The following is a 1,153,433-nucleotide window of genomic DNA, read 5'->3' on the forward strand; positions in this document are numbered from 1 at the left end:
CAAACCCTCTTCCCTGATCCTGGCCCCAGTCTCCTCACCAGTCTGTTTTGCTTTTATGTTTTCCTGCCTTTGGTCTGCTTTCGACACAGCAACCAGAATGAGCCTATTAAACGGAAGTCAGTTCACATCAACTTCTGCTTACGATTCTCTGGTTCCTTTCTCGCTCAGAATGAAAGCAAGGGCCTAACGATCCACAAGCCACTCGAGCTGTACGCCTAGCTTCTCTGGTCTTAGCTGCTCATCTCTCGCCTTGACCACTCCCTCCTGCCACCCTGGCCTCTTGCTAACCTAGCAGATACCAAGTGCACCTCTCCTTCCCGCCTCTACAGGGGTTTATTCTGTTGAGAATGCTCCTTCCCTAGAGTTCCAAACAGCTCGCTCCCGTGCTCGTTCAGCTCTCCATTCAGAAGCCTCAATGAGACCCCGGACCACACTATTTAAGACTACAACCCCTCGGATAAAAGATCTGAACAAACTGGGCGAAAGATCTCAACAGACAAATTTCCAAAGAACATACACAGATGGCAAATCATCCCAAGAAAAGATGCTCGACATCATATGTCATTAGGAAAATGCAAATTAAAACAACAACTAGTAATAATAATAACTGACAACACCAAATGCTGGTAAGGATGTGAAGCAATAGGGACTCTCATTCACTGCAAGCAGAAACGCCAAATGCCCAGCCAGGAGCACTGGGGGCAGTGGCCCACATCTGGAGTCCCAGCTACTTCGGAGGCTGAGGCAGGAGGATCCCTTGATCCCAGGAGTTCTGGGCTATGGTGCCCTCTGCCATTTGGGCATCTGCACTAAGTTGGGCATCAACACAGTGGCCTCCCACGAGCTGGGGGGACCATCAGATTGCCTAAGGAGGGGTGAACTGGCCCAGGTCAGAAATAGAGCAGGTCACGGGACACCTGGGTGGCTCAGTCAGTTAAGCATCTGCCTTTGGCTCGGGTCATGATCCCAGGGTCCTGGGATCGAGTTCCACATCAGGTTCCTTGCTCAGTGGGGAGCCTGCTCCTCCCTCTACCTTTGCCCCTCCCCCTGCTCGTGCTCTCTCACGTGCTCTGACAGGTACATAAATAAAATCTTAAAAAAAAAAATGCAGCAGGCCAAAACTCCTAATCTCGTTAAAATGATACAGCCACTGTGGAAGGTCTTTTGACTTACTAAACAGACTTACAACACAAGCAAGTGCACTCGGTTATTTACAAATGAGTTGGAAACTTTGGTCCACACAAAAACCTGCACGTGGATACTTAGAGCAGCTCTCTTCACGACTGCCAAAAACCAGAAGCAGGCAAGATATCCCTCAATAAACGAATGGATAAACCAACTGTACCTCTGTACGATGCACTAGTACTCGGCGGTAAGGAGAAAGGAGCCGCCAAGCCACAAGAAGACACAGAGGAAACTTAAACGTGTACTTCTAAGTGAAAGGAGCTAACTGAAAAGGCTGCGTGCGGTGTAAGTCCAACTACATGCCATTCTAGAAAAGGGAGAACTGCAGAGATGGATTGACCTATGATTGCCAGGGACTCGAGGACAGGCCGAGATGAAGAGGTGGAGAACAGGAACTTCAGACAATAAAACCGCTCTATACAATAGCACAGCGGTAGACACACGACACTGTGTATTTGACAAAACCTGTAAAACTGTACAATACAAACAGGAAGCCCCATTGTACCCTACGGAGTCACTTAATAATAATGTGTTAATATCAGCTCATCAACTGTAACAAATGTATCACACTAAACCAAGATGTGAATAACAGGGGAAGTTGTTGGGAAGAGAAGATTTATATGGGAACTCTGTACTTCCTGCTCAGTTTTTCAGTAAACCCCAAAATGCTCTAAAAAATGAATCCTTTTAAGTGAGACACAAATTGCAACTGTTCCCACGGGCACCTCCTATGCCTCTTTCCTGCTTTACTTTTCCCTGGAGAACTTATCACCATTTAATATAATGTATTTTTTTACTGATTTCTTTTGTTACTATCTGCCTGAAACACCACCCGTGCCTTACCCAGATGCTAACACGCAAAAGTGAGATCCACCAGAAAAAAATATTTTAATGCTTTATTTTGATGCAATTTAAATTTAAAGAAAAGTTGCAAAAATAGATCAAAAATTCCAATATATCATTAATCTAAATTCATCAGTTGTTGTTTAAAACCCCCTCTTTTTTAAAAGATTTTATTTATTTATTTGTTTGTTTGTTTGTTTGTTTGTTTATTTGACACAGAGAGAGAGAGAGCAGGGAGCCCAATACAGGGCTCCATCCCAGGACCCTGGGATCATGACCTGAGCCGAAGGCAGATGCTTAACAACAGAGCCACCCAGGTGCCCCTACATTTTGCCCCTTTGGCTGCAGTTACTTCATTTCTCTCTTGCTGTCACTGTCCATCTCGCTTACGTATGTCTATGTAAATGCTCTTATGTACATATAAAGAATATATAAAGAACACAAGATACATTTATATATATAAATGATATGTAAAAAAGACATGATGAATATATACATATATATTTAGTTCCATATCATGTGTTCTATACATTTCTACATATAGCATGTGATAGCTGTAATTACCCAAATCTCAAAATTAAACAATCATACAATACTACCATCTAATTCACAGTTCATTTTCAAATAACATCGGTTGTCCCAGGAGTGTTTTTTATAGTTCTTTTTCCCTAATCCAGAGCCCAGTCCAGGATTATGCACTGCATTTAGTAATCTGGAAAACTCCTCAGTCTTTCGTTGCTTATGGTGGTGGTCTCTCCTGACCTTGACAGTTTTTAAGAGTTCAGCCCGGTTACTTGGCACATGTCCCTCCACTCGTGTTTGTCTATTTCCTCATGATCAGATTCGGATTATGCATTTTTGGCAGGAACCCTACCGAAGTGGTATGTCCTCAGAGCATCATATCAGGAGATACAAGATGATGGTCTGTCCTAATGTGGGCGATGTTATCTTGCATGTCCTACATCCAACAGATTTCTCCAAAAAGGGAATTTTGTATATTTCATTCACTGCTGTATTCTGAAAACCTAGAAGAGTGCCTAAAATAGGCAGTGAAAGAATGTGCTGGGTGAATGACAAAGTGACTTTCAACTCTCTGGAGCTGAAAAGACAAACAGAAGGAAGAGGAAGAAGGAAGAGAAGGAGAAGGAAGAGCAGGGAAAAGTAGTAAAAGCCTACGGATTAAACCTGTGTCAGGGCGCCTGGTGGCTCAGTGGGTTAAAGCCTCTGCCTTCGGCTCAGGTCATGATCTCAGGGTCCTGGGATCGAGCCCTGAATCGGGCTCTCTGCTCCGCGGGGAGCCTGCTTCCTCATCTCTCTCTGCCTGCCTCTCTGCCTGCTTGTGATCTTCTCTGTCAAACGGATGAATAAAATCTTTGAAAAAAAAATCATCACTATGTACATTTACATTCATAAATATTATTCAGAAGATTTCCAGGACATTTCTATTACTAATACCATCGATAGTATGAGATTTCCAGAGTCATTATACTCTTGCTAGTGTAAACGTACTTTCTAGTATACTAATGATACAGACCTGACCCCAATAACAACTCATTTTAAGATGATCCTCATTCTCAAAAGCCTTTTCAACTCTTTCAGAAGAAAATCTTCTAACTTATATACTAGAGAAGCCTCAGAAGCCTGTTTCATAGACTACCAACTTTTATTCTAGTACCCTTAGTGACAATGTATGTCTTAGGTAGATATAATTTACTATTTACTTCAAGACATCTCTAATTTGGTTAATAGTACCTTGCAATTAAAAAATAAGAATGTTCGGGACGCCTGGGTGGCTCAGTTGGTTGGACGACTGCCTTCGGCTCAGGTCATGGTCGCGGAGTCCCGGGATCGAGTCCCGGGATCGAGTCCCGCATCGGGCTCCCAGCTCCATGGGGAGTCTGCTTCTCCCTCTGACCTTCTCCTCGCTCATGCTCTCTCTCACTGCCTCTCTCTCAAATAAATAAATAAAAATCTTTAAAAAAAAATAAGAATATAAGAAGGAAAATGGTCACATATTCAAGCAATGTGCTAAGGGAAGAAAAGAAGGACATGAACATATTATCCTAAAGAAATTTAATTTTTTGAACCAAACAAGCAAAAGTCAATTTTGATTGGTTTGGTGTCCATCAATGCTTACAAGTAAGTGCAAAGGAAAACTATGTGAAGCATTTTGTTTTAAATCATATTTTACTCTTTTTTTTTTTTTTTTTTTTTGAGAAAGAGAAAGAGAGCGGGTATGCACTCATACAGCTGGGAGAGGGGCAGGAGAGGGAGAGAGAGAATCCTAAGCTCCTAAGCAGGTTCAACACCCAGCATGGAGCCCAACATGGGGCTCAAACTCACAACTCTGAGATCAGGACCTGCGCCATATCAAGAGTCAGATGCTTAACCGACTTAGCCACCCAGACGCCCTTTAAATCATAGTTTAAAAGCAATGTTGAAAGTGAACATTTGAAGCTTGATTTTTTAAGTATTAACATAATTAATAGTTACATTTTAATGTAAAGAAGAATTTTTCTTTTTTGATTTTTAAGTTTTACTGAGGGGCACCTGTCCGGCTCAGTCAGTAGAGCAAGCTACTCTTGATCTCAGAGCTGTAAGTTCTGAGCCCCACATTGGGTGTAGAAGTTACTTAAAAATGAAACCTTGAGGTACTTGGGTGGCTCAGTCAGTTAAGCGTGGGACTCTTAATTTTCAGTTAAGTGTCAGACTCCTGATTTCTACTTGGGTCATGATCTCAGGGTTATGAGATTAAGCCCTGTGTCAGGCTCTGTGTTGGGTATGAGGCCTCCATACGATTCACTCAGGCGCCTGAGTGACTCAGTCTTAAGTATCTGCCTTCCGCTCAGGTCATGACCCTGGTGTCCTGGTATGGAGCCCTGCATTGCGCTCCCTGCTCTAGGGGGAGCCTGCTTCTCCTTCTCCCACTCCCCCTGCTTGTGTTCCCTCTCTCTCTGTCAAATAAATAAATAAAATCTTCAAAAAAAAAATTCTCTCTCTCCCTGTCCTTTTGCCTCTCCCCCACTGCTAGCACACCTGCACACTCACCCCCAAAAAAGTAAAAAATAAAAATCTTTAAAAAATTAAAAATAAAAATTTTACTGAGACTGAAATCATCCCTGCTGTTGACAGCTTTTTCCCATCTCCCTACAAGGCAGCGGGAAGCCCATATAAACAAGTCTGTGAGGCACTGATTATTCAAAAGCCAAATCTTCTTTTAAAAAGTTTCTGGGCTCATTGTTTCAGTTCCACAGGGATAGAAAATTTGTGTGTAGTGATTTCCCATATCCATTTGGGAGTTCATTATATAAGCAGACAATGACACATCCCACAGATAAGACTTGACTAAACATTAGGTATGTCTTTTTTTTCTTACTTGTAAATTCTTTCATCAGGAAAATGCAATTCTTTTTGTCTGAAATAAATTGGAATGACATAAAATCAAGTCTGTTTGCTAATTATGTAAAATTTGGATGTAGGTTCCATTTTCTACATGTTTCCTCCTGCCTCTTCGAGTTAATATTTGGCAGACAAATTCATTTGCCCCAGTGTGATTAGAAAGGAAGTACGCTTGCAAGTGACATAAATATACACCAAAAAATTAAAATTTTAAAAATTTATGTGCAGGGGCGCCTGGGTGGCTCAGTGGGTTAAGCCTCTGCCTTCGGCTCAGGTCATGATCTCAAGGTCCTGGGATCGAGCCCCGCATCAGGCTCTCTGCTCAGCAGGGAGCCTGCTTCCCCCTCTCTCTCTGCCTGCCTCTCTGCCTGCTTGTGATCTCTGTCAAAATAAATAAATAAAATCTTTAAAAAAAAATTTATGAGCAGACATGAGGAGGATTTCTTTGTAAATTCATGTTTCTTGTAATTTCTTTGTAAATTCATTTCTTTGTAAATACATGTAAATTCATGTAAATTCATATTTACATGTCATCTAGAGGAAAAAAATCATCTGTACTTTTTAAAATTTAATTTTTTTTCAGTGTTCCAAAATTCATTGTTTATTCACCACACAAAAACCATCTGTATAAGAACAGTTTACACTCAATGGTGACATGTTGCCTCAAGAAATGATTTTAGCCCCACCAAATGCTCTGATCAGCACCAGTTTAATGTCCTCTGCCTCTAACCCTTTAGAATTTCATTCTTTTCTGACATTTAGACAACATTCCTTTTTCTTTTTCTGTAATTAGTCATTCGTTCTCCTTTTTTGGTTGGAGGGGAAGGGAGAGGGAGGGAGAGAGAGAATCCCAAGCAGGCTCCATGCCCAGCACGGAGCCCAGCGCAGGGTTCAATCTCACCACCCCAAGATCACGACCTGAGCTGAAATCAAGAGTCGGACACTTAACCGACTGAGCCCCCCAGATTCCCCAATTCTTTCAACTTAAATATTTCAGGAAAGATATTTTTGTGGTTTTACCAAGGGAAGTGAGCCACACTCAGGGCCTTTGCCTGCTCTAATGGAGCCCAAGGGACCAATGTTTCATTCCTGAAGGGACCTTTCCTATCCCAGAGCAACAGCACCATTTTCCACTACACGGTATGGACAACCAATCAGGCATTCTAATACCTGGAATCTTTTTAAAAGATTCGTTTCTTCATTTGAGAGGCAGAGGGAGAGAAAGGGAGAGAATATGCAGCGGACCCCCTGCTGGGCACAGAGTGTTCTTGGGGCTCAGTCCCGACCCGGGGCCCCATCCCAGGACCCTGGGATCATGGCTTGAGCCGAAGTCCAAGAGTCAGCCACTTCACTGACTGACCCACCCAGGCGCCCTTGGGAATCTTTCCGTATTTTCCTTAACAACTACAACCACAACACCACCACCCTCAACCACCGTCATCCCAGTTAGACACAACACGCACCATTCGAACCATCTCGGGGAGCCATTTTTACATCCAAGCCGCCCACAGGGAGAAGCACATAATAACCTTCTCCTCCTCTCACCTCCCACTCCCTCTGCCGAGGGATGGAACACCAAAGAAAGGGAACAAGTGGATAAGCCAATTTAAGAAATTGTGGGTGAAGTTTGAAATCTGTTTGAAGATGCAAAGCTTCCACACCGTCAGACCCCAAAACCATGGAAACCCTCAGTTCTCACTTGAAATGCCACGGTCCCTAGACTGTATTGGCCAGTGTGCACGTAACCACATTATTAATTGCTACTGTTCGTTCTCTTTACCCGGCAATCTTCACGTTTTCTCAGTCTTCAAAAAAGAGGAAGACCTTTGTAAACTAACTCCATGTCAGGAAAGTTCGTTTGTAAATGTTATTTTTCTAGGCGATAACTGAAATACACCGCTGGCCTTCAGCATCTACAGGATTCTTGCAATACATTCTATCGTGACTATTATTTAATTAGGTCTGCTGGTACTGTGTACTCTGCTGTCTGAGAAGATCTCGGTATTTGTTCACTCATCATCTGTTTCCCACAACAAAAGGAAAGCTCTGTAACGTCAGGGACCTTTTTTTTTTATCTTTTCCTCTGCTTTATCTGTTGCACCTAGAACATGACCGGAGCTCAATAAATATTTGCTAAATGAATAAAAACATGCCAACAGCCAATAAAATTTTTTAAAAATTTTTTTAAGTTTACTTATTTAAGGAACACCTAGGTGGCTCAGTCGGTTGGACATCTGCCTTCAGCTCAGGTCATGATCCCAGGGTCCTGGGATTGAGCCCCCACACCGGTCTCTGCTCAGCAGGGAGCCCACTCCCCCCACCCCAGCCTACCTCTCTGCCTGCTTGTGATCTCAATCTCTCCATCAAATAAATAAATAAAATCTTAAAAAAAAAAAAACTCATTTATGCAATCTCTATACCTAACATGGAGCTCAGACTCACAATCCCCAGATCAAGAGTTGCATACTCATCCAGTTAAGCCAGTGGGCACCCCACAAAATGTTTTTCTCCTTCTAGAAAGCTACCCGAATGTCTCTCTGCTGGACATAAAATCCTAAAGTGTTTTACCTGAGTCACTAGATCATTGCTTGATGAAGTCGAACAACAGTTCACTAACAAACAGCCTCAAAGATATTCCCGTGACTACAGTTTGCTTATGTCATCCAGGTTATCCCTCAGGGTACTCACGTTATTCCCCTGATGCAAATCTAAGATATGCATAAGAGGTGAGTTCAGACCAGCCAACAGCTCTTGGAAACCTTTACAAGTTTCTTAACTATGATGTTAAAACCAGAAACCAACAATTACTCTAACATGGTTTGGGTTACCCCCAGTCCAAAATATGAGCATAAGCAGATACACAGGAAATGCTGAGCTAAGCCTGGCATTCTTGAAAGCAGAGCCAAACAGGGATTTTCTGTAAGTACAGTCAGCCCAGAAGTGGAATTAGGCGATTTTAACCCATCCATGTCATGTCATCTATCTCTGTGCCTGCTCAGAGACTCACAGAAGAAGAACCAGCTCTGGCAGATGGCGGTCAATAGAACAGTTGGTTCTTATGTATCTAACCTGTTCATACATGCCAGTGCTCCCTCTTACCAGCAATGCTTCTCCTGGTACCAACCTTACCCAGATTTCTGGGTACTTTTTCTCTTCTCAGAGACTATCTGATGTTATTTTGACTTGATTTTACTCAAATGGAAATGGTCAAAAAGTGTTTTCCAAACCTGGCTGACCAAAAGAATATCTGCCATATTTATTTTAAAATGCAGCTTCTGGGGTACCTGGATGGCTCAGTCAATTAAGCATCTGCCTTTGGCTCAGATCATGATTCTAGAGTCCCAGGATCGAGCCCCACATAGTGCTCCCTGCTCAGCAGAGAATCTGCTTCTCCCTCTGCCTCTCACCCTGCTCTTGTGCTCTCACTCTCTTTCTCTCTGAAATAAATAAAATCTTTTTTAAAAAATTAAAAGATAGGGGCGCCTGGGTGGCTCAGTGGGTTAAAGCCTCTGCCTTCGGCTCAGGTCATGGTCCCAGGGTCCTGGGATCGAGCCCCACATCGGGCTCTCTGCTCAGCAGGGAGTCTGCTTCTCCCCTCCCTCTCTGCCTGCCTCTCTGCCTGCTTGTGATCTCTGTCTGTCAAATAAATAAAAAATCTTTAAAAAAATTAAAAGATAAAGATAAAAATTAAATTAAATTGAAAAATGAAATACAATGCAGTTTCCAAGGACTGACTAGAATAATCACAGATGTGTAGATCAGCATCCTAACCCTCCTAGAAAGCACACAGCAACTAGAAAAGCAAACATAAAACAAAGAGGGACGCCTGAGTGGCTCAGTCAGTTAAATGATTGCCTTCGGCTCAGGTCACGACCCAAGGGTCCTGGGATTGAGTCCTGCATCCAGGTCCCTGCTCAGTGGGGAGCCTGCTTCTCCCTCTGTCTGCTACTCTCCCTGCTGTGTTCAGACTCTAGCCCACTCTCTCTCTGACAAATAAATAAATAAAATATTTTTTTAAAAAAGTAAAACAAATATGGAATTAGTATACACCAATGTTCATAGCAGCTTTATTCACAATAGCCAAAAGGTGGAAACAACCCAAACGCCCACTGAAAGATGAACCGATGAACAAAAGGGGTCATATATGTAGAATGGAATATTATTCAGCCTTAAAAAGGAATGCCGTTCTGATACATGCTACAACATGGATGCTTGAAGACCCTTGCTAACTGAAGCAAGCCAGACATGAGAGGACAAATATCGTATGATGATTCTACCTTATGACGTACCTAGAGTAGTCAAATTCCTAAAGACAGAAAGTAGAACAGTGATTATCATGGGCTCAGGGGCAGAGTGGGACTATTCAAAGAATCACAAAAATAATCCAAAACTTTGGGAGCGGTATGTTCCTATAGGAACAGAGAAATAGAGAGTCTTTGGTTATAAGTCCTCGAATGTTCCCCTCACCTGTCTCGCTCTTGCTGTGCAATAATCTGCAAAAAGGTGGTTTATGAAAATCTAACTCGTTCATTGTTAGGCAGTTAAAAAAAAAAAAAAAGGATCTGGCAGTGGGTTTTAAGATAGGAGAGGAGCAGGGGACCCTAAGTTTGTCTGGTCCCTGGACCAGTTATCAAATCATTCAGAACACCTGCAAAATCAGAGATCTGAAAGAAATCCTGCAATGCCACAAATAAAAAGGGGACCACTTTTCAGACGGTAAGAGGTACAGAGACTTGAATCTGGGGCAATATAGTGGAGGACATGGCAAGGGGAGGGAGCCAACTTAAGGAGGTTACTGCAAATTATTAGAAGCAGCAGAGCACAAAATTAGAACATTAAGAAGTCGGCTCCAGTAGGGAATGTCCCTGGTTTAAAGGTACTCAGGTGGTGAAGCAGGGCTGAATCCCAGATGGGACGGCGTGGTCTCAGGATCGCTGGGGTCACAAGAAGAACAGGGGCGCCTGAGCGCATCAGAGTTCCCAGGCATCGGAGGGGGAAAACCAGCTGAAAACAGCCAGGCTGGTATCGGCTACATGCTCTGTGTTGCACAGTGCAATCTGGAGCCACTTACACTGAGCCCCCCCCCCACCCCCCGCAAGGAAGGTGCACTTTCCTACATACAAAGGTACCTGAGAATCTGCATAACAGGCAGGTTAAGACCAGCAGGACTGACTGGCTAGCCCCAAGCGTACCGAACACAGAGAACTACAACTTCAGCTCTTAGGGAAAACAGTATATAGCCGTTGTGGTTGGGTTTTGCTATTTGTTTTTGTTTTTTTCTTTAACTCTTTAATCTTTGCTTTATTTTTTTCAGTGATCTTTTTTTCAATTCTTTTTAAATTTTTATTTATATATATGTTATATATTTTTCAATTTTTGGTTTCCATTCATTGTATTTTATTTCATTTTATTTTCACATGTATTTAAGTTTCTTTCTTTCCTATTTTGGGATCTAGCTTCTTTTAACAAGCAGACCAAAATATATCCTGGACCTCATATTTTGTTTTGTTTCTGGTTTGATTTTTTTTTCTTCTTTGTTTTTGTTTTCTCCTGGTTTGTTTTTGTTGTTTTTTTCTGTTGTTGTTGATATTGCTGTCTTTTCTCTCTCTTTCTTCTTGTCTTTTCGGAGGTAATGACGAGATGGAGAAATTCACCACAAAAGAAAGAACAGGAGGAAGTACTCACTGCTAGGGATTCAATAAATGCAGATATAAGTAAGATATCTGCACTAGAATCTGAAGCACAATTACAAAGATACTAGCTAGGTTCTAAAAAAGCAAAGAAGACACCAGAGAATTCCTTACTGTAGAAATAAAAGAACTAAAATCTAATCAGGCTGAAATTTAAATGCTATTACTGAGAGGCAGTCAAAAATGGAGGCTCTAACAGCAAGGATAAAGAAGGCAGAAGAGAGTCAGTGACACAAAAGACAAAATTATGGAGAATGAGGAAGCTGGAAAGAAGAGAGAGGACTGCTGGACCACCAAGGGAGATGTCAAGAAATCAGTGATCCCATAAAGTGAAATAATATCCAGATAATAGGGGTCCCAGAAGATGAAGAGGGAGCCATGGCAGAAAGGTTACTTGAACAAATTACAGCTGAGAACTTCCCTAATCTGGGGAAGGAAACAGGCGTTCAAATCCAGGAGGCACAGAGAACCTCCCTCAAAATCAAAAAAATAGGTCATCACCTTGACATATAATAGTGAAACTTGCAAATTTCAAAGAAAAAGAGAAAATCCTGAAAGTAGCTCAGAACAAGAGGTCTTTAAACTATAAGGATAAAAACATAAGGCTGACAGCAAACCTATCTGCAGACACTTGGCAGGCCAAAAAGGACTGACATGATATATTCGATGTGCTAAATGGGAAAAATATGCAGCCAAAAATATTTCATCCACCAAGGCTATCATTCAGAATAGAAAAAGAGATAGTTTCCAGGATAAACAAAAACTAAAGGAATTTCTTAACACTAAACCAGACTTGCAAGAAATATTAAAAGGGATCCTTTAAGCAAAGAGAGAGCTCAAAAGTAACAAAGACCAGAAAGCAACAGAGACAATCCACAGAAACAGTGACTTTACAGAGCCTGGGTGGCTTAGCCTATTAGGCGTCTGCCTTCAGCTCAGGTCATGATCCCGGGGTCCCGGGGTCAGGTCCCATGTCAGCCTCTCTGCTTGGCAGGAGCCTGCTTCTCCCTCTCCCTACCACTTCCCCTGCTTGTACACTCTCTCTTTCTCTCTGTGTCAAATAAATAAATAAATAATCTTAAAAAAAAAAAAAAACAGTGACTTTATGGGTAATGCAATGGCACTAATTCATATCTTTTATTACTCTGAATGTAAATTAAAAGTATTATTCACCGTGATCAAGTGGGATTTATTCCTGGGCTGCAAGGGTGGTTCAGTATCCACAAATCAATCAGTGTGATACACCACATTAATGAAAGAAGGGATAAGAACCTAATGACCATGTCAATAGACGCAGAAAAACATTTGACAAAATATAGCATCCTTTCTTGATTAAAAATTCTCTTGATGAGAGAAAGAACATACTTCATTATCATAAAACCCATATATGGAAAGCCCAGAGCAAATATTCTCATCAGGGAAAAACTGAGAGCTTTTCCCTCAAGGTCAGGAACACGACAGGGATGTCCACTCTCACCACTGTTGTTCAAGATAGTACTGGAAGTCCTAGCCTCAGGAATCAGACAACAAGAAGAAATGAAAGGCATCCAAACTGGTAGAAAGAAGCCAAATGTTCATTCTTAACAGACAACATGATACTCTATGTAGAAAACCCAAAAGATTCCAGCAAAAAATTGTTAGAACTGATAGAACAATTCAGCAAGGTCACAGGATATTAAATCAATGCGCAGAAGTCAACTGCATTTCTAAACACTAACAATGAGGCAGAAGAAAGAGAAATCGAGGAATCAATCCCATTTACAATTGTACCGAAACTCATAAGATACCGGGAATAAACCTAACCAAAGAGGTAAAGGATCTGAACTAGACGACTATAGAACACTCATGAAAGATACTGAAGAAGATCCAAAGAAATGGAAAACATTCCATGCTCATGGGCTGGAAGAACAAAAATGTTTGTGTGACCTACAGTAATCTATACATTCATTGCAATCCCTATCAAAATACCAGTAATATTTTTCACAGAGCTGGAACAAATAATCCTAAAATTTGTATGGATCCAGAAAAGACCCCAAATAGCCAAAGCAATGTTGAAAAAAGAAAATCAAAGCTGATGGCATCACAATTCCAGACTTCAAGCTCTATTACAAAGCTGTAATCATCAAGACAGTATGGTGGTACCAGCACAAAAACAGACACAGAGATCAATGGAATAGAACAGACAACCCAGAAATGGAACCTCAGCTCTATGCTCAACTGATTTTTTTTTTTTTAAGATTTTATTTATTTATTTGTTCGAGAGAGAGAGAGAGCGCATGAGCACAGGCAGACAGAGTGGTAGGCAGAGGCAGAGGGAGAAGCAGGCTCCCCGACGAGCAAGGAGCCCGATGTGGGACTCGATCCCAGGACGCCGGGATCATGACCTGAGCCGAAGGCAGCTGCTTAACCAACTGAGCCACCCAGGCGTCCCGATGCTCAACTGATTTTTGACAAAGCAGTGAAGAATGTCCAATGGAGAAAAGACAGTCTTTTCAACAAATGGTGCTGGGAAAATTGGACAGCCACATGCAGAAGAATGAAACTGGACTATTTCCTTATACCACACACAAAGATAAAATAAAAACAGATGAAAGATGTATATGTGAGACAGGAATCCATCTAAATCCTAGAGAACACAAGCAGCAACCTCTTTGACCTTGGCCACAGCAATTTCTTGCTAGACAGGAATCCAAAGGCAAGAGAAACAAAAGCAAAAATGAACTATTGGGACTTCATCAAGATAAAAACCTTCTAACACAGCAAAGGAAACAGTCAACAAACATAAAAGGCAACCTATGGAATGGGAGAAGATACTCACAAATGTCTTATCAGATAAGGGCAGGTACCCAAAAATCTATAAAGTCTTTATCAAACTCAACTCCCAAAACAAAACCAAACAAAATCCTGTCAAGAAATGGGCAGAAAGGGACGCCTGGGTGGCTCAGTCCATGAAGTGTCTGCCTTCAGCTCGGGTCATGATCTCAGTGTCCTGGGATCGAGCCCTGCATCGGGGTATTTGCTTAGTGGGGAGCCGCTTCTCCTTCTCCCTCTGCTCTCCCACCCCCTGTGCTCTCCCTCTCTCTCCCTCAAATAAATAAATAAAATCTTTAAGAAAGAAGGAAGGGAGGAAGGAAGGAAGGAAGGAAGGAAGGGAGGAAAGAAGGAAGGAAGGAAGGAAGGAAGGAAGGAAGGAAGGAAGGAAGAGGCAGAACAGACATTTCTCCTAAGAAGGCATACAAAGGACCAAGAGACACATGAAAAAATGCTCAACATCACTCAGCATCAGGGAAATACAAATCAAAACCACAGTGAGATGACACCTCACAGAGGTCAGAATGGCCAAAATTAACAACTCAGGAAACAACAAATGTTGGCAAGGATGGGGGAGAAAGGGGAACCCTCTTAGACCGTTGGTGGAAATGCAAGCTTGTACAGCCACTCTGGAAAATGGTATGGAGGTTCCTCAAAAAAATTTAAAATAGAGCTACCCTACGACCCAGCAATTGCACTACTGGGTATTTATCCAAGAGACACAAACATAGTGATCTGAAGGGGCAAGTGCACCCCAATGTTTATAGCAGCAACATCCACAACAGCCAAACTATGGAAAGATCCCGGATGTCCATCGGCAAATGAATGGATAAAGAAGAGGTAGTTATGTGCGTACAGTGGAGCATTACTCAACCACCAAAACATTGAAATCTTGCCATTTGCAATGACATGGCTGGAACTAGAGAGTATTATGCTAAGTGAAATAAATCAGAGAAAGAAAATGCCATATGATTTCATTCACATGTGGAGTTTAAGAAGCAAAACAAATAAACATAGGTGAAGGGAAGAAAAAATAAAATAAGATGAAAATTGTGAGGGAGGCAAACCGTAAGACTCCTAACCATAGCAAAGAAAGTAAGGGCTGCCGGAGGGGAGGTGGGTGGGGGGATGGGTGATGGGCATTAGGGAGGCACTTCATGTAATGAGCACTGGGTGTTATATGCAACTGATGAATCACTAAATTCTACCTCTGAAACTAATAAAAATAAATAGATAATAAATTTTTTAAAGAAGGATCTAGCACAGCATTGATACAAATGTACTTTTTTTAAATGTAAAAACAATTACAAACCACAATGAACAAATCACACTGACCAAGGGGGAAAAAAGCTATAAAGAAACCGGTGAAAGTGGTCGGCATAGGATCACATATAGAGATGTCAAATCACTATGTTCCTCACCTGAAACTAATGTAACACTGTAACATTGAACATCAACCATACTCAAATTAAAAATTAAAATTAAAGGAGCTCAGTCAGTTCAGTTGTCCAACTCTTGGCTTCGGGTCAGGTCATGATTTCATGGGTCATGGGATAGAACCCCATGCTAGGCTCCACACTCAGGAGTCTGCTTGAAGATTCTCTCCTTCTGCCCCTCCCCCCTCAAATAAATAAAGAAATCTTTAAAATTAAAATTAAAAGAAACAGATATAACTAAAATTTTCACCATGAATTTAAGAAATGTCAATAAAGTAATTGCAACTCTGGAAGACACACTCCAAGCAGAAATACAAGACTTCTGGGAAGAGATGACAAGATAATCTTAGGAGATAAAATTTAAAATGAATGAAGTACAGGGAAAAAGTAAACCCAAGAGAGAGGAGAATGAAAAAAGAAAGAACAGAGGGGGAACAGACCCAGAAGAAAAATACCATAAGAGTCCTAAAGTATAAAAATAAGATGAGTGAAATAAAGATTTTAAAGGAAAGAGCACGAGTGCCTGGGTGGCTCAGTGGGTTAAGCCTTTACCTTCGGCTTCAGTCATGATCCCAGTAACTGGGATCGAGCCCCCATTGGGCTCTCTGCTCAGCAGGGAGCCTGCTTCCCCGTCTCTCTCTGACTGCCTCTCTGCCTACTTGTGATCTTTCTCTGTGTCAAATAAATAAACTCTTTAAAAGAAAGAGCACTATCTAGAAAACAAGGAGTGTCAACATTCGCGTAATTGAAATCCTTGAAGAAGAAAATCAAAATAATGCAATAATAAATAGTGCAAGGTATTCAAGAAAACTTTCCTGAAACAAATGAGGACATGAGTGTATGTATTGGAATGACTTACTAAGTACCAGAAAAAAACTCATCCAAAAAGGCATATCCTAATAAAGTTACCGGACTCAAAGATTAAATCATTTATATGGGAGAAAAAAAGTCAGGATGGCCTCAGATTTCTCCACAGCAATACTCAATTCCAGAAGACACTGGGGATTTGACTGGATCCAGATTTAGCTGGATTTGATAATTCACTGAGTAATCACTTAATTCAACAAACATTTAAAAACCATTTAGTAAATGCTTGTCTACATGGATAACAGACATATCATCTGACAAGCTACAGTTTTCCTGAGGAGCAAAACCACGTAGCATTGGGGCACTTGGCCGGCTCAGCTGGTAGAGCATGTGCCTCTTGATCTTGGAGTTGTACATTCAATCCCCACATTGGGTGTAGAGATTACTTAAAAATAAAATCTTAGGGGCACCTGGGTGGCTCAGTGGGTTAAAGCCTCTGCCTTCGGCCCAGGTCATGATCCCAGGGTCCTGGGATCGAGCCCCACATCAGGCTCTCTGCTCAGCAGGGAGCCTGCTTCCTCCTCTCTCTCTGTCTGCCTGCCTCTCTGCCTGCTTGTGATCTCTATCTATCAAATAAATAAATAAAATCTTTAAAAAAAATAATAATAATAATAAAATAAAATCTTAAAAACAAAGAAACAAAAATAAAACCCATAGGGTATTTATGTGCCCTTGGAAACTTCAGAAGCTCACAAACTAACAAGAAAACTAACAGTACACAAATTATCACAATACGATAAAGGAGTTAAAACTCAAGATGGAAACAATACATTCAGGAATGGCAAGAATTTCAGGGACAGGTGAAAGAGACTACATTAGGGACAGATTATTATGAAATCTGACTTTTAATTACAGGTGACAAACTCAATGGAGAAAAGTTAACTTTGGGAGTACTAAGGGGAAAGTGAGTTTGTGTGAAGGGGGGTGGGTATGATTTTTATTGGCCCTCAGACGCACAAGGATGAGTTAATCACACTTGACAGGTCATACATGGCCTATCATCATTTTTTTGTCTAGTTGAAATTTCCTTTTTTTTTTTTTTAAAGATTTTATTTATTTATTTGACAGAGAGAGATCACAAGTAGGCAGAGAGGCAGGCGGGGGCGGGGTGGGGGAAGCAGGTTCCCTGCTGAGCAGAGAGCCCAATTCGGGGCTCGAGCCCAGGACCCTGAGATCATGACCTGTGCTGAAAGCAGAGGCTTAACCCACTGAGCCCCCCAGGTGCTCTGGACAAAACTTTCTTATTTATTCTCTTTTTATCCTCAAAGTCTCTCTCAATCCCCTTAACTCCTTAAATCATTTAACATTTAATGATATTTTCTTTTCTTTTTTTTAAAGATTTTTATTTTACTTTATTTATTTGAGAGAGAGAGAGAGCATGAAGCAGGCAGAGGAGGAGAGGGAGAGGGAGAAGGAGACTCCCGGCTGAGCAGGGAGCCTGACGCCAGGCTCCATCCCAGGACCCTGAGATCATGACCTGAGCGAAAGGCAGACGCTTAACCAACTGAGCCACTCAGGTGCCCTAACATTTAATGATATTTTCATCTGTGTATTTTTGTTCTTGTATGTGTGTGTTCTTACAAAATGTGCATGTCTTTTTTTTTTTATTATTTTAACAATGGTATAGTTGACATACGGTGTTATTTAGTTTCTGGTGTAAAATAAAGTGATTCAGCAATTCTACACATTAGTCAGTGCTCATTGTGATAATTATGCTCTTAACCCTCTTTCCTATTTCACCCATCCCCCTACCCACCTCCCCCTGTAACCACTGGTTTGTTCTCTATAGTCAAGAATCTGTGTTTGGGTTTGTCTCTTTTTTCTTTGTTTTGTTTCTTAAATTCCACGTGAGTGAAATCATATTGTATTTGTCTTTCCTGGACTGACTTATTTCACTTAGCATTATACTTTCTAGATCTATCCATGCTGCAAATGGCAAGATTTCATTCTTTTTTAGGGCTGAGTGATAGTCCATTTTATGTACACACCACACCTTCTTCATCCATTCATCTATCAATGGACACTTGAGCTGCTTCCATAATTCAACTATTATAAATAATGCTACAATGAACATAGGGGTGCATACATCCTTTCAAATTAATATTTTTGTTTTCTTTGGGTAAGTACCCCAACAGCAGAATTACTAAATAATATAGTATTTCTATTTTTAATTTTTTGAGGAAACTCCATACCATTTTCTACAGTGGCTGTACGAACTGACATTCTCATCACCAGTGTATGAGGTTTCCCTTTTCTCTGCATCCTTGCCAACACTTGTTATTCTTGTGTTTTTGATTTTAGCCATTCTGACAGGTATGAGATGCTATCTCATTGTGATTTTGATTTCCATTTCCCTGATGATGAATGATGTTGAGCATTTTTTCATGTGTCTTCGGCCATCTGGATGTCTTTTGTAGAGAAATGTCCATTCATGTCTTCTACCTGTATTTTTTTTAATTCGAGAGAGAGAGGAGCAGATGGAGAGGGAGAAAGAATCTTCAGAATGAATGCTTAACTGCCTGAGCCACCCAGGCACCCCTCTTCTGCCCATTTTTAATTAGACTATTTGTGGGGTTACTGGTGTTGAGTTGTATAAGTTCTTTATATATTTTAGATACTAACCCTTCATCAAATAGAAGTGTGCCTGTATTTTTCATTAACATAAATGGTAGTGTGTCACATAACTCATTCTCTTTTACTTCTTTTTTTTAACTAAATATGATTTAAAGATGTAGCCACATGGCAGTGTGTATATTTAATCTGTTTATTATATTGTTACATTGTAGTTAGGAGTATACAACCCTCATGTTTCACTCTCTGCTCTCCCGCGGATGGACACCCAGTTGGCACAGCTCCTCACAGTTCTGACCATATGACAGAACAAAAAACAACTTCCCTAAACATCTCTGGGTGTCTCATCATGCATCTGTAGAACAAGTCCTTAGGAATTCATACTCAGGAGCACAATTACTGTTCACAGGGCGTACGTGTACTTAGTTTGATGGAATCATGCCAGGCTCTCCTCAAACACCTACATTACTTTACATTCTCACCAGTACCACAGGAGGGCAGCTGAATTCCCTCACCCCACCTACACTTTCTCACATCTGCTAGTCCCATCAACATAAACTGACATTTCATTGCTGTTTTTATCTGCATTTCTTTCATCACCAATGATGAGCTTCTCTTCATATGCTTATTCTCGTTTCAAGTTTCCTCTTCTAGAAATTTCTTTGAGCTGTATTTTTTTAAATTTGATTATTTATTTGGGAAAGAGTGAGAGAGAGCATGAGAGGGGAGAAGGTCAGAGGGAGAAGCATACTACCCATGAAGCTGGGAGCCCGATGTGGGACTTGATCCCAGGACTCCAGTATCTTGAATGAGCTGAAGATAGTTGCCTAACCAAAGGAGCCACCCAGGCGCCCCTTTGGGCCATATTTTTAATCCTTAGTCCATTTTTACCCCCATTGGCGTTGCTGTCTTTTGCTGAAGTATCTTTAAGTATTCTATATATTAATCCTTAGGTTGGTTTAGACATTACAAATACCTTTTCTTATTATTTCATCTGTTAACATTTACCGAAATACTCAGTTTTAATATAATCACATTTGTCAATTTTTTCCTACGCTTGAGGCTTTTGCTTTATTTTGTTTAAGAAAGTCCTCTCTGAACCAAAACCACAAAGATATTCTCCTACATGTTCTTCTTTTAACTTTATCATTTTACCTTTTACATTTAGATCCTTAACCCACCCAGAATCCACTCTCCCATATGGTGTTAGGTGGGGATCCAGTTTTAATTTTCTTCATATAGTGAGCCAATTTTCCCCAACTTATCTTTTTAACAGTTTGTCCTTTCTATCCATTGATTTGGGGCCAATTTTTTTTTTAATTTAACCAGCAGTTTTGCAGAGAAGAAAGTTTGGAAGTAAGGATACCAGGGAAAAGGTTTTGCCATAGTGCAGACAGAAGTAAGAACTTGACCAAAGACAGTAGCTGGGGGGAGGGTGGGCAGAGAGGAGTATCAGATTTGAGAGATAATTCTGGGGTTGGGAATGTGGGATGAAGTGGAGAAAGGAGAAACACCTTCAGTTTTGAATCCCATACGTTCTGCGGCTAGAGATGCCCTACTGCGACATGGGCAGGAATGTGAACAGGTTTGAAGGGAAAAGATGAATACAGCTGCAGAGGTGTTAAGGTTGTCATGCTTTGTTTGGCCCTCACATTTTTAAAAAATGTGTGCAAGATTAAATAAAATCATTTAATAACTGGGAGATTTCACTTAAAAATCCATATTTAGGGGTGCCTGAATGGCTCAGTCTGTTGGGTGTCTGCCTTCGGCTCAGGTCATGATCCCAGGACCCTAGGATCGAGTCCTGCATCAGGCTCTTTGCTCAGTGATGAGTCTACTTCTCCCTCTGCCTTTCCCCAGACTCCTGCGCTCACTCTCACTTTTTCTCTCTCTCTCTCATGAATAAATAAAATCTTTAAAAATTAAAAATAAAAATCTGTATTCAGCTACTTTGTAAAGATCAGAACCAATGTGATACCAATGGCCTGGCTTCAGCTGGTAGAGATGATCACCAGCTCCCAACACTTCAGGTATCCCAAGCTACTGAGGGCCCCCACAGTCTTCACTAGACCCTCAATTTTTCTACAGACATTTGGGAATGAAGATCCTGGTACTACAGAATGATGAGCTGGTAAAAAAAAAAAAAAAAAAAAAAAACCCACAGGTGTCTGCCAACAAACAGACTTGATTTGAATCCCAGCTCAGCGATTTACTTAACTGATCTAAATCTGTATCTCCTTATTGCAAAGTGGGCAGAGTATCGGTCTTATAAGGGTTTCTGAAGAGAGTTTAAAGAAAGAATGCCTGTAAGCCTCAACAATAATTGTTAGCAAATGATAGCTAGAAAAAAATCAAATTAAAAATCAGAAATGGAATTCCAGAGCTTAGGAGAGAATCAGAGCACTGAGCCATGGCTCCATAAGGCAGTGGTATATTTTCAGTTCTAGAATCCATGACTTTCTTGGTGTCATTCTCCTCTCTTCCACATCCCCATCCCCACTTCCCTAAACCCTAAAAGTTCACACACAGAAAGAGGTCAATACATGTTTGTGGAAGGAAGGGAGAAAGAATGACAGAAGGGGGTGGGTGTAAAAAATGGGCATTTTCTTTCATTTGTCAGACAGAAGAAAAGTGCTAGTTAGCAACTTACCTATCTTTGTTCCTGTAAACATGATCCCACCTCCTCGCCAATAAAAAAGTTAACTAAGGCATATAGCTGAGGTGTCTACTCCCAGTTCCCAGGCTGAGATTGAGAAAAAGATACACACTTACTCATGTTGGCTACAAAATATATCTCTAAGCCTCCTTCAGTAGAATACTATTTGGACAGTATTTAACAGAACTATTTGTTACAGGGGTACCTGGGTGGCTCAGTCCATTAAACACCTGACTCCGTGTTAGCTCAGGGTTTGATCTCAGAGTCATGAATTCCAGCACTGTGTTGGGCTCCATGCCGGGTGTGATGCCTACTTAGAACAAACAAACAAACAAAAAGTGTTATATGTAATTAACAATGCCAACAAAAATCAACCAAAGAATACAAAGATATAACAATTCTGATTTAGTGCAAAAAGCTTCAAAGGAAAGATGGTTTTGTAGGAGGTAGTTTATCTTTTTCTGTCATACATACATAAATATATATGTATATATTCAACTTCTGAATTCTCCACAGTAACATTCAACTCGTAAACACATTTTTCTCATGCTTCTGCTAAACACATTTTTTTAAATCGCTACATTTACTTTAAATTCATTTCTTCAGAACAACCTGGTATTTGCTCTTTTTATGGTATGTCAAAATTTAAGTTTTAAGTCTTCCCAATGTCCTGATAACTGAGTATCAAATTGCACTTGGCATATCCTGTTAAGTGTGTTTCTGATTTCACTTTTCCTTACAGCTAAGGAAAATTGCCATATTAAATTTGAAAATGCATTAACTCTCATTAAAAAAAAAAACCCTAAGCTGAGTTAAATTACCAAAAATGTTTATTAATATGTTATCATAGAGTACCATAAATTTTGGAAGGGTAGCTTTTTCCATACAACTGTTGCCTAAAAAATCCCAGATTATTCTTGGAAAGAAACCAACACCACGAGAAAAAGTAAAGGATAGTTCACAGGGAAGGGAATGCCATGAATGTCCTCTTACCACAAGAAGGAATAGACATGAGGTTTGAAGTCACCTATTATTAAGTGCATATGTATTTAAAGTCTAATTGTTTTATGCTGTCTCCATCAAAAGATTACAGTTCACATTCTCACAAAGCCAGACTCAAAGACACAGAACTGTAAGGGGATTGCTAGTGTCATCCAGTTTTGTTTGCTCATTTTCCAATAGGGAAACTGAAGAGCAGAAATGTGACTGGCTTCTGGTGACCAGATCATGTGCTCTTTTCAAATCCCTTTGCCTCAAGCAGCAACTGCACCAAACATAGGTTATTCATTAAATGGGTGCTAAATAAAGAGTGGGACAGGGCCATTCTCATTGTGTTTACGTTCTAGATGTGGTAGTTTTGCCAAAAATACAAAGATTGCTAAAACAAAGCAAAACAAAAAAATAATGTAGAGTGTGTTACTAAGAAAAACCTTTTTAAGAACTTAGTATTGTGGATTTTTTTTTTTAATGCATGGAAAGAACATAATTAACCCCCACATATCTATCATCTACCTTAAACAACCATCTGCCATTCTTTTTGTTTATCTTAATTCCAGTTAGTTAACATACAGATTAGTTTCAGGTGTACAATACACTGATGGCCCAGCTCCATACAACACCTGCTCATCTCCTCAAGGGCACTCCTTAACCCCCATCACCTATTTAAGCCATCCCTCCACCCACCTCCCCTCTGGTAACCATGAGTTTGTTCTCTATAATTAAAAGTCTATTTCTTGGGGCGCCTGGGTGGCTCAGTGGGTTAAAGCCTCTGCCTTCGGCTCAGGTCATGATCCCAGGGTCCAGGGATCAAGCCCCACATCAGGCCCTCTGCTCCGCAGGGAGCCTGCTTCCTCCTCTCTTTCTGCCTGCTTCTCTGCCTGCTTGTGATCTCTGTCTGTCAAATAAATAAATAAAATCTTTGAAAAAAAATAAAAGTCTATTTCTTGGTTTGTCTTTTTTTCCCTCTTTGCTCATTTGTTTTGTTTCTTAAATTCCACATATGAATGAAAGCATATGGTATTTGGCCTTCTCTGACTGACTTATTTCCTTTAGCATTATCCTTTCTAGTTCCATCCATGTCCTTGCGGTCCTTGCAAATGGCAAGATTTCATTTTTTATGGCTGATAGTCCATTATTCAATATTCCATATATTCCATTATATATACACACATATATATTCTATTTGATATGAATATATATATAAACTTTCATATATATAACTTCTTCTTTATCCATTCATCTATCCATGGACACTTGGGCTATTGTACATAATGCTGCTATAAACATAGGGGTGGCATGTACATCTTTGAATCTATGGTTTTGTGTTCTTTAGATAAATACCCAGGAGAGGGAGAGGGAGAAGCAGGCTCCCCACTGAGCAAGGAGCCCAATGCCAGGCTCCATCCCAGGACCCAAGGATCAAGACCCAAGCTGAAGGCAGATGCCCAACCAACAGCCACCAAGGTGCCCCTGATTTGTTCCTTTCCTTTTTTTTTTTTTTTTTTAAGATTTTGGTTTTTTATTTGTCAGAGAGAGAGAAAGAGCATAAGGGGGAGGGGCAGGCAGAGAGAGAAGCAGGCTCCCTGCTGAGCAAGGAGCCCCATGTGGGACCCATCCTGGGATCACAACCTGAGCTGAAGGCAGATACTCAACCAACGGAGCCACCCAGGCATCCCCCCGTTTTGTTTCTTAAATTCCACATATGAAGGAGATCATATGATAATTATCTTTCTCTAACAGACTTACTTCAATTAGCTTAACACACTCTACTTGCATCCACATCATTGCAAATGGCAAGATTTCATTTTTTTTTTGATAGCTGAATAGTGTTCCATTGTATATATACACCACATCTTCTTTATCCATTCATCTGTTGATGGACATCTGGGCTCTTTCCATAGTTTGGCTGTTGTGGACATTACTGGTATAAACATTGGGATGCAGGTTCTGCCACTCTTATCACCTATGTATTTCCCCATTTTCTCCTTGCTTTATTTTGTTTGGCTGGAACATTTTTTTTTAAAGATTTCATTTATTTATTTGACAGACAGAGATCACAAGTAGGCAGAGAGAGAGAGAGAGAGAGGAAAGCAGGCTCCCCGCTGAACAGAGAGCCCAATTCGGGGCTCGATCCCAGGATCCTGGGATCATGAGCTGAGCTGAAGGCAGAGGCCTAGCCCACTGAGCCACCCAGGTGCCCCTGGCTGGAATATTTTTAAGGTTTTGGGGTATTTTTTTTTTTTTTTTTTGTAAGCTCCACGCCCAGCATGGGGCTTGTTCTAGCAACTGAGCCGTCCAGGCGTGCCTTGGCTGGAATATTTTTAAAGTGAAACCAAGGTGTTATATCATTTTATCTACACATATTCTATATATATCTCTAAAGGATGAGGATTTTTTTCTTAAGATTTTATTTATTTATTTGAGAGAGAGACAGCAGAGAGAGCATAAGCAGGCAAGTGGCAGAGGGAGAGGAAGGAACAGGCTCCCCACTGAGCAAGGAGCCCAACTCGGGACTCAAGCTGGGATCTTGACCCAAGCCTAAGGCAAACACTTAACTGACTGAGCCACCCAGGCACCCTGAGATGAGGATTGTTAAACAATATAACCACAATCACACCCCGTAAAATTAACAATGAATTCTTATATAGGCTAACATCTAGTCCAAGAGAAATAACTGAGAGTATTCACTAATTAAGATCAAATTCTCAAGGGATAGTCTTTCGATAAAGCTAATTCAAAAGAGAATTTCAAAACTAAAGATTCCAATCTCATTTTTCTCTTATTGCTCTGCAAATATAAATCTGGATACTCAGATTCCAGAAGAGGATAAAAATAGGCTATGAATCAAAACTATTAATCATATCCTGTTATTTTAGTTAGCCATTTCTTCCTGGTATTTTAATTCAACATCAGTTTAATTTATTTAACCATACTTTTTCAGGGGGAAGAAAGCTTTTTTGGGTCAATTATCCAAAAATTTAAATTTAGAAGGTAAATGTCAAGCTATAGTAGGGTGACTGGCAGAGCCTACGTCCATGACCTTGGATGCAGCTCTTACTTAGTCACTGGGAAAGTCCAGTGTTAACAGTCTATCCTGTGACTCAACCACCTGTCACACAGAGGTAGAACAAAGCACCCTCAGAAGACTCACAGCTAGAAATGCAAAAATCACAATAAATAAATAATGGGAATTGGGGGACAGGCCACATTCTGTTAAAAAAAATAAAATTCAGGGGCACCTGGGTGGCTCAGTGGGTTAAGCCTCTACCTTCAGCTCAGGTCATGATCCCAGGGTCCTGGGATCCAGCCCCGCATTGGGCTCTCTGCTCAGCAGGGAGCCTGCTTCCCCCTCTCTCTCCTCGGGACTCTCTGCCTACTTGTAATCTCTGTCTGTCAAATAAACAAATAAATAAATAAATAAAAATAAAATAAAATTCAACAAGTGAATTCCAAAACCAAATTGGTTTTGCAAAGCAGTTCAGGCACGAGAGGTACTTCACCCAGCAACTACTGAGCAGCCCCTCGAAAATAGGTACAGAAAGATTTTTATAGGGAGGAAGGTGGGGCAAAACATTATTAGCAAAACAAAAGTATCGGGTCAGGCCAGTTCATCTTCCCCTACTGGGAAGAGCAGGGCCCTTCTTGGGCAGATTACCTCATCTTCCTTTGTTGAGGGGGTGAGGGATGGAGAGACTGCCTCAGCGGTCCACCAGAAAAATTCCAGGTTGATTGTCTTAAAATTCCACCTCTGGAGAGTTGGAAACTGCTCTTTAGTCTTGGTTTGCTAACCTGAGGGCAAGTGACTTCATCTTGGGCCTCTGTTTTTCTTAATGGGCCCATGCTCAAAGCAGACACTAATAACAGGGAGTCTGAGTGCGCTTGTGACATGCTTCTGGGTAAACTTGGTCAAAGCACCAATGGTTTTCTTCTGTTGGAATGTCTGGAAAGGCCCTTCCATACACAACAGAAACTCAGTCATATCTGATCAGTTTTAACGTTGGAACCAAACTCTTCGAATATAGCTTTTATTAAATTCCCAACATGTCAAATACGACAAATACTTGACCGTCCACATCCCGAAACTGAGTAGGAGCAACGCTTTTTCGTAGAGGGGCCTCTGCTCCGCACTCAGCACACTTCCCGCTGTCCCAAATCTGTACACCCCTACTTGGGGCTCATGCTGAATTTGTGTGTGTGCGGGTGAAGACATCCAGCACCCCTGCTATCTCCCATTCCCAACTTTGAAGGGAGCCAGAGGATGGGCTGCAGGATGGGTCACTATGGGTAGATCTTTGGTAATGTGGGTGTTTTCTAAATATTGCTAGAGAAGCACTGATTGCTGTATTTACACATCAGTGAGGTGCGGATTCTTCTGGAGAGATAGCCTACTTGGTAAGGATGTCATCCCTCTTCAGACAATTCTATTTCATCTTTTCCTGGCCTGGAATTTACTAGACCTAAGTAGACTTTATCATGTAAGCTCCTAATTACCTACCAGCTCGTATACTGGCACATTCTATTAGCCCACATATTCTTCTACCAGCACATCTTCACTCCCAACAATGGTAACATGAATAAAACAATGTCACTTGACCCCTTCCATGAACACTTTGGCTATATTGCAGGAGGGATGGTATGGCCAAATAAATTTGTCTTACCCAGAGCCAAAATCAAACCAACAACAACAAAGAAATTAATGTTATTGTTATGAGTTAGTTGGGCAGTTATGTTGCAGGGATACACATAATATAACTAGATCAATCGATCCTAGATAGATAGATAAAGATATAGATAGATAGATAGATAGATAGATAGATAGATTCCCATCAAGAAAACATGGAGTCAGGACCAGCTAAGACAAAACAGCACTAACACCCTGTTCTGCAGCTTAGACAAGACCATCACCATGTGAACACTAACCTAAAAGGGAAACGAAGCCACGATCAAAGCTCTGATTGGCACACCTTGGTTGCTTAAGATAGTTCCATGTCATCATCATGAGCTGAGGCAGTTAAGACGTAAATCCCCAGATGTCAGCCCGAGAACACGTCAGCATGTGAACATTAACCCAACAGGTAGACCCGTGATCAAAGCCCTAACTGGCGTGCCTTAGCACACCCTGGTTGCTTAAGATAGTTCTGCAAAAGAGCCCCTAGACTTAGAAACTCCAAAGGCAACCCTCTCTGGTCCCCTCCCTCTTTGGGAGCTTTGTACTATCGCTCAATAAACTTGGGTTTGCTGCCCACCACTTCTCTTCATTCTTCAAAGCGGCGCCACCAAGGACCGTAGGCACTAGAGGAAAAGAAATCCTGAGACATTGTCAGTGAGCCCTCTTGCTCCACTGTAGACCCCAACAGTTAAAACCAGAAAGAGACTAGACTGCTTACCTCAGACTCTAACTAAAAACCTATTGTGCTTATTTCTTATCGCACTTTCTTGAGGCATTGACGAAGATGTTTTGCAAGGAACAGAACATTCCAAACACCAGACTAGAAAAGCCGTGATAGCAACGGAATGTCTAGTAGACCACACCCCACACATCCCCTTCCCCACCCATGATTATGGGCCAAACACACACTGACCCGCACCTGTGACCACATGCTCTCTGCCCTGCTCTCTAACACGCAGCCCCTGAAAGCTCTCTGTCAAGCTCTAGATGTCCATCTTGAGGCCAGTTATTAAGGCTTGAGCCTTGCAACCTCCCCCTGCTGCTGGCACCTGAAATGAATGTCTCCCATTCTCTTTTCCAAACCCTCATCTCTTGAGTTACTGGCTTCTCTTGTGATGAGTTTATCCAAGTCTGTCCAGCAACAGTGTTAGAAAACCCAGCCAGGAGCTACGCTTTCCATTTGCCCAGCATGCATGCCAGGGCTCCCCTTCATTTCCTGAATTAGCAGCTATGATAGATTGTTTGGTAACAATGCAACTTGATTAAGTTTTCCTTATTAATTATGTCCTTCACCCAATCTGGGTTTTTTTTTCTTGTTTTAAGATTTTATTTATTTATTTGAGAGAGAGCAAAGAGAGAGAGACCATGAACGGGGGTGAGGAGCAGAGGGAGATGGACAAACAGACTCCCTGCCGAGCAGGGAGCCTGATGTGGGGCTCCATGCAGAACCCTGGAATCATGACCTGAGCAGAAGGCAGGTACATAACTGACTGAGCCCCCAGCACCCCCACTCGATCTTCTCTGTGAATAGAAACAGCGCCTTCAGTATGTTTGCTTTCCCAGAGCAGTGCTTCAGGATCACGTGAAGAGTTTTTTTAAAACACAAGTTCACAGGAAAATCCCAGATCTTTATCAGAAACTCCAGCAAGTGACACACAAGAATCTATTTTGTTGTTTTGTTTTAAGGAGGTTCCATTCTCAACACGGGGCTTGAACTCCTGACTCTGAGAGCAAGGGTTGCATGTCCTACCGACTGAGCCTGCCAGGTACTCCAAGCTATTGCCACCAAGTCACTATACAAATTGCAGTGGAGACATCTAGCCATTCATACCTCCACTCAAGGGTGTAATAAGCATCTACTATGCTCTACGGCCCCAGCAGGGCACACATGGACTCTGTCTTCATGCAGTTTCCAGATGACACGGGAAAACAGACATTTAATAGTGAGTGCAGGGGCGCCAGGGTGACAGTTGGTTAAGTGTCTGACTCTTGATCTCAGCTCAGGTCTTGATCTCAGGTTCATGAGTTCAAGCCCTATGCTGACCTCCACGCTAGGCATGGAGCCTAATTAAACACAAAAAACAAAAAGCAGAAAAAACAGATCGTGAATGCAATAACAGTTTCTACAAGAAAAATGGAGGCTGTTACACAGGAGACTATCCCCAGGAACTTACCTTAGTGTAAGGATTCAGCCACTTCACTTCTTACTTACACAATTTTGGAAAAGTCCCAGTTCCTTATCTGCAAAATAAGGAGAATAACACCTTGTAAGGCTGAAGAGATACAATGTGTGCAGAGCATAGAACCTGACAAAAAGAGTTCAATAATCGTTAATTAGCAATTATTTAAAATATTCATTCACATTTAGGTATATGCTAATGAGGGGGCATGAAAATAGAGGAAAAGGACAAAGTGGGGGGAAGGCCCTGAACAAGATGAGCAAGGCAACACTGATTTGGTTGAAAATCCAATCCTCTAGGGCTGGAAATGGAGACCCCCACCAGATGAGCGTATGAGGAAAGGTGAGTATGGGGATCGCACCCAGCCTTCAGGTAAAGGTTTTTGTCTTTATTGAAAGGCAATTGCCTTGGGATGCCCCGGGGGGCTCAATGCGTTAAGCTTCTGCCTTCAGCTCAGGTCATGATCTCAGGGTCCTGGAATGGAGCCCTGGGCTCTCTGCTCAGCGGGGAGCCTGCTTCCTCCTCTCTCTGCCTGCCTCTCTGCCTGCCTCTCTGCCTACTTATGATCTCTGTCTTTCAAATAAATAAATAAATAAATAAATAAATAAAATCTTGGGGGGGGGAGGCAGTTGCCTTTCCAGCAGTTTCCACCTCCCCGTGAGAACATGCTCCACAGGAAGGACCTCCTCCACCCCCCCACCCCCACCCCCAAGGGGAAGCGAGAGAGGAAGGGCCTGGTGCAGAGCCCCAGCTCCTAATTCCCAGACATGAGGTGGCCCCCATGGAACAGAATCAACCAGGCACCAACCGGCAAGGCTATGCCAATAAACAGATTTTGGATACAAAAATGAATAAATAAGTAAATAAATAATAAAGGCAAGTGAAGCAATTAAAGGAATTTAAGACAAGGAAAAAACTTGTCAGGATTCAAATTTTAAAAGATGACCCCAAGGGAGGATGAAGAGAATTTCTGGGTGCATCTGGGTGGCTCAGTCCTTAAGGGACTGCCTTCGGCTCAGGTCATGATCCCAGAATCCTGGGATCGAGCCCGCATCGGGCTCCCTGCTTGGCGGGAGGCCTGCTTCCGCCTCTCGCTGTGTCTCTCTGTCAAACGAATAAACAAAATCTTTTTTAAAAGGGAGAGAATTTCTGTTTCCACTTTCTACGGCTTATCTATGCATTTCCAAGCAGCCTGCCCAGCCTCTGCAATCTGGAAAATAAAATAATAGCGGTGGATACTTTATTACGTCGGTTGTGCAACAGTTTCACACGTACACACACGCGTCAAGGTTTGTTTACCGGCACGCATTTTTTTTCTCCGCCTCCAAACCCTTCATTTCCCCCGACCTGGAGGTGGGGGTCGCGGGGTGCAGAGCACAATGGCACAGGGTGGCAGGGGCGGGGCGGGGCGGCCGGAACACCGCTGCGCGAGCCCACGCTGGAGTCGGGTCGTAGACGTGCACCGCGTGCGGGTTCCCGGCCGCCGCCCGCAGGTCGCGCATGCGCGGAGGCAGCGGTTCTGCACGCGCCCGGCTCGCGCGGTGCTCGTGCGGCGCGCACGCGGGCGGGCCTCTCGCTCCAGCACCCAAGCCTGTGAGCTGGCCTGGCCCTCACGATGCCCCGCGCCGGCCTGTCGGTGGCCTGCACCAGTTGCGGGGTCACCTCGGAAAGGGGTGCGGCCGGCGCGGAGGTGCTGGGAACACTGGCGTTATCACCCACGCCGGTGCGAGCTGGTGGACGGGTGGCAGGGCTGGTTCTCAGGGACCCGCCGTTCGCCGCGTGCAGCCGGGGAACCTGGGCCGGTGACCGTGGCTGGTGCCGCTTCAACTTGTGCACTTCACCCGTATCCAGCAGAGGGGCGTCCGGCTGGCTCGGTCCGCTGAGCATCACCTTCAGCTCACGTTTGGGTCCCGGGGTCCTCGGGTCGGCCCTAGTGGGGTTTCCTGCTCAGCAGGGAGTCTGCTTCTCCCTCTCTCTCAAATAAAATCTTTAATACAAATATATACAATATATACAAATTATATATAAATTTTATATACAAGTATATATACAAATGTATATATTTAATGCAAATATATACAAGTATAGACACCTATAGATAGATCTATATCTCTCTATATATCCGGCATATTGTATGTCGCATATAACTCAATAAATCTATTGAAAATAATAAAATTATTTAAAAAAATAAGTTACTTTGGGGCACCTGGGTGGCTCAGTGGGTTAAGCCTCTGCCTTCAGCTCAGGTCGTGGTCTCAGGGTCCTGGGATGGAGCCCCACATCCGGCTCTGGGCTCAGCAGGGAGCCTGCTTCCCTGCCCCTCCCCCACCTCCTGCCTCTCTGCCTACTTGTGATCTCTAGTCTCCCCGTCAAATATATAAATAAAAATCTTTAAAAAAAAAAAAAGTCACTTTGATCCAGACAAAGGTAAAGATAGGAAAAGAAATGAGCCACTACTGAAATCGTTTACTTGCAAGACAGGTGGGAGTGAATTGGATTATGATGGCTGCGACTGGAATGGAGAATGATAGGGCTTTGGTGATTGGATGGGGAGGGTGTTTGGGGGTAAAGGAAAGGGACCTAGGGGGTTTTTCAGATTTCTGGCTTGAACAAGCTGGGTGGATGACAGTAGTAGTGCAGGTCGCGTTGACTGGAGAATACACAGGAATGAGGCAGGATTTTAACTAGACTGCTTTGGGGATCAATGCCAGTGGAAGAGAAAGAAGGAAGCAGAGTGAGACGGACTGAGAAGCTGATCTACATACAGTCCCAAGGAAGTGTCAACATACCGTGTGGAGTTCTGGAACTGAGACGTCCCTCCAGAAAGGTTCCTCAGATGAGACAAAAATGAGAGAGCCAGACCCCTACACCCTCACACCAATCAGACATCGGAAGGGGGATGCCTCTGGAAGGAGTAACCTTGGGCAAGGCAGCTTTCTTCAGAAAAGGCAATCCCCAAAGAGGGCTCATACCTGAGGTCAGTCAGCACTCCCAGGAGCTGGTAAAATCAGTCATTTCTTTCCAGAGGGAGGTCTGGGCACCCTAGCTCAGGGTCCTCCATAGCTGACAGCCCTCTCACTGGGATGCAGGAGGCTTGTTCCTGTAACACCGTTACAGATTATGAAGGCACCAGCTGCAAATACTATACCAGATTAGGTTTTTTAATTTTTTTTTAAGATTTTATTTTTTTGACAGAGAGAGAGAGATCACAAGCAGACAGAGAGGCAGGCAGAGAGAGAGGGGGAAACAGGCTCCCCACTGAGCAGAGAGCCTGATGCAGGGCTGGATCCCAGGACCTGAGATCATGACTTGAGTCGAAGGCAGAGACTTAACCCACTGAGCCACCCAGGCGCCCCGCTATACCAGATTGTTAATAAGATTCCTAAGTTGATGCATACAGAGGGGTTTTAGAGGGCTTGTCTTCTGAAATCACACCACTGTGAGAATAATCCCCAATTTCTTAAGATGGTAATGATGAGGTTTCCGTAGATGTCAAAACAACCAGGGGAAATGGCCTCTGCCCACCTCTCCCCCTCCATATTGCCGGATTCAAACCCCTCTAGGAGTCGTCCCTGGATCACCACTGCAGCCTTCTAAAACAGAAGCTCCTGGGCCCAGGCAAATCATTCTCTACATTTTAGCTACATAAATGTTTCAGCCTTTAGCCATTTGGGTCCCCAGCAGCTAGCACAGTACCTGCTATGCCCTATATGCTAAATTAATAATTGTTGGGGGGGGCACCTGTGTGACTCAGTTAAGCATCCAATTCTTGATTTCGGCTCAGGTCATGATCTCAGGGTGTTCAGATCAAGCCCCATGTCGGGCTCCCTGCTCAGCAAGGAATCTGCTTGAGATTCTCTCCTTCTCCCCCTGCCCCTTCCCCATTCTCTCTCTCTCTAAAATTTTTAAAAAATATTTTATTTATTATTTGACAGAGAGAGGGAACACAAGCAGGGGGAGTAGGAGTGGGAGAATCAGGCTCCCCGCTGACCAGGGAGCCCGATGCTGGACTCGATCCCAGAACCCTGGAATCATAACCTGAGCCAAAGGCAGATGCTTAAAGACTGAGCCATCCAGGCGGCCCTGTATCAGACCAAATTCCTAATGATTTTTACTTAATGATTTCAAGGAACAGGATTTCTCGTTTTTGTTATTGATCTTTTACCAGTGGATAGTGTTTGTTCGCGCTTATTATTTTTGTGGTTTTTAAAGAATCACTTGAAATCACCCTCTGTCACTGAGTAGAGGGAGGGTCCACCAGCACAGGTTATGGGGTACAATGAATGCTCTATGGACAGAGAAAGAGCCTGGTCTTGTCAACAGCATCAGTCACCACACCTCCAGGTCACAGAGCAAGTGATGAAGAGATAACAGACCTTGAACGAAAGGTCAGAGTGAGTGTGAGGGTGAGTTTTCCAGGCAACCTGGAGACTGCAGCGTAGATGCAGGTATCACATCTGTTTGAAGTCTTGCCTCAGCCTGAACACCGACCAGCTCTATGCCGATGGACATTGTGAGCTCACGAAGTAAGCCATTTAACCAGTTTTGTTTGTTTTTTATTTATTTACTTGACAGAGATCACAAGTAGGCAGAGAGGCCGGCCAGTGTGGTGGGGCGGGGCGGGGGGCATGGGGGAAGCAGGCTCCCTGCTGAGCAGAGAGCCTAATGCAGGACTTGATCCCAGGACCCTGAGATCATGACCTGAGCCGAAGGCAGAGGCTTTAACCCACTGAGCCACCCAGGCGCCCCATTTTAACCAGTTTTATAACCCATATAATCCATATAGCAGTTTGCCAAGTAAAATGATGTGTGCGAAGGACTTAGCGCACTGCTGGCCCTCAGTTACGCGTTTGATAACTGGCACCTGGAACAGGATGGAAGGAGTTACTAAAGCAATGACTGCCAGGTGAACGCCACAAGAATGATGTGTCCAGTTGATGGCAGGGGCTCTTCAGGACTAACGTTTTAGTTGTCTGCAGCTTGGCTAACCTCCAGGATTGAAAGAATCTTCTCTGGCATCAGGCAAGGCTCCTTTCCTGTTGGTGGTCTCCCGCAAGGATATCTTCTCAGGCAGATAATAGGGACCCAAAGGAGAGTTTACTGAGGAAGTATCTTGGAGCTAAGATCTGTGTCCCCACTTCCTTGTAGTCCGCAGAAGGTGACCAACTGTCCTATTTTGCCCCAGACTGAGCGGTTTCCTGGGCCATGGGACCTTCAGTACTAAAACCTTGACAGTCTCAGGCAAACTGGGATGATGGGTCACCTACTCTACTAGTGCCTTCTCTAAGTTGGAAAAGTGACCTGGCTACATGTAGCCTAAAAGGTAGCACAATTTTATTAATCATTACAATGATTAAGACTTCCCAATTGAAAATTTCATATAGGTAATATTAAATATTGAAATGAAGAGAGACTATTAAATACTTTGAGAAATTTTTTCTCAATTCTTTCAATCACTATCCTTTTTCTCTTTTCTTCCTATTAAGACTGTGCCCTAACAAGGTTAAAAATGGCCCAGTCCCTGGAGTATTGGACCATGAATTCCCGGGTGAAGCAAGCACCTCACGGAGACTCTCAGCAACTCAAAGAAATAATTCTGAAATAACAGTTTAATTAAAACAAAATCTCAACTAGGCATGGGCTGCTGATACTTTGTAACACATGAAATTCTTTCTATAGGAAGCCTAAAAGTACAGAATTACTTACAATAGCCAGGATACGGAAGCAATCTAAGTGTCCATGGATAGATGAATGGATAAAGATGATGTGGGGTGGGGCGCCTGGGTGGCTCAGTCTTAAGCGTCTACCTTAGGCTCAGGTCATGATCCCAGGGTCTTGGGATCAAGCCCTACATGGACTCCCTGCTCAGTGGGAAACCTGCTTCTCCCTCTCCTACTCTCCCTGCTTGTGTTCCCTCTCTGTCAAATAAATAAAATCTTAAAAAAAAAAAAAAAACAACGATGAAGTGGCAGTGTGTATGTGTGTGCATGTATATTCCTACATATATAAATAAGGGACTACTACTCGGCCGTAATTAAAAATGAAACCTCGCCATTCATGACATTGGTAGACCTGGAGCACACTATGCTAAATGAAGTAAGTCAGACACAGGGAGGCAAATACCACATAATTTCACTTAAATGTGGAATCAACAAAACAAACAACCAGAAAGAGACTCATAAATAGAACAAACTGATGGTAGGGGGATGGGTAAAATAGACGGAAGAGGATTAAGAGGTATAAACTTCAGTTACACAGTAAATAAATCACAGTATATATATATATATATACTATAGGAAATAATATTGTATTTATACAGTGACAGGTGGTAACTACACTTATCAAGGTGAGCATTTTGTAGTAGATATAAACACCGAATCACCATGTTGTACACCTGAAACTACTATCACGTGGTATGTGACTATACTTCAGTTCAAAATAAAACAAATGCCTTGTCCCGGTGCTAACAAAGAAATGTACTGTCAACCTGACTTCTCTTAATTACTGTGGAGCAATAAAAGTTGAAATAAAAAGTGAAACTGGGTGGTTTCATTTATATGTTATATATACAGTTGGTCAGGTGAGGAAAAAAGTGCCTTATACTTTGAGAAATGCTACAGGCAGCCACCAGTGTCACAATTTTAGAGGGAATCATTGAGCACTGTGTATCCACCAGTAATGTGTCAGTTTCTATTTTAGAGGGAATTATTGAGCACTGTGTGTCCACCAATAATACGTCAAGTTTCTATTTTCTGGGCTAATGAGTTAAGACAACCCCTATTTAGTACCTTCAGTTACCCCCTGGCTAGTTTCCTTTTTAACCTTTCTGCTATGATTCCCTAGACCCACCCTCTTTACCTTTGGTCTCTATATTTTTGCCCTTTATCATTACTTACTTCCCGACTAGGGTGAAATTCCAGCCTAAGGCAAAGTCGTGAGCCTGGCAAGTCTGTGTTCTACCATTTCCTCCGGTCTCTATCTCTTCTCTCCCTCCTTTCCCATGCTCCCAAATATTGTTCTCTGTTCATTAACAACACTGTACCTTCTTGACTTGGGTCCACTGCTCCAAGAATTTAGTTACTCCTCTTAGCTAAGAAAAATCTGGGGAAATTTTGGGTGGACAGGAAATCCCAGTTCATTCAAATTTTATTACCATAGGATTTGTGATAAATGAATAACACTTTTAACCACATTGTACCTTTTATTCCATTATAAGAAGGGTTTGCTGAGCTAATTCATAATAGATTGATAAAAACAAAGATATTTATTCCACTTTAGATAATGTAATATTTTATATATGACATATTTTACATTTAGTATAACTTAGAAACCTCTTACAACTTGACAAAAGGTAATATTTTGAGGCACTGGCAATATTTTTCTTTATTAACAAAGCTCAGTATCTGTTGAAGTTAAGAAAATTAGATTGCATTTTCATACAGTTTCTGGGTATTATGATTTTCATCAGGCTTATAATGTTTCACACTTTTACTAAATATGATTTGCTGGACTATTGGTGAAAAGAGACCACAGTTGTCCTGTGCACATAAACCTTTAACAAACACTAATACAAATAAAGCATGATATGGTCGTTCATTCCTTTATCTTTTACCTAATATCTCATAAATCTTCAGTGCCTCTAGGTTTATAGAATCAATCCCAATGAGAAGGGGAGAAATTTAGTAAAACCATTACCAAGGGGCACCTGGGTGGCCCAGTCAGTCACGCATCTGACTCTTGATTTTGGCTCAGGTTATAAGACGGAGCCCCATGTCAGACTTTGTGCTCAGTGTGGAGCAAGCTTAAGTAAGATTCTCTCTCTCTCTCTCTCTCTCTCTCTCGCTCTCTCCTCGCCCCCCTCCCCCACTCATCAGCATGTGCACTCTCCAAGCGCGCGCGCGCGCGCGCACACACACACACACACACACACACACACACACTAACAATAAGACTGGGCAATCACAAAGGAAATAGGTCATATGTCATAATGGTTTGGAGAGTCAGTCTTTTTCAATAAGAAACAGTTTGCCCAACTGCATATCACCAACTGGCAATTTGATAATGTAACCCTAAAATTAATTTTTAAAAAAAGCAGAACTGGAAATTGAATGACAAGCTTTCATTCACTGTGTCATGAGAACATTTCCATTATGACAAATTTACCTATGTGGAAGGGGTGTTAGCAAAGGTTCGAATAATAAAAAACAAAATAAATTTTAAAAGAATATTATTTGGCTCCAGACATTGGACCAATCCCTGAGATTTCAGTCCAGTTTTCCCCGAGATCCTGGAAATGAGGGAAATAAAACTGCTCTCTGAGAGCTAAACTTTAACATTACCCACAATGGATAAGACCAGAAGCAAGCAAAGTCACCTTTAAAACACAATCTGGCCTGACCTGACTGTAACTTCGTTGTTATTGAAACAAGTTTGCTAAGAGGTTTGGGTAGCCATGGAAACTGGGAAAGGCGCAGACAGGAGCACCTCAGTGCCCATCTGAGCGCTGTCAAGGAGAGAAGCAGCTCAATCAATAGCGTGGCAGGATGTCCCTGCTGTATCCGAGATCAGTGTAGAAAGTTGCAACCATTGAAACTGAGTCCTTCCATCTTTGGGACAAAATCATCCTGTCATGGAGATAGATGAATTGAGAACAAGCCCTAGCATAACTCCACTTGTTCTGAATCTGGGCTCATCAAACAAGCCTTCAGTAGGTTTGTCTGTGTAGAAAATACACTGGCTTTGCAGTCTTGAGTCTTCAGGTATTTAAACTGAAAATTAATAAATTAATATTCTGGTTATATGTATCATTCTCATGACCTTGGCTAATAGAAATTCATCTGATTGCTGGAGCTGTTTATGTTGCTAAAGAAAGGTACTTTAGAGACTCAAACATTCTAGGCTAGATCCTAGAGGGTTGGGGAAGAATAAACCAAGGTGAGCCTTCCTTGTCCTCTTGGGGACAGTCAGCAGGCCTATGCCTGGCAATGACCCTATATCAGCCAAGCTTCTCCATTTCAAAAGACTATTGATATCAATTGGGGGTGGGGCCGTGAACTTACCCTTAATGTGTATGTGCTTGTGAACTTACCTGTTTGCTATTTTATTTATTCTAACATTGCTGCAGGGATAATCATTGAAGATATTGGTGGGAAATACAGCTCAGACCAGGAGAGGTAGCAAGGAATCCTTGAATTTAAAATATACCATATATAATTCACAAAGTAGACACAAGTTTCCGTTTACCACATAGCCACCATATGTTCAAACTCAATATTATCATCATTACAGTCCTTTACTTATGGATACCCTCACTTCCCTACATTATTCTTGCCTGGTAAAGTCCTCATGGGAGATTCTATCTTCTCCATAGTTGTACCAAAATGCTGTACACAGCCGGAGAAATCATATAAATAAACTGAATGGCATATTTTACATCCATCATCACAAACATTAAAAGCGCTCTCGGCAGAGCATGCCAATCCTACTCTGTTCCTCACAGTAGGCTTAATTTTTCACTCTCTTACTTTTGAATCTTCCCTTCAAACTCCCACAAGCCACGCCATCTCAGCAGATTTCCTCCCTCCCTACTTCACTGAGAAAACAGAAGTCATCGATGGGACTTCCCTTCGGAATCATCAATATTCCCTATAGCTGCACCTACTTTCCCTTCCAAAGGTAAATTGTCCATCCACCCCTTCACAACTTCTCACGGACCTCCCTTCCTTAGGGTTCCCTCTGTCTCCTATATAATTGTTACCAACCTCCTTCTGGATTATTCCCATCATCATACAAACATGATCTACTCTCTCCAATATTTAAAAGTGTCTCTCTTTATTCCACATTCCTTCCAGCTACCTTGTGTTTCTGTCTTGGCAAAATTCAAGTTCTGGAAATAACTGTTTATCCATAATCCCCACTTTCTCAACATCTGTTTTCTTTTCAACTCACCATCATATGACTTTCTGACCTTGTTACTCCACCAAAACTTCTTGTAAAAGATACCGGTGACCTCCATGTTGCCAAACACACTGGACACTTTGGGCTCCTTCTTCATATGACTGGACCTCTCAGCAGCGTCTCACATACGGGAAATGCCATCTTGTAATTCTCTCCTCTCTCGGCTTCTGTGACATTACCGCCTTCAGGCTTCCCTGTTCTCTGGCTTCTTTGTTCTGCTACATTGTCCACCTCCACTTACCTTTATGTATTGCTGGTGTTAGGGCTGCCCATTTCTGTCCTCTTTTCCTGCTCTCTCCCTAAGTGATCTCATCTGCTTCCACCATCCGGAACACTTGCCTGTGAAATGTGTGTGTACGAGTCCGAAAGTCGTGTCTCTGAGCCTCAGATCTCTCTCTCCAGCTCTGCCCTCCCTTCAGCTCTCGACATGCATGTCCACGGCATACTTGATCTACAGTTAGACAGTACCTGAACATCTCAAATTTAACGCGTCCAAAATTTAATTTCCCCAATTTTTCTTTCTGATATTGCTCCACCGTCCATGTGATTTTGCTTCCCTCTTCCAACACCGTAATTTCTATAAATGTTGCTGTCATTCACCCAGTCGCTCAAGCCATAACTCTGTTGTCATTGATTTTCTTCTTCCCCCACATTTCAAAGCCATCATGTCCCACAAGCAAGTATATTTTAGCTCCAAAATATATGCCAAATCTGTCTACTCCATGCCTCCATTTTAGTCCAGGCCACTCTAATTCTCCACCACTGTAATTACTTCATTTACTGCCTAGCAGGGCAGCTGGTTTCCTTCCGTGCCTCCCTACAATCTATTTTTCACACTCTTCATTCACAGATCTTAAAATATAAAATATCCGATCATGTGTTCCTCATCTTAAAATCTTCCAAAAGCTTTTCACTGCACCTAGATGACATTCTGCACTGCCTAACCTGGCTTCTAAGACCCCTCTGAATCCAGCCCTTATCTCTTCTTCTCGTATCATCACATGTCACTCTCTCTTGACTAAGTTCTAGACACACTCCTCTCCTAGTTCCTAGAACATTCCAAGCTCTTTCCCAGACCAGGGCATTTGAGTTTCAGTTCACTTGGTCCAGAGCAATTTCCACCCACTCTTTGCATTACTGCTTCTGGTTATCATTTAGGTCCCGGTTTAAAAGGCCCCTTCTCAGAAAGGTACTCAGTGGCCACACTTTCTAAAGTCAATTCCTCCTGCTCTTCTCGCTGGTTATTCTTTATGTTAATATCCTCTTTGTTTCCTTCATTGCACATATCCAAACCTATTATTGCATCTGTATCACTAGACTGTTGCCTTAGGACCAAGGTCTTAATTGTTCTATACCTTTATATCCCCAGTCCCCAGACTGTACAGTAGGCACCTGGTACATATCTGGTGAGTAAATAACACAAATTTGAGAAGTAAATATTATTTTTTTGTGGAAGAATAATTTTTTTAAAGATTTTATTTATTTGACAGAGAGAGATCACAAGTAGGCAGAGCAGCAGGCAGAGAGAGGGGGAAGCAGGCTCCCTGCTGAGCCAAAAGCCCGATGCGGGATTCGATCCTAGGACCCTGAGTTCATGACCTGAGCTGAAAGCAGAGGCTTAACCCACTGAGCCACCCAGGCACCCCAGAAGAATTTTTTTTTTCTTTAATACTTTATCGGCACCTGGGTGGCTCAGTGGGTTAAGCATCTGCCTTTGGCTCAAGCTATGATCCCAGAGTTCTGAGATCAAGCCTCTCTGTGGGCTCCCTGCTTAGTGGGAGTTTGCTTCTACCCCTCCTTCTGCCTCTCCCCTGCTCATGCTCCCTCTCTGTGTCTCACACTCTCGCTCTGAAATAAATAAAATATTTTAAAAGACTTTTAAATATTTTATTACTTTTTTTGAACATTTTATTATGTTTTAATTGAAGTACAGTTGACATAAGTAGGTATCATCTCCATTTTACACATGAGAAAACTGAATCTAAAAGATACTAAGTTACTTACTCCTAATACGGAGCAATTCATTAGCAGAACCTGTTCTTGGCTTATTCTAAAACCTAAAGGGGTGCCTGGGTGGCTCAGTCAGTTAAGCCCACGCCTTCAGCTCAGGTCATGATCCCAGGCTCCTGGGACTGAGCCCCCAGTGGAGCCCCCCAGTGGAGCCACCTGAGTGAAGCCTGCTTCTCCTGCTCCCCTGCTTGTGCTCTCTCTCCCTCTCTCTGTCAAATAAATAAATAAAACCTAAGGAATATGTAATGCTTTATGAAACATAAGCAAATACCATATATAGTTACACACACAGTATATACACTGTGTATGCACACATTTACCGTTTGTGTATCCCAACAATTTTACGACTCACAAACTTCTCATTACACCTTAAAAGTGATCTCTGACTATAAAATCAGGAAATCACAGGCATGCATAAAATATTCTAAAAATCTTATTGCTCTAAGAAAACTATTGTTAACGTTACCATTATTAGCACCCAGAGTATATTTTTCAGTCTTTTCTATGAATACGCACATAGGCGGGTGTTTTTATAGCATGGTTATGGCATAAGCATGTTACGGCATAAGCGTTTCCCTGATCATTAAGCATTAATCATTAATTAAGCATTAAGCATTAATCTGAACCCATTAATGGGTTCAGAATAGTCCAGTGTGGGGATGTATCAAAATGCATTTGTCTATCTTTATCAACGTGCAGGTTTTGGTATCACGAATATTGTATTCACATTTCCGGAAAATATCAAGATACCGTCCAACGGCAACGTTAAAGATCATGCAGACCGTAGCGCTGACACACAGTGCCACACTGCTGGTGGAGCCAATCCCCACGCCCGTCCGTCAGCTCCAAGAGCGCGCGCTTTCCGGGGACTCGGGACCTGCGGTCGCGCCTCTTCAAGGCTCCCGGGGAGGAACGCGGGCCAATCTCCGCCGCGCCGCGGCAGTTTCGACTGCAGGAACTCCCTCCTTCCGGCAGGAGGCGCCGTCGCCTTCCGCCGGGGTTGGGCCGCCACGGAGGCTGCACGTGATCCGGCCGCCTCTGCGCCCGAGGGCGGGCCTGCGGAGATCTGCCTTACGTACGCCGCGGCGTGACGTAGTACGTAGGGGCTGGCTAGCCGCCATCTTGCTTCTTTTTCTCGCTCGCTCTCTCCCTCTAGGGAAGCAGCGAAAGTGCTTTGGCGGTTTGTCCGTCCGCAGCTTCGGCTCTCCCAGTCCGGTGGTCCTTCCGGCCGCCCCCCCGCCCCCACACTCCCCTTCCCCTTCCCTCGATCGGAGCTCGGCGGAGACTCTCGAGGTGCGCAGACACACTCCGCTTGACGCTCGCCCTGGCCGGTAAGGAAGGCGAGGGCGGAGGACCCGGGATCTGAGCGGGCCCCGCCGGGGAGGGCCGGCGCGGGGCGGCCCGGGGCGTGCGAGCGCGCCGCGACCCCGGCGGCCAGAGCTGGGAAGCCGCTGGGAGGCGGCCGTGGGTCCGGCCGTGCCCCCCGTTTTCGTCGGTCGCGGGAGGTCTCGGCCTCCGGGTCGGGGAGCGGGAACGCGGAGTCGGACCCGCCCCATGTGGTCTGCCGCGGAGCCCCCTACCCGCCGGTCTCGCCCCCGCCCGGCCGCAGCGCGGGCCTGCGCGGGGGGGTCCTCGCGTGGCTGGCTGCGGAAGGGGCTTCCCGTCCGCGGACGGGCGGGCGCGCGGTCTCTCTGTCGCGCGTGTAGGATGCGTCCCCGGACAGTCAGGGGCTCGTGGCCGGCTCTCCGCGCGCGGTGAGGGTGGGATTCGCAGGGAGCCTGTGCGCGAGAGATTGGGGGAGGGGGCCAAAGACCTGACGGGTGGGAGGCTGGGGGGATCTGGACCAGCCCTGCTTCCGCTAGGGACGTGCTGCCCCAACTCCAGAGGAGGGTTCGGTCGTTCCTGCGGACCCTAGGCCTCGCCGTCCCCTGACCTGCGCAGGGAATCCCGTTCTGCAGCCCCGTCTCTCGAGGGCCGCGTTAAGATGACGGGGGTTACGGCGAAGGCCCCCCGTGGGGACTTGAAGAAAAGGGCATGGGGGACCAATGGGACCCTGATACATGGTCCTTTTGCCCGAGGGTAGTGCGTCTGGTTCCTCGAAAAGGATGCATATTTGTTTTGACTTGGTCTGAGATTTTTTTGAGGTTTCCACCATGCCTGCTGTTTGCGGGCTTCTGAAAGCTACCCGGATCTCTGCATGGGCCGAGCTTCAGCCCGGGCTCGTGGGTTCATGCCGGCTGGGGTGCTTGGAATTGGTGGTGCGGTGGGCGGCTGGGCTGTAAGGTCTTCCTGGGGAACGCACCGGAAGAATCACGATTCCTGATTAAGTGCCCGCTCTTAGAACGGCAGGGAGATACTTCAGCGCCCACCGAGTCGAACTCCGCGTTTGTTAAAAGTAGATGGAACTTCCTCTGTGGTGATTAAGATGCTGCTCCGACTGGAGCCATTTTTAGGTGTGTGTCACAGATGTACTGCAGCGTCGTCCCTGGCCCGCCTCAGATGCACCGATCCCCTAAAATAATTAGGAATAGGTTGAATTTGGATTTTATCTTTCGCATGTAGTGAAATCGTAATTTTCCTTTTTTCTGTAATGGACCTGAGGTAATCTAGGCTTTTTTTTACTTTTATATTTGGTTTGGTGAGCTTATTATGTATGTGGCTGTTTTCTCTCCACCAGTAGTTGACGTTTTACTGTGTCCTGAGCATAGTAATAAGCCCTGTAACATATATGATCTTTCCTTGGGCTGCTGCTGTCATCCTTCCATATTACAGATGAGGAAATGAAATCTGCGATATTAATTTGACCAAGGTCACTCAGGAGAATTATTGGTGGTGCTGTAGAGATTCAAGTCCGGACTGTCTAAATCCAAAGGGTGCTCTGGGCCTGCAAACTGCCTTCCTGTTCCTTGTAATTGTAGGAACTGTAGTAACTAAAGATGCAGCGTTGTTAACCTAGTTTTTTTTTTCTTTCGTTTGATTTCCGTATAGAAACATTGTTGCATATGATGGTGAAAGTGTTGCAAGATGTAAAAAACAGTTATAACTACTTTGGGGATAGGATAGAAGCTAGTTTTCCTACCTTTTTTCTATTTAAAGGCCGGTTGGTTAAAACTCTTTATAGTATGGCATACAATTTTTAAATTTTGAGATCTGGCCCCTGTTGTAGATAAAATATTTCCTCATCTGTAAAATGGAGGTGATGATAATAATAGTACTTCCCTCCAAGGTTTGCTGTAGTATTAACAAAGATAATGTGTGTAGAGGGCTTATTACTGTGCTTAGTACATAGTAATAGTGAATTGGCAGAATATTGGTAGAAAAAAGTACTCTCCAAGCAGTGAGTAAGTTGTATATTCTTAGAATGGAGTATATATATTCTTTGGGAATTAGTTTTTCTTTTACTTTCTTTCTTTTCGTTTTCTTTCTTTTTTTTTTTTTTTTTAACATTTAGACACTACATTTTGTTTCTTGGAGATTTCTTCATGCTCTATAGTCAATAACCCTGGGTTCAGTATGTTGAGCACATCTGAAAATACAGAAGTCTGACTCATTCCAGCCTGTCTCCCCACTACCCTTATGCCACCCCACCACCCGTGTTGGTAAAATGTCTTTGAAGATTATATTATTTTCTCTTCCCTCTTGCCTCTGTCCGGACACTGCTTTAGTGTGTCCGCCCGTTGAGTGACTTGTTTCAGGTGCTGTTTATGCCACATTTGTGTAAGACAAGGATTGATTATTGATAAAATGTTACACAAATTGGTACAGAACCCCACTCTTAGAGTGAAGGAGATCCAAGAGTTGTGTCTCACTGAGTTATGTATGACTAATACCCTTTCAGTAAAGTGAGATTTGTCAATTTACGAAAAGGTAACACGGTGATAGCTTATCTTAGTCAATGTTAACTGTTAACTGTTGCTTAGAAGCTTGAGAATTAATGTTGGTTTTCTGAGTCATAACATTTTAGATTTCCCAATAATAAAGCCTTTGATGCATCATCAGTCAGGACATCTTTGTGGGTAAAGGAATTCTCTACAGAGGGTAACTTCAGTACATTTTCTGTTGTATATTTTCCCCCCATCCCCAGAAAGGCTAAATACAAACTGATCTTATTGCCAGTCCATTTGTAGTTATTTTGCTGTAGATTAACAGAATGCCAGTCAGGTTTTAGGGCTTGTGTATGTGCATGTTTGCTGGCAAATCAGATGAAGCAAGGGCTATTAGTGAGTTTCAACAGTGGTCTAGTTGGCAGACAAAAACTTTTATATGGTTAGCATTTACTTACAGTCTGAAAACAAGGTAGCAATTAAGTTATCACTGTTTAATGTGATGTAATGTTCTTACCCCTGTGTGGTGCTGCTAGGTGCTCTGCATTACAGGAGGGGTATATAGTCAGCATTTGTGGAGCATGTATAGTATAAAAAAACACTTGGATATGATTTACACACATATTATCTAGTAATTTTCTTTTTACCTGTGCTCCAGTATTAGTCTATTTCCTTTACTAAATTATTTCCATGTCCACATCACCATATACCGTGAGTGGTTAGCATATACCTAGGTTTTATTACTGAATGTGTGAGAGTGGGACACAGAAGAATTGACCCACGACTAAGATTCAACTGACAGATACCTTAGAAGAGCAAAAGAATACCTTGTCATATCCTATTAGAATAGTATCGAGGGCTTTCAGACATTTTGTTTATGTACTATGCACATAAACATATGTTTTATTTGCAGCAGATTTTCCTTTCTAATTTTTAGATTTTTTTAAACAAACATTAAGGATTCTTTTAATTTTGTAAGGTAGTGAATCAAAGGACTGTGGCTTGTGGTTCTCACTGCAAAGATGCTCACAGTTTTAAAGGTTAATGGTAAAAGGTTATCACGTGATCTTTGGATTTATGCCAGAAGATAAAAATAAAGACATAAAAGCAGATAAAGGAAGTTTGGGGCAGAAAATCCATATATGAAAATTGTCTTTGGTATAGGTCACATGTCTAGTAGATTTCAAGTGAAGGCATGATGGCCAAGAGAGAACATGGATAATTGCAATTATTAAAAAGAAGAATTGCAATTATTAATATTTATTGAGCACTTTCCATGCCAGGCACTGAGCTAAGATAATTTTGTGGATTATCTTTTTCAATATCTATAATACATCTAGGTGGTAGATTATTTTATCCCTGTTACACAAGTAGAAAACTGTGACTTAAAGAGGTTTAAGTAGGGACGCCTGGGTGGCTCAGTTGGTTAAGCGGCTGCCTTTGGCTCAGGTCATGATCCCAGCGTCCTGGGATCGAGTCCCACATCGGGCTCCTTGCTCGGCAGGGAACCTGCTTCTCCCTCTGCCTGCCTCTCGGCCTACTTGTGATCTCTCTCTCTCTTTCTCTCTCTCTCTGACAAATAAAATCTTTAAAAAAAAAAAAAAAAAGAGGTTTAAGTAATTCTTCTAGACTTACTGAGCTAGTAAATAGGATTCAAATCATTGACCCAGAGCCTAACTGTAAGTGCTTAAGTTCCACCCTGCTTGGACTTCCCAGTGGCCAGTATTGCCCAAACTTCAGATAAGTCATGACTATTTATTTATTTATTTATTTATTTATATTTTTAAAGATTTATTTGACAGAGATCATAAGTAGGCAGAGAGGCGGAGGGGGGTAGGAAGCAGGTTCCCCGCTGAGCAGAGAGCCGGATGCGGGGCTCAATCCCAGGACCCTGAGATCATGACACGAGCCGAAGGCAAAGGCTTTAACCCACTGAGCCACCCAGGCGCCCCTCAAAATAAACATGATTTTAAATATGTTTCTATGGACCACTTAAAATCATCTAATATGTCATCAGTAGTCTTTTGTATTTCATGCTTTAGGACATAAATGCTATAAGAAATAATTACTGGATAAGATCAGGCAACGTTTGGAATTGATGAAGGCCAGAAGTGATGAAAGGCTAGAGTGGAATAAACTCATCACAGGCAGTGGCAGCATTACAGGAGATGAGCTGTAAATTAGAGCCTTAACTACATACTCGGGGCAGCCATTTCCATGATGAACTGCAAAGTGAAGGTGCTTGTTTAGACAGAGATGTAGCAGGCTGTCTAAGACAATCAGTGGCAGGAGAAGGAGAGCAACAATGAGTAACTGAAGAAGGAAATCATTACAGAAATCAGGATGGAAGAGAATAATCTAAAAAATAGGATTATTACAGCCAAATGTAGCAGAGGTCAGAAGGATCTAAGAGAAGTATCCTTTGGATTTGGCTGAGAGATTCTTGGTGACACTAAAAGAATTTAGGTCAAGTAATGAGAGTGGAAGGTTAGGCAGGGAGGAGTAAGTACTGAGACTTCTTGATTTTTAGGGGACTTGAATACTCAATATGAGCTTTGGACTATGAGTGTAAAAACCTAGGTTTAGACCTTTTTTGTTTTGTCATTTGTGCCTGCTGTTAACTTTGGGGGCGAGTGACATGGCTTCTTCAAATTTCAGATACCGGTATTCCCTGCTTTTTGAAGGTTCACACTACCCCACTTTGCTTTTATGAAAGACAACATTATTACCTGCTTTTGCTAACTGAAAGTTCTGAAGAAGATTTTTGTGTTTCCGGAAAAGGGCAAAAGCAAAAATAGCAGCCACTGTAGAGGCAGGGCACCCCCTGAGCAGCGAGAGTGGTGCTACCAGGCTGTTTCCCCTTACTCAGCATCTAGTTTGTAACTCATGATAATGTTATGTGAGTTTGTTAGCAAGATGTGTCGTAAGGTGTCAGAAAACCCTAAGATAGGTTATTTCTTGGGTTTGGGAGTAGCACAAAAAGTTTTCCATATAAATTAATGCCAGTTGTTCCTTTGCTGTATCCATTTCAGCTTACAAAAGGTTGCAGAGGAACTCTTGGCTTTCTGATAGCCTGGGAAACCTGTTTATTCATCTGTGAAATAGGGAAAATACGCATTTCCCCTGTCTCAGAGGATTGTTGCAAAGATGTGTTTGCATGTATGTTTTGAATTTTACATTCTTTTTTTTTTTTTTAAAGATTTTATTTATTTGTCGGAGAGAGAGGAGAGCGAGCGAGCACAGGCAGACAGAATGGCAGGCAGAGGCAGAGGGAGAAGCAGGCTCCCCGCCAAGCAAGGAGCCCGATGTGGGACTCGATCCCAGGACGCTGGGATCATGACCTGAGCCAAAGGCAGCTGCTTAACCAACTGAGCCACCCAGGCGTCCCGAATTTTACATTCTTTGATATTACATAAGCCTTGACCATATTTAAAACAGAAAAGAGAACTATGAAAAGTAGAAAGTTAAAGGTAAAGGAGGGTGGTTCTCTCTGGTGTTGGAAGATCCCCTAAAATAAATCTTGAGTTTATAAGGTAAGATTTGGATCCATTTGTGGTTGGAGAATGGGTGGCTGGAGAAGTTAATACTTGATCATCCTTTCCTCTTTACTGATGAATAACCTGAAAGCGTAGGACTGCTGGGTATGATTGTGCAGTTTGTGTCCTGCACTCATGCGTGCGGCTGATGTAGGCAGTGAGGACTGAAACCTACTCCGTGCTCTGCTTGCAGAAAGTCCTACGCTCTAGCTAGGCCTCCCAGGGGTATTTGTGCCTTCATTTCCCCCCTTTTTCCCAGTGCATCAGTACCTCACCCAGTGGATTACTTGGGTCGTCCCAGAAGGGTATGTTTTTGTATCTGCAGGAAGGCCCTGTGGAGGCTAATGGATGCTGTGAAAGACTGAGGAGATACATTAAGGATACATTTAGAACAAAACCAAAAACATGGGGAGACTGGAGAAATGGTCGCCAAGGAACTAAAAACTTAGTACATTTTACTAAATGGGTTAAGTAGTTGGGCAGGTGCGCATTCACTTTATCCAATGAATTTTATTTTAAAGATTAATTTATTTCAGAGAGAGCAAGCAAGCCTGCATGCACGAGCAGAAGGGGCAGAATGAGAGAGAATCTCTGGTAGACTCCGGGCTGAGGGCAACAGCCCCAACAGAGAGCTCCATCTCAGCCACCCTGCGATGACGAGATTACAACCTGAGCTGCAACCAACTGCGCCCCCCAGGCGTCCCTAGCCAGTGTATTTTAAAGATGAACATGGTAGCTTATTCAGTATTTATGGTAACTAGGAAACAGACCATATATAGATCTTAACTAAAGAAGCACAACGTTAAGAGGTATAGAATTAACTTCTGAAGGTCAGGAAAATGCAACAGAGAAATTTTATGTTTGTTTGTTTGTTTGTTTTTTTAAGATTTTATTTTATTTGACACAGAGAGAGAGAGAGACATGGAGAGAGGGAACACAAGCTGGGGGAGTGGGAGAGGGAGAAGCAGGTCTCCCGCTGAGCAGGGGTCCTAATGAGGGGCTCGATCCCAGGACCCCAGGATCCCAGTATCAGGACCTGAGCTGAAGGCAGACACTTAATGACTGAGTCACCCAGGCACACGGAGAAATTTTATCTTAAAAGCAGGAAAAAGGTGGGCGCCTGGGTGGCTCAGTGGGTTGAGCCTCTGCCTTCGGTTCAGTTCGTGATCTCAGGATCCTGGGATTGAGTCGTGCATCAGGCTCTCTGCTCCGTGGAGAACCTGCTTCCCCCTCTCTCTGCCTACTTGTGATTTCTCTCTCTCTGTGTCAAATAAATAGATAAAATCTTAAAAAAAAAAAAAGTCAGGAAAAAGGTGTTATTGAAGGATGCTTTGACAAAAGTAGAGTTTGGTTATATTTCTGTATGTTTTTGAAGTTTAGATAAAAAGTGCAACTTTCCGTGTACAATTCTGTGAGTTTTAGTATGTGTAGATTCAGGTAACTCACATCAAAATTAGGATATAGAATGCAGAAAGATGAGATACATCACATTTTGGAGGCAGAAAAAGTACTCTGCTGCTGAAGAAAGAACTATTGAATTAGGATTAAAAAGTCAGGAATAGGGTGCCTGGCTGGCTCAGTGGGAAAAGCACGCAGCTCTTGATCTCGGAGTTGTGAGTTGGACACGTTGGGTATAGAGATTACTCAAAGTAATAACATAATAAATATTGCTTTATTGTATAGTTTTGTATATGACAACCTGGGAACATGGAGAGAATAAAAGTAGAAAGTAGCAAAAAGAGGGATGGGTAGCTTACATGTCTCAAAACAGACTCTTTTTTTTTTGAAGATTTTATTTATTTATTTGACAGACAGAGATCACAAGTAGGCAGAGAGAGGGGAGGGGGGAAGCAGGTTCTCCACCAAGCAGAGAGCCCGATGTGGGACTCGATCCCAGGACCCTGGGATCACGACCTGAGCCAAAGGCAGAGGCTTTAACCCACTGAGCCACCCAGGTGCCCCTCAAAACAGACATTTTAATGATAGAAGAACAGAGCCAGTATTTGCAGAGGGGGGTGCTAACAGTTCTGTACACTTAAAAATTTAAACTTGAAATTCCAGCCCTTAAAGGCAGCGGATTAGTTATATGAAAGGTTTCATGATGTCAGTTGAGGATCTTGAAAGAGAATACTTCTGTTTTTCTCCTGTAACATCCAAAATACCTGCCTTGCAAAAAAGAGTTAAGAAACTTTTATGCTTTGGTTTTTATTTGTAGTGTTTAAGTTTTGAAAACTTTATTACCATTTGTTAAGCTTTTATTAAGTGCCAGACACTATTTTAAGAGTTTTATACATACTTTGTTAATTAAACCTCATAATAGACTAGAAGATATAGCCCACAGATGAGAAAATATAAATTCAGAATGATATTTAATGACTAGGGAAATGATTATGTCATAATATGCGTATGCCACAATTATGCTATAAAAACACCTAGCTACAAAATGTCAGAGCTGGGATTTAAACCAAATCCGTTTCAAGTAATGGTGTGATATGAACAGTTTAAAAATACTGTCAGTTGTCAGAAAGAGTAATGTTGCAGTCACCTCATCTAGGAAAGGGTAGACACACAGATTTGTTACTTTGCTAGAACAGTAATTTATGGTACAGAGGGTTTGATAAGTACATATCTTTTCTGATTGTTAAGGCATTCTGCCCCAGAAACTTGATTCACATGTTTCAGTTTCTAAGAACAGCCTGAGCCCTTCTACCATTCTGATTAGAATTCCGGCAGATTTATTTATATTACACTTTGTTTTTAAAAATGACAATTTTTTAATGCTTTTGCTGTAGTGCTATTTGTAGTAGAGGCACTCAACATATGGTGGTATTCTTAGCTTTTCTATTATAGCAGCAAATGTGATCTTAAAAATATTTGATGTCACTCTGACTTTAGAATTACCAAGTGATTATAACAATTGGAGATTGAACTTAGAAGTTGACCAGTTCAGTCTCTTAACCAAAGCAAGACCTTTTCATTTTATTTTTTTTTTTTTTTTTTTTTTTTTTTAAAGATTTTATTTATTTATTTGACAGAGAGAGATCTCAAGTAGATGGAGAGGCAGGCAGAGAGAGAGAGAGGGAAGCAGGATCTCTGCCGAGCAGAGAGCCCGATGTGGGACTCGATCCCAGGACCCTGAGATCATGACCTGAGCCGAAGGCAGCGGCTTAACCCACTGAGCCACCCAGGCGCCCAAGACCTTTTCATTTTAAACGGAAATTTTAGTTTAAAATTTGAGAGACTAAATGTTTTCTGAGGTTAATACATCAGTCTCTGCCATCTTTGTAAACTCCAGCTGCCATGAGGAAATACCATGGGGCACCTGGGTGGCTCAGTTGGTTGAGCACCTGCCTTCTGACGCAGCTCCATACCATGGAGCGCAGGTCCTGCTTCTCCCTCTGCCTCTCCCCCTGGCTTGTTCTCTCTCTCTCTCTCTCTCTCAAATCAATAAAATCTTAAAAAACAAAATACCACAGACTAGGTAGCTTAACAGGAATTTATCACGGCTCTGGAGGCTGGAAAACCAAGATCAGGGTGCCCACATAATCAGGTTTTGGGGAGGTCTTCCTGGCTTTCACAGGGCTGCTTTTTTTTTTTAAGATTTTATTTATTTATTTGTCAGAGAGAGAGAGGGAGAGAGAGCAAGCACAGGCAGACAGAATGGCAGGCAGAGGGAGAAGCAGGTTCCCTGCCGAGCAAGGAGCCCGATGTGGGACTCGATCCCAGGACGCTGGGATCATGACCTGAGCCGAAGGCAGCTGCTTAACCAACTGAGCCACCCAGGCGTCCCTCATAGGGCTGCTTTTTGAAGAACTCTGTGTCTTCAGGTGGTTGGGAGAGCTAGAGCTGTGGTGTCTCCTCTTAGAAGAGCACTCATCCCATTATGAGGCCCCACTCATTATTTCAGCTAAACCTAATTATCTCCCAAAGGGCCTATCTCCAAATACCATCTGGCCTGTTGGGAGTTAGGACTTCAACACACGAATTTTGAGAGGGGAAACAATTCTGTATATAGCCCCCTCCCCCACTTTTTTTTTTTTTTTTTAACAGTCTTTGGTGCGTCGAGTCTTAGATTTTTTACGTTTTTGTATTTCTACAACAGATATAATTCATTTTTACTGTATTTTGTTACTATAATTTTTATTCTTCATATTTTCTGTATTGTAATACAATAAGTTTTGAAAATAAAAATTTGACTCTTAGAATTTCTTAGCCTAAAGTGACATGTTATTATTACATTTTATTTTTAAAAATTTTTAAAGATTACTTATTTTTTTATTTGACAGAGAGAGAGAGAGGAAGCAAGCTCCCTGCTGAGCAGAGAGCCCGATGCGGGGCTTGATCCAAGGACCCTGAGATCATGACCCCAGCCGAAGGCAGAGGCCTAACCCACTGAGCCACCCAGGCACCCCTATTACTACATTTTAAAGATTTGATGTTTATCTCTTTCCTATAATGATAATTAAATTCCAGTTTTCATATGGCGAGGTTATCTGGGCACTGGCTTTGCCGTCAACTCTGGGTTTAATCTTGGCTCTGTCTCTTCATAGCTGTATGAGTTTGGGGCACTTTATTTTTACTTGTCTAGAGTTGTTTCTTCATTGGTAAATTTTGGTGACTTGGGCTTTGAGCTCTTGTTCCCAACCTGGTATTTATATATCTGTAGAGTTGAGATTTTTAAAAAAAAATATTTTATTTATTTATTTGACAGACAGAGATCACAAGAAGGCAGAGAGGCATTTTTTTTTAAATATTTTATTTAGAGTTGAGATTTTTTAAAAAATGGTTTCAAGAGACATTACTACATTAGATCATACAGAACTTACATCCCTCTTCATGTTAGAAGCGGGAGACAAACATGGAAGATCATTCAAGGTTTTAAATCTAGAGTCAGGGCGGGGTGCCTGGCTGGCTTAGTTAGGAGAGCGCGCAACTCTTGACCTTGGGTCATGACTTTGAGCCCTACATTGGATGTAAAGATTACTTAAATAAGATTAAAACGAAAATAAATCTAGACGTCAGGGAAAGTGGTTATGGTGAAGTTGGGGAGGAGAACGTGTTTGGGAAAGCAGGTGAGTTTTTTGTTTTTAACTTTTTTTTTTTTTTTTTTTTTTAATTTTTATTTTAAGTAGGTGCCACGCCCAGTGCAGGGCCCAAACTCGTGACCTCAAAACCAAGAGCCACATGTGCCAACTAGGTGCCCATTTTAAACTTTTTCTTTTGGAATAATCTTTTTAAAGATTTTATTTATCGGTTCGAGAGAGAGAGAGCATGAGAGGGCAGAAGGTCAGAGGGAGAAGCAGACTTCCTCTAGCTCTGGGAGCGTGATGCGGGACTCGATCCTGGGACTCTGGGATCATGACCTGAGCTGAAGGCAGTCGCTTAACCAACTGAGCCACCCAGGCGCCCTCTTTTGGAATAATCTTAATCTCACAGAAAAATTGTAAAAATACTATGAAAAATTCCTGTATTCTTTTATCCCTATTCCCTAATTGTAAGTAGTTTACCATATTTATCACTCTGGGTCTGTGTACATATGCACACTAGTCACATGTACAGTATGTGCTCGTCTTTTAATGCCTGCTGTTCTAAACCCCTGTCATCACCGAAACCTTTTTTTTATTCTTTTTAAAAAGATTTTAATTATTTATTTATCAGAGAGAGAGTGCAGGCGCAAGTAGGCAGAGCGGCAGGGAGAGGGAAAAGCAGGCTCCTTGGTGAGCAGGGAGTCTAAAGTGGGACTCGATCCTAGGACCCTGGGATCATGACCTGAGCCGAAGGCAGACACTCAACCAACTGCGCCACCAAGGCACCCCCACTTGAAACCTTAACAAATCACAAACTCCTGTGCCTCCAGTTTTCTCACTTAGTACATTTTGTCATTTTTTAAAAAAAGATATTTATTTGAGAGATAGGGAGAGTGAGAGAGCACAAGCAGGGAGAGAGACAGATAGTGACAGCATGAGTGGGGAGGAGAGAAGCAGGGAACCCAATGCAATGTGGGGCTCGATTCCAGGACCCTAAGATCATGACCTGTGCCTAAGATAGACGCTTAACCAACTGAGCCACCACGGTGCCCCTCCTGTTGTTTTTATTAAATGAACAAAGCAATCGTAGTACGCTTGACTCAGTAAGCATTTAGTAATTACTGTTGGTAGAGCTTTTATACAATCATATTAAAATTGCCAGTTCCTTTTGTTGTCCTTATTCTCTTCTACCTTCTGCTTTACTCTGTGGCTTAGACTTCCATGAAATGTTATTCTAACCATTTTCCTGGCTGCATCTTCCGCCTTGCTTTTCTTTACACATGTGTGGCTCAACTCTAATTCCTTATTATTCCGGCTGCTGTGCACTTCCCATCGCTCTGCAGTCCCAGATGTGCTGCTGGACATGAATCACAGCCTTCAGAGTGGACAGCCTTGGGAGTCCTGTGTATTACTGGTCTCCAGCTTCTGCTGGGGCTTCAGCACTGATTGTCAGTGCCTTGTTGGCCTACTTGTCTGTCTTTCCTCCCAGTTCTTTGTGAACCTTTCCCAGCCTTCTCACACTTCTGTTACTATCTCCAATCAGTTGATGAGGACAGGATGTCTTTCTTCATTTGTTCCTAGTAGTGCCTGATAATACAGTAGGCTCAGGATAAACATTTATATGAATGAATAGGGGAATCAGACATTTTGAATTTGTAGTTCTGTCCAGAAATTTAAGTGGAGACGTTTTGTTCTGTAGACAATTAAAAATATATGTCTAAAGATTGTAGTTTGAAGGAAAGTTTTGGGAACTACCCTTACCGTAGCAGTAAACAATAGATAAGATGGCCAGTGGAGAAAGCACATAGAAGGAGCTGGTAAAGAGAGATGGCAAAAGCACGTGAATATTTATTTATGTGGAGGGATAGGGGAAAAAAGGAGCTGTAAGAGAGTCACAGAAACCAAAGAAGATTGTTTACAAAGGATCCATTTATTTGCCTTTTATATTTATATTGATACTTGACTATTATTACTTACTAGAGCTTTATTCAGTAGAACATTTTTTGAGTGCATATAGTATGCTCCTCTGGAAATGGTTGCAGGTTCTTTTAATGTTAACTATTTATTTTTTTTTTTTTTTAAGATTTTATTTATTTATTTATCAGAGAGCGCGAGCACAGGCAGACAGAGAGGCAGGCAGAGGCAGAGGGAGAAGCAGGCTCCCTGCCAAGCAAGGAGCCCGATTCGGGGCTTGATCCCATGGTGCCAAGATCATGACCCAAGCTGAAGGCAGCCGCCCAACCAACTGAGCCACACAGGCGTCCCTAATGTTAACTATTTAAATCAGTGGGATGTTGTATTTCATTTTCCAGAGGAACTAAACTCTCACCTTAAGGTTAATGAGGAAAGAAAGGTAAACAAGGCTTGGATACTTAGAAGCCCACGGTGTCCAGGAAGATAATTGTCATTTAATTGAATTGGGCAGATTGGCAATTTGTGAAAGTGTTTTTTTCCCCCCAAAACGCTAAATTTTAAAATCATTAAAAATAATGTTTTTAGTATTGAATACTTTTAAATAACTTTTGTAATGGTGAGTAACGATAGAATCTTATAACTTTTGAGACTGAAGGAGTTTTAGAGATCATTGCTAATCTTGTCTTGATGTGGAAACCCTTTATACAGATTTTTAAAAAATTTTTTAACCTATGAGAGGTGTCCGTCAAGAAAACCATCCTTTTATAACCACTGTTGAGTGTCATCCTTTCATTTTGAAAAGTTGATATTTCCCTTAGACCTTTTGGAAATTGTTTTTAAAATGCAGGCTTTTTTCCTTCTTGATTTCTTCTTTTATCCTCACACTTTTTTGGCCCCCCTCCCAAATTGTTACAAGGTAATCTATATTCATTGTTCAAATCTGGAAAATGTAGATGCTCGTGTTTTGGTATATCTAATTTCAGTGAAAAATACAGTTTCTTTCTGTCATTGTTCAGAGCCACAGAACCTTGGATTTAGAAGTATGATTACTCTCTCTTCCCTTAAAGAGGGTATATTTATTATTGACTAGGCTCTTTTTGTAGACTGACCCTCAGACCTTAATGATTCAGATTTTTAGGTACATAGTAAGCAAGACAGTAATGTAAAAAAAAATTCTTAATAGCATGCAAATAACAAAAAGCTTTTTTTCCCCCCTAAGATTTTATTTATTTATTTATTTGACAGAGAAAGAGCACAAGCAGGCAGAGCAGCAGGCAGAGGAAGAAGCAGTCTCCCTCTTAGGGAGCCCAGCATGGGGCTTGATCCATAACCTGAACCAAAGATAGATGCTTGGCCAACTGAGCCACCCAGGTGCCCCAGCCTTTTTTTTTTTTTTAAATAAAGATTTTATTTATTTGATGGAGAAGAGTGCACAAGCAGGGGGAGCGGCAGAAGGAGAGGGAGAAGCAGGCAGGTAGCCCGTGAGGCTCGATCCCAGGACCCTGGGATCATAACCTGAGCTGAAGGCAGACACTTAACTGACTGAGCCATCCGTGCATCCCAAAAAAGCTTTTTAAAATTAGAAATGATACAAGTAGAGGATAGAGTTCCTTTGTTCTTCTGTGATTGTACCAGTACATTTTTGGAAATCAGAATCTGACAAGTTGAAAAGAAATGACCCTGTTGAGCTTATTGTTTCAAAGATTTTTAAATTACTACTTAGTAAATTATACTGTTTTGTTACTTAAGATACGGATCTGCAGAATGCAGCACACCTTTATTCAACAACTGAGTTTTGTTGTTGTTGTTTTTTTTTTTAATTTTCTTCAATGGCTCTTCATGGTATTTAGAATAAACTGGGCAATACTCCTTAGCCTAACCTCCTAGACTTTTGCCTACTCTGACTTCCCTTCCTGCCCATGACCTTTACACCTGACCCTTACCCCAGATCAGAATTGGGGTTTTCACCCCCAGTGGTTCTCAGCTGTGGCTATAGTTGCATACCTTGGGGATATGGAGGTTCAATAAACCAAATATTCAATAAAGGAAATCAAATGGAATTTGTTTGGTTTCCCAGTGCATAGGAAAATTAATGTTTCTGCTGTGTTGTAGTGTATTAGTTATGCAATAGCATGTTGTCGTTTTTAAAGATTTTATTTATTTATTTATTTGAGAGAGAGAGAGAGAGAAGGTCAGAGGGAGAAGCGGACTCCCTGCAGGGCCGGCAGCTGGATGTAGGACTTGATCCCAGGACTCTGGGGTCATGACCTGAGCCAAAGGCAGTCGCTTAACCAACTGAGCCACCCAGGTGCCCAGCATTATGTTTTTTAAGAACACTGTGGGGACACCTGGGTGGCTCAGTGGGTTAAGCCTCTGCCTTCGGCCAGGGTTATGATCTCAGGGTCCTGGGATCGAGTCCCACATCGGGCTCTCTGCTCAGCAGGGAGCCTTCTTCCTCCTCTCTCCTCTCTCTCTCTGCCTGCCTCTCTGCCTACTTGTGATCTCTCTCTCTGTCAAATAAATAAAATATTAAAAAAAAATAAAAACACTGTGTGTGTGTGTGTGTGTGTAATTAAAGATTTAATTATTTTATAGAGAGAGAGACAGTAGCATGAGCAGGAGGGGCAGAAATGGAGGGGGAGAGAGAATCTCAAGCAGATTCCACGTGAGGACAGAGCCCAACATGGGGCTTGATCCCAGGACCCTGATATCATGACCTGAGCTGAAACTAAGAGTGGGATGCTCAACGACTGAGCACCCAAGTGCCCCAACAATGTGTATGTCTTCATTAAAATTTACTTTATTGGGACGCCTGGGTGGCTCAGTTGGTTGGACGACTGCCTTCGGCTCAGGTCATGATCCTGGAGTCCCGGGATCGAGTCCCGCATCGGGCTCCCGGCTCCGCGGGGAGTCTGCTTCTCTCTCTGACCTTCTACTCGCTCATGCTCTCTCTCACTGTCTCTCTCTCAAATAAATAAATAAAATCTTAAAAAAAAAAATTTAAAAAAAAAAATTTACTTTATTGCCAAAAACTGCTAACCATCATCTTAGCTTTCAGAGTTCTCATCTTTTTGCAGTGGAAGATTTTTGCCTCCATGTTGATGGCTACTGACTGAGCAGGACGGTGGTTGCTGAGGGTTAGGGTGGCTGTTGCAGTGTCTTCAGAGAAGACAGCAGTGAAATTTGCTCCATCAAGTGGCTGTTCCTATCATGAACAATTTCCTTGTAGATTGTGATGTTGTTTGATAGGACTTTACCCTTAGGAGAACTTTTTTACAATTTGATTCCGTCTTCTCAAGCCCTCCCACTGCTTTATCAGCTGTGCAGTATTCCAGATCCTTCGTGGTCCTTTCAGCAGTCTTCACAGTGTCTTCACCAGGAGTAGGTTCCATCGCAAGAAGATGCTTTCTTTGCTCGTCTGTAAGGATCCGCTCGTTCGCGATGGCAGCAGGTCTCCTGCTCCTGCTCTTGCTGCTTCCACCCCGTCTGCAGTTACTTCCTCTGCTGAGGTCTTGCTGTTTCCACCTTTTCCCATGAGGCACTGATGTTCTTGCTGGTGTCTAGAGTAGTGAATACTTTCCAGAAGGTTTTCAGTTTGCTTTGCCTAGATCCGTCAGAAGAATCTATGGCTGCTGTAGCCTTAAGAAATGTATTTCTTTTTTTTTTTTTTTTTTTATTTGACAGAGAGATCACAAGCAGGCAGAGAGGCAGGCAGAGAGAGAGGAGGAAGCAGGCTCTCTGCTGAGCAGAGAGCCTGATGCGGGGCTCGATCCCAGGACTCTGAGATCATGACCTGAGCCGAAGGCAGTGGCTTAACCCACTGAGCCACCCAGGTGCCCCAAGAAATGTATTTCTTAAAGAAGGAGACTTGACAGGTCAAGGGACTCCTTGATCCATGGGCTGCAGAGTGGATGTTGGGCCAGCAGGGGTGGAAACAGCGTCTCGTGCTGCTCCATCAAAGCTCTTGGAGCAGTGATATTTTGAAAGGAGTCTTTTCCTGAGCAGTTGGTCTCAACAGTGGGCTGAAAATACTAAGTAGGCAGGGCACCTGGCTGGCTCAGTTGGTGGAGCGGTGGAGCATGCGACTCCTAGTCTTGGGGTTATGAGTTCGAGCCCCACAATGAGTGTAGAGATTACTTAAAAATATTTTAAAGAAAAATATTCAGGAATCCATGGCGTAAACAGATGCGTTGACATCCATTCTTTGTTGCCCTGTGTGGAACACAGGCAGAATAGATTCAGCATAAGGCTTAAGGGCCTTAGGGTTTTTAGCACGGTACATGAGCATTGGCTTTCATTTAAAGTTATCAGCTGCATCAGCCCCTAAGAAATGAGTCAGCCTGTCCTGGGAGCGCTGAAACCAGGCATTGACTTATTCCTAGCTCTGAAAGCCCTAGGTTGACGTGAAAGTCTGTTAGCACGGCCTCCTTCATAGTTGTCCCAGCTTCTGCATCAGCACTTGCTTCAGCTTGCACTTGTATGTTATAAAGTTGGCTTCTCTCTCCTTTTTTTTTTTTTTTAGATTTTATTTATTATTTATTTGACACAGAGAGAGAGAACACAAGATGGGGAATAGCAGGCAGAAGGAGAGGAAGAAGCAGGCTCCCCACAGAGCAGGGGGAGCCTGATGTGGGACTCGATCCCAGGACCCCGGGATCATGACGAGCTGAAGGCAGTAGCTTAACCAACTGAGCCTAAGTTGGCTTCTCTTTAACCTCATTAACCAACCACTGCCATTTTCAAAATTTTCTTTAGTATCCTCACCTCTCAGCCTTTGTAGAGTTGAAGAGAATAAGAGGCCTCACTCAGGATTGGGCATTGGCCTAAGGGAATGTGGCTTTTTGATCTTCTCTTTGATCCAGATCTCTGAAACTCTCTCCATTTCAGTGGTGAAGGTGTTTCACTTTCATTCCTTTGTTCAGGGAGTAGCACTTCTAATTTTCTTAAGGAACTTTTCTTTCAAATTAACAACTTGGCTAACTTTGGTGCAAGGGGCCTAGCTTTTGGCCCATCCCTTTCTCACTGAACTTTATCATTTCTAGCTTTTGATCTAGAGTGAGAGACATGAGAATTTTCCTTTCACTTGAATATTTACAGACCATTGTAGGGTTCTTAATTGGCCTGATTTCAGTATCGTTGTGTTTTGGGGAATAGCTGGTTATGGGCAGTCAGAACACACCCACACTTACCAGTTAAGTTCACTATCTAGTTTGTGGGACCCCAAAACAAAGACAGTAGTAACATCAGAGATCACTGATCACAGATCACCATAACAAATACAATAACAATGAAAAAGTGCAAAATATGAGAGTTACCAAAATGTGATACAGTCACGAAGTAAGCAAGTGGTGTGGGAAAAATAGTGCTGACTCCTGCTCATCTGATGCGGGGTTACCCCGACCTTCCATTTGTTAAAAACACCGTATCTGCAAAGCACAATAAAATGAGGTATACCTGTACTTAAGGACTCCTGAGGAGCTTTTCAGAGAATACTTTCGCCAAACACAGTCTGAGAAATTCTGATTTAATTGGTCTGGCGCAGCAACTATGGTATTTTTTTTTTTTAAGATTTTATTTATTTGTTAGAGAGAGAGACAGCAAGAGAGGGAACACAAGCAGGGGGAGTGAGAGAAAGTGAAGCAGGCTTCCTGCTGATCAGGGAGCCTGATGCGGGGCTCCATCCCAGGTACCCTGAGATCATGACCTGAGCTGAAGGCAGAGGCTTTAACCCACTGAGCCACCCAGGCGCCCCCCCGCCCCGCCCCCAGGGCTGTAGTGTTTTTAAGAACCAGGATAAGTCTACTGCCTGTGTTGAGAACCACTGATTGAGTTTTCTTCCCTCATGTCCTCTTTTCAGAGGAATCTTTCTGACCTTTACCATTGTATCCAGTCTCTTTCCCCTCTTTCCTATCTCTTTATCCAGTCGAGTTTTTTATTCTTTTATTTTTATTTACTTACCGTGAGAACTTCCATGAAGGCAGCCCCTCCGTCTGTCTTTCAATGGTACAGCTTAACATCTGAGACAGGGTTTGGGAGTTTATTAGTTCTCAGTACATCTGTTGTATCTTGTTGAATGAATATTTGTCACTATAGCAATAAGGAGGCAGTTTCAGACTTGTTTCTGTGTAACCTGTAGAGGATTGCTTTGTGAAGTCATGTTTCAGAGAATTTACTAAATCCTCCAGCAGACTTTACGAGGATACTGGTTTCATCATTTAAGGTTTTAGCATCTAAGGGCAAACACATACAAGTATGTTATCCCTTGGAGTCTTACGGATGTGAGTTAGCGAGTTAGCTTCTTACGCCAGTTCTCGAAAGGAGGAGGGGTTAGCTTACTTATAAGTACCTCTGATGGTGTAAGGAGCATTAATGTCAGTTGTGTTACACTCAGTGCATAGTCACTTAACACACAGTAGTTATGTGCATGTTTTTGTTACTTTCTCCCATTTTTATTTGTTGCATATAGGGCAGATAAGTCAGATGAACCCACACTCATCAACTTTTTGTTTACCTATAGTCTTTCTTACTATTCTTTCATACTTTAGATATATGTGTTATGCCACTGAGGATAGATTTTTAAATTCTTTTTACTTAATCATATGCATTTTTTAAAAAGATTTATTTATTTATTATTTTACAGAGATCACAAGTAGTCAGAGAGGCAGGCAGAGAGAGAGAGGGGGGAAGCAGGCTCCCTGCTGAGCAGAGAGCCCGATGCAGGGCTCGATCCCAAGTCCCCGAGATCATGACCTGAGCCAAAGGCAGAGGCCCAACCACTGAGCCACCCAGGTGCCCCAATCATATGCATTTTTTTAATCTTCCAGTCTTGAAACTAATTGTTTTTTTCATTTCAGGTCATTGCTCTTAAAAACATTTGCAATTTTTTCTTGTTTTCTGTTACCAAACAGTGCATTTACTGTTTCTATTTAGACATTGCAGTATGTATAACAAAGAAGGTCACAGTTCCTTATAATCAGGAATATAGCTACTGCTGTGATAATTTGTGATGTGGTTTTGTAGACTTTCATACTTGGCATGTATATTGTATTTTTAAATACTTAACATATATTATTTGTTTAAAAATCCTGCATACTTTTTAACTTTGTTTTAAGCATCTTTTTGTACAAATGTCTGCTTGGGGTGTTTTTGTTGTTGTTGTTTGTTTTTTTAATTTATTTGACAGAGAGTGATCACAAGTAGGCAGAGAGGCAGGCAGAGAAGGCGGTGGAGCAGGCTCCCTGCTGAGCAGAGAGCCTAATGCAGGACTTGATCCCAGGACCCTGAGATCATGACCTGAGCCAAAGGCAGAGGCTTTAACCCACTGAGCCACCCAGGCGCCCCTGCTTGTTTTTATAAAGATCTCAAACTAAACATGTCTGAGACAGAACTCTTGCCTCCCCTTCTCCCCCATCTTTCCTAAATCTAGTCTTCCCTACCTTAAGCTCAAGACCAAAATTGTCCTTATTTTCCTCTTTCCTGGCAGCCTCTACCCAGTCTTCATTTTTTAGCCACAGCTACATCATCTTGTGCCTAGGCTTTTGTCATCTATGATGCTTCCTTTTTTTTTTTTTTAAGATTTTATTTATTTATTTGACAGACCACAAGAGAGGGAACATAAGCAGAGAAAGTGGGAGAAGCAGGCTTTCCAGGGAGCCAGATGTGGGACTCCATCCCAGGACCCTGAGATCATCACCTGAGCTGAAGGCAGACACTTGATGACTGAGCCACCCAGGTGCCCGTCTGTGATGTTTCCACATTCCGCCTTTGGCCCCCTACAAACCATTCTCCACATTGTAGCCAGGTTGTTTTTAAAAAAAACAGTCACATCTCTGTTCACAATGAATACTCTGAATCGCATTGCTTAAAGATAAAATTTAAAATTCTGATAGGCCTATCATCCAGTCTTTTCTTTCCCTTATAACTCTCTCTTTCTTACTAACTTTGACTTCACCAGCTTTTATGTTTTTGAACATGATAAGCGTGTCAGGCCCTTAGGGCCTTTGCATTTGCTTTTTCTTCAGCTTTGAAGCTGACTTCTTCCCCATTAGATCCAAATCAGAAGCCTTTCTCTCAGAGAGGCCTTTAGTGATCAAATAATCTAAAATAATTACACTTTCTTTCTCGTATTGTCCTGTTTAGTTTCATTCATAGTATATGTCACCATCTGAAATAATCCTATTTCCCTATGGAAATAATCCTGTTTTCCTTGAATCTCACATTAGAAAGACCCCTGAGAGTATATTCTAGTGTGCTGTCAAAGAATTTTTTATTCAACTCAAGGTTGCAAAGATTTTCTCCTTTGTTTTCTCTAGAAGTTTTATAATTTAGGTTCTCACATTTTGCTGTGCTCCTTTTTAATACAAAATTGAGGGGTGCCTGGGTGGCTCAGTGGGTTAAGCCTCTGCCTTTGGCCTCAGGTCATGATCCCAAGGTCCTGGGATTGAGCCCCACATCAGGCTCTCTGCTTGGTAGGGAGCCTGCCTCTCTGCCTACTTGTGATTTCTCTCTGTCAAATAAATAAAATCTTTTTTTAAAAACATATGCATAAATTTTTAAAAAGATTTTATTTGTTTGACAAAGCGTGAGAGGGAACATAAGCAGGGGGTATGGGAGAGGGAGAAGCAAGCTTCCCACTGTGCAGGGAGTCCGATGTAAGACTCTATCACAGGACCCTAGGTTCATGACACTTAATGACTGAGCCACCGAGGGTTTCCCTGAGAGTATAAATTTACTCTCCATTCTAGGAACCTAATAAATTGATTCTTTGTCTGTCTTTCTCACTACCCGGTGTATACAGCATTGTTTACCTCATTTGAGAAGAGTATGTACTGACTGGCATATTTTATTTATTTTTAATCTCTACACCCACTGTGGGGCTCAAACTCATGACCCCAAGATCAAGAGTCACATGCTCTACCAACTGAGCCAGTCAGAGGCCCCGTGAAAGGCATATTTTAGATAGTAGCTTTCATAGTGGGAAGAGAAACTTTTCACAGAATGTTTAACCTTAAAAAGAAGTACTCAAACATGAATTTTATAATATATTTGCAGAAACTTATTTTGACCTTATATAGAATGTATTTTGTGGCTTTTAGGGTCAGTTGCTTGTTCTTTTTTTGTATTTGGGAATTCCTTAAAATTTATAGGAAACTGTTTCTGGTTTTCTTTTTAGTAGAAAAATTAGGTTTGTGTATTAAAGTTTTATTTTATAATTCTAAGCTTTTTTTTTTTTTTAATTTTTTATTTATTTATTTGACAGAGAGAAATCACAAGTAGGCAGAGAGGCAGGCAGAGAGAGAGGAGGAAGCAGGCTCCCTGCTGAGCAGAAAGCCCGATGTGGGGCTTGAACCCAGGACCTGGGATCATGACCTGAGCTGAAGGCAGCGGCTTAACCCACTGAGCCACCCAGGCGCCCCTAAGCTTTTTTTTTTTTTTTTTAAGATTTTATTTATTTGACACAGAGAGAGAGATCATAAGTAGGCAGAGAGGCAGGCAGAGACAGAAGGGGAAGCAGGCTCCCCTCTGAGCAGAGAGCCTGTCACAGGGCTCTATCCCAGGACCCTGAGATCATGACCTGAGCCGAAGGCAGAGGCCCAACCCACTGAGCCACCCAGGCGCCCCTATAATTCTAAGCTTTTAATGTTACGTGATGGCTAGAATTGAATTAGATATTCTGTCACTCTGTGGTTAAATGGTGGAATGTTACATTGTTTTCCTTGTGTAAGCATATGAACAAGCTAACCTATCTTGTAATTTTAATTTTGTTTGCTTATGAAACTGAACGTATGGGGCATCTGGGTGGCTCAGGTCACGAAGCCTCTGCCTTCAGCTCAGGTCATGATCCCAGGGTCCTGGGATGGAGCCCCGGATCTGGCTCCCTGTTCAGTGGGGAGTCAGCTTCTCTCTCTCCTTTGTGTGTGCTTTCTTGCTCTCTCTCTTTCTCAAATCTTTAGGGGGGGAAAAAACTAAGCATATTTAATACATTTGCTAATTGGTACTATTTCTCTAATGAATTGTCTGTTTATAGCATTAATTTTATTGCTTCGGGTTCTTTTTCTTCAATTTGTTGAGTTCTTATATAATCACATTTTGCCAAATGTTAAGATACTTTCTCTGTTGACAGTTTTTTAACTTAATTTAATTTAATTTATTTATTTGAGGGAGAGACAGAGTGAGAGAGCATAAGAGGGGAGGTCAGAAGGAGAAGCAGACTCCCCATAGAGCTGTGAGCCTGATGTGGGACTTGATCCCAGGACTCTGGGATCATGACCTGGGCTGAAGGCAGTTGCTTAACCAACTGAGCCACCCAGGCGCCCCTCTGTTGACAGTTTTTATTTTTTTATTTTTATTTTTTATTTTTTTTTTAAGATTTTATTTATTTGACAGACGAGATCACAAGCGGGCAGAGAGGCAGGGGGAGAGGGAGAGGGAAGCAGGCTCCCCGCTGAGCAGAGAGCCCGATGCCGGGCTCCATCCCAGGACCCTGGGATCACAACCTGAGCCGAAGGCAGAGGCTTCACCCACTGAGCCACCCGGGCGCCCCTGCTGACAGTTTTTAAAGTGCCATTTTCTTTTCGTGCTGTGCAGGCATTTTGTGGGCTGCTTTCTGCAAACCCTTAGTACGAAACAGATTCCTGTGTTCTAGGACGAGTTGGAACTGCGCGAAACAAAGGAGAAAAGTAAATAGGCTGGGGGATATATTCTTCAGGAATACAAAGTTCTGGGCTGGATGTACAAATTTGGAATGATCCGTAGGTTGGTAAAGCCACCTTTAGGCCTGAAGAGATCCCTGCAGTGAAGAGTTTAGAGTGAGAAAGGAAGCTCGGGAGGCAGGATAGGCCTTCAGTGGAGTGGGAGGATAGAGCCTGCCGCTTCACTGCTGTCATTTTGAGGACTGCCCCCATGTTAGAATCACCAGAGGATTTTTTTTTTTTTTTCTTCAGAATAAGCATTGATCCACAGGCTCCAGCCCAGAACCTCAGATACTGGTATGTTTTGAATCTTGGGTGATTTCAATGTGCAGCGATGATTAAGGCGTTGCTCAGACTCCTTCTCCTTTTCATAAATCAGTGGGTCCTTAAGTTCTTTTTGTTTCAGCATCACCTGGGGACTAGTTGGGCCCCCTGCTCAGAGCTCGATTCAGTAGGTCTGGGGTGGGGCCTGAGAATTTGCTTTTCTAGGAGTTTGTAGATGACGATTGAGAAGCATTGTAACAACAGCTAGAGGAAGGGAAACTGTTGAGAAAAATGGATGTAGGTGCAGGTGGGCTTGTAGGTTTGCCCCTAGGTTTCAGGAGTTTCTTACAATGTTGCTCTCTCTATGGTGTAGGTGTGTGAGGGTCTCCACTAAGAGAGTGTTGCATGGGTAGTTGTGATGTTAAGAGAGGGTTGAGGTGCTAAATTGCCATCAGATGAGGGTGAAAAGACAAGTTGACTGTTTCTCTTGATATATCAGTTACTTTTAATAACTGAAGAGAGATCTCCTTGAATCTTAATTTTGTCACCTAGTATATATGCGCTGCTCTTTTTTGTCATTGTAAATGAATGTGTGTTTTTTTCTCCCATTTCTACTGGTTTTCAGTGAAAATATGTCAGTGGGGTAGATTCTGGGAGTACAGCTTTCTTCATACTATCATCATCATTGGCATCCTTGGGATATAATTAATTGTATACATTCTTTGTACGGTAGTAGGTAGCTGGTTATTTATTATGAAGTTCTTTTGGTTGCAGCTGAGTCCTTTTCACAGTTTATCTCAAAGGTTATTTATTGTAAATGTGTACTGAAATGAGATAATTTGAAAAATCTTGATAAATTTTATGGAACTATGCACATAGTGTGGCAGTTGACCTATGTATGAAATCACGCCTCTATTGTAATGCTGATTCTGCAGTTTAACGTGTAAAATGGTAGATAAAATGACTTTTCTGATGGTAGAGTCTACATAGCCATTCCTTGACTTCGAATACTTTTTGCATGATAAATCTGTCTATTCTTTACTGTCTTTAACTCCCGTGCTTCAGTTCTTAATGCTTTAGCTATTGATGTGGGATGGGGTTTTTTGTTTTTCTTTTTTGTTTCTTGGGGGGTCTGGAATTGGCCATCTTCTGCCCTACTTCCACCCTAACCACTCAAAAATAAATAAAACAAAAAATATAAAAACCAAAACTGTAAAAGGTTGATGTGTGTATACTTCATTAAATGTAAGGGAAATAGTATGAGAGCTAATTTGTGTATTTTTCCCTCTAACGATGAAATTCTCTTTATAAATGAATATTTTTTAAAATACTATTTTCTTAAAATAACTTACCATATACCCAGAGAATTGTTTTGATAAGTTGACACTATTTCTTGAACACCTAATCCATAGCCATGAAGTAGAATATTGTTTTTAGGTACCTTTAGTTTATGAGGAAGTGTTCTACTCTTTGCAGAATGCAGAGAAAATAGAATGTTTCTTTTTATTCTAAATTGTTAAATTACTACAGATCTGTTAGATATATACTGCCTGAAAACAGGAATGATGTTAATTCTCCTATCATGTTTGCATTCCATATGCAGAAATTGATTTATGTCTGTGATCGCCAGCCTATTAAATTGAATAATATTTGTTAAATAGACAGTCTCCATAGATGTACTGTATTTGATCTATTCATTTCAGTATGCGTTAAAATTCTTTTTTTTTAAGTAGGCTCCACAGGAGTGTGGGGCTTGAACACACAATTTTGAGCAGATTTGAGAGTAGCATGCTTTACCAACTGACCCAGCCACGTGCCTCTGGATTAAACTTCTTAATTCTCTATGATACAGTTAAGCAGTTACAAACCATAAATGACTAATGTGTTTACTGAATGCAGGGCAGTTGAGTTTGATTTTGTTGTGTGTTCTTGGAATTTGACAGTATTAAACAGGTATGACATTTTATCGATGCCAGTTACTGAAGATGAATTTCATTCCTCAGTGTCTTTGTTCTGTTTTGTTTTGTTTTCAGAAATTTGAGGGACATTTGAATTTACTGAGTTTTTTGTGTTTTTTTTTTTTTTTTTTTTTAAGAATTTATTTATTTGAGAGCGAGAGCACAGATGCAAGCAGGGGCAGGGCTAGAGGGTGAGGGAGCAGCAGACCCCTGCCAAGCAGGGGGCCTGACGTGGAGCTCAGTCCCAATCAGGACCTGAGCCAAAGGCAGACACTTAACCAACTGAGCCACCCAGGCTTTTTTAAGAAACTAGAAGTTTCTTAAAATAAGCTGAAATTTTCCTCATTTTTCTTTCTTATGTGTGTCTTAAAAGGTTTGAAGGGGTGTGGCAGGAGGTTTTGGACTCGATGAGTTTCCACCGAAATGTCGGAGAAGTCAGGCCAGAGCACAAAAGCAAAGGATGGGAAAAAGTATGCAACACTCAGTTTATTTAATACTTACAAGGGTAAATCTTTAGAAACTCAGAAAACCACAGGTGAGTAAAGTCAAGTGGCATAATATTTTTATGATTTTCTTCGTTTTGTTTTGTTAGTATGGCTGGTCCTCTGGAGCTATTGCTATTAGAAGCTAGGATAAACCCATGTTTATGCAACCCTTTGTACTTTGGGCTTTTTAGGTGTGTACTCCTCTTTCAGGGGATGAATTAAATATCTTACAGTAGAAAATTTAATATTCTTTTTTTAAAGATTTTATTTGAAAGAGAGGGCTAGCACAGGAGCATGAGGGGGAAGGGGCAGAGGAGAGGGAGAAGCAAGTTCCCTGCTGAGCACAGAGCCTAACGAGGGGCTCCATCTGGGGACTCCAGGATACTAAACTGAGCCAAAGGCATATGCTTAACTGACTGAGCCACCCAGGGGCCCTGCAAATTTATGTTTTAAAATATGTTTCTTTTTTCCCGTTTGTTGTCAGCAGAAAGTCAGTAGAACTGTGTGGCTCTGAATGGGAGACTTGGTCAATGAGATTGGGAGGCATAGGAATATACAGTAGTGGGTATTTACTACCGCTTCTAGTTAGAAGAGAGTGAGTCCTGGGATGTTTTGGTTTTTGATACCTTGAGCCCAGTATTTATAGTGAAAGGGGAACCCTGGACCAAGTATGTTATATTAGCAGTGTTCAGAACGTAGAGTTAGGATATTTATTTTCTAATAAAGATTGAGGAGTTAGGATATTTATTCTCTAATATACTAATATATAATATACTAATATACTAATATACTAAATTTTGAGTTTAAAATAGTTTCTTTGAAAAGATTACAAAACCACTTATTGCCTGTGTTTTCCTGTTCATAGTATATAGGGTTGTTAGAATGTTTAAATCGTCTTTTCAGTGGCTTGATAGTTTAATATAATTTCTGCGTTGGATTAATGTTGCAGTTGTGTGACTTAGTTTTAAAGTTCTTATTTTAAGATAAAAGGAAATAATGGTTCCAGATTCCATTAACTCCTGTTGTCTTTCTGTACTGTCTTAAGAGTAAATTAAGCAATAAAGTAGATGTTCTAAGAAAGTTGATGTTACTGATCTTTAGTTGCAGCTCGACATGGATTACAGAGTCTTGGAAAAGTTGGTATTTCACGGCGTATGCCTCCACCTGCTAACCTCCCAAGTCTCAAAGCGGAAAACAAAGGCAATGACCCTAATGTGAACATTGTACCTAAAGATGGCACAGGATGGGCATCCAAACAAGAGCAGCATGAAGAGGAGAAGTGAGTCAAAGTCAACTAAAAAATGAAACTGTTTCTTTGTAGGGAATTTTATTTTTTAAGATTTTATTTTTAAGCTCCTAATGTGGAGCTCAAACCCACAACCCCAAGATCAAGAGTTGCACGTTCCAGCGACCGAGCCAGCCAGGCCACCCCTATAGGGAACTTCGGTTTGCGTTTGTTCTGTGTGTTAGACGTTGAACTATGTAGGTTAGGTATCTCAGGCCATCTGAAGTCGTTTGCATAGTCCCCTTTGATGAATTTTGTGTGTGTGTGAGTAGGTTTAGTGGCAGTATTTCCATGTGTCAAGGTAGAACAGATACCGGAATTGCTAATCACAGCTTTTCTGACGGACTGTGTCAGGCTTCCTGGAGCCCCTACCATATGAAGCATTCACTTTCTAATGTAGTTAAGGGTTGATTCTATTAAATAATTTCGATGATGCTAAGAATTTGCCAGTTCACTGAAACTGTACCTGACGCACATCGCAAGTACTCAGGTAATTCTATTTAAATGAGTAAAGAGTTGCTAGCAAGCAGGCCGCCAGAGAATTAGTAAGGTCCCTCTTAGTCATTCAGCATATGTGTAGCATTCTGTATTTCAGGGATTTTGCAAAGCTCTTAGTTTACTGAATGACCAACTGAAGCAGTGGTAATTTAGAAAAATAATACAAGTGACTGGGTACTTGATGCTTTTTGCCTCTATCTGTTACCCAATTTCTAGACTCCTATTTGGGGAGCTTTATATAGTGAATTTGACTTCACTTGAATAAAACTTGTCGAAGACATTGTTCTCTGTTTCTTAGTTGTTGTAGAACTGTTTTGTAGTAGCGAGCCAGTTATAGGTCTGAGTGTACCAGAAATACATTGCCTCTCTTAAGTCTCTTAACTCCTTCCTATCTTTTTTCATTTTCAAGCATTAACTCATTACAAAGATTGAATAAAACTGGAGATTCTTTTTAGTATATGTGCTGCCGAAGCGAGCACTGGAGATTCTTTTAAAACCCTTTTTACTCGGGCACCTGGGGGGCTCAGTTATTCAAGTGTCCAACTCTTGACTTCAGCTCAACTCATGATCTCTGGGTTGCGAGATCGAGCCCTGCATCGGGTTCTGTGATTGGGCTCTAGCCGTGGAGCCTGCTTAAGATTTTCTGTCTCTCCACTCCCCTCCCCGCCAAAAAAACCCCTTTTACTCATGGGGATGTATTGGGCAAATTGCTGTTACCACTTTGAATAACAGTAGTAAGTACAGTGGTGAACCTGTTCACTGCCAGGTGGAGAGTTTGCTTAGCCTTAGCCCTGGCCAGTCCGCCAGTGCGGACAGTGTGTATGCCTGTAATGTTATTTCTAATTACATGTAAGTGTTTACTCTCTAAAATAGATTTTAGTGATTATACTCAATAATGAGTGTTTCTTTTTTTCTTTTTTTAAAAAATAACAAGTAAAGCTATCTTCTCCTTGGGTTATTAAAAGGAAGAAATGAAGGGGGATGAAAATAGCTACACTTTATTTAAAGGAGTGTTGCAGAGGAAAAGCATTTGTGGGAGATGCAGCTATGAGTAAATACGTAGCCAAAACAGTCTGTTCGCAAATTTACCTTAACTACAATATTTATTATTATTTTATTTGAACATACAATATCTGAAATAATGGATTCATATTTTTTTTCAAGAGCACCAGAAGTTCCACCAGCACAACCAAAACCTGGGGTTGCAGCTCCCCCAGAAGTAGCACCTGCTCCCAAATCTTGGGCCAGTAACAAGCAAGGTGGGCAAGGAGATGGTAAGTGGACATTAGCTGGGGAAACTGACTAGGTTTGACAGTTACTGAACAGCCATGTAGGAGATAAGGGGTGGATTTTGACAAGGGCAGAGAACATTGTCAAGGATACACTCAGGTCCTAAAAAAAGGCTTTTTCTTTGAACTCTTGGGGTAGTTAAGTTTCAGTGCCAAGACCCATGTTTGAGCCAATGATAGGGATTTAAAAAGGAGTTTTACGATACCTTTTGTCCCACGTTGTTTTTATCTTCATCCTACATGACCAGAAAAAACTTTGTATCTTCTGTTCTTTGGGGCATAAAAGTACCCAGACATTGTGTAAATTGCTAGAAACCATATTTATCATCATCTGTGCTCCCTGACCTCTTCTATTTCAGATACGTGCTACTCAGGATTTCCATGGTAGAGAAGAGCTAGACAGTAGCTGTAAAGCACGGTAGCTGTAGTCCTACCCCCTCAAGGAATGACGACTCCCCAGCAAAATTTAAGTTTCCCACTTGCAAGACAGGAAAAATCTATAAAACATTGTATTGAAAATCTAGGCCCTGTCTGCACCCTCAAGTTAATAAAATCAGATCTTTTAATTTATGAAAGTATATAAATAGGCAAATACGTAGGTGGGTGAATGGATGACTAAGTGATGTGCAACCAGTATCCAGTCATAAATTTAGTGAAGGCGTTTTAGCCTCGTTGTGGTACTTACTTGCAGTGTTGATTCCTATGTTTTTTCAGTAGTAATATTTGATTCTTAGAGTTTTTAGCAAAGGAATTTGACTTTTTGAAAATGCAGAGTCATAATAAAATTTCACAGGAGTGAAATTCTCATTTTCCTTATCTTTAATGAGTCCTGAACAGTGTCTGGCAGATTCCTTTCTTAGATTTTTATCTCCTCGTGGCTGTTCATTAACTTTCCAAGGGATTTTAATTCTAAATATATTTTAAAGTTTTATGGATATAAACAGAAGAATAATTACATATATGCATATATATATAATTATATAAAAAGTGGAATAATGTATCTGAGAAAAGCAGACACCTCTATCCTGGGAGGGCTTTTTCATTATCTTCAGTATAAAAGTCACATTTAATGTTTTAACAAAATCTGTAGGAATGCAGGTGAATAGTCATTTTCAGCAAGAATTTCCCAGCCTGCAGGCAGCTGGGGATCAGGAAAAAAAAGAAAAAGAAACAAGTGATGACAATTACGGACCTGGACCCAGTTTACGCCCACCAAGTAAGAACACTTTCTATTTCATAAAAATAGTGAGTGAGATTATGTTTTTATTGTATTTTGTAATATAACCTGCCCAATATTATATGCATGACCTACCTAGTTTGAAAAGACAGAGTAGCTGCTGTCATTCCACTGTGGTTTTCACATGCACAGCATTGGTGTAACTTAAGAACATGTGGGAAATGTACATCTTGAGCCTCACACCCAACCCTCTGAATTAGAAATTTGCATTTTAACAAGATGCCTGGGTGAGTTCTTTGCACATTAATACTAGTCATTTCTATAGTAGTAAAACTTTAAACCACTCTCCCTAATACGCAAATATTTATTTGTAAGTTGTATCCACTTATTTGCTACTCTGTTAACATTCAGCCATCTTGTGCTTTCTGAACTCAAAACAAAGACCCAAATAAATTTGGATAATGAGAAATACTTGTATTATGGACATAAAACTAAAAATAGAAGTATAAAATCCTTGAGATTAAATTTATTAATTATATTAGTTTCCTATTTGATACGAAAATATCTCAGAGGATCCTGTATACATACGTGGGAGATTTCTCTTTTCAGTGATGGTTACAAATCTGTATTTCTTTTTTTTTTTCTTTCTTTTTTTTTTTTTTTAGACTTTATTTATTTATTTGGCCGAGAGAGAGATCACAAGTAGGCAGACAGAGGGAAGCAGGCTTCCTGCTGAGCAGAGAGCCAGATGTGGGGTTCGATCCCAGAACCCTGAGATCGTGACCTGAGCCGAATGTAGAGAGTTAACCCACTGAGCCACCCAGGCGCCTCACAAATCCATATTTCTGATAACCTAATACATTTCATATTTTTTATGGCTCATTTCTTGTCTGGTCTGGGTAAATCATCTTTTCTTATTTTTAGTTTTTATTGTTATGCAGTTGATGTATTTATATTAGAAATAGATTGTCAGCTCTATTTTCTTTTCATTAACTTATATATTTATTTATTTTAATTTTAAGTAATTTCTACACCCAACTTGGGCCTTGAACTTAAAACCCTGAGATCAAGAGTCCCATGCTGTGTACGCACAGAGCCAGCCAGGCATCCGTCTACTGTTTTCTTGGTCAGTTGGTTTCCAGCAGTTACCAGCTACTGCCTAACAAATTTGGCAGCGGAACTGACTTAAAGATTTCACACAGTGCGCAAGGGTCAGGGATCTGGGAGCTGCTTGCTTCCTGGAGTTGTGGCTCGGGAAGTCTCTCAGCAGCCTTGCAGTATGTCCTCTGATGCTGATTTGTCGGGGCTGCTGTGCCAGGTTCACTCACGGCAGCTCTTCTGTGTGTGGGCTGCTCACAGTGTTGCTTCCCCACATAAAGAGAGACTCAGGATGGAAGCCCAGTCCTTTATAACTTAACCCTGTAAGAGACATGTGATCACTGCTGCTTTATCCTGTAGGTAACACAAACCAGTCCTGGTGCAGGGTGTGAAGACCAGGAGCTGGAAACCCCTTTTGGATCATCTTAGAGGCTGCCTGCCGAAGAGATGCCTTGTAAAATCATTTACCTGTTTCACTGAGTGCAGTTTTACCAGATAATATAGTCACTAAATTTGCCCCCTTGGGGCACAGGTAACTAGCCGTAGTAGCCTGAAAACAGATGAGGGCATCACTGTCACCACCACAGGACTCCCATCCCTCTTCCCTCAGGACACCTCAGGTATAATAGTGACTTTAATCTCTATATCAAATATTGGTGAAGCTCGATAGAGAAGTTCTAATAATTTCTTCCCCAACCATAGTATTTACTTTTGGTGGTACCCTCGTGGTCCGTCTGCTCTGCTTTGGAAGCCACTGTTCTTGATTACCTAATACTTTGAAAGGAGTAAGGCCTAGATTAGATTTTCACTGTTTCTTCACTGTGTTGTTACTCTCTTGAATTTTGAAATGTGCCTAGTTTTATTTCACCGTGTTCCATTTTTAGCTTTTTTCTTATGCCCCTCCCCCCTTTTAAATTTCAGTGCTGAATTAAATTTCAGTGCTGTTTCTTTGTTTTTGTTTTTGTTTTTGTTTGTTTTTTTTTTAAGATTTTATTTATTTATTTGACAGATCACAAGTAGGCAGAGAGGCAGGCAGAGAGAGATGGGGAAGCAGGCTCCCTGCTGAGCAGAGAGCCCGATGCGGGGCTCAATCCCAGGACCCTGGGATCATGACCTGAGCCGAAGGCAGAGGCTTTAACCCACTGAGCCACCCAGGCGCCCCGCTGTTTCTTTGTTTTAATTGAATTTCTGCCTTTTTCCATACCAGATGTTGCTTGTTGGAGAGATGGTGGTAAGTCTGCTGGCTCACCTTTGACATCTGACCAAGATGAAAAGCTCTCTGCCCAGGATGAAAGCACAGCCGGAACATCAGAACAGAATGATATCCTCAAAGTGGTGGAAAAGAGGATAGCTTGTGGTCCTCCACAGGCTAAACTGAATGGACAGCAGCCTGCTCTTGCTTCCCAGTACAGAGCTATGATGCCTCCTTATGTAAGTATTGTTAAAGAAGTGAATTGTTAAATAGGTTTTTGCTCTGGAGAGAGCAAGGAGAGAATTACAATGGGGAAAAGTTTAGGTCTTTATTTGCATTAACATCTAACTAAAAATAACCATTTTCCTTGATTATGGATACAGGAAATAAATCACAGAAGTATCAGGAGTACCCTAGTTTTTATCATTAATAAGGATCATATATATTTTTTCATATCCTGTCAAAATTGTGGGTGTGGCAAAATATATTTAGTAATACTTCAGAGTAGTTATTAGACCCATGGGTAGCCCCACTTGTTATTTAATGAAAAAGCACATATATTACCATATCACAAATTTTTTTTTTAAATATTGTTAACAAAATTTTAGCATAAGTGTTTTCTTTTGTAGTACTCTGTATTTTAAATTACGGATTTTAAAACATTTCTGTGAGAAGAGAGTCATAGGATTGACCAGACTGCTAAAGAGTGGTTCATGGCGCAAAAAAGGTTAATATGTGCTTTAGTTCTAAAGTTTTCATTGGTAAACATACCTTTACGTTCTTTTTAACTTCTCATTATGGAATACTTTGAACATATTAAAAAACAGAAATAATAGTACAGTGAACTTCCCCCATTCTTCCATATCTACCATCCATCTTTAGTAGTTAACAACTTGGGGTCAATCTTGGTTGAGCTATTTCCTACCACCTCCAATTACTGGCAACATCCTAGATACATGATTTCATCCATATGTATTTTAGGTTGTATTTTAAAACATGAAGGCTAGGAGAAGAATCCACCATGGCGTTATACCTAAAAGGATAGTTTTTGTTCTTTTATTTTTAAAAAATTTTTAAAGATTTGTTCATTTATTTATGGATGGGGTAGAGTGGGGGGGAGGGAGAGTCTTAAGCAGACTTCACCCTGAGTGCAGAGCCTGACACGGGCTCAGTCTCACAGCCCTGAGGTCACTACCTGAGGTGAAACCAAGAGTTGGACACCCAACTGACTGTGCCACCCAGGTGCCCCTAAGGAGTTTTTAAAAATACCAAGCCAATATTCAGATTTGTCTGATTATCTCATGATTAGGATCCAAATAACATCTATTCTGTGAGTTGATATTTTTCTTAGGAACCCTGTTATCTTTGGTTACTTCTTTCCCTCCATACCACTCTCTCTCTCTAGTAACAATTTACTTGTTAACCTGTGGAGTTTCTCAAGTCTGGGTTTTGCTGATTCTGTGTTTGTCGTTTTATTTAATATATACTTGTGACCCATATATTTATGTAAATTAATGGGTAGATTTGGTGCCCTCGTACATTTGTTTGCTCTCAGCCTCCTGTGAAATGATATGGTAAATTACATGTGCCCAAGTAAATAAACTAACATTTTTTAGGGGACCATTAATCTCAAGGAGAGTAAAGGTCTGGTTCTTATATTTATTTTTATTATGATTTAATTCCTAAGTATTCAGGCTCTAAATACCCATATTTTTTTTCACATTTTGTATTTCTTTGTAGTATTTAATTATTCTAGGGTAGAGGAGGGAAATAAATGATTAAAAAATCATTTATTTTGGGAGTATGATAAAAATTAGTCTTATATGCTGACCTGGTCTTGAAAAATTATTTACACCTACTTTTGCCTAATAGTTTCAAATTGTTCTTGCGTAGAGCCCTGAAATTTAGGCTTGGGGGTGGGATGGTAGAAGGGAAAGTTTTAAAAGGGGAGATCAGATGGGCTTTTCTCCCAGTTTCATTAGTCATTTTATTTGAATAATGTATTCCACTAACAAAAACAAAAATGTTCTTAAAACCATCACTATATATTGAGAATTTAAAGATAGTTTCTATAATTTTTTTGTGGCAAATTCCTAAATTTTAAGCATTTAATGCGTGAAATTAATCTCTCTGCCTGAGGGATCTAATGAAACTTTACCTGTGAACATTTGCCTCCAGCTGTGTTTTTGCTGACTTTCAGTACACAATGATGTAACCAGAAATTCTTAGTATTCACCAGACAAAAAGCTTCTCCATTTGAGCTTCAGCTGCTGTTTAACTTAATTAACTTTGCTCTAACCCTACTTAGAAATTGCATCTTTAGATGGAATGATAACCTTTCTTCAAGTACAGAGTAATTTCTTTACCTAACAGGGTTTTGTTGTTGTTACTGTTTTTTATTTAAGAAAAGCTGATCTAGGGCGCCTGGGTGGCTCAGTGGGTTAAGCCGCTGAAAGCTCTGCCTTCAGCTCAGGTCATGATCTCAGGGTCCTGGGATCGAGTCCCGCATCGGGCTCTCTGCTCAGCGGGGAGCCTGCTTTCCTCTCTCTCTCTCTCTGCCTGCCTCTCTACCTACTTGTGATCTCTGTCTGTCAAATAAATGAATAAAATCTTAAAAAAAAAAAAAAGAAAAGAAAAGCTGATCTATTTCAGGATATAAATTAGGTATTTAAGGTAATACAGTCTTCCTTTCTTTTCTTTCTTGCCTGCCTGCCTTCCCTTCTCCTTCCTTCCCACCCTCTCTCCTTCCTTTTTTCTCCCTCTTTCCTTCTTTTCTTTTCTTTCTTTTTTCTTTTTGTATTTTGACTTGGCTATAAGCAAATAGTTACAAGCATGTCTTTTGACATCTGTTCCCTTCTCTTGGTGTTTTTGTCTTTATAATCTATCTTTAAACTTCAAAACTTAGTTTCTCGAATCCAGGTTAGCATAGAGAGCAGTTTAGGATTATGATCTGTATACTAGCTTGAATCGGAATCCACCTGTTTCCCACCCATGGGAAATCTCCGGTACACACAGTCTTCCTCACTGCCTTGGGTTATGGGCCATACTTTTATCTAAACTGAATTTCACTTTACCAATAAATCCGTCTTCAGTTAATCTGCTATATTATGATGAAGTGTCACATTATTTTCTTTCAAGTCTTTAAACTTAGATCTTTGCAGTTCTCTGGGGTGCATGCATGTTGTCTTTTTAGGTTTTTCATGTTGGTACATAATCGTTTATGTGATTTTGTTAATGGGATGGCTGAACTTCTTCCTAGGATGTGTCCTAGTTATTACCTGTATTTGTAAAGTCTTGCTAGATGCAGTTTCTTAACAGATAGCTTGTTACTGTGAGTAAATGATGATATATATCAGTTGATAGAGCTAATTATTCATAGGATGGTTTATTAGAATTTTTCTATAACTTATAATCTCAGGTTTAGTTAGGGTGACCCTTTTTTTACATATATAACTTGGTCACAAATTTTACCAATTTTGTTTTCTTCATTCAGATGTTTCAGCAGTATCCGCGGATGGCGTATCCTCCTCTTCATGGTCCCATGAGGTTTCCACCTTCTTTATCTGAAACAAACAAGTAAGGCTATTAAATGATAAAAGTTGCCAAAGCACAAAGGCCCATATGTGCTCATTAAGATTTTCTGGAGGAGGTTGGAAGAAAAAAGAAAAAGATTTCCTGGAGGTTGAATGGATTGTGGTGATTGATTCATTATTTTGACATCAGAATAGAGTTGCCATGAACAAATAATTGACCTTTTTTTTTTTTTTTAAGATTTTTATTTATTTATATGATAGAGAAGATCACAAGTAGGCTGGGAGGCAGGCCAGGGGGTGGGGGAAAGCAGGCTTCCCACTGAGCAGAGACCCGATGCGGGGCTCGATCCCAGGACCCTGGGAACATGACCTGAGCTGAAGGCAGAGGTTTCACCCACTGAGCCACCCAGGTGCCCCAAATAATTGACTTTTATAAGACACAACAATACTTTATTCTTCTAAAACTTTAAATTAACATAAAAACTTTAAATTGACATAAGATTCTGAAAACTGAAAATCATGTCCCTGGTAAGACGTGATAGTTTTTTATCTGTTCTTCTAATTCCATGGGTTAAATGACTTCCCATTTTCTTTTTTTTTCTTTCTTTCTTTCTTTCCTTTTTTCTTTTTTTTTTTTTTTTTTGCATAATGTGAGACTTGAGCATTCTCCTCAATGATTTTTCTTAACATTCTTTATTTTGATACCAGTATTAGGCTTAGCCATATTATTCTTTAACATACTTGTTTTATCTTAAATTTTTGGCAATTAAAAAAACCCATTTTCTGATATTAAATACCTGTAACAGAATTATATATTGTCCTGAATTTATGTATTAACATTAGAATTTCTTCATACACATGTCAGGTACAAAATATTTTGTATATTAGACAATACTAATGTTGAATTGAAATGAATTAAATTTCAGTCTTTTGATATTTATGTAATTTATAATCATTAAAACTTTGTATCTTTTCCCCTCATAACTTCTGTTCATTAGAGGCCTTCGAGGAAGGGGTCCACCACCTTCATGGGCCTCTGAGCCTGAACGCCCCTCCATCCTTAGTGCGTCAGAACTGAAGGAGCTTGATAAATTTGATAACCTAGATGCTGAAGCTGATGAAGGTTGGGCAGGTAAGAGGCAAAATTAATTGCTTTTAGTTCTTAGATGTTTTTAAACAGTCAGTCTGAATTTTCCTTAATTTAATAGGTGCTCAGATGGAAGTAGATTATACAGAACAGCTGAATTTCAGTGATGATGATGAGCAAGGAAGTGGTAGTCCTAAGGAAAGCAGCAGGTAAGCTGTTGGATACCTTCCACGAGTAATACTATGAATTTATTGGTATAACATTATCCTTTTGTGCAGAGGCTTCGTTAATAGTCACTTGTTCCCTTTTTATAGAATTTCTGTATTTTACTCCAAGAACTTACTGAGTTGGGAAGGTGATTATTGAGCCAAATTTTAAAAGTACAGCTAATCAAGGAATTAAAGTTTGATGCTTCTAAAGAAAATACATATTTTTAAAAAATGTTCAGATCCTAACCATCTAATTGGTGATTTTTTGAAAGACAACATCAGGGACTATTTCAAACTTGTTCATATTTACTTCATATTTACAAAACTAGAGAAAAATCACTTGAGTTACTGGAACTGCCTCAAGTCTTTGAGTTTTGTTTTGTTTTTTTTTTAAGATTTTATTTATTTATTAGTCAGAGAGAGAGAGAGAGAGCGACCGAGCACAGGCAGACAGAGTGGCAGGCAGAGGCAGAGGGCAAAGAAGGCTCCCTGCCGAGCCAGGAGCCTGATGTGAGACTCGATCCTAGGTCGCCGAGATCATGACCTGAGCTGAAGGCAGCCACTTAACCAACTGAGCCACCCAGGCATCCCTCAAGTCTTTGAGTTTTTAAACTTCAGCAAGCAGCATTAAAGTTTGAAAAATGGGAGCTTCTCATCTCTTCTCCAATATAGGGGCATCAGAATCAGAAATATATGAGTTATATACCATAAAAATTGGGCTCTTAAAATATAAGGAGCTTGCATGCACATGCTGTTAGTTGCTAGACAATTTGGTAGAGTTCGTAGTTTTTAGCCATGGCATTGCAGTATACTGCTGTTTCATGATCAGTTATGAGCTGCCTTGCACTTGTGATTTTAAAAAAATACCGTAGTTTGACTTCTGTCTTTTCATTAAGTCAGGATAAATTAGAATACAGGTATTAATTATAGTATTACTTGATTGCATTTAGATGAGACTTTTGGGGTTGGGGTGATACAAAATGGTGGGGCTGTAGTCCTTTGTGAAGTTGTATGTCAAGTGTGAGTGTCGTATTTGACAATTATGCTACTGTACTTCAGACCTTGTGATGATAACTTGGCCAAACCCAGTTCCTAACACATTATTGATATATGGCATAGAATGAATGAATGAATGAATGAATACACCACTAGGTCGCAAGACCATCTCATTCCTTGATATACTCCAACCCCCAACCCATATACAAATAATCTTATATAGACAAAATGCTTTTACTTATGGTGTAGTCTGTCTTCTTTACTTTCTTACTTCACCTGGATTTTGATTCCTTAGTGAGGATCAAGGTTCAAAAGCTTCTGAAAACACTGAAAACCGAAAAGAAGCAGATGAAGCTTGCAACGCTAAGTCATCTCAGACACCTGCTCAACCATCGGTATCCAAAGGTCCCTATGGGAAGGGACCTCCATTTAATCAGGTTTGTTGGACTTAAGGAGATCATATTCACTACCTGAACTTTCTTTGAATTCATCATAAAGTTGAAAGAAGAGTTAGGAAAAGGAAATTATCTTTTGTCTTGAGTAGTTGTAGATGTATACCATAATTTTATTGCATATTTATAGGAACTGTCAATATAGTAGCTAAAATTATTAAATAGAAACTAAAATTTCACTTTTTTTCTGTCTTGTAATAGTGTGGTCCTATTAAAATGGAGGTATAAACTGATTTTCCAAACATTGCTAAGTGCTTTATGGTTTATTGAGTATTCTATAAATTCTAGTCCGTATTCATATGTGAAATAGTACGCTGATAGTACATATATCACATGTAAGGAGTAGAGAAATCTATTAAGTGTGAGTCATTTTGAAGAACATTGTTAAAGAAAGGAGGTAATATGGGTAAAGAGATACACTTGATCCTACTTCCAAGAAACTGCATTGCAAGCTGGGAATTAAAAAGGGCTGTCATCCAGAGAGCCCATTTAGCACCTAGTGCACTCAGCATGTAGTTGTTGAATTCATACAGAACAGATTGAGAAACTTATCCCTTCAAGGAGATAAGGTAGGTAGCTAGCAGCCTCTGTAAAATGAAAAGACATCAAGTATCATTTGCAAGACAGTGTGACAGCTGGTGTGACAGAGCGCACATAAGCGCTTAGAGCATTCTCTGGAAAAGGTTTTGTGAAAGACTCGGTACTTGAAGTGGGAATTAACCAGGAAACAAAGGGAAGAGAGAAATTTTAAGCAGTGGTAACGTGTTCAGAGTAGAGAAGCATGAGAAAGCATGGCACATTCTGTAAGTCTCGAGTAGTTTGATACAGGAAAGGAGTTAAGAGAGCTACGTGACAACCAGTTGTTAAATGTATGCTCTTCAGGGAAGTTTGAATCTCATCCGTAAGGCATTGATTAGTCATTGGAGAATTTGTGAACTCTGAAAAAGGATTTTTCAAGTTTTTTTTATAATAAAGTTCGTGTTTCATGTGACTTTGATTTACTGGCTTAACATGGGGAGTGATAATTCTTTTCTTATAAAAGAATAGAGGAATATCATATGCCATATCGTGGTGTCTTGATTTGTGTGTGTGTGTGTGACATTGAGGTATATATTAGCAAGTGAATAGGGTTTTAACTGTAGCAAGTGAGTATGTATTGTATTTGATTCTCAGTATGTTCTAGATGTTTCATTTCTTTAGGTAAGTTTCTACATTTAGTTTGCCATTAGGAAAAAAATTCAGAGAAAGAATAGGGCTTACATGAATAAAATTTCAAAATTACAGGCGTACTTAAGTACCTTCAGAAATATTTCTAGTAGATATCTTTTATCTGGTTATTTCGTAATAGTCCTTATCTTTATAACAGGAACGTGGACCATCTTCACACCTGCCCCCACCTCCAAAATTGCTTGCACAGCAGGTAAACCTTAAATGCTTCTTTGCGGTCTGTATGTACTATTTGTGGTGTGTATGTATTTTTGTATGTATTTTGACTTTATTTGTTTTAATGGAAAGATTTCTGTATGTTTCTTATTTAATAACTTTTATGAAACAATTATGGATATTACCTTGTTAGTTCTTTGCGTATCTTCCTCTTTTTTCTGCTCTTCTTCATTCTCAGCTGATATGCTTCCTCCTGATTTCACTAAGAAGATGAGAAGCAACTATTTTTCCCATTTCAGTGCCCTTCCCATTCTGACTTCTTCCTGTCCTTGCTGCTAAGAGCAACCCTTCTACTGTTCCCTTGCTCCCATCTCTTTCGCTTACCGGTAATATTATCTCCCATCTTAAGAAACTTAAAAAATCAAACTTTCCTTAACTCTTATTACCCTCCGTCTGTGGTATCTATAGTTTCCACCCTATTTCTCTGTTCTCCTTGGTGGCAAAATAGTTTTAGTGAGCTATTTATACTTGCGGTCTTCATTTTCTCTCTCTTCTAACCCTTTCTAGTTACACTTTTTCATCACCACTATACCTTTGAAACTATTATTATGAAAGTCAGTAATGATTTCCATCTTGCCCAATTCAGTTCTCTTGTCTTCATCTTACTTAATTTCAGTAGCAGTTGACATAGCTAATCTTTCCATCCTTCTTAAAAGACTTTTTTTTTTATGTTTAAGACCTCACGCTATTGTGTTCTCTCTTCAGTTTGTATTTTCTTCTGTGCCTTTATTGAAGGAGGGAAGTGCACACACACATACACAATAGGAAGCGGGAGGAGCAGAGAGAGAGGGAATGAGAGAATCCCAAGCGGACTCCCCACTGAATGTGGATCCCGACACAGGACTTGATCCCACGCTCTGAGATCATGACCTGAGCCGAAATCAAGAGTCTGACACTTAACTTACTAAGCCACCCAGGTACCCTGGGTATTGTAGGGTTAAGGGCTGTGTTCTTATTCCTTTTTCTGACTCTTTCCCTGGAAGATCTCATATATGTGCTTACGGTACTTAGCTGTAGCCCTTAAAGTTCTACCGTGACTTCAAGAGTTATGTATTTAGTGATCAATTAAGCATCTTTACTTGGATTTCTGCTAGATAAGTCCAGACCATAAAATAGAGTAATAGTAAAATAGTCTAGAGTAAAATAGAGAGTCTAGATCATATATATCTATATATTTTATAATTAGTCCAATGTTTTCATCATCCCATTTTCTCCTTTGTAAGGATTCTGACTGGTTATGTGGCTTTCCAGATTTCTTTACCCTACAAGCTAATAAAATGAGTATTTTTAAAACTTTTTTTTTTTTTTTTTTTTTTTTTTTTTTTTTTTTTTTTAGTTCCTTAACATTCCAGCGCTTCAGGTGCTCTTCTTATTTGGCTCATTTTCCCATAGTTACAGCAGTGATTGTAGTTGTTCTAGAACGTACCAGTTAGAAGTCTTTCAGGTGATGCCCACTTTCCACTATGGGTTCTGAGTGTTCATTTCTGCAGCTTTCAATTCAAAGATCGAGAACTCTGTCTGTACAGGCTGATTTCCAGGGATTTCTTCTCCTGTGAAGTGTTGGCAGTAGTCATGTCTTCGTCTTCACTTAGCATCTCTGGCTGTTTTTCCCTGTAACTGCACCTTTTGTCTTCTCAGGGCTCACATGACACTGTTCTGCCTCTTTATGGACTTTCTCTCTAGGCGTTCCATCGCTGACAGTTACGAGCACTAACATTCTAAATTCCTTCGTGTCTAAATTTAGATTTTGAAATCATGTTGTGACAGCTTCTTATTTCATTCAACAAATTCTTTGCACGGTAATGTGTGCCACAATCAATAGGTGCATGGCCTAGATTAATTGTTCTGGTCTTAGTTTGGAGAATGATCTAAATATTTTCCCCATGTTACTACTTGTTTGTATTTAATATGTATGCTTTATCAGAAATATTTGTGACATTTTGTCGAGTCTTTCCTTCCCTCTTCATGTCTGTGATACCCATTGTTACTTGGAAATGGGTCTGTCGTACTCACCTCATCGTTTATCATAATGTTGCAGCATCCTCCTCCAGACCGGCAGGCAGTGCCCGGAAGACCAGGCCCTTTCCCCACCAAGCAGCAAGTACCGGATGAAGATGAAATTTGGAAGCAAAGACGAAGACAGCAATCAGAACTTTCTGCGGCCGTGGAACGCGCACGGAAACGGCGTGAAGAGGAAGAGCGAAGAATGGAAGAACAAAGGAAGGCAGCGTGTGCGGAGAAACTGAAACGATTGGATGAAAAGCTTGGCATAGTGGACAAACAACCGTCTCCAGAGGAGATTAGAGAAAGGGAGCGAGAAAAAGAACGGGAGCTTGAGAGAGAACAGGAACGGGAGCGAGAGAAGGAGAGGGAGAAAGAAAGGGAGAGGCAACAGAAGGAGAAAGAACTGGAGAGGGAGCAGGAAAAACAGAGAGAACTGGAAAAGGAAAGAAAGCAAGAAAAAGAGAAAGAACTAGAAAGACTGCAGGAAAAGGAAAAAGAACTGCAGAAGATCAAGGAACAGGAAAAGGCATGTGAGTTGGAGAAGAAAGAAAGGGAAAAAGTGGAGGAAAAAACTGAACACAAAGAACCTACTTTAGAACCTGTGGTAGAAAAACCAGAAAGTGAGACCAACTGTAATAAAGGTATGAGAGTCTTGTTCTTATGTAGGAGGCTTCATAGCGCTGCTGGTGTGGGTGTCCACGTGTTTTTGATGTATGCATGTAATCCACATGAAAATGAGGTTTCTTTTGTTTTCAAGATTGATTTTATTTACTTATTTACAGAGAGAGTGTGTAGGTGCACACGTGTGTGAGCAGGGGGAGGGCAGAGGGAGAGGAAATGTCAAGTAGGACTCCACACAGAGTGCAGAGTCCATTGTGGGGCTGGATCCCAGGATCCTGACATTGTGACCTGAGCCAAACTCAGGAGTCAGATGCTTAACCAGCTAAGCCACCCAGGCATCCCAATTGAGGGTTTTGTTTTTTGTTTTTAAAGATTTTATTTATTTATTTGACAGAGATCACATGTAGGCAGAGAGGCAGGCAGAGAGAGAGGAGGAAGCAGGCTCCCTGCTGAGCAGAGAGCCCAATGCGGGACTCCATCCCAGGACCCTGGGATCATGACCCGAGCCAAAGGCAGAGGCTTTAACCCACTGAGCCACCCAGGTGCCCTGAGGTTTTTTGTTTTTTTTTTTTATAGAAGCTGAATTTTATTGGATAGTTTAATATGCTTTTTTCCCATATTTTTTTTATTATGGTGAGATATATCTAACAAAGTTTAGAATTTTAACCATTTTTAGGTATACAGTTTAATGGTATTAAATACATTCATAATATTGTTCCATCATCACCACTGTCCGTCTCCAGAACTCATTCCATCTTGTGAGACTGAAACTCTACCTGTTAAATAATACTTCCCTCTTCTCCCCTGTTCTAATTTCTGTCTCTGATTTTGACTGTTTTCAGTGCCTCATACAGTATTGGGTCTTTTTGTGACTGGCTTATCTCAGTATAATGTCTTACAAGGGTCATCCATCTAATGGCATATTGCAGAATTTTCTTTTTAAGGCTAATAATCTGTATATAAAACCACATTTTGCTTACCTGTTTATCTGTTCATGGGCACTTGGATTGATTCCATATTTTACCTATTTTGAATAATGCTGCTGTGAATGTGAGTGTACAAAGACCTTGTTGAGACCCTGCTTTCATTTTTTTTTTTTTATTACATACTCAGAAATGGAGTTGTTGATCATATGGCAGGTCTGTTTTTGTTTGAGGAACCACCATACTGTTTTTCACAGCAGCTGTACCATTTTACATTCCCACCAACAGTGCACAAGGGTTCTAATTTCTCCACGTCCTTACCAACATCTGTTACTTTCCGGGGGGGGGGGGGGGCGGTTGATAGTAGGCTTCCTAATAAGTGTGAGGTGATATCTCACTACAGGTTTTGATGTGCGCTTTGCCAATGATTAGTGATGCTGAGTATTACCTTTTAATTTGTTTCTTGGCCATTTGTGTATCTTTGGAGAAATGTCCAAGTCCTTTTCCGTTTTTAATCAGATTGTTGCTGCATTTTAGGAGGTTAGATAGGTTGCCTTTTCACTTGATATTCTGTTCACGTACAGAACTTTAAAATTTACATGAAATCCATCTATTTTTTCTTCTGCCTTTGGTGTCAAGCCCACGAAGTCATGGCCAAATCTAATGTCACGAAGCTTTTGTTCTGTTTTCTTCTAAGAGTTTTATACTTCTCTGTTTTACATTTACATGTTTGACCCGTTGTGTGTTAAGTTTGTACGTTGTGTTAGGGTAGGAGTCGAGCTTCATTCTTCTGCATGTGGATAGTCAGTTCCCAGTATTGTTGTTGGAAAGACTGTTCTTTCCCCCTTTGAATGGTCTCAGCAGCCTCTTCTAAAATCATTCGACTGTGTATATGATGGTTTATTTTGGGATCTTGATTCTATTCCATTGCCCTATCCGTCTGGCTTTATGTTAATTTCTTACTGTTTTTATTACTGCAGCTTTGTGGTATGCTTTTATTTTCTAAAGATTTTATTTATTTACTTACTTATTTGACACAGAGAGAGAGAGAGAGAGAGAGAGAGATCACAAGTAGGCAGAGAGGCAGGCAGAGAGAAGGGGGGAAGCAGGCTCCCCGCGGAGCAGAAAGCCTGATGCGGGCTTGATCCCAGGACACTGAGATCACGACCCGAGCTTAAGGCAGAGGCTTAACCCGCTGAGCCACCCAGGCAACCCTTTTGTATGCTTTTAAATCTGGATATGTGAGTCCTCAATCTTTGTTAGGTTTTTTCATGATGTATGGGTGTTTGTTTTTGTAAAGAACGCCGTTGAGATTTTCATGGGGATTGCATAACTCTAGGTTGCTTTTGGTAGCATTGATAATGTTAACAGTAATAAGTCTTACAGTCTGTGAGCATTGAGATGTGCTTCCATTCATTTATGTCTTTAATTTCTTTCAGCAATGTTTTGTAGTTTTCATTGTACAAGGCTTTCACCTCCTTGGTTAATTCTTAAGCATTTTAGGGGTACCTTGCTGGTTTAGTCGGGAGAGTGTGTGGCTCTTGATTTCGGGGTCATGAGTTCAAGCCACACATTGGGTGTAGAGATTACTTAAATAAAAACCTAAAAAAAATTCTAAAGGATTTATTTTATTCTTTTTGATGCTATTATAGATGGAATTGTTTTTGTAATTTCCTTTTCAGATCATTTGTTATTAGTATATCAGAGATGCAGGTAATGTGAGCAGATGATACAGTCTTACATGTAGAAAACCCTAAATCTCAAGGGACCCAGAATAGCTAAAACTGTCTTGAAATAAAGTAACAAAGCTGGAGGACATACATATCTGGATTTAAAAACTTAACTACAAAGTTTGTGTTGTAGGAATTTGTTCATTTCACCTTCCTTATCCTATTTGTTGGTATATACTTTTCCATAATACTCTTATAATCCTTTTTATTTCTGTAGAATTGGTAGTAATATCCCAATTTCTATTTCTGATTGTAGTAGTTTGAGTCTTCTCTCTTTTTTTCTTCGTTGACCTGCCTAGTTAAAGGTCGGTCAATTTTGTTGATCTTTCAAAGAATCCATTTGCAGCTGCATTAATTTTTTTCTATTTTCCTATTCTCTCTGTTGTGGATCTCTGTGTTGATCTTCATTGCCTTTCTTCTGGTAGTCTTAGGTTTACTTTGTTATTCTTTTCCCTTACATCGTTAACACTAGGTTTTGAATTGGAGATCTTTATTTTTTAATGTAAGTATTTATAGCTATAAATTTGCCCCCTTTGCACCACTTTTGCTGCATCCTGTAAATTCTGGTATGTTGTGTTTTTGTTTTTATCCATCTCAAGTATTTTCTAATTTCTCTTGTCATTTATTCTTTGATCCCTTAGTTGTTTAAAAGAGTGTTGTTTAATGTCCATGGACTTGTGCGTTTTTCTGTTTCACTTCTCTTTTTGATAATTAACTTTTGTGGTCAGAGAAAATGCTTTATATGAGATTTATCATTTTAAATCTATTGACCGTTGATATTGTGGCCTAACGCACAGTCTGTCTTGGAAAATGTCCTGTGTGCATGTGTGAAGAATGTGATAGCTGTTGTTGGATGGAGTGTCCTGTAGGTCTCTTAGATCTGGTTGGTTTATTATATTCAGTCCTTTGTTTCCTCACTGACCTTCTGTATGGTTGTTCTATCCATTATTGAGAGTAAGGTGTTGAAGTGCCCAACTGTAAATGTACAGCAGTCTGTCCCTTCAACGCTGTTGGTATTTTGCTTCAGACATTTTGATGGTCTGTTATTAAACATATATTAAATATGTATAAATATTTATAATGGTTCTGTGTTGCAGCACTGAACCTTTTATTAGTAGTACATAATGTCCTTTTTCTCTTGTAAAACTTCGAATTCAAACCCAGGCTTGTCTGGTATTAGCATAACCACCTTGCTCTCTTGGTTCCTCTTGCTATGGAATATCTGTGTTCATCTTTTCGTTTTCAATCTGTTTGTGTCTCTGGATCCTAAGTGAGTTTCTTAGAGATAACCTGTAGTTGGACCATGTGTTCCAGTTCAGTCCATTTTAAGTAAGTAATTGATTAGAAGGGACTTACTTCTCACATTTTGGTATTTGGATTTTATATGCCTTATATGCATTTTTGCCCCTCGTTTCCTGGATTACTGTCCTTTTTTTTTTTTTTTAAAGATTTTATTTATTTATTTGACAGAGATCACGGGTAGGCAGAGAAGCAGGCAGAGAGAGGAAGGGAAGCAGGCTCCCTGCTGAGCAGAGAGCCTGATGCGGTGCTCGATTTCAGAACCCTGGGATCATGACCTGAGACGAAGGCAGAGGCTTTAACTCACTGAGCCACCCAGGTGCCCCTGGATTACTGTCTTTTGTGTTTAGATGACTTTTTTGTATTGAAACATTTTAAAATTCCTTTCTCATTTCCTTTTGCTTATATTCTGTAACTACCCTCTTTGTTTTGACCATGGGGATTACATAAACATGCAAAAGTTATAACACTAAATTTATACCAGCTTAACTAATAATATACAAAAATTCTTGGGGTGCCTAGGTGGCTCAGTGGGTTGAAGCCTCTGCCTTTGACTCAGGTCATGATCCCAGGGTCCTGGGATGGAGCCCCGCATCCAGTTCTCTGCTCAGCCAGGAGCCTGCTTCCCCTTCCTCTCTGCCTGCCTCTCTGCCTACTTGTGATCGCTGTCAAATAAAGAAATAAAATCTCTTAAAAAAAAAAAAAAGCATTCCTTTTCCTTTAACAGTTATATTTGTATTCCCTTTGGTTGCTGGTATCAGAGATTTACATCTTTAACTTTGTATCCCCAGTGACAAACTAATAATTAATTTTAAATACATTAGTTTCTTAAATCATGTGGAAAACAATGTGGAGTATAAACCAAGATGTAATGTTATTATCTTTTAGATTAATAATTGGTTTCTTTAAAGAAATACTCATTTCATAAATCACGTGGACATAGAGTTACCTGCTACTACTGCCTTTTATAATTGCCCATGTATTTGCCTTTATTGTCACTTTGTCATGCAGTTTTAGTTTACTGTGTGCTGTCCTTTTCATTGTACTCTGCAGGACTCTTGAGCATTTGTTGGATGGCAGGTCTAGTGATAATGAACTCTTTCATAGCTTTCATCTGGGAGTATTTCAATTTCTCCTTCATATTTGGAGAACAGTTTTGCCACGTATAGTATTCTTGGTTGATAGTTTTTTGGTTTTGTTTTGTTTGTTTTGCTTTTAATACTTTGAGATGCTTCCAACCTCTAGTGTTTCTGATGAGAAATCAAATAGTTTTATTGAGAATCCTCTGTATGTGACTTCTCCTTAGTGCTATCCTGCTACTTTCAGGATCCGCTCTTTGGCTTTTTAAAGTTTCATTATAAGGTGTCTCGGTTTGGGACTGAGAATTTGTAGAGCTTCTTAGAAATTATATTCATGCTTTCTTCAAATTTGAGACATTTCTGGTCATAATTTCTTCAAATAGTCTCTTTGCCCCTTTGTCTTTTTCTTGCTTCTGGACTCCTTCTCCGTGTCTATGTTTGGTCTCTTGATCTTGTCCTATAGGTATCTTAGGCTCTGTTTATTTTTTTGTTCTGTTCCTCAAACATAATAATTTCCATTATCCTATCTCCAAGTTTGCGAATTTTTTCTTCCGCTTGCTCCAGTGTGGGTTTAAATGTGAGGGGAGTGTGCCTGGGTGGCTCAGTTGGTTAGGCATCCGACATTTGGTTTCAGCTCAGGTCATGATGTTGTGGCTCTCTGTGCTCAGCGGGAATCTGTTTGAGGATTCTCTCCCTCTGCCCCTCCTCCCAATTGTGTGTGTGTGTGTGTGTGTGTGTGTATGTGTACACACTCTCTATCATAAATAAATCTTTACAAAAAATGTGAGGTGGGAGGTACGTAGCTGATACTGTGCTAAGAGCTCTAATTGACTGGTATTAACCACAGTTTATCACAAGTAGGCAGAGAGGCCGGCAGAGAGAGCAGGGAAGCAGGCTCCTTGCTGACCAGAGAGCTCGATGCAGGGGCTGGATCCCAGGACTCTGAGATCATGACCTGAGCCAAAGGCAGAGGTTTAACCCTCTGAGCCACCCAGGTGTCCCAGTAAAGTTGATTCTTAATGAACAGTTTATTGTTAAAATAGAAGTAGTTCTATTTTGGGGTGCCTGGCTAGCTCAGTTGGTTAAGTGTGTCTGCCCAGGGTCCTAAGATTGAGCCCCGCATCAAGTGCTCAGAGGGGTGCCTGTTTCTCTTCCCTCTGCCATTCCATCCGCTGGTGTTCTCTCTCTCTGTCAAATAAATAAATAAAATCTTGGAAAAAAAAAAAAAAGGTAGTTCTGTTTCAGTCTGTTTCCTGTTACAGAAATACTGAAACTTTTTTTTAAATCTCAAAACCCATGGTCTTTCTACAAGATCATGCTACTTGAAATTATATTACAAAGTTACTCAAAATTTTCCTTTAATTTTTTACTTAGAGTCATCATCAGACTTGGCTCTTTGTAAAAAATGTTGAGTATGTTACCTTAACTTTTTTTAATGAGATAAGGCAGGCCCCCTGTCAGATTTCATGAATTTTCGTATTAATGTATGTAGAAATAATTTGATACTGATAATGGGCTTTTGTTACATATCACAAGCACAGGTTGCTCGTAATACTAACAAAGTAAAATTTCTCACCATAGAAGTGAAAACCACAGGCGCATGGGTGGCTCAGTTGTTAAGCATCTACCTTCGGCTCAGGTCATGATCCCAGGGTCCTGGGATTGAGCCCCGCATTGGGCTTCCTGCCCACTGGGAAGCCTGCTCCTCTCCCTCCGACTCCCCCTCTCTTGCTGTGTCTGTCTGTCTGTCTGTCTCTCTCTCTCTCTCTCTCTCAAATAAATAAATAAATACTATCTTTTAAAAAGAAGTGAAAACCATTGGCATAGCTTAATATTGATGATTAATATCAGCCTTAGGGAATCTCATTAACAGATGATGAGAAAGGACTATAGATTCAAAATAAGGAAATTCACATTTTAGTCCTTGTTCTGTCAGTGATACAGTGATTAATTTAACTATCAGACGAGACTGTGTGTACACGTTATTTATGCTTTTCTTTTTAATCATTATTTCATGGTGCTTTTATTTTCATTTGCATCTTCTCTGTTCTTTATGGCAGTTTAACTTCTGCTGGGTTCATCAGCATGATGTGCACTTTGGATTTTTAAGTGTTGGACCTATTAGCTCTCTTTCTAATATTTTATTTTTCTTTTTACAACATTCTTTTTTTTTTTTTAAGATTTTATTTATTTATTTGTTAGAGAGAGAGAGCATGAGCACAGACAGACAGAGTGGCAGGCAGAGGCAGAGGGAGAAGCAGGCTCCCCGCTGAGCAAGGAGCCCGATGTGGGACTCGATCCCAGAACGCTGGGATCATGACCTGAGCCGAAGGCAGCCGCCCAACCAACTGAGCCACCCAGGCGTCCCTTTTTACAACATTCTTAATATTGAATGTAATGCCAATAAGAAAATATGGTTTGTGATTTTTTTTTTTTTAAGATTTTACTTATTTATTTGACAGAGATCACAAGTAGGCAGAGAGGGAGGCAGAGAGGGGGTGGGGAAGCAGGCTCCCCGCTGAGCAAAGAGCCCGATACGGGACTCGATCCCAGGACCCTGACATCATGACCTGAGCCGAAGGCAGCGGCTTAACCCACTGAACCACCCAGGTGCCCCATGGTTTGTGATTCTTGAGAGCATGGTTTTTACACTGGCAAAATAAACTCCATTAAAAAATTCATCCCTAGTTCCCTGAGAAGAGGATTTATAACCAGCTTGGCTTTGTAATTGTGACAAATGACATTGTCTAGAATGGATATGGCTATCTTTTTTTTAGGATGAGAAATTGTTATTTAGTAAATAAATAAGTATATAGTTCTTTTTGGTATCATTCTTGATACTCTTTACATAGAATAATAATTTATGTGTTTGAAGATAGCCATGATCACTGTTGTCAGACTTCGATTCATTAGTTTTCTTTATAGATAATAGTCTCTTCTTCAAAAAGCAAACTGTTGTGTTACATTTTATATTTAGGCCATAAGTGTTTTCACATAAGTCCTAGTGAATCACAGGTAAATACTGACAGGATTAATAGCTATTGAAACAATGGGAAATAGGTAGTATTTGATTTTTTTACTATCACAAATTATCAAATACAAATATTTGGTGTAACGTACTTGGACCTGTGATCTCTAAAGAACCTGGCTTTGAGGAAATCTAAGGTTTTGTTATTTTAATGTTAACCTCATTGATTGCTGCCAGAATTAGAGTACAGAACAGTTTTTTGGGCTGTTAAGGATGCTTTCTTCCTCATTAACCTTTTTAAAAATCTCTAATAATTTTATGCCAGTGCACACATCATGTATTTGGTAAGTGTCCTAGGTGAATATCGTTATTTTTCGCCCTTTCTTTGGACAGAGGATGATGCAGTTTTCACTCGACAAGATAGCAGTCGCGGTGAGAAAGAGACCGCACAAGTGGCACATGAAACAGAGCCAGAATCGGGCTCTCAGCCTCGACCTGCTGTGTTATCTGGTTATTTTAAACAGTTTCAGAAGTCTTTACCACCTCGATTTCAGCGGCAGCAGGTAACAGTAAAACATTTTATCATGTATGTGTGATTGAAAAGTTTACTCAGTAGTCTGAGAAGTAGTTTGACATGAAACCTAAAATACACAAAGCACAAAAATTTTCCGTGAAATTCTTTACCTTTTTAATAAGAGGTTGTTGATAATGGGTTTTACCATAAACTTCTGTGTTGGTTTTTTCTCCTCTGCCTCGTTTGTAGACACCGTCTTCCTTTCTGGGGAATGATTTCTCTAGTATAATTAATGCGTGATTAAGTCCTGAAGGCCAAAATGTCATGACTTATCTTTTGTTCTTTTGACTTACCATCTCTCACTCTTAAATACTTTGGAGTTCGTTTCCCTGTTCTTTTCTGATACTATTGATTACATTGATTTCTCCCGTGGAGCTAAAATCTCAAGATGTGGGGTCCTGCTTTCTCAGGAGCAGATGAAGCAGCAGCAGTGGCAGCAGCAGCAGCAGCAAGGTGTGCTCCCGCAGCCGGTGCCTTCACAGCCGTCCAGCGGCGCCGTCCCTCCTCCACCACACAGACCTCTCTACCAGCCCATGCAGCCTCACCCTCAGCACCTGGCTTCTATGGGTTTTGACCCCAGGTGGCTCATGGTGCAGTCGTACATGGATCCTCGGATGATGTCAGGTAGACCTGCCATGGACATCCCGCCCATTCATCCTGGTGAGTTGAAGTTGGTGTGTGGCTCGCTGGCGGCCACGCAAGTCGTCATCCTGCCGTTCCTACTCTAATCTAGGAAGAACTTAAAGTAGGGTGCATAGATATATTTTTTAAGATTTTTTTTATTTATTTGAGAGAGAGTGCATGTGCACAAGTGGGGAGCAGGAGTAGAGGGAGAGGGAGAAAGACAAGCAGACTCCTGCCCAGCAGGGAGCCCAACTCAAAGCTCCATCCTAGGTCCCCAAGATCATGACCTGAGCTGAAGTTGGATGCTTAACTGAGCCACCCAGGTGCCCCTAGATTTTTTTCTTTTTTTCTTTTTTTTTTTTAAGATTTTATTTATTTATTTGATAGATAGAGATCACAACTGGGCAGAAAGGCAGGCAGAGAGAGAGAGAGAGGAGGAAGCAGGCTCCCCGCTGAGTAGAGAGCTTGATGCGGGGTTTGATCCCAGGACCCCAGGATCATGACCTGAGCTGAAGGCAGAGGCTTTAACCCACTGAGCCACCCAGGTGCCCCCGATTTTTTGTTTTTAAAGATTTTATTTTAGAGAGTGAGTGAGCACGCATGAGTGGGAGGGGCAGGGGCAGAGGCAGAGGGAGAGAGCATCTGAAGCAGACTTCCCAATGAGCACGGAGCCTGACACGGGCTCAGTCTCCCAACCATGAAGGATCACGACCCGAGCCAAGAGCAAGCATCAGACACCTACCCAGGCACCCCAGGTTGCCTAGATTTTTTTTTTTTTTTTTTTTTTTAAAGATTTAGCTTTTTTGAGAGCAAGAATGCACACATAGGCTAGGGGAGGGACAGAGGGTAAGACAGAGAGACTCTGAAGCAGACTCATCACTGAGCAGGGGGCCTAATATAGAGCTCAGTCTCAAGATCCTGAAATCATGATCTGAGCTGAAATCAAGGGTCAGACACTTAATTGGCTGAGCCACCCAGGCGCTCCATGGGTGCCTAGATTTTTAATCAAAAAATTCTGTAACTTTCAGCACAGAGTAGTTAAATGCCAGACACTGTATCATATGTGTGATAATACCAAAACACTAGTTCTTTTCTGTTTTGTAAATACTTTAAAATTTTTTTAGTCTGAAAATATTTTGTTATTTGGTAAATTGTTTTCACTCTTTTAAGTGTTAAAGCATTTAAATTTTGTCCATGTATTCTGTATTCCAGCTTTTCAGTTTTGTCTGCCAAATACTTGAGTTTTCCCATAGGGAGCTGAAAACAAGTGACTCAGCAATGTTGCATGGAATCTGTCGGGATAAATCCAGATAATTCATTAACAGAATGCTATAGAGGAAAATTTGGGGGGTGTTAAGAATATGTTCAAGAATCATGTCTTAGGGTGCCTGGGTGGCTCAGTGGGTTAAGTCTCTGCCTTTAGCTCAGGTCACGATCTCAGGGTCCTGGGATTGAGCCCCGCATTTGGGCTCCCTGCCCAGCGGGGAGCCTGCTTCCACCTGCCCCTCTCTGCTTGCCTCTCTGCCTACTTGTGATCTCGGTCTGTCAAATAAATAAAATCTTTAAAAAAATAAAAATCATGTCTCAATTTCAAAATTTCTACTGCAGTTTTCAAATTTAAGAGGCATAATAAATAGCATTGATCAACTAGTCAGACTAAACTACATTAATGGAATTATCTGTAAGAAATATTTTCTCTGGAAATCTGTCACTACCGGTATAATCATCACTGTGTTTTTATTAACATGCATAGAGGTATCATATATGTTCTTTGATAGGCATTGTATATATATATTATTTTCCTTTAAAGTAAAAATAGGCTGCTATTATGGTTTGCTTTGTTTGCTTCCTCAGTTCTTAGACCTTTTTTTAAGATTCTATCTATTTATTTGAGAGGGCGGGTGGGGGGCGCGGAGAGGGAGAGAATCAGGCTCCCTGCTGTAAGGCTTGATCTGGGATCATGATCAGAGATCCAAAGTCAGAAGCTTAACTGATTGAGCCACCCAGGTGCCCGCTCTTAAATCTGTTTAATAGCAACAGTAAAAATTTCATTCACAGAAAAAATTGTATAATTTTCATTTATCATTTCTTGAGTTCCTCACTTGGCAGAAAGGATTTCTTTAGCTCAAGTATAGAATTCCAATGTAGAATTCCAAATTAGTATTTGTAGTAGTAGTATATTGGTATATACTATATGTAATAGTATATATAGTATATTATTGTGTACTATAATATGTATAGTAATATATACTACATAGTATGTGTATAATGATTGTTTTTCCCAACTTTTTCCGACTTTTTTTAAGGAATGATTCCTCCTAAGCCGTTAATGAGAAGAGAACAGATGGAAGGATCAGCAAACAGTTCGGAGTCATTTGAGCACATAACACGATCTACAAGAGATCACGCAGTCTCCCTGTCTGAACCTCGTGTTATGTGGGGGTCGGATCCCTATCCTCATACTGAGCCTCCGCAGGCCACTACTCCCAAGGCAACAGAAGAACCTGAGGATGCAAGGTAATTATAGAAGTTATTAATACAAATTGAGTACTGTGGTAAAATCAAAACTGTGGTGTCCCTGAAGATCATTATGATTTAGGAATAAGTGACAAATCTGATTACCTCCCTTTTAGTTTATGTCATTGCATTTTTGGACATGCTTGCTTTTTCTGTCATTTCTGCATTAGAGCATTTTGTCACCTAGTTCTGTACACTTGAATTAAATACTGAAATTCTGTGTTGTATGTAAAATTGGCAAGTTTCTACTATTTGACATGTAGTCTAGCTTAAAGTGTTGCTACAGTTTTCCACTAATGAAAAATGGTGGACATTTTATTATCAGTACCTCGTGGAAGTCTTCTAATGCCAAGATAAAGGCAAATACTAATTTACAGAGATAACTTGAAGGAGATAATTGGTGATCTGTAGTAACTTATAACCATAAACTTAGAACTTCTTCCCTTTTATCGAGTATATTTTGTAATGCTGATTCTATGGGGAAGAAAGATCTACTCTAGTGTATTCTTTGATTATAGAAGGGAATTACTAATCTTGATGGATTAAAAATTCACATCAGCATGGCCTAACTTCCATGCTTTTTTTCCTTAAGGAATGAAGTTCATTTGTAATTGTAGGGAAGAAATATAATGTGGCAGCTACCATCAATGAAATTTTGAGTGTTCAGTACAGTATTGTTAACTATAAGCATGGTGCTTTTACATTTCTAGAATTTCTTCATCTTGAAAGACTGAAACTTTATACCCACTAAGTAGCCAATAATTTCCTTGTTCCTCCGAGTCCCTGGCAATCACCATTCCACTTTATGTTTGGATGAGTCTGATAACGTCATACACCTCATATAAGTGGAGTCCTACAGTGTTTGTCCTATGCTTACTCATTTCACTTAGCATAATGTTCTCATTCATCTGGTAGCATATAACAGTATTTTCTTCTTAGTGTCTAAAGGACACTGTATTATATGTACATACCACATTCTCTTACTCCATTCATCTGTCAGTGGACACTGAGGGTTGTTCCTACCTCAGCCATTGCGAATAATGCCGCAGTAAACTTTTTAAGGTTAATAAAGATTAGGATCCTTTTTAAATTGTTTTTATGATTAGACATTTGTGGTTTATAATTAGAGGGATTATTTTGCTGTACACTTGTGAGAAGGGGCTTCTCTTGATAGTTATGCTTCTGAATTCTCATTTTTTTAGGTCTGAAGCCCCACGGGATCAGGAACAGGTTACTGCTGCTTATCCTGTAGAACATAGTCAATTAGAGGTTCATCCAAAAGCAGACTTTGTCAGAGAATCCAGTGAGACAGAAGCACAAAAGTTCTTAAGCAGATCTGTGGAAGATGTTAGACCTCGTCATACTGACACAAACAATCAGTCTGCTTGTTTTGATATACCTGATCAAAAAACTATAGGCACTCCTCAAGAAGAGCGAATTTCGGCTGGAGAAAGCCTGCCTGCCCGGAAAAGAAGTGTTTCCCATGGATCTAACCATACCCCCAAATCAGAGGAGCAAAGAAATGACCCATCTGCAAGCATTCCTAAAGTAACCAGCAGATGCCTTGATTCAAAGGAACCAGCAGAAAGGACAGAGGAAAAACCAAAGAAGGATGGCTTTATACGATCTTCAGAGGGACCAAAACCTGAAAAACTATATAAATCTAAATCAGAAACTCGTTGGGGCCCAAGGCCAAGCTCCAACAGAAGAGAAGAAGGTAACGATAGGCCTGTGAGAAGATCAGGTCCCATTAAAAAACCTATACTTAGGGATATGAAAGAGGAGCGAGAGCAGCGGAAGGAGAAAGAAGGGGAAAAGGGAGAAAAGGTCACTGAAAAAGTTGTGAAACCTGAAAAGACTGAAAAGAAAGATCCTCTTCCTGCAGTCGCACCGCCTGCAGCACCAGCTCAGCCACAGTCGGTTCCACCACCACCTCAACCAGAGCTGGAGAAATTACCTTCAGCAGAAGCTTCAGCTGTGGTTCAAAAGCCACCTCAAGATGCTGAGAAGCCCTCGGAACCTGTAAGTAGTGTTGAGGTAGAGCCTGTGGCTAAAACTGTAAACCAGCCAACGGTCCCAGCACCAGCAGTCAAAGAAGAAAAACAGCCCGAGAAACTTGGTAGCAAAGACCTTGTTTTAGAGCGGCCTCAACCGGATTCCAGACCCGCAGCTAAAAAAGAATCCACTTTACCCCCTAGGACCTATTGGAAAGAAGCTAGAGATAGAGATTGGTTTCCAGATCAAGGATACAGAGGTCGAGGCCGGGGTGAATACTATTCCAGAGGCCGAAGCTATAGAGGTTCTTATGGAGGGCGTGGCCGGGGTGGGAGAGGCCACGCTCGAGATTATCCTCAGTATAGAGACAGTAAGCCACGGACAGAACATGTGCCCTCAGGACCTCTTCGACTGAGAGAAGAAAGTGAAACGCGAAGTGAGAGCTCTGATTTTGAAGTTGTTCCTAAAAGACGACGACAGCGGGGTTCGGAGACTGACACAGACAGTGAGATTCATGAAAGTGCAAGCGATAAGGATAGTTTAAGCAAAGGTAAACTTCCCAAAAGAGAGGAGCGGTCTGAAAACAAAAAGCCTATAAAGCCTCAGTCTTCTTTCAAGCCCGAAAATCACATCCGCGTAGATAACAGACCTCTAGAAAAGCCTTACATGAGGGATGATGATAAATCTAAACCAGGCTTCCTTCCCAAAGGAGAGCCCACCCGGCGAGGCAGAGGGGGGACGTTCAGACGCGGTGGAAGGGATCCTGGAGGCCGGCCATCTCGCCCTTCCACCTTACGGAGACCCGCTTATAGGGATAATCAGTGGAATCCAAGGCAGGCAGAAGCTTCTAAACCAGATGACGGAGAGCCACCAAGAAGACATGAGCAATTTATTCCTATACCAGCAGATAAACGACCTCCAAAATTTGAGCGAAAATTTGATCCAGCTAGAGAAAGACCCCGACGACAGCGTCCTACCCGACCTCCGAGGCAGGATAAGCCACCACGATTTAGACGTCTGAGAGAGAGAGAGGCTGCTTCCAAAACCAACGAGGTAGCAGTGCCCACGAATGGCACCATTAATAATGTGGTTCAAGAACCAGTTAACCCTGCTGGGGATATTTCTGGGAACAAGACACCAGACTTATCTAACCAGAACTCTTCAGATCAGGCAAATGAAGAATGGGAAACAGCTTCTGAAAGCAGTGATTTCAATGAGAGGCGTGAGAGAGATGAGAAAAAAAATGCTGATTTGAATGCACAAGCAGTTACAAAGGCCGGAGAGAATGTTTTACCTCCAAAAAGGGAAATAGCAAAGAGAAGTTTTTCTAGCCAGAGGCCTGGTGTAGATCGCCAGAATCGGCGTGGTAACACTGGTCCACCCAAATCCGGAAGGAATTTCTCAGGTCCTAGAAATGAACGGAGAAGTGGTCCACCATCAAAAAGTGGGAAACGAGGGTAAGTACTTTGTTTTCGCTGTTAATTGCATTCGTACCTGAAAGCTGAACTGAGCAAAGAAGCCAGTCTGTGTGGAGGACCCCAGACATTGGACTCCCCTAAATTTTTTGTCTGTTCTCAAAGTAATGGTGGTTGAGCGAGAGAGGTTAATGGGTTTCAGGAGTCTTTGCCTTCTAAGTTACCTTTTCCAGAAGAGTCGTCTTAAGAATTTGTGGCTTTGGAAGAGTGTATACATCTAGGGAGGGACCTGTACAGTGTCTTCCTTTTGGTAAGGTGTTTTTTTTTTTTTTTTTTTTTTTTTTTTTGGTAAGTCATCTTACTAATAATGAGCAGCCCTCCTTTTTCCGTTTCTCTTTACAAAACTCTGGGGCTCGTAGCTGTCTTCTGGGACTTAAATGAATACGTTTTAACCATATGCTTTGTCACTCTGTACTGGTTGCTAGAAGTGAATGTGGACCTAAGAATAAATTATATCTTCCTCTTGAGTTGCAGATACAGTAAATGATCCAGCTGGATAGAGACCCAGAACTGCCACCAAGGCCACCAGTAACATAAATACCGTTGGATTTATTTTTTTTAAGATTTTATTTATTTGACAGACAGAGATCACAAGTAGGCAGAGAGAGAGAGAGGAGGAAGCAGACTGCCTGCTGAGCAGAGAGCCTGATGCAGGACTTGATCCCAGGACCCTGAGATCATGACCTGAGCCGAAGGCAGAGGCTTTAACCCATTTAGCCACCCAGGCACCCCCCCCACACTGTTGGATTTATTTTTAAACAATTTTCTGAAACTGTGCTAAAGCTTGGTCTGTTTTTTTAAATAATAAAATGTTGTTTATGGTAAACTATTAATTTCTTTAATATTGGGAAAAATTACAGTAGCAGCATGTCTAGTTATTGTTCATTCTTTCATTCATATATTGGCTAGTTATTAATGTAAGTTCTGGTAACTTACTGCCTGTATAAACTCTGCTTCCTCACTAGTAAAATGGGGAGAAAATAATCATATTTCTAAAAACTAGTGAAGATTAAAGATACGATGTTTGTGAACTACATAACTTAACGTGGTATATAGTGAACAGCTATTATTACGGTGTTCTCAGGGTTTTGATCAAATTCCCAGGTTTGTAGCCTGAGCTGATAATTTATTCAGGTAATATATTAATCTCCATTGGTTAGTTGCAGTATACTTAGCATTTCAGGTCACCATACCCATCAACGAAAATATTTTTACTTTCTGATAACTTAGAAAAAGTTTAGAGAAATAATGCGACTAGTTGTATTTCCCAAGTACCTTTTTTTTTCTTTTTTAAAGATTTTACTTATTTATTTGTCAGAGAGAGAGAGCACAGACAGAGGGAGAAGCAGGCCCCCCACTGAGCAAGGGGCCCTATGTGCAGCTTGATCCCGGGTACCCTGGATCATGACCTGAGCCGAAGGCACTTGACACTTAATCGACTGAGCCACTCAGGTGTCCCTCCTGAATATCTTCTTAACACAGAATTTGAACCTCTCTTTATTTTTATTTTTTTTTAAAAAGATTTTATTTATTTATTTGGCAGAGAGATCACAAGTAGGCAGAGAGGCAGGCAGAGAGAGAAGGGGAAGCAGGCTCCCTGCTGAACAGAGAGCCCAACACAGGGTTCAATTCCAGGACCCTGAGATCATGACCTGAGCTGAAGGCAGAGGCTTAACCCACTGAGCCACCCAGGCGCCCCTGAACCTTTCTTTGAAATCAAAAGAATTAGTATAGCATATGTAGTTACAATGTAGTTATTGACTATATTAGAGTTTTGAGTAGTAACACTCAAAGGAAGTCTTTTTTTACCCCCCAAGGGAAATCTTGATCTGGTTTTTATGTAATGTAGATCTCAATAACTTAGCAAGACTTTGTGTCATTAGGTAATAACTTTGAATCTGCAGAAATATAAATTATTGATTATAATGAATCTTTTGAAAGAGTCCCATATAGAAGAAATTATTTTATTCTTTAAATGTTTGAGTTCATGCCTTATGTCAAGCACTTAATTAAGCTTTTATCTCAAGTGATGCTATTGGCTAAGATGAAAATGAATTTGTAAACCCATTTTCCATGATATAATTTCATAAATAAAAAAAGTGCAAGAATAAAATTTGATAGGAAATAAAAACTATTGGTTTGTGAAGTATTTCCATATTTAAAGTGTTTTTTGGGGGGGCACCTGGGTGGCTCTGTGGGTTAAGCCTCTGCCTTCAGCTTAGGTCATGATCTCAGGGTCTTGGGATCAAGCCCCACATCGGGCTCTGCTCTGCAGGGAGCCTGCTTCTCCCTCTCTCTCTGCCTCCTTGTGATCCCTCTCTCCCTGTCAAATAAGTAAAATCTTTAAAAAAAAAAAAAAGTGTTGTTTTGTGTGCTTAACGTTTACGTATCTGATTGAACTTTAAAAAAAAAATAGTGCAAAAAGAACGCTTTTTAAATTTGTTCATATGCTGCCCTGTGTGGAAAAGATTCAGTAACAAATACTTTGGATTAGCTTGGATCACAGGAATTTTCTGCTATAAGCCATGTTGATTAGCTTATTTATATTATGATAAACACAATAAACAAGAATCTTCTGGGCACAGTTGGAATTCTGGAATTTAATTCTGGAAAGAAATTTTATTTACCTCTTTTATTGGGAAGCTCAGTTTTAGTGAAGTTGTACTCTACCAGAGTCCCTAAACCTTATTGGTTTTAGAGTCAAGAGTGCTCTAGCCTACTGCTGTTTCTTCTTAGGTTAAACTCTAGAAACTGCCAGTGATCGTTTTTCTTCTGTTCAGTTGTGTGGAGGTGGTAGTAACTCAGATTATTGTTTTGTAGGCCATTTGATGACCAGTCTGCAGGCACAGCTGTTGTCGATCCCGTCAATGGCAGCTCTGCACACCATCAGGAAGGAGCACCTAACGGTACAGGACAAAAGAACGCCAAAGATTCCACAGGGAAAAAAAGAGAAGACCCCAAATCGGGCCCTAAAAAACCCAAAGAAAAAGTAGATGCGCTGTCACAGTTTGATCTCAACAATTACGCAAGTATGTTCCTTTTATGTATATATTATCTGTTGTATTTGAGTTGATACTATAATAAAGTCATTAGAGAAAGAATTGGACCTTCAAGGTCAAGATAGAGGCTGATTATGAAATCACTAACTGATAGGGTGAACTAAAATAACACCAGTTTTTAGCCCAACCTTGAATGCTTGATAAAGTTCTCATTAAAGATAATCTACGGGGTTTCACTATTCTTCATAAAAAAGGAGAAAATTAACCACCCACCTTGCAAACAGGTGTAGGAAAGCATAGACGACTAAAGAGGATGCTTAAGTCTATCTGTGCGTGTGCTTTATCTTCTGTGAAAGAAATGTCAACCTCAGTGACTTATGCCCTTGATAAAGTTGCTATCTCAGATACGGTACTAGAGCGTACTAGAATGGGAGGCCGCGTTGGTCTGGTTAAGTACTTTCAGTAGCCATGAAGTAACAGGATATGAAATGCAAAGGATTAACACAGGCAACAAGAAAACATTTGTTGGGGGCACCTGGGTGGCTCAGTGGGTTAAAGCCTCTGCCTTGGGCTCAGGTCATGATCCCAGGGTCCTGGGATTGAGCCCCGCATCGGGCTCTCTGCTCCGCGGGGAGCCTGCTTCCTCTCTCTCTCTGCCTACTTGTGATCTCTGTCTGTCAAATAAATAAATAAATTTAAACCAAAAAAAAAAAAAAAAAAAAAAAAAAGAAAGAAAGAAAACATTTGTTGTAGAAGTTAACAAGGAGTATCTATGAGAAGGCACTTAAACATGTAAAAATGCCCTGTTTGCCATTCATTCAGGTAGACTTAAGCTGGAAATACTGTGTAAAATTGAGATGCACTAAGACCAGACAGAAAGTGTTAATGGGAAAGTTAGGTTAGGTATTAAAAGTATTAAAAATAAAGATGAGAATTTTCATCTAGTTAATGGTTATTTAAATTTACAAAATTTGATTTGGGCTCAGGACCTTGGCCATATTATTTCTAGGCCAGTTGTTCTCAACGTGTGGTACCCAGACCATCAGTATCACCTAGAAATTTGTAAGAAATTCAGAATCTTGGCCCCTACCTCAGACCTGCTGAATCAGAAACCCTTGGAGCAGTCTGTGTTTTAATGAAGTTGTCCAGTAATAACGATGCACACAAATGTTGGAGAACTATTGTTCTAGAATATCATTTTAGGATTCATACGGGAAAGAAAGAAACTTAGCTTACTTGCGCATTTCAGAATTTTTAATTCGATTATATAGAGCAGTGGTTCTCAGCAGGAGAGCTTTTGTACCCCAAGGGCCATTCGGCATCCTCTGGAGACAGTTTTGATTGTCACAACATGGGGCTGGGTGCTGCTGACAGAGTAGTGGGTGTAGGTCAGGGACGCTGCAAAGCGTGCGAGAGTGCACAGGGTGGGCACCACAGTGCTGGCAGTGCTGACATTGGAGAGCCCTGATTCAGAGAACAGAGTAGACCCATGGGAAGCTTGGATGCCAGCCTTATGGTGGTCCATAGAGAAAGAGTTTAAACTCCACATTTCTAAAATGGCAAATGAAGATTACAGAAGTCCACAAAACATTGTCTTCCCAAATAACTTTACCAGTTTTCCTTCTTCCAAAGAAATTTTGGGGTAGAAAATTCCTGAAGTATTATATTAGTGGATTAAGACATAAAAAGGTAGGAACTACATTACAATTCTGAGTTGACAGTGGAAGCTGGACTATACATTTTAAAAATGTATTAAGAGTTACTCATGTTTAGGTTCTCCTAATACTTGTTAAGTCATTCTTTAGACCACAGTGTTATAAAGCACCGGGCAAGAGCAGGGTGTTGAAAACGAACAGAAAGTATCCTTCAGATTTCTGTAAATGTTGCACGTAGTTGGGTAAACTAACTTCAAAACTTTCTAAAGAAGCTCTTTGGCAAGAAAATTGAAAAATGGCTGATGGCATGGCTGTGAAGAAAAGCTTTTTTACATACACACCTTTTAGTCAGAGTGGAAGACCGAGATGAACTTAGAAATATCAAGAGGTTTCTTTGCTGCTGTGAAGTAATGGAGTGCACGGCGTCCATGGAAATAAACATTCGACCTTTCACTAAAATGAGCATTGCTCTTTAAGACATATGTAGAACTATCTTAGATAAATCAGAACCAATGTGACTTTTGTTAGAAAAGCAATAGCGTGGTTGCCCGCCCAGTTCAGTTGGCGGCCCATGCCACCCTTTATCTAGGGGTTTTCAGTTTGCGCTCCACATGGGGTGTAGAGATCAGTAAGTATTTTTTAAAAAGAAAATAAAAACAGAATAACAGTAATAGGTTTTTAAAGAGTGGAAACCAGTGGTGCCTGGGTGGCTCAGTCAGTTGAGCATGAACTCTTGATTTTGGCTCAGGTCATGATCTCAGGGTCCTGAAATTGAGCCTTCTGGAGCTCTGCACTGAGCACAATGTCTGCTTGTTTGTCTCTCTCCCTCTCCCTGTTTGCACGTGCGGTGTGCACCCTTTCTCTCCCTCTCTCATAAATAAATAAATCTTTTTTTTTTTTAAAGGAGTGGAAGCCAGTTTTAATATTCATGACTTATTTTCCTGTCATTGTTTGCATAAATGCACATTTTTAGCTATTCAAAGGTAATTGTTTTCAGGTTGATTCCCTGTGAACTACTCTGTAATAATACTCTTTTGCCGTCCCTCTCAAGTTATCACCATAAGTTGTATGTGTATGTACCATTCCCAAGCAAGTAACTAATTTTATTGTGTGTTCCCCAGCTAAGATGTACAGTATTTGCAAAACTGAAATAATTTATCTGAATTGCCTCACCCTTTTCTTATATTTATTTTGGAAACATCATACTTGCACCCACAAGTTTCATTGCCTGGACTATTTTAGTTTTGCTTTTAAATATTAAATTTAAGGGATCTAGATTTCTTATGCTCACTGGGTTGTATGATTTTTTTCTTTTAAGATTTTTCTTTATTTATTTGACAGAGATCACAAGTAGGCAGAGAGAGAGAGAGGAGGAAGGAGGCTCCCCACTAAGCAGAGAGCCCGATGTGGGGCTCGATCCCAGGACCCTGGGATCATGACCCGAGCTGAAGGCGGAGGCTTTAACCCACTGAGCCACTCAGCACCCCTGGGTTGTATGATTTTAAGAAGATAGGCTGAATAATTGTTAGTTGGACAGTGAGTTGAAGATACGTCTTGAGTTACTCATCTGCTAGGTTATTACGACATTGTATATCTATGCCATTTTATGTTCATGTAGAACTTTCACATATATTTCATATATTTTTAACAACTATATACTGTAAACAAGTGGTCTACATAGAGTAGTTATTTAGAGTCATAAGACCATCTTGGTTATTCACCAGTTCTCCTTTAGCATATCGGCTTCCCAGAGTTTATTTCATCCTTAAAAAAGTGAAACAGTGGTAATACCCACCTCTTAGAATGGTTAGATGCAAATGAAGTAAAGTGCAGTGTAGATATTTATAGCACAATACAGATCTGATGCTGGAAAAGTAGAGGTTAAGCAATTCGACTAAGAGAGTATGGATGATACTAAGTGGTGTTTGTTTTGTTTTTTGATACTGACTTATAAAAGACATCACTGCTAATATTACTGAAGGAAAGAAAGGTACATACCATTCGAAACACATCAAAAAGTCAGAAGACTTTTTTAAAGCTTGTTTATGGGAATCTTTTTATATGTCTGTGTATTCTTTTCAAATCTTACTAGTAAATGGCCATTGTGTAGTGTGTGAATTGGGTTATAATGTGAATTATAAGAACTAGATTTTTGTCTTGTATTTTTTTCTTTTTTTAATTGCTACTGAACTAAACATTTCTATTTATCTTTTCAATTGAAAAAATACATAGCATTTTAAATCTTTTCCTATACCCATAGGTGTCGTTATAATTGATGACCATCCTGAAGTAACAGTAGTTGAAGACCCCCAGTCAAATTTGAATGATGACGGTTTTACTGAGGTGGTTTCCAAAAAACAACAAAAACGTTTACAGGATGAAGAACGTCGAAAGAAGGAAGAACAAATCATACAGGTTTAGTGTTTTAGTTTGTTACTAGTTATTAACATGGTTGCCCAGAATATAGTAACAAGTAGTTACGGTCTCTCTCCATCTATAATGTCAAGGTTACATTTATTCAAATGTTCAGAATGACTTTATTTTCACAACTTTAAGCTTTTTACCCAGAATTGAGGTAAATTTTAAATAAAATATAGTCACTGTAGCTCACATCTTCACTTGAATTCAGGAATTCTTTCAGTTCTGGTCATCTTATCAGAGTTAGAGTTAATTTTAAGTTATCTTGGAAATCTAATGAGCACAACTGCCTTGATCTAATAAATTACAGATTCTTTACCTACAAAGATTTTGATTATAACCTAAATTAGTTCATTTAAACACACAGAATGAATCAATATTAGTTATTCCATTTAAATCAATGCAAACACCCATTTTGCTTAATGCCGACACAGGATAAAAATAAGTAAAATACATAGATAATAGTGATAACAAGCTCTAAAGGATGAGAAGCCTAAAAAACAAAGAAACACTGTAAAAATCTTACGTGAGCGGTACTTCTAAGTTCAATCAGATATAGACCCTAGGACTAGATATTTTTAGCATTCATTGATTCATTTGTTTGTTTATTCATTTATTTTAGAAGGTAAAAATAGTGCATAAATCCTGTATAGCATAACAGCCCAGCAACACCCACAGATGAATGTTTCTGTGGTAAACATGAGGGAAATTGGTAAGTAGCTTTTTGTCAGATTGGGTCAGATTTTGCTGCCAAATGAATTCATTGAGAAATTCCTTCCAATATTTAAATTTTAGAATGATGGAAGAGAGATTGTGAAACCATTTATGAAGAACGTATAGTACATATTAGTCTTTTTCTTCCCATAGCATCTTTGTTTTCATAATTTAAAGTCTCCTTAGCAGCTTTGACGTTTTTGCTCTGTTGAGTGCCTATTTTGAAAAGTAAAGGAGCTAAATTAGTAGATCTTGTCAGAGACAGTCTTCATGAACTGTTCTTTCGGTTACATTATTGACAAAAATGGTTTCTACCAATTTTTTAAGGTCTGGAACAAAAAGAATGCAAATGAGAAAGGAAGAAGTCAGACTTCGAAGCTTCCTCCACGGTTTGCCAAAAAGCAGGCTACGGGAACTCAGCAGGCCCCGGCCCCAGCTCCGGCCTCAGTCCCGGCCCCGGCTCCAGCCTCGGCGCCGGCCCCGGCCCCAATCCTCACCTTGGCGTCAGCTCCTCTCCCGACCTCGGCCTCAACCCCGCTTCCGCCTTCCACCTCTGCTGCAGCCACAGTCTCTTCAGCTCCAGCTCCAAACCCCGTCCTTACCTCAGCTTCATCCCCAGCCTCTGTCCCCATCCTTGCCTCAGCCTCCGTTCCCATCCTCGCTTCAGCCCTAGCCCCAGCTTCAGCTCCTGCCCCTGCTGCCTCAGCCCCAGGAGCCCCCACACCAGCCGCCCCAGCCCCTGTTCCAACTCCGACCCCAGCCCCAGCCCCTACCGTAGTCGCTGCCCCAGCTTCAGCCCCAGCCCTGGTCCCAGTCCCTGCCCCGGCCCCCAGTGCACCAGCCCAGACTCCGGGACAGACTCATAAACCAGTACAGAGCCCACTACAGACTACAACCCAGTCTTCAAAACAGCCACCACCCTCGATTAGACTACCCTCAGCTCAGACGCCCAACGGCACGGATTATGTAGCCACAGGAAAGTCCATCCAGACCTCACAGTCACATGGCACACTGACAACTGAATTATGGGATAACAAGGTGGCCCCACCGGCTGTGCTGAATGACATCTCAAAGAAATGTAAGTTCACCAGAGAAATGAAGGATGGGGTATGGCATGAGAATGTTGGGGTTGTTTCCAGTTTTATTTGTGTACTCAGTATGTTTTTTTCCTAGCCACTTCCTTTTTTTAGAAAGAAGCGATAATAGTAATTTTTTTCTTCACTTCTTTTCTTAAAACCTTTGTTTCTAGAACAGATGCCTTATACTTTTAATGGCATATTTTATGGGCACAATTTTGTGTTGATTAAAAACATACATTGTTTGCTGGGGGAGCTTATATTTATCCCTAAATGTATTGTGAAAATCTTTTTGTTGTCTAGCTGCCATTAAAGGAAAAGGTAAAGTACATTAGGGATTATTAGCCTCTAAATTTTAATGGTTGCATTTCCCATGATTTCTTCTTTTCAGTGGGTCCCATTAGTCCACCACAGCCACCGTCAGTCAGCGCGTGGAATAAGCCCCTCACGTCGTTTGGATCAGCTGCCTCATCAGAGGTAGGAGTGCATTTTACAATGGCCTTGGCAGTGTTAGCGTAGCAGTTTCCTTCCGTAGTTTCTCACACTTGAGTGTGCGTCACAGTCACCTTGGGCAGCTTGTAGAGTAGATTGCTGACACTCCGCCCGGCGCTTCCGTCTCATTAGGTCTGACTGAGGCCCGAGGACGTTTCTAACAAGTTCCCAAGTGGTATTATTGCTGCTGGAGCTCTGCCTTTAGAGGCTGATTTTCACCTTTAGACATAACTAGGTTAACATTTTTTTAATTCAAGTCTCAATAAAAGTGCTTGTGAAAAAAAAATGCTTGTGATACAGAGAATATAAGTGTAGTTACTACTTTTTTGACTTTTCTACCATGTTTTTAGCTTGAATAATTAGGCAGTATAATTACTTAGAAGCAGAGTTTACAGGAAGTTCAACATAATTTCTTGAATGTGCAGTGTTGGTAAGTTAGCAGTTTTTCACTTAAAAACTCATTGAACAAAAAGTTTTGAGCACATGTGATATACCAGGCAGTTTTCTAACACATGGGCTTACAAAACAGGGAGAGAGTGCGATAAAAATGGACAAAAAGCTCTGCAGTCAGGGTGTTTCCGTTGTAGATGGGGCGGGGAGCGGGGTGAGCCACTAATAAATACCATCTACTGTTAAATGGGTCAGTGCTGAGGAGGAAAGCAAAGTAGGGAGGGTACCTAAGAAGTTTCTCAGGGGATCTGGAGACAATTTAAAATAGGTTGGCCAAGATGTGCCCCTTAGGTGACGTTTGATAAGAGAGCATGCTACTGAAATTTCTGAGGAAAAGTGAATTCTTGGTTCAGAGACTAACAAATACAGAAGCCCCAAGAGAGAGGCATGGCTGGTGCATCGGGGAAGATCAGGGAGTTCCGTGTGGCTGTAGTGAAGTTGGGGGATGGAAAGAGAATAGATGAAGCCGGAGGGATCACGGAGCGTAGACCACACTGGGCCTTGGGGAGACGTAGGAACACAGTAGCTGGTGTTGAGCACAAGAATAACAGGACCTGACTTTCTCGCAGATGATTATTCTGAGTTAAGACTAGTCCATGGATGGCAAAGAGTAGAAGGTAGGATGGTGTCATAATAATCAAATGATGGTCACTTAGACCAGGGAGATGGCATTAAAGGTGATAAGAAGACTTGAAGGTAGAGCTGACAAATACCAAGCGATTAAACATAGTCTGTGTGGGGCGCCTGGGTGACTCAGTGGGTTAAAGCCTCTGCCTTCGGCTCAGGTCATGATCCCAGGGTCCTGGGATCAAGCCCCACATCAGGTTCTCTGCTCAGCGGGGAGTCTGCTTCCCCCTCTCTCTGCCTGCCTCTCTGCCTACTTGTGATCTCTGTCCAATAAATAAAATCTTAAAAAAAAATAAACATAGTATGTGAAAAAGAACACGATTTATCTCTCCAGTTTTTGACATGAGGAGCAAGAAGAATAGAGTTGCCATCAGTCGTGATTAGAAGCTGTGATACGGATCTGCAATGAGGGAAAATAGAAGGGAGTTTGGAAAATACAAGGGGCACGTTGTTAAGGTTAGAGTGTTCGTTACACATCTAAGTGGAGCTGCTGGGTAGGTTGTTAGATGGAAGGGTCTGTAGTTCATAGGAGATAATCTAGTTTGGAGACCTGAATTTCACAGCTATTGATTAGATGGTGCTTAAAATGAGTGAGTTGAATGAGACCACCAAGAAAGAGTGGTTAGAAAAGAGAAGAGAATCCGAGGCTAAGTCCTAAGCCTTTCCCATTTGGCGATGTGGGGGTTGGAAAAGGGTTCTCAAATCTCAATGAAAGGTGAGTTGAAAGGAGGGATAATTAAGTGTGTCAGATTCTGCTGGGTGGTCAGGTGAGTTAGGCCTGAGAATTGGAGCTGATAATGTGGTCCCTGGTGATTTTGACAAGAGCAGTGTCAGTGGGGCAGTAGGCACAAAAGCCTGGTTAAAGTGAATTTAAGAGAAAGTGGGAGGAAAGATACATATAGAAAACTTAGAGAAAGTAGTTTGGCTGTGAAGGGGGAGCAGAGACACGTGACAATAGATAAAAAGTACAATTTTTTAAAATTTAAAGAACTCATTAAAGAAGTCTTCCTGCTGCCCCTGCCCCACTTCGGCTTTTTGACTTAGGTCTGGAGAAGACCTCAGCAGCTGTTTTAAAAGTTCTACAGGGATCTCAAGTAAAATACGGAATCACTGCATTCGGTGTTTAGGATCCTCCGTTTAATCATTTTTCTTCTGCCGGTTGGTATGGACACTAGGATTAACTGTAGCATTTCTTACATAGGTATGTCATGCTAATAGTGAAGGACGAAGTGGAAAGCTTGTTTGTTTTGGATGAGTGCACTGGATTTAATGAATTTATTAAAATGTCTAGTCCCAGTTTTTAAATTGGCATTCAGTATAGGAATAATGATTTCTCAGCTGCCAGATTTCTGTTGTGAAGGTTCTACAGGTTTGCAATCCTGAAAGAATGCCCACATCTACCTTCGGCCGGTTGGAGGAGGAAATTACTTTGGTGGGATCTCATCTTTCTCACACACATCTTTCTTCATCCTCTCTATGTTCTTTATGTTTTCTGGGTAAAATGTGATAGTTTTTTGGTGGATGATCATTGCACATGATTTTGGAATATTGCCTCATGGTGAGCTTCAGAGCTAGCAAAGTTACGTTTCAGTTTTAATTCATTTCAGAGAATGGAAAGTATTCCTTGGTGGGACTTCTGAAATTACTCTAGTGAAATACATTCCTTAGTGATTATTTTGTTCAGTGCAGTGAGTGTTAGATACACTAGATAGTCTCACAAAGATTGATAATATATGATCTGAGCTCTATTATCCTTCCTTGTGTTACGTGTATTGTGTACACTTTTTTTGTTTCAAAGGATATGGTATTTTTCCTAAAACATTCTCTACTTCTATTAACTGTCCGTCTATTTTTTAATTTCTTTGAACTATTTGTAACTTCTTGTTTCTCTACATAGTCATTGGGTTTTGGTGATGACTGTTTGACTTTTCTGATACTAACGGTACATTCATACTGAACTAACTACAGAATCTCAGCATTGACTAAAGCAAATAGAGATTTTTATTCTAAGTTACATAACTAATGTTAGCCTGTATTTGAAAGAGAATGTTCAGATACTAAAAATAAGTCTGAATGATATGGTCTGTCCGTAATGTTGACATTGTTACACTGATAAATTTAATAGTAACCTTACACAGTAATTGATGTGGTGAGTTCAGGGATGCTGAAACTAATACGAAGCAATGATACGATGATGAGACCAAAGCCTGAAGTTAAACTTTGTCCCAAGTTTTGTCTGTTTATTTCTGAAAATGTTAAGTAATTACTACAAACACCTCTGGCTTAGAAAATTGTATTTTCTAGCTTTCTGCTTGTTCATTTTCTACTACTGCTTTTAATACCTGCCATGTTCCAGCCTCACTAAACTTTTTTATTTTTTATTTTTTTAATTCTTAACCTCTGCACGAGGTGTCGGCTCTGCTCTGCTCTGCCGGAATCACTTGCTACTGATTTTATTTCCATGTATACTTTTTTAAAAGTAGGTGACACTGGGGGCTCCTGGGTGGCTTAATGGGTTAAGCCTCTGTCTTTGCCCCAGGTCATGATCTCAGGGTCTTGGGATGGAGCCCCGCAGCAGCATCGGGCTCTCTCTCAGCAAGGAACCTGCTTCCCCCTCCTCTCTGCCTGCCTCTCTGCCTACTTGTGACCTCTCTTTCTGTCAAATAAATAAATAAAATCTTTTTTAAAAATTATAAAAAAATTTTTTAAAAAGTAGGTGACCCTGGTGTTGCTTTCTTCTCTCCCTCGTTCACTCATCTGTTGATTTGTTGCTGGTGCTGTCTTTGTTTGTTGCTTTTACTTTCCTTTTAAAGGAGCAAATAGCTTGAGGCTATGATTTGCTCACAGTGAAACTCATGACACATTAAGCCAGGACTTCAGAAATTTAAGTCTTGGGGGCCTTGGTGGCTCAGTCAGTTGAGCGTCTGGCTCTTGATTTCGACTCAGGTCATAGTTTCTGGGTCCTGGTGTCACTGGGCTCCCTGCTCAGTTTAGAGTCTGCTTCTGTCCTCCTCCCTCTACCTCCGCTGCTTCCCCGACTCCTGTTTTCATGCACGTGTGGTCTGTGTGTCTCTCTCAAATAAATAAATCTTTAAAAATAAATAAATCAAAACTTAAATGTTCTCCTAGTTTTCATTTTACTCCTTTTTGATACAGATCAGTAGTGGCTAAAGGAGAGTTTCTCAAAACATGATCAGTGTCCATTAATACATAGATTCTTCCATTGTACTATTGAAATACGGGCTACTACATCATTCAGTCATATTTGAATTCTGTTTGCTTAGATAAACAAGTTTTAAAATACTCTCTTTCTAGGGAACAAAAAATGGTCAAGAAAGTGGAGTTGAAATTGGAATCGACACAATTCAGTTTGGTGCTCCAGCTTCGAATGGGAATGAAAATGAAATTGTGCCTGTACTCTCTGAAAAAACTACTGACAAGATACCGGAACCTAAAGAACAGAGGCAGAAACAGCCACGGGCGGGCCCTATCAAAGCCCAGAAGGTAGATTATAATTCATACTCCATCCAGGTAGAACTGTATAAAAGCCACTAACACTTTAGTGGGACAACCAGTGATGGTTTTGAAATTGAATTTGGTTTTCAGTGAGTGTCTTTGATTGTAATACCTTTTTGTCATAACCATTGAATTTTTAGCTTCCAGATTTGAGTCCGGTAGAAAATAAAGAACATAAACCAGGTCCTATTGGAAAAGAACGTTCATTAAAAAATAGAAAAGTAAAAGATGCCCAACAGGCGGAGCCAGAAGGACAAGAGAAACCAAGCCCCGCTGCCGTCAGAAGCACAGACCCAGTAACAACAAAGGAAAGCAAAGCAGTTGCGGAAATGTCAACTGAAATAGGAGCGATGATTTCAGTGTCGTCCACAGAGTACGGCGCTGATGTAAAGGTAGGCAGCACGTGGTGGCCACGGGTTCAGGTGGTGCAAACCATGTTAAAAGTGAGTGGGGAAAACAGGAACAGCGCTCATTCTTTCTGTTCTCCTTTTTCTTTTATTTTGGCTTGAGGCATAGAATTCTGTAAACTATCTGGGTGATTATTTTTGCAGAGAATGTTTTACTTCATCGTATGCATTTGTGGTCTAAAGAAATTTCTTAAAGTAAAATATTTCTTCATGTGAAAATCCATACTTTTTTTTTTTTAAGATTATTTATTTATTTATTTGACAGATCACAAGTCGGGGGGAGGTGGGGGGAGCAGGCTCCCCGCTGAACCGAGAGCCCGATGCAGCCTCGATCCCAGGACCCTGAGATCACGACCTGAGCTTAAGGCTGGGGCTTAACCCACTGAGCCACCCAGGCGCCTGTGAAAATCTATACTCTTACAGTTTGAAGTGAAAAATATGTACATAGGATCAGAATGATTTTTCTTGGGTTTACAGGCTTTGGAAAGATTGCTCTAGATTTTTATTTTGTTAGTGGAGTTACAGTGGTGTCTTATCTTGCCCACTAGTGAGATTTTCAAGTCAGGAACTAAGAGTAAATTTTCAGTAACTGCAATATAGGCAGTTTTCTTCCAGGGTTGGAATAGATCATTGTTTCATTGGTTGAGCACCAGAGGGAATAACTGACTTGAATTTAGGGACCACATTGAATGAAAAGTGTGTATCTTTAAAAATAGTCATTAAGGCAAGATGCAAAAGATACACTGAGTGACTTATGTGGACTAACGTGGGAATAGCGAAATTTATATCTGCCATTTTATGTTCACTCTGGTACATATTGAAAAGAAAGATAAGTGGGAACTTTAATGTTATTTGACTGTTTTTCTCTTTTAATTGCTATATAAACAATATATGTAAATAAAAAACTCTTACTGTTCACCTCTACCATACTTAAAGAAGAGATTCATGATGATAAATTTATCCTAAAATCTAATTGCAACAACTACCATCTTGACATTCATTTATCTGTGTTGTATTTTGAAGAGAATAAAAAAATCAGTAGTTGAAAGTAAGCTATAAATTATGAGAGCCACACAGAGTTCTTTTAGTAACCCACTGAATTAAATAGTTGGTACTTTTGGCAGCCTCCTAGTACAGTGCAATGTGTATATATATATATAAAAGATTTTATTTATTTATTTGACAGAGGTCACAAGTAGGCAGAGAGGCAAGCAGAGGTGGGGGGATGCAGGCTTCCTGCTAAGCAGAGAGCCTGGTGGAGGGCTCAGTCCCAGAACCCTGAGACCATGACCCGAGCTGAAGGCAAAGGCTTTAACCCACTGAGCCACCCAGGAGTCCCTGTATTTAAATTTAAAAATTTTTTTTTAATTGAAGTATAGTGGACATTCAATACAGCAATGCATTAAAAAAAATGAACAGGACCCGGCAGCTGAAAGGTTACCACTTCCGTGGTGAGTCCACGTTTCTTTCATCACAGTATTGGTCTTTTAAGATTTGAGTGAGTTGAGTCTTAAGATCTGCTCTCCTCTCCCGCTTTCCTCCAGGCCGGCTTTACAACTGAGGCTGCTGTTAGAAAGTGAGTCATTGATTTAGTTTACAATGTATTTTTTTCTATTGCTACTCCACAGGAGTCTGTAACAGACTATACTACACCTTCTTCTTCTCTGCCCAACACTGTGGCTACTAATAATGCAAAGATGGAGGATACTTTGGTTAATAATGTAAGTAATCAACCTCAAATGTGAAAAGTGTGGTTAGGAACCTGGCTCTTACTATCTAATACATTGTGTGTGACCAGTATTTAATTCTTCTCTGGGAAAGGGCTGTAGTGAACTTGCATTTTGGAGCACTAATAATTAGCAAAAACAGTCAAAACTTAGGCTCAGTTTCGTAAGTACTAATCCTGTTAACCTGGTTTTGGTAAGAATTTTTGTTCTTCCCATCCACGTTCTGCAAGTTCAGTAATTTATTTTGTTGATACTTTTGTTCTTAGATGAAACCTTTTTACAGTGCAGTGAAAGCTCCCTCGATACAGAAAGCAATCAGGGTGTTGCCAAGAATTCAGGGGTTTCTTTTTGACCTGAAAAAACGTTGTTTTTTGTTTTTGTTTGTTTTTGTTTTTTGTTTTTTTGCTGTACCTTAGCAACAATCCTGTTGTGAAGTCTGAACTATAATGTGTATGTAGCTTCAGAAACTCTTAAATGCTGTGTTAAAAAGCGGTAGTAAGCCATGTAAAATTTTAGGCTGTAGTTCTCCAGAGCAGCTGTGTTACAATTCAGGGTTATGTTAAGGCAGTACAGCCTGTCACTTTACCTGGATCATTGACGGACAGGCGAAAAATTGAAAATCCAGACACGTTCGCTAATCCTCTGTGTAGAGGAGCACTTTAGCAGCCACATGTATAGCCCTTGGTTTGGAAGGCAGGTGTGGTAGAAATTTGGTCAGCTGCTCTCCCTTTTATATAAAGCTCTCTGTAATGAGCAAGGCTCATTCTTTTCAAAAATCTCCTTCATGGATATATTTAAAGGTTTCTCACAAAGGGCTTTAACTCTGTCATTTTGAGAATAAAAATCTTATGCCTTGCAGTGTTTTTCCTATGCTGTCTGTTCTTCTTTCTAGCATCAAGTATAGAATTGTAGGAGGTGAGGTAATTTAGGAGTCATTTAATCCAACTTTAGTCAGCTGTAGGACGTGAGGACTGAGGAAAAAAAGAAGCAACTGTGTCACACATTTTTTTTTCATGGCAGGAGAGCTTTGTAGGAGCCGATTAATGTAATCTGTCCAGCTCACAGATGTAGCGGAGCTTTACTTGTCATGCCAGACCCTTTCCCCCCACACTTTGGAGGAAGTCTTAAATTTATTTATCTTCCTATAAGTAGGGAAGGTATGTGCTGTGGTGAGCTCTGTGAACTGTGTAAGACCAATGAATCACAGACCTGCACCTCTGAAACAAGTAATACATAACATGTTAATTTTTTTAAAAAGGGGGAAAAAAGTAATGGGAAATTTGGGAAGGACAAAAAGACTCCCTGTCAGTAAACAGGGAGTCAGTGGCACTATGTTGATTATCAAATACTGAATCAGTAATATCTCAGAGTTTAATTTTACTTAAATCATGCATTTTCTCATTTAGAAAATATAGAGTATATGATGCTTTCTGCCAGATCAACCTCTAAAAATGTGATTTATGAAATACAAGGAAAGAAAGATTATTCTCAGAACCCTTCAGTGTCATTGGAAATATCCATTTGAGTGTTTTAGTGGTTTCTGTGTGATCTAATTAAAATGTAGTGAGACTTGTGCATGCAGGACCACTGAAGGGGAGAGACCCAGTCTTGTGTCTAAGCAAATAGCCTACATTTTATTTTTAATTGTGTATCCAGAGCACATTTGAAAACAGGAACATCCATCTTGGGGCAAGGAGTGTTACAGATGGTCTTCAGTCTGCAATGATTTCACAGTGCTGCGAGTTTCTGCCGAGTGCGGTGGTGATTCTGAATTTGATTAATATAGTTGTTAAAAACAAATGTTCTGCATGGGAAAGTTTTAGGACCCTTGAAATGTTCCTTTTTCACTCCTTAGTGTGGTTAAGCGTTCCTTTTATGCACAGAACTTTTTTGTCTTTTGAAAAAATCGTTCTTGATAAAGACTTATTCCCCTTATCAAAACTTAAAGTACTTTTTAAGGATTTTTAGCTGGTTGTTTATTGCTTAGTGTTACCTATACACAATCATTTTGAATACTAAGTGTTGTAAAGATCTAAATGAAGGTGGTGTTTTTGATTATTCCTAGCACAGCTATTTTAAAGATTTGTATTTAAAGTAATCTCCATCCAATAGCCCATAGTATTATCAGTCTCTGTTAGATACTCCATAGTACCACAACGAGATTATCTTAAAACCTCCGAGCATCTCAGTCACTTTATCTGAATAACTAAGTGAACCATTACAATCAGTCATACAGGAGTACATAATAAAATTTCAAGTTCTAGAGACTTAAAGGAAAAAAGAGATTTGGTTAGTGTTTCTAATATCTTCATGTTTCTAAAAATATTTGCCATAATCATGTTATAACTATTGCGAAAGTGGTTTGCTTAGTGTAACAAGGTGGTGGTACTATATTCTGTACTTTGCTCCAGGTTTTAATTTTGTTCTTGATTATAATTATAAGAATGTAGACTGTATTGCAGGAAAGAGGTTAATTTCTGAATAATTACAGTATCATGTTAAATGCTTCTGAAAGAATCTGTGGATCCCTTAGAGGTGGAAATTACATTCCTTAGAGCGTTGCTCCACGTGTTTGGCCACTGGCCAGAGCATCACTGCATTTGAAGTCCACAATGTCAGACCGACTGGCCAGAATCTGCACTTTAATAACATTCCCAGGTCACTGTTGTACACATTAAAATTACTTAAAATACATGAGGCACTGCTTTCAAGTATATACACCTTGTATTTGGGACAGGTTCTTTTTCTGTAATTACATGCATAAAAAAGCAGATAGTATTTCTCTAAGATGTCGAGAGTTATCAGTTGATGCAGACACAGTGTACCTCTAAATAATCAGATGTTCCTTTTGGCTCTCATGAAAAATACATACCCTTAGAAGAGGACTTTAGCAGTATCTGTAATGGGGCTTTTGTAGCAGACCTAGTTAGATTATGATATGTGTTGCCTACCTTTACAGGTGCCCTTGCCCAACACCCTCCCCCTCCCTAAGAGGGAGACCGTACAACAGAGCGCCAGCCTAACCTCAGCTCCTCCCACCACTTTCAGCCTCACCTTCAAGGTACGTACAACATCCTTCTCTAAAGGTCCTTGATGATGCATGCCAGGGGACATAAGTTAGAAATACTCTTGGTATTTTTGTGGTAAGCAACAATACTAAGCTGAGGAAATAGAGTTACATCAAATTATGCCTTAAAATTTTATTAACTTCTAATACCACTTTAAAGGAAGGCCTGTTATGCCTGTGAATTTTGTCTTAAAAATACAGGAAAGCCTTTTTATATTCTGTGTTTGTACTGAGTTCCTCTTAGAGACCTTCATTTTTGGATATATTAGTTGTGGATAAAACCAGCTGGCTTGGTGTGTTGCATGTTTGTTGTTGGTATTTATCCTAAGTTCCCATACTGGTAAGACTGCTCATTTCCTGTCTTTCCTATAAACTCTGTGAATTGAATGAATGCATTGTAATAATTAGAATATTTTATGAAGAGCTAATTAATACAGGTTGATTTGATTTGATTTTTGTTGGATACTTTTTGAATAAGAGGGCAAAAGAGATTATAGACAACAGGGGTTTTTATATCAAGAAATGCAGGCTTATTTTTTATCTCCTATTGTGTTTATAATATTGAGCTATGTTACTAACGCTTCTTTACAGTTACTTGAGAGAATTTTAAATCAGTTGTTCACCTCCAGATCAGTCAGTGGTTAAAAAAAAGGACATGAAATTCAAGTGAAGATGCTTTAATGTGCATACATTTATCCCATTGGTGGTGTTTGTTCAGTTTTATAATCTGGCAAGTATTTAACTTCTGTAGCAGGATTTCCTAATGCTCGGTGCATTGGTTGACAGTAAATCACTGATGACCTTGATAAGAGGGGGAAACATGTTGGCCAGTGTTCATTTCTAGAAGTTTGAGAGGAAATTTTATGAGACACCCACTTCGGCTTTGTGTCAGCCCCCATCGTTGCCCAGTCTGGCTCTTCACTGCTGGTTCCTGCTTAGCCTTTATGCTTTTCCCGCTGGAATGCGTATTTCAGTCTGTTTCCTGCCGTGTCTTCCGTGTGGTTCTGACCACATGCTAATCAAGACTGGTCCAGTTTCACATGAGCAAATACAAGATCATAAACTCTTCTTTAGACCAGATGTTAATTCTTCAGAGAACCCATTCGGCCTTGCCTTTCACTTAATGTTTTTAAGAAGAAATACATATTAAGAGTTAAAGTGAATTTAAATCAGATTTCATTGCTTAAAACTTTTCTCTGGTTTCTTTACTTCTTCTGACATCTCTCTGTTTGGATAATATATAAAGTATAGAAAAGTTTTATTATATGGATTTTACTGACAGTATATTTGTCAAGGGGAAAACTAATATAATTAAATAAATGTACTTGTTTTCTTGAATTTCTAAAAATAGAATCTAAATTTCCTTGTTGCTGAAGAAACTAAATGAAGCCATATGTGTGTGGCCTATATATTATACAGGTTTGATTAGCTGTAATTTATGCATTCCCAGCATGACAAAACTAGTATAAAAGGCATTGTGTGTTCTATAAAACTGCTCTAAACCATTAAATCTCAGTACAGATTGCATTTTGTCTAACTTTAGCCTAAATTTTTTTTATTGGTGGTTTTTTTTTTAACTTATCAAGACTTGTTTTAAAATAAAACACATTTGAAACTAGCAAGGTGATTGTGAGAAGACTCACAAAAACCTAAAAGTGTCCCATGTTTTTGGTATTATAGTGATGATATTAGTCATCTAAGGAAAACTTGAATTATATGTAACATGTATTTTAACAAGAAAGCAGGGAAGATATGTAACAATTTCTCATTCTTACAATTAAAATTTAATAAGGTTAAAAATTTTAAAGTTGGTACTTAAAGGACCGACAGCTTCCTAAATATGGGATTAATAACTGTTACTTGATTTTTTGGTAGCTGAATTTTATAGATTACCTTGTGGTTTGTTTGTTTTTTCCACAGCCCAGTATTTTGGCTAGTAGTAAAAACTTCACAATCTATGTTTCAATTTCCTTCCTATTGAGGACCTACATCTGTGCCCTCCAGTTTAGGATCCACTAGCCACATGTCATTAGTAACACTTTAATGTGGCTAATCCAAGTTGTAGTATGTGCTGTAAGTGTAAAATAAAATAGACACTGGGTCTGAAATGTTAATATTTAGAAGTTAAAATGTCAGTTTTTGTGTTGATTTTAGGTTTTAATTGTAGATTCATGGGTTGAATAAAATACGTTATCAAAATTAGTATTACACTTGATCTTAGCCAAAAGGCTGAGAAGCGATATCAAAATTAGTATTACCTCTTTATTTTTTTGCATGCGGCTATTAGAAAAATTATACATGATTTGCATTTATGTCTGTTGAATAGCACTGGTCTAGATAGATTAAAATAAGATCTGTTTCTACATTTTTTTTCCTTAAAGATTTTATTTATTTATTTGACAAAGACACAGCGAGAAAGGGAACACAAGCAGGGGGAGTGCGAGAGGAAGAAGCGGGCTTCCTGCTGAGCAGGGAGCCCAAGGCGGGGTTCAATCCAGGGGCCCTGGGATCACGACCTGAGCTGAAGGCAGATGCTTAATGACTGAGCCACCCAGGTGCCCCTTTTTCTACATTTAAAAAATAAATTTATTAATTTTAGAAAGGGGGAGCACACAGGCAGGGTGAGAAGCAGAGGGAGAGGGAGAGTTTCCAACACAGAGCCCACCTCGGGGTTCAGCCCCACAATCCTGAGATCATGACTTGAGCTAAAACCTAGAGCTGGATGCTTAACCGACTGAGCTACCCAGGCACCCCAGTCTATCTACATTTTAAGAAACAAGCTAAAACCTGTAGTGCACAATTGCAATCTGACATGCTTGATGAGGTCTGGGTGTAAAACAAGGAATATTTTTACTGCATCCAAACCTAAAACCTATCTGGTTAGTTACTTTGCCTTTTACGACACTAAACATAAAACAGCTAAACAAAAGGTACCTGTCCTCTGCCGTTGACAATTGCAGCCTCACAGAGAAGGAATCAAAGGAATGGGAACTCACAGAGGGCCTTCAGCGCCTTTCTCACCAGAGGCAGAGCCTTAGGTCAGTCCTAAAGGGGCATGGCATTTCCATCCTTATGCCTCAGTGGTCTGGGGACTCATATTTTCATGGGACAGGAGCTGTGACTTTTTCTATTTTGCTGACTTCTTTGCCAGAGCTGTCAACAAGCTCTCCTTAAAGACAATTACAGCCCACTGCCTCCCAGTTAGAGGAAGGGAACAAAGATAAAGGGACAAGTGAAAGGCTTGAAAGCCTTAGGTCTTGATCTTTTATTTTTGCCATTTTTTGGAAGATTATAGTTGGAATTTAAAAATATACACACGTATGTATGAGTATATATGTATATTCTGTGTTAGTATCATGGGTTTTTTGTTTGTTTTTTGCTTTAAAAAAAAATGTGCATTCTATTGTAGATGGAGTCTGCACGCAAGGCATGGGAGAATTCTCCAAATGTGAGGGAGAAGGGCTCTCCAGTAACTTCCACAGCACCTCCAATCGCCAGTGGAGTCAGCAGCAGCGCCGGTGGACCAAGCGCTGCTAATTACAGCTCGTTCTCCAGCGCGTCCATGCCTCAGATTCCTGTTGCTTCCGTCACTCCCACAACATCACTGTCAGGTAGAAGGTGTTCGTACCTTTCCTTTAAATGTCTTACAGTTTTTTCCTGTTTACTAGCCCCCCCCCCCCAGGTCTATTACTTTCGGAACATATAAGACTGCACAGGATCTGATTGTCAGCTATCTTGTAAACTCTTCTTGCCTTTACAACCCCCCCCCCCGCCCGCCCTTAGCCCTCTTACGGTTTCAGTTAGCTTGGCAAAGAGTTATTGATGACTTGCTAGAACACTTTGCTTGCTGGACCTTCTGCCTGGCCCCATGTCCTTCGTGTCTTGTCCCCTGCCCATTATAGGTATTTTAAGTAATTGGTGAATGTTTATCTTGTTCCTTTAAATTTTTCTATAAAATTCATCTTTTGATTTTTATTTTTTAACTTATATAGCTAGTTAGTCCAACTCAGAAATAATACAAAATCATGCAGGTTGTAAATTTTTATCATCTGTATTTAATTTGAAGGAGCTGTTGACCTAAATCTGTTGGAATGACATACATTTTCTGGTGAAGAGGTAGGGGTAGAGAATTTCCAGTTTGTTATTTGAATAGGTGATACATATTGCATTTTTTGGCCAGGGAGAAGGGTGTTTTGTTTGTTTTTAAGGGGAGTCCATCAGTGCCCCAAGTTAGTGCTTATCTTCCTTAAATTTTTCACTAGCACATTATCCTTTCATTAAACTATATTTCTTTTGGGGGCTTCATAGTTCTTGAATAATTTCTAAAATGCTTGACTCTAGGAAAGTACACCCTTTGACCATATGTATAACCATGTTGCTTCTGTCAAAAACAGAAATTTCTTTGTAGAAATTCTTTCCCAGTATTACCTAATGTTTCCAAAGTAGAAGAAGCTGCTTTCTTTTTTCTTTTTTTGTTTTTAATTAACATATAATGTGTTATTAACCCCAGGGGTACAGGTCTGTGAATCGCCAGGTTTACACACTTCACAGCACTCACCATAGCACATACCCTCCCCAATGTCCATAACCCCATCCCCCACTTCCTGCCCCCCTCCCCCCGGCCACCCTCAGTTTGTTTTGTGAGATTAAGAGTCTCTTATGGTTTGTCTCCCTCCCGATCCCATCTTGTTTCATCAGAAGCTGCTTTCCAAAAGATAGAAGATACATCCAGCACAGAATTTACTTTCTTTGACTGGTTCTCATTTAGTGATTGCACTGCTGTTTTTCGCTCTTCTGGCATTCTGTACCAAAAGAATTGGCCTTTGGGATGTACTATGGTTATTTTGATGTTATGTGAAATCAGAAGTATGTATTAAGACAAACAGATTCAAATCAAGGAGCGTGCATTCCCTACCATCCATTTGTAAGACATCTTCATTGTGCTTGCTGGCTGGGACCCCAGTCATTTGGGTGGGTATGGGTTGGGGCTATAAAGCAATCAGGAATATAGTGTAGTGGAGAGATTAGGAAATAAAGGGACTGGGAGGGTTCCCTTCTGGTCACAGTTGACCCTTAAACAACGCAGAGGTTGTTTAAGGCTCTGACACTTGGCGACCAACACGTGCAGTCAGAAACCTATCACTTCCCCTAAATTAACTACTAAGAGCCTACTCTTGACCAGAAGCCTTACTAATAAAATAACATCAATAGCTGATTAACATGTATTTTTTATATGTTACATGTATTATATGCTGTATTCTTTCAGTAAAGTTAGAGAAAGAATGTTATTAAAATCATAAGAGAAGGTACATTTACAGTACTGTACTGTATTTAATCGAAAAAAAGTTTGTGTGTAAGTGGACCCACACACAGCTTAACGAACCTGTGTTGTTCAAGGTCAAGTGTACTTTTTTCCAGGTCTGGTTCCCCCACACTCTCATCAGTTAGGATAAATTTTTATATTTCTTGCCCAGTCATCCTACTGGTAGAGACTCAAGTGGAAGAACACAGGTGTCTTGATCTTGGTCCTCTCTTAGATCAGACATCATTTGAAGTCTGGAAAAATGACGATTGCATCTCATTTTCTTAAATCAGATGCCAGTGTTATCTTCCGCTCCTGTACACAGTCCTCATCACCCACTGATCAGCAGAACTAACTGACCCTTCAGGATCTTAGGTTTTATAATTCAACTTATTTATTAATAGTTTATTTTCTTTTTAAGGTATTATTATATACCTGTTTTTTGCTGGTATATGTACAAGGAGAGTGAGGACTAAGTATAACCTTTTAAGTTCATATGGCTGTGGAGCAATTAGGATCCCTAAAGGCCTGTTTTACCTTAATGAGTATTAAGGTGCAGCACTTTGTTCTTCTGTGTCCTTCCATCTATGCCTGACCTTAGAAGGTGTTTAAGTATTCACTCATAACTGAATGAAGCTCTTAAGATCACCTGTAAGGTATCTTGCTGGACAGAAGAAAAGAAGTCTGACCTTTCGTTTACATGACTTTTTAGGAGCAGTTGTGATCTCTCCAGTGCATTTATACTTTTAGTTTATTTTATTTATCGATCTCTACACCTAATGTGAGGCTTGAACTTGTGACCCTGAGATCAAGAATTGGTGCTGTTCCAACTGAGCCAGATAGGCACCCCTACGTTCTTGATTATTCCTAAGGTGTGGCATTTTGTCCTTCCGTGTTACTACGTCTGTGCTAGCCATTTGTGAGTGAAGCTCTTGACCATCCTTTCCTTTGTGATGATTAAAGAACCATTAGCTGGAGGCTACACTGACAACCCTGTAGGCTCTTGGCCATCTTATTTTGTGAGTTTTATCTTTTAAAAATTTCCTTCTCTTTGCATTTTTTTATTGTACCGGATTTCTCCAGATTTCATAGTCTTGTTTACATTTGGTGATTGCTACTTAAGTGCATCGTAAGTACCTGCAGGGTGTAAACGTGAATTTTCCAGTGTCTAGCTGGCGCTTGAGTTGTTTTTATAGTGAACAACAGTGGCTCTTTAAAATACGCGACCTGGGGCACCTGGGTGGCTCAGTGGGTTAAAGCCACTGCCTTCGGCTCGGGTCATGATCCCAGGATCCTGGGATCGAGCCCCGCGTCGGGCTCTCTGCTCAGCAGGGCGCCTGCTTCCCTTCCTCTCTCTCTCTGCCTGCCTCTCTGCCTACTTGTGATCTCTGTCAAATAAATAAATAAAATCTAAAAAAATATATATATATAAAATAAAATACGCGACCTTTTTCCCTCCCTCATATAGGAGCTGGTACATATACTACCTCTTCTTTGAGTACAAAATCTACAACCACATCAGATCCTCCTAATATTTGTAAAGTGAAACCGCAGCAGTTACAGACAAGCAGCCTGCCTTCTGCAAGTCATTTTTCACAGTTAAGCTGTATGCCTTCCCTTATTGCCCAGCAGCAACAGAGCCCGCAGGTCTATGTGTCTCAGTCTGCAGCAGGTAAGATTTTTAGGATTGGGTGTAAGGAATTCAGAAAAATGAAGAATTTTTACATGCTCACATTTTTCTCTCAAGTTTAAATATTTTTTATCTGCTTTGCAGATTTGTTTCATCATAGAATTTAGTGCTCCCTCTCTGATAAGTGTTCTGGGGGCTCTTGGGGGTTGTTCTTACACATATGTTACATACAAGACAAATTAGTGTCTAGTAATTTGCAAAATAACTTAAACATTCATGTTATTCCAGTCAAGTTACAAAACTTCATTACCTGAAACTTGACAAATCAATAATAAAATTGATAGGGAAGAATAAGCCCAAGATTAGCAAAGAAGAAAAAAATTTTATATTGGGGTACTGGGGTAACTTACCACAATATTAATCTTAGTTAAATAGTAAATAAATATTTGAAAAATACTCAAACTCACTACTGATTTAAATTCATAATAAACAGTGAGGCTATTTCTTGCCTTTCTGTATGGGAAATATTAGAAAGATTGATAATACCCAGTTTTTATGAGGGTCACAGGTATTATTAATAGTTTCTTAAAGTGCATGGCTGATTAGTATACAAATTGACATATTCTTTTAGAAAAGTATGAGACTATTTTATATATATACTTAACCATAGTAACAACTTTCATAGGAATCTTACCATATAGATAAACTTAGTATTAGTCAGAGACTTAAGTATGAGCGTGTTCATTCATTGCAGTATTGTTCATAATGGTGACAAATTAAAAACCAGTATGGGAAGTTCTCCAAAACATACATAAAAAGAGCAGATCAAAATAGTTTATATAATACATAGAAATCTGTTAAGCATCTAAACCAGATTCTTTCAGTTATCAAATGCCAGTTCCTTTGAAATATTTTGTTAAATTCTAGTAAGTAGATATAAAATTAGAATAGATTTGTTGACAAACCAGTGGGTTCATTTTCACTTTGAGTAGATCATGTCCTATTTCACTAGTTAATACCCATTGGCAGTGTATGAGGGTGTTTTTTTATACCCACAAAGTATAGTGGACCCTTGGACAATGCAAGGGTTAGGGGTGTCAGTGCCCTGCATGGTCAGAAATCCACGTACAACTTTTCACTCCCCTAGATTTAATTACAAGTTTCCTGCCTTTGACCAGAAGCCTTACTGGTAACATAAAGAGTTCATCAACACATACTTTGTATATTGAAGTATTATACCCTGCATTCTTCCAGTTAAGTAAGCTAGAGAAAAGAAAATGTTGCTAAGAAAATCACAAGGAGAAAATACGTTTACAGTACCTCACTGAATTATATGAAAAAAATACACAGTTCAAACCCCAGTTGTTCAAGGGTCAACTGTATTAGAGTTTCATTGATTTAATTTGCATATACCTATCTGCTGGAAGTTTTCGGTCTTTTCATATTTCTAGTTTTCCTTGGCTGTATTAGTTTTCAGTGGTCTTACTTAATTTAAAATCTGCTACAAAACTTGGATTTTAGTGACTTTTTGGAAAATTCTGAAGCCTAGACGCCTAAAACTGCTTGTTCTTCCTGATGGTCTGTATAGCTCAAATCCCTGCTTTCTACATGGACACGAGTCATTTATTCAATACCCAGCATGCACGATTGGCTCCACCATCCTTGGCTCAGCAGCAAGGTTTCCAGCCAGGCCTCTCTCAGGTAAATAGCACAGACTTTCATCACGTGTTTGTTTCTTGGCATGCTAATGGTATAATAGGTATCTTGGTGTACAGATAAAGGCTCTTTAAGTTGAAATGTTCTGTTGAACATGGGACAGTCTGTGATTACCTTGGTATGTATTAGCAAAATTTTCAAACTTTCCCAAATTTGCCAGAACTTAATGGCTAACAGTGCAGAATAATGTATTGAAAGGAAAATTTAGATGCTTACATTGGTTTTATTTCAAAAGGGAGCTGATAGATACATATGTTTTGTATTTTCGTATCTCAAATTTTTATTCTCCCAAATACCGTGATTTGTGTAGATGGTGCTCATGTGCTTTTGTTGCATCGCAGCCAACTTCGGTTCAGCAGATCCCGATCCCCATTTATGCGCCACTGCAAGGACAGCACCAGGCCCAGCTGAGCTTGGGAGCTGGCCCTGCTGTTTCCCAGGCTCAGGAGTTATTCACGTCCTCACTTCAGCCGTACAGGTACGTGCTTTGTGATTGCTGAGCCCGCTGTAACTCCTGCTGTTCCTCCTTTCCCCCAGAATCTCAGTTGATCCTTTTACCGAATTCCTCTAAATGATGAAGCATGTTGATTTTATGTCTTAAAACCTAGCTTCCCGTAGTTTCAGTCAAGACTTTTTTGAACAAAGTAAGATCTCAGATATTCTTGAACACCAGGATAACAACAATCCCAGAACAATTAGGAATCAGAGGAAATAGCTGCTAAGGGTCCTGGAAGGCTGCCTGCCCCCTTCCAGAGCAGCTGTGCGTCCACACCTGCCCTGGGGGGGGTGTGGGGCTTGGCCGAGAACCGCAGAGGGGGCAGGAGCCGGGGTGGAGGGTGCCAGGCAGGGAACAGAGGCTGTGGGGATAGGGATGACAAGTAGAAAAGAAACTGTTCTTTTGAAAGATTCACTGTAAGTTAGCTTTGTGATTAAGAAATCTCCTTTTAGTTGGTATTAGCTACTTGCAACGTGGTTGGGAAGTTTGGGGCTATTTTCCAGCTGTGCAGAAAAACTCAGTGATGAATTAGTGTCTTGCATAGCCGTGGGAGATGGAGTAGCCGTGCACTGACGTTTTGTATTTGTAGTCCCCTTTTAATGATTCTTGGAAGACGTATTTCTGAAGACCAGACCTGTTCCATAGAAAAATAATGTCAGCTGTATGTGTGATTGTGACTAATGACAAGTGTATTGGAAGGCACAGGTTTAACCTTGGAAAGCGATTGTTTGTATCCCTGCCATGTCATTCTGCTGTGCTTGCTCTCAACCTCATCAGGATAGTGAGTGCTTACTAACACAGAATCCTGAATTAACTTCTGCCCAGACAGGAGTTTGGGGGTTTTGTCTTTTTCTTTTTCTTTTTTTTTTTTTAATTTAAGATTATTTTAGAGATTATTTAGACAGCAGGAGTGGGGAGGAGAAAGAGTCCCAAGCAGACTCCACACTGAGTACAGAGCCTGATGCGGGGCTCTGTTGCCGAACCCCACGATCACAACCTGAGCTGAATCCCAGAATTGGACATTTAATCAGCTGCGTCACTCAAGCACCCCAGGACTGCGTGGTTTGTAAGCATTTGCTTACGTTTTCCCGATTTACATTTGACACGTAGGCAGAAAGACTGCTCGTGACCTGAGGCTAGCACTCCTGCTAAATGGCCTTTGTTTCTACCACAAATGTCAGTTTTAACAAAACATAATGATATTACTTCTTGATAATACAGTCTTTAATCCAGTGCCTTGATACAGTTACTTACTCTGTATCTTAGCATTTGTAAAAGTATAGCTTGAAGGCCCCCATTCCAGAGGTAAGAGGGTAGTCTGAAGTTAGATTCCAGCGTTGTAGTTTTTTTAAAAACCATTCAAATATGCCACAGTGTTATAAACTATAGTCACCATGCTGTACATTACATCCCCATGACTTATTTTGGAGCTAGCAGTTTGTACCCTGCGACCATAACACAGTGTTGCATATTTGAAAGTTGCTGAGGGCCACCCAGGGAGCTCAGTTAAGCATCCAACTCTTGATCTCAGCTCTGGTCATGATCTCAGGGTTGTGAGATCAAGCCTTGCCTGGATCCCCCTTGGGATTCTCTCTCTCTTTAAAGAAAGAAATTTGCTAAGAAAGTAGATCTTGCGAAAAGTTCTCATCACAAGAAAAAAGTATTTTTGTGAATATGTATGGTAACAGAGGTTAACTAGACTTACTGTGATGATCATTTCATAATACATACAAATACTGAATAATGTTGTAAACCTGAAATTAATACATTACATTTCCATTATACCTCACTAAAAACAAACAGAAACTTCGTGGGTAATCCTGATGTTGGACGACTATGCTTCATTCTGTAAAGGTCTTGAGATTTCCTACAAGAAATATATGGGCCTCTGGGTGGCTCAGTTGGTTGAGTCTGATCCTTGTTTTCTACTCAGGTCATGACCTCAGGGTTGTGGGCTCGAGCCCCGCGTTAGACTCTATGCCCAGCAAAGTCTGCTTGAGACCGTTTCCTTCTCCCTTTACCCCTCTCCCCACTCACTCGAGCTCTTTCTCTTTCTCTCTCTCAAAATCTTTTTTTTTTAAATACACACATTGACACACATATAAATAGAAGAATGAAATACAAATAATAAAAATCAGCTATTAGTGCTATAAATTTGAATAAAATGTTGATACCAAAGAGAAAAGCAGATCTGGTTCTGAGCCTGCTAGTGAACACATGAAAAGAGACTCATTCTTGTTGTTCAAGAGGAGAAACTCTTGTTAGTTTCAGGAAGAGCAAGCCTCTCTCTAGAACTTTGTTGTGTTATGGGGCTCTAAATCATGAAACATGTACTTCAGACACAGTCTGCATTCTCTTTCTTAATTGTGCTTGTTAGAGTGCTTGGTCATTTGGGATACTCATTCCCAGGATTTCCAGATTCCAAAATAGAATTGACTACTAACACAAGTCTTTTCTTGTTAATACCTGTGTAGATCTCAGCCAGCCTTCATGCAAAGCAGTCTGTCCCAGCCATCTGTGGTTCTTTCTGGTACTGCCATCCACAACTTTCCAGCTGTCCAACACCAGGAACTTGCAAAGGCACAATCAGGTCTTGCCTTTCAACAAACTTCAAATACGCAGCCTATTCCTATATTGTATGAACATCAGCTGGGTCAGGCATCGGGACTAGGAGGTTCCCAGCTAATTGATACACATCTTCTCCAGGTAAGACAGGAGCACAGGGGGCTAGAATCATGCACTATCATCATCTTCCTGCATAGCAGATTATTTAAGGAAACAATTTTTAAAGAAAAAGTGTTAAAAGATATGAAAAACCAAAGGTCCTTTTATCTAGTACTAAAATTCTTAGAGATTGTACATCCTTGATGTCTGAATTGGAAGTATTTCATTCTTACTGCTGTCTTCTTACACAATTTTTTCTAGGCTAGAGCAAATCTTACCCAGGCTTCAAATCTTTATTCTGGACAAGTACAACAGCCTGGTCAGACAAATTTTTATAACACTGCCCAGTCACCGAGTGCTCTCCAGCAGGTAAACTATGGCATGGTAAATTTCCTCAATTTTCTTCATTATTATTATTATTATTATTATTATTATTATTATTATTATTACTACTACTACTACTACTACTACTCTTACTTTTACTGCGTTTGTTTTTGCTTGGCAATTTTAATAGAACCAAGATGGGGAGATGGCTCAGTGGTTTTCAGACTTTTCTCTGAGGTGTCCTAGGAATCCCATGGAGTCCACTGGTGGTGGGACATGCTTAGTCCCACAGCACCTCTCTCCTCAGCCCCACTTGAGTCACTTCTGCTTTTTCGCTCTTTGTTTTAAATTGATTTCCATGTAATCATTTATTTCAACAAAGGATTCCATGAATATAAAAGTTCAAAAACCATTGTCTGGGATACACAGTTCCATGTAAGCATGAGAAGTGCTTACCCATCTGTGCTAGAGAGGGAGGGTCCTCTACAGACCGTCGCGCTGTTACTCCAGTACTTAGAACAATGTGGCAGCCTGTGACAGAGTGTCCGTGACAGATGTGCACAAACTGCCAGCAGTGGCCTGCACCTGCTCTTCAAAAGTTCATGGAGGACTGAAGGAGAGAGACAAACCATTAGTCATTTCTGTATTCTGGTGGCTATTTTAGGGGTGAAACTTCATAAATGTATCTATTACCTTGACATTCAAATTAAATACTGCTTATATGAAAACTGAAAGGTTACTTTTCTTCTTGTCAAAGCTTATTTTAGTCAGACCTGAAAACAGTAGAGATGTCTGTTTGGGAAAGTGCAGCAACACTACTTTCTTAAATTGTATCCCACGACTTCATTGTATTATGTGTTTATTAGACACATCCCATGGATTCATTCAGACATCTTCGTAGTGGTTTGGCTAGTGTCTGCACTGCTAGTCTTCAGTTGTTGCACCCTTAATAAAAGATTGGAGGTAATTACTAAGCAAAAGATAATATGTGAAATATATTAATAGATTGAAGTATTCTGTTTAAACTGTTACTCTTAAGGTTTTTAAGAGTTGTCTAGAGAGTTACAGGGCTATACAGATGACAGATCCAAGTAAATGGCCACAGTTTCTTTTTGCTTATTTTCTAGGTTACAGTACCTTTACCAGCATCCCAGCTTTCATTACCTAATTTTGGATCTACAGGGCAGCCTTTAATCGCTCTGCCTCAGACTCTTCAGCCCCCATTACAGCATACCACCCCACAAGCCCAGGCCCAGAGCCTGAGTCGTCCTGCCCAAGTAAGCCAGCCTTTCAGAGGATTGATCCCAGCTGGAACACAGCACAGCATGATCGCTCCCACAGGAAAAGTGAGTGGAAGAGGGATTTGCAGTTCTTTGAGAATTTAAGGCTATGTGTTTAGATACATACATCTTGTATCTGTAAAAATAAAATGCATAAGTTTTTACCACTCTCTAGGAGATCTCACACTCTGATGTGCTTTTTTCAAAAAAAAATTTTATTTTTAAAGTAATCTCCACACTCATTGTGGGGCTTGAACTCACAAGCCCGAGATCAAGAGTTGCACGCTCTGCCCTCCGAGCCAGCCAGGCGCCCCAAGCCCCAGTGTGCCTTTTTTTTTTTTAAACTTTCTAAATCTACTTGTGATGTGTTTGGCTTCCTCTGTTTCTTACTTAGTAACAAAGAATTCACAAATTTTATGAATGAATTGGGTTTACACAGTCTTTTAAGACTTTTTACCCACAAATTTGGCCTTGATAATTTATTTAAAACTTAATTATAGGATTTTTGTACTAAGATTCTTTACCTCTTATCTTATGGAATTCCAGAAACGTTAAGTCTGTTCTTTGTTTTTTTCTCAGATGTCTGAAATGGAACTGAAAGCCTTTGGAAGTGGCATTGACATAAAGCCAGGCACACCTCCAATCAGCGGTAGAAGCACCACACCAACATCTAGTCCCTTCCGGTAAAATGGGCATTTGAATTTCCAAATAAGTAAACACAGTTTGTTTGTTAGATTCTTACTATGTCACCAGGCCTGTGGTAAGCACAAGACATTCTGATAGTGTTACCTAAAATGTTAAGCTATTAAATTAAGAATGTATATGTTATACTATATTTTTAAGAAAATTTTTTTTTAAATACAGGGCAAATCTAGCTAGAATTCTTTCTCACCTCTGCCCCTCCAGTGTCTCTCCGCTACCGTAATGTTCGGTAACTCCCCTTGGTAGATTTTCCTCCGCTACCACAAATGAAGCGTCCGCCAAGAGCAGTGTCTCTAAAGATCTAACAGCATATTATTTATTTGGCACTACTGTACTGACCCGTGACGGCTTTCTCCCAAGGGCTACTTCCACAAGTCCGAACAGCCAGTCCAGCAAAATGAACAGCATTGTCTATCAGAAGCAGTTCCCGTCAGCCCCTGCCACTGTGAGAATGACACAACCATTTCCTACACAGTTTGCACCCCAGGTGGGCAGATACGAGTGAGAAATGAGTATTATGTACTTGGAAATGATTGCTAATCTGGCTAAGTATCTGATTTCATAATCTTGCCATATTATAAGTAGTTTAGAAACATAGTTTTTAATGAGAAACAGTTTCTTATTTAACAGTACATTTATGACCTTCATAGATCATCTCCGCAATTTTTCGTGAGCTACAGGTAGTAGCTGTGTAGTGCTAAAGCAGACAAGAGAAGTAGTCAAAAGATTCCCCACACAGCTCTGGTCATTTCAGTCCTGTTTCTTTTATCTTTTTTGAAGAAGTGGACTTTCAGAGAAGGGTCCCAGTGCTTAAAAGCTTTCTAGGTTTAAAGTTTTTGTTACGTGGTCGTTGTCGTCGTCGTCGTCGTCGTCGTTGTCGTTGTTGGGTTTTTGTTTTGTTTTGTTTTTTTAAGAGAACTATGTGTAGTTGAGTTAAAGTTTCTAAAGGTTGTTCTAATATATGTGTAAAAACTCTTCCCTTTGCTGAACGAATGGAAAGACTAACTAAAATTTATCATAACTCTCAAAATAGTATTGATTCCTGAGAAGACACTTATTTGTTGAATTGGTGTTATTTTTATTTATCTTCAGATTATGTTTGGTATAAGTGTGTGCCTTTTCTGCAATTACATCTTTTTAAAAAGATTACCCTATTTAATAGCTTTTCCCTCTCCCCTTCAGAATTTGTAGCTGAATTGCAAGAACCAACTACAGTGCCATAGCGTGCTTTGCTAATTTTTCTGTTAGATTCTCCAAGCATGGCCTGTTTGTTCTTGGTCCCTGTAGTAGAATGGCACAAATGCCTCCATACTTCCTTTCACTTGGCAGAATGGGCACAGATTTACTCTGAGATAAGCCAACCTGGTCTAGTTGGCAAAAATTTTTTTTTAACAGTTCAATGTTGTATGTTTTGTTTTTTTCACTCAGATTCTCTCTCAGCCTAACCTGGTCCCTCCATTGGTAAGAGCCCCACATACTAACACCTTCCCAGCGCCTGTTCAGAGGCCACCAATGGCACTGGCCAGTCAGATGCCTCCTCCGCTGACCACAGGCCTCATGAGCCATGCTCGTTTGCCACATGTAGCCAGGGGTCCTTGTGGATCACTATCTGGAGTCAGAGGTAATCAGGCCCAGGCTGCGTTGAAGGCTGAACAAGACATGAAGGTTAGTACAGTGTTAACAGCCAACAGAGCAAGCATCTGTCTCTGAACCATGTCTTAAGATGCCTCTGGACCCATAACCACAAACCCAGGCATTCATTGTCTTAGCTAATTTAACCAAGCTAACTACTTTTATTCATTCCTTTTTGTTTTTCTTTTTTTTCTCCCTATTCCCCTTTTTTATTTATTTTTTATTTTTTTATTTTTTGTTTTTTTTGCAACTATAGTTAGCAAACAAGTTAACATTTTAAACTCTGGCAAAATGGATTGCTTATAAAATGAATATTTGAGGGAGATCTGAGTTTAGCTGCTATATTTTTGGAAGAACAAAAAATAATGTGGATTATTATAGACTTCCCATTTTCTTTTGTTTTTTTTTTTTTCCTTTGTTTTCTTTTTTATCCCTCTGCGCCCGCACTCCCCCCCCCCCCCGACTTAAGATATAAATCATGGTTATGTGAAAATTCGGAGTGGTTAAGAGATTTTACCTATCTTGATTTTTCTTCCTTCGTGAGTCATGCAAGTACAGTTTTCTTCTCAAACTGTTTCCATACCTTTTTTTTTTTTGCCTGCCACCTGAGTTGGCTGTATTCCACAACAGATTGTGCAGTTGTAGATGAAGAACTGAAAAAAGCACTTTGGGATCCTTCATAATAAAAGGCACTGATAAATGTGAGGTTTGCTGATGCAGAAGAGTGCCTTGAGGAGTCTGTGTGGGGACAGTTTTCCTAGCATAACCCTTACCGTCTGCCTGTGCAGCCAGCCGCCTCCATAGCTCTGTATTTACTTGGACTTGACTTCAGAGGTCTTAGTAATTTGGCCTGTTTTGTCACTATATATACGTGTATACACATCCATACATCGGGTCAGACTAGAACAGAGAAAGTTTGCTGCCTTCAAACAGGGCAGTGCCCATAGTGATGCTTTACTTTGAATCAGAAACATGTTTATGCTCATCCTTGTAGAAAATTCGGTTGACGAGCTGGTTTCGTTCCACATTGATATCCCTCATTTCTCATCCTGAGTAATCAAATTTAAAGACTACTCTGCAGTGAAACTCTTGTTAAATGTGATCTACTTTTATTAAGGCTGTGGGCCTAGGATTTCCCGCTGTTAAAAAGTGTGTAGGAATCTTTGGAAACTATTTGGCCATGGTTTCCTGTTGTTCCGTCTCCTTGGAACTTGATTTTCAGACCTTCCTTTGCTGGAAATCACATTAGAGTTTATAATGGGGTCGGGGAGGGTGAAACTTTCTTGAAATTGCTTTAGATCTTTATATAGTATAGGTTTCCTGTAGAACATGAAGGGCTCCTTGTTATGTGTGAGAGGTACAGAAACTTAAGTTTTAATTGTGTACGTTACAGTGGTATAATTTACAGATGACGTAAGTATATTCTTTGGGGGCTCATAGTCAGTAAAAGTAGGAAATTATTTTACAGCTCAGAATGTGGTAGGAGCTATCAGAACTTAGTGCTCAAGTGAAGTCGTAGTTACTAATTTCTGATGCTCTTCCCCTGCAGAAGAGAGCTGTGGGAAGAGGACTCAGCCACAAGACATTTGGTCCTAGGTGTTGGTAATGCCACAATATAAGTGCTTCCTTTTCGTTTTATTGTAGACCACATATTGATAACTAGAAGTTTTACGTGTTACGTATATCTGTCTTCAAATTTGCGAGCAGCCTCCCTAAATAGAATTTGATATCAATAAGTTTTGTTCCAGAAAAGTTACAGACCAACAGCAGTTTCTGTGTTGTTATTTTATAAGAGGGCAAACTTGGAAAATGTGGTGGGAGGTGGTTCTGTTTTCAAATTTTTTTTTTTTTTTAAAAATCACATGGAATATTTGCCGAGATAGGAAGAAATCTGTCCTTTAAGAGCTGAAAGATCATTGAGGTACTTCTGGTTTGGGCCAGACGTGGGGAGAACGGGTCTGTGGTCGGTAAAGAGTGAGCGGAGATGGACGGACAGGCTCCGCTCATGCTGCGGTGTTCTCAGTCGCTGTTTCTCATTTTTTAAGGCAAAGCAGAGAGCAGAGGTTCTTCAGTCCACGCAGCGGTTCTTCTCTGAACAACAGCAGAGCAAACAGATAGGAGGCAAAGCCCCGAAAGTGGACAGTGATTCAAGTAAACCTCCTGAGACACTGACCGACCCTCCTGGTGTCTGTCAGGAAAAAGTAGAAGAAAAGCCGCCCCCCGCACCCACCATAGCCACCAAACCTGTTAGAACTGGACCAATCAAACCTCAGGCGATCAAAACGGAAGAAACAAAATCTTAAAGGCTGTGGTTCATTGCAGGGGGTTGGGGGAGGGGAAAGGGGAACGAGGGAGAATGAAGTTGGATAATGCCAGCGGCCAGAGGGGTAAAATGGCCTGTGCCGTTATCCTGTCCAGAGCTGGGAGGTGCTCGGGGGACATAGGAGCAGTTGACACTGACACAGCCGCCGCTTTGGGAAAGGAGGCTTTGCTCGCGTGCACCTGCTGTGAATGCCCACCGTGCCGCTGGCCGTGCTGCTCCGGCCGGCATCCGTACGCAGGTTCGTGCGCACTTTCCTGCGGGGCATATCGTTTAGAACTGAAATCCTCATGGTTCGATGAAACACCAGAAGTAGGAGGAACACGACCCCGCAGAGGACTAGCCAGGCCCGAGCGAGGGGTACTCAGCTAATGCACTGGGTGTCGTGTCTTTGCTCCCTTATGTGCTTTGGGTGTGATGGTAGCATTTGTGGGCTTGGTGGTCGGGAACCGAAGATAACTGGTGCTGGATAGAGGAGCCTTATTTTGTATTACGGCAGCTTGCTATTTTTGTAACATTGTGATTGAGTTGAACACAATCAAAGTACAGGCCCTGATCTCCCCTTCTTCCTGGATGAGTGAGCAGGTGATGGAACGCGCTGTCCACACCCTTGGACTTGTCCAGGCGGGCGGGCTTTGGCTGCTGTTTCCGTCAGGAACGGTGCTGTGTTTCGGTTGCACCCGGAGCTTTGACGTGCTGCTTGGCATCTCCTTTCTTCCACAGAACTGTCACGTCTTCACACACGTGACAGATGGGGTAAAATACTAGTTTGAGTCTGGCTTGCCTCCGCTTGGCCAACTTCGTCTGAATCCAGTGGGGTTTTGTTTGTTCATTTGTTTTTAATGGTTTTTAACTGATGTTCATCAAGAGCAGTGAATACCTAGAACTGTGCCCTTAATGGAAGGAAATCCTGTCGAAGAAGGTGCATTTCTTCACCAGAGCTGTGTCATACCATCCTTTGGGCCCTCTGCTGGGAAAGTAGAATCAAGTCTCAAATAATGCCTTTTTAATTGTATCTTCTAGTATTATAGATGTAGGACAGTACTGTATCATACCTCTGTGAATGTAAAATACCTTGTACCTGCTTTATGATACGTATTAGTGACCGTGCTTTATCAGAGCTGTTTTTAATGACGTTATTCTAGAATGTTTTCTTTCCAGATGATGATTGAGAAGCTAATTAAAAAAATGGTGCCAGGTACCACAATAGTAACAGAACTTTGCTGTTTTCTGGGGTTTTGTTTTTTTACCTTTTTTTTTCTTTTTTATTAATGGAGTGTGCTGGATGTCTCTCTAATTTTGTTCAGATGACTGCAGAACCTGGAAAAGCTGTTGCTGCTATTGATGCATAACATACTGCTATTGGTCTTTTTATATAAATAAATAAATAAAAAAATATATATATATATACATACATATACATATATATATATAAATAATTTGAATTTTTGGAAACTTTAGCTGTGCTGTCAACTTTGGAAAAAGTATCCCAGTTGTACCGTGTTGGGTTGGCATTGTACAGAAATTAACAGCCATATTGGTCTAGAAATGTTAAACATAATTTTTTCCATTTGTACAGGGGTAACGCACTGTATTAAATATGTAAGGTCTTATCTACATGGGTTTGATTACAGAAACTAATAAAGTATTCTCTAAATAATGACTCTTGGAACTTCTAATCCATTCCTAAAATCTGGAACAAGAAAGTCTGTCCTGAACCAAAAATCGTCATCAAGAGTGCATTATGCTCTAAGAGAAGGTAATCATCTAAAGACTTGATTCCAACTTTTCAGAACTATAAAGTTTATTCAGTCAAAATAAATGTTGTCATGGAGGATAATAGTCAGGGCCTCTGTTCTCAGGGTTGCCATACTCCTTTTGAGAACAAATCTGTCAAGGAGGAGGAGAGAAGTCTTTCTGGATGATGTGAAGTGCTGAAAGTTGAAAGTAGTTTCACCATTCTTCAAGGCAGAAATCGAAGGGCCCAGAGTAGATGTCAGTACTTAACGTTTGTATTTCTCATATCTCCCCTGCACGTTCATAGCCCACGTAAGCAGGCTGCAAGGGTTTTGCTTTACTCATTTTGTAAAGTGAAGTGCTGAGGGATTTTAACTGCCTAAAATCCCATATCTGGAACACGTGGCCTCCAGACCCAGCTTTAGGAAAACTCGTAATCCGTAATCTGGCGACCTGTGTACCTTCTTTACTCCTGGATGGTGGAATTCACAAACATTTAGAGAACTCAAGTTCTGTGAGGCCCTACCTAGATGGCCAAGTTTTTCAGTCTGAAGGGTTTTCTCACAGTGGGCTCTCCATTGCTGGTGTGGCTAAGGCCAGGGTCCCAGACCAGTACCGAAAGTGCAGTAGTCACCGCTTCACACACTTGCTTCTCACAGAGTCACTTTAGTTGCTTCCCTCTTTCATGTTCTAACCCTTTAGTTCAGTCGTCCTAGGTGTTGGGATTTCAGAGCAACCACCTGTGTAGTTTGTGCTCCACGTTAGCAAGCAGCCGCGTGTGTGTGTTAACTCAAAACCATGAACACCTTAGACCCTTTGTTAGGTAGGATCATACGGGGGTTTCCCACCACCGCCCCCTTAAAAAAACGTATCCTGTGAAAGTGAGGTATTTATGTCAATGCTTCTCCACAGCTTGGTCCTGCAATTCTCACCTCTGGCTTTACTGGCATGTTCCTAGATAACCCAGAAGATGGTGGTGGTTAGATGGCGGCGGCGGCTTTAGTCTACTAACCCTTTGAATGTTTCTCTGCCCTTGAACCGTTCTGGTAAGGGGAAGAGGGTGTTTTTGTCCTTACTGTTTATAAATTGGGCTTAATGATGGAAGAATAATTGGGGGAAGCGGCCTAGGGAATGAGCATAATTTGAAAAGGCATTTAATTTGCTTATTTCCACAATGCAAATCACAGAGTGTAAAGTTCAACATACTCTCGGGTGGAGGCAAGATGCAGAAGATAGAACCGGAACGTGCTCTCGTGTAAAACACCTGAAAGGCCCATTAGGTCTCGAGTGTGTCCAGGGCCCTGCGGATCTCCTAGCTCGTTGGCGTCTTCAGTATTTCCACATGCCCTTTCCGGTCTCTTCCACCTGTAATCTGTAGTTAGCCACAGTTGACATGTTCATGGAAAACATCTTAATTTGTGTTTTAGGTGATTAGGAAATATCAGCCGTAAGATATGTGTGTGTGGAATGAACTAGACCTGGACCGTGAAATCCTAACATCAGACTGGCCGTCTTGACCTTGCACATTGCTGAAGGGAGTCCTCTGCTTGGCCCTTTTCCTCCTTCTCTGCGCTGCTCTTCGTTCATACCCTCAGGTGTAGGGTTGAGCCTGCTGTTGGCACTCAAGTAGTGGCTCTCCGTGGTTTTCCTGAAATAATCAGAAGACAGTGGTAACGTATTTCAGGCCAAGAGTACTACTGATTTTCAGTCCTTCTCAGGGTATGATGGCATGGGTTGGCAGGTCATGTTCAGCCTCCCACAGATGTGAAGCTCCTGTGATCTGCTATCTCTCGGATTCTTAAGCAGAAGCCCTCAGGTCTTGGGCGCCTGGCTGGCTCAGTCAGTAGAGCGTGTGACTCTTGATCTCAGAGCTGAGAGTTCAAGCCCCATACTGGGTGTAGAAATTTTTTTTTTTTTTTGGTCAGAGAGAGAGAGGGAGAGAGAGCAAGCACAGGCAGACAGAATGGCAGGCAGAGGCAGAGGGAGAAGCAGGCTCCCTGATGAGCAAGGAGCCCGATGTGGGACTTGATCCCAGGACGCCGGGATCATGACCTGAGCCGAAGACAGCTGCTTAACCAACTGAGCCACCCAGGCGTCCCTGGGTGTAGAAATATCTTGATAAAAGAAGCCCTCAGATCTTTCTAGACTGGGAAATCAAAAATTATGAATGCCTTAATTCCTTGATTTTAGGTGTGTATTGATTTTCCATCCACTCTTGATGAAGTCTGTTGCCATTTCTTAGGCGCCTGCTAGAGTCTTTTACGTAGGGTAAATACAGAATTCCTTTGAATTTTTACAGATACTGTCCCTCAGTTTTCCAGTTTTCCCCACACCTAATTTGACAATTTTTTAGAATGAAATCGGTAGAAATTGAATACAGACCTAATAGCCTACTAGCAGTGGGCGTCAGTATGAAATCTAGCAAGTGGTTAAAGTTTGCTTAAGACTTGCTAACGTACTCCAGATTCCAATGTAAGATTTTAAAAAAACATTTCCTGGTGGAGTCAAGATGGCGGAGAAGTAGCAGCTGAGACTACTTCAGGTAGCGGGAGATCAGCTAAATAGCTTATCTAAAGATTGCAAACACCTACAAATCCAACGGGAGATCGAAGAGAAGAACAGCAATTCTAGAAACAGAAAATCAACCACTATCTGCAAGGTAGGACTGGCGGAGAAGTGAATGGGAAGATAGACCGCAGGGGGAAGGGCCGCCTCCCGGCGAGCGGCGGAGCAGCGGAGCACAAAATCGGGACTTTTAAAAGTCTGTTCCGCTGAGGGACATCGCTCCAGAGGCTTAACCGGGGTGAAGCCCGGGCGGGGTCAGCACGGCCTCAGGTCCCGCAGGGTCGCAGAAGGATCTGGGTGTCTGAGTGTCGCAGAGCTCACAGGTATTAGAACGGGGAAGCCGGCTGCAGAGACAGAGCCGAGGAGTGACTCTCAGCTCGGGGTTACCTTGAACCGGTCGCAGGCTCGGTCAGCTCGGAGCGCGGCCGAAGGCCAGGGTGACGGGAGCAGTTGGGCGCTGTTCTCTGAGGGCGCACTGAGGAGTGGGTCCCCCGGCTCTCGGCTCCTCCGGGCCGGACACCGGGAGGCCGCCATCTTCATTCCCGTCCTCCGGAACTCTACGGAAAGTGCTCAGGGAACAAAAGCTCCCGAAAGCAAACCCAGCAAACCCGAGCGAATTACTCAGCCCGGCCCCGGGTAAGGGCGGTGCAACTCCGCCTGGGGCAAAGACGCTTGAGAATCACTACAACAGGCCCCTCCCCCAGAAGATCAATGAGAAACCCAGCCAGGAGCAAGTTCACCTACCAAGGAGTGCAGTTTCAATACCAAGGAGAGCGGCGGAATTCCAGAGGAGAAGAAAGCAAAGCACGGAACTCATGGCTTTCTCCCCATGATTCTTTAGCCTTGCAGTTAATTTTTTTTTCTTTTTCAATTTTTTTTTCTCTTCTTCTGCTAAATTTTTTTAACTTTTACCGTTTTCTTTTTTAACGTTTTTAAAATAGTTTATCTAATATATATACATTTTTTTCCTTTTTATATTTTTTATCAGCTTTATTTTTTTAATAGTTTTTTTTTTTTCTTTCTGAACCCCTTTTTATCCCCTTTCTCCCCCCTCACGATTTGGGATCTCTTCTGATTTGGCTAAAGCATATTTTCCTGGGGTTGTTGCCACCCTTTTAGTATTTTACTTGCTCCTTCATAAACTCTTATCTGGACAAAATGACAAGGCGGAAAAATTCACAACAAAAAAAAGAACAAGAAGCAGTACCAAAGGCTAGGGACCTAATCAATACAGACATTGGTAATATGTCAGATATAGAGTTCAGAATGATGATTCTCAAGGTTCTAGCCGGGCTTGAAAAAGGCATGGAAGATATTAAAGCAACCTTCACGGGAGATATAAAAGCCCTTTCTGGAGAAATAAAAGAACTAAAATCTAACCAAGTTGAAATCAAAAAAGCTATTAATGAGGTGAAATCAAAAATGGAGGCTCTCACTGCTAGGATAAATGAGGCAGAAGAAAGAATTAGCGATATAGAAGACCAAATGACAGAGAATAAAGAAGCTGAGCAAAAGAGGGACAAACAGCAACTGGACCACGAGGGGAGAATTCGAGAGATAAGTGACACCATAAGACAAAACAACATTAGAATAATTGGGATTCCAGAAGAAGAGGAAACAGAGAGGGGAGCAGAAGGTATGTTGGAGAGAATTATTGGAGAGAATTTCCCCAATATGGCAAAGGGAACAAGCATCAAAATCCAGGAGGTTCAGAGAACCCCCCCCTCAAAATCAATAAGAATAGGTCCACACCCCGTCACCTAATAGTAAAATTTACAAGTCTTAGTGACAAAGAGAAGATCCTGAAAGCAGCCCGGGAAAAGAAGCCTGTAACATACAATGGTAAAAATATTAGATTGGCAGCAGACTTATCCACAGAGACCTGGCAGGCCAGAAAGAGCTGGAATGATATATTCAGAGTACTAAATGAGAAAAACATGCAGCCAAGAATACTATATCCAGCTAGGCTATCATTAAAAATAGAAGGAGAGATTAAAAGCTTCCAGGACAAACAAAAACTGAAAGAATTTGCAAATACCAAACCAGCTCTACAGGAAATATTGAAAGGGGTCCTCTAAGCAAAGAGAGACCCTAAAAGTAGTAGATCAGAAAGAAACAGAGACAATATACAATAACAGTCACCTTACAGGCAGTACAATGGCACTAAATTCATATCTCTCAATACTTACCCTGAATGTTAAGGGGCTAAATGCCCCAATCAAAAGACACAGGGTATCAGAATGGATAAAAAACCAAAACCCATCTATATGTTGCCTACAAGAAACTCATCTTAAACCCGAAGACACCTCCAGGTTTAAAGTGAGGGGGTGGAAAAGAATTTACCATGCTAATGGACATCAGAAGAAAGCAGGAGTGGCAATCCTTATAGCAGATCAATTAGATTTTAAGCCAAAGACTATAATAAGAGATGAGGAAGGACACTATATCATACTCAAAGGAACTGTCCAACAAGAAGATCTAACAATTTTAAATATCTATGCCCCTAACGTGGGAGCAGCCAACTATATAAACCAATTAATAACAAAATCAAAGAAACACATCGACAATAATACAATAATAGTAGGGGATTTTAACACTCCCCTCACTGAAATGGACAGATCATCCAAGCAAAAGATCAACAAGGAAATCAAGGCCTTAAATGACACACTGGACCAGATGGACATCACAGATATATTCAGAACATTTCATCCCAAAGCAACAGAATACACATTCTTCTCTAGTGCACATGGAACGTTCTCCAGAATAGATCACATTCTTGGTCCTAAATCAAGTCTCAACCGGTATCAAAAGATTGGGATCATTCCCTGCATATTTTCAGACCACAATGCTCTAAAGCTAGAACTCAATCACAAGAGGAAATTTGGAAAGAACCCAAATACATGGAGACTAAACAGCATCCTTCTAAAGAATGAATGGGTCAACCAGGAAATTAAAGAAGAATTGAAAAAATTTATGGAAACAAATAATGAAAACACAATGGTTCAGAATCTGTGGGATACAACAAAGGCAGTCCTGAGAGGAAAATATATAGCGGTACAAGCCTTTCTCAAGAAACAAGAAAGGTCTCAGGTACACAACCTAACCCTACACCTAAAGGAGCTGGAGAAAGAACAAGAAAGAAACCCTATACCCAGCAGGAGAAGAGAAATCATAAAGAGCAGAAATCAATGAAATAGAAACCAAAAAAACAATAGAACAAATCAACGAAACTAGGAGCTGGTTCTTTGAAAGAATTAATAAGATTGATAAACCCCTGGCCAGACTTATCAAAAAGAAAAGAGAAAGGACCCAAATAAAATCATGAATGAAAGAGGAGAGATCACAACGAACACCAAAGAAATACAGACAATTATAAGAACATACTATGAGCAACTCTACGCCAACAAATTTGACAATCTGGAAGAAATGGATGCATTCCTAGAGACATATAAACTACCACAACTGAACCAGGAAGAAATGGAAAGCCTGAACAGACCCATAACCAGTAAGGAGATTGAAACAGTCATCAAAAATCTCCAAACAAACAAAAGTCCAGGGCCAGATGGCTTCCCAGGGGAATTCTACCAAACATTTAAAGAAGAACTAATTCCTATTCTCCTGAAACTGTTCCAAAAAATAGAAATAGAAGGAAAACTTCCAAACTCATTTTATGAGGCCAGCATCACCTTGATCCCAAAACCAGACAAGGATCCCATCAAAAAAGAGAACTATAGACCAATATCCTTGATGAACACAGATGCAAAAATTCTCGCCAAAATACTAGCCAATAGGATCCAACAGTACATTAAAAGGATTATTCACCATGACCAAGTGGGATTTATTCCAGGCCTGCAAGGTTGGTTCAACATCCGCAAATCAATCAATGTGATACAACACATTAATAAAAGAAAGAACAAGAACCATATGATCCTCTCCATAGATGCTGAAAAAGCATTTGACAAAGTACAGCATCCCTTCCTGATCAAAACTCTTCAAAGTGTAGGGATAGACGGCACATACCTCAATATTATCAAAGCCATCTATGAAAAACCCACCGCAAATATCATTCTCAATGGAGAAAAACTGAAATCTTTTCCGCTAAGGTCAGGAACACGGCAGGGATGTCCGTTATCACCACTGCTATTCAACATAGTACTAGAAGTCCTAGCCTCAGCAATCAGACAACAAAAGGAAATTAAAGGCATCCAAATCGGCAAAGAAGAAGTCAAACTATCACTCTTTGCAGATGATATGATACTATATGTGGAAAACCCAAAAGACTCCACTCCAAAACTGCTAGAACTTGTACAGGAATTCGTAAAGTGTCAGGATATAAAATCAATGCACAGAAATCAGTTGCATTTCTCTAGATATGCATATCTCTAGATACCTAGGAATAAACCTAACCAAAGAGACTAAGAATCTATACACAGAAAACTATAAAGTACTCATGAAAGAAATTGAGGAAGACACAAAGAAATGGAAAAATGTTCCATGCTCCTGGATTGGAAGAATATTGTGAAAATGTCTATGCTACCTAAAGCAATCTACACATTTAATGCAATTCCTATCAAAGTACCATCCATTTTTTTTCAAAGAAATGGAACAAATAATCCTAAAATTTATATGGAACCAGAAAAGACCTCGAATAGCCAAAGGAATATTGAAAAAGAAAGCCAAAGTTGGTGGCATCACAATTCCGGACTTCAAGCTCTATTACAAAGCTGTCATCATCAAGACAGCATGGTACTGGCACAAAAACAGACACATAGATCAATGGAACAGAATAGAGAGCCCAGAAATAGACCCTCAACTCTATGGTCAACGAATCTTCGACAAAGCAGGAAAGAATGTCCAATGGAAAAAAGACAGCCTCTTCAATAAATGGTGTTGGGAAAATTGGACAGCCACATGCAGAAAAATGAAATTGGATCATTTCCTTACACCGCACACGAAAATAGACTCAAAATGGATGAAGGATCTCAATGTGAGAAAGGAATCCATCAAAATCCTTGAGGAGAACACAGGCAGCAACCTCTTCGACCTCAGCCGCAGCAACATCTTCCTAGGAACATCACCAAAGGCAAGGGAAGCAAGGGCAAAAATGAACTATTGGGATTTTATCAAGATCAAAAGCTTTTGCACAGCAAAGGAAACAGTTAACAAAACCAAAAGACAACTGACAGAATGGGAGAAGATATTTGCAAATGACATATCAGATAAAGGGCTAATGTCCAAAATCTATAAAGAACTTAGCAAACTCAACACCCAAAGAACAAATAATCCAATCAAGAAATGGGCAGAGGACATGAACAGACATTTCTGCAAAGAAGACATCCAGATGGCCAACAGACACATGAAAAAGTGCTCCACATCACTCGGCATCAGGGAGATACACATCAAAACCACAGTGAGATCCCACCTCACACCAGTCAGAATGGCTAAAATTAACAAGTCGGGGAATGACAAATGCTAGCAAGGATGTGGAGAAAGGGGAACCCTCCTACACTGTTGGTGGGAATGCAAGCTGGTGCAGCCCCTCTGGAAAACAGCATGGAGTTTCCTCAAAAAGTTGAAAATAGAGCTACTCTGTGACCCAGCAATCGCACTACTGGGTATTTACCCTAAAGATACAAATGTAGTGATCCAAAGGGGCACGTGCACCCTAATGTTTAAAGCAGCAATGTCCACAATAGCCAAACTATGGAAAGAACCTAGATGTCCATCAACAGATGAATGGATAAAGAAGATGTGGTATATATATACAATGGAATACTATGCAGCCATCAAAAGAAATGAAATCTTGCCATTTGTGATGACGTGGATGGAACTAGAGGGTATCCTGCTTAGCGAAATAAGTCAATTGGAGAAAGACAATTATCATATGAGCTCCCTGATAGGAGGAAGTTGAGAGGCAGGACGGGGGTAGGGAAGGAATAAATGAAAAAAAGATGGGATCGGGAGGGAGAAAAACCCTAGGAGACTCTTAATCTCATAAAACAAACAGGGTTGGGGAGAGGGGGTATGGACATTGGGGAGGGTATGTGCTATGGTGAGTGCTATGAAGTGTGTAAACCTGGCGATAAACAGACCAGTACCCCTGGGGCTAGTAATACATTATATGTTAATAAAAAAATAAATTTGGAAACAAAGGATTAAAAAATAAAAATAATAAAGGGGAAAAAATAACACATTTCCTTCAACAGAGGAATCAGATACCATAGGAGGAGAAAATTTTTTCAGAACTGGAGAGTTTTAAGCAAGAGATGAGACTCCGGTAACATTAGGCGAGGGGTCAAGCATCAATTATGTATCAGTTGCCAGGGATACAGAAGTCAGTTTCTTACCTCAGCATAAGAAGCGGAGGAAGTCTGGTGGAGGAAGCGGAGATGCAGGCGGTGGCCTGAGGTCGGGCACACCTCCATCACTAGTGACCTATTTTCTGGATGCCTTGAGCCATCTTCTAGTGGAGACTCCCCTTCGCCCTCCATTTGTCTACATTGCTGATGTTTCTAAATACGATTAAGATCTTCTAAAGGGGGGCGCCTGGGTGGCTCAGTGGGTTAAGCTGCTGCCTTCGGCTCAGGTCATGATCTCAGGGTCCTGGGATCGAGTCCCGCATCGGGCTCTCTGCTCAGCAGGGAGCCTGCTTCCCCATCTCTCTCTCTCTCTCTCTCTCTCTCTCTGCCTGCCTCTCTGTCTACTTGTGATCTCTCTCTGTCAAATAAATAAATAAAATCTTTAAAAAAAAAAAAATCTTCTAAAGGCATTTAGGCACTACTAACCTGGCCTTGTTTCTCACCATTTCTTGACACACCCGCTAAGAAATAGTAGGATTGTTCGTAGACTTTGGTCTTCTCAGTTTCTGAGGGGGAAAAAAAACCAACAGTTTCCTCATCTGAAATGAAAAGGGAGCCCCCAGATGCATTAGTGTTCAGTGGGGAATTAGAGCAGGGACTTGTCATTCAGCAGGCCTGTGCTTCCAGATGAGTAAGTCTCAGGTCCAAGGACAGTGTAGAGGAGCAAAAAGGAGGGACAGATGGGTTCTGGCCTCCGGGTTTAGATTTGCCAAGAGGCAAAGTGTCCCATGTCGGTGAGTTCACACTGTTCTGTGTGGGAGGTACCCGGGGTGCTGACTTAGGGCTGTGGTTTTCGAGCTGGAGGTACACACAAGGTTACCGAGGCAGTTTTTAATACTTGTTTGGCTAAGGGATTCAGTGGCTCCTACAAAATGTAAGTATTAACATAAATTAACCAGTGCCGAGGAAGAGCTGCTGTCAGACTGTCAGTACGGGAAGCTGGAAAGCGTATGACACCCAGAGTAAAGGGATGCTCCCACAGAAGTTGCTAGTGCTCCCTACAGCCACGGTGGGCTGGGGGGTTGGGTATTGGATTTCTGTAGTCTGGGATAGAAAAGGATGTTACAGATTTTCCTTTTCCTTTTTTTATTTTTTTTTAAGATTTTAAAAATTTGACACAAGGAGAGATCACAAGTAGGCAGAGAGGCAGGGGAAAGCAGGCTCCCTGCTGAGATCATGACTTGAGCCGAAGGCAGAGGCTTAACCCACTGAGCCACCCAGGTGCCCCCACAGATTTTCCTCTTAAATGGCTAAATTACCAGACTTTATATCCAGCTTAAAGCCTCACAGGGAAAAATGGAGTTACTCATGAACATTGTTGCTTAATCCCCTCCGTCCCCCAGCAGTCAAGAATCAGGGCCTGGTTCAAGGTACTTGAATTTTAACCTTTGTCCCAAAGGCACTTCGGGGTGTGATCAGGGCGCACGTGAGGCAGGCCCACTCTCACCCACGGGGACAGTACCCGCTGCTTTGTGTTCCAGAAGCACTGGTGCAGCAGCGGCCAGACGGCAGGTCCCAGAAAAGCACGATTCCACAATCCCGAAACTCAGTGTTTAATCAAAGAGCCGGAGGGTGGGAAAGGTGGGAGAGTGCTGCTTCCTTCCCTGGTGGCTTAGGTTTCTGACAGGACAGCCTCGCCATTAGTGCCAGACCGTGCTCCTCTCCCTTGGGTGCCATCCATCCCTCTAATACAAAGGCTTTCCCCAAGTATGTTTTGACCAGATGTCACAGGAAAAAAGTAGTGGTAACAAAGGGTAGTATCTTTGGTCCCACACGCCCAGAGTGAGCTGCTGCTTCCTGCCACGTCTGCATAAAAATCGCCAACATCCGCAAGGGGCCCGTGTGCCCAGCACTGCTCGATGGACATGGAGCAGCTGACTCTTCCCAGCGTCCTTGTAGGTGGTGTTTTGAGTCTCACTTGCGCCTTAGATGGATGAGACATGTGGCGCCTGGAAGGGCTCAGTCCGGTTAAGCCTCTGACTCTTGATTTCTGCTCAGGCCATGGTCTCAGGGTCGTGGGATCGAGCCCTGCCTCGGGCTCCGCCCTCGGGGTGACGTGGGCTTGAGACTCTCTCTCCCCTCCCTCTGCCCCTCCCCCCCTTCCCTCTCTCTAAATAAGTAGAATCTTAAAAAGAAAAATAAATAAAAGTTTAATGGGTTTGTTCTTCTGTCACAGGGGTGTATCCCCTCCTCAGACCAAGAACTTCTAAACCCACGGGGCCCAGAGTTGCAGGGATGAGAAACCCAAAATCTCCAGGTCGGCCCTTGGTTTCCAAAAGGTCAGGGTCCGTCCATGCTGCCACCAGGTGCTGTCACCCATAACTCAGCAGCTCCGATGACAAACACCGTCTTCGCTTCTGTGGGTCAAGGACACAGGTGCAGGCCCTCGAGGTGCTTGAGGCTCGAGGTCTGTCCTGAGGGCTTCGAGGCTCTCGACAGGCTGCAGCCTCGTTTTAGGGCTCATGGGGAGTCCGTCCCCTCCCGAGGCCACTCTTGGTTGTTGGTGGGCCTCCGTCCCCTCGTCACTGGGCCTCCCCATTACGGCCGCTGGCTTCAAAGCAATCAGGCCAGCAGGAAGCCCCCCAGACAGAAACCACAGTCTTCCTGTACCGTCGTCCTGGAAGCGACAGCCCGTCGCGGCTGCCGTGTTCTCTTTCTCAGGAGCCAGTCCCCAAGTACGCACGCGGGCGGAGGTGACACGAGGTCGGGAACGACAGGAGGCCAGGGCCCTCAGGGATCTAGGAGCTTCCTGCCACACGGTCACGGCGCCTCTCCGGATGGCATGTAGCGTTTGCAGTCCCGTTGCCGAGCTCCGACCAGGCAGCCGAACCCCCGTGGTGTCCAGTCTCTCCTGGGGCCGCCTGTGCCCGACCCCCCGTGCAGTAAGGGACCAGATGCCCAAAAACGACTGCTGGGACCATTTCCCGTCATCACCGTCGTGCGGGGCCACCCCGGCCACCGCCGGACGACAGAACCAGACAGAGCTCTGTCCTCCCCCCGCTGCCCCGGGGCGAGACTAGGGAAAGGCGCTGCTGTGTTGTGCGCGGCCGCCGTGGGCCCGGGCCGCCCGCTTGGCCCCTCAGGCCACGTGAGCACATCGGGGTGCGGCCCGGGTGTCCCCATGGGGCGCTGCGGGGCTGCGCAAACTCAGCACCCCGAGGGGCCGCAGAGCTGCTGAGACAGGCAGCTCGGCCATGTGCTCGCTTCCGCTGCCAAGGTCGGGGCTCGGCCGCTCGCTCGGGGACTCCGCCGCGGACGGCCCTGGCCGTGGTTCTGCTCCCGGGGCTCGGCACCCGGCAAGCGGCCCCTTCGCCCGCCGGCGCCCCTGGAACCGGGAGCCCCCCTGGCTGGAGCTGAGCCCCGGGCTGGGAGGCCGCACCCGCTCCAGAAGCTGCTCCCAGCGGGCGCGCCGTCGGGCCGGGCCGGGCCAGGCTGGGATCCGGGAGGCCAGTCCCGGGCGCCGCAAAGAGCAGCGACGAGAGGCGGGAGGCACGGTACCGTCCTTGGCAGCGCCCCGGACCGCTGGGCCCCCGACGGCTGCCCCGGTGCGGTCGGTGCACCCCACCCGCTCGGACCAACACGACCCGGGCCGTGGCCGCAGCCGTCCTGGAATGTCCACCGTGGTCTTCGGTGTGGCTTCTGCAGAGGCCGGAGGGGCGCCTAGAATGGGGAGGTTCAAGGAACCGCCACCCCCGGCCCTTCAGGCTTCTAGGGAGAGCATCAGTCAGGGCTGTTGCCGCCTCCCCACGAGGTACTGACTGTGATGGCCCGGATGGGGCAGCTCAGCCTTTCCCACCGCGAGGGCGCGTCCCCCGGCCCCCAGCTAGAGTCCCGCCAACCTGCCAGGGCGTCCGTCCTGGTCCCACACACCAGCCACGGATGGACCCCATGGCCTCTCCGTCCCCCCAGCTCTAACACAGCGACCGTGCTGACACCTGCAGCCCAGCAGCAGGCTGAATCCCGGGTCGAGTTCGTCAAAGCGGGTCTCCCCAGCGTCGGGCCACTTGACTGAGCGAGTGGCCCTGGGTCCCTCCTGGCAGTCATCACCGCGGTTTTCGGCCCCTCCTCCCGCTGACTTCTTCCAGTTGGCAGCATTCCAGGTCCGGAAACTGAGCAAAGAGACGGTGACTTCACATGGACACAGCGGCCACTGAGTGGTTTGTCACTGGTTTGTGGCCTGCCCGGCTTTCCTGGGAACGCTGTGCTCTAGTAACCGCCTCTGCAGTTCTGCGGGGATCGAACCAGCTGCAGCTCTGATCTTGCTGCTCATGATGGTAATTTTTTCCACCAGTTTGGGATCGTGGCACTCGACTAGCTGACCTCTTGTTCCATTAAGCACTTTGCTCGCTGCCCTGTGAGGCCAGTTCCAATAACCGCATCTCCCACCGTCAGCCCCGGCCTCCAGAGGACAGGACGGCCGCCCCTGAGCTTCCCAGTGATGCCACAACACTTCCATGCAGTCCTTACTTTGTCCCTTCGGTGAAACGAGTATCCTCCAAGCTCACCCACAGAGCGTACCCAAGGGCTGAGTTTTCTGCCCTTATCCAGGAAATCCAGTCTGCAGTGCCCACATCTCTAATCCTTCTGTTCCCTTCTTCCATTTGTTCCAGAATTTCTACTTTATTTAATGTGGGCCGGCCCTTTCCCCTGGGTTCCCAGAGCCATCACTGGAGCAGGCAAAGATGACCTCTAGGTTTGAGACTCAAACAGCCGAAAGGAAGGGGCTGCCATTAAAAGAAATGGGGAAGACAGTTGGTGGGACACGTGTGAAGGAGTCGAGTAGAGTTCAGTCTTGGACATGTCACGTGTAAATGGTTATTAGCTAAATGGAGATGCCACGTAGGCAGCTGGTGTGTTCATCTGGAATCCGGGGACAGATCTGGGCTGGAGGCAGATGGATGCCATCGTCCTATGGATGGTAATTTCAACGATGCAACTAAATGAGATCGACAGGGAGATGGGTGTGGAGAACAGAAGAGATTCAAAGACTAAGCCAGGATGCTCTAGTGTTAAGAACCTAGGAAGAGGCAAAAGGAACTGAAGGAGTGACCAGTGAGCTTGGAGAAAGTCAAGGAAAAAAATGTCTCCAGGGCAGAGGGCTCCATGGTTTCCAGTGCCACAGGTACAGGGTTGATGGAGCATGAAGTAAAGGAACCGGAGAGAGCAGACACAGACAAGTCTTTTCCAAGAGATTTTTGCCTATCTATTGTGTGGTGGGAAACAGTGGGTCCAAGAGGGGGTTTTAAGATGGGAGGAAATACCGTGTCTGTGCACTGCTGGGAAAGAGCCGGCGGAGAGGGGAAGGAAAGCTGATGTCCGGGGTTGGGAGGGGGGGGACTGCTAAGCAAAGGCCTGGGGGGGGGGCGGTGACAGAGGATGGCGTTTGGCGCCCGAGGGTGAGGGCAGCTTTGGAAAAAGTGTTCACCGGGTCAAGGGCTCACCTGCAGGCGCGGGAGAGGAGGCGAAGACTTCGGGCGACGCGCTTCGAAGACTCTCACCACGGCTTCAGTTTTCTACACTGACTGAGGACAGGGAAGAAGTGTCTTGAGGTTTGAGCTGGGAGCTTTCATGGCCTGGATGAGCTCCCACCTGAAGTCTGCAGTCCCGCTGTCAAGCGGGACTAGTCACCAGGCTGTGTTTCTCTCGGGCACACACAGCTGCAGGAGGCGAGCGGGCCTCAGGCCAGCACTCGGCCAAGCAAGCAGCGGCCCGGGGAGCTGAGCAGCCGGCGTGGGACTCAGGTGTCATGCTGGTCAGTGCTGCTCGTCCTACGACCTGCAGACATCACACCCCGGGTTTGTGAGGTTCACAGCGATCATGGCTGAGTCACGCATGGTTTGCAAAGAGGGCTGGAGCCACATGCTTCTATTGTCGCAGGGATGGCCAAGGAATGGCGTCCCTAGACTCTCCGGGTCACCTCCTCCTGTGAGGCTCAGCCCGGTCCCCCTTCCTGTTCTTCCGAGAGGATTCCCGTCCCTCGTCTGCCACGTGGACCCGCCCAGCAGATCCCATCACTGAGATCAGCTCCCTGTGTGTGCCACGGATGTCACCAAGAGAGCCCGGCAGAAGGTTTGCTGCCCCTATTTCAAATGAACAATCATGTTGTAGTTGTGTACTTGTTGTTTCTAGAGAACACAGGTTCTCGCTGTATCTTACACACTCATTTGTTTTGTGGGTGGACCAGCTTGGTTGTTAAGCTTCCACACTTTGACACCAGGCAGCCAATGTTCTGAATCCCAGCTTTGCAAGTAGCCGCGGCCTTCCGCTGGGGTCCATACTGCGGTCGGTGTGAAGAAAGACCCCCTTTTCCTGCCATGCTGCTGCTTGCGCATCCAGACTGGAAACTTCAGGTTTGGGTGTCACAATTCCTAGAAACGTATCTTCGATGCGTATGGCCCTTCATGAAGGATACGTGGTGTGGCAGACGGGTTTGCGGTGCGCTGAATCGTTCTAGACATATCTGCACCACATCAGACTGCCCCCGCGTTCCTATCTAAAGCTGAAATGTTGTCCCCCAAGCCGCTGTGTCTCAACAGCAGCAAACAAACACAAAACAGACCATTTTAAGAAGTCAGTATAGTCACTGTGTCTCTTCTGGAGTTGACGTGCGATAGTTGCTTCTGACATTATTCAAACACCATACAGACGTTTGTTTACATTTTGGAAAACCCTCCAGAGTTTAAGACTTGGGTAATCGTAGGTAGGGCCGGAGGAAACAGATGGGAACACAATGCTGTTGCGGGTTCTGACTCAGGGTAAGTCATTGTTGGGCTCCCACTAGGATCTCCATGCTCTGCCAGGCCCTGGGATGGGAAGGAAGGGAAAATGGACCTTCTGCTTTCAAAAAGTATGTTTGTGAGGAAGAGGCTTACATTCCAGCTATTCCGTGCAGGGCAATCTGTGTACACGCATAGATTCATAGTCATCCTGGGGCTAAATATATTTACACATTTACATACGTCCTGGGGCAGATACTTAAACACTTTAAAATGGGCGCGGGGGGGAAGGTAAAAATGAAGGATTTTTGTAAGTATTTTCTCACCCATCACTACTGCCCTAGTAGTTTCTCCCCTTTTACAGGTAAGAAAACCGAGGCTCATAGATGCTAACTCGCTTCCCCGGGATCACTCAGTGCTCCAAAGCCAAGGCACCTGCCGCCTCATCAGGAAAGTGGGAGCAAGGGCGGTGCCGTCTTCTCCCTGCAACATCTGTGGGGATTCCTCATCAAGGTCACGTTTGCAGGGAGAAATTTGTGTCAGCTGCTACCTTCCCATTAACGCCAGTTCCGAGAGAGCCTGACTCCATGGGGATAAAAGACAGAAGAAGTGGGAGCTGACGGTGGTGGCATTTTGGTCTTTTCCTTCCCTGCGAGGTGCTGTCGCTGACATGTGGGTCCAGAGTTTGTAACAGGGGCACTTCTCCCCGAGACCATGAGCTGAAGAGTGGAACGGGTCCCAGACTGAGCTGAGTGGGGGTCAAAAGGTAAATCAGTCGGGCGACCTCCCGAGAACAAAGTTTTCCAGCCAGAAGAACAGACTGGGGAGGTCAGGCCCTCCCCGGTCGGGCCACAGGGTCACCTCAAGAGTGTGGCAAGGGTCCCGGAATGGAGACTCCTTGCCTATTCCTTGGAGAGGGCTCGTCTGTGGGGCAGAAATCCAGGGTCGCTGGGCTGGGTGGTGGAGTCTTTGCAGCCAGGCAGGCCCAGCTTCAGATTCCAGCTGTGTCCCGGGGAAGCTGCCCCCCTCCTCCCCAGCTCAGTCTCCCCATTCATTCAGCCCGGGGCCCAGAACCTCATTCGCACAGTGACTGGGTCTCCAAAGAGAGAGGGTAAGAGGACATCGCAGGGTAGCCAGCACTAAGTGGGTGGCTGCTGTGACCTTCTGTGTCAGTGCCATGTCCCCAGTGTCTCTGCCATGTGCTCCTCTGTCAGCCCCAGCTTGGCCCATGGCCCTTTCCTCTTCTTTTTAAAAAAATTTTATTTTTATTATTATGTTCAATTAGCCAGCATACAGTTTCTTGTTCTAAAGGGCAGGTAAGAAGGTAAACGCTCCGGAAGAAAGCCGGCAGGTGTCAGTGATGGCAAACAGCCCTGGGAGGGGAGGGCTCCGTGGGAGTAGGGGAGGGACCCAGCTGTGCAACCTGGGGAGAAAGCCGTCGCCTCTCTGGGCCTCCATTTCCCCAACTTTTACCTTGGGGATCATCTTACCTCGATTTTGAAGAAGTATCTGCCTGGGGACCGTCGGGTCCCGGGTGTGGGGTGGCTGGGCTGTAGGGAGGCCCCACTGAGAACCCAGCAGCAACGAGCTGGGCAGCACCCACGTCTGGCCTGAAGACCGACTACTGGCGCTTGTGTTCTAGATTCAGAGGTGCCGACGGCCGGGAGTCCTTGAGTCCTCGGAGTGCAAGGCCATGGCTCAGAAGAGCCCCGCAGTCCACACCAACAACCTGCCCTACGGAGACCTGGCCTCCGAGGTGACCAGGCGCAGAGTCACCATGGCTACGGGGTAGGTGAGCGCTGTCCCGTGCGCAGGGGCGCAGGGGCGAGGGGTGGGACGCGGATCCCACCCGCCGCCGCAAAGGGCTGCAAACCTGGTGCGCTGCGCTCAAGCCTGTGCACCTGTTGCTTCAGGGCGTATGTTATGGGCGAGAAACCGCCTTGTCCCCCATGTCGAAGCCGACTTCTGTGGCCTTTCAGCAGGCGGGGAAAGCGGCGCGGGGATGGGCTTCAGATCTGGGGCTCTTCGTCGGGGGTGGGGGTCGTGTCCGGCTCTGGATGCAAGGGGCGATGCGCCCCCCCCCCCCCGATGGAAACGCGGGACTTTGCAAAGTCTGGGCACAGCCTGGTTCCCAGCGGCCGAGAGCTCCCCGCAGGCAGCCCTGCCCTCTCCTTCACCGCGGCCTGGCGCCCAGCACGGGCCGGCTCGGACCCCCACCCCACTGCCTGACACCCTCCCCTGACGGTGGGCTTGGCGCATACAGTACAGGGGGCCTGGTGCGATTTGTATTTTAAATCAAGCGCACAAAGGGTTTTGGCTTAAGGACGTCCGTGCAGCATCTGTGATATGCTCAGAGTAAAAACTCAGGTGTTTACCCGAAATTCGGATCTCAGGGGGCGCCCTGTATTGTGATTTGCTGACTCTTGATGAGCCCATGATGTCCCGTGTGGAGTGTCCTGTCCTCTCTCTGGTCCCAGGTCCCCAGATCTAGTCGCGTGCCCAAGACCTCTGCTATTTAAAAGTGAAGAAAGATTAGGATTCCAGTTTCGGTGAAAACCAGCCCTACTGAAATAGATGTCCGGCTGGAGGCAGCTCCTTTGCTGCCTGTGTGTGGGGGGGTTTGGGGCGGTCGGAGGCTTTCCCGTGGGGGGATGGGCTCTACAAGCTGGAGGAAGGGGGACGGGCTTCCTCGCTCACTTGCAGCAAATGCCACCATGTTGCGATTTCTTGTGTTAATCCGTTTACGAGTTACCTTCTCTAGTCTCCATGAATGGAACCCCCAAAAGAGACCAACAGCCTAGAAACTTCTGCCAAGAAACCTGGCTTGAACTCCTAATAACGCCAAGTGTGAGTAAACAACAAAAATTGGCCAAGCTAACACTTGTCGTGTGAGTTCTTTGTCAGGTGCGGTATGAACGTAAGAACAATGGCTTTATTAAAACTGATACTTAGTTGGCCAAAAAATAAAAATTGTCTTGAAATATGGACCTCCATCCAGTATTACTCACAATGCTTCTTGACCTTAGAGTCTGCGGGGGAGGGATGTATGACCTTGGCGAACTGATAAAAACAAAACAAAACAAAACAAAAACCTTAGGTACAATGTCCTATCTATAGAAGCGGGATGTTGCAAAGCTGCACTGACAGGGGTGCACGGCAAGTCTGACACCCCCAGTTGACCTCGTGAGCGTGGGCCTTGTCCCCGGGGGGCTGTGGTCCCTCTGCTCCAGTGTTTGCTGAAGAAGGAAGAACGTCCAGAACTCTGAGGCCTCCCTTAACCCCCTCTCCGCCACTTCCTGTCCCTTCAGCAAAGTTAGGGGTCAGTTCTGACTGGGGGGTACAGCAATGAGCTTGTGGAGTCCAGGTCTGCCTTGTACTAGCCCCGTGACTGGGGTGAGTCCCCTCTAGCTCTGCCGCCTCGGCTGAGAACTCATCGTGAGGTGTGGCTGTGAGCCTACGGGTAGAAGTTTCTAGCTCCAGGTGCCTGACTCCTCAAGCCCTTGACAAGCTAGTCTTCTCCTCTTGAAGATGGGGTCAGCCCCGGCCTGAGCAGGATGGGAACACACTGGTAGAACCCAGAGAAAGGTAGGCTAGCCTGCAGGTTTGGGGGATCACAGGGCAGAAGTTAGGCAGAAAGGAGGAACAGAGTGAACTTAAGGCTGAACTGGGCAGGGGTGCCTGGGTGGCTCAGTCAGGTGAGTGACCAGTTAACTCTTGGTTTCGGCTTGGGTCGTGATCCCAGGGTCATGAGATCAAGCCCCCTGTGGGGCTCTGAGCGCAGTGGGGAGTCTGCTTGGGGTTCTCCCTCTCCTTGCCCTCTGCCCCTCCAACCCATAAAGAAGTTAATTTAAAAAAATTTTTTTTAGAAAAGCTGAACTGGCCAGAGGCTAGCTGGAATGAGAGAGAGAGAGAGTGAGAGCCTGCACTCAGCTGACATGACCGGGCACAGGCTGGTAGGGCTGGACCCACGGGGACAGCTGGGCTCTGAGAAGAGCGGAGTGGTGACTGAAACCTGGCCAGAGTCCGTCTCCCTTCTGCCAGCTGATAGCTCTGTAGGCCTTGGTAGAGGAGTCAGGAAGGACGTCCTTCAGCGTGATGACTGGTTCTCTCTGGGGTCCGGGGTTTCCTTTTTTCTGTTCTTTTCTTTCTTTCTTTTTTTTTTTTTCCCCAGAATCCTGTGTATTTCAAAAAAAAAAAATTCACTCTGCCTTTCCTCCCAGAGAAGAGCTCTCTACCAAGAAAAGTGATGAAGCCGGGGAGATGCCCCCCACTCTGGATTTGGAGCAAGGCCCTGCTGGCATGGCTGGCCCTTCAGAACCTCCCGCGCCGCCTCCTTCCCCCGCTGAAGACTGCAGAGTCTGAGCCGGCTGTGAGAGCCCTTCAGCAAAGTCGGGGGGTCTTTGAAGACGGTCTTGGAACATCTTTGTTCTTTCTTTCCTCACGATCGGATCATGGCTGAGTGGTGTTTATCCTCACGAATGCACTGGGGCAATCTTTTTTTTTTCAAGCCAAGTCAATGATTTACATCCACATTTGAGCTTTCATTTGCCTTTTTCTATGGAAAGTCATCAATTGTATTTGAATTTAAAAAAAAAAAAAAGAGGCTTCAGTGTTTGTTATTAAATCGGGTTGGTGAAAAGTCCAGGAATCTGTGACTTTAAAGAACAGTGCTCCAGAGAACCATGAGAGATTTGGGTTTGCAAAGCTCAGCCGGGGACATTACAGTTTTGTGGCCTGTGCACTCGTTTAATTGAGCTGTTGTGTCTGCTGGTGCCGGGCTGATTGTCGTGCACATTGAAGGACCGTATTTCCAAGCTGTGCTTCTAGGAGATTTAAGTGTATTTCAAACGCTGTAGCAGAAGAAACCCAAGCTGAAATGAAGCCAAGTGCAGAGTGGGAGAGAAGTCTTGTTCAGATCCGTGGTCAAGACTCTGCACCCACCGCACCCCCAAAGTACTTCTAAGGACTTCTGAGGCTCGTCGGAGCAGTTTGAAAACATCAAAATGTGATCATTCCTCTCAGGTCATGATCTCAGAGTCCTGGGACCGAACCCCACTTCGGGCTCTCTGCTCAGCGGGGAGCCTGCTTCTCTTGCTCCCCCCACTTGTACTCTTTCTCTCTGTGTGTCAAATAAAAATAAAATTTAAAAAATTTAAATCCGTATATGAAAAATATCCTGATGTGCTCTCTTCTTAAAAAGTATTTATTTTTCAGAGAAAGAGCAGAAGCAGGGGAGCAGCAGGCAGAGGGAGAAGCAGGCTCCCCGCTGAGCAGGGAGCCCGATGCAGGACTTACTTGCAGGACCCTGGGATCATGACCTGAGCCAAAGGCAGACGCCCAACCGGCTGAGCCACCTGGGCGTCTCCTGAGGTGCTATCTTTTATTTCATCTACTTCGTAGGGTCCCTGGGGTGTCCTCTCTCCAAGCCTGTCCTTAAAAATGTACTCTGGCCCCCCACCTGACTGCCTTTGATCAGATCAGCTTCCTTGCAGCAGCACGGGGCAGGGGTCGGGGGGAGCGTGTGTGGAGCCCCTGTCCTCGCCAGCTGGGTGCTCCGTATAGTTCCGACCTCCTCCGTAAGACGACGAAACAAACCTGCACTGTCCAGTAGGATAGCCAGTAGCCACGTGTGGCTACTTAAATTTAAATTCATTAAAATTAAATAAAATTCAGTTCCTCAGTTGTGCTAGCCACATTTTCGCTACTCAGGAGCTTTATGAGACTAGTGGCCACCATACTGGATGCTGCAGATCTAGAACACGACTAACGTTACAGAAAGTTCTACGAGACCGTGCTGGAACAGAGGTTAAGTGGCATGGCAAAGGTCAAACGGCCAGTTAAGAATAGAATCCAGGAAGGCAAAAGTAAGAAAGACTAACCATTGTGGTATTTTATTTCCAGTTCTTTTGTTTTTTTAAGGTTTTACTTTTAAGTAATCTCTACACCCACCCCAATATGGGGCTTGAACCCACAACCCCAAGATCAAGAGTTGCATGTTCCACCGACTGAGCCAATCAGGAGCCCCTCCAGTTATTTCGGAACAAGTTCCAGGATGTTTTTTCTGTTCACGTATTTGTTTAAAAAAAATATGGGTTAAAAAGGGCACCCGGGTTGCTCAGTCAGTTAAGCATCTGCGTTCAGCTCCGGTCAAGATCCCAGCGTCCTGGGATCGAGGCCCACACGGGGCTCGCTGCTCAGCATGGAGCCTGCTTTTCCCTCTGCCTGCCGCTCCCCCTACTTGTGCACGCTCTCTGACAAATATTTTTAAAATTAAATTGCTAGAAAAAAGACTAAAAAGAATAATATAAAAAATATTGGCTACTATGTGAGCCAAGCACTGCTCTAGGGACTTCTCACTGAACAAAACCGTCAGTTCCTGACCCCAATTCCTGACCCCATGGAATGTGTTTTTGGTTCAAAACCGCCTATGGAGCTTCCCAGGTGAAATCTGAAGCCAGTCCCAGCGTGCAGGAGGCGGTGTGGGGGTGGGGGGGCGGAGAAGGGGAGAGCCAGGCCCCCCCACCCCCACCCCCAGCATGGTAGGGGGCAGACTTCACAAGCACAGGGCGCTCCCACACAGGCTTGTCTTGGGTGGCAGCAGGATGACAGGACCCTTGCATAACTGGCCACATCTCAAAAGTTTATAGAGAGGCCTCAGGTGCGTCTGCCCTGCAGGTGTCTTCAATACCCCCTCACCGCATCCAGGCTGCGCCCTCGGAGCCGCCCCGGGGAGGGGGAGAGGCCAGCACGAGCCACATTCCAGCGCAAGGAAGGGAGGTGAGGGGCCTCTGCACCGTGTCCAGCTCCGGGGAAACCCGCGATCCCCTCCTGGGGAGGAGCTTCCCCAGTCCTCCACCCCTGATGACCGTGGCCACCCTTGCAGGCTTGTGAGCCACCCCCTCTTCCCAGATGGGTCCTGGGTGGTCAGCAGGGGCTTCAGGGACTTCAGGGGCCATCTCCGGGGTGGCCCCTGTGCGGGCTGGCTGGGGCACGGGAGGCACACGTCACAGCCACAGCACGGGCACATGCAAGAGAAGTCACTGATTCAGGCACTGATGCCTGAAAGCAGTGACACCTTTTTCTGCAACAGCCTCTGATCTGAGTTACTGGTTTATCAAGTCCCCTAAGCCGGATCAATCAGGGTGTTCCTTTGTGTCACGTGATTGAGTAAAGACGACCCGTTAGCAGACTCCTCGGGTATGAACACCATGTTCTATCCGAATAACCCTGAGATGACTTCAGCGTTTCAGTGTTCAGAAAAGATAGGCTTTGTCTGCTAGTCTTTAAGACTTGCTGGCTGAACTTATTTTTTTCTTTTTCTTAAAGATGTTATTTATTTATTTGAGAGAGAACAGGAACAGGGGGAGTGGCATAGGGAGAAGCAGACTCCCCGCTGAGCAGGGACCGCCACTCCCCAGCGCAGAGCTCGATCCCAGGACTCTAGGATCGAGACCTGAGCCGAAGGCAGACACGGAGCCGACTGAGCCACCCAGGCGCCCTCAAGGGTGCATTTCAGCAGGTCTTGCCTGCTGTGGAGATGGAGTACTTCCCCGTCACCCCGCAGGGCCAAGTAAGTCCGCCATCCCGGTGGGACATCCCATTTCCGAAGGTAGCTCCTTTCTGGGGTGAGATGGGCTTGGTGTCCTCAGGTGCATTCACACCTGTTGAGAGTCGGGGGTGGGGTGCTGGCTGTTTCCCATGACTTCCACACCGTTACAGCCTTGGGTGCCTCCACGGGGGTCCCCAGGCTGGCATCTGGGCACAGGCCCTATGGTTGATCATTCAAGTGTATGCAAGACTGGGACAGAACTTCAGGCCACCCCACGATTGTTAGTAACTTGATCTGCTCCTTTAATAGTCCATGTTTTCTTTCCACCCACCCTGCGGCTTGCGGGTTACAGGAGAGACAGAACCTCTGCTCAATGTCGTGATTTTTTGAAATGTGGCCCCCAGTGGCTGTCTCAGTGATGAGGGCGTCTATGCATGGTCGATTCTTCTTCCCCCCTCATGCTGGCAGCTTGGCTTGTGTGGGGACAGGGGAGAGTTGGTGTTAGGCCACACGCAGGGTCCACAAACCCAGGTATATTTAAAGCCCTCGCTTGGAAGGAGGGGCCAACAGGTCCAATTTGCCAATCCCTCATGGGCTGGGAACCCTGGTGGATGGTCTCAGACTCTTCTGGTGGTTACCTTGGGCGTCGTCGAGAACACACGGTCATGCTTTTCCTACCTTAACTATGTCTCTGTACTCCAAGAACAATCCAGCATTCATGCCAATCCGCCATCTTCCTTGCAGTGGCCACTCTTTCTGTGCGCCCAACCCGCCGTGTCTGCTGAAGACTCAATAATTAGGGCTCTTCCCGGGCTGGGGCCTCAGCTTGTGAGCTGCTGGGGCGGGGGGCAGGGGGGGAGTGTCAGCCCCTCGTGAGCTGGGATGTGGAAAACAGGGAGGTCTGCCTCAAGCTCTTGTAGACGCCCCCAGATGTCTTGCCACATATCCTGACCCCACATAGGCTTATCCATGGTCATCCGTCCCTTGGCTTCCCACTGTCAGGGTCGCCAGTGCAATGGGTCAGTGGTCAGGGCTCACGAGTGATCGCTGGCCAGACGGCTCCGAGCTCAGCCCTCTGGCTGCCGTGTGAGAGGCTGTACCTGGAGGGGCATGTGCACCTGCTAGGAGCGGGGGCTCTGCTCAGGTATACTGGGCTTCTGTCCCCTTTCAGAGCTGAGACCCATATCCCAGGGGTGCTCTCTCCTTGTGTGTTTGTTCTGCCACAGCGCCCAGCCCGTACCTCCGGAGTCCCGGTCACATGCGACACTGGGGCAGCCCTGCCGGGGAGACGCCCACGGCTCTGATCTGCTTCACTCAGAGTTTGGCTTTCCCAAAGGCAGGTTGTTGCTCTGACCCCAGGCCCATACGTGCCCTTTCCTTACCAGACAGCGTAAGGGTCCGAGGCTCTGTGCCGGATGGGGAATAAAAGTCCTCCAGACCCCCAAATCCCTACAAAGATGGGCACCTCTTTCTCATTCTTGGTGATCGGATAAGCTCATACCTCATGGATCACGGCTTGTGGGACAACCCGAGTCCTATCTGGCAGGACGACTCCTGAAACCTTATGGCGGTGCCTGGGCCTTGAATTTTCTGTGGCTTCACTGCCCCTCCCCTCGCAGGCGTCCCCCAGCAGAGGCCAATCTGCACAGGTCAGTGTCGTATCGTCAGTGCCGTGGGCCTGCTTGGCTTGCGGGGAAGGACGAGAGCGACAGTCGCAGGCTGTGCAGGTGGCCGGGGGGAGTCCTTGGAAGGTGTATTTTCTCCCTCCCACATGAGGCAAGTTGATCTTAGTTATCAGAAACCCTCAAACTACTTTTTATTGAACTTCCTTGAGGATGAAGCACTTTAACAGGAATATTTGCGCCCTCCCCCCGCCCCCCCGCATCAACCAGAGTATCAGAATAAAATAGTAACAGTCTGGAAATGATAAAAGACTTTCAAAATGGCCATGTTAGGGCACCTGGGTGGCTCAGTTGGTTGGGCGACTCCCTTCAGCCCAGGTCATGATCCCGGAGTCCTGAGATCGAGTCCTGCATCAGGCTCCCTGCTTGGGAGTCTGCTCCTCCCTCTGACCCTCCCCCTCCTCTCGTGCTCTCTCTCATTCACTCTCTCTCAAATAAATAAATAAAATCTTATAAAAAAAATGGCCATGTTAGTTAAAAAATCTGATGAAAGTTCAGTATCATGTAGTCAACAGGGAAATTTGATCATTTCTGTGACGTACATTTTAAAATGTTATTGATATCATTCACGGTATATATCAGATGTTCGAAATTTCATACTAATACAGCCCAGAGAGAGTTTAGCATCACTTGTTACTTGACAGTGTTTCCCATGAAATTTTATGTACGCAAAATTTACATAGTTGTAAAAAAAAAACAACGAAGCCTTTGTGATAAGACTCTGTTTCTTAAGTAATCAAAGACCTGATGAAGACAGGCTCTCTCTTTTCTAGGCAGATGACGTTAAATGTAAAGAAAAACCTTTCCTTACAATTTATTTTTACAAAAAAGTAATTATCTGAGAAAATGTTTTCCCATTAATAGAAAAACAAATTCTATTTTCTTACCAGTGTTTTTTGGATATTAAAACTCTAAAAAATACATAAATCCATTCCAGTCTTAGCTTGACGACACATAAAATTTGTTTCTCAATATTCCCTTTCCACAAACCTTCTGGAACTTTCTGTATCCCTTCAGCTTTCGTTCCAAAACTCCAACCAAGAGCTAGGTACCCTTCACAGGGCTCTTCACTGACACTTGTGACCGATGGAGCTTGCGGGCTGGACTTACGGCAAGGGAGTCGGCGTTCTATAAAGCCTCTACTCCCTCCGTTTTTCCCTTCCAGTCTCTGGGCCATGTTTTGGTTATTTCCTGGGGGTGCATTTCAAAGACAGGACAAGATTTACAACCTCAAGGGACAGAGAAAGAATGCCAGCTTGCTCCCAGGAGCTTTGGGGGAATGGCTGTTTAAAGTTCTCCTTTGTTTTAGGGGTTAGACAGCCTGGAGCGTTTTGTCTCTTCCTTGTCAGTCACCACTCTGCCATCTTTTTTTCTTTTCTTTTCTTTTCTTTTTTTTTTTAAGATTTTATTCATATACTTGACAGATCACGAGTAGGCAGAGAGGCAGGCGGGGGCGGGGGCGGGGGTTGGGAAGCAGACTCCCTCTGAGCAGAGAGCCCAACACGACTGACTGGGGCTCGATCCCAGGACCCTGAGATCATGACCTGAGTTGAAGGCAGAGGCTTAACCCACTGAGCTACCCGGGGTGCCCACCGCTCCACCGCCTTCATTCCCATCACTTGCCCAGCGATTTTACCTCTTCGTTTCCAAAGCAGGCTTTGTCACAAGGGCCCAGGTCTTAGCTTTGTGGCGCCGTCTGCTAAGGCCTCTAGCTTATTCCCCTGCTCTCCCACGGGGTCTGCCAGCCCCAAAGCCAGCAGGGCGGGGGACACTCCCATGCTCTTCTCTGACCTCAGCTCTGCCAGCTTCCTACCTCCAGCTCGGCCCCTAGGCGGGCCTCCCTCGCCCTCCGCACCGCAGCGGGAGAGGCCAGCCCCCCTGAGCCACCTGTCTGGTCCTCTGCGTTGCCGCAGTGAGTGACGCCGGCTTTCTCAGATAAACCCCTTACAGCAGCTAGCGTCTGGGGGGCATCCCCGTACCCACGTGGCCGTCCACAAGCATCTGACAAACGAGGCCCCGCAGCCCCCACCCCTCACAGAGGCCGCTGGCAGCCTGAGGATCCCCCCGCCACACACACAGATGCCTCATTTCCAGGGCCCATGTCCTGTGTCTCCGGGCTGGCTCGCCGCATGTTGGCTCGTAAGCCCCAGGGGAGCTTCCCGGGTGTGATCTGACCCTGACCCGCACTCGGAAGGCAGGGAGAGGGTGAAGGAGGAAACCGCGGCTGCAGCGATAATTAGCAAGGGCACTGCCACAGCCTTGTCTTGGACGAGGACCACCCCATGCCCGCGTTCTACATCTTAAAAGTTGATAAGGAGCCTTAACCGGGTCAGTCACATAAATGGTGCACATCTTCTTCTTCTTAATGTTGTATTTATTTATTTGTCAGAGACAAAGAATGGCAGGCTGAGAGAGAAGCAGGTTCCCCACTGAGCAGGGAGCCCGATGCAGGGCTCGATCCCAGGACGCTGGGATCATGCCTGGAGCCAAAGGCACACGCTTAGCCCACGGAGCCCCCCGGGCGCCCTGGTGCAGGTGGTCTTACCACCACAGGACTGTCTCGCTCTCTGGGGGCAGGGGGCATCCAAGGCCGGGGGTGCGGGCGGCCCGAGGCTCTCCAGTGGCCAGCGTCCAGCTCACACGTCAGCCGGAAGTCCTGTCTTCTCGATGACCTTCCACAACATCCCAGAGAGGGACGTGCCACGGCAAGTATAGACAATTTAAAATCGATGGATTATATCGTATATCAGGAGACGATAAATGCACTGGAAATGAAGTTTTGAAATAATCAGACGGGGTCAGGAAGGGTGGCAGCGGCCGACGAAACGGCCGGGCAGCTGCACTTTAAACAGGGTGGTCCGGTCGGCCTCCTGAGGAGGGGGACAGTTGGGGGACGTAGGCGCGTGGCCGACCGGCCGAGGGGAAGAGCCGGCACGAAGGGCCTGAGACCAGCGCGCCCGGAGCTCGCACCGGAGGCTGGACTGGAGCAGAGCGAGCGGGCACAGGAGTGAAGGTGAAGGCGCGGGGCGGGGGAGGGTCTCGGGGACGGCGCGAGGACTCGGGCGTGGCGCTTTCCGGAGCGGGCGCCCTGGCTGCGAAGGTGACGAGGCCGTCCTGGGACAAGGAGCAGAGCGCGTCAGAGGCTGTATCGATCCGGGAGGGGGACGATGGGAATCTGAGCGGAGAGCCGCGGCCTGGTGACAAATGTGGTGACAAATGTGCTCAGGTTCTGCACGGATGTGCCTGAAGGTGGACCCAAGGAGAATTTTTGATGTGTTGGATGTGGGGTTTGACAGCAGCGAGTAGAGGATGACGTCAAGAGTTGTGGCCCGGGGCGCCGGCGGGGGTGGGGGGGTGGGGGGGGGGTCGGGGCTCAGTGGGTTGAGCCTCTGCCTTCGGCTCAGGTCATGATCCCAGGGTCCTAGGATGGAGCCCCGCATCGGGCTCCCTGCTCAGCAAGGAGCCTGCTTCTCTCTCTGCCTTTCTCCCAGCTTGTGCTCTCTCTCTCTCTCTCAAATAAATAAATAAAAATCTTAAAAAGAGAAAATTAAACCAATAAACTTTAAAAAAAAAGAGCTTGGGCCCAAGCAGCTGGAGGAATGGAGTTTCTAGCAGCTCCGAGAAGAGCAGATTTGGCCCGTATGACAGGGGTGAGGTGGGGAAACGCAGAGATTCTAGTTTTGCTGATTGGATATGCCTCATAGACATTTTTTAAGATTTTATTTTTAAATATTTTTTTTTTTTTATTTGACAGACAGATCATGAGTAGGCAGAGAGGCAGGCAGAGAGAGAGAGGAGGAGGAGGCAGGCTCCCTGCTGTGAGCAGAGAGCCCGATGTGGGGCTCGATCCCAGGACCCTGAGATCATGACCTGAGCTGAAGGCAGAGGCTTTAACCACTGAGCCACCCAGGTGCCCCTAAGATTTTATTTTTAAGTAATCGCTATACCCAACAGGGAGCCCGAACGCGTGGGATGGAGAGCTGCTCCCCCAGCAGAGCCAGCCAGCTGCCCCCGCCTACGGGACACTTCACTGGAGAGGCCCAGCGTGCAGATAAAGAAACGAACCTGGGGCTTAGGAGTTAGGTGTGCGCCGGAGGTGTAAACTGCGGGTCATGGGCATAGTCGCGGCGTTCAGAGCCACGATGCCAGGTGAGACAGAGGAACAGGCCGGTGCAGAGGAGACCGCGGAGCCCAGAAGCACGTCAGTCCAAAGCGGCTGAGGCGATGTGACTGTGAGTTTTGTGTGTCAAGTTGACTGGCCCCAGGGGTGCCCAGATGCAGCGTTGTTCGTGTGCGAGGGGTGACGGTGTCTCCAACTGACACGAGCCCTTGAACCCCACCCAGCGTGGGGGGCGTTGTTCAGTCCTGTAGGGCCTGAGTAGAGCAAAAAGCTGGAGGAAGGAGGAATCCACCCCCGTGCCTGCTGCTTGCCCGCTTGAGCGGGGACCCCCGTCGTCCCTGGGGTTTATGCCCTCGGCTTCCCGGGTTCTCAAGCCCTCGGACTCGGACTGAATTACACCACCGGACTCCCGGGCCTCCAGCTTCCAGAAGGCAGACCGTGGGACTTCTCAGCTTCTACCATTGGCGTGAATCAGCTCCTCACACTAAATCTCGTTCCATATCTACACCCGCATCTCCTTCAGGTTCTGTTTCTCTGGAGAACACCGAGCGGCACGGGCTGGAGGCAGGAGCTCGGGAGCGCGGAGGAGCGATCAGCGATGCAGGCGAGTCGAATATCTCGGACTCACGTCCAGAACGATTCCCTTCCCCCTCCTTCAATCACACTCTTCTTCCGTCCCAAAGCCAGAGGCAGGAGCTGGCGGAGGGAAGGAAAAGGAGCCATGGGCTGGTCTGTGTGAGGACTGGCCTCACCAGCATGAGAAGGGGTGCGCTGTCTTCTCACCCGAAGCTCTCTCACCGTCTCCCACGCGTCCTTCAGACACCGGCGGCTACAGGCGCTCACAGCCGTGAATGAGCTCAGGCGTTCCTACTTCTGGGGTTTCTAGTCTTTAAGAGTCTGGTATCAGTGGGGTGCAGTGGTGACATCCAGTTGGTACGGACTGAATGGTATGTCGCCCCCAGGTTCGTGTGTCAAGGTTTTAACCCCTAGTACCTCAGAAGTGACTGTCTTTTGAGATAGGACCTTTAAAGAGGTAATTGCAGTAAAATTGGGTCACTGGGGTGGGCCCTAATCCAATCTGACTGCTGTTCTTAAAAAAGAGGAAATTGGGGCACAGATGCACGCAGAAGGAGGGCCCTGTGGAGAGTCAGGGAGAAGGCAACCATCTACAAGCCAAGAAGGGAGGCCTTAGAAGACATACCCCTGGTGACACCTCGATCTCAGCCTCCAGAACTGTGAGAGAATAGATTTCCGTTGTTTCAGCTGCCGCATCCATGGCCTTTGTCATGGGGGCCCCAGCAGACAAACACACCCATGGTGAGACTCACCTCCTTCCTACTCTGACTCTCGAGGGAGTAGGAAACGTTCTGTTCTGCGTTTTACTTTCCGAAGCACACTCTTTAGGACTCACGACAGAGAGACTTGTCTTTAAAGTCAAGGTTTTGATATTGAAGTGCTGGTTCTCTTGGAAATCAAAAGGCCGAGTGAGGCCTGGTCCCAAGATCAAGATTTGAGAAGATAACAGGAAAAGGGCCCGACTGTGGCATCCCTGCAGTTGCATAATGTCTGGGGGAGGCCAGGGAAAAGGAGAGAAAAAGAGAGCGTAGGTTCTGGAGAGTTCTTATCAAAGCAGACGGTTTGGGGCATGAAAAGGCAGAAGCTTCCAGGTTAAACCTGGGTATGTGGCCGAGTTCTAAGGGAAGTGGCCTGTGTGCCAGTAGAGGGGCAGAAGGGGCCCCGAGACCGATCTAGGGGAGAGGGCCTGAGCACCCCGAGTTTCCTCTGGTGCACATAACCTCCTGAAGGGACATAGAACAGGCTGGGACAAAGCAACAGCCTACCAGAGCTGGCCTCGGGGACGTGGCCATCACACGTGGCCATCACACGCAGCCGTCACAGGTGGAGACGAGCGTGTCAGCGGCCAGTACTGGAGCTGCACGGTGACTGAGACCCGGCAGGACAAGAATCGGCCTGGGTGCCTTTCCCTGCTCGCCGGAGGGCCCTGGCCTCTTTGGAGCATGGAGGCCACCTGGAGGAGCTCAGGGACGAGGAGTGACCTGAACTGACTGAAAGCAGGTTAACGGGACAGAGGCCAAGCTGAATTGGCCAGGTGAAGTGTTGTTCCACTCGGGGCAAGGGCACCTCAAGGTCACAAGTAAGTTCAGTTACTTAAAAGCCAACAAGGGACCGTCTGCTCACCTGGGTTGTAGTTTAGGGAACCGATGCCCATGACGGCCAGTAAGAACCGACACAGAGCCCAGGCTGCTGGGGAAAGAGAAGATGGCTTGGGAGGGACCTAGAGCCCAGCAGATGGGGGCGGAGGCGCGGCTTCCATTGTTGGCCTGGTGTCATCCGGGGCCACACGGCAAAGCCACCTCTCAGTCTCACACACACACACACACTGCTAGTGTCCTGCTGGCACAGCTCCCACCCCGAGGGATTATCAGATGCTGGAACCCGGGCTCTTCTCCTAAGCAAAACAGGCCGCGGAGGTCAAGGAGGACAAGCTGTGAGATGGCTTTATTTCGCGGGGCCAAGGTTATGGGGCGCCGCAGCGACGCCGCGTGAAGCGCAACCCCCCACCCCGCCACCCCCCGCGCGCGCGCGGCCACAAGAGCCGCTGGTCTGTCCTCCGGCTGCGGCGGGCGGGAACGAGGCAGCAGGCGGGGACGACCCGGGTGCCCGGCGGGCGGGCTGCCTGGCGCGAGCCCTTCTCCCCGCCACACGCCCTTTTTGGCCGGCGAGGCCGTTCAGAAAGGCCTGGGGTTTGCGTGGAGGCGGCCGGGCTTCCGCACTCCCGCCGCGGGCGCCGCAGATCGCGCTCGGAGAGCCGGGCCGGGCCGCCGCGCACCGTGGGGCGTCCGAGCCGCGACGGCCGCGCCCGGGGTCGGCGGTGCGGCGGCGGCTCAGCCCCGGGAGAGCCGGACGTCGTAGGCGACCATGTGGAAGTTGTCCCAGGCGAAGAGGCGCCGCTCCCGCGGGTTGTAGTCCAGCGCGCTGCAGTACCCGGAGCGGCCCCGGAGCGGCCCCGGAGCGCCTTGCTGCGCCTTGCTGCGCCCGGTGGCCGGGTCGTAGGCGAAGCTGACGGCGGCCTCGGGCGACGAGAAGCTGCTGACGCGTAGAGGCGGCCGCACACCAGGAAGGCGTGGGCCACCGCGCGCTTCCGGATGTCGGTCCCCCACGTGCGCTCCGGGGCCAGGCTCGCGGGGCTCAGCTTGGACAGGACGATGGCGCCCCTGGCCGCGCGCGCGCTCTAGATGACCCACAGCCCCGTCTCGTCCACCGCCAGGTCGATGTCCGTGTAGCCGCCCCACGAGTACGGGGACTGCCCGCGGAAGCCGGCGCCCGGCAGCTCCCTCTCGGCCCGCACCGTCTCGGAGGCCAGGTCGTAGCGCAGCAGCGTGGCCGACCGCGCGGCCTGGAAGTAGCGGCTGCCCGCGTAGACCACGGCGCCGTGCTCTCCAGCGGCCGCGGCAGCACGTGCACCCCGAGGGGTGGCCCTGCAGGAACTGGGCGGCGCGGTCGCACTCGAACACCTGCCGGACGTCCGTGCCCGCCGTGTCCACTCTCCACGTGGTCTCCGCCGTGTGCGGGGCCGGGGCTTCGGGCCTCGCGTCCACACGCCGTACTTGCCCGCGGCCGTCTCGGCTCTGCGCAGGGTGAGCGGCTCGCCCACCCACACCAGCTCTCCGCGGCCTGCGGGACGCAACACACGCAGGCCCCGGGCCGCTCTGCCACCGTCCGTGCGCCCCGCGGCCGCGCGCCCAAGCCCGCCAGAGCCACAGCCCAGGAGACCGGGCGCCAGGGTCAGGTCAGGCTCTGCCCTCCCCGGCAGGGCGCCGTGCGGGTCCCTCCGCCCCTCGACCCTGGCGTGGTCGTTGGTACACAGGGACACTGTTTCGGGTAGGGATGTTGTAGATGTTAAACGTGATGACACATGTTAGGTGCCTGATAGAGAGTAAATGGCCTGGGAAGCATCAGTGATAAAGTCCCCCGGTATCTGCTGTAAGGAGGAAGGCTGCACGGGGGGCCTCCACATGCATTCCTAGTATCTGATTGACGCCGGGCGGAAACTCACGGGGGTCTGTTACACTACTCTTTACTTTCATGTCTGATTAAATTCATTTTTTAAAAATGAAATGGGGGGGCGCCTGGGTGGCTCAGTGGGTTAAGCCTCTGCCTTCGGCTCAGGTGATGGTCTCAGGGTCCTGGGATCGAGCCCCACATCCGGCTCTCTGCTCAGCGGGGAGCCTGCTTCCCCCCAACCCTCTCTGTCTGCATCTCTGCCTGCTTGTGATCTCTGTCTGTCAAATAAATAAGTAAATAATTCTTTTTTTTTTTAAGATTTTATTTATTTATTTGTTAGAGAGAGGGAGAGAGAGAGCATGAGCACAGGCAGACAGAGTGGCAGGCAGAGGCAGAGGGAGAAGCAGGCTCCCCGCTGAGCAAGGAGCCCCAGCAGGACTGGATCCCAGGACCCTGATAGCACTACCCCAGCCGAAGCCAGCCACCCAACCCACTGAACCACCCAGGTGTCCCAGTAAATAAATCTTAAAAAAAAGAAAGAAAGAAAGAAAAGAAAAGAAACAGGGGCACCTGGGTGACTCAGTCAGTTGGGCAGCTGCCTTCAACTCAGATCTTGATCTCATGGTTCTGGGATCCAGCCCCAGCCCCATGCTCAGCAGGGAGTCTAATTCTCCCTCTCCCTCTGCCCCTTTCCCCCTATTTGTGCGCACTCTCTCTCTCTCTCAAATAAATAAATAAGATCTTAAAAAAATTAATAAAAATGAAACAAAACTCAAGTCATTATAATAAACTCTGTAAAACCAGGTGCCTATGTGGCTCAGTTGGTTAAGTGACTACTTTTGGCTCAGGTCATGATCCTGGAGTCCCAGGATCAAGTCCCACATCAGGCTCCCTGCTCAACAGGGAGGAGAAGTCCCTGTTTCTCTCTCTGACCTTCTCCCCTCTCATGCTCTCTCTCTCTCAAACAAACTAACAAATAAACAAAGAAAAAAAAAGAAAGAAAGAAAGAAAGAAAAGAAAAAACTCTGCAAAACAAAGTTCTTCAAGCCTGAACTGATGGACCACATAGTTTAGGGGTCATTTTAATACAATAAAACCCGAACATACGTTTTAAAATGTGATGAATAGATTGTTGAAGATGTAGACTTAGCGGAAACAGACAAGCAGCTATCTGTGCTTTTTTCACTCTCCCTGTAAAGGGTGGGAAGTCTTTGCTGCTCGGGTCTCAGAGAACCGTATTTGGAAAACTTTAAAACGTCCCCATCGCGGCGCCTGGGTGGCTCAGTGGGTTAAGCCGCTGCCTTCGGCTCAGGTCATGATCTCAGGGTCCTGGGATCGAGTCCCGCGTCGGGCTCTCTGCTCAGCAAGAAGCCTGCTTCCCTCTCTCTCTCTCTCTGCCTGCCTCTCCATCTACTTGTGATCTCTCTCTGTCAAATAAATAAATAAAATCTTAAAAAAAAAAAAAAAACGTCCCCATCGCCATGCAAGCTCCTGTGCTGGAAGTAATTTCCAAAAACACAGGTAGTCACGGCTTCTGAAAGAGCCTGCCTTAAGTCCGGCTTTCAGGGAGCACTTTGGAGAGGGGCAGCTGTACTTCTCAGTACCCACAGTTCAGAAAAGACACTTCTGCTGAGTATCTGCTAACTGTGTGCTGAGAGGGTATATGGGGTCATCAGGCCTGAAGAAAAAGAAAGATCTGAAGGACCTGCTGAGCAATGCAATGAACTTCTAGGTGGCAATCAAGGGGGTGAGATTCACCTCTCTCTCCTCTTCCCCCAGCGCAGCCCAGCTGAGCCCACCATCCCCGCGGGGGCAGCGAGTGAGATATAGGGCTTTGCTAGGAAAGGCTGACTTCCTGCGGGGGTTCTCTGGGAAGGGAGCAGAGAGGGGCTCTTCCTCTCCCACTTTCCTGCCTCACTGCCAGAGCTGACTGATGGTTCGCCCTCCCCGCAAAGCGGACTGACCAGCTCTGAACACAGAACAGGCCCAGATAAAGACCGTGTGTGTACAAAAGGGAAGACATTTAACTTCGTACCAGGGTCTCCCTCCTCATTCTCAGGATGGCCAGATGGATTCTCCTTCAGGATTCGGGAAGCAGGAACCTCAGTTAACTCTGACTTCAGCTCCTAGAAGTTCGCGGTCTCCATATTCCATTTAGGAACTGTATTAAAAGAAAGAGACAAATTTATAGTATGACGAAAATGGCCCAATGACTACGCTGAGGATGGTATTTAAATAGGCTCCCACAGACATGACAGTGTTTGGGATTTAAGACAATGAATATGTAGGGGTGTCTGGATGGTTCTGTCCGAAGAGCATGTGACTCTTGGAGTCGTGAGTTCGAGACCCATGTTGGGTGTAGAGATGACTTACACAAACAAAACTTTAAAAAAGGTTTTTAAAAAGATAATAAATCTGTAGTGTTGAGGGTGGAGATAAAACATGGTGGACTCCGTGGACAGCTGTTGGAGCGGGGTGACGGGTACACTGGGGTTCTTGTTTCTCTCTACTTTTACGAATGTTTGAAAAATTCCCATAACAGGAAGTTCCCAAACAATAGATAGCATCGCAATGTGCCTTGCTCAGAATAGGGTATTTAAAATAAATAAAGTAAGCTTGTACACAAAATAATTCCCCAATTTATGAGCAGGTGAGGTGTGATTCGGGGGTGTTGAGAAGGTCCTCAGCATCTTCCGGGGATGCCTGAAATGCAACAATTAACAGCTCCCTGCATGACAAAATGTTCTTCTTCCCGTCATGATGCACATGTTCCTGCGAGAGGAGACGGACCCGGCTTTACACGCTCAGCTGACACACTCTGTCAGATCCCCTTCTGAGACCAGTTGTGGACAGGGGCAGTGTGTGCGGGATTCCTCCCGGAATCTGCGGGGGGGGGGGCATGTTGAGGGAAGGGGTGGGGAGACATGGAGTCACCACACTATGTCACACTTTGCTACTTCGGTTTAGGATTTGGGTCAGACAAGAGTCCTTGCACGCAAGGGAAAAGCAGGAGTCAGGAGCAACAGCTTAGCTGTCTTAAAATGCAGCTTTATCGTTCGGGTACAGCCCGGGAGCTGACTGCTAATGAGAATATAGTCTGTTATAGTCACTGCTCCCGAGGGGCAGGGACACCCATGCCAGAGGGGCCACAAGGAGCAGCACTGGGGTTGCTCAGGACGGAGGGAAACTTGGGCAAGAAGCTTTATTTTTTTTCCTGTGGGAAGGAACGGGTGAATCGGGTGAGCAGGTGTAGGACCGGCTAATGTGAGTAATTTCAGCCGGCTCTGGGACATGGGGTGTCCTTAGTTGTCTGGTTCCTGGCTCTCAGGTGGTCCCAGCAGGTGGACAGTAGCCTTGAGTGTGAGAGGCAGAACCCATGGAGGCAGGGTTTGGGCGTGGAGAGGGCGGGGCGCGGAGGGGCGGGCTGTGGGCTGTTGGTCGGTGGGTTTGCGTATGAAAGGCGGGCTGGCCAGTGAGTTGGACGTGGTCTCTAGGAATCAGCTGTGTGAGGCCCAGTCGGCAAAGCATCAGAATAAAAAGATACGCTTAAAACATTGGCCTTGGGGCACCTGGGTGGCTCAGTGGTTAAAGCCTCTGCCTTCGGCTCAGGTCATGATCTCAGGGTCCTGGGATCGAGTCCCGCATCGGGCTCTCTGCTCAGCAGGGAGCCTGCCTCCTCCTGTCTCTCTCTGCCTACTTGTGACCTGTCAATAAATTAAAAACAAAAACAAAAACATTGGCCTTTCTCTCGCTGGCCATCCCCGGTAGTTCTCTGCCCCCTGAGTGACCAGGCTCCCCACGCAGGATTCTGTGTCACCGTCCCGGGGGACAGTCAGTGCCTGGGCGGGGCTCCTGCACAGCCCAGCCGGCAGGGAAGACGGTCCATCTTCTCTCCCGTGTTTGCTTCACTCTCCTAAATGCAACCTCGAAGGCTCAGAAGCTGACAATAAAACACTTAGCCCTTCTGGCTACACACGTGTCATCAATTTTAAGCCACACATTTTTTTCAGATTTTCACGTGTCTGGACTCAGGTGCCTCTCATAGTTGCTGGTAGTTAGCCTTGGCGCTCAGAACTGGAGGGAGGCAGAGACGGTTTCCTAACGGGCTGAGGCGCTCTCAGGCCTGTGTGGGGCTGCCTCTGCCGCGCTCTGCAGACCTGAACTGGCCTCCCCGGGGAGGGACGGCCCTGCAGGGGGTGTGTCCTCCCGTCCTGGGATGTCCCCAGTTCCAAGGGGGCTGCAGGAGCAGTTAAGACCCTTAAGCCAAAACGTGTAGCCAACTGAGGGCATTCTAGATGTGTACCCAAACTCCAGGGACGATCGGGAATGAGTCCAGGGTCTTCAGTGTCCCCAGTCTTGGGGAGCTGTCTGCCCATCTAAGTGGCCAGCCCCTCTGGGACACCTGCCAGTGCACCGTGGTGCTAGGTGTGGAGATACACGGTGAACGATGACAGCTGGCCCGTGGTCTGGCAAAGCCCTCTTGCTGAGGAGTAACATGGGTTCGTTCCAGACTGCTTTGGGAATAAGGACCCCTTGGACAATATAAGTGGCTCCTGGAGGGTCCTAGGAGATTAATTTGGTTCCCTGACTCCTCTTTCCATCTGCCTGAAGGTCTGTGGAGGTGAGGAAACTCCTGGGCTCTTCGCTCTGAAGATGGCCTTGACCTAAGAGGGTACCCAAGGCAGAGGCTGATTCACTAGGTCGGGTGGAGTTTCTGTCAATCTCCAGCCACCGCACCGCCCTCCTCCCCCCGGGCTGGTGAGCCAAAAGGTAAGAGTAAGCGACCCTCTTCCTCTACCGGGGCGAGCAGAGCCGTCTGTAACCGTCCCTGCTTCCTGGAGCACAGGCTTCACCCTCTCCGTCCGCCTCTCCCATCTCCACACGTCCTCTTAGGTCTAAAACATAATGACAGAGCCTTGACCCTGACTGTCGGGAGCACCCCAGCTCCGCACGAGCAGAGGCTGATGGGCGGCAAGGCCCGGCAGGGCAGTTTCTCAAAAGCAGGTGTTGAGCAAACTCCTTGAGGTGGGCTCTCTCTCTTCCTGGGTAACCTCCTCAGACCATCACGGACTGTTCTTTGGAATAATTCAAACTGCTTTAACTATTTCAGTGAATGCTCCGAATATTGGAGCTAGCGTTAGGCAGAGTGAGGTGAGAAATACTGCGGTGGCATTTCTATAAACCTCTAGAAGGTTCTCTTGCTGCTCCCCAGTTCCCTGCCCTTCAGCTCCGGGACCCACAGTTGCCATACACCGCCCCCCACCCACTGTGCCAGCTCCTTCTCTGCACACCTGACGCACCTTACTGCATTCCGAGAATGTGGCCAGGATGATCGTGGAGCTTAGTGACTTACTGGGAAACAGACACACACTGAGAAGTGTACACACCTGTGAATCAGTGAGAAGAAAACTAAGAAAAGCTCCCACAAGAAGAGTAAACAAGAAAGTGGGGAAAACGAAAGCAAAAAGGCATTTTCCGGGGTGACTTCCCTGAAGATACTGAAATCCTGAAAACAGATCCTTTGTGAGAAGAGACCACTAACAGGTACTTCTAGATGTCTCCACATTGCAGGGCAGTTTCGTAGAAATTATGTCTGCGCTCTGATACCTTCACAACTTCTAAAGAAATAGAAAAAAAACTTTAGGACTGAAGCTTGGAACTAATTTAATTATTAGTTAATAAGTGCCTCCCATGAGCTGGGTCCTGCGCTCATTACCTCTATTCCACGTTACAGTCCTGACGTGGACGATCGTAACTTCATTTTGGGGAAGAGAAAACAGGCTCAGAGAAGTCAAGTAACTTGCCTAAGGTCACACAGCTGGTTAGTGGCGGGACTAAGGACTTGAACCCAAGTCTGCCAAGGCCATGGCAGTTGGGAACTTCAGTGGGGGAAGTTTGTCATCGTAAATTAATTGCCCCTAGGTGCCAAATGCATCCTTCCCTAGATGCGTTCTGAAAAACAAGGATGTCTCCTTTAAAGTGGGCACGATGACGGGCGCCTGGGTGGCTCGGTCAGTGAAGCCGCTGCCTTCAGCTCAGGTCATGATCCCAGGGTCCCAGGATGGAGTCCCACATCGGCTCCCTGCTCTGCGGGCATCTGCTTCTCCTCTCCCTCCCGCTCTGCCCACTAGTGCTCCCTCTGCGGAGTAGGTAAGTGGGGACGGTGTCACGCTATCTCGGCAGAGGGCGCCGGAGGGACATTGTGGGAGGAAGAGCAGCAGCAGTGGCCCTTGGGGACGGGGGCAGAGCTCCTCTCCTGGTGTTCTCACCGCTCTGCACAGGGGGCCCTTTTCCCCTCCTTCTCCTGGCCTCCCCCTCTCTGCCTCTCCCTCCCGTTCCCTGCCTCACCCCTGCGCCTTTCTTCACGGTTGCTGGAACCCCCCTCATGTGCTTGCTTTGGAGTAAACGAGAACCACAGTGAAACATAAGGGCAGGGAGCGGCTTCCGGAACGACGGCGCCGCCCTTGCTCAGCCGGCCCGACGGCGCGGCCCATGACAAGTCCGCCGGCTGCTTCTCGGCTGTGTCCGCCGGGAGCACTCGGCAATGGTCCGCTCCCAGAGTGGGGCTGTGCGGCCTGAGACAGAAGCCCGTGGGAAGGGTGAGCCCCCGAAGGCAGGCAAGCAGCCGCGTCAACGAGCCTGGCCTGGGCCCGGTCAGAGCTTTCTATTCGGACCGGCCTCGCACGGGGTGTGTGGCTGCGGCCAAGTTACGCAACCTTGAGCCTCGGTATCCACAGGTCAGACTGGGGATGGAAGGTTCGCAGTACAAATGTGTCAAAAATTCCTCTGGAATGTTTAAAACTCCAGTTTCACTCTGAATGTGGGGAGGAAACAATTACGGAAATAACCGAATTCTGAGGACGGTATTGATCCCCACAGCCAAAGAGTCCGAGAGCTTTTATTTGTTTCTGTTAAAATTCAGTCCTTCTGTGGTTGAAAAGTTCATGTCTCCTACAGAATTCTGGAAATTTCCTGCATGTGCTGCCCTATCTCCCTGACCTCCACTTGGCAGCCGCGTTCTAGTGAGCTTGACCTAGAAGCCGCCCAGGAAAGCGAAGGGGAGCTGGCGGACTCCTGTCCCGGGTGCCGCTCCCACGGTCCTGCTCTCGGATCAGTGTGCGCTGAAGTCTAGTCAGTAAAGGGCGTTTGTAAACAGCGGCACAGCTCGAGCACAAGAGGCCCTCGGGGCTCCTACCGCTCTGCTGCGTGACGCTGCGATGCTTCTCCCTGGTACTTCTCATCTGTACAGTAACCCCGAGGGATTATTATCCTGAGCTCGGAACAGCTCTGGGCGCTTCCTTCATATCCGCTCTCCCTTTCCCACTCACTGCTGCAGCCTCTGCCTTGTGCCCATGTCCCCCCCCCAGGACCCCGTCTCAGCCGCCCTGCCCCAGGTTCTCCGAGCCTCTGCGAGAGCCAGCCTGGTGCCCACGCCCCCTCCGGCGCGATGATCCTTGGACAGCAGAGTGTCACACGCACGAGGGAAAGCTCCCTTGCTCTGCTGCCTTCCACACAGCCCCACCAGCCACTGTGCGGCTCCCCTGGAGAATGCCCCCCACTCCTTATGGGCTCCGCTTCCTTCCCTGACTCACTCTCCCCGTCCCGGCTTCTGCTCCCTGGGATCGTGGCCCATACAAACCACTGCACACGAGCGCCCATCCCAGGCTCTGTCCTCTGGGAGGACCGATCGGAAGTAGAGGTCAGACAAAGGGAAGAGGGGGCTTCTCTTGTGACACTAATAACCAGCTCTGGTACGTCATCTGGTAATCTCTGTGTTTCTACTTTGGGCTTAATAGGTTTCCAGACATTTTGCTACAAAACGATTACTACAAAATTATATATATATGATCTTAATTCTCTCACATGTACATACACACGCACACACACACTGAACAAGTGATTTCTGTGATTCTAGGGAGACCTTTTTCTAGGTAACAATTACACCATAAAGACAGTAGTGGTGACAGTTTGAGTGACAGGCCAAGTGAGAAAAATCCACCCTCTGTGGTCTCCCTCATCTGGGCTCACACGGCCTCGCTAAGCCCTCCCCCCAGGTTCCCCCCTTCAGCTCTCGCTGCCCCTGGAGAAAGCATACCCACACTTAAATTCCAGCTGCCCAGAAAGCCCTTTACCTGCAGATCCAGGGCCTTGAAGCCTATCTTTTGTTCCAAACGTTTCTTTCCCGATATTTAAATGTAACCTTCCTGGGGTGCCCAGCTGGCTCAGGGGGTGGAACGAATGACTCGACCTCGGGTTGTGAGTTCAGGCCCCATGCTGGGTGTAGAGATTACTTAAAATAAAATCTTTTCTTTTTTTAAATAATAATATAAATGGAAACTTCCTGTCTTTTGTCTTTAGGGTCTATAAATTAGAGGTCACGTCAAGGTCCTGAAGGGCCACTGGACGTCAGGTGGGAGGGACTGAATTAGAATTCAGTTCTGGCTCTGCCCCTTGCTGACTAGGTGGCCACGGAGCAGCTCTGGGCCTCAGTTTCTGTATCTGCACAAAACGAGCCAGGGGCTCAGACGTTTTGCGGGCTGCTTTTGCAGCTCTACATTCTTGTGCTAATGTAATTTCCTGCTCGTGGGAAAAAAATAAAAACTTTTAAAAAACCCATTGCTAAAAAGACCTTCCAAGTTTGGAGTTCACTCTAATGGGCTGTTGTCCCTATTTCAAAAGTAGAGCAGCTAGAAAGAAGAAAAGGAAATGTAGAATTAGAGAGCACAGCTAATACATTCCCCAAGTCTTGTTAAATGACCACAGGACAATAAAAAAAACAAAACATTGCCTCTGTTCACACACACACACACACACACACACACACACACACACACACACACGTTTTTGTTGATTATATGACTCCATCACTTAACAGTCTGAAATAAGTAATGCTTCATCATGTTTCTATGAATACTGATTGTTTTACCTATGCTCGAAGACTCAGGTTCCACAAGTCTTCCTGCCACCACCAATCACTGTGCCCCCCGGGGCCCGCGGTGTCTTCACACCTTATTTTTCTTTGTTGTAAAATTTAGAATTGAGTCTCTTCCAACTATAGAAATACAGGATTTTTTTTTAAAGATTTTTTTATTTATTTACTTGACAGAGATCACAAGTAGGCAGAGAGGCAGGCAGAGAGAGAGGGGGAAGCAGGCTCCCCGCTGAGCAGGGAGCCCCATGCAGGGCTCGATCCCAGGACCCTGGGATCATGACCCGAGCCGAAGGCAGAGGCTTTAACCCACTGAGGCACCCAGGCACCCCTAGAAATACAGGATTTTTAAAATATCCTTTATACCTGGGAGTTATTTCATTTGAACACCACAGGAAACATTCATAGGAGGAGTTTTCATTACCACGTAGCAGATAAGAAACCAAGGGCCAGAGGTTAAGTGACTTGCCCAAGGTCATACCTGAGCATCGACTTCTGGGTTTTTCAGTCTTATTTACATGCAGACTTTGCCTCTCGGATAGGAAGTCATTTTTTTTTTTTAATTAGGCTCCACACGCAGCACAGAGACCAAGGTGGGAGTTGAACTCACGACCCTGAGATCAAGACCTGGGCTGAGGTCAAGAGCTGATGCTTAGCTGTTAGAGTCACCCAGATGCCCCTAGAAAGCCCTTTCAAAAAAATAGTTGTATTTTGAAGATCTCCGGACTATTTGAAAAGTTGGAAGAATCGTACAATAAAAGCCTCCCCACCATGTGCAGCTCACTGAGTCACCAATTGTTACTATCTTGCCACATTTGTTTTTCCTTTGTTTCTGTCACTCTTGATACATTTGCAGTTTTCACTGAACCATCAGAAGGTAAACTGTAGCCATTCTGACTCCTCACCCCCTAGCATGAGTATGTGTCTCCTTAGAAGAAGGATACGCTTCACAGCCACGATACTGCCTCGTACCCAAGACATTGAGTGTTAGCCCGTGACAGGGCCTGATAGTCTACATTCCCGTCTCCTCCGTGATTCCAAACCTGTCGCTGTGGCTTTTCTCGCCCGGATGTAGGACCCATTCCAAGGCCAGGCGCTGGATTTGGCCACCGCATCTCCTTAGCTCCTAGAATCTAGAACGAGCCACACCCCCTCGTCTTTCATGATGTTGACGTCTCTGGAGCGTCTGGACTACCTGCCCCACCATTGGATTTGCTCACTTGTTTTCTCCTAATCGGAAAACTAATTATGAAATGGAGTATTTGGGAGCAGAATTTCACAAAAAGTGACAGAAATACCATCCTCTCGAATAATGGGGAGCCTGTCGCAGTGCACACCCACGGACTCACCTTCCAGCGGGGACCAGGACGAGCAGAAGAATGTCCCAGTGAGAAGGAGCCACCTCAAGGAGCGGCCTGGGGCCTTGAAAGCAGAGGTTCTCGGAATGGTCAAAGAGTCAGAAAACTCCCCAAACAACGTACTGAGGAGCCCGACAAAGGGTTGCCATCTCTTTATTTTGCCAAGACAGGACATTAAAGGAAAAAACAAAACAAAAGGAAACCCCCTACCGTCTACCATGATTTCATTCATCTACTGTCATCTCACAGAGGTCATTTTAACAACAAAAGGTAGGAATCACAGTCTCCAAAGGAAGATTCAGAAAAGGGTAGTTTTCTAAGGACAATAGCTGGCAATTTTCTACCAGGCCTATACACGCACACGTCTTACCTGGTCCTTCTCTTTGTCGCTTTGCTAAGACTGGGAGAGCCGTGCCGGGAGGCACGAGAACTGGGAATCTCTGACCCAAAGGACCTCCCGGGAGCTAGACGACTAGTGATGCGTGTGATCGCTCTGCCGCTGTCATTTGTCCACCTCGTGCCAGATGTGCCGTCTCGGGGACAGCGGAGGCGGCGGGAAAGGCCAGTCTGGGTCACCTGTAACAGGACACCATGAACCAAGGCACCTTCTGGACTCGGGGGCGCCTTTGCCCCTCCTCATTCTTACCTTCCTCCCCGGAGCCTGGTGGTGCGTCCTGAGAGGAGCTGTGGGCCTGGGGACATTGGCCCCTTCTCAGCCGGGCCACCTCCTGGCTGCTGCTTTCTAGTGTCTGGGCCAGATCGTCGTTCTCCTGCCCCAGCCGCCTCTTCTCTTCCTCCAGAGCTGCCTTGTCGCAGAGGAGGTTGCCATAGGCCACCTCCAGCTCCCTGACTTGGGTTTCCAGCTGTTCTCTGTCCCTTCTCAGGGCGTCCAGCAACCCCTGCAGCTCCTCCTGGCCGTCTGAGGGCCCGGCCGCCTGGCCCGCGGTCAGCCGGCGGAGGAGGCCCTCCAGGGAGCTGAGGCGGGCTTTGGCGGCCTCCAGGTCGGCCCGCTGGGCGCTGCTGTCTCTCTGCAGGTCCCGGATGGCGGACGCCTCCTGGCCCTGCTCGGGGCAGCTGGGCTCGGTGGGGCTGGCCACGCTGAAGGTGTACTGGCAGTGGCCGCTGCGGTCATCGGCCTTCCGCAGCTGGGCCGTCCTGGCCTCAAAAGCCCACACGAGGCAGGCCAGAAGGAGCAGCTGGATGGCGGCCATGGTGCACCTGCGGTGCCAGTGATGCCTGCGGTGCCAGTGATGCCTGCGGTGCCAGTGACGTGCACAGACGCCGTTGGGGCGGGCACTGGGCAAGGCTTCCCTGGGAAAGCTCTCCGGCCCAGCCCGGCACCTGGGTGGTTGGCCCTGCAGGGTCATGCACAGAGGCTGCACCGCGCTCTCTATATACTGCAGAGCCAGCCCTGCGCCGGGGGAGCAGGGGGAGGCCACGTGAGGCGGGGTGGGGCCACGCACAGGGGAATTGTTTGCTCATGGCCAGGAAACGTCTTAGAATATGACATTCCAGAAATCTGTTTTGAATTTCTTTTAAAAAACGTCTCCCTCTATGCATCCATACCCCTACTATCGTCCCTGTACCCCCACCCTATTTTGGGGCACACACGTTCACGCAGGGTCCACTTCACCCAACATGACCACACGCGTGTCTCCCCCACCAAGGATTCATTTCCATTTACTCTGCAAACTTCACTGAGACCTGCTTCCGTATCATGGACTGTGCTAGAAACTGAGGGTGCAGACATTCCTAAGACACAGTCCCTCTGTCCCTGTGGCAGTGACAAGTAACCGCTAGCCAGAACACAGGGGCGGCATGCCACCAGGCTTCGCGAGCAGCAGTCTTGTAGAAACAGCTGGAAGCAGAATTCTCCCCTTGCCGCCAGCTTTAACACAAGCGTGAGTGTGTATTTGGGAGGACTTACTAATTCCAGTCCCCGAATATCAGTCACCCTTGTCAGTGATAGCCTCTAGGCTAATTCTTACGGTGTGAATGTGTGTGTGAGTGTGTGTGTGTGTGTGTGTGTGTGTGCGTGCAAAAGGGCCTTCATCATCATGGATGAAATTTGTGGGACGCTTCTCAGGAATATGTTTTCAAATATAGAAAATATATATGACTGCAAAGGAAGCACATGATATTGAAATACTATTATCAAAATATTTTTAGATTTTGAACTATGTACGTCCTTCCACATTAATACTTTAAATCAACTAATTTATTAAATTAGGCTCCACACCCAAACATGGGGCTTGAACTCATGACCCTGAGACCTAGAGTCTCATGCTCTACCAGTGAGCCAGCCAGGCATCCCACCTTTATTAACATTTTAGAAACAAGATCTTTAGGTACTTTAAAAATGGGGACGGATGCCTAATTTCTAAGTAGTGTGAGCATAAATGCTATTTATCTGCACCAAGCAAATGTAACATAAAATGTCTGTGATTTCTATGGGTAGCAACAAAGTCACAGGTCCTGCTAATACAGCTTGGGGTTTATGGCTATTTTCGTAACAGAATGAAATGTTAAACCTAAAATTTAGTTAGAAGGTGCTGAAAATAAAGATGCAATTTTTTTTTTATATCCAAATTCCCGGGCTTTCTGGAGCCTCGTTTAACAATCCCTGCTTTACATGAATAAACCTGAAGAGGAAACAAATAAACAAATAACAAATTAAAAAAAAAACAACTCCCAAATATGCCAAGAGGAGGTCTGTGCAAATCAGAATGTGTGTAGCAGCCTCACCAGTAACTTTTAAAATACTGTTTGCGTTTGAGCAATTTATGTCGTCTGATACCAAAAACATCTTCCATCTCTGTGAAGTAAATATTTCCGATGTGCCCCAGCGGACTCACCTTGTGTTTGGGGAAACAGGCTTTTGCTCTAAAGGTTCTATTCTTCCTTGGTTCTAAAGGTAGACTTGACCTTGAGACATTTACAAATGGCTATTGACTGCTGACCGAGGGGTCCTGCTCTCAGCTCCTGAATCAGGTAACAAACATTACCGAGATGATTTTGTGAAATCTCTTCTAGGCAGCAAGAACTGGCTCAAATCCGTTTGGCTTCACCCTCAGGAACGTTTTCCTTCTGTTAAGAGGACTACGTGAGATTGTTGCTGTGCCGAGGGCCCCACAGAGGAAAGGAGTCCCGGATAAAGAGAAAGGTGAGTGATTTTCCTGCCTTCAATTTGCTCAGAGTCACCCTGCTCGTCAAGGAAGAATCCAGGACTTGGGTCCGGTGTTCTCACTTCCCTTGGGCTGGGTTCCTTTCTGGGGCCCAGCGCCACCTGGGACAACCAGGAGCTCCGGGTCCGTAAATCGGCTCAGTTCCCACGAGGCTGTGCACACCTTCGCCTTCCTCGCCCACGCTCCATCCCTCTCCGTCCCTCTGTCTCCCCTGAGCTGCGGCCCTCTGTGGCAGTCACTGTCGGATGCCCCCCGACCCCCATCGGAGCCAGTAGGGAGTGAAGGCGTTTTCACTTGGTCCAACCCAGGTCTTGTCTGCTGGGCGAGAGCTACCCACCAGTCATTCTCAACGTTCTTCATGGTTCCCCGCAAATGCTCGGGAAAAGAAGACATCGCTATTGGGTTCATGGAGCTTTCTTCAATCCTTGTGACTCGTCATCCCTTCTCCCCTGGAGCCTGACGGGGTGAGGACTGACGAGCTCCCACACTCCGCCTTCCTTCGCTGACCCGCCATCACCACCCACTTGAGTCCACGGCTTGAGCTCCACCTGCTTCCCGCCTCCCCATCCGCCTCTCAAAGCCTTCGTGGGACTAGAGCCACGAGGACGCTTGCAGGCCCAGAGAAGGAGAGGATGTGCCTGGGGTCACACAGCCAACGAGTGGCAGAGAGCCAGAAAGAAAACCGAGTCTTCTGATGCTGAGGTTTTCCCACCTTCTCGCTCAAGCCGAGTCCCCCCAAGGGCCCAGGAGTTGCCCAGAATACATGAGAGACTCCAGTCACTTCTTCCAGGAGCTGACACTCTGGGAAATGAGCTCGCTTCCTACATTCCTGTTAAATGAAGGCCTTCAGTGAGGGAAAACTCATGCACCCTTTGCTTCTTACAGCCGAAGTTCCGGAACTGCAGCCTTTCATCACACAGAATTACTCTCCTCGGCAGAGGGCTCGGGGAGGACACCGCAGACTCCCAGCCCCATGAGCAGCAATAGGCACCCGCGTGCTTCCTCCCACTCTCCACCCTCCTGCCAGTCACCACCCGCTCTGGGCCGGCGCCCCTGCTCCCCCGGGTCTCCACCTTCTGGAATTTGCCTGGACGGGGAGCCCTGTTTCCCTCTGAGGAAACACGGTCCACTCCAGATTCGCTGTTAGACTGTGTTCCACGGCCATTTCCTTTCTGGAGCCTGGAGCCAGGGAGTCTCCAGCTCAGAAGCTGTTGGGAGCCAAGAAGACGCTCGCGGGGTATGTCAGTCCAGGGCAGAGTTGTGCCTGTTGCTGCAGCTGGCCTGGAAGGTGCCTCCGGGGCCTCCTGCGCAGGATGGGAGCAGCAGTAGTAAGGATCAGCGATTCTGTCGGTTCAAGGTTGTGTTTCTGTTCGCTCAGTGTAGGGTGTAAGCCGGCGGCCACTGACTTCTCCTGCAGTTCTCCCATGGGAAAATGTAACCCCGTGAAGGCAGGGCTGTGATCACTGTTCATTTTGTCCCCAGTGACTGGCAGGTACAAGTGCTCACATTTTCAGGAGGTGCACGGGTAGGTATGTAATTGAAGCAGAAAGAGAAAGCAAAAGGGCCCTAAGGAGGGAAAAACCAAGCCAATGGCACCGTCTTGGAGGCTGCTCAGGGCACTCCGGGGACCTCCCTCTGTGTCTTGGGTGGGGGCAGGGCTCTCCCGGCTGGAGAGGGAATTCTGCTGGGGGCACACTCCCCACCCCCAAATGCACACACATAGCCTCAAATGGGATCGCCGCATGTATGCCTTTATTTCATTACAGATCGGGAGGCTTCCGGCAAGGCCTGGTGAACTGAAATGGTAACTTAAGAGCATGGAGACGAGGACCAGGGAAGGGGCGGTGGAGAAGAGGCAGCCTGAACGGCCCCTCTCCTCCGTGTCCTGCTGGCCTGTCATCCAGAGGATTCGTTATTCAGCATCCTGAAGAAGCTGTCAAGCTGTGGCTACAGGTAAGCCTCTTCCAGGAACCTCAGTGCTGGAGAAACCCCGGGGAAGGAAATTTTCCCGGAACAGGAAACGCTTCACAAGGGAGGTGGCATTTGTAATGGGACCTAATGAGATGACATGTTGACGATGGCTGTCCACGTGCTTCCGGGCCTGCCTTGAGGTCTGGGGTTCAGGCTGTGTCCAGTGACAAGGTGTGGATCAGATTAACCACGCCTCTTTCCTTTGTTGCCCCCCACCCAGAGCAGAAGGGAAGGGGAGGGAGGGTCTTAAGCCAGAGAGCCCAGCACAATCTCTTCATCCCGCGCCGGCCCCCGGGGTTGTCCAGGTCCTGGGCACTGGGGTATCTTCTTACTGTCAGGAGAGAGACTTGCAAGGGCAGGACCCATGTCGCCCAGAAGCATGTTGTACCCCGAGAAGGAGGTGTTTAGGGGGCGGAATGGATGTCATGACAGCCCACCCCGAGTTGTCCTGAGAGCTGCAAACATCCTGCCAGCATCCAATTAAAGTCCAACCACACTTAAATCATCATAAGGATATTGTGGGCAATGTTTACCCCACAGATTCTACCGCTAGTCCCATGGACACCGCAGGGCCTCATGATACGGCGTGCTGGGCTGATTTTCTGCCAGTTGTTGGCAGGCGGGATTTCCACAGGGTATTAGTTACGATCATGGTGTGGGGGTAGGAGGTACGGAGAGATAAAGGGAGGCACAGATCCCTGCACTTGGAGGAGTTCCATGTCTGAAGGCTCTTAGCAATCTCAGGTCTCTTATCGCGAAAAGATGGCTATTAGCTCTCTAAAACCTGAATAAGAGTGACAATGCCTCCAATAAATCAATAAAATAAAAGGAAACACAGAGAGAAAAAATGAGATTCATTCAAAAGACCAAAGAAGAGCCCCGTCCGAGAAAGAGCATCAGGGCTGCCTCACGGTGGGGGGGGGCTGTCCTGGGTTATGCTGGAAGAGCTAGGGTTGGGGGATAGTGATTGTCACCTATCAGGGGCTGGGACACTGTAACCTTGTATGCCTGACTTTACAAAATTGTTACCCATCTTTAAATTGATGTAGTCTGTATTTATTTTATTCTTAAAATGATCAAAATGAATTATCTTTCAAGAGTTTTTGAGAATCTGGGATTTGCTGTTATTTCTACGTCCTCTGCTAGCCTGACCTCCTGAATTCGCCCCCACACAGTGATGCCGCTTGTGTTGGTATTTTTAAAAAAATAATGATCCACTTTGGGACCTGAACAGATCATGCTTTTTCTCATTTTTCTTTCAAGTTCATATAAAAATCCCTCCCTAAGGACCAGATATTTAATTATCAATTTGGAAATGTCTTTTCGAGCTGTCTTCCTGATTCATAATTTTTTCCTGAAATTAAAAAGCAAGTGGGGCATGTGGGAGGATGGGTGGGTTAAGCATCAGACTCTTGATCTCAGCTCAAGTCTTGATCTCAGGGTCATGAGTTCAAACCCTGCGTTGGGCTCCACGCCGGGCATACAGCCTACTTAAAAAAAAAAAAAAAAAAAAAAAAAAGCAAGGGAAAAGTTTGTTTTCCATCATTATTTGCCCTCCTAGAATTTTTACTTGGACAAGTGCCATAAGGCAGTCATTTTTTTGCTTTTTTTAACTCCTCCCTATGGCGTCTCATACCCCTGTCAGGAACAATCTTAGTTACTATAATAAGAGCAGACACAGCCTGGAAACTGGCCTAGAGCTGACACACCTTTCCGATTCCAAGCCGAAGAGCTCCCAGGGCACTTTCATAAACCTCAGCTCATTTAACCCTCCTGACATAACCCCAACGTGAGCTAGACAAAGACGGGGGATCCCTGCTTTACAAACAGAGAGACCGTGGGTCCGAGTGATTCACTGACTTGTGCAAGGTCACATGGCTGGTTCACGGGCCAGGACCTGAATGTTCTCTGCCTCCCCATTTCGTTCCATGTCTAGATTTATGGCCGTTGCAGGAAAGCCCCCAGAATGAGCTCCACAAAGGCTCCTCTGATGTTTCTCTTCTACACAACCTATGGACAAGCAGCTTGAAGGCTACATTAGTCCAAATGTATGTGGGGATGTCCGGTGGGTTTATGTGTCCTCCCCTGGTTGGGACCAGAGCTGACATGATGGGCAGCGTAAACAGGGTATTACTGGAGAGTCCCTGGCTAACCCTGCAGGGGATCCAAGACTCACCCAGCGGCTGGTATGAGTCCTGCTGATGCAAATCTTCCTTAGGTTGAGCAAAGAAATCCTCCTTTACTCTCAAGGTACAGATTCTCTTTCATGGTTCCTCAAGGAGGAAAGAAGAAGGAGAAAGGGTCGGGGGGCTGGCTCAGTCCACGGAGCATGAGTCTCTTGATCCTGGGCTCGTAGGTTCGAGCCCACGCTGGGTGTAGACATTACTTAAAAATAGGATCTTAAGAGGGCAGCTGGGCGGCTCAGTCAGTCAAGCACCCGACTACTGGTTTCGGCTCAGGTCATGATCTCAGGGTCGTGGGATGGAGCCCCTCCCTGGGCTCCGTGCTCAGCAGGGGTCTGCTTGGGATTCTCTCCCTCGGCCTCTTCTGTCTCATGCACATGTTCTCTCTCTCAAATAAATAAATCCTAAAAAAAATCGTTAAAAAAATTGTGGGGGTTGGGGGGCAGGAAGCAAGATATGGTAAGTATTCCCCTAAACTGACGGTGGGGCAGGCCTCGTGAAAGATGACCGCGGCCGCTGCGCTCCCTGCCCCTCAGAAGCTGCGCAGTCCGCCCCCGCAGATCTCCTTCTTGATGTGTCAGCTCCCTTCTCCACTTCACCAGTGTCTTCCCGCCCACTTCAGCTTTCATCTGGCCCCTTACAGTGCCCCAGGCCCACACCTACCCTCCCCACCAGCGTGACAGCCCGTTGGCTCTGCTTCCAGACTCTCTTTTCCAGATCACATCCTCGGGAGACATCTGGTGGCAGAGCTCCTTTCAAGCTGACCACACCCGTCAGGAGCCAACTGGAGTTCTCTTCTTGGGATAGAAACTCAAGCACAATCCATTCAGTCCCGTGTCTGGAGTGGGGTGGGGGTTGGTGGTGCGGCAAAGGCACTGTTTAGACTAGAGAAGCCAACGGGGCCAAGATTCCCTTAGACGATATGGGCCGGCAAGAAATAACGAGAAGTTCTAGTTCAGCGCCCCCAAATGATCTCTTCCTCACCGTGTTCAGGCAGTGTTTCTTACCATGGTGGGAACAGTTGTGGGACATTCATCGAATGAGTATATGAGGGCGTTCTGTGTGCCTGGCACGGGGCTAGGCATGAGAAGATATTTTGAAGATTGTTAGTAAAGGTTATAGGGGAGCAGAGGGCTAAGGGGAAGATGGAGACAACTTCGGGATGACTTGGACTTCCCTTCTTATCCGCACATAAGTTAAAAAAAAAAATCGTAGGCACAGTAGCCATGCAGGAACAGCATAGGCAAAATGGACATTCATGGGTTTTTTCGGGGAGGACCCTCCGTGCTATTACATTTTCTATGGGATAATGCTTCTCAGTTTATAATTACCAATGGAGCACGACCCACTTGAGATCTTTGATGTGAAGTCAAAGCTACTCGGATCTGCTGCTGGTTAAATAAAGGGTCAGTGTGCAGTGTAGGGCCGGTGAGGGTCTCAGAGAGGCTCCTTGCCACGAGAGCCACGTGTTGGAAAAATATGCCTAAACCAGAACCATTGTTCGCTGAGCTTGTTGTGTGAAGACACACTATCGAATACTCTTGGTTTTTTGAGGAAGTTTCCAATCAGATGAAATGTTGCTTCGTGTCTTTGGATAGTCCCTCATACCTAAACATGTTTTTACATTTAACAACTCATTTTGATTTGGAAACTTGTGACCATCCTCAGAGACTGGGACGGGTAACCCTATTTTACGAAGGAGGAAGTGAAGTGCTCACCGAGCTTTCCGCGCTGTCCCCGCCGGCATCCCGCACCCCGTGGAGATGGCACCAGGCCGCGAACACTGAGCCCTCCTCTCTGTTAAGCTCATAATGACGTCTCCTGCTGGATACTCAGCACGGACTTTACTGTCCGAATGGTATCAGTGAAGAAGTCACAGAAAGGTGGAGTATTTTCCGAAGAGAACGAGGAAAGTTTGTTAAAATATTCCCGGTTTGTTGTGTTTGGTCTAAGAGTGGAAGATTCATCGTCAGCCTGAACTTGTTTTGAGTGATTATTAAATAACTCACCTTACAATTTTACTCAGCTTCTTCCAGTTGTATCTCATGCTTATCCCTCCTATTTCTGCTCTCTTAGGGGTCCGTGTATCTTAGCAGAGAGAGGATGGGACCGAGAAACCGCCGCACGGTCTGTTCACTCTGTGGGTCATGAGCCATGCCCCGGTTTCTTCAGATTTAAAATGTTCCTGAGGGGCGCCTGGGTGGCTCTCGGTTAAACATTTGCCTTCGGCTCGGGTCAAGATTCCTAGGATCCGGGATCGAGGCCCACATCAGGCTCCTTTCTTGTGCTTGTTCTCTCTCTTTCTCTCTTTCTGTGTCAAATAATATAAATAAAATCTTTAAATAATAAAATAAAATGTTCCCGAAACTTCTCCGAAAGATAACATGACAAAACGAGTGTGAGAGCCCTTAAGGTGTGACATCAGAAGCTGTCATGCTCTTTCTTCCTCCGTCTGTCTGTCCAGTGGAGCAAAGGCACCCCATGAGGGGGCAAGGTTAGGAATCATTTCCTGATGGGAGAGCCACTACTTGTGGTGGCCTGATGGCAGCCTCGCTGTTTCACATACAGACTCCGTCCCACCACCCTAGTAAGTGCTTAGTATTTTCCCACATTACTTCTGAGGAAATCCGGGCTCTGAGTCTCAAAGAAAGGCGAGTCGGTGAGTGCGGGAGCGGGGATGCGGGCCTCTGAGGGACGGGTTCGTCGTTGCATTGACTGAAGCTGAGTGGACGCACGGGTGGGTAATAGCTCCGGTGACAGGGATTGTTCAAGAGAGGGAGTTCATGACTGGAACATTTGCATCCATTCATTTCCTTTCTGAATTCTTTTACTCCACAGAGAACAGAAAATCTCTTTCCTGATAATCAGTTAAAAGCACGTAACAGGTTTCAGTAAGCATGACTCAAGGCGTTTTTAATTAAGAAAGAATTACACTATACTTTATTTAAGAGATGGAGCTGCGCTCTCCCGCCAGCTAAGTGACCGGTGAGAGCACCAAGGAGGCAGGCACCCGCGCTCGTGGAACCTGGCAATTTGGCTTTAAAGTGAGAACAGCGTGTCCTGTCCGAAATCCCAGTTCTGGTTCGTTCTAACCAAAGCTCAGGGCGGAAAATTGTCTCAGAAGACAGAGCTATCTTCTGTGTGGCTTTTTGCCTTTGTAAAAGCAGGAAAACATGGACTATGGAAAATCGGGGGATGGCCTTATGTCAGTGGCCCCGAGCATCCTGCTGGACAGGGTGCACCGGGAAGAGTCTCTGTGGGTAGAGTTCAGCGACCCCCTGAGAGACTCTCAGTCTCCAGGCAGCTTCTCCACAAAATCTAGCCAGCCTGGGGTCGGGGAAGTCAGAACCTTCTACTACAGGGACCAGCAAGACTGAATAAGAAGATAAGTCTCCCACAACAGAAACAAATCCATAAAAACCAAGAACCCAGTGCAGCCCAAGTTAAATGTGACTGCCCTACTGACTTTTTAAAAAAACATTTTATTTATTTATTTATTTATTTGAGAGAGAGAGAGAGAGAGAGAGAGCATGAGCAGGGGAGAGGCAGGCAGAGGGCGAGGGAGAAGCAGGCAGGGAGCCTGATGTGGGGCTTGATCCCAAGACCCTGAGATCATGACCTGAGCCCAAGGCAGATGCTGAACTGACTGAGCCACCCAGGCCCAACCCCCTCTTTTTTTTTTTTTTTTTAACAGTTTATATCATTGCAGTGTTTTGTGTTGATTCTCTACTCTTCCTGGACTCTCGCTTCACTTTATTGCAACGACATTGACAGGCAGGGGTCTCCTGTGCCCCTCTGATCGTTCCTTCATCTCAGCTGGGTTCTTTTCTTCCTTCTGCCTCATACCTGTGGGTGCCCCACTGCTCCTCCCACCGCCCCCACCTTCCTCCCAGCATACACAGTCGCCCAGAGAGCTGGTTTGTGGTGGTCCGGCCTTCCAGGTGGCCACGCAGGGGCGCCCGGGTGGCTTCGGTGAAGCGTCTGCCTTCGGGCAGGGATAATGACAGAGGGGTCCTGGGTGTCGGGAATCTCGGCTCAGCAGGGAGCCTGCTTCTCTCTCTGCCCTTCCCTCTGCTCCTGCTCATTCTCTCTCACATTGTTTCTTTCAAGTAAATAAATAAAATCTTAAAAAAAAAAAAAGCTGTTAAAGATCCTGCCTCCCAGTCTGCACGCGCTTCTGTCTCTTCCCGCGCTGTGCCCGAGCTGGTCTGTCTGACCAACAGCGCCGGTGGGAGGGATGACACGTGAGGTCTGAGATTAGGTCACAAAAGGCTGCAGCTTGCTGTGTGGGGCTTCTCGGCTTCTCTCCTTCGCATGCATCTCTCACTTGGGGGGGAAGGCATGTCGTGAGCCGCCCCGTGGAGAGGCCTACCTGGGGAGGAACCGGGCCTCTTGCCCACAGGAACATGAGCGAGCTTAGAAGTGGGTCCTGCGCCCACACCTCCCCCGACCCATCAAGGTCACCCGCGGCCGTGCTCAGGTGCTGACTCTGTAGGCCTTGACCCAGCTTGTGTGTATGCAGCTAAGGGCGCAGTGGAGGATAGAACAGAGGAGGGGAAAAAAAAAAAAGAAGGGGCAAAATAAATAAAAGGTAGTATCTAAAGTCTATTACCTTTTTTAAGTTGGAAAAACTTAACGTGTTTATACGCTAAAGGGAGGGAGCCAACAGAGCAGACCTGTAAGTAGTCACAGTCATAGGTGTGGACGTTAAGCATGTGCGTGTGCCCGCAGCCACGCTGGGCACTTTCCCAGGGTCATATTACTCATCTTCCATAACACACTTTTAAAGTCAGTACTGTTGTTACCATGATGTTTTACAGATGAGAAAAGTAAGGCTTTGTCCAATATCACCCAGTGAGGGTGGTTTAAATAAAGGGGTTCTACACCCCTGAGCTCTGGAATGCAGAAATAGGTGCCTTTGCTGGGATGGAAGCCAAGGTTCCACTTAACGAGCCCCTAGGAGATGCTGGCTCCTTTATCTGCACTCACTCTGGGGAGGGAAAACTAGCTCCCCGGTCGAAAAGTCAGGAGCCAGAGCCTCCGTGGCTACGGACTTGCTCAAAGTCTTCGTCTTTTCCTTGACACACTCTGTCACGAATTATGATGAATGTGGGGCTCTGCAGCCTCAAATGATCCTCAGCACTTGTTTCCAGTCCTTGTCATCTCGTGAACGGAAAGGAGAATTCCTAGCTCAGGAAATGATGCTCTGAAAGCTCCTGGAGGCACCTGTCTTCTAAAGAGGCTTGACTCAATGACTGTGATTCAGACCATGCTGGCAGTTCTCCCTTTGCTTTTCACAGTGGAACTCTTAGTCCCACTTTTGATGACACGGGCGGGGTACTGATGACAACATTCGTCTCAGTGAATAAAGCAACCAGTTTGTATTTCTTTTCCAGAAAATTACCATGTGTAGAATATTTTGGTTCGATCATACACATTTTTGAAGATGATAAGTAGTAAATAATTGGAAAAATGTGGAAAGAGTATAGGAAATGTCATATGAAGTCTTGATGACTGAGAAGCTTGGAGAGAGAGGAAAAAGATCGCAAGTAGAAAGACCACATGTTATTAATTTTGTCTTTAGCTGACCAGCAAATATCACCTGAAATGTTTATGTTGGTTCCCATTTTCCAAAACACAGTCCCATATATGCTCGATTTTCCTCACAACAGCTGGACTATGAGTCAGGAATGCTTTCATCTGCTGGAGGCTGGAAACCAGCTTCAATAGATGGAGGTTGTTTTTCTCATTTAAGCAGAGGTGGGCAGGTGGCCTTCTGGAGCTGCTGTGGCAGCTCCCAGGGTCACCAAGGATCCAGGCTCCTTTAACCTTCCACTTCACCTGTGGCCTCTCAAAGTCACTCAAGGTTGCAAGACAACCGTTCTAGTCATCACACCCGTGTTCCAGGCTCGAATAAGGAGGAAGGGAAGGAGCAGTCGCCAGGGACATCTTTGCATTATGAGAAAGGTAAAAGCTTTCCCAACAGAGCTTTCATCAGACAGAACTGTGTCCCGTGGCCTTCCTGCCTTCGAAAAGAGGAGAGAGCAATTCTGTAGCCTTCGCAGCCTCTACTGGGGATGTGAGCAACAGCCACGCATTTGGGGTGGAAGTCCGATTAGCCAACCAGCAGGGGCCATGCAGGTTTATTTCCACCTCCCGTTCGCAGATGAGGAACTAATGCGCACCCTGGTGACTCAGTCACACAGGGCAGAGCTGGGGCGCACAACTCCATCAGCCGCTTCTAGTAACACTCATATTGCTTCCACTGAAATACTCGGCCTCTGAATTCTACTACAGGGAAGTATATGCCATGAAGAGGACAGCTCTCCAAACTGCATAATAATGGGGATATATTTTCAGTGGCTTGTTATTGAACAAGTAATTTTATATTAATGTACCATATTACATTTTTATCATTGTTAAAAAATCACTATTCCATTTTTATAAATGTAGGTAACAACTAAGCTTTAAAGACATTGAAGCATTATTTATTATGTCAAGACACTGAGGGGAACCTTTACTTTTCAACAATAGGGGGTTGGGTGAAAAAAATCATGGGATAGAATGAGAAATAAAGTTTCAGAAGAATACTGATATTTACATTAGTCTATTAAATGAAATGAGTAAATTATAAAACTGCATATACAATATGACCCCAAGTTTGTACATACGTTTTATATATAAATGCTGGGTATAAATACGGCCAAATATTCATAGTGATCATATTTAGGTAACAAGAATCTACAATATTTTGGTTTTTGGCTTTGCATTCTTTACAATATAATTTTTAAAGGTCAGGTTTGTTGAAGTATAATTTACATATGGTTAAATTCACCTTTTTTATATGTGTGATACAGTTACATATTCACCAGTTTAATCAAAATACAGAATATTTCCTTTGCTTCAAAAAGTTCTCTTATGCCTTTGTGGTTAATCTCTTCCCCCCTCACTGGGCAACCACTGATCTGTTTCTGTCTCTATAGTTTTGCCTTTTCTAGAATGTCCTATAAATGAAAATACGCAGTCTTTTGTTTCTGGCTTCTATCAATTAGAATGAATGTTTTTGAGATCATCCACATTGTTGCATAAAGCACTCGTTCATCCGTTTCGATTACTGTGCGTATTCTATAGTATCAATGTGCCATAGCATGTTTATCCTTTGTCAGTTGGCAGACACTTGGCTTGCTTTAGGTTTCGGATGAATAGTCATGCATTAGCGTACCACGGCCGTCGTAACAAAGCACCCCCCACTGGGTGGCTGAAACAACAGAAATGTATCTTCTAAGAGCAAAAGAATGATGAGCCGGAAAGACCCGAAACATTGACCAACGCCCGGAAATGGAAAGGAAGCTTCAGTTTGTCTCCCGAGAAGTGTCCTGGGAAACTGAAACTATCTCGCACCTTACAGATTAGAGGGTTGTGGTGATATTACCTAAGTGGTCCAGAAACCCCCAAAGTGAGAAACGATCTAGCAATCAGTCCCTTTCGGGGGCTCCTGGGTGGCTCCGTCGGTTGAGGCTAAAAATGTGGCTCCTTAGCGGTTTTTTCTTGGTGGAAAAGAGACTATTACACAGCAGTTAAGTTCTTTAGGGTTCTCTGTTCTCATATGTTCATTTCAGGAAAGTCTTCGGAAGGGAGCTGGCCTCAGGAATGTCAGGATGGAACCCCCAAAAGGGTCTTTTATTGTAGATTTGGAATTAGCAGCAAGATGATTCAATGAAGAATGTATTTAGATGGAATTAGGAGCAACAGAAGCTCTGATTAGGCATTTGATGCCCAAACTCTATATGGGAGAAGCTTTAAAAAATCTTTCTGGGGGGCACCTGGGTGGCTCAGCGGTTAAGCCTCTGCCTTCAGCTCAGGTCATGATCTCAGGGTCCTGGGATCGAGTCCCACATCAGGCTCTCTGCTCTGCGGGGAGCCTGCTTCCTCCTCTCTCTTTCTCTCTCTCTCTCTCTGCTTGCCTCTCTGCCCACTTGTGATCTCTGTCAAATAAATAAGATCTTAAAAAAAAAAATCTTTCTGGGAGGATGGGAGAAACAGTTAAATGGTGGTATTGAACGCTTGAGTTTCATGAAGGAAAAGGGCCTAACGCATACCTTGGTGGATATATTTCCAGTCTTACTCCAAATATTTATTCATTATTTAGCCAAATAGTTCTGGGGAAAGTGGGAAAATTATGTTCGTATTTATTCTTTTTGTTCTTAAATCATCCTGATGATTTCAGTCACATCTGGAGCAAGTTTACAATTGGAGGGCCACCGCTGAATACAAGGGTCCAATGTTTCCTTGGGAATATCAACTCCGGTCGCAAGCAGAAGGCCAAGAGGGAAATCACAGTCTCTTTAGAACGGACTTGTACTTTCCAATTAACACAGTGCAAGTATCTGATCATGATCCCCTCTCAGAAATTACATGAACCGCTGGTGAATGGACACAGGTGGGAGATGGGCACGAGGTAGAGGATGGGAGCCTTTAGCGAGACAACCTGTTTACAAAAACAGCAGCGGGCTGCCTTTGGAAGTCCTAAGGCAACAATGGCCTGCAGCCAGTCTTCCTCATAATAAAATAAGGAAGGGAGAAATCATTCCAAGTTGTAAAAGAAGATTGGTAAATATTTCAGCTGTGAACTTCTGGGAAGGCGATTTTCTCTCCCCCTCACCTTCCCCCTTAAGTAGGGCATACTGTTCAGAATTTAAAACCTGATGGCCAAGTTTTTAGGATAAACAAGATTTTGTGGCACGAGGAGGAACCCTGTCTTGAAGGCTGATTTAGTTTGGAAGTCAGGGTGAAGGAAGAGGAGGAGTTGTTGTTAAATAAAAGCAATATGGATGTTACAAAGAAATGCTGAGGTTTGAAAAGCCTGGATTTTGTTCCTGGCGCTCGTACTTCTCCCGGCCATTTTGGCACAAAGAACGCACAGAAAGCCGACTTGGCTAAGCCCGGAGCTGCCTGGAGACCTGGAGAAAGTTCAAGCGCGAAAGCCATCAACACCTGGGACTTAGGCTGGGTGTACGGAGACACGTTGTAGAAGACAACATAAGCTTTTTGGGAAAGCAGGATAATATAAACTTTGGGGAAAAACATAAGCTTTTTAGGAAAGCCAGGAAAAACTAACACTATGTAAGATACAGAATAAGAAAAATGTTCTACTGAATAAATTAGATAGAAGAATAAGAAGTTAAACACCGAAAATAAAAGAAAATGGAGAGAAGGTTGGGCTTGGCCGTTGTTGTTAGCTGACACTGTTTGAAATAGAAGGTTTAAAAACTTTTCTTTCAAATCCGCCGCTACAACGCAGCAGGAGCCCCTCGACTGAAGAAAAGTTCGGATGAGAAATGAGTTTTTCTTAAACGGATAGTAAACAGGCTCCGTTTAGTGCTTGCCAGCAAGATTGATAGTTAAAGGGAAAAAGTTGCAAAACTCCTAGAATTCTCCAGTTTTCTTATAAAAGGAGCCATTGTTCGGGGCACTGGGCTGGCTCAGGCAGAAGAGCTCTTGATCTCGGGGTCATGAGTTGAAGCCCCAGGTTGGATAGAGGTTAATTAAAAAAAAAAGAAGAATCTAAAAAAAAAAAAAGAAAAGAAACCATTGCCTGCACAGCTAGTAACATTTACTTGTTCAGAAAATTGTATTCCATATGATGCTAAAAGATGTAAATTTTGCTCTTCACTTTATGGAAATAAAAAATACTTTAACTCATTTTAAAAATGCTTTGAAACTGTTCTGCTGGGGCGCCTGGGTGGCTCAGTCGTTAAGCGTCTGCGTTCGGCTCAGGTCATGATCCCAGGGTCCTGGGATCCAGCCCCACATCGGGCTCCCTGCTCCACGGGAAGCCTGTTTCTCCCTCTCCCACTCCCCCTGCTTGTGTTCTCTCTCTCGCTCTCTCTGTCAAATAAATAAATCTTAAAAAAAAAAAAAAAAGAAAAAACCAGTTCTGGTGTTGCAGCAAGGTGTGGAAATGAATGAGTTTTTAAAAATTGAAAAATTTGATATAAAAGAGTCAGCGGTAACCTAAGTTTATCTTAATGGTGCCTGGTTTCCAAACCGTATGAAAGATTAAGTTGTCTCTGGGCTCATCGACGGCAGCACTGTCGCCATTTTGACCCTGGTCACTCTTCGAAGTGGGGCTGTTCTGTGTGTTTTGCAGCACTGGGCAGCATCCCTGACCTTCCCCGCAGGAAACCTACTGCAGCGTCCCGATCTGTAACAAATCGAAAATGTGTCCAGATATTGACATCTGGGAGGAGGATTGCGTCCCAAATCGCTCCCACTTGTGAGGTACTGGTTTATTTATTTATTTTTATTTATTATTGTTTAAAGATTTTCTTTATTTGCAAGAGAGAGACAGCGAGAGAGGGAACACAAGCAGGGGGAGTGAGAGAGGGAGAAGCAGGCTTCCGGCTGAGCAGAGAGTCCGATGTGGGGCTCAATCCTAGGCCCCTGGGATCATGACCTGAGCAGAAGGCAGATGCTTAACGACTGAGCCACCCAGGTGCCCCTATTTACTTAAAGTAGCCTCCACGCCCAGCGCAGAGAGAAACACGGCACTTAAATCCACAACCCTGAGATCGAGACCTGAGCTGAGATTAAGAGTCAGAGGCTTAACCGACTGAGTCACCCTGGCGCCCCTGGTTTATTTTAACAGCGTTATGATAAACCACTTAAGATTCCTCTTCTAATGGAAGTAGAGATAAGGTGAGCTTATTTGTGTCACCGATAGCCTCAACAATAGAGTGTGACAACGTCACTGGTGTTAGGATGACGCCCGTAAAGCGTTGGGCTGTGCCCGGTCCTGCTTCTAGACCGACACTGATTCGCGATGATGGTGGCTCCAACGACAACAGACGGGGCAGGGGGGTGTGGGTGGGGGAGTAGGGAGAAGGAGGGAGGGAGGGAGAGAGGAGATGATGAAGGCAGAGGACGAGCTATGCTTTCCCGGCTTGGGAATGGGCGGAAGGCGCCCTGCGCTGGGTCAGAGCCTGGGGCCAGGAAAGCAGTAGCTGGAGAAGGGAGCGGGCGGGCGGGCGGGCAGCTAAGGATTTTATGGGTTTTTCATCAAAATAGTGGTTTTCTTGTTACAATGATCTCTAAGGCTTAATTCCTTTATATGGGAATTAAATAAGATCATTCGTCAATGCAACAAACGTGACACACTTGCTCTTAGGTTTGGGCTGGGATGTGGACTTGAGTCCAATCAGACTGAACCCACTTAGCAAAACAGAAGGTTGAGAAATGAGAAACTGTCAGCAGCAAGACATTTATGGGCCAGAGAGAGGTGTTTTAAAAAGGTTTTTTGTTTATCTTTAAAAAAGATGTGAAAGGATTTTTAAAAGGATGTGAATGAGCAGAAACTGAAGTCAGTAATCGGGCCCAGGCATTAAAACAACAACAGACGACACTGCGGCAGCATTATCCACTAGAGCCGAACTGTTGAGAGAGCCCAGATGTCCACTGACTGAGGACAGGATCAAGAGGATGTGGTTTACATAAGTAGAACACTGCTCAGCCATCGGAAAGAATGGAGTCTTGCCATTCGCATGATGTGGCTGGAGCTAAAACATATCATAAGCCAAATGAGTCAATCCACAAAAGGCATACTGTATGATTTTGCTCGCATGTGGAATTTAAGAAGCAAAATGGATGAACGTACGGGAGGTGAGGAAGTAAAAAGAGAAGGAAACAAATCATGAGAGACTTAGAGAACAAACAGGGCTGATGGAGGGACGTGGGTGGGGGCTAGATGCGGGGTGGGTAGCAAGGAGCACTTGTTCGGACAAGCACCTCGGGTTATGTGTACATGATGAACTGAACTCTACTCCCGAAACCAATATTGAACTGTACGTCAACTAGCTAGAATTTAAATTAAAAAACAGTAACATGGTACCAGTATTAGCAGAAGTAGAACAGCTCGGCTCTAGGAGATAATCCTCCCACCCCCTCCATCTTACGCGCTCGTGCCCCCCCCCCCCCCCCCCGCCGATCTTTTAAGTTAAATGCTCCGGAAGTGAGTGGCTGCTGAGCAGGGACAGCTTCATGAGCCTGTGACATGTGCAGTCACATGTGGTGCCCTCTCTCTTGAAATCCTGAAGAATTATCTTTGAACCTGTGTTTTGTGTTTTATGTTTTGTGGGTTTTGTGAGTGAAGTCCGGTGGGATCACGAGCAGGCTCTTACCGCGTGCCTCGCCACACAGCTGCAGACAGCATGCATGATTGCCCCCGGCTTCCGTGACACACTTCACGTGCACCTGCGTTGAGTTTCCCCGAACTCCCATGTATCCTGGGCCCACTGGATACAGGGGTGGGAAGCCCCAACAGGTCACAGTTTCCATTAAAACCAGACCTTGCTTCCACACAGGAAGAAGGTAATCGCATCCAAAGAAACAAGAACCAGCTTGAAAGAGGAGCCCGTCCTTCTCTCCTTGTATTTCTCTGTGTGAGCCAAACCCTTGTGCTGGAAATGAGGATGTAGAAGGGATGGGAAGTTAGGGCAACTCACAGTTCTTTTTCCTTTCCGTCGGTCGGTCCTTGTTCATCAGCAGGCAGACGGGGTTGGTAGGATGTGCACATTTCAAGAACAGAAATGAAAGGTTTTGCGCAGCATTTTCCTTGTTCTGATAAGAATGAAACGCATGCATGTATGAGTTACAAAAGACAAATTGTGTAGTGTTGGTGAGTCCACCCACAAGATCAAACTCTTATAAATTTGCATTTAAAACTGGCACTGCAGAATATGAGGAAAGGTAAGATTTATTCTAATGATTAGAAATCTGAATTTTTCTTTACCTAGCACAATGACCCATACTACGCTTTTAAAACCTATTATTACTATTAATTGTGATAAAATACAGATAACGTAAAATTTACCGTCAACCGTCTTTAAGAGTACGTTCAGTGGTATTAAGTATTCACAGCCATCACTCTGCAGCCATCACCACCTCCCATCTGCAAACTCTTTGGTCTTGCAAAACTGGCATGCTATACCCATTGAACAGCACTCCCCTTCTCTCCTCCTTCCAGTCCCTGGCAAACCCCATTCTACCTCCTGTCTCTGTAAATGGGACTCCTCTAGGTACTTCAGATAAGCAGAATCCCACCACAGCTATGCTGCTGGGCCTGGCTCATTTCACTTAACATAATGTCCCCTGTTGATGGCCATGTTGTAACAGGTGACCAGATTTTATTTAATTTGTCAGACGGCACAGGCAGGGAGTGGGAAGCAGGCTCCCTGCTGAGCAGGGAGCCTGATGTGGGGCTCAATCTCAGGACCCTGGGATCATGACCCGAGCCGAAGGCAGACACTTGACCCACTGAGCCACCCAGGTGCCCCATATCAATATTTTAATGTCACTTTCTCCCTGATCTTGAACAAGTTGCCCCACATTTTCATTTTGTATCAGGTTCCAGAAGTCCCCTAACCAGCTCCGCTCATGCGGAAAGAGTCTGGACGGTGACGTTCGATAATCTGGGCCTTGAGTGCTTCTTTGCAAGGAGATATTGATCACCTGTTGCCCATCTCTCTTGATGGAGGAGGTGGAGAAAATCAACTTAGCAGGTGTTTTAGAGACTTATTGATAAAGGAGAACACCCAGTGCAAGGTGTTGTAGCTGGAGGTGTGGTAGGCGGTGATGGCTTTCACTTGGGATTTCCGCTTCTGCTCTGTCTCGCCTCACCTGCCAGGGGCTCTCCCTCTGAGCCTTGATTGGCGGGTTAGGGAGGTGGAGGCAGATCGCAGGAGGGGCCAGCGTTGTCTTAGAAGGCACTTGCCTCATTTGAGGTTGCTGTGGAGCTGTCAAGCCCAGAGGAGCGAAGGGGAAAAGGGAACTTTACTTTCACCGCAGGTAATCTGGCCACTTCAGCAGGCCCAGAAAGTTCTGGGGCATCTGAGGACTCCAGATTCTCAGGGGCATCTACGCCTATGCCCATCCCAAATCTCTAGGTCCTAATCCTCCCCTGCCAGGCCCCTGACTCGGGGTAGGAGACTTGCTTCGTCTACTTCATCCTTCTGCGAAACGCTGTCCCTCTTCTGGGTATGTCCTGGGCCTGGTCTTCAGGTCTTTCTGCTGCTTAGCTTCAGGAAATGAGCATCTCCTTACATCCCAGGAGACCCCCTAATTCTCACATTTTGCTTTAAATTCAGGCGTGGTTGCCCTGCACCTGTCCTTTACTTTTTCAGAGCTGTGGATGTTGTTCCGCTGTAGGCTTCCCATTCCCAAATCCTCGTAATTTCTCTCCCCTGTTGCTCTCAAACGCAGAGACCTCGAATACACTTACGCGTTCCCGTTCACGTGTCTCCCTCCCACCTGACGAGCGGCGAACACTAACGATTGCACCTGCTACCGCGTGCCGGGGACTGCCAACATAGGATCCTCCTGCGTGGATCCGTGTTGCCCTCCTATCCATGGTGATCTGATTCCAGAATCCTCTCCTTAGGATCTGTTTTCTAGGAGCACTCCTAACGCCGACCATTGGGTTGTGTAGAAACAGCTGGACCCAGGGATTTGGGTCCACTTGTTTTGTTGAGGGAGTGCCTTCCAGGAGGGAGCCTCCGAGGAGATAAGGGATGCAGGGTAAGGAAGGGAGAGTTAGCCGAGCAACTATGTGGTCTCGGGAAAGTTTGGTCTCGCTGATCTAAGGGTGGATGTGTGTGGCCTCTGAAGCGTGTTACAATACAGGATTGTTCCACCTTGACATGCTGGGGTCAGCCTTTTGAACACCCATATCAGTCAGTTGTTGGCTCTACGATACCCTTAGGGGTGGAACCCAACCTCCAGGAAGGTGCCTCCCCCACTGCCCCCGGCTGAAGGCAGCGCTTCAGAGAAGGGGGCAACTATGAGCCCTTAGCAGACAACATTCACAGGAGCTGAGGAGTGGCATCGGGCATCAGAGGCACTTCCCACCCTGTGTCTACATGGTGACTGTTTCGGGCTGCATCATTGGGCTTCCTGGCCCTCTGCTTCCTATGCCATCCTGGCAGCAACTGACAGGACCAAGGAAGAGGTCTAGCTGTGACTGTGAGAGTCCATCAAAGGGTTTTAAGTAAAAGAGTGAAACGATCGGATTTTTTTTTTTTTTAACTCTCTACTTTGATTTGTCTTAGCTATCTTCACCATGCAGGGTTTGGTTTTTTTAAATTAACATTTAATGTATTATTTGGTTCAGGGGTATAGGTCTGGGATTCCTCAGTCTTACACAATCCACAGCACTCACCATAGCACATACACTCCCCAGTGCCCATCACCCAGCCACCCCAACCCTCCCACCCCCACCACCCAGAAACCCTCCATTTGTTTCCTGACATTAAGAGTCTCCTGTGATTTGTCTCCTTCCCCGGTCCCATCTTGTATCATTTTTCCCTCCCTTCCCCCCCCTCCCTTGAACCCCTGCTCTGTCTCTCAAATTCCTCATATCAGAAAGATCATATGATAATTGTCTTTCTCTGATTGACTTATTTAGCTTAGCATAATACCCTCTAGCTCCAACCACATCATTGCAAATGGCAAGATTTCAGGGTTTTTTTTATGGCTGCATAGTATTCCATCCATTCATCTGTTGAGGGACAACTAAGCTCTTGCATCATTTGGCTATTGTGGACATTGCTGCTCTAAACAGTACCCAGTACTGCAATTGCTGGGTTGTAGGGTAGCTCTATTTTCAACTTTTTGAGGAACCTCCATACTATTTTCCAGAGTGGCTGCACCAATTTGCATTCCCACCAACAGTGTAGGAGGGTTCCCTTTTCTCCGCATCCTCGCCAACACCTGTTGTTTCCTGACTGGTTAATTTTAGCCATTCTGACTGGTGTGAGGTGGGATCTCATTGTGGTTTCGATTTGTATTTCCCTGATGCAGAGTGATGTGGAGCACTTTTTCATGTGTCTGTTGGCCATTTGGATGTCTTCTTTGCAGAAATATCTTCTGCCCTTCATGTCTTCTGCCCTTTTCTTGATTGGATTATTTGTTCTTTGGGTGTTGAGTTTGATAAGTTTTCTATAGATTTTGGATACTAGTCCTTTATCTGATAAGTCATTTGCAAATATCTTTTCCCATTTTGTCTGTTGTCTTTAGGTTTTGTTGACTGTTTCCTTTGCTGTGCAAAAGCTTTTAATCTTGATGAAGTCCTAATAGTTCATTTTTGCCCTTGCTCCTTGCCTTTGGTGATGTTTCTAGGAAGAAGTTGCTATGGGGCACCTGGATGGCTCAGTTGGTTAAGACACCGCCTTTGGCTCAGGTCATGATCCAGGACTCCCAGGATGGAGTCCCACATTGGGCTCCCAGTTCCATAGGGAGTCTGCTTCTCCCTCTGACCTTCCCCCCCTCTCATGCTCTCTCTCTTTTTCTCTCTCTCAAATAAATAAATAAATAATTTTTTTTGGAAAAAGTTACTGTGGCTGAGGTCAAAGATGTTGCTGCCTATGTTCTCAAGGATTTTGATGGATTCCTGTTTCACATTGAGGTCTTTCATCCTTTTGGAGTCCATTTTTGTGTGTGGTGTAAGGAAATAGAACCGTTTCATTGGTTATGTGGCTGTCCAATTATCCCAACACCATTTGTTGAAGAGGCTGTCTTGTTTCCATTGGACATTCTTTCCTGCTTTGTTGAAGATTAGTTGACCATAGAGTTGAGGGTCCATTTCTGGGCTCTCTCTTCTGTTCCGTTGATCTATGTATCTGTTTTTGTGCCAGTACCATACTGTCTTAATGATGACAGCTTTGTAATAGAACTTGAAGTCTGGAATTGTGATGCCACCAACTTTGGTTTTCTTTTTCAACATTCCTCTGGCTATCCAGGGTCTTTTCTGGTTCCATATACATTTTAGGATTATTTGTTCTATTTCTTTGAAAAAAGTTGAAGGTGTTTTGATAAGGATTGCATTAAATGTGTAGATTGCTCTAGGTAGCATAGACATTTTCACAATATTTGTTCTTCCAATCCATGAGCATGGAACATTTTTCCATTTCTTTGTGTCTTCCTCAGTTTCTTTCATGAGTACTTTTTAGTTTTCTGAGTACAGATCCTTTGCCTCTTTGGTTACATTTATTCCTAGGTATCTTATGGTTTTGGGTGCAATTGTAAGAGGGATCAACTCCTTAATTTCTCTTTCTTCTGTCTTGTTATTGGTGTATAGAAATGCAACTGATTTTGGTGCATTGATTTTATATCTTGACACTTTACTGAATTCCTGTACAAGCTCTAGCAGTTTTGGAGTGGAGTCTTTTGGGTTTTCCACATAAAGTATCCTATCATCTGCAAAGAGTGATAGTTTGACTTCTTCTTTGCTGATTCAGATGCCTCTTATTTCTTTTTGTTGTCTGATTGCTGGGGCTAGGACTTCTAGTACTATGTCGAATAGCAGTGGTGATGGTGGATATTCCTGCCATTTTCCTGACCTTAGGGGAAAAGCTCTCAGTATTTCCCCATTGAGAATGATATTCACCGTGGGTTTTTCATAGATTGCTTTTATGATATTGAGGTATGTACCCTCTATCCCTACACTGTGAAGAGTTTTGATCAAGAAAGGATGCTGTACCTTGTCAAATGCTTTTTCAGCATCTATTGAGAGTATCCTGTGGTTCTTGTTCTTTTATTAATGTATTGTATCCCATTGATTGATTCATGGGTGTTGAACCAACCTTGCAACCCAGGAATAAATCCCACTTGGTGGTGGTGAATAATCCTTTTAATAGACTGTTGGATCCTATTGGCTAGTATTTTGGTGAGAATATTTGCATCCATGTTTATCAGGGATATTGGTCTGTAATCTTCCTTTTTGATGTGGCCTTTGTCTGGTTTTGAGATCAAGGTAATGCTGGCCTAATAAAATGAGTTTGGAAGTTTTCCTTCCATCTCTATTTCTTTGGAACAGTTTCAGGAGAGTATGTATTAATTCTTCTTTAAATGTTTGGTAGAATTCCCCCAGGAAACCATCTGGCCCTGGGCTCTTGTTTGTTGGGAGATTTTTAATTACTGCTTCAATCTCCTTGCTGGTTATGGGTCTGTTCAGGTTTTCTATTTCTTCCTGGTTCAGTTTTGGCAGTTTATGCATCTCTAGGAATGCATCCATTTCTTCCAGATTGTCAAATTTGCTGGTGTATTGTTGCTCATAATAATGTTCTTATAATTGTTTGTATTTCTTTGGTGTTGGTTGTGATCTCTCCTCTTTCATTCACAATTTTGTTAATTTGGGTCCTTTATCTTTTCTTTTTGATAAACCCCTAGCCAGGGGTTTATCAATCTTGTTAATTCTTTCAAAGAAACAGCTCCTAGTTTTGTTGAACTGTTCTACTGTTCTTTTGGTTTTTATTTCATTGATTTCTGCTCTGATCTTTATTATTTCTCAATCCTGCTGGGTTTAGGTTTTCTTTGCTGTTATTTCTCCAGCTCCTTTAGGTGTAAGATTAGGTTGTGTACTTGAGACTGTTCTTGTTTCTTGAGAAAGACTTGCATTGCTATATCCTTTTCTCTCAGGACCAGCTTTGGTGTATCCCAAAGATTCTGAACAGTTGTGTTCTCATCTTCATTTGTTCCATGATTTTTTTTAATTCATCAAATTCCTGGCTGACCTGTTTAAGATGTTCTTTAGCCTCCATGTATCTGAGTTCTTTCCAACTTTCCTCTTGTGGTTGAGTTCTACTTTCAAAGCATTGTGGTCTGAAAATATAAAGGGAATAATCCCAATCTTTTGGTACTGGTTGAGATCTGATTTGTGACCCAAGATGTGATCTATTCTGGAGAATGTTCTATGTGCTCTAGAGAAGAATGTGTATTCTGTTGCTTTGGGATGGAATGTTCTGAATAGATCTGTGATGTCCATTTGGTCCAGTGTGTCATTTAAAGCCTTTATTTCCTTGTTGATCTTTGCTTAGATGATCTGTCCATTTCAGTGAGGGGGGTGTTTAAGTCCCCTACTACTATTATTGTCAATGTGTCTTTGATTTTGTTATTAGTTGGCTTATATAATTGGTTGATCCCATGTTAAGGGCATAGATATTTAAAATTGTTAGATATTCTTGTTAGACCCTTTAAGTATGATAAAATGTCCTTCCTCATCTCTTACTATAGTCAGGCTTAAAATCTAATTTATCCAATATAAGGATTGCCACCCCAGCTTTCTTTTGATGTCCATTAGCATGGTAAATTGTTTTCCACCCCCTCACATCAAATCTGGAGGTGTCTTTGGATCTAAAATGAGTTTCTTGAAGACAGCATATTGATGGGTCTTGTTTTTTTTTTTAAATCCATTCTGATACCCTGTGTCTTTTGATTGGGGTATTTAGCCCATTTACATTCAGGGTTACTATTGAGAGATATGAATTTAGTGCCATTGTATTGTCTATAAGGTGACTGTTACTGTATATTGTCTCTGTTCCTTTCTGGTCTGTTACTTTAAGGCTCTCTCTTTGCTTAGAGGACTCCTTTCAATATTTCCTGTAGGGCTGGTTTGGTGTTTACAACATCATTTACTTTTGTTTGTCCTGGAAGCTTTTTAATCTCTCCTTCTATTTTCAGTGACAGCCTAGATGGATATAGTATTCTTGGCTGCATATTTTTCTCATTTAGTGCTCTGAATATATCATGCTGGTTCTTTTTGGCCTGCCAAGATGGTCTCTGTGGATAGGTCTGCTGCCAGTCTAATATTCTACTGTTATATGTTACAGACCTCTTGTCCTGGGCTGCTTTCAGGATTTTCTCTTTGTCACTGAGACTTCTAAGTTTACTATTAGATGACAGGGTGTTGACCTATTTTTATTGATCTTTGAGGGGGAGTTTTCTGTGCCTCCTGGATTTTGATGCTTTTTCCCCTTCCCCAAATTAGGGAAATTTTCACCTATAATTTGCTCCAATATACCTTCTACCCCCCTCTCTCTTCTTTTGGGATCCCAGTTATTCTAATATTGTTTCACCTTATGGTATTATTTGTCTCTTGAATTCTCCCCTTGTAATCCAGTAGTTGTTTATCTCTCTTTTTCTCAGCTTCTTTATTCTCCATCATTTGATCTTCTATATCACTAATTCTCTCTTCTGCTTCATTTATCCTAGGAGTAAGAGCCTCCATTTTTTATTGCACCTCATTAACAGATTTTTTTATTTCAATGTGGTTAGATTTTAGTTCTTTTATTTCTCCAGAAAGAGATTTATTTCTCCAGAAAGGGATTCTCCAATATCTTCTATGCTTTTTTTCAAGCTCTGATGGCATCTTGATAATTGTCATTCTGAACTCTGATTCTGACATCTTATTAATTCCCATATTGATTAGATCCCCAGCAGTTGGTACTGCCTCTTGTTTTTTTGTTTTTCTTTTGAGGTGAGTTTTTCCACCTTGTCATTTTATCCAGATAAGAATAGGTGAATGAAAGAACAAAATACAAAAGGGTAGGAATGACCCCAGAAAACTATACACTAACCAAATCAGAAGAGACCTGAAACCAGGGGGAGAAGAAAGGAGAAAGAAAAAAATATATTTATATTTATATTTATATTAAGAGCCACACACTTGATTTTGGCTGTATTTTGGTCTGTTAGGAGAAACTGCCTCCCCAAATTTTAAAGGAAGAAAAACTTCTATATATACAAAAATAAGGGTAAAGACGATGAAGAGATGGAATATGACTGTAAATATGAAAACTAAATCTAAAAAAGCAATTGATGAGAAAAGGGGGGAAAAAAGAGAATGTGATCAGGCTGGAGACTAGAACAAAGCCATATGCTAAATTTAGGGTATATTTTGATCTGTTAGAAGAAACTGTATCCCAAAATTTTAAAGGAAGAAAAACTTGTATGTATACAAAAATAAGGTTAAATACAATTAAGGGATAGAATATGACTATAACAATGAGAATTGAAAAAAAAATTTTTAAGTGTATTGATAAAATAGTTTTAAAAGTTTTCAATAAGGAGGAAAGTTTTTTAAAAACAATAAGAAAAAATAAAATTTGTAAAATTTGAAAGACTAAAGAATCATAGGGGGGAAAACCATGAATTCTATGTGTTCCATTCCTGTAGCTCTGGTGTTTTGCAGTTTTCATTGATGGGTGTATTTGGTCTTGGCTGGATGTTCTTGCTGATCTTCTGCAGGAGGAGCCTGTTGCCCTGATTCTCAAATGTCTTTGCCAGAGGCAGAATTGCACCGCCCTTGCCAGGGGCCGGGCTATGCGATCTGCTTGGTTTGCGCTCGAAGCTTTTGTTCCCTGAGCGCTTTCCAAACCGCTTTGGAGGACAGGAATGAAGATGGTGGCCGCCCAATCTCTGATTGGAGGAGCTGAGAGCTCGGGCCCACTCCTCAGTGCTACCTCAGAGAAAAGCCTTCAATCCCTCCCATCTCCCTGGTCTCTGCTATGAGCTCCCCCCGCCTGTGACTGAGTGTTTCTATCTCTGGCCCACGGCCCTGTCTTGAGTCTCCAAACCCAGCAGATTCCTGCAGCATGCTCCTGTGCCGCCACTCTGGGAGGAGGAAGGAGGATCTACCAGTTGTGGGTCCCTGCTCAAAGAGTTGTGGCCTGACTGTGCCTTGGATCACGGTTTATGGCAACCCTGAGCTGAGAGCCCTCTCCTCAGCTCCATCTCTGCAGCCGGCCTCCCTGCACCAATACCTGGGAGCTCTGTCACATTCAGACACACCAGGTCTTCCTGTGACCCTGAGGGTCCTGAGACCACACTGTCCCCACGAGGGCCCTACCCCTCTAAGCCCCGCTAAGCAATGCCCCTCAGTGAAGCAGACTTCTTCAAGTTCCAATTTGGTGCTCAGCTGCTCTAACACTTACTGGGAGCTGGTCCCTCCCCTCATGGTCTCTCTTCCCATTTATTGCCTTAGATTCACTTCTCTGCACACCCTACCTTTCAGAAAGTAGTTGTTTTTCTATTCCTAGAATTGCTGCTGTTCTTTCCCTCAATCTCCTATCAAGTTTGTAGGTGTTCAGAATGGTTTAACTATCTAGCTGAATTCCTGGGACCCGAAGAAATTTAGGTCTCCTGCTCCTCTGCTGTGTTGCTCCTACTCCTCGTAGGTTTTCCAGTAACGATTTTTTCAAAAAAGACAAGGATGTTCTATTTTCTGGGGCCTCCTGTTTTTAATATTGTGTGTGTGTGTGTGTGTGTGTGTGTGTGTGTGTGTGTGTGTGTGGTTTTCATGCATCAGTGATAACTGCCTAGGTATAAAATTCTCTTTTTTTAAATTTCATTTTATTTTATTTCTTTTCATTGTTCCAGAATTCACTGTTTATGCACCACACCCAGTGCTCAATCCAATCCATGTCCTCCTTAATACCCACCACCAGGCTCACCCACCCACCTCCTCCCCTCCAAATCCTTCCATTTGTTTCTCAGAGTCCATAGTCTCTCATGGTTCATCTCCCCACTCCAATTTCCCCCAATTCCCTTCTCCTCTCCATCTCCCAATGTCCTCTGTGTTATTCCTTATGCTCCACAAGTAAGTGAAACCATATGATAATTGACTCTCTCTGCTTGACTTATGTCACTCAGCATAATCTCCTCCAGTCCCATCCATGTTGATACAAAAGTTGGATATTCCTCCTTTCTGGTGGAGGCATAGTATTTCATTGTATATATAGGCCATATCTTCTTTATCCATTCATCTGTTGAAAGGCATCTTGGTACTTTCCACAGTTTGGCGACCGTGGCCATTGCTGCTAGGAACATTGGGGTACAGATGGCCCTTCTTTTCACTACATCTGTATCTTTGGGGTAAATACCCAGTAGTGCAATTGCAGGGTTCTAGGGAAGCTTTATGTTTAATTTCTTAAGGAATCTCCACACTGTTTCCCAAAGTGGCTGTACCAACATGCATTCCCACCAACAGTGGAAGAGGGTCCCCCTTTCTTCACATCCTCTCCAACACTTGTTTCCGGTCCTGTTAATTTTGGCCATTTGAACTGGTGTAAGGTGGTATCTCAACATGGTTTTGATTTGAATCTCCCTGATGGCTAATGATGAACATTTTTTCATGTGTCTGTTAGCCATTTGTACGTCTTCTTTGGAGAAGTGTCTGTTCATGTCTTCTGCCCTTTTTTCTGATGTGATTATTCTGTGTGTGTTGAGTTTGAGGAGTTCTTTATAGATCTTGGATATCAGCCCTTTGTCTGTATTGTCATTTACAAATGACTTTTCCCATTCCGTGGGTTGCCTCTTTGTTTTGTTGACTCTTTTCTTTGCTGTGCAGAAGATTTGATCTTGATGAAGTCCCAAAAGTTCATTTTTGCTTTTGTTTTCTTGCCTTCGGAGAACTATCTTGAAAGAAGTTGCTGTGGCTGATGTCAAAGAGCTGCCTGTGTTCTCCTCCAGGATTTTGATAGATTCCTGCCTCACATTGAGGTCTTTTATCCATTTTGAGTTTATCTTTGTGTATGATGAAGAAAACGGTCGAGTTTCATTCTTCTACACATAGCTGTCCATTTTCCCCAGCACCATTTGTTGAAGAGTCTTTTTTCCATTGCGTTTTTTTTTTCTGCTTTGTCAAAGATTATTTGACCATAGAGTTGAGGGTCCATATCTGGGCTCTCTACTCTGTTCCACTGGTCTGTTTTTGTGGCAGTACCATGCTGTCTTGGTGATCACAGCTTTGTAGTAAAGCTTGAAATCAGGCAACGTAATGCCCCCAGCTTTGTTTTTCTTTTACAGCATTTCCTTAGCAATTCGGGGTCTCTTCTGGTTCCATACAAATTTTAGGATTGTTTGTTTCAGCTCTTTGAAAAATGTTGGTGGAATTTTGATTGGAATGGCACTGAAAGTATAGATTACTCTAGGAAGTATAGACATTTTAACAATGTTTATTCTTCTGATCTGTGAACATGGAATGGTCTTCCATCTTTTTGAGTCTTCTTTAATTTCTTTCATGAGTGTTCTGTAGTTCCTTGAGTACAGATCCTTTACCTCTTTGGTTACATTTATTCCCAGGTATCTTATGGTTCTTGGTTCTATAGTAAATGGAATCGATTCTCTCATTTCCCTTTCTATATTTTCATTGTTAATCTGTAAGAAATCAACTGATTTCTGTGCATTTGATTTTGTATCCTGCCACATTACTGAGTTGCTGTATGAGTTCTAGTAGTTTGGGGGTGGAGTCTTTTGGGTTTTCCATATAAAGTATCATGTCATCTGCTTAGAAAGAGTTTGACTTCTTCATTGCCAGTTTGAATACATTTTATTTCTTTTTGTTTTCTGATTGCTGTTGCTAGGACTTCTAGTACTGTGTTGAACAAGAGTGGTGAGAGTGGGCATCCTTGCCGCATTCCTGATCTCATAGGGAAGGCTGTCAGCTTTTCCCCATTGAGGATGATCTTCTCTGTGGGTTTTTCATAGGTAGATTTTATGAAGTTGAGGAATGTTCCCTCTATCCCTATACTTTGAATCATTTTAACAAGGAATGGATCCTATATCTTGTCAGATGATTTTTCTGAATCAATTGAGTGGACCATGTGGTTCTTCTCTCTTCTCTTAATGATTGTTTTATCACATTGATTGATTTGTGAATGTTGACCCATCATTGCATCCCAGGGATAATTCCCACCTGGTCATGGTGGATAATCTTTTTAATGTACTATTGGATCCTATTAACTAGGATCTTGGCATCCATATTCATCAGGGATATTGGTCTGAAATTCTCCTTTTTGATGGGGTATTTGCCTGGTTTGGGGATCAGGGTAGTGCTGGCTTTGTAAAGAGTCTGGAAGTTTTCCTTCTGTTTCTATTTTTTGAAACAGCTTCAGGAGAATAGGTATTATTTCTTCTTTGAATGTTTGGTAGAATTCCCCAGGGAATCCACCAGGTCCTGGGCTCTTGTTTTTTGGGAGGTTTTGTTTTGTTTTGTTTTAAAATATTTCATTTATTTATTTGACAGAGATCACAAATAGGCAGAGAGGCAAGCAGAGAGAGAGAGAGAGAGAAAGAGAGAAAGAGAGGAGGAAGCAGGCTCCCCACTGAGTAGAGAGCCCAATGTGGGGCTTGATCCCAGGACCCTGAGACCATGACCTGAGCTGAAGGCAGAGGCTTAACCCAATGAACCACCCAGGTGCCCCTGTAAATTTCTGTTCTCTGTCACTCTTGGGTTCTTTCTTCTTTTATAGAACCTCCCCCCTGCCCCTTCAATATTTCTTGTAGTGCCGGCTTGGTGGTCACATACCCATTTAAACCTTGCCAGTCTTAGAAGATCTTTCTCTATCCATTCTGAATGTCATCCATGCTGGATAAAGTATTCTTGGCTGCATGTTCTTCTCATTTAGTGCCCTGAATATGTCTTGCCAGCCCTTTTAGGGTTGCCAGATTTCTGTGGACAGGTATGACATTATTTTGATGATCCTCCCTCTGTATGTAAGGAATCTCTTCCCCCTAGCTGCCCTTAAGAACTTTTGTCTAAAATTATGATTCATGAATTTCACAATTAAGTGTCTGGAGGTATTTCTAGATTCATTGATCTTGGGGGTGTCCTTTTTGCCTCTAGGACATGGACACTTGTTCCAGTCCCCATATTGGGGAAGTTTTCATCCAGAATTTGTTCAACTATCTCTTCTAATCTTCTCTCTTTCTCCACCTCCTCAGAGATCTCCATAAATCTGACATTGGAATGTTTCATGGCATCATTTACTTCCCTAATTCTGTTTTCATAGCTTCTAAGCTGTTTGTTCCAGGCCTTCTCCTGATCCTTCTTTTCTATCTGTTTGTCTTCTAGATCACTAATTCGATCTTCTGCCTTGGTTACCCTAGCTGTTAGAATATTTAGAATAGATTGGATCTCATTGATAGCATTTTTAACTTCTGCCTGATCAGCCCTCAATTCCGGCCTTAGAGTTTCCATGTTGCCACTAATGGTCTTCTCCAACCTAACCATTGCCTGGATAATTGTTACCTTGAATTCCCTTCCCAACACATACTCTTTATGTCCATATCCAATAGTTCTGTGGCAGAGAGCACAGTCTCTGAATTTTTCCTCTGTTGGGTGTTCCTCCTCCTAGTCATTTTGGTGAGAGGTGGTTGAGGGGGCTGTGTAGCTGAATGTATCAAGCATGATCCAGGCAAGGTGCACCCTGGAAAGTTTCAGAGCAATCATAAGTCACACCAAAAAGAGGAAAAAAAGAGAGAAAACGCAGCCAGATGAGCCACAAAAGTAAGATTTATAAGGTACATATACAAAAGAGAACAAACAAAAAGACTGACAAAAGTAAATGACAAGAAAAAAAAAAAACCCAGCCAAAATGAACCCCAAGAGTAAGATTTGTATAGTACAAAAACATACACAAACACTGACAGAAGAATAAGATGGGAAGGTGGTTACAAACCCTCGATGTGGGCGAGGAATGTTATTTCAGTTTGTGCTGGCTTCTTGAGTCTCTCCCCCATCTCTCTGCTTTTCTTCCGTTAATTCTACTTACTGCTTCAGTAAAGCACTTGGTGTCTGAGTTGCCAGTTGTTTCTTGGCAATTCTTGCTTATGGTAACTTGTTCCCCTTCCGGCTGATCTCTTTACAACTCCTCTAATTGTTCTTTCCTCTCCCCCATCCCCTCTTCTCACTTGCTGAATTACACGGAGGTCCTATCTTACATCTTCTCATGGGTGCTGAGTTACTCTACACGTTCATTTACTTCCTGTAGTACACTGTTTCCAAAATCACAGTCTTCCTCTGCTTCTCTGGGGTTATCGACTCATCCATTCAATAACTATGTGAACACTCAGTGTGATGCATGCTGTCCTAGTGAGTAGTATGGGATAAACTGGAGAACAGACGAGACCAAAACCTCTCTCCTCATGAAGCTTATGTTTGGATAGATCGAGAAAGACCATAAACTATGGAGTGTTAGAAGGGTTAATTGTTCCGGAGGAATAGAGGGGGACTGGATGGTGACTCAAGGAGACTTCACTGAGACGTTGGCGCGAGCAAGGACTTGGAACCTGGGAGTCATCCACACAGCTGTCTGAGGGGGGACATTCCAGGCAGGGACACGGCAGGCACAAGACCCTGTGGCAGGACCATGCTTGGTGTGTTTAAGGAATGGTGGAGTCTGGTGAGGCCGCAGCACAGGGAATAAGGGGACAGGCGAAGAGCTCAGAAAGGAACTTGGGATAAATTGTGAGAGAACTTGTAGACCACCAAAAGGGTTTGGGCTTTTATTCTCAAGGAGATGGAAAGTCATTGGAGAGTTTTGAGCAAAGACATGGTCTGATGACACTTTTTTGAAAGAATCCTATCCATATTCTGTTGAGAACAAGCTACGGGGAGGGGCAGTGGAGCGCAGAAACCAGTAGCAAAGCAGTGGAGGTATGAGAGAGGCTTTAAGCTAAGGACCAGGTGGTCACAGCAGACACATGAGAACTGGCCAGAGTCTTGCTATATATAAATATACTTTTTAAGATTTATTTATATTTATTTTATGGAGCACGAACGAGCAGGAGGAAGGCCAGAGGGAAAGAGAATCCCAAGCAGACTCCCTGCTGAGCATGGAGCCTGACCCGGGCACCCCTGGTGCTGTATTTGAAGGTGGACCCAGAAGGATTTCCTGACCAATTCGATGTGGGTTGTGAGAGAAATGGAGTCAGTGTGACTCTATGGTTTTTGGCATAGGCAAGTGGAAGGATTCGGTTGTCATCAACTAAGATGGGAAGGAATGCTTGTGGGGTGGGTCTGGGGGAGCAGACTGGAATTTTGATTTGGACTTTTTAAATCTGAAATGAGTAATCATGAAGATGTCAAATAGAGGGGTGCCTCGGTGGCTCAGTTGTTAAGCATCTGTCTTCCACTTGGGTGGTGATCCCAGGGTCTTGGGATTGAACCCCACATTGGGATTCCTGTTCAGTCAAGACCCTGTTCCTTCTCCCTCTCCCTCTGCTGCTCCCTCTTGTGCTCTCTCTTGCTGTCTCTGCTTGTGCTCTCTTGCTGTCTCTGTCAAATAAAATCTTAAAAAAGACATCAAATAGAATATTAGAGGAGTCTAAATTCCGAAGTCAAATGGGAGACATAAGTTTGGGGTGTCAGCACATAAATGTCATTTTGAAGTCTAAGATGAGGTAAGGTTTCCAGGGAGTGCAGTGCATGTGGAGAGTGGACCCAGAGCGGACTCCTGGAGCAGTGCAAGGTTAAGAGTTAGGGACAAGAAGAGCAACAAGGGAGGCAGGAAGACATGGAGCCCAGGAAGCTGTATTAGGAGCAGAGCACCATTAATCACATCAAAGGCTGCTGTGGTGGGACGAGGAGGGCCGAGAGTGGACTCCTGGATCTCATAATACAGAGGTCATGGCCACTCTGACAAGAGTAAGTTTGATGGAGCGTGTGAGAAAAGGCTCAGCTGACCTGTTTAAGGGAATGGGTGAGAAAGAACTTGAGACAGCAGACATAGACAATGTCTTCCAAAGACCGTTGCAGAGATGAGGTGGAAGCTGAGGGCTGAGTGGGGAGAAGAGCTGGTTGGCTTATCAGGAAGGAAGAAACAACAGCGTATTTGCATGCCGCTGGGGATGGTCCAGGAGGGCAGTCTTTCTCCCTTGGTACACAGGTCCCACGTGTGTCATCCTGGAAGATTCCTTGGAGAGGGTGTCTGTTACTCAAGATGTAGAGTAAGTGCTCGGCTCTTGGCCCTGCTCAGTTGTGCATGTGGGGACTCGTTAGAAACTTCCTGTGCCTGCTGCCAAAAAGTAGGCTGATGCTCACAGGCCGGACAGTAGTTTCTAGTGTTTAGTAGGCATTCACCAAGTGCGACTCTGGGGGACTCAGGGACGATCGGACCATTCTCACTGGTTCTCTCACGCACCAAATGACTGGATTATATTCAACACGGTCGTTTTCAGAACACAGTTGCTATGGTGCTTCCCATGTCCATTCCTAGCTACAGCACTTGACTTGTGAAGACTATACATCTCAGGGCACAGTCTGCCCCCAGTATCCTCCCCTGGCCATACCTTTATTGGGTATTAAGATTAAATTTAATGTGTAGGTAGGTGGAGGGAGGTTGATGCCATGACCATCACTCTGGTTGTCTCCAAGGGCAGCGCCAAGCAGCCGAGGGCTCCACCAGATTTTCTCACTGGGACATCTTAAGAGAATGTATCCTCCTTCCTCTCTTCAGGCAGACATGACTGAGGAAAAGCCAGATTATCCCACCAGTTTTGTCCACAGTTGAGACTCAATGATTTTACAGGGAAATTCCTCCTTGATTCCATCAATAGGCTGTGCATTGGGCTTGGTTTTTGGTGACAGAATATTTTATCTTTCTCTTCTTTCCCCCTCCATGTACTCTGTTGGAAAGCTGGGATGGGTTAAATCAGCATGATCAGCCAGATGTTATGTGAGCTACGCTTTGAAGGTAAGGCAACAAGTAACATATTGAATAAGCCAAAGTGCTTAATTTTGTTTTCTATGAAAGTTTATTTTACTATTTAGTATGGAGGGGCTACAAACACATAACTGACATGAACACAAGGTTCTAAACTTTGCAACACTGGTAAGGGTGATTATGAAGAGCGGAGAAGCTGGAGACCAGGGCACAGGACCATCGCATCGCCTTTGCTCATCTCCACCATACATCTTAAAACAGCAAAGGCACTTTTCAAAAGGTTAAATAGAAGAGCATGGAATTTAAAAAAACACATACCCAAAGCATAAAAAAACAAGTGGCTGAATTTTCTGGTATTTTGATTTTTAACATTTTGCTAAAATCTCTGAAATATGCAGTGTACTTTTTAGCCTTGCAATCAAATCATTATTTAAGACTTCCTCAAATGAAAAGAACCTGATGGAATACTATAAAATCAGGATTTTTCTATACCCAATTATTGTTAAAGAGCCCTACTATCACCTGGTAAAGTCCAAAGGCCACTATCATGTGCTTACCTCTGCAGGGAGGACTATGGAAGCGGACTCTCACGTACTAGCACTCTGGTGTCTTTGTGGTTTCCTAGGTACACTGATCTAGAAAGTGCCAGGTCCACAGCATTATGCTGGGTGCTGTGGAGACACACAAATATGGTATCATCTGTGCCTTCACAAGCTTACACTTACCCACTCTAACTAGGTTGGTCATGCTTTCCTTTCAATTCCTACTGACCTGTTCCAAGCAGTTTTTTCCATCCCCCACGCCCACCCCCCAACCCTGTGCTGCCCAAGCAGTTTTATAATAAAACAGGAGCCAGATTCAAAGTTTGTGTCCCCTTCCCTTATTTCTACTTGATTTTCAGAAAAAGAGTTAAGACCAAATCAAACTTATAAAGACAGACTGAGTCCCACATCCGTCTGACCCATGGTTCTGTTTGGCTACACCATGGACAGAGCAGGGGTAGACTGAGAAGGGCAACTCTCCGCACCTTTGGACTCAGCGCCTTTACAATGCTCTGTGAAAATTTCCTGCACACCTGTAAGCACTACCACGCATTCTAAAACATACAGAAATGCCTTCGGACTGATGCATGCCCTTACTCCACACTCAGAAAGATAAAATTGACTTCAGTCACATTCCCATTGTGAAAACACAAAGTTAGACTCATGAAACAGAACAGTTAGCTATCCTTGACTTGGTAAGACTCAATACAATTAAGGACCTTTTGTAATGGCATCCCTTCCCAGCATGAAAAAACAGTATCTTGCATGTGTTCTAGTCCGTGTACAGACACACGGGTGTAGACAGGAGTAAGTGTGGGCAACAAAGCTGACAGGGCAGCAAGCATGTTGAAGACCGGATTGACCATGGGAGATTTCAATTTCTTTTTATTCTTGCTACACAGAATGGAACGACGTCCAATTTTGCCGTAGAAGTGCTGACGTTCTCTTCTAACGTGGAGCGCTTGGATGGTAAGTGATCTGCAGGGCGCTAACCCGTGTATTTCTCTATCTGCTGTGAGCTAATTAGTCCTCCTCCATTTTAGATGTTCCATTTTCAATACTGAGCTTTCTTTGAATCAAGAAACCCGCAAGTTCATAAAATCGGAGTGCAATTTTCAGTGAGCTTTATCAGGATGGAGAAGCCAAAAGACCACTAGTGACACTGTGTTATAGTCAGAAGGAGTCAGTCAGTCAGTTTTATAATCACAAACTACAGGGCATAAGCTTCAGTAATTAAACATAAATCATAAGGGTATGTTTCAGGCATTATAAAAATAGTGACCTGCTTTCACTGGATACCAACTAGTATTTACAAAGCTACTTGAATTTTTCTGTTGATCTTCGTTGCTGTTAAATAATGATAGTTTTGATAGTGGTAAAACTTCATTTTTCAAGTACAGGATGATCTGAGCTGAATGAGAAAAAGAATGATTAAGGGAAGGAAGGTAGGTAGGCCTGACATCAATTTGAACAACATTTTTTGATTGTAAGAAGCTCGTGTCTCTAAGATTACCATGGTAAAGTCATAAGCATGCCAGCCGTTTTAAGGGTCTCCGGACTCATGAAGACCAAGAAACACAAAAGGATAAACCGTGTACCAAGCCACCACTAGAACACAGAGCGACGTGCTCGCCACCAGTATTTCTGGCAGTCACATATATTTAAATACAAGGAAAATAACATATATATGGTATTGTAATTTTTTATGGTTAAAATCAAAACAAATAATTTTAATACTTTATTAAAAGAAACACTGGAAACGTGGATTCTTTTTGAGAAATAATATTCATCTTCACTGCTATCATGGAAAAACCAGATTTCTCCCCTAATGGAAAATTAGCCACTGATGAGTCTAGTGCCAATCCCAAATAAAAGACATACATACATAGGTTAGGACTGATTCTGTCCATCCCGTTAAAACATTTCCATTCCTGAACTGTATTAGCTACTAAGATTCTAAAAATGCTCATTTTCCTGGGCATCCTATTTAGTCAAAGGATTTAATATTTCTTTTGTTATTTACATTGATTGATATTTACGAAGAGTAGAGAGACCAGTGACAATACCCCGGTATGTAAAACAATTTATCTTCTTCGAAGTGTTATCAGACTATCAAATTTAGCGTAACTTGCAGATGTCTTGAGTAGCTACTAATGTGCTTTCTCCCTTCATATTTCTTTCCATTTAAACAGAACATTTTTGCCTCTTAGTACTATTCCTGTAGAATTTTTAAAAAAACAAAAACAGATTCTATGTTTCGTACATTCTGAATTAAAATGACCAAAGAAATAAAACCTATACAGGATCATTTGTCTTTCCCGTTTCAATACTGGGTCTTCTATTAACCGCATTTCAAATTTAGTTATATACATATATATAGTCACCATATCCATGTGCACAAGTTTCTGCAGGACCTCCAATTTTATTATAAAGCTTCCTCCTCGAACACATTTGAGGACTATGTCTTTTCACTTTGACTTGTTTAAACAACAGAAGGAGGCTGGCACATTTTAACATTAATATTACATTTTATTGCTGTAAAAACATTTAAATTAATGGTGACTCTATTTGGTTACTGATGATGGATGATTACCTCCTGACTTTCTAGACGCATCACTATTGGCTAATTTGACATTTGACTAAACAACATGCATCTCTCGGGGGATGATTAGGAAATGCAAAAGTAGCAAATTCTGAGCAATGATTTTGCTATATTGAGCACTTCTGGCAGAGGGACTAGTTGAAGTTAAAGAGGGAAGCTATCAAAGTAAGATTAGAGAATAAGTTACCTGTGGATTTCATTTACTCACATTATGTGTGGTTCCTCCTTATTGGAGGCTAACTGGAAACAGACTGGACCATGCTGTTCACTTTCAAACACTCCAATGATGTTCTCCAATAATTTTATTATCTCCGGTTTTATGGTGCCATACTACACTTTTTGTATTTAAGTTTTCCATTTCCATAGTCCATATGCCAAAAAATTACTACACATTCCCTTTTACAGTCAAAAATAGGTTTACTGGAATGTTTTAGTTATAGCTGAAGGTAGCAACATTTACATTTAGCTTTTGTTACACCCATAAACATGTGGAAATTGCTTGCAAAGCAATCGTAATGTGAGAAGAATCTTGCAAATATTGATGGAATGGCTATGCATGTTTTAGTACTCTACATAGGCTTCTGGACTCCCAGTCTCACCCCCATGTCGATGCCATAATGCAAGTCTTTATAGTAACAGTATGAAATATTATGATCACTGTTTAATTCCATGTACAAACAATGAACTGGCAAGTATCTAGTTTCAAATTAGATCCTTGGAATACGGCAAAAGAGAGGCTGGTTATCTTTGCCTTAAACATAATTTTTAAAAAAAACCATTTTGTTCGAAGGGAAGAAGAAAACTGGACATTCTCAATGCTCCAATTTGAAGTGATACTTGCCTCTTAGTTTCTTGAAAAAGAAGTTTTGAAAGTTATATACATAAGTTTCATTTAAATTACGCAGCAATCTATTATTGTCCCAGATTTTGTGTGATGAAGACGTCTGCCACCAAATCAAGCACGGTATTTCAAGACTGGAAGAACTGCCAGAGAAAGTGAAAAAGGAACCTGTCAAAATCTGATTCAGATGGTACGTTAAAAACAGTCTTCCTAAATGTAGCAGTCTACTTTTGGAAATAGGGAACGAGGAAGGAGCTTTTTATTTATTCGTTTTAGAGAGAACGTGTGTACATGGAGCAGGCAGGAAGGGGAAGAGGGAGAAGCTCAAGCAGACCCCCTGCTGAGCACTGAGCTCGGAGCCCCACGTAAGGTTCCATCTCACAGCTCGGAGACCATGACCTGAGCTGAAATCAAGAGTCAGACGCTTAACTGACTGAGCCACCCAGGAGCCCCAGGGAGGAACTTTTATCTGAGACGAAAGATAACAAATGTGAATGATAAGCAAAAATATCATAAAACAAACTAAATGTCTAACATTGGCATTTCTTTCTTTGAAGATTGTAAACGATTTCCATACCCAACATGGGTTGCAGCCCCAAGACCGAGAGTCACATGCTCTGCTGGCTGAGCCAGCCAGGGGCCACTAAATTGGCATTTTGATCAAACAGATTATGGTATTACCATAGCATACAGCTGCTACAATATTTTTAAAATGTTAAAGATTTTAAACATATTTTCACAGGTTATTAAATAATATTAAAGTATATTAGTTTTTGAAAAACATGCTTAACATCTTAATAGGATAAAACTTGACGTATACATGATACTTATATTAACAGTGGCTCTCTCTGTATAGTAGGATTACAGCTGAATTTTATTTTCTTCTTTATACTTTATTCCACATTTTCCAAATTATCCTCCATAAATATATGGTTGATTCTTGGTGTGTACAGTAGTTATAAAGTCACTACAAATACTCAATTAGTGAATAATAAACCCTCGTTCCTATAGAAAATACAGGGTTAAATTCCTGCAAGCCTCTGGTTACATTTTTGTCAACCAGTCCATATATAACCTTGTGTTTCTGTTCAAAGATAACCTTTATATATGTTGTTGATTCATGAACATTGAACTTCTGGCCAACAGCACTACAACTTATGCCTAAATGAAGCTTATCGAACACAGGTGTTTTCCGGAAGGCCCATCGCTGCCTTCTTGAGCTTAGCAATGCTAGCCAGCACTTTAACATGAGCTTGGGGACCATTTTCAACAGAGAACTCATAAAACAAAATGCACAAAAATGTGAGAAATGGGGCACTAAAAAGACTTAGAAAGACTTGGTTATGAGAGCCGAAACTTGATAGGCAGAGCACGGCCTGCTTAGACATCGGCTGGGAACATACACTGCAGGAGGCTGATTTTTCACTGCTCTGAACACACCTGCCACCAATCGGGGAAGGACCTCCAGGACTGATTTCTGGCTTACACATCAGTGTTTTGGGTGAAGCCACAAACACAGAATCCACGAACAAACTTTTCCGTTTAAAAGGAGTCTCAGGCTCAGTCGGTTAAGTGTCTGCCTTCGGCTCAGGTCATGATCCCAGAAGTCTGGGATGGAGCCCCACACTGGGTTTCCTGCTCAGCAGGAAGCCTGCTTCTCCCTCTCCTGCTTCCCCTGCTTGTGCTCGCTCTGTCAAATAAATAAAATCTTTAAAAAAGAAAAAAGTATCAACATGGAGTTTTTCAAATGGTTATTTTTGAGACACTTTATATATCTTCATAAAATCCCTATAAACACAGGTAAAGAGGCCTTGGAGAAAAGGAGGTAATAAAAATGATCTAACTTTGGGGCGCCTGGGTGGCTCAGTGGGTTAAAGCCTCTGCCTTCAGCTCAGGTCATGATCCCAGGGTCCTGGGATCGAGCCCCGCATGGGGCTCTCTGCTCAGCAGGGAGCCTGCTTCCCTTCCTCTCTCTCTGCTTGCCTCTCTGCCTACTTGTGATCTCTGTCTGTCAAATAAATAAATAAAAATCTTAAAAAAAAAAATGATCTAACTTTAATAACATTATGGGGAAAAAGAGAAGAGTTAAGTTTTAATGATTGAAATCAAGTTCAAATCTAAAACCAAACCAAAACAACACAACCAAAAACCATCATATGGAGAAAATCTAGTTGGACTTGTCCTCCAAACAAAGTATTATGAAATTAAAAACTTTCATACCTGAAGTTAATGGAAGATGGATGGAACAGTCGTCACCTTTGGCCTAGAACAAAGAGCTCCCCCTGTATTTGTGGGTGTGTGTGTTGGGGGAGTAGGCAGGATTCTCTCTGAGAATCCGATAAAAAACAGACTCTCCCCATAAAAATGTGCACATGCATATTCACAGTACAATTTTTCAGACAATTTAAGGACATTTTCAGAGATCCACAGACCCTAGTACGTTAAGAGGTCCTAATCTGGGTCAGAAGTCTTTACTCAGTCCTGACATAATCAAACTAGATCAACTGAAAATAAGAGATTAGAATAAACTCTGAAACAAATGATACTGCCCCAAATTACTAATATAGTAAATACTTACTGATAATCACTAGCAAAAGGATAACCGCAACCAAAGCCATGATGGCTTTTATCTACAAGACACAAAAAGGCATTAAGATAGGTATTAATGTTTGACTTGTTAATAAAGTCAAAACTATTCTTTATTACATTATACTAACTCATCAATGAATCAATGAATAGGCTTATCCCTTGAAAGCTTGTCCAATTTCTTCTTATGTGAACTTGCTGACTATTTGCATCTTTTTATAAATAATCAGAGTTCCCAGATTCAGGAGTTTTTGCCTGGATTTTATGTTCAAGGCTGTACTGCACAGTAAACAGTAAGAATCAAAGGTTTCATTGGCTTGAACACTGTGTCTATCTATGACTTCTCGTGCTTATTTCTAATATGAGGCCAAGAAAAGTATGAAATTTTACCAACTCTGTTCACAAGTGTCAGGATACAAGGAGTAACACAGGCATCTAATGTAACTCATTCTCTCCGCGTAAGGCGGCATTTTTTTTATAGCACTTCATCTCAAAGTATATGAGAATTCTATTAGTTTTTGTGCCCCTTACTCTCTTTCTTGGCATTTTTGTCTCCATTTTGAGGATACAGTCATTTAATAACCTGATTTAATAAATAACTTGCCTAAGAGCACTCTTGGCCAGTTTCACAGTTGAGAGGAGAAACCTTAAGATAGTACTTAGCTGCTTAATATTTTCAGCTCACAGCTCTCTGTAAAACTGTCTCATTCCTCATTTAATCCTAAAATGTGTAAACTATAAATTGGTTTGATTTTCCTGATGAATTCAAATTCAAGTCTGATTTTATCAAACATTTCACAATTGATTAAAGACGGTTCGTTAATTAAAAAAAAGATGCCCACTACTATAAACACATGAGCACCAGAAACAGCAACCAGGAGCAGCTTTAATGTTTCTAAACTAGAGCTACTGGTAACATTTTAGTGGCATCACATTTATGACAAGAACAAAGTGCCTAAGAGAACACACGGAAGCTTTGCAATTTGGACACCAGGTGCCTATTAAAATTAACTATGATAACAAAACAATGTTGAAATTCTCCCACTTCACCTATTGGATAATTTTGTTCACTTATTTTTAAAGTCAGGTTTATTGAAATATACCTTATCTAGAGTAAAACTGACGCTTTTAAAGTGCATTTTGGTGGGTTTTGACAAATGTACAGTTGTCCAACACCACCATTAGTCAAACATAAGGCATTTCCATCACTCCAAAAAGTTCCCTCATGACCTGTTCTAGTCAGTATCCACCTCCCTACTCTTAGCCATTGGCAACCTCTAATCTGATTTCTATCCTTATCCTTTCCTAACTCATCTAAGTCAATCCAGAAAATGGCAGTGATATAAGGACTATTCAGAAACATAATTCATATGTAATTTAAAAATATAATTCAATTTTTCTCCTTAAAAACACACTGTTTAAAAAAAAAAGCATACTGTTCCTCTGATCTGATTTAGATATGGCTAAGAAAAGCTAGACAAAATGCACATTATGGTCATCTTTTTGTGACTACATGAACGGGTCACGTGTCTGTATGGGGAAAGGAAGTGAGAGGCCCATGGACGCTTTGGTCTTCTAAATCAGACTACAGAGTAGAGAACATCTATAAAAATGGAAAACTTATTTTTTAAAGGGGAAATTTATTTTTTAAAGAATAAAAATTTAAGGGATGCCTGGGTGGCTCAGTTGGTTAAGCTGCTGCCTTCGGCTCAGGTCATGATCCCAGCGTCCTGGGATCGAGTCCCACATCGGGCTCCTTGCTTGGCAGGGAACCTGCTTCTCCCTCTGCCTCAGCCTGCCTCTCAGCCTACTTGTGATCTCTCTCTCTCTCTGACAAATAAATAAATAAAATCTTTAAAAAAAAAAAAAAAAGAATAAAAATTTAAGCCAAAATTAAAATTCCTGACAAGGGGAACAATGAAACCTGACTTTTTCCTCCGTTCTATTTCTGAAAGTAAGCTGATTCAACAAGTCAACAGACAAAAACAAGTAAATCCAAGGAAATTCTCGGAAGAAATCCTTAGCATAAGGCAATATCAAGTTTATAAAGTTATCACTAAGCTTGAAAATAAGAGATTAAAAACAATGAGTTTATGTCTAAGATTTTCAACAAACTCAAAAATTGGGAGGAAAAAAAACTCATGTGACATGAAATTCACGAAAAAAATCTTAAAACATTTGCTGTTTCCCATCCAAGTACTAACCAGGCCCAACCCTGCTTAGCTTCCGAGATCAGATGAGATCAGGCGCGTACAGGGTGGTATGGCCGTAGACAAAACATTTGCTGTTTAATGCTTAGACGTATTTAAGAGGCAAATTCATTTCTATAAAATGTTTTTGCAAAAATATGTTAATGGATATATCAATTCTCATGTTTTTCCTAGTTAAATATTTCTCTTATTTCTCTGGAATAATAAAGGATAGTGAAACTTTTTTAAAGCTTCATTTGTCATAATGGATTCTGACATATAAACGGTTTTATTTTTTTCCCTTCCAACAGAAAACTGTATTTTTCTCTAGCTTCCATTCCATCTTTTTAATATCTCTGTAACACTTTAAGTTGACCCAAAAAGGTACTAATAATAACATGAAAAATTTGTATTTCTTACAAAGTAGTAAGAGTGTAAGTAGCTAAATTATTAATAAAAGGTGGGACTGCTTGATTTCTTTAGTTATTCGTGTCCCCCAAACTATTAATTCAACAAATATTTGCTGAGTCCCAGCATGCCCCAAGTTCAGCAGCTATTATAAACAAGGCAATGGTAGTCCCCGTCCTCACAGAGCTTCAGATCCAGAGGCCCTCTAGCCTTTGAAGACCCTCTGAGATGCTGGGCAACTTACTCAGTGTTCTGACTTACTTTGCATCCACGCCACCACATTTGCCTCCGAAGTTGTTTGGATCTGTTGCTAAAAGCAGTTGCGTTATCCGATAAGCTTTCTATATCACATAGAGGATGGAGAGAAGGATTAAACGACATAACAGGAATCTTTTATCTAGTCACACAAAGACAAGAAAATATTAATTTCTACTCCTGCAAATGTAGTCCCTTTTAAGCATGAAAACAACATCCTCCCTTTCCTCCACCCACAAACTCTGGCAATCTGTACTGGGGGGGAGGGCATGGAAGCAAAAAATGACTGTAGGCTATTTTTCCCAGGGTCTCAATGCTTTCACATAAACTTTTGAATTCTGGTAAGAAAATACTCTTTAAAACTTAAAATACTTGACACACCTATGAAAAAAATTGGCATGTAGAAAAGGTTAGATTCTTAGAAGATATAAAAAGTGATTTTGAAGTAAAATAATGAAATTTATTTATTTTTGCTGGGACAGTATCAGTTGTATTGAGGCTATGGAACAGTAGAAACTCTCATATACAGCTAGTAAGGATAAAACCCGGCAGAGATCTAAGGACTTCGAATAATCTGACAGTATCTAGTGAAGCTGAAAATATCTGTCCCCTAATAAACAGCAATTTAGGGGCGCCCGGGTGGCTCAGTGGGTTAAGCCGCTGCCTTTGGCTCAGGTCATGATCCCGGGGTCCTGGGATGAGTCCCGCATCGGGCTCCTTGCTTGGTGGGGAGCCTGCTTCTCTCTCTCTCTGCCTCTGCCTGACTCTCTGCCTGCTTGTGCGCTAGCTCGCTCGCTCTCTCTCTGACAAATAAATAAATAAAATATTTAAATAAATAAACAGCCATGTATTCCTAGTTACATACCCTAGAGAAAACTTTCATACGCGCATACAAGGAGACATGTGCAAGCATGCCCACTACAAACCTGTTTAATAGTGAAAAAGATCTGAAACAACTCAAACATTTAACAGGACAATTTAACAGGATAAATAAACTGTGAAATGGCCTGAAGTAAAACGACGACTTTTAAAAGTGGTTAAGTTTTGTGGTTCGATAAGTCTCTCAAGGATGAGTGAGGTATTTAGTCCTTCGTCACTGAAACAATATTTGAGAAACGAACATGTGCCAGTAACTGTTAAAAGTACAGGGACTAACATTTGTCAGTAAAGAAATGTTACTAAGTTATCAGAAAAAGCCTAAAATAAAAATATCAGATTAAGTTTGACATAAGTGTTGAGAAGAAGTGATCAGATTTTTCCTTCTTGAGATCATAAGAAATACAGTGCTCATGAACATAAGGCAAAAAAAAATTCTACTCTAACTGTTCAACAATAAATTAAAAAATTTTCCATTCTTAACCCAACAATTAATGCAGTAAGTGATTCAAGTAAAGGGAGCTAAAGTTAAAATACTAAAATCACAAACTTAAGAACCAAGTATCATTTTCCTAAACCAGGATTCCTAAACTCTGGCTAGAGAAATGGAAGGAGAAATAAACTATCACAACACAGATTAATAATATCAAGAAATATATGAAGTATCTGTACCTGATTTGTCCTGTAGTTCATCTAGTCTCTCCCCTCTTTCAATTACCTTTGTAATATTTTCTTGCATGACATCAATAACTTCATCCACCTGATTCTGAACACTAGTTTAAAAGAAAGATTTAAAAATTACTTTTTCTTTTGAGCATTTTTTAATTTTTGAAACGTTCATCAGAAAAATTCCATGATAGAAAATAGCAAGTTTTCAGAAAAATACTCAACTATAAAATGTTTAAGTGAAGGCTGGGTAGCATGGCCCTTCCATTTGTGGCCTTGAGTACTCAAGAAATTAAAGATACTATAAGTGAAAGTCCTATTTCACTTAAAGATAGGTTAGCCTTGTCCCTACAAATTTCCAGTGTTCAGTAACTGCAGATCTTAGTCAAATAGCTTAACTCTAAGTAATCACTTTCATTTTCTTTTCCTTAGGCTACTGGGCCATCCCACAGAGGCAGCTGTAACCTACTTCTGATGCAGTTTACACACTAAGGCTAACAAAGGAGTTTGCCCTGGTGTGCGATTAGCTTATGACAGTACTCGCTTTCCAAGCTGGAAATGTACGAGGAGGGTCCAGGTGTTAACTGTTCTCTGCTCATCAGTTCTCTCTTAAACAGGTTTAAGACGAGCACAGCCGCGAAGGTTCTGAAGCACCCAAGAGGGAGGAGAGAGGAAACATTTTTTTGCTGTTTTTCAAAATGAAAATATAATTTCCTCCTTTACGTTAGGTGATGAGGGCCTGTTCTAACCGAATTTCAGACGGTTTACTAAAGACTTAATCTTCATTCATTCATTCATCAGGACTTACCTTGAGTACACAAACACAGAAATGTTTAATAATTTAGTATTTAGTTTTCCTCTGTTCTCTTAGACAAAAATTTTAAATTACCTCATAAAATTGCCATGCCAGTGAAATATTTAAAAGGAGAAATAAAGTGAACTCATAGTTCTTACTACTCACATAATATTTAAAATGTACTGGATTGCAGGCTAGCAACCATATATATATATATATATAAAATACTTTACATAAACACACACATATACTATATAAGGATACGCAACTGTTGTTTCTAATTGGGGAAGAAAGAATTGTATCAATTACCACCTACACTGTTTTAGATAAAACCTCACAATATACACCTTGTCTGTGCCCTCTATTCCCCAGTGAGTCAGGGGTGAGGTATGGATGCATAATTTTATGAGTTTTACCTCTTCCCTTTGGAGACCTGTATCTTCAAAGTTTCTTTTAAAATCAAAATGAAGATCCATTTAGACACAGGTGCTTTCAGAGTAGTCGCAGATTCAAGTAGCAATGACTATGTTTGATAACAGTCCTTTCTTCTTAAGTGAAAAGTACTATGTAAACCCTCTGATTATCCACACATGGACTTCAGGGCTCATCACAGCTCCCCAGAATTCTGTGTTGCCACACAGATCCTACAGAAGGACTTCGGACTGAAGTACAACCAAGCCACAACACACAGAACTCTCTTTTCTGCCCAAAAAGATCTGAAAAAGCCTCTGAATCCCTAAGAAGGCTTGTTGAAATTTCTAATCACCTAAACGAAGAGCTAAAGATGTTCATCCTATATAAGAGTAATGGCACAAACACTTAAGCAATTCATGTGTTCAGTAATCAATGAGAGCCCACTATGTGTTGTTTTACGACAGGAATGAACAAAGCAGACAATCCCAGCTCTCATGGAACTTACGTTCAAATGCGGAATGAGTGCACTGAATGAACCTTCAGAGCTGTGACACAGCCTGTCTCTCTGTCCCACTTCTCTACTGAATGCATCTAACACTAAGTGAAAGTACGTAGCTGTTTCCTGCCTTTCCCCCACTAGAAGCTAAGCTTGATGAACAACGAAGCCTTGCCCACTTCGTTCACTTTTGCAGCCCCCAAATCAGCAACAGTGCCTGGGAGAGCACCTGTTTGATGAACATTTGTTGAATAAGCTAACAATTAGGGTACAAGTCCTGCAAAGCATACCCATTTACTTGAGAAAGAGAAAAGGCAGGGAACGTAGAGGCCTCCACTGAACTCTGAGAACTGTAACAGAGATACAGCTATTGTTCATCGAGGACCAATCTTGAAACTCCCAAGGTGGTTTACTTTTTGTCATTTGCAAGAGATGACAAGAGCCTACAGTAAGGCAGTACTGCGGGGTGGGTGTGGGCAACAGAGACCGCACCCCTCCACGTGATCAGATCATGGCTATTATGGATACTGATGCCCTATACATTTTAAAACAAAAACAAAAACCTGAAGAAGCAACTCTGGTCCTAGAATCCCCATAAGCAAAAGACCTCATGGATAAGGGCAGATTAACTGGGACAGAACCCATAGAATTCCAGATTAATTTTTACTAGATTGTCAAAACCTAAGTACTACCTCAACAACATGGCACACATGTAATAAATCTCTCACTAAGAGAAACCAACCAACATTTTATTTTTTCTGCTAAGGATTAATTAACAAATTGCTTCTTTCTCTTTCACATATTACTGTCTGCTGGTATAACACTCTTAAGCCCTCTATTGTAAAACCTTTTTTTTTTTTTTAAGATTTTATTTATTTGTCAGAGAGAGTGAGCACAGGCAGACAGAGTGGCAGGCAGAGGGAGAAGCAGGCTCCCTGCTCAGCGGGGAGCCCGATGTGGGACTCGATCCCAGGACGCTGGGATCATGACCTGAGCCGAAGGCAGCTGCTTAACCAACTGAGCCACCCAAGCGTCCCTGTAAAACCTTTACTGAATGGAAAATCTCATAATTGTGTTTCTGTATTTCAAGATGTTCTCATGCCCAGAATGCAACTTCTATAAAAAATTATCTACTTATTTTAATATAAAGGATAATTCTTTAAAAACAAATGGTAACATATCTCCCATGAGATTACACATTTTCATAGCAATTATAATACTGATCTCTACTTGTATTTTATGTTGATCTTATCCTTACTACACTTTAAATGCCTTAAAAGCAGAGACTGTCCCACTCATCCTTTTATTTCCTAGGTCATGTGAAATATGCCTGATAGAAATAGGCATTCATTCATTCAAAAAAACATTTACTAAGGAGTTATTATTATACTATTTATTGAGGACACCAATGTGAAGAAGGGTTTAAGTCCGATCTTCAGGAAGATTAGTCTCCCGGGGAAAACCAGGGTCCATGATTCTACCGCCGCGCAGTGCGTGGCGTAATGGAAGGAAACTGTGGCATCAGCTGTGCAGCCTGGACCAGAGAGAGACGGCAGCAAGGTCCTGGCAATGAGTTTTAAGGGGTAAGTGTGAATTGGGTAGAGTAACGAAGGAGGCTGACAGCTGACAGTGGGCTAAGGGATAATATATAAGAAGAGGGGATACTTCAGGTGCCAGGTGATTAACTAGACACTAGTGAAGAAGTTGGGGCAAGAAAGGGTAGAAGCAAGAAAAGGGTAGAGAGATTTGTAATTTGAGCAACTGAGTGTCAGGAGATGATGTTATAAATTAGAACAGAAAATTAAGAACTCAAAGGAAAAACAAGTTTGTAAAGGAGGGTGTGGAGATTTATATCATTTCCGGTTAAAGGAGAGTCATATGGTAGAAAGAAGGGCACAGGAGAGAACATACCCAGGAAAGGATAAAGATATACAGAAAGGAAAAGATATTCCCATGTTGATTTAAATCATCCTTAGGGCCTGACAGCACCTGCATTCCTGAAATGCCTCTATTCCATTTATCAACAGGGAAACTGCATGGGGTAGTAGTGTCCATGGCAAGCCTCCTTGAGTCATACTTTCTCACCTTTTGATGAAAATGATCATCTCTCACTTGTGAGAATTAGATATAACAATGTTTTTTAAACACTCAGCACCAAAACCTAACACTTCGCTTGTGCTTAATGTCAATGATCTTCTATTAGGGAAAGAAAAATCATGCTCTGCAACAAATACTCTAAAGAAAAAAACTTATTTTCATAGTTAACACCCCCATCTTGTGGCTTTTTAAGGTACTGTTGACGAAAGAAGGTTTTAAAGTTATGTTGTATTTTTGCAACTATATATATATATATTTCTGTTGCATCATGGAACATTCCTTGGGGACCTTTTTTATAAAGTTAAATTGACTGGACCAAAACTATAGTTAGGAAATACCCTACCCCAACAGAGGATGCCTATAATTCACTAGAAGTGCATTTATAAAGCTATAATTTAACAGAAAAGCAAAGAAAACGTTCCAAAGGGAATCATACATTTTATATAGGCATGTGAGTATTCTAAATCCTCCACCAAAAATTCTTCCATAAGAAGTGATGTTGAGTACTTTTGTGGGAATAATCTGGTGTCAACATGCCAGTCAATCTGAAATAAAGCCACAATGTTGCTGACCCCGCAGCAGGACATACCCTGTATTAAATGTCACAAACTAAGTAGTGACAGCGCAATTTAAGAAACTCACCGGTGCTAGCAATTTTGGTTACTCAACTAATACCCGGTATTCGTCCACGGGCAAGCTGTGTGGCAGGCTGTGGCTCCGCCATCTTAGGCCATTTAGGGCGCACACACGGAGTCATGCCCTGATGAAATCCGCATTCATGAGTTTGGGCCCACGAGGCTGAATACGTATGTTCTGGAGACTGATCACCTTCTCAGTCTGGCAAACCTTTGGCTCTAGAGTGAGAACCGTTATACTTACTCAATAATCCCTACTGTTCTAAAATTCTGTGATCACCAAAGATATTGTACTCCTTAGTTTGTACATAAACACTCATGTGTGTATGTGCTTGGCACGTGCTAACACAGACACTTTGTTTCGATGCTCAGGAGTGGTTTGGGTTCATCTGGAAAACCATTTTCAAAAGAATCAATAAGCCACACTCGGTCCTAGGCTCACTCTGCAGGAGGATATCAGACAGGAACAAAGCACACTGACAGGACAAAAACCAAGTGTGTCATCAGTGGAGTCCTCTTCGCCGGGCAGTTTAGGTACATGAACTACGTGGGTGGGTAGGGAAGTCACTCCGCCTCAGTGCAACGTAACAGCTCTGCCATGGCATCCCCATGACCCCGAATGCTTCTCAATCCTCCCAGAACACAAGATGAATGGCCTGTGAGGCCATCTCCCACTCATCTCCCTAGAAGACTGTCACAAGACAATTTCTTACCACCTCCCAGGTTCTGATGATGTACGGAAGCTTCTTCCGCAGGCCCTATGTGTGGACCACAAAGCACCGAGCTACAGGGCTGAACTGGCTCCTTTGTCACAGGGCATCCTACAACTCCCATCACAGCAGTGCAGCCCCTTTTGTTTTGGAGTCATCATTTTTGGTGTGTAGAACAAGACCCCAGAGAGTCTGGTTACTCTACATACATAATGAACTGCCTGAATGTAAGTAGCTCATTGTATCTTTACTGGCCAGATCAGAACCTTGGAGCAGCTGGGACTTTCTTCTGCTGGCCTTGAAGGAGCAAGTACCACGAGTTCTATTTCTGCAAGAAGAGTAATTCTGGCAACAACTACCTGAGCTTGGTGAGGAGCTTTGAGTGAGATCCCAGCCCTAGCAACACCTTGATTTCTGGCTTGTGAGACCCCATGCAGAGGGTCCACCTAAGCAGTGACCAAACTCCTAGACCCATGGAAAATGTGAGATGATAATGTGTGTTGTTTTAGGCTGCTAAGTTCAGGGCAATCTGTTATATAGCAAGAGAAAAGGAAAACATCCTGTCTAGCAGTCAAATCAGTTTTCTGGAACCTTGGTTCTGTATTACAGAATCCATTAACTAGGATTAGATCAAGTGTGGACTTTTTTTTTTTCCACACCAACAGCTACCTGACTAAAGCCCAAGTATCTGACCAATAGCTTGATTCCCTGTTACAGCACCCTTCCCAATGGGCACCAGCCGTATCCTGAACGAAGACAGCAGGGACTATCCCTCCTCGGATCCAAATCCGGACCATTTAGTTTATTGTCCGTGACTAGTCCTCAAAACTCAGTCAGTTTCCAGGGCTACTTCACTGTTCCCTCTAACATCAGGTACATTTACGATAGCATTACCCACCAACCTACCACCACCAACATACACAGAAAAAGCTTTACACTGAAAACTACTTAGCTATCTATAAATCTTAGATCAATATAGGAATTAGGATAAGTAACAGATATGAAAAAATTCTGAAGGAATATAAAAAATATTGTGCTTTGAAAAACTAAATCTATTACACTACTTCTATTAATTTTGAAAACGGGAATCAAGCAATAGATTTAAAACCAAAAAGGACATTAAGATTATGCTAAATAAATGGATTCAACAGAAAATAATCGAGTTAGGGAAAACCAACACAGGAATTGGATTTCGTTAGCCATTATTCAGAGGTAATTCTGCAAAAATAAGAAGAATTATTGGGTTTTTACAATCCAGTAGTTATAGTTAGTCTATATCAGGGCTCAGCAAATTTTTTCTTTAAAGGGCCAGATAGATAATAGATATTCAGATTTTGTGGGCTGTAAGGTCTCTGTCACAACTACTCAAATCTGCCACTACAGTTTGCTTTCAAACAAACAGGCATGGCTGTGTTCCAATAAAACGTGATTCACAAAAATAGGCAGCTACCAGATCTGGCTCACAGGCTGCAGACTGCCAACCCTCGGTCCACATAGAAACAGGATAATCACTTAAGCCAATGCGTATCTCAGAAACTTACTGCTTAATTTTATCATTTCTAGGTCCAAATCTTGGTCCAGATGGTCCCCTTCTGAAAACAAAATACCAAGTACATATTTAAAATGAGAGCATTAAAAAAATATAGAGAGAACACACACACAAACACACAATCAAGCTCAACTCTAAACATGGATCAGTCATTAATTATAAGAAACCACATCTTACTGGTATTGCTGCAACTGAATGATATTTAATCACATCTGTACTTTACTGGTACTTGGTACTGGCAACAACTAACCTAATTCTTCTGAATGTTAAAATTTTCAGAGAAAATAGGATTTATATAACCTTTGTTTATATACAGGTTGTTCTAATCACTAACCTCTGAAACATCCTAACAGGTCAAGTGCCAGCAACCATGAATAGCTTTACGGTCAATTATAGAACACTAAAAGTAAATTCACCTTCATATTAGGTTATCATAAAATGCTGATTTATCAGGAACAGATATAAAGAGAAATCCATTCAAAACACTAGTATTTTTCTTCTCATTCCTCATCTCAAATTTATCAACAAAGCTAAAAGAAAATCCAAGAGCCTACGAAAATACCAACATTTCTCAAAGCAGTTCTTAGTTGAGTGTTGTATCATTTCAACCATTTTAATATTCTGGAAATAAGATGTGGATGTTTTAAGTAATTATTATTCCTATGAGATAGAGAATAAGGTATAAACCACAAAAATTTTAAGAAGTAGGATCTGGTGCCTGGCTCAGTTGGTAGAGCATGTCACTCCTGCTCTCAGGGTGTGAATTTGAGCCCCATGTTGGGTGTAAGCGCTTACTTAAAAAAAAAAAAATTAGAAAAGAAAATAAAAGTATCTGTACCAATTAAACACTAACTCCCCATTCCTCGTCGTCCTAGCCCCTGGCAATCTCCATTCTACTTCTGTGTCTCTGTGAATTCGTCTACTCTACATATTTCATGTGAGTGGAATCATGTAAAAATTTATCCTTTAGTGACCAGCTTCTTCCACTCAGCATAACGTCTTTGAGGTTCATCCATGTTGTAAGTGTGAGAATTTCCTTCCTTTCTGAGACCGAGTAATAAAGGCCAAGTAGTGTTCTACTGCAGCGATGTACCCTCTGTCTATCCATTCACCTGCTGATGGACAGTTAGGTTGTTCCACCTTCTGACTATCGTGAATAATGCTGCTATAAACTTGGGTGTTGATTAATTTTTTAAAAAATGTATTTGTTTCGTCTTCAACACCCACACAGAAGCACAGGGTATGGAAGCTACATTCTGAGCAAGTGTGCCCGCCGGCTGTGAGGCCCTCTGAAAGATGCACGTTATTCGGGAGCGGACGCTCAGCAGTCCGCTGCCGGCCTGAAGACTGAGTGTTCCTCACAAGGGTATCTAGCTTCCAAGGAGGGAATCACTTAATTAACCTTCTGCCCTTCTGTTCGACCCAAAGTTCCATTCCAACAGGAAGCTACTGCTCTAGTTCTAAGGCTTTTCACCATAACTGGCACCGTGCAATTAGCTTTGTGACTCTGGAAATCTTGTCACATGTAGGAAATGATCTTCCCACTTCCTCTGACCTTGTCAAAGCGATACGATTTCCTGTTCATGGATCTGCTTCCTGTCCCGCAGGCCCCTTTTGCTCACTGCTCCACAGCTGTCAATGACTTTTTATAAAATGTTTTTATTTGGGGGGGGGGAAGCCTCTACAAAATTCTGCAACATTGTAACAAAGAGAGGCAAATGTTTCTCCGGAGGCACAGCCCTCTACATCAATCTCCAGAGAAAACTCCCACGACGATAGCTAGCGCGCCTTCCTGACTCTGCAAATACAAATCTGGGTCTGTACCTGTACGACTCGGCCCTTTCTAATCCTAACTGTGAAGAACTGATCACATCAATTAATGTGATTGACTGACGGCGAATCAATGGGAAAAGGATAATCTTTTCCTCAGATGGTGGAGCGACAACTTAGCCAAATGCCAAAAAGAAAAAAAAATTCATTCTTCACCGTTACCTCAACCATCTATAAAAACTTACTTCAAATAGATTATAGACCTAAATGTAAAAGCCAAAACTATAAAACTCCTGGAAGAAAATATAGGAAAGAATCTTATTGAACTTGGGTTTTACATATATTTTTAAATAAGTAAAAATAAGAAAAAAATGTAATAAATTGATTTCCTCAAAGTCAACAGTTTAATCTTCAAAAGATACTGCTATGAAAAGGAAAAGATTAATAAGCCACAGACTGAAAGTACGTATCTGTAAAACGTATCTGACAAAGAGCCTGTATCTTAAATACATAAACAACTGAGTAAGAAGACACATTTAGAATTGGGCAAAAGATTTTAACATGCACTTTCTCAAAAAAGATACAAACAAACAAAAAAAATACACACAAAATACACACACAAAAAGATGTCCAACATGATTTGTCATTAGGGAAATCCAAATTAAAACTACAGTAAGATACCGCTACATACCTGTAAGAATGGCTACAATTAAAACACTGACCACATATACTATTGATGAGGATTTAGAGCAACTAGAACTCTTGTACAATGCTGGTGGGAATATAAAATGGTACACCACTTCGGAAAATAGCCATAAAAATACGCTAGCCATTCAACTAACTCCTAAGTATTTTCCCAAGAGAAATGAAAGCTTAAGTCGACACAAAACTTGTATGTAATTGTTTATAGTAGCTTTACTCATGAGAGCAAGAACTATAAACACTCTAAACATCTATCGATAAGTGAATGGATGGATGAGTTGTACTACATTCATATAAGGGAATACGTTTCAGAAATCAAAAGGAACCACTGGTATGTGGGACAGCATGGATGAATCTCCAAATAATTAGGGAAGTGAATGAAGCCAGTACAAAAAAAAAAAATGCCTACTGCATGATAACATTTATTTCACAAATTCTAGAAAATATAAACTACAGTGATAGGAAGGAAGCAGATCAGTGGTTGCCTTGAGACTAGGGGAGTCACAGATTCCCAAGTGGTATAAGGAAACTTCTGAGGTGATGGTTATGTTCATTACTTGATTTCGGTGATGATTTTACAGGTGTGCAGTACATGTATCAAAACTGATAAACTATGCATTTTAGATGTTAATTATACCCCAATAAAGCTGTTAAACAAAAAAACTTACAGAAAAAAGTCTTCTTCTTCATCCGAATCATCTTCCAGAAGATTTCTCTGTCAAAAAAAAAAAAAAAAAAAAAAAGACTTGAGTTTTCAGATTCAGAAGGCTTACAAACTGTCAGGGAGGAGTAATGAAAGGAGTTTTATCCTGGTGAAATTTCTTAACTCTGAGGTTCCAGCCAGAGGCCAGAGGGAAGAGTAATTTACCTGTGCTTTAATGAAAGCTAAAAGACAGAACCAAATAAGCCAGCCCTCCAACAAAAATGCTTCTAATAGCAAGATCCTATGACTGACTATAAGGCAGAGAGGTCGCTGAAGCCAGGGTGGGAATAAGGAACCGGAGGCAATCAGGAAGAAGTTAAGTCCCTTGTCCTCCTCCCTCTTGCTTTCCAGTCTCTCTACAGGCAGAACCTAATAGGGAGCCAGAGGGTAGAGGAGAAATATAGTTGCAAAGCCAATTCCAGCATCAGAGAGGAGTACAGAAGACAGGTTCAGAACCGGGAGACAAGGGTTTAATGGCTGGCACAGTCCATCTATTACCTTCATAGCTCACAAATAACCCTCCGGACATATCAGAACTGCCAAACAACAACAACTTTATACCTTTCTTTTATAAGATGGAACTATTTTCCTTAAGATGAAGATGATCACACCCTCTCGCAACAACCAGACCTTTTCAGAATATAAGAACTTAGACAGTATATAACTTGTAGGTAGAATAATAACTCCCCAAGATATCCCCATCCTAATCCTTGAAACCTGTAAAACTGTTTCCTTGCATGCTAAAAGGGACTCCACAGATGTGATTAAGTTAAAAATCTTGAGATGGGAAGATCAATAGGGATTATTCATGTGGACCCAACACAATCACAAAAGTTCTTAAAAGAGGAAGGCAGAAGTGCCCGAGAGAGAGAGAGAGAGAGAGAGAGAGAGAGAGAGAGAAAGGACAGAGAGAGAAGACAGGGAGAGAAAGAGTAGGGGGAAGGGGAGGATTTAGAAGATCTTATACTGCTGAGTTTAAAGACAGTGTAAGGAGCATGAGCCAAAGACCACGGGCAGCTTCTAGCATCTGGGAAAGGCAAGGAAACAGATTCTCTCCTAGAGCCTCCAGAAGAAACACATCCTGCCAGAGCCTGGATTTTAGCCCAGGAAGACCTACTTCGGACTTCTGGTCACCAGAACTACAAGATGGTAAATCTATGTTGTTTTGAGTTTGTGGTAATTTGTTACAACAGCAATAGGAAACAAATACACCAATGTGCCTTTCCTGAGAAAATTACTCAAGGAATTTCACCAGCCAAAAAACCCAATTATATCAGAAGAAACATTCTAAGACAGAGATTGATACAACTGATGATCTAATAAAATGTATGGTCAAATCTGAATAAATGATAATGTGACTGTGCACTGTATCTTACAGCTACTGAAAAAGTATAAGGAAAAACTTTAAAAGGGCCCAAAATTGTTCTAATAAAACCGAGAACTAGGAGTGGAAGGGTAAAGTGCAGAAGTAAAAGTGAGAGGCACACCTCACTGGGACAGGAGTAGGGGAGGCGGGAAGCTGGCTAGAATGAGAAAGTAAAATAATGGAGGGGGTTAGGGTTAGTCGAGAGAGAACACAGATTTAAACATAACTGTTTTGTTTTGTTTTTTAAGATTCTTATTTATTTATTTGAGAGAAAGAGAGAGCAAGCTAGAGAGAGCACATTCATGAGTGGGGGAAGGGGCAGAGCTGAGCAGGGAGCCCAATGTGCTGCTCGATCCAGGACCCTGGGATCTGACTTGAGCCAAAGGCAGACACTTAATGACTGAGCCACCCAGGCGCCCCGAAACATGACTGTTAAAATAGGAAGTTAATAATAAAAAAGAGAGAAGGAGAAAGGAAGGACATTTTTTAACTAACTAGTGATACTAGGGCTGGGGAGATGAGAAAAAACAATCTGCTAAAGTAGTCAGGGAAAAGAGAGAAAACATATGAAATATAATGAACTATATCTATGTATAATATATAACATATCACAGAGAGTGAGGAAATGAAAACGGAATGTATTAATATTTATTCAATAAACATGTTTGCGTACCTTCTATGTGCTAGGCACTGTTCTAGGCAAGGACCAGCTTTGAACAAGACAGTTAATGTCTGAACTCTCATAGAAAAAAATCTGATGGTGACAAATGCTATGCCAAGAACTGAAACAGTGACAGGATAGGAAGTGACAGGGTGACTAAACGAGATTAGGTTTTCATGGAAAATCACTCTGAAGACGTGAAATTTAAGCTGCGATCCAAACGATAGCAAAGGGCCAACCAAAGATGAGGGGGAAGGGCATTCGCGGCCAGCAGAGGGACTGGCTAAGGCAGAAAAATCCCAAGTATATTAGTTATCATAACAAACATCAATGTATGAACACTTCTATTAGAAGTAAAAACTACATGATTAGAGTCCAAAAATTTCAGCCAATATCTGTTTACAAAAAAATTCACCTAAAACGAATGTTAAATAAAGGATTAAAAAAAGAGGTGGAAAAAAATCAGCAAATTCTAATGAAAAGAATGTTAGGGTTAGCAATATTAATACAAAGATGAATTTTAGGACAAAAGCACTAAACAATCAAACCGATGAGGAGAAATTAGTGATGAGGAGAAACTGGCTGGTAGGAGAAGTGGAGAGAAAGTGGAATCCACATACACTGCTGATGGCAATGTAAAAATTGTGCAACCACTTTGGAAAACAATTTGGCAATTCTTCTAAAGGTTAGACATAATAACTAAGCCAGCAATTCCAGTCCTAGGTATTCACACAAGAAATGAAAACATGTTCATGTAGAAATCGGTATGTAAAAATTCATAGCACTGCTATTTTTTTAAAGATTTATTTGATTATAATTTTAAGTATATACATAAAGCTTATTTTAAAAAGCTTCCTAGCAAATAGTCTATTGTCTATTGGTGGATTCTACCCCCTTCAAGTAAAAAACAAACTAGAGAGAGTTAGAATAAGGAAAAGACAAATGTTTGCCATATTGTACTAAAAGATACTTTTAAATCCTAAGCTGTTGGAAAGAGTGAGTGAGGTTCAGAATTGTACAAAAAAGGAATGCGTAAAATGAAATTAAGTAGACTGTAAACTCTATATGGGCAGAGACTGTGCCCTCCAGATCTTAGCACAATAGGAGGTGGTCAATTAATGCATCAATAAATGAAGGAATAGTAATGAGATAGGAAGTGAGTGAGGGCTTCAGGTTGCTAGATAAAAAAGAAAAACACTAATTCCTTTCCTCAATAAATATGTGAGGACTTATTCTAAAAGTAATCTATCTACAACGTTGCTATCAAATGTTGTCTTCCAAAATTCTGCATAACTTCTAGATTTACACACATCTGCATAGAATGTTCTGGGATAGGGATGCGAGGGTCCCTATCTGGTTAAGTGTCAGTCTGGTTAAGTGTCAGCCTTCGGCACAGGTTGTGATCCCAGGGTCCCGGGATTGAGCTCACAATGGGCTCTCTGCTCAGTGTCAGCACGCTTCTCCCTCTGCCTCTCTCCCTGCTTGCATGCTCTCTTTCTCTAAAATAAATAAATAAAATCTTAAAAAAAAAATGATTTTTCTGGAATAAAATAGAAATTGAATAGAAATTGAATGTTATATAAAAACTACTCTAGACTCTGAGACAATTACAGAACTAATATTCTTTATCTGTAGTTCCAAAAATCTAAAAGTTCTGAAAACCAAGAGTTTTGTAAGTTTCCTCCAAAACTTATTTGGAGGAAAACCTGACCTGAACTGATGTTAGCTAATTTATTTATATGCTTACTTATATACTTAGCATAACCAGACATTTCTTTTCTCCTTTTTATTTTAACGAGGGAGAAGGAAACAGAATCTTAAGCAGGCTCCATGCCCAGCAGCTGAACCCAACTTAGGGCTCGATCTCACAACCCTGAGATCATGACCTTAGCCGAAATCAAGAGTCCGACGTTTAACCAACTTGGCCACCCAGGTCCCCAGTAATCAGACATTTCTCTGAGAAATACTAATATACTTGGAGGTGCTGCTCCAAAGGCCAAAAAGGCTGTTATATAATATGCACTTAACTACCTTTAAAAATCTGAAAAACTCTGAATTCCCATCATATTTGATTCCAGAATAAGATGCTGTGTATTTGTATAAAATTCACTTTGAAAGACTAGAAAGAAGCTGTGAGTCTAGTTTGATCAATAATGGAGTAGAATTCAACTGAGTCACCAATCTAAGTAACATACGCTTTAAAATATTTACTATGAAGAAAAAACAGAATTATTTAGATTTTTCTAAAACAAATTATTTACAAAAGGAATGAAAATGTATTTTGACTCTGTTTGAAAAATTAAGATTCTAAACTCACCCTTTCACTTTTCACAGAACCAGTGACATCATCATCATTTAGGTGGCGCTTGAACTTGGGAGGCATACTTTTTACTCAAGAAGCACTCTTCTGTTTCCCAGCAGAGTAAGTACTCACCACCTTGAAAAGAAAATAAATTTCATCTGACTGAGACTTTGGGGTAGAGCTAAATCACTTCACTAGTGTTCAAGGCCTTGCACAAAACAGCCTCCTTCATTTCTTGGACTTTACTGCCTTTCCGTTTGGTTCATTCCAGGTGACCCTGTCCTCCATGCCAGGCTCCAATACATAAAAAATAGATAAAACTATGAGGAAGTGGATGTAACTTCTTAAAGAGAACATGTGGGGAAAATTAGTGCAGGTTTTTATAAAATTCAAGAGCAGATTGGTTAGGAGGGGGGTAAATTAGGAGAAAATGAGACATTAAATGCTCTAAGATTTTAACCTGGAATTAGAAGACAGCAGAGCACTCCCAGTTTTCACATTTTCAGTTAGCTGATTAAATAATTCAGTTTCTTCATCTGTAAAATAGTGATTTCTAGGCTTCTGCATGGAGTTGGGATGGTCAAATCAGGTAATACATGCGAAAATATTCTGTAAGTTATAACATCATATTTTAAACCACAGCACTAGGCTCCAAGAAAAGGGATTAAGTTTAGTAAATAGTGGGTTAAACAGAGCCAGATTTTTTGGTTTTGTTTTTATCTTATTGCTAGAGAAAGTCTCACAGCTTTTTACATGTCAATATGCATTGTGATTTTCCAGGAAAATGTTTGAGTATGCAGTTTACTAAATTTTGAGAAAAAGATGACATGCAAATTTGAGTTTTCAGTATCTTGGATTAGTAGATGAAAAATGAGACAGGCTAAGGTACTGTATCTTTTAGTATGTGGTAGACACTGTGCTCAGTGATTTACATGTATTTTCTTTTAGTCTTTAGGACACTCCTTCAAAGTAGGCACTAAGAAACTAAGAACTAAGGATTAGTAAAGAAAAGTAACTAGTAGTCACTCTACTGATTAAAATAGCGGAAATATGGGATCAAATTAATCAATGGTATGCATGATCAGTTTTAATATTTATTAACAGAACCTGTTCTGTTCTAGAAAGACCACGTTGCTGTAACAACCCAGCAGCCCTCTTCCCTTTTTCGCAAGAAGAAAAAACTCTGAGATCTTTAAGTATAATTAGACAACAGTTTGCTGGCTAATATTATATACAAGCCCAGAGTCCAGTTTCATAAACTAAATAAAAACAATATTTTAAGTTGGCCTATCAAAACAAATTGATAGTTTTCCCTGAAAGAAAAGCTTCCAAAACAGAGACTTAGCCATTTGTAACAAAAACCGAATTCTTGCTACGTAAGTAACAGCTCTAGAGTTCTTTACACAATATTTCTGTCACGTACATCTGGTCCATTTTATTCCTCATACTTTGATTTCAGAATAATTCATTCATGCAAAAATGTTATAGCACGCAGGAAAAAAAAAACAGATGACAAAGGAAGCAAATGAAAAATCTGGGCTTTTCTTTTAATTATACCCACATGTTATTATTTATATCTTAAACCCAACAAAGGGGCTGCTTTAATATCCTATGGCAAAAACCAGGCAGACTCATAGCTTTACGAAATACACAGTAAAGCTACAAGTTTAATGATGAGCAAACCCCATCATCAGGTCCTGTATTCCAGGATCAGCCTCATGAAGGCAAGAAACCAGTCTCTGACAAACAGAAAAGACATCAGCAAGACATCAAGATTAACTATGCTCGATGAACCACAGGGAAACTGATGATTTGTGCCAAACAACTAGAAAAAATAAAGAACGCTCAGAACTGAGGTATATATTTCTACCTAAAATTTCTCCTGCAAAAAATACACATGAATTCGGGGATTTGTGTGTGGGTACATATAGAGTTAAGAGAGCGTTCATGATGTATTTCAACAGAGTTGAACAGCAATATATAATTCATTTAAAAAACGTCACATCACCATATGCTTCTTACGTCATCATCATACGTTTACAATTTCGTGTATATCTTTTGAAGAGCCAGTAAGTTCGCTAAGTGCTTACATGGAATACACTTCTAACATGTTGCTTAATAACGTTGGCTTCTTTTTTGCTCTTCAGAGAAAACTAAACCCCCAAATATTTCGTTTCACAAAAAGCTTGAATCTGGGCAGAGGTTTCCCTTTTCCCGGCCTCCATTCCCACTTCCGACTCTTCTCCTCTCCATCACCAGTCTCGCCGGTGCAGTTTCACGGAAATACGTGACTTGGACGGACACGGCCTGGAGATGTTATTCACAAAAACTGTCAAACTATAAGGATTCCCCTCACCTTCTGGTCACCATCAACGCCAGCAGGGTTGGCGCTCTTTCTCCCGTGACTTTAAATAATGAGACAAATCCATCCCCTCCAGCAAGGAGCTCGGTGCCCACCCCCCGGCCCGCATCTGCCGCACCAGGCCACGTCCCCCGACATCTGCTCCTAATTCTGGTCCTTTCTGCCCCAAGGGACCCACTGTCATTCCAGGCTACCTCCCACTCTTCTCCAGCCCGCCCCACGCCCTCCACTGTTCTCTTCCCCTCTTCCCCGAGCACCCCTCAATTGCCTTTCTCCTTGCCCTCAACCGCCCCCCTCCGGACACCCAGTCCTGGTGGCTCCCCACGACTCCCGGCCCGAATCCAGCCTTTCCCCAGACAGGGGTCCCTCCCCGCCCCGCCCCCCCGCCCCCCCCCCCCCGGCCGGTCCCGGAGCTCCAGGCGGACGTTGGGAGGCGGCGGAACAGGGGCGTCGTCTCCGTTTCCTTCCTCCTCACAGCAGCCCCTCCCGTCGGGACGGCCGGCGCCAGTACCTGAGTCTCCCGGGGCGCTCCGGGCCGCTCTCCGGGCCGGGCAGGGCGAGGGGCGGAGTGGGAGGCGCAGCAAGAAAGCGGGGAGGGGGAGACAGTGGGCGCGGACCCGCGTCGGCCGCTCCGCCGCAGCAGCGCCCCCGCTCATCGAGCCGATCGGTGCTCCGCGGCCTGGCGCCAGGCGGAGGGGGCGGGCCCAGGCCGCGGAGATGGTCGAGGGAGTCGAGCGAGCGGCGCGTGGAGGGCGTTCGGGGGAGAAGCAGGAAGCTCGGGGAAGTCGCGCGGGGGGGCGGATTTCCGCGTAGAGCTCGGGGCTGGGGCCTAGGGGGCGTCTAGAGGGTGGTGCTTTGTGCGCAGCCCATGCCCCGGGGCTAAAGAGGCCGAGTAGGAAACAAGGAGGGTGGTTCGCAGCTGCAGGACAGCTTCGGATCAGCTGGGGCCTTTTCGGACGACGTGTGACCCCTGGTTTATCCCCTGGTTTATCGGTGCAGCCGGACGAGCAGGGAGATGCTGAGGGTTGCTAACCCCGTCTCCTCACTCCAGGCGTTCGGAACGTCTGGTCCGGAGGGGAGATCTACTTGAGGTTGCACAGCTATTTTGGACAGATTTGGGACGAGGACTCGGTGTTCTTCCCCCTGTATCCTTATTTTAACCTAAAATAACTAGGTCCAGACACCCGAGCCTTCAGGTTTCTGCTGGGAAGTCACCCTTGTGTAGCCACTCCAGTGCTCTCTCACCGCCAACCCCCCCGGGCCTGGAGGTTTAAATAGGATACCGAAGTCTGGGCGCAGTGCTCCAGAACGATTCCAGATTTGCTTTTCCTTTCTCGTGTTCCACTTGTCCATTCCTCCCACACACACCGCAGCTGGACTGTTTACTCATTTCTCCCTTATCATCCGTATTACGCATCTTTCTCTCTTAGTACCAGTAGGTCCCTGCTGATAGTGTATTTTTTTTTTTAAAGATTTTATTTATTTATTTGACAGAGAGAGATCACAAGTAGACGGAGAGGCAGGCAGAGAGAGAGAGAGAGGGAAGCAGGCTTCCTGCTGAGCAGAGAGCCCGATGTGGGACTCGATCCCAGGACCCTGAGATCATGACCTGAGCCGAAGGCAGCGGCTTAACCCACTGAGCCACCCAGGCGCCCCTGATAGTGTATTTTTAAGTCAAAACATTGTAACTAATTAAAAGGGGCCTTGCTAGGACAATGACTCTCAACTCAATTACCTAAAGTTGAAATCACCTGTAGAGCTTTAAAAATGACGATGCCCAGGCACTACTTTGAGATTCTCACTCAGTTGGCCTGCGAAGCTGAGAAACGTGAACCATGGGTTCTCCAACTGAAGCTTCTGAAAGCCTGCTGTTAGACTCGCTCGCTACCTGTGAGGACGCTCCTCAGACCCAGGCTGACTCGGACCTAGAAGGGGGGCTTCTTGGTTTGTTTCCTGCCTAGCATGACGGTGACACTACTCCAGACTCCACAGACGACGCGAAAGTTATTTTTTTCCTTCCACAATTGATTTTGTATCTGTAACTCTGCTTGTTATGGAGTGCTTCCCTGCCTTGGTGCCTTACCAATTCGAGCCTGAGGCGATTACAGAATTAGCCCTTCTTAAACCACAATTTGGCATGATTTTGAGTCGTAGGGGCACCTCATTTCATAGCTTCTACGAATAACTCTTTTTAAAAAAAAATTTATTTTACAGATATATATTTCTATGTTATATATATAACATACACATATTTATATGTATATTGTATATTTGAGAGTGAGTCCCCAGAATGGGGTTAGGGCCAGAGGGAGAGGGAGGGAATCTCAATGGAGGCCCCGCTGCCCAGCGGAGGCAGGGCTCAATCTCAGGCCGCAGAGATCAAGACCCAAGCAGAAATCAAGAGCCCGCCACTTAACAGCCAGAGCCACCCAGGTGTCCCTTTTTGGTTTTAACTATAATTCTTCAGTTCTGCCAACCATTTTGATATGATTGCTTATGGGAGGGGTAACACTAGCCCCACCCCTCAGTCACCCAAACAAAGTCCGTTTGACTCTCCCCAACATATCTGAAAGCTCAGAAAAATGTCCTTTTAGTTACTATGAATCAGATATACCAGTAAGTGAAAGAATATAAACAGCACGGGATATAGGGTCAGAACAGGGTTCCAGTCTCACCCAACTTGAAGTATTTGTTTTTATACCCTATTTTCTCTTCCTTGAGTTTCAATTACTCACATGTTGGTCCTCTGAATTTTCTTACCATTTCTTTCAACATCAGACCTTCCGCCTTAACTGGGCCTGGTGTCCTCTGAGCCAGAGCTCTTTTGTTTTACCCTAATACTAAATCTCTGGGCTTCTACTGGATTGGAGAAGGGATTCTGAGGATTTGATACTTAAACAACTTTTCTATTATTTCTTCTGTTTTTAGCTCACATCAGGCTCAGAGCTACCTAGCACTTCCAATTCCTGAGCCTTGAACAGGGTTTAGCTGTGTAAATCGGGTTGCTTCATGGCCTGTTTAGGGTTCTTGTATCAAGTCTGCTAAAGTAATTGTCACTGATTCACCTACTTTCCAGATTTCAGTATTTTGCTGCTATTGTCTCTGTTCCCACAAGGCAGGGAAAAAAAATGCAAATCAATTACAAGCATGTGAACAACTGTTCAACATCAGTCAAATACCATTTTTCATCTATCAGTGACTGGGAAGGAAAGAGTTAATAAGCAGCCACTCTGCAATCCCTTCCTTCCCATTATGGAGGACCGCTCCTAGGAAAGCATGTGATTCTTAGAAATATGGTAATAACAGACTTCCTGGTAAACAAACTAGTATCTCCCAGTAGGAGAGTTCGTATCTATAGAATTCTTTTAGCAGGACAGCCTTGGGCTGGACTGTTTATGGTAAACACAGCAGGAATCTGTGGATCTGAGGTGCATGACTAGAAAATATCACGGAACTTGTGTAACTTAGCATGTAATGGAGCCGTGTTTCATAACTGAGTTGGTTCCTCCTGTAAGTGAGGTGATTGCATACCTTACTTAGAAACCACATCCGTTATTTTGGGCAGAGGTGCATCCAAAGCAGGAAGAAAGGACCCGAGGAACGGCACCAAGAGTCCTGGATCTCGTCCTATTTTGTCTGTGCCTCTTGGTTACTGGTGCCTTTGAAATTAGTGAAGCTTGAAATTAGGTAAGATCTCTGATTTCTGAGTTGTGAGTCTAATTTGAAACTTTGATCCTTGTGTTAGCTCAGTGGCAGAGATTAAAAAGTTTGACAATATGATGTTGAAGGTATGCACCTGTGGTATTACGGGGTAAGAGGCTAACGAGGTGGGAAGAACGAGCTTTCTTAAAAACACTGTCGGTGGAAGTATAAATTGGTACAATTTTTTGAAGTTCAGGGTGACAATACATGTCAAAAATTTACACAAAGTTCCTTTTGACCTAACAATTCCACTTCTAAAATTTATCCCATAGATAAACTTACACAAATTGTATGAAGGCATTTTCTAAGAATATTCTTTAAGGGATTTTTGGAACAAGACTGGAAAAAAAAAAAAAAAACATGAAAAGAAAAGAAACTTTAACTGTCCCGCAGAAGGAAATGTTTGGTTTACCCATTCTGTAGAACAGTATGCAGCCATTAAAATGAAGATCTATGTGTAATGACTTGGAATATCTCTGTATGTTATTGTAAGGTGAGAAAAGCATATGTAGGCTCCGCTTCCATGTGGGAATTACAAACAAAACACACAAGGGCTGGGAATCTAATACAGAAGATGTTTTGAACCGAAATGTGTCCTCCCGGCCCCCTCCTAATCCGTATGTTGAAGCCCTAATTCATAATGTGACTGTATGTGGAAACTGGGCCTTTAGGTAATGAAGTTTAAATGTGGTTGGTCGTAAGAGTGAGGCCCTAATCTGATAGGGCTGGTGTCCGTATGTGTGGGCACAGAGATGATGCCATGTGAGGACACCTTGGGAAAGTGGCCTTCTACAAGCCAGGAAGAGAGGTTTCACCAGAAACCAATCCTGATGGCACCTTCATCTTGGACTGCTAGCCCCTACAACTGTGAGAAAATTTGTTGTTTAAGCCATCTGGTCTATGGTATTTTGTTCTAACAATCCCAGCAGACTAATACAAAAAGGAAACCTTTCCTAATTGTGTGGTATTTTGTACCATGAGAATATTTTGGGTGGCTCAGTCATTACTGCCTTCGGCTCGGGTCATGATTTTAGGGTCCTGGGATAGAGCCCTGGATTGGGCTCCCTGCTCAGCAGGAAGTTGGCTTCTCCCTCTCCCACTCTCCCCGCTTGTGTTCCCTCTCTCACTGTGTGTGTGTGTGTGTGTGTGTGTCTGTCAAATAAGTAAATAAATAAATAAATTTTTAACAAAACAGAAACTACAGATTTTCTTTCTCATTGAAATTTGGACTAGTTGTTGACTGGTTAATTTAAGAAGTTGGCTAAAGTGGTAAGGATCATTTAAAAAGGCAGATATAGGGGGACCTGGGTTGCTCAGTGGGTTAAAGCCTCTGCCTTCGGCTCAGGTCATGATCCCAGAGTTCTGGGATCAAACCCCACATTGGGCTCTCTGCTCAGCAGGGAGCCTGCTTCCCCCCCCCCCCCCCCGCCTGCCTCTCTGCCTACTTGTGATCTCTATCAAATAAATAAATAAAATCTTTAAAAAGTAAAAAATAAAAAGGCAGATATACTTTGGGACACCTGGGTGGCGCAGTGGGTTCAGCCTCTGCCCTTGGCTCAGGTCATGATCCCAGGGTTCTGGGATCGAGCCCCATGTTGGGCTCTCTGCTCAGCAGGGAGCCTGCTCCCCCCCGCACCTTGTCTGCCTGCCTCTGTCTGCTTGTGATCTCTGTCAAATAAATAAATAAAATTTAAAAAAAAAAAAAAAGGCAGATATACTTTAACCTTTTGACTCAAATGTATCATTATACATTTACTCACTAATCTTTGAAACAGGGCCAAGACCTTTTATCTGAAAATGAATCTTTTGGCTGGAGCACGCCAGTGTCCTTATTATGAATTGCACTGTTTTAATTGTTCACAATTGTCAGTTTCATTTTTTTTTCAAAGTATAGCAAGAATTTAAAAAAGATCGGGGCGCCTGGGTGGCTCAGTGGGTTAAGCCTCTGCCTTTGGCTCAGGTCATGATCTCAGGGTCCTGGGATTGAGCTCAGCAGAGAGCCTGCTTCCTCCTCTCTCTCTGCCTGCCTCTCTGCCTACTTGTGATCTCTCTCTGTCAAATAAATAAAATATTAAAAAAAAAAAGACAAGATCTTTTGATCTTGAGATGAACTGTGTAACTTGTCGAAGGCAAGAGAATTGTGAAGCTGGGCACATTAGTGCTATATGTTTAAGGCGAGATCAATATTTTATCAAAATGGGCTGCATGATTTTGCCCTTATAATAGAAATTAGGGAGTTGATTCTTAAAGCATTCTATAGATGAAATCTGTCAGGTCTAATGTCTTGTGATTATCTTATCTGATTTAGGAGGCTTTCGTCTGTTGATGGTCAACTACAAATTTAATTTCTTGCTCAAGATGGTAATATTAGTCTTGGGTGCTATATCAAGGAAGATAAATTCACCCATCAGATAAGTGACAGGCATTCTGCAAAAGTCTGGGATATAAATATGGTGAACAGTGTTAGCTGTCTTCCAAGACCTTACAAGCTTACATAGAAACACAAGACTAAGCAACTATTAAAAACTGAGTATATTATAGGGGCTCCTGGTTGGCTCAGTTGGTAGAACTTGTGACTTTTGATCTCGGGGTTGAGTTTAAGCCCCATGTTGGGTGCAGAGATTACTTAAAAATAAAATCTTTTAAAAAACTTGAGTGAAGTTACAGATGCAAATGAACAATGGAGTGTGTGTGTGTGTACACACATACACACCCATACTTTAGCAGATAGAATTGCCTAGGGTGATTAATATCAATTGTGATTTACTTTATTAGAGTTTAACAATAAATTAAAACCACAAGGGGAATCAAGCAGAGATGCCGATATACCTCCGGAAGAGAAGCCACCATGACCATTTCGAGGTATGAAGAGGCAAGGGAAAAGTCAGCAGAACAAGGCAAGAGCCACAGCTGTAGAGGAGGGGCTGTCTCACACGATGGTCGTGGATAGAGGAATGCTGCCATTGCCAAGACAGCTCAGACCCATTTCTCCTTCCACTCTCGCCAACCAAGTGAACCCCATGCAAAAACAGAAGCAAGGTGGTCAAGTCTGCCCTTGTGTTTATGTACACCTTTCCTTGGAGAGAGTATTTTAGCATTCGCAGAGCATGGGAATCCTCAGCTTCAACTACCATCTCTATGAAGAATCTGAGGAAGCACCAATGCAAGGAAAAGGGGGCTTAGGAGAACGAGGGGATTAGAGGATAAGGACAGCCGCCAATAAGAAGTGGTTAGAGTGGGGTACCTGGCTGCCTCAGTCAGTAGAGCATGCGATTCTTGATCCTGAGATCATGAGTTCAAGCCCCACATTGGGGGTAGTGTTTATTTAATAAAATAAATTTTAAAAAGAAGTGGTCAGAGCAGTAGACATAACAATGAAGACAGGGCAGTGTAAAACAAAGAGGAATGGTTATTAAGATCAAAAACTTCAGGGGTGCTTGGCTGGCTCCGGCAGAAGAGCACACGACTCTTGATCTTGGGGTTGTGAATTTGAGCCCCACACTGAGTACAGAGATTACTAAAAGAAAATGTAAACTTTAAAAAAACCTGTTAAAATTATTTTTTAAAAACTTCAGAGAAATTGGTGGGGGTGGAGGAAGGTGGGAATGAAGGCTAGAAAAAGCCATTAAATTTGTTGACTCATAGACCATTATTGATCTTCAAGAAGTATTTTAGTAACATTATGGATGTGGAATCCATATTGTAAGAGTTATGTTTTAGTGGAATTGCAGATTATAGATTCCACTTTCAAGAAATTTAATGGTAGGGACGCCTGGGTGGCTCAGTGGGTTGGGCCTCTGCCTTTGGCTCAGGTCATGATCCCGGGGTCCTGGGATCAAGCCTCGCATCGGGCTCTCTGCTTGGCAGGGAGCCTGCTTCCCCACTCCCTCTCTGCCGGCCTCTCTGCCTACTTGTGATCTCTGTCTGTTAAATAAATAAATGAAATCTTAAAAAAAAAAAAGAAAGAAATTTAATGGTAAAGGGAAATGACACATGAAGTTGCAGTTCAAGCAGCAGTAAGATCAAGGTATGATCAGAAATAACCAAATTTAGGAATGAGGAGTGAGGAGTCAGGATGAGAGTGAGATTAAAATGCAAACCAAAAAGGAAAACAAGGACGGATGATGTCCCTGCAGAGGTCTAAGGACCAGGGCCGGAAGAGCACCAGAGGTGAGCTTGGGGCACGACAGAGACATAATCCTTTCTTGGAGGCCAGAGGGAAGGAAGTGACTAACAATAAAGCTGTAGACTGGTTTTGAAAAGGAAAAGAGAGAAATTAAGGGAAACTCACAAGGTAACCTCAAAATGGCCAGTAAAACTTAAGCAAGGTCTTATATGAGGGTCAAGGAAGCAATGCTGGAGTTGGCAGTATAAAGAAAATGGAGAAGGTTTGGAACTTGGCAACACAGTGAACAAAAGGATGGCTACCAGCTGAGAAGATCCAGGCTAGAATCGTGATTTTAACTGCTCCTTTAAATCAAGGACGTGGTCTTAGATTCCTTTTTTTTTTTTTTAAGATTTTATTTATTTATTTGAGCCTAAGGCAGAGGCTTTAACCCACTGAGTCACCCAGGCGTCCCTTAGATTCCTTTTAATTCTCCACTATACCTTGCACAGGGCAAGCACACAATAAATTTATTGACTGGACTGTGCTTTTTGAAGCTTGCTTTTGAATGGGCAGAGAAGACAAAAGAAAGAAAATAAGGGAAGTGACAATAAAAGAAAATGTTTTAGCCTTCCCAGAGCATGGGGATCCTGGAAGCACTCTGCTTGCCTAATGACCTTCAAGTCACTTACTTTCAATACTGGTTTCATTTCCCAGGCAGCAAGAGAGGAGGAATAATCTCTGCTTCCTTGATGTCTCCTAAGAATATCATAAACTCCTCATGAAATAATATTTATACAATCTTTTGCTCACCTTGTAAACAATAAAGACATTTTCCATTTTTATAGATTTGCTTTTCTCCGAACTGTTTCCCTATTACTATAGATTGACTCGCAAAAGTTTGGCATATTGGCATTGATTTTCTCCTGGCATTTCAAGATAACAGGAGGGGAAAAAAGAATATGAGCAGTGGAAATTTGTGACTTATAAAAATAAAATGAAGATACGAAAAGAAACAGAAGCAGCTTGATTACTTTAAACCTCAGTCAATATCATTGCCCTTAAATATTTAAATAAGTATTTATTTTGGGATTCCGCAGTCATTTCATCTCACCAGTGTATCTGAAGTTGCATTTGAATTTCCTAATGCATTTCTTGGAGGCACTTTATCTTTGTACCTTACTTACAAAGTGTAAACAAGCGAAGTAATTTAAACAAGTGTTAACCAGCAAACAACTCTGAATCATCCATGGCTTGCCAATGTCATATCCAATTTTTCCCTATGTTGTGGTAGACTGCATGTCTATTTTCTTCAAAAGATTTTATTTATTTATTTGACAGAGAGAGAGCACAAGGAGGCAGAGCAGCAGGCAGAGGGAGAGGGAGAAGCAGGCTCTCTGCTGAGCAGGAAGCCCGATGCAGGACTCAATCCCAGGACCCTGGGATAATGACATGATCCGAAGGCAACCGCTTAACTGACTGAGCCACCCAGGCGCCCTGCATGTCTATTTTTAACATTAATAATAAATGAGTTTTCCTTCTGGCCCTGGTTATGTTGTTGTTTTGAATTTATTATGCATCGAACTTGTTTTAAAAGGAAAATAAAACTAACCAGAAAAATTCACAGCATCTTTTCTGTGACTCTGAATTTATCTTTATCAGCTTAGAAGATATACTTTAGGATTAAGCAGGCCCAGGTCTGAAACACGGCATATGAAACTAACTATAGGATATCTGTCTGGCATCAAACTCAATGATAACCATCTGCAGGGAATAACTTTAAGAAAACTCTCTGGTAATCACAGAACCACCCTCTCCCATCCTTTATAGGAAGAGCAATAACAAGTTTTCCAATCATTTTCTAAATAGTAAACTTAAAAACATACCTGTGCTTAGAATTATTTTGGAGAATTCCTGAGAAATTATTCTCAAAAAAAGAACTCATCTTTATGTTCTGGAGCCTGTTTACTGCAACACAGTACTTAAAAGTATACTTTTTTTTTTTAAGTTTTATTTAAGTCATCTCTACACCCAACATGGGGCTCGAACTTATGACCCTGAGAGTTGCACACTCTTCTAGCTGAGCCAGCCAAGCACCCCAAGAGTATACTCTTGAAGGCAAACATATGAAACATTTTAAAAGTTTGCTTTTTTTTAAATGTGCACACACATCCTTTGAGTCTGCACTGGATCTCAGGATTCTGGCACTGACCACATGCTCCAGAGATGCAACTGTGGCATGCCTGAGTCAATGTCGGCGTCCGTGTGCACAGACACACTTCCCCATTTGCTTCCTGATTCCCCAGACCACTCTGAACTTTTAAGTTACTGTATTTTTGGTTCCAGAATTTCCAATTTAAAATAGATTCTAATTTTCTTGTCAAATTATCCAAGTTTCATCTATTTTTTTGGACATTTTATTCAGAGTCCTTGTCTGCTTATCTAATCCTGGATTACCTATGGGATGGCTTCTATTGTATTTTTTCTTGGGTTTTGGTCATAAAACTCCTAACTCTTGGCATACCTAATAGTTTCAGATATTCAATATTGATTATTGAGTATAATTGTGTATTAAAAATTAAGTGTCAATTATTAAGTGTAAGAGATACTGAATGTACGTATGTGATATTATCCTTCTCCAAAGACGATTCAATCTCTGCTGATAAAGTATGCTAAATAAAAAGCCTCTGAAAAACAGTGATTTTATCATCTCAGCCTCCTACCCCAAAATAGTTTTGGAATTCAGCAAAATTTTGAGAAGAAAACTATCTGAGTCTCCCAACTCCCCACTATTCCCTTGTTGCTGAGATCCTGGCTAAGACTACAGTTTTGTCTTTCCAGTCCTGTGAGATCCCAGAGCCTAACTGGTTTGCTTGTGTTGTTCCCCAACAATGGCCCTTAGCCTAGGCAAAGCCCAGATGTTCAGTATCTTTCCTTGCACCCAGGATCCATACACACCTTCAGGGAAGGAACAGCTGGAAGAGGTCGGCCCACTTTTTTGTGGTTCTTTCTCTAATCTTGGCCCTTCCAGTCTTACTGCTTTGCTTAAAGAGTTCTCTGATTGATTTATAGAGATGTTTCTGTTTATCTGTTTTTTTTTATTTTTAGAGGGAACAATGGTCTGCCTCAATTTACTCCATTATACTTAAAAGTGCAACTATATCTAAATCACTCTTAAAAGTAAAGAGGGGCACCTGGGTGGCTCAGTCGTTAAGCATCTGCCTTCAACTCAGGTCATGATTGCAGGGTCCTGGGATCAAGCCTCGCATCTGGCTCCCTGTTCAGCAGGAAGCCTGCTTCTCCCTCTTCTATCCCCTCTGTTTGTGTTCCCTCTCTCGCTGCGTCTCTGTCAAATAAACCAATAAAATCTTAAAAAAAAAAAAAAGTACTGTGAAAAGATTAGCTCATTTGCCAGTGACTATGCAAGAACATAGAGGGTTTTCTAAAAGGAAGAGTTTCTTAGGTCCTTTCAGATACACCTCAGTAGTCAGAACTCACTACTCTTCACAGGTGCTGAGCAGGGTGAGCAAGCGGAGGAGGATCCTGGTTTCTTCTTAATGACAGCACATTTATTCAGATGCTTGAACCAGCTCCCCTCCCGCCATATAGCACAGATTTAGTGGGAACATAAGAAGAATCTACTTATATTCTATATTTGTATATGTACATATGCTGCATCTCAACTTTTATATGTATGATATATACGCATTCATCATTCCTCTTTTCCGTTATTAGAGTTGCGAAAATATTTTTATGTTTTTCATTTTTAAACCAAAGAAGATTCTGCATCACGGCTCACAGTGATTTCAAAGCTGAAGGCATGATCCGTGAAAAGCTGGGTCTTAGAATCACAGTCACACATCACTGAGTTATAGTGACATTACAAATCATAGTATACAGGAGCAGGTATTTAGAAGGAATGGAATGATGTCATCAAAATACCTTCAAGAGATATATTTCAAACTTTCTTCAGAGAATGAAAAGTTAAAGTGAAATAATAAATCATTCTATAACAATGTTTGTTTTTTTTTTTTTTTTAAAGAATATAGTCAGGTTTCCCCTAAGGATGTAGCCAGACTTTCTGGTTTGTTCTTTACATAATTATAGACTCAAGACAGTACCAAAAGTATAGGAAAATTGTCAGGACTATGAAGAAACATTTAGAACACTCCTGGTAAGTGACAGGCATTGTGTAGAACTTTTGCCAATCTGGTGAAGTCTAGGGACTGTCCTCTTATGAGAGTAACATTTCGAAATGCATCAAAATAAAATATATAGAATTACAAAGGAAGGCAATTTATAATGTTATAAAACATTTTTATAGATTTCTGATACACTAAGGTATGTGCTTTATTAATTCATTAAACAACAAAATCTAGTGCCAGACCCAACATCTACCATGATTTTGAATTAGTAAGGCGCAAAAACAATATTTTAAGATATTATTATAATGTGATACAAAAATCTTAGTGATTCCAGTTGCTAATAAAATCACAAGTACAGGGGCGCCTGGGTGGCTCAGTGGGTTAAAGCCTCTGCTTTCGCCTCGGGTCGCGATCCCAGGGTCCTGGGATCGAGTCCTGGGATCCAGCCCCGCATCGGGCTCTCTGCTCAGCAGGGAGCCTGCTTCCCCCCTCTCTCTGCCTGCCTCTCTGCCTACTTGTGATCTCTGTCTGTCAGATAAAATAAAATAAAATCTTTTAAAAAAAAAAAGTCACAGGTACAGCTACTACTACTGATGGTTATTTTGTGGAGTTGGGTCTCCATTTATAGTTGAAGGAAAGACTAAATTTCTGTTCGAAGTTAGTGAAATTAAAGATGTGATCTTTTCCCATCCAAGTGCACACATCCTCTGAATTCTATCCACAGGTCCTCAAGGGTCCCCAGATTTGGATCTCCTGCTTTAAGTGTTCCACCTTCTTCTACACGGCATGGATGGCCCTGAGGGTTTTGGGAAGTTCTGAGCAAAGAACAACTTTTCTGCACCTATCTATCTCAGGCAAGAACGATCCTACTCGTCGGTGGGGCTGCTCTTACAAGCTAGGCTACAGGTGTCCTGCTTAGTACTACGCACACAGCTCTGCCTTGCAAAGGGCCCTTGTACCAAACCTGAGAATCCTGGAGTAGGCCTCGACCTGAAAGGTCATCTGGTACAATAAAAATGTCTGTTCCTAAAACTAGAGTTATTACTGCCAGGCCCTCTGCCACATATGTTACTGCACCTGATTCTCGAAGTGTCCCCATGAGGCAGATGTTATTCCCAGTTCACACAAACTCATCCGTTCACTCACAAAAAGCTTATCGGACACTTACTGTATAACTCTTACTAAACTAGGCGTGTGCCTTAAATCTAAGCACAGTGGAATCATACGGTATTTGTCTTTTTGTGATCAGCCCAGTATCCTCAAGGACGATCCATGCTGTAGCACATGTGCAGATTTCGTTCTTTCCCGAGGCTGACCGGCATCTACTGCACGCGCCGGGCACGTTTTCTTCATGCGTCCACCCTCCAGCGGTATTTGGGCTGTTCGCCTCTTAGCTCCCGTGACTAGTACTACTATGAACATGGCGGTGCAAATACCTCTTCAAGATACTGCTTTCAATTCTTTTGGATATATATGCAGAAATGTGAGAGCTCCATCATAGGGTAATTCTATCATGAGTCTTTTGAGGAATCCCCGTACTGTTTTCCATAGTGGCTGCCACATTTCGTGTTCCCACCAACAGTGCGCAAGGGTTCTGAATTATCAACATCCTCCGAAACCCTATGAGGGACCAGCTTCCCAAGGCCTGCCACAGGGGCGCTTGCTACACAGGCACAGAAAGTGCGGTTCAGAGGTGACGGGCATCTAGAAGAGGACAAGGCTCTGCAGAGGCCAGGTCATAGGAGCAGGCAAAGTCGGTGGAGCGGGGCGATGATCAAAGCATGTGCCTAACCCTCGGTGGTAACTTGCTCATTGGTAATACTCCCTCCTAAAGGCGGAGGGTCCGAATTACTCAACTGCCTCCTTATGGAAGGCCTGGGGCGACTCACAGGGGAACCCTTCACTACAAGAAACCCAAGACTCGATCAAGAAGCAAGTCAAAATGGGGACTGAGTTAAATTGGTGATAGTCCCCATTTGGACTTGTTCCTTGGTTGGCTCCTGGGCTTCTCCAATAATTAAGCCTACCAGGTGTCTCTAATTAGAGTACACTCTGGTCAGTCCCCCTCCCCACCTCCCCTTGGCAAAGCAGTCCAGATTCTTCCAGCCTGACTTCAGGGGATATTCCTCATAGGGAAGGTAGGGCCCACAATTAGGCATACGCCTTTGAACCCAAAGGGCCCACACCATGACCTGACCTCTCCATACACTTGCCCTGTTCCAGGTACCTGGCTACCCTGACCTCTGCACCTGCACAGCAGGAACCCTGTCAGTCACCTTTGGGCATCTGGGGCCCTCCAAGCCTGTGGAGCAAGGGGCAATCCTCAACACCTGCATTACTTCACATGAGGAGGAAACTCATCCCCGCCCCTCCCAAAATCGCTGTGACATAGAAGCTGAAAGGAACTACAGTCAGTCCCTAGGGGGACTGGCTATGAGACTGGGTCCCAGGTTTCTCTAAACAAAAGGTTAAGGCACGGAATTAGATAGACTCCAGGTACCTGTAATAGCCCCTCTGTGAGCCAGCCTTGCCTGACATTGTCCTGGTCCAGGTCCCCAGCTCCCCGACCTATGCCACCTGTGCGTGCGCAGTCCTCACTCTGTCAGCAGGTGTTTGTCTGCAGGACTCTGGAGCTCAGACTGGATGGCAAACACCTCAGAAGCTCCAAGGTGGAGGAAGGCCACAGCCTAAAAATCTTTATGAGGTGGCAGCTTTAAAGTGTTGACAGTAAGTCCCCATTTGGACTGGCTGCTTGGTGGGGTCCCAGGCTTCTCCACGATTCAAGTCTCCCAAGTTGTCTCTTATTGGGGTATCCTGGCTCTCTCTCCAGCCTTGATCTGGCAACACCATCAAGACTCCTCCAGTTCTGCCTTTTTTGTGGAATATGGACATTTGTGTAGGTTAGGTCTTGGAATCAGGCAGGTGACTTTGTATCCCCAAGAGCCTACTTCTGTGAACCAGCCTCAGGATGGGGGAAGCCCAGCCCCCTAAAATCACTCTGAAGCAGTCACTGGGCACTGACCTGGAGAGGCTGGCCCACAGAAAGACTCTTGGGGTATAGGCCTATGCCTAGTAGCTAGCCCTTCCTGCCCATGTTCCACAGATGCCCACATTCCCCCTTAAGCAGAATGGGAGTATATTAGACTGCCTTGTCAGATTGGGCTGGGCTGTTGTCTGGCGAATCCTCCAATAAGAAACCCATGGGGCACGTCTGGTTATGGTTAGAGCGAGGTCTTGAAGATCAAAGCTTATGCCTAATGACAACCCTACCCAGTGAGGAATTTCCACTGTTAGTAGAGCTCAAGGTCACTCACTGACTTGCTAGGGTGGGGCCATTAAGAAGAGACACCTGGGGGGCACCTGGGTGGCTCAGTGGGTTAAAGCCTCCGCCTTCGGCTCAGGTCATGATTCCAGGGTCCTGAGATCGAGCCCCGAATCTGGCTCTCTGCTCAGCGGGGAGCCTGCTTCCCCCTCTCTCTCTGTCTGCCTCTCTGCCTACTTGTGATCTGTCTGTCAAATAAATAAATAAAATCTTAAAAAAAAAAAAAAGGAACACCTGGAAGCCCTGACAACGGCCAGGGAAGCCCAGCCCGGAGCAGGCAGCAAGTCAAATGAAGACTAAATGTTTCCTATTTGCAGCTGCTACTTCAGAGTGATTTTTCTTCTCAGGAGGCAGGCTCTCTTTATTTGGGTAGCTATGCAGTTGGTTTGGGCTTGGACCTAGCTTCCCCAGTGTTCAGAGTACTAGCTGTCCAAGGCTGGCTGAGGGGTATGTACCGCACATACGGGCACAGTGCATTTAAGGGCTGCAGAGATCTTGAGCCCCTGGGTAAGGGTCTGGAAGGGCAAGATCACAGGATCAAGCTCTTGTCGAACAAGGTGTGGGCATAACTGTGAGCCCTAGCCTACACAAACACTCATGTTCCTCATGAAGGCAGAGCAAGATACCGGACTACCATGCCAGGGCGGAACGGGCAGCTGGCTCACATAGCCTCCAATAAGAGACACCTGGAAGCTCTGGTTGCAAAAGCAGCCCAGGATGGGATCAAGACGGAAGTCTAAATGGGGACTGACTGTTGCCAATTTGCAACTGCCTCGGAGTGATTTCTGGGGGTGGGATCCCTCCAGCTGGAGGCATGCAGGTGGTTGGGGGAGGGCAGTTTCCCAGGTCAGGCTGGGCTACCCACAGCCCGCTCTGGGGGAGTGCACTGTGTATGCATGTGCCAAGGGGTTGCCAAGTACCTGCAGCAAGGTCAAGGGGCCGACACAAGTGCAGACGTTTAAAGAACAAGGAATGAGCTTAATTTTAAGTCTTAGGCTATACAAATACACGCACTGCCCCCTGAAGACAGAGCTGGAGCATACCGCATTCCTTCCGTCAGCGCGGGCTGAGCGTCTGGCAGGTGACCCTCCCATAGAGACGCTGGTGAGTCCCACTTGCTAAAGAGCCAGAATCTGATCAAGCAGCAAGTGCGAATGGGGGTGGTTAGCAATGTGCTGCCGCAGTGTGATTACTGGGGGGTAGACTCACTCCTTCCTGGAGGCCATTACGCCACTCGCTGGGTCCAGTCCTAGTCTCTGTGACTCTAGGGCCTGCTGTCCAAAGTCTGCTGAATGTGTGCCTACGGCACATGCATATGCATGCTATTCCAGGAAGCCAGGGATCTAGTATGGGACAGGGATCGGGAGACACCAGCACATAGAAGCGAACTCTTAGGGGATAGGGTTTATGCCCAACAGAAAGCCCTACAAGCCCAATAGGGAATTCCCCCTGGAGGCAGACCTAAAGGTTATTCAACTGGCCTGCCACGGAGCATCCAAGCAGTCTGGCCAGGACACGCTCCAATAAAAGACACCTGGGAGCCCTGGTCACTGGAGAAACCTGGGATCCCAGTAGGGCAGCCCATCAAAATGGGGACTGTTGTCCCTTTGCAGCTGCCCCCTTAGAAGGATTCGGTGGGGCTGGGCTTCCTCCATGCAAGAGGCTATGTGGTGGCTGAGCTTGGCTCATACCTCCTAATGGTTTCTGGGGTGTGAGATCCTACCACCTTGGAGTCTGAGCACGTGGTTCTTCACTAAGATGCCCACAGTCCCATAAAGTTACAGCTGTAGCCCCTGGGATGACGAAGTGCATACTGGGCCCTCGACAGGCACCCCGCACAGGGAAAGTGCCTGCTTTCAGATGTGTGAAAACTCTGTCTAATTCCAAGCACAAGCATTCAAAAATATGAAGGGTCCCAATGAAGCAGAGCTAGAAAACTCTGGACTGTCTTGCAAGGGCAGAAATGAGTAAGTCTCTGCATGAGGACAGCCTCCAACAGAGACACATGAAAGCCTGACTGTTGGAGGAGCCCAGGACACAAGCAGTTGGTCCAAACGGGGACTTAAAGTTCCCAGTATCAAAAGGAGCCTCAGAAATATTTTTCAGGGTATAAACTCTTCACACCCTGAGTCCATTCAATTGCCAGAGATCATCCAGAACTTTAGGGGCCTGGGTTGTTCCCTGAAGACCAAGGCTTGCTAACTGGCTACAGATTGCCCAGGCATAGGAGGTGGCAGCTGAGAGGAGCAAAATGACAGAACAGGCTTGGCTCAGAAAAGGGGGCTATCTGGGATCCTTGCATCTGCCTCATTCTAACCTTATGCTCATAGTTTCCTAGAAGGCAGAGTTGGAGAAAATGGCCTGCCCGCTGGGCTGGGGCTAGAGCCTGAACCCCAGGCCCCACCAAGCAGTAAGATGCCCCTGGCACTGCTGAGTGGTGGAGAAGCCAGCAACCCTATCAGGCAGCCAGTGCTGTCAGGCAGCCAGTCCCAAATTGGACTGGGTGCCTTCAGTTTCCAGCTGCTGCCTCAGAAGGCCTTTTGGGGCTGGGATCCCTTTGCCCACAAGGATCAACAGGTAACGGCACAGGCAGGAGCTCCACAGGCCTGGAGGGTCCGCAGTGCACATGGACAAGCTGCCCAAGTCAGGGCAGTCAGAGCCGGGAGGAGGGCAAGTGTCTGGAAAAGCAGCCAGAGAATGGGCTGTCCCAGCTACAAGGCATGTGTATAAATCCCACGTGCAACCTACTCCAGCACGCAGTCTCCCTGAAGGGAAAGCTGGAGGGTGTCGGACGCCAGGTGGCCACCTGGGGTGGTGCTCAACAGACATACCTGGAGGCCTCATTACTGGTGAGCTCACATCCTCTGGCAGCTGGTCTGAAAGGGAACTGACTGCTGTCCAAAGAAAGCAGCACCCTGAAAGAGGTTTGCTAGGGGCTGGTGGGCTCCTATAGGACTGGAGGCTTGGCAGGCACACTGGGACCAACCAGAACTCCCCAGGCCTGGAGGGCCCCAGGTGCAGGCTACCTGGAAGCAGACCGCACCTGGGCCACCTGAGGAAGTTAGAGGAGAAGGGACCTGTATCAAGGCCAGTGTCTGGTGACACCAGGTCACTGGTGCAGGCTCTTGGCGGCTGGGAGGCATGTCTCATGCTTATGGCAAGCACCAGTCTTTACAAATGCGCAGGTTCCTTTTGGGGGCAGAGATGGAGAAGTCTGGACTTTATCAGCAGGGCAGGGACTACGTATAAAAGTCCAAATGGGAAACAACCCAAATACCAACGACAGAATGGGGAAATGAGTATGGTATAGTCACACAGTGGACACTAAACCACAGTATAAAGGAACAATGTACACAGTATGGATGAAACAAAGATCATGTTAATGAAAGAGAAAAACACAAAAGGAATATATTCTGTAAGATTCCATTTACACAAAGAACAAAAATGGGCAAAACTAAGCAGTACTGACTGAAGTTAGGATGGGGTTCTCCTTGAGAGGAGGAGTCACAGGAGGAGGTAAGGGGTGGACCCTCTGGTGGGCTCCAAGTGTTCTGTGTTTTCAAAGTAAACGGATGTGTTCACTGCGGGGAAATTCATCAAGCTACACACTTATGCACACTTTTTGTTAAAAAGAAAACAATTTTTAAAGGCTCCGTCCCACCTCCCACCCCAACCTTTTGTACTTCCTACCTTTAGGAGTCAAGATGCTTTTGACCTTTTGCAGGAAAGGCTGGTCCACAAAAGCTGGTGGTGGGCAACTCATTCCTAGTGTTGGGTCTTGCTGTCGACATCAAACATGATGACACTGTAGTGGCCGAGCTGGGAAAGAGAAGCAAACAAGTCTTTGTCTAACACCATCTACGTTCCTGCACCATACGTGTCCTGTGACCTGTGGTGGCTGCAGAGGGCTATGTCAGGATGACACAGAAGTCGTGGCTTGTCTGTAAGGGCACTGATGTCACTGTTCAGGGGAGCTGCTGTCACTCAGGGTTCTGCTGTGAGCACCCCATGTGACAGCCAGGGCTCTGACCTGATCTTTTCCTCCACATTTAAAAGCCCCTTCCATAAGCACAGATTCATGGGCTCCATGCTACCATCATTGCTACTTGGGTTAAGAGTCCATCTAAACCAGTAATTTTCAGTCCCAGCAGAACATTAGGGTCACCTCGGAATATTCGAAATACTTCAGTATTTCAGGGTCAAAAACCCTGCTGTGGGAAGGAACAGGTGGGAGGGGAGACAGGAAGCCTCAGGTATTTTTTTCTTAAACTTATTTTTTCTTAAACTCCCGGGTAATTCTAAATATAAGAACTATTGATGTAGGCAAGGAGCTGCCTAAGCCTTTTAGGGCTGACCCAGCAAATGGCTGTAGGAGAAAATATTCTCAAATTAAAGTTAGTGTATCTTTTCTGTTACTTGAACAATAGCTGGCTGTTCTGTACAGAAAAATATTTTATGATTTGTCTCCCATACCAACCACCTGGACCTGCAGGTACACAGGCAGACTAAGGAATGTTGTTTGTGAGACCAGTGCTGTGTCAATAACCTTGGGAGTCTAATTGTTTAAAATGTAATACCTGGCCTTTGGGTCAGAACTGGCCCTTCTGTTCTAGATGCCTAGAGTTACAAATCTTGTCTCACATCTGCTCCTGCTCCAGGCTGGGCTGGTCCCCAGGAATGGAATCGGGAAGAGGCGGCAGACGCATGCGGGCCAGGCTCCTTGAAAATATAGGATCATGATAACATGGAAATGTAGCTGGCGCCAAACTGCAGGGAGATGCAGAGGTAGCGACCGCCCACCTGCAGGACACGGCCAACCTCAGCCAGCATCCTGTCCACTTGGTGCAGGGTCTTCTCCTCCTCGTCTGTCAGGACAGCGTCCAGGGTGCCCTTGTCCAACACCACCTGGAACGAAGCATCAGGAAACTCCATCTGTGTCATGTCCATCTTCAAGAAGCTCATCTGGGGCCGTCGGCTGGCATTGCGTTCCTTCATTTGCTTGATGACCACCTCACTGATGTCAATGTTCACTATATCCAAATAGCCCACATCATACAGCTGCTCACTTAGCTCCGAGTTACCGCACCCAATCACCAGCACCTGAGGGGAAAAACCAACAAGATGAAGGTGGTCAAGGCAAAGGAATGACCTGCAGATACTTCCAGGAATCAGATCTCCCGTGGCTGGTAAGTTTCCAGGCGGTGCAGATGCTATTGTTGGGAGACAGCCTTACCGAGGCGATTCCAGGTTCCATCTAGAAACCGGCTTAGGGAAACTCATCGGTGAAAACCACATTCAGCCACACGATGCAAGCTATGGGAAAATAGGCTATCTGTACTACACAAACAAGCTAATCCTGGTTGTCCCCCCTGAAGCAACCACCAATTACTCAAGAAGTGATAGGAAGACACAGAATCTAAATACGGTCAGGTCACAACTCTTCTTTGGCTATTAAAACCTAGTTGTGACAGAACCATAATCCACTCATGCCTTCGGGTCCACCTCACGGTATTCTTTGCTCCTTCGGTTTAAGGTGGCTCCAGCCCCAGCACGGAGGCCAAGGAGGGACTTGAACTCACAACCCAGAGACCAAGACCTGAGCTGAACTCAAGAATCTAGCACGGAGTCGACTGAGCCACACCTCGGCCTTTATTCCAGTATGTCGTAAAGCCAAACCTGAAACACAAGCTGCTGCCCCCTCTCTGCACAGCAGTCGTGCACCCAGCCCTCGAAATGCCGCCCCAGCGTCCCCTCCCTGGAAAAGCCTGGTGGGAAGAGCCCAAGTCTTGCCCTGATGGGGCTGAGTCTCAGCTCCCACGGGAGCACTCCCTGCCCACGATGTGCGGCGAGACACCGGCGCTCAGAGCCGCCGCTTCCACCACAACCCAGGCAGGAGCCTCGCGCAGTCGTGACGAGGTCCCGGCCGCGGAAGGAGCGCACGCGGCACCCGCGCAGCCCCGCAATCGGCGCGCCCCCCACCAGTCACCTTCCCGCCCTTCTTTCGGCCCCACCCCGCGCACACCTCGTCTGCCCCCAGCCCCCCGCGCTCAGCTTGGCCCCGGGCACCCCGGGACGTGCCTTCCGGCTCCCGATCGCCAGCGCAGCGCAGGCCGGAAGTGCCGCGGCCGGCCACAGCCCCCGCCGGCGCACTCGGCGTCAGGAAAGCCACGGGGACCGCCGACTCCACACCGGTGCGCCGTGACGGAAACGCGCCCGCGGCCCCGGGAGGCGACAGCCAGGGTCACTACTGCGGTCACTCTTCCCGGGCGATGACTAACTCAGGGAGGGGCTGGGGCAGCAGGTCGCCCACCCCGAAACCTTGCACAGGACGTTTCAGAGCTGCCTCTGAGCCGCGGGGACGCCCAGAGTCCGGAGACGCGGGCCCAGGCGGCCGCCGTGAGACGCGGCCCGTCGCCTCCCGCCACGGGCGGCGGGACGGTCCTCGGCGCCCACGCTCCGAGCGCACGCCGGGCGCGCTCACCTTCTCCCGGGGCTTCATGTACTTGTGCAGCACCCCGCACAGCTCCAGGTAGCTTCCGTACCACTCGAAAGCCCGCTTCCCCCGCAGCTGGAAGAACTTCTCCCAGTACTCCGCGGAGCCGAACTCCCGGGAGCTCTTGGGTAGGAGGTTCATGCTGTCACCGTCCGCGCCGCGTCTCCGCGACCCTCCGGCTCGCCCCCTGAGGGACCATGGGCTGCGCTTGCACACGCGCCGGCGCCCGGCGGCGGAATTCGGCCCGCACGGAGAGCCGCACGGACTGAGCCCCCGCTCGACCCCAGAGGGGTGACGCTGACACGCAGGCCCCACGCGCGGGACACGGAAACCGAGCCACGGTCACCCGCGCTCCCGGCTCCCAGCCCCAGCCCCACGTGCCGAGCCCACGACACTCCCTCACCGCGGGCCTCCAGAACCCGCAATCATATCCGGGTGCCAGGCGTCGCGATTGGCCGGCCGCCCGACCCTCCCGGCGTCTCATTGGCCAGTCTTTCGCTCCTGGCACCTCATTGGCCGAGACGCGCTACCGGCGGCGGCGTCGCAGGCGCCGAGCGTGGATACGCGCGCGGCAGCAGGGGGCGGGGCCAAGGGCCCGAGTCCGGGCGGAAGACACCCCGCGGCGGCGTCTGCGGGATTGCGTCCGAGCGCCGGGAGAGGGCAGCCTCCCCGGCTCCGAGCGTCTCCTCCGCGGCCGACCCCGCCCGGGCTTCCCGCCGTCGGTGCTCGCGTTCTGTCCCAGCGGGCCTCCTGGCCACTTCCGATCTCGAAGGGCGGCGCGCGGGCCGCGGGGGCCGCGGGCAGGAGGAGGCCTCGGAGCAGAAAAGCCAGCAGACCCCCGTGCGGCCAGGGCTGAGGACAGCCCGTGCTTAGCAGAAGAGCCGTCCTCGCCGCGTTACCTTCGGCCTCGCCCCCACCCTCCCTTACTGTCGCCCCTCGACGTGCGTAGTGGAGGTTTATTCTGGAGAAAGCCGGCACTGAGCGTGCTCGTTCTGCACCAGAGTGCGGGATCCCGCCGTTAGTGTGCTGACGGGAACGCTCAGCCGAGGAACAGCAGCCGCGAATTCGGAGGGGCGTCCTCAGCCGCCGCTCCCCCGCAGCGCAGCACGCACGTGTCAGACTCTTCGGACACTCGGCCTCCTCAGGCTGTCCTGCGGCTGTCACCGCGCAGCGGCCGCTACCGCGCACCTGACAGTGCGAGGGGAACGGACGGTGCTTCCGGTGCTCGTGTTACCCTCACGCGCTGACGCCGCTCCCCGCCCGGCCCGCGTGCCCACGGGCGCCTCGCGGGCTCTTCAGGGCACTCGGCGGCGGAGGGACGCGCAGACCCCGCCGGACACCCGTGCGGGGATGAGCGTCTCTAGTCCGGGCTGCTCGGACCTCGGCAGCGGAGGGAGCCCTCTGGGCTCATCCTCGACGGGGACGCACACTTGGGTTTAGGGGAGCAGTTCTCACTCAGACGTGCGTCAGCATGGCCTGGAAGACTTTCTTAAGGTCGTATGTGTTTGAGAGCGAGCCGGTGACTGGGGAGAGACGCAGCGGAGGGAGAAAGAATCTGAAACCCACTCGGGACCCTGAGCGTGAGATCACGGCCCGGTGTGGAGGGCAGGATCCCACCCGCTGATCCTGACCTGAGCGGAAACCAGAGTCGGATGCTGAAGCCACTGAGCCCCCCGGGCGCCCCTGCCCTGGAACCTAGTCCAGCGGATCGCCGAGCCCCACTTCCAGAGTTTCTGAAGGATCGGGTCTCTACTGCGGTCTAAGGATGTGCATGTCTAGCAACCTTCTTCGTGATGCCTGGGCTGGGCCCAGGACCCCACGTGGGGAACTACTCTTCCAAAATACAAGGGAAGAGTCACAAAGAATTTAGTTACCCCTGAACAACTTTAAGAGGTCTGTACACGTGACATCAAAGAAGATCTACTTTCCTCTCCCACCTGCTGAGTTCCTGTTGTGTCCTTTCTGGAAAGGAACTGGAGGAGCCTCTGAGGTGGCTTCTGCTACTTCATCAAGTAGAGTTCCTCATGAGTGAGACTTGGGTCCTTCGAGAAAATGCTGATGGAGAGCTGAGGACACTCTTTGCTCGAAGTGCTCCACAACACCAAGGTTAAAACATTTAAACGACCAACACAAAAACACGGCCTCTGCCCTTTCCGCTGAGGATTTATTCAAGTCTTCAAACATTTAAATGGCCCAAGATGAACCAATCTTTGTGATAAAGCTAAGGGTACAGCGGTAAGCAAGGCAGTCCCGTGGAAGACACCCATCCAAACAATCACAAAAACAATCCGTATGAGGTTGTGGCGAAGGGTGTGAAGGAAAAGTGTAAGGTCCCGTAACGGCCCATACCTCCCAGACCTTGTCTGCTCTGGAGGTGTCCAGAGAAGGCTTTCCTGAGGAGGGACAGAAAGTGTCTATAATCTGTCCGTTTTGGTAAATGCCACACACCTGAACTTGTCCTAGTAGTAACAGCATAACCTACATAAGAACCAAGAACTCCACCCTCTGAAGCTGTCTTCAGGACCCATTGGCGCCTGCTTTTCCCTCCGTCCCTATGGTCCTTTCTGTTAATGGCTGGTATTGGGAAGACAGTATGAAGTGATTTCTGCCATACCAGGCACCGGCCCCTTATTTAACGCCCTCGAACAGGCAGTTATAGTTTGCACTATGTTTCCGACTAACAGAATGTGTAACTTACCCATCGTCGCCTGTGTCTGCTCCCTTCTTAGAGCCTAAGGAAGCAGTAACAACCACAGAAGTTTAAGCTGAAGTTGCTGCCGGTTTCCTAAAATGTGTGGCTCACTGATGCAGAAATACTTTACGTATGCATTAGATTCTGGCTTTTAAAATACATTTGAAACGTAGTGCTCTCGGGGTTTGACTGCCAAACGTAATTAAGCAGTATCATTCGTATAGTTAGCTTCTGCTAATTCGATGTTACATGGTGTGTGTTTTATTAGGATCTTCAGAGTGAGCACTGGTGTGCTTTATAATACAAAGTGAGTGTAAATATGAGCGTTCAATGTCACGGGTTTTTTCCCTAAAAATATAAACTCCAGACCTCTAAATATGTAATTTGCAATTACTAGCCTTACTTAATTTAAACATGAGGTTTTGGGGCGCCTGGATGGCTCAGTTGGTTAAGCGACTGCCTTCAGCTCGGGTCATGATCCTGGAGTCCTGGGATCGAGTCCCACATCAGGCTCCCCGCTCAGCGGGCAGTCTGCTTCTCCCGCTGACCTCTCTCCTCTCATGCTCTCTCTCTTTCATTGTCTCTCTCTACCTCTCAAATAAATAAATAAATAAATTTTTAAAAATGTGGTTTTAGCAACAATAGCCAATGAATTGATTGATGCATAGATAATGAAAGCATTTCTTGAATGTGGGGGACAGAGAATAGGATAGAGCTTGTGACAGGCAGAGTAACATTACCCCATGGACGTGTATGTCCTAATTCCCAGAACTTGACAATAAATTAGGCTACGTGGAAAGAGGAATTAAGTTTACTCAGCGACTGACATTAAAATAGGGAGACTAGTCTAGATGATGCAGACAGGCCCAATGTAATCACAAGAGTCCTTAAAAGCAGAAGAGGGAGGCAGAAGAGGGAGAACCAGAGAGGTGGTAGCAGGAGAAGGCTCAGTGCAGCATCGCTGCCTTTGAAGATGGTGGAGGGGGCTGGGAGCCAAGGAGAGGGCCTTCCAGCCTATGACAGCAGGAAAGTCAAAGAAAGGTGTTCTCCCTTAGAGCCTCCAGAAGGAACTCAGCCCTGTAGACACCTTGATTTTAGTCCAATAAGACTCCATCAGGCTTCTGACCTCCAGACCTGGAAGACAATTAATTCGTATGAAGTTCCTAAGGTTGTGGGAACTCAGGACAGTAGCAGGAGACTTCCCCAGAGAGCATACATGAGAGAGTATGTGTGGCTGGGCAGAAGGCTACACTGGGAAGAAGGCAGCAGAAGATAAAACTGGCAACTGGGGTGAACAGCACCTCAGTTCCAAGAAGTCTTCTGTTCTGAGCATTTGGATTAAAGCTGCCAGGCCTTGAGAAGCCAAAGAGCAATGAGGGTCATGGCAGTTAGAAAGGATTAATGAGAGATGTTTTCAGGAAGAGCAGAAGCGTCGGCTGTCTGAGCCTATATGGGGAATAAAGGACCCGAGGGCTCAGAAGGGCATTCGAATTGGCCTCTGGATGACTGGGGAGATTTCCCATCCAAAGGAACAAGGAAGGGGAAAGGAGGTCGCTTGTAGAACTGCTGCTTGAGAGGAATTTAGAGGCCACGATGCTAGCCACGACTGGCTACAAGCCAGTCTCCCCGCCCTGCAGGCCTGTGCCAGGGCTCATGCCCTTCTCACATTCTGTCAGTGGCGTCCAAGTGGCCTTCGTGGTCCAGGCCATGAGAACACTTCATGCGTAGGGTGTAAAAGTGTTCAAAGGGAATCTCTCCTTGGTGTCCAGGGAGTGGCTCATGCAGCGCTGGAAATAATTTCCGATGGGAAGTCTTTGCAAATGACTTTGTTTTCCACATTTCAGAAGTTAAGAAATGGATGGTCTCCCGTGTCTTAGAAGAATGGAAGGCAGGCATGACATTCAGGGATAATGTACCATTTTATTAGCTGGCATCGGCACTTTCTCAAAGCTGTTATTGACCTGAGAAATAATGCTCTGGCTGACCCTGGATTCCTAAGATGGGATAATCATAACAGTATTGTTTAGCTTGCGTGGCACTTGCGCTTTGACAAGAATTTCCTTACATTTCCATTCCCAGCCTTGCAGGATGGACACACACAGGGATACACACACATCATTGAGGCGAAACCATATTGATTAAAAAGAATTTACGAAGTTATGTATGGTGGAGGGAATTGAGCCAGCCTGCCTCTGGGTGTTACATTTGATTCCCAGGATTCTCTTTGTTCAATAGTTTCTTGTGTCCGCGTGGTCATCTGTAGGTGCACCGGTTTCCTGATAATGAGTGGACTGCATATCTGCCTTTATGGGGGAAAGCAAAGGGCCTGGCATAGCGGGCAAGTTGTTTGCCTTTGGGGCCAGCGGGCAATAACATTTTGAAAACTAGAAAAGGCGAGGGAATGGGGCCAAGGGTGATGGCCTGTGCCTGGTGTGTCAGACCCCCACTGAGGAGGCTCCCGAGGCCTCTTTTTGCTTCTCCTCTTTGTGTTTTGCAGCCTGGTATTGGGAGAGAGTACACCGTCACAATGTTTTCTTCATGATTCAATTCTAAACTTCACTTCCTTTGCAGAAAAAGAAAAAACAGACCTTGGAAACCAAGCTGTCTTTTTCTAAATTCTAGCACTCGGCCCATCTACCATGAGCATCTCATGTATCCTATTTTTATTGGATAGTCTCTGTCCTCCACCCATGACAAAGTATTTTTCTACCACCAAAGCGAAGGACTTTAAAATAGCACTTAATGAATACAAATCCTTAAGTGCTCTACCCACGGTAGACTTTTTTAACCTTCAGGTCGAGATCCTTGAAAGAAACCAGGAGCACAAAATTCCCAGAAGTCTAGCAAACGAGTCGTATGTAATCCTTCTATACACCTGAAATACTTCTCTCATGCCCTGAGAGTGCAAGAGGACTTTTCTCCTAAGAAGAATCTCAAATTCTGGGGCCAGAACTCTTCAGGGCCCTTAATTCATCTCGTCTTTCAACAGTAGATCTTTATGCTGATTGTTCTGATACAGAAGGAATGAGTTTTCCCCAGAATGGGGCATCGGCATCCAAACAGCACCTCTAGTGTTTGAAGACTCAACAGAGAACTGGCCCCAGGAAACGTGGCCTAAGTATTTCTGGAGCTAGATGGCAGGAAAGGGCACCCGAATGGCTAAATGTAAGCCCCTTTCATTTTGGCAAACCATACAGCACAGACGTAAGAACGTGAGATGTCAATCAAAAATCTAAAGGTTTGTCAGTGTGTGAATTTGGTCCGACTTACTTCCATCAGATCCTTTGCCTAATGGCCTCCACTGTTTCTGCCCAACATAATCCATGTACTCCTCCGCAGCTACAGTGGATTTTCAAGTATTTATATAATAGCACTTCTTCCTTGAGCTATACTTCACAAAACAAAATTCACCTATTAGAAATCTGCAGTTCAGTGGTTTCTAGTACATTCCCAGTGCTGTGTAACCTTCACCACCACCTCATTCCAGAACCTCTTCATCACCCCAAAAAGAAATCTCCTACCTATTAGCAGTTAGTTATATTTTCCCCTCCCTGGGCCCTCTCTCCACCACTAATCTACTTTCTGACTCCATAGATTTGCCTATTTTGGAGATTTCATGAAAAAGTGATTATATAGTATGTAGTCTCTTGTGGCTGGCTTCCTTCAATTAACAGAGTGTTTCCAAAGTTCATCCATGTTGGAACGTGTAACAGTAGCTCTTTCCACTTCTTGGCTGATAATAAATATTTCATTGAATGGATAAACAATGTGTGGTGTATCTATTCATCAAAAGATGCACATTTGGGTTGTTGACCTATTTGACTACAATAGGATTGCTATGAACAATCATGTACACAAGTTTTTGTATGAATGTGCAATTGCAGTTACCTAGAATACATTCCTAGTGGAATTGCTAAGTCATATGATAATGTTGTGTTTGACTCTTTGAGGAAATCAATGATCATTTCAAAGTGTAAATCTGTTTTTGTCACTCTCCAGTGGCTTCCCAAAGCACTGAGAATGAAACCGAGATTCTTTGCATGTGCTACAAAGATCTTTTATGATCTGGGCCCTGCCTGCATCTCCAATCTCCCCTTCCACTGCTCACCTCATTTGCCAAATCAAAGATACACTGGCTTGCTTCCTCAACCTCAAAAATGCCAAACTCCTTGGTGCTAGGAAAAATAGATATCCACATGCAAAAGAATGAGTTGGACCCTTATCTTCGAACTTAAAAAATTAACTCTAAATGCATTAAAGACCTAAGTGTAAGACCTGAAATTATCAAACTAGAAGACAACATGGGGGAAGTCTTCATAACATGGGATTTGGCAATGTCTTCTTGGATATGACACCAAAAGCATAGCAACATAAGCAAATATACACAAATGGGTTTTATTCAAATGTTGGTACATCAAAAGGAACACTAAACAACTCCCACCTGGGAGATGGGACAAAGTTTTGGCAATTATGTGTCTGGTAATTGGCAGGGGATAATATCCAGAATGTGTAAAGAACTACGGCTTAACAACAACCACAAAAACCCAAGTAAACATGGGCAAAGTACTGGGATAGAAATTTCTCCTAAGAAGGTACTCAAATGGCCAAGAAGCATATGGCCAAGATGTCCATTCATCCCTGATCACTAAAGAAATGCAACTCAAAACCACAGTGAGACATGTTACCTAACACCCATCTGGAAGGCTGCCTTAAAAAATGAAATAACAAGAAACAACCTTTGACCCCAGCATAGCCTTGAGAGTGGAGTGAGCCCACATCCTCTCTGAAAATCGCCCTGAGGCAGTGCTTTCAACAGGCAACACTCAATCCCCATTTAGCCTACACTTTATCAGACCTTGGATGTCTACAGTACTCTGGGGGTCCCAAGGGGTTTTTCATTGAAAATTTCAGCTTGCCCCTGCCCCACCCCAGTAAAACAGTCTAGTATCCTCCAGTTTTCTGTGTCTGGAAATAGCCACATATACATAGTTTGTGATGAGATGTAGGTCTTGTCCACCAAAGCTTGCTCCCATGCCAAACCTCACAGACCCTTGCTCTGTGCCAGATCTCTGGCAACCCTGAACTACCACACTGCAGGCACAGGCACAGTAAACACTGCTTCAGCAAGCCATGAGCAGTCAGTCCACTCCCGCTGAAAGTCACTCTTTGCGCAGCACCTACAAATTGGCCACGGTCAGTCACCACGTGGATTCCACCACTTGATGGAGTCCTAGGCATCTCCCCTTGCCAGGACTCCCAAGTCTCTTACTGCAGAAGCCACCAGCCAGCCAACTGGCTAGCAGGAGCATCGCTCCAGCCCAGCCTTAAAGGGGAGCACGCACATGTGTGTACCCTGCTGCTTGCAATAGGCATAGGCCTCGTCCCCCAAGAGCTCGCTCCTGTGACTTGACCTCTCCACACCCTCGCCCTCTTCCAGATCCGTGGTGGCCCCAAACTGTTCCACCAAGTGCGTGCACGCTTATGTTCTTGTTGCAAGCCATGGCCAGCTTGGGCCCTCCAGATCTGTGGAGCTCGGCCCCCTCAGCACCACCTACAGAGGCTCAAGCGTGGAGGGAATGTATTCCCGAAGTCACTCTGAGGCAGCCAGTGAGATGGGTGAAAGCCAGTCTGCATGTAGCCTTACTGTCTGCTCAAGTCCCTGCCTTCAAGTGTAGGCCAAGAAAAGAGGCAGAGCTACAATAAAAGAAACAACATTTATTGGGGGGGGGGGGGTCTCTCGATTATAATTCAAGGAACACACATTAGGGTAGCCACCCAAATTGTTTCTCCGCCAGGGAATGAACATTGGGGTTTTTTAAGACAAAGGGAATGCTTTATGTGTTGTTTACCAGAATTCTGATTAATGTTGGCAGCAGAAAACTAATCTTGGCCAAATAATTGGTTGCTAAGGCCGTCACTAAGCAGAAGCTCTTAGTAGCAGCGAACTGCAGGTGTTGGGCCTGAGTCCTTGGAATATTTGCAGTCTGGCCCAGCTCAAGATTTATGGTTTCGTTCCATGAAGATGTGTAGAAGGCCCATTTCTTTAATGGCCTCCCATTTCCATTTTAAAACCCCTTGACATTGAGGCTTCACCTTTCACATTTCTCCTTCTGATCAAGTCCTTGCTCTGAGGGCATTGCTGACCAGTTATAGATTTGCTCAGGCCCTCGTCACTGAGCTGGACCAGACCCAGAAGGTCATGACCCATGTCAGAGGGATTTGAAGTCTCTGATAGTTATTTCAAGGTGTCACCGTCCCAAGGGTGAGGCCACATTTAGGCAACAAGGCAGCAGTCAGAAAACGGTTCTTCAGCAGTTTTCTCACCTGCAGCCTTATTAAGCCATCCGGGGGTTCAGATGAATCAACCTGTTGAGGGGTCATAATCCTGGTGGTTTTAGAGGTTGTGGATTCCAAAACCACCAATGTATTAAATGGACCTATCTGACCAAGGCAAGGAGCATAAGAGCAATTAACAAAAATAATGTTCTAAAAGCCTCATAGATCTCATGCATATTAATCTACATAATGAGTAAATTGTTAAGAATATCGAATTAGGTATCTAAGGGGCTTAAGAAATTTATCAGTGCCACAGAGCTGATCTAAGGAATAAAAAGAAAACTTATATCAGTTTATCAAGAATTGAGATTAGAAAAAAAAAAGATTAGAGGGTACATTTCTCTGTTATAGTTCAGTTGAGCAAGGACAGTTCATTCACTACTAGGAAAAGCATAGCTTGTACAGTCCTCAGAAAGCCCTTTTTCAGCAAATAACTTTTTTTTTTTTTTGTAATTCAGCAAGGTCAATACCGTTCCATATATTTTTTTAAAGATTTTATTTATTTATTTGACAGAAAGAGATCACAAGTAGACAGAGAGGCAGGCAGAGAGAGAGGGGGAAGCAGGCTCCCTGCTGAGCAGAGAGCCTGGTGTGGGGCTCGATCCCAGGTCAGGGATCATGACCTGAGCCAAAGGCAGAGGGTTTAACCCACTGAGCCACCCAGGCACCCACCATTCCATATTTTTAACAAGATGGAGTCCAAGGTACAAAATAGGAGTCTTTGTTGACAACTCTTTTCACAAGCTGTGTGCTGGAGCCTGTATGGCTATCCGGGAAAGGTTGAAACAAGCTCTGGGATCAGCTGGTCCTAACAAGCCCACCTACAAGCTGTGGGGCTAATCAGCAGAGGTCCTGCGGTTTAGAGAGAAATTCGTTACAGGGAAGACCAAGGGGTTTCCAATACCATGAATAAGTTGGAGTTTCTGGTGACGGATATCTAACCCAGAGGTCTCCCTTTGTAATCTACTGAGAAATGCAGATAAGAGTGTCATCTCTACCAAAGAAAGAGGAAAAACAACAACAATAGCAAGGTAAGCAGCAGCAGCAGCAGCAAGGTAAGGGTTCTATAGGCCTGGTCCAGTCATCTTGGGAACATTGTCTCCTCCATCTGTTGTCTGCTTCAATTCCAGAAACCTACTTTCAGGTCAGTCGTTGATGGGCAGGGGCAGTCAGGCCTGGTGCCTTCTGTTGATGGGACTATGAATCCCATGGGCTATTCCTTGGAGGTTGGTAGCACAAGGATTGGTTAACAGCTTGATAGGGGGGAGCTTTCCAATAGTGTTGGAGATATTCTTCCTGAAGATCCCTTTTCCAGTAGGTGAAGTCCCCAGGTTATAAGGTGTGGTTTAAGGTCTTTCTCCTGGAGGTACACTATGGAAAGATGGAAAGACTGCTCCACTAAAGTATGGTTATTTTGAGTAGAAGCAATTAGAAGCAGTAAAAGCCTTCATAATGTCGGAATATTTCTCCTTTGATCAACTGTGGATCAAAGAAGCAGGGATTAGGGGTATTGGGCATCCAACGGATACATATAGGACTTATGCAAATACATTGTTATGAAAAATAAGAACACTTAATAAGAGTTCAGAATTCTGGAGGGATCAGTCAGGGAGAAAAAGATAAGTGTTTCAAACTTTGTTGTAAAGAAACACTTTACCAAATTGATGTAGGTTATAGGTAACTTAATGGAGAAGAGAATAGGGGTCCTCTCAGTCTAGAGAAGAAAACAAAGCAATTATTTTCCCATTAGTGTTTTAGAAATTTTGAGTTATGTGTTCATAACTAAGTTTAATGTTATGATCGTAAATTTAATAAAATCTGTGTTTAAGCGTATTTATCTAAGTCTTTCTCATGAATCACTTTGAAGATGAAGTATTTAAAGTAATAGCTAACTATAAAAGACTTAAAATAGCAATGGTTAGAGGTCTCATGAGAATTCATTATGATGTAATTGATGAAGAAATTTGGTTATTTCTGTGACATAACATTCTAAGATAATAATGAAAATTGTGACTTGTAACATTATACCAGCACATGTCAGAATTTTAGGAATTTTTTACATAAATTCCTAGAACACTTACAATATATACTTACAGAAATACATTATTAGGTGGGGTGCCTGGTTGGCTTAGTCAGTTAATCGTCTGCCTTTGGCTCAAGTCGTGATCCCAGGGTGCTGGGATTGAGCCCCACATCAGCTTCCCGGTGGATGACTTCACATCAGCTCCCTGTTCAGCTTTTCTTATTATGCATGTAAATAAATAACTTTTAGAATTTCAAAGGATCCCCAAAGTGGTCATTGCAATTTTAAATCACTCTTAGTAATATACATCCATGGTGACCAAAGCTTACCAGAAGAAGAGCCATAACACTGACCTGTAAAATCCACCCAGAGCCCCAGATGGGGGCTGCCCTTTAGGTAGCAATATATGACGTTGAAAGTTCCAGAGCATCCTCACTGGATAACTCCAGACATGACAGTGTTGATCCCCTGTAGAAATTGGAGAGTCAGAACAGTGTCCGTCTCCTGTGCGAAGCCCTACAGGTTAGGGTCTGGACAAGGATATGTTCCTCCCCATGAGGAACTGTATGGAACAGAAACCAGACAGAGAAGTGTTAGTCCTCACCTAAAGCTGGCAGGAAAAGACACACAGGGAAAGGCTAGAATCTCAATCAAGGAGGAAGGTTCAGAGCCTAAAGGACCTCCACAGGAACCCGGAGCCATGGGGAAGGGCAGCGAGCACAAAGCACTCGGGCAGGAACCAGGCATGAATCCGGCAGCTGCACCAGACTTGAAGACGTGTGTAGCTTGGATCCCACTTCTGCTTCCATGAGAAATGTCCACGGAGAAAGAGGCAGAGCTAGAGTAAAACAAAAGCATTTATTTGGGGGCTCAGAATTGCAATTCTGAGTGAACAGATCTGGACAGCAACATAAACTGTAGCCTCCCCTAGGGAATTAAAGTCAAGGGCTTTTAAAGCCAAACAAAATGAATGTGTTTTTTGCAAAGAATTTTGGTGGGTGTTGGCGGCAGAAAACAGTCCTTGGCCAAGTATAGTTGGTTCCTCAGGCTGTCACTAAGCAAAGACATTACTGCGCAAAATTGCAAGTGTTTGGGCGGAGTCCTTGGGACATTTGAAGCTTGGCACAGTTCAAGGTTCACTGTTTCCTCTAATGAGGACCAGCATGGGGCCCATTATGTAATGGCCCCAAGTTCACATGTTAAAACCATTTGACATACAAGCGACACCATTTTCCTTTACCTTTCTCAGCAGCGAACAAGGGTCACGGGGTCTCTTGTTGGAGAGTTTCCAGCTGCCGCCCCAGAACAACTTCTGGAGCAGGGATCACTTTGCCCATGAAGCTCAGCGCAGGGGCGCCCCAGGCCTGAGGGGCCTCAGCTGACCAGCCTGGCCGGAGGAGTCAGGCAGCCTTGACGTTCCCCCTTCAGGATAATTGGAAGAGAGGGCCTGCAACGTGGCAGAGGCCCAGGACCCCACATAGCCTGCTCTTGTGAGCCAGCCTCTGCCCACGGCTGCCTCCTTCCATGCCCCTGATTCACCAGACCTGGGGGCCTCCGCGGGTGCATGGCACACCCCTCAGCCAGCCTCGGCCTGCAGGGGGCGCTGCAGGCCCCTGTGGTTCTGACAGGACCCTCACCACCTGAATGGCCTCAGGCTGGAGGGACGCCACACTGGTAAAATCTTTGGAGGCCACAAGTTTAAACTGGTGACAGTCGGTCTCCCCTTGGACTGCTTGCCTGAGAGGGTCCTGGGCTTCTCCAGCAATGCAGGCTCCCAGGTGTCCACGGTCATCTGTGGAGGTCAGGACTTGGAATGAGGCTGGTGCCAGGTTCTTCAGTAGCCTGCCCTGGGAGCCTGCCTCTCCCCACACCACCTGGTTTCAGATGTCTCACTCACCTTACTGCCAGGCCTTGTGCGTGAGCGGTGTGCTCTTTGCAGCCAGCCTTGGGCTGCCAGAGGGTATCTTGACTCATGGGCTCCTGAGAGGATCCTGAATGGCCTCATGATGGAAAGAGACAGCCCCAGAACACTCTCTGATGCTCCGGCCTTGACCGTCGACTTGCATCCCCCATTTGGACTGGCTACCTGATTGGGTCACGTGTTCTCTAGCATCAGACCTCCCAGAAGCTCCAGTTGAAGCTGGAAGCTCAATGAGTTATTCTGGGAGGGCTGTTAGCCACCCTTGAGGCTGGAGTATATTTGGGGAGCACACTGGGCTCCATATTTCTGGATAGCCCTGGCAGCCCGCATCTGGTTTTCAGGATGTGGACTGCACGTGGGCAGCGCCTGTCGGTTCCAGGCGGTCAGGGACCTGGATCAGGCCCACATCCCAAGAGGCTTGGTCTCAGGACAGGGCCATGGGGTGACAAGCAGCTGCCTACTGCCAAGCCCCAAGCTACACACACGCTTATATTCCCCCTGAAGGTGATCTGCTTTGCCTTGCCACAACTGCATTGGCCAGGATGGCTGGGGTGTCTCCAGCAAGAGACCCCATGACACCTGTTGGCTGCTGAGAAAGGTAAAGGAAAATGGTGTCCCTTATATGTCAACTGATTTTAACACCTAAACGTGGGGACTTTACATAAGGGGCCACATGGTAGTCCTCGTTGGATGAAACAAAGGCCTCAACCCAATCCCTTGCAACTTGGTCCACTGAGGTCTGTATGAATGTATGCATGAGTGACCAACAATGACCTTGTCCTCATTACAATACTAAAATCGCAGCCCAGAGAGGAGTACAAGCCTCATTCACATAACATACAATGTGTGTATAGGCCTGTTCCTTAGGTCACATGTGGGACTTCATGCCCTCCTCTCCATCCAGTGACAAAGCTTCCCTACCTGAATATTCAGCCTAACCCTAAATAAAAGGAACCTGTCCACCCCCGCTGGGGGAGTCAGTGCTTTGGAAGCCATTCCCTGTCATCTCTTTATTTGCTGCAAATGAAGTTACTTTGTGCACAGCTCACCTGGTGCATGGTCTGTAACACACCAAGGAGAGAACTCACGTGGGCAGGCTCTCTAAAGCCAGCTCTGACCTTTCTCAGAGACTTTCCAAAGTAGAAAGCTTTCCTGAGCTGCCGCACTGACCCTTGTCACCACTGTCCCTACTCTTCCTCCACCCTCTTCTCCCTGCTTCCCACCTCTTGACCCCAGCTTAGCTGAACTTTCAAACTATAATAATAACAACCCTGAGGTTCCCCCAAATCCTCAGGCGTCAAGCACCTACCTGTAAGGTAAGACCTAATGAAGAAGGTCTAGAAGCTCCCTCTGTTTCTTGTAGCCCTTGCACTTGGGCTGAATTGCAAACTATTAGGAAGGAATTTCCCGAAGCTCTTGAAGACCCTCTAGGCATTGCTAAAGAACTTAATGTGATCGCTCAAACTTATAAACCTGGTTATTCTGACCTCTGCCAACTTATTCACCCGCGTGGAGGTAAAGGCCATGCTGGGAAAGCTTTAACTTAGCTGAGTCCACTTGAAGGGGCATCCTTTAAAAAGAGCATTTCAGAGCTCTTGGAGACAATGGAATACATTCTCCTATTGACATGCAGAAGCTTGAAAAGAATAAAGTGACTTCAAAAACAGTTTTAAAGGATCTTTACAGCAAGCAAATAAAACAGTCTTTTTAGTAAAAGACTTGGCCATCTGAGTAAGTAACTTAGTAGTAAGTAACTCAGATCATCTGCCAAGCTACAGTCTTCGTTTAAAACAGCTTCTTTCGGGTGCCTGGGTGGCTCAGTGGGTTAAGCCTCTGCCTTCAGCTCAGGTCATGGTCTTGGGGTCCTGGATCAAGCCCAACATCGGGCTCTCTGCTCGGAGAGCAGGGAGGAGCGGGGAGCCTGCTTCCTTCTCTCTCTCTCTCTCTGCCTGCCTCTCTGCTTACTTGTGATCTCTGTCTGTCAAATATATAAATAAAATCTTGGAAAAAAAATAAAACAGCTTCTTTCACTTCTTGTAACTACCTGCAAGGCTGGGAATGCTGCTGATGCCTTCCCAGATAGCTAGAGCTTTGCCATCCATTCAGAAGGTGTCCCATTTTCCCAATCTTTATTCTGCCTACCCAACTTAGAGCAACCCTCTTCAACAATATTGTGAGCATCCTTTTACCCCTTCCTGTTTTTTTATTCTCAGGCTACCAGGCAGTGTCAGGATGAATCGAGAGACCAATGAACCTCATACCGTAATTCCCCAAAAGTGTAAGTTAAAGAAATGTTGAGAAGGAATTTAAATATAGTCCAGCAAAGACTGTAATGGATTTATTGAAGCTGAGGAGGGAGTTTTAATCCCAGAAGTACACTGGTACATAATTAAAATTTGGTTTTCTTTCTGTTAAAAGGACAAGTATTCTTGAATTATATTGTTGTGCCCAAGTTTTGTGTCCAAGAGACCACCAAGGAGCCAACACCGATGCAATCACACAAGGGTTTATTCAGCAAGCTCGAACTTGGGTCCAAGCATACCTGGCACAGAGGAGCAGGGACTTGGACCCCCAATCTGGTTATAGCATGGTATTTATGTGTTGTTTCGGGGGATTTCCAATAAGGGGCGTGGACTCTGTGTCTCTGGGTTCAGTTCCTGATAGCGTACTGGGCGTGTCGGTCCTGTGGTTGAGCCTGGCCACACACAGGTGGCCAGTGAGATTGCAACACACAGAGAAAGCTGCACAGTCATGCTAGGTCACACACGGGTGGTCAATTGAACTACAATTCACCCATAGTAGACATTTGAACTAGCCTATCACCTTGGTCAGAATTGGTGCCCAAAAGGTGGAGCCCACACTCCTTGGTAGCTAGGGAGACAATATGCATACTCCACTGATTGGATGTCTCCACCTGACCTGACCCATCCCTGCATTCGGGCTGTTATCTCCACCTGAGACTGGTTTCCCGGACTTGCTCTTAAGTAAGTTCACCAGGGGGTGGGGAGGCAGGTCAGTTTAAGTTTTACTGCATAAACAACAAAATGGCCGTTCAACCGAGGTGGGGCCGCTCTGGCTAAATAGGCCCTTACAATATTCGTCTGCTCTAAGTGAGAAATTGAAAATAATGAATAATGTTTATTTACCTGTAGGTAATCTACCCATAAAACAAAGATTCTATGTTTTGCCTGCATCAAGTTTGATTACCCAAATACGCTGAGTCTTTTGGATATTAAGAGACCTAAGTTTCACTTACAACCATGTGACTCTTTGCATTTGCCTTCAAAATCTTTTCTTGTCAGTTGATCAACTAGATAATTAAAAATTGTTTCATAGTCATCTATACTCCTGTTTGATCAAGTATCCCAAAACCTTTCGATTTTTAGCAGACTTCCCCAAATCAAATTCTAAATAAAGTCTTTTTGACCTAAAAGTAAATAAGAATTTTCAGAGTTCCTGGAATTTCTGGAAAGATTTGTTCCCTCTCCTTACAGAAAGGGAGGTCTTACACTAATTAGGGTTATTTGATATATCAAATTACATGGGAAACATTGTTAAACAAAAAACGATGGTAATTGAAAAAAAAAGTGGTGCTAAGTCTTAATGACGTACTTCCTTTTTTAAAAAGATATTTTATTTATTTATTTGACAGACAGAGATCACAAGTAGGCAGAGAGGCAGACAGAGAGAGGGGCTGGGGAGCAGGCTCCCTGCAGAGCAGAGAGCCCAATGCAGGACTCGATCCCAGGACCCTGAGATCATGACCTGAGCTGAAGGCCGAGGCTTTAACCCACTGAGCCACCCAGGTGCCCCTACCTGTTTTTTTTTTTAAGATTTTATTTATTTATTTCAGAGAGACAGAGAGAGTATGCAAGCGGGTGGAGACAGGCCTAGGGAGAGGGAGACCCAGACTCCCCGATGAGCAGGGAACCCAGTGCAGGCTCAGTAGGGACTGGATCCCAAAACCCTGAGATCATGACCTGAGTGTAAGGCAGATGTTTAACTGACTGAGACACTCAGGCGACCCCTCACAATGATGTATTTCTATAAATATATATTATAAATCTAGAAATTTATGTAAAATTCCTAAAATTCCAATATGTCCTGGTATAATGTTACAAGTCACAATTTTTGTTATTATCTTAGATTGTTATGTGTGAAAGAAATAACCAAACTTCTTTATCAGTTACATCATAATGAAATCTTTTTTTTTTTTTTAAGATTTTATTTATTTATTTGACAGGCAGAGATCACAAGTAAGCAGAGAGGCAGGCAGCAAGAGGAGGAAGCAGGCTCCCTGCTAAGCAGAGAGCCTGATGCGGGGCTTGAACCCAGGACCCTGGGATCATGACCTGAGCCAAAGGCAGAGGCTTTAACCCACTGAGCCACCCAGGCACCCACATCATAATGAAATCTCATGAGATCTCTAACCATCATTATTTTAAGTCTTTCACAGGTAGTTATTGTTTTAAGTGCTTCATCTTCGAAGCACTTAAAACAATAAAGTATTCATGAGAAAGACTTAGATAAATATGGTTAAACGCAAATTTTATTAAATTTACGATCATAACACTGAACTTAGAAATAAACACATAAATCAAATTTTCAAAAACACTAATGGAAAAACAATTGCTTTAATGTTTTCTTCTCTAGAATGAAAGGACCCCTACTCTCTTCTCCATTAAGCAATCCATAACCTACATCAATTTGGTAAAGTGTTCCTTTACAACAAAGTTTGAAATATTTAAACTTTTTTCCCTGCCTGATCCCTCCAGAATTCTGAAACGCTTATTAAATATTATTATTTTTCATAACAATGCATATATTTGCATAAGTAAAATAAGCATCTCTTGGATGCCCAGTAGTCCAACCCATGTTTCTTTAATCCACAGTTGATAAAAAGAGATCTAATTTGACATTATGAAAGCGTCTAAGTGGGAACAAACGCACTAAGAAACTGTTAGATTTTTTTATTCCACACCCCATGTTATTACCTCTATGCTGTATGGTTTGCCAAAATGAAAGGGGCTTACATTTAGCCATTCGGGTGCCCTTTCCTGCCATCTAGCTCCAGAAATACTTAGGCCACGTTTCCTGGGGCCAGTTCTCTGTTGAGTCTTCAAACACTAGAGGTGCTGTTTGGATGCCGATGCCCCATTCTGGGGAAAACTCATTCCTTCTGTATCAGAACAATCAGCATAAAGATCTACTGTTGAAAGACGAGATGAATTAAGGGCCCTGAAGAGTTCTGGCCCCAGAATTTGAGATTCTTCTTAGGAGAAAAGTCCTCTTGCACTCTCAGGGCATGAGAGAAGTATTTCAGGTGTATAGAAGGATTACATACGACTCGTTTGCTAGACTTCTGGGAATTTTGTGCTCCTGGTTTCTTTCAAGGATCTCGACCTGAAGGTTAAAAAAGTCTACCGTGGGTAGAGCACTTAAGGATTTGTATTCATTAAGTGCTATTTTAAAGTCCTTCGCTTTGGTGGTAGAAAAATACTTTGTCATGGGTGGAGGACAGAGACTATCCAATAAAAATAGGATACATGAGATGCTCATGGTAGATGGGCCGAGTGCTAGAATTTAGAAAAAGACAGCTTGGTTTCCAAGGTCTGTTTTTTCTTTTTCTGCAAAGGAAGTGAAGTTTAGAATTGAATCATGAAGAAAACATTGTGACGGTGTACTCTCTCCCAATACCAGGCTGCAAAACACAAAGAGGAGAAGCAAAAAGAGGCCTCGGGAGCCTCCTCAGTGGGGGTCTGACACACCAGGCACAGGCCATCACCCTTGGCCCCATTCCCTCGCCTTTTCTAGTTTTCAAAATGTTATTGCCCGCTGGCCCCAAAGGCAAACAACTTGCCCGCTATGCCAGGCCCTTTGCTTTCCCCCATAAAGGCAGATATGCAGTCCACTCATTATCAGGAAACCGGTGCACCTACAGATGACCACGCGGACACAAGAAACTATTGAACAAAGAGAATCCTGGGAATCAAATGTAACACCCAGAGGCAGGCTGGCTCAATTCCCTCCACCATACATAACTTCGTAAATTCTTTTTAATCAATATGGTTTCGCCTCAATGATGTGTGTGTATCCCTGTGTGTGTCCATCCTGCAAGGCTGGGAATGGAAATGTAAGGAAATTCTTGTCAAAGCGCAAGTGCCACGCAAGCTAAACAATACTGTTATGATTATCCCATCTTAGGAATCCAGGGTCAGCCAGAGCATTATTTCTCAGGTCAATAACAGCTTTGAGAAAGTGCCGATGCCAGCTAATAAAATGGTACATTATCCCTGAATGTCATGCCTGCCTTCCATTCTTCTAAGACACGGGAGACCATCCATTTCTTAACTTCTGAAATGTGGAAAACAAAGTCATTTGCAAAGACTTCCCATCGGAAATTATTTCCAGCGCTGCATGAGCCACTCCCTGGACACCAAGGAGAGATTCCCTTTGAACACTTTTACACCCTACGCATGAAGTGTTCTCATGGCCTGGACCACGAAGGCCACTTGGACGCCACTGACAGAATGTGAGAAGGGCATGAGCCCTGGCACAGGCCTGCAGGGCGGGGAGACTGGCTTGTAGCCAGTCGTGGCTAGCATCGTGGCCTCTAAATTCCTCTCAAGCAGCAGTTCTACAAGCGACCTCCTTTCCCCTTCCTTGTTCCTTTGGATGGGAAATCTCCCCAGTCATCCAGAGGCCAATTCGAATGCCCTTCTGAGCCCTCGGGTCCTTTATTCCCCATATAGGCTCAGACAGCCGACGCTTCTGCTCTTCCTGAAAACATCTCTCATTAATCCTTTCTAACTGCCATGACCCTCATTGCTCTTTGGCTTCTCAAGGCCTGGCAGCTTTAATCCAAATGCTCAGAACAGAAGACTTCTTGGAACTGAGGTGCTGTTCACCCCAGTTGCCAGTTTTATCTTCTGCTGCCTTCTTCCCAGTGTAGCCTTCTGCCCAGCCACACATACTCTCTCATGTATGCTCTCTGGGGAAGTCTCCTGCTACTGTCCTGAGTTCCCACAACCTTAGGAACTTCATACGAATTAATTGTCTTCCAGGTCTGGAGGTCAGAAGCCTGATGGAGTCTTATTGGACTAAAATCAAGGTGTCTACAGGGCTGAGTTCCTTCTGGAGGCTCTAAGGGAGAACACCTTTCTTTGACTTTCCTGCTGTCATAGGCTGGAAGGCCCTCTCCTTGGCTCCCAGCCCCCTCCACCATCTTCAAAGGCAGCGATGCTGCACTGAGCCTTCTCCTGCTACCACCTCTCTGGTTCTCCCTCTTCTGCCTCCCTCTTCTGCTTTTAAGGACTCTTGTGATTACATTGGGCCTGTCTGCATCATCTAGACTAGTCTCCCTATTTTAATGTCAGTCGCTGAGTAAACTTAATTCCTCTTTCCACGTAGCCTAATTTATTGTCAAGTTCTGGGAATTAGGACATACACGTCCATGGGGTAATGTTACTCTGCCTGTCACAAGCTCTATCCTATTCTCTGTCCCCCACATTCAAGAAATGCTTTCATTATCTATGCATCAATCAATTCATTGGCTATTGTTGCTAAAACCACATTTTTAAAAATTTATTTATTTATTTATTTGAGAGGTAGAGAGAGACAATGAAAGAGAGAGAGCATGAGAGGAGAGAGGTCAGCGGGAGAAGCAGACTGCCCGCTGAGCGGGGAGCCTGATGTGGGACTCGATCCCAGGACTCCAGGATCATGACCCGAGCTGAAGGCAGTCGCTTAACCAACTGAGCCATCCAGGCGCCCCAAAACCTCATGTTTAAATTAAGTAAGGCTAGTAATTGCAAATTACATATTTAGAGGTCTGGAGTTTATATTTTTAGGGAAAAAAACCCGTGACATTGAACGCTCATATTTACACTCACTTTGTATTATAAAGCACACCAGTGCTCACTCTGAAGATCCTAATAAAACACACACCATGTAACATCGAATTAGCAGAAGCTAACTATACGAATGATACTGCTTAATTACGTTTGGCAGTCAAACCCCGAGAGCACTACGTTTCAAATGTATTTTAAAAGCCAGAATCTAATGCATACGTAAAGTATTTCTGCATCAGTGAGCCACACATTTTAGGAAACCGGCAGCAACTTCAGCTTAAACTTCTGTGGTTGTTACTGCTTCCTTAGGCTCTAAGAAGGGAGCAGACACAGGCGACGATGGGTAAGTTACACATTCTGTTAGTCGGAAACATAGTGCAAACTATAACTGCCTGTTCGAGGGCGTTAAATAAGGGGCCGGTGCCTGGTATGGCAGAAATCACTTCATACTGTCTTCCCAATACCAGCCATTAACAGAAAGGACCATAGGGACGGAGGGAAAAGCAGGCGCCAATGGGTCCTGAAGACAGCTTCAGAGGGTGGAGTTCTTGGTTCTTATGTAGGTTATGCTGTTACTACTAGGACAAGTTCAGGTGTGTGGCATTTACCAAAACGGACAGATTATAGACACTTTCTGTCCCTCCTCAGGAAAGCCTTCTCTGGACACCTCCAGAGCAGACAAGGTCTGGGAGGTATGGGCCGTTACGGGACCTTACACTTTTCCTTCACACCCTTCGCCACAACCTCATACGGATTGTTTTTGTGATTGTTTGGATGGGTGTCTTCCACGGGACTGCCTTGCTTACCGCTGTACCCTTAGCTTTATCACAAAGATTGGTTCATCTTGGGCCATTTAAATGTTTGAAGACTTGAATAAATCCTCAGCGGAAAGGGCAGAGGCCGTGTTTTTGTGTTGGTCGTTTAAATGTTTTAACCTTGGTGTTGTGGAGCACTTCGAGCAAAGAGTGTCCTCAGCTCTCCATCAGCATTTTCTCGAAGGACCCAAGTCTCACTCATGAGGAACTCTACTTGATGAAGTAGCAGAAGCCACCTCAGAGGCTCCTCCAGTTCCTTTCCAGAAAGGACACAACAGGAACTCAGCAGGTGGGAGAGGAAAGTAGATCTTCTTTGATGTCACGTGTACAGACCTCTTAAAGTTGTTCAGGGGTAACTAAATTCTTTGTGACTCTTCCCTTGTATTTTGGAAGAGTAGTTCCCCACGTGGGGTCCTGGGCCCAGCCCAGGCATCACGAAGAAGGTTGCTAGACATGCACATCCTTAGACCGCAGTAGAGACCCGATCCTTCAGAAACTCTGGAAGTGGGGCTCGGCGATCCGCTGGACTAGGTTCCAGGGCAGGGGCGCCCGGGGGGCTCAGTGGCTTCAGCATCCGACTCTGGTTTCCGCTCAGGTCAGGATCAGCGGGTGGGATCCTGCCCTCCACACCGGGCCGTGATCTCACGCTCAGGGTCCCGAGTGGGTTTCAGATTCTTTCTCCCTCCGCTGCGTCTCTCCCCAGTCACCGGCTCGCTCTCAAACACATACGACCTTAAGAAAGTCTTCCAGGCCATGCTGACGCACGTCTGAGTGAGAACTGCTCCCCTAAACCCAAGTGTGCGTCCCCGTCGAGGATGAGCCCAGAGGGCTCCCTCCGCTGCCGAGGTCCGAGCAGCCCGGACTAGAGACGCTCATCCCCGCACGGGTGTCCGGCGGGGTCTGCGCGTCCCTCCGCCGCCGAGTGCCCTGAAGAGCCCGCGAGGCGCCCGTGGGCACGCGGGCCGGGCGGGGAGCGGCGTCAGCGCGTGAGGGTAACACGAGCACCGGAAGCACCGTCCGTTCCCCTCGCACTGTCAGGTGCGCGGTAGCGGCCGCTGCGCGGTGACAGCCGCAGGACAGCCTGAGGAGGCCGAGTGTCCGAAGAGTCTGACACGTGCGTGCTGCGCTGCGGGGGAGCGGCGGCTGAGGACGCCCCTCCGAATTCGCGGCTGCTGTTCCTCGGCTGAGCGTTCCCGTCAGCACACTAACGGCGGGATCCCGCACTCTGGTGCAGAACGAGCACGCTCAGTGCCGGCTTTCTCCAGAATAAACCTCCACTACGCACGTCGAGGGGCGACAGTAAGGGAGGGTGGGGGCGAGGCCGAAGGTAACGCGGCGAGGACGGCTCTTCTGCTAAGCACGGGCTGTCCTCAGCCCTGGCCGCACGGGGGTCTGCTGGCTTTTCTGCTCCGAGGCCTCCTCCTGCCCGCGGCCCCCCGCGGCCCGCGCGCCGCCCTTCGAGATCGGAAGTGGCCAGGAGGCCCGCTGGGACAGAACGCGAGCACCGACGGCGGGAAGCCCGGGCGGGGTCGGCCGCGGAGGAGACGCTCGGAGCCGGGGAGGCTGCCCTCTCCCGGCGCTCGGACGCAATCCCGCAGACGCCGCCGCGGGGTGTCTTCCGCCCGGACTCGGGCCCTTGGCCCCGCCCCCTGCTGCCGCGCGCGTATCCACGCTCGGCGCCTGCGACGCCGCCGCCGGTAGCGCGTCTCGGCCAATGAGGTGCCAGGAGCGAAAGACTGGCCAATGAGACGCCGGGAGGGTCGGGCGGCCGGCCAATCGCGACGCCTGGCACCCGGATATGATTGCGGGTTCTGGAGGCCCGCGGTGAGGGAGTGTCGTGGGCTCGGCACGTGGGGCTGGGGCTGGGAGCCGGGAGCGCGGGTGACCGTGGCTCGGTTTCCGTGTCCCGCGCGTGGGGCCTGCGTGTCAGCGTCACCCCTCTGGGGTCGAGCGGGGGCTCAGTCCGTGCGGCTCTCCGTGCGGGCCGAATTCCGCCGCCGGGCGCCGGCGCGTGTGCAAGCGCAGCCCATGGTCCCTCAGGGGGCGAGCCGGAGGGTCGCGGAGACGCGGCGCGGACGGTGACAGCATGAACCTCCTACCCAAGAGCTCCCGGGAGTTCGGCTCCGCGGAGTACTGGGAGAAGTTCTTCCAGCTGCGGGGGAAGCGGGCTTTCGAGTGGTACGGAAGCTACCTGGAGCTGTGCGGGGTGCTGCACAAGTACATGAAGCCCCGGGAGAAGGTGAGCGCGCCCGGCGTGCGCTCGGAGCGTGGGCGCCGAGGACCGTCCCGCCGCCCGTGGCGGGAGGCGACGGGCCGCGTCTCACGGCGGCCGCCTGGGCCCGCGTCTCCGGACTCTGGGCGTCCCCGCGGCTCAGAGGCAGCTCTGAAACGTCCTGTGCAAGGTTTCGGGGTGGGCGACCTGCTGCCCCAGCCCCTCCCTGAGTTAGTCATCGCCCGGGAAGAGTGACCGCAGTAGTGACCCTGGCTGTCGCCTCCCGGGGCCGCGGGCGCGTTTCCGTCACGGCGCACCGGTGTGGAGTCGGCGGTCCCCGTGGCTTTCCTGACGCCGAGTGCGCCGGCGGGGGCTGTGGCCGGCCGCGGCACTTCCGGCCTGCGCTGCGCTGGCGATCGGGAGCCGGAAGGCACGTCCCGGGGTGCCCGGGGCCAAGCTGAGCGCGGGGGGCTGGGGGCAGACGAGGTGTGCGCGGGGTGGGGCCGAAAGAAGGGCGGGAAGGTGACTGGTGGGGGGCGCGCCGATTGCGGGGCTGCGCGGGTGCCGCGTGCGCTCCTTCCGCGGCCGGGACCTCGTCACGACTGCGCGAGGCTCCTGCCTGGGTTGTGGTGGAAGCGGCGGCTCTGAGCGCCGGTGTCTCGCCGCACATCGTGGGCAGGGAGTGCTCCCGTGGGAGCTGAGACTCAGCCCCATCAGGGCAAGACTTGGGCTCTTCCCACCAGGCTTTTCCAGGGAGGGGACGCTGGGGCGGCATTTCGAGGGCTGGGTGCACGACTGCTGTGCAGAGAGGGGGGCAGCAGCTTGTGTTTCAGGTTTGGCTTTACGACATACCGGAATAAAGGCCGAGGTGTGGCTCAGTCGACTCCGTGCTAGATTCTTGAGTTCAGCTCAGGTCTTGGTCTCTGGGTTGTGAGTTCAAGTCCCTCCTTGGCCTCCGTGCTGGGGCTGGAGCCACCTTAAACCGAAGGAGCAAAGAATACCGTGAGGTGGACCCGAAGGCATGAGTGGATTATGGTTCTGTCACAACTAGGTTTTAATAGCCAAAGAAGAGTTGTGACCTGACCGTATTTAGATTCTGTGTCTTCCTATCACTTCTTGAGTAATTGGTGGTTGCTTCAGGGGGGACAACCAGGATTAGCTTGTTTGTGTAGTACAGATAGCCTATTTTCCCATAGCTTGCATCGTGTGGCTGAATGTGGTTTTCACCGATGAGTTTCCCTAAGCCGGTTTCTAGATGGAACCTGGAATCGCCTCGGTAAGGCTGTCTCCCAACAATAGCATCTGCACCGCCTGGAAACTTACCAGCCACGGGAGATCTGATTCCTGGAAGTATCTGCAGGTCATTCCTTTGCCTTGACCACCTTCATCTTGTTGGTTTTTCCCCTCAGGTGCTGGTGATTGGGTGCGGTAACTCGGAGCTAAGTGAGCAGCTGTATGATGTGGGCTATTTGGATATAGTGAACATTGACATCAGTGAGGTGGTCATCAAGCAAATGAAGGAACGCAATGCCAGCCGACGGCCCCAGATGAGCTTCTTGAAGATGGACATGACACAGATGGAGTTTCCTGATGCTTCGTTCCAGGTGGTGTTGGACAAGGGCACCCTGGACGCTGTCCTGACAGACGAGGAGGAGAAGACCCTGCACCAAGTGGACAGGATGCTGGCTGAGGTTGGCCGTGTCCTGCAGGTGGGCGGTCGCTACCTCTGCATCTCCCTGGCTCAGGCTCACATCCTGAAGAAAGCAGTGGGTCACTTCTCTCGGGAGGGGTGGATGGTGAGGGTACACCAGGTGGCCAGCAGCCAGGACCGGGTGCTGGAAGCAGAGCCTCGGTTCTCCCTACCTGTCTTTGCCTTCATCATGACCAAGTTCAGGCCGGTCCCTGGCTCTGCCCTTCAGATCTTTGAGCTGTGTGCTCAGGAGCAGGGCAAGCCTGTGCGGCTGGAGAGTGCCGAGCGGCTGGCTGAGGCGGTGCGTGAGCGGCAGCAGTATGCCTGGCTGTGCAGCCAGCTGTACCGCAAGGCCGGGCTGGGGAGTGTATCTCTGGACTTGTGCGATGGGGACACGGGGGAGCCACGCTACACCCTCCACGTGGTGGACAGCCCCACTGTGAAACCATCGCGGGACAATCATTTTGCCATTTTCATCAGTGAGTTGGGATTGCTCCCTCTCTTCCCTGGAGGGGCTGGCTTATAGGGGCTGGGGCTCTGGTGGATGGGTACGCCGTGGCCGGTTTATCTTGCAGGGGGTGGCACTTCAAGGAGTTAGACTCTCCCGGGCATGAGGGAGGGGGAGAGGCAGCTGCCCGGCCACCTGCTTAAGAGTTGAGGCTTATTTCTTCACACCTTCCATTGCAAAGGCTTGGTAGAGTGTGAGAAAGGGTTTGGTCGGGAGGAGAGAGAGAGGCAACAGGCATAAATTTAGGTAAGTCTCACAGTGTAGCGAGTTACTTTGTACCACGGAAGCAGCAGAGTCAGCTCCGTAGCCTGTGAGCTGCATGGCTTGGGGAGAGCTGCTGTACTTCTCTGCCGAACTTAGGGAGATAGTACAGAGTAGTAGCTAAACAAGCCACTGTTGGGTTCCAGTTCTAGCTCAGTCCCTTCCTCGTGGTGTGACCTTGGACATTCCTTTTCTTTCTGTGCCTGAGTTTCCTCATCTATAAAGGGAGGTTGTTAACTGTCGTGTAGGTGTGAGAGGTGTAAAGTCTCTTCGAGTGGTGCTCGCACGTGGTGAGTGCTTGGAAAACAGAAATGGCATGAGTGAAGGGTGTAAATAATACCAGATTTACCTCAGTAATGGTGAAAAGAAATAGGATGACAAAGTGCTTTCAGAAGTAGGAAATTCTAGACAAAGGCAAGTTGTTGAAATTCTCACCCTGGTAACTTGCTGACAAGTCAGCTGTTTTCCCGAGTATTCCATAATCCTGCCTGTCCACCTGTGGGAACAAAGAGTGTAGTTGACACAGGCATGGGGTATGGGGCTTGACTGCCTGGGTTCGAACCCCAGCTTCCCCATTTACGAATTGTGTGAATTTGGGCAAATAATTCCACTTCTGTGTCTCAATGTCCTCGTTTATGAAATAGGAATAATAATACCACCTGCATCTTAGCCGTTGTGAAGATTCAGTTAGTTTCTGTTTGTACGCTTCTTGGAATAACGCTTAGCATGTAATAAGTGTTAGTATTATTGCTATTTTTTTTGGACTAGGTACCCGCCTCTCTCCCTTACATGGTCACATGGGCCCTACCATGTGTCTGATGGCTGCTTTGCTCTGGGCATTGTGCACTAGGGAATTGACAGCCCTCAGTGGGTCATAGTTGGAAGGGATGCTGGGACTTCACTGGGGCTGACTCTGTGCCATGTAGGTTATATTGGTTGGGTCTTGAACACTCTTCCCTGGACTCTGTGTCACCAAGTGCTCTTTCCAGTCCCCCAGGGTCGTGAGACCGAGTGGCTCTTTGGCATGGAAGAGGGTCGGAAGCAGCTGGCGGCCAGTGCAGGCTTCAGGAGGCTGATCACAGTGGCCCTCCACCGAGGCCAGCGGTACGAGGGCATGGACAGCATCCAGGCCGAGCTGTCAGCCAGAGTCATGGAGTTGGCTCCCGCCGGGATGCCTGCCCAGCAGCAGGTAATACAGCTGTGGCAGCAGCTTTCACGGATCTCTAGAGAAGTCATATTAGCAGCCACATAGGCAGAGGGTGACTTGGAAGGAGCTAGGACAAGGGTGTGTGCCCCTGGTCTATTCCTGGAGGGCATGTCAGCAGCTCAGAACTAAGTGGGCAGTACTTCGGTTCTCTTGACTCCAGGCAGTGAGAGGAGGGAGAGGGGTTGCTATTTGGAGTCTTGCAGTAGCGTGTATGTTTGTGGGGCCTCTGAGACTCCACACAGAAATGAAATGCTCTCCACCTTCCAGGCTCTAGCTCTTTATACTGTGGGTTGTTCAGACTCTGTTTCTCCTTATCTCCTTTTGTGTCTTTTGCTTCTTAGAACCATCATTATCTGAGTGTAGAATGAAAAAGAGGCAAAACAGTTCAGATGAGTTTTCGGGATATTAGCGTTGCTGGCCTGGCATTTTCCTGGGAAGGAAACAAGGTTTTTGCTGACATTGTCTGTCTTACTCCATCCTGCTCTGACAGGGTCATTGATAGCTGAGTGCCTTACAGGTGCTTTAGCCATGGCAGGTAGGAAAGCCAAGGTCCTTAGGGGCTTGTTGCTGTGGTAGCACATGTGGAAAGATAAACCTAGACTCCCCGGTTCTAGCCTGTGGTTCTGCCCACTACACTGTCTTGTGTTTGCAGATGAATGTGTGTTTGATTGGGGTTGGTGTCCCTCAAAGAGATGGAGATCCTGTGGGGAGTGCCGGTGTCTCTGCACAGCCAGGGTTTCCTGGTGATTATTAAATACTCTTGGAAGTCTTTAAAAGAAATGGAAGTAAAGATTGAGAAGGGAAATGGAAAAGTCTAGAGGGAAAATGTGTTTTTCTCCTGTTAAGAAAAATGGGGAAAAAGATGAGAATAATTGGAGGGAGAGAGTTCGCCAAACTTAGAATGGTTGGTTTCTCTCTGGATTTGTTCTCAGATTTCCTTTTCTCATAGTTCCCTGCGGAAGGTTCCCTCTAGGTTTTATGGAAAGTCCTTTGAGCATTCCTAAGGAGAAACTCATGTTTTTCTGAGGGAGAAACCTTGCATTTTACTGAGGGTTTGGGGGATCTTTATGGGTTTAATTGGTTTTCCAAAGAGTGAATTAAACCTTTTGTGATCTCTTAAAAGGCCCCAGGAAAGTTCCTTTCTTTTTTTCTTTTTTCTTTTTTTTTTTTAAATAACAGCTTTCTTAGTTTTTTTTTTTTTTTTTTAAGATTTTATTTATTTATTTGACAGAGAGAGAGATCACAAGTAGGCGGAGAGGGGGCAGGCAGAGAGAGAGAGGAGGAGGAGGAAGCAGGCTCCCCACTGAGCAGAGACCCCAATGTGGGGCTCAAGCCCAGGACCCTGAGATCATGACTTGAGCCGAAGGTAGAGGCTTAACCCACTGAGCCACCCAGGCACCCCTCAGGAAAGTTTCTTACTAGAATGGCAAATCTTGGAAGTTCTTGGTGTCCTGAACCTTGGTATGGGGATTCCTCATACACACACAAAGGGAAAAGATGATCATTTCTCATGTTTCTTAATTAAGCTGGTGTTTGACCACATCTCTGTTATACCTTCAGGTGCCCTTTCTGTCTGTGGGTGGGGACATCGGGGTCCGGACTGTTCAGCACCAAGGCTGCAGTCCCTTGAGTGGCAGCTACGTGGTCGAGGATGTGCAGGGGGATGACAAGCACTACTTCCGGCGGCTCATCTTCCTCAGCAACAGGAATGTGGTGCAGTCTGAAGCCAGGTTGCTGAAGGATGTGTCTCACAGAGGTGAGGTGTCATCCGCACACTGGTGGGACCCAAGTGGACATGGCCTGGACTCTCCATTCAGGGTGGCCAGAGGTACCTGTGATCAGAGGCACACGGCTCTGTGAGTTTTCCTGTTACCATCTGGGCTCTGCTGTAAACGGCAGTAAACAGAGTGGAGGTGTATGTTATTCTTCAGTGAAGCCCGGGTCTCAGATGATAAGGGGCTGGGGTGGTGCTTTACCACACAGATGTGGTTATCACTTTAATGCCTTCAGTTTGGAGGCTGTCTGTTTGGTAAGGGGCTCCATATGCGTCTGTATTATATTAATTCAGTAAACTTCTGTGAGGTGAGCCGGAAAAGTTCCGGGTGCAGGTGGCCCCCACCTCCTCCGTACTGCCGGCCTCTGGGATAGGTTTCAGAAGGGCTTTGGAGTTGGCGGGTACCTCACAGGTCGCCTAGTCTGGTGCTGTTCAGTAGAACTCTCTGCATTGGAGGGAATGTTTAATGTCCGCTTAGTTGCCCAATACGGTAACCACTGACCATGTGTGCCTCCCGAGCACATGGAATGTGGCTGCTGCGAGTAAGGCGCTGAAACGTTAACATTTTCAAATTGTAATTTATGTTCAGTGGCCACAAGTGGCTAGTGGCTATGGTATTGGACGGTGTAGATCTAGGCCATGTCCTCTAGGATCCTTTCCATTTCCTTAAAGTAGGCTCCAAGCCCGGGGGTGTGGGTTCTTGGGTCGGATCTGTCTCGCTACAGCACAGTGCTGCTGGTATGGCTTGCTTTCCCTGGACTAGCGCACTCAGCATAGGACCTCATCATCTCTGTCTTTCATTTAGCCCAGAAGAAACGGAAGAAGGACAGGAGGAAGCAGCGGGCTGATGACACTCCAGAGGACCTCCCTGCAGCCCCAGGGCGGCCCGTTGACAAGACTTACCTGTGCTGTGAGCACCACAAAGCAATGATCGCCGGCCTTGCCCTGCTCAGAAACCCGGAGCTGCTCCTAGGTGAGGGGGACGCCGGTGCCTTCCACAGGGGTGGGGTGTGGACGATTACAGCTGTCTTGTGGTGTGAGCACAGCAATGACAGACCAACAAACGTACATATATTCCTAGTTTTCTCCTTCCCAGTCTTCTTTTAAGTTAATAAATGGCCAGTAACTTTTCCCTCAGACTCAGATTGTAATCTCAAAATGACTGCATGTGTGGGTGTCTAACTTTTTTCTTTTATTCATTTATTTAAAATATTAAAGTTGGGGGGGAGGGTGACTGGGTGATGGACATTGGGGAGGGTATGTGCTATGGTGAGTGCTCTGAATTGTGTTAAGACTGATGATTCACAGACCCACACCTCTGAAACAAATAATACTTTGTATGTTAAAAATAAAATCAATATATTACTGTTAACATGTTAATAACATAAATAATATAATTATTAATAATATTGATAATGTAATTATCAATAATATTGACAATTAATATAATAATAATGTTGATAAAATGTATGCAGTGAGCTACAGAAAGTACACAGATTTTAAGATGTTCAGTTTATTGAGTGTTTGCATGTGTCTACCCATGTAACCAGATGGAACATTTAAAAATCATGACTCCAGAAATTCCTGTGCACTTGGAAAGAAATTTTTGCTTTCAGTACTGCATTATTTGAGCACCAGATGCAATTCTTTCTCGAATTTCTATTTACATTAAGAAATCTATTTTTTTTTTTTTTAAAGATTTTATTTATTTATTTGACAGAGAGAGATCACAAGCAGGCAGAGAGGCAGGCAGAGAGGGAGGAGGAAGCAGGCTCCCTGCTGAGCAGAAAGCCCGATGTGGGGCTCGAACCCAGGACCTGGGATCATGACCTGAGCCGAAGGCAGCGGCTTAACCCACTGAGCCACCCAGGCGCCCCAAGAAATCTATTATTATTGGTAGAACAGTCATAGGCTTATTACTAATAAGTAATTACTTTGGATCTGACCACAGTAGCAAAAATGTTCACTTTTCTGTCTAGGCTTTTAACTGTTCACCTAAAGACCTGAGGATGTCTTATGAAACACCCTATGCTCTTGGCTTATCTTGGTGTTGCTGTATGTCCCTAGAGTCTCAGTTCTTAGGTTTAATCCTTGGATATCAATCCTAATTTAATGTCTCCTTCCGGTGATTCTTGTTTCTTGTCTTCTTCTGTCTGCCTATGGTTGCTGAGCTTTCTCTATACTTAGGACTAGGATTTGGGCCTTTGTTTTCCTATGATTTCTGGAATTTGGGTGGAATGCCTTATTTGGCTGATGTGTCTGAGAGGGCACCTGTGGCCTTTGAGGTGAAAGCTGGGCAGAGGGCATTGCATCTACACTGCCTTGTAGAGCGAGATGTTGGCCATTGTTCCTCCCAGTTCCTAGGGGAAGTCTGATCATGCTTATGGTGGGGACTCTTGGTATGATATCAGCTGAGAGCTTTGGGATCTTTAAGGCTCTGTAATAATAACACACTGGTTCAGCTTCTGGATGTAGTAGAGGAAGGATTGTGAGGCCAAGGTTGAGTTTTTAGATGTCAGATTGGCCCCTAAATTTCTGGGATGAGACAGAGAGGCTGGGCCTCTAAATCTTGTATCCCCTGGGCAGAGCCAATAATCCAGCTCCCTCCTTAGCCCTCCCCAAGGCTAGTACAAAACTTTCAGTGAGCAGATTGTCAAATGATTCTTTATTCCTTTATTGCAGAGACCCCACTGGCATTGTTGGTAGTAGGCCTAGGTGGGGGCAGCCTCCCTCTTTTTGTCCATGATCATTTCCCGAAGTCCTGCATTGATGCTGTGGAGATCGACCCCTGCATGTTGGAAGTGGCCACCCAGTGGTTTGGCTTCTCCCAGAGCGATCGGATGAAGGTCCATATTGCAGATGGCCTGGACTATATTACCAGCCTGGCGGGAAGAGAAGGTACTACAGCTTTTGGAGAATTTGGAGGGGTGTTGGGAGAAGAGTCCTCAAAGTCAGCAGACCTGCACGGACCTCTAGGCTTCATGTATGACAATTAATCTTGTCCCTGTCTTTCGCCCGTTGATTTGTTCTTCATTGGTTGATGTACTGATTCAGTAAATCTCGAGTGCCAGCCACGTCCTCAGCACTGAGCTGGGCGGTTGGGATACAGCAACAAGGAAAATCGACCATGTCTGCCCTTGGGGTGCTAACGGATCAGTGGGCTTTTCTCCTGGTTCTCTTCTGACTCTGTGTCCTTGCCACTTCCTCATCATCCCAAGGAACCCCTAAGGTGTGTAGCTGGATGAGGAAAAGGGGAAGAAAAGTTGGGGTGTGTGTGGGGAGTTGTTTATTCAGTCTTTCAGCTGGGGGTGAAGCAGAGAGAGAGCCAGACAGCATGCATGTAGATCAGTGCTTGTACCCCTGGAGGCGTCGGGCTGTGTCTGCAGACGTGTCATTGGCCCTTGTAAGCACAGGTGAGGGTGCTTCTGGCAGCAAGTGAGTAGAGACCAGAGATCCTGCTTAACATCCTGCCATGCACGGGACAGCCCCCCCCCGACAGAATTATCTGTCCCCAGTGTCAGTGGTGCTGAGGCTGAGAATCGCTAAAGCAGAGGCTGCTCAGCGGGGTTGTAGTGGCCCTGCTGTGCTGCAGTTAAGGCTCCATTTTGCTCTCATGTTTCCTACCTCAGACTTAGGACAAAGCATATTAATGTTCTGCAATAGCTCCTGTGCTCCTTTTGCCACGTTATATGTAGGCTCCTGGGGGCTGGTCCTTCCCGGAGTGTGGGTCCCTCAGGGAGAAGTCAGCCAGGTTGGTTCTGTCTTCAGTGAACCTGGGAGCTCGAGCCACACATCCTTCCTGGTCTGTCTGTTCCATACCTCATCCTCTGGTTCTCACTGGATCAGAGCATCTCCCAGTTAGGGTGTGGCAGAGCAGGGTGCCTGGGGTGAGTATTTTGGTGCTGGGATAGACAGATGGTGCAGGAATTTTAATTGCAAGCTGAACTTTCTATGAAGTGTATCTAAGTCTATCAGAGCTTTACAGGTTACCTCTCTGAGGCTGGGGCCCGTGTGGGGACCCGGGCCCTACATAGCTAGTACGTGGGAAATCTTTGAAACTGCTCAAGGCTCATGGCAGGCACTCAGTCTGTGATGTGTGGCCATCGTTACTGCCTGTCAGTCAGTTTTGAAGAGCCTGGCAATCGTCTCTAACAAGCAAGGTTGTTAGAGGGCTCAGTGCTATAGATGTGAGCCGTGGTTGTCCTTGGACTTCGATGAGCCACCGTGTTCTGCTCTCTAAGAAACCAAAACGAGATCTGTGCCATGCCCGGTAATGGGCATGCAGTAGTCCTAAGTCAGTATTTATTAATTATTGAACAACCATTATCGTGGTCTCAAAGTTCGCTGCAAGTCCGGAGCATTGCAGGTCATCCCTGTAAAAACTTGTTTCCATTAGAGAAAGGGAAGCATCTCACGCATCATCCGTTCTTTCTCACCCAGGTAGCAAGATCTTTTTTCTTGAGCCCTCAGTTATTCAAGTACTAGAAAAAATACACTAACTTTAATTTGATAACATTTTCCCCTGCAACCACTTGCTAGGTCAGTCCTTAAAGGCTTAGGCAGCTGCTTTGCGTAAATCAATAGTTCTTAACTCTGCCTGTATTTTGAATTACCTGGGATTAAAGAAAAATACTTGAGGCTTCCTGTCTCCCCTCCTACCTGTTCCTTCCCACACCAGGGTTTTTGACTCGGGTGGTCAGGAATGGAGCCCGGGTTCTTCCAAGTATTTCAAATATCCTGAGGTGACCCTAAGGTTCTGCTGGGATTGAAAATTACTGGTACAGATGGACTCTTAACCAAGTAGCAATGATGCTAGTGTGGACCCCATGAATATGTGTGCTTATGGAAGGGGCTTTTATTTTTTTTATTTTTTAAAGATTTTGTTTATTTATTTGACAGATAGAGAGATCACAGGTAGGCAGAGAGGCAGGCAGAGAGAGAGGGGGAAGCAGGCTTTCTGCCGAGCAGAGATCCCCAAGCCTGATTCGGGGATCGATCCCAGGACCCTGAGATCATGACCTGAGCCGAAGGCAGAGGCCTAACCCACTGAGCCACCGAGGCGTCTCTGGAAGGTGCTTTTAATGTGGAGGAAAAGATCAGGTCAAAGCCCTGGCTATCATGTGGGGTACTTACAGCGGAACCCTGAGTGACAGCGACTCCCCTGGACAGTGACATCAGTGCCCTTACAGACAAGCCATGGCGTCCATGTCATCCTTCTGACGTAGCCGCCTGCGGCCACCACAGGTCACAGGGCACGTGTGGTGTAGGAACGTAGATGGTGTTAGACAAAGACTTGCTTGCCTCTCTTTTCCCAGCTCGGCCCCACTACAATGTCGTCATGTTTGATGTTGACAGCAAGGACCCAACACTGGGAATGAGTTGCCCACCACCAGCTTTTGTGGACCAGCCTTTCCTGCAAAAGGTCAAAAGCATCTTGACTCCTGAAGGTAGGAAGTACAAAAGGTTGGGGGGGAGGTGGGATGGGGCCTTTAAAAATTGTTTTCTTTTTAACAAAAAGTGTGCATAAGTGTGTAGCTTAATGAATTTTCCCAAAGTGAACACATCCGTTTACTCTGAAAACACAGAACACTTGGAGCCCACCAGAGGGTCCACCCCTTACCTCTTCCTGTGACTCCTCCTCTCAAGGAGAACCCCATCCTAACTTCAGTCAGTACTGCTTAGTTTTGCCCATTTTTGTTCTTTGTGTAAATGGAATCTTATGGAACATACTGTTTGTTTTCTTTCACCAAACATGATCTTTGTGAGATTTATCCATAGTGTTGTGTTTACGTTGTTATTTTTATTGTTGTGTAGTGTCATTGTGTGTCTGTACCGCATTTGTTTCTCCAATCTGCTGTGCTGTTGGATTATTTCCTACTTGAGGCTTTTATAAGCAGTATTGACATCGACATTCCAGTAGGTGCCTTTCAGTGAAATGCATTTGCAGGTCTGTCAGGCATGTAGGTGGGGTTGCAATTACTGAATCAGAGTTTACTTGTAAGCTGGGGTGTCCTAGATGTTGCCAAACAGTTTTACCGTGTGCAGCAATTCACATCTCCCCCAGCATGGTCATGCCAGCTACCATCTGATTTCTTTCCATGGGGGCTGGCCCAGACATTGTGCTGTTTTGTCGTCATAGCAGCCCATTTTCAAATAAGGAAACTGAAGTAAGGAAACTTTGCCAAGGTGGCACAAGGTAACAAGCTGTGGCGCCAACGTTTCTTGGAAGCTAGAGCTCTTAGACCTTACGTTGACAGCCTCCCAGATGTTTTGGTTTGGTGTCAGGTACTTGGGTGAACATAGATTTTGGGAACCTTCATTGTTATAGGTCAAGGTAACCTTGGCCCTCTTCCTGGCTGCTAAACACCCCAAAGTGTATATGTCAAGAGTGTGACACCCCTGTGGAGTTGGTACATTTTTTTCTTGGAGTATTAATTACTTCTTAAAGCATTTCTTTGGGAAACTGAGGCAAGGAGAATGGCAAAGTAATTTGTTGCCAGCACAGAAGAGCAAGAAATTAGCTTGACGTTTTCTCATCGTTCACATATTCCTGCCTTCATACGCAGTGTGCTCTCTGCAGACTCACTGCAGCTGGGTTTTCTTAGGCCACCAGCAGGAATCGGTCTGTTCTCAGAGCTGAACCTTGTCTCCAACATGTCCCCGATCTGCCAGACATGACTGTTTCCTTCCTACCCTGTAGGTGTCTTTATCCTCAACCTTGTGTGCCGGGACTTGGGGCTGAAGGACTCAGTTCTGACGGGGCTCAAAGAGGTCTTCCCTCTCCTGTATGTGCGGCGAATTGAGGGTGAAGTAAATGAGATCCTGTTCTGCCAGCTGCGCCCGGAGCAGAAACTTGCCACGCCAGAGGTCTTGGAAATGGCCCAGGCCTTGGAGCAGACCCTGAGGAAGCCTGGGAGGGGCTGGGATGACACGTATGTACTGTCAGATATGCTCAAGACCGTGAAGATTGTGTGACTGCTGGGCTGGGAAGTCTGCTCCGCTTCCTGCCACACTGACCTTGGTCTCCTAGCCTTCCAGAGATTGAAGAATTATAACGCACAGTATTTTTTAAGCCTCGCATTTTTCTTGGTTTCATACTCCACCTTAGTGGGGTTGCCTGAAGATCTGGGGAAATAGAAAATGTCCTTCCCATACTGTCCTCTTTAGTACCACTTGGGTTGATTCCCTCTGCTTCTTCTCCTGTGTCCTTGAGTAGGATTCCCTGCTGGAGCCCCCAGCAGATGCTGATGCCTTAATGACTGTACACCGAGCTCCTTAGGATGGAAGACGATCAAATTTGATCGCTGGTTTGCTTTTGCTTTACCTTCCTATTGGTTCTGTAGGAATGATCTCAAGTGAGATAACAGCTTTCTATGCCAAAAGACTATAAAAAGAGTAGGATTTCCATAGATGTGAGACAGATTTGAGAAAACATCTAATCCACTCTGTCTTTCTCCAGATGGAACCGCTGCGGACATGATTCCAAGTGGTAAAAACATGCTAACCCACTCTAACAACTTTTCTCAGCTACCCAAACCTTGTAGCCTAAGGTTTTTGTTCTGTTCTCAGTGGAAGGGATGGATGTAAGTGGCCCCATTATTGCATGTCAGAGACAGCTGACTGAAGTCTCCAGAGCTGGTCTACTCTCCATTGACTGACGTGTGGGACCCAGCACAAAGACTGTGATGGCTATAAAGATGGTTAAGATTGGCCAGAAAACATGGATTAGTAATAAAAATGAGCATGTTCCGGTAACTTTGATTCACGTACACTATCTCATTTAATGAAATAAAGGAATGTTAAGCCAAAACTACATCTAACCTCAAATCTCATTTGAGCCAGCAGCATCAGTCCTATCTACCCATTTATCGAAACTGTAAAAGCAGCTCAGTAAACAGTAAAACCTTAAAACAGTAAAAGTAAACTTTTACTGAACAGTAAAAGTTCAGAGATTGGCTTGAATTTCATCTCTCCTAATTATGCCAAAGCTGACTTAATGAGCAGTGCCATGGGAAGTAAGCATTATCACCATACACCATCCCAACTTACTTTACAGGCCCTTTCTTTTTTTTTTTTTTTTTTTTTTAAAGATTTTATTTATTTGACAGAGAGAGATCACAAGTAGGCAGAGAGGCAGGCAGAGAGAGAGAGGGGGGAGGAAGCAGGCTCCCTGCGGAGCAGAGAGCCCGATGCGGGGCTCGATCCCAGGACCCTGGGATCATGACCTGAGCCGAAGGTAGAGGCTTTAACCCACTGAGCCACCCAGGCGCCCCTTTACAGGCCCTTTCAAATGGACTCTAACCTCTTGAGGTGAAGCATATTTCAAAGGTAGGGTGTCATCCTTACAAAATCTTGTCAGCCCATTGAGGAGAAAGGATGTGAGGACAGAGTAGGGTTTTTGGATTTTACCCATTACCAAGACTTGGTGTTCCTTAAAGGGAGGATCTTTCCCTGGAGCCATGTAAAGGGAAGGCTGTGTCTTGTCATGTCCCTGTATCTCAAAGGGCCTCAGTTTGGGAATCTTCCCATTGTCTTCTAACTTGTAAGCTCATGCAGTGTTAGGACAGGTGATAGAGCACCCGGGTCTGAGTCAGAGGATCTACTCTGACTGCCCTTCTGTCCTCTCACTCTCTCAGGCTGCTGGCTTTGGGATAGCACATTTGGGTGGCACAGCCAAGCTAGAGATTTACCAGAATGAAGATGAGGTCTCAACCATCTAAGAAGAGCTGCCCAGGGGATTAGGCAGGCTTGTTGGAAAGGAGCCTTTGGAAGTGGGAAGAGGCCGGCAGGGGTAATGACAGTTGTCTTCAAAATTTTGGAAGTCTGTGGGTACGAAAGAAGAGCGAAATTGATTTTGTGTACCTCCAAAGGCTGAAGGAAGACCAGAGGACAGAAATTACAGTTTGGCAGCTTTATTTCCTTCGAAGAGATTTTTAACCAATGGAGGCCACTTTGCTCCCTGGAACACATGGTGGTGACTCAGGCGGTTTTCTCAGATACTGGCCTTTACTCCCCTTGGTGTGCTCCCTAAGTTCTGAGGAAAGGGTTTTCTGTGTACAGGCAATGCCCTTGGTTGTGTCCCATCTTTCCCCAGTGGAAAACTACTCCCTCTTTTAGGGGGGTGGGGATGAGTTTCCATTTTCTTTTTATTTCTTTTTTATGGAGATATGATTGACATAAAACATTAGTTTCAGGAGTGCAGCATGATTGGTTATTTGTATGTATTGCAAAATGATCACAATAAGTCTAGTTAACATCTCACAGCTCTTCACTTTTGTACTGATGACACGCAAATGGGTCTTTATGAGAATTTAGCCCAACTTTAGGCACAGGAATTCTGAAGGAGGGGGAAGCCTGTGAACTCAGATACCTTCCAGACCAGGCAAGTCGCATAACTGTGTGAAGTGAGCAGGCATAAAACAAAAAGGCTAGGATGAAGGCTGCAGCAGACCGGAAAATAAGGGCTCCCTCAAACGGGAGCAGCTGAGAGGGGTCCTGACAGAACGCTGTCCCAGCAAAGCTAGGTCTTTGAAGAAAAGCCAGAAATCCTGAATGTTTCCATGTGTGTGGCTGTTAAAATATTGGCCAGTCAGAAAGTATCTTCAAGGGACGCCTGGGTGGCTCGGTCGGTTAAGTGTCTGCCCTCTGCTCAGGTCACGATCCCAGTGTATTGGAATCGAGTCCCGCATCAGGCTCCTTGGCTCGGTGGGGAGCCTGCTCCTCCCTCTGCCTGCAGCTCCCCCTGCTTGTGTGCTCTCTCTGAGAAATAAATGAAATCTTAAAAAAAAGTCTTCAAGCTGTAACTAACCTGTGGGCAAGTAGTTTGCATCGTCCACCGCCCCGGGAAAGCTCCAGAGCACTTGAGAATCTGGCACACACCCAGGCTCTGAGTGAGCCGAAAACAAGGAGCAAGCTGTTAGCTACTGGTCCCGGAAGTCTGCTGAAGTCCCATCTCACGACATGACCTATGTTTTCTGCAATGGCTACTCCTGCGTGGAGATGGTCCCACCATCCTTGGGGTAATACACAGTTTAACTTCCCAGGACTCTCAAGAGGCTGAGCAATAATAAATCACATGACAACCCCCTCCTCCTCCTGCGAGACAAGTTCTGTAACCATCTGTTGCCCCTCTCTCACCCCTCCCAACACTCCAGTTTCTCAGTGTGTGGCTCCAGTCTTCCATCACGGCCCAGCTTGCTAACTGAGCCACTTCTTTAGTCCCTCCTATGGGTAAACCAGTAGTTCTCAGCTTCATGTTAGAGTCGACTGATATGGTAATAATGGTCCCCAGATGTTCTGACATGTCCTAATCTTGGTAACCCATGAATATGTTACATTACATGGCAAAGGGGAATTCATGTAGCTGATGGATTTGATATTGTGAATCCGCTGACTTTAAGATAGGAGATTATTCTGGGTTATCTGGGTGGGCCCAACACAATCACAAGGGTCTTGAAATTGGCGGGGGGTGGGGTGCAGAAAAGTCAACGTCAGAATGATGCAATATGAGAAAGATTCCACTGATGGTTGTTGGCTTTGAAGGTTTAAAGAGCTCCTCGGCGGCGAGAACCCGGACAAGGCGAGAGAACTGATCCCCCCGGAGCCTCCAATAAGGAACGCAAATCTGCCAACATCCTGATTTTAGTCCAGTGAGCCTCTTTCGGTCTTTAGCACTGCAGACATAAAAGATGATAAATGCGTTTTGTTTCAAGCCGCTAAGTCCATGGTAAATCCTTATAGCAGTAATAGAAAACTAATATACCTGGGGAATGTTTTGAATATGATAAGAACTTTTAAGATCTGCTCTTAGTAACTTTCAAATATGCGATATAGTATTATTAACTATAGTCACCATGTTGTACATTATATTCCCTTGACTGATTTTATAACTGGAATTTTGTACCTTTTGACCCCCATCACTCATTGCAACCACCGCCCGCCCCCCCCCCGCAACCCTCAGTCTGTTCTATCTGTAAGCTTGGTTTTAGGGTCTTTGTTGTTTTATAAGATTCCACATGTAAGTAAGAGCATATGATAATTGTCTTTCTCTGACTTATTTCACTTAGCATAATGGCCTCAAAGTCCTCCATGTTGTCTCAAATGGCAAGGTTTCATTCTTTTTTATGGCAGAATAATATTCCATTGTATATATGTTACCACATCTTTATCCATTCACTCAATGATAGACACTTAGGTTGTTTTCATATCTTGGATATTATAAATAATGATGCGATAAACATGGGGGGACACATATCTTTTTGAGCTAGTATTTTAATTTTCTGATAAATACCCATAAGTGGAATTGCGAGATCATAAGGTAGCTCTATTTTTAATTTTTTGAGGAACTGCCATACTGTTTCCCTCAGTGGCTACACCATTTTCCATTCTCACCAACAGTGTGCTACCTGGGATACTAAAAAAAATACTGAGGTTTGGGTACCACCTGTAGAGATTCTTCATTTACTTGGTCTGGGAGACAGCCTATGCATCAGACTGTCAGAAGCTTTCTAGGTGATCATGTGCAGCCAAAGTTGAGGACGACTGAGGTAAAGGCTACGTGAGCAGCTGTGTGATTCGGCTATGCTACTCCCATCACTGGCTTAGCTCTGAGACACGAGCGGCAACATTCACTTGATGGAGTATGTTCTCCCACTTTGTCTAGGAAAAACACACTGTGTTTGCCTTTCCTCAGACTCACAGCACTCTTACGCTGGATGTGGAGGGTTTTTTCCTCCATACCAAGCAATGCTCCAGCTCGTCACCACCAGCAAGGTGTCCTACAAATTGGACACATCAAATTGGACACATCTGCCTGAGGTTAGTGCAGACCCAGAGACTCCCTGCCCGGCTTAAGGTGTGTCTCAGAATCGGGACTCCAGGTGGTCGCTTGTGCTTCTCAGCAACGAGCCGTAAGTCATGGGTTCCCATGGCCCCTTCTCCAGTTCAATCATCAGCAAAAGCAGCTCACAGAACTGAGGGCCACTGTTAACTTAGGTCACCAGTTTATTATAAAAGGATACAATTCAGGGACAAGCAGATGGAAGAGATGCACAAGGCAAGGTGTCTGGGAAGGGGTGTGGAGCTCCCCTCTGGGCACGCCACCTTCCTTGCACCTCCACGTGTTCACCCACCTGGAAGGTCTCTGAACCTGTACTCTTGGGATTTTTATGGAGGCTTCATCATGTAGGTATGACTGAGTGTTAACTCAATTTCCAGCCCCTCTCTCTTCCCCAGAGAATGAGAAGGGAGCTGAAAATTCCAAGCTTCCTCTTGAACCATGGCTTCATCTTTCTGGGGACCAGTTCCCATCCAAGAACCTACCAAGAGTCACCTTGTTAGAACAAAAGATGCTTCTATCACCCAGGAAATGATAGGACTTTCTGGAACCCTGTGTCAGGAACTGGGGTTCAAAACCACCTGGTGGCTAGTCAGTTAAGTCTCTGCCTTCCGGTCAAGTCATGATCCCAGGGTCCTAGGATCGGGGCCCCATATTAGGCTCCTTGCTCAGCAGGGAGCCTGCGTTTCCCCTCCCTCTGCTGCTCCCCCTCCTTGTGCTCTCTCGCTCTCTTATTAAATATATAAAAAATCTAAAAAAAAAAAAAACAAATGGTATTTTGTATTATTTTATACATCTATGCACCTGTGCACACCTCACCTTTGTCCTTTGAGTGGTTGACGGTGGGGCAAGGTCAGCTTGCTGCACAGGGTAATTCTGTCCATAGAGCACAACAGCCCACTCCCCACTGTGACTGGGCCCTGAGCGTACTTCCTGAGGGCTAAAGAAAGCCCAAAGACTTTATTAAAGCATAGGTAATCAAGTTTTTCTCTTGTGGTTTGTCTTCCATTCGGTTTCTATAAATTTGTCAAGTAATGGTTGATGATAAGTAGAATTTTTTAAAACAAGATTTTATTTGAGAGAGTGACAGAGCACCAGAGCGGGTGGGGAGGGGCAAAGGGAGAGGGACAAGGAGGCTCCCCACTGAGCTAGGAGCTGGGCATGGGGCTTGATCTCAGGACCCCGGGATCATGACCTGAGCCAAAGTCAGATGCTTAACGGACCAAGGCACCCAGAAACCCCAAGAAGTAGAATTCTTTTTTTTTTTTTTAAAGATTTTATTTATTTGACAGAGATAACAAGCAGGCAGAGAGGCAGGCAGAGAGGGGGGGGGGGGAAGCAGGCTCCCTGCCGAGCAGAGAACCTGATGTGGGGCTCAATCCCAGGACCCTGGAATCATGAGCTGAAGGCAGAGGCTTTAACCCACTGAGCCACCCAGGTGCCCCAAGAAGTAGATTTCTTAAGTTGAGTTTCCCTTATATTCAATAGGCTTTTCTTTATTTGGTTATTCTTGGAGATGCTGTTCTGTGCCAGACTCCATGCTTGTACTGAGGACAGGAAGGGAAGCGATGCAGCTCCTGATGTTCTAGAGCTTCCTGAGTAGCTTGGGAGGTAAGTTGCAACACATGGCTGAGTTCTGGAACCATGTGTGCGTAAAGGGTGAGGAATGCACAGAAGAGGTGTTTGCTGAGAGTCTTAGATCCTTGTTAGACAGGTAAGGGTCTGGTCTCCATAAAAACGCCCCTCTTATATTTAGACTGAAGGTGGGACCCGGTGTTTTGTTTTCCCAGCTCCGGTCAATCTGGTTCCCATGCTTCCCAGTAGATGGCACTAAAGATGGCACTGGAGTTTGTGGCGCCTGCAAAATTCCCCTTGGGAAAACTGAACTCTTTCAAGTTGCTGTTTCAGGTCAATCACATTTCCTGCTTTTCCCCTCTCAACCTGGGCCCAGACTCCTACTTTGCCTGTTTTTCTCTCTCTTCACTCAACACCTTACCCACTCTGCTCTTCCACCATCACCCTTTCTGCCTTCCCAAACATGGAGAGAGGATCCTCCCCAGGCAAGGAGATCTGCTGTGGTGGCACACTGCGGAACAGCGCTCCTTTTGCCTCCCATCCCCGACTCGAGAAGCAGTGGTGGAAACAGAGCAATGGGTTTGATGGTAATAGAATGTAAAGGAACATAAATCTAGGAAGTATATAAGAAATAAAAACATACCTGAGCTTGCAGGTTTTCCTGCAGAATGTAAGTCCTTTCTATCATAGTAGCACAATAGTACATGTGTGGAAAGGTTGGGAAAATATATATTTTGAAATAATGGATTTGGATTTTTAAAAATGCCAACCCCCCTGTAGTGGTTTGACTAGTGGCCTCAAAATAGTAATGTCCAAATCTTAACCCCTGGATCCTGTAAATGGGACCTTCATTTGGAAAAAGGGTCTTTGCAAGTGTAATTAAGGATCTTGAAAGGAAATCATGCTGGATTTAAAATCCAAAGATGAGATCTTAGAATAAAAGGGAAGACAGAGACAGGTGAGAGACACAGGGGAAAAGACCACTGAACACAGAGGCAGGTGGGCGAGAGATATCCACTCACTGAGAATAGCTAACAGCCACCAGAAGCAAGGAAAGAGGCTTGGAATGAGTCTCCCTCAGAGCCAGAAGGAGCCATCGTGACAACCCCTTGACTGAGGGTGTCTGACCTCCCTGATGGCGGGAGAGTAAATGTCCATTGCTTTAACCCCCTGATTTGTGACCATTTATTTCAGCGGCCTCAGGAAGTGAATACACTGCCTGGAAGCGTTTTGTCTGTGCTGTTGTGCAGAGCCTGAAATTGTACGGTCTCTGGGCCCCACGCTACCTGCAGAGGTCTTCCGCCTTCACAGGCCTTTTTTTTTTTTTTTTTTTTTAATAAAATCTGGGTTTGTGGCTGCTTTTGAAAACTTGGAAGCTCTGGCAATGCTGGACTTATGTTCACACTTGGGTAGAACTGGTCAGCATCTGTCTGCTTTAATTCAGTCATGTTTGCTACAGTCCCCAGTGCTCCCTTCCTGCCTCCATGAAATTATGTTATATGCCTGGCCCTGCAGGCGCGTGAGTTTGTAACCCCCGTATTTGCACCAGGATGGGCAGGTTAAGAGACATAGTCCTTTCCTTTAGAATAAGGGGAAAGGAGCCCCTGATTTTGTAGTCAGTCAGTAGTTTTGGGAGACACGCACATAGCAGTACAGTGTGTAAGGTCATTCTGAAATTTGGTTGCTCAACAAAACCACGTGAGGACCATTTTCCATAGGCAGATTCGAAACCATATCCCAGACGTGCTATATCAGAATCTTGGGTGTGTCTGCAGGGCGATCGAGTGGTCAGGGGTAGAGCCCTGGAATCTGCATTTTTAAAAGCTCTGAACCAATTCTGATAATAATCAGGCCTTAGGGTAGAACGGCATTATCTTCTAGGACTAAGAAAAAGAGGCAGTGTGAGTTTGTTATCCCACTGGAAATCTCTGAAGTATATTGTTTTTAAAAAATCTTTTCTCAAGTTAAAAATAGAATCACCCTTTGACCCAGCAATTGCACTACTGGGTATTTACCCCAAAGATACAAATGTAGTGATCCAAAGGGACACCTGCACCCCAAAGTTTACAGCAGCAACATCCACAATAGCCAAACTATGGGAAGAGCTGAGATGTCCATCGACAGATGAGTGGATAAAGAAGTGGTATATAAACAATGCAGTATTACTCAGCCATCAAAAAAGAACAAATATTACCATTTGCAATGATGTGGATGGAACTAGAAGGTATTATGCTAAGCAAAATAAGTCAGAGAAAGCCAATTACATGATTTCACTCATGTGGAATTTAAGAAACAAAAACGGAGGATCATAGGGGAATAGAGGGAAAAATAAGATGAAATCAGAGAGGGAGACAAACCATAAGATACCCTTAACTATAGGAAAAAAACTGAGGATTGCTGGGGGGGGGGTGGGTGAGAGGTAGGGTAGCTGGGTGCTGGACATTAAGGAGGGCCCTTGATGTAATGATCACTGGATGTTCTATGCAACTGATGAATCACTGAACTCTACCTCTGAAATTGATAATACGCTATATGTTAATTCATTGAATTTAAATAAAATTAAATTTTAAAAAAGTATTTTCTCAAGAATATTGGATTGATTTGCATTATTTTGTGGAGCTGAGGTTTGAGTTCATTAGATGCTTTCTATTTAGGTATCTGTCAACCAAGAGTATCGAAACCAGGTAGTTCCTTTAATAAAATAATAACAGTATTATAGTGATATACTTATCTAGGCTGCCTATTCATAAAAACTATTCTCTCTCTTCTAATGGTGGGTGGGGGCAAGCTGCAAAGATGGTCGACGGGGCTTGTTGACCTGCTGGTGGAGTCTGGCAAATACCATCTTGTAGCCCTAGCATTGGGTAGGTTGGGATTTAATCCACAACTCCGAAATAATGACTTCCAGCTTTCTTCTTTAAAATAAAGCTAGGGTCTCTACCAGTCTCCTGAGGTTGCTAGGAGACCACCTGAAGGAATGAGTACGGAAATGTGAAGGTAGTCACAGGAAGTTGTTAGGCAAAATGAAGCTACCATTATTCTGATCAAGGCAGGTCACAAAAATTTGGTGGTTCTCCAAAGCATTGCATACAGATTCAGTTCAAAAGTATCTCATTAAATGATTCCTTTATTTGAGAAACATTTATGGATAAACGTTCCATGCCAGGAAACAGGCATTGTTCTATTGCACTGGAAGTAGTGCAGTGAATAATGGTAAAATTAAATCTCTGTTCTCACAAACCTTATATATGATGATGAAAAAGGAAATGATAGCCTTATTAGTATGTGGTGGGTGCTTTTCATGGAGTTAGGGTTAGGGTTATATGGGTTAATTAACTTACTAATTTTAAGGCACTTAGGCTAATATGTCCTGCAGAAAACCAAGGTTGACCTCTCACTGAATGCTATTAGTTCACAGAAGCCAGCAAGTACAGGTTTTCAAGTTCAGTTTCAGGGGTGGCACCAACTGAATGTTTGCTTACCTAGTGCTCTCCTTACGAGGGCTGTTTTTCTTATGGCCACCTCAGCTATACTTCTCCGCTGAGAGAATGGATGAGCCCCAGGCCATTTGGAAACTGGATAACAGAAAAATTTCCTACAGAGAGCTGTTGGAGAGGTGCCTGGGTGGCTCAGTTGGTTAAGTGTCTGCCTTAAGCTCGGGTCATGATCCCAGGGTCCTGGGATGGAGTCCTGCATTGGGCTCCCTGATCAGTGGGGATCCTGCTTCTCCCTCTGCCTGCCTCCCTCCCTCTCTCTCTCTCTCTGACAAATAACTAAAATCTTAAAAAAAAAAAAAAAAAAAGAGCTCTTGGAATGGGCTTGGCCACTCAACCCAACTTCTGGGTATCACATGGAAGATCCAGGTCTGATCCTCGGCCCGAGGTTAACGATATTCCTTTCCAATTCTGCCTCCCTTGGCAAAGCACAGTCATGATAAGGGAGGCTGACCAGTGAGCTACAAGTTAATTAGACTGATTCCACGGCGTTCACTCATAAGAAAGGGCAGAGCCAGGGCTAGAATCTGTATCTCCAGGCTCCCAATCGAGTTCTTTCTACCATTGCATTCCATATCCATCTTTTCTCTTTGAGCACAAGAGTTCGGAACCCTAGAAACATGACATCTTAAAATGTAATTTCTGTTTTGCTAGCAAGTTGTGATTGAGGAACTGAGAATGGTTGCGATGCCCAAGCAGAGTACGTGCCTAAGAGGTGAAGCAGTTGTGGAAAGGCACCGGTGTAAAAGTCGCAGGTGATAAGGAGGCACAGAGCTGCGAGGGCTCTGGGTGCTGCCAGTCAGAGCAGAGCTCAGCCCAGTCAGAGCTAAGACGTCGAGGAAGCATGTCAAGGCTCTTCTTGCTTCATAATTAAAGTTAGGATTTGCCTGAAGACCCCATTCAGATCACTGAAATGAACTGATTTGACTGTGCCTACAGAACCCTCTGGCCTCTTTAGAGGCATTTTAAAGGCAAGCCTTTTACGAACGTGCTAAGAACACGTAGATAATCTCACTTTCAGCATATCTGAAAGTGATGAGTAGTGACGGCGACGCTCTGAAAAGCCAGCGTCTAAAGCTAGTGGGGAGCCAGGATCACAAGGTAACTTACATTTTCCGAATGTATGTTCTTACATTCCTGTCTTACAGAGAGCCTTGCTTAGAGATCATTGCTTCTGCCGGCTTGTCACGATGAGCTCTTTTCCCAACGGACTTATCCCAAATTTCCTCCTTCCCACCAGTCCGCAGGTATGAATGGGACCACCTTAACCGTGGATCCTTCAGATTTCCTAAACCTCTTGCTCCCACTCGCATCCCCCTCCTCCTGTCCCACACCCATTAGTCTTAGCTTTGAGCGATGCTTCTCGGCCTTCAGCTCGGGTCTCCCCCAGGCTTGTCCGTGGAGGGCTGCCTGCACCGCTGTTCCTCTTCTGTCCCTGAGAGCACTGTTTGTCTCTCTGCACTCAGGAAGCCGCAAAGCAGTCAAGATGTCACAACGGAAATGCATCCCCTTCTTTGCCCCAGAACCTCCCTGGACCCTGTGTAGAAACGGGGAGGAAGCCCGTCTCTCTCCCATTCTGGGAGCACCAGCTTCGCCCTCGCTGGCATTCTACTCCCTTCTCACAGGCAAAGCGGAGTCTGCTAGCCTGTCTCACACGTACCTGGGCTCTGTAGTCTCCTCTGTACTGAGAGTCTCCTAGGACCTGCCCTAGCTGGGGAGCTGCAGACAACAGACAGGAACAAGGATGGAAACATCACTACCTTTGTTCATTTCTTCCTTCTTTCAGGATTTCTCAAGCACCGGCCACATGCCAAATACTGTACTGGGGCAGTGGGGGTACAGAAGTCAGGAAACTTGCATTTTTGATAAGCCATTAAATTGGGTTAGTTTGCCAAAGATGATGGCTCCGGGAGGTGAGGGGAGAGAGGAGTGAAGCCAGCCAGGCCTTTCTCGCTTTGCCGGGCTTCCTGAGGACGTTGCTGCCAGCTGCTAGCTTTGGGAAAATTGAACGCGAAGATAACTAAGCAGTTCAGCTTTCAAAAATTGTCCCTGTGCTTTGGTGAGGAAAGAGCTCCCCTGGCCAGGAGTTAAGACCCTGTTAGTTTATGGTTGTAGGGAGCACCTGGGTGGCTCTGCAGGTTAAGCAAATGCCTTCGGCTTTATTCTGTTCCATCAATCTACTTGTCTGTCTTTATGCCAATACCACTCAGTCTAAATGATTCTAGCTTTGTAATAAATCTTGAATTCAAGTAGTGTTAAGTCCTCCAAAGTTGTTTTTCCTTTTTTCTTCTTCTAGGTCTTTTGCTTCCATATGAATTTTAAAAAATCAGATTGTCAATATCTACACACACAAAGGTCTGTTGGAATTTTGGTTGGTATTGCATTGAATCTATAGATTAATTTGAGGAGAACTTACATAAATAAAATATTGGACCTTCTTTTAAAAAAATTTATTAGAGACAGAGAGTGACAGACAAAGAGAGCAAGCATGAGTAGGGGGAGGGACAGAGGGAGAGGGGGAAAGAATCCCAAGCAGACTCTCTGATGAGTGGGGAGCCCAGTGTGGGCTTAACCTTACAACCCTGAGATCATGACCTGAACTGAAGCCAAGTGTTGGATGCTTGATCAACTGAGCCACCCAGGAGCCCCAAACATTGGATCTTATGATCCACGAACACAGTATATCTTTTCATTTGTTTAGGTATTCTTTAATTCTCTCATTGATCTTTAGTAATTTTTTAAAGAATTTTATTTATTTATTTGACAGCGAGAGAAGGAATACAAGCAGGGGGGAGTGGGAGAAGGAGAAGAAGGCTTCCTGCTGAGTGGGGAGCCCCATGTGGGGCTCGATCCCAGGACCCCCCGATCATGACCTGAGCCAAAGGCAGACGCTTGACGACTGAACCACCCAGATGCCCCGATCTTTACTAATTTTTAATGTACAAGTATTATGCATCTTTTGTCAGATTTATTTCTAAGTGCTTCATATTTTTAATGCTATTGTAAATAGCATTTCAAAATTTGAATTTTTGATTCTTGCTAGCATAGGGACATACATTGATTTTTGCGCATTAATCTTCTACACTAAGAGTCTGCTCATTTATTCTAGGAGCATTTTTTTCCCCCAGCTTCCACAGGATTTTCTTCATAAGCAATCATGTCACCTGTGAATTAAGAGTTTTACTTTTCCTTTTCAAGCTTATACCTTTCATGTGATTTCCTTGCCTTCTTAGACTGGCTAGAACCTTTAGTACAATGTTCATCAGAGATGGTGAGAGCACACATCCCTGCTCCTGTGTAGGGGAAGGCTTCAGTCTTTCACCATTATTAATGTTAGCTGAAGATTTTTCATAGTTATTTCTTTATCAGGCTGAGGAATTTGCCTTCTATCCAAGTTTACTGAGATATATATTTAGAAATATTTTGTCAAATATGTTTTCTCTATTTATTGAGATTTTTCCTTTTTCTTGTTTTATTAACATGGTGAATACATTAGTTGATTTTTAAAAAGTCAATCATGCATTTCTGGGGAAAAACTTAAAAAAATTTTTTTATTAGATTTGCCAAAATTTTCTTAAGAATTTTTGCATTGATGGAGTGCCTGGGTGGCTCAGTCAGTTAAGTGTCTAACTTTAGCTCAGGTCATGATCTCAGGGTCCCGGCATCCAGTCCCGCATCCAGCTGTCCAGCTCTCTGTTCAGCAGCATATCTGCTTCTCCCTCTCCCTCTGTGCTCTCTCTTTCTCTCTCTCACTCTCTCAAGTAAATAAACAAAATATTTTTAAAAAAGAATTTTTGCATTGATGTTTGTGAGGAACCTGAGTCAGTAATGTTCTTTCCTGAAACGTCTTTGCTAGTTTTGGTATCAGTGTGATGCTTGCTTGATCGAATGAGTTGGGAATATTCTTGTCCCTTCAATGTTCTGGAAGCATTTGTACAGATTGGAAATGTTCCTTCCTTAAATCTTTGGTACAACTCACTGGTGAGTTCATCTGAGTCTCGAGAGTTTCCTCTGTGTTACAGTTTTCTTTCTTTCTTTTAAGATTTTATTTATTTATTTGACAAAGAGACAGCGAGAGAGGGAACATAAGCATGGGGAGTGGGAGAGGGAGAAGCAGGCTTTTCTCAGGGAACCTGAGAGTGTTTTTTTTTTTTTTTTTTAAGATTTATTTATTTAGGGGAGCCTGGGTGGCTCAGTGGGTTCAAGCCTCTGCCTTTGGCTCAGGTCATGATTCCAGGGCCCTGGAATTGAGCCCCGCATTGGGCTCTCTGCTCAGCGGGGAGCCTGCCTCCCCGCCCCCCCCCGCCCTGCCTGCCTGTCTGCCTACTTGTGATCTCTCTCTGTCAAATAAATAAATAAAATCTTTAAAAAAAGAGATTTATTTATTTATATTAGAGAGAAAGCATGGGGGGAGGGGCGGAGGGAGACGGGGAGAAAGAGAAAGAGAGAGAGACGCAGACTCCCCGCTGAGCTCAGAGCACACTGGGGACATGATCTTGACCATGATTTGAGCTGAAACCAAGAGTCTAACACTTAACCAACTGCATCACCCAACCCTTCCTCTGTGTTATATATAGAGAGATACATTGATAGATATAGATACATGTATCTACATCTATCTATCTATCTATCTATTTAAGATTTTTATTTCTATATTTGAGAGAGACAGAACATGAGAATGAAGAGGCGGGAGAAGGAAGCAGAGGGAGAGGGAGAAACAGTCTCCACTGAACAGGGAGCCCGTGTGGGGCTCCATCCCAGGTCGCCCGAGGTCAGGACCCAAGTTGAAGGCAGATGATTAACCTACTGAACCACACAGGTGCCCCCTGTTTTATGGTTTTATAACCACTGATTTCATTTCTCTAGAAGATGAAAATTTTCCTCCTGAGTGAACTTTGGTAGTTTCTGTCTTTCAAGGAATTTTTGTCCTCTGCTTTTGTGACCCCAGTGATAATATAATTTGGAATTCTTGAGATTGTTCCACAGTTCACTGATGCTCTACTCATTTTTTTCTCATCTTCTTTTCCTCTGTTTTATTTTTTGATAATTTCTTTCCTCGTATCTTCAAATTTACAAATGTTTTTTCTTTAATGCTTAATCTGACATTAATTCCATCTGCTGTATTTTTCATCTCAGGAGTTTTGTTGATTTACCATATTAATTTATTTTTAACTAATTAATTTCTTAAAGTAAGCTCTTTGTCCCACGTGGGGCTTGAGCCCATGATCCTGAGGTCAAGAGTCACCTGCTCTACTGAGTGAGCCAGTGAGGTACGCCTCATCTCAGGAGTTTTAGTTTTCATTTCTAGGAGTTGGTTTTGGGTCTTGTAATATCATCTAAATCTCAAATACATAATCTCACTCTAGCTTCTTAATGTGTGAAACACAGTCATAATGACTTTTTAACATCCTTGTCTATTAATTGTACCATTTGCCTTTTTTTTTTTTTAAAGATTTTATTTATTTATTTGACAGACAGAGATCACAAGTAGGCAGAGAGGCAGGCAGAGAGAGGAGGAAGCAGGCTCCCTGCTGAGCAGAGAGCCCGATGTGGGGCTCGATCCCAGGACCCTGGGATCATGACCCGAGCCGAAGCAGAGGCTTTAACCCACTGAGCCACCCAGGCGCCCCCCCATTTGCCTTTTTTTGTAGTTGGTTTTGATTGATTTTTTCCCCCCTTGTTGTGGGTTGTTTTTTTTTCTGCTTCTTTGCCTGCTTCTTAATATTTGATTGGGTGCTGCATTTGTAAATTTTTTTTAAATGTCAGGGTGCTGGATACATTTGTATACCTATAAATATTCGTGAGCTTTATTCCAGGACATAATGAAGTTACTTGCAAACAGTGGGATCCTTCTGAGTCTTGCTTTGGAGCTTTGTTAGTTAGAAACACAGGGGAGTCTTTAGTGTAAGGTTGATCTTGTGCGGCACCATTGAGGCAAAATCCTCCCGAGTGGTCTACCTAATGTCCCAAGGATGACTGCTTTCCACTGAGATAAATGACCTATTCCTGATCCTGTGTGAGCTCTCGAGATTATTTTCCTAATCTTTATAGTCCTCTCCTGAATACTTGAGGGGACCCCCTGCCCCACAAACTCTAGTCACTTGATCTGTCTGGACTCTCCTCTGCGTGTCTTTAACCCACAGAGCCTACCAGGCCACCTGTCAGGATCGTGGCCCAGAAACCCTCTCAAGACAGTAAACCGGCTCGATCACAGGCCACTTCGTTTGTTTCCCATCTCTCAGGGGTTCATTGTCTTTTTATTGCCTGATGTCCTGTGTCTTGAAAATTATGGTTTCATGTATTTTGTCTTATAGTTCAGTTGTTTCAAGTGGGACGGAGAAGCTGATCCGCATTACTCCATTATGTTGGAAATGGAAATCACAGCCTGTCACTTAATCCTAATAGCCTCCTTTTTCAGTGAGGTTTGTTAGTTTGTTTTTTTTTTAAAGATTTTATTTATTTATTTGACAGAGATCACAAGTGGGCAGAGAGGCAGGCAGAGAGAGAGGAGGAAGCAGGTTCCTTGCTGAGTAGAGAGTCCGATGCGGGGCTCGATCCCAGGACCCAGGATCACAACCCAAGCCGAAGGCAGAGGCTCAACCCACTGCGCCACCCAGGCGCCCCGAGGTTTGTTTTTTTTTTTAACCTCAATTTTTCCACATGAGAAAATGTTGGTTCAGAGAGGTTTAATTCTAAGCTAATCAAAGGTAAACCCAGGGTTTCAGTCTAAGTCTGTTTCCTTCCAAAGCCTGAAATATGGTGTCTACGTTTTCTCTGTGCTGGGCTCATGGAGTTGTCTGAAAGGCGCTCAGGGCTGGGCTTCAGGCCAGTCTCTGACTTCAGTGATATGCACAAGCTTTGTCAAGTCGCGCAACTTTACTGTGCCAGGGAGCTTACGAGAACTTTTCAACTGCCCTGTTACAGGACCACTGTTTAGGCCCTGACTGACCTCTTTTCCTATTAGCCACATTTTCCAGCCTGATTTCCTATTCCTTTTAAAGCAATAATCCCATCCTTTAAAGTTATTTTTCTTTAAACCTCCCTTGTCCTCCAAGTGCTTAGTGCAGTACCTGACGCACAAAAGTTCCTTGACAATTGCTTAGTGACTGACTCAAGTAGATGCATCCGAGGTTGGCCCAAGAGAGAGTGTCCCTTCCTCGTCTCTTCCCCAACAACCACGGTGGGCAGGTCTCGGGCCTCTGCAGTCCCTGAGCACCAGTGAGATCACACTAGCATCAGTGATCCAGTGTCTGGCCCTGCTGGCTCCAGCAAGACCTCTAGGTCTCTTTTTTTCCTTTTAAGATTCTATTTATTTATTTGAGAGAGAGAGCATGAGCAGGGGGAGAGCAGAGAGAGGGAAAAGCTGGCTCCCCACTGAGCAGGGACCCGGACGTGGGGCTCAATCCCAGGACCCTGACATCATGACCTGAGCCAAAGGCACATGATTAACCACCCAGGAGCCCTGACCTCTAGGTCTCTTGAAACTCCTTCCCCCACTCTGTAACAGTATTTCTAAATTTTTAAGACTTCATGAAAGACTAACTACCAAATAGTTTGAACTGTTGGGGAAAAAAGACATTAACTATAATTACATAAATAGAAGGTAATCATTCTTTTGTTCCCTGGAATCAAAAGCCAAAATTCTAATGGTGTTAGTTTTGGACTGTAAATGTCACCTGTTAGCAAGAAAGCCATGAATCTCGAAAAGGACACATTTCTTCCCAAGATGCCTCCTGCTGAACCAGCTGCTGCTGACCCTGTGATGAGATGATACGAGGCCCTTGGTGCGCTCTGCCATTACCAGGAGGCCTGAGAACTTTCCTCCTGGGAGGGTGTGTGCAGCCCCGTGGGCTGTGGAGTGAAGAGGAAGGGCCAGCGTAGGAATTTCTGCCCTCGTCCCACACGTGCGTGTCTATGCCCTTCAAGCATGGGGACATCCCCATTCAGTGCTTGATTCCACAGCGCAGTTCGGCTTACAGGCTGGATTTTAGGGCCCTTGGGCATCCAGTCGGGTTTCACTGCTCTTGTGGAGCATATGCTCTGTGCCCAGCTTGGTGCCCTTACAGAGGCGGACTTTGGCTTTCTGTTTGGGGAGGTCTCACTCCTCGGTCCCTAGGTCTGAGGAGAGAACACCGAGAGGTAACACTTTGTGGCCTGTGTGGGTCAGCTTTGGAGAGAGACTGACAGCCCTGAAGGCTTATGGACCTCTGATAGTTTTAGGAGTGCTGGAAGGTTCTCTGCCCTTTCTAATCCTCCCCCAACGCCCTGCAAGACTTGGAGATGCTACAGTGTTTGGAAATTAGTTCAGGTAAATCCAGGGATATATGAAGTATGATATAGGTGCTTTCATTTGCATTTTAATTGCTTATTAAAATTCACACTTGAAAGTGGGTGTTTAATATGTGTTAGTCATATCCACATGCTTATTCATTTCAGACTTAGAGTAGTTATTGGAGATAGATGCTAGCATTTTCTCCATTTCCCTCAGATGGGGAACCTGGAAAAGATTGAGGCATTTGCCGGACACGTCAGAAACTGAAGTTTAAGTAAAATTTGCTGTGCTGATTCTAGTTCTGATGCTCTTTTCACCATGGCCTTTTCTGTCAACAGGACTTCCTTATGAGCCAATAACTTTGCTTTTAGCTCTTGGATTTGCCGGTCAGTAGTAAACAGGATAAGTAGAAGAGAAAGCACTAACTTCGGTATTAGATAAACCTCATTTTCAATCCTGGATCCATCACTTAAAAGCTTTGTGACTTTGGGCAATCACTAACTTCTCTGACTCTCAGTTTGTTTACCGATAAAGTAAGGATAAAAGTATCTGCCTTCTGGGGTTGTTGTTGAAAGATATTCTGAGAGATTATGTTTCTCAGTGGCTGGCACACTAAATACTGAGTTATCTACTACTAGCCTCACAGTTCTCATTTTTCCCACGATGCAACTTCTCATTTCAGCTGAAGCTTTGGCTCCATAAATCCTTCCCTTATTATTTCGGACTTCATAAATCCATCTCTTCTCCGAGTTACAGCTCTTACAACCTCTACTGTCCTATTTAACAATTAATTATATATTGTTCTGGGTTCTTAGTCTCAGTCCCTGACTGGATCGGAAGCTTTGGGGAGCTGTTGGCGTAGATCCGAGTTTTCCGTGTATTGCTGAATACATTCTAGGTATGCGATACCTACTTTATGCTCTGTGATGGCTTAGGTTCTGGGCAGAGTAATTCTTGCAATCATAGTGGGAAACAGAATCTAGGCTTTTACAGTGCCACGGGCCTATACTAACATGTCTAGCTCGTATTGTTAGAGAGACAGTGAGGAGATGGGGAGGAGACTTTATAAGCCATAGCACACCTGTTTATAGCAAGATTGGAGATTTTGGTAATGTACCTTGTCCCTGGGTTACCCCACCCACAGTGGCCCAAAAACGGAGTCAAGGTGGTACAGAGAGCAAACGTGAGTCTTAGGGCATCAGAGTTTCAATCTCACGTCCATCCTGACTGCCTCTGGGTCCTTGAACAAGTTTTATCCGCTCTCTGAATCTGTTTCTTCATCTTTAAAATAGGGATAATAGTCCTTTGCAGTGCTGCTGTGAAGATAAAATGAGATTTATTAGGTGGAAACGTTTAGTAAATAGTAATGTGCTAGAAAAGGTTTTTATCTTTTTACTTTTTAATTTATTATTTGACAGAGAGAGAGAGAGTACAAGCAGGGGGAGTGGCAGGCAGAGGGAGAAGTAGGCTCCCCCACTTGATCCTAGGACTCTGGGATCATGACCTGACCCGAAAGCAGACATTTAACTGACTGAGCCACCCAGGCGCCCCTATAAAAGGCTTCTTAAAAGATCCATTTTATCAAGAAGGATTTGGATCCTTGTTTTCACTATTTGAGAAAGTTAAGAGAAAAACAAAGGAAACAGAAAGAGAGCCACCTTGGAGATTGGGTTCATCCAGAATCAGGTAAAAACAGTGAGTGAGGGTCCTTGCAAGTGTAGGAGCCAAGTGCGTGCAGAGAAGGGTCCCAGTCAAAAAAAAAAAAAAAAAAGAAAGAAAGAAAAGAAAAGAAAGAAAAAAAAAAAAAAAAGACCTCCCTTTTTCAAAGGCCTAGAATACTGAGCCAGTGAAGCACGGGTTTGGGGGTGCGAGGCGGAAGAGCGAGAAACAGGTACAACCTTGAAGGTCAGACCGAGAGAAAGAGCCTGTGGGAGGAGTAGAACTGGTGTCAACTCAAGGGGTCCGGTGGGGGGATGGTGACGGTGATTCCTGCTACTTACCAGACGTATTAGATACCAGGCATGGGGGTAAGTAGTTGGTGGGCTGTATCTCATTTAATGTTCGGAACCAGCTCTGCTGCTGTCCCTGCCTTACTGGTGAAGAAACACGCGCTTGGGGAAGTGAAGCCATCACAAGACCCGCTCTCGTTCTGCCCGACGACACGTCCTTCCGGTCAGCCCTTGTGTCCTGCTTTCTTGAAACTTGGGAACTTCCACCTTCACTTACTTTGTTTCCCTCTAAATATTTCACCTTGGAGGAGAAACTACTTGTGTCTGTGGACAGACCAAGATATGCAGTGATCGTGGTCCAGGTTGAGAGGTTGCCCTGGAGGAAAGAAAGTATTGCCTTGGAGACAGAAACACACACACACACACACACACACACACGCCCACACACTTACTCACACTCACACAGACCTCATCTTCTTCGATCCCCTGGTCATTGTGGCAGCAAAAATTTACCGAAGGCGGTGATGGAAACCCAGACTAGCGGAGGAAAGGGGGAGGGTGGTGAATCTTGTGGTGGGGACAATCTTGTGGTGCGAATCAAGATCACAAGCTGTTCCCTGAAGCACACTCACCTCTTCCTGCATCAGTGCTTGTTCCCAGAGCTCTGCAGGGCTTCTCAGCCATCCTGACCGTCTCCTGGGATGAGACCCTAATATTCCCCTCTTCACACCGCTTATTAACTGAACATGACAGTGTAGTCGAATATGATGGGCCCCTGAGTGAAAAGTGTTTTGTTTGTTTGTTTGTTTTTTTAAATGGCTAGGAGGATCATTAATTTAAATCTGAAGAAGAGATTTCTCAATTTATTCCTCAAATTCTTTCTTGACTCACCTCTTTACGGTAATCAGCTATAGAGGGTACAAAGGCGACCAAGCCCCTCGTCCTAAGGAGCTGATGTAAAAATATAAATGGGATACGTCATGATTATGACTAGAAGTTCCAACAATTCTAACTCCCTTGATTAGAATAGATTACAAAGTAAAGTCATGAGTTTTCCTGTCTAGAACTTTGAGCAGTTCTGAATAGCAACTTATAGTAATCAGTAAGTTATATGAGGTATTCAACACTGACTGGATTATTGCATTGGATATTGACATGGACTCTACGATTTCAAAATATTCTCTCCCTGGGATGCTAAGACCGTGGTATTTTATGCAGCACCTATAACGGTGTGGTCGTTGTGGGGTTAAGGCAAAAGAAGCAACGTGGCGGATGTTCCTGGCTTCCTCCCCCAAATCCATCCTCTCTTTCTTAACGAAGAGAAATCCAACTTTGTCCCAATTATGTTCTGCTTAAAATACTCAGCTTGCAACTTGCACAAGGGTGGCCCTGTGACACAGATCTGGCCAGTGAGATGTGGGAGCAAATCACCAAGTGGGGCTTCTGGGAAAGCTTGTTCAAGCTGAGTCATCTGGTGTCTATCCAGCTTTTACATTTTGCCTTTTGTCCCCTCTCCAATTTTTATTTTCTGTCTGGAGGTTGGATAGGTATTTTGTGGACACAAACAAACAAAACCATTTGCTAAAGCTAGTGGGACAGAAAAAAAGAAGGAACACATACCTCTGGCCTCATCCTAGATCCTCTTTAACAGCTCTGATTGCATACGTGGGGACTTTTTGTTACAGGAGAAAATAGACCACTATTTAATTAAATCACTGTAATTGAATTCCTGTTACTTGCAGCCAATTACATACTTAACTGATATATACAATATAGTGAAAAATATGACTTGGATTCAGATTTCTTTTTCATCATTTATTATCTATGGTGTATTAGGAAAGTTACATGACTCTCTTGGAATGTCAATCTCATCCATAATTGACATGAATAATGCATGAACCTTATAGGGTTTTGGGGGAGGATTAGAGATAATATGGAGGAAGTGGTCCAGCACAGGCCTGCTACACAGAAGGAACCTTAATAGAGGTTTCTTCTATTTGAGTAGTTGGGTACCTTTCCAAATGAGGCCCTCAAGACAATCAGAAAAGATGCCCGGAGCACCAGGGTGGGTCAGTCATTGAGCGTCTGCCTTCAGCTCAGGTCATGATCTCAGGGTCCTGGGATCGAGGCCCACGTCAGGTTCCCTGTCTGGCGGGAAGCCTGCTTCTCCCTCTCCCACTCCCCCTGCTTGTGTTCCCTCTCTCATTGTGCTCTCTCTATCAAATAAATAAATAAAATCTTAAAAAAAAAGAAGATATTGATGTCATTGATACTACTCCATAGCAAGGATGCACAGATGACTCATTGATGTGTGAAAAGACAATATTAGAAATTCTAGTTAGATTTATTTTCATCGTTTTAACATTTCTTCTTTGAGGACATTATATGCATAAGTACAGAAGTACATGATATAATTTATAAATAAAAAAATTAAGTGCAGGGTGCCTAGCTGATGCATTCAGTTAAGCATCCAGCTCTCGGTTTTGGCTCAGGTCATCATCTCAGGGTTGTGAGATCGAGCCCCACACTGGCTCGACGTGGACTGTGCTTGCTGTTCTCTCTCTCCCTTTGCCCTTGACCCTGCTCACGTGCACACGTTCTCTCTCTCAAATGAATAAAATCTTTACAAAAAATTAAATCCGTGGGGCACAAAATAAAAAGGTTTGGAGACGACTGCAAGTATTACCTACGTCATCATCATTTGGGTTGCTTGTTAGAGAAGGAAATTTCTGGGCCCCACGGAATCAGCAACTCCACGGTGGGGACCTGAAAATCACATTTAAAAAAAACTGCCTAAGTGATTCTTACATTCACCTAAAATTTGAAATTTTACCTATGTTTGGAAACTAAGTTTAGAATAGAGGAATTTCTCCCTATATAATAAAAACTTCTAGTGCCAATCTTTTCTAGAATTCAGGGCCCTTAATGTTTAGTTCCTTTTAAAACTACATACAGTAGCATAAGACTAGTCAACTCATGATTAGTATTCAAGTTTATTAAGCTTGAATTTCAGGTACGTCTTCCTGAGTCTGGAACTGCCAAAGGCAAGATTAGAAAGTGTGTAAAATTTACCCTTTTTGATCTTGTTTCCCTTGTTTCAGGGTCACTAGATTCTCCTCCTCCTGAAGACCCACTGTGCCCTCATGATAACTCAGGGTTTCACACTCTTTCACTCCCTCTGCTGCCCTCTGCTGAGTGCATTGTGCTCGTGTGGTTCAAGTACTTCCCTGTGGTAGTGATGGGCTACATAGGGAGCCGGTCTGGAAGAAAGAGTGAAAAGAGCTTGAGGGAGCGCCTTGGTGGCTCAGTCGTTAAGCATCTACCTTTGGCTCAGGTCATGATCCCAGGGTCCTGGGATTGAGCCCTGCTTGGGGCTCCCTGCTCCTCAGGAAGCCTGCCTCTCCCTCTCTCACTCCCTCTACTTGTGTTCCCTCTCTCACTGTGTCTCTCTCTGTCAAGTAAATAAATAAAATCTTAAAAAAAAAAAAAAGAAAAGAGCTTGAGCTTTGGAATCATTCATACAATAAACTCAAAAATACATATTGAAGTCTTGTCATATAATAGGCATTATAGGGGCGCCTGGGTGGCTCAGTGGGTTAAAGCCTCTGCCTTCGGCTCAGGCCGTGATCCCAGGGTCCTGGGATCGAGCCCCGCATCGGGCTCTCTGCTCAGCAGGGAGCCTGCCTCCCCTCGCCCTGCCTGCCTCTCTGCCTACTTGTGATCTCTCTCTCTCTCTCTCTGTCAAATAAATAAATAAAATCTTTGAAAAAAATAGGCATTATAGTAGGCACTGTGGGTCTCAATTTAGAAGGTAAGCAGTTCTTACTTTAAAGAATGTGAGGATTAATGTGGGAAACCAAACATAAACCATTCATTACCATGAAGTGACTGTTTCTGTGTAGGTATGAACAAAAAACATTGGGAATACAGGAGAAAAATGTCCAGGTCTGCTTGGGGAAGGCAAGAAAGTCTTCCAGAAAAGATATCACATTAGCTAAAAGATGTGGAGTTTTCCAAGAAAGAGGTGAATGTTCTGGGCAGAGGACTCAGCTGGGTAAAGGCCCAGAGCCAGAGATAGCTGAAAAGTTCTAGAAACTTGGAGTAGTTTGGTTTTTATGTGTCCAAGGTATGTGGGGGGACTGTTAGGAGAAGGGGGCTGGACAGGAGTTAGGCTTCATACTTTCAGCAACTTTTAGCACACTTTAGTGTTTTAGAAAGATTGCTTGAGCAGTGAAATGGAGGATAGATTAGAGGGGACATCAGCCTGGAGAGTAAAAGGTCAGTTAGAAAGCCATTGTCATTGACCGATAAGAGATGATGAGGACCATAAGGGAACTGGTGGTGGCAATGGAGAGGCGGGGGTGGATTTTAAAGATAATGAGGGGTTCACACCAATAAGACTTGGTGATTGACTAGATATGAGCAGCGAGGGAGACTCAGGTTTCTATCTCAAGTAATCAGATGAGTGGTAGGGCCAATTTTTCCAAAATAGGATGCTGGAGGAGGGGACATCTTAGTTCTGCCACTCACTGGCAATCTGAACTTGCCAAGTTATTTGAACTTTCCAAATCTCACTTCTCTTCATCTATAAATGAAACTGTGGTGACCATTAGATGTAATGGTATGTAGGAGGCACTCCATCCATGAAAGCTAATAAGAATGATCCAAGAAAATCATCCCTTCCGTTGTTAAAATGTATAATATTTTACCTTTCCTGAGTAATACAGTGCTTTAGTGAAAAGTGCATCATCTTCAGATAGTCTTTATTTGTTTGTATATGTTTTGTTGTATTGCCTTGTATTTCCTAAAGAAGCAGTGGAAAGATATACAACAGACTACATGAGTACAGACAGCCCCCGATTTATGATGGTTCGACTTAGGATTTTTTGACTTTATGCAATCAGTAGTAACTATACTTTGAATTTTGACTACGTACTTTGCATAGTTTTGAATTTTGAGTTGTGAGCCACAGCTCCCAGTCAGGCACGCAATCACAAGGGTAAGCAACCAATACACTTACAGCTTTTCTGTACCCATACAACCATTTTGTTTTTCATGTTCAGTACAGTATTCAATAAGTTACATGAGATATTCAATACTTTATTATAAAAGGCTTTGTGGTAGATGATTTTGTCCAACTGTAGGCTAATATAAGTGTTCTCAGAACATTTTGGTAGGCTAGGCTAAGCTATAATGTTCAGTAGTTTAGGTGTAATAAATGCATTTTCAACTTACAGTATTTTTGGTTTACCATGGGTTTGTTGGGATGTGACCCCATTAAAAGTCAAGGAAGATATGTAGGCACCTAAGGGAGGGAGATGGGAGCATGAGAACTGGGAAGAATAGACATAGGAATGGGAACAAGATTTTTTAATAGGTACCACTTTATATTGTTTTAATTTTGAACCATGACTGTGTTACCTTTTGAAAATACTAAATTTAAAAAATTAAGTCCTGGGATGACTTTAATGATGTGAATTTCAGATATATGTTCAGTGGGTTCCACCCAAAGTCCTGAGGCTCTTACACCCCCTGCCTTTCTTTGTACAACTAACCTTTTTTCCTGAATTTTCTTCCAAACCTGCCCTTCCCTTCTGTGCCAACGCCTGCTTCACCCCAGGTCTTAGCTAAAGCATCACTTCCTTCCTATTATGTCTTTTTCTTTGCTACCCTCTTATTTATTAGATTCTTCTCTCCTGTTTTCCCATGGGATATTCTGATAGCTAGAACTATGGCTTTTCTTCCATGGGCTGTAATTATTATTATTATTATTATTTTTTAAGTTGGCTCCTTGCCCAGCATGGAGCTAATGTGGGGCTTGAACTCATAACCCTAAGATGGAGACCTGAGATGCAATCAAGAGTCAGAGGGTTAACTGACTGAGCCAGCCCAGGTGTCCCATGGGCTGTATGTTTGATTTGCTGTTTTTCTGCCCATTATGCCATGGGAGAGTCTTATGTGACTGTATTACCAGCACCAGACACTACTCACAGCGTATCATAAGTGTTCAAGAAATGCTTTTTTTTTTTTTTAGATTTTATTTATTTTTTTGACAAAGAGACACAGTGAGAGAGGGAACACAAGCAGGGAGAGTGGGAGGTAGAGAAGCAGGCTTTCCACCGAGCAGGGAGCCTGATGTGGGGCTTGATCCCGGGACCCTGTGATCGTGACCTGAGCCGAAGGTAGACGCTTAAGGCCTGAGCCACCCAGGTGCCCCAAGAAATGCTTATTGAATGATCTTGCAATGTGTGTGAACTTGTGTTACTTTGTATCTTATGCCGCGGATTCTGGAGACAGCTCCTGTTTCAAATATTTGTCCCTTGGTTCCCTCAGGCATTAGTCAGGCCAATGTACTGATTCTTTTTTCCTTCGTTCCTTCCTCCCCCTCTTCTCTCTCTTTTTCCTTCCTTTGTCCCTTCCCTCCTTCCTCCTCTGTTCTCTCCCTTTCTCCTCTTTCTCCTTTCGTTCCTCTTCCTCCTCTCTTTCCTTCATTTCTCTCTTCTTTGAATAAATATACACACAGCTTATCACCTATCCTGGTCTCGTAGTTGCAGTTGTTGAGTAAGAAGCAGAAATCCCTTAGCTATGAGATCGACATAAACAAAGGCAAAAATTCACTCTCATATAATACTAGGGCCAAAGGGAGATCAAGAGCCTTAAAAGAAACTCAGAAGTTCCTCTAATTAGATTGTGAGCTCTTGAAAAGCAGAGACTGTATTTTCCACCTTTGTGCCCTGGTACTTTGCGAAGTGGCTGGTGCAGAGTAGGTTCTCAATAAACGAGTGCTAAATGTAATGGAAAAAAAATTAGTAACAGGGCATCTTGCTTTCTCTTGAGAGTTTTGGTCTGGAGGTGAAGAACTCTGAATTTTGAAAACTAGGTGATTAACTATACACAGAAGCAGGAACATAGTTGAGAGTATGGAACTGAGGAACAGGCAGAGGTTAGCTGAACTTCCTTTTTCACCAGCAACTGTGTGACCTTAGCTAAGTCACTGAGGTGTGAGAGCCTGTCTTCACCTGTAAAACACACACCCATGTATACACACACACACACACACACACACACACACAATCTCAGATGATTACTGAGACAACTGAATGGGGTAACCAAAGCAAAGGCCTGGCACAGTGCTCGACACCCGTCATCACTCAGTGCTGTTCCATCAAACACGCTACCGCTCCGTTCGACGCCCAGCTAATCCATCAGAGTTTTTGCAAGGCCAGGTCAATGGCACAGCTCTTAAACTTACAAAATCTGGAGGAATCTCGACTAAGAGAAACTGGGGAAAAGTCTTAATTAGAAGCCAGACAGCTGAGGGTACTTGCCTCTCAAATTGAGTTCTTTGCTAAAGCCAGAATCGGAAGACAGGACAAATGAGGCTTTGGAGTCCTAGACACCAGGCAGCACAAAACGATTAAAGCGAAGTGCCTTGTTGGCTGATGGCCGTGTACTTCTTATCTCAGAAGTGCAGCCCTTGTGCGCCTCTATCTGCTTCATTTTCAGCAATATACTTTTTTTTTTTTACTTTTGTGGGTGAGGTGGAAAGAGGTGAGATGACAAAGGGACATTGGAGGACTGTAGGACAGAATATTGGAGGATAGGACCAAAGAGACTAGTATTTGAGTGCCTTTTAACTCGTTGATTGCCAGGAACCCGGCTGAGACAGAGCACAGGTTTGATTCTGCTTTGATTCAGCTCAGGGCCCTGTCGACAACAGTGTGTGTCTGAGTCATGGGGCGGGGTGGGGGGGGGGTCAAGTGACTGCAGCTTCTCTGATGAGTCATTGTCTTGCCTCCACTGGAGTCCCCACAGCTGGGTCTGACTTGTTTACCGAGAGCAAGCTACCGCTGTCTGCAGGTAGGGACTGTGGTGCCCCAGATTGCACCAGCAGAGCGAGCAGGCTCGATCTGGGGGCATTTGCCTTCCTGGAAGGTCCTGAAGTGTAACAGGTAGAGGCTGCCCAGTGTGATGTGACAATGCTCTTTCTTCCACTTTGGTCACGCAACTGAGACGCCAAAGGACTGAGCAAGAGTTAGAAGGTGTGAATAGGACTAATGTACAGGACTCAGGACTGTACATCTTTACCAGGGCAGGTAGCACATCCACACTGGGCAAGTGAAGGGAGTTTAATGGAAAGACTGTTTACAAAGATGTGGGTGGGATCAGGGAAACAACAGCAGATGGTGCAGAGGCTGAAGCAGCAGGGGGCAGGAGAGAGTAGATGTATGTGGAGGTTATCGGAGAGGAGCTGTTGGATTATTTAAGGATCACAGTCGAATTCAAGTTAACCAACAGGAAGGCGGCTAGAGGAGTAAATGCCCAACCTCATTCTCATTTCTCCTTCTCCTTCTCCATCACAAGGTAATGCAGTCACAGACGCAAATGAGGCAATACCTCAGGGATGGTTGGAGCTGGACAGAGACAACCAGAAAAGGTGTTTGGAAGGAAGGAGTCTGAGTTGGAAACTGAGTCTTGAGGTACCAGCCTACTGACTTGTAGAGGTTTTTTCATTTTTTTCTTCCAGGTCTAGGAATAGACCTTTTCGAATAGAAGTTGAACTATTTGAGTTCTTTGATCTGGTATCTTTGTTTCTTCTTTTTATCTCTAATGCTGGGCATGGTACTCTGAAGGTCCTCGGGAAATGTTTGTTAAATGAATCCGTAAAATGGCATATGATACTTCTGCTACTGCATTAAGTGAGACAAAAGAATACCTGTGATAACATTGCCCCCTCGCATGGTGGTCTCTGAGAATTCTGAGGGTGTCGGAAATACCACTGCATGCAAAAAACGCGTCCCAGTGAATGAGTTTAACGTATGCTTTTCATAAGTGATTTGCATAAGCTTAGTGGCTGCGTAGACTGCCGTCTTAGACGTTTCCAGACAGAATATGACTGCTCTCCGGAAGGTTCATTTATTAAGAGCCTGTGACACGCCAGACATGTTTCTCTGATTCTTTGCTTCTGGGGCTCAGTGAAAGCAATGAGTAAGGGTGGTAATAATCTCCCCAAATAGTTGTCAGGTTATTGCAAAGTTTAAAAAACAGTGTTTAGCACTCAAGTACTGTTGCATAGATGTTAATAGTCAAGGACTCGGAGGGTGACAATGAAAGGGCATGTTAAGGTGACATCATTCAAAGTTCTTCGGGCAAATATCAGTGGAAAGGATACAGGTGTGGAACTGTTCAGAAACACGGCTGCGGGGGCACCTGGGTGGCTCAGTGGGTTAAGCCGCTGCCTTCGGCTCAGGTCATGATCTCAGGGTCCTGGGATCGAGTCCCACATCGGGCTCTCTGCTCAGCAAGAAGCCTGCTTCCCTCTCTCTCTCTCTCTGCCTTCCTCTCCGTCTACTTGTGATCTCTCTCTGTCAAATAAATAAATAAAAATCTTTAAAAAAAATAAATAAATCCTCAAGCTTCATCTCAGATACACAAAATCAGTTACTGTGTTTGTGGGGCCTAGGACTCTGTGTTTCAACAAGCCCTCTTGATGATTTAAAAAAAAAAAAAAAAAGAAAGAAACACGGCCGCGGATGCTGAGGCCTGTGGGGGACGGCTCAGAGAAGAGAGCCCTGGAACAACGCTGAGGTTTCTTGGGCTTTGAGAACAGTCTTGAAATGGTAGGAGCTCTTGAAACAGGCTGAAGGTTGCGGATAAAAAGCGCAGCTCGGATCTGCTGTCAGCTTCCTGCAGAGAGAACATCACCTGCTCTGATGCCCGAGGGTCACAGAGAAGGCTTGTTGCAGCCTTGTTCTCCGGAGTTAAGGGCTGGGAGTTTGCAAAGCTGAGGTCAGGCTTCCCGTGACCAAAGAACACCTGTGTCACACGTCAACCTAAAATGCAGACTGCCCAGCCCAGGTTAAGGGCTGTGGATGACGGGGTGTTTCTACAACGAGGTGCGCCCTCCCTGTTGGATTTTTCCCCACATTTTTTTTTATCAAAGTAAAATTCATATAACATAGAATTAACCATATATATAACCACATATAATTCAGTGGTATTTTAGTACATTCCCAGTGTTGGGTAACCATCACTTCTCTCTAGTTCCAAGATGCTTTGTCATCCCAAAGGGACGCCCCAAACCAGTTAAGCATTTCCCATTTGCTCCCTCTGCTCAGTTCCTGGTAACTGCCAACCTGGGTTTTGTCTCTGTGGATTTCTCTATTCTGCATATTTCATGTAAATGCAATCATACACTATGTGGCTATGTCTAGCTATGATCACTTAGCACAATGTTTCTAGGCTCAGCCATGCTAGGGCACGTTTCAGTACTTCATTCCTTTTTATGGCCGAATAATACCCCAGGGTATATGTATCTCACATTTTGTTTATCTGCTCATCAGGTAATGGAAGTTTGGGTTGCGTCCACCTTGTGGCTGTTGTGAAAAATGCTGCTGTGAAATTGCTTGCCAGGTTTTTTGGAATACCTATTTTCAGTTTTGGGAGGGGGTGTTTACTAAATGGGATTGCTTGCTGGGTGAAATGCTAATTCTATGTTTAACTCATTGAGGAACCACCAGACTGTTTTCTACAGCAACAGCACAATTTTACATTCCTATCAGCAGATGTACGAAGGTTCCGGTTTCTCCACATCTTTGCCAACCCTTATTTCTCATTAAAAAAATGTTAGCTCAGGGCGCCTGGGTGGCTCAGTGGGTTAAGCCTCTGCCTTCAGCTCAGGTCATGATCTCAGGGTCCTGATACGGAGCCCCACATCATCGGGCTCTCTGCTCAGTGGGGAGCCTGCTTCCTCCTCTCTCTGTCTGCCTCTCTGCCTGCTTGTGATCTCTGTCTGTCAAATAAAATAAAATCTTAAAAAAAAATGTTAGCCATCCTCGTTTGTGTGCAGTGTTATGTCACTGTAGTTCGGATTTGCATTTCCCTGGAACAAACGATGCTGGGCATCTTGTTCCCTGTTGAATTTTAACTCAATGGGAATATTCTAAATCTAGACTTTTCTGCCCTTGAGTGATTTAGATGGCAAATTCTCACATGTAGATTTGTTTAACTCTCTTTGTGTCGTGTGGAATAGGCTATGATTTGCAGATAGAACCTAAGAAGTACTCTTGGGCAATGGTGTAGATATGAAAATAGATGAAGGACTTTTTCAAGAGCAATATTTATTAAAACTATACTACTAATAGAGACTTAATTTTTTTTTTTTGCTCAGAAGTTTTATTTTAAAATCTGTCCTAAAAAACAAATTCTGACCTAGAAAAACAAACAAATGAGACAGAAAACAAATCTCCCACTTAATGGGCTTGAACATCTCTTAAAATGGGTAGCCCGTATTTGGGAGTTTCAATACTGCCTTTATTACTGTGTGACCTTTGACCTTTGACAAGACTTCTCACTCGAATACTATTTAAGACATCCTTCTGTGCTTAATTTCCCACTGTTCCACTTCGGAGAATGATGATGAGCTCCTAGCAGTGTTGGCAGGGCTCTTGGGAAACTCCAAGAAGAAACCCACAAGCGAACTCATTGTGACATGTTGTTAGGCTCTTCCCATGTAAGCTATCCATTTTGATATACCTGGTTTGGACTGGATTTCTCCTTCATTAAGCCATTAATGGCCCCTTTTGTGCCAACTTCTTGAGGCAAATGGACAGGGTAATGTGTCTCCAATTAGAGAAAGAGAAGACTGAGTGTCCCCAGAATAGTCTCATATCACAGTTAGGGTTGTTAGCTGCAAAAATAGATCTACATTAAAACAGAGAAATGTGGAAAATGATATGAAAATAGAAACCATATTGTGCGCTACCTTTTTTGATAAGTAGGTTAGCTCTCTAGAATTCTTAAGTTTAGAAGAGATAAACTAAATAATACAGCACCAGTATCCTCAGCTGATCTGGTATTGAGCTGGGTGTTGGGGTCATATTTATGACCAGTCTCTGCTTAGGCTTTTCTTCCTGGTAATTTTTTTTTCTTACTACTAAATCCCAACTTCCCATCTCTAAATGCCTCCCAATATTGGAAAAATTCTATAATGTTTTTAATTGAGAGCTGAGACTGAATCTATTAAAAAAATTCCATCCCACTCTTGAGAATAATGATATTGTTTTCATTCTGTCAACCGTACTCAGCATTCCCTGAATTACCTAGTGAGTAGGGTCCTAGCTGGAGGTCCCTTGCAGATAAGCAGTGCCTGCCTGGATGAAGAGTGTCAGGATAATTGTTTTTCCTGGGGGTAAAGGTATGTCAAAATGATTGTTTTGGTAAGGGGAAAAGACAGCTAAGGAGAGTTGATGGTCTTCAGGTGGAAGGTCATGAGAAAGTTGCTGAAGTCTGTTGTCTTCTATCTCCTGTTAGGAACATTTAAGGTCATTTTGACAGAGCAATAAATTAGATCAGTAGCTAGTCATTGGATGAATCTGCTTTAGATGGATGAATTACAAGATCCTCAGTTGCATTCTTGCAATCACACTGGTTTTGAGTTGTTGGAAACTGGTCTTGAGTATTCTGAGATAGATGCCATCATAGGACTAGGACATATATTAAGAATATATAATGAGTTCTCATTCCTCTCTCTTATTTGGATATTATCTGCTCAACAGAAATGTTCTCTTCTTATTCCTGGTAGGATTGGAGACAAATATAGAGTAATCTTTTTTTGTTTTTGTTTTTGTTTTTGTTTTTGCTTCCCCCCCCCAAAATCTGGCAACTCTACTTCCTGGACCCTTAGCTAGATTACATTTCCCAGGGTTCCTTGCAGTTGGATGTAACTGTGTGACTGAGTTCTACCAGTGGAATATTTGTGGAAGTGATGTATCATTTCTACGACTGGTCCATGAGAACCTCCCATGTATGCTCCTGTATGTTGTTTTCCCTTTGCGGTTGGCTAGAATGGAGACAAATTCTAGGGTGATTTTAAAAGTTGCATGTTTAAGTGGGCAGAGATTCTATTAGACTGATTGAATGGAGGAAGACTACCCCATTAACTTGTTTACTTTTCTGTACTATACAAACCAAAAAAAAAAATTTTTTTACTGTGAGCTATTTTGCATTTTGTGATCTATTATTTTTTTACATAAGTAATTTACTTAACCAATAAATATGTCAGTGGGCTAAGTCATTTTTATTGATAACTAAATTACTAGATAGGGAGAAAACTAAGCACGAGACAGCTAACTTAATAAGGTGGAAATTATTTATATCTTCCCCAAAACAATGCTTTATAAGTGCCCCAATAGGATTTTGCTGTGTATAAGTGACTCGGAAACTTTGTAGCTTAAAATAACAACAGTCATTTTATTATTTCTCTCAGATTCCCAAAGTCAGGAATTTGGGAAGGACTTGGCTGATCTGGATAATATTTAGAGTGCAGTTCAGTTGAATAGGGATTTAATGTGGAAAGCCATCCTGCGGAAGCCATGATTTGTGCTGTGCAGGGAAATCTGGAAACTAGATGGCATGATACTGACCTCAAGAAGCTTACAGTCCTACTAGACTCACACACATGGATAGGGACAAAATCATATAGAGTACCTAGTTATGTTGTTAAAATCATTCATTCAACAAATATTTAAACATGTACTATGCACCATGTACTCTACTAAGCACTGAGCTTATAGCTATGAACAAAATGAACAAAACAGACAAATCCTTTTCTTCACCAAGCTCACTTTCAGGCATGTGTGTGTGAGTGTAACAAATTGCAAATGAAGATTTAATTGTATAGGATATTAGAAGATAATAAATGCTATCGAGAAAAATAATAGAGGGGAGGAGAATAGAAATTGTGTGTGAGGGAGTGCAATTTTGTTTTCAAGTAAGCTGTATTCCCAATATGGGGCTTAAACTCATGACCCAGTGATCACGAGTCACACGCTGTACTGACTGAGCCCCCCAGTGCCCCGAGGGGGTGCAGTTTCAGGTGGAACAGTCAGGTAAAGAGTTTCAGAGAGAGTAGCCGTTGAGCACAGACTTGTAAAGAAGGCGAAAGGATGAGCCTCGTGACCAGCTGAAGAACAGTGTTTCAAGCAGAGGGAAGAGCCAGTGAACAACCACCCATAAAGGAATGTGTTGATCATTTTCAAGAAACAACAAAAGAAGTCTGCTGGGGAGAACTGGAGAGAAAAGCAGAGTAAAAGCAGGCTGGGGAGGTGGAGGGGAAGACCAGTAAGGAAGGGCCTTCTAAGTCTTTCAGTCTGAGGAAGATTGGAAACCAGTGGAGAGTTTTTTGAGTACAGGGGTGACATGGTGGGACGTAGGTTTAAAAGGATTACTTTGGCTTTTGTACTGGGAATAGTTAGTAGGAGGGTAAGGGTGGAAGCTGGGCGGCTGGACAGGAAACCCTTGTAATAATGTAGGGTCTAGGCAGTGGTGGCTTAGACCACTAAGGTCTAAACTAAGGTGGCTTAGTTTAACGGCAGAGGTGGTCAGAAGTGGTCAGATTCTAGATATCTTTTGAAGATAGCTAGAGCCAGTAGGCTTTCTTGATGGACTGAATGTATGGTGTGGAAAAAGGAAGTCAAGAATGACCATGTTTTTTGGTTTGAGCAGCTGGGAGTATGGATTTCCCACTAACTGAGGCAGGTAGGAAACAAAATAATAGATTCAGTGCTATAGATGGAAGATGGCATGTTTCTATGTTGATGGGACGGTCCAGCGGAGGGAGAGGTAATGGTGCAGTTAAGAAGACAGGATTGCTATGATCAAATAAAGAAGAGAAAGGAATCCACTGTATATGTGGAGATCCTGTCTTAGAAGTTTGGACGGTCCCTCTATGGAAACAGTGGGGAAAGCAGAGAATATGATGTAGAAGCTGGTAGATTGGTATTTGACATGATGGGAGCTGTGGAATTTCTTTTCTGCTTGTTTCTACTTTCTTAGTGAAGTGGGATGCAATTCACCATTTGGGAGTGAGGCTGAGGGAAGAGACATGGAAGTTTGAGAAGAGAAGAGAAAGTATGAAGTTGCATCTAGGAAAACTCAAGAGTGAATGGACTATGGAAAAGCGATCTGAGGTCTGTCATGTCTGTTTGAGGTTCAAGATAATTAAGATGGTTCCTGTCAACATCATTGGGTTTCTTTTCTTCCTAGCTATGTTCAACTTCTTGGGTGCAGGTGTGGAGTGGGAGAGCTGGATTTTCCCAAGGCTGGGTTTTGCTAAGTATGATAAATTGAGAGAGAACCAGAAAGTGGAGGGTGTACTCAAGCAAGATGAGGGAGGTGAGGACATGAAGGGTGAGAATCAGTAAGCAGATGGTAGAGTTAATTGATCATAGGTCCTAGTGGAGCTGATGGATTATTGCAGGTAGGCACTGTAAAGAGTGATCTCGAAAGAGAGTGGATGGAGCTCTGAGCGGGGGAGGTGTGATTTTGAGATTACAGGTGGTTGTAGACTGTGGTACCGACACACTAAGGATTGACCCCGGGAGATAGGCTGAGATAAGATGGAAGACAAAAACCACAGTGGGGGAGAGGGCAGAAGAGCGAAGAGGACAGTGTTGGAGGTATCATCGACATGGAATCAAAATCACTAAGAATTAAGACAAGCATATTGTTGGAGTGAGTCACAAACTCAAATCGTTGAAACCCGAGGAGAATTAACAAGAGGTTGGCAGATGTTGACAACCAAGAGAAGTAGGGGCGACAAGAGATAATGACATAGATTCAAAGCTGGAAAATTCTGGAGAGAGAATGGCTTAGAAGCAGCATCGAGGAGCACTGAGTAAAGCTATCCCACTTTTAGTCCTAGGACTCAGGAGGCACGAGAGAGATGACAGTTGCCATTTGTAACTAACTACTCCGGTAGAAACAGGCTGCTCAGCGGGGGGACCAGGTTTCTGCTGAGTAACTCTGGAGATGAGGTGAGGATACAAGAGGATTTATCGGTAACAGACCATGGGGTGCAGAGGGCACAGGGGAGGGGTTGCAGGAGCGAGGGGATGGAGAGAGATGTGCAGCCTATGGAAAATGTGAAGGCCCCATAGGTAAGGTCTGCATTATTAACAAGGTGTCGGACAGTTTGTTCCCTGGCCTGCCTCCCACTTCCTTTCCCACAAACTGGGGCTCTGAGTGCATCAGTTCGTGTGTCCTAGTTCTCATCTGTCTAAAATGGATCTAGCTCCTGGAACAGAGAGGAGAAGCGGATAACCACGGAGCCCTCAGCCAATGCCGCAAGATCAGCCATACCTGGCAGTCACTGCTAACTGATCGCCCTCACAGACACTTCTCTTGGTTTTCTCATTCTGTTTGGATCGAGATCTCTGGAGAGGACAGGGAAATCCCGAAGAGTCCATCTCAACCCGGCAATGGGAAACTTCTGCCTTGCTGCGGTGTCTAGTCCCTTTGGATCATGAGGGATTTGTGTCAAGAGGAGGAGCAGGCAGCGCCAACGTTTCAACCCGGCCCTTCTCGAAACAGCCACTGCTGAAAGTGGCTTTTAAAAAGAAAAAGGAAGAAAAAAAGAAAATGGATTTTTATTACGATAGATGAAAAATGGCTCATCCAAAACGTGCACACTCATTCATAGAAAATGTAATTGTTTTCTTACTGCTTGCGTGGCCTCCTTGGTAGAGCTGTTGTATGCAAATGTCAGTGGCCTAAGGGGACTCTCCGTGTGTGTGTGTGTGTGTGTGTGTGTGTGTGTGAGAGAGAGAGAGAGAGAGAGAGAGTCCTATTCTGCAGCAGGATATAAGTAGAGTGTGCCCTAATGGATTCAGAGGCATTATGCACTGGACTTACTGCTCAGTCTTTGCAGCTGAATTTTTATTTTTCAGAACATAGTTCTTCACGGGGCACCTGGGTGGCTCAGTGGGTTAAGCCTCTGCCTTCAGCTTGGGTCATGATCTCAGGGTCCTGGGATCGAGCCCCACATTGGGCTCTCTGCTCAGCGGGGAGCCTGCTTCTCTCTCTCTGCCTGCCTGCCTCTCTGCCTACTTGTGATCTCTGTCAAATAAATGGATAGAACCTTAAAAAAAAAAAAAAGAACATAGTTCTTCAGCAATAAGGAGCTGGGCAGTTTTCGCCAATAAAAAAAATAAATAAATTGCATGAAAAGGAGTTGGGGTTGAACCTGCCTGTTACCTTTTCTGTGAATTTCCTCTTTCTATTCTCTCAGCACATATCTGTCAGCATTTACACTCCTAAAATAATTTATGTGGGGTTGGAAGAAAAAACAGAAGGAAAATAACTTCCTCAGCCTACTCTAAAAGATTTGGAAGGTCATGTCTTCAAGGGAAGCAGGAAGCCATTTCATCAAACAGGGTGGCAGGTGGATGGAATAGGGACATGGTGGTGGAATCCAGGGTCTTGGTTTTGACCTTTCGTCTATGAGACCCAGGGGTACCAACTTTTCACAATGAGTGGCTTTTTGGTGGTCTTGATAAAGGACTCACTCTTTGATCCACAGATAGTTTTCAAGGCAAATGAGGATGCTGGCCAGGGGCAGGGGAGCAGGGTATGAGTTGAGAGTTCTGCTGGGACAGTCACTGAGGAAAGTCTGAAGAGGACCCTGCAGGGAGTGGGCATTCTTGGAGACCCTTGCCTGCCTTTGCGCCATTTTCCTGGAGAATCTGGAAACGATACTTGTGTCATCGGCTACCTTGATTCTATTCTAAATTCTTTTCAAACTGCACACAGAGAAAACACAAGTTGTAAAGAAATTAAGCTTAATTGTAATTTCTCTGTCGAAGTCCATCTCAACCCATTTTGGCCTCCTCTTTATTCATTGCTTTCTGGATGTTCTTGCTTGTGCTTATTTGTGAAAAATGTATCTTGCTTTCTATGACTTTGTCATGCTTGATTCCTAGTGAACTGTTACTTTCAACTACACTTTCTGTCCGGTTATTTCTGGGTTCTGCCTAAGAGTGAACTCTTCCCCAATTCTAATTTCCCAGATGAAGGAATCCTAAAATTGATGAGATACATGAATAGTAGGATACTTGAAGGTATTTTTTCACATATTTATCATACAAATCATATAAAAATTATAGTTAATCAAGAAAACCCTTTGGTAATTAATAAATTATATTTATAATTCCTGGTTAGATTTGGATAATTATAAATAAAACATTTAATAGTCATTTGTTGCCCTGCAGTTTATGTAATATTTTAATGTTCATTATTTATTTGATTTCACAATAGTTCTATGAATTAGGAAGAATAGACATTAATAGTCCCATTTTACAGATGAAATTAAGGGCTAGGAAAGTGAATCACACAGCCAATAGGAACTTGAACCCCAATCTGCTGACTCTAGGTCACGACAACTGAAATGATTTACGTAAAGATAAAAGACAGTAATTTACTGTGTATTTTTCAGTCTCCTTCTAGGTTTGGCCAATATAGGTACTAGGTATCACAAAGTTTCAGGTTATCTTATAGGGATAATCCAAGTATGGCACACTGAAGCAGATCAGGGAGCATCTCTAGTAGTTTTGCCCATGTGACACTGGTCGAGTCACCTAACCTCTTTGATTTGTCTCAGTTTTCTTAATTGTGAAAGGGGAATTCGATTGCTTTCTGTTAGCTGCTACTTTAAAGGAAGCTGTGACACGAAAATACTCTGTGGGTGTAAAGCAGTATCAAAAGCTGTCAGTGAGGGGCGCCTGGGTGGCTCAGTGGATTGGGCCTCTGCCTTCGGCTCAGGTCATGATCTCAGGGTCCTGGGATCGGGCCCCCACATCGGGCTCTCTGCTGGGGGTGGGGAGCCTGCTTCTCCCTCTCTCTCTGCCTGTTTCTCTGCCTACTTGTGATCTCTGTCTGTCAAATAAATAAAATCTTTAAAAAATATATATATATATGGTTAAAGAAATATAGTTAAAAGCTGTCAGTGTTGTTCACTGTTGTTCATGTTGTTCATCACCTCCAAGGGGGAGGGAACTGGAGTTCAACTGGGCCTCACAGGTATGCACAGGGGATGAACTTCTCCAAGGTTTATGCTTCTCCTATAAAATGAAAGAGAGGATACCACGTGAAATGGGGAAATTTGTCCTAGGACAAATCACTCTGGAGTGATTAGGGGACTCCTTCCACTCTTGTCCCAGACCCCCTTCCTGAGCTGTCATTGCTGGGATATAATTTTCTCTAAGAGATAGTTGGCTTTTTTTTTTTTTTAAGATTTAATTTATTTATTTGAGAGAGAGAAAGAGAAAGGCAGAAATAGTGACAGAGAGCAGGAGTGGGGAGGAGAGGGAGAAGCAGGCTCCCCGCTGAGCTGGGAGCCGGACATGACATGGGGCTGACATGGGCCTCGATCCCAGGACCCCGGGACCAGCTGAAAGCAGGTGCTGAAGGCAGAGGCCAACCTACTGAGCCACCCAGGTGCCCCCTAAGAGATAGTTTTTAGTGATAAAGTGTTTCTTTCCCTTCTCTAAGTGACATTTTCCTGTCAGCATAAAACTCAGGGATCCCAACACAGTAAGTCTCTATTGGCAAAATTTTGGAGTCCTCATTGCAAGCTTCTTGGAGAGTTTGTATATTTTGTCCTCTTAAAACACAGCATGATTATGGCTGTCCCTTAGTAAGGATATCCCCAGACCGAGCCTATCACACTCTGTGTTACTGTCCCACGTCATACAGATGTGTGTCATAAATGTCATAGATTATTTTTATTGCAGTATAATCGACATAAAACAAAATGCACCACTTTACATTTACAGTTCAGTGAGTTTTGGCAAACATACACAACCACACAATCCCAGCAGAGTCAAGATGGGGACAACACATGCCCCATTGCTGTGAATGCCTTGACCCCACCCTCAGCCCCACACTGCTTTCTGTCATCACAGATTAGTTCTGCTTTCTCTAGAGTGTCGTAGAAACGTGTTCATACGGGATGCAATCTTTGACGTCTGGCTTATTGAAGCCAGAGATTATGGCATTGCTTTAAGCAAATGAAATGCAGCTCCATACCTACTTTGCTGTAGTTTTGGTTAGTCTACAGGTTGGTGTACTTGGCTGATGATAATCCCAGTGACCGTAGGGGCCTGGGCTTGTAACATTTCTGCTGTCTGAGTCAGAAAGAAATGTTTAAAGTCTTAGTGATCACTTGCCAGTTATTAGCTGCCAGTGGATGGCAAAGGCTTGGGGGTCAAGGAACTCGTGGACTCTCCCCCTTCTATTTCCCATGTTATTTTCACTGTATAGTACACAACACTTTCGTTGTTGACAAGCCAGTGGCTATGGAAACCAATTATATGGTTCAGTCAAATGGCATTTTTATTCAGTTTTAAATTGTAAGAGTAATACATATGAATTGTAGAAAATTTGAGAAAAAAATGGAAGAGGACAATAAAAATTTTCCATACTTTCTCATGAAGCTAACATTAAATTTTTGGGTACTTTTCTTTCTAGCTTTTCCCCCTAGACAGTCCATTATGCAGGTACGATAATACTATATAAAAAATTTTATATCCTGCATTTTTCATTTAATATTTTATTCATAGCATTGCTCTGTGTCAGTGAAAAATCTTCATAAGCATATTTTAAATGGCCATTATAGTTTGCCTATATACAAAAAATGTTATTATATCATTAATGAGGATATAATTTTATATATAATATGCAATTAATATATGATTACCCCTGTTTATCTGTATAAGAGTCATAATTTAACCAAGGAGAATTAAAAAGCACTGGGGGGCCCTCCTTTTAAAAGGAGTCCTCTGTGACTTCTGTTCGACTTTGGTACATGTGGCTTTTGCTTACAGCAGAACCCAACTATACCTGCTTGATAGAAGGAGGCACAAACTGGCTACTAAATCAGACTTGAGTGCTGTAGAGAGTGCTTCCTATCCCTTCTGTTTTAATACCTTAAGCTTACCGATCAGTATTATCCGCCCTGTAGGTGTGTCAGTATAGCCATGCTTCCATGGGACTACTGGTGAGATTCCATCTGTCAAACCTCAGACTGACAGAAGTAGTAAGGGTAGGAGACCCGAGTGGTTCTTCCAGCGTTATTTTGCTCCCTGATGACAGGTAAGGAAAAATATGAGCAATAAAATTGGGAGTCTTTATTTTCTTTCTTTCTTTTTTTTTTTTTTAATATTTTACTTATTTATTTGAGAGAGAGAGAATGAGAGGGGAGAAGATCAGAAGGAGTCTTCTTCTCCCTGCATAGTTGGGAGCCCAATGCGGGACTTGATCCAGGGACTGCAGGATCATGACCTGAGCCAGAGGCAGACACTTACCCAACTGAGCCACCCAGGCACCCAAGGAGTCTTTGCTTTCTGACCCCTGCTCTTGGCTGAAGGAGAGAAGCCCCGAGAGACGTAAGTGCCAACGAGCGTGGCTATGGTATTGGAAGTCTGTGTGTCTATACCGGACGTTCACTGGCTCTCACAGAAACTCAAAAGATGCCTGCAGATAAACTGATCAGCAGTAAGATCTAAAATCCGTCCAAGTAATAACCTTTGGAGAAAGAACTGTAGGGCCTGAATAGGTCCTAAATTGTACACAGAGTAATACTATAATTTACCCAGCAGCACTCACAAAGATTGACATGACAAATGTTTAAAGTTTGGGTTCAGATGCTTCATAAATATTTATTGATTACTGAGCTAGGCACTGTGGGAGATATATGAGATGTGGGTCTGCAGAAATGTGATTTTTTTTTTTAAACAGTGAATTCCTAAATCATATATTCAAGTGTGTGCTCTTTTTCGACAGGTTAAATATTTTTCCAGAGATGTTTTCCCTCCTCAAGACTTTACTAACTCCTTAGAGTTTGCTTCCAGCCTGTAGCATATTTTAAAAATATATGTCTATTTAAGATACGGATATTTAAACATATACATTTAATTCTTAGAATTAACCAAAAGTTATTTGGTACTAAGTCCTATGAATGTGGCAGGAAATCAACATAGATAACATTCCGTTCATCTGAAATTATGTGAGACTGTGGAAAACTGAATCTGAGTTTTTCGATAAGGCTTATTAATTTCAAAGGAGGTGTTCCATGATACTGTATGAAATGCAGCATTACTGCAATAGGCTTGTTGCTTCTCAAAATGACCCTGAAGGAAAATACTCATTTCAATAACAGTTCGGATGTGTTCATAAAAAGTTAACTTCTTAGATAGAGAGCCACACCCGAAAATGGCTGTTAACCTTTAGGAATCTTCTCTCTCGAGGTGAGAAAACAAATGTGATAGAGAGCAGGAGTTTGCATTCATCACTTGGTGCTGGAGCAGGGCTGAGGTGATCACGTGATGCAGTCAGGAAGCAGGGGCGGCTGACCAGGCTCCCCTTTGCTGCTTCACACCCACCCTCAAAGGTGTAGGTTGTCTTTGTGTCAAAAATTCCCCCTAAGATTTTCCCCTTGGAGTTTTCCTTTTCTTGGCTATTTGTTTTATTTAGATTAATTTATGCGAAAAGCATGTTGAGTGTGAGTATTAAATTTCGCCTGGTTCCGTGTTATTGCAGAACTGACTCTGGAAATGGGAAGTAAAGAGGGAAACCAATGAACAAAAGTAGTTCAGGTTGGTTTCTTGAAGTGGGTGGGCGGGACTGACTTGAAGGAAGTTCTAGAGAGTAGAGATGACATGCTTGGCTTCAGTGCACATGAAATGCAAATTTCCGTAATGATTATACATTCTCTGTCTAATGCATGGTAACATTGTCTTTTACATTAGAATGTGAGATACTCAGGGCAAGGGCTTCTGAGTTTTTTGTGTTCCTCACAGCACAGAGCAGAGTGCCGGACATCTCAAGGCCTCCCCAGATGGAATTGTAGCTCCCTGATTCCCATCTTGTTTTCCCCTTTTCCCTTTAAACGAATGTGATGTCTGAGTCTGCTCAGAGTGCCGTAATGACATGTAGACGGGGTGGCTTAAACAACAGAAGCTTATTTCCTCAGAATTTGGGAGGCTGGGAAGTCTGACGTTAAGGTCCTGACTGATTTGGTTCCCGGTAAGGACTCTGTTCCTGGTTTGCAGATGGCCTGCTTCTCACTGTGTCCCTGCATGGCAGAGATAGACCAAGCTTTGTAAGGACCTTAGTCCTGCTAGTTCAGTGCTCCAGCCTTATGACCTCATTTAACCTTACTCTAAATACAGCCACACCAAGGACTTCAGCATATGAATTTTGAGGAGACACAGGCCAGTCCATATCACTGTTGGAACAGAACACATGCTACCTTGTGCTGTGATAATTTGTTTCTGTCTATCCCCCGTTGACTATGGTATTCTTAGGTGCTAGGCACTGAGAATCAGAAAGATGGATCTTGCCCTCAAGTAATGTATCATTAGTTGTACTGGCTTTCTGTGGCTGTTGTAATGATTAGCACAAACTTAGTGGCTTAAAACAACACAAATTTATTATCTTACAGCTCTGTAGGTTAGAAGTTTGACACAGATCTCACTGAGCTAAAATCAAGGTGTCAACAGAGCTGTGTTCCTTTTAGAGGTTCTAGGGAGAATCTGTTTCCCTGACTTTTCCAGCTTCTAGAGGTGGTCAACATCTCTTGGCTTCTGCCCCGCCCCCCTTCCATCTTAAAGGCAGCAAAGTGTGTCTCTGTGACCATTCTTCCATAGTCACATCTCCCTCTGAAACAGCCAGGTAAGGCTCTCTCTTCTTCAGGATCCATGTGATTAGTCTGGACCCATCGGGATAGTCCGGCATATTCTCCCCATCACAAGGTCCTTAGTTTAACCACATCTGCAAAGTTCCATTTGCCATGACAGGTAACATATTCACAGTTTCTGGATATTTAAACATGCACATCCTTGGTAGGGGGACATTATTCTGCCTATCACATTAGTGGAAGAAAGAGACATGTAAATCAGAGATTCAATGCAATGTGCCAAATGCAGTAATGACAATCTATTCAGGGCACATATATATATGGGAAATACTAAGAAGATAGTTGACAAATGATAGTTATAAATGAGGCACCGGTAGCAAAGATGAAGGGGATGAGGTGGGCTCTAGGGAGGTAGAATGGGCATAATTTGGGATCCAACTCGATATGGGGAATGAGGTTGAGAGAGAGTGCAAAGGAGTAGCATGATGTCCAGAGTCTGGGTTGGGACTGGGCAGGCCTCTTGCTGAGATAGGAAGCACCTGGAGGACACAGTTAGTTGCTCTTCATGCCCTTCTATCTTCATGACTACTCGGGCTACAACCATGTGGTGGATGGAGGGGGGATTCCTGGAGAAGGCATGTTGCGCAGATCGCCTATGAGGGATGCTCTTCAGGGGAGGAGGTGATGCAGTCAGCGTTGTCTTTCTCTTTCGCTTTTTAAAAAAGTTGAGATACAATTTACAGTGAAATGCAGAGATCTTAAATGTTTAGTCCGATGAGTCCACCAATGTCTACTCATATCCAAATCAAGAACATTTCCCTCACTTTGCAAAGATCTCTGGGGCATCTCGCAGTCAATCCCTACACCTCAAAGGCAACCAGTGGTCTGATTTCTATCAACATAGATAATTTTGCCTATTGCACAACTTCGTATAAATGGAAGCATACAATATGTCCTCCTTGGGGTCTTTCATTCAACATAATTATCTGAAGTTGAAACTACGTTATTGCTCTATCAGACGCTCACTCCTTTTTGTTGCTTAGAAGTAGGACCTACTAGGTCCTACTTGGTCATTCGTTCACCTTTTGATGGACATTTAGGTTCTTCTTAGTGTTTTGGTCATTTGGGCATTTTTTATACAAGTCTTTTTAGGGCTAAAGGGAAATTTATAGCATTAAGTGCTGAGATTAGAAAAGATGAGTTCAGTTTTGAGTCAGTTACGTCAGAGATCCTTGTGGGACATTCGGGTAGTGAGGTCCAGGACCAGCGGGAGTTCAGTCTGTGGTAAAAGGGAGGGAGGTGGGCCAGCGTTTCGATTCCTGCGGCCGCCGGGCAGTACGCGGAATGAAAGCCAAGGCAGAATCCTCAGGTAGAGTCTGAGGTGCGAGACAGGAAAAGGCCCACGAATTCGGTCCCGGAGAGCACGTGTGTTTACTCGTGAAGAGGAGCCGTCTCCGGAGGCCGAGCGAGCACAGCCGCTTGTCTTTGTGTCTCCGTCGGCGGCGCAGACCCGCCGCGCAGGCACGTGTCAGTGCGCTCGGTTTGACCGAACGTGTGCAGAGCGCTCGCTCTCCCGTAGCCCCCGGGACGGAGGGGCGGGAGAAAGGCCGGAGGAGTCGCGGGGGTCCGCAGAGAGGGAGCGCTGCGGGGCGGGCACGACGGGCTGACGTTCCTGCTTCGTCCGGCTGGGAGGTGGGGTCGGTGAGGTCGAGCGATCCGGCAGGGTCCGACCGCGGAGGTCCCGAAGTGGACGTCGGAGCGAGGACTCGGACTCCGCAGGCCGGCCGCTCTGAGGGGAGCGGGGCTCTGAAGTGGGGCGTGCGCACACCGGACTTGCTCTTGGGAAGTGACTCTGGCGGCGACAGAGGTGCTGGCGCTACCGCTGCTGACAGGGCTGAGCGGTTACCCGCAGGGCTTCGTAGCGGATGCCGATCCCCCGACCGAGTGCCGTACCCGCGCCTCCGAGCTCGGGGTCCAGAGACGCAGGTCGTGCATCTGGCCACAGCTGGGAGGCAGTGCGTGCGCGCGCGGCCGCGGGGTCCTGCCCGAAGCCTCCCGCCGAATCGCCGCCGGGCGGGGCGCGGATGGGGCGGCCGAGCCGCCAGGCCACGCCCCTCCCGCCCGCGCAGGCGCGCTGCGGGCCGTGAGCTGTCAGAGCCGAGCGGCGGGCGCGCGGCGGGGTCCGACGTCGGCGCTGGAACCCGCTGGCAGCACCCGGCGCGGCAGGGGCGGCTCGCGCGGCGCGGCCCCAGCTCCCCCGCCAGGTCGCAGAGGAGAGCGGGGACCGGCGGGCGGCCGGCGGCGCTGGCAGGATGGGGAACCGGGAGATGGAGGAGCTGATCCCGCTGGTGAACCGGCTGCAGGATGCCTTCTCGGCGCTGGGGCAGAGCTGCCTGCTGGAGCTGCCGCAGATCGCCGTGGTGGGCGGCCAGAGCGCGGGCAAGAGCTCGGTGCTCGAGAACTTCGTGGGCAGGTGAGCGCGCGGGGCGCGGGGGGCGGGGCCGGCGACCCCGCTCGGGGCCGCCGGAGCGCGCCGGGGCGGCGGGAGCCTGAGCGCCGAGCCGCGGCGCAGGCGGAACGAGGGCCGAGCGGCGGCGTCCGCGGGGCGGGCGGGGTCGTCCCGGCTCCGGGCATCCTCCGTCCCCCCCGCGGCGGCTGGCGCTCCTGTCTGTCTTTCATCCTGCGATACAAAGCCATTTCCTCCGCGTCCTCCGGTCGGGGAGCCAGGGGAGGGGTCCGCCCGGGAGCCGCTTCCCCCGCCCGGCGCGCCCGCCTCGGGCAGCCGGGATGCGTCGCGCGCCCGGGAGCGCCCCGGTCCCCGTCTCTCCCGTTCTCCCGGCGCCGCACCCCTCCTTTTCCTGTCAGCCTCCCCGCGGCTCTCCGCCAGCCTCTGGGGCTCGACCCCCCGCCCCCGGGGAGCTGCTGTCCTCGTCGCCTCGGCTCTGGGCCCCGCTCAGCCGGCCGCTGTGCGAAGACAGTCGTCCCTGCCGCTGGCCGGGGAGGCGGGGTGCGCGGAGAAAGAAGCCGTTTGTTGTGCGGAGGCTTCCCCGGCCGCGCTGCCCCACGTTCTCCCCGAGAGTCGCAGAATAGCGGCGGTGTCCGCGGCGGCACCTACTCCCTCCCGGGCTTCTGGCCGCGGACCGAGGGGGCGAGCGAGCACTCGCACTGCCCAGATGCCATGTCATTCCCGCATCGTCTCGGAGCGGACCCGCGTCCCCCCGCGCGCTCCCCGCGCCCCTCCCCCAGCGTCTGTGGTCCCTGCGCGCTGCTCCGTCCGGCGGGTCTTCGAGACCAAATGCTGAATCCGAACGACCGTTGCGGCTTTCGTCGCGACCGTCGACCCAGAAAAAGCAGAAGGATTGATTTTTGAATTGGGAATCAGCATCTCTCGCGAGGGATTAAGTTACCTTAACGGCCTCGCCGGAGGAGTGCAGACATTTGCCAAGAAAAACCCGTTTGGAAGCGTTACGGGAGCTGAAGTCTGCCTCCCGTAGCAAACCAGGTGGAAGGGGCAGCACCGCGACCGTGGGCCGGAGTGGCGACGGCCCACGACTGTGCTTTTCGCTTCTTCTTTGGCTGGTTAAGTGGTTTTACATCCAGAACGTTCCTGTTCCTTTTTCTCTTTTTGTTAGTGTTTGGTGGTGTGCAAAATCCCGATATTCCCACATCTCCCAGGGTCTGTAAAGTGCATGTTTCCCCCTCTCAGCTGATGCTCTGTCTGCCCGATGATACTCTTCTTTTTCTCCTTGAATGAGCTAGAAAGCTTAGAATCCTAATGAAAAAGTAAAATTGCTGACCATTGGCTGCTCTCTCTGCGTAAGTCTCTTAATCACTTCACTTTGGTTTTACCATGTTGAGTGATGAGAAAAGTGATGGTAAAACATTTTGCATACGTCATCTTAGACTAATGGTGGAGTGATGGGTGAATGGGATTTCAAACATATACATAGGGAGTCATATACTTAATTAAGGGTTTTGTGTTTTTGGATTTATTGGCAATGAAATTCACTAAGTTTAAAGTGGCATCCTTAGGGAAAGTGAGGTTTGAGGACAATGGATTTTTGAATTTTCAAACTCCAGGACATTTAGCATGGTACCTTAATAGTCATTTAACCACTTTTGTTTTTAAAACAAATACTTAAAGATTAAAATAGTGAGTAATTCAAATGCGATTACCATATTTTTATGCATCCTTAATATATTTACTTGGGTGGGCCTGTATTATAAATGCATTGTTTATGTCAAGAGCTTTTGAACCTAATGTCAGTTTTAGGCATGTATCTTAATTCTGTCCTGACACACTTCTTAATACTATAATAAAATTGTATACATTTGCCCTCACTAGCTATAGTCTTTTAAAATGAGAATTTCAGGAAAAGAGAATGGAAGAGTAAATTATTTTAGCTTAAATATTTTTCATGATAAAATGAAAAATACAGATATTATAAGCATTATACAAATCAGAGCATTTAGCAAAACACATTAGTTCTTTGTTAAACTTTATTTAAAAGTTTTACCAATAATTAGTGTTAAAATATCAAATCAAAGGATGAACATAGAGGGAAATTCTCATTTAATAAATATATAAAGGCTTTATTATCTGTAGAGATGACACTTGCCTAGCAGAGCTTATATATTAGGAAAAAAATTAATTAAAAAGGTCATTTGACTTTAATAAAGGTTTCAGTCATTGAATTATTGAGGAATCTAATTTCTAATTATAAACCAACCTTAGGGAAAAAGGAGTTCTCAATTTTGAAAGGAGATTGGTCCTAGGCAGAAAAAAAAAAAACTACTCATATTCCACTGTAACCTTTTATCTTTTTGTTATCCAGAAATTTTGCGGTAAAGATAAGGCCCTTTCCTTTAAGGATGAAACTTTCTTCTTTTACATGTAGCTATTTTTTCATTTTAAGACTCTGACTTCTGTGCAGATACTGAATGTAGTCATAAAACAAGGGGTCATTGCTTGTGTTTGCTCTCATTTAAGCTTGTTCTCTTCAAAATAATGATGCATTTTCCTCAGTATTTAACAATCCATATTTAATGGACTATTTTCTTCTCTCAGATAGTTTATATTGATTTTTTTTTTCCTGATACCACTGAATGAATGGTTGTGAATGTGTTTACTTCATTTAACTGTAGCTGTAAAATCCAGTTTTGGGGTGACAAGTTTGAGATTGTTATGGATAAAATGAGTCATGAATGAACTGCTTGTGATTTTCTTTCTGAAGTGATGAATTTACATATTAATGTAATATAGCGTGAGGAACCAGATTGTTCTTTTGGTTGTTCAGATGAGGTATAGACTGGCAGTGAGAGGCAGCGTAAGTCGAATGAGTAGAAACTGAGACCCATGGTGTGAATAGAGGGGTTCATCATCTGGACTGGGGGTCTGCCCATTTGTCTGGTTTGTGTGTGGAAGAACTGAATTTACTCAACTACTTTCATATCCAATTTTTTTTTAAACGGTGCAGTGAGACGATGATGATAGTGGTTAACATTTATTGAGAGCTTGCTATGCATCTGATACTATTCTAAGGGCTTATATGTGGGTAATCTCATTTAATACTTTTTTTTTTTTTTTAGTCAAAAAAATTTTTTTTTATTAAATTTTTTTATTTTTTTCAGCATAACAGTATTCATTATTTTTGCACCACACCCAGTGCTCCATGCAATCCGTGCCCTCTACAATACCCACCACCTGGTGCCCCCAACCTCCCACCCCCCACCCCTTCAAAATTCTCAGATCGTTTTTCAGAGTCCATAGTCTCTCATGGTTCACCTCCCCTTCCAATTTCCCTCAACTCCCTTCTCCTCTCCATCTCCCTTTGTCCTCCATGCTATTTGTTATGCTCCACAAATAAGTGAAACCATATGATAATTGACTCTCTCTGCTTGACTTATTTCACTCAGCATAATCTCTTCCAGTCCCGTCCATGTTGCTACAAAACTTGGGGATTCATCCTTTCTTTCTTTTTTTTTTTTTTTGCAGCTTTATAAACATATATTTTTATCCCCAGGGGTACAGGTCTGCGAATCGCCAGGTTTACACACTTCACAACACTCACCATAGCACATACCCTCCCCGATATCCATAACCCCACCCCCTCTCCCAACCCCCTCCCCCCATCAACCCTCAGTTTGTTTTGTGAGATTAAGAGTCACTTATGGTTTGTCTCCCTCCCAATCCCATCTTGTTTCATTTACTCTTCTCCTACCCCCTCGACCCCCCATGTTGCATCTCCTCTCCCTCATATCAGGGAGATCATATGATAGTTGTCTTTCTCCCATTGACTTATTTCGCTAAGCATGATACCCTCTAGTTCCATCCACGTCGTCCCAAATGGCAAGATTTCATTTCTTTTGATGGCTGCATAGTATTCCATTGTGTATATATACCACATCTTCTTTATCCATTCGTCTGTAGATGGACATTTAGGTTCTTTCCATAGTTTGGCTATTGTAGACATTGCTGCTATAAACATTCGGGTGCATGTGCCCCTTCGGATCACTATGTTTGTATTCATTTAATACTCTTAAAGCCTCACAAAGGAAGGTACTCTTATGATGGAAGAAGAAATTCGAGATTTAGAGAGTTTGAGTAACTTGCTCATGGCTGATCTAATTTGAGATAAGACCAGTGGAACTAGGATAGATCCAAGCATGGGGTGTCTAGGTTCCATACCTGTACCCTAAAACACTTGTACCATGTTGCTCCCGCCATACTTAGATTTACCGAACCTCTGATAAATACTTTTAGCTTCTTTGTTTGATTAGTCACCACCTCAGTGAACAAGAAGCTGCCACATTAATACTATTATTCATATTTATTTATGTCTACCTTGCCTCATTTCACAGAAGATTTGAGGCAACCCCTTAGGCAGAAGCAATATTAGTTAAAGGATAAGTAATTTTCTTTACTATATTAGACATTCTTGAAGGGAGCTGTAGCATGTAATTGGGTTGTTTATTTAAATATGTGTTTAGAGCACATATAACTTGCTTATGGAGGTATTAAATGAAAACTGTACTAGTCGCTAATGTGCAAATGCTTTATGATGATATAATTGTTAAAAACATTAGTTTTCCTCTTACACTATTTGTGGGAATGCAGATTGGTGTAGCCACTTTGGAAAACACTGTGGCGATTCCTTAAGAAATTAAAAATAGAGTTACCCTATGACCCTGCAATTGCACTACTGGATATTTACCCCAAAGATACAGGTGTAGTGAAAAGAAGGGCCATCTGTACCCCAGTGTTCATAGCAGAAATGGCCACAGTCGCCAAATTGTGGAAAGACCCAAGATGCCCTTCAGCGGATGAATGGATAAGGAAGATGTGGTCCATATATACAATGGAGTACTGTGCCTCCATCAGAAAGGACGAATACCCAACTTTTGTATCAACATGGACGGGACTGGAGGAGATGATGCTGAGTGAAATAAGTCAAGCAGAGAGAGTCAATCATCATATGGTTTCACTTACTTTTGGAATGTAAGGAATAACACGGAGGACATTGGGAGTTGGAAAGGAGAAGGGAGTTGGGGGAAATCGGAGGGGGAGACGAACCATGAGAGACTGTGAATTCTGAGAAACAAACTGTGGGTTTTGGGGGAAGGGGGTGGTAGGTTGGGTGAGCCTGGTGGTGGATATTATGGAGGGCACATATTGCATGGAGTACTGGGTATGGTGCATAAACAATGAATTTTGGAACACTGAAAAAAAAATCAAATTAAAAAAATTAGTTCTTTGGGGCACGCGGGTGGCTCAGTGGGTTAAGCCTCTGCCTTTGGCTGGGGTCATGATCCCATGGTCATGGGATGGAGCCCCACATCGGACTCTCTGCTCAGTGGGGAGCCTGCTTCCTCCTCTCTCTCTGCCTGACTCTCTGCCTACTTGTCATCTCTGTCTGTCAAATAAATAAATAAAATCTTTAAAAAATATTAGTTTTTCAATGCTAATTATATAGGCAGAGAATTCCACATCATTTTATTCTAGTCTAAATGTTAAATAGACTTTTGATTTTTGTACAAGTAGCATAGGTTTTGCGATTAATGATTTAAAAAGACTCTTTTTAAAGTGACTATGTTGAGGGAGCACATTTCTTTTTTTTTTTTTCTTAAGATTTTGTTTGTTTATTTGACAGACAGAAATCACAAGTAGGCAGAGAGCAAACAGAGAGAGGAAAGGAAGCAGGCTCCCCGCTGAGCAGAGAGCCCAATTCGGGGCTCTATCCTAGGACCGTGGGATCATGACCTGAGCCGAAGGCAGAGGCTTTAACCCACTGAGCCACCCAGGTGCCCCAATAGACACTACTCTTAAGTTCTTTGACTGATTTCAGGAAAGTAGTTCAAAATTGAGGAGGGAAGAGTTCTCTAATTGCAAATGAGATTAGGCACAGAAGCATTCATATTAGTAAAACTTTTAAATTCAGAAATAGGATTGTATTGAGGGAAAGTATTTTTTTAAATATCAAAGCATCTTAATTAGTGAATATTTTTCAACAAATGGGTTCTAGGTGTTAAAGTTATTTGGTAAATGGGTGCTAACAATTAAGTTGTGATAATTTTTGAAAATTGTGCTCATGGTACCCAAGAGTCCATTCTTTTAAAAAGTTTTTAATTTTATTATTATTATTATTATTTTTAAAGGTTTTATTTATTTATTTGACAGAGAGAGAGAGAGATCACAAGCAGGCAGAGCAGCAGGCAGAGACAGAGGGGGAAGCAGGCTCCCCGGTGGGCAGAGAGCCCGCCACGGGGCTCTGTCCCAGGACCCTGAGATCATGACCCCAGCAGAAGGCAGAGGTCCAACCCACTGAGCCACCCAGACGCCCCTCCCAAGAGTCTCTTTAAATAAAAAATCAGACACATGAACTTTTTTCATCCAACAATGAATTGCTAAAACCTGAAATTACAAAGATATTTTTGCTGAATTAACATACATAATATACTTAATGTTATCACAGATTTATAGTTGGTAGGTTTTAAGTGCCACAGTCAACTTAATTCTTTTTTATTAATAGTATCTGAGAAGCAATACAACTAGGTAAACTGGACTGGATAGGATATCTCTGTTTTGAAATTTACTTTTGATTGACAGATATCAAAAAATGAACTAGATTAACTTTTTTAAGATTGAATTTGTATAGGCAGTCATCCAGAACTTTCGAGGAATGGAAACTTAATAGTTAGCTTTGCTATTATGCTGGCGTTTAGGCTATTGGGTTATCTACCAGTGGAACATACCTTTATTATATTAGGTGTTTGTCTTAGGTAGTAGTACCTTTTGTTAGGGCTAATAAATGGAATTAAATTATGTTTTTTTATTACTATAATTTATTTGATATTGTGGATACTACAAGCAGCTGAAAGAAATAGATGATTTTTTTTTTCTCTATCACCAGAACCAAGTCAAGAGAGCCCTGAACTAATGTACTATATAGAATAATCCAGTCTTTTTGTATGGCCAAAGTTTTGTCTGCCTCTAGGTCTGCTTTGTAATTTCTCAGACTTTCAGTGTTAATTGATTAATTAATTAATTAAAAAACATTTTGGTGGGGAGGGGCAAATGGAGAGAAAGAATACCACTACCTTGAGACAGTGACCTGAGCTGAAATCAAGAGTCGGGTGCTTAATACTGAGCCACCCAGGTGCCCCTTAGCATTAACTTAAAAATCCCAGTGAATTATATAATACTGAACACATTTTTATAAAGTGGAAGGAAGAAGGAGGCCTGTGTTTGTTTAGCCTTACTGAGTTACTAGCAAAGACACCGTTAGTATACTTTCCATGCTTTCTTTACTTGGTCCGTTTTCACATCCCCATGTTGATAGGGGAAGAAACTCAGGGTTAGAGACGAGTCATTTGTGGACGGTCACATGGCTAGTAAGTGGCCAAGCTGAGATTTAGCCTTGGATATGAGTCCTATTGGTACTCTTGAGAAATACGAGCAAGTCAAGTCAATGAACACGTGTTTCTGGAGCCCTGACTACACTGGGTGAGGCCATAGCAGGAAGTGTGAATGCCCAGAAACTGACGTAGGTATAAAAAGAGAACTGACAACATAAGGTATGAGATCTCAACCTTCAAGTCGTTTTGTAAAATAAATGCAGTTGGGTATAACGCAAACTGGGACAAAATAATTTATACTGTATCAATTTATTTTTACAAAAAAGAAAAAAAATCCTTGAAAACCCACAATTCTGAAATTGAATTGGGATATAAGAGGAAAGTAGACAATATGGGAGTTTCCAGTGTCATTGGGCAGCTGGTGTCATTTCAACTCAAGGCTGCAAATCCTAAAGTATCGGTGTCCAAGTGGGGAGGTGGTTACCCGTGTCTCGGGGTCTGACTGCACAGCAAAGCAGTGAGTTTAGACTGTCGCTTTATCACAGGGAGATGCTGTGCACTGGAGACGGCCTGAGACGAGAGCAGGAGGGAAAAAAGGTTGGAGAGATTAAATATATGACTGGTGCAGTGAAGGCGAAGCAAGAGTGGATGGATTGGGCCAACGGCTCTATAAGGACCCCCAGTGGGGTAAGGCCAAAGGGAGGGGAGGGTTTTTGTTTGTTCGTTTGTTTGTTTGCTTTTGTTTTTTAAAGAGTAAGGCAGTTAGTTAAAGTGGTGAAATAAATTGAAGACAAAATGTCAGGGAAAATGTTCTGAAGGCAAACGTGAGAGTGGAATCTGTTGTGACTGTTCAGAAGTGGGGGAGGTAAAGGAAGGCAGTTGCCACTCATTTGCATTTCTTGAGGTAAACACTATTCTGACAAATTTGAGGGTTTATTAATACCAAGTTGGTGCTTTTGTTTCTGTTTTGTCATAGCTCAGCTTCGCTTTTTATCTGTAGCAAGGACGGGCATTTCACTAGGTTCTGTGAGAAGCTTTCTTCGGTCTTAATTTCTTTGCTAACTTCCTAGAGCTACATTAGGATACAGAGAAACTAAGACATTTGCCCAAGGTCGAAAACAGAATCAGAGCTGAGTTTGGAACTTGGCGTTCAGAGCTGGGAGCCCCATTCAGGTCATCATCTTCTTTTCCTCCTCTTACTGTTTTAGTGCCTCCCTCTTATCCTCACGCTGCCTCTTCCTCTTCCCATTCCTTTCCACTGGACCAGTCTTTCCTCCGCGATGTTTCCTTCCATTACTTGACCTGATAGCGGACCAGCAGTGATGTTTCATCCTCCTCCCCCCGCCCCCATACAATAGAGGAAGGAAACAAGGAGCAGGATTTTTGTCAGGGTTAGGCTTAGACCAGGTAATTTGGCTGAGACAGTATGCATTACTGTATTTGTGACTTTCAGGAAACAGGCCCAGGGAGAGACTAAATAAAATAGTGAATGTTTTCACCCATGATTAATTTTTTCCCACCAGGTGGGTGTATCTAGAAAGTTGTGCCCGGGATGGTCACTGATAGACCTTGCTTAAACCAAGGAAAGCTTCTGAAAAGTTGAGGATAAGTAAATAATATAAATCTGGAAAGGTTGCTATTTTAAGAAATGGTGAACTTGGGGCGCCTGGGTGGCTCAGTGGGTTAAAGCCTCTGCCTTTAGCTCGGGTCCTGATCCCAGGGTCCTGGGATGGAGCCCTGCATCGGGCTCTCTGCTCAGCGGGGAGCCTGCTTCCCCCTCTCTCTCTCTGCCTGCCTCTCTGCCTACTTGTGATCTCTGTCAGATAAATAAAATCTTAAAAAAAAAAAAAAGAAATGGTGAACTTTTTGGTAAAATAAAAGATAAGTGTTGGGTAGCAAATCCTCACCCTTCAGTTTTGCCTGTTTCATATTTTACTTTTTTGTTTGTATTCTCTTTTTTTTTTTAAAGATTTTTTTTTTATTTATTTGCCAGAGAGAGAGAGAGAGTGAGAGAGAGAGAGAGTACATACAAGCATGCAGAGAGGCAGGCACAGGCAGCGAGAGAAGCAGGCTCCCTGCTGAGCAAGGAGCACGATGTGGGACTCGATCCCAGGACCCCGGGATCATGACCTGAGCCGAAGGCAGCGGCTTAACCAACTGAGCCACCCAGGCGTCCCGCTTTTTTGTTTGTATTCTTAGAGTGAGGCCCATTGACATCATAGGAATTATTTTAATAATTTCAATTAGCTTTAATATTGTGTTATATCCTTAATGTTAATTGATTAGAAAGGCAAGATAGTTGTTGAGGAAAAGGAGGATGTATTTAATCCATGAATTAAATGAATGATACAGGACAGATTTAGATCTTGTTTTTCTCTGACATTCCTGCTGAAAGTCCTCTATTTCTAGAATTTAAACTGGGTGCCTCAACGCTCTTTCATGACAGTTTCTCGTTTTCATTTCCCACTGCTTCAAGGTCATGATATACCCAAGAGTAACACATACATACCTATTAGAAGTGGGTAGGACCTCATTGTCTTGTTTCAGTGGCTTGGAATGGAAAAGACAAATCCATTTAATTAGTAATTTGATGGGTGACTAATCTTATTTATGGTATTTCTTTTCTTCAATCTCAAAAAGCCAATATTTGAAAGGACTCATCATATCCTGGAAATAGAGTGTAGGCTTTGATCACTGAAGGTTTCAGTCCTACCTCTGACTTTTGTTAGTAGCATGTTCCTCAGCAAGGCCCTGAACCTCCTTGGGACTTGATTTCCACATCTGCAGTATAGGCATAGGAATACAGACTTGATTTTTTTTTTTTTTTAAGATTTTATTTGTTTATTTGACAGAGAGAGATCACAAGTAGACAGAGAGGCAGGCAGAGAGAGAGAGAGAGAGAGAGAGGGAGGGAAGCAGGCTCCCTGCTGAGCAGAGAGCCCGATGCGGGACTCGATCCCAGGACCCTGAGATCATGACCTGAGCTGAAGGCAGCGGCCTAACCCACTAAGCCACCCAGGCGCCCCCAGACTTGATTTTTTTATGTGTATGTGAGTTCTAAGTCTCATAATGTATAGTGTATGACCCATAATAGGCATTCAGTGAATGATGGCGGTGATATCATGATTTATAAGAAAAATATATATTTGATCATTCATATGACCAAAATATGTTTCTTTTTTTATTTTAAGATTTTTATTTATTTATTTATTTGAGTGGGGCAGGGATGAGGAAGGAGCAGAGGGAGAGGGACAAGCAGACTTTGTGCTGAGTGTGGAGCCCAGTGTGGGGTTTCATTCATCTCAGAACCCTGAGATCATGACCTGAGCCAAAATCAAGAGTCAGATGCTCAACCAACTGAGCAACCCAGGCACCTCCATCCTTTTTTAAGATTTTATTTCATATGACCAAAATATATTTCTCAAATTTTTTGGCCTTCATCCATGGTTCCTGTCTTACAGCTTGCAAAACCCTTGGAATTTCCTGTGTTGAGAATGAGAAAGGTGTCTTTTTGTTATGTTAATGAGGCGACTTGGAAACCACCTAAGGATGGGGGTGGCTTGTCAGTGGAGCTAACCCTGTGATTCGAGGGTTGGAATTTTTCGTCCTCTCCCCCAATTTCCTGGGAGAAGAGACTGGGTTGAGGTTGCATCAGTTGCCAATAGCCAATGATTTAATCAGTCAAGGCTATGCAATGAGGCCTCCATAAAACCCCAAAGGACTGGGTTCGGAGAGCTCCTGAGTTGATGAGCACATGAACATTTAGGGAGTTTCCATGCCCTCAAGAGGGCATGGAAGCACCTCGCCCTTTCCCCATACCTTGCTCTATGCATGTCTTCCATCTGGTTGTTCATGAGTTATATCTTTTTATGATACACTGGTAATTTAGTAAGTTAAATGTTTCTCTAAGTCCTATGGGCCACTCTAGCAAATGAATTGAGCCCAAGGAGATTCAGACTGACATTTGAGGTGTCGGGGTACAACCTTGTGAGACTGAGCCCTCAACCTTTGGAATCTGATACTACCTCTGGGTATGGCATCAGAATTGAGTTGAACTGTATGACACCTAGCTAGTGTCCAGAGCATTGCTTGTTGGTTTGTTGGTTTGGGAACCGCCCCTCCTCACACGGGAATTGGTACTAGAACCCATTTAATGGCTACTGGTCTAAGTCTTTTATCTAGACTGAAAGTTTTCTGAATATTCAATACAATTTAAGAAACTTTACAAGATCTCTTTACTTAATCCTAACAAAAAACATCTGAAACTATGGAGGGGGGATACTTCATTTGATTTATCTATGATGAATATTATAGTTTCCTCAGGGATTTTTTCCCCTAAGTTGTTGGTGAAGGGAAATGGTAGAAGGATTATGAGAACAAGGGCAGGAATGGGAAAGAGGAAGTCTTGCTTAGTTTGGGTGTGAGTGTGAGTGTCTACTATATTGTAGGGAGACAGGAAGAAAAACAGATGAAATCTTAACTGCTGAGGGAATTAGGAGTATTCGTGAGTTATTTAGTTTGAGATGGATGTTTGTTAAAGGATTGCCTTAGGTAAGCTGAGGCACCATGGGGGAAAGCACTGAGAACCGGGGTTAGCCCAGTATAACCATCACCTTGCTAGTCTTCCTCAGCTTTTCCTGTCTGATTTAGAGGCCCCTCCCCAGGTCCTTGTTCATAACCTTCCTAAACAAGGATCTTACTGCACAGTTGGTTGCCTTGTCTGTCTGCCCAACTCTTTGCAGCTTCCATGAAGTCAGGAGCTACATTTAATCTCTCATTTTCATTTAACGCTGTATGAATGAACAGTGCGATTCTGGGCACAGCACTTATCCAAGCTGAATTGTACCTTCTTCTTCATTAAATGGGTGTTGGACTAGGTCCGTGTTTTTCATATCGTGGGTATGACTTATTAGCAGGACATGATATCAGTTTAATGGGTTGTGACAGCTTTTAAAAAATATCAGAGTACTGGGGCGCCTGGGTGGCTCAGTGGGTTAAGCCGCTGCCTTCGGCTCAGGTCATGATCTCAGAATCCTGGGATCGAGTCCTGCATCGGGCTCTCTGCTCGGCAGGGAGCCTGCTTCCTCCTCTCTCTCTGCCTGCCTCTCTGCCTACTTGTGATCTCTCTGTCAAATAAATAAATAAAATCTTTAAAAAAAAAATATCAGAGTACATCCCGAGTAGTAATGGTAAGTACTACACATAATTGGGAAACTTTTGTATTAGTTATATACTTGCATGTGTATATCATGCTGCAATATGAAATTTATTTCTTACTACAGTTGTTCTCAAAGTTGTTGAATGCCTCTGGACTAGATTAAATCTGATGTTATTTCTAGTCATTTATTTGGTGATTCTATACTTGGGTGGCAAGACAGATCTTTTTATTACAGAAGGCACAATTCCCACTATACCATAGTATTCCACTAGGTGACCTAAAATGGAGATAATTTTATTATTTTTATTTTGCTAAATTAACTATGTTTTAATAAAAAAAAAAGAATAGGTACATATGTTAAAAACTCAGATCTTTCAAAAGGATATACAATAAAAATTATCTCCCCCATTGTGGTTTTTACTTGTTAAGATGTTCCATTTACCTGAATACCTGCCAGATTATTTCTGGGTTTATATTTTCTTCATATGACATTTATTTGATTTTTGAGGAAGAGAGAATTTAATAAACTTGTTTGGTTGTTGGTAGATGATAAAACAGTTGAGAAAGAATATGTTTGAAAATACTATTTGCAGATGGATGTACTCATTCACTGAGTCATTTACGGTCATATTTGGAGAGTTTACTATATGCCAGAAGCTCTGTGAGGCTCTTCGTATTGAACAGCTCCTTCAGAGAACTTGGTGACCCAGTAGGATACAAGGCTTGATATGCACTATGCTGTTATTATTAGGGTAATCAAGCTAACGATTTTTAAAAAAATTTTATTCATTTATTTATCAGAGAGAGAACAAGCGAGTGAGTGAGAGAGCGCAAGCAGGGGGAACAGCAGGCAGAGGGAAAAGCAGAACACCCCGCCAAGCAGGGAGCCCAGTGCGGGACTCCATCATGACCTGAGCCAAAGGCAGACACTTAACCGACTGAACCACCCAGACCCCCAGGCTAATGATTCTTATGTGATGCATTTGTTAGAAAGTAGTTGATGGTGTCATGATGTTGTCTTCAAATATTTGAGGAGCTGTTAATTGGAGAGGGATTAGATCGACTGAATGTCCTAGGAAGACACAGAGCAAATGGGTGACAGTTACAGGCAGACAGGTTTAAGCTTAATGTAAGGGAGACTGCTCAACAGAAGAGTTAAGAAATGGAATGAGTTCCCTGTGAAGCAGCAAGTTTTCCATCACCAGAAGGGTAGAGGCCAGGGATGAAAGACTTGACTGGCTCCTTGGCAAGGTGTAGATGGGAGGCAGATTGAGCAAAAGGCCTTTGAAGTTTCTTTATAACTTAAAGTCTGTGATTTGGCTTGCTGGGTGTCAGAGAGCAAACTGGCTAAAAAAAAAAAATAATGTATGTTTTCTATAGACTATTTCTAAGTAGATAAAAAGTGTCAGACATATAAACGGGTTAAGACCTCCCTGGGTCCAGCCTTTCCAGGCCTTCAGAAAATAGTTGTGGATGTTAAAAAACTGGAATTCCTCACAGAATGGCTAGTTCCATGAAGCAGCTCTGAATAAAATTGTTTTAGTGATAAATTGTATTCTTTGGGGAAAAAAAAAGATGGAATACAGCTTGGGGGCACTTGGGTGGCTCAGTCCATTGGGCATCTGTCTTTGGCTCAGGTCATGATCCCAGGGTCCTGGGATCCAGCCCCACATTGGGCTCCTTGATCGGTGGGGAGTTTGTTTCTCTCTCTGCCTGCTGTTCCCCCTGCTTGTGTTCTCTCTCTGTGTCAAATAAATAACATCTTTAAAAAAATGGAATAACAGCTTGATTTTAAAATCTGCTTTAACAATCCACCTTTTTTCCAGTGGTGTACTAGCCTAAAAACTCACCGAAAAAAATCTCATTTAGTCTTCTTTTTCATTTCTAAAATCCTCTTCCTAAATCTAATACATATTGGAATTTCCTTATTCAGAACATTCTAGTCCAGGTCCTCCCCTACATCTGGAGAACTCTGACAGCATTGTGCTCCCCCATTTCCTCCGTTTCTCACTCATCCATTCCATGCTAATATTGCTGCTCTCACATGAATTTTCCAACACGCAGCTTTCAGGTCACTATTGCCAGGAACGTGCAGTTACCACCCGGCTTCTCAGGTCTCTATGTGATTTTCAAAGCATCTTACCTATGTAGCTTTCATTTTCCACTCTTCTGCAATGTGTTTTCTTCTCACTTTTCTCATCTTTTCTGTTATAAAGTGGTCATTTCTGATTACATAGGAACGAGCATGGCTGGGCAGAGCACGATCTTTTGTGACCAAAAGGAATTCCGCCTGTCATCAGGTATTTGCTTTCCTTGGGATGAAAAGGCAGTTAAGAAGCTCAACAGGCTCTAGTGTAGACTCAGGTAGAGTACGCTCCAGAACCAGTGAAGTGTTGAGCTAGGGAACATGCAGTCTCTGGGGCCGGACCGCCTGCATTCACATCCCATCCTTTCCGCTTACATACTTCTCTTATCTTCGGAAATCACTGACCCTCTTGGTGCCCTGGCTGCCTCATCGGTACAATGAGATCATAGCAGAACCTATCTCATAGAGTAGCTGTGGGGATTAAATTAGTTAATACAGGGAAAACACGACAGCATCTATCATGTGACAACAGTTCTGTGTTTGTTACTGGGAACGAAGTTCAGACAGAATTTGGGGGCCTTTAGAGTTACAGAGTGTTCTAGATCTTTAAAAGAAAATGTCACATCTCTTTGGACAGTCCAGGAAAGATTTCATGAAAGAGCTAGGGTTTGAAATGGGCATTGGAGAGGAAGAATTTGTTCAGTTGAGATAGGGCCAGAGGCAGAGGTTGGAGGTCAGAGGCCAGATTGCAGCCTTCTCTGACCTCTTGATGACTTTAGGGTAGGTTCCGTGTTGTTTGGCACTTCAAGGTTTCTGACTGATTTACATAGGGTTTTGGTCCCCGAGGCAGACTGCAAATTCCTTATTGGTATTCCCCACAGCATCTTGTACAGTTCGGTTTTAGGTACTTAATTTTTATTGAGTTTTCACTAATTAAATTGTTGACCCGACTTCAGATGGGTTAGGAGTGGGAGTGAAAGATCACAGCTTTTAGTAAGATGTATGTATTTAAGACTTTATTTTTAAGTAATCTCTATATCCAACGTGGGGCTTCAACTCACAACCCCACGATTGAGAGTTGCACGCTCTACCGACTGAGCCGGCTGGGCACCTCTAGAGATCTATATTCTACACTTATGTTTGATGAACTGATGCTCTTAGCTTGATAAACTAATGTTCTTAGCCCAGGTGCCTTAGATTTTTAGTTATCCCTTCTCTCATCTGTACTTCTCTAGCCATTTTCTTAATGCTGTAAATCTATTTAGGGTTCTCCCATTTAACCCCTGCCCTCTTCTGCTGTTGGCTTAGCTCCTTCCTGGTCATTACAACCTTTACTTTCTGAACTCTTGATGTCTGAACCCAGGAGTCAAATAGATTTGAATTACAAGGTTTAAATATACTTGAGAGACTGGTTCATCCCAGCATCTCCCAAGGCAAATATGTGGATTTTTGTATAAGATTTACTAAAGGGGACTTGTCAAAATAAAGGTTCCTGGGCCTGACTCATGGTGACTGATTCAGTGGGTGTGGAGTTAACCCAGCATAATCTGTATTTTTCAGAAGTTCTCCTGGTGCTCCTAATAAGCAACCAGATTTGGGAGCTCGTAATTACCACTTCCACAATTCCTGTGATTTCTGCAGCTGTGGATAAGGAATGAAATGTGTCTTCCATTCCCATGAGTACACTGAAACTGCCCTTGCCAAGGTCACTGATGATTCTTAAACAGCTTATTTTACTAAGTATTTCTGAAATTGATCACCTATGCTTAATTCCTACAACCACTGAGTTCAAGTTGGCATCGTTCATCTTCTGGACCATAGCAATGGACTTCATGCTTTCACCATCTGTAACCCTCCAACCTAGCTTCCACACAGCCATAGCATGAATGATATGGAATTAAAATTAAATGATGTCACTATCTTGGTGAAAACTATTCAGCTCCTAATGCCAACAGCATAAAATCTAAGCTTCTTGGTATGACATTAAAGGCCCTGCATGACCCAGCCTCTCCAGGTTATCTGTTACTCTTGGATCCAGCTGCTTCTCCTGCCCTGCACACATTCACCTGCTGTTTCACATTTCTTTGCCTATTTCACATGAGTCCCTTTATAAGGAACAATGTGCTCCTTCACAAGGCTAGCTCCTCTTATCTGCAACTCAAGTTTCCTCCCTCCTCTTCTCGTGGATACCTCAGCTACCTTCTACTTTCTCATCTTTCCTGTTACTTGTCCCTCTTCTAGGCATTATAACTATGAGTAGTTTTTTTTTTTTTTTTTTTTTTTTTTTTTAATTTTTTTATTTTTTTTCAGCATAACAGTATTCATTATTTTTGCACCACACCCAGTGCTCCATGCAATCCATGCCCTCTACAATACCCACCACCTGGTGCCCCCAACCTCCCACCCCCCACCCCTTCAAAATTCTCAGATCGTTTTTCAGAGTCCATAGTCTCTCATGGTTCACCTCCCCTTCCAATTTCCCTCAACTTCCTTCTCCTCTCCATCTCCCCTTGTCCTCCATGCTATTTGTTATGCTCCACAAATAAGTGAAACCATATGATAATTGACTCTCTCTGCTTGACTTATTTCACTCAGCATAATCTCTTCCAGTCCCGTCCATGTTGCTACAAAACTTGGGGATTCATCCTTTCTTTCTTTCTTTTTTTTTTTTTTTTTACAGCTTTATAAACATATATTTTTATCCCCAGGGGTACAGGTCTGCGAATCGCCAGGTTTACACACTTCACAACACTCACCATAGCACATACCCTCCCCGATATCCATAACCCCACCCCCTCTCCCAACCCCCTCCCCCCATCAACCCTCAGTTTGTTTTGTGAGATTAAGAGTCACTTATGGTTTGTCTCCCTCCCAATCCCATCTTGTTTCATTTACTCTTCTCCTAACCCCTCGACCCCCCATGTTGCATCTCCTCTCCCTCATATCAGGGAGATCATATGATAGTTGTCTTTCTCCGATTGACTTATTTCGCTAAGCATGATACCCTCTAGTTCCATCCACGTCGTCGCAAATGGCAAGATTTCATTTCTTTTGATGGCTGCATAGTATTCCATTGTGTATATATACCACATCTTCTTTATCCATTCATCTGTAGATGGACATCTAGGTTCTTTCCATAGTTTGGCTATTGTAGACATTGCTGCTATAAACATTCGGGTGCACGTGCCCCTTCGGATCACTATGTTTGTATCTTTAGGGTAAATACCCAGCAGTGCAATTGCTGGGTCATAGGGTAGTTCTATTTTCAACATTTTGAGGAACCTCCATGCTGTTTTCCAGAGTGGTTGCACCAGCTTGCATTCCCACCAACAGTGTAGGAGGGTTCCCCTTTCTCCGCATCCTCGCCAGCATCTGTCATTTCCTGACTTGTTAATTTTAGCCATTCTGACTGGTGTGAGGTGATATCTCATGGTGGTTTTGATTTGTATTTCCCTGATGCCGAGTGATATGGAGCACTTTTTCATGTGTCTGTTGGCCATCTGGATGTCTTCTTTGCAGAAATGTCTGTTCATGTCCTCTGCCCATTTCTTGATTGGATTATTTGTTCTTTGGGTGTTGAGTTTGCTAAGTTCTTTATAGATTTTGGACACTAGCCCTTTATCTGATATGTCATTTGCAAATATCTTCTCCCATTCTGTCAGTTGTCTTTTGGTTTTGTTCACTGTTTCCTTTGCTGTGCAAAAGCTTTTGATCTTGATAAAATCCCAAAAGTTCATTTTTGCCCTTGCTTCCCTTGCCTTTGGGGATGTTCCTAGGAAGATGTTGCTGCGGCTGACGTCGAAGAGGTTGCTGCCTGTGTTTTCCTCGAGGATTTTGATGGATTCCTTTCTCACATTGAGATCCTTCATCCATTTTGAGTCTATTTTCGTGTGTGGTGTAAGGAAATGATCCAATTTCATTTTTCTGCATGTGGCTGTCCAATTTTCCCAACACCATTTATTGAAGAGGCTGTCTTTGTTCCATTGGACATTCTTTCCTGCTTTGTCGAAGATGAGTTGACCATAGAGTTGAGGGTCCATTTCTGGGCTCTCTATTCTGTTCCATTGATCTATGTGTCTGTTTTTGTGCCAGTACCATGCTGTCTTGATGATGACAGCTTTGTAATAGAGCTTGAAGTCCGGAATTGTGATGCCACCAACTTTGGCTTTCTTTTTCAATATTCCTTTGGCTATTCGAGGTCTTTTCTGGTTCCATATAAATTTTAGGATTATTTGTTCCATTTCTTTGAAAAAAATGGATGGTACTTTGATAGGAATTGCATTAAATGTGTAGATTGCTTTAGGTAGCATAGACATTTTCACAATATTTATTCTTCCAATCCAGGAGCATGGAACATTTTTCCATTTCTTTGTGTCTTCCTCAATTTCTTTCATGAGTACTTTATAGTTTTCTGAGTATAGATTCTTAGTCTCTTTGGTTAGGTTTATTCCTAGGTATCTTATAGTTTTGGGTGCAATTGTAAATGGGATGGACTCCTTAATTTCTCTTTCTTCTGTCTTGTTGTTGGTGTAGAGAAATGCAACTGATTTCTGTGCATTGATTTTATATCCTGACACTTTACTGAATTCCTGTACAAGTTCTAGCAGTTTTGGAGTGGAGTCTTTTGGGTTTTCCACATAGAGTATCATATCATCTGCGAAGAGTGATAGTTTGACTTCTTCTTTGCCGATTTGGATGCCTTTAATTTCCTTTTGTTGTCTGATTGCTGAGGCTAGGACTTCTAGTACTATGTTGAATAGCAGTGGTGATAACGGACATCCCTGCCGTGTTCCTGACCTTAGCGGAAAAGCTTTCAGTTTTTCTCCATTGAGAATGATATTTGCAGTGGGTTTTTCATAGATGGCTTTGATAATATTGAGGTATGTGCCGTCTATCCCTACACTTTGAAGAGTTTTGATCAGGAAGGGATGCTGTACTTTGTCAAATGCTTTTTCAGCATCTATGGAGAGTATCATATGGTTCTTGTTCTTTCTTTTATTAATGTGTTGTATCACATTGATTGATTTGCAGATGTTGAACCAGCCTTGCAGCCCTGGAATAAATCCCACTTGGTCGTGGTGAATAATCCTTTTAACGTACTGTTGAATCCTATTGGCTAGTATTTTGGCGAGAATTTTTGCATCTGTGTTCATCAAGGATATTGGTCTGTAGTTCTCTTTTTTGTTGGGATCCTTGTCTGGTTTTGGGATCAAGGTGATGCTGGCCTCATAAAATGAGTTTGGAAGTTTTCCTTCTATTGCTATTTTTTGGAACAGTTTCAGGAGAATAGGAATTAGTTCTTCTTTAAATGTTTGGTAGAATTCCCCCGGGAAGCCGTCTGGCCCTGGGCTTTTGTTTGTTTGGAGATTTTTGATGACTGTTTCAATCTCCTTACTGGTTATGGGTCTGTTCAGGCTTTCTATTTCTTCCTGGTTCAGTTGTGGTAGTTTATATGTCTCTAGGAATGCATCCATTTCTTCCAGATTGTCCAATTTGTTGGCGTAGAGTTGCTCATAGTATGTTCTTATAATTGTCTGTATTTCTTTGGTGTTCGTTGTGATCTCTCCTCTTTCATTCATGATTTTATTTATTTGGGTCCTCTCTCTTTTCTTTTTGATAAGTCTGGCCAGGGGTTTATCAATCTTATTAATTCTTTCAAAGAACCAGCTCCTAGTTTCGTTGATTTGTTCTATTGTTTTTTTGGTTTCTATTTCATTGATTTCTGCTCTGATCTTTATGATTTCTCTTCTCCTGCTGGGTTTAGGGTTTCTTTCTTGTTCTTTCTCCAGCTCCTTTAGGTGTAGGGTTAGGTTGTGTACCTGAGACCTTTCTTGTTTCTTGAGAAAGGCTTGTACCGCTATATATTTTCCTCTCAGGACTGCCTTTGTTGTGTCCCACAGATTCTGAACTGTTGTGTTTTCATTATCATTTGTTTCCATAATTTTTTTCAATTCTTCTTTGATTTCCTGGTTGACCCATTCATTCTTTAGAAGGATGCTGTTTAGTCTCCATGTATTTGGGTTCTTTCCAAATTTCCTCTTGTTATTGAGTTCTAGCTTTAGAGCATTGTGGTCTGAAAATATGCAGGGAATGATCCCAATCTTTTGATACCGGTTGAGACTTGATTTAGGACCAAGAATGTGATCTATTCTGGAGAATGTTCCATGTGCACTAGAGAAGAATGTATATTCTGTTGCTTTGGGATGAAATGTTCTGAATATATCTGTGATGTCCATCTGGTCCAGTGTGTCATTTAAGGCCTTGATTTCCTTGTTGATCTTTTGCTTGGATGATCTGTCCATTTCAGTGAGGGGAGTGTTAAAATCCCCTACTATGATTGTATTCTTGTCGATGTGTTTCTTTGATTTTGTTATTAATTGGTTTATATAGTTGGCTGCTCCCACGTTAGGGGCATAGATATTTAAAATTGTTAGATCTTCTTGTTGGACAGTTCCTTTGAGTATGATATAGTGTCCTTCCTTATCTCTTATTATAGTCTTTGGCTTAAAATCTAATTGATCTGATATAAGGATTGCCACTCCTGCTTTCTTCTGATGTCCATTAGCATGGTAAATTCTTTTCCACCCCCTCACTTTAAACCTGGAGGTGTCTTCGGGTGTAAGATGAGTTTCTTGTAGGCAACATATAGATGGGTTTTGTTTTTTTATCCATTCTGATACCCTGTGTCTTTTGATTGGGGCGTTTAGCCCATTAACATTCAGGGTAAGTATTGACAGATATGAATTTAGTGCCATTGTATTGCCTGTAAGGTGACTGTTATTGTATATTGTCTCTGTTTCTTTCTGATCTACTACTTTTAGGGTCTCTCTTTGCTTAGAGGACCCCTTTCAATATTTCCTGTAGAGCTGGTTTGGTATTTGCAAATTCTTTCAGTTTTTGTTTGTCCTGGAAGCTTTTAATCTCTCCTTCTATTTTCAATGATAGCCTAGCTGGATATAGTATTCTTGGCTGCATGTTTTTCTCATTTAGTACTCTGAATATATCATGCCAGCTCTTTCTGGCCTGCCAGGTCTCTGTGGATAAGTCTGCTGCCAATCTAATATTTTTACCATTGTACGTTACAGACTTCTTTTCCCGGGCTGCTTTCAGGATCTTCTCTTTGTCACTAAGACTTGTCAATTTCACTATTAGGTGACGGGGTGTAGACCTATTCTTATTGATTTTGAGGGGGGTTCTCTGAACCTCCTGGATTTTGATGCTTGTTCCCTTTGCCATATTGGGGAAATTCTCTCCAATAATTCTCTCCAATATACCTTCTGCTCCCCTCTCTGTTTCCTCTTCTTCTGGAATCCCAATTATTCTAATGTTGTTTCGTCTTATGGTGTCACTTATCTCTCGAATTCTCCCCTCGTGGTCCAGTAGCTGTTTGTCCCTCTTTTGCTCAGATTCTTTATTCTCTGTCATTTGGTCTTCTATATCGCTAATTCTTTCTTCTGCCTCATTTATCCTAGCAGTGAGAGCCTCCATTTTTGATTGCACCTCATTAATAGCTTTTTTGACTTCAACTTGGTTAGATTTTAGTTCTTTTATTTCTCCAGAAAGGGCTTTTATATCTCCCGAGAGGGTTGCTTTAATATCTTCCATGCCTTTTTCAAGCCCGGCTAGAACCTTGAGAATCATCATTCTGAACTCTATATCTGACATATTACCAATGTCTGTATTGATTAGGTCCCTAGCCTTTGGTACTGCCTCTTGTTCTTTTTTTTGTTGTGAATTTTTCCGCCTTGTCATTTTGTCCAGATAAGAGTTTATGAAGGAGCAAGTAAAATACTAAAAGGGTGGCAACAACCCCAGGAAAATATGCTTTAGCCAAATCAGAAGAGATCCTGAATTGTGAGGGGGGAGAAAGGGGATAAAAAGGGGCTCAGAAAGAAAGAAAAAAAAAGAAAAAAAAACTATTAAAAAAAAGAAAGCCGATAAAGAAATAAATATAAAAAGAGGAAAAAATATATATATATTAGATAAACTATTTAAAAAACGTTAAAAAAAAGAAAATGGTAAAAGTTAAAAAAAATTTAGCAGAAGAAAAGAAAAAGAAAAAAAAATTGAAAAAGAAAAAAAAATTAAATTAACTGCAAGGCTAAAAAATCATGGGGAGAAAGCCATGAGTTCCGTGCTTTGCTTTCTTCTCCTCTGGAATTCCGCCGTTCTCCTTGGTAGGTGAACTTGGTCCTGGCTGGGTTTCCCGTTGATCTTCTGGGGGAGGGGCCCGTTGTAGTGATTCTCAAGCGTCTTTGCCCCAGGCGGAGTTGCACCGCCCTTACCCCGGGCCGCGCTGAGTAATCCGCTCGGGTTTGCTTTCGGGAGCTTTTGTTCCGTGAGCACTTTCCGTAGAGTCCGGAGGACGGGAATGAAGATGGCGGCCTCCTGGTCTCCGGCCCGGAGGAGCCGAGAGCCCGGGGCCCCACTCCTCAGTGCCCCCTCAGAGAACAGTGCCAAATGACTCTCGTCACCCTGGCCTCCGGCCGCGCTCCGAGCTGACCGAGCCTGCGACCGGTTCAAGGTTCAACCCTGAGCTGAGAGTCACTCCTCGGCTCTGTCTCTGCAGCCGGCTTCCCCGTTCTAATACCGGTAAGCTCTGCGACACTGAGACACCCCCGATCCTTCTGCGACCCTGCGGGACCTGAGGCCGCGCTTACCCCGCCTGGGCTTCACCCCAGTTAAGCCTCTGGAGCGATGTCCCTCAGCGGAACAGACTTTTAAAAGTCCCGATTTTGCTCCGTTGCTCCGCCGCTCGCCGGGAGCCGGCCCCTCCCCCCGCGGTCTATCTTCCCGTCGCTTTGGATTCACTTCTCCGCCAGTCCTACCTTGCAGAAAGTGGTTGATTTTCTGTTTCTGGAATTGCTGTTCTTCTTCTCTTCAATCTCCCATTGGATTTGTAGGTGTTTGCAATCTTTAGATAAGCTATTTAGCTGATCTCCCGCTACCCGAAGTAGTCTCAGCCTGCTACTTCTCTGCCATCTTGACTCCTCCTCCTCTATGAGTAGTTTTTTAATGTTATACTTACTACATTGTATTGAGTTATTTTATCTACTTCTAGCATTAAATTATGAACTTCTTGAGGGCAGAGCCTGGTTCACATTTGGCACATAGTAACTTCCGAATAACTATTGAATGAATGAGCCAACAAATACAATAGAGACGTTTCAGCCTCTCATACTGATTATCTGCAGCATGTGATGTTGCTTATTAAAAACTCTGTGTGCCAGGCATTGTCTTAGGTAGCAGAAAGGCATTAATAAGTGAACAAACATACTCCCTGGTCATGGAAGAAGGTGTGATAGAGTGAAAAATCAATGACAAGCAAATCAAAAGTGTATAATTATAACTCAGTATGGATCCCATGACAGAAATGATCATGACACAGTGCTAGAGCATGACAGAGAGGGACATTATTTATAGGTTGATCAAGGAATACTGTCTGATCAGGTGATAATTCAGCTGAAGGAAAGGGAATCAGGTATGGAAGAGCTACGAAAAAGCATTTCATGCAGAAGGAACAGTATGTGTTAAGTCTCTAAGGTGTCAAAGAGCTCTTTGTGTTGAAGGAATTTAAGGTAAGTTGGGCTAGGGGGAAGTATGGGAAGGAAAAGTAGCAGAAGAGAGTTTAGGTATACTTTGTTGGTATAAAAAAATAGTTTACATTTTGCCTCTAGTACAATGGTAAGCAACTGAAGGAAGGATTTTTATCAGGATAGTGACATAATCTGATTTATATCTAAAAAAGGTTACTCTAGGTAAGTGCTGTTTAAGATTGTAGTCCCAGGGACACCTGGGTAGCTGTTAGTTAAGTGTCTGCCTTGGGCTTGGATCCTGATCTTGGGGTCCTGGGATTGAGTCCTGCATTGGGCTCCTTGCTCAGTGGGGAGCCTGCTTCTTCCTCTGTCTGCTGCTCCCCCTGCTCATTCTTTCTCTCTCTGACAAATAAATAATAAATAAAATCTTAAAAAAAATTGTAGTCACACCCCCATGTGGCTAACACTACTGAGAAACTGAATTTTCAACTTTATGTGATTTTTAACCTGAATTTAAAAGCAGAATTGATTCAGTTATTGGAAAACTTTCAAGTATGTTCTGGTACTTTTCAGTTATACATTTATAACATTAAATATAGATCAGGTATTTCTGATGAAAATTAAGCTTCTGAGTAGAGATGTGGTATAAATATAAAATACACACCAAATTTCAAAGCCTTGGTATGAACATAAGAATGTAATTGTCTCATTAATTTTTTATATTGATTATATATTGAAATAATTATATTTTGGAGAGATTGGACTAAATTAAAATGGACTGTTAAATTTACTTGTTTCTTTTTATTTTTTTTTTATAATGTTGCTACTAGAAAATTCAGAGTGATTTATGTGGCTCACATTATATTCCCATTATTGGTAGATGCTGTGAGGATAGTTGAATGGTCTGAAGGCAGGCAAATTAACATCAGGGAGATGGGTTAATAAGCTTTTGCAGTTGCCTAGGTGGGTGATAATGATAGCTTTGATTAGGAGGTGGCAGTGGAAATGGAGAGAAGGGTAGATTCTACATGTATTTTGGAGGTAGAGTCATCATGACTTGCTGATGGATTAGGTAAGGGAAGAGAAGGATTAAAAAATGGCTTTACAGGTTTTTACCTTGTGACTTTACCTCCCTCTGTTCCCCCCACCCCCAAACAAAGCAAAATAAAAAAAAAAAACACTATTACATTTATGGTCAGGTTCTTGTTTTTGTTTTTGCTTTTTTAGAAAGAGAGTGTCCATGTGAGCTGGGGGTGGAGGGAGGGGAAAGGGCAGAGGGAGAGAGAGAGAGAGAGAATGAGAGTCTTAAGCAGGCTCCATGACCGCACAGAATCTGATGCAGGGCTCAATCTCAAGACCCTGAGATCATGCCTTGAGCCAAAATCAAGAGTTGGACACTTAACTGACTGAACCATCCAGGCACCCCTATAGTCAACTGATTTTTGACAAGAGTGCCAAGACAATTCAATGGGGGAAAGAATGTCCTTTCAACGAGTGGTACTAAGACAATAGGATATCCACATGCAAAAGAATTTGGACCCCTACCTCAAACCTTATACACAACTAACTCAAAATGGATCAAAGACCTAAACGGAATAACTAAGAAGAAAACACAGTGTAAATCTTGGTGACTTTAAATTTAACAGTGGTTTCTTAGCTATGATACCAAAAGTATAAACAACAAAAAGAAAATTAGATAAATTGGGATTCATCAAAATTGAAAACTTTTGTGCTTCAAAGGATACTAGTAAGAACATGAAAAGATGATCCTGAGAATGGGAGAAAGCTTTTGCAAAGCATGTATCTAACAAAGGAATAGTGTCCAGAATATATAAAGAACTCTTATAACTCAACAATAAAAACACAAATTTCCCAATTTAAAAATGAGCAAAGGATCTGAATAGACATTTCTCCAACATTTCATGAACAGGGGATGCCTTTCCATCTATTTAGGTCTTCTTTAACTTCTCTCAACGATGTTTTGTAGTTTTTGCTATATAATCACAAAGTTTTAAATGTCAATGAAATACTAACAACTACTCATTAATATCTTTTAAACTCTGCGAGCTTCAGACTCTCATATCCAACCATCCTGATGTCTTATAGGCTCCAACATACTCAGATCCATACACTTGATATTCAATTCTCTATTAGAATGACTAACTTTCTGCCTGAGTCTACTCACCTTTCAAGACACAGCTATCACCTCTTTCTTAGAAGCCTTCACTAAGCCCACAGGTAGAAGGTGTTCACTGAATATATCTTGAAAGACTGGGGATGCCCAGAACCCTGTTGAACCGGTGAGCTTTTTGAACACAGAAGAGTTATCCAGAGACACAGTGTTGTAAGCACAAAAAGCCAAGGGCCTTTGTACTTACATGGCTTTCTGTTTTTGTTTCCTTGTCTGCAGAACAGAACTAATATACATTATCTCAATTCCTTTTACAAAGTCTAAACAGAGGTTTTTAAATGTCTAGTGCATCGACTCCTCAGTAAATGATAGTTTAAAAAATAGTGGCAAAACATGCCTAAGTGATCATCTCCATTGCAAGGATTGCAAAGACACCTGCTCTGTTTAAAATGCTGCATTTTGGGACACCTGGGTGGCTCAGTGGGTTAAAGCCTCTGCCTTCAGCTCAGGTCATAATCCCAGGGTCCTGGGATCGAGCCCCACATCGGGCCCTCTGCTCAGCGGGGAGCCTGCTTCCTCCTCTCTCTCTCTGCCTGCCTCTCAGCCTACTTGTGATCTCTGTCTGTCAAATAAATAAATAAAATCTTTAAAAAAACAAATAAAATAAAATGCTGCATTTTTTTGGCATAACATTTATGACAAATTGTGAAGACTATAACTGAAGGTTGTTTTTCTAAAAGGTAATATTTCTCCAGAATGACTCGTATACTTCTTGGTTTAGACTGGTGGGAGGGTGAATGTAGTGATACATTTGGTGCAGAAGGAAAATATATAAGATTCAGATCTACCCTGCGTATTTTCCACTAAGGTGTCTGACTACCTGAACATTAAGGAGCTGTGCCAGTGAAGAGGACAAGAACCTGGTAACTGGTCTTGTGGTTAAAAGAAGATAACAGAGCTTACGCTAAGGCTATCCAGAATGGAGGACAAACTATCAGTTGTCTATAGAACGGACAGGACTTGTGGAATCACAGTGTATTAAGTGGAGGTCTCTGAGCTTGGAAAGGGGCCTTTCCTATTAGGTAGAACCAAGACAAGCACAAAGAGATTATAATTTAGATACTGTGTGTGTATATATATAATTTATCTAATTTATATATATAATATATCTAAATTATATATCTAAATTTTATACACACACACACACACACACAACAAACACCTCTCTTTGGAGTGGGGTACAATGTTTATTGTTGAATTGTCCTTGTGTGACTTGTTTTTTTTCCAGTAGCTTCTCTCTTTAAAAAATGATACAGAGGGGCGTGTGCATGGTTCAGTCGGTTGCGTCCAACTCTTGATTTTTGCTCAGGTCACAATCCCAGGTCATGAGATTAAGCCCCGCATTGGGCTCTGAGCTGGGTGTGGAGACTGCTTAAGATTCTCTCTCTCCATCTCCAACCCCCACCCCCCTGCCTCTTTCTAAAAAAAAAACAGCACATAAATTGAACATTAGCAAATAGTGTTTTCTTAATGCTTTGCATTATTATATTAGAGATGCTTTGTTAGATTTTGCTTGCTGAAAGTTTTTCAAAAAATATTTAATTTATTCATTTAGAGCACATGCATGAGCAGGGGGAGGAGCAGGGGGAGAGGGAGAGAAAGAATCTTTAGCAGACTCTGTGCTGAGTACAAAACCCACACGAGACTCAGTCTCCTTACCCTAAGATCATGACCTGAGCTGAAATTAAGAGTTGGACGCTTAACTGACTGAGCCATCCAGACGCCCCTTGACAAAAGTTTCTAATTTTTGCTTGAGGAAAAAATTTTTTATTATGTTGTTAGAAGTTTTATTTCAGAGCAGAAATCTTTTGTGTGCCTAAATTATTTTATAATGAAATTAATCATCCTTTAATTTGCCTTTTAAAACACAGACATTTAATATCTTGCAGGTTTTCTTAATCGGAGAGAAACATTCCTGTAATTCATAAGAAGTTAGCTATCATCCCTGCAAATAAAACTGTTTTTTGATTTAAGTTTTAAATTAAGTTTAAATTAAATTTACATTTTAAATCCTGTTTTTTCCACAGAGGATTTGAGGTGGCTTCCTACAAACCATATTCATTCATTCATTTACTTGTTTTGTTTTTTGCAACAGATATTTATGGAGGTATTGGGCACATAAAATAAAACAATAAAATAAAATAGAAGTGAAGAGGCAGGGCCAAGAAAAACAAGTAACTAAGGTAAGACCAAGAAATGGAGAAGAGAAAATTTCCAGACATAAAGATTAGCATAATTGTAGAATTGAACACATATAAGCACCCTGGTGGTCAGGGGGAAAAGAGAACTATCAGTCAGACAGTTTTGTTATCAGGAAGAAGAAACATTCACATTCATACAGTTTTCTCTAGGGCAGAACAAAAACAATTTCTCATATTTTATAACTACCAATAGTAGCTTCTTTCCTCTATGATCTCACCCATTATCAGGGTTGAGCTGGGCAGGTGACTTTGTTTTTGTTTTTGTTTTTTTTTTAAGATTTTATTTATTTATTTGACAGACAGAGATCACAAGTCGGCAGAGAGGCAGGCAGAGAGGGAGGAAGGGAAGCAGGCTCCCTGCCCAGCAGAGAGCCCGATGTGGGGCTCGATCCCTGGACCCTGAGACCATGACCTGAGCCGAAGGCAGAGGCTTCAACCCACTGAGCCACCCAGGTGCCCCGTGACTTTGGTTTTTTGAGTCTGGATCCCATTCTTATATTTTCAGATGCAGGCAGAGATTTCTTTCAGCTTAAATGCTCATACTTGTACTAACAGATTCATATCTTCCCAGATCGCTCGTTCCTTTGTGTGTTGATAGACTTGACTCTTGTCACATTTAATAAACCTTGAAACTTTCATATTTTCTTCAACTCTCCTCTCCCTATATCCACTAACTTTTGTGGGTTCTGCTTGAGTGGCGCCTTAGCTCTCTGCTGGCGCTTCTCCATTTCCGTTGCTGTTTCCCCAGTTCGGGACGTACACCCTTCTTCTCTATCACAACAGCTTATTTAATAGTGCTTCTGGCCAGCCCCCTTCTAAATCATCTTCAATGCTCTTGCTCAACCCTAATCACTGTCACTCCCTTTTCCTACATAATAAACTCCTAACTTTTTGGCATGACAGTGAAAGCTTTCCGTGATCTGGCCACCCACGACTTTTCAGCATAGTCTCCTCCTCTCACTCACACACCATACTACTTTTTCTGGAACATCTGTGCCTGCTTTCCCTGGTGTCTGTACTCATCCTGCTTCTTCCATCTAGAATGCTTTTGTTCTTCGTGTTCCTCCTATTTTAATTCAATTCGTTAGAACTTTACTGAGTGTCTGCTGTATACAGAGGGTTGTACTAGCTAGCTAAGGTGGATTCCGAGGTGGGAATGATTATCCTTTCAAAGATCTCACATAGGTATTCAGAGGAATTGCTTGGTAAGTTGCAGTTTCCACATTGCTTCCCCTCTGAAGCCTTTCTAAGGTCTTTAAAAAAAAAAAAAAAAAGCTCAGGTGCATGTAGGTTTCTAATAAAGGCCCAGCGTTTGTAAACTTTTCAGCCATGTGTGTAACCACACATGGAATGCAGCCTCTGAAGTCAGCAGGACTCGACACAGCATGTGGAGAAGAGCCTGGAATGGTTGGGGCCAGGCTAGGAGTGGCTTTAGAAAAGAGGTATAATTCTGTCTAGTCTTGTGAAAATGGTTACTGCTTAAGTGGTTGAATATGCCTTTCCCTGTCCTTATTATGATTACTTTATTTCACTAGAAAACCTGTATTTTAATGTGGCTGTTCATGCTCTGAACCTAAAATGTTTGGAACGTAGAAGTCACATCTGTACTAGGCTCTGATAGGTAACATTGGGGTTTATCCAGCCCATGATTCATTTGCTAATAGGTACCCAAGAAATGTGTCATGGGGAGACAGATGCAGGGCATATGGTTTTCCTTTTAGATGTTAATCCTGAACTAAGGTTAGCTGCAACCAAAGAATTTTTCATATATTTATGGTGTTGTCACATAGATTTTTCTGCATTTCCTTTGACTCTACTTTTATTTGAACCAACCTCTTCTTGGAATAATGTATACTTCGTGTTTATAATCTACTTTAAAAATTAACAGACCCCTAGTTTACGTGTTGAGTGTCAAAGGGAATCTCTATCATTCTAGTATTCGGTGTTTGTGGAGTTTACTTCAGTGGTCATATATCATAAGTACATACTTATATCTCTGTATTTACCATAGCCTACCATATTTTATCCATCAAAGATATCATAATTTTAAGATGCACCATTATTTTATATATGGCTAACAAAAAGAAAACCATTGTCTGTTAAATGCAATGCTTGATCACTTAGAATTTTTATTTTGTACTTACTGGAAAAGCTCTCAGACTTTAGAATTAGATTTTTATCATATGTCACTCATGTGCATACATAAGTTGTAAGATGTAAATGAAATGACTTGGTTAATTATTCCTAAAACTTGTTCACATTGGGTTCAACTCATGAATCAACTCTTCAGTGCATTGGTTGACATCTGTGTTTTTCCACCCAATATCATCCTCTTGCTATCAAGAATGTCTGTAGTAAAGCATTTCTTAAGAAGGTGCTTCTTGCTTAAGTGATAGTAGTGTTATTTCCTAATAGACAGGATCTCTTAGAACTAACCAGTTTTGTAATTGTTTGGTTTGTGCCCCGGGACTTACCCTCCCTAGTGAAGGTGTTGAGTAGTGTCCTGAGCACAGCTCGTGGCATTCCAGGCATCCGTCTTCTCTGTGGTCTGTGCAGGCCAGGGCCAGAAACTGCAACGCCCTGAAGTACTTGGTGTTAAGCCAAGTGATTTTTTCCTGTTTTCAACCTTGACATTGCAATTTGTGCGTTGTGTGAATGAGTGGAAATTTTTGAGCAAGAAATAGCTTCACGCCACATCTCTTTGAAATGCTCAGATAGACCTATTTAATGGCATCTTCACAGACATGCATAATTGAGTTAGTGATGTCACAACTTAGTTTTTCAGGCAGAAAGAAAGGAGATTTGCTGTCTTCTAAGTCTGTGCTTTCTTGGCAACTCTGGGTTGCTTTCCTAAGCAAGGAGTAGCTGCTTTATATTGAAAATCTCAGTCTTTTATTTTCTTTCTTTCGCTGATAGAACATTTATGATGTGAGAAGGAAGAGAAGAAGCTTCTTGGTTCTTTCTACCATTCCTGAAATTACAGTGCATGGCTAATCGTTGCATATGCTTTTTTTCAAGGCTGTGTATCTGAGAGTCCTATGTTTGGTCTTTGCAGAAAACTACTATGTGAATGCTTTTGGGCACAAACTGTTACTTTCCTCTCTTAATTAAGTGGCACATAATAAGGTGTTATTTCCTTTGCTCTCCCCCTTGGTGCTGCCCTTCCCATGCCCGAGGAACTGTCATCTGCTTGCTCAGGACTTGGCCACATAGGATCTTAGCAGAGTTCAAGTTTCCTGAGACCTCTTGTGTGCATTTTTCATCCTTGCTCGTTTGTCTCTTCAGAGGCATTTCCTCCTAAGGCAGGTGCATAGTACAGCTGCCGTTTGTAGTTTACTGTTCAGTTGTGCTGGTTTACTCTAGCATTCCTCTTCTCTAGTTTATTCTAATCATGTTTTTCCTGTATCCATATCCATATAAAAACTTAAGCTTTTGACCTCAAATTTTCTGGCTATTCATTTTTCTTTTTCCATTTACTTAATTGCATATGGATTCATATCATGACTGATAATCACGAGTTTTCAGTGAGGTATGATGCTAGGTTATTACCACTAAAATATTTTATTGCTCAGCCTTATTTTTATTGTTCAAAAATTAAACTAATGCTCATAGGCAATAAAGGATTTCATAATACCTCAAGACAGAAATGAATGTATTGCCAATTACTTTCAGTTTACTTTAAACCTTCCACTAATTAAAGGTGGGGATGGATAACTTTTTAAAATAGACTTAAGTTAATTTTTTTTTTTTTTAAGGGAGAGAGACTGTGTGCTTGGGGTTGGCGGGTGGGGGGGGGTGGAGGAGGGTGGAGGAGGGTGGAGGAGGGGAGGAGCATAGGGAGAGGGAGAGAGAGAATCTTAAACAGGGTCCACACCCAGCATGGAGTTCAACATTGGGGCTTGATCTCACGACCCCGAGATCATGACCTGAGTTGAAATCAAGAGTCAGATGCTTAACTGAATGACCCACCAGACGCCCCTCAAATTAAGTCTTAAATATTGGAGGTTCTGATGTTTTCTATAATTTAATTATAGTAGCTCATATCTCACATTCAGTTTTCTTCACTGGTAATTTGGGTTGCAAAGCCATAATTAGGCACCATTGGTGGAAGCTACTGGAAGTGCTGACATAGTGCCTAGCAGGATATAAATGCCCATTGAAGACCAAGTCTTGCAATCAGGGTTCAGTTGGCTTGTCCTAGGATCTGACTAAATACTAGTATCCTACTATTATGTTTTCCATTATTGTGAAAATATTAAGAAATGGTAACTGTTTGACATAAATTCCCTCTTGTATTCCTTACTGATATAAAGTAAAATTGGTAACACATGTAATTTCTATGAATTCTCACTATATCCTCATTAAGAAGACAAATTTTAGATGGGACCAGATGAAAACTGATGTGTTTATTTTTTCATTGTGAACCAGCTGGTGGTCAGGGCATCTTTTACTCATACAGGACCTGTAAGACTTTGAAGTCTCTTATGCATTGTTCAGTGTTCTGCAAAAGGTTTACCCCAATACCCTGAGACAAAAAGGTAAAGTTCATCTCCTATCACTTTGCAAAATAGATTATCTATCAAAAAGAGGTACAGAAAAGTTTCTGCACTCAAAATTATATTCTCTTGGGGAAAAATAAGACATGAAACAATGAGAAAACAGCATAAGGCTGTAAAATGAAATGCTAAATTGAATACAATCAGGTAGCAAAACAGCCTGTCTTGTAATGGACAATTCAAGGGGCAATAGACCATACTGAAAGATAATATCTAGGCTGAGTTTATCAAAGAAGGGTCCCTTAGGTGAGCCCTGGAGGGTGGTGGGATTTAGGAAGACAGAGGAAGGTGGAAGGTGTATCTGGAGGAAGAATGGCATGAGTAAACACTTGAAAACATGAACAAGTCTGGCATTTACAGGGAATAGCTTAGTCACGGTGTCAAGTATTCTAAATGACCTCAAACACTAAAAGTAAAAAAGTTTGGATTGGACATTGTCAGAAGTGATGTCAGAAGTGATGGGGCAGAGAGGGCCGTTTGGGGTGGAAGGAGATCAGGGAGGAACCAGTCTACGTTTTTGAGCGATGGAGTGACACAGTGTGGAACCAGTATGTGTTCCCCAGCCGTGTCGGTGTCTAGAGCTGCAAGAACAGATGGATGCTGTGTCGTCAGGGACCTCGTTTTCCAAAACGCTGAACAACTCTTCATAAAGTTCCAAGCAAAACAAAGTACAGTCTTTTCTTAATTCCCGTGGTCGTTTCATTCCCTGAAAACTCAATGTATTGCCCAAATCCTTGTTAATATATAAAACAGAATTAGGCTCCAGCTCAGATGATTTCACCTACATGAATGTGTAGCAGAAGACCGGAGAGTCATGCAGAGCGCAGGCTAGTTGTTTGATGTACAAGACTCTTCCGCGAATTCAGGGTGTGTAACATTTCTGGTTCTGCAATCACTGTGAAACACCCCCATGGATTTCTAAGTAACCCTTGATACCCACTGCTCTTACTGTATCAGTGACTTGTGTAATTTATATATCCTAATTTCCTTTTTTGTTTAGACTTTGGTTGTTCTTTTGAAGATTGTTTTTACCTGCCAAAGAGAATATTTAAAGTGTAATTCCCTAATAAAGGGTGTGTAGAAATTTGAGAGATGACAAAACCTGAGGGCATTAAAGGAAGGGCAGAGAAAATGAAAGCGATTGTTACTTTTGAGATAGGTCTTAAAGAATAAGTATATAGTATATATTTTTAAAGATTTATTTATTTATTTTAGAGGGAGAAAAAGAGAGAGGATCTCAAGCAGACTCCCTACTGAGTGGGGAGGCCATAGGACTCGATGTGATGACCTGAGCCGAAATCAACTGACTAAGCCACCCAGGCACCCCAAGAATAAGTATAATTTTAACAGGATTTTAAGAGTGCACTGCTTTGTAACAGCAAGTTGAATCTGAAATGAACTTTCAAGTCGTATTAATTATACAGACTTTGCAAGGAATTACCAAATGCCATGCATTTCTTTTCTTTTCTCTTTCTTTCTTTTTTTTTTTTTTTTTTTTTAAAGATTTTAATTATTTATTTGACAGAGAGAGACAGCAGGAGAGTGGGAGAGGGAGAGCAGGCTTCCTGCTGACCAGGGAGCCTGATGCGGGGCCTCAATCCCAGGACACTGGAGTCATGACCTGAGCCAAAGGCAGGTGCTTAACGACTGAGTCACCCAGGTGCCCTTCTCTCTCTCTCTTTAAAGATTTTATTTATTTATTTGACAGAGAGAGACAGCCAGGTAGTTCCTGAGACAATCAAGCTTCTTTGCTGTCTTCTAGTTTCTAGAGGTCTTTGTTTTTGCAATTCATTTTTCTATTGTTTATTTTTACATCTTTGTATCTGGCTTTTCCAACCAGTTTTTTTTTTTAAGATTTTATTTATTTATTTGACAGACAGAGATCACAACTAGGCAGGGAGGCAGGCAGAGAGAGAGAGGAGGAAGCAGGCTCCCTGCTAAGCAGAGAGCCCGATATGGGGCTTGATCCCAGAACCCTAGGATCATGACCTGAGCCGAAGGCAGAGGCTTAATCCACTGAGCCACCCAGGCACCCCTCCAACCAGAGAATTATGTCTTATATTTAACTGGATCTCCCATAGTGCTGAGTAGGGAATAACCACTCAGTGAAAAGTGGATCTTAAATATTGTGAAAATACTTTACAAATGAATGATTCCTAGTTGGAGATTGTTTCTGTTTATTTTCCATTGACATTTCCTAGGAAAAGTGCAGTCAAGAGGACTGGGGACTAAGAGGACAGCTCTTTCCAGTTTTGGCATCCTTGCCAGGCCCAACTGTGCTCTAAGTTTATAGAACCATGTTGCTTTTCTCCTAGCCACCCCCGCCCTTTAAAAAAAGATTTTATTTATTCATTTGAGAGAGAGAGAGAGAGAATGAGCGAGAAAGAGGATGAGAGGGAGGAGAGTCAGAGGGAGAAGCCAGACTTCCCCCGCAAGCAGGGACCCTGACGTGGGACTCGATCTTGGGACTCCAGGATCATGACCTGAGGTGAAGGCAGTTGCTTAACCAACTGAGCCATCCAGGTGCCCCTCTCTTAGTCCCTTTTTTTTTTTTTTTTTTTTTTTTGTGGAGTCTTAGTCCCTTTTGATAGGGAAGAGAAAACTCTGGAAAGCTATTATCTGCTCTGGAAATTATAGAAATTGCCATTCAGGAGGTCTTTTTCTTTCTTTTCTTTTCTTTTCTCTTTTTTTAAAATTTATTTATTTATTTTGACAGAGAGAGATCACAAGTAGGCAGAGAGGCAGGCAGAGAGAGAAGCGGAAGCAGGGACCCCGCTGAGCAGAGAGGCCGATGTGGGGCCCGATCCCGGGAGCCTGAGACCATGACCTGAGCCGAAGGCAGAGGCTTTAACCCACTGAGCCACCCAGGCGCCCCAGAAGGTCTTTTTCTAAATATCTGTGTCTCAGGTCTAATTTGAACAAGATGTTTTTTTCTGTCTTCAGAATCAGTTGAAGAACAAGATTATAGATTTTTTTATAGTTTATGTCAAATTTGCTAATATTTGTAAAAGCATATTATGAATTATAAAATATTATGGAAATTATTGTCCTTTTGCCATTATTTAGATCAAGGGATAGTATAATCATAGCAAGGGGGATCAAAATCATTCCATAATTACTCTTAGGGCCTGAGTTTTGTGTTTGACATAATTTGTGAGGACACTTGATCAGCTCTGTTAACTCACATTTTATTATTGTAGTTATTGGATAGGTTTGAATATTTGGAGATCTAATGGTGTCAGTCCTTTAAAAAGTCAAGTCAAATTATACCTTAAGATTAAGAAATCTGGAATAAGCTTCCCTGGCTGTGAAGTTACCTAATCTCTGTAAGTGACATATTTCTCATCTGCAAAATACTATTTATTTTTCAGGGCTGTTGTGATTTTTTTTAAAATGCATATAAAGGGCACAGGATGGTGTCTGGCTTGTCGTAGGTGCTCCATCTTCATTAATGTTTGCTCTGAAGCACTACTAATATTTAAAGGATTATTTAAGGGGCGCCTGGGTGGCTCAGTGGGTTAAGCCACTGCCTTCGGCTCAGGTCATGATCCCAAGTCCTGGGTTCGAGCCCCACATAGGGCTTTCTGCTCAGCGGGGAGCCTGCTTCCTCCTCTCTCTCTGCCTGCCTCTCTGCTTACTTGTGATTTCTCTCTGTCAAATAAATAAATAAAATCTTAAAAAAAAAAAAGGATTATTTAAAGCCCCAAATTCAATAGATATTTATTGAACACCTACTATATGTCAGGCACTCTTGTAAGCGCTAGAGAACAAAGCCCATAAATCAAAGATTCTTGTCCTCCAGGAGCTCATATTCTAACTGGGGAGTTTGATAAACAATGGACATAACGAATAAGGAAACTGTATGGTAGGGTGCAGAGTGATTAGGGTTTTGGACCAAAGGAAAGATAAAGCAGGGCATAGGGGAACAGGACTATTCAGGGCGAAGAGGCACAGACTGGGAGATGACAACAGTCCTTGTGTCTCTCCTCCCTAGTTAGGAGTTGGCATTTCAACTGACAAGATAAATTACTTAAATTGGGAGGAATTTGTCTCAAAGGACAGGTGGCTTTTGGGGGTGAGAAACATATCTCTTAAGGAAGTTTTCAGTCCCCCTTTGTTCTAAAGAACAGCTGTTATACTCTAGAAGCTGTGAAAATGCCTGATATTCTTAACTGTGAGGCTTAAAATATGTGAAGAGGTATACGCTTTTTCTTTTCCTTTCTCCAGAAAGTAAGTAAATGATGTTCTTTTATCTTTTCCTTTAATGTCGATAAAATAAGCATTCTTAATGGTATTATCAAATCTTTTCTTAGGAGCTATTTCCTTTACTTCCTAATGGATGTAGCTCTAATCCAAACCAGAGACACATTTATGCTGAGTCTCTTATTATGGGACATTATTACCATGAGTATTTTAAAAAATAAGGACATTTCTATTTTCCTTCTGAGTGTAACTTGGCTGTAGGGTAGGAATATGAGAAGGCCTCTTGCCACAGGTAAAGTATCTATTGAAGTACATTATTTAGTAAATGGTAGATAATTCTTTTCCTGGAACTCATTTGAAAACTTACTGTAATATAAATTCAGCTCTTTTTTTAAGATTTAATTTAATTTAATTTATTTTTTTAAAAGATTTCTATTTGTTTATTTGACAGAGATCACATGTAGGCAGAGAGGCAGGCAGAGGGAGAGAGGGGGAAGCAGGCTCCCTGCTGATGCAGGGTTCCATCCCAGGACCCTGGGATCATGTCCTGATCCAAAGGCAGAGGCTTTAACCCACTGAGCCACCCAGGCATCCCTAAAGATTTTATTAAGAGAGAGAGGGAGCCCTACACCAGCGTCAGTGTGGCTCTACCCCAGGACTCAGGGATCATGACTTGAATTGAAGGCAGACACTTAACAGACTGAGTCACCCAGGTACCCCTAAAGTCAGCTTCTTCAATTCCTAATCGGAGATGGTAATTTTTCTATATTTTAAAGTTGGATGTCAAATCCATAAACACATATATGAACACGAGTATTTTTCAGATATCTAGGTTTTCATATATTAAAATTGAATGCCATTAATATGTATAAATCTTACATATAGAACACATAAGCATATTTTAGTGATTAAGTTAATTTGGTTAATTTCTCAATTATTTGAAAGAATTGGGGAAACAAGTAGTTTTCCTAATTAAAGATTACTTTAAATTATTATGGTTTTGCTCAGGTCAAAATAATTCAGTGTTTCAGTGGTATCTATGATAGTTCTTATGTTTAGATGCTGTAGTCAGAACGTATGCAGTATCTAGTTGATGAAATCAGAGTGTTTCTTTTTTTAGTTCATTTACTTAGGTAATCTCTACACCCACTGTGGGGCTCAAACTCACAACCCTGAATTCAAGAGTTGCATGTTCTTCTGACCGAGCCAGCCAGGTGCCTTGAAATTGGATTTTTGAAAATAATGTGAGGCCTCTGTTTTTATCATCAAAATCTGACATTCGAATAGTTCATTACTTATCAAATGCATGTGTGTGATTTGTGAGCCCAGAGTACTTGTACTTATTCAGCACCTTCTAGAGTTCATGATTATTTTGTCTGAATTGAATGTATGAAGGCTACTGAAAAAGCCAATGTTATTCCATTGGAATGTGTGCAATTGTACCTTTCCTTTGTGGTTGAAGGACTAGCAGTGTCTCTTTTTGAAGACAAGTTGAAACATAGGATGGAAAAATGACACTGAAGTGAGTTCTGTTTGCACTCTGAAGAAGTAAACTAGATATATACTGGCAGTATAATGTAGTGTAGTGGACCATCGAGCTGGGCCTGAACACCTGGATTCAAATCCCGTTTTGCCACTTACTTCTAGCTAGTCAATTTTGGGCAAGTTACTTAACCTTCTGGTCTTTAGTTTCCTCATCTGTGAAATGATAAGAATAATAGAACTACCTTCTAGGGTTTTTCTGAGGATAAAATGAGTTGCTGTCTTAAAGCACTTAGGACAATGTGTATCCTGAGACTTACCACTGTAAGTCTAAAAGAAGAGCCTTTAAACATAGTTATTTTTAAAATAATTTTAAAAAAATTATAAAGCAAAGAATTATAATTAACCCTTTGTTTAAGTGCTTTGTAAATCTGCTTGTTATAAATTGAACTTAGCCAAGGTGAAGACTCCCCTCATCTTAGTCTTTTCTTTACAATAAATCTTTTTTCCTGAACTTATTGCCTTGTAGTGAGATACAAACTCAAGGACTACCTTGAATTTCATTTGCTTCAGTCTCCTTTCCATTTACATCCTCTCTAGAGGAGAATCACCAGTGAAATAGTTAAGAGAGGATACTAAAAACAAAAAGAAGCCCTAAAGAACACAGTAATCCATAAGCTAAATAATCAAGTTCCTTAAAAAAAAATCACCATTAGGGTTCTATTGCCCAAAGACATTATTCCATGACTTTCCCACTTGCAACGGAGAATAAAGAGTCTCTGCCTTTGAGTTTCTCCACTCCCCTCGCTCCGTTGCCTCCCCAGTGGCATGTTCTAATTAACCCACTTTCTTGACCTTTAGCTACTACACTGAAGAATTCAACTTCACAAGAAGTGAATTGCCTCATTCATATCTGCGAGGTTCGATTCATGGTTAATTGTAGGCGGGGTGTCTGATCATGAACAGGCGTGAGTTGATGTTCCTTAGTGAGGCTCCGCGCGTGCTAAGCTGTATTGTTTCATTCACTCGTTTACTCATTTGGCTTTTCCATAGCACTGGGGACAGTGATTGTGACACATCGTGCCATCCTTAGCTGACTAATGGGGTTCCAAGAGAATTTAAAATAAAGTAAAATTTTCGGGGTGCCTGGTGGGCTCAGTTGGGTAGGCCTCGGACCTGGGCTCAGGTCAGGATCTCAGGGTCCTGGGATGGAGCCCCCCATTGCCATCTCCCAGCGTTGGCATCGCCTTGGACTTCCTGCTCAAGTGGGGAGACTGCTTCTCCCTCCCTCTCTGCCCATCCTTCTCCCCTGCTCAGGCTTGTGCTCTCTCTCTCTCAAATAAATAAATGCAATCTTAAAAAAATGAAATTTTCCTCATGCCATGTGGAATTATTGAGAAGAATGAAGGAGCAGGTACTAAAGAAAAGAGGTCCCAAAATTCCCCCAAGTAAGGATCACTAACAGTTTCCCGAGGCCTTAATGATTTTCTTTTTTTAACATAGATTGAAAAAATCTCATGCTTCCTTGGGGATAGGGACCTTGTTTTCTATTCTGTTGTATTTTTTTCACAAACTGAGTAATTTTCACATTTTTCACAAACTGAGTAATCAGGAAACATTATTCTTAAATTCCTTTACTTTTTTCTTTTTCTTTTTCTTTTTTTTTTTTTTTTTTTTGGAAGTTGGGAAAAACTTGAATCTGTAAATTGCCAGGACAGTGGGAATTTATTTATGAAAAAGGCTTGCAGCTGAGGCTAGACTTCTTTCCTATAGTAGCCGTGCTCCTGGTAGGAGGATTTGCTGAACCACTTCTGTTTTTCCCATGAACTAGAGAAGAGACTTGTAGAAAGTGACAGAGATAAAAGTAAGCATCAATTTATAACACTACTTTTCTGCCTAGGTGGGAACCCAGGCCATGCTATTCATCATCCAGGGGAAAGTCAGATGGTCATGACTTCATTTCTTTTACATCATATTTTTTTCATGAAAAGTGTGTCATTAGTACCTTTAGGAAATAGGAGTATTCTTTTGAGTCCTAGAGGTACTTGGGTACTGTTGGGACCTTTTATCCAGTAGATTCTGTGTACCTCAGTGAATAGACTTCTGACCTTGAAGTTCAATTTTTCTTTTTTTTTTAATGGAAAAACCATAAATATGTGAAAAAATAAATATGCTGAGGAAATTATATATCTGATTGGATGCTCTGTCACTCTGGGAAATTATTATACTATTCCAGTCTTTATAGAAATTTCCTAAAACTTTAACATGGAGCCTCCCCTATATTTTCTATTAGCGTGTGTATAGTTTTATAAGAAAGTTAATGGATTTTATGATAATGCATTTAATTTTATCTATGACATTTTCATAATTCAATATATTGCCCCTAAATCAAAACAAATGTACTTTTGCTTATCCGTTAGTTGAACCATATGTATCATTCCATCCATACTCAGTCGCTAACATATGGGAAAGGTACTGGTTTAGTTGTTCAAAGAAGCAAGGGTTGGAAAGAGAATTTTTTTGTTTGGTGAAGTTTTGAAATATTGACTCAATGAGTTCAAATGAAAAATGACTTAATATGTTGAGTAGCTGTGTGTTTTATTTATTTATTTATTTAATTTCTTTTTAAAGATCTATTTATTTTAGAGAGTGAGAGCAAATGTATGCCCAAGCAGCAGGAGGGGCAGAGGTAGAGAGAGAATACCAAGCCGACTCTCCACTGAACTCAAAGCCTAACATGGGGCTTGATCTCACAACCCTGAGATCATCACCTGAGCAGAAATCAAGAGTTGGTTGCTCAATGGACTGATTCATCCAGGTGTCCCAAAGTAGCTGTGTTTTTTAAATCCAGGCTTCTCTTTGTCACTGCTCCGAAAAAATGAAGAATTATATTATTTAGTCAGTGCTATTTACTGAGAGTTCAGACCATGTGAGATTACTTTGAATATTTGAAAACATGAAAGTGTTCAGACAGTTTATGTTTCCATGTAATTATCTTACTACTGTATCACTCAAGGGTGTGGTTATAGATGATGGGCATCTCTCTTGCTATTTAAGCAGGAAAAAAAAAAGAAGGAAAGAAAAACGAAAGATTTAACATGAGGAGTTAGGTGAGTTAGGTGCTTGCTGACTGTTGGAAGGGCTGGGGCATTAGACTCCGGGCTGACGCTCAAGGAATGGCTCCAGAATGACACTGCAGAACTGGCCATCAAGGGAGCTGCTAGTGTGGTTACATTTAGGAAGCTGGAGTCTCAGGAATTCTGTATGTCCGCTGCTGCTTTCACCACTTAAGCCACTTCCAGGAGTCTTGAAGCAACTCTTGTGTTCTGGAATATTCTGCCTAAACTGTGATTCATGATCAGACTGTTGTCAGCACTGTTAGCTTCAAAGCTTTCTGTTGCCTGCTAGACCTACACCAGCACGACAGCCCCTTGAGTACTGCTTCTTTTTTTTTTTTTTTTTAAGATTTTTTATTTATTTATTTGACAGAGAGAGACCACAAGCAGGCAGAGAGGCAGGCAGAGAGAGAGGAGGAAGCAGGCTCCCCACAGAGCAGTGGGGCACCCAGGCGCCCCTTGAGTACTGCTTCTAATGGTGAAAACTAAAATGCGTGGAGAATGCTAGGTACTAAGGGAGTCTGGGAAATGAAGTTTTTTTGTTGGTTTCTTTTATAGCATTCTATCCTCTGCAGTGTAGGAAGACAAATAAAGAGATCCAGAACAGAAGTTGAGCTAGCCAGTTGCTGTATCTACTACGAGTGCTCTTTTTATCATTATTATGTTTTAAACATTTTTAAAATTTAAATTCAATTAATTAACATAAAATGTATTATTGGTTTCAGAGGTACAGGTCTGTGATTCATCAGTCTTATATAATACCCAGTGCTCATTACATCACATGCCCTCCTTAGTGTCCATCACCCAGTTATCCCATACCTCCATACTCCTCCCCTCCAGCAACCTTCTGTTCGTTTCATATGATCAAGAGTCTCTTTTGGTTTGTCTCTCTCTCTGGTTTCATCTTGCTTTATTTTTTCTCTCTTCCTCTATGATCCTCTGTTTTGTTTCTTAAATTCCACATATGAATGAGATCATGTGATAATTGTCTTTCTCTGATTGACTTATTTCACTTAGCATAATACCCTCCAGTTCCATCCACGTCATTGCACATAGCAAGATTTCATTTTTTGATGGCTGCATAGTATTCCATTGTAGATATATACCACATCTTCTCTATCCGTTCATCTGTCAGTAGACATCTGGGCTTTTTCCATAGTTGGGCTATTGTGGACATTGCTGCTATAAACATTAGGGTGCAGATGCCCCTTCAGATCATTACATTTGTATCTTTGGGGTAAATACACAGCAATCGTTGAGTCGAACTACAAATGCTCTTTGTTATTCCCTGTGATTGCTAGAAAATAATCTTTTTAAAAAATTAATTATTTTTATTAACATATAATGTATTATTTGCCCCAGGGTTACAGGCCTGTGAATTGTCAGGCTTACACATTTCACAGCACTCTCCATATCACATACCTTCCCCAATGCTAGAAAATAATCTTAAATTTAGAATTCAACTGATTAAATGAAAGAAACAGTTTTCAGATACAGACCATGTATGTTCCATTTAGGTCTCCATGTAGATATTTAAAATAGATTTTTTTGTTTTTATTATCTAAGTCTGCGGAAGAACATCTAGTAATCATTAATTACATGGTCCGATGTGCCAGCTGGAATAATTCAGGTATCTATGTATATTTATAGTTTAAATCCCATATGTCTTCTCTTTAGAACTTGGCTATCTTTTGCAATTAAAACTTTTCCCACTGGTAATTATGTTAGTGCATTTAACTGAGATTATTATTTTTTTTGCCATAGAGAGCATTAAGTAGAGCAAATGGAGCATAAGCAACATTGGTTGAGTAAACGATAAATTAGAGTCTGTAAAGGTTAAAGAGCTTATTCCTGAATATTCTATGATGTGAATTTCCCTTTCCATGGTGTATACTGTCAGAACAACTGGTGTAGCCCAAAGTCAGAAAGACAGAGTAAACTATGATAAAATGAAACATTTGAAATGAACAGGCCTTACTGTTAAATGCCCTGACTTCTGAGGCCATCTGGTGAAAATCTTATTGATAAATGAGGAAAAAGATTTGTAGACTTAATTGCTATTAATGTAACTACTATCTTTCATGTCTGGTATTAGAGGGGATTCTCTGATTGCCTTTGCTAAAATTGTATCCCCTACTCCCTGGACCCTCTGTTTTGTAGCTCATCGTTAAATATTCTCAGAGCACTTATCGTGATCTTATTTTTATGTGTTTGTCTCTGTACCTCATTAGAACGCAGCTGTGTGAGGATAAGGGCTTCACCATGTTCACTGCTCCCAGAAATCACAACAGCCCGGCACATAGTAGGTGCTGAATACTGGGACAAATGAACGAAAGGGGAACTGCATGGGAATAAGAATCAGAGGATCCGGCTGTAAAGCTCAGCAGGAGACTAACTGCCTGTCATGACTCACGGTGCCTGTATGCTCCATGCGGTTGGGGGCTAGTATCTGTCCTGCTAAACCTTGTATCTAATCGGATGGGACCTGGCACCTACTAGATTTCTTAATAAATATTTTTTGGATAAATTAACTAACCATGACTCTAGCCAATAGATCTTTTTTATGTTTATTTTCCTTATTTCGGGATGGGGGGGTCAGATAATCTTTAAGTCCCTATTTATTTGGGAGAGAGAGAACATGTGAGCATGCCTTAGCAGAGGGGGAGGAGCAGAGACAGTGGGAGGAGGGAGAGGAGATCTTCAGCAGGCTCCATGCTGGGTGTGGAGGCCCTGATCCCGGGCTCATCTCGCAACCCTGAGATCCTGACCTGAGCTGAGAGAAAGATTCAGATGCTTAACCAACTGAGCCACTCGGGTGCCCCTTTAAGTCCCCTTTAAGATTTAATGTTCTGTGATCCTAGATCTATATATTCTTTGGTTAGGTAGTATACTTTGTATTTTAGTTTTTGGTTTTTTGTTTTGAATCCCCAGGAGAATTTTCTGTGGTTTGTTCCATTGAGCAAGTTATGCATTCATGATTTTTATTCATATGTAAAATGAATTAAGGACATAAAATTTGCCTCCATTCAAGAATGTTGACATTTACTGTATATGCCTAAGTATATAGGTATAGTAACCATGTGTCTTGAATAAGACAGTATTTTTCTCTATAAGCACAATTTATTCAATAGCAGTTATATAGTGAGTTAATCTTATACTTTTACAAGATTTCCTATTTACAAAAATCACAAACGAGGAGAAAAAATGGTTTGCCATGCCATATGCTGTAATTTTTATCCTGAAGAATAAGTCCATAGTGTTTGTGGCCTGCTCTACGTGTAGTGTGGTTGATTGAAGGTGCTCATTCAGTGACTGGGAGGAGACGCCCTCAGTGTCTAGTTCTGATGTTTCTGCTGGGGGCAGCTCTGCGATTGTGAGGGCCCTTTCTTCCTTTAAGAAAGCTTGTCCACAAGGAGCACCTGGCTGACTCGGTCGGGAGAGCATGTGACTCTTGGTCTTGGAGTTGTGAATTCCAGCCCCATGTCAGGTGTAGAGATGACTTAAATAAAACTTCGGGAAAAAAAAAGAGCTTGTCCATGAAAATAATTAACGATGTTGGTAGTGGTTTATAAATTTGTGTATGTTAGAAGAAAATGGAAACAAACTAAATGTCAAGCATTTGGTGTATCTTTTTTTTTCCCCCTAAGATTTTATTTATTTATTTGACAAAGAGAGACACAGCGAGAGAGGGAACCCAAGCAGGGGGAGTGGGAGAGGGAGAAGCAGGCTTCCCACTGAGCAGGGAGCCTGATTCGGGACTCGATCCCAGGACTCTGGGATCATGACCTAAGCTGAAGGCAGACGCTTAACGACTGAGCCACCCAGGCACTCCCACATTTGGTATATCTTGATATAGACTAATATGCGATTTATAAATCTGATGGTGAAAAAGGTAATATTTGTTACTAAAGAATAATACTATACTGTTAAGTGGACAAAGAAGTTCTCAAACTATGTAGAGTGTGACAGTGTTATGAAAAATATGTGGGTAAAAATGTCTGGAAAAGTCTAAGATTAAAAACTATTAAGACATTGTTGGTTGATGGAATTGGAGTTGATTTTTAAAATTTATTTATATTTAAAAAATTTTATCCAAATGAGCACATAGCACTTGTATTGTAAGAAAAGGATTACCAAAAATTTCAAAAATGAATTATCAACTAGGTGTTCTATTCAAAATACACAGGCAGAATACATAATAAAGTAAAAAAAAAAAATGTCATTTATTTCTTTCCTAAATTTAAGTAGGTATCTTGAATTATTTTTTGGATAATTTATTGGGAAGTATTTTTTTGGTTGCGAGTAACATTAATTTTGTTGGAACCTGCCCAAATCTCAAAGTACAATAATATTTATTGAAATTATTTTATTAAGAACAGTTGTAATACTGTCCTTTGACTTTTCTTAGTCAATGGGTAATAATATAGTTACATTCATGATATACTAATTTATTTAGTTTTTTAGTCAGTTCCTTATTAAACATTTGTTTACTGTCCTATCACTTATACCACAGACTATTATTCATATGTAAGATGGAATTAATTCTTAATGATGTGAGTTTTCCAAGATGTAAACTTCTTTAATTTTGTGATCATAATATTAAATATACATCAAGTGTAATGTAGAATATACTTAAGATATAGCCATTTCTTTCAAGATCTTAAAATTTGAGGACATGAACAATGTATGGACAATGCTATTTAATATGACAATTCTCCTGTCCAGTTTTGTCTTTTCATGTAGAACTAGGCAGAGGGCCTAAGGGGTACACTTGATGGTTATACACTTGGGCAAATTTATAGGACTGGGAAATTTCAGATGAGGTAATAGGAGACCTCAGGAAGAGGACAAATGGTACCATAGAGCTAGGTTTCTAATTTACTTTAATCTAAAATAATTTCCTAGGGGCGCCTGGCTGGCTTGGTCAGAGGAATGTGCAACTCTTGATTCTTGGGGTCATGAATTTGAGCCCCTTGTAGGGTGTCGAGATTACTTAAATAAAACTTTAAAAAAAAATTAAAAAACCCAATTTCCTAGCCTTTCCTTTTCTTTCATGACATTGATATTTTTTTAAGAGTATAGGCCAGTTGTTACATAGACTCTTAATTTTGGGTTGTATGATTCAATTTTTTAAGCATATGAGTTTATATTTAATTTAAAAAATTTGGAAATATATAAGAAAGAAAACATTCACCCATGATCCTGGTACCCAAGGTTACTATAGACATTTAGGCAAACTTACTTTTTTTCTCCCTATGATTTATTTTTCTACAGAATAGGGATCATTATATATATGTAATTTTTGTATCTGATTTTATGAGAATTTCCCAAGTCATTGAAGGCTCTTCGAAAGGTTATTTTTAGTAGCTTCCTTATATTCTTCATTACAGTTACACTAGCATGTATTTAAATACTGTCTTATTGTTGGGCATTTGAATTGTTTCAGAAGCTCAGGACATTCCAGTCTTGAGTTTTGGAGCCTCTTTCTAGATAAGGATTCGCTTTCTCTCGATGTTTCTCTCGATGTATCTGCCTGCTCAGAGTGCTTGTCCTGCCATCTGCAGTGACAGTGCATTGTCATTTTCTCAGCCTGACTTCTGGGAGATCACAGGGAACTGAACGTAGCTGAGTTAAACAGACGGTTCAACTTGGCTGCATCTTCAAGGTCTTGCCCGACTTCAGTCTTTTTTTTTTTTTTAAGATTTTATTTGTTTATTTGCCAGTGAGGGAAAGAGAGAGAGCGTGAGAGCTGCGCAGTGGGCAGAGGGAGAAGCAGGCTCCCTGCTGAGCAAGGAGCCTGGGGCAGGACTTGATCAGGAGACACTGGGATCATGACCTGAGTTGAAGGCAGATGCTCAACCAACTGAGCTACCCAGGTGTCCCTTAAACAAGCTTTAGTTCACTTTATTTTTCTTGTATGTGGTGGCCACAGCAGGAGCCTGGTGTGGGTCTTTACAAGATGGTCAGTGAATCCCTGATAGGGAGACTTGGTGAACACGGTCTCTTTCCAGAGGTCAGGGGTGACACAGCTGTAGGTCTTGGAAATGGTGTTGAAGGCAGCCATGGCAAAGTTGCCAATTGTGGCAGTGCCGCCCCTGGCTGAGGTGTAGCGGTCGTCAGCACTGGCCATCATCAGGAGCTTCTTGGGCACAGGGGCTAAAACCATACCTCTGGGGGTGCAGTGAGGCGCTCTTGGGCAGAGCCATAGTGGCTGGTCACCTTGCCTGGGACGCGTTGGGTAGGCTGATCTCGTTCCCCCGGTAGGCTTGCCACATGGAAAGCTTGGCCAGTATGATGGCCCCATGGGTGGTAGTGGTTACCACCTTGGAGCACTTAACACCCAGCCCGACGTGTCCACTGTAATCCCGATGGCAACAAACGTCTTGAACCTGGTCCACTGGGCAGCACCGTCTGCTTTCATGCAGGCCTGATCTTCAAAACCGCATCCTTGAGGGATGCTCCCAGGAAAGAGTCCATGATCTCAGATTCTCTGATGGGCAGGGAGAAGGTATAGATCCCTTCCAGGGACTTGATCTTTATGTCCTTAAGCAGGGGGTCCAGTGTGGTGACGGGGATCCATTCCTTGTCTTCACCCTTGCCTCCCTGAGCTCTTCAAGCTCTGTGGCCTCCACCCCACCCTGACCATAGCTGCAACTCTGGCCCCAGATGCCAGCTCTGTGGCCTTGCATTCCGGGGTCCCCCGGCCCTTCCAACACACTGGCATCATCCGCCGTTTGGTGTTTTCTCAGAGAAGAAGCTGATTTCAGTCTTAGTGAAACTCCTTGGGGTCTGAGAGAGAGACTTTTTGGTTGGAAGACTACTCTGTGGTTTCCCAGTGGAAACAGTAGCTCACAGATGGTGATTTGGTTCTGACGTTCCTTCTGGGGGATTTGGATTAACGATGGAGGAAGCAGAGGTTGGGTAAGTCTATCACCTCCTGAAGTAGTTCTTTTCCTCAGAATGAAGGAAAATAATATGCATCATCTTTTCTGTGATTCTTTTCCTAACAGTGTCTTGTAATCCTCCACACTGCACCCAGCCCGGTAATCACCCGCTCCTCCAAATCATCCATGACTCTTACCCTTGGGTCCATATTGCCGCCCTCGTGCTGTTCTGTGTTCTCTTGTATACAACTCTGGCTTCCCTACAAGGCTTTGAGTTTTTTTTTTTTTTTTTTTTTAAGATTTTATTTATTTATTTGACAGACAGAGATCACAAGTAGGCAGAGAGGCAGGCAGAGAGAGAGGGGGGGGAAGCAGGCTCCCCGCCGAGCAGCGAGCTGGATGTGGGGCTCAATCCCAGGATCCTGGGATCATGACCTGAGCAGAAGGCAGAGGCTTTAACCCACGGAGCCACCCAGGTGCCCCAAGGCTTTGAGTTTTCTATCAGTTAGACTTTGCACTGTAGCAATCACATCAGAACTTAGTGGCTTAGGGTGGCAGCCGTTTACACAGCTTGTGACTTTGTGGAATCAGCAGTTCAGGCTTTGCTCAGCAGGGCTCAGCTGAGTTTGCTGGGACTCACTCATAGGGACAGCTGCTGGGTCAGAAGAGGCTGGCTGGTTGGTGACTGGGACACCACCGTTACTCTCTTGCGGTCTCAGTCTTCAGCGGGCTGCTTGAACTTGTTGACGTGATGGCTGCGGGGTTCCCAAGAGCATCAAGAGGGCAAAGCCTTATTGACAGTAGTGGGACTCTTCCAGGGGCTGGACGTGTCTTAACCGGAATCCTGGGAGTTTTGATTAAATCAGATGGCTTCAGGAATATAATGAACTAAAAAACTACTAAATAGCTGTTTAACTTATTGTATTTTATGGCAGTAAATGAATGTGATGCTTCCTTTGTGAGATATGAACTGAAATATTGGTTCTTGTTAATATATAGCAAATTTGTGAGATTATAATCTCTTGTTTAGGAAATGTGTCAAGTTGTTAAGCTGCTTTTCCTATAGAAATGGTAATGTCTCTTACTTGTAGTCTAAATGATTAGTCTGCAGAGCCCCCTGGATAGTAATGAAGTGAGTATGGGGCAGCTGGCTGGCTCAGTGGGTAGAATGTGTGATTTGATCTCGGAGTTGTGAGTTTGAGCTCCACATTGGGTGTGGAGACTACCTAAAAATAGAATCTTTAAAAGAAAAAGAAATGAGTACCAAGTTACACGGGACTTTAGTGTTTATGAATTTAATGTGTATGGATTAGAGGGGATCATAACGGAAGTTCAGCATCGTGAGGCATTTAAAACAGTTTTAGAGATAGAAAGCCTGGGGGCAAAGCAGATACAGACATACCTCTGAGTTACTGCAGTTTCTAGTCCAGAGCAGTGCAAGAAAGTGAGTATCACAATAACACTAGTCAAATGAAGTTTTTGGTTTTCTGGTGTGTATAAAAGTTTTGTTTACTTTCCACGGTAGTTTATTAATTGTGAAGTAGCCTTATGCCTAAAAATTGTATATACCTCAATTAAAAATATTTTATTGCTGAAAAATGCTAACTCTCACCTGAGCCTTCAGCAAGTTATGTTCTTGTGGAGAGAGGGTCTTGCCTTGACATCAGTGGCAGCTGACCCATCAGGGTGGTGGTTGCTGAAGGCTGGGGGGGCTGTGGCAGTTTTTTAAAATAAGACAACAGTGAGATTTCCTGCATGAGCTGAGTCTTAATTTCATGACAGTTTGAAGCATGTGTTGCTGTTCTGTACCATTGTGTGACAGCAGAACTTCTTTCGTAATTGGAATCAGCGCACTCTCATCCTGCCACTGTGTTGGCAACTATGTGTAGGTGGGGTCATGGCAGCGGCCTTCATGGCATCTTCACCAGGAGCAGATTCCGTCTCAAGAAACCACTTTCTTTGCTCATCTCTAGGAAACAACTCGCCATCTGTTCAAGTTTTATCGAGGTTCCAACAATTTGGTCCCATCTTCAGGCTCCACTTGTCATTCTAGTGCTCTTGCTACTTCTACCACATCTGCAGTTCCTTCTGCCTCTGGAGTCTTGAATCCCTCAAAGTCATCCATGGGGGTTGGAATCGATTTCTTCCAAACTCATATTCATGTTGGTAATTTGACCTTTCCTATGAATCATGGTTGTTCTTAATGCCATCTTGAATGATGAATCTTTTCCAAGAAGTTTTCAATTGACTCTGCCCAGATCCATCACAGAAATCATTATCTGTGGCAGCTCCAACTGTATGAAATGTATTTCTTAAATAAGAAGACTTGAAAGGTAAAAATGACTACTTGATTTATGGCCTGCAGAGTGGATGCATGAATCACGTCTTACGTCTCCATTGGAGCTCTTGGGTGATCAGCTATACTGTCAATGAGCAGTAATATTCTGAAAGGAACATTAGGAATAAAGGAACATTCTGCTGAGCAGTAGGTCTCAACTGGGGTTAAAATAGGTCTCAATAGGGCTTGGAATATTCAGTAAACCTTGTTGTAAACAGATGAGGTACTGTTCTATAGGCTTTGTGGTTCCATTTCTAGAGCACAGGGAGAGTAGATTAAGCTTAATTCTTAAGGGCCCTAGGATTTTCGGAATGGTGAGCGAGCATTGGCTTCGACTTAAAGTCACCAGCTCTATTAGCCGCTAATGAGAGAGTCAGCGTGTCCTTTGAAGCGTTGAAGCCAGATAATGACTTCTCTAATTATGAAAGTCCTAGATGGCATATTCCCGAAGAAGACTGTTTCATCTACACTGAAAATCTGTTGTTTAGTGTAAATGATGTAGTTTTGGAATAGAAGTGAGGTGTGGTGGGGTAGGGGTCCAGAGCGGAAGGTCAAGAAAGAATTCTAGACATGTCTTTGTGCAAAAAAAAGTGGTTTTATTAAAGCACAGGGAGGACCTATGGGCAGAAAGAGCTGCACTGGGGTTCTCAGGAGCAATTGATCATACACTATGGGGCTGGGGCAGGTAAGGAAAAAGGGAGGTTTTCAAAAGAACTTCCATATGCTAAAGAAGATGACCTATAGGATTCTGGAGGCCTGCCTTGGCTATAGTCAAGTTAAGGTGGTTTTTCCCTCTAGTAAAGCATTAACTTTAAGACAGTAGGGAGCTTCCTAGAAGAATACCGTGCATGTCCCACCCTGGGGGGAGGTTGCAGGGATCAGTTTATGCTTTGTCTTCAGCTGCTCTTTTGCTCCCTCATAACCACCTGCATTAATTATCTTAGCTCGATTTTCCAGATGATTTGCTGCAGCTTCTCTGTCAGTACTGGCTACTTCTCCTTGCATCTGTATGTTAGGGAGTCGGCTTCTTTTCCTTCTACCTCACGATCCATCTCGGCTTCAGACTTGTCTTGAGCACCTAACACACTTCCCTGAGCCTTCACAGAATTGAAGAGAGTTAGGGCCTTGCTCTTGGATTAGGCTTTGGTCTAATTCATTCTCTCTCTCTCTCTCTTTTTAAGATTATATTTATTTATTTGTCAGATTGAGAGCAGAAACACCAAGAGCTACAGGCAGAGCAGGCAGAGGGAGAAGCAGGCTCCGTGCTGAGCAAGGATCCCGACATGGAACTCAGTCCCGGGACCCTGGGATCATGACCTGAGCCAAAGGCAGATGCTTAACGGACTGAACCACCCAGGTGTCCCCTAATTCATTCTCTTAAGAGAAAGTTAGGGCTGGTTTGGTCTTCTATCCAGACCACTAAAGCTTTATTCTTATCAGCAATAAAGCTGTTTTACCTTCTTTTCTTTTTTTAAAAGGATTTATTTATTTTAGAAAGAGAGGGAGAGCCTGTGTGGATGTGCGCGCACTGTGAGGAGGGGGCAGAGGGAGAGCAGACAAGCAGGCTCCCAGCTGAGCGTAGAGCCCACCTTGGGGCTGGTTCCCAAGACCTTGAGTTCATGACCGGAGCCGAAACCAAGAGCCGGCCACTTAAACAACTGAGCTACCCGGGCAGCCCAAGCTGTTTCACTTTCTTATCACTGATGTACTTATATATGCACTTTAAATTTATGATTTCACAACTTGGCTGCCTGGAGCAAGAGACCTAGCTCTTGGCCTGTCTCAGCTCTCGGCCTGTCTCAGCTTTCAGCATTGCCTTCCTCACTGAGATGAATCATTTCTAGCTTTTGCTTTAAACTGAACAAAGTGCAGCTCTTTCTTTGATTTGAACACTGAGAGACCGTTGTTGGGTTATTAGTTGGCCTAATTTCAGTATTGTTTTGTCTTAGGGATTAGGGAGGCCAGAGGAGAGGGAGAATGACAGGGAAGAGCCGTCAGTGAATGGAGCGGTCAGGAGGCATGTAACATTTGTGGATTAAGTTTATTGTTTTCTTACATGGGTGCAGTTCTTAGTGCTCCAAGACAATTCCAATAGTGACATCAAAGATCCCTGGTCACAGATCACTGTAACAAATATAATAACAATGGAAAAGTTTGGAATATTTTGAGATTTAGTGAACTGTGACATAGAGGCACGAAATAAATGCTGTTTGAAAACTGGCCCTGATAGACTTCCTCGACTCGGCGTTGCCACGTACCTTCGATTTGTAAAAAATGCGGTATCTGCAAAATGCAACAAAGCATTAAAAGGAGGCGCGCTTGTAGAAGAAACAACTGGGGGGGGTTGTGTTACTGCGGCTAAAATGAATTTCAGTGATACTTTCTTTTGTCTCCTCCCCTCTTCTGCCTGCCTCCCTCTTCTTTAAAGAATCCCATTGGTCAGTAACTTGTTACATGGAAAATTACCTTTGCCTTGTTATTTACATTGTGCTTTTAGGAATTTTGGAATGATACGGGAGTCCTTCACAGAAGAGTTAGAATCAAAGGTTATTGTGTTCTGGCTATGGCTTGAATTTGAAATTAGAAAAGGCAGACATAAAAGTTTTAGTCTTACACTCTGAAGATTAAGTTAAGAAATCATTAGCAATGAACATGTGTGTAGCAATTTCATTTACAAGCCATTTGGCTAATGACTGCACAGTAAGCATTTCTTCAGGCTCACACAGCTCTCTTGAAGCTGAATTGTTTTTGCAAATTGACACACACTGATCTTTTCTGGTTTAAAGTTTGAAAGACGCATTACACATCTTCTTACGAGAAAGTTATTTCCCATTGGTTATAACAGAATTATATTGTAATGTGTTATGATTGGATAATAACACATTATCATGAAAAGGAGGAGAAGGTAAATTTATCAAGCAGTTGAATTGCTGGAGATGCTGTTGCTGTGAGAGAAAAGCCAGTTACCTCTGGGGTGTGGAAAAGAAACTTCCTATTTCCTACTCGAGGTCTAAAATTGGTTACATTCAGGCTGGTGCCCTTACACTGTTATTCCTAGAATCACAAGATTCTAGAGGTATTAGGACTTTGGAAGTTATCCAATCCTATACCATCATTTAAAAAATAAGGTTATTTGGGTGAAAGGTCTCTTGCCCAAGGTCACACTGGAATCAGAACCCAAAGACCATAATATCCCTGAACTAGTGACCATTACTTCTGTAAGGGCCTCTTCAGCCAGAGCAGCCCCATCCCGGTTGAACTGCCATTTTGCTGTAAAGCTTAAATTGACCTTACCCCCTACCCCTGCCCCCGCAGGGGAACTTACTTAAAAGCAAGTCCAGGAAACCAGTCCCAGGTAGCAAAGACCAAATACAAGGGTGGGTCAGGCCAGGTGGAGGTATTCAATCAGTGGGGGCGCATACTGTCTCCTAGCTACCAAGGTGTGTGGGCTCCGCCCTTTGGGCACCTTTTGGGCGCCAATTCTGAACTAGGTGATAGGCTGGTTCAAATGTCTACTAGGGTAAATTGTAATTCAATTAGTCGCCTAGCATCACTGGAGTTTCCTGTGTGTGTGTGTTACAATCTCATTGGCCACCTGTGTGTGGCCAGGCCCAACCCCATGGCCTTTGCTCTATAAAAGTTAGTCTGGAAAGCAGGGAGTGGTTGTCTTCTCGGTAGGGGCGGCCCTGACCGGTCTGTTTGACCGTCGGTCTGATTCCTGATGCTTGGCGCGAAATAGAAATAAAGCTTTGCTTGACCTTTGCTTTGTATCAGTCTCGCTCCTTTAATCACGGACCCATTATTGGGGTACCCAATTTTGGGGGGACCCAACACTTCTAAATATGGAGTGTCTCTTCTCTGTTTATACAAAGTATACTTTCTGAATAAATAAATAAAATCTTAAAAACAAACAAACAAAACAAAAAACCTGGGATTGAGTCCTGCATCAGGCTCCTGGCTCAGCGGGGAGTCTGCTTCTTCCTCCCCTCTCTGTCAAATAAATAAGTAAAATCTTACATAAGGTATACGTTCTGGAACATAATCTTTTAAAATTTGTTTACGTCTAATATTTAAAAGGTTTTCTATAGTTTTCACAGTTGTATTAACTATAAAGCCAATTCTTAGTCTTTATTTATTTTTATTTTTTATAAAGATTTTATTCATTTTTTTCACAGAGAGAGAGAGAAAGCAAGAGCAGGAACACAAGCAGGGGGAGTGGGAGAAGGAAACGCAGGGAGCCCGATGTGGGGCTCGATCCCAAGACCCTGGCATCATGACCTGAGCCAAAGGCAGAGGCCCAAGGACTAAGCCACCCAGGTGCCCCTCTTAGTCCTTTTTTTAAAGTAAGTTCTTTGGTTTACCTTTATCATTGCCAGGGTCTATCAGAGTAGCAAAATCGTTCCATTCTTCCTCTTCTTTTTTCAGTATAGTTGACGTACAATGTTACATTAGATTTAGTTAATAAAACACAGTGATTCAGCAATCTCTGTGTTACGCTATGCTCCCCACAAGTGTAGCTGTTGATGTGATAAGGGCTGGGAGTGAGCGGTCCAAAAAGAATTCTTGAGCTATTTTCTGGGTAAAAAAAGGTTTGTTTTTTTTTTTTGTTTTTTTTTTTTTGTTGTTGTTAAAGTATGGAACAGGACCCATGAGCAGAAAGAGCTGCCCTGGGATTGTGACGAGTGATTGACTCTGTACCTTTAAATTGGGAGTTGGGGAGAGAAAAGAAGTTTTCAAAAGGGTTTTCGTCTATTAAAGAAGACTTACAGAACCCTGGAGGGACCAGCCTTGTCAAGCTAAAGTTGCTTTTTGCCTCTAGCAAAGCATTAACTTTAAGGCAATTGTGAGTTCCTTGAGGAATGTCACTGAGAGGGTCTCAAGTACTTGTCAATGGCTGCAAGTTATAAGAAAACTTAGTTTTATTTACATTTATTTTGCCTTTGTTCTCCTAGTCAGCTACCATCTGCCACCATGCGATGCTTTTACACCAACTATTGTCCCTGTGATGTACCAATCATTCCATCCTTTGTGGATCTTTTCCCGGTGAACTGTGGGATCCATAAAAAAGGTTAATCTTGTATTTATTTTTGTTGTGCTTTATTTACTTGGTTAAATAGGTGATTCTTTTTTTTTTTTAAAGATTTTATTTATTTATTTGATAGACAGAGATGACAAGTAGGCAGAGAGGCAGGCAGAGAGAGAGGAGGAAGTAGGGTCCTCGCTGAGTAGGGAGCCCGATGGAGGGCTCGATCCCAGGACCCTGAGACCATGACCTGAGATGAAGGCAGAGGCTTCAACCCACTGAGTCACCCAGGTGCCCCTAAATAGGTGATTCTTTCACAAATTTCTACTTCTAACATTTCTTTGATAATTTATAAACACATTTATGCAAACTACATATGCATAAATGTGTATGTATCTTGTCAATATTTCAAAAGAGTTGATATTTATTTCATTTGCTGTTAATATATTATAACTAAATTATTAAGTTATTTTAAGGTGTGTCCTGCTAGTGTAGTTTTTTCCCATTGTCTTTTTTTCCCAATCAAAGCAAATGGAACCTTTAGAATATATATAAACCAATCCTTATAATCTGATTAATTTTAAAAAGGGCTGTGATTCTATTATGCTTTCTGTGATGTGTCTTATATTTTAATACCCATGTGAACAAGAAATTCTTGGTTATTTTCTACTTTCTTTTTCTTTTTTTTTCCCCTTAGTATTTCTTTTTTTTTTTTCTTATTGTATTACCCATGTTAGAAATCAGCTGGTTATTATCATTATATGTTAAGAATGTGGAGGGATTTTTGTTTTTCTTTATGATTAGGAAAGACATTTGCTTGTGAAATGTGCAAAATTAGTAATATTTGCAATGGAGTTTTGAAGCCAGTTCCCAGGCTTATACAGTGAAAAGATAGTGGAGCTAGTAATAAAACCAAGATCATATGAGGTTCATTTTTCTTAGTGGATGGGAAACAATGCTCCCAGAGAACAAACTGTAGCTATTCCAAACAATTAAGAGTTCTGGGGCCCCTGGCTGGCTCACTATAGAACATGTGACTCCTGATCTCAGGGTTGTGAGTTTGAACCCCACATTGGGTGGAGAGATTGCTTAAGAAATCTTAAAAAAAAAAAAAAAAGAAACAACTAAGAATTCTTAATATAGATTATAATACTAGCATAGATGCAAGAACTAATAGGCATGGGGAACTTCTAGTATATTATTGCTGAATGCAAGTTTGATTCTGCTAAAAGAAGAGGAAGGCATTATAATGGAACGAACCACGCAATAGGTGTCAGTTTCCATTTGCTTGGCCTTGTAGCCTTAAGTAAATAATTTTAACTGTTTTTAGCTTTCAGGCAATTACTTCTGCTTTTCCAAACTTCTAAGTTTATTGTGAGAATTAAATGTGTGATAATGCATGTGAAAATATTTTGAAAATAGTGCTATACACATATGAGTTATCATTAAGCCAGAACATCTGATGCATTCTCCTTTTATCTTGCCAACAGTGTCATCTCTTTGAAGGTGGACGAAGCCAGTGGAGAGAATTACAATTCTGTGTCTTTCAATGACTAACAAATAATACATATTATTGACATGGCCTTAAAAGGAATCCTGGGAAAGTTGACCTTATTAGAATTTAGGATATCAAGGCAAGGTGGTACTGCATATCATTTTAAAAAGTAGATTTTGGGGTGCCTGGGTGGCTCAGTTAGGTGTCCAACTCTTGATTTCCACTGAGGTCACAAACTCAGGGTCCTAAGATGGAGCCCCCCACTGAGCGTGTAGCCTGCTTAATTTCTCTTTCTTCCTCTTGCTCTGCCCTGCCCCACCCCTCACCTGAGCTCTCTCTCAAAAGAAAAAGTAGATTTTAAGAAGTTCAGAGAAAAGGTAGATATTTTAAAGGAACTGTGACCTATGAAGGTGGCTGATAATAAAAAAATGTAATTCTGATGATTTACTTGTGAAGAGTCTAAACAGGAGAGACAGCTTTACAGGCAAGGTATTTTATCTAACAAAGCCAGTGATATAGACAATCCTGTGAGCACAAAGGTCACAGGAAATATACAAAATATCAAGGAAGGAATATGTCTCTAAGGAAAAATACAAGAGTAGCGTTTATTTAAAATGGGGTTGGTGACTTTCCCGAATAGTACAATTGGCTTTAAAATATTCATCTAACAGAACATAGTTCAAAGTTAGAACAGGGGAACTAGCTACTCCCTGGATGTGACAGGAAAAGAATTCCTATGAAAGTTTAGTTACGAAAGTGTTAGGAAGGCTAAAACTGGGAATTATCTGAGTTTTATGAAAAGTTTAGGGCAAATAAACCAATAAAAACAAGTTAAACACAAGAGAATGGACTCTGGTTTGCTTGTTAAAATTGAAGCTCCTTCTAGAAGGTAGTAGAGGATATGGTCTCTTATTAGGGAAGATGAAAAGCCTCTTAAAACTATTCTTTACTGGAAATGCACTGCAGAGACTGACTGAACAACACCAGGGACAGATGTAGGAGGTAAAACATTTGGGTTTAAGTGTCTTTGTTTTTAGCGTTACTATTTACTGTGTTTGGTGTGGCCACTGTGCATGTGTGGATGTCTGGATGTGGAGTAGTCCATCCTGATCTGAGTTTAAGCCTCATTTTGTGTTCCTCTGATTAGGATTCACCTGTCACAATTTATAGATTTTTAGTGATACTGAATGCTGAGAATGAGGGTATAAGAAAAAAATTGGTGAGTGTTACCAGCCTTGAGTCTACAAATCATCCCTAATTATTTGTAGTAAGATCGATGAATCAAATGATGGTCATGGACACAGTTCTGCAGATGTCTGTTCAGATGTGTGGGGATCTATCAGTTAAGGGACCAGAGGAAGAGAGGGGTAGTTGAACATTAAGAGCACCTTAAAAATGCCTGGGGACCCCTTATCAAACCTCTCTTCCAAAGCTGATATGATATGTAGTACCTTAAAATGAGCTATTTATTTGGCCGTGCATTCTCATTTACATTTTATGTTCAAATTCTTTATAGCTCACGTCAAAAGAGAAGAATAGAGCCTGGCAGCAACCCCTTTTGTAAGGCCATGTTTAAAGCTTAGATTGATATTGTACTGTAAGAGGGATGCTAAAAATAATGTTCATAGTGAATCTGTTTTCCAGTTTTATTTTAAGATTTGGCTTTTTAAAGCTATCTTCAGCCTTGCATGGAAGTACTTATTTCATGAATTTATATAGAAGTAGCAATTCTGGCCAAGTAGAAAAAAATGACTAGTTGATTCATTTTCCTAGAAAACTAACAGATGCTTTCCTAGAGATAAAACATAATCAAATTTATTTAAAATTGACTTGGTGACTTTCCTGTAGTAAAACTGGCTTTAAAATATGCATTTAACCTAACATATTCAAAGTTAGAATAATGGTACCAGCTATTCTTTGGCTCTCTGAATTAAAAAGCATTCATATGAAGTTTTCAGTGTCAGTTGAATTAACTTATAAGCAACTTCCAATGGGGAAAGAAATTGAGTTGGCACTTCTTTTTTTTCTGACACTGCTTCTTCAAAATAAATTTGAGATATATAGAGTGACCTTAGTTCACACTAGAATAGTAATAACTCCCAATTCTGTCTGTGTGTGTTTGGAGGGGGAGGGTGTGTATAAGTCTATCTAGGAGGACATCTTTTTGGTCTTGATCATAAGACACTAATCACAGAAGTAATACATAAGCAGCGATGCATTCTGAACTGAAGGTAAAATAACAATAGACAAGACATAGTTTCTTAAAGTCACTCTACATGGTTGTTGAAAAATCTGGTTTTTAAAAATACATGACTTTCTGAAAATCTTTCTATGTAATTGACTTTATATGGTTTTGCAACCAAATTGCTGGGATGGCCAACAATCTATCCTAGAGTGAAAAGGATCAAAGTGAAGGGGCCGTAATGACAAAACATCAGATCTGAGTTTCCCATTTAGAAAGCTGGAGGTGGTTGATGCCAATATATAGTATTAGGAATGGGGCTGGTGGTATAAATTAGATAATCGTCATATGCAGTAGATATCTCAGCTCCTCCCAAATTAATTTTAAATATCTTTTAATTTTAGAACAGTTTTAGACTTGCAGAAAAATGACAGAGAGAGTGCAGAGGGCTCCCATATACCCCACACCCAATTTCTGTCATTGTTAAAATCTTACATGAGTATGGTACATTCATTACAATTATCAAACCAATATGGATGTATTTTTTATTAATTAAAGTCTATATTTTAGGGGCGCCTGGGTGGCTCAGTGGGTTAAGCCTCTGCCTTTGGCTCAGGTCATGGTCTCAGGGTCCTGGGATTGAGCCCCGCATCAGGCTCTCTGCTCAGCGGGGAGCCTGCCTACCCTCTCCCTGCCTGTCTCTCTGCCTGCCTGTGATCTCTGTCTGTCAAATAAATAAATAAAATCTATAAAAAAAAAGTCTATATTTTATTCATATTTTCTTGGTTTTTACCTCCTGGCCTTTTTCTGTTCCAGGAGCCCGTCCAGGATAGCTTACTGTACTTGGTGACCAAGTCTGTTTAGGGCCTTCCTATCTATGACAGCTTACCAGACTTCTCTTATTTTTGATGATATTGATAGTATTGAGTACCAATCAGGTATTTGGTGGAATGTCTCTTAATAAGAATTTGTCTGATGTTTTTATCATGGGGTTATATGTTTTTGGGTGAAAGATGACAGAGGGAAATTGCCCTTTTCATTACATCATATCAAAGGGGTGTACTATTGGCATGATTTATTACTATTTTGTTTAAAGATTTATTTATTTATTTTGGAGAGAGAGGGCAAGAGCACACATGTGCTCACGTGCACAGGGGAAGGAGCAAAGGGAGAGGGAGAGAGAGAATCTCAAGCAGACTCCCCACTGAGTGCAGAGCCCTACATGGGGCTTGATCTCATGACCCTGAGATCTTGACCAGAGCAAAGTCAAGAGTCACACTTAACCACCTGAACCACCCAGGTACCCAGCATGACTTGTTACTATGGATGTTGACCAGTAGCATCTGACTGAGGTAATGCTTGCTGGGTCTCTTCCTGTCCCTATTGGATTCGGTGGGAGGAGGTCACTGTACCGAAGGAGTGGGCGTTCTGCTCCTCTTCCTGAGGGTGGATTGTTGTGTAAATTACTTGGACTTCTTTTGCATGGCAGCTTTGTTTCTTCTCCATTTCTTTCTTTATTTATTTAGTCATTTATTTATACCAAAATGGACTCATGGATATTTATTTTATACTTCGGATTATAATCCATGCATTTTGTTGCTCAAACTGTTCCCTCGGGAGCTCTTTCAGTCGCCTCCTACATCCATTTGACGAACTTCCATCACTGGCGTGTGTGTACGTGTGTGTTTCGAGCACTTCTTTGCTTTCTATCATGGTAAGATGGTCCAGGTTCAGCTTTTCTACTTCCTGCCCTTGTTCCAGAATCAGCTGTTTCTCCAATGAGCTCTGGTTCCTTTTATGGAGAATGGTATTAGCAAGCAAGATGCACACGCTGTGCTCATTGCTGCTGGTACGTAGTTGCTCCGAGGCCCTCTCAATGGACAGATCAGGGATATTATATGTGTGTGTATGTCTGTGTATATATAACTGTGTATAGACACATATTTATAAATATTTCTTACATGACCATCTGCATTTATGTTAAATTAAATGAGTTCATATTGATATCGCCAACTCTAATCGATTGCCACATGGGTAATTCTAGCCTATTCTTCTTGGTTGTTTGTATTTTCTCATTCCAACAGTAAGAAACTTGGCTCTGGCCATCTATTTATTTACTTCTTTGTTCATTCCAGTTCACACGGATCGCAGTAACAGGACTGTTAACTTGTATCCCTGGGGGGGCAGGCAGAATCCAGCTTTATCAGCGAGAATACTGGCTTATTATACGCGATTCATTTTTGCCTTTACTCTTGCAGATTTCACTCATTTCCACTCACTTAGGTCAGCACTTACCCCTCTACACCTTTCAATGAGGTTGTTTTATGCATTTGTAATACAGTTAGAGTGTTTTATCACATTCTGCATTCCATTCTGGGGTCTTTAATGATAAAAAAAATGCATGCCTTCAGGTTCACTCTTTGTGCTGTAAAGTTTTATAGCTTTTGACAATGTATAGTAACATGTATTCATCACTACAGTGGCATGTACCCAAAATTATTTTTAGTTGTTTAATATTTGACCAATTTTGATTAAAAAATCCAGTGGTTTTTGGAGATTCAATCTAATATAATCTGAAATGTAAGCCAGTGTATTATTTATATGTGGGTACATAAAGTGAGTTTTAAGTTATCATAATGATATCTCATAACCTTAAGTATGTAATTATATTTTATATATTAAATAAACACTATGACAAAATTCCTGTAATTTTTCTGGTACAACAGTCATGTCAGATGGTTGCATTCTTTAATCTTCTCCAAATTATTTGCATTTTCAAAGAAGAGTAGATATTCATCCAAATATATCCTACCCAGTGTTAAGATTTTAGATAGTGTTAATGAATTACAAACTAGTATGTGGCGTTGGGAAATCTCGCTCTCTAGGACCAGCCTCCTTTACTTATACCTTAGTGTTTTTATTATATATATATAAATAAATATAAATAGTATAATATAATAAGGTATTATTATATTATATAACTACATATTATATATTATATATATTTATATATATATATAAATAGCTTTATGTTTGGATTAATTTTCAAACCTTCTTCAAGTCTTACTTCTTTTGGACCATCTTCAAGTGATCCCCAAGCCACATCTTCTTTATGAAACAGGGCTACATTTCTTCATCAAACAAGTAATTTTTGAGCATCTTCTACATGTGTGACATTGTGTTAGGGGCAGGGTTCCAGATTATAGATCAGCCAAAATGGTGGCTAAAATGCTCTTGGAACCAATGGCTCCCAGACAGCCGAATTTCATAAGTCAGTTAAAAAGCAACATACAAACAAAAATCCTCCAAACGTTGACATTGGATGTAAAGTTGCCATCTTTTTCTATTTTGTCAAGTGTGTACATTAAAAAAGAACAATAGATAAAAAACAAACAAGACTTTCATGAAATAGGGTTTGTTTTGCCCCTTCCAAATGTCTAATTTAAATTGCATACTGTGTTCCTTTCTCTAATTAATACGAACTTCCCCTCCCCCAATCCTTTATTTGAAGACTTTTTTTTTTCCTCACCAACTTAAGCTATTATCCTACTCCACAGATGTTAAGGGTGTCCCTTTATTATTATTTATTATTTATTTAAAAAAATTTTTTAAAGAGAATGAGTAGAACTGATGTCAGAGATTTGACAGTAGTGAATAATCATGTCTATCTTTTGTCAAGCTTTTGATACAAAGTAAGGGACATGCTGTGGATAATTTGTTCTTTGGTTGAAAACCTAAATTAGCACATGCAATTTCATAGTGAATGCTTGCTTAATAAATATCTGCTAAATGAATAAAAAAATGAATCTTTTCAAATCATCTCATTCATTAATGTGAAGATAGAATCTAACATCTGACAGGAACTTCCTTTACTGCTAACAATCTGGCATTTTCTATGGTTTGTAGATTAACATAATAAAAATATGATCTTTGTTCTAACTGGCCAGTGGTAGAATTTAACTTTGGTTTTCTGACTTTGTTGGAACTTTTTTCTTTTCTTTTCTTTTCTTTTTTAAGATTTTATTTATTTATTTGACAGAGATCACAAGTAGGCAGAGAGGCAGACAGAGAGAGAGGGGGAAAGGAGGCTTCCTGCTGAGCAGAGAGCCTGATGTAGGGCTCGATCCATGGACCCTGAGATCATGACCTGAGCTGAAGAAAGAGGCTTAACCCATTGAGCCCTCCAGGCTCCCCACATCCTTTTTTCTGAATAAGAAATTATTATTTTTTAAAGATTTTGTTTATTTGAGAAAGAGAGAGAGATAGAATGAGAGAGAGAAGAGCATGAGAAGGGGGAGGATCAGAGGGAGAAGCAGATTCCCTGCTATGCAGGGAGCCCAACATGGGACTCGAACCCAGGACTCCAGGATTATGACCTGGGCTGAAGGCAGTCACTTCAACTGAGCCACCAGGCACCCACTGAATAAGAAATTATTTTAAAACTAGGACATTTCTTATTATTTCTTTCATTTTGAACCATGTTTCACATGCAAGCTTTGTATAGAACATACCATGACATTTTGTGGATTTAGTGATCCTATAAATCTAGTTCCATTACCTCTAAGACTCAGTAAGACTGAGATTTTAAAAAAAAACTTATTTTAAGTCTTTAGGATATAAATAAAAAAAACAGAATATGCTTATGAAGGTTTAGAGATTTCTAAAATTTAATTAAGAGATGATTACATTTTTTAGAAACCTGTTTTGCTTTATTAAAGAAATACATGTTCATTGAAGTATATTTAGAAAACACAAATAAAATGATAAGGAGATAAAAACTACCCATAATCTAGTCACCTAGAAGTTAACCACTTTTAATATTTAGGCATAGATTTATCTTATGTTATATTATACTTTTATGTTATGTGATTTGAAAATGTATATATATACACGTATATACGTACATATATTCTATATATTATACATTTAGGTTTGCTGATTTGATTTTTCACTTAATAGTAGAGAGTGATTTTTTCATATTAATTATTCTGTTACACCATTCTTAGTGGTTTCTAGTATATTCCATTGTATGATAGGTCCCCCTTTTTGGATGTTCATACAGTAAGTAGCCCTCTTCCCTAGTTCTGCTTCTGTGGTTTCAGTTATCCGCGGTCAGCTGTGGTCTGGAAGCAGATGATCCTCCAATGACAGATCATCAGAAGGTCAGTAGTAGCCTCATGCCATGTCACAGCGCCTGTACCCTTCTCACTCTTCATTTCATCATGGGGGCATTTCATCATCTCACATCCCAGGAAGAAGGGTGAGTGTAGAACACCAAGATCAGCCTTCATCTTAGGTTATGATCTCAGGGTCCTGGGTTTGAGCCCGCATCGGGCTCTCTGCTTAGCCGGGAGCCTGCTTCCCCCTCTCTCTGCCTGCCTCTCTGCCTGCTTGTGATCTCTCTGTGTCAAATAAATAAATAAAATCTTAAAGAACACCAAGAACACATTCACACAACTTTTTTTATAATTATTGTTTTATTATTTATTGTTGTTAATCTCTTTTTGTACCTGATTTATAAATTCAACTTTATCATAGGTATGTATGTGTAGGACACACAGTGTATGTAGGGTCCCCTACTCTCTGTGGCTTCAGGCCTTCCCTGGGATCTTGGAATGTATCCTCCGTGGGTAAGAGAGGGGCCGTCATGTTATTTCCAATCTCAATTTCATTTTAATCTTGTTAATTGAAAAGGAGGTTCTGGGGGTGCCTGGGTGGCTCAGTGGGTTAAGCCTCTGCCTTCGGCTTGGGTCATGGCCTTAGGGTCCTGGGATTGAGCCCCGCATTGGGCTCTCTGCTTGGCGGGGAGCCTGCTTCCCCCTCTCTCTCTCTGCCTGTCTCTCTGTCTACTTGTGATCTCTGTCTGTCAGATAAATAAATAAAATATTAAAAAAGAAAGAAAGAAAAGGAGGTTCTGCTGTTCACTTTTTAGGAGACAGGGATGCTGAGGTATCTCCGAAGCTCAAGTGAAGCAGGGCAGTAGTGCCCTCCAGAGTGGGGAAGCTCGGCTCTGGGAGCTTCTCGCTTCTCCGCTCTCTGGCTTGGCTGGGTTGCAGCCGGCCTAGGCCTGTTTGTTGTTAGCCTCGCCTAGAGAGCAGTGGCCTCCGTGGCGTCAGCAGGAACAGAGCTGGCTTCATCTCTGCTCTTTGTCTCCGGCTTGGGGCTGGTGTGTTGTCCCCGCTGCTGCCATGTGATGGCTCGTAAGCAGCACCACACACAGGCTCTGTGACTCCTTTTGAAAGCTCTATTGTGGGATGCTGCTGAGTTGTAGTGCAGGGGAGGTTTTTGCTAGTGTGTTGCTTTTGGTTTCTTTCCGATGTGAATGTGCCTTCCTCTAAAGACCCCTAAGGAAGGAAAGCACTAGTTTTGCGACAACTAAAAGATGAATTAAATTACCCTTTGCTTGAAGCCTCCTATAATGCAACAGTAGCATAATAGAAGACTAAGTGCCCAGATTTCTTTGTCTACTTTGCTTTGCAGTTAATCACCATAAGAGAAGTGAGAAGTAAGAGAATGGGGTGGGAATTGGGAAGGTTTCGTACGTGAAATGATATTTGAATGGGGCAATCGAGAATGGATAGGATTTTGAACATAGTAACAAATGACCAGGGAGCACAGAAATGTGGACAGTGGGTTGATTTTTTTATTCATTTGTAAAACATTAATTGAGGGCCTATGATGGACCAGGAATGATACTGAAATTTGGATACATGAGGATGACAGGGTTCCATACTTGTTCCAGTATGGTCGGTAAGATGGAAAATAGACGAACATAACATAGTTGGATCTATGATACAGGTTTATACAAATAATATGGGATTCAGAGTAGGGATATCACAGGCTAGCCTCTGCAGAGTGACAGACATCTTGGAGGGGCTGATCACTGAGCTGAGTCTCGAAGGACATGGGGCCCGGTGGGGAGGGGACTCCAGGTAGAAGAGACTGTGCAAAGGCAAGGTTGTAAGCAAGAAGACTGAATCTCCAGGGCGCTGCAGAGTTCAGCCTACAGCAAAAGAAGAGATTGTCAAGTGGGGGAGGATCAGCGATACAGACTTTACAAGGGCTTGAGTTAAGACAATAAGGGGTGAGGAGAAAATCAAGGAGAACTTCCAGATTTTTGCTTGGTTGGTGGTGCCATGCACTATTATAAGAAAAAACAAACAAAGAAACAACCAAGATCAAGGAGGAAGAGACTGGGAAAGCAGTGTGTTCCATTTGGGACAGGATGAGTTTGGAGTTCTTGTGATATATTGATATAACAAGGAGAAGTTTGGAGTTCAGAAGAGAGATTAGGACTGTAGGTTCATGAGTGGCAACTGTTAGCAGGGAGTTGACGAAACACGCAGAATGAGAAGATGGCTGATAAAAATCCAAGGAGTGGCCAATGGAAGACACTGAAAGGAGGAGAGGGAGGAAGAGTGGGAGGGGCTGGAGGGAGGGAGGTTAGCTGAGAAAGCATGAGGAGAGGAGAGGGGAGAGAAAGAGAGGTCAGCAATATGAAGTTTGCTGAAAGAGCAAGGGAAGATAACTTCTGGGAGTGCCATTGCTTTTAGAAATAAGGTTGTTGGTGAGGGCAGATTCAAGGGTGAAATAGGAGATTGGCCCAAATTTCAGTGGCGCACTTGTGTGTTTGAAGTTAAGGAGGCACAGTTTAGAATCCTCTTTTAAGAAACTTGGCTGTAGAGGGAGCAGGGAGGGGTGACAGTGAGTGGGAGGGATGAGTGAGATGATGGGGGGAGAGGGTGGTGGTCCTTTGTTTCCTTGTTTCTTCCCCCCATAGGTGGAGAACCGGAACACTCTCTAGGAACCACTTAAGAGGGGAGGTTGAAAATGTAGGCGAGAGTCTGGTTGCAAGGAGGTCTCAGAGCAGGAGGGAAGGAAGGGGGTTCTCAGCTCAAATGTATAACTGGACCAAGATCTTCCTTCCAAATAAGTCGGAGTGATGTTACGTGTTATCTACTAGCACACAGACTATTCTAAATGGGGCCTTAACTCTGTCTCTGTGCCTTTGTAGTCTTATCCTCTTTCTAAGTCTTTACTTTTTTCTATTTCACCCTCAAAAGGATAAGATCTGAGCCTTTCGGTTTTCCCTCTCACCCCAACTTCCTTCCTCACTCTTGCTTAACCTGTGATCTCAACAAATATTTTTTTCCCAGTGTAAACTGATGAATCTCTGTAAAAAGTAGAGAATAAAATTTCTTGGTCAATTCCTCTTAATGTGTTAGTGACATGAATTTCAAAAGTGGTAGGGATCCCTGGACAGAGAAATTGATGTGTAAGGCAACTAACTTCTTTGGGAGGGAGTTCTTTAGAAAAAGCTCAGGATGGGATATCAGAATATGAAGCCATAGCCTCAGATCTGTGTCACTAGTGAACTTCCGTGATAGCACACGAGTCCCTTAACCCCTCCTTTCTTTTTCTTCACTTCTAACAGGAGGGTACTAAGAGCCCTTGCACTTAGCTTCTTTCCAGTCAAGAGAACTGAAGTCCACAGGACGTGTACATTGTCACTGCTTTGAGATGTATAGACTTCGGCGTGTATAAGAGACGGCATTATTGTAGTCTCACCTGGCCAGAATGCAGAAATGCAAAAATACTTTTGTCCTTGATTTTTTAATTTTGATAATTTAGCAGTATGGTGTATTATGTTGTAGAAAATGCTTCACATCCTTGATTTTCCATATAGCTCTGAAAAAAAAAAAGACCGCTTTGGGAGACGAGAGGTGAATTAAGTAGGCTGTGAGTAGCCAGGTAACATAGCAGAACCCCTGTGTGTTACTTAGGTGAACAATGCTGACTTTTTTCTTCCTTAAGATTTTATTTATTTATTTGAGAAAAAGAGAGAGCATGAGCTGGGGCGGGGGGAGGGCAGAGGGAGAGTGAGAGAGAAAAGCAGATTGCCAACTGAGTGTGGCGCCCCATGCGGGGCTCAATGCACCCTGCTTCCAGCAGCTCTTCTACATGGGGTTCTCTGACCTTGATGCCACTACCAAGAAGGAACTAGATGGGAAGGCATGGTTAAGAGCACTGGCGGCATGGAGAAAATGGCTCCCAGTGTTCTGGGAGCAAAGGGAAGACAGGCACATTGTAAAATGCCTCCAAAGGACACAATGATAGTCATAAAAAAAAGCTCACAGTTTGTGCAGGGTTTTCAGGTCTCCTTGATACCCACTATGGGCATCACAACATTTTAGCCTAATACAATAATTGATGTTTTAAATGAAGACTTTATTGAGAGATGTTTAAATACTTGGTATACTGTGTGTTAAGAATGCCAACAAGAAAATATTAACTATATTTTATAGTTTCTCATTACAATAAAATTTTGGAAATTAAAGTGTTTAGCTGGGGCCTTTCCCAAGGGGTCTCTCACTCTGTTATTATTTATTTGGAGGATGCCCCGGAGTTAATGGTTCTTACAGAAATTGCTGAGAGATGGAGCTTCTGACATTGGATGGGATAGAAAACCTGGTGCTTGAAGAAGGGAATGTCAAGGAAGCTTCATGCCGTCATTTCAAGTTTATATTTCCATTGTTCATTTCAAAACATTTTAAGTCTCTTTTGCCTTGTGGGATCATGAAAAGGTTAATAAATAGACAGGATTTTTATTTTTATTTTTTTATTTTTTTTTTTAAAGATTTTATTTATTTGACAGAGAGAGATCACAAGTAGACACAAAGGCAGGCAGAGAGAGAGAGGGAAGCAGGCTCCCTGCTGAGCAGAGATTCCCGATGCGGGGCTCGATCCCAGGACCCTGAGATCATGACCTGAGCCGAAGGCAGCGGCTTAACCCACTGAGCCACCCAGGCGCCCCTAAATAGACAGGATTTTTTAAAGATTAAAGCAACCCTATTCCAGACTGTCCTTTGACCTTGGAGAATACATTAATTTTTATCAGCTTTGGAGTAGCAAATATTCATCTTTTTTTATTCTGAGACATGGTATTCTTTCCATTTAATATCTTTAATTGAAATGGAAATCTAGAATAAAAATTCCTAAAAATCAAATATGAAAGGTCCAATATATTTCTTCTGCTACTTAAAAGATATGAGTATTTTAATTACCCTTTCAGAATTGCCAGGAAGCAAAATCAGACTATGGTAAATTGAAAGTAAAAATGTTCCTTATTGAATTGTGGTAGGCCTGTTGACATTCAGGAAGGACAAACCTTGAAACTGTCTAAGATCCAAAATTCCTGATGTGAGAAATGTTTTTGTCTTTTAGAGGCAAGAGTCTGAAATTGGGACAATGGCTTAAAATCAAAGTAATGACCTGGAATGTTGTTGACTCTGTAGAAGTATGTTCAGGAGTGATAATCTTTGTTAAAAAAGAGAAACTGTTTTTAAAAAATTGATCAAAGCCTTAAATCTCTTATTTTTATCAGTGGTTGGTTCAGTGACAGGTTGTTATGTGTCTGTCAGGGACTGGGCATATAAGAATGCTCTTACTGGTAAAAAACTACGTGTATTCTTTTTTTGTGTGTGTTCTGAGTGAAAATTTTCTACAACAGTTACGTTAAGAAAACTTTTTTAAAGGGTTGAACTAGGGTGGAAATCGAGTAATACCGTAAAGAGAAGTTCTCACTGAGGCAAATAAGATGTATATAGTGTGGCTAATTTTTCAGAAATGTCTTATGTATATAGTTTGATGTCACAGAATGGAGAGTAGCAAATACGTAAAACTTAAAAATCACTTTCTTGTTTATTTTTCCTTTGAATTTGGTGCTATCTTTCTGAATATTAATTTTCTGGTGGTAACTTCTTTTTGTTAACTTTATGATCCCAGATGGTTGCTGACAATAATACCACCTTGCTTTTGTTTTGTTTTGTTTTTAAAGATTTTATTTAATTATTTGACAAAGACAGAGAGAGATCACAAGTAGGCAGAGAGGCAGGCAGAGAGAGGAGGAAGCAGGCTCCCTGCTGAGCAGAGAGCCAATGCGGGGCTCCATCCCAGGACCCTGGGATCATGACCTGAGCCTTAGGCAGAGGCTTAACCCACTGAGCCACCCAGGCGCCCCCCCCCCTTTTTTAAAGATTTTATTTATTTATTTGGCAGAGACAGAGAGAGAGAGACAGTGAGAGCAGTAACACAAGGAGTGGGGCTGGGAGAGGGAGAAGCAGGCTTCCCCTTGAGCAAGGAGAAGGAGCCTGAAGTGGGCTCCATCTGGGATCATGACCTGAGCCGAAGGGAGACGCTTAATGACTGAGCCACCCAGGCGCACTTTTTTTTTTTTTTTTTTAAGATTTTTATTTATTTGACCGAGAGAGAGATCACAAGTAGGCAGAGAAGGCAGGATAAGGAAAAGGGGGAAGCAGACTACCTGCTGAGCAGAGAGCCCGATGTGGGGCTCCATCCCAGGATCCTGAGATCATGACCTGAGCAGAAGGCAGATGCCCAACCCACTGAGCCACCCCAGGTGCCCCCCCCACCTTTTTTATACTACAATTTGTAGAGAGCTTTCCCAAGCATTGTCTTATTTAATAAACTATGACACAACTATGTTGGGGGATGGCCAGCATACTATCACTATTTTACAAACAAAAGAACAGGTGAGAGGGGTTGAGTAACTTGTTTAAGGCCCTAGAGCTAGTGTCAGGACCAAACTCTTTTTTCCCTGTAATCCATTATCTTTTCATTGCAGCACATTGTGGATGTGGGAATTGATTGAAGAAGACATTTTGGTTGGAAGTTTTAATTCAGCTTGGAACTTGAGAATTTAACTTGTAGATCTGTAACTTACTGTTAGAAAAGGGAATTTAGGGGCGCCTGGGTGGCTCAGTCGTTAAGCATCTGCCTTCAGCTCAGGTCATGATCCCAGGGTTCTGGGATGTAGCCCTACTCAACAGGAAGCCTGTTCTCCCCTTCCCACTCCCCCTACTTATGTTCCTTCTCTCATTGTCTCTGTCAAATAAATAAATAAAATCTTAAAAAAAAAAGAAAAGGGAATTTAAGTATCAAGTCAAAAAGAGGTAATAGCTGGAAATTCTACATAGACCTTAAAAGTTTTTAAGTTTCTACTTTTGTTTTAAACGGTGCTAAGTGTTCTGTATGTTTTAAGTATTCTACTGTGGGAAAAATAATCTCAGAACTAGAATTCATTCGCTTCTAAACTGTAGTACATGTGTTTATTGTGCATTTATTGTGACAGATAGGTGCTTGGTGGAAAATATTTTATTGACCACGTTTAGAATCTGTCAGAGACAGACTTAGTTTTCTTTTTCTTAAGATTTTATTTATTTATTTGAGAGAAAGAGCAAGCACGAGCTGGGGTGGGGGGAAGGCAGAGGGAGAGTGAGAGAGACAAGCAGATTGCCTACTGAGTGTGGAGCCCCGTGGGGGGCTCAGTACCAGGACCCTGAGACCATGACCTGAGCAGAAGTCGGAAACTGAACCAACTAAGCCACCCAGGTGCCCCAGCATAGTCTTGATTTTTAGTTAGAGGTGATGGGATGCCTTTTCATGCTCAGCCAAAAAGGTGATCCTTATATCTGTTCTATAAGCTTTGCTGTATCTGTGGCACCTAGCTGTACTTTAAAGGACAGTTTGGTTTGTGATCTTTCAAAAATATGGGCTTCTATAATAATCAGCTGCAGTATATGCAAAACATATGAGTGCCTACTGTGGCAACTATACTGGGTGCCTCTGATCTAATTGGAGAAAAAGAGACTTACAATTGGTTAGATATATAACAGGGCAACTTATCAAGGATTTACTGTAGCAAGATGGGAAAATACAACACTATTGTTTGTTCTGCATCATTAAAGGAAGCATTTATTCTGTTCTTGGGAATGGGAAACTCTCTACTCCATTCCTAAAGATGGAATCCTCCTTAGTCCTAGGGAAGGTAAACACTTTCTTAGACTCCATGGTAGAAGCTTTTAGGAACATCCTATTTCTAAAGTCTTTGAGAGAACAACTAAACTCTAAAATTATTGAAAGAAGTGTGGGTTGTCTTTAGAAGACAGGGATTTCTTCTAGAGAAAAAGAGATTTCCAAGGGGTGGAAATCAGAGATAGAGCATTTTTATGGGTAGTTGAAGCTCATCCTCTAGTTAAAGCCGTGCCTGGGGGGCTCTGAAGTGGATGTGGTTATGTGGGTCCTAGGGAAGACTGAACACTGAGATGACCTTGACAAACACCGCGAAGGTCCCCGTGGCTAACCTGGTACAGAGGCTGGGGAGGGTGGCGTGGACGGTAAGCACTGGATGCTAAGTCAGCAGGGCCACAGGGGTTTAGACAATGAGCATCTCCTGTAGGGGTCGCCATGGGCCACTGAACAAAGCACTTGACTACCATTTTCTTCATTGCATCACCTTTGGGGTCTCATACAAATCAAGGAGTGAAATAAGAGCCCTTAAACATGTCTGATTCTAGATTTCTTACTGACATGAATGAATCTTGGCCTTGAAGTCCGAACTGGTTTGAATTTGAGAAACAAAGAGATGTGACGTTTCTTGAAATCGTATGTAGGGGACCAGTTCATAGCTTGTGTGCATACACGAATGTGTGCATGAATGTGTGTGCATATATGAATGTGTGCACATATGGGTGTGTGCGTACACGTATATGTGCATACACGTATATGTGCTTCCCTTTCACGCCTCCCTGGCCTTTATGCCTCCACCTTGAAATGTCCTCATCCTCATCTAACCACCTGGAAAATGCTTTTTCGTCATTCAAAATTCATGTCGAATATCCCTTTTCCTTTTTGAATAAGCAGAGAGGAGGGCATCTAAAAATAATTCTTGGCTTCCTAATTTGCAATATAGAGATAATGCTGGCCTTGCTTAAATCACAGACTGGTTGTGAGAGTCGAATGAAATGACTTCTATTAAAGAGACAGAAGTATTTGAGGTTGGGAGAGCCACTGTAGCACTGAGCAGAGGAGTGTGGTATCCATGGAGGCAGGGTCCATGGGGAGACCTGTTTTGATGGAGCCGAGGATTTATTTTTTATTTTTTGGTGTATGTGATAGGGATGAGAATAGCCATTTAATATTTACTTACTGTGAGCTGGATTTGGGAGAGGACCTCGAATAGGAAGGAGGACTTTAAAACGTAATGAAGTGGTTATTAGGAAACAGGTTCTTAATAAGTGAGGGAGGTATTTTGAGTTGATTTTAACTTGTGATACACAAAATTAATTTTATTGAGAGTGAAGAGGCTGCATCGACAGGAAAATCAGCATGGGCACAAGTAAATTATGCAGGTGGAAACCATGAGTCTCAAGACTAAAAATATAATGGGGGGTTTTGGAAGTAGAGAGTTTTTAAATTTAGGAAATGACCCACCTCCTCAATTTGTAGGTAGAGTGTGCTTTCAGTATGTGATGGTTGAATGAGGGATGGATGTGCTAGACTGTGAACTGAGGGAAACGACTGTTCTAGATTGTTCTATATTTTCAAAATCCCTACAACACAGCTTTCAAAGATTTGCTGAAAGGATGAATGAAGTAGCTCGTCAAACGTTGCTAAAGCTTTTTAGCTGTAGTTCAGTTGCCCTCTGTAAAAAAAAAAACCACAAAACCACTTTTAATTCCTTCTTTAGGGCACTTTCTTTCTTTTTTTTTTTTTTTTTAAAGATTTTATTTATTTATTTGACAGAGAGCGATCACAAGTAGGCAGAGCGGCAGGCAGAGAGAGGGGAAGGGAAGCAGGCTTCCTGCCGAGCAGAGAGCCCGATGCGGGACTCGATCCCAGGACCCTGAGATCGTGACCTGAGCTGAAGGCAGCAGCTTAACCCACTGAGCCACCCAGGCGTAGGGCACTTTCTTTTTAAATAACTTTTTTTTTTTTTCATTTCAAAGACCAACAGCCTCTCTTGCCCCGGAGAGCTGTTCTTGATGTCCCAGCATTCCACTGTTATGAAATGGTGAACCAGATTGTCAAGAAACTTCTGCACAGAATCTCATTGCTGATATCCTCTAATGTGAAGGGCCTGGCATGATTCTGAATCTTCCATTTTTTTATAAGAAGGTATAAATTTTTTATATTTTATAGGTACCCAGTTTATTTTGGAATTGAAGTCATTTTCATCAAAAATTCTTAACTTCCAGGAAGTGTTTAGCAGATGTGACTTTCTGGGCCTTCTGGATGTCTCTAACAAAATATGTTTCTAACAAAATAAGTATAATTATAGCAAGAAAAGGAGCTCACATTTATTGAAGTCCTGCTATGTGCTCTCTCTATGTTATTTACTCTTTTCAATGACCCTTTAGAGTATATGATGTCATTTTTATTTTACAGACCTAGACTCTGAGATTTAGAGGGATAAAATATAATAACCAAGGCATATACTCAGTGAGTGAAAGAGCTAGAATTTGAACCCAAGTCTTTCTGGACACACACGAAAAAATGTCCTACAACTTTATGTTGCAAGGCAGAAGTAATTCCAGGCAGGCCCTACTTTTAAATATGCCCCCAAACTGACCTCCTTTCACCACTTCCATCACTATGATGCTGGTCCAGGTCTCCATGATGTTTTGTTTCTATTAGTCTAATATCTCCTGTTTTCCCTGCCTCTTTTTTTAAAAAAATATTTTATTTATTTATTTGCCAGAGAAAGAGAGAGAAAGAGAGAGTGAGAGCACAGTAAGGCAGAGTGGCAGCAGAGGCAGTGGGAGAAGCAGGCTCCCCACTGAGCAAGGAGCCCGATGTGGGACTTGATCCCAGGATGCTGGGATCATGACCTGAGCAGAAGGCAGCCGCTTAACCAACTGAGCCACCCAGGCGTCCCCTCTTTTTTTTTTTTTTAATATTTTATTTATTTTAGAGAGAGAGGGTATGAGTTGGGTGAGGGGCACAGGGGGAGAGAGAGGGAGAGAATCTCAAGTCGATTCTATGCTGAGTGTGGAGCCTGGTGAGGGATTTGATCTCGGGACACCGCGATCATGACCAAGAGTCGAATGCTTAGCTGACTGAGCCACCCAGGTGCCCCTGTTTTCCCTGTTTCTGTCTTTGACTCCTACAGTTTATTTTTGATAGCTATAATGATCCTTTTATTTGTATTCATTTTTTATTGGAGTATAATTGACATACAATATTATATTGGGTTTCAAGTGTACAACATAGTAACTTGGCCTTTGTATATATACATTGAAAAATGATTGTCTTACTAAGTCTAGTTATCATTCGTCATCAAAGATAATACAATATTATTGACTGTATTCCCCATGCTGAATATTATTATATCTCTATGACTTGTTTATTTTAAAGATTTTTTTTTTTTTAATTTGACAGAGAGAGATCACAAGCAGGCAGAGAGGCAGGCAGAGAGAGAGGAGGAAGCATGTTCTCCGCTGAGCAGAGAGCCCGATGCGGGGCTCAATCCCAGGACCCTGAGATCATGACCTGAGCCGAAGGCAGCGACTTAACCCGCTGAGCCACCCAGGCGCCCCGACTTGTTTATTTTATAAGTAGAAGTTTGTAATCCTTGATCCCCTTCACTCATTTTAACTTCCTTATCCCTCATCCCTTTGGCAACCACTAATCTGTTCTCTACACATCTGTGAAATCTGGGTTTGGTTTTGTTTATTTTTATTTTTTTTTTAATTTTTATTTATTTATTTTTTTGTTTAGTTTGTTTTTTAGATTACACATACAGTGTAAGCAAAATCATGTGGTATTTGTTTTTCTCTGTCTGACTTACTCAGTTAGCATAATAATCTCAAGGTCCATACATGTTGTTGCAAATGGCAAGACTCATTCTTTTTTTATAGCGGAATACTGTTTTATCTCTCTCTCTCTCTCTCTCTCTCTCACATACACACACACACACACACACACACACTTTTATCCATTCATCCATCCGTGGATACCTCGGTTCTGTGTTAATAATACTGCGGTGATCATAGGGGTGCATAATCTTTTCTAATTAGTGTTTTTATTTTCTTTGGGTAAATACCCCCAAGTGGAATTGGGGATCATATGGTAGTTCCACTTTCAATTTCTTGAAGAACCTCCATGCTGTTTTCTATGTTACTGCACCAATTTACATTCCCACCAACAGTGCACAAGTATTCTCTTTTCTCTATATCCTTGCTAACACTTGTTATTGTCTTCTTGATAATTGCCATTCTGACAGGTACAAGGTGTTATTTCATTGTGGTTTTGATTTGCATTTCCCTGATGAATAGTGATGTTGAGCATCTTTTCATGTGTCTATTGGCCATCTGGATGTCTTTTTTGGAAACGTGTCTATTGAGATCCTTTGCCCATTTTTATTTATATTTATTTATTTATTTATTTTAAAGATTTTATTTACTTATTTGACAGAGAGAGGGATCACAAGTAGGCAGAGAGGAGGTGGGAACAGGCTCCCCGCTGAGCAGGGAGCCCAATGTGGGACTTGATCCCAGGACCCTGAGACCATGACCCGAGCCGAAGTCAGAGGCCCAACCCACTGAAACACCCAGGCGCCCCCCTTTGCCCATTTTTAAAGTCAGATTTTTTTAATGACTGAGGTGTATGAATTCTTTTTTTATATATATATATGTATATATATATTTATTTATTTATATTATATTTATTTATATATAATATATTAATATATTATACATATTTTATTTATATATTATATATATATAAATCTCTCTATATTTATATATATATTAACCCCTTCTTGGATGCATGATTTGCAGGTATGTTCTTCCATTCAATAGGTTGCCTTTTCACTTTGTTGGTGGTGTTAGTTCAATGGAGTCCCATTTGTTTATTTTTGCTTTCACTGCTCTTTCCTTTAGAGTCGGGTGTGAGGGAAACATTGCCAAGTCCATTGTTAAGGAGCATACTTTCTAGGTTTCCTTCTAGGAATTTTATGGTTTCAGGTCTTGCATTCAAGTATTTAATCTGTTTTGCGTTAAAAAAAATTTTTTTTAAAGATTTGATTTATTTATTTGACAGACAGAGGTCACAAGTAGGCAGAGAGGCAGGCAGAGAGAGAGGAGGAAGCAGGCTCCCTGCTGAGCAGAGAGCCTGACACGGGGCTCCATCCCAGGACGCTGGGATCATGACCTGAGCCGAAGGCAGAGGCTTTATTTAACCCAATGAGCCACCCAGGTGCCCCTGTTTTGTGTTAAATTTTTGCATATGATGTAAGAGTGGGGCCAGTTTCATTCTTTTGCAGGTGGATGTCCAGTTTTCCCAACACCATTTATTGAAGAGACCGTCCTTTCTGCATTGCATATTCTTGCTCCTGTTTGTAAATTAAATGACCATATATGTGCAGGCTTATTTATCTCTGTTGATATTAGTGTCTGTTTTTATGTCGATACCATACTGTTTTGATTACTACAGTTTTGTAGATAGTTTGAGATCTGGGATTGTGATACCTCCCTCTTTGTTTTTTCTCAAGATTGCTTTGGCTATTCAGGGTCTTTTTGTGATTCCTTTTTGTGATTCTAAATTTTAGAATAACTTGTTCTAGTTCTGTGAAAAATGCCATTGGAATTTTGATAGGGACTGCATTGACTCTGTACTTGCTTTGGTTAATATGGACATTTTATTATTTATTTATTTATTTATTTAAATAATTTTTTTTGAAGATTTTGTTTATTTATTTGACACAGAGAGAGAGAGACAGTGAGCGAGGGAACACAAGCAAGGGGAATGGGAGAGGGAGAAGCAGGCTTCCTGCTGATGTGGGGCTCGATTCTAGGACCCTGGGATCATGACCCAAGCCAAAGGCAGATGCCTAACAACTGAGCCACCCGGGTGCCAAATATGGACATTTTAACAGTGTTTATTCTTCTAATCCATGAGCACATAATACCTTTTCATTTATTTGTGTCTTCTTCAATTTCTTTCGTTAATGTCTCATAGTTTTTAGTTTACAGGTTTTTTTTTTTAAAGATTTTGTTTATTTATTTGACAGACAGAGATCACAAGCAGGCAGAGAGGCAGGCAGAGAGAGGAGGAGAAGCAGGCTCCCCGCTGAGCAGAGAGCCCGATGTGGGGCTCGATCCCAGGACCTTGAAATCATGACCTGAGCCGAAGGCAGAGGTTTAACCCCAGGTGCCCCAGTTTACAGGGTTTTTTTATATCCTAAATATACTCCTGGGTATTTTATGCTTTTTGATGCAATTGTAAATGGGATTTTATTGGTTTCTCTGTGATGTTTTGTTATTAGTCTATAGAAACACAGTAGATTTTTATATATTAATTTTGTATCCTGCAATTTTACCAAATTAATTTGTTAGTTCTGAAAGTTTTTTGGTGGAATCTTTAGGGTTTTCTATAAATGGTATCATGTAACTTGCTAATAGTGATAGTTTTATGTTTTCCTTTCCAATTTGGATGTCTTTTTACCTTTTTCTTACCCAATCATTGCGGCTAGGCCTTCCAGTACTGTGGTGAAGAGAAGTGGAGAGGGTAGGGATTCTTTTCTTACTCTGGATCATAGAGGAAAAGCTTTTAGCTTTTTACTGTTGAGTATGATATTAGCTATGGGTTTGACGTGTATGGCCTTTATTATCATAAAGTCTGTTTCCTTCTGAATGTAAGTCAGAGCAGTAGCTCACCATTTCACATAGAAAAAAGCCTGAGTCCTTACAATGACCCCTTATTCTCCCTCTGACCTAATCTTTGATTTCTTCCCTTTGTTCATGTCTTTCTAGCATGCCAGGCACATATCTTCCAGGATCGCTAATTCACTCAGCCCTCCAAGTAATTGCTCAAATCTCATTTTCTCATTGAGGCTTATACTAATCCACTATTTAAAAAACCGCAACCTCAATAGGACTTAAAATACAGTAATCTAGGATTTTCAAGCCTTGATAAAACTCTTTAAAACTCTAAAATTCTCTGCTTCTAGACAACAGTTTTTTTCATGTTGAAATATAGAATTGGAACATATCTAAAATACCACAAACAAACATAGTCTTAACATGGACTAGAAAAGCCTCGTCTAATGTTTTTCAAACATTGACTAATCTCACTGTAAGAGATACAGTTTACATTGTGACCCACTGCACATTTATAAAACTGAAACAGAAGTTTTATGAAATATTTTGCATTTCTGTATGTGATATGCTCATATTTTCTTTTTTAATATAAATTTTCAATTTGAAATGTGTTTTTTTTAGAGATCTTATTTAATGGGCACAAAGAGAGAGAGCACAAAGAGGCGGAGAGGGAGAAGCAGGCCCCCCGCTGAGCAGGGAGCCTGGTGTGGGGCTCAATCCTAGGACCCTGAGATCATGACCTGAGCCGAAGGCAGAGGCTTAACCTACTGAGCCACCCAGGCACCCCAATATGCTCATATTTTCTATTGAATTCTTTTCCTTTCCATTATAAAAACTATGTTAGTCATGACCTACAAATTGATTTCATGATTACTTATTGGTCATATTCCAGAGTTTAAAAAATACTGGTCTGTTGTATCTTTGATTTCGTTGGCTCAGGAGGTAAGATATGAACCTTGTGTGTTAACTTCATGGACAACATAAACTGTGGACAATGACAAATGAAATTTCACTCTACTTTTGAATACTGACATATGACTATTAGTGAATGTTTACAATATTCATGATTGTTCAGATTAGCAAAGGTAATAGAGATTTATTCTTATAAATACGTAATGAGTTTAAAGTGCTTCTCTTTTGTTAATGTTGTGTGTTGATGTTAGAACTCATGCTAGAAATGTTGCTTTTCATCCAGTAAATCAGGAGATTTCTGTCTTTAATTCTTTCACTCCCAAATCTTAGTATTTTCATTTTTTAAAAAGATTTAATTTTAGATTGGTGAGGGGAGAGTTAAAGGGAGAGGGAGAGAGAGTCTTAAGCAGACTCCATGCTGAGCGCAGAGCCTGATTCGGGGCTTGATCTCACCACCCTGAGATCACAACCTGAGCCGAAACCAGGAGTTGGACTTTTTAAATGACTGTGCCGCCCACGTACCCCCTAATACGATCTTTGTTAGAGGTAAGCAACCCATGTCCAAGCTGTCTTTTATCATTGTCCTCTTACATGCCGTGCTCTAGCCGTATTAAATTATTAACCCAGTTTCATCCTGCCTTGTTGGCCTTGTGCCTTCGTGCCTTCTTGCTTTACTGCCTGCCTCTCTTTTTCTTGTTCTCTCTGACATTTTTGAATAGCTGCTATATACCATGCATGGTAGTGGCGACTACATAAGACATAGTCCTAGCACTCATTGCGCTGAAACTGGATACTACTAACATTCCCAGTTACGAAAGTGAGAACACGAAGCCTTACATTGCGTAGAATGCCAGTAGTGGGATTAGATTTTCTGTATCTTGGTTTACTTCAAGCATTCAGAGACTAATAGATATCTGGAAGTGGCAGAGGCATTGGAAGACATTAGTTTGGTTCTCAAATTTTAATGATGTAGAAACTGAGTCTCTTGTAGAATTAATGGCCTGTTGAGGTCACAGCTAGAACCTAAGTTGCTATCTTGACCAGTGTTCATTCTGTATCATCTCCTTTCTCTTTACTGTAGTACTGCCTGCCCAGATCCCACATTGTCATATACTTTTATATCTGATTTGTGCTGTTAAAGACCTCTTTTCACAATGCATACACTGAACTATAGGCGTTAGCATTATTGGCTTTTTTACTTGAAATTATAATTGGAACAATTAGAGATGCGTCAGTGGAAAGGCAATGAAAGAAGGCCATTAAGTGCTAATAAATGCCTCTCCTCATGGGAATGGAGATCTTTTCTTTTCAAGCATTTGAGCTTTTTTCACTGGTGCTTTTAAGTGGCTAGAAATAACACTTGCCACACGCTTGTGGAATATTCTGGATGCCAGGGGGTTCATTTCATTTTGTGTTTGAATTGAGCACACTGTGGTTGGAATGTGTGTTGATTCTTTTGTTAGTTTAAGCTTTCATTCCATGTTTTGTATTAACCTTTCTCAGGGAAGGCAGTAGAACAATACTGAGAGCTCTTAGAGAATGAAGCCTTTCGGTTGCTGATGACTTTCTAGGAAGCAGATGAAAAAGTTAAAATTATAGGTGTTTATTTTGATACATTTTCCTTTTCACATCACTCAAAACTTACGGTACAGTATGAAAAACTAGATCTAGCTTACCCTAAAGTCACATGCTTATGGCTAGCAAAAGGTAATTACTACTTATTGCTGTGGAGACATATTACATTCTGGAACAAATTTGTGTAATTAATTATCAATAAATTTCAGGATAACTTATGACTATTTCCTCTAAAAATCGTGGTAATGGTGATGATGCTGGTGATGATGGCAGCTAAAATTTTTTGGCCAGTTACTGTGTGCTAAGTATGTTCTTCAATTTCAGAATGCAAAATGATCTGAATTTCAGAATTCTATAATTTCAGAATGCAAAATGATCTGAAAATTAAATATTATTTTTGTGGGGTGCCTGGGTGGCTCAGTGGGTTAAGCCTCTGCCTTCGGCTCAGGTCATGATCTCGGGGTCCTGGGATTGAGTCCCATATCATGCTCTCCGTTCAGCAGGGAGCCTGCTTCCGCCTCTCTCTCTGCCTGCCTCTGCCTACTTGTGATCTCTGTCTGTCAAATAAATAAAATCTTTAAAAAAATATTATTTTGGGGGGGCACCTGGGTGGCTCAGTGGGTTAAAGCCTCTGCCTTCGGCTCAGGTCATGATCTCAGGGTCCTGGGATCGAGTCCTGCATTGGGCTCTCTGATCAGCAGGGCGCCTGTTTCCTTCTCGCTCTCTCTGCCTGCCTCTCTGCCTACTTGTGATCTCTCTGTCTGCCAAATAAATAAATAAAATCTTTAAAAAAATATTATTTTTGTAACTCATTTTGCAAAAACTTATATTGACCAAAACTCATTTACTGTCAAACTTGACCTAAATGGTGTGAGGCTATTCATAGTATGTTTTTATCTCGATTACTGTAAATATTCATTTGTTTTGCTACAGAAATAGTATGTTTGATTCCATAATCTACTTCAGATCCATTATACAGTGTAAGTTTCAGGCAAATATTTTTTTTAAAGATTTATTTATTTATTTGAGAGAGAGTGAGAGCACACGTAAGAAGCAGAGGAAGAAGGAGACTCCCCGGTGAGGAGGAAGACTGGTGTGGGACTCGATCCCAGGACCCTGGGATCATGACCTGAGCCAAAGGCAGACACTAGACTAACTGAGCCACCCAGGCGCCCCAAGTTTCAGATATCGTTTTACCTTCCTCAAACCTGAAGATCATTGGAGTTGCATATCACAATGCCACTGGAAGGTAAAGGATTGGATTATTCCTATTATTCTACCCCCAACGTGCTACAATTTATAGATGGGTAACTGAGCCAAAAAGTAGTAGATCCTGAATTCAAACCTAGGCATTTCAGTGCAAGAATTTGTGCTCTTAACCACCATGCTAATTGAAAAAGAAGTTTTTAAAAGCACTTAACAGCTATTAATATTATCTACTTATTTAATAAAATTCTAGTAAAGATGAAAAAATTCAGATTTGAATAGTTACTCTATTAATATATCAGTGTTCTGTTTCCCATTCTAAATATTATCTTAAACTTCATAGCCATGATTTATTAGTAGTTCCTGCTACTCTTGATTTTTATTTATTTATTTATCCAAGACAGAGAGAGAGCACATGCGTGTGTGCACATGAGTTGGGGGAGGGGTAGAGAGAGAGGGAGAAAGAGAATCTCAAGCAGACTCGACACTGAGCGCAGAGCCAGCTGTGGGCCTTGAGGCGGGGCTCAACTTGAGGCTCATTGTGGGGCTCAGTCTTAAGACCCTGAGATCATGACCTGAGCTGAAATCAAGAGTTGGCCACTTAACTGACTGAGCCACTCAAGCACTTCACTTCCCACTCCCCTGGGTCTTGATTGTTTTATTTTCAACCTAGTGGTCTTTCCTCCTTTGGACTTCTTAAATTTTCAAAAGCTTCTGTGCTTGTTTATAAAGCATGTTACTAGGTCTCAGGAAAAAGAGCAAACATTGCTGCTGAGGCAGGTGTGCTTTGAGATGCTGTCTACTCTAAATGAAGAAGGGAGCTACCATCATTGTAGCACAACAGACAGTTTGGATTAGAAATAAAATTGTAACCTTAGTCACACACTAAGTTTACTGATGTTGGTGGACGTGTAATTTATGTATTACTCTTTTTTTTTTTAAATTTTATTCATTTGACAGAGAGAGAGATCACAAGTAGGCAGAGAGGCAGGCAGAGAAAGAGAGAGAGGGGAGGAAGCAGGCTCCCTGTGGAGCAGAGAGCCCGATGCGGGGCTTGATCCCAGTACCCTGGGATCATGTCCTGAGCCGAAGGCAGAGGCCTTAACCCACTGAGCCACCCAGGTGCCCATAATTTATGTATTACTCTTGACATATACAACTGGATAACATAGTCTAATTGCTGTAGTCAGAGAGGTATAGGTTGAGAAAGTAATTCTTACGTTTACTCATTAGTATGCCTTCTTTGGTCAGCTCAATCGATTAAGTAATAACCAAAATTTTTTGAACTCTGTTAGGTGTTCCCACTGGCTACTTTTAATACATTTTAGGAGTTGGAGCTAATAAACGTGTTTTTCCTAAACTTTCACTGGGAATGTAGAGTCAAGAGTGACTTTTAAGATAAGAAATATCTAGGTGTTTATAATGTATGTGTTAAAAATATATATACATATATTGATATATCTATATACCTATTTATCATCTATTAGATATTGGGTACTTTTCTTTCTTTCTCTTTCTCTTGCTCTTTAAAATTTCCAGTCAATGGTACAGGATCACAGAAAAAAAAATTAAATAGACAAAAACAACAACAACAACAACAAAAAATAAACATTTTCAGGTAAGAAAATAATAGACCACATACATTATACCTACATCTTTAATTATGAACGTTTGCATATTTATTTATTTATTTATTTATTTTTTAAAGATTTTATTTATTTATTTGACAGAGAGAGATCACAAGTAGACGGAGAGGCAGGCAGAGAGAGAGAGGGAAGCAGGCCTCCTGCTGAGCAGAGAGCCCGATGTGGGACTCGATCCCAGGACCCTGAGATCATGACCTGGGCCGAAGGCAGCGGCTTAACCCACTGAGCCACCCTGGCGCCCTGCATATTTATTTTCTAATTAACCCTTAAAATTTGTATTTCCAATAAATTCACAGTTTTTTTTAAAAGATTTTATTTATTTATTTAACAGAGAGAGAGAGAGAGATCACAAGTAGGCCGAGAGACAGGCAGAGGGGGAGGGGGAAGCAGGCTCCCTGCTGAGCAGAGAGTCCAATGTAGGGCTCTATCCCAGGACCCTGAGATCATGACCTGAGCCGAAGGCAGAGGCTTAACCCACTGAGCCACACAGGCGCCCCAGATTCACAGTTTTAATTCCTATACTGCTGACTTTATTTGCTTACCAAGTCCCTATTGAGCACCTTCTTTGTGCCAGGTGCTGTGCCAAATACTGGCCTTTGAGAAATGAGGTCCCTGTCCTAAGTGAGCTTGTCTAGGGGAGGAGACATGACTGAGGTTCACGGTACCTTGGAATAAAGAGGAAAAATGTTTAAATGTACTGGCATTTCAAGAAATGCATTCCATAGGAGATTGTGCCAACATTCTGTCTTTAAAATGAAATCGGTAAAGGAGGGAGATGCCTTGGCGAGGGGCTTCCATGGTAGAATACTCAACACGGAGGCATGAAATTAGTGTGAAGTCACTTGGGGACCAGATGTTTTGGGAGTAAAAGATTTGCCTGGAGGATAATGGATGAGCCTTCTAGAGTATTAGGGAGGCGTTAGCTCCAAGGATCCACTTAAATCCCTCTTTGATAATTAGAAAATCAGATTCCCATTCTTTTTAGATAAACTGTGTGGCTATGGCTCTCCGTTCTGTTTAGTGGCGAAACTGACCTATGCTTTTTTGGCTTCCAATTAAATACCTATTTTTTCTTCCAACATCTTAGGAAAAGTGGAAACAGGTGGGCATAATACTGGCTGTGGAACTTTCTTCTACTCTTATCCACACTCTTTCCTTCTAGCCCCTGCGAGAACTGTCAGTAAACGGACCAGGGACAGTGATTGGGTCATAGTTCTCCAAGCCAGGTCTTCAGGGGACAGTGGAACTGACGCCTACATCAGCCCTGGCCCTTGTCATGGAGAAGTGTTCTCTTGTTTCTGTCTAGTTTCTTCTCACGGAGTGTGGTCTTCCACGCCTGGGCCTTTCCTACTCATCGCAGTGTTCAAGTGTGGAGGTCTGAGACTGATGTGTGGGCTCCACGGAAAAGGAGCGCAGGAGGCCTTTCAGCCTTGTTGGTACTAGGCCTCAAGCCCTCCTCATAACTAGGCTGGATGAAGCTTCCAAAAGGTCCAACCTCATGCTTCTAGGATTCAGAAGGGAGTGTGTAAGGGTTTGAGGCAAAAGCTGTCTGCCCTTTACCTCTCTACACATATCTGTCTAGAAACCCTGTAGGCAAGAACGGCTGACAGGACGGAGGTTTGCTGTTCCGGCTTCTCTTACTCTTCTCGATCCGTAGCACATACTCTCAGGGCAGTGGGATTGCTCCCAAGGGGCCAAAAATTACTTCTTGGGGAACGAAAGTAATCTTATTCTTCTCATGTATAAAGCATGGATGTGTATACAGTGTATCTGTGGTATTACGTTTGATGGAGAAAAATGTATAACAAGGCCCTCGGGGAGCAATAAAAAAAAAGAGGGTGAGAAACAGTGTTCTAAAGTGTAGTGTGTGCGCCTCTCTCTTACTCTTTCTTGGGCGTCGCATGCCAGGATGGGTATAATAATGGGTATCATAATGTCATCACTCTGCTAGACTGTGTTTGTTTGTTTTTTTTTTTCTTCTCTGCTATGTTTAGTCCGTAGCTTTTATCTTCTAGTTTGCCTTGTGGCATAATACAGTTTCTGTAGCTCTGCTCTCATGTATAACTGACAGGGAGAAAAAAGAAGAAGGAAGGGCAAAAGGTATACATCAGCTAAGTCAGACCTTTTTAAAGAAACTATTTCTTTTTTGTTAAAGATCTCTTTATTTATTGTAGAGAGATAGAGTGAGGGGGTGCACATCAGTGGGGGAGGGGCAGAGGGAGAAAATCTCCAGGCAGACTCCCCACTGAGTGTGGAACCAGAGCCCATGGAATCATTTCCTGAGCCGAGAGTCAGACACTTAACTGACTGAGTGACCTGGGTACCCCTTAAAGTTGATGTTACCTAACAAGCTTTAATTACATTTTACCGACTAAAACTTAGTTATGCGGATACCCTGTTTGCAAACGAGGCTAGAAAATAGAGATTTATTTGTCTGTTTATTTACCTATTAAAATTGGGCCCATTGCCTTTCTCAACCAAATTGGGATTCTGTTAATAAGAAATAAGGGGAAATGGATATTCAGGCAACTCACAGTCTCTTTAGTTGTCCCTTTTATCATCCATTGGTGGGGCAGCCGCCCAGAGCAAGGCACAGTCTGTGCTTTGGAATACAGCAAGAACTATATACCTTTTCTTTATGTTGGGACTCATTAACCTGGTGCTTTAAAACTTTTGAACAAATTGGCTTTCTGAAAAAACAAATAAAATGGATTAAATATGAAGGCATTAAGTTCTTGAGAGTTTCCTGGTGGGAAGAACACATTGTATTTGCAAACTAGAGCTGGCTTCTTCATTCAGTTTACAGATCTCAGACAGAAATTTTGCATTTTGAATGTTGTGGAGAAACCCTTATTTATTGATTGATTAGATTTAATGAAAACATTTTCCTTAGAAACTTTGAGCTTTGGGAATGAAAGGTTAATTTGACTGGAAATTTCTTAGATGTTAGTAAAAAAATAAAAACATTGTGTTTCTTGCAAATGGATTCAAAACTATGTTTTTCAAACAAAATGATGGTGGTATTTATCGTATACCTGAAATTACAGAGTAACTGATAGCAGAAATATGTGATCTTTTACATATCTGTAAATGCCTATATTCTTACTGTGCCAAGAATTTAGGGAATAAAAGAAAACTTCATTGGAAAATTTCCAACTAAATCTGTGGATTTTGGCATAATTATTTCTTTCAACAGTTGGAGTGGCATTGTAATGGTTGGCAGGGCTCTGGGATTAGGCACGGAAGCACAAAGTCATTTTCACAGCACCATTTTGTCTAGAATGTGGAGTATATGACCTCAGTGCTTCTTGGGGCAGGAGGTGGGTAGTATTTGGCAAGGATATGTCTGTTTCTGTTTCTTTCTCTTTCTCTGTCTCACCTTTCCTTCTTTTCCTCTCTTCCTTTCTCTCTCTCTCTCTATCTTTTGTTGGGTTATCATTTTAAAGGACTATGAGATAGTAATCCTACAAGGATTATTTTGGAGCACATGAAGTTATACTTTGAAGATAATTTTTTAGAAGGGGACTTTCCGTTTTTAAGGAATAATTTAAAAAATATTTTGGCTCTGGGAGTTTTGAAAAAATAGTTTCCTTCAAATTCTATTCTGTGTCTTTAGATAGTCAATAATATCAGGCCGACCTGATATTTTGTATTTTTTTACTTTGGTATATACATTTGGATCTTAAACATTCATAATAAAATGTAAACTTAAATGACCTCAACAAATTATTGGTAAATTGAAAGTCATCTTAGCTGTTTTATCAGTACATATAAAATCCCACTTAGCTATCTGCCAGTTGGGGAGTTAAATAGGACAATGTCTTCCCTCCGTAATATGAATATATGGGGTTATTGGAAATCTTCCTGACAGCGTAGGTAGAAAGTACTAGAAATATTAATACTTGGGCACTAAAGAAGGCACTGGGGGAACACAGGGCTGAGGGAGCCGACATGTGATTAGACCAGTGTAACAAGTGTGTGTTGAGAGCTTAGATAGGGGCATGCATGCGGGATTTCAAGGAGGGCTTCTCAGAGAAGATGATGTAGAGTTGAGTGTTGAAGATCAAGTAGAAGTTGCCTAGAGGAAGAAGTCGGGGGAGGGCATCCCAAGAGGGTAACATGGAATGTGCCAAGACATTGAGCCTAAGAGTGCACGTGCACGCAGAACCTTCCGCAGAGGACAGGACTTTTTATCTGCTTTGTTTATGGTTTGGATTTCATGCTAAAGACATGCTAAAGTCATAGAATGATTTAGAGTCTGGAAATGATTTAGTATCTGGAAGTGATGTGATGGGACTTACATCATTGTTGAGGTTGGATTAAAGTATGCTCAATTTGGATCCAGGGAAATTAATTGGGAGATTATTATAGTGGTCTATATGAGTGTTGGTACCTGCAGTGGTGATTGAAATAGAGAAGAGAACTTTTTGCATTTAAGAGATACTAAGAAGGTGGAATCAGCAGGACCTGGTGACCAATTGTGAGAATGAAGACAGAGGAAAATGGAGGGTGGATGATTCCCATGTACTTGGTTTGGCTGATACGTATGGGTGCTGATGATGTGTATTATACATGGGAATGAAGAGGAAAAACGTGGGTAGATGATCATGAGTTCAACTGTAGAGTTTTAGTATGAGACTTTTAAGTGTAGATGACTAAGAAACTAGTGTGACTTTGGGAATACCTCTGACTTATAATGTTTGGCTTACTTCTTTGGGGACTTCTCAGCCTTTCAGTTCTGTTTCTTTCAGTATCATTAAATATTGGTATTTTCTGGGGTCCTTATTTATCACTCTTCTCCATTCCATTCCTACTTGTCTGTTCTTTTGGATTTAGCTACCCGGTCCATGAATGTCTGTCAAACTTTTATCCCCAGACAGGAGTTCTACCTTGAGTTCCAGTTGCTCTTCTAGCTGTACACTTGTTTCTGGGTCGGATGTTCTCCAGCTAGCTATCAGTATATCCAATTTGTTCCCTTACCTTCTTCCCCATTTCCTTTACACTGTAGCATAGTCTGATGGTCACATTAGCACAGAAACTAGATTTAGGCTCTCTAGGTTTGAGTCCTAGATCTGTCAGTAGCTTTGTGACTCTGAGAAAATCATGTGACCTTTCTGTGTCTCAGCTTCCTCGTCCATGAAGTGAGCATAACAGCAGCACCTCCCCGAGGATCAAATCAGAGTGGTGCTTGCACACGACAAACAGTGTGTGAATAGCGCTGTAATGGGGTCTTCCTGCATTGCCTGTTCTGGTTGATGGTACCACTGTTCAACCAGCTGACCCATGCAGAGCTGTGAGGTTTATCCTGACTCCTCCATATCACTCCATGCCACGTCAGAATGATAATTTTGTCCTGTCAGTTGTCTACTCTCTGATATCTTCTCTCCATCTCTGCCATTACTCTTCTGAACTTAACCTTTATTATCTTCTTCTTCGGTGACCCAGACTGGCCAGTGACTAGTCTCCCTGTCTTTTGTCTTTCTTTTTTTCAACATTATCTATACAGTCCCTCAGTGGTTTTTCTGAAATGCAAATCGGATCACTTAAAACTCTTTGGTGCTTTTCTGTTCTTATAGGAAGAAAAAAGAGGCCTCTGAGGTTTGGTCCTGCCTTTTTCTTCAGAATCGTTTCCACCCCATTCTGACCTTTCTTTAACATTTACAGTGTGTCCATATTCTGTATTACTTTGGTCTTCCAGGTCTTTGTACACCCTGATCCCTTTTGGAGGGCCTTCTACCTCTTTGTCTCTCTGAAATAGTTTCTGGCTGTTTCCCCAAGCAGAATAGGTCTCCTCTACATCAGTGTTTCACCTTGTGTGCAGCTTAACCATATGACAGTCATGCTTGTCGTTTGCACGCCAATCTCTTCTAAAACTGAGCTTATCTTTGAATGAATCATTTATCTCAATTAACTTCTTGGAGAGTGTAAGTTATGCCTCTTGTCTTTGGTCAAGGGCAGATGTTAAACCTTTGTTTACTGAACAGATCATCTGGTTAATGATCATTTACATCTGTCTTAAAGAAGAAACATATCTATATCTACTTTATGTGTTGCTAAGGGAAACATTTCTCTTAACTTGGTTGATACAGCAAATATGCTCTCCTTTTTTTTTTTTTCTTTTTAGGTTTCCAAAGGTCAGTCATTTCCTAGTGGACCGATAATATTTCTTGTTACCGCAGTTTCTAGAAGAGCCAGTAAGAAATATTATCAAGATGGTTCTTATACCGTAGTGTGGGAATTGTTCTCTATTTTCTGTGTAAGAGTTGGAAAACCATGAAAGAGCATTGACTTATTGCCTGAAGACCAGCTGTTAAGACTGTTCAGATTAATGTTTTATTGAGGTGGGTCCAGAGGGAAGAAAAACATTTGAGTTGTCGCTGCTCTGTGGCATTGAGTGGGAAGTACTTCTCCGGCCTTACAGTCTGTACAGTCCAACCATAAACACATAAATAAGACACTCAGGCAGTAGAATGCAGTTAATTAGATGATGCTGAGTCTTCAGATCACTCTTCTTGTTTTTTACCTTGAAGGTTCATGCAAATGAGAAAAAAATGGAGAAAAATGGCATGCAGATTTTGTATTTTTATATACATGACCATAAACAGAAATGTGTGGTTTATCCACAGTAATACTAAAGGCACAGTCATTTTTTTCCTGCATTAATTTAGCAAGGGATTTTCCCATAAGGTGTACCTATGGGAGAACCAACCACCTATTGCATAGAAAAGAATAAAATTCAAATGGATGGTTGCATACAATGGCTAATGAATTATTCATGCTTATTTGTATCAGGGCCTTGGCTCCCTGTTGGAGGCACAGATAAGGAACTGAGCTTTCCAAACCAGTGTGGCTGGTCAACACCAAGGGGTTCAGGTGCGGTCTGTGCCTCCTCATCTTTAAATTCCATTCACGAGGGACACCTGGGTGGCTCAGTCAGTAAGCATCTGCCTTTGGCTTGAATCACGATCCCAGGGTCTTGGGATTGAGCCCCGCATCGGCTCCCTGCTCAACGGGAAGTCTGCTTCTCACTCTCCCACTCCCCCTGCTTGTGTTCCCTCTCTCGCTGTGTCCCTCTCCGCCAAATAAATAAAATCTTTAAAAAAAAATTCTGTTCATGAATGTTAAAATATTGTGTGGAGAGGCTTTTTGTTTTCATTTTTTTGAAATGAGACAATACTGCAGCAGTATAGAAAACGTGCTGTGGTTATGTTATAGCAATAGTAATAGTACTACTTTTTTCCATGGTGGTTGGGTTTTTAAAAAGTTGCCATATATTGCATTTCATTTGATCCATAAGGTTGGCTCAGTTTAGTAGTAAAAGAAACCAAGATTTAGAGAGAATTTTTTCCATTCAGTGGTGGGGCTGAGGCTTAAAGCAAAGCTCTCTGGGTTTCACCTGAGGGCTCACCCCTTAGCTTGCACAACGGCAGTGTGCCGGGCATATGGGCATAAGGTTTTCATGCTGCTGGACCATCAGAATGACTTGAATCTTCAGGATCCCGGGTTAGTCTCTGAGTCTTCAGAAGAGAGGAACTTCTCTCTAGTGCCTTGTTGCGCATAGGTACTCCTATGAAGTCAGGAGAGATTTCCAAACAGCAGGATTTGGTTACCAAATCTTTTGACTTCTGGTGAGAATATATGTGTTGGAAAAAGGACTGGTGAGTGCCGCAAAGGGGGCCAGGAAGGGCGAGTTAGTAAGAAGGGGGTTGGGTACCTGAGTCCATTTATTACTTTCAATGCAAAGGTGTTTGCTTAATAAAAAAGTAGACAAAAAGGTTAGATGTATCTGTGGGCTTACCTTTTCAGCTGAACGCATGATAGTTATCTGTTATTTAAAATGTTTGATACATTATGTTTTCCTTTAATAATGTTTAGAGGGATGATTATGAAATCTACATTATAAATATATAGTCAAAAACATGAGTTGAAACAGATCCCAGCATGAAGGTATTAAGGAACGAATCTTCCTTTCTTCCTTCTTCCTTTCCCCCCTTCTTTACCCTTTTTTTTTTTATTTTTTAAGAAAGTATTTTATCGATTTCATTAAATGGCGTTATTCAGGCATTTAAAATATGAATATTTCTCTTTGGCATCTATCTATACATCCTAAAATCTCATTCAGAGTTCTCATAGCTCCAACAGATTCCCTCCCACTGTTTGCTCTGGAGTTTGGTTTTGTTTTCCCTTTATCCATATTGATTCTCAAGTTAACTTCTTTTTGGTTTTAGACATAGAGTAGATGTTCTCCTTGTTCTAAGATTTAAGTCATTATTGAAACCATTAAAACTAGCATGTACTCTAATATAGTTCCTGGAGAATATTAAGAATATTTAATTATAGTATTTAGATGTTTTCAGAGGAGAGTTATGTGTCCGTTTTCTGAACTCCAATGTAGTATGTCTGTCCCCTCCTTTAATGGTCTTTGATGTGCGTGTCTTCATTTTCCTACTAGGTTTCAAACTTCCAGTGTCTAATTAGTGCTGGGTGATGCCCACAGCATCTCCCTAACACTTCTTAATTTCTCAGGGAATTTCTTTGATGAGTAAATAACATTATTTCAGATGGCATTTTGGGGAGCAATGCAAGTCCATAATTTCTCTATTATTTATTTTACTTGCATAGTGACATTCCAACTGAAACTCAGCCCTTGGAATCAAGGAGTAATGCTTTAGTAAGAGGCTGTTCAGTGTTATTTCCTCTATTAGAGGAAGTTAGCACTTGCAAAATAAATTGTTTGTAGTAGGGAAAATTCTGTTTAATTTCATCTCTGCAACTCTCTATTCTAAAGGACCAGTAGAGCTAAAGGCTTGGGTTCTGTGGCATTCTCACTGGACTTTACTGTTTGTATAAGCTGTTTTCATCGAAATCCATTGTGTTGAAGCTCCGTCTACCAAATTTTCCACAGAACTCATAGTATGACCCATGCCATTATCACCCACTGAATTGTTGAGTGACGTACCCCGATGTGAGGTCAGTGGCTCTCAGTCCACGGTGAGCGTCAGAAGCCCTGAAGCTTGTTCAGGGTAGGGATGCTCTACACCTCCCCCTGGGCATTCTGAATCTGTAGGGCTAGGACGAATCCTGGACATCTGTGGTTATAACACTTTCTGGTGGTCCTGGAACCATTTTTGAGAAACACTGCCATTGAGTCAAATTTATTTGTGATTTTTAAAATGATGAATCCTCCAAATTTGTAAGGCATTCTAAATGGATTTAAAAGCTGTGTTATAGGTTTGTTAATGAATTTGACATTGCACAATCAGTATGATTTATGTGGCATTGAAGAGTTAATTATAAAATACTTTCTTAGCTGGTCTAGTGTATATTAACATGCATTTAAAACACAATCTTGGGGTGCCTGGGTGGCTCAGTGGGTTAAAGCCTCTGCCTTCGGCTCAGGTCATGATCCTAGGGTCCTGGGATCGAGCCCCACATCGGGCTCTCTGCTCAGCAGGGAACCTGCTTCCGCCTCTCTCTCTGCCTGTCTCTCTGCCTACTTGTGATCTCTGTCTGTCAAGTAAATAAATAAAATAAAATAAAAATAAAATACAATCTCTATTTGTTTAAAAAACTCCCCCTTTTTTTTCAAGAGAATATTAAATCGTTTATTGATTACACATGATAATGGATGATACACAAGCTTTAATCCCATCTATAACTTTATCTGATACCATAATTCAATTTAGGTATATTGCATAGGATGTGCCAACAATCATATTAATAACCAAATAAACTGCAGGACTTTGCTTGGGTGACCTTTTAATGGTGAACTCCAGGTCACAACATATTAACTGTCAGTTCAACTACACCAATGTTTGTGGAGACAGTGGCTTCTGTGCCCAAGCAAGTTGCAAATAAATTTCGAATGGAACCTGGCATCACCCTGAAGGAATTCTAACTTCACACTGTTGGGGTAGCATACCATGATGGCTTCAGAGTAGACTAACTTTACGCAGCACATTTAAAAAAACACACATTTATTCTGCATCATTTAGCAATCGACAGCATGGGTGCAAAAAAACAAAAAAAAAAAACAAAAAAAAACAAAAAAAAACCCATCTGCATTAAAACCCTTTGTTGGAATGCTTTACACTTTCCACAGAACAGAAACTAACATAACCTGTTACACAATTAGTCACAAATACAGTCTTCGGGGTTTTTTGCCCATGCATATGAGTATTGTCTAAAACACGTCTTCTTTGTAGCAGCTAGGCCCTGCCACCACTGTACTTGGCTGAGTTCACAAATCTTTTGTAACCTGTAGCTTCCCTGTCACTTCTCTGGCTCTCCTCTCCTGCTAAGCTTTGTTCCTGGCAGTAATTAAAACCTTCTGCCACTGCCATAGCTCCTGCTGCTGCTGGAACCACCATAGCCACCTTGGTTTTGTGGTTTGGCAAAGTATCCGCCTCCACCACCATAAGGGCCAGAGCTTCTGCCTCCAAGATTTCCTCCTTTCATGGGTCCAAAAATTGAGGATTAATTGTTGTAATCGCCAAAATCATTATAACTTCCGCCACCTCCAAGTTGCTTCCATCATTACCAAATCCGTTCTAGCTGTCCCCACTGCCACCATATCCACCGTCACCTTGACTGCCACCAAAGCCACCTCTACCACTGAAGTTTCCTCCACAATCAAAGTTGTCATTCCTACCAAAACTACCTCCATCACCACCACCAAAGCTTCCAGAACCACTTCGACCTCTTTGGCTGGATGAAGCAGTAGCCATCTCTTGCTTAGAGAGTGCTTTCCTTACTTCACAGCTGTGGCCATTCACAGGATGGGATTTTTGAATGACAGTCTTGTTGACAGAGTCATGGTCATCCAATGTTACAAAAGCAAAACCCCTCTTTGCCACTGCCTTGGTCAGTCATGATCTTAGTCACTTTGATGTTCCCACAGTGTTCGAAATAATCTCTTAGATGATGTTTGTCAGTGCCTTCTTTAATGCCACCCGCAAAAATCCTTCTCACAGTTAAGTGGGCACCAGGTCTTTGAGAATCTTCTCTTGACACAGCCCTCTTTGCTTCCACAACTCTTCCATCCACCTTGTGTGGCCTCGAGTTCATGGCTGCCTCCACCTCCTCCACTGGGACATATGTCACAAGCCCAGAGCCTCTGGAGCACTTGGTGTTTGGATCTCTCATAGCCACCCAGTCCGTAAGTGTTCCCCAGTGCTCAGAATGTCTCCTCAGACTCTCTTCAGTTATTTGAAAGCTCAGACACCCGATGAAGAGCTTCCGCCACTGTTCAGGCTCTTTGGGAGACTCTGACTTGGACATGATGGTGGTGGGAGGGGAGACTTTACCGATGCTTACTCGGTGGCGTCCACTGGCAGAAAGGACAAAAAAACTCCCCTTTTAAATAAACTCCCACTTATCAGGAACGAGAACACACAAAAATCAAACTTCAATGTTTTCTCTGCTGTTAATTTCTACATATACGATATTTATCTCTACTTATCCTATATTTTATTGTCACTTTTTATTGGAAAAAAATTTTAGGATATTTAGAAGGCACAATCTAATATGCCTTTAATACCTATAATAATGGTCCATGTTGACCTTGAAGCCGGATAGAGTATTGAATTTTTTAATTATAAAAAGAATGTAAGGATTAATTTCTGCATCAAATTTTTTTTATAAATGCTGATTCTCTGAAAGTAAAGATAAAGTGAAAATACAAAGTAATTTAATACAAACTTTCATTAATTTCAGCTAAATGAATGAGTGACATATTCTAGTGAGGTCATTGTGATAATACATATGGATTAATATTCAATATAAGGCTTTCCCCCTACCCCCCCTTTTTTTACTTTGCAAATGCTTCTTTTAGAAGATGGGTCTAACATTCTTCAGACATATAATACAATCAAAGGTTGGGAATTAAGAGAATTGCAGTGAAACTTAGCTTACAGATTTGTACGTAATCAGAATTACATAAAATGCCTTAATCTAGTCTTTCTTTCTTTTTCTTTTTTTTTTTTTTTAGGGACTTTTTGCCTCGAGGGTCGGGCATCGTAACCAGACGGCCTCTTGTGCTGCAGCTTGTTACTTCCAAAGCAGGTAATAAATAAGGATGTTTCCACACGAATAATGCACATTCCCGTGGTACCTGTTGCCTTCACTGCTGGGTGCTGGGTTGTAGCAACAGAAACTTTTTTGTTGTCCCTCTGCTCTGGGTGGCAGCCTGTCGTTCTCTCCAAATGCTCTCTTCCTTATTGTTCTTTTAATTCCTTCAGTTACAGTAAAGGGAAAATCTTATTTGCATACAGATTTTTAAAAACCTACTTTTTTATGCTGAGAAAATATTTTTCTCATTATAATCCATCTGTGTAATTTTACAGTACAGTTTGGCTCCTACTATTCTCTGGTTTACTTCCTTCAGGCATGTGTGTGTGTGTTTGGGAATTTATGTAAGTATCGATTCAACTGCAGGTAACCCTGCTGTGCTATTTTTATCTTTCCCATTTCTTTTTGTGGATTTTACTATTTTTCTTATCAATTTCTTTGAAAGCATTTGTAAAACCACACCTCATAAATTGCAAAAACCAAAGTCATGAAATTTTACCCCTTTGTTTTCTTCTAAGTATTTTATAGTTTTGCTCTAGAGGTCTAAAAGATATATGTCTAAAAGACCTCTATTTAGGTCTTTGGTCCATTTTGAGTTAATTTTCCTATATGGTGTGAGGAAAGGGTCCAACTTCATTTTTTGCATGTGAATATCCAGTTTGTTCCAGCATCATTTATATGTTTTTGGTACGCTTGCTGAAAATCAGTTGGCAATAAATACATGTGTTTATTTGGACTTTCTCCAAGTTTTGAAATTGGGAAGTGAGAGTCTTGTTTTGTATTTTTCAAGATTACTTGGCTATTCTGAGTTTCTTGAAATTCTGTATGAACCTTAGAATCAGCTTATTTTATCCCAGCAATGCAAGGTTGGTTTAACACCTAAGAATGAATTAATGTAATGTGTTTTATCAGTATAATTAAAAACAAGAAATCACAGGATTATCTCAACAGACTCAGAAAAAGCATCTGAAAAAATACTACATTCCATCATTTTAAAAAGGATTTATTTATTTATTTATTTGAAAAAGAAAGAGAGAGAGAGAGAGTGAAAGCACACATAAGCAGGGGGGGAGGCAGAGGGAGAGGGAGAAGCAGACTCCCTGCTGAGCTGGGAGCCTGATGTGGGGCTCTATCCTAGGACCAGGAGTGGATCATGACCTGAGCTGAAGGCAGATGCTTAACCATCTGAACCACCCAGACAACATTCCGTCCTTACAAAAACACTCAACAAAATAGGAATGGAAGGGAACTTCCTTAACCTGATAAAGGGCATGGACTAAAACCCACAGCTAACAACGTGCTTAACGGTGAAAGACTGCATACTTTCCTTTTAAGATCAGGAACAAGACAAAGATGTATACTTTTGCCTCTTCAGTCCACTATTGTGCTGGAGGTTCTAGGTCAGGGAGCTGGGCAAGGGAAAGAAATAAAAGGCATCCATACCAGAAAGGAAAGGGTAAAATAATCTCTATTTGCAGATGATATGATAAAGTACATAGAAATTCCCAAGGAATCCACCAAAAAACTGTTACAACTAATAAATGAGTTCAACAAGGTTGCAGGATACAAGATCAAACTACAGAAATCCATTGTATTTCTATAAACTTGCTATTAACAATCAAAAAATGAAATTAAGAAAATAATTTCATTTACATAGCATCAAAAATAACATACTACTTAGGACTAAATTTAACAAAAGAAGTGTGAAACTTGTACTCTGAAAACCATGAAACATTGTTGGACGAAATTAAATTGTATCTAAAGAATTGGACAAACATCCTATGATTTATTTTCTCTTTAAAAGTTTTGATGTATTGAAGTTTTACCCTTTATGGTTGTAAAATCTGTACTTTTTTTTTTTTTAACAAAGATTTATTTATTACGGCACAGGAGTGATCAGGCCTAGAGTCAGGGAAGAGGGGAAGGGGGCAGAGCAGCTGGAGGACAAGGAGAACCTGGCTTCCCCACTATGCACCCCCCTGTCCCCCCCAGGATGTATACTAGGCACATTCCTGGCATCAAAGCACAAACAAAAACAAAGCAGCCTCTGCTAGTCCATCTTCCAGGCACCCAGGTTGGGGAGCAGGGGTGATAAGGGGAAGATTTCCAAAATGTTGAGGTTGAGGAGAAGGATGCTTGAATCCTGGGCCCTGGTAGAAGCCAGAGAGGGGTGATAACTTGAAATCCTGCATAGGAGAGGGGATGGAGAAGGATCTAAGGGCAACTACAAGTTCTTAGTACCCTCTTCCTCCAGATCTTAGGGTCCTGCCCTATGGGTTTCCTGTGCCCAGGAGAAGGGTCTGGGAAGTAGAATTGTCCCCCCTTACTGGATTATCCAGTGCAAACTCTCTCACATCCCACCTCCCTCTGGGTAAATGGGGGAATGATGGGCAGGGCAGGCATCAGGCAGCAAGTGCCCAGGTACTCTAGGCATCATCCAAAGGTGAGCAAACAAGAAACCCAGAGCAGCCCTAAGTCTTCTAGAAGTCAGAAGCCACAGCCCTAGCGAGTGAGGGGGAAGGGCATAGAATAGGGTGGGGACAGACTTCCTTCTGAGTGACGCAAGACCAGGTGCCTATGTCCCAGGCTTAGGTGGGTGGGCCGCTGTGGTTCCTCCCCAGTCTTGTTTGGTGCCAAGTCTTCCACTTGTTCCTTGGAGCTTCCGTCTCTCTGGGGTTCATCCAGAGGAGGTGGGCGCTCCCGGGTCGTTCCAGACTCTGGCTACAAGCTGTCTTCCGCCCAGCAGACCCCTACTATTCTGTAGGACTTCAGCCTGGCTGTCCTCCTCCTCCTTTTCCTCTCCCAGTCTTGTTACTTCTAGGCCCCTATTTTTTTCATTAATTAGTGAAAATTATATGTCACGCACCACCTCTCTTTTCATGCAAAGTAGACTAGAAATTCTTCTCTCAGGGAAAACTTACTGTTTTCATAATCAGGAACCCCAAAAAGGAGTTTTTATATTGCAGCACTGTAGCTGAAGCCAGCTGAGAACTATGCTTATTTTTTTTCTGCTCTAAGTGAACTATTCATAGGGCAGTCACATGTGTGACTATAGACGTGGGTTGACGGAGGGTCAGCACATGGCTGAATGAAGCAAGCTGGGGTATATGTCGCCGCTCATGTAATTTGCTTGTGTTTTGGATCCCAGTTGGGATCAGTTTTGTAAATAACAACTTTGTCTTGATAGATTCATTCATTCCTCCAGTGCGTGTTGAGTTGATTGCTGTGTATCAGGCAAATAAACACGGCAACATGGAGCTTACATTCTAGTTGGGGAGAAACCAACAACCACTAAAAAACAAAACAAAACACCAAGATAAATCCCCCCCCAAACCACAGAATGTTAGATGATGAAGACAGCAGTTGATCCATGCTGCTGTTTGCATAAGCAGAGGGAGGTTTGAAGATTCCAGGACGGGAGCTACTTGTGTGTTGGAAGTTTAACAAGGATGCCCATAGGGCTGGAAGGGAGAGAGGAGGGACCAGGTCTACTGAAGACCAGGTAAAGGGAGACGGTGTTGCTCAAATAGTCGCTCGGGTTGGGTCTTGTGAGCCAGGAGCCTTGAAACAGAGGATGATAGTAGGATGAAGGCCTTAAAGCAGGTGCCACTGCACGCGAGAGAAGGAAACAGTGACATGTTCAGGGATTGGATAGTGGGTCTGGATAATGCCGTTACTCAGGAGGAGGATTCAGGGATCCCTTTTCTCTTGCAACCACGTGGAAAGAGGAAAATGTAAGTCTGTGCTTTTAGTGGGAGAGAGTCGTGGGATTCCTCACTTGACGACTTTATTTTCTCCAGGAAGGAGACAATGTAGTTGCTAATAATGATCATTTATCTTCTAATTTCCATTTGTGTGTCAATCATTCCTCTTTCATGTCTTACACTGGTCAGTGTAAGACTTCCAGAATTGTGTTTTTGAAACTCGTTCTGGTAGAAATGCCTCCTGTGTTAAATGATGCATACATTATTTGCTGTTTGTTTTTCCTGGTAAAGAACTATTTTATTCCTAATTTTAAAAATATTTTAAAACAGGGTGCCTGGGTGGCTCAGTCAGTTAAGCACCTGCCTTCAGCTCAGTCATGATCCCAGGGTCCTGGGATCGAGTTCCAAGTTGAACTCCCTGCTCTGTGGGGAGCCTGCTTTTCCCTCTTCTGCTCCCCTTACTTGTCTGCTCTTTCTTTCTGTCAAATAAATAAAATAAAATAGTCTTAAAAAATTAAAATTAAAAAAAAAAATTAAAACCTAATAAGTAGAGGAATGCCTGGTTGGCTAAGTTGGTTAAGCGTTTGCTTTCAGCTCAGGTCATGATCCCAGGGTCCTGGGATTGAGCCCCGTGTTGGACCCCCTGCTCAGCAGGGAGTCTGCTTCTCCCCTCCTTCCTGCTCATGTTCTCTCTTGCTATCTCTGTCTCCATCAAATAAATAACAAAATATTTTTAAAAACCCTAATAAATAAATATATAATTTTAATGAGTGGCATTTTGACATTTATTGAGATGATCATTTAAAAAACTTTTTGATAGGGTTACCTTTACATTTATAGATTTCTCATTTAAGCATCCTTGCATTCCTAAGATATACTTGATTTTAGTAACTTATTCTTTTACTGTACTCTTAAAGTAATTCCACTGATTTATCTAGGTTATATAGATACATATATATCTAATGTTATATTATATTACATTCTTCATATGTACATCATTGTCAAGTTATTGAATGAAATCTGTTCTGGTCAGCATAAAATAAATTGAGTAGCTCTCTGTCTCTTTTGACTTTCTTCTACTAGCTTTTGAAATTCTTAAAAACCCAGTGATGCATTTTAGTTTCTGTTTCCAATTAAGGAGGGCTGCTAGCCTGGGTTTTTACAAAGGGTTATGTGTTAGAGAGAAAGGGTTAGGGGTTCATAGACAGCAGCTGTGGGCAGTAAGAGCCTGGAAGAGGTAGACTGGAAGCTGTGGTTGCCGTGGGTCCAGAGGCATGGCATGTCAGAGCATTTAGGGAATATTCAAAACCATGTGGATTCTTCCTATTCTTTGTTTTGTTTTGAGAGAGAACGAGTGAGGGAGCATGGGGGTGAGAGGTGAAAGGGTGGGAGGAGGGGAGGGACAGAGGGAAAGAGAGAGAGAGAGAATCTTAAGCAGGCTCCACACCCAGTGTGGAGCCTAATATGGGGCTTGACCTCACTGTCCTGAGATCATGACCTGAGCCGAAATCAAGAGTTGGACACTTAACCGACTGAGCCACCTAGGTGCCCCAATACTTTCCGTTCTAATACAAAGATTTTCCTGTTACAATTCTAAGAAACTCTTATAAAAGTATTGCTAAGCCCAGGACAGCTACTATTTAGAAAACCACAATACTGAGTGGTTGCCCTATTTTTGAGCATTTGGTATGTGTCAGCACTATGCCGGAACCTTCTGAGATAGATGTTACTTACGATTCCCATTTAAGAAATACAGCCCCAGCAAGGTTAAGCAATTTGTCAGAGGCCACACTGTTGGTAGGAGTAGGGGTTGTTACTAGTAACTTTCTGACACTGATTATATTGGGTCTTAAAAATAGGAAGCTCTGGGGCGCCGGGTTGGCTCATTGGGTTAAAGCCTCTGCCTTCGGCTCAGGTCATGATCTTAGGGTCCTGGGATCCAGCCCTGCATCGGGCTCTCTGCTCCACGGGGAGCCTGCTTCCTCCTCTCTCTCTCTGCCTGCCTCTCTGCCTACTTGTGATCTCTGTCTGTCAAATAAATAAATAAAAAAATCTTTAAAAAAATAGGAAGCTCTAACTTCTTGCTTTATTTATTTATTTATTTAAAAATATATTTTTAAATTAAACAAATTGTACACCCAACATGGGGCTCGAACTCACAACTATGAAATCAAAGTCCTAGGCTCTACCAGCTGAGCTCGCTAGGTGCCCCTTGAACTGCTTTATATTTGCAGGACACACTTTCTGTTTTCACTAGCTTATTGTTTATGTATGGGAGCATCAATATGTGAATAGTAAATATAGAAATGATTTGGCTAATTCATAATTCTCATTTACTTTGCAGCATCATGCTCGTTTACTAATATTTAACTGCTTGTCTCCATCTGCTGCTGTATTAGTTACTAAGTGAAGCCAAGAAATTAATTATAGACCCTAAGTCTTATTCTGTATAATTTGTTTTAGGAAATTTAGGACTTAGTACAAGAGAGGATTCCAAAAACATCACACGGTGTTGTGGGGAAGGTGAGAAAAATCAGCATCTCTGTGATTTTATTAATAAAGGTAACATTTTTCATTAAAAGGTCATGATAGTTTGGATTTAGAGACAGGGATTTCTGAAGGTTTTGCTTGAAAAGACAAGAGCTGGACAAAGCCCCGATGAGATGTTGGGTACAGACTATGGTGTCAAGAGTGAGGGAGTAGGTAGAGGGTCTTGGTAAAACAAGGAACAGTTCACTGCCTTTGGGCATTTCCAGGGCCATGTTGTAACTGGTTGGTGCTGGCTTCTGAGACCCAGTAATGCAACCCTCTTCTCATCTCTGTATTCCCTGACCTCATGGTGGTTGCCTGAAGTTGGTCACGGTGGGAATATTTACAGTGTGGAAATAGGCAAATGCTGCAAACTGGGACTTTTGTGAAACATTTACCAGCACGCCACTGGTTTGTTTCTCCTCAATACCTAGTCTCACCGTTACTGGTTCAGTGACATTGCAAACTGAGAAAGCAAATGGGTCTGCGTATAATATTTTTGCTGAACTACTGAGTATACTGAAAGTGTCACTACTTTAAGAAACAATCCATTTGGAGTTTGATATACCGCCTGAAGGAGTGAATCCGTCACTCTTTGCATTATAAGTTACTGTTAAGAACTTAATGACAGTAAAGCCTGTAGGTCATGGTTCAGGATAAATGGTTTTGTCTCCTAGAGAACTTTTCTATGTTAAAATACTTCTCTAAACACTATTATATTGCCTCATGCTCTTTTATTTCAATGTCATTTGTGTAAGAAAGAAAGATATTACAAATTAGAGCTTTCAAAATGGATAAATTAAAGTTAATTGTTCACATTACAGAAGTAGTCTTTCTTTTGTGAAAGATTTCCTTGGCATTTCCTCATTTCATGCATGTCAAATATATTATTACTTCATCAAAATTTGACTTACCACCTTTGTGTTACACTTACTGCACAGTGTAACATGTCCATATTTCAAAAATTGCATAAGATGTAGTGTATTAGAAAATTATTACTACTCAGTGTTTGGGGTCCTTGAGTTGCGTTAAGTGACCATTTGAATAAAGATGTTCAGTAACAGAATAACAGAAGTCAGAACACCTGTTTCTGAGGCACCAGAGAAACCACAGGGTGAGGTGGGGACAGAGTCCAGGCAGTGGGTCTGAGAGGCAGCAGGACGGCTTGTGAAGGCGACAGATGAGCACGTTCTAAGTGAGGGGCTGCATGCTGGGGTCTCTTCGGGACAGCTATGAGAGAATTGTGAGTCCAGGTGGGGCCAAGCCAGAGTGTGTTTGAGGAGATTGCTTCTTCCCACCAGAGTCAGGGCATAGTTAATTCTAGAGAGAAATGTCACCTTCTCTCTATTTTAAAGAAATGTGCAGGTTACTTAGACTTGAAATCCTGATGTATGTACAAAGACCAGGACTTGTTTTCTAGTTTCATAAGCTAGATTGCTGCATACTTAGTGGAAACATTCAAGTATTTCTTGAATAACAACATTGAAGATATTTTAAAACAGACACATCTCATTTGTTTTGTATTTAAATCACTGAATTTAATTAAAACTGATATTTTAGAATAAGATAGTCTGTTTTTGCAGAGGATTAAATGTTTATTTTCTTTTCATTGTAACAAGTTAACCTCATGTGAAAACAAATGTAATTCTGAAAACATTCCTTCTTGACCACAGCTTTGACCTTGTTCTGCTTCAGTGCTGCTTTCCTTCTACAGTGCAGGTTACCACATAAAGTGCAGATTCATGTTTAAAGTCCCTTGAATATAGCTCTTCTTTTTTTTTTTTTTTTTAAAGATTTTATTCATTTATTTGACAGAGAGAGAGAGAGATCACAAGTAGGCAGAGAGGCAGGCTGAGAGAGGGAGAAGCAGGCTCACCGCTGAGCAGAGAGCCCGATGCGGGGCTCGATCCCAGGACCCTGAGATCATGACCTGAGCCGAAGGCAGCGGCTTAACCCGCTGAGCCACCCAGGTGCCCCAAATATAGCTCTTCTTTAAGTTTAATGTTCATAAGATTCTTGAGGATTTCTGAGTGTTACCCTGAAGAGTTCTGATTCAGTAGGTCTGGGGCGAAAGCCCTGGGAGATAGCTGCTGTTCTTTGAGAAAACTTTGGGAAACGTTCATAACAGTTTCATCTAATTCTTTTCTTGTTGCTTTCTTTTTCTAGATAGCTTTCCTTCTTCCTTTTAATGGCTCCTTTTTTGAGATTATTACCTATTACTCTTTTAAAACTTGTCTAAATGTTTGGTTATGGAGTCTTTAGGCAGGTCTAGGCACTGTGCTTTGAGCATAAGAGGCACTTACTGCGTTCTGAACTGTGTTCTCCTGCTGGCACACATACAGCTCAGACACCAGCACATCTGGCTGTGGTATTTGAAGAGCACAAAGATATTTTCTTTCCAGCTTTATTTTGATGTAATTGACATATAACACTGGGTAAGCTTAAGGTGTATGATGTAATGATGTGATATATGTGTATCTGAAGATTTTTGTAGACTGTCAGAGATTGAGATTCTAATAACATCTAATTTTGTTGTTACATAACTAACCTCCATTCCATACATAAATGTAGAGAGAAAAAAAAAAATCCAAGTGAAATCTCTCTCTCTTTCTCTTTTTTTAAAAGATATTTTTTTGTCAGAGAGAGAGAGCGAGCAAACACAGGCAGACAGAGAGGCAGGCAGAGGCAGAGGGAGAAGCAGGCTCCCTGCCGAGCAAGGAGCCCAAAGTGGGACTCAATCCCAGGACGCTGGGATCATGACCTGAGCTGAAGGCAGCCACTTAACCGACTGAGCCACCCAGCCATCCCCCAAGTGAAATCTCTTTTAACAGTAAGTGCGTATCCACTCATCCATTAGAAATGGGGTCTTCCTTGATTTCTGGTAAGCCCAGGAAGTCCCGCTGATGCCTTGGAATGTCACGTGGTTATCAAGCACAGAATTAATTCTGGGCAGTATAACTATCAAAAATACATTGGGATCTATTTGCTGGGGTATTGGGCAATGCGGACATTGGGTTTTCTAAGAAGTTTGAGGATCACTAGTATAGAAGGGATTAAAGGGATGCTTTTTCCTGGGGGATGCTTTGGGTTATTATTCCATGAATATGGGACAAAATGTAATAAATAAAGGAACTCCCAAAGGTCCTAGGTAGGATAATATGCTTGTTAAATGGATAGAGATGTTGAAACTGTATACATGTATTAAGGTAAGACTTTGTCCAAATGTTCCCACTTTTATAATCTATTTCATGGACAGGTCAAATGACTCTCAAGATTCTTATAAACCTTATTTTTGAGGGGAAAAATGTAGTTTGTGCACTTTCATCCAGACCTACTTTAAATCTGGTTTGGTTGCATGTTTCAGGTCATTGCTCTTTTAGTGTTTGTATAACTCAAGAAATTTAACTTATCTTCATTTTATGCTTGGCCATCAGGATCCTGCGTTCAATTACTGATTATATTCACTCCCCCCCCAACTTCTTCTTTTTGCTGACAGTACTCTAAAATTGTTATTTTTACCAATTTTTCTTCTGTTGTCCTTTTTTCTTAGCTTAAATGGTGGCTACCCATTGATTAATAGACTTAGAATTTCTAGTTCTCAGTTATATATGTGCCATTTACAAAGTCCACAGCAATTTTTGCTCAACTCTCAAAATTTTGAGAAAAGTCAAAGAACTATTCTAAGCAAACCTGACTTAAATTTTATTTGTTCACAGGCGGGTGGCTGTCCTTTAATGCCACGTTTATTTCCATTTAGGAAGGAAATGACTAAATTAAAGGTATTATGTTTCTCTTGAAAAGAAATGAAGAAACATATATTTCAGTAGAATTCTAGTCCAGTTTGTTGGGTTAAGGTGACTATTGAGTTGGCAATAATTTGTTGTTTTTAAGGTCTGCTTGTCTCTATTTTATTTCAGTCAATTAATTAATTATAAATAGGCTCCATGCCCAGTGTGGAGCCCGAAGTGGGACTTGAGTTCACAACCCTGAGATCAAGATCTGAACTGAGATCAAGAGTTGGATGCTTAACTGACTGAGATACCCAGGCGCCCCATCTATTCTATTTTAAAAGAAGGCATTGAGGCTTTTATTGGCCTCAAGTTTCTAAGCCAAAAATTATAGTTATCTGACCTTTTGCTGCATCTAATGTCTTCCAGAATTATGTCTGCTTAAAGAGACCAAATGGAAGGGTGATCACAAATTTCTTCATCTTGGGACTTCTCTTTCCTTCTATAAGCCATTGTTCTCCCGGTTTTAAAATTGGATTGTCTGGGAATAATTGATTTTGAAGAAGACTAAAAGATACCCTGTATAGTTGTTAATATCTGTTTAAATCTGAGAGGGGGAGGTGTGATTTTTATTGTATAAAAATGAATAGACTTATTTTACATCATGCCTATGACTAATAATAATTATTACTTACCTCCTCCTTCCTACTCTCATTGTTTCTACTTGGGCTTCTAACAATAGAAATTGTAGATCACGGATGTCCCCTGTATTTGCATTTGTTGGATGAGTTGTAGTCGTCCGGAAATCATTTTCTTTGCCTTCTCCTCCTCTGTGGGTCATGCCTAATCTTCCCCAGGGCCACAGCCTGCATCTTCCTGCCTGTGAAACATTCCTGTCCGCGGTCACTTGGCCAGGGGCCAGGGTGCATCGTAGCATCTGTGGAATCATACGGCCTACAGACTTAAGAAGTTGGTTGTTGTGTTGTCTGAACAGCGTAGAGTAGACCATCGCTGAGCTACAAGATAGTTTTACAAGATAGTTTTGTAGTAACCGAATGTGTTTATTTGGCCAAGTGAGCTAAATTCACATTAAGTACTTTTAAAGGGATTGTGTTAGTTTGATATGAAATAATATCCTCCAAGCCTGATGGAATTTCTCCTCATTATTTTCCCAAAGTGTATTCATTTGGTAAATTTTTATCTTCATGCTTTTGTATTCACTCATCTCTTCGTTAAGTAGATATTAAATGCCTACAAGGGTACCACACAACAGAGAAGTTGCCAGTATGTGTCCTGTATACCGTGTTCGTTCACCTGTCTTCCTGTTACTGTTGCTTTGGCTAATATTTAAAGAGACCTCTTTTTTTTTTTTTTCACCTCTACATATGTAGCAGAAGCTACGTGGATGGAATTGCCTCTGTCGCTGAACTTCAGTTTTTAGAGTTCCATTATATAGGAATTTGGGGTCATGCAATACTTTGTAAGTATTAGGGCTTAGCAGCACATACCTCTGTAAGGCATGTCAAAAGCAAGTTGAGACTCTATCCTGCGGAGGGTCTCGAACCTAAGGCGTGTTAACCGTGATTTCCATTCTGAATATGCATTTACTCTTGTTCGTCTCACTCCTCATCAAAACCCTTTTTATTGAAATGTGCATGATATATCTGACTCTCCATCACTGTCTTAACATTTCATTTTTCTGATTTTCTGTGTACATGTCTGCCGGTGTTTGTATTAGTCTCATGCAGGCTTTTCCTTGACCGAGTGTAAGTGCAGGGTTCAGAATAAACATCAACATACTTAAATATAAGGCAGGTCTGTTTTGATTTGCAAGGTTGGTGTGATCTTGAGATGTTGCCTGAATTGTTTATTGTCTAAAATATTACTAGGCTTCGGGTGCCTGGATGGCTCAGTTGGTTGAGCATCTGCCTTCGGCTCAGGTCATGATCTTAGGGTTCTGGTATGGAGCCCCCATGTTGGGCTCCCTGCTCAGCAGGGAACCTGCTTCTCCCTCTCCCTCTGCCGCCCCTCCTGCTTGTACTCTTTCTCTCTCTGTCAAATAAATGAATAAAATCTTTTTAAAAAGTAAGTATTGCTGGCCTTTTAAGTAAATCTTTTAATTATTTTGTATCTATGCTATTGAGATTGTTAAAGTTGGGTATTCAGAAAAGTACATATGTAAGGAACACTTATTCAACAGCTTACTGAACCCTCTTCTTCTGATATGAGAAGGTTACTGAAAGGTATACAAAGATATATATGAGACACAGTCCCTGCATTAAACGGGTGATGCTGAATGTCCAAGAGCTGAGAATATCCACGCCCAGAAATAATTCCTGGATAGTATAACAGCAAAGGGTAAAACTATGGGAGTCATTTGAAGGGATTATCACACTGAGGGAAGTATATGTACTTCAATCTCCAAATGAATGAGAATAATGAAGGTGAATGTTCAGAGGTTGGTCCTGGAAGATACTCTGCAGGGGAAGAGTAATATTGTGTGTCCCCTATACTTCAATTTAAAAGAAGAATAAAAAAATAAAATGCATCAAAGTGATCACTAAATGATTATACTTTAATTAAGCCCTGACATGTTACTTTTATTTATTTTTAAGATTTTATTTATTTATTTGACAGAGTGAGAGAGAGAGAGAGAGAGAGAGAGCGAGCACAAGCGGGGGAGTAGCAGAGAGAGAGGGAGAAAGCAGACTCCCTCCGGTGCAGGGAGTCCAATGCGGGGCTTGATCCTAGGACCCTGGGATTATGACCTGAGCTGAAGGCAGACACTGAACTGACTGAGCAACCCAGCTGCCCCTGTTACATTAATTTAATATAGATATATAACTATAAAATTTGCCGTGTGTTAAAAAAAATTCTTGTCTGCTAATTCCATCCTCTTTGTAGTTTTTGTGTCTGTTCTTGCTGAATGATTTTTATCCTGTTATGGCTCCTACTGTAACTGAATACTGGCCATTGTGAATTTTATGTTGTGCTGGATTTTGTTTTAATAATCTTGGGCTTTGTCCTGATCTGCAATAAATTAATAGGTATCATTAATTTGGTATTAATATTAATTAATCATTAATAGGTATCAATAATATTGATCTCTTTGAGGCTTGCTTTCAAAATTTATTGCAGTGGCTTGAGAGCAGCCTTTGGTCAAGGGCACATTTGACTTCTTTAGTGACTCTACTTGAAGTCTCAGGTAGTAGTAAGTATTTCCATTCTGGATTCTTGGAGCACCAACTATTCCAAGGCTGTTGTGAGTTGACATTGTTCCTCCTACTCCTTTCTGGTGGTTCTTTCTCCCAGCCTTGGCAGTGTCCTTCCATGCCTTTATCTCTGTGCAATTCCCTTTTCTTCAATACTTGAAGAATATTGCTACACTAAATTCTACCTGCCTTGGCTTCCCAGAACTCTGCATTCTGTCTCTTCATCTTAGTGAGGCTGGAGAGGTTTGTATGGATTCTGCCTTCCTGGGCTACAGCTTTGACATTTTCTCGAACTATCTTGCATTGCCTGTTGTTCAGTGTAAGAACACTCTTCTTTTATGTACTGGGTCCTGTTTGCTAATTTTTTAAGGTGGGATGGTAGATCTGATTCCTGATACTTTATTATGGCTGGGAGTGGAGGTAAGACTCAGTTAACCTTTTACTCTGATTGTTAATGATCAACATTGAAATCACATTGGTTTTCACTGCTTATGAAAACATTTCCAGGGTTTTGGCCATTGGTTTATGGCTTTGAGCTGATGAAAAAAAACCTTACAATTATACCTCCCAGAAAAAGAGTTTACCTTACCCAGAAAAAGAGTTTCTTTCACATCTCTCTCCTTTGTGTAATATGTCTTCCACTTATAGGAGCTACCAAAAAAAATACAGAATACCAGATGAGTAAGGAATTTTTTTTCAAGTTAAAACCACCAGATTTGCTAAAATCTTGATGGTACCTCTTAGCTACTACAGGGGTGTGAAATTCAGATATTTTTACATAACGGAGGGAAGCTACCTGGCTGCAAACGAGTTGATGGGACTTGGGTTTGAAGTTGTCACATTTAGAGCTCAACCTGGTATGACAATGTCACCATATTAGTGGTCACCATCAATATGACTTCTTCTTAAGAAGAGTCCTAAAAAGAATTTTGTCAGGACTGTGTATTGGTGCTTGCTTTTGCTTACTTCATCAATTCCTGGCTATTGCAAAAGAAAATCTCAATGTTGGTCTTAGAAGGAATAATATCAGAGATAATAAGGAAGTGAAATTCATGAGGCCATCTTCTCGTTGTGAGAATTATTCATGTTGCTAAAATAGGTGACTTGGCTTCAATTATTCTAGCTGGTGGAAGTTAAATGTTAGATGATGCCAAGTCTGAGAACCTCACAGAGAGAGTTGTTTAAAGGTGTAAACACATTACAGAAGTGTGGATTCAGATCTTTAATTTTAAATTAAAATTAAATGACCCTAACTAAATGTCTCTAAGTAAATAACCAACAAAGGGGTTATTGGGTGACCGAGGAAGCCAATGGACAGCCATTTAGACTTCATGAGAGCCGTCTTGTGTAGGCTCTTGGTACCTGTATATTTCCATGGAATCGAGGGAGACTAGCGGAGCTGTGCCTAGCTAATGATGATTGATAAGCATCCTTTCCCTGCTGACTTGCTTTTGGCTGGGTAGTAAGGCATTTGTGAAGTTGTGGTAAGTATGTGTGTGAATATGTTCAATACTATGAAGTATCCATTTCCATTTCCATTTCAGTTGGTGGCAGTGGTGGGATCACCATGCAATGACATTTATCAGAAGTGAGACAGAGGAGTAGGGAGCAGCTGTTACTCTGATGGCAGCATGGAGGTAGACCCGGTGGGGCTTGTGGTTCCTGTTGATCAGGCGGCTGCATTTGGCCTGAGGCTTCATTTCTTCTCGTTATGCCTCTAGCTTTATCATGAGCTTCATTAGATTTTTAATCTAAAGGATGTGTGTGTGTGTGTGTGTGTGTGTGTGTGTGTGTCTGCTATACTGTCCTTAGGTTAATTTTTTTCCAGTAGGTTTTGTGTGTATGGATGTTAGGGAAAAGGATGTGTATTATCCATCAAGGCTTCTAATTTGATTGGGCTTAGATATTTTTCAGAAGCATTACTCATATGTGAATGTTTTAAATTTCATAATAACAGGCTGAGAAAAATCAGTATTTCACAGTAAATAATGAACACTTTTGACTTTACTTTCAAATAATTATTGATACTAATTTCAGGTATATTAATAAGTTTCCTTAGGTATCTGTGCAGAATTTTTAGGGCTTCTTTAAGATAAGAAGTAGTTAAGTAAATTAAATTTGTTTCCTTTGGCCCCAACCTACCATATCTATATTCATTTTTACTCTATGCGCTATCTCATCTCTCCCAAGCTCCTGAGTTTTCATGTATTCTTAATACCTGGAGAGCCTTTCCGAGAGCATCTAATAAGTTCATTTATACTCTCATACAACTAACTGATACAGTTTGAAGTGTTAATATCCCAATGCAAAGGCCTTTGCATTTTAACAAAAAAAAAAAAATGAGAAGCCTTACTTACAAAATTAATCTCTATTAGTGGGGTTTTCTTTTGGGAAGGGGATGGTTTTTATTTGTTTATTTTTAATCTGTAGAGTCTTTTTCAGGCTCTTAAAATCATACCACCTAGGTGGCTACGGCTCTGCTTCTACCCAGAGTTAGCACCTTAATGTAATTCCATCTCCAGTAAGTTCAGAGTTCTTCATACATTATTACTAATCTTTTAAACACTCTATTTGTAGTGAACAGACAGCATTTCAATCTGTTGACAGCTGATGAAACAAATACAACATTTTAGAGAAACAAAATAATGTCTTTGAAAAGTGTTAATGCATTATACAAGCAAGTTTTTATTGGTAAGTTGCTGAAGATCTGACGATTTAAGCAACCTCACTAAATTTTTAATGAAGGTACTAATTTATAATGGATAAGGAAAGTGGGAGAAGTTAATATTGACATGTTCTAAGAATGAGCTGGGTAAGAACCATGATATTTCTTAGCTCTAGTGCCTAAGTCAGACAGTCATTTTATTTTTTAGGGTTCTGGTGTTTGGGCACGGAAGGGAATGAAGTGGACTGCCAAATGGCTCATGCCAGGTTGAGAATATATAGGTTCACATCTGAATGAGCTTCTCACTGATCTTACCGCTTTCGGAAAAAGGAAAGCAGCTCTTCACTGATAACGCGGGGAATTGAAAGCAGTGCTGCCAGCGGGGCAGCGACTACTTCTTGCCGGAGCCTGTTAACATACTTCCTCCAACAGAGCATTTCCTGATGGAGCCGGATTCCTAAATGATAATCTAACCAAAACGCTAAGTGACTCGTGTGGTTGAAACAGAATCCAGATAGAGGAAGCACTAAGGTCAAGATTTGTAAACTACAACTAAATTATGAAAACTATTCTACTTCCTAGTATTCACGCATTTAAGAGGTCTGCAAAAAATGCAGTCTTATGTGACTTCCTCAGTTATGTAATTTGTTTAGATATATTGGTTAGGAGCTGAAAATAGAGCTACCTCGGACTTTTCTGTTTTTATATGAAAGAGAGTATTCTTATCTCGTGATATTTTTCACAAGGGAGGAGTTTCTAAAAACCAAATCATGTTGTTTTTTTTAATTGTAGGGAAACTTCAAGAGTTCACTGATTTTATGAAATAAATAGTCGTGCCATTCATACAATGTTATTAATATGGGAAATTATAGAATATATTTATTTATATTTTAAATTTTTATTTAAATGAATATATTTTAAATATTTTCAGCAAAATATTGCTAATTGTACCAGTAATGGAAGCATATTACCTCATGATAGTTTTCCCTGGGTGGATGTGTGAATAGAAATGTTCGATATGGGCTCTCCATCCAGGGACAAAGATCAATAGTTTGCTAAAGGTGGGAAAGGGAGAGTGGGACTGCCAGTGCAGGAATAAGGAGGGGTGGCAATTAAGTACATGAAAATAAGTTCAACATCATTTGTCAGTAGGGGAGTGCAAATTAAAACCATAACAAGATAATTAATATACTTATTAGAATGTCTAAAATCAGAAAGATTGGCTGTACAAAGTGTTGACTAGGATGTAGAGGAACTAGAATGCTCATACACTGCTGACGTCTGATGTAAAGTGGCACACCACTTTTGGAACTTTCTTAAAAAATTGAACATACAGGGGCGCCTGGGTGGCTCAGTGGGTTAAGCTGCTGCCTTCGGCTCAGGTCATGATCTCAGGGTCCTGGGATCGAGCCCTGCATCGGGCTCTCTGCTCAGCAGGGAGCCTGCTTCCTCCTCTCTCTCTACCTGCCTCTCTGCCTGCTTGTGATCTCTCTCTGTCAAATAAATAAATAAAATCTTTAAAAAAAAATTGAACATACACCTATCATGTAACTAGCCAATCTACTCTCAGGGATTTACCCAAGAGAATTTGGTGCATTTGTCTTCTCAGAGAGGTGTGCACAAATAATCAAAAACTGGAAACAGTGCATGTGGTCATCAGTGGGCGGAATGGGTAAACACATCATGGAGCCTTCATGCAATGGAATACAGCGTAGTTATAAAAGGCACAAACAACATGGATGAACTTCAGAAGAATTATGCAGAGTGAAAAACACAGACAAAAGAAGCACGTATCAAATTCATTTAAATTTCTAGAAAACGGAAACTAATCTGTAGTGGCAGAAAGCACATCAGTGTTTTGGGGGGAGGGTGGAGAGTGGCAGGAGGAAAGGATTCCATAGCGGCACACGGAGACTTCTCGGTAGTGACGGGTATGTTCTTGATCATAGTGATGGGTTCCCAGGGGTATGCCAGTGTCAAAACATCGCACTGTGTGTTTTAAGTATTGTGTCTTATTGTTGTGATAGTCAATTTTATGTGCTAAGGAACGCCCAGAGAACTGGTAGAACATTATTTTAGGGTGTGTCTATGTGAGTGTCTTCAGAAGAGATTGGCATTTGAATTGATAGACTGAGTAAAGAAAATCACCCTCAAGTGCTTGTGGGCATCATCCAAGCTCTTGAAGGCCTGAATTTTTTTTTTTTTAGATTTTATATATTTATTTGAGAGACAGAACACTAGAGAGAGCAAGCATGAGTGGGGGTCAGAGGGAGAGAGAGAAGCAGGCTTCTCACTGAGCAGCAAGCCCAATGCGGGACTTGATCCTAGGACCCCAGGATCATGACCTGAGCTGAAGGCAGATGCTTAACGACTGAGCCACCCAAGTGCCCTGAAGGCCTGAATTTAAATGAATGACTGAATGAATGGCAGAGAAAGGGTGGATTTGCCCTCTCTGGTTCAGCTGAAACATCCGCCTTTTGCCCTTGGATATTGGTACTTCTCGTTATCAAGCCTTTGGATTCAGATGGCGTCTTACACTATCAGTTACATGCTACCCTCTCCGCCATGGTTTTTCAGGCTTAAATGGAATTACATTACTGGTTTTCCTGAGTCCCAGATCGTAGATGGTAGATCGAGGGACTTCTTAGCCACCATAATCATGTGAAACAATCCGTTATAATAAATCTCTATATACCTGTATATACACATAAATATCTCTATATCTCTGTGTCTATCCATCCATCCGTCCATCCACCCACTCACCCTCCCTGCTCATTGTTTTTCATTGGAAAACCCCAAGTATACAATTGTGTATTAATTACACCTCAGTAAAGCTGTTAAAAATACCATTTGTCCATCTACCTAATTGCGCTGAAGTTGGGACTTAGTTAAATGCAGAAGCTGCTTCATATTTGGTGGTGGTGGAATGAAGTGGTGGGGTGGTGGGGGAATGAAGATGTGCCGTGCCATCCTGCTCATGCTTTAATTTTTGTGCTCTCCGTTTCCCAAAGGTGTTAGATAATAAACTCAGTGTGCTAATCTAGAATTAAATTCTCTTTAAGGTATTGTAAACTCTACTAACTTCATATTTGCTGAGTCCTTAGTTCAGATCATGAGACTTGGTGGTTTCTTTATCAGTTGTAATGATCCTGGTGACTGATGTTCCCTCCTGTACCACTTAAAACATGATGGTAACTTTCATAAAACTCACATTTTGATCTCAAGGCAGGGAACTACTGTGGATCTCATATCTTGACCTCTTTGATAAATGTAGGACTTGGTGCCTACTTGGTTATCAAATGGCAAAGTATTAAAATAGAAACCAGATGTTGAAATATTTTACATGCAGTGCTTTGCATTATAAAAGCCCAATTTGTTATCTACACGGATTTCCTTCCCTGTAGTGTGCTTATGTTTGGCAAAAGCGTTCTCATGCTCTAAAGTTTTAATTTATTTGTGAAGAAATAGATTTCTGAATAAGCATATGTCTGAAGAGGCAGATTTTCTGCTCAGGCAGCAAAACTCAGTGTAAGTAAATGGTATTGTTGATTTAGTGTCTGGCCTTGGCCAGTTTATAGAATATTTGGTCTTTGGTTTTTCTCTTCTTTGACAGATATATGGTATCCAAAACATAGTACTATAAGCTGACACAGTGACTCCCTAGGTAGTGGTTTCCCAAAGGCTTCTCTTATTCTTTCATTACTGGATTGTGCATTCTTTACTCAGAAAGGTCTCTCTTTTCATGGTGTACCATATAGGAATGGCTTGGGTGATATTGATGGAGATGTTTAACTAGAAAGACAATGTTAAAACAGTGAAAAATGTGATATGCTCTAAAACTGAGTATATAAGAATCAAGAGCTTCATGCATTTTATTTTATTTTATTTTAATATGTTTTAGAAGAGGGGGAAGGGCAGAGGGAGAAAGAGAATCTTAAACAAGCTCCATGGATGTGGGGCTTGATCCTACCCTGAGATCATGACCTGAGCTGAAATCAACAAACGCTTAACCAATTGAACCACCCAGGTGCCCCAAGATTTTCATGCTTTTTAAAAAATTAAAAAATGTGTTCTCTGCTCCCCATGCCAGCCAAAACTATTTGTCGATTTGATTCCTTACCGCCTACATCTTGTACAGTGTGTGCAGCACTCGCAAGGCTTGATGGGTATCTGGTTGAAGTAAAAGCCACAGCTCCTGTCCTGGGGAGGCACAGGGCGGAATTGACAATTTAGTGAGAAGCTGTGCCCTTGTGACTTTGAGTGCAGAAAGAGCTCAAGGAAAGGAGAGATTGATGTCGGTTTGAGTAGTTGGAGAAGCTGTAGTGGAGGCCCCAGAGTGATGTGAACTTGAGAAGCACAGAGGGCAAACGGGGCGATGATCGAGGTGGAGAGTCAGATGTGAAGTTAGGTCTTGGGAGTGGGATACGCAGGACTTGGTGAGGAGACCTCTTTTCCACTTTGGTGATGGGGCTGGTTTGGTTGGTACCTTCACCAGGGCAAGGGCTGGTTAGAGAGAACTTAGAACACTTGGCAGAGGAGTTTGGAATTCTGTGGTGAGAGACAGGGAGCCATCATAGATCTCTGAGCAGGGAAATACCATGTGTTAGGAAAACCTTCTAAGAATCCTATCGGGAGCTCTCACTGTAACGCAAGCTCGAGTGAAGAGGTGTTGACAAGGCAGTGGGCAGCAGTTTTACCTAAAATAGAAATATAATTTAGGATTTAGGATTGCTTAGGTTCTTGAATATTATTCTTTTCCCCCAAATCCTTCAAAGTTTGGTTTCATCTGTCCAGTCTCATTTTTTTTGGTGTGTGGTGTTCACTCCACCCTCTATCTCGGCGGCAGTGACCCTGGCATTTCTAGGCTCTTTGTTCCATCTGGAATTCCTTCAGTCATTCTCTCTTCTTGATGCACTTCCGTTGTCTTGTGAAAAAGGTTTCAGGCAGGCGCCACGTCTTCTCCAAGCCTTGTCCAACATCCTCCTTCCTTTCATTGTGCTTTTCCTTACGTTCCATAGCACTTTGCATCGACTTCTCTAATAACACCCATCACTTTGTTCTGTAACTTGGTGGTTATCTGATTGTCTTATCTAGCAATCTACTAGCTACTTTGTATTTATTTACTTACTATGTATTTATTTTTACTTAAGTTCAATTAATTAACGTATAACATTAGTTTCAGAGGTAGAGGTCAGTGACTCATCAGTCTTATGTAATATGCATGGCTCATCACATCACATGACTTCCTTAATGTCCATCACCAGTTAATCCGTAAGCTTCTTGAAGGCAGAGGCCATTACAGTGATAGCCGAGCACCTAAGTGTAACTCCTGCAAAATGGTAGACAATTGTATGACTGCTCCTTGGATGGATTAATGGGTCCTTCTCCGTCTCCACTGAATTTGAGATCCTGTGAGATCCAGTATAAACTTTAGTGGGTGAAATTACATTACAAGTGGGTATTCTGCAAAAACTTAATGACGTGAAATTTAGTACAGGCAAGTTCAATGGATAGACGAGTAAATTTATTGGCTGTTTTGAGGAGAGTTATTTTACAATGTGAATTATCAAAAGAATTATTTGGTTGTTTATTTGCTGCTGCCATAGAAGGCAAAGAAGTTTCTACAACTGTAATAATAATACATCTACATTTTAAAATGATGATTCTTTTCTCTTAGGGAGCTATAATTTGTATTTATCATCATTAATAGCACTGATTTTATACTCAATATAGTCAATAAAACATTATTCTTTTGACTTGTTTTATTCACTTTGTTCATAGACGTAGTTATTATATCATGGCTTTTGGTAAGAAATGACTGTTGATTCTAGGCATTCAATAATAGTCCTTTTTTGGGGGCACCTGGGTGGCTCAGTTGGTTCAGCATCTGCCTCCAGCTCAGGTCATGATCCCAGGGTCCTGGGATGGAGCCTGTGTCTGGTACCGGCTCAGCAGGAAGTCTGCTTCTCCCTCTCCCTCTGCTGCTCCCCCTGCCTGCTTTCTCTCTCACTCGCTCTCTGTGTCAAATAAATAAATACAATCTTAAAAAAAAGTAGTCCTTTTTTGGAGAGAAGGACTTCGAAACTTTAAAACATTCAAATTTTAACTATAAATAAAAATCGCCCGATAAGAGAGAGTCTGCTTACTTAGTTTGTATTAGATGCAGATATCTAGAGGAATAACATATTTATGCCCTCACACTCATATCTAGTTCCAGAAGATGTATTTCTTTCGGATGTTATCTCATAGTTGAATGTAATATTTGCTATTATCTACAGGTCACAAACTTGGCTATTATTTCTCTCTTTATATTTATGTGCCATTTTCACACCTTCAATTATGATAATTATTTATGGTTTTAGAAGTTTAGGCAAATCTTCTTACACTTTCAGTGAAGCCATTTATCTGAGCTTTAAATAGATGAGAACTTGGGGAAGCATTCAGTATACCCTAGGCTCAACTCTCTTTTTACTTACAGTACCTTGCTGCATTTTCATTTTTCTGAGCTCATTTAAACACTTTTTAACCAGAGGAATGCTAATAGCCAGGAATGATGTCCAGAAGGCTCAGCTCTGAAAGAAATGTGTTCAGAATAAAAAACATTGAATCCTTATTAACCTTTGGTTTTACTTTTCTTTAGGGGAGTTTTGGATGTGGGGTTGAGTTTCTTCCCTATTGTGGTTATTTATCCTTTTTCATATATTCCAGTTTTTCAGTAAACACATTGAAGCATGGTTTCCAGAACTGCAAGGGCTACCTGTGTGGTCTACGCAGCACATCATTCTGAGGGACAGCTGTCCCTCGTGTTCTGGACACTAAACTGCATTTAATGTAGTCTTAGGTCACACTAGTTTCTGGTAAGGATATTTTATTATTGGTTTATATTGAACTTGCCATCCACTATAATTTCCATCTCTTCTTTTTTGTACATGCCTGGATTCTCTACTTGTGTACTGATTTAAGAGCAGGACTTATATTTATTATGATAATATATTTCTTTTGTTAAGTTTCACTGATGACTTCAGCCTGTTGAGAATTTTGGGTTATGATTTTTTCCCCCAGCTTGTGTAGTTCCTCCTCTGGGTAGTAAGCTTACCATTTTATTTTGCCTAAATCATGGGGGAAAGCAGTACTTGTCAGAACAGGGTCTGGGACCTTTTGAAAAGTAGCAAAGGACCTTGTTGCTTCTCATACATTTCATAACCTTCTTTGGTTTCTGGGTGGCTCATATTATTCCTTGAAATCTTCTTAAGATAGCAAAGTGACTGTCAGTCTTAATGTTCTTAAATCACTTCGCTGCTTAGTATTCTCACTGTTGAAATTCAGTTCCCTCTGGGGGCAGTGACATTTTATATCTGATCACCTTCTATTTCAATTAGAGTGCTTGCTCATTTCTACAAGGGGAGCTTTAGTCCTTGGTAATGAGTCCAGAAAATTCTAAACCACCCTAGTAGAAAACACCACTGGAAGAAGGATGATTTTTTTAATGAGAACATATTCTCATATTGTGGCATTTCAAGTAGCATGACTACAGTTGAGGAAACTGGGGCAACACTTTGTTATGCAATTTTTTTTGAGATAGCTAAAAATATGTTCTCAGCAGAGAATTAATGAATTATAGTAATTTGGTGCTAAGCAGTTTGGTTTTAATTAGGGATATTTAGCTTACTAATAAAATGTCACCACAGTTTGACACAAGCTGTTAGAACAGCTTAAATTGATATTATCTTTTTTAGACATGTGGCTCAGTGTGTTAAAATAACAATTTGAAGTACATATATGGGTAATACTACTATGTAATAACAACCTCCAACTTTGTCCTTCTAGTTGGATAGACTCTAGGTTTTTACACTCTTCTGGATAGGTGATTTGCTGCATAAGTGTTATCTCTTAGCCAGGGAGAAGTTACCATAAATGTATTATTTGCGTGAATGCATTTAGTAATGAACTGCTTAAAGGCATGGAAGCTACGTACAGCAGTACTCCAGAAAATTTGGCCAATATTCATTTATAAAACATGGTGCATCTGATCATTTCAAAAAGAAGACAGTGTTCTAAAATAAGATCCTAACTTCCACAGAGAACAATTTTTACAGAGAACAATTATGAAAGAACTAGGATTTTCAGTATATACTCAATGCATTTTTTATTTCAGTCGATGTGGCCGATATAGAGGAAGCAGAGATGAAGATGAGATAGCCTTGGACCTTTAGGAACCCAAAGACCAGAAAGGGAGTCAGAGACTTAAATAGCAAATGTGGCCAATAAAGTGAGAAAGCTACGATCATAACCACAATCACAGCAATAATCATAGCTATGTCTAATGGGAGATTTTAGAGGAGAGATACCTGAGGTGAGGGGCATGGGTAGCATCAATCGAAAACCTTTTGTTGAGGAGATGCTTAAGCTGAATCTGAATGAATAGAAGCTAGCTGGGTGAAAGGATGTGTATGTGTACGTATTTTGTGCAGGTACGCATGTAAGTGTGTGTGGAAGTGTCTGTGTGTTTGGAAGAACAAAGGAAAGGGGTGGGAAGTGGATTGGAATAAAAGCTTGGAGATGAGAAGCACACTGAAGTTGCTGGAGAGTCTAGTGATTCTTGAGTGAGAGATGGGGGTGGCGTACATGAGGAGGTTGTGGACAAAAGAGAACTTTGAAAGGTATTGGAGCAAGGGGATGGTATAGTCAGCTTTACATGTTGGTGGATTGCTGTGAGGAAGATGGGGAAAGTGGACTGAATGGAGCAAGACTCAGGGCACAGCTGTGGAGTAAGCTGCCCAGGTGAGAGGTGATGAGGGCTTCCCTTACTTGGCACTGGTGGTTGGGATTTGAGGGGAGGCAAGAAATTTTTAGAAAGTAAAATCAGGTAGATATACCTACCTGACATATTTTTTGTTAGGTTTATTTCTAGGTATTTCTAGGTACCTGTTAATATTGTAAATTATGTATTTCTAAAATTATGTTTTCTAATTAATTCTCATGATGAAATGTTATGTGGAAGTATAACTCGTGCATTGAGCCTCAGTGCATTAGCAGGAATGAGTCTCATAAGTGCAGAGTTGAATGGATAAGCAAGTCCCTTGGAAGTGACTTCATTTTTATAAAGCTCAGAAACGAGCAAAACTAAACCATGTTTAGAGGTACATGCTTATGAAATAAATCAATATAGCAAAGGAAAAACCTAAAAACAAAATGAAGGATAATGGTTATTTTTCATGGAAGGGGAGATGAGGAAAAGGATATGGAGTGGGGAAATGCATAGGGGGATGGATTGGTAGACTGAAATCTCGGTAACAATGTATTAACTATTTGACCATCCAGATGCATCATCATACTGAAAACTGATTTGAAAATATGCTCTATTATTTGATAAGACCTCTTAGTAATTTCATTATGTTAGAAGAGCCCATCCAAAACAGCTGTATCCTGGGGTGCCTGGTAGATGAATCTTGTTTATCCATTCTGTCAGTCTGTCTTTTGATGGGAGTGGTTAGTCCATTTACATTCAAAGTAATTATTGATAGATATATATTTGTTGCTGTTGTATTACTTTTTTGTGGTTTTGTGGTTGTTTCTGAAGATTTCCTCTGATACTTTCTTGTCTTTCTCTCTTTCATGGTTTGCTGGTTTTCTTTAGTGATATATTTGGATATCTTTGTCTTTTATTCTTTGCATATTTATTAGTGGAGTTTGATTTATGGTGGGTTTGTATGTAACCTCCTCTGTATATAACAGTCTATATTAAGTTGATGGTCGTTTAAGTTTGAACCCATTCTTTTCTCCTCTCTTCCCCACATTTTAAGTATATGGTGTCGTACTTTAAATCCTTTTGTGATTTCCTTTGCTGATTTTTTACAGAAATATTTATTTTTACTGCTTTTGTGTTTCTTACCTTCATTCTGTCATTTTTGATCTTCCCTTTCCACTCAAGAGTCCCCTTTAATATTTTTTGCCAGGCTGGTTTAGTGTTCTTGAACTCATTTAGTTTTTGTTTGTCTCTCCTATTCTGAATGATCGCCTTCCTAGATAGAGCATTCTTGGATGCAGGTTTTGCCCATTCAACACTTTGAATATATCATTCCTCTCCCTTCTGGCTTGGGAAGTTTCTGCCGAAAAACCTTCTTGATGGTTTTGTGGGGTTTCCTTTGTATGTAACTGTCTGTTTTTCTTGCTGCTCTTAATATATGTAACATCATTATATTTTGCTATTTTAATTACAATATGTCCTGGTGTGGATCTGTTTTGTTTGGGGTTCTCTGTGATTCCTGTGTCTATTTCTTTCCCTAGATTTATGGAAGTTTTCACCTATTATTTCTTCAAATAAATTTTCTGCTTCCTTAACTATCTTTTCTTCTTCTGGGACTCCTATAATTTTTACATTTGATGAAGTCACTGAGTTCCCTAAGTCTATTCTTGTTTGGAATAATGCTTTTTTCTCTCTTTTGTTCAGCTCGATTACTTTCCATTACTCTGTCTTCTAGGTCATTAATGCATTTCTCTGCTTCTTCTAGCCTGCTTTTCTTTCAATAATTAAGTGTGTTTCTCATTTCATTTTTTGAGTCCTTTATCTCTGCTATGTTATTCCTTATCTCTGTGTTAATAGTCTCACTGACGTCCTCCATTCTTTTCTTGAGTCCAGGGAGTATCCCTATAATCATTGCTTTAAATTCTCCATCAGGCATGTTACTTGTATCTGTTTTGCTTAGATGTCCAGCTGTGACCTTGTCCTGTTCTTTCATTTGGAACAAATTCTTTGGTCATCTCATTTTATCTAAGGCTTTATGTCTGTTTCTCTGTGTTGGGAAAGTCAGCTCTGTCTCTTGTTCTTGAGCAGTTCTGTAGTGCCCTGCAGTAGTGTTCCCTGTTCCCCAGACCTGGTGAGTGTCACCAAAGTGTGCTGTATGCACTCTGCTGTTGTGTCCTGGTCACTTTATCCTTCAGGCCAGTTGTCTGCAAGCTCTCTTCCTTGTTGTGGGCAGTGTTTTGTCCCTGGCCTAGATGTGGTGAGTCTTAACTAGGTGTGTTCTGGTCTGCTTGTGAAATGAGAGCTATCACCACCGATGCCAGAACCGAGGTCCTGCAAAACTCGTGGGTTGGGATGCGGTGTGGGCAGGGGTTTGATTAGTCTCTGGGGGGAGGGGACTGTCTCCCTGGGACTGAGGTAAGTGTGACTGGAAGGGACAGTTCTTCTGGAGTGAGGGGATGGAGCTTGGTGTAAGTAAGTTAGGTAGCTGTTGTTGGTGCTGTGTTTGTTTCCACAGGTCACTCTGTGGTGCTGAGAGTTCAGGGAAGTAAATGGTACCTGCCGGTTTCTTTGTTCCCAGAGGAGTCTCTCTGTGAATGCTGCCTCTCTGGGACATGCTCTGAGAAGAGTAAATGACCTCCCCACTGTGTGCTTAGGTGCTCTTCAGATCACTGTTTCCACACTTGTATGTCCCTGGGCTGTTTGCCCTGCCTTTTTCCCGAGAGCAGCCCCAATGTCCTCTGAGCTCTCCCAGAGCCAAGCGTGCTGACCTTTAAAACTCCAGGCTTTAAACCCCACCGGTTGCCAGAACTCACGAAATTCAGGTCCTCTTGCTTTCCAAGCCAATTGCTATGAGGATTTGTTTTCCCCATCCCCTCCCCTGTATGCCGGTCTGTCTCTTGCCCTTCTCTGTGACTGTAGCTCCCTCCCCATAGTCACAGCCACAGTCCAGTTCTCTCCCACACTGGGTTTCCACATTTCCTACCTTCTTCAGTGTGGCCTCTGCTTTATACCTTTAGTTATAGAGTTATTCTGCCAGTCTTCAGATTGATTTCTGGGGTATTTAGGATGATTTGATAGTTATCTAGTTGTATTCATGGAACAAGGCGAGCCTAAGGTTCTCCTACTCTGCTGCCATCCTCCCTCCCTATAGTTTACATTCTTTATATGCCTAGTGTGGAATGGACACTGTGCAAATGCTCTATGTGCAACATCTCATTTAATATTTATCCAGAAAGAGAGGTGCATTCTGTCTCTTGTACTTCTCTATAAGTGCTTTATGTTTGCATTCATTCCATAGATACTTTTTAATTGGATGTTTTGTTATTATTTGCCCAGCTGGTTTGCTCCCAATTCTCATTTGGCTTTCCACTTTGGTACTTCTGTTATCATTTTTAAAAAATGATTTTATTTGAGAGAGAGAGAGAAAGAAAGAGAGAGAGAGAGAAAGCACAAGCGGTGAGGAGGGACAAAGGGAAAGGGAGAAGTAGATGCCCACTGAGCAGGGAGCCTGATATGGGGCTCCATCCCAGGACCCCGAGATCATGTCCCGAGCTGAAGGCAGATGCTTATCTGACTGAGTCACCTGGGTGCCCCTGTTTATAGAAAAAATTTTTTTCTTTTTTTTTAAAATTTTATTTTTTATCAACATGTATTTTTATCCCCAGGGGTACAGGTCTGTGAATCGCCAGGTTTATTATAGAAAATTTTTAATGTTCTCTTTTCTCTTCTTGGTATTTGCCCAATTCTGTCTATCCCCCTAAATCTACTCAGACCCAGCTCTTTCCAGAAATCCTTTACAGACCACTCCAGCCTAAAGACTCTTCCCTTTGCTAAACCCTCAGAGGACAAGGTACTCCATTTATTTGTCAATTACCTATGACAGTATTTTCTATCTTGAAATCTTATTAAATCTTTTGCTTAATTTTCAGAACTTTGTCTTCTTTTTCTAGTTTGGGTAAGTTCTTCAAGATTATGAATGCTGGCTTAACACTTCATGTCCCCTATAGTTTCTTCCTTCCTTTCTTTCTTTTTAAGATTTTATTTATTTATTTGACAGACAGAGATCACAAGCAGGCAGAGAGGCAGGCAGAGAGGAGAGAGAGGGGAAGCAGGCTCCCCGCTGAGCAGAGAGCCCAATGTGGGGCTCGATCCTCAGACCCCAAGATCATGACCTGAGCTGAAGGCAGAGGCTTAACCCACTGAGCCACCCAGGTGCCCCTATAGTTTCTTAATAAGTGATAAATTTTTGTCTGGCCAGAAAACTCAACTCTCATTTGAAAGGAAATTTTATATTACAGAATGGAAGACAGTCACAATTTTGTAACCTAAGAAGCACAATGTGTAGTTGAAAGCTGTTCAAAAGGAAATAGAAAATCTTATCACAAAAGCTAGACTAGGTTTTGGGAGACTGAAAATATAATATTTTTGTAGTATTAAGCTTCTTGCTAAAATGAAGTCCAGGGAATAATAACATACTCTCAAGATTCTTATCCAGAGCTACTCTCAATAACCGATTAGCCCAGAATGGGAGGAGATGGCTCGTAAAAAGATCCAACAGAGATTGTGCAGGAAAAGATTTTGCTCCACAGTGCTGATTCATACTGAATGAGGAAAAGATACTGGAAATTCTAAAATGCTTAAAGAGACTTTCAGGGCCTCATGAGTCTTTGAAAAATAGTGAATAGTAGTTCAGTTTTAACTCAGAATTAGCCATTCTTTCACTCATTTTAAAAAAATCATCCCTGTATCCTTAGGGAATTTTACATTGAAGCCGTAGCAGGTGTAGTCCCTACTCTCTGGGTACTTTCTTTATTGCCTTGGAGATATGATATTATAAAGTGACCATGCTATGTAATACATGTTATGTGAATGTCATTAAACATCTTACGTTGCGTGGAAAATCTAAGGTTCTTTCTGCCTGTAAAAATCACATGAGTAGTACATTCACAGAGCCCTAAAAAATTCAGAGGAGAAAAGCATTTCTCACAGTCCATGAAGTAATCAAAGAAAGTTTTTAGTAGAAATGGTATTTAAGTAGGAACTTGTTAGGTAATATTTTGATAGGCATAGATTATAATCATGATAATGATACAAACCATTTTTTGTTTGCAGGAGCCAGTATTAATGTACTTTAAGTAAGCCTGTGAGGAAGAGGGTTGAGTTATCTGTGAATACCCTAAAATTATACCAAAATCTGTGTGTATGTGTAAATTTGTACATTTTTATAGGGAAAAGTTTCCAGGGCCCCCAGAAATAGGAACCATGGTAGAGAGGGTAGCACTTGTAATTCCTGGTCTTTGAAAAATGCCCACCTAGGTGGAAAGAAGGAAGTGTTGAGAATAAAGAAGTTGTGAAAATCTGAGAATTGGAAGCCCTAAGGAGGGAGGAGCTTTAAGTAATGAGAAACAATTGGTATAGGATGTCTGAGTGTCTGCATTTAAATCCTGGACTGCCATCCCCTAACTGTGTGACCTTAGGGAATTTATTTAATCTCACTGAAACTAAGACCTCTGCTATCTAGGCTAGCTGTTACATATTTATTTAAAATTTCTTTGAATATTTTTAAAAGAGCTTACTATGTGTTAAATCCTTTAATTCATTTATTCTTTGATGTAATATAAGCTTTTTGAGCTGGGGCACCTGGGTGGCTGAGTTGGTGAGGCGTCTGTCTGCCTTCGGCTCATGTCCTGATCTCACGGTCCCACGTTGGGCTCCTTGCTCAGCAGGGAGTCAGCTTCTCCCTCTCCCTCTGCTGCTCCCCCTGCTTGTGCTCTCTCTCTGAAATATATAAATAAAACCTTTAAAAAAATTTGTTGAGCTCATATAACCAGCCACTGGGAGAACTTTTGTGAAAGAAGGGGAATCGGCCATGTTCTTTTCCTCACAGTAACCTGTGAAAGAGACTCCATGTATAGAGGTGGGAACTGAAGTACAGGCAAGTTAAAAGACTTTCCAAGTCACGTGATGAAGAAATGGCAGAACCTTCAAACTTAGGTCTGACTCCAAAGTCTGAATCAGTCATGTTCTTGACTACGGAATACTGTACAGGCATAGATAACTCTGTGAGAATATTAACAGGGGGAAACCTACTTTACTTTAGGGGATGATCTACTTGTAGATTTCTTTGTTTAAAGAGGATGTAGCAATTTTTTAAAAGATTTTATTTATTTATTTGACAGGGAGAGATGATCACAAGTAGAGAGGCAGGCAGAGAGACGGGGGGAATCAGGCTCCCTGCTGAGCAGGAAGCCTGATGCAGGGCTCGATCCCAGGACCCTGGGATCATGACTTGAGCTGAAGGCAAATGCTTAACTGACTGAGCCCCCCACGTGCCCCAGGATGCAGCTGTTTTGGATGGGCTCTTCTAACATAATGAAATTACTAAGAGGGCTTATCAAATAATAGAGCATATTTTCAAATCGGTTTTTAGTATGATGACACATCTGGATGGTCAAATAGTTAATACATTGTTATTAAGTTTGCATTATTCATTGTGATCCATGAAATATAATCATATTTCAAGACCCCCTAAAATGAGTGCGTTTGTTTTCTAAGCCAGGTAATTTTTTTCTCATATATTTTTTACTGCTTGTTATTTTTCAACTCATTTAATTTTATCTGTTTTGTAGAAGTTATTGATTATCCCCATGTTTGAGCTCATTTTATTTTATTTTTTTTTTAAATATTTAATCAGAGAGAGAGAGAGAGAGCAAGAGGAGAGGGAGAGGAAGAGAAACCCAAGAGGCTCCCCACTGAGCCTGGGGCCTGATGTGGGGCTGGATCTCACGACCCTGAGATCATGACCTGAGCTGAAACCAAGAGTAAGACGCTTAACCAACTGAGCCTCTCAGCACCCTTGAGCTTGTTTTTTAAAGGAGGTGAGTGATGGGGCGCCTGGGTGGCTCAGTGGGTTAAAGCCTCTGCTTTTGGCTCAGGTCATGATCCCAGGGTCCTGAAATCGAGTCCCACATCAGGCTCCCTGCTTCATGGGGAGCCTGCTTTCTCCTCTCTCTCTGCCTGTCTCTTGTGATCTCTGTCTGTCAAATAAATAAATAAAATCTTTAAAAAAAATAAAGGAGGTAAGTGAACAAAATCTTAAAAAAAAATCCCGAGAAACAATACACGGGGCACCTGGGTGGCTCAGTTGGTTGGGTGTCCAGTTCTTGATTTTTGGCTTGGGTCATGATCTCAGGGTTGTGGAACCAAGCCCCACAATAGGTAACACTCTGTGTGGTTGGCTTGGGATTCTTTCTCTCCTTCTCCCTCTGCCCCTCCTCCTGCTTGTGCACTCTCTTTCTCAAATAAATAAATAATTAAAATCTTAAAAAAAATGGAGGAGTTGAGTGTCCTTGTGAGATAGCTTTCTATTACTTAAGTTCCTGTTGAAATAATTGGTGACTTTTGTAGCTTAGTATTAATTTACATGCAATCTAAGTTGGAAAAACCATAGTACTGAGTTTCAGATCAGAACTTTATTTTGTTTTTTCTATATAGGTATATTTCTGTTAGCATCATTTAAGCTGACCTCATAATGCGTTGGATGTGCTAAATGTTGGATGTTACTTACAAAATCCCTTAGCATTAAAACAAAAATCACTTAACGAAGATCTTAAAATATTTTAAATTTACTTATCTTCATTTAGATAATTAGTACACTAATCAACCTGTTCTATTGAGTTTTCTGCATAGGGACTACTTAGTTTTTCTTTTTCTTTTAAGTTTTCAAGTACTGGTTGAATTAACTATTGTCTGAGTCATAGAATAATTTTTGTAATTTATGAAAGAAAGGCATTTTTTTAACTCTACGAAGGAACACTATTTTTTTCATTTTACTTATTTTTAAAATTCAGTTAACCAACACATAGTACATCATTAGTTTCAGATGCAGTGTTCAACAATTCATTAGTTGTGTATAACACCCAGTGCTCGTCTTATCACGTAGAGAGAGGCATCTTGTCAGAAGAAATTACTTTTCATTTTAGTTTTATGCCATCCATCCTTAGAGATACTGCAGGGTTTAGTTCCAGAGCACTGCAATAAAGTAGATATCACAATAAAGTGAGTCAAATAAATTTTTTGGTTTCCCAGTGAATATAAAAGTTGTGTTTACACTGTATAGTCTATTATGTGTGCAGTAGCATTATGTCTAAAAAAAAACCAGTGTACACACCTTAATTTTAAAATATTTTATTGCTAAAATACTACCCATCATCTGAGTTTGCAGCAAGTTATAATCATTTTGCTGGTGGAGGGTCTGGCCTCCATGTTGTTGGCTGCTGACTGGTCAGGGTGGTGATTGCTGAAGGTTGAGGTGGACGTGGCAGTTTCCTAAAATAACACAACAGTGGGGACGCCTGGGTGGCTCAATGGCTTAAAGCCTCTGCGTTCGGCTTGGGTCGTGATCCCAGGGTCCTGGGATCGAGCCCTGCATCAGGCTCGCTGCTCAGCAGGGAACCTGCTTCCTCCTCTTTCTCTCTGCCTGCCTCTGCCTACTTGTAATCTCTGCCTGTCAAATAAAAAAATAAAATCTTAAAAAAAAAATAACACAACACTGAAGTTTGCCACCATTGACTGACTCTTCCTTTCAGGAGAAATCTCTCTGTAGCATTTTACCCACAGTAGTCAATTCTCTCAAACCCTGCTGTGGCTTTACCAGCAAAGTTTATGTAGTATTCTATGTCCTTTGTTGTCATTTCAACAGTTTCCATGGCCTCTTCACCAGGAGTGAAGAAACCACTTTGTCGGCTTATCCCTAAGAAGCAACTCCTTGTCCATTACAGTTTTGTCATAAGGTTACAACAATTCTGTTCCGTCTTCAAACCCCACTTCTCACTGTAGTTCTCTTGCTGTTTCTTTCCCATCTGCAGTTACTTCTGCCACTGAGGTCTTGAACCTGTCAGTCATCCGTGAGGGTTGGAATCAACTTCCAAACTCTTGTTAATCATGATGTTTTGTTTTCCTCCCATGAATCACCAACATTCTTAGTATCATCTAGAGTGGGGAATCCCTCCCAGAAGGTTTTCAATGTACTGTGCCCAGGTCCAGCAGAGGAATCACTATCTGTGACAGCTTTAGCCTCACAAAACATATTTCTTAAATTTTGACTTGAAAGTCAAAATGACTCCTGACCCATGGACTACAGCATGGATTTTAGCAGTTATGGAAGCAGCTTGAATCTCTCCAGCTCCATCAGAGATCTTGGAGCAGTAATGTTTTGAAAGGAATCTTTTCTTCTGAGCAGTAGGTCTCAACAGTGGGCTGAAAATATTCAGTAAACCATGTTGTAAGCAGATGATGTACTGTTCTGTGGGCTTTGCGGTTCCGTTTCTAGAGCACAGGGAGAGTAGATTTAGCATATTTGTTGAGGGCTCTAGGGTTTTCAGGATGGTAAATGAGTGTTGTCTTCAACTTAAAGTCTCCCAGCTGTGTTAGCCCTCAGCATGTCCTTTGGTGCTTTGTAGTCAGACACTGACTTATCTCCAGCTATGAAAGTCTCACATGGCATCTTCCTCCAACAGTAGACTGCTTCGTGGACACTGAAAATCTGTTGTTTAAAGAAGCCACCTTCACTATTATCTTAGCTTGATCTTCTGGATGATTTGCTGCAGCTTCTCCATCATCACTGGCTGCTTTACTTTGTATGTGCATGTTATGGAGACGACTTCTTTCCTCATATCTCAAGAACCTCTGCTGGCTTCAGACTTTGCTTGTGCAGCTTCTTCACCTCTCTGAGCCTCCACAGAACTGAGGAGAGTTAGGGCCTTGCTCTGGATTGGGCTTTGGCTTAAGGGGATGATAGGTCTGGTTTGATCTTCTATCCAGACCATGACAAGTTTCTTCATATCAGCAATGACACCCTTTTGCTTTCTTACCATTCATGTGTTTGCTGGAGTAGCACTTTTAATTTACTTCAAGAGCTTCTCCTTCGCTTTCACAACTTGGCTGTCTGGAGCAAGAGACCTAGCTTGGCCTATCTCAGCTTTCAGCCTGTCTCAGCTTTCAGCGTGCCTTCCTCACTGAGTTTAATTATTTCTAGCTTTTGATTTAAAGTGCGAGATATGTGACTCTTACTTGAACACTTATAGAGGCCATTGGAGGGTAATTAATTGGCCTGATCTCAACATTGTTGTGTCTCAGGGAATAGCGAGGTCCACAGAGAGGGAAAGACACAGGGGGATTGGCCAGTGGGTTGAGCAGTCAGAATATACAATGTTTACTGATTAAGTTGGCTGTCTTTTATGTCTGTGGTTCATGGCATGCCAAAACAATTACAGTAGTAACATGAAAGATCACTGATCACAGATCATCATAACAATATAACAGTAAAGAAAAAGTTTGAGCTGTTGTGAGAATTACCAAAATGTGACACGAAGACACAAAGTGAGAAAATGCTGTTGGAAAAGTGGTGCCAATGACCATGTTTGTTAGAGGTTTTGTCACAGGCCTTTATTTGTAAATAGAACACCATCTGCAAAGTGAAGTAAAGCAAAACACAATAAAATGAAGTATTCTCGGATCATGTCTGGGAGTTTTCATTGTATTCGAGATACAATATTTATTTTTATTTGTTCAGATTTTTGTTGTAAAAATATGTCTTCTCATTAGCAACTATACCATACTGACTAGTTAGATAGTGCTTGGGCCATAGGTGATAGATATTTTTGTATGACCCCCAACAACATTGAACTGATTGCTTTCACGAGATAGAGTTTAGAGGAGATGTACCTCCCTGTTATAAGAATCTGTAGTTTTGTTAAAGTCTAATGCATTTAGCAGAGCAGACATCCATGGGAAAATTCTTATGCTTTTAGCTAAACATGTTGTGTGTGTATGTACAGGCGTGGGGCGGAGGAGGAAACCTTTTCTGAGTAATATTGTGGAGACTGCTATTGGTGGAGATTCAAATATTATGTTGTTTTGTAGAAAATGACAAGGTAATTCTAAAATTCACAGGAAATGCAAAGGACCCAGAGTAGCCAAAACGACTTTAAAACATAGTAACAAAGTTGGAGAATGAACACAACCTGATTTTAATAGTGATTATAAAACTGTAATAATCAAGATAGTGTGACATCGGCATAAAGACAGACAAATATGCCGGTAGAACAGAGTAACGTTCAAAAAGGACCTACAGGTAAATACACAACTCATTTTTCTTTTTTTTTTTTTAAGATTTTATTTATTTATTTGTCAGAAAGAGAGAGAGAGAAAGCACACAAGCAGGCAGAGAGGCAGGCAGAGGTGGAGAGAGAGGCAGGCTCCCCGCTGAACAAGGAGCCCGATGTGGGGCTCAATCCAAGGACCCTGGGACCACAACCTGAGCCTAAGGCAGCGGTGTTCCCACTGAGCCACCCAGGCGTCCCATCACAACTCATTTTTCTTAAAGGTGCAAAAGCAATTAGGTGGAAAGAGTAGTATTTTTAACAAATGGTACTGGATTAATTGAATATTCATATGTAAAAAGTGAACTTCTATTCACACCTTTTACCATTGGCAAAAATTAAGTTGGTTCTGTTTCTAGCTGAGCTCCATGACCTTCAAGAACTGGTCATGAAGACATTTGAGGAGCTTATCTAATGCACCAAGATCTTATAAAATATTTAGATGGCATGCTTACAACTTGTGCATAGAAGTGCATCCTCATGGAAAAGGTTTTTGGTCAAGCAGTTAAGATATTATAATGTAGCTAGCAATGTATGTTATAGTTCAGACATTTTCTTTGAGAATATTTTTTTAGTTACATGTTTATATACTTGTAATTCTGATAATTGCTACTAAATCTCATTTATAAACTTTATTCTTTATGTGTAAGATTTTAAGTGAAAATAATATTTTCATTTTGTGCATTAGACTTTGTATTGTATTTTTCCTATCGAAATTTGATTACTTGAATTTTCATGACAAAGTCTAGTCATTTCACTTTTAATTACAAATTTTTACTTGGCAGATTACCTTATTTTTTGTGTTATTAAAACAAAGAATGATATCGCATCATTTGCTGTTTCTGAATTTTTATATTCAATTATTCCCTTTTTAAAAAGATTTATTTTATTTATTTTAGAGAGAGAGTAAGTGAGGGTGAATGAGGGGGGCAGAAGGAGAGGGAGAGAGAGAATCCTCAGGCAGACTCCTGCTGAGCGCAGAGTGGAACATGGGGCCTGATCCCAGGACCTGAAATCATGACTTGAGCGGAAACAAAGAATCGTTGCCCAACTGACCAAGTCACCCACGCGACCCTATTCAATTATTCGTAAATATTATTGTAATAATGTGCTTCCTTGAAAACCTCTTTTTTATATTTCCAGTTTCTAAACTTTGCTGATTATTGGGAGGAGACCAAAAAAAAAAGCCTTGGGTAGTCAAACTTAATATTACAAAGTCTATGATTTAAAGCTCAGGCACTGTAGGGTTGTGGGCTTACTCTGGACTTTTTTGTTTGTTTGTTTCTTCCCCCCGCCCCCCAAAGATTTTTTTTTTTTTTTTGGTGAGATTGAGAGAGAGGAAGAGAGAGAAAGTGAGCATGAGCATGGGGAAGGGCAGAGGGAGAAGCAGACTCCCCACTGAGCAGGGAGCCCAACACGGGACTCAGTCGCAGGATCCTGGGGTGATGACCCGAGCTGAAGGCGGACACCTAACCGACCGAACACCCCAGGTGCCCAGGACTTTTTCATTTCTTTAGACTCAGACCATACACACTAGGTTACTGGACTTTTCATTCTAGAGTAAAACATAAAGCTACAAGTTAGAATGGAAATGTTCTTAAAACAGAGACATTGCTAACAGTAAGAAGTGACAATTATAAACTTGACTGCAAGCGAAGAGACACAAGAAAGAAAAGTGTAAAAAGGCTAAAGCAGTATATTGAAACTAATGTAACACCGTATGTTAACTATACTGGAATTAGAGTAAAAAACTTAATAAAATAAAAAAATGAAAATAATTTTTAACTAAGCAAAGTAATCTATAGCAAAAATCATTGAAATAATACACATTTAAGTTACTCACAGAACATTGTTTAAGGGTAGTAGTTTACGTAGTAGTTTCCTAACTACGTAACACATGCCCAATTTCTGTGAATTCCTATAACCATTTCTTCGTATTTCCTTTGTCCTTTCAACAGCTTTTAACATTATCCATTGCACTCCTCTTTCTTGATGCATGCTTTATTCTTTTGGCTTCCATAATGCCAAGTACTTCGGACTTTCATGCTATCTCTCTGGCCAGTCTTTCTGCCTCTTTTACAGACAAATTATCTTCTCCCTGGCCTTTAAAGTTTGAACCTACCCAAGGATCATTTCCATGTCATTTGATAATCAACAGTCCCTTGCGTGAACAACTTACGTACCTATGACTCTCACCTTTATAGCTCCTGGGCTAAAACTCCAGACCTACATCTGCTGACTTCTGGACACTCTAACTGTATATTTCAAATATGTCAAACTCTGTATGTCAAAAGCCTTATTTAGGATCATTTCCTTTTCCACATCCACAAACCTCGTGTCCTCCAGTGTTTTTATGTTGATCCATTTATTTACTCATTCATTTTATTTGTTCCTTAATTCAACAGTTCTGTGTTGACTGCCTAGTAGGTGCAGCTCACTGTTTTTGGGCACTTGGGAGTTTAGCAGCTAATGTTCCTGTTTTCAGGAACTTACGTTCCTGTGGATGAAGAGAGACAATAAAAAACAAACAAGGAAAACTTTAGATCATGATTATGTACTCTAAAGAAAAGAAATTGGGTGACGTGAAGTGTGACCAAGCTGCTAATTTCCTTACCTGGTCAAGGAAGCCTCTCGAAAGAGGTGGTGTTTTGGACGAGCAGTTAATGACAGGGAGGACCCCCCCACACGCAGAGGTCTGGGGAGAGTACATTCCAGAAGAGGAGCTGTTTGTAGGGAGGCCCTGATGGGGGAATGGATTGGGTGAACTTGAACAGAAAGGAGGCTGTTGCAGTGAAAGCAAATTTGGACGTGGCAGGTGGGGACAGTGTCGGATAATAGAGGTCGACAGGGGTCAGACTGGCGAAGACTTGGAACACCTGGGTGAGGAACTGGCATATTTCTGACCGCACTAGGAAACTAGCAGAGGGTTTTCAAAAGGCAGAGACATGGTCTGACGTAGGATTTTAGACGGATCTCTCTAACTGCTTGGTGGAGAATGGGTTAATGGGAGCAAGAGTGGTATCAGGAGGACCCGTTCAGTGGTGCCAGTTAAGTGAGTGGGAGGATGGCCACAGAGCGGGCAACGAGAAGATGTTTGGGAGAGAGGCAAGGAAAAGAGGGATGCAAAAATAGCTCCGGTTTCGGATTTGAGCATCTGATGTAATGGTAGTTCAGTAACTGAGATGTAGAAGGCCCGGAGGAGGAGCCAGCGGGGAGGAGGAGAGGGGAACTAAGTGGGGATTACAGTTGGGTTTGGACATGCTAATTTTGAGATATCTATTAGACATCCGAGTGGAAGTGCCAAGTAAGCATTAGAGTTGGATACAGAGAAGTCAAGTTCAGGGGAGAAATGAGTGCTTGAGATGAATTTGAATATATACGTGTGTATATATATATGTATGTGTACATATTCATTATATATATATATATGAATTTTAAAGCCATTAGGTAGATGAGATCAACTAGGGAAAGGATAGAGATGGACAGATTTCCTTCCGGAAGTCTAGCAGTATTCCATGTTTGGAAGCACAGGAGAGGAAGGGGAGAAACAAGGAGCAAAGAACATGGAGAAGGAGCAACCAGCGGGGAAAGAGGAAGGTCGGGAAAGCCAGAGTAATGGGCGTCCATAGAAGAGGACGTTCCGAGGTAGAGGAGGAAAATCATGTCAGAGGCTGCTGAGACTTAGTACGCTTACTCATTTTGTAATGTTTTGGCCAAGTGTTTGATGTGCTTCTTGTTCAGTTTCTTTGTTTGAAATATAGTTTATCTCTCAATTGTGTTTTATATGGAAACCAAGAGGATGAAATAGAGTTGATTTTTTAATACTCTTTGAGATCCTTTGAAAAAGTATGGGAGTAAATCGAGCTATTTAGGTATGATAGCTGCTGATTCTGATTTTTTTGGTTACTTGTGGTGGAACATTCATATGGTTCATATTGCTGGAGGGATTTCTGTCACTTGCTGGCCTTGGGCTCCTGTGCCAGCACTCCTTCGGTGACTGGGAGCACTTAACCCTCACATGCAGGGTCAGCGCAGCCCAGGCTTTAGAACCACCCAGCTCTTAGGCACGAAGACTGTTAAGGACCTTGTTGAGCTGTAAATATCAAGGGAGCATTGATAGACTTCTCTCTTCACCCTGAGGTCTACGTAAGTGGCTTTGGCTTTGTATCCAGTGAAAAAGTCTGTATCTTCGTTCTGTGATTGAGTTAGCATCTTGGTCTTCTGCCTGATTGTCTTCTGGCTCACTTGGGTCTGGAGTTTGGTCTTGATCTGCTCCTCTGCCTCTGGGGTACCAGAACCCTGATCCGAAATGCTATGTTTTGTATCCGGTCTCGGATACTCGCTTGGCACCCACATTTTGTCTGTTTGGCCCTCCTTATTCCCATCCTACCCCCACTGTTCTTGACCCTTGTGCTGAGACTTTGACATTTCACCCTCCTCTGGACCCTCTCAGGTTGTTAGCTTTTTAAGATTTCCTTATCTCCACCCCCAGGCCCCCCGTTGCTAGACTTCCCATGTTTACCTTAGGGACACAGTTGAGTTCTACTTCAAATCTGGATCTCTAACATTCATATCCGACTCACCCTGTTGCTTTTTCAGCCACAGTTCTAGAGCCTTGCTTTCAGTTTGGGATGACTTGAAGGCTAGAGGGAAACATTGTTTTTTTTTTTTTTGACTGACATTGATCCATGGTATGCAAAGTGGCCTGCTTTAGAGAAGGGAGAAATCCACAGATGTTCTTTACTCTAAATATGATAGGCATTGGGGAAACACAGATGAGTAAAATGTAGCCTCTTTCCTTGAAGAAATGTGTTTTTAAATAGAGTCAGATATAGACACTTTACAGTGAGTGAATTTAGCTAGTAACATTGAGAACTACCTCCTTTATGCGACCCACGTACTCTATTTTTGTTGGAGCCCTGCGCTCACAAAACATTGCTATTAAAACACTTCAGAAATAAGACCCCAACTAAAGTATTGAGGACCCCAGTTCTTAGAATAAAGATTGACAAGAGATTATGTGCATATGTTCCATAATTATTCTCTTTTACTTAACCTCGATTAATGTTTTTCCACATGGAAGGGGCATATTGGAAATATTTAAATTCTTATGGTCATGCTGTGCTTTTCACAGATGATTGGAATGCTGCCCAGGCATAAATCATCCTATCCTTCCCCCAAACAACTTGTCAGTTGTTTAACCTAGCATAATTTGTTTTCCATGACCATTAGAGATGACAGTGCTAAAATGTTTCACAGGGAAATAAAAATAAAGAAGAGTGATAGCTTTGATTTTTTAATACCCTTCTTCCCCCCCCAATTACTGTTTGATATAAAAATGTGTCATAACTTGTGCTTCAAACGTAGGCTGTTTTTAACACTGGGGAAACAGGGGTGATTTTTAAAACTGGGAGTCAGTAAGACTCAGTTTTTGTAAAATAACTGCAGAACTGAAAACATACTATGAGTTTTAGCAGGACAGGTTATACTGCTACACAGTAGAATTTCATGGATACATTATGAGGGTTTCAGTGCTAATATGCACATAGCCTTCTGCCTTCATATGAGCCTGTGGCTAAGAAGTTTAATCACTTTCTGTTCAGATTGAACTTGGGCTGAAGTCTGGAATTGTTCGAGGGAGAGACCATTTCATATCCCCAACTACCAAGCATTTAGAATGAAAGGAACACTGAGAACATGCCAAAGGAAGATGTGCCACTGGAAACGCTACCTTTCTATGAAAAGAATATACCTCAGCCATAAGATGAGATTATTAGACCTTCAGACATTTTAGTTCACTGTAGTGTAAAAGCAGCAGAAGACACACGCTTACTATCTCTTTAAAAATGTAGTTACTGGTCAGCTCGTACACCCCGTCCTGTATATTTCACTTCAGGTGTTAGAATTTCCTTCATCCCCAGACTCACGTGAACACTTTCAGGGGTGAGGATAGTAAGTGACCCATTACTCTTCTGGTAATCCTTTTCAAGATTTTCCTCCGTAATTGTATTTTTGGACAGCAGAGAAGTAAAGCTGTATCTTTGAAGTTCTGCATTGCTGATAAAGATTTATTTAGGATTATGTGATGATAGAAGCTGATTGATGATTTTCCTCAACAGCACCTGTGCTCAGTTGTTCAAAAACACACGTGCCACCTCTGCTGTCCTCTCATCTTGTAGTCCATGGTGGGGGGAGGGGGCACCTTATTGGCAGTAGAGCCCTGTAGCTACAAATTATGACTTGTGTTTCTAATGAGCAAGTAGAATGTGTGGTCTGACCATTATCACTGCACTGTCAGAGATAAGGGGACTAGAGCTGTGAGTCTGCAGAGCTGGGTAGAGGATGGGTTATGAATAGGTCGCTGTCTTCCAACAAGTCAGAGCATGTGTTGCCTGAATTCCATCCTGTAGGCTGAGTTGCTTTCTGAGAGGCTCTTTGGGACCATAAAGAAACGGATTTTGTGGTTTCTGCCCCATTGGTTCTTCCGAATGCTGGACGCAGATTAGACCTAGTTGACATTCCTCCTATGGTTACTCTTAGGTCACTTAGTGTGTGTGTGTGTGTCATGTATCTGGTTGTAGAAATAATAATATTTGTAGGGTTTAACTAGTGAGAATATATGCAGAAATGTTTTTTAGAGGCATAAAATGGCTTCAAACAAATACCATAAACTCCTGCTCTCAGCTGGTGAATTCCGCGTGCTCCCTCCACCGCCAGTGCTACCGATTTGTCTTGTCAATTCTCAGTGTTCTATTTCCTTTCTCTTCTTACAGAGGAGCTGGGATGCTCCTTTCTCCTGAGTCTTGTCCCCTTGACCTTAAGATCTCTCACCACTTGTTTTCTTCTCAGTTCTGCATTGTCACCTTATGCTTTGTACTGGATTAATGACATCAGCCTGGACCATGCTATCAGTTTGCCCACTTTAGGGAGCCCTCCCCCACTTCACTCCTCCCCAGCTCCCCAGCTGCCCTCTCACTGCTTTCCTCTCCTTTACTGCAAAACTTTAAACAATTGTCCTCAATCAGTCTCCACTTCCTCTTCTCACCTTCTTCCCTAATCTGTTCCAGTCAGACTTCCTCACTCCCCTGTAGCTGCTCTTGTCACCTCCTGAAGGACTCAGATCGCCCCATTCTGTGATCGATTCTTACTTCTCATCCGCCTTAACATGTTGGCAGCATTGGATGGAGTGGAAGTCTCTTACCTTCACGAAAAGCCCTTTCTACTTGGCTTTGGGTCACCTCTTCCTGGGTTTCCTCTATCCTGGGACCACTCCTCCTCACTCTCTCCTGATCTCTAAACACTGGAACACCCAGGGCCCAGTGCTCTTCCCCAACTAACTCTCTCACTAAGTGATCTCATCCCCTTGCCTGACTTTAATCTATTCCAAATATATATTTCTAGTCTGGACTTCTCCCTGGATGAAAGGCTAATGTATCTAGTCCCAAAGGCATTTTTGTGCTAATTAGAAAAAGCTGCCCTTTTCCTCAAGCGCTTGACTGCCCTCTTGTGGAAAAATTTCAGAGTAAATAAACACTTAAGAGATGACTGAATGTGAGGTATCTCTTACAGCTGTGTAATCCTCAACCCTTCGCAGCAGATCTGCTTCTCCACTTGGCGGTAAGCATGGAGTGGGCAGTACAGCGTCCCAGGTCTGCAGCCAGACTTCTGATTCCCAACCGCCACCCCCCCAGCCCCCCGGCTCCCCAACCTCTTCCTTTCAGTCTTTCCTATTTCAAAATTCTCCCCATTGCTGAGGTCAAACTCCAGGAAGTTGTTTTTTGACTCTCCTGTCTTTCTCCACTACCCCACCTTCAATCATCAGCAAATCCTATTGGTTTTTCCTTCAAAACACATGAGAATTTAGCCACTTCTCACCACTCCCACTGCTGCTACCCTGGTCCAAGCCCCATCATCTCTCACCTCCACTCTCAGTAGCCAGCTCCCTGTCTTACTCTCGGTGTCTGTTCTCAGCACAGCAGCCACAGTAATTTCTTCAAAGCCTAGGCTGCATCACGTCTCCCGCTCTACCCTGAGTCCTTCCAGTTGTCCACCATTTGTTCAGAGTAAAAATTAAAGTCCCACAGGCTGGACACAGTCCAGGTCTGCACCACAGCTCTGACCCCATCACCCGCCCCTCCTCCCATATACTCTGTCATCCAGGCCTGTCGGCCTTGCTGTCCTTCCCATATGCTTCCGGGTTCAGGGACTCTGCTGGGTCGCTCCTATATAAAGCATTGCTTCCTCCCTTCCTCCCTTCAGCTTTTGCTCAGATGTCACTTTGTCATATCAGAGGAGCTTTCCTCAAACATGTAACAAACCAGTCCTCCTGCCCTAGCATTTAATATCCCCCTACCATTCCATTGTCTCCAGAGCATTTCTCGTCTGGCACACCCGCATTGTTGACTCTTTCATTTCATTCGAATTTAAGCTTCACCAGGTTAGACTTATTTTTTTCTCCTCTGCAATTTCTTCCTCCTTCCTTCCTTCCTTCCTTCCTTTCAGATTTTATTTGTCAGAGAGATGAGAGAGCATAGCAGGCGGAGGGAGAAGCAGGCTCCCGGGCTGAGCAAGAAGCCCACTGTGGAGCTCCATCTCAGGACCCTGGGATTATGACCTGGGCTGAAGGCAGATGCTTAACTGACTGAGCCATCCGGGCGTCCCTCTTCTCTGCAATTTCTAAAACAGTGTGTGGTGAATAGTAAGAGCTCGAAAATATTAGTTGGATAAATAAATGAACACCAGCATTTTTAAATCTCTCTGCAGGATCCTATCCTTAAAAAGACGCAGAGGCTTGAGATGGCCCTGCACAATTCTAATTTCTCAATTTCAAAATAGCATTTTTAGGAGACCAAGAATGAATTTGAATCTAATTTAAAAATTGCATTGATTTTGCAGCATTCTGGAAGGGCATTGGTTTCCCACAGAGAAAGCAAGTAGGCGCCATCTAGTGGCGAAGAGAGGACTCGACAGTTGTGTTACTTGAATTATTGATTGGCAGCGTAATTGAAAATGTAGTCTCTGATCCAGAACCTTCTTGCTTTTATAAGAGTAATATTTATGATAGCTGTAAGTTCTCAAGTATGCATTTTCCACAAAATATACTGAACTGAAAAAGTACAGTTCCGTTTCTTATAAATTACTTATGACTCTTTTTATGTGTTAATTTTTGTTTTCTGGGATCTGACAGCCTTTGTTCCTCCTTATTTTTCATATTGTTTTATCTCCTGCTTATCCTTAAACTCTTATGTTTCCATGATATTGGCCAATCCACTGGGTTAGGTAAATAAAATCAAGGCTGTATCTTCTGGGAATTTAGATGCCAATAAAAACAGCCCCTGTGAGTGTAAACATGGGAAAAAACATGCCAGAAGATGCAGTCGTCACTTCCGGCCAGAATTCTGAAGCCTGCTGAAGCTTTACGGTGTATACTTGCACTACTGAGGAATGAACTGTGGGAGTCTTAGCTTGCCATTTTTCACAGAGTGACGCATTTTGTATGAAAAAACTAAGAACGAAAACTATTCATGTCTATCTACATTGATAGGAAAGACTGAAATGAAGAAAAGTCTCTGTCGTTCTAACAGCTGAAACGTTAGGTTATTGCAGTTCTTTGGGAAATTAAAGCATAAACTGGTTGGTCCACTTCAGAAGCCATGACCTTGGCCACGAGGAGGCCTGCACAATGGATGAGACTAGCATGGGAAGCTGGCAAGAGAAGCCCTGGAGGCAGATGGGCTCCTTGTGCAAGGACGCAGATTCAGCCTGGCCTTTTTACAGGGAGGAAGACCTTGTTTGAGTAGTTCCAGGGGGCCAAATTGGACCAAGGAAATAGGATCAGAAAGCAGATTTCAGACTTTGTTAAATATTTTCTGGGGTGCCTGGATGATTCAGTTGGTTAATGGTCGGGCTCTTGATCTCAGCTCGGGTCTCCATCTCAGGGTCGTGAGTTCAAGCCCTGTGTGGGCTCCATGCCGGGCATGGAGCCTATTTAAAAAAAATGGTTCTTTTCCCCCCAATAAGAGTTTTATTCCCGGACACCAAAGCCTCAGTTTTCCATCAGTGGATATTTCTGAACAGGGGCTGGATGATAGCCGGCCCAGGGTGTGTAGGGCTGTTAAAATTCTCGGATTTCCTCAAAGACCTTCCTTTCTCTGCACACTGAAACACTCCCCACTCTTCAGGACCCAGTTCAAACCTCGTTTTCTTTTTTCGGCACTGCAGCTTGAAGTCATCTTTCCTATCTCTGTCTTTTCCTTTTTCTTTAAATACAGATCAGCGCCATTTCATGCTGCCTGTGTTAACTGATGCTAAAATGCTTGAAGACATCTTACAGTTGTCTCCCTGTTGGCTTTACCACAGGGGCTGAAGGTTAAGTGTTGATGGTGGAGATGGTGAAAAGACTGCCAGGAACTGTCCCTGCCAACGTCTGGGCTCCAGATGCTTAGCCTTAGTCTAAGTTCCGTGTGGCAATTCTTCAGCTAGTTATTAGAAAAATGAAAATATTTCTTAAGATTCATTCTCTTGTTAAGATTATAATTTTTTTAAGTCTAATAGTATCAGTTTCCTTTTTGGGTTGTGTTCTATACTTGATACTTCTGAAGGCAGGAATAGAAATCGATAGTATAACAGTGAGTAAGATGTTACTGAAACTTAATCTAATTTTCTGTTAATATATAGAGTTTTTCCTACTTCCACAAACACTGATTTTTTTTCAGATTGGAAATAGGTATTTTCTTTGATCTAAAATTCTTTTTGCTTGGGAAATTGTCTTTTTTTTTGTTTTTAAAGATTTTATTTATTTATTTGACGGAGAGAGATCACAAGTAGGCAGAGAGGCAGGCAGAGAGAGAGGAAGGGAAGCAGGCTTCCTGCTGAGCAGCGAGCCCGATGCGGGACTCGATCCCAGGACCCTGGGATCATGACCTGAGCCGAAGGCAGCGGCTTAACCCACTGAGCCACCCAGGCGCCCGGGAAATTGTCTTTTTAACAATACAAGTTGATGTAGTATCTTGAATAGTATATTTTAAAGCTAAGATATTCCGTATATTATTTCTTTTTAAAGAATTAAGTACATTTTGTTTCTGAATTGTCTTGTCTTCTGAAGCTACGTTTATATAACTTAGAATTCCCTCTTAATAAAGTGGTGATATTGAGAAAGGACATGCTGATAGGATTAGGCGGACGTTGTATGTACCCCAGACTTAATTTCTTTAACAATCTGATGCTGTTTGCTTTATCATTTGGAAGGCCAAAATTCTCCTTAAATTATTTAACAGACAGGATGATTTAAAGACTGCTTTGACTACTTAATTGCTCATCTGAAAATTAGTAAATTTAGCATTCTTAGCATTTGTATGTGTTTAATATTTCTAAAGGATTCACTGTGTTTTTTAGTAACTGCTGTATTCTCTCATTTTAATGGCTGAGGAGACAAAATGGGATACTTTGACTTGTAGGTAAAGAAATCTTGTTTCCTTATAATTATTGCAAGAGTGCATGGATTATAAATTGTGTTAATTTGTCTTTTGTAGAATATGCTGAATTTCTACATTGCAAAGGAAAAAAATTTACAGATTTTGATGAAGTTCGTCATGAGATTGAAGCAGAAACAGATCGAGTGACTGGAATGAATAAAGGCATTTCCGCCATACCCATTAATTTACGAGTCTATTCTCCACATGGTAAGTAAAATAACAGGATTCCACATTTTTTGTCTTCAAAAATTTTTACGTTACTTGACATACGTTATTTGTGTAGAAGATGATTTTTCTCTCAGAAAGTACTGGGTTTCTAGGTCTAAAAAGTTCACAGATTTATGGGGAGGCAGGAGGACATGACTTTTTAAAAGGTCAGAATTAAGTACATCACTTAAAAATGTTTCTTTATGTTTATTTTAAACTTTTAGAATGTCAAGAGGTATGCGTGAAAAATTCCATTTTTTAAACATCTTCAGTTTTAGCAAGAATCTTAGAGGCACATGGTTCTGTGGCCGAGTCTTCTCCTATTGGATTTTTTCGTTGCCCCATATATTTCGTTTATTCTCCTCCTGAGGAATCAATGACGATTTTTTTCCAGACTATTAGCAGAAACGTACAAATTAGATAGCCAATTTATGGGATGTGATATGGAATAGCCTCTCTTCTGACTAAATTTTTAGTGGGGCAGATTTTAATCTCTCTTCTTCTACTCAGCTCTGTTGCTTTGAAAATGGAGCACGAATGACATAAGCTCAATTATGACATTCCAAGAGGCTTTGGTGCCAGCTGAATGATAGCCAGGTCGCGGCTGGAGTCCCCAATGCAGGGGTAGTTTCATGCTCTCCTGGTGGTGCACCATGGGTCTTGCTGCAGAGCCTACACGGGAACCTCACAGCTCACAGCTTTCCAATAGGCTAAGTGTCTGACCCCCCTCCAGAGAGCATATGATGCTTTTGAAATGAAGGACAAATCTTGCCCTTAAGAATTTTATACCATTGAGGGCAACGTACAAGACCAGCAGACAGCATATGGATTTCTTGTTCGGTTTTGAATTATAACACACTAGTTACAGATATGACAGCTCTCTCTTAGCGGTACAAATCAGTAGCTTGCAAAATTGGGTTAAAACGATCATTTGGTATAGCACAATCATATCATAAAAATAGAGAAAACTAACAAAGCCATCTTGTAGTCTATGCTTTTTACTCAACACAGTTGGAGTTAGGTCAATAATGCAATATGTGAAGCTAAGCTTGTTTTCTTCCCACTAAAGAGATAGATAATTTTGCATAGTTATTTTTTAGCAGTGAGGGTATATGTAAGACTCTTTTTTTCCACACAGTGTTAAATCTCACGCTTATCGACCTACCCGGAATTACTAAAGTGCCCGTGGGAGATCAGCCACCAGATATAGAGTATCAGATCAGAGAAATGATTATGCAGTTTATTACGAGGGAGACCTGTCTGATTTTGGCTGTTAGCCCAGCCAACACCGATCTCGCAAACTCAGATGCACTGAAGCTAGCTAAAGAAGTCGATCCTCAAGGTGAGTGTGTGGTCTTTGGGATGAAAGAGAATTAGTTTAAAATGTCAAGGGTTTGGGTATATTTCAAGGTAACACAAGTTCTCATAACTTAGTTTCATTGTTAATTTAATTAGCCATTATTTATATTATTAGTTTTTTTTTAAGATGCTGAAAGAAAAGTAACTGGAGGATATAGTCTGAACCTATATAAATAAATGTAAGATTAAGTGAGATCTAAGAAAACAGATATTTCTAATCCTCATGAACTACTTATTTTAAAAAGCCAATAAAATAAACTGCTGGTACAAAATTCAAACAGTCCCCTTTAGTTATTAAAAGACTTACCCAAATATACTCGCACTGAAAACTCCTTGTGTTTCATGTATGTTTTGTTTCTTTGAAATAGGAAACACTGTCTCACATTGAGGTCCTTCTTCCACTTTGAGTCTATTTTTATGTGTGGTATAGGGAAATGGTTCAGTTTCCTTCTTCTGCATGTGGCCATCCAGTTTTCCCAGCACCGTTTGTTAAAGAAACTGTCTTTTTTCCACTGGACATTCTTTCCTGCTTTGTCAAAGATGAGTTGACCATAGAGTTGAGGGTCTATTTCTGGGCTCTCTATTCTGTTCCATTGATCTATGTGTCTGTTTCTGTGCCAGTACCATGCTGTCTTGATGATGACAGCTTTGTAATAGAGCTTGAAGTCCGGAATTGTGATGCCACCAACTTTGGCTTCCCTTTTCAACATTCTTCTGGATATTTAGGGTCTTTTCTGGGTCCATACAAATTTTGGGATTATTTGTTCTAGCTCTGTGAAAAATGTCAATGGTATTTTGACAGGGATTATTACATTGATGCAAGCTGGTATAACCACTCTGGAAAAGAGTATGGAGGTTCCTCAAGAAGCTAAAACTAGAGCAACCCTATGACCCGGCAATTGCACTACTGGGTATTTACCCCGAAGATACAGATGTAGTGCTCCAAAGGGGCACGTGCTCCCCAATGTTTATAGCAGCAGTGTCCACAATAGCGAAACAATGGGATGAGCCTAGATGTCCATCAACAGATGAATGGATAAAGAATGAGAATGCATGTGATATATACACACACACACACACACACACACACACACACATACATATAATAGAATATTACTCAGCCATCAGAAAGGATGAAATCTTACCATTTATATCGACATGGTTGGAACTGGAGGAGATTATGCTAAGTGAAATAAGTCAATCAGAGAAAGACAATTATCATATGGTTTCACTCGTATGTGGAATATAATAAATAGTGCAGTAGATCATAGGGGAAGGGAGGGAAAAACAGAATGGGAAGAAATCAGAGAGGGAGACAAGCCATAAGAAGACTCTTAATTATAGGAAACAAACTGAGGGTTGCTGGAGGGGAGGGATATAGGAGGATGGGGTAACTAACTAGGTGATGGACATTAAGGAGATCATGTGATGTGATGAGCACTGGGTGTTACACTCAACTAATGAATTACTGAGCTCTAATTGTGAAACTGATGATGTTCTTCTATATATTGGCTAATTGAATTTAAATAAATAAATTAAAAAATAGGAATTAAAAATAAAACATTTTAATACATGTAAAATATTAATTAGTTATAATTATTTGACATAAGCATATACTATAAAAGCAGGGATTTTATGTTATTAGCATTTTGGAATCCAGGAGAGTACCTTATTTCTGCTGATGTTTTGATGTTTTTCTTTCTTCAAGCTGAATAATACTAGTTTATCTTCAGAGACCCCGAAATGGGGTTTTGTGTATGTGTGTGTGTTTAAAGTAATTATGGAAGGGCACTCAGTGACGAGTCTGCTCAAAATGGAGATGCAGGTTCTCCAATTCTAGGAATTTTTTTTTTAGTAATTAATTGCCCCTATTTTCTCCATTGCCTTTATCTGGAATCCTTATTATTAGCATGTTAGAACTTCTGGATTAACCCTCTTAAAAAAAAAATCCTCTTTTATTGTGTTTCTTTCTGTTTATGTACTACTTTTTGCAAAATTTTTTCAACTTTATCTTAAGCTCTTCTGATTAATTTTTCATTTCTGATACCATTTTAAAAATTCCAGCAGCATTTTCTCATTTTGTGAATGTTGTTTTTATTTATTTATTATGTTTTTTAACATGAATATTTTTATTTTCTAAAATAGCATCGTGCTCTTGGTTTTGCAAGTAGTGTATCCTCTCTAAAGATTTTATTTTATTTTATTTTATTTTTTTTAAAGATTTTTATTTATTTATTTGACAGAGAGAGATCACAAGCAGGCAGAGAGGCAGGCAGAGAGAGAGGAAGGGAAGCAGGCTTCCTGCTGAGCAGCTAGCCTGATGCGGGACTCGATCCCAGGACCCTGGGATCATGACCTGAGCCGAAGGCAGCGGCTTAACCCACTGAGCCACCCAGGTGCCCCCCTCTCTAAAGATTTTAATGAGACATCTTTTGAGGCTTTCCTTTTGTAATCTACAATGTCTCTGAGTCCATTTTGTTCTGGTGGTTTTTCTTGGTCATTGTCTTTGAAGTCAGAGAACTTTTGTTCAAGATTGGTGACCTTTTGCTGCTCAGTCATATTTAAGAGTAGAGACCTAACAAGCTGACAGAAATTCTATATGTGTATGAATGGGATTCATTGACTAATGGGCTTTCTCATAGGGTGATGGGGCTAACCATTTTTGTTAGGAGACTTCCTCAGCTACTGTTAGATGCTATGAGTATTTCCGCTTGTGCTGGTCTGGTATAACCTGATGTCCAGTGGTCTCAGAGTCAAGAGGAAGAATTGAGTTGGCGGGGAGGGGGTGGGGTGGGTGTGGTTCTCACTGTTCAGCATGTTGACTTTTGATTAATCCCTCTACTTTCATAATGGCATTCCTGAAGGTCTTCTTGAGCCCAGAGTTCCTTAAAAGAGTCCCTCATCTTCTGAACGTATATCTTCAATATTCTGCTGAGGTCAAGGAGGAGTAACTCTGTGGTTATGCAAGATGAGAAAAAGGGTCTGGAGGTCTATCAACATCACATACATATTTTCAGCCAGTTCTTCTACTTTTCAACATCCTCTTACACCCTCGCCTTGGTGCCTTTAGTTCTTAAACCTTTCCAGAGTTTTTCAGGAGTAACTGTTTTACTTCTTTTTGGCTTTCTCTAACATCACAGACATTGGTGCTTGAAATGAAGCAGGTGGAAGTTACAGATGGCTAGATGAGGACCCTCCCCAGGATTCTCTCTCCAGTATCAGTGGGTTGGAAGAGCCAGATTCAGGGTTGGGGCTAGAGTCTAGTTATTAAAATGATGCTGAAATGGCCCTGCCTCTGCAGCCTTCTTGTCCCACAGGAGACAAAACCATGGGTATGTAATGGGAACACAGATGGCCCTTCTACCAGTGGATTCCAGTAAGTACAGCACAATCACGTTCCTGAGAAGTCCACATTTAGTCCAGATGAAGCTTCTTGGAGGAGAACAGATGCTCTCCCTCAGCCTCTGATTCTAGTTTTGTCAGTCTTCTTCTTCTTTTTTAAAAAGATTTTATTTATTTATTTGACAGAGATCACAAGCAGGCAGAGAGGCAGGCAGAGAGAGAGGAAGGGAAGCAGCCCCCCTACTGCGCAGAGAGCCCGACTCGGGGCTTGGTCCCAGGACCCCCAGATCATGACCCAAGCCGAAGGCAGAGTCTTTAACCCACTGAGCCACCCAGCCGCTCCTAGTTTTGTCAGTCTTCTCTTCTGTCTCCTTGGAGTTGGTTCTCAGATGCACCTCACAGGTGACAAGATGGTTGCAGCTGTCTTGGCCTCACATCCTCACATCTTCAACAATAGTGGAAGAATAGCCATTGGAGAACCTTTTTTTTTTTTTTTTTAAATTTTAGAGTATATTTATTTGTCAGAGAGAGAGAGTGAGAGAGAGCGAGCACAAGCAGGGGGAGCAACAGACAGAGGGAGAAGCAGACTCCCCGCTGAGCAAGGAGCCTGACATGGGCCTCTGGGATCATGACCCGAGTCGAAGGCAGAGGCCCAACCCACTGAGCCACCCAGGCGCCCCTGAATTCTGAGTTTTATAAGAAATATAAATTAAAAGAAAATTGGCCAATTAATATAGCCTATAAAATATCTCTAGTTAATTCTCGAGTTTGATTTAACATATTCATGTTATATTTTACTCCTTTTGTTTAGAGGGATTTTTAAAAAAATTTTTTTAAGATTTTATTTGAGAGAGTGAGGGAGAGAGAGCAAAAGAGAGAAGGAACAGGGGCAGGGGCAAAGGGAGAGGGAGAAGCTGACTTCCTGCTGAGCAGGGAGCCCAGGGGGCTTGATCCTGGGGCTCCAGGATCCTGTCCTGAGCGGAAGGCAGACGCTTAACCGACTGAGCCACCCAGACTCCCCCAAAGTGGGTTTTTTAACTGTTGATTGTTGAAATTGATTGATGAAAAGATCTGTTGAAATTGGATGGGTTATGAGCTCAGGCTAAACTCCTTAGGAGAAAAGGTAAAGTGGGGTGCCTGGGTGACTCAGTTAGGGTTCGGGCTGCATACCTGAGGACGTTTTACTCATTTAGCCATCCCAGCCACCTATCTGTTCCTCCAAAAACACCAGACTCTTTCCTCCCTCATAGCTTCTGCATTTGCTGTTCCTTCTGCTTGGGATGCTCATACCCTACTTATTTTTTTGTTTGTTTGTTTGAATGTTTGTTTGTTTTTATTAACATAAAATGTATTATTAGCCCCAGGGATACGGGTCTGTGAATCATCAGGCTTACACACTTCACAGCCCTCACCATAGCAGACCCTCCCCAGTGTCCATCACCCAGTCACCCTCTCCCTACCTCCCCTCCCCTCCAGCAAGCCTCAGTTTGTTTCCCGAGATAAAGAGTTCTAGAGGGCATCGGTAACGGCGGGGCTGTGTCTCATTCCTCGGCTCCTTGTGGTAGAGTCATTTTTAAACCAAAAGAATAACTCTCCCGTGATGGCGTATCATTAGGTGGGAGTAGTTAATGTTGGTGGAGGGAATTGTCAGTTTATCGGGAAGGAATTAGTCTTTACAATCTCACTGATGGTATTTACAGTGTGTTGTTACAGCATAAGTAAAATACAGCATTAAGTTTTAGTCATGGATTTGTAATAATATGCTACAAATCTGTATCCAGAAAGTTAAATTTGAATGTTTTTCCTAACGTAGACCTGGCTTATTTTATGAGCCTGTTGTTATTAGATGCTTTTGAGAAGTTGCCACCTGAATGTTCATGAACTTACCCGAAAGTGAACCTCCTTTCTTGTGGATCCATAGAACTCCTGCTTAATCAAAGAAGGCCTTTGTTACTCTGGTTTTTATTATCCTATACATGATCGTTCTGAGGACAGATATTTTTAAGTTTTGCAGATAATTGACAGATAATTTTGCAGGTAATTTTGCAGAAAAGAGAAAACATTCAGTGCCACTGTGTGCCATTTACTTGTCTGACCAATTTCTTTATGGTGATTGCTAAGGTGGACAATTAATTCATTGCCTGAAGACTCTTAAAAGTATGATTTTGGGTTCATTAATAAAAGTTCCATGCTAACCTCAAGGCTTGTATTCTGTTTTCATATCCCAGTTTAAATTCCAAAACTCTGAAACACTCTTACACATGAGAACCCTGAAAACTATCCAAAGGGTTTGCCTGGTGTTCCGGTCTCGCAGGACCCACTTTGGTGTGTTGCTCTCCTGGCTTTGGCTGGTCCTGGACGTCACTGAAGCACCAAGAGGGTGACTTCTTTCCCAACCAATAGAGTTCATGTTGTGTGTTTTCAGTAGCTGTAAAAGAATTAAAATGGAGAAAGGAAGAAGCTGGAAAGGCCTTAGAATCTGGTGTTTAGGAATTTGTTCTATTGGGATTGACAAACAGACTTTCATTTACCTTCTGTGTCCTTCTAGTCATTCCGTGAGTATATTTTAAATATGTTTCAGAAGTCTGGTTTTCCTTATATTACAGCTTTGGTAAAAAAGCGCTGACCTCAACTTTGGTTATTTCGATGTGTGCTGCTTAATTTCCACATATTAGTGAAATCCCCAAATTTCCTTCTGTTAGTGATTTCTGATTTCACTTAATTTTGGTTGGAGAACATACTTTGTAACATTTTGGTCCTTTAAAATTTATTAAGACTTATTTTATGGCTTAACGCGTGGCCTGTCTGGAGAATGTTCCATGTGCATTTGAGGAGAACGCACATCCTGCTGTTGCTGGGTGTGGTGTAGCGCTCTATAGATATCTGTTAGGTCTGTTTGGTTCATAGTGTTATTCAAATGTTGTTTCTTTTCTTCTGTCTGGTTGTTTATTATTGAAACTGACATGTTCAGTCTGCCACTGGTATTGATGAATTGTCTGTTTCTCCCTTCAATTGGCAGTTTTTGATTTCTGTATTTTGGGCTCTTTTGTTAGGTGAATTTGTACTTGTTCTGTCTTCTTGATGGATCAGGCTTTGATCATTATAAAATTTTTTTTTTGCATCTAGTAACAATTTTTGTATCAAAACTCTGTTTTGTTTGATATTAATATAGCTATTCCAGCTCTCTTTTCATTACTGTTTTCCAGGGATATCTTTTTCCATTGTTTACCTCCAACCTATTTGTGTCTTTAAATATAAAATATGTCTCTTGTAGACAGCACATAGTTGGATCATTTTTAAGAATACATTCTCTAATATTTGCCTTTTGACTGGAGTGTTTAATCCATTTCCATGTAATGTGATCACTGGTAAGGCAGAGTTTATATCTCATTTGCTCTGTTTTCTGTATGTGTTATGTCTTTTGTTTGTGTATTTCTCTATTGGGTGGTAGAGAAATAATTTTTTTGTTAAAAATGCATTTTCTTTGTACCATTTTAATTCCCTTGTCATTTATTTTAATGTTTTTTTTTTAAGTTATTTTCTGACTGGTTGCCATGGAATTAAAATTAACATCTTAATTTATAACAATATAGTTCAGACCAGTACAACTTAATTTCAACAATGTACAAAATTTTCCTGCTGTGTAGCTCCATCTTCTCCCCTTCCTTTGTGCTATTATCATTAATACAAATTACATCTTTATATATTACATGCCTATCAACACAGACATATAATTATTTCTTTATTCACTTGTCTTTTAAATCAGAGAGGAGAAAAAAGAGTAACAAATCAATAATAATACATTTGTGTTTTCTTTAATATTTACCTATGTAGCTACCTTTACCAGTGTTCTTTATTTGTGTGGATTTGAGTTACTTTCTAGTGCCCTTTCTTTTTAGCCTGAAGGACTCCAGTTAGTATTTCTTGTAAGGCAGGCCTGCTAGTATGGGATTCTCAGTTTTTATCTGGGAATTTCTTACTTTCCCCTTAATTTTAGAAGGAAAATTCTTAGTTGATAGTCTTCCCCTCCCACCACCACTTTTCAGGTATGTCATCTCATTACTTTCTGACCTCTTTGGCTTTTTTAATGGGAAATCTGCTGTTAATTTCATTGAGGGCCATCTTGAACATGATGGATCGTTTTTTCTAGTGCTTTCAAAATTTTCTCATAATCTTTGAGAGTTTGATTATGATATGTGTAGGTGTGGCTGTCCTTGATTTTACCTTTTTTGGAGTTTTAGGGTTTTGGGGAGTGTAAATTAATGTTTTTCATCAAATTTAGGACTTTTTCAGTGATTTTTTTTCTTTTTTTCTAATTTAAATTTAATTTAAATTCAAGTTAATTAGTTAAATTTAATTTGAATTCAAGTTAGTTAACATACAGCATAGTATTGGTTTCAGGAGTAAAATCTAGAGGTTCATCACTTAAATATAACCCCCAGTGCTCAGTGCTCATCCCAAGCGCCCTCCTTAATGCCTACCACCCATCGAGCACATGCCCCCTACCCCACTCTTTTCCCCTCTGGCAACCCTCAGTTTGTTCTCTATAGTTAAGAGTCTCTTATGGTTTGCCTCTCTCTCTGTTTTTAATCTTATTTTATTTTTTCTTCTCTTCTCCTATGTTCACCTGTTTTGTTTCTTAAATTCCATGTGAGTGAAATCATTTGATATGTCTTTCTCTGACTGACTTATTTCACTGATCATAATACACTCTAGTTTCATCCATGTTGTTGCAAATGGCAAGATTTCATTCTTTTTGATGGCCGAGTAATATGCCATTATATAAATATACCACATCTTTATCCATTCACCAGTTGATGGACTTTTGGGCTCTTTCCATATTTTCCTAATGTGGACATTGCTCCTATAAACATTGGGCTGCAAGTGCCCCTTCGAATTCTTATATCCTTTGGGTCAATTTTGTATCCTTCGGTAAATACCAATTGCTGGGTGATAGGGCAACTCTATTTTTAACCCTTTAAGAAACCTCCAAACTGTTTTCCACAGTGGCTGCACCAGTTTACATTTCTACCAACAGTGCAAAAGTGTTCCCCTTTCTCCACATCCTCACCAACATCTGTTGTTTCCCGAGTTGTTAATTTTAGCCATTCTGAGAGGTCTAAGGTGGTATCCCATTGTGGTTTTGATTTGTATTTTCCTGATGATAGTGACGTTGAGCACTTTTTCATGTGTCTGTTTGTATGTCTTCTTTGGAGAAATGTCTGCTCATGTCTTCCTGATTTTTTATTTTAACTTTTAAATTAATATTTTAATTGGATTATCTATTTTTTAGGTGTTGATTTTGACAAGTTCTTTGTAGAGTCTGGTTATTAGTCCTTTGTATGATATATCACCTTTGCAAGCATCTTCTCCCATTCTGTCACTTACCTTTTCAGTTTTGTCTCCTTTGTGGTACAGAAGCTTTTTATCTTGATGGGGTCCCAATAGTTCATTTTTGCTTTTGTTACCCTTGCCTCTGGAGATGTGTCTAGTAAGAAGTTGCTGCAGCTGAGGTCAAAGAGATTGCTGCCTGTTTTTTCCTCTAGGATTTTGATGGTTTCCTATCTTACATTTAAGTCTTTCTTCCATGTCGAATTTATTTTTGTGTATCGTATGAAAAGGCAGTCCAGTTTCATTCTTCTGCATGTTGCTGTTGAATTTTACCAACACCATTTGTTGAAGAGACTGTCTTTTTTCATTGGAATAGTCATTCCTTCTTTGTTGAAGATTAGTTGACTCTAGAGTTGTGAGTCCATTTCTGGGTTCTCTGTTCTACTCCATTGTGTGTTTTGTGCCAATACCACACTGTTTTGATGCCTACAGCTTTGTAGTATAGCTCGAAATCTGGAATCATGACACCTCCAGTTTGTTTTTCTTTTTCAGAACTGTTTTGGCTATTCCTGGTCTTTTGAGGTTCCATACAAATTCTAGGTCTGTGAAAATGCTGGTGGTGTTTTGATAGGGATTGCATTAAATGTGTAGATTGCTTTGGGTAGTATAGACATTTAACAATGTTTGTTCTTCCAATCTGTGAACATGGTATATTTTTCCATTTTTTTGTGTCCCCTTCAATTTCTGCGGTTTTTGGATACATATCTTTTACCTCTTTAGTTAGGTTTATTCCTAGGTATTTTACTGTTTTTGGTGCTGTTGCAAATGGGATTATTTCCTTGATTTCTTTTTCTGTTGCTTTATTATTGGTGTATAGAAATCCAACAGATTTCTGCACATCGATTTTATATCATGCAACTCTCCTGAATTCATGTATGAGTTCTAGTAATATTTTGGTGAAGTCTTTGGGTTTTCTACAAGGAGTACCATGTTATCTGCAAATAGTGAACGTTTAACTTTTTCCTTGCCGATTTGGATACCTTTTCTTTTCTTTTTATTCTTTGATTACCGAGGCTAAGACTTCCAGGACTATGTTAAATAATAATGGTGAGAGTAGACATCCTTGTCTTGTTGCTGGCTGCAGGAGAAAGGCTCTCAGTTTTTCCCCACAGAGAATGGTAGTAGCTGTGGGTCTTTCATATATAGCCTTTACAATGTTGAGGTATGTTCCATCACTCCCTACTTTGTTAAGGGTTTTTACCAAGAAAGCTTGCTGTATTTTATCACCTGCTTTTTTTGGGCATCTATTGATGGTATCACATGGTTCTTACCCTTTCTCTTATTAATGTGTTGTATCACATTGATTGATTTATGAATGTTGAACCACCCCTGCAGCCCAGGAATAAATCCTGCTTGATTGTGGTGAATAATTCTTTTTTTTTTTTTTAGTATTTTATTTATTTATTTGACAGAGATCACAAGTAGGTAGAGAGGCAGACAGAGAGAGAGAGAGAGAAGGAAGCAGGCTCTTGGCTGAGCAGAGAGCCCGATGCGGGACTTGATCCCAGGACCCTGAGATCATGACCTGAGCCGAAAGCAGAGGCTTAACCCACTGAGCCACCCAGGCGCCCCAATGTGGTGAATAATTCTTTTAATGTCCTGTTGAATTTGATTAACTAGTATTTTACTAAGAAATTTTGCATCCATGTTCATCAGGGATATTGGCCTGTGATTTTCCTTTTTAGTGGAATTATTGTCTGGTTTTGGAATCAAGGTAATGCTGGCTTCGTAGAATGACTTTGGAAGTTTTCCTTCCATGACTATTTTTTTGGAACAGTTTGAGGAGAATAGGTATTAGCTCTTCTTTAAATGTCTGGTAGAATTCCCCTGGGAGGCCATCCAGCCCTGGACTTCTGTTTATTGGGAGATTTTTGATTATTGATTCAATTTCTTTGCTGGTTATGGATCTGTTACAATTTTCTATTTCTTTCTGTTTCAGTTTTGATAGTTTGTAGTTTTCTAGGAATTTGTCCATTTTTTCCAGGTTGCCCAGTTTGTTGGCATATAATTTTTCATGGTATAATTGTTTGTATTTCTGTGGTGTTGATTGTTCTCTCCTCTTTCATTTGTGATTTTGCCTGTTGGGATCCTTTCTCTTTTCTTTATGATAGGTCTGTGTAGGGGTTTATCAGTTTTGTCAATTCTTTCAAAAAACTAGCTCCTACTTTTGTTGATCTGTTTTTGTTTTTTTTTACTTCTATATCATTTATTTCTGCTCTGATCTTAATGATTTCCCTTCTGCTATTTTTAGGCCATATTTGCTCTTCTTTTTTCTGGCTCCTTTAGGATGTAAAGTTAGGTTGTGTATTTGAGACTTTTCTTGCTTCTTGAGGAAGGCCTGTGTTGCAATATACATCCCTCTTAGGACTGCCTTTGCTGTTTCCCAAAGGTTTTGGACTGTTGTGCTTTTTGGGTTTTTGTCTCTTTTTAAAGATTCATTTATTTATTAGAGAGAGAGAGAGGGGGAGTGCGGGAATGCATGTGAGTTGGGGGAGGGGTGGAGGGAGAGGGAGAGAATCTCAGACAGACTTCCTGCTGAGCACAGACCCTGACGTGAGTCTCAATCCCAAGACCCTGAGATCATGACCTGAGCTGAAACCAAGCATCAGATACTCAAGAGACTGAGCCACCCAGGTGCCCCTAGAGTGTTGTGTTTTCACTTTCATTTGGTTCCGTGTATTTTCTTACTTCTTCTTTAACTTCCTGGTTAACCCATTCATTCTTTAGTGGGTTGCTCTTTACTTCCATGTATTTGTGTTCTTTCCAAATATTTCTTTTGGTTGACTTCAAGTTTCATAGTCTTGTGGTCTGAAAATATGCATGGTATGATCTCAGCCTTTTTGTACTTACTGAGGGTTGATTTGTGACCCCCAGTATGTGATCTGTTCTGGAGAATGTTCCATGTGCACTTGAAAAAGAATGTGTACTTTGCTGCTTTAGGATAAAATGTTCTGAATATATCTGTTAAATCCATCTGGTTCAGGGTGTCATTCAAAATCATTGTCTCCTTGTTGATCTTCTTAGATAATATGTCCATTGCTGTGAGTGGGGTGTTAAAGTCCCCAATTGTTATTCTATTATTATGAATGAGTTTCTTTCAGTTTGTTATTAATTGACTTACATATTTGGCTGCTCCCAAGTTGGGACATAAATATTTATAAATGTTAGATCCTTTTTTTTTTTTTTTTTGCTATTAAAAAAATTTTTTGTTAACATATAATGTATTACTTGTTTCAGTAGTACAGGCCTGTGATTCATTAGTCTTACACAATTCACAGCACTTACCATAGCATGTACCCTCCCCAATGTCCGTCACTTTGCCACCTCATCCCTCCACTCCCTTCCCCTCCAGAAACCCTCAGTTTGTTTCCTGAGATTAAGAGTCTCTTATGGTTTGTCTCCCTGTCTGGTTTCATCTTATTTCATTGTACCTTCCCTTTCCCTATGATCCTCTGTCTTGCTTCTCTAATTCCTCATATCAGTGAGATCATATGATAATTGTCTTTCTCTTATTGACTTATTTCTCTTAGCATAATACCCTTTAATTTCATCTATGTCATTGCAAATGGCAAGATTGCAGGGTTTTTTTTTTATGACTGCATAATATTCTATCATATATATGTTAACACCATTCATTTGTTGATGGACATCTAGGGTCTTTCCATAGTTTGGCTATTGTGAACACTGGTGCTATAAACATTGGGGTGCGTGTGCCCTTTAGGATCACTACATTTGTATCTTTAGGGTAAATACCGAGTAGTGCGATTGCTGGGTCATAGGGTAGCAGCGAAATGCTGTGACCAGGTTATCTGCACCTCGGGCCCCTGCTGTTGAATGGTCACTCAGTGGTGCCTAGTGGGTCTTTTGTCCTTGGAGAGGCAAAATCCCTTCTTCCAAATTTATTCCAGGAAGGGGAGTATTCTCTCCCAGTGAGTTCCAGAGGATCCCCACACTGGGGCATCTTGTGTGAACCCTACACACTACTTTCTCTCTTGCTCTCACTCCCTTACTTCTCTGTACCCTCCCATTTCTGGCACCTTGGCTTTTCTCATCTCTGAACTGCTCATCCGCCATGTTCTCTCCCTCTAGTTATATAGAGATTGTTTTCTTAATTGTCAGATTGATTTCTGAGCAGTTCAAAATAACATGATGTTGGGGTGCCGGGATGGCTCAGTGGGTTAGGTATCTGCTTTTGGCTAACGTCATGATCCCAGAGTCCTGGGATTGGGTCCTGCCTTGGGCTCCTTGCTCAGTGGAAAGCCTGCTTGTCCCTTTCCCTCTGGTGCTCCCCCTGATTGTGCTCTCTCACTCTCTGTCAAATAAGTAAATAAAATCTTAATTTTTTTTTTTCCAAAATGATTTGGTGTTGATCTAGCTGTGTTCGGAAGATGAAACAAGCTCAGGGTCACCCTACTATTCTGCCATCTTAACTCCTCCCCCAGCCATTATTTCTTTAACTATTTTTTCTTCCCCTCTCCTGTCTGAGGCTTCTATGAAATGTATGTGAGTATGATTTATGTGTCTCAGAGGTCTCTGAGACTGTGTTCATTTATCTTCTTTATGGCTTTTTTTTTTTTTTTTTTTTTTTTTTTTTTTTTTTTTCAGTTTGTCGGGTGTGAAGAACAATCTAATTGACCTGTCTCCAAGCTTGCTGATTCTTCTGCCTTCTCAGGTCTTCTGTTGAATATGTCTAGGGAATTTTTAATTTTTATTATTTTAATTTTTACTTCTAGAATTTCTACTTGGTTCTTTTAAAAATTAACTCTGTCTCTTTATTGATATTTTATATTTAATGTAACATCATTCTTGTACTTTTAAAAACTATGTAGATACAGCTTTTTTAGTTCTTTGAACACATTTGAAATAGCTCATTTAAAGTCCTTGTCTAGTAAGTTCAGTGTTCAATGTGGGCTTCTTCAGAGGTGGTATCTATTGAATGCTTACTTTTCTCTGTATTGGCCACACTTTCTTTGCATATCTTGTAGTTTTTTCATGGAAAATGCAACATTTTAAGTAATATAATGTGGCAACACTCAGAATCAGATTCCTCTCCTGCTTCAGTGTTTGTTTTTATTGGTATTTGTTGTTGTTGCTCTTGGTATTTGTTTGCTTAGTAATTTTCCTGATCTAAATCTGTAAAGTCTGTATTCTTTGTTATGTGTGGTCATTAGAGACTTTGCTCAATTTTCTTATTGGTCAGTTAATAATTGGACAGAGGTTTTCTTAACTGTACCATGCAATAAGTCTCCCAGCATTTGGTGAGGGTGTGGTGTCCATTGTGGAATATGCTTTCAGTACTCAGGCAGGCCGTTTACAATTCTGCCTTAGCTTTAACTGCCCATTTGTGTAGAGCCTTAAGGTTAGCCAGAGGTGAGAGTTTGGGGCCTTCTCAGATCTTTCCTGAGAATGTGCACAGCCTCACACATGCATGTGGCCTTTTAGATTCTAAATTGTACATATATACAAATCTCAAAGATCTTCATGGCCCTCTCATTCCCCAGCTTTTCCTTTTAAGCTTTTTGGTCAGCTTTTTCTGCCCCAACTCTTATTGCTGCTCAAAGTAGCTGTGATGTTAAGCAATCACCACTGATCATTTTTTCCGTGCAGCCCGGAGAAGAGGCTGTTTGTGCTGAGTATACCCTGAGTCAGATTAAATAAAGAAAAGCTCTATGAATAGGTATTTTTAGAGAACTGCTAGAGATATTAAATAATGACAGTTCTCAGAAAATGGTATTTTTGGTGTATTCCAACTGTATTCTGTCCCTTCTGGTGGTTGTTGGCTGTTAGCTTTCACTATGATTTTGGGGATTTTCATTTTCAAGACTATTCTAGCTCTGTGGAGATTTGACTGGGCATTGGAAAAGTTCAAATACCACAAATTTCACTGTTCTTACTGAGATTCAGCCATTTTTGTTGAATAAATGCTTCTTCTTTTGTTTCAGGACTCTGGTTTATTTGAGGGTTCTAAAAAAGTTGATTTTTACCATTTTTGCCAGTGTTCTTACTGCTTTTATGGAGGGATATCTTTCTCAGGGATCCTTATTCCATTCCATTATTCCTCATTCTGATCTTATGTAACTTTAATAATGGGGAATTTCCAAATAAAAGACAATTGAATTGGGATGCTGAGAGCAATCTGGTTGTGACATCTGTTACCCTGTTGGTCTTCAGGATTGATTTCACTGGCTATGCAAGTGGCCTGTTCTCATGACTACATGTTCATCTTTCCTGAAAATTTGCCCATAGCTGATGGAGATGACCTATTTAGATAATAGAAGGCCATTCTTTATTCAAGATATCTGGAATATAATCTTATCCACCAAGGTACATAATTGTATAGTTTTCTGAGAGGTGGTCTATTTTAGACAGTCTTGGTTTTGTACAAAATTAAGCCTCTTTGACAGAGATAGACCATTTTTGACTGGGCAGGTTATACTTGAATATATACTTGGGAAGTTTATGTTTGCATAATGATATTCAAAACAAAAGCTTTTATAAAATGAACATTACTATAATGCTGAGATATATTTATATATGTCTTGTAGTAAAACAAATTTAATGGTGAATTATTCTCTCAGTATATGTAGAATGTTACACATTTGTGACTAGAGAAAGCTTAAGCTTATCTTTTGTAACATTTGTGAAAAATATTTATATTGACTAAATGAGGATTTTTAGTAAAACTTCCAGGGGAATGGCTATACTCTTTAAAAGGTCAAATTCCTAGTCATTAGAATTATATAATGTTTCAGATACATTTTTCTCTAAATAATGGTCTTAAGATTTTGAAGTTTCCTTACATACTTTGGTTTTGGTTTCACCAGAATATTATGAAACGTGTTTGTTGAGAGGTCCTAGTTACGGGGTGAGAATATTTATTTAGATGTTGGTGATTTACACTGTTGAATAACATGGCTGCAACCACACAGTGCCTTTGTGATAGGCCCTCCCTCTTCATCTACTTCTTTCCACTTTATCAGACCACTTCTCAATTAATTGCTTTATTCTATGGTGTACATGAAAGAACACGGGCTTTGGCAGCAGATCTGTCACTTCCCAGTTATGTGTCCTTGGGTAGGTTATTTAACTTCTTTAAAACTTATTACCTCATCTAGAAAATGAAATGAGGTTATAATGAACCTTACCTCAAAAGGTTACTATAATAATTAAATAAAATAAATTTATCTGTAAAGAGAACTCTAAATGGCTAACCAAATGCTAGCCGTTATTTTCCTCTTGAAAAGAGTCAAAGGACACTACTTTGTTGCTGAATTGTATGTAATTTATAGGGATAAAAAAACCAAACAATCATTGGCATTCTGTAATCCAAACTGCTACTACTCTAGTATGAATTAATGAAGCTTGATAACACTTAGAACTGTAATAGAATTATTTTTAATATTTGATAATAAACCATAAAAATAAAAATAATTTCAGACTCACTTGAGAATTGTTAGATTAACTGTATGTGAAAGAAGATTTTACCTGGATCAGGTCGAGGCTGCAAAGAGGGCTGTCTTTACTTTGACTTGATGGGTTTAAGGCATTCTGCCTTCCCACACTCATAGATTTAGCATATGAGGTAGACTGGGATTCTCAGCACAGTTTCACCATGAAGACTACATTGATTTCTCTAAGGATCACTTCCCCTAGCTTTTAAGAACTTCTATTCAGATACGTTAAGAATTCAATCACTGCCTTTGTTGGTTGGCTTATTAATTTCAAACAAACATTTGTCATTCATCTTTTGAACTAGACAAAGTACTCATGGTCAGTAGTGTCAATTCTACATGCTAAACCACCTAGTAGGAAACTAGACTAGATATATGCTCAGTATATTTTTCTGGTAATTTCTGTGATTATTCTCCACTTAAAAAAAATAAGCTATTCATTTACCTGGCATGTTTTCTTATGTGTGAAATCACTGAAGTCCCCAGAAAGGTACTCTTGAAGATCTGGTTCATAAAATGAACATTTTCATATTTTAGGGGATGTGATTTGGCTCATAGCGTATATCAGTTCAAGTGCAATGAGTTGTGCAGTAACACTGTATCATATATTATAACCACAAATAGTGGCATTGCTCAGTTTCATATAGGAGGAACTGACCCTAGAGAACTTGCTCATCGTCAAGCAGCAGCTTGTTAAGCAGCAGAAGCACGATACAAGCCCATACATCTCTGATACCAACAGGTCTGGTTTCTCACACCAACTGTGTTATAAACACTTTAGTCACGGATGATGATGAAGACATGTCGGAATTTTATAAAATTGAAGTGAAACCTGTGTAATGAAGTTTTATGGTACTAAACACAGTGATTGTTAAGTTATGTTGAATTAGGTTTTTGCCTTATAGTTCTTCTTTTGTAAGACAGAGATTTATTGGAATATCTCTGCATCAACACGTGTAAGAAACAGACCCTTTGGCAAACTTAAACACGGAACTTCTAGAGCACATGTTACAAATGCTGGAGAAAGAATTAGAAGAGTTCATGTTTACATTCCCATGTGAATGTTTCTTCATTGTTTCCCAAAAGCACTTGGTGAGCATTATCTTCAACTGGTTTGATGTGATTTTCACTTTTCCTATTAGTTTTTAATATGGCTACATTTAATTTTAAGGGATCATTTAGTTCATTTATTCAACACATGGTTAATGAGCAACCACTATATGCCAGGCACATCCTAAGCATCCTGAATAAATTGGTGAACAAAACATAAGTTCTAGCCTTGTGGGGTGTCCCTGCCGACAGAAGAAACAGATGACAGATAAACAATTATTTTAGTATCAGGATGATATAATACCAGGCAGTGATAAATACTATGAAGAAAACGAAAACAGAATAAGGGAAGAAAGGGTGATTAGGAATGCTGTTGTAGACAATGGAAGCAGCATTGGAGCACAGAATTGCTCGGTGATTATGAGCCCTGTGAGTGTCCGGAAGGGGAACGTTCCAGGCCAAGAAAAGAGCGAGCGCGAAGGCTGGGGTGGAGCCGGGTTAGCGTGGTCAGGGGCACAAGGAGGCCGCTGAGGAGGGTAGCAGGTTCTCCATTCGGAGAGGTAGGCAGGGCCCAGGTCATGTATTTTTTCTGGGATGGTTTTGAGTTTAGAGGGACAAGATTTGACTTATATTCTCATAGTTCAGTCTTGCTACTGTGAGAAGGAATGACTAAAAGAAGACTTGAATAGAAACAAAGAGATCAGTTAGATTATTCCTACAAAGAGGTCATGTGGGGGGATAGATGATGTGACTTGGAATAGGAGAGTAGTGGTACAGCAGGGAGAAACTGTCCGAGTCAAGATATATTCTGAATGTAGAGCTGACAGTGTACTGATGTTTTGCTGTAAATAAAAAAGTCAAGGATCACTTCAAAGGGTGTAACCAAAGGAACAGGCTAAATGATGATGCCATTTATTAAGACTGGGAATGTTAAGAAATTAAGAAATTGGGGAAATTAAGAGTTCTATCATGAACATGTAAAATGTTTGTTAGACAGGTAAGTGGTGATGTTAGAGACCGGAATTCAAAGGAGTTTCCTGCTGGAGTTATGAATCTGGTAAACATCAGCCTAGAGGTGTTGTAGTGAGCTGAAATAGAGCCCCCAAAGATAGGTCTAAGGCCTAACCTCCCATACTGTAACTGTGTCCTTCTTTGGAAAAAGGGTCTTGGCAGATGTAATTAAGTTAAGAATCTTGGGATGAGATCATCCTAAATTGAGGGTGGGACCTTAATTTAGGCATTAGTGTCTTTGTAAGTGAAAAGAGAAGGAGATTTGAGAGAGACTCACTAGGGAAGGCCATCTGCAGATGGAGGCAGAGACTGGAACTGTGTTATCACAGCCAAGAAATTCCAGCTGTCACCAGAAGTTGGAAGAGGTAAGGAAGTATCCTCCTCGAGAGCCGTTTATGGGAGTGACTGTGGGACTACTAACACTCTAATTTCAGACTTCTGGACTCCAGAATGATGAGAAAATAAATTCCTATTGTTTTAAGCCACTAGTTTGTGGTAATTTGTTAGAACAGCCGTAGGGAACTAATTCAGATAGTAATTCCTTGAGACCAGATAAGATAATGTAGGAGGTGAATGCAGGTAAAAATGAGGAGGGAGGCGGTGAAGTAGCCTTGGGGTTCTCCAGGGCTAGTAGGTGGAGGGGAGGAGAAAAAGCAAATGCCACCGGGAGGTGATAGAGGACCAAGTGAGCCTGGTACTCCAGAAGCCATGGCAGAAGAAGGGTTTCAAGAAGGACATTGTGATTGGCTGTGCTAAGTGCTACTGAGAGATCGAGGAGGATGATTTGATGGGTCGAAGCTGAGCCTACTGTGAGGAAGCCCAGTCACACAGTGTGAAATGGAACACAGGCCTTGGTAACCATGGGGTAGTAAGATTCCCCTTACACTATAATGAAATGGTACACCCAACCTAATGGCATAGAAGGCAGGGCACCCATATTTGTGTGTCCGGCTTGGCAATTTACCCAGTCCTCACAGGCTGTATTTAACTTCAAACTTCCAACGTCCTCTCTGAGGAGCCAGGGAGGTGCTGGAAAGCTGCATCCCTTCAGTCACTTACATTCTTGGCCCCGAATCCTTTCCATTGCTTGCTGGAAGATTCAGTAGTAAACTGAAGGAAAGCAGCCTTGAACTGGGTCTAGTTCATCATTACCTCCAGTCTTTGTATCTAAACCAGACTTTTATGTTTTCATGTAATTGAGATGAGGGTAGAGAACTGACCATTGTATTTGCCACATGAAAGTCATCGGTGACTTTGATAACAAGGGCTTGGTAGGGTAGTCTCCTTAAAGAAGGTTCAAATGGGGGGCGCCTGGGTGGCTCAGTGGGTTAAGCCGCTGCCTTCGGCTCAGGTCATGATCTCGGAGTCCTGGGATCGAGCCCCGCATCGGGCTCTCTGCTCAGCAGGGAGCCTGCTTCCTCCTGTCTCTCTGCCTGCCTCTCTGCCTGCTTGTGATCTCTCTCTGTCAAATAAATAAATAAAATCTTTAAAAAAAAAAAAGAAGGTTCAAATGGGACTTGGATATGAGGAAGTAGAGAGAGTATAGACAGCTCTTTCAAGTTTCACTGCAGAGCGAGCAGAAAAGTAGGATACTAGTGTAAGTTCAAGAGAATGGTTTTGAAAGATGGGAGATATTAACAGCATGTTTGTGTGTTGATGAGAATGATCCAGAAGAGAGATAAATGGGTAAAGAAGGACCGAGATGAGATAAATGTAGGAGAAACAGGAAAAAGGAGAGATAGATGAGAGAAAAACCCTTGATTTTTTTCAGGGTGTGGACATATGTAGGGTAGTCCTTGCCATAAACAGAAGAGAATTAGATTGTTTTCTATTTTAGCAGTAGGGAAGGCAGGGATATGCAGATGAGGTTCGTTGGTTAGACTGATTGGTTGGGAGATAGCTGTTTTCATGTGGGAGTTTATTTAGGATAGTGTAATACCCATCTATCCTGATAAGTTGCTGTGGTCGTGTAATAAAGACAGCATGTTTACTCTGCTTTCAGCATCTGCCTGTTTTGTAGACACCGCCCTAGCTGAGCGGCTCATCATAGCGAGACACTCACATGTTCCGTATAGAGAGCAGAGGAGTCCGGCCCAGAAGTGGTATTGACTTATTACTTGAGCATAGTTCATGATCCATGAAGACTCTCATTGTGCCTTTTATTTTCTGGGCACAGCAGTATTTTAGCTTTACCCATCAAGTTTGTCATCTACAATGGAGGGTTGTTCAAAGGCCTCACTAAGGGAGGCAAATGTGTCTGGAAATTCCCTTCATGGTGATTTATTTCACGGCAAATGAATTTCATTTCTAAATCAAGCATGACCAGAGGTCTTCTTAGAGTATAAAAACACTCCACAAGGACTGTGAGACCCCTGGTTGGGAAGAGAGTACCATGTTCTCTTGAGATGAAATTGGTGAATTGGGTCAGAGTTTACCACGAAGCTGGAGGCAGACAGCGTTGTTTGTTTTATGGAGGTGGTTTCAACCTACCTCTTCAAGCTTTTGCATTTCGGGAACTCTCCCTCCTCAGCCTGGAAAAAGTTAAAGTCCGTGGGCGATATAAGCTGATATTTACTGACTTGTTCAACACTTGGCAGACATCGACCTTTCTGTCCGGCCATGGAGGTGCTGGAGGTGCTGTTAAGTTGGGTAGAAGCTTCAAGCATCCAGGCATTAAATCAGCATTCAGAATACTATGACTATATTTATAAACTGCAAATATAAGAGCAATTCAAGGAGAAAAACCCATTTTCAGGCAGTGTGTCTGTCTTTGCAGGTATGCTTTTCTCCCAACTGGATTCTCATTTTACCTTGAAATTCTTAACAAAAATATTTGAATGGGGCACCTGGGTGGCTCAGTGGGTTAAAGCTTCTGCCTTCGGCTCAGGTCATGATCCCAGCGTCCTGGGATCAAGCCCCGCATCATCGGGCTCTCTGCTCAGCGGGGGGCCTGCTCCCTCTCTCTCTGCCTGCCTCTCTGCCTACCTGTGATCTCTGTCAGATAAATAAATAAAATCTTTTAAAAAATATTTGAATGTATTATAAAAGTTAATAGATCTTAAATACTTGCACTGAGTCCAAATCCAACCTGATATTAATTGGATCAATTAATATGTGTGAAGATATCATTCTTTAAAAAGAAATAACTCAGTGTATAACTCTTAGAAGCCATTTTTTAACTTCTTAAGGGATTTATTTATTTGTTTGTTTTCAAAGATTTTATTTATTTATTTTGAGAGAGAGACAGAGAGAGAGAGAGGGACAGAGGGAGAAAGAAAAGCAGACTCCTCACTAAGCAGGGAGCCTGACACAGGGCTGGATCCCAGCACCATGAGATCATGACCTGAGCTTAACCCACTGAGCCACCCAGGCGCCCTTAAAGAATATATTTCTAAGCTTATTTCTAACACGTCCAGCTCCGTGCTCAGCGCAGAGTCTGCTGGAGATTCTCTCTCTCCCTTTCTCTTTTTCCCTCCCCCCAATCTTGCTCTCTCTAAACAAACAAACAAACAAACAAAATCTTAAAAAAGAAAAAAAAAAAAGAAAGCAGGAACCACAGATACACGTGATCCTGCAATCCTGTGTGATCAGAACTTTAATAGGAGGCTGATGGAATATATCACCATAATATGAAGTCTGGGAATTACAGACACACATTTCAAGTACAGGTACATTGTATGTACTTGAATTTTAAGAGTTTTATGCATTTACAATTCAAGTAAGTTGTCAATCTTATGTTAGGAATCAGCCCCTTTGCAGAGAGTAGTTCATCTGTGGTTTGGCAAAAGAGCTTGTCAAAGGAGAGGACTTGCATTTGAGCTTTAAAAAAGTATGTTGAGTCTTAAAATTGTATCTTAGATTTTTCTCCATTTATATATCTCATATTCAATTCTTTATATCTGTATTTATATATATCATAAAAAAGTATGTTGAATACTAGAATTGGAAGCATGACCACAAAATTATTCATCTTATAGGCTTAAAAAAAAGGCCTTTTAATAAAAGTGTATATTTTTCATATGCTGTTATGATTAGGAAAAATAAAATGGCTTGGGTTCTAAAATTTACTATCAAAGATCAAAGAGAAGGGGTGCCTGGGTGGCTCAGTGGGCTAAAGCCTCTGCCTTCAGCTCAGGTCATGATCCCAGGGTCTTGGGATTGAGCCCTGCATTGGGCTCTCTGCTCAGCAGGGAGCCTGTCTCCCCCTCTCTCTCTGTCTGCCTCTCTGCCTACTTGTGATCTCTCTCTGTCAAGTAAATAAACAAAATATTTTTTAAAAGATCAAAGAGAATAGAATAGAACTTGAATATGCATATGTTTATGTAACACTTGAATTGAAAAATAGAAATAAAACAGGAAAATGTAAGGTGTTTTGGCAAAAGTGAACATGCTGTTAAAATGGAACTTATTATTGTCATCAAGATTTTATCAGTGTGAAAAACCATGGAGGTGTGGATTCCTAAACTGACACGTTCATTCCTTTTGCCACTGGGGGTCACTATAAAGACATTGCTTGAACAAGTCTAAAATTCCCCAAAGTTGCTCTTTGTGGAGTTTGAATGTAGAAATTTTAACATGGAGAAAAACTATTTATGAGAATGACTAAAAAGTATATAAGAAGCAATAAAACTACCTAGTCTTACACGTTAGGAGCTAGGAAAAGAAGAACAACCAAAGCTCAAAGCCAGTGAAAGTAATGAAATAATGAATATTAGAGCAGAGATAAAGGAAGTAGAGAATAGAAAAACATAGAAAAGATCAAGGAAACCAGGAGCTGGTTCTTGGAAAAGATCAACAAAATTGGTAAATCTTTAGCCAGACTCCTCAGAAAAAAAGAGAGACGTCTCAAGTAAAAAAACTCAGAAATGAAGGAGGAGAAATAACAACCCAACCACAGAAATACAAAGGATTATAAGAGAATATTATAATAATTTGTATGCCAACAAACTGGACAACCTACAAGAAAAGGAGAAATTCCTAGAAACATATAACCTTCCAAAAGTGAATCAGGAGGAAATAGAGAATTTGAATAAATAAATTTGAATAAATCCAACAAACTGGACAACCTACAAGAAAAGGAGAAATTCCTAGAAACATATAACCTTCCAAAAGTGAATCAGGAGGAAATAGAGAATTTGAATAAATCCGTTTCTAGTGAGGAAGTTAATTCAGTAATCCAGAAATTCCAAACAAAAGTCCAAGATCAGATGACTTTGCGGGTTAATTCTACCAAACATTTTAAGTAGAGTTAATACCTATCTTTTCAAAGTACTCCAAAAAATAGAAAAGGAAGGAAAGTTTCCAGGTGAAAGCCAGCATTACCTTGATATAAAACAGATAATACACTACAAAAAAAGAAAACTACAGGCCAGTATCTCTGATGATCATAGATGTGAAAATCCTCAACAAAAGATTAGCAAACCAAATTCAACAGTGCATTAAAAAAGTCATTCACCATGATCAAGAGGGATTTATCCCAGGGACATAAGGGTGATTTGATATTCTCAAATCAATCATTGTGATGTAGTGTATTAACAAGAGAAAGGATAAAAACCATATGGTCACTCACTAGATACAGAAAAAAACATTTGATGGAGTGTAACATTCTCTCATGTTGAGAACTCTTAACAAAGTATATCTAGAGGGAACATATCTCCACAAGATAAAGGCCATTTACACACAGCTAACATCATAGTCAGTGGTGGAAAAAAACAACAACAACAACAAAAAAGAACTTTTCCTCTAAGAGTAGGAGCAGGACAAGGATGTCCACTCTCACCACTTTTATTCACCGTGGTCCTGGGCATTCTGGCCACAGCATTCCGATAATAAAAAAGAAATAAAAGGCATCCAGATTGGTAAGGAAGAAGTAAAACTGTTACTATTCGCAGATGATATGATACTGTATATAGAAAACCCTAAAGAATCCACCGAAAGATTACTAGAACTGATAGATGAATTCAGATACACACTTAACATACAGAAATCTAGAAGCAGAAATTAAGAAAACAGTCCTACTTAGAATTTCACCCAAAAGAATAAAATACTTAGGAATAAACTTAACCAAGAAGGAGGAAGACATGTACCGGGCTAGCCATAAAACATTGGTGAAAGAAATTAAAGATGACACATCCATGCACATGGATCGGAAGAACCAATATTGTTAAAATGTCCGTACTACCCAAAGCAACCTCCAAATTTCATGTAATCCCTGTCAAAATGCCAACAGCAGTTTCCACAGGACTAAAACAAATATTACTAACCCTTGTATGGAATCACAAAAGACCCCAGGGTACCTGGGGGACTCAGTTGGTTCAGTGGGTGCCTTTGGCTCAGGTCGTGATCTCAGGGTCCTGGGATTGAGCCCCATATTAGGCTCCCCACTCAGCAGGAAGTCTGCTTCTCCCTCTCCCTCTGCTCGTCCCCACCCCGTATTTGTTCCTCCCCCCCATTCTTGAAAAAATAAAATGTTAAAAAAAAGAAATCACAGAAGGGGCGCCTGGGTGGCTCAGTGGGTTAAGCCGCTGCCTTCGGCTCAGGTCATGATCTCAGGGTCCTGGGATCGAGTCCCGCATCGGGCTCTCTGCTCAGCAGGGAGCCTGCTTCCCTCTCTCACTCTCTCTCTCTCTGCCTGCCTCTCTGTCTACTTGTGATCTCTCTCTGTGGAACAAATAAATAAAAATCTTTGAAAAAAAAAAAAAAAAGAAATCACAGAAGACCCCAAATATCCAAAGCAATCTTGGTGCAACCACTGTGGAAAATGTTATGCAGGTTCCTCAAAAAATTAAAGATAGAATAACCATATGGTCCAGTAATTCCATAACTGAGTTCTTACCCAAAGAAGACAAAAATCACTTTTTTGAAGCAATAGATGCACATTTATGTTTATTGCAGCATTATTTACATTAGCCAAGATATGAAAGCAACTCAAGTGTCTGTCAGTGGATAAGGAAGAAGTGGTCTATCGACAATGGAATCTACTTGGTCATAAAAAAGAATGACGTCTTGCCATTTGCAACAACATGGGAGGATCTAGAGAGTATCATGCTAACTGGAATAACAACTCGGACAAATATGTGATTCCACTCACGTGTGGAATTTAAGAATCAAAACAAATGAACAAAGGAAAAAAAGGACAATAAAACAGACTCTTAAATACAGAGAGCAAACTGGTAGTTACCAGAGGGGAGGTAGGGATGTGTGTGTGTGTGTGTGTGTGTGTGTGTGTAAAATGGGATTTTTGAAACAACCTTTCAGTTACAACATAAATAGGTCACAGTTGAGCATAGGGAATATAGTCAATAAGATGGTAATGATGTTTGGTGACAGATTGTGGCTACGCTTACTGTGGTGGGCATTAAGTAATATATAGAGTTGTTGGATATTATACTGTACACCTGAAACTAATATAACACTGTATGTTATATTTCAATAAAAAAAGAAAAAAGCAATAAAACATATTTTCCCTTAATTATAGTTGCAATTTGGTGATATTAATTTTTTTCTCCAGAATTCTCTTCATATTAATATATGGTTAAGTGTTGCATTGCTAGTCAAGGTGGAAGTCACTTTGATTAAAGTGACTTTAGTATTATAGAACAATTGTATTCTCATGTCTTCCTTGTTTCAAAATTCAAAGACATTTCAAACACAATAAATCATTAACTATGCAATTAAATCTTAATCCTGAATTCTGATATGATCAAGAGTATCTAACATTCCCATTTGCATAGCAGCCTTTTAAAAAGTTGCTATAGGGGCACCTGGGTGGCTCAGTGGGTTAAAGCCTCTGCCTTCAGCTCAGGTCATGATTCCAGGGTCCTGGGATCGAGCCCCACATCTGGCTCTCTGCTCAGCAGGGAGCCTGCTTCCCCCTCCTCTCTCTGCCTGCCTCTCTGCCTACGTGTGATCTCTGTCTGTCAAGTAAATAAATAAAAATTTAAAAAGTTGCTATAAAAACATATTCTATAAGCCATTCTCAGAATGTCTATCCAAACCCGATCCATACGGTTATTTTGTGGGCAGTATTAATCAAATATGATCATTAAATCAAAACGAAATTGGTCTACATTTTTGTAAGATCTTCATTTTCCCTGTTTTTCAGGAACTCCCCCCCTTTCCTCTTTTCCTCCCACTCTCCCTCCTTCCCTCTGCCCACTCCCTTTCCCCTTCCTTCCTGTCTCCAGACTACCTCCCATCCTCTCTCTCCTTCCTTTTTTCCCCTTCTTTCTGCTCTTTCTTGAATTCTCACTAGGATCATTGAGTAGAATTATTTCTCCCACAGAGGGAAGAGTGAAGTAATAAGGTACAGGTGGGCAGAGGTTAATTCATCCATATCCGGAGAGGCATTTGGTGAATTTGTTGACAGTTAACTCAGATTTTTCTCTTCAAGTAGGAGCAAGACTAGTGGCTGAGAAAGAACTGAGAGTGAGGTGGCGCACAGGAGAGAAGAGGGCGGGTAAGATCTCTGAGGGGAGAGGTGTTTTGAAAAGCCTCTGCGGAGGAAGGGAAAAGGAGAAAGTGCGGCAACTCGGAAGAACACCACTGAGATGAGCCCGTTCGCAGCAAGCCTTAGGCGTGTGTGATTCCCGGGAACACGTGGCAGTTAGGGGGTTAAGGAGGCAAAAACTGTGATTGCTTTTGGGTTAGAATTTTGCAGGGTTAGTTGAATGGAAGACAAAATGGGCAAAAGAGTTGAGGATGTTGGAAAAATAATAATTGGGGAGATGGATCCTTCCCAGAAGAGAAGAAACGAAGCCAAAAAAAGACCTGTAAATTTGGGGGGAAATGGATAGTTCAGGGATGGGGTTCTGGGTGAGATTGGAGGACAGCAACACATTATTTGTAGTAGCTGAATGGAGGGGTTGGAGGAACAGGAGTTTGTGGTTGACGAGTAGAATATTGGAGCTTATGATTTACAGCTGGAACAAGTCCAGGTTATAAATGTCCAGGATATGGTCACGGGAGGAAATTGCTAAAATGGCGTGCAGGTGACAGTCTTTTTTTTTTTTTTAAAGATTTTATTTATTTATTTGATAGATCATAAGCAGGCAGAGAGTCAGGCAGAGAGAGAGAGGGAAGCAGGCTCCCTGCTGAGCAGAGAGCCTGACATGGGGCTTGATCCCAGGACCCGAGCCAAGGCAGAGGCTTTAACCCACTGAGCCACCCAGGCGCCCCCAGGTGACAGTCTTTGAATGGAGGAGGTCAAGAGACTCAATACATAAAGAGAACTGCTTGCATTATCCCCACAAACACTGATGCTGCCCGGATAATGGTGGAAATAAGGGTAGTGAGAAGTACAATTCTAAGCCCTTCAATGAAGTGTGTGTGTGTGTGTGTGTGTGTGTGTAAGATGGGTGGTAGATGACAACAAGGAAGAATGGAGGATGCTATCACCAGGTGATATAAGGCTCCAAAGCAATGCTTTTTATGTGAAGGTAGAAGACTTTGGTTCGGAGCAGCACTGAGGAGGAAGAACAATTTATGGACGATCATTCTGTCTTCCTCCAGCCCTGGGCTCAGTGGAGCCTGAGGCAATTTGCAGTTTGCAGGCTCTGGCTGAGAGGCACGAAGGAGAGATCTGGGTTTAAATGAAAGCAAGGACGTGAGAGCGATGGTTTAGACCAGAGCATTGAGTGTGTTGGAGTAATTTGATGTCAATAAAGATGGTTCCAGATGGCACAGTAGAGAGGACCAGCAGAAAGGCAGCGAGAGGAAGAAGTGGGCCTGTTGGAAAGCAGGTGCGAGCTGTTCTTCTGAGACGAAGGAAATCATCTTAAGAAACTTTGCCTTAAGAAGAAATTACATTAATAAAAGCGTAAAACCTTTACAAAAATTACATTTTCAAGCCGTACAGCCTAATGGATAATAGCAGAAACTCTGGAGCCAAGTAGCCTGGGCGTGAATCCTGGCTCCACAGTTTACACGCTGTGGGATCTTAAGGCAAATTTCGTAATCTAGCTGTGTCTAAGTTCCCTCATCTGTGAATCGGGGATAATAATAACAACACCTTCCTTATTAGATTACTGTGAATTTAAGTGAGTAAATGTCTGTGAAGTACTTAGAAACATACCTGTCGCATAATAAGTTCTGTAAAAGTGTTACGTAAGATTAATTTGTTTCATTTGTTAAAAAGTGGGTTTGTGGCTGTCCAGTTCCAGGCTTGCATTTTTTCCTGCAGGAATTTCTGTTATAAAAGACCTTAAAAAAACCAATAGATAGTTGTGGTATTTTCAGGAAGCATATAGGTGATAAATTTAAATCTCACTCAGCAATGTTAACCCTCGCTTTCCACCTCCTTCTTGCCTGTCCTTTCCTAGTGTTGTCAGCATTACCACTTGTCTAAGAGTCGTTGAGTTCATGTGTTGTTGTCTTCATAACCCATTATGATGCAAAAAGCCAGAGTCAGCCCTTCGAAAAGCAGTTGTATTACCTGTGTAATTGTGTGTGTGTGTGTGTGTGTGTGTGTGTGTGAACCAGTTTCTGGTATGGTGCCTGTAGCTATCTATGTAATGCAAATTGTGTTCTCTATTTAGTAGGTCCCAGCAGAGCTGAAGGACTTAATGGAAACTTCCGCTGTAGGAGAAATTCTTATTCAGAAGAGAATAGCTCACCAGAGAAGCTTGGATTTGGTTTGAGAGGGAAGGGTGACATTGAAAAAGAGCCATCTGGTGCTTTCCACGAGTCGCAAGTTAATCAGCTAGGATTTCGGTTAAAAGAGAGGCCAGGCTATTGCCAACAGAGTCTCTGGATGGCGTTCGGGGCCAGAGCAGTCTGTGGTCAGCAGTCAGCGGTGGAGTTATCTGTTCAGGGTGCCAGATAGGTTGCCGAGGGCCGTGTGTGGAGCGCGATCAGTTATTGTCTACAGTAGGAGAGTGGCGCGAGTGGGAAACGAGTGACACTCCCGGATCCACGGCAAGGATGGAGTCCTGCTGGGTGGCCACTGTGAAGACCTCCAGGTCCTATCCTGGCCGCGAAAGAAGTTTCTTGACTAAATCCAACTGTGCTTTCTTGGAGGAATGCCCTCGTCCATCGTCCATTGTTCTCCCAGGACTGCTTCTGGGAGTTTGTTCCATGTCCGTTACCATCGGTGACAAACCTGACAGATCTGAAGTGGAAATGAGGGACTTTGACCTGCTGGGGAGATGCATAGCTTTTACTCCTGCTGTCTGCTTGTGAGAACTTGGGGCCATAAAGGTTGCTTAAAGATTCATATGGTCAAAGGCTTTTTAGGCCAAGCTTTTTGCTTCTTTGGGACTACGATTTCTTACAAAACTCCGTAAGCTTAACTATCTGCTTCTAATTAACTCCATGTACAAATAATTGTACTTGCAAAACTTTTTCATAGACGTAGGTCTTAAATCTATTCTGTTTCTTTGTTTCCTTGTCATCAGTACCCTTCCCTCAACCTTCTTCTTTCTCTTTCAGCTTACTGGGCTTACCTTGGGGATACCTGGGACTATAGGTTTGGGTAGGGAGAATGCATTTTAAGTGTAAAATTTGGTAAGTTTTGACAAAAACACTCATGCAACTACCATTGCAACCAAGATAAAGAACATTTCCTTCATCCATAAATGTTTTCTTGTGTTCCTCTTCAGTGTCTTACCCTGGTCCCTCCCTCCTTGCTTCAGGAAACTACCGATCTGCTTTTTGTCCCAATAAATTAGACTTGTCTTTTCTAGAGTTTCATATAGAAATGGAATCATACAGATAGTACTTTTTTTTTTTAAAGGTTTTATTTATTTATTTGACAGACAGAGATCACAACTAGGCAGGGAGGCAGGCAGAGAGAGAGAGGGAAGCAGCCTCCCTGCTGAGCAGAGAGCCCGATGCGGGGCTCAATCCCAGGACCCTGGGATCATGACCTGAGCCGAAGGCAGAGGCTTTAACCCACTGAGCCACCCAGCACCCTGAAAGTACTCTTGATGCCTGGCTTCTTTTGCTCAGCATGTTTCTTGAGATCCATCCATGTGGCTGCATGTTTCAATAGTTCATTCTTCTAAATTGGCAAATGATTATTTCACAGTGAAATGTCACTGTGGAAATAATCACTGAGTTGATACATTCACCTGTTGATGGAATTTTAGTTTTTTTCTAATAGATGATTACAAATAAAGCTGTCATAAATATTTACATACCTATGTACAGAGAGAGGGTAGGGGCAGGGGGAGAGGGGGAATCTTAAGCAGGCTCTACGCCTAGCCCAGAGCTGAACATGGGGCTCCATGTTGCAACCCTGAGGTCATGACCTGAGCTGATATCAAGACTTGGGTGCGTAACTGACTGAGCCACCCAGGCGCCCCTCCCATAAATATTTCTATGCAAGTTTTCTATGTCTTATGTTTTCATTTCACTTGGGAAAGTACCCAAGGGTGGAATTGCTAGGTAAGTCTATGTTTAATATTTTTAAGAAACCCCTAGGCTCTTCTCCAAAATGATGTCCGACTTTTATTCCTAGCAGCAATAGATGAATATTTCATTTGCTCTACATACTCACCGGCGCTTGGTATTTTTAGTTTTATTTTAATTGCAATCACTGTAGTGTCTGTGTCACGCTACTGATTGGCATTTCTCTGACGACTCACGATGCTGAGCATCTTTCACGTCCTTGGAGGCTGTTCATAAGTTTTTAGTGTGACGTGTCATTCAGATCCTTTGCCTATTTTTAAATGCGCTGTCTTCTTAGTATTGTTATGAGGTTTTATTTTTTTATTTTTTATTTTAATTTTTTAAAGATTTATTTATTTGACAGAGAGACAGAGATCACAAGTAGGCAGAGAGGCAGGCAGAGGGAGAGGAAGAAGCAGGCTCCCCACTGAGCAGGGAGCCGGATGGGGGACTTGATCCCAGGACCCTGGGATCATGACCCGAGCTGAAGGCAGACACTTAACTGACTGAGCCACTCACGTGCCCCATGACATTTTAAAAAATATATATTGACATAGATCTTTTACCATGTAATGTAAATATTTTCTCTCCGTTTATACCTTACTTTTAAAGTATTACTTTACCATATCATCAAAGAACAAGTTTTATTCATTTTTTCTTAAAGCTTTCTTATTTTCATTTGTTCAAAGAACAAGTTTTGAATTGATGATGTACAATTTATGAATTTTTAAAATACCCTCCACATTTTAAAAGCCTAATTAATTAATTAATTGTTTAAATTTTGTTAGTTAATATGCAGTGTAATATTGGTTTTTGGAGTAGAATTCAGTGATTCATCACCCAGTGCTCATCACAATGTGTGCTCCTTAGTATCTGTCACTGATCTACTCCATCCCCCAACCCCTTCCCACCATCAACCCCCAGTTTGTTCTCTATTGTTAAGTCTCTTATGCTTTGTTTCCCCTCTCCTTTTCTTTCTTCCCCCTTCCCATATGTTCATCTGTTTTCTCTCTTAAGTTTCACATATGTGTGATCCTATGGTATTTCTTTCTCTGACTGACTTATTTCAATTAGCATAATGCTCTAGTTCCATCCACGTTGCAAATGGCAATATTTCATTCTTTTTGATGGCTGAGTAATATTCCATTATATATCTATACCTATTCCATTGCATATAGATATATATATATAATATATCTATATAGGGGTGTGTGTGTGTGTATCTCACATCTTCTTTATCCATTCACCAGCTGATGGATGTTTGTCTTTTAGTTTTGTTGATTGTTTCCTTCACTGTGCAGAAGGTTTTCTATCTGGATGGGATCCCGATAGTTCATTTTTGCTTTTGTTTCCCTTGTCTCCAGTGATTTGTCTAGTAAGAAGTTCCTATGGTTGAGGTCAGAGAGGTTTTTGCCTTTGTTCTCCTCTAGGATTCTGATGGTTTCCTGTCTCATATTTAGGTCTTTCATCCATTTTGAGTTTATTTTTGTGTATGGTGTAAGAAAGTGGTCCAGTTTCATTCTTTTCCATGTTACTGACCAGTTTCCCCAACACCATTTGTTGAAGAGACTTTTTTCCATTGGATATTCTTTCCTGCTTAATTGGAGATTAGTTGACCATATAGCTATGAGTCCATTTCTGGGTTCTCTGTTCTGCTTCATTGATCTATGTGTGTTTTTGTGCTAGTACCACACTGTCTAGATGCTTACAGCTTTGTAGTATAGCTTGAAGTCCAGATTTATGACACATCCAGTTTTGTTTTTAATTTTCAGGATTGCTTTGGCTGTTCTGGGTCTTTTGAGGTTTCATGCACATTTTAGGATTGATTGTTCTAGCTCTGTGAAAATGCTGGTAGTTTTGATAGGGATTGCATTAAATGTGTAGATTGCTTTGGGTAGTATAGATGTTTTAACAATCTTTGTTCTTCCAGTCCATGAACATGGAATGTTTTTCCATTTCTTTGTGTCCTCTTCAATTTCTTTCCTAAGTTTTCTATAGTTTTTGGAGTACATATCTTTTACCTCTTTAGTTAGCTTTATTCCTAGGTATCTTATTGTTTTTGGTGCTTTTGCAAAGATTTCTTTTTCTGGTGTTTTACTATTGGTGTATAGAAGTCCAACAGATTTCTGCACATTGATTTTGTATCATGCAACTTTGCTGAATTCATGTATTAGTTCTAGCAATATTTTGGTAGAGTATTTTCAGTTTTCTATAAGAAGTACCATGTCATCAGCAAATAATGGAAATTTAACTTTTTCCTTGTCAATTTGGATGCCTTTTCTTTTCTTTTCTTTTTTATTATTTGATTACTGAGGCTAAGACTTCCAGGACTATGTTAAAGAATAATGGTGAGAGTGCATATCCTTGTCTTGTTGCTGGCTGTAGGAGAAATGCTCTCAGTTTTTCCCCATAGAGAATGGTAGTAGCTGTGGGTCTTTCTTTATTTTTTTTTATTAACATATAATATATTGTTTGTTTCAGGGGTACAGGTCTGTGATTTATCAGTCTTATACAATTCACAGCACTCACCATAGTACATACCCTCCCCAGTGTCCATCACCCAGCCACCCCATCCCTCTCACCCCCCTTCCTTCAGAAAACCTCAGTTTATTTCCTGAGATTAAGAGTCTGTTAGGGTTTGTCTTCCTGTCTGGTTTTGTCTTGTTTCACTTTTCCCTCCCTTCCCCTATGACCCTCTGTCTTGTTTATCAAATTCTCAAATTCCTCCTATAGTGAGATCATATAATAATTGTCTTTCTCTTATTGACTTATTTCTCTTAGCATAATACCCTCTAGTTCCATCCATGTCATTGCAAAGGCAAGATTTGCAAGATTTGCAAGCCTTTTTGATGGCTGCATAATATTCCATTGAATGTATATATCACAACTTCTTTTTCCATTCATCTGTGGATGGACATCTAGGTTCTTTTCACAGTTTGGCTATTGAAGACATTGCTGCTATAAACATTGGGGTACAGGGGCCCCTTCGGATCACTACATTTGTGTCTTTAGGGTAAATACCCAGTAGTGCAATTGCTGGGTCATAGGGTAGGTCTATTTGAACTTTTGGAGGTACCTCCATACTATTTTCCAGAGTGGCTGCACCAGCTTGCCTTCGCTGTGGGTCTTTCATATATAGCCTTTACAATGTTGAGGTATGTTCCATCACTCCCTACTTTGTTAAGGGTTTTTACCAAGAAAGCTTGCTGTATTTTATCACCTGCTTTTTTTGGGCATCTATTGATGGTATCACATGGTTCTTACCCTTTCTCTTATTAATGTGTTGTATCACATTGATTGATTTATGAATGTTGAACCACCCCTGCAGCCCAGGAATAAATCCTGCTTGATTGTGGTGAATAATTCTTTTAATGTCCTGTTGAATTTGATTAACTAGTATTTTACTAAGAAATTTTGCATCCATGTTCATCAGGGATATTGGCCTGTGATTTTCCTTTTTAGTGGAATTATTGTCTGGTTTTGGAATCAAGGTAATGCTGGCTTCGTAGAATGACTTTGGAAGTTTTCCTTCCATGACTATTTTTTTGGAACAGTTTGAGGAGAATAGGTATTAGCTCTTCTTTAAATGGTAGAATTCCCCTGGGAGGCCATCCAGCCCTGGACTTCTGTTTATTGGGAGATTTTTGATTATTGATTCAATTTCTTTGCTGGTTATGGATCTGTTACAATTTTCTATTTCTTTCTGTTTCAGTTTTGATAGTTTGTAGTTTTCTAGGAATTTGTCCATTTTTTCCAGGTTGCCCAGTTTGTTGGCATATAATTTTTCATGGTATAATTGTTTGTATTTCTGTGGTGTTGATTGTTCTCTCCTCTTTCATTTGTGATTTTGCCTGTTGGGATCCTTTCTCTTTTCTTTATGATAGGTCTGTGTAGGGGTTTATCAATTTTGCCAATTCTTTCAAAAAACTAGCTCCTACTTTTGTTGATCTGTTTTTGTTTTTTTTTACTTCTATATCATTTATTTCTGCTCTGATCTTAATGATTTCCCTTCTGCTATTTTTAGGCCATATTTGCTCTTCTTTTTTCTGGCTCCTTTAGGATGTAAAGTTAGGTTGTGTATTTGAGACTTTTCTTGCTTCTTGAGGAAGGCCTGTGTTGCAATATACATCCCTCTTAGGACTGCCTTTGCTGTTTCCCAAAGGTTTTGGACTGTTGTGCTTTTTGGGTTTTTGTCTCTTTTTAAAGATTCATTTATTTATTAGAGAGAGAGAGAGGGAGTGCGGGAATGCATGTGAGTTGGGGGAGGGGTGGAGGGAGAGGGAGAGAATCTCAGACAGACTTTCTGACACAGGGTCTGAGCACAGACCCTGATGTGATTCTCAATCCGAAGACCCCGAGATCATGACTTGAGCTGAAACCAAGCGTCAGGTGCTCAAGAGACTGAGCCACCCAGGTGCCCCTAGACTGTTGTGTTTTCACTTTCATTTGGTTCCATGTATTTTCTTATTTCCTCTTTAATTTCCTGTTTAATGCATTCATTCTTTAGTGGGATATTCTTTAACTTCCATGTATTTGTGTTCTTTCCAAATTTTTCTTTCGGTTGACTTCAAGTTTCTTAGCGTGTGGTCTGAATATATGCATGGTATGACCTCAGTCTTTTTGTACTTATTGAGGGTGATTTGTGATCCAGTATGGGATCTGTTCTGGAGAATGTTCCATGCGCACTCGAAAAGAATGTGTTTTGTGCTGCTTTAGGATGAAATGTTCAAATGTATCTGTTAAGTCCATTTGGTCTAGTGTATCATTCAAAGCCACTCTTTCCTTGTTAATCTTTTGCTTATATAATCTGTCCATTAGTGTAAGTGGGGTATTAATTAATTATTATTATCAGTGGTTTCCTTTAAATTTGTTATTGGTTGATTTATGTAATTGGCTGCTCCCAAGTTGGGGGCATAAATATTTACAATTGTTAGATCTTTTTCTTCTTCTCCTTCTTCTTTTTCTTCTTCTTATTCTTTAAGATTTTATTTATTTATTTGACACAGAAAGAGAGACAGAAAGAGAGCGCAAGCAAGAGTATAGGGGAAGCAGCAGGCAGAGGGGGAGGGAGAAGTGGACTCTTCACCAAGCAGGGAGCCTGACATGGTGCTCAATCCCAGGACCCTGGCATTGTGACCTGAGCTGAAGGCAGACACTTAACCAACTGAGCTACCCAGGCACCCCTTGTTAGATCTTCTTGATGGATAGACCCCTTAATTGTGAAATAATGCCCTTCCTCATCTCTTGTTACAGTCTTTGGTTTAAAGCCTAGTGTGTTTGATATAAGTATAATTACTCCAACTTTCTTTTGACGTCCATTACCATGATAGATTGTTCTCCAACCCCTCACTTTCAATCTGCAGGTGTCTTTGAGTCTAAAATGAGTCCCTTGTAGGCAGCATATAGATTATTTTTTAATCCATTCTGAACCTTTTGTCTTTCGATTGGTGCACTACCCATTTACATTCAAAATACTTATTGAAAGATAGGAATTTAGTGTCCATGTGTTAACTGTAGAGTTGGTGTTTCTGGTAAATTTCTCTGGTCCTTTCTAGTCTTTGTTGCTTTGGGTTTTTTTTGTTTTTTTGTTTTTTAATCCACTCAAGGAGTCCCCCTTAAAATTTCCCACAGGGCTGGTTTAGTGGTCAGGAACTCCTTTAGTTTTTGTTTTGCTGGAAACTCTTTATCTCTCCTATTCTGAATGATAGCCTTGCTGGATAAGGAATTCTTGGCTGCATGTTTTTCCCATTCAGTATGTTGAATATTTCCTTTCACTCCTTTCTGGCCTACCAGGTTTTGGTGGACAGATCACCTATAAACCTGATCTGTCTTCCCTTGTAGGTTAAGGACTTTTTTTCCCTTGTTGCTTTCAGGATTCTTTCCTTGTATGTGTATTTTGTGAATTTGACTATGATATGCCTTGGCAACAAATGGTTTTGTTGAATTTAATGGGTGTTCTCTGTGCTTCTCGGATTTTAATATCTGTGTCTTTCTCCAGATTAGGGAAGTTTTCAGCTATAATTTTTTAAAATAAAACTTCTGCCCCTTCTCTCTCCTCATCTTCTGGGACTCCTATGATAGGAATGTTATTACATTTTAATAAGTTCCTGAGTTCCCTAAGTCTGTCTTCATGGTCCATTACCTTTCTTTCTCTTTTCTTTTCTGCTTTATTATTTTCCATAATTTTATAGTCTATTTCACTGATTCACTCCTTTACTTTTTCCATCCTTGTTTTTATGGCTCCCACTTGGAATTGAATCTTGGTGACAACATTATTAATTTTGGCCTGTCTAGATTTTAGTTCTTTTATCTCTACAGTAAGGGATTCTCTTCTATACTTTTTTCAAGGCCAGCTATATCCTTATAATCGTTGTTTTAAATTCTCGTTTAGACATCTTATATTTGTATTGATTAAATCCCTGGTTGTGAGTACTACCTGTTGTTCTTTCTTTTGTGGTGAATTTCTCCATCTTGTCATTTTGCCCAGAAAAGAAAAGAAGAAAGGAAACTAACAAGCAAACAAATGAAACAACAACAACAAGAAACCAAAGAAACTAGATCCTGGGTGTGTTTGGCCTGCTTGTTTAAAGAATTTAGATCCTCAAATAAGAAACAAACAAACAAATACAACAAAAGTAAAGGAAACAACAACAAATTTTATACACACACAGACACACATACATATGTATATATACACACATACATACACAGAGACATATATTTAAATAAATTAATAAATGATTAAAAACATAAGAAAATAACTGAAAAAACAATAATGAAAAACTAAGACTAAAAGTACAAAAGATGCTAGACACTACTTCCTTAGAGCTGAAGCTTTACAGCCCTCTATGATCAGTAAACTTTGTATGAGCCTGTTGTTTGTACTGCTCTTCTGGGGGAGGGGCCTGTCGCGCTAATTCTCAGGTGGCCTTGCCCTAATGGAAATGTACCTCCAGAATGCAGGGAGGCAGAGGTTTAAGTGGCTCTGGACTCCATTAGGTGGCACCGGTTTGCTCCCTGAATGCTTTTCTGCATTGATGGGTGGGATGGATGTGACGGCCTCCAGCTCGCCAGCCCCAGAGCTAAAGATCCATACCCCCCGATCTTGAGTGATCCCTACAGACGAGCAGTCCATCGCTCTTGCCGCCCCAGTTCCTGTCAGAATTCTGTGTTCATCTTGCCTGTGTCTGAGTTGTTTTTGTTTTTTAATCTCAAGTGCGTGACTGAGTTTCAAAACTACAAATTTTAGGGACTCCTGTGGCATGAACCTGCGCTATTTCTCCCTGGGAGAGTCTCCCCATGCTTCTACCATTTGCTGGCCCGTCCCAGGAATGTAGTGACAGGAACATGCAGCGGTTGCAGTTTATGGCAATATAGAGCAGAAAGCCAGTAACTGCACTCCCTGTTCTCAGCTGGTTTGGGGAACAGTGCAGCACTTAGGTGCCGCCCATTCTTCTGCTGACCCTGGGGATGCTCAGACCATGATGTCACACCTGGGATTCCACCCTGCTTTGCCACCTGAGCACCTTTAAGCCAGGAATGTCCCTCACTGTAACAGAATTCTTCAAGTTCTGATTTGGTGCCCTGATGCTTATAATATTTTGCCATAGCGTCCACAGTCTGGCTTTCTCTCCAAGGCCGTATCCACAGCAATATCTCCCTGAATTCAAGTCTCTACACCTCTTGCCTTCCAAAATGTGGTCAGCTTTTTACCTGTAGGCTTGTAGCTTTTGTTCTCTCAAACCTCCAATTGATTTCTTGGGTGTTCAGAATGATTTGATAACTACTTAGCTGTATTCAAGGGAGGAGACAATCTTAGGGTCCCCCTAATCCTCTGCTATCTTAACTCCTCCCCTTTAATCCTTTTTAATCCTTTCTAAGAAATCTTTGCCTTACCCAAATTTGCAAAGATTTTTGCCTTATGTTTTCTTCTAGAAGAGTTGTAGTTTTAGCTTTAAATTTAGGTCTGAAAAAAAATTTAGGTGTGTAATCCTTTTCTTGTGGATGGTGTGATGTGAGGGAGGTGAGAGTTCATTATTTTCCGTATGGATTTAGAATAGTTTCTGTGCCATTTATTTTGAACAGGCTATACTTTCTCCATTGAACTGGCAGCTTTGTCCAAACCAGTTGCATCATGTGTGCGTGCGTGTGTGTGTGTGTGTGTGTGTGTGTAATCTTTAATTCTGGACTCTTTTCTGTTCATTTGTCTCATGTCTCTTCCTGTGCCAATACCACACTATCTGAATTTGTGTAGCTTTATAGGAAACCTGAAAATCAGACAGTGTAAGTTTTTCATCATTGCTTTGGTTATAATAGGTAGTTTGCCTTTCGTTTGAATTTCTTAATCAGCCTGTCAGTTTCTACAAAAAAGCTTACTGGGATTTTGTTTGGTATTAATTAAATGTGTAGCTTGTGCTGTTTAATATGCTAACCATTAACAACATGTGCCTATTCAAATTAAAGTTAAAATTAACTAAAACAAAATAAAATAAGTTAATTTCTCAGTCACGCCTCATTTCCAATACTAGATCACCTCAGGTGATTAATGGCGTCTGTACTGGAAAACCTCCATAAACAACATTCCATTATGGCAGGCAGTTGTATTGAGCAGTGCTGCTATAGATCAATTTGGAGAGAATTGACTTAACAGTCAGCGGTATTGACTGCCTCAGTCGATGATAGGGCATTTTAAAAAATTTGTTTAGGTCGCTTGTAATATATCATAGCTTTCAGCATACATATCTTTGCATATATTTTATGAAATTTATCCTTATGTATTTTATGTTTTTGGATACTATTAAAATATTAAATAGTATTGGGGCATGTGGGTGGTTCATTTGGTTAATTGTAGCTGTCTCTCGTTTTTGGCTCAGGTCATGATCTCACGGTGGTGAGATTGAGCCCTGCATGAGGCTTTGCATTGGGCATGGATCCTGCTTATGATTCTTTTACTCCCACTCCCTCTGACCCTTACCTCATTCCTCTCTTTTTCTCTCTCCCTCCCTTTATGAAAAATATTAAATAGTATTTAACTAAATATTTGCCAATTTTTATTGCCAATACATAGATTGTACAATTTATTTTTGTATTTTGACCTTTTTTTTAAAAAAAAGATTTTATTTATTTGTTTGACAGAGAGAGATCACAAGCAGGCAGAGAGGAAGGCAGAGAGAGAGGGGGAAGCAGGCTCCCTGCTTGCAGAGAGCCTGATGCAGGGCTCGATCCCAGGACCCTGAGATCATGACCTGAGCCGAAGGCAGAGCTTTAACCCACTGAGCCACCCAGGTGCCCCATATTTTGACCTTTTATCTGTGATCTCAGTTAGTCCCCTTATTACTTCTGATAGACTTTTTTTAGATTTTTAAAAATATTCTATGTATACAATCTTGCTGTCTGTGTGTAAACAGTTTTATTCTTTCACTGGCTAGAGCCTCAAGTAGAACATTTAGTCAAAGAATGAGAGTAGACAATTTTATTGACCTTTTCAAATAATCAGTATTTAGTTTAATTGATTATATTTATTGTCTGTATTCTATTTCATCTATTTCCACTTTTTATGATTTCTTTATTTCTACTTAGTTTGGATGCTATTCTCTTTCTATCTTCTTAAGGTTGAAGCTCAAGATCATTGGTTTTAAACCATTTTTATTTGATAATAGTAATATTTAAAAGTTATAAGTTTCCCCTCTAAGTATTTAATTAGTTATGTACTACAAATTTTGATATGCTGTGCTTTTATTTCATCCGGTTTAAAATATGTTTAAATTTCTTTGTGACTTCATTTTTGACTGATAGTATTTTAGAAATATGTTGTTTAATTTCGAAATTTTTTGACATTTTCCAAATAACTTTCTAATATTAGTTTTAATCCTTTTAAACTCATAGATATTTGCTTGTTCATAGCACGTATGGTCCATTTTGATTAATGACCCATGTACATTTGGAAAGGATGTATATTCTACATTGTTGTTGAATGGCTTGTTCTATAGACATTTTATAGACATCTTCACATATTCTTTTTATTTACTCATTATCTTCACATTTTATTTTACATCCTTGTGCATTTTTTACATTCTTATAAGAGCTATTTTAGCCTAACCTGTGAATTCCACTGTTTCTGAGTGAGATGCTAATGACTGATTTTCCTTTGTCCTGACTGTGGTCACATAGTCCTTCTTCATTGTGTATCTAGTGATTTTTGTTTGAATACTGGATATTTTGAGTTTTACTTTGTTGAGTCCTGAGTTTTACTGTATTTTGTAAAATGTGTTGGACTTTATTTTAGTGGGTAGTTAGATTATTTGTAGATCAGTTTGATGTTTTGAAGCTCATTTTTAGGTTTTTTAAAAAGTTGGTCTGAAGTAACCTGTACTGAAGTTTGACCCTTGTGGTGCCTTGAATTCAACAGTTTCTTCACTCTAGCTGGTGGGAATGTAAATGATTCTCAGCCCTGTGTGAGTTCTTGGAATTGTTTGGGTTAGAGCTCTGTGAAAGTTGTTTTCTTCTCAACTACATGGAATTTTACGTTATGCATGTGTGCATTCAAAGACTTGAAGGGACCCGAAAACACATTTCTAGAGCTCTTTCTATTCATAGCTCCCTTTTATCTGGTACACTACCCTGTATATTCCAGCTGTCTTGGCCCCCTTGAAATCCAATCTGTGTCTTCTCAAGTATGCCTGATGGCTGGGATCTCTTTGGAGTTTTCCTTCTTGCACTATAGTCTAGTAATTTTTTCCAGTCAGAAATAGGTTAATTGTAGAGCTTATATGTTTGTTTCTCTTCTCAACTATCACAGTCCTGTGCAACCTGTTGTTTCCTGTCTGAAACAGAAGTTAATGAGTTCCTTAGTTTAACTGAAAATAATTAATGTATCTTTTTTATTCTTAGAGCCTTTTCAGTTTGTTGCCTTTTCGATTGTTCGAGTTACAAGAGCGGTTGACATTTTCAAACATTGAAAGACCCAAATCTCTACCTTCTCTCTAATCCTTGCATTTCTGCTTGTAAAATGATAAATTTTGTGTGTCAACTCATCTCTTAAATACCCAACTTTAAACAGCCAGGAGCAATCAAGATGAATTAACACCCTGACTCTTTCCAATAGCTTCTCCTTTCAGTAGCCACTTAGTCTGCCTTACAAGTCATCACATGAAGCAGGCTTACAAAATATATATCTCTTGTATGATATGAATCTTGATCTTTCGAAGTTGCTATATATGTTTCCCTGATTGGTAAGCCAGGTTTTCATTACTGCAGCTCTCTTCTTCAAAGTACCACTGTTTTTACTAATATACAGAAACAAGCACAGTGAAATATGTAATGGTGCAAACAGTAGAAAGGTCCATCTGTGTGATTTCTCAGAGTAGTGTGGTGTTTCCTGTCTGTGACATCATTCAGCTACCCAGATACTTGTATTTGTTATCCTTAGGGATTTAGGAACTTATTATGGTTAGATCTATCAAGTGGAAGGTGATAGAGCAGGCAGATGCGTATGTTAGAAATTACATAGACTAAGCCTGGGAGTGGCAAATACCATTTCTGCTCACATTTCTACTATCTAGAACTCAGTCACAGGCAAATTATAGGAGGATTGTAACTCAATTTTAAGGGATATTTAGAAATATAGTCAAACTATGTGCCAAGGAAGAAGAAGGAAATGGATTTAAGTAGACAAATAGTAGAGAGACTTAAATACATATGGATTATTTTTCTTTTGTTTCTTCATGCCTTTGTCCATTTTGCAGTACAAAATCTTAGTGAAAGAACCACTCTGTCCCTAAACTTTCTTATGTTTGGAGTAATTCTCCTTTTCCTCCCTTATTTTTTTTCCTGTCTTCACCCTCTCTTTTTCCTTTCCCTTCCTTCCACAAGTATTAAATCTTTCAAGTACTTTGCTAGATTCTGGGGATATATTGGTGGACAACATTGAGTCTCTGCTGTTACAGCAACAGTGATTTTTGTGTTTTCTATTTTTCACTTAATATTTTATCCAGTATTGTATGCGGTAATATTACCTGATGGCTTTGAAAATGAAAACTGGGTTATTTAGAATTGTTGGAAGTAACAATAAAATAATGTTAATGGAAACTTAGAGGAAAAAAAGATGAAACTATTCTTGTTCATCACTGATTGCTTTCAGAAATAAAATATTCCATAATCCTTGCCAAACAGAAATAACATTTACTTCAAACTCCCCCAAATCCCACCAAAACCCAAAGCAACAAAAATACATTAACTGAAGGACATCTAATTTCCTAAGTCTGTTTTTAATTATGCAGTATACACGTTTATACTAAGCTCTTCATTGACTTTGTTTTTCATTGCTATTGTTTTAGTGCACACTATGTTCCAGATTACTTTTCTGGCAACTGCTAATGTGGTTCGTGGCTTGTTTTTTTCCCCATTTCTTAATTAGATGAAACAACACACTACTCAAATTTAGTTGCATTTATAAATGAAAGAAATGACAGTGCTATTATAGGGAAATCATTGCGTTGACAACAAACCTAGGTAATTTGATAGAATGGTATATTTCTTTTTCGAAATTTGTATTTCAATTCTTTTCTGAAGCTAAGGAAATAAATATGCTTATTTTTGCTCTCATTTATTCCTTTAATAAATAAACATTGATTGATTGCTCACTCTGTTTGGCACTTCTATGAATTGCTTGGAATATGTAGAGTAGTCTATTCTAGAAGAGATCATGATCTAGTGAGTGATACAGACAAATAAGCAGATCCCTAGTTTCATATAAGGATTATGATTTTAGTGTATGTGGAGAGCCTGAAGGCACAGAGAAATGGCTCCAAACTTTTGCATATGGGAGCCCGATTAAGGACTTGCAGGAAAGGCCTGTAAGATATTTTGAAGGATGGGTAGGAGTTATCTGCTGGGAACATGGTGGAGTAAGAGGAGCTTAAGCTCATCTCATCCCATGGATATAACTGGATAACACTGACATCAGCCTAAATAACCCAGAAAACAACCCAAAGACTGGCAGAACAAACTCCACAAGTAAAGCTAAAGAGGCCGCTCCAAAGAAAGTAGCAAGGGTGATGACATGGTCTCGGGAAAAAGCAGACCATGTCTGTCCACAGTAGGGAGGGAGCTGGTGGCATGAATAAAAGCAGCAAACAGACTTTTATGCTGGGGAGCCCACAAATGGGGAGGATGAATCCCTATAATATTTGCCTTCGACAAGAGGGGGGGCACATTTCACGAGTTCTTACAACCAGCAAGACGTAAATCCTGGAATTTAAAAAATTGGCAGGCTCAGCTCTGGGAGAGCCTGGAGGGCATTAGGAAGGAGAGTGCTCACCCTTAAAGACACAGCATGGCAAACCGTCTATGCAGATATACTGTGGAACCAGCAATTTGAAAAACATCAGGGGCAGATGGTGAGGAGATTGATTTTTTTCATTTAAGAGCATGGCTCAGAGAGACAGGGATCATGGGGAGACCCCTCCAAGAACAAAGGGGTTGGCAAGTACCATTTCCCTTCCGTACCCACCAGCATAAAAAAAAAAATGAGCCACCTGTGGGAACCAGCACAACCTCAACACTGCTTATCTAACTTGTTTGCACCAAGCCCTGTCCCACTGTGTTTCAGTGGATCTTCCCTTTCCAGTCATGCTGGCCTTAGTCCCAGTGCTGCAGGTTCCCTCCCTTGGAAAATCAGTGCAAACCCTGCAAACGCTATCTCCCTACCTGTGTGTTTTGTGGGACCTCAGTTCTGGCAGCAGGGGAAGGTCTTGTTTAGCAGAGAAAACTCTCCACATCTTGTGAAAACATGCCCTACCCCTGCTGAGGACCAAACACTGTCCACAATAAGCACAGAGAGCCTCTGCAGACAACTGGGCTAAAAGAAAAAGGCCAAGACTCAATAGCAGAGAACACAAAACACTCACACTCAGAGGAGACAGTCCCTGAAGTGCCAGGCCCTAGTGAATAGGGGACACTACACTGCAGGGCACTTGAGGACCTCTTCATAAGTTACATCCTCAAGAGCAAGAGAAGTAGCTGACCTTCCCAACAGAAAAAAACAGACAGAGGAAGTCAGACAAAATGAGAAGACTGGGAAATCTCTCCCAAATGAAAGAACAGGACCAAACTACAGCAAGAGACCAAAGAGAAACAGATAAAAGTAATATGCCTGATAGAGAATTTAAAGTAATGGTCATAGAAGATAGTCAGTCACTGGACTTGAGAAACGAGTGGAGGACATCAGTGGGATCCTTAACACACAGAAAAAAAAAAAAAAAAACAAAAAAAAAACCAACCAGAGATCTGGAACATAAGAAATGAAATTTAAAAATATACTTAATGGAATAAATAGGCTAGGTGAAGCAGAGAAATTAATTAATGACCTGGAAGACAGATAATGGGGAGTAATCAAGTTGAGCAAAGGAGAGGAAAGAAAATCATGCAAATTGAGAATAGTCTTATGGAACTCAGTGACTTCGTCAAGCATAATAACATTTGCATATAGAGATCTTAGAAGAAGAGAGAGAGAAGGGGGCAGAAAATTTATTTGAAGAAACAATAGCTGAAAATATCCCTAATCTGGGTAAGGAAACAGATATCCAGATATGGGAGGCACAGAGATCCTCCCAAAAATTCAACCCAGGGAGGTCCACAAAAAGACACATAGTTGCTAAAATGGCAAAAAGTAGCAATAAAGAACAAATTTTGATAACAGCAGGAGAAGACAGTTACATACAATGGGAACCTCCCTAAGGCTATCAGTGGATTTTTCAACAGAAACTTTGCAGACCAGAAAGGAATGGCATAATATATTCAGAGTGCTGAAAGGGAAAAATCTGCCAAGAAAAATTCCAATTTCTATGAGGCCAGGATCACCCTGATACCAAAACCAGATAAAGACACAACAAGAAAAGAGACCTATAGGCTGGTATCGTTCATGGAATTAGATGCACATATCTTTAACGCAGTATTAGCAAACCAAATCCAAAAATATATTTAAAAAATCATATATCACAATCAAGTGGGATTTACTGCAGAATGCAAAGGAGGCTCAATATTTATAAAACAATGTGACATGTCACTTCAAGAAGAGAAAAGATAAAAACCATATGACCATTTCAGCATTTGACAAAGTACAACATCCATTCAAGATAAAAACCCTCTGCAAAGTAGAGTCTAGAGGGAGCATACCTCAACACAATAAAGCCCTTATATGAAAAATGCATAGCCAATATTATACTCAGTGGTGAAAAGAAGAGTTTTTCCCTTAAGGTCAGGAACAAGGCAAGGATGTCCACTCCTATTCAACACGGTACTGGAAGTCCTCAACAGCAACCTGACAGTATAAAGAAATAAAAGGCATCTGCATTAGTAAGGAAGAAGGAAAACTTTCACTTTACAGATTACATGATACTAAAGACTCCACCAAAAAAAAAAAAAAAATACTAGAACTGATACATGAATTCAGTAAAGCTGCAGGATATGAAATCAATGTACAGAAATCTTTTGCATCCCTATACACTAAGTGAAGCAGCAGAAAGTGAAATTAAGAAAACAATCCCATTCACAGTTGCACCAGAGACAATAAAATATCTAGGAATAAACTTAACCAACGAGGTGAAGGACATGTACTCTGAAGGATCTGTACTCTGACACCTGTACAGTGATGAAAGAAATTTAAGATGAAGCAAGGAAATAGACATTCCGTGCTAATGGTTTGGAAGAACAAATATTGTTAAAATGTTCATACTACCCAAAGCAATCTACAGATTTAATGCAAATCCCTATCAAAATAAAAGCATTTTTTCATAGAACTAGAACTAACAATCCTAAAATTTGTATAGAATCACAAAAAAATAGCCAAAGCAATCTTGAAAAATAAAAACAAAATTGGAGCGACCACAATTCCAGATTTCAAGTTATAGTCCAAAGGAGAGTAATTAAAACAGCGTGGTACTGGCATAAAAGCAGACACATAGATTAATGGAGTAGAACAGAAAACCCAGAAACAAATCTACAATTTTATGGTCAATTAATCTTTGATAAAGGAGGAATGAATATACAATCAGAAAAAGACAGTTTCTTCAACAGGTGGTGTTAGGACAGCCACATGTAAAAGTATGAAGCTGGACCATTTTCTTTCACTATACACAAAACTAAATTCCAAAAGGTTTAAAGACTTGAAACCATAAAAATCCTTGAAGGGAGCACAGGCAGTAATCTCTCTGACATTGACTGTAGCAAAATTTTTGATATGTCTCCTGAGGCAAGAGATATAAAAACAAAAATAAACTCTTAGGACTATATCAAAATAAAATTTCTGCACAGCAAAGGAAATAATCAACAAAACTAAAAATAAGGCTAGTGAATGAGAGAGGATATTTGCAAATGACATATCTGATAAAGGGTTAGTATCCAAAATATACAAAGAACTGATACAACTCAATACCCAGAAAACAAATAATCCAATTAAAAAATGGACAAAAGACATGAACAGACAGTTCTCCAAAGAAGATATACAAATGGCCAGCAGACACAGGAAAAGATATTCAACATCATTCATCATCAGGAAAATGAAAATTACAATGAGTTATCACCTCACACCTGTCAGAATGGCTAAAATCACAAAGAAGAAACAAGTATCTGTGAGGATGTGGAGAAAAAGAACTCTTGTGCACTGTTTTTGGGAATACAAACTAGTGCAGCCACTGTGAAAAACAGCATAAATTTTCCTCAAAAAATTAAAAATAGAACCACGCTAAGATATAGTAATTTCACTACTCAGTACTTATCCTCCCAAAAGATGAAAACACTACTTTAAAGGGATACATGCACCCCTGTATTTTTTGTGGCATTATTTCCAACAGCTAAACTATGGAAGCAACCCAAGTGTCCACTGATAGTTGAATGGATAAAGAAGATGTGGTGTATATATACAATGGGGTATTAACCAGTTATAAAAGGAATGCAATCTTGACACTTGTAATAACATGGATAGAGGTAGAGAGTATAATGTTGAGTGATTCAAGTCAGTCAGAGAAAGACAAATGCCATACAATCACACTCATATGTGGAATTTAAGGAACAAAACAAAGGAACAAAGGAAAAAGAGAAACCAAGAACCAGACTCTTATCTATAGAAAACAAACTGATGGTTTCCAGAGGGAAAGTGGGTGGAGGGATGAGTGAAATAGGGTATGGGTATTAAAGAGTATACTTGTCATGATGAAAACAAAATGATGAAAAAAAGGAAGAATGAGTCTGAGTTGATTAAAAAAAAGTGGGGGGGGAAGGAAAGGATATTTAGAGTTGAGCAGCATTGTTACAAAGATAAAGAGCCCAAGAACGCATGATCACATGGAGAAGTGCAACATGTTGGGTATGACTGGAGTTTAGGATTGGAGTAGAGCGGGAGGCGTGGTGAGAATCAAAGCTAGTGAGATCATAATGTTCATTTACTGGGTGTTTTTAATGTACCAAGTACTTTACATGTGTAATGTTATTTAATTGTCTTTAATTAATAGATTTTAATTTTTTAGAGCTAGTTTAAGTGGGAAGTACAGAGAGTTCCCATATACATTCCAACCCCACATGCACAACTTCCCCAACTATTAACATCCCATACCAGAGTGGTACATTTTTTATAATCAATGAACCTAGAACTGATGTATCACTATTACTCAAAGTTCATAGTTGACATTAGGGTTCACTCTTGGTGATATATATTATATGGATTTTGACAGATGTAGAATGTTATGTATCCACCATTGTGATACCACATAGAATAGTTTTCACTGCCCTAAAAATGCTCTGTACTCCACCTTTTTTTTTTTTTTAAAGGATTTTATTTATTCATTTGACAGACGGAGATCACAAGTAGGCAGAGAAGCAGGCAGAGAGAGAGGAGGAAGCAGGCTCCCTGCTGAGCAGAGAGCCTGATGCAGGGCTTGATCCCAGGACCCTGGGATCATGACCCGAGCTGAAGGCAGAGGCTTTAACCCACTGAGCCACCCAGGTGCCCCTGTACTCCACCTTTTTATCCTTGCCTCCCTTAACCCCTGGCAACCACTAAGCTTTTTACTGTCTCCATTTTTTGTGTTTTGCCTTTTCTAGAATAAATTTTGTAGCTTTTTCAGATTGACCTCTTTCACTTAGCAATGTGAATTTAAAGTTCCTCACTGTCTTTTTATGGCTTGATAGCTCGTTTCTTTTCAGCACTGAATAATGTTCCATTGTCTGGTCGTGCTGCAGTTTTATTTATCTGTTTATGTAAAGAAGGACATCTTGGTTGCTTCCCAGTTTTGGCAATTATAAGTAAATCTTCTGTAATCATCTGTGTGCACATTTTTGTGTGGATATGTTTTCAATTCCTTTGAGTAAATACCAAAGAGTACAATTAACTGTATCACATGGTAAGAGTATATTTAATTTTGTAAGACACGATTTTCCAAAATGTCTGTACTATTTTGCATTCTCAGTAACAATGAATGGGTCTTCTTGGTACTCCATAACCTTGCTGCCTTTGATGTTGTCAGTTTTGGATTTTGGCAGTTTTAATAGGTGTTCAGTGATATCTCACTATTATTTTAATTTGCAGTTCCCTATTGAACAATAATGTGGAATACCTTTTTTTTTTTTTGTGAAGATTTTATTTATTTATTTGACAGACAGAGATCACAAGTAGGCAGAGAGGCAGGCGGGGGGGGGGGGAAGCAGGCTCCCTGCTGAGCAGCAGAGAGCCCATTGCGGGGCTCGATCCCAGAACTCTGGGATCATGACTTGAGCCAAAGGCAGAGGCTTTAAGCCACTGAGCCACCCAGGCACCCATGGAATACCTTTTCATATACATACGTAACCATCTGTACATCTTTTTTAGTGAGGTGCCTGTGCAGATGTTTTACCCATTTTTAAATCAGGTTGTTTGTTTTCTCCCCCTGTCTGAGGCACAAAGGGATTTTTTTCTCAGATATTCACTGTGAGAAACTGGGTGAGCTCCTGGAGACCAAACCCATAAGAAAATGGATGCTCTCGGGGTGCTTGGGTGGCTCAGTGGGTTAAGCTGCTGCCTTCGGCTCAGGTCATGATCCCAGGTCCTGGGTTCGAGCCCCACATCGGGCTTTCTGCTCGGCGGGGAGCCTGCTTCCTCCTCTCTCTCTGCCTGCCTCTCTGCTTACTTGTGATTTCTCTCTGTCAAATAAATAAATAAAATCTTAAAAAAAAAAAAAGAAAAGAAAATGGATGCTCCCTATGACTTGGACCTCCTAGACTTTTTAATTTACTGAGTTTCTAGAAATTCATCAATTACAGTTTAGATTTTCCTGCTCAGGCACTGGTTCCCATAGGAATTCCTGCTTGTGTGTTTTGGCTTCCATAAATTGTGATTCTCTGAATTTACCTATCTGCCTATCCAAATTTGGGGAGCAGTGGTTTGTCCTGTAACCATACTTCTTTGAAGAATCTAAGAAGGATTGTTGATTTTTTCAGTTGTCCGCTTGTTAAGACATGGGCAACTTCAACTCTTGTTACATGTTACACCAGAAAGTGGAAGTTCTGTTATTTAATTTTAAAACATAGGTTTATTATTTTCTCATTGTATAGATGAATTAAAGTGAACATATAACTTATTCTTCTGTTGGAAGTCTTTCGAGAGTTAAAGAGGATGCAATTAATAATTGTCCTGGACATCAAATATAAACTGTGATGATGATTACCCTATTGATGTGGTTACACCTGATGAGAAAATTAAAGATTTTTATTTAGTTAGTTGTCAGAGAGAGAGAGAGAAAATGCACAAGCACTGGGAATGACAGGCAGAGGGAGAAGTAGGTTCCCTGCTGAGCAAGGAGCCCAATGTGGGTCTCCATCCCAGGACCTGGGATCATGACCTGAGCCAATGGCAGAGGCTTAACCAACTGAGCCACCCTGTCATCCCCTGATGAGGAAACTAATGTCTTGGAACTAATAAGGGGTACTGATGGGTTTGAACCCAAACAATCTGATCCTTGAGCGAGTACTGTTAGTCTCTATGCTATGTCAGAATCAGTTTGGAAGTGCCGTATGTGTCTTTTCAAGGTCGTTGGTGGGATTTATCAGCACTCAGCATTATGGTCATTCTTTACTAAGAAACATAATTGAAACACAGTATCACACATTATTTATTAGCTCTTGATTTATTTTTATTTTCCTTTTAGTTGGAGGACAAGAATTTTATTAAATTACTCTTTACTTATTATTGTATATAACCTCTTCTAAATCTGGAAGTTGTTTTCTTTTTCAGAATTTTGGACTCAAAATAGACATCCAGTTAATCTTTTGGTTCTATATGTGGATCAACAGGCCCAGATGATGTAACTGACTTGCTAAATAACAGTCCTCATCCCTTGTAGAATCTAGCTGAGATTGGGTGGCCGAAAAATATAGGGATTAAAAATGGAAATAGGTTGCCTGGATTCCACACCCTACAGGCTGTGAGCTTTTAGGCAAGCATGTTTTCCTCTCTAAATCTCATTTTCCTGATCCACATAATTGAGAAAATAGCAGTACCCATCTCAAAGAGTTGTTTCAAGTCTATTCCCAGTACCTAGTCAGCACTCAATACATGGTCTCTCTTATTATCTTTATCTGAGTTTCTAGGTTACTAGTGAAGTGCTTTTAAAATGTTTCCTTTGAATTGCTTAGGCAATGGTTTTTTGAGATTTGTCAGTGTAGGTCTCCAGTATACCAGCAGGAGTTCATTGATTATTTTAAGCTGCCTATTTGTATAATTAACATGAAAAGAAAATAATCTCCTTTGCTATTTTTGGTATACCATCAAGCATAGATTTCTCTGCCTTCCTAGAAATAAAGTAGTAGTAAAGAAAATACTTCTAAAATTTAACTTTTATTTTTATTAATATTATAAACATACACAGTTTAAAAATCAGTCCCAAAGGCTTTTCTTTCTTTCTTTGTTTAATAAGATTTTATTTATTTGACAGACAGAGATCACAAGTAGGCAGAGAGACAGGCAGAGAGAGAAGAGGAAGCAGGCTCCCTGCCGAGCAGATGTGGGGCTTGATCCCAGGACCCTGAGATCATGACCCATGCCTAAGGCAGAGGCTTTAACCCACTGAGCCACCCAGGTGCCCCAGTCCCAAAGGCTTTTAACAAAAACCGTCTGTCCCTTGCCCATTCCTCCTGACTCTTGATTGCTGATTTCCAGAGGTTATCACTTTCAAGTATCTTTGGTGTTTACCTTCATATTTCTATGTAAATTGTTCATACTACTATTTCTTGATTTTTTATCTTTAGATTTTTACTTTTGACTTCCTACTGTAGAAAAGAATTTATCTGTCTTCTTTCTCCCATAGCCACATATACTAACCTTACATATATACATGGACCCTCCTGTGTTCTACTAATATAATTACATTATATTTAAATAATTATAATTCTGAAAATATCATTCGCAGCTGAGCCCTGTGTAAATTTTGATTACATTTCCTTTCTTACATGATATTGCTGTCTTTGAGGTAGATAGCTTGTCTTTTTGTTTGTTTGATAATCTTCTAAATATCCATCACCAATGGATTCCCAGCCTCTCCTCTAGGAGTTGAAATCTCTTAATACCTTAAAAAATCTTAGGCATTAGGTGTTCTAGCACTTTCATTTTTTTTTTTCTTAGTGGTGAAATACATCTCTTCAGTAATCTGTGTCTTCTCATTCAAATAGATATTGACTCTTCTTCCGGCCTAGTACTGGGATCTACACCATCCTGAAAATTCCCTTCTTTTTTTGGTTATATTAACTTTTTTCTTCCTGGATCTCTTATTTACTTCTTTGTTAGTTTGCTTTCCTTGTTTGATGGAACCCATCCTTTAGTAGTTTCCAAAGAAAGAGAAAGGGAGGTAAAATATTTTGAGATTTTGCAAGTCTGAAAATATCTTTTTCTATTGACACATTTATTGATAGTTTTGAATTCAAGGCTAGAAATAACTTTTTCCCTCAGAATTTTGAAAACAGCACTCTATTCAATTTTAGTTTCCAGTTTGTTGCTGGGAAGACTGAACTATAATGATTTCCAAAATTTTTTTGTCACTTTCTTTTCTTAACTTCTTTAGGAGTTTATTAGGATTTTTTATTTGTTCACAGTGTTTTGAAATCTTATACTGCTATGCCATATTGTGTGTGTGCTTCATATTATGTTGGACACTTGATGGGTTTATTCAATACATAAATTAATCTTTCACTTATAGAATATTTTCTTTACTCGTATGCCCCCCCAACTATTTCTGTTTCATCTTTTCTGTTTTCCTAGAATGCCAATTATTCAGAAATTGGATCTTCTAAATCATTTCTCTAGTTATTTTTTTTTAAGATTTATTTATTTATTTGAGAGAGAGAGAGAGAGTGAGATAGAAGGCAGGGGATGGGGAGAGGGATAGGGAGAAACAGAATCTCAAGTAGACTCTGCACTGGGCACAGAGCCCAACACAGGGCTGGATCTCACAACTCCGAGGTCATGACCTGAGCCAAAACCAAAAGTTGGATGCTTAACCAACTGAACTACCCAGGCACCCCTATTTGTCTAGTTTATTTAAGCAAGTTTTCCTTTTCTATTATTTACTTCTATTTCTTTTGTTTTGCAGAAGAGTTTCTAACTTTGTACTCCAACCATTCTACTAACATTTTTAAAGAAATTTCTGCTCTCATTTTTTGTTAGTGAGAATTCCTTTTGTTTGAATGTTTCCTTTTATGACATTCTTTTCTTGTCCTATGAATGCAGTGACCTCTTGTTTCTCTCTGAGGATATTAATAAAAATAATAAAGTTTTCTTCTATGTTTTTTATTACCTTTGTTTCTTCAGTACTGTTTTACAATATTTATTTGTTTTGGTCTCAGAGACTCTCCTTGGCTATCCATTCACATTTCAAATAATTTTTAATTTTTAAAAATTTTTTTAAAAGATTTTATTTATTTATTTGACAGAGAGAGATCACAAGTAGGCAGAGAGGCAGGCAGAGAGAGAGGAAGGGAAGCAGGCTCCCTGCCAAGCAGAGAGCCCGATGCGGGACTCAATCCCAGGACCCTGAGATCATGACCTGAGCCGAAGGCAGCGGCTTAACCCACTGAGCCATCCAGGCGCCCTCAAATAATTTTTTAAATTTTTATTTTTTATTGAAGTGTAGTTGACACACAATATTCTATTAGCTTCAGGTATACAACATAGTCATTCTACAATTATATACATCTCAGTATGATAAAATAAATAAGTCACTTATAGGGAATATAGTCAATAATATTTATATTATATTAATATCGTAATAATTTTGCGTGATGACAGTTGGTAACCTATGCTTACTGATTTATATTTAAAAGTGAAATATTAACAGGAAACTCTATGTAGGTGTGCTTGAATAAATGAGTTACAGGCTTCACAGTAGGATGATTTATTGGGCTGTCTTAATTGGAGTTCCTCTGAATTTTAGTATCTATGTTTTCCTCTAATAATGGTTAATAAACCCAGACAGAATTTTTGCAATCTCCTGCTTGGGAGGTTAAATTCTACCAGCCAGCATTTTCTTAAACTGGACTGGGCAGAGAGGTCTTGCCATTCAGCATGTGGGATTTCATAATCACCTTCTTTTAATACCTGATGCCCTCTAACTGGGTCAGGTGCCCATTAGGGCAGTTTTCCATAGTTCCATGTTTCCAGAAAATACACCGTGTGCTCTCATGCCAGGTTGAGCCGGGGCGGCTCCTAGCTATGTTATCCATGGAAATCTCACTGCTTTCACCCAGCGATCTTGTCAGCCTCAACTGCCCCCACTACTGCCCACTATTGTCAGAGCTATTGGCGTCCCTGAACCTTTCCGAGAGGCTGTGATGGAAATGACCCTCTTCTGGGCTTGGGTTGTTGGCTTTCTTGAACGCAGTTTTCCTCTCTAGTCTATCAATTTAGTTGGCAGTTATCCTGTTGACCTTATAGTCTCAGAGTTTTTCTTCCGTCCTCCCATTTTCTTTGGCTTTCTTGATTTAAACCTTTTTTATTTTTAAAATTCTTTGTATTGCAAGAAGCAGTATATTGGTTAAGAGCATGGGCTCTGGACGCCTAGACCCACCCCTTGTATGACCCTGGGAAAACTACTTAATCTCTCTTTCTGCCTCAGTTTCCTCATCTTAAAAAAATAGTTGGAGTCCTTTTTAAGAGCAAATGATTTAAGAGACATAAAGCATGCAAAAACCATAGCTGGCCTAATAAATATTAGCCATTTTAGAGTGGTTTCAGGCAAAAAGATAAAGGTGTGTGTTTAATTTATCATGTCCAAAGAAATCCACTTAAAAATATGAATCACTAAGCAAATATTGTTCATTTCATCTAGTACATAAAACAGTGGACAAAGGCGAGGTATCTGATAGGTTACATAAATGTCTGGGTCTTTATATAGTTTTATTACTGAAAGGTATCTTGGTGATTTTGATCTCCAACTCTTTATATTACAGATAGGAAAACTGAGACCCAGGTTAAATGACTTGCCTCAAGACTAGAATCCAAGCACCAGGATTCTTCATTTGGTCTTCTTTCCATTAAGTCATTTATCTTTTTCTAATGAACAGTGAATGCTGTGAGACTTGAAACTTTATTTTTGGGGATGACACTATCATATGCCTAAGTTTCTTCTTCTTATTTGTTTGTCAAGGGCTTAGAACTGAATCAGTAATAAGCTTTGGTTTATGATACACTCTCTTCAATAGTCTTGCTTGTTTATTTACAATAAAGTAATACATAAAAAAATTAAAGCACCCACATTGTGTCCAGTACCTTGGAGGAAAATGTAATGTGTATAATTTCCATGTATGTGTGGTACAAAAATAAATGCATGTATTTAGAATTGTGGTGGTGATACACCTATTTTTTATTTTCTCTCCGGAAGTGAAAGTCACCTTATGGATGATACAGCTCTCCTTCTCACCCCGTCAGAGTCCACCAGACTGGGGTAGCAGTGGACTAGAAAACAAAGGAAGACAGAGAGGAACAGGAAAATGCCAGAGATAGGAGTGCCTGCATTTAGCATTGGGACGTGTATGTCTCTAAAATTGGTTTGTCTTCTACAAGCTGTGTAATGCTGAGTTTGTTTTCGATGCAGGGTTGAGAACCATCGGCGTCATCACCAAACTGGATCTTATGGATGAAGGAACAGATGCCAGGGACATTCTAGAGAATAAGCTGCTGCCTCTCCGCAGGGGTAACGTATCGCATCCCGTCCGGGACTCCTTCGATGGCGTGGCAGAGAAACAATTGGGAAACCGATGGGAAGCTGGGTTTTATGCCTTCACTGCTGTGGGGAATGTATTTATGATTAATTACACTTTTTCGGGAATGGCATAACGTTCCCAAATGATATATTAAAAATGATCCAAAGGGAGAACTCCTCCTTAAAATAACAGGAATAAGAAAACAGGAAAAGGAAGGAGTTTGAAGGAGGGTATAAATACGCATCATCGACTGCATGAATGTACCCTGTGCTGTTCCAAGTGTGACTTATTTACTTGCCCACCATGTAACAATACTGCGAAGGGACACACTGTATTAAAGTGCACAGAACTTTTAAGGGCAAAAGACATTAATGTGTTACTGTTAACAAAGTGTCATTAGCCACCTCAGCCAGCCTTTGTTAAATACTGACGTCTCACACTGAGTTTTGCAAAGGGTTCAGTTCTTCAGCCCTTACAAATAATTTTGCTTTTCTTCTCAGCCTGTTTGAGAGCCTTGAAATCTCCCCAAAATGAACAAGTGTCCCAAACCACATTGTATGTGCTCCGTTTCAGGTTATGTGGGCGTGGTAAACAGAAGCCAGAAGGATATAGATGGGAAGAAGGACATTAAGGCTGCCATGTTGGCCGAAAGGAAGTTTTTTCTCTCACACCCGGCTTACCGACATATTGCTGATCGGATGGGGACCCCACACCTGCAGAAGGTCCTTAATCAGGTAAAGACGTTTTCTCAAGGAACAGGAACAATTATGAAATATGGAAGGGACTGTTGGAATTCATATGTCTCATTTTAATATTAATTGTTTCCAAATTAAGACATTCTGCTTAAATGATAGGAATTAAAAAGTGAATATGAGTACTTAGTTGCACACTGTTACTATTCTCAGTGAGTAAAATCTATTTAATGTTACTGAAAGTACACTGCTCAGAGCAGAAATACACTTCTTTAAGAACAGTGAATAAGGGTGTATGATCAGCACCCATTTTACTCACAAGATGTAGTCATCTTAAGAAATTAGGGGCACCTGGAGGCACCTGGGTGGCTCAGTGGGTTAAGGCCTCTGCCTTCAGCTCAGGTCATGATCCCAGGGTCCTGGGATCGAACTTGTATAGGGCTTTCTGCTCAGCAAGGAGCCTGCCTCCCTCTCTCTCTCTCTGACTGCCTCTGCCTACTTGTGATCTCTGTCTGTCAAATAAATAAATAAAATCTTAAAAAAAAATCATTTAAAAAAAAAAAAAGAAAGAAAGAAATTAGGAGTGCCTGGGTGGCCCAGTTGCTAAGCGTCTGCCTTCAGCTCAGGTTGTGATCCCAGGGTCCTGGAATCGAGCCCCAGGTTAGGCTCCCTGCTCAACGGAGAGCCTGCTTCTCCCTCTCCTATTCCTGCTTGTGTTCTGTCTCTAGGTATCTCTTTCTCTCTCTCTCTCTCTCTCTCTCTGTCTCTCGTTCAAATAAATAAATAAATAAATAATCTTTAAAAAAAATTATTGTTGTACATCTCTGAAAGTTTGATTTCTTGGGATCTGTTTTGAAAATGTCAATCTGTAATGGTTAGGTTAGATTTATTTTTAAAATTTCTTTATGGTTTTGTTTAAGATCAATTTGTTCCTTCATTTAAATTTTTGAAAATAATGAAGGCTTATAAACAGTCATTGATCTCCATTCATCTAAGTTTTCCGGCTAACCCCTTTCCCCACGCGGATAGACCTGGGCCTCCATCTTCCCACATTCCGTGCACTTACAACCTTCTTGAATAAAACCCCAGTGCGCTTACTTGGCTACATATTTTCCATCTCCTAGGGAAGTTAAGCATCATCCTCAGGGTATGCCGGGCCGCTCCCTGAGTTGTGATTGTATTGACTCACGTGGCGAACAGCTTTTCTCACAAATAGAATCATAAGATACGCTTTAACTTTTATTTATGAACTTTAACAGTCAACCAATCAGATCGGTATTGAATGTCCTAATTGTTTGCTCCTAGAAGGTATCAGTAGAGACTAACAACATAGCAGGCTACTTGTGACATTGGGCCTGAACCCTTTAGGCAGAGCAATTGAAGAAGTTTTAGAAAATAAGAAAGCAGGGGTATACTTCTATTTCAAGTGACATAACATAGACTCATGTAAAGTTTGTTCTTTTTTTTTCCTTTTCTTTTCTTTCTTTATTTGTTTATAATTTTTTATTTTTTTTTATGATTTTTTATTAACATATAATGTATTATTAGCCCCAGGGGTACAGGTCTGTGAATCGCCAGGTTTACACACTTCACAGCTACTCACCATAGCACATACCCTCCAAGTTTGTTCTTTTTAATTAAGGGTAGATGAGTATTTAAAAGCCATGACGTGGTGCTATGGTTGTGTCCTTTCACAAACACGAATATATTTTAGAGAAGGAACATTGGTTTGCCACACGAAGACTGTAATATTCTACCAATATATGTAGTTTTGTAGATTACTGCTTTCATGCCTGTATAGGTCTAAGAAAAACACAAACTGAAAAATTCTTAGAGAAAAATCACTAAGATGATTATGAAGATAAAGTTGGAAATAAATTAGGTTGTGAATACTAGAAAAGTAGAAAGACTGTGACTGGCCATTTGGTTATACAAATGACCCCTAAATTATGACATGACTGGATTCTGGTTGACTGAAAACCGAATGGATTTTGTACTGAAGATCTCTCGTTTCTTGGATAATCAGTTTCTTTTTTATTGCTTCAGGGATCTCATACTGTTTGAAACTAGGGTACTTCCATGGTTGATTCAATGTGCACCGATACCTCTGGCCCTGAGGGACAGTTTCTATGGCGAAAACTGGAATAGAACATGACATTTTTGAGTCATGATGGCTGGAGGGCAGTGAATGAAGGAGTGAGATATGAGATGAATTTGAAGAAGTAGGCGGAGGCTGGATAGTGTAATATTTGTAGGCAAGGTAAAGATTTTTGTTCTTATCCTAAGAGTAGTGGGGAGTGAGTCATTTAAGGCATCTGAGTAGGGGAATTACACAATTATAACTGTGGATTAAAAATGATCATGGTGGTTCCAGATAAGAAGATTAGACATGAGAAATTAGGAGTCAAAGGAAATGATAGTAGCTTGGTCTTGATTAGGGCCAGGGAAGACGAAAAAAGCCAGAATTGAGAAATGTTTAGGAAAAATCAAAAACTGGTGGTAGATTAATTCTGGTGGGTGATGGAGACATGAAGTCAAGGATACGTTCCAAGTTCCCATATTGTTATGAAGTCACCGAGATGGAGAATCCCGAAAGCAAGATTAGGTGTTTGATTTCAGACTTGCTGAGGCTGAGGTTTCATTGGCACATCTAAGAGAAGTCAAGTCCATGGTCTAATACATGTGCCTGCTGGGAAGATTAGAAGTCTCGTCTGTAGATAACACATTGGTAGCCACAGGCATTTGAATATTTATTAAAGCCATGAGTGGAACAAGGTTACTTTAGGAGGAACAGAGAGTGAACAAAGAAGAAAGTTAAGACTCAGATTCAAGGAATATTGTTATTTACAGGTCTGGTGGAGGGGGATGGCTTGGCAAAGGAGATCTAGAAGGTATATCTGAAAGTTTAGGAGAAAAATGAGAGGAACTAGGGTCACAAAAGCCAAGGAAAGAACTGTTTCAGAAAGCCAAGAGTGGTCCACAGTGTTGCTTTTGCTCTTGAGATATCTGAGAAGCAAAAGGTGGAACCCATGTGTTTTTGTCATTTACCACTCACACGGTGGACAGGTAGCCGCTGGTTTCTCATGGTCACTGCTGCTCTTCAACTTGGGGGTTTGTGAGGTTGATGCTGGGAATGCCGTCCTCCCCATGCTTTTGTTTCCTGCTTCAGAGCCGTAACAACAGCATGCTGGGAAGTAACACAAGTCATAACTGTGGGCAAAGGTCTGATAGAGTTGTGAACTATTACATTTAAATAACTGTAGTGAATAAATATAGTCAGGTAACCTCCAGTAAACATAAAAGTGATTTAGAATGATTTCTGCAGTCAATCTGGGTTTTTATTCCCCTTTTAGCTTATGATTCCTTTTCATGTATTTCTGTGAAGTTTGCATTCTCCTTCTTTTTTTTTTATTTTTTTATTTTTTTTAAAGATTTTATTTATTTATTTGACAGAGAGATCACAAGCAGGCAGAGAGGCAGGCAGAGAGAGAGGAGGAAGCAGGCTCCCTGCCGAGCAGAGAGCCCGAGGCGGGGCTCGATCCCAGGACTCTGAGATCATGACCTGAGCCGAAGGCAGCGGCTTAACCCACTGAGCCACCCAGGCGCCCCTGCATTCTCCTTCTTTTGATTCAAGTTTATTCCTTAACCAGTTTAAGAAGATTATCTTTTTTATTCTTTCTTTCTTTCTTTCTTTCTTTCTCTCCCTCTCTTTTTTAAAGATTTTACTTATTTGACGCAGAGAGAGAGAAATCACAAGTAGGCAGAGAGGCAGGTAGAGAGAGAGGGGGAAGCAGGCTCCCCGCTGAGCATAGAGCCTGATGTGGTGCTCGATCCCAGGACCCTGAGACCATGACCTGAGCCAAAGGCAGAGGCTTAACCCACTGAGCCACCCAGGAGCCCATTTCTTTTTCTCTTTTAATTCAGACTTTTGTTTAACTGCTTGTGATAGAAAGAACGTAAGGCAGAGAGTGAGCCAATCTGGGTTTACATCCACCTTTGTTCTTAATTAAGCATGTACTCAAGACGGTCTCTTAGAGAATTTTTCATCCTGCTGAGCTTGACGTGCCAGCAGACGATCTCAGGGGAATTGCCAAGTGGATGGTAAAGTAGAGATGTCCAGAGCAGAGAGAGCGAGCGAGCGAGAGAGCTAGCTTTCCTTTGCTGGTCAGGGAGCTTTTGAGCGCACCCTCCCGAAGGCGAAGCCAGTGAGCCACCACCGCTGGACTGGGGCCGAGAGGCGGGGCAAGCGGAAGCTCCTGTCTGAGCTGCAGAATGGAGGGGACATGAGCAGGTGCCATGTACCTACAAGTTCCACTAGTTTCAGATCCCGAAACGTCCGGCAGCGCCTGTAACTCCAGCTTCTGCATTTCTAACCGCATTCTGGCCCAAGGATCCCTTCTGCAATCTAGGTAATCAGATAACTCGGTCCCTCCTCTAGTGTTATTAGGCAGCCTCTGGTAACGTCAGTGCCTTTTGACAGGGTATTTCCAGCCCGGCATGAAGGGGTAGCCCAAGTGAGGGGCTCCATTTGAAGGAGTTTTGAGCATCTCCTTAAGGCCAGGAGAGAGCCGGAGTTCCTTCTCATGATTTACCTACATAGTCATTCTCAAATGTGTATATGTGTATGATTTCTAAGTTTTAAACATTAGGAAAACAAGGAAGGTCAATTTTTGTTTCGTGAGTTAATCTTTAATCTGTTATGTCTATACAATTCTGTTTTGTTTTATTTAGCAACTTACCAACCACATTCGGGACACCCTCCCAGACTTCAGGAACAAACTGCAGGGACAGCTGCTGTCCATCGAGCATGAAGTGGAAGCCTACAAGAACTTCAAGCCTGAAGACCCTACCAGGAAGACCAAGGCATTGCTGCAGTGAGTCCCCCTTGCCCTCCCCTTGCTCAGTGCTTGAAATGAATTCTTCTGTTTGCTTGGCCTCTGTCTCTTCGTCATGCTGTTTTCTAGGTTTAACAGAAGAAGCAAGTAAGGTGTACAAGACTGTGTGTGTTATATAGCAGCCTCAAGGCTTTTGTGTTCTTGAAGAATCATTGTTAGTCTTACTCTGTTACCATATATTGAACCAACTGTCCAACCCCATGTCCACTTTCCCATGCTTGTATCATTGGATTCCGTAAATGAGTCAAATGCATAGTGATAACTCAGCAAGTGTTTGCCCTTTGTCTTTAGAAGTGGACGAAGATCTTGTCGAAAATGTTGTCTGTCTTGTACAACTGTTTCTACCGATGCCATTCGTACTTACTATCTTCTTACGTCTGTTATTTCATGTGATTTAGCTGTGTACATTTTTCAGTGGAATGAGACCCAAGGCTTTAATAATTAAAGTATGGACAGTAAAGCCACATTTAAGTATCTTTTACCCTTTTTGGTAATGATATTAATGTAGCTCTTTAAAAACACTAATGTGAGAACTGCCAAGTATCTTTTTACTCCTCTGTATCCCTGAGACGTCTTGGGTAGGACAGCAGAGTTGGTAGAGAATTGCCAGCTCCTTCTGTCTTTTATCTTTCTTCTTTTTCGGCCCCTCCCAGCTTCATCTGTCCTTTTATCCCTGTACTGCAACTTACCTCAGTCCCTCTCAAACAGAAGACCCTCTGCCTAGCTGATATTCTGGGACACCCTAAGTCCATTTCCAAAGATGATGCTTCCCATCTCTTGCGGTCCCTTTCTTCCTGTACAGCCTTGTAATCAAGATGCCCTTAATTTGGTGTTCAAAATACATGACAAAATTCCTTTCTTTGTGGAGCTATTTCTAAATGCTCAAATTATTTAAGTAAAAATTCAATGTAACATCTAATGTTTCCCATTTAAAAATATAGAATCATACAGAGAAAAGGGTTTTTTCTTGGATTCAACTCTTTCCTAGTTTATCTTTTCCTTTTTATTCTTGGCTTTGGTTAAGCTCCTATAAAAACTCTTCAAGTTACAGAGAAAAGAAAGCTATTTCTGTTTAGGTCCTAGGTCATCATTGTAACATCCAACTGAAACTACTCTCCTTACAAATACTAGTCTTGCCTCTGTGACTCCATTGGATTCAAATTACAGAATTTTCCACAGCTGGATTCTTCCCTAGCAGGGGGACTGATCAGCTCCTTCCTCTCTCCCTCCATCCCTTTCTTTTTTCTTTCTTCCCTCCTTTCTGCCTGCCTCTCTTCTTGTCTTCCTCTCATCTCTTGTGTTCGACTTGGTGTCTGACTCTGTGCTATCTACTGGTGATTCAATGACAACTAAGACTTTTGTCCTCAAGAAGAGGCCACAGTAGAGCAAGGGAGACAGATATATAAGCAACTAACTGTGTTAAAGTCTGATAAATGCTATGTTTCTGGTAAGTGTAAACTGTTGTTGGAGGCCAGATGAGGAAGCAGTTACAGGTGAGGAAGGTTGTGAGTTCACAGAGGAAAAGGTACTTTAAGGAGAACCTAACATATGGGGGGAGGGTGTCAGGCGGAAGAGGAGGACAAGAGAATAACGTGAGATTGTTCGCAGCTCATTTCAGTGGGGCAGGGGCTGGAGTGTAGGCTGGAGGTAAATTTCCTAAAATTTCCCAGTGTTTCGGTGCTTTCTCATGTATGTACCTTCTCAGGTGGTTAAAAGTTAGATGAACATGGGTGTATGCGTAAACATAGCTACATCAAATTGTGTTCTGGATTTTCTGGCCTGATTTGCTGTTGTAATTCATCCACGATTTTGATGAAAGAGAATAAAAGATATGAGTCTTAGATGGTTTGAATTTTTTTCTGTTGACTTTCAAATTTGAAAGTAGTATCAGCATGCCAGAATTAGAATTTCTACATCTAGCAGTCGAACATGCAAGTAGGTTGTTCTTTTCTCCCTGTTACATATTTCTTTGGTTTTTACCAACTACCTTAAGGAAACTCACTCCTTAGTTGAAGTTACTGAGTGTCTCTCCTATATTGGCCGAGTGGGGCGGTAAATAAAATGTGTGGCGCTTGCCCTTCGGAGAGAGGCTGACAGGGAACGAGAGTGATGGACCCCACCAAGTGCTGTGCTGCCAGTAAGCCGGAGGACCAAGGAAAATGAGCCGAAGGAACCAGGTGCGGTGAGGAGTGGTGCAGACAGGACCGTGGAAAGCTTCCTGAATGAGTAATGCTTGAAATGAGTCTCGAAGTGCAGATAAGGATTAGGCAGGCAAGGAAGCAAGGCGCAGAAAGAATGGTGTTCTGAGCAGAAACGAGTGGAGAAGCACAGAGACGTGGTGCACGTAGGGGACTGCGGATGGCTTCTTTCTGGCTGGCCTGGAAGGCGAATGGGGGTGAGTGGTGACAGATGGAGCATCCAGGGCCAGACCACGGAGAACCTTGTGTGATGGCTTAAGGAGTTTTATTATCCTGTTGTGAGAAATCATTGAAAAACAAGGCTAGAGCTAGTTGGAGAGGGGGATGGGGGTCCTCAGTTTGCTTGTCTGTGATGCTGGGGGCAGGGCGGAGGGAAGCTGGCAGAGCAGGAGGGAGCGGTTAACGCACTAGGCGAGTGTGAGCTCATAGGAACCGAGGAGCATTTTGATTCTCCTATGTAAAGTTTTATTGTTTAATTTTAATCCCTAATTGAAATATCTTAAAATACCACTTTATGGTTTCAACTAAATGGACAGAATGCACCAAATGACACAGATACTTATGATATGTATTTTAATTAACTGCCTAAAATAAATCTTAATAACATGTATGTCATATAATTACACTTTTGAGTGCTGAATGGCGTGCAGTGTTCATTCTGCCAGTAGGTGCCACTAAGAACACTCGGAAAAGGATTCTAAGGGCTCACATAGTAAATGAAAATGAGAGCTACAAAGCCTTATAACTGTAACTTGAATTCACTTCTCTTTCACAATTACAGGATGGTTCAGCAGTTTGCTGTGGACTTCGAGAAGAGAATCGAAGGGTCAGGGGACCAAGTAGATACCCTGGAGCTCTCGGGAGGAGCTAAAATCAATCGTATATTCCACGAACGCTTTCCTTTTGAGATAGTAAAGGTTTGTACCAAATCTTATTTTTTTCCCTCATTTCACTTCATTTCATTTCCATGTCCTATTCTCTATAACTGTTCATAAAACGTCATGGGAGTGATATAGGACTCAGGTCTTTGAATAAAAATCTTCATGCTCAGGTGATGAAATTTAGGAGAGAAGTATTTTCTTCTGATGGTTCTGGTTTTATTTATTTAATGGGGTCTAACAACATTTCAAATTATTTCACCAAATACTAATTGAGTTCCTATGAAGTTTATTTGTTGTCTAATTAATTTGAAAATATTTCTTGAGTACCTAGTCTGTGCCAAACTTCCAGGTGCCAGTGATGAAGACAGAGGCACTGTCTGGTGGGGTTAGGCAGAGAATTTTACAAATAGACAAAGTAAGAAAATATCAAGTGTCATTATGTAACATAATGTTAGCCAGAGGGGTTGAGTGAACCACTTCTTCTTCTTCTTTTTTTTTTTTTAAGGTTTATTTGTTAGAGAGAGAGAGGGACAGGCAGGAGTGGGAGGGGCAGAGGAAGAGGGAGAGAGAGAATCTCAAGCAGGCTCCCTGCCGAGTGCAGAGCCCCGTGAGGGGCTTAATCCCAGGACCCTGAAATCATGACTGGAGCTGAAACCAAGGCTCAGATGTTTACCCGTTTGTGCCACCCAGCTGCCCCGAGTGAGCCACTTTTGATAGAGCATTTCAGACAAGGTCCCTCCGAGTAGCGGACATTGAAAGCTTGACCAGAATCGCATGAAGAGGTCAGGGGTGAGGACCTTGGGGAAGAGGGTCGTTCAAGGTAAGCAGCCGAGGGTGAGGCCCTACAGCAAGCGTCTGTACCGTGGGTAGAGAACAGACGAGGCTGGTGCACAGCGGATGAAGCGGGAGGGGGATACGCCGTGAATTCAGAGCAGGGGTGCCCAGTTAATGCAGGGCCTTCCGGGTTCGGTGAGGTGTTCACATATACTCATGAGAAGTTAGGGGAGAGTTTTAAGAACAGTTGTGGCCTGATTTGGTGGATGATTTTAAAAGAACACTCTGCAGACTGGATCCTAGAGGGGCAAGAGTTGATTCAGGGAGACAAGGTGAGTTAAACAATAGGGCCAGAGCAGGAATGAACCCACTTTCCGTGGGCCCTAAAGTTTATACAGTTGGGAGGGGCAGACTTAAAGAAGAAGAATGCAAAATTACAAACACACAGTTAGGCATAGGGTCTTGGAAGGTGTTTCTGTTAAAAGAGAAGCCCTGTACCGTAATCTTCTTTAGCTTCGCAGTAAAGATGCCTCAGAACAGAATGATGGAGACAGTGGTTGGGTCTGTGGGTCGGTAGGGCTTGGATTGATATGGCGGATGCAAGAAAGAAAATTTAAGATGACTTCTAAGGCTTTGGTTTGTACGGCAGCAAATGCTAGTGACTATTGGCTATTAGATGAGGGAAACTGAGCAAAAGCTGAGTTTGTGTAGAGGTATGAACCGAGAGTTTTATTTTGGCTCTGCTTAGGTTGGCTTACCCATTATGTGGCCAAGGAGTATTAGGGACTCTGCTCCTTGCTTCACATACAGAGGGAGGGTGCTTATGTCTCGGTGTGGGAGGTGAATGGGTAAACAGATAGTTTCATTAAAATGTGCTAAGTAAAGTGATAAATTTCAGCACAGGGTGCTATGGAAACACAGCCTACGGACCTGAATCCCAGCCTGAGTGCGTGAGGGAACCTGGCTTCTGAGCTGGGTTTGGAAGGATGAGCAGCTAGTCAAGCAGGAGAGGGTTTAGGGAGGGTGTTGGGGCCTGGGCTTGTTCCAGATCAAGAAGGAGGAACAGTAAAAGCTGAGCTGTGGCCCACAGGGTGTGGGCAGGAAACTAAAGCAATTAATCGTTCTACAGTATGAAGTATGAGAGGGGAGGTGCATAGACAGTGATACTGGAGAGGCCAGATCTCAGAAGTCAGAGACTGAACCAACTGTGCTCTTGATACCCTTTTAGATCTGAGCTCCATGACATTTTGATCCTAATTCCAAATAGCTTTAAAGTACCTAGAACTTCTGGGAAGTTTTTATGCAGTCATCCATCCTGCATTGGATTGGTAAAATATTATTAATTTCCTCTCGTAAAGAGGCCTTGAATGCAGGTGGTTAAAGTGGCCGGGGAGAAAAGACAGCCATTGTTAACCTGAGCACAGCTGGACCGCTGTTGCATGTCAGGTGACACTCTTATTTATGCATTGTCTCTGAATACATTTACTACATGCAGCAGAAGAATGGAGAATTGTGTATTTCAAATGAATGGCCAGATTTATGTCCAGAAGGCATCCTTTATGCACAGCACTCCTGTCTGTAATAGAGTTAAAATCCACTACACTAAAACTCCCAGAAATCCCCAATGTTCTGTGTTGCCTTGAACTTTATATAAACAGATGTTTTGACCATCTGGGTTTAGGTTAGGAAAGACATGAGTATCCATTTATTAATAACGAAGTCAACTTCTTCTCATTTTTTAATATTCAACAACATTGTTATTCAAAGGAATTAAGTGTCATGACTGTGGCTTGTTTCGTATCTGCAGATGGAGTTCAACGAGAAGGAATTGCGAAGAGAAATAAGTTACGCGATCAAAAACATACATGGTATCAGGCAAGTGCTTCACATTTTCCTTGTCTTGGTTCAAACTGCTAAAAGAAAATTAATGTTTATAAGTGGCTGGTGAAGTAGCCTTTCATCATCGGAGCAGAGTAGAGCACGGAGGTGGGAAGAAGAAATAGGAGACTCTCACTTGAGTTTAATGGTAATTTCCTGTATTGTCATACTCGAAAAGAAACCTTTTCAATTAAAAAAAAAGGAGAAACACTTCCTGCGTTCCGAGCACTGTGCTCTGTACAGTTAGGGACTTGCCAGTGAGCAGGACCCTGTACTCCAGAGCTTTGCGTTTTATGGACGGAGGCCTGAACTGAGCATAAGGAATCCTTCCTTACCCAGAGACATGACAGAGAAATTTCGGCTGCAGTTGGGGTGGAAGATTGGAAAAGACGAATGAAGGTGGTGACTCTTAAGTTGAACCTTGCCTGTAAAGAGAACAAGAATGATTTCAACAGGCGACGGTGTGCTGTGTGTTTGCATGCGCGTGCGTGTGTGCGAAACACGAGAGGCTGGGAGTTGTTGAGGGGGGAGGATAAGAGAAAGGGCTTGAAGCGGAAAGATTAGTGTGAGCAAAGGCATATGGGTAGGGAGGTGCCGGAGGGGCTCGTGGAGTGGGGAGTCACACACTTTCACTGGACAGGAGAGCAGCGGGACGTGAGGCTGCGAGGGGAGCTTGTCCTTTGTGAGGAAATTCATGTGAATTTTCCCTTATATAAAATGGGGTTATTCTGATATACTTTTTTTTTTTTTACTATGTTATGTTAGTCACCATACAGAGTACATCATTAGTTTCTGATGTGGCGTTCCGTGATTCATTGTGTATAACACCCGGTGCTCATTTACTTTCTTTAAAGCACTTATGGTAAGAAAAAAATGAACTTAAAACACACGTTTCTTGAGTTTGGGTACAGAATTTAATGGAGCTTGTATTGAATGTCCTGAATTTAAGGTACTGACCTTCAGTTGCCTACTTCATAGGTGCTCTCCTGTGGAGGAGGCGTCCCCTGTCTGCTGGCCACTGTACCTTGGCTTCTGCCACAGGTCAAGATGAGACTATTTTGGGAGCAGAGCCTGAGAGGGCAAAGTTTGACACTGAGTGTACACGTGAAAGGAGTTATGACATTTAAATCTCTCTCCTTTTAACATTCACACAGCCTGGTCTGCATGTTGCAAATAGGATAGGTAAACATGCATTCACAAAGTAAAGGGGAGAAAACCTTCTGTAACCAAATCCAGTCTTTTTCTGACTGTCAGTAGGATTTCTAAGTTCCCTATTTATTCTATTCTGTCTCCCCCGAATCTCGGGTACATTCGGTATAGAAACTGTGTCTTGCTCTTGAGCTGGGCATGGCTGGTATTCAAACATGTTCGTCTGATGAGTGTGATTTGAAACCAAATCACATTTTTTGGGTCAGGAAGCATTTTTTATGGACTTACTTTACTGTAAAAGTAAAATACAGTATTTTTACTTGGCTTTTAAAACTTACCAGATACATTTTTGCTGAATGTAATTGCAAAAGCTCAGTAATTCCATTCTGAAGATTTCTGATTTACATACATACCCAAAGAGATGGGTTGTTATTTATTATTCTGGAATTAATTTGCCTGTACGATGATAAGAACGGCACAGTGTCCTGAGAATACGATATGCTCATGGCGTGACTGCTTAGGCTCTTAAAGACACTTAACAGGAAACGTTTTGTTTCCGGTTGATTGTTAGATATTTGAGTAACAGAAGCCATCTTTGTCCCCTGCGGACCTAATCGTCCTTTGTTCTGTAGGCACCGCGTGCCAGTGGGGAGCAAGGGAGGAAGACAGTCCTTGTGGGGCGAGCAAAGATAAATGCAGGAATGACCTTTCTACCAGGGTAGTAATGGGACAGGCATGCTCAGACCACCGCAATGCAAAATAGGATGTTGGGGTTCAGAGAAGGAAGACCTTGTCCGTGGCGGGACTGGAGAAGGCGAGCTGGAGGAAGTGGGTGCTTTTGATCTGGGCTTTGAAGCACAGGTGGGACTTGGACGGGCTGAAAGTGTGGGGAGGGTGAAGTGAACCTCATGGACGGAGGCGAAGACAGAAAACGTTAGTGAGAGTGTGTTTGTGGAAAGGCCAGTGGTTGGGTTTGGCTGAGACAGGGGGTGCCTGAAAGAGAAGAAGCAAATAACTGAAATGGAAGATCAGGGTCAGACAGGGAGATTTTTAATGTTAGCCCAAACAGTGTGGATTTCGTTCTGCGTCCAATGTGGAGAAACTGTGTATTGTGATACGGTACGATCACTACAGGTAGACAGAGAGGCGAGTGTAGGCTGCCACCGAAGTAAATGACGAGAAGGGACTAGAATAAAGCTGCTGGAAGGGAAGTATGAAAGAAATTTCCTACCCAAAGCACCACAGAATTGAGTGGTGAAGGAGCAAAGTTAAAGAAGGAGAAGTGAGAAGAGGAAGGGAGAAGGGCCTAGGGGTGGGAAGGATCAGGCACCAGGGTCTGGGGCCTACAGGACATGAGGGTACGCGGGGTTCATGGTCCCTCTTATGGTAGCTTTTCTCCACTGGCCTTTTATTTAGATGTAATCATTTTTTCACTTTTTATCTCTTCTTTTTCACTTTTTTTTTTAATCTTTCTCTCTCTCTTTCACACCCCACCCCCCACACACCCCTGCTTTCCTGAGCTCCTGCCCAGCATGACAAAAACATTGTTATGACACCAATTTGAATTAATTCTAGCCAGGTGAAAAGATACTTCCTATTTTGGTTATCATTCGTTATTTTTGTAAACTCACAATGTAGGCATCTTGGGTCCCAAGCTAGTTCCACTCAGCTGTCTTCCTTTGCCTCTAGCACCCCAGGACCCCAGACCAAGAACCACTGAGCTCACTATAATACAGCTCTCCTGGAAAGAAGAGATTGCATAGTCAGGAACACTACTATTTCAGTGTTGACAAAATGAGGATTGTTTTCTGCTCTGTGAATGACAAGAGGGGGTTGCTTTTGGAATCCTTTAGATAGAGAAATGGAAATTTAGGACATCATTTTTATCATAGCATTGCTTTTTACTGCTGTGAAACAGTGAGATGAGATGAATTACAGTTAAACATTAGTTACAGGTTATATTATTCCAGGCCTGAAAACCTTTTGGGAACTGTTTTTAGGTAATGCTAATCATCTAGAGAATGAAATTTATTATGGAATATAGTAGTAGGGAAAATATTGTCATTTGTACCTTTGTAATAATAAATGATACTGTTGGTGGAATAAATCACTGTGTAACTTTTAAACTTGCGTATTACATGCTTGCTTAAGTGGCATGTCAATGAAAACCTTTTTCAAAAAAGCATTGGATATTACTTAATTTTAAAAAATCTAATGTCCTGCTTTCTTTCTTATATTTCAGGACGGGGTTGTTTACTCCAGACATGGCATTTGAAGCAATAGTCAAAAAGCAAATCGTGAAACTGAAAGGACCTTCCTTGAAGAGTGTAGATCTGGTCATACAAGAATTAATCAACACTGTCAAGAAGTGTACCAAAAAAGTAAGTTTGAGTTATTTAACTTTCCAACAATTAACTTTTTGGTTTACCCATCTTTCCTACCCTGCTGCATGCCTCTCTTTCCCTGACTCCTCATTCGTTGTAAAAGGTAGTATGTTTGCCCAAGGGGAAGGATTGCGGAAAGTTATTGAGTAGGGATTGCTTTCATGGTAGATGGGCAGAGACGTTGTCTTTTGCAACCCAGTGCCAAATAGGGTTGCTTAAACCAGAAAGAGTATATTTTAGTCAGCTAATTTTTTTCCTTATTGCCTTAAACAGGTAAACATCACTTTAGAACAATTAGGTAAATGCCCTAAGCTAATTTTTCTTGTGGTGTATGGATGGGGATAATTGTCAGCGGGAGGGAAACATTGACATTGTGTATATCAGTAAAAAAATTCTTCTGAATTTTCAACAAATTCCATTTGAACCCGGACATTTTGGGAAGCAGCAGTGTAATGTAGTAATAAAGACCACAGGCTCAAAAAAAAAAAAAAAAAAAAAAAGAAGAAGACCACAGGCTCTGAGGTCCAATCACGCAGATTCAAATCCTGGCTCTGCTACTTACTTTCTGAGTGACCTTGAGTATCATACTTAATCCCGTCTAGTCTTGTCAATTTCCTTGTGAAAAGAAGATGATAATAACAATTCTATGTCCGGGAGGACGCAACTAGATGATGTCTCAGCCCGTGGGGCACTTAGCACACTGAGTGACCATAGCAAGTGCTCAGGAAGTGGTCACTGGTCTCTAAAAGGCCATTTTAGTAGCGTCCGATACGCTTTACTTTGTGATTTTTGTTGAATCTATGACCTAGAGTAGTGGGGGAGAGACTTCCCCGTGGGGGACTCATCGCGGAGGAACGCGCAGGTGTGGTGCTGGATTCCACCCATTCTATGGGGCATGAAAGGGGATACCCTATGTTAGAAACTGTAAGAAGGGAGTTCGTGATGATGTTTAGGATGGGACAGGCCTAGCCCCATGGCAGGCAGCACTGGTACTTAAGTTCTTGAAAGTAGAGATTGTTCTGGTTTTGTAGGCTTTGTTACCCTACGAGTAACCTCCCTGAAGAGCCAGTGGGAAGGAAGAAAGACAGATAATGTAGATAAATATGAATTTGGTTTCCAGTTACCTGGCAAGAAAATTCAGAGGAAGGAAGATGGAAGTAGTGAGAGAGGCGGGTCAGCTAAATGCCGGGATGCCAGTGCTAAAAGACAAGGAGAGAAGGGGGGGATAGCTCGGGGCCCGGAAGTGGCTCTGGAACCTCAGGCTTTTTCTCTAGACCCTTCTTCTTCTTCTACCTTGTTCCTTAATGTCCTAGTTTCTTTCCTCCAAAATGAGAAAAGCCTTAAGAGTTAAGGGACTGAGGAGGGGCGCCTGGGTGGCTCAGTGGGTTAGGCCGCTGCCTTCGGCTCAGGTCATGATCTCAGGGTCCTGGGATCGAGCCCCACATCGGGCTCTCTGCTCAGAGGGGAGCCTGCTTCCCTCTCTCTCTCTCTCTCTCTCTGCCTGCCTCTCTGTCTACTTGTGATCTCTCTCTGTCAAATAAATAAATAAAATCTTTAAAAAAAAAAAGAGTTAAGGGACTGAGGAAAGGGAAAAGGATGCACGTGGAGAAGAAAAAACTGCAGTCTTTTTTTTTTTTTTTTTTATAAACACATGAAGAGAGTGTGTGAAATGAAGACAATAGTATCCGTTTGAGTGGTTGGGACAAATTAGAGGAAATAGCATATGTGTTTAGCACGGAATATGGTGACAGTGCTGCTGCTTCTCTTTTATTTTTTTTTTTTAATTTTTATTTTATTTATTTTTTTATTTATTCGAGAGAGAGACAGAGTGAGAGAGCATGAGAGGAGATAGAGAGAGAAGCAGACTCCCCATGGAGCTGGGAGCCCGATGTGGGACTCGATCCCAGGACTCCGGGATCATGACCTGAGCCGAAGGCAGTCGCTTAACCAACTGAGCCACCCAGGCGCCCCCAAAACTGCAGTCTTTACAGCAGCTCTCCACTTGAAAACTCGGAGCCCCTTGATAATACTTCACAGTCGTATTTGTCCTTGCCTGGGACTCAACGTGCAGTCACTCTGGCCACCTGGATAGTTAAAGCTCTCCTCACTGGCCACGTGATCACCATCCTCAGCCCTTGGATGTTTTCAGCCAAAAGCTTCCCTTGAGATTGCCCCCAGGCTCCTGTTCCCACCGGGAAAGCTGTCTTTCTCCCAAGGGCCCATTGTGTGGTGTGTGTCCTCAAGCCCGCTGAGCCAGTTGTACTTCTTATTTTAATCATGTACTTGAAATGAAGAGCAAGTGAACTGATCAGACACAGAAAAGACTTTGAGTTTTGTTTCCATAAACCCAGCTTTGGAAAGACTTGGTAAACGTTAGCTGTAAAAGCTTTGCTGTTTGTAGGCAGGACGACGCTGGAAGAAGGTGGGGAGAGTGAGAAAAATCTAGACGGGCTCTGCATTCAGATTATTTCCCAAGTGTCTTCAGGTTCTCCCTCCGCTGTAAAGAAAGCCAAACTGGAAATCATAGATGAAGGATGTGGTTTATGTAAGACAGAAGACGCATAACTCCAATCAGCAGACCCATGTGCAGAGAACAGGCCTTGGCCTCACATCAGAAGATTGGCACATGTGTGTACATTTATGTTTTAAGTTATATAGAGTGTTTATGGTATGTATGAATCTTTTTTTTTTTTTTTTTTTTATCATTTCCCATTGTATCCAACTTGCAGGAAAACCAACAGTCAGTCCTGATGGCGTGGGAAGAGACAGCTTGTTCCTGGATGCTTTCTGGCTTCTATTCTTTTGTTCTCTACCCTTTGAACCTCCCTTTCCATTGTGCTTTCTGGATCAATGGTAGTTGTCTTCTCAAAACACTGTATATTTTGTCTTAGATAAAACCTCTCTTTCTCCCTGAGATTATTGCTTACCCTGCCTCTCTCCTCACTGAACAGTATTTAACTGGCTCAAACCTGAAGAATCGAAGGGCCCGCATCAGGCTTGACATCTGCCTCCTCCTTCTGTGGCTTCCAAACGTGATGCCTGCAGTGTCCTGTAAAACTCGTCAGTAAAGGCCCTAATGGTACCAGCTCCTCTGCTCCCCTGGACTCGCTGTCACCATCACATCCTAGTCACTCCCTTGCCTTTGTCAGGATATTTCGAACCTCGCTCACATGTTTCCTCTTCATGATAAGTTCGCCTTCAACGTGGATGATTTCAGTAGGGGATCCATGTAGAGATGGCGCCCAACACCCAATGCTGTTGTTCTTTGAGATCTTTGACTCCAGTGTCTCTCTATTCATTCCACACTAGTGGGATGAATGTTTTTTTCTTTTTTTATTTCCATGACCTCTTGTGGTCCTTGTCATCATTGACAAATGTGCTACCAGGAGATCCTTCAGAAATTTCAAACTGTAAATCTAAGGTTTTCAGAATGCTGACCACCCCTCCTAACTTCTTTAGGTTTTCAGTCAGTTGGAAAATCGGGAGAAAAGCTTAGAGGAGGACTGGAACTTAGTACCCACCTTGCTGCAGATAAATCTAGATTGAAAAATGTGCCCGCTACTTGCTGCTGAAGGGGGAGCCTCCTGTTACTTCCTCTTCCTACAGCAAATCTTAAAGCCCGCGCGGTGGAGAGAGTTAGATGTGCACCCATAAGGAGTTCAGAGCATTCTGGCTCTCCCTCCATCTGCGGGAATGTAAAAGGTAAACCGGTAAGAGTCGGAGACCCACGTGTGAGTGGTGACTCAGTGCGCCCACCCTGCCCGCGTGAGAGCTGAGGACTGATGTGTGTCAGGTTCTCTTCTTCCCAGGCACCATGACTCCCCGCTGCCGCCCCTTTTTTCTGTGAGCTGGAGGAAGTAGTAGAAGCTTCTTCCACAGGACTTCCCCAAGAGGGCAGATGTGTTGTTGTTGAAAGTTCCTCCTTTACCAGGGAGGTGGGAAGCGTGCTGTGGAGGACGAAGTGAGGGGACAGTTCTTCCCTGGGCTAATGCTCTGCCATAAGCTCTCACCCTTCCAGTTCTCTCTCCCCGTAACCACGCTCTGCTGACCAATGTCACTCTTACTTTAACTAATGATTTCACAGAGCAAACAGCGGCCATAAATGGGAACATTAATTTCCCAGACTTCCTGGTATTCCCAGCCCTGCTCCTCCTTCCCCCGTCTCTGTTGAGGAGGTTTCGCCGTCTGGGGCCGGGCCCCTCTCCGTACTCTCACCCTCCTAAGGAGCTTATTCTTTGGATTCTTCTTTTTCTTAAATCATCACTTTCTCCGACGCATTAAAAAAACAAACTCTACTAACTTAAAAGTAGTAACAACAATAACAAAAACCTATCTACTACCTTATTCTTCTCCTTTTCTTCATGTGAAACCTTTTTGGGGAAAAAGCAGTTTCCACTTGCTGACTTTATTTTCTTATCTCTAGTCAACCCGTAACTCTTCCAAAATGTGGCTTCCACGCCACTACTCTATTGAGCAGTTGTGGGAAAGGTCGACCGGACACCGATGGCCCAGCGCAGCACGCGCTCATTCCGGACGCTGCACACTGCTGCTTTCTGAAGCTGACACCCCCTCTCGTGGCTTCTCTTCCATCTTCCTCATGATCTTTCTCGATCCCTCCTCTGTCTCCTTTAGGAGTGTGTCCACCTTTCTTGCCTCTGAACACCAGGATCGCACAGAGCTTTCTCCTGGTTTTCTTCTCTTTTTACTGTCCTTTCTCCCTGCCGGATCACATCCGCCATAGCTCAGCCACCGCTTAAAATGTTCCTGATTCCCAAACCTGCAGCTCCGGCGCAAGCCTCTTCACAGAAATGGTCCACGCCTGGCTCTGCTGCCGTTGTTCTCTTCAAACTTACCGCCCTGGACAGTTGCTTTTTTTTTTTAAACTAGGTTACTCTGGTGGCCTCCTGACTAGTTTTTCTACCTCCAGGCTAGCCACCATCAAATCCATCCTCCCCACTGCTGTCCAAGTGGCTCTGCTAAAACACAGACTTGTGTTTCGCCTGTTCCCTCAAAATTATGCAGTGGCTCCTCGCATTTTGAGAGTAAGGTACAGATCATTCACAGTTGCTCTTAGTTTCACATGTGATCCCTGAGTAGACTTCTTGACAGACATCTGCCCTCAGTTCATGCTTGCTTCAGCCGTTCCGAGTGATTTCGCCATCCTCATGGGATTTTCAAGCCTTTATCACTCACACACGAATGTCTCCTCTTCCTCTTGTCTTCACCTGCCATCCCCTCTCATTATTTTATGATGCAGCTCAGTCATCATCATTTTCCTAAGAAATCTACCTGCAGGGTCTCTGTGAGTCTTCTCCCGATCTCTCTCCTACTCCCATTCAGTGCTTTAATTGGCACCCTCTGTTTACTTCTGTCACAGCATTTATGATCCTACATTGTTTATTTATAATTTATTTGTTTAGGTGAATGTCTCCTCTTGTTGGTTATAAGCTCCTTTAAAAAAAAAAAAGCTGTGTCTTTTATCTTCTTATTCTTGGCTTCTAACATAATGACTAACCCTATAGCAGTCGCATTCTATAAATACTTATTAACAATTTAGATATCCTAAAGTCACCCTAATGCTGAAGAAATCTGTACTTGGTTTTAAAAGAATATTTTGGTCTGTCCTTTTAAAATAATAAAATTAGGGCAGGTTTTCTTTCCTTTAATTTTCCTTATTTCTCATTTTGATGTTTCTTGACTTTTGCCCTATTAGCTTTACTTCCAAGTTCCTTTAGTTTAAAACTGGTCTAATTAAAATCTCTTGCAAAGCAACATAATCTTAATTAAAGTTGATCGTACCAGGACTTTATTATTTGACGTTTTTTGCACATGAGCCATAGATAATGGGATCATGTAATTTATCATCCAATGTACGACTCTTTTGAGACTGAAAGGGGGAGCTAATAGTATGTTCACTGGAGTGGAGGAGGAAAGTGAGACTGCCCCAGGCTATCTGAAAGGTATAGTTTCTCTAGCTGTATTGAGAATATAACTATCTATCTCTCTATCTATATTCATGTATACTCTTAAGATAGTATTTTCATTTATAATATTTTTCGTGTTGAATGTCTTATGTGTAAAATATTTAGTTTTCTTCCCTTAAGCCACATAAACAAACATCAGTGAAAAACATGGGATTTATATTTGTTCAAGTAACAAAGCACAAAGCTAGACTTCTAACTTGGGGGAATGCAGTCTTCTCAGATATTTTCTCCCTGTTGTCTCTGGGGCACTGGAGGACAAGACAAGAACATGAGAGCTTTATGAACTGTTTGGCGTCCCTCCGGGGACATATCAGTTTCAGAAGCGTTCTGGTGGGCATTGGTTCTGGTGGGCATTGGCTGTCAGCTTCTCTCCTTTGCCCCCAGCTCTCCAGGGCACCCTCACAGGGTGCTGAGGTTCTCTCAGGAAGCACTGAGAGGAACATCTTGTTTTTTGACCACAGTTTAGCAACTGTGCCATTTATTGGCCTCTTGGGAAACCGCATTCTTGGATGGCCATCATACCAATTAATTGATTTTTTTTTTTAACCCGGCTCAGAAAAAGGAAAAAAATTAAAAAAAGCTTTGCAAGGAAATAGAAAAGATGCCTTAGTTGGCTGTTACAAATACAAGGAGAATTTTTCATTAAAAAGTGCTGTTTGAAGAAATGCTGAAATGTGTGGCCTGTTAAGTGAGTAAATATCTCGTTCCGAGTACACATACTAATCAAGTGAATCGAAAGTCCTCAGTGCGAATTTCAAGGTCCTACGTGATCTTAATCCCTTCTCATCTCTAGGCTCCTCCCACTTGCCCCTTGGTCCATTCCAGCGACACTGGTCTCCTTGTTTCTTCAACAGGTTAAGGAGAGAAGATGGCAGGGCCTTTGTCCTTCTCATTGTCAATGTTGGAAAAGCCCTGCCTTGAGATATTTGCGTGGATCACCCTGTTGCTTCATTTCAAGTCCCTCCTCAAATGCTCCCGAATCCGAGTCCTTCTCTCACTTTTCTGTCTACAGTTATTCAGGCCTCCTTTCAGACACACGCACGTGCAGCACTCCTCATCTACTCACCAAACTTCGTTTTTCTGTGTGGCACCTATGACCACATCGATTATACTCTGTATATCTTTTATTTTTCTCGATAAAAAATTTTCCCATTTACCTCTTTATTCTATTTTTTGACCTTTATTCTAGAATTATTTCTCATCTTTGATCACCTTTGTAAGTGTGGATCTTCTGTTTTTCCTTTTTTTCATAATGTGACTATTTCATAATAATAAATAAGTATTTTCTCATTTCCTGAATGAATCTAGCATTATGCTATACATGAATAAAGGATTACTAGGATTTGTGGGTAGGTTTTAATTCACAGAAATGAAACAAAATTGTTGTATGTTTTATTTTTTATTTTTTTTTTTAAGATTTTATTTATCTATTTGACAGAGAGAGATCACAAGTAGATGGAGAGGCAGGCAGAGAGAGAGAGAGAGGGAAGCAGGCTCCCTGCTGAGCAGAGAGCCCGATGCGGGCCTCGATCCCAGGACCCTGAGATCATGACCTGAGCCGAAGGCAGCGGCTTAACCCACTGAGCCACCCAGGCGCCCATTGTTGTATGTTTTAATGAGCAGTAAAATCATTATTGCTACTCCGTTTGTAGTGAGTGGCCAACATTGCAAAGTTTATGGCTTTTGGATCAAAACAGAGCCCATACCTTTAGGTTAGCCAAACCAATCAACTCAAGTCATGTGCATAAAAAATTTTTTTTTCTGGTCTTTGGTTGATTTTTCTACATTTATGTTTGGTATGGAACTATGGACAGCTGGTACCTAATAATCTGAGTCTTTGCTTGAGGCATTGAACCCGTTACTCTTGAAGGTGTGGAAATCTTGCCTCACCTTGTGTTTGTTCCAAGAGAAACCTAATAGCATGGCTCTCGTGATCTGATTAATCAATGGTTAGTAACTTTTATAAGTGTATAATTTTTGTTTTATTGGCTAGAAAGGCCACTCAAGTGTTATATTCCCCCCCCCTAGGGAAAAATGTGCTCCTTGCTTAAAAAGTAAATTTTTATATTGAGGTACCACCAAAATAATTAAACGCTACCCTAAATAACACTTAAAGTATTGGCTTTTATTAAAACATTTTTTGTATTAAAAAACATTTGATACTACTTTCTCTCAGACCATAATTAAACTTTTCTCTCAGAATTGTATATTTAAAGTTTTTCTTCCTAACGTCATATGTATTGCATTCTTTCTACATTGAATATTCCTTATTACTTAAGAGTAGTCAGTATAATTTTAACAATATGCTGTTTAGAAGTAATTTGTCCTTTGGTCGATGTCCAGCTCTGTCTGGAAGCTTCACTGTCATGATTTCAGCATCAAATCTTCTGAGGCCTTTTAAGAGCAGGTTTAGCCATTTGTTTTTGTGTGTTTTCCCTTGATTTTTATAAAATATTTCTCTCTGGTGTGACAGTTTATCTGTATAGTCAATCTGCCACTCAAGACTTTTTTAAAAAGATTTTATTTATTTATTTGACACATAGAGATCACAAGTAGGCAGAGAGGCAGACAGAGAGAGAGGGGGAAGCAGGCTCCCCGCTGAGCAGAGAGCCCGATGTGGGGCTCGATCCCAGGACCCTGGGATCATGACCTGAGCCAAAGGCAGCTGCTTCAACTGACTGAACCACCCAGGTGTCCCACAAGACTGGTTTTTAATATCAGGTAGTTTGACAAAAACTGAGCATCAGGCTGGCTTATGGCAGTTGCCCAGTGAATCTTTGTTAAATGAATGATGGTCATGAAATGAGTTTAGGAATATAAAATGAGTATAACCAATAGCAAAATCTTAATTCCTTGATTCTGTACAAGTCAATTTCTAGGATATTTAAATAGTTAATAGGGGAATAGATGTCTAAAGATGGTGTCTTCTAGATCAGTATTATTTTGGCATACATGATTACAATTTTGATTATTTTGACAAAGTAAGTATATTCTTAGAACTGCAGCCTTTCAATATGGTATTCAGAGCAAAAGAGATCGGAAATTATAACGGTTAGGAATGGTTGAGGAAACTGATTGTGCCTTAAATAAGAAACCACGAAGAGAGGCAAGGAATTGAACTGAGCAATCTGAGTCAAGTATTTTTTAAAACAAAGAAAAGTGTTATGTAAACTGAGTGGGAGCTCCTGCTGAAGGAACTCAGGAAATGTGTTGGGAAGCCTGATCAGAGATCACTCAGAACGTGAGAGGGACATTTGCCTTCTTATATATATTGTGAGAAGAATTGGGACTGGAGTGCTGCATTTGAGAACCAGCAATTCAAGCCAACATTTTGCTTCTTACGCTTCTACAGTCTTCCCAGATCACCCAACTAGACAGAAGCCATAGCAGCTGCGTTACTGCCTTCAGCAGTGCCTCGGCCCTGCTCTGCGTAGTGTCCCTTCCACGTTTCTCTTCCTTTGCCTCCATGAGGCGGGGTCTCTCAGTGTCTTCTCTTTCCCTTTTGTTCCACTTAGAATTTAGACTCATTTACTTTCCAGTTGTCTCGATTCTGGGTACAAAGTTATGGCTCTGGTGGGCTCTTCTCCTGGTGAAATTAATCCCATGGGTACTAAGTTTGGAAAGGCCAGGACACACACACACGCACACACTCACAAGATCAAACTTCCCATCACAGCCAGTAGATGGGAGGGTTCTTGGGTGATTCAACTTCTTGGGATATTCTTGCCATTTTGGCCTTTGTCTGACTTAATGATGGCGGCCTACCACCTGGGCTCCTTCAACGACCCAATACTTTTTTGTGTGAATAAAAATTTGTAGTGCCACTCTTTGGTGTTTTATAAAAATAAGTTTCTGCTATCATGCATTTGCTGAATGCTGTAGAAGGCACGCCTGTTCTCCTGAGAAGACCACCGTCGCTGTGCAGCCGTTTTTCTGCAGGTGTGCAATCTGTGTTTGTGTGACTCTTGTCAAAAAGCAAAGAGGCACTGTTAGCTTGGGAGGCCCTGAGCACAGAGGGGAAACAGGGGCCCTGGTGGCCTAGGCCAGGCTAGTGGTTAGGGTCAGATACACTGCCCAGGTTTGCACTGGTCAGGGAGAATGGCTGGTGTGGATTGGCTATCTCTTCTATACTTACAACTTTTTACGGGCCTCACAAAAAATAACTTAGAATATTCTCAAAATATAAAAGGGCTCCGGGATGGTAGAACTTTTCTTGGAGAATGCTTCCAAAACTTGAAGTGGAAGCCCCACTTGTGTCCCGCAGTCATTCATGAGATAAGCTCCCAAATGAGCGCACATCCCGGGATTCAGCTTGGGGCCCTGTAACAGGGTGATGGTTGGTGTGATCTCATGAAGAGACACTGGGCTGGGATTTTTGAGACAACCAAGGCAACCAGGTTTCTATGCTTTTATTTTGATGTTATACAAACACTCCAGGGTCACTGTAGAAAAATTTGGAGAATATAGGGATGTATGTAGAAAAAAAATGCAACTTATTCATAATCCCATCAGTCAAAGAGGTTATGCCTATTAATATTTTGTAGCATTTACATATATCTTTTTCTGTGTACAGACAGTAGATAAGAGCTTCAGGAGGTTTAATATTTATTTGTGATTTGTGATTACTCTGGTTCCATGAAGATTTGCGGTTTGTTGTCTAGCTCAGACTCTGTGTGTGTGTACAGTTGGTGCATACAGTGACCTTGTTTGACCGTGGAGCAGCCATGGCTCAGGGAGGCCTAGTTCTAATTGCTTAAAGTTAGGAGAATATTAGGTGCTACAGCGTTACTCAAGAATTTTGAGATTTGTTAGGTTTTAGGCTACATCCTTGAAGGATATCAAGGTGTATGATAGCCCGTGACTGTGTGTAGGTGTGTGTATGTTCACCTATGTTCACAAAATTAGGAGCCTAATTTTGTTCACTTAGTCTCATATTATATTATTTTATTTTATATTATTACTTATATTTATGTTATACATATATACATTATATTATTTTATAATTATATTGTATTATATTATAAACCTTTACCATGTTATTAGATAATATTTAGGAATTGGATAGAATAAAAAATTAGGTATTGAATATTATTTGGAGTGACTAATTATATCCCATAAGTGGGTCTACCTTAGCTTATTTAATGTCATTAGAGTTAGAGACTCAAGTGGTTTGAAGAGTTTTGTTCATTCATTTGTCCTATTGCTGCTATTCCAAGTAATACTGTGATGAAAGTCCGTATTATTTTATCTCAGAATCATGTGAAGTAATTAGGTGAACAGATGTAAAAAACAGATGGCTTTGAGACTTTTTGATACATATTGCCAAGTTGCTTTCCAGAAAGATCATTCTAATTGTCACTTCTTCAGCAGGTTTAAACTGTGCTAGTTTTGGTATACCTTCATTTGTAGTAAGGATTATAAAAATAATTACAGCGGTTTGACAACAATAGTTATTATCTTTCTTTGCATTACTTTGATCATTCGTGCAATTTAAATTTTTCTTCTGCTTTCTGATCATTAAATTCCTTTTTTAATAAAATCCTATTCTTTGCCTGTTTTTATATTAATGTTATTAATTTGCAAGTGCTTTTTTAAAATTTTTTGGCAAGTACTTTAAATAAGGATTGGAATTAACCTTTCGCTGGTCCTAAGTCATGAATTTGTGCCCTTCCTTCCATCTGTTGTTGCCATCCCAGACCGAGTCACCCTCATCTCCCGTCTGAATTGCTTCAGCAGCCAGAATGCATAGCAGGTCTGCAAGGACCCCCGAGCTGACCCGTTTATCTTTCTAGCTTCGCAGTCAGATCATCTTCCTCGCTCTCTGCTCTGATCTTCCTTTATTTCTTTCACCAGTCATTGTCTCTGTCCCACATTGTCTTCACATGTTCTCTGCTTGGAGAGCTCCGTTTTCCCCGCAGCTGCCCTGCACTTTACCTGACTGAGTCCTTCTCGTCAGGCCTCCTTAAGCATTCTCACAGGATCCCATTCTTCTGCCTTACATTGAAAACAGCCATGATTAATTCATTCCCTATTGTAAAATAAATTTTTGATAATTACCTGCATAATTTAGATGGGATGAATGATGGAAATGAGTTATTTGTGTACATACAAACACATCTGTTAGGAAAGAATTTAAAAAATATCTCTGTGGTTCATGGAATGAATCCTTCTCAAAGAGTGGTGGGCAAGACAAGGGGCTCTGGAGTCTGAGGACTTGGTTGGAATCCTGGACCCAACCATACTGAGCTGTTTACTCTTCGGCAAGTTACTTAACTTCTCTGGGCTTTACTTTTTTCCTTTGTAAACTGGGGTTAATAATTGAATCGATCTTTTATGATTGTTGTGAATTTTGAATGAGAGAATTCTTGAGGTGTTTAGCACAGCCTAGAACATGGTAAGTACTCTACAAATGTGAGTAATTATTCTCCTTTTCATCCCCATTTCCATCTTCCTTATCTTTGAACTTTATCGAGTGCCAACTCTGTAGAGCATAGTAGTGGATGGTATTTGGGTTTCTGGGTTGTTGTTTTTCAGGGAGTCTCTCCACTGGTTGTAAAGTGTTTCCTATCCGATAATGTAGTTATTTGGGTTATGGTTTGTGGACCCCTCCTGTCACTCTGCCATTTTTCTTTAGGATATTTTACTTTTGCTTCCAGATTTGCAATATGTACCTTCTGTAAGAGAAAATAATTTATCTTTGCTTCTTTTTTTGAAGCATAACTTTTTGAGTATTAACACTCAGATCTGTGTCTCTTAACAGCTGGCCAACTTCCCCAGACTCTGTGAGGAAACAGAAAGGATCGTTGCCAACCACATTCGCGAACGAGAAGGGAAGACAAAGGACCAGGTGAGGGGAGGTTTCCTTGGCGGGCAAGGTCCTTGTGCGGAGTGGAAGGTCTCTCTCCAGGACTGTCTGATGGTCTCCAACAGTTGGCCTGTCTCTGAATGGAAAAAAGGCACTGGGAACACAACCACATATGTTTATTTGTACTTATTTATGAATTTTATCCGTGTGTTGCTATGCTAACATCTTGTGTATGTTAAAAATATAAACAAGTGTAAAAACTTGAGAAGGGTGGCATTTTGAAAGCAGTAGGAGGAGTTCTGTTATTTGTTTTTCCCTTAGTGCACCGTGGATCATTGTGTGTACCCCTAGCATGTACACACCCCACTTTGAAAATCAAGAACCCAGACACACACCACATTTTTTCTTGAAGCAGGGGTTCTTAACCTTTCATGTGCCCACAGATGGGTATCAGGATATTCATAAATTCCAAAAATGTTATGCACCATGTTTGGTATTTGTGACTTCTTTTCTGAGGTGCTTATCCATGGAACCTACGATTGGAAAACAAAATGTTGAAGAACAGTTCTTTTAAACATTTCTGTTTAGTAAAAGCATATGGCTTGTAAGGCGTGACCTTAAAATTATCTTCTAATCCTATTTAGCTCCATAAATTCAAAAGATTATTTTATGGGAAGATAATACATTAAAAAAGAAAAGCTAAGAACTATGTGAAAATAATAAAAGCTTCTTAAATTTAGGTAGATTTTGTTCTTGGTTATTTAGAAAACATTATAATGGGAAGCATGGAGGTTTTCAAGTGCTCTTGGATTCCAGGACACAGCTGTGACAGCACGGAGAGGACACTGGACCCAGGCCATGTGTTCTCCACAAAATAACAGCATGTTCCTGTGAAAATCACTCCTCAGGACTGTTGTTTTCTCACGTACAACATTGGGATGTTGGTCTGTATGATCTCAGAAGTCTCTCTAAGTTAGAACTCCAAGATTTTTGTGCTTCTTAGGTGAGTTGGAAAGGCAGAGAGGGATAGCCAGGGGAAAAAAGGAGGAAGGCAAAATAGAAGAGCAAGACAAAGTGCAGGGGAGAGAGACGCAGGCAACCTGCCATAGAGGGTGCCTGCAGGGGTGCGGAGGGCTTGTGGGCGGGAGGAGGGGTGGCAGGAGAAAGTGAAGAGACAGAAGGACGGAGGCCCAGTAGGTTGGGATATTTGATTCAGTAACAGCTCGCTCTCTGCTTGAGCTATGGGATTCATTGCTACTACTTTTTACCATTGTGCTTTGAAAGTTAATTAACCCTTATTTATAGTTTTCACTTGTTTTCCAGCTTCTGCACCCTTGGATAGCTGCAATAGCCAAAAGAGGAAAAGATAGGCGTTGTGACTTGGTGGAAATAAACAAACTAATGTTAACTCATGAGCCAATGAAATGAAGCTGAGGGCCAGACATAAAATCCCGCCGCCCAAAGATCCCCCGCACATCTAACGTCATGGCTGCTGCGGGACCAAGGAAACTTAAGTTCTAGTATCAGTCGTACTCCTGACTTAAAGTCAATAAGATAACCGCTTTAATTTAGTGTCTTTGTAAAATTCAAGGGATAATATATCCTACTTAACTCTCAGGAATCCTACGTAAAAACAATATTGAAGAAAAAGTGGTACAAATATTATCTTAATTATAAGCAGCTGTTAACCTCTTCATGTTTCATGTTTTAGAGTTTTTGTTTTCCTAAAATGATACTCTCAGACAGCGTTGTTGTTCGGATTGTGGGCTTCTGGTTCAGCCTGCCCGAGCTCTAATGTAGGCCATCTCGTTACTTTCTGTGTAAATAACAAGGTACTCAACGTCTCATGCTTCGGTTTCCCCAGCTTAACGGGAGGTAAATAACGTCGGTGAACTCAGAGGCTTTTGTGACGATGACGTGAAGTCACCCACGTACAGCTCTTAGTTCTTATTAATTTTCGTGGTTTTTGTTGTTTTTCCTGAAGAGCTGTGACACATAGGGTCTGTGAGAAAGAATCGCCTTTTCGGATTTCAAGAGAAATTGTCTTCCTTCTGCAACTCTGAGGTAGTGATGCATCCACTCTCCAAGTGGGCGATAAGGGATGGGGCAGGTGTCTGTCTCCGAAGGGGCCATCTCGCATGGGCTGGTCTGACAGTTAATCAGTTAAGGACTTGAAGAAGCTGGTGCTTGACCCCTGTGATACGGACCTGTGCAGCGTAGCAAGACCATGTGTGTTCTTAGTAACGGGAATATGTCCGTGTGTATGGGTCTCACGTACGAGTTCCGAACTCTGTGCTGCTTTGGGTCATGTGATGCTTCTAACTAGCTGGTCAGAGGGTGACCCATTTCCGCCAGCCTCTGTACCAGAAATGCTTGTAGTTCGTTCTCGGTTTTAAAAAAATTTTAAGAACACCTTAGCAGCCTCTGCTCTGGAGGCTTTGTGTGGGGGTGAAAGTCTTCACAATTAAAAAAAAAAAATATATATATATATATATGTATGGGGAAACCATAAATCTGTGAATTTTTTTCTTAAACAGTTTTTTCAAACATCTGTGTGTGCCTGCTCGTCTTCTAGTGTGTGTCCCTGCCTGTGAAGGTGGCTGACTTTGGGGCGCTTACTGCTAGCAGGGGTAGCTTTGCTTTTCTTTAACTCAGTATTCAATAACTGTGGCTAAAAAGGCAGTGAGAAACTCTGAGAAAGTGAAAAAGTGGGGAAAAAATGTACTATTTTCCTTTTCATCCCCCACATGCGTCCTGGCTCTTTTCCTAGGATGAACACAGACTCCCAGTTTCCAGGAATGTGAATGAGAGCAGCCATAGTTTTTATTTTTTTCTACTTTTTTCCTATACTGCAGTCCAAGTTAATGTGCGTGAACGGCCAAGATACTCATGACAACCTTAGGCAGTGTTGAGAGTTAGGTAGACATTCGGCTCTTTATGGTGGTGATGATTTATCTGTGCTTAAACATTATGGTTTATTGATATAAACCCTTGGCCAAACAGATTTGGGAGTGTGACAGTTAACAGAACCTGGCTTCATTGTAGGGAGAATGGAGGCAATACCACAGATAATCTAATAACGACAACTCCTCCTAACCCTGTAGTTTCCTTCATTAAGAGAAGAAATGAAACTGTATCTGAGGAGAGGAAACTTTTCACGCAAGGACAGTATTAGTGACCATACCTTGACTTTGTGATTGCTAGTGGGGATGGATTTGGGATGATCCATTTCTTCTCTCTGGTCCCCTTGGGACTCAGAGATGACCGGCCGAGACTGGCCATGAAAGCAAAGCCTTTGAGCTCATAGCACTGGGTAGTAACAAACAATAAGTGGCCAGGTACTAATTATACGATAATAAATTGCTGCTTTTAAAGCAAAGTCTTCTTCAGGGGTGGTAGAAATTATAAATTCAGAGCCACAAATACTTACTGGGCACCAGCTGAGTGTACCATGCTGGATTACGAGTCTATAGTGGTGAATGTAGATTACGGGTAGATTGCTAGATTGTAGATTGCTGGATTACGGGTCTACAGTGAACAAGACAAGGCAATTCCTGCTTCCATGGAGCCCTTGCACTCTTGCAGGGAAGCAAAACATCAAACAAAATATATACAAATAATCAGTTACATTTGTGGTATATACAGTAAGTAAAAAGTGTAAGGTGCGGTGTACATATAAAATATAATAGGATCGATAGTCTACATGACAGTAATAGCTTGATCCAGTCTGGTTTGGGGGGTACAGGTTGAGGATCTGAGAAGGCTTTCCTGGGGAAATACTCTCTGGGAAGCATTATAGAGCCCATGTCCGTGAGCCGTTATTAGGAGGGCACTGATGCACTCTAATATCCTCTTCAGTGAGGGAGGCCGCGTGACTATGCCTGCTGTGCTTCTCTGATGTTTGTTCAACAGTCAAAGTGCAGGGCTCTGGAGGTATGTGGGCAAGGATTCTTTTTTTTAAGATTTTATTGATTTATTAGAGAGAGAGAGAGTGAGTGAGCATGAGTGGGGGTTGGGGAGGGGCAGAGGGAAAGGGAGAGGGAGAAGCAGATTTCCTGCTGAGCAGGGAGCCCCACCATGGCAACACAGAGCTCCATCCCAGGACCCCAGGATCATGACATGAGGCAAAGGCAGCTGCTTAATCGACTGAGACACTCAGGTGCCCCTGTGGGCAGGGAATCTTAAGTATGTTTTCCTATTAACAAGTCTCAACATTCTAGAAAAACCGGGGACACAGTGGGAGAACAAAAGGAAACAGGAAGGGGAACTCAGTTTGGGATATCTCTTGACTGCAACTCTCCTGCGCTTTCTGGTTGGTTGCTGCGTCCTCTCTGGTCCTAAGCCCTCTCGTCTCCTGTTGAAGAATATTTTCTCCAGAGGGACTTCCCAAATCTCTGACTTGTGATTCAAACATTTTCATGTTTCATGTTTACTGGAACATGCATTCAGTTCATTCCTTGACAGCTTGATTGAATGTGCGTGATGTTCTGGGCTCTGGGGATTGATCAGTGGATACGGCAGGTGGGGTCTGTATATGGAATATGTAGAAACTTACTGTGTCAGCGTGTGGTAGTGCTACAGAGGAAGGTAAGGCAGGGTGACAGGATCTGAAGAGAGTGCTAGTTTAGATAGAAGGAGCAGGGAGGGTCCCTCTGAGGAGGTAATCTTTCAGCAGAGACCTGACTGGAGTTTTGTTTTGATAATGAAGCCTGGTGATCTCGAGGACGTTTTCTATATATTTGAATATTGCCTTTTTGAGTTGGTTGACGAGATGTTTCTTCTGCTTGCCTAAAAGGAGCTTAAAGAGGTAGAAAAGAAGAGGAAGAACAAGAGATAATATTGTTATTTCATGGCTGTTAGACAGTGTCTACAGGAGCAGCCCCTCACTGGTACACACGTGTCCTTTTGAACATTATGCCTACATTTTAGAAGATCAGAATAATTCTACGTTCTGTGTGAAATAGGCAAACCGTACATGCCTGTAAGCTCTAATTCTGTTGTCTTCATGTGGGGCTCAGGCTTCTGATGTAGATTTTTAATTTCTGAACTTAGAGTAAAAATTACGAGAGTCTAATGAAAAAGTTTAACGCAGCTTTTCATTTTAACTGAAGCATCTTTTTAGAAAATCAGATGAACATAAGTCATTTGCAGGCAATTACTGACTTTTGTATCGAGAATGTTTATGAGGGGTTTTCACTGAAGTATTTATCTTTGACCTACAGGTTCTGCTACTGATCGACATCCAAGTGTCCTACATCAACACCAACCACGAAGATTTCATTGGGTTTGCAAAGTACGTGAAACGCTTGATTGCCACATGCATTCCCCCTGCTGGTTTGGTTGGAATGTACATTGTGAATTTCTGCTACAACCCTACTACGTTTGACAGCACATTCTGTGTCAGGATTAACTCTGAGTCAACCATGTAGGAGGTCTGAACCTTACGGCCATGAGGCCGTGTTTTCTCGATAAAGTAGTTGGCTCTTTCGTTGTGCAGCATATGAAGTCATATGGGTCTTGGATAGTCATTGTTTTTGGATGATGATCTACAGTTTGTACTTGAACTCTCATAGATAAGCAGGAACAGATGCACATTTAAAATATGTTTGGGAACACTTTCTCACAGAAATTTGAAGCAACAAATGCAATTCACAGGATACAAGCTATTTTAACATCCCTAAATAAGAATATAGAAGTCTATTTTTTTTAAGATTTTATTTATTTATTTATTTATTTATTTTTTATTTTTTTTTTAAAGATTTTATTTATTTATTTGACAGAGAGAGAGAGAGATCACAAGCAGGCAGAGAGGCAGGCGGAGAGAGAGGGGAGGAAGCAGGCTCCCCGCAGAGCAGAGAGCCCGATGCGGGGCTCGATCCCAGGACCCTGAGATCATGACCTGAGCCGAAGGCAGCGGCTTAACCACTGAGCCACCCAGGCGCCCCAAGATTTTATTTATTTATTTGACAGAGAGAAAGAGATCACAAGTAGGCAGAGAGGCAGGCAGAGAGAGAGAGGAGAAGCAGGCTCCCCACTGAGCAGAGAGCCCCATGTGGGGCTCGATCCCAGGACCCTGAGATCATGACCCGAGCTGAAGGCAGAGGCTTAACCCACTGAGCCACCCAGGCGCCCCTATTTTTTTTTTTTAAACTATCCTTTGTAAACTTAGACGGGATCTTTTTGGATTAACATTCTCTTTTCTACAGTGTGTTTATACTTCACATAATCTTGTCTGTATATTGCCGTTCCATCATGCATGTATTCTGTTATATTTAAATATTCTACTGCTATATTCCTAGATACTGTCATATGGATATGCTTAGTTATTCAGGGCTGGTCATTCATTATGTGACATTTTCAAGACCCTGATTTCACCGTTTTTTTCCTGCCCTTTAGTGGAACCAGTTTTTGTTTGCTTTTAAGGGGTTTTCGTTATAACTCTAGAATATATCTATGGCACGTACATGGTTCCAACTTCAAGTATATAAAGCATGGTCTATTTTATAAAAATATAAACTGAAGGGATCAAGTACCATTACTTGAACTGCATATTCAAGAATAGGACAAGTAAAAAAATATATAACAACAAAATGTATAACAATTTTATTTAATTATACTCTGACTTAGAAGCAACGCATAATGTAGATCATGTCAGTGAGACTACACGGTGGCCTGAGGAATTTTGAGGCATGTGTTAGGGAGCAAAGGCCCAATTATCCAATGGAAAATTGTCTCATTCTAAGCGTGGCTATTGTCGGGATGGCTTAACCAAGGGTGTAGACATATTTTGCATCCATTGTGCGGTAGTTAGCTTTTTTCAACTGTTTTCTGTCTGTGACCTATGTGTAAAGTTGTTAGAGCACAGTGATGAGTACGTCTCTTTGGTCAGTTGCACATTTAGCTGCACTACCCATTCCAACTTCTAGACAGGTCTTTCCTTCACAGGCATTTCACATAGACCTGCCTCCCTCTCTTTTTCAGCCCCTGTGGCTCTCACCATCTGCACTGCTCATTTCCTTCTGCAAAATCACCAGTAGGAAGAAACCTAGACTCTGATATGCCTATCTATCCCTAGGCTTGGAAGTGGAGACCTGAGAATTTCTGCCCAGTTTCCAGAACCATCAGTGAACTCTGTGTGCTGAGTGCCAAGCACTACACTAGTTGCTATGGGGGAAAATATATAAGAAAAAGAAAAAATATTTTTGTCTTTAGGAGCTTGCCTAATAATTGAAAAGTAGAGAGAACACATGTAAAAAGTTAAGCTGACACATTCTCCATTTACTTCACTTGCTTCTTTGAGGAATTTAAAAGAACAACAAACCCTTGAATCATTTGAAATAACAGGAATGCTGCCTTTAATGTTGATTTTTATTGGTTACAAATGCCAGTTAGGTTCTTATAAAAATGTAGCAGATGTAGATGTAAACTTGGCACCATAACTTAAGAGTGAAAAGGATGTTGCAACATTGCCCCTTTGTGGTACCTGGTTCAAGGAGGAGACAGAGAAGAATCGTAAGGAGTTTGGAAAGGGCTCATTTTTGAACAGGTTTTGTGATCAGTGCTGCAATTTAATTTCACCCTGGGGTCTTCTTGAACCATCCCCTCCCCCAGATTACTTACTTATTTTTTTATAAACATTTATTTATCTTAAAGAGAGAGCGCGCGAGTGTGCGCAAGTGCGGGGGTGCGGGGGTGGGTAGGGCTGGGGAGAGGGAGAGCGAGAATCTCAAGCAGGCTCCCTGCTGAATGTGGGGCCTCATGTGGGGCTCAGCCTCATTACCCTCAGATCGTGACCTGAGCCAAGACCAAGAGTTGGACGTTCAACCAGCTACCCCACCCAGGCGCCCCATACACTTAATTTGTTTAAAGTAGTCCAGAGTTTCAATATTTCTTTTTTTTTTTTTTAACCTCAGAAGCTGTTCAACTACAGTATTATATTGACTAGGTTTCAGAAGGCATATAATTTTCAAATGTGAGTACTTCAAACTCAGCTTTTTGATGGAGTCTGTCCGTAATCCAGGTGACTGCCCGTTTTTCCAGCAGTGAGATAACACTACGAACCTTTATGATGTTGGGGGAGAACAAGGAAGCATTGTTCAAACTGCTTTAGAAACCTAGCAACTATGCAGTTTTCATCAATTTTAAACTGCACATCCAGACTTTCTTTTAAAGGACTGGCCTGGGAGTCAGCAGTCTGGGTATTTTTTCCATGGTTTGTCACTGGTGAGCTTTGGGTTTTGGCAAGTCAGTTAGCCTTTCTGTATCTCAGTTTACTGCTCTAGCAAATGGAATAATAAATGATCCCTGTCTTGTGTACCTTTCAGGAGTGTTGGAAGATCACATTAATGAAGTTATGGGAAAGTGTTTTTGCAAACTGTCGTGTAGACCGTAAAAGTGAGAAAGCGACACACACACACACACACACACACACACAAATTTGATTACTAGTGCACCATTTTACTTTGTTATGAAATTTATGATGACTGGAGTATGATTGCCACTGGAATATTCTTTTAGTTGCTGACATTGTCTCTAAATGAGACTCAGAGGTGAATGTTCTTTCCCTTTGTATGCTGAGTTGGAGTGCATTTCAGTGTGACATGGGACAATTATAAATATGAAGAAATGTTCATTTCAAAATCACTTAAGGGGTTGTGGTATTTTTTTGTGCTTTTAAAATTAAAAAAATATGGTTGTAGCTATAAATTTTAAAGTTGGCAGGAATGCTGTTTCCATCAAAGAAGAAAAGTCAAGCCATATTTGAAGACAATTATGTAAGTATTTTTAAGTTCCAAAGATAGAAAATTAAGGTCTGGAGTTGAGAAAAATAAGCATTTATTTCATGAGATTTTTAGAGAGTCGCCAAAAGAGGGGGACCACTTCTCATATTTATAGGATGGTGATGGACATAGTATTTTACACACACATCTATTTTTTTCAACCAGGATGACTTTTGTTCTAAAAATTAAAAAAAAAAAAGAAAGCAAATTGCTAAAATTAGATTAACAGAATATTAATTCTCAGAGTAGGGTTCAGGACATCTCAGACTTGTCCCCTTCCTGCTGTAGACCATATTCCACCATGATGAATGTGTGGAAATTTTTTTTCATCTCCCAGCTATTCGTTAAACATGGACCATAAAATATGTACCACGTGTAGCGTGTCCAAGAAAGCACTGCTGTAGGCTTGCTTTGGAATTTCCTGATTTCTGAAAGCTTGATCTTTCAACTATAATATAGTTTCTGAATCTAAAAGTCTAGTATTTCCGAAGAAAATGTCAACTTTCCTCATGACTTAAGGATTTTATCATTCTTCTCTGTTTAAAAAAAACCCTACATTCTATATTTTTTACACAATACTGGTTTTTGTTATGCAAGAAAACAAAAGCTAGCCCAATTATTCTTTTATTCACTTCCCTCCTTCCCTGTAATCCTGCTGGATTTGAATAGAGAGGCAGGCTAGTTAGCTGAATGCCTTGGGAAGTGACTTTCACATTCTTGTGCTCTTCTTTATTTGTTCCATGGGTACAATTTGCCTTCGGTCTATGGCTTATGTAGTCCAGTGGTTTAAGAGAAAAATGGGCCCCAGATATAGACCATTGGAGTAATATCTCTGTGCCATGAGCAGCAGACCAACATCCGTTTTTCAGTCTGCGGGGTTGGTCTCAACACCTGTTTTCTCATTGTTGAAATGATACAGTGTGCAGATTTCAGTTCTTGTTATATGACTACCATGAAAATTCTATTGGTTGTAATATTCATTGTATCTCTTTCCTGATCCTCTGGAATGCCTTTGTTGCCGTTTTATGAAAGGTATATGGGAACCTTGGAACCAAATTCTAGACTAATGTTGGTTTTTCCCTTTGCATCCTTCTTTTTTTTCCCCCCAATACATATTCTATTCTATTATTTTTTATTGTGTGTATCTTTTGCATTTTTTAATTTTTTATTTATTTTATTTTATTTTTTCAGTGTTCCAAGATTCATTGTTTATGCACCACACCCAGTGCTCCATGCAATACGTGCCCTCCTTAATATCTACCACCAGGCTTACCCAACCTCTACCCCGCCTCCCCTCCTATTATATTCTATTATAATAGTGTTTCTAGTTCCTATTCTTACATGAGAATGTTCTCTCCTGTGGAATCAAATTTTAGGTATTATAACAAGATTATCCTTTTGACTTATATGCAGATTCAGGAACTAAATCCTTGGTTGCTTACTGGGACTATTAGCGGGTAGAAATAAAGGGTTGAACAATAAGGCATCATCACCTATTCCAATAAGTTATGAATTCTAATGTTTTAAGCACCATTTTAAAAACAAGCAGACTTCTACTTTTCTCTTCCATTCTCAAATCTGTTATATTGAACATTATCTTCATCCTTAAAATGGATCTTAGGAGGTGAGTCATGCTTCTTTGATAGGCCCCCAAGTTCTGGAGGGTTTTCTTGCACAATATTTAGCCTGTGACTTCACTAAAGATCTTGCAGGGGGAATCGACATCATGTAGTTTTTCTTCCCCTTTTGGCTTCAGTCTGACTGAATGGAGCCAAGCTGGCCTGTGGTGAGCCTCACTCTTGGGACTCTCGGCGGGCGCTCAGAATCCCCTTGGGTTAATATAAAAGAACATTCTGACGGAGCTTCTTAACTCCAGAGCACAGCTGCCCAGCTGCCCAGTAGAACTTTGTGAAGGGATGGGAGTATTTTGTAGTCTGTGCGGTCCAGTACAATAGCTTCTAGACACACACACCTATTGGGTAGCTTAAATGTGGCTAGTACAACAAAAGAAATGAAAGTTAAATTAAATTTTAATTAATTAAATTTTTTTGATTGAAATAGCCACATCTGGCTACCAGCAACTGTACTGGACGGCATAGTTCTAGAGTATGGTGAGTCCAGCTGATTTCTCTGAGACCTTCACTGGTGAGCCATACTTCACTGACAGCTTGGTGGTGACCTACAGTGGTAGCTACTAGGAGAGAAAAAGGAGATAAGTTTGTTAGGTGCTGCTAAGCCAATTCCAAGGCTTAGGAATGTGGAGTCAACTCTTTAAATGTTCTGTCACCAAAGTAGGAAGGATGGGCCTTTTCCTTATACTGCTTTAGTGTGTATGTTGCCATTTTGCTATTGTTTTCTCTATCGTGGTCACTACCAAAGTTTCATTTAATTCTCTGTCTCCTCTACGAACTAAACATGGTGGTGGAGGGAGAGGCACACCTTAACATTTGCCATGGAATATGTGTCTTTGAGGGACTCCCATTTTCTTGGTTCACTTGAGCCCCTTATGGGGCTTAGAGTCAACCTTAGACTTAGACTTCCCTTTTTACTTTCTCATTTGTCTTTCACTTTTCAGCCCACTGCAGCCTTTTTCCTTTCAAAGATTTTATTTATTATTTGAGAGAGAGATTGAGAGAATAAGTGGGAGGAGGGACAGAGGAAGAAGCAGACTCCCTGTGGAGCAGGGAGCCCGATGTGGGACTCGGTCCAAGGACTCTGGGATCATGACCTGAGCGAAGGCAGTCGCTTAAGCGACCGAGCCACCCAGGCGTCCACGGTCCACTGCAGTCTTGTGTCTTCCACACTACTCTAATGAGACAGAACGGTTAATCCAACAGACAATTCTGAGTCTTCATTTTACACCATAACCATTTCTTGTTGAGATCTGTTCCTTTGCTTCAGCACCCCTCCACTGTCTCCTGGTTCTCCTCTTTCTGGTCTAGCCACACCTTCTCAGTGTTATTTTGGAGTTCTTTATCCTCTGATCGTGACTTAACAACTGTTCTTTTTAATCATGATTCTCATGATTCTCCCATAGATCCTCTTCTTTTCTCACTTACTGCACTATCCCTGACCAATACCTTCCCCCGCTGCAGTGGTTGCAGTTACCACCTTTACCTGATGACTCTCAATCTAGACCCCCATTTCAGAACTTTTTCCTGGACTGTGTACCATATTCCAGCACATACTAGGCATCTTTACTTGTATATCATACAGAAGCCGCAACCAAATATTCCTAAATTAAACTCGTGTCATCTTAGAATTTACTCCTCTCCATTGTTCCCTCTCCCAGTTGCTCAAACCAGAAACCCAAGCATCATTCTCTCTCCCTTCTTCCCTCATCTTTGCTTCCCTCCATCTTTATCAAGACCATTTGATTCTGATTATTTTTTGAACTTGTCTATTTCTTCCTGTCATCATTACTACTACTAAAGTTAGTCTTTTCTTGCCTAGGTTACTACAGTAGTCTCCTTGCCTCTTGTCATGTTCGTTTTCATTCTGTCCTGGGTTCCCTATTACTTTCAGAGTAAAGTCTAAACTTGTTAGTATGGTTTCCAAGGTCCTGTAGACTCCATCTTCTGCCTACCTTTTCAGCTATTCTGTTGTCGCTATTGCTGTCTGTCCCACCCCAGCCCTGTCATCGAGCCAGACTGACCACTTTTGAATCCCTCAGTAGACCATTCTCCTCCTGCAGCACCTGTCTACTGCAGACTTCTTCAAATTACTTAAACTTCCTATTGCAGATAAGCATTAATAATCTAGTTAAAAATAACCTTGGTATCAAAATATAATTTCATAAATATTTCTTTTTTTTTAAAGATTTTATTTATTTATTTGACAGACAGAGATCACAAGTAGGCAGAGAGGCAGGCAGAGAGAGAGGGGGAAGCAGGCTCCCTGCTGAGCAGAGAGCCTGATGTGGGGCTTGATCCCAGGACCCTGAGATCATGACCTGAGCTGAAAGCAGAGGCCTTAACCCACTGAGCCACCCAGGTGCCCCTCATAAATATTTCTTAAGAAACTCTTATTCACACTGTGCTAGATAATACCAGTGGTCAGAGACTAAAGATACCCAGATTAATGCAACACACCATCAGCCATCCAGGGGTAGACGTAGTTGGAAGGGAGTTAGAGATCAGCTTATGACAAAGTCCTGGTTATATAATACAGGCACAGACAAAGAGCTTTGAGAGTTCATGGGAAAGAGAGATAACTAGAGGTTTCTAAGAAGGCATAATCCAGAAATGGGACTCGATTGACTTTGAAGGCTGGGCAGGACTCTGCAGTCAGAGGGAGGGGGTCTAGGCTGACTGTTTCCTGTCTTCCCTGCTTCAGAGTCAATACTACCCATTCCAGGGAGGTAATTTTACTAGAACACTGCTTTGATCATGCCATTTGCTGGCTCAGAAACTTTGAATACTTTTTGTTGCCTCTAATATAGTGGCCAAATCCATCATAATTGGCTTCAACATATAGCGATTGTACTAGATGGCTTTTAAAGTCATTTGACAAACCCGAGTCTATGATTATATAATTTTGTCATAATAGTTTTACTTTCCACAACTTCCCTACATACCTCATTTTTCTGCCTTCTGGATTTGCTAATACCACTCCATTCTCTTGGAATGCAGTTGCTTGTCTTCCTTTGTTAAAGTTTAACCTCTTTTCAGGTTTTCTGTGAAAATCTTAGATCATACCAGACCAAAATAATCTTTTTTCTCTGAACATTTGCACCAGTTACTATGCATACGGCTTATTTGGAAAATGGTCACATACCCCCTTGACACACTCTTTTGTTATTTGAATCTTTTCATTAATCTGTTGAGGTGACTCTATGGTTTGTCTCTTTTCTCTTGTCGATGTGATGTACCGTGTTGACTGATGTGCGAATATTAAACTACTCATGCATCCCTGGAATAAATTCCACTTGATCAGCCCCCATGGATAAGGATAGTACGAGTATGCAAAAAATAACGAGCTAAAAGATAATATGTTTTTTTCTTTGAATGAATTCCATTGTGTTCTTTTTATAAAAATTTAAGCCTCTTATATACTTTTAAAATCGTTAGGTCTCAGAAATTAAACTCAATAAACCTAATTTGGTTTTATGTGTGTTAGTGCTTCCACAGTGGCTTGTGTGTAGTAGGAATTTATACAATTAACAACAAACACACACACAAAAGAAGATATAAGATAATTATATCCTACATTTGGAACAGAAGCACTTTAGTTTTTAGCTTTCTGTTACATCTTCACATATTTATTCTTAGGAAGTTTGTTGTTCTATATTATTTGTGTTTTGTGTATTTCACGACCCTCAGCAGGTAAGTCGGAGGCTTCTGATTACAAGGACTACACTTATTTGTGTTTATATCTTCTACAGAGTGCCTTGCAGATAACTGGTCCCCTAAAATTTTTTATTTATATCAAATTAAAGCATTATATATAGGTATATTTTCAATATTTCAGATATAACCAACTAAATACCTATTGCCAAGAATATGTCCAAAGGCTCAAATTAACTTGCAAGTCCTTACATGGTTTCTGTGAATACATCTTAATTTTTACTTGTTTATACTTTTAAATTAAATTAAATTAATTTTTTTAAAATTCAGGTATAATTAGCATACAGTGTTCTATTCATTTCAAGTATACAGTATAATGATTCCACAATTCTATACATTTTTCAGTGCTCATCAAAACATGTGTACTCTTTACCCCTTTTATCTGTTTCACCCATCCCCCACCAGCCTACCCTCTGGCAACCACCAGTTGGTTCTCTTTATTTAAGAATGTTTTTTATTGTTTGTCTCTTTTATCTTTGTTCATTTGTTTTGTTTCTTAAATTCCGTGTAAGAGTGAAACCATATGGTATTGTCTTTCTCTGACTGACTTATTTCAGCTAGTGTAATAACCTTCTAGGTCCATCCGTGTTGTTGCAAATGGCAAAATTTCATTCTTTTTAATGGTGAAGCAATAACTCATAGTATGTGTATATGTAAAATACTATACTATAATAATATATATAAAATATATATTATCATACAATGTAATACATATATTACATATTACATCTTTATTATACATTCATCTGTCTATGGACAGGTGGGTTGCTTGCATATCTTGGCTATTTTAGATAATGCTGAAATAAACGTAAAAGTGCATATGTCTTTTCAAATTGTGTTTTCATTTTTATTGGATAAATACCCTTTTGTGGAATTACTGGATCATATGGTAATTCTCTTTTAAATTTTTTGAGGAACCTCCATACTGTTTTCCTCAGTGGCTGTACCAGCTTGCATTCCTACCAGTGGTTCTGAGGTTTCCCTTTTCTCTTCATCTTTGCCAGCACTTGTTATTTCTTCTGTTTCTGATTTTAGCCATTCTAAGAGGTGTGAGGTGATGTCCCATTATGGTTTTGATTTGCATTGACTTGATGATTAGTGATGTTGAGCATCTTTTCATGTGTCGGTTGGCCATCTGGATGTCTTCTTTGGAAAAATGTCTAATCAGGACTTCTGTCCATTGTTAAGTTGGATTATTTGGTTTTCAGGTATTGAGTTATATAAATTCTTTATATATTTTGCATATGAACCATTTACAATATCTCCTCCCATTCACTAGTTTTTCTTTTCATTTTGTTAATGGTTGCCTTTGCTGTGCATAGTCCCAGTACTTTAACTTAAAATATCAAAGAAATTACTGCATTTTTTAAATAGGAATTTTATGGTTTCAGGTCTCATATTTAGGTCTTTAAACCATTTTGAGTTTATTTTTGTGTATGTTGTCAAAAAGTGGTACAGTTTCATTATTTTATATGTAGCCTCCAGTTTTCCCAATGCCATTTATTGAAGAGACTATCTTTTTCCCATTGTATGTTCTTTCCTCCTTTGTTATAGATTAATTGACCATAAAAGCATGGGTTTATTTCTGGGCTCTCTTTTCTGTTCCATTGATGTATGTGTCTGGTTTTGTGCCAGTACCATACTGTTTTGATTGCTATAGCTTTGTAGTATATCTTAAAACCTAGGATTGTGATGTCTCCAGCTTTGTTTTTCTTTCTGAAGATTGCTTTGGCTATTTGGGGTCTTTGTGATTTCATACAAATGTTAGTGTCATTTGTTCTAGTTCTGTGAAAAATGCTGTTGGTATTTTGATAGCGATTGAATGAAATCTGTATATTGCTTTGGGTGGTATGGACATTTTGACAGTATTGTTCTTCCAATGCATGAACACCACCTTGGTTAAGTTTATTCTTAGGTATTTAATTTCATTTTTAAATTTTTTTTTGGTGGGTGGCGGGAGCAGAGGGAGAGAAAGAATCTTAGGCAGGCTCCACGCCACCCTGAGATCATGACCTGAGCTGAAATCAAGAGTCAGAAGCTTAACCGACTGAGCCACCCAGCTGCCCCAGTGTTTTATTCTTTTTGGAGCAATTGTAAATGGGCTTGTTTTCTTAATTTCTCTTTTTGCTATTTCATTATTAGCATATAGAAATGCAACAGATTTCCACATACTACTTTTGTATCCTGAGACTATTGAATTCATGTATTCTAGTAGTTTTTTGGAGGATTATTTCAGGTTTTCTATATAAAGTATCATGTCATCTGCAAATAGTGAGTTTTACTTCTTCCTTACCAATATCTCTATATATAGATTTACTTTTACTGCCTTTTCTTGTCTCATTGGTGAGGCTAGAACTTCCAATACTATGCTGAACAAAAGTGTTGAGAGTGGACGTCTTGATTTTGTTCCTGTTCTTAGAGGAAAAGCTCTTGTTTTTTTACCACTATGTTAGCTACGTGTTTTTCATATAAGACTTTATTATGTTGGGGTTTGTTCCTTCTAAGCCTACTGTGTTGAGAGTTTTTGTCACGAATGGGTATTGTGGTTTGTCACATGCTTTTTCTGCATCTAATGAGGTGACTCTATGGTTTGTCTCTTTTCTCTTGTCGATGTGATGTACCATGTTGACTGATGTACGAATATTAAACTACTCATGCATCCCTGGAATAAATTCCACTTGATCACAAGAAGAATTCCACTTGATCATTAAAAGAATGGTCTTTTAATGTTTTGTTAGGTTTGTTTTACTAAGGTTTTGTTGAGGATTTCTGTATCTGTCTTCATCAGAGATATAGGCCTGTGGTTTTCCTTTTTTGTAGTATCTTTATCTGGTTTTAGTATCAGGGTAATGCTAGCCTCAGAATGAATTTGGATGCTTTCCTTCCTCTTCTATTATTTGGAATATTTTAAGAAAAATAGGCATTAACTCTATTCTAAATGTTTGGTAGAATTCGCCTATGAAGCTGTTGGTCTTGGACAGCTTGAATAGGTGTTGCTTGTTTGGAGATTTTTTTTTTTTTTTAACTGATTCCGTTTCACTGCTGGTAATGGGTCCATTCTAATTTTGTTTCTTCCTGATTCCATTTTGGAAGGTTATATGTTTCAAGGAATTTATCCATTTCTTGTAGGTTGTCCTATTTGTTGGCATATAATTTTTCATAATATTCTCTTATAATCCTTGCTATTTCTGTGGTGTGCGTTATTATTTCTCCTCCTTCATTTCTGATTTTATTTGAGACCTCTCTCTTTTTCTTGATGAGTCTGGCCAAAGATAAAGAATTTTGTTGGTTTTTTTTTTCCAAGAACCACCTTCTGGTTTCATTAATCTGTTTTATTGGTGGGTTTTTTTGTTTTTGTTTTTTGTTTTTTTGGGGTTTTTTTTGTCTACATTTCATTTGTTTTTGCTCTAATTTTTATTATTTTCTTCCTTCTACTGGCTTTGGGCTCTGTTTTTTCCTTTTTCTAGCTCCTATGAGTATAAGGTTAGGTTGCTTATTTGAAATTTTTCTTGCTTCTTATAGTAGGCCTGTATTGCTGTAATCATTCTTCTCTGAACAGCTTATGGTGTGTCCCAAAGATTTTGGATCATTGTGTTTTCATTTTCATTTCATTTCATTTCATTTCTAAATAAAAAATATTTTTTATTTCCTCTCTGATTTCTTGGTTGACCCATTCATTGTTTAGTAGCATGTTATTTAGCCTCCATGGAAAATCTATCCATTGATGTTAGTGGGGTATTAAAGTTCATTACTTTTTTTGTGTTACTGTCAGTTTCTTCCTTTATGTCTGTTAATTATAGCTTAATGTATTTAGTTGTTCCTATATCAGGCCTACAAATATTTACAACGGTTATATCCTCTTGTTGGATTATTGCCTTTATCAGTATGTAGTGTCCTTCTTTGTCTCTTATTACAGTCTTTCTTTTAAAGTCTATATTGTTGCCACCTTAGCCTTCTTTTTGCTTATATTTGTATGGTAAATGCTTTTTCTATCCCTTCACTTTCAATTTGCATGTATCTTTAGGTCTGAAGTGAATTTCTTGTAGGTAGCCCATAGGTGGGTCTTGCCTTTTTTTTTTTTTTTAAATTTTTTTATTTTTTTCAGCATAACAGTATTCATTATTTTTGCACCACACCCAGTGCTCCATGCAATCCGTGCCCTCTACAATACCCACCACCTGGTGCCCCCAACCTCCCACCCCCCACCCCTTCAAAATTCTCAGATCGTTTTTCAGAGTCCATAGTCTCTCATGGTTCACCTCCCCTTCCAATTTCCCTCAACTCCCTTCTCCTCTCCATCTCCCCTTGTCCTCCATGCTATTTGTTATGATCCACAAATAAGTGAAACCATATGATAATTGACTCTCTCTGCTTGACTTATTTCACTCAGCATAATCTCTTCCAGTCCCGTCCATGTTGCTACAAAACTTGGGGATTCATCCTTTCGTTCTTTTTTTTTTTTTTTTTTTTACAGCTTTATAAACATATATTTTTATCCCCAGGGGTACAGGTCTGCGAATCGCCAGGTTTACACACTTCACAACACTCACCATAGCACATACCCTCCCCGATATCCATAACCCCACCCCCTCTCCCAACCCCCTCCCCCATCAACCCTCAGTTTGTTTTGTGAGATTAAGAGTCACTTATGGTTTGTCTCCCTCCCAATCCCATCTTGTTTCATGTACTCTTCTCCTACCCCCTCGACCCCCCATGTTGCATCTCCTCTCCCTCATATCAGGGAGATCATATGATAGTTGTCTTTCTCCGATTGACTTATTTCGCTAAGCATGATACCCTCTAGTTCCATCCACGTCGTCGCAAATGGCAAGATTTCATTTCTTTTGATGGCTGCATAGTATTCCATTGTGTATATATACCACATCTTCTTTATCCATTCGTCTGTAGATGGACATCTAGGTTCTTTCCATAGTTTGGCTATTGTAGACATTGCTGCTATAAACATTCGGGTGCACGTGCCCCTTCGGATCACTACGTTTGTATCTTTAGGGTAAATACCCAGCAGTGCAATTGCAGGGTCATAGGGTAGTTCTATTTTCAACATTTTGAGGAACCTCCATGCTGTTTTCCAGAGTGGTTGCACCAGCTTGCATTCCCACCAACAGTGTAGGAGGGTTCCCCTTTCTCCGCATCCTCGCCAGCATCTGTCATTTCCTGACTTGTTAATTTTAGCCATTCTGACTGGTGTGAGGTGATATCTCATGGTGGTTTTGATTTGTATTTCCCTGATGCCGAGTGATATGGAGCACTTTTTCATGTGTCTGTTGGCCATCTGGATGTCTTCTTTGCAGAAATGTCTGTTCATGTCCTTTGCCCATTTCTTGATTGGATTATTTGTTCTTTGGGTGTTGAGTTTGCTAAGTTCTTTATAGATTTTGGACACTAGCCCTTTATCTGATATGTCATTTGCAAATATCTTCTCCCATTCTGTCAGTTGTCTTTTGGTTTTGTTAACTGTTTCCTTTGCTGTGCAAAAGCTTTTGATCTTGATAAAATCCCAAAAGTTCATTTTTGCCCTTGCTTCCCTTGCCTTTGGTGATGTTCCTAGGAAGATGTTGCTGCGGCTGACGTCGAAGAGGTTGCTGCCTGTGTTCTCCTCGAGGATTTTGATGGATTCCTTTCTCACATTGAGATCCTTCATCCATTTTGAGTCTATTTTCGTGTGTGGTGTAAGGAAATGATCCAGTTTCATTTTTCTGCATGTGGCTGTCCAATTTTCCCAACACCATTTATTGAAGAGGCTGTCTTTGTTCCATTGGACATTCTTTCCTGCTTTGTCGAAGATGAGTTGACCATAGAGTTGAGGGTCCATTTCTGGGCTCTCTATTCTGTTCCATTGATCTATGTGTCTGTTTTTGTGCCAGTACCATGCTGTCTTGATGATGACAGCTTTGTAATAGAGCTTGAAGTCCGGAATTGTGATGCCACCAACTTTGGCTTTCTTTTTCAATATTCCTTTGGCTATTCGAGGTCTTTTCTGGTTCCATATAAATTTTAGGATTATTTGTTCCATTTCTTTGAAAAAAATGGATGGTACTTTGATAGGAATTGCATTAAATGTGTAGATTGCTTTAGGTAGCATAGACATTTTCACAATATTTATTCTTCCAATCCAGGAGCATGGAACATTTTTCCATTTCTTTGTGTCTTCCTCAATTTCTTTCATGAGTACTTTATAGTTTTCTGAGTATAGATTCTTAGTCTCTTTGGTTAGGTTTATTCCTAGGTATCTTATAGTTTTGGGTGCAATTGTAAATGGGATGGACTCCTTAATTTCTTTTTCTTCTGTCTTGTTGTTGGTGTAGAGAAATGCAACTGATTTCTGTGCATTGATTTTATATCCTGACACTTTACTGAATTCCTGTACAAGTTCTAGCAGTTTTGGAGTGGAGTCTTTTGGGTTTTCCACATAGAGTATCATATCATCTGCGAAGAGTGATAGTTTGACTTCTTCTTTGCCGATTTGGATGCCTTTAATTTCCTTTTGTTGTCTGATTGCTGAGGCTAGGACTTCTAGTACTATGTTGAATAGCAGTGGTGATAACGGACATCCCTGCCGTGTTCCTGACCTTAGCGGAAAAGCTTTCAGTTTTTCTCCATTGAGAATGATATTTGCGGTGGGTTTTTCATAGATGGCTTTGATAATATTGAGGTATGTGCCGTCTATCCCTACACTTTGAAGAGTTTTGATCAGGAAGGGATGCTGTACTTTGTCAAATGCTTTTTCAGCATCTATGGAGAGTATCATATGGTTCTTGTTCTTTCTTTTATTAATGTGTTGTATCACATTGATTGATTTGCGGATGTTGAACCAGCCTTGCAGCCCTGGAATAAATCCCACTTGGTCATGGTGAATAATCCTTTTAACGTACTGTTGAATCCTATTGGCTAGTATTTTGGCGAGAATTTTTGCATCTGTGTTCATCAAGGATATTGGTCTGTAGTTCTCTTTTTTGTTGGGATCCTTGTCTGGTTTTGGGATCAAGGTAATGCTGGCCTCATAAAATGAGTTTGGAAGTTTTCCTTCTATTGCTATTTTTTGGAACAGTTTCAGGAGAATAGGAATTAGTTCTTCTTTAAATGTTTGGTAGAATTCCCCCGGGAAGCCGTCTGGCCCTGGGCTTTTGTTTGTTTGGAGATTTTTGATGACTGTTTCAATCTCCTTACTGGTTATGGGTCTGTTCAGGCTTTCTATTTCTTCCTGGTTCAGTTGTGGTAGTTTATATGTCTCTAGGAATGCATCCATTTCTTCCAGATTGTCAAATTTGTTGGCGTAGAGTTGCTCATCGTATGTTCTTATAATTGTCTGTATTTCTTTGGTGTTCGTTGTGATCTCTCCTCTTTCATTCATGATTTTATTTATTTGGGTCCTCTCTCTTTTCTTTTTGATAAGTCTGGCCAGGGGTTTATCAATCTTATTAATTCTTTCAAAGAACCAGCTCCTCGTTTCGTTTATTTGTTCTATTGTTTTTTTGGTTTCTATTTCATTGATTTCTGCTCTGATCTTTATGATTTCTCTTCTCCTGCTGGGTTTAGGGTTTCTTTCTTGTTCTTTCTCCAGCTCCTTTAGGTGTAGGGTTAGGTTGTGTACCTGAGATCTTTCTTGTTTCTTGAGAAAGGCTTGTACCGCTATATATTTTCCTCTCAGGACTGCCTTTGTTGTGTCCCACAAATTCTGAACCGTTGTGTTTTCATTATCATTTGTTTCCATAAATTTTTTCAATTCTTCTTTAATTTCCTGGTTGACCCATTCATTCTTTAGAAGGATGCTGTTTAGTCTCCATGTATTTGGGTTCTTTCCAAATTTCCTCTTGTGATTGAGTTCTAGCTTTAGAGCATTGTGGTCTGAAAATATGCAGGGAATGATCCCAGTCTTTTGATACCGGTTGAGACTTGATTTAGGACCAAGAATGTGATCTATTCTGGAGAATGTTCCATGTGCACTAGAGAAGAATGTGTATTCTGTTGCTTTGGGATGAAATGTTCTGAATATATCTGTGATGTCCATCTGGTCCAGTGTGTCATTTAAGGCCTTGATTTCCTTGTTGATCTTTTGCTTGGATGATCTGTCCATTTCAGTGAGGGGAGTGTTAAAATCCCCTACTATTATTGTATTCTTGTCGGTGTGTTTCTTTGATTTTGTTATTAATTGGTTTATATAGTTGGCTGCTCCCACGTTAGGGGCATAGATATTTAAAATTGTTAGATCTTCTTGTTGGACAGTTCCTTTGAGTATGATATAGTGTCCTTCCTCATCTCTTATTATAATCTTTGGCTTAAAATCTAATTGATCTGATCTAAGGATTGCCACTCCTGCTTTCTTCTGATGTCCATTAGCATGGTAAATTCTTTTCCACCCCCTCACTTTAAACCTGGAGGTGTCTTCGGGTTTAAGATGAGTTTCTTGTAGGCAACATATAGATGGTTTTTGTTTTTTTATCCATTCTGATACCCTGTGTCTTTTGATTGGGGCATTTAGCCCATTAACATTCAGGGTAAGTATTGAGAGATATGAATTTAGTACCATTGTATTGCCTGTAAGGTGACTGTTATTGTATATTGTCTCTGTTTCTTTCTGATCTACTACTTTGAGGGTCTCTCTTTGCTTAGAGGACCCCTTTCAATATTTCCTGTAGAGCTGGTTTGGTATTTGCAAATTCTTTCAGTTTTTGTTTGTCCTGGAAGCTTTTAATCTCTCCTTCTATTTTCAATGATAGCCTAGCTGGATATAGTATTCTTGGCTGCATGTTTTTCTCGTTTAGTGCTCTGAATATATCATGCCAGCTCTTTCTGGCCTGCCAGGTCTCTGTGGATAAGTCTGCTGCCAATCGAATATTTTTACCATTGTACGTTACAGACTTCTTTTCCTGGGCTGCTTTCAGGATCTTTTCTTTGTCACTAAGACTTGTCAATTTTACTATTAGGTGACGGGGTGTAGACCTATTCTTATTGATTTTGAGGGGGGTTCTCTGAACCTCCTGGATTTTGATGCTTGTTCCCTTTGCCATATTGGGGAAATTCTCTCCAATAATTCTCTCCAATATACCTTCTGCTCCCCTCTCTGTTTCCTCTTCTTCTGGAATCCCAATTATTCTAATGTTGTTTCGTCTTATGGTGTCACTTATCTCTCGAATTCTCCCCTCGTGGTCCAGTAGCTGTTTGTCCCTCTTTTGCTCAGCTTCTTTATTCTCTGTCATTTGGTCTTCTATATCGCTAATTCTTTCTTCTGCCTCATTTATCCTAGCAGTGAGAGCCTCCATTTTTGATTGCACCTCATTAATAGCTTTTTTGATTTCAACTTGGTTAGATTTTAGTTCTTTTATTTCTCCAGAAAGGGCTTTTATATCTCCCGAGAGGGTTGCTTTAATATCTTCCATGCCTTTTTCAAGCCCGGCTAGAACCTTGAGAATCGTCATTCTGAACTCTAGATCTGACATATTACCAATGTCTGTATTGATTAGGTCCCTAGCCTTTGGTATTGCCTCTTGTTCTTTTTTTTGTTGTGAATTTTTCCGCCTTGTCATTTTGTCCAGATAAGAGTTTATGAAGGAGCAAGTAAAATACTAAAAGGGTGGCAACAACCCCAGGAAAATATGCTTTAGCCAAATCAGAAGAGATCCTGAATTGTGAGGGGGGAGAAAGGGGATAAAAAGGGGTTCAGAAAGAAAAAAAAAAACTATTAAAAAAAAGAAAGCCGATAAAGAAAAAATATAAAAAGAGGAAAAAATATATATATATTAGATAAACTATTTAAAAAACGTTAAAAAAAGAAAACGGTAAAAGTTGAAAAAAAATTTAGCAGAAGAAGAGAAAAAGAAAAAAAAATTGAAAAAGAAAAAAAAAATTAAATTAACTGCAAGGCTAAAAAATCATGGGGAGAAAGCCATGAGTTCCGTGCTTTGCTTTCTTCTCCTCTGGAATTCCGCCGCTCTCCTTGGTAGGTGAACTTGGTCCTGGCTGGGTTTCCCGTAGATCTTCTGGGGGAGGGGCCCGTTGTAGTGATTCTCAAGCGTCTTTGCCCCAGGCGGAGTTGCACCGCCCTTACCCGGGGCCGCGCTGAGTCATCCGCTCGGGTTCGCTTTCGGGAGCTTTTGTTCCCTGAGCGCTTTCCGTAGAGTCCGGAGGACGGGAATGAAGATGGCGGCCTCCTGGTCTCCGGCCCGGAGGAGCCGAGAGCCCGGGGCCCCACTCCTCAGTGCGCCCTCAGAGAACAGCGCCAAATGACTCCCGTCACCCTGGCCTCGGCCGCGCTCCGAGCTGACCGAGCCTGCGACCGGTCCAAGGCAACCCCGAGCTGAGAGTCACTCCTCGGCTGTGTCTCTGTAGCCGGCTTCCCCATTCTAATACCGGTAAGCTCTGCAACACTCAGACACCCCCGATCCTTCTGCGACCCTGCGGGACCTGAGGCCGCGCTTACCCCGCCTGGGCTTCACCCCAGTTAAGCCTCTGGAGCGATGTCCCTCCGCGGAACAGACTTTTAAAAGTCCTGATTTTGCTCCGTTGCTCCGCCGCTCGCCGGGAGCCGGCCCCTCCCCCCGCGGTCTATCTTCCCGTCGCTTTGGATTCACTTCTCCGCCAGTCCTACCTTGCAGAAAGTGGTTGATTTTCTGTTTCTGGAATTGCTGTTCTTCTTCTCTTCAATCTCCCGTTGGATTTGTAGGTGTTTGCAATCTTTAGATAAGCTATTTAGCTGATCTCCCGCTACCCGAAGTAGTCTCAGCCTGCTACTTCTCAGCCATCTTGACTCCTCCCCCCCCTTTTTTTTTTTTTTAAATCCATCAGTCACCCAGTTTCTTTTGATTGGAGCATTTAGTCCATTTACATTCAATGTAATTATTGATTGGTATGCACTTATTGCCATTTTGTTACTTGTTTTATGGTTGTTTTTATATTTCTGCCCTGTTCCTTCTCTTGCTCTCTTCCCTTATGCTTTTATGTCTTTCTTTACTGATATGCTTGCATTGCTTCCTCCTTATTTTTTGCATATCTATTACAGGTCTATTTGTGGTTACCCTTAAGCTTATAAATAACATCTTATGATATAGCAGTCTATATTAAGTTGATGGTCACATAAGTTTGAACCCATTCTGAAAGCCTTAAATTTTTCTTCCCCTCCCATGTTTCATGTATATGATAATACTTTACATCCTCTTATTTTGTGAATCTCTTGACTGATTTTTATAGATTTAACTGATTTTATTGCCTTTGTGTTTTAACCTCCATACTGGTTTTATAAGTGATCAATGTAATACTTTTAATATGTTCATATTTAATTGTGAAATTTTATCCTTTCACAGTTTTCTTATTTCTTTTCTTTCCATTGAAAGGATTCCCTTTAGTGTTTCTTGTAAGACTGGTTTAGCTGTGATGAACTCTTTTAACTTTTGTTTTCTGGGAAATTCTTTATCTCTTCTTCTGCCCTGAATGATAGCCTTGCTGAGTAGAGAATGTTTGATTGCAGGGTTTTTCCTTTCTGCACTTTGCATATATCATGCCACTTCCTTCTGGCCTGCAAAGTTTCTGCTGATAAATCAATTCATAGATTTATGGGGTTTCCCTTGTATGTTACTGTTTTCTTTTCTCTTACTGCTTTTAAATTTCCCTCTTTATCACTACTTTTGGCCATTTTAATTACTATGTGTCTTGGTATGGGCCTTCTTGGGTTGATTTTGTTGGGAGTTCTCTGTGCCTCCTGGAATCAGATAGCCATTTCCTTCCACAGATTAGGGAAGTTTTCAGCTATTATTCCTCAAATAAATTTTTTGTCCCCTTTTCTTTTCCTTCTGGGATGGCTATAATGCAGAAGTTATTATGCTTGATGATGATGCTGAGTTCCCTTAATCTATTCTCATTTTTTTAAATTAATTTTTTCTTCTTGCTGTTCAATGTGGTTGCTTTCCAGTGCTCTGTCTTCCAGCTTGCAAATCCATTCTTCTGTTTCCTCAAATCTACTATTGATTCCCCTAATGTATTTTTAAATTTCATTTATTGAGTTCTTCATCTCTGATTGGTTCTTTTTTATATTTTCTATCTTTTTGTTGAAGGTCTCACTGAGATCCTCCATTCTTTTCTCAAGTCCAGTAAGTATCTTTATGAGCATTACTTTGATTTTTTTTTAAAAATCAGGCATATTCTTGTCTTTGTTTCATTTAACTCTGTTGCTGTGGTTTTGTCCTATTCTTTAATTTGTGACATATTTCTCTGTCTCCTCATTTTCTCTAACTGTGTTTGTTTCTATATATTAAAAAAAGCAGTTATGTCTCCTGGATCTTGAAAGTAGTGCTTTTATGAGAAAGAGGTCCTGGGGTGCCCTTGTAGCACAAGGTCCTCTGCTCACCAGAACCAGGCACTTCAGGGACGTCTCATGTGTGGTTTTCATGTACCCTACTATTGTGGCTAAGCCTTCTTTGCCTTTAGTCCAGCCAGCTGCAATGGCTCACTTTACCTGTTGTGGGCAAGATTTCGTCCCTGTGCTATTAAGGGGCCAGCCAGGGGCCCCTGTGGGCTTATAGTTGGGTAATGGGGCAGTCAGACTAGAGGTCTGCCCTCAGCTTATTTGTCAGGACTACAAAGTGACCCCAAACTGCAGGGCTCTCTCCCTGTGCTGCCTCCCAGGAAGTGTTTGTTGGTGGATGGGGCTGGCAGTGAGACCAAGATACCTGGCCCCATACTGTCTGCTGGGGCTGCAAATGCACTGATCAGCCGGGCACTCTCTCTGCATTGCCAGTTATAAGGCCTGGCTGCTTGGGACGCAGTGGAATTGGTGTGTGTAGTTGTTTTCACCCTCTCATCAGGGCAGAAGTGACTTTGGAGTGGTGTCAGTCCCTATTGGGGCTGCTTGCAGGGTGAGATACAATAGGAGCCATTTTGACAGGACTCCTGAAGAGTGGGGCAGGTTGGATGGAGTGAATCCCCAGGAGAGTGTGGGGGTGAGATACACAGTGTAAACAAGATAGGTAGAAGGTATTGAAGCTGCTTCCCATAGGTATCTGGCTATCTAGGCTTGGAGTAGGGGTGGGTACATGGGGAGGAATGGCACTTGCCAGCTCTTTTGTTCTTGGAGAATTCTCTGAATGATCTTTTCCCCTCTAGCATGCATTCTGAAATTAGTAAATAAATCTCCTTCTCATATATCCCATGTGCTTTTCAAACTGCTGCTTCTGTGCTATATCTAGGTGGGATTGTTTGCTCTACTGTCTTGTTAAGGGCAGAGACCCAGTTTCTTGTCCCTCTCCACATCTCCCAGAGTTGAGCCTGCTGATTTTTAAGGTACCAGAGTTAAGCCCCACTGGTTGTAAAAAACTCATAAAATTAAGCTCCATGGGTTTTCAAAGCCAAATGTTATGGGGAGTTGTATTCCTAGTGCAGGTCCCCTGTGCCTGGGGTGCCTGGTATGAGGTCTCTTCCATGCTTGTGATATCCCTCCCATTTGAATTTGGTCTCACCAAGTGTTTGCTTCCCTTCCGCCTTGGCTCCTCTGACCTCATCTCTATGAGTAACTCTGGAAGGTCTATTCTGCTAGTCTTTGGGTCATTTTCTGCTTTGTTTGCACTGATGTGGCTATTATCTAGGTATGTTCATTGGACCAAGTGAGCTTAGGATCCGCCTACTCTGTTATCTTCCTAGAAGTCCTCCCATTGTTAAATGAATATTTTAAAATATTTTTAGTTTAATCATCATTGCCTATAGAAGAATTTTGATAAAGAATGTTTTCTAACTAGAAGTTTATTTTTTTTATTATGTTTCTGATGTAGTAACTTCAGGTATCTAAATACATCTTTAATAAGTATCCTTGTCTTGGGCTTCTGGGTGGCTCAGTCATTGGGTGGCTGCTTTTGGCTCAGGTCATGATCCCTGGGTCCTGGGATTGAGTCCTGCATTTGGCTCCTTGCTTGGCAGGAAGTCTGCTTCTCCCTCTCCCACTCCTCCTGCTTGTGTTCCCTCTCTTGCTGTGTCTCTCTCTGTCAAATAAATGAATAAAAATAAATAAAAAAATAAATAAAATAAAAATAATAAATAAAATAATAAATTAAAAATAAATAAAATAATAAATAAAAATAATAAGTATCCTGTCTTTATGGGGCCAGTTGCTATAAAAAGATTATTCTTTTGGTCAAAAGTAAAGTTAATTTAATATTTGCATTTTTAAAAAAGATTTATTATTTATTTGTGAGAGAGTGCTTGAGTGGAAGGGGAGAGGGTGAGGGAGAGAGAGAATCTGAAGCCAACTCTGTGCTTAGTCCGGAGCCCAACACTGGGCTTTCACAACCCTGAGATCATGACCTGAGCCAAAACCAAGAGTTGGACACTCAACCGACTGTGCCACCCAGGTGCCCAATAGTGTTTGTTTTAACACTAATATTTGATATTGGGTTATAAAATAAATCTTTTTCCTTCTGCACATTCTTAGACTATGGTAAATCCTAAATATGATAATTTAGTAGGTAAAGATTCTGCCAGTGGAAAGTCTCTCTACATAGGGTAGGTCATAAGCTTCTGAGAATAACTTTACATCTTAAGGAATCTTGGATCTTAAGGAATCTAAAAGGAACCTAAGAAATAGCTAGTCTAGTTGCCCACACCTTGTCTCTGTCTCTCTACGCACAGACACACACACACACACACACACACACACACACACACACACTCAAACTTTATAGATAAGGCACTGAGGTCTCTATGGTCTATATTCTTTGCTTAAGGTAGTGTAGGAATCATCAGCAATCTCTGTCTTTTGCTCTATGTTCTGCTATTTTTCTCTTATGTGATTTTAAGAGGATATACACATAATTCAAGGGTCCCCAGTAGTTTGCCTGCTTTAAACACTTGTGGGTCTAGCATAGTTTGAAATTATCACTACTAGTAAGTGCCTTATTTTGAAACATTTCCCCTTAAGAAAACCCTGAACAACAGTTATGGTGCTTGGAAAGGATGACCATAGCCATGAAGGAGGCATGATCGCAGTACAATGGTTGCTGGTCCCAGTTCTTCCCTGAGGAGGGGGAACCCACATGTCCTGGAGAAAGAAATGATGGCTAAGATCTGAAGCCCCAGAGGAGAAATATTTTAGATACACTCCGTGGTTCATGGCCTGGTGGGCAGCCAGAGGGCAGTGTGGGCGCATCAGACCCCTGGGCACAGCCTGTTGTAAACATGATCTCATTTACAGCCTCACCACAAAAACCTGAATAATGTAGATTTGGCTTATGTAGAGGAATGGTTGGAGAGAGATGAATATCATAGTGATGAGGGAAGCAAGCATTCAGCTAAAAACTAGAAAAATAACAAACAGGAAAGAAGAAGCTCAAACCCTGAAATTGAAAAACAAAAACAAAATTCTCAAAATCTTTACTAATCAAATACTGTGTGTCCTTTTACCACTCATACCTTCCCCAGCCTCATTTGAATGTAGTGTGTGTTTCTTCCTGAGATTGAATGAAGAGAAGTACCTTAAATACATCACAGTAGATTACAAAAGATTGCTATTTGGAACAGCTGTTCTAAATGTGTGATTTGTGATGTGCTACTGAATCACACTATCCCATTACTTTAAATGGTTGACTGATGACTTTAATCTATGTTTTCTCTATTTTAGACTTTTTTTGTCAATTTCTAAAACAGCTTCTATAAACTATTAAGTATCTAGTGAGCAGGTTCAGTATGGCTTTTCAGAATCGCCACAGTGACTTGTATTTTCTTGTGTCAATAGGTGTTTACTCATGGATTCACGGAAAGAAAGCCTTTGTTCTTTTCAGAGATAGAGTAACACAGCACATAATATCTGGGCTCCAGAGCTCAATTGTTGGGGTTGTATCTGGCTCTTACTCCCTCTGTGCTCGTGTTAAAATGTATCAGTCTCATTGGACTTTCTATTCAACAGGAACTTGTTGAAGCCAACTATGTGCTGAGTAGTTCCTAGGCACTGGAACAGACAAAAGCCACTGCTCACAAGGAGCTTATGTTCTAATGGAAGAAGAGAGAAAATAGATATACACAAAATCAGTAAACTATATAGTATGTTTGAAGGTATAAAGTGCCACAGAGAAAAATAGAATAGTATCAAGAGGATAAGAGTGAAGGGGGAGGGACGGATGTAATTTTCAGTAGGGTCATCATGGTGGGTCTCACTGAAAAGATAAATTTGAACAAAGGCTTGAAGAAGGTGATGTTGAGAGCCATGCAGTTGTCTGGGGGATGAGTATTCTAGGCAGAGGGAACAGGTAGCAGCATAAAGGCTTTGAGGTGGGATTGTGCTTGGTAGGTTTGAAAAAAAAGAAAGGAGTCATTGTGGCTGGACCTCTCCAATGAACAAGGTGGCGACAGTAGATGATTCAAAGAGGCAGAGGTTGGGGGTCAGCTGAGTAGGGCCTGTGGACCGTTGTAAGGACTTCTACGCTGAATAGAATGGTATTGCATAGTAGTACAGAGTGTTTTGAGCAGCAGAATGGCAAGGATCCCCTTTATTAAAGGATCATTTTGGCCTCTGTGTTGAGAATTGATGTTAGGGGGACAAGTGTGGAAGCAGAGACCAGAGTAAGTGATAACAATATGAATAAGAGATAACCATGGCTTGGGCCAATGTGGTAGCCATAGGGGGTGGTAAAAAGATGTTGGATTTTATTTAATTAAATTAATGTATTTTTAAAAAAGGTTTTGTCTTTAAGGAATTTCTATACCTAACATGCAGCTTGAAACTATAATCCTGAGATCAAGAGTTGCATGCTCCACTGACTGAGCCAGTCAGGCTCCCGAAGATGTTGAATTCTAAATATATTTTATTTTATTTTATTTTAAAAATTTGTTTGAGAGAGAGAGAGAGAGAGAGAGAATCTCCAGCAGATTCCCTGCCGAGCATAGAGCCTGGTGTGGGGCTCGATCTCACCACCCCAAGATCATGACCTGAGCCAAAACCAAGAGTTGGACGCTTAACTGACAGAGCCCCCAGGCACCCCAAATTTTAAATACATCTTAAAAAGTAAAGTCAATAGCATTTACTCATGATTGGTTGTAGAGTGTGTGAGAGAAAGAGGAATCAAGGGTTTTGGCTTAAGCGCTTAGAAATATGGAATGACCCCTAATCGAGGAGGGAAAACTGTGGTGGAGCAGGTTTTAGGGAGGAGATCAGAAGTTCAGTGTTGGCGTTCTAAGTTTGAGATGTGCATTAGACCTCCGGGGAGAGGATGAGTTGTCAAAACATTTGAATCTGGGGGTGGGGAAACCGGTCCGGACTGGAGGTCACTCTAGGAATTGTGGGAATGTGGTAGAATTCAAAGCAATGAGATTGGTTAATAGAACAAAGAATTTGGGATCTGAAATCAGAGTGCTTGGTACCACCACCTTATTAGCCGAGTGACTCATTCTATCTGCCTGTAAAATGAGAAGAATAGTAGTAACTATCTCATGGAATGAAAGTATAAATTTAAATCAAAATCACTGGTACCTATCAAACACCACTTCGAGCATATACTCAGAAAGTGTTAACTGTTATTTTCAGTGCAACCATTCTGTATATCTATTAGGACATCACAAACACGTGCACAGACTCATGTGATTAGTGTAGCAATACAGTTTTGCACCCCGTGATGTCGTGTTTTGGTTTGGGATGGGTAATTCATACTAATTCCCCTGAGCTGGTTTTGCTTCCAGAATTAAACTGGCCTGGATTTTTGGTGTTTGCTCTGTCTCAGGTTTTGATGCATTTTGAAAGCCTGTATATAGTTTAATATGTGTTACTTGTTCCCAAAAAAGTCTCATGAGTTTCTTCAGTGCCGGTCTCCTTTCCTTTTCTCAGTGCTCAGCAGAGGAGCAGTCAGGTTCACAAGAAAAACACAATTGGAAATCAGGTAGGCATTTTTAAAATAATCAGTGTATGCATGCCCCAAAGAATTTGAACTCAGTTGCTTGACTGATTTTTTTAATGCAAATTAATCATGTGCAGATTTTGCAAAAAAATGCAGCTTTTTATTTTATTTTGTTTTTGCTTGTAAGGTTTTTGGAGTGCATTGCATTTTTTTTTTTTTTTGGCTATTTTATGCATTTAACTTTATCGATTTATTTTAAATAACTTTTCTGCTATTTGCTCTGCTTTTCAAAATTGACTCCTTGTGTCGTCCTACTTTGCTTGCTTATGTTACCCCTAAATTTGATTTAACATGGAATCTGTGAGTCGGTTCAAGGTTAAAACATGGTGAGTCGTTGCATGAGCTTCTGTCGCTGCTGACTAGTTCACACGTTTGCACAGCTTGGTAACAGTGAAGGGACAGCTCATAAAGAAGGCAGTTGTTGGATTTACTCTCTGCCGCACCAAATTCCTGTTGGCTAATGAAGATGTTAATTCCTACGACGATCTGATCTTTTAAGTTTTTGTGTTTGGGGCTGACCAGCTGTCTCTGACTAATAGCGCTCAGCAGAGATTGCATTAACTCTGACAGTTTGCTGTTTCTTTTATGTTTTATGTGATAATGAATATTTGCATTGTTATTTCTTTTCAACTCAAAACAATGATGATTTTATAGTTTTTTTTTAAATTCAGAGGTACAATTATTGAACAAATTGAAACCTCTGCTCTAGAAGTTTTTCCATTGTTTTGAAAGGAGAAGAGGTAATAACAGACTTTATTTTAAAAACTTTTTTTCTGAACTAAAGCATATAATTCTTTGCTATTTCAGGGAACCAATCTTCCGCCTTCAAGGCAAATTGTACGAGCTAAGTTCTGTAAGCTTTACTGTTGCTTTTTCATTTAGCTTCCCAAGGGCACAGTTTGTCTTTAACTGATTAACTCAACTAGCGCTTGCTACTAATTTTTTTAAACTTAGGTTGTCTTGTCCATAACACTGTTATCATTGAAATAAAAATCCCCTTAAGAGGGTTCATCCCTTCACTGCTAATAACTTGCTGTGACTGAAAGGTATGAACTAGTAAACTCTAAAATGCTGTAATAATAAACCCTTAACACTGTGGGTGCTTTGGTATTTCTCTAATTTTAACAGGCCTTAAAATAATTAAAATTATTAATGATCTTCATCTCTGTCCCTTTATGCTATGTTGTTACAAGGCATAATAAGCCTTTCTCTATAACTTGTGTGGTAATATCTCCAATAAATGTGGTTGGTGCCTCCAAAAGGTGGGTGAATATTAAACATCTGATTTTGAATGTATTTGTAGATAAGCCTACTCAATTACAATTTTTTGTATTTTTTTAAAAAATAAAACAAAACCCAAATGACATCCATTGCTATTGTACATGGCTTTAAAGTTGAATCTTTTAAAACTAGATACTATATCTTCACTTTATGGAAGTGTAAAGATACTGTCAAATTCCTGGCATAGGCATTTAAAAAAACAAAAACAAAAACTAAACCCCAAAACATTACACTCTTATTTTTACCACAGATGAAGCAGCCTTAAACTCTTTCTTCCAATTGGGCTCAAGTTAAGAATGAGATTGTGGAATATCGACCAATTATTTGCCTCATGATGTTTTGGAAGAAAGTCTTTGAAATTAGACATTCCTGGGTTCAAATTCTGCTCTGTCACTTAGTAGCCACGGGGCCTGGGACAAACTGAACCTGAGTTTGCTCAGTTGTGTGATGAGAAGAATGAAAATATATCCATAGGATGATTGTGAGAATCAGAAGTAATTTACATAGTGATGTTTTCAGCTGGGTGCTGGGTGTGTGACTTGCGAAAGCAGTTACCTTGTAGGTGCTGTTCTTGAAGCTTTCAGGAGAAGAAATATAAAATATAAAAAAATTACAAAAGTTACAAAATCAGAACAATGAAACATTTGGGAAAATTAGCTATGGCAAATTATTTTGAAGACTGCAATGCCCAGATTAAGGCTTGATGTATAAAGGATTTGTCTATAAGACTTTCCTCATGATCAGAAGCTCTAGCTCATAAAAGTTTATACTTATTGGAAAAGCAATAGTATAGTGGCATAAATCCACATTTTAAATCAGATAGAAAGGAAATTCAGAACAGTTTTCAATTATATATTGCTTGCAAATGCTGAAATAATGTTAATTGTGTTTCTGTGACTTTACTTTCACTGAGTACTTCAAAGCCCATACATTATGGAGGTCTTAAAATTCAAGATAATAGAATTGGGTGAGTCTCTTAATAGAATACAGATCCCTACCCAAAACCCTTGGGGCCAGATGCGCCTTTAATGTCAGAACTTTTTGGATTTTAGAAAAAAAGTACATTGCATATATCATATAGTACCCAGTATTCCTGTGGGGTCAGAGACACAGCACCCTTTAATTAAACACATTATGTTTCTGCAGGAAAACAAATGAACAGTCACACTAAGATGAAATGAGAGATATTTTCATATCAGGTCAGATTTTGCTGCTAAATTTTTGTTTTGTTTATTTATTTATTTAGCTTTAAATTTTTTAGAGAGGGAGAGAGAGATGGGGAAAGGGCAGAGGGAGAGGGAGAGGAGAATCTGAAACAGGCTCCACACCCAACACAGAGCCTGACTCAGGGCTCAGTCTCACCACCCTGAGATCAGGACCTGAGCCAAAATCAAGATGGCCGACTGAGCCACTCAGGTGCCCCTGTCTGTTTGAAAACAAAAACCTTTTACTTTGCAAGTAAGGGGTTAGGAACCAGAATATCTTATATTGCAGGATCAAATTCAGTAATTACTTGCAGTACAGTGTATTTTAGAGATTTATTTATTTATTTATTTATTTATTTGCTGCTTAGCAGAAATGAACTATGATTACTTGAAACCATTTTCTTTATGAATCTGAATGTCCGAGGTTGATTTGAATTTGTATAAAAAGTCTTTGCCTATTAAGAAGCTCAAAGGCAGGGACCCTTAGAGCCCAGTCTTTTAACTCATGCTGGCTTTTATGGTTGGTGGGGCAGAAATACTGTGTTATCCTACAGGTGGTTCATCCATTCTGATATTCCTTTAGGGCTCTTGGTTGTAAGAGATTCTGCTGTACAGAGTCCTTTAGAAGGAATTCAGAAAAGGAAAACTTCTTAAAGGCAATCCCATTCATTTTTGGCTGCCTAGAAATTTGTCAGCTTGAAAGTTCCACAAATTGATGTCAACGTTGGTACAAAAAAATGTGAGCATATAATTAGCTTAAAGTTGCATTGCCCAAAAATTTAAACATAACCTTCATTCATCCATTCACTCATCAAATATGTATTCAAAGCCTAAGAGTATGAAAAACTATGGTAGATGTTTAGTACAGAATGATAAATAAATCATGGGTCCTGTCCTCGGGGACCTCACAGCCCAGTGGGGATGATGGTAAGTAAGCAAACGGAAGTCTGCCATCTTTTCCAAGGCTAGCTCCTTCTAATCCTTCAGGTCTCCCTGAAATGTCACTTCTGAAATAGATTGGCCCTGGCCATCAGATGTAAAATCACCTTCCCTTCCTACTGTCTTGACATTATCTATTATCTTCTTGTTTACTTTTTGAACTTCCTTCACTAGGACCTGAGCTCCATTAAATTTTTTTTTTTTTTTTTTTTTTTTTGTGATCCAGAAGGCCATGGAGTATCATTGTAAGGTTTTAAGTACAATCATAATGTACCAAACCCTACAGATATGTTTTTTTTTCTATACATACATACCTGTGATAAAGTTTAGTTTATAAATTAGGCACAGCAAGAGATTAACAACAATAATTAATAATAAATTAGAATATTATAGCAATATACTATAATAAAAGTTGTGTGGATGTGGTCTCTGTCTCTCAGAATATCTTCTTCTACTGTAGTCATCCTCGTGCTGAGGTAGGATGGTCAAATGCCCATGCGATGAGAAGTGAGGTCAGCAACACAGGCACTGTGTTATGTGTTGAGCTACTGGCAACCTTGTGCTTATAAGTCAGAAGGATCATCTGCTTCTGGGCTGCAGTTGACAGCGGGTAACCCTGACCACAGCTAAGAGAGGACTGAACACACCAGGATGAAGGGGAGAATGTGTAGGGCTGGAGGCTGACATCAGTGAGCGGGATGTTGTGTCCCAAAGGCGCGAGACAATGCCACCTAAAGGTCAGAGAGGTTATTAGAATAAGAAGACACAGAACTGGAGGAGGGGAACGACAAATGAGAACCACAGATATTTGTAGAACATTGTTTGTCCTCAGAAGGTCTGGGTGGCTGAAGAGAAATGGGGATGAAATTCCCTGGATTTAAGGATAGATCTACGATATTTGGAAGCTGGGGGGATTACATGGCTGATCATGCATTCCTTTAGCTACAAGAATCTAGGGCATGAAGACACCGCAGACGTGCTCATTGGCCCCAGACTGCATCCAGTTAGGAAGTACTTAGGAAGAAATGTATGATGAGGAAGAATCTTGCTTCAGACCGGGAGCAGAGCAGGTTCGTGCAGGAGCCTGAGTCTCGGGCTGCCTCCCAGTCCTGGGCTTCGTGTCTGTTTTCCACCAATGCGCCTTCTCCTGCTGACTTCAAATTGGAGTCGGAAATTGAGCTTTCCCAAACTGATAGGCCTCCAGATAACTGGATTCCCAAACTCCCTGAAGCAGAAAAGAACTTTCTTACCAGAACAGGGTTTTGTTCCTCCCCTGCTTTCTTGAAACCAGTCTCTTTTCTGTAGGACCCCCAAAAGCTGGCAGCACATCCCAGCGTCCTGAAATTCGCCTACCGAGCCCCGTAGCCGTCCAGCCTCTGCAAGGACATGGTTTGAGACCAGTGTTGGAAGAGGCGAGAGTTTGCTGCGCTAAGTGACGGCTGGTTAGGAAATCTGCCCTCCTCCTCGGCCCCAGCAGACCCGCTCCCAGCCCCCCTCCTCTCTCCCGGCGGCCCCTTTACATTTCAGGGTCCGGCGGCCCGTCCTCACCTGACATCCCGGTATCAAGGTCTAGATCAGGACCCTTCCAGGTACAAATTTCGGAAAAATTTAACGTACGCAACCTCAGAAAAAACCGAGTTAATTAACTTACGTGTTTGAATATTTTGGGAAAAGAGTTAAGTGGGGTCTGAGCTCCGGTTCGACAGGGTCGGAATGGGCCGGTGTCAGGAACCACGATGGGCCGGAGGGGCCCTTCCCTTTCTTTCCTCTGCGTCTTTGCTGTTGGCTCTGCTCTCGAGCCCCCCAGGACTGCGGTACGACAGCTATGGGCCCTTAGGGGTTTCCCGACTTCGAACCCGACAGAAATAAGCGGATCTTCGTCCCAGAGGTCTCGGAGAAGCTCCCGCGGCTCGCTCGGATGGAACAGGCTGGGATCTGGGCTCTTCCCGGGCCAGTCCCTGCGGCTGGAGAGCGAGGCGCTCTGATTGGCTCAGGCCAGGTCACGTGGGGGAGCCGGGGGCGGGGCTCCTGGGACGGCGGTCGGAGCTGTGGTCGGAAGACGAGGGAGCGACCCTGGGGGACGTGCGACGGAGGTGATGGCGACAGGTGCTTTGTTGAGCTCTGTCCGCACCACGATTTAACTCGGATAATAGGATTCTTAGGGATATTGTCTTGTTAAAGAGATGTAACATGGTGAAACCGGTTATTAAAACCCTTTGGTTCATTAGTGACTAATGAGCTGCTCCCAGCTCATCCTCTCACTTTCTCTGCCCTCATCTCCCTCTGTCTTCCCAAAACGAACGAACGAACAGAAGCATTTCTATGGGTGCTGTTCAGTTGAGAGGTAGGACGGTGTCATGGTTCTTCAGAGCTGGAACTCGGAAATCACCCTGTGGCCAGGAGCAAATGTTGAACGTCCTGTTCCTCAGGCTTCTAAATCGGGTGATGAAATACGATCATGAAGTTTTTGTAAGGATTAAATGAGATAATACAAGCTGGGTACCTACCGCAGGGCTTGGCCGGTCATAAGCCCTATATAAGCGCTTGTTATTATTGTTGTTGCTGTATTCCTCTGTTAGTGTTCAAGAAAGATGGTAAAATGATTGCTTTTATTTTCCAATTGAGCCTTCCGCTCCCCTGGAAGCAGGAAAGATTGCTACAAAGTAGCAGCGAATTTTGCATTTCCACAATGGTTTGTGGATTAGTTTTTGAGGACAACTTTCTGAGTACAGAAGAAGAAAAGTACCCGCCACCCCAATATTCTAATAGGCAGTTTAATGTATTTTAAACTAGATATTATAAATTTTTGGAACAAGTTGGCACTTTATCAAGTTCTTTTAACAGAACGTACATTAGAAAACATTATTTGCAGGAAGAATTGAATACTTGCTCTATTGATCTTCAAGTAGTCCGTTTTAATGAAAACTCTGTCAATGTTATCCTGGTGTTTTAGGGCTTTGTGGTTGCTTATTTAGAAGAAATAACTCAATAATTAAAAATTATCAAAGATTTGTGGCAAGATAGAATATATACCTTTAAGAATGTATGATGCTTTTCTGTATTTATTATACATTACATAGCGGCCCCTTATAGCAAAGGAATGTAAATATAATTTTTATTAGATGTAATGGATTGCATTTTAGGAAACATTTCTAAAATTGTGCAATTCAGGTCAGTGGGAATATAACTTGTCATACCAGCACAATCATACATCACAAGCATTTTAGAACATATAGCATGTGTAAAATGATATCTGTGTTACGGTGTTTCTTTCCTGTCAGGAGAACAAAGTGTTGTTTGCTGCCAGTTAGTCTGATATTTAAATTTTTAAGTTTATACACTAGTTCTGAGGCTACCATTTCTTTGGGGTATTAGTTTTCTAGGGCTGCTGTAACAAAGTACCACAAATGGAGTGACAGAAAACAAGAGAAATGTATTCTCTCACAGTTCTAGAAGGCTAGCCATCTGAAATCAAAGCATCTTTAGGGTCATGTGCCCTGTGAAGGTTCTAGAAAATCTTTCTTGACTCTTCCTGGCTGCTGGCAGCTCCTGGCCCTCCTTGGCTTGTGACAGTAGGACTCCACTCTGTGCCGCCATCTTCTCATGGCTTCTGACCCTCTGTATGTGTCTGTTTCTGTGTCCCCTCCTCTTCTTCTAGGGACACCAGTCATTGGATCTGGAGCCCCCTCTAATTCAGTATGACCTCACCTTATCTAGTTACATCTGCAAAAACCCAATTTCCAAAGAAAGTCACACTCAGAGGTTCCAGATGGATGTAAATTTTGGGAGACAGTATTCAACTCACTACACTTTGGCCACTTGCAGATTTTCTTTTCTTTTTCTTCTTCTTCTTCATTTTTTTTAAAATGGCTTATTGTAATAAAACTTTACCTGGGATTTAGCTATATGGGATGCTGATGCACTTTAATGGTTTATTAAACTAAGAATTTATAAATTGGACCATTAGAGCTTTAAAAGCTATCTTATTTATTATTCTGTTTTGAGAAAATATTAACCTTGTATTATTGAGAGAAAACAGCACTGTTCTATCCTGTATGGTGCCATTCAAATATCATTTTGATTAACTGGGCTTTTTTTTTTTTTTAGAATTGCTTCTTGAGAATTTATCTATTTTTCTCTGAAGTTTGTAGCATTCAAGTAATTCATCATGAGGGGGAAAAAAGGAAACATTGCATACTTTTAAGTGATAATACACAAACTCCCTTTTTCCTCATTTCATGTTCTGCCTTGGCTAATCTTCTCCCCAGTCTTACCCCCCAGCCCTCAAGAGACTGTAGTAGTGGGGGGAAGGGGAGGGCAGAGAGGAAACCAACAGACAGAAAGACAGACAGACATGGTGTGGAGCTATAAATACATCTTAAAATTTGGGAATTTGCATTTTTAAAATCTATCAAGTAGGAAAGTTGTATTTACTTGAAAAAAAAAAAACAACTGAAGGGATGAATGGCTGTCCCCTCCTATCAGTTCTGTAGAAATCATGGTAGTTAACATGGAATAGTTATAGTGTTTCAGGTTTGGTTTTAGGTACCTCACCCATCAACTCATTATTCGTCCCAACAATCCCGTGAGGTAGGTGCTCTCATTATCTCCATTTTATTTATTCTTTTAATATATTTTTTCTTTTTTTAAAATATTAACATCAGATGTATTATTTGTTTCAATCTCCATTTTACAGATAAGGAAGCTGAGGCAGGGAAAGGCCAAGTATTGTGTCCAGTCTGAACAGTTTACTAATGAGAGCATCAGGATTCAGGGGCAACAATTTGATTCTCGCCCTTGTTCACTTCATTGTGGGGTTTATCCACTGCTTCTAACCGGTCATAAATTGCAGGAAGAATCTCACTCAGTCTCAGTTAAAGCAAGTTGCATCACTGAAGTCCATTCACTCTTGGTTTTATTTGTTCCTGAAATTTTTTTTCTTTTTTTTTTAAGATTTTTATTTATTCATCTGACAGACAGAGATCACAAGCAGGCAGAGAGGCAGGCAGAGAGAGAGGGGGAAGCAGGCTCCCCACCGAGCAGAGAGCCCGATGCGGGGGTCGATCCCAGGACTCTGGGATCATGACCCAATGCAAAGGCAGAGGCTTAACTCACTGAGCCACCCAGGCGCCCCTGAAATTTGTTCTTAAGCTGATTGATCCTGAATAGCGTGAGTTTAGGTCTGTATAAATTAATCTGATTGTGGTAGTCAGTTTGGGCTGCTGTGACAAAATACCATAGACTGGGTGACTTAAACAGCAAACGTTTATTTGTCACAGTTCTGGGCAAAGGTGAGGCCAAGGTGCCACATGGTTGAGTTCTTGGTGAGTGCCCTCTTCCTGGTTATGTTCTCACATGCCCTTCCTTGGGACAGAGAGGGAGAGGGATCCATCCATCTATCCATTTCTCCCCTTCCCTTTTTTTTTTTTTTTTTAAGTAGACTCCATGCCTAACTAACATTGGGCTTGAACTCATGGCCCTGAGATCAAGAGTCGCGTGCTCTACCAACTGAGCCAGCCTCGTGCCCCCTCCCCTTCTTTTTATAAAGGTATAAATACCATCATGGGAGCTCTACCCTCATGACCTCTTCTAACCCTAATTAACTCCTAGAGGCCCCACCTCCTAATGCCATCCCATCGGAGGTTACAGTTTGAATGTATGTATTTTGGGGGAATACTCATATTTACTTTGTAACACTGATTAGCAATGAAAACCTGGAGTAGCTTTTAGAATGTGTTTCCTCTTTTCCTTCAGTTCAGGGAAGTCCAGAGGGGTCAGTCAATAGCTTATAAAATAGAAAAATTTTTATTTTAATAAAATAGAGAATAGCATCTGTGAAAGCCACACTTAGTGAAGTGCAGGGTCTGCTAATTTCTTCTGCATCTTTTAAAATCTAGACTTTTATTTGGAATAGCATTTAATATATGCCTCATAATTTTTTCCAGGAAATGTGCAGATGTCCTTACCATATTGTTACAGTCAAGTTACATTTTAATTGAAGGTTTAAGGCTGAAAATCGGTGAGGAGAAAAACCTATCTACTCAAAATTACCTTGAAAAATGCCGTTAAGAGGGGCACCTGGGTGGCTCAGTGGGTTAAAGCCTCTGCCTTCGGCTCAGGTCATGATCTCAGGGTCCTGGGATCGAGCCCCGCATTGGGCTCTCTGCTCAGCAGAGAGCCTGCTTCCCTCTCTCTCTCTCTCTCTCTCTCTGCCTACTTGTGATCTCTGTCTGTCAAATAAATAAATAAAAAATTAAAAAAAAAAATGCCGTTAAGGGCCAGAACGTAGCCGCTCATTTCAGCTGTGGCCTTTTCTTGGGGCGGAAGACGCTTGGTCTTGTTTCTCCAGGGAAATGGCGTCCGAGCAAACTAAGTGCTTCTCCCCCCTCCTCTCTCTCACTAGCTGTCTCACGGCTCCCCCTTCACTCCCTGCTTCTCCTTTTTTCCTCCCTCTGTCTCTTTTGTCCTCTGCCTTTCTCTACCTTCCCTCCTTTTTTTTTTTTTTTTAAACAAAGCACAATGTGTTTCCTAGTAAGTTAAATGCCTGATTGATTTGAGCTCTCTGGAATTTTATAACATTAAAACATTTTATTTTCCCTCACTGTTACTTGATTGGCCTCCGTAATTTTGGATCTGAATGTTCCCCTGAATTAACAGATAAATGACATCTTAGTGTCTTCCTGTTTATGACTATTTTCAAGGTTTATGGACATTGGGATTGTATCATTTCCTTGGTTCTGAATGAGTGGCTCTCACTGTCTTCATTTCCACTTCTTTAATTTCCATTCCGCATCTCAGAGAAATTTCCACTTTATTTTCCTACACAGGCACCTGAATGTAGAGGGGTCCTAAAGGTTGCTGCCTCAGCCGATACCAGAAGTTGCTGGTTTTCTTCCTCAGACAAGCCTCTGGTAGCCCCACACCAGCCGCCCTGACCTCCCGCGCTCCCTCCCTCCCCGCTCCCTCCTGCAGGCCTGGGGAGCACCGGTGCTCCTGATGCCTCAGGCCTGGCGGTCAGCTTGCCTCATCCCACTCCTCACCACTGAGCTCCTCTTCCGGCCCCTTGGCACAGGGGCTTCTTAAGCAGTTTGACAGGATAGAGCTATTACTCTAAAAAGGCAGAAAAATTGCTCCTCAAGTGTGCGTTTGTTTTTTCCATTGTTGGTCAAGACTTCCCCTATGTGCAGTATATAGCTAATTTATCTTTCTAAATATTTATTTATTTGAGACTGATGGCATGCACAGGGGAGGGGCAAAGGGAGAGAGAGAGAGAGAATCTCAAGCTGACTCCGTGCTGAGCGCAGAGCCCGGCATGAGGCTTGATCTCGGGACCCCAAGATCATGACCTGAGCTGAGATCAAGAGTTGGATGCTTAACCGACCGAGCCACCCAGGGGTCCCTCTAGCTAATTTAACACAAAGTTTCAATGGAGCCTTACGGTTTTGAAGCCATAATTTTCATTTGTTACACAAGAAATATATGAGCATATTTTCACTGTGGAAAATTAAGTAATGCTGATCCAGTAGATACAGCTTTGATTCTCACCCCAACCTACTCAACCCCTTAGATGTAACCTCTCTTATCACTTGAGTACAGTGCGTACATAAACACACACACACACACACAGTTGATTTTTAAAAAGGGATCACAAATATCTTACATATATGACACTATCTTATAAGCTCCACAAAGGCAAGGACTTTTGTCTCTCTTGTTTGTTGATGGATCTGGAACACTTAGAACCTACTTTCTAGTAGATGCTTAGCAAACACATTTGAACTTACTTTATCCACTTAATGATACGTCTTAGAGGTTCGTCCATGTAGACACAGAGAGAAGACAACTAACTTTTTTACTGGTGCGCAGTGGTATTGAGTATTGCACTGTGTAGGTGTGCGGCTGTTCAAGAATCCCCCGAGGATTGCAGTTTTTCCTAAAATCCTGAACCAGTTTATAGACCTTACAACTATATATGTGAGAACCTAAATTTCCAACACTGGATAATTATAATTATGTAATTTTGGATAGTTTGCTGAAAATAATATATTGCTTGGTTTTCATTTCACTTATTACAAGTTATACAGACTTTAAAATATTTAAGAAACGGGGTGGGGCGCCTGGCTGGCTCATTTGGGAGATCATATGATTCTTGATCTTGGAATTGTGAGTTTGAGCCCCATGTTGGGTGTAGACATTACTTAAAAATAAAAAATCTTGGGCACCTGGGTGGCTCAGTCAGTTAAGCAGCTGATTTTGGCTCAGGTCATGATCCCAGGGTCCTGAAATTGTTCCCCCCACGGGCTCCTTGCTCAGTGGGGAACTTGCTTCTCCATCTGCCTGCCACTCCCCCTGCCTGGACTCTCTTTCGCTCTGTCAAATAAATAAATAAATAGATAAATAGATAGATAAATAAATATATTTTAAAAATCTTTAAAAAAATAAGTAAATGAAATATTTAAGAGACAATTGTATCCCTTCTATGAAATGTCTGATGGTATCTCTATGCCCATTTTGAAGGGACTGTGACATTATTTTCTTACTGGCTTTAGAATTTTTTTTTAATCGTCTGAATATTGTGTATTATATCTAGTGCAGATATTTTCTGCTTGTCACTTGTTATACACTTTATTGTATATTGTAAAACAAAAAGTTATAATTTTGATCTAGACAAATTTTTCAGTTTTTGCAGCATTTAAATTTTGTTTTGCTTATCAGAGACGTTGACTAGTCCACCCAGGTCATACGGCGGATAAATGGCATACTCCTGCCTTCGGTCCAGGTCATGGAGGAACGCTTATCCTCGGATCTGTATCTGGGTTTTGTATCCTGTTCCAGCTTTGTTGATTTTTGTACAGTGACCCACTTTTAAATTATTGCAGCTGTCTAATACATTTTAATGTCTGCTAGGTCATTTCCTTTCATTACTCCTCTTTTTCAGAAATGTACTGAGCTTTTGCAGATGACTCATTCTTTCAGTTGAAGATTAAAATCTTGTCACTTACGAATTACAATTCTATTTGAATTTTGATATTTGTAAAGCCTATAAATTAATATGGGAAGAAGTCATATTTTTTCATATCCTTTTATTCCATCCAATCAGATGGTGATTCCTTCAGTTTATTATAGTTTCCTATTTTTCTCTTAATATAAGTAAATTTACATTTATTATTAAAATATAAAATAACTTGGAAATACCCTTATGTTATAATTATGAAAGGGGTGTTTTAAAAATATACTTTATTTATTACAATGTGAAACTTTTGATTTTTACGCACTTATTTTGTATTAGTGCAATTGACCAGTTTTGCTAATAGTTTTTCATTTAATTATAATTTTTATCTTACCTGTTTGTAATGGGAATGTTTTTATCTAATGGGAACATTTTATTAATGGGAATGTTTTATTTAATGGGAATGACTTTATTACCATTTGATTTTGGTTTTAGTTTAAAATATATTTATTGTTATAAGGAAATAATTTAGTCTATTCCTCCACATTCTGTCTCAGAAATGAGCATTTAGTTGAGATGATTATGCTCTTACACATTGAACAAATTATGTAAGTTGTTATACTGATGGACTTACTAACCATCTTTGCTTTTCTAGTATAAATCCTATGTGGCCATTAGGGGTAATTCTTTTGCCGTTGAATTAATTTTCCTGTTATTTAGTTGATGATTAGTATATTTTGCCTATGACATAAAGTTTTTCTTTATAAAAATAAATGGATATATTTATAAGTTAATGAGAGAAGATAAATGAATAGACAATACTATTGAAATGTCTACTGAAAGAAAAATGTCACAGACATCGAAGAGTAAAGGATATTGCATGTCTTATTCCTGATCATCTCAATTTCCTTGACAAAATAGGAGGCTGGGGTGTTTGCTGACCGCCTGGGAGTGGCAGTTACATGGGAGCCTTACAGGGTTGATGAAATTCAGTGTCGTTTCCAAGTGGGATTGTTAAGAGAAGCGAAAGGGCTTTCAGCTACCGGCCAGTTTACATGCCGAGACGCCTGCGTAGAGATGCTAAACTCTGTATTTGCTATGCAGAGAACCCCCGTTCCTTCAATTTAGCAAATTAAGAGATTAGCAAAGGACAAATTAGACAACTTCAGTGACTAAAAAGGAGTTGCGGGATATTTTTTGTTAGTGATGAAGTCCAAGTTCTACAGCTGAAGGTCCTTTCGAAAGGACGTCACTGCCTCACTATCCCAGTGAAGGTAGAAAAGGAAGCTGAGAAATTTTTGTGTATATTTCCAACAGAGGTCTTTGGTTATTTTTGTCCACTGCTTCCCATACCGAAATCAAATCCACACAACCTAAGTATGTCCCCAAGTCACCATGACCAAGGCAAACTGTGCTTTTCGTCCCTAAAGCACAAGTCTTTCCATACTCAGTGCATAACATTTCAGAACTCTTCCTGAGTCAGAATGCTTAGCCCAGGATCCTCAGAAGACAGGGACATCTTTACATTCTAAAGATATTTCACCCAAGAGAAGGCTGAGAGATATACTCACAGAAAAGACAGCCCATGCTGACCATGTCTGGAAGGTAGGGGAGGATCCGGAGGTCAACCTGTGGGCTCTCTTCTAGGTATCACTACAGACTTGCTTCATCTCGAGCCTCATTGTCAAGGCGTCTTAATGTCAGAGCATTAATCCCAGTGTTAGTGCAAATTGCCAGGACATTTTATCATTATTTCTAAAATTTTGTTTTATAATGGGATAATTCTATTTGAGAACAATTTTATTTTTTTTTTCCTCAAAAAAGTGTGTGTCTTCTAATCTGAGGGTCTCAGATTTCCCAGATTGCCGCTCTACATGTCAGTTCACAATTCTGTTCGCCATAAATCCCTCGTCCCTTCACGGAGTCCCTCTTTATCTTATTTCTGCAGACACAGATTTCACTGAGCAGGTCTCTCATAGCTTCTGTGGACTCACGTTAACTTTTCCTTTGGAGTAGTTTTGCATGTGATTGTGACTTTTTTTCATACTGAAATTTCGTCTTTACATGAAGTCAGTGGACATAGGTTTAATAGTATGCATTGGTCTCTCATGTGTGGTTTGTATTATGCGAAAGGCCAGAGCAGATCTGAACATGAACATGTCATAACTTTGTTTATGTATTTAAAGAACAGGGAGTGTTTTAGTTCATTATCTTCTAATGATGCTAACATTTAGCATTTATTGAGGGCTTTTAGGGGCTAAGCATTAAAACCAAGGTTTCTACATAGATTGTCTCATTTAATACTTTCAAGAGCTTTATGAAAGTTTGATTATCACTGTCCCCGTTTGATGGATGAGTAATGGAGAGTCACAGTCTTGAAGTGACTTTCTCGAGGTTACTTCATCACAAGTGATGGGGCTGGGTTTTTACTATGACATTATATTATGAAAATTGCTAAGTATCCAGAGGAGTGGAAAGATAGTCCTAGGAGTGACCATATGCACTTACTATCTCTAGACTTGGCAGTGTTAGCACTTGGTCATTTTGGCTCTATCGGTGTGTGTGTGTGTGTGTGTGTGTGTGTGTTTGCGTTTACTATTTGAAAATAAGTTGCAGGCTTCATGACAGTTCATCTCTAAATACTTCTGCAGCATTTCTTAAGAAAAAGGTCATTCTGCTTTATGTCCACACCACCATTTTCTCACCTAAGAAAATTAAGAGTAATTCCTAATACTATCTATTGTCCTTGTGGTTTAATTGCAGTAGTCCTAAGAATTAATGCTGGTTTCAGATTTATCTGAAAAATCCTGGAAAGACCAGCATGGTTTATTTGACCAGCAGTATATATTCCCTAACCTTGTCAGTGCAGAAAAGACTTTTCAGAGGTGGTCTCTCTCTCTCTTTTTTCCTTTTAAGATTTTATTTATTTATTTGATGAGACAGAGAGAGAGTATGAGAGCGAGCGTGACTGAGCACAAGCAGGGGGAGAGGCAGAGGGAGAGGGAGAAGCAGGCTCCCCGCCAAGCAGGGAAACCAATGCGGGACTCGATCCCAGGACCCCAGCCGAAGGCAGACATTTAACCGACTTAGCCACCCAGGTGCCCCTCAGAGGTGATCTCTTAAACAAAATGTAGACATAGAGAATTTTAGTGAAAGTAAGAAATAAAATGTCTTACCCCTGAAGTTACTATGAAATTTTTTTCGTTCAGCAACCAACCCATTCCCTACCTGGGCTGAATTCTATGGGATATATGTTCCCTCTCCACAAAATGAGTGTCCTAGTTTTGTAACTGAACCTCAGTTCCTTGAAGCTCCGTACTGTGCTTTTGCCTCACCAAATAATTGGCTGAAGTTTTTGTCCTGATTTCTGTTAAGGTAATTTACACTCTTAGCTGGCGATGGATGCTCCTGGGGGTAGGTTATTTGATGTGGTACCTTTTATATTGCCTGAATGGAGCCGACTTGGGAAGGGTGCGCTTAAATAAAAATGAGCTTGGGAAATATAAACATGAATATGAAATCCAGTCATCGTCATAGTTTAAGTTATTTCTAACACCTTTGATTATTTTTTCCAGCATAACATGAATTCTTTTTTTTTTTTTAAGATTTCATTTATTTATTTGACAGAGAGAGACACAGTGAGAGAGGGAACACAAGCAGGGGGAGTGGGAGAGGGAGAAGCAGACTTCCCGCTGAGCAGGGAGCCCGATGTGGGGTTCGATCCCAGGACCCTGACATCCTGACCCGAGCTGAAGGCAGACGCTTAATGACTGAGCCACCCAGGCGCCCCACGAATTCTTTATCTATGGAGTTCTACCACCTCCAACTCCTTTTCTAAGTTTTAATTCAAGTCCTTATTGGCTTTTTGTAATTGTCTTTTCTGAGTAAGCACTAACATAAATAAAATGTGAGCATAATAGTTAAGACACTTTATTGTTTCCTGCCCCAGTCTGCTAAAAATGATCTTCTTAATTAAGGTAAGCAAGTTTTAGCATGCATTTGTGTTCTCAGTTTTTTTTCTCTCCAAAAACCTTTAACTTCTCCAGCAAGTCTGGTCTTCCTGTTGACCTGCTGTGAAGAGGGGGAGGGGGAAAAGGAAAAGGAGGATTTGTTTTTGAGAACTCAAATATCTATAAATGACTTCCTCTTGTTTGGTACATCCAATCGGAGGGTTTCATTTTCAAACGCCTGGTTGCGGGATCCAGGTCCTGGAGGAAGGAACCGTGTCATCCTTCACTTACCCTGTGCACATGGCTCGACCGCTGCTCCGAATATTATCTCCTATCACTTCTGGCATTTCTTGTACTTCTCCTCTTCCTGAAGCTCATAATTCATGTCACTGATTTCCGGTGCATACGGACTCAGGTTTAGAAATATGAGACAATTTTAAAATTACAGATGCAAAGCCTAGCTGTTGGAGCCAACATCTGCAACTAGTTTATGGGGTTAAGCAAAATAGCTGCTCTGGATGAGTGATATTTACCAGGGCCCCTCCCTTTCCCATCAGAAATCAAGATGTCTGTTACTTATATGTTCTTTGGTTTTCCGTACAAATCAGGATCTCATATGGTAGGTACCTCATTTTATTAAGTTCTCTCACAGAGTATCTTTGGTTCAGCCAATTTTCAATTAGCCATAATTAAGGAGATCAGGAAGAATATGGGTTAATTAAAATCCACAAATAAGGGGCGCCTGGGTGGCTCAGTGGGTTAAGCCGCTGCCTTCGGCTCAGGTCATGATCCCAGGTCCTGGGTTCAAGCCCCATATTGGGCTTTCTGCTCGGCAGGGAGCCTGCTTCCTCTTCTCTCTCTGCCTGCCTCTCTGCCTACTTGTGATTTCTCTCTGTCAAAGAAATGGATAAAATCTTAAAAAAAAAAAAAAATCCACAAATAATTAGAACATTTTAACCAGAATTGAACACTCGCCTAAAACTTTTTGCTTAAATTATAAACAAGTAAAACTGACGTGGTTTTGCTTGGTTTATGTTTTATTTTGGTGCAAACAAAAAATCTGAACATGTCACTCCCTTGCTTACAACCATTCAAAAGTACTTCTTTACCTTTAGGACAAAGACCACACTTTAGCCTCCATTTACCGGTGCGTTCCCTACTTCTGTCTCCTCTAGCACCAGCCCTTCTGAACTCGGTGTTGCAGCAACAGTGACCTTCCGTCGGTGCCCTCCGTGGTTCAGAGCCTCTCCCACCTGGGGCTTTTGATGTGCTCTTTTCTGTGCCTGGAACGTCTTTTCCCTTTTTTGCCTGAATAACATCTTCTCATTGTCCTTAGTTTAAACATCACTCCCTCAGGAGTAACCGTCTTCATTTAATTATGACTTCAGCATTATTTCCAGCTCTCTCCTCTATGTTCCCATAAGAACAAGTGCCTTTCTCACCCGGTGTCTGTGTATTTCCTTGTTTAATCTTCTCCCTCACTTGCCCGTTGGCTCTGAGACCAGAGACAGTAGTTGCCATTTTCTCTGCTAAATTCTCTGTGTCTCACTTAGAGCTCACGATAGCTGTCCAAAAAAGATAACCGTTGAATGAAAAGAAAGTTCCATATTTTAAAATCTAGAAGTAAATGGCCAGGTATGAAATTGCCTAAAAAGTAATGACTTATAAACTGTGAGGTTGACATTTAGGAGGGAACCTCTAGAATATAGTAAAACTGCTCATTAACTTTGAATGTTTCTTTTTGTCATCCAGAGGGGAAAAATGGATCTTAAGTGTGTAGTTGTTACTCACATTTGTGATTTCAGCCTGGTCAATAGAGACTACGCAAGTTTCCCACCTAAATATGTCACCAGAAAAATGAAATGACTAAAACTTGATTAGCATTTAGAGCTACTCAGCCCACTATGAGCTGTATCTGGACTTCAGCAGGGGCTGTTGTCATTTGAGAGAGAAGAGTTCTTGATTTATCTTTCCTGACCTCTGCTCAGTAGCTGTGTCCCAGACTGTACAGTTTGCCCGCCATGTGTTTACAGAAAGCCCTTAGTGCTGGCATTGCCCCTGGTTTAGAGCCATTGTGCCCATAATTGATTGACTAACCCGTGATCTAGGGAAAGTATAATTATTACCAAGAAGCAAGAAGCCCATTACATTACTGGGCCTACCAGAGTGGGTCTGCTCCTTGGTGAACCGTAGACACAGACTACACCAGGTGGAGTTTAATTGTACAAACAAGGAGATTGTGCGGGAATAATGTCCAAAGTCATGACTCCCCCAACAGGGGGAAGCAGGGTCCTTTTCTTAGGGGTTGGGATGAATATTTTAACATTATAATGAGGTGGGGGTACCTGTTGGGCCCTTTTGGCACTTTCTGATTAAACTGCAGTTTCTAAAAGGTATGATTGACAATTAGGCAGAAGCTTCCAGGAATTTAGTTTCTAAAAGGTGAGAGTGACACTTAGGTGGAAGCGTCTGCTAGAAGTTTCCTGAATTCCAGGGATCAGCCTGGTGTCCCTACTCCACAATAATTCCTACTACTTATTGAACATTTACCAGATCCCAAACATTCTACCGAGTACTTTATGTACATTCTTCTCACTTAATACTCATGGTATGTATTTCAGTTAGGAGTACTAGCTCCAATTTTCAGATAAAGAAAAACAGGATTAGTTAGCCTAACTCGCCCAAGTTCATATAGCTAGTAAATTCCACACAGCTAGTAAATTCCAGAATTGTTATGCAAATTCGGAAAGCCCAAGCTTTCAACCAAGCTGTAGTCTAAGTGGGAAACTGGAAGCAAAGCAGACACAGTTGCAAGTAATTCAAAACAAGATGGTGTAAGCGCTAAGTTCAGATAATGAACCAAAGAAATGTCCGGAGAAGGAAGAGATTCTTGGGACGATCTTTATTAGTCACTAAAATAGTATCATAGTTTGATTTCTTTTTCATAGAGTGTTATATTGCCCAGAAACTGTGATATGTATTTAAACTTCTACTTGTCACTCTCTGGCATATTTGACTGATTAACAATCATATTAGAATCTATAATAACAGCTACCACTTTTTGAGTGGCAGTTTTTTATCAGGCGGTGTGTTAGGCACTTTGTTCCTCAAAACTCTCTAGCCTGATGGATTGAATAGCAACTTATCTTGTTGCTTCTCTTCATGAGAAAATCACCAGGATCTTTTAAATAGATCTGTTTGATATATGTTTTCTCCATTGGCCAATTCTTTTTTTTTTTTTTTTAATTTTGGAAGAATGGTTTTCTGCATCTAGAAGACATTGTCAGGGTATTGATTTATCCATATGAAATCGCAGTGGCCTGGGAGACCGTCTGCTCTGTCTGTCACTCATGAGTTCCAGGCTGGCTGCTTCCCCTCTCTGTCCAGCCACAGAAACGGTGCGTGGTGTGTGTCTGCAGCCAGCGGGTGCTGGTCGAGCCGCAGTGGTTGTCCAGTAGTGAACGCTTTTATACCAGTTATTTAACTGGCTGCTCCTCGCACCCTCCCCAGCCAAGTCCCTGCCTATTATCAAAGACTCCGGAGCTCCTTTCTCAGAATCCCCCCAACTTCCCCCTTAGTGAAAGGCAAAGGTCCAGTGCAGAAGGGGGCCTCCAGGGCTCTGCTCTAGCACTGGGACCCCCGTGCCTTTTCGGATTGGCAGGCTGATTCCATACTAGTTGTTAAATATTTTGAATATTACCTCTTCAGCAAACTCCACATTACCCAAATCAATTTTGGAGGGGTCTTTTCTGAATATATATATTTTAATATATATTTATATATAGTTCATATATATTAATATATATATGATATATATTAATATATATATTTTTTTACTTTGAATCTCACTTCCCCTCACAGTGGCGTTTGACCTTCTCAGTCCATTTGTCTTATTAAAACATTCATGTCTCTTGGATTGTGCAGACTCTGTATTCTGTTTTCTCCTGGCTCCTCGCCACTCGTGTCTGCTTTGTAGGTTCATCCTCCCCTCTCAGACTTGACAGGTTGGCTTTCCTCCACGCATGGCTTGCCTCCTCTCCAGACTTGTTTTGCAGGGGCCTACCCTGACTTTCTGTGCTCTGGCCACCCGATCCCCCACTCCCCCCTACACACTCTTCAGATTTTAGTGCAAGTGTTAACATCTTCAAGTGCATCTCTTTTTATACCCCATGCATGTCCGAGCTCTGTTAATACACTGACCTGATCCTTGGGGCACCAGTCACAGCTGTAACAGTGCATTTACCTGTGTGAGTCTTTGCTGCGTGTCTATTCTGCTGAAGCTTGGGGAACCAGACTACTTTTTATTTTTATTTTATGGGCTTATCCTTGTATTTTCACTGTGCTACCTGACACATATAAAGTACTCATTAATTTTCTAATAAATGTGTTTTCTTTTCTCTCTTGACGAAGCTCTCTGAATTATTTTATCAGATACCCACATTGTTCTCAGACCTTGCTAATTACGCTGTATCTTTGACTTCGTGTGTGTGTATTTTTGTCCTTGAATGTGAGAAATAGATGACGAGGTTAGTTCTCATTCTGTTTTGTATCACTTGGAATCTTTTCCACATGGAGGGCTCTTATTAACTTCAAAGGAAGCTCTGCACATGGAAAAGATACAAAGGAAAAAAGTGGAAAAAGTAGAGCCCTGATTTTCATCATGGTTAATGGCCTGGATCCTGCTGAGGTTTGGGTGAGTAAACTCTGAGAATGAACAGCTGACTCCTAGTGAATCTTCAGAAATAGTCGTGCATGTTGCAGAAACAATGCATAAGCAGGCCGCTGAGCAAATTCAGGGATACAATGAGAAGGGAAGAAATCCTTCAGGAGTAATTTTGGAAATCAAGATAGTACAACAGCCTGCTGAGCCACAGACGCATGAAAAATGCACTCGTTATGTGACCGTGGCCTAATGTTCTGGAAGCCAGTCTCAATGGAAAGAGGTTTCAGTTGCTTTTATGGGGCAGGACGAATAGGAGAGGATGGAGGCACCGAGAACTAGTCCTTGTAGGTTTGGGGAGTCTAGAAACAGAGTGGGAAGGGGGATCCTCAAGGTTACCCTTGTGCGGTCATTTTGTGAAACGATAGCTTGGAGTTCAGCTTAAAAAAAGTTTTCTTTATGTGGTTATGATCCAAACTCATGTCAGTTTTGCTAGGGAAAGGTTAGATTTTATAGAGAAACCAGAAAGTCATTATCTTTTTGGCAGCTGTATCTTCAAATAAAAAGGGGATTTGATTCAGGTCTTAAGTGTCATTTCCTTATTTTCGATCAGTTTTATTGAATACCATTAATATGTTTTCAGCCATCAAATCAGTTCCTTATTTAAAATAGACAGGCTTCTTTCATCATGATGATTCCCCATGTAATATGCAGAGTGACTTCTTTATATGTTGTGCTGCGGAGTTATTTCCCTGCTGAATAGTTAATGATCTGCCTCTGCCCTCCAGCATGCTGCGTTCATTACTCAGTTATGGGAGTCTCAAGGAATTGGCTCTTTTAAGCAAGCAGTAATATGATGGCACCTTGCATTTTTAATAGCATGAATATCATAGGAGCAAATGGGAAATCCAGGAAGATTGGAGGAAATAAATATAACTTTATATCTCACCACTTCTTTTCTTTTTTTTTTTTTAAGATTTTATTTATTTATTTGACAGACAAAGATCACAAGTAGGCAGAGAGGCAGGCAGAGAGAAAGGGGGAAACAGCCTTCCCGCTGAGCAGAGAGCCCGACTTGGGGCTGGATCCCAGGACCCTGAGATCATGACCTGAGCCGAAGGCAGAGGCTTAACCCACTGAGCCACCCAGGTGCCCCTCACCACTTATTTTCAATCATAGTTAACCATTTGCTGTATATATTAGTCTTTTTTCTGTCCTCACATTAACAAATGTAACTGAAATAGTACATATGTAATAATCCTAATAGGTACTGATTTAAGTCCTTTACATTTATTAACTCACAATCCTCACAAAAACTGTGTTACAGGCATTCTTACTATCCCACGTTACATGTTTGGGAGTTGAGGCAGAGACTCACGCACTCTCCCCAGGCTAGCAGGTGTTGGGGCTAAGAGACAATCCCAGACAGTCTAATTCTAGCGTCCCGTCTAATATTAGCCTTGGCAAAAATATTTTCTCATGTCACGCATTAGGTGTTTTGCTCTCATTTTTTTAACTATAAGAAACCTTGAGAATTTATTAAATTTCTAAAACAATAGAGGAGAGAAAAACTTCAAATATCATCTTTTCTGTTTTTAATTAACACCTAGAGTAAGTGCAAGAAATTATTGGTATTATTTTGTAATGTGACTCGCGAGGGTTGGGTATGTTCTGCAATCACGGAACAGAATGAAGCCTAAATATGGACTAAATATTGGCCTAAATATGGACTGAACCTTGGCCATTGACCCTATTTTTTTTTTTTTGTATAGTGGGCACAAAATGTTACATTAGATTTAGGTATACAACTTAGGCGATTTGACAAGTTTATACCTTATGCTATGATCGCCAGTGTAGCTCTCACCTGTCCTGTTACGTTGTGATTATAATATCATTGACCATATTCCTGATGCTGTGCCTGTTATTCTCGTGACTTCTCACTGGGTGACTGGAAGCCTCTATCTCCTATCTCCCTCCACCCATTTTGCCCAGCCCCCTCAATTTGGGTTAATGTCAGTGGGTTATGTGACTTTAGACAAAATGTATTAACCAGCTCCCATTTAGGCAAACAGGTTGTTTCCAATTACTCTCTGTTAGAAACGACACTCACAGCCAACATCCCTGTGTCTGTTGTGGGTTCAGGGCCGGGCTCTGAAATCAGGCCACTGGTCAGATTTTCTTTCATGCAGATACTAAGAGGCTGAATCAAGGTAAGCAAAGTGGCCAACTGCCATGATAAATACATTTTACTTATTTATAAATTTTACTTATGCTTCATCCTGTGAGGAAGGCCTGTTGGCTTCAAGCAGGAACTTGGCAGGGAAATAGGGGCCTGATTGCAGGTTCCTTGTCCGTCACGTAAAGAAAATACTACTTCCCTCAAAGGGTTATTCTGTGGATTAAAAGAAATAATACCCGGAGTACTTTTAGCACAATGCCTGGTTTAGAGTAGCATTCAATAAATGTTAGCTACTGCCATTATTCTGGAGTTCCTAGAAATGGACCCAAATTGTACTCTTAACTGTGCCTATTTTGGATACTTATGAAATTCTGCATTCTGATTTTCTAGAAAGGTGAAACCATGAAAGGACATGAAAGCACACAAATGTCACTTAGCTGATTCCTTCGTAGTGATGTTTTGTAAAGTCTTGAAAACGAAACAATTTATCATAAAGTATGTGGTAATTTTATGGCTTCATTTTGTTCTTCTTTTAGTTGGCTTAGATATGGGTTCACAGCTTCTGTATCCCAGTCACAAGATTAGTTGACCGGATATGAAAGTCTATTTTTTACGTCATGTCAGTCCATGGTAAGACACATCTGGGCCCAGTCATGGTGGCCCTCATTTGTGACTGGTGGGCCAGGGTCCTTAGCACAGTGCCTGGTCCATCAGAGACATTCAGTAAATATGGTCGACTGACTTATCAAGTGTCTTAGGTGAGAAAGATCTTTGAGCAGGTTTCCTGAATTAACCTTGAACCCACAGGCATAATAAGCCCCTTCTTTCCTCTCTCAGATCACGTGTTCCCTATGGGCGGGCTCGCTCCCAAGATGAGTAAGGGAGAGCCTGGAGGAGAGAAAGGTCCTGATGTCACTTCTAGATTTCCAATCTGAGAAGTCACTCTACTCCTCCTGGAGGGGGAATGAGTGAGTGAACAACCCGAGAGCTACTCCATACCCCCGCGCTCTTGGCTGTATTCTTTTAAGCTTTCCGCCACTTTTTATTCTTTTGGGTTTAATGGTTAAGCCACTGGTTCTCCAGGAGCCTGGCTGGCGTCCTCTGTTGGAAAGAGATCGACAGTCTACCAGTGCCTCTCCTCCTACAGCTCACTCCTCCCAAGCTGCCCTGGCTCTGTGGGCATCCCCCACGCACCTCCAATGGAGAGAAGACTCTGAAATAGTCCCAACAGTACCTCAGTAGAATTCAATCCAGTCTGTACTTAAGGTTAAATGTTTCCTCCTTATCTTGTTTTCTGTTTCAAATTATGTCCGGTCATGTCTTTCCCTCAGTCTGTGGAGATTCTGCAGTGATCAGACGGCATCAATAAAACATTCTAATATATTAAGAGTCAGTAATAAAATATCAACAAAATAGACATGTCCTTAATGCAAACATGAACCCCCTCCCACCGTGACGTTGTCAGAAGTTCAAGTCCACATATTATATCCCTGCAGAAGTTTGAAAAATCAAGATACTTACGGAACATCAAGTTAAAGTCTGCCCCCAACTCATCCTCTCTCAGCTTTAGGCAAAGAAGGTCTTGCCCAGTGGACTTGGGGTTCCTCCAGCCATGACAGCCTGAGCTGGCCTCCACAAAAATGGGTTTTTCTTTGTGAGCTTCGGAAGCTGAAACAGTCTGTGTTCCTTACTTTGGAAATAAAGCAAAGATGGGGCATGAAAGATAATCTCAGCACTATCTCCAAATCAACCAAATTCATTAAGACAGGAACGTCTAGTTTTTTATTTTAGCCGTTCTGACAGGTGTGAGGTGACATTTCATTGTGGTTTTTATTTACAATTCCCTGATGATGAGTGACATTGAGCATCTTTTCATGGGTCTGTTGGCCATTTGGATGTCTTCTTTAGAGAAATGTCTCTTCAAGTCTTCTGCCCATTTTAATTGGGTTATTTGTGGTTTTTTGGTATTGAGTTGTAGAAGTTCTTTATGTATTTTGAATACTAACTCCTTATCAGATATGTCATTTGCAAATATCTTCTCCCGTTCGGTGGGTTGTCTTTTTGTTTTGTTGATCATTTCCTTTGTTGTACAGAAGCTCTTTATTTTGGTATAGTCCCAAGAGCTTATTTTTGCTTTTGTTTCCCTTGCTTTAGGAGACACATCTAGAAAAAGGTTATGGCTGATGTCAGAGAAACTATCTGTGCTGCTTCTGGAGATTTTTGTGGCTTCAGGTTCCACATTTAGGTCTTTAATCTATTTTGAGTTCATTTTTGTGTGCGGTGTAAGAAAGTGGTCCAGTTTCATTCTTTTACATGTAGCTGACCTGTTTTCCCAGCACCATTTGTTGAAGACCCTTTTTTTTTTCCTATTGTATATTCTTGCCTCCTTTGTCATAGATTAATTGGCCATAAAAGCATGGGCTCTCTTTTCTGTTCCACTTCTCTGTGTGTCTGTTTCTGTGCCTGGACCGTACTGTTTTGTACGGCCATTTGTGTGGCCATTGCCTACAGCAGACCTTTAGGGCTATCCGAGAGAGAGAGGGTAGACAGAGGAAACCTTCCTGGTTTTAGTCCTACTAGGCTGTCAAACATTTTTTTTTAAATTGTTTGTGAACTGCACATTATTGGGGGGATTCTCTCCCGAAGAAGTTATTTTTGCGATTGTGCACTTAACCCACCAAGGGGGAAAGCCATCTAGACATGTGGTCTGAGAGAAGAATGCTGAAACGTCGCTGTCTTCTGCGAGGTTTAGGACTGTCTTGGTGGCAGCCCTGGTCACGGGATCCTGTTTGAGCTACCTCCCTCCACTGTGCGCATGTTCAAAACCTCCAAATTTTTCCTTTGCCTTTGTTTCCCTTCCTGCCTCTTGTGACATCATTTCTTGATCTAAAAGCCTAAGCCTCCTCGGAAGGCTTCCTCCTGCCTGTATAATTCATCCAGAGCTGCTGCTGCTGAGGGTGACCCTTGAGTCTGTAAATAAGGTCAGTTCTCCACGGTTCCCTCTTGAACCTTGCTTGAAGCTCATGTCAGCCTTCCTACATCTCACCTGCGCTTGGACCTAATAAATTAAAGCTGGAAGCTCACGAGGGCTCTGTGATATGTACTGGCTTCAGCTGCCTTAGTTTAAAAGTAGCAGATCGCATTCTCCCGCCTGAGGCCTGCCAAGCCTATAGGTGGAAAGACTCTTCTCCCCCTGGTGGAATCCTTGCCTCAGGCGCTCTTGGAAAACTCTCGGCCCCCCAAATTCCAGGAGAAGACTGTATTCCGAGGATGCCTGTGCTCGCAAAGGTAGGTCTCTCGCAAGCAGCAGAGTGGCTGGCTTGGCCTGTGCCCTTGCCGGGCCGGGTGGTTCCACAGCGTTTATCCGTGGAGAACAAACAGTATGCCAGTTACCATTATACAAACAGCCTCTCTCGGGAGAAAGCCTATGCGCAAGTTTTATACTCTACCAAGATCAAAATACCCCGCAGTTGTGATTTACAACCTCCCCTTAGGCTGCAACAGTCCAAAACCCGCCGCGGAGCTGAGAAGAACGTGTACGGCCTGCCGTTCGCAAGGCCAGGTTACAACACCCCGCTCACAAGGGTCAAGGCCCGAAGCCTTGGCCGCATTAGAACTTTGCCACATGTACTTTGTTCTCCCCCCACAACTTTGTTCCTTGTCTGTGTATTAATTTTACTATCCGGTGTGTCGGACGGATGTTGAGGTCCGAACTCATTCCTGACATACAGGCTTTGCCTTCCCTGGTTCTCGAAGCATGGGGGGAACCGGCTAAAACCTCTCTAGGGAAGGCTTGCCGCTAAGGGAGGGGGACGGGGCTGTTCTACTCTCCCCATTCCTGGTCTCAACAGTTGCTTTCAGGGTTTCTGTGCCTGGCAAAAAAACCCTTGTGTGATATTTTATGGCATTAAATTTTTTAAACGGGTTGGCCTCAAGCCTTACAAATATGAACACGCCCTTTCGTCTCTGAAGGTCCCTTCTAGTCCTGTCATTAGGAGCTCGCTTGCTCTTATTTCCTGGGACACTCAAAACAGAATTTGATGTTCAAACACCAAGAGGCCGTAAATGCTTATTCTACTGAATGTTGGTAGCTTTTGTTTTGTTTTGTTTCTGGTAATTTTAAATTTGAATGCAAAAATTAACATTTTATAGTCTATCTCTATGAAAAGAACCTATAATTAATCTCATTTGTCTCATCATTCTTTTCAAATTTTATTGTTTCAATTAGTCTTTGTTTTCTTTTTCTCACTTATTTTCCTTTGTCTTTCTTTTAACTTCCCCTCAGCATTCTTACCTCTTGTATTGTGACCATGTTTCCTGAATGCTTGCCTTTTCCTATCTCACTCCACTGTTTTACCTTGATTTCGTGATTTCTCCTTCCCCCTCAATTCTTTTGTGAAAAAGTTTACTAGGAATTGTTTTTTCTTCATTCTTATTTTGCACTGATTGTCATTGGGAAAACAAAAAGCCCATTTATGGCAAATATGCTTCCTTATTTTTTTTCCCCTCCAGAAAGGGCTGGGAGGAGCCCAGAGCTTCTTAAATATTTTATGACAGCAACTGAACTTGCTGACAGCGTTCAGTGGTGAACACACTTCTGTGGGTGCCCATGAAGGGCTGTGGCCTTGTGCATTCACAACCTGCTAGCTGTCACTCTCTTCTTTTTCTCTCCAAAGGAGGAAGCCTGTTGCTGTGCAAATGGCTGCAGTTTCATAGGCTATGGTTTCTAATTATCTAATTATTTTTTGTCAATTCCTTGCAGATTTCATTTTAGCTGTTATTAGTAACTTACAATTTCCATACAGTCCATTTGAATATATCCACTGGACTAATCCATGTTTACCAAATAGCCTATCTACTAGCTCTAACATTCAGCCCTTCTAGACATAATGGCACGTCTTTGAGGGATTAATACAATGGTGCTGGCAGGATTGGGTATTTCTTGCTTCAGGTCATCTTAAGTCCCCAAAACTTCATTCTTGTCTTCACTCACATGCTTTCTGCATTTTTTTTTTTTTTTAACCTCATGGGCATCTCCAATCTCTTCAGCTTTTCATTTTTTATCGTTCTATTAGACCCCTCCTGGTCTCATTTCTCTACCTGGCCTAGACTGAGTGCACGATCTCCTGAATTAATCCCTTGCCCCAAACATCAGCATCTTTACCCCCGTTCATTTAGGTTACTTGGGCCTCGAAATTCAGAACCCTGGATCAGTTCCCATTTATCTTCTCTTTTTCTCCATCGTAGTATATGGAGCACTGCTGGCAAGAATGAATTAGCTGTGCCAGCTGTGTCCCTGCAAGCTATGGCCTTCATTCCCAGCGGTAAATCATGTTTTGAAAGAATTAATTTTTTTAGAGCCCTTTTAAGTTTACAACAAAATGGAAACAAGGTAGAGAGATTTCCCTCTGCCCCACATATGCATACCCTCCCCCATTACCAACATAACTTATCAGAATTGTTTGTTTGTTGTTGTTTTTTAACCAAGGATGAAGGTACAGTGACACATCATCACCCAAAGTACAGTTTCCTTAGGGTTCACTCTCAGAGTTGTACACTCTGTGGGTTTGGAAAAAGGTGTAATGACCTACATCCATCATTTTCATAATGTGCAGATTATTTTTAGCCCTAAAACACCTAATCCTCTATTCATCACTTCCTCCAGCCCCACCTTCACTCTTTTCAGCCACTGATTTTTTTTTTTTTTTTTTTGGTCTCCATAGTTTAACCTTTTCTTTTAATAGAAATTTAATAGAAATAGAAATTTAATAGAAAATCCTATAGTTGGAATCTTATACTGTATGGCCTTTTCAGATCAGATTCTTTTTACTTAGCAGTATGCATCTGAGTTTCCGTTATGTCTCTTCATGGCTTGGGAGCTCATTTCTTTTTACTGTTGAGTAATACTCTACCGTCGAGATGACCATGAGTGTTTATCTACTCCTCTACTGGAGGACATCTCTGTTACTTCCAAGTTACAGCGATTATGAATAAAGCTGCTTTAAACATACATGTTTGTGCCTAAGTTTTTAACTCCTTGGGGTGAATACCAAGGATAACACTTTCTGGATCACATGTTAAGAATATATCTAGTTTCATAAGAGTGTGCCAAGCCGTCTTCCAAAGTGGCAGTACCATTTTGCATTCCCACTAGCAAATGTATCCGAATTCCTCTTGCTCCAAAGCCTGCATTTGGTGGTATCAGCTTTCGGGATTTGGGGCATTTTATTAGGTGTGTAATGGTATCTCCTTTTAATTTGCATTTCTCTGATGATGTATGATATGGAAGATCTTATATGCTTATTTGCCATCTGTATGAGGCCTCTGTTCAAGTCTTTGGCCCATTCGTTTAATCAGGTTGTGTGTTTTCTTCTTATCGAGTTTAAGAGCACTCTGTATATTTTGGATAACTGTCCTTTATCATCCATGTCTTTTACAAATATTTTGTCCCAGTCTGTGGCTTGTCTTCTCATTCTCTTAATACTGTCTTTTGAAGAACAGAGGTTTTAAACTTTAATGAGCTCTGACTTATCAATAACTTCTTGGATGAGTTGTGTCTTCGGTGCTGTGCCCAGACAGGTGTCATTCTACCCAAAGTCTTCTAGGTTTTTTCTCCTATATTATTTTCTAGGAGTTCTATAGTGTTATGTTTTCCCAATCTTTTTTTTTTTTTTTTTTTTTTTTACTAATTCTTGTTATGTTCCAGCTCTCTTTTCTTTTTTTAAAGATATTATTTATTTATTTTAGAGACGGAGAGAGTGTGAGGAGAGGTCAGACGCTTAACAGACTGAGCCACCCAGTGCCCCCTCCTTCAACGACTGATGGTCCTAGCGCTCTCATTAAGCCTTCTTTCCAACTTCTCCCCCTCGCTCTCCTGCAGATCATTTAGTCTCTGCTCTGATGAAGTAAATTGGAAAGGTCAAATATAACCTACCTACACTTTCTACCCTTTTCCGCACAAAGGTCATACACCTGCCCTTAACTCTCCCAGCCTCCCCAGCTTCACAGGATGAGGCTGCTCCATTTCAGTTGAAGGATAGTCCCTTTGTGTACTCTTTATCCTTCATTCCTATCTTCTTATCCTTCTGTCATTTTTCTTCTATCACCAGGCTCTTACTTTGTACTGTTATGTCTCCTCAAGTAATAAGTATGCTCAATTCTTTTCTATACTAAAAAAAAAAAAAAAAAAAAAATCCTCAAACTACAACAAAATAGCAGCAACAATACCATCACCTCCTTTGATCCTGTGTCTATTCTGATTTTAACTGTCTTTCATCTTCCTATGGCTAGAGCTCTTTTCAGTTATCATCTCCATTTCTTACTTCCCTTTCCCCTTTCAACCCAATGAACTCTGACTTCTCCCAGCATCACACCACAGCTGGCCTAGCTGAAGACCTTATGATGGCTGCATTGCACTTTCCACATCCCTGTCTGTGTTGAATTTGACTCTCCCAACCACACTGTCCTTAAAATTCACCTTGCCTTTGGCTTCCATGACCTCATTGCTATAATTTCTCTGACATTTCTTTTCATGCTCTTTTCTGACCACTTCTAAATGTTTGTATTTCCCTGGATTCCACTGTGAGCCACTGCTATTTCACTCAAAGTTTTAACTGAACACACACACACACATGACTTACAAGTCTTCATCTCTAGTCCTGACATTGCCATTTTGCTTCAGAGGTCGGGTCACTTCCATGTGTATTTCCCAAGGGTACCTCAAATTCAACATGGCCTTGGCTGAATTCATCATCAACTCCCCGACTTTCCAAGACTTGGTTCTTCTCCTCTTCTCTTCTATTCCTTCTGAGGGGGTAGCCCCAGGAGTTTCAGAATCATCCTAGAACAGCACAATATTCAGTAAAAATATAATGTAAACCACATACTTAATTTAAAATGTTCTGACAGCCACATTAAAAAAAATGGAACAGTGAAACGATTACTAAAAATTGATTTTAGTTTACCCCAATATATCCAACATAATATTACTATGATAAATCTGCAAACATTTAATGAAATATTTTGCATTTTTTTTTTTGGTACTAACTTTTCAAAATCCAGGTGGCATCTTACACTCATTGAATGCCTGAATCGAAACTATTCAGTAGGGCACAAGGACGCTGTGTGACTTGTGGCTCCTGTCCAGTGCAGTTCTTGAGTCTTTACCTCTAGTAATCTCTCTCTTATCCAGTTATTAGTTCTGTCGATTTTATCTCCTAGGTGTTTCTCCAGTAAGTATTTATTTTCATCCTTACTATATCATGGCTTTAGTTCACACCTCATTTCTCATTTGGGTTATTGCGGTAGCTTGCAAAGTCTCGTTTCTCAGCCTTAGAGAGTGTGTAAAATCCACTAGAATAAAGGAAGATATGGTAGAACATTCTTATATGTATTTTTATCTAGAAAATAAAAAGTCAGATTTATTAATATTTAATAAACCTATTGATGCCAGCACCCTTGCTCTGAGAAGTCAATAGTAAAATGTAAATATAAGACAAAAAATGTTTTTCCCACAAAATAAAAATTTATTTTATCTTCATGCAGACTTTAAAAATTCTCTGTATGTTTCTATATGATGTACATAATTTATTAACACAATAGTCCTATATAACTTAAAAATAAAATTACATGTGTACTTGAAATTTATTTTAGTACTTCTGGTGGGGGGTGAGGCCACTAAAATTTGGGGTCTCATGGGCCCGGATCTGCTCTGACTTTACCCCACTTGCCTCCCCAACCCCAACTTCTTCATCCCCACCTCCCATTTTCTGTGCTTAGTGGGTCTTTCATATTTTGCTTTTGTTTGTTGTTCTTCATGTAGTTAAATAGTTAAACAGAATTAGGTCAAGAAGTAGTTTATCTTCTAGGCTCTTCTGAGGTACCATCTCTTCAAAGAAAGCCTATGACAACTTCCGGAATTATGTCAAGTGCTTCTTGCCTGACATACATTTCTTATTATACTGTTAGACTGAAATTATATTTTTTCAATTTTCCCCACAAAAATATAAGATTCATGTAGTCAGGGATTATGGCATCATCATGCTTTTTTCATCTTGACATATGACAGGTTCTTTAGAAATGTTCATCAAACTACATTAATGGCTCTCCTTGTTGGCGCCAGACTGTTCTACCAGAGAATGAAATGGTGACTTGTTCATTGTACTTTATGGAGTATCTGGGGGACGTCCTTGTCTCCAAAGATATAGGATAAAATAACTATACTTTCATTTTAGTACTGTGATTTGTATGCTATTTGTAAGAAGCTCATGGGGGTCGATAACAGTGTTAGCATGAAATGAACTGTCCACTTGCTTCTTACTAGAAATCGGATGAGGTTACTTGCTCTAGCAGAGTGAAGTTTTGCTTGTATGTGTACATGTGGTGGCCATCAAACTTCAGGATGGGTGATGATCAACTTGGACACTTTATAAATTTCTGGGTTTCACATGTACATATTCTGATTCATTTGAACGGGTGATGGTCCAAGAATCTGTATTTTTAAAACAGACCACACTGATGATAATATAGATGATAGAAACCACACGCCGAGAAGTGTCGTTTCCTTCTTTCTGAAGTAGAGAGGAAGAGGACAGAGTAATTTCGAACAACTGAGAGAACGGCCGTAGGGATAGAGTGAGGTTCTATGTGGAGGCCTACAGAAGTTACAGAGCATTGTAAAGGAGAGTGGACACCTGGGAAAAGTTGAAACAGGGAGTCCAGGGTGGCAGGGCCTGGGGATGTGGAGAGAGTCTTGAAGATCAGTAAGACAACTTTGGCTTATTTCACAATTTTCCCTAGGATTGACGTTTCTTCTTCAACAGGCAAACTCACTATCAATATTTTATAAAAATCAAATTATTTGGGTATTTCCTCTTTATTTAGAATCTGACATGCATTAGTCATCCAGTAATTTTTTTTTAAAATTCAGAATCTCTAGGATATTGAGCACTTTAGGTACAGGATGATTTTTAGTATTTAGGTCAGTATCCTATAATTCTAGACAGTATTTCATTTTGGGTGCTATGACAACAACAATTATCTAGCGTAGGGGAGAAGGTAGAACTATGCCATGTGGAAAAATCGAATTTAGCTTTGCAACTAGGAGAAAAAAATAGATTTTCGTTTAAATGCCATTGACAAATAATTTCTGTCAAAGCTGTAATCCGAGTTATTAATGTTTTAACATTTAAAAACAGTTTAAACATTTTCATGAAGATGCTGCGTATCTGTTAGCACGACGAATAACAGCCAGAAGTAGACGGATAAATCTAGACCATTAAGAAGCTCCAAACTTTTAATTTTCACTCATTGTTTCAGCTTTCGCCCTCATCCAGTTTTATTCAGGGCTGTGAGCTGCTAAAAAGGAACTTAATTGGTTGACTTGAGTTTCTTCTTTTCACCATTTGGCGGCCAGCCTCTTGTGGAAATAATAACGAGATGCAAACAAGGCAAACAAATGGACCAGTGCGCAGGAAGCGAAGAGGCAGTGGGCATGGAGAGTTTATTATTGTTCATCCAATCAACTAAATGTGTCTTAGTTGTAGCAGCAAAATGCCATATATAGCCTCAGCACAAGCCTACTGGGGCCTCATTTAATTCCTGTCCATTTCAGTTGTCTTCTTCCATCATCCACTTAAGGGTCCAGATTTCCCTCTGGTGATCTGGTGTTTGGGAAGATAAATTATCTTGAATAGCTCAATAGAAGTTGGGCTTTGGGGAGACAGTATCGTCCTTACTGTGATTTATGCCTTGTTTTTAACTTCGCTTGGTGCAAGCCCTGCGCTCTCCATTGGCTCCCGTGAAACTAAGCATCTCTGCCAATCTGTGCTCTCTCACAGGTGATTCGCAAGGGCTGGTTAACCATCAGCAACATCGGCATCATGAAAGGAGGCTCTAAGGGGTACTGGTTCGTCCTTACTGCCGAGAGCTTGTCCTGGTACAAAGACGACGAGGTAAGTCACGGAGGATGGCAGAGTTTTCTTACTAAAGTGCTTCTCATTTTAAATTAATTGATATTGTTGTGATACACAATTTCAAGACATGAATGGTTCTCTTTCAGTAAGACTTAGCTTGGGGTGTTTGTTTGAAGAAGGATTTTTTTTCTTATAGATGTTTAATTTTATAATATCCCCCTCAAATTTTTTTTTATTTCTTTTGTATTGTCACATGTTTCTTCACCTGAAGACATGGAACTGGGACTCAGTTTTTGGAAATTTCCGTCTTTGTAATAATGGCGAGATACCGATAGAGGGAAAGCAGTCTTCATTAAATAATGTGTTGAAAAGACCCAAGGATATAGAGCCTCTTAAGAATGAAAATAGCACTGATGCAAAGTTAATGAAGAATTTTGGGATTGTTGCTGTAATGTCTGTCTCAAATGGCAGGCTTTTGAAAATGTCCAAATCATATAGTCCTCAAGCGAATTTATACAAATGTTGTGTTCTTTGAAAATTTGACAGCTACGTGAAAGCAAGAATTTTGATAATTATGCTGTTCTTGTTCATGTTAGATGTTAATAATTTGAGTCCTATGACTTACTACTCATTTCAATCTGATAGGTATAAAAGCACAAAAATTTGAATCTGTCTTTGGGAACCCTTAGAGTGCTATAAAATGATACTGCTTAATTTGGGAAATCATGGATGAAATTAACTGTGTTTTGGAAATTTTAATACCTCTGGTCTGACCTGAGTAGTTTTTGGTGTTTATTACGTGGTATACAAACATTAGATAAGAATACCTCATGATCTCAAAGCTATTTACAGGTGAGATTGTCTCAATTTTCTTTGGCTCAAAAGGGCTTGATTTTCAGAGTTAAAAATCCTTCCAACCCTGGCTTGATTATTTTCTTTGAAAGCACTACAAGTTGCCTTTGTCGGTTGTTCTAGTTACAGTTTCATGTCTTCTTAGGTATTTCTGTTTCCCAAGTGCTTGGTGCACAACAGAGTGTTAGTCAGATGATCAGTTGATGACCACCACATTTTCTTCAGTAAGAGAAATAAAATCTTACAGAAATGTCCAAAGAAGATTTCAGTACAAACGCTTTTGAAAAATTTTTATGTCCTGTATTTCACTGACTTCTGTCAACTGTGGACTTGGTGGTTGTGAGGGTCTGAGGATTAGCAATGGCTTCTTTCCTGTGCTGGCTGCTCCGAAATCTCTGTCATTGTGTGGGAAGGTCCAGTGTTTAAACACCACAGCTTCAGGGGCTCTGAGATGCCTCCCTAGACAGAAAATCAGTAAGTTCCTTCTTCTGTGTTCATTTGCCTTAAGAGATCTTCTCTTAGATATAGGTCGTTTCCAAGGATTTAGAGGATCATTTCTGTGTATTTAAATACATACGGGTTTGGGGGCCTTTATCAGCTATTCTAGGGAAAGCAAAAGATTTTGTTGAGGATTCATAGTAATAATAGCTAGTGTTTTCTGTAGATTAAGTCATTCAATCCACATTAGGACCCTAAGGATAAGTGCTATCACGATAGAGAAGTAAACTAAACAAACAATAAAACCCAACTTTTGCAAAGTCATTTCTCAGGTTCTCTCATTGCAGACCACTTGGTGTTTGTGAGGATAACGAACTTCCCAAGGTCTCCTAGCTAGTTGCTAGCAAAGCAGAAATTCAAACTCAGGCCATCTGGCTCCAGATCTTATGTCTTCAATCACAAGTGGAGGCAAGAATCCCAGAGATGCTGGAGTTGTCAAAGTCGGCCGCATTCCACAGAGGGTTTAAGACAAGTTCCAGGCATTTTGTCATTATCTTTTCCTGGAGATTAGTATCAGGGGCTCTGAAGACAATAGGATTAGCTGCTGCTGTTGGAATATGGCTCTGGGGTTCTCTTGTCCGGCTGTGTGGGCCCTGAAAGAGGGCCACTAGAAGGCTCACGATGCCCCCTATAGGGAAGGAAGGAGGCTTGAGGGCTTGGTAACCTTATGATCACTGGTTATCCCTTCCTGTCCTTTGTAAACTTAGGATAACTTTTTACAAAATCTCTGTGGCTAAAGTGCCCTCATGAGCACTTGATTATAACAAATGGAAAATAAGTGTGTGCGGTTATAATATTAACTGAGTGCTGGAGACCATTGTATTGACGTATATGTGTAGAGGGTGTTTGGACATGTGCAGGTTATTATAGGAATGACCTTTGAAATATAGTAGAGTGATTTAGAAGTTTAAGAGAGGATTGTTTGCTTAGTTTAGACCATTTCAAGGAAAAAAAATGATAAATTTGTTGTTCTGTGGAACTAACAAAGAGACTAATAAGATAATATCAGATATTAAGTGCTCTGAAAAAAATAAAATAGGGTGGTGACCTAGAAAGTGATGGGGGCACAGGGCGCCTGGGTGGCTCAGTAGGTTAAGCCTCTGCCTTTGGCTCAGGTCCCGGGTCCTGGGATTGAGCCCTGCATGGGGCTCTCTGCTCAGCAGGGAGCCTGCTTCCTCCTCCCACCCCCACTCCCACCTGCTTCTCTGCCTACTTGTTGTGATCTCTGTCTGTCAAATAAATAAATAAAATCTTTAAAAAAAAATGAAGTGATGGGGGGAAGAATCTTTAGATTGGGCGTTTGGGGTAACAAACATCAGAGCAGAGGCTGGAATGATGAGCTGGGTAGAAGATTTTGTTGAAGAACATTCCAGGTAGAGAGAACCATAATATATACACCCTCCCACCCCCTCTACCACCACCACCACCACCCAGGCCGGGAGTCAGCAAGCCTCCTGTGGCTGAAATGTGAGAGCATAGGGGAGAGAGGTAGGAGATAAAATCAGAGGTACCAGCGGGTGGGGACTTATCAGGCTCCAGCCTATCATTTGGATTTTATTTCAAGGATCACTGAAAATCATTGGCTTATTCCAACAGGATGGGACATGATTGGATTTATGTTTTAGAAAGATCACTCTGGCTGCTGGGATGGGCATGATGTGTGGCAAGGAATGGGTGTGTGGAAGGAGGGGAGTGGCAGGAATAGAAGATGGGAGACCAGCCGGGACACTCGAGCGGTGCCAGATAACAGAAGATGGTGGCTTACCCTGGGCGGCTTGAGAGGAGCTCTTAGTGCAGGGTAGCAAACTCAGGGACCACATACAGCCACACTGCAGCTGCTGGTACTGTTCCTCAGTAGAACTGTGCTCCAGAAACGAGCTAGGAAGTTCTCAAATATTAATGCCTGACTCACAAATGACCCCTATCTTCAAATTGTTTGTCACTGGGGAAGAGCCCTTTTCCACTGGGGCCATCCGCATCCAGTCCCACCTCATCATTCCTTGGCCATCGCCGCTGTCCTCCTCTGCTCCGCTCTGTTTCTCTTGCCAGGGTTTGCTACCATAGCAGACCACCTTTGAGCTTGCTGTCCAGTCGGGAGGGAGGGTACAGTTCTGTTCCTCTCTTTGTGCTAGTGTTCAACCAATAGTAGTGTCAGCTGGGAGCAGAGGCCGGAAGGGAGGACACGGGGAAAGGAGGTCAAGAAGAAACATGAGAAGGTAGGGCTCGGGAGTAGTGATGAGTCTCTGGCCCGTTGAATTTGTACCCTAAACTCCCATCTTTTAGCAGCAATGTTTTAAATGCTACTGAGATTCCATAAAGGTCTTATTGCTATAGTTCAAGTACATGTGGCCTGACCACGCTTCTGTGGGTAACCTCAAAATCCCCCAGTTTAGACTATTCCTTTGTGAAAATAAGCCTCAATTCTAACTCAACGTTTGGAGGCAATTTGTTGTTGAATTAAGTGCTTGTCCTTTGTTCCCATGGTATCTGTCTAATACACGCGTCAGCATCCCCATCCTTGGAAATCCTGTTACGGGATAATTTATCTTAGTCAAGCCAGTGTAACACAGTAAGTATCATTAAGCTAGTTATATTTTCATTCATTTGTTCAGTGACAAATTTATATGCAAATTTTCATAGAGGATTATCATTTTTTTCCTGTGTTCTGCCATCTTCCTTCTTTCTTGTGTAATTAGGTTGGTATGTTTTCATTCTAATGGGCTGCTGAATAAAGAGCATATTATATCATATGAATAGATAGGATTTTATATAACTTATTAAGTCTGTAATAAATGACTTCCGAAATCTATCTGAGATTGAAGAACAATAGCTTGAACTATTTTCCAGGATGACATTAATTGAACAAAAGACCCGATAAACCATACACGTGGTATGGTGAGCATGGCGAGCTATGGGGGGGGCGTGGATTTGCTATGACAAATGCCGCTGTTGGAACAAGTCCGTCTTCTCTGGGCCTCCCTTCTTTCCTTCCAACTTGTTGAATGGGGACCTTTGCTGACCAAATCCCCTCCAAGATATAGTCTAGGACTCTAAGAAATCCTATATAAATAAGGGCTCTTATAAACTTTTAGGTGTCACATTTATATATTCATGGTTGCCATGGCAAGTAACAACTGTGCCCTCCCACCGAAAAGCCATTCTTTGACTCACACGTCTTCTAATTTCCAGTTTTTTGTCATTTCGTGTTGTGAGATTGGAGATATGGTATCTGGGTGGGTTTTATTTTGTTTTGTTTTAAAGATTTTATTTATTTTTATTTGACAGAGAGAGATCACAAGTAGGCAGAGAGGCAGGCAGAGAGAGAGAGAGAGGAAGCAGGCTCCCTGCTGAGCAGAGAGCCCGATGCGGGGCTCGATCCCAGGACCCCAGGATCATGACCTGAGCCGAAGGCAGAGGCTTTAACCCACTGAGCCACCCAGGCGCCCTTTGTTTTGTTTTTTTAAACAGAGAATGGTAAAGGTCAGACTCTTTAGGAGGGAACTCAGATCCCATTCCTTCAGTGCGACTTGCCATGCTGCCCCCCCTCCACTCGGGGTTCTGTTACCACCTCAGCCAAGAATTGGAGGCTATAATACAAAAATGTGATTTTCGTATCATTTGCATCATGTTTGTATCATGCAGTATCATGATAACACTGTAATAATTTTGAGCTAGAGTTGGCATAACTGTAGTGGTAAGTCCCCAGCATTTTTCCTGCTTTCTCCCTATTTTGAACAGCTCTACCTAGCCCAGCCTTGAATTTTGGACACATGTGTAAACCTTTAAGCATCTGTGCACTGTGCTTCTTGAACCATTACTCTAAACGACGATAATGTTACTGTAGATGAGTTTAACAGAGAAGTTCCCACCTGTGTCTCGGGCAGTGTTTTTTTCCATGCATGTTATCTTCAAAGAGTCTTTTTAATATAGAGTGGTTATAGGAGACCTAATTAATCTATATGTTATCCTCTCCTATGACGTTGAAGATTGGGACTTTCTGTAACACAAAAAGAAATAAACTGTCTTCTTACAGGGTTAGACAGTTTATAACTAATCACCGAGGGGGTTTGCCCCAACGTGGCTGACCTTCCGGATCATGCTCTAGTACCCAAGACTCGGAAATTCCCTGTACAAGTGGCCCTGAGCTCTTTTCTAGTGGGTTGATAGGCCTTTTCCTAGTTTCATTCTGCCCGTGTGTGTGCCCCAAGTCTAGGAGAGTCTCTTTATGGGGGCGAGGACAGTTTGGACATGCAAGCTTGTGCATATGTTCCCTTATATTCGATGGATGATCTTATAGATCCTTTGATTTCTATAAAAATAATAACAAGGATATTTTTTAGTACTTCACTAAGGATTTGGGGAAGCAATACAGCCGTTCAAACAACCTCAAATAGAATATTCCATATGCTCCATACAGTGGTTTTATCCACAGACACCCCGCTCGGTTGGGTGAGTCAGCAGCGGCTCTAGCCTGGTGCCGGCCCAGCCCACAGACAATACGTCAGCCTCTCTTTCTGTCTCCCCTCCTGTTTCTTCCCTCAATGCTGTTAATCTGGATGGCACCAGACTCGAGGTTCTTCTCACTCAGTTTACCCACCATTCAGCTCTTCTCAGCATCTAGCCCTGCCTTGGCTCCAGCTTCCCTTTTGCACACTCCAACTGGCCAAAGTGCTCAACCAAACCTGACAGACTCCGGCCAGCCACGTGCTCCCTAGTTCGACAGTCCCTGTGGCCATCATTAGAATTTCACGTGTCCTTCCACCTGCCCACAGTCCCGAAGGCCAGCTTTCTGTCCAGACGGTAACCTTGGTGATGATCATTGTCATCATAAAAGTGAACATTTATTGAGTATTTGTAGTTTCCCAGGCCCTGAGCGAAGTGTTTTATTGACATTTCCCATTTTAGAGATGAAGACTGAGACTCTGAGAAAAGAATTCAGCCGCTGCTAAGCGCTGCTGCTATGCTCTTAACCGACCGGACAGTTCCCAACAGCATTTTCTGAACAACTACATAGCGGACACTACCCTAGGCACTAAGGATAAAGCAGTTAGCAAGGAATTCATGGTACCTGCCCTCATGAAGGATATTTACGCATAAAGAAATTCAAACAAGTAGGAAAACCCCTCAGGTGCAGATCACAGGCTATGGAGGGAATGAATCCAGGGACACGTTTGAGTTGAAGAGCACCTGGGACAGGGGTCACAGCCTGAGCGGGACTTCGAGTTGGGTGGTCAGAGGCTTATGTTAATGTCTTGAGGCAAGACTGAGCCTGATGAGTTGAAGAAACTGAATTAAGGGCAAAGAGAGCACAGAGAGAAAAAAACTCCTTAAAGATTAAGGATTTTGACCTTAAGAATGATGAGAAGCCGTGGAAGTTTTTAAGCTGGAAAGTCACATAATAAGATCTGAATTTTTTTTCCAGATCCTTTGGGTTGCCTTGTAAAGAACAGATTGAAGGAGCACAGAACTGAGGTGGGGAGTTGATAAGAAGGTCTGGCTATGGACTGTGTAAGAGATAATAATAGCTTGGGCTGGGTGGGTCGATGGAAATAGAAGTGGATGGATTTAAAAGGTTATCTCAGGTGGTGAAAATTGACAACTCATCACACGTAATAGGTAGAGACAGTGTTCCTGCTGCATTGTAAGCCTCTTGAGACCAGGAGCCATGGACGTATTCGTTGTTCTACCGCCAGTGAACATGGCACTTGCAGGTGTAAATATTGGTTGAGTGGAGATGTGATTGAGCAAGTAAATCAATGCAACCTAATAGGTCCTGATGTCCTGTTGCCTCTGGTACCTAAGCCAAACTATTTCATTACAGAGTAAACTTATAATTTGAGGTAGATTGTCTTAAAATTTTCTTAATTTTCGTTATTGAAGGTTAACGGTTTTTAATTTTTTCCCTCTGACTATAGCTTCTTGCACTGAAGATCACTGAAGCAGAAAACAAATTTCCTAATGTTATTTTAACACACTCTAAATACATTTTGTACAAGTCTTAGGATTTAGAAAAGGGCCAGGTATAGAATTAAAATAGAAACTATCATTTTCAAAAGGGCTTGGAGCTTATATAGTTTTATATTAATACTTTAAATCAGATCTGGAATAAAAGGATGGCTTTTATTTAAAATATGTATAAAACATGAATTTTAGAAGAATAGGATATTCTGATAAAGGGAGAAAAAGGCCTTATTTTTCTTAATATCAATGAGAAACATGTGAATGATGGTTAAAAATCACTGAAGGGGATTACTGGGTTATTTGTAATGGTAGCATACAGCCAATATTTATTCTATTTAAATCATGCATCATGAAGATCAGAATCATTATGAAATACTTACTTACAGGCAAGAAGCATAATTTAACAGAAATGCTCCCAATGAAAATGTACTAACCTTAGACTATTGAAGAAAATCCGAAGTCTGCGTTGAAAGAAGGACATTCCTTGGACTCTTAAGAAATTCCAGGCCTCATTTTTGTGGGTCGAAGTATTTGGATAGCTCGATAAGGAGATTATATAATCCCCTTATAGGGATGTTTACGTAGTACTGTTTTTATTAGGTAGCTGTGACAGATGACAAATCTAACTTAAGTCCTAGAAAACAAAATGGCAGCCATCCCCCTGAATGGCCAAAGCTGTGGGACCAAGACGTCCTAGATATCTTCAGCTCTTTCCAGTTTCACTTACACTTTCCCGAATCTGCCTGTTCGCTGCTCGGTCCCCGTGCTCCCTGTGACGAGGCGCTTAGCATTGACCCTGTGAACACTATTTACTCTCCTCGTGAGTTGTTTTAGTCAGCCAAAACTTAGATGTTTTTTTGCCAAACAAAGAAGTCCCAATAAATATTGAACTTGAAAACGTTTATGTTACTTAAAATTCTTCATGACTGTAGTTGTGTTTTTTCACATGCATAAGATATGTTACGCTTTTTAATGTAGGATTATTTCATACAAACATTTCCACATTCTGGTGTTATCCAAAGACTTACAACTTTGACAAATATGTACAACGACCCATAGTGGCAAAAACTCTTTCAAATTTATGAAAAATACTCAATTGGCCCAAACCCACTCCCCTAAAAGTATTTTTTTGTCCCACTCAAAAGTTTATTCTGGAAAAACAATATTACTCTTTACCAGAAGAGCAAAATTTTAAAATGTGCATCATTTAATGAACTTAAATATGTATAATATTCTTCCAGGCATTTTTTGAGAGTGAAGTGAAAAAAAGGTAAAACCAAAATGTTAACCTCACATTTTACAGGAGTGCTGTTTGAAGTGGTTTTTCCTGGAGCGGCTCCCTTAAGGGTGACTCCGCTGGCCTCACTTTCCCTTTGGAGTCTGCTGGGGTAGAACAGTCTTTACGTTCTGACCTGCTATCATGTCACCCAGAGAGGTCTCAGGTACTGTGCTGGGTCTGCCTCGCAGGGTCCAGTAGAACAATCCAGATGTAGACTTCTGCTGACAGTTGCTGCAGGTTATAGAAAACATTTAACACTGGGCGGTACTATGTAAATATTTCAGGAGACATTTTTGTATCACCTTCCTGTTTATATTTTATGTTTTGTGAACTATTGTTTAGTACTCTCTTTGCCAGTCATGGGACTTTCTTTTAAGGGAAGGAACTTCAGTGTGTTTTACAGAAGTATATTTTTGCAGAGGCCCGATTTCCTAAGGCCAGATTGTTAAATGCAAGAATTTAGCCTTAATTATATTTTTACTTCACGGTTGTGCCCAATCTCTCCTTTTCCTTTTTTTAAAAGAAACTATAGCGTCAGGTCTGGTAAAAGAGCCCCAAATCCTAGAAATTTTTAACCTTGTGGGATTTTTAGCCTTAAGACTAAACCTTTCATTTTAAAAATGATCTGAATAAAAATAGTTTTTTTAGTCCAAACTATATATTTGAAATATTTAATTAAGTTTTGAAGAAACCAGAAAGTTTTAATGTAGTCTTGTGCTATGTTTTTGAAGGTTCAACCACAATCTCAAGAAAAAGAAACTAATTTTAAATACTGAAGTTAAAAACATTTTAGTGAACCAAATCGAAGTTGACAGTTTTCTAATTTTATCTGTCTCACCTTTTTTACCCATCAGTGTGTAAGCGTACATATACACAAGCTAGCTCTGATAATTTCTCCCCAGTTCACAGTGTACAAACTGAGGTTTTGACATTTTCTCAAGAGATACGGTAAAATACACATTGCGTTACCATTGATCCCTTTCCTTGCTCTTTTTGAAAATAATCACATTCCCCAAACATTTCAAGAGTTTCAAGGTTTACAGTGAATGGGAGCATGTATTCCAAGTGAATGCTTGGCCTGGTAATTTCACCTTTAGAACTGTAGTGTCATGTCTTCTTAATTAAACAGTGACAAAGTAATAAGTCTTTGTGTATCAGGACACTTGGGACTATCGAAGCTTCAATTCCAATTTACTGTATATCAGTAGAGGAGAAGCCACTATTCTAATACATATGAAAATTGTGTTCAAAATCCTCTTTTCACTATGTTTTACCCAGACCCGAACTGGTAGAGTTTATTAACTCAAAACACATGATCCCCTGGAACATTATCTCTTGCCTTGTTTTCTTGTCTCCCTCTCTCTTAAAAAATCACGAGCTAGAAAACCAAACTTAGTTTTTGTAGTAGAACTATTAGAATCATTTCTTCTCTGTCAAGCATAGGACTGAAGTTATATTGTTTTGTCGTATTGCTTACGGGGTGCCGCAAGGCTGTGTACAATAAATGTCAAGGGTAGTAATTTACTGACAACAATTAGGCAAAGAGAACTATAGAAAGCACAGGAACATTTTCAGAAATGGGTTTTATTATATTTCATCGGCACCACTCACTTTACTTTTGGTGGGTTTCAATATTTGAATCAAAATATAGTAATAAAATAATACATACGAATTAAGTATTCATCCAACAGATCCGACCCCCAGGCCCCCACACCCCTCATTTTGGCTGCAGCTCTTGGTGTAGATGCTATGGTGTGAGGGCTGCTCGCTCTCAGTGGCTGGTGGTCATTCAGGCTGGGTTGTCATGTGACTGCCTGTCTGTGCCTGCTGTACAGGTGAGTGCATGTTCTGCACAGCAAGTGTAGACAGGCAGACACATGACAACTCCGTCCAGCCAGGCCCTTGGTTCCTTCGGGTTTCCTTTGCTCATGGGCAGACACAATCAGTCTGTTTTCCAGATTTGGTGATTTTGGAGGGTGAGGGCGAAAGGGAGAGAAACACACAATAGAATTAAACATTAAAACATTATGGAACTAAAACAAGTGAGACTTTTGACTTTATTCAGAAAGTACACTTTTACATTGGTTCCAAATGTGCTAACATGGATAATGGTCGTGACTGAAAACTCACATTGAAATTTTAAGGAAAAAAACAAAACAGAAAAAAAAAAAAAGATTAAACACAAGGTTTATTCTTAAATCCAATTGGTAGTATTTTTACTGGCCCCACATGCAGTCAGAGTTCAGAGTAATTGAACCAGATGTTTTTCCTCTTCACAAAAACTGCATATTTTAATACTGAAGTTAAAGATAAAGACTGTGTTTATACATGTTTCTTGTGGTAGATAAGTGGCATAGCCCTGCCCATGAAAAAGAAAGTTGTCATTGACATGGAAACGGCAGCCATTTTCAAAATAATCAATGAGCCTAATGTCTTTGGCAGTCAACCAGCCAACTTTGGTATCAGATGCTTTGATAGTGGGATTTTTACAAGGGGGTGGGTTTTTGCCAATACGTCATAAAGCAGCGAGAACGTATTTAAATTTCTCATATTCTTTTTAATGCAAAGTTTTTAGTTATGGGTGTGAAAACCAAAATAAGAAGCAGTTGTGAGCTTATGTGCTCCTCTTCTTAATTAACTATAGCGCCATACCAGAAATCAAGAGGGTATAAACTAAAAAGTTGTTTCCCACAGTGATGTTCAGAATGTGTTTTGGACATTGGTAGTACCACACAGTTGCAGAATAGTATCTTAAACATAGGAAAGGAAAAGGAAACCTCATTTCATATCCAAAAAGTAAAACCAGACCCCTTGGAAAATTTTCTTATAATTTATGTAAGAAAGAGTTAATGGTGTTAAATACACAGATAGAAAATGTAATTCTGGTGGCTCAAGGATAATCCTACTGGCTATTTTAGTATAAATGATCAATTCACATTCATGGAGGTATTTAATAAATTCCCTTGCCCTTTAAAAAAGAAAACATTTAGATAGTCAAAATTCCAGTAAGTGGGATTTCTTCAAAAACAAAACAAAACCTTATTGTCCAAGGAGTGTGGAGTTTGGGACTTTTTCCAAAGAATTTTGAAGAAAACGCGTAGTTTGTTATTTCCCCTTAACCGTAAAATTCTGAGAAAATAGCAAACAGAAACTTTATGGAGAGGAAAATGTTTTTAAAGGCTGAAAAAAATCGCAGTTTTCTACACGTCTGAACTTTTATGCATTGATTAGATATGGTACAGTTTTAACAAAGAGCTGATAAGAGCAATTTTCCATTTATTTGATTTCAAGAAAATAAATGTCTGATTCGGTTTCTGGTCATCATTCTGAGTAGAGAACTTTTTTTTTTTTTTTTTTGTCCTAACAGAATCAAAAACGTCAGTAAACTTGGCTGCTATTTAGATAATTACAAGGTCAGAGTATGCAAAAACAAATACCTTACGAAAGTATTTTGGTATTGGTACTGCATTCAGTGTAACGGAAGATATTTAGAGTGATTCACTTACAAAGAGTATATTGGTGGAAATTAAAAATTACTGGGATTCTGTATAGCTTTCCCTCTCTCTCCCATAAATAATCTGATCCCGTTAACTCTGCTCAATTAAGGGAATGATGCATGTGACCTGGAAATAGAAAGAAATATTTGTGAGTTTATATGCTATATTTTAATATGAAATAGTTCTAGTAAATCAAGATAACCCCAAAATATTTGAGCCTGAAAATCCATAGCCTTTTTTCAGGGGGGAAAAAAATCTTGCTGAAAAATGACTGCTCTATTCATACAACTTTTGGAAAATTTTTTCTAATGGCTTTTGAAACTGCAGTCATAGTATGTGGAATATACATACTTCATAGTTATGTTGAACCTGCCGTCAATCTGGTTGAAAAGACAGAAGACTGAAAAAAACATTCAAGACTCTTTTTCCATCTCCCAGCTACAGTGAATATCAATTTATTATCACTTAAAATACTAGCTAAAATATAAAAGAGCTATTTCCATTATCACACCATGTAATTTTTGATGTGGTTATTATACCTTATTTTCTTTTGTCTTTTATTTATTGTCTTAAGGAAAGAATTATCTTCTAAATCCTTTACAGCAAAATTAAACCAAAACCACTTCAGGAAACTGGCTGTCACGATAGGTCAGGATATTCAAAATGAAGATTTAATTATTTTCCTTAACTTATTTCATTATCTCTATTTATTAAAACTGATAAAGCTTTTAAAAAGAGATCTTCAAAACCTTTCAAAACTTTACATAGTTTACAGCACACTAAGGTGAAAAGATAGAAGAAACCAAGTAAGAAAGTTTCTGTCTTCCCTGAAGACATTCCTCCTTTCAGGTTAGAGCCTGACCCTCTGGTTATTTTAAGTTGGGGTTTCTGAGTGATGGTCCCTTAGTTATTATTTGGACATTATTGTGATGGGTGAGATACTCTCCTTAGAAAAGAGGAAAATGGATTGTTTTTAAAGAGCAGAGCTCCTATAGAGTAATTGGAAGTTTTGGCTTCTCTTTAGTAAGGATGGACACTGGTGGGGAAGGGAACTGTTTCACATTATCAAGCTGTATTTTCCTCTTATTTCCTTAAAAAAAAAGAAAAAAGAAAAATTCTTTCATTGGAAGCTTTACGCCTCAGCTTTTTCCCACAGCGTGAAAAGCTTGGGTGGTCTATAAGGCGAGAGGTGGGGGTAGACAGTATATTTTGGTCTTTTAAAAACATAAACACCATTATCTGGGCCGAGAGACAGAAATGCCAAGCCGGAAGGACGTTAACCTATTGACTAACTGCAGGAAAGTGATCAGTGTGAAACTTTGTCCCATTGTAAACAATGTGATTTCTTTGATTTTGAGATCTGTGGCTTAAAAAAGGGAATGGGGTTTGAAAAATGTTTTATATCGATCCTCATCCAATTAAGAATTGATGGTGTTGAGGCTGAGGCCCTAAATTTCCTTTCTCTTGGATGCCAGAAAAAGTTTTGCTTTTATCCCAGTACCTAGCCTACTTCACCAGTCATCCACGCACTAAAATGAAAAATAACTACTGAGCTTCTATGAAATGCAATTTGGACAGGCCCTGCAAGCATTGTTCTCTTTCTGACAATGTGCAATATTTAATTTTAATACTTACCATCATATCCAAGGGTAGTTTGAGTTGAAGATGTTACTGTTGTTAGTTTCCTCTGGAATAGATCCCATGACCTCTAAAATATTTGTAAATCTCCTTATAAAGTAATATCAAAATAAAGTTAAACATTGCTCTAATTACACTGGAAAGAGAGAAGGTTATTTTATGATACGTGTGTATAAATGCTGGTGTATAGCCCAGCATATGAACGGCCATCCTATCCTGCCTTCAGTCCACAGGGCTTTATAAAGTGAGCTTTTACTTTTGATCCTGAATTTAGCCCATCCAATTTAAAAATAAGTAGGATTCCTTTTCATTATTCAAAAGTTTGCATCAAAATGGGTTGTCGGGACTCCACCGAACACTTGTAGGCACCCCTAGGCTAACCCTCTACAAATTAATTCTTAAGGTTCCCATTCCTGTACTTATGCCAAGGACACCACCAAGTCCCCTCTATCTCCAGACTAAAATTCATCCTGAGGGAGAGAATTGGTGGGCGAGCAGTGATAGTTTCTTACAATCAGAAAAGCCATTTAATGTAAAGAAAGACATTTAAATTAAATATACATGAAAGGAAAGCAAATTGTGAAATTCTGTCATTTATAGTTTAAAAAAATTTTTTTGGAAAACTTTAAACATTGCCAAAGTCTGTTATAGCTACATTTCTTCTTTAGTAAGTGCATCAACTAGTAAAAATGTATTTCTTGAGAAACTAAGCTTCTGTAATTACCTCATAGTTTTTTTTTTCCAGTTTCCTTGTGTAAGAGGAACTATGGATGTTTTAAATATCTCTTGTTCTATTAAAAATAATTAATATGCAGGCCTCCAGATCACAACAGAAAAAACAAAGGATGGCTTTATCATATCATTTAAGTGGAGAAGTGGAGAAGATAACTAAATATATCCTTGCTTTTTTTTAACTAAAAAGTATGAATAGAAGCGATAACTTATATGTTCTTTATACCAGTTTGGGGATGATCAAAAGGGTAATTTAAAAAGTAAATCATTTTCACAAAGGATAACTTGGGGAACCTTTTGTAATAAAATGTTTGACAAAAGAGAACTTGTTACAATTTTTAGATTGTTACAAAATGTACCATTTAGAAAAGGATTTGTTCAGGAACTACTGTAATTTTAAAGAATTTAAAGGAGGACAAAAGAGATCACTTCATTTTTTCATAAAAGCCTATAGAACAGATGTTTTCATTATATAGAATAGTTTGGGGGTAGATGTAAATGGGGGTTGAGGGAATTAGGGGTGAGGCAGTAACATTTTTCCAGAACTTTCTTTAAGAGGCCCACCTTTACAGTCCAGCATGGATCATGTTGCAACCCAGACTTTCTCTGTTATTCTCTCTATTGGGATTTCATTCAGCTTGAGGGTTTTCTCCCTCCCACCTTCTCCCCACCCCCCTTCACCTCCAGGACAGCTGGAAACGGACCAAAGAAAACTTTGCCTTCGTTTACAAATTCCTTTTTTATCAGCGGGTTTCTAGACAAAGTACCTTATCATTTTAAATGCTCGTAGAAATAGAAGCATTGTAAAATAGAGGCATGAGGTCTCAGCTGACCAGCAATTATCAGCCATTTTTGGGTTACAAAAAATAAAACAGTAACACAGAGACATGTATTGGGGTATCTGTAGATAGGTTTCTGCTATTCTCCAACTTAATCAGTTGCTGACTCACTAAGTTCTGGGTTGGCGCTCTTTTCTGGGTCAGTCCCATCTGCATTGTCTGGTGGGCAAAAACTTGGCCGCCTCTTCTTTTATTGTTAGATACTACTATTCCTGGTATTTATATTAATGTAAGTAAATTTTCCAAAAAAGCACTGTTCGGATAGCATTTTACAAATAGCAGATAGTCTTTACTTGGAGGCAAAATGGATTCAATCCCGGGATGTTAAAATTTCTACTATAGCCCTTACTGAGATAAGTTTTTAGGCCCTTGGATTATTAAGTTCAACAATTAAAAAACAGCCTCATTAAATTACTCTGAAATGTTTGGAGTGTTTTCATGTTTCGGTTGGAAGTGGGAAAAACTTTGAACTTAAGGAAATACTTGACGTACGAGTCTTCAGAAATCAAATAGCATACAATAAATCGCTCTGTACCCCAGGCTGTTCCTCTCTCGAGGGTGACCGCGCCGCTCTCCACCGCACAGAGCCCTCCGTTTCCCTCGCACGCCCTTGGCTCCCCACCTCGGCTCTCCTGGGCACAGACCAGGTGAGCGCTCAAGAAGGCCTTACCCACAGGTCTTCTTTCGAGCGGTCCTTTCTCAGCAGTGTCCCCAAGGGCTTCTGGGTCCCTAGTGTGCAAAACCTGTGAAGAAAAACACTGGGCGTGAGATTTGAAAAAGCAGACAAAAGTCTTCTCCTTGGAAACAGCCACTTTGGTCCCCAGCCGTCCACAGCGTTGCTCTCCCTTGCCCAGTCTAACCAATGTGCAGACTACTGTACAACGGCATTGTCCTGAACAGGTAGTCTGAACACTGGGGCGACGGAGCAGGATCTCCAGAAGCTTCCATCTATGCACTTAAAATCCTCTCCCGGTCTTTGGGAAAAGCCTCCCTTCCTGCACCAGGGGTAGCTTTCGGCTCTCCCCCCAGAATTCTGCTGCACTGACTGAGACACACTCAAGGGCTGTGATTTCCAGTCTTGACGTGGCACATTTGCTGCAGACTGGGGAACTGGCAATGAATTTAGGACCAGGAAAAGGGGGAGGGCTGGGCTGGAGAGTCCATATATGGGATGATGTCACCCTGGGGAGGTTTGGGTATGCGCTGTGCCGCTGGAGAGACCGCTAGAATCGCCTGCTCTCAGACATGGGTCTGTGCATAAAATGGTACCAGATGTTTTAGTGTAATGTTAAGCAGTCATTTCATCTTCAGGCCAGATTTTTTTCCTCAACTGGGCAGGAAGTGGGCCTCAGTATGGAAAAGCTGTAAAAAAAAAAAAAAAAAAAAAAAGAGTCGAGATGTACAGTTCTGCTGTGGCCAACTGAAAGTGAGTTAGTGTAGAAGTACAATACAAATTTGCTGTCTGGTCCAGCCTAGAAAAGTAATTTGAAGATAGAGGGTAGATTAAAAAAAAGAAAGAAAGAAAGTAAACAGAAAGTTGAACACTGGAAGTCAGGGCTCATTTGCCAACTTTTTGGAGCTTTCCTGTGGTACTTTATTTTCTGGTATTTCACTCGTCAAAAGGCCAGATAAGTTCATTTTTTTTTTCCTGTCTCTCTCTTTCCCTCCTCCTCCTCGTCTGTTGGATCTGTCAGCGGCTTGCAGGCTGCTCTAGACTTGAACAGTAATTATAGCAACTTCCTGAAAGTGAAGCCCCCATGAAAAGTCTGCAGAAATGTTCTTTGTCATGGCCTCTCCATGAGTAATTAGTTCCACATGTGGCCTTCCTCGTTTCCCTCAGCGATGCTGGCTGGCTCCCCGAGTGCCGTGCTGTATGGCTTGACCTAAAGAAACTTTCAAGTTTTTGTTTCAAACCTGCACTACGAAATCCCGACTTCAGTCTTCTAACAAATTGCCTCTGGTCAATTTGTTATGTGTTTTTATAGTGTTTTTATAGCACTCTTCTTCACTGGGAATTCTTGATTCTGTGTGAATATTTTGTTTTATTTTAATGGAATGCCACTGCTTAAGTTTTTATCTCAAGTTAACGAAATCTGTTGAGATTTGCCAAGTACTGCTTGACCAGAGGTTAGAACATACCAGCTCACTGGCATCTCCTTTCCTTTTCCCGTTGTTGCTGTTTTCAATTATATACACTGTTGAAGATTCTGGGTAGACAGCCCTGCGACTGCGCCCCCCCCACAGAATTCTGATTAAAGTTCGAGTTACCTCAAACAAGAGCTTGATGAATTGCCCTTCCAGAGATCAAAATGTGAGAAAATTCCTAGGTAGCTTCCAAATATCATTTGAGTAGCCAAACTATGAAACTCAGTAATCTTTAAAGAATTACAACTAAAGCAGTTCATTTCTACTGGCCTTATGCAATACTTCTTAGAAGCAGAAAAAATCTACCTCTTTTAAATATATTGGTTTGAATAATTCCAAAAGCTTCAAGTGAGAGCCATCTTAAAGCCTTCACGTACCATGAAATGTCTTCTCTTGAATTAACATATACCACTAATGGAATCCAAAGTTGTGACAAGTCCTGGTCACCTTGGTAGGAAGATTAAATAAGATAAAAATGAATTATCCAGTAATTCAGGGTGGAACAAAGAGATTAGCACTGTGTACATCATTCATGGGGGGTTTAAAGCATCAGTGGAAATCAGAGGAGTTTCTTCCTATCACTGTGTTTCCACTTCCATACTTACGTCCATAGGGCCTATCCCATAGCGCTTGAGCGAGCCCAGTATGCCCTCCCTCGCCTCTCCCTGCCCTATCACTGCTTGTATAATACTTGGAATAAACAAGTGTGACTACACACAATCCAATAGTCTTATTACACATGAATACCAACTCTGTCCTTGCTCAGCGTCTATATGTTTATTCACAAATCCTCCTAGAGGAGCCATGAGAGAGAGAGAGGCAGTAGTCAGCCAGGAATCCAGCATTCCAGGTGTGGGACTTGTTTCCGCCGCAAATAGTGAAAGCCTTTCCCCTGTCCTCTTCTATTTCCATCGATGAGACATGTCTTGGTAATTTTGGATAAGGCACATGGAAGGTCGTCTCATCAAACTGCTCCGTGATTTCATCTTACTCACACATCTGTAGTTTCTCAAATGTAGGAGCGAACCTTCCTCAAAAAGGGACTTTTATGAGGTTTTTCTCTAAGGAACTCAAATTCATGATTATCTTTATTGCTTTTGAAGAAGTTTAATTGATTTTCTACCGAGTACAGCTATACAGGTTTTGTTCTTAGCATATGTGCTCGTCTCGTTGGGCTTCTAGTTGACTAAAATGTTTTAGAGTTATCTTTCCTTCGAATAGTTCAACAAATATTCGTTATTGCCTCATCCTCACATACTGGTCACAACGCTAGGGACTGGGCATCTGAAGATTGAGAAGATACGATTCCTGCCCTCAAAGGGCTCACACTTACTTAAAATGTTAAGAATTATTAATGTTAAGAATGTTTAGAACTTATAATGTTAAGAATTAATGCTTAATCTGTGATCAGTTTCCGTCTACAAAATCTTCCACGCCTCTGTGGGAAGTCCTTGGTATTCATTTATAAATGGCCTGAGGACCTTTTCTATGTCTGCGAAGTTATCAGTTAAATACCTGCCATGCGGTGGGCTCTAGAAAGCACAGTTATGTGCCAACAAAGACTGGCCTTTGAGAACTAATGTTATTTAAGTTTTTTGCTTAAATAAATTGGCTGTTTCAAAACATATTGACCACAGTGATTGTGTGAATCAGTGGATAGTTTGGGGTGACTATAAAATTTGGTCTATTTTAAAATGTCATGGAAAGAAAACACTGTTTCAGTTGGTTACCATCCCCAAGCTTGGCACATCCTTATGACTTTAGAAATACTCAAACTGAAACCGGGGCTATGTCTTGTTTCTTTGTACTCATGAAGGGACAGGGTTACTAGTGTTTACAATAGAGTATTTTGTGACACCTAAATATGGTGTCACAGGTAGTATTTATATAGCTTTAATTTTTTTGTTACAAAATTGGTGCGTAGGTGTTATTAAAGTTCAAACAATAGAAAGTATGTAAAGAAAAGTTAATCATCCTCCCTTCCAAACTCCTAACCCTTTCTGCTCTCCCAAATCAGTGGTAACAGTTTTGTGTGATTCTTTTTACCATCTTCTCAGTGGCCATTTATAGCTTCTTTACAGAGTACAAAATCTTTCCACATACAGTGTATGAGTTTTTTTTATAATTTATGTAGCAGGTATCATCATTCCCATTTTACCGCTGGTGAAACTGAGGCTCGAAGTTAAGCATATTGCTTCGTGGAATTCCAGTAAGTGGCAGGACTCAGGCTTGTTCTAATGCAGACACCTGTACCCTGAAGCACATTGTCATCTCACAGAGACCGTTCTCTCCCCTACAGAATTCTTACAGCACTTCTATTTTCTGTTATTCATTTGCGAATTATCCGCTGTCCTCTTAGTTTTCTCCTGCAGTGTTACCAAGTGTTTCACGTATGTGGATTTTTCCCCAAATAGAATATAAGCTAACTGAGGGCAGGGATGCTGTCTTTACACTTTAATTGGCCTGTGGCAGGCCATTTAGTATTTGGCCAAAGAATGATAAAAGCTGCATAGTACGCATGCACTTTCTGATCAAGCCTTTATCATGACAATAATTCAAGAATTAAGACTACCTTATTTTTCAGTCTCAAGTGGGAAACATGGATGTAGGTGTACTCCAGTTGTGTATCAGCCTGCACTATTGTTTTAGAAATAAAGGTGAACATTTGGGCCAGCCATATTTCCTTGGTTATTTTTGGCCTTGCAATCTTCTGGAAGCATCCTGTGTAGCTATCGGTCCCATAATCTGGTTTGAAAAGCAGGATCTAACCAAGTTGCGGCGTTTCCTTTCTTGTTTTCTCATTCCCACTTTGTATCTGATATAAAAAATCTCGTTGATCCCAGTTCATTGCAAATTAGGAAAGATAGCCCCCACTTCATTTGGCTTCATGTTGTGTGGATTAGCTTTTTTTTTTTTTTTTTTTTTTAATTGGAAGCAATGTAATCCCCTAATCGCCAGCATTTCCTATTTTGGGGTGCCCAGAAGGACTGGGAGATTTGTTGTAGCAAAAGCTTTCCCCTTTTCTCCCCTTCCCTGACTTCAAGTGGCCGCCTTCGGACCTCTGCAGCGCGGTTGCCCCTCAGGCAGAGCGGCCGCGTGAGAGGCTATAAAATGGAGGAGAAGTAGTCCAGAAGAATCCACAGATTTTCCTTCAGCGACTGAAAAAGAAGTTGAATTAGAACAGCTATAAATCATAAATTTAATGCAATTGGCTTTTCAGCCTTTGAAATGCTTATACGACGCGAAGACTGTGAGAGAGTGGATTTTAAAACGTACGTTTACTAATGCCCGTTTTGTTTTGCCTGTCTGTGGACTTTCCATTGCTGAGTCTGTTTATTTAGAAATCAGCCCCTAACCAAAAGCAGTATATATTTTATGAACATTCTTTCCTCAACTCAGTTGAGAAAGAGAATGTTACGACCCGGCGCTTCACTAACCACTGTCGTGCACAGCAGCCATTTCTGCATCTCGGTAACATAATACATCCGGCAGACAAACCTTAAAAACTCTGACTGTCTTGGAAACCAGTCGCATGAAGGTAAATATATGATTTATGACTCTGGTAAAATTTCAAGCACTGTCTTGAAATCTTTAGGGAAAGGCAAGATAAAGGGATAGGAAATTGGTGCCGGCCTCCGCAGGCAGACCTGAAGTGAGAGCGCACTAGGAAGGCGGCCGCTGCCTGCTTCCGCCCCCGAAAGCTGGCGAGCATCATCTGAATGCTGTGTGCTCTGAGCTCCCATTGACTTCCACGGTACAACCAGACTTTAAAATGAGCCCTGGCTCGCTTGGACAAGAACAATATGGTGTCCTTGGGTCACTGACCATTTTAGAATATTGCCTCCTGATGTCTTTTGGCATCACCAATATTTTGTTTCCTTAGTATGACTCAGAAAGGAGCATGCATGATAGCAAAAAAGGAAGGAAAAAGTCTCTGTGTGCATCCCATGAAGACTCAGAAAGCACTTTTTCCCCCCCAGGGCTATAGAAGGTGACCTCTCCGTGACTGGGGGCTCAAGTGAAGCGTATTGGCTTCAAGGCAGGCCGTGTGTGACGGGAAGTTTCTGCCCTACCCAGAGTACCTACGGTTATGTAGTAGGTCGTTTCAGAAGCTCCAAGTCTGTAAGCGGTGATAGACGTCCTTGTGCCATACATGGCACAGTATCTTTGTTTTAGGATTGATAATCTTCTGGTATATTCAAAAGTGGAAATACAAATTATATGAATTGCTAGAAGGGTTTGATCCCACATACATCTGTTTAGTTAGTATATTGTAATCAGTGGTCTCTTAATTCTGTTCAGACTCCAGAGAATTTCTCAGGGGACATATGATACCATATTAAAATACTTCTATTCATGCCACCATGGCAATGTGCTTTACTTGTACAGGAAAAAAAAAAAGAAGGAAAAGCACTTGGTGAACCCATTAGTTCGTATTGAAAGGTTATTTACATGTTGCTGGTGAGTATTAATTGTATATGTCTATAAACGCTTACATTATTTGCATATTAATCAACCCCAAATGGCTTCAGTTCACCATACGGAATCAGATTGTGTAACTTCAATGACCTTCAGGACTATAGTGCAAAAGCTGTAGAGAAAGGAAAGTGTACGGTTTTCCATTTATAGGTTTGTGTTGTGTCCTTAATCCTTTTCTTTTAGAGCACTTATTTTATGTCAGGCCCCTGGGCTAGTTTTGTTCACATGTGATGGGATGTTATCCCACAAGCCCGAAGGTAGGGTTTCCCCATGGCTACAGAGGAAGAAGGGGAGGGTCGGGGAGGCGGTCCAGTGCGAGAGTTCTGGAGCTAGACCATGTGTGTTTGAATCTTGGCCTTACGACCTGCTACGTGACCTTGGTGATTATTTAACTGTTCTGGGCTCCACTTCCCTGATCTTTAAGATTGGTTTTCTTTGAGAATGAAAAAGGCTAACAGCGTGTGATGAAAGCTTGGAACAGGGCCTGGCCCAGGCCTGCGCCTCGTGCACGTTAGGTGCTGCCTGAGGGCCCAGCCGGACCCCCACCTTGCTTCAGTGACTGACCCTGGTTTCCCAGCTGGTTTCGTGGGTACCATGACTCCAAAGCCCAAGCAACAGCAGGTACTGTTCAGGAACAAAGTGTGTTATTTTCCTCAAGATGTTTATAATCTCACTCAGTAAATAAACCATGTATGTGTAAAATGAGTAAAAATAGAAGAAAATACTTGATTCTGAAAGAAAGACAGCAGGATTGTTTTGGAAATACTGCAGTGGTAGCGCTGGCTCCTTAAGATAACCTTTTGGAGAATCTTTTGAAAAGCCCATGATGAGCTTACTCTCTTTTGAGTTTATCCACTTCTATTATAGTTTTGTATGTATATATTAAGACACACGTGTGTGCTTATATAAATGTGTGTGGATGGCTGGGTACAAATGTGCATGTATTATGTGTGTGTGTGTTTTTTTAAACTAAACCAGATCTTTATGTGAGAATTTAGCAACATCAAAATCAAATTCTTTCCCTTTTTAAAGTAACCTATTTTTTTTAAGGCTAGAGTGTGTTCAATGTTTTTTGTAATGGTAGGCATTAGTTTTATGTGTGAAATGTGTGCACATTTAACTCATTTTTTAAAAAAATTGTGCCTGTCAGAGCTTTGCAGGAACGATTGAAAGTTAACAGGTGTAAATTAGATAGGAGATGTGTTGGTAGTTTTGCAAATGCAACATTTGAAGGGGACTGATTTCTTCAGAGGGGACTTTCTGCTCCTTGCATTTAAAAACTGCACACACACTTTGGGTCCTGTTGGTTCGGTTTTGTTAGGGAACAGTTTACCCCCAACCTCTGATTTTTTGTAACAGAGTTTTCCTCTGGTACATTTCACTTCCTTTCCATTTCACCTGGGTTTTTTCAAGAAAAGAACTGGTCTTGTATTTCATTGGCCAGAGTGGATAATGATTGCTTTTTAAATACTGGCTTGTTTTGCTGGAGAACCATAAAATTCTAAATAGATTTTTCTTTGAGTGATCTGGACCCCCCCTGGAAATATTTGAGGGTGGCCCTGGGTGCTACCTGGCCCAGGGTGCGCATCAACTCCTGGAAACAGCGCTCAGAATTCAACTTGCGTTTTCAGGGACTGGTGAAACGACATTACTGAGAAGCTCAGTAAAGAACCAAAAGAACTTAGAATTGTTTTTGTTTTGTTTTGTTTTCATCTTCTTTATGTTTTCTGAACAGAGAAAACAGGAACCATGATAAGTAGCCTAAGAGAAACCTTTTGACTTTTGTAGAATCACCTTTGTCGGTAGTGAGGCCAGGTTGAGTATAGTGGATTTCCTTCCCTTTTTTCATGATTCCAGACCACAACATTTTCAGTACCACATTTCAGTTGGTTAATTTTTGGAAAGTTTAGTACCCCCCCCCTTTTTTTTAATCTTTAACAGCAAGTAAGAAAGCTAGTGGGAGGTGATTTGCCACTAAATTTTGTCCTGTTTTCTGAATCAACCTTAATTTTATTTCCATCTTTGCATTCAGATCATAAAATAATCAGTGTTGGTCACGCAGTAATGCGAGTACTGGTTAGGTTGGATCCAATTTGTTAATGTCGAGTCTAACTTTATTATTGTTTAATTTGATTTTGTTTAGATTGTGTGTTGTATATTCAGGGTCATTTAGAGGAAGATTCACTTTTGCCGCATTCCTCTCCTGGATCATTTTCAGTGTGTTTCTCTGTGTATTAGGTATATGCGGGATTTTCTGAGTATATAAAATTCTCCGCTTAAAACTACCATTCCGCAGTACATAGTACCTATCTCCTTCACCTTCAATAAAGGAGAGTTTCGGTGAATTTTTGCGTATCTGTGTGCTGTTGGGAACTGGAAAGGCCATGCTGAAAGCCATTTCAACTACCAGTGTATACTGTGACCATGAAGTGGACATTTTGAATTAGCATTCACAGTGAAAACACTAAACCAAGTCGCTCAGGGCCTGGGGCAGAAGGTGTTTGGTGATTTGATTTAGTGTTTGTACGGATTTAATTAATTCTATTTGATTTCAAAATTTCATCGTTCTTGAAGAAATTCCACTTCTTTGAAGTTAAACACTTTTTTAAAAAGTTCTTGTTTTAGGGGCGCCTGGGTGGCTCAGTCGGTTAAGCGTTTGACTCTTGGTCTCAGCTCAGAGATGGGTATCAGGTTTGTGAGTTCAAGCCCCACGTTGGGCTCCGTGCTGGGCCTGGAGCCTACTTTAAAAAAACAAATGTTCTGTTTTAATTCCAGTTAGTTAACATACAGTTGTACATTGGTCTCAGGTGTACAATATGGTTAAACCTTTGTATTCTTGGATGCAGCTGAGGTATATGAGAAGGAGCACCAGAACTGATTGGTTCTAGTTCAGTTCTCCTGTTTTCGCATTTGTCAACGAGAGGTGATTGGGAGGAGGCCACTGGGAGACAGCCTGAATTAATGATACAGTTAAAATAAATTGGGACACTTTCGTAAGTGTTCTGCAGTAATGCATGGGGCAACACTTTGGACAGCTGTCATGGCAGTGCCTTGGGGCAGAAATGTTTCTACCCTTGGTGAATTTTCTGGTGGCCCTGAATGTTTGAAGAGAAGAAAAGCAGGGAATTAGCTCAATCAGTTGTGTCAAAAGGCAGTGACATGTGTTAATGTCCCTCCATCTGGTAGGTGTCAACACACCTCTACGAAGTGACCAAAAGGCATTCAATAAAGTGGGCTTATTGCTCATTTTTTAAAATTTCTTTTCAGTGTTCCAGAATTCAATTCCAGAATTGTTTATGCACCACACCCAGTGTTCCATGCAATCCGTGCCCTCCTTAATACCCACCACCAGGCTCACCCAACCCCCCATCTCCTCCCCTCCAAAACCCTCAGTGTGTTTCTCAGAGTCCACAGTCTCTCATGGTTTGTCTCCCGCTCCGATTTCCCCCAACTCCCTTCTCCTCTCCATCTCCCCATGTCCTCCGTGTTTATTCTTTCCTTCTCCTCCTCTTTTCTACTTGTCCTTCTTCCCTCTCCACTCCTCTCTTGATCAGTGTGAGACATTCTATTACTTTCTCCTCTTTTCTCCAGCCCCAAATCTTCCTGTTTTTGTTTATTATTTATTTATTTATTTATTTATTTTCAGAACAAGGGATTAGAATTGAGGAATCGGTGAAAATACATAAGCCATGATTTAAAAAGATTTTTTATGTTTTCCTCTTTACATTTTCAGTTGGATGAATTTAACCCGATGTGTGTATCACTTAAAAACAAGTAGCTCCTAAACTAAATTCCATTGCTTTTATCCTTCCTCGTGGCCTTTAAAATAATTCTCTTATGAGCCAGCAACTTTTGAGACAAAGCAAAGCAAAACAAAACAAAACAGTCAATGTCTTCGGAAAGGAGGAGAGAGAATATTAGACTTTTAGATCAGTCACACTGTTTACTTTAAATCCGCTTTTTCATGGTTCCAGAGAATGTTGCGTACGGAATATTTTCAGATAACTGCATAGACTTTATTGTCCATTTCGTTCATTCATCCATTTGTAGTTTGTGCTCTGCCGACTCTTCTCACCGAATCTGAGAACTTTGTCTTGTTCTGATATGTATCACCTTCCGCACTGGATTAGAAGCTCCCTGAGGGCAGGGGCTATGCCTGTGGCTTCTGGCGGCTGCACGGGGGCTTCTCACATGGCATCTGGCCAGTAAGTGCTTGGAACCAATTTGAAATCATCCTGAATGCGAAGACTCAAAAAAAGGGGAGTCCTCCCTTTTTTTTTTTTTTTTTTTAAGATTTTATTTATTTATTTGACAGAGATCACAAGCAGGCAGAGAGGCAGGCAGAGAGAGAGAGAGAGGGAAGCAGGCTCTCCGCTGAACAGAGAGCGCCATGCAGGGCTCGATCCCAGGACCCTGAGACCATGACCTGAGCCAAAGGCAGAGGCTTAACCCTCTGGGCCACCCAGGCGCCCCAAGGGGAGTCCTTCTTAAGGAAGAATCAAGACCACGAAAAATCTCCTTTCCAGTTTCTGTACGTGACATTTTTATTTACCTTTACAAAGACTTAAAATACAAACTGCAGTTAGAACGCTGTGATACCTGACCATTTGCAGTGCATTTGAGAGTGCGCTTGAATATGCCACAAAATGCTACAGAGGCCATCTTGCTTAAAAATCACAAGGAGGAATTTTTTAGATGAATGTCTGCTGGGAAACTGCCGGCAGAAATGTGGAAACCACGTGAGATTCACCACATAAAGAAATCTGGTTTCCATTTCTGCGCTGCATTTTGTGCTTAGCAGGAAGAAGATAAACAAGCTGTTCAAAACTAAAGTGAATGGCGAAGGGATTAAATTTTAAAATCCCATATCGTAAATGTATTTTGGAATTTGTGAAATTTAATCCCATCACACTGGATCCTTTAAGACGGGAGAAACTGTGTTGAGTCTTCTGGTTTTAGATATCTCTGTGGAATGGATGAGTAATTTTCTTCCTGTTCATGAGTAGTAATACAGCCATAATATTTGCTTCAGTTGAAATTAAAACGAAAATCCCATTCTAGTCTTTAGGGGCAGACATTATTTTCAGAGTGAGAAAAGGGAAGGAAGCAGGAAAACTCTCTTTTGGGGGGTTGGTTTTAGATCATTCCTTCTAGGGAAAGGAGAATTTTACTCTAATGTGTTAAGTTAGCTGTTTTTAAAACTGTATGAAAAGGTATATGAGTGGGGTAGATCGAGGGAGAAGAGTTGAAACTTTTTATTTTCAGAGAAACATGCTGGAAGTTTCTTTTTCAGTTTTCTGTTTAGTGGCTCTTATAAAATTTAAATATGTTATCAAGTTCGTATTTAAGGAAGAATAGACCCGATTAAGGTAAAATCAACTCTGAATAACAAAACATTAACAATTAAAACGTAAAGACTAATCATTCAGACTGTGATTTACCTTTAATAAACATAAGGAGATCATGTAGGCCCACGTTTAGGAGTAACAGGCCTGCATTTCTAAATACAGTAGGCCTTGGGCTTTGAAAAAGCCTGTGATATTAGGAAGATTATAAAATTAAGTTCACCATATATTCGAGCGGATTAAACTTTTCCTCCCACAGCTTAATCCTACTTTGTGGTAGAAAAGGGAGGTGGAGTTAGTTAAGGTTTATTTTAATTATTTTTATTTTGCACGTTGTTCTGCTTGTCTGTTGCTGTTGTTCTACTGTTTTAACGTCCAGTCTGAAAACTCGGAGCTGGCTTCTCTCGATAGCATACATAATTTGTCTAAGCCCGCATTCATAGCTAAGGGGTCTTTTGTCTTAGAAAGTGCCATTTTTCACATCAGGTATAAAAATAAACGTCTAGTCACTCCATTCATTTGTTCTCTCATTCACTCATTCATTCCATAAACATTTGTCAGACTCCTACCATGTTTCAGACACTGCGCCAGAGACAGAAATAAATAACACAGAATTCGAGCCTTCAAGGAGCTTGTTTGGGATGACTTAAAGGGCCAAAGCAATTGCTGAGAAGAAAGAACGATCTGGAGGAACCTGTACTTACACAGAAGCTCGGGTCCTTCTAACGGTAACAGACCAGGGAGTCAGGTGGACTGAACGTGTGTCCAGCTCGACCACTTCACTGTGTGCCCTTGGGAACATACTTGCCACCCTTGTGATTTTTGGAGTAGTTAATGAGGATTGCATAAATTAATCTGTGAAAGCTCTCCGCGTGGAGCCTGGGATTTATTAAGCATTTTGTAAGTGTTAGCTTCAGGGATGAGTTTCAAAATAGTTCGGAAGTACAGTAGAGGCACCAACCAGTTAGAAGCGCTGTTGGCTATAAAAACCTGATATGACCACACTGGAGGGTATGGTCTGGATGTACGCTTAGTTGGCCTCATTGCTATTATTGCTTCTCCTTAGAATTTCTGAACCAAGTTTTCTGCCCCTCCCTCCCCCCCACCCCGTGAGCCAGGCTCTGTGGGGCTCATAGACCCAGGCTTTCTAGGGGCCTCCAATTTGTATTTTTGAAGTCTTTTTTTAAAGTAGCTAGACTTGGTACAGACTTATTTTCATGTTCCAGCTCATTCAGGATATTTTTCTTATTTTCTTAGCTAATACCTTCTAGACGACACTAGAGCCAAGCCCTGAGTTCTCTGTTTCTTTCCCCTGATGTCTCTTGGTAATTGTGATGCTACAGCTTTCTTCTTTCCCTCCCATTTCTCTTCCTCCTTTGTGTAAGAAGAAAATAATATCTAAAGCAAATTGCCTCGTGTTCTTCTTTGGAAAGAGGTACATACCATACAGACATAAATTCACTCTTTACAGTAAGCGGCCAACAGTTCGAGGTGAGGATAGAACCAATGTAAGAACATTTGGGGGAAGTTAAAAGACGTGTGAAATGTGAACGAGTGTGCCGCTGTTGCTGCCACTTAACACTGGTTACTTAACTGTGGTTCATTTACTTGAACTCCCTGTGATACATTTTTCCATCTGTAAACGTGTAGTGATAATAGAACCTTTGTCACAGGGTGTTGGGAAGATTAAACAAGGGAATACTTATGAAGCATGTAGAACATGAAATTCAATAAATTTAACTTACTATGCTTAGGGTCTTAGGAGGTAATTAGCATTTAATAAATTCACTGAATATATTCAGCAGATATCAAAACACATATTTGTGCCAGACACTATTATAGGCACTGGGGTTACAACCGTGAATAAGACAGATAAAAATTCCTGTCTTTGTGACAGTCCAATGCAATGAATAATAAAGCAAGAAAAGTGTGTAGAGAATCTGGGAATGGAGTTGCAATATTAAATAGAGTGGTTAGGAAACAGGATGTTTAAGAAAACATTTGCAGGTGGAAAGGGTGTGACATGTAGCCTTTTGGATGAAGAGCATTTTGCGATGGAGGGGAAAGTATAGGCAAAGGCCCTGAGGCAAGAGAATGCCAGGAGGACAGTGGCCCTGGAACAGGGTGAGCGGAAGAATTGGAGGAGGTAAGGTTGGTGCCAGGGACCTGCTTAAGATGTGAGTGATACAATGACAGACATCGAGAGGGATTTCAGGGACCAACCAATGAAAGCTTCTTAGAGGAGAAGGTAGATCTTAAAAATGGACAGGTTGGGACACCTGGGTGGCTCAGTGGGTTAAGCCTCTGCCTTCGGCTCAGGTCATGATCCCAGGGTCCTAGGATCGAGTCCCACATGGGCTCCTTGCTCAGCAGGGAGCCTGCTTCTCTCTCAGCCTCTGCCTGCCTCTCTGCCTGCTTGTGTGCTCTCTCTCCTTCTCTCTGACAAATAAATAAATAAAGTCTTTAAAAAACAACAAAAAAAAAAGAAAGAAAATGGACAGGCTATGAGAAACATATGGAAAAATGAGAACATTCCTATTACGGGGAAGACCAGAAATGTGCAGGAAAGAAACAGTCAGTGGAAGAGGTGGGCTTGGAACATATGTGAGGTATCCTGTCCAGAACAGAGGCTGACTAGTGGGGGAGGGAGAGACACAAGATTGGATAAATGCAGTAGGATTGGATGATGACACTTGAGAGCAAGGCAGAGGACTTTTGGTTTAAAAAAAAAAAAAAAAAAAAAAAGGCGGGGCACCTGGGTGGCTCAGTAGGTTAAGCGTCTGCCTTCGGCTCAGGTCCTGATCTCAGGGTCCTAGGATTGAGCTCTGCATCAGACTCCCTGCTCAGCGGGGAGCCTGCTTCCTCCTCTCCCTCTGCCTGCCTCTCTGCCTACTTATGCTCTCTCTATCTCCCTGTCAAATAGATAAATAAAATCGTAAAAAAAAAAAAAGATTCCCAGTCAATAGAAGCAAATCAATGACAAAATATTAAAGTCCAAATTTAAAATCCAAGTATACACTACATCCATAACATTCTGTGAGGTTTGTTTTCAGAGATAAATAAAAAGTATGAAATGTAAATGATAGCTTTGATGTATAATAAAGACAAATATCGATTTTTTTTAAAGTTAAATAAAAGATGTCCTACTGGGGCACCTGGGTGGCTCAGCGGGTTAAAGCCTCTGTCTTTGGCTCAGGTCATGATCCCGGGGTTTGGGGATCAAGCCCCGCATCGGGCTCTCCGCTCTGCGGGGAGCCTGCTTCCTCCTCTCTCTCTGCCTGCTTCTCTGCCTACTTGTGATCTCTGTCTATCAAATAAATAAATAAATAAAATCTTTAAAAAAAAAAAAAGATGTCCTACCAATATACTATTTAAATAAAAGATGTCCTAACATTGTATTATGTGAGTTTCAGTTATAAGTACCATGAATTGATAAACTAGATATTGCTTTAAGTATTAAAATCATAATCCTTTGGATGAATAATCTTGGTGTTGATAGAAATCAGGGAACTTGTTCCGTTGGTTCTCTTCAGTATGTCCACGCTCAAGCTCTAAACATCGGGGCTGTGGTGCCCGCTGCTCTGTGCACACGATCACAGCCTCACAAATACGGTACAGAAATAAGTGGGACAGATGGCACAGGTTACTTAGACGGTGACAACTGCCTTTGGAAAACTATCTTGCAGTTTGAGATCTATTGACATTATTTATTATTTTCTGCCTTTTTCTGCTTTTTCCAATGTAATCTTTTCAGAAGACGAGCTTTTACTCAAAAATAAGTTTCCATCATCAGATGACTTCTGTTGCTGTGTTTCTGCCAGACCTTTAGTTCCTCTCCCAGTGAGGGGAGCCCAAGAGTGCTGTGTTGGGTAGAGCCTGCCTCACACGGACCTAACCTCACTTTTCTCATGAGTCGATCCTCCTTAGAAATGGACCACTATGGATGAACACGTTTCTTTACCTTCCAAAAGGGAACAAGATTCAGTTTTATGGTGATTCTCATGAAATCTATTTTAAGAAAGAGGTGATGTACTCATCAGCTGAGTGTTACAGCACAGACTACTGTCAGGAGACTTCCGGCTCTCTTTCTGACATCACTGTCACCCCGCCACGGGAATTTGGCACTGTGGGTGCTCCCTGCTGAGGAGTTTCCTGAGCGTCTCTGTGAAACACGTATAAGATACCGGCTCCTGCGCGTAGTCCGTTTTCGCTGAGGGACTGTACACAGTGATTGGTCTCGTATGTGCTATGAAGTGTGATTTTTTTTTTAAAGATTTTGTTTATTTATTTGACAGAGAGCACGAGTAGGCAGAGTGGCAGGTAGAGTAGGCAGAAGGAGAAGCAGGCAAGGAGCCCGACATGGGACTCGATCCCAGGACCCTGAGATCATGACCTGAGCTGAAGGCAGACGTTTAACCGACTGAGCCCCCCAGGTGCCCCGAAATGTTGAATTACTTTTAAGAATCAGAGCAATTCTTCTGTTAATAGGTTGAAATAAACACTGTTTAAAACAGTATGAATTTATTAACTTTGGTTTGGGGACTGGATTATTTACTCTTTTCATCAGTGGTTTTGATGACAGACTTCAGAATGAGTTCATTAGTTTTGGATGACACTAAATTAGGTGGCGATGTTAACCTCCTGAATGATCGAAATACAAAGTGGCATGTGCTGTGCCTTCAAACAATGAATAAAATGTAGAATAAGTTCAGGAAGAACGGATGAACGGTGCAGGGCTCAAGAGAACCAAGACCCGAATGTCACCATGACCCATTTCCCAAAGTAACTTCAGTATCATAGGACTCTTATGAAGAATATTTTTTCTTATTAAGAACTTAAAAAAAAAATGGGATGCCTGGGTGGCTCAGTGGGTTAAGCCTCTGCCTTCGGCTCAGTTCATGATCTCAGGGTCCTGGGATCGAGCCTCACATCGGGCTCTCTGCTCAGCAGGGAGCCTGCTTCCCCCTCCCCCTCTGCCTGCGTCTCTGCCTACTTGTGATCTCTGTCTGTCAAGTAAATAAATAGAATCTTTAAAAAAAAAAAAGTTTACCACAACATCAGAGGGAAATAATAGAGATGTGAACTTAATTAAGAGTATTGCTGGAATTGGGCGAGGGGAGAGCCCATACTCATCAACCAAGAACGGTTCCCCTCTGCTTGGCCTTGGTCCTACTTAATGACACTAGATCCCATTTTAATGTTCAGATTTTATGAGAGAGATGAAAATTTTAGGGAGGGTACCATAGATGAGCGACTAAAATGATTTGGGGTTGAAATCTGGTATGGTGGGCAGGGAGAAGGTGGGGTTTTGACAGAGGAAGAAGCTTAAGATCAACTGTCTTTAAATTGGATTTCAGTGGGAGAAGTATGTTTAGCCATACTTCGTCTTCCTGGGAAAGTAAACTAAACGAATTAGTGTGAATTCCAACCAGGGACCTAGACGGAGCAACAGAAAACTCTCCTAGAAGTGGGGGCTGTTGAGCTCCAGGAGGCAGTACCGCCATAGGTCGTGGCTCTTCTCCCAGTGATTATCTTGTGGAAATGGGATTACCCATTTTGCTTGGATGACTGGTTATCTAATTTCCTAAAAGCGTGATTCTCTAAGGCAATATTTTAGTTAAAGTATATTTGCAAAAGATTTGAAAAATTAGTTCGATCTCTGCATCCTTTGGTGAAATTTCTTGCTATTCAGGTATTTCAAAGAATTCACTCAACCAGTGCATATGGGCCTGGGCTTCTGTTAGTAGATGTTTTTATAATGGTAGGAAATAGCAATGCATGCCGTTCTTGTCATTGAAAAACAAGGTATAATTTCTTGCCTAATCTCTGCTTTTGATTATTTATGTGGAGCTTTATATAAAGAACATACTTCAGACCTGGTATAATACAATGGCATATCTGTTGTTGCTTGATTTCAGCTTTGAGATTTCGCTTAGAGAATTCATGATTTGTAATTCCAAACATTTGGCAATAAATTCTGATCTGATTAATGTTAGGTAGCTTATTGTAAGATGTTGTCATGGTGACCATTACTCAGAAACACAAATACACATGCAGAACAGACCAAAAAAAAAAAAAAAAAAAGATGTCTTTCTAATGTATTTCTTCTGCTTTAAAAATACTCCAGCCAGGGGTGAGAAAGATACTTTTTCCTTGAGTACCTTTTTATATTTTTTGAATTTTAAACTATGTGACAATGTGTTGCCCATTATTAGATGTTACCTTTTAGTACTAGACAATTCTTTTTATAGAACTGAAAAAAAGTCAGATTTCTCAGAATAATTTACTTCCCTCTTTTTAAAACTATTCTCAGATCATTACATGAGAGTGTTTTGCTACTCTTTTCATTGTTTTTAGGGCTTCAAGTAAGGTGACCTGAGTAATGGGTACAGAGGGTGTTTTAAGAATAAATACCTGTCCAATCCTTTTTTTTTTTAATTTTATTTATTTATTTGACAGAGATAGAGATCACAAGTAGACAGAAAGGCAGGCAGAGAGAGAGAGACTGGAGGAAGCAGGCTCCCCGCTGAGCAGAGAGCCTGATGCGGGGCTCGATCCCAGGACCCTGGGATTATGACCCAAGCTAAAGGCAGAGACCTAACCTACTGAGCCACGCAGCTGTGCCACCTGCCCAGTCTTTTAAATATTCTGTTGATAGACACGCAGGTACCTTTCTAAAAGCACTTGCATAGCACGTTCTGCTCCTTCACCCAAACAGGTGTCCTTGAGACTTTATATTCAATTAACCATTTTTTCAAATAAGAAAAAACACCGTCGGAAACAGCTGAACAGTAGCTCCCTACTTTCTGTTATCCTGACGCAGGGGGAGAAGGAGCATTCTTTTTTTATTTTTAGGAGCTACTCTGCAGAGTGTAAGGAAACGCAGGCTAAAGCAATAGCCGCGTTAAGGTTGTGATCAGCTTAGGGTGTTGTTACTTGGCGGCGCGCCCAGAGCAGAAGCGCCCACACCCTCCGGGGACTGCGGCAGCCGCTCTCCTCGTGGCTCCTGAAGAACCAGCAATGCCCAAGAGAAGCAAAGTAGCACCTCATTACGCGCTGGACCCGGCCCCGAAGCCCAGCGCGGGGAAGCCCAGCCGGTTGGGTCCGACCACCCCGCCCGAGCCGCGGCTTCGGGGCGCATCGGCTGGAAGGAGGCCTGGTGCCCGCGGACGCCCGCATCCGCCGCTGTGCTTGTCCCGCTCGAGCCCCACGGAAGCAGGCCGCGAGCTAAGGGCCGCCTTTGGTCCTGGGAGAAGCGAGCCTCGGCCCGAGGACGGGCGCCGAGCGGAGCCACCGGCGTGCGGGCTGCTGGGTCCCTGCTCGGCCGGGCGAGCGCGCCGGCTCCGACCACGGCCGCTGCCCCTCCTGGGCCGGGGGCGGCGCGGGCACCGCTGCGGGCAGAGGGGGTCCGCGGGGGCGCGGTGTCCTGAGGCCTCTGGCGAGGCCGCGCGGGCTGCGGTGAGCCGAGGGGGAGCTTGTGGCCGAGCCCAGAGCGCACGTCCCGGGTTTCCGCTCAGGGCACGTGCGGCTCGACGGCCGAGGCCGAGGCCGTGGCCCGAGGGCAGCGGGTCGTTTCCACCGAGTTCACGGTGTAGGTTCGCGGTGCAGGTTCGCGGTGCAGCGCCGGCCGGAGCCGCTCCCGCCGCGCAGAGAGGCGGGCTCGGGCAGGCGGGTCGTCCGCACGCGCGTTGAGGTCCCCACCGGCCTTCACCAGGCCGTCTTCCCGCACCCCGGCTTTGCTGGGCGAAGGGTGGCCCGGAGCTCTAGGTCGGTGCTCCCCACGCGGCACGTCTAAGTTTCCGTCCAAGGAAAAAGTTCTTTAAAGAGTCGAACACCCAAGACCAAGACGATAATGTGTCTCAGAAAAAAACATAAGTGAAAGTGTTTTATGTTTTTAGGGGAATAAAGATATTTCTACATGTTTAAAAAAATGTATGGCTTTTATGTTACCACACTGCTCAAAAGCTTTCAGTGTCTCCCTGTGATTTATAGGATACGGTTCAAATACTTGAGCCTTGGAATTTAAAATCTCTTAAATCCAGCCCCAGTCTATAAATTACTGTCCTCTACCCCAGTCCGCATCTCTAGCCAAACTGCTGTCCTCACTGACCTGCAGCAGAGATTTCCCTACAGGAAGCCCTCCAGGCTTCCACCGCATGAAAGCCACAGCCACCCTGCAAGGCGTCCCAGCTCTCCATCCTTCCACGAGGCGGGCCCAAAGTAGAATGCCTTACAGCAAATCTGCGTATAGACCTTCAGTGCTTCTAGCTCATAAAACCCCTATTTTTTTAAAAAGATTTTATTTATTTATTTGACAGAGATCACAAGTAGGCAGAGAGACAGGCAGAGAGAGAGGAGGAAGCAGGCTCCCTGCTGGGCAGAGAGCCCGATGCGGGGCTCAATCCCAGGACCCTGGGATCATGACCTGAGCCGAAGGCACAGGTTTTAACCCACTGAGCCACCCAGGCGCCCCAAGCAATGTGTATTTTTAATCGTGATATATGCGTCATCTGTAACACGCTGTGACCTGAGATTTATGTGGACTGTAGCGAAGACCTCTGCCAGCAGAGTGATTACTTGACACACAGAACCTACAGATACACGTAGATAGAAGTTGTTTGAATTCCAGGAATGTGTCCTGTCAACTCTGTAATCTCCTGCAACAGGAATCCGGTCACCATCAGACCGGAGCATCTTCGAAGGCTCTAATCCTTCTTTGTATTTCAAGTGTCTAGCACAAGCAAGGTACCCAGAACAGAGTATATGCTTAATAAATGTTTATGCAATTAATAATATGGATAATTACAGTTCCTCTCCCAACCCAACATCTTTTTTTTTTTTTTGCCAGTCATTTTAATACCGTACGGTTTTAATAGAGCTGCTAGAAAGTAGAACCAATTTGAATTTCTTTCCATTTTCCTTGCCTTCGTGCTCTAAAATCCTGACGTGGCTAGAAGTGGGAGCTTGAGACTGAAAAGGAACAAGCAAGATTTATGTCATCTCAACGTTCGTTTTCAGGTCTGTGGAAATGACAGAGGATTAATTTCATGCAGAATTTTAAACTGAAAATGCTCATTCCTCACTAACAAAGAAAACCTCATGAGTCTTTTACTTAATTGAGATCCACGCGTTTTACGTGGAACAAACAGGCATAGAGTTTACCTTCAAAGAATTTATCAAAATCAGCGTCCTAAAGACTTGAACCCAGCTACTGTCATATAGTTCACATGTCTCCAAAATATTTCACAAGAAGTTGAAGTGGAGAGACTGTTGGGTTTTTAAACTGTGCATTGATGACTTATATTACCACAGTAAGATTTTTTTTTTTTAAGTACAATTTCCTACAAAGTGGAGATTAATTCCTGATGCTCTGAGGGCTTGGGTTCTTCCGATAAAAGACTACAAAGGGAAAACATGAACATACCATCTCCGGGAGTAGTTATACTTCTTATGTAGTTTTCCTGAACATTAGCACAGTGCTCTGTTTCAAAATAAAAACAAAATTCCTCATGGTTTAACTACCTGTTATAATTTATAGTCCTTTGCAGTGGGTGCTAGGTGAGTACTCGTTGAATGAATGAATGTCTTTTCTGACTACTCATTGTACTGCACAGTCTCCCCATCACTTTTTCAGCCTTCTCTTGAAAGCTTAGCTACATTATAGTGGAGACGTGAGGAAGCCCACCTATTTCTGCATTGTGGCCCGTTACTTCTTCCTGCACATGTTAACCCAGAGGACGGAAGGAACCTTGCAAATTTTAACAGAAGGTTCAATGGCTGTGGCAGGATGGACCCTTCAAACAGGAGTGAGCATATAGTTGTTCTGTTACAAAGACAGTTGCCTGATTGAGACCAGCTCTCTGGAAACATTCCAACTATGCGTCTGGATTACCACAGGGTGCTGGAGTGATTAGAATTGCTCATGAGCAACCAAGTGCCCTGGCTGGTCTCCACAAAGCAATTGAAGTATATGGGATCCCTGAGAGACGTGGCTTGGTTGAAAGTATCCTCTTCCTGTTCTAGCCCGCTCCGCCTCATTGGAAGTATTAAATGCACAGCAGATCTCTGCACAGGAAACGCTAAAGCAGGCAGTAGATTTGCGAGGTGTCCCTGGCCAACTCCCCATGAGACAGGCCCCTCCCACAGTCTTGTTGCTTGTCGAGACCTGCATTGCTGAGCCCTTAGACATTTTACAATCGTTTATAGGTCATCGAGTCCTACAAGCCAAATTGCAATAAGCGTGAGTGGATGGATCCTCCAATAAGGGCTTTACACCATCACTTCAAGAGACGAAACCTGGTTATATTTTGGGATGAATATGGTTCTTTTGCGTTTGAGTTTTCAAAGATCTAGTGGTGCAGATGTTTATTAGTGACTGATTAAAATCAGGGGAGATGAATATCGCAGTAGCATTTGGATACATACATTAGCTTTCTCTTTGAAATAGTGGTTCACATAGTTCAGGTTTCGCCTAACTGACAAGGTTTCCTTGTGGCGTGCCTGGCTCTGTTAGAAAGCAAATTCCTTCCCTGTTTCTGCACTTTGTCTGGGGTGGAATTCCATATCGAGCAGCGAGCGGCATTTCCCTTTGCTCCAGGGACTTTTAAGAAGAAAGGCCTCTTGCAGTTCTCCGTCCACCAGAGTGGGCTGAGGTTAGGCCCTCCCAGAACTGAACACGTTCAAATATTCTTTCCTCTGTGTCACTGGGGCTCTGGAGCTGCTCAAAGTCCAGGCCTCCGAGCTACATTTCTGTGACTGCTGCTTCGCAGAAGAAAACTAGTTTCTAGTTTCTGTGTTATTTTCTTGAAATCCTAAAGAATCATAAAATCTTTTTATCCTCTCTTCTGGGCTTTAGATTTCAGGAAAAACAACTTTTTGCCTGAGGACACTTAGTTTTCAAATGGTTGAGCTGTTCACCAACTTTTTGGCTTGTTAAGCTCTCGAAAAGTGACCACTAATGGCCAGTGGCCCATGAGCCTGGACCAAGTTGTCTTTTCAAACTATCCTGGTAAAAATGTTCTGGTTATCTTGAGTCTTAGGAACTGGAAGTTAACTTGGAGATAGTTAATTTGAACTTGGGGACAGGAAGAAACCTTAGAAAGATCTTGGGTGACTTAAAACTTCACAGACAAACCCGACTTACTAAAAAGTGTGTTTGCAGCTCTGGACGTAGACTCACATTCCGTTTTCTGACTGGGTGATATTGGACCAGTTATTTGATATGAACATCAGTTTCTGTAACCGGGAAATGGTTTGTTGTGATATTTAAATGAAATACCCATTATCTTGTTTTTTTTTCTTCTTGTGAAGAAATTTGACTTCCTGTTTTAGTAGCGTCATCAAAGAACTGAGCAAAACTCATAACAAAATGTCTGGTTTTGTAGTATGTGAGGAAAAATCTCTAGCAGCTCTGTTTATAAACTTAGTTGCCTTTTTTCTAAGCATGTTTAAGAAGCAGGTCTGGAAGGAGCTAGAAGTCTACGGCACTGTAAAAACAAATTAGCCTTTACATAAATGTTTTCCAAGGGGAAAGATCAGACAATAGAAGAATATTGCATGAAGAGAAATTAGAATTTTTTGATTTTGTTCATATACTTTAAGCATAGGGTATATGTGAAATGCATTGTTTTGTTTTTTTTTTTTTCATTTTTCACAAGAGCCTTTTCAAGTAGGCTCATTCGGTAGTATACTCATTTGGTAGACGAGGAAGCAGGCTTGGGAGGTCGGGTGCTTTGGTCCACGTCTCTCAGCTAATAAATGGCAAAGCTGCTGTTTGAGCACAGGTGTGTTGGACTCAAGCTTCTCACGACTGACTGGGATGAGGCGGCGGGAAAATGCAGTTGACTAGCACTGCGACCTGGGGCCTGAATCTCTCTCTTCCTCCTCAGTTTCATATTAAAATGTGAATGAAAATAGGATTAAATGAATGCATGCATGTCAAGTTCATAGTATAGAACCTGGAACATGGTAAGGCCTTGAGTGTTAGTTGGTGTCATCATTGTACGGCTGTAGTTTTCTAAAGACGGTCACTTTGGGGTGATTTGCTTAGAATTTATGGATGGCACACCACAGTATTTTTTTGTTTGTTTTATTGTAGGGTTTTGTTTTGTTTTGCTTTGTTGTTCTTATTTCCTTTTCGTTTTCCTCCTGGCCGAAAGAGCCGGTGAACGTTTGGGCCAGAGGTCTTCGTGTCTGACCTCTAGTCTGGCTATCTACCGTGACGTGAATTTTAGAGTCTGTGTTTGAAGAGAGCTGATGCATTGTACCTCTTGGTAACCGAGTCATAAAGAAGGAAAATTGAATTTCTGAGTTACGGGGGATCATGCCAGCTCTGTCTTCATTTATGCTAAACGAAAATCAGAAGAAAAAAAAATCGAGCCAAGGTGAAGTTTCTACACGTTTGGGAATAGCGCTATTAGTCTCCATTGGCTCAGAGTTTTCACTTCTGCCCATTACTGAATTCATAGTCTCTTTCTGTGTCCTGGATCCTTTTCCACAGGACTTCTAAGAAATAGAGATTAATTAGTTTTGTGCTTCAAAGGACATGCCTCCAGTTTCTCTAATGAGTCCAGAGGAAGCTGTGAGGAATAGCACATACTTGCAAGCAGAGGGGAGTTTGTAACTGGTGTGAATTAACTAGTGATATTGGTTATCCTCCTCCCCACCACTTACTCTGCATTGTCTTCCTCATTCATTTTCAGCTATTTTGATTTTCTGGGAACAAAGAAGCAACAGAATGATTTCTTTTTGTCATTATGATCATATTAGTGAATAATTTATTACATTTTTTTAAAAATAGAATTTAGGGGCGCCTGGGTGGCTCAGTGGGTTAAGCCACTGCCTTCGGCTCAGGTCATGATCCCAGGTCCTGGGTTCGAGCCCCACATCGGGCTTTCTGCTCAGCAGGGAGCCTGCTTCCTCCTCTCTCTCTGCCTGCCTCTCTGCTTACTTGTGATTTCTCTCTGTCAAATAAATAAATAAAATCTTTAAAAAAAATAGAATTTAATGTCTTATGATAAAAGTAGATGAGAAGAGTATAGGAATGAGGCTACCAGAGTCAAAATTCACCTCTTGGGGAGGTATGACTTCATGGAAGAAAGGGAAATAGATCAGTAGGTATTGTGTCTGAAATTCTTATTTACTTCATATTTTTCATCTAAAATAATCAAGCATGGGGCGCCTGGGTGGCTCAATGGGTTAAGCCGCTGCCTTTGGCTCAGGTCATGATCTCAAGGTCCTGGGATCGAGCCCCGCATTGGGCTCTCTGCTCAGCAGGGAGCCTGCTTCCCCCCCTCTCTCTGCCTGCCTCTCTGCCTACTTATGATCTGTCTGTCAAGTAAATAAATAAAATCTTAAAAAAAAAATAATCAAGCGTAAGAGCTATCTACTGTCTACCCTGCTCTGCAAGACCTCAGTACAGCTTCGCCTTGGTGCTGAGTGAGGGGATACAGATGTTCTTTGGAAAATGTGCTGATTCAAGCTTAGACAGAAGAGATAGGCTGATGACAATATTGAACGGTGTTTGTTAATATTAGTGTCCTTAGTTAAGACTTAACTAGTATTTAGTGTATAGTCTCTTAGTTGTGCCAATTGCTGCATCCACATACTAGACACGAATAAGTAGGGCAATGCCAGCACAGAACCAAACCAAACCTGTCAATAGTAGTCCTTGGATTTTTATTCTCTCCATTGTTGAGGGAGGCCAAGAAGAGGGGATGAGAACTTGTGTTCCAGACACAAGAAATCTCAAGTGTAGAGGTGTGGGAGCATGGAAGAGTGAGGTATTTGGGGAACCTTTACGTGTGACCCGGGAGCAGCACCTGGCGCCTTGTGAATTAGGAGGTGCTTATGTTTGTGAATGAGTAAATATTTGTTGAAGGAATAAACAGGTTCCTTGAGAAGAATGATGGGAAACATGTGTGGAATATAAAAGGGTGCGGAGTAGGGGCCTGCCTGAGAGCCAAAACCCGGTCCTTCAGGTATGTGGTTCATAGCCGGGGTATGGCTTCTGCGAGTAGAGTGGAGGGTGGCTCGGAAGGAGGAAAAGCTGGAGACAGGGAGAACATTGAAGAAGTGAACGTTTTGCGTGTGAAGGATGCTGGATGATGGAGCTAAGACACTGGCGGTGAAGGCAGAGAGAAAGTGGAGGAAAAGAGCTGGTAAAGTCATAGACTTGACAAACTTTTGATTGAGTAGTTGGATGGGGAGTGTTGAAAGAGAGAGGGGGACGATTCCACGGTTTTTGTTCAAGCAAATGGGCAGAATGAACATATCAGTAATCAAACAGGGGGCCCACGAGAAGGTGCAGGTGATGGTAGTTACTTCAGTTTGGGATGTTTCAAGATTCACAAATAAGTGAGCCATGCAGGCAGAGAGATCCAGTTGAAAATAGACAACTTGGTCTCAAAAGAGAGATTTTGATCTTGAAGTTAACCAGGGAGAAGCCTTATACCAAGGAATGATTTCCAGGTAAAGTAAAAAGGAATAAAACTTGATTAGATTTACTTGTATTTAAATGTAGTAAAGTTTAGGGTTAACAGTTCAGATGGGAAACATGTGTGCCTTTATGTTTGCCTATCAGATTTAATATGCATTCATTTTGCTAGGCTTCCGATTTTATAAGATGAATACAAGAGTGTATTCATCCTTAAGGGAAGACATCTATGGACTAAGCCTCCTAGCTCTTATGGCCAGGACCAAGCTAGCACAAGGGTACTTAAGAGTCCACATACTAAGAAGAAATTAACATCTTAAATGCTGAATTTGAAATCATGATGAGGCATCAGTGGTGCTCATAAGCTTATGTTCTGAGAAAAACTAAAACTGTTGATTTTACTGACAAAATATGTAAAGTGATGCAATTCTTTATAGCATATGCTCCATGGAAAATGAAGGGAGACTATTATACTTTCAAATAGTGGAGAATATTTCTAATATTCTAAGTACTATAGTTGAACCTTAAATAAATGTAATGATTACATACAGAATGAAGGTTTTTTGTTTTTTTTCTTTTTTCCTGGGCTTGAGTCCATCAACTCAGGAAGGAAATATAAATTAATGGAGCATAAGTTTAAGTTTTAAATACAAGGTTTGGAGACCTTTCCTGCTTAACTATGGGTTCATTGTCAAGTGAATATGCCCTGTTTTGAAATAAACGTGTCTACAAGTGAATGGAGAAGATTTGAGGCCAAAACCACTTTTTTCCTTGGCAGCGTCTAAGACTTGGACACTAACTCTTGATTTTTTACTGTTTGGTTTAGAAGAGCCTGACAAGTTACACCTTCATAATTTATCTTCCTTGGCTGACATTTTTGAACAAATGCCTTAGTGTTGTACTTAGAGCTGGTGTTGTGCTCAGTATTTCCTTTTTTTACTGTTTAATATAACTTGGGGTACCTCCTGTCAGAGAAAGACCGCTGAAGTTCAGTAGGAGCAACGTCTCACGGTGAAGGGTGGGTGGACTGTCCTATGGAGGAGGACACACAGACTGCAAATTATTTTTTATGGTTTTGTGTTTTTATAAATGGTGAAGGGTATTGCTATGCTTCAGGTTTATTTTCTAATATTAAAAGCACTTACAATAAAGCATTCCTTATGGACATTAACAAGCATGTTCTGAATGAGGTGCCACGAAAAGTCAGGAAGGGTACTGATTTTTAAAAATTCTCTTATTCCATATGGAGTAAACTTAATTAACTAAGGCATGCCGTGTTCTAATAAGACAACTGGGGAATTATATTCAGAATAACAATCTGTTTCATTGCTACACACTCACTCCTATCTTTGCTCAGGCATCTTCCAAATTATTGTCATTTTTTGCACGGGAAACAAGGTAAAGAAAATGACTGGATCAGCACAGATGTATTTCCACTTTTGGAAAAATAGTAATATATTGACTATACACACATACACACACACAAAATTATATATATATATATATATGTATATGTATATACATATATATATATGTATATGTATGTATATATATATACACAACAATCCTCTTACCCATGAGTGTGCGCCTTGATTTTTGTCTTTAACTTTTAAAACTGTTTGTGAGTAAACTGATATTAGGAGGGAAATTCTATATTACTGACTCGAACCTGTTGATGATGATTTATACTTATAGGTTGTGCCCCTATAGGTATTTCCATGGGAAAAATTGAGTAGAGATTAAAGGTGTAGTCCTTCCCTGAAGATCCAGTGGTATCAAATGGAAGTATCCATTCATATATTTAATTTTAGTGACATTAGAAAAGTCATATTATTTGAAACCAAATGAGTCATGTCCATAATAAGTATGAATAAGAGACCAGAAGGAAGTGAGTCCTCTGAGGACAAATGGTGAGAAATAGTTCATGAAGCTGAGGCTTAATCTTCTCCCATTTTATTGTGAAAGTTTCCAAACATTGAAAAGATAAAATTTTTCAAACATCGAAGAAGATTTACTGTGAGTACTAGTATACCCTTTATGATTATATTTGACCTTTTACAATATTTGCTCTTATTATAAGATATTTTAATGGTAAGTGAAAATTGGACAGGTCCAGCTAAAAGGATCAAAGTGTGCTCAAGATTGGGAAAATGTAGAAGGTGGGTTTTGTGGCAGTCAGTCCCCAGTGATACCCCTACACATCCTTCTATAATCCCTCCCCCAACGTTGTACCAGGGTTGATTTGTGTGACTTTGGTAGATTTAATAAGTACCCCAACCCCTTAGCCCAAAGATGTGCATGTCTTAATCCCCAGAACCTGGAAATATGTTGGATTATAGGTCAGCAGGGACTTTGAATATGTGATTTGTGAACTAGTTAGGGATTTTGAGATAGATGGAGATTATTTAGGAATATTTGGGTGAGCCCAGTGTAATCACTGTCCCTTTAATTTAAGAGGGACTTAATAGACTTGGCATTAGGAAGAAGATATATAAGGATGGAAGCAAATGCTGAGAGAAGACGCGACCCTACTGGCTTTGGAGGAAGATGGAGGAAGGGACTATAGGACAAGGAATGTAGGTGGCCTCCAGTATCTGGAAAAAAAGGATTCTCCCCTAGTGCCTCCAGAAGGAATACTGCGCTTCTGGCCCATTTCAGACTTCTGTAGAACTGTAAGATAATAAATTTGTGTTGCTTTAAGCCACCAAGTTTGTGGTAATCCATTATACAGCAATAGGAACAAACACAGCAACAAGAAGACTATGACAGAAATGAAGGTTTACCACTTCTGAGGCAATTACATTATGAAACACTGCAGCTACTGTGTTGAGCTCTTTCTTTCTTTGATCATTCACTGTGGCAGAGACCAGCTGCCATGTCATAAGGACACACCAGCAACCTGGGGAAAGGCCCGTGCGGCAAGGTACTGATGTTTCCAGCCAGTGGCCAGCAAGGAAATGAGACCTCTCAGTCACCATCTGGGTGAATTTGGAAGCAGACTCCACCCTCTCCCCCCGACCCCGGTTGAGCCTTCAGATGACTACAGCTCCATCCAGCAGCTAGATTGCAACCCGTGGGGTACCCTGAGCCAGAGTCATCTGGCTAAGTCAATCACAGATTCCCGACCCACAGAAACTACAGATAATAAATGTATATTATTCTGAGCTGCTTCATTTGGTGGAAATTTGTTATGCCACAAAATAGGACTAAAACAGAGTTGAGATGGTAGATCGGGGGAGACTGTGGAAGGGTTGACTGCTATTCTAATTCACTTCTCAGCAAGGAACCCCTGAAGGTTTTGGTCTGGGAAGTAACCAACTCAAAATAATAACAAGATTTATCTTGTTTTGATATATTAGAAAACAAGCAGATTGGAGGGAAGAAAAATAGATGTAATATTAGGGATAGTGAAATTAGATAGAACACTGAAAGTCTGCTGTAGGTCTGTTAATGTAGGAAGGGACAGCAATGATTAAAGGTAAAACTACAAAAGAAAACTCGGTAGGACCAGGTGGCCGAATGGACTCAAGGGAGAGGGAAATTGAAAAGTGTGGACGATGGGGTTTGAGTTTGCAAAAACAATGGTATAATTCTAAGAATGGGATATTTATAGTAAGAATCAGGTTTTGAAAGTTTCTTATACTCTGAAATTTAGTCGGATAAGTGAAAATGTTCAAAAACAAATTTAGGATAAAAGACTTCATTTCCTTTCTTGTGGAGGTTTAGAAGTATAAGTGAGGGGTCAGATTGGGACCTGAGACAGTAAGAAGAAGGGATGTGATGTTATTGTGTGTATAGAGGCCCTTACACTTTGGTCCCTAAGTTCTCACCGCCAACCCAGAAGAAATGCTGACAATAACATGGTTTCGGTACCAGTAAGACTAAAAGAGACAGAAATGTCTTTCTTGGGTCTTCTTAAGTACCACATCCTCAGCATTACCCTAGCTATGGTAATCACTGTAATTTTAAGGAGACGTAAGAATAGGTCACCGGGTTTTATCATTAATTGATCACCACTGATATTTAGGATTTCGTTGTCGATATGATGGCAAGGACATCAGCAAGATTGCAGTGGCTTGAACAGTGATCTTTCTGGAGAGGAATGGAATCAGCAGAATCAAAGTTATTCTTCCCACTCACCGGACTCTATAATTTTATATCTCAGTCCAGAAAGCAGAGCAGAAATAGTGGTCTCGTTCTAGCCTAAAATATAAGTGCTTTAAGCTGCTGGATAAGAATTCAGTGTAAACCCAGGATGTTAACAGCCATTATCAGAATGTACTACGAAGGAAATTGAACTTGAGGATTGATTGCCAACATGGTTGGTTTGTGGAGCTTACTTTCAGACTGTCTCTAATTTTGTACTTCTAGAAACCATCCCCTTGTCTGGACTGGAATTCAAAATTTTTATTTATTACTAGTGGTGCCTGACTGTCATTTGTGACCCTTGGTTTCTGTGTGATGAGGTAGAATTTGGTAAGTGACGGTCTCACAGATTTTTCTGACCAGCCCTGCTGGGTCTCCGTTTTGACAAGTTGTTTCTCCCAGTAGGTTTGTTTTTTTTTTTATTATTTGACAGACAGATCATGAGTAGGCAGAGAGGCAGGCAGAGAGAGAGAGGAGGAGGAGGCAGGCTCCCTGCTGTGAGCAGAGAGCCCGATGTGGGGCTCGATCCCAGGACCCTGAGATCATGACCTGAGCTGAAGGCAGAGGCTTTAACCACTGAGCCACCCAGGTGCCCCACTCTCCCAGTAGGTTTTAATCAGATGTAGAGTTCAAGGTGATGTTAGTCCTCTTACAGTGTCGTTCAGGAAACAAAAATAAAATAATAGGTATGAACAAGCCTTGAAAATAAAAAGGATCGTGTAAGTTTTAATTATGTTTATCATCATTATTAAGATGATCGAAACTATTATCCTATTAAAATAATATTACAACTTCAGATTTTAAGATTGCAAAGAGGAGGGAGAAGTTTTTTTCTATGTTTATTTCAGCTTCTGTAGAACTTACATGAACTTCCTAAGAAAAATATGTGCACAGGCAATATATACAAATACATGCATGTTTTAATGATGCTATACTTAATTATTTGCCTTTATTTAATTCTTACTTTCCCAGCACAATTTTGGAAATATGAATTCAGCAGTTCTTTTTTTTTTTAATTTAATTTTTTCAGTGTTCCAAAATTCATTGTTTATGCACCACACCCAACAATTCTTTTTTATTTTTTTAAAGATTTTTTTTATTTATTTGACCGACAGAGATCACAAGTAGGCAGAGAGGCAGGCAGAGAGAGAGGAGGAAGCAGGCTCTGAGCAGAGAGCCTGATGCGGGCTCAATCCCAGGACCTTGGGATCATGACCTAAGCCAAAGGCAGAGGCTTTAATCTTTAACCTGAGCCACCCAGGCACCCCACACACCCAACAATTCTTTTTTCTTTTTTTAAGATTTTATTTATTTATTTGACAGAGATCACAAGTAGGGAGAGAGGCAGGCAGAGAAAGAGAGAGGAGGAAGCAGGTTCCCTGCAGAGCAGAGAGCCTGATGCGGGGCTTGATCCCAGGACCCCGGGATCATGACCTGAGCCGAAGGCAGAGGCCTTAACCCACTGAGCCACCCAGGCGCCCCACACCCAACAATTCTTAAGATATAACCAGGAAATACAGGGTGACCCATATGTGAAAAATACTTCTTCATTCCTTAACTCTTAATCTTCACAATAACCTCGTCAGGAGGTACTATTACCTTTTTATGTATAAGGAAACCGGCTCTTAGAGCTTAGGTTTTTGCCCATGGTGTCTGTAGCAGGGATTTGAATAAACCACTTGAACACCACAGTTAGTTGGATAGAAGCTGAGCAAAGAAAATCCGGTTGCTTAGAGAAAACATAACTGCATTTGTAAATATTGTACCAATATCGAATCATGTCTGTGAGTCAAATTCACATTGTTTTCAAAGCAGCATTGCCTTCTTAGTTTAAAAAATTTTTTAATTTTATTTTATTTCTTTTCAGTGTTCCAGAATTTTGTTAAATTTTTATTTATCTATTTTTTTGCAGCATTGCCTTCTCTTAACAGACGTCTCTCATGTTGCTCTGGCATGAACAGACAGGTTTGCTCATTTGTGTCACCATGTTACCAGTTAGTCTATGGGAACTAACTCCAGTTAGTCTTGAGCTAGTGACCTAATGTACTGAAAGAATAAGCTGTTACGCTTTTTGGGTTTCCGGTGTTGACCCATGAGTAGAATATAAGATGGTTGGTGATGTTCTGGGAATCCAACATCTGTGCGTGCTTCACAGCTTACCGATGGCTCAGCCACTCTTGATCTCATCCATTAGATCCTCTCCATCACCTTATGAAGCAGAAGGGCTGATTTTATTCACCCATTTTGCAGAAGAAATCAAGGCCAAAGGGGAGAGTGTGATTTTTTTCCAGCAAACTTCAAGTGTTGTCCACATTAAAAAGATTCTGATAAGTAGTCTAAGGGCAAGGAGATAGAATGCAATAGTCAGGGTACATCTTGTTGCTTGGATAACTAGGAGTTCACTGCTAGATCAGAGTTTGGTTCAGGTAGAATTTCCCATTATCTAGCGTATGTGAAGATAAACCGCACCGCGAAAGGTTTCCCCCTTCCCTTTTCTGCAGGCATATCACACCACTTGCTTTAGCCCTAGTTATTACCCGGAGGAGTGTTACCTGCCTCTCCAATGGTGCACTTTTGTGGGGTTAAAGGAGAGGCTGCCCCTCTCCTTCCCATCAGGATCGTGCCCGTCCTCGACCTTCGACCCCGAGCACCCTGCTGGGTCATGGCTATGCATGGAAATTTGCCTTCCTGCGGCTTGTGGTGTTTTCTTGTGAAAAAGCCACGGCATCTCACAGATGTGTTTCCGCATCAATTCTGTAATGCAAGATGATGTCAAACAAGAATAAGTTGCCTTGTTACCAATATTTAAAAATAGTTCTTTTGTTATTAAGCAGCGCTTACCAGGCACCTGCCTAGTGTAGCCGCAGTGCCAAGCTCTGAGGAACACAGCTCTTCCTTCCCTGGCCTCATAATCTAGGTTGTGAGGTCACAACATCAAGGCAAGGGGGTTCCAGTGTCACTTTTCATACATAGTGGTTGTCTTAGTGTGTTTGGTCTGCCTCACGAGAAACATAGACTGGGTGTCTTACCAACAACAGAAATGTATCTCTCATGGTTCTGGAGGCTGGAAATCCAAGATGAGGGGAGAGCGGACCCGGTGTCTGGTGACGGCCTGTGTCCTGGTCCATAGACCCTCACCAGCTCTCTGTATCCTTGCGTGGCAGAATGGGCAAAGAGGCTCTCTGGGGTCTCTTTTATAAGGACACTGGTCCCATTCAGGAAGGTTTCCCCTCATCACCTAATCACTTCCCAGCGACCCACCCCTCTTAATACTATCACATGGGGGTTAGGTTTCAATATGTGAATTTGGGGGGACATAAACATTTAATTTATAACCATAGTTTGGAAAGCATGTGAGACCTCTCAAAACATAAATAATAAAAAACAGGAAACTTTTACACCATGTCTGAGATAAATTTGTTCTTTTGGCAAAGGTGATTTTAATTGTTGGCACTTTCCAGGACAAGAAACACTCCTCTCACAATGATCAGATGAAAACAAGAAACAAATGCCCAGCCACACGAACTCTCCATTGTACTCTTGACAAGCCCTTTCTTAAGTTTAAAACCGTTGAACTTTATATATATATATATATGTATATATATATATGCTAGCAAGGCAGTTCTCTAAAAGACTACACTACTTTCTTTATGTACAATGTCAGTGCCACAATATTAAACAGAAATGAAATATGTGGCCAGGCTTTCCTTCTTAGAAACGTGAATGTATTTCTCTACAGACTTGTGCTGTGCTGTGTTGCTCTAAAGTGGTGCCCAGCGCCAGGCCTGCAGGCCGCTGACACACAATTAATCTCACAAATTTATGAATGCCAAAGCATGGAGCAAAATGAAAACAACTGGGGGAATGTTTAAGGGAAATAATTGGACCGTATCCAGATGTGCATGTGTAAAACATCAGCCCATAACTCCTCCCCCATATCCTGTCTGAAGACAGGAGGGTCCCCCCCCCCCTCAAAAATAAGCGAGTTATTTGAAAGAAGCAGTGGTCTCTGACTGAAACCGAATTAGGCAAAGCCCGGATTGAACATAACCGTGTATGTTCTTGGGGGTCTTTGTTTCTTAATTAACTCATCGAGTGCTGATGAATCCATCTGTCCGAGGGCCCTTCTTGATGGCTGTCCCCACATGGCACGCTGCCTTTGAACATAACATTGAAGGGTTTGCAAGAATGTCAGTTTTCTTGAGTTTTGGGAGGTCATGAACCATAAAGTATTACTGTTCAAAATGGACAACATTAAATTGTCTTGTGTGGAAGACGCTGTTTAGATGGGATGGGAAGTCTAGGTAAGAGGGAAAAGAAGTGTGAGAGCCTTTCTTCCTTCCTTCCTTCCTTCCTTTTCTCCCTTCCCTTCCCTTCCTTCCTTCTCTCTCTCTCTCTCTCTCTTTCTTTCTTTCATATTATTTGGTCCAAGACTAGCCAGAAGAGCTAAAGAGAGAAAAAAGAATTTTTCTAAGATGCTTTTTAGCTCACTAGATAAAACATAGACTCCAAGGCGGTAACATTGACTTTGGATGTGTGGATTTATTTGGACCTGGCATCTTCGGGATATGAGAAATGAGAGGTCTAGGGTGCAGAATAAGAACCTTTCATGTTGGTGTACAACCATCGTATGGATTTTATTATTTATTTTCTTTTTTCTCCGCATTTATTTTAAATGTACCAGAGAAGAAACAGTAAGACACACTTTTTGTTTAAATGTCAAAGAATACTTTCTTGAAAACAAGATAACCAAATCAAACAGTAAATCCAACTCATTTCAGTAAAGGAGTTTTTCTACAAGACTTGTTTTTCTCTAGCTCTGCGTAAAAACTAAAAAGAAGATGAAATGAAATTTTAGTGTACTCATTAAAGTAGAGAATACAAAGGCCTCTTTTTTAAAACAGATTTTATTTGAGAGAGAGTGTGCACAAGCAGGGGGGAGGGGTAGAGGGAGAGGGAAAAGTAGACTTCCTGCTGAGCAGGGAGCCAGATGCTGGACTCGATCCCAGGACTCTGGGATCATGACCTGAGCTGAAGGCAGATGCTTAACCGACTGAGTTCCCCAGGCGCCCCGCATACAAAGACCTCTTGCCCCTTTAGTCTGCCTGTGCTGTCACAGAGACTTTCCTTGGGATTAGAATTCTGAGCCTCATTAGGCAAAGTCTCAAGACTGAATTTCTGTTTTTATTCTGAAAGAGAAAACGAAAGTAGAGAAATTGAAAATATCCAGTCTTTTGGCGCACTTAAGGATTAAGGACTCCAAATCTCAGTGCTCCCGCTATAGTTGTGGCAGATTTTTATCATAAAACTTCAATGTTAGAAGAGTATCGTATCAGTACTCATTTTGAGGATAAGCACTGATTTTCTTGTAACCTTCTACTTGTGCACATAATTATTCAATTTAAAGCCTAATTTTCCTATGACAATTACTGGACATAGTTTCCATAAAAAGAAAAAGGAATTAGTCTGTTTTCTCAATTCCTTTACCAAAAGGAACTGGGTGGACAAAGGCATTGTCCTGTGTCCTGCCAGGGCATTAATGAGAAGCACTGAACCCAGAAAAGGAAAGCTGATGAGACGTTCCCTTGTTCTGTAAGCATATATACACGGATAGCTCTGTCTCTATGCCTCGACTGTGACTCCTCTCCATGTAATACCCGTAGAGTTGTATGTCAATAGCCAGTTCTAACTTCAAATGCAAATAATTTCTGGGAAAGTTAAATGTATTGGTTTTACCCACATTATGAATATATAATTTCATGATGTTGAAAATATTCTGTATTATCCAAAGTTTAAAAAAAAAAAAACACAGTTAAATTAACCCAAATTAACTTTTGATGTCTTGGGGCACCTGGGTGGCTTAGTAGGTTAAGCGTCCGACTCTTGATTTCGGTTCAGGTCAAGATTTCAGGGTTGTGAGATGGAGCCTGAGCGGGATGAGGTGCCTGCTTAGGATTCTTCCTCTCCCTCTTCCCAACCTCCCCCTCCCAACCTTCCCCTCCCTGCCTCTCTCTCTCACTCTCTTAAAAAAAAATTTTTTTTCATATCTTAAGCAAAAACATGGTTAAAAACTCTGGAATTATCTGTGTGATCTTTTAAGGAAAATAAGCGATTTGGGGTTTCAGAACACAGATACAGTAAACATTATGGACTTTTTAAGTAAAGGGTGTGCTTGCTCTGGTGGATGATAAAATCCTCAGTTACTAGAATGCCAAAACTCATCACTTGCTTAAAATTATTTGGTAATAGATTCAAACATTTTCTTGCTGGAAAATAAGAGCCATGTAGTAGGAATTACTAGACTGGTACTTAAAATAACGTGACCACCACCATAACAGCAAAATCTGCATTTTGACCCAGTTACACCATTAGTAATAGTTTGAGCCTAGATTAGTTGCTTTAGCTCTATGAGCCTTTTTCTCTCTCTACAGTAGGGTTAGGGCTGTGTCCTGCTCACTTCGCGTGGTGAAGGCCATTGTCACCCACCTGGAAAACACCACCTTTGTCTCTTTTATTCAAGCCAAAAAGCCAGGATGATCTTCATTACACCCTTTCCAAAACACCCCTAGTTCTTGCTAATTCTGTCTCAGAATAGATCTCAATTCTGCCTCTTCTTTAGTCCCACTGCCGCTCGCTCTATCCGAACTCGTCTAGTGGCCACCGTGCCCTGCCACAGTCTCCCTCCACTCCTTCTCTCCTTTTCACAGGCCACTCCCAGAATAATCTTTTAAAAGCATTAATCAGATCTTGTCACTTTCTTACTTAAAACGTTCCCGTGGCCACAGCTGCACTTGGGATACAGTGTAAAATCTTACATGTGGCCCCACACCCTGGTCCCTTCCTGCTTCTCTGCCCCTCCCTGCCCCCTACCCTGAGGACTCCGCTCTGACCACCCCATTCCTTTGCCCTGTGCTGTCCCAGAGCAGTGCTCCTTCCAGTCTAGGGCCTGTATCCTTTTGCCTTAAGATTCAACATAAATATGACCCTTACCAGAGACGCCTTCTCTGCCTTCCCTTCTAGTCTAAATTACCTTCTCTTCTCATCCTCTGTAGGGGCCTTATTCTTGGAGCATTCCCTCCCATATATAGTTGTATGTCTATTTGTGTATTGATTCCCTGGTGTTAGACCTGGGAGCCCAGGAGCCTTATCACTTTTGTTCACTGAATCCAGACGACAGACATGTTGCCTTGGCCAACAGAAAGCTCTTGGATGGCACTCTGCCAAATGTTGGGAATGTGAAGTTAATTTTGCCGTAGTCCCCAGCCTCGAGGGGCCTATGGTCACTTAATGAGAAAAAAGATGAACGAAAATTACACGGAATCATTCTGTAGCTCAGAGGGAGTTTTAAAAAATGACTTTTAAGATCAGGAAAAAGAATCTGTAGTTCAAGCAATCATACAGAGGCATTCTCATGACTTAAAACTCTCTAGGTTGGAAGGGGCATTAGCACTTCAGGGCATCAGAGGGTTCCTGCTGGTGTAGACGGGGGCTTCATTATATCTTTGGAGTGGAATCTACCATTAAACCAAAATTTTTTCTAGTTTGTATTAAGGATTTCCTGTTATTCATTCATTTCTTTGGTGTGCATTTGTATGTGTATCCAGGTGTGTATAAAATTTCTATCTAGAATGTTCTGTCCTGTGAGAGGGAAAGTATACTTTTTGGTAAATGTCACGCTGGCTTCCAGAATTTCTGCAGAGTACCGAAAGAGAATGCAGGGTATACGGGGAGATGCTGCGATCTGATATGGGTATAGAAATGGATAGAAAGAACAGATTGAAGAGTCCTTTCTTCTAATATAAAGTATGTATGGAGAGAAGTGGGTAAAACCATGCAGCTATATGAAATCTTTCACAATCTTCCCACTAAAGGATATTGAAAATGTCTAAGAACCCAAATGATTCTAATCACGCCGATATGGAATTTAGGTATGTAGTCCAAAGTTAGCCTCAGACAACCTGATTTATTAAACAAATAGAGAAAAATAGTCACAAAACCAATATGACAAGTATCATCATATTTATAACAATTTAAATGGCACAGCTTTTCTTTGCTTATTTTTCTCTCTCTCTCTCTGTCTCAGAGCGGGGCGGGGGGGGGGGGAGCGAGCCTGGGCCTGCATGAGTTGGGGGGAGGGGCAGAGGGCGAGACTCTTCAGGCAGGCTCCCTGCTGAGCCGGAGCCCGATGCTGGGCTTCCTTCCTCTCAGGTCCCGTGAGATCACGGCCTGAGCCAACGCGGAACAGACGGAGCCACGCAGGCCCCCTGCGAAGGTTTTCTAAAACACACCCACCGCATAAAGCCCAATTATAGAGATGCAGCAGGTTTTTTGTTTTTTGTTTTTTCCTGCAGTGTGGAAACCAGTCAGTGAAAAATAGGAATCTAGAATTAATTTTCTTTAGAAGTTGAGAAATTTGGAAACGTTTATTCTCCCTTCTAACCATTACCCTCAACACCATACTGAGCAGCGTGTTCAGAGAACACGGCAGTACCCCAGGACATCTCCCCAGGCTAGGTGCTAAGGGCTTAAAAATCCCTCTTTTCATAATTCATTGTTTCCAGTTAAACCTTGCTCTCTCCCTTTGGTCCACTTTAAAAGACAAACCCTTCTGGGAGGTGTAAGTTTGGACATAGGGAAGAAGGAGAAAGCATCCTAGAATTTACTGAGTACTGAATCTGGGCCAGGAACTTGGTATGTGCGTTCTCCCGTGTTTTCCGTTCCACATATGCAGACACCAAGTCTTGGAGAGGTTTGTGACCCTCCTTTTTGTGGCTGAATTGGGGGCTGAGACCTGACCTCCCCGCTGGTCTGCTATTGTAAACTCACGTTCTTTCCGTTACATAGTCTACGTCGTAAAGTAATTAATTAATGGGATGCTTTCCTCCAAAAGCTGGGGATCAGAAGCACAAGAGTGTGCTAAGAATCTGGAAGAGAAGTCGTGGTGACAAAAGAGAGACAAGAGTAGGCCGGGGAGCCCCCCGCCACTCCATAGAAGCCCCTTCCCTGGGCCTTGCTCATCTGTGGGTTTTGCTTTCGGCCCCACGCGGTTCCGACAGGCTGGGAACCAAGGCTAAATGACACCGAAGGGAGCTTCTGACACGTCCTTCCTTATCTGCATCAGCGATGCGATCCGGAGGCCCCTTTGGTATGGGACTACCTGAAAGCAAAAGACTACAGATACGCACATAGACTGTTTATTTTAGGTTTCCTGTTTACATTTGTTCCAATTTTACTCTCTCGCTGGAAAGTAAAATTGGAACGAAGGGGAAAAAGATGAGCAGATGCACAAGGGAAGTGAAACTCAGCTTTGAAAGTGGCACCATTTTTACATTTGAGTTAAAACAGGGTTTAAAGCGTTCAGCTCTGGCTGGAAACCGATGTGGGTGGAGGGCGACGGTAACAGAGCTTCACCTAATTCATTCTCTCTGCTTCGCAAAGGAAAGGCTAAAATAGCCAAATTCCAAAGGGTCTCTAAGGGAAGCAAGGTCATACTGCATTCGGAATTAATACAGCAACCTGGCCTGAACAGAGGATTTTTAATGTGTTTGCGCACTTAGGAATCATTCTTGTAGAATACTGTAATCGTTTAGCCATTTTGTGAGGTTCTCTTATAAATGCATCTCAACACTGCTTCATAGCTAGATAAAAAAAGACTTCAGTAATTTAATCACGTTAACTCAGTTAATTTTGAAACTGAAAAGAAAATAATGTGGAAGGATTTATTGATTAGTTCCACCGTCATGATAAGTTTGCAAAAGTGCCCAAGAAGCCATATTTTTATTTTTATTTATTTTTTTGGGTCTGAGGAAGTTGGCCCATCCTCAATAAAAACTGTGCTTTAATTCCAAGTAATCTTATTATGAAGACTTGTTGAATTTTACATTGTTTTATAATTAGCTCTGCTGTTTAATGAAGCTCATTTGCAAGGTAAAAGGGCAAAATGTGAGAAGCAAGGAAATCAAAATTTGTTCATTGGTAATTACAATAAAAACAGGAATAAGCAGAAATGTCATCTTAACTCACTTTCTGGGAAGACATTCCAGAGTTTGGAGGATGACAGAACATCTTTTGGGTTCTCAGGGTTCTAAAGAAAGTAAGGACTTTAGACTTTTTAAGTTGTTTTTGCTTACAACCAAATTTACCTCAAAGTGCAGAGTGCATAAGAGTTAATTTAAATGTCGGTTACAAATTCCAAGAAATGTGGAGATATAAACCAGAAAGACAACATGACCTGAGCAGGGGTTTGGGAATGTGGACTCTGATGTTGACCTTGTGTCATTTGTGTGTGTGTGTATGGTTTTTGTTGTTGTTTTTGTTTTTAACTCTAGTGATGAAATACAGCTTCTATTCTGTTGACCCCCTTGAAGTAGTACCAAACACAGAATAAAATGGAGCACACTCACTTCTCTGTTTCTGGGGAATAATGTGGAAGGACAAAGTCCCTCTCCTCTGAAGGTAATATGAGGTTAGAGCGAAGTTTTAGTCATTTCTGAGAGAGCCCGGATCCAGGCATCTGTGTCTTTTGATGCAAATGTTGCTACTTCCTACCCCTCCAAGGGATTTCTTGCCCTGGAGTGGTGGTCAAGCCATCTGAAGGAATCAGAATCAGTTTGTTGATAAAAGTTTTTGGGGTGGCCTTTGTCAACCGTGTAGTGTTCTCTGTCTTCGACTTGTGGGGTCTTGAACCCATGTGAGAACATTTTAAGAGTCATTGACCTTTTCTCACAGTACTGTGCACATTCACAAAATGACTTCCCAAAGTTCTCTAGTCCGAAGGCCCATTCATGGACCATGGGTTGTAAGCCCGAGTTCTGCAGGGTTAATTTCCCTAAGCTCCAAAAACCTTACTCTCCAAGTTGCCTTTTCTAAGGCTGTTAAGTCATACAGTGTATTCTGTTCATATCCTGCCCATCTTAGAGATGATAGAAGATTTTCCCAGAGGACCTGACCATTTTATGTCACCATCTTTTCCAAGCTCCAGTCTTAAGTTTGAACACCTCTTTTCTTCTTCCTTTCTTTATATCAGATTCCTACCCATTATAACTTGCTGGATTCTCTCCCACCTGCCTTCCTCACCACTCACCTAGTGACTTCTAATAACACCACTTACACTTGGTACCAGCCATATGATGTTCATGATTCTCTTTTTGCTTCTTTTTAAATCAGTTTTTATTATGAAATATTTTAATATATACATAGGAATGGAGAATAGAAATATTACCTGTTTTAACAAAATCTTAGCATTATGACATATTTATATCAGATCCTTAAAAATAATAATGACAGTTGTAATGAAAATCTTCTACACTGCCCTTAGAACCCCTTTCTCTTTTTCTTTCCCAACAGGAACTGCTGTCATTTTGAGGCATGGTGTTTTACTATTAAAAATTTTATTTTTCTTTTTGTCCTGAGTGTGGATCTGATTCCTCCAGTGATACCATGATTTCTTGCAAACAGATAATGGCCTTAATCTTCTTTTGGTTTGTCCCACACTGTTTGGCTGAGTGTGCAAGGGGCCCTATATTAATGACTCAAAATGCATGTATGTGGGGTTACTTAGTTTTTGGCACTTTCTTACTTTAAGGTTCTCCTCCATCTTCTTGTCCCTCAAAGATGCTTTGCATCTTTCAGAAAATTCAGGAGACCATTTTCTCTCATATTCTATATTTTCTCTTCTTTCTGCAGAAGAAAACTCAGATTATACTGTTTTATATTTTTTGAATATTCTGTTGCTCTTCATTTCTCTCATTTCTTTTTTTTTTATTGTGTTATGTTAGTCACCGTAAAATACATCATTAGTTTTAGATGCAGTGTTCCAAGATTCATTGTTTATGCACCACACCCAGTGCTCCGTGCAATGCGTGCCCTCTGTAATACCCACCACCAAGACCACCCAACTTCCTACCCCTCTCCCCTCCAAAACCCTCAGCTTGTTTCCCAGAGTCCACAGTCTCTCATGGTTTGTCTCCCCCTCTGACTTCCCCCAGTTCACTTTTACTCTCCTCCTCCTAATGTCCTCCGTGTTATTCCTTATGCTCCACAAGTAAGTGAAACCATATGATGATTGACTTTCTCCGCTTGACTTATTTCATGCAGCAACATCTCCTCCAGTCCCGTCCGTCTAGATAGAAAAGTTGGGTATTCATCCTTTCTGATGGAGGCATGATACTCCATTGTATATACGGGCCACATCTTTATCCATTCATCTGTTGAAGGGCATCTTGGCTTCTTCCATAGTTTGGCGACTGTGGCCATTGCTGCTATGAACATTGGGGTGCATGTGGCCCTTCTTTTCACTACATCTGTATCTTTGGTGTTTCTTAATCCTTGTGTCTCAGTTCACTTATTTGTCAGTTTGGGGAAATACTGTTGCTTTAGATCATCTTGAGCTTTATTCAGGTAGTATAAGATATATGTGCAATATGTCACTAAAAGGTAAATCTCTTTTTCCTCAAATATTGTTACTTTGTTTTACGTTGACACACTTCAAAGACTCATCACATTGTCCCTCTTAGCCTCCACCTCACAGGTGAGGAAACCAGGACCAGGAAAGCTAAAACAGCATCTCAGGTAGCAGAGCTAGGGGCAAGACCAATGTCTCTAGATTTCCATTCTTTTCACCTCACCATTATGCATTGTTATAGTAAAATTTTAAGAATAGCAGCTATTAATCTTACTGGATGATTTGATTTTGTTTGGGTCACTTTATATTGCTGCCAATTCTTACACCAGCTCGAGTTAGATGTTTATCGTTCCATGTTACATAACCCAAACTGAGGCTCAGAAAGGTAAAAGGAATTGCTTAAAGTCATGGCTAGTAACTATTAATAACAATGATAATAGCTCACACTTTATAGCACTTACCAGGTACCACGCTCTGGTCCAAGAACTTTCTGTAAATTAACTCACGATTACATTTTGAGGCATGAACTCCATATCTTTACTCTATAGGTGAGGAAAGTGAGAAAGAGGTTAAATAACTTGCTTAAAATCACTCAGCCAGTAAATGTTGGCAGGAACTTCAAATTCCAGTAGCCGGGTGCCGGATTCAATGTGCTGCCTCCCACTAGTGGGGCAGCTGGGTGGCTCAGTTGGTTAAGCGACTGCCTTTGGCTCAGGTCATGATCCCGGAGTCCTAGGATCGAGTCCCACATCAGGCTCCCAGCTCCATGGGGAGTCTACTTCTCCCTCTGACCTTCTCCCTTCTCGTGCTCGCTCGCGCTCTCTCTCTCTCTCTCTCTCTCAAATAAATAAATAAATAATCTAAAAAAAAAAAAAAGAAATTACCAAGGTAACTGTTCCATTTTGCATTTCCACCAGCAATGCATGCTTCCTGTTGCTCCACATCTTTACTGCTATTTGATATTGTCAATTTTTGGTTTGGTTTGGATGTGGGCTATTCTAATAGTGTAGTGGTATCTCATTGTTATTTTAGTCTGCAGCTCTCTAATGACATGATGTGGAGCTCTTTGCATCTGCTGGCTGATCTGTGTTTCTTTCATGAGTTGTCTACTCATGTCTTTCACCCGTTTTTAAATTGGGTTGTTTTCTTATTGTTACGTTTTAAGAGTTATTTGCATATTTTGGGTATTAGTCCTTTATCAGATTGGTGTTTTGTAAATATTGTCTTCCAGCCTGTGCCTCATCCTTTCATTCTCTTAACAGTGTCTTTCTCACAGCAGAGGTTTTTAACTTAATTAAAAACTCATGCCCGACCCAAGGTCACTAGATTTTCCATCTTATTTCCAAATCTTGCACAGTTTTGTGTCTTTCATTTACATCTGTGACCCATTTTGAGTTTAATTTTTGTGAAATGCATAAGATCAGTGTATCGATGCAGTTATATTTTTTGATGTGCATGTCCAGTCATTTCAGCACCATTTGTTGAAACAATTTTTCTTACCTTTGCTCCTTTACCAAAGATCAGTTAACTATATTCTGGACTTTCTAACTGTTCATCTGCTCCATTTCTCCATTACAGTAGCTTTATCGAAAGTCGTGAAGTTGAGTCACGTCAGTCCTCTGACTTTGCTCTTCTTCAGTATTGTGTTGGCTATTCTGGGTCGTTTGCTTTTCCATATAAACTTTAACATTGATTTTTCAGGGTCCACAAAATACACTGGTGGTATTTTGATTGGGATCGCACTGAATGTATAAGTCAAATTGAGAATGGACATCTTAACGATAATTGAGTTTTCTGTCTGCGGGCGTGGAATAGCTTCCCATTTATTTAGATGTTCTCTGATTTGTTTTATCAGTTTTATAGTTTTCCTTCTATAGGTCTTGGACATATATTTTAAATATATACTTTAACGTTTCTCTTTCTTTTTGGAGTTAATCTGAATAGTTTTTTCTTTTTAATTTCAAACTCCCGTTATTCATTGCTGGTGTATAAGAACACAATTGACTTTTGTATATTAACCTAGTATCTTGCAACTTTGTTCTAATCATTTATTAGTTCCAGGAGTTTTTTGGGTCTGTTCTTTGGCATTTCCTATACAATCATGTTATCTGAAGATAAAGTCAATTTTATTTCTTCTTCTACATTCTGTATATCTTTTCTTTCTTTTCTTCTCTTTTTGTATTACTTAGACTCCTAGCATGATATTGAACAGGAACAAAAAGAGGGGACATTTTTCCTGGTCTTGATCTTAGGAGAGGACATCTAGTTTCTCTTCACTAAGTATGATGTTAACTATAGGTTTTTTTGTTAGTTTTTTGTAGCTGTATGTTATTAAGTTGAAGAAATTCCCCATCTATTGGGGCACCTGGGTGGCTCAGTGGGTTAAAGCCTCTGCCTTCAGCTCAGGTCATGATCCCAGGGTCCTGGGATCGAGCCCCGCGTCGGGCTCTCTGCTCCGCAGGGAGCCTGCTTCCTCCTCTCTCTCTCTCTCTCTCTCTCTGCCTACTTGTGATCTCTGTCTGTCAAATAAATAAATAAAATCTTTAAAAAAAAAAAAGAAATTCCCCATCTATTCCTAGTTCACTGAGAGTTTTTTTTTTTAATTCATTTATTTGACAGAGATCACAAGTAGGCAGAGAGGTAGGCAGAGAGAGAGGAGGAAGCAGGCTCCCAGCTGAGCAGAGCCCAATGCGGGGCTCGATCCCAGGACCCTGAGATCATGACCTGAGCCTGAACCCACTGAGCCACCCAGGTGCCCCATTCACTGGGAGTTTTTAATCATGAATGGGTGTTGAATTTTTGTCAAATATTTTTTCTGCATTTATTTATATAATCATAGGATTTTTTTAAATTATTGATCTTTAACCTATTAATGTGAGGGGTCATGTTAATTGATTTTTTAAAAAAGATTTTATTTATCTAAGAGAGGGCGAGGAAATTAGGAGAGAGAGAGCACAAGCATCAGGGAAGGGCAGAGGGAAAGAGAGAAGCAGACTCCCCATTGAGCAGGGAGTCCCAGGACTCCAGGATCATGACCTGAGCCAACGGTAGGTGCTTAACTAACTGAGCCACTGAGGCATCCCTCACATTAATTGATTTTTGAGAAGTGAACCAACCTTGCATACCTTGAACAAATCCAACTTGGTCATGGTGCATAATTTCTTTTATACATTGTCAGATTTGAGTTGATAATATTTTGTTGAGGATTTTGCATCTATGCTAATGAGTGATATTGATGTTTTGTTTTCCTTTCTTGTAATGGCTTTATCTGGTTTTTATTTTAGAGTAATACTATCCTGATAGAATGAGTTAGGAAGTGTTCCCTCTGCCTCTATTTTCATAAGAGATTGTACAGAACTAATATCATTTCTTCCTTGTTTGGTGGAATTCACCAATAAAACCATTAAGACCTAGTGCTTTAACCTTTTTGGAAGGTTATTCATTATTGACTTGATTGATTTAACAGAAATGGGCCTCCTCAGATTATTTCTTTTTGTGTGAGTTTTGCTAGATTGTGTCTTTCACAGAATTGGTTAATCACTCTTTCACATGTTCTGTTTCTAAACTGTATATCTACTTTTAGATGGCATATTTCAGAATTTGTGTGTGTGTGTGTGTGTGTGTGTTTTCTTCTACTAAATGGTGGAGTTCCTGAGAGTATAGACCATGTTTTAAAATTTTGTATCACAAAACTTCACAGTGACTGAGATATTTCATGGAAGCTGAATGAGATGACCCGAAATTCTTCAAAATATCAAATGCATTTAAGAAATACTATATATGATAACACCACAGCTATAAGAAGAAGAACATGAGATTTTTAAATAAATGTCATAATTTTTTTTATTTTACAAAGGACTAATCTACCTAGTCCTTTTAACTGGTTTGATTTTGTGGCGAATTCTACTGTTGAACTGTAGTCTCCCTTTACCGTTCAAGAAAAGGTTGACCGACAGCAAGTCATAGAAATCTAAAATTAAAGGATTTTAATCTAAAATGATGACATTTGTCATCGAAGTGGGTATTAATACAATTATAAGAATGTGATCCACCCCTTCCCCTATTTCTAGAAATCATCCATTGCATAAAACCAAACACACCTGAGTAGAGACAATAACCATATAACCCGAGCCCCACTGGGGAGAACTGATGATTAAAAATTACGAAACAGGAAGTGAGACTTATAATTTAAACTTCTTCTTTGTCTTTGGCTATGATTAAATATTATGTTCAGGACAAAGAATGAGCTGATGGGTCTCTTTAATCTCTGCTCTGATCTGCTCACTGCTATTGTGTAACTAAGGTACCTTGTGTTCCCCAAAGGGTGAGGCCCCGGGCTGCTTCCTTCAGACCCCGTGTTTAGATGGCTCGCAAGCCCTCAAGTGCTACATCCACTGAGGCTCAGTGTTGCATTTCATTGATGTGTTCAGGCTCTTTTGGTCAGAGAAACTGAAGCATAAACATTGCGCTTACAAGTCCGGGTCACGGAGCGGTTTTTGGTCATTGAGCTGCCCAACCAGGTTATTAGGGAATAAGATTTTAGCAGCAGCAGCAAGCTGTCTACATGAGATCCGATCCTAGACATTTTGCATGTGTTTAACACTCTGTGAATGTATTTTTAAGATTTTTGATGATGGTGGTAAACAATCAGATTTCCTCATGAAGTTGACTCATGTTATTTCCAATCAAATTTATCACATTATTTACCTGCATTTCTTCTCTATAGTCCATGAAGTTTGCTTTTGTGTAACAGTGGGTTATTTTTAATAATCCGTGCATGTTGAAAAATGTTTACTTCCAGTATTTTATGAAATAGTAGTGATCTCTGTGGGCTTGGTACCAGAGTAAAATGTGTGCAATTCCCCAGTTGCAAAGCTACAGTGGATAAATTAGGATATAAGTTTGATTACTAACGTGGTTGTTCATGTAGTGTGTGATATTTGCATGACTGCTTAACCAGTTTGGTTCTTGATTTCCATTACTATAAACTGGAAAAAATGTTATGCCACAATTTTAATGCTCACAGAGACCTTTGATATTTTTCAACAAAATATCTGCGCCAAGGGTTTTGTTGCCATTAAACACGTATTTAGTAATAACAGGTAAGTTTGACATGAGGCTTTTAAAAAGAAACTAATTGAATGGGGGTTTTTGCCTTAAATTTTGAATGCTTATAAATTTAACATTTCTCCACTTGTATGATATGGATATTTGTGTCCTTTCTCCTCAGATCTTTATAAAAAATGAGTGTAGCACTTTCTTACAGTTGGATCATAAAGTATTTATATCCTTCTGCATACTGAAGTTTTATTGTCATGAAAAAGATTTTCTTAGCAGTGTGTAACATCTCCCAGTGCTATGACACATGTTGACGTGGACCATATGTGCTGCCTTTTTCTTTTTTCTTTTTCTTTTCTTTTTTTTAATATAAGGAGCCATGTTGAGGAAACTGCACCATACAATGGCCTTTGTGAGTTTATTTTGAAACTTAAAACTGATGCTTTTTTTGTTTTGTTTTATTATTTTCAGGGATACCATGTATTCTAGAACCATAGCTAGTTTGTATAAATTGATACAGTGTATCATTTGTTCTCAAAATGAGCACACCTGATAGTATGTTCTTAGACTGAGAGGACTACACAGTGTTCTTGAAATGGCAGTATGGAAACCTATGACCAATTATTTCTTTATTTTCAGACTTGAATTCTTTCCACTTCAATAGAATCAAATTTTTGTTCCCATCTTGGGCAACTGCTTGAATGACTTGAAATCCAGCCCATCCAAAACTCTATTTATTTCTGCCTCACCTCTATGCCCTGAGAACCTATCACTCTCCTGCATGTTATATCTTAGTTAAGAGCCTCAGTAGCTGCACAGTTGTCCCAGTTACACACTTCCTGGGAGTCCTATGGATATGTCTTCTTCCACAAGCCCTACATCATCTTGTCTTCAAATCCAAATCGTCCTTTTTTTCTCTCAAATATAGTGCCTCCCCTCAATCCTCTGGCTTGGGTCATATCCTTACCGCCACTCTCCTGGATGATTACAACAGTGTCCCAAGTGTTTCAGTCTCCACGCCACTCTGTGATTCTAAGAGCACAAATGTGATCATATCACTTCCTGGGAGAAACATCTGTTGCCCCTTGATGCTCCATTACATAGAACAGTGTTATAAAAATGATAGGTTGCAAGCTCTTAATAAACAGTGAGTTAAATTAGTGACTTGCATTGAACTTTTAAGAATTTAAGAAGAAATAAAATAGAATTCATCACATTTTGTAAGGGTATTGTTTTGTGAAAGTGTGCTCTGGTTGTATTTATCCATATAAACGTGCATGTGTTTGGGTATTGCTTTATGTAAAATGTATGTCCAACCCTGGGTTATAGTCATGAAAGTTTGGAAGGCCATTGTAGAAAGCATAAAGTTCAAACTTTTTTTTTTTAAAGATTTTATTTATTTATTTGACAGACAGAGATCACAAGCAGGCAGAGAGGCAGGCAGAGAGAGCGGAGGAAGCAGGCTCCTTGCTGAACAGAGAGCCCGATGCGGGGCTCGATCCCAGGACCCTGAGATCATGACCTGAGCCGAAGGCAGTGGCTTAACCCACTGAGCCACCCAGGTGCCCCAAAGTTCAAACTTTTAATTAGGGCATGCAGCTTCTTTTATAATCTGCCTCGTTAATCCTTCTACCCTCTTGTCCAGCCAACTCTTCAGAAAAGCCTATGCCAACTTTCACTTGAGGAACTCATTCTGTTTCCCTTGCATGATCTTTGCTTTTATGCAGACTAGTTCCATTAAGTGAAGTACCAGTTCTCAGACTTTTTTGGTCTCAGGATCCCTTTAAATTCTGACAGTATTTTTTTTTAAGATTTTATTGATTTACTTATTTATTGAAGAGAGAGTGCATGACAGTGCAAGCCGGGGGAGGAAAGAGGGAGGAGACTCTCAAACAGACTCTGTGCAGGGGTGGAGCTCCATGTGGGGCTTGATCCCACACCCCGAGATCAGGACCCACACAGGAAACCAAGAGTCTGGCACCTAACTGACTGAGCCACCCAGGTGCCCCTGAAAGTATTCTTTAAATACCTACAAAGAGCCTTTGTTTATATGGACTATAGCCTATATCTACTGATATAGAACATACTAGAAACTACAATGGAGAACGCAAAAATATATGCATCAGTTTATTTAAAGTAATAACAAACCTATTGTATGTTGTCCTAAGTAGTAAATTTTTGTGAAAAATAACTGTATTTTCCCAAACAAATAAAATAGAAGAGTGACATTGTTTTGCAGTTTTGTAAATCTCTTTAATTTGGCTTGATCAAAACCAGACACATTCTCATATCTGCTTCTACAGTCTGTTGTGATGTTTTGTTTAGTTGAAGGATTTGAAGAAAATCCAGACTCTAACAGAGATGTAGTTGGTAAAGGATTGAGTATTTTAATAAACTTTTTGGATGATTGTGTAGATATTCTTTAATACTACACCAAAACTCAACAAGCGGTAATTTATAGTGCAGATCCAGAATCCTATCAATTAACTTCTCATAGTCTATGACATTAAAATAAGTGTTCTGTCTTGTTTGTGCTTTGAATGGATTTTTATGCATGCCTGATTTTGTAATATTGTGTACTAGCCATTTGGGAAATATTGGTTATTTGAATGATATGTAGATACTCTGATGGTTTATCAGTTTCATTAAATAATACCACATTGGTTAGTATTGCTATGGATAGCATCAAGTAAGTCTTTAAGTATCGAGAAGCTGGAAAGTTTTCCAAAATTTTAATTTTCACATAAAGCTCAAATTTTATGATTGGCAACTAATACTGTTGTTTGTTTCCTTTGAAATGTCATACAACTGAATCAGTTTCATGGAACTGTGTAGCATGTGATACATTTGAATTACTGTAGTTCGTCTGTCAGTGATTCTTTAAGGTAAAAATGGTGTTCCACAAGATCAGCAAAACTCCAGCATCATACAAGTGTTTTTCCTTGAAACAACCGCTGATCTACAGGATAGCAGAAGTGTTTTATGTGTACTGCTCCATTTCATCACATAGAGTATTAAAAAGGCACATATAGAAAGGTGATTTTTAAAAATTAATAATTTTTTATTTTTTCAAGGTTATTCTTTTTTTATGCTCATTTATTTATTTATTTTAATTTTATTTTATTTTTTCAATGTTCCAAGATTCATTGTTTATGCACCACACCCAGTGCTCCATGCAATACGTGCCCTCCTTAATACCCACCACCAGGCTCACCCATCCCCCCACTCCCCTCCCCTCCAAAACCCTCAGTTTGTTCCTCAGAGTCCACAGTCTCTCAGGCTTCATCTCCTCCTCCAATTTCCCCCAATTCACTTTTCCTTTCCTTCTCCTAGTGTCCTCCGTGTTATTCCTTATGTTCCACAAGTAAGTGAAACCATATAATAATTGACTCTCTCTGCTTGACTATTTCACTCAGCATCATCTCCTCCAGTCCCGTCCATGTTGAAACAGAAGTTGGGTATTCATCCTTCCTGATGGAGGCGTCATACTCTGTTGTATGTGCATATATACATATCTTCTTTATCCATTCGTCTGCTGAAGGGCATCTCGGCTCTTTCCACAGTTTAGTGACTGTGGCCATTGCTGCTATGAACACTGGGGTACAGATGGCCCTTCTGTTCACTACGTCTGTATTATCAAGGATATTCTTAAGCAAATCTGGCATCTCCTCCTCCTCGGCACCACATTTCCTTTGCTCATGAAGTCTTGCAGGTGGGGGCTGAGTCTTATTTCTTCATCACCCTACGATGACTCGTAGATATCAGGACTTATTAATGAACAGCAAGCTTGTTCACCCTGTTCTGTATATTGGGTTTTGTCTCTCTCTCCCTCTCTCTCTCTCTCTCTCTCTCTCTCTCTCTCTCACACACACACACACACACACACACACACACACTTTATTAGTTTTGTCTTTCTAGAGAATTCTGACTGATAAAGTTGAGTTATCCACATTTGTGGTCTTCTATGAGTCCGAGGAATAAGATGCTGTCCTGTAGGTTCTCTAGTCCTTGACGCTGCCAGGCTTGGGCTCAGAGAAGGCAAAATGATGTAACGTTTTCAGATGACAGTGTAGATTTCAAAGCACTTGCACATTTGTGCGTAAGTAACTCTCTCTAGAAGTAATCGAATGAGCGCTAGGGATCCATGGGGAAAAGAAAATATGTTGAACTACATGGACCCTGGTGAAAAGGAAGTAACTGGTGGGAGAGTAACCAGGAGAGAGGGCCCTGTTATGAGAGGAGTCGTGTCCCTCCCTCCCTGACCAATATGTTGAATCTCTAAACCTCAGTAACTCGAAAGGTGACTATATTTAGATATAGGGCCTTTAAAGAGGTGATTTACTTAAAACGAGGCCACGAGGGCAGACCCAAACCCACTGTAAGTGCTCTCTTTGTAAGAAGAGGAGATTTGGACATATAGGGAGTACACTAGGGGTACACATGGAGGAAAGACCATGTGAGGACACAGAGCAAAGGCAGCCATCGGCAAGTCAGGAAGAGCCTCAGGAGAATCAAAGCTGCTGACATCTCGCCTTGAACTTCTGGTCTCCAGAGCTGTGAGAAAGGGAATTCCTGTTGTGGGAGCCACCCAGTCTGGGCTATTTTGTTAGGGTAGCTCTAGCAACTAATATAGACCCCAAGGGCCACTGATGACTTCTCAACTCTGCCTAGGGCTTCACATGGTTTTGGTGGGTCAGACATTTCTGTCCATCCAGAGGCCAAGACAGTGGATCTCAAGAACTTTCTTGGATATGCTGGACTCCCTCATCTCTGACTAGCTTAAGAGAGGCCAGGCTGAGCTGCTATTGGCACTGAAGCAGGAGGGTACTCTGACACCGCTTCCAAGAGCCCCAGGGTGACATACTACATTTGCGGCGGTCCTGCCTGGGTCTCTGCCCATCCACTGCTGGAGCTCCAGAAAAGTCTAGTCAGTTCAGGCGGTGAACATCTCCTATAACCTAGTGGTATTTTTCGTCCTACTATTTCAGAGGCCACTTTTTTCATCACCTGGAAAATGCATTATCGACGTCTGTTTTGAATAGCTAAGTAGATTTATAAAATTACAGTTTTTAAAAATGTCACTAATCATGAGATGGTATAATACAACTATCAAAAATGCACGAGTGAGTGATTACTTGTCTAGTGCTCTGCAGTTTTCATGGTAATTATATGGTGATGATCAGATTAATATTGTAGCTTATACTTCTATTTTTTGTCGTGAACCACATGCCATTCCGAGCTCTTTACAGACTTAGAAGTCCTTTGACATAGACTATCTCATCTGGCTCTTATAATAAAACTAAGTTGGGCAAGGCAGATATGAGCCCCATTTTGCAGATGAGAAAATTAAAACTTAAGAAAATTCAGTGATTTTTCTCAAGGTCACCCTGCTGATAAATGACAAAGCTTGAAGCATAATCCAATGCTTCAGATTCCTAAATTAGCTCCTTTTCCAAACCACTTATCTTGTAAGTGGCATAAAATATTTTACATTACGACATATATATGTAATACAACTTGCAGTACGTATAAAATCATGAGCAAGCAAGCATGCTTTTCTTTGCCTCTTTAGGTCTGAAACAGATGTGAGAATCAGTAAGATAAGGAAAATGGCATTTGCTACCCTAAAAGACCACTGACTTTCAGCCCTTGCAGGAAGGGCTGGAATTAAAGAACGGACACCAAGAAGCACCTGCTTCTGACACCAGGAGCTGTACAGATTGGGGAACAGAGTAAAACTGAGCTGGAACTTAAGCAACATGGGAATGTTAAGCCAATGTAAGAATAACACAAAAATTGTAAACTTGGATCTGAGCAAATCAGGAAGAATATAAAGGGAAGCTATAACATGAAACAAAGAGACTAGGAAAACTTTTTCTTTCATTTACTTATTTCATTGGTAAGATGAATTCGATTTATAGGAGGCACAAAATGCCCCCCCCGGCAAAAAAAAAAAAGAGTTATGCCTTTGAGACAGAGAAGAAAGAGGGTAATATATGTCTGTGGAAAATGTTTGGCTCTAGCATACATCAATATGTCCTTTCAGATATAAACTATGTCAGTTTCTATACTCAGATTTCATTCCTAACCACAGGAAAAGTCCCTCCTGAGGGAAGGGCTTAAATCTAAACATGACAAAGGGAAGAGATGGGTAAAGAACACTTGTTAAATGCAGTGATTTCCTCCCCGAAGGCGCACTCCTGAGCAAATTTGAGATCACTCTTCCAGCAAAAGGGCAGTAGCGTAAATAGTAAACAGACATAGATCTTAGTGTTTGTTTCTAATAATTAGAAAATATTATCATAATACCTTCTGGTGATTTCAGTATCTGGGGTGGGATAGCCCCTACCCTGCTCGTAAAGACACTTGGGAAGCAAAGTTGCGTTATTGCTTAACCCAAACCTTGATGAACTAATTAAGGCTGCCGACAAAAAGAGACGGGAGGGGGGGGGGACTTCTCTGATTATCGTCACTCCATAATTACTAGTATTTTCCATAACCTGGGCAACTCGGCTGTCTAAGAAACGAAGTCCAGCTGAAACTGAACCTTCAAAAGTTTTCCTTCTACAGTTTTTTTTTTTTTTTCCAAGGCCCAGTGCAGGCTCTCTGTCATACTAAAGTTCCTCCTGGATGTCTGGAAAAAGTCTTAGAGCCTGGGAGACATTCCAAAGTATGTGCAGTGACCATTGCCACAGGCGCGAACTTCTTAATGTATTTTGCAGAAATCACCATCACGATGCAATTGATTACTGTCTGAAGCGATTTTTTTTCCTTTTTCAAAATAGCAAGCCGCTAAAATATGCTTTTTTATATTTTATGACATCCTTAAGTATCTCATGTGGACTGAATATGACTGGAGAAAGCTGCTGCTCGAGTTTGTCACATGATGTCTAGTTTAAACAAAAAAAATTGTTTTTTTAATTGTTTTTTAAATTGATGGGTTAGTTGAATGGAAAAAAGAAAAACTCTAGATCTATGGAGGCTAACCAGACCAAGTTGTATACTCATTACTAAAATTTGAGTTTCTGTCCAGTTCTGCTGTAGATACTGAAGTAAGGTCAGAAGAAAACTGTGAAGAAATGGCTTTATGAGGAACAGGTGGAAATTGAAGAGCAAATGGAATCTGCAGCTTTACGAGTCTGTCTGCCGTCTGAGGATGGTACTGGGCTAGGGGAGGAGGTTGGAGCGCTTGTCGAACTGTTTCTGCGTAATTGAGAGGAAATTGTTCACAATCTTTGATTTTGTTTATTCATTGCAGTGTAGCCGAGGAGTGGACTTGTAGCGAATGGTGGTTCGGTTCGTATTCATGACGTGCAGACAGTTGTAGCAGAAGTGTTGCCTGGCTTAATCTAATGTCACGGAGAGAAAGTCTGATGACTTGGAGAAGGGAAGGGGCAGGGAGGGTATTGGAAACATAATAAAGAAAAGACAGTAGGGATGTCAATCAGGAGCTTTTTCGTTCTTGTTTTCACGGGACCTTCCATATTCTGGCTTGACGTTGGGAGGCTCCTCGGGTCCCGTATCCGTCACATCTCAGCGGACAGCAGACTGGGGCTGATCCCTGCTGCTGCAGGATTCCTCCCTGACAGTGACTCATGGGAACCAAGTTCAGAGGTTCTGATGCTCTTGAATAGAGGCTGGTGTGTGTCTTTTACTGTTGTGCAGACACAGAAGAGATATTGCGTATGGTATAAAGCAGCTGTGCAGAGCAGTCGGCCACTCCCTGTCTCTAAACAAGGCCCACCCCAGCGACCGTCTGCTCGTCCAGGGGCATCACATTTGGAGTATTTCAGGTCTGTTTCACGTATATTCGTCCTTTGTCTACGGTGCACAGGTGACCCCAGGAAGGGGTCTGCGATGCTACGGGTATGCGGGACACATTCGTGTCTGACTGGCTCAGGAGAGGCTGGGCTGAGCGAAGCCCAGACCTTTTATTTTCTATTGTCATGGGAGACTAAAAAGGAAACAGTAAATTTGTACACTCAACTTATGGTCTTAGGAATTATTTATTAACATCATAAATACATAAAACAGGATAATCAGATAATTCCAATCCAGCAAAACACATGATTCCAGAATGGTAGAAGGCTCCCTCGCCAGACCATACTGACGGCGAGAGAGCATCTCACTTCTTTACCTTCTGACGTGTTCATACCTCACCTGCGCATCCAGGCCTCCTTCCATATGAAATCGTGACCTTTTGGCCTTGGAACAAAACTTAGAGACCATACAGTCAAACATCTTTTTTTTTTTTTTGATCAGTAAGAGAAACTAAGGCCATGAAAGATTAGCTGAGTCGCCCCGGGTCCATTAACTGGAGGAAGAAGATGTGAATCTCATGAGGCCGGTTTTGCAGCCTCCCAAGTCCAGGATTCTTTTCCCTCTTGCTGTCCGCTTCACGTAATCCAGCTTCCCCTGAAGGACGGGAAAGCAGCAGCAGCTCCGTGGTCATCCGTGCCGGGCAGTGACCGCTTTTAGAGGGAGCCTGCTTTGCATGAACTCGCTACGCTTCAGGCCAGCAGAGCTCGAACTGTCGGGCCAGTCTTGCTTCACTCTGCACCTGCTCCAGGAATGACATCCTGTAGAAACCACTTGGACCTGGTGAGTTAAGAGGCATTGTGAGAAGAGGGCACAAGCTGGGTGGCATTTGGGGTTCCTGATAATATTGTATCTTGGCTGGTGCTGGTTACGTAGGAATATTTGGTTTGCAAGGATTCTGTGAGCTGCGCATTTCTGGACACTTTGGGAAAGTTTAACAAATTTTACAGAACAATTGAAAACTCATTGTTACAGCAGGTTGGCATCAAAGAGATTACATACCTCTAGAAATTATTTTGCAAAGTCAGTTTTTAAAATTTAAAACAATATATTAAACAAAACAGTCATCGTGGTTTGGTATAACCAGAGTTTTTACTGTAAAGCTAATTTAATCTACTCCTTCAGGTAGAAGGTAATTCTGGAGCCTGGGTCTTTTCCTTCATACTTTGTAACTACTTAAAAAGAATCATTTAATGGGGAGCCTGGGTGGCTCAATGGGTTAAGCCTCTGCCTTTGGCTCAGGTCATGATCCCAGGGTGCAGGGATCGAGCCCCGCATCAGGCTCCCTGCTCAGCGGGGAGTCTGCTTCTCTCTCTCCCTCAGTCCCTCCCTCTTCCTGCTTGGGCTCTCTCTCTCGTTCTCACTTTCTCTCAAAGAAATCTTAAAATACTCACTTAAAAACAAAAGCTATTAGATGTTTACTATGTCTTCACACTATAGAAATTATTCTAAATTAGAGGTAACTCAAAGCCGTTTATCTAATCTTCATTAGAGTGTATAATAATTGTCACTTGAACTTTTAAGAAGCATGTTCAGTAACTGATTTGTGTGATTGATGCTTGAGATTGTGTGTGTGTGTGTGTGCACGCGTGCGTGCATGTGTGTGTTTGCACGTACATTTGCCCAAGGAGGTAAGTTCCAGTTATAAGAAAGAAACATTTATTGACAGGAATTAATCATTTGTCTCTACTTTGACCTTGAGTGTCTCTGAGTAACTTTAACCTTTAAACTTAGAGACCGAGAAGAAAAAACTTTCAGCTTCAAATATAATCCGATAAGGTGAAGCCTTTGTCTGTCACTGTGGTTTATGCTCAGATTTCAAGTCCAGGATAAACCAGGCTTCCCATCTAAGCAATTCCCCTCTATAATTAGGGATGTAATTAGGTAGCGGTGGATTCTGAAGATGACATTAAAGCGTCACTCGGCTACTGGAAAGCCATCCTTTATCATTTTCCCCCACCAGCTCATTTCCAAGATTCTCAAGAATCTCACTTTATTAATTGAGGTGACACATCTGTGATTATTTGTTCCAACGGAAATGGACTCCTTCCAAGCAGAAGTGTTCTGGTTAGGATTAGAGAGCACAAGCGCCCTCCCCCCAAGGTGATACTTGGAGCTGTCCCGACAGCATCCTTACACCCATCCTCATAAATCACCACAGAAACAGGGAGAGCCAGAGACTCCTTTCCGAGCTTGAGAGCTCCCGCTGTATCTTCTCGGGCTGCTGGTCCTCCCGCTTACGAGAGCAGCAGTGCGCAAGGCACTTCCAGAGGCCGGCAGCCCCGGCGATGGGTGCGACGCCCGTGCCTGGTGTGGCTCGGACCTGCCAGCTAACGGGGCTCAGTCCTTCAATCTCCGAGATGTTCGAGAGCCCAGGCGGCTCCTTTGGTGTCGAAGCCGTTGCTGCTTCAGCAGGACAAAGCTTTAAACACGCCGGAGACCTCCTTTCTGTTAGAGATGAGTTGTCGGGTTGAATTTCGGTTTCCCACTTCATTTTCTTCTGCTCATGGCCTATTACACATCACCTGTTCGTTTTGTTTTCATTCTGTCATTTCTGTGTCCTAATTTTGTTTCTGAAAATTCAACTCTTATTTTAGAATATACTGTATGCCAGAGGCAGTATTCCATTCCCCCATGGCTTTTTTTCCTCATAGCCCATCAACGAAATTTTATTTTATTGTTGAGTATTCCTTGAGAAAGATTCTGAGGGAGAGAGCCAAATCTCTTTAAAGAAATGTGTGAGGTGTGGGTGGTGCAGGGGGGGGGGGGCGGTTCACAGTGAGTGCATTTGGGAAAATACACAGACTACCCGTCTTTATAGGTTTTTTGTCATTTTTTATTTTATTTTTTTTAAAGATTTTATTTATTCATTTGACAGACAGACATCGCAAGTAGGCAAAGAGGCAGGCAGAGAGAGGAGGAAGCAGGCTCCCTGCTGACCAGAGAGCCCGATGCAGGACTCGATCCTAGGACCCTGGGATCATGACCTGAGCCGAAGGCAGAGGCTTTAACCCACTGAGCCACCCAGGTGCCCCTTTTTGTCATATTTTAAACTAGAATGGTCAAAAACTATATATTTCCTAATTATAATAAACTAGTCTTTAGTGAATAATATTTTATAATTTTTCAGCATCTTTTTAGATAATGGACTGGGAAAAATTTCTAGATTTTTTTTTTAAAGATTTAATTTATTTGACACAGATCACAAGTAGGCGGGGGTGGGGGGTGGGGAAGCAGGGCTTCCCATCCAGCAGAGACCCTGATGTGGGGCTCGATCCCCGGACCCCGAGATCACGACCTGAGCTAAAGGCAGAGGCTTAACCCACTGAACCATCCAGGTGCCCCTAGAGTATTTTTATTAATGCTGAGGGATGTTGTAGACAATAAGTATAACATCTGGTTATCTGCTTGATTGAAATCGAAATGATTTCTGCATGTTTGAGGGCATCAGAGGTGTCCTCGAACCTCTGAAGTTTGTGTTCTGTAGACATAACAGTAGTTGCGAACCATTACAGAGGGACCTCAGTGCGCAATCAAGTAGTAGGAGAGTGAAAAAAAAAAAAGAACAATAGCATATTGAATTCTACTTAAAAAGAGGAGTTAAAAAGAAACCAACTGTGTAGCCCAACCAGAATGAAGGAGTGAGATTCATAGAAATACTAAATAATTGGATATTTTGGCTTTGGACTAAGCACATGAAGAAATTTAAAAAGTGAGGGAACTGAGTTTTGTTACTCTAGTAATATTCATTAATCTGAATGAGGGTTAAAAGGGCTGAGCATTGGGGCGCCTGGGTGGCTCAGCGGGTTAAAGCCGCTGCCTTCGGCTCAGGTCATAATCCCAGGGTCCTGGGATCGAGCCCCACGTCGGGATCTCTGCTCGGCGGGGAGCCTGCTTCCTCCTCTCTCTCTGCCTGCCTCTCTGCCTACTTGTGATTTCTGTCAAATAAATAAATAAAATCTTTAAAAAAAAAAGGGGGGGCTGAGGAATTGATGTAACTTCTGGGTTCATTGTAACAAGCCAAAGAGCGCAAATTGTGGCAATTTTTTTGCTGGCAAAACCTGATTTGCACTAATATGAAGTTATTCATAATCTTCATATATCCCACTTAATGTGATTTTTGAGCTATTTTACTGTGAAAACACTTCGTGTGGGCTTTGCAGCCGATGATATACATCCAATATTACCTTTGTAAATTCTGAAAAAATAATTCTGAAACATATGTAGCTCCAAGGACTTCAGGAATTGTGGACTTGTACAGCCATCAGCCATTGGGAGGAAAACTGTAAGGGCAATTAGGAGTGAAATAAAGCCTCCTTAAATAAGGAGAATGGGTAGCTATTTTGGTTAAATCAAGTGATTAAATCAAGAAGTAAAACTCCAAGCATATTCTATAGGGCTATGCACCAAAAGATCTACACAGAAATTCAAAGAAGGGTTTTTTTGAAGTGGAGAGGGATGGGGCGTGAGACCCGCTTCTCATCGCACACTTCAAAACTCTTTGAACTGTTATCGCATGCATATATTGCTTTGATTTAAATAAGATAAATTAATTAATCAAGAAACTTCCTTTGAGTTTGTACAGTGTGCTAGGTACCATATCTGGAAGTGTAAACATTAAAGCTTTGAAGAATTCTTTTTTTTTTTTTAAGATTTTATTTATTTGACAGAGATCACAAGTAGGCAGAGAGGCAGGCAGAGAGAGAGAGGAAGGGAAGCAGGCTCCCTGCTGAGCAGAGAGCCCGATGCGGGGCTCGATGCGGGGCTCGATTCCAGGACCCTGAGACCATGACCTGAGCCGAGGGCAGAGGCTTAACCACTGAGCCACCCAGGCGCGCCAAAGCTTTGAAGAATTCTAATGTGGAAGATAGACTGCAGACAGCAAAGCATAATGCAAAAAAATAAGTGATAATCTAGCCATACAAACAGCGCAGAGTGACTGCTCTTTTCTAGGGTTAAGAGAGAGCGTAAACAGACGTGAATGACTGCATGTGTCTACGTGCGTGCGGGGGTGAGGGATCTCATGATCCATGGAGGAAGGAGGAGCGTAGAGAAGTTTTCACACTGATGCTCGTCCTGGTCAGAACCCAGAGGCCTCAATCCAAGAGAAGTAAGGGGGAGATGGGAGTGGAGGCGAAGGTGTGGAGAAGAGCACACTCTTCCATGCCATCCCTGCTGTCAGGGAAACTAACCTCCAGTTCCTCTGTTTTGACCTGTTTTCCCTGCAAGGAGGAAGCTGTTCAGACAGTTTTGTTTTGGTTACGTTTTTTTTCTAGTGGTTGAGGGTGGAGGGGAAGAAGGTGCATGTTACGGAAGGACCCTGTGTCGTCATTTTACTCTCAAGGTAAAAGATGCTGAAAAAATGCATATGAGCCAGAAATTTTTTTCTAGAAATTCAGTCTAAGGTTAACTTTTTCGACATTACAGATTAGATGTACGGAGCAAGTAGATCATGGCTCATCTGACCAGGATCCTAAAGTAGGCAGGCTAACTGAGTCTCACAGGGGGTCTTTAAGGAGTGCCCTAAATAAACCCAGAATTCACTGCACTAGCCCAGCCTTAAGGGCGTGAACAAATATGATGAGATCATCGAAGAGAAGGGACCGTTTGCTTCCGCACTCATCTTGGCAGCTGTAGCAGCTGTGCCCACTCTTCAAATACCCAGATTATAGGTTAAACCCCAAAGTTTGGCCCTTGAGTTTTAGGACTAGATAGACGTTTCTTGAAATACCCGGCTGGCTTTTCATACAGCAGAAATGATGTCATGGAATCATATGCAAGGTGTTGACTGTAGTGAGTGTCAGATACATTGTGAATAAATACAATTTACAGAGATTTAATAGGGGGGAAAATAGGAGAATGAGGAGAACTCTGCAAAGAGAGCTCCACAAGAAAAGTTGGTATCGAGTTAAGGGTGCACATGGGAAAGGCAGGGAGGCCTCTGACAGGTGGCAGGGGAAGTCGTTGACAGATGAGCTCTACATTTCTTGAAAACTTTGTCTTTATCTCTGAGTTCACAGGGATGGATGGGAAGGGAACAGATGTCAGAAACAGCAGTGCTTCTCAGGGAAGATTAAATGGTAGAGGAAGTGGAGATCACATTACCAAATAGGACGAGAAGGGAAAGTAGTTTGTCTGAGTGGGACCGATGGAACGACCAGGTGGAACTTGGATCTGAAGCCTGGAGATATCCTGTTAACACAGTAAACATAAGCTCTCACAGTGTAACTGGTTGGGGTTCCATTAATTGGTAACAATGACAGATGCTTCTTTTGCTGATGAAATAGTGCCGTAGAGAAGAAAATTAAAAATTTTAACTTTTGGATTAGTATATTGTCCATTTCAGAATTTTGGTGAGAAATTGAAAGTATTGACGCAATATATTGGAAAGAACGAGGGGTTAGAAAGATTTGCATTTATGTGAAAGGTGACTGAGTGGCATTATGTTACTTTTCATTCATTATTTTCTTCCTCCTCCCACTTCTTTTCTCTCCCTTTATTTCATCATCTTTTCTCTTTGTCGGGACATGTGGAAGTATGGAACTCACTAGCAGTATTTATGGTTAAGGATATTTGCCCACATTAGTGTGTATTCACTAATAAAACATTTATATGAAAAAAGTCGTTTGAAAAAAAGGTCCTCATTTAGATTTCTGATTCACATATTAAAGATCTTTTCAGCTGCAAGAACTTAAGGCTGGCATTCAGAAGTCCTGAGTTTTAGCTCTAGCCCGCTTGTCGTGAGCACTCTGATAGGAGCGAAGCCATGTGCCCTCCTCTACCTCAGTTTCTTTAGCTCTAGAGAGGACCTTAGATCATACCGGTACTAGGTGTTCTAGGTGGTTTGAGTACCGTTGTCTTAAGTGGTGAATCTAGGTAAGGCACATGGCATTTGCTATAGTAACAGGAAGAGAAGGGATGGCTCCCAGATCAGAAAGCAGTCGTGGTAAAATGGGTCCCACTTTTATATCCATTCACTCTACTAATGTTGATTATGCATCTGCTGTGATTTCTGGTGTCTGGAAATGTTTTTCGTCCAAATACGCACCTTCTGCCTTTCCTTGCCTCGTTTAGATCTTCACTCAATGGTCATCTTTTCACAAGTGTTTTGTCTTCCTATTGAAAACTGTGCATTCTGTCTCTCCCTCTCTCTTTGGAATTCCCTATTCTCCAGTTCATGCTCTGTTTTACTCCATATCAGTCATTGTTTTATAAGACTCTTAAAATTTCACTCACTTAGTCTGAAGAGTGCGCAGTAAATTGACTTAGGCTCACAAAGTATTGCCTACTTTTTCCTCCCCTCAAGGTACATGCTAGGAAGACTATCAGTTGGTCAGAAAGGCAGTTTCACTGTACTTGAAGATTATTTGAAGGCACATAATCTCTTTTCTGTATTTCGTATACCTCTTCACTTTGCCTAGAAAATGCTCTCTGTAGAGACTACGTCAAAAGTAAACTTTTCTCTGGCCCCGTATTCATGTTGTTCCATTATACTATATATGATTTCCTACTAACTTAACAAACTCCATTTTCTTTGGAACCTCTAGAAGAAAAATAGACTTAAACACAACTTATTTTGTTATTTAGACTCACTACTACAATGTAAGCTGAGGTGAGAATTTCATTCAGTGTTATTCACTTAACACATGATATAGGCCTTACCACATACTTGGCCTTCAGTAATGCTCGATTCTTAATCATCAAGTAGCTGAAGGATTCTAGACCAGCTATGAGTGCATTGTTGACATGGGAATGGATAAGGAAATTAGGAGATTTTCAAAACCACAATTTTCAAGTGTTTTGAGAAGTAAGATGTTTGCTTCAGATGAAAACATATAGAAGCCTCCTATGAAAAGAGTAAAGCTCAGACCTGCTGTGGGTGTAGCAGGCAGAAGGAACATGGCCCAGCCTGCTTCTCTCCTGCATCTTCAGGTAGTCCCTGAAGAGCCTCTGCCCAGATTTTCTCAAATTGACCTCATCTCACAAATCCTTTGGGACCTTTGTCAAAAAGACAGGTTCCCTAGTTTCTCACCTGGGAAGGAATAAGAATATGGCAGGCATTTGGTGAAGGGGCAGAGGTATGTATCAAGGAGGGTATCAATAGGCAATAGGGAAAGGCAGGATTCGGGAGGCTGAGTAGAGAGATGGGTTAGCACAAGGTCAGTGAGGTCTAGTGAGTAAAGTAATTTTAATGGTGGTCGGTCATGTACACTTGTCTCCCACATGAGAAGAAAAACTTGGATCTTGGTTTGGATTGAGAATCAGATATGTTTAAAAAGAGAAAAACAAAGCCATATTTAGGGTTTTGTTTTGTTGAATTTTATTATTGACAATGGCGCCAAAGAACCAACATACAACCACTTGAACTAAATAGAACATTAACGGAGTTCTAAACATTCAAACATGTGATGGAGGGAAAATTCCACTCGTCAGAGAGCTCAGAAGAGTTACAACTCACTCATTCATTAAACACTAGTAAACAGACAAAATCTAGAAAAAGACCTATTCTTGTTTTTTCATATGATGTACCGATTTCTATTTCTATCAGCAGAGTATAATCACGTTATCTTATCTATTTATTTAAAGATTTTATTGATTTATTTGAGAGAGAGAGAGAGCACAAGTTGGGGTGGGGGAGGAGCAGAGGGAGAGGGAGAGGGAGAAGCAGACTTCTCACTGAGCAGGGAACCCAATTTGGGACTCGATCTCAAGATGCTGAAATCATGACCTGAGCAGATGGCAGGTGCTTAGCCAGCTGAAACACCCGGGCACCCTTCAAATTATCTAATTTAAACTGTGCCTCTCTGGACATACCCGTAGGCCCCACTGTATGAAAAATTCCTATATATTCTATGACTTTCACCCATTAATCCTTACAGTTCTTTGCATTCACTGAAATCTCACGTTCCTCTGAGAAAAGCATATGTCATATCGCGAGCACTCTTTCCCCATGACCCTGGCTCCTTTCGGAGGCTTCAGACTCCGTAGCATCAAATATCCAAAATGGAACCCACAGCCTCTCTGATGCCATGACTCATCCCCATCTGTTGTTCCCTCCCTCAGTGAACATCATCTCTGGGTCCCGCCCATCCCTAAGTCCCTGCTAGTGTCGCTTCTAGATAGTCTTCAAATATGCGTGTTCTTCACCTTCTACTCTCCAGCCACCTTAGTCCAAGCTACTGTTTGTCTTCTACCTTGACTCTTGTAATGGTTTCCTGCCTGTTCTACCCCATACTTGTGGCCATTCTCTACGTTCTTGGAAGTCTGCTCTAGATGTAGCTCCATCGGTCACTTCCTTAATATTTCTCCTGCCATCGTCCTGTTCCATCACCTTTTTCTCTGAGCCCTGATGCACCCAGCATCCCAGTTGCCTTCCCAGCTTTTCGTACTGCCTTCTTCTACTTGCACTACATTCTCCTACCAGCTTAATCTTTCTCAGTGTTGCACTGCTTGTTAATTTAAAACTTCTTAGTTTAGCATTCTCTTCACCAGTGATGCCCTGTCCTTATACTCAGGTCTATCAAAATCCTGCCCAACCTTCAAGACTCTTCAAACTTTTCCAGACGTCCCCTCCACTGACGAGGGGCCCTTCTTTCCTTTGAACACACATCCTTCTGATGGCCCCTCTTCCCAGAGAGCGTCGATTTGAGAGCAGAGTCTTTCGTATTTCTGTCACCAGATCTACCTTACAATGTCCCTTGCATATGGTAAATACTTGATATGTTTAATGAATTGTAGTTTACTTTAACGGAATGGTTTTGTAGACGTTGAGTCTCAGAAAAGAGCTAAATTACTGTATTCATTTTAGTATTCTGGAGTTCTGTAATAATCAGATGGAAAACACCCGGGTATGAAAGTAGAGCCTCACTCTATTTGCTTTATTTCAAAGTGAGCCATGTCCTTTTACCACCAGAGAGGAAGAAAGGGGATTAAGCTGAAATTAATGTTTTGATGAAGATGAGGCAGATGGTAAATTGACCCGAGGGAAGCAAAAAAACCCAACTTGCCACATGTTAGCAACAGAGACTCTTCGTGATTGATGTTCAGCGACTTGGAAATCTCTTCGGGGCAAACTGTGTTTTCGCTCCCATACATTCTGAAGCCTAGATTCATTTCAAAACAAGAACATAAAGCTATGAGGAAGCTCAGACATCAGTTTGTGGTTTCCAAACTTGTCTCTCTTCTTTTTTTGTTTTTAAGCATGATAACTCTGTATTCAATCAGGATCTCCCATGAAATCCCATTAGATGAAATGAGTAAAAATGGAGTTGTTGTCATTAAGGCAGGGTGGGAGCCCTGGATCCCGCTGCTTGCCTTGGGGCTCCCCAGCTTCCATGGTGGCCCGGAGGCACATCCGGGGAAAGCCTCAGAGGCCGGTGATCTCCTCTTGCCTCTGGCTTCTTACGTGAGGAAACGGAACATGCACAGGACGACAGTCTTGGCCAGTGGCAGGGCCAGGACTAGAAATCGGGTCGCTTGCCCTCTAACTTCGGGTTCTCCTCCCATGACCTCCTGCTGTTTTCTTTGGTTTTGCGTACTTCATTCTAGTCACCTCAAGTTTGTCTTTGTTTTTTCTAGTGGCAGCATGTATGAACAAAAAGGGCCCCTGAACTTCTTTGAGGGTTTCAATAGCTTCTCCTCTGAGCTCTTTAATTAGCAGCTATTCCCACATGGCCAGACTACTGTATTTCCACATGAAAATGCATTAACGAGCTGGTAGCGTGTTGACCGGCAATCCTGAGAACTGTTTCATCCCACATTCAGGGAACCTTGGGATAATAAAGGTAAATAAGAGTGAAGGGCTAAGAATTCGATTTTGAGGCCCAAATAGACAGGTTTAAAAAGAGGGGAGATATATTTGAACTTGTGTAGGAGAATCAAATGGAACTTAGGAAAAGCTTTATTAACTTGACATTTCTCAAAATGAGAAATACTTCATTTTTAAAATGTGGTTTTGTTGCAGTAAGAACACCTACCATTAGAGCTACCCTTTTAACACAGTTCCATGGGTACAATACACTGTGGTTAACTGTAGTTTACGTACTGTAGCTCTGTGGTAGAGCAGATCTCTAAAATTTATTATTCTTACATAATTGACTTTATGTCCATTGATTGGAAATTTCTATATCCTTCACTGCCCAACCTCTGGCACCCATCGTTTTACTCTAATTCTATAACTGTGGCTGTTTTACATACCTTATATATGTGGATTCCGTAATCCTATTTCTGGGTGTTTATTCAAAAGAATTGAGGTCAAGATCTCGAAGACATATTAGTGCCCCAGTATTTATTGAGGCACTGTTCACCATAGCTGAGATGCGGAGACGACCTAAGTGTCCACCGACACATAAACAGAAGAGAAAATGGATTGTTATTGAGCCTTAAAAATTAAGGAAATCCAGTCTCCCACGTCGCAGATGAACGTGAATGTATTGTGCAAAGTGAAATAAACCAGAGGGCAGATGACACCTGACTCCATGCTTACGAGGTGTCGGATCTCCTCATTTTCAGCACACCTTTTATGTAAAAAGTTCAAGAATAGTAAGGTTAAAACAAAATCCAGGGTCTCTTTGTTCAGAAAAGAAAATTATTAACCCTTCCTTTACACCTCTCTCTTTGGAATGTAAATATAGGAATTTATATAAGGTAAATATAATTATATGGCGCGCGTGGTTCTACAACTAGATTCTTTCAGTCAAGGAACATCTTGGTGCTCTTTCCGCTGACTTCAGATGTGTCACCTTACTTCATGGTTACACAGTGTTCTTTTGTATGGATTTATCATATATACTCAATTTTTTAAAGATTTTATTTATTTATTTGACAGAGAGAGATCACAAGTAGGCAGAGAGGCAGGCAGAGAGAGAGGAGGAAGCAGACTCCCTGCTGAGCAGAGAGCCCGATGCGGGGCTCGATCCCAGGACCCTGGGGTCACGACCCGAGCCAAAGGCAGAGGCTCAACCCACTGAGCCACCCAGGTGCCCCATATATACTCATTTTTAACTGTAATGAATGAAGTGCCTACTTTATAATATTATTGGGAGAATTAAATGACTAAATATGTGATAAAATGCCTAGAAACAATAAGCACTCTAAATAAATATCAGCTATTACAATATTACCATAATTTTTTAGCGGGTCTCCAGCTGATGGACAGTTCAGTTTTTCAACAATAATGAGGAAAGTCACATTTTATATATGTACACTGGTGCAAGGAATTTTTAAGGCTATATTCGTAAAAATGGAAAACGGAGTTACTTGGTCAAAGGATGGATACATGTAAAATGTTGATATTCTCACATTCCCCTTCCTCTGAGACTGTGCTGATTAACATTCCAATCAAGGATGTATGAAAAGATCCAGGTCTCCGTATCGGATCAACATGGGTTATTTTCAGTGTGACATGAAATATTCACACACATGTGGTTCTGGTGTGTGTTCCTCTTGATTATTAGGGAAGTTTGGTGTCTCCTGTTTTGTTGCCCAGTTGTCTTTACTAAAACTGCTCTTCACCACTCTTTCTATTAGTATCGATTTGGTTTTTTAAGCACATTTTTAAAAAGCTCCCTAGAGGTTATGGTTACTAACTTTTAGCTGTATATGCTGCTAGCAGTTTTTCTCCATGTTGCCTTCTGTTTTTCAGTTTTGTCCATTATTTTATCATGAAGCATTTCCTATCCGTGAGACGTTTATAGCTTCAGTTTTTGTGTCAAATATCAAAAGTGGTTTGTTTGTTTGTTTGTTTGCTTGTTTGTTTGTTTTTAACTCCAGTATTACCCAAATCACCTAAATTGTACTTTGGGATTTTGAGTTTTGACCCATCTAAAATTTATTTGGGGTTGGGGGGAGGAAGGAGGGATGAAAGCTAATTCTTATAAAATTACTTATTCAGAAGTCTGATTTGTAATGCTACCTTTATCACCAACAAAATTCTCATTTTTTGTTTCATTCTTGCTATGCTGTTTTCTGTTCAGCTGATCTGTCAGTGGAATTTTATAACAGGCTCCTGATGTTTGTCATTTTATAATTTTTACATTAAATTTAAATTTTTGAATCCTTCTGATTACATCTGTTGCTGTTTCTTTTCTTTTCTCCCTCCCTCCCTCTCTCTCTCTTTCTTTTTCTTTCTTTCTTTCTATCCTTTCTTTCTTTTTAGAATTTTCCTGGCTACTCTCATCTGTTTATTCTGTTAAGTGAAATTTAGAATCATTCTGTCAAGTTACCTCTCCCAAAATTATATTGAAAAATTTCCCTGAGATTATGTTATAGTTATTTAATTTTAGGAGGATTTACGATTTTAAATAGTGGGATTCTTATTCAAGATCTGTTTCTCATTTTAGTTTAGCTTTGTCCTTTAGCATAATTTTATAAATTTATTCATGTAGGCAGTGCACATTTCCTGCTATGTTCATTCCCAGGTATTTTCTAGTGAATACTCTAACTTCATTTAATGACTGATTTGGAGTACAGTCCCACAACCTGAGTGTGTTGTGTGAATATAAATTCCAAAATGTTTTCCATCAACAGTTGTCACTGAAGATCTCTCCTTTTGCTGTTTTCTGATACAGAGCACGGTTTTTCTGCACAACTCAGACTGGACCTCAGAATCCTTTAAAACATAGGCCATCTCCGAATAGTAACTCTCACCTATATGCAATATCCATAAAAAGCTTGTTTGGCCAAGATTTTGCTATCAATTATTGAAGAACTAGTTTTTCATTATGTTTCTTGTCTGATCGAAAGCGGGACTCCTACAACTGGGAAGTCTATGAGGATACAAACTCACCAAGGTTAACAAAGAGTCTAAATTCAGTCAGACAACTATTCTGCTTAATTTTCCTTCATGTGGCAAACAGCTGTTGTGTCCTGTCACGTTCAGAGTTCTAGAAGTAGAGCTATTCCCCTATTCACCAGTGACATACCATCTATAGGAAAGATACTTGAACAAAATAATTGAAATACGTATTCTAAAACAGTCGACTCTGACAAAACCAGGAAGAGTTCATAATCAAATGGCAATTAAACACCTAACGTGTGTGCGCACGCGTGTGCGTGCATCTGCCGCATCAACTTTTATTTGTAATGACTAGCACACTTAGAACTATGTCCACCTAGAGCAGGTTTTCTGTGATGTGTGATTGTTAACTCTTTTGTTGACTCTATGTATGAAAATGTTGACAGTCATAATGAGGTTAGGCCTACCCCATGAGTTCTAACTCTAGCAATAGCTTTTGAAATTTTAAAACTCAAGTGATTAATGGAAATATGAGGGGAGATGGATGATTGAGTGCGTGGTACAGAGTAAGAAATACATCCTTTTCTATGACACAGTATGTATGTACATTACAATAGAGGGTAATGACATTCACACACACCAGCGTGCATGTTTGAGTTCTTGTGTAAGAAACTAGGAAGGAGAGTGCTGCTTTCATTGTCCAAGTTGGCTGATTCTTCCGTGTATGTACCTTTTCCTATACTGGTCTGTACTAGGCCATCCTACTCTTACACAGAGAATTCTTTTCCATGCCTTTGCCCTGTTCAAAGGTCCCTCTCCAGTGCTATTAGAGTTCTGTTTTGTTCTTTAATTCGTTCACTGGGCGAGTCAGATCTGCGATCCTGCTTAACCTGTCGCCCTGCTAATGGCTCTGCCGTGTTGGGGTGTTTCTTAGCCGCTCTCTGTTCTGACAGTATTCCGTTTGCTGAGCTCTGCTCCACGTGACAATGAGCCAGATTTTCTCTTGGGAACAAAGCTCTTGAATGGGATACAAGCCCCACCAAAAAACGCTTTTTGTTCATTGGACAAAACTGTGCATGTGATAACATGCCTGTGGAGGTCTATTACATTACTGTCCCCACTATAGAGAATAGAATCACTAGTGTGGTAATAATACTGTATAGTGACAGATGGCAGCGATGCTTCCAGTGAGCACAGCATGAGGTAAAGCAGTCAAATCGCGACGTTGTGCCACTGACGCTCAAGTGACATTGTGTGTCAGCTGTACTTCCATTAAAAAGGAGGAATTATAGCCCTGTCTTCCCCACCACAGCAGGAGCACATGGTGTGTTGTTTCAGGAAACTGCTTGCTTGCATGGGACCCCTCTGCTGTACTGACTCCAGGAAAGGATGCTTCGTTTAACGACTTCGCCCCCACTGTCCTATTGGACACGTGCTATTTGGAAAGTGGGGAAAATACAAGCGCTAACCGTGTGTTTTAACAAAGTTTGAATGTTCTTTTTGGTGGATGTTATTTTCTCAGTCCAGTTTCTCTCTTATTATAGCTTGAGGGTTAAATGTTCCATGGGAATATGTGTCCTTGACATGTCTGTAGTACTTCTTCATTGTCTCTTTAACCAACTTCCGGCAGGCTCTGTTCTCAGCCTCCTCCAAAACAGTGCTTATGGTGGTAGTCAGCTTCCTCTGCCTGGACACATGTGATGCATTGTACTGTATTGCTTAGAAGTAGTAGATATATCTGACCTCTCCCTCCATCTTGGGACACACTTTTTCCTTTTTTTCCCTGTTTTTTTTTTTTTTTTTCCCTCAGTTCTTCTGACATAGTCTTTGTTGGTTTTTTCTCTCTCCCCTCTTCTACGTCTACATGTTGGAGTGGCCTGGGGCTTCTCCTCTTCTCTCTCTACACACATACTCTCTAGCTGGACTCATCTAGTCTTTTGGCTTTGAATACCATCGGCATGCCATGCTTCTCTACCACCACTGTATCTCCAACTCTGACCTGTAAACTTGGGTATCCAATGGCCTTGTAGACATACATACTTAAATGTCTCATTGGCATCTCAGATATAACTTTCCAAGACAGAACTCAACCTTTATGTCCATAGTCTCCTTTATCTTAGTAACAGGCACTACTGTTAAATTCATAATGTGAAAACCCACCTCTGATTCCTTTTGTTCCTCTCCAGCCCCCTCACGCCCAGTTCAACAGCCCCAGACGTTGTCATAGTACCCAGATTTCTTTCTCTCTTTCTGACTTCTCATAATGCTCCACGGCCAAGTTTGTCTTTTCATTCTCTCCTTTTTCTTTAAAAAAAAAAAAAAAGGATTTATTTATTTGCAAGGGAGAGCACACATATCTTTGTGAGTTGGGGGTTGGGACAGAGGAAGACCATCTTCAAGCAGACTCCCCGCTGAGTATGGAGCCTAATTCTGGACTTTCAGGATGCCAAAACCAAGAATTGGAACTTAACCAACCAAGCCACTGAGGTGCCCCCATTCTGTCCTTTTTCTAATCATTCCCTCAAAGGGATGGATTTCAATTCACATTAAAAAAATGCTTATAATTCCTAAAATTTTACATATAAGTAAATCCACGTAAAATATAATTTCTTGTAAAGGGTAGTTAGAATTGAAGTTTACTCTCATATCAATATATAGGGTTGTAGTGAGGAACAGGTGGATTGCAAAAGTGGTTTATAAATTCTTACACACACAAAAAAGGTGATTATAATTCTGTATTTATTAAGAAGTTCATGTTATCACCGCCACTAAAAATGAATTTAATGTGTCATCAGTTCAATTATCCAATAGTTATGAGGCATGTGACTTGTACCAAGTGGGTGCCATAAATATCGAGAAAAATTAGAGTTACTGAAGGAATTCACTGCCAAGGAAGGGAGACAGATATATCAGTAAACTGATAGTAAAAGAAGTACAACAACAACAACAAAGATACGAATGAGATAAAGCAGAGGTATCCATGAGGGTATGATAGGCTGACATGGATAGGGCATGTCCATCACACAGCCGCTTGAGCTAAAATCACGGGTGCTTTCCTTCATTCTTCTCTTGCCCTCATCCCTCCCTCCAACCAATTTGATTTCATGATCTGCTGACTCTGCTCCAAGGAGTTGTCAAACTTTTTCTATAAGGGACAGATAGTGCGTAGTTGAGACTCTCGGGGGCCATATATGATGTGTTTCGTTTACTCTTCTCATCACCATTTTAACCAGTAAAAACTAATTTTAGCTATTGGGGCCATACAAACATAAGCTAAGGCCAGAGTTAGCCTTTGGATCTGTAGTTTGCCAACCACTGCTCACCTCCAAAACCTGTTCCCAAGCCTGGTCATTTCTCCCCTCAACTCCCATCCTCATTGGAATGACCACTGTCTCTTTCCTGCACTGCTGCCTTGTCTCCTGTTGGGTTCCTGCTGCTGCTCTTGGTCCTCCCTGATTCACACTCCAGGGTGGCCGGTGAGCTTCTAGATGATACATGTCACTCCTGATAGCAAGGAAGGCCTCCTGGAGGAACCTACAAAGTACTACGTTTTACATCGTTTCTGTGATACTCAAGGAACCAAGGTTGGGAGTGGGGGAGGCTGGCATTCCTGGAAAGCTAGCATGGTTCTCACCATTCTAGTTCTGTTTTAATAACCATTAATATTTTCATATTGAAATATGATTATTCTAAATAATGAAAAAGGAATTGATTAGATTTAATTATAAGGTTTTAAGCTTAAGGAATATAAAAAAAGGAGGGGAAGGGAGAGGAAAGAGGAGAGTATGGACTCTGTCATCTTAAGTGGGATAAAACTCGGTATTTCTGTGTATGTAGTTTATTTGAATCCCTCCGGGTCCTAGCTGAAAAACCACTGAGGGCTTCACTGGGCCTTGTCTATATTAAGCACTTTCTATGTCCTTAGTGAGGTGTGGGTGTGAAAATCTCTCTTATCCTTACTTCCTTGCTATTATTTTCCACCAGCTTCATATCTTTTCTTACTGTTGGCACAACCTTTCCCTGCAGCTTTCCCTTCTTTGTTTCACTCATTCTTCTTTTGTTAAGGGTCTAAATTTATTGTGTCTCATCCCAGGTATCCCTAATTCTTCCACAGCTCTATTTTGAACCACACAACTCAGCATTTTACCACCCCAGCTTCTTAAAGGAAGCAGATAATTTGCAGCAAAAATTAAACATAGGTTCAATTATACATGTCAGTATGAATTAGACACATATTGTTGGGATATTTTCAAGAGTTCTTCCCTTGAACAGTACCTTCTTTTTCTCACGAGATGAAACTGCTTTTGCCTCTATTGCCTCTTTATTCCCCTAAAGTTAAGTTTATTTGTTTTCATTTTTCAATTGAAAGATTGAGTTTGGCTATTCTTATCCCTGCTTTACATGTGTTGAAACTGAAGCACAGAGCAGGAAAACAGTCCCCCCACAAGGACCCTCAACATATGCCCCAGCCGTGGCTGGGCCTCCCCGCTTCTGAGGGCCAGACCTGCATTTTTCCTCCTGGTCTTGCTGAGGGCAATTAGAAATGGAAGCAATTTCTCAGCTCTGCTCCAAATCATTTGTTAAGTCAAGGTCATTTGTTTGTACCTATTTTGACGACGTCCGCTCTTTCAAGAGAACTCCAAATATACTTTTCCTAAATCAGTGTTTTTCAAACTTGGATAATATGCAAACAGCTTTTAAAGGAAAAGGATTCTCAATTGTGAGCATAGGCATGACTGTTTGAATTCATAACATTATTTAGATATGTAACAGAAAATGTATGTAACGTATCTACAAATACATAAGCACGCCATACTTGTCATTCTACATAAAAAAAAAAAAAAAATCATGTCAAACTCAAACAAATTCGTGTTACCAAGGAACTTCCCCTGATAAGCAACATTAATGTGAGAGATGATGTCCTTTTAGGAAACGTAATTAGCTAGTCAGCAGGAAAATATTCTGGCTTCCAGGCATATGGTCTTTTGAGATTGGCACATCCGGGCTGACCTGTCCTGTATGACCTCACCACCCTCCTGCCACTTCCATCCTCTTGGGATGAGATCTCTGTCCACCTGGGGCACTGTGATATCGTTAGAGGAAAGTCCGTAACTGATGCATGGATGTCTCTGCTCTTTTCTTTATCAGCACGCTGTGAACAGAGTATTACTACTCAGTGCAAACATAAACACGGGCACTAAAATTGACTGCCGGTGCTTACTTATAAATTGGTTCCCTAGACAATTCAGAAAATCCCTTATACTAATTTTATTAAGTACCAACACAAAATTTCTTTTGAATTCTCACAAGACCTCAGAAACCCTGAGGATAAGGGAGCTCCAGCTGGAGAAGCACCACCCTAAACTTAGAGCTTGAAGACTCGGAGAAGCAGTGAGAGTTTTCAAGTCCAGCTTTGGACCAGACCGCTAACTACTGGATGGTTTAAGGACATCCTAAGGATCTCACCCCTCCCCATCTGCTAAAGCACTAGGATGCCTCTGTCAATTCCGGCAGAAGGGTCGAAGGAGCTGATTTCAATGCAAGTATATTTTGAGAGGAGATGCAAGTTTTCTTGCATCTGAGGAGAATAACTAACAGTAATTGATTCTGTTGCCGACAATTTATTATAAATGTAATTTTGCGTGAAACAGAGCCTAGCACAACGAACATAACATAGGTGAATTTGGTATCCTAAATCCTCATATATTAAGTGCCCACCAGTGTCAGGGATCCGAAGAGGTAAACAGAGTCCCCGTTCTTGGTTTTTAAAATCCAGTTGGTAACACCAGACAAACGGAGTGAGAGTGGGAGCTTTCCCTGGACGCTGCAGAGGAGAAACTTAGAAACTAGCAGCAGCAAAAGCCGTCAGCTCAAGGCCGTCCTGGTTTGGAGCCAGCAGAAAAGTGAAGCTGCCCGGATGGAAGAGGTTTGGAGAAAGAAAACAAACGTTCCCTGCCTTTTAGGTTTTTTTAGCCAGTCTTGAAACTCTTGCTTGTTTTGTAAAAGCGTACAAACATATCTGTAACAAAAAGTAGACGGCTCTTCACTTATGGAATTTTCATTTGTATATTTCTCTGAAAACTTGCATCTCCTCTCGAAGGCTTTTCTTGACGTCTTCTGGGCAGTCCACTGAGGGAATGAGGACAGGGATTAGTATTACCTCTCAGCCTATAGCCCCGTCTCCTCTCTCTTTCCATGGCTATCGCCGCGGTTCCACAGTCCTGGAGCTCTTACCAGTCTCTCTTGAAGAGGAAACCACAGTTTAAAGTTGTTTATATTGTTTCATTGCTTGCCACCCTCCTGGCCCGATATTGTTCATGTTTAATATGTGTTTCTCTGGTGCACAGGTCATTAACTTCTGATTTTCCCCTCCCAGTTCTGCAGTTCACAAGTGTAAGAGCAGACTGTTATGCCTGTGTTGCAGAGGGAACACCTTACTGTGGTTCTGGCTAAGACGTGGATGGTGAAAAAAGGTTTGCCCCGAGAAAAAGTAAAAAAACATGTATGGAGAGTCCCTGAGTAGCCGCTCTCTCATTTACTATGTTATGCACATAATCTCTTTTAATCCACGTACCTCCCATGAGGCATGAATTTTCACCTCCTACAGAGACGAGGCTTAGAGAAATAAAGTAACTCAACTAGGTTCACCTCGCCAGTGTCAGAGCTCATATGGGAGGCCGAGTCTTAACCCCCGAACTAGGTGTCCTTTCCCTCAACGGCCTCTGCTGGGAGTTTCTCCCGGTGGTCTTTGTCTCTAGGGGGCGGGCACGGGGCCGCCGAGCAGCGAGTGAAAGCAGAGAGCACTTTAGCTCGGGCCGCTGTAGTGCCCTCCCCCTTATAGATCGGTCACTTTACTCATCCTTTCTGCCTTCCTCCGCCTTCTCCTTTCTCCTTCCCCATGTTCTTGTCCTCTTTTTCTCCCTCTCCTCAGAGAGCAGGCAGCACACATGGTTAGGATTCATGGAGAAGAACCATTCCAGGTCTTTCCCCTTATCCAAAACCCAGTTTCTGTGTGAACCTGTATCTGAGCCAGGAACGGTATGCAGACCACCAGCTGCGCTCGGAGCAATTCAGCCAAATGTCGTCTGAAGTCCAGGGCTGCGACGCAGAGGTGCATGAAGGGGCCCCCTTTTCCCTGATCTGTCTAGAGGCCACATTCCCTGGAACGCAGGGAGAAGGGCTACAAAGGGCAGCCCCTCAGCTCTCCTTTGCAAATGCGCTGTTTCCGTCTCAACGAGAGCCCAGTGGAATGATGTTCACATCCGCGGTGGGGGTGGGTAGCGTCCCAGTCCCTGCAAAGCCTGTGCGAGAGCTCACGGATGGGGCTGAATGCTCGGTCCCGTTGCTTTTCTCCACAGTGCCGCCTCTTTTTGAGTGTTTCTTTGTTGAAATGATAGTGGGGAGAGGGGGAAATTAAGCTTTGGTTTTCACTTGTAGCTTGGTGACAAATGATGGGGGTAAAATTTAAACCATTCGTCTACTAAGTTCTGGGAATTGTCAGAGGACTTTATTTGTACGTGCCTTCCTGACCCCCATTTTCTCAGAGAGGTAAAAATTATGCTGCATTTGTAAACAAGGTACTTTTATTGAGTTGAACTTTTACAAATGTATGGTATCCTTAGCCAAAATAACGCTTTTTATTTAACACAAGTATACTCAAAGGGCTATCCATGTAGAATTTTGTATGATTAATATGCTCTTGAAAGCTGTTACAAAGTAAGCATAATTTCAGAGTTTGTGGAGTCTCTTAAATTCACTTTGTAATTTAATGTGTAGCTGAAGTCAGAATTGAGGGATATTACTACCAGAAATCTGTATCCTATCACACACCTTTTCAAGTAAACCAGTCACTATTCCAAACTTGAAAGGTTCTCTTTTTAAAAATGTAAGTTTAAAAATGTAAGTAAGCCTTGGAACAGAGAGGAATGAAGAAATGAGACCACTAAGCATTTGAAATAAGCTCATTTTAAAGTAGTTACGGTATGTTTTGCTGTGCTGAGTAAATTTTTTCCTTCCTAGTAACTGCAGAAGTATAAAACGCAAACTAAGTCCCTGTACTTTGCTTTACTAGTAGAAAAAATTTAACCCATGAAGTACACGGCTATTACGAAGGTAACTTATTATGGTCTAAGAACATATATGACACTGGAATTCCTTGTTTAATTCACATCTGTTGCCCTATTTTGTTTCTTGCAGAGCTGCTCCAATTCTACCCTTTTTACCTGCCCTTTTAACATTTCTCACGTATAGAATTTTTTCCTGGTTAAAGACTCTTTGAGTGATAAGTCCTGGAAATTCATAACTGTATAAACCATCTCCTTCCAACTCCCTCTCTCTTTCTCTCTCTCACACACACACATGCTAATAATCAGTTCATTTTTAAAAAACTCATGTATTGTTGGGAAATGCTGTTGTGCTATACTGACTATTCATTTTTTTCTAAAACACAATTGTCTGTAATGACTCAGTACAGATACTGTATGTTCAGAGTTCTTAATGGTCCAACCACAGCATCTACTCTGGCTGTTTTTAGTAGAAGAATATTTATTAAGGGAGCTAAGTTGCTCAAAGAACCATTGGAAGGGCAAAATCAGGCTGACTTTCCCGGACTGGTTCTCCAAACTGGAGTTCGGAGCTGGGGTTTCGGGGGAGCTGCTGCCTCCGCTCCATGGGATGCCACATAGCCGGGAAGCCCCCACCCCATTACAGCTTCTGGATCCAGAGCCATCCCACCTCTGCCATGGTGAGGGACAAGGACTCTGTAACTCCCTGGTGTGACTCCCTTCTGAGTCCGAGCCCGGCATGAATAGGAATATACCGGATTGGCTGGAACTCTACGTCATCTGGAGCCCCAGCCACGAGAGCAAGGTTGGGAAGGGAGAGTTTTGAATTGAGCTCAAACGTTACAAGGAGTTTGGAAGGGGCATAGCAGCCCATCCTCAGAGTCCACTTAATAGCTCTGATGCGTCTGATCTATTAGGATTCTGTGGAAACTCTGTGCATGGGTGAGGCTTGCAGAATATAGGATCTCTCTATAAGGTGATCAGGTAGCAAGCGACTCTTTTCATGGAAATGTTAGAATATGCAGCATTTTCTCTGAAACTCCTTAGCTCCCCTGAGAAGAGTCTGACAGTCCTGCTTGCTGGAGGCAGAGGAACTCATCTGGCTGCCGGCACTCTGGGGTAGAGCAGGGAAAGGGAAGGAGGGACATTTCAACCCAAAGACTTTCACTAAGTTCTCAAGTGTTTAATTCCACTTTTGCTGTTCACCCTGCCTGGTATCTCTGGTCCCAAAAACTTCTCTAGTGAAATTCTCTCTCTAGAGAAAAGCCTCTGCTCTCCTTCTAGGGGTAGGAACGCGCTGCTGTGTATTGAGGGGCTAACCCTGTGCCGTTAGTTCTGTGTATTTCTGTATATCCCATCTTGCTGTCTCGGCCCCACAACTGTCCCCTCACACTGGGTATCAGGTGGCCTCCAAGGAACAGGACAGGGCCCGCTGGGGTGGCTTCTCCTCCCTTCTCTCCCCCTGTAGGAATTTGGGGGAATAACTCTTTTCTGTGCTAAGTCAATGAATACTCCTCTGCCTTCTCTCTCCCAAAGCTTTCAGGAAATTTCTTGTCTACTGTTTCCTCCCCTCCCGTTTTCTTTACCCTTGTGGGTCAATAGCTTTTTGTTCTTTTACTAGCATCATAATGGTTTTGGGGAAAGAGAAGAGTTGTGGTCAGTCTGTCATGCTTGGCCGTAAGTCCTTTGAATTTATTCTTTAGTATGCTTCTCATTTTCAGTCTTGGACATTTTCAATCTTGTGTGTATAAATATTCATGAATATTTCTTTAAATATAAGAATTAATGTAGAGATCAAATATAAAAATTTGAGAATAAAGTCTTTAATTTTCTCACTTTAAAATTACAAAAGTCCTTTTTTTGGGAGGAGAGGAGAGCCCACATTTTGCGGGTATTAGAGGTACCTGGAAGTACAATATATACTAAACGCCAAGCCAACGAACAAAAGAAGTGGTACCGGCCAAGAATGCAAAGAGAATGGAGGAGGGAGCCCTCCAGTGGGCTCTTAACGGCCAGGCAGGCTTCCTGGAGGAGGTGGAAATTGAACCGGACTATGAAGAGAGGGAAGGAGCCAGGAAAAGAATAAGGTCTCGAGTTGGGTAATGGCAAGCACTGCTGTCTCCCCCTTACCCAGTGGGGATGTGCCAGCCAGTAGCTCCATCTAAGGATCCGAGTGCGTGCAGAGGGGGCAGACAGGAAGCCAATGGCATATAAGTCACAGAGTTCTCTTGCACCTACTATGACAGCCCAGCAAGCCTACACATGGGCAGTTTCTTCAGTGCCCAAGATGAAAAATATAAAGAAGTACTTTTTACCAGCAGCCTCCTGGCTCACAGATGCTGTTTACAACTCAAGATGTAATTCTGATTAAAGCAAGGAATTAAGCTTAAATGAAAAGATGGGCAGTTTATATTACGAGTTTCATCCTGTACATCTCTATAGTTATAACTTCTTAATAGCCATAAACACCAGATTTTAGTTTTCAACAGCATGTGTCTCTAGTATTTTGGTATTCTCAATATTTTTATGGCCTTTCTCTTTTCTTTGATATTTTGATTATTTTCTAAGTCACTCATCATCTCTGAGTCCTTAATCTAAGCAAAGTACTATGGCAGCCCATGCGGGGACTCGATCAGATGTTCATCCAACGCGTGTTTGATGAGTGTCAACTATGCAGCTAAAACTAAGAAGGAAACCGTTGCTTCCCTCCAAGAGTTTATGCCTTGATCGGGAAGTCAGGACATAGTTACATAGTAGCAGAGGAGCAAGATACATAGGATGATTAACAACAACAATAATGGTAGTAATAGCAGCAGATCTGTTCTTTCCCTGGGAGTATACCTTGTGGTTGAAAAGGCAGAGCATACACACACTTTGGTGAAATCCTCAGCCACTTAGAGATGAGATGAGAGTAAACCAAGAATAGCAACTCTCTCAAGGTATCGAACTGGGGTGAGAGACATTCTGGAAATGGCAGAGGTGGCACCAGAGTTGCCAGCCAGGCGGGATGGTGTGACAAGGCTGGTTTGAACCAGAATCCCATCCGTGGATCGGGAGATACCGGTCTGCTCCGTTAGAAATCACAGGGAGCTGGACGCAGCTGCTCGGTGTAGGAGACCTAGAGAGCCAGGCCCGTCAGGTTCCAGGCAGGCCAGGGGAGGGCAGAGCCCAGGCACCGCGAGAACACTGGAGAACGAGGCGGGCAGGTGGACCAGACTCCGGAGAAGGATCTGGAAATCCTTCTGTGTTCCAGCTGCATTTCTTAGAGGCAACATCTGAGCAAAAGGATGAGTCTATGGGCAGGTTTTCTCATTGTCCCGCTCCTGCCTCAATCAGGGGAGCCTCACTTTTTAATCTTCCTAATATAATGAGTTCTGGTGTCAGAATTTTTTAAAAGCATCCTCCAATGTAAAAATAAGAAGTCTGCAAGTGTTATGGAGACAGAAGAGAAGACAGAAAAATGAGACCTGTGATACTTTAAGAAAAAAAAATGTGCTTAAGTCTAATCTAGACGGAGTCATCGTTTGCAGGAGCTCTGAGTTGAAGAGAAGCAGAGTAGCAAATTGGCAGTGCTATTTCTGGTGGGGAAAAAAATGGTATAGACAAAGACAAGAAGATACGGTTAAATGTGTTCTGTGTGGAAAATAAAAATGTGTTGACTTTCCTGGAAAGTAGGATTCCTGTGGTTGGCACAGTGGGTATGTCGAGGAATTTGGATTTACTCCGAATGTCAGGACAGGGTCATTTTGGAGAATGAAGGGGTTGAGGAGCATGATGAAAGTGTGTGCTGGCGATTTACTCCGAATGTCAGGACAGGGTCATTTTGGAGAATGAAGGGGTTGAGGAGCATGATGAAAGTGTGTGCTGGCGTAACTCTTGTGTTGGTTCCTCAAAGGATGGAAGGCTAGCATTAATTTATGGGAGCATCACATTTTTCCTGGCCGAGGTACCTACCCCCAAACCCAGGGTAATGTCTCTAGTTTCCCTGTTCACAAACATTCTGGCCACAGTGTATCAAGGAAAAAAGAAAACTTTCTTAGGAAAAATATTGATCAGCATTATTATCTCTTGAGTAATAAGCAAATTATAATAACAAGAGAGTCCCATGTTATCTCATGAGTTTCCAGGGTTCTGCAAAAACATTTACAGTCCCTGGATGAGGGGGATTAATTTTCAACTTGGACTCATCTATGTGCTACTGCCCTGTTTTTGGACCAGGTTCTTGGTGGTGCAGTCTGTGTCCTCCTTTGGCTGGTGCGATGGGTGCCGTCCATGTGGCTTACACACACTGCCGTCTGCTTGGGTCGTAGGAATGTTCCGTTCATTGCTAGCAGGGTGGTGTGGCACTGAGAGGACAGATATGTCAGTTTCTCCATTGGAGAAGAGACATTTAACAAATTAGAAGTAGACAGTATGACCAACGCAGTTATGGAGAATAAACATGGGTATCATTGTGTGAGTACGAGAAGGGGAGTGATCCAACTGGGAGTCTTTGCTCTAGGGAAGTTCAGCTAGACTCAGCAGTAGGGAATATTCTGTTAATCTGTCATGAAACCTCATTCTATTCAGATTATTTATTAGCCTGAGAAATAGTATCACAATCTTATGAAATATATTTGGTGCCATTGCTAACTTTTTCATACATTTTTCTTCATTCTTTCTAATTTCTTATGCTCTTCTGTTTTGTTGTTTTGTTTTTAAATTCACATCTAGTCTTCCCTCTTCAGAACAATGGATTTCCTGGTTCAGGTTTTTGTATTGCTTTGAGGTGTATTGAAATATTACTGTGCAGGCATGTGTTTAAGCCGTGAGGTTTGTATTAATAAAATCAAGTATATGGCTTCTTAGTAAAATTCCACCTAATAGGATACTACCAGAAAGCTGTAAATTCATTCAGAATCAGTCTTTCAGTCATTAAAATAAGATTTTATATCACTCCTGTTTAATTTTTAGGATAATAGTATAGACATACTCATTATATCTATGGAAATAGGTAGGAGATAGGTAGACACAGTAGTAAAATGTAGTAAGTATGACATAGTGGTGAAATTCCATCATGTTGGGATTTTATTTCTGTTGGAATTTTATTTCTGCTGCATCATTTACAGTCAAATGTGTATTAAACAGTTTCTGGATGTGTACATCTGTACATGTACTGGTTATGTGTGAACACAGAAGAATTCTAACATACACCTTGCCCTCAAAGAGCTTCCAATTCATTTGAAGAGGCAAGCTGAGCATAAATAAGAAATGCCACCCTACGTAGCCTAGGACAAAGACCACGGAAAATGTTAGAGCACATAAAAAGATCTATATGGTGTGCCCGGGCAGTACAGTTAGTTGAGTGTCCAAATCTTGGTTTCAGCTCAGGTTGTGGTCCCATAGTCGTGGGGCTGAGCCTCTGCGTCGGGCTCCCTGCTCAGGGCAGAGTCGGCTTCAGATTCTCTCTTCTCATCCCTCTGTGGCTCCTGGTAGGACACTCTCTCTCTAAAATAAATAAATAAATAAAAGTCTTTTGGGGGGGGGGAGACATATATGACATGCTGTAATCAAAACCCCTTATGGAGTAGGTGGGACTTGACATAAATGTCAAGGCCATTAGTATGTGCCTTCTTGGAGGGAAGAAGACATTCCTAGCTAGTAGAAGCCATAGAAACAGAAGCAGAGAGAAATATCCATGACAGTCAATCTAAACATTGTAAAGATTTCATGATCAAAATCTGTGCCAATCCATTAAGCATCTTTTAGAGGTTTTTTTTTTTTTTTTCTTTCCTACAGAGTTTTTATTTGATTCTCAAATGTATGTGACTGTCAAATATCTTACTCAGTATTTGGCTTTGGTTATCATTTTCGAATTAATTCAACAAATATTTATAATATGGTGTATAAATTTTAATGACCCACACTGTGCTAGGCATTATAATATATAGAAATGAAGAACTTGTTTCAACCTTGAATATTTTGCTGCCTTGCTGGTGAGAAAATGTATATACAAATCAGATTCAAGGTAGTCACCAAACCAAGGACACTCAAACATTCCCCAAGTTTGAAACTCCCTACGTATAAATCACCAGGTTACGTAAAGACTTTGCAGTCCTTCGCATAGTCAGGGGCTATTCCTGTCCGGATACGCAACCTCTCTTCACACCCACTGTAGCTCCTTCCTGCAACCAAGTTCTGCTGATGGTGCCCTGCCGGCTAGAAACCGTCATTGGTCACTTGTGGACCTCACATCTGTCGTTCATCGATCCTTTTGTTTGCTTACTGAACTGATCACTGAACACATCCTGTAGCATATAATTACCACCTCCGTCTACATTGATTCATCTGCCTTTTGCTACTCAGAGTTCAGGTACTTCCCTCAGACAACACCTTTCACACATTTAGTGGATCCTTTTGGGGGCCTATCTTATCTCCCCTCTTTCTTCTAATACTTGTCAAGTCCCTAGAAGGAAAGAACACAAACTCTCTCATGTCCCCTTTCTCTTGGAACAAAGGACCCTTGCATGCCTCCCCTACAGAAAGTGCTAGTAACCGTGTGGTATTGAGGAGAAAAAAAGTATCATGTTTAAAAATGAAAAAAAAAATGTTGAATTAGTGACATCAGCTTCTAAAGCTTTTGAAAATATGCAAAAGTTTCTTTCTGAATCTCCATGGAAAAAAAAAAAAAAACCTTCCTCTAAAATTTTACAAGTGCTTCCTCCAAAATGTCTACATCATGCATGGAGCCCTGGGTGTGGTGCATAAACAGTGAATTTTGGAACACTGAAAAAACAAATTAAATTTAAAAAATAAAATATCAAATTATATCTTATTTATTTATAAATGCTACAAAAACATTTTCTACTTTTTATTTTTCTTTGCAAATGTAACCTACCTGAACAACAGAATTGACTGAACATTCTGAATTCCAAATGAACAACCTTCATACACATTGTGTAGTGTCATGCAGTTATAAGGTGAGGATGCCTCATGGAACATGTCATTCAAAACGAATGGAATGAACAATACCTATTGTATGAATTGAAAGGAGAGAGAGACGGGGGGGGTGACAAAGACATGGATAGATTCATAAACTTGGGAACACTTTTTGCACAGAAGGTAAAACTTGAAATTGACTGTAAATAATAAAGAAGTCGAAAGGGTATCTCAAGATGGGAAAAGTTGCATTTGGTTGAAATGGAGACTTTTTATGAAAGAGGCAAAGATACTGACCAACCAGAATTTGGCGAATTTGTAGGTGTTTCATGGGACGGAAGTGACTGATATCGCATTAAGGAATTTCATGGATTTTCTTCCAGAAATAATGGAGAGCTATGGAAATTTGGAAGGACCGTCATGGATTTGACAGAATAGTTTTAGAAATTTGCCCCTCCTTGGTGATGTTCAAGGAATTAGAAAGCAAAAAATGAGCTAGGAGGCCATTTGTAGCTACGCGAGATGCCAGAGGCCTGGACTAATGTGGTGGGAATGTCAGACAATGGGAGCTCTGACTAATGCTTCCACCAGAATGCGCCGTAGTCTTGATGGAATAAAGGGGGTGAAGGAAAAGAATACCTTAGAAGTGATAGTGAGGTTTCAGACTGGGTGACTAGGAGAATGCAAAATACACCTAATGGCAGAAACAGGGAGGTCAGAAGAGAAAAAATAGATGGAGAGGCACCTGTCTGGCTCAGTCAGTAGACCATGTAATTTTTTAAAATCTTGGGACCATGATTTCAAGCCCTGCACTGGGCATAGAGCTACGTTCTAAATAAATAAACAAACAAATAAATAAGTAGTAAGTAAGTAAATAAGGAAATTGGGTGGAAGAGAGGCTATGTGTCCCAACTCTGTCAATAGAAAATTAATGTGAGCCACATAATGTCATTTTAAATTGCCTGGCAGCCATATTCAAAACGCTAAAAATAGATGAAATTGCATTTAATAATATTTTATTTGCCCTAATATATTCCAAATACGATCATTTTTACATTTAATCAGTATAAAAATATCAATGAGATCATGTACATTCTTTTTCTCACACTAAGTCTTTGAAATCTGGTGTGTATTTAATACTTAGAGCCCATCCCAGTTTAACTAGCTACACTTCAAGTGCTCAGTAGTGACCGTGGCTGGTGGCTACCATATTGGACAGGGTATTATTGGCCAGTTTAATAGAACTAATAAATATTATGTAGCAAATGTTTCAATTAAGCTGGTGCTAAGATTCACTGTATTTTGGAAATTAGAATTCTGTGTATCCTTTCTCCTCATCTGTTCCTTTTGCTTATTTTATCTACTTCATATTCAAGATGTTCTTTTAACAGAACATCATTCTTTCCCCAAAGCACCAAGAATTTTAGAAATATCCATGATAGATTGCTTCGTTGCTCTAATTCTCCACTTGACTTACAACTTTAATTAAACAAGTCAGTCTGAATCTTCTTTTTCTTCTCCCTTTCTCAGTCTTAAAACTCTTGATTATGAAATGATTTAGCAATTTGTCCTCAAAAACCTTGGATAAATGACACTTAATACTTTGGAAATGAAACCACATTTTTCATGTTCCCCCTGTCCGCATATGTGTGTATTTCTCCAGCATTTAATGTCTGACATAAACTCGCTGGATTTGGGTCTTCACTATATGCTAAAGAACGCAGTTTGAAAGGGAGCGCACTTCTATAGAAAACACGCCAAGGACATTGTGTTCCATCTTTACAATGAAATACAGATTTCCCATTAAAAGGCGAATCCATCATTTCAAAAGGTTGAATAGGATGGTGCATTAAAAAAATCCAGCTGCTGAAATTTAGGGCATTGAAAAACATCCAATAAAAAAAAATGTTCCCTGGGTTTCAAGCATTTTCATTTGGTTATGTATTGGATAGCTTTTCATTCAATCTGTGATTTTGCCTCTCCGAATTCTGTCCTAAAATAGTCTGACAAGTGTTCCAAGCAAGTTAGACTCAACTATGATACTTCATTAACTTAAATTATGCATTTTTAAATTTAGAATATCCTTGTGTTTGCTAATATATTATTAATTTTTGCACAAGAAATACTGGAACTTTCTTACAGTGCCTTGCTTTTTCATCTTTATTCTTAGGCTTCTCTCACTCCCATTTAAGTGGTTTTTTTTTTTTTATGTTTTTTTGAGCTTCTTTGATGACATTTTCTGCCAGGCAACCCATTTTGTTCTCCAACTTCCTTCAACTGATTTAGCCCTCTATCTCTCTCTGCCTCCCTATTCTGATGTGTTCTACCCAACTTTTCTCTAATTAATTTAAGACTAAGAAGTGGCAAAGCCAGTGATTCTCTGGGCAGTAACTCTTTATGGTCCCCACAAGCTGGCTAGGGTACACATACACACACACACACACACACACGCGTGCGTGTGCGCGCGCGCACGAAGAGATCTACTCCACTCTCTAAACAGAAAGGCTTATGTCAAACATGTCTATACAGTGCATGCATTTTTTGACGGGAAATACAATAGTAGTTTATTAAAAGTCATGGCTAACTAAGTCTCTGTACTTCCCTCCTCGGAGTCTAGGCCTGCTTTTTGTCAGGACCAGCACTAGAGACACAGGCTGGGACCATACATAGGGTGTTGTTGAACAGGGACTGTGCTGAAATGCTCCTGGTAATAGATATTGACTAAGTTTCTTAAGCTGAGTGTCTGATTGTCTCTAGTAGACTGATTGTTAGGCATTTATATGTATGATAATATTGTCCCTGAGCCTAATAGTAAATGTTTCTAATAATTCTTTGGCATCTAGTATGTTTCAGTAAGACCGGTTTAGTCCCATTTGCAGACCTCCCTCCCCAATTTCCATTTCCTTTCTAAAGAATTATTAATTTTAGAAGAGAATTTATTCTAGTTAATATCAGTCTATTTCTCATGGATTTTTTTTTTCCTCAAAGAGCTCAACAGTGGAATCACTTTCTTCTGGACCCACATTTTATTGTACAAGACCAGTGCTCTAACTCCTGAGCTATGGAGCCCACATTTTATTCTAGACCCAAAGGAAGGAAGTATTTTGCTGTGCTTTCTCCTGGTTTATAGGGGGTGTTTCAAACTGGGGTCCTGTGTTTCAGGCTCTTGCCAGCATTGGCTATCAAAACTGCTTAGGCTGCAAATAAACTATGAAATGAAATCCATCTGGCGTTTCTCATTGAATTAGGACCAGAACATTTTTGTTAAATATTAACAGATGGCTAAATTCTTAATATCAAGCTAACATTTTTAAAACATCTAAGGGGACCCACATGAGGAAGAAAGGAGAGAGGACCATGTGTTCTCTCTATCGCTGAGCCCTTCTTCCTTCCTCCACGCTTTTCCTCCCCTCATCCTTCCGACCCATGTGTTGAGAATCACTGGAGTCTCTTTTCTCAGATAGCTTTTATTCCTTGGTAGCTGTTATCAAAAGAGTGCATGATGGTATCAAAATATTGTAATCTAATGTTGGCCAACTCAGGTGACGTGTTCCCATTGGTAGGCTTCAGGATCTTTTATTAAAGCCAATTTCTCTCCCTCTCTTTCTCTCTCAACAGGAAAAAGAAAAGAAGTATATGCTCCCTTTGGACAACCTGAAAGTTCGAGATGTGGAAAAGAGCTTTATGTCTAGCAAGCACATCTTTGCACTTTTTAATACAGAACAAAGGTAAGAAAAGGAACCAGCTTCAGTCTTCAGATACTTTTTCACTTGAATTTCTGTGTGATCTAGAGATCATACTTACAAGAGTTCCTTTGGTCCCACCTTGGAATTTGTTAACCCAATGGTTTTCCTTTCATTTAGCTTGTGTGTTTAGCTTTCACCATAGGTTTTGGTTTCAAAAGATGAAAAGGTAGAATCAGAATGATCTTCGAGTATTAATTATTCCCTGTTCTTCCAGCAGGTGCCTAAATCATGCTACTTTCATTCTTAAAATACATTTTATTATTTTAAAGTCTTCCTTGTCCTGAATTTATTATGTACATACTTACAAATTGCTGTTATAATTTTTAATAGTATCTGTCCAGCATGGATGGATATGACCCAAGACCTTCTTATATATATTAGGATGACACTTTTGCATTGGCAAATATAATTATTCACTTAATGTGAATACAAACATGTGGTACTTCACAGTTTTCCAAGGCTTTATGCTCATTTTTTAATCAGTTTCCCATGAGATCAAAAGATAGAGTAGCCTGGTGAACATTTTGTACGTGAGAACTGTAGCTCAGAGAGGTTAACCAACAGGAAGATCAGATCCTGGAGTTAGGACACAGGAAGCTTTGAACTGAGCCAGGACCTCTGGGTCTATGTCCACTTTTCCTTCCACTTGTGTTTCTTACCTGGTTTTGTTGCTGGTGTTTGTTTCCCTGCCCCTTCCCTACAACATCAAACTCAATTTGGGACCGGTCCTGGAGTGCCGTGGTTACTTACTGAAGTCAAGTGGTAAAAGTACGTAAACCAATGGAGAGGTGACAGAGGATGGCACAGAGATACGTCAGAGGGTTACCACGAGGCTAGGATAACAAGGAGATCTTTTCCAAGTGGAAATGTTCTAGGAAGAAGCTAATTAATTTCTGTGAGTCAGTTATTAAGAGACTGAGTCATTAGGTGGCAGGGTCTAATTTTAACCCATCTCTTCAGGCCTTTTATCTTTATTTAGAAATGAATGAAGTTCCTTGATTAGGTTCAATGACCGGCCCAGGGTCAATCACACAGTAAATTAAAATAGCAAAAGAAGCCTTCTTCCTACATTCCCAGTCAGTTGCTCAGAGTGACTCATTATACAGAAATACTCAGAAAAACCACAAGAGCAAATCATTTAAAGAATCAGGGGGAAAGAAATTAAATATAATTCCCCTACCGAACACTGGAATGGGAGTTTTTAAAGACTTAATATTGTTCAAATATAGTTTATGAAAGAAACACTGTGACGATAAAGAATAAAAAGGTTTCCTGGAGAGAGTAGTAGTGTGTCCTCGTACTAGGGCCAGACTAAGCACTGTTTGCATACTTTCCTCAAAGCATTGGGTAATTGGGAGGTCCCAAAGGAGTCTTCACAGATGTGCTCGGCCTTTCTGCCTGGATGCAGAGCTGGAAGTGTGACTACTGCAGAAGACGCTGATTTGAGTTCTTGGTCAACCTGGAAAGTTCAGGTTATAAAAGAGCTTGGTCCAAAATTTAAAAAACTCAGACAGTGGTAGAGTATCTTTTTGGATGAAATACAACTGTGGGTGTTTAAGAGAGCAAAGACACCAAAATTAGATAACTCTGGACCTCTAAGTTCTAGGTAGGTATTCTGGAAACCTAGAGTTCTTGCAAGGTAGTGAACTCTGCAGCCACTTCGCAGAGACCTCTGTGAGTACAAGGATGTCCCATCTATAGGCCTATTTGCCATTGTCTTTCCTTGGAAATCTGGATTATTTTCCATTATTTTCATACTGGTTAGGATCTCTAGTACAATGTTGACTACAATTGGGCATCCTTGTTTTGTTTTTGATTTTAAAGAGAATTATTTCATAATTTTATAATTAAGTACTTTCTCATAGGTAACCGGTATCAGGTAAAGAAGACCCCTTGTGTTCCTTGTTGCTAAGGTTTCTGTTTCTGTCTTAATCATGAGTGAATGTTGAATTTCATCAAGAGCTTTTTCTGTTCCTACAGAAATTGTATAATTTTCTTCTTTAATCGGTTCATGTAGTGAAATAGATTAATAGACCTTCAGATGTTAAACCATCCTGATCTCCTGGGATTAAACTAAGTCATGATGCAGTATTATTTATTATGCATTCCTGGCTCGTTTGCTAAGAATTTCCTCAGACTTTTGCATCTGTGGTTATAAGTGAGATTGGCCCATAAGTGCTTTTTTTTTTTTTTTTTTTATGCTGACCCTGCCTGGTTTTCATACATTTCTGAGCTTTTTAATTAAAGTGGGAATAAGTCCTTATTATTCTTTGGAATACTTTGTATAAGATAGGGATTAACTGTTAATTGATTATTTGGTAGAAGTCACCCATAAAATCAGCTGGCCCTAGTGAGCAGTTTTGGGAATAAACTTTTAGCTAGTGATTTAATGTATCTAATAATTATAGGTTTCTTAGGTTTTCTATTTTTATCATGGGTCATTTTGGGTAAATTATATTTTTCTAGGAAATTGTCCACTCTATTCATTTTTAAGTATATTTGTATCAAGTATTTCTTAATGTCCTGTTTTTCAAATTCCTGCTGTATCTGAAATTTGACTCCTTTTTATTTCTAATATTAAACCCTATCTTTTTTAACGTAATTTTTCTTGCCAGACTTTTGACTTTTTTGATCCTTTTTTCGTGTATATTTTTTTTCTATTTCACTAATCTCTGATCTTTTCTTCAATATTTTCTTCCTTGTATTTTTTTGTATTTTGTTGGTCTTTTCCCCTAACTTCTTTTTTTTTTTTTTTTTTTAAAGATTTTATTTATTTGCCAGAGAGAGAGAGTATACACAAGCAGGCAGAGAGGCAGGCAGAGGCAGCGAGAGAAGCACTCCCTGCAGAGCAAGGAGCCCAATGCGGGACTCGATCCCAGGACCCTGGGATCATGACCTGAGCCGAAGGCAGTGGCTTACCCAACTGAGCCACTCAGGCGTCCCTCCCCTAACTTCTTAATTTAGATGTGTAGCTCATCAGTTTTTGTCCTTTCTTTTTCTTATATACACATATACATTTATAGATTTCCCTCTAGGTAGTCTTGAAATATAATATTTCTTATCATTAAGTTCTGTTTTCTTCATCTTCTGTTTTTATGATCTTCATTATGATTTCTTCTGTGAGTCATTTAGAAGCATGTTTTGCATTTTTTGGTGCATAGACTTTTCTGGTTTGTTGTTGATGATTTCTAACTTAATTGTATTGTGGCCAAAGAACACAGTCTGGACAAGGTGAATTTTCATAAATATTCATGTGTGCTTGAGAAGAATGTGTTGATTTGGAAGTGGGGTTCCCTGAGAGTCCATTGGATTTTCCTTATTCCATGTATTACTCAGTTTCCGTAATACTATCTTTTTTCATATTAATTAATTCAAACAGTGAGTTTATATTAGGCAGCCATATGTGCGAGGCACGGGTCTATGCACTTAAAATACATTTGTGAATAAAACAGATAAAAAAGATGGTACATTTTAGATTATGTTCCAGAGAGGGGTTTTGGCAGGAAGATAAAAGCCATAAAGAATCTCACTTCATCAGGGGGTATTAAAAACCTCACTTTGTGATTCTGAACTTGATTATTGATATTTGCTTTATGTATTTTGAGGTCAATCTATGTTAATAGATTTTTTTTCAAGTTCAGAATTGTTGTATCTTCTTGGAGATAGATATATTTATAATTCTGTGGCAACCTTCTTTATTCCTAAGTGTCCTTTGCCTTAAAACTTATTTTGTGTGCCCTTAATAGGACTATACTACCTTTCTTTTAGTTAATATTCCCTTGGCTTTTTTACCTTTTTTGCTATCAACCTTTAAAAAAAAAAAAAAAAGACTATTTGAGAGAGAGAGAATGGGTGGGAGGTGCAGAGGGAGAGAGGGAATTTTAAGCAGACTCCCTGCTGAATGCGGAGACCGACATGGGACTGGATTTTACGACCCCGAGATCACAACCTGAGCCAAAACCAGGAGTTCTGTGCTCAACCAGCTGAACCACTGAGGTGCCCACCCAACCATTTTGTATTTTTAGTAAGTGTTTCTCTTCTACTGCATGCATCTGGATTTATTTGTTTTTAATCCCATGTGAGTCCTTTTTCTTTTAGCTAGTGAGTTTAGTCCATTTATATCTTCAGAACTGATTTGTTGAGTTTATTTGAACACCTGTTTTAGTCTTTCTCTTATCCTGCCTTTTCTATACTTGTTTTCTGCCCCCCCCTTCTTTCTTGACTTTTAAAAATCCCAATTAATTTTTTTTCTTGTTACATACTTTGGTAGTTATATACTTTATTCTTCTAGAAGTTATATACCTCATTTTTATTCTTTTTAGCTACTCATTTTTGACTTAAAGTTTGAAGTTATTGTCTTTACTCTTTTTCCATAATGACCTTGAAACACTTTAACTCCCTGACTCTCCTGATTTCCATACTGTTGTTACCAGTATTTGAGTTCCATTTTACCTTCTTACCACCGTTTTCAAATTGGCTCACAGAGACAATGTTCACTTAGATTTATGAGCATGATTGTCATTTCTTTGTTCATTCTGTTTGATTTTGGTTCAGTCTCCTCCACACTAAAGTACATCTTTTAGAAATCCTCTTGGGGGCGCTACTTGGTTATAACTCCCAGTCTGGTGTTTGTTTTCCTGAAAATGTTTTTATTTTGCTCTCATTTTTGAATAATACTTCAGCTGGATATTAAATTATTACATGGATGGTTCTTTTATCTCATAACTTTGAAGTCGTCATTCTCCTATATTCTGGCTTCAGTTTTTAAGAAATCATCTAGTTGTTGCTTTTTTAAAAAAGTTGATCTATACTTTCTCACTGGGTGACTTCAGTATCTCTTTTGCCTTTAATATACTGAAGTTTCAATATGATGTACTTATGTGTGTTTTGCTTTATATCTCCTGCTTGGGATTCGTTGTGTTTCCTAAACTTGAGGACATATAATTTTCATAAAGTATGAAAAACTGTGTATTATTATTTCTTTGACTTTCTTTTCTGTTCTTTTTTGCTTTTCCCAGGGTACCTATAAGACACATATTCAACCACTTTATCCTGTTCTTTCTGTGTTTAACTCTCTTATGCATATATGTCTCTTTGTACCTCATTTTGGGTCCTTTCTTTGGTGCTGTCTTCCAGTTTGCTGGTACCCTCCTCATCTGTGACCAGGACAAGACAAACTTACCTGTTATTTTTCTTTGCTAGTGGACAGGTTTTTTGTTTTGTTTTTCTCAGTCCATGCTTTTTCTGAGGATGTGGCCATTGAAGAGTTGACTGTCACATAAATCCCAAGATCTTGTTTCCTATTCTTTTGCGCTGCTACAATCCAAGCGTTTTAGTTACTGAAACTGACACCATCCAGTGTCAAAACATTCTTTGTTTGTTTACTCTTAAAGATCTGTTGCATTTCAGAAAGAGGCTAGGCATTTAAAATAATGTTTTCCAGCAATCCTAGACTTGTTGTAGGAAAGAGTTTTTAAATTTTTTATTCTGACCTTTTAGTTAAAATGATATGGCCTTTCATTAGTGTTACATTGTTGAAACGCAAAACTATGTTCCTGACTTCCTCCAGAAGTGAAGATTATGATAAAAAAGTATACTGGAAGGATAGCCTGGGGGTTCTCTGTGTTTACAAACATGAATGCTTGGGGCATCTGGCTGGCTCAGTCAGTAGAGCATGCGACTCTTGATCGCAGGATTGTGAGTTTGAACCCCATATTGCGTGTAGAGATTACTTTAAAAATAATAAAATCTTTTAAGAAACAAACATAATGGTTTACAAACCAATTAGAGAAAAACAGCTGTCATTTTCCTGTTTTCCTGTTTATTCTCTCAGTAAAAAATATTTATTCTGTTATATACTCCAAAGTATTTATTAGTCATTCTGCATTATTGGCTATGCACATCAGTGTTGGTACTCCAAAGGAAATACAAGACGGATTTATTTTGCATGACACTTGTAACTACCAGTGAGTGCCATACAGGATTCATTTTCCACTAATCTTAAGACAGAAGATTTAGGAATCCATGAAGAGGTTTTTAAAAAAGGAGAAAGGGTCATCTACTTGAGAGACTATTACACATGAAACAAGTGGGTTCTGGTGTGTAAGGTAACATTTAACCAGATCTACGGGACTTTATTCCATTCTAGTACTTACGTCCCACAAGAGTCGTATTAGCAGCATGGGAAGTGATTCCTGTTGGAATCACTTGTTGTGAATTGATGGAGGAGAGATTGAAAGGAATATCCCAAAGAGGAAATAGTATTATTCAAAGCAAATGGGTGGGAAACGTCGCTTAATCTGTTGCCAGCCTGTTCTGGGTGAGAAGCAGCTAATTTCAAAGGCAAGGTGAGCCCTAGTTAAAAGAAATGATAATGAAAACTTTATTTTTTTCTTCCTGGGTTTATTGAACTGGACTTACCGATACAAGTTTATATCTTTTCCTTATTCTGTGTAGAGGAAAAACCCTGCCTCCCTCAAAAGCCCATATGCTTAGCATAATTCTGTATCAGCTATACTTAAATGATACTCTTTTCGCCACTTACGTTGATTCTAAGCTTATGTTCCTAGTTTTCTCTTTCTTCTGAGATAAGAAGAGTTCTTCTTTTACTGTTAGTAATTTACCCATTTCAGAAGAGATGTAGAAGAAAGAGGTTTTAGAAGAGGGTCTGTAAACGCGTCCCTTGATTTCTGTGCTTCAGCCCTGTTTTCCACTGTAGGGTTTTGGATCAAAATATCTAGTCGTTCAGCCAGACCCATGGGAAACGCATTGGGTTGGGGCTAAGAGTTCCTGTGTGAACCCTGGGGTTGTCACCAGTGTAACTGTAAAATGTCATGGCTTTCTAGGTTCTTTGAGACCTTAGAGATAATCTGGTTTGGTCCTCCTCATCTCACAGGTTAAAGGGTTGACACCTATAACAGCTAAATGCCGTCCCTGTGTCACAAAAGCAGATAATGACAGAGACAAAACTGGAACCCAGGCCAGATGTCTCTGACCCAGGGCTCTTGCTGATGACACAGTTTTCATATTGACTCGGGGACAGGAACTCCATCTAATGTTTTGATTGGGCGTTGTTCCCCAAAGAGCAGCCAGGAAGAGATTTTTAACTTCTCGTGGAGGTTTTCAGTTTGTTCTTGGGTCTTACCAGTTTCCGTGGAAAGCTTTCAGTCTCTTTGCAAAGCTCAACATAGAACTGAGCAGGACCCTTGCTATGGTTCTTTCCAGACTTTGCTAGGCATCGCCACTGGCACTGCAGCATTATTCCTACGAGCTCATGCCGTTGCTATTTCAACTTTCCACTATAAAGTTTAAGGGTTACCCTGTAATCCCCAATCATCAGGTGTGTGAGAACTGATACATTTAACCTCCTTCTTTAAAAAGCCTTCAGTGTCCTGGTGAATTAATATGATATTTATGAGTCTGGTGACCAGATTCCTGAGCCATTCTAAACAGTGTTTTAGGGCTAAGGTTTTTATAAATGGAAGGAATTGTTCCTAGTGGCAGTGACTTCAGCGCTCGAGGAGAGAGAATTTCACACCTAGACTGATTTAGCCTCCAAAAACTGCAGGTACGAGGTGCATTGCCCGGCTCTGCCCTGGGGCTTTCAAAGAGCATGTCCTGGATACCTGGGCAGGCTGATGAGTGGCGATACTTCGTTCTCACCTTCATTGCATCACCAAATCCGTTTCGAAATCTAAATTAAAAAGATCCCTAAACTTCTTCGTGGCAGGACCTGAACTACGACTGGATTGTTCCTCCAGGTTTTTGTTCCATTTGATTTTGTTAGAAATGCCATGTTTTCTCTGGTAGAAGCGTGTCCGGATCACAGCTTCACTCTGCTGGGCTCTGCTCTCCCCAGGCAGGCCTTCACTATTAAAGTCATGCTAAGGCCCATTTGGTCCAAGGTATGTCAGTTCTGGGAACCAGCAGGGATCTGTGTCTGGCCCGGGGCCTGTAGGGCAGCCACGCGGTATTTTTCTGAGTGCCCCTTGGGGTTGTCTAGCTCTGTTTTCTCTTGAAATAAGGCATTTTCCCCTCGATGCTGCTTTATGGCTTCAGTTCAGGACACAGTTACCAACCGTGCCAAGTGCTTTGATCGCCTCCTCCCCTCCCCCTACCCCCACTCCTACAGAAGGGACCGGAGGACGTGTCCCTACTCCACTTAGCCCCAGCACATTGCTGACACTCAATAAATGTCAAATAATGCCACGCTGTAGCTCGTGCATGCACTCTAGGCATTCTGAAAAGAATGGCTCTTTATTCTCATTGTTGAGTGGTATACTTTTCCACTTGTTAGCTGGAAAGGAACTGGAGTCAGGTTTTCCATTTATATACCTTTATGGCTTTGTTTCTATATTAAGACGCACGTGGAGTTTAAGCTGTTTGAAAAAGTGCATAATTAAACAAATATGCTGGGCAAAAGGTGGTGTATAATACCATGTGCAGAAGGTCATGTCTCACTTGGGTGTGGTGTGGTGTCAGATCTGTATTAAAAGGGAAGCAGTTACTCTTCCATAAATAGGATGGCGGAGGCTCAAATTTATTGGAAACTCAGTAGAGTAAAAACATGTAGTGTTTTGTAATCAGAGCTGAAATGTTGTGTAAGGAATACAAGGCAATGAAGCTTGTGTTTGGGACATAAACATGATACCTGGAGAAGCGGCTTTATTTCATTTTACCCCAGAGTTGTCAAAAGAAGGTTTCAGACCTTTCTTCTTGCCTCATAGAATACTAAGTGAAAACTTAGTAGTAGAAAACTAAGAAGTTTCTGTTCTGAATATTCTGATTTGAGAAAATTTTTGTCAGATGAAGATTCAGTTAATTAGTAACCAGTCTTCGGTCCAAGCTGAGTGATGACATGTGTGTTACCCTCCACTTCCCCGTGGAGTGTGGATGGGCCATCTTTGTGTGTAAGGGTGTTAGTAACACTCTCTAACTACAAGTACTTGGTAGATTTTAAAAAATCAATTTGACAGTAAAAAGTTTGTCACTTTCCACTATTTTATCCAGTTTCTTGTATGCTCTCTGTGACTTCAGGTACGACATAAATGTTGGGTTTTCCCCACCCTCGTTCTTAGTACCAAAGAAATGCCACCAGATATGAGACTAACTAAAGTCTGATGCATTGTCTTGGGGAGCACATAAGTGACTGGAATTCATCAAGTGCCCGTGGTTTTGCTGTGAGGACACGTGATATGTTTAGGTAATGGAATGTGCGAAGTCAATGTTTTAACGCCTTGTACTACTTCCTAGTTTTAACACAGTGACAAACAAATTAATGTAAATATAATCATGTGACCGACATTTGTCTCCACTGCTGGACTACTTCCTTTTTTGTTGTTGTTGTTTAAGATTTTATTTATTTATTTGACAGAGAGAGCGAGATCACAAGTAGGCAGAGAGGCTGGCAGAGAAAGAGGGGGAAGCAGGTTCCCCGCAGAGCAGAGAGCCCGATGTGGGGCTCGATCCCAGGACCCTGGGATCATGACCCGAGCATAAGGCAGAGACGTAACCCACTGAGTCACGCAGGCACCCTGGATTACTTTCTGTGAGGGAGAGGTGGCGTTTGTCGAATTCGTTGCCTTATCCCCAGCCCCTAGCGGGCTGCCTGGTAATTGTGGGAGCTCAATAGCATGAGGGAGTGAATAAATGTGTGGATGTTAAACTTTTCTTCCCTCTTATATAGAGAATAGATAAATAACACCAATGGCCAATGAAAAGCATTCTGTGGGTAAGCTCTAGAAACCTATGGCCTCAGATCTGGGTGGGCTGAAAATGGAAATATAAATAAAGGCACTTGGAGGACATGAACACAAAAAGAAATCTTTCATTTAAAAAGTAAGAACCTGAGAATTTTCAGCTCTGTACAAATTATACAAACAAACTTATAAGTAAGTTTTGTTTGAATTTAGTCCAACAGAATTCCATGTCATTGTCCTGTGAGAAAAAAAAAAATAGATGTTTTACTGTAAATTGTCTCTGTTCTCATGTTACCTTTATTATTCAAAAGTGTTTTGTAGGTATCTCTATTCAGCTTTCTAAATCTTCACTTCTTTACCTCAACCAAAATATTAACAAATTTCAGGTTTTCTGTTTATAGAACTTTTGAAAGTAAGGGAGGTAGAGAGTCAGAAGACAGGATTTTAGCTGTCTTGTTGGTAAGGTTTTGGTCCTTCTTGGTTCTGCTAGAACTATTAGGCTCATGGGGGTCAGACAGAGGTTCGAGGACTTTTGCAGTTACTGATTACAAAGTTTATAACATTGACAGTAATATTTATTTCCCACTACAAATCTAAAAAGATAAACTCTGTGCTTTCCTTGTTGAGGCGCTAGATAGAGATACATGTTTAGCAAGTCAATACAAATCTGGTGGGGGTTTTTTGTCTGCTCTTTTCCTTCTTTCCAGTCTCTCACTGCAAAGCTATTCGTTGTCATGTGGTTCTGGTCCTGCGTATTACAATTGTTTCCCAGCTTTCGCCGCTCTGTCTTTCCCCTTGTTGAGTGTCTGGTTGTGAAATAGCATCGTTAGGAAACCCTAGGTGCACCAGAGAGGAGGGGTGCAGATGTTTTTGAAGGGAGCGTCTGGGGAGAGATGAATTAGAGAGCTAAAATTGTCTGCCCATTTGATTTGATTCACCAGCTACACCGAGACAAAAAACAAATATGATTTGGTAATATTTTTGTGAACTAAGTCTGTGACAATTGATTTCACAGCTAAGATCAATTCTCATGAAAACCAACATAATTGCTTGGGTATGAAATGTCTGTGGCTTGAAGGAATCAATTTAAATTCTTCTCTTATTGGTTTTCAAATTAAACTCTGAAAGAGGAGTGTGATGCCCTACTTGGATGACTGTTTCTGCCTTTTCTGAGGAAGAAGAATAGCAAGTTGGTGCTTTTTAGCTTTTTCAAATGTCACTAAAAGGCTTTGGAGAAATTCTTCATGCTTAAAACACCTGTGTGTAATCCATATCCATTTTTCTAGGGGAATTAGACTTCGTGCTCCCTTTGAGTATTTCAAACAAAGGGACTGATAGGATAGAATCAGCAACTTCAATTCAGTTCCTTTCTTCCCAAGGATTTAAAGTGGGCTTGTACTTTAAGCCATTAGTAGCGCCAGCAGGGATTTTGGTCCGTGTTTGAGGCATTCATGTTCTGGAGGTTTGTGTCCAAGGGCATTCTTGATGAATGAGCCCAATACGACTGTGTAAAGTTCAAGAACAAAAAGAAATTTTGTCTTTCACAGCGAGTTTACTTTTCTTCTAGGATTTCAGAACAAATACATTGCCCACTCCCCACCTACTTCCTGGAAGGACTATTTGCTGATGGGCGATCCCCTCCCCCACCACCCCTTCAGACAGACACTGTGGCTTGGAACAGCCTCCGTTGGGGGGACCATAAAAGGGCCCCAGCTGTGTTCATTAACGATAGGGAACAATCACTCGTTGCAAATATGCTACAGAAGAATACACGCTCTGTTCTGCCGTGCATGCAGGCTTTAAATGAGACGCTGTCGTGGTTTGTCGTGGTTAAGTTGCAAGACAAAGTCTGGCAGGTCGTCACGAAGAGATTAGTACAGATGATCCAGTATTTTAATCATGCGCTTGTTTATAAATAGGACCGTATGACTAGTTGTTGTTTAGAAATTAGCTTTTCTTTTTGAAAACTAGTCATTCTCAACTGTATTCAAGATATTGACTGGCTTGTCTCAGGCTTTTAAAGAATGGGTTTACGTTTTGGTTATTTGTGGTAAGGATAAAATTAAAGTGAGCTGTGTGCTGGGACTTCAAAGGTGTGGTGGTGATTTTGTGACGGTGCGCGCACCACGCCCCCACCCCCACCCCCACCAGCCAGCAGGGAGACTGGTCAGGTCTTTAGTCAGCAACCTGCTGGGAAGAGCTCTTAAGAAATGAATTAAGCCTGGGTGTGAAAATTTCCCTAGCAGGGTCTATCTAGCCTGAAGGAAATTTCTAAACACCTAAATTTCAGTTGGGAGTCCTAGAGGCCTCCCAAGAACAAAAATAAAGAAAATTAAGGGCACATTTTACTGACTATTGGAGCAATCAGGTTTTTGGAGATGACTTAGAGAATATTGTAAAAACAATCTGCATGTTAGCCAAAAACAAACAAACAAACAAACCCCCCCCCCAAAAAAAAAAAAACCCAAAAAACAAAACCAAAAAAATCCTACATGAAGTAAGAGAATAAATTGAAAAAGTCCTAAGAGGGTTACTACTCATATCTGTTGCTGTTTAAAACCAGTTACACTGACCAGTGTATCTGTGGCATTCTCTGGTAGACACAGTGTTTCCATTATCGCCAGTGGGTTGTGTACTATCCTGATTTATTGCTAAGGCTGTAACACCTTGCTGAGGTCTTCCTGAGTCTGGTGAGGAAAAAGTCTTTAAATCCAAGTAACACACAGATACGTAAACCTTTATGAAGATCGATCCCCGAATTCCCTCAAATCATGCAGTCAAGAATATTAATGATAAGCCTGGCTTTCTACATGATCAGTTCACACATCAGGAATCTTTGGGGCACCCAACATCGCAGGTGTGAGCCATTTTTATTTTTCCTCAGTTGATTTGCTGTGCAACCCACTTCCCCATTAAAGAATGTCCTTAGTGACTATACCTACTGAGAAATATTATGAAGATTTTAATAATCTACCTTGTATATACACTGTAAATTATATAATTCTGCTTCTATCTGCTGCATTCAGAAGGAAACTATTTACTGCCATGTGTAATTAATTTTAATTAACACATGCAGCATTAGTAAAGGGAACTGACAACGGCACAAGCTTTGGTAGAAAATGTTAGTCACACACAGCAGTTAACGCTGAGCAGACGCGCGGTTTCATAAAGAAAATATTTGCAGAGACTAACTGGAACGAGTTTTTTTCCTTTTTTTTTTCTCTTCTTTTTCTAATTTTGAAACTGCCTATGTTTATTTCTTAGAATCTGGGGAAAATACAGCTCATATAAAGGAACAGGTTTAAAAAAAATGCCATTGCCAAGTGTAGTTTGTTCGAACGCAGTCTCTGCCTCTGCTGTCAGTGTGTTTCTGAGTCCAGACCTCACTCCATACCTAGAGATCCTTTACAGGCCAAAGCATGAGTGCTATCTACTAGATATTAGTCTGCACTTGTTTTAATATTATAGAATAATTTTGCCTCAGAAAGTAGATAAATTCTTACTGCTTGGGTTACTCTATCAGAACAGTAAGGTGGTTAAGATATTCATGTTTTGATGTTTATACTGTGCATTTTAAAATAAACTGACTGCATAAGATCTATACCAATGTCTCTCAAATTGGGGGGTTTGAGGACCCCTTTCTACTCTTCAAAAATTGTTGAAGACTTTAAAGAGCTTTTGTTTGTCTGGATTGTGTGGATTGTATCAGAAATTTTGTGAGCAAGTTGGCTTCACGTTTTTGCTTACAATTGGCTTACAATTTCAAATTGCTTACAATTTTTGCTTACAATAAGTGAGAGATACTTATACCACGGAAATTAGCAAATTCTACAAACCATGGCCTCCCCCTTCCCCCCATAGCTAGTTGTTAAACATTTATTAGCATACTGCCAATTATATCCATTGGTCGAAATTTAAAGTGAGAAATTTTAAAAGTATTCAGTTATTAAATCCCTTAAAATAATAGTAGTAAATCTATTTCATGCTAACATAAATAGTATGTTTTTATGGGAAAGTATATTTTAAAATATCAGTGAGAAGAGTGGCTTTTTTTCTTTACAACTTTGCAAAACTCTTTAATGTGTAGTTTAATGGAAGACAGCTGGATTCTCGTATCTGCTTCTGCTTTTAATCTGTTGCAATATGTTGTTTTGGTTGAAGTATATGAAGAAAACTTAGCCTCACACAGATATGTTGTTGGAAAGGAAAAAGTATTTTAATAGCCTTTTCAGATAATTTTAGATTTTCTTCTTTGATACCTCACCAAAACTCGACAAGTGCTAGTTTCCAAAAAGTTAGTTGCAATCTGGAACCTGAAGTCGTATCAATGAACTTTTCATATTCTGCTACATTAATCCATTGATCTTTCGTGCATCTTAAATGGACCTTATGAGAGATTTTGTAGCATCATACTTTGTCATTTGGAAATATCAGTTCACTGATTTACATAGATCTGCCCAGGGTGCGTGCATTTCATTATAAAAATGAATGTATTTAAAAAATCACATTCCTAATATTACCACCAATCTCATCAGAAAGGGGGCAGGTTCCAAGCCCATGTTGGGAGATACAAGATTTCCAAAATTCTAAGTCCGTATTTCATCATTGCCCATAAATACCGTCAGTTGTCTTCCTTTAAGAGACAGGCAGGCTTGTGTTGTCCAGTTTTGAGAAAATGTCTGCGGGGAAGCTCAGGTTTGCATAACCATAGACTGGCTGTCAGTCAGCCTTTTGAGTGCAAACGGCCTCCCATGTGAAAAGCTGGTCCTTCAGCTCACAGTGGAATGTTCCTTTGCTCAAGACAAGCACTCGGAATGCAGCAGAAGTGCTATGTGTACTTACCACTCTGTGACATAGAGTATTACCAAGATGTGTGCCCTCGGGCTCTAGGCTTAATAACGTTGTGAGTTGTACTGCTTCATCAAGATATCCTTAAGTGAAAGTGACTTTTTGCAAAACCGTGAGTGCATGGCGGTGAAGAGTACAGTGACTGTCAGTACAGCTTACGACCTTGTCTCCTGATGCCAACGCCCGGACTTCGCTTCTGCACCATCAGTGCAAACCTTAACACACTTGTTGCAAGATCACCTGTGAAATTCAGGCGCCTGGGTGGCTCAGCCGGTTAAGTGTCTGCCTTTGGCTCCAGTCATGATCCTAGAGTGCCGGGGTCGAGTCCCACTGCGGGCTCCCTGCTCAGAGGGGAGCCTGCTTCTCCCTCTTCCTCTGCCTGCTGCTCCTCCTGCTTGTGCTCCCTTTCTTTCTGTCAAATAAATTAATAAAATCTTAAAAAAAAAAAAAGATAAACTGTGAAAATAAAAAAAAAATCCTCCGCTTTCACTATTTTAGTGACATTTGTGTTTTTCGGTAAGCATTCATATAAATGGTCTTTGAGTATTAGTACCGATTCTGGACAAATTTAATTAAAAAAAAGTATAGTCATTCTTTAGACTTGTCCCATTTGGGTCAAGGTCAAAGTGTAATTCTGCAGATGAGGTTTTTAACTCAGGCTTCATGTTAGCAACTAAATCTTTAATTAGATAAGCTACTCTATCACTGGAAAATAACAGTAATTTGTTTTTCCTGACTTTTTTCTGGCAGGTATTCATTAATGTCAAGTGTAAAAAAGTTTTATTCATTCATCTCTCAGCTATACACACTTCTCCAGCCGTTCCAAAACAGCGACTTATCCCATAAGATGTTTCAAGGGTTTGGGGGGGTGCCTGCGTGGCTTAGTTGGTTAAACATCTGCCTTTGGCTCAGGTCACAATCTCAGGGTCCTGGGATTGAGCCCCACATCTGGGTCCCTGCGTATCTGGCTCTCTACTCAGCAGGGAATCTGCTTGTCCCTCTCCCTCTCCCTCCCCCACTGCTCATGCTCTCTCTCTCTCAAATGAATAAATAAAATATTTTTTAAAAAGATGTCTCAAGGGTTTTTTCACGTCTACTTTGAAGAGCTCTAACAAAGAGTATTTGACTTTCAAAGGATACATTATATTTATCTTTAAAATTTAGTGACATTCCTTTTTCTTTAAGTGTTCAATGATTGGTCTCAAATCACGGTGTCACTTAACTGGCATTATAATGCTATTCGAAAGTGCTCAGTTACATTGGACAAGGAGGTATGTTATGAACGTATATAAAGCCAAGGGAAAGCTTTCATCCTGTTTTTGTTTCATACTTATAGCTTTGTCCTATGTCTTTGCATTAGGTTCTTTCCTTCCGGGAGTCAGGGTGCTTTGTGACATGTCAGTCTTCATCTTTTTTAGCATCTTTAATTGGAGCTGTTGCAGATAAACGTTGAGAAACTGAATCTTCAAATCTCTCTCTTTTTTTTAAAGCCAGTGAGCCATCCTTAAACATGAGAAAATTATATTATAAATATATTTTTCTATCAGGAAAAAATACTAAATTCTAAAATAGCATTTTAAATAGAAATTCTAAATTTAAGAAAGGTCCTTTTTTAAAAATTGAGGTCTTATAAAACAAGACAAAAATGTATGCCTTTACATTTGTTTGCCTCCACATGGGCAGAGGTAAACTTTAGGATTTCCAAATAATGACTTACTAGAGGATGAGGAGGTCACAGGGATTAGAGCAAGTGTAAGTGAAAATAACCATTAGAAGCACAGTGGAAGTACTTAGAACAAATGAGCTAATCTCTGCAAATGCACATACCAGCTTTGAAAATTCTAGGAAGCATGAGCGTGCACAAGCTCACTTTCCACTAACTGCCCAAGTGATGATAGCTATGTGTAACGTAGCTTCTAGAAAGCTCCTCTATAGATTCATAACAGAATGAAAGTGAAAAAAAAAAAAAAAAACCAAGCTAATATTATTATGAAAATAGTTTTGACTTTGAGAACATCCTAAAAGGGCCTTGAGGATCCTGGGAGTCCCCAGACAACACTCTGAGAACTACAGCAGTTGGGCAATACATGATACAATGATTTATTGGCGTGACATCAATTTAAGGTTTATTTTCATGGAATGATGGGGATACTTAGGCATTAGTAAGTCTGTTCATTGTGTCTCCTCATTTTGAAGAACCAAGAATCCGCCGATTACCGAATCAGATTCTTTTTTTTTTTTTTTAAAGATTTTATGTATTTATTTGACAGAGAGAGAGAGAGAGATCAAGTAGGCAGGCAGGCAGAGGGAGAGGAAGCAGGCTTCCTGCTGAGCAGACAGCCCGATGTGGGGCTTGATCCCAGGACCCTGAGACCATGACCTGAACCGAAGTCAGAGGCTTAACCCACTGAGCCACCCAGGTTCCCCCCGAATCAGATTCTTATATGTCCTCCACACTGTCTCAAAGTAGAAGGTGAAAATGAACACATCTGGAAAGACAAACTCATTTCAGGCCAAGGCAGATTTATTTTAGCGATCAAAGCCATGCCATTCGGTCCCCTCCCAATTATACCTAAAATAAAATCCAAAACAGTTATGAAATTTCTGGAGCTTTTGTTTATTCCCCTTATCCCGTATTGTTTTTTTTTTTTTAAATCATTGATGATGCTAATGAAGATGGGGGCCAACAAGAGAAATCACCAAATAGAGTTGAAAAGGAAATGAAATCTTGGGAAACGTGTTGATTTTCGAGGAGCACGTGTAGAAATGCAGATGTGACCCAAGAGAGTCGCCCTGTTGCCCACAAAAGGGAGAGGATCCAGCGTCTCAATCTCTCATTGGAGATAGCTTTTGTGATAGCTGGGGGGGTGGGGTGGAAACCTTCCTCCTTCCCCTCTACTGTGATAGGTTTGAGAAGCGATGAAAGACAGGAAATACTGAACTGCTTTCGATGGGTTGTTCCTAAATGAAAAGGGTTATTTGGTCAATAACTTTCATCTCGAACCAAAACAGTCAGAAACTTAAAGTAGAGAACTGTCAAACTGTTCCAGTAAAGAATTTTTTTTTTCAAATTAAAAAAATTTTTCAGTGCCTTTTGCAGCCAGTATACAACCTGTATCACGTGGGACTCACCTCCTGGGTTCAGCACCACCCAAACTGGCGTAAACCCTGTTCACAAAGACTAGTGCGTTGTGGCTTGGATGTCCTACAGCATCCGGCTGCTGCACAAGCTTCCGGCTGCTTCTGTCTGTTTCTATACTTACATACTTGTCGACCGGTAACAAGCAGTTCTCTGACCTCAAGTGCTGCTCTGATGTTGGCCATCGCAAATATCGGGTTGGGTTTGCCAAGCACACTTCCCAGCAGAGAGTAATTATTCCTAGACAACCATGGCCTGTCATTTGTGTAGCTGTTGCCAGAAGACACAGGGTAGCTAGTTACAGCTGCGTGAGCTCGACAGGTAGAATCATTCAAAGTATACATTGTTTACATCTCAGATTAGTGCCCAGGGTCCAGATACTGACTTTGGCTTCTCCTATAAGACACAAATGATGTTCTGTTCTTGGCTAGATCACATGCATGGCAATGAACTCTGTTTCTACGTTAACAGAGAAACCATCATCTGAATATTCCTTGAACTGGAATAGGCAGACCCTATATAATGTGATTTGTCACCAAAATAGATTTTATCATTAATTCTTTTCCATTGAATTTGTTTATTTTAACTAATTAATTCATTCTTAACCAATTAAGATATTGTCTTCTGCTCCCTGGAGACTATCTGAGCTTTACCGTAGTGCTGAACCTCTACCCTTTTGTGTGGCTTCTTCTTCCGCCCGGATCGCTGGTGAAGAGAAAGTCTGAGAAAGAGCAATTATTGCGGGCGCCTGGGTAGCTCAGTAGGTTGAACATTTGCCTTCGGCTCAGGTCATGATCTTGGGGTCCGAGGATCGAGCCCCACATCGGGCTCTCTGCTCAGTGGGGAGCCTGCTTCCCTCTCTCTCTCTGCCTGCCTCTGCCTACTTGTGATCTCTGTCAAATAAATAAAATCTTAAAAAAAAAAAAAGTCCAGCTTTCATAAAAAAAAAAAGAAAGAAAGAAAGAAAGCAATTATCGGTATTTCTACTTTCTAGTTCTTTGTAAAACCACTCTACCCCGCTGATTTCCTTTGCCTCTCTCCACAGGGCAGTTTTTTTTTTTTTTTTCTTCCACATGACTTCACTGGTGCGAAATTACGAAAGCAAATACTGGTTTCCAAGTCATGGAAATCCAGATCGTGCCCTCAAGCAAAGACCTGAGAAGGGAGACTGTCAGCTACTGTTAATCCTTTAGAGCCCTGGGCTCCCAGGAAAACACCTGTAACATAGTTCCTTAAGATCCTTAAGTTTTATGTTTGACTATTTATGTTTAAGGAAGGCGTGAAAGTTGTCTTATGGAGCTGAAGGATTCACATTCTCTGGTGTCTTTACAGAGGGACAAATTCATAATGAGTAAAAGTGACTCAAAAAGATATAATCTCATTGTCAGAATGATTTTTTAAAAATGTTTTAATATTTTAATACAGATTTTTACGGTACCTTTTTAAAAATAAAATTTGCACCTTGTGAGTTACAAAGCCTCCCCCATCGCCAGAGCACTTTGAGCAGAAGCTACATAACAACTTACTGGAGGGCGATCATAATTTATCATTCATTTTTGAGAGTAATAGGGGCACTATTAATAATTACACTGAAATACTTGACAATGAACAGAGAGGATTCAGGCAAAAAGGGGTGAATTTTACCTACTGATGATGTCATAGGGGAGAGTCCCGCTGAGGAGAATTTGTAGAGTCCCGATGGCGGAATTTGGCTGGGGTGACCTCTGTGGTACATTCCAGCTTAACCAAATAAATCCTGTTTTATGCACAACTATTTCTTTACACTTTTTAATGATTTTTTATGACTTTTTATGATTTTTTTATGATTACTCATGAAACTTATTCCCCAAATAGGGTGAAGTCCAAAGTGTGTTCTTAGGCATTAGAGTTTAAATTTTGCTTGGCAAGATTTACAATATGTAAATTCTGTTGTAGTTTTTAAAACTCTTGCAAACACAGATATGACACACACACGTTCTAATTTATATATAAATTAAATCGCTTAGTGTAACAGCCCGTTTCCCAACTGTCCTTGAGTAAGAGTTTGTGTTATTTATAAACAGTCTCAGATGTGCTATGACTCCTCATTATTGGTACTTCCGGCTTGTCTCTGGGATTCTTCTTATGAATCGTAGGAGGAGCGTATTTCCAGAATCAGAAATGAGGATTCTTATCTTCATATTAGGTAAACTAATGTAAACTAGTGTAAATTATAAATGGTGTGAGAAATTTCTTTGAGAGGAAAGATAGTTTCTTTGAGAGGAACGCATGTCCTTACTATTGTCTGAGCTCTCTGGGAGGTTAAAGGTACAGTAGCAAAGAATAATGAATGGATCCCTACATTAAGTTTCCAAATATCCACTGGCAGAGTTTTACAATGAAGATTATGGAATTGAGAGTTGTTGTTGTTGTTGTTGTGTTGTGGTTTCATGTGACTGGGATGCTTTCTTCAGTCCAGTTTATCAGCACTTTATCGAATATTCCTAATGTGCTGTGGTCTGAAGGAGACACAGTCCACAGTCGTGGCTTCCACAGTATAATAGGAAGACACAGGTATTTCTGTCATGAGACAGAAATATGGTGAGATTTCCCAGCATCCTGATTTCCTAAATTCTCAACACACAAGCTAGTCTTAACATCTATGTAAATAATCTGAAATACATTGCAAAAACTCAGAACTCAAACTTTGCAGGTCTGTCTCCTTTGGGCAGGCAAAGACTATCTTTAGAAGACTTCACAGAGCTTTTAGTAGGAAGCAGGAAAGTGGCAAACTGATTGCGATGTGGAAAGACATGGGGTGTCATGTATTTAGAGGAAAATGGTCCAAACTCTATTTAAGACTGAGAATGTGGGGGCGCCTGGGTGGCTCAGTGGGTTAAGCCGCTGCCTTTGGCTCAGGACATGATCTCAGGGTCCTGGGATCGAGGTCCGCATCGGGCTCTCTGCTCAGCAGGGAGCCTGCTTCCCTCTCTCTCTCTGCCTGCCTCTCCGTCTACTTGTGATCTCTCTCTGTCAAATAAATAAATAAAATCTTTAAAAAAAAAAAAAAAAAGACTGAGAATGTGGTTAAGTGCCATGAGTGAGAAAGATCTAGAGGCCTCCGTAGGCTAGCACTTGACAGCAGCTACCCAATGGGTTGAGGCGGTCCAGTGAACACATCAAGAACAGAAAACATCCTGCTTTTATACAAAATTGTGTTTTACCACCTAGGACATCACATTAAACACCCCTCAGTCAACTGCAAAAAGAGGTGTAATATAATCAGAGCAGATTCTGAAGGTGAAAATTAAAATTGATTAAAATTGATGATGTAAGATCATTACCTTGCATGATTGTAGCAAATGGGTTAGGATACTTCATCCTGAAAAAGTGAGAGGTGTTTTTAAAGTGTTGAGGCCATTAAGGTCGATCGACTATGATTTTGCCCCTGTGAAATTTTAAGCTACTAGAATGAGGAGGGACCTTCGGATTAAAATAGAGGCCTCACTGTAGTTCTGTCATTATGGGTGATATTACCCCCAAGAGGTGGTACAGACACTTCTCCAGCAGTTCAAATGAAATTATGGCTGCATGAAAATAACCCTATACCTGAAGGGAAGCCTGAGCTCAGAGACTGATTGCAGGGAAGACCTCTTTGCCTTTGTTGCTATGCTTCTTGCTTTCTCTCTCACATGTGGGACACTGTTGTGGTAGATCCTAGATTGCACCTAGAGTTCTACTTTTTTTTTTTATTCTGTCCAAAGTAAAATAGAATTAGAATAGCAAAGCACTCATAAAAAGTCCTCTACAATCTATTCTCCTTAGATGCATACATGGCTCTTTTCTTTGCCCAGAGTCAGTATGCCCTGAATTTTTTTTTAAAGATTTTATTTATTTATTTGACAGACAGAGATCACAAGTAGGCAGAGAGGCAGAAAGAGAGAGAGAAGCAGGCTCCCCGCTGAGCAGAGAGCCCGATGTGGGGCTCGATCCCAGGACCCTGGGATCATGACCTGAGCGAAGGCAGAGGCTTAACCCACTGAACCACCCAGGCGCCCCATGTCCTAAATTTTAATCACAGCTCATGATTTATAGCCATTTTGCATGGGTGCGTTTTGTCCTTAGTGTTTTATATTCGGTGACAAATACACTTGCCTTCAGGGAGGTGTCCACTCCTCGTTCTGTGACACGCCATGGAAGAGAAGCCCTGTTGCAATAGTTCATTATCCTTTTCCTCATAAACACCCGTGCTTTGTCCTGCCTTCTGTCAAAAATCAGGATTATCGGCATGTGACTTCTTGCCGAAGTACACAAACTGCCCGGGTCACGTTGCACCATTGCCTCTGTCATCTCTACGGCTCGCCATGTTCCCATAGTAACCCCCGCACGCGGTGCGTTCCGGCTGGAGGGGAACCCAGCAGACTGGAGCGATTGATCTAATTTGAAGGTTAAGATGTTCTTTCTCTGGTAGTTTCTGCTACCACTGCGACTTTTTCTAGGCTGTGAGATCCGTCTCCCCAGGCTTAACCCAGGGAGGGGTCCAGTTTTCTTGTTGCTGAAATTTGCTTTGCTTATTTTCACCAGCAATCTGGTTTGATAAACCTAATCCTGCCAGACTGTGTGTCGTTTTTCTTCCTTCGGTGTAGGAAATGAATGATGTGTGCTGGAGAGGACTGATGCTCCGTTACCTTTGAAGAGCGCAATTCATTTAGGAGAAAGCTTGAGAAGTGATCATTTTATATCGGATGGAAAAAAACTGGGAGCCTCTTGGATTCCTTTTACTACACTGATGTTTATACTCAAAGCTCATTCATTTGAAATACACACACTTCTGAAACATTCAATTGAGTAACTTTGGCCAGTAGACTAATAAATTCCCAGTGCAGGGTCTCTTCTATCTCCACGTATGCACAGTATAGTGTGTGGGTATGTGTACTCGAATAATTCCCAAATCAGCACAAAACCGTTAACAAACTCATTACCTTGGTCCATTGACACTGCTGTTGTCAGATCGGGCTTGAGCCGCAGTGAGACCCAGAATGCCTCGGTCACCAGTATCGCCCTGTGAAAATACTGAGAGTCCCCTTGCTCGTCTGTCTGCTAGGGATCCTACCTGCACACACCCAACCCTCCTCCGTCTCCGGGCTTCCAGCTTGTATCCAGTCTACCTACCAACCCCAGTCCAGAACTATAACTCCTGACCTCCCCTCCCCCGCCTCCCAGTTGCTCATGCCAGAAACTTCAGGATCGCTCTTGGTTCCTTGTGTGCTCTCACTTCCTGCCACCAGTTCCTCAGAAAAATAGGACTGCTCTGCCTTGGAGGAGAGCCGTATATTTAGAATTCGACCTCTTCTTACCGCCTCTACCTTCCCAGTCTGCTCATCTCTTGCCTGGACTTCTGCGGCAGCCTCTTCCTTCGTCCCTTCCTTGCTATTGCCACGCTCCATGCCCCAGCGCGTGTGCTCTGTGCACAGCAACCAGAGAGTGATTTCAGAAGAAGTAAATCAGATCCCGCTACACACCCCTGCTTAAACTACTGCAGTGTCTTTCCAGCACACTCAGGACAAAATCCAAAGTTATTATTGTGTCCGGTGAGGCCCTCCATGATCTGGCTTCCCTTCTCTGAACTCATTAACGACAGCTCCTCCTCGTTCACCCTGCCCCAGCGATGCTGGCCTCCTTGCTGATTCTTGAATATGTTGACCTTGTTCCTCTCTGAGGGCCTTTTCATTTGCCAGGAATGTCCTTCCCCCAGAAACTTTTAGGAGTCATGCTCTGTCTTCATTTCGTGTCTCTTTGCAGATGTCGCTGCTTCGTTTTCTGACCGTTCTAACAAGGCACTTGTATCGTTCTCTCCCCTCTCCTGCTCTGTTTTGTTCGTAACAGTTATGACTTCCTGATGTGTTTGTTTTTGTTTGTTTTCTCTCTTCCCTGTTTCAGTGTAAATTCTGTGAAAGCCAGAATTGAGTCACCTTTGTTCAGCGTTCGGCGTATAGTAGTTATTCAGGAATGAGTGAAAAAGTGCATGAATGAGTGAATGAATGTTGGTGTTGCTTATTAATATCCTTGAGCTGGCTGCTTGCTGGAGTTTTTCCCCCAGTCTTAAGCTTCAGTCAACATTTACTTAATGGTAACTGCCTGTTCTGGAAGGATATAAAAAATGGTCCTGAATAATCATATACAAGTTCCTACAGTAGATCCCCTTATCCAGGGTTTCAGTTACCCACGGCCAACCGGCCAACCGCGGCCTGGAAGCCGATGATCCTCCTTGGGATGTATCGTTAGAAGGTTAATACTAACCTCAGGCTAGGTCACCGTGCCTGTCTTTCACCTCACTTCACTCATCACAAAGGGATTTTCTCATCTCACGTCATCACAAGAAGGGTGAGTATAGTGCCGTATTTTGAAAGAGAGAGAGAGAAAGACTGACTACATTCACATAACGTCTGTTGTACTATATTGTTAAAATTGTTCTATTTTAATATTAGTTATTGTTGTTAGTATCATACTGTGCTTAATTTATCAAACTGTATCATAGACCTATATCTAGGGTTCCGTGCTGTGTGTGGTTTCAGGCATCCCTTGGGGGTCTTGGAACATAGTCCCTGTGAATAAGGGGTGGGGGACTACTATACATTACAGTTCATTTTTACATACGTTATTTTCTGTGTTAAGCATTTAGGAAGTCATCCAAAAGAGACTCCAGGTTAATATTAGGAAGGAACAAGAAAAACAGTCACGAAAGCTTAGAAGGAGAGGCACTACACTCAACATTATGAACATTAACGGTATCTAAGTTTTATAGACACACACACACACACACACACACACACACACAGTGAGAGATGAGTAGTTCGACACAAACTATTATGTTACCCTGAAGTATTGTTGTGAATGGAGTGAAAAGGTAGATGGGAGTGGCATTCTGCAATGAAGACCGGGATATGGGATGTCACAGCCAGAGACGGAAAATTGTGTTCAGGGAGCAGCAGGTTTTGTTTCTATGGAAAGAAATTATTGATAAGCACAAGTTATGAAAACTTGAGTCGTTTCTTGGGTGTGGTGCTGGGGAGAGAGAATGTTTCAGCAGAATTAAATTATGGGAAGTTTTGAAGCTGTTCGGAAATGGTTTGAACCTAAGGAACAAGGAACTCTTCCAAATCTTCAGAAGGGAGCTGGCAGTAGTGTGGCGAGGAATATATTTCTAGTGAACCACAATGGGATTAAAAGAAATTGAGGTGAGACACAGAAAGGAGCCTGGGGGGTTGTAGAAATGTTCACAGAGCGGTAAAATGGCAGGGTTCGAGATGAATCATCCACTTGAAGTCAGGTTTCTTTTCTCCCTGGTCTGCAAATTCATCATCCCAATGGCAGTCTCGAGAGGAGAGGCACCAGAAGAATGGTACCCCCAAGTAAAAATTAGGTAACCTGCGGGCCAGTATCCCCATTTTCCTCAATTTAAGTAAGCATGCTTACGACATGCTGAGCGAGAAGGTGACTCATTCCCTGGGTCCGCTCTGTGCTCCCACAAGGCTGCTCGAACCCCAAAGTGTTGGTGCGTATTTGTTCATCTCTGTGAATTCCTTTGGAAATAGCTATTGTCTTCAGCATAAGCAATTAGTATTCATTTTAGAAGTGTATTAGCGGGCTTCGTCTCAGTACTGCGCTTGTGAGTCAAGCGGTTTGCAGGCCCAACTCCATAATTTACTGTCTGTTCTCAAATGTTAGCTTTTTTGTTCCTCAGTGATACTTTGAAAAATCTGATGTCCTTCTTGATCATCCCATTTCTTTGCCCTGAAATTTTAGATAATATAATGCTGGACTGGCAAGGGGCCTCGGGATGGCATATGGCACCCTCTAGACAAGACCGTATCTAAAATAGATTAGCAAAATGCAAACCTGTTACACCCGCTTCCATGACTGTGTACCCCAGTGCTTTCACAGGCTCGGGGCAAAGCTGAGGAGAGGATGGGTCTGTGGTTGGTCCTGTCCGCGGTCCGTCCTCATCGCCTCCGTTCTTTTGCCGCCGCCTTTAGTCTTTCTTTCTCAGCGAGTTGCATCACCGGGAAATTGCCTTGTGAGCTTATAACTTTCTCTAGGAACATTTGCATTTTAATAGTAATTCCTACCCAGCACCGTGCTAAATGCTGTGCATATATCACATCCCTAAAAACCTTCTTAGAAGGGCGCTTGGGTGGCTCAGTCAGTTAAGTGTCTGCCTTCGGCTCAGGTTATGATGCCAGGGTCCTGGGATCGAGCCCTGCATCAGGCTCCCTGCTCAGCGGGGACTCTGCTTGTCCCTCTCCCTTTGCTTCTTTTCCTGTTAGCTCTGTCTGTCTCCATCTCTGTCTGTCTCTCTAATAAATAAATAAATAAATGTTTGAAGAAAGAACCTTTTAGATAATACTGCCCTCATTTATCAACAAGAAGATCGAGACTCAGAGAACTTTATTTGGCTGAAAGTCATAAAACTAACACATAATTAATGAGTTCCAGAGTTTAAATTTCTCATTCCAAAATCTGTGCTTTTTTTCTGTCACATCACGCAGATTCTTTTAGAAACCTAAAGCTCTTAAGACTCAAAAGAATGAAACTGCCAGGAATATTGATGGGTGAAAGTTTTGGTAGGGGACAAGGAGATTCTGGGTAACCTGTCACTGTTCATCTACTCCATATCTTACATGTCCCTCTGTGCTGTGAACTGTGTAAGCCTGATGATTCACAGATCTGTACCCCGGGGGCAAATAATACATTATATGTTAATAAAAATAATTAGATTTTTAAAAAGTCACTCTGAATTTATCGGGAAGCATCTTTTGTTAGACCACCGGGGTGCTGGGCATACCTCTACTTGGAGATAGTCTCAGATTCCTCATTTATGTATACAGTTCATCCTTCTTGTCTGGTAACTATCCCCCAGTGGAAACTGACCCATGTCCCTCCTAAGGAGAGAGAAGAAAAGTACAGTCCTCCAGCCCAGGCACCTTGAGAGCTCATGTGGCTGGCTCAGACTCCAGCTCCCCGCTTGGGTCAGAACTGTCTTTGTGCCCACACATCTCTGGCAGCGTGGCACCGCCCGCCCCTGTTTACTCCTTCTTTCCCAGGACCCAGCCACCTTAGATCCTTGCTGGCCACCGTGGGAGACCTGATTATCAAGGGTTGGTTTGAATCACCAGAAAGTTTGCCATGTTGTCAGTTTCCACTCGGTCTTTCTCCCTCCGCGGCAATGGCTGGAATGGACAGGGCTTCGTGTTGTCTCCAAACAGTGCTTTGCCTACCAGGTTCACCCTGGCCTTTTAACCTCCTCTGCCTCTTTTCTAGTTACTCTGGAGGCTGCCTCCAGCGGCCCTCGTGGTGGGCCCCACGTGGTTGGCAGGACATGGCCAGTAAGGAGTGTGAAGCGGCAATTGCTTACCCTCTCTGTTTGTGCTGATTCTCCATTGCATTTCCTGAAGCCACTTTGGCTACTGCCTTCTCGTCCTGTGGAAAACCACGTCTGCCTTGCTTTTATTGAGATGGGGCTGGGTGGGGGGGGGTTGTAAGTTTAGCGAGGAGAGAGGTATATTTCACTAAAAAAGAGCTAAAATGTCTCCTTCCTCAGCCAAAGACAGATTTGGGGTTGCCTTTGCTTTTTCCTATAGTTAAAAAAAATGTGCAGCTGCTTGTTTTGCAACAGGTTTTGTTATATGTTGCATGGAATTTTCTCTTTTATATCTTTTCCCCCCTTAAAATTAAATCCAGTGAAATGTGAAAGAAAGAGAAGTGCTGTAATCCCCACAGCTGCTGAGTTTTCCTGGAAGGCAAAGACATCTCAATTTTAAAGTTAGTCTTAAAACATGAAATCATTGTTCTTTGAAACAGCTGTCTGGTCCAAAACCCTCTTTGTAGCTGTACATTTTTAAACAGCAATTTTTTTAAAAACCACGAGGAGCTCTGTAAAGGTTTCCTTTATCTGGGTTATGAATTATTTTCAGTCTTTTGAGTGACTGTTAAAGTGATGAAACTGACTAGAACGAAACCGATGTCTGGTTTTTTGTTTTCTTGTTTCGGGGGGAGAGGGAAATGCGATTGGGATATTAGGATTTGCTTGAGCACCTGGGCGGTGAGGTCTGAATAAATGATTGTTGGTTGGTGTCTTAGCATTCGGCTCGCTGTCGGCTTTGGTACGAAGCGCCGGAGTATAGGCTTCACGAGAACGGGAGGGTTGTCGCAATCACCGTGTGTCCCTCAGGGCCTAGCACCGTGCCTGGCAGGTAGCTTCTCAACAAATGTTTATTAAATAAATAAATCGCTTAATGAACACGTAAGTGCCGTTATACAGAAGGCCGTGTCATGGAACCAGATACATAATTCATCCAATCTTCTGTTATCTTTTATGGAGATAACCGGGCAAGGCGGTTTTCCTTCACAGAAACTTTGAGGTTGGCGATGTATTTCAAGATCTCTGCGGCTGTTACTAGTCCAAGATGGACCTTTCACCCACGAGTTGATGTAAGTTTACGCGGACGTGGTTTATATTCTCACCACCTCTTGCAGTAATAGGTTTCACCGACGGAAGGCGGTGGGAGTTCAGCTCAGAGGATGGGTGAGCAGGGCATTATGGGAGCTAGAAGAGGGGAGGACCTAGGCATTTAGCGCTTTCTGGGCGAGGACTCGGAGGAGGGAATGCAGGGGTCCAGGTTGCAGGGAGGAGTGGACGTTTGCCAGACGGTGAGGAAGGCAAGGGAGCAGGGGGGGGGGGGGCGTGTGTAGAAAGGCCTGACAGGCGGACGGGCAGGTCGCGGAGCCTGTACCATCACCCTGGCTTCTGCCATCACCACTGCCTTCTGCTCAGCTGTTACACTTTCACAGGACACATCCGTTGCCTTTGAAGGGCTTCATTTTTTTTATTTTTTCTCAATCTGATTTCTGCTAGGGTCAGTTATGTCTCTTACGCTGAATAGATCTAAACGGCTTCCCCAGACAAGTCACTCCACCGTCAAGCGTCCTGCAGACCGGATTTTTACAGATGTCTCGCGGCTAGGAGACGGATGCGTGCGGACAGATTTGGGGCCTTAAGCACTGCTCTGTGATTTTCGTTGTACACTGTTCACCCCAGTCCTGCTCTCACTGAGGGGCACCGGGGAGGTGCCACAGAGCCAGAATGTAGATGGTGCTAATCCCCTGTGTGGGGCCAGAGTGTCAGAGCCCATCCCAGATGCCCTATTCACAAACAGCCCAAACTTCCCCTCTGTGTCCAAGACCTCTTTTTGTAGCCCCACAACAGAGGCCAGAAAACCTGTGTTTTCACGTGATAAAGGTACAGATGTAACTTTCCAAAACGAGTTCAAGGAACTGCCTTTGATATAAGTTGACATGATTTAAATAATAGTAATATCCACAAGTAATCCTTTAAAAAATAATTTGAAAGGTTAATTTGGGGGGGGAGCCATGGTGTCCAATCACTTATACCACAACCATGCCAGCCCCTTTCATTCTTTTAAAAATTTCCTCTACCCTTTTCTCTACAACAATATCTCAATACTGATAAATTTACATAAATATCCTCACCCTAATCCCAGGCTCTAAGAATTCTCGTCAAACTGTAGGTGTTAGGGACCTAGCATGAATTAATAACTTCCTGTTATCTCCCAGTTGTTTTCTTGGCTTGTTGATCAACTCTAGGCCTTCTGGAATCAGACGTCACTTCTCCTGGGTGGACAGTTTCTCATAAATCTTACGCGTTAAAGCTTTCAAAACTAGTTTTTGCCAAGTTTATAAAATAATAATTACTAGTCATTAACTCAAATGAAAGGTCCCACAGAAGGTGATCCGACAAACGCGGGAGGGAGCGAGGCCGGACGAGGGTGGGCTGGCGGTACGTTTTCCTAGCACGTGATCAGGCACGGCTTGGAGGGACCCGAAGCCACTCTCCATCCCCTCCTCAGCGTTTAGAAATGCTGAGCTCGAACAGATCGTTACTACAACCTCTTCTGACCCGGCGAGTGAGACAGACTGAGAGTCATTGTGGTTCTCTCGGCTTCCTTCACCAGTTGCCTTTTGTTCCCTTCTAAAGGCTTTCGTCGCTCTGGGCAAAACGAAGCATGGATTTTGCAGCAACAGTTTTGTTTTTTTTTTTTTTTTTAAGATTTTATTTATTTATTTGACAGACAGAGATCACAAGTAGGCAGAGAGGCAGGCAGAGAGAGAGAAAGGAGGAAGCAGGCTCCCTGCTGAGCAGAGAGCCCGATATGAGGCTTGATCCCAGGACCCTGGGATCATGACCTGAGCCGAAGGCAGAGGCTTTAACCCACTGAGCCACCCAGGCGCCCCAGTTTTGTTTTTTTTTTAATGATATTGTCACATCAGCTCATCTGCCTGCTCTTGGTTATGCCCAAGTAGACACATGACCTGTGGCTGTTTGGCTTGTTCTCCTACGGGAAAATGCTTAACGAAGCTAATGAGCTGTATTAAAATAAACAACCTCACATGGCACCCAGCCCCTCAGCCACATGTGGTATGGTTATTATTTATTATCCCGAGACACCAGCCCCACGTCGCCCACTGCCTACTGGGCATTCTCACTCATAAGTTCTGTCACTTCCTGTTTAACCCATCCGAAACCAAACCCGGTACCCTTTCTTCAAAGCCACCCCTCCCTGTTGGAATTATAAGGGGCCCAATAAATCACCCCCCGCCCCCCAGTTAAAGCGTGTTGTTGTTGCTGTTTTCAGAAGCACAGGAAACAAACAGATAAGGCATGAACAAATGGGTGTGGATCTGTGGCCAGATGTCTTCTAATAGTTCAGTCCCCAGCGGCCGTGACCACATCGGAGCCACCGCAGGGCTCGGCCGCCGGGCAGCACTCCCCAGAGCTTCTTGGAATGGGAGAGAAATGCATGTGTCCTGCGGGCACAAGCTTGCTCAATTTCTCTTTTATAACACACTAATCAAATCAGTCCGTTCTCCTCCTCTTTTGGGGAGGAAACAATGAAGTCTGGAGAAAAGGGGCTGGGAGCCAAAAGCCCAACAAGAAGCCCGGAGATGGAGTTCCCACTAACGAGGGCCTCCAAACTTTTCTATTTTTATTTGGAATACCGTCTTAATTTATATTACGTCAGATGACAATTAGCATTTGGGTGTGAGGAAGAATCTTTAGATAGTAAATGTTCTAGATGGTAAGAATTTCCACCATTTGAATTATAATCTGCCTTCTTTATGATCGTTTTCCTCATAAGACCCCCACCATTATAACCCAAACTCATATTTTTAGCTCTCTCATGACCGTGATGAACACTGACATGGACCTGGCGCCGAGGCCATTGGCAGCCAGAGAAAGTCAGGGCTGGTGGTGATTCAGCTGATTCTGCAAATGCACTTACAGTAAATGTGTTTTGTAATGCTTTTATGTTTTAAAATATTTTTTCCTAAAAACTTAAAAAAGAATTATTCCAAATTTTAATTAATTAGCTAATTAACTCTTTACTACGTCAAGAAAAGGAAATACCAAAAGACAATATCAAATCAAGTCAGGCTAAAGGAACTTGTTCTTTGGCAATGAATCATAACACTTTGAGTCAAAAGACAACAGCCAGCCTCCAATGTAAAATTGTCCCATTGATCTTCACGGCTGATCTTGAAAGACAAAGACAAATATTTTAGGGAAATGAAGGGCTCTGAGCTGTTCAGTCACTGGTGTTTGCTTCAGTCAGTCAGTCATGCATTCACAGTTATTTACTGAGTATATTCCGTGTGCTGGGTGCTCTACTTGGGTTCTCTGAGCAGAAGAAGCATGTTCTCTACTCACGGAATTTACAGTACAAGCAAGGAGACTCATAGCAAATAACGATTACTGAATTACAACTGTTAATGACAAATTCTGTGAGAATTTATGTGAGAGCGACTTAACCATTTGGGGAATTTAGGAGTGAAGCTAACACTAGAAGACCAAAAACATAGACTGAGTGAAGGGAGAAGGCAAGAATGTTCCTGGCAGAGTGAACAGCATATATACCAAGACCCTGAGGCAGGAAGAAGCTTCGTGTGTTCACGCAACTGATAGCTGGAGCATGGCATGCAACAGTGGAGGTCCAGGTCACGTACAACCCTGCAGGCCATGTTAAGGTGGTTGGTCTTTATCCTAATGCAGTGAGGAACTGTTGATGAGGTTGGGTTTGAAAATGGGAATATCCAAAATGCAACTATAGCTTAGAAGGAAGCCCTGCGATCGGCAAGTGATTGGCTTATACGGTACTGAATGCCAGTGTTCTCTTTTTAGTATTCCTTGTAGTCCTTGCGGAAACCTTTTTTTTTTTTTTTTTAAAGGTTGTATTTATTTATTTGACAGAGCAGAGCGAGGGAGGGAACACAAGCAAGGGGAGTGGGAGAGGGAGAAGCAGCTTTCCCACAGAGGAGGGAGCCTGACGCGAGGCCCGATCCCAGGACCCTGGGATCATGACCTGAGCCAAAGGCAGACACTTAATGACTGAGCCACCCAAGCGCCCCTTGAAAACTCTTTTAGGAAAAACCCTACTTGTCGTGATTGGATTTTTGTTCTTTTGAGGTATGATTGATGTATAGCATTACATTAGTTTCAAATATACAACACCATGATTTGAAATCATAACAAAATGATCACAAGTCTAGGTAACATCTGTGAGACAAAGTGTTTTGTCTTGTGTTGTAGCCTTTAAGATTTACTTTCTTAGCAACTCCCAAATAAGCAATCCAGTATCAGTTTGTACCTTTTCCCCCCTCCCCCCATTCCCTGTGCAGGGGGATATATGCTTCCATATCTTGGCTTTTATAAATAATGCTATATTGAACACAGGGCTGCATATATCTTTTTGAGTTAGTTTCTCCATTTTCTTTAGATAAATACCAGAAGTGAAGTTCCTGGATCATATGATAGTTCTATTTTTAATTTTTTGAGCAATCCTCCATATTGTTTTCCTTAGTAACTGCAACAATTTACGTTCAACATTTACATTACATACAACAACAGAGGTTGGTTCCCTCGTCTCCATATTCTTGCCAACACTTGTTTCTTGTCTTTTTGATGGTAGTCATTCTAACAGGTGTGAGTTGTTACCTCCTTGTGAATTTGATTTGCATTTCCCTGATGATTAGTGATATTGAACACTTTTTCATGTACCTATTGGCCATCTGGATGTCCTCTTTGAAGAAATGTCTGTTCAGATCTTCTCACCATTTTTTAAAAAACTGATTTATTTTTTCATTGTTCTAGGATTCATTGTTTATGCATCACACCCAGTGCTCCATGCAATCCGTGCCCTCCTTAATACCCATCACCACGCTCACCCATCTCCCCACAACCCTCCCCTCCCAAACCCTCAGTTTGTTTCTCAGAGTCCACAGTGTCTCATGGTTCATCCCCTGCTCTGACTACCCCCAATTCACTTTTCCTGTCCATCTCCCGATGTCCTCCGTGTTATTCCTTATGCTTCACAAGTAAGTGAAACCATATGATGATTGACTCTCTCTGCTTGACTTATTTCACTCAGCATAATCTCTTCCAGTTCTATTCTTCTGACCATTTTTTAATCAGATTCTTGTTTTGTTTTGTTTCCATTGAGTCGTAGGAGTTCTTTTTATATTTTGGATATTAACCCCATTCCAGATACATGATTTATGAATATTTTCTCCCATTCATTAGGTTGCTTTTCCATTTTGTTGATGGTTTCCTTTGCCGTGCAAAAGCTTTTTAGCTTCATGTAGTTTTACCACCTTTGCTTTTGGTGTCAAATCCAAAAAATCCTTGCCAAAGATCGTGTCAAATAGCTGACTATAGTCTATGTTTTCTTCCAGGAATCTTAGGGTTTTAGGTTTTACCTTCAAGTGTTAATCCATTTTGAGTAATTTTTGTGTAGAGTGTAAGATAGTGGTTCAGTTTCAACCTTTTGCATGCAGGTGTCCAGGTTTACCAACACCATTTTTTGAAGAGACTATCCTTTCCCTCCCTCCATTGTGTGTTAATAGTTCCTTTGCCCTAAATTAACTGACCATGTATGTGTGTGTTTATTCCTAGGCTCTGTATTCTGTTCCATTGATCTCTGTTTTTATGCCAATGCCCAACTGTAGCTTTTTTTGTTTTTAAGATTTTATTTATTTATTTGACAGAGAAGAGAGACAGTGAGAGAGGGAACACAAGCAAGGGGAGTGGGAGAGGGAGAAGCAGGCTTCCCACTGAGCAGGGAATCCAATGCGGGGCTCAATCCCAGGACCCTGCGATCATGACCTGAGCTAAAGGCAGACACTTAACGACTGAGCCACCCAGTAGCCCCACTTACTGTAGCTCTTTAATATGGTTTGGAATCAGGGAGCATGATGTCTCTAGCTTTGTTCTTCTTTTTCAAGATTGTTTTGACTCTTCAGGGTCAGATTTTGAAAAATTTTATGACATTTTATTTCCAAATGTATTTTTTAAAGTTTTATATTTGTACTCCTAAGTGAGATTGGCTTGTAGAAACATTATCCCAAAGTTTGGTCTTTAAAATACTGGCCCTGTGGTAAGTTCAAAGAAAAAAGATACTCGAGTCAGTAAGTTTGGAGAGTCATGCATAGCAGCTTCACCACTTGGAGATTTACAATGTGTACTAGCCTTTTAATATCTCAGAGATGTCCAACCTAGAATCTTCCTCCTAAAATTTGGAAAGGAAGACCTATAAAACTCTCTGAGAGCAAAACTATTTTAAAGAAGGTTTAGGGGCGCCTGGGTGGCTCAGTGGGTTAAGCCTCTACTTTCAGCTCAGGTCATGATCTCAGGGTCCTGGGATCTAGCCCCGCATCAGGCCCTCTGCTCAATGGGGAGCCTGCTTCCTCCTCTCTCTCTGCCTGCCTCTCTGCCTACTTGTGATCTCTCTCTCTGTCAAATAAATAAATATTTTTTAAAAAAAGAATGTTTAATTTTTTTCCCCAATTTATCCTGTGAATATTGGTCAGGCAAAATTTTATAATTCTGATTTCCTTTTTTTTTTTTTTTTTAGAACTTGTAACCAGCATAGATACATATAAATTTACTATCATAGAAATCTACCCAGCATCTTCTTGAAAACTAAATCTTCTCCTTTTTGAATCATATGTATCATCTCTGATTTTGCTAATTTTTCTCACCTTGTATTTACTAGATACTCCAGAGCTCAGTTTCACTGTTTGATTCATCAAAGATTGGACTCTTAAATTTATCAATGTTAGTTCAGTTTTCCATAATTACTTCCTAACTTTATCATATCCTATATTCTGCTTTGATTTGTTTTATAATTTTCCAACTTCTTAAATTCAATGTTGGCGATTTATGTATTTATTTATTTTTTTGCTTATTTTTTTTAAAATAATAAGACGTACATGACTGTGATATTTCCTCTGAATAAAATTTTGGCTACATGTTCTGGGTTTCAATCTGGTGTGTAATGTTATTTTGCCTGTTTAGTAAATAGTGTATAATTATAGCTTTGAGTTGCTATTTGACATAAGTTTGGGGGGAAGTTTTACTTTATTTTCAGTGGTTTTATAATTCTTTCTGTTCAACTTTTATCATAATTTCTTGTTTTAGTGCATTGCCTTTTTATCTTCAATACATGAAATGAGGAATATTTGCTATAAGATGTAAAAATAATTCATAGTCCTGGTTTACTAAACTTATATTATTGAATTCACAGGTTTAATTCTTAATTTATGACAATGTACCATCTTGATATCATTGGTTCATTATCAGTCTTTGAAGAATTTTGGATGCTGAGAAAAGGCTGAAAGGTAGTCAGCCAACGATTTTTTTTAAAAAATATTTATTTATTTATTTATTTGACAGACAGAGATCACAAGTAGACAGAGAGGCAGGCAGAGAGAGGGGGGAAGGAGGCTCCCCACCAAGCAGAGAGCCCAATGCGGGGCTCTATCTCAGGACCCTGAGATCATGACCTGAGCCAAAGGCAGAGGCTTTAACCCACTGAGCCACCCATGCACCCCAGCCAATGATTGTTACTGAGTACCAACTAGATGATGGAAATGCCAGAAATACATTAATGAACACTTAAAGTTCCATTATTGAACTTATATTGCAGTTGGAGAAGCATAAGCAAGGGAAGCTGAGGGTTGGAAAGATAAGCCAGTGATGGCAAGGAGTTTGAATTTTTTCCTACTTATAGTTGGCAGTTACTGGAGGATTTTAAACAGGGTAAGGATGTAATGTATGGTTATGGTGTTTTCTTTATGGAGAGTGGAGCAAGAAAGGTGCCAAGGAGATGTCATCCAAATGAGATAAGATAGTGGCTTGGATATAGGAGTCTGTAGTTCAGTGTAAACATCTGGTGTTATCTGCATTTAAATGGTATTTAGGATTCCCAGGCTGGAAAGATCACCTTGCCAAAAGCACAGATAGAGGGAAGTGGACACGGAAGAAGCTTGGGACACTCCAGAGTTTAAAGGTCTAACAAAAGAAGAGAAGACATCAAAAGAGATTAAAAAGTTGTAGTCAATGATGTAGAGGTGTGGAAGTGAAGAGAATGTGGTATCACAAAAGTCCTGAGAAGAAAATGATTGAAGACAGAGGAAAGAGTCAAGATGTCAGATGCTGCAGTGAAGCCAAGTAATGTGTAGATAAGGAATTGAACATTTGCTGTGCGAAGACATGGATTGTATGACCTTGATAAGACCTCTGTCTATAGACTAACAGGATCACGAATCTCACGGGCGGCGGGGGGGTTGTTAATAAAGGAAAGAATGGGAGAGGAGAGAATGGAGAAAATGGTTCAAGATAAGGAGTTTTGCTACAGAAGCAAATAGAAATGGGGTGGTTCTTAGGGGGTGGGAAATATCAAAAGAAAGTGTGTGTGTGTGTGTGTGTGTGTGTGTGTGTGTGTGTGTGTGTGTGTGTTTTAAGATAGTTGATTTTAAGATGTGCTTCTATCCCATATGAATGATCTGATAGTAGAAAGGAGGAAATTGTTGAAGTAAAAAAAAAGGGGGGGGGGCTCCTGGGTGGCTCAGTGGGTTGGGTCTCTGCCTTCGGCTTGGGTCATAGTCCCGGGGTCCTGGGATCAAGCCCTGCACTGGGCTCTGTGCTTGGTGGGGAGCCTACTTCCCCCTCTCTCTCTGCCTGCCTCTCTGCCTACTTGTGATCTCTTTGTCAAATAAATAAAAATAAACTCTTTCAAAAAAAAAAGGGGGGAATGATTGTAGGAAGTTCATGAAGACATTAGAAGAGAGGAAACTCAGTGTCTGAGTGTCTGAGTTCTTGTACACGGTGAAGGCAGAGTCCGCGGTTGCAAATGCAGTTAGTCTGGTGTATTTGGTAGAAAGAAGATAGACCATTCTCATCTGGTTGTATGTGTTTTTCCTGTGAAGTATGAAGTGAGATTATCAGCCAAGTGTTAGTGGCAAAGTGCATGTTATAGATTTCAGGGAATGACTACAGAATTCTAGTAGGGATGCCTGGGGAAGTTAGGTGCCCATTTGGTATTTGTAGTACTAAATTTGGAGTGCAGTAAGCACAACAGTATATTTTTTTCTCTAGCATTATTTAGAAACTTGGATGTAGGACCTCAGTAAGGAAGTAATTCATCTGAGTTTTATTATGTAAGTAAAATGGTGAAGGGAGAGAAAGGAGAGGGAGTTGAAGGTTTGCGAGGTAGAAGTCACAGTACTAAACTGAGTCTTCGTGGAAGTGAAGACATAGGGAATGTGCTGATGAGTGCGAACATGGTCGGATCAGTGGATCAGGAGAGGTCTACACCGGAGGCTGTTTTCCAGATTGTCAGAAAGGATAACCAAACGGGAATTTTGATTGATGAGTTTATCATCGATACTCTGCTATATAAGTTTCTAATTAATTGTAAAATTGATGTTTATTCATTTAGAAAGGAAATCAGTGGTCAATAGGAACTTGCTTCAAATCTTGAAAAACAAGTTCAGCTTAACCGAACTTGTTTTTAGTAGAATTGAGTCGATATACTATACTTTGGTCTTAATAGAGTCTTTTGGAATATACATGAGGGAAAATAGACGGGCATGACTTGATAGTACATATATGATAGATTTGTGATTAAGTCTTAAGTCTTACATTGATACCCAGTGGGCACAGTTAATAGAAGATGGAACTCTGGCATGGGAACTTTTGAAGTCTGTTTAGCTCTATAGTATATCTTTGTAAAGACATGGGAATATTATGTCCTTATAAAAAATACAGATAATGCAAAACTGGAAGTATTGTGAATATAGTACTTGCCAGAATCGGAATTCAGAGCATCTGAGCAAATTGGGAAATGGGCTAGACTAACTAGATGAAATGTAGTAATGCTAAACATAAATTTTACTTTGTTTTAAAATAGTACAGGAGAAATCTGATTTCATAGGGAGTCAAGCCCAAAGGACCTAAAGGCAGTGAGAATAATGAATAATAGTAACTGTATTTTGTATATTTTACCTGCATATTTACCTGATGCTGGGCATTGTTCTAAGCAAGCTGTTCACACATGTGACCTTATTTTATTATCATTGTAAGCCTAAGATAGATATTGGTATTATCCCCATTTTATAGATGAGTAAACTGAAATTTAGAGAGGTTTTCTTACCAAATGTCCTGTAAGATAATAAGTGGCACATTCTAGATTTCAACAGGTGTTTTTCATGGTCTTTACTATATTCTACTAGCTGGTGCTTACTTATAGTAGTAAAAGTTTACAGTCTGGAAAGTAGGCAAAAATTCCACCACATTTCTTCCTTGCATCTAGTTAATTTTGCCTCGGGGGATTGGTGATCAGTTGCTGGCATGTCACTTTCAGAAAATCCATTTAAAATAGAGCAAATCCACAGAAAAATTAAGAGGATGTTATCTAGAATCGTCTTCATGTGAGAAACATTTGAAAAAATTGGCTTGGAGACTTAGAAGACTTGAGGAACAGATAGTGTCTGATCCCAGATGTTTAAAGAGCTGTCATAGGTAAACAAGCTAAACTTCACATTTTTAATACTTAAGGATATTCTTATGACATGTGACGGAAAGTTCTACATCTCGTGAAAACACAGACTCATCATGTGGTCACGTTCTCTTCAGTGTAGCACTTAAAACCCTTTTATCTATGGGATAAAATTACTCATGCTCATTTTTAATGTTGAGGTAACTTTTATTTTTCAAACTATAAAACACGTGGTTCAGCTTGATTTCACAGTAAAATCATTCAGAAGCTCGTATCTACATGATTGCAGTTGAAATAGACTAAACAAAAAACTTCAGTCCGTACAAATTGCTGTGGGTTATCTATACGGCTACAGCGCATGGTGAGAACCTGGAAGCTACAGCCGCAGAATTTATGAGACTTCCAGTAAATCAGCTCAGTTCAGTGTTTTAGACCTGTGTCCAACTCTTCTTGGATGTCTAGACACAGCCTAAGATGAGGCTTCGAAAATGGGTAAAAACGAAGCAGCCAAAGCCACCAGAAGCCTTTGACCCTCTTCTAATGTTTCAACCAGATAATTATTTTCCCTCTCAAGAATTTGGCTCTCCTTTGAGGGGAAAAAAAAAATCAAGATTTTTCCATGTGAAGAGACCCTGAAAGAAAATACTCTGGAGAAAGGTCAGTGAGAATGGGCCAAAGCTGAATTCTTCGGATCTGCTTGGAGAATGTGGAAAGTCTGCACCCTCGCCACTTTTCATGCTTTCCAGCTGGCCAGAAGCTGCCGTGGCCTTTGTCCAGCTCTGCCTTCCCCGTACCTTTTACATCTTAATGGGACTCACACTGTGCACTGGAAATGCCTCAGATGGAAACTTAAATGGTAGCTAAAAGCTATGGTAGAGGTAATTAGATAATTAAAAACTGTTAAATTTTGATTTCTATCAAGATCATCTATTACCCTTTCGGCTCTATAGCAAAGACACGACCTTTCAAATTGGACAATAGCAAACTTTCCTACTTGGAGAATATATTTCCTTTAAATATGTCCCACTTTTCATTAAAAGTGCTTATTCTGCTTGTTGTGGTTTTTTCTTCAGACTTTTTAATCTTAGATTTTCTGTGGAATGTTAAGGATTCTCTCAAAGATAGAAAATGTTGGTTTTAAACATAAACACTGTCCCAGTTCATTCCATAGCTCTTTCGTTCGTTCATTTGCTCCCTCATTCATTTGCTCCACTCACTTTACAAATACTGGTTTTGCAGAGGCCGTAGGCCAAGGACTGTGGTAGACCCACACTGCGCCGTTCACTCGCTGGGCCATGTTGGGAGTCACTTGATCTCTCTAAAATCTGTCTCCTCAATGAAACATCTCTGCTCCCAACTTCGCAGGGTCACTAATGAAGGTGAAATGAAATGATTTCTCTTTTAAGATGGTGAAAAATTAGAAGCTTCTTTTATCCTACTCCGTCCATTGCTGTATCCAAAAGATCACACACAGCAGAGATGGAAAGTCTTAAAAGCACTGGAAAGAACAATGTTAATCAACTATTTGCAAAACGCCATGGAGTGAACTGGAGTGAAATTTTTTGAGTGACCATTGCATCCTTTTCCCTGATTAAGAAAAATGGAGCAGGGCACCTGGGTGGCTCAGTCGGGTAAGCCGCTGCCTCCAGCTCAGGTCATGATCCCAGAGTCCTGGGATCAGGTCCCACATCAGGCTCCTTGCTCAGCGGGGAGCCTGCTTCTCCCTCTCCCTCTGCCTGCTGCTCCCCCTGCTTATGCTCTGTCTCTCACTCTCTCTGTGTGTGTGTCAAATAAATAAATCTTTAAGAAAAAGAAAAAAGAAAAATGGAGCTAAACAGGAAGACAAGAAGAAACTTCTATACTTCCTCACTGAATCAACACAAGAAATGTGGATACTTGTGCCGACCAGAAATCCAAATAGCCAACTCTACTTTGAAGCCAATTCAAAAAATGAGTCCACGTAAGAATTTACAGATGGGGAAAGCCAGATAGAAGATGCCTAATGATAAATATTTATTCAAGTTAAGCATACAGAGTTCCATTTAAATAATTGCTTGCAAATGTAACAAAATTGCTTACTAAACTAAAAAAGTGAACTCTTAAAGAGATGTGAAAACAATAATTCAGAAATAATATTTGAGATATTTCTAGATAGATTAGCAAATGTGTGAGATAAAGTGACAAAAAGTAAACCCTTTTAAATTCCTCAAGAAGTCAGGGATTACTGTTTTATTTCTGAATTTCATATATATAAAAATGAATTCAGAGATGATTTAGAAAACTTAAAGATAATTGTTTTAAAAAGAAGATAATCTTTTACCTGTGGAACCGAAAACCACTAAAAAATATAGAAGTCAAAAAGACAGTACTTTTATCAACATAAGTGAGGAAAGAGGAGCATAAAAAAATAAGCTTATGTCAAAATGACAAATGTAAAACCAAGCCATATAGCTATGGCAAGTAATAAACAGGATTCAGACTTTCCTAATCATGGACAGTGCTTTTCAGATTGGGATGAAAAGGAAAACCCAACTATATTCTTGGCATTTACAACCAATGTATCTTTTTAAAAAGGAAAACAAATGGATAAAAGTAAAAAATTAAAAGAGACAAAGCTATGTCAGATTAATATTAATAAAAAGTGAGAAATCATTCTAATCATATACTAAAAATCTTAATGAAATCAGAACAAAGAATATCACTTCTATAAACATGTTAAAATACTTACCTCTTTAACAAAAATATTAAAGCTTTGATGGAAAATCACTTTTAAATTATAAAATGTGCAAAGGTATTTTAAAGATGATAGTCACTATCTTTATGGGTGTGATGATGTTCTTTATTAAATAAATATTAATTGAATACCAACTAGCACTAGTCACTTTGTAAGACCTAAAATATAGTATAATCAAACAACACACTCAGATATGTCTTTCCATTTATGAAGATCTTGTTTCATGTCATTCAATAAGATTTTTGTAATTTTTCTCAATTAAAAAATTTATCCTATGTATTTTGTAGGCTTTCTCCTAATATGAATGGACTATTTTCCTGTATCTAAGTTTTAGAAGTATAGCCTATATAGTGTTTTGTTAAAGCCACTGGATTTTGAGCTAATTTTGGTAACTTACATTTTTTAGGGAATTACTAGTTTCCTCTAGGTTCTTAGTTTTGCCATATAGGATTGCCTATAATACTTGATTTTAATTTTTTTCCATCTTCTCTCTATTTGTGGTTATGTATCCCATCTGTTCCCATTTGAGATCTTGTATATTTTTGTTTTCTCCCTTAATTAGCATTATCTGTTCTTAAGGGGAAAAATATTTGTGGATGTCTTTATTATCCTTTGTGTTATTTTTATATTTCCTATTTTATTAATTTTGGTTTTAATCTGTTAATTCCTTCTTCTTGGCTTGTTTCATTTTATCACAGTTTTATAATCCTTGTAGATGAATATTGACTTTTTTTCTCCTTTCTGGAAATAATGAACATATTTAAGATCATAAATTTTCCTACAATATTTGCTGTGTTCCATTGGTTGGCTATGATGTGTTTATATTTTTATTGTTTTCTAAACAATTTATAATTTTATTTTTTTTTCTGTAATATAAAGGTCATCTAAGAATATATTTAAGGGGTTTTGGGGTCTCTTTTTCTTAGAATTTTTTTAAAATTTGTGATCAAATAATGTGATCTATGTAGTCTCTTTTTTAAAGTTTTTTTTTTTTTTAAGATTTTATTTAGTTTTTTGACAGAGAGAGATCACAAGTAGGCAGAGAGGCAGGCAGAGAGAGAGAGAGGGAAGGGGCTCCCCGCTGAGCAGAGAGCCCGATGCGGGGCTTGATCCCAGGACCCGGGGATCATGACCTGAGCCGAAGGCAGAGGCTTTAACCCACTGAGCCACCCAGGCACCCCTCTTTTTTAAAGTTTCTTAAATCTGGTATTGTATATGTGTGTAGGTCCAAGTGTAAGACTGAGTTTTGTAAATGTTTTGTGGATAATGAAAAATCTTTATCTTCTATTTGCTTACTTTTGTCCACTATATTTGTCCAATTTGAAAAGTGTCATATTAAATTTTTTCTATATTTATATTTTAATTGGTTACATACTTATAACAAGTTCTCGCAGTAGCATTTGCTTTCTTTCCTTCCCTACTATTTAATTTGATACAGTTTTATGAGTATTTTCTAATCTTCACAATTATACTTTATACCATTGTATAATATTTCTCTTTATTCTATTTAGGGCTTTTAAACTGTTTATCTTATTTTGTACTTTTAAATTCTATCTTGTCTATTATTAATATTGCCATTCTTAAATTTCTTTGTTTTTTGCTTGTCTGATTTCTCCTTTCTGTTCTTTATTTTTCCAAATAATATATAACTTTTTTAAACCTAAACTAACTAACTAGCTGAGAGAATTCAGTCCACTGTTGTTAATTTCATAATTAATATACATAAATGTATTCCTGCCATCTTATAAAAATTTCTTATTTTGTTCCTCCTTTTTTTCTTCTTATTTTTTTACTTAATCAAAAGACTGATAATTTCTCCTTTTTCTTTGTTTTTAATTTGAGAGTTCTACCGTACATTTAATTTCATTAACATTTTCATTCATCACCAGTACATAGCCCTATCCTTCCATGAGGCAAATTATCAGATATTTCTCCCCCAAACCCTTTCTTCTGATTCTCCTAACACCCACTTCTCCTAACAACGAGACCCCTGGAATCCCTTTTCTGCCCCACTCTGCCCCTGCACCCATCAGAGAAGACCGGGGGAGCACTGTTAGGTCCTCCTACCGTCCCCCAACTTTTAGACTATTTGAATAGTGTGTCTCTTTTACTGTAGGAGTCTTTCTGTAACCCTTCTACTGCATATTCTTAGATGGTCAATCATTATTTATTTTGATTAACTCTGTGGATGTTGCAAGTTCCGTTTTTTTCCCTCTTAACTTTTCCTCGCCTTGACCATGCTCTGCAGGTCCGTTTGGTGCGGCTGTCATCTCCTGCCTGCTTAGGGACCCTCTCAGTTCGGGGTGTGGGGCTGTCCCAGCTGGGGATAGGCCTCTACGGTCCTCTTAGGACACCACGAATGCTTCTTCCTTGCTTTGGGCCTCTGCCTGTTGAGACCAGCGCCAGTCTACCTCTTTCTCTTTTCTAAGCAACTTGCTCTCTCCTTACAGAAGGCTTTTAAATGTTTTCTTTTTTTCAGAGCTCAAGAATTGTATAAATGTATGTCTGCTTGATACCTTTTCTCATCAAGCGCACATGAAACAGCACTTAAATTACATAGACTCAGATCTTTTTAAAAACCAGGTTAAGATTTTTTTTTAAAAAGTAGTTTCTATTTTATAATTATTTCTCTCCCCCCACCTCCCCTTTCTTTTTCTGGCACTCCTCCTATTTACAGGGTAGGTGGTCTTTCCGCCACACTTTCATGTCTTCTCTATCTTTATATTTTTTAAAATTCTCCCGCAAGATCTTGGAAACTATTAATTCTAGGCTCAATGTTCATCATCCTTTCCCTCAACTTATCTACTAAATATTTTGACTTAAAAATAGTATTTTTTTCGTTTCAGGAAGTTTTTCTTGTACCCCTTCAAATCCTGTTCTTCTGCTTTCCCCAGCAGTTCTGTACTGATACACTGTTCTGACTGCGCTCTTCATTCTATCTTTCTCCAGCTATGAGACCTCCTTATCAGGTGTCCTTTTATTTTGCTTTATTCGTCGTGGCACAGGTCCAGCCACAGGATACTTTAAGTGGACTGGTCCTGTGAGAGCGGGAAGGCACAGGTCATCCCAGTCAGCACAGGCCCCAAGTAGGCAAGTGGCCGTTTACATATTGAGGCGCCAGGAGGGAACCTTTTTTTTTGCATTAGGGTAGAAAAAACTCAGTCCCCCACCCTCCTTAGGGCCAGAGGGCTGGGACACCCAGGAGTCCTGTGATCCATGTGGGACAGCCCAACCAAAGGCATGGTACGCGCTGGTCCTTGCCTCCGAGTTTTCCTGCTGTGGTCCCAAAGCTCTGTTCAGCCCCGAGCAAGAAAGTACCACAACTATCTAGCCACCGCGTACCGGAGATGTGTTTGACCTGAGTTAGAAGTTGGAGAGGAAGCAGAGCACGGTTATGTCATCGTCTTCCCAGAATCCCCTGGGGGATATAATGATAAGCATAAAAGTGGTACATTCCCTATCCTAATGTTGCTTGTGGGCTAGTTAGGAAGATAGACAGTATCTAAGTAACAAGCAAGTGAGTAAATAAGAAATAAAAAAGAAAACCCACACATAATCCTGAACTCACAGCTGTGATTAGCGCTGTGACTGACGGGTGAAAAGAAACAGGACCTGGGATTTCAGGAAGGAGTAGGCCTTTGTCGTGCAATGAGGGCAGAAGGAAAGAGCTACAGGCAGAGAGTGGTACACTCAGAGACCTTGGGAGAAGGCAGGACGCGTTTGGGGGAGGCAAAAGGAAGCCAGAATGGCTGGAACAAAACAAAACAAGGCAGAGCAGAGTGTGGAAAGAAGCCGGAAAGGAGGGTAACAGTTATGGGCCAGACTATGCAGGGTTTGAAAGGCCACGATAGACAGTGTAGTCTTTCCCTAAAAGCAGGTGACTATTGAGTGTTTGACTCCACGAGTAAGAACATCAGATTCCCATTTCAGGAGGTCAGAGGATTCCGTGTGGAGAGTAAATCTGAAGGAGCCCCGTGATGTCAGGAGCCCCATGAGGAGGCCGCAGTGACGTTTGAGGGCGGGTGATAGTGTGATCAGGAGGTGTACTTTTTAGGGGGGAAATGAAAGAGGGTATGAGAGGGGAAGTTTGTTCAGTTGTTCGTGGCAGGGTGGATTGAGACAGTCCAGCAGAGAAGTCAGCAAACACTGTGGATCTGGGGCACTTGGGGCAAGAGATACCAATCTGTGAGCCATCGGAGGTTAGTTGTAAACAAAGGCTCTTAGGCATGAATTGAGAATACCCTGGAAGAGAATAAGAAGAGAAAAAGACTGTAATTTCTGGAATTCTGCTGGTATCCGTCTGAATTGGATTATATCTTCTGGAAGGGTGATTGGTGATGCATATCAGTGTCTTAAAAAATGACCCTAAGTTTGATCCTCTAACTCTGTTTATAGTTATAGAGTTATAAGGATCTATCCTTAGAAAGTAAGAGGAGTAAGTGTGAAAAGCTTTTGGATAAAAATACTCACTTAAGCATTATTTCTGATCATTAAAAAAAAGGAAATTACCTAATTATCTAACAATTGAAAGGGATTAAGGAAATTATCATACACTTATACTAATGAATATCATGCCATTCTACTTCAAAGTTTATAAAGATGGAATGGCATAAGTCAATGACCATAAGACCACAGTAAGTAAAAAAGGAGTCAGAGTTGCCAGAGAGAGAAGGGGGTTGGGAGACCTCAACTGTGTGAAAGACTGATAGAATCAGAGTATAAAAAATAAGTTTATCTGTAAACCGTGAAAAATGGATGATTGTCACCATACTTTTATCTAGTTTCCAAATCTTTCTAAATGGGCATGTATTATGTCTTGTGTATTATTTTGCTCTTAGGAAAAGAAATAAAATTACAACATTATTCCAGTTGTCAATATGCACTTTATAGGCATTTCACTCTGTTGAATAGTGGTTAATGTTTTGGGTTTTTTTGTTTTCTTTTTTGTTTTCTTTTCACGGTATCAATGAGTGTTTCTGTTTTGAATCTGGGATAGTATTTTAAGTTTGTAAGGTTACTGCCACACCTTTTAAAGTCTTATGAGCCACTTAGGCCTAGCAAATAATTTCAGAAAACTGATTGATTACTAGGCAACAGCCGATCGATTCTGCTGACTTAGCACCGAGTGTATCATCTTGAGAGCATTTCTTTCTTTTTTTTTTTTTTTTTAAAGATTTTATTTATTTATTTGACGGACAGAGATCACAAGTAGGCAGAGAAGCAGGCAGAGAGATCGGGGAAGCAGGCTCCCTGCCCGATGTGGGGCTCGATCCCAGGACCCTGAGATCATGACCTGAGCTGAAGGCAGAGGCTTTAACCCACTGAGCCACCCAGGCATCCTTGAGAGCATTTCTATTTCCTTCCCTTCTCATGGCTTAGCAGTACAAGTGGCTCTGAATTCTGTAAGGTGACATTTCAAAAAGATTACATAATAAATATAGGAATTTGCTAATTATTTTAAATACAGTGGATTGTTTCTGTTTTCCTCTGGTGACTGTCAGAGAATTATCCATTTGGACTGTCATTTGTTTCATCATTGTCTGCAATGACATAAAATCATTTTGAAGTTGGTTCCCGACTAAAAGCATGATTTTTTTTTTTTTTAATTCCAGGAATGTATACAAAGACTATCGCTTCCTTGAGCTGGCATGTGACTCACAGGAGGACGTAGACAGCTGGAAGGCTTCTCTCCTAAGAGCTGGGGTTTATCCTGATAAATCTTTAGTAAGTTGCATTATATCTCATATTTTACTATTATTAACCATGTGTAAGACGTAATTCTACACACCAGATAATGGAGAAGCTAGTTCTCTTTTGACTTAATTAGTTTGGAGCCGTTCTAAGTAATACTTCGCTCATATTTCTTCTTCTCCATTAGTTCCTGGAAATTTATCAGTCTGTTTGTTAGAGAAAATGCCCTCCTCTGCCGTAAAACATGTGTCATCTCAGACCAAGAGAGGATTTGTTTTAACTTAAAATCTTATCTTCCTTTATGTGGTATTTCACACTTGTCCTAGTGTTCATATATTAAGAACATTCTTCATCTAGTCGTAGTACGTAAAGCATGTCCCAGCACTATTTCATATCCTTAAATATGCACTTGTTGTTATAAAAATCTCCCTCCTTTCATTAGGTCTGTAGTACCTGAATCCAAAATTCTATCTGCATTCAAACTCTGAATGTTTAATGTTATTTGGAGTGTGAAAAGAAGAAAAACATTATATTGCCATTCCCACTTATCTTTATAAATACACTGCAAGTGTTTGAAATCACTTCCCTCATTCAAGTTAATAAACAGAACTTCTCTTTGTGTTCTTTGGGAAACGTCTGGATTTAAATTTCAGACGTGTCCCCCCCCCCCCCCCCCCCGCCCCGGCGTGGGCACACACAGCGTCGGACAGACGGCGCAGGTGCGAGACTCTCGCTGCGTCCTTCCTGTTCCCCGTAAGACGTTGTGTCCGGGCGTCTCCTCGGAGCTTAGGTGCTGAGACCCGGCCTTGGGGAATTGGTCCAGCTCCACCCTCGTGCTGCTTACTTGGCTCTAGATCGTTTTCTGGGACCGGCCATGCCCAAGTCAGATCATTTCTTGGCCCCAATAGGAAGAGTCTTCTCAGAAAAAGTTTGAAATATGGGCGTAAGAGGTACAATTAAGGCACCTCTGGAGGAACTTTAGACTTGACCACAGCCCCAAGGTGGCACTGGAATTTAACAGAGTTCCAGACGTAAATGATCGGGGATTCGTGCCTAAATGTTCTCCCGTTGCTGTTCTGATGGCTCACACGTAGACCTCTGAACCCCATCCCAGCCTACCCTTGCTTGGCCAGTTCCTAAAACAGCGGACCCCCCCCCACACACACACATGCCCTTTGCCCTCCAAACGAGGTGAACAAGACCCTTTCCCAGTGATATCCAAACACAGACGTATCTGTATGATTTCCACAATCGCCCAAATTCTGTCATTTGTGTACATATTTACTTACATAGCTATGCATGTGAGGAATCATTTAAAAACTAGGAGTACAACTTACACTTTTGTTATTAATTCTAATCATTTCCTCTTACTCTTCCCTCTCCGTTGACAGTACTGTGTTTAGTTTCACAAAGATTCTATATTAAAAATATACATATACTTGATTTTTTATTCATTCAATCCCCATTTCCTGTTGAGCCAATGCTTTTTTCCAGGCACCAATCAGAGCACTGGTGCTCCCGAGGTAAATAAGGTCCCATCCCCAAGAAGCAGACATTAAACAAGTGAACGAGTAACTGTGTAATTAGTGTGATTTTGAGAGAGTGATGCAGTCTATAAAAAATAAAGAAAATTAAAGGGACAGATAGAGAAGGGCGGGTAAGTTTTGTTTTAGTAAAGATGGTGAGGGAAGGCCCCTTTGAAGAGCTGCCATTTGAGTAGGTTCCTGAGGGAAAGGAGGGAGTGAATGAAATGAAGGGAAGACTATTTGTGGAAAGAACTCGCAAGTGCAAGGCCAGCTCAGTGTCTCAGAAGAGCAACAAAAAGTCAGGGAGTCTGGAACACAACGAAGGAGGACCAAAGAGATTGGTGGTTTCCGTGAGGGGGGTCAGGGCAGATTATATTGGTCTTGAAGGATGTGGAGAGCATCTGAGTTCTGAGTGAGATGGGAAGCCCTTCGAGGGTTTCGACCCAGTTAGCGACATGATAAGATGGACATTTTCTAAAAGATTATGTGGCAGGGTATTACAGGAAGCTGCTCGTGTGTTCAAGCAGAGGTTTAAGGGTCAAACTACCGAGACTGAAATTCCAGAAGTTCGCATGTAAGTTGTGAGACCTCTAGCCTTTTTATTTCAAAATTGCCATTTCTAAAATGGAAATTCCAGGAGTCTCCTATAGCTTGGTTGACAGGATTAAGAGAAAATGCAGGGAAAGCATGGAACAGGATGGGCACAAGTAAGCACTCCGTTTATGATGGTGATGATAATTATCATTCTCATCATGGACTGCTTTCTTCAACAAGTAGATGAGAGCTCAAACAGTGTGGCTATTATGGTGTAGCCCAATGAGATCATAAATACTTTATGCTAATTTTCTATTTCTAAATGATGCTTGGTTGTACAAAATGTTTATGTGTAGACGTATGTCTTCCTACCATGCAACTGTAATGTTTGTGAAAGTTTTTTTTTCCAGTCGTGCTTTTATCAAACGTATTTTTTTTTAATCAAACGTATTTTAAATGCATTAGACAAGTTTGCTATTGAAAGAAATTATGTAATGCATCTCCTCTGAAGGAAAACTGTCTTGGAAAAGTAAAATCACCTCCCTATCTCTGGTGAATGATGTTTCATAAATCTGGATTTTCCTGTATCCATAGCTCTGCATGCCAGCAGGCGGTCAATGAAATATTGGCCATTTTTGATCAGAATACTCAATTTCCAGTGAATCCAGAGTTGTCCTACACAATCTATTTCTTTCCACATCATTCTTGTTTATAAATATGCTTTTGGTACAGTTGCCTGGAAGGTCGAGACAAAGGGGTTTTTTACTATATGCCAAAGACACGACAGGAAATGAAACTTGGCAGTAGACCATGAACATTGCTTTTCTCAGTTTTCATCATAAACAATATTTGCATTTCTTATGCACCACATAGTTCTGGAGGTTACATTACACGACTGCTTGACTTTCTGAGTTTAAATGGCAGCCAACTGCTGAAAGCAATCTGAGTAGAATGCTTGTGTCAACATTCGTTTTGTGAGCGTGCTTCGATTTGGGGGGGGTACTTTTGGGTACGGTCACTCCTCATTTAGAAGGATTTGATGAAAAAGATTAACCTAATAACAGATGTCTCTCTGTAAGTAAATTTTTAGGACTTCTGGTGTGTCATTTAGGTTTTATATCAATAAACCATTGAGTTGACAATAAATCAATCACTATTCTAAAAATGAAACATTTATTTATCATACGTGGGCATAAGTCTAGACTCAAGAAGTTCTGCTTTCTATACAAAACACGTCTATGTTGCCTGGGGAAACATCTACAAAGATCATTTTTAAGAATTGCGTAATTTTGGCTTCCTTTTGATAAATAGCCATCACCCCCATCTTGGTTTTGGACAAACTTTTTTTTCAACTAAGATCGCACACTTTTTTACGACATGCTTTTCCCTATCATATTTTTCCTATCATGTCCACAAGATGGAATGTTTCTGTGTCACTCGCATCACAGTGTTGGCTCTGCTACCTGGTGTTTTCTGTCTCTTGGGTTGTTTCTCTTGGAGTGTTCTACAGGTTTTTTTTTTTTCTTTCTTTATCTTCCACTCTCTTCTCTCCCTTCCTTCCCTTCATCCATCACTGTTATTGTAGACTCGAGAAATTCTAATATAAAAAGGTGCACTTCTTACTTTATAAGAGTTTCAAGTAGTGGAAGAGAGGGATGCAAATAAATAACTATAACGTGGTAAGCACAACAGTGGTTATCTGTATAAAATGCAACAGCCCAACTCGATTTCTGTATGGACTTTCTAATTACCTTTTGTCTCTTAATCTTTCTGGATCCAAAGGAAAATGTAGACTTCACATTAGAGCAGTGTGATGTGTGGCCCTAAAATGGAAATGAGGAGTCCTGGATTCAGGTTCCAACTATGACACTGCCGTTCTTTGAGTGGTTACGTCCTCTTTCTGAGCAGCCATAGTACTTTAAAAAAGTATTGAAATCTGAATTTGGATTTAGCAGAGTTTTAGTTCTTTAACTACTATTTCCTTTGGCCATTAAATTAAAATTATAACCACTATACAGTTTTATATTGTCGAAGAATTGAATTGCTACACAAGGGTTGAAGTAAAGGTGTTCCTAATGGAATTAGTTCATAGTATTTGGGTTTTTTTTTTTTTTGCTGATGAAGATGATATAAAAAGTATGTGTGTACCAGTATCATAGGCTACAATGAAAGAACTTTTAAAAGATTATTTACAGGAAAAAAATGTGTGTACATGCATCAGTACGTGTGAATACACATAAATGTAGATTTCACTAGATATCTAAAGAATGTGACATAGAAAATGATGGACTTTTCTGGCATAGTTTTGTCAGCTAATGACTGAAATTGCGTATAAACACTAAAGAATTCCAAATTCTTTGGAACATTTTGTGCGCAGAGAAACGAGGCAGACTTTAAGCCTGACCTACTCACGTTTGAATCCCGACGCTTCTACTTACTGGCCGTGTGGCTCAGGCAACTTACTTAGGTCTTCAATTGTTTATTCTTTTTCTTAAACTCAGAATAATGCTACCTTCCCCTGCGTGACTTTAGAGGATTAAGTGAGAACTATTGCTGCCCGTGGGTGAATGTGTTCAATGCCACGTAGCCTTTATTATGATTAAAAATTATTAATGGTCCATGAAGCCCCAATTCCCGGTGTAGCGGGTAATTTTTCTTTGCAAACTATCAGCGGGACTTGGGCATGTGAAGGAGAATTTCCTCAACTGTTGGCCGAGGAGGCAGGATTGTGTACGGGGTGTCTTGGGGTTGGGCTGCCCTGGAGCCAGGCTGGCTTGGAAGGCTCCGTTTGTCCGTCAGGAGTGAGCCCAGGGGGCTGTCTGTCGGGGAGAGTGAGGACCCACGAGCCTGGCCTCTGGCGCTGGCCCACGGGCTTCCTGAAAGAAGCGGCCTTCAGAGTAGTCGGCGCTCTGGAAAGAATTTGGTGCAAATTCCGATTTGCCTGTTACATCACACGCGTCAGGATTTCCGAGGGATTCCCACTGGCTCTGGAGCCGGAGGGTCCTCCGCCCCCGGGCGCGAGTGAAGTGATGAGAAAAGGCGGAGGGACGTGAACCTCTGGCTTCCAGGCTTTGCCAGGCCTGGTGAAAGCCTCTAGGACGGCTTTGGAGTTTGAAACCGGCCCATCAGCGACGTCTTTGGGGACTGCAGAAATTCTTGGTGGAAAGACTCTAGAACTGAATGTTTCTCTGTGGCAGATAATCACGGGGGCGGGGGTGGTGTCTGCGCATCATCCGAGGGCGAGAAGACGGGGGGGGGGGGGGGTCTGCGCATCATCCTAGGGCGAGAAGACGGCGGGGGGGGGGGGTTCTGCGCATCATCCGAGGGCGAGAGGACGGGGGGGGGGGGGGTTCTGCGCATCATCCGAGGGCGAGAAGATGGCGGGGGGGGGGTGGTTCTGCGCATCATCCAAGGGTGAGAAGACGGCGGGGGGGGGGGGGGGGGGCGTCTGCGTATCATCCGAGGGCGAGAAGACGGCGGGAGGGGGGTGGTTCTGCGCATCATCCGAGGGTGAGAGAAAACGGCGGGGGGGGGGGGTTCTGCGCATCATCCGAGGGCGAGAAGACGGCGGGGGGGGGGGTTCTGCGCATCATCCGAGGGGGAGAAGACGGGGGGGGTGTCTGCGCATTATCCGAGGGCGAGAAGACGGGGGGGGGGGGGTTCTGCGCATCATCCGAGGGCGAGAAGACGGCTGCGGGACGCCCACCGGCCTGCAGAGATGCCCCTTAGCCGGACCCGCGCTCACGCACGCGCACTCACTCACCGTCCCCACCCGACCCGGACGAGGCCCGCGCGTGGCCCGGCCGCCGCCGCTCGCTCCCGGCGCGTCCACACGTCAGGCCGCCACGTGGCCAGCTCTGCAGTGTCGCTGTCCTTCCGTGGAGGCGCTGGCCGCGACGAGCCGTGCGTCGCCGTCGCACAGAGCGGCGGAGGGAGCGATGGCTCAGTGCGGCCCACTGCCCCGGCCGCCGGCCCCTGGCGCAGGACACCATTGGGGAATGATCGGAGGAAACGAGAAATGGCCAAGCCAGCCGCGCCCTCCACGTGGATGTTTCCCATAGTTAAGGATCGAGGCCCCCTGCCCTGTGACCTCACCGTTGCCCCGACACGCAGAACCACCTGCCCTCGAGCAGGGCAGCCTCGCACCCCCTGATGTGCAAAAAGACTTGGTTCCGGCGCGAACGTTGTTCGGCAGATCAGAAGCTGCGCGGCTGCGACCCAGCGCGCTCCGTGCGTCCGCGCGCCTTCCCCGGAGGACAGGCTCCGCTTACGCTAAGCCGTGTTTTACTCCGGAGGAAACCCCCGGGCGCCTTCGTCGCCTGACTGCATGCTTGGCGAATCCTTCCAGACACGCTCTCTCCTCCCGCCTCGTTCATTCTCGGGTCCTTGTGTGTGTCCCACGGAAGCCTGGGATGGGACCGGCGATGCCAGCGCGGCGCCCCGCGCCAAGAAGCTTCTCCACGCTGTCGTATCGGTGTCTTGAAACTCATGTTCTGTCGTTATTAACTACGATGGCTGTGATGGGCCTTGGATCGGACGTTTCCCCAGAGTCCCCAGTCGGCACGGCTTTTAAGAAAATACCCTCCCCGCGGTTGTTGCCTCGTCCCCGTCCGGAAAGTCGCTGTGTGGAGCACGTCTCCCCGCACACCCTCCTTCAGCGCCGAATGCCGGATCTCCAGCCCGGCCGTGCCCCGCCGCGCTCGGCCCGCTCCACACATGCACACGCTTTCCTGACAGCCCCTTCCCCCCTGCATCTCAGCGAGCAGCCCCCCCCCCCCCCCCCCGGGCCCTCGTGAGGAGAGTGCCGGTCTGTTCCCTGCCCGGATCCCATCACATCGTCCCCGCAGGATCTGACCTCGCAAGGACTCGGGCTGCCCTGGGAGTAATGAATCACCACTTTATTTTTTTAATCCATATGTGAGTTAAATTGTGCGATATAAATCATCCTCCCGCAGCTCCGGATGGAAACAGGAGGGCCGTTTGCCCGCCGCCTGTCGCTGGCTGCTCTGTGTCTCTATCCAGAGTGTCTCTTGTAGAAATGACTGCATTTTTTGGTGCTAACCTTTCAAGAGCCATTTTCTTGAATGTGGACCAGTGTTTATTTTGGCCTCGTCCCCACTATACAGCTTTGGCTTCCCATGCCAGCCCGAGACAAAACTCATAATTTATGAAGTGGAGGAAGGCGCAGATGTCGGTCATAACTTGGTCTGCTTACCCTGTCTCCCCAGAACCACCCACTCCTTTCCTCCGTGCTCTTTCCCTTTCTTTTTCCACCTTCTTTGAAACCAAGGATGCAGTGTTTGTTTAAAAACGCATCGGCTGATGAAATTTTCCACTGCTTGGCATGTTGGAGGAGGGCCGTCAGGAAAGGGCAAGCTGACATACTAACTATTTTGCCTTTCATGCTAACGGTTCACTTATTACCAGCTCAAACCAGGGCTTTTTGGCCAGGTTCCCATACTCCAAGGATTCCGGGTAGAAAGAAAGGGGGAAATCTCTGTCATAATTTTCTGCCGTTATAAATATATGATTTCATTTAATATAAGTGGATTCTTTGACTTGCCCATGGGCTCTGGGTGTTGTATGTATGTATGGGATGTCAGCGGATAAATTATTTGTTTTGATTTTGTTCTAGCATGAAAAACCTTAGAATCTTTAAATAAGTTTATGTTTAACATATTTCTTTTTTTTTTTTTCTTCCTTGCGGCTGCGTGCACAGGGGAACAACAAAGTAAGTTCTTTGTCCCTTTGCGGCTTCTCCTTCTCTCCAGCTCCCACTTCCCCGCCGCATGTATCTTGGCAAGAGCGTTGCTGTGCACGTTGCAATGACTGTTGTGTGCAGCAGTGCGCCGGTGGTCTAGGGCTTGCACATTCCAGGGGAAATATGCATTAGGACTACCCTAACGGCTGCCCCGTTTTGACCTTTGGGAAGGGCACTGTTAGGTTCCTCGGGGCTGGCTGCCGGGTGGTTCAGAGAGGTTGATGATATAAGGAAGGAGGTCGACACTGAGAGCAAAGATTATGAAGATTGAATAATAAGGGCCCTTCCACAGAAAGGCGCAACAATCTCATGGAACTCAGGGCAGCGAAGTTTTTGACCAGAAATCAAAGGTCTCATGTTAATGTGCAGTTATAAAAGCCCCAAGCTGAAGTCTTAAATAGCAGGACGGCTGGCTGTGCTGGTGCAAGTGAACTAGATCAGGGCTCGGGCTTTGAAGGTGCCTTAAAATGGATGGAGGAGGGTGGGGTCCACATTTGACTTGGCTTCTGCTCCCTGATGTGTTCCAGCTGGACGGAAGCAGGAGGGTGTGGGGGATGGAGAAGGAGACCGAGTGTGCTGGTGGATTTGTGAAACCGAGCAACACTCACCGATGGTGAAAATTATCTTAATGTTGTCACTGTCATTAGAGAAGTGAGCATTGTACTCATTTGTACGGTTGCTAGCTTGTTTGCATTTAAATTCAGTTCTCCCAGAAGAGTAGAACTACTTCTCACTTGTAGTTAGGAAAGATGGTCTTAAGTTTAGCAGGGTGATTTGTTTTTCCTGTTTTCTGTGGAGAACTATTAGTGTTTCATCCTACCAGGTGGCCCACTTAAAATGGGCCTCATTGAATACAATAGGAATTGAAAAGAATCTGTTCTATAAGGGGCTGCCTGCATATTTAAGCCAGCTGGAATTCATCAAAATTGCTGTTCATAAGCCATACGTATAGAATGTAAAACAAATGTGGGAAATCTTGCAGTTTAATCTGATGGAATGTGCTGTTATAGAACATGTTGAAGTCGTGGTTGGTATTGAAAATGTGTTACTTTATGAATTTATATCTGGGTAGAACTGCTTGTGACCCAAGTAATAATGTTTAATAAAGTTAAAAATACTACAAGAAAAGTACGAGATAGACATTTGTGACGAAGGAGGCAGTGAATTCTGTCCACTTTTTAAAAACGCCAGGTAGCTTATGAAATTAGAGATGTCTTACACAAAGTGAAGGATACTATGTCTACCCTAATACTACCATTATTAGAAAAAACCATTTGAACGAAATATAAAAACTCATATTTTGGTTCTTACAGCCTATGATGTATTTCAGTTCTTGGGTAGTAAATATGTCTGATCTGGTCGTTTCTACCGAGTCTCTTGTCTAGAATTCCATGGGCTCCATCTCTCGTTTGTTAAGTACCATGAGCTAATTACGCGTGCGCTGACTGACGATCCAGGAGCCAGCTGCCAACGTTGTGGGGGGAGCGCCAACCCTTAGACCACTCGAAAAGCATTAATGATTTGCCTCTTTCCTAGTGACTCGCTTATACCTTACAGGGATTTGTAAAAGTCCCAAAAGAAAATACTTCTCTAGAGGACTCGCCCATCTATTGTGTCTTACTTGGTCAAGTTCTTCTGGGCGATGTTCGGTTTAATAGAGTTTACCGATTTTCAGATAATTATAATGCAATAGCAATGAAACCCGGCCATCTAAGCTGCTCGTACAGGTACGTTCAGGATGCTGTAGAAGACCTTCCGGGGTCTTCAGGCTCCTGGAGCCACCGTCTGCATCATGAAGACTCTGAGGGGGTGTCTTCAGGTGCCAGAGGCTCAGCTGAGGAGTGTTAAAGACGTGGGCACCAAGGGTTTTGGTTTTTAATAGAAGAGTGGCTACTTTGGAGGTTCTGGTATTTATTGCCCTTATGCCTTAATTTTTCATTGTTTATGTTATGAATTGTGGAAAACTGCAATGCTAATACTTTTAAAATCCGATCATTATACTGACCATGCGCTCTGGCACGAAAGAGCCTCCTGAAATCACAAACAGCCCATCTGCATGCTATTTTCCGTGCGCTTAGAATTTCAGTATAAATGGAAAACATTGGAATACAAGCTGTGCTGTCTCCAGAGTATAGATCTGGAGTCTTCAAAAGGAGAGTATGAGATTCTTTTTTCCCTCTGATTCTGGAATGCTTGTTCTGAATTGTCCCCAAGGCAACATACTTAACTTGTTGCCAGCCATGCCGTGAGCCAGCTGTAAAAGGTGACTCATTTTAGACTCACAATGGCTAATTGTGTGCTTGGGGAATGGCATTGACTCTAAAGAGAATGAAGTCTGCTAAATTAATGTTTCTTTAGAGCAGGGTGAATGGATTCATCATCCCACATACATTATGTGCAAACACACACACAAGTACATGTATATTCTGAAGTGTATGGAACGAGCTACTGTTCATTTTCTCAGTAACAACTAAGCTGATCTGCTTCCTTGTCTGTTAGGTTATACTTTGGGTTTGGGATCTCATCCTCTAAACTCCAAGGAAGCAAACTTTCATGATAGATGCACCTTTAGATTTATATTATGAGAGAGTGATACATCCAGGTTCATATTCCTCTTTGAACAATTGTATGTATTTTGTTATTTTTCCTTAAAAAGCAAATTTTCCTTTTCTGCAGAGATCACCGTTGCTTGAAAAAAAAAAAAAAAATCCTTCCAGGCCCGTTACTTATTTTTCCTTTTGAAAATGTTTTTCTGTTGGCATGGTGATACTCTGAATTGCTTAGGGTAGAGTCTGTCTCCTCCTCAGAGGGGTTTCCCTAAACTGTGGATTCCAAGTCCATGTCTGCATGAGGGAGACAGAGTCTGGGACTTCATGAGTCATTTTGGGGAATGTGAAAACATATGTACAGTAATGGGGTCGGGGGATGTTGTTTTTGTTCTTTTTCTTAATTTGTTGTACACAAATAGAAGAACGTCATTTGCAGAACTGAGGCCTTCAGGTCAAAAGTAATCTCCATGTCTCTTGTCCTAGAAAGAAGACATTTAATTTCCTTATTTAATTTGATGCCCTCTCTTGGTAGGCATTTCTAGGAATATAATAGACTTTTAATTTTATTTCTTTATTAAAGACTTTGGGTTGTTAAATGTCTTTGATATTAGGCAAATTACAGGTAGAGAAATACTTAAAATAATAAGGAATAAAGTTCTATAACAAAAGCTCTCAAGTTTTTTAATGACGTTGGTACAGAAACATAAATGAAAACTAAAAAAAAAAAAGAGAGAGAGAGAGAAATCCTGCTGAATCCAGAAATGAATGCTTCAAAAAAATTTTAAGTTATGGGGAAAAGCTATACTTAATCTCTTCTCTTATGAATCTTTTGAAAGAGAGATCTACTCCCCTTTTACTTCAGTCTTCTTAAAGTATAGGATTCTTACATTTTTTCTGGCAGAAGTATTTTTTTTAAAGATTTTATTTATTTATTTGACAGAGATCACAAGTAGGCAGAGAGGCAGGCAGAGAGAGAGGAAGGGAAGCAAAGCAGGCTCCCTGCTGAGCAGAGAGCCCGATGCGGGACTCGATCCCAGGACCCTGGGATCATGACCTGAGCCAAAGGCAGACCCACTGAGCCACCCAGGCGCCCGAGATCATGACCTGAGCCAAAGGCAGCGGCCCAACCCACTGAGCCACCCAGGCACCCTTTTTCTGGCAGAAGTATTAAGTTGACCACTTCGTTTAGAGAGAAGGAACATTTGAAAAGGAGAAATAGAACCAAAACATGCTAAAACAATTTTTTTTAAAGATTTTATTTATTTATTTGTCAGAGATCACAAGTAGGCAGAGAAGCAGGCAGAGAGAGAGGAGGAAGCCGGCTCCCTGATGAGCAGAGAGCCCGATGCGGGGCTCAATCCCAGGACCCTGGGATCATGACCTGAGCCAAAGGCAGACCCACTGAGCCACCCAGGCGCCCCTAAAACAATTTTTTTTTTTTAAACTAAGTGTTACGTTCTGGTTAGGTTAAATGCAACAATGGAACACATTTTGGAGGGCTTTGCTGTTTAAGAAAAGAAAGGAAAATCAGATTTAAACACTTGTCTTTAGATTTAAAAAATACTTTGTCTTGTGATTTCCGAACACATTCAACAAGACAAGTGGACACGGTTGGCCTCCATTAATGGGAAAAGTAGTTATTACCTAGAGTATTTATTTTGCGGGTCCACTGGATTCCAGAAGTCATTTGCAAAGATAGAGTGTGCCAGATCAAATATCACCAAAATATATCGTACTGAAAAATATAGATGTTAAATGCATGATAATTTGTCCTGTATTATGCCAGGCCTTGAACTCCTAAATTCTTGCCTTTGGTTGAAGGTGAGAGACTTTAGATAACCCTGGAAACCCATCACCAAACCTATAAAGAACCAGACAGTACAGTGCAATAATGTATATTTCCTTTATAATATTTAAAATATGTGTAAGTGCAAATCAGAACTTTCTAAGCACTTTAGGTATCATCAGCTCAACTAGGGTTTTTTATTTTCTTTGAATAACATATAGGCTGAGCCCATCTGATTTGCTTAATTTATGCATAACCCAATAAGACTATCATTAAAGTGAAGAGAAAAGATGAAAACTTACTGGCCTCAAAGTGTTATTTTAGTTCCATGTGCATATAAAAATGAATGGTCTGTCTCAATCTTCGCAACACCAATAAGTCTTTGCTTCTTTTTTTGGCAAACCTATGTTAAAAGACCATTGCTTAAAGCTTAGTTTTTGAACCCTCACCCCCCCCCGCCCCCCACTGAACTTTTATCTTAATCAGCTGGAGCAAAAGGCAGTTCAGTTGGAGGCAGAAGACTTTGAAAGTGAGTTGCGATCTATATTATGTTTCCAAATTTGTTAATCTTGCCAGATAGACTCTATAAGAATTGATCTGTTGCTGGGAAAGCTCACAGTGGGTGGTAGGCAGGTGAAGGGTACATGGGCCTTATGTATATATTTTATTTCCTCTATTGTTTTCAAAATAACTGACTTCGCTCTAGTTGATGAGAGTAATTTTGTCTTCATAGCTTTTTTGGCATATTCTGAGTATTGTTCTTTTTAAAATTTTATGTCCAATGTAGTTAAAATACCATGTTAATGTATATTAGTTCCACATGTACAATGTAGTGATTGGGTATGGTGGTTCAACAGTCCCGTACATCACCTGGTGCTCATCCTGACAAATGTGCTCCTTAATCTCATCACCTGTTGGCCTGTACCTTTTTTCCCCCTTTGCTGTTTTGTTTCTTAAATTCCACATGTGAATGAAATCAAATGGTATTTGTCTCTCTCTGGTTTGTTTCACTTAGTTTCTCGTCCATCCATGTTACTGCAAATGGCAGGATTTCATTCTTTTTTATGACTGAATAATATTCCCTTGTATGTACACCACATGTATATCCATTCACCTGTTGATGGACACCTGGGCTGCTTCCATAGTTTCACCGTTGTAAATAATTCTCCAGTAAACATAGGGGTGCATATATATCTGTTCAAATTAGTGTTTTTTGTTTCTTTGAGTAAATACCCACTTATATGATTACTGGATCGTCGGGTAATTCTATTTTCGATTTTTTTGAGGAAACTTCATACTGTCTTGCACAGTTGCTACACCAGTTTGTGTTCCCACCAACTGTGCACAAGGTTTCCTTTTTCTCCTCCTCCTCATCAACGCTTGTTTCTTGAATTTTTGATTTTAGCTATTCTGACAGGTGTGAGGTGGTATCTCATTGTGGTTTTGATTTGCATTTCCCTGTTATTGAATGGTGTTGAGCATCTTTTCATGTGTCTGTTGGCCATCTGGGTGTCTTCCTTGGAGATGTGTCTGTTCGTGTGTTCTGCACACGTTTTACTGGTTCATTGGTTTTCTTTTTTTTAATGTGTATTGGGTTGTATAAGTTCTTCATTAATTTGAATACTATCCCTTTATTGGATATGTCATTTGCACATATCTTCTCCCCTTTGGTAGGTTGTCTTTGGTTTTGTTGGCCATTTCTTTTGATGCACAGAAGCTTTTTATTTTGATGTCGTCCCAATAGTTTATTTCTGCTTTTGTTTCCCTTGCCTCAGGAGACATATCTAGAAGATATTGCTATGACCAATGCCAGAAAATTAGTGCCTGTCCTCTCTTCTAGGACTTTCATGGTTTCAGGTCTCACATTTAAGTCTTTCATCCATTTTGAGTTTATTTTGTGTGTGGTGTAAGGCAGTGGTCCAGTTTCATTCTTCTGCTTGTAGCTGTCCAGGTTTCCCAACACCATTTGTTGAAGAGACTGTCTTTTGCCCCTTGTATATTCTTGACTCCTTTATCGAAGATTAATTGACCATATAATTGGGGGTTTATTTCTAGGCTTTCCATTCTTCTCTGTTGGTCTACGTGTCTGTTTTTGCGTCCGTACCCTACTGTTTAGATTACTGTGGCTTTGCAATGTAATTTGAAGTCTGAAATTACGATACCGGTTTTGTATGTCTTTCTTCAGATTGCTTTGGCTATTGCAGGTCTTTTGTGGTTCCATAGAGATTTTAGTATCGTCTGGTCTAGGTCTGTGAAAAAAAAATTGTTATTTTGATAGGGATTACATTAAATGTGTAGATTGCTTTGGGCAGTGTAGACATTTCAACAGTATTTGTTCATCCAGGCTATGAGCCTGGACTATCTTTCCATATCTTTGTGATATCTTCAATTTCTTTTATCAATGTCTATAGTTTTCAGAGTATAGGTCTTTCACCTTTTGATTAAGTTTACTCCTAGGTATTTTATTATTTTAGATGCAGTTGTAAATGGGCTTTTTAAAAATTTCCCTTCCACCGCTTCACTATTGGTGTATAGAAATAGAAAAGATATCTGTACATTGATTTTGTATACTGCAACCATACTGAATTCATTTAACATTCTAGTAGTTTTTTGGTAGAATCTCTAAGGTTTTCTCATACTTATGATACTATCATATCATCTGCAAACAGTGGAAGTTTTAGTTCTTCCTTACCAATTTGGATGTTTGTTCGTTTGTTTTTAATTTTTTATTTTTTATTAACATATAATGTATTATTAGCCCCAGGGGTACAGGTCTGTGAATCGCCAGGTTTACACACTTCACAGCACTCACCATAGCACATACCCTCCCCAGTGTCCATAACCCAGCCACCCTCTCCCTGCCCCCCTCCCCCCAGCAACCCTCATTTTGTTTTGTGAGATTAAGAGTCTCTTGTCTTCCTCCCGATCCCATCTTGTTTCATTTATTCCTTTCCTACCCTCCAAACTCCCCATGTTGCCTCTCAAATTCCTCATATCAGGGAGATCATATAATTGTCTTTCTCCGATTAACTTATTTTGCTCAGCATAATACCCTCTAGTTCCATCCACATCATTGCAAATGGCAAGATTTCATTTCTTTTGATGGCTGCATAGTATTCCATTGTGTGTGTGTGTGTGTGTGTGTGTGTGTGTGTGTATATACACACACACACACACATACACACACCACATCTTCTTTATCCATTCATCTGTTGATGGACATCTAGGTTCTTTCCATAGTTTCAATCTGGATGTTTTTTATTTTTTTTTTGTTGTCTGATTGCTATGGCCAACAGTTCCAGTACTATGTTGAGTAAAACTGGTGAGAGTGAACATTCTTGTATTATTCCTGACATTATGGGAAAAACTGTGTTTTTCTTTTTCTTCATTAAGTATGATGTTAGCTGTGGGTTTTTCATATATGGCCTTTATTATGTTGAGATATATTCCTTCTAAACCTACTTTTTTGTGGGTTTTTATCATGAATGGTTGTTGTACTTTGTCAAATGCTTTTTCTGTGTCTTTTGAAATGATCATATTAATTTTATCTTTTCTTATTGACGTAATGTATTGATTGATTTATAAATATTGAACCACCCTTGCATCCCAGGAATAAATCCCACTTGAGCCTGGTGAATGATTTTTTTAAATGTATTGTTGGATTTGGTTTGCCAATATTTTGTTGAGGATTTTTGCATCTGTATTCATCAGGGATATTGGCCTGTAGTTCTCTTTTTAGTGTAGTGTGTTTATCTGGTTTTGGTATCAGGGTAATGCTGGCCTCATAAAGTGAATTTGGAAGTTTTCCTTCCTCTTCTGCTTTTTGGAAAAGTTTGAGAAGAAATAGGTATTAACTCTTCTTTAAATGTTTGGCATAATTTACCTATGAAACCTTCTGGTCCTGGATTTTTGTTCATTAGCAGTTTTTTATTTACTGATTGTTGGTAATGGATCTGTTCAAATTTTCTGTTTCTTCCTGCTTCAGTTTTGACAGTTTATATGTTTCTAGGAATTTATCCATTTCTTCTAGGTTGACCAATTTGTTGGCATATAATTTTTCATGATACTCTTACAATCCTTTGTATTTCTGTGGTATTGGTTGTTATTTTCCCTCTTTCTTTTTTGAAATGAAACTCTCTTATTTTGATGAGTCTGGCTCAAAGTTTATCAATTTTAAGGATCTTTTCAAAGAACCAGCTCCTGGTTTCATTGGTCTGTTCTATCATTTTCTTAGTTTCAATATCATTTATTTCTGCTCTAATCTTTATTATTTCCTTCCTTCTGTTTGTTTGGGGTTATGCTTGTTCTTTTTCTAGCTCCATAAGTGTACGTTTAGGGTAATGTATGTGAGACTTTTTTTGCTTCTTAAGGTAAGCCTGTATTGCTATAAACTTCCTCTTAAAACTGCTTTTGCTGCATCCCAGAGATTTTGTACCATTGTGTTTTCATTTTCATTTTCCTTGAGGTAATTTAAAAAACAAAAACTGTTTAAGTACTCTCTACACCTAACCTGGGCTCAAACTTATGACTCTAAGGTGCAGAGTCAGATGCTCTGTGGACTGAGCGAGGCAGGCAGTCCTCCATGTAATTTTCTATTTCTTCTTTGGTCTCTTGGTTGACCCATTCATTATTTAGTAGCATGTTTAACCTCCATGTTATTTGTGCTCTCTCCAGACCTTTTTCTTGTGGTTGATTTCTAGTTTCATAGCCCTGTGGTCAGAAAAGATGTATAGTATGACTTCAATCTTTTTGAATTTGTTGTTTTTTTGGTAGCCTTATATGTGATCTGTTCTGGAGAAGTTCTGTGTTAACTTCCAAAGAATGTGTATTCTGCCCTTTTCGGATTGAATGTTGTGAAGTATCTGTTAAATCCATCTGATCTAGGGTGTCATTCAAAAGCTCTGTTTCTGAGGCGCCTGAGTGGCTCAGTGGGTTAAAGCTTCTGCCTTCGGCTCGGGTTGTGATTCCAGGGTCCTGGGATCAAGCCCTGCATTCGGGGTCTCTGCTCAGCGGGGAGCGTGCTTCCCCATCTCTCTCTCTGCCTGCCTCTCTGCCTACTTGTGATCTCTGTCAAATAAATAAATAAAATCTTTATTAAAAAAAAACAAACTCTGTTTCTTTGTTGATACTCTATTTGGATGAATCTGTCCATTGATGTAAGTGGGGTGTCAAAGTCCCCTACAGTTATTGTATCACTCTCAGTTAGTACCTTTATGCCTATTATGTATTTTTATGTATTTGAGTTTTATGTATTTGGGTGCTCCCATGTTGGGTGCATAAATATTTACAATTGTTATAACTTCTTGTTGGATTGTCCCTTTTGTTATATACTGTCCTTGCCTCTTGTTACCGCCTTTGTTTTGAAGTCTGTTTTGTTTGATAGAAGTATTGCTATCCCAGTTTCCTTCTGACATCCATTTGCATGATAAATGTTTCTCCATCCCCTCACTTTCAGTCTACATGTGTCTTTAGGTCTTAAATGAGTTTCTTGCGCACAAAAAACTATTTTTTTAATCCAGCCTGTCACCTTGTGTTTTCATTGGAGTGTTTAGTTCACTTACATTCTAAGCAGTTATTGATAAGTATGTATTTTTTGCTATTTTGTAACCTGTTTTGAGGTCGTTTTTTAGTTGTCTGATCCTTTCTTGTTCTCTTTCATGGTTTGCTTACTTTCTTTAATGCTATACTTGGATTCTTTTCTCTCTTTTTTTGCACATCTATTCCTGGTTTGATTTGTGGTTACCAATAGGTTTGTGTATAACATCTGCATACAGCAGCCTCTACTAAGTTGACAGTCACTTGAGTTTGAGCTTATTCTTTACTCCTCTCCCTGCCACATTTTTGGTACACGATGTCATACTTTACATCCTTTTATTGTGAGTCCCTTGACTGATTTTTACAGATATACTCATTTTCACTGCTTTTCTGCTTCCGATGTTTTTTTTATTCTTATGGTCTTTCCTTTCCACTCAGAGAGTCCTCGTCAAAGTGTTCTTACGGGCTGGTTTAGTGGTCATGAACTCCTTTAGCTCTTGTTTGTCTGGAAATTCTTTCTCCTTCTACTCTGAATAATAGATTTGTTGTATAGAGTATTCTTGGCTGCGGATTTTTCCTTTCAGCACTTTGAAAAGGCTGCTGATAGCCTTATGGAGTGTCCGTCTTTTCTCCTGCTTCTTTGAAAACTCTCTCTGTCTCGCTCCTTTTGGCCATTTTAATTACTCTGTGTCCCCACTATGTTCCTCCCTATGCTCTTTGATGTGGCTTCCTCTCTACCTTTAGTTGTGGAGCACGTCCTGCCAGTCTTCAGTCATTTTCCGGGTTAATTACACTGATGTGAGTGTATCTAGTTGTATCTGTGGAGCAAGGTGAGCTTTGGGTCCTCTGACTCTGCCATCTCTGTCCTTCTCAATAGTTTCTCTCACAGTATTTTAAACATCTTTTTGTATGCTGATATTTTTGAATGGAATTGGTTTGGATGGAAATTTTTTTAAAGATTTTGTTTATTTACTTATTTGATAGAAAGAAAGCAAGCACAAGCCTGGAAGTGAGAGAGGGAAAAGCAGGTTCCCCACTGAGCAGAGAGCCCAGCCCGATGTGGGGCTCAATCCCACGATCCCATGATCATGACCTGAGCCAAAGGCAGATGCTTAACTGATTGAGCCACCCAGGTGCCCCAAAAGGAAAATTTTTATACCTCTCTTTTGAAAACATGTTATAGTCAAGTATGATTTTAGAAATTCTAATGTGGTAAGTTTGGGTTTGATATTTAAAAGCCTACAGAAGCATTTTTACCAAAAAGTATAAATTAATTTTTTATTAATTTATCTTTGTGTGATTATCATACTATAGAGTGAAATACCAGAATCATTAGAGTTGTAAGAGTTTAAAATTTTTCTCCCTATCTTTAGCAGATCCAACTGGACAAAAACTAAAATGAAAAAGAATGTGATTATTGTAAAAAATAAGGTCAATTCAAAAGATATGTGTGTGTTTATTTTTTAAATATATACTGGATATCTGGTAAGCTACAAAAGCTATAGAAAACTAGACATACATAGCAAACTTTAAGTATAAAAGCTGATCTATTCTGAAAAAGAAAATATACTCCAAAATGAATTCAAATAGAAATCAATACTTAACAGACTATTTGGGCTATGTAATAACAATGAAAACACTGAACAGGGTGCCTGGATGGCTCAGTCAGTTAAGTGTTTGTCATCGGCTCAGGTCATGATCCCAGGGTCCTGGAATGGGGCCCTCCATCGTGCTCCCTGCTCTGTAGAGAGTCTGCTTCTCCCTCTTCCCCTCCTCCCACTCCTTCTCTCAATCTCTTTCTCTCTTTCTCTGTCTCTCAAATAAATAAAATCTTTAAAAGAAAAAAAAAGAAAACACTAAGCAGGAAACATTGTAAGATAGAGCCAATGCTATACACAGAGAAAAACTAATAATTTTAAATTTATTTTTTTTTATAATTTTTTTTATTTTTTCAGCATAACAGTATTCATTATTTTTGCACCACACCCAGTGCTCCATGCAATCCGTGCCCTCTACAATACCCACCACCTAGTGCCCCCAACCTCCCACCCCCCACCCCTTCAAAATTCTCAGATCGTTTTTCAGAGTCCATAGTCTCTCATGGTTCACCTCCCCTTCCAATTTCCCTCAACTCCCTTCTCCTCTCCATCTCCCCTTGTCCTCCATGCTATTTGTTATGCTCCACAAGTAAGTGAAACCATATGATAATTGACTCTCTCTGCTTGACTTATTTCACTCAGCATAATCTCTTCCAGTCCCATCCATGTTGCTACAAAACTTGGGTATTCATCCTTTCTTTCTTTTTTTTTTTTTTTTTTTTTTTTTACAGCTTTATAAACATATATTTTTATCCCCAGGGGTACAGGTCTGCGAATCGCCAGGTTTACACACTTCACAACACTCACCATAGCACATACCCTCCCCAATATCCATAACCCCACCCCCTCTCCCAACCCCCTCCCCCCATCAACCCTCAGTTTGTTTTGTGAGATTAAGAGTCACTTATGGTTTGTCTCCCTCCCAATCCCATCTTGTTTCATTTACTCTTCTCCTACCCCCTCAACCCCCCATGTTGCATCTCCTCTCCCTCATATCAGGGAGATCATATGATAGTTGTCTTTCTCCGATTGACTTATTTCGCTAAGCATGATACCCTCTAGTTCCATCCACGTCATCGCAAATGGCAAGATTTCATTTCTTTTGATGGCTGCATAGTATTCCATTGTGTATATATACCACTTCTTCTTTATCCATTCGTCTGTAGATGGACATCTAGGTTCTTTCCATAGTTTGGCTATTGTAGACATTGCTGCTATAAACATTCGGGTGCACGTGCCCCTTCGGATCACTACGTTTGTATCTTTAGGGTAAATACCCAGCAGTGCAATTGCAGGGTCATAGGGTAGTTCTATTTTCAACATTTTGAGGAACCTCCATGCTGTTTTCCAGAGTGGTTGCACCAGCTTGCATTCCCACCAACAGTGTAGGAGGGTTCCCCTTTCTCCGCATCCTCGCCAGCATCTGTCATTTCCTGACTTGTTAATTTTAGCCATTCTGACTGGTGTGAGGTGATATCTCATGGTGGTTTTGATTTGTATTTCCCTGATGCCGAGTGATATGGAGCACTTTTTCATGTGTCTGTTGGCCATCTGGATGTCTTCTTTGCAGAAATGTCTGTTCATGTCCTCTGCCCATTTCTTGATTGGATTATTTGTTCTTTGGGTGTTGAGTTTGCTAAGTTCTTTATAGATTTTGGACACTAGCCCTTTATCGGATATGTCATTTGCAAATATCTTCTCCCATTCTGTCAGTTGTCTTTTGGTTTTGTTAACTGTTTCCTTTGCTGTGCAAAAGCTTTTGATCTTGATAAAATCCCAAAAGTTCATTTTTGCCCTTGCTTCCCTTGCCTTTGGTGATGTTCCTAGGAAGATGTTGCTGCGGCTGACGTCGAAGAGGTTGCTGCCTGTGTTCTCCTCGAGGATTTTGATGGATTCCTTTCTCACATTCAGGTCCTTCATCCATTTTGAGTCTATTTTCGTGTGTGGTGTAAGGAAATGATCCAATTTCATTTTTCTGCATGTGGCTGTCCAATTTTCCCAACACCATTTATTGAAGAGGCTGTCTTTGTTCCATTGGACATTCTTTCCTGCTTTGTCGAAGATGAGTTGACCATAGAGTTGAGGGTCCATTTCTGGGCTCTCTATTCTGTTCCATTGATCTATGTGTCTGTTTTTGTGCCAGTACCATGCTGTCTTGATGATGACAGCTTTGTAATAGAGCTTGAAGTCCGGAACTGTGATGCCACCAACTTTGGCTTTCTTTTTCAATATTCCTTTGGCTATTCGAGGTCTTTTCTGGTTCCATATAAATTTTAGGATGATTTGTTCCATTTCTTTGAAAAAAATGGATGGTACTTTGATAGGAATTGCATTAAATGTGTAGATTGCTTTAGGTAGCATAGACATTTTCACAATATTTATTCTTCCAATCCAGGAGCATGGAACATTTTTCCATTTCTTTGTGTCTTCCTCAATTTCTTTCATGAGTACTTTATAGTTTTCTGAGTATAGATTCTTAGTCTCTTTGGTTAGGTTTATTCCTAGGTATCTTATAGTTTTGGGTGCAATTGTAAATGGGATGGACTCCTTAATTTCTCTTTCTTCTGTCTTGTTGTTGGTGTAGAGAAATGCAACTGATTTCTGTGCATTGATTTTATATCCTGACACTTTACTGAATTCCTGTACAAGTTCTAGCAGTTTTGGAGTGGAGTCTTTTGGGTTTTCCACATAGAGTATCATATCATCTGCGAAGAGTGATAGTTTGACTTCTTCTTTGCCGATTTGGATGCCTTTAGTTTCCTTTTGTTGTCTGATTGCTGAGGCTAGGACTTCTAGTACTATGTTGAATAGCAGTGGTGATAACGGACATCCCTGCCGTGTTCCTGAGCTTAGCGGAAAAGCTTTCAGTTTTTCTCCATTGAGAATGATATTTGCGGTGGGTTTTTCATAGATGGCTTTGATAATATTGAGGTATGTGCCGTCTATCCCTACACTTTGAAGAGTTTTGATCAGGAAGGGATGCTGTACTTTGTCAAATGCTTTTTCAGCATCTATGGAGAGTATCATATGGTTCTTGTTCTTTCTTTTATTAATGTGTTGTATCACATTGATTGATTTGCGGATGTTGAACCAGCCTTGCAGCCCTGGAATAAATCCCACTTGGTCGTGGTGAATAATCCTTTTAACGTACTGTTGAATCCTATTGGCTAGTATTTTGGCGAGAATTTTTGCATCTGTGTTCATCAAGGATATTGGTCTGTAGTTCTCTTTTTTGATGGGATCCTTGTCTGGTTTTGGGATCAAGGTGATGCTGGCCTCATAAAATGAGTTTGGAAGTTTTCCTTCTATTGCTATTTTTTGGAACAGTTTCAGGAGAATAGGAATTAGTTCTTCTTTAAATGTTTGGTAGAATTCCCCCGGGAAGCCGTCTGGCCCTGGGCTTTTGTTTGTTTGGAGATTTTTGATGACTTTTTCAATCTCCTTACTGCTTATGGGTCTGTTCAGGCTTTTTATTTCTTCCTGGTTCAGTTGTGGTAGTTTATATGTCTCTAGGAATGCATCCATTTCTTCCAGATTGTCAAATTTGTTGGCGTAGAGTTGCTCATAGTATGTTCTTATAATTGTCTGTATTTCTTTGGTGTTCGTTGTGATCTCTCCTCTTTCATTCATGATTTTATTGATTTGGGTCCTTTCTCTTTTATTTTTGATAAGTCTGGCCAGGGGTTTATCAATCTTATTAATTCTTTCAAAGAACCAGCTCCTCGTTTCGTTGATTTGTTCTATTGTTTTTTTGGTTTCTATTTCATTGATTTCTGCTCTGATCTTTATGATTTCTCTTCTCCTGCTGGGTTTAGGGTTTCTTTCTTGTTCTTTCTCCAGCTCCTTTAGGTGTAGGGTTAGGTTGTGTACCTGAGATCTTTCTTGTTTCTTGAGAAAGGCTTGTACCGCTATATATTTTCCTCTCAGGACTGCCTTTGTTGTGTCCCACAGATTCTGAACTGTTGTGTTTTCATTATCATTTGTTTCCATAAATTTTTTCAAATCTTCTTTAATTTCCTGGTTGACCCATTCATTCTTTAGAAGGATGCTGTTTAGTCTCCATGTATTTGGGTTCTTTCCAAATTTCCTCTTGTTGTTGAGTTCTAGCTTTAGAGCATTGTGGTCTGAAAATATGCAGGGAATGATCCCAATCTTTTGATACCGGTTGAGACTTGATTTAGGACCAAGAATGTGATCTATTCTGGAGAATGTTCCATGTGCACTAGAGAATAATGTGTATTCTGTTGCTTTGGGATGAAATGTTCTGAATATATCTGTGATGTCCATCTGGTCCAGTGTGTCATTTAAGGCCTTGATTTCCTTGTTGATCTTTTGCTTGGATGATCTGTCCATTTCAGTGAGGGGAGTGTTAAAATCCCCTGCTATTATTGTATTCTTGTCGATGTGTTTCTTTGATTTTGTTATTAATTGGTTTATATAGTTGGCTGCTCCCACGTTAGGGGCATAGATATTTAAAATTGTTAGATCTTCTTGTTGGACAGTTCCTTTGAGTATGATATAGTGTCCTTCCTCATCTCTTATTATAATCTTTGGCTTAAAATCTAATTGATCTGATCTAAGGATTGCCACTCCTGCTTTCTTCTGATGTCCATTAGCATGGTAAATTCTTTTCCACCCCCTCACTTTAAACCTGGAGGTGTCTTCGGGTTTAAGATGAGTTTCTTGTAGGCAACATATAGATGGTTTTTGTTTTTTTATCCATTCTGATACCCTGTGTCTTTTGATTGGGGCATTTAGCCCATTAACATTCAGGGTAAGTATTGAGAGATATGAATTTAGTACCATTGTATTGCCTGTAAGGTGACTGTTATTGTATATTGTCTCTGTTTCTTTCTGATCTACTACTTTGAGGGTCTCTCTTTGCTTAGAGGACCCCTTTCAATATTTCCTGTAGAGCTGGTTTGGTATTTGCAAATTCTTTCAGTTTTTGTTTGTCCTGGAAGCTTTTAATCTCTCCTTCTATTTTCAATGATAGCCTAGCTGGATATAGTATTCTTGGCTGCATGTTTTTCTCATTTAGTACTCTGAATATATCATGCCAGCTCTTTCTGGCCTGCCAGGTCTCTGTGGATAAGTCTGCTGCCAATCGAATATTTTTACCATTGTACTTTACAGACTTCTTTTCCCGGGCTGCTTTCAGGATCTTTTCTTTGTCACTAAGACTTGTCAATTTTACTATTAGGTGACGGGGTGTAGACCTATTCTTATTGATTTTGAGGGGGGTTCTCTGAACCTCCTGGATTTTGATGCTTGTTCCCTTTGCCATATTGGGGAAATTCTCTCCAATAATTCTCTCCAATATACCTTCTGCTCCCCTCTCTGTTTCCTCTTCTTCTGGAATCCCAATTATTCTAATGTTGTTTCGTCTTCTGGTTTCACTTATCTCTCGAATTCTCCCCTCGTGGTCCAGTAGCTGTTTGTCCCTCTTTTGCTCAGCTTCTTTATTCTCTGTCATTTGGTCTTCTGTATCACTAATTCTTTCTTCTGCCTCATTTATCCGAGCAGTGAGAGCCTCCACTTTTGATTGCACCTCATTAATAGCTTTTTTGATTTCAACTTGGTTAGATTTTAGTTCTTTTATTTCTCCAGAAAGGGCTTTTATATCTCCCGAGAGGGTTGCTTTAATATCTTCCATGCCTTTTTCAAGCCCGGCTAGAACCTTGAGAATCGTCATTCTGAACTCTATATCTGACATATTACCAATGTCTGTATTGATTAGGTCCCTAGCCTTTGGTACTGCCTCTTGTTCTTTTTTTTGTTGTGAATTTTTCCGCCTTGTCATTTTGTCCAGATAAGAGTTTATGAAGGAGCAAGTAAAATACTAAAAGGGTGGCAACAACCCCAGGAAAATATGCTTTAGCCAAATCAGAAGAGATCCCGAATTGTGAGGGGGGAGAAAGGGGATAAAAAGCGGTTCAGAAAGAAAGAAAAAAAAAACTATTAAAAAAAAGAAAGCCGATAAAGAAAAAATATAAAAAGAGGGAAAAAAATATATATTAGATAAACTATTTTAAAAAGTTAAAAAAAGAAAACGGTAAAAGTTAAAAAAAATTTAGCAGAAGAAGAGAAAAAGAAAAAAAAATTGAAAAAGAAAAAATAATTAAATTAACTGCAAGGCTAAAAAATCATGGGGAGAAAGCCGTGAGTTCCGTGCTTTGCTTTCTTCTCCTCTGGAATTCCGCCATTCTCCTTGGTAGGTGAACTTGGTCCTGGCTGGGTTTCCCGTAGATCTTCTGGGGGAGGGGCCCGTTGTAGTGATTCTCAAGCGTCTTTGCCCCAGGCGGAGTTGCACCGCCCTTACCCGGGGCCGCGCTGAGTCATCCGCTCGGGTTCGCTTTTGGGAGCTTTTGTTCCCTGAGCGCTTTCCGTAGAGTCCGGAGGACGGGAATAAAGATGGCGGCCTCCCGGTCTCCGGCCCGGAGGAGCCGAGAGCCCGGGGCCCCACTCCTCAGTGCGCCCTCAGAGAACAGCGCCAAATGACTCCCGTCACCCTGGCCTCCGGCCGCGCTCCGAGCTGACCGAGCCTGTGACCGGTTCAAGGCAACCCCGAGCTGAGAGTCACTCCTCGGCTCTGTCTCTGTAGCCGGCTTCCCCGTTCTAATACCGGTAAGCTCTGCGACACTCAGACACCCCCGATCCTTCTGCGACCCTGCGGGACCTGAGGCCGCGCTGACCCCGCCTGGGCTTCACCCCAGTTAAGCCTCTGGAGCGATGTCCCTCAGCGGAACAGACTTTTAAAAGTCCTGATTTTGCTCCGTTGCTCCGCCGCTCGCCGGGAGCCGGCCCCTCCCCCCGCGGTCTATCTTCCCGTCGCTTTGGATTCACTTCTCTGCCAGTCCTACCTTGTAGAAAGTGGTTGATTTTCTGTTTCTGGAATTGCTGTTCTTCTTCTCTTCAATCTCCCGTTGGATTTGTAGGTGTTTGCAATCTCTAGATAAGCTATTTAGCTGATCTCCTGCTACCTGAAGTAGTCTCAGCCTGCTACTTCTCCGCCATCTTGACTTCTCCCCTTTAAATTTATTTTTAATGGAAGTAAATAAATTTAAAAGGTTGGAAAGTGAGCAACAACAAAAAAAAAACTAAAGAAAAATTAATAAAGATTAATGAGTTGGAAAATAATGGAAGAAAACTATGAGAGCTTAAGTTACATGCAAATTTAAAGCTTTTGTATGGTACAGAAGACAGTAAACAGTTAAAAGGCAAATGACAAATTAGTAAAATACTGGAGCATGTATGACATTCAAGGGATTAAATATCCTCAAAATAGAAATGTTTCTATTTGATTCATTTAAAACAGAACAAAAACCTATTAGAAAAAAAAGAAAGCTGACCAAATCTATAGACATTCATTTAATACCATACAGAAAAAAAAAAGGATTGCTCTAAAGTCTAGTTTCATGAGCAACCAAGAATTGTAAATTAAAATAGCCAGCTATACATTGTTTTTGACCTTTCAAATTATGAGAAATGTGAAAAATGGTCCTTCTTGTATACAAGATGCTGCACAGTATAGATGTGGCCCCCCTGGAAGGCAGCCAGTTGGTGTTACGTATCAAATGCTTTGGTTATATGCCAACCTATTGACCAGGCAATTCTACCCTTAAACATTTACTTTTATCAAATAATTCAATAATTGTGCAAAGGTATTTGTTCAAAAATGACTTTGAAACATTGTTCACAGTTATCAGTGTTTAAAAGCAGCATCAATATCTATCATGGATAATTGGTTTAATAGAGTATGGTAGGTACATCAATGAAATGCTTTGAAGCAAATTAAAAAAAATGGTAAGTATATATTGACTGCAATTGGGATTTTCACGATAAATTAGCTGGAAAAAAAAAAAAACCCGTCATGGATAACATAATCCCATTTTTGCTTTAAAAGTTTTATACAGGATGATATCTATATTTATATATTTGCACATAGAAATCCTGAGAAGATACACACCAAATATTAATAGTATGGGCCATTTTAAATTTTGTGCCTGTATCATTTTTTCACGTTCCTTGATATCTGTCTTTTGTGCAGTTTTCAAAAACAGGTTTTAAACACACCTTCGACCGCTGTAACACTGTATGTCAACTATATTTCAGTAATAAAATTTCTTAATGAAAAAGAGAAAGATATTTAAGTGGAAGATAGTGAGAAGAAAGAAATATAAAATGCCAAAAATAATAATCAGAAGGAAAAATATAGAACATAAGTAGATTAAAGTTTATAAGAAAGTTAAAGATAATAGTATAAATAGTGGAAATTAAGATCTAAGACTCTACAAATGTGGTGTAATTGTGTAATCCTGTTAATACTATTATTACATTTGTAATGAATATGTAGGGTTTTTTTACTTTATTTCCCTTTACTGTGGATGTACAAATATGTTATTTTTTTTTTCCACTGAATTACATATTGTTGAAGGATCGTATTATGAGACTGACGCTTACATTCCCTCATTGCCTGGGGCTCTCAATAGTGCCTTTGTTTCACTCGCTCAAATTCCATGGTGCCTAGTCTCCCCGTATTCCTGGACCAATCCTTCTTCCTTAAATTCCATGTCTGTACCTGTCAGCACCATTGCCCACTATGATGATGCTGTGCAAATGTACAAATACACACACACACACATTTATGTATATATATAAATATATATGTGAAATATATATACAAAATATATATTTTATCTGAGGATTATTATCAGGGAGCCATTTCATGGCGTAATTTCTGGCCCTGTATCTTCTATTTTAAGAATCTAATTGTGGTTTAAAGATGATAACATATAATATGAAGCAAATTAATTCTGCAAAATTTAAATCCAAAAGTTTATACATTTGCCTTGAATTCATTCATGTATGCAACAAAATGTATAATCTGAACATTGAAAAAGCAGGATAACAGTTGAAGTCTTGAGGTCATAATTACAGTCTCTACTAAGAAATGCTCCTCTTAAGGAGGGGAAAAAAAACCCAAAAACCTCCTTTTGGTTTCAGAGTCATGATGGCTATTAAACAGTATTAGCTGTGTGTTTGCTAGGTACTCTACCAGACACTCCTGTTTGAGCAAGAACTAAACAGATTGGGGCGCCTGGGTGGCCCAGTCATTAAATGTCTGACTTCTACTCAGGTCATGATCCCAGGGTCTTGGGATCGAGCCCTACATTGGGTTCCCTACTCGGTGGGAAGCCTGCTTCTCCCTCTCCCACTCCCCCTGCTTGTATTCCCTCTCTCACTGTGTCTCTCTCTGTTCAATAAATTTAAAAAAAAAGAACTAAACAGATTAAGGCTAGTGACTATTAAAACCAGTGACTTAAATCTAAAGATCGAGCCAGGTTTATGTAAAAAAGGAAAGCTAATGGGGCGCCTGGGTGGCTCAGTGGGTTAAGCCTCTGCCTTCGGCTCAGGTCATGATCCCGGGGTCCTGGGATCGAGTCCTGCATCGGGCTCTCTGCTCAGCAGGGAGCCTGCTTCCTCCTCTCTCTCTCTCTCTCTCTCTGTCTACTTGTGATCTCTGTCTGTCAAATAAATAAATAAAATCTTAAAAAAAAAAAAAAAGAAACTGCGAAGAGGGACTAGCATATTTTAATTTATGACTCTGTTCTTTTCTAAAGCATTTTATTTTGTTTGTCCCAATCTGATGTATTTTATTTTAGTATAAAGTTAGGAATGGATTTGTCTTAATTATTGGGGTAAGCAAAATCTAGTATACAAAGTTCTAAGCAGAAAACAGAATAGTACATAAATAAAGCTTTAGGAAATACACTTATTCGCATACCAACTAACTGAATCAGCCCTAAAATCAAAGACGAATGTTATTTAGGGCTATCTAATTGCATAACAAATTGGGGTATTAAAAACCAGCTTTACCTAATTACAACATTTTGAAGCATAAATTGCTATTTCTGACCAAATTTAAGCGAAGAAAGTTCTAATTGGGGCATTTTCATTTTAGTCACTTTAGTAATTGGTCATTAGTCCTGCAATATTTTGTTTTGTCACATGGCTTTGAAGAGAATTGGTGACACCGAGGAATAAGGCAAAACAACAACAAAATAAGAATCTGATGTAAAGAGCAAAAATATAATTTAAAAAAAAGGCTTCACCTGCTGAAATCTTTCTATCACTGCAATTATTCCCTCACATAAGAAACCAAGAAAAAGTGTTATTTCCACTTAACTCATTGGTTCTCAGCAAGGGATGATTTCTGTCCCTGGGGGACATTTGGCAATATCTGGAAACATTTTTGATTGTCAGACTGGGGAGGTACTATTGGCATCTAGTGGGTAGAAGCCAACATCTTACTATTTACAGGACAGCCTCCGGAAGAAAGGATTATCCAGTCAAACGTGCCAATGGTATCAAGATTGATAGACCCTGACGTGGCTTGAAAGAAGCGTGCAAGGTCCCTACACTAAAAATCTAACCTGTGGAGATTTACACCTCTGACCTTCATTAACTGAGCCCAGTTTCCTTAGGACTGGTGGACGTCCTGGAATGTGTTCGGACTGCAGACTGTGAACGTGTGCCATCCACACTTCCTCTCTGCCTCCCCAGTATCTGCTTCATTTGAAAAATACTCCCTGTCCTTTGATGTGCTGGTTTGCCTAAGAAAGTCTGACAATAACCGAAGAGATTTGCGTACTTGGACTTGCGTACTTGGTCAGGAGGTTCAGGGTTGAGGATTGTGGGTATTACAAAGAAGTGCCTTTCCTAACGCTTTTTTGTGAACATATGTCTTTCATTAAATGAGTAAAACCCAATTTTTATAAATTTGGGTAACTTTTACATGCTTCCATTAAGAGCCAATTTCAAAATTAAAATTCCATGAAAACAGAAAAGTTAAAATATTTCTATATTTAAGCATTCTAACAAGATATAAAAATAGACTCAGTTAGGTACAGTGAAAATCTGAGCCTTTTTCAGAAAAGCCTTCCTAACGTTCCAACCTAAACATCATCATTTGGCCGTTTCATGTGGTCTAACAAGGTTCAACTCACTGATTGTCGAAGAGGACACTGTCTTGACCAAAATGTGGAATGTATTGTCTCTGAATCAGTTTTTTTTTTTTTTTTTTAAAGATGGCCAGTACACCTAGACCCAGAGAGAAAGCAACCCGTGTCATTTGCTTGGCCCATTTAGAGGGTTAGAGGACCTGAGAGGGTTATAACTATGATGAACGATAAAAGGATGAAAGTATGTAACTTATAGTATTATATAGATTTATAGAATATGAATATACATCAGGGAGTGGTGGCTGTCTTAAGTTTCAGCTTGGATTATATAAAGCAGCATAGTTCTTGTAGTCCTGGAACTGATCTTTAACAAAGACGCTGTATTACAACTGCTTAATAAATAAGAAGGCCTCCCAGATGGGGAGAAAGCAGTGTTTGAATTTTAATACTAGCCAGGGAGCATTAGGCACAGATTGAACAGAACAAAATTTTGTTTACTGGTAATTTGTATAATACTGCATATGGTTAATTTATCTGTTTCTTGTTTGGTTATTGTCTGTCTGCTTTTTTTTTTTTTTTTTTTAAGATTTTATTTATTTATTTGACAGAGAGAAATCACAAGTAGGCAGAGAGGCAGGCAGAGAGAGAGGAGGAAGCAGGCTCCCCGCTGAGCAGAAAGCCCGATGCGAGGCTCGAACCCAGGACCTGGGATCATGACCTGAGCTGAAGGCAGCAGCTTAACCCACTGAGCCACCCAGGCGCCCCATATTGTCTGTCTTCTTAACTGTACTTCAACTGTACTTCCCCCAATGGTTTTGTTAACTTATCATATCCCTAGAACCTGGGACATAATAGGTAGTGAGTAAATATTTATTGGAACCATGCAATGGACGCATATAAACGATGGAAGAAACAAGTCAGAAACTGTGAACGTAGGTGTATCGTTTCAGGGGAGAAGTAGGTGACCGGGCAAAGGAGGGAAACTGGGGGATGGTGGGAATGGGGAAGGGAAGGGGAGTGACAATGAGTGGGAGAAATAGTTCCCCAAACTGGATCTCCAGCCGTTAACCTGGTCCCATGATCAGTTCATCTGAAATTACTGTAACCACATCTCCAACATGCACTGAAATGTTTACACTGCCAGATTGCTTACACACCTCATTCTTAAGGGCTAGGCACAATAATATACTAATAAAACTGATGACTGGGCTTTTTCCCCAATATATGTGACTTAAATCTGATGGAGCTCCACTCTCAGGTCTGTCAACCTATTTTGTACCATGGGAAAAAGATCTCTTTATATCTTAATCTTTTTTTTCAAAATAGGGATAACATTATTATAAAAAGGAAAACTCTCAGAATTGTTTCATTTCCTTACCTTTCATCTCTGTGTTCCCAGTTCAAGGGATGGTCCTTTTCTCTGAGGGGGCCATCTCTTTCACATACTTTAGGACTTTGCTTTAATCAGTTATTTCCATGGTCTTGGATTTTTTAAAAAATTTCAGCATGATTGATATGCAGCACTGTATTCGTTTCAGGTGTACAATCTAGTGATTCTACTTTTATATACATTATGAAGTGATTACCACAATAAGTGTAGCTACTGTGTGTCACCATATAAAACTCTTACAATATTATTGACACTGTTGCCTCTGCTGTAAGTCGCATCCTGGTGTCTTATTTATTTTATAACTGGAAGTTTGTATCTCTTTACCCTCGTCCCCTGTTTTGCCCATTTCCCCATCTCTCCTCCGATCTGGCCACCACCAGCTTGTTCCCCGTATCTAGGAGTCTGTTTCTGTTTTGTTTGTTCATTTGTTTTCTCAGAGTCCACATGTAATGAAATCCTATGGGATTTGTCTTGCTCTGTGTGACTTACTTCCCTGGGCATAATACCGTCTAGGTCCATCCATGCTCACAAATGGAAGATTTCATTCCTCTATGGCTGAGTAAGAGTCCATCTCCACCCATTCATCTGTTGTGGGATACTCACGTTGCTTCCGTGTATTAGCTGCTGTAAATAATGCTTATATTAGCTTTTAGAATTAGTGTCTCATTTCCTTTAGATAAATAACCAGAAGTAGAATTACTGAATTTTATGGTAATTCTGTTTTTCATTTTTTGATCAGCCTCCATACCGTTTCCCACAGCGGCTGCGCCAGCGTACACTGCATTCCCCCCAACGGGGCACAAGGGCCCCCTTTTCTCCACATCCTCACCAACACTTGTTATTTCTTATCTTTTTGATACTAGACACTCTGACAGGTTTGAAGTGCTATCTCATTATGGTTTTGATTTCATCTTGGATTTTAATTCTGTTTCCTTCTACTAGCTTTACCTCTGCCGCCTTTGTATACATCCACGTATAAGGATATGCATACATAGACTTATATGCTCTTACTGGCTTCCCCATTCAAAAAACTGCTGATTCCTCTTTTTCCCTTCACCACCAAGTATCTTTAAATTAGTTCACTTAATCCTCACAACAATCCTATAAGACAACGGGGGACAGTTAGCGGTATCTGCAGACATTTGACTGTCACAGTTGGGTTGAAGGGAGCTACTGGCATCTGATGGTTAGAGGTCAGGGATGTTACTGACCATCCTGCAGGGCTCAGAACTAAGTGTCTAAATGTCCAGAGTACTACAGTTGAGAATCCGTGCTGTAAAGTGCTTCTCCATCCTAGAGATGAAGGATGCGCAGCTTGGTAGAGGTAGCAAACTAGCCAAAGGTCACATACTTAATAAGGGAGGGAGTCAGGATTTAATTCACACCTAGCTCGGAACCTACAGTTGGTGAACTTTCTAATATATACTCCGTTTCAACTAAGTTTTTAATTATGTGTAAATTTAGGGTAAACATCCTTGTGAATAATTCTTCATAAATTTTTTTATTACTTGCTTGAAATAGACTCGAAGTGGAATCGGTATCGAAGGGAATGAAGACAGAGTTTTTTATTTATGCCACACCGATTACCTTCTTCAAAGCCCAGGCAGTTCACATCTACATGAGCCTTACCCGCTGTGAGCAACACAGTTTTCCCCTGGCCTCTTTGATCGCTTGCCTTCCCTTAAAAGACAAACAAGCAAGCAAAACTCTCTTCTGCTCAGATAGTTTCCTTAAACTGCAAACGCACTGACCCATCTGACGAGAAGAACACAGACGTGCAGAGTTTTAAAACTCCAGTTGGAGCTCAAATCCCAGCTCTGCCACTAAGTAGTGGGGCGACTTTGTGCAAGTTACCCCGGGTCTCCCTCTTCATTTGTTAAATGGACCTTGATGTTCATCTCTACCTCACAAACGAGCTGACCCTTGTGATGTCCGCAGAACAGTGCCAGGAGCAAGGTCAGTTCTGAAAAGCTGTTGGCTAGCTTCAGTACCGTTGGTTTTACACCCGCATGGTCTCTTACGCCTTGTTAAAGCACCACGGTTCTGGACCCAAGAGTTGCTCTGACTTCCGGCATGATTCTCACTCTGCAAACACCATCCTTGTCCAAGCTCGCTGTTGACAAGGACCTTACTATGTGCTAACCCTCTGACAGGCATCAATTCAGTGACCTGCTGCTGAGCTACAGTTTGACCTTCACACTCCGGGTCTGTCTGTCACCCGGCATCTTGGTTCCAGAGCGTTCTTCCGTGCCCTGTAAACCATTCCCATCAGGAACTGTGGCTTCCCCTCCTGAGTAGTTCTCTGCTTTTGGATATTCTTACATAAAACTTCTGTATGGAAGCATTTCCAAGGTATGCTCAGCCTATTTAAATAAGAAGATTTGATCATCAGAAATGTTTGAAATACGCTGTACACTCTCGTTTCTGGTGAGACACAGCATGTGAGCATTTTTTTTTTTTTTTTAAATTTGAAAGCCCTGGAATGGGAATGTGAGTTTGACACTGCGGTTCTTGAATTTATTTTCCCAAATAATATCCCCCGCCCTCTTTTAAACAATACCTGTCACCGTCTAGTAATATCCGTGTTCAGTGGGACACACTCTTGCAGAACAGGCAAAAGAACAAGAAGCAGCCTCTAGCTTAGGGTTTCTCAGTGTGGACCCTCTGACCTGCATCAGACATACCCAGGCTGCTTTTTAATTATTTTCATTAACATATAATGTATTATTTGCCCCAGGGGTACAGGTCTGTGAATCGTCAAGCTTACATACTTCACAGCACTCACCATAGCACATACCCTCCCCAATGTCCATCACCCCACCACCCTCTCCCTGCCCCCCTCCACTCCAGCAAGCCTCAGTTTGTTTTATGAGATTAAAAGTCTCTTATGGTTTGTCTCCCTCCCGATCCCATCTTATTTCATTTTTTCCTTCCCTACCCCCAAACCCCCCATCCTGCCTCTCAACTTCCTCATATCAGGGAGATCATATGATAATTGTTTTTCTCTGATTGACTTATTTTGCTCAGCATAATACCCTCTAGTTCCATCCACGTTGTTGCAAATGGCAAGATTTCATTTCTTTTGATGGCTGCATAGTATTCCATTGTGTATATATACCACATCTTCTTTATCCATTCGTCTGTTGATGGACATCTAGGTTCTTTCCATAGTTTGGCTATTGTGGACATTGCTGCTATAAACATTGGGGTGCACGTGCCCCTTCAGATCCCTACATTTGTATCTTTAGGGTAAATACCCAGTAGTGCGATTGCTGGGTCGTACGGCAGCTCTATTTTCAACTTTTTGAGGAACCTCCTTACTGGTTTCCAGAGTGGCTGTTCCAGCTGCTTTACCCAGGTTGCTTTTTAAAAATGCAGACTCCCCATCCATTCCCAAGTCTTGTAAATTTAAACATCTGAGGATGTCTCCTTGGGAATCTTCATTTTAAGTAAGCTCCAAGGGTTATTTTGATAACCTCCAAAGTCTTAGAATTACTACTCCAGGTACTAACACTAGGCATAAAGTAAGGTACAAAAACTATTAACATATCCCTTCCATTACCATTGGGGGAGAGTTTATACCTGTGACTTTTGATTGTCCTGTGAGGTAGATTGAGGTAATGCTAAGAATCATCCCCATGTCTGGGTTTATTAGAAACTCAGCTTTCCAATCATACCACTACCCCCTCCCACACACCCCCCACGCTCCTCCCCACCGCACCTCAAGTCCCTGTCAGCTGTGATCAATAGCAAATCATTTTGCTGGTAGGGAATCATTCTCTTCTCTCATTGAAAACAACTGCTGGTGGTCCCCAGGCTGGAAGGAAGAGGTAGAGAGGCCCTAATACGTTCTTCATGGCACAGGATGAGAGCAGCCACAGGCCACCGGGTGTGCCCCGAGAGCTCAAACCAACTCACTTTTTTCTGTATATTTGTTTGTTCAGGGAACTCATTACCATATCCCTTTGTACTTTTGTGCTAAGAAGCTCTGAAAACGTTTTTCAAATGAGCCAAAAGTGTACAACCAGTGCTTCATTTTGGTTTTAAATCCAGAGCGAAAGTAGATCTGAACTTAAGACGTATAAATGGTGGACGATTTAGTTGTACAGGTTTATAGTTTTAGGGTTTTTAAAATCTGTTTGCTTTTTGGAATTCTTCTGCTATATAATATGAACTTGTTAAAAGGTATTTTCACATTTTCCTTCTTTGGTGATTTCCATACTTTGTACCCTGCCAAGTTTGACCGTGGTGATGTTCACTGACATTTGTTTTTCTAAAGAGAAAATAATGTTTGATTGCTTTTAAAGGAGAGTTGAGGGTAACCTCTGGTTGTGAAATATTTTGGTATGTTAAGTTGTTCCTTTTCAATGTGTAAGAAACTGTTTCATTCCATGGGACCATTTTAGAGTCCACTTTTAACAAAATGTTCTTCCTGGCTTATAACGGTATTAAAAATTTGCGTTTGCTACCCTTGGGCGATAGGGACAGAGGGAAGATGCCATTTTTGAAAACTTTGACCCAAACTGTATTATCTATTTCCGTCTGTTTTTCCACCAGTCTGCTTCTAGAACGTTTGCATTGGCTCATATTACCTTAAGAAACCTCATCCCTGTCGATCCCTCTTGCCCTTGCCCTATTTTCTGCATTAGTCATCTGCTCACAAATCAACGATCACCTGGCTTGGCAGGCCATCTGCTCAACCAGAACACTGTGGTTTGACCATGCCGTGCTGTGCTCAGGGCTCAGAGCACCCAAACGAACAACAAACACTTGGTGTTCAGCTTTAGGGAGTTCTTCTGCTTGCCTGGACCAGCCTCCCGGTCTCCGAGGCAGACTGCGAGCCAGCCTTCTTTCACACGTCATTCCTGCTCGTCCTCCCTTCTGGAGCACGATGTCATTTATTCCTCTCATCCCACATCAGTTTGGTTCAACGAGCCTTTATTAAGCACATGCTAGGTGCCGAAAATGAAAAAATTACTAAGTCATCCATGATTTCTGCTTTTAAAGAACTCACTGTCTCCCAGAAGCTTCTAACAGAAGGTGGTGATAGATATATTCAGGGTTCAGTAGCCCGCAAGGAGCACCTGGCTGCCCGTGGCATGGGTGGCATGGGTGGGGGAGGGTAATACCTGATTCACTGAGCTCAGACATGGTGGAGCTTATACCTAAGCAGGCGGAAGCTAGGACAGATCAGAGTGGTGGCTTAGACTGTGCAGCCCAGCAGCAGGTGACAGTGAATTTAACACGAGGCTGGAAGACCTATCAGGAGATTCTCCCAGGAGTCTAGGGAAAACGGCGGCCAGGGCCTGAACCAAGAAGAGTTTTAAGGAATAGATGATGATGTGAATGAAAAACATGCCCCCTCCCGGTCTTTTGGGTTAGACTCATTCTGGGAATTTAGTAGGTGATCAACACAGAGGCTGACACATTCCCCTGCATTATAAATCATGGGTGTTGGTTTCTCCTTCACCAGGGGAATCACTGCACTGTCCTAACTGCTGGCCCCAGCTTCTGTGTGCTCCTGTCCCCCAGACTGGTCTCCTGCCCCACTTCCCGGTGCTCCACAGCTACAACCATAAAGGTTTATGTTGACCATTGGGATGTACTTTTCCCTATCCCAGTCACAGACAGATAGTGAACACTGGTGGGCTTTACCATCCGTATGACACAAAGTGACAGATGAGAATAAATTGTTGTAACCACTTGTCGGGTTTTTGGTTTTGGTTTTTTGGTAGGATTTTTTTCCCCACTTAATCAGTGCAGTGGACCATTTCTGTAGTTTAAAACAGAACAACAACAGCAGAAGCAGGCATAGAGAAGTCGTGATCTGCCAGTCATGTTCTGGGTCTTGTCTGTTGTCTCTCAGTAATCTGTAAAGCTGTTTTATTTAGGATACGAGCCTCTTCCTTTGTTCCTTACCTTTTACATTTCTTCTTCTTCTTTTTTTCTTACCTTTAGAGGGATCCAGAGAGTGTGTTTGAAAAATGGGAAATTCCTTAAGAAACCTACAAAATATATTTTCTCCATTGAGTTTAAAAAAAAAAAAAAAAAACCTCCATAGCAATAAACTTGGTTTAATGTGGTCAGTTTTATCACAGATCAGGCCTGCCCAAGGCAAGGGAGCTCAGCCAGTAATTTGGGAAGCCTTTGAAGCCACACGCACATGTATACATTAACCTCTAAAACTAACCGTAATTTTAATTAACATAAAATAATCTAAAGACATGCTGATTAGGCACCGTGTGGCTTGAACAAAGCATTCTGGGCGGGGGGCTGGGGAATAGAGAACCCTGACCATTCCTATCCCCAGCAAACAAGGCTTTCTTTAATCATTTCGAAGCACATTTCATTTTGCTCAACTTTCTTTTTTTTCCACTATGTTCTTAGAGACCAAAAACAACAAAATTCCAAAAGCTTTTGCTAATTAAAACGAGAGGAACTGAAACTGTTATAGATTATGTCAGTTAAACCCCAAATTAGAAAAAAAAAAAAAAAAGACTCCAGATCTCTTTTAAAGTATATGATTTACACCATATTCCAGTAAATTGATGCAGGCCAGGAACTTTTCATTCATTTCTCTTGTGTGTCATGTGGGGCACACTTAGAGCAGTTGGTTCTCCTCGGGACCAAGCAGGAAGAATTAACTCGAGCCAGTGTTGCCTTTTATGATACGTGGTTTTGAGTTTCAGAGGAGTGGAGTGCAGTGTGGATCATGGAAGCAACCGGCCGAAAAAATCCTCAACTCTATAACAAAAAGCAGATTTTTTTCCACATTTCATCCAAGTTTTGATTTCACATGCAAGTCCGAGATACAAAATATTCTGCAAAACTGTGAGGAAGCCACAGTAGTTCTTGCTGTTTGGGGCTTTCCCAGAGAGAATCGTGTTCAGAATGTTCTTTTTTTGCCAAATGGCTTATTATGTGGACTGAATGGCCCAGCAAAACAGACAAGCCCATCTCCATTTTATTATACATGTTATTTACTGGGGTTTCCCTGAAGAAAGCTTAAGAATGCCTTCCCCATGAGTCACTGACCAAGTGATTGTTTTTTTAAAATATAAACTTTCCTTCAGCTGGTCAGTTTGGAACACGGTCTTCTCATCTTCTTCTCACTTCAGGGCCCCTTCGCCTTCATCTGTAAATGATCAAACCTGTAGCCAAATCAAGTGCCTTCAACGTAGCCAGTTTCTGTCCATTTAACACTTAAGTTTAAGAAATCAACAGCCCGGTCAGGCCAGATTCAGAGGACACTCCCCTCCAAACGTGACTTACATAATTACATTTTCATTGCCTTGGCAAAATGCCTCTCCTTGGTTTAATTTGTGCTGGAATTAAGGGATGCGGAATTCACTCTTTCCCACAAGAAGCGTTGGTGGTCACTGCGTCCAGGCCATGCTACCCTTTTACCTTTGTGAGTGAGTTAGAAAGTAGTGTCCTCTATTCTCATCTTCTTCTAGAATAAAAATCTGTAACCATTGTCCTTGCCAGTAGTTGAACTTTCCAATGAAATACCAACACCTTAACGAATGTGTCAATATGAATGTTAATCAAGGTCAACGTTTCCCCCATGAAAATAGCTCTATAATTGCAATCATCCATTCTAAAAGGAACAATGTTATTTTAGAGAATATTTCTGAACCCCTTCCCACCCACTTTCCCAGTGGCTATAAGAAGCCTGCTGTTGCCAACTGAGTGGTCTAGAGTCCCTGCTAATTACCTCCTTCCACAGCTTTTGATTTGGAGCCCAACTGATGGCGCCAGAGGCTGAACCACAGTCAGATCTACAGGCCCCTGATTTGCCAGATGGAATCTATGCAGTTTGTTTCCTTTCTCACAGTGTTTTTGTGACGGCCTCAGCTCAAACTGGAAATAGAATAGGAATTACTTCAAACTATTAATGGCTGATGGTTTAAATTTTGAGAAAAATAGCTATGGAATTCTAATTTCATTGCCCATATGGGGTGTGTGTGTGTGTGTGTGTGTGTGTGTGTGTGTATAAGCTTACAAAAGGACACATGTAAACATATCACAAAATTGTTTTTCCAAAGATGCTGGCATTCTTTTAATTATATTCTAGTAACACACAAATACCAAAAGCCTTCAGAATACTTTACATTTGATATCCTTGGAAAGCCTTTATTCCATTGCCTATTGATGACTAATGCACCTCATGTCCAAATCAGATGTGCCTAGAATATTTGCTGGAGTGGCATTCTTTAAAAGCCTGAACACAGAGGTTTCGTTTCATCGCGTTTAAAAATGTTTGTTTCTCAAGAAGTATTTTCTCAGCTATGTCTTGCTTATTTGAGTTTCCTTCAGAAAGAGAAATTGATTTTGCTAGAGAAAATAATGTGAGTGGACCAAACCGTCTCAGACAACTGTGAGTTAAAGGCTTTCTCAGTGAACTGCTTTTCTCTCTGTTAATTTGGTTCCAAAGACATTTGGGATGGTCTGGTAGTAAGTCAGCCATTTCAAAATCTATAGGGCAAAGTGAATGGAAATTTATCTCAGTTTTCTTCATTGATGGGAAGTCAGAAAATTGTGCATAATTTTAAAGAGCAGGTAATCTAACCCCCCCCACACACACACGCGTGCGCGCACAGCCTGTGAATCATTAGAATAAGTCTTCTTTGTCAAAGGTACCAAACTTTTAAGTATTGTTGTGCCCACCTAATTCACTTACTATTCCACATTTAGTTGGCACCTTCGTGTGTCTAGCCCTCATGCTTCCCGAAGGGCGCACCGTCCTTGTTCTCAGCTCCCAGGCTAGCAGGGGAGACTGATGAGAGAATCATCTAGCTCACCAGGTGTGATCATTGCTGTAATGGGTACATTAGGAAGGGAAGATGAGGGGTGCCTAGTTATTTTTTCCTGACAAGCAGGAATGCGGATCAGAAAATGCTTTAGGGAGGAAGTGACTTCCGAGGTGGATTTTGAAGGCTGTCAGTAAGAATCTGAGCGAAGGCTGGGGAAAGGGGAGTGGATCCCAGACAGGGGAGCAGTGTGTGTGGAAATTCCGGGAAATGAGAGTGTATTGAAGTGCCTTGATGCTGGAGGACTCCGGCCTCATACAGTCTGTTTGAAGACGTGCGGGGGAGGCTGAGGGAGAGCAGGTGTGGATGGATGACGGAGCTTCTGGGCTCCATGTGCCATAGGAAATGAGCTAACTAGCAGTATAAATGGAATAGGTTGTCTACAGTATATTCTTTTATGAAATTAAAACTAACCGATAGAAACAACTCTTTGAAGCTACAGGTAGATGCATTAAATAACGGGAGGAAAGTGAGGTAACGATAACTGTTCTCACGATTGTTTCGTCCACCCTGTCACCTCGGGTGGTGAAGGCAGGGCTATGACGAGTTGGTTGGTGGAAGGTACTGTATGAGTAGATACAGATGGGACCTGTTAAAAAAGTCCCAGCTTTCGGTTTTGGTAATGAATTCACTGGTGCTTATTACATTACAAAAAATAACTAATTGAAAGTCTAGATAAATAAGTAAATAAAATTGGTCTGCCCATTGACCAGTGATGAAAGTGTGCCATGAACCAAGGATTCTGGTCCCACCGAGGGGAGACGGGCAGTCTGAGAATTTCCTGAAATTGTTGAAGTCCACCAGTTCTTAGACTCAGAAAACATAACAAGTCCCAAATAGGATTAAATAATAAATAAATACTTACCTAGGTACATCCTAATAAAACCATGGGACACTGAGGAGAACGAGGTCTTTCAAGAAACCAGGATAGATCACTTACAAAGGAAGTGAAATAGGCCTGAGTATTGATCAGTTACCCTGGAAGCATCATTGCCTGAATACCCGGTAGAGCCAGGACTCAGGTTCATATCTTCTGATTCCTATTCCCATATTTGTTCTAATATTCTACCAAAATTTATCACACATCCTTGTATAGAATATTTTGTTCACAGTCCTTAATGCAAACCAGAAAAATAGCAGAATCAAGGAACTCAAAAGTTTGAAAAGCTGGGAAAAAACCTGAGTAATTATCTGTTTAACTTACAAAAATTTCAGTAAGACTTATCTAGGTAGAGAAGATAAGGGGGAAATATTATTTGTTTACTGTCTCAGTATGTGCCAGACGTTGTGCTAGTGTTTTAAATGTCCTTCAGCTCTCACTACAGATATTTATGGGTTGTAGTTCTAGTTTCCATTTTGTGGTCTGAGAGATCATGGCTTGGAGAGAGGAACTAACTTACCCAGTTTCAGAGCTGGTAAATGGTAAATTCAAACTCTAGAGAGGGACCATCCAACCCTGCCCAATGTTCCAAGTAGCATTTTTAGTAAATGAATAATGTAATTTATATTACCTGTTTGGTGTCAGCAGATGGAACCCTTTCTGGATAGCCTTCCAGTACCACCACTCCCAACGTCAGGGTCCTGACCCTTGGACTTGCCGACGTCAGGGTCCTGACCCTTGGACTTGCCGAGGCATCTCATTTCTTCTTTCGCGCTTCTCTAGACCTCTTTCCCACTCAGATACTTGACTGGCTGGTTAGCCATTTCAAGGAGACTGGCTGTTTTCTGGGGGTGCAGAGGTTTTGGATGACGACTCGTGCACTGTCTGGACAAACTACTGAAGACTTTGAGCCTCAGTCTCCCGAGATGCAAATGGAGAATGAACACACGCCCCTCAAGGGTTAGTGTGATGATTAAAAGAGAAAATCAAATCACTAAGGCCCTGAGTTCTGTCCCTGGCACTAGAAATTCTCAGTGATGGCCGCTGCTAATGTTCGATCTGTTGCTGGTAGAGAGAGAGCTTATAAAAGCTCAACACTTTTTATTTTCCCTTCCTAGTTTGCCTGAGAATAAGTGACCCATCTTTACTTAGTCTGCTGGTTGTGTTCTGGTACAACCTTGGGCCAAGTTGTCATTAACTTTAGATCATTTTAATTAAAAAAAAAATCATAAAATATTCTGTTTTGAATTTCACATGAAGGTAATATAAATGGATATAGGAATACATTACCAAATACCCATTTTCTAAATCAAGATTAAAAAAAACTCGCCTTCATCTCCTGAGTCTTTCACTAGAATGGAATACACGAAGACAATGTTCACTAAACTTCTAAAGAATTCAATGTTCTATGGGTATTTTGGCCAAAGAGTATTTTCACACTTAGGGTTTATTATACTGAATCAAGTGGCTATGCTCAGTCATTTCAATGATACAGTGACATGTGGAAGGGATGACCATGGTGTCAGCAGGAGGTAGCACAAAAGCACTAGATCTTCGTCTTGAGGCCAGAAGAGGGAGGAGGAGAGGCAGAAAAAAAATTACGCTAAATCAGCAAACATGTACATTGGGTGATGCATGTACACGATCCATACAAAGTGCTAGATTGGTGTAGCTTTCTGCGGGGATAAAAGGCCTGTTGTGTGTTCACATTGTGCAAATGATAAACCTAACGGGCAGAAATGTTCCTATTTTCCACTCCAACTAATCTATAAATTTTTCAAACAAAGAAGATAAAAGCTGTTACAGAACATCTTTCTTCTCTATGTTTAGTGGCCATTGACTTGGCATTTCCATTCTTCTTTAGGGCTTTCTGGTAATAACATTGTGAAGTGGCTCACATTTCTCATACCCTTCCATTTTATCTCATTAGTGCGTGTGTGTTTCTTGTAGGTGGACTAGATCTCTGGCTAATGAGCTCATACGCTTGTGAATCTAGATCTGTGGGCTTTTTCACTTTGCAAAACGACAAACCTTCCATGCCACTTAGTCATTCATGTGACACTCACTTTCAGAAGATTGCTAACTATCGCGGGCTGCTAGAAAGGAAGAAAGGACGCGCTTAGCTTTGGAGAAAAATAATGTAAAAACGGTCCGGCAAGGAGCACAGCAATGCAGTAAAGTATCTAGGTCATCTGTTAGACTGTCAGAGACCGGGGGCTGCTGGATAGACCAACAGGAAAGAAGTTGCTACTGGTCATACTGACTTGGTAAAAAGGATTTTGCTCTCTTACACAAGACACAATTCTTAGGATCTTTCTGTATCAGCGGGGGAACTCATCTGCATATGCATGGAACTTGCCCCCCCCCCCCCGGTTAACAGCATAGCGTAACACTACTGAACAGTTCAAGGTTCAAGGATAAGAAATGTCATGCTTCTGTTCCCAACTGAAAGACGTCGGCAAATGTAGGCCGGCTAAACAGAATTATCCAAAATGGAGCCTGTCTGAAATTCCAGGTCTCCCAGAGACAAAGGTACTGTTCCCCTCTTCCTCTTTCTGATGGCTGAAATTCATTTGCATCCACTGATAGCCTTTAAAATATTACCCTCCTGGGAAACCCTGAACCCCTGTAGGATACTTTGAGACATTCAGTTTTTCTGATCAGACCTAGGAGTTTATAGTTTGAGTCCTCTGACTCCTATTTCAGTAGACCAGCAAAGAAAAGTCACTGCCCCAAATGTAGCAAATATTTACCATCTAGATTCTCTTGGTTCCAGGCACCTCCTGCAGCATTTTAAAAAATTTTCTCTGTGCTTTAAAGGTCATAATTTCAGGGCCCCCTCTGGCAGAATACATGCCACAGGTCATAATTCGAGAACTCTGGCTCTTATCGGAGCCTTTAGAATGATAAATAGAGAATTTCTTGTGCCAAAGAAAATGCAAAATAGGAACCAGCCAGTTCCAAAGTTTAGCAACAGAGTAAATGATGGCTTTCTCCAAATATGTTAAAATTTTAATATAATAAATCATAGGATTTTTTTAAAGTAAAATTATTTAGCGACAAGAATTTAGCACTTTCAAAGCCGCCGCATGGGCTGTTGCCTAGAACTCCCTTAAAGATTGCTTTGCTGAGGCTGTTGGACATCTGTCAGCGTTTTCCGCATAAACCATCGGCTCAAAAAAATTCTTCAGGCTGCAACTTGATATGTCAGGTCTGAGCTCAGGAGTTTTTATGTGTATTCAGGAAATAACTTCAGCTGTTTTTAAGTTAGAGCTATAGGGGAAAAATCGAATACCAAGATACACATTTAGTTTATACATAGATTAAAAGAAAATGGACTTGCACCCAACGAAAACGAAAGGAAAACATCTAAACACTTCCACGGTAGTGAAGTTTTCTTCACACCGTGTTGCCGAAACAGGATGTCTTTATTGGAGCTATGGTGACCGCATTCTTCGTAGGATAGGATATGGAGCTCCGCCCAGCTTTAATTCCAGAGGCCAGAATGTGCCCACCTCTTGGCAGCTGGGGATGTACGGCTTCAGTGACAAATTCCAACCCTTCAGCTTTCCAGATCCTTGTACAGCCGGAGACTAACACAATAAACAGCATTTGCCAAAAGGCATCGTGATCCTCTGGTGGGTTGTGGTCTCGCACAGCTTCGACATACATTATCTTGACGTCTAAAATTACTTCTCAGAGTACAGCTGTGTGTGTGTTACTGGACCTCATTCCACTGGCTGATCCCATGTAGTCCAGTTACAACAAGAATGCACTTTTGAACCGAAAACTGTCACTACAAATCTCACTGAGAGCACAAGGATTCATGAGGAGGCCCGGTTTATTGGTTTGTAAGGATTTGCCGGTGAAGGTAGGGAGACTGTGCCTTAGAATTGTTATTGTATTCAAGATGGAAAAATCATTTTAATGAGTGAACCACTGATTTTTTTTTTTGATGGGAATGTTAATTGAAAATAGAAAGGCAGGGAATGAGCAGGCCTTCACAACACCAGTCCACTGCGCCAGGTGTCTCTGTTTTAGGCCTTCTTTGAACTAAAGATTCCCTAAATCACTACGGCACTTCGAGGGTTACCTCAGGGGGGGGAACCCTCAAAAATGTACGAGCACTTAAAACTATACTAAAATTGAGCCACTGTTTTACTTACAGATCTCCGTCTGGCTCCCTGACCTACTAATCACAGAGTCTTTTGTTGCAACAGGATTTTCTTCCCCATAGAGATGGGAAAATGCCCCGGTTTTTCTGATTGATCTGTACTTATCACACTGAACTTAGAGCTTTGAACACTGAATTTCAGTCCTACCTCTTCAACTCATAATGTATGGCCTTGGAAGAAGCACACATCTTTTTGACTGGTAGTTTCTGAAAAAGGAAAGAAGTCTATGTCAAAAGCTCCAAGCGAGTTATGGGAGTAAAACATTTTGAAAACTGTATACCTCTACCTTTATACAAAGTATATATTCATATGAATAGTACACAGGGTTGTTACTAGCATCAAAGGAAACTAGAAATCTAAAGTACCTGGAACCCAAGTAAAATTTGACCCCCCCCCCCCCAAAAAAAATGGTGGTTTGGGTATAATTTGCTTTTAGTATCAACCTCTATTCCACTTATTCATGGTTTACAAAATGTCTTGCAAGGATGGGTGGCTTTTCTGGGTAGCTAGTAACTGTATCAGTACACAGTCCTTAATACACCGTGTGTTGATGTGTATGTGTGTGTCTGTGGTTTATAAAACATTTTGCTGTAGAATATTCTGAAGTAAAAGAAAAGACTAGACACTGATCAGAGTTCATAAATCGTTATTATTTTAAACTGTACTAATCTTAGAAAAGGATCTTTTAAAAAAGGACTTTGATTTCCAGCAGTTTTTAAGCTAGCTATCTTAACGTCAGAAATCTAGAAATATTGTGAGAAGTGCTTTTTTAAATTTCTAATTGAGCTTATAAGAAATATAGAAAACACTGTAGTGCCACCATAGAGAGGAAACAGGAAATAGGGGGTTAAGACTATGGTGAAGCCACAGCTGTCCGTGGGGCATTTGCCAGCACTGTACTCAAGAGCTTTGGTTTTCCATGGTCATGTGGGGGGTAGGAGAAAAGGTGTCAGCCAGAACATGTTGCAAAGTTGAAACCAAGCCCTCTGCCAGTAAGCAGGACCCTCAAAGATACACACCTTTGAGATGAATCTATCTGCCAGTAATGAAAGAAAACCAAGAAAGCTACTTATCTCAGCCTAAGCTCTGGGTAGAAGGAAAGAAAAGTCTTCTTTGAAAATCAGTCCATTGTTAGAGAATCTGTATGATTTGGGGTTCAAGTTTATACCCCTTAACATGGTCAAGCAGAATGAAAACTAGGATGTTAAGTTAAAGTGGTCCAGGTAGGAAGCAGTTTTGGGTGCCTTTAGAGACATAAATATTCCTTGAAGGTACACACACCCACATCAGACCGAATAGGAGTCATAGAAATAAAACCCAGCTGAACATAAATACACAATCCAATATTTATTTTTTATATTTATTTTTTAAAGATTTTATTTATTCATTTGACAGACAGAGATCACAAGTAGGCAGAGAGGCAGGCAGAGAGAGAGAGGAGGAAGCAGGCTCCCCGCTGAGCAGAGAGCCCGATGTGGGGCTCCATCCCAGGATCCCGGGATCATGGGATCTGAGCTGAAGGCAGAGGCTTTAACCCACTGAACCACCCAGGTGCCCCCACAATCCAATATTTAAAAGTACTCAAAAAAAAAAAAGAGAGAGAGAGAAACCATCATGAGGGTGTCAAGAGATTAACAGTAGAAAAAAATTTGGACTATGTTTATTTTTTTAAGATATTTATTTAGGGGCTCCTGGGTGGCTCAGTGGGTTAAAGCCTCTGCCTTCGGCTCAGGTCATGATCCCAGGGTCCTGGGATCGAGCCCCGCATCGGGCTCTCTGCTCAGCGGGAAGCCTGCCTCTCCCTCTCTCTCTCTGCCTGCCTCTCTGCCTACTTGTGATTTCTGTCTGTCAAATAAATAAATAAAATCTTTAAAAAAAAAGATTTTATTTATTTATCTGAGAGAGAGAATGGCAGCACAAGTGGGGGGCGGGGAGCGTAGTGGGAGAGGGAGAAGCAGACGATGCGGGGCTCCACGCCAGGACCCTGGGACCATGACCTGAGCCAAAGGCAGACGCTTAACCAACTGATCCACCCAGGCGCCCTGGACTATGCTTAAAATGCTTAAAGAAATAAGAGCGACTCATAAACTTGAGAAAGGAACAGCTTTTTAAAAACACAATGCAGGGGCGCCTGGGTGGCTCGGTGGTTAAAGCCTCTGCCTTCGGCTCAGGTCATGATCCCAGGGTCCTGGGATTGAGCCCCGCATCGGGTTCTCTGCTCAGCAGGGAGGCTGCCTCCTCCTCCTCTCTCTCTCTGCCTGCCTCTCTGCCTACTTGTGATCTGTCTGTCAAATTAAAAAAAAAAAAACTTAAAAAAAAAAACACACACAAAAAAACAAAAAAACACAATGCATATGTTTTAAAGAACCAAATAGAGCTTTTAGAAATGAAAATGCTTATTGAAGTTAAAACTTTATGGGGGGGGGCCTGCGTGGCTCAGTCTAAGCCTCTGCCTTTGGCTCGGGTCATGATCACATGGTCCAGGGATTGAGCCCCGAATCGGGCTCCCTGCTGTTCGGGAAGCCTGCTTCTCCCTCTGCCACTCTCCCTGCTTGTGTTCCCTCTCTCGCTGTGTCTCTGTCAGATAAATAAATAAAATCTTTAAAAAAAAATAAAACTTTATGGGTAAACTAAACAGCTGAAGAGACTAAGTGAAATGGGTCATATACTGACTGCGTGCTGATAAACAATAACGATCTCTCCAGGGGAGTAGAAGAGAGCCCCTGTCCGTGTCCTGTTTGCCAGCTTCCGTGCTGTACCTACTCCTATCATAGCCAATTTTAAACTACCAGTGTGATGACAGTGAGTGCAGAACTGGGAAGAGATGCTCTCGGTTGGTTCCTGGATGCTGGTACACCCCAGTTCCTACAAGGACTGACTGCATAACTGTATCAGTTGCCCAGAATGCAGCAGAGAGAGAGAGACAGGAAATGTATGAGACGTGAAAGATAGCATGAGGAAGTCTAACCTATGTTTAATCATCATTCCAGAAGCGATTAGGAGAATGGCTAAAATATTTCCAAAATTGATGTAAGTCATGAATTCTAAGATCTAGGAAAACTGCAGATAACATGCAGATACACATTTGAAACGAAATTTCAAAACACCAAAGACAAGCAGACGATCTTAAAAGCATCCAGAGAAAAAAGAGAGATCTACTTCCAAGAAACAAGAATTAAGGCTTCTTAAGAGCAGCAATGGAAACCAGAAATGGACTAGTTTCCAGAGTACAGAGAGAGGAGTTGTTAACCTAGAACTGCATAACTTAAAGCATTATTTTATAGTGAAGGCATAACAAAGACATTTCAAACAACCAAACAGTATTTATCACCAATGGATGCACACAGAAAGAACTACTTAAAGAGGAATTTTAGGAAGAAGGAAAATGATCCATGAGGATTACGGACAAAGAAATAGATAAACATTTAAGTAAATTTAACCCAACACGAAAACAACCACAATAAGAATGTCTAGTAATTAGGGGCACCTGGGTGGCTCAGTGGGTTAAGCCGCTGCCTTCGGCTCAGGTCATGATCTCAGGGTCCTGGGATCGAGCCCCGCATCAGGCTCTCTGCTCAGCAGGGAGCCTGCTTCCCTCTCTCTCTCTCTCTTTCTCTCTGCCTGCCTCTCTGTCTACTTGTGATCTCTCTCTGTCAAATAAATAAATAAAATCTTAAAAAAAAAGTCTAGTAATTAAAAGCCATGTGACAGTCAGTTTTATTTTCCCACAAAAACTTAACAGTTTATTTTACATTTAATTGTATTACCACTTAGAAGATCTAATTGTCTTTTATTCACTTGTGACTTATAAAACAGATAAAAAATGTTAAAGTATTTTGGCAAAAGGTTCCCTTATTTTAGTCTAAATTACACTGTGTTAAGCATAACACAAATTGGGATGGGTTTTTAGTTTGTAATGAAAGATCCATAAATATCTCTAAGAAGAAAACACACTCCTCTGTGTATGTCCTTTCCTCTCACTACCCCACTCCATCACTGAACGTCTGAAACAAGGTGTGTGTCTTTTCCACCCATTAAGCTAGACTGTGACACGAGCTCGGTCCTACAATTGAACTCAGTTCTGATACTGTTTACCAGCAGATGGTCAGACCCCACAGATTAAGGGGTTCCATTCCATAGGAGTGCCCCACTCCCCTACCCAGCTGTGGATGCCAGTCAGAAATTCAGGCTGTCAGCTATGCTTCCAGCCAGCCTGGCAGACAGAAGTCCCTACAACCCGTCTTCTGGTTTGGTAATTTGCTAGAGTGGTTCACATAACTCAGAGAACAGTTTATTTTCTAGACCCCTGGTTTATTATAAAAGGACTTACCTCTGGAACAGCCTGATGGAAGACATGCATAGGGCAAGGTATGTGGGAAAGGGCACAGGGTTGCTGTGCCCTCTCTGGGCATACGACTTTCCCGTACCTCCCTGTCTTCACCAAGCTGAACGTCCTCCGAACCCTACCCTTGTGTTTTTACCGAGGTTTCATTACAGAGACGTGATTGATTAAATCATTGCCCATTGTCTACTGGCAATTGAACTCAATCCCCAGCCCCTCTCTCTTCCCCAGAGGATGGGGCTGAAAGTTCTAACCCTCTCATCAGTCACGTGGTTTGTTCCACTGGCAACCGGCCCCCATCCTTAGGTGCCTTCCAAAGTCCCCCCCATTAATATAAACTCAGGTGTGACTGGAAAGGGCTATTGTCGTAACAAAAGACACTTTTTTTAGTCTCTTATCACTTAGAAAATCCGAAGGTTTTCAGGAGCTCTGCGAAGAATAGCACCAAAGCGAAACGTATATTCCTTAGTATAAATCTTAATTTCATGATACTTCAGGTTTCAAAAAAATTCCTATCTTATTGATCTTGAGAGTTCAGTTATGTGAGTTCCATGTCATTTGCCAGGGATTTCCAAACTAGGGTGAACTGAGAAAGACATCTTGCTGTTTATGATTGTGAAAAAGTTGACCCCCCAAAACAATGGAAGTTCAGAGCCTGTGCTTCTCCCTATGCACATGCTGGTGACTTTTGACCACTAGGAGACTTCTGTACTCACTCCAACTAACAAGAAGAGATGCAGTTATTATATGCTATGTTCCAGTTAAAGGAACTAGGCCTCCTTGGAGAAATCAGGACTGGAGTGGAGAAAGTACAAAATGAGTACAGAACACCTTATGGTTCCAGAAAGTTTACTTTCTCAAAAAAGTGTACTCAAAAAAGTGATGGGGCCATGTTTAAGGATATGGGAGATGGACTTGAGGGAGACTCCCAGGGATTGAATCTGAGACCAATTCAGCAACAAAATTATGATAGTAATGGATTATAAGCCATAGAATAACAAAGCTATACTTCCATAAATAATTGAATAAGTAAATGAAGAAGAGAAAGGTCTTCCTTACAATACAAGTCCAAGTGATGAGAGAAAACCATCCTTTGCAGAACACCATAGGAGTGAGCGTTTCTCTCAAAACTCATTAAGGGATGCTAAAATTAGTAGCTGAAAGTATGATGAGAAACATCATATTTATATCACCTCAAAATAGCATCCAAAAAATACTTCTTAATCCCAAAAGGGAAAAGAAATAGAAACTTTACAGTGGGGAAACCCGGTGGTCACCATCTTAACCAAGTGATCAAGTTAACATCACTAGCACTGGGACAGACTGATCTCATACAGTGTCTTGGTATAATGCACCGAAGACACCTCGTTTATGTGGCTTTTAAAAAAAAAAAAAATGCATAACCTAGGGTTGCCTGGGTCGGTTGAGTGTCCAGCTTTTGGTTTCGGCTCAGGTCATGATCTCAGGGTCATGAGACTGAGCCCTGTTTTGGGCTCTGATCTCAGCATGAAGTCTGCTTGGGATTCTCTCTCTCTCCCTTGCCCGCTTGCCCTCCAACCCCTGCTCATGCTTCTAACTAAATAAATGAAGTCTTTTTAAAAGCGCATAACTTAAATTCAGTTAGCAAATGTCAGATAAACTCAAATTGAGAGACACTGTAAAGTAACCGGCCAGGAGTCTTCAAAATTTCCTGACTGACCATGATTGTGTGGTTTTAGAAGATGTTAACAGTTGAGGAATCTGGGTCAAGAGCATACAGGAATCCTTTGTATGAATTTTGCAAACTTTTTATAAAACAGTGAAACTATTTCAAGATGAAATTGTTTTAAAAAAAATCAAAGACAGGGTTATGATCGTTTTCCTGGGCCTCTCCATCCTCTCTCATTGTCAGAAAGGCCTCCTCTAGCCAGAGGCATCAGTGGATGGTTTGAGAAGAGGAGCGCCAAGTTCGAGGCTCAGAAGGAAGGAAACAGTTTGGGTCTGAAGCACGAGGTCCCTACCGTGTTGAAATGAGTGTAGCAGAGGCTGTTAACATGCCTTCTCATTCTCCCTCCCAACCCCCAACCCTGTCCCCCACTCTGCAGACTGCTTTTAATCCTATTGGGAGGATATACAGGGAGAAAGAAAGAAAAATAATGAATGGCTGTATTCTTTGGCACATGAAGAACAGTTTCCCTTTTGGGGTTTCAAGAATAAAAAGTGAGATGGTTTAAATCTTGCTAACTTGTGCAAGAGTGTGTGTGTGTGTGTGTGTGTGTGTGTAGGTAAAAAAATGTAAACTACCACTGGAAAGATTAATGCTGATTTTCAAAATCCACTAAAGCAGAGGAAAACATTATTCCAGAATAAGGTGCATTAGAGACTAGCGGGGCGGGGGGGCAGCATGGGCTCTGGTTTAGCGTGGGGCGGACTAGGAAACACCCTCTTCATAGCCAGCCCTAAAGAGATGAGCTATTGTTGCCACGACGTGTTTATCAAACGTCTGGGCTAGTGTGAGAGAGTTCTGTGTTTTTATTTTAGCCCGACCTCTGCGACGCTCCCGCCCCACAAAGTGAAACAGCCACAGGGACAGCAACAAACCCCACTGAGTGTTGGCAGGAAGCCCGGCAGTCAGGCCTGGCTTTTTCAAAGGAATCTCTGGGTTTGATGCCTCGCGTCGCGGCCCGGAGCTCCAGACCAATGTTCTTAAGACCGAAGAGAAAAAACCGGGGGTCATTGGTAATTCCTTCTGCTTAGAAAAGCAAAACCAACAAACCAACAAACCAACAGGTGGGCAGAACGTCCGCGGTCCTGCTCACTCCCTCCCGCCGCACCAGGCTGGGCCCGGCCTGAGGAGCGGAGCAGCCGCAGACCGGTCGGGGGTGAATTCCGCCCGCGCCCGCGGCTCCGGAGCCCTTCTGCGGGGTGTGTGTCCCCTAAACCGGCTCCTTCCGCTTCGTCCCATGCCACCAGGTCGCCTGTCGGTGACTCAGTGCGGGGCGTCCCTGAACTTCCATGAAACATAAGCTACGAGTCCGGACGCCCCGACCCGCCCCGACCCAGCATCCGCAGGGGGGCGGGCGCCCAGGGGGAGGGGGCGCCGCTGAGCCCGGCAGGAGGCCGCGTGGACCCGCCAGCCCGTGTGAGCGCGGTCGCCCCGCCCGCTCCGGGCCCACGGCCTTCCTCGAGGCTCTCGGGCCGCGCCTCTGCGGCGGGCCGTGGCGGTCCCCATCCCCGACCTCGGCCCCCGCCCCTCGGTGTCCGCGCTGTGGGACACACAAGTCGGCCCCGCGCACCCCACGCCTCCGAGCGGCCTTTGGGCTCCGTTTCTGTAGTTCGGGGCTGGGATGTTCCGCCCGAGCAGAACTTGCAAACTCGCTGAATTTAAACCCGAATGGGGGTGGGGGTGGGGCTGGTCGCGGAAGGGACCCGCGGTGCAGCCCCGGAGCTCGTGCGGCGCCCCCCCCCCCCCCCGCGGGGCCGGGCAGACCCGCCGCGGTGGCTCCGGGGGGGGGGGGCGTCGGCGGGTCTTTCCCGCGTGGCCGCGCGTGAGCCGGGACGGAGCGCGCCTTAGGACCAGGGAGGCCCGTTTCCAGTCTTTCATGGAAATCTTGCTGGACGATTTCTGTGGCTCTTTTCCTTGAGCTCATTTATTTGCTTTTGCTTCAGAACAGAGCGTTTCAATGAGCGGTTTTACGAGGCTAACCTGCCTTCTGCGAGCCCGGGTTCCTGTGACGCATGGCCTTTGCCCCATTTTCCATTAAAACACAGAATTTCCTCTCATCAGCTTCGTACTGAGACCTTGGAGGGGGAAAATGCAACAGATACTTCGGTCTGCTCTCCGGCCCCCTGAAATGCATAGGTTTTTGAAATAGCCGTCGTTTCCTTATGGCTCCAAAACTATAGTCCGTATAGGTATTTTCACCGCGGATCGTGTGTTTTCTGAGGTTCTTGTTTCCTCCCCTGCTTATACCTTTACCTAGTCTGTTACTCTGCCTCCCAGTAAATAACTCAGTGGGCTGTCTTTAAAATCCATCGAGGCAGGTACAAGGCCCAGAGGAGCCGCAAATCGTTCTGGAAATAGAACTTTTTATTAAAAAAATGCCTAGTTTTCTCCGACGGACGTTACCTGCCAGCGCCAGGAAGCTCCTTGTTTACCGCAGAGCTGAACCGCCATCTGATGCCTTTTGATTCCTTCTCTTTGTATTTTAATTCGAGTGTAGAACAACTGTTTCCTATTTTATAGGTAACCGCCTAGGTATTTTTGTGTAGAATGACTTTCTTTTCTCCAACCTGAAAAATCCCAATTTGTTTAATTTTGCTTTCAGGTCTACTTCCAGCGATTTAAGCAGTATTATTGATATCTGCTAAGCATTCCACCTCTCCCTTTCATTTGAGCAGTGGCGCCCCAGACAGGATGCAGAGCCCCTGGAAGGTTTCTAACCAGTTCTGAGAACAATGGGGCCATTGTGGGGTAGCACTCTGGGCTCCCTCTTGGTTGTGCATTCATTCCAGCCCTGTTTGTCTTTTAAACTATACTACGGATTTCTGGTTAGTCTGCGGTTCCTTGTAACACCTCACTCTTTCTCTGCCCTATTTTTCTTCAACCAATCTGTCCTCATCTTCTAATCCCCTTTACTTTTTCTCTTTAGGACAAGGAGTGCACTCTTTAAGACAGAGTGAAGTAAGTTTAGGGAAAATGAAAGGAAATCTACTTCACCTAACAGGTTATAAACTTAGTCCCAAGAGGTAGGGGCTGGCAGGAAATGTAAATGAACTCAAAAAACCTCTTAGCCAAATTTATGAATGAGAGCCATAAATGGCTACTAAGAAAACCAGGGCTATGCCTGATTTTTACTGTTGGAGTCAGAGAGTTACACCAAGGCCACCTCCCACAGGAGGTCTCTAGCAGTCGGTTGAAATGGCTGACCTTGGGCCTGGCCAGCATGAGATTTCCCGAGCACCCTGTGTCCTCAGCGCTTGTCCCGTCTCTGTCCCACTGGGTCGCAGAAAGACCCTCCTGGTCTGTTCTGGGATAGGCCACTTTCTTTTTGAAATAACTTCTTTTTTTTTTTTTTTTTAATTTCCCTTTACCGTTCGACCATCTCCCTACCACAGTGCCAGTTAGTTAGGGAGCAATGACGTCTGTCCAGTGGAAACTAGCTGAGATCACATTTGGATCCTAAAACATAGATAATTTCTTTTATGTAAAGTCAGACCCTATTGTTTCCTGGGAATTTTCAGACCTAAGACCATAAATAGCATTTTGGCTTCATCCCGTATCCTGTCCTCAGGATAAAGAACCTTCAGTCCTTTCGCCCCTTCTGCCCTTTCCAATCTGTGTCTTCTTCCTGCTCACCCGGGGACACTTTTAAAATACAGATGCCCCACCCAGATCACTTACATCACAGCCTCTCTGTGGGTGGGGCCCAGGCATCTGTATCCTTCCAGAGCATCCCAGGCTCTTCTTGGCAACCAGACCGAGAGCCTGGCCGCATAGGTTGTCTTAGTGTATGCCCTCAGCTGGAGCGCCCTGGGCATCATCTCCGTGTCTCCGAGGCACGGTTCTGCCTCTCCCCCAGCCTCCCCTGCTGAGTGTTTCCTACCGATGATGGTGACACTGCACAGGTCAATGACACTGGGTGCTTCCGCTTCTGTCTTCTCTGTCCTTCCAACTGCGAACTCCTAGTAAAAGAAGATTTGCTGCAAAAATCTGTCCCTTGCAAATTTCTGATACCAACACGTAAAAGGATTTTCGTTTCCTCCTATTCACCTCTTTGTTGACGAACATGTCACCTGATCCAAATGCAGTGGCCCTTCACGTCAGTCCCTCGCTTTCCTTCCAGGCAAGCGTGTCACCCCTTTCTCTGGGAGAACGTTGAGGCCAACTAGATGAAGCTGCCAGGACCCTCGTCTTCATTCTTCCCTGTTCCCTTCTCAGCCTTCCCTTAAATGTTCAAGAGCAAAGATTCCACCTTTCTTTAGTAAACACTGTGGAAGAGCTCCTGAAATCCATTCCAATACAGTGAGAAAGGCCTGGTAGGAAGCAATTAATAATAATTCAGGGGAAAAAACATAGATTTTTAGGAAGAAAAAAACATTTAAATAAGCTCTGAATATGTAGGAAGGAGAGATCACTTCTCATTAATTTCACCAGGGAAGAGGATCCCACAGGGGCCTGACATATGGGCCAGGCCTTGGATAATGGAAGGACTGTAGCAGTCAGATTTTAGGCAGAAGGGCAGCCACATACGAGGGGGCAGCAGGGCCAAAAGCACCAGGTTGTGATGTGAATGTTTTGATCTAGAAATAGTGAATGGCTACGTAGAGCTGGGATGTGGCGTAGAAGGTAATTCTCTAAATACTTCTCCTTTGCCAATACACGGAGTCTCTTTTGTTTTTGATATCCTCTAAAATCTCACGCACGCAACTGCCTTCTCTGGTGTCTTTGGCCTTTTGTCGACTGGCTCCTTTTTTAGCTTCATATATACACGTGTCCTCCCTGCCCTATAAGAAACATTCTGTGACCCCGATATCCTGACACGTACCATGCCATTTCTACCCCAGACAATAATTAGTCTCCCTGATTCTAATCTTAACCCTCCTTAAATAAACTTAGCCTGAAAACAGCTGCCATAGTAATCCTCCTAAAACATCATTGGATTGTATCCTTTAAAACATGCTGGTCACCATGCCCTCCCCGATATTTCCCCCAACGTATCAAGCTAACTTCCACCTCTGTTCCTTTTGTTCCCCTTGCCTGCACGCCTTCTTGAGGTCTGCACGGCCCAGTACAATCAAGCCAGGTCTCAACTGCTTTCTCTCTGTGGCTCCTGAAAACTCTAGAAGTCACTCCTCCCTTGGGAAGCTGATTACACTTAAAGGCTTTATCATAGTACAGAGGATTTACCGTGTGCTGTGATTGTGACTCGTTGTTTCCTGTCACTCTGCTCCTCCCAGATAGATGGTAAACTTTTTTTTTTTTTAAGATTTTATTTATTTATTTGACAGATCACAAGCAGGCAGAGAGGCAGGCGGGGAGCGGGGGGAGCAGGCTCCCTGCAGAGCAGAGAGCCTGATGCGGGGCTTGATCCCAGGACCCTGAGATCATGGCCTGAGCTGAAGGCAGAGGCTTTAACCCACTGAGCCACCCAGGCGCCCCAGATGGTAAACTTCTTAAGAGCACAGATTGTGTTGGGTTCCTCCCTCTCACCTCCCAAGGCACCGAGTACGTTTCTCACCCTATGTTATATGTTTCATACATAGCATGAACTAACTGTAATAATTCCCTCTTCCTTGGTACGCTGGTTTAGGCCAACATAAAGACTCTACAAAGAGGTCAGCAGGACGTCGTGTTTGCACTCTATGTGAGGGGCTCATTTTCTACTCTACAATATTAGTATCTAGTCTGCATATCAATTTTGATGTAGTTGCCTCTTCTGAACTCAAAAAGGGTCAGTTACAAAGTCAAAATTGAGCCTAGAGATTAAAGTACCAAATAATCGGGAATACGGGGGTAGAAGAGCCCATTAATGATATCCAGGTGGGTTAAATCTGGCACATCCAAACTGGGGGATGGAATGGAACCTACAGGACAAATGACCACAACAACAGATTTCAAGGAAAAGAGAGAGAGAGAGAATGAGATGGAGGAGAAGTCTTTAAACTAAAATAACCCTAAGAGCTATATGTGCCAATCCCAGCACATGGACTTATTTGGATTCCAATTCAAACATGTAATGTTAAAGACATTTTTTAGAGACAGTTGGGGAAGTGTACTGTGAACACAGAATACAGTTGGCCCTTGAACAACGTGGGGCTCAGGGGAGCCCCATGCCCTGTGCGGGATAACTTTCGACTCCCCAAAAACTGAACTACTAGTAACCTGTTGGCCAGAAGCCTTACCAGTAATATAAACTATTAGCACACACTTTGTATGTTCTATGTGTTCTAGACTTTATTCTTCCAATAAAGTAAGCTAGAGAAAAGAAAATGTTATTCAGAAACCTTAAAGAAAAAATACATTTACAGTATTCCTCTGTATTTATTGGAAAAAATGTGCATAAACGGACCCACTTGGCTCAAACCGGTGTTGTTCAAGGGTCAACTGTATTTGTAATGTTAAGAAATTATTATTAGTATTTTTAGGTGTGCTCGTATTGTGGCTATGTTTTTCAAGGGTCCTTTTCTTTTAGGAATACATACTAAAATATTTACAGGTACAATCACATGGTGCTGGAGTTTGCCTCAGCGTTGTTGGGGAGCATGGATGGGACAAGGATAAGCACATGACCAGTTGTTGAGGCTGAGCATTGAGCACCTGGAGGTTCATTTCTGTTATTCTCTTTACTCTCTCTCCACTTTTACATATATTTAAATTTTCCCAAATGAAAGGACTTAAAAAGTAGTTACTGATGTTAAAGGATTCTTGTTAAATATTTTGTGTGTGATAGTGATATCATGGTTATGGTTTTTTTTTTTTAATATTTTATTTATTTATTTGACAGAGAGAGATCACAAGTAGGCAGAGAGGCAGTCAGAGAGAGAGAGAGGAGAAAGCAGGCTCCCTGCCAAGCAGAGAGCCCGATGCGGGACTCGATCCCAGGACCCTGAGATCATGACCTGAGCCGAAGGCAGAGGCTTATTAACCCACTGAGCCACCCAGGCGCCCCATGGTTATGGTTTTTGAAAAGGAGTCCTTATCTTTTAGAAATACCAACTGGAATATTAATGTGTGAAATGATAAAAAAATTAATCGCACAAGTTATTGTGGTTTAAATATATATATATAGTAAAGTGAAAACACAAAATGTTTACATTGGCTTTGAAAAAATTTCATATCCCCAGGGACACATCCCTAAACCCCAAAAGTCGAGAAACAGTAATACTTGAGGTTATGTAAGGCCTGCCCTGTGTTTTACCTGTTTTTTACCAAAAGATACGCCCAGATCAAGGGGTAATGGGAGTTGCGCAGCCGATATGTGGGGCCTCCAGAAGGGCAAAAATCACCAAACACTGGTTGTGAGTCGTCTTCATCCTTTAAGATACAGGATCTGTGACGAGAGTCTTGGCTTCAAAAACTCTTTGGTTTTATTCCAGGTACCATCAGCCCTCAGTGGATATGCTTTGAGACGTGCTTACACAGTCCTAGGTTTTTAAAAATCCTCAGGCTTTCCCCGATACCAGTTTAATTCGTAAATTCATCCTCAACCCGCTGACCAACTTTTCAATGAAACATGGATTATTAGCACATTTATCTGATGTGGGGAGGAAGGAACGTCTTGTGTCTGTGATGAAGGTATTCATGAGCACCAGAGTGATCATTAGGCTAATACTGGATCCCGGCTGAGGGTCTGGAAAAGTTAGAAAAATCATTCGTGGATGAGGAAGGATTGAGCGTGCTACTAAGAGCTTCATCATTTCGAGGGGATTCCTGTCAAGCATATGGCTCTCTCTTCTTGTCATCCTAAAGCCATAAACACTCACGGAACTTCATCCTCCTACTGACAGTGTCTCAATAAAAGTTAAAATTAACTGTACAACCTGTTAACTTAATGAAATCACTTTATGCTCTCTCAAAGTCTCATTTGATGCTATAACCCGAGGAGATAAAACTTTGAACACTTAACTAGGAAATGTAGGATTTATCAAGCGGCCATCCTGAGAATATGAATCTAATATAAACATTTTTATCAGAATGAATCAGCAGTATTGTTTTAGCAGTGGAACTGGCACTTAAGAATAAGATTGTTAATAAGCAATCCTTCATTAAGTTTTTTTTTAAAGCATGTATTTTTTTTAGAACTTAAAAAAGCACTTTATATGAAAGATATAATACCATGGACCTAATTTGTACTTACACAGTCCAGTGCAGTAGCCACTAGCTATGTGTTGTTCCTGAGCCTTTGAAATGTGGCTGGTGCCAATTGAGATATGCTGTAAGCATAAATGCACACTGGAGTCCGGTACTTGGTACGAAAACAGAAAAGAATGCAACTATCTCGTTAGTGATTTTTATATTAATTACATGTTGCATTTGTTTGCTAGAGCTGCTATGACAAAGGGTCCCGCAAAGTGGCCTAAACCACAGAAATTTGTTTTCTCACAATTCCAGAAGCCAGAAACCTGAGATCAAAGTGTCAGCAGGGTTGGTTTCGTGGGAGGCCTCTCTCCTGGGTTTGTGGACGGCTGCCTTCTTCCTCTGTCATCACATGGCCTTCCCTCTCTGTGTGCTTGGGTCCTAATCCCTCCTTATGAGGACACCAGTCACAGTAGCTTTCAGCCTACCTGAATGGTCTCATTATAATTTAGTTACCTCTAAAAAGATCCTATTTCCTCATACAGTCCCATTCTGAGGTACTAGGAGTTGGGACTTCAGCACATTTGGGATGGATGCAACTCAGCCTATAAACACATCAGAATGATAGCATTTCTTTAAGTGATAGTATTTTGGATATGTCTGCTTAAATGAAACATTATTAAAGTGCATTTCACTGACTTTATTTGGCATGGCTGCAGAAATGTGGCTTATGTTTTATTTCTGCTGGACAGCGCTGTATTTGATTTCTTCAGAATGTTAGAACTCTGGAGCATCACCTGTCTGAGGAGTAAGGAAAAGGTCTAATTTTTTAAAACTTGTCACTTTCCATTTAATTTCACTTTTAGTACCCAGTTCTACTGAGGTGTGGTGAGTGAGCAAACGCAGTGGGAAGGGTGTATTAAGAGCGGGAAACGTACGCGAGGCAAGCTGTGTCAGGTTCCTGATTCAGTGATTTTCAGGCCCATCCCTTCCCCTCCCTGTGCTTCCATTCCCTCCTCTTAAAGAGGAAAAACGGCAATGGCTGACATTTACTGAGTGTTTATTATGGGCCAGGCTCTCTTCTGAATGTCTACACCAGCCATTTACTTAATCTGCACAACAACCCTTGAAAGGTAATAATTATAATATATATTATATAATATATAAATTATTAAATTTTTATATTCATCATTTAAATTATTAAGTTATATTAAAATATATAAAAGGTAATAAATATAACATATGTTATGTAATATAATTATATAATAAAAATAAAAACAATATAAATATAACGTTGTTACTCTGTTGGACAGAAAACTGAAGTATCAGAGATCAATGAACCCCCACAAGTTCCCAGGGTTGGTAAGTAGTGGAACCAAGTGGTCTCACTCTGCGTCATCCTTTGTTCCCTATGTGCTTCTGTCCCCCAAGACTGTCGCAGGACAAACTGAGATACTGCATGTGAATGCGTTTCCACATTGTTGACATTCACTGTTTTGTCTTTTCCTAGAAATATTCCAGATAAAGCTAGTGTTTTTCTCTTTTGACTGGCAGCTCCACCTGTCTTCCTCGGCCTGGTGATTTTAGAGCTAAAGGAAGGGACCGTGTCCGTGTTTTTGACGCATGATCGAGCCACATAGTCTTTGGAAGGATTCTTAGAAAGTCACCAGTTCTAGCTCACTCTCTTGCTCCTCGGAGCTCTGGTTTTTCCCAGCACGCCCAGAAGATTTTGCTGCAGTTCTTATAGTAACTGGGTGCTCTCCAGTTAGGTCATATTTCTGAATGGCTCTCATGGCTTATATGAAGATGGGACACACTTCCTTTTCTTCTGGTCATTGAATGTTAGAGCTGGAAGGGCCTCTGGACGTTGAGTCGGTGCCTCTCGTGCTCAGGCAGGCCGTGAAGGGCCTGATGCCGTTAGTACAATAAGTCCACGAGTATTGATTGGTGAGATGGTAGCCCCGTTTCTTTCTCTGTTGCAGAAAACAGTCTCAGAGGCTTTGCAAGCGACCTTTTGAATATTTTTTAACCAAGCTCATATTTATGAATTTTGTAAACCCATTTAAGTCATTTATATCAATCATCTCAAGTAATACAAACAGTTAACTTCTGTCTAGCTCTCGCTCTGTCGGGCGCTGTGCTTGTGCGCCTCGTCAGTGACGCTGTATTTCTTCTCTACACCTGCCCGCGCCTGTAACGTGTCAGATGTCAACCTTGCCCCCTCCTACAGCGCAGAGATTAAGGCCTAGAGAGGCTGATGGACTTCTTCGCTTTAATTTCACTGAAGTCACAAAACGAATTAGTGACAAAACAAGACAGGAATATAGTTCATCTGATTCCGTAGTTCATACTCTTTGTTACTGTTCTAAATCTCAGCTCAAACCAGAGTGGCTTGGGAGCCTGGGGTGATCTGCTAGAGTCAGGTAGAATTTTTTTTAATCATATTTGAAGAATGTTACAAATGTGTGTTTAGTCCAAGTATTTTCCTTACAGTTTCTTTGATTTGGGGGTTCTCCTACAGACCTAGTAGAGTGTGTTACTTACAGGAGTGTGGAAGATATCGTTAAGTGAGACACGGGTTCTATTGAAATGGTAGGAATCCCCATCCAGAATTATTTCATTGATTTATTTTAATGTCTTTTAAATTTTAATCACACATACGATCTTGGTATTGCATAAAATATGCTTCCTTAAGCCATGTGCATTTCAGTCTTGAGCCCTCTAAAAATGGGTATCTTGCCACTTCCATTTTTTGCATATTCCCAGGTATTTTATAAATGACTATGGAATGTTGCTAGAAATTGTATTGAATTAAATGGACAGTGTTGTCACATTTGTTTTTCAGTGCCTTTGGCCACCAATGTAGAATGCAACTTGGTGATGATAATTTCAAAGAGCTTTTACTCTTTAATTCAGAAATCATTATACCTATTTTAATTTGAAAGTATTTATATGAATTGAGTGGACATAAGCAATTGGCAGGGGGGATATTATAGTACTCACTAATAATAACATTTCTAAGAATTTTGAAGCCATGGTTAGGAAAAAAGAAATTGGGGGGAAATGGTGAATGCAAGCAGCAATGTGTTTTCTTAGCAATATTTACATGTCCAATCTAAAGTTACCTTGTTATTCTATAAAGGAACATCTTGTTCTGGTCATAAAAAGCATTATTTGAAATTGTAATTTCATCAGTGTTTATTAGTGGCTATAGTCTGATTTCTGCTCCTAAACTACTTTAAAAACGATCTAGGGAAAGAAAGTTTTAAGAAACCACCTCAACTTTTCTCTTATACCTCAAGCCATCTTTATCAATCTTATTAACACAGCCCTCAGTGCAATCTCTTGTATATAAATTTTAAAATACTACAGACTTTCTCCTAATAATTGCCCCCATCACATTTACCTTAGAGTAGTTTTATTTTTTGTTATAAATGCTGCCTGTCCTCAGTTGCTGATTTTAAAGCAATCTTGCCTTTGTTAGTTTTTGCTGCTCTGTGAGGAGTAGGCAGAACTTGAAGCAAACGTCACGATCAAGGTGAAGCAAAGAAAGTTTTGTTTTCTGTACATCATTTCTCCCATATTGTGAATCAGGCAATACATGCAATTTCAGGAAAGGGATAGAGAGAAGTAACAAAACAATAAACTACAGACAAAATGGCTGTTACTTCCAGCATATAGATCTCTGTGGAATCAATCAATTTTTCGATATCAGAATTTTTAGCATTTCCAGTATATTGTATTCTTATCATCTTCATGAATTTCTATTTTCTGCACACTGGAGATTTGCCTACCTTGAGACAAAGCCCTCTACATTTTAGTTTTTCTCTTAATTGGGAATGAGTATTTACAGAGATGGAAGTTCTATTTGGGGCAGCTTTGGAAGTACCTTTCCAGTTCTGGGGCACGTCCATGCATGCTGTATGTTTGGTGGCCTGGACAGACGTGGTCCATTGTTACCTCCAGAAATGTTCTCTCTTTGAAGACTGGGAACAAGGGATTTATGACAGCTCAACTCGGCAGATTGGTTCTGATTTTACTTTAATCTCTCCTATTAACAGAAATGGACCTAAATTTTCTAGAACAGTTTATAGATTCTTTATCTGGGTCATCTGGTAAGGCCATTGGGCCCTGGAATGCCTGACAGAGGGGTATGCACTAATTCACACGTGGGGATGGCTGAAAAAGTTATCTTGAGGCTTTGGGGAAATTCTCCAGTTGACTCCAGGTGATGACTTTATCAAGGACAGTGGTCAGGTCAGGGACAGTGGTCAGGGACATTACTGAAGAAATGTAAAACCCTTGACTCTAATGACTTCTTTAAAAGCTTGGTCGTTTTGTTTCTCTACTCCTGCAACAAGTCATGATTCTACCCACAATTTTACCCTCGTGTGTTTTTAATCCGTGGCATTCGTTTCTTATTTGCTAAGACGTTCTCGCATGTAAAGCAAGGGGTATCGTATTTGCACTGCACTTCGAAGGATTATGTACCTCAAGAAGCTTTCAGTTGGGCTGGGGAAGGGACATGTGTGCACCTGAGATACAGGACGGGGCTGAGAGGTCTAGGCTAGATGTTCAGATGCAGGGAGGAGAGGGAGGAGTGGGAGGAGCGGGGCTGTACTTCAGAGGCAGCCCTCAGAGACACCCCGGAAGTGCTAAACCACGAGGGGGGCAGGTGGACTTGGAAGGAAGAGCCTCAGGTTGAGAGAACATCCTGAGTAAGTGATTTATTCATCCCAGCTCTTCCGGACAGGGGCAAGAGAACTTCAAGTCAAGCCAACCCAACTTCTAAAAACGAACAGAAAGCGGTTTACTGGCTGGTGTAACCGCACAAGCAGAGACACGGCTGTCGCAGCCAGATCCACACCCTTGCATGCTGTCTGGAGACACCTGCCTGTGGCCATCTCTCAACTGTGCCCTCTCTGTTGGTGCCACTGACAGCAGGTTTGACTCCTCTCCACTCTGAGGCACACCTGCCTTCGGGCTTACTTCTTAGAAAGCTGTCATTGCTAGATGGAAGGAAGCTTCTCCTTGTTAAGAGTCCTGAGGAATGTGCCGTGATTGGCTTTGCGCGGTCACGTGCCATCTCTGCCATCCCCGCTGAGCAGAGAGCCCGACGCGGGACTCAATCCCAGGATCCCGAGATCATGACCTGAGCCGAAGGCAGTGGCCCAACCCGCTGAGCCACCCAGGCGCCCCTCAAGGCATCTTAAATGCAAATGCAGGGACTTGTCAGTTATAGGAGGGAAATCCTTCTTACCCCTCCAGATCCTCCTTATTCATCGCTGTCGTCATTCAAAATGCTTATCAGAGACCTAGGCCTTCATTGGCCACACTCAGAAAGAGACTGTTAGCAGCTATTGGGCTGAGAGTTTGAAAAAAAAGAGCCACCCATTGACATAGGTTTGTTGTTTTTAGTCAAGTATGTATCTTTCCAATCCTATGTGTTTTCTTTAGTAGCTGTTTAATTTCACGTTAATCACATAGTTTTATAATGTTTATCATGATGCCTTGTAGAGCTGGGAGGAGAGCAAGCGCCATAAGGAGAAGGAAAAGACAGTAGCAGGGAAAGGAGAAGAGGGACGGAAGGACAGTGATGACAATGACAGACACAGAGTCGGGTCCTGCCTGCTCTGTCCCGTGAAGCACCGCTCCCAGGATCGGGTGAGATTTAGTGTCTCGTGCTGTCCCCAGGATGCTCCTGGCAGACTGGAGGTGTAGGTCAATGCCAGCACTGGGCTACAGTCGCCGCTCCGAGCTACAGACATCTGTAGACAGAGTCACCGGTGCCTTTCTGTCGCTGGCGTCCGTGTGGATGCAGATGGCTACTGGGCCTGCCCAGACCAGGGGCTGTGCGGGCAGAGCTCAGTCGAACCAGCCGAGCTGTCACTCCCATTTGCCATCCAGCTCCCCTGCCTGCGCCTCAGTCTCTTAGGTCCCGTCGGAAACAGACACCCAGTCCCTCGGGAGATGGCCTGGGTGTTTGTCTTCAGAGGCTCCCCGCATTTCTGAAGCTCCTGGCTGCACATCGGGCATAGACTGAGTCCTAAGGACAGAACAGTGAGCACGTGCCCAGTGTCGGAAATGTCACCCAGCCCGTGAGCTCTGTCTCTCGTGTGGCCGTCCCCAGGGGCTGCCCTCGAATCCCGAGTGCTGGAGCTCAGCCTCGAACCCGCAGACCCTTCTCACCTGCGCGCTCCCTGCCCGAGGGGAGGCTCACCAGCGAGCCCCGTCTTTCGATTTCCTTCGTACCCCTCTCGGCTCAGCTGAGACACCGAACCGGTATTTTTGTTAAGATAATTAATGACATGCTTGTCACAGGGCAGCAGACTACAATCTCGACTCCTCTCAAAGGCTTTCTAGGGCACGTGTTTTCCATAGCTTTTGAGTTTGGTTTTTTGGGTTTTTACAAGTTTCGTCGCCTGACTCTGCAAATTAGCCTCGAACTTGCCTCCGCAAATTAGAAGACGTACGTGACTGAAAGTGGGGAAGGTTTCAGCGAGACATTCTTCATAATACGGGCTAGAAAATGCAAAGCTCTGTTAGCGTGGTGACACTATTTTTCGTAATGATGACCTGATTCACTAAGAAAAAGTTAAGTGATATTTTTCTACTGTTCGTTTAAGGTGGGGGAGAAATTGTATGACAATAATAAGATGCTTAGAAAGGGGCAAGCATTGCTTATCTGGAAAAATCGCTTGGGTAGATCTGTAGGTTATGGTGCGATGCTCTCCACTGTGAGAAGAGACGCAGCTGACCCCCCGTCCCCCATTAATTAGGAAGTTTATGCACATGTATTTGCCGGGACACTTTGCATTTCTGTCATTCCACTTTTAAAGAGTTGCAGTCACCTTAAGAAAATAACCTTATAGAGGTGGTTTCAGTGATCCTCCGAGAAGCCTTTGACATAATTGAATAAGAAATTTAAGGAAAGAGAAGAGGTGAAAACAAAACACACGAAAAATAGACATCCCCCATCCAACCCACCTCTCTTGTAACGGTTGCTCTAAGGTGCGGTGGGAATTATTTCCGGAGCAAATCTTTTGTCCTCTCACCTGTCGAAGTGTTAAGTCTCTAGGAGAAAGCTTTTAAATTAAAATGTAAAACAGACTGCTTCTTGAGTACCGTGCAAATAGCTTCACAAGAAAGAAAATGACAATATTGTTTATAAACAAGTTACAGTGCTGAGTTGTTGTTTTTCATTGTTTAAGTGGCATTAGATCTCACAAAAGCTGTTTAGAACAAAATTGGCAATAGGAAGGCCAGTCCATTGTATTTTTCAGAAGAAAGCTGGTTTTCGCAATATTATTCACATTTTGTAAACAGCATCAATGAACCTGCACATAAAAGGTTAAATGTTTGCAGACCGTTCTTCTTTGCCTCAAAGATCAGAGACAAATTACTATTTTTATTTTACATTCCCTTGATGAGGATAATGATAAACAGCTGTCACTACGGTGCTTCGGCTGCAGAGAATCCCGCTACCATCCTGTAATTTAAACAAAGAAGAAATACACAGTCGTACCCAGTGTACATGCAGGGACGAGCACGACAGAGAATTTGGTTACAACTGGGTCAGAGAAAAGGGAACATTTGCTCTCTGACATTACTCAGTTAAAAGAAAAAGTCCATCTCTGCACATTTCTCCCATTTATCTTAGATATATTAGAAAGGGCAAGCACTCCTTTCTCTCTTTCTAAAATCAGAGAAGAAACTCAACTTGCATTCTGAATTCTGTGACTCCCCGTCCTGTCCATGGTATTATCTGAGTAATTAAAGTTTGCATGTGACCACATATTTCCAAAAGCTAAAGAGAACTTCGAATTGTTTTATGGGTTATTCTGGAATACTTCTTGGGGGGTGCGTGTGTGCGTGTGTGTGTGTGTGTGTGCTCGCGCGCGTGTATGTGTTGAGAATCCGTTCAGTGTTCTCCATTCACTCAACACTTTCCTTATTATTTGCATCTGGTTTTAAAAAGTGAAAGTGAACGTCTTTTGTGTGTTTTGATAGGCAAAAAGTAAAGTGAGGCTAAATGCTAAAAGTAGTGTGAAGTGGGAAAATTCACTGTTTCTATGTAAACATGCAGACGATGATATAATTTCTTGGTGTTTTATATTTCTGGAGGTTCTTTTAAAAATACTATTTACTCTGCTTTTCTGTTTCAGTCATTTTTTTTTTTTTTAACAAGTAGCAATATTTCCATGACCTCTCCTTCCTGGAAACTCTTTTCACATTTATTATTTTATCTATGAAACTGACTTGACGTATTATGGATGTTTCAGTGTCTCATAATACTTCCTGATTTTCTTATACTTATGGAAGAAAAAGAAATTTGTTAAAGTCATATACCTCTTACACTCCCTGAACCGATTTCAGCTCTCAGAGGTTCAGCGTGCTCTTCCGAGGGTGGGTGGCCAGTAACGAGGTTGTGGTGTGGACCCTCCCGGCGAAGTGCTTCGCACAGTGCCCAGAACACGGCAAGCGCTCAAGTGTTCCTGGGACAGGCGGGATGTTGATGCTGCAGTGTCATCCCTCCTGACTGTTAAACACCTTAGCAAAACCTCAGTGTATTTCAGATCAGAGAGGCAAACTGAATTGTATTTTATCCATCGCGGAGGTGTATGTCGCTTGGCATAAAAACTGTTTTCCTCCCAAAGCCATCGGTCATCTCTTCTCATTTATATACATAATTTCAAAATCATTGTATCATTCTCAGTGTTATCAAGTAGTCATGGGTCCTAACTCATCACCCTGGGGTTTCTCTGCTCTCCAGTGTCTCTGGCACGTAGGTAGGCACACTGGGAGCCCCTGGAAGGTACCAGAGCCGCTTCCTGAATTTAAGTAAACCCCCTTGTGCAGTTGTTAACTCCTTCTCCCGTGCATGGAGCTCTGTGCCGGGTGCTGAGAAGGGAGAGATAAACAAGACCCCAGAATCTAACAGAAGAGCATAAAATGAGGCTGGTATTAAATCACAGAAGTGAATGCGAGACACAGACGACGTGCAGAGGAGGGCGCGACGGGTCTAGGGGCCAGCAGGAGCTTTGTCCAGAGGCAACTACGAACCAAGGCTCTGAAAGATGAAAGACCTTCACGGTCGGGGGAGTGGTGTCCAGGCAAAGGGGACTAGCTTGCAGAAAACATGGAGGTGTTTAAAAAAAATAGCCTTGCCATTTTTATATTGCTTGAATTGAATATGTTTCATGCACAAATTTTTTATCTTAAATTTTCATGGTGTGTGTTGAGAGGCAGCTAACTCTTACTCCATGAATGTTCAGAAAGGAAGGAAAGCAGCTAACATTTATTGAGGCCCCTGGCTAGGTCATCTCCTGTGTGTTATCTCCTTTAGCTTCTGCAAGTTTATCAGGGACGCGTATCCCCATTTTAAAGATAGGGAAGCTGAGCTTAAATTACATCAAGTGACTGAAACGCGCGGCCACCCAGCCAGTACACAACAGAACCTGAATTTGAACTTGAAGTTTTCACTTTCAAATACATTATCCTTAAAACGACTTTGCAGGTACCACTGACTTACACCGTGGGCTCAGCGTGGAGCACATTTGCAGTAGTTCCTATGCCCCAGGGAGAAGCTGGGAAACATGAATGTTTCTTCGCTGCCGTGGCTTTACCTTCCCTCTACCTGCTGCTTTATGGCCTCGGCGTTTTACCCATTTGTCCTAGATCCCACTGTGCTTGTGTATCACTGATTAATAATAAAAAATAAAGAACTACAGAAGATTCGATTCAGTTCCCTCTCTCTCAGTGACCAAAGACCATTTCAAACCACTGTCATGTTTGAAACTCCCTCTACCTTGTGGGAGAAGCAGTAGGAGGCCTCCGAAATGGCCTTGAAGCTCTCACTCTGAAGCCTGCGGTCCTACTCTCAGGGTTGGAAGAACGAGTGTTGTGTTTTAGAGTGAGCACATTATTTTAATATTCTTTAAAGGTCTTATTTATTTATTTGACAGAGAAAGAGACAGTGAGAGCAGGAACACAAGCAAGAGGTGTGGGAGAGGGAGAAGCAGGTTCCCACCAAGCAGAAGCCTGATGTGGGGCTCGATTCCTGGACCCCAGGATCGCAACCTGAGCCGAAGGCAGATGCTTAATGACTGACAGGCGCCCCTATTTTAATATTTTTAAAAATTATTGGATATACCTGAGCAAGAGAAGCCTATATAAATGATTAGGACCTATTTCTCTCTTTGTTATCGTTGACTTTGGAGGCCTACCAATATGCCTTTCACACATGTGTATTGATTCAAAGGAAAAGTTTGCCATTTATAGATCTGTTTAAACACAGGGCTTTGCCTAAAACTGATAGGATGATTGAAAACCTGGCAGATCAAAGTATGTACATTTCCAAGGAAAAGTACTTCATGTCTACAATGGAAGCAATAAATTATCCCCCCCCTTTTTTTTGCATTTGTAATTAAATCTTTCCAAATGTTAGAAAGTAGCCAGACCACTAACAATATTTGTATCATGTTCTGGGGCTTAGATGGTTCAACCTGACTTGAAATGGAGACCATTTGTTCTAAATTGATTTCAATGCCAAGCCAATAGGTCAGCCCTTAATGACGAAGATGCCATTCCAGCCCAGCCTCTGGTGGATAAGCCAAAATTAATTAACTCAAGTCCCAAAGTATAGAAAACAGATGCTTCTCTCATGTTGCACAAATAAATTCTTTGTGTATAGATGTGTTCTGTTTTATTCAAAGAATAACAAGTTGGAAGTTAAAATTGTAAGTTTTCCACGATGGAGCCAGCCTTTAGTAGTGATGACAGAAGCATGAATTTACAGAACAAATTCCAGCAAGTGCATGGAAAGATGAATTATTCCCTTTATCTCTTATTTTGGCTCCAGGCCAGACCTAGGAGATTTAGTTTTAAAACCTGGGCTCATCCAAATGCTGATCCATTCCAGAACAGACCTAGGGGTTCCAGAACAACACCAAGGTTATTTCCAATCTGTAGAACCCCAGAGGTTTGCATCTGCATCACTCGCTTGGATTCAGTTCATCAGCCAGTTTGCAAATGGCTGAGGATTACATTGTTCTCTAGAAGTCGGTTGTTAGGTGCACGGTTTATCTGGCTGGTCACCTCAGCATTCACGCAGAGGGGGTGCTTTTCCTGGGGTGTGGGTCGCTAAACGTGGAGGAGTAACTGCGTGGTTCTGATCTCTTTTCAGAATTACGGGGTGTGTTGAAGATAAAGTTGGTCACCATCTAGTAATAGAACTCCCCGGTAGAGTGATCAGGAGGTGATCATCTGGTAACATACGGTATTTTGTTCTTCGGAAGGAACGTGAAATAACCTGTGTGTTCTTTCCTTTCCGTTAGACTGAAAGTGACGAGAACGGCCAAGCAGAGAACTTCTCCATGGACCCACAGTTGGAGAGACAAGTGGAGACCATCCGCAACCTCGTGGACTCCTACATGTCCATCATCAACAAATGCATCCGGGATCTAATTCCAAAAACAATCATGCACCTTATGATCAATAATGTAAGTGATGATCAGCTATCTCACTTGAACCTCTGACCTGTCTCCGTGCGAAAGTGCTCATCATATTCCCATCAAATTCTTTGTGGTATCGTCTGGGTGGTTGAAATACCCGTGGCCCAGGTTCCTCATTTTCTATTACTAGTGGTCAGGGACCGACCAGGGAAAGAGAATTTTGGAAACCCAACATGGGGCTTACAGGCACAGAACCATGGGGTTCCCTGTCGCCTGTCTGCTCTGTGGGGTTCCCTGTCACCTTTGCTCCCAGGGAAGCAGAGCAGAAATGCTGAGCTGTGGTCACGGTGCAAGTTCATTGCAAAGCCGGCAATGAAATCAGATGCCTGGCTCCTAGACTTTGAGATTCAAAGCCAAAAATATTTATTCTTTTCTACACACAAACCCATAGAAAGTATGTTGATTTAATTATTTTCACCTTCTAAAAGCCATGGAATGCTATTTTAACCTGCGAAACAGCTTTTCGCCCTCTCTCCTTGGATCCAGAGTCAGGCCACTCCTCCTTTCTGCGGTTGGGGTGTGATGCCACACATCTTCAGGCCCCGGTTAGACAAGCCCTCAGTTGATCGGGAGCATGTAGAACCCCTCCCTCTTCGTGGTTCCTTTACAGTAGCCAGGACAGGATTCTTAAGTTACGTGATCTGGTTCGGGTCTTTTGGCAGCTACTGTATTAAAGTACAAATAATATCAAGTTATTTGAGAAACTGTCTTTTAGATAAGAGGCCATAATGCAGTGTATTATAACTGGCTCTTCTGACTCTTGAAAAGGAGACAGCAACATTTTTGGTCTAGCTGTCATCTCGGGACGCCTTTTTATTTACGTCAATGATACATTATGAGCACTTGCTGGTAGCACACACAGATGAGCGCACAAACGTCCCGGACATGCTGGAATCCGGGAGAGACCTCTGCTCTCGCCTGGTTCTGCTCTAGAGTCTGTTGACCTCAGGACAAATCCGTTCACTTCTTTGCCTCCATTTCCTCCATAAGTAAAATACGAATCATGGAAAAGGTACCTGATTCAGGGATTTATTTCAGAAGGTGGTGTATATGGGAATTCTATGAAGAATATACAGGTAAGAAACCATTGTGGCTGCCTGCCGATTTCAGAACTGGAAAGAACCTTTACTCATATTTCAAGATTTCTTTCAAAACTGTGTTTGTAAACTTGACATTGTATTTGCGGTTCATGGTGTGTTCATTCCTTGAAGAAAGGTTTCCGGGAAGAAACCCTTGAAGGAACCCGTTCTTGAAGCTCTAAGCACCATGGGTTTTAATCCTGTTCCCTTGCACGTTTTTACATAATCGAACAAGGTTGTTGGGATGCTTTGAGGTATCAGCGGTAAGGAAGGAACATACTGGAAGTTCGGAAACCACGAATTCCATTCTTCAGCTTAGTCCACGGCCTGCTGTGTGACCTGAAGCAAATTATCTGGCCCCTCTGAGTGGAAGTCAGTCATGTTCTTATGATCAGAACAGAACACTGCGCCGCCTCGCTGAACGGTCAGAGCACGGAATAAATGTGGCTCTGTGTCATTCTGAAAAATACAGAGGACTAAACAAATAGTCTGTGTATTTTTAAAATTACCCTCCTAATTTTGCTTAGATGGGTTCGGTTGTTTTGCTGTGGTATATCTAGGTACTTCCTTATTTAGACATTTTCCTGATTAAGCATCATTTATCTTCTCGCTGTTTTCTCGCCAGTCGTTAGTGCGGCCACCCGTTCAACACGGCGCTGCTCTGCGCCACAGTAAATCGTCAGCCCCAAACAGCACTTACTTACTGTCTATCGTGGGAGGAGTTGCCTGACACTAATTAGTTAAAAGGAAAAAGAAAAAAAGACCCTCTTACAAATGCATCCTACTTTCACCTTCTCAAGAAACCCGCACGCACACCTACCCAGAGAGACCTGGGGGTGAGGGCCTCTCCCTCGCCGGTGTGCGCGTTGGCTTGAAGCAGGTGGCTGATCCCCCACCCCGGGGGACTCTCCATGGCCGTGGGGCTCTGCAAGCTGTCTTGAGAGAGACCTTGTAGGAGAAGAATGAGAAAGAAGACCTCGACATCAAGACTCACAGGAATGGGGGAAACAGAGCCATCACGTAATGCTGGATTCTCGCAAAATGATGGTTATCGTTGTTTTGAAATGAAACTTTTTGTATCTGTCAGAAAAAAGTTCCACATATCTCAGATGACCACGTTCCCTGGAGTATCATTTTGTCTGCTTTCTTTTACGAGACATGTACACGTAAAAATGCGACAGTGACATGTATGTATAAGTACGACCTGCTCCTCTAAAGGCCGCATGCTCAGGGCACCTTATTGGACAGAATGTCTGAGCCCCGCGTGTCTGCTCCGGGAGGGCCCCGTGGAGCACGAGGACCTGCCGCGCCGGAACCCCCAGCCCCGTGTCTTGCAAACATGTGGACGCCGTGTTCGATGTTAAGATCTTCAAGGTGGAGAATTCATCGCAGAATCATAACAGAACAGGCGCGGCCTCCTCGCTTGGAATCCCAGCCCCGTAACCTGCTGTTCCCGCGGACGGCTCTGGGCGGACGCTGGTGTCCGACACCACCGAGCGCCTGGCACAGGGTCCTCAGTTGGTGGACAAGTCACCATCAAAGGCCGCCCCGTGGCCTTTCCTCTTGGAAATGGGCCTGGCTGCCCCTGCCTTCTGAAAAAGAGTATGTTTCAGCCGACTTTGGTAAAGTTCAGAATTTGGGGGGCAGTTTCCTTTGAAAGTTTACATTAAGTGTTCTGCCACTCAAGCCTCCATATGGAATTATTTAAGAAGTTTAGGGCCGGCGGTAAATGCCTCGCTCAGACATACTGTAAGCCTTTGTCTGCTGAAACGCCGCAGCTGCTGGAGAGCTTAAACTCGCGGGGAGCAGCGGCACAGAGAGACGGCACGTTTGTGACACACAGAGATGGCAAGTTTGTGACAGCCAGTCCTTCGGGGCGCGCTGCCGTCGTCGTGGCGGGGCTCTGTCCAGGACTTCCAAGTTCACACACGCCCCGCCCCCCAGGGTGAGCACAGTCTGCAGCCCCCCCATTCGCCCCGCCCTGGAAGATTCTCTGTGCGAGATCGGGAGAGGGACCCCAGCTTTACTGTGCACGTCTGCATGGCACAGCGGCTTAGGGGTCCGTGGTGGCTCGCCCGGGACAGCCACCCCCGAGGCACGCATGCCTTTGCCCAGATTCTAAATGAAGGAACGGAGGCTCGGAGAAGTTAGGTGACTCACCCGGGGTCACACCGCTGGGGCTGGCAGAGTTAAGACAAAAACCCAGACCTTGTCATCCTGGGTCAGGTGGCGCATGGGGCAAGGTGGATGAGCGCAGGCCCCTCAGACTCGGGGCTGCTCTGCCCAGAGCACAGGCCTGTGTGTCTTCCCAGAAGGCTCATTTAGGCAAAGATTTAGTTAGAGTTTGTTTGAATATGAGAAACAAGGTTTTAAATCTTAACTAGTAATTCAAACAAGTCCAGGTAATACAAAATAGAACATAAAGTTTTTATGAAATTTCTAAGAATCCGAAATGAAGCCCGGAGGCGTTTCACACTTGGAGTGCGCGCTGCCGCTGGACCCCCGCACCCCCGGAGCTCCACGTTGACTCTCCTTGGCCAGTGGCACTCTGCTGGAAAATTAGTAACATGTGCCCTAGTTTCAAAACTCACTGTGACTTTCATGTGTTTGAAGTCGAGCGTTATTTCAAATGTTCATTATTTGAGGGGAAAGTGTGGCTTAAATACCAGGGCACTGATTTGTTTCCTCAGGTCAAGAATTTAGCATCTGCTCAAGAAACAGATCGGGACCAGGATCCAGAAGCCCGCCGCCCTCCCCCCTCCGCCCTCCCTGCCCCTCGGCCTGCCCGCGCCCGTCAGTCCCCCGCAAGGGAACCGCTTCTGGTTTCTTGCAGCATAGCTTGTGTCCGCTCTGACTGATCTTGGACTCTGCAGTCAGACGGTGGGTGCTCTTTGATGTCTGACTTCTTTGGCTTGACGTTAGGTGTGTGAGGCAAAGGACGTCACTTTTTCCAGAAGGGAAACGTCACCGTCCTTTAGCAGAAACAAGTCCCCAAGAAGTGGAAAGGACGCCAGAGCAGACATGAAAGAATTTTGAATCTCGGAGAAACACAAGCTTCTAACCAAGCCCCTTTTCCAGACTAGGCCAATTTAAACTGCTCAGCCACATTTTTGTATACATGTATTCACGTGAGTGCGAGCGAGCCCAGTGTCGCAGACTCCCTCCCGTCTAGAAACAGACGTTTTAAGGCAATGGTCTCCTTAGTAACAGAATTGTGTGAAAATTCGAGGAATGTCCCTTCTGTTTGTGAAGTATTTAAATGGTCTTAATCATGAAGACAAAGAAGGCTTCAGATCCAGAAGCACTGCAGGTTGCTAGAGAAGGGTTAAAGTAAGAAAGAGAGGAAAACACGCGGAACGCTTTTAATGACCTCACATTCCTTTACACTGAGCGGCGCGACGTGGTGCTGTCATGCCTGTTAATCCGGCCTGTAGAGTCTGAGCTGGAATGAGGTTCTGTGTATGAGAATTTTTTCGTGAACCATACCAAGATGTGTATGTTATAAGGTGTTATAATTAAAAGCATAAATATTATTTCAAGTCTCGCATCCAAGTATAATTCGTTTATGTCGTGTCCTGTGAGGTGTATTCTAAACGCCATCACCTCCAAGTCCTCGACTGTTGGTCTTGCAGGATCCTTGATTTACGTATTTGCACCAGAAAGTCCCTGAAGTGTCTGGAAACTCCCTGACTCCCCCCTACCCTTTGTTCCAGTTGCGGGATCCCAAGGCGAGGCGAGCAGGAGAAGAGTCTGAATAAAATTTTTTTTCAAAGCAAAATAAAACGTTAACCCTGCTCTGTATTGAACTGTGTCTCCCGATGCCTGTACGACTGCCATGGCTTTCTATTTGTTCTTCTCCCTCGAAGCAGCTCATGCCAGTTTCATCCCCACGCTTTCGAAAGAACAGCTTCGGCTTGCAGAGCGCTAACGAGATGCTGGGCCTTGCGCGAAGCAATTTACAATCATTCTAGCACTTGATCCTCACAGCGGCTCGAGACAGCTGCTACTGCTGGTCCCATTTTACAGATCAGGAGCCTGAGACGGGAAGAGGTGGTTGCCCGCTCAAGAACCGTTAAGTGCGGGCGCTTGGACTCAGATGCAGAGCGTGCGCCCGTACCCACTGCGCCATCCTGCCACTTTGCCCCGCGCCAGTAGCGATCCTCCTGTTAAGTCAGAACGTTGCCAAATCTTCGGGATGGTAGGCGAGTTCTAGTGTGTGGGCTGATGTGGAAGAGTTGATTCAAGGCAGGTCTTTGAGCAGAACGCTGAAATAAGCCCTTATGATTATATTTCATGCTTGGTTTGACAGTCGCTTCTTCATTCAGATCTGCTTTAAATCTATTCTTGGAAGGACCTTCTTTTAAAATTGTGTTTAATAGATTCTAAGTGATACTCCAGCTCAATGTAAAGCTTCAAGCTAGCTTAGCCCAACGGCTGTTCAGTGCCAGGAAAACTGTCTGGTTTTGAGTTTCGCGTTGCATCATCTGTCTGCGTGCAGGCGCATGCCCAGCGGTGGAGGATTCGCACGGATGTCCCTGACTCCTTGGATACCTGCAAGTGTGTTTTAAAAGTGACTAAATATCAGGAAAAAGGGGGGGGGGGCGTAGGGGGATGAATTAATCCTTAAGCCAAATTTACTGTCTTTGACTTTCCTTCCCGACTTGATTTTCGGTGCCCCGACTCACCGCCCTCCATGCCTGAAGTGTCCTTGTTCCTTTTGCTCCTGCCTTTTCACATCAAAACCTCACCCCGCCCACCTGGGTTTCCTCTCCAGGGTAACCGGTCTGTGCGCATCTTCTCTGTTCCCCTGCAGCCTCACCAGACGAAGGCCCCACCATCTCAGAAATGAGCTAAAGTGGTCTTCCATCAGATTTCTTTCTCTCTGTTACCACCCCTGCAAATTCTTTTCCAATCACAGACACTTTTCCTAAAACTCTCTTTTATCGTTTCACTTACTTCCTTAAAAGTCTTCCGTGGCTTCCCACTGCCAAGTGGCTGAAGTTCCAACAGTTTTCCTTGGCATTCGAGGCTTTCACATCTGGCCTCAGGTTACCTGGCCAAACTTACCTTCCGCAGCTGTCACACACAAACCTTCTACCCTACTAGACAGTTGCCCAGATACGTCTTGTCTTCTAGATTACTTCCACATTTGAATCACTCTTGGTTTGCACAATGTGGAGAGAATACTTATTACACCGCAGTGAAGCTGCGATTTAGCTGAATTTCCTGATCAGTAGAATTATGCACTTAGTGTGATACCTTTAACTTTTCGAGTCTTGTCATCTCTTGGTTACATAGTTCACTACAACCCAGGGATTCTGAGCCTCTCACAGCTGTGCCGCTGTCTGCCTGAATTTGTGACAATTAAATATGCTGGCCTTTGGTCTTTCTTAGAAAGAGCCAGTGACTCTAGATAAGTATGAGTCTCATTTAACAGAGAAACTGAACAGTCCAAGTTGGTTTATTTTTGTAGGCTAAGTTAACCAGCATTCTTGGAATACCACTCGACAGTCATGACGCTCAGACATAAGCATGTCTTTGCTGAGCACTCCAGTCGGGTAAGGAGGTAACGGAAAGAGCACTAGACCTTGAGCCCAAAGACTTGGGGTTCACCTTAATGCTACGTGACTTTGGGCAAGTTACTGAACACTGAACTTCATTTTCTTCCTCTGTAAAACTGAGATCGTAACAGATCGCATACGGCCGTGGTAAGAATCGGGTCAGATAACTTGCGGACGTACGTGGGACACACCGTCTTTCACTGATTCCCACGTTCACTTGTTTCACATTGAATAGTTCTGCCATGAAGATGCCTGTCACACTCAGTGGCATCTTGGCATTCTGTCATAGTTTAATTAATGCTATTTTCTCTTTCTTGGTGGCTCATGAAATGGTGCGGATTAAAATTCCTGGTATCTTTGATTTGATGAGATACGGTGGCTGGTACTTCCTCCCTCCGTGCCGTGCAATGTGTGAATCCTCTCCCTTCTCATCCTGCTACAGACCGCCCCTCCCCTAAGACTCCTACACCTTGCTCGTACTTCAGTCTGTTTTCATGTATCTGTTAACTTTGGAAACTCCTGTCACTCCTCGTTACTGTTAAGTAGTTCTACTGTAAACTTCTAGAAAGTTGAGAGTATATCCCTCCCATTTTGGGGGGGGTGTAAATCAACTTGCATGATTACGTAAGTTTCTGTATTTAATAAAAATTGACTTATTGGTGCTCATTCCACTTTTGAGTTGACTTTGAAACCCAGGATCTTAATAGTATTCCAGTGATTTTGGTAAAAGCGAGGTAAAGAATTGGGAATACCAAGGGTTGGATAACTTGGGTTATTACCTAGGTTTCTTTAAATACTTGTTTTCTGCTGAAAATACTGCTGCTTACGTGCAGGTACCTGCCCTCATCTCCGGGCCAAGCAGCCTCAGACAGCAACGAGGAAATGGCGGCAGAGCCAGCAGGCCCTGTGCTGGGGACGACAGGGTTTAGTCCTCTTCCAGCTAATCAAGCTTTCTTTAGGTCCACGACCCTGAGGCAGGGCAAGAGCGCTCCTGCCCTGGTGCGGAGGACGGGGAGGGAGGAAGTGAAGAAGATAAGCATAAACAGACGTGGACACCGCGTCCATCTTGTATGTCACATACCTTTTCCCCGAGGGGGACCGCTGTGGACCTGGTCTGCAGGCCCGGAGCCGGTTTATGCCATCTGACCGCTCCTGTGTTCCCGTTCTTACTTTCTGTGGTGACCCGACAGGTTAAAGATTTCATAAACTCCGAGCTCCTCGCCCAGCTGTACTCCTCCGAGGACCAGAACACACTGATGGAGGAGTCGGCGGAGCAGGCTCAGCGCCGGGACGAGATGCTTCGCATGTACCAAGCCCTTAAGGAAGCCCTTGTGATCATTGGCGACATCAACACCGCCACCACGTTCACCCCCGCGCCGCCCCCGGTGGATGACTCCTGGATACAGCATTCCCGCAGGTAGGGAAACGGCCCTGTGCCCCCCGAGGCCTGCCGGGCTGGTCCAATACCATTTTCTGAGTGAGCTTCCCTAAGCCATCCTGAGCCTAAGGAACTTAGAGGAGAAAAGGTATTTATGTCCAGGAGCGAAAGGGAGAGTCCAGCGATCCCTTCAGAAACGGGAGCACCACACGTCCTTACCGTGGACTGTCACACAGGCCTCAGAACGGTGAAGACCGTTCTATACTGAAATAAAAAGAGAAGTTAATGGGAAGCTTTAAAAAAGTAAGTTGTAGAACGTTATATTGTAATAGTTGCAAAAAAAATGTATATGTTGTAGAGCATATTCTCCAGCGGGAATATCGTATTGTGCTGTGTTGTGTCAGAGAACACAACTGGACAGGACACACCAGAAAGTACTACTGGTTGTCTCCACAGAGTGAAGGGTTGGGGGGAGGGGAACTTGCTTTTCACCATTTACCCCTTTAATACCTTTAAAAAAAAAAAAATTCATTTAAGTAATCTCTACACCCGCGCTGGGGCCCAAACCCCCCACCTGGAGGTCAGGAGCCCAGCCAGGCACCGCCCCCCTTATACTTTCCAAAGTTCCTGACACGACCCCAAGTGCCCCAAGAAAAGGATGATTTGTGCAGAGCAGCCCGGAAGTCATACAATATCCGTCTGCGATGCGTTCGACCGACACTGCTCTGCTCTGTCCGCAGGTCCCCCCCTCCGAGCCCCACCACCCAGAGGCGGCCGACGCCCAGCGCTCCTCTCGCCCGGCCTGCATCCGGCCGGGGGCCCGCACCCGCCGTGCCCTCCCCCGGACCCCACTCGGGGGCGCCCCCGGTGCCCTTCAGGCCTGGCCCACTGCCCCCCTTCCCCAGCGGCAGCGGCAGCGACTGGTTCGGAGGCGCCCCCCCGCAGGTGCCCTCCCGGCCCACGAGGGCCCCGCCCAGCGTCCCCAGGTGAGTGTCCTGCCGGCCGCCGCGTGGGGGCGCTCTCGGGGCCCCTCCGAGTCTCTCGGGGTATCTCGGGGTCTCTCGGGGCCTCTCGGGGCCTCTCCGAGTCTCTCGGGGTGTCTCGGGGTGTCTCGGGGTCTCTCGGGGCCTCTCGGGGCCTCTCCGAGTCTCTCGGGGTCTCTCGGGGTCTCTCGGGGCCTCTCGGAGTCTCTCGGGGTGTCTCGGGGGCTCTCGGGGTCTCTCGGGGCCTCTCTCTAGCGAAACAGACGGAGCTTCCTTGGGAGGAAACCCGCAGAGACACTCCGTGCGCCTTTGCGGTTTTCGCCCGGGCGGCGGGTATCGTGGGAAAACCGCGGGGCCTGGGACACGATTAAAATCCAGGACGTGGGCCAGACCCTCCTGTGTCCACCGGCACAAAGTCAACGGGGCCAGGGAGAGCGGGGACCGCGGGACGCCATCTGCACGGCCGCCCGCGCGATCCCGCGGAGCCGGGGCGGGTCAGCGCAGGCCGCGTGCGGTCGTGGGAGGCCCGGGCTGAGGCGTGGCCTGCGCTGCGGCCGGAGCCGCCGTCGGAAAGCCTGGCCGCGGGGGCAGCAGCCGTTCGCCCCGGACCGTAACCCTCCGGCCAGTTCCTGACGCCGACGTAGCTGAGTCAGAAGAAACGGCCGCCGGGTTGCGGCGGATTTTAGACCGTCCGTGCGGACTGTGCCGCAGGCGCCACGCCAGCCGCCAGGCCGCCCCGCACGTGCGAGCCGGAAGCGCGGGCGGCGAGTGGCGCGTCCCGGCGCGGGAGCCGACGTGTCCCGCCGGCTCGGGGCCGGAGCAGGCCGGACGGACGCCCGCGCCGGAGCCGTGCGCACCTTCCGACGTCTCTAGTCCAGGTGTACAGTGTGCACGATTAGAGATTCAGAATAGGACTTAGGAGGTTTTGTCCTCCACTCAGACGTTTCAAAAGGAAAGGAAAGTAGCTGGGACGGAAATTGAACTTTTTTAGAAAGTCCCGTCCAGACGATGCAAGTACTGGCCCGCTTTACGAAGGGAAACCTCGCAGTGCGGGCACCACGGAGGACGAGTGGCTCCCCGCGCTCGTGTCGCCTGCGTCCCCTCGCGCTGCTGGCGGGGCTTGCGCTCATCCGCGCTCCGGGCTGTCGGGGTGCCGGAGAGAAGGGGCGTCTGAGACGGGCTCCCGGACGGCGGCGTCGGAGCGCAGGCAGGGCAGGAGGAGCGGGGAGGCCTGGTCTGCCACGGACCTTGCCCGGCTCGTTCGACTCGGCGCTCAGGGCTCCGGCCTGTGAAGCAGGATGCGCTGAGCGGGACCGTGGCCCGTTGCCTGTGCCGGGCCTGACAGCCACACGGCACCGGGGCTGCTAGGGCTGTCGTCACTTTGGTCCTGATCAGAAAGGATATTTTTGTCCTTGGAAAGTAAGGTTCAGCTTCCAGTTTACCTGAAACGGACCTAGATTTCTAGTAGTAACAGTAAAAGCAAGGGCTGCTGCTCCGGTGCCCTCGGGGCCTGCGAGGCAGCGGCCTGGGTGCTGTCCGGCTGCGTCCGGGTCCTGCTGCCACGACCCAAAAGGACGGGGATCGTCCGTTTGACGGATGAGGCCCAGAGGTGCAGACAGCTTGCCCGAGGCTGCTCAGCCGGACCCTAACGGAGCTGGGCTTCACTACCCCGCAGACCCCAGACCCCAGTCCCCCGACCGCAACCCCAGGCTCCTAACCCTGGCCCTCCCGCCACCTCTGTCGTGGGGAGCCGGCCTCGCGCTTTAGTTCGCGTAGCAGCACCGGGCCTGTGGCCGCCGGAGTCAGTCACACCCCCCAGTCGTGACGACCAACGATGTCCTGACGTCGCTAGTGTGTTTGGGGGGTGGCGCGCGGGGTGAGGAATCTCCTTCCCCTTGAGAAGCGCTGCGCCACGATACTGCGGAGATGTCCCTTCCCGTGAGAAAGAAAGAAACGTCAGGGCTGAGCCTCACCGCAGCAAGATCAGACGGTGGCTTAGGAAGCCTCAGACTGGCTGGGACTGTGTCTGCCGTCGTGCCAGGAGGGTCTGGAGGCCACGGGGGAGGGCAGGAGAGTGGGCGGCCTGGGGTCCCGCGCGGAGCCTTGAGATCCGCTCTTTTGTCTGTTTCGCTACGAGAAGGAACCAGAGGAACCTGGGGGTGCTTTTCCTCGGGAATGAACGTGCACGTCTTTGTTTGCTCGCTTGGCTGCTTCGCCTCTCGGTTTCGGATAAGCTGGCTTGTCTGCACCCTTCAGAGCTACCGCTGAACGCGAAGCTGGTTTGTTAAGCGGATGGAGTCGCCCTTGGTATTTCCGAGCTCACACTTGGAAGCGAGCGGGCAGCAGTCAGGGATCAGGGGCTCACACTAGAGAAGGGCATCCACCGGGCTTAATGCGCCTGTGCTGGACACCGGTTACATTATTCAAAATTGCGAGAATATTCTCCACTTGGAGCCAGACCTAACTTGCTGTGGCCTTGCAAAGAGTCTCAAATGTAAAACAGAAATGAGACTTCAGAGTAAAAGAGGAAAGTTGTTTTTTGTGCTGAGCCTTCAAGTTTCAGTGCCAGTTCAGCGCAATGGGAGGGAAACCCCTCTGGGGGGCTGGGGGGGCGTCACCTGAGAGAGACCAAGAAAGACGCTGTCAGGATCCTTATGCCTACTAAAGTTTAGCTTTAGATGAAGAATTCTGACCACATAAAGTCTGTTTTTAATAAAAGCCAGAGCAGGAATCCTACCAAATGCAAGCCAGAAATGGGGTTTAAGATTTCAAAAAAAAAAAAAAAAAACGAAAAAGAAAAAGCAAGAGAAGGAAGGAAAGAAAAAGAGAGGCAAAGATGGAAAAAGAAAAAAGGAGGGAAGGTCTTGTTGAAACTTCACCTTGTCCTGTTTATTTAAATATTCTCTTTTCCCTCTGTGACTTGCCTCCATTTTCTCTATTAAAAACTAAAAAAAAAAAAAAAAAAGTCGAAATGCCATTATCCATCATCTCCAGGAAAACAACCCATAGCTTTCCGAGAAGGAAGTCTGATTTTTTTTTCCCTAGCTCTTTACTTTCTTAAGGGCCCTTTCTCCTCTTTTATCTGAAACCAGAAACTCGTAACGTGACAGGACAGAACAAGCCCTGTCCCACCGACTCCCTGTTGGGCTTTAATATTACAAAGGCAATAACTGAACTTTTAGAGGCAAAATATTCTGCCGTTTGGCATGTGCCTGTACGTAATTTTCTTCCGGATAATTTGCGACTTCATTAGCAAGTGATGATTTTGACGTTTCGGAGCTTGTATACCTTCACTTTAACCCTATTCAAATACACAATGAAAACGCTTGCAACTGGACGGAAACCAGGAGCATTCTGGGTTTGTTTGTTTTTTTTTAATGTGATTATTATTATTACATCTTTCCATTCCAATGTAAAGGAAGAGGAAGGAGAGGGGCGGGTGGAGTCACTTTTGGCCCAGCTTTTCTCAGCTGCTCAGGCCGTGCTGGTTTCTGCACATGGAGCCTTCCAGCGAGGGAGCTGGAAATGCTGACCATGACATGCCTGTTCTAATTGGTTCCACCTGAGCTAGGGGAGCATCTCTATCCCGAAGAGACTCCCCAGTAGGGATGCTTCTGTCATTAGCGCGTGGAGTGTACTCGAATCTGCTCGGGGAACATTTTCTATTGCCAGAGTCTTCGGCTCGCCCCTCCCCTCTCGCCCCACTCAGCTTCTCCGAAGAGCTAAGGCCGGTGTGAAGGCCCCGGCCGGCTGTGTCCCGGTCCGGCCAGCTGATCTTAAACAGATACCACCACCTCGCTGGGGGCCCCGGTCTCACTTGAAGATCCTAATCTTCATCAAATATTAACTTTAGAGCTGATGTAGCTATTTTTGGTTACGGCTTCTTAAAATTAGTTAATTGGGAATCACAGCCTTTGACATTAACAGAACAAATTAACTGAATCAGAGTGTGTTTTTCCTGGCAACAGCCGATTCTGACATTATTTGACTCATTTGTCTTCTCCCCTTTCCTTGGACTAAGCTATTTTGCAACGGTCAGGAGGGGATAAGGGCGGGAGGAAGGGTCTCTATCCAAGGAAAAGCAAACTTCATTTCCCTCATCCCTCAGTCCTCTATTTGAAAACGATAATACTGAAAACCTGAGGCACTTTTTTTAACCAGCCTGTCACCAAGTCTGATAGTGTCTTTTAAAAATGGCAAAAAACTGAATCATAGGCAAGGATTTGGCCTTTACTGCAGCCACGCACATGACAGAAACACAAGACGGAAACCAAGAAATGCTCCACGGAAAGCCTCTCTGGTGACCCCGTAGCGAAGCTTCCATCCCTCACGGCACGGGCAGCCCCAGAGCGTCCTGGACACTGTCACAGGCTCCCCACGGATGCCCGTCCTGTGACGTACATTTCCCCCGACTTGCCGTGGCACCCGGGGGGTCTCCTCACAGCCCCACGCTCCCAGCCGTTTCCTGCGGACCCGACGTGGCGAGAGGCTCAGCAGTCCCTCTGCGTGAGAGATAAGCTGGTGCCCTCGGGGTCTCTTTAAGGAGGTAAAAGCCATTTGGTTCTCTTTACAGTGGGATCTTGTTTGAGACGTTTGCCCTTGATACGCTGCTGTGCTCTCTCCTTCGTATTTTGTATGTTGCTCTAGTTGACAGTAACGCAGAATCCCTTTCACTGAGGCATAAGGTCTCCTTGTTTTGTTTTGTTTTTCAGCCAGTCCCCCAAATTTTGAGTAAGGACAAACCCACGATTCTTATAAGTGTGTCTTTGTGTCCCTCACATGAAGGGTTGGTGCCGTGAAGCATGAAGCTGCTGAGTCTTGAAGTCTTGGGCTCAGGGTACTCGGACAACTAAGCGACCTTTGTGACTAGCCTGTGTGTCTGATTCTCCTGAAATCATGTCCTGGAAACGTCCTGACTTACTCCCTCAAGAGCCCACTAAGCATGTGACTTCCTGTAGCAACTGAGTGTCATTTGGGCACATGATGAATGCATCTTGTGATTTCTGATTTCGGCCATGAGGTTTTTTTTTCCTTGCTGTCCTTCCCCTTTAAAAAACAAATAAATTTGTGATTAGGTATTCTGATTTTTCAGAGAAGCAGTTTTTATTTTTAGCAACTGGATTTAAAAGTCAAGCAAAGATTTTTTTTTTTTTAAGTCTAAATGCCAAGAATGGAAACAACTTTGAGGTGTTCCAATTCTTAGCATTTCAGGCATTTCATGAGGCCGCTGTGTCACAACATTTGTTACTGAAATCCCAGATGTAATTAGTGATGTATTACAGGTTCAACATGAGTTGAAAATATGCTTCGTATAATTTAATGAAAACAGAAATTTGGCCATAGACTGTTCACTAGAGAAACTATTCAATTTAATTTAAGCCCCTCGGTTAAATATCCCATCAAAATCATTCGAATTCCACAACGATTCTGGTTGTAACATAATATCTCACTGAGGTGAATGGATGGTTAATGACAAGGTTTTTCATTCTTGGGTCTTGGTTTCAGTCTGGTTTAAGTGAAGGTAAAATTAGTCTGGTGGTTTCCTCCTTGGGTCTAGCGAACTCGAGTCTACTTTACACAAACATCTTCATCCTGCCACAGTTCGCAGTGACTGGCGGTCTGTTCCGGCGAGGCCCAGGGACAGAACAGCGAGTGTTCTGGAGGTCACACTTGGGAGGTCACACTTCTGCACGTGCGTCAAGGCAGACTTGAGATCGCCTTTCTGTTTTCAGTGTGTCCCTTATCTTCCTTTTCCAAATATCCGAGGCCAAAGGAGGATAGAAGGGAAAGGAGCATAAAGAAGATCTAGAGGAGACAGGGTATGAGCATCAGAGCTGCAGACGGGCGGCGGGGCCCCAGGAACCCGAACAACGTGCCTCCGTTAGCCCAGTGCTGGCTGGCACTGAGTTAACCAGATCCAACTGCTTCCACGTCCCGTGACAGACGCGAGCAAATAGCTCTGTCACTGTTCTCTCTGGGCTCTAAATTGCAAAGCTTCAGCCATTGCAGGGCAAGGCTCTCTGAGTTTCAGGATACCCAGCCCTGCCCTGGGTCTCACCCGACTGATGGAGGAAGACGGCCAAGGTGGGAGTCTGGCCCGAGAGCCACTGACCAGTGAAAAACACACAGTAAATGGTGATTATTCTTCCTGTGGCCAGGCAGCAGCAAACTGTCACCAGTTGGAATCTGCTGAATGTTCCCATATACGAGTTGATGTCAGCTTAAAAGGGAAAAAAAAACAAAAAAAAGGAAAAGCAAAGAGAATCGAAGCCCGCCCAGTGTAAGCAGACAGACACACGCAAGCTAGTCCTTCTCTCTCGCCACCGCCCCTTTGTCTCCTTCGCTGTAAGAGGAGGAGGGTGTTACAGGGAAAGCTCCGGCAGAGAGTTTCGTCAGATGGCAGGTTTTCCAGCGACATCGGAGATTGTAGCACAGGCCTCGTGGCCGGTTCACCTCTAAATTTCCTCCCAGCGGCGTGCTCGGAGGAGCTGCTGGGCGCTTCTTCCTTCCCTCTCACTTATCAGCTCCTCTGAAGGATCAGAAGCGAAATTGAGCTTCCTGGGGTTGCTTCGGCCGATAAACAGCCAGGAAACTAAACATGAAATTGTAAATGCTGCACCTTTCACTCAGAAGGTGCCCTCAAAGCTTACCTCCAGCAGCACGAGGAAGGAGAGCAGGGTCGAGCTGACGGTTGGATGGCTGTTGTCTGTCTGCTCGTCACAACTTTATTGCTGCTTGAACACAATTTTTAAATGCCCGACACTTAAATCCATTAGCTTGTTTGAGCCAACATATTGTAACCATTGTCCGGGGGAACGTCGGAATCTGAACACGTATTCACACCCGTTAGTTGCCAAATGAAGTCCGTGTGGCTGACTTAATGCTGTTGCCAAACGAGTATCACGCTTTTGGTCTGGCCGGTAGTTTTAAGTGGGGGGGACGAGGGCAGGGCACTGCGTTGGAGAGAATCTGCAGGTGTCCTGACACCACATCACCTGCATTTGGGTGAGCCTTTAGGTCACTTGGCAACGACTCTGCTCAAAACTAGAATTCCTACCTAGGGCAAAGTCTGAAACCACAAGGTACTCAGGAAGCCGCATCGTGGCGTCGTACTTTCTTTCCTTTTGGTTGCTTTTCAGGCATCAGAGCCACGAGATAGGCAAAACCACAAACAGCAAGTGCTCTAATTTCTGGAATTATTTTTTTAATGATTCCCATACACACTAGGACATGTCCATTCCTGTGTTCCAGCCAAACTCATCAGCTCACGTGAACTGTAGAAAGAACACGTTCCCTCCGAGGATCAGGAAAAAATGGTTCATCAAAATGGCAGATAGCAAGATTCTCCTTCTCTCACCATCAGTGGCAAGGCTGGGCCTTCTTGACTTCGGTTGCCCAGACACGAGGAGAGTTCCACATCTTCACACGGTCGGCATTTTCCCCCACTGGGATTAGCCTAAAAGCTGAAAAACAGGATGCTGCGTAAATACTGGAACCCAGTAAATGGGCAAGTTAATATGAAATTTAGACACGAGCTCCATCCCACGCCTGGTTTTCTTGTGGAAGGGCTGAGAAGTTGGTGGAGAGGGAGACACGTGAGCCTAGAGACGCACAGACTAGATGCGCCACACGGGAGACCCCAGGCTTCTGTGGCAGTTTCGAGAACCCAGAGGAAGTGAGAGGTATGAGAAGGCCTCAGGTGGTTTTGCCAGTGATCTGGGAAATGATTTTATTTTACAATCAAATACACCAGTTGCCTCCACCATGTAAATATTACCTCTTTTTAGTTTCTGATTTCTGCGAGGCAGCATGATCTACGTTTATCTTGGTCCATATATATCACATTGACCCAGAATGAGACCTCTTAGGAGGGTAGATGAGAAAGGTGTTTTGCAGCCCAGAAAGTCTAAAATGAAATGATTTCACCGTGGAGCAGGTATTTATAGATGATATATTCTGTACATGTGGATTTTTTTAAGTTTATATTAGGATTGTTCTTGAAGCCAGTTTTAAGAGTGAATGAAATTTTTCCCTCGAATAATTCTGCCCTCAGTATCACACTCAAGGGACTTTGCCACAAGGTCTACACACTGCTCCACCTTGCCACCACCATTCAGGGAGGAAAAGCTATAAAACCTGAGGAAAATGTCTACTTATTTTTAAAACAACTAGAATTTCTTTTTGCTTCTTTGTAGTGTTGGAAAATATTTTAATAACTAAAATAATAAAACTTCATGTGAGGCAAATTCTACCTTAATTATTGCCTCTTGGGGTGGAAAAAAAGGGAACATTAGTAAATGTGTTAACTAGAGAAACCACTGCAGTAATTTCCCTCCACATATCTGGGTCTAAAGTCAAAATCCATGCGACACATATTATTTGAAAGAAAGCAAACTTGTCGGTTCAGCTGGACAATAGTAGTATTGGCAGACGCAGGACTGAAGTTAATGGACCACAGAAACCCCGTGACTCATCAGCGGACTGTGACTGAGTTACTTAAATGCCCTATAGTTCAGTTTAGGAATCGGTAATGAGGGATGCTGATGTGACAGCTTGATTTGCTTTAATATTTCAAACACTAAATTATCCCATTATCATCTTAGGACTTGAAAACTAAGTATATTTAAAACTCATTTTAAAGCACAGTAGCTTTGACTGGACATGTTGAAGTAGTGTCTTTCCCTGGGCTTAAAACGTTGGTGTATGACTAGCTACATCTTACAAATTTCCTTCTTTTATACTATGCTCGTCCCCTCCCACCCAGGACCTCTTCCCCAGATGTAGCCATTCGACATCTGTTGTGCTTTCCCAGCCCTCTAGGTGACAGCACAACACAATGGGGCACTCGCGCCAACAGCCATTGTTATGTGGTCTTCCAAAGCCCCTTTCCCTGTTGGGCAAGAAGAAAATATCCTCGAGGGTCACAAGGAGTCTTTGCGACTTACAAATACTCTCATAATCTCCACAGGCTGCTCAGCTTTCAGTTCAAATGTTATGATTTTGATCATTAACATTTGCTTTTCTATTCTTTTTCCTGTGGATTTCATGCTACTTCTTCAGTGTGCATTCTGGGATATAAAAATATGTGGCCGGAATAATGAAGGTAGCACTGACCCTGTCTCCAGTTCAGAGAGCAAGATTCAATCAGAAAAGCAGGGTTTGAGAACATGTCTCTGCTGCATTCGCCTTGCACTCGTTTTCGACCCTAGTCCTGATTGCCCTTGTCTCCCAGCTGGGCCCTCCGTCCAGTTATCCAGGATGGTCTTCCTTTAGCTACGTGTGTCGGACACCTGCCTCCTTGCTGTGTGTGGCAGGCCAGCAGGGTGATAATCAGAAGAAAATGTTCTGGTTCTTTGGCCTCATCCACGTACAACATTATCCAAAACAGTCTTCTGTGAGTGAGAACAGGGTGGCTTTGAAATCCCTTGGTCTAACATTCTGTAGGAGTGCGGAGGAACAAAACCTTTTTGATCCCTTCTAAGATAATGGAAATATAATGAAATATAAATGATGCCTGCCTTTGCCTGTCCCTTCAGTGATGTTTACGGACAAACGTATGTAGAAATGTGAGCCTTTCACTGGTCAACATTTTGGCTTGACTTTCCCTAGGCAAGCTGTCTTCTCAAGCACAGTCCCCATGGTCATTCCAGCAGTTTTCCTAAAAGCGTATTTTGTGAACTATTTCTCCAGGATGATGGCAGTTTTTGTAAGACAGATGCCTAAAAGACATATGGTTTTCATAGAGTTTTCCGTCTAGACTAGCTTTATTTAGTGACTTTTGGTCTGAATTGGTCTAGTTAAAGTTTCTGTAGAAGCTTGTATAAAAATTTAAAATGTGGGCATACCATTAAGGTGTAAAACAAAAAGTTTGACTTCTCATTGGCAAAAGATTAAAAGGGATTGGTTGAACGTTTCCTTCAGGTAAAGTAATTCTGACCATCTTGTATGCCCACTCCCACAACACTGTCCAAAATGGAAAGGCTCACCCCCAAGTCCCGTAACTCTTGAATTCATATACTTCTCACTGTTTTCCTGAGTGAATTCTTTGTGCTCCAGTTGTGTGTGTGTGTGTGTGTGTGTGTGTGTGTGTGTGTGTGTGTGTTAGAAAACTGTAATTCCTTCTGCAGACTCTTTACATGGCCCAGGGGACATATGATTCCTTGCCCTTTTAGCACCAATTTTTACAAATGCAGCATTTCCCTCATTTTAAAAGCACGCCCATCAAGCCACCGAGTGAGGGCGAGGGAACACTGGGGAGCGTTTGCAGTGCCGTCCACCACGATAAAAATTCCATTTTTAGGGGCGCATGGGTGGCTCAGTGGGTTAAAGCCTCTGCCTTCTGCTCAGGTCATGATCCCAGGGTCCTGGGATCGAGCCCCGCATCCGGCTCTCTGCTCAACAGGGAGCCTGCTTCCTCCTCTCTCTCTGCCTGCCTCTCTGCCTACTTGTGATCTCTGTCTGTCAAATAAATAAATAAATCTTTTTAAAAAATTCCATTTTTAAATGCAGTGTTTGAGCGAATGTCGAAGTCTCATGTAGAAACAGTGGGACCCTTTGAGAGAAAAAGACTTACTTCTAGACTTGCCTAGAAATCAGCCTTTTGCTCCCTCTTTTGTACGAGCAGGCACCACAGAGCCAGTCCCAGCTTAGCTGTGTGAGGACGAGGAGGATCGTTCACGGGGGACATGCTGGCCCTTCGCTGGCCCTTCGGCCCCGGCAGGCTCATCCCCAGCTGCATGCGGAGCCTTTACTGGGACGCGGCCACGTGTTTGGTCACAGCCACGGCGGCTTGCGAGGCACAACCACTGCTCTGTTTGCCTCTGAGTTCAACGGTTTTGATTTTAAAAATTTGAGCTCTAAGGCGGGTTAGAGCTCCTCCTGCTGGGTTTTTCCTTTTTTAATCCCTGGGATTATAATTAGTAACGGGTAGCTCTTTGTCTCCGCTTCTGCCCCTTGGACAGACAGAAGTGACCAGAAAAGTATCCCATGGGACATTTAAAAATGGGCCTTTGAACTAACCAGGTGTCACGGTCAGGTGATATGAAACGTTGGCGCAACATAAATCTTCTCTAAGTCTTCAGATTCCTTGTGCTCTGTCGGTCGTTGTCACTAAAATAAAAGGAATTAGAAAGTTAACTTCTCCATCAATTTTTCTAGTTCCCTATTTGCCCTGTCTGAGGTGAGGTCCCCGGTCAGATACTCATGCCTGCCAGGTTCCTGCTGTCTAACAGAGAGGGGCACAAAGTCTTTTGTCTTTCTAAACCAGAAATGAATGTTATCGTTCTCTACAGAGGTTCAAAGTGTTGCCTTTTTCCTCCCCATCCTTGCTTCTTTTTCTTCTTCTCACTGGCTTGAGATGACAACGGAATGTGCATCTCAGAAGTAGACATTTGCCTCTCCCAGTCGCTGGCTCTTAGCACCTCCTTCCCAAGCTCTCCTCCTTCCCCCAAATGGCGGCATTGGCCAACCCCTTCCCCTGGTGCCTGAGGTGGGAATGAGGAGAAGGGCAGGCAGAAGAGGACAGAAGATGAAGAGGGTTAGAAATAGTTGTGCCCCCAGCAAAACCAATGGGACTAGGCTTCTACATCATGTAAGTTCTTGGAGATCTCTTTGGGGATTGCTCAAAAGAGAGAGGGAGAGAGAGCAGGGAGGGAGGAAGGGAGAAAAGAGAGAGAAAGAAAGGGAGAGAAATGGGGAAAAAAATCATGGGAAGGGACACTGCCTAAATTCACTCAGTAGCCATGTGCACCTAGAGCTCTTTTCAAGCCACATCCTTTCTCTCTCTACACTTTTCTCCCCTCGTATTCCTCTTAACCCTCTGCTGCTTTGCCTGTCCTTCCGTCTTTCCCTCCACCCAGCATATCTGTTGTTGGTGATCTGTAGTACAGAGGCTACAACATTTTAAAAAATCTCAAAAGCAGTGCTTTTTAGGAATCATATTTTAACTTAACTCCAAAGCCTGTAAGTTACCCATTTTATGCATTAGGACTCAGAGCACAACAAATCACTGTGACACGTGCGATACAGAACCAGACGAGGCTCGGTTTCTCAAAGGGACAGGACTTTTTCTAGCTTGCTTTCCTTCACACGTACTAGTTCTTGTTTCTGGACTGCCAGTCCCCTCAACTTCCCTTGTTTTCTGGAAGTCCTTGTAACCCCCCAAGTCCTCCTAACCCTTCCCCCCGACCCAGACTAAGACTCCAGGGGCCCCCGAAGCTGAGACACCGTCCCCTTACAACATCTTCCGCGCTGTCGGCACGGTTTACTGGTCTCTCTCCCCATCACCAGTAGAAACTCCTGGGCAGGGCTCAGGTCTCTGTACACCTGACTCTTAATCCCGCACGGAGCACTGAATGGGGCTTACTGAGGGAATGAAATAATGCAGAATGAGTTGATGTGCAGCGCTTAATCAAAATTGGTTTTGGAATTAGCCCCATATTTAGTGTATTTGGAGAAACAATCTAAACACAGACACTTTCTCGTTCTGGTCTACTGAGAAGCTTGCGTGGCCGAATGCTACTGTAAGATTCTTTTTTACGAATCACCAACTGAGCAGTTAATGTGGGCAAGTCCTCCTTCAGGCTGCCTGGTAGCTACAGCCACAGAAATGGGCACATCTGTACCATCCCTCGGGGTGAAATCCAAGTCTGGTGTTTAAGATTATGTAAAGAAAATGTGGCAAGGGGGATTATGTTACCATTCCGCTCAGGGACTAATTCGTACAGGGTATTAGATGTTTGTATCATCAAATAACAATTGGGGACGATTTTCCCCCTTCTGTTCTTACTTCAGAGTCTATCAACTGATTCATACTTTCCCGGTGACATATGTTATAAAATCACGGGTTCATTTTCACAGGGGACAGAAACGCTGGCTCTAGCATGCAGCACGAATCGTGCTAGAGAATGGACTAGAGTCCACTTAAAGGACTCCAAGTTCTGTGTTCTTTCCAACATCTACTGTAAACTGTTCTTGGACAGTATTGGCTCATTTTGTTACTAAAGCTGAAAAGGCCAAAAATATGCTGGAGGGAAGCCTATAGTAGTTTTAATAATAAATTACAAACTATTATCTTCCATGTGGACAATGTCCTGACCGCTGTAGCGTTTTTTTAAAACTTGGCCTCGTAGCTTGTAGATATGTAAAATCGGTCTTGTTAATAAAGGCTCACAAGCACGACTGTGCTCAGAAGGCTGGGTCCGCGTGGCTGCCAGCGCAGACACCTGCAGTGCACAGTCCCGGGTCCCAGTCCGCGGCCCTTACCTTTCCCCGGGAGGTGCGCCCCTGACCCGTCCTTGGGCGCCCGCCTTCTTGCACACCGAGCCACCGGGTGGGACAGTGCCTCCTGCAGGTGCCATGGCAGATTATAAGCAGGAGGAGGAATACTCCGGGTTCACAGGAAGTTTATGTCACTCAGATTATAAACTATACCTACATGCCTTAAACTTTGAAAAAGGAGAGGAGGATTAAGTAATTCAAGAGGACGGTGGAGAAGCAAAGTGTTACATTTCCCGAGAGGGACGTACGCTGGGCAGCCCCCAGCCCGGCTTAGCGATGCCGCCGGCGCGCTCTTGCCTGCGGCTGCTTTGAAAACAACACAGCCCCCTGCGCAGATGCTCTGCTTGATGTGAGAAAACTCAGAAGCAGTTTTTGTTTTAGTTCTATTTTCTGGTTTTCTAAGAAATTCGCCAGTTGTAACCTTACTTCCTGTGGTTCGGTACACAAAACCCTTCTTTAAGAGAAAAAATTTTTTTTTTACCTGTTTCATCAATAAGATAAACAAGTTGGGCCAGTTGCTATCAGATCCTTGTGGCCTCTAGAAACTTGGCATGTATGACTCTCCCATCATCCTAAATGTAATTACATGCAATATGTAATTATATGTAAATTGAATTTTTGAGACAGATGTATTTTAAAGTCTGGATTATATTTAATGAGTAGAACTTGCGGTTCAAGAGAAGCCTATTGAATATCCTTTTTTCCGCAAGTAGTGCCCTGGTAGGCAGATATCATTCCTCTAGATGTGTTCATCTCTATCTTTTTGGAGGATTTTCTTTTCTTTTTTGTGGGGGTGGGAGGGAGGGGTTTACCTAGCTAATTAGATTGGACTTCAGTCATACCCTCTCCAGAGGTGAGAATTTGGAATCGCGTGTATAGATGCTTCCTTTCTACACTTAACTGCCATTTTCAGAAGCAAATACAAGCTTCCCTAAGCAAGTAGTTATTTTTGTGGGATGATTTACAAGAACATTACAGTATCTTGGTCTTTACGAAATAAACCTAAAACTGATCTGACCCATGCTTAAGTCTAATTCTCAAATGTATCAAGTATTTCTACAACCATTTCTTCCTTCTTCTTGAGACTTTTTTCTAGTACTTCCTCTTTCTGCTTGTATTCTATCTGGCAAGTGAATGGAGCTGCTAATAAAGCAAGAGGACAGTCACTCATTATGCCTTAGAACCATGGTTTTCAAAGCCTGGTCCCAGGACCCGCAGCATCAGCAGTGTCCGGGAACTTGCTAGAAGTGTCTCACCCTATTAGAAACTCTGTGTGGTGCCCGGCAATCTGAGTTTTAACAAGCCCAGCAGGGAATTCTGTTGCACAGCCCAGTTTGAGAACTGCTGCCTCGAACACGCTACTGTAACTGTCCAACAGAAAGAGTCCCGGACTGGGAGTCAGGAGATTTCAGTGTCAACAGGGAAAAGAGGGGAGACTGTGCTACACAGACCCGGTGTGGCTCACACGTTTACCAGGCTCATCACTCCCACCTCGCACCCCGACAAGGAATAAGGGCAGAAAGAGGCGGAAAGAGCAAGCCCTTTCTACAGGGTCATGCTGCCTGGCAGCGAGGAACTAGAGGGACGGTCGTTTCCACCACCTCCCCTGCGGCTGGCGCAGCCCACAAGCCACCGGCCCTACAGAATTCTCTGTGTGTTCGCGCGCTCTCTATAAATATGTTCTCAACCCCTAAGCCTGGCCTCACAGCAGGAATACTCAGAACCAGCTCGCCCAAAGCGTCCTCGAACAGGTGAAACTCTAGTTCTTCCGTTCTTCGAGGAGAATTGAAAGACGGAGGCAAGTAACGCGCCCCGCGCTCTTCTCAGGAAAGTCCATTTCTCGCCTTCCACGCCACCCACCCCGCGTGAGCTTCGGATTCTCGAAAAAATCGTCATTGTCCGGAACGCGGCGCGAGCGCCATCCCCGCAGCGACGGACGCGGCTGCGCGTGCGCCGCCCCCCCCCCCCCCCCGGAAGCGGAAACGTGCCGCCCGCGCCGCACTGGGTTTCCGGAAACGCCAAGTGATGCAAGACGCTCCGTTTCGCTGTAACGGGTTCCTTAATGCAGCCCGTCCCTAAACAAAGCAACTGAGGAAAATTTGGTACCAGACAGATAACTTTGCTTTGCCCAAAACAAACGGTCTTCCGAGGTGAGTGTCTTTGGACGCTCTTCGGATGGTCGGGCGCTAGACCAGCGAAGTGAACTTCAAATGCGCTTCTGCTGTCGAGGCTGGCAAACAGCACTGCTTGTTAAGAAAATCACCCGAACAGCTTAACGCTCTTCCTGAAGTGCTTTCTAGTAGCGTTTTATTGCCTTAAAAATGAAGTGATGCTCATTTCTCCCAGAAGCGGGGGAGCTTTCAGGATCTTTAATGACTGAGTACATATATGGGTTACTTTAACCTGAAACTGGGCATATTTTAAAGATGTCATAATAGCTTGAGAGGACGTAAAGATCAGTGAGTACCACAAGCGCTTCGCAGTTGCCTCTGCTTCCAGGAGTAACTCTATTCCGTTGTCAGTGTTCGGTTGTTCCGTGGCCCAACGATAAGCACCCCCGGCGAGAACAGGACGATGCGTAAGACACAGCCCATTCCTCATCAGCGGAGACAACCCTATAACCCTAACTAGGGTTCAGCGTGATGCTTGTAACAGACGTATGCCGAGATGCTTCCGAAGCAGCCGCATCAACATGGGGGGAGGGAAGACTTCACTGGCATGAGTCTTAAAGGAGGGAGAGCACTTCTCGCGGAGGAACTAAACAGCACTGAGCACCTAACTGCAGGTGACATCATGCTAAAGGCCGCAGGAGACAAGTTCAGTGGGTGTGACCTCCGGCTCCTAGAAACTTCACGACAAAGGAGAAGATGATGCAGGTACAAGACTCAGGACATAAGCTAAATAAATGTGGCCACGTTAAATGAAGATGAGCGGGGTGCGAGCGGAAGGACAGGGCTGCTCCACGGTCACAAGTAAAAAGAACTCGGAAGGGGGACGCCTGGGTGGCTCAGCGGGTTAAAGCCTCTGCCTTCGGCTCAGGTCATGATCCCAGGGTCCTGGGATCGAGCCCCGCATCGGGCTCTCTGCTCAGCAGGGAGCCTGCTTCCTCCTCTCTCTCTGCCTGCCTCTCCGCCTGCCTGTGATCTCTGTCTGTCAAATAAATAAATAAAATCTTTTTAAAAAAAAAGAACTCGGGAGGATCCTTCCCGGTAGGGAACGGCCAAAACAGTTCAGGTAGTCACAGCGGCCAGCAGACTGGCTGCGAAAAGAGGACTTATTTGTCTTTTCAAACTTAATAACCGGTATTGATGGTTTAGTTTGGTTACTGTGCCGCTAAAGTATGTCTAGTTAGACTTTAAGAAAGTGAGTGCCCACCTAGTACCGAGCCTAGCAGAAGAGGTTAAATTGGAATTTAACCCCCACCCCCAGGAAACCTTTCCTCTAAAGCCTCTTGGATATTTTTCAGGTGCGGGGCCAAGCGGAACTCCGCCGATACCTAGGAGTTTGCACCTAAGTGGCCCGTACTTCTACCATTAATCAACAAGATCTCTTTCTCGTTGATTTTTCCTTGACTGTCTAGTTTTTTATAGCTTTGTGATTTTTTTAACATTTCGTAATTATTTTCTTTAATTTTTCTATCTTCATTTCTTCATACCTGAGAAGGAACATTTGATTTAATCATGTTAGTGTTTCTGGTACAGAAAAAAATTCCCCAACATGACTATACTTCCAAAAGGGATTGTTCTGAAACAGTCACTGGGAGAGTTTTATCAAAAAGAAAGGTTGTTATGATTTGTACAACTTGTTGAATTTTGTTGGTTATAAAAATTACTCCCCAAGAACTACATATGAAAGCAGGTACACACACAAATTTCCTAACACATCGGGAAGTAAATGGAGGGGTTCAGGACAAAAAGAGCATTGCTTGGTGGTGTCGAGATTCTCACGTCTAGTTCACACCTGAGTTTGTGGATTCGGCCCCCTCAGCTCTCAGAAATGGGACCAACCAGAAAGCAAGCAATACTCCTCCGGAACCTTCTTTCACTTCCTGTAGAGAACTCCCAAACCCGGATTCTCCGGTTTCCAGGGCCCTGCAAATTAGAAGTAAAATATAGAACAAACTGGAGAAAGCTACTGCTGAAGGCAATGAGAAGTCATAACATTGTAACGGTAAGAAGAAAAGAGGAAGGATATTATAAAGGGAAATAAAAATTCAAAGAGCATCATTCTCTGAGGCCTAACATACCTTGTAAGTGCCTGGAGCAGCCATAGCATGACACGGCTCCCTCTGTACCCATCTCTGTTGGCTGAGAAATGCACAGCACACCTTCAGAGGAGCTTTCAAATGATTTGGGGTTTTTGTTTTAGTATTGGGAGGGGCAGCTTCTGTTTTGAGAAAGATTTGCATATGACAAAATCCTTCATTTTTGTCTCAGAATGCTAGCTGACAGGTGACAGTGTCCGAACCATGACAGATGGCAACCGCCGCTGCTGGCCTGTCTCCGCATGGGCATGTGTGTGCTGATGCTCTGTGTCTCTGGGGCGACCTTCTGCTAGATATTCTACTTGTTTCTTTACCTCTCTCTTTCTCTCTTTCTAGCCGGAGACCACCCCCATCACCAACTCGTCCCACTATAATCCGTCCACTAGAATCCTCCCTGTTAGACTAAACGAAGTGTCTGGCCTGGCAATTAATTACTAATGAATTATGTGAAAGCAACATATTTGATCAGTAAATCATGAGTAGTCGCATGTGCGGACATCAGTAGGCAAGTAACCCGTTTTACTAACGCATTCGTCACTCATCGTCATCGCTCATGGTGTATCAGACCTTCGGAGTTTGACTCTGGAAAACTGCTGACCCTTCGAGGCTTTAGATGTTGTACTGACCAAGGGTAGGTCTGTATAGCAGCCCTGTATTTTGAGAGACCGTTTGCCTACCCTGGCGTATATTTGAAATTGCTTTGGACAAGTTCCTAGGTTACCCACCAGGTAGCCCATTAAGTGTAATTCTTAAGAGCTTTGAGACGGGCTTAGACCTAAGCCATATGTGTATTTACTTTCCCATATTCTGTTTTGGCTGATAGAAATTATGTTGTCTATCGTGAATGTTTCCTCCTACTCTAATGACCTATTTAGATCCTCTTTCCATTCTCTTTATTTCATAGGACTGCTAGGAAGTGATTTTTTTTTAATTAGGATTCCTTAAGAATAGACTTTTCCAGAAGCACAAGGTAGTTTGCAGAGGAAAAGTTAACGCATTGCTTGCTCTAGAGAGCTTCTCCTCATCCTGATGTGTTTTGCTTCATGCTCGAAGCATATTCAACAGCGAACCAAAGCTTAATTTTCTGGTAGTTGGTCAGAAGATTTGGCTAGTTAGTTTCAGAGTTCAAGGAAGAAGCAAAATGTCACATCTCTAGAAGTGTCTGGAAATACCTAATTTCTTTGTTCACATATATATTCACCTCCCTGTAGGTTACAGTGAAGGCTGACATGGGAAATATTTAACATCCCACACCGATCGAGATGTAGGCGTGGCTAACTCCACTGTGACACGAACTGTAGTGTACTTATTTATGTGGTTGGAGCAAGTTTTTCTCTTTCCAAGCTAATTTGTAATTCCCTCGTGTAAGAATTCATCCTACCCTTAAAGCCGGTTTAACGAACTTTCCATCCATCCTAGGCTTGCTTAATACATCTTGAGCCTTGCTCTGGGATGGCCGTTTTTAAAGGGGGCCCTGGAATGAAAATAAAAGTCGTTTCATGAGGGATGCTGTGCTTCAAGTGCAGGAGCTCACGCTCTACAGCCATACCTCAGAGTCTCTGCACAGGTCATTCCAAAAGATGGAACTAAGACACTGAGATCTACAGCAAGCTGGCAAATGCTAACATTGCAAAAATTTACAAAATCGGTTTAGCCTGGGGGTTAATAGTTCAGTCTGGAGGCTGAGCTGTAGACGAAGTAGGACCAGGTGATCAGCATGTAGGAAACAGCCAGAAGCCGAGTGGAGTGCTGTCTGCTGACTGTTCCCAGACAGCAAGTCCTCACTGAACGGCGGCGTCCCAGGACACTATTTCATATTCCACAGAAGTAAATCAGGTTTCACCAACTGAAATGTCTCCCTTTGAAAGCAGCAAACATGATTTGTATGTTCACTTAGCTTTAATTTCCTGTGTACTTTATACCCAAAGCAGACACCCATAAAGTATGAAGGAAAAACTTTCAGCCATTATTAAAAAGAGAACTTGCCAAGCGGAATGGCATTGTTTCGAAGTTATTCTAAGGGGCTACAGCTACCCCACTTGTAGTAGGCAACCATCAGAGACTATGAGATTTACAAAAAGAACTTTTCAACTTTTAAGTTACAAGTGATTCTGTATAGACCACCACCCCAAGTCCCCAGCCTGAATCTTATCTTTTTTTCTCCCCCTCATTTGAAAAAATTCTTAACTCTTTGTGAATGGAACAGATGTGCAAAGTACGTAATGTGTTTTTAAAAACAGTGCTGCAGCTAAACGGAAACGTGTTACGTAAATGTCCACAGTAAAACAAAATGATCTACGAGATCTTTTCATAAAACTCCCTCTTTCGGACTCCCTTTGCTTCTTCCTTTGAATTCTCTAAAACAGGCAGCTAGAGGATTATATACTTCAGGGTTTGGCTTTGTGCTAAACGTGGTTTTGCCTTTTGCTGTATTTCAAAAATTTCCTTCTGTCAAAGGAAAATATTGTGGATAACCACTGGTGTGTTCTTAGATCAGCACAAACCATGTCAAAGAAAATTGGAGAGGTTTTTCCAACTTTCTTTCCACTGATCTTCTGTAGTCGTAAACAATGGCATTTGTCGTCTCTGGCTTTTGCTCTTGGATTATGAGCCTGCAGTTCCCCCGTCCCGCTTGTCTCTGTAGGCACATTTTTGTTCTCTTACCTCTTCTCAGTTATGTCTAACAGAACCCAGCCTCCCCTGGGGTTCCAGAAGCACTGTGGAGAATACTTTGTTTGCCGCAGTACTAGGATTAGTTTTAATACCATTTCGCAAAGGGTTTGCATCCTGCTAAAAGGAGATGTCAAGGTGAATGAAGTCAGAAGCTCTAAGATGTGTGCGAAGTACATTGTTCATGCCAGGCCCTAAGGTGGGAATGTAGCTTCATGAGCTAAGAGTTTCCCGTACCACCTTTCATCTTTTGAGTAGCTTCCTCCTAACCGACCGCTCTGATGCCGTCTACACAACAGATTTTTAGCAAAATAAAACATACGGTATCTTTAGGATTTGGAAAAATTCACTGTGTATGCCTGTTTGATAGGTCACTTCTTGTCACTTGCACGCTTATCGACTAATTGGAATAACCATTTACTCAACTGTGGACAGATTATTGAAACAGTATCAATTTAGAGCAGATATATTGCATTTCCAGAAGTCCTCTACCAAGATTACTCTTCTGAATGTTGCTTTTAGCTGACTTTTGTAACGCAGAAAAGCAGTAGGGCCTGTTGATTAGCCAGTTGCCTACTTGTTCAGCAGCAAACTCGTTCTGTTCCAAAACATGATGATGAAACCAGTTCCTGTGATAGAACTGTAAGCCTTCTAAACTTAGAATTTAAACGTAGTCCTATAGATTAATTTTATGATTTTTTAGTATAGACTGTAGCCATAATTCTCAAATATGAAGTGGGACCTAATACCAGTATGTGATAAATGTTGACGTTTCCTCTGTACAAACATATTTTCAATGCATGTGTCTGTGTATACAGTATATACATGGGAAATTCATTTCTGTAAGTACACGTGTTTTGGTGCCCCTTTGGGTAGGTAGGTTTAAAAACCCTTGCTAAAATGCCACAAGCATGTGTGATTGTGTGTGCATTGTGTATATATGCTACGTGTGGGTGTAAATATTCATGTATACATGTGCTTTGTGGGGGGGGTATGAATATATTTTTTAAACTGTGTTAATTCAAGAGCTCACTCTGGAGGGTCTGCTAGAATACGTAACAGAGGTTTGTAGAACCGTGATAACATACGTGAGGTTCCAAAATGTCTTCCAGGACAGGCACAATGCTCAGAATGACCGTGACAACATCCACAGACATTTGTACCGAGGCCCACAGCACTGCGTATCTAAGGAGAAATGTCCTTTGCTGAATGTAGCGTAAGATCAGGAAACCCACTTCTAAGAACTCTGAGTGGAATTATGATTCTTGGATTGCTGAGCTGAATCTTAAAAAGCTTAAATTGGTCTACATAGTCATTTTTTTCCTCCACGGTAAATGTCAAAAAATAAAGTGGAGGGATACTGCAATGTAATAAAAAGAGCGGGCTCTTCTGAGTAAATTCACTAAACATGCAGGGAAGTTGTTACTTAGTACCTCAGTGGTAGGTAGGTCATCCATCCCTTGTTTCAGGTAAACATTTCTCATTTGGCAAACAAGATAAGTATTTGAAATTGACAGTTATCTCCTTAACATTGAGAATACGACCTAAATAGGAGGTCTCTGTACCGTGGAATCCAGTCGAAGGAGAGAAGACGTAAGACTCAGGTTGAGTTTTACGTCTGCTTCACCAAGAGGACTGCTAGCTGTGAGCTCAGAGTTTAACGTGAAGAACACTAGATGACTGTAGAAAAATACGTGATTAGTTCCCTAGATCACTCACTCCTTTCTTAGAAGTTTCGATGTGTCTCCTAGATAATCTTAAGTCATCCCGTCCAGTTGGTATGCTTAAAATCATGCGGTGCTCTGTATTGTGAAACCTTCAGAATATTTTGAAGCATGTGTAGCATACGCATTGCTAGTTGTACATATGTGTAAGAATGTGTGTATGTGTGAGAGCGAGAGAGGAAACTCAAGGAAGAGTCTCCTGTTTGTCTTAAGACCTGTTTATACTGGTATACCGGTGAGACTTCTCACCTCTCTGGTCTGGGGTTTCACACATGGCTCAGCTCAAGGCATTCATTTCTTCTTATTTTTTTACCCTTTGAATTCCTTAAACTTTGCTCATTGTGTAATGTTTTCAAAAAATATGACAAAAAAATTTACTCTGTTGACCTCCTGCACTGTCTGCTACCAGTTTGATAAAAAAAATGATTCCTCTCAACTAGAAATTTCACCGTGACTTATGTTTAATTTCATATGTACAGCCTCTGTGTTGCTTGCTCATCTATGTTTCTTTTTTCTCACTTTTCTGACTCAAATTCCCCTTTTGCTTTTTTATGAAGAAGCCGTGTGTAGAAGCAAAATCTTACCTTCTCTGTTGATTCTTTAATTAATTTGAGCCAGAATACTCTCCACTGTCTTCTTGGCACTTTCAGGATTTCTTAATGCTGATATATGGATGGACTCTGTTAATGGAATTTTTGAAGCAAGTTCCTGAAGCCTGTACCATTCTTGAAGGTCACATGTACCTATTGTGAAAATGTGAAGCTGTATTTCTGAACCTGAAATAAATGGTAACATTTGAAGGACTCCCCCCTTCTTCGTTCTTGTATAATATATTTGGGTCATACCTGTGCATATCAGTAAGATCTGAGACTTCTGAATACTTATAAAATTGGCCCAGAATTACCAAAACGGGGAATAATAGCATTTGGCATTACTGTCATTAATTTGAGGGAGGACAAGATTTTTAAAGGGAGCAAATTGGACAAATCAAAGACAGGAGAGTAGAAGAGATTTCATTTGATTCAAACTCCGTGTTGGACTAGGTTTCAAAAGGGCACAAGCCTTAGCCAGGTGGAGGGTGCAGTGTGACAACTGACAAGAGGCCCCGTCTCGTTTTGCCACCAAAGAGGAAGTGTTCATGAAAAACCCTGGAAGCAGAGGGAGTAAGGACACTCTGCCCCCATGTCAGGTCCACAGAAGGCATTTCTTACAGAAAGCAGTCGAGCTCTTGACTCAACTGTTGGCCTTCATGCACTCATTGGGCATCAAAGGGAGAAGCTACCCCTTTAGTTTCCCGAATAGTAAGAGAATGGAAGAGTAGAGTGCTACACACTAGCTATATACATCCTTGTCCTCAGTTTCCAGAAACACAGAGAAAGACTATTACAGAGTTTTGATGACAGGTCCCTTACCAATGTACGTAGTCCCAGATTGAGCGTCCATCCAAAAGCAGGAGACAAGAAGCGAATGGGAGGAGAACGCTGGTTTACTTTCCCTCTGTGTTCAGGATACATTCACTGGGAAAAGATGAATTGCAAAGGCTGTTGTATTAACTCCTGCTTTCCTGTTGTAATTTCTTCTTCGTATCACAACATCTTCCATGACTGGAGCCATTAATGCATCCAAAGGAAGCTTTTTACCAAAAGAGGAGGAGAATCCTGCTGTACACTTGTGTTGGGGTGTGGGGGTGTGCATGCATATGTAGGAGTTCTACTGCATGATTCTTATTCTTATTCAGTTTCTAATGGAAATTACCCAAACCAACAGACCTTATTTGGCAAACTACTTATTTGGTAACTATTTGGCAAATTACCATTTGTATTTTTAAAATAATTCTGGCATCAGTGTAAACATCTTCTCAGTTGTCAAGATTCTTGTTTTTCTGCTGGAATCTTTAAATTTCAGATTGAGAAATCTATCTGGAGTTTGGGTCAGATGGTTCCCAGACCCACCACTTCGTACTTAAGCGCACACCTGGCATTGCCACAATGCAGACCCTTTGCTGGTGCTCTTTCCCACTGTGGCCACCTAATAATGAGACTACATGCAAGAGATGGTGGCTAAAATGACAGTCTTCATCCAGAGTTTCCCCAAGTGTATTCCACGAGATTTCATTCGGTTTTGCACATACGCATACCCAGGGTTTCTTGATGAAATACACTTGGGAAATGATGACTAAAAATTAAATGTCTCTTTCCTGGAATACTTTACAGAAACTCTGGTATCAGACTGCACCGTGACTCTCTAAGGAAGGGTCAGTGTCTACATGTTCCGCAGATTTATCTGACCACCATACTTTGTTCATAAAGCATCTCACAGGTCTAGTGTGAGGGAACGCGGCTTCGGTGGCGTCAGGTTAGAGAGAAAAGGCTTTGAGCAGGATTAGTCCAGTACAGACTGTCATGATCTCCATGCCAGGGGTAACATCAAATGGAAGAGCAACTAGCGCTCCCAACTTGGGACAGTCTTCCTGGACGATCCCACCGTATCCCAGTGGTGTACTAGACCCCGTGAGTGAGAGTACAGAGGAGGGGCACGAAAGCAGACTGCAGACACACACGCAATACAGGTCTTGGAAAGACCTAGATTAGCCGTAATATACAGCAAGCCTTGTGGAGGATGCAGATCATTTTCCATACAACCTTTTCTCTTTCTCTCTCTCTCGAAAGAAAAGCTCCTTTAAATTAATTACATTACCCCATTATATTCCTGTAAAGGAATGGATCCAGACTGATTTAAAATTTAGAGATTACCAAACAAAAACAGAAAGGAATGGCTATCCTTATTGCCGTTTCTGTCTCACTTTCCCAAACCTTCAGGCTCATCCACTGATCTGAGATACTGAGTTCCCTAAATGCTGGGCAAAGCAAACAAGCAGAGAATGTTTTGTGAGATTGTCATAAAGCCTTCCCAGGGGCGCTGCTAGAGGAATTTCACCGTAAGAACAGACTGAAGCATTGCGGTAGATCCGAGAGAGTGTGGGTAACTAATCCTTCCATTGAAAATTGAGTCTTCTGTATGTGAACAATGCCCGTGTTCTAGATGCAGCTTCTCCTGACTCCTTCCCTTCCTGTTCTGGCCCAACGATTCTTTGAAGCTATTTTTCAGAAAACTTAAGAAGGTATAACCTGAAATTAGAATCCTGATTAGGCAAATTTGCTTGCATGGTGAACAGTAGCATTCTAAACTTTAAAATTTGTTAGCAAATTTTATGTATGTGCAAAACCTCAGCATTTCAGCTCAGTGTTCCACGTCAGAGGTAGCTACAGCGTGAGGAGGTGCGTTTATAGCCCTTCATGGGGAAAGCCCAGACAGTTTCCAGCACTTGCCTTTGGGCACTTTGGCATTGTGTAAGTTATACGGAAAGTTCTGGAAAAGAAACAGTGAAAACCCAAATCCCCAAACCCATGCTAGCGCTAACTCTGAGCCGCTGCGTGGTGTCATCCTGGACAATGCTTTTTTGGCCACGAGAGGAAAGTTGGTGCAGGAGAGTGAAGAGGAAAAGAAAGGAGCCGCCTGGGGGAGTCAATGTCACTCTGATGTTTGCGGCAAACATTCTAGCCGTCGGCTGAAACCTAACCAAGACAGACAATTTCTGATCCTGTTTCTGGGTGAGCGCGCCCAAACGAGCAGACGGGAAAGTGCTCTGGCATCTGCTAACGGTCGGTCTCTTCAGCCCTGCGGACTGGCTGCTCAGGTTAATGGCTCACCTCCCCACCCTGCTGAGGTCATTAAAGTGTTCTAAAGCCCCTTCCGAGCTCAAAAATTGTTTCTGCTTGCCAGGCAGGTAATAAATCTCATGAGCCTGACGGGAACTTAATTACACTTTCTTCACGAACACACCAGGGAGACCCATTACCATGGGTCTCTAAAGCTAAAGGCCCGCAGACCCCCGCAGCTGAAAGGTCACCAGAAACAAGTGCCTCCTCGCGTGAGTGGCTGAGAGGCCTCCACAGCACAGCGGGCTGGAACCGGACCAGAGAGGAACCGGTCTGGTCTCGGCCTTGAGGGAAGGGAAGGTTTCCACCGCGGCTCGGAAACAGTCCCGTCAGTCCGGCTCCATTAACGTCTCTAGAAGATGAAAAAGGAGTTTTTGTTTTAGTTTTCGGTAGACGTCCTTGCTCCGCTCACTGGAGTTCCCAGAGCAAGAGGGAAGGGAGCGTGTTGGCCTGTCGCACGCCCGCATGAATGGCCAGAAAGCAGTCCCCCGGGGAGCAGGGTACGAAGCTCACCTCACCCTGTTCCGTGGCTCGCTGGGGCCTTGAGTTCATTACCGATGTGGTAGGAAAGAGGAAATTAAAGTCCCGACGTCTGCTGGAAGCCAGTGGGAAAGTGTCATCTGGCCTGCTGCTGTCCCACTTACACGGCCGCGCACGGCAACGCGGCACTGACTCCCCCGGCAGCCGACCGTCCGGAGAGGCCGCGGTCAGAATGAAACACGGCTCCGCACCCTTATTCCACAAACGTCGCCCGACGCGACGCAAACCAGGCGAGGGGGACAGAGAAAGACCCAGCAACCTGGATCACCTGCGCGCGCACCCCGCGCGAATGAACCAGAACTGCGGCTGCAGGCGACCGGGACAGACCCCCAGGCTTCCGCGGGCCTGGACAGTTATCCTATCGGGAGAGTCATGGGGGGCAGTTTCTTACTGGCAAATCCTTTTCTCCAAGCTCAACTCCTGACACTTTCTGCGTGACTGTTCACGGGATCACACTGCTCACTGCTCTCCTGACACCGTCTAATTTCCCTCATCTTGAAAATTGCTTTTACCTGTCGTGACTTCTCTTCCCACTCCCTCTGCCTCTGGAGATGTAACATTTCCTGGAATCTGTGGAAGGAACCGAACGTCACAAAATCAGGGCTCCGAAACAAATAGTCAAGGTCATAAAGGTATTGGGCTCTGGTGCTATTTCTGAGTCTCCTGGATATGGTTGCGTGGATTTGTCATCCCGTGGTACAAAACAAGGTTCTGGAGCGGGCTCACGTGGCTCCCACCGAGCACACGGCCTGTCGCCAGGAAGAGTCCTGGGAAATGCCTGCTTTGCCATGTGGCTCTCTCATTTCCCCTGCATGTCTGCATGTTTTCGTCTAATTTGAATTTGACCCTCATGAACTCATTTTGCATGCTTTTATTTGGATTTGTCTTATAATTTAAACATTGTTTTCTTCCTCTGCATCTGTGTTTTTCTGTTATTTTGTTTTCTTTTGTTTTCACTAGGCGACCCCCTCCTGCAGTTCCAGGACGGCCATCCTAACACCCATGACTCATCTCCTTTTAAGGTTTCCAACAACATGTCTATCCGTGGTATTTCAAAGCCTTTGGTTTGCACTACATGTCATATGTACATAAAAACTTTTATTTTTGATCCCTATCTATAATAAAAACAAAGTTTATTCTATATAAAAACGAAATGTGTTCTGTTTCTTTTTCTAAGGAAGACCCAAATTAAAATAGTTTTCAGCTAAAACCAGGTAAGTGGAAAAATACGTAATTTGATCTTACAAAGAGCTTAACTTGAAAAAAGGTAAGTTAAGATGATATTTGGTGAAGGATGATAATCTATCTTCAACTGAAATGTCCGCCCAAAGTATGGAAAGACAGAAGCATGTATTGGTGAGGACGTGGAGAAAAAAGAACCTTCTAGCACTGTTGGTGAGAATGGAAGCTGGTGTGGCCGCCGTGGAAAACAGTATGGAGGGCCCCAAAAAGTTAGACAGAATTACTGTATGATTCACTAATTCCACTACTGGGTATTTACCCAAAGAATACAAAAACACTAATTTGAAAAGATAAATGAACCCCACGTTTACTTAAGTGTCACTTATAGTAGCTAAATTATAGATGCGATGCAAGTGTCCACTGACAGACGATGTGGACATTGTCTGTCAGTGTATATATTTGGTGTATATATTTATACACAGTGGAATACTACTCAGCCATAAAAAAGAATGAGATCTTGCCATTTGTAGCAACACAGAAGGATCTAGAGGGTATAATGCCAAGTGAAAGACGTCAGAGAAAGACAAATACCATATGATTTCACTCATGTGGAATTTAAGAAACAAAACAAATGGACAAAGAAAAAAAAGACAAACTGAGCAACTAACTGTTAACTACACAGAACACACTGATGGTCACCAGAGGGGAGGTGGGTGCGGGGATGGGTGAACTAGGTGATGGGGACGGAGTGCGCTTGTTGTGACAAGCGCTGAGTAAGGTATGGAAAATGGGTTAAGCCTCTGCCTTCGGCTCAGGTCATGGTCTCGGGGTCCTGGGATTGAGCCCCCCGTTGGGCTCTCTGCTTGGCAGGGAGCCTGCTTCCCCCTCTCTCTCTGCCTGCCTCTGTGTCTACTTGTGATCTCTGTCAAATAAATAAAATTTAAAAAAAAAAAAGGTATAGAAACGTTGAATCACCATATTGTACTTCTCAAACTAATGCTGTATGCTAATTACACTGGAATTTTTTTTAAAAAGTGAGAAAAGATGAAGCAAAAATTCTGGATATTGAGAAAAGACAGAGAAGACAGAGTAATTTCAGCCAGCCCCCAAGGATCTCATTAATAACTGTTATTGCACCAAAACATTTATTCCTATTTTTATTACTTTTAAAACACTCCTTGGGGACGCCTGGGTGGCTCAGTTGGTTAAGCAGCTGCCTTTGGCTCAGGTCATGATCCCGGCGTCCTGGGATCGAGTCCCGCATCGGGCTCCTTGCTTGGTGGGGAGCCTGCTTCTCCCTCTGCCTCTGTCTGCCTGTGCTCACTCTCGCTTCTCTCTCTATGACAAATAAATAAAATCTTTAAAAAAAAAAACAAAACACTCCTTGTAAGAGATAAATTATGTTAAGATAATGGGAGATATTATAGGTTTGGAACACATAAACCTCACACATTCTATTCAGCAAATTCAGGGGAAAATACATCACTCAGAATACTAGTGCAAGGAAATGTTACCACCTTGAGAAGAAAGGTTCCTTGATGTGCCAGTAAGTCACTGGAAGAATGGAATCTGTGAGAGTCTAGAGGAACAGAGAATTTTTTTTAATACTTAATCCTCAAATGGTAACTCTGATACTGAAATTTTAAGCTACCAGTGAAAGAAACCCAAATACTTATCCAAATAAAATGTTTCTTATTAAGGGAGTACATCTGCCAAATTTGCAATCTCAGATTTTAAAAAAAAGATTTGAGATTTAGTCCAGAATTCTCAAAGGTTTACATGACCTAAAGTACAATTTAAAATGATCTCGTATCGGGTGAGCTCCCTTCTCTGTATGGCTCGCTTTACGAAGACAGAAAACTGCAGAAGAGGAAAGCTAAGAAATTGTCCGGAATGGGGGTGCCGTGGGCCTCCTCTCCGGCCTAGGCAAGTCCTCACAAAGAAAGGCAAAGCGGCAGAGGTGGGCAGACCCTCCAGTGAAGAAATGAAGGCCCCTCACTCACAATGCTCTCACTCCGGGCCACAAAAATCTTTTGTAAGGACAACCTTCTGCACCCCAAATGCCAAACCAGTTTCCTTCTCTGGCTAAAATGTTCGTATAGCACAAGACATCCATTTTTACTTGTATCTCAGGTCCGGTGGCTGTTAGAACCACTGGTCATGAAGGAAACCCAAAGGCACCAGCGCAGGGGATCACCTGAGGCTCCCGTACTCCTGGGGCAGCTGGGCTGATGCAACGTAAGGCACGGCATGAGGTACCCGTCCTTCCCTCACCTCCCACTCTGACAGGACGTATCCCCATCTGATGGCATCGCCATCCCAGCGGAGACGTCCTTCCCTCACCTCCCACTCTGACAGGACGTGTCCCCATCTGATGGCATCGCCATCCTAGCACAGACAAGGTTCCCGGATCACTTCACTCACCTCCCCAGACAAAATTGTCCACTGGAAGGTTTTCACCAACTCATCTTTTCTAGGTGTTCGGTTCTTTTCCACTTTGTCTTAAACATGACCTTATTTTCATACAGTGTCACACAGTTGAGATGTTTAAAGCTTAAACTGACCTGATGAACAATGAGAAAAGAAAGCCCCAACTGCCCAAGAATGAAATGATTCCTAGCAACCTTTCGCGGCTCCACAAAAGCGCCGGCCCCTCCTCACACTGAGGAGGCAACGAAGAAGGGATGAGCTGGGCTGGGGGCCGAGGGAGAAGCTGCCCGGCGCATCACTAAACTATGCCATGGTTGGTTCATATTTATTTCCCATCAAGCGTGTTTCCGTGTTTCATTACGGACTCTCCCCCAACTCTCCCCGCCCCCACCTCTGCCCTCAGTATTTGCGAGGCTGGACAAGAGCACCATTCTTCAGAGTTGACCAGACCGGATCATCATGAGGAACCATTATGCCTTTGGCAAACATGCTGTTTCTTACATCTTCTCATCCCATTATCTGTGCACCAAGCACCATGTCCTACTATGTGGTCTGGGAGCACCCAGAGAAGGAACAGGGCAGAAGCAGCTTCCAGAACAGCAGTATGCAATTACTGCACAGTGCTGTGACAAGAGAAAATCTGAGTCCTTTCCCCAGAGAGAACCGTTACTGAGTTCAGTGCTGAAGAAGCCACTTAAGTTCTAGAACCCAAATTATCCACCTGACCCAAGGCACGCGGACCTTCCGGAACACCGTGATTCTGACCTCTGCCAATGAAAGGAACGACAGAACTCATTTCAGCCAATCAGAAACCAGATGTATTATTTCTATGGAATAGCCTAATACCAGACTCTAAGTCACAAAGTGCTGGCTGAGGAAAAGACCGTGGAATTGAAGCTGGAGTAGCCCGTGAACTGTGCCTTGGCTTCCAACAGAAGGCGGCTGAATCAGAGGGCACTCTGCAGCACGCCGCCCCGGGAAGCAGCGAGGGCAGTTCCCCAGTCTCCAGCTGGAGAAATCCAGGGCAAGCAAGAGATGCAGAAAAGAGAACTAAAGGTAGGAAAAAGTAGAGAAAACTTCCAGCCCTTCCCTTAGGGAGCTTCGCTGGTAAACGAACAGGGACCGCTCGTATTCCACGGACAGGAATTACAGCAAACGGCCTGGAAGCCGAGAGCCGAAAGGTCAGGGGAGAACCTGTGCTCTTCCTTTACCGTCACGGACATGTCCGGTCGGCTTGGCGCAGGACACCCTTCGATCCTCTGGATCCCAGAGTTTGAAAATTATTATAGTATCTGTTTCATGGCTCAGCATTAAGTATGACTTTTTTTAAAAGATTTTATTTATTTATTTGACAGAGACACAGCGAGAGAGGGAACACAATCAGGGGACTGGGAAGGGGAGAAGCAGGCTTCCTGCGGATCAGGGAGCCCGATGCAGGGCTCAGACCTGAGCTGACAGCAGATGCTTAACGACTGAGCCACCCAGACGCTCCTGATTTTTTTTTTTTTTTTTAAACCTCCAATGCGGGCACCTGAGTGGCCCAGTTGGTTAGGCCACTGCCTTCGGGTCAGGTCATGATCCTGGAGTCACAGGATCGAGTCCCGCATCGGGCTCCCAGCTCCGAGAGGAGTCTGCTTCTCCCTCTGACCGTCTCCCCTCATGCTTTCTCTCCCTCCCTCTCTGACAAATAAATAGAATCTTAAAAACAAAACAAAACAAAAACAAAAACCCGAACCTCACCTAAAGGAAGACTGCTGAAAACGAAAAATAATTTCCGCAGTCCTTCCTAACCACAGAGTCTGTCAGCATAAATCAGACGGAGCTTGTGCCCCTGCACCACTCTGTGTCCCTGTGGACAGGATGCCCCAGCTGCCTCCACCACCACAACACACACCCGTGTTTGTTTGCTTCTGCTCCTCTTGAATCTGATTAGACCGAAGGCTGTGGGACGCACCGACACTAATCTGTGACTCCACTAAGGCTTTTACCCAAATCGAATCTCACAGTATTTTACATCAGGTCCTGATTTTCAGGCCCAGGTCACATCTTCAGCGGACCTCCTGCACGGGGGCCACGGACAGGCAGAGAGGAAACCAAGCCTCGGCAAACTCCCCGGGTGTCAGGGAGACCGAAGGATTCCCAGGACAGGAATGGAGACGACAAGGACGCGGGCTCCAGCTCTCAGAACAGCTGCTGGCAAAGATGTCTCTGAAGCTTCATCTCACGCTCTGGAAGGCCCAGGGTTCGCGGCTCTTCTGGGCTGGAGCTTTTGCTCCCACTTCTCGTCTCCGAGGGAACAGCTCAGACGGCGGCAGAGAGCAAGTCAGAGCCAAGGAGACCGCTCCTTCTGCCTGTTGCCGTTCTCGTTTTTGTTTTTAGACAAAAACGCGGCTTGCACACACAAAAGCTGCCCAGGGCCTGAGCATCTGTTTATTCTGCAATTTTAAAAGAGCAGGAGGCCCACAGCGTTCTCACTGAGCAGCGTCCAAGTGTTACTCGGGCTCCGCACAGGCCACAGGGCCGGCCCGGAGCGGCCAGCAGGGAGCCAGCCGGGCTTGGGAAAGCCGGGGCAGCCGGCGAGCCAGCTTTTTACCGGGGCCCGGAGGGACCGTCGCTTCCCTCCACCTCTGCACCGGCAGAACCAATCTGTCCCACTGTCCCAGCAACACACGCTCAAAGGACTGCAGGGCTAGTCTGTGCAGGGCACACGACCTACAGCTGATCCGGAGGGTCATCGGCATCCGGGTGCCAGTTGGTGCCAGATCGTGGCAGAAAAGGCCATTCGCCTTTCTAAGCCCCTTCCTCTGGCCCTTGGGCCCCTGCGTTACCCGAGGGGTGAGGGGTGTGAGGCGGCACCAACCCTCCAATGTTGCCAGGCCCCCAGCACTGAGCAAACGCTGGGCAGCCGGGAAGCAGAAGCTTCCTAACCCCCTCATCTCGGGGATCCCCCGTTACTCACAGTAACTCACATCTGGGAAGAGAATGTGCTGTTTGGGTTGGGTTAGTGGTTGCTATTGTTTCCCTAGTAAACAGACACACACTCATCATACCTGTGAGCTGAGAAAGAAAGAAAACAAAACAGCCCAGAGCATTAGCGTGGTCTAAGCTAGCTTGCCCCAGCGGGTCTCCCCAGCTGTCCAGAGCCGTCCCCTGCTCAGGGGAGAGCGCCTCCTCGGGACCAACTGTCCACAGGACCTTGGCCAAACTTTGGCTCTCATCATAGCTTCGGTCCCTTTACCCAGAATCAAACCTTCTAGAAGACTACAAGTGGCGCGATGGAAGACGGCACAGTTCTCAGGAAGTTTGTGTCATTATCCCCGAAAGGCTCTTGCTACAATGTGCATACTCCAAGGATTAGTACCCTAGAATTAGTACATTAACCCATTAGCAAGCAACAGCAGCACGTTCGGAGGACAAAGCCTGCACACTCAGACCGCACCTCCCCCCGCCCACCCACACTTGCATTCTCTCCCTGCCGGCTGCCTCGAACCCACCGGGATTTTGTGATGAGCCCTTGTCCCCAGCCTATGTCGGTCTTCCAAGTTCCCCTAGACCGCGAGGTCCCCTGCACGCGCTTCACGCGGTTCTGGACAAGCCCATCCTGGGCTGCTCTCCCGCCCTCCCGTACCCCGGGCCTCTGTAATCTCCTTCCCACAATCACCAGAACCCCCAGTACCTTCCACCTGTTGTCCAGGTCTGTCCTTCACGTTTCCGCTCTAACCCTAACCCGAATCCCCTCTCGGGGCTCCGCTGCCCCTGCAGGCGTCTCCAGACAGCGGCAGCGTGTGCCCCACAGTCCTCGTCCTGCCACGCCTGCGGGGCTGGCGTTCCCCTCCTCGCTTCTGGCTTCTGCGTTCAGACCATTCTTCCTCCATCCGCCCTGAAACCCTTAGCTTTGGACCTCATGGCCTCAGACTATAGCACATTCTACCCCTCACTGTCCCTTCGAGCCACCAACCCCTAGTTCACGGTCCCTCGTTCCTTGATGATTTTACCTCCTGCTTCCCTGTCATTCTCCTCAGGACTATTCCTGTCTTAGTTCTTGGGGATTTCACAGAGATATAAATTGTCCTTCCAACACCCCAGCCCACCCATCCCACTTATTTTCTTGGACTTCATTTCTCCATTGTAGCCCTCACTCTGCCTCAGCTACTCACTCCCAAAGTGACAGTCCTGTCCCTACTCTCTGCTCTTCACTTCCTAACCCTCTAACCGCGGGGCCCTCCCACTCGCTGATCTGCTCCCTGCCCTGCAGCCCCGTCACGGTTCACTCTCCAAACCCACCTAAAATGCCAGCGTCTGTCATGACAATCACGCCCGTGCACACACACTCGTCTCCCGTACCTCCTCACCACCCTGAGGATATTCAACTCTCCATCTCCTCTGCTTTGCACCCATGTACACGTACGTGGTCTGGAACACACACACACACACACAACTAGTTCTGCTTTCAAGTCATGATTACCACGTTCAAGTGAGCCTTTAATTCTGCTAAGCAGTTCCACTAACCATCCCTTGTTCATTCGCTGCCCCGGTGCCCTATCTCCTGCCTTCTCGCTCCTCAGTCCCCCAGCACCTCCTCCCCATCATCACTCAGCTGATTCTCTGCCTCCCGCTCCCCAGGAAAATTGAAGCAATCAGAAAAGAACTTCCCCAAATCCCCATCACCTCATCTACCCACTTACCATCTACCCTCTCACTGGCATTTGCATCTACATATCTGCCTTCCACTTGTGAGAGTTACCACAGGTAACGGTCCTGTCCTCTGGCCAAAGCCAGGCCCTCCACTCGTGCACTAGACCCCCTCTCCTCTTACATGCCCAAGAATATTCCCACTGTCCTCTCATCGACTACTGCTTTCCACTGTTTCACTGCCCTCAGCATACAAGTGTGGTGTCGTCTCTCCCATCCCAGATTTCCGTCTGATCACAGCTGATCACCTCCTCTCCCTCGAGTCGTCTGTACTCGGGTCCCAGGACTCCAACTTCCAGATCGATTTGCTTGTTCTTCTCCCCGAACTTTTAATTTGGAGTTCTTGGTCCTCTTCTCAGTTCCTGTCAACCTCCTTAGTGACCTCATCCAGCCTCATAGCACTTATAGACCAACAATTCCCAAATGTGTATTTCCACCCCATACACTGCCTAAAATCCAAACTCGTCAAACTCTCTACTCAACATTTCAGCCCTTACATCTACATTTCATACCCTACATGCCTCCAACTGATTTTCTTCCCCAAATTTCCACCCGTGTCACCTTGACTCCCAGCTCAACTGATCACCTCTCTTTCTCTTTCAATTTCTCAGGCCAAAACCCTTAAGACTCATTTATGCTTCTTCTCGTTTTCATACCCCACATCTAATAAGTCAAAACGCCCTTAACTCAACTTTCAAATGATATCATGTGACTCGTTTCACCACTTCTGCTATTACTCTGTTCTGAGCACCATCATCCCTGCCTGGGCGACTCCAAGTGCTTCCTAACGCTGCTTTCTGCTCTGGTCTTGCCCCACAGCAAAACCAGAATGTGCCTTCCAAAATGTATGTCAAATCATGTCCCTCTTTTTCTCCAAGCCCCTCCAATGGCTCCCACCTCCAAGTAAAAGCCAGAGTCCTTTCACTAGCCCGCAGTGTCGTATATGATCTAGAACCCCACATCACCTCCTTGGCCTCGTCTTTGGTTCCCCTTGGTCATCCGCGTCAGCCCCTCCCTGCTCTTCCCCAAACATGCAGGCAGCCCGGGGTCTTCTGCCAACACGAGTACAGCAGCTCTTCCCTCTGCCTGGAATGTTCGTCCCCTGCGAATCTGAATGATCCACTCATCTTCAAGTCCTTGGTCAAATGTTACTTACGAGACCACCCCGACCCCTTATTTAACACCAATGATACTTTCCCCCTTTTCCCCCACAGCATGTTATCTTCTACTTGGGTTCATTGTCTCTCTTCCGGTAGAAGGTGAGCTCTACTAGACAGAGGACCTTTGTCCACTTTGCTCCTAGATCTCAAGCACATAGAACAGTATCTGTAACATAGTTAGTGCTCAGTATCTGCTGAATGAATACATTCCTGAGGCCAAACATCATAAAATGTGAATGGCAGAAAGTGAGTAGAGATCAACATGGGTGGACAAGAAATATTTTGCTAGATGTTGGGGGTAGGAATAAGGGAGAAAGGGGATAAGGGATTGGAGAAAGGATTAAAAGCAACTGCCTACCAGTCAGCCTTTGGCCCTGGATGCCATTCAGCTGTCAGAAAAGCAAAGTATCAGCCCAAACTGGCAATACAGCCTCGGGCACGTTCCTGGCTCACTGCAAGTCTCAGTCCCCTCAACTGTAAAATGAAAATAATACCTGTCTTACAAGACTGTTAGGAGAAGTATATAAAATAAGGCATATAAAGTGCCTAGCGCAGTGCCTGATACACACTGGGTGCTTGAAAATGTAGCCGCTGTCATTTATCAAATCCCAGCATGCTATTTATTTCCTGAATTTTGGGGGACCTCAAATGATGTAGTTATTTCTCAAGCCACAATTCATCAAGAATTCCAAGACTGTTAACTTTCATTACAAAAAGGAGTATCAATAAGTTCCACAGGATGGCACTGTGTCCCAGCCCCGTTTCCCCGCGTCCAGGGGGTTTGAAATAGTGTAAAATTGTGTGACTGGTGCCCTCTGCTGGCTCTTCTTTGCCTTGATCTCAAGCCTTTGGCTTAGATGTAGAATGGCTCCATGCCTCCTTGAACGCGCTCAGCATGGACTCTTAAATCCACAGTCAAAGCCAGCTGCCCACAGGCTCCCTCAAAAGTTTCCAGCCCTGCCATGGTACACAGGCGTAACCCGGACACCAAGTTGGTCACCGCACAGAACCAACGTGCTGCTCTCCTCAGATCCCCGCACAGCCTTCTAGCTACCTGCCCGTCCTCTCTGTGAGCCACATCATGGCCACAAAACAAGGCACGGCCGCTGCCCTATAGCTCTGCCTCTCCCTGATCCCTTCTGTCCCAACCACAATGGTGCCATTTCAGAGGGACAGGCAAAGTTACCTCCTCAATTCCCCCCTCTCTGCTCTCACTCGCGCACCACCCTCCATCCGACCGTACCTATCGACCACAAGGTTCAGAGGAAGCAGAGCTGGGAGACGGCTGCAGAGAAGGGAGGGCTAACAGTTTCCTATGCAAGCAAGCATTTGGTTTGGGACTTTAATTCTAAGGCTACTGCAATAGCTTCTCCTTTCCTTTCCCCTTTCCCTTCCCACACGCACCATAATATCCTCCAAAATCTAAGTCATTAATGTTCTGCTTGCACTCTTCCAAAGTAGCTTGAATTTAAGAGACTGGCTACATCACTGTGCTTTAGGGATGAGTAGCTTTCCCAAAGATTGTCACACCAGGTCATACCCATCATCATCCAGGCCTGTGTCCCTGTGCCAGCAGCAACCCCAAGCGGTGTGCCTAAGTGAGCCTCCTCATCCCTCGGGGAGCACCGCATATGGGCTTGGGACTTCTTAACATTTTTCTTATAAAATATTTATGGCTTATTTGTATTTTTTCCCCAAAATCTTTTTGGAATCCATTTCTGTCCTTGGTGTGGGGAACTTCTTGGAGCTACACGCAGAAAGGGCACAAAATTATACTTTCATTTGTCTGAAACACACCCTCCTCGAATTTCAAAGGGTGTCCTCTCCCACTCATGATTCGGTGAACAAACCAACATTCCCCTTGACCCTTGTCAGTGTTAGAGGTGATGACTGTATCTCTGTTGAGCCTTCCTTCCAGGCCATGGTGTCCAATTCTCTAATCTGTTTTCAAAGGGCATTCTTTCCCTTTGGTTATCATTTTGATTTTTTAATTCTCCTTCTGTGACCCATCTCTAATTCTTCTATAGCCTGGTTATGGGGCAACCAATTCTGTACAAAGAATTCCAAGTACAAAAGCACTAGATTGTTTAGATCTCAATACCCTTCTAGAATATGCCCAGAATGTGGAGCCAATGTCTTCCAGATACATGTGCAACACCTTAGCCTGAGTGTCCCATCTCAGGCACCTCAAACTTAATGTGTCCCATTCTTATTTTATCCTCGTCACCTCCAAATCTGTTCTCACTTCTTTTTCATGGAATAGTGAATAAAACAGAAATCTGCTTAAGAGGCCCCACTCATCCTCTAGTTCCTTCCATTTCCCAACACGAGTCTCCCAACATCTCGAAGAATCTCTGGCATCAGGCCCCTCATGTCCATGCCCACCATCGTCACCACCCTTCATCCAGACACTCTGCACCCTGCCACAGAGGTCCCCACGCTCAGCCTTGTAGTTCAGCCTCAAGACTATGGCCAGAATTTTATTTATGTATATATGCAAAACCATGTGTTCAGTAGGAATCTTATATCCCTTTTCAAAAACCCTTAATTTGCATTGACTATAGGACACGCTAATTCAAAGTACTCAGCACTTTCAGACCCCAAGCCCTCTCCCTACGGCCCGTCTATTCTGTGCTTCTGTCCCCTGACTGGATAAAATCAGGACCCTGAACACTTTGAACGTGCTGTTCACCCCGGTGGGAATATCCTTCTCGCCACATTTCTACCTGGACCGAGTTGGCTGTCCAACCCTACACCCTCACATCCAACCCTCAACTCCCCATCCCCCTGCCTCCTCCACACTGAACCACAACCGCCAAACTGAACAGGATCAGGCCTTGGGGGGCTCCACATACTATATACAGTGTGATGGAGAAGAGTTGAAAATGACAGCGCAGGCCCATTAATTCATCCCACTGAAACTACTCTTGAAAATGGTTCTAATCTGGAGAACTTTCTACTCATCAAACTTTGGTTCAAATTTGGAAAACTTTCTGCTCATCAACATGGATGTGGCTGCTACGTGAGTTCCATGAGGTTGATCATCAGAAACGCATTCAACTAAGGCAGATGTACTAGGATATAAAGAAATAAAGCACAATTTTCTACAATTCTTTACTACCGTCAACCATTAACACCTGCCCTGTTCCTAATGTGAGCCACACTTTAACTAGGAGCCAGTTCTGGGCCCTCTCAAGGCATGAAAAGGCCACACCCAAGACAGGCAGTAGATGGATGCCCCGGGCTCAAGTCACTTTCCAAGATCCGTCTTTCCCCATGAGCCAGTGCCTTGGGACTGTGAAAAAAATCTAACATGCCTTAGGGAAAACGACCCATCCTGACGAAACACTATACTCATCAGTCCAAGTTCAAATCGGAAAAAGAGTGATGTGAGGTGAGAGAACTAAAGACCCTAGTTCACAGCCCTGCTGAAGACAAGACTGAGAAATCCATGTTCAGAGAAGAAGAAAGCAGAACTCTTTTGGAAGATGACGACTCGGATGAAATTTCTGACTTGAAGCTAATCTCTGGTGAGATGGCTCAGGGACCTGCCCCCAGTGACTTAGTTCAGGAGATACCAGCTGCTCTGGGAGGTGCCTCATGCTTTCTGTACTTTATCCTCTTCAAGTCCTCCCACAGGTCAATTTGGTAACAGGAACCGCTGACGTGACTGTAGTGTGACGTGACTGCAGTGTGACGGGACTGTAGTGTGACGTGACTGCGGTGTGACGTGATTGCGGTGTGACGTGACTGTAGTGTTCCTGGAGCAGTCTGCCTAGATCTCAATTACCACAGTTCTAGAGGTAATACTTCCATTCCCACTTTACAGGTAAAAAACGAGACACAGAGCAGTTGCATAATTACCCCATGATCTAATCATCTCCTCCCTCCTACATAAGCTGGATTGCTCCCAAGGACATGCAGTAGGAACCCCAAATTCTTGTCACTCGAACCTCCCGTTCCAACTTTTCCTCCAGTCCCCATAACCCTAAGCCCCCGTGAAATACTTTCCTACCTTTGTGCGGCCCGAAGAACAGATGTGGCACAACGGTGGCCAGAGGCTGCATCCGAGCGTAGTTTCTGTCAGGATTTAAATTTGACAGAATTTACAAGTCAGATTCCACAAGAAAAATCCCATTTGCAGCTACTGAGATTTCATTTCGGAGTTTACTCAGAATTCTACGGATCTGCAGCCAGGCCTACATTCTGGACAGAAACCCTCAGCTGGAGCGGTGGCTCCCCTCGCTGGCCAGGGCACGCTCCGTCCTGGGCTCAGCTGCCATTCGCCGCACGAAGTCTACTGGCTTCTCCTGTTCATATTACTTACCTGGTTCCTAAAGGCCTTTGCCACCTTGCCCTAAAACCACCTTTTACCTCAATCCCAGTCTCACCTCCAAGACCAAACTCAAAGGCCACCTCCTCTAGTAAAGAGTTCCCAACTGCGTGATTATGTATCTGATTATGTATTACGTGATTATGATTACGTGACACCTCACACTCTCCCTTGCAGTTAGCCTGTCCACGCCTCCTTGAGGGCTGAGGAGAAGCCCGGAGTCAGGGTGAAGTGACAATTCTGTAATCTTAGCCAGTAACAGAGCACAGCATCCAGGATTCTCACATTTGAGTTCTACATAAATAAAGGTAGAAGTGACTTTCCACATAAACCCACATATTTTCGTTTTCTCTTCACTCTCCACGCCCCTTCCGTCAGCCTCCAGCTGAGAGAAAAATCGTGAGACAACTTAATGGGTGTGTGTTTTTTTTTTAATAAATAGAAACCACATGACTTCATTTGTTACAGTGAGTGAGAGGCAAGAATTCAAGAGGGCCCCAGGAAGCTTCTTCATCCACAAAATAACAGAAAGGACAAGCACCTTCACCACCCACGCCTTTGGTTACACGTTTTTCTTTTGATTTCCGCTCCCCGACCCACATCAGTACATTGCTTCCAGAATGGGACTCTGCCTTCAAATCCTACACTAGTTGGGAGGCCAGTCTAGCAGCCTGCCCTCCTAACAGAATGGGAGTCTCTAACTTAGCTGAGAAACCGGGACAAGTCTTCTTTGATTTCAGCCTCATCCCAAGGCCCATGAATGTTCTCTTTAAAAAGCTGCAGGCGAATGAGGTAGAAAGGGCAGAGACAAGATATGGAAACCAGCAGAAGGGCGAAGAGGATGGCTCCCACAGCACTGATGGACAGGAGGCCTCCCAAGGCTGAAAATGCAAAAAGCAGCGTCACTCCCACGTAGCTGCGGGGAGTACACGCCTTCAGTTTCTTCTGTAACATGGGCCACAGGGCAAAGATCTGGATGGCAAACGTCACCATGATGAAGGCATGCAGGGACCGGGGCAGGCGTGACGCGAGGCAGACGGAAGCGAAGATGGCCATGTTCAAGGACAGCGTGCTGGATACGATGGCGGCATTGGCACCATAGTCGAAGAAAATGAGGTGGCCTAAGAGCATAAAGACCGACATGGCATAGATGGTGTCGGTGCTGACAGACTCCGTCAGGGTCTTCAGCACTGGCGAGAAACCGTATGTGAAAGTAATGAAAACGAGGGCACTCTTCAGGTCAGCCCACCGTGTCCTCCCGCTCTTCTTCCGTCCTTCTCCTCCGTCTATGAGATCGAACAAAACGTAGCCAATCAGTGAAGAAGCCAGCCCAGTCCCAAAAAGCCACTGGGGGGCCAGAAGACCCTCATCCAAATACCACCAGATAACGACGAAAACGCAGACACTACACAGCTGCTGGACCACCACGCTGGACTCGAATACCACAGCCCAATACTGGTATTTCCGGGCGTAGATGTTCTTCCGGAGCTCCTCCAGGAAACGCCGGTCCACGTAGTTATCAGGAAAGGGCTGGCGCTCATACAGGACCTTCTGCCACTTGGCCTCCTTGGCGTTCGTTACAGGCTGGGCGCACATGATCCTCTCCCTCAGACACAGGCCGGTGCAACCTCTCTCGCACGAGTCCAGGTGGCTCTTGTTCTCTACGAAGTTTCGAAATAAGACCTTTCTGGAAATTCCATGCCGTGCTGTGGCTGATGTTGTTCCGAGTTTCAAAGGCAGCAACCCAGGCCAGGCCTCCAGTAGATGAGCTCGTTCTCTGAACCAAGTTCCTAGAAAAAGGAGGACTGTGAACCTATGAAAGCTGTGAAAGGTCAAGGGAAGGACGGAGTTAAAATCAAACCACCTCGGTGTATTAAAAGTTGGAACAAAACACATGTGGTGGCCACTTCATTATGGACACTGACATTTCGTCTGAGACTCGAAGTTATAATCCCAAGCACACAACAGCGGTCTGTTAGCTCTAACTTACCGAGCACCTTCTGGGCTCCCTCCACTCAATCCCCACCTCTCAGGTTAGCATTAGCTCCCCTGTAATTAGCAAAATGCCTCCTTATGAGTAAAAATGCACACACCTGAGGTTCAAACTGCTCAGGGAACCTCAGACCCAATCAACAGTGGTGAACAACGGAGCCAAATTCAAACCCAAGTCGGACCCCAAAGCCTCGGCCTCCCAACACGTCTGCCTCTAAACCAGTTACCTCGGGGTTCACATACCTCCGAGGCCTGCGGTGGGCTTCAGAGCACCCCAAACCCTCCCTGTCACTGTGTCCTTCAGCTGCAATTAATGCAAATTCCTAGGGACAGGATCCGGAGCTTCTATTTACTGAGCTCTCAAAGGCATCGATTACTACTTTAAAAAGAGGAAAGGCGGCAGCCTGAAGACAACAGTAAACCGCACAACACAGAAGGGCCGGGCTCAGGCTCACTGGCCGAGGGACTCGCAAACACCTGACTTTGCCCAGGGACCGGACTTACCGGCCTTCCGAGTCACACTCTGCTGCAAAGGGCTCTGGGCGCGAACACAACGGCCCCTGCTGCAGTGAAAACCGCGGGGTCAGAAGCACCAGGGTCGGCCAGCGCGTCCGGGAAGGAGACTCCTCCGGCCCGACCCCATGTCTCCACGGAGACCGCGACAAGTGCTGCTGCACCGGGAGACCCTCCCTGCAGCACGGACCCCAGCCCCGGGACCCCCCGGCCGCCGCCCGGGGCCGCGCAGCCGAAAAGCGCACGTCCGCGCCGCGGGGTCCGGCCGGCGTCCCCGGGCGCCCCACGCACGCTCCCGAGCCTGCCCCGCCCGCCGCCGCCCCCTCACTCACCAGCGTGGGGCCCGCGGGGGCCGGCAGAGGACAGAGCGGCCCGGAAACACCGGCTCCCGCCCCGGACCCACCCGCCCGCACTTGCCGGGGCTGCGCGGCTCGCGGAGGGCAGTTGCCGCCTCCTTCCCCATCCGGGGCGCCGAGGTCGCGGCGGCGGCCGAGCCGTTCCGGGTCCGCCACCACCTCCGCGGCGAGAGCGCCCCCGCGCGGCCGGCGGAGCTGCGAGCTCGCTGCTGCCCCCTCCCGGCGGCTCGGAGACCTCGCGGCTCCCCCGGGGCGGACGCCCCTTCAGAGCCGAGGACACAGCGCGCGCCCGACAGAAGGGCGGGCTGTGGCTCGGGCCGGGGGCCGGGCTGACCGGGACAGACCGTAAAACCTGCTCTCCTGCGCTCCCGCGCCCCGTCGGGCGCTCCGCTGGGGACTCCCGCGCGTCCGCGAACGCCCCGCGCGCTTCCCCCGGGAGTGCCCGCAGACGCCGCTGGGGGCTCCCGACTCCGCAGGGACCGGAAGAGCCGGAACTCGCGGCTGCCCCGGAGCGCGGCTGCGAGTGGCCAGAGCCCCCGCCGGAAAGCGCAGTAACCGAGACGAGCGCCCACTGCCTGGGCTGCCGGGCGCGGTTCTCTGCCCTCCGCTGCCTAGAAGGGGTGGTGGGGCTGCGGCAGGGAGTCCGAGGCCGCTGGGCGGTCGCTCGCGCTCAGCCGACTTCACGGGGGCCCGAGCGGGCGGGAGGGATGAAGCCGCCACGCGACGGACGCGGGGGACCCGAGACGCGGCGCGCGCCGAGGTCAGCGAAGCCGGTCGGCGAGCTCGCGGCGCCACTCGGCAGGTCCCCGCGCCGGGCTCCGTCTGCCCGTCCGCTGCGTGCGGGAGCGTGGTTCGCTCCGGGACGCTCGACGGGGCTCGGAGGGCTCAGATCACGGCAACGGTCCGGAGCGCGCCGCTGCCCCGTGGCTTGCGTGAGCCTCCTCGGGCCCTTGCTGCGACGGCCGGGCGCAGATGCCGTCCGCTCTGCAAAACGATCTCTTTCCATTTCTCTCCAGGTTTCTGTCCCCAAATTTGGCAAGATTCCTTGGCTTAGTGAGGCCAGCCTCGTGAACAAGCCGTTAGTGCTCAGCCTCCCCAAAAGGTAACAGCTCAGCCCCTGAGGGCAAAGGTTGCAAGAAGGACCGCCGGGAAGATGATTCCTGGGGGTCGGTTATCAAGGGGCAGACCCGGTCCGTTGAGAAACCCAAGAAGGGGGTTCGAAAACCGGAAGTGGCCTGGGTTTCTCCGACAAGAGTGGACACTCGGTATAGGCTTGGCGGGGGGTGCGACCTCCGCCAACCTTCCTCTCTGCGGCCATCGCTCAACAACACAGACATTTGCCCCTGGATGCGGCCTGTCCGACGCTTCTGCTGTCCTCCGCATCTTACTTTGTCTCCTCTAAGTTTAACCACCAAAGTCGAGAGAGTAGCCTCTGCCCCACATCCCTTTGAGGCAGTCTCCTCCCATCTCACCAGTCCTTCCACTTCCAAACAGCTACGGGACAGGATTCTCTGTTTCAAAACTGGCGGTGTTGGTGTGTTCGCAACATTTTAGCGCCGACACTAGCAATAACCGGGCTTCCTCACTCTTCCTCCACGTTCGGTCCCTGGCTGTGGTCATACTCGCTGCTCTGGGGAGGGGAAGTGGAAGGAAGGGGAATGTGAGGTAATGCGGGGGCAAATGGGAGAAACCAGAAGGGACTAAGGGGACACATGCCCTCCTGCCCACAGGCTTGCTCAGCCCCCGTGAGGGACACTCTCCCCACATCCCCTCTTCGACTGCATGGATGCGAATGGGCTGCCCCTTTTAAAAGCCACGTTCTCTGTAAGCAGCCAGGCCGCTGTGTGCATTTTCAGAGCCCTCTCAAGTGCTTCCTGCTCTTTCCTGCTACTTTTACTTAACTTTGTATCTAGCTAATAATAACTTCAAACTCTAGCTAATGTGAAATGGCCGGTGGTTTCTGTCTAACTAGGGTAAGAGCTCACTATCCCAGCTCAGCCCTGTTCCCATCAGATCTGCTCCTGCAGCCAGGAGGAAGGCACCACCGGGCATGGCTCTCCTGTTCCCGGATTGTACAGTTTTGGGGTCGGGCGTAGGGAGGGGGAACAGGACAGGGAACAGGACTGAAGAAGGCAGCCCCAGAACACAGCAGGGCAGCCCGAGAACACAGCCAGGTCCTGGAATTTCAGAAGGGACAGACTATGGACAGTCTGAAAGGAAGGGGTAGTTTTCCCTCTGGCCAGCTAACCTTGAGCTGGTCCTAAGGAGAAATTACCTCAGGGTCAGTGAAGCTCTGCTCATTTCTGAACGGACCTTGGGCAGGGATCTCAGCCCACGTGAAGAGAAACACACTTGTCTACCTCATAGACACTGCCGGACAGACGCCCGGGATGGTGCCTGGAGCTTTCAGGGAGACAACACCAGAGTGCAAAGTCCTTTGAAAGGATGGTTTATTTAAATATCAACAATTTTTAAAGATTAGAAATTCTTCATCCAGTTAAAGCTCTGGGTTCCAGGCTGTTTGTTTTTGGCAAAACCTTTTCCTCAGGCCTCAGTAAGATAGTGATAAATGTGCTTTTAGCATTTCCTAGTTTCGGACAAGCAGTTCTAATGCAGAACAGTCTGAAAAAGAGAAAGACACTTTCAGTGAAATGTACTCAGAGCCCCCCAGAAACACGTACAGGCTGGAGGACTGAGGCCCGGCTCAGAACACCGGGGCCTCCACAGACTTCCTTCCGTCAGAGAAGATGGTCTTGCCACCCAGAAGCCACACTCATCCTCGGGCTCGGAAGCCCCCAGGTCACACTGAGGCCCTGTTGATCGGAGATCACTGAGTGCTCAGGCAGCTTGAGAGTGGCCTCTGGTCTCCCTAGGTCAGCATTTGGATGTCCAGTCCAAGGTAGGCTGTTCCAGGTCAAAAACAGTGAAGGGGCCGGGTCAGACCCACCACCCCTGTTCCCCCAGGGCCCCGGGAAATGGTGAGCAGAAGTGAAACTGCGAATGCCTCGAGAATACCAAACTCCTTCCACATGCCTGAGTTATAAATGAACAATGAACAACGACCTCTTTCCTCGTTAGAGAGGTGTTCCTGGCATGCCGAGTTTCCATTTCTGGAATGCGGGGGGCATGCACAGTGTCGTACACACAAGCAGTTTAGGACAACCCACCCCCCTGCCTGCCTTGGCCTCTGATATTGTAATAAAATGAAACAACAGCCGCGAGGCCGGTCACACCCTGTGAGGAAAACTGATAGGATCCCTGCAGTGTCACTGCTCCACCCCCTGACTAGAAAGAAAGAATGTTCCAGAGTGGTTGGAAGAAGAATCTGTTCCATGGAAAGAAATGACTAGACGCAGTGCCCAAGGACACAGACTCCAGGCATGGAAGAACCCTGCGCTTATTAAAAATGAACAACTTATACACACACATCTCTTCCAAGGAGATCTGGTTGCATTTCACCCATTATACATCTGCTCTTACGAACAACTTTTTCCTGCCTTTGTACACTGTCTCCAACACTTCATTGGTTAGTTCAAAACAAAAGGACAGAGAAGCTAGAGTGACTTACGAGGGCAAAGCCATCCTTTGGAAGCTGCCAAATGGTCTGTGCCCTTCAGGACTGGGGTGAGAAACAACTCCCTGGGTGTCCCCTGGGTTATCTGTTGGCAAGGAGAAACTTTCCTCTGACCTTCAAGTTTCTTCTGGCTGGTCTGAGAATCAGATCGACCTGAGACACATTAATAAGGGAAGATCAAATTTAACTTTGTACATACAGGAACCCACGTGAGATTCCAAAGACAGTCATACCAAATGACTATATATGTCATCCTGAACTAAGTAAGGAGAAGGGGTTGGGGAGTCAAAGGGAAGGAAAACAATTCACAGGAAGAAAGGAAAGAGTAAATGTTCGGTAAACAAATGTTTGCTGGGCCACCGAGAAACAGTGGGACCCAGAGATGAATTTCAACAGACTTGGCTAAATGCCTCCCGGGCTACCTTACCTAGGTGATAGTAAATTAGTAGTAAATAGTAAATAATCTATGGTGATAGCTCCCTTCCCAGGAATAGGGCCTCTATCTAAACTCTTTTGGCAGTTAAGGGGAAGGTCAGCATTTCTTCCCAAGGCTTTTGGGCCTTGATGGTTTTCAGCTCAAAATAATCTGCAGGCCAGAGTGGTGCACCTTGGGGCTGTCTGTTTTGACCCCTGTGTCTCTGAACCAGCCAATGGCTTGGCTCTTCAAACCAGAGATTGTGGTTCTAACTTGCTTTATTTTGATTACTTCAGATATCCTCATGCCTCTGCCACTTTTCTGATTTCATCCAAGAAGGATATGAATTTGCCTATTTTGTTTCAAGTTCCAGATGTCTTATCTAAGGTACTCAATTTTTGCTTTTTCATTGAAAAGACACCCACAGTGGTTCTAGTATGACACTGAGTGTACATACAAAGCCGTTTCCTATCTCCTTAGCAGAGCCCTGGGCCTGGAGCCTCATCACTCTTCCATAGACAGCTGAACGAAATAAATAAATAAATGAGCATCGCAGGCTCACCCAAGCTCCAGGGCACTGGCCCTAAGAACAAAGGTCATAATCATCAAAAGTGAAAACAAACACACACATTCCTCTTGAGAGACAGGCCCAGAGGACTTCAGGGACTGCTGTTCAGCCTGTGTCCGGAGCCGGTCCTAGCTCCTGGAGCCTCTGACCCTGTCCCATCACGGCCCTGGATCCCTTATGTCTCTCACGTACAAGATCCCACACCTGTGGAATTTCCTGTTGTCGTCCTCCTATCCCCTCCACCTCTCCGAAATCAACTGTGACTGGCTCTTGGGCGACACTCCTCACACTGGAGCACCCCGAGGGTTCCCGATCTTAGAGGTGCCTGTGCAGTCAGCAGTGCAAGGAGACAGAGGGAGGGAACTCCTGGGTGGATGAGGGGTTTCTCACCTGAGAAATACACAGGGCTAAGCACTTGTCACAGCATTCCTAAGCACTTGTCACAGCGCCCATTGTGGGGATGCCCCATCGTGGGGACAGCTCTGCTCTGCGAACCTCCATCAGCCGGCCATCGTGCGCCTGCTTAGGGAGGCCTCCTGTGGGTAGCATAGATAGGAAGAGGGGTGAGTCCGATGTCACCTCCATGAATGGGTGCACAGACTGCACAGGTGCACAGCCGCCCTGCGAGGGGGTGGGAGGGACAGGACGGGTGGGCAGGGAGCAGCGGGGAAGGGTTCCAGAAGAATGGGCTTCCGCATTCGATCTGGCAGGTGTTTCCACAGAGGGGGTAAGCACCAGGGGAGCACAGACACCGACCTGAGCTTGCAGGAAGGGCTTGAAAACATCAAAGAATCTGGCCGCAGCAGCGAGGCATTAAGACTCTAGACCCCCGACCCAGTGGGCAAGAGGCCAGAGGGGAAAGCACAATGGCCAGGGACCTTCTTCCGCAGATCCTAGAATTTCATGGTGCGATGCTCACGGGTGACCACTAGAGAGCAGCCAAGAGCAACAACGTTCCTAGCCTGGGCCCCGGGGGCTGAGACCGGCTGGGAATCCGGGGTCAGTACTCCCGAGGGATGGGAGAGCAGGGGGTGGGGGGGGACCTCCTCGCCCTCGTCCTCCCCTGTCGGGGCCTGGCCCTCCACCTGCCTCTCTCCCTCTACCGCTCTCCGCGCCTGTGTGAGAAAAACAGTGGCCCTTGCAGATTGGAAGGGCAAGGAGGTGTGCAGAAGGCAAAACTTACCTTCGCCGTCTTAGGGTGTTTGGCTGCCCCAGAGAGTTAACTGATGTAAGGTTAACGGAGGAAGGCACCCCCCTGTGTTTAGTGTAAGTTTTACGTGGCACAGGAGCCCTCCCGAGGAAATGACCCGGAGAAGTGGCCACACCTGAGTGTTTGAGGCTGGGCTGTGCAAAGAGAGGCCAAGGTGGGAAAGTACCTAAGACGGCCCGGGCAGCTAAAGGAAGATCGCAAGTATCTAACAGGGTCTGCGTGTCCGGAGTTGCACAGAGCCGCCTGGGACCCCGAAGGCCTCCCCTTGGACCCTGTGAGTGAAACACGGGCTTGGCTGGTAGCGGCTCCTTTCTGGAAAGAAACCAGGCTGTATCTGGTGGGAGAGGAAAGCACTGTGGACCCTGGACGCTCTATCTCTTCCCGTAACCTCCAAATCAGGGACCCGCCAAAGGGCTCTGGCAGCACGGCAGCCTGGCCTCTGGGACTGGTGTGAAGGTCATGCCACCTGGCTCCGTTCCCTGTCCCAGTCACAGGTCAGAGGGCAGAACTTGGAACACTCACATTCCAAGGGACACCCCTGCCCTGCCCAGGAGCCGTCCTGTGGCAGAAGCGGGTGTCTGTGTGTCTGGGGCAATGTTCACTGATGGACAGAGAGACAGAAAGGAAACAGAGAGGCACAGAGACAGAAAGACAGGGAGAGGAAGATAAACAGCAAAAAAATAAAAATTAAAAAAAAAAAAGCAGAAGCTGAGAGAGACCCAGAGAGGTAGGCAGGGGCACAGAATACAAAAAAGGAAACAGAAGAGGAAAGGCAGGGCTGACAGAGAAGAAAAAAGGAAAATGAACCCAAAGACATGGAACCCCAACCCTCCCCCACTGAGGCAAGGGCCCTGTGGAGGAAGCTACAACTCCCAGGCTCGACTCACTTCCCCGGGGCAGGCGTGGACTCCTCCCGGCGCCCTGAAATCCCGGGCACTGGCACCAGGGCAGAAGGGAGGCCCAGAGCTGACTTGCTCGGAGCTCCCCAGCCAGGCAGCTTGGAGGGTGCGGCCCACACGGGGGCTGCCGGAGACCCTGGGCCTACTTGCAGGGTCGGGTCCGCTGTGCGAGAGTCGGCTCCCACCCCCGCTCCCTCCCTCCTCTCTTTGATCCGGGCTTGTTGTTCCAGCCCAATGAGTCCAGTCCAGAGGGGAGCCTTACTTGGGCCGCTTTCAGAGACCTGTGACGAAGAGCGTTGCCTACCACCGAGCTGCAGGGCTGAGACGTGGCTGGGAAAAGGCACAGGACGGCAACTCCCCAATTTTCTCACCGCCTAAAACTCCTTTTCTTTCTTCTGTCTCCCTGAATGAGCTTTGGAGAGCCCGTGACCGCCACAGAAACTACCCTGCGTACTCCTCAGGCCTTTTCCTGTGTCCATGGACCAGACACCTGTAACTAAAGATAGGATTTTATTATTATTTTTTTAATATTAGAGAGGTAGAGAGAGTGCACAAGTAGGCAGAGCAGCAGGCAGAGGGAGAGGGAGAAGCAGGTTCCCCACTGAGCAGGGAGCCTGACTCAGGGCTCGATCCCAGGACCCTGGGATCATGACCTGAGCCGAAGGCAGGTGCTTAATGGACTGAGCCACCCAGGCCCCCTAAAGATAGGATTTTAAAAGAGAGGTAATAATTACTACCACTGATCTGATGGTAATACAACCCACGTGTAAGAAGTCCTAACAGCATACGCGTGGCTGTTGATAATACTTTGTGTGGGTCTGAAATGTTTCTGAGTCAACCTACGAGTATTTGAAAAAACTGTATTCACTTTATTCTTTAATGGAGATGGCTGGTATTTTCAGACCGCAGGAAAATGTGTAATTATCGGAGGGTTTTTTTTGAATATTGAAAATAGCTCTCTGATCACTTTTTTTTCTAAGGGGTGTATGCCCTCATACAGACCCTAAGAATCCACTTTCTCCCTGACAAAAGGTAATCTTCTTTTGGCCCTTTAACCAAGGAAGTTTCTGGCTCACTGAAACTAAATACATGTATGGTGGGACCAAATCTCTCAACACTTCTGGGTCACAATTTCCTCGTTGTGTCATTGAAAGAACTGAACTAGAGGGGCCCCGCGGGCGGGAGTGGAAAGGAGGAAAGGAACAGAGGTGTCGAGGGGCAGGGAGGACGCAGGCAAATTTGTCAGCACTCCTGAGCGCGCTCATGAGGGCTATTTTTAAAATCACCATCTGGTGCTTTCACATTTTCAGTTTTTGTTATGTGGAGAGGTCTGTGTGCGAGACAGAGAGAGAGGTGGAGGGAGGGAGAAGGAGGGAAATAGGTTTCTCTGATTCTTTATCAAAGATTCAAGAAGGCCGAGAACTTGGGCCATGAGCCGACCTTATGAGCCTCAGCAAGTTTAGCCTCAAACATTAGGACGTTTCCAGTCGCGACACGCTAGTAGCAGACTCGGGCTTCTGGGGCCCGGCTGAGCTGTGCGTGGTACCTTGGCCAGGCTACAAAAGGTTGCTCTCACTTTCTCATCACAACTGCCATCTGCCATCCTGGGGACAGCTGCTTGGAAAATGAGAAGCCCATTAGCATTTCAGAACTGCTTTTCTTGGTGGCGCTGCGTCTACAGAGGATACAACCAGGGGCCCAGGCTCTGAACTAGCAGCCGCTTCTCCTGCCATTCCTGCTGCTGCTGCTGAAGGGGCCTTGAGGAAACCAAGAGTGAGCAGCACATGCTGCAGAAGGAAAAGCCCTTTGGTCCCAGGGCTAGGAAAGAAAGCAAGGCAGCGGGTGGGGGGAGGTTGGGGGAAGGGGAGGCCTGTAAAACGTGGCATCCCAGATTATCTGCACCGACTTCCCTGCACACATACAAGTATGTGTCATGGGGGATAGTTTAAAATGCTCACAGTTGGTTAAGCATCTGCCTTTGGCTCAGGTCATGATACCCCCGTTCTGGGACTGAGCCCCACAGTGGGCTCCCTGCTCCTCAGCGGGGAGTCTGCGACTCCCTCTCTCTCTGCCCCTCCCCCTCTGCTCGAAGAGCTACGGTGCGCCAGATTCTTGATGGGCTGTAGGGATGCAAGGATGTTCGAGATGTGTCTTTGCTTTTCAAGAACTCTCAGGCTGGTGGAGGAACAAACACATTAAAAAAAAAAAAAAGAACAACAGGACAAAACGCGACAAAACGCGACATAAGTCTGTGATTGGAATCAGAACAGCAGGTGCCCGAATCGGGTTAGGGGTGTGCGGAGTGGTAAGAGGGCGAGCAGAAAGACTTACTGAGAAAGTAACGGCGAAGCCATGTTTTAACCGATGAGGAGTTAACAAGGCTGGCAAGGACGACATGAAATGTTCGTCTTCAGGCCCTGCGCGGTGGCGGTCATCATGGTCACGCAGCTTGGGAGTCACATCCGCAGCCATCATTAACCTGGCAAGATCCTGCCATGCACCTGGGAGGCCTCTCAGATAGACCCGCTGCTTCATTTGCAATGAACTCCTCCTCTTGCGTAGAAACCAGAAAGCCGGAAAGGGGGAAGGAATCCACTACAAGACAGACAAGCGTCTGCTGATGACACCACCAAGACCGGATCTGCCCCAGGACGCCCCCCCGCCGCCTCCACCTGTCTGTGCCCTCTGCGTCCTTTCAGACTCCGTGTAAATGCCCCTTCTCGAAGCCTCTCCTGACCCTTCCATGGGACGCCGTCTCTCTTTTCTGAAGGCCCAGAAGTCTCATTGCTGCTTCTGTGATATCTAGCCCCGCCCCCCCACCTTGGTCACAGTTTCAGACATGAATCTTAGTGTCAGAACTCACGGAGGTGAGGGTTGGAAGGAGGAGCCAACCCGCCCCCCCCACCGGGAGATCCCCCCACCCTGGGTATCGGGAAAGGTCTGGCAGAAGCTGGAACCTTCCAGAAGCCCAGGAGTCTCTGCCTCTCTGCCCACTCCCCACACTGGGCGGTGGCCCTTCTCTGCTAGCCTCAGTTACCCGAAGCCGGTCTTCTAGGTCATCCTCCCACGCTGTGGCAGGGCTTTCTGGGCGGTGGAATGCCCTGCCCCCAACTTGATCGCCCCAACACCTACCCGAGCATGGCCGGCTCCTGGAGCCCTGCTCAGACCCTTCCCTCTCTGCCCGCCCCACCCCGTCCAGGTGAGCTCTGTGGCTTTTTCCAGGTTCCCTGTGGCCTCCCCATATTTCTGTCCCGGCACCTTCCTTGTCCTCAGGCGGTGGGTGTGAGCCACTGGAGGTCAGGAGCGGCGTCTGTCTCGTTTCAGGGACCCCGGCGCCCAGTGAACGGGCATATGACTGAATTTGTGTTTCTCCCTGGCCTGCCTTAGGGCCAGAAAATGTCTTACTCATCTTTGTGGCCCCAGCCCAGCCCCCTCCACAGGCTGGCCTCACAAATGTGTTGTTGAGTGGAAGGATGAAGCTGTTCACACTCATCCTTGAACGTCCCAACCCACAACACTGTAACACTCGGTTGATTCTCTTTAAATAGCCTATAAAAATGAAAGGTATTTTCAACATTTGTCCAAAGAATCCAACTTCATCCCTAGTTTTTGGTCCTCATGCCTTCGATAATGGGGCCTCACCCGAAGGCTTCTCAGACAAGGAAGCTACCGCCAGACCAGTCCGCTGAAGGTCGCCCTAGGAGCGCACCCCAGCCCCTCCCCGTGGTGCAGACCCGCATTCCTCCTCTTCCTGTTCCCCACCCCCGCCCGGGGAAGCAGGACCGGGTCAGGCCACAGGTGTACACACGTGTAGTCCGAGATCAACAGTCAAATGGCTGGAGGAGCCTTTAATTCATACTCACTGTTTGTTCCGCGACCCTCTTCTCCCCCATGTTATCCACTTCCTATGACCACACCCCACGGCTCTGATGTCAGCGTGAGTGAGGAAGGGTCAGTTGCACCCGTGCCACTGTACAAAGGGGTCCTGAGGCTACTGATCGGTCTGTGGATCCCCCCCCTCCTGCCCAAACTCCTTCTGGCCCTCCCAGCTGCAGCCAAGCCTGGCCTCCACCTCCACCTGGCATCAGGCTGAGACCAGAGACTCCCTGGGATTTATGGAGGGCACAACTGGTACCGCTCTTACGCCTCCAGCCCTGCCCCCTTCTTAGCTGCCCCAGGGACCCACACCATTTCCTCAACTCCTCCGTTTCTCTCTCCCCTCAGGCCAGGAGGCTCCAGAGTAGCCCCGTGCTGATCAGAAACAAGCACCTGTGCTCCACATGTCAAGAGATAAAAATGGTAGGTCAGTGGGACGGCAAAGAGGAGCGCGGGTGTCCCAGGGTAGAGCACTGCCCCCCTCCCACCGGAGCCCAGTGGAGAGACGACACTTTCTGCAGGGAAGGCTGCAAATAAGGACCCGTGGGTCCCGGGAGCACCGTTACCTGACACAGTATGATGACCCATCTCCATTTTCAACAAACCCAAAGATGAACTAGGGTAGGTGGTCAGCGAGGTAGAGCTGAGAAGAGCCGCTTTGCTTTGAGATCCTAAAGTGACTCCACTGCCGTAGGGGTTCAGACGGCTGGGGAACCCTCCCCCGGAACATTTCCCCAACACAGCACAACGCACACCCGTACAAGCAACCCGCCTCGACCCTTACAGTCACGAGACAAGCAGCTTCATCTTTGGGTCCATCAATTCAATCAGCGCCTCAGAGTAGAAGCTAAGGAGAGGTCCTGTAGCACCTTCCAACTTGGCGGGGGGGTCTGTAGCTGGTGCAGAATCTGGGGGATGGAGGCTAGCAAGGGTATGGAGGAAACAGGGACAAAGCTCTGTCATCGTCACAGTTGCTGCAGAAAGAGGCCTGCATCTGGAGGAATGTTCTACAGGTCCACGTTAGGACTTGGGTCTGTTGAAGGATTAGGGTTAGGGTCAGTCAGGCTTGGGTTGAAGGCGAATTTAGTTAAACAGTTAGGGTTAGGGTTGGAGTTGAGGAAGGGTCTCTACAATCCTGTGGTTCTCCTTTGACCCTGGGCTGACATGCAGTAAGAGGAAGGGCAAGGAGTAGAAGAAAATCAGGAGACCCAAGAGAGCCTCCTTTGAGACGTTAATGGCGAAAGGGCTTTGACCACTAGGATATGAAAGAGATGGGCAGTTTTGCGAAATCTTTCTGTGGGATTTGGAAATCTAACTGAAGCTGTGAGCAAAGGTGCACCTGAACGTTACAATCCCTGTTCACGTTCTTCGTAATTAGGGTCACAGCGTTCGTTATTAGCATTGACTGCAATCTGGGAAACCGGGATTGGGATTTCTCCCGGTCTCATTCCTGGAACCACTGTGTCCACATTTAGAATGCACTGACCCTGGCCCCAAGCGGGCTTTGGCCGGCTGGCTCGCTTGGGACTTCAGCAGCTGCTCTCTTTCTCAAGACCTCTTCTCCGACCTTTGCCCTCGCCCATGCCTGACTGGAGGAGAACCATACACCGTGGTTTTACCATTCACTGCAGAACCCAAAAAGAAAGCCCTCAAACACTAACGTCAGACCAGTGCATGCAGACCCTGGTGAGAAGCTGGAGACGGTTAGAAAATGAGCAGGAAGTAGATACCCTTGCTTCACTATGTGTAATAGCCCTTCAGCTTCCTCCTGGGCTGGGGTACTGCGTATCTGCCCTGTCACTGAGACCTCTCCTTTCTCAGCAGGGGGCTGAAGGCAGATGCTGGGGAAGATATAAAAAGACTCCTAAAAATAGAAGGAACTTCCTCGACCCGATAAAGCACATCTATGAAAAACCCACAGCTAACATTGTACTCAATGAATATTGGATATTTTCCAGGCTGGATATTCTCCCCTTAGATCAGAAACAAGACCAGGATGTCCAGTCTTGCTACTTCTGTTTAACATTGCTTAGGGCAGTTAAGACAAGAAAAAGATATAAAAGACAACCAGATTGGAAAGGAAGACATAAAACTGTATTTGCAGATGGCATAATCTTAACACCTAGAACGTCCTAAGAAACCCACAAAAGACAATTAAAGCCAATAAATGAGTATGGCAGGCTTACAGGATATGAGAGCGACATACAAAAATCAATTCTGTTTCTATATACCAGCAATGAACAATCCAAAAATGAAATTAAGAAAACAGTTCCATTTACAATAGTATGAAAAAATTAAAATACTTAGGAATGAAAATAACAAAATAAATGCAAGACATGTATATTAAAAGCTATACAACATCATGTAAAGAAATTAAAGAAGACCTAAATAAATGGAAAAAAAACATGTTTACAGGTTTTTAAAATGACAATACTCCCAGACTGATCTCAGTCCAATACCTCTCAAAATCTCATACGGCATTTTTGAAGAAACTGATATGCAGATCTTAAATACATATGAAAATGCAAGAGATACAGTATAGCTTAAACAATCTCAAAAGCAAAGGGCAAAGTTGGAGGACTCACCCTTCCTGGTTTCCAAGCCTACTATAAAGCTACAATAATCAGGACTTAGTGGTACTGGCACAAAGACAAACATATAAATCAGTGGAATAAAATTGTGAGTCCAGAAATAACGCCTTACACTTGTGAACAATTAAAAAAGTTTTTTTTTTTAACAGGAGAAATGAAATTTAATCACATAATATGGGATCTCCATAAGAATAAGAGGTCCTGAACAGTTGATTGCTGACCGAGGTGTCAAAACAATTTAATGAGGAAAGAAAAGTCTTTTCAGTAAATGGTACGGAGACAATTGTATATCCACATGCAAAGGAATGAAGTTGTGCCCCTCCCTCACCCCATATACAAAAAATAACTACACGTAGATCAAAGGCCTACTTGGGAGAGCTAGAACATCAAACTCCGAGAGGAAACCTGGGTGTAAATCTTCATGACCTTGAATAAGGAATGGTTTCTTAGATATGACACCAAAAGCACAACAAAAACTACCTAAATTCACCTTCATCAAAATTAAAAACTTTTTTGTTGCAAAGAACACCATCAGGAACACAAAAAGACTACCCACAGAATGGGAGAAAATGTTTGCCAATCATGTATCTGAAAAAGGACTAGAATCCAAAATATATTTTTTTAAAGTTTATAACTCAGGGGTGCCTGGGTGGCTCAGTGGGTTAAAGTCTCTGCCTTTGGCTCAGGTTGTGATCTCGGGGGTCCTGGGATCAAGCCCTGCATTGGGCTCTGTGCACGGCGGGGAGCCTGCTTCCCCTCTGTCTCTGCCTGCCTCTCTGCCTACTTGTGATTTCTGTCTGTCAAATCAATAAATAAAATCTTAAACAAACAAAAACAAAAAAAGTTTATAACTCAACAATAAAAAACCAAACATCCCAATTTCAAGGTGGACAAAATATTTGAATAAACATTTCTCCAAAAAAGATATACAAATGGCCAATAAACACACAAAAAGATGTTCAACATCATTAACAATTAAGGAAATGCAATTGAAACCGTAATGAGATATTATTTTACACCCACGAGACCGCCCATAATAGAAAGTGGACAATACAAGTGTTGGCGGGGATATGGATAACCAGAACCCCCATACATTACTGGTTGGAATGACATCCAGTCAACATATGACCCAGCATTTCCAGCCTAGATCTAAACCGAAGAGAACTCAAAACATATGTCTGTACACAAACTTGTACAAGAATGTTCTTAGCAACATTACTCATCATAGCCAAAAAGTGAAAACACCCCAAAGGTCCATCAACTGATGAATGCAGAAACAAAATATGATCTATACAGGGGAATATTATTCAGCCAGGAAAAAAGAAAGTACGTCTATATGCTGCAAGCTAGATAAACCTTGAAAACATTTTGTTTCGTAAAAGAAACCAGACAGTAAAGGCCATGAGTTATATCAATTTCATTTACATGAAGTGTCCAGAACAGGCACATCTATAGAAACAGAAAACAGACAGCGGTTGCCAAGGACTTGGGGAATGAATGAACGAAAATGAGTGCTAATGAGGACAGAGTTTCTTTCTGGGCTGTTGAAAATCTTCTGGAAGTAGATAGTGGTGATTGTCGCACAACTTTGTGATGCTACTAAAATCCACTGAGTTGTACACGGAGATAGTGAACCTTACGGTGTCTGAATTTAAAAAAAAGATTAGCACTAGGAAAATATTAAAAAAAAAAATAAAAGCATAGATGGAGCACCTGGGAGGCTCAAGTCAGTTAAGTATCTGCCTTAGCTCAAGTCATGATCCCGGGGTCCTGGGATGGACCCCTGAATGAACCTTCTGCTCAGCGGGGAGCCTGATTCTCCCTCTCTCTTCCCCCCAACTAGTGCTCTTTCTTGCTGTCTGTCTGTTGCTCAAATAAATAAATATTGAAAAAAAAAAAAGCATAAAATAGATGAATATCAGAAAAATAAAAATCCTAATAGGACTTGGCTTGTCTGACCACTGATACTCCTGGGTCTGAGTACCCTGGGCCAGGAGTTCAGTTATTTAGTGTAGAAGAAATTACCTAGTGAAAGTTATGGCTGTGAGTCACCAGGGATAGCCACCTCAATTTTATGTAAATTATCTCTTATTTTTTTTTTTTTTAAATTATCTCTTATTACATGTCTGCTCCAAACAGCTCATCTTCCACTTAAAATATCTATTTCATAGTCCTTCTGTTACGTGCATTGCTCTCCAATAGACACTTTCAAGCCCCTTCAAAGTAGGATGTCAGACTGGATATACTGTAGGGACCCATTCTTTAACATACGTATGTTCACTGGTTTCAGAAGTCTATTTACGTAACTGAGTTCATTTCAACGAGTATTTATTGACTGCCTACCACGGGCCAGGTACTTGGGTAATAGCTCAGCTACAAAGGAAAAAAAGTAAACAAAAGAATTAGACATAAGCCCTACCTTTAAGGAGCCAGTGGGTGAACAAATAATGATAATAAACTGATGAACAGAAGAGAGAGAGACCTGGTAGGATGGGAAATGGAAAGTAGGAAAGCAGGTGTCAGAGAAAAGCATGGAGAGTAGGATTCAGGGAAGTCTTTCCCAGAAGATGATGCATAGTTTTTAAGACTGAATAGGAGTTGCCCACACGACACACGTCTTCTCAGGGACAAAAATGCTGTCTTCGGTAGCTTTGTTCTGGGGCAGGCCCCGATGGCCCACTCATGCCTACAATAGCACTGGCTAGATTTAGGGGCTTTTGAAAAGGGGTCATGCTGATCAGGAGAAGGTAGGGTTTCCTCCATCTTTCTTGGCAACAGAGCCAACTTCAGAAGAAAATTTAAAAAGGCAGTGTGACCCCTTCATTCTCGTCCCTTTTACATATCTAGAAACCTCTACCCAGGTTCTCACCAAAGACCTTGCCTCCCTCACGTCTCCCAGATGCTCCTGTTACCAGATCATTCCCTCCTCCCCCAGCTGCTTCTCCTCAGCTAATGAGTTACAACAATCTGATTAAATAACGTAAGTGATTGGCATTTCTATAGATCTGATGTTCAGGTTCTTCTCTATTTTCAAGCCCCTCCGAAGACCTTTAACCCATAGTAACTTGCAGGCTTGTTGTGTCCTACATTTAAATCCCAAGCCCCGGGGCGCCTGGGTGGCTCAGTGGGTTAAGCTGCTGCCTTCGGCTCAGGTCATGGTCTTAGGGTCCTGGGATCGAGTCCCGCATCGGGCTCTCTGCTCGGCAGGGAGCCTGCTTCCCCCTCTCTCTCTCTCTGCCTGCCTCTCCGTCTACTTGTGATCGCTCTCTGTCAAATCAATAAATAAAATCTTTAAAAAAAAAAAAAGAATCTCATTAGTTCTTTAAAAATAAATAAATAAATAAATCCCAAGCCCCTCCATGAATAGCCCAGTTGAACACCTGCACCGCATCCTGTGATTATCTTTTCATTGTCATGACTACGAGATCTTTTGAGAAATGGCCGGGGGGTGGGGTAGGTTAGTGAAAGCCTAAGCTCCAAAAGAAAACCAATATTTAGTGACACTAACAAATCTGGAAAAGTTCAAGAAAATAGTGTCTTAATCAGGAATACTGTAACTGTATGATTTAATATCATCCTCTAGGAAGGGCACATTTAAAATCAAATGTGCTTCAAGGTGGGTTCATTCATTCACTAATTTGATCAACAAATATTTCTTGAACAGACACTGTGTTAGAACCTGGAAATTAAAAATAGGGACATGGTCTCTGCTCCCTTGCAGCTGAAAGTCTATGAGGGAAAACAGACACCAAGCAAGTAAATACAATAAAACCCTGAGGAATATGCTGGTAGAGGAAGCCTAGGGCACAGTGAGAAGGTAAGACAGGACCACTGAACAGTGGTCCAGGAGTCAGTGGTGTCTGAGAGAGGCTGGCTGGTGATCTGAGACCTGAAGAATGTTGGGGGTGAGCTAAACAAAGAGAATTGGAAGCTTTACCAATCATGAGGTTTCTAACCTCAAAATCTGATAACCAGGGAAGAACATAGACCCTATGACTTATGGGCAGGTGATCCTCTCTGGTTCATTCATATCACAAAAGAATATAGAGTGATTCCAACATTAAATACAACTTGTGTTTATTAAGGTGGTGCATTATTTAAATTGGAATAGTTTCGGGCAATGTTCTAAATGAGACTTTCTTTCTCAGGTACAACCAAGAACTGTGATAATCCCTCATAATCTGAAACCATCCTTTGAGAATTTTATGAGTCATAGGTAAGTTTAACATTTAAATCAGGACATTATTTTAATTGTTTATATCAGTTTGGGGACACAGGACAGTGGATTGAAAAACATAAGTAGAATGTTCAGGGAATACTTAGGGAATGGGCTTCTCCGCTGAATTCATTTCCTGGTTAAACCAGAGAATTAGACCAGAAAAGTTGTTTTCACCTTTTTGCTTGAACAACTATTGAAATTATGGTAGAAATTATCATCTACCTTTCCATCTTCCCAAAAACAGTACTAAGAAGAGGATACGAGGTTCCTTTGGTAACTCAGGCAGAACGGAGTACAAATTTTCCATGTAGATGTAGATGACTTATGTAATTCAGAAGGTACAGGACATCACACATAAGCTGTTCTCAGCCCATCAGTTTGTCTGGTTGTCCTTTGCTACTTTCTTATCAAGATCAAGTATATAAAAAATAAAATCCAGTCAGAATTTTGTTTAGTTGGATATCAGGTCCCCGCCCCCCCATCGCATGTTTAGCTATCAGAAAGGGAAAAGGGACTTTAATGAAGCTTTTACTTCATTAGACTCACCCAGTGTCTCACTGGATAAGACACCAGTATAGGTAGACTTGCCTTACAGTAGATGGTTGGAATGTAGGCATGCAAACAGGGTCGGATTTGAGGGGATTAGCCAAAAAAGTTATATGTGATCCAATGACACTCTTTTTTTTTTTCCTCATAGAGAAAGCAATAATATGGAAAAATCAGTAGGTCTTTTTGTAACCTTATGTTGGACAGCAGTAGATTTATGATTCCTTTCATGAAATTTGCTCCACTACATCTGCAGTGTAGACTCACATGTGCTGGGCGCCTGGCTCAGAGAGATAGGGTCAAAGAGGAATGGGTAGTGTTTTTGAACCCAACACACTCCAGCACTGATAACATTTACCTGCAACTTTTCCAAAGCTCCTGTCAGATCATAATAAAAGTAATTCAAATAAATATTCTGTATAGACTTTAAATAGAAAACAGAACTATCTAAAGTCTGGGATTTTTGAGCAAAAGTGTCACTCCTCTGTGATAGAAACTTTTGAGATTTGTTGTCCCAGTTCATTTATCTTGCAAGTCTGGTATTTTAAATAAAGTCCCAAATTCCAGAATCATTACCTGTTATTAAACAAGTAACTCTTATTCCTTGAGCTAGACTAAGGATTGAACCAAAACTAAAACCACGTCTACACCAACCTGAAGTATCATTAGATGGTTCTTTTTTTTTCTTTTTCAATGTAATAAAGGAAAACAGACCACTTCTGTTTGAGATTTAGCTAGTGTGACTATAAAGGAGGGTCCTGGTTCTGTTTGTAGCTTATAAAATCTGTTCTTATGGTTTTTGAGTCTCACTATATATATGGGGGGGTAGAATTGTCCTTACTGAAATAAGAGTTTTTACAAAGTGACTTTAATTGTAACCATTGTAAAAGTTAAATGATGTTTGTTGAATGGAAGGAATGAAGGAAAGAAGGAAGGGAGGGGGGAGACAGAGAGAGGAAATATGAGTGGGGAGATATATGTTTATTGAATTATAGTGCAAACAAATCTCAAATTACTCAGTCTTAGACACCTTCCTGTTTGTTCAACATGGGTAATAGAAAGAATTTTTCTTTTCCTTAGTCCCACTGATTCTTCCAATGGCAACTGAGTAAAATAAACTGGCCAGATAGGCCATATTTTTGGTAGCAAAGTAAAAATAATCTTGGAAAACCTTTGTAGAAATGGAGACAATGAACTGAATGCAGATCTCACCAAAGTTTACAGATTTAGAACTTTAGAACTTAAGCAATTTAATGTAGAAATGGTTTGGACTCATATCATTTTGGTCAAGGGTCATTTCCACAGCTGTTGCCACCAGGAGAAATAAATGTGGTCAAGACATTTTCTCTAAAATTGGAAGATGACATAAGCAATGGGATTAAGGAGTAGGTTTGTGGTGAACACTGGATGATTAAAATAAAAATGAACTGGGGCGCGTGGGTGGCTCAGTGGTTAAAAAAGCCTCTGCCTTCTGCTCAGGTCATGATCCCAGAGTCCTGGGATCAAGTCCTGCATCGGGCTCTCTGCTCAGCAGGGAGCCTGCTTCCTCCTCTCTCTCTCTGCCTGCCTCCCTGCCTGCTTGTGATCTCTCTGTCAAATTAAAAAAAAAAAATCTTGAAAAAAATAAATAAAATAAAATGAACTAAAATAGATAAAATATTCTTTATAAAAATTGATTTAGGGGCGCCTGGCTGGCTCAGTTGGAAAAGCATGCTACTTTTGATCTCAGGGCTGTGAGTTTAAGCTCCATGTTGGGTGTAGAGATTACTTACATAAGTAAATATTTTAAAAATTTATTTAATCAAAGTTGGATTGACAACAACATATTTCTAAGTGGTTCCTGTCTTGCTTTAATAACACTCAGCAGTGGAAAAACCAGTCTCACCAAATAATATTGATGGGAATAAAAGAAGAGATTTTAAGACAAAAAATAAAAATAAAATAATGAAAAGGTTCTCACCAAAATATTCTGTTTTGCACTTGAAGGGTAGATTAGTGATCTGGAAGAGTTGTTCATTTTTTTTTTTTTTTCTGGAAACTGGAGGATTCTTGATTCCTTCTGTTTTTAGACCATACATGATCTGACAATGAATAAAATATTTTTTCCAATGAAGTTTTTATCACAATCCTTAAAAGTAAAAGAGCTTGAGATGTGGTGGTCTCTGGCCCCGTCATCTTATGCTGTAGCCGACTGGTCTGAGCACCAGGTTAACAGGTGCTGGTTTCAAGAGAGCATCTGCATTTTCACATGCATAGAGGCACATTCCTTCCCACCAAGCCTTAGCCACATAACTGATGTGTTTTCTTGCTTCTTCCAAACAGAATGATGAATCTTCATCCACCAAATGCCCAGACTGTAGCCAAACATTCCCATAATGACATCTCAACAGGTTTGTGTTCTTTTAGAGTACTTGTAGCGGGGGGATATCCTACCCCCCAAGTAGTAGGATGAAAAGTTTAATCCCTAAGATGGTTTCTCAATTTTCCGAACAGGTTCCCTCTGTCTGCCTCTTTCTCTTTTCACATACTGCTTAACGCCTGTTTTGATTGCTCCCCAGCCCCCGCTTCGGGCCAGCCCCTCCTGTCCCCTCCCCAGGCCTCAATGACCTTCATCGGTGCCTTGTTCCTTCCCAGGTCTTCTCCAGGCCACAGGGAATCTTCCCCATTCTTTCTAAAGAGCCCCATAATCTACTTGCTGAAGAGTTTTCATGGAAATGAGGCTCAAAGTAGGTCATTCCCTTTCAGGCAGTTTAGTTGGGAAAGGAACTGCATCCCCCCCACCCTTGGAATGGCCTCTCCAAAGCCCTGAACCTCCACCCCACAGGCTTCCTAAACCACCTGCCTTCAGGCAGCTGCGCAGTGCTATTCTTAGGTCCACTTGCTATTAATAGACAAAATAGCGGCTTCAGTTCCGGCTTCAGCATCGACCTATGTCTCATCTCTTAAGAGACGTCAACACTGAGCTGGTGAAGGTGGGTACAGGTCATTCTTTGGGGGCAGCTCAAGGGTTTAGTGCAGTAAAGGCTGTCATGTTAATAAGTTTATCCATCTTCTCATTTGCTCCCATATTGACTGAGGCCACCTCCAACTTTTCTCTCATTTGATATGCACAATAGGGAAAATCGAGATCCCTTATTTGCTTTATACAAATGGGAAAGTCTAAGCTCCTTCTGCAGGGGAGCTAGCCAGAATTGCCCAAGAAGGCATCCAGAGAGGAGATTTGAAAATAGAAGGGATATTTTAAAGGGAGGCTAAAAGCGCGGACCACAGGCTTGGGTAATCAGTTTGGAGATATTCACATGAGCAGAGTGGAGTGAAAGACTGCCAGTCCCAGCCACTCCCTTGTTAGGTGTCCGGAAACATTGGCCGAGCTCATGGATCTCATTTAGCCAAAATGAACTAAAGATCCAAGAGCTAGGAACATCCATCCAAGAAAAGCTCCCCCACCATCATTGCTGGTCTGTGACCACCTCACTCTCTGGAAGGCACAGGAACATTGGGGGACAGGCATGGGTGCTTGGTTTCAGTGTTCTCATTTCTGGTCACACACATTCTGAGTTTTCCTTGAACATGGAGTTTTTTAGGCCTGCTTTGCAAAGGAGTAGAACACACACACGCGCGCGCGCCTTTCCCTCAGCAAGAATGTTTATTTTGTGATTCTAAGGGCAATGCGATAAGATGCCTTTCATCGATTTATTAACCATGAGAGTGTCGTTCAGCCACCAATATAAGAGCTAGACTTTGTGTACATAAGGTCAGCACATGATGTTCTTGGACATATTGTGACTCTTGCCCACAGAGTCCATCCAAGGGTAGCGATCTTAGAGGCAGGACTTCAGGGAGAGTGCTGAAGGAGCTGGCTAGGAGCTGAAGCTGGGTAGATCTACTGTCCATGCCAGCTGTGACATTTCTGAGCTGAGCTTTGCTCCCGTTGGTGCCCTCTGAGAGGAGGTAAAAACACTAGTCTAGAAGCAAGGAGACCTGGGTTCAGATCCGAGTCTTGCTGCACAGGACTGGCCAAGTTGTTTAAACTGTCTGGGCCTCTGGGTTCCCACCTCTGAAGCCAGAGAAAAACCTTCTGCTGTCCCGCCTCCCTCTCCTACCCCCTACCCCGTGCTGCTCCTGCCCCGCCCCTGAGAGCCAGACTCAGTACGAGCAGCCTTCACCTTTGATCAACCCAGAAAAACTGCTGAAGCTGCCACCCACCTGTGGACACGCTACAAAGACCAAATGGCTGACTCATCCCAGCGAACGTAACTGCGGGTCGTTGTCTCACTCTTCTCCTTGATCACACAGTGACTTCTAGTATGTTTCTGGATTCGGATAACCCTTGTATATTATCAGTAATTATTAGTGAGAACTAAGTAAACAGAAAGAACCTATCTCCAGAAGTTATGGGGATTTCTTCTGGATCCATTTATCTTGACTCTGGCGTTGAGTCCAGAGTACCATGACACGTACAGGCTCCGGTTGTCCATAAACATCAGGAGAGACGTGAACAACCTGCTCTGGCCTGCCACAGGCACGTTGGTGTGACATGGTTCAAAGATCACCGGGCTAGGATTAAGGAGATCTGGATTCTGGTCCTCAGTCCATCAGTGCCTGTGACCCTGGACCTCTGTTTCCTCTTCATTACAGTGATAAGACCGAACCAGATCCTAGGTCTGTGGTCTTGCAACATCTCTTAGCTCTCATTCAGCTGGAGTGAGGAGCTTTTCCAGAGAATTCGGGACTCCAGTTCCCTTCCATTCAGTGACTTCCAACAGAAAGACGTTATCCTTTAAGCAATGTGTCTTCTGGGAATGCTGAATATTCACCAACATTTTTGTAAATAAAATCAGATTTTAAGAAGAGGTCAGGAGGATGAGGATTTTAAAGAACCCTAGTTTACATTATTTCATAAAATGAAGGTTCCTTTTGAAATGCAAGTCTATTGTAGACTTTTTGTTAAGATCACTTTCGGTTTTTGAAGATAGAACTGTGTATGTGTCCCTGAAAAGTCTTTTTTTTAATATTTATTTTTTAAAATTTTAATTCAATTAGTTAACAAATAATGTATTATTGGTTTCAGAGGTACAGGTCTGTGATTCATCAGTCTTATGTAACACCCAATGCCCATTACATCACATGCCTTCCTTAACGTCCATCACCCAGTTACCCCATCCTAAGAATTGAATCTTCTTTTCCCTTTAACGCACATTATAACTCCAGATACATTTTATATTCACTTTTTATCTAATAGACAATAACTCCTAATACTTGAATTTTGTTTCTAGGTACTCTTTTCTGACCTCTTTGATAAGATTTTTTAGGACCTTAAATCTTCTGCGGATAAGATGGTTCTATTAAAAGGAATTCTTATGTGAATTTTGAATCTGTTTTATAAGGTCAAAAATAAGTCTTTGGTGACCTTTAAATATTTTGAGTGTCTTTAAAAATATATTCTAAGAAGCGCTTGTTTTTCCTCCTCCTTGCACTGTCCTGCAGAGAGTGTCCACTACAGACTGCCCATTCTGGGCCCCAGGACAGCTGTCTTCCACGGACTGCTGGCGGACACCTACGCAACCACACAGGAGACACGACTCTCCTCCTTGCCCAGGAAAGAGCCAGTGGGCAAGACAATGAGGCAATGAATGAATGGTCGGAGCTCATCACCTTCCGGACTCACAAAGAGAAAACAAGTTAACCAAGCCAGTTTCTAACAGATTAGCCTAATTTCCTCCTGTCACCAAAAAGGTGACTCACTTTTGCTTTCTTGAGAGTTGCTCGAATTCTAGCTCCTGCCACTGTCTTCTCACTCACTTTTCCTAAAGACAAGTGGTTTAATTTCCGTGACTGTAAAAGTTAACCGATTAAAATGGAACATGTTGAGTGTCAGTTTTTTTTTTACGATTTGTAACTGTGTTGTGGTGGACAGCATCCTTCTGTTTCTAAGATTTGGGTTTTCTTGCAAATTATTCCAGCTCTTCCTCAGGGCAGGGGGCTGGAGATGGCTCCCGGAGGTCTCTTGTGAGTTCAACCTATTGTGAATACAGGAGAGAAATGGAGCTCACCCTCCTGTCCTTACCTCTGTCAGTTAAGTGGTAGATGACAGGAGACTGTGACGTAATGGGAAAATGGCAAGTGATTAGTGACTACAACTCCCCAGGACAGGACACGTGCCTTGTCTCGCCCCACCTCGTTTTAGTGCCCTGTGTATTACCGGATACTCATCTGATCTTTGCTCACTCATATCTAAATCACGTGCTTGCATTTTGTTCTTTGGTTACTTTGGTTTGAGAGTGTCTACCTTCAGCTCTGTCTTGGTCCACGTGTCAGCAATGTGAGGGAGACAGAGGAAAACTCTAGGCTTGCAAATATTGTATTTATAGGCACAAATGCTCCACATCCAGCTTAAGGACAGCTCCTATAAAAAGGGTCTCTTCCATTCCTTAGGATGCAGTGGGCTTGTGGAATCCCAGGACCCTGGCTAAATGGACACTGGGCCCACATGTGAGAACCAGAACCAGCCTCTGTGCTGACTGCATTTGAAGAATGGGCTTCAGGAATCTTTACCAAATGGCCTGGGACCTAAATTGACCTCAGTTCTTAAACACACACACACACACGCACACACACACACACACACACACACACACACACACACACATTTAAAAACAATCCCCCACCCCCAAACCAGAAAAACTCGCTCAGTTGCCCTATATTTATAGTAAGTCATGATTCTTGGTTTCAGTTCAGTTAGAGTTCAATAAATCCAAAAATAGTATGTACTTCCCCTCAGAGCACACAGGTATTTTGAACCCGCCTTAGATCATTGCCGAAGGACAGACAAATCATGAATAAAAATGTTTCTTTCTTCTTTTTTGTTTTGCAATTTAATGTATCCTGTAAAGGGATTTGGGGTACCTCTACCCCTGAATTAAGGGAAGATACAGGCCCCAAGCACAATTATTTGGAGCTTTTGAGATAAACTGAATATTACATACTTAGGTAGATAGAATGCTTTCTAAATCTCAAAAAGTCCCCACCTGGAGTACAAAGGTATTTCTAAAATTTCATGAGAAAGAATAACATTCTGGTGTTTGCCAATGTTCTAGTGTGGTGACTGAAAATGATGGTCTGTATCAGTGGTTCCCAAACTTTTTCATCTTAGGAAACTTTTATACTCTTAAACTCTTAAAGACTGAGAGCCTTAAAGATCTTTTATTTTTTCTTCATTTTTTTAAGTTTTCAGATTTTTTTGAGAGAGAGTGAGCTTGCGGAGGAGGGGGAGGTAGACAAAATCTAAGACTCTAAAGCAAGTTCCACGCCATGTGGAGCCCAATGCAGGGCTCAGTCTCATGACCCTGAGATCATGACCTGAGTCAAAATCAAGAGGTGGACGCTTAATTGACTGAGCCACTCAGGTGCCCCCCTAAAGATCTTTTTTTTTTTTTTTAAGATTTTATTTATTTATTTGACAGACAGAGATCACAAGTAGGCAGAGAGGCAGGCAGAGAGAGAGGAGGAAGCAGGCTCCATGCTGAGCAGAGAGCCCGATGCGGGGCTCGATCCCAGGACCCTGAGATCATGACCTGAGCCGAAGGCAGCGGCTTAACCCACTGAGCCACCCAGGCGCCCCTAAAGATCTTTTTTTATGTGGATTATATCTACTGATATTTATCGCATTAGAATTTAAAATGGAGAAAGTTTTAAACACAGTAATACACAAGCACACCTTCTAGTAGCTGTCAAAATGATGACATTATCACACGTCATATAATCTCTGGAAAACTCCTGTAGCCTTGGGAGAGAAGAAAAGTAACAAGGCAAATAACATCTTAGTATTATTATGGAGAAAATTTTGACCTCACAGACACCCCAGAAAGAACTTCAGAGACCCCCCCCAGCTGTCCCCAGACTATACTTTGGGAACTTCGGTATGCATGATATACGGTTCCATCCCTGGCCTTGCCGGGAAAGGGATGCCAGGATGCTTTAACTCACTCACCCACGTACTCTGGTCTCTTGGAGGAGGTCTTCAAGAGAAGGCAGCAGCAAGTTTTCCAAGTGTGATTATATTAAATTCTGCCCCCCGCCCCCGCCTCCCTCTGCTCACATCGTTTACTTAACAACCTTAATTCGGTTTCTCAGAGAGTGTCCTGGTGAAACTAGAGTGAGATGACCGGTTGGCACCAGAACTCTCATCCCTTCTGCACTCTCCATCTCTCCCCATGGATACTTGTTTGCTTTTGGTTAGTATGAACTCATTTCCCAGAATCTGAGGGGTCAACCTGGACCCAATGTAATCTTGGCATATGAGTAAAGTCCCATTAGCGTCTTTGTTGAACAATTAGCTGGCTGGCGAATTTTCTTTTTCCTTTACTCTTGCAACCACATTGTGTAGAGTAGTAACACTGGGGGGTCAAGGTTGGGAAGTCTAGATCTTGACAGTGTCTCCACATGGCCAGCCCAAGCCCACCATCTCCGTTTAAACTGGCAAAGAGGTCTATGTGGATCCTGCCTGATTTTTTTTACCACTAGTAATGGTTTTTTTTTTTTTATTTTTTAAAAATTTCTTTTAAGCATAACAGAATTCATTGTTTTTGCACCACACCCAGTGCTCCATGCAATCCGTGCCCTCCTTAATACCCTCCACCTGGCTCCCCCAACCTCCCACCCCCCCGCCCCTTCAAAACCCTCAGATTGTTTTTCAGAGTCCATAGTCTCTCATGGTTCACCTCCCCTTCCAATTTCCCTCAACTCCCTTCTCCTCTCCATCTCCTCATGTCCTCCATGTTATTTGTTATGCTCCAGAAATAAGTGAAACCATATGATAATTGACTCTCTCTGCTTGACTTATTTCACTCAGTATAATCTCCTCCAGTCCCGTCCATATTGATACAAAAGTTGGGGATTCATCCTTTCTGATGGAGGCATAATACTCCATAGTGTACATGGACCACATCTTCCTTATCCATTCGTCCATTGAAGGGCATCTTGGTTCTTTCCACAGTTTGGCGACCGTGGTCATTGTTGCTATAAACATTGGGGTACAGATAGCCCTTCTTTTCACTACAGCTGTATCTTTGGGGTAAATACCCAGTAGTGCAATGGCAGGGTCATAGGGAAGCTCTATTTTTAATTTCTTAAGGAATCTCCACACCGTTCTCCAAAGTGGCTGCACCAACTTGCATTTCCACCAACAGTGTAAGAGGGTTCCCCTTTCTCCACATCTTCTCCAACACATGTTGTTTCCTGTCTTTGTTTATAAGAAATCGTAGTAAGCACACCAACCATCATTTCTTTATATACTACGGGGGTCAAATGGTTGACTCTGCCATCTTGATGTAATCTTTTCTGTGCTGAGTTGGATCCTGGGAGGTAATAGAGTAGACTTGTCACTTATTACTTTACCTACTGCATGATCCTAAGCTTCGTCCAAAAACCTCTCATAATTGGGCCCAGACAATCTCTTCATTCATCATGTTATTCCTGGTTCAAAGTCATGTACAGTACAGGTTAATTTTTTTTTTTTTTTGCTGCTTGTTTTTTTTTTTTTAATTTTTTAATTTTTTTCAGCATAACAGTACTCATTATTTTTGCACCACACCCAGTGCTCCATGCAATCCGTGCCCTCTACAATACCCACCACCTGGTGCCCCCAACCTCCCACCCCCCACCCCTTCAAAATTCTCAGATCGTTTTTCAGAGTCCATAGTCTCTCATGGTTCACCTCCCCTTCCAATTTCCCTCAACTCCCTTCTCCTCTCCATCTCCCCTTGTCCTCCATGCTATTTGTTATGCTCCACAAATAAGTGAAACCATATGATAATTGACTCTCTCTGCTTGACTTATTTCACTCAGCATAATCTCTTCCAGTCCCGTCCATGTTGCTACAAAACTTGGGGATTCATCCTTTTTCTTTCTTTTTTTTTTTTTACAGCTTTATAAACATATATTTTTATCCCCAGGGGTACAGGTCTGCGAATCGCCAGGTTTACACACTTCACAACACTCACCATAGCACATACCCTCCCCGATATCCATAACCCCACCCCCTCTCCCAACCCCCTCCCCCCATCAACCCTCAGTTTGTTTTGTGAGATTAAGAGTCACTTATGGTTTGTCTCCCTCCCAATCCCATCTTGTTTCATTTACTCTTCTCCTACCCCCTCGACCCCCCATGTTGCATCTCCTCTCCCTCATATCAGGGAGATCATATGATAGTTGTCTTTCTCCAATTGACTTATTTCGCTAAGCATGATACCCTCTAGTTCCATCCACGTCGTCGCAAATGGCAAGATTTCATTTCTTTTGATGGCTGCATAGTATTCCATTGTGTATATATACCACATCTTCTTTATCCATTCGTCTGTAGATGGACATCTAGGTTCTTTCCATAGTTTGGCTATTGTAGACATGGCTGCTATAAACATTCGGGTGCATGTGCCCCTTCGGATCACTACGTTTGTATCTTTAGGGTAAATACCCAGCAGTGCAATTGCAGGGTCATAGGGTAGTTCTATTTTCAACATTTTGAGGAACCTCCATGCTGTTTTCCAGAGTGGTTGCACCAGCTTGCATTCCCACCAACAGTGTAGGAGGGTTCCCCTTTCTCCGCATCCTCGCCAGCATCTGTCATTTCCTGACTTGTTCATTTTAGCCATTCTGACTGGTGTGAGGTGATATCTCATGGTGGTTTTGATTTGTATTTCCCTGATGCCGAGTGATATGGAGCACTTTTTCATGTGTCTGTTGGCCATCTGGATGTCTTCTTTGCAGAATGTCTGTTCATGTCTTCTGCCCATTTCTTGATTGGATTATTTGTTCTTTGGGTGTTGAGTTTGCTAAGTTCTTTATAGATTTTGGACACTAGCCCTTTATCTGATATGTCATTTGCAAATATCTTCTCCCATTCTGTCAGTTGTCTTTTGGTTTTTTTAACTGTTTCCTTTGCTGTGCAAAAGCTTTTGATCTTGATAAAATCCCAAAAGTTCATTTTTGCCCTTGCTTCCCTTGCCTTTGGTGATGTTCCTAGGAAGATGTTGCTGCGGCTGACATCGAAGAGGTTGCTGCCTGTGTTCTCCTCGAGGATTTTGATGGATTCCTTTCTCACATTGAGGTCCTTCATCCATTTTGAGTCTATTTTCGTGTGTGGTGTAAGGAAATGATCCAATTTCATTTTTCTGCATGTGGCTGTCCAATTTTCCCAACACCATTTATTGAAGAGGCTGTCTTTGTTCCATTGGACATTCTTTCCTGCTTTGTCGAAGATGAGTTGACCATAGAGTTGAGGGTCCATTTCTGGGCTCTCTATTCTGTTCCATTGATCTATGTGTCTGTTTTTGTGCCAGTACCATGCTGTCTTGATGATGACAGCTTTGTAATAGAGCTTGAAGTCCGGAATTGTGATGCCACCAACTTTGGCTTTCTTTTTCAATATTCCTTTGGCTATTCGAGGTCTTTTCTGGTTCCATATAAATTTTAGGATTATTTGTTCCATTTCTTTGAAAAAAATGGATGGTACTTTGATAGGAATTGCATTAAATGTGTAGATTACTTTAGGTAGCATAGACATTTTCACAATATTTATTCTTCCAATCCAGGAGCATGGAACATTTTTCCATTTCTCTGTGTCTTCCTCAATTTCTTTCATGAGTACTTTATAGTTTTCTGAGTATAGATTCTTAGTCTCTTTGGTTAGGTTTATTCCTAGGTATCTTATAGTTTTGGGTGCAATTGTAAATGGGATGGACTCCTTAATTTCTCTTTCTTCTGTCTTGTTGTTGGTGTAGAGAAGTGCAACTGATTTCTGTGCATTGATTTTATATCCTGACACTTTACTGAATTCCTGTACAAGTTCTAGCAGTTTTGGAGTGGAGTCTTTTGGGTTTTCCACATAGAGTATCATATCATCTGCGAAGAGTGATAGTTTGACTTCTTATTTGCCGATTTGGATGCCTTTAATTTCCTTTTGTTGTCTGATTGCTGAGGCTAGGACTTCTAGTACTATGTTGAATAGCAGTGGTGATAACGGACATCCCTGCCGTGTTCCTGAGCTTAGCGGAAAAGCTTTCAGTTTTTCTCCATTGAGAATGATATTTGCGGTGGGTTTTTCATAGATGGCTTTGATAATATTGAGGTATGTGCCGTCTATCCCTACACTTTGAAGAGTTTTGATCAGGAAGGGATGCTGTACTTTGTCAAATGCTTTTTCAGCATCTATGGAGAGTATCATATGGTTCTTGTTCTTTCTTTTATTAATGTGTTGTATCACATTGATTGATTTGCGGATGTTGAACCAGCCTTGCAGCCCTGGAATAAATCCCACTTGGTCGTGGTGAATAATCCTTTTAACGTACTGTTGAATCCTATTGGCTAGTATTTTGGCGAGAATTTTTGCATCTGTGTTCATCAAGGATATTGGTCTGTAGTTCTCTTTTTTGTTGGGATCCTTGTCTGGTTTTGGGATCAAGGTGATGCTGGCCTCATAAAATGAGTTTGGAAGTTTTCCTTCTATTGCTATTTTTTGGAACAGTTTCAGGAGAATAGGAATTAGTTCTTCTTTAAATGTTTGGTAGAATTCCCCCGGGAAGCCGTCTGGCCCTGGGCTTTTGTTTGTTTGGAGATTTTTGATGACTGTTTCAATCTCCTTACTGCTTATGGGTCTGTTCAGGCTTTCTATTTCTTCCTGGTTCAGTTGTGGTAGTTTATATGTCTCTAGGAATGCATCCATTTCTTCCAGATTGTCAAATTTGTTGGCGTAGAGTTGCTCATAGTATGTTCTTATAATTGTCTGTATTTCTTTGGTGTTCGTTGTGATCTCTCCTCTTTCATTCATGATTTTATTTATTTGGGTCCTCTCTCTTTTCTTTTTGATAAGTCTGGCCAGGGGTTTATCAATCTTATTAATTCTTTCAAAGAACCAGCTCCTAGTTTCGTTGATTTGTTCTATTGTTTTTTTGGTTTCTATTTCATTGATTTCTGCTCTGATCTTTATGATTTCTCTTCTCCTGCTGGGTTTAGGGTTTCTTTCTTGTTCTTTCTCCAGCTCCTTTAGGTGTAGGGTTAGGTTGTGTACCTGAGACCTTTCTTGTTTCTTGAGAAAGGCTTGTACCGCTATATATTTTCCTCTCAGGACTGCCTTTGTTGTGTCCCACAGATTCTGAACTGTTGTGTTTTCATTATCATTTGTTTCCATAAATTTTTTCAATTCTTCTTTAATTTCCTGGTTGACCCATTCATTCTTTAGAAGGATGCTGTTTAGTCTCCATGTATTTGGGTTCTTTCCAAATTTCCTCTTGTGATTGAGTTCTAGCTTCAGAGCATTGTGGTCTGAAAATATGCAGGGAATGATCCCAATCTTTTGATACCGGTTGAGACTTGATTTAGGACCAAGAATGTGATCTATTCTGGAGAACGTTCCATGTGCACTAGAGAAGAATGTGTATTCTGTTGCTTTGGGATGAAATGTTCTGAATATATCTGTGATGTCCATCTGGTCCAGTGTGTCATTTAAGGTCTTCATTTCCTTGTTGATCTTTTGCTTGGATGATCTGTCCATTTCAGTGAGGGGAGTGTTAAAATCCCCTACTATTATTGTATTCTTGTCGATGTGTTTCTTTGATTTTGTTATTAATTGGTTTATATAGTTGGCTGCTCCCACGTTAGGGGCATAGATATTTAAAATTGTTAGATCTTCTTGTTGGACAGTTCCTTTGAGTATGATATAGTGTCCTTCCTCATCTCTTATTATACTCTTTGGCTTAAAATCTAATTGATCTGATCTAAGGATTGCCACTCCTGCTTTCTTCGGATGTCCATTAGCATGGTAAATTCTTTTCCACCCCCTCACTTTAAACCTGGAGGTGTCTTCGGGTGTAAGATGAGTTTCTTGTAGGCAACATATAGATGGTTTTTGTTTTTTTATCCATTCTGATACCCTGTGTCTTTTGATTGGGGCATTTAGCCCATTAACATTCAGGGTAAGTATTGAGAGATATGAATTTAGTGCCATTGTATTGCCTGTAAGGTGACTGTTATTGTATATTGTCTCTGTTTCTTTCTGATCTACTACTTTGAGGGTCTCTCTTTGCTTAGAGGACCCCTTTCAATATTTCCTGTAGAGCTGGTTTGGTGTTTGCAAATTCTTTCAGTTTTTGTTTGTCCTGGAAGCTTTTAATCTCTCCGTCTATTTTCAATGATAGCCTAGCTGGATATAGTATTCTTGGCTGCATGTTTTTCTCGTTTAGTGCTCTGAATATATCATGCCAGCTCTTTCTGGCCTGCCAGGTCTCTGTGGATAAGTCTGCTGCCAATCTAATATTTTTACCATTGTACGTTACAGACTTCTTTTCCCGGGCTGCTTTCAGGATCTTTTCTTTGTCACTAAGACTTGTCAATTTTACTATTAGGTGACGGGGTGTAGACCTATTCTTATTGATTTTGAGGGGGGTTCTCTGAACCTCCTGGATTTTGATGCTTGTTCCCTTTGCCATATTGGGGAAATTCTCTCCAATAATTCTCTCCAATATACCTTCTGCTCCCCTCTCTGTTTCCTCTTCTTCTGGAATCCCAATTATTCTAATGTTGTTTCGTCTTATGGTGTCACTTATCTCTCGAATTCTCCCCTCGTGGTCCAGTAGCTGTTTGTCCCTCTTTTGCTCAGCTTCTTTATTCTCTGTCATTTGGTCTTCTATATCGCTAATTCTTTCTTCTGCCTCATTTATCCTAGCAGTGAGAGCCTCCATTTTTTATTGCACCTCATTAATAGCTTTTTTGATTTCAACTTGGTTCGATTTTAGTTCTTTTATTTCTCCAGAAAGGGCTTTTATATCTCCCGAGAGGGTTGCTTTAATATCTTCCATGCCTTTTTCGAGCCCGGCTAGAACCTTGAGAATCATCATTCTGAACTCTATATCTGACATATTACCAATGTCTGTATTGATTAGGTCCCTAGCCTTTGGTATTGCCTCTTGTTCTTTTTTTGTTGTGAATTTTTCCGCCTTGTCATTTTGTCCAGATAAGAGTTTATGAAGGAGCAAGTAAAATACTAAAAGGGTGGCAACAACCCCAGGAAAATATGCTTTAGCCAAATCAGAAGAGATCCTGAATTGTGAGGGGGGAGAAAGGGGATAAAAAGGGGTTCAGAAAGAAAGAAAAAAAAAAACTATTAAAAGAAAGCCGATAAAGAAAAAATATAAAAAGAGGAAAAATAAAATATATATTAGATAAACTATTTAAAAAACGTTAAAAAAAGAAAACGGTAAAAGTTAAAAAAAATTTAGCAGAAGAAGAGAAAAAGAAAAAAAAATTGAAAAAGAAAAAAAAAATTAAATTAACTGCAAGGCTAAAAAATCATGGGGAGAAAGCCATGAGTTCCGTGCTTTGCTTTCTTCTCCTCTGGAATTCCGCCGCTCTCCTTGGTAGGTGAACTTGGTCCTGGCTGGGTTTCCCGTAGATCTTCTGGGGGAGGGGCCCGTTGTAGTGATTCTCAAGCGTCTTTGCCCCAGGCGGAGTTGCACCGCCCTTACCCGGGGCCGCGCTGAGTCATCCGCTCGGGTTCGCTTTCGGGAGCTTTTGTTCCCTGAGCGCTTTCCGTAGAGTCCGGAGGACGGGAATAAAGATGGCGGCCTCCCGGTCTCCGGCCCGGAGGAGCCGAGAGCCCGGGGCCCCACTCCTCAGTGCGCCCTCAGAGAACAGCGCCAAATGACTCTCGTCACCCTGGCCTCCGGCCGCGCTCCGAGCTGACCGCGCCTGCGACCGGTTCAAGGCAACCCCGAGCTGAGAGTCACTCCTCGGCTCTGTCTCTGCAGCCGGCTTCCCCGTTCTAATACCGGTAAGCTCTGCGACACTGAGACACCCCCGATCCTTCTGCGACCCTGCGGGACCTGAGGCCGCGCTGACCCCGCCTGGGCTTCACCCCAGTTAAGCCTCTGGAGCGATGTCCCTCAGCGGAACAGACTTTCAAAAGTCCTGATTTTGCTCCGTTGCTCCGTCGCTCGCCGGGAGCCGGCCCCTCCCCCCGCGGTCTATCTTCCCGTCGCTTTGGATTCACTTCTCCGCCAGTCCTACCTTGCAGAAAGTGGTTGATTTTCTGTTTCTGGAATTGCTGTTCTTCTTCTCTTCAATCTCCCGTTGGATTTGTAGGTGTTTGCAATCTTTAGATAAGCTATTTAGCTGATCTCCCGCTACCCGAAGTAGTCTCAGCCTGCTACTTCTCCGCCATCTTGACTCCAAAGCCCAGGTTAATTTTTTTAAATATTTTATTTATTTTTTGGAGAGAGACAGCAAGAGCATGAGCGAGGAGAAGGTCAGAGGGAGAAGTAGACTCCCCATGGAGCTGGGAGCCGGATGCGGGACTTGATCCCGGGACTCCAGGATCATGACCTGAGCTGAAGGCAGCCACCCAACCAACTGAGCCACCCAGGCACCCTCAGGTTAATGTTTTTAATGGATAATCTTGGGTATTTTTTTTTTAATTCAAAGCTACTGCTTGATTTTTCTGTTTTAAAAATAAATGACTCTTGGGGCGCCTGGGTGGCTCAGTGGGTTGGGCCGCTGCCTTTAGCTCAGGTCATGATCTCAGGGTCCTGGGATCGAGTCCCGCATCGGGCTCTCTGCTCGGCGGGGAGCCTGCTTCCCTCTCTCTCTCTCTCTCTCCCTCTGCCTGCCTCTCTGCCTACTTGTGATCTCTCTCTGTCAAAGAAATAAAATCTTAAAAAAAAAAAAGTTTAAAAAAATAAATGACTCTTGTTATAATAAAAATTCATAGACAACCCTTCCATCTTCCTTCATCCTAAAGGGGAACTTAAAAACCAATCAATCAGTGTAATTCCTTTCTCTCCAGAACGGAGAGAAATGCTATGTTGAGGAAAATCTATGCTGGATCTTTATAAAAGAACTCAGGCATATGTCACAAGGCCATTGTCACTTCTAGTCCCCCATTTAACCTTGGGAAGTCCTGGGGGCCTTTACTGCCATGTGCTCTGCTCAGGGGCACCCATCTCTTTCCTGGCTCCTGACTGTTAAGGCTCACGGTTTTACACATCAGAACCACCCAGCTTCCTGCATACGACCAAGAACCAAGAACTCCAAATAACAGAAGTGGAACAGAGTTGGCAGAACCACCTTGTCCCCTCCTAAGGAAAGCCCAATTTGGAATGTCCTGTTTGAGTCTAGTTACTCAGGTTGAAGGAGGTCTTAGGGATGAGGAGGATATTGCCTGATAGAATCTAGAAGATTTCCAAGAAAAAGAGGAAGCACAGAATTTGTTTCTAATATTAATAAACCTAGAAACTAAAACCTTAGAATCAAGATAATTAGAAAATTTAGAAATAGAATTTCTCTAGAGAAAACAGAGATGATAATCTTGTTTCAACCATGTACCGCTCGTGCCCCCCTTAATTTAGCACCTCCAGTACAGGCCCTGTTTCATACATGCAGTTCTTATCTCTCTAGAAAAATTGTCTGACTTAATGAAGAACAGGAGCTACCTAGATGCATTCTTAAAAGATACTTAGAAGAAAAGTCCATTCCTAGGTTATCAAGCAAAGTGAGGCAACAGGCGCTGAGTTCCCTGTATTGGAGGCAGTGAGGGGACAATGGATTTAGGTATTAGGAACGTATTTCAGCTGGAGAGAGAACACACGTACACATAAGCCAAACGCATGTGGACAGGTCAGTACGTAAATAAGCATGCGGTACTCTCCACTATAAAACCCCAGTGATGTCAGCAACAAGGTTTTCTGCAGCACTAACCGTGGAGCTCTCCGGACAGTAACAAAGAAATAATTGTGTGACCTTGTCAGTGAAGTCGGGTGGAGGAGAAATGGCCGTATTTACCCTCACAGAGTGTTATCTCCCCCTTGCAAAGTCTTTGCTGAGGCATTTCACTGCCTGGCCAGTAAAGTGCAGAGTAGTGAAATGAGGCATTGCCAGATGTTTGCTGTTTCGAGGAATAATTGTTCCTAAACCCCTTGGGATTGGATTCCACTCTACCTTGTGTAACAGAGAGGATCCTACGGGTCATATAGCCAAAAATCAGGAAATCCTTCATTTCTAGACTCTCACATTGAGAAAATTGGGTAAAGAGTAAGGTGTCCATGAAGCAACAAGAGATTGGTTAACATCAGGTGGCTCTGAGGAGTGGAACTCAATGGCTGGAGGACAGAAATTGGCAGAGGGAGGAGATAGTTCATAGTATTTCCTTATCTAGTCTTTGAATGTTAAACCACATGAATGTTTCACTGACCAAACAAATAAAAACTTTAAAAAGTCACCAGGGAGCTATCTAGCTTTGGGATTGTAAACCTGATAAACTATCAACATAATTATTTGTCATCGTGAACATGGACAACACAGCCTTAAATAAGGTGAAGTTTAGGCAAGCATCCAGGGCAAAGATAAACGTTATCTCTGGCCCTTGGAAATTTTGTTCTTGAAATGCTACTGGCAAATAGAAACACGTACTTCAGCTTAGGAAACATTATAAGCTTTTCAAGGCAGTTTCACTTGTTTTCCTCTCTTTGTCTCAAATTTGCCATTGTTCTGGTACTGTGAAACAGGAGCAATTAATGGAGCCCACAATGCTCTCCATTTAACAAACGCAGCCCTTCCCTGGCATCTTTACAACAATTCTCCATTTTATTGTAACAAGTGTATCTGGTTTTTTTTTTATGAAGCTGCCTACACAGGGCTTGTCCCTCTTGCACAAAACCTTTGAAGTATTTGATGGCCTCGCCCATGTTCCTCTTGGTCTTTTTTAAACTTAACAATCCCCAGGCTCTTCGGCCAGTATGACATGGCTCAGTCACCCTCTCCCAGAGGGCTACTCCAAATAAGGCCCCTAGAACGGAAATGGAAGCTCTAGATACACCGGGGCCAGACGGACTGCAGGACTCCACCTCCCGCCTCCGGGATCACCTGCTTCTGGAAATGTGGACTGACAGGAAATTCATGTTCCTGGCAGCTAAGTCACCTCATTCTCTCACCTCGACTAGCCACCAACTGAAGTTTTTTGTCCTTTTGGTGAGAAAGGCTGTTCAAAGAGCTTTCCTCAGGCTACTAATTTTTTAAAACCCATACCCGTGACCCCATCATCTTCCTTATTAAGGTTCCTTTAGCCACATTCCAGCCAATAACCATCTTTCCGAATCCAGAGTCCAGCAACCATTCGTCATCCCAAATGTGATTACCTGGTCTTCTTGTCTTCCTCACAGTCTTTGTCAGGGACAGGGCCAGGGACCAAGCCCCACAGCACGGCTCGAGAGCCCTCCCTTTAGGTCAGGGGTTTCCATGGGCTTCTTCCTTCACCTACAATTTATTATGAGAACTTTAAACAGACAGACAAACAGAAATACGACCACAAAGGACACCTATGGATCCTCTGCAACTGTCAATGTTTTGGCCACATTCCCTCTGTCTACAAATCATCTGGCTGAATCATGTTAGAATAAAGACTTCGTGACATTTTACCACTAGAGAGTTCAGCATGCAGCTCCAGAATAACAACAAAAAACTATCCTTCAAAGAATAATCCTGTTATCACACATAATAAAAAATGAATAACGATTCCTTGTTTTTATCTCTATTCAGTCCATATTCAAGTTCCCCAGTTTCTCCCCAACATGTCTACTATGGCTGGATTTCCTAAAGCCAAATAAAATCAAGAATGACGCTTTGCATTTTTGCCTCTTTTAATCTAAACACAGGGTCCCCCAACTTCCTTTTTCATGACACTGACCTGCTGCAGAGACCAAGATAACTGTTTTATAGAATGCCAAAACCTCTTCAAACACCACCCTCCTCACACTGTTCGTTTCAGTGGCTACTATCAAGGAAGGGCCACTTACTGAGGAATTGTTAATTTTTCTTTTTTGCTCACACTAGCTATTAGAGCTTCTGATAAGCATGACAAAACGATCTTGCTGTATTGGGCTGATGCAATTCCAGAGATAAACCCGGAATTGTGGTGTTTTGTACTTGTGTCATTTTGGCCAAGTAACTTGAGCTCTGTGAGTCTGGGTTTCCTGCGCTGTCTAACAAGGATAAACCTATCGGTCTCAGTAAGAGCAGCGCATGTACTAAATTTGGAAAGATAGGAAATCAGCCCAGCCCCTGCCTGAGAACAACATGCAAATTTATGAAGTGTTCCGTATTCGTTAAGCTAAGTTCATATGTGTAGTTATTAGAAACTGCAAAATATCCCTGTGTAAGAGTTTTCTAATTCATATTACCACTACAAATGTAGGCAAAGGCCTGTTCTCCTCGGCCTCAACAACAGCTCCTGTAATTTTTACTTTTAAACTAATTTTAGTGATGAAAAATATCTCTGTACAATTGAAATCTGTATTTCTCTATTTACAAGATTGTACTTGCTTTTATATGTTTAAGGTCCATTCGTATACATTTTTTGTGACTGTTTAGCTTTTTTTTTTTTTTTTTAAAGATTTTTTATTTATTTATTTGACAGAGATCACAAGTAGGCAGAGAGGCAGGCAGAGAGAGAGGAGGAAGCAGGCTCCCCACTGAGCAGAGAGCCCGATGTGGGGCTCCATCCCAGGACTCTGAGATCATGACCCGAGCGGAAGGCAGAGGCTTTAACCCACTGAGCCACCCAGAAGCCCTGACTGTTTAGCTTTTAAACCTATTTTTCTCTTGTGACCCATTGCTTTTTAAAGAATAAAATACTTCATTATCCAAATGGGGGGAAAATCTTACAAGAAATGGTACAACTGCACTCCAGGTTTCCACCTGCTCTCTGACCATAGGAGCAAAAACATGTTTTCATTTAACATTTGGAAATCTGATAAACTTAACATTTATCAAACCCATATGGGATGCTGGTAGAGAGGGTGACTGGATGAGCTTTTACTGTGTTCCCTCCCCCATGCTCAACATGGTTAGTGAGTCCACATTTCATCTTCACAGTAACCCTTCCAAGTGGGTGGGGCTGTTATCTCCAGATACAAGTGAGGAAAGAGCATCTCACAAAGGCTAAATTACTAGCCTAGGTTCATACTTTGGAACTAGAACGTGAGTCTTTCTGAGCCCAAAGCTGAAGCTCCTTCTACTTTTCCCTCTGATTGTGGAGGGAATGTCCCTCCTTTGGTCAACTTTTCTTTGTCAGCCTAATATCTTGGCATTACGTCCCTTTCTTGGTCAACGTAATATCTAAGATTTCCTATCATCCAATCACCTCAACGTTGTTAAATGTTATGTTCAAAATAGCAGTTTTCTCCATGGAGTCCTCTGCCATCTGACGGACAAAAATGGCTGCAAACCAAACAAAACCAAGCCTCCCCTTGTTGGGTTTTCCCAGGATGGGAAATGACATGCACTGGCTCCACGCACAGACCTCTCTGCTCTCAGCCTGTTAGACATTGTAGGTTATTGGAATGTGTCACATCTTTGGAATGAAAGTGCAGGAGGAACCAGAGGAGGCAGGTCCTGGCATGAAGCTTGCCCACCAGTTTAAACAAGGCTTCAGAGGTGGATGGTAGAGGGGAGGAAGGCAGGCGAGACCCAAGGGGGTGGCAAAGTTGAGCAAGTCTTATACCTGCCAGCCCTAGAGTTTGGTCGGCAACTGGAGCTCTAACAAGGTAGAGGAATGCAGCGGTAGAGAGGAAGGTAAAGGTGTGTGTGTGGAGAAGGAGAAGGTACCTGGAAATGTCAAGGGCAGGAATTCATCTTCTTGGAAGTCTGGTTATCTGTGTAAAGCCCAGTCACTGGACAAGACACAAGGGGCTGCCTGAAGAAAGGAGTCTGGCCAGAGCAAAACTGGGAAATCCAGGGATTTTCAGGGGAGCTGTATCACAATATGGGGGTAGGAAGGTACAGTTAGAAATTGCATTCAATATTGAAATCTTTTGCATATATACATATGCATTTAAGACAAAATATGCTTGTGTTCATAATAGAAAATAATGAAAGTAAATCTGAACAAAGTCTTTTTAGCTGGTGAGGATATATAGAAACTAAACTCCAGGGGCACCTGGGTGGCTCAGTGGGTTAATCCTCTGCCTTCCACTCAGGTCATGATCTCAGAGTCCTGGAATCGAGCCCCGCATGGGGCTCTCTGCTTGGCGGGGAGCCTGCTTCCCCCTCTCTCTCTGCCTGCATGTGATCTCTCTCTCTCTGTCAAATAAATAAAATCTTAAACAAAAAATTTGATTAAAAAAGAAACTAAACTCCAGTTAAAAACTATTAAGAGTTATCTTTTGCATAGTAGTGATTATCACGGGGCCTGTGAAATTTTTATGTTAAACAAAGAGGGCATCAGTTTCAGTATCAAGAAATCCTTGGAAAGCAGAAGAAAAACAGAAGGAGTCCAATTCTGGGAGCAGGTGTCTTTGCCCCCTAAGGTCGTTGGTTAGCTTAGAGATTCTCTCCGTTTGGTTTACTTGAATTCAATAAATATTTGCTGAAAACTTACTAAGCAACAAGCATCACGTTGTGGCTACAACAATGAATATAATCATTTTCTGTCCTGGAGAAGTTTGTGGTCTAATTGGGTAGTAGAGGTAAGGTGACAGATAATCACAGTGAAATGTTAGAAGCGCTATGATAGAGGTGTGCACAGGGTAGTAGAAGGGGTCTCTAGCCTGGGCTAGAGGGTCTCCTGGAAGAACTGTCCATAAGCTGATTTGAAAGAGCAGTTGGTACTGGATCTAGTGCACATGGGTGGCCTCTGAAGGATGACGCAGCACGGAAGTTACAAGCCAGGTCTCTGTGCTCCTGTTGGCTGAGTTCCCACAGGCTGGCACTTCCCTCTCAGTACGTGATGGTACGAGGGTATAAAGATGTACCTGAGGGTACATCTGTCAAGATTGCACTAGGGCACCTAGTAAATAGAGTTGTTGTAAGGATTTCGTGCAGTAATTTTGTATAGCACCGTAGCACATAGTTCATAGTAAATCTAAATTATTAATTAACTTTAAATATAGGATGGCCCGATGGATCTGACACTGTGTTTGGAATGCTTTTAACTCGGGTTCTTGCTATGCTTGGAAATTCCCTTCCAAGCTAGTCTAAGGTTTTCTGTGTCTTCACTTGCAGAAGATTACACTTGTCAGCAGGGTAATTTATTCTGGAACTGACAATTAAGTTAGAAATGTAGCAGTGCCGGTTTTCACATGCATTAGTGTTTAACAAGAAGATATCTCACCCCAACCCAACATCTGCATTCATTCATTCATTTATGCATTCATTATTTAAATGCCTATTATGTACCAAGCCGTTGTGCTTTTTGGAAGCCTTACAAAGGTGATTTATAGAAAGATATTTTTCTGTTGGAATTCACAGAGACAAAGACATGCAACAAAAGCATTACAACACCATATGATAAGTGCGATCATAAAGGCACGTACAAGATACCAGCTATGATATTTCTCGGCTGTGCAATCATTGCTTGGTAGGCTGGGGAAAAGCATGATCAGGACTGGGTCTGAGGAGGCGTAGGGAAGACGGTGGAGGAGAAGCAGACCTAAAGTTTGTCTGGTCCCAGGAGTTCAGCTAGAGAGTTATCAAACCATCCTGAACACCTACGAACTCAACAGGAGATCGAAGAGAAGAACAGCAGCAATTCTAGGAGCAGAAAAGCACCACTTTCTGGAAGGTAGAACGTGCACAGTAGTGAATCCCAGGCGATATATGGGAAGATAGACAGCAGGGGGAGGGGCCGGCTCCTGGCAGGTGAGACAGCAGCAGGGCACAAAATCGGAACTTCTAGAAGCCTGCTCCACGGAGGGATGTCACACCAGAGGCTAAGCAGGGGGTGCAGCCCTTGCAGGGACAGTGTGGTCTCAGGTCCCGCGGGGTCACAGAAAGACCGGGGTGAGTGAGGCAGAGCTCCCAGGTATCGGAGTGGGGAAAGAAAAGGCTCTCAGCTGGGGGTTACCTTGAACCGTGGTCCGAGGCACAGTCAGGCCACTGCTCTTCGAGCAGAGACTCCACAAGCAGCAGATCTGGAGAGACCCCCCCCCCTTCCTTCTCTGGGAGAAGCAGCATGGCTGCGTGTGGCAGGAATCTACTGGGTTTGGAGACTCCACACGGGCCGCGCACCAGAGACAGAAACGCTCGGTCACAGGCCAGGGAGCTCAGAACAAGGCCGGAGACCAGGGAGACGGGAGGGGCTGACGGCTTTTCTCTGAGGTTGCACTGAGGAGTGGTGTCCCGAGCTCTTAGTTCCTCCAGGCTGGAGACTGGGCGGCCGCCATCTTCATTCCTGTCCTCCCAAGGGGTACGGAAAGCGCTCAGGGAACAAAAGCTCCGAGCGCGAACCGAGCGGATTGCTTAGCCCGGCCGGGGGCAAGGGCCGTGCAGTTCCACTTCGGGCAAAGACAGTTGAGAATCAGGGCAACAGGCCCCTCCTTCAGAAGATCAGCGAGAACATCCAGCCAAGACCAAGTTCACAGATCAATGAGAACTGCAGAACACAAGTGCCAGCGGATTACAGCATGTAGAATTCGTAGCTTTTTTCCGATGATTCTTTAGTCTTTCAAAGTTAAATTTTTTAAATTTCCATTATTTTTTCTTTTTCTATTTTTTAAAAAATTTTTTCCTCTTTCCTTTTTAGCCTATTTTAACTATCTTATCTTATGAATACCTTTTTAAATATCTTTTCAATTTTCATTTTTATAGTCATATTCTATCCCTTCATTGTATTTAACCTTATTTTTTGTATACATATAAGTTTTTCTTTCTTTAAAATTTTGGGATACAGTTTCTTCTAACAGCTCAAAATATACCCTAAATCTAGTGTATGGCTTTGCTCATACACCAGCCTGATCATATTCTCTTTTTTTCTTTTTTCAACCAACTTCTTATCAATTCTTTTTTAAAAATCCTTTTTAATTTTCATCTTTACAGTCATATCCCATCGCTTCATTGCATTTACCATTATATATATAAATACATGTGTGTGTGTGTGTATATATGTATGTACATACATATATATATGTATATATATATATATATATATATATTTCTTTCTTTCTTTAAAAATTTTGGGAGGCAGTTTCTTCTAACAGACCAAAATATACCCAAAATCAAACCTGTGGCTCTGTTCTAATTCACCAGCTTAATCATATGTATATATATATGGGGTAGAAAACCTGACTAGGAACATCTTCCAATATTTACTTAAAGCTTTCAGCCACTGTAGTTCCAAGCCCCCAAATCCATGACAATGCACCCAGCCCAACTTGGAAAGGAATTTTATCTTCAAGCAATCGGTTAAGACCATTGGGGTGAGATTAAATCAGAACTCCATAAAGATGAAGTGTGACAAAAGAGACAGTTTTCAAGGGGAGTGGGTGGGGCTGAGCAGGCCACACCATACATACTTATTATGTCCTGGCACTGTAGTAGACACTGGTTAGCCACTGGTGAGACAAAGATGACTAGACCTTAATACCTGTAAAACCTGGTGTCTTCGATTGCCGCATTGCACAAACATGCTGTCATCGATCTCCTCAGAGAGTCTGAATGGAGTGCTGTGTCTGGGAGCAGCTGACATGGGCATCTCTTTGGGAAGGCTGCCCCTGTTTTCTTTGTAGAAGGCACATGCTGTCTTTAGAGTTCAGAAGGTTGGCCCGTCACTTACAGTAACTGATGACCACGTAGCTGAAGGCGATAGTTGAGGAACCGGTTTGTCAACTGTTAGTCTGAGAAAGAGGTCAGTAAGACAGTGGGGGTGGGATGTGACCCGGATGGAGGAGATAAGCAGAGTAGGTGGACAAAAGGAGAGAAAGAGAAGAAATATGAGAAGAGTGTGGTTAATGAGGTTAATGAAAAATTAATGTAAACTGAATTTGAAAGCTCACTTCCTCAGAGATCTCCACATCTTCCCCCATTCAGGAATGAGAACGACTGTCTCTCCTGACAAATTCCAAGAAGGTTGAGCTTTTTGATCTGGGACTCTCTGATCGCAGACTTTCCCTTCTGCTCTGAGGCTGTGTCTGCCCAGCATTTCCCCCAGAGCGGTACCTGGTCGAAAAGGGGGTATGAGACTGAATGAGCTCTTCATGCCCTAGCTTGGTTTCCATGACAACTGATCCTCAAGGATTGCTGTTGGGCCCTTATAACTTACACTTTCCCAAAGAGAAATCTGTACATTTGGAAAAGGGATGGAGTTGGCTTATGGGCACATAGCTAGGATTTTTAGAGATTTTCCAAAGAGCTGACATTTCTTTTAGAGGTATTTCTGTGTTCAGTGCTTAAAGTGATAGTGATTTTTTTTCCCTGATGAAATCAAAACTCTTCACCTTTCCCTTTAGAAAATGGCCACAGGAGTCTACAGCCATACCACCCTGAACACGCCCGATCTCGTCTGATCTCAGAAGCTAAGCAGGGTCGGGCCTGGTTAGTACTTGGATGGGAGAAAATGGCCACAGGAAAAAAAAGAAAAAGAAAGAAAATGGCCACAGCCCGGGGTGCCAGGCTGGCTCAGTCCAAAAAGCATGTGGCTCTCTGTTTTTTAAGATTTTATTTATTTTTGCACAAGAGGGGGTGGGGGAGAGGGTGTACTTGAAGGGTGTGGGGGAGGAGGGGTTGGGGAGTGGGACAGAGGGAGAAGCAGACTCCTCACTGAGCAGGGAGCCCTGTGCAGGAACCCATTTCAGAACCCTGGGATCAAAAGGATCAGGGCAGACACTCAACTGACTGAGCCACTCAGGTGCCTGAGCATGTGACTCTTGATCTCAGGGTTATGAGTTCAAGCCCCATGTTGGGTGTAGAGATTACTAAAAATAATACATACATACATACATACGTATTGATTTATTTAACTAAATTAAAAAATAATAATAAAACAAAATGGTCACAGCCCAGTAACTCCCAAACAGGCCTGTAACAACATTGCAGGCTAGAATATGCCTAGTCACTTGTTAGTCAAATGGGAAAGTTCGGTAATAAGTTGGTGAGAACTGGTTCAGGAGCCATCTCTCCTCTTCCTGAACTAGAATGGCTGCATAGAACCGAACCATTTTGGGGAAAGGAGTGTCTTGGGATTTCCTACAAGTTGAGAGATGCATGTGGCAAGAGTTACAGAGGAGATGGAGGTGTTCAGGGAGATGAAGGTATGAACACCCACATTATAAAGTTATCAGTGACTGAGCAACTCCAGTAGGTCTGAAGGAGGAAACCATGACTCAACCATCTCTCTGTAGACAGCTGGCATGGTGCCTGGCACACAGCAGGTGCTTGTAAGTTTGGGTTGATGACAGAATAAAAGTGACATTGGTTATTTGCAAGTATATCTCAGGAACTATGCATAATCTGCGGCTTCCTAAAAGTATAAGATGGGCCCTCTAAGAATGAAAGACAGCCTTCTTTTTTTTTTATAATTTTTTTTAACTTTTTATAGACATATAATTTATTTTTATCCCCAGGGGTACAGGTCTGTGAATCGCCAGGTTTACACACTTCACAGCACTCACCATAGCACATACCCTCCCCAATGTCCATAAACCTACCCCCCATCTCCCAACCCCCCTCCCCCCAGCAACCCTCAGTTTGTTTTGAGAGATTAAGAGTCACTTATGGTTTGTCTCCCTCCCAATCCCATCTTGTTTCATTTATTCTTCTCTTACCCTCTTAACCCCCCATGTTGCATCTCCACTTCCTCATATCAGGGAGATCATATGATCGTTGTCTTTCTCCAATTATTTCGCTAAGCATGATACCCTCTAGTTCCATCCAGTCGTCGCAAATGGCAAGATTTCATTTCTTTTGATGGCTGCATAATATTCCATTGTGTATAAATACCACATCTTGGGCGCCTGGGTGGCTCAGTGGGTTAAGCCGCTGCCTTCGGCTCAGGTCATGATCTCAGGGTCCTGGGATCGAGTCCCCACATCGGGCTCTCTGCTCAGCAGGGAGCCTGCTTCCCTCTCTCTCTCTGCCTGCCTCTCTGTCTACTTGTGATCTCTGTCTGTCAAATAAAAAAAAAAAATCTTTAAAAAAAAAAAAAATAAATAAATACCACATCTTCTTTATCCATTCATCTGTTGATGGATATCTAGGTTCTTTCTATAGTTTGGCTATTGTAGACATTGCTGCTATAAACATTCGGGTGCACATGCCCCTTCGGATCACTACATTTGTATCTTTAGGGTAAATACCCAGTAGTGCAATTGCTGGGTCATAGGGTAGTTCTATTTTCAACTTTTTGAGGAACCTCCATGCTGTTTTCCAGAGTGGTTGCACCAGCTTGCATTCCCACCAACAGTGTAGGAGGGTTCCCCTTTCTCCGCATCCTTGCCAGCATCTGTCATTTCCTGACTTGTTCATTTTAGCCATTCTGACTGGTGTGAGGTGATATCTCATGGTGGTTTTGATTTGTATTTCCCTGATGCCGAGTGATGTGGAGCAATTTTTCATGTGTCTGTTGGCCATCTGGATGTCTTCTTTGCAGAAATGTCTGTTCATGTCTTCTGCCCATTTCTTGATTGGATTATTTGTTCTTTGGGTGTTGAGTTTGCTAAGTTCTTCATAGATTTTGGACACTAGCCCTTAATCTGATATGTCGTTTGCAAATATCTTCTCCCATTCTGTCAGTTGTGTTTTGGTCTTGTTAGCTGTTTCCTTTGCTGTGCAAAAGCTTTTGATCTTGATAAAATCCCAATAGTTCATTTTTGCCCTTGCTTCCCTTGCCTTTGGTGATGTTCCTAGGAAGAAGTTGCTGCGGCTGAGGTGGAAGAGGTTGCTGCCTGTGTTCTCCTCAAGGATTTTGATGGATTCCTTTCTCACATTGAGGTCCTTCATCCATTTTGAGTCTATTTTCATGTGTGGTGTAAGGAAATGGTCCAATTTTTCTGCATGTGGACAGCCTTCTTTTTATTGTATTAACAATCCCTCGTTGAACTCTGATTTAATTTTTCTTTTTCTTTTTTTTTTTTAAAGATTTTATTTATTTATTTGATAGAGATCACAAGTAGGCAGAGAGGCGGCAGAGAAAGAGGGGGAAGCAGGCTCCCCACTGAGCAAAGAGCCCGACGCAGGGCTCGATCCCAGGACCCTGAGATCATGACCTGAGCCGAAGGCAGAGGCTTTAACCCACTGAGCCGCCCAGGCGCCCTGATTTTTCTTTATTGTGCTCCTTGTTAACTGGGAATATGGTTCCAAAAAGACTAGCTCCAAGTGCAGTAAATAGAGACAAGAAGGAGTAAGTCATTCTGGGATCTAGAAACTGAGGGTGGGAGAGGGATTCCTGGGGATTCCCAGCCAAGCTCGGAACTGAAACATAGGGAAATGTCCCCGAGGAGCTACTTGATCACTGTAGAAAGACCAAAACAGTCTAGTCAACATGAACTTCTCTGTGCATTCCTTCCAATTTGTAAACTCCCTAGACTTTATATAATCAAAATCTGGGGTTTTTCAAAAAAGCAAGACCTCTTGTGTATGGATGGGAATTGCTTGGGGTAAACTGGCTTAAAATTGAAAAACAACCAGAAATATATAAGTGATGAGAATGACACTACATTTGTGATGGAGAAGCAACAACAAAAGATAGTCTGTAGGTTAGTGGTTGAGAGCAGAGTCTCTGGTGGTGGCCTGGTTGGGTTTGTATCCTGACACTGCACCTTTCTGATGCCATATGGCTTTGGGAAAGGCTGTTGTATGACTGACCCACATTATATCAAAGAAATACCCCAAATTTGCCTGGCACATCATAGGTGGTTAACAACTATTGACTACTCTTAATTATTTTACGTAAAAATGTTTTCTAAGTCACAACTCTAATAAGGTCATTCTCTCTTTTTAAAAAAATATTTTATTTATTTATTTGGCAGAGAAAGACATAATGAGAGAGGGAACACAAGCAGGGGGAGTGGGAGAGGAAGAAGCAGGCTTCCTGCAGAGCAGGGAGCCTGATCGGGGCTTGATCCCAGGACCCTGGGATCATGACCTGAGCCGAAGGCAGACGCTTAATGACTGAGCCACCCAGGTGCCCCAATAAGGCCATTCTCTTGCTTAAAATACTTCAATGGCTCTTAAACTGCAAGTTCTTTAGCACCTCCTACATTCCAGAACATTCCAGGGTTGGTCTCCAATTAGTCATCTCCTGCCACTCCTCCCAGATCAAATCCTAAGCTCCAGCTCTACTTAGAGCTTCTCGAAGTATCTTGTTCTCTTATGTCTCTATATGTGTTCTCTTTCTTCTGCTTGACATAGTTTCCCCACTCACTTGCCTGGATAATGTCTATTTGTCCCTAAATTAGCTCAGATACCACCTCTTCCAGGAAGCTCCCCTTAACATGACCAGGGTGACTTAGGAAACGCTTCCATAAGCTCTTATATACCTGTGTTCTACTGCATCCCGTTCCCTAACATACTCTGCTGGCATTCTTTCCTTCTCTTTCTCCCCCATGGACTGTGTGCTCCTTGGGGGGAAGAAATGGCATCTTCTTCCTCAGTGTATATACCTCCAGCATGTATCACACAAAAAGTGTACCCCCAAAATACTTGCTGTCTTTAGAGGAGACTTAAAAATGAAATACCCTAGAAAAATCAGCAAAGATAAAGAGCAGAAGCCATGAGAGACGGAAATAGAAGGAAAAAAAAATCTGTAATTCCCTTACCTCTCACCCCATTTCTGTACCCTCACATTTGAGGGCCTGGATTCTCTTTTATCATTTTCCATTCTCAAGTTCCCCTTAAGAGAATGTCAGGGGTCACATTCTCTGGTGACCCAGGTCTTTGAGGCTGTTACCTGATCCTGCTTCATTTCCTGTGAGCAACCGCAGTACGAGCTCTGATCCCCAACAGGAAATGCTGAGCAGTCACAGTTTCAGGTCTTTTTAAGCTGATTATGGTTCTTAGAGGTAAGGGATCCAAGGGTTTCCATAATTTAGACAAAGCAGGCCCTGTCTTTTAAACTAGCCAGTATGGTATAAGTAATAACTAATTGCCTTTAATGTTTTCTACGATTGCTAAGGGGCCACAGTTAATCCTTTAAATGTTCCTGTGGCTGGAAATGCCATCCTGTTGCATGCTGATCAGGAAAGTGATAGCTCAAGGTCATTGAGCAGAATCAGGAGATCAGATTAGCTCCAGCCTCAGGCGAAAGAGGCTCACATAACTCAAGTCAGTCAATTTTTTCCCTTTGGAATTGTTCATTCTGGTCATAGCCATGGAATTAAAACTGGAGCAGGGGCAAGCTAATGATGAGAAAATCATGTATTTGAACAAGATTTAAAAATAAACAAAAGATAAGTAGCATTTATGAAATCCCTATGACTCTGTTCCAGAAATCTGAAAGTCTTTGGCAAAAGCAAAGGCCCCAAGTTACCCAAGGGAATTTCCATACTATGTTCTTTTCTTTGGCATGAAACCCCCCAATAATCCAGGGTATAAGTTAGGAAAAGAGATAGAGGAAGAAAAATATTTCTAAGGAGTCAGGGGCTTGATTTTTTTCTTTCACTTAGTAAAGATTTCATTTTGAGATGAACAGCTTACAAGCTTCTGAATACCTTTCTTAGGATGTTGGATCATGACAAGTGGGAGGGACCTCAGACTACTTTAATCTCAAGTGCAGATAGACTCAAAGCTTTCACCTGTCTTTGCAGTAAGGAGAATGATCAGGTAGTGGCTCAAAGTTAATGAGGTCTTTCCACTTCAGAGATCATGTATCATCTGTCATTAGCACTCCAACACCTACTGCAAGATCTGTGATTTAGAAATGCTCTCACCAAGTTTGGCTGAAAAAAATTGTGAATGCATGGCGTGTCCAGTGAAGGAATCATGGTCTCTTATTTTTAGTTCTCAAAGGGAAAAAAAAAAAAAAAGAAAAGCCCCGATTATGGCATTTACCAATTGCTGTGGTGTAAATACTCGAAGCACGGCCATTCTGAAACTTAACAAGCTCTTCGATTTTCTAAAAATGTAACAATTGGCCCTTGTGACCAGTAGGAGTTGACTCCAGCATGTGTGGGACAGTACATTCGTGGCTCTTTCTGTGCACACAAGCAGGGTGGTACTGAGTGTTTTCAGCATATTTTGTTCTCTGAGGATAAAAAGGGGGTCATGAATAAAGTTGGAGGTGGCGTGGGAACAGACACTCTCGAATAGGATGAGGCCTCTTGCAGAGAAAAGCATATCAGTGGGGTCCTGGGAAACTGCCAAGGGCCAGAATAGTTTTCTGCCCTAGCCTACCATGAGAAATTGAAGAAGTTCTTATAGACCTCTCCTCTCCACATTGCGTGCCTCTTCCTGCAAGCAAAGGGGAAAGAAAGCTCTTCAACAAGGCTAAGTAAGGTTCATGGGAACATGTAAAAAACCTTAATCCAGGGATGAGTGTGCTCAGATCACAGTTATCAAGTCAAGATGTCTTTGTAATGTGGAGATTAGACCAAAGAAGGCTATTTCATATTACCTAAACACGGTTTCAATACCAGGAATAGCTTTGGTGCGTATTTGGTCTTAAGCATGCTTCGTTAAGACAAATAGATCACTGTTTCACTCTCCCCCAATTTACATCACTCATGTCCTTTTTGTTACGAGTTTTTCCATTTCTCATGTTGCTAAATTACTAGGGTTTCTTGTTTAGGAGTGCTTAGGAGGAGTGCTCTGTAATTTGTGTTGGAGACACACATATTCAGCCAATGTGACTCCTTTTAGCTAATACTTTCCTCTCCACCATCCACTGGATGGATCTGGAGCCTCACACAGGGGTTTTGGTTATGGAATGAAGAAATGCACCTGGGCTTGGGTTCTACCAGAAGCTCATGTACTTCCTCCCCAGTTCTGTTCTGTCTGGGGGGTGGGAGCCTTGGATGGGTCAGGGAAACATTTGAGTCAAGCCAGCAGGACTCCCTTAAGGCACACACCTCCCCTACCACACAAAGAGGCATCATATAGAAGATAGGTCTCATGTCAACTATACTTCAATTAGAAGAAACAAAAAACAAAAACAAAAACAGACATTTCTCAGTCTCAAGTCTGTCTCAAGTCTCTGAGACTCGAGTCTCAGATGTTTCTGTTTCTAGATTTACTTCTACATCACTCACCTCAAACCACTTTTTGCATGTCACGTGATCCCTGGAGATAAGTTCTTGGTTTTCCAAGCCTTCACTTTGCTAGTTTTTCTTTTCCTTTCACCCTAAGATCATTCTTTGAAATTGACCTTCCATGTTTGGGTTGGTGCCTCTCAGTTCAGCCTAAGAATAACAGCCTAAGAGTAACAGAAGAATCTGAGAAGTCAAGTGATCTGGGTTTGCCCTTGACCCTTTCACTTGCTGACTGTGTGACCTTGGGAAAGTGACTTGACCTCTCTCAGCCTCCAAACAAGGTTACCATGAGTCCCTTTCTTACAAGTGTTGTGAAGCAAAAATGAGAACATACATGCCAAATTCCTAGCAAATATCTCTGTGGTAGACACTTAAACATATCAGTGATTACTTCTGTTGTTGATATCATTGTTCTCCTTAGAAGTGGAGTTTTCATGGCACGATGTTGCCTTGAACTTCTCGGCTGATGCTCACACTCCAGCCCCAGCCTGATTCTACTTCCAGAGTTTCCCGTGGCCCAGGTCCCTGGCTCATGGAACTGAGGCTGACCATCCCTCTAAGCACAGAACTGTGTGGTAATCTGTCACTCTGTCACCTGAGATGTCCTGCAAGTTTATCTTGGGTAAGAAAATCTTTAACGATTCTTTTATTTTGTTTGCCATTTGTTATTGCTGATAGGAAAGTATGTCTAGAAAATATACACCTTTTCTTCAATTTACATTTGATAAACTGACTTCTTAGTCTTTAAAATGAATGATGGCCATTGTAACAATGACAATAACGAAATGGTTTTATTATTTGTTTCCCTTCCAAGAAGCTGAACCAGGGATAGGTGAGGTGGCCTTTTGTACTTCTTGTAATTAAAGGAGTCTGAAGTCCTGTTTGAAAGTCCTACATTTTTTTTTTTAACTTTCCTCCATTCGTTCTGGGGAAATAGCTAAGCTCCTGAAATAGGACAGATGCCGTCTGGATTTGTCAAGTCTGGGTGCCCTTGAACACTGCAGCCAGACTCATCTGTCAGGATCAGAGGTTTGAGCTTACCTTCAAGACCAAAAATGCCTTTGAATTCTCCAAGTACATGAAAAGAGATTCCATGCCTGGAGTCATGTGCAGCCCATGTGTTGGATGAAACCAGACCTCCTGGGGACTCTGACAGGAGACTGTAGAGGCATTTGAGAAACTGGAAAAGGCAAGAGATAGCCAGGGAAAAAAGCCAAGAGAGTATTGTGGTTTTCCAATAACAAGAAAGAGGTCATTGTCCGGGTCACCAGTGTGAGGAACCCCCAGCAGTCCCTGATGGTTCTGTGACCCTTCTCTGCCCTCTATCTACAGCCCATCTTCCTCCGGCTCCACCTCTAAATCTTCCCCCCTCCCCAATCTCCCTGTCATTTTGTTCTCTTCAGTTTCAAATGGGGGAAGTACTGCATTTGGCAAGGGGGTTCCCACAAACGCGGCATGGGGTCTATGGTCCATTTCCCTCTGATACTTCTTTTGTCATGGGTTGAAATCTGTCTGTTGCTATAGGGGCTGCTCAGAACTGGTCTAGTACTGGCCTAGTAGCCAACTGCCAGCTCCTAAGTCCACTGCCCAGTCCTTGAGCAGGGAAGGTGTGTTTTACAGATTCAAACTCAGTTCCATGATAACACTGTAAGGATTATGTGCTGGAAACGTAAAGGGGGAGGTCCAAGGGATGGAAGATTCTCAGAGGCCATCTTGCTCAATGCCAGAAACCATGGCCCATTTCCAGTATTCCCCACAGAGAGTTGTCTGGCCTGTGGCCAAATACCAGGTAAGAGAGATTGCCTCTTCAGAAGAAAAGGAACGTCTGGGAAACAGGGGTAAAAAGGAGACTCACTCTCATAACATATAGGCTTGAATTCTATCCTGTTGCATTTATTACTTGTTCAAAAAAGTAAATTAAATATTTCAAAAGTGCCTTCAGTACGCAGAAACTCATTATCCCCACGAAACAGATCATCCCATTGGTAGAAAGTTTTCCCTCCTGCTGAGCTGAAATCAGTCTCCATGTGGCTTCTGCTCTTCTAACTGTCCCTCATAGTAAATAGGACAAAACCAGTCAACCCCTCTCCAGTATCAAGTTTTTCCCCCAGAAATTTGAAGACAACCACTTCTTTTTCCTTCAGTCATTTCTTCTTGAATACCAGAAAGGACATTTGCTCTGTCAGCTCTCTGAGCTTGAAGAGCTAGAGGAAAAGAAAACTAATTTTAGTGTTGGTGGAAAAAAGGAACTGGTCCCAGGGATGAGTTGCCCTTGCGCTAGCGGCGATTGGTAGAGCCAGATTTCGCTCCAAAATAAAGAAGTGGTTCTGGCCTCCGTCCACTTTGTAGCCTGTGAGGAGGAAGAGGGGAGCTCCCTTGACAGTGGACACATGACCCCTAGCAGCCTCGGAAAAGCTTCACCAGCTTCCTTAATCGATTGCAACATGCTTTTTGTGGGGCCTGTTTCCATATTACAGAAGTTCCACACAGGCTTTTACCTGAGGACACTGCTTTTGGATTGGAAATACAATGGATAGGCCTGGAGCTTAGTGCCCAATGCCTTTCTTGATTTTTATTAAATTTCCATAAGTATTGCCTCCCCTCCTCCCTCTCTCCCCAGGGCCAGCACTGTGCTCAAATACACAGGAAGCGCCAGAATATGTACCTGCCCTCAATGAGCATGTATTCATCCTACTGAAGTCAGAACACAAAACTGATGAGACTGTGGCAGAGAGTAACCGGTCACCAGGGACAATACGAGGGACCATGGAGATCTTCTGTAGCAAGTGCACACCTGGGGACTCTCCACAGACTAGCTGCTTTCCCAGCAAGAGGAACCTGTTGACCTATTAGGAGATGACCTTAGAGGAATCTGTCCAGAAGTACTTGTCCACCCAGCCAAATGCCTTTTTACTCTTGATTCCCTTTCTGACCAAATGTTCATATTTGGGACCAACTGAAGTAGGAAAGGAAGTCTGTACTTAGGGGGTCTGAGGAGTGGGACCAGAGAGGTCTGCCAGGAGTATGGTTAGAGCAGAGTAATGTTCAGCCCTACAAGATGGCCAGCCCTATAAAGCCTTGCTTAGCCTGCCTGTGGCGCTCCTAACCCCTTCATCGTGGGGAAAGCTCTCTGGAAGGCTGGTCTTATCAGACTTGTAACCACAGGAAGAACGAGGTATCTAGAAAGGCATCAAACTGGGCAGTGAGGCCTGCTGTGCTAGCTCATGTTCTTTTGTCTCCGCTCAGTCACATTCCCGTTCATCTGTCCACCTAGGACCAGCTCAGACACAGACTGGGCCCCTCTCGTTTGCTCAACTCCCCTAATTCTCCCTTGGTTAAGCTGGTGCACGTCAAACGTGTTTTCCCCTCAGTGTTTACCGCTAACCAGACTGGATTAGTCAGCGAGCGTTTCCTGCCTTTCATTGTTCTCTCAGAGGTAGGAATCAAGCCCTCCCCTCGCGTTTAGCTTGGCAAGGAGAGGGTGGGCATGCACGAAAGTATTTAAATATTTAAGTGAGTACATATTTAATGGTTATCTACTCCAGCTTGGTGCGGTGCTTGGCACTGGGAAATTAAAGTGAGTGATGCTCATGTCTTCATATTAAGAGAAGGAGGCAGACAAGTCAGGGAGCCATCGGGCAAGGATGGGATAAAAGGGGGGCTGTGACAGAACCGAAGGTGGGCCCTTCATCCAGCCTGGGCCAGGGTGTGGCTGGGAAAGGGAGTCAGGAACCGTCCATTGGAGGACACCCCCAGGGCTGAGCTGACTCCAGAGACAGGGCAGGGTGTGAGGACAGAGAGAGGAGGCTTGGTAGCCCCCTGCTAAGAGGCGCTAGAGCAAGGGTTCGAACCATGATGAGTCCTTGTATCTCAGAATATTTTCTTACAGCTGGGAGGTTCTGAAGTTTTAATCATCAGCTTTCACTTCACTTAATGATGTGATGAATACCTATTAGTATGCATATTCAGCCCTGGTTCAATGAAAACCCTCTGTCCAGATCTGTGAAAAGAAAGCTTAAAATGTGTTGAGGTCAGGAAAAGCATGGGCCCAGTCTCTGCCCTCGCCACCCATCTCTATCCCCTCCCGCTCTGCTCTGATAGAAAAACAAAGGCCACTAGTTAAGTGTCAGTCATGCTGGAATGTGCTGGCGCAGCTCGGGAGCTTGGGGCATTCTCTCTCTTCTCTTTTTCTCTCCTCTTTTGGTCTGGTGAGCTTGCAAACCATCTGCATTCTCCAGAGCCGTCCCTGTCAGGTCTCATACAGGCCTCCCTGCTCACCCAGGCGCACACACCATTGCTTTCATGCAGACTTCCTCCTCACCACTCCCGCCTTTCCCGCTTCTCCACCCACGGGTGCCCCGAGGCCCTTGGGGCTGTGACAGATCTCAGGAGGCAGAAAGTCTGCAGGAGGGGAGCGTGAGCTCTTGTGAGAGGATCCAAATGTCAGTTAGGTGGTGGGATGTTATTTGTAGATCTTTTCCACGGGACCTGGAAGAAAATGGGATGGTTCATGGTCTTGGGCAAATCCTTAAAAATCTCAAAGGAAGGGTGGACTTCAGATCTTTGGTCCCATAATAAAAGTAACTCGCATTGTTAGATGTTCAAATGACAGTTTAGCATGGATTATCTCATTGAATCCAAACAATAATCTTATGGGGCATTTATTATTATCTTCTCTCTGCCTTACTTTACTCATCTGTAAGGGAGGGATAATAGTTAATACTTACCCCATAGTCTCGTAACAATTTACATAAATAGTAAATATACTAGGACTGTGCCTGGCATGTAGTAAGCTCTTAGAAGATGTCAGTAGAGGACCCTTGAACAACAAAGATTTGAACAACACGGGTCCATTTACACATGGATTTTTTACAGTATCATACTGTGAATGTATTTTCTCTTTCTTATGCTTTTCTTAATAACATTTTCTTTACCCTAGCTTCCATTATTGTAAAGTTACAACCTATAATACATATAACTATAATACATATAACCCACACATCATGTGATAATTGTTTATGTTATCGGTAAGGCTTCCGTTAACAGTAGGCTTAATAGTTAAGTTTGGAGAGTTATGCATGGATTTTCAATGGAGTGGGGGGGGTCAGCAACCCTAACCCTTGCATGGTTCAAGGGTCAGCTATATTTTTTATTGTGAAGAAGTGTGAGGTATAGAGGTTAAGTCATTTCACCAGGATTACAGAACAGATAAACAGAGGCCAAGATTCAAAGCTAGACATCCTGACTTCCTAATGGCAGCACTCTTCACCCAGCCCTTCTGCTCTGCAGAAGAATGAAGGAATGAAAAGGGCTTTGGGTTGCTAGAGAGAAGCCAGAGAATCCCTTTGGTTTCGATAAACCAGTGGGTCCTGGATCAGCATCCTTGACATTTCCCAGGAACCTATAGGAAAAGCATATTCTCAGGCCCCATTCCGGTTCTCCAGAAGCTGAAACACTGGGATGAGACCCAGCATACTGCTTCCAGGAGCCCTCTAGTTGGTTCCAAAGTGCACTAAAATCCCACGAGCACGGGCCTAGGCTCTCAGCTCTCTTTATTTCTAAGCTCCCACATGCTTGGGCTCCACAGGTAAATATGGTTTGCAAGTTGTTTCTGACACAGTATAAGGCTCTTCAACCCCTCTCTCACCCAACTTGGGGAGGGAGGTTTAGAAAAGGCCTAGGGAAGGGCCTCATGGCAGGCCCTCAATCTTTTTTTCTGGTAGAAGAGGACAATGGCACTCTCTGGGGTCTTACCTTCTTCAGTATTCCCTCCAGTAGTTAAAGAAACAAGATGTCTGAAGAAGCAGACATCTAAAAATGGAACTGGTTGTCCTACAGCTACTTCCTGCGGAGGCCTCAGTGTTTGAAAACACTAGGTCACAGGTAGAGGAAAGAGCTTCAGTACTTGGGCATTGGTGGTGGTTATTGGCTTAACCCAACCCTCCTACCCCCCAAAACCCACTGAAAGCAGAGTTGAAGGACCAGGGAAGCTGAAAAGAAATCCAATGATTCTGTCCCTTGGAGTGTGTGTCTGTGAGGAGTGCAGTGGGCAGAGCTACATCTCAGGCCACCGTAGCCTTCAAAGCTGGGTGGCAAAGGAGATCGATAGTGTCAGAGGACAATTCTGAGGTTTCATAAAGACAGTTACATAAGTAACACAATTTCCCCAAGGATCAGGAGAGGGGAAAGGATGGCCCCTGGGTAGGGATGTGGAACGGGGCTCTAGGGCGGACTTTAGCAATGTTCCTTCGTCCCTTCTCCCTGGGCCGGTCCATGATGAACAGCTCCCCGGGGGCCGGAACTGGGGCAAGAGCCCCGGCTTGGCTGGGATGGAGCAGGCTTCATGATTCAGTTCTGCTCTCCGTCGGGGGCAGGTCCACGGCATGAGAGAGGGGAGGGAGAGCAGGGAGAATGTTGTCAGAAACACAAGACTCTCCGCTGATTCTGGAGCCAGATTCACTCAGCCACACTCTGCCCTGTCAGTCTCCTGGGCTGGAGGGTCACACCCACAGCCCGTTTATCAGGGCCCAGCAGCGATGACACAGGAGTCCTTGGCCAGGGAGCATCCTGACGGAGGGATCGAAGCCCAGCCCTCCGGCACGGTGGAGAACAGACCCGCGGAGACCAGAGCTCCAGAAGCACCAGCAGAACTTCCTCGGCCACGGGGAGTTGGGCTCTGGCCCTGCCTGCCTCTCTGCTCAGCAGGGAATGAACTCTGAGCGCAGGCATCCTGGCCTGAGGGAGGAGCGCCTTGTTCCAAGTGCTTATTCTGGCTGAGGAAGCCGAGTTGACAGGTGTAACCAGGCTGTCCCCCAGCGCCCACCCTTTCCCAGCATCCAAGCAGAGGTTTCCCAGTCTGAGTCTTCCCTTCTGGGCATTCTCATAGGGAGAGAAGACCGCCTTCCAGATTTCTCTGGGGCAAGGAAATGAAAAGCCAACAGGTCTCTCTCCCTGGGAGATGGGGAGCATGTGCCGGGGTTCCCGGGAAACTGCCAGCTCACCCTGCCTGACAAATTACCTTTCCTGACAAGCGGCCGACTGACTTTCTGAACAGCAGTGCCACCGTCTAAAAGTAAATTGACTCTTTTTGTTTGTATTTTCCTAACACATCTGTTTATTTTTAAAATTTTTTATTTAAATTCAATTAGCCAACATCCAGTACATCATTCATTTCAGATGTAGAGCTTAATAACTTGCCAGTCGCTGTAACACCCAGGGTATCGCATCACGCGCCTCCTTCGCGCCCATCACCCGGCTACCCCGTCCCGCACCCACCTCCCCTCCAGCAAGCCTCAGTCTGTGTCCCAGAGCTGGGAGTCTCCGGTGGTTGGTCTCCCTCTCTGATGACTGCCCCGTCACTTTCCCCTCCCTTCCCCGATGATCCTCTGCGCTGCCCCCCATGTTCCCGTGTGAGGAAACCCTGTGATAACTTAGGTCTTTCTCTGATTGAGTTATTTTACTCAGCGTGGGCTCCATCCACGGGAGACGTGAATGGGAGGGATCCTCCCTTCCGAGGCGAAACTGCGTCTTTTTAAGGAGCGCAAGGTCCTTCCGAGGCGGCCCAGATCTCCCCCCTCTGCAGAAGCAGGAACGTGGAGAGGAAGGGAGGACTCTGACTCCCCGGACAGGAGCGTAGGTCACCCGCGGCCGTGGGGCTGCCTCGCGTCTACCGGCGCTAAGACCCGGGGGCCTGGGCGGCTTGAGGTCCGCCCGGACCTGCGGTTCCTGTGGATGCTTCTGCGCGCGGGCGCCCCCGCCGCGGGTCAGTTCCGTCGCCCGACAGGGCTCGGCCTTGGAGCTCTCGGCCTCTGAACAGGGGGTGTCCTGTTGCCTTGTTTAAAGCCAACTTTGAACTTAAATGTATATGGGGTGGGGATCACGTTTTTCCCTACTGGACAGTCTAAAACACCGGGCCTGGATACAAAGGACCCTTGTTCCCTGAACCAGGATCTGAGGAAAGACGCCACACCCAGAAAAGGACTCTGGAATACACGGGCCCTTTTATTGAGGTGGACACAGCCCCACAGAGCTGTGGAAACAGATAAATAAAAGCCAAGGGCTCCACACAACCTGCGGGGCCTCCCAGTGTTGTCAAGTCCCCCCGGGGGCTTGACCCTTCCACCCAACCCACGCCAGATCAACTGGCCTAAAATCCATCTGTGCTGTAACCCCCTCCCCCACCCCTCAGGGAAGACATTTTCCTTAGTCCTCAGTTCCTAGAAGTTTCTACCTTTAATTCTTTTTTTCTTAAGATTTTATTTATTTATCTGACAGAGAGATCACAAGTAGGCAGAGAGGCAGGCAGAGAGAGAGTGGGGGAAGCAGGCTCCCTGCTGAGCAGAGACACCCCCCCACCCCCCCCACCCCCCCACCCCCCCACCGGGCTCAGGTCAAGATCTCAGGGTCCTGGGATCGAGCCCCACATCAGGCTCCCTGCTCAGCAGGGAGCCTGCTTCCTCCTCTCTCTCTCTCTCTCTGCCTGCCTCTCTGCCTACTTGTGACCTCTATCTGTCAAATAAATAAATAAAATCTTTAAAAAAAAATTTTTTTTTAGGGGTGTGTGGGTGGCTCAGTTGCTAAGTGTCTACCTTCAGCTCAGGTCATGATCCCAGGAGTCTGGGATAGAGTCCCATTGCTGTCTCTCTCTCTCTCTCTCTGTCAAATAAATAAATAAATAAATAAATCTTTTTTAAAAATTCTCTTTGAAAAATTTTTTTAAAGATTTTTATTTTTAAGTAATCTCCCCACCCAACATGGGTCTTGAACTTTTAGATCAAGAGGCTCATGCTCTCTCAACTGAGCCAGCCAGGCACCCCAGGTTACCTAGAGCTTAAATATCAGTTCTGTTGTTGCTAACTGTGGCTTCATACAACTTACTTAACCACTCTGTGCCTCAGTTTCCTCATCTGTAAAAATAGAGATAATAATAACTGTCATGGTGTAGAGTTGAACGATTAAATCAATTCATTTTCCTGGACCACTTAGGACAGTGCCTGACACATTTCAAATGCTAAGGAAATGTCTGTTCATTGAAAGAAATGATATTAAAAATAAGCTATTATTATTTCTTTCATTTCCTTGGTTCTTTTCCTTCTTCAAACTACCATCCAATCTGTCCATTGTATTTCATCACCAAACTTCTCAAAAGGGTGGTTAATACTGCAGACGCTCCATTAACTGACTCTGTTTCCTCATGTCTCTTTCACTCCTCAACCTACTACTGAAACCACCCTCTTCAAACTTGCCAGGGGCCTATTAAACTGCTAACACAAAGTCTCTTTTCATTCGTTTGACTTCAGGAGTCTGACTTGGAATGTTCTCCTCCCTTTGGTTTTCCTACCAATCCATTTGTCCCCAGCCATTTCGTCTCCATGTACTCCGTGTAGACCTTCCTAAGGGTGCTTCTTAGCCTCTTCTCACGCTATACCATCTCTCTGGTGGTGAAATCCCTGCTCCTGTCTTCAATTATTGCCCACAAGCCATTGACCTGCACACTTATTAGGCCTGACATTTTCCCCTGAGGACCAGCCCAAAAGTCTGACTAGCCCGACAGGTATCCTGTCAGATAGTCAATTACAACATGTAAATCTTCCCTCTCTCAGGTTTTGCTTCAAGTCTCTGTCTTGGCCCTCAAGCTAGAAACTTTGGTCTTTGTTGTTCTATACTTGGATGTGCCTTTGCATTTGACAAGTCAGTCATCACATCCCTTAGTTGATCTGCTCCTTACAAGGACCCGGAGAGCATTATTTGATTAAGTGATTCAGTAAGTCTTTATTTGGATGAATCTTATTTTCCCACATTGACAAAATATGCCAATCCTTTTAAGAAAAGGTGATATAACTTCTTTTTAAAAAGGAAAAAAAAAATGAGGCTCATAGAGATTTAGTAACTTGTCCAAAGTGTTAGAAGAGTCAAAAGAGAGAGCATGTGTTATGGAAGCTTCAGAGACCGTAGAAGATCATGTAAATGCAAGGTTTTTGTAATTACTAATAAATTATTAAATTATTGGTGATACAAAAAATTTGGTAAATGTCATAAAAGAAGTATAGAGTATATAGAAATACAGAAAAGAGGGAAGTCAATTTAGCTAGGGATGATAAAGATCTTGGGAGCAGAATAGGATTTTAAAAGATGGACCACTTTCTCCATCCTTCATTCTTGTCCTGCGTCTTTGCATTTGTCTTGTGAACTTGAAAAATCCTTTCTTATCACTTCAACATAATGGCTGGAAGTACAAAGTCAAAAGATCACCTTCTTTTTTTTTTTCTAGTTTTTGTTGTTTTTTTGTTTGTTTGTTTTGTTTTTGAGAGAGAGAGAGACAGTAAAAGAGAGCATGAGAGAGGAGAAGCAGACTTCCCGTGGAGCTGGGAGCCCAATGCGGGACTCAATCCTGGTACTCTGGGATCATGACCTGAGCTGAAGGCAGCCGCTCAACCAGCTGAGCCACCTAGGTGCCCTAAAAGGTCACCTTCTTCAGGGGCAATAAAAAACCACCCAAGACTCTGAAAAAAGCTCATACCACACTGTCTACCATGTGGGCAGCAAAGAACAGGGGACAGGGTAGACCAACGAACTGCAGAAGCCTCAATGGTATTTGGGCAAAGCCAAAGTAAGCGTTCCCAAATCGTGAAACCAGGCCAATGACAAATTTCCCAGTGGATGGTATGATGGTAATTAGCTCAGGCTCGGGTCCCTGAAGGAGGCTGTTTGGGAATCACCTTGCATGCTGCAGCCTATGTGACATAGAATGGGTCTTATAGAAATCTTGGGATACATTTTTAGGAAATCCATGGCCATTAAACTGGCCAGCTTTGAGAAAAGAAGGAATAGAATAGAGCTTTTTAGTCCACTGATGTCACTCACTTTATTTCCCGTAAGTCCAAGTTGAGATTTAGTCAGATCGAGCTGAAACAGGTCCTTGCAGACTTCTTGGGGTACAATAAGCCAGGATATTGTCCAACTTCAGGAAGAAGAAGATACATTTGTGGGGTGCCTGGGTGGCTCAGTGGGTTAAGCCTCTGCCTTCGGCTCAGGTCATGATCCCAGGGTCCTAGGATGGAGCCCCGCATCGGGCTCTCAGCTTAGTAGGGAGCCTGCTTCCCCCTCTCTCTCTGTCTGCCTTTCTGCCTACTTGGATCTTTGTCTGTCAAATAAATAAATAATAATTTTTAAAAAGGAAGATAGATTGGATGTCTTCTGTACTCTGCAGCAGCCATTACCTACGTCTGAAAAGATCAGCTCTTCTTCTGAAGCTCAGTGTCCCCAGATCCACAATGGGGTTTACTATCACAATGGCACACATTGTGTGAGACACACAGTTTCACTTCTTACTCTTTTATGGAGATAGCAAGACAGAGGAACTTAATTCTCTATCAAAAATAAGTGAAGAATGTATGGGTCAAATTTCAGTTTGGTGGTCTTCTAAACCACCAAAGGCAAAGTCTAGCAGTTGCCAATTTGATAGGGCCTGGAGGGGATACGCTCACAGACTCAGTCTCTGCCTCCCATTTTCCAGGTGCCACACCATCACTAACCATGCCTGACTGTCATTCGACTGATTGAGTCTGCCTTAATTTGCAAGTCTCCTTTCCCCAGACTAGCAAAATTGATTTATTGCTAATTCTTTTAAAAAACTGTTGTAAGGTTTCACGAGATTTTCCTTGCACAGGGCTTGAGTCCCTGCTAAGTAGAATGCTGAACAGAGTATAGTCATTATTTAACCCAGCTGACATTTCCTTTCATAGTTAACTCATTAACAGTGATATGAGAGCTAGGCCTGAACTTGGAAGAGCTGTGGAGCTCTCCAGCCATAAAAGCCAGTGGGTGTGCCTTTACCTAAAAATGTGGGCACAGACGTATATCTTGCCAGTCTGCTCTGACAGTTATGAATAAGCTAGATCACATTTAAGTTCAGATCACTGAGAGGTCCTATTCCCAGTGGGCAGGGAAGAGGCCATCAGATGGTGTCCAGTCAATGACCTAACCTGGGAAGCTCTCTCCAAGACAGTGGAAAACACTAGAAGGAACAGAGCTGATCCCAGCTCCCTAGGAACTTCACAGTCTGTTGAAGAAGTAAGAAAGCTTCGTTGAACAAATTGAAGTGTTTCAATTAAAATGTGTAGAGAAGTCTCTCCAAGGCCCCTAAGTCTGCCATGTGGGTTGCCATAGATGTAAGGGACAGGGAGTGGAGAAACAGAACTGAGACACTAATCAGGGATAATTTATTTGAGTCTCTGGGTTTAGGGTTTTAAAGATCCATGCTCTTTGTGTAGGACCGGCTGGTGCCAGCAGTTTTTCTCAGGTATCCCCCACTACCTGCTCCCTTGAGCCTTAACTCCCTTTTCAACCCCACCTCTAAGAAACACTAACCTGGGAAAGAACTCCTAAAATTTCTCCCATAGCTGGGCAGCTAGGGAGGAGCGGGGCAGATGGAAACAGCCTCATCTCTACAGCCAGAGGGGGCTACAAGAGAGGAACCTACAGCGAGGTACAGCTAGAAAACAACAGATACTTATCTAAAATCTTTTTCCCATTTGCTTCTGGGTGAAAAGGAAAACTTAGCCCATGATATCAAAACTATCATCAGTCTTGGGGTGCCTGGGTGACTCAGTTGGTTAAACACCTGCCTTTGGCTCAGGTCATGATCTCAGTGTACTGAGATCGAGCCCTACATCGGGCTCTCTGGTCAGCGGGAAGCCTGCTTCTCCTTCTCCTTCTGCCCCTCTCCCCTGCTCATACTCTGTCCCTCCCCTTCCCTAAAATAAATAAATAAATAAATAAAAATCTTAAAAAACAAAAACAATGATCAATCTTAACTGTAGGGAGGATAACTGACCAAACACCCCAGCTGCTGACCCTCCTGATTCCCCACCATGTTCATACTGAGGCCTACAGCTGCTGGTAGCCACTGAAGAAGCACATGAGTGTTGAGATGGGCCCATTCCTGCAACATTTGAGTCTCTTGTAATAGGTGGTTCTGGCACAAGGACACCCCATCAGCTTAGCAAAACCTTTCATGGAACTATGTTGCAGTCCAGTTGTCAGATCTGTATCATGGCCTGAGATCTCTCCTGCACCTCCCCCTTTATCCATCATAGGCATTGCCACCAATAAATTTCTTATACCTATAATTTGTTCTTGGATCTGCTTCTAAGAGGACCTGAGCTAGCACAATCATTAACAACAGCAGTATACTCTCCTCATTAACAAGAATAGATCTATTGCATTCCCTGTGGGGGGTCCTGTACCAAGGTTGAGAGAGAGTGGAGGCATACAAAGAGGTACACAGGCCACAGACCCTACTGGAATAGGTAACGTGAATCTTTGTGAACAACAAGAAGTATATGCTTCTAACACAACACCATCATCATTTATATATATGACTGTTTTCCTATCTGTTTCTCAATGGGACCAGTGTTCCTTAAACTGTGAGTTGAGACTCATTAGGAAGCTGTAAAACCATAGCAGTGGGTCACAACCAGCATCATTTAAAATAGAATATATGAGAGGGCAGCATGCATAGATACTGTATTGTGAAATGTGTGTGTGTGTGTGTGTGTGTGTGTGTGTGTATACAGACACAAATACACAATTGTGTGGTGGATTTTGATGTAAAATATATTTCTTACATCAAGAAATTTTGAAAGTGGCTAAAGGAAACCATGAGATTCCTGAGAAGAGTGACAGTGTCCTTTTTTAAGATGATATCCCTAGTGCCTAGAGCATTACCTAACTATATGTAGGGACTCAATAAATATTTGTTGACTGTGTGTGCTTTTAATGGCTAATTTTATATGTCAGCTTGACTGGACTAAGGGATGCCAGATGGTGGGTAAAAACATTTCCAGGTACATCTGTGAGGGTGTTTCCAAAAGTTTTTAGCATTTGAATCAGTGGACTGAGTAAAGATCTCCATTGCTAGAGTGGGTGGGCATCATCCAATCCATTAAGAGTTTGAATAAAACTAAAAGGATGGGGGTGGGTTGTGAATTTGGTCTCTACTTGAGCTGGACATCCATTTTCTCTTGCCCTCAGACACTGGGACTTCTGGTTCTTAGGCCTGGACCTGACCTGGACCTGAACCATCAGCTCCTTTGGTTCACAGGTCTTTGGGTTTGGACTAGGGCTCCCCCAAGGACTTTCCAACTTGTAGATGGCAGACTGTGGGCTTTCTTGGCCTCTGTAATCACATGAACCAGTCCCTCATAATAAATCTTTTATATATTTATTTATATCCATGTATATGCTACTGGTGCTGTTACTCTAGAAAAGCAGAATAAGAAAAAAGAGTCTTTTAACAGAGGAGAGGAAACCCAAGTTCAACCTTGAGGAAAAAAAAATTAGAAAAATTGAAAGGAACAGAAAGAAAATTCAAGAGGCATGAGATGAACAGAGAATCAAAGGTCAGGATGCTCATCATATGTTAGGGAGGTTGAGTACACCAGTTATGTTGGCTTAATGTCCATTGGCATGGAAAGAAATTCAGGGAGGAAGATGAACTTGGCCATAAGTTGATGTCAAATGGCCAACACACTTCTCTAAGCATGATTTTCTGCAGTGATAAGATAATAATGATAATGAAAAAATCATATGAAGCACTTACAAAGGCATCTTTCAAAGGTCTCAAATCATGTTAGTAAGCTGCATTATTCATCTTCTTGATAATTTTATGAGGCAGGTAGGGAAAGCTATCATCTCCATTATATAGGTAGGGAAACCAAAATAGAAGGAGTGAAAGAGTCTTAATGCTACAACCCCGTGGTGAACCAGCTGGAGTTCTTGGTCTGAAATGCAGTATCCATCTCAGCTATCTCTTCTAGAGCCAATATTTGTGTGTCCCAATTCCCATTCTGTGTAAGTTTGTTGATGTTTATCACTTCAGGAAACTAATTGGATTTCAAACTTCTTTACCTTTTTTCTTGGTAAGATGGACTGGTTATACCTTCTCTTTTAGTGTTAACACAAATATTCCTCACAATGCCTGAGATGAAATCTTTGTGTCTAAAGGTAACAGAGCCAAATGACACATAGGTCTTAAAGTAAATTTCTAGTTTAATGTAGGCTCATTCTATTTTTCTACTGGAAACTTCTGCCTTCAGATTCCATCAGTTCTTCCTCTTTGTGTTATTCTTCCCTCCACCACACACACCAATAAGACATGATATATAATCCCAGATACTGATTACCAAATCTAGTGGAGACAACCAATGGGTCCCAAACCTCTTCAACTTCTGGTTATTGCCTTTTGTTCTTCATGGCCCACTGTAACACACTCATCTCCTGCCCAAGACCTCCCTTGAGACCATTTTACTTGCCCTGAGGGCAGATGCAAAGGTCAGTTATGGTTTCTCCTGATTTGCCCAGACCTCAGTTGATTAGCAGCCTATGCTTTGACTACTTCAAGGTCACCTGAGCTTGCCAAGAGCCCTGGTCATATTGTACCTCTTCCTGCTTTGCAAGGCCAGTCAATGTTCCTCCCATTGATTGGCTGTAGACCTCTATAGTGTCAGGCCCATTCAGGTTCAAATGTGCAATATCATGATTGGCCATGGCTTGGACTTCATTTCCTAGCTCTCCCTGAGCTAGACTGGCTGTGCTTAACGCCCAAAGGCCAGCATAATGTATCAGAAACAAGATAGACTGTGGAATACTACAGACCTGGGCTGCCAGTACCGCTATGCCTACTTTTTGTGACTATGGACTTGGTCTTTAAGTAACCCCTGTGAGTCTCAGTACACTGCTTTAGTCTTTGCCTACTGTGCCTAGCAGAGTCCTAGACACAAAGTACATGCTCAGTGAATGCCTGTTGACTTGACTTGACTGAACCTGCCCCTACAACATTTTAGTAAGATTAAAGCTTATCCTCCCAAGTGGTATCTAGGTCAAAGGCATCAGTAAGAAAAAGACACTGGCCGTAGGAATTCTTCTTCCAGCTCTCCCAGATGTAAGGAATTCCTCCTACCTCTGGAGTTGAATGAACTTATAGGCTGTTCTGGTATCAGAAAGTGGGTCACACCTCTTAGGGAAACCTCTGAAGATTATATCAGAGCCCTGCTCCTCCCTTACAACACCTACATTGACTGGCATAGGACGAAATGGAAAACTGAAAGAAACACTCATATCTTTAAAGCCTAAGCCCAAATCAGATGGTCCTTAGAGCCATGGGAACATCTGGTATTTAGATGGGGAAACAGTGGTTCAATACCGGCAGTGTGAGGCCCTCTGACAACTGCGAGGCTGACAGCACTGACCTTCGCTCCTCCCTGTTCTCCCACCACTTCTCCACGTGTATTCCAAGGTCCAGACATCAGAACAACTTGCAATTTCCTAAAGTGGCTGCCTTTTCTTTCCCTCTAGGTTTTTGTGCATGCTAATGTTCTATCTTCCCAGAATGCCTTCCCTTGCCTGACCTCCTACTACTTAACCTCTGGGCTCAGCGAGGTGTCAGTTCCTCTTTTCCTGTGAGTCTTTTTCCTCATCTCCATCCCAGATGATGCTTTCATAGTACCTTTTCCCTATCCTCATATGTCACATGGGATATTATAATTGTTAATGTTCTTGGCAGTCCCCAGGACGATGGTGACAGTGATAATATAGATACCATCTATTGAATGCTTACTGTGTTCCATAGTCATACTTTATGTCATTAATTGTCACATCAACCTTGTGAAGTCATATTATTCCCATTTTATAAATGTGGAAATGAAACTCAGAAAGGCTTTATCCAGATTTACACAGTTAATAAGGGTCAGGGTCAGGATTAGAACACAGGTCCATGGATTCTAAGTCTGATTTTTCATCACTACACCATGATTTTCACCACTACATCATACAGCTCCCAACTGGGCTGTGCACAATTTGTAGGCACGGGTCACACCTTTCTTCTTCATATCCTGTATCTAGTACAGTGCCTGGAATGAAGTTAATTCCTTGTAGATGCTGTTAAACAACAAATATTCAACTGAGTTATTTTACTTTGTTTTGTTTTATTTTTCAACAGAGTAATTTTAAAGATCAAATTGGCTTTTTCCAACGATTCATGAATCAGGAAGCATCCCTGGAAATAGGAAGAAGTTCTACAAAGATGTAGAAAAGAAAACGTTTTTCAAGGCAGAAAGTGGGTGGGAAAAGGAAATTATTAGCAAACGATGCATTGTTTCAGGCAAAGTTGCCTTCCTATGGGAACAGAGTAGTCCATTGGGAGGATTATCTCACTAGTGCTGACCAGGTCATTCCATGTTGACAGATTAAAGATTACATTTGGGTATGGGGTGGGCGGGGAGGTGGGCTGAAACTGCAATTAGGGTAGGTACTGAGTATCGGTTAGAATACATGAGATTTAGCACAAGTGACTCCATTTTGGATGTGTTGTTTCCTTTGTAACAGTGCTCAATGATAGGTTTGATAAATCAGTGAATGAATTGTCACTTTAGTCAGCCTTAACTCAGTCCTGATAATCTCAGTATATATTTCCTGGCCTTGGATAATCATTTGGGAAGATCAGTTAAGTCTGAAGTAAAAAGATACCTCAAGGACAGCAGCAAGAGAATGTTTCGTAATGTGGCTATGACTGTGTTAGCATGATCGGACTGGGCTGAGTTACTGGGATAGATAGTTCTATAAAGGAGGTCAAGCATGCAGTGATGAAATGGATACAGATAAATACTATTTACCCCCCAAAACTCCCACAAAGGGCTTAACAGAATTTAACATTCTGCTGAGGCAGGACCTTGGGCTAATTTCTTGGCCTTATTTGCACAATAAACTGGTGGTCCCCAGCACAAGCTAACAGCAGTGAGGCAGCCTGCTTGGAAAGCAGTTTGGGGCTCAGAACAAGTTTAAATCAGTTTCTCTGTTGGAGAAGGAGGAAAGAGTAAGTCACTTTCTTCAAAGAACCTGAAAAGAGGCCTAGAAAGGCTTTGTCCACATTTATACAGTTATTAAGAGTCAGTGTCAGGATCAGAAGACAGGTCTGATTTTCTCCACTACGTCATGCAGTCATCCGGGTTAAACCATCTCTGGCCACCAGAAGGTTAGTAGCAGGGTCCAGACTAGAATCTACCAGCTCCTCCAAGTTCTCTTTACCTTATACACAATGGGTCTCCTCTGTAGAGAGCAGAACTCAAGGAACATGATCTTTGAGATTTGTTGAACAGTCAAATAAGAGATTGTTTTTTTTCTTTTTTCCTTGGGGAAATTCCTCCTATATGAGAGAAATACACTTTTGTTGATTCTTCACAGAATTTGAATTTCCCATCCTGGCTGGGTCCCAAACCTCCTTTTAGCACCGTGTTCCATCAAAATTAATCACAACTAGGTCCTTAACAAAACTCACAAAAATGCAGTTTTTCCCACTTGGGCAAAATAAAAGATTATGTACTAACTAAAACTGTCCAATTCTTCTTGAGCAGAAAATAAATACTAGTCTCAGAGCATACCAGTTACTGTGGTGCCTGTCCTCTCTTTCCAATCTTCTCTATAGGCAGGCTGCTTCCCTTGGCGCTTTCTGGCTTTAGATAAATTCCGTGTTTTCTAGTCATAGCTGAGGCTATGTGTATTTGTGGCCATGGTCTTTGTTCGAGATGAAATCTTTCTTGGTGTTCTAATCTATTGCCCCCTAAATTTGTCATTATATCTTTCTTAGATTTTCCTTAGTGAATTATACCCATCTTATGTATGGGCTCCAGGATTACAGGCAATTATAAAACCCAAGCTTGGAAATTACTTAGGTAGTTAACTGGCAAATCTGAGAGTGAACTTCTGTAGAAGATAACCAGAATTATTCATCCATTCATTCAACATTTATTGAATATATAGTATTGCTGGGCAGAATGCCAGGAGGCTGAAGATAGAGATAAATGAAACTTAAACTTTTCTCTGCCCTGAAGGGGTTATAGCCTACTGGAGACCTTAGTGAAATTTTCACTTTAAACGTTATTTGGTGGTGACCAGGGGCTGGGGAGTGGGGGAATTGAGGAGATGTTGTTTAAAGGTACAAACCTGAAGCTGATAGATAAGTCCTGCAGAGCTATTGCCCAGCATGGTGATTACAGACAACAGTGTTGTCTTTTAAACTTCAAAGTTGCTAAGAGTCTAGATCTTAACTGTTATCACCACAAAAAAGAAATAATAATGTGACATGATAGAGGTGTTAACTAATCTAAGGTTGCAATGATATTGCAATATACAAATGCAGCAAATCAATACATTGTATATTTCAAAGTTACACAATGTTATATATCAATTATATTTCAATTTTTAAAAAGTCATTTGACTTTCCCAACTCTCAGAGAAAATTGCAGAGGGAACATGACCCCTGGCAGAGGCTTCAAGGAGAAATAGTTCACAAGACAGACAATGGAGGAAAGGAGATCTTTATTAGTTTGTGTCAGGATGAAGATTAATTCAGAAGCCGTAGAAGACATATTTAAAAAAGGCTGAATAATTATTCCCATCACTTGACAAGATGCACGAGGCCAAATTTCCTATAGAGTGAAACAACAGATCACCCAGAATAATGGAGATCCTTGCCTACTTAGGAGATGCCTTGGATTTCATTCCCAAACTTTCTCAGATGAGAGGTTCTGAGAATAATCAAGGTTGCAGGAAGACATAGAAAGGAAATTAAAAATATAGAGAGAACACTGGAAAATAACAAGAATGGATGGGTGACTTCAGGAGGGGTTGTAAAGGAAGACAGATGACAGAACAACGAATGAGGGATGGACTCAACGTAAGGTAGGTCTTCGTTTTGCAGCAATTATGTTACCCACCAGGGTGACAGTGATGTAAATAAAAGACTTAAAAAGCTAACTTCTAGATGGATGTCAAGTTTTTGATCAGTGAGTTATTAAGTTTGTTTAAATCTTCTCTTATAGGGTCTAGTTATAATTTGGCCAAGACTAAGCCTGGTGAAACCGAATATTGACAGGGTGAGGGCTTGATCATCACCTTCTTCTACAGCCCCTTTCAAACCTTTGCTCCACTATATCTTTGGGCAAAAAACAAAACCTGCCACCTTGGTGAAAAACCTGGGTCCAAAAAGCTCTCCCTGCCTCCACACCTTCAGCTCTCGGGTTCTGGATCCGACTTCAACACGGCCCTGCTCTTCACAGAGGAAGAGAACCCATGAATCAACCACGGTAAAGCTTCCACTGAAGAAGAAAAAGGAGCAGGTCAAGAGACAGAGAAGTATTTAAGAACTAAGAAGAGAGCCAAAGAAGCCTAAGGAGATGTGGAATTCAAACCACAGATGGTGAACCGGGAGGCTAGGCGCTGGACAGAGGTCTGGGACAGCTGAGAGGAGCCGGGTTCAGGGATAAGAACTGATAGGCGGAGCAGACTGAGAGGAGAAAAGACAGAGGGCAGCATGTTAAGGGAAGAAAGCAGAGTGGGAAGACTTGGGAGATCAAGTTGTAACAATAATGTTGATAGTCAATGTTTATTGGGGCACGTAGCTGTGCATTTAGAATTCCACTAAACAGTTGGCATTTCTCACCTCCTTGTGCGGACTCTATGAGGTGGGTACTATTATTATCCCCATTTTACCCATGGGCAAATTGTGACACAGACTGGACAGTAGTTTACGCACATTAATGTACTACATCATATTATGCTAATCTGAAATGGATGAAGCTCAGATTCAAACTTAGATCTCTTTGGTTAGTGTGCCTCTTACTCTAGGTTTGTTTGAGTCAGAGGAAAGTTTCATCTGAATCTCATGTGGAGAGTGTGGTTGAGGGGACTTTTACGAAATCAGGGAAGATACAAAGATACACGTGAGCCGATGGGCAAGGGAGAGCGGAGGGGGAGGCTGATGATGCAGATGGTGAGGCTGGTGGATGGAAACTTGCAGCTGATGGGATCACATTTCCCATGGAACAGAAAGGACTTTGCAGACACAGCTGGACAAGTTAACCTGAAACAAGAGAAATTTAAAAAGAGTCACTGGGTTCAATGATTAGGAAATAATTTGGTCTGAAATAGCTGAAAACTTGGATTTCACAGAGGAAGTCAGTTGTTAACTAACAGTCAGTTATTTCTTTTCCAAGTCGTGCACCCTGTCAAGTAGAGTCAGCAACAGCATTGCTTATCATTTCTAATTATTTTCAAGAAATGGGTTATAGTGCTGAAAAAAATTATCAGCACTTTCTCATGTCAAATGTTTACCTTGCTCCTTTCATCTGAGGAATTATATTCTTCAGGTAGGGCATGTAAATGGGAATTCTTTTGATTTCAAGAGTCAGAAACCCAACTCGAACTACTATAAATACTATTTACCCCCCCAAACTCCCACAAAGGGCTTAACAGAATTTAACATTTTGCTGAGGCAGGACCTTGGGCTAATTTCTTGGTCTTATTTGCACAATAAACCAGTGGTCCCCTTCTCCTACTCAGGTAGGAGAAGATGGCCTTGTCTCGCGCAGCCCTGCCTCAGGAGACAGAGGGATGTAACCACACTGGGAAAACTGGAACCCCAAGGGGGACTCTCAGCAGGATTTTCCATCCCTTATCTCTGTCCCTGTCTGCTGCTGACCTCATTCACTCCTACTGCAGGCTACAGGCAGCCCCTGTGTCAATCTCCATCCCTTCTCTACCGGGAAGAAACAAACCAAGGAAAGCCACTTCTCCCAAACTCCCAGGGAAAGGTTCAGAAAGTTCCAACCAGGTCATGTGCCCACACATGGGACTAACCACTCACCAGGAGGGTAAGGTCAGCTCCCCACATGGGGCAAGGTGCCAAGGGGGGATTTCAGGCTCCTGAGAAGAAGAAGAGAATGCTATTTCAGAAGAAAGAAGGCCTGATGTTCAGAAACAAAACATAAAAAATCTACATAAGTGGAGTCAGTCCTTTTACCAATGGGGAAAACCAAGCACAGAGACAGTAGAAAAGAGACTGTGTGAGTGAATCCGCACTAACAGATACAGTTCTGTTACCCATCTTGGTACTAAATTATTCCAGTTACTGTGTTAAGAGTTGAATTTGGGTTTTGTTGTAATCATTACCGTTCTCCAATTTTATTTTTTGTTGACAAATAGCAGTATCTGACTGGAAGTGTTGTAGGTGTATCCGTGAGGGGCAGCTTCCTTTCCCCACATTAAATGGTAACAAATTTACCTTGGAGCAGCAAGACTGTGCTTGCTTCAGGCCTGTGCTCGCCTGGATTATTCACGGTGATCTCAGAGAGCCCCGCCTGCACAGTCAGGGTGAGTGAGCTCAGGAGTGGGAAGCCTGCACCTTGCACTCTGAGTGAACACTTCATCCTCCGTGGTTCACTGAAGGTGCGGACTTGCTTCCTCCCTGGCCCGGAAAACATGGACACGTAGACACCCTAGACTATCAACATCGTATGTCCAATTTGTATGTCTTGACTTTAACTATTTTAAAGGAATTTGTGTATTTCACACAGCTTAAGGAAATTTTTCTCATTAATGAAAGGAATTTGCCAAAGTAGTTCTTGAATGCTTAGAAGTAAAGCAGAACATAAGGAAGACCACACAGGCAGAGTTCTCCGAAGGGCACACACACGCAGGAAGGAACAGGGATGTAAAGAATAATGCTCATGTCTGATGACGGTGGACAGGTCTTATCCTGGAATGCCAAAAAGAGCCATTGGGAAAAAAAACTCAACAATTAGGGGCGCCTGGGTGGCTCAGTGGGTTAAAGCCTCTGCCTTTGGCTTAGGTCATGATCACAGGGTCCTGGGATCGAGCCCCACATCGGGCTCTCTGCTCTGCAGGGAGCCTGCTTCCTCCTCTCTCTCTTTCTGCCTGCCTCTCTGCCTACTTGTGATCTCTGTCTGTCAAACGGATAAATAAAATCTTTAAAAAAAAAACAACTCAACAATTCATTGGTTTATTGTTGAGAAAATTGAAGGGGCTTTACTAGTAACCTCTGGATTAGTAAGAACCACACAAAAAACCATGTTCCTCAATCAGCAGAACTGCTTTGAGGACTAAAAATAGTCCTAATGGATGTTTTTCAAGTATTTTGTGTTCTCTTCCACCCAGTGGTTCAGAATCAGAGTCAACTCATATTCATGAGTGACTGCCCCGTGTCTGGACCCTTTGCCGGAAGCTCCTATTACTTTGGTTCCTGCTTCTCCTCCAGAAGAGTCTAACTGTTCTCATCTCACAGACACTTGGAGAAAAGAAGAGCCTGACTTAAGGCCTCAGAAGTGTTGAGTGAGGGGGCAGGGCTCTGGTGTTGTACTCTGGGGCTTTTTCTGACACAATGACATGTGTTCCTTCTGTTGACACTTGTTTCCATTTTATCAGGGTCAATGAGTATTATCAACACTTAGATGTTAAATAGCAATGAAGCAGGAGCCTGGGTGGCTCAGTGTGTTAAGCCTCTGCCTTTGGCTCAGGTCAAGATTCTAGGGTCCTGGGATAGAGCTCCTCATTGGGCTCTCTGCTCCCGGGGAGACTGCCTCTCCCTCTCTTCCCTGGTCATGTTCTCTCTCGCTAACTCTCTCTCTCTCAAATAAATAAATAAAATCTTTTTAGAAAAATAAATACATAGCAATGAGGGTGAGAAGAAAAATATTCTTCTTTGCTGATTTTAATCTTATAAACAAATAATAAGCAGCTGCATGAACATCATAGAGATTAGAGCAACCCATAATTTGGGTGGTCATGAGTCACGACACGATATAAAACCCGTGTCTTTTATGTGTGTGTGTTCACTTTTTACAGTGTAAACAAGCCTAGTGTGTGACAGAAAGGGTGAAAGGCGAACACGGCAGATTGGAATTACACAGAACATAGGTGTGGGCTGTCCCCAGCTCATGGAGTTTCATCAAAAGCCCTACGGAGCAAGTGTTCAGAGACAACTGTGTATTGGCAGAAGCAGCCTGGCACTGGCCGTATCAGCGAGTCCCGCACCCGTGTGGGACCTGAAGATAAGAAGTTCCCCTGCACAGTCTGTCCCAATCAGTACACTATTTGCCAACTTCACGTGAAATGTCCTTTTGGCAAATACAAAGTTTCTCTTGGGAAAACACAGGGTGGACTCATGCTGTTATTTTTACCTAAAATTAAAATAATCAAGTGGATTATTAGAGAACAAAAATCAACCATCCCTAAATACAGCACCCTATTGATAAGGCTAATTTCAGTTCTGTCTAGACCTTTCCCGAGGACCTCCAATCTTTAGAATGCATCGTTTTGGTTCCATTGGTCTCTCGGTAAACGACAATTTGCAGAAGTTGGAGTACCTGAGCTCGCATCTCATTTTCTAAGACTATAGCCCTGGGGAGCAGGATTGCATGGTGTTTGTTTGTCCCCTTATACACTTCAAACAAACACAGTGAGAACAAAGATAGTGAGCTAACAAAGACATTTCTCTGCAGGCCTGGCTCCTCCAGTCGTTTCTGGTACAAAAGATCCCAGGGACTGCTTCCTGATTACACATTTTCGTTTTAAGTAACTGCAACAGGAAGGCTGGGACGAAGCCTATTTCCTATGACGTGTTATGTTTGTCACTGCCCCCATTACAACTCAGCCACTAGCTTTTACATTTTTAATCCCTCTTTTCTGTAAAAAAAGAAAAGTCATACCAAAACCTGCACATTCATTGATGCCATTAAAATCCACGAGAAAGGAGGAAGGTATAGGATCTCTCCTACTGTTCTTTGGGCTTTCTTCACTACCGGTCAACCCTTCAAATATTGATTTTCTTGGAACATGAGGAAGGACAGACAGGTGGCTTCATGGGGGTCAGCATGAAGGCCTAAGCAGCAGGACTTGTCGTGCTCCTGATCACGTTCTCCTCTCCTCCCCCTCCTCCTTCTCTCCTCTTCCTCTTGTCTTGCCCCTTGCTCATATTGTCCAACCATACCTCCCTCCCTCCATCCTTTCATCTGGACAGGTTTACAATGTCGTGAGGATATTACGATTAAAGAAATAATGTCTGAGTGTTCTGATGACCTCAGAGGTAGGTTCTTTGGATTTTCTAGTTCTCTGATGACTAATTTCCTCTCTGGGAGGGAACCATTCATCAGTCAGGCAAACAAGCTCTCCTCCAGCACGGTAACCATCTGCTGGTAAGAAACTCATGAGGTACTTTTTCTCAATATTTCAGCAGAGAATCTCTGTCGGCTCCTCCCTGGAAGGAAATAGAAGCAGCTCTTCTCAGGACACCGTCCCTGAGCAAGGAGAGAGCTGGACGAGTGTGAGGAGCTGACCCGGCAGTCAAGGCCTTCTGTAATCTGCCCCAAACTGCCTTTTTAGCTTTGTCTTACCACCCTCACAACCCCCTCACATGGGCGTAGCCCTCTCCCGAGGTAAACAGAACTTCCTCTTTTCTTGTAAGTGGGGCCTGGCTCCACACCTTAGCCTGTCCGCCCTTCCACGGTCTGGAAAGCATCATCTCGCACCTGAACCATGACGGGAACCCACACAGTGGCTCAGCTGCCTCCTGTGAGGAGAAAACACGTCCGTCCTTCAGCGGTCCAGGCCTAGGCCCAGCCTTCCTCTGCTTCCCTGGAGGAGCTCAGGAGGAGCCCTGTCCCTCCCTTTCTCCTCTCAACATCTACGAGAGTTGGGCAAGAGTTCGTCTCCACCGGGAAAACACAGCAGCATGGAAGAGGAATGGGATGCTTTTGATCAAATTGAGCAGGCTTCGAAAAAATGGAGTGTGTGTATGTCAGGAAGAAGCTAAAGGCAGACAGCATGACAGAGAGGGTGGGAGCAGAGATGCTGCATATGGAGATAAAGTCAGGAGAGGAAAATAAAATACCGCCTTCTGGTCCTGATCATGTGTCCTACAGAACCCGGTCCCACTGGGCCTCTCACCAGGCTGTGTTAATCTTCCATTCTTTCCATTTTGGCCTTCATCCTGCAACTGTCAGTCTTACAGAGGCTAGAAACTCACCAAGACTCCCCAAATTCCGGTTCAATATTGACAAAACATCTTTTCAATTTGGAGAGACCACCAAACACACACACACAGCCAGACATAAATACACACACACTCTCTACAACCCAAATTCCAAAATGTCCCCTAAATTGCACTTAATCTCCTAAGTGCTGCTTTGGGCTCCTTCTGTATGTCCTTGACCAAAAAAAAAAAAAAAAAAAAAAAAAAAGCTGAATTTGTTTATATTCTTCTCCCTTCCCTTCTCCAGCTTTTTCCTGGAAGTTCTAACTTGGTATGAGAACAGTTTCAGACAGTCTCCATTTCATCCTGCAGTGTGTGTGTACACTGAAGCCTTTGATACAGCAAACAAAATCTCCAAGAGCCTTTATGGTCTCATCAAGTACATACAGACCCTTAGAATGTTGTAATAAATGCTCGTAAATAAAATGTGAGCATTAAAAAGCAATTATGGATATCTGAGCTTGCTTCTACAATATATAACAAATATGTATTTCTGAAAGATAATGGAAAAATTATAACTTGTAATACCTTTTCCAGATAAAATTTGAAAGATATTCATTATATATCCATAGCCATACACATGTCAAATTTATGATAATTAACGACTGTTGTTTTGAGATGAAAGAATTTTGAAATAAATAAGGAAAGTATTAGAAGTAAAACATCCTTCTTTCCTTCTCTTCTTTTCTTTCAACAAATAGTATCTGCTACGTATATATTTAATGGTGTAGGGACTAGAAAGATTAAAAAACTGATCTCTGCCCTGAAGTTGCTTTTTTTTTTTTTAAGATTTTATTTATTTATTTGACAGAGAGAGATCACAAGCAGGCAGAGAGGCAGTCAGAGAGAGAGGAGGAAGCAGGCTCCCTGCTGAGCAGAGAGCCCGATGCGGGGCTCGATCCCAGGACCCTGAGATCATGACCTGAGCCGAAGGCAGCGGCTTAACCCACTGAGCCACCCAGGCGCCCCCTGAAGTTGCTTTTAATCTAGTTGGGGAGATAAGGTGTAATGGCAAAGATTATATGAATGATACAGACATTAAAAGATAAATGCATAAAATGACATGAGGCAATATGTGATAATATAGCAAGGAGGGTTGGCAATTAGTGTTATGATTTTGAGGTAGTTGTCTCTGTGGGTTGGGTGTTCCTTGGAGCTGGGTGGTCCTGGAAGGCTTCCCAGAGGAGGAGGAGCTTCAGCTGGGTGGGAAAGAGAAGCATAGGACCCTTCTGATGGAGGAAACTAAGCTAAGCAGAGGGTGAAAAGACTGCATGTTTGATTAAAATATTGTATCATAATGGTATCTTGATAATGTCTAAAACCAGATGCTTAGAGAGAGTAAAGAAATACAGAAAAATATTCACTGTGGTTGGCTTTGAAGAGTGGAATTATTGTTTTCCTGGTGTTTGTATTTTCCAAATTAAGCATCACTAGTATTTAAAGAATAATATCTAGGGGCGTCTGGGTGGCTCAGTCCTTAAGCGGCTGCCTTCGGCTCAGGTCATGATCCCAGGGTCCTGGGATCGAGCCCCGCATCAGACTCCCTGCTCTGTGGGGAACCTGCTTCTCCCTCCTGACTCTGCAGCTTGTGTTTCCTCTCTTGCTCTCTGTCAAATAAATTAAAATCTTTTAAAAAATAATAAAAAATAAAATAATAAATAATGAAAATCAATAATAATAAATAATTATATAATAAATATAGTATATTATACATTCTATATTATAAAGTATAATAAATATATTATATAAAATATATTTCAAATTAATAAAAATAAAATAATAAAGATAATATGTAATAACACTTTAAAAATTATATCTAATAATATAACAACACTTTAAAAACTAATGAATTGATTTCTTATTGGCATTCTCCTCACAAACCTTGGTGGGAAGACAGGATTATCTCTCCTAGTTTATGTTTACAACAGACCAATAGATTATTGTTTTTGTTTTTCTCACAGAAATGTGGGGGCAAATTTCCATGATTAACACCTTGTTCAGTATGTGAGGTAGCCTTTGTATTCTATTCCTTTTATCAAATTAGGCATTATTCCAGTTATCTTCTGTATGATAAAATTATCCCAAAACTTTGCAGTGGAAAAACGATACTTTATTATGCGTACGGATTCTGTGGATCACGTATAAAGACGGGCATATGGGGATGATTTGTCTTTGCTCCGTAATGTCAGAGTCCTCGGCTGGAAGAGTAAACTGTATGGGGTAACTTGACGGCCAGACGCTGGAATTATCCAAAGGTTCATTCATCCAGGAGGCAGGAGATGCTCGCTGTTGACAGGAAAATAAACTGAGGCTATTGGTCAGAATACCTACCTGTGACCTCTCCGTGTCACCTGGGCTTCCTCATAACTTGGAGGCTGTGTTCAAAGGGTGAGTGTCCCAAGAAAGAGAGAGATCCAAGCAGAGACTGTATCTTTCTGACTAAGCCTTGGAATTCACACGGCCTTACTTCTGACACATTCTATTTGTCAAGGGAGTCATCAAAAAGTCCATGCTGCCCCCATCTAGTTTCCAGGGGAGGAGAGACTGACTCTGTCTCTTGATGGGGGGGGGTGGTGGTGACAAGGTTCCAGAAGAGGATATGGGCCTGGATAAATTTTGGTGAGAATTTTTGGAAAACACAATCTATCACAGCCATTGTCACATTTTCTCCTGCAACAAGTCAGCTGCTCCCCGTTCTTGCTGAAAACGCCAGCTGAGCCACAGATTTTCAGGCCCAGAGCTATTTCAGATGGCAAGAGACTCCTTGGTTGAGTGAAGAAGAGCTTGCCACGAGTTGCTTTCCCACTAGAGAAAGGAAGGTCCCACCTTCATCACTGAAATGGTTCGGTTTATAGCCTGGGAACCACTGTATGTGCTGCCTGAGCAAGAAAGCTCTGCCGGGAGAGTCTCATTGAAGCCGACACTCTGTATTTGTAAATAAAGCTCGAAAGTCTTTACTTGAGTGGGAGAGGACAAAACGGACACAACAGTGGGAACTTGGGAGGAAAAAAAAAAACAACAGGAGAGAAGGAATTCCAGTACATGAGGGAGAAAGGACTGGTGGCAGGAGCTTTTCTAGTATCTTCCATTCACCTTTGCCAAGTGGGAAATCTTGGATGTTAGTGGTTGGGTCTTGGTGGACAGAAGACTGCAGAACGACCTCCAAGCGACAACAAAATGAATTAAGCCAACATACTTATCATCAGCTTCCTGCTTTGTCACTAATATACAATGTGATTTATTTCAATTCAAGAAATATGTATTTTACACTTATTATGTGCCTACTTTTGGTCTGTGAAAAGCATAGGTGAAATGAAAAAATAATACCCTGCTATCACAAAGTTTCCTTATCGGGGTGAGGGAGTCAAAGGAGAACCACATATATATAATAAATTTCATTTTTTCACCCTAAAATGTGAGTTGTCAGTCAGAGGTGGTGCAGCTTGAACACTGCATGAGATCAGAATAAATAATGCTTACCAAGTTTTCCTGCAGCCACATCTCTAGTACGGATGGAGATGTTTTATCTAGTCTTGTGAAAATAATGTCTCAAGGAGCCCAGACGAATGTTGTATTTTTTGTTTTATTGATTTTATTTATTTATTTGAGAAAGAGTGAGAGTGAGCACAGGCACCAGGAAGAGAGGGGCAGAGGCACAGGGAGAGGGAGAAACAGACTCCCCACTGAGCAGGGAACCCCACACAGGGCTTGAACTCAGCATGCCAGGATCACGACCTGAGCCAAAGGCAGACACTTAACCGGCTAAGACACCCAGGCACCCCAAGAGGAACGTTTTAGAGCAGCGTTTCCTCATTTATCTGACAATAAAAGTCATCCATTAAGAACCTATTTCCCAGTCCTTCTCCTAAACATTCTGATTCTGTCTATCTAGGGTAGGCTTAGGAAACTATATGTTCACAGAGGATTCTTTCAAAGGAAAATTTGGAAAATTGAGATTTAGGAGAAATTGCAATTCACCAAAGAGGAGTGAAAATCCAAAGAACTGTTCCTGCAGGTAAGAGAAAAACAGAAACACAGCTAACGAGGTGATTTGTGCACCTTTCACAAGTTGACTCTGCACTTGATAACACTGCACTGTAAAATAGAAATTAATAAAATAAAATTAATACCAAAGAAATTATTTCAAAATATTCTGTCCACCTACTAAGGTTTTTTTTCAGCAAATGTGAGTCTCTGACTGAAAAGTAGATATAGCTTATTATAATTGTGCAAATGAATGCATCTCATTAGCTTTTTGGCCAATAACTGTGTTCTGAAAAAAAAAATAAGATTAAAAATATGTAATGCTTTGGGTACTTTGCTGGCTCAGTCAGTGGAACACCTGACTCTTGATCTTGGGGCAGTGAGTTCAAGCCACACATTGGTACAGGGACTACTTAAAAAAATGAAAGCATGTCATATTTAAAATTAATGAAAATTATCTTAAAGAACGTAAAATTTAAGTTCTACTGATAGTGACCACAAATCACTTTCTTCTCCATTCCTGTTCTTCAAAATAAGCAATTTTCCCTTCAGACACCTTAATTTTCCTTTCCCATTATACCTTGGGAAATGGGACTGTAAATACTGACAATCCTACTGAAGTCCAGTTAAGGCCAAATGTTTATCAACATTCCAAACAAGTCCGACTTTCATATCCCATCTCACACGTTATATAAAGAGGCTTGTATTCCTCACCCCTGGACTTGGGGTTCTTTGGTCTGTTTCAGTGTTAAATGAAAGAATGCACATAAAAGCTCTACCTCTGTGTAGAAGACGCTCGAGACATTTAAATATCCCATTTCATGAATCATCGCCATCACCGTCACGATCATCCTCTCAGTTACACTTGATTGAATGGCTCCTTTGTGCCAAGAATAATGCCAAATGCCCTGGAGGATACAGAGATGAAATAAAATACACTTCCCGTCCCCCCAGGGACGGACACACTAGCTGCGGTGCAAGTAAGAAGGGAATCATCCAGGCTCAGGGAAATTGCAAAGCCGAGGGTTTGCAGAGAGGGCTAGACGATGGGGAGAGACTTCACGGACACGGTGGCTTCTAGAGCTCGCCTACAAAACCTTTCTATATCCCATATTCTCAATGGTTTCTCAGCCTCCCCTGGAAGCATCACTCTTCCCCTTCCTTAATGATCTGGTGATGTGAAATGATTCATGTTTAATGCTTTCCTAGGGGACGGACTTTCCCGGGGAGCTCAGTTAGGTCCTGGGAGTGAATCCCGTGTCAGGCACTGAGAAGTGCACGGTGGGGGGACATGCAAAGGCCCTTGGATACCAGGATAACTGGATGTCGGTTCATGCGATCCTTCAGCGATTTCCAGACGGAAACACTTTAATATCACGTGATCTCCCTGTGCAATACAAAGAGGGAAAATGACTTGATCCATATAATGATTTTCACAATTCAGGCCTCAAAACATAATGACAATAACTGACATAAAGTCTTTTAAAGTTCATATAGTTCATATAGACATAAAGTCTATATTCAGTGTAGAGGAACGGAAAGGAAAAAATATTAAAACATTTAAAATATGAACTTATTTTGCCACAAGTGACCAACATTTTGATAAAACATCCGATTTTTATTTTTTGAATGTTCAGTTATATACGCCCAGGAGAGTTAGAGAGTTCCGACAAAGGAAAACAACGAATCCCTACTGCTCTCCTCCTGCTTCTCCCTGTTCAGAAAATCCCCCTGCTTCCCCTCTTACAGTCAGTTGTTACACTGTTTACCTCCAGGTCCTAACTTAATGTGTTGTTATTCTTTGTTATGGCTTTTCTGAGTTTTAGGCAATACTAATACGGCCTTTTCCCGTGGAAGCTGAGGATTTTGCCCTTTCTCCCTTTCCCCGACAGATAACAACTACCAGCGACCTGGTAATCCTTCCCATCCTTCCCATCCTCCCAACCTTCCGACGTAGTTCTATCCTAAGTTCGGTTACATTAATTTTTATTGTTATTGAGATCATGCAAACACTAATCACAGATGAATCTGTCCAGCGTAGCTCTCTTTTCTAAATTGTTTGGTTTTGTTTTAGTTTTCTAAATGATTTTTGCTAACCAGCGGTCTTTTCACGATTGTCTAAGTTTCCCCACACGTCTCTCAGATGTAGCAGATGTCCTGTCGATGGCATCTTCCTGAAAAGGTCTCTCTGAGGGCCTTCTGATCTGCTCCAGTACGCAGTGGCTGTTCCTGCTCGGGGTACTTAGCTGCGGTGCTGGGTTCTGCCTTCACCATCACAGTGGGGAGCCCCCTCACCTTTTTGTTCTGGGTTGGATTTCGTGTCTCCTGTATCATGTGTCTTCTTTTTTGGTTTCTTATCTTGTTTCAGTAGAGCAAAATCTCCTGTCATGAGAAATGGTGCATAGAAGGTAAACTTCTTGAGATCCTTCCTGTCTCCAAATGGCTTGATTCCCGGGACATTGATTGATAGCTTCGTTGAACATAGAATTCTTGGTTGGAAATGGCCTTCGTTCAGTATTTTGAAGACATCGCTCCCCTGCTTTTCAACTTCCTGTCTAAATGCAGAGAAGTCCTAAACTGTTCTCATTGCTGATTCTTTGGACGTAGTCCGTGTTTCTCCCCTATCTTTAAATCTTCCATGGTCTCCTCTTTGCCTCCAGTATTCTCAAATTTCACAAAGATGTGCCTCATTGTTGACCATTTATTTTTTAAATTTATTTATTTGACAGACAGAGATCACAAGTAGGCAGAGAGGCAGGCAGAGAGAGAGGGGGAAGCAGGCTCTCCGCAGAGCAGAGAGCCCGATGCGGGGCTCGATCCCAGAAGCAGAGGCCTTAACCCACTGAGCCATTCAGGCGCCCCTGTTGACCATTTTTTAAAAAGATTTATTTACTTAAAAGAGAGAGAAAGAGAGTGAGAGAGAGTGAGCACACTGAGTGGGGGAAGGGGCAGAGGGAGAAAGGACAGGAAAGAAGCAGACTCCTAGCCGAGGAGGAAGCTCAAGGTGGGGCTCCATTCCAGGATCTTGAGATCATGACCTGAGCCATGAGGGCAGACACTTAACCGGCTGAGCCACCCAGGTGCCCCAGTGTTGATCATTTTTGCCCAGCACTCTGCATACTTAGACGAGGGCACTTTCAATGTAGAAACTCTAGTACAATGTCTCATAGTTCCTTACATCTTTGCTCTTCTATGATAGCTACCCTGGACCTCCTTCATTATTAGTCCTTTGACTATTTGCCTACTTTCTGGATAATTTCTTCAATTTTATCTTCTAATTTTTTCTCTTGAGGTTTTTTTTATTACTGTTTTCACATCTTTATAAAAGATATTCGTTGTTGTTGTTTTCGACTGGTTCCTTTTTTATAATCTCCTGTTCCTGTCTTACGGTGGCCATGCCTGGCAGTGTTAGAATTTCTTGTTTTAAGGTTTCTTCTCACTGCATAGTCTTTTCCTTCTACTTCAAGTTTCTATTTCCCTGTTTGTATTAGATGTTAGAGCATTTTCCTCTTGGCTGGTTATCATTAGTTGTCCATTCTTTTTAAGAGTGGGGCACTAAAAAGATTGTTGGATACTCTGAGCACATGGCTGGCCTTGACTATGACCTTTCCATGGCATGAATTGGTTGAGAAAACTCAGGCGTCGGTAACTTCTAGGTCTTTCCTCCTAGAATAATCACATTCTCCAGAGAAAACTCTTCCCATCTTCTGCCTGGAGAGGGAGAGACTGGCTGCGGGTACTAGAAAAGGGCTGGGGTCTCAGAATCATGTGTGTATTCATTCTACCTTCAAATTACTATTATACAATTTTTAGAAATATATAGAAAAGTTGAAGGAATAGTGTAATGGCCACCTGTATTCCCTCCACCCAGATTTGACAATGGCTAACCGTCGCATTTCTTCCTGCTCTGCCCCTCTCCGAACCTTTGAAGGTAAGATGCCCTTATCATGACATTGCACTCTTAAATATTTCAGCATAAATTTCCTCAAAATAAGGACATTTTCTATATAACCACAACAGCATTATTGTATCTAATAAAAAGTAACTTGTCACTTAATGATCTATCAGTCCTTATTCAAATTTCCCCAACCACATATTTTTATTTTTTGCAGGCATTCCTGACTTAAATAATGCTAGGTGTTCCCCAGCCCAGGGATTGATCCCCAATCAATCCTCTCCTGATAATAACCCAGTCTTTTTTTTTTTTTTTTTAAAGATTTTTGTTAGAGTGAGAGAGAGCACAAGTAGGCAGAGTGGGAGGCAGAGGCAAAGAGAGAAGCAGGCTCCCCGCTGAGCAAGAAGCCCGATGTGGGACTCGATCCCAGGACTCTGGGATCATGACTTGAGCCAAAGGCAGCTGCTCAACTGACTGAACCACCCACGAGTCCCTAAATCCAGTCTTGCTAGAGGTATGGGAGGAGTCATCTAGACACGTAGAGAGGAGGATGGTCTCTTATTTCTTAATCTGCAACCCCTTCCCCTCTATTGCCACTCGGTGTCATTTCCTGAATGAGCGTTTGGGGATTCCATATCACAAACTGGGTCATTTTTTGCCATTTCCTATTGCTAAATTAGGATTTAGTTTTCTCATGTCTGCTGTGTTGAGAATGGTTATGTTATTTATTTTTCAACCACAACACATTTGAAAGTAAAATTCTCTCTCTTGCCCACTGGTGCTCTCTCTCTCTCTCAAATAAATAAATACATCTTTTAAAAAAAGAGAAAGTGGGGCGCCTGGGTGGCTCAGTGGGTTAAGCCGCTGCCTTCGGCTCAGGTCATGATCTCAGGGTCCTGGGATCGAGTCCTGCATCGGGCTCTCTGCTCAGCGGGGAGCCTGCTTCCCTCTCTCTCTCTGTCTCTCTGCCTGCCTCTCTGTCTACTTGTGATCTCTCTCTGTCAAATAAATAAATAAAAAAATCTTAAAAAAAAAAAGAGAAAGTAAAAGTTGATACTATTACTAATTATGCCAGGACTGTTAACAGGGGCAAACTAGGACTGTCCTTGGAAGACGGGCAAATGGAAGACATTTCCTACCTATCAGCTTTCCAGCTTCAAACCCGTGTTCTTCTGGTCCCTTCATCTGCTCACCCCATTCTTGTGGCTTTATCTGCAAACAAACAACCGCTTTCCTGTTTTTTGTTTTACTTACTTTGTAAGTAAAAACAATGGTATATGTTTGCTGGCATTATCTCTATCCAAGTTAATTATCTTGAGCTCACTTTGATCACTTTCTACTGGCACCTTTTGTTATGTTAATGTTCTTTTTTTTTTTTTTTTAATTTTTTTTTATTTTTTTCAGCGTAACAGTATTCATTATTTTTGCACCACACCCAGTGCTCCATGCAATCCGTGCCCTCTACCATACCCACCACCTGGTGCCCCCAACCTCCCACCCCCCACCCCTTCAAAATTCTCAGATCGTTTTTCAGAGTCCATAGTCTCTCATGGTTCACCTCCCCTTCCAATTTCCCTCAACTCCCTTCTCCTCTCCAACTCCCCTTGTCCTCCATGCTATTTGTTATGCTCCACAAATATGTTAATGTTCTTCAATTCCGTGACTGCTCTTTAAAATCCTCACAGGACCTAAAGTGAGGTGTTTTAGATGAGTTTAAGAAACATCTACTTATCTGATTAGAGGTCACCATCGCTGTTTATTTCATACATACAATATCAGTAAGTGTCAAGCAGACCAAAAATAGAAGGCATGTGATTGTTAAGGTAGTTTTTTATTGGATTCTAAGATTCATTGTTCTTTCTACCTGAAATAGATTCTCCTCACATCTCTGTGAAAATCCTAGTCATCTGTTATGGTCCATCTCAAATCTTTTTTTTTTTTTTTAAGATCTTATTTACTTATTTGACAGAGAGAGACACAGCGAGGGAGGGAACACAAGCAGGGGGAGTAGGGGAGGGAGAAGCCGGCTTCCTGCCAAGCAAGGAGCCCCATGCAGGGCTCAATCCGAGGACCCCCAGGGGAGAGGGGAGTCTGCTTTAGGATTTTCTCTCTCTCCCTCTCTCTCTGCTCTACTCCTTCAACCCCCCCAACTCTCTCTTTCAAGAAAGTAAATAAATCTTTTAAAAAACATTGCCCTAGTGCAATGCTTCTTAACCTGTGATCCATGTATACAACTCACTGGTCCGTGAACTTGGGTGGAAAAATATAATTACATCTCTATCTTCACCAACTTTGTACTAAATTTTAAAATACCTTCTTATGAATATAAGGTAAATAATCTTAACAGTATTAACTATAACTTTATCACTAATAAAAACTCAGATATTTTCATATCACATTATACATATTCTAAGACTCTTGAAATATCTTTTATACTCATCACTGCTTTGGAATTACTGAAATTACTAGACCTGCTGCTAAGTATTGTTATTTAATGCATTAAAAAATACATACATTACTATAACACAAATTTTCTTTGTAATATTTTGATGATTATATTTCACTATAGTTGGTTTCCTTTGTAATCTATTATTTTATTTTATTTTATACCTTCATACACATTGTGAGAAGGGATCAATGGGCAACATCAGATCACTGAAGGGCTGCAGTCTGGAAGAAGGTAAGAAGATTGCTAAGTTGTTCTGAGTTTCCTGGAGGCAAACAGCTGTTGCAGAGCCTGTCATATAAGAAAGGCCCAACAGATATTTGTTGAACACATTATTTCTCCACGTTATTCAGGAGTATTTTAAATCTGAAAAATGCTAGCCACCTATAAGTCAAACAGCGTTATGCTAAAAAAATAATTTGGCTCTTTGTAGTGGAAGCGATAGTTGGCAGGGGTGAGTTAATTGCATAAAACCTTCCTGTCCTAGGGTCTTGCTACTCCCAGAAATTTAAATTATAGGGAAGATTGTAATTCGGTATGAGTAGACATGAAGTAATATTTAAGTTAAAACATATTTCTTGGGCCCCTGTTTAAAAAAAAATTGGGTTTTATATATACAACATGGGACGTCTTGCGTAAGGAATTTATACACTAAGCGGAGAGGCAGAACGTCATGAAGACAGAGATCGTAGGTGTTTCAGGAGATGGCAAGCAGTGTGGTTTGGTGAGGAGGCTGAGTCATGAAAGGAAACTGTGGGGACTAAGTCTTGAACCTTCAACTGGGTTAGATTATGGAAAGCTTCAAATGCTGGCCCAAGGAGGCAAGACTTTATTCAACAAGGATTTAAGGCCTTTTGGAGATGTTCCCATCAAAACAAGGATATGATGTTGGTAATGTTTTAGGAAGCTTCTTTTGAGACTAGGATTCAGCAGGCCGTGAAGGACGCAGCAGTTAGAATTCCCAACATGCTGTCTTCAGTTGCTGATATCCTCTTCCTGTGTGGACTCTTGCCTTTGTAAACGCTTGCTAGGTACTTGTACCAGAATCTCAAATTCAATACTATACCTCCAAACAAAACTTGCCTACGAACCTGCAACTCCTGATTTCCCTATTCATGAAATGACCAATGACAGACTATCTTTAATTTCTTCCTATCACCTACTTCCTGAGTTATCCTTCCTCTGGTTAATTCTACGAATAGCCTATTAAAGTCATGTATTCTCAACATAAACACATAAGATAGAAGATTAAATTTGGGATCCTAAAGTAGAACATTTTTTAAAGGAAAATATTATATTTTTGTTGCTTGCAGTATAAAAAGAAGTGAACAAGCCAAGACTGCAGGTTTTGATTCTTCTATCTGCTAAGGAACTGAGGTCTCAGGTGCCCTAGAGAAGAAGTTTATTTTCTTTTTTTTTAATTTTTTTATTTTTTCAGCATAACAGTATTCATTATTTTTGCACCACACCCAGTGCTCCATGCAATCCGTGCCCTCTACAATACCCACCACCTGGTGCCCCCAACCTCCCACCCCCCACCCCTTCAAAATTCTCAGATCGTTTTTCAGAGTCCATAGTCTCTCATGGTTCACCTCCCCTTCCAATTTCCCTCAACTCCCTTCTCCTCTCCATCTCCCCTTGTCCTCCATGCTATTTGTTATGCTCCACAAATAAGTGAAACCATATGATAATTGACTCTCTCTGCTTGACTTATTTCACTCAGCATAATCTCTTCCAGTCCCGTCCATGTTGCTACAAAACTTGGGTATTCATCCTTTCTTTCCTTTTTTTTTTTTTTTTTTACAGCTTTATAAACATATATTTTTATCCCCAGGGGTACAGGTCTGCGAATCGCCAGGTTTACACACTTCACAACACTCACCATAGCACATACCCTCCCCAATATCCATAACCCCACCCCCTCTCCCAACCCCCTCCCCCCATCAACCCTCAGTTTGTTTTGTGAAATTAAGAGTCACTTATGGGGGGCGCCTGGGTGGCTCAGTGGGTTAAGCCGCTGCCTTCGGCTCAGGTCATGATCTCGGAGTCCTGGGATCGAGTCCCGCATCGGGCTCTCTGCTCAGCGGGGAGCCTGCTTCCCCCTCTCTCTCTGCCTGCCTCTCTGCCTGCCTCTGCCTGCTTGTGATCTCTCTCTGTCAAATAAATAAATAAAATCTTTAAAAAAAAAAAAAAAGAGTCACTTATGGTTTGTCTCACTCCCAATCCCATCTTGTTTCATTTACTATTCTCCTACCCCCTCAACCCCCCATGTTGCATCTCCTCTCCCTCATATCAGGGAGATCATATGATAGTTGTCTTTCTCCGATTGACTTATTTCGCTAAGCATGATACCCTCAGGTTCCATCCACGTCGTCGCAAATGGCAAGATTTCATTTCTTTTGATGGCTGCATAGTATTCCATTGTGTATATATACCACATCTTCTTTATCCATTCGTCTGTAGATGGACATCTAGGTTCTTTCCATAGTTTGGCTATTGTAGACATTGCTGCTATAAACATTCGGGTGCACGTGCCCCTTCGGATCACTACGTTTGTATCTTTAGGGTAAATACCCAGCAGTGCAATTGCAGGGTCATAGGGTAGTTCTATTTTCAACATTTTGAGGAACCTCCATGCTGTTTTCCAGAGTGGTTGCACCAGCTTGCATTCCCACCAACAGTGTAGGAGGGTTCCCCTTTCTCCGCATCCTCGCCAGCATCTGTCATTTCCTGACTTGTTCATTTTAGCCATTCTGACTGGTGTGAGGTGATATCTCATGGTGGTTTTGATTTGTATTTCCCTGATGCCGAGTGATATGGAGCACTTTTTCATGTGTCTGTTGGCCATCTGGATGTCTTCTTTGCAGAAATGTCTGTTCATGTCCTCTGCCCATTTCTTGATTGGATTATTTGTTCTTTGGGTGTTGAATTTGCTAAGTTCTTTATAGATTTTGGACACTAGCCCTTTATCTGATATGTCATTTGCAAATATCTTCTCCCATTCTGTCAGTTGTCTTTTGGTTTTGTTCACTGTTTCCTTTGCTGTGCAAAAGCTTTTGATCTTGATAAAATCCCAAAAGTTCATTTTTGCCCTTGCTTCCCTTGCCTTTGGTGATGTTCCTAGGAAGATGTTGCTGCGGCTGACGTCGAAGAGGTTGCTGCCTGTGTTCTCCTCGAGGATTTTGATGGATTCCTTTCTCACATTGAGATCCTTCATCCATTTTGAGTCTGTTTTCGTGTGTGGTGTAAGGAAATGATCCAATTTCATTTTTCTGCATGTGGCTGTCCAATTTTCCCAACACCATTTATTGAAGAGGCTGTCTTTTTTCCATTGGACATTCTTTCCTGCTTTGTCGAAGATGAGTTGACCATAGAGTTGAGGGTCTATTTCTGGGCTCTCTATTCTGTTCCATTGATCTATGTGTCTGTTTTTGTGCCAGTACCATGCTGTCTTGATGATGACAGCTTTGTAATAGAGCTTGAAGTCCGGAATTGTGATGCCACCAACTTTGGCTTTCTTTTTCAATATTCCTTTGGCTATTCGAGGTCTTTTCTGGTTCCATATAAATTTTAGGATTATTTGTTCCATTTCTTTGAAAAAAATGGATGGTACTTTGATAGGAATTGCATTAAATGTGTAGATTGCTTTAGGTAGCATAGACATTTTCACAATATTTATTCTTCCAATCCAGGAGCATGGAACATTTTTCCATTTCTTTGTGTCTTCCTCAATTTCTTTCATGAGTACTTTATAGTTTTCTGAGTATAGATTCTTAGTCTCTTTGGTTAGGTTTATTCCTAGGTATCTTATAGTTTTGGGTGCAATTGTAAATGGGATGGACTCCTTAATTTCTCTTTCTTCTGTCTTGTTGTTGGTGTAGAGAAGTGCAACTGATTTCTGTGCATTGATTTTATATCCTGACACTTTACTGAATTCCTGTACAAGTTCTAGCAGTTTTGGAGTGGAGTCTTTTGGGTTTTCCACATAGAGTATCATATCATCTGCGAAGAGTGATAGTTTGACTTCTTCTTTGCCAATTTGGATGCCTTTAATTTCCTTTTGTTGTCTGATTGCTGAGGCTAGGACTTCTAGTACTATGTTGAATAGCAGTGGTGATAACGGACATCCCTGCCGTGTTCCTGACCTTAGCGGAAAAGCTTTCAGTTTTTCTCCATTGAGAATGATATTTGCGGTGGGTTTTTCATAGATGGCTTTGATAATATTGAGGTATGTGCCGTCTATCCCTACACTTTGAAGAGTTTTGATCAGGAAGGGATGCTGTACTTTGTCAAATGCTTTTTCAGCATCTATGGAGAGTATCATATGGTTTTGTTCTTTCTTTTATTAATGTGTTGTATCACATTGATTGATTTGCGGATGTTGAACCAACCTTGCAGCCCTGGAATAAATCCCACTTGGTCGTGGTGAATAATCCTTTTAACGTACTGTTGAATCCTATTGGCTAGTATTTTGGCGAGAATTTTTGCATCTGTGTTCATCAAGGATATTGGTCTGTAGTTCTCTTTTTTGTTGGGATCCTTGTCTGGTTTTGGGATCAAGGTGATGCTGGCCTCATAAAATGAGTTTGGAAGTTTTCCTTCTATTGCTATTTTTTGGAACAGTTTCAGGAGAATAGGAATTAGTTCTTCTTTAAATGTTTGGTAGAATTCCCCCGGGAAGCCGTGTGGCCCTGGGCTTTTGTTTGTTTGGAGATTTTTGATGACTGTTTCAATCTCCTTACTGGTTATGGGTTTCTATTTCTGTTCAGGCTTTCTATTTCTTCCTGGTTCAGTTGTGGTAGTTTATATGTCTCTAGGAATGCATCCATTTCTTCCAGATTGTCAAATTTGTTGGCATAGAGTTGCTCATAGTATGTTCTTATAATTGTCTGTATTTCTTTGGTGTTCGTTGTGATCTCTCCTCTTTCATTCATGATTTTATTTATTTGGGTCCTTTCTCTTTTCTTTTTGATAAATCTGGCCAGGGGTTTATCAATCTTATTAATTCTTTCAAAGAACCAGCTCCTAGTTTCATTGATTTGTTCTATTGTTTTTTTGGTTTCTATTTCATTGATTTCTGCTCTGATCTTTATGATTTCTCTTCTCCTGCTGGGTTTAGGGTTTCTTTCTTGTTCTTTCTCCAGCTCCTTTAGGTGTAGGGTTAGGTTGTGTACCTGAGACCTTTCTAGTTTCTTGAGAAAGGCTTGTACCGCTATATATTTTCCTCTCAGGACTGCCTTTGTTGTGTCCCACAGATTCTGAACCGTTGTGTTTTCATTATCATTTGTTTCTATAAATTTTTTCAATTCTTTTTTAATTTCCTGGTTGACCCATTCATTCTTTAGAAGGATGCTGTTTAGTCTCCATGTATTTGGGTTCTTTCCAAATTTCCTCTTGTGATTGAGTTCTAGCTTCAGAGCATTGTGGTCTGAAAATATGCAGGGAATGATCCCAATCTTTTGATACCGGTTGAGACTTGATTTAGGACCAAGAATGTGATCTATCCTCGAGAATGTTCCATGTGCACTAGAGAAGAATGTGTATTCTGTTGCTTTGGGATGAAATGTTCTGAATATATCTGTGATGTCCATCTGGTCCAGTGTGTCATTTAAGGCCTTGATTTCCTTGTTGATCTTTTGCTTGGATGATCTGTCCATTTCAGTGAGGGGACTGTTAAAATCCCCTGCTATTATTGTATTCTTGTCGATGTGTTTCTTTGATTTTGTTATTAATTGGTTTATATAGTTGGCTGCTCCCACGTTAGGGGCATAGATATTTAAAATTGTTAGATCTTCTTGTTGGACAGTTCCTTTGAGTATGATATAGTGTCCTTCCTCATCTCTTATTATACTCTTTGGCTTAAAATCTAATTGATCTGATATAAGGATTGCCACTCCTGCTTTCTTCGGATGTCCATTAGCATGGTAAATTCTTTTCCACCCCCTCACTTTAAACCTGGAGGTGTCTTCGGGTTTAAGATGAGTTTCTTGTAGGCAACATATAGATGGGTTTTGTTTTTTTATCCATTCTGATACCCTGTGTCTTTTGATTGGGGCATTTAGCCCATTAACATTCAGGGTAACTATTGAGAGATATGAATTTAGTGCCATTGTATTGCCTGTAAGGTGACTGTTATTGTATATTGTCTCTGTTTCTTTCTGATCTACTACTTTGAGGGTCTCTCTTTGCTTAGAGGACCCCTTTCAATATTTCCTGTAGAGCTGGTTTGGTATTTGCAAATTCTTTCAGTTTTTGTTTGTCCTGGAAGCTTTTAATCTCTCCTTCTATTTTCAATGATAGCCTAGCTGGATATAGTATTCTTGGCTGCATGTTTTTCTCATTTAGTTCTCTGAATATATCATGCCAGCTCTTTCTGGCCTGCCAGGTCTCTGTGGATAAGTCTGCTGCCAATCTAATATTTTTACCATTGTACGTTACAGACTTCTTTTCCCGGGCTGCTTTCAGGATCTTTTCTTTGTCACTTAAGACTTGTCAATTTTACTATTAGGTGACGGGGTGTGGACCTATTCTTATTGATTTTGAGGGGGGTTCTCTGAACCTCCTGGATTTTGATGCTTGTTCCCTTTGCCATATTGGGGAAATTCTCTCCAATAATTCTCTCCAATATACCTTCTGCTCCCCTCTCCGTTTCCTCTTCTTCTGGAATCCCAATTATTCTAATGTTGTTTCGTCTTATGGTGTCACTTATCTCTCGAATTCTCCCCTCGTGGTCCAGTAGCTGTTTGTCCCTCTTTTGCTCAGCTTCTTTATTCTCTGTCATTTGGTCTTCTATATCGCTAATTCTTTCTTCTGCCTCATTTATCCTAGCAGTGAGAGCCTCCATTTTTGATTGCACCTCATTAATAGCTTTTTTGATTTCAACTTGGTTAGATTTTAGTTCTTTTATTTCTCCAGAAAGGGCTTTTATATCTCCCGAGAGGTTTGCTTTAATATCTTCCATGCCTTTTTCAAGCCCGGTAGAACCTTGAGAATCGTCATTCTGAACTCTATATCTGACATATTACCAATGTCTGTATTGATTAGGTCCCTAGCCTTTGGTACTGCCTCTTGTTCTTTTTTTTGTTGTGAATTTTTCCGCCTTGTCATTTTGTCCAGATAAGAGTTTATGAAGGAGCAAGTAAAATACTAAAAGGCTGGCAACAACCCCAGGAAAATATGCTTTAGCCAAATCAGAAGAGATCCCGAATTGTGAGGGGGGAGAAAGGGGATAAAAAGGGGTTCAGAAAGAAAGAAAAAAAAAAAAAAAGAAAGAAACTATTAAAAAAAAAGCCGGTAAAGAAAAAATATAAAAAGAGGAAAAAATATATATATTAGATAAACTATTTAAAAAACGTTAAAAAAAGAAAACGGTAAATGTTAAAAAAAATTTAGCAGAAGAAGAGAAAAAGAAAAAAAATTGAAAAAGAAAAAAAAATTAAATTAACTGCAAGGCTAAAAAATCATGGGGAGAAAGCCATGAGTTCTGTGCTTTGCTTTCTTCTCCTCTGGAATTCCGCCGCTCTCCTTGGTAGGTGAACTTGGTCCTGGCTGGGTTTCCCGTAGATCTTCTGGGGGAGGGGCCCGTTGTAGTGATTCTCAAGCGTCTTTGCCCCAGGCGGAGTTGCACCGCCCGTACCCGGGGCCGCGCTGAGTCATCCGCTCGGGTTCGCTTTCGGGAGCTTTTGTTCCCTGAGCACTTTCCGTAGAGTCCGGAGGACGGGAATAAAGATGGCGGCCTCCCGGTCTCCGGCCCGGAGGAGCCGAGAGCCCGGGGCCCCACTCCTCAGTGCGCCCCCAGAGAACAGCGCCCAATGACTCCCGTCACCCTGGCCTCCGGCCGCGCTCCGAGCTGACCGAGCCTGCGACCGGTTCAAGGCAACCCCGAGCTGAGAGTCACTCCTCGGCTCTGTCTCTGCAGCCGGCTTCCCCGTTCTAATACCGGTAAGCTCTGCGACACTCAGACACCCCCGATCCTTCTGCGACCCTGCGGGACCTGAGGCCGCGCTGACCCCGCCTGGGCTTCACCCCAGTTAAGCCTCTGGAGCGATGTCCCTCCGCGGAACAGACTTTTAAAAGTCCTGATTTTGCTCCGTTGCTCCGCCGCTCGCCGGGAGCCGGCCCCTCCCCCCGCGGTCTATCTTCCCGTCGCTTTGGATTCACTTCTCCGCCAGTCCTACCTTGCAGAAAGTGGTTGATTTTCTGTTTCTGGAATTGCTGTTCTTCTTCTCTTCAATCTCCCGTTGGATTTGTAGGTGTTTGCAATCTTTAGATGAGCTATTTAGCTGATCTCCCGCTACCCGAAGTAGTCTCAGTCTGCTACTTCTCCGCCATCTTGACTCCTCCTCAGAAGTTTATTTTCTTACCTCCCTCCAAGTTCTCCCTTGACCTCCTGAAGTGGCCATATTATCAGTGTTCTGTTCAGGTAGATTTGACAAAATGGTTTAGGCTCCCTTTAGATGATAATAAATAAAACAGGTATAAGCAGTTTCGTGTACATAGCTACACACACAGAAGCAGCAACAAACAGAGTGGGGACAAACAGGAAGAAATGTATGCACATGTATTAATATATATTAATTAATATTATATGTACATGTATTAATATCTTAAGTGCTGATTGCCTCATTCATCCTCCTTTTCATCTGCTTTCAGTCCCTTTTATTGTCTATTTGTCTTTCTCAATTCCCTGACCTTTCTTTCCACTGATTTCAAGGAACTTTTGTACTAACTGGCCCTTACCTTGGAATCATCTGATACCCTCGAGCCTCAGGGGTTCCTCTTAAAGATACATAGTATCTCAGCATTGAAAGAGGCAGATAACATTTTGATTAATTCAAGATATGTCAGGGCTTGCTTGTCAAATACCACCAACTTAACCCCTGGGGCTTCTTGAATATGATTTACATGGGAAAAATGACAAAGGAGATGAGAAGGCCAGAGCGGTTGCCTCCTTTTCTGAGATCTGCAGGTTCTTTCTCTCTCTCTCTTTTTATGATTTTACTTATCTGTCAGAGACTGACTACAAGAGAGAACACAAGCATGGGGAGTGGCAGGCAGAGGGAGAAGCGGGCTCCCTGCTGAGCAAGGAGCCCAAGGCAGCTCTGGATCCCAGGACCATGAGATTATGACCTGAGCCTAAGGCAGATGCTTAACTGATTGAGCCACCCAGGCATCCCAGAGAATCTGATCTTTATCAGGGCAGAGACTTGAGCTGTCTGGAGTTTCTGGACAACATATAGGAATGAAGAACTAAAGGAAACTGTTCGTCAGGAAGTTTAGTCCTTGGTGACTTCCAGAATAATGCTAGGACCTGCAGTGCACATGAGTTATCCTGTGTGATCAGTGATATCCGGGTTTTATTGAGTTGGGAGGTCTGTTACAGCAGAGTTTCCTTGAGCTTGGTACTCTGACTTTGGACTTTGTCTTGTGCATTACAGAATGTATCATTCCTGGTTTCTACTCACTAGGTGTGAGTTCCTCAGTTGTAATGACCAGAAATGTCTCCAAATAGTGCCTCCCCCCCCCCCCCAAGGGGAAAAATTGCCCCTGGTTGAGAACCACTGTGGAATATTGAAGAGGTGGTGGATGATAGTTACTTAACCTGTGTCTTAAAAGATTTTCTATATTCTTTCTTGCCATTCTTTGGCATATGTTACACCTTAAATATGGTTGCATTTATCTATACTAAATTTATTTTGTAATTCAAACTAATTTTCTTGTTAACATTTACCTATTGAGTTATAACAAACTTTCCCCCCTTCTATTTAACAACCACGTAGAAAAACATCCAGTTTTTCAAAGGTCAATTGCATAGAACTTCTCTTATTCTATATGAAGTCTTAAAACAAGGAAGAACTAGCACAAATAGAAAGTCAGGTGAAGAAGACAGTTTATGGGGAAGGTGAGTTCTATTTATCCAGGGAAAATTTGAAGCGATGGTAGACTATCTAAATGTTGTGTCCAGCAACTGCTTGAAGAGAGGCTGGGCTATAGACCTGGGAGTCAACAGTATAGTTATGAACTGAAATTATGAAGTACCCAATTGAAAAATGAAAAAGCGCAGAGGACTGGAGACTAAACCTTAACATGAAAGTATGGAAATGAAGCTAGCGGGAAGAAAAAAAAGTATATGTATTGATTGAAATAGTGAAAGCTAATGACTGAATAGGTGAATGGCAACCCTGCCATCGGGGTAGCAATAAAGCCCAATGGTAGGAAAAAGGAAGGAAAGAAGAAAGAAACAAAAGAAAGGGAGAAAGAAACAGAAAGAGGAGAAGAAAAAGAGGAGGTAAAAGAGAAAGAAAGAAAAATTCTGCCTACAAGTTGTGTATTTCAGAAGATTACAGGCACCTCTGGAAAAGTAGTGGGTGGGCTTGTGGTTTGGAGTGAGAAAGCTAGGGAATTAAAAAAGGTGCCCGATAACTTGCCAGCCTCGAGATTAGCATGTATTTTTAATCAGACTTCCTTGTCGGTAATCTTCTCAGGATCACTGGGGGCACACCTTTCTCTATGCTGAATAGAGTAGTTCCTAGAATTAAAGGAAAAGGGTGCTCAGCAAGGTCAAGAATGTCAAACAACCCCCATCTTTCTATCGTCCCTACCTTCTTTTTAACTTTCCCATCAATCATTTGCTAGTGCTCTTGATTGAGACAAATGCTGCCTATTGCAAGGATAGAGAAGAAAGAATTTTATTGTTACATACTAAGAGTGGTATCAGCAGATCATTGGAACTGGTAACCTAATTACTGCCAGAAAAATTAGCTTCCGCATCATCATTTATAGAATTTAAAAAAAATCCAGTTGACTTATATCAAGACTTTTAGAATAGATCAAATCCTTCAGGTCCCTGGGGATACAATTACCAACCAATTCAACTCAAAAGACTCATACGGAAATTTCATCTCAATTTTAAGCATTCTACTAAAGTGTTTTATTCCCCCCCCCCCCCCGCGGCCATACAGGCAATACGTGACCCATGCTCTAATAATATTTGCTTCAAACATTTTTCCCCTCTAAACATCATTCCTCTATGCCCCCATTTATCAGGCTGCTTTCTGGGGAAGAGTTTTCAATCCCCCGACAGTCAACACAAGAAGCGGAGACCACGGAGTCACACTTTCGTACTCCTTCTCTAAGAAGAGCAGCATCCCTCGGTAGAGGCTCACTCGGCGCAGGGTCTGAAACGAGTGCGTCACCGGAGACAGACGAAGGACACGCTAGGCTGGAGGCCAACCTGTTCTCCGAGCAGAAACCGACGCCTCTTCTCCACGCTCTCTGCCGTCTAAGGGAGCTTGGACACGGCAGGGGCTTGGGAAGAAGAGCGGTCGAGCATTTGGGAATTTCAGGCGGAAGCCGCTTCCGTAAGACCTTCCCGGACCCCAGGGGCACGGGACCCCCCAGGGGCACGGGACCCCGGAGTGGGCACGCGGCCTTTTACTACAGATTACTCCGCGCCGCACGGGAGCAGAGGCGCGTGTACCGGGCCGCCTTCCCCGCCTTCGGCGACCTCCAGGTCCTGGGGCTCCTTCCACGCGAGCCCTTCCCGCCCTGCAGCGGGACACCCCGAGCACGAACCCAGCACCGGCGGACCAAACCAGGCGACCCCACGCAGCAATCAGGGCGCGGGAGTCGCCCCGCAGCGCCGAGACCGCGGGGGACTCTCCGCTGCAACCAATCAGGGAGAGGACGTCGTGGGCCGGTCCGCCCAGGGAAAAAACACCTCTTCAAATTTTATGAGTTACAGTTTTTCTTCCCGCCGTCCTTCTAGGCCGGCCGTCTCACGAACTGTGCTCAAAAGAGGAGAACTGAATATAACAATCCCAAAGCTAGTCATTCTTGCTGTGAGAAGCGAAATTATAGACCTCTCCATCAAAACCGGGATTCTAGGAGGAGTAGGGGAAAGGGAAAGCATTCCGGAAGACAAACTACAACTCCCAAGGGCCCTTGCGCGGACTCGCCACGCCCTGGACGAGGGGGCGGGCCATCGCAAAGAAGAACGCGGAGGGTCATGGGGCTCCTCCCCGACTTCCTGAACACGAGCCACTGACCCGGCGGACTTTGAGGTGGGCGGGGCGGCCGCAACCCCGGCTCTCGCGCGTTGTGTCCTCCCACCTCGCGCTCCTCCGCCCGAGACGTCGGAGGGGGCGTGGCCCGCGCGGAGGCTGGTGGGGGCGCGAGCGCCGCGGGACGTGGGTGACGCGTCCCCTTCCAGCTCAGCGGTGTGTGAGGTGGCGCGGCCCCGCCGGCGATTGGCTGTTGGGAGACGAGTGCGCCGCGGCCGTTGGTCGCCGGCAGCACGGAGGGAGAGCCGGGGCGGGCGGGGGGGATATGGGGCCGCAGTGGCGGCGGCGGCGGCTGGAGGAGGCGGGCGCGGGCGAGCCGGCGGCTGCGGGAGCAGCGGCAGTCCCCGGAGTCCTCCCGTGAAGCGCCGCGCTCGGCGCCGCCGTGGACCCCTCGGAGGGGGCGGCCGGTTCGCGGGCCGCTGAGGAGCCGCTCCCGCAGCGCCGCGGCCCTTCGGACTCTCGGTCCCATCCTCTCGCTCCTGCTCCGGCTCCTCCATCTTGGCCTCGGCAGTGGCGGCTGCCGGGAGGATGTGCCGCCTTCTGGCAAGGGGAAGAAGGAGGAGAAGATGAAGAAGTACCGCCGGGCCTTGGCCCTGGTCTCCTGTCTCTCTCTGTGCTCCCTGGTCTGGTGAGTCGCCGCCGCCATCCGGGAGTTTCCCGAGCGGGTCACACCCCCAGGTCGCCTTGGCTCTCGGGGTGCGGGTCTCCCAGGCCCTTAAGACACACGGGTTGCCTCGCGGCTCCCGCGCCGACTGGCCCGGCCGCGCGCTGTGCGGTTTCCGTGCGGGGTGTCGGCGTTTACGGAGAGTAGCGGGAGGGAAGGGTGCCCGAGTGGGGGGACCACCTGGGTGCCTTTGTGCTCAGCTCCTCTGCCCTTGGAGACGGTGGGGCGTCCGGGCCGGTCTCGGAAGGGCTCGCGGGGTTGCTCGGGTCCACTGCCGGCTGCTCTCTCTCCGCGTGCGGTGGGACCAGGGGAGAGAGGGTCGGGTGCGTGCGGTCCCCGGTGCGATTCTAAAAACGTGATTGTCACGAGGGCCAGAGGACCGCACGCGCCGCGGTGCAGGCCAGGTCCTGCCGTCTCGGGCCTCGAGTGCACCTGGGGCTGCTGCTGTTGGAAACTTGTTGGGGGGGCGTTCCGGAGCCCCTTTTCAAGGGGCAGATGATGGGGAGCCGCTGGTGCAGTCGCGCGTCTCAGGTGTGGTGCGTGCGCCAGGTTGTGGTGTGGCGTGCGGGGGGTGTCCCTGAGTGATGGCAGGGCGAGTCCTGTCTTTCCAAGGCGGGAAGAGAGCTTTGTTCCTGAAGTTTATGGAGTTTCTGCTGATCCCAGGCACGCCTGGGTGGCTTCGAGGCGCAAAGACACCTTGTCAGGAAAAGGATTGCTGTCACTTCACTGGGAAAAGCCGTTTTTCCCCTCCTGGAGGTGTGAGCCCCGCTGACTGGGAAGATGCTTCTTTAGTCAAAGCGATCTGCTGTTTATTAAAGTCTACATAAACTTTATTCATTAGCGAATAAATGAATTCATTAATGAATACACTTTTTCATTAAGTCCCTTGTTTACTTCCGGAAAACACCAACGACGTGTCCATTTTTTCTGTGCTTAATAGATTGCAAAGGTCCTGAAGTGGCAGAGTTGTTGCTCACATGAAATACTAAGTGACAGGAGAAGGAACACTCTTGCAGGCTGGAATTTCGATCTGAAGACTGAGACTCTTTCGAGAACAAGACATCTGGCCTTTTGACTTTAATTCCAAACACTTTTAACAGGACAGCTGTCACCCCCCCCCCCTTGTTAGTGTCCTGTTGGGTACCAACAAGTGCATGCAGGAGATGACTCCACTCACCCCATTTTAAATTTAAATTTGTAGGTGAAATACCAAAACCTTGTGTTCATTTCCATCTTTTGGGGGGGCTGCTTGGTAATTTACAGGCTAATGTAGCGTTTCTTTCTTCTTTCTCCTTGATCTTGCCCAACTTTAGACTATGTTACTCTTCACCAGCACTTTCTGAAGTGGCTCATAGGACACAGAGGTTACACTTTTCATTCAAGTTTAAAATGCACCGGTACCTCTGCTTTTTTTTTTTTTTTTTAATTGAAATATACTTGACATTGTCTAAATGTCATTATGATATTGTGCAAATTCAAGATGTATAACATGTTGACCCGATACATTTATGTACTGTAATATGATTGCCATTGTAGTGATAGTTACCACTTTTACCATATCGCATAATTATTTCTTTTTTGTGGTCAGAATAATTAAAACCTAGTCTCATAGTAAGTTTAGTCACTGTCCTACAATATCGTTATCTATATATATAAACCTATATTCCTTAGCAGATCTCCAGGACTTAGTTATCTATAGTGGAAAATCTGGACCCTTAAACATTTTTTTTTTTTTAAATTTTAAGTAGATGCTGGAGATGAAATCCAACTACAATGTGTTTCTTAAACTCACCTGTGAATTTAAAGTAACCATGCTTCTATTACTTTGTGTACTTTCTGGCTGTCTTTTGCTTAAGTTAACTTCAATATGGTTTCTCAGCTTTATTCATTAGTAATAGAAGGTTATGACCTATTAGAAAAAAAAAGTCAGTCTGCCTAATATTGAAAGTAGTAGTCCTAGAGTTCTGTAAAGTTTGTTGACTCTCACAGTGAAAAGTGGATGTTGAGAGTTTAAGGAGTAGAAAGTTTAAGAAACTTTAGCTTAAGAAACAGTTGGACTGGGCACCTGGGTGGCTCAGTGGGTTAAAGCCTCTGCCTTCTGCTTAGGTCACGATCCCAGGGTCCTGGGATCGAGCCCCACATCGGGCTCTCTGCTCCGCAGGGAGCCTGCTTCCTCCCCTCTCTCTCTCTCTGCCTGCCTCTCTGCCTACTTGAGATTTCTCTCTCTCTGTCAAATAAGTAAAATCTTTAAAAAAAAAAAAAAAAAAGAAATTTCAAAAAAAAAAAAACAGTTGGACTAGTGTATTTTTTTAATCTTTTTTTTTAAAGATTTTATTTATTTATTTGACAGAGAGAGATCACAAGTAGACAGAGAGGCAGGCAGAGAGAGAGAGAGGGAAGCAGGCTCCCTGCTAAGCAGAGAGCCCTATGCGGGACTCGATCCCAGGACCCTGAGATCATGACCTGAGCTGAAGGCAGAGGCTTAACCCACTGAGCCACCCAGGCGCCCTGGACTAGTGTATTTTGAGATTGGTTTGTACTGCCAAATTTAAGGACTTTTAAATTATTCTTTATTGAAGTCATTAAAGGGCATTGAAAAGAGGGTATTTAGGCTTGAGATTTTCTTGGAAGGGTGATGATGCGATTAGAGAAGAGTACTGGTACGGGGTAATGATGGTAGAGGTTATGTTATGTCTTTGAGACACTCTGCACTGATTCATCTGGAGGTCTGATCCTTGTTACAGTCTGGTCTATATGTCATTTCCCAATATCTCCATTTTCCCTTAGGGTTAGAGTTTACAGAAGAGTAGTTAAGCTTCTTTTAGTAGCCATTTTTGTCTTTGACGTTTATAAATTGTCTCTAAATTTTGTGATCCATTTCTTTTTTAAGCTGTATCGTTTTGTAATTTATGAATGCTGTGTGTTCATACCGCAGTTCTCTAGTTTCTAAGGTTCACCTCCCTCCCACCAATATTACTGAAATTTTTTATCCCCTTTTTTATACTCACACTTCTATAGATATTATGTCTCCCCTCTCCTTTTTTCTTTTCAGTCTAGAGTCCTAACCTTAGATTGCTGTCACACAAAACCCACCCTTCCGTCTTATTAGTCATTTTATTTTATTTTATTAATTTTTTTTAAAAAAGATTATTTATTTATTTATTTATTTGACAGATCACAAGCAGGCAGAGAGGCAGGCAGAGAGAGAGAAAGGGAAGCAGGCTCCCCGCCAAGCAGAGAGCCCGACGCAGGGCTCAGTCCCAGGGCCCTGGGATCATGACCCGAGCCGAAGGCAGAGGCCTTAACCCACTGAGCCACCCAGGCGCCCCTCTTATTAGTCATTTTAGTTGCTGTTTTTTACTTTTGCATATATTGTGTGATTCTTTATCAAGTAGTACAGAGTATTTTAAGCATAAACGTACGGTAGCTGCAGCACAGAGTAATAATGATTGTCATATCTATGTGTAACTTGTGGGTACTTTACACACTTTAATACGTTCAGTCTTCACAGCCCTGTGAGGTAAGTATTATTGTTAACCTTATTCTGCATTTTATAGTTCAGGAAGTAGGTATATTAACTGATTTGGCAAGGTGAAGCAGCTGTTAAGTTTAGCAGCTTGGATTTGAATCTGTGCCGCCTGATTTGTGGTAGAGCGTCCTGACTGGTATCAAAGACCAGAGGGCCTGTGTTTTATATACTGCTCCGTCGCTTACTAGATGTGTGTCCTAGGATATAGTATGTAATTTCTTTGAACCTTAATTCTTGTATCCTGAAAGTAGGAAAACTAATTCATTTATACTTCACAGGGTTGTTAGGAGGATGAAATGAGATAATACATACGACAGGTCTTTATTAAATAGTGAGGGTGTGTTATCTACATTATTTCATAAAATATATATAGGGTATGTAATCCATTTATTTCATTATAAAATTATTCAACAAGGATTTTTCTCATGCTTATTATGTACCATATGTTGTTGTGGGCATTGAAAACCTAAAAATAGGGTGACCAGCTTATCCTGGTTTTGTCAGTGAAAGTCCCATGTCCCAGGAATCTCCTGTGTTATTTCTTACTGATGCTGTTAACAAGTTTCCAAAAATTTAGTGGCAGCATACATCTGTTACCTTACAGTTCTGGGATCAGAAGTCCAAAATAAGCCTTAACAGGGCTAAAGTCAGGATGTCAACAGAGATGGCTCCTTCCTGAGTCTCTTAGGTAAAGAATCTGTTTCTTGACCTTTTCAGCTTCTAGGGCCACCTGCAGTCTGTGACCTCTCTCTCACATCATTCTCACCTCTAGCTCCAGGCTTCACATGTGCTAAATCACTGATCCCCTTGCTTCTTTTTCCACAAGCACTTGTGATTGATTACATTGGGCCTGCCAAGACAGTCCAGGATTATATACCCATCTCAAAATTGCTAATTTATAGGAACGCAAGCTGGTGCAACCACTCTGGAAAACAGCATGGAGGTTCCTCGAAATGTTGAAAATAGAACTACCCTATGACCCAGCAGTTGCACTACTGGGTATTTACCCTAAAGATACAAACGTAGTGATCCGAAGGGGCACGTGCACCCGAATGTTTATAGCAGCAATGTCTACAATAGCCAAACTATGGAAAGAACCTAGATGTCCATCTACAGACGAATGGATAAAGAAGATGTGGTATATATACACAATGGAATACTATGCAGCCATCAAAAGAAATGAAATCTTGCCATTTGCGACGACGTGGATGGAACTAGAGGGTATCATGCTTAGCGAAATAAGTCAGTCGGAGAAAGACAACTATCATATGATCTCCCTGATAGGAGGGAGAGGAGATGCAACATGGAGGGTTTGGGGGGTAGGAAAAGAATAAATGAAACAAGATGGGATTGGGAGGGAGACAAACCATAAGTGACTCTTAATCTCACAAAACAAACTGAGGGTTGCTGGGGGGAGGGGGGTCGGGAGAGGGTTGTGGGGTTATGGACATTGGAGAGGGTATGTGCTATGGTGAGTGCTGTGAAGTGTGTAAACCTGGTGATTCACAGACCTGTGCCCCTGGGGATAAAAATACATTATATGTTTACAAAAAAAATAAATTAAAAAATTGCTAATTTAATCACAAGATTGGTTTAACATGTAACATATTCAGGGATTAGGACTTGGACATCTCTGGGAGGCATCATGCAGCCTAATATACTACTCTCTGTCCTGGCAAACTGGGAAGAATGATCATCATCTTAAAGAGGAAAAAGATTTGGTCTATGCTTTAAGCAGTGGATATTCAAATTCTTTTGAGCGTGTCCCCCTCAGTAAAATGATATGCATGCAACCTTTAATATGTGCTTCATTGTTTATAAGTTGTGCACATGTGCCAATATGATATTAGTATGATAATATACTAATAAGTTACATAAATTAGGTGTTTAAAAAGATGAGAGAAATGAACAGTCTAATACTTTCTATTAATAGAATTTTTTTTGCTCAAATAATAATTTCTGGTGAGAGCTTTGTGATTGACCGATTAGAGTATTTTACATCATGATGTGATTGATGAATAGCTTGTTCTAGTTGGGAGTCTTAGCCTTGCAATTTTCTTGTTGACTTGTGCTTGTGTAGTTATTTTCTTTGCAGTCTTCGCAGGATTTTTTTCAAAGCTATTTCTCCATGTTGTGAGAGTCAGTTTAGTTAAAACTTAATAATATAATCCCTAAGGCTACTTAATTGGGATACATAAACGCCAGTGCCTCACAATGCCTGGAGGTAAACCCCAGTTTGTGGAACTTCCACATTTTCCCACAGGTTTCTGATTACGTAGTCCCTGGGGTTATTCATGTTTGACCAGCTGACCTTCAGAACAAGTATAAATTCTTATATTAAACTTAGTAAAGCTTAATTAATTTAAAAAAGACTATTTTATAGAGCCATTTTATGTTCCCAGTAAAATTGAAATTGAGTGGAAGTTACGGAGATTTCCTATACACTCTGTCCCTACCCTTGTATGGCCCCTTCATTAGTCAACATCCCTTATCAGACTGGTTTATTTCTTTAAGACTAAAAAAAACTATTGTAACCAATAGGATCATCTTGGGGAAGCTCCTCTTTAGAGCTAATGAGAAAAATCTGACATTTAAGCAATTCTCATACATTTGACAAATAATTACAAAAAATAATTACAAAGATTTTGAGGAACACCAAGGGTAGAATTCATATTCTAGATATGATTCTATCACTATCTGTATGTCCCTGGACGAGTTATTTCTATGAATCTCAGTACTTATCTGCATAAATGGTTTGCAGGATGGATAGTACAAAATGGAAGAATTTTGTTTCAGGTAGAGGCAAGATTCCTAGAGTTTTTGTGGGGAGAGATGGGAAGGGAGGCTAGAGCCAGGTTTTGAAGGGACTTGATAATTATGCAGATGAACTCTTGATTTTTAGCCTGGCTGAGAGTTATGAGTCAGGGTATTAGTTTGAGCAAGAGCATGAGCTCAGATTGATTTTTTTTTTTAAATTTTTTTATTTAGATCACTATGACCATAGAGTGGATTGGAAGGGACAGACTTCAGGGAGGCTGGAAGCCCTAAAGTGGCAGTCACAGTGGAGAGATTTGATAGATACCTAAATCAAAGTGGTCTGTTTTGTATGCTTTTTTGTCCTTGGTAATTTTTCTTTTTCTTTCTTCTTTTCTTTTTTTTCTTTTAAATATTTTATTTATTTATTTGATGGGCAGAGGTCACAAGTAGGCAGAGAGGCAGACAGAGAGGAGGCAGCAGGCTCCCTGTGAAGCAGAGAGCCCAATGCAGGGGCTCGATCCCAGGACCCTGGGACCATGCATGACCTGAGCCGAAGGCAGAGGCTTTAACCCACCGAGCCACGCAGGTGCCCCAGTCCTTAGTAATTTGTCTGAATATGTTACCTAGTTTTCTTTGACTTCAGAGGTAATATTTCTTGGTTTGTGACTTTATTTCTGTAGCTCTTCTGTTGCTTTTTCTTTGATAATTTTGCTGGTTTCTTGCTCATTTGTCAGTATGCATAAGTGAGCAGAAATAAACAAGAAAAATAAGCAGTTTTGTCATTTTTAAGGTAATGATTGGAAATATCCTTGAAAATCCTGTTTTTTGTCTGGAGAAGTTACTTTCTTTGTTGTGTTTCTGTAACTTTTTTTAAGACCATAAGTCTCTTTTCTGAATAAAATAATAAATATTCAAAATAAAATAGTGAAGTCATCCCTCTTCTTTAATTCATTTGATGACTTTTTCTTCTAATAGTCTTTCTTGGCTTGGTGTACAGTTTTTAGCATGGTGACTCTAGGTAATGATACTGTATTGTAGATCTTCAAGTTGCTAAGAGTAGATCTTAAAAATTATCACAAGAAAAAAATTACAGCTGTGTGGTGATGGATGTACTTTGTGGTAAACATACCACAATACATAATAATATTGAATTATTATTTTGTACATCTGAAACAAACATACTTTATATGCCAGTTGGATCTTATTTTTTTTTTTTTTTTTTTTTTTTTTAGTCTTTCTTGTGGAACTTGATGTGAAAAACTTTGGGAAGAAAAGTTTATCTTTGCCCTGGGATAGACATTCCAAAGAAAGTGTATAGTACTTAAAAGAGGTATTAAGTTATTAAAAACAGTGTTAGATCTTTTCAGACAAGTTAAATGAAGCCAAATTCCCTAAATAGGACAAGGTCTGTGGAAGAAGGTGTGACCAGGGAGGTACAGCATCTTTGTGTAAAACGCCAATATTTGTGACCAATAAAAAGTGGCACATTACTTATTTTTTTTTTTTGGCACATTACTTATTTATAATATCCTTTGAATTATTTTAAAAAGAGTTGGATGTGTTTTATAATATCGTCTTTAGGTTATTAAACATTTGAGGGTATATCGGAATGGAGGCAGGTAATTGGGTTGGCTGGTAATGGAAAAAAAAAATACTAACACCTAACTTACCTTTGGACATTGGTTATTTCATTTTTCCATTGTTCATGAACTCCTAAATTATTCTTTCACTTGTTTCAACTGTCTGAATAGAGAAATAGGTCAATATGTATAGCTAACATTCTAGTACTTGTAACGAAATGGAAGAGAAAAATTTATAAAAATTTTAAATACTTTATTATTCTTTTAAGCCATCTACAAGTAGAAACGTATGTATGAAATACTTTTGTTTAGTAGTTTATACATAAATGGGACTCTTTATTTAAAACATAGTATGTATGTATTGCAGATTGTACTTTAGTGCCAGTTGTATGTTTTGCTTTTAAGGCTGTATTTTAAAGTAGTTTCAAAAAGTAAAATTGTACATGTTGAAGGATAGGAGAAATTGTTTTCAAGTATTTGCAGTATAAAAATGTTAATCCCTTGGGATAAACTTACTTCATAAATGCAGATTTTTTTGACAGCTTGATTTTATTTTAGGACTTTATTTTTGTGATGAATCAGTAGTTAAAATTGTTTTATATTTTACATAGAAGTAACACCTAGCTTTGTTAGAAAATGTTTTTTGGCTTATAGGTACTAAGCTAATTTTGTGTTTCTTGTTATAGAGTATTTGTAATCTAACACAAGAAAATATGTAAAGTACTTAAAATAATGCCTTGCTCATAGTAAGCATTGTTACAAGAATTCTTTTTATTTCCTCTGGGTGCTTTGCTATAATTAGGAGGGCGTAGGTGGTAGGGTTCAGAAATAGGAATCCATTAATTAATTCAAAATGGTATTTAGTTACCAACAATGTATTTGTGGTGGTGGGGAATCCTGAAGAAGCAGGAGACTTGAGCTCTGCCCTTCTGGTTGTCAAAATACACATACATACTGATGTAGTGGAAAGGGCATAAAACTAACCTAGAGTTCAGTTGTAATCCCCCCCCCTTTTTTTTTTTGCATTATTAACAGTGAGCCTTTACTGAATGCTTATTAATATTCTCAGTGTTTCGTGTCCACCAACTTACTCTCTTTACAACTCTTTTGAGATAGCCACACCATTTTAAAGATGAAAAAAGAGAGGCACAAAAAAGTGAACTAACTTGCCCAAGTTCTCACAGCTAGTAAGCAATGAGCCAAAACCTAAGTAGGCCGAGTCTGAGCCTGTCTTTTGTTCTTATTTTTTAAATTCAATTTAGTTAACATATAGTGTATTATTAATTTCAGGGGTAGAATTTAGTGATTCATCAGTTGCATATAATACCCAGTGCTCATTACGTTAAGTGTCCTCCTTAATGCCTGTCATCCATTTACCCCTTTATCCCACCAACCTCCCCTCCAGCAACCCTCAGTTTGTTTCCTAGAGTTAAGAGTCTTACAGTTTGCCTCACTCTGTATTTTTATCTTATTATTTGTTCCCTTTCCTTACATTCATCTGTTTTGTTTAAGTTCCACATATGAGTGAAATTATAGGGTATTTGTCTTTAATGGACTGACTTCGCTTAGCATAATATCCTCAGTTCCATTCATGTTGTTGCAAATGGCAGGATTTCATTCTTTTTGATGGCTGAGTAATATTCTGGTGTGTGTATGTGTGTGTGTGTGTGTAGACATACATATATATACACATAGGTATATATACACACCACATCTTCTTTATCCATTCATCTGTCAATGGACATCTGGTGAGCCTGTGTTTTGTCATTGCTTTATGTGGCCAGTAGTCTTGTATATGGCTTTAGGCAAATTTCTTTACCTTTTCTTTGTGTGTTAGTTTTCTTATCTGAAAATGGGCAGACTGGATTGCCTCAACTAGGAATGAACGTTAGAATTATTCCTGAAGCTTTAAAAAAATAAACATGCCTAGGATTCTTACCTTGGGGATTCTGTCTCAGTAGGCTTGGGATATTCTTTTTTTTTTTTTTTTTAAAGATTTTATTTATTTATTTGACAGAGAGAGAGAGACCACAAGTAGGCAGAGGCAGGCAGAGAGAGAGGGGGAAGCAGGCTCCCTGCTGAGCAGAGAGCCCGATGCGGCGCTCGATCCCAGGACCCTGAGATCATGACCTGAGCCGAAGGCAGAGGCTTAACCCACTGAGCCACCCAGGTGCCCCGCTTGGGATATTCTTTTTTTTTTTTTAAAGATTTTATTTATTTATTTGTCAGAGAGAGAGAGGGAGAGAGAGTGAACACAGGCAGACAGAGTGGCAGGCAGAGGCAGAGGGAGAAGAAGGCTCCCTGCTGAGCAAGGAGCCCGATGTGGGACTCGATCCCAGGACGCTGGGATCATGACCTGAGCCGAAGGCAGCTGCTTAACCAACTGAGCTACCCAGGCGTCCCCGCTTGGGATATTCTTATTCATTCTTTATTACTACTAGATTAGATGAATTCTGAGATTTTTTTTTTTTTTTTGTACTTTTAAATTCTAAGATACCTAATTTGGACATTTGTGAATTTTCAGCTCAAAAAGCTGAATTGCTCAGCAGTGCTTAAAGAAGGGAAAAATTAGGCCTGGAGTGGTCGGGAAAGACTTGACTTGAGTTTAAGAGAAAATGATATGTGGCTTATAATCTTCACTTCTTATGAATGTAGATGTTTCATGAACTGAAATAAGGTGTACTGGTGCTGCTGATGTGAATAATGGTCTTGTCCTAGTGTGGGGTGTATGTGTGTGTCTGTCTGTAGTGGGTAGATAGTACTTAGGTGTCAAAGAAAAAGAGAATAAAAGAGATAATGTACTTGATATAAGTGCGAGTGATAGTAAGCAAACAAGCTTGTCTAGAAACTAAAAGCTGTTTTTTGGGAATTGTAATGGGTTTTACAAACTAACCTAAGGAATTAGTAAAGATGCAGCAAGAGAAGTGGTGCTCCAAGAATGTTATTTTTGACATCATTGTTTTAGAAATATTTCAGAAGGGACTTGGAGGGATGAATGCTAAAAAAGGAAAAAAAAAAGCAGTTGAAGTAATTGATGTTTATCATAACAAATATTTGGTAGTAAAAATGAAGAGGGTGCATTGAGCAGAGTTTTAAGGAAGTAAATGATCTGGTTTGGAGATAGATTGGCCATTAACAGAGGAATATAGTAGAAGTAGCATTGGTCTAGGATTCAGAAGAGAACTTGGTTTTAGTTTGCTTCTGACAGGCTCTTGTTCTTCAGAACTCTCATTCTGTCATCCATGTCAGTGTTGAAAGATACTTACTGAGGCTTCTGTGTGGTATATTCTTTGTAGGATGCTGGTGGATAAAACAAAGTTAGTTAGCTGCTTTCTTGGAGTATATTGGTGAGAGAATAAATGCTAGGATCTAAAGTTACAAATCTGTGCAAATGAAGTTCAAAAAGAGAAGAAAAGGTCATTGTTTTTTAACTGGGGCAACTCGATGAATTGGGCATGTTCAAAAAGAAATGGAAGAGTTGCTGAGGATTTGAATAGGAGGAGCCGTTGAGAGAGTGGAATGATCCACGTGGGATGATCCAAGTGGAGACATGATATAGGCACTGAAAAATGCAGACTTTGGGCACCTGGGTGGCTCAGTGGGTTAAGTGTCTACCTTTGGCTCAGTATGACCCCAGGGTCCTGGGATCTAGTTCTGCATCGACCTCCATGCTCAGTGGAAAGTCTGCTGCTCTCCCTCCTTGTGTGCTCGAGCGCTCTCTCTCTGTCAAATGAATAAATCTTTAAAAAAATTTTTAAAAATGCAGACTTCAGTGCATTTAAGAATTGGGCTGGAGTTGTCCTCATAGAAGGGATTATTTTTGAAACAGAAGTTTGACTGAACATGGAGCTTCTGCAGAGACTTAGAATAAAGAAGGATGCCAAGCAAAGTAAAGCTCTGAAGGGAAGGAGAGTGGTTTGAAATGAAAGATGGGAAGAGGTTTAAGGATGTCATTTGAATGGCAGCAATATAAAATGTCTCAGATAAGGCTGAAAAGTTTGAAAACTGAGAAAAGGGTCTTTTTTTCAAGAGGGAAGTACTTGGTAAAAGCTTATGGGAGTGGAAACAGATTATACTTGAAGAGCTGGTAGGCATGGGTTCTTACACATTTGTTTGGCATTGAGATAGAAGAGGCTGGAGTAATCCCACCCTTATATGTATGCTTCAGCCCATTCTACACAGTGCCATGATTTATCTTACTAACACATAATTTTGATTATGTCAGTCTCTTGCTAAAACATCTTTCATAGGCTCCTGTATTCCTGAAGAGAAAAATTTAAACCCTCACCTTAAAGGCCTGAAGTCTGGCCCAAACCTACTTTTGTAGGTATAGCGCGACTGACCTGTTAGCCTGGTAGTATATATATATTTTTTTTATAAAGATTTTTTTTAATTTATTTATTTGACAGAGAGAAATCACAAGTAGGCAGAGAGGCAGGCAGAGAGAGAGGAGGAAGCAGGCTCCCTGCTGAGCAGAAAGCCCGATGTGGGGCTCGAACCCAGGACCTGGGATCATGACCTGAGCCGAAGGCAGCGGCTTAACCCACTGAGCCACCCAGGCGCCCCTAGCCTGGTAGTATTTTATTTGTGGACTATCTTTGTAGTTTTGGGTTGAAAATTAAGATTGCGAGGCATTGTGACTTGGGTTTTTTAGGCTAAATATATCTGATGCAGTTTCTTAAAATATATCATTATCAAGTAAGTATATGATTATCTTCAGAAGCTTTGAGAACAGTTATATTGGCTGAATTTCTAATGGTATGTTTAGATGTAAAAACAGAACAAACCATAGTGTTTAATAAGTGCTACCCCATGCTAGATCCTTGAAATTATAGGCAAATTTAATGAAACAATCCTCTAATAGATTTTGGTCTATGGAATAATTAAGCTAAGAGAATACAAGAACAGTGAAGATTAAAGATCAGAACTTTTGAAATTCAAAGGTTTGATTAGAAGCAAACACCTGAATACAGAGTTTTCTTCAGCCGAGCTCTGTAGTTCCATGTGATTTGATTGGAAACTGCTTTGGCGGCCAAATAGAATAAAAACTGGGAGGAGAAATGAACAGTGTCACCTCTTGTGATCAGCAGGTAGACCTCACAGAGAGAAGCAACCTTAAAGAGTCCCCAAGCTGGTAATAGTTTAAGAAGGCTCTCTGTCTTTTACTACATTGTGATTGAAAGAAAGTAGAGTGCTTATGAAGCAAAAGCACTGGAGGCCCAGTGATCTTTTGGTCTTTTTTTGTGTTTCGATCAAACTGGCTTCTGTAATACCCATTTCCTACAAATTTCCATGCACTTCATAGAATTTCTCCTAATTTTTTCAGATTTCTGAATAGTAATGTTAAAAAAACCCATAATTTTTACTGTTATCTCAAAGTTAAGTTCTACTTTCCCACCTTTATGTTTTCCTGGATTGCCTATTTGTTTGTTTATGAAGGGGAATGTACGCAGGGCATTACTTGAACCACGCTGCTGTAATTGAATGGCTTACACTATGTTCCCATACTGTGGATTAGATGTGTCCTTGTGTTTAAGAAGCATTCTTCATTGCCCAGTTCTGTTCTTTCTTTTACCATAAATTCTGTGATAACTGGGCTCTCTCCCTTTTCTAAGTTCTTATCCAAGCTGTTCCAATCCGTAGTCAAAGGAAGAGCTTAGGAGATCACTGTGCTGAGAACAGGGCAGCAAGTTCTGTGCCTTAGAGGTGCTCAGTGTTGTGTGAGGAACAGAAATATAAACAGTTAATTTCAGTTCAGAATTGTAGTAAGTGCTTAGATATGCCAGAGGGTTGTGGCCAAACCCCAGGTTGTGGAAATGAGGAATGTGTCCTAGTCACTAACTTGTTCCTGCCCCGGGGCGGGGGGGGAGGAGAATTCCGTCAGGTTTTGGATGGTGAGGAGTGGGAGCAGGGGCAGAACAGTCTTGGAAGACGGAGAAGCATGAGCCAGACACTTGGAAGCGTGAGACAGCCAGATGTGTTCAGGGAACAGCTACAAGTAGTTCCGTATTACTGAAGCTTGAAGTGGGAGGCAGGGAGTGGCAGAAAATATAAAGCTGAAGACTTAGGCAATAGAGGAATTTTAGATATTTTAAAATATGCAAGGAAGCTTGAATTTTGTCATGGAGAGTTGATAAGAGGTCCTAAGCAGGAGAACAGCATTCTGACAATTAGTGTTAGGTTCCTGGCCTTGTGAAGGGTTGATTTGCAGAGATGGTAAGATGGGAATTAGGGAACTCTGTTAGAAGTTTGCTCTAAGAGATGAGGGCTTGAGCTGAGGCAGTCATAACAGGATGGAGAAATGGATTACAGAAATTTGAGGTAAAGTAAACTGTAGATAGTAGAGGGAGGATGAAGGGAAAGGAGTAGCATAGATGTTTTTTAGGTTTCTGACTTGAGGACTGGGTGGATAGCAGTATCTCTTGATGAGATCAAGGATACAGGAAGAGGAGATTTGGCAAAGGAAGATTTTTGTGTTCAAGTTTGGATTTAGTTGTTTTGGAGGTATCTTGGAACATGAAAGGAGAGAGATTCAACTTTCAAATGAGGTGTACAAGGAAGACTGAGAACAGAATCCTGGAGCACCGAGATTTAATCTGCTGTAGTTAGCAGAAGCAGCATATCAAAGGAGACTCAGAAGACTTGGAGGGAGGTGAGAAACAGAATTGTATAATTTGACAAACCAAAGGATAAGAAGGTGTCAAGTAGAAGCAGTAGTCAAAGGTGCCACACACAGCAGAGAAATTTAAAAATTAAAAAAAAAGTAGATCCTGCTACTACCATACTGATTTCAGTAGTCTAATGAGGGCAAAAATTAGAAATCAGCAGGCTGAGGGCTAACAGAAGGTGAAGAAACTGAGACTACAAGTATATACTAATCTGGAATTTGGTAAGTAAAGAAGGTAGAAAGGCAATAGCTGATAACAGTAGTTAACATTTGAGTTCATATTTTATGTCAGATTGATAAGCACAGCACATGCATCATTTTATTTTCCTCATAATAACTCCATTTTGTTTATTTAGTTGAGAGAGCAAGCAAGCGCCCTTGCAAGTCAGTGCGCATGCGTGCAGGAGCCAGGGGAGGGGGCAGAGGGGGAGAGAGAGACTCTCAAGCAGGCTGCACCCTCAGTGAGAAGCTGGATGCCAGGCTCCATCCGAGATCAGGACCTGGTCTGGTATCCAGAGTAAGAAGCTTAGGGGCACCTGGGTGGCTCGATGGGTTAAAGCCTCTGCCTTCGGCTCAGGTCATCATTCCAGGGTCCTGGGATCGAGCCCCGCATCAGGCTCTCTGCTCAGCGGGGAGCCTGCTTCCCCTGCCCATCGCCAACCCCCTGCCTCTCTGCCTACTTGTGATCTCTGTCTGTCAGATAAATAAATAAAAATCTTTAAAAAAAGAGTGAGAAGCTTAACTAGCCAAGCCACCCACGTGCCCCATAGTAACTTCCTTTGAGTATGGATATTGAGGCACACAGGTTTTGTGGTTTACCCAAGAACATACAACTAATGAAAGGAGGACCTGGGAATAACACTTGGGGATCTTGACTCTGAACTCCATGTCTCGTCACTGTGCTGCAAAATTTCTTATTTCTGTTGTTGCCACTATCTAAATCTGAGGTAAACGTTGTTCCTCTTTTGTGGTAGTTCTTAGTATTTGTTATGCTATAACTAGCCTTGACTAATACCATCAATTACTGACTGAAGAGATCAATGTTATTTTCTTACTTTTCATTTATCTGTTGACCAGAGAATATTAAATATGAAGTACAGCAATAAAGAAAGATTGTAGGCTTTGGAGGGAGATAATCTAGGCTTGTAATCACAAATTGAATGACTTTGGACACATTAATTTCTGAGTTTAGCTTCTTTATTTGTAAAAATTTATCTAAAAGTCTGAATAAAAAAATAAAAACATAACTTTTTTCCCCCCAAGACATCAGGTGCTGAGGATGGCATTGCTCGTACTTGATGCAGAGTTTTGCATGGGTCCCCTTTTTCTCTCCATTTCACATGATGACTCTTTTATCTTCTATCTTCAGTTTCACTCCTCTTTCCCCATTTTAGGCAATTACGCAGGGTATATCGGAGCCTGTCCAGTCAGCCTTCATGTGTTTATTTGATATTGTTTTCTTCCCAGATAATCTTGTTTTGCTTATATGTTATAAAATTTTACATAAGTTGTCTAACACTAACTAATCTCGTTCTTTCTACTTCTTTTCATTTAACACTTTTAATTGCTTTAGTCATCATTAAAATGAATTGTAAGTAGTTAACGATGTGGTAGATGCCCTTAGGAAGGCCTCATAGTATCATTTATTCATTGAACAGTTAGTGTGTGGCTGCTTCTGAAGAGAGACTATAAGTTAATAAATGCATTTGGGTAAATTCTGTTCCATTTGCTTGCCTGTTGCTATCCCAGTAGTGCAGTCTAATTACGGTGCTCTTGTAATAAATTTACCTGGCAAGGTGAACCACATGCCTTTGCTTTTTTTGGTGGTGGTTGTTAATTTAGTTATTCTTGGGCCACTTTTTTTCTATATCATATTAGAGCAATAGGATCCTTCAGGTATTTTGATAAGGGTTATATTTGAGTGATGAATTGCTATTTTTACATTGCTGTCACCAGCATTCCATCTATGAACATACTAGATTTTTGTGTGTTTCTTTATTGTATGATCATTACCAGAGCTAAAATTGTTTATCTGTAAATCATTGTCTATTATTTTTCTTAGGTTAATTTCTAAATTGTTTTATGATTTTTGTTATTGCTGTAGCTTATTTTCTTTTTGGTTATTGCTGAGAGAAAAAATATAAACTTTTCTGTTTCTTAAATTTTTAAGTTGAGATAATTTACATACAATGAAATGCACATGTATTAGCTCTGCATGTAGTTGGATCAATTTTGACAAATACATGTATTTGTGTAATCTACCCTCCCTCCCCCATCAAGGTATAGAACATTTGTATTACCCCAGAATTTCCTCATGTCCTTTTCTAGTGAATCCCCTGAAGCAACCTGTGATTCGATTTCTATCACTGTGGATTAGTTTTGCTAATTCTGGAGCTGCATCTAATGGAGTTACACAGTATGTTCCTGTGTCTAGCTTCTTTTATTCTGTGTAATGTTTCCAAGATTTATACATGTTGTTTCATTAGTCAGTAATTTATTTATTTTTATTGGGAGTAGTTAGTACATTCTATGAATACACTATAGTTTCTTTATTTTACTGCTGTTGGACGTCTAGGCTGCTTCTAGTTTTTGGCTATTAGAAATAAAAGGGCCATTTTCCTGCAAGCCTTTTTGTGGACATTGTTTTCATTTCTTCTAAGAATTACCTAAAAGTGGAATTGCAAGTGCTGAAACATATGGGTATCGTATGCTTCTGGATATAATACACTGAGAAAGACACAACATCACTTATGAAGGATTCCGGCCAGGAATATATAAACTGAATCTGGTCATGAAGAAACATCAGACAAACCTCAAATAAGAACCATATTATTTAAAAATTAAAGGACTGTGTTCCTCAAAAATAGTAGTGCCATGTAAGGTAAAGGCCAAAATCTATTCCAGGTTAAAGGAGGCTGAAGATGCATGATAAATGCAGGAGATGATTCTGGACTCTGTTCTGAACTTGGGAGTAGTGGAAGGAATGCTCTAAGGATATGATGGGATTAACTGACAAAATCGCAATATGGGTGATAGATTAAAGTATTATGTCAGTGTAACTGAAGTTGTAACTGCTCTGTGGTTATGTAAGCAAATATCCTTATTCTGTGGAAATACATACTAAGGTAGTTAGAGATCTACATAATTGATCAGGATAGATCAGGATCAGGATAGAGTAGAGTAGATCAGGATAAAGAGTGAGAAGGAAGATGTGAGAGTGTGCTGTGAGCAAATGACAAGTGATGGAAGAAATGAGGTAAAATGTTAACAGGTTGATACGGTTTGTGTATGTTCTTTGTACTATGCTGGCAATTCTTATGAAACTTTGAAATTATTCCCAAATAAAAAGTAGAAAAAAAACCCCAAAACAACCTGGTTTGGACTTTTCCATCCTCTATATGAGGGAAATCAACTCAAATTTCTTTAATTTTCATTAGTTTTATACTTTTTGCCAGTTTTGCTGTTTTTCTAGAGAAATCCATTTCTTCTGATTTTTCAAATATATTGGTATTTGTAGTTTGTAATATTTTATAATTTTAAAAATCTGTTTTATCTGTGGTTGTTTCATGTTTTTATACCATATTTTATTAATTCACATCACCACATATCACCAACTCTTCTTGATTGAGTTTGCCAGAGGTTTATCTTTCTAACATTTTCTTCAAAGAATCACATTTTGGTGTTTCAATCTTTGCCTTTTTTGTTCTTTATTTCAGCGATTTCTGTCTTTATAGCCCCCCCTTTTAAAAATTTACACTGTTTACTCTTTGAGTTGAAAGATCCAGCTTTTTGGGGGGGGAGAGGTTGTCTCCCCATGTGTATAGAAGCATAGTTTTCCTGCTATTGTCTTATCTGCATCCCACCAATTTTGACCACTAGTCCTCCACTATAATATTTCATGATGTTCCTTATTGTTTACTCTTTAATGGCAGTACTATTCTGCTGCATAATTTTTGTTTCCAGTCTTAGAATGTTGTTGGCTTTTTGTGACTTCAAAAATTTCACATGTAGCTTTCGTTGTTTTATATATCTTGAAGTGATACTGTTGGGTGGATATATATTTATAATATCTTTTTACTAAAATAAATCTCTTGGTGATATAATGCTTATCAATTTAATTTTTATCTACTTAATTAAAATTGCTACTTTTTTCATGTTTTCTCAATGTATCTTTACTCAGATTTTTAATGAATTGAAAATTACGCCTAACATTTCCTAACAGGCCTCTGTATCTAACATAGTATCTGGAAAGTATTGATAGTCTTAAGTGTTTATATAGTTTCTTTAATATAATGAGAGGGAAACAGCATTAACTCGTTCGAAAGTTTGACAGACTCCGGTTTTGCCCTCTTCCTGCAGTTATTAGGCTTGGCACATTTGCATATTAACATATTCTTTTTGTACATTAATCTTGGAATTTATTATTGCATTATTTTGCTAAATTTCTTTGATAAGATTATAAATAGTAATTGTTTAAGGTAGCATAGAAGAATTATTTTGAGGGTGTTGTGTATTTCTGAGCTAGCAGTTGTAAAACACTCATTCTAAGCCTTTGGTATTAAAAAATGGTGTTTCCTCAAATCACTTGGACATTAAAGAATACTGTCTTAGTGAAATCTTTTTTTGTCACTTCAAGGCTTAATTCAGTTGCTGTTTCCTCTAGAAAAAAACTTCCTGAATCCTTCTGTTCGCTTCAGTAAGCGGTAATCGATACACCTTTTACTTAACATTTAAATCTTAACCACTGTTCTTTGAAATACATAGTTGTAACATACCCTTTAAAACAGAAAGGTGCCTAGTAGTATTAGACTGTAGGTTCCCACTGCAAGAAAAACCTCCGTCACTCTACATTCAAGTTAAATCTTCCTTCAAGAAAAAACTATGTAGTGTCATCTGGATGCAAACATTCGTTCCTTCCACACTGTGGTACTTTTTTTAAAAATCTGGTAACCATCAAGACCATATCTAAAAGAGCTTTTGTAGAAATTATAGGCAAATAACAAATAGTCTGTTAATACATGGTAAGCCTATTCTGGGGAGGGTAAATAAAGGTTAAACATTAATGATACCCATGAAATTAAAATGGAGTACTCAACAGTTGCTACTATTTCTATAGCTTTTAAGCTCTATACAGTTTAAGGAGCACTGGGTGTGGTGCGTAAACAATGAATCTTGGAACACTGAAAAAATAAAAAAATAAAAAAAATTTATCCATATACTTTTTGTCTGTTTTAAAGAATTCTATCCTGGCAACTATACCCAGGCAGGTATTACAATAGTATATGTAGAAAGTAAATACAACATTGAATTATTGTTTTCTTTCTATTTTAAGAATGGGCAGAATTCTAAAACTTTCTTACAGGAATTTAAAGACATGCCGAAAACTAGAAGGAAGAGTGTGATAGGCATGCGCCTGTTGCCTCGCTGCAATAATGATTAGCCTTTCATCAGTCTTATTTCTCTCTGCCCCACTTCTTAAAACAGCTTTATCAGGGGCACAATTGGCATGCAAAAAACTACATAAATTGTACAGTTTGATACATCTTGGTGTATGTATACATCCATGAAGCTATCACAAGCAATTAGTAAACACATCCCCTTTACCCTCAGGGATTTTCTCATGCCCTTTTGTAATCCCTTCCTCCTGGCTTCCTCCTCCAGGCAACCACTGATTTATATTCTGTAGCTATAGTGTAGTTTGCATTTTTTGTATTTTGTAAACGGAATCATAAACTACATTTTTTTCTTTTTTTCTTTTTTTTTTTTTTTTTGGTCTGGTTTCTTGCATAGAAGAATTATTTTGAGGGTGTTGTGTGTGCCAAATTCATTCCTGTTTGTTGCTGAATAGTATTATGTTGCATGTCTGTAGTACAGATTGTTTATCTGTGTACCTGTTCATGGACATTTGAGAGTTTTTTCCATTTTATTTATTTATTTATTTGACAGAGAGGGACAGTGAGGGAGGGAACACAAGCCAGGAGAGTGGGAGAGGGAGAAGCAGGCTTCTCGCTGAACAGGGAGCCTGATGGGGGGCTCGATCCCAGGACCCTGGGGTCGTGACCCAAGCCAAAGGCAGACGCCCAACGACTGAGCCACCCAGGCGCCCCCATTTTTTTTACTATTACAAATAGAGCTGCTGTGACCTTTTGTGTTTTCCTTTCTCTTGAGTGAATACTTAAGGGTGGAATGGCTGGTTTATATATAAGTGCATGTTTGGCTTTGAAAGCAATGCCAAATTGTTTTCCAAAGTGATTGTACCATTTTGTATTCCCATGAGCAGTATATGAAAGTTTCAGTCCTTCCACATCCTTTACAACACTTACTGTGGCCAGTCTTTAAAATTTTAGCCATTTAATAGATACGTAGTGGTTTCTCATTATGGTTTCGATTTGCATTTCTCCATGACTGAGGATATTGAGCATCTTTCACTTTTATTTGCTTTCCCTATATTTTCTTTGGTGATATGATGGTGAAAATCTTCTGCCTGTTTTTTAAAAATTAGGTTGTTCTTTTTTTGCGGGGTGGGGGGTAGATTGTATTTGTTTGCCAGAGAGCACTTGAATGCACACTCACACAAACTGGGGAGATGCAGTCAGAGGGAGAAGCAGGCTCCCCACCGAGCAAAAAGCCTGATGTAGGACTCGATCCTAGGACCCCTGGATCATGACCTGAGTCGAAGGGAGTTGCTTAACTGACTGAGCCATGCAGGCAACCTGAAAATTGGATTGTTTCTTTATTGAGTTTTGAGATTTCTTTACACTGGTTACAAATCCTTTACCAAATATATGCTTTGCACATATTTCCTCCTGGTCTGTAACTTGCCTTCTCATTTTAATAAGTGTATTTTGTGGAACAGAAGTTTTTAATTTTGAAGTTTCTCAAATTTTTCTTTAATGGATTGTGCTTATTTTAAAAAGAAACTTGTGTTTTGGATTGATTTTGACAATATGCAAAGGTAGTACAAAGAGTTAACCATATACCCTTCACCAAGTCTCCTTGAATGCTAACATCTCACATAACCGTGGGATATTTGTCAAAACTAAGAAATTAACATTGGTAACAGAACATGGGCCATGCTTTTTTTTTTTTTTTTGGCCATGCTTTTTATGTCATATATGAAAACTGCCTAGCAGTTTTTGTCGGGGGGAGGATCAGGTGATGGAATAATATTAAACTAAAACATCCTATAATTGTACTTACAAATACTTCAGTAAAGTTAAGAGTGAACTCATTTTTTAAGGCAGTTTTGTGGAGTTACTTCCATGTGCAGGATGCCAACCTAACTACCCACTAATTTAAATTCCTCCGTTTAATTCTGTTCATGTCAAGGTCGGAACCCAACATTTAACAACATAATCAAGCAAACTTACCTAGAAATCACTTGCAAATAGAAGGAACTCCTCAATGGTTTTTTTGTTTTGTTTTGTTTTGTTTTTACGTAACTATTTGTTCAAGGTTGTAGAAGTTACAGGATAGGATAAAATTTAAATGTCAAAGACGGTCTATAATACTTTTATATGGGATCAGCTGTGGGGAAGAGGATGAATGAACGTTGTGATAGTTCAAAAGTAAAAATTAACATTATGTATCTTATTCTCACTGAACCATGTTCTTAGGCAAAATATCTATTTTTATTCCTTCTCCTAGAATCTGAATTTTTTTTTGTTTTAGTAAGCATAGTGCATAATATTGTGTTTATTCTGTGCTGTCCCCATTACAAGTGCTTTAAGCTATCTTACTGAATTCTCATAACAGTCCTAGGAAGTAGATACTTCCATTATGAGAAAATAGGTGCAGAGAAAATATTTATGAGAAAATAGGTGCAAAAATAAATGTTTGTTCAGTGAACTTGCCCAAGATCCTACAGGCTATGCAGCGATAGTCCGCATTCTTTTAACCATCGTGCTAGGCCAACTAACAAATTGTCACGGTTGAATTATCTTGTAATACGATGTACTTCTGCAAATCCTTGCCAAATATCTCTATTATTTTGACCTCCTGAAGGAATGGAAAGAGTTCCACTATTATGTCCTTTTTATGAGGTTTTATCTTTTTTCCTCTATTAAGAGTTATATTGAGTATCAAACTCAGCATCACTGATCATGCCTTGAAACGTCTTGCCTGTAAATTAGAGTAGTGATTATAATTTTGCACCATAACATAGCTGGTGTAGTGGAGATGGATTGAGCTGTCTACCTGTAAAGGTTATAACTTTTTAAATCACTTTATCAGAAAATACTTTAATGAAAAAAAAATGAAAGATAGCCGTGCACACACTAGGCACTAAGCATATTCTTGTAGTATTATCCCAACTTAAGTTTTATTTTTATTACTTTTTACCCCTCAACAGACCCTAATAATTATTGCTAAAGGCCAGAGCTTTGAATTTGTTGATGTTCAAAGCTCTTGAGGAAGTTATGTGGCAATTTCAGCTCCTAGATAAATTTTTTAAAATTAGATCATTCTTACTATATATCAGCTGAAATTTGACCTCATTTTTATTTTTTCATGAAATTTGTTGATTTAATGTTGATGCAAGTTTCTCTTACTGTTTAAAATTTTGTAGAATAGTGCTGATATAACAGGGTCCCCTGTTGCAAAACTTTTTTTTTTATGTATAGATCCTTGTATAAATAAAACTGATTTGTCATATTTCTTAGACAGTCATTGAGAAGCTGTTTGGATGGTTGTGTGTGTGTGTGTTGAGGGGGGAGGGTCTCTATTGAGGAAAACCTAAAGCTAGAGAACAGAAAGCTAGATTGATGGTATATTTACCCCTCCCACTCTTACCCTCAAAATTCCTTCCCAGAAAACTATTTTGTTTTCTATAAGAATATTTTACATATGCAGTATATGTATATGAACATATTCATGGATGTCTTTTTAGTTGAAAATGGTTTTTTAAAAGTTTGGAAGAAGAAATCACTTGATTATTTCTTGGCTAATCGCCATGGTCCTCTGCTAGGTTTTCTGAATACTTTGATTTGTTGTATCATTTAGATTAGAACATCAGCTACATTTAAAATGAAATCACAATTTGATTGGCAGAACATTCGCAACACTAACGTCTTGATGAGATAATAAGTTGGTAAAGTTACCAAAAAAATTCCTTTTCCAAATTTGGGTAAGAAAAATTTAAAATTTAGGATCTGCTTTTGAAGATGCTTTTTCAGCATGTAGACTCTACTTCAGTTCATTTTGTTATAGATTTACAGTTTTTAACCCTTCAAACATTTTTCTTGCTCAAAATGTCAGGTGGTCATTTTTTGTTGAAAAAAAAACATGCAGACGCACACACACAACACACACACACACACACACACAACACACACTTTGTAACTACTGGTACTTGTGACTGCTAAGGCTTTCAGACTAGATGTTAGTAATTATTTTCGGTAAGCACAGTACTAGCTTGTATGATATTCTTGTTTCACTAAAGTGTGTAAAGTTTCGTATTCTAAATGGTGCCCAGATCGTCTTTTTTTTTTTAAGATTTTATTTATTTATTTGACAGACAGAGATCAGAAGTAGGCAGAGAGACAGGCGGGGGGGGGGGGGCGCAGACGGGAAAGCAGGTTCCCCGCTGAGCAGAGAACCCTATACGGGGCTGGATCCCAGGACCCTGAGATCATGACCTGAGCTGAAGGCAGAGGCTTTAACCCACTGAGCCACCCAGGTGCCCCCAGATGTGCTTTTTGTAAGACCTTTAATTACATCTACTCTAAAAGTTGATAACCTTTCTTTATGAATGGTGAATCCATGCCACCTTGGTAGGGAGGAGCTGACAAAAAGGGAAAATATCCTTTTAGTTTCCAGATTCTCTTTTTTGAGTTTATGTGTGTGACCTGGTGGTACAGGGGTGAGTTGGGGGAGTGGTAGTGGTGAGGTGACAGTAGTGATGGGAGGGGAGTAAAAAAATGATTGAATTTCCTTCTGGTTATGTGCTAGCAAACAGTATGCCAGCTTATATTTGCAAGTTTTGGCTTTGTGGGGTGGGGTTAAAGTGGTTAGGAATTGGTTCTCAAAGAAATTTACTTTTTAAATGTAAGTGAGGATATACACAGAATCAATTTAAATAGAAAGTAACAGAGTGAATCACTGATTTTGAATTGTGGGGGAATGTCAAACGCTCACAGATTGCCATTGATCTTGATGTTATTTCTGGTGCTGAACTTCCTAAGTCTAGAAACTAATTTCTTCAGGCTTGGCAACTTTCATAGTGCAATTTTAGGAAGTTCTTTAATAGCATGGAATTAGACCTATTTAATCATGCAACAGAAGTGCCTTCAGCCAATATGATGTGATCCACTTGTTCTTAAAGTGGGGGTTCCATATCTGATTCACCTGGGGGATGTGTTGAAAGTAAGGACTCCCATTATAGATATCCCTTCTTATTCAGCAGAGTTAGAGTGCTTTTAGGGTATTTTATACTTTGGTAGTTTAAAATTTCTTGACAGTTATTAATTGGTGATAATTTTTATCTATTTTAGATTTAGGTTAGAAAGTTTAAGGTTATCTCTTAGAGTTTTACTAACATCTGTATTAAGTAGAGACTGATATGTTAGAGGCATTTAATTATAGCGTTGATAAAGCTATAATTAAGAAGAGGAATAGGGAATGGGGCCTCTGGGTGGCTTAGTGGGTTAAAGCCTCTGCCTTCAGCTCAGGTCATGATCCCAGGGTCCTGGGATCAAGCCCCACATCGGGTTCTCTGCTCGGTGGGGAGTCTTCTTACCCCCCCTCTCTCTGCCTGCCTCTCTGGCTACTTGTGATCTCTGTCAAATAAATAAATAAAATCTTTGGGAAAAAAAAAAGAGGAATAGGGAAGAACGTACTATATACTGATTATGTATTATATACTAATAGCAGATGTATTAGGGTTCTCCAGAGAAACAGAACTTGTGTGTGTGTGTGTGTGTGTGTGTGTGTGTGTGTGTGTGTGTGATTTATTTGTTTGTTTATTTGTTTTTTAAATGAGGCTTTGGGTCACACAATTATGGAAGCTGAGAGGTTCCATGGTCTGAAGTCTGAAAGCTGGAGACCAAGGAAAACCAGTGATACAATTCAGGTTGAGTCTGAAGGCTTAATAAACAGGGGTGCTGGAGATAGAAATCCCAGTCCAAGGGTCAGAGAAGAGATGTCTTAGCAAGGAGGCAGGAAGACAAACAAACTTAAAAAGGGCAGATTCTTCCTTCTTTTGCCCTTTGTTCTATTTAGGCCCTCAAAGGATTGGATGGTGCCTACCCAAATTGGGAAGGGCAGTCTACTGAGGCCACTGATGATAATGCTAATCTCATTTCCAAAAATCTCAGAACTTTGAGTAATAGGATTTGATTATATGATATTAAAAACAAGGATCATGAGATTTAATGTTTGTCTTCATGCTAACTGTGGATATTAGGACTTATACATAAACAGATACACATAATTCCTGAGGATAAAACTAATACATGCTTGTGGTAGAATGTTTAGAAAGTATAGGGGCTCCTGGGTGACTCAGTGGGTTAAAGCCTCTGCCTTTGGCTCAGGTCATGATCCCAGGCTCCTGGGATCGAGCCCCACATCGAGCCCCACATTGGGCTCTCTGCTCAGCAGGAAGCCTGCTTCCCCCCCCCTCTCTCTATGCCTGTCTCTGCCTACTTGTGATCTCTGTCTGTCAAATAAATAAAATCTTTAAAAAAAAGAAAAGAAAAAGTAAAGAAAAGGATTAAGAAAATAAGGGAGTGTAACCACCAAAACGCTAATACCCACAGTTTTAGATACCTGAAACTTTGGTTGTCCTAAGTACCTACACACACACACAAATACACACACAGCTGAGAAACAATGTAAAAGTCTATTAATAGAGAAATACATAATAAATAATGATGTATCATTATGAAGTTTTGAAAAGCAATATGTTTTTGTGGTTCAAAATTCAAAAGATATTGAGTACTATTTAGTAAGAAATGCTCTTGTATTTTTCTTGTGACTCTACCACCCAGTTTTCCTCCTTGGATCCATCAAGGTAGTGCTTTTTTAAAAAAAATTCTTTCAAAGAAAGTTATGTACACACAAATACCTTTAGTACACATGTACATACATGGTAGCCTACTAAGTATGTATATATTATTATGTACCCTTTTCTCCCCCTTTCTTTTTTTAGTTTTAATTTTATCAAAATAGTACATCCATATGAAAGTCATATAGCTCTAAAACATTAATGTATTTTGGTTTGAAAGAAACCACTTTCATCTCTTAGCTGATTAATTTTATATTCTTTGTCTCTAAAATAATTGCTTTAATGTCAGTTTTATATATTCTAGTGTAGACGATCAGATTCTCTTCACTATATGCTGGCAACATAATTCTGTCATAATTTGGATTAGATCAGTATTCATTTTTTATATAATTATTGACTTCTATAAGTGCTGTTCATAGCTGAGCCATGTAGTAAAACATGACTACTTTTCCTTTTCTGTACTACTTTTCTCCTGGAACTAATATTTGACTTATTAAGTTTGCTTATTTTTAAATTTAATTATGAGCTGTCTGCCAGTTAAATAAATTTGTACTTAATATTTTCAAAGATCAGACTCTTAATCTCAGGAAACAATTGAGGGTTCCTGGAGGAGGAGGGTGGTAGGGATGGGGTGTCTGGGTGATGGACATTGAGAAGGGTATGTGCTATATGGTGAGTGCTGTGAATTGTGTAAGACTGATGATTCACAGACCTATACCCCTGAAACAAATAATATGTTATGTGTGAACTAAAATAATAATAATAATAATAATAATATTTTCAAAGACCTAACAGATGTGCTGTCAATGTCATCCTCTGAAAGAAGGTCCTACTAGAATTTCTGATAACCTCCAATTTAGACTGGTTGCTTTCTATTCTCTCTGTATAGCTGTCATCATAGGATTGTCATCCTATTTCCAGTCATCTTGGGGATTCCCCTTCCCTCTCTCATCTCAGTACAACCATATTGTTGTAATTATTGTGGTTTCATAGACATGTAGTTTCTTCACATTAATCTCTTCTTTATTTTTCTTAATGTTCATATAAATTTTAGAGTCAGCCTACCTACTTAAAAATCTTCTTTATGTCTTCAATATGTGGTTTTCAAATCTTCTGTATATATTAGCTTGAATTGTGTAATTTGACTTTTCCATGTTAAAGAATTGTTAAATATTGGTGATTTCAAACAGGTCTACCTAATAGAGCATTTCTTGCTAAGTTTATATTTTAGTTTTTATTGTTTCTTTTGTAAACGGGGACTTCTGTTTCATCTTGTAACTGATGGTGAAGGTTTCAGTCGAGTTGATTTGAATCTTAATATTATGCCTAGGAATATAATTTTTATATCCAAGACTTTTAAAAATAGGTGGTTCTTTTAAAATTTCCACCTATGTAAAGTCATTATCTGCAGTTAATGGTCATTTTCTGTCTCCTCCATTTTTTTTTAACCTTTTATCATATTATGTAATACTAACAATAATGGACATTCTTATCTTGTTTCAGGTCTAAATAGGATTATTTTTAGATTACTTCACTAAGTTTGGTACTGACTTTTAGGCTTGTATTATACATATATGTTTCCATGGTAAACATCTGCTTATTCCTATTTTAAGGAAATCTTGATGGATGTGTAAGTTTATCAGATGTCTTTCAGTGACTGTGGAATAACCTTATTTTCCTTGATATTATTGTATGGCAGACTAAAAAGATTTTATTATATTGAGCCACTTTTGAATATCAGAACTAAACTCTACTTGATCATAACAGTAGTATATTATTTCTTTGGTGAGTTCCTAAAGACTTTCTTTTTTATTGTCTTAGAATTTTTGTGTCTGATTAACCTGTAGTATTTATTTGTGTTCGCTCTTCTCTTAATTTTGGATATCACTGCTTTGATCCCCATGTCAGAATTATTTGGAAGCTTAACTCTGATGCTTTGAAATGGTTTAGGCAGCTATAGAGTTCTGTGTTCTTAAATGTTAGTAAAATTTTGAATATTATTGGCATCTGGTACTTTCTGAGGAGGTTAAACTCCTTGAAAACTTCCTTCTGTGGTAATTACCAGATAGTCTTTGTGAAATCTTTATTGTTTTGCCTTCATGAAATACATAGTGCCTTACTTGGAATGCTGATAACACAGTTTGTGGGGTTTTTTTTTTAGGGCATTAAATAAAAATACTTGTCTTAAAGTACATTTGTCTTCATTAAATTGTTAAGTTCTTGAGGGCATTAAGGTAGAGCCATCTGTTTATTTATTGCCTCAAATTCTAGCCCATAGTAGGGAATATGTTGGCTTAACAATTTTTCCTTCTTCCTTTCTTTTGGTGATGGTGAATGTTTTACAGGCTTCCCAGTTGGCGTGTATGTTGTAAGGAGAGTTCTTCAGCTTCATCATATTACTCTCAAGATGACAGTTGTGCCCTAGATAATGAAGATACACAATTCCAGAAAAAGGTACCTTAAATAAAGTTGACAATGTAATTTGTGTGTCAGCTTTTTAAGATTTCCTCAAAAGGTTTGGAATAAAAGTAATTCAAAAGTACTACGACATAGTTTTGGTGATTTGTAATCTCCTTTCTATAATCTGAAGAATCACTCAGGTGATCTGAAAGTAAGCATCCTTGATATACTTATATGCTTGTTCTTGGAATGTCATAACATGCATAGTCCTAGAGTAGGAAGAAAAATAGTAGCTATTCAGAGAACTGAAAACCAGGGATTCGCTTTTTAATATGCTAAATAGTTAAAAAGTTTCAAAAGAAACTCCAGTCTTAAAAGTAAAAATTTAGAACTGAGGATTATAGGGAGACTCTGCAGTCAGTGGCTATGTAGTTTTTTAATATAATTGGGTGGAGTGAATAGACAGAGTCCAGAAAGCCAGACCACATAGTCCTTAATTCATTTATTATTTTATCATTTAAATGCCTGGCTGACTCAATCAGTAGAGCATGCGACTCTTGATCTCAGGGTCATGAGTTCAAGCCACACATTGGGCATGGAGTCTTCTTTAAAAGAAAAAAAAAAAGGTAAAATAAATAAATAAAAAATAAAAGGTGATTGTTGACTCGATTTGGCTCCCCCCATCAATATATATATTTTATTTATTTATTTTTTTAAGATTTTATTTGTTTATTTGATGGAGAGAGAAGGAGACAGTGAGAGAGGGAACACAAGCAGGGGTAGTGGGAGAGGGAGAAGCAGGTTCTTCTCAGAGCAGGGAGCCCAATGCGGGGCTCGATCCCACAACCCTGGCTCATGACCTGAGCTGAAGGCAGATGCTTAACAACCGAGCCACCCAGGTGCCCCCAATATATGTATTTTAAAATACACTTGTCCCTTGAATGATATGGGTTTGAACTGTGTGGGTATATTAATACGCAGATTTTTTATGGTACAATACTGTAAATGTATTTTCTCTTACGACTTTCATAAAACTTCTCGAGTTTAACATAAGAATACAGTGTAATAGGGGTGCCTGGGTGGCTCAGTGGGTTAAAGCCTCTGCCTTTGGCTTGGGTCATGGTCCTGGGGTCCTGGGATCCAGCCCCGCTTCAAACTCCCTGCTCAGTGGGGAACCTGCTTCCTCCTCTCTCTCTCTGCCTACTTGTGATCTCTGTCTGTCAAATAAATAAAATCTTAAAAAAAAAGAATACAGTGTAATAATATATACAACATACAAAATATGTGTCAACTGACTGCTTATTATTGGTACAGCTTCTCGTTAACAATAGGCTATTAGTCGTTTTGGGGGAGTCAAGTTATATGGAGATTTTTGCCTCTGCTAGGGCTTGGTACCCCTAACCCCTGCATTGTTCAAGGATCAACTACATAGAAGTAATTTATTCTGACTATAAAATATTCATATTTATATTCTGTTCCCCTCCCCAAAGGAACCACAATTTATTATTTCTTGTGAAAACAGTGAGACTTTTTTTGTAGATATCCATATATATGGCACACAAATTAGTATTTTATTTTCCATAAAATGTCAAATTATAAATATTCTACAAATGACTTCCCCACTGTCCCAATAATATCTCATAGACATCTGTAAACATCTTTTCATGTTGTTGTATTCTTGTGATGGCTACATTTTTATTCTATCATATAAATTATGATATATTTCTTTATTGACAGACTTTTGCATTGTTTCTCAGCCGTGTGTATGCATGTGGGCTTGTGTGTGAACATAAGTTTATAATTACATACTTGGAGTTGTTGGCATGATACTTATTCAAATATTGGAGTCATGTAGGATTTATTTCTGGGATGGAGCATTTAAAATTTTGAAGACTGTTGCTGAATATCTCTTTAAAAGAATACACTTTTATACTTTTACCACAGTCTGTAAAACTTTGATCTAATCTCTGATGAGAAATTTGAAGACTAAATGTGAGAATGAATATAAGCAAAGCATTTGGTGGGGGGAAACCTATTCTTTCTGCACAAATTTAGGTATCTGTTATATGTTATAAAGGCTTAGATAAAGAATATGAATATTGCTTTTATGAAACATATGCTAGAAGATACATTTAAACTTGAAGGTATCTGGAATCTTGAAAGTCAGTGTCAAAAGAGAGATGGTAAAAGAACTATATGTACATTAATTTATTAGATATTTCCTGAAGTCCTACTGTGTCCCTAACACATTGCTGTATGGTAGGACTAAAGTGCTTATTAAGTGCTTATTAAGAAATCAGATAAGGCTCTTGAACTCATTTAGTGTGGTGCCAAGGAAGGGACTGCAGGAGGATGGACAGTAAGCATGTAAACAAACAAAAGTAATTAACAGTTGAATATGTTATAAAGTATATAATATTGCTTAGGACTATTTTGTGAAACAGTTTTATCAGTTACCCTTTTTTCTTTGTTGCAATATAGGATGAAAGAGAGGGACCTCTCAATGCCGAATTACCAGAAAAAGTGGGTTCGAACTTACCTATTCCTCCAGAAGAACATAAATTAAAAGATGACTACATTGTGGATGTACAGGTAAGCTATGCTGCTTTGATTTTTAATGATAAGTCTTTTAAAAACTGCTTCACAAGATAGAAAACTTCTGTTTGGTCACCATATTGTATATTGTTACTTTTTCTTTTTGAACTGTTGTGCAGTTGTCTTTAATACTGTTCACCTGCTGAGAGTACTGGTTTTGAGAAAATGCAAAATTACAGATTTAGTAATAAATGTGACCCTTTTTTTTGTAGTCAGAGTTTGGGTATAAGTTCTTATATCTTCTTAAGATTCCATTTTGGCTCACTATAATGGATCTTTTTCTCTAGATTTTTAGATGTCCAGAAATTTTTTCTAATTTACAACAAAGACAGTATTCGTAGGTGAAACAAAGTATTCTGATACCAAACTTTTGTCACTCAGTGTGGAATATGAATTAATAATAGGTTAAAATATATTTTATATATTTCTTATATTACATTCTGAATATTATTTTCCATTTTGTACATCAGATTTTTTGAAAGATGTTAAAAACTAGACCAGAATATAAGCTCACCAGAATGCTGAAGCATCTGGAACCCACTGAATATCAGGAACAGCTGAGGGAACTGGGGATATTTGAGCTGGAGGAAGAAGAACCAAGAAAAAACTAAGTATCTCAAAATATTAACAAAAACAAACTTCAGCTCAAAATGAGGAAGAATTCTTTGTCTTAAATACAGTTAGAGCTGTTTTATGACTTAATTGGGCTACCTAAGTATAAATAGTGAATTTCATTTTATTGGATCCTGGAAGATGTTTGTCACATGTTTGTATATAAGAGTAAAAGTGTTTTCTGTAGCCCTTCTAATTATAGGACAATCCTGCCATTGTTCATTCTCTAGAATTTTTGTTACAGTATACTCTTGCTCAAATACTTTGAAGTGCTTACTGCGTCGTACAGATCTGTGCTGTTCAGTATAGTAGCCACTAGCTTCATTTGGCTGTTGAGCGCTGGAAATGTAGTTAGTCCAAATTGAGACTCGCTGTAAGTATTAAATATATACTGGATTTTGAAGACTTAGTTAAAAAAAAAAAGTAAAATATCTCATTAATTTTTAATTATATTTTTATATATTTAATATGTATATATATATTTTGAATATTTTATATATTTAATATATATTTTGAATATATATTAAAATGATAATATTTGATAATAATAGAATACTCCTTTTCTCAAGGCCTCCACCATAAATGCAAACTATTTTCATTCCTCTGTGAATTTTTCATTTCAGTGTAAATAATTTCCCAAATGAATCATATTCTCACTTTAGTTTTCTTTCTGCTCCCAACTGGGTCTTTTTTTTTTCTTAAAAGTCCTAGGTCTTCTAGTCCATAATAGTCTTTAGTTTCTCTTTTCCTTGAACCAAGCCTGAGTACCTCTCTCTTTTTTTTTTTTTTTTTTTATGATCAAACCTGTCTTTATTCAAGGAACATAGTAAACTACTTTTTTTTTTTTAATTTTATTTATTTATTTATTTATTTATTTATTTATTTTTAAGTACCTCTCTCTTGATACACACTTAATAAGCGTTAAGTGTCTACTGTGTGCTAGGGAACATGAACATCAAGAGAACATAGTTCTTACGCAGGACATTTATAGTCTACTTGAAAAAGAGAAGGAGACCTAAATAAAGCAATTGAGGTGTTACAGATGCTGTATTAAGTCTGTACAGAGAACAGCAGAGGCATAGAGGAAGAGGGATGGCTAATTCCATTTAGGGTTGGTTGTGGGGGAGAATGTTCTGATAGAGGTTTCAAATATGAGTGGTAATCGGTAGATGTCAGGTTTTGTTTTGGAGGAGTGAATGGCCCAGAGCATCCAAGGACTGAAGAAGCATCAGTGAGAATCATTTGGTGCATTGTAATGTTACTTGTACATGCCCTTGTTGTTGTTTATTGATGCACATTATCTTCTCAACTGCTCTGGGCAATAAGTATGTGTTGTACTGTTTTGTATATTTAAATATGATTTCTGTGTTGCTACTAGCATTAAAGAGGGAAATATATATGGTCCTTATAGAAAATAGGAAAGAAGAAAAGCAAGCTCCTTTGTCCTAGTTTGTGAAATGCCATAAAAAATGTCTGGAGCTTGTATAATATGAATTGTTTCCCTTGAGGGGTAATGTTGGAAGATAGGATTTTTATAAAAGTACATTCTTGATACTGTCACTTTTGAGGCATACATTTTAAAAATCCTGTATAGCTAAAGAGAATAATTTATTAATCTCAACATTTAATTTAACTTTTTTTTAAAAACAGAATATGGAGTCAAATAAGTTAAGTCCATCTGTGATTGAGACACTCCCTACAATTGATCTACATGAAGATTCTTCCAGTGTAGTTGTGGGCAGTGAAAACATTGAAAATATTTCCAGCTCATCTACCTCAGAGATCACTCCAATCTCAAAGCTTGAGTAAGTTATTACAAAGAATAAAAGAGAATCTCATTAGGTAGTGATCTAGAAAAAAGTCTTTATAAGATAAGGCAGCTTGGAGAAGGGAGTTGAGGGAAATTGGAAGGGGAGGTGAACCATGAGAGACTATGGACTCTGAAAAACAATCTGAGGGTTTTGAAGGGGCGGGGGGGGGCACGGTGGGAGGTTGGGGGAACCAGGTGGTGGGTATTGGAGAGGGCACGGATTGCATGGAGCGCACTGGGTGCGGTGCAAAAACAGTGAATACTGTTATGCTGAAAAGAAATAAAAAATTAAAAAAAAGAAAAAGTAAGGCAGCTTGAAACTCAGATTTGAAGTTTAGGCTATATAGCAGACTTAAGTTACGATGCCTATGTTTTGTGTTTTTACTTTATTTTAATATAATGATCTTTCAGGTAATGAGTATTTATTCTTCTTTCAAACTCACTGAAGTTAATTAGCTCTCAGCCATGAAATCTCTACATCACATAAAGTGCGGTTCTACTTGTTCAAGTAACTACTTACTTGAATAATTTTTAGTTTTTAAAACTTTTAAAATACTTACTCCAGGAAGAATTTAAGACTAGATACTGCATATCTGAACAGTACATCTCACTCTCCCATTATACTGAACATGACTGCTTAGTGAATTGGAAGTGAGTAAGGGAGAATATCAGAGTATTTATTTTTATAAAATTCTCAAAGTGCCTTAAGAACTTAGTGAAATGTTTTGAGATACTAGATTATTTTTTTAAATTTAATTTTATGTTTTCACTGTTCCAAGAGTCATTGTTTATGCACCACACCCAGTGCTCCATGCAATCCGTGCCCTCCTTAATACCCACCACCAGGCTCACTCATCTCCCCACCCAGCTCCCCTCCAAAACCCTCAGCTTGTTTCTCAGAGTCCATAGTCTTCTCATGGTTCGTCTCCCCCTCCGATTTCCCCCAACTCACTTTTCCTTTCCTTCTCCCGTTGTCCTCCACGTTATTCCTTATGCTCCACAAGTAAGTGAAACCATACGATAATCGACTCTCTCTGCTTGGCTTATTTCACTCAGTATAATCTCCTCCAGTCCCGTCCATGTTGACACAAAAGTTGGGTATTCATCCTTTCTGATGGAGGCATCATACTTCATAGTGTATATGGACCACATCTTATTTTTTTTTAAAGATTTTATTTATTTATTTGACAGACAGAGATCACAAGTAGGCAGAGAGAGAGAGAGGAAGAGAAGCAGGCCTCCTGCTGAGCGGAGATCCCGATGCGGGGCTCGATCCCAGGACCCTGGGATCATGACCTGAGCTGAAGGCAGAGGCTTTAACCCACTGAGCCACCCAGGCACCCCGGACCATATCTTCTTTATCCATTTGTCTGTTGAAGGGCATCTTGGCTCTTTCCACAGTTTGGCAGCTGTGGCCATTGCTATTATGTACATTGGGGTACAGATGGCCCTTTTCACTACATCTGTATCTTTGGGGTAAATACCCAGTAGTGCAATTGAGGTGATAGAATAAATCAATAAGAGATAAGAACTGCATGGTCGTCTCAACTGATGCAGAAAAAGCATTTGACAAGATACAGCATCCGTTCATGATTGAAACTCTTCAAAGTACAGGGATAGAGGGAACATTCTTCAACTCCCTAAAATCTATTAAAAACCCATAGGGAGTATCATTCTCAGTGGGGAAAAGCTGACATCCTTCCCTTTGAGATTAGGAACAGGACAAGGATGCCCGCTCTCACCACTATTCAGCAAAGTACCAGAAGTCCTAGCAACAGCAATCAGACAACAAAAAGAATAAAAGGTACTCAGATTGGCAAAGAAGTCAAACTCTCTCTTCGAAGATGACATGATACTTTATATGGAAAACCCAAAAGACTCCACCCCCAAACTACTAGAACTCATACAGCAATTCAGTAATGTGGCAGGATATGAAATCAGTGCACAGAAATCAGTTGCTTTCTTATACAGTGAACACATAGAAAGGAAAATTAGAGGATCGATTCTATTTACTATGGCACCAAGAACCATAAGATACCTGGGAATAAACCTAACCAAAGAAGTGAAGGATCAGTACTCGAACTACAGAACACTCATGAAAGAAATTGAAGAAGACACAAAAAGGTGGAAAAGCATTTCCATGCTCATGGATCAGAAGAATAGACGTTGTTAAAATGTCTTTACTGCCCAGAGCAATCTGTACTTTTCAGTGCCACCGCAGTCCGCAATCAAAATTTCACTGGCATTTTTTAGAGTGCTGGAACAAACAATCCTAAAATGTTGCATGAAACCAGAAAAGACTCCGAATTGCTAAGGAAATGTTGAAAAAGAAAAACAAAATTGGGGTATCACCTTGCCTGATTTCAAGCTTTACTGCAAAGCTGTGATCACCAAGACAGCATGGTACTGGCACAAAAACAGACACATAGACCAGTGGAACAGAGTAGAGAGTCCCGCAACTCCTTGGTCAAATGATCTTCGACAAAGCAGGAAAAAGTAGATTATTTTTTGATACTATAGGCAACAACTCTAATACTGGTAGACTATACTAACAGAAAGAAAACATGGGAGAAGATGCAGTTAAAATAAATTTTAAGGGCATCTGGGTGGCTCAGTCGGTTAAGCATCTACCTCTTGATTTCAGCTCAGGTCATGATTCTCAAGAGTCGTGAGATTGAGCCCCAAGTTGGGCTCCACACTCCGGTTCTCTCTCCCTCTCCCCTCCTGTCCCTGCTTACATGTGCTGGTGTGCTCTCCTTCTCTTTCTCTATTAAATAAATACATAAATAAATTTAAAATCTTATTTTTTATGAGACCAAATACCAAGCTATGATATTTTGTTTTAAAATTTGGTAATTACCTATTTAACAACCAAAGCCATTAACGGATCAAGAGTTAGCAGTTCACTTTACATGACCTAAAATAAGTAAATTCTTGAAAATAACCTGTAAAACTATAAAGCATTCTTCTCTGGTTTAGATTATGTTTTGAAGATCACTAATACAATTTTTTTTTTAATTTTTAAAAAATTTTTTATAAACATATAATGTATTTTTATCCCCAGGGGTACAGGTCTGTGGATCGCCAGGTTTACACACTTCACAGCACTCACCATAGCACATACCCTCCCCAATGTCCATAACCCCACCCCTCTCTCCTACCCCCCTCCCCCCAGCAACTCTCAGTTTGTTTTGTGAGACTGAGAGTCACTTATGGTTTGTCTCCCTCCCAATCCCATCTTGTTTCATTTATTCTTCTCCTACCCCCCCCATACCCCCCATGTTGCATCTCCACTTCCTCATATCAGGGAGATCATATGATAGTTGTCTTTATCATATCATATGATAGAGTTGTCTTTCTCCGATTGACTTATTTTGCTCACTAATACAATTTTTAACTTATGCCACATTATGTTCATTGAATTGCTAGATTGTCTTTTTTTGTTTCTGTTTTTAGTGAAATAGAAAAATCTGGTACTATTCCTATAGCCAAACCAAGTGAAACTGAGCAGTCTGAAACTGATTGTGATGTTGGTGAGGTCCTTGAAGCGAATGCTCCCGTTGACCAGCCTGCCTTTGTTGGTCCACCTGAAAGGTGGGTGTGAGCTGTTACTTGCCTCTTGTGTAATTCCGTAATAATAGCAGTGTCATGTTTGAATGGATTTTTGTGTGTGCTTAATTCTACTTTATGATTGGGAGAAAGCTAATCCCTTTGTGCTCTTTTCTTGATTTATTTTGTATGTGAAAACTGTAATAGTTTAGATTACATAAACTTGCCATTCAGCTTATTTTTTTTAATATGTCTTTTTGGTTTCAAATAGCCTTGTTGGTCAGCATATAGAAAATGTGTCATCTTCACATGGCAAAGGAAAAATAACAAAATCAGAATTTGAATCAAAAGTTTCAACAAGTGATCCGGCTGATGGTGATCCAAAATCTGCACTGAATTCTTCAGATAATTTAAAAAATGAGGTAGGTATATAACTTGCACTCTTTCCTACTATATTATATACCTCTTTATCATTAGCTAATCTTGCAGTTTGCTAACCATATTTGCCACGAAATCAGGGATTGAGTAATTAATGAGGACTATGGAACTGAGGTGAGCTGCGGTCCCTGAGAGCAAGTGGGTACTTCCTGGGTACTCTCGCCAGTATATCATTTATATATAGTGGTTCCATGTATGAGCTGTCTTGTTGTATATAATTAAGTCGTTTTCTCTTACCGTCAGCTGTTTGATAGCAGATACATAAAGTCCTCACTTAAGCAGTTTCTTGGAGAACTTTATGGAAGAAGCTATGATTATTAAATTCAGGTATCTTCAGAATATAAGTTTAATTCCATATGCAATGTTAAATTTAGGCTCTTGACCCAGAATTATTTTAAAGAGACATTTTTACATTTTGTTAGTTGTGTGCAGAATACAGCTTACATTGAATAGTATGAGTTTTACAATTACACTATCCCTATGTGGCAGTTTTACTTTCCTTCCTCCTTTTGAGTTCTGCTTTGACTTCATATAGAGGCTAAAGCAGAGTTTCTTGAAGAAATGATGATAGAGAAGTCTAGGCCTACTTCAGTAAGAAATAACTGGGTAATAGAGATGAAGTCCAGTCCATGAACTTAATAAAAGTAAAACGTGCAAAACCAAAGAGTAGTTCGAAGTACTGAGTATCATATCCATATTTGTTTCTTTTTAATTTGGATCTTCTGTTCTCTACCTTCTCTTTCATGTATTTTCAATGAATCTATACTTACAACTAACTAAACTTCCTTCTAGAGACTTTACTATCACTGTACCAGCTGTTTTTATGATGCTTCTTACCGTTAATAGGAGCTCAACATTTTGTAGCCTACCATCTTGAAGGAACTAATTTTCCCAATGAAACCAAATCAAGCATATATTATAGTTCAGTTGTCCATAAATAAAATTAAACAAACATTACAAAAATATCTTCTTTGGAGGTATTTAAGTATCAGATGTAAAATTTAAGCACGGCAGCCAGTTTTGTCCCAGTTTTGCTTGTTCTCCTTAACCGTTAGCAGACTGAAACTACTCTTCATTACCTAGGATATAAAAATGGTTTGTGAGTTTGTGCTAATAGGCAAAACGTTGTAATTTTTAACTGTATTAATATCCTGGAAAAATTATCATATAATGAGCACTTTATGAGATACCTAGTAGTTTTGTGTGTTGCCTAGTTCAGGATGATTCTTCCCAGTTAAGTTTGTGTAACTGGAGAGGTTTTTTTTTTCTGATGCAAGATCTTTGTGTCATCGATGTTATCTCAAGAATCTGGAAGACAGGGGCACCTGGGTGGCTCAGTGGGTTCAGCCTCTGCCTTTGGCTCAAGTCATGATCTCAGGGTCCTGGGGTCGAGCCCCAAAGCTCCAAATTGGGCTCTCTGCTCAGCGGGGAGCCTGCTTCCCTCTCTCTCTCTGCCTGCCTCTCTGCCTGCTTGTGATCTCTCTCTCTGTCAAATAAATAAATACAATCTTTAAAAAAAAAAAAAAAGGAATCTGGAAGACAGTCTTTGCCATACTGAGAGACAGTGCTTTACCAAGTGTTTTTATTGTATTGTTTAGTTCTCTTGTTTGTTGTTAAGAGGTGATGATGAATGCTTTGTTTGTGCCTCAAAAGCGTATGTATGTCCCTCTACTTTGTGTTGTATTTCTTTTAGTATTTGGGCTTTGTTTTTAAGTACTCAGGTAGGTTAATTTTTATATATATGTGCCTTTTGCTTATCTTCTCACTGTATTCAAACTAGGTTTTTATTTAATTTTTTAATTAATGGTAATACTAGCTCTTTAATCTTACTTTTGCTGTGTATTTATTTTAGTAGCCACATACTTTTTTTAGTCAGTCAGCTTGTTCTGTAAAACACTCCGAGACGGAGATTATATGGGAGCCCGTTTGCTGTCTTCCCAGGGGAAGAATATGGGGCTTTGTATTTGTGTAATTCTTATAAACTAGTGTGTTAGTCTAATTCTTATATACTAGGCTCAGTTCTTAAGATTGTGCTTTTCATGTAGCAAGTATTAGTATTAGCTCTCAAACATGTGCCCTTCTGTGTATAGCATGTGTATATTATATGAGACTTACCAGAGTAAGTTGTCTAAATAGATGTTGTGCACTTCTCAGGGAACATATTAATAAGTATGTTATGCATTGTTCTAAGAATACAGAAATAAATAATGGAATGAGCATCTTTACATATATTATTCAGCTTATGGAAAAAATGACAGATTAAATTGTGTGCCTTTCCCTGGTTATATTTCTTCTCTTCAGATAGAACACCTTTGTCAAATTCAGTGTGTGTGTGTGTGTGTGTGTGTGTGTGTGTGTGTGTGTGTGTGTGTTTAAGAATGTGTTTTTAAACTTTTTCCAAAACTGCATGATTAGAAACAGTACATCTATTATTTGGCATATTTTGAAGCAATATAAAATGGTATCATTCCTGCCTTAAATATCATTTTACTCACCATTGTTTTTGAGATTTGTCTCTTCATTGTTTGCAATGTTGTATTTCACTACCATAGTTTATGTGGTCTTTAATTAGTGGATATTTAGGTTGTTTCTAATTTTTTATATTACAGTCAATGCTGCAGTAAGCATTCTGATGCATATTTTCTTAGGTACATGTGCATGTTTTCACTCATATTGCCCATCTTAATATTGCTAAATTTTTTTTTAAGTTTAGTTATTTAAGTAATCCCTACACCCGATTTGGGGCTTGAACTCAGGACCCCAAGATTGGGAGTTGCATGTTTTTCTGACTGAGCCAGCCAGGCACCCTTAATTTTGCTAAATTTTGGACCCCCTTCAGCAGTCTAATAGATGTCCCATGGTTCCACAGACATGCCACACTTAAAACTCCATCAGATAGGTATAATTTATTCAGTATCTCTGGTTTTCATTTGCATTCTCCTGATTATTACTGAGATTGAGCATTTTGTATTTTCTCTTTGCTGAATTTATTGTTCATCTCCTCCATTATTGACTGTAGGCGGTCTGCAGTTGGTAGTAGTCCTTTATTGGTAGCATACATTGCCACTACTTTCAGCTTGTGGCTTATTGGAACATGCAGTTTATGATTTTTTAATACATTTAATTTTAAATTTTAATCCAGCCAAAAGTATCAGCCTTTTTAAAAATGATCTATTCTTTCTTTACCTTGTTAAATCCTTTTATATATGAACATTTTTGTATACTTTCTTTAAAAAGCTTTGTTTTTCTTTAGACTCTGTGTTTCTTTATGTTTTTAAATCCACCTTAAATTTTTATGGAATGGTAATGCATGTCAGTGATGTTTTAGAAACTATATGCTACATCTAAAATTAGTTAGCTTTCTTCAATGCATATATTTAACTTAAATTTTAAGATGGATGCATTACAAGTACAGTATTTATTTGTACAGTTCTGTGTGTAAGTAATTGTTTGCTTAGGATATAATTTTTTTTTATAAGCTTATACTTAAATTGCTAATGTGAAGGAATACATCTTGTGGTGCTTAGGTAGAAGATTTCAATTTTTTCAAGAGAAACTCAACTTCTAAGTAAACCAAAACTTTTTACATTTCATTTTTTTAAAAAATATTTTCTATCAGCTATAAAACTGAACTTTAATTTCACATAAACATTTATATATACTTTTATAATTTATTAATCTGTTTTCTCCGTATTCTTCACATTTCTTTCAGAGTTCTGATTATACAAAACCAGGAGAAATTGACCATACATCTGTAACAAGTCCCAAAGACCCAGAAGATATACCAACATTTGATGAATGGAAGAAGAAAGTTATGGAAGTAGAAAAAGAGAAAAGTATGGAAGCACTTGTGATTCTTATTTATTTATTTTAGGGAGAGGTTTAAATAATGCATTTCTCTCCATAGTTGGTAAAATAAAATAAAACTTTTGAAAACTTTTTAAAGGTGAAAGTTACTAAGATGTGTAATTATCAACATATGCCATTTACCTGTATATAATTATATAGTTTTAATCTTAATTAAAATCCATTCTTGTAAATTATTAAATGAGGAAAAAATAAGATAAATTAGGCAGAGCAGTACTTTTCATTTCAGTTTATAAGAGGAAAATTGCACAGAAACTGTTGTTTTTCATTTGTGGGGGCTTGTCTGGGATATGAATGAAACTTTTGAGTCATAAAGCTTTAAACTGTAAATAGAGTTGGATTGAGGTATTACACAGTTTCTTATTGTAAAGAAAGTCTCAGAATTAAAAATTCTTAATGTTAGAAGGATAGCATTTATCCTTAATAAAATAATTGTATGCACAATATTTTGATTCTCATGGATAAGCTTCATTTTGAGTATTATTTAGACATAAATCAAGTAATGCAGATTTTTGTAGTTAATTTGGTTTGGGGATATATTTTAAAGCGATTGAGGTAAAGCATTTTGAATTTCTTAATTTAAAAAAAAAAATACTCTCTTAAGCATTAAAACCTGTTCTTCAGTATTACTGTTTTTGGATCATTGTTTGCTGGGAGTATTTTAAATCATAATCATCATATATATATGTTTATAATAAGGTTTGTCTGCAGGTCAGTCAATGCATCCATCTTCTAATGGAGGTCTACATGCCACAAAAAAAGTGCAGAAAAATCGAAATAATTATGCCTCAGTAGAATGTGGTGCCAAAATTTTGGCAGCTAATCCAGAAGCCAAGGTACTCAACTATAAAATTCTTCTATACTTGTAGGATACTAGTAACTTTATTAAATAAAGGCATCAGTTTGCTAAGAACTACATTTTTAACATGAGCTATTTTTCTGATTCTCTGATAAATATAGGATTATGCTTTTAAAGACATTATCTTGTATGAATTCTTAGTTATATTGGTTGATACATTGCACCTTTTCTATTTCTTTGAAAGACTTTGTTTTTTTAGAGCTGTTAAGGTTCACAACAAAATTGAGAGAAAGGTACAGGGATTTCTTTCATTTCCCTTAGCCCCACATGCTTATCCTCCTCCATTATCAACATACTTCCCACCAGAGTGATGTATTTGCTACAGTTGATTAACTTACACTGACACATTATCACCACCTTAGATTCACTCTTATCATACAGTCTGTGGGTTTAAACATATGTGTAATGTCATGTCTCAATCATTATAGCATCATACAGAGTATTTTTACTGCCCTAAAATCCTCTGTGCTCCACCTGTTCATCCTTCATCCCTCCCCTCAACCGCCAGTCTTTTTACTGTCTCATAGATTTGTCTTTTCCAGAATGTCATGTAGTTGGATTCATACTGTATGTAGCCTTTTCAGATTAGCTTCTTTCGTGTAGTAATATGCATGTAAGTTTTATCCTGGCTTGATAGCTCATTTCTTTCTAGCGCTGAATAATATTCTTTTTTCTGGACTTGCCATCGTTTATCTCTTCATCCACTGAAAGGCATTCATCCTGTCTTTTAACTTAAAACGTGTTTGAAGTTTTAAAAAGAAAATAGCTAGTAGAAAATTGTTTTTCCTTTATAGTAACAGACATTTAATTTAAAATGTTTTGTTATAAGGCTTTCTTAACACTGTAGACGTAATCAGTAAGTTCTAGTCATTTTTATGCCTTCTTCTCAAATGAGTATTTTAAAATCTTAATATTTTAAGATCTAAAAATACAGAAATCCTAGAAATCTTTAGAGTTGAAATATTTTTCCTTAAGTAATTTATTCCCTTCCCCCTTTTTAAAATAGAGCACATCTGCTATTCTTATAGAAAATATGGATCTTTATATGTTGAATCCTTGCAGCACTAAGATTTGGTAAGTAACATAAAATTTAATAACATGCATTCTATGTGTGTACATATTACGTGAAGCTTTTATGTTAGGATTAGATCCTCTGGTCACTTAAAAAGCATTTATGATTGATAGGTGCTGGTACTGTAATTACCTTAGGTCCTGGGTTACAGAATTGAATACAAAATACCTTTCCTTTTAAAAAGGTCATAGCTACAGACAAAAAATAGGTCTAGCCAAATAATTATGAAATAGTATAACAAGTATTGCTGTAAGGTTATGATAGGAACAGAGATGGTATGTAACTGAGAGGACGAGAGAGGTCTTCCTAGAAGAGCTAATTCCTGAGCTGAATCTTGAAGGATTCATAAGGAAGTCACATATGAGGGAGAGGTATTCAGGAATTGAAGAATAAGAGAACAGTGCTAAAAGGAGTGTATTTCTTTCTTTCTTTCTTTTTTTTTTAATAAAGAGTTTTCTTTCTTTATTTGAAAGACAGAGATCACAAGTAGGCAGAGAGGCAGGCAGAGAGAGAGGGGGAAGCAGGCTCCCTGCTGTGCAGAGAGCCTGATGCGGGACTCTATCCCAGGACCCTGAGATCATGATTTGAGCTGAAGACAGAGGCTTAATGCACTGAGCCACCCAGGTGCCCCAAAAGGAGTGTATTTCTTATGGGCAGCTATAAGTAAAAGCAACCTGAAGAAGTTAATTTAATCATGATAAGAATAAAAGTATACCTAGAGTAATTGTGGACGAGGAGACTGGAGATTTAGTTTACCAATAGCCAGACCATCGAATTCTGTGTATACTTAGCTTAAAATTTTTTGAAGTTTGTTAGAGACCATGGAGGGAAGTGTTTAAGTAAGGAAGTGACACGATTTCACTGGTGTTTTAAGAAGGCTGGTTCTCAAAGGATGGCCTACAGCAGAATGCAATTGGGAGCAGGGACACCAGTTAGGAGCCTGTATTGGCAGTGTAGGTACAGAAGAGAGGGAGATACGAAAGAGACTGTAGCAGATAAAATTGGCAGTCTTGTTTAGTAATTGGATGTGGAGAGAGTTATCTAGGAAATCTCCCAGGGTTTTGACTCCTACTTGGATCTATGACTCTGCCGTTAACTAAGTAGGAATATAGGCAAAGGAGCAGATTTATGGAGGAAAATAATGTGTGATATACTAACAGTTTTATTAGATTATTTGACTTAATTGCTCAAAAGCAGCTATTCAAAAAAGAATTGAGATAAGTCACTGCCATCATATTGATTTACTAAAAATACATATATTGATTTTTTTTTTTTTTTTTTTTTTAATTTGAGGAGAAACTTTTTAAACTTTAAAGATAATGCTTATTTTCTGTTCTTGGCCTTCACTTCTTTTGGTACATTTACACCACAAATTATTTAAGGGTATTAAGGATGATTTAAAAGTTTATTTTTCCCTGTGTCATAAATTGGATTTGAAGAAATGATCACCTGAGATTATAATTCAAATATTATTTTGAGGTTTTTGTTTTTATTTGTAGGAGCCTCTGTAGTCAGTAACAGCTCGAGTTTTTATGTTCCATAATTTTGTGTTTCAAACAGAAACATGCTGGGATCAAGTTATATGAAGGAGTCATAGCTACCTATTTGTATTTTAATGTTTCTGCCAAACTAGTATATGTGTTTACTCTATATTTAGTTTTTGCTCATTTATATATATGTATCTTTTCACTGTATAATTGAACTTCAGGGCACCTTTAACTGATATCACCTGATTTAAGTAGGTTAATTCTCCTAAGGTATATTAAGTCTACACAGTCTTACTGTAGTTTTATGTCTTAATATCTGGTAGAATAAGTTTATACCTCATCTTCCTCAAAACTTTCTTCGTTATTCTTGTTTTTATTTAAATTCAAGTTAGCTAACATGTAATAGTATTGGTTTCAGGAGTAGACTTTAGTGATTCATCACTTATATACAACACCCAGTGCTCATCACAGGTGTCCTCCTTGATGCCAATCACCCATTGATCCCATCTCCCCAAAGCACCTCCCCTTGAGCAACCTGTTTGTTCTTTATAGTTAAGAGTTGCTTATAGTTCTCCTCCCTCTTTTTTTTTATCTCATTTTACTTTCCCTTCACCTGTGTTCATTTGTTTTGATTCTGAAATTCCATATATGAGTGAGATCATATGGTATTTGTCTTTCTCTAGCTGATTTATTTTGCACTTTAGTTCTATCCATGTTGTTGCAAATGGCAAGATTTCATCCTTTTTGATGGCTCAGTAATATTCCATTGTATATATTATACCACATCTTCTTTATCCATTCATCAGTTGAATGGAATGGGCTCTTTCCATAGTTTGGCTGTTGTTGATAATGCTGAATTGAGGTGCATATACCCCTTTGAATCTGTATTTTTGTGCATTGCTGGGTCATAGGGTAGTTCTCTTTTCAGCTTTGTAGAATAAGTTTGGAAGTTTTCCTTCCATTTCTCTTTATTTTGGAATAGTTTCAGAAGAATTGATATTAATTCTTCTTTATTTTTATTTTTTAAAGATTTTATTTATTTATTTGACAGAGAGAGATCACAAGTAGACAGAGAGGCAGGCAGAGAGAGAGAGAGGGAAGCAGGCTTCCTGCTGAGCAGAGAGCCCGATGCGGGACTTGATCCCAGGACCCTGAGATCATGACCTGAGCCGAAGGCAGCGGCTTAACCCACTGAGCCACCCAGGCGCCCCTAATTCTTCTTTAAATGGTTGGTAGAATTACCCTTGGGAATCCATTTGGCCCTGGACTCTTATTTGTTGGTTAATTTGTGATTATTGATTCAGTTTCTTTGCTGGTTATGTGTTCAAGTTTTCTATTTCTTTTGGTTCAGTTTTGGTGATTTATGTGTTTTAGGGATCTATGCATTTCCTCCAGATTGCCCAGTTTGTTGGAATGTAATTGCTCATAATACACTCTCCTGTAATTGTGTTTCTGCAGGGTTGGTTGTGATCTGTCCTCTTTCATTCCTCATTTTATTTATTTGGGTCCTTTCTCTTTTCTTTTTGATAAGTCAGGCTAAGGGTTTATCAATTCTGTTAATTTTTCAAAGAACCAGCTCCTACTTTCATTCATCTGTTCCACTATTTTTAAAAATTGTTGTATCATTTATTTCTGTTTTAATCTTTAATTATTTTCCTTCTTCTGGCTTTAGGCTTTATTTGCTCTTCTTTTTCCAGCTCTTTTTGGTATAATGTTAGATTGTGTATTTGAGACTTTTCTGGCTTCTTGTGGAAGGCCTGTATTGCTAGATACTTCTCTTTCATGACTGACTACCTTTGCTGCATCTCAAAGGTGGAAATGAAAACTGTTGTGTTTTCATTTCCATTTGCTTCCATATATTTTTAAAATTTTTTCTTTAATTTCCTGGTTAACCCATTCATTCTTTAGTAGGTTATTATTTAACCTCCATGTATTGGTGGTCTTTTCCAAATTTCTTCTTGTAGTTGACTCCCAGTTTCATAGTGCCATGGTCTGAAAATACGCATGGTGTGATGTCAGTCTTTATGTACTTGTTGAGACCTGATTTGTGACCCAGCATGTGATGTATTCTGGAGAGTGACCCATGTGCACTTGAGAAGAGTTGTGTATTCTGCTACATTAGCACTAAATGTTCTGAATGTTCTGCTAAGTCCATCTGATCCACTCTGTCATTCAAAGCCATTGTTTCCTCACTGATCTTCTGCTTAGATGATCTGTCCATTGCTATAAGTGGGGGTGTTCCAATTCCCCTGCTAATCTTGTATTATTGTCAGTGAGTTTAAGTTTGTCATTAATTGATTTATATACTTGGCTTCTCCCACGGTGGGGGCATAAATATTTACAAGTGTTAAATCTTCTAGTTGAATAGATCTCTTAATGATATAGTGCCCTTCTGCATTTCTTATTACACTCTTTGGTTTAAAATCTAGTTTATCTTATGGCTACTCCAGTTTTCTTTGACATCTATTAGCATGATAGATGGTTCTCCACCCTTTCACTTTTAATCTGGAGGTATCTTTGGGTGTAACATGAGTCTCTTGTAAGCAGCATATCAGTGGGTCTTTGTTTTTATTTTTTTTTTAAACCATTCAGATAGCCTGTGTCTTTTGATTGGAGCATTGAGTCCATTTATATTCAGAGTGATTATTGATATGAATTTAATGCCATTGTATTACCTATAATGTTGCTGTTCCTGTAGATTATCTCTGTTCCTTTATAGTCTTTGTTGCTTTTGGTCTCTCTTTCCTGCTCAGATGGTCCCCTTTAGTATTTCCTGTAGAGCTAGTTTAGTGTTCATGAACTCCTTTAATTTTTGCTGTCTTGAAAACTCTTTATCTCTGCTGCTATTCTGAATGCTAGCCTTACTGGATAGAGTATTCTTGGTGGTTTTGGGGTGTTGAATTTAGTGTGTTGAATATATGCCACTTTCTTCTGGCCTGCCAAGTTTCTTTGGTCAGGTCTGCTGCTAACCTTATGTGTCTACCTTTGTAGGTTAAGGCCTTTTGTCCCTAGGTGCTGTCAGAATTCTCTCTTTGTCTTTGTATTTTGCAAGTTTTACTGTGATATGTCTTGGTGTTGACCTGTTTCTGTTAATTTTCAGGGGAGTTCTCTTTGAGTCTTGGACTTGAATACATTTCCTTCCCCAGATTAGGAAAATTTGGGGCTATAATTTCTTCGATAAACTTTCTGCTCCTTTTTCTTGCTTTTCTTCTTCTGGGACTCCTGTGATAAGGGTATTATTGTGCTTTATGGAATCACTAAGTTCCCTAAGTCTGTATTCATGATCTACTAGTTTTCTTTCCTTCTTTTTTTCATCTTCGTTATTTGCCATAATTTTGTCTTGTATATCACCTGTTTATTCCTCTGTTTTTCCATCCTCATTGTGATTACATTCAGTCAGTCTTGCAGCACCTCAGTTGTAGCATTTTTCTTTTTTTCTGCCTGACTAGTGTTTAGGGTTTTTATCTCTGCAGCAAGTTTTCTCTGGTGTCTTCTATGCTTTTTCAAGCCCATCTAGTCTTTTTAAAAATTAATTTATTTGAGTAAAAGAGAGAGAGAGAGAGAGAGAGAAGGCACATGGAAGTGAGGGGAGGGACAGAGAAAGAAAGAGAAGTCTTAAGCAGACTTCTAGTTAGCACGGAGCCCAGCACAGGGTTTGATCCCAGGGCCCTGAGACCATGATCTGGGCTGAAATCAGGGGCCGGCTGCTTACCTGACAGAGCCACCCAGGGTCCCAACAAAATGTCATTTTTACAAGCACATTTTCGATTGCAACAGATCAATCGTTGCCAGGAATGAATTTAACAAGATACGTAATACGTGCGCGGAAATTTTTAAAAATGATCTTACTGAAAGACCTTAAAAGACAGAAAAGGATATGTCCTGTTTATACTTAAGAAAACTCAATATATAAGGCATCTGATTCAGTAAAATTCCAAACAAAATTCGTCGTGACATTTAGGGAATTCAGCAAGATAAGGTGAAATTAATAAGAAAAAAGCAGAAGCAGAAGAGTAGCCAAGATGGTCCTGAAGAATATGATGCACACACTTGCCCTACCTGATGCTCAGATCCAGACAGCTAAAGAAAGTGCGATGTTACTGCACATGGTGATGAACTGATCAGTGCGACAGAATAGGGAGTACGGAAACAAACCCCTGCTCATAAGGAGACTTTCTGATAAAGGTACAGTGTAAATCAGGGGTAAAGTGTGGAATTATTGAATAAATGATGTAGTTGAACTTACCTGTCTCAAAAAAAAAAAAGAAGATGTCAGGCTTTTAAATTCTAGAGAAAATTAACCTTTCACCTTAGGTTTTTAGTCCCAATGGAATTTTTTTTAACATATGGTGTGTAGAATGGGTTCATTCTTCCCTCTTCATTTTTCTGTTTAGATAACTTTTTTTTTTAATCAGGCTTATCTAAACAGATCAAAGTATAAAGGTCCAGGCACTCCCCCCTGCAAGCAGGAAGGACCTCTGCAGAGCAGGACAGACTTGTGGGAAAGAGCAGCCAAACCCAGCAGCAAAAATACTTCCTGAAGTGCCAGGCCCTGGACCATGCGCGACCCCTTCTTAATAATAGCATGACTCTCAGGAGCAGGAAATATGACAAGCTCTCATAATATGCAAAAGACAGAAACCTAGACAAAATGACAAGACAGAGGAATTTTCCCCAAAGGAGTATCAAGAAGAAATCACAGACAGGAATTTGCTCAAAACAGTTAACAAGGAGTGTATCTGAACAAGAACTTAGAACAACAGTCAGAAGAATACTAGCTGGGCTGGGGGTGCCTGCGTGGCTCAGTTAGGTAATTGGCCAGCTCTTGATTTTGGGCTCTGTGCCCAGCTGAGGAGTCTGCCTGGAGATTCTGTCTCCTCTCCCTCTGCTCCCCCCCCCACCCCGCCCCCTGCTCACACTCATGTGCATGCTCTCTCTCTCAAATAATTAAAAAAAAAAATTATGATTTATTGTAAATAGATGTAAAAAAATAGTTTTTTATATATGGACCTTATATGCAGCTATCCTTTTATATTCTTTTTTAATAATATGCAGATTTTTCCTTGGGATTTCTGTGTAGAAAATTATATCATCCCTACAAATTTTTCTTTTTAAAACATTTTTTTAATCCTTTTCATCGATTTTACTTTCTTTTTGTCATTATGTGCTGGTAAAGTCCTTGTTATTCCTTATTTTGAAGGCATTGCTTCTAACCTTGTACCAGTAGGTATCTTGTAAGTTTGGAATTCAGTTATAAAACCATCTGGACCTGTGGGTAGATACTAATTTTCTTTTAAGGGTGTAATTTAAAAGCTAAGTAAATGTTCACATGGTTCAAATCCAGAAAGGTATTTCGAAAGGGTGAGGGAATTACAGTGAGAGATGTTCTTCTAATCTCTGTCATCTCTCTTCTTATTCAGTGTTTAATTTTTAGATATCTTTTTAGTTTCTTTATGTAAATGCAAATGTAGATTTTTATTGATCTTCCTCTTTTCACAGAACTTAGTATATTATACACTATTTTTCACCTTGAATTAAATTTTAACTTAACAATATATGGTCATCTTTCTTTCTTTCTTTTTTTAAAGATTTTTATTTATTTATTTGACACAGAAAAAGAGGGAGAGAGCAAGCAAGCAGGGGAAGTGGCAGGCAGGGGAGAAGTAGGCTCCTCACTGAGCAAGGAGCCTATGTGGTGCTCCTGGGATCATAATCTGGTCATCTTTCTATTTTGCTCATAGAAAACGTTTTCATTCTTTTTGATAGCTGTATAAAATTTCATTATATATATGGTTTTACCAATATTCAACTAGTCTTCTGATGGTAAATATTTGGTATTTTAATCTTTTACTCTGGCAGACAGTGTTACTGTAAATAAGCTTGGGCATGTACCATTTTGTACTGGTGTGAGTAGATGGGAATAGTTACAAGACTATTTAGGTTTACTAATTGTTCTTTTTTTTTTTTAATTTTATTTTTTATAATACTAATTGTTCTTGAATTAGCTTTGGTAAATTATATTTTTCTAGGAATTTGTCTTTAATCCATTTTCAAAGTTTTTGTAATAAAGTTGTTGGTAGTATTTTATTGTTTTAGTGATTTTTTTAAAAAAATTCCTAATATTTTAATTTATGTCTTCTCTCCACAGACCAGTCTGACTTTATTGATTCCCTCTATCATGTCTTTTTGTTTTGTTTTGTTTTGTGGATTTCTGCTTGAAACTTTATTATATTTTCTTTATGTTTAGTCTATTGAACTTAGTTTTTTTGTTCAGATATACACATTAGGGTTGTAAATTTTCCTCCTGATTGTATCAACTAAATTTTGATACATGGTGTTTTATCACACTACTCTTGTGTTTATATCTCTGATCTTTTAAAATTCCTGAACTATAAATAATTAAAAACAGCGTATTGAAACTGGATTTGTCACCTTTTTATGTAGTTCTGTTAATTGCATTGAATAGTCTCTGCTTCTGAGAAAACATAAAAAATGCAAAAAAAAAATGAAAGAGTATTTTAAAATCAACTAATTGAGGATGGGCGCCTGGGTGGGTTAAGCCTCTGCCTTCAGCGTAGGTCGTGATCTCAGGGTCCTGGGATCGAGCCCCACATCGGGCTCTCTGCTCAGCAGGGAGCCTGCTTCCCCGTCTCTCTCTGCCTGCCTCTCTGCCTACTTGTGATCTCTCTCTCTGTCAAATAAATAAATAAAATCTTTAAAAAAACCCAGCTAATTAAGGAATAATTACATACCTGCTTATATTTTATATATTATGAGGCTATTTATTAGGTGCATACAAGTTTTAGACTTGTTAAATCTTCTTGGTGAATTCCCTTTTTTCCTGTGTTTTTTAGTTTAAATTCAATTAGCCAACATGTAGTACATCATTAGTTTCAGATGTAGAGTTCAGTAATTCATCAGTTGCATATAATATCCAGTGCTCATCACATTGAATTCACTTTTTATACCTGGTAATACATTTGTTGGAAAGCTTATTTTTTCTGTTACATAGCTCATGTCTTAGAAATGGAAAACATTGTATGCAGAAGTAAGAGGGGGAGAATTAGCGTTTTATTTTCTTCTTAATGCTCTATTAGATTTATTTTCTTCACTGTAAATTTCGAAGTCTGAGTTTGATTTTCTTTAGTTTCCTCTCCCAAAGGTGTTTTGGTGGTATGGGAAATGAGTAAGCTTTGGAGCCAGATAGATAGAACACTTAAAGGACCCAAATACTTTCAGTCCTGTTCCTTTGTCTTCCCTAAGGGTGTTTTCCCTGCCTGTGTTGCAGAAGTGATATAGTCCTACCACATTATCATTCCATCCGGTAAGGTGGGAGAAAGCAAATGAAGTAGCAGCTCCCTTTTAAGGGCTTGACCTGAAGTTGCACTTGATACTTACGCTCATAGCCCTTCTTCTCCCCGAACTAAGTAACACAGCAAGACTGAAAAGCATAGTCTCTGATGTGTGGCCATAAGCTCAGCTGCATTTGGTGGGTGGGAGCGGGAGGGGGTCTCTTATTAAAAGGCAGAAGAGAAGAATGTGAAGTAACCAATTAGTGTTTATTGTTTTATACAGTGGAGATAATGTTCTTTGGAGTTTGGTTGTAAGAATGAAATCAAAGAGTGGATGTAAATCATCTAACATAGTATTTGCCTCAGAGTAAGCATTCAGCAAATGTTAGTTTGCTTCTCTTTATGAGCTTTTCTCTAAAACCTGATTGTTTGCCGTCTGCTAGAACTTGGTTCTTTTGCTGTCATAGACTTAAGCACAATATGTTAATTTTAGTGCTTTTGATTTATTTCATTGTCAATATATTGGTAACTACTTTCTGAAAGTATTGATTAGAGTACTAGATGTCATGAGTATTTCTTTTTCCCAAATGCCACGCTGTGTGCAGTTTTATTTTACACACATGGTACCATATTTGTAGTTCTTCCTAAGAAGCAGTGTTTTATGGCATTTTTCTATGTCTATAAATACAGGTCTCTGGCATTATTTTTATAGAATAGCTTTATTGAAGCGTAACTGACATAAAAATATAAATGTATGTGTAAAATAAACTGCAGCGTGTCAGGATGTGCAGTTCGGTAATTTCTGACCGAAATCTATATCATAGATTATAATTTATGAAACTATCGCCACAATAAAGATAATGAACATATCCCCTTCCTAAAATGTTTTCTCGTCCTCCTTTGTAACTTTTCCTTCCTAACTCCTACCCCTATAGTAATTAAAGGTCTGTTTTCTATCACTATAAATTACTTTACATTTTCTAGGTCTATGTAAATGGAATATATAGGTTTTTTTTTTAAGATTTTTAAGATTTTATTTATTTATTTGAGAGAGAGAGAGCATGAGCAGGGAGGAGGGGCAGAGGGAGGGGGACAAGCAGGCCCCCCACTGAGCAGGACCTCCAGATCATGACCTGAGCTGAAAGCAGATGCTTAACGGACTGAGCCACCCAGGTGCCCCAGAATGTATAGTTTCTAGTAAAATTTTTTTTTAAAGATTTTATTTATTTATTTGACAGAGATCACAAGTAGGCAGAGAGACAGGCAGACAGAGAGAGGAAGGAAAGCATGCTCCCCGCCGAGCGGAGAGCCCGATGTGGGGCTTGATCCCAGGACCCTGGGATTATGACCCGAGCCGAAGGCAGAGGCTTTAACCTGCTGAGCCACCTAGGTGCCCCTCTAGTAAAATTTTTAATGCCTGTTGGTATTTCACTCTTTGGGAGGCCTGTACTTGAGTCCTCTATGCTAAACATGTAGGTTGACTTTTTCCCCCTGCTCTTATAAACTGCCTTGCTATATATATTATAGTGTATATACAAGGGTGAATGTTTGGAGCTCTGTGTCTTTAGGATAAATTTCTAAAAGTGTATTGCTAAATCAAAGACTGTGGTACCCTTTGAGACCATGTATATGCCCAGCTGTCCTCTAGACTAGTTACTTTACACTTTTGCTTGCTTTCCTTAGTGAAGTCATTCCTTCTCCAAGAATGTTCTTTGTCATTAAAAAAAGAACCTTTTAAAAAATATCGTAGGACAAAAGCAGTGTCTTGTGTTATTTATAGTTACCGCCCCCACCACTAGTGATATGCTTGGGAAACAGTGAGTAACTTAATGGAAGTCTAGTTTATGCAAACTGCTTATGTTTAATATGAACTATTATTTTGGTTGGCTTACCTCAAAATTGTCTTGTGTTCTTTGAAAGGTTTGTTATTGAACTTTGTGAACCGATTCAAGTAAAACAGCTTGATATTGCAAACTACGAATTATTTTCTTCAACTCCTAAAGACTTCCTCGTTTCTATCAGTGACAGGTAAATTCTAAAGCTGCTTTCTACAAGTTTATGTTGGATCTCCAGAATAAAGATTTTAAAATGGGTCACTTTAAAACTTTATTTTTTCTTTTAATGTATCAGTTTGTAAGAATAGTAATAATACTGTTGTATTAGGCACTTGCTAATCAACTTACTTTCATTAACTCATACAGTGCTTATAATCATATGATATTATTCTTTTATAAGGTGAGGAAACAAATAAGGAAAGGTTAAATAGGTTGCCCAGGTCACATGACTTGTGAATTGGAGAATCAGGATTCAAACCTAGATCTGTCCTTATTTTTAATTATTATGCTCTGTTGCTGCCAAACATTTTTTTAAAAAAGTTACTAAAAACTTTGATGAATCCTTCATTTTATATATCATGAGGTATATTTTTGTTATAGTGAATTTTAAAACGTTTGTTATGTGTGTGATTAAAGAATTAACATAAGGAATTTGGTAAAGAATCACAATCCATTTAAAGATAACTTATAAGCATTTTAATATATTTCTTCTGGTGTTTTATATGTACTTGTATATTTACTAATTCTATTTTAAAAGTCAGTTTATATCCTGATAATATCCTTTTCTCTTTTAAACACACCATTTAAAATTTTTTTAGTATAGTTAATGTATGATGTTATGTTATTTTCAGGTGCACAACATACTGGTTCAGTAATTCTGTACATTAAATATGCCATTTTTAATGAATAGTTTATATTTTTCCTGCACTGGCAGTATTTACTCATTCAATAAATACTTTGAGTGTCTCTGAAATGGCATGTAGTATGCTGTTATTTATTTAGCTATTCCTCTGTTGTCGATCATTAATGGTTTTCCATTCTCTTACTTCTCCCGCCTCACACTCTGCACTGCATATATACAGTTATTGAAATTAATTCTCAAGACCTCTTGAATTCCATCCATTTTTCACCTAATAACCTTGCTCGGATCACTTCTTTTTCTCTACACTGTAATTTTCTTATATGTCAAATGGACATACCCAGTTTTGACAAGTTAAGTATTTTTTAGTTTTAAGAGTACTCCATTACTTTGAGGGATTTTTAAAACACTGTAGTAAATAAAAATGATACTAGAAGGCTTTTATGTTCGATTTTCTTTTAAAGAGGGGGAATAGCTATGTATGATCTATAAAATCTAGTGTAATGGTAAAGGATTTTTTCTGTTTCCCTTTCCACTGGCACTTTTCTTTATATTTTTTATCATCACACACTTGTTAGTACGTGAAAAATAGTACCTCCCTCCAAAACAATTTCTTGGCTACTCTCTGTTCTAAAACCTCCAGTTTACTTGGAAACCTAAGAAGCTGTTTTGGTCCTACTTTTTGTCTTATTCTTTTCTTGTTTTCTCTTTGATAATGGTGTGAGTTTTGAAAGATATTCTTTACCTGTGAAGAAAAACCTGTCACAGTTTAGTTGGAAAAGAAAGTGCATCTCTTCAATATTTTACTCCTATTTAAACTATGTTAAGTGAATGTGTGCACTTGGAGAGGAAAAAAATAAGATACTTTTTGAAGATGTGTTGGAACTTCTCAATATGTGGTTTATGATTTTTTAAAAAGAATGTTTATATTTATATTTCCTAGATATCCCACAAATAAGTGGATTAAGCTGGGTACTTTTCATGGTAGAGATGAGAGGAATGTCCAGAGTTTCCCTTTAGATGAACAGATGTATGCAAAATATGTGAAGGTAATGTTTATACCTACCGGACTGTGTTTTATAATGAAAACATACCTATTCATACCTTTTTATACCTTACCCTACCTTTTTAGAAATCCTAAAACTTAGGAAATTTAATGCAATATTCTTTTTAATAAAATAATTCTGGCCTGCATTTATTATTTTACAAAACAAATATGAATACATTCCCTTTTGTTTAACCCGACACTTATTCTATTTTTTTTATATTTGCAGCTCTGATGAAATTTCAGATTATGTCTTAAAATTTTTTGAATCTTTATGTAAAATGTCATCTTCATCTCTCTCTATTTCAAAACCCAAATACTGAAGTCTTTGAAGCAGGCCTGATTTTTTTTTACTAGAATCTGATTCTTAGATCATTTTAATTTTAATATCCAGTTATTTGTTTTATATCTTTTGCCCTGTCTGCTGTATATTCAAGTGAGATAGTGTCCAAATACCAATTTCAAATAAACTTTTGAACACTTACATTCAGTATTCCGGCTGCTCTTCCACCAACGCGAGCTGGAATTATCTACCAGAGTAGAATCATCACTCTTGAATTGGATTGTAGACAAAATCCAGGACTTCCCTATTCCTCTGCTCCCCTCTTTTTTTCTTTAATAGCACACCTTCAAATACCACTGTTTTATATATGACCTTTGGAATGGAGCTAGCTCTAATTCTGTCTTTTCTTCTTTAAATATGAGAACTAAGCTACCTGATCATCCTCTGGGATTTTACTGGCTGTGTATTTTTTAAGCATGTATTAAATTGGCTTCTATGAATGGGTAAACTTGTAGTATTCCTAGTCTCAATATAGAAATGCTAAATTCTGTTTTTAAGAATACAGTTGATATTCTCTGTTAATGGTTCAACAGTATTCAGAAAATAAAGGTATATTTTCCATTTCTTTTAAACAATTGTTTAATGACCTTTTTATATAGCAGTTTCTACACTGTGATAAGGAAAAATTTTTTTAATTATTTGATAGGTGATACAATTGTATTTATTTTATAATTAAGGCAACCCACATGGTAATGAAATATTTCCAAGAATCATTCTTTATACCATCTACTTTACTAGTAAGGGCAGAACATAATTTATTGGTGGTATAAAAAGTGCCATTTCCTACTTGGTTCTTTTTATGGTGAGACACTATAAAGCATCTTGATGATGACTTTTCTAAAAAGTTCTTTTTGGTAGCATTAGTTCTAAAAAAACATTTTTTCTAAAATGTTTTTCTAAAAAACAATTCTAAAAAAAAGTTTGATTCTAATCCTAATGTCAATAAATATATATGCTTACCTGGGTTTCCCTAATGTCAATAAATATATGCGTTTACCTGGGTTTCCTTATCCCAAAACTAAACCCAGATGTGGGGTCTACTTTTTAATAGCCTATATTTTAAAAGTGGATTGATACATATCTTTTAATTCTGTAAGTTATACTTGAAATAACATAACATCCGAAAAATTCATGCTTTCCCTAAAAAATTTATGTACAATATGGTATAAGAGTAAATATTATATTGTTATGCTAATCTTTTTATCAGTATGTATGTACATGTGTATATCCACATATGTACCTATATATATATAGATAGATACATGAAGCATCTGTACTGTTTTTTTTTTAAAGATTTTATTTATTTATTTGACAGAGAGAAATCACAAGTAGGCAGAGAGGCAGGCAGAGAGAGAGGAGGAAGCAGGCTCCCTGCTGAGCAGAAAGCCCAATGTGGGGGCTTGAACCAGGACTGGGATCATGACCTGAGCCGAAGGCAGCGGCTTAACCCACTGAGCCACCCAGGCGCCCTGTACTGTTTGAATTAATAAAAGACACAGGTTGTTTCTAGATATTCTTTATTACTTTTAGGATGTTTTTGTTTCTGACAGATAAATAAAACAGCAGCAATGAATTTTCGATTATTCAACTTAACCTTAAAGTTAATTTCATTACAGGTGGATTATACTTTCTAGCTTTGGTGGTAAAAATTTAAATCATTGATTTGATTTCTGCAAAGAAATAAAAGAGTACTACAATGTTATCCATCACAGTACATGGCTTTCTATAATTATACAATATAATTACAAATATTAAATGTTGCTTATAGCATGTTATTCAGACTTTGGAACTGATTTCTTTTTCTTTTCCTTCCTCTTGCTTCAGATGTTCATCAAATACATAAAGGTTAGCAACCTTCTCTTTTGCAATATTGAATAACAGGGCATGGCATGTTACTGCATGACAAAAAAGCAAAACTTTACAGTTACTGATTTTTGGGGAAATGAGGACTTTATTTTTAGAAATGTTATAATGAAAGAAACTCCGTATATTGTTAGATAATCTCACATGCATTGTGCTTTTATTCTTTAGGTAGAGTTGGTATCACATTTTGGATCAGAGCACTTTTGTCCTTTAAGCCTTATAAGGTAATACAGAACAACAGACATTTATCAAGTGTTTTTTTTTTTTTTAAAGTGATACACAAAAATCCCAACATATTTAAAGTGAAGAAATAGTTTCCTATTATGTGAAGTTAATACTCTAGAAATAGAAGCTTGTAAACCTTTCTTGTTCTTGAATGCATTTTAGAAAAATGTAAAAATTTACTCTAAGAAAAAATAACCATCATGTGTGTCTGGTCTAGCTTGCTTTGTATTTTGCTATGATGATAATATATGGAAAATTCCTGGACTGATAAAACTGGCCATCACATTTTTAAATGCCTTGAATAGATAAAATTTTAATGGAAACAGTGGATGGATGACTACAGGTTGAGAAACAGTCATTATTTTGGAGTCCAAAAGCTAATGGCCCTCAAAAAATGACCAAAGTTAATGTATTTTGTCATTTATTATGAAGAGATGACTCTTAACTCTGTTTTGTTTCGAAAGTCTTTAATGGAGTTGTTGTTAACAGGGTATTTGGCACTAGCATGGTTGAAGAATATGAAGAGATTGCTGATTCCCAGTATCAGTCAGAACGTCAAGAATTATATGATGAGGACTATGGTAAGTGACTTTAAGACACGTGACTATTACGTATATTTTTTGCTTTTTTAAAGTCTCATAGTCTGAAGGGATAGGAGAGGATTTTATGATACCCTCCATTTATACTTTATCAAGCAAGTCCTGATTTAGGAGATCTTAAATCATAGCCTGAAAAATGGAATTTTTACCTTCTTTAATTTTCCTGTAAGTGAAATGAAGACATTTACCAGGGGTTGGTAAAGTACATGGAAAAGTTAATAAAGTCTTACAAATGTGATTAAAATTTTGGTAAGCAGTGGAATTATTTTCCTTGGCTTATCAGTTTGATAAATGGCTTCTGAATCTCGTTTACTTTTGGGAACATATTTTAGATGTATAGTGAATATTTATTATAAAATATGCTTTAAGTGCCAGCTGACTTTGACAGGACATAATTTGAGCTTTTAAATATATTATTGGAGATAGTTCCCAGGGTAATTACTTTCATTTTCTCTTTAAACAGATTATCCACTGGATTATAATACTGGGGAGGATAAATCCTCAAAAAATCTTCTTGGTTCTGCTACGAGTGAGTATTTGGGGATTTTCTTAGACACTATCAAAATATTTCCCAACTTTTTTTTCCCCTGACATATGTGGATATTTTGTTGTGGTATATAGTTTAGGAAGCCCCTTTCCCCCCAAGTATTGAACTTGAGTTGAAATCAAAGATAATGGCTTTGAAATGTATTTCTATAGAGAGAAAATAAGAAGGGTGGATGAAAAGAAAGGAAAAAATGCGTTTGTTTTCTTACCTTAAGTGCTTATATTTTAAAGCAAATTCCTTAGGAGAATGGACTATGAATTTACTTGGGGAAAGAATTATTAAAGAGGTCCAGACTATATGAGTAGAAGTATCTGGATAGTCTTGCTAGATGGGAAAGGAATTCGAATGGTAGTTCAGAGGTAGTAGGCATCAGTGAAATCCTAGCAAACAAGGAATCATTGACCTATGACTGTGGTTAGTTTCCTAATTAATTACAAACATAAAGGCTGTTCTTTTCCATGATAATAATGATTCTCAAGCAGTAACAATCATCATCATAATAATAAAATAATAATAATATACTCTTTGTAAACTAAAGAAATAATGACTAAGATACTAGTTCAGTTTTTGTCGTGCCAGCCTATTATCTGAACCTAGTGGTAAGCTGGCTAAGGAGACTCTTGGAAAGACCATTACCAACTGACAGTTTATTTTTATTTTTATAATTCAGGTAGGTACATTTTAATGGTTGTTATTTTTGGTTATTTGTAAAGAACATAAAATACTGGAAGGAGTTTTGTTTTTATTTGAGATTAATGGTTGATTATAATAAAAGTAAATCTTCGTGAGATCGATGACTAATTTCTTGTGCCTTTTCCTTCCTTCTTTTAGTAAGTTGAGTTGCTTCAATCCCAGTCTCTTGTGTATATTGTCTCTTTATATCTTTTTAGGTTTTAGTATATATATTTTGGTAGATATTTTGTATAGCTATGGTATATGGAACTAGGTGTTGCCTCTGGTTTTTTCCATCTTTTCATTTTTCTGTTCCCTTCTTCCCCTTGTCCTCTCCATAGAAAACTAGTCTTCAGTGGGCTTTTTAAGGCATAGGAAGAAGAATGCTAAAAATACCTGTAGAAGAGGAACCCTTTATGTAATATTTAACTTTGTTGCATATTAGCTCAGTATACTTTGTTTACTTTTGCTAGTCAGCTGACTTTCTGTAGATTAGTGATTACTTTTAAGTAGCATTCTTAGCTATCTAGTTGATGACAGCATTAAAAGTAGGTTCTTCATTCACTCCTATGGGGTATTGTTTTTTTTTTTTAAGAGTGAAAACATGATGCTGTTGTATCTATCTGGATATTATTGTTGTTCATGTTCTCAGATTTGTATTAAAAAATCTGTGCTGTGTGGTAGTCATCATACTCCGTGATCTTACATTAATTAGCTGTGTAGAAGCATCGTTAATTTTATGGAGTCAGAAAATAGCCCCAGACTGTTAGGGAAGAGAATGCCTTACTATATAGTTTTGGGTAGAGGAAAATCCTGTTGACATCCTTGGTTTCTTTTTCTGTATTCGTATGGGATGAACTCCTAGACAAAACTCAGTTTACATAGAGAGCATTTCCCTGTTGGTAATCACTTCATTGACCAAGGTATTATTTGTATTAATTAGATAAAGAATCTTTTTTATATCCTACTTTGGGATCTTTTTCCTCAGAGATATGTTTCTTGGTAACATATCATTTATTTTTCTTTTTATGGTTCTATTTACCTTTCAGTGTTCCAGTGTTGAAAGAATTTGTTTAGTGAGAGGGAGAGAGGGTGGGAAGATGTCAGCTAAGCCAACACCATAGAAAATAGGGTTTAAAAAGATCTCCATCTCTTGAAGTTTCAGAAAAAAGAGCCAGTAGTAGCTGGCAGTGATAAGACTGGTGTCATGAAGGTTATGGACACAACCTTACAGAGCTGTGTTCTATACTTGTCCTTATGGAGAGTCTGGGACTATTTCTGAGCCTGACTTTGGTACCACCTGCAAGGTGGTATAACATTTAAGCAGTAAATAACAGTTGAATCAGGTGAAAGAGCTACTCTCTGGCACTGAAATATCTGAATTTGACTGTCATCATCACTCTTTTTTTTTTATTTTTTTAATTTTATTTATTTATTTATTTGACAGAGAGATCACAGGCAGGCAGAGAGGCAGGCAGAGAGAGAGGAGGAAGCAGGCTCCCTGCTGAGCAGAGAGCCCGATGCGGGGCTCGATCCCATGACTCCGAGATCATGACCTGAGCCGAAGGCAGCAGCTTAACCCACTGAGCCACCCAGGCGCCCCTCATCATCACTCTTTATGAATCAGCTTGAAATTGGCCAATTTTGAATCTGATGTACCTTTTAAATTTAGACAGTGGCTCTGAAACAGAATTCTGTGGGTTTAATTTCTTTTTTTTTTTTTTTTTTTTTTTTTAATAACCTGGGGTAGAGGGAGAGGAGAATCTTAAGCAGATTCCATACCCAGCACAGAGCCTAACACATTAGGGGCTCGATCTCACAACCCTGAGCCAATATCGAGAGTGAGACACTGAATTGACTGGGCCACCCTGGTGCCTCCCCCAACCTCTTTTTTTTTCCCCTGTGGCTTTAATATTAACATAAACTCCTTTTTCCTTTTGGTATTAAGCAGTTAGTAGTTACGGGAAATACATGTCACCAGAGTACATTGATTCTGTTGGAACTTGGTTGTCAAAGAGCATACATACTGAATATTTGGACATTCTTGACATTATATAATTTTCTTAGCTACCAAAAAGGGAGAAACCTCTCCGTCAGAGAAAGCAGCATTCTTGACTTTGTATATGTGCCAGTTATGGCAGCTCTTCTGCTTGATTCTTTTATTTACATTCTTGAACCAGAACATTTGAATATTTTACATGAACAAAAAATTCTTAGTATCATTCTGCTTTCCTTGTACTTTGTCATGTTGATTTTCCAGACCTTTCTCTACTTTGATATTCTTGCAAGTCTACCTTTACTCCTAAATATGGTCTGCATTTTGTAGAATTGCTTAAAGGCCAGGTTTCTGTGTATATGTTTAAGACAAAGTACAGTTTTTGTGTTCTTTTACATGAAAGTATTTTTTATGAATGTATATATTTTAAAGACCTAGAAGGAGAAGGGAGGGTGAGGGTGGGCGTGCAGCAGAGGTATCTAAATACACATGGGAGGAAATAGTTAACTTTGTTGGCTTGTTTTTTTTATGTTGTAGCATAGGTAGTTTGTTTTCCATATCGAAAGGAGCCTTGGTGTGCTGGAGACGGAGTATTATACGTTGATGGTCCCTGGGGAGAATTTCATTCCCGACAGAATGAGATTGATGAATAGTGCCCTGCTCAAAGATAAAGGAGTTGACTACTCTGGAAGAAATTAAGGATAAATGTTGAGTTTGGTACTATATACCAAATTACTACCTTAGCCTATTCAGGAGGTTTTTTTAGTGGCCACATTATGACAAGCTATCGTGTGTTTGTATGCGAATTGGGAATGGTCAGAATAGAATATTCACAAAGCTGCTCTCTCTCAAAAGACAAAATAAGACTACATTTGGCAGTGCTCTGAACAGAAGCAAAATTATTTTTTAGATGGACTGAGAATGTAGAAATTTGCCAAATTTTGCTTTTGTTACCAAGTAGCCCCCTGAAATTATGATAAGTAGTATTTTTAATGAAGGATGGTATAAATCTTCTTTATGTTTAGGTTAAAAAAATAATACTCTAAAGCTGCTTTCTTTACACAGATCCACAGATATATTCTGTTCTTGAATTCTTTAACAATAAATGCCCCAGAATTTAAATGCCAAAAATCTGTTATGTGATTAAGAGTGCTCTTTGAAGCACAAAGGACTTTAGAATGTAGATTGGATTCCAGAATTTGGATTCTCTGAAGCAGTCCATTTGACAGAACGTTAGCTGTCAGGCTAAGTAGAAGATCAGATACTATTGCGGCATTGGTTGACATTAAGGTGGACTTTTGTGGAAATAAAAGAGTCTCCATTGCTCCTTTATCTTGGTTTGTGTGGAAATACGGTGCTTCCATTCTTGTTTTTATCTCATGCTTTAGAATCTTGCTGCTGCTTTGTTTACTAGTTTGTTTGGCCAAAGGAAGGGCAAGGTTACCTAAAATCCTAGCCATTTACTATGAAGCAAGAGTGAAGCTTCTGTGTGTTATACCAGTGATTGGAACAAAATATCATTCCTGTGCTTTGTAAAGATAGAAATTTATGACTCCCAGTTATCACTTTGAATGGTCTAAAATTTCTTACTCTTTTCTCCTGCCATAAAACATGTGGATCAGCTCCAGGTGACAGTGCTTGGCTTCCTCTCCGTTTTCCGGAGAGGGTGTTCGCTTTTCCTCCCTTAGATCCTTTCCTACTTTTCACATCTATGATTTTCACTGAGTGTGATGAAAACCCTATGGGTCTCTTAGGAAAGGAAAACAAGACAGATAGAACTGATGAGACTTAATATGTAGCTCTTGCCAGAGCTTAATATTTTAATAGGAGAAAAATCTGATAAAATAGATGAATTAACTTCTAGTAGAATGGTAGAGATAGACTGAGGATGGAAATTAATTTCCCTTAAAATTATCTCATAGACGGAAGCAACCTATTCTTAGCACCAGCTTTTTATGGAGTTGGGCATTTTGTGACACTCATGGGCCTTTGGCTATTTATTCAGAAGTTAAAGTTTTTGCTACTTTACTCATCATCCAAGTATGCTCTTGAGAAAGAGAGGCAGAATTCGCAGGTATGCCGATAGCCTTCCCTACAGCATTGAGAGTTTTAGGACTTTGACTTAACCTGCCCATGCCCATACCCACCCAAAAAAAAAAAGATTTTGTGTCCTATGTTATCCCATTAAGCATCATTAAAAATTATCAAAGAAATTTGATTCTTTGTGTATCAAGTTGGGATTTAACCATATTATCAATAAATAAAATATGTTCATAGTTGAAAATAAAATTTTCCTGCTCTCCTTTGGGTAGTAATCTTCCCATTTTATTTATATCTATAAAAATCACCTGTTTAGGAAAAACTACTTCAAGCTTGTTTTTGTTTTAAACTGTAGGAACTTGTTAAAGAGAAACAAGCTTTTCTGTAAATACTAATTTTGGTTGTCACATTTTTTTTTCCCTGCTCCAATAGAGGCTTTATGTTGAACTTTATTTGAATTATTTTATAATATGCTGAAGATAGTGTCTTAGCAAAAGGTTTGGGGAGGTTAACCAAAAAAGTATAATTAAGTTTTAAATTCCTTCTGAACGTAAAAATTCAGTTTTATGTTTTATACTTTTTGGCTGAAATTTGTGTCCTATATTGGACTTACGTAGTAAGATGAACAAAAAGGTAATTAGTCCCAAAAAATGCAAAAAGACCATTATAAATGGTTTCTGGACTATCTGATATTAAGCTATATAAGAATTTTTAGGTGTATTGGTATTTTTTCTGATTGAATTTTGTTTTAGATGCCATTCTAAATATGGTGAATATTGCCGCTAATATTCTGGGAGCAAAAACTGAAGACCTGACAGAAGGTACCTAATCATTTTATGGGACTTTTAAATATCTGATACTCCAAGGGTCATTCTAGTTAGGAAAATTAATTAATAAGCCAAGGAACTTAATTTTTCATTTAGAAATCTAAAAATGAATCAAAGAGACTTCCAATCTTCTGTTAATCATTGTTTATTTGAATTTCACAAGTTCTCTCTTATAATATAATCCTGACTATATAAAATTCATGAATTTCTTTTTTGACTCTTCCTGCTGTAGAAGTAATAATTTTATCCCTTACCTCTTTCCTGAAGCTTTCTAGTGGTACTTCATGCATGCTTTTATCAAATAACTACTCAATTTAAAAAGTGATTTTTTTTTTTTCTCCACAGAATGCCAGATAAGAGTATTGATAGCAAGGATAAGCCATCTTGCCTTTTTTGTTCTTAGAAAATAGTTAGTTCTAAGTGTAAACTTAAAATGACCAATACATTTCTTCTCATTCTCTTTAGTAACTCCTTTAGGTGTCTAGAAGGCATGTTAATCATATAAGATTACACAAAATTTATAGTCATTTGACTTGCTTAAATTGTCTGAAAAGTTGAGAAAGAATATGCATTATTTGTAGTTCTGATTTTGTATGATCATTTCTTTCTAAAAGAACTTTGATGGAAGAAAATAAAGTCTGCAGTAGCAAACCTGTTTGACTTTTTTTCCTCCCCCAGAAACTAAAGTTCTTTATTTGTTATAGTGAAATATCTTCATGGTATAGTTTTTTAAAATTAAACTCAACATGGGTATCTTTCTTAAAATAGGAAATAAAAGTATATCTGAGAATGCCACTGCCACAGCTGCATCTAAAATGCCCGACTTAGCTCCTGTTTCAACTCCTGTTCCATCACCTGAGTAAGTTCTATTGCGATATTAGAGTTCTTTTAAAATGGAGAGCTAATTGTACTAGTACACAGAAGGGTACTTGGATTTATGTGTGAAATGATTATCTATAGAAAGCTCTGAGTCATGGGACAGGCATTCCACAGCCACTTAAAATATCTCTAAGTTGCTTTTGGGTACCAGGAATGCACTTCACTCCAGACCAAATGTTTGTTGTTTTGATACTATATATAATTTCTATTATTCACAACACTGAATCCTTTTCTTATTGCACATAATTGGCTTAATTCTGTAGGTATAGGTTTGAGGACAAATTTTAAAAGCTTGCATTTATTAAATTCAAATTTAAAAGCATTGAATAAGTACCTGTGCTGTGCCTTGAAAGCTATAAAGGGTGCCTGAAATTCCTAGAGCAGTGATTCTTAAATTATTTGTTTGTCTCACAGCAAACTCTTAGAGTGTTTACTTTCTTAAATTGAACTAGATAGAGGTCTTCTCCCGGATTGCAGTGGGGCACTTTGGACAAGACATGTCTGTCATGTAGTTGACATAAAATACCCCCGTTTTTTTTAGTCTTTTCTACTAGAGATGATTAAGATTTTTGCTCTGTGAACTTCTTATCTATAACAGATAAGCTCATAGACTGGATAATTGGGTATGTTTATTATAAGTTTATGTGTGTTTCATTAGATGTACCCTGTAAAATTTTGAAAGCTTTTCCTCTTAGAACTCTGCTTAACAGGATGGGATATTTGAACAGGAGATGTATAATGAAACGTGCAGTGGGTATGGTTTGAATTATAATTCCTAAATACCATTCTGTTTTAAAAATGAGATTTTTTGTGGTTTGAAGGGCACAGTGACAAATTTGTATTCTGTGTTTATTCGGAAAGTGATTAAAGATATTCATTGGATGACTAGAGAGAAAATACAGCAGTCTATGTCATTGATTCCTAGAAATCTATTTAGGATAGGGACATTCTTGGTATTGTTTCTAATTATGTGGAGTGTGTCTGCTAGTCCCAGTTTTAGCACTAGGCTTCTTCAGTTAGCAGCACATATATGTCTTATTTTTCAGAACTAAAGGAAACTGATTTCACTTCGTATATGTGTATGCACGCACACAGACACACACACATATATACACACTCCCTTCTATATATACATATGAATATTTGTTGAAAGATACCACATCAGGCTAATGTAGTAGTTTTTACTTTTCTCTATTAGTTTGATTTTAATAGATTTTTTTAATGTAATTGCTTACTTTTTAATTTAATGTTTCTTTATATTTGTTTTAAATCTTTCTGATGACTGTATGGCAGTCCTTTGAAGAAGATAAATGAAAATGAAAGAATCTGTGATAGGGTGTCACTGTTAAAGTTACTATGAAAACACTTACTTCTTTCCACCTTTGAGTTTTTTTAAAATATAGCTCTGATTAGGATATATGTAATGGTATGTAGCTTAATTTGTACCAAATTAATTCACTTTAGTTTTTCTCCCTCCATTTCTTCAGACACTGCTCCTTTTTACTGTCATTATTTCTGTTGTAGATAGTAAGCAGTAAAGATGTAAGAGATGTCGTTAGAGACCACGTATCTGTATATCATCTATTTAGGAAGCATAGTCTAATTATGTTTTAGTTTTGTCCAGTTGTTACCAGCAAGATGATCTAGCTTTTAGATACTATTTTATTGCTACCTTTGTTACTCTGATATTAGTTTTTATTCAAAGACATTTCCTGGAATTCTTAGTAATTTGTCAGAGTAGGAAAATTATATATGAAGATGTTTCTTTTTTTGGTATTCAAATGACTTTATTTTTTCAGTTTGTACCTTTTGTGCTATAAGGGCTGCACCTGGAAATTTATTTTTATCTTGGAATAAACTACAGACATTATAGTTTACAGCACTATTTCTACCAGCTCCATCCCCCACACTCTCCTACCTTCTATATGGACTCTAGATCCTAGAGATGGGATTAAGTACAGATGGGGCAGTATTTATTACTAGTCAGCACTTTCATTAGAGTTCTTAAGTATTTGGCTTTAAATAATGGAAAATTAGCCCAGATGATGTTAAGATTACTTTGGGGAGGGAGAGATGCAGATAATTGTGTGTGTGTGTGTGTAATGCTATGCTGGAATTCCTCCAGTCATCCACAGAAGAATTTTCTAGCTACCTTTTGAAAGTATGATATTCAAATACAAAGTGCATTCATATATTAAGAATCCCAGATTCTAGTTCCTAGAATCCACGTATAAGCAATTCTGAAATAGACATTTTAAAAAGCAAATTTGGTTTAGTAAATACGGTGATTTGGGTTTTCTGGCTTATCGCTTAATAAATGGCCTTTCTGTTACCATTTCTGAATAGTACTTATTTGTTATAAACAAAATGACTTGAAGGGGAACATTTCATCCAAAAAAAAATTTTAGTTTCCTCTGTATTTCTAGCCTTCCTTTTATTTGATGTATGATACATTGATTTTTTAGCATAATGTTAACTTTAGACTTCTAATTAAAGTGATATGTAATTATAAATATGTACAGATATGTAATTATGTATTTCTAGGTATGTGACCACTGAAGGACACATACAGGATACAGAGCTAACATCACCAGATACTCCAAAAGAGAGTCCAATCGTACAACTGGTTCAAGAGGAAGAAGAGGAGGCAAGTCCATCTACAGTGACCCTTCTGGGTAGTGGTGAACAGGAGGATGAATCATCACCCTGGTTTGAGTCAGAGACACAAATATTTTGCAGTGAACTGACCACAATTTGCTGTATTTCTAGTTTTTCGGAATACATATATGAATGGTGTTCAGTTAGAGTTGCTCTTTATCGGCAACGTAGCAGAACTACTGTGAGTAAAGAAAAAGATCATCTTGTGTTGCCTCAGCTGCCGTTACCACTTCCTGCAGAATCAGTGGATGTTTCAGTATTGCAACCCCCGAGTGGAGATTTGGACAGCAAGAAAAAGGAAAAAGAGGCTGAAACTATTGTTCTAGGTGACCTAAGTAGTATGCATCAGGGTGATTTGATTAATCACAGTGCAGATGCAATAGAACTTGAACCAAGCCATCCTCAAACTCTTTCTCAGTCTCTTCTCTTAGATGTTACTCCAGAAATCCATTCATTATCTAAAACAGAAGTATCTGAGCCTTTTAAATATGAGGCAGGACCTACACCATCTCAGGTGATCCGTCAGGAGACTTCTGTTGAGGGTGATAATGAGACAGAAAAAAAGTCTGAGAGTTTTAGTTCTATGGAGAAGCCTTCTGTGATCTATGAAACAGATAAACTTAATGAAGTAATGGATAATATTGTAAAAGAAGATACAAGCTCCATGCACATTGTCACAAAGCTATCTGAAACAATAGTGCCACCTGTAAACACAGCTACTATACCAGACGGTGAAGATGGGGAAGCCAGAATGCACACAGCTGACACACCAAAGCAAGTCTTGACTCCTGTTCCGGATTCTTCTTCATTACCTGAAGTAAAAGAGGAAGAACAGTCTCCGGAAGATGCCCTTTTAAGAGGGCTACAGAGGACAGCTACAGACTTCTATGCTGAATTGCAAAATTCGACAGATCTAGGATACACTAATGGAAATCTTGTACATGGGTCAAACCAAAAGGAGTCAGTATTTATGAGACTTAATAATCGTATAAAAGCCTTAGAAGTCAACATGTCTCTCAGTGGCCGCTATCTGGAGGAGCTTAGCCAAAGGTAAGCCTTATTATCAGTTAGCACAGTCTGCTTGGCAAGATGAGTAGCATAGGATGATTTCTGAATAGAGGAGTCGAGGATTAATTATCTTACGATATAGTAGTAGTACCGTTTAGCTGTGGAGAGTGTTACTTGAATGTCGATCAATGACTTAGAGAACTGATTTTCTTTTTTAGAAGTACTGAGTGATGTAATACCTTTATATATTAGGGTGACAACACGTTTTAATTATCTTCAATCAGTTTCTCCTTTCTTCTATTGTAACTTTAGCCCCTTCTACTGTTTGGTTACCATAGTACTCATGTGAAAATTATATAACATTTATCTATACTGTGTATGTAATATCTATAAAAACATTAGCTATTGAAGCTCTTAGTGGAACTAGACAAAATATCAAGAGTTTAAATCAGTGAAGACTAGAGTGGACTGAATTGGATGATTAGGCAACATCTGTAGTCTTTCAGAGAAGTCCTAGAATCCTAGTTCTGGTTGTGATAATTCATGCTGTTGTGCTCATAAGTGCCAGCATGCTTGTGCAATGATTAGGGACCCCAGGCACAGTTCTCCATTTTTTTTATACCTCTTTAGTCTTTTTTATCCCTTAAGTGTCCGGTGTCCTCAGGGCTTCTCCTCTAACATTTTGCAACCACCTAGGCACTAAGTGTCTAGAACGTCTGAAACACCACCTTCCCCTTCTTCTTTTAAATGAAAATGCTACTAAGGAGATGGCACTAAGGTCACCATTATATTATAATGGCTTTCCTCCTAACCCATACAGACAATTTAGTGGCAAATTGTGGGTGCATGTATGTGCGTGCCCACTTAAATACCTCCTACTTGGGGCACCTGGCCAGCTCAGCTGGTTAGGTGTCTGCCTTCAGCTTAAGTCATGATTTTAGGTCCTAGGATCTAGCCCCGCATCAGGCTCCCTGCTCAGTGGGAAGTCTGCTTCTCTCTCTCCCTCTTCCCTTCCCCTGCCCCACACATGTGCTGTGATTTCTCTCAAATAAATAAAATCTTAAAAAAGAAAAAGTACCTCCTACCTGTTTCTCCCTACCCTAACTGCCCCCACAAAGGAATCACAGATCACTAATTTTTTTTATGTTTAACTGAGATATAATTGACATTAATTTCAGGTATGCAACATAATGGTTTAATATTTGTAAATATTGTGAAATGATTACCACAGTAAGTCTAGTTAACATTCATAACCACAGAGTTACAAGATGTTTTCCTTGTGACAAGAACTTTCAAGATGTACTCTCCTAGCAACTTTCAAATACCAAGTATTATTAACTGTAGTTACCATGCTGTACATTACATCCCCTTTACTTACACATTTTATAACTGGAAATCTGTACCTTTGACCCCCTTTGCCCATTTCTCCCATCTCCCATCCCCTACCTCTGATAACCACCAATTTGTTCTCTGTATTTATGAGTTTGAGGGTATTATTCTCATTATTATTTGTATTTCCACGTATAAATGAGATTGTATGATATTTGTCTCTTTCTGACTTATTTCAGTTAGCATAATGCTCTCAAGGTCCATCCATCCATTTTGTTGTTGGCAAATGGCAAGATTTCCTTTTTTGTGGTTGAATAATACTCCATCGTATACAGATACCGCATTTACTTTATCCATTTATCCTTTGATGAACACTTAGGCTGCTTCCATGCTTGGCTGTTGTACATAATGCTTCAGTAAACATGGGGATACATATATCTCTTCAACTTAGTGTTTTTTCATTTTCTTCAGATAAATACTCAGAAGTCAAGTTACTGGATCATAAATAAGTTTTATTTTTAATTTTTGAGGAACCTGCTTATGTTTTCCGGAGTGACTGCGTCAATTTGCATTTCTGCCAACAAGGGTTCCCTTTCCTCTACATCCTTGCCGACATGTGCTTCGTCTTCTCTTTTTTGGCAATAGCTGTTATGACAGATGGGAGGTGATCTCATTATGGTTTTGATTTGCATTTCCATGATGATTAGTGATGTTGAGCATCTTTTCATGTACCTGTTGGCCATCCATATAACTTTGTGGAAGAGGTCTGTTTAGGTCCTCTGCCACTGGATTCTTTAATTTTTTATTACTGGGTGTTACACGTTCTTTATGTATTTTGGATATTAACTCAATCAGATATGGGATTTGCAAAGTTTTTCTCCCATTTGGCAAGTTGCCTTTTTATTTCTAATGGTTTCCTTTGCTATGCAGAAACTTTTTCGTTTGATATGTACTTGTTTATTTTTGCTTTTGTTGTCAAATCCAAAAAAATCATCACCAAGATCAGTGTCAAGATGCTTACCACCGTTTCTCTTTTACATTCAAGTGTTTAATCCATTTTGAGTTACTTTTTGTGTATGGTGTTAGATAGTTGTCCACTGTCATTCCTTTGCCTGTGGCTGTCCAGTTTTCCCAACACCATTTATTGAAGAGATTGTTGTTTCCCCATTTTATATTCTTGGCTCCTTTGTCATAAATTGATTGATCACATATGTGACTGATCTTACATAGTAGTGAGATATGGAGAATTGATGTTAAGGAAGGAGATACCTAAGGGATCTCTTTATATTACCTTTGTAAGTGTTCCAGGCCTCAGTAAGAGTCATTTTAAAAAAAGTATATTTATCTCACATACTGAAATCAGAAGTGTGTTTCCAGTAATAAGTTAATGAATAAGAAATTAAAGCTATTTAATAAATCCTTTCTTGCTCCACAGGTACCGAAAACAAATGGAGGAAATGCAGAAGGCTTTTAATAAAACAATAGTAAAACTTCAGAATACTTCAAGAATAGCAGAGGAGCAGGTTGGTCATCTTCAACTCTTACTTACTTTTTATATAAATTTCTTTTGAATTTTATAGGCTCTTGCTGGTAAGAAGGATAAGTAGTGTTGGTTCATTCTTTCCCCTGATAGTTGATGATATAAGCCTATTATGTGATGTCATATTTGGGAAATTACCTAGCTATTAGCATCTGTTTTTCCTCCAGAGAAAATGTCTTGAGCATTATTCCTGTTACATTTCCAAGTCTGTGTGTGTATATGTGGTAGAAGTGCAGTGGCCTTTTTTTAAGCAGCTTTGTTAAACTCAAATCTTTTGTGGTTTTCTACACAGCTAATCTAATTGATTGCAGATAAGAACGGTTCTGTTTCTTCTTTTTATTCCTTATACCTTTTCATTTCTTCTTTTTTTTCCTCTGTCTGTTGTCTGTGATGCAGTATGATTGGTAATATCGGCCATTACTCTGTCTTGTTGATTTTAAGGAAACAATTTCAGTATCACACAATTTCAGTATTGTAGTATCCAGATGTTTATTAAAAGTTTTTACAGTGTGTTACTATAATGAAGAAATTTTATACTTTTCTAAAAGTTTATCTGGGACTAGGGGATGGTGGGATGAAGCGAGGAGGCCTGAGGTTTCAGAGTTTAGTGCATTTTACTGCTAGTTAAAACTCTAAAGTATAACACAATCCAATTGTGGTTCCATACAAATTTCCTCTTTAGTGTCTTTTTTTTTTTTTAATTGAAGTTTGAGAGTTACTTAAAATGTATTCAAAATATAAGTCCTTTATTAGAGATGTACTTTGCAAATTTTTCTCCCAGTTTGTTACTCGTTTTATCATTCTCTTAAAAGTGTCTTTTGAAGAGCAGAAGTTTTTAATTTGTTAAAACCTATTTATCTGTTTTCTCTTTGCTCTATAAAATCTTCCCCTTACCCAGAGTCACCAAGAATTTTTCCTCAGTTTTCTTCTAAACGTTTTATGTATAAATATAAATCAATTGAACATATATTTATATATGTGTGTGTGTGTGTGTGTGTGTGTGTGTGTGTATGTGTGTGTGTGTGTGTGTTTATATATGGGTGCGTTTCAGGACTTCTTTTTTATTCTGTTCATCTTTTTTTATGCTGATACCAGACTGTTGGAGATTATTGTAGCTTTATAGGAACTCTTGAAGTCACGTAGTGTGAATCTTCCAACTTTGTTCATCTCTTCCAAAACTGTTCTGGCTAATACGGATTTTAGAATCAGCTTGTCAGTATCTACAAAAAACAACCTGTTTGCATCTTGATTAGATTTTGTTGAATTTATACATCAGTTTGGAGAATTGATATCTTAACAATATTATCTTCTGACCCATGAACACAGTAGTTATTTAGTACTCTATTAATTTTAATAGTTAAAATGACTTCCCCTCGGGGCGCCTGGGTGGCTCAGTGGGTTAAGCCGCTGCCTTCGGCTCAGGTCATGATCTCAGGGTCCTGGGATCGAGCCCCGCATCGGGCTCTCTGCTCAGCAGGGAGCCTGCTTCCTCCTCTCTCTCTGCCTGCCTCTCTGCCTGCTTGTGATCTCTCTCTGTCAAATAAATAAATTAAAAAAAAAAAAAATGACTTCCCCTCTATATTTTTTGATGTCAAAGACTTACTTTTAAAATAATTTATATATTATTAACAGTATTAGAAATAAATCTTGATTAGAAGTGTTAACTTATTAAATTTCATAGTTTTTTCTTTAAATGTTTGTAATTATCTGGAATTTATCAGTGTTTGTCAAATGTGAGTCAGAAAAAACAGTTTCATGAGTCAGGTTCAGCATTTTAAACAGACGAAGTAGGCTAGAAATTACCACAGTGTATTGCAGTAAGGGAAGTAAGTGAAACTTTTTGTTATATTTTTATGAATCCATCTCTCCCAACCCACCCACCCCTGGCCCCCTCTCCCCCCCCGCCACACACAGTTGAGATTTAAAACTTAACTTATTTATTTTAAGGTTTTTATTTATTTAACTGAGAGAAAGCACAAGCAAGGGGAGTGGCAGGCAGGAGAGGAAGAAGCAGGCTTCCCACTGAGTGGGGAGCCTGATGGGGGGTCTCGATCCCAGGACTTTGGGATCATGACCTGAGCCAAAGGCAGGTGCTTAACTGAGCCACCCAGGCGCCCCTAAAACTTACATAAATCTAAATTTGGAAAACTTAGGTCTAGAGTGATAAATGGTTATATAACTATTTCATACATGATCCTAAATAGAGTCTTAGATTTTCTTTACATTCTGCCTTCTTCTCGTCCTCCCCAAATTCAGTAGTAAGTTGAAATTTTCAGTATAGTCTCCCTAATATGGGTTCCTGATAAGGAATATGATGCCTAATTTCCTAAAGTATGCATGCAAATATTTCACATAAAAACATGTTTGTTCATTATAAAAGTTTTAAAAATCTAGAGCTAGAGAGATGGGTGTTTTTGATTAATTTATTTTCATTGATGATATTCTAGCATTGACTAGATGAACTGTTGTAGGGTTTTGACTATGTGACATCCTATGTTCCGTCCTAGTGTGCAACAGAATAGAACTTGTAAATTTTTTGGGATGAGCCTGCTTCATATAAAAAAAAAAAACATTTTTCAAAAAATTTTCAACATGTTTTTGTGCTGACTGCTTTGGCTTAAAAATACTTACTTGATAGGGGCGCCTGGGCGGCTCAGTGAGTTAAAGCCTCTGCCTTCGGCTCGGGTCATGATGCCAGGGTCTGGGGATCAAGCCCTGCATCGGGCTTTCTTCCTGCCTCTCTGCCTGCTTGTGATCTCTCTCTCTGTCAAATAAATAATAAAATCTTTAAAAAAAAAATACGTATTTGACAAAGTGATTATTTTGCATACAGCTGGTTTATGTATATGGAGCTGATATTAACTTGAAAAGTAATTTTTTATTACACAGTAATCCAAATGGTAGCAATAAATAGCAAAATGGTTTTTTGGAGGGCTAAGGAGAGGGAGGGTTCAGCATTTTTTGTTTTTTTTTTTTTTTTTTAATTTCTGGTCACACTTTACAATATTGATTCATTAAAAACTTGTATTAATATATTTTTTTTTCTTGAGGAACTTAGTAATTTTACTGGAAGTTATACAGTGTATATAATGTACAGATAAAACTTTCATACACACAAAAATAATACTTCTTCCTTTATCATAGGATCAGCGGCAAACTGAAGCCATCCAGTTACTACAGGCGCAGCTGACCAACATGACACAGCTTGTTTCAAACTTATCAACAACAGTGGCAGAATTAAAACGCGAGGTATTGTTATTGCTAGTTTTGTAAGACACACTGCATATATAGAGGTTGTTACAAAGGCCGGCTTGTTAAGAATGTGCTATCTAAGAACTTCAGCCAAACAAAATGGTCAGTTTATAGAGCGCTTCTTCAGAATACCAGAATGTGGCATTTTGAAGTTTTGGAAATACACAAATTATGATAATTTTTGGAAAAGGCATTTGTAGTTTAGGTCTTAACCTAAAATATGGTTACAAAGCAGTTCTAACTTTTTTTGCCTTTTGCAAACCGCTGATATGTCATTTTCAGTTTATAAAGGCTTATTGAGGTGCTTAATAAAGCAAAAATTTTATCGACTTAGTAAGTATTTCTTGAGCATCCATTGTATGTGGGTGTGAGCGGTATAGTCCTTGGAGTGTACAGCAGTGAGTGTCCTTGGCACTGCGCAGAGCCTCTCTTCTGGGGAAGGGGGAATACTTACAGTAAATATACGTGAGGGACAGTGGAATGCAGAATGAAATGTGTGTGTATGGAGTGGTGTGGTAAGGGTTGCTCTTTTAGCTACGGTGGTTTTGGAAGGCTTATCTGAGGCAGTGGCATTAGAACTTGAGTGCTCAACGTGGGGCCTCGGGTCAGAACAAACCTGTTACTAGCCACACTAGGGCAAAGGACCCACGATTGGAAACAATGTGATATGTTTAGTTGGCCTGGCTGGAGCAGAATGAGGGAAAGGAAGGTAAGAAGTACCTTCAGGGTATGGTGGGGCTCATGGAGGCCTTTGTACACAATTTAGAGTTTGAACTTTATTCTAATCATTGCAACTCATTGGAAAGAATTAAGAAGTGATGGGGGTCATCTCATTGAGGATACATTGAGAAACTCGCTATTTGTTGCTCTGGAGAATTGCCTCTTAGGGAAGAGCAAAAGCAGAAGTGGGGAGGATACCAGTTAGGATGTAGTCACAGTAACCTGGGTGAGATGATACTGATTTGGACTAGGGTTTTAGAAGTGGAGAACATTGTGAAGTTGTTGAATTCAGGAAATATTTAAGAGAAGGACAAGCCTTGATGAAAGATTGGATGTGTGGGATGGGGAACTAAGGATGACCCCATGTTTTTTGCTTAAATAACTGGGCGTTTAGGTAGGAGCAAGATTTTTTTTTTTCTCCCCAAGTAGGAGATAGTACAGATGGAAAAACACAGCAAATGTAGCAAAATATTAACTATTGGTGAACATAGTTGAAAGGCATGAATATATTCATTGCTATTTTTAAAAGTTTTCCGTAGGTTTGAAAATGTTTAAAGATTTGTGGGGGGCGGGGGGAGAAGACAAAGTAAGACATTACCTCAGTAGTACATTTTCTAAGAGCATGCCATGCATTTTTTGGTTTTGAAACACATTAAAAAATGTTTAAAATGATTTGTTCTTTGAATTTTATATCCCACGGTATTTTTCCTTAATAAAATTTTTAAATAATAATCTAATAACAAAATATAATAGTACAATATTTAATATTACTATAATATATAAAATATATAATAACTAAATCCTTTTTCTCCTCTCAGGTTTCAGATCGACAAAGCTATCTTGTCATATCTTTGGTTCTCTGTGTTGTCTTGGGACTAATGCTTTGTATGCAGCGTTGTCGAAACACCTCTCAATTTGATGGAGACTATATTTCGAAACTTCCTAAAAGTAATCAATATCCAAGCCCTAAAAGGTAATGTCACCATTTTATTTCACATTTTTTACTATGTGTTTTTTTATATTTTTGAGAAATTTTACTGAATAAGGGAATACTGAGATAATTTTTTTCCCCATATGATATCTGTTAATATCATGCAGTATAATATCATATGATGCAGTGTTAAAACAACATTGGAATTAGCAAGATAGTCCTGTATCTGGAAGGTTCTATAGACTGGAATAAAGAAAACATTAATACGAAGTGCATAAACCATTGAAATATTTTGGTTGTGAAGGATCCTTGAATGTGGAATTCAAAGGGAGAGGATAATAGGTATTTTAATATAGCACATTTTAGAGAATGATCCCTAATTTTTTTTACATGTAATAGCAGTAACTGAGTTTTACATTAGAGATTGGTATTCCGTGGCATGTTCAGTTCTCAGTAGCTTCCATCAGGCCCCAGCTGCAGAGTAAATTATATGTAGTTTACTCATTTGCCCAGTGTTGATTTTCTTCATGTTTTAGGTGTTTTTCATCTTATGATGATATGAATTTGAAAAGGAGAACTTCATTCCCCCTCATCAGATCCAAGTCTCTACAGTTAACGGGCAAAGAAGGTAGATTTTTGTGCCATGTTTATATATAAACGTGAATCTAGCTCACTTCTGCATAAGTTTAATGTCAGTGTTGTGTTCAGAGCCATCTGCAGCAGAATAATGGGCATAAGTAACCTTTGTGTTTGTGCTGCGTCAAAGCCACCTTCTCACTTGCACACTTTCTGTTTTTATTCCTAAAAGCCCAGAGGGTGGGGAAGGGAGGCTTACTTTAATTAGCCACTGATAGCTTTGTTTGCACATGCTCCTGTTTAGAAGTATTTCTTTTTAGAAAGGGATGTTTGAGAAAGTTCAACAGATTTGGAAAACCTGAATGTGCTCCCATAGCATCCTGTGCTTATCTGCCTCCTCTTCTTGTACAGGTAGGACCCCTTTTGTCTCTAGTTGAGGACTGTGAGGCACTTTCCGGGGAAAAAAAACCTAGTTTATCTCTTTTTTATAGGCTAAGGTCTATAAAACGTTCCATTGTCTAACACTCAATGAATACTTAAATTTAAATGAATGAATTTGTACCGAGTGGCTATTTTTCTATATCCGTTCTTTCATAATTAGCACTTCCTAAGAGACTTAGCTTTATAGCAGTATTAAAATAGCCAAGTTAATTGTATATTTCAATTAGGATTGCTTTCTTAATAATCACTAGCTTCTCTTTCCTTAGGATTTAGTAACAGCAGCATGTTTCAATTGATTAAATCGTTTGAATAATCATTGCTGAGCATTGCTGATGTACTATGATCACAAAGTTCTCAGATAAAACCTTATTATATGTGTGTTTGCTTAACACTAGTAAATCTCTTCTTCCTTCCTGTTTTTTTCTTTCTTTTTTTGTTCTTTTGGGTGATTTTCTTTTATAACTTACATTTTTAATTTAAGTGTTAGGTATTAAGAAAATGTAATTGTGGGGCGCCTGGGTGGCTCAGTGGGTTAAGCCGCTGCCTTTGGCTCAGGTCATGATCCCAGGTCCTGGGTTCGAGCCCCACGTCGGGCTTTCTGCTCAGCGGGGAGCCTGCTTCCTCCTCTCTCTCTGCCTGCCTCTCTGCCTACTTGTGATTTCTCTCTGTCAAATGAATAAATAAAATCTTTAAAAAAAAAAAAAAAGAAGAAAAGAAAATGTAATTGTTATGTGTAAAGCTTGATGAATTTTCATAAACCAAATGAACACACCTGTGTGACCAACACACCCAGACTGAGAGAACATTATCCAGCATCCCAGCAACTTCTTGTGCTCTTTTAGTCACTGTCCATCCCATCCCAGGGTAGCCACCGTTTTGATCTCTGTCTTTTGATGTCGTGATGTTGCATATCTTTTCATGTGCTTCGGGACATTTGTAAATCATCTTTGGAGAAATGTCCTATTTAAATTAATTTAAAAGATTTTTTCTTTAATTTTTTTGTTGTTAATTTCTCCAATGTCATGAAGTTTCCTCATGTTTTCTTGTAGGAATTTTACAGTTTTACATCTTATATGTAGGTCTTTAATCCATTTTAAGTTAACTTATGTATATTGTGGAAAATAGGGTTTAACTTCATTCTTTTACATGTCAGTATCCAGTTTTCCCAGGACTATTTGTTGAAGAAACTGTTTTTCCTCATTGGCTGGTCTTACTACCTTTGTTGAGGATTATTTGACTGTATGTGTGAGTTTATTTCTGGGTCCTTTATTATTTTGGTCTGTTTACCAGTCTTTATGCCAGTATTACACTGTTTGTTTTGTTTTATTTTGTTTAAAGATTTGTTTATTTGAGAGAGAGACAGAAAATGGTGGGGGTGGGGGACAGAAGGATAGAGAGAGAAAATCTCAAGCAGACTTTGTGCTCAGTGTAGAGCCGCACACGGGGCTCAATCTTACAACTCTAAGATAACGACCTGAGCTGAAACCAAGAGCTGGACACTAACCGACTGTGCCATCTTGGCACTCCGGTACCACACTGTTTTATTTTGTTCTGTTTTTAAGATTAATTTATTTAAGAGAGAGAGAGAGATAGTGGCAGGGAGGGATAAAGGAATAGGGAGAGAGAGTCTTAAGCAGACTCCATGCTGAGCGTAGAGCCGGACACCAGGTTTGATCTCATGACACTGAGCGGAAACCAAGAGTTCTGTGGTCTGTTTACCAGACGTAGGTAGTACTTGTGCTACCCAGGTATCCCAGTACAGCACTGTTTTGATGACTAGCTTTGTGACATGTTCTGAAATCAGGAAGTATGAATCCTTAAACTTTATTTTTTTTTAAAATAGTTTGGCCTATTTGAGGTCGTTTGAGAAGTGATGAAAATTTTAGGATTTTTTTTTTCTACTTCAGCAAAAAAATATTGTTGGAATTTTGATAGGGATTGTGCTGAATCTGTATTATCATTTGACAGTATGGACATCTTAATAATATTAAATGTTCCACTCATGAACATGAGATGTTTTCTCATTTGTGTCGTCTTTTTTATTTTTATTTTTTTAAAGATTTTATTTATTTATTTGACAGAGGGAGACACAGCAAGAGAGGGAACACAAGCAGGGGGAGGGGGAAAGGGAGAGGGAGAAGCAGACTTCCCACTGAGTGGGGAGCCTGATGTGGGGCTCGATCCCAGGACCCTGGGATAGTGACCTGAACTGAAGGCAGTTGCTTAATGACTGAGCCACCCAGGTACCCCTGTGTCTTCTGTTTTAAATTTGTTTGTATATTCTTTAATTTTTTCTGTCAATATTTTGTAGTTTTTCCTTATACTTTCTTAGGCATATCCCTAAGTATTTTATTCTTTTTGATACTATTGTAAATGGAATTGTTTTCTTAATTTCCTTTTTGGATTGTTCAGTGTTAAAAAGTATAGGAGTGCAGCCGGTTTTTTTGTGCTTTGATTTTGTGTCCTGCAACTTTGCTGAATCCATCAGCAGTTTTTTAATGCAATTCTTAGGATTTTCTATGTATGAGATCATGTCATCTCTGAACAGAGATTATTTTACTTCCTTTTGTCCAATGTGGGGTGGGTGGGGAGAGGGAGAGAGAATCCCAAGCAGCTCCACGCCTAGCCCAGAGCCCAACAACGCTGAGATCATGACCTGAGCCAAAATCAAGAGTACAAGGCTTAACTGACTGAGCCACCCAGGCAACCCCCCCTTTTGTCCGATTTGGATGCCTTTTATTTCCTTTCTTGCCTAATTGCTCTGGCTAGGACTTCCAGGACTAAGTTGAATAGAAGAGAGCTGGCATCCTTGTCTTGTTCCTGATCTTAGAGGAAAAGCTTTCAGTCTTTCATCATTATTATGTCAGCTATAGGCTTTTTCATAAATGGCCTTTAATATGTTGAGGTTTCCTTTTGTTCTTAATTTATTGAGTATTGTTATCGTGAAAGGTGTTGAATCCTCTCATGTGCTTTTTCTACATCAGTTGGGATGATCATGTACATGGCTTCTGTCCTTCATTCTTTTATTTTTTATTTTTTTAAAGATTTCATTTATTTATTTGACAGAGAGAGAGAGATCACAAGTTAGGCAGAGAGGCAGGCAGGGGTGGGGGGAAGCAGGCTTCCTGCAGAGGAGAGAGCCCCATGCGGGGCTCGATCTCAGGACCTTGAGATCATGACCTGAGATGAAGGCAGAGGCTTAACCCACTGAGCCACTCAGGCACCCCTGTCCTTCACTCTTCTAATGTGTATTACATTGATTGATGTTCATATGTTGAATCATTCTTGTTATTCTAGAAATAAATCTCCATTTATGTAATATCCTTTTAATGTGCTATCCAATTTCCTTTGCTTATATTTCATTGAAGATTTTTGTATCAGTATTCATTAGGGATATTGGTCTGTAGTTTTTCTGTAGTGCCTTTGTCTGGCTTTGGTATCAGGGTAATTCTGGTTATATAGAATGAGTTTGGAAGTGTTCCCCCTCTGGATTTTTGGAAGAATTTCAAGAATTGGTGTTAGTTCTTCTTTAAATGCTTGGTAGAATTCTTTAATGGAACTATCTAGTTGGGGGCTTTTCTTTGTTGGAAGGTTTTGATTATTGATTCAGTCTCCTTACTTGTTATTGGTCTGTTGATATTTTCTCTTTCTTCATGATTTATTCTTGATGTGTGTTGCTAGGAATTTATGCATTTCTTCTAGGTTTCCAATTTTTTGGAGTACAGTTGTTCATATTAGTCTCTTACAGTCATTTTTCTGTGGCTTGGTTGTAATGCTCCATGTCTTATTATTATATATCCTAGGATTTTGTACAAAGTTGATATGGATTAATACAAAATTGACAAATTACATAACCTCTTGCCTGCTAAGTATTTAAGATAATAATGGGGCTTATATCCATGTTTTAACTTAACATTAATTCATTTTAAGTCTTATTCTCTTAGTATCCTTCTCTCTCTTCATCAGATTTATACTTTGATTTGCAACTCTCACTTTTGTTGACAAACCAGGTGGACCAAAATTGTTTTGATTTTTTGTAACACATTTTTACTGTGAAATATAAGGGAAACAAAAAACAAAAATGTGCATAAACTAGAATGTACACTTGCAAAGTAATTATAAAGTGAATGCCTGTGTAGCTAACATTCAGATCAAGGAGTAGAACAAGATGGGCATTATTGGTATTGCTTCTCCCAGAAATAGCTGTCTTGAATTTTGAAATAATCATACGCTTGATTTTCTTAATAGTTTTACCATCAGTGTTTGGATTCCTCACAGTGTAATATAAGTTTTGCCTGATTTTGAGCTTTTGATAAATTGAATCATACCACATGTAAACATTTTTGTCTTCAGCGTTCTTTTGGGAGATTCATATACATGATTGCATCCCATTTCAATATTGTATACTATTTCAGCAGCTAATTCACAGTGAATTTATCCATTCTACTATTGCTTAGCTTGGGGCTATTACAGTTAACGCTGCTGTAAACATGCATTTGTATACTGGAACATAGTTGTATGAATTTCTCTAGGAATACTACCTAGGTGTAATACTGCTGGATTATAGAGAATGCTGCTCTGCCAGTCATCAGGGCAGGCTTTTCCAGAGTGGCCGTAAAACAGTTTGTGCTTCCACCAGTGCTGTGGGCATTTCCATTATTCTGCATTCTTGCCAACAAACACTTAGGATTCTTAGGTTTTAAAGTGTTCATTAGCCTCAGTGAAGTTCATTAACCTCAGTGAAGTTGTGATTTGCATTTATCTGATTACTAATGAAGTTGAACATCTTTATTTATGCCTTTTAGTTATTTGACTTTCTTGGGCAATTTTACGGTTTCGCCTGGTCTTCTTTTGGGTTGTTTATATCTTTTGTAGTGGTATATAATTATTTTTAAGATTTTGATTCTAGTCATTGATAAGTATGTTGCAGATATCTTATTTTGCTTTGAAACTTGTGTTTTATATGGAGTTTTTTTTAAATAAGAGAAGCTCCTCTTAATGTTAGTGTAATCAAATGTATACATTTTCCCCCATTATGGTTAGCTTTTTATGTCCTGTTGAAACAGAATTTTTTGCCCTAGGATGATATTCTCTTATAATTTCTTTTAAATATTTACTTCAGTTTTTATTGTTAGGTCTTTAATCTACCTGGAATTTATTTATTTATTTATTTATTTTATGTTTGGTGTTAGGTAGGAATTCCAGTGTATAATTTTATATGAATTTTCAAGTGTTTCAGGTTTCTTGGCCATTGTTGGCTCTTTATCGTTCCATATAGATTTGGATCCTCTATTAAATGTTTCATTGCAAACAAAATTTGATTGAGATTACATAGATTGCATATCAATTTGGGAAGGATATAGCATATCCCTTTTTACTCCAATAGGGTCTAACTTCTGGGAGCTTCATTCCTAGAATATTTTTTGATGCTGTTGTAAATTGTATCATGGGCATGCATGTGTGTATTTGTGTGTTTACTGATGGTATGTAAAAATACAATAGATTTTGGTGCTGTTGAGGTTAACTCTGTGCTTACTGATTGCTTTCTGGATCTGTCCATTTCTGATAGAGGGGCATCATAAGCGTCCAGCCATGTAATGGATTCATGTGTTCCTTCCTTCTTGCAGTATTGTTAGTTTTTGCCTCACATATTTTGACACGCTGTTGTGAGGCACATGTGCATTAAGGATTGTTATCCTTAATGTAAGATTGTAAGTCTTCTTGGAGTATTGACCTCTTATCATTATGAAATGGTCCTCTTTATCCCCGATAACTTCATTGTTCTGAAATCTGCTCTGTCTGAAATTAATATACCGAATCCTGTTTTCTTTTGATTTGTGTTAGCATATCTTTCTTTATCCTGTACTTTTCGTCTGTATCTATATTTAAAGTGTGTTTCTTGTGAAAATAATCCCATTTACAGTGTACCAAAAATAATAAAATACCTGGGATAAACCTAACCAAGGAGGTGCAAGACCTGTATTCTAAAAACTATAAAACACTAATAAAAGAAATCAAAGGTGACACAAATGGAGAGATGGTCCCTGCTCATGGGTTGGAAGAACCAATATTGTTAAAATGTCCATACTACCCAAAGCATTCTATAGATTTAATGCAGTCCTAATCAAAATATCAACATTTTCCACAAAACTGGAACAAATAATACTAAAATTTGCATGGAACCAAAAGATCCCAAATAGCCAAAGCAATCGAGAAAGAACAAAGCCTAAGATATCACAATCCCAGATTTCAAGATATACTATGAAGCCATAGTAATCAAAACAATATGGTACTAGCACAAAAATAGATAAGTGGAACAGAGTAGAGAGCTAAGAAATAAACCCATGCCTGTATGATCAGTTAATATATGACAAAGGAGGCAGGAATATACAGTGGGAAAGACACAGTCTTTTCAACAGATGGTGCTGGGAAACCCAGAAAACTACTGGCAAAAGAATGAAACTGGACTGCTTTCTTACATCATACACAAAAAAACCCTGAAAATGGTTTAAAGATCTGAATGTGAGATCTGAAACTGTAAAGCTCCTAGAAGAAAACATAGGCAGTAATTTCTTTGACTTTGACCATAGAAACGTTTTTCTATATATGTCTCCTTAGGCAAGGGAAACAAAAGCAAAATAAAACTATTGAGACTATGCCAAAATAAAAAGCTTCTGTATAGTAATGGAAACCATCAACAAAATGACAAGGCAGCCTACTGAGTGTGAGAAGATACTTGCAAATGATATATCGGATAAGGGATTAATATCCAAAATATATAAAGAACTTACACAACTCAACACCAAAGAAATCCCCAAATAATCCAATTAAAAGTGGGCAGAGGCCCTGAATAGATATTTTTCCAGAGAAGACATACAGATAACCAACAGACACACGAAAACATGCTTAATATCACTAATCATCAGGGAAATGCAAATCAAAACCATAATGAGATAACCACCTCAGAATGGCTAAAATCAAAAACGTAAGAAACAATAAGTGTTAGTGAAGATATGAAGAAAAAGGAACCTCATGCCTGATGGCAGGAATGCAAACTGGTATAACCATTGGGGAAAACAGTATGGAGTTTCCTCAAAAAAATTAAAAATAGAATTACTAGATGATCCAGTAATTCCATTACTGGTTGTTTACCCAAAGAAAATGAAAACACCAGGGGTGCCTCGGTGGCTCAGTGGGTTAAAGCCTCTGCCTTCGGCTCGGGTCATGATCCCGGGGTCCTGGGGTCGAGCCCCTCATTGGGCTCTCTGCTCGTCAGGGAGCCTGCTTCCCAACTCTTCTCTCTCTGCCTGCCTCTCTGCCTGCTTGTGATCTCTGTTTGTCAAATAAATAAATAAATAAAAATCTTAAAAAAAAAAAAAAAAAGAAAGAAAAGAAAATGAAAACACTAATTCGAAAAGATCTATGCACCTCTTTGTTTATTGCAGCATTATTTACAGTTGTCTAGTTATGGAACTGTCCACCCATAGATGAATGGATTAGATGTGGTGTATATATATATACACATACACAATGGAACATTACTCGGTCTTAAGAATGAGATCTTGTCATTTGTAACAACATGAATGGAGCTAGAAAGTATAATGCTAAGTGAAATAAATCAGAGAAAGACAAATGCTGTTATGATTTCACTCATATGAAAAAAAAAATGATTTCACTCATATGTGGAATTTAAGAAACAGGAAAAACAAAGAGACTCTTAGATATACCGAATGAACTGATGGTTGCAAGAGGGGAGATGGTTGGGGGATGAGTGAGTGAAATAGGTAGAGGGGATTAAGAGTACACTTACCATTTTCAGCCTTACAGTAACCAAAAAATACAAATGGAACCAGATACCTCTTTCCATCTATTGATAGGGAAAAACTGTACTCTAAGATGGCTCACCAAACCAGCAAGGGAATTCCAGTCCCTGTCTCAAAGCCCTTCCAGGTTCTTCCTTCCTATCCTGTTTCCCACGCGCCAAAAGTACCAGGTATGCAGAAGCAGAAGGGTATAAATTCCCCTCCCTGCTTGTGCTCGGGACTCAGACCTTTGGAGAACAACGTTGTCTGAGCCCTCCGGTGTTAAATAAACCTCCGATCCTCCAAAAAAAAAAAAAAAAAAGTACACTTATCATGATGAGCACTGAGGGACTAATGTATAGAACTGTTGAATCATTATACTATATAACTGTATAAATTTTTTTAAACATTAAAGCCAGTTTCTTGTAAATAACATACAGTTGAGTCACGTGTTTTGTTCTAGTCTTAAAATCCTTGAAATGGTGTATTTAGACCATTAATATTTAAAGCGATTATTGATACAGTTCGATTAATATTTACTGTTTGTTATTGTTAGTTATCTTTGTTCCATTTTCATCTTTCATACTTTTTTCTGCCTTTTGTACTTCAAGTTCAGCATTGTATATAATTCCATATTTTCTCCTTTCATAGCATGTATTCTTCTTTCACTTTCTCTTGTGGTTGCCCTGGACTTTGCAATATACATTTACAACTAATCCAAATCCACTTTCAGATAACACTGTACCCCTTCATGGGTAGTACAACTATTTTGTAATAACAAGATACTTCTTTTTCTTTTTTTCTTTTGTCAAAATACTGCTAATTTCTCCCATCCATTCCTTGTATCATTGCTGTCATTCACTTGCACATAAGCATATATATGTATGTGTATGTATGTGTGTGTGTGTGTGTATACACACACACACATATATATATATTCCTTTATGTAGATTTTAGTTTCAGACCTGTGTCTTTTTCCAGTTTTCAAAAAAACCACTTTTTAACATTTCTTGCAAGGTTTCCTGACATAATTTCCCTCAATTTTTTGCTTGTCCAAGAAGGATAATTTTTGTAGGATATAGAATTCTAGATTAGTGTGTTTTTTTCTCTCAATAGTTTAAATATTTCACTCCACCCTCCTGTTGCATGATTTCTGAGAAGTCAGATATAACTTGTCTTTTTCTTTAGGTAAGGTGTGTTTTTCTTCTTTTTCAGAGTTTCTCTGTATCTTTGAACTTTTTGGAGTTCGTATATGATATGCCTAGGTGTAGTATTTTCGGCATTTATCCTGTTTTGTGTTGTCTGAGCTTCCTAGTTCTATGGTTTGGTGTCTGACATTAATTTGGGGAAATTCTCATTCATTATTACTTGAAATATTTCTTTTGTTCCTTTCTCTCATTCTTTCCTTCTGGTATTCTCATTACTCATATATTATACATTTTACAGTTGACCTGCACTTTTTTGGATATTCTGTTCTGTGGTTTTTTCTTTTTTCCCTTTTCTCTTTAATTTTAGAAGTTCCATTGTCATGTCATAAAGCTCAGTGTTTCTTGCTCAACTGTGTCTAGTCTACCAGTGGTCTCATCAAAGGCATTCTTCATTTTTTTTTTTTTTAACTTTTATTTATTTTTTTTTTTTAAGATTTTATTTATTTATTTGTCATAGAGAGAGAAGCGAGAGCGAGCACAGGCAGACAGAGTGGCAGGCAGAGGCAGAGGGAGAAGCAGGCTCCCTGCCAAGCAAGGAGCCCGATGTGGGACTCGATCCCAGGACGCTGGGATCATGACCTGAGCCGAAGGCAGCTGCTTAACCAACTGAGCCACCCAGGCGTCCCGGCATTCTTCATTTTTGTTACTGTGTTTGCTCTAGTGCTTCTTTTTTATCCTTCATTAGAACTTTTCTGCCTACATTATCCATCTATTCTTGCATGTTGTCTACTTTTTTACATTAAAGCCCTTAGCATTTTAGTCATAATTTTAAAAAATTCCTGGTCTGATAATTCCACCATTCTTGTCATCTAACTCTGGTTCTCATGCTTGTTTATTCTCTTCGAACTCTGTTCTTTGCTTAAGAAATGCCTTGTGATTTTTATTTTTTTTTTTTGAAAGGTGGGACATGATGTACTTGGTAAAAGGAACTGTGGTAAACAGACCTTTCATAATGTGGTGGTGAGGTGTGGTGGTAGAAGAAACGTTCTGGACTCCTCTATTATTAGGTCTGAATCTTTTGGTGGGTCTTTGTCCCTGGACTGTTCACTTCATTAGTGCTTCTCGGGTTTCCCCTTTCCCTTAGGCAGGTCAGGCTCTGATAAAACACTGGCAGGTTCAGCTCTACTAAAATAGTTCTCCTAAAGTCAGTCCTTGTTAAGAACAGAATACTCTGCAATATTTCAAAGAGCTTCTGGAGGTAAAACTCACAGAAGTGTAGAAGCTCCACTCTGACGGGTATCCTCTTTGGACTTTCTAACTTAAGGATTTATCCACACTGAGCATCCATCAATATATCAATTAATGTAGTTCAAGTTTTCCTACATGGGCACTGGTTCCCACAGAGGTTTCTGTGTATCTGCCTGTCTCTGAGTTTTGGGACCGTCGTTTGTCGTGTGACCTCACTTTTCCGAAGATATATGAAGAGTTGATTTTTCAGTTTGTTTAGCTTTTAACTTGTTGTTAGGACAGAATGGCAGCTTCCATGAATACAGGCACACTTTTTGAGACTAAAGACAACTTTGTTTCTTCCTTTCATCCTTAACAGATTTTATTTCCTTTGTTTCCCTAGCTGTTGTGGCTAGCATTTTAGCAGTGTTGAATAGAAGTAGCTGATGGGGACCTTTGTCTTATTCCCATTCTTAAAGGAAAACTCTTAGTGTTAAGTATTATTATTTGTAATAGATGTTCTGTAGATGCCCATTATCTAAGGAAGTTCCTCTCAGTTTGCTAATAATTCTTCTTCCCTGTGAATCTGTTTAATCTTACCAGATACTTTTTTAGCTTCTTTTAAGATGATCATTTCAGATCTGTTACTAAAATGAATTATACTAATCAGTTTTCTAGAGTCACATTTTTATTACATAATAAATACAAGTTGGTCATGATATTTATGTGTGTGTGTTGTGTTCATATTATTATTTTCACATAATTCTGTTTGATACTCTGGGGATTTTGCTACCTGTTCATGAATAAGGCTGGCATGTAGTTTTTTATTTCTCACACTGTTGGGTTTGGGTGTGTAAGGTGTATAAAATCAGATGGGCACTGCTCTCTTATTTTTAGTTCTCAGAAAGAGTTAAAGATAATAATTATTTATTTTTTGAATTTTTATTCACATAGGTCCAGAATTGTCCTTGTAAGAGGAGTTTTTGTTATAGGAACTTGATTTTTTTGTCACTTTAAATTAAAAATTTCCATGAATTTTTCCATGTCATCTCAATGTTAAAATTTATTAGTGTAAAGATACTCACTTTTACCTATTAACATTTTATTTTTCCTCCCTTTTCCAAAGAGATTTTTTTGTTAGAGCTGAGAAGAGATGCTTTTTCTATTATTAGAAGTTGTGCATTATTTTTGACATTTTCTCATACTTTAGAATTTACAAATACTTCTCAAAATCTGTAGTTAATCAGTACTTTTTTCCTCTTCTTGGACAGTACCAAGATCTTTTATCCCCAACTTGACTCACATGCTACTCTTTTGTGTATTTAAATTCTATTTTTTTCTTAGTTGTAATTCAACAAGGAATACTATGATTATTTTTCACACTTAACGTTCATTTACATTTATCCACATGTATACCGATTCTTAATTCTTCAGGTCTGCTTTCTGAGAATTTCCATTTGCCGTTGCTTCCCTTCATACCGAAACATGATCTTTTTTTCTTTATTCCTGTTTAAATTTGTTGGGTTCTTTGAGTCTCTCAGTTGGTATCTTTTGTCAAGATTGGAAAATTCTGGGCGCCTGGGTGGCTCAGTGGGTTAAGCCGCTGCCTTCGGCTCAGGTCATGATCTCAGGGTCCTGGGATCGAGTCCCGCATCGGGCTCTCTGCTCAGCAAGAAGCCTGCTTCCCTCTCTCTCTCTGCTGCCTCTCTGTCTACTTGTGATCTCTCTCTGTCAAATAAATAAATAAAATCTTAAAAAAAAAAAAAAAAGATTGGAAAATTCTTAACAACCATTATTTTCCCCCCAAAACATTCCCTCTACCTCATTCTCTTTTAGAATCCACATTTAATTCAGTATGTTACCATCCTTTTCACTTTAGCTCCCTAAACTCTACTTATTTCCATTCTTTTTGCCTTTCTGTGTTATATTTGGGTGATTTCTTCTGAACTGTTTTCCAGACTACACATTCTTGGCTATCTGTAGTCTGCTATTAAATTCTTTCGAGTTTTTAATGTCATTTATTACATTTTTCCATTTCTAGGAGTTGCTTCAGTATTTTTTTAAACATCTAGGTCCCTTTTTTTTTTGTTTGTTTTTCCTGCAGATATTTTCAAGCTGGTTTTTTATTTAGACATAGTAAGTATACCTGTCTTTATAATCTTATCTTTGATAATTCTAGTATCTTAAGTCTTTGTGAATCTGTTCATTAATTTTGTCTGTAGGCTCTTGCTCAAGATGCCTCTGGTCTTTCTGGGCTTGGTTACCTTTGTGTGTTGGTCCTTCTCTTTGAAAAATAATTTGTCGGGATAATTAGAGAGCTAGAAGGTAGGTCCTTCTGCCAGAGAAAATTTGTGTTTGCTTTGTATTCAAGAATATTTTATGTTAGTGGCATGAGGTTAGTTGGACCACCAGATGATGGGAATTCGGACTGTAAGTCCCAGCATTGCATGGGTTAATTCTTTCTCTGAGGGTAGTTCTTTAGAGTCCTAGCTTACAGGGGGATGAGTGAGGGTGTCTTATTAGACTGCTACTGTGGGTGCGTCTGGAGATTTTATTTCTGAGTCATTCTCTTGATACCATCAGAGCTAAAATTTACATACTCATGCATTGGCAAATGCTGTCAGGACAAGAATGACTTTTGTGTTCCACTTCACTGTCTGGCTTCCTACTTTTATTTCAGATTTGGTCTAGAGATTACCTACTTAATCTTGGCTACTCTTCAGTGCTTTTTAGTGATTTTTAAAAAAATTTTAATTAATTAACATATAGTGTATTATTAGTTTCAGAGGTAGAGGTGATTCATCAGTCTTATATAATACCCATTGCTCATTATGTCACGTGCCCTCCTTAAAGTCCCATCACCCAGTTATACCATCCCCCCCCATCGCTACCCCTCCAGCAACCCTCATTTTGTTTCCTATGATTGAGTCTTTTATGGTTTGTCTCCCTCTCTGGCTTCTTCTTGTTTTATTTTTACCCCCCTTCCCTATGCGTCTCTGTTTTGTTTCTTAAATTCTGCATATGAGTGAGATCATATAATAGTCTTTCTCTGATGGACTTACTTCGCTTAGCGTAATACCCTGTAGTTCCATCCACATGGTTGCAAATGGCAAGATTTCTTTTTTTTTTTTTTTTTAATTTTTTTAAAAGACTTTATTTACTTAATTTGACAGAGATCACAAGTAGGCAGAGATGCAGACAGAGAAAGAGAGAGAGAGAGGAGGAAGCAGGCTCCCTGCTAAGCAGAAAGCCCGATGTGGGGCTCGATCCCAGGACCCTGGGACCATGACCTGAGCCGAAGGCAGAGGCTCTAACCCACTGAGCCACCCAGGCGCCCCAAGATTTCATTTTTTGATGGCTGAGTAATCCATTGTGTGTGTGTACACACACACACACACACACACACACATTCTTTGTGCATTCATCTGTTGGTGGACATCTGGGCTCCTTCCATAGTTTGGCTATTGTGGACATTACTGATATAAACATTCGGGTGCACATGCCCCTTTGGATCACTACATTTGTATCTTTAGGGTAAATACCCAGTAGTGTGATTGCTGGGTTGTAGGGTAGCTCTGTTTTCAAGTTTTTGAGGAGCCTCCATACTGGTTTCCAGAGTAGGTGCACCAGCTTGCATTCCCACCAGTGATGTAAGAAGTTCCCTTTTCTCCACATCCTTGCCACCATCTGTTGTTTCCTGACTTGTTAAATCCATATTTAGTTGCTTACGTAGAGAGGGTGGTCTGAGTAACAAGTTAACAACCATTTCTAAAAGTGCCATTTTTTTTTTTAGATCAGTTTGAGTGAGATTAGTAACTGATAGAAATGGCAATTAGAGGAATGTTTAGATATTTTGATATACTTGATGACTTTCTCAACAGATTTCTAGGACATAATGTAAAAAATTATAATTGGTTGAATCATGTTATTAGTAAATTTGCAGTATATGAAGTTTTAGAGTGAATTTTACAGCTTATAAATTTCTGGTTCTGTCAGACCACATATTGTTTACTTTTAATGGGTTCAGTAGGACTGAAATTCCGTTTATCTTGTCAGTCAAATGTCTTTCTTGTCAAGACATTTATCTTGTCAGTGTGGAAGTGGTATGCAGCTGTCTTTAATGTGCTTAAAGGAATGAAATCTTAGAAACCTAAAGCAAATATTTCTAATTTACTCACCTTGCCAGAAGTGTTTATTCATTATTGCTTTGTCATTTATATTGCATGTTCAAGCTATTTTTAGATTTTGGCATTCAGAGTTTTGATCACAATAAAATACAATTAGAAAAAACTTCTTAAATTTCTTTTTTAGTGTGTGTCTTCCTTTAACTGGCTTTTGTGCCTGGTCGCCACTAGTTGCACATAATTAACCCACATTCGTGACACAGCGTGGCTTCGTGTTTTAGAGGAATACTCAGATGATGTGTGGGTTTGTTACTAGCTTACCTGGTGATGTTACCTTCTTATTAGGTAAAGGGTAGGGCTGGGCCCTGAGCGGGGGATCCTTACTGTGTTGGCTGATGGCTAGCTGTCTGTTAGAAGCTTAAGGAAATTACTTGAAGGAGGCTGATCAAACCTAAGATAAAAATGGTACCATCTCCCATCTTGTCGCTTTTCACTAATTTAAAATGCATAAATATATGCTTGATGTGGTATAATTATAAACTCATTGGTTAGGAAAATAATCACTAAGGGACAATATATAATATTTTTGGTTTTTATCTTAGCATGATATACTATATGTCTGCTTTTTATTTTCTGTTACTTACAGTAGACCCAAATGATTTGTACATCGTAGAACCCCTCAAGTTCTCTCCAGAAAAAAAGGTAATATTTTGATTCTTTTTAAGTGTATTGGTATGTTATGACATAGTAGATAAAGAACTGGGTAGAAAGGTTTGATTATCTTTAAGTGGTCCTTAAATTTACTGTATATTTCCAGTCATAATAATGATACAAGTCAATGTTACAGAGGTCAGCAAACGACGACTTACAGGCTGTATCTGGCTTGTGTGGCCTGTTCTGTCTGAGCCCGGAGCCATCTTAAAGGGTTGTAAAATAAAAAAGAATATGCAAGAGATACAGTATGTGACCTGTAAAGCCTAAAATATTTACTGCCTGGCCCTTCACAGAAAAGATTTGCTGATGCCTGGCTAGTGGTCCTTATTTATTTGTCAGTGTGTGTTAGGCACAGTGTGTGCGTGCGCCATTCCTGCATTGCTCACAGCAGCCTGGAGATGGTATTATCCCCGAGTTGAAATGAGAACACCGAAATTCAGAGGGTTTATGTTGTCTTTGAATGATCCATTAAGTCAATGGTAAAACTCAAAATATACTTGGGCTTTTTGGTTATAAAGTCTGCATTTTCCGTTTTGCCTCTCAAAATAAGTTGTACTCAGTTTGATTAGAGGTAATAATCTCTAGGTGCAAGAACTTGGACTTTAAGAGCCAAAGAGCCCAGGGTTCAGTCCCAACCTGGCCCCTTACTGTGTTGTAACTTGGGTGGGGAACCAAACCTCTGGACCTTGGTTTTCTCATTTGGTAACCAGGGATAAATACACACTTCTCAGTAAGTCAGATACACATGAAAGCAACTAGGATTCTACCTGGTGCTTAGTAAGTACCCAGATGTCAGTTATCACCCCCTAAATCTATTTTCAGAGGTGGCAGCTAAGCTGAGTAAGGAGTTGCGATTGAGCAGCATTTACAAAATGGGAAGATACTGTTAATATCTATCCAGAACATAATGGTATGTTTGAACATAAACTGTTTTACTTTTCACCAGGAGTTGGCAGTTTCCTGCATTAGCTCAGCTCTCTACATGGTTTGATGAGGTAACTCTTGGAGGTCTCATAACTGCCTTGTTTTAAAATTTGTGTTGCAGAAGAAACGCTGCAAGTATAAAACTGAAAAAATTGAAACCATAAAGCCAGCAGATCCATTGCACCCTATAGCCAATGGAGACCTAAAAGGAAGGAAGCCCTTTGTGAACCAGAGAGACTTTTCTAATATGGGAGAAGTTTATCACTCTTCGTACAAGGGTCCTCCGTCTGAAGGAAGCTCAGAAACATCATCACAGTCAGAGGAGTCTTACTTCTGTGGCATTTCAGCTTGCACAAGTCTGTGCAACGGACAGTCCCAAAAGACAAAAACTGAGAAGAGGGCTTTAAAACGAAGGCGATCTAAAGTCCAAGACCAAGGAAAATTGATAAAAACTCTAATACAGACTAAGTCAGGATCATTACCGAGCCTGCATGACATAATCAAAGGAAACAAAGAGATCACCGTGGGAACATTTGGTGTCACAGCGGTCTCGGGACACATCTAAAATGAACAGAACTTTTCATACTGGAGACTTTTTGTTGTTGTTCTTTGAAGAACAGTCTGTGGTATTCGAAGGGTTTGGGGGAGGGAGAAAATACTAATGGGAAAAGTATTCAGAAATTATGGTTTCTGCCTTTTTACAAACGTAGGTGGGATTGTGTCAATCTTGGTTAATGAGCTGCAGTTTTACAAGGCTGATCACTTCCTACAAGGACAATGGTAGACATTTTATAAAGATGTTTTTTCACAGATTAATTACTGGGACAAACGTAATTTGGAAGCCCAGTTCCTTTGGGTGGGATAGGAATGAAAGCCTAAACCTCTTCCTTTAGCTTTGTTCCTATTTCTTGCACCTTCCCATATTTATGTGCCTTTTGTCTATTTATAATGCCACTGGAAGAGGAGGGAGAACTTTTTCTGTCATTTGATTTCTTTTATAACTTTGTTAGTTTTTTGAAGCTGCAAACACTACAAGGCTTTAAGGTGATCTGCACCTGAAGTTCCGTAATGTGGGTCAGACAGTGTAAAGGTCCCGCAGACTTGCCAAATAGACTTCTTGTAGCAAACTCACTTGAAACAGAAACTTGCTGGAATTCTCGTCTGTTCTTTTAGGTAAGCAGAGATACTGATATTTTCATTCAACTTACTCACACTCGTTTTTCTCTAGTTACTAACTCAATGAGAAAAGAGCCTACAAGATTTTTTCTTACAAATGACTGGTATTTGCAAATAGATTTTTTATGAATTCACCTTTTAAGCACATTTAACCACTTGTAAGGGTTTTCGTTAGCTACATTACATCTTAAACATTCACAGTAAGCACTAATCCTCTGGACTTTCAGCTAGTTCTTTCCTGTTTCTACAAATAGAACTTTTGGAGCTTCGTTGAATGAGTCCAGGTCTCGAGGTAAAATCACTGCCTATGTACCTATGCCCGGATCCAGCGAGTGAATTTGTCAAGCCTTGTCTAATTGGTCAAGTCTAAAGGGATCGTTAGTCCTGATGTTTGCTTTGTATTGGCTACAAACGTGCAGAGGCATACCTGTGATGTCAGTGTGTCTGTCTCCACTTTGTCTTTTGTTTCCTTTAGAAATAATTGGCAGCGACTGTATTTGAATAAAACGATTTCTCAGTGTGTGTTTTACAGTAATGAATGAAAGTGGGAAGTTTCTTCTCGAAATGGAGAGAATCGACCATTTCGTGTCGTAAGATTTAAGTTTTAACTTATTGAGCACTTTTAGTAATAACTGTTTTAAACTTGTCTGATACCTCTCGGGTGGGGTATTGTTTGTGATGTGACCTATTTAAAGCCTTTTTTGTTTGTTTAAGTTGCTGCTTTTAGGTTAACAGTATGTTTTAGATGATTTAAATTTTTCTTCCAATCTGTACAATTAGCCATTCAGAGCAGGAGGGCCTGATTGTATAGAAACTTGTTGGAAAGAGGTCCAGGTGAGATTGGAGGGAGAGCGGAAAGTTACACAATGTGCATGCAGCACCCAGGGTTGGGGAAGGGTGACTTTCAGTTTGTAACTACGGAGCTGTAGTGCCACTAGAAACTGTGAATTTCCAAATAAATCTGAACACTTGTCTTTATTAATTACGGGCTCTTCTGTTCTTTGGAGGAGAAACTTACAAATACATGGCTCAGAACATAGACTGAAGTTTCTGCCACTTTGGAAACTAAACACAGCAACATCTCCTTACGTGATTGATCACATTTCAGCCAGCTCTAAACCGACTGAGCTTAAAATAAACATTTTGTTCCACGTCCAACCATAATTTCACTATTTCAAACACTAACATGAGAGTTTTGATCTTTATTTAGTAGAATACGTGTATGTGTTTTCCTCTTAGCAGGTACCATCTTGAGGACTACTAATTTCTAAGTTTTTCCATATCTAAATAGAGTGTAATACTTGATAATTTACTTTTCAACTTTCACACATCTAACCAAAGCATAACATTTTACACTTTGGGGTTTGTTTTTCCTCTCTGAGATTATACTTACATGAGGAGAAAAAAAAGGTCTTGCCAGTTGCCGACTTGTGCTGGATAAGAAGCAAAGCTATGTACACGAGCGAGGCTTTCAGTGTTGCTCGATAGTTAGCTTCATTTTATTTTTTCTAACGTTAAGCATTAGACAGCATAAAATAAAAGGAAACTGGGGGATCATAGCAAAGATGCCAAGTAAAGCAGTTGTTTTTTTTTTTTTAAGATTTTATTTATTTATTTGACAGAGATCACAAGTAGGCAGAGAGGCAGGCAGAGGGGAGGGGGAAGCAGGCTCCCCGCTGAGCAGAGAGCCCCATCCGAGGACACTTGGATCATGACCTGAGCCAGAGGCAGAGGCTTAACCCACTGAGCCACCCAGGCGCCCCTGGAGTTAACTTTTTTAAAGATTTTATTTATTTGACAGAGAAAGAGAGAAAGCACAGCAGGGAGAGTGGCAGGCAGAGGGAGAAGCAGGCTTCCTGCTGAGCAGAGAGCCCAATGTGGGGGTCTATCCCAGGATTCTGGGATCATGACCTAAGCCAAAGACAGATGCTTAACTGACTGAGCCACCCAGGCACTCCTAGAATTACTAACTTTTTTAGGAGTGATACTAACTAGTATTGTGACTACATAAGTCAATGATCTTATTCTTAGAAAACACCTGCTTCCATGACCAGACCAGGTGGGATTTATTCCTTGGATGCAAGGGTAGTTCAACATTGGCAAATCAATCAATGAGATAGAGCACATTAATAAAAGATAAGAACCATATGATCCTCTCTATTGATGTTCAAAAAGCTTTTGACAAAATACAGCATCCTTTTTTGATTAAAACTCTTCAAAGTATAAGGATAGAGGGAACATACTTCAGTATCATAAAAGCCATCTATGAAAAGCCCACAGCGAGTATCATTCTCATTGGGGAAGAACTGAGAGCTTTTCCCTTAAAGTCAGGAACACGACAGCGATGCCCACTCTACCCACTACTGTTCAACATTGTACTAGAAGTCCTAACCTCAGCAATCAGACAACAAAAAGAAATAAAAGGCATCCAAATCGGCAAAGAAGTCAAACTCTTGCTCTTCCCAGATGACATGATACTTTATGTGGAAAACCCAAAAAATTCCAGCCCAAAAGCAAAAACTCATAAAGCAATTCAGCAACATGGCAGGATACAAAAATGAAAGCACAGAAATCAGTTGCATTCAATACACTAATGGTATGACTGAAGAAAGAGAAATTAAGGAATTGATCCCATTTACAACTGCATCCAAAACCATAAGATACCTAGGAATAAACCTAACCAAAGAGGTAAAATATCACTACTCTAGAAGGTACAGAACACTCATGAAAGAAATTGAGGAAGACACAAAGAGACAGAAAAACATTCCATACTTGTGGATTGGAAGAATAAACATTGTGAAAATGTCTATGTTGCCCAGAGCAATCTACACATTCAATGCAATCCCTACCAAAATACCATTGAAATTTTTCATAGAGCTGGAACAAAACGATCCTAAAATTTATATGGAACCAGAAAAGACCCCTATTAGCCAGAGGAATGTTGAAAAAGAAAACCAAAGCTGGTGCCATCGCAATTCCAGACTTCAAGCTCTATTACAAAGCTGCAATCATCAAGACAGTATGGCGCTGGCACAAAATCAGACACAGAGATAAATGGAACAGAACAGAGTACCCAGGAATGGACCCTCAACTCTATGGTCAACTAATCTTTGACAAAGCAAGAAAGAATATACAATGGAAAAAGGACATTGTCTTCAACAGATGGTGTTGGGAAAACTGTACAGCCACATAGAGAAGAATGAAACTGGACCATTCATTTCCTTACACCACACACAAAAATAGACTCAAAATGGATGAAAGAACTCAATGTGAGACAGGAATCCATCAAAATCGTAAAAGTGAACCAGGCAGCAACCTCTGTGACTGGCCACAGCAATTTCTTGCAGGACATGTCTCCAAACACAAGGGAAACAAGGGCAAAAATGGACTATCGGGACTTCATCAAGATAAAAAGCATTCACCCAGCAAAGGAAGCACTTGACGAAACCAAAAGACAACTGACAGAATGAGAAGATATTTGCAAATGACGTCAGATAAAGGGCTAGTATCCAAGATCTATAAAGAACTTAATCAAACTGAACACCCAAGGCAAATAATCCAGGCGAGAAATAAGCAGAAGACATGAACAAACACTTCTTCAAAGAAGACATCCAAATGGCTAACAGACACATGAAAAAATGCTCCACATCACTTGCCATCAGGGAAATACAAATCAAAACTACAATGAGATACCACCTCACACCAGTTAGAATGGCTAATGTGAACAAGACAGAGAACAACAAATGTTGGTGACGTGTGGAGAAAGGGGAAACCTCTTAACTGTTGGTAGGAATGCAAGCAGGTACAGCCACTCTGAAAAACAATATAGAGGTTCCTCAAGAAGTTAAGAACAGAGCTACCCTGCAGCCCAGCAATTGTACTACTGGGTATTTATCTCAAAGATACAGATGTAGTGAAAAGAAGAGGCACTTGTACTCCAATGTTCATAGCAGCAATGTCCAAAATAGCCAAACTGTGGAAGGAGCCAAGACGTTCTTCAGCAGACGAATGGATAAAGAAGATGTGGTTCATACACACGATGGAACATTACTCAGCCATCGGAAAGGATGAACACCCACCATTTGCATCGACATGGATGGGACTGGAGGGATTCTGCTGAGTGAAATAGTCAAGTAGCGAAAGACAATATCGTATGGTTTTACTTGTATGTGGAATATAAGGAATAGAGCAAAGGACCATAGGGGGAGGGAGGGAAACCTGAATGGGAAGAAATCAGAGAGGGAGACGAACCATGAGAGCCTCTGGACTTCAGGAAACAAACTGAGGGTTACAGAAGGGATGGGGTTGGGGGGATGGGTTAATGGGCGATGGGCATTAAGGAGGACATGTGATCTGATGAGCACTGGGTGTTATACAACTAATGAGGCATTGAACACTACATCAAAAACTGATGATGTTCTACTAGATGTTGGCTAATTGAATTTAAATTTAAAAAAACTGAAAAAGGAAATAAAACACATGCTTGAGTATTTAGGGGTAAAGGGTCTTAATGTCCCAACTAACTTTCAAATGGCTCACCTAAAACAATGTGTGTATTATGCATGGATGTATGCAAACAGACACACACACACAGAAGAAAAAAAACTAAAAATATTAATGCTTAATCTGGGTAAAGGTTGTACAGATATTCAACTGAAATTTTTCAAACTAAAAAGCTGGGGTTGGGTGCCTGGGTGGCTCAGTGGGTTAAGCCTCTGCCTTTGGCTCAGATCATGATCCCAGGGTGCTGGGATTGAGCCCTCACTGGGCTCTCTGTTCAACGAGGAGCCTGCTTCCCCCCGTTCTCTGCCTGCCTCTCTGCCTGCTTGTGATCTCTCTCTGTCAAATAAATAAGATTAAAAAAAAAAAAAAGTTAACTCCATAGACTAATACACAGTCCATGGTCAGATTTCTCCAGTTGTCCCCACGTGTACTTTTTTTTTTTTTTTTTTTGGTCCAATGTCTAGTCAAGGCTCATCTGGTTGTATTGTCTATTTAGGTTCTTTAAATACATGTTGCTGTATGGCTTTGCATGTCTTCCTTGTACAAGGGCCCATGTGTGTTTTCTCTGAATCATTCCAATTTTAGTGTATGGGCTACCAAAGTGAGCACTGACAGTTTTTCTAGTGATGTGTTAATGTTGTCATTACATTTTATCCCAACCCACAAGTATCCATTTATATAACATGAAGACATTAAAAAAGTTTATCTTATAGGAGTATGTATTCATGACCTCTACGTTATACTCCACTTTATTACTTTCAAAATTAATCTTTAGAATATTTGTTTACAACAGAGTTCATCACTTGCAGTTATAAGGTCATTCACCCTAGACCACCAAATTTGTGTTGCATTTTTTTTATAAAGCACCTATTAAAATTAACCCAAATGCCTAATGTTATAATATGCAAAGCGATAAGTCTATCTGAGCAAAGAAGCATTTGTTATTTTTATTATTTTCCCCCTTTTTTATTGAAGTAGAGTTGACATACAATGTTTTATCAGTTCCAGGTGTGCAGCACAGTGATTGGACAGACCTATATGTTAGGCTACGTTCACCACACACGGAGTCTATCACCATCCAACGCTATTACAATACCATTGCCATGGACTGTATTCCCTATTCTGTACTTTTCTTCACTGTGACTTATTCCGTAACTGGAGGCCTGTACCTTCCGCTCCCTTTCACCCATTTTGCCTGTCCCTCACTCCCTTCCCCTCTGGAACCATCAGTTTGTTTTCTTTCTTTCTTTATATGTCTTTATTTATGGATTTCTCTTACTTGTTTTTGTTTTTTAGATATTTGTTTTGTTTTTTAGAAATAAGTCTTTGACTTAACTTCATTCAGTATAATACCTCTAAGTACCCATCCATGTTGTGGCAAATAGCAAGATCTCATTCTTTTTTTTATGGCTAATATTACATTCTGTGTGTGCGTGTGTGTGTGTGTGTGTGTCTGTGTTTGTGTGTGTGTCACAGCTTCTTAATCCATCTATATCTATGGACACTTAGGTTGCTTGCATATCTTTGTGTAAATAATGTGATTAATATAGGGATACATACGTCTTTTCCAATTAGCGTTTTTGTTTTCTTTGGGTAAATACGTCATTTGTGATTTTTAAATGAATAAGGGATAAAGAGCAAGTTTTAAACCCAGGATGGTTTAATAAGTTCCCAGGTAGGTGGCATACCATAAATTTAAGAGCCAAGTGTTTTTAAATCAGACTGCCTGGTTTCATATTTGCCTTCCATCTCTTATGATGACATTGGACAAATCACAATCAGTCAAAATCTCAATTAAGCGTCAGATTTCTCACCTGTAAACAGGTATAATAACACCTACTTCAGAGACTCATTCTGAGGATCAAGTGTGCTATTACATGTAAAACTATCATGTACCTAGCATATACTGCACTCAGTGTTAGCTGTTAATGTCTGGACGCTGAGAGTTGGATCTCATCCCTCATGTTTGAGCATCTTGGACCAGCAGGTCACAAAAGGAGCTCATGCTTGGTGTAAGACTATCAGCTCCAGCTTCAGTGTCTGTACCACCATTAGTAAGGTCAGCAGGGAGCAATGTGCTCAGAGTAAGACCCTCAGTGCTTTCATCACGAGGGTCACTAAGCCACTCCAGACTCTGCAGGACTCCTGGAAAGATCTTGTCACCTGTTTCTACCCTTCAGTATAAAGCTTTGCCACAACTTTCTTCCTCAAAACCATTAAGGCAGGGTCATAGGGAAGCTCTATTTTTATTTTTTTTTTAAGATTTTATTTATTTATTTGACAGACAGAGATCACAAGTAGGCAGAGAGGCAGGCAGAGAGAGAGGAAGGGAAGCAGGCTCCCTGCTGAGCAGAGAGCCCGATGCGGGACTCGATCCCAGGACCCTGAGATCATGACCTGAGCCGAAGGCAGCGGCTTAACCCACTGAGCCACCCAGGCACCCCAAGGAAGCTCTATTTTTAATTTCTTGAGGAATCTCCACACTGTTCTCCAAAGTGGCTGCACCAACTTGCGTTCCCACCAACAGTGTAAGAGGGTTCCCCTTTCTCCACATCCCCTCCAACACACGTTGTTTCCTGTCTTGCTAATTTTGGCCATTCTAAGTGGTGTAAGGTGGTATCTCAATGTGGTTTTAATTTGAATCTCCCTGATGGCTAGTGATGATGAACATTTTTTTTCATGTGTCTGATAGCCATCTGTATGTCTTCATTGGAGAAGTGTCTGTTCATAACTTCTGCCCATTTTTTGATATGATTGTCTGTTTTGTGTGTGTTGAGTTTGAGGAGTTCTTTATAGATCCTGGATATCAACTTTTTGTCTGTACTGTCATTTGCAAATATCTTCTCCCATTCCGTGGGTTGCCTCTTTGTTTTGTTGACTGTTTCCTTTGCTGTGCAGAAGCTTTTGATTTTGATGAAGTCCCAAAAGTTCATTTTTGCTTATGTTTCCTTTGCCTTTGGAAACAGATCTTGAAAGAAGTTGCTGTGGCTGATATCAAAGAGGTTACTGCCTATGTTCTCCTCTAGGATTCTATGGATTTCTGTCTCACGTTGAGGTCTTTTATCCATTTTGAGTTGATCTTTGTGTACGGTATAAGAGAATGGTCGAGTTTCATTCTTCTACATATAGCTGTCCAGTTTTCCCAGCACCATTTATTGAAGAGACTTTTTTCCACTGTATATTTTTTCCTGTTTTGTCAAAGATTATTTGACCATAGAGTTGAGGGTCCATATCTGGGCTCTCTACTCTGTTCCAGATGTAGTGAAAAGTAGGGCCATCTGTACCTCAATGTTTATAGCAGCAATGGCCATGGTCGCCAAACTATGGAAAGAACCAAGATGCCCTTCAATGGACGAATGGATAAGGAAGATGTGGTCCATATACACTATGGAGTATGATGCCTCCATCAGAAAGGATGAATACCCAACTTTTGTAGCAACATGGATGGGACTGGAAGAGATTATGCTGAGTGAAATAAGTCAAGCAGAGAGAGTCAAGTATCATATGGTTTCACTTATTTGTGGAGCATAAGGAATAACATGGAGGACATAGGGAGATGGAGAGGAGAAGGGAGTTGAGGGAAATTGGAAGGGGAGGTGAACCATGAGAGACTATGGACTCTGAAAAATAACCTTAGGGTTTTGAAGGGGTGGGGGGTGGGAGGTTGGGGGAAGCAGGTGGTGGGTATTGGAGAGGGCACGGATTGCATGGAGCACTGGGTGTGGTGCAAAAACAATGAATACTGTTACGCTGAAAATAAATTTAAAAAATTTAAAAGGGGCGCCTGGGTGGCTCAGTGGGTTAAGCCGCTGCCTTCGGCTCAAGTCATGATCCCAGGTCCTGGGTTCGAGCCCCACATTGGGCTTACTGCTCAGCAGGGAGCCTGCTTCCTCCTCTCTCTCTGCCTGCCTCTCTGCTTACTTGTGATTTCTCTCTGTCAAATAAATAAATAAAATCTTAAAAAAAAAATTTAAAAAAACTCTTAAAACTCAACAAGAATAAAAAATAACTAAGCCAATTTTAAAAAATTAAGGCAAATTTCATATGCCCTTGACTCCTGTTAATTTTATCACTGCCAGAAGCTTCATGTGGCTTTCATAGTCTTCCTTCTGGAATATTCTTCCATATTTCCTCACCAATTCCTCATCACTTCTGTCATGCCCTCTGGAATTCAAAATCAATCATCAATAAAATTCCTTAAATCTTTAACTTGTTTCAACCTTCCTTTCACTTCCTTGTTCTAGTCAAAACTACTTCCCTCGAATCCTTTCCAGGAGGTCAACTTTCTCCACCCTTCACACAGCACAGCGTAGAGAGAGACTAGATAGATGGTTAGTCCCCTGGATCTCCATGCTCTAAAATTCACTTTCTGAATCTGATATCATCAAACCATACCATCCACTATTTATCCTTGTTGCAAATGAATCCCTTTCCTCTTGCCCTTTCTCATCTTCATTCCTGGGGTCCCTGTCATTCCAGTACTGCCTCTGTCACAATTCTTGAGGATTTCAATGTCCACCTTACATTATTTTTTTCTAGTTTCTCAGGTCCTTGGCTTCTTTCTCCAAAGATCTTGCTCTCCAGCTTATATCCACCACTTATTTCCAATCAGCCTCTTATTTCCAATTAAATCCTAGTTTCTGTCATTACCAAGGTCCATAATCTTTAATACCAATTTCAAGCATCCAGCTTGTGACCAACATCTCCTACTCTCCTAGCTCATTTCCCCTCACATCCGAACTCTAACAATTCTTTGCAGTCCCACAGGAGTCCCACCAATCCAACCCCTGGAGATGACTGCCACATGTGGTCCATATTTTGTCTCTGAAAAGATGCATCCTCAGCCATAAACCCTGAGAATGCAGCTCAGTCCCAACAGGTTGCAGACTCTTTGCTCATACCATCAGAGTCCTTAGCAAACCAGTCTCTCAACTTTTTAATATTCTGGGTGGGACTCAGTCACCAGACTTTTGTGCTCCTTCTTCCCCCAACTTCAGGGGCACATATTCCTGAGGGAGGTGACCTTGTTCCTAGAACAGACATAAGTCTTGGTCAGTGCAAGTCAGTCATGTAAATCCATTCACCTCACTGGTGACTGGTTTAGGCATAGAAATTCTGGTGAGTGGCAGATGAAGAGAAGTCTGCCAAGAGAGGGTCTTCTTTGCTGTTAAAAATCAAGTTGTAGTAAGAGAAGGATGTTTTCCCTCCGGACAGTTTCTTGTCTGGACAGCATATGTACACTTACCACACACAGTGGCAGCCTGTCTAAGGGAAGTCTGACAAGGCGAAGAGGGTAGAGTAGAAAAGAAGTTGCTCGTGACCTCACTCTAAGCCACTGAACCAACCAGTCCTGGAGCCACCCTATCCTATCCTGGGACTCCCTGTTAAATGAGATAATAAATCCTTCTCATGTTTAAGTCATTCTCAGCGGGTTTTTGTGGTACATGTGTGTGTCACACCCAAAGCGTCCCATCTGAGAGAAGTTGCTCTTACTAGGTGCCAAAACCACGCTAAAGCACTGTATACATAGCCTCTTATTTAACAATCTATGTAAGTACTGTTATCGTGCCAGGTTTAAAATGAGTATACTGAGGCACGTTGACGTCACAAAGGTAGTAAGCGGAAGAGCAGGGGTTTAGGCCTGTCTAGCTGCAGGACTTCAGTGTCTAGGCTCTTAACCAGCGCGCTCTAATGCCTCCTAGTGGACACTTCGGGAACACGACCTGAGAATGCCAAGAGCCCTCGGAGGAACTCACAGAACCACTGTCTGGCATTAGGCTGTCGGACCTGCCCTGTAAAGTCCCTGTTTTGCAGTCGCAGCCTGAGACCAAAGACTCAAAAATGCATTAACTATATCTATTTGGGACAGAATGTTGCATTTAGTGTCTGTCCTCTCAGTGTTACTTAAAATTTTTTTCATGATAACTAAACTAGTTATCATAAAAGTTTCAAGGTTACGTTTTGCAATAGTTCTTGGGGCGGTGGGGAACAAGTCAATAATACCCTTTGAAAAAACTATAGTACCGGGGGCGCCTGGGTGGCTCAGCGGGTTAAGCTGCTGCCTTCGGGCTCAGGTCATGATCTCAGAGTCCTGGGATCGAGTCCCGCATCGGGCTCTCTGCTCAGCGGGGAGCCTGCTTCCTCCTCTCTCTCTGCCTGCCTCTCTGCCTGCTTGTGATCTCTGTCTGTCAAATAAATAAATACAATCTTTAAAAAAAAATTATAGTACCAAATTTCTTAATGGAAAAGTGGTAAAAATTTTTTATTTATTGTAACAATATAAGGTGACAGACATTAATTTGACTTTTTGTGGTGATCAATTGCAAGCATACAAGTGTCAAATCATTATGCCGTATACCTGAAGCTAATAGAATGTTATATATGTCAGTTCTACCTCAGTTTAAAAATTATTTTGATTTACTCCAGGGAATTGGGAGCCTGAAGTAAGTTCTTTAAGAGAAAGGTCCAATTTAGAAAAAGATATGCCAAGAATATGTTAGCATGTAGTTATCAGGTAAGAATATATGAATCTTTCTTTCAAAGAGATGTTTTGTTCAGTGAGGTAAGCTAAATATTTTATGAACACAATTGATGAGGCAGGGACTGCCCCAGCCCTTAACCTTAAGGGGTCAGGAGGTCTACACAGTCCAATTCCAAGAACCAGGCAGCAAGGAGGAGAAGTGAATAGTACTTATATCAGTGGTAAAGAAAGTCTGCTTTCTCCAAGAGCAGACCATCAGTATTCTTATTTATTGGGGTTTAAGGAACTTTAAAAGAGGAAGTATAAAAATGACTCAAAATCCCCACATGAAAAAGAACACTGAAGGGCAATGAAATGCTAATGTACATCATCACATCAAAGAGGCCCTGCTTTAAAAATATTAACGACCAGCAGAGAACGGAAGCTGTGGCTCTCCTTTTTCCCCAAGACTCCCCCCACCCCCAGAATACCCTCCGCATGTACTGTATGAGCCCCACCCAGGCTTCATTAGCTCTGATCATGTTGTCTCTGTGTCCCAGTGCCACTGAGCTCACTGAATCCCTCAGAAATTCCTCAAGTATGTACCAAGGGCCATATGGCCTATCCAAGGCTCACTCTGTCACATTGCTGATTCCCTTGATTATAGTTCTATTAATTAAATGACACTGGGCATTCTAGAGTGTTTATTATGTTCACTACAGCACAGATCAGATTAGAGCTATTTCCTCTGCTTATTTGATTGTATGGATTAGTGAGCCTCCTTGGATGTTATCAGGAGCGAGAGACCAAGTCTTTAGTCAATCCTACAGTGACAAAATTGATTCACAAACTGTTATTTATGACACATTGTCAACCCATTTTCCAAAAGTGCTGTGGTTGGTACTTCCATTCTGCAGTATTTTTTTTTAATTAACATATAATGTGTTATTTGCTTCAGGGGTACAGGTCCATGAATCATCAGTCTTACACAATTCATAGCACTCACCATAGCACATACCCTCCCCAGTGTCCATCACCCAGGCACCCTATCCCTCCCACCACCCCCCAACCCCAAGCAACCCTCAGTTTGTTTCCTGAGATTAAGAGTCTCTTATGGTTTGGCTCCCTCCATGGTTCCATTTTGTTTCTTTTTTTTTCCTCCCTACCCCCCAAACCCTCCACTCTGCCTCTCAAGTTCCCTCATATGAGAGAGATCATATGATAATTGTCTTTCTCTGATTAACTTATTTCACTTAGCACAATACCCTCTAAATCTATCCACATCATTGCAAATGACAAGATTTCATTTTTTTTTTTTTTAAAGATTTTTTTATTCATTTATTTGACAGAGAGAGATCACAAGCAGGCAGAGAGGCAGGCAGAGAGAGAGAGGAGGAAGCAGGCTCCCTGCGGAGCAGAGAGCCCGATGTGGGGCTCGATCCCAGGACCCTGAGATCATGACCTGAGCCGAAGGCAGCGGCTTAACCCACTGAGCCACCCAGGCGCCCCAAGATTTCATTTTTTGATGGCTGCATAGTATTCCATCATATATTGTATATATTCCATTGTGTGTGTGTATATATCACATCTTGGTATATATATACCACAATGGAATGTATTCCAGTGTGTGCGTGTGTGTGTGTATCACATCTTCTTTATCCATTCATCTGTTGATGGACATCTAGGTTCTTTCCATAGTTTGGCTATTGTGGACATTGCTGCTATAAACATTGGGGTGCATATACCCCTTCAGATACACTACATTTGTATCTTTGGGGTAAATACCCAGTAGTGCAGTTTCTGGGTTGTAGGGTAGCTCTATTTTCAACTTCTTGAGGAAACTCCATACTGTTTTCCAGAGTGACTGTACCAGCTTGCATTCCCACCAACAGCGTAGGAGGGTTCCCCTTTCGCCGCATCCTTGCCAACATTTGTTCTTTCCTGACTGGTTAATTTTAGCGATTCTGAATGGTGTGAGGTGGTATCTCATTGTGGCTTTGATTTATATTTCCCTGATGCCGAGTGATGTGGAGCACTTTTTCATGTGTCTGTTGGCCATCTGGATGTCTTCTTTGCAGAAATGTCTGTTCATGTCCTCTGCCCATTTCTTGATTGGATTGTTTGTTCTGTGGGTGTTGAGTTTGATAAGTTCTTTATAAATTTTGTATACTAGCCCTTTATCTGATATGTCATTTGCAAATATATTCTCCCACTCTGTTGGTTGTCTTTTGGTTTTGTTAACAGTTTCCCTTCCTGTGCAAAAGCTTTTGATCTTGATGAAATCCAATAGTTCATTTTTGCCCTTGCTTCCCTTGCCTTTGATGATGTTTCTAGGAAGAAGTTGCTGTGGCTGAGGTCGAAGAGGTTGCTGCCTGTGTTCTCCTCAAGGATTTTGATGGATTCCTGTCTCACATTGAGGTCTTTCATCCATTTTGAGTCTATTTTTGTGTGTGGTGTAAGGAAATGGTCCAGTTTCGTTTTTCTGCATGTGGCTGTCCAATTTTCCCAACATCATTTGTTGAAGAGGCTGTCTTTTTTCCAATGGACATTTTTTCCTGCTTTGTCAAAGATTAGTTGACCATAGAGTTGAGGTCCCATTTCTGGGCTCTCTATTCTGTGCCATTGATCTATGTGTCTCTTTTTGTGCCAGTACTATACTATTTTGATGATCACAGATTTGTAGTACAGTTTGAAGTCTGGAATTCTGATGCCGCCAACTTTGGTTTCCTTTAGTCTCCATGTATTTGAGTTCTTTCCAACTTTCCTCTTGTGGTTGAGTTCTAGATCAAGGCATTGTGGTCTGAAAAGATGCAGGGAATGATCCCAATCTCTTAGTACCAGCTGTGATATGATTTGTGACCCAGGATGTGGTCTATTCTGGAGAATGTTCCATGTGCACTAGAGAAGAATATGTAGTCTATTGCTTTGGGATGGAATGTTCTGAATATATCTGTGATGTCCGTCAGATCCAGTGTGTCATGTAAAGCCTTTATTTCCTTGTTGATCTTTTGCTTAGATGATCTGTCCATTTCAGTGAGGGGAGTGTTAAAGTCCCCTACTATTATTGTATTATTGTTGATGTGTTTCTTTGATTTTGTTATTAATTGGTTTATATAGTTGTCTGTTCCCAGGTTAGGGGCATAGATATTTATAATTTTTAGATCTTCTTATTAGAGGGGCCCTTTAAGTATGATAGAGTATCCTAATTCACTTCTTATTATAGTCATTGGCTTAAAATCTAATTTGTCTGATAAAAGGATTGCCACCCCAGCTTTCTTTTGATGTCCATTAACATGGTAAATTGTTTTCCACCCCCCTTATTTTAAATCTGGAGGTGACTTTGGGTCTAAAAATGAATTTCTTGCAGACAGAATATCAGTGGGTCTTGTTCTTTTCCATTGTGATACCCTGTGTCTTTTGATTGGGGCATTTAGCCCATTTACATTCAGGGTAACTATTAAAAGATGAATTTAGTGCCATTGTATTGCCCATAAGGTGACTGTTACTGTATATTGTCTCTGTTTCTTTCTGGTCTGTTTCTTCTAGACTCTCTCTTTGCTTAGAGGCCCCCTTTCAGTATTTCCTGTAGGGCTGGTTTGGTGTTTGCAAATTCTTTTAGTGTTTGTTTGTCCTGGAAGCTTTTTTATCTCTCCTTCTATTTTCAATGATAGCCTAGCTGGATATAGTATTCCTGGCTCCATATTTTTCTCATTTAGTGCTCTGAATATATCATGCCAGTCCTTTCTGGCCTGCCAGGTCTCTGTGGATAGATCTGCTGTCAATCTAATATTTCTACCATTGTATGTTACAGACTTCTTGTCCCAAGCTGCTTTCAGGATTTTCTCTTAGTGACTGAGACTTACAATTTGTACTATTAGATGTGGAGTGTTGACCTATTTTTATTGATTTTTAGGGAGGTTCTCTGTGTCTTCTGGATTTTGATGCTTGTTTCCTTCACCAAATTTGGGAAATTCTCTGCTATAACTTGCTCCAATATACCTTCTGCCCCTCTCCCTCTTTCTTCTTCTGGGATCCCAATTAGTCTAATATTTGTTTCACCTTATGGTATCACTTATCTCTTGAATTCTCCCTTCATGGTCCAGTAGTTCTTTGTCTCTCTTTTTCTCAGCTTCTTTATTCTCCATCGTTTGGTCTTCTGTATCACTAATTCTCTCTTCTGCCTCATTTATCCTAGCAGTAAGAGCCTCCATGTTTGATTGCACTTCATTAATAGCTTTTTTGATTTCAACTTGGTTAGATTTTAGTTCTCTTATTTCTCCAGATAGGGATTCTCTAGTATCTTCTATGCTTTTTTCAAGCCCAGGTAGCACCTTGATAATTGTCATTCTGAATTCTATTTCTGACATCTTACTAATGTCCATATTGATTAGGTCCCCAGCAGTCAGTATTGTTTCTTGTTCTTCTTTTTTTTTTTTTTTTTTGAGATGAGTTTTTCCACCTTGTCATTTTATCCAGATAAGAGTAGATGAATGAGAGAACAAAATGCTAAGAGGGTAACTATGGCTCCAGAAAAATACACACTAACCAAATCAGGAGAAACCTAAAAACCACAGGGGCAGGGGGAAGAAAGGAGGAAAAAAATACACACACACACACACACACATATATATATATATATATATATACACACACACACACACACACACACACATATATAACATATATATACATATATATTTATATTTATATATATGTGTATATATACACATATATATGACTGGTGAATAGAAAAGAGCCACACACTTGATTTTGGATGTATTTTGGTCTCTTGCAAGAAACTCCTTCCCAAAATTTTATTTATTTACTTATTTATTTTAAAATATTTTATTTATTTATTTGACAGACAGAGATCACAAGTGGCAGAGAAGCAGGCAGAGAGAGAGGAGGAAGCAGGCTCCCTGCTGAGCAGGTAGCCCAATGAAGGGTTCGATCCCAGGACCCTGGGATCATGACCTGAGCTGAAGGCAGAGGCTTTTAACCCATTGAGCCACTCAGTCGCCCCACTTCCCAAAATTTTAAAGAAAGAAAAACATATATATTCAAAAATAAGGGTAAACATGATGAAGTGATGGAATACGACTGTAAAGATGAAAATTAAAAAAAGATTCTTAAAAAGGTATTGATAAGATAAGAAGTTGGTTAAAAAAAAAAAAGAGGAAAGAATGTGATCAGGCTGAAGACTAGGCAAAGCCATGTCCTAGATATAGGGTATATTTTGATTTATTAGAAAAAACTGCATCCCAAAATCTTAAAGAAAGAAAAACCTGCATGTATACAAAAGGTATGTTTAAATACAATGAAGGGGTAGAATGTGACTATAACAATGAAAAAAAAAATTTTTTAAGATTTTATTCATTTATTTGAGAGAGAGAGAGAGATCACAAGTAGAAAGAGAGGCAGGCAGAGAGAGAGGGGAAGCAGGCTCCCTGACAAGCAGGGAGCCTGATGCGGGGCTCAATCCCAGGACCCTGAGATCATGACCCAAGCTCAAGGCAGAGGCTTAACCCACTGAGCCACCCAGGCACCCTATGACAATGAAAATTTAAAAAGATTTTTAAAAAGCCGTGGATAAGAATAGTTAAAAAACATTAAAATAAGAAAGAGGAAAAATTTTTAAAAATAGAGTAAGAAAAAATTTTTTTAAAATTTAACTTTGAGAGACTAAAGAATCATGGGAAAAAAGCCATGAATTCTATGTGCTGCTTTCCCGTAGCTCATTGATCAGTGAACTTGGTCTTGGCCGGATGTTCTTGCTGATCTTCTGTGGGAGGGGCCTGTTGGGGTGATTCTCAATTGTCTTTGCCGGAGGCGGAACCGCACCGCCCTTGCCAGGGGCGGGGCTAAGCAATCTGGTCGGGTTCGCGCTCGGAGCTTTTGTTCCCTGAGCGCTTTCCGTACCGCTTGGGAGGACGGGAATGAAGATGGCGGCCGCCCAGTCACTGGCCAGAGGAGCCGAGAGCTGGGGCTCCATTCCTCAGTGTGACCTCAAGAAAAGCCGTCACTCCCTCCCGTGTCCCTGATCTCTGGCTGTGATCTGGGCTCACCCGGCCTGTGACCGAGATTTTCTGTTTCTGGTGCGTGGCCCCGAGTGGAGTCCCCAAACCCAGCAGATTCCTGCCGCGCTCCTGTGCCGCTCTTCTGGAGAAGGAAGTTGAGTCTCCCTGGAGCTGCCACTTGTGGGTTCCCTGATCGAAGAGCAGTGGCCTGACTGTGCCTTGGATCATGGTTTAAGGTAACCTCGAGCTGAGAGCCTCCTGCTAGGCTCTGTCTGTCCCCCTGGCTTCCTGGGGGACACTCAGATACCTGCATCTTCCTGTGACCCCGAGGGTCCTGAGACCACACTGTCCCTGCGAGGGCTCCACCCCCTGCTTAGCCTCTGGAGCGACGTCCCTCCTGGAGCAGACTTGTAAAAGTTCTGATTTCAGGCCCCGCTGCTCTACCACTTGCCAGGAAGTGGCTGACTGAGTCTCCCCCCCCCCCCCACGGTCTATCTTCCCATGTATCACCTTGGATTCACTTCTCCGCACGTCCTACCTTCCAGAAAGTGGTTGCTTTTCTGTTCATAAATTGCTGCTATTTTTCTCTTCGATCTCCTGTTAAGTTTGTAGGTGTTCTGAATGGCTTGATAACTATCTAGCTGAGCTCCTGGGACCTGAGGATATTTAGGTCGCCTGCTCCCCCTCCATCTTGCTCCCCCTCCTCCTCCATTCTGCAGTATGTGTGACAGAGGAGTCACGTAACTAAAAGACAATGAAATTTAAGGAAATGATTCCTTGTTCTCAAGATTTCTACTGAAGGACATTAATTGCTAATATATTTCATACCTCCTATAAGAGGAATGACAGATGAACAAACTTGCACTAGTCATGAGGTGAACTAATTTCCCCCAAATCTATCATTTGCTGACTTTCCTCGTGTGTTTTATAGATCCCAGCGCTCTTTTTCTGGGGGATGTAATTGTTCCCTGTTAGTAACTCATTTATAACCCTGAGTTCAAAGGGCTCTAATAGAAGATCTTTGCCTGACCCATTTCAAAACTTTCCCTGAGTAGCACAACTCAGTCCTTTAAAATAACAGTCCAATAAAACATTCTCACGTACAGAGACCTCGTGGTGGCCATGGTGATGGGGGGACCAGCAGGTTCAGTCTAGCAGCCACTAGGCTGTGTCAAGTCTTGTTCTGTTTTCTTCAAGGTGTAGCCTGAGAAGAAGAGCAGGTCAGATCTACGTGGCCTCCTGCCTTGGTCTGTTTCTGCTCCCACCTCCCAAGGCACAGTTTAGACAAGTTCACACACCCTTGTACACACACACGCACTCACCCACATGCTCATTCATGTACACATGCCTTCCAAAAAAACCAACCCATACCTTTCAAAGACTGCCAAATGCACATTTAGAAAACAAGTTCTAACCATCATCCTCTCTCCACTCATACACTACTGCACATTAATCATAATATTATAATGACCACTGGTTTATGTCAACTCCTCCTTACTACAACTGTGAAATTCCTGAGAAATTGAAGTCCTAGAATAAGGCCAAAAGATGTGCATGGTTCACCCAAAACTCATAGCTAATGTATTCCCAATTAAAATCTCTGGTGGAAACATCTTCATCTGGGTTACTTTGCAGTCGCAAAGCTTCCCCAAGAACAAACTGCAGGTTCCCCAGGCAGAGCTATTTTAAGTGTTACATTACATGGAAAAAACAGAGTTCCTAGTCTCAGGAACTTCATGGTCTATGAGCAGAGTAGACAAAGGAGGGCAAACTTATGGCCATCAATATAATATCACAGTTAGCACTCTAGCAGTGCTATGATGAGCATTTGTAGAAACAAAAGGAGGGTTTAATTCTGCCTGAGCAAGGCTCATTTCACAGGGAAATTGTCTTTTAAGCTGTGCTCTGAAAGTGAATCAGACTTTACCAGGCAAGGGAAGCAGAGGCGATGGACATTGTCAGGAATGTTAGGAGTTAGGACTGGGCACCAGGAGGGTATTTCTTCCAGAAAGATCCCTAAAAAGCCCAGAGTGCAATGAGCATCATAGCCACAGCGGCTCATTGACCAGATGGATTTTGGTTTCTTTCCCAGGGTAAAGGTCACCAGATATTTTTAAAATTAAATTTTTTTCAATGTTCTAAGATTCATTGTTTATGCACCACACCCAGTGCTCCATGCAATATGTGCCCTTAATACCCACCACCAGGCTCACCCATCTCCCACCCCCCTCTCCTCCAAACCCTCAGTTTGTTTCTCAGAGTCCACAGTCTCTCATGGTTTGTCTCCCCCTCTGATTTCCCCCAACTCACTTCTCCCCTCCTCCTCATGTCCTCCATATTATTCCTTATGCTCCACAAGTAAGTGAAACCATAGGATAATTGACTCTCTCTGCTTGACTTATTTCTCTCAGCATAATCTCCTCCAGTCCCATCTGTGTTGCTACAAAAGTTGGGTATTCATCCTTTCTGATGGAGGCATAATACTCCATAGTATATATGGACCACATCTTCCTTATCCATTAGTCCATTGAAGGGCATCTTGGCTCTTACCACAGTCTGGTGACTGTGGCTATTGCTTTTATGAACATTGAGGTACAGATGGCCCTTCTGTTCATTACATCTGTATCTTTGGGGTAAATACCCAGTCATGCAATTGCAGGGTCAGAGGGTAGCTCTGTTTTTAATTTTTTGAGGAATCTCCATACTGTTTTCCAAAATGGCTGCACCAACTTGCATTCCCACCAACAGTGTAAGAGGGCTCCCCTTTCTCCACATCCTCTCCAACACATGTTGTTTACTGTCTTGTTAATCTTGGCCATTCTAACTGGTATAAGGTGGTATTTCAGTGTGGTTTTGATTTGAGTCTCCCTGATGGCTAATGATGATGAACATTTTTTCATGTGTCTGTTAGCCATTTGTATGTCTTCTTTGGAGAAGTATCTGTCATGTCTTCTGTCTATTTTTTGACATGATTGTCTGTGTTTTGAGTGTTGAGTTTGAGTTCTTTATAGATCTTGGATATCAGCCCTTTGCCTGTAGTGTCATTTGCGAATATCTTCTCCCATTCCATGGGTTGCTTCTTCATTTTGTTGACTGTTTCCTTTGCTAGGTCACTAGATTTTTGTATCTCCTCTTGGCTTTCTCTGATCATATGACGAGGCCATGACTAACCGCCATCATAAGCTTTCTGCTCTTGGAGGTTAATTAGTAGGTGTGGGGCTTCCAAAGTATCATTCTAGCCCTTGTTGTGACTGTAGACTTATGTTTGAGAGGATGGTTGACTGGGTTGAAGGAAGGAGACTTGGGCTGTGATTGTGGATCCCTGTGGGTCCTTATTGGTTCTGTTCTGGGCAAATTAATGAATTAACTTCTCTTTCTAAAATTTTTGGGTGCTGTAGGAATTTTAAATCCTTTTTAGGCAAGGGATGGAGGAAAGTGAGTAATTTCTCATTTTCCTCATTGCCTTTCTCCATAGAGCACAGAAAAAAAATTCCAAAGTAGATATAAGAGAAAAACTTAGTTTTTAAATAGTGATCAGCATGTGAGAAACTAAGGGCACAAATGACCAAGGAGATTGAGTTCAGAAGTCTGAGTCAAGGACAGCATCAATCCCAATAAGGTAAATTTATCTCAGGGAAATTTCCATCTTCTTTTTTTTTTTTTTTAAGATTTTATTTATTCATTTGACAGAAGGAGATCACAAGCAGGCAGAGAGAGGGAGGAGGAAGCAGGCTCCCTGCCGAGCAGAGAGCCCGATGTGGGGCTCGATCCCAGGACACTGAGATCATGACCCAAGCCGAAGGCAGCGGCTTAACCCACTGAGCCACCCAGGCGCCCCTGAAATTTCCATCTTCTATAATGACTCTCCTTTATAGAAAAAAGATACCACATAGAAGAGCTAAAGCACCTGAAGGAATTATTTTCCTTGAATAATGCTAGACTGAGCACACAGGTGGGATCTGTTTCTTGTTATTCAAAATGTTTTCAGTTGTTGGTGCTGGGTGTGTGTCTCAGGGTGGGAGGGAGTGTGGTGCAGCACTTGAACCTCGTTGCCCAAAGATCAGAGGGACCTCCCAGGGCCCCTAGCCTTTGAGAATCACTGGTCAGGATGGAAGTTCTTAATCTGGGCCTGGCAGAGGGTATCTGAGAAATGTGAAAAAAGCCTGAAAGTGTATGCAAAACACTGGGTTTGTTCTCTGTGGAGGTGTCTTTGACTTTCGTCATTTCACAGACGGCTCTGGGATTCCCAAAACCTTGAGTGTGATACAGTGTGTTTGAAGTCCTTCCATCTTAGGGGGCAAGCGGAGTTGGGGGAGGGGAAGAGAGGGGTGAAAACTTGCTTTGATGCTGTGTCACGTCTTTGTCAAGAGGGATCCGAAGGACACATCAGAACCCTTTCTTTCTGACTGTTTAAAAAAATTCTGGCACTAAATCACAGAATACTTGTGAGGAAGAAACGGGGAGACAACATCTGCAGAGACCCGTCCTTCCCCACTGGCTCAGATACAAAGAGAGCCTGTGGGGCAGGAAGCTCTGTGCAGGGACAGAGAAGAACGGCACAAACAAGGATGCTGATTAAAAGAGAGACCAACAGAAAGAGGAAACCATGAGGCTGAGCTTGTAAAATTGCAACTAGGAATTACAAGGACCTCTTTTTCCCCCTAGAGGAAGACAAATAAAAGATAAGGACATCAGCCACCTCCTTGACTGAAGCAAGAGAGCAGGCAGGATAATCCCTCCTTGTCTCGGCCTGGGGGCAGGGAGGGGGTAAGAAAAGACACCCCCCTACAAGGTGGGGAGTTCTTGCTCCCAAACTGGTTCAACGGGCACAGCACCTGGATGGTTTTATCAGCAGGACAGGTGACAATCTAGGTCACCATTTCTGATTCAAATCCTGGGGGCCCAATGTGCTTCAAAATTCTTACATGTTTCCATTTTACAAAGATAACACAGTACATGTCTTGCTGTGATGTGACACGCCAGTCTGGATCAGCTTTCTGTGATCAAACTAACATATGGTCATGAAAGGTGAAATGAACTGGGGTCACTTATGTCAAGGGGTTTTACAACAGAGCCTTCTACACATCCTTAACGGGGTGGGACCATGAACTTTTGAACTGGGCCAAACCTCAGAAATTACCAGGACTCAACCTGAGTGCTTGCAACTTGCTACAGTAAGAGACTTTGCTTACCGATAGCCTTAGCAACCAATTATATTCAAAGTTAGCTTTCTGCCGCCAACACCAATAAAAATTCTTTGTAAATAATCTATGCAAGAATTCCCTTTTTGCTTTAAAAACCCTTGGCTTTTGCTCCCTAATGGGACACTATTGGGGTGCTTCCCAAATCTGTGTACCCCAAATTGCAATGTTTTGATGCAAAATAAATACTCTTGCTTAATTATTGCCTCCTGACAATTTTGGGCTGACATGATCAAAATTCACATTTTGACAGTTCTATGAATATCCACACTAGTAGAGTTAAAAAAAAAAAACTCTCTGTAAAGACTCTTAAATAGCCGCGTGACCCTTTAGGTCAAATATTGTCACCAAATGAATTCAATTTAGGGCTCACTGCCAAATGAGTTTTGAAAAATTTCCAGTTTGGAAGAGGGACTACAGGTCTGTATTATATATACATACACAAATCTGCACAACTCACCAAATGAACTATTTCAAAGAAACCATGCACACATTTGGGCTCCTGGGTGGTTTGGTCAGTTAAGCATCTGCCTTCAGCTCAGGTCATGATTCCAGAGTCCTGGGATCGAGTCCTGCATTGGGCTCCCTGCTCAGCAAGAAGCCTGCTTCTCTCTCTCCCTCTGCCTGCCGCTCTGCCTACTTGTGCTCTTTCTCTGTCTCTCTGTCAAATAAATAAATAAAATCTTTAAAAAAAAAAAAAAAGAAAGAAACCATGCACATACTGTAGAGGTCACTCTTAGGCAACAGGCTTGAACCATGGAATCCCAAGGAAGGCAAAAGGCCCCCCAGTAGCCATTGAGCTGAATGCAGACAAACTCATTAAGCAACCCACCTCGAAGTAGCCACAGGCCCTCGCTGACCCATGGGCTACTTATGACCAGCCACAGTTACCAAAAAAGGGAGAATTCTCTGTCTCCATACCTCCTCAACTTCCCCCTTTAGAAACAGCCACCACCTGCAGCCTCCCAGCAGACAGCCTCTCCTGGGCTGTCCTGCCTGTAGCCCCTTACAGTGCATTCAATAAACTCTAATCTCTTTCATTCTGATTCTGCTGTCGGTGAATTCTTTTATTTTCCCTTTTTTTTGTTTTTTAGCTCTATCGTTGACATTTTTTTTTTATTTTTAAATTAAGTTAAAATTTTTCAGTGAATTCTTTTACCATCTGCACCGCCAGACCTCATCCGACTGGGGCACCCCAAGACACACCACCTATTAAAAAAATCATTGAAGTTTTCCAGGTGTTAATGTCCAGTTACAGTAATTTCCAGAATCCATTCCACTGAACAACTTTTTTTTTTAAGTTATATTTATTTGAGAGAGAGCATGAGTGGGGGGAGGGGGAGGGAGAAAGCATCTCAAGCAGACTCTGCACTGAGCACAGAGCCCAGTGCGGGACTTGATCTCACGACCCTGAGATCAGGACCTAAGCCAAAATCAAGAATCGGATCCTTACCTGATTGTAACACCTGATTACACCTGATAGGGCGTCCCTAAAAATTGAACAATTTTTTAAAATTTGTCTCTCTCAGACATCTCCCACTGCTAGTATCCATTTCTGGTTATAAATTGTCTCCACATTCAAAGCAGCAAGTTTGGGATATTTTGGAATGAAATTATTGTAAGCATGGTGAATGTAGCATGATAAAAAACACAGAGATCTTTCTCAACTTATAAAGAGGTTACAGCCTGGTCAACCCATTGTAAGTTGAAAATACTTGGAAAATGCGTTTCATTCACTAACCTACTGAATTCATAGCTTAGCTTAGCCCACTTTAAACATGCTCAGAACACTCAGATTAGCCTACAGTTGGGCAAAATCATCTAACACAAAGCCTATTGTATAATACAGTGTTGAATATCTCATGTAATTTATGGCTCACTGTTCGGAAGTGGTAAATGGCATGTTGTACGTGTACAGAATGGTTATGAGGATATCCGTTGTTTAACCCTGTGACCTTTTGGCTTACTGGGAGCTGGGTCTCGCTACCACCCCACGTCTTGAGAGAGGATTTTACTGCATATCAATAGGGTGGGAAAAGATCAAAATTCAAAATTCCAAGTACACTTTCCACTAAACGCAGGTCACTTTTATACCATTGTAAAGTAAAAAAATGGCAAGTTGAACCATCACAAGTTGGGGATGAATGGTCTGTAAACATTTGGCCCCATCTCAGGTTCCTGGCATGTAGCTTTTTTTTTTTTTTTTTTAATTTTTTTTTTTTAATTTATTTGACAAAGAGATGCAGGAAGAGAGGGAATAGAAGCAGGGGAAGTGGGAGAGGGAGAAGCAGGCTTCCCACTAAGCAGGGAGCCTGATGCGGGTCTCGATCCCAGGACCCTGAGATCATGACCAGAGCTGAAGGCAGAGGCCCCACCCACTGAGCACCCAGGAGCCCCTGGCATGTAGCTTTTAACCCTTTGGAAACTCCAGAGTGATAAGAATATCCCTGTATGCTAATGAGGTGACTAATTAGAGGGATGAACTTTTAGCCCCCACCCCAACCTCTTTCCTGGGAGAGGAGAAGGGCTAGAGATTGAGTCACCAATGGCCCAATGATTTATTTCATCATATCTACAACATAAAACCTTCATAAAACCCCTCAACAACAGAGTTTTGGGAGGTTCCTGGGTGGTAAACACTTGAGAGTGTTAGGCGGGTGGCGTGCCCCAACAAGTCACGGAAGCTTGAACCCCTGACTGATAGCCAGTCAGAAGAATGGGAATCCCAGGCTTTCCACTGGCACCTAAAGTGGGGGCAGTGTTGTGTGCAGTAACTCTGGAAAATTAGTGTCAGAACTGAACTCACTTGTGGAGTTGTGTCTGGAGAACCAGAGAATTCGTTGTTGGTTTTGGGAAAATACCCTAGAGTGAGACTTTCATCTTAGTGATTCTCAAACTCTGATCCCATGGAACAGTAGTGTTCATTGAGCTGACAGATCCTTTGCGGTGATAGCCGAATAACAAAAGTTTTTAAAATTTGCTGGAAAAAGAGCAGGGGTTCTCAAATTGTGCTTCATGGAAACAAAATTCAGAGAGAAACTTAACCCCCAGTCAGAAAGGCACATTCAGTTGCTCACACCTGACAGGATATCAGAGAACTCCGTTCAGTTCTCTGTAGACCGAACGCTGCTATACACTCAGTGCTGTAGACTCCGAGCAGTCTCCCTGGGGCCGGTGTGAAATTCAAATGAATCTGGGTTCTGATCTTGACTTGGGCTATTTCCAAAGCTGCTTGACCTTAAGCAAATCGCTAAGCATTTCTAAGACTCAGTTTCCTTTTATTTACTTTATCTCTCTTTCTCTATGATTTATCATTACTAACATTTCTGCCTATCCACATATCCATCTATGGTAGATGTTAAAGTATTCATTCATATCTATTTCCTTGTACTTCTAGTCATTTAGGATGCACACACACACACACACACACACACACACACACACACACACAGCTACACAGGACCTGCTCTGGTCAATGAAATAGGAGCGTAGTGACTTGTGTCTCCCAGCATTTAAGAGCAGGTGTTAATTTTCCACCTTCCCTCCTCCCCGCTGCAGTGATTGGCAGTGTGGCCGCTGTGCCTCGGCGGGGAGGGTCCCTGAATGAAGGTCTTGTGCAGTCCAGCTGCTAAGGGCTTTCATGACCAAGAAATACACTATTATGTTAAGCTAATGTGATTTGGGGATTATTACTTAACCTAACTTAACCTGACTAATACATCATCCTCCCTGTTCCAAAAAGAAGTTAAGGTAGCTTAACGAGATATATAGCTTGGGGCGCCTGCATGGCTCAGATGGTTAAGTGTCTGCCTTTGGCTCAGGTCATGATCTCCAGGTCCTGGGATCGAGTCCTGCGTTGGGCTCCCAGCTCAGCAGAGAGCCTGCTTCCTCCTCTCCCTCTGCCTCTCCCCCTGCTTGTGCTCTCTCGCTCTCTCTGTCTCTGTACCTCTCTCAAATGAATAAATAAGATCTTTAAAAAAGATAGATACAGTACAATAGGATAAAAAAGTGACTAATTCAGGATGACACTTGCCTTACAGAATCATTGGGAGAAAAGTCATATATCCATCAATGCGACATGAACAATATGAGCCTCTAACTTTTTTTTTTTTTTTAACCTTTGGGTCCTTCCGTGTGACAGTCCTTCCCCACCCCAGCGTTGTCTCTCACCTTCCATGCTCAGCGAGGCCGACTTTGACTTTCTTACATGCAACTACAACCCAGTTTCCTCCAGGCCACACTCGTTATCACTCTTACCTATTTTTTTCCTTTGTGTTTATCACCAGCTGCCATACTACACAGTCTGCTTCTTATTCGTTTGGTATTTGTGCCTCAACACTAGAATGGAAGTTCCCTGAGGACAGGGGTCTTTATCTGCTCCCACAGATCACCTGGAACAGTGCCTGACATAAAGTCAGTGCTCAGTAAGCATTTTTGAGAGGGTTTTGAATCAATCAATTGTGATTTGATAGGAGTTCCCAGAATCCTTAGTATAGACACAAAGATGAAGTAAATAGCCAACTGCCTGGTGTTTCGGAATTTGGGATGTCAAGATATATGCCCCACACTGTCTTCAGCAAGACACTGTCCTTGCCCCGGTCTGTCCGTCAGCACCCTCCCTGCCCCTGCTCCCTCTGTGGCAGGCTGGTTTTGAGAGATAATGACCATACAGACACTTCAACAACAACAATAAAGACAACTACAACAAAATCAGCATTTCTCAAGCTAAGATGTACCAGGTTTAAAGCAGACTGCGTTCCACTCATGATCTAATTTGAATTTCAAACATCTCTGGTCAGTACTATTATCACCATTATTTTAAAGGTGAAGAAATTGGGGACACCTGCATGGCTCAGTCCGTGAAGTGTCTGCCTTTGGCTCAGGTCACGATCCTAGGATCCTGGGATCGAGTCCCGCATGGGGCTCCCTGCTCAGCGGGGAACCTGCTTCTCTCTCTGCCTCTGCCTGCCACTCTGCCTGCTTGTGCTCTCTCTCTCTCTCTCTCTCCCCTTCTGACAAATAAACAAATAAAATCTTAAAAAAAAAAGTTGAAGAAATTGAGGCTTAGTGATGCTAAGTAACGTGCCCTGGCCACACTCCAAATAAGGGGTCATGTGGGTGTTTGGCTGTCTGTTGCTGTGTAACAAGCCATCCCATACATGGTGGCTTTAAGTAATCTGTTATCATTTGTCATGATTCTGTGGCTTCAGTGGGCTCCGCTTGACGGCTCTCTTGGAGTCTCTCATGTGGCTGTTGATGGTTGCAGGTGGGTGGCGGCTGGCCTGGGCGTCCCAGATGGCTTTCACGGGTCTGGCATTGCAGCAGGGGAGGGCTGGCAGTGGTCCTGCCATCTATACCGCCTCTCCACATCGTTGGTGTAGGGTTCCTCATAGCATGGAGGCCTCGGGGTGGTCAGACATCTTATGTGGTGAGTGGCTTCTTGTGACATGGCCTTGGAGGTCACCCTGTGTCACTGCCCTTGCACTAGCTACACATGACCGGTTCAGATTCACCGTGGAGGGTGTAAATACATGAATAACGTTGGGGGGTTCTTTTGGAGACTGGCTGTCATGGTGGGATTTTTAAACCAGACGTGCTGAACCTGGGCTACTAGTTGCAAACCCACATACCTAAACGGAGCCAGCAGGTGACATATGAGGGAGGAAGGCCTGATGCAAGTCACGTGCCACTGGAGGCGACTGAGGGGAGCCAGAGAGCACAGGCCTGACTTTTTATTTTTTATTTTATTTTATTTTTTTTTTTAAAGATTTATTTATTTATTTATTTATTTGACAGACAGATCACAAGTAGGCAGAGAGGCAGGCAGAGAGAGAGAGGAGGAAGCAGGCTCCCTGCTGAGCAGAGAGCCCTATGCGGGGCTCGATCCCAGGACCCTGGGATCATGACCCGAGCCGAAGGCAGAGGCTTCAACCCACTGAGCCACCCAGGCGCCCCTGACTTTTTATTTTTATTTATTTTCATTTTAAAAAATTAGTTTCATAGGTGGAATTTAGTGGTTCATCAGTTGCACAGAACACCCAGGGCTCATTACATCACGTGCCCTCCTTAATGCCCGTCACCATTACCGTCCCTCCTCTCCCCTCCCCTCTAGCAACCCTCAATTTGTTTCCTGTAGTTAAGAATCTCTTCTGGTTTGCCTCCCTCTCTGTTTTCATCTTTTTTTTTTTTTCCTTCCCTTCCCCTACATTCATCTGTTTTGTTTCTTAAATTCCACATATGAGTGAAATCGTATGATAATTGTCTTTCTCTGATTGACTTATTTTGCTTAACATAACACTTCTAGTTCCATCCGTGTCATTGCAAATCAAGATTTCATTCTTTTTGATGACTGAGTAATATCCCGTTGTATATATGAACCAAATCTTCTTTATCTTTTGATCTTTTGTTGGACACCTGGGCTCTTTCCATAATTTGGCTCTTGTGGACATTGTTGCTGTAACACTCGGGTACAGGCGCCTCTTCGAATCATGTTTGTATCCTTGGGAGCATAGGCCCTGCTGTCAGCAGCAGCAACTTTGTCTCGTAAGACTTCAGGCCCCAAATTACTGCATTTTAAGGGAAGACATATATATATATAAAAAATCCTAATTTTAAAAACACACTGTAGGTCAAGCAAAAATCTCATGGGGCGCCTAGGTGGCTCAGTGGGTTAAAGCCTCTGTCTTCAGCTCAGGTCATGATCTCAGGGTCCTGGGATCGAGCCCCACATCACGCTCTCTGCTCAGCAGGGAGCCTGCTTCCTCCTCTCTCTCTGCCTCTCTCTCTGCCTACTTGTGATCTCTGTCTGTCAAATAAATAAAATCTTTAAAAAAAAAAAAGCTCATGTGTTTGGCCTGTGGGGTTCCAGGTTATAAGCCCCATCTGGATGTCCAGGGTGAGGTTCACACTCACAAGCACAACACGTAAGGCCCTTGTGATTGTGGGGGCGACCCCACCTGACTTCCCAGCTCCATTTCTCACTTCTCTCCAGCATCCATGCATCAGCCAAGATCTATCAATTCCTACTAAATGCTAAGCAAGTTCTAGATACAGCAGAGGACAACATGAAGTCCCTGCCCTCAGGGGACTGATATCCCAGTTGGCAGAGAAAGCCAATCCTCATGTAAAGGTATAAAACGTCAGACGGCCCTGAGTGTCAGCGAGAAAAAGAGCTGCTGAGCCTAGCCTGGCAGGTTGCTGGATGCGCCACCTCCGTTGTGCTCTTCGTTCCGCCTCGAGTGACTCTCCCTCCCTTGCAGCCCAGCTGCTTCCTGCCTACCTACCCCTGGAGGCCTAGCTTGAGCATCACAGTTTTGCAATATTTCTCTGACACCGCGTTCTGCCCCATAAGGTTGGGGACCCTCCCCCTGGCTCCCGAGGCACTTGTGCTTACTCTTACTGTGAGGTTATAACTGTTTGTTAAGCTTGTATTTACTTTTTGGTATCTCCCACCAGAGAGTAATAAGTTGAGGGCTTCTGTATTTCCTTAAATTTTCTATAAATCTTTGTCGATTCGATGGAGGATCCTCTTTGTGAAGATCTTTAGGGAGGAAGCTGCTGGGTGAGAAGTGCCCCCCACCTGTTCTCACCTTTCCCTTTCCAGTAAGAAGAGGGCTTCCCTCTGCTGTCCGAGCACAGAACGGTGCCTGTGGTTACTTGGGAAATGAAGGTAAATGTCCATGTCCTTTGGTTTAGGGAAAGGTTATTAATGAGTGAGCAACGTTGTCTTATGTTATCAGTGAGTCAAGGAGCCGAAGCTAACATTACCAGGTCCTGAGGACGCGGATGTACTCATGCTATTTGCATACTCATATATTTATAGTTGCAATTAGTGTTTGCACAGTCATGCACACATTCGTACACATACGATGAAAAACACATCCCCTGTGTGTGCTGACGGAACCGTAGGTGCTCACTGAGGCAAACAGGATGCAGATTTACGGCTGACAAGCATCAGACTCCAGAAGCTGCTCCTGGCACAGCCCCGTCTCACACCGTATCTCGGTCTTGCTGTTCGCAGTGCTTCCTCCATCTGGCTCTTGCTGCCTGAGTCTCCAGGGGTAAAAGCCTCCTTTGGCTCCGATTCTGAGGACAGCAGCGAATGTGCCTTGACGCCAGCTTGATTTTCTGAAAGACAACGCGGGGCCGGGGCTCCCTCTGCACCCCCGTGGCCGCCCCACGGAGCGAGGTGAGGGCTGACTCTCACCAGCGGGCGGAGGACACATGTTCCACTGCGCTGGGAACCCGCCAGCTCTCGGCGCAGCCCGCGCAGGGCCGTGGGCGCGGCAGCCTGTGATGTGTCTCCTCTCTGGAAATCCTGACTTTCAGGCTGTGTCAGAGCCGCCCCAAAAGAAAGGGCCCGGGCTTGGAGCCAGGTGGGCAGAGGAAGGCCCCGGGAACCAGGCAGCTGCCGGGGATCGTGTGCCCCGAGGGGCGGCTGTGGGGAAGGGCTCCCAGGAGCCAGGTTCACCTGGAGGAGGAGGACCATGGGGCTGTGGCTCAGGGACGGTTCCCAGGGGGCCCTGAGCACACTGAGCAGTGGAGATGCAGCCACAGACCCGATGACAACTTCTCACGAATTGTGTGTTTTTACACAAAGCTAAAATGAACAAGGGGAGCTGGTTCTTCAAGCCCCCTCTCTGTCCATCCCCCACACTCACTCCAAATAGACTTTCCCCCCAGAGTGCTTGTCACCCTTGGTCTTGCAATGCAGTGCCTGTCCCATGGAGAATCTTCTGCTTGAGGGCCGTCTGTCTGACTGGGCCACCTGCATAAGGACTGGTCTGCTCTCTGCTCCCCCGATGAGGGCAGCACAGAGCTTGGTGCCAGGAGTTCAAGGATGGAGCGTACAACCAGGGACACCTAGGCTGGCCTCTGTGCCTTGCCCGCTCCTGGTGACCGACAGCCCACATTGGTCACACTGTGGGAAGGGGATTGTCAGACGCGGTGCCGGAGTAGATCAGGTCAGGTTGGTGGAGCACACAGCACAACACGGGCTTTAGGAATGAGTTGTCTTTAGGCTGCGCATAATTTTACAGCCATTTTGTCCTCTAGGAGCCGCAAATAAGACCCCCTCTGATGGATTGCCGGGTGGGATCCTCGAGGATTGGACAGCATCTCGTGCTCCAGGGTCTCCCCACAGTGGCTCGCACGGCTTGATGCTCAGGGGAAGTTGGGAGAATGCCTGGTAACCCCCAGCTCGGCGGTGGCCCACGCATCTGAAACTTGCCCCCTCTCTCCAGCTTCAGATGGGAAGGGTGGACTGAGGGTTAGCCGGAAATGAACCAGGGAAGGCAGCGAGAAATCAAAGCTTCTACCCAAAAAGTAGGACGCAGTTAAGTCGCGGAGCTCAAATCCTGTGCGTTTGTTAGAGAGCGACGTCCTCCCTGTGCGAGCCTGGGGAGCACAGGGAGGGACAGCCCTCACGGACAAAGAAGGGCTTTAGGTCAGGTGTCTACTGTAGAGGGAGGAAGCTGGGGTTTCAGCAACAGAAAAAATGTGGCTGGTGGTGAGCCCTAATTTGGGTGTCTTTGGGTGCCTTTAAAAATTATATTCTGAGGACCTGGAGAGCACTGTGGGAGTCAGAGAGGGCAAAACCTCATCAAAAGCAGCTTCATATCCTCACCCTGAGTCTCACTGGAAAGTTGGGTGGGCGGAGGACTAGATGTCGGCTCAGGGTGAGTCCTGTGGTCTTGACGAGCTCTGCTGGCACCGGTGCATCTCCTGAGGGCCTGCACCCCCGTCTGGGCGGGGCTGACCTTTCCTTTTCTCAGGAGCCGCAGGACTCAGCCAGGTGCCCCAAATATCGTCACTGCCTTTTACTGAAGCTCTCATTCTCCTGAGCACCGACTCAGTGTCCTTACAGTGTGTTCATTAGTCTCTTTGGTTTGCAAGTGACAGAAATCCAACTCAAATAGGCTTATACTCAAGAGAAAAAAAAGAAAGAGAGAGAGAGAAAGAAACAAACAAACAAAGAAAAGGGAAGGAAGGTAGAAAGGAAGAAAGGAATAGAGAAAAGAGAAAAAAGGAAAAAAAAAAACAAGGAAAAGGAAGAAAGGAAAAGAAAAGGTTATGGCTTCCACAACTTATAAAATGTAGGGTAGAGCTCCACGATCAAGGCCCTGCTGGGCTCAGAGGATGCACCAATATCTGTGTTTGCCCATCGCTCAGCTCCAACCCCTGGGCCAGCGGGACTCGTGGTTTTCGTGACTGAGCAGGAGGGGATCCAAGTGGGATTAGCTGTGACCGAACCACAGAGGCAGAGAAAGAGGACAGGTGATCCATCGGAGAAAGTCGCACTGTTGTTCCCCCGCACAGGGCAGGGGTGAAAGGGCACATTTCCACTTCAGGGGACAAGCGGTCACTGAGGGGGATTTCAGTGCCCTCCCCTCGTGTAAGTGTCATATACAAACCCTCATGTCTCCCTCAGCTGTAAGGGCTGGGCTCCTAAATTGCGTCCCCTGTCCCCACTCCCCTCCAGTTCCGTATAGGAGCTGGTTTTTGGTGGGGAGGGGGGGTAGTCTGTTTGTTTTTTTTAGAAAGTTGGCTGTTTTCTTCTGAGGGCAAACACCACTTCACTATTTCTAGTCCAGCAAAGCCATCAAGAAGCACCATTTCTGCTCTTCGATGGGGACAAATGTTGCTGAAACCAATTATCTTGGGGACATAAGAGCATCATAGATTTGTCTGAATGGAACTAAAATATCATGTGGTTTGTGCCCCCTCTCCAGAGAGGTCAGGGTGTTTCCCACCTGCTGCGGGACACAGCTGGCCTTGACTGATGCCAGGAGAATGGGGGTTTGGCCCTGGTTCTGCCCCTCGCAACCCGAGTGAGCCTGACTCATTCGTTTTTTCCCTGGGTCTCTGTTTTCTCATCTTTAGTGTTAGGTTTTGGGCACGATACTTTCTCTCTCTATCTAGTCCATTTCCTCTGTAGCTGCTGATCGTTAGCTGACAGTTCAAGTCCGCAATAATGGGGGCGAGACCTTCCCCGTGTTTGGTGGTGGCAGGACTCAGGCACCGTAAGGACTGAATGACAGAAAGAGTCTTTGTGTCTGATCCAGGAAGAGGATTGTGAGTGACAAGAACGTCTAACCCCTCTTTCAGGATGAGAGATGTCACTTAGGACGTGGATGTCTTCAGTGCGGACCAGACTTCGTTCCTTGGGACGCAGTCATTCAGCTGTCAGGTGTGCATGGACCTCGCACCACAAGCAGACGCCCTTGCGCACCTGACGCGTGGAGAACCCGAGGCAGGGAAGGAGACATCCATGCACGAGAAACCTCTGAATATGACACTTTTAATGTTTAATTGCTCCGAGAGAGTTTCTTTTTGGAACTGCTATGCCGCCGGCCAAGATGCTCCAGGCACCTGGGAAGGTCTTTCACCTCAGGTTTCCGGCTGGACAGACGGACGGTGGGGAGGTTATACTGGATGGCCACGCTGGGTGGAGGTCAAGGGCAGGATCCCTGCTTGGCCCGGGGCCAGGCGGCAGAGGCAGCGTGAGTACATGAACACACACGCAGCCAAGTGCTAGCAGGCGTTCCAGCTCCGAGTGCCCCGACCGTGAGCTCTGGGACCCCCGACGGGATGGCAGCCAGCGCGCCGCGGGCATCGGGAATGTGCAGAAACAGGCGACACAAGGTGCCCGTAAACTAGAGAAACGGGATGCGGGGAGGAGGGATGTTTGGAAGGAGATGTGATGACGCTTTGCTTCGGGCCCTGAGGTCTGGAGTGAAAGGAAGTGCTTTCTGCCCCGTCTGCCCACTTCCCCAGCAGCCCCCTCGCCCCAGAGCTGCAGCTGGCAGAGGACCAGCCCCGGGAGCACGGGGAAGACGCAGCTGCCTCCGCGACCACAGTCGTCTCTGGGCCATCTGGGTCTTCCTTCTCTGCGCCTGTCCTCGCCAGACTCCCCCGCCCCCCCCCCCGCCCTGCGTGGTGGGGGGCGATAACAGAGCACAGGGAGAGGAGCAGATCTGTGCAAGGAGGTCACACACGCGCGTGTGCACACGTCGGGATGCTGGTGCGAGAAGCACTCGGCGTGCAGCAACGAGGAGGGTGCGGAGCCGCGCGGCAGGTGAATCCAGGGCTGCGAGGTGAAGGACCTTTGCTCCCTTGGCTGAAATCCACCCTCCCAAGCCCCCCTCTCTGCTTAGAGGATCAGAGCCCAGGTAGCGCCAGGCCAGGGCTGACATCTCCCTTTCTTTGCTGTCAAGTGGCCTTGATAGGTGAACAGTGAGATGTGCAAGGATAAGGGCAGCGTAGGATGAAGGTTACTCGCGGGTTAGATTACAGCCAAGCCGCTGATCCGGCCGCGCTCAGTCGCCGTGCGGACACGCTTCGGGTCCCGGTGTGTGTGCAAACTGGTTCTGTTGGGTGAAGGACACACTAGATGTGGACAGCAAGATGCAAAGGTGGGGCTCTGTAGTGGTGATGGGGGCGGGTTTCTGAGGCTGGGGACAAAAGCGCAGACGGTTGTCCCCCGAGCACTGAGACGTGGGACAGGAGACGGCTGGGAGGCACCCGGGTAGGCTGGCAGGGCACTTGTCCGTGGGCTGCCTTGATGGGGCTGTGGGCTCAAGCACGCGGGCCAGGGGCATGGCACAGGGAGGAGAGCCTGGGGCAGGGCAGCAGTCCTTGGGAGGCAGCAGGATCCAAAGCGGGGCCCGAGTGTTCGAGGAAAGGACATGTGGGCAGGGACTCTGGGATCAGGGAACAATCCATTCCTGGATGACACTGTGTCGTGGGCCCTGGAACTGGTTTAAATCCAGGCTCTGCCCCTTAGTAGTTGTGTGTGTGATTTTGGAAAAGCTTTTCTGAGCTTTAGTTTCCTGACCTGCCAAGGAGACTGTTTACCCTTTTGGCTTATCTCGAGGACTCGACAGGAGAATCCACATAGAGGATCCGATTCGGTGTCTGAGCGCAGTGGGAACCCCATAAACGTGAGCACTCACGGCACTTTGCAAACATCCCTGGAGGCAGCAGGAGGCCGTGTGCTGGTAAGAACCAGGCCATGGAGTCAGAGCCGGACCTGCAGCAAAAGCAACATGTGTGCAGGTCTCCTGTCCTTGCCCTCCTCGGAAACTGGACAGGTCCCAGAGCTCAGGGAGGTAACGTGCAATATGTTTTAGAAAAAGGGATGGATGGGGTCCGGAGCCAGTGGGTGACCAGAGCTGGAGGTGGGCTGGCCTCTGCGAGTTCCGTGGCTTGAGGACCGAGGCTCAGGCATGTTGGCTTGGGGCTGGCCAGGCTGCCGCACAGCAGGAAGGGCCAGATGGCACGGGGCAGTCAGGGTGTTTCCCGTGTTCCTGTGTGGCTTGGATTTTGTTCACCGTGACCGATTTTCTAGGATTTAGGTTCCTGGCCTGGTGGAATGGGCATTAAGGCCATTGCTGGCTGGTTTCCAGGAGCAGCGGCTTTCAGCACGTCAGCTTTAATATTCTCTACGCCTCTGGCCTCCAGGCTAGCAGGGTCTCGGTCGTCGGCCGTGCCGGTGCGCAAGCACTCCCCTGCGGTCAAGGAGCCCCGCTCTCCCACGCTCTCCTTCTTGCCAGTCCTTCCGATCCCTTTCTCCAGTGTTCAGCCTCCCTTTCCTCACTGACCCTTTACTTGCCACCTTGTGCCTCTTTTACGTCCATTCCTCTGTCCCCCACTTTTCCTGTTTGTCTTTGAGCTGTTAACCAACCTCTTGCTCACCATGGAACCACGCTCTTTGGAGCTACTAGGGAGGTCAGGATGGTCTAGGGCAGCCCCTGCGCCTAATCTCCGCCAAGGCATCATCCATCCGACGGTTAGATATTTCCTGGAACCGGGAACTGACGGTAGCCTGGGGTGGCTCCTTCTGTGTTTGTAGCCTGTCGTTGGCACAGCAGGAATCACCGAGGGAAGAAGGTGTCCCCCCAACCTTTGCAGGACTCAGAGTCTAGTGGAGCAGAACCTTCCACAATTTGGTTCTAGTTTTAACCCGTAGGGTCTCTCCAGGCGAGCAATACTCGGAAATATTTACTGAGATTTTCCCAGGTGCCAGCCTCCAGGCTAGCGACTGCGGCTGCAAAACGGGCACAAAAGTGTCCCTGTGGTGATGTTTGGCTCTAGGAAAGAAGAGAGACTTCCAGTGACTTAGTGGATGAGTGCTACAGCCAAGGCACAGGAACCTTAAGGAAGGAGGCTTTCACCTCGGAAAGGTTGAGGAAAACTCGGAAGGTTTCCACAAACGGGTGTTGTCTGAACTGAAGGAAGAGTTCGTCAGGAAGACCCAAGGATACTGTGGGTAGAGGCTATTCCCAAGTGTAATTGGGGGATATTGGGCTAAGCTAATCGGGTAGAATAAGATAAAGAGGATTAACCATGAGTGAAGGGCACAAACCAAGCAATGGGTGGGAATGATGGCGAGATCCCCAGGAAAAGGGACTGAAAATCACATGTAACATGACCAGGGGACACCATACACACACACATCGTGAGGTGCCATGATGTCTAGGAGCAGGACCTCTGAGGAGCAGAGGTGTGGGCTGGGCTGGGGATTCCCGGTGGAAGGACAGCCTTGCTAGGCTCTCGTGTCCTCTTCTGGAAGCAGAGGAGGTGGCAAGGCCCGGGCTGCCTGTCTTTAGGTGAGGGTGAGGAGAGGGGGAGGGCTGGGTCTGGGAAGCCTCAGTGCCTGGAACACAGTGCCTTTAGAGAGGTGCGGAGAGTTCATGGTCAAGAGTGCGGCAGGTAGGGACGCCTGGGTGGCTCAGTTGGTTGGACGACTGCCTTTGGCTCAGGTCATGATCCCGGAGTCCCGGGATCGAGTCTCGCACTGGGCTCCCAGCTCCATGGGGAGTCTGCTTCTCCCTCTGACCTTCTCCTCGCTCATGCTCTCTCTCTCAAATAAATAAATAAAATCTTAAAAAAAAAAAAAAGAGTGTGGCAGGTAGGTGTTATAAAAACAGGAGAGACATGGAGGGGTGAGGGGGGCAGGGTGGGGATTGGAAAGTCGAATGAAGACCTTCAACTTAGAGCTCAGGTTCCCTAGAATGACAAGAAGGATTTTGATGTCATTTGTTGGGGGAAGGGAACTTACTTGTCAAAGGTTTTCAAGGTGCCTGAGCCTCGGCAGGACAAGAGGATGGCTGTGGGAAGAAGAGAAAGCTGGAGAGTGACAGTGTGGTCTGGAGCAAAGACCTGAATTCACATCCGAGCTCGGCTACCTCGTGAGTTCTTCAGCTTTTCTGAATCATTTCAAAATGCAGATGATACTGACCTTAGAAGACTGTCTGAGAGTCAAGTAAGAGAATGTATAGAGCGCCTGGCATATAGCGGCCATGAAATAAGTGTTTCTTCCCCCTCCTCTCCACCCATCCCAACGGAACACTGAGTCAGCATTTTTACTACGTGGGACAGGAAAGGCTGGTGGATTTGAGGGA

At 42.0% G+C, this 1,153,433-nt stretch overlaps 10 protein-coding genes, 2 long non-coding RNA genes, 1 other non-coding gene and 2 pseudogenes across 49 annotated transcripts; 6 read left to right on the top strand and 9 right to left on the bottom strand.

Moving 5' to 3' along the window:
- Positions 1 to 37,305: 37,305 nt before the first annotated feature.
- LOC125086189 (uncharacterized) lies at positions 37,306 to 39,396 on the bottom strand. The gene is made up of 3 exons (XR_007123115.1): positions 39,255 to 39,396; positions 38,395 to 38,492; positions 37,306 to 38,074 (listed from the first exon to the last, which is right to left on the bottom strand). It is a non-coding gene; the product is annotated as an uncharacterized LOC125086189 (long non-coding RNA).
- Positions 39,397 to 42,378: 2,982 nt separating this feature from the next.
- Positions 42,379 to 139,917, top strand: PRRC2C (proline rich coiled-coil 2C). 16 transcript variants are annotated; one of them, XM_047703735.1, is made up of 36 exons: positions 42,379 to 42,604; positions 68,861 to 69,022; positions 70,074 to 70,251; positions 71,920 to 72,029; positions 73,135 to 73,260; positions 75,527 to 75,750; positions 79,005 to 79,087; positions 80,043 to 80,176; positions 80,253 to 80,340; positions 81,632 to 81,773; positions 83,155 to 83,208; positions 85,270 to 85,876; positions 94,249 to 94,418; positions 94,840 to 95,089; positions 97,360 to 97,570; positions 98,773 to 101,022; positions 103,861 to 104,069; positions 107,955 to 108,109; positions 109,154 to 109,904; positions 110,294 to 110,379; positions 114,787 to 114,975; positions 115,128 to 115,379; positions 117,023 to 117,115; positions 120,081 to 120,182; positions 123,598 to 123,799; positions 126,959 to 127,162; positions 128,709 to 128,821; positions 129,178 to 129,314; positions 131,807 to 132,038; positions 132,258 to 132,380; positions 133,448 to 133,666; positions 134,180 to 134,283; positions 134,663 to 134,789; positions 135,731 to 135,967; positions 137,484 to 137,536; positions 137,980 to 138,193. In XM_047703735.1, the coding sequence occupies exons 2-36, from the start codon at positions 68,911 to 68,913 to the stop codon at positions 138,050 to 138,052; spliced, it is 8,400 nt and encodes a 2,799-aa protein (XP_047559691.1). In that variant the 5' UTR covers positions 42,379 to 42,604; positions 68,861 to 68,910; the 3' UTR covers positions 138,053 to 138,193. The 16 variants fall into 16 exon arrangements, with proteins under 16 accessions (XP_047559691.1, XP_047559692.1, XP_047559684.1 ...); XM_047703736.1 differs by having other exon boundaries at positions 137,484 to 137,526; positions 137,980 to 138,172; XM_047703728.1 differs by lacking the exon at positions 137,484 to 137,536 and having other exon boundaries at positions 137,980 to 139,917.
- Positions 139,918 to 157,324: 17,407 nt separating this feature from the next.
- On the top strand, positions 157,325 to 160,021 carry MYOCOS (myocilin opposite strand). 2 transcript variants are annotated; one of them, XM_047704532.1, is made up of 2 exons: positions 157,325 to 157,419; positions 159,852 to 160,021. In XM_047704532.1, the coding sequence occupies exons 1-2, from the start codon at positions 157,325 to 157,327 to the stop codon at positions 159,991 to 159,993; spliced, it is 237 nt and encodes a 78-aa protein (XP_047560488.1). In that variant the 3' UTR covers positions 159,994 to 160,021. The 2 variants fall into 2 exon arrangements, 1 of the variants encoding a protein (XP_047560488.1); XR_007123010.1 differs by lacking the exon at positions 157,325 to 157,419 and adding an exon at positions 159,092 to 159,216 and having other exon boundaries at positions 159,852 to 159,986.
- An 11,861-nt stretch (positions 160,022 to 171,882) lies between these two features.
- On the bottom strand, positions 171,883 to 184,663 carry MYOC (myocilin). The gene is given in 7 exon segments (XM_053447797.1): positions 171,883 to 172,100; positions 172,103 to 172,438; positions 172,441 to 172,470; positions 172,473 to 172,577; positions 172,580 to 172,678; positions 175,044 to 175,169; positions 183,942 to 184,663. Coding segments are annotated over 7 exon segments (1,629 nt in total). The 5' UTR covers position 184,663; the 3' UTR covers positions 171,883 to 171,888.
- A 39,158-nt stretch (positions 184,664 to 223,821) lies between these two features.
- VAMP4 (vesicle associated membrane protein 4) lies at positions 223,822 to 266,508 on the bottom strand. Of its 3 annotated transcripts, none has more exons than XM_047704013.1 (8): positions 266,400 to 266,508; positions 245,089 to 245,208; positions 240,710 to 240,756; positions 237,562 to 237,612; positions 230,879 to 230,979; positions 229,337 to 229,416; positions 226,471 to 226,522; positions 223,822 to 224,035 (listed from the first exon to the last, which is right to left on the bottom strand). In XM_047704013.1, exons 2-8 carry the CDS (start codon positions 245,152 to 245,154, stop codon positions 224,007 to 224,009), a joined length of 426 nt encoding a protein of 141 aa, XP_047559969.1. In that variant the 5' UTR covers positions 245,155 to 245,208; positions 266,400 to 266,508; the 3' UTR covers positions 223,822 to 224,006. The 3 variants fall into 3 exon arrangements, with proteins under 3 accessions (XP_047559969.1, XP_047559966.1, XP_047559968.1); XM_047704010.1 differs by lacking the exon at positions 266,400 to 266,508 and adding an exon at positions 247,947 to 248,128; XM_047704012.1 differs by lacking the exon at positions 266,400 to 266,508 and adding an exon at positions 247,430 to 247,752.
- On the bottom strand, positions 266,416 to 269,589 carry LOC125085538 (eEF1A lysine and N-terminal methyltransferase-like). Its single transcript, XM_047704009.1, has 3 exons — positions 269,191 to 269,589; positions 267,287 to 267,809; positions 266,416 to 266,528 (listed from the first exon to the last, which is right to left on the bottom strand). Exons 1-2 carry the CDS (start codon positions 269,341 to 269,343, stop codon positions 267,444 to 267,446), a joined length of 519 nt encoding a protein of 172 aa, XP_047559965.1. The 5' UTR covers positions 269,344 to 269,589; the 3' UTR covers positions 266,416 to 266,528; positions 267,287 to 267,443.
- A 23,094-nt stretch (positions 269,590 to 292,683) lies between these two features.
- On the top strand, positions 292,684 to 306,301 carry METTL13 (methyltransferase 13, eEF1A lysine and N-terminal methyltransferase). Of its 3 annotated transcripts, none has more exons than XM_047704726.1 (8): positions 292,686 to 293,078; positions 294,461 to 295,220; positions 296,500 to 296,699; positions 298,278 to 298,473; positions 299,297 to 299,464; positions 301,174 to 301,389; positions 303,807 to 303,938; positions 305,192 to 306,301. In XM_047704726.1, the coding sequence occupies exons 1-8, from the start codon at positions 292,926 to 292,928 to the stop codon at positions 305,464 to 305,466; spliced, it is 2,100 nt and encodes a 699-aa protein (XP_047560682.1). In that variant the 5' UTR covers positions 292,686 to 292,925; the 3' UTR covers positions 305,467 to 306,301. The 3 variants fall into 3 exon arrangements, with proteins under 3 accessions (XP_047560683.1, XP_047560682.1, XP_047560684.1); XM_047704728.1 differs by having other exon boundaries at positions 292,687 to 293,078; positions 294,461 to 294,760; positions 296,508 to 296,699; XM_047704727.1 differs by lacking the exon at positions 301,174 to 301,389 and having other exon boundaries at positions 292,684 to 293,078.
- Positions 306,302 to 351,243: 44,942 nt separating this feature from the next.
- Positions 351,244 to 904,669, top strand: DNM3 (dynamin 3). 8 transcript variants are annotated; one of them, XM_047705745.1, is made up of 22 exons: positions 351,244 to 351,563; positions 448,185 to 448,258; positions 495,542 to 495,691; positions 496,830 to 497,033; positions 552,792 to 552,890; positions 553,474 to 553,634; positions 558,324 to 558,466; positions 561,467 to 561,602; positions 564,148 to 564,215; positions 567,610 to 567,748; positions 580,496 to 580,582; positions 585,763 to 585,833; positions 612,478 to 612,529; positions 613,355 to 613,384; positions 646,550 to 646,663; positions 750,083 to 750,192; positions 797,133 to 797,244; positions 804,991 to 805,002; positions 868,179 to 868,343; positions 876,186 to 876,412; positions 877,114 to 877,359; positions 904,512 to 904,669. In XM_047705745.1, the coding sequence occupies exons 1-22, from the start codon at positions 351,403 to 351,405 to the stop codon at positions 904,546 to 904,548; spliced, it is 2,598 nt and encodes an 865-aa protein (XP_047561701.1). In that variant the 5' UTR covers positions 351,244 to 351,402; the 3' UTR covers positions 904,549 to 904,669. The 8 variants fall into 8 exon arrangements, with proteins under 8 accessions (XP_047561701.1, XP_047561697.1, XP_047561705.1 ...); XM_047705741.1 differs by lacking the exon at positions 904,512 to 904,669 and adding an exon at positions 895,235 to 899,879; XM_047705749.1 differs by lacking the exon at positions 904,512 to 904,669 and adding an exon at positions 882,069 to 882,405.
- On the bottom strand, positions 399,374 to 405,998 carry LOC125086220 (40S ribosomal protein S2-like; annotated as a pseudogene).
- On the bottom strand, positions 446,516 to 447,516 carry LOC125086423 (heterogeneous nuclear ribonucleoprotein A1-like; annotated as a pseudogene).
- LOC125086425 (uncharacterized) lies at positions 884,541 to 903,339 on the bottom strand. The gene is made up of 6 exons (XR_007123190.1): positions 903,203 to 903,339; positions 900,705 to 900,809; positions 899,877 to 900,035; positions 894,595 to 894,725; positions 888,376 to 888,465; positions 884,541 to 884,819 (listed from the first exon to the last, which is right to left on the bottom strand). It is a non-coding gene; the product is annotated as an uncharacterized LOC125086425 (long non-coding RNA).
- Positions 904,670 to 907,607: 2,938 nt separating the features above from the next.
- C15H1orf105 (chromosome 15 C1orf105 homolog) lies at positions 907,608 to 944,724 on the top strand. Its single transcript, XM_047705754.1, has 7 exons — positions 907,608 to 908,219; positions 921,226 to 921,311; positions 924,495 to 924,585; positions 931,100 to 931,174; positions 937,491 to 937,558; positions 940,430 to 940,497; positions 943,595 to 944,724. The coding sequence occupies exons 1-7, from the start codon at positions 908,199 to 908,201 to the stop codon at positions 943,738 to 943,740; spliced, it is 555 nt and encodes a 184-aa protein (XP_047561710.1). The 5' UTR covers positions 907,608 to 908,198; the 3' UTR covers positions 943,741 to 944,724.
- On the bottom strand, positions 917,762 to 920,437 carry PIGC (phosphatidylinositol glycan anchor biosynthesis class C). Of its 4 annotated transcripts, none has more exons than XM_047705750.1 (2): positions 920,186 to 920,437; positions 917,762 to 919,170 (listed from the first exon to the last, which is right to left on the bottom strand). In XM_047705750.1, the coding sequence occupies exons 1-2, from the start codon at positions 920,314 to 920,316 to the stop codon at positions 918,051 to 918,053; spliced, it is 1,251 nt and encodes a 416-aa protein (XP_047561706.1). In that variant the 5' UTR covers positions 920,317 to 920,437; the 3' UTR covers positions 917,762 to 918,050. The 4 variants fall into 4 exon arrangements, with proteins under 4 accessions (XP_047561706.1, XP_047561707.1, XP_047561708.1 ...); XM_047705751.1 differs by having other exon boundaries at positions 917,762 to 919,138; positions 920,186 to 920,353; XM_047705752.1 differs by having other exon boundaries at positions 920,257 to 920,341.
- A 74,888-nt stretch (positions 944,725 to 1,019,612) lies between the features above and the next one.
- On the top strand, positions 1,019,613 to 1,116,830 carry SUCO (SUN domain containing ossification factor). Of its 7 annotated transcripts, XR_007123014.1 has the most exons (25): positions 1,019,613 to 1,019,997; positions 1,048,913 to 1,049,021; positions 1,051,449 to 1,051,559; positions 1,053,825 to 1,053,979; positions 1,057,441 to 1,057,578; positions 1,057,805 to 1,057,955; positions 1,061,684 to 1,061,807; positions 1,062,538 to 1,062,674; positions 1,063,704 to 1,063,771; positions 1,074,469 to 1,074,576; positions 1,076,186 to 1,076,291; positions 1,078,455 to 1,078,475; positions 1,078,662 to 1,078,717; positions 1,079,208 to 1,079,299; positions 1,079,781 to 1,079,846; positions 1,085,325 to 1,085,393; positions 1,086,168 to 1,086,258; positions 1,088,823 to 1,089,986; positions 1,092,709 to 1,092,796; positions 1,095,958 to 1,096,062; positions 1,097,604 to 1,097,758; positions 1,098,253 to 1,098,344; positions 1,098,613 to 1,098,703; positions 1,113,681 to 1,113,736; positions 1,114,794 to 1,114,868. XR_007123014.1 is itself a non-coding variant. In XM_047704645.1 (24 exons), the coding sequence occupies exons 1-24, from the start codon at positions 1,019,936 to 1,019,938 to the stop codon at positions 1,115,235 to 1,115,237; spliced, it is 3,765 nt and encodes a 1,254-aa protein (XP_047560601.1). In that variant the 5' UTR covers positions 1,019,613 to 1,019,935; the 3' UTR covers positions 1,115,238 to 1,116,830. The 7 variants fall into 7 exon arrangements, 6 of the variants coding, with proteins under 6 accessions (XP_047560601.1, XP_047560602.1, XP_047560603.1 ...); XM_047704645.1 differs by lacking the exon at positions 1,098,613 to 1,098,703 and having other exon boundaries at positions 1,113,684 to 1,113,736; positions 1,114,794 to 1,116,830; XM_047704646.1 differs by lacking the exon at positions 1,098,613 to 1,098,703 and having other exon boundaries at positions 1,062,550 to 1,062,674; positions 1,114,794 to 1,116,830.
- Positions 1,116,831 to 1,120,854: 4,024 nt separating this feature from the next.
- On the bottom strand, positions 1,120,855 to 1,120,960 carry LOC125086466 (U6 spliceosomal RNA). Its single transcript, XR_007123205.1, has one exon. It is a non-coding gene; the product is annotated as a U6 spliceosomal RNA (small nuclear RNA).
- Positions 1,120,961 to 1,153,433: the final 32,473 nt, after the last annotated feature.

This window comes from Lutra lutra, chromosome 15, assembly GCF_902655055.1.
Source record: "Lutra lutra chromosome 15, mLutLut1.2, whole genome shotgun sequence".
Taxonomy (NCBI): domain Eukaryota; kingdom Metazoa; phylum Chordata; class Mammalia; order Carnivora; family Mustelidae; genus Lutra; species Lutra lutra.

Excerpts from the sequence above, each read along its gene's own strand:
- PRRC2C (XM_047703728.1), top strand. The coding sequence starts at position 68,911 with ATGTCGGAGAAGTCAGGCCAGAGCACAAAAGCAAAGGATGGGAAAAAG. Across the intron at positions 83,209-85,269 it reads CAAAATTGCTTGCACAGCAG|CATCCTCCTCCAGACCGGCA; the intron begins GTAAACCTTAAA and ends ATAATGTTGCAG. Across the intron at positions 85,877-94,248 it reads TGAGACCAACTGTAATAAAG|AGGATGATGCAGTTTTCACT; the intron begins GTATGAGAGTCT and ends TTCTTTGGACAG.
- MYOCOS (XM_047704532.1), top strand. The coding sequence starts at position 157,325 with ATGGCTCAGAAGAGCCCCGCAGTCCACACCAACAACCTGCCCTACGGA. Across the intron at positions 157,420-159,851 it reads AGAGTCACCATGGCTACGGG|AGAAGAGCTCTCTACCAAGA; the intron begins GTAGGTGAGCGC and ends CTTTCCTCCCAG.
- VAMP4 (XM_047704013.1), bottom strand. The coding sequence starts at position 245,154 with ATGCCTCCCAAGTTCAAGCGCCACCTAAATGATGATGATGTCACTGGT. Across the intron at positions 230,980-237,561 it reads AGAAATGATAAAATTAAGCA|TGTTCAGAATCAGGTGGATG; the intron begins GTAAGTTTCTGA and ends CTTTTAAACTAG. Across the intron at positions 226,523-229,336 it reads TGTGGTGGCGTGGATGCAAA|ATAAAAGCCATCATGGCTTT; the intron begins GTAAGTCAGAAC and ends TGTGTCTTGTAG.
- LOC125085538 (XM_047704009.1), bottom strand. The coding sequence starts at position 269,343 with ATGAACCTCCTACCCAAGAGCTCCCGGGAGTTCGGCTCCGCGGAGTAC. Across the intron at positions 267,810-269,190 it reads ACATGAAGCCCCGGGAGAAG|GTGCTGGTGATTGGGTGCGG; the intron begins GTGAGCGCGCCC and ends TTTTCCCCTCAG.
- METTL13 (XM_047704726.1), top strand. The coding sequence starts at position 292,926 with ATGAACCTCCTACCCAAGAGCTCCCGGGAGTTCGGCTCCGCGGAGTAC. Across the intron at positions 298,474-299,296 it reads GAAGGATGTGTCTCACAGAG|CCCAGAAGAAACGGAAGAAG; the intron begins GTGAGGTGTCAT and ends TCTTTCATTTAG. Across the intron at positions 303,939-305,191 it reads AAGCATCTTGACTCCTGAAG|GTGTCTTTATCCTCAACCTT; the intron begins GTAGGAAGTACA and ends CCTACCCTGTAG.
- DNM3 (XM_047705741.1), top strand. The coding sequence starts at position 351,403 with ATGGGGAACCGGGAGATGGAGGAGCTGATCCCGCTGGTGAACCGGCTG. Across the intron at positions 567,749-580,495 it reads TCAAGAAGTGTACCAAAAAA|CTGGCCAACTTCCCCAGACT; the intron begins GTAAGTTTGAGT and ends GTCTCTTAACAG. Across the intron at positions 613,385-646,549 it reads TTCCGCCTTCAAGGCAAATT|GTGATTCGCAAGGGCTGGTT; the intron begins GTACGAGCTAAG and ends GCTCTCTCACAG.
- C15H1orf105 (XM_047705754.1), top strand. The coding sequence starts at position 908,199 with ATGCAGAAAAGAGAACTAAAG. Across the intron at positions 921,312-924,494 it reads GTGCTCAGCCTCCCCAAAAG|ATATCCTCATGCCTCTGCCA; the intron begins GTAACAGCTCAG and ends TGATTACTTCAG. Across the intron at positions 924,586-931,099 it reads TTCCAGATGTCTTATCTAAG|GCCAGGAGGCTCCAGAGTAG; the intron begins GTACTCAATTTT and ends CTCTCCCCTCAG.
- PIGC (XM_047705750.1), bottom strand. The coding sequence starts at position 920,316 with ATGGGGAAGGAGGCGGCAACTGCCCTCCGCGAGCCGCGCAGCCCCGGC. Across the intron at positions 919,171-920,185 it reads CCCCCGCGGGCCCCACGCTG|CTTTCATAGGTTCACAGTCC; the intron begins GTGAGTGAGGGG and ends GACCTTTCACAG.
- SUCO (XM_047704644.1), top strand. The coding sequence starts at position 1,019,936 with ATGAAGAAGTACCGCCGGGCCTTGGCCCTGGTCTCCTGTCTCTCTCTG. Across the intron at positions 1,051,560-1,053,824 it reads ACTACATTGTGGATGTACAG|AATATGGAGTCAAATAAGTT; the intron begins GTAAGCTATGCT and ends TTTTAAAAACAG. Across the intron at positions 1,057,579-1,057,804 it reads TTTGTTGGTCCACCTGAAAG|CCTTGTTGGTCAGCATATAG; the intron begins GTGGGTGTGAGC and ends GGTTTCAAATAG.